This window comes from Acomys russatus, chromosome 1, assembly GCF_903995435.1.
Source record: "Acomys russatus chromosome 1, mAcoRus1.1, whole genome shotgun sequence".
Classification (NCBI taxonomy): Eukaryota; Metazoa; Chordata; class Mammalia; order Rodentia; family Muridae; genus Acomys; species Acomys russatus.
In genome coordinates, this window is record NC_067137.1 from 90344922 (window position 1) to 91479883 (window position 1134962).

General features: G+C 45.3%; 16 protein-coding genes, 1 non-coding gene and 4 pseudogenes across 28 annotated transcripts; 10 read left to right on the forward strand and 11 right to left on the reverse strand.

Moving 5' to 3' along the window:
- Positions 1-38648: 38648 nt before the first annotated feature.
- Positions 38649-59961, forward strand: Exd2 (exonuclease 3'-5' domain containing 2). Its single transcript, XM_051148347.1, has 8 exons — positions 38649-39135; positions 43248-43504; positions 50042-50168; positions 52880-53211; positions 54575-54681; positions 54895-55030; positions 56477-56833; positions 59674-59961. The coding sequence occupies exons 1-8, from the start codon at positions 38716-38718 to the stop codon at positions 59888-59890; spliced, it is 1953 nt and encodes a 650-aa protein (XP_051004304.1). The 5' UTR covers positions 38649-38715; the 3' UTR covers positions 59891-59961.
- Positions 59962-78837: 18876 nt separating this feature from the next.
- Galnt16 (polypeptide N-acetylgalactosaminyltransferase 16) lies at positions 78838-161367 on the forward strand. The gene is made up of 15 exons (XM_051148396.1): positions 78838-79158; positions 128200-128357; positions 131292-131390; positions 131922-131989; positions 132912-132977; positions 135589-135710; positions 138445-138532; positions 140926-141010; positions 141290-141393; positions 146825-146951; positions 148606-148698; positions 150495-150578; positions 156755-156896; positions 157611-157736; positions 160832-161367. Exons 1-15 carry the CDS (start codon positions 78982-78984, stop codon positions 160967-160969), a joined length of 1677 nt encoding a protein of 558 aa, XP_051004353.1. The 5' UTR covers positions 78838-78981; the 3' UTR covers positions 160970-161367.
- Positions 161368-180417: 19050 nt separating this feature from the next.
- Positions 180418-180524, reverse strand: LOC127197019 (U6 spliceosomal RNA). Its single transcript, XR_007831582.1, has one exon. It is a non-coding gene; the product is annotated as a U6 spliceosomal RNA (small nuclear RNA).
- An 8025-nt stretch (positions 180525-188549) lies between these two features.
- On the reverse strand, positions 188550-194569 carry Erh (ERH mRNA splicing and mitosis factor). The gene is made up of 3 exons (XM_051148397.1): positions 194408-194569; positions 190213-190333; positions 188550-189075 (listed from the first exon to the last, which is right to left on the reverse strand). Exons 1-3 carry the CDS (start codon positions 194535-194537, stop codon positions 188973-188975), a joined length of 354 nt encoding a protein of 117 aa, XP_051004354.1. The 5' UTR covers positions 194538-194569; the 3' UTR covers positions 188550-188972.
- Positions 194570-197906: 3337 nt separating this feature from the next.
- On the forward strand, positions 197907-233516 carry Slc39a9 (solute carrier family 39 member 9). The gene is made up of 7 exons (XM_051148398.1): positions 197907-198705; positions 216724-216832; positions 222014-222214; positions 225851-225919; positions 228468-228553; positions 229584-229718; positions 232573-233516. Exons 1-7 carry the CDS (start codon positions 198610-198612, stop codon positions 232801-232803), a joined length of 927 nt encoding a protein of 308 aa, XP_051004355.1. The 5' UTR covers positions 197907-198609; the 3' UTR covers positions 232804-233516.
- A 15130-nt stretch (positions 233517-248646) lies between these two features.
- On the forward strand, positions 248647-275220 carry Plekhd1 (pleckstrin homology and coiled-coil domain containing D1). The gene is made up of 13 exons (XM_051148399.1): positions 248647-248944; positions 258808-258901; positions 259261-259350; positions 259549-259625; positions 260317-260408; positions 261638-261690; positions 269974-270068; positions 271065-271158; positions 272493-272671; positions 273126-273258; positions 273967-274111; positions 274522-274671; positions 274927-275220. The coding sequence occupies exons 1-13, from the start codon at positions 248796-248798 to the stop codon at positions 275091-275093; spliced, it is 1518 nt and encodes a 505-aa protein (XP_051004356.1). The 5' UTR covers positions 248647-248795; the 3' UTR covers positions 275094-275220.
- A 19160-nt stretch (positions 275221-294380) lies between these two features.
- Positions 294381-294685, reverse strand: LOC127190857 (60S ribosomal protein L36-like; annotated as a pseudogene).
- Positions 294686-313998: 19313 nt separating this feature from the next.
- On the reverse strand, positions 313999-317636 carry Ccdc177 (coiled-coil domain containing 177). Its single transcript, XM_051148400.1, has 2 exons — positions 317141-317636; positions 313999-316276 (listed from the first exon to the last, which is right to left on the reverse strand). The coding sequence occupies exon 2, from the start codon at positions 316246-316248 to the stop codon at positions 314137-314139; it is 2112 nt and encodes a 703-aa protein (XP_051004357.1). The 5' UTR covers positions 316249-316276; positions 317141-317636; the 3' UTR covers positions 313999-314136.
- A 78814-nt stretch (positions 317637-396450) lies between these two features.
- Susd6 (sushi domain containing 6) lies at positions 396451-770176 on the forward strand. Of its 2 annotated transcripts, none has more exons than XM_051148435.1 (7): positions 396451-396916; positions 397030-397262; positions 440341-440538; positions 441745-441883; positions 445218-445645; positions 448360-448401; positions 770162-770176. In XM_051148435.1, exons 2-6 carry the CDS (start codon positions 397124-397126, stop codon positions 448383-448385), a joined length of 930 nt encoding a protein of 309 aa, XP_051004392.1. In that variant the 5' UTR covers positions 396451-396916; positions 397030-397123; the 3' UTR covers positions 448386-448401; positions 770162-770176. The 2 variants fall into 2 exon arrangements, with proteins under 2 accessions (XP_051004392.1, XP_051004385.1); XM_051148428.1 differs by lacking the exon at positions 770162-770176 and adding an exon at positions 476061-476074 and having other exon boundaries at positions 448360-448403.
- On the forward strand, positions 505769-510840 carry Srsf5 (serine and arginine rich splicing factor 5). Of its 4 annotated transcripts, none has more exons than XM_051148465.1 (8): positions 505769-505935; positions 506821-506965; positions 507642-507712; positions 507835-507933; positions 508156-508225; positions 509450-509523; positions 510168-510278; positions 510383-510840. In XM_051148465.1, the coding sequence occupies exons 2-8, from the start codon at positions 506840-506842 to the stop codon at positions 510642-510644; spliced, it is 813 nt and encodes a 270-aa protein (XP_051004422.1). In that variant the 5' UTR covers positions 505769-505935; positions 506821-506839; the 3' UTR covers positions 510645-510840. The 4 variants fall into 4 exon arrangements, with proteins under 4 accessions (XP_051004422.1, XP_051004403.1, XP_051004431.1 ...); XM_051148446.1 differs by having other exon boundaries at positions 505773-505939; XM_051148474.1 differs by having other exon boundaries at positions 505773-505939; positions 510386-510840.
- Slc10a1 (solute carrier family 10 member 1) lies at positions 514279-529177 on the reverse strand. Its single transcript, XM_051148486.1, has 5 exons — positions 528699-529177; positions 520942-521152; positions 518348-518526; positions 516392-516588; positions 514279-514575 (listed from the first exon to the last, which is right to left on the reverse strand). Exons 1-5 carry the CDS (start codon positions 529052-529054, stop codon positions 514340-514342), a joined length of 1179 nt encoding a protein of 392 aa, XP_051004443.1. The 5' UTR covers positions 529055-529177; the 3' UTR covers positions 514279-514339.
- Positions 587516-738481, forward strand: Smoc1 (SPARC related modular calcium binding 1). 2 transcript variants are annotated; one of them, XM_051148410.1, is made up of 13 exons: positions 587516-587852; positions 665126-665291; positions 666363-666475; positions 691888-691987; positions 694028-694075; positions 707885-707974; positions 709861-709941; positions 722925-723117; positions 723634-723716; positions 725529-725634; positions 732837-733081; positions 736689-736742; positions 737458-738481. In XM_051148410.1, exons 1-13 carry the CDS (start codon positions 587757-587759, stop codon positions 737472-737474), a joined length of 1392 nt encoding a protein of 463 aa, XP_051004367.1. In that variant the 5' UTR covers positions 587516-587756; the 3' UTR covers positions 737475-738481. The 2 variants fall into 2 exon arrangements, with proteins under 2 accessions (XP_051004367.1, XP_051004373.1); XM_051148416.1 differs by having other exon boundaries at positions 707918-707974.
- On the reverse strand, positions 752076-889986 carry Slc8a3 (solute carrier family 8 member A3). Of its 5 annotated transcripts, none has more exons than XM_051148403.1 (8): positions 889637-889986; positions 870226-872070; positions 769135-769241; positions 762216-762233; positions 757863-757987; positions 757023-757122; positions 755162-755434; positions 752076-752759 (listed from the first exon to the last, which is right to left on the reverse strand). In XM_051148403.1, the coding sequence occupies exons 2-8, from the start codon at positions 872007-872009 to the stop codon at positions 752383-752385; spliced, it is 2784 nt and encodes a 927-aa protein (XP_051004360.1). In that variant the 5' UTR covers positions 872010-872070; positions 889637-889986; the 3' UTR covers positions 752076-752382. The 5 variants fall into 5 exon arrangements, with proteins under 5 accessions (XP_051004360.1, XP_051004362.1, XP_051004359.1 ...); XM_051148405.1 differs by lacking the exon at positions 769135-769241 and adding an exon at positions 766894-766997 and having other exon boundaries at positions 889637-889985; XM_051148402.1 differs by lacking the exon at positions 769135-769241 and adding an exon at positions 766894-766997 and having other exon boundaries at positions 755162-755437; positions 889637-889985.
- On the forward strand, positions 776087-776208 carry LOC127197571 (uncharacterized; annotated as a pseudogene).
- Positions 889987-960064: 70078 nt separating the features above from the next.
- LOC127196428 (disintegrin and metalloproteinase domain-containing protein 20-like) lies at positions 960065-962381 on the reverse strand. Its single transcript, XM_051154104.1, has one exon. The coding sequence runs from the start codon at positions 962379-962381 to the stop codon at positions 960129-960131; it is 2253 nt and encodes a 750-aa protein (XP_051010061.1). The 3' UTR covers positions 960065-960128.
- Positions 962382-1013847: 51466 nt separating this feature from the next.
- Positions 1013848-1024007, reverse strand: LOC127191410 (cytochrome c oxidase assembly protein COX16 homolog, mitochondrial). Of its 2 annotated transcripts, XM_051148518.1 has the most exons (5): positions 1023789-1023850; positions 1020506-1020577; positions 1019359-1019509; positions 1016220-1016282; positions 1013848-1014009 (listed from the first exon to the last, which is right to left on the reverse strand). In XM_051148518.1, exons 3-5 carry the CDS (start codon positions 1019443-1019445, stop codon positions 1013893-1013895), a joined length of 267 nt encoding a protein of 88 aa, XP_051004475.1. In that variant the 5' UTR covers positions 1019446-1019509; positions 1020506-1020577; positions 1023789-1023850; the 3' UTR covers positions 1013848-1013892. The 2 variants fall into 2 exon arrangements, with proteins under 2 accessions (XP_051004475.1, XP_051004467.1); XM_051148510.1 differs by lacking the exon at positions 1019359-1019509 and having other exon boundaries at positions 1023789-1024007.
- A 9933-nt stretch (positions 1024008-1033940) lies between these two features.
- On the reverse strand, positions 1033941-1057521 carry Synj2bp (synaptojanin 2 binding protein). The gene is made up of 4 exons (XM_051148499.1): positions 1057328-1057521; positions 1042616-1042752; positions 1036541-1036636; positions 1033941-1034915 (listed from the first exon to the last, which is right to left on the reverse strand). Exons 1-4 carry the CDS (start codon positions 1057389-1057391, stop codon positions 1034775-1034777), a joined length of 438 nt encoding a protein of 145 aa, XP_051004456.1. The 5' UTR covers positions 1057392-1057521; the 3' UTR covers positions 1033941-1034774.
- On the forward strand, positions 1034053-1034159 carry LOC127197588 (uncharacterized; annotated as a pseudogene).
- Positions 1047242-1047545, forward strand: LOC127191427 (40S ribosomal protein S12-like; annotated as a pseudogene).
- Positions 1057522-1066693: 9172 nt separating the features above from the next.
- On the reverse strand, positions 1066694-1069161 carry Adam21 (ADAM metallopeptidase domain 21). Its single transcript, XM_051148537.1, has one exon. It carries the CDS (start codon positions 1069157-1069159, stop codon positions 1067057-1067059), a length of 2103 nt encoding a protein of 700 aa, XP_051004494.1. The 5' UTR covers positions 1069160-1069161; the 3' UTR covers positions 1066694-1067056.
- A 10582-nt stretch (positions 1069162-1079743) lies between these two features.
- Med6 (mediator complex subunit 6) lies at positions 1079744-1095805 on the reverse strand. Of its 2 annotated transcripts, XM_051148551.1 has the most exons (8): positions 1095667-1095805; positions 1091897-1092056; positions 1090454-1090545; positions 1088467-1088549; positions 1087491-1087599; positions 1085297-1085412; positions 1080645-1080672; positions 1079750-1080130 (listed from the first exon to the last, which is right to left on the reverse strand). In XM_051148551.1, exons 1-8 carry the CDS (start codon positions 1095686-1095688, stop codon positions 1080000-1080002), a joined length of 741 nt encoding a protein of 246 aa, XP_051004508.1. In that variant the 5' UTR covers positions 1095689-1095805; the 3' UTR covers positions 1079750-1079999. The 2 variants fall into 2 exon arrangements, with proteins under 2 accessions (XP_051004516.1, XP_051004508.1); XM_051148559.1 differs by lacking the exon at positions 1085297-1085412 and having other exon boundaries at positions 1079744-1080130.
- Between the last annotated feature and the right edge of the window lie 39157 nt (positions 1095806-1134962).

The window sequence follows — 1134962 nt, forward strand, 5'->3', positions numbered from 1 at the left end:
ATTATAACGTTCTAAACTTACTAAAAACTCACCAAATTAAAAAGAGAAAGAATTCAATGGAGTATACTCCCTCAAATAGGAAAATACCTAAAGGTTGCTTTTTTTTTTTTTTTTTTTAATTGTACCCTGTGTGCACTGTGGTGCATGCTTGTAATCCAAGGAACTGGGAAGTGGAGGTAGGAGAATCAGGAGTTCCAGGTCTGCCTGGACTACAGGAGACTTTGTCTCAAAACAACAACTGGGCAGTGGTGGCTCATTTTAGTCCCAGCAGAGGCAGGCAGATCTCTGAATTCAAGGCCAGCCTGGTCTACAAAATGAGTCCAGAACAGCCAAGACAACACAGGGAAACCCTGTCTTGAAAACCAAAATAAATTAAAAAGAATTAATAAACCATTATTTTGTTCCTGCCTTTTTTGCTTAGGGTAGGGGAGAGAGGCCTTGTCTGAAGTGACCTTTACTGTGTCAACATATAAGACACACCCTCTTCCCCTCTCTTCAGTACATACTTTAAATCCACAATTTAAAATATGACTTCTTGCCCTCCCCACCCCACCTCCCATCCCTGGAAAACCTCAGCCTAAGAATAGCTCAGGATAGGGTCACAAGCTAGCACAATCCTAGGGCTTTGCTGGAAAGTTCCCTAACCAGTGACCAACTAGAGCAAAGATGTAGAGCTACCTTTGTTTATCATATTATCTCCTTTTGACAAATGCAGGGATTGAATCTGGGCCGTGTGCATGCTAGGCAGGTGCTCTACCACTGAGCTGCACCCTCACTTTCTCTGGGTTATCCCTATTTCTATAAATAGCATTGCCAGAGAAAAAAATTAAAAGGCATTCCTTGAGTTCAGTATGAATTTCAGATGAATGGTGAGTTGTGTTTTAGTATATTTATGAACTATCAGGCATACACTTAATCATTGTTCGTTTGAAATTCAGACTCATTGGGAATCCTGTAGTCATTTGTCAGATTAACTCTACCTCTAACAACTGACTTTAGGAGGTAAAAATGACATGTTATCTATTTGCCTGTTTTAAGAATGTAGAGCGTGGTGGTGGTGGAGGTGATGGTGGTGGTGGTGGTGGCGGCGGCGGCGATGGTGGAGGTGGTGGTGGTGGTGGTGGAGGAGGAGGTGATGGTGGTGGTGGTGGTGGTGGAGGAGGAGGTGATGGTGGTGGTGGTGGTGGTGGTGGTGGAGGTGGTGATGGTGGTGGTAGTGGTGGTGGCGCACGCCTTTAATCCCAGCACTCAGGAGGCAGAGGCAGGTGTATCTCTGAGTTCAAGGCCAGCCTGGTTTACAATGTGAGTTCCGTGGCAAGGGGGCGTAGGGCAAGGAAGAAAAGAACAACAAGACTACAGGGGCTGGAGAGGGTCACTCTCTCTCTCTCTCTCTCTCTCTCTCTCTCTCTTTTTTTTTTTTTTTTTTGCTTTGTTTTGTTTTGTTTTGTTTTGGAGACAGGGTTTATCTGTGCAGCCTTGGCTGTCCTGGACTTGCTTTGTAGACCAGGCTGGCCTCGAACTCACAGTGATCCACCTGCCTCTGGCTCCTGAGTACTGGGATTAAAGGCGTGCGCCACCGCCGCCCCTGCTGGAGAGGGTCTCTTGCAGCAGACCCACAAACAATGCCCTTTGCTGGGAAGTGCCTTTACTTGTTGAGCCATCTCACCAACCCAGTCTTTTGCTTTTTTTTTTTTTTTTTTTTTTTGAGATAGGGTTTCTCTGTGTAGCCTTGGCTGTCCTGAGCTTGCTTGAACTCACAGCAATCTACCTAACTCTGCCTCCCAAGTGCTGGAAATAAAGGCGTGCATCATCACTGCCCTGCTTTTTTTTTTTTTTTTTTTTTTTAAAGACTTATTTTTAGCTGGGTGGTGGTGCAGGCCTTTAATCCCAGCACTCAGGAGGCAGAGACAGAGCTCTGAGTTGGAGGCCAGCCTGATCTACAAAGTGAACTCCAGGACAATCAGGACCACACAGAGAAACCTTCACTCAAACAACAACAAACAAACAACAACAACAAAAAAGTAGCCTGCGCGCATGCTTTAGGGCCCACTTTCCAATGTTTCCATAACCTCAAATCTGTGGTACACTGATCTTTATAGGGGAACTAAGCCACCATGGCCTGCTCTGGAGCTGAGGATTCAACCCAAGGCCTCCAGCAAGCAAAGGTACATACCTACTCTAAATATAATCATTGAAAAATTGCATTATATAGTTCTACATGAGGCTATTGTCATGCGGGTATATATATATGTATATGAGCCTTTAGAACTTAATGATATATAGGGGTTTTTTGTTTTTGTTTTTATTTGAAACAGGGTTTCTCTATGTAGCCTTGGCTGTCCTGGACTCACTTTGTAGAGCAGGCTGGCGTCCAACTCACAGAGATCCACCTGCCTCTGCCTCCTGAGTGCTGGCATTACAGGTGTGCCCTACCATGCTCAGCTGCCTACCTAAGTTGTTTTAAGTGTGGGGGTTTTCTTGAGACAGGGTCTCACTATGAAACCCATGTTGACCTTAAATTGTCACAGATTACAGATATCATGTCAAGATGCCTGATGACATACTTGCTAAAAAGAAAAAAAATGACTTCAGCTATAATCCCAGCACTACAGAAATGGAGACAGGAGGATTGCAACAACTTCAGGGCCAGAGTACTTTACATAGTCAGTTTCAGACCACCAGGACCACACAGAGACCCTAGCAAAATAAATAAAACAGAAAACATACCATAATGGAAATACATATATATTTTTTGGGGGGGGGTGGCTTTTCAAGACAGGATTTCTCTGTGTAGCCTTGGCTGTCCTGAACTTGCTTTGTAGACCAGGCTGGCCTCGAACTCACAGTGATCCACCTGCCTCTGCCTCCCGAGTGCTGGGATTAAAGGCATGCACCACCACGCCCAGCTATTCATTTTTTAAAATATCCTTTGAAACAGCTTTTGGAAAGCAGTTGTTCTCCCACTTGTCAAAATGCCAACCCCACATTGGATCAGAATTTAAAAACACTGTATCTGCAGAGTAGTGTACAACTGACAGCTGCCTTATCATCATTGACAAGAGTCAGCAGACTGTTAATGCATGGCTTTCTGTAGAAAGCACAGGTTATTTATAGATTCTGACAACTATCTGACTACTGGACAAGAGACACCTATCCTAGCCCTGGATGAAATCAGTCCCAGGCTGGAGAGATGGCTCAGTGGTTAAGAGCACTGTCTGTTTTTCCAAATGACCCAGCACCCACATGGCAGCTCACTACAGTCTGTAATCCCAGTTTCAAGAGATCTGACACCCTCACACCAATGCCCATAAAATAGAAATTAAAGAAATTATTTTAAAAAAAGAAATCAGCCCCTTTATGATCAACCAGTATCTCATGGTAGATAACTGAATTGCAGTGGTTCTCAACCTTCCTCATGTTGCAATCCTTTAATGCAGTAACCCCCAACCGTAAGATGATTTCATTGATACATTGTAACTATAGCACTATTATGAATCATAATGTAAATATCTGATATGTAGATATCTGATATGTGACCCCCAAAGGGGTTGTTGTCAGGCCTGGAGAGATGGCTCTGATAGTTCACAGCACCTGTGCTCTATAGATGGCTCTCAACCACCTGTAAATCCAGCTCCAGGGGATCCAACACTCTCTTCTGAATTCTGAGGGTACTGCAATCATGTGCACCTACCCACATAGGGTTTTGTTTTGTTTTGGCTTGGTTTGGTTTTTCAAGACAGGGTTTCTCTGTGTAGCTTTGGCTGTCCTGGACTCACTTTGTAGACCAGGCTGGCCTTAAAACTCAAAGCGATATGCCTGTCTCTGCCTCCTTCATAAGTGCTGGGATATAAGGTGTGTATCCTACCCACATAGTTAAGAATAAAGTCTTCTAAGGAAGAAAGAAAAAAATCCTGCTTTGTAAGGTTTAAATTCCAGCCAGGCATGGTGCCGCACGCCTTTAATCCCAGCACTCGGGAGGCAGAGGCAGGTGGATTGCTGTGAGTTCAAGGCCAGCCTGGTCTACAGAGCGAGTCCAGGACAGCCAAGGCTACACCGAAAAACCCTGTCTCAAAAAAACAAAAAAGAAAAAAATTATATTTAAGTTCCATAGTTGGGGTGTGGTGGCACATGTACTCGCACTTGGGAGACAGAAGCAGGTGGATATCTGTGAGTTCGAGGCCAGGCTAATTTACAAAGAGAGTTCCAGGATAGCCAGGGCCAGAGAAACCCTCAGCGAGGCAGAGAAAGCGCCCAGCTGACCTTCCTCCTCAGACAATATCCCCAAAGAAGGAATGCTCCTTCCCCGACACTGTCTGAAAAAAAAATCTTCGAACTGAATATCCCTCCCTTCTACTTCCTGTTGTCTCTCTGTCCTCCTGACTTCCTCTTACTCTCTCTGTTTTTTTCCTGTGTTCACTCCCTGTCAACTGCTTGCTCGGCCTTTTGACCTATGCTGTTTATAATATTCAACCAGAAAGCTCTTGGATTAAAGGTATGTGCTAGGGCTCAGCCACACCACAATTAGAAACAAGTTTTTCCAGTAAATAACATAATCTTGGGGTTCACAGCGATCAAATGTCCTGCAATGTTTCCCCCCTTTTGTCTAAATAAAAAGAAAAGATTATTAACTCTATCACAGTAAAACTATGTACAATAATGAAGCTATTTTTGCCAAGCTTTCTACAATGTCCAGGTTGGTTTTATTTGGCGGTTTTAGGATTAAGTATTTTGAGTTTAAAGTTCTGAAAATGTTTGTGTCTGTCTCATAGGAATTCAGAGATTTGAATGTCCTGAGCAGTTTGCAGTCTGAAGCTGATCTTTGGGTGGTGTTGGTCAGCTTAGTAGCAATCCTGGCTAGGCAGAATGCAGCAGAAGAGGTATGAGGCAGCTTACTACAGTGGTTAGCGTTACCACACTCCAGGTGGATTTGCAGGGCCTGTCATCTTCTTGGAGACCTAGAAGGTTACGATCAGGAACGGTAGAATACATAAATATGTATTTTTAAAGATTTATTTATTATGTACACTGTATCCTGCCTGCCTGTATGCCTACACGCCAGGAAAGGGGACCAGATCTCATTATAGATGGCTATGAGCTACCATGTGGTTGCTGGGAATTGAACTCAAGACTTCTAGAAGAGCAACCGGTGCTTTCAACCTCTGAGCCATCTCTCCAGCCCCCTGTAAACATTTAAATGCCTTATTCAGGAGATTTCAGCAAGGTTTGAGGACCAAAATCTAAGTACATCCAAGGTACATAAACTTCGTTCCTAGTTACCTGCTTCAGACTCCAGCCTGAAAACACCTACAGGAAGCTAGACAGGGCTTATTTCTACAATTAGTATTCTGTATGACTACTAGTCTCATGACAGAAAGTTTAAATATACATAATAATCTTAGAGATTTTGAGATAATATTTATATCTTTTGGTTGTTTTGTTTTTGTTTTTGTTTATTGAGACAAGGTCTCTCAGTGTTAGCCTTCGCTGTCCTGAACTCACTTTGTAGACCAGACTGGCTTGGAACTCACAGAGATCCACCTGCTTCTGCCTCCCAAATACTGGGATTAAAGGTGTGTACCACCATGCCCGGCTGACTATTCCCTTATTTTTATTTTTTATTCTTTTGGCTTTTCAAGACAGGGTTTCTCTGTGTAGCCTTGGCTGCCCAAGACTCACTTTATAGACAAGGCTAGCTTTGAACTCACAGCGGTCTGCCTGCCTATGCCTCCCTGAGTGCTGGGATTATAGGCATGTGCCACTGTACCTGACTTAATCCCTTATATTTTATTTTCCTTTGCCCCATACCGGGTGTCTTTTTTGATATATGAGACAAAGATTTTGGATTTTCCTTTAACAAGCGTGTGTGGGTTTGGAGAAGGAGAGCACCACGATCCCGGAACTATGCTCCCGGAAAGACCGCTTTAATTTTTAGTTGAATTGCGACCACATGGAGACTATTTGACGTTTTTTGTCTGTAGAGGGCAGCAGAGACGTGCTGGAAATGGATGATAATATTGGTCAATTTACTGTTTTTCTTGGGACCTTTTTTCTTGCCGGTCTGTCCTTTTTATTCAGATGTTTTATTTGCCCAGGGGTCTCCAGATTTCTTAGTTGGATGCTTTTATTCCCCTAAAATGGTAAAAACAAAACCCTGCCACAGTCCTGACTCTGGAGGGTTCCTTTTTCGGTAGGTTATATCTTTTGTAGGGCAAAATGTCTTTTGGCAACAGAAAAAAGTATTATCTTTCAACTGAAAATTTTAAACAAATTCTTTTGAAAATTTCAAACTAAACATACCTTAGTATGTGTGGATAAATAGACCTATATTCCCCTTTCTCTTTATATATAAATTCAAGTTTCAGTATACTTATTTTTAGATCACAAAGGACATTCACTTTGAATTTCAGCCTGCCTTTTGCAAGGGGCTCTTAAATTTAAAGCACCGTAATTCTTATGTGCCTGCCTCTGCCTCCCAAGTGCTGGGATTAAAGGTGTGAACTTGCCTGGCTATGGATTCCTTATGATAGTTATTCTCATAGGATTGTCCTGGTTTAGTTTGGTTCTCCATTTCCCCTTATTTTTTAGCATTAGGAGTAAACTCTCAAGTTTTTGTTTTTTTTTTTTTATGTATAATCAATCATTTTTGCTGATTTATTCTGAATTTGTTCCTTGGCCAATTTTAATATTCTAGTGTTAATTAAACATGATGCCAATTTTGTCCAATGTTTCATTATTGTCAGCCATTTTGCTTTTATTGCCTATATGAGCTACATAAAATCTGATGTCTTTGCTAAATTTTGTTAGGTTTGGCCGTTTCCATGCATGTTGCAGGATATTTGATCCCATTGTGAACCCCAAGATTGTGAACTGCAAAAACCTGTTTCTTGTTTGGTGTGGTTGAGCCCTAGCACACACCTTTAATCCAAGAGCTTTCTGTACACAGGATTTAATAAAGTTAACCCTGGGTCAAGAGGTGTAGCAAGAAACCAGCTGACAGGGATAAGGTAGAAAGATGGGACTTTGAGAGAATGGTGTTTAAGACGCCGTGAGGAAGAAAGAGCTCTTTGGCTTTGGGTGTTTGGCTTTTTCCTTCTGAGCTGTTGGGTGAGCTAGCAGGCCTTTTCCTGCAGGGACATGAGCCAAGTAAGAAAGGCTTTTGCTTGGAACTTCCGCTGAGGAGGAAGGTAGCTAGGTGCTTTATCTGTCTCTCTGAGCTAGTAGTCTTTCACCACAATATCTGTCTCCTGAGTCTTCATTGGTAAAATCAAACAGTTGGCATTTTCATTCTTTAAAAAGAACACATTCGTGCGCCCCCCATGACAGATATCGTTGCCATTTAAGTGTGATGATCATAGAGCTATACCATTGCACATGCACCATGAATTGGAGAAGACAGAGATTTTCCTTTTGCTTTCCTAGCTGTTTGTCTTATAACCAATAGTGCTGTGCTGATTTTGTGGTTCCTTCTTTAGTATTGGCCATTCTATCTATAAGTCTATAGGCTGTGTTTTCCGTTAGTTTTGGCTCCATCAGTTGATGAGCCATCAGTAAACTGTGTATTGGCCAAATGTTATGCCTATTCCATTGGTTCCCACAGTTCTATAGGTGCCTCTTTTCGGAGAGGAGTGAGTGGATTAAGGAGGGGGTTATAGGCAACAGAGCTATTTTTCCCCAGTGTGGGAAGGTTGGTTTTCTAACAACTTTGGGCTGGCTTTCTTCAGTTTTATCACGTGGTGGCATGGTAGGTTCTTGTCTAAATTCCTCTGTCTGTGATTGCCTTTTGTTGTTTTGTGTTTGTGTGTGTGTGTTTCTTTTCTTTTCTTTTTTTGGTTTTTGGTTTTTGGTTTTTTGAGACAGGATTTCTCTGTGTAACAGTCCTGGAACTCGCTCTGTAGACCAGGCTGGCCTTGAACTCACAGAGATCCACCTGCCTCTGTCTCCCAAGTGCTGGGATTAAAGGCATGCACCACCGCCGCCTGCTTATTTTGTTTTTCAAGACAGGGGTTTTCTGTGTAACCGTGGCTGTCCTGGACTTGCTTTGTAGATCAGGAGGGCCTCAAACTCAGAAATCTGCCAGTCTCTGCCTCCCAAGTGCTGGGATTACAGGCACTCACCACCACTGCCCAGTCTATTTTTCTTACTTTCACTTATAAATCTTTCTAAGGCTTGTATCTTATCGATCCTCTTTTCAGGTTTGGCTCAAAAAATTACATCCACATGGTAGCTCACAACTGTATGTAAGAGCTGTCCAAGGACATCGACCTCTTCTGGCCTCCAGGGGTATCATGTATGCACCTGGTGAACAGACTCACATGCACTCATGCACATAAAATAAATACACTTTTTGAAAAAAAAAAGAAAGAACATAAAGATTTAAAGACAATAAAGGATAAACCCTTTTAGATATTTAGGGAAGAGCATTCTTTAAAAAAAAAACTATCCTTTTAGAGTTAGTTTGTGTGTGTGTGTGTGTGAGAGAGAGAGAGAGAGAGAGAGAGTGTGTGTCAGACCATGTTGTCAACAACTTGTGAGAGTCAGTTCACTCTTTCCACAAATGAACTCTAGGGATCTAATGCAGGTCATCAGACTTGGTGGCAAGTGTCCTTACCAGTTCAGCCATCTTTTCAGCCCTGGGACGGTCATTGTAAGCAAAGGAAACGTCCACTGAATAGTACTTTCAAATATTCATATACAGGTAATGCCAATCCTGAAGTTCTGGGTCCTGGCTGAATATTTGGAAGCTTAAAGAATAACTGTAACCTACACAGAGAAACCCTGTCTCAGAAAAAGAAAAGAAAAACCTAAAAAGAATAGCTGCAACATCAAACATCACCAGAGAAGGAGCAGGCAGATTGCTGTGAGTTCGAGGCCAGCCGGGTCAACAAAGAGAGTTCAGGAAAGCCAGGGCTATACAGAGAAGCCCTGTTTTGAAAACCAAACCAAACCAAACCAACCAAAAACAAAATAACAGAAAAATATCACCAGAAATATTTGCTGTAAACTCACAGGGAAGGGCTAGAGAGCAGTAAGACAAGAAGTGGCTCGGGGGGTGGGGGTCGGGGTAAACTCTGGGAAAAGGCCAGAGTTCATGTCTCCAGAACCCACATAAATGTGGCTTACCTGTGATTCCAGCCTTGGAAAGCAGAAATGGGATTCCCCAGAGCAATAGGCTTAGCAAGAATAGCCATATGAGATAAGATAACTCAGGGTTTGACTGAGAGACCCTACCTCATTGAATAAGGTGGAGGGACCATCCAGGATGACCAACTTCCAACCTCCACGTGCATGCACACCCATGTGCAATGCATCGTGTGGCCCTGGCACCCGCCCCCAGGAACAGGTAAAGTAAACAAGTTTAAAAGAAGGGAACCGTAAAGCTAGTTTCCGTAGGAGGTCATGACTGTAGCATCTATAGCTCTTTCCCAGCTTTAGCTGTCAGCTCCTTTGCCCTTCTCTAGAATCCCCTGTCTCTAGTCTGTGTTCTTTAGCTACTAACTAGCTCAACCACATCTTCATGCCTGAAGGACCTAAATACACTTCAATAATCCATAGTTTTCTCTCGCATTAATTCTCCATTAGTTTCTTTTATTAAACATGGAAATCATCACAGACTTCCTTATACTCTTTTCCCTTTAAACTGCCTTAAAAATGTTTTTCATACAATATATTTTGTTCATGCCAGGATGTGGTGGTGCACGCCTTTAATCCCAGCACTTGGGAGGAAAGGCAGGTAGATCTCTGTAAGGTTGAGGCCAGCCTGGTCTACAGAGCAAGTTCCAGGACAGCCAGGGTTACACAGAGAAATTCTGTCTCAAAAAACCAAAAACACAAAACAAAAACTATTAATTTTGTCCATAGTCTCCCCTCTCCCAAGAGAAGGTGGAAAGACTGGAGCTGGAGGTGGTGGATGACTCCAAGGAAATAGCATCTTCCAGACACAGCATGGTGGTGGACAGATGAAGTCACAGAGACTGTGACAGCATGTGCAGAGAATCTCTTTGATCCCAAAGAAACTTGGGTCCTAGTCTCCATCAGGTAATAGAAACCCAGGGGCCAGAGAGATGGCCCAGTTATTTATTTATTTATTTATTTATTTATTTATTTATTTATTTATTTAGAGACGGGGTTTCTCTGTGTATCCTTGGCTGTCTAGGACTCACTTTGTAGACCAGGCTGGCCTCAAACTCACAGAGATCCGCCTACCTCTGCCTCCCGAGTGCTGGGATTAAAGGCGTGTGCCACCACACCTGGCTGGCCTAGTTATTAAGAGCACCTGCTGTTCTTCCAGAGACCCTAAGTTGTTTCCAGCAGCCATGTTAGATAGGTCACAACCACCTGTAAATCTAGCTACAGAGGATCTAAGGCTTTCTTCTGGTCTTAGCAGGTCAGCAGGTGTCTGCATTCACACACACACCCACACGCAGACACACACACACAGACTTAAAAAAATAAATCCAATTTCCATATCATAATTAGGATCAGTCAATGCAGTAGCCACACATTTTGTTCTTGTCTGTTGGTTCAGGGTCCTGATGAGGCCACCTGGCTAGGTAGCATCTCAATTTCTTATGCAATAGAACTGCTGTATTTCAAGACAGATGCATTTCTCTGTTGGGAACTAAGACCTACAAATCAGAAGGACTCAAAGTTGCAGAAATAGGAAGTGTCTATTAGAGACAGTTCATTTCCATCTTTAATCCTTGTTTCCTGGATCCTGCCTGTGGAGAAGCATCAACATATGAAAAATTTGTGTTCTTATTGGACAATTCCAGTCATCCAGGATGCTGTCTCTAGCACTGGCATTGAAACCATAGCCGCAGTCAGCCAGTTCATCATACCAGCAAGTGCTGGGCAGTGATGTATATGGAAAAATGAGTGAGTGGCACAGATACAAGCCCCTTGCAGCACTCCCCCTCACTCTCATCTACCTGTACTTCCCACTTCCTCCTCCTTTTCCTTCTTCCCCAAAGATATACTGTAAGCTATGCTGTACCTTGAATTTAAATTATTTAGCTGGTTGTTTTTCGAGACAAGGTTTCTCTGTGCAGCCCTGGCTGTCCTGGCACTCACTCTGTAGACCGCGTTGGTCCACCCCACTACTGCTCTGGGTGAACTGATGTGCTTTCTAAAGCTGGGAATGTTTGTTTGCTTGTGTTTTTCCTTCAGTGATGGGATAGTTATAGTGCCTCTGGGAGGAAGACACCACTTTTGTTGGCACCTGGAGTTTGTGAGATTTGGTTATCACTGGATCTTAACTGAATTGACCAACTGTCCTTATTCTAAGCTCCAGTGGCATAGTCAATCAGTATATCACTATTCTAAGTCAACTTTGTGTTGAGCTTTAAAAAAAAAAAAAATCACCTGTAGGGACAGAAATCAGGAATTCTCTTAGGCCTCCCAATGGAGGTTTTTGTTTCACTTTTACTTGAACTGAATGTTTGTTTGGGCTTTTGTTGTTGTTTTGTTTTGTGTTTTTTTTTTTTTTTTCATCAAGACAGGGTTTCTCTGTGTAGCTCTGGCTGTCCTGGAAATCATTCTGTACACCAGGCTGGCCTTGAACTCATAGAGATCCGCCTGCCTCTGCCTCCTAAGTGCTGGGATTAGAGGCCTGCACCACCATGTCCGGCAAACATTTCATCTTTCAAGTCTTCGGTCCGTTTAAATGAAGCCATCTCCAACCTATGGTTTTATAAATTATTATTATAAATCAAGTGTCGCTCCAAAGTACTTGTTTATCTAGACACTTCAACGCAGTCGACTAAAGGTGAGAAGCTGATTTTTTGCGATACTAGCCCATTCCACTTCCAACTGGTAAGCTATCAGCGCCACAGTGAGTGGAAGGGCACGGGGGGGGGGGGGGGGCCGGGGGGTAAGGCTTGAGCACCAGCAGATTAGCAATGGGGAAAGTAGCAATGTCAGTCACCCTGGGTTGTCTATTTCAACCCAGAAGAGGGGGCGTGGATGTTGCTAACACCCTGGTTACCTTTGTGATCTGAAGAGCCAGCCCTCACTCAAATCCCCCAGACTGTTTATCTCACACTCTCCCTTCCTAGATGTTTATCTTTCAGTCAATAGAACCTACCCTTGAGGGGATGTCACATGTACTTTATAACCTGGTGACCTCTATGCTATCTGGGTCAAGAGACCCCACCAAATCATAGGCCCTTAAGCTCTAGAACCCATCTTCATGGTCACCTGTACTTTGCAAAAGAGTTTCAATTTAGTCATGTCTTAAGCTTTGTTGTGTACACGGGATTGAGATAATTGTTAACACAAAACTTTTTTCCAAAATTATACTTTATATTAAATATGTCTAAAATAAACTGTGCGGTGTCAGACTCCGGAAGTGTGATCCAGCCTAGCTAAGTCGTGCTGACTACAGTTTTCCTTCTTACCTCACCTGATCATTTCCCTGCTGACAGTAGAGCTTGCAGGGACTCCCCGCAGGCAGGAGTAAGTCATCTTGAAATCTTGACTTAGAATACAAGGTTTGGGGTATAGCTCAGGGGTAGAGTCTAGCAGGTACAAGACCCTGGGTTCAACCCCTATACAGGGAGAGTAAAGAATTGTTGAAGATACAATAAAGGAGAACTAAAAAGGAAAAGTAGAAAAAGAAGTAGTAACTGTAAGAAATCAAGAAATAGGTGGGGACTGGAAAAAATGGCTCAGTGATTAAGAACACGTTAGAGCTCTTATAAAAGTTCAAGTTTGGTTCCTATCATCTATGTTGGGCGGCCCGTGAATGTTTGTAACCTAGCTCCAGGGGGATCTTACACATCCAGTCTCAGAGTACCTACACTCACATGCACATAGTCAACTCCTGATACACACACAGACACACAGACACACACACACACACACACACATACACACACACACTAAAAGAATTTTTAAAAAGAAGTAGATAGGGAAGTAAAAGGTTAAAGTTGAGATCATTGAGACCAAACAACTTGAAAGAGGAGCCTTAGATAGCAGAAACCCAGACCCAGAGAAAAGTGTGATGTCCTATTTATGGTGGTACCCCAAGTAGTTCAGAGGAGGGTCCCTGCATTGCTGTGGCCCTTGAGAATGACTGCTAGGTGACAGGTGGCAGTCTCTCAGAAGAAATGTGATGAGGGCTTAGGGAAGTTCCTAGCTGGCAAGGAGAGCCATTGCCTGGGTGACACTACTAGGACAGGAAACAGCAGGAAGAAGTCTTTTTTTCCCCTTCATTATCCCTTCAGATCTTCCAGTTCGGTATCACCTAACAGAGATCCAGGCAGCAAAAGAAAACTGCAGCCGTCCTGGTCTAGCTCCACACAGCATACCACAGAGGATGGCTTTGAGGTGGAGCATACCTTTAATCCCAGCACTTAGGGTGTGCGGCGGCAGATTCAGGCAGATCGCTGTGAGTTTGAAGCCAGTCTGTTCTACAGAGTGAGTCTGAGTCCAGGACAGCCAAGGCTACACAGAGAAACCGTGTCTCAGCGGGGGGTAGAGGGGAGAGAGACAGCAATTTAGGACATTTCACATAGTTGTAGCTCACTTTTTTTTTTTTTTTTTTAAAGACAGTGCCTCTTCAAATCCTAGTCCCAGCATTTGGGAGGCAGAGGCAGGTGGATCTCTGTGAGTTTGAGGCCAGCCTGGGCTACAGAGTGCGTTCCAGGATAGCCAGGGCTACACAGTGAAACCCTGCCTCAAAAAAAAAAAAAAAAAAAAAAAAAAAAAAAGAAGCCAGGCATGGTGGCACACGCCTTTAATCCCAGCACTTGGGAGGCAGAGGCAGGCGGATCGCTGTGAGTTCGAGGCCAGCCTGGTCTACAAAGTGAGTCCAGGATGGCCAAGGCTACACAGAGAAACCCTGTCTTGAAAAACCAAAACAAACAAACAAACAAACAAAAAACAAAAAACTCAACAGCAACAACAAAACCCACGCACACGTGCGCACACACACACACACACACACAGTGTCTCATGTAGCCTAGGCTGGAACTCCCTATTTGGCAAGGATGACCTTGAACTACTGATCCTCCTGCCTCCTCAAGCAAGTGCCACCATGCCTGTCTGGGCAGGGTCTGTCTTTAATAGCGAGATGAATTCTGTGTATGTGATGCAGCGAGTAGAGCAGAGAGGAGGTTGTTTCTAGCGTAAGGATGATCTACTGAGGTTGATCAATTTGAGAAATCTGAAGTCTAAGAAAGTACAATTTAAATTGTAGTCTCTTGAATGGCCAATCTGAGAAAATTCCATAAGGGAGCCAGGCATGGTGGAGCATGCCTTTAGTCCCAGCATTTGGGAGGCAGAGACTTCTGATCTCTGTGAGTTCAAAGCCAACTTGGGCTACAGAGACTGTTCCCGGACAGCTAGAGCTAAAACAGAGAAACCCTGTCTCAAAAACCAACCAACCAAACAAACAAATCCATAAGGGAGCAAAGTCTGTTTTGCTCTGGGCATGCTGGCTCACACCTATAATCCCAGTATATGGAAAGCTGAGGCAGGAGGATTGCTTTGAGTTTGAGGCAGCCTGTATTATAGAGAGAATTCCACACAAGCCTGGGCTACAGGGTGAGATCCTATCTCAAAAATAAAAACCAATCATCTTATGCAAAGTTTGCGATTTTTGTTTTTCTTTAGAGATGAATATTCAACTTCATAAATGTAGCAGACTTTCGTTATTCGTTCATTTGTTGATGGGCATCTAGGTCCCCTGCTCCAGTAAACAGAGCAGCAATAAACATAGGCATGCAGCTATCTCAATAAAAGGAAAGAAGAGTTCTCTGGGTGTATACCCAGGAGAGGAATAGCTAGGTCATATGGTAGATGTGTTTTAAATTTCTTAAGGAACCCCCGAATTGATTTTCATAATGGCTGTGTTAATTTTCTCTCTCACTAATGATGAATAAGGGCTCCTGTTTCTCATACCTTCTTCAACATTTGTTGCCAAATTTCTTGGTCTAGCCATTCTGGCTGGCTGTACTGGTGTCTTCACATAGTTTTAATTTGTGCTTCCCTGATGACTAAGGATGTGAAACAGCTTTAAAAGTAGATTTATAATTCATCAGGCTGAAGACATAGCTCAGTGGTAGAGCACTTGCCTAGTATACCTAGGCCCTAGGCTAAGTTCCCAAAACTGCAAAATAATAAACAATAGTTACATACATGCATGCATACATACAATTACTGGCCATTTATGAGGTTTCATTTTGCCTTCCCCCCTCCCTTTAAAAAACAGGGTTTTTTTCTGTGTAGCCCTGGCTGTCCTGAAACTTGCTACGTTGACCAGGCTGGCCCTCCAACTCAGAAATTCACCTCCGTCTTCCTCCCAGCTGTTGGGATCAAAGATGAGTGCTGCCACCACCCTCAGAATTTTTTTTAACTATTTAATTTTTTACTGTGTTATTAGGTAGTTTTATTTCATCTGCAGTTCTTTATAAATTCTTGCTATCAGCCCCTTTTCTGCAGTACAGCTGGTAAAGATTGCCTCCCATGCTGTGGGCTCCGGTGATTGTTTCCTTGGCTGCGAAGAGCCTTTAGTTTTCACGTTGCTCTGCCTGTGCTGCTGAAGTTCCGTTAAGAAGTGTTTGCCTGCCCCCACATCTTGAAGGGGTTCCCTATGCTCTCGTCTGGCAGCTTCAGCAGCTCAGGTTTTGTTTTGGGGGTTCTTTCTTTATTTGTTTATTTTTTTTTTTTTTTCGAGACAGGGTTTCTCTTGTAGTCCTGGCTGGCCTGGACTCACTTTGTAGACCAGGCTGACCACTTCACACTCAAAGAGATCTGCCTGCCTCTGCCTCCCAAGTACTAGGATTAAAGGCATGTTCCACCATGCCCAGATGCATCTCAGGTTTTTTTTTTTAATTGCATGAGTGCTTTATCTTTAGCAGAGGGCATCAGACTGCATTATAGATGGTTGTGAGCCACCATGTGGTTGCTGGGATTTGAACTCGGGACCTCTGGAAGAGCAAGCGGCGCTCTTAACCACTGAGCCATCTCTCCAGCCCAACATCTCAGGTTTTTAATTAAGGTTTTTGGTCCATTTTAAGTTGACTTTTATACAAAGTGAGAGACTAATCTAGTTCTGTTATATTTCAGGAGATCCAGTTTTGCCAGCATTGTCTGTTACACAGGCTATCCCTTTTCCAATGTATGCTTTTGCCTTTTTTGTTAGAAATTAGTTATTTGGAGCTTTATCAGTTTTTTTCTGGGTTCTCTATTCTGTTTCATTGGTCTACCTGTCTTTATGTCGATAACAGGCTTAGAATATATACTATGAAGTGAGGTCACCTGATCTCAGAAGAAAAAGCACATGCTGTCTTTCCTATTTAGATCTGAGCCTATAATGCATACATGTATATATGTAAACTATTTACATAGCACTTGGAAAGTAGGAGGGCTACTGTTAAGTGATGAAGGGACAACACAGGTAAAAGACAGGAGTTATGAAAGAGGTTAGAAAGCTGTTTTTCTAACTTTAACGTGTGTGTGTTGGATAAATTGATAAAAATGTAACTGATAAAGTGTAAAACCCTAAGTGAAGCTCCCAGGCTTCAGAGTGGAGTTATAACTATATAGGAGTCACCGAGATGGCGAGAGTTTGGGACAGGGCAAGTGTGAGTTTGAATGGCTATGTTGATCTAGTTGTGCAATGTTTTACGTTGTGATTTCATTTTTAAAAAACGATGATTTGCATATTAAAAGCAAGCAGAGAAGTCTCTTAGTTCATGATAGCAAGGTCTCAGTCAACCACTGCCTCTGGGTCTTTGTGAAGTCAGGACAGCTGAGAAGAGGGGGTAAGAGGTGGGATCCCCAGTACCCCTTTCAGAGGGATGCCACCAGTGCACCTGACTTCCACTCACTGGGCTCCACCTCCTACAGCCATTGGCGCCAGGCTGAAGACTACACATCCAAACATGGGCGTTAGGGAGCATTCTAGAGCCAGGGACAGTGAGATCTCTCTCTCTCTCTCTCTCTCTGTAAGCTTTGTCTGTTTATTTTTGAGTTCTCTATTCTGTTACATTGGAATACTTATTTTTATGCCAGTAATAGACTTAGAATGTATAATAGAAGGGAAGGTTGCTCAATCTCAGAAAGAAAAAAAAAACCTCCTTTATAGTAAAAATAAGCACATATATACATACATATACATATATGTCACATGTTTCCCCTTTAACACTAGTTTTTGTCCTGGAACTGAGTAGCCCAGGCTAGCCTCCAAACCACAGTGATCAGCCTGCCTCAGCCTAACAAGTACTAGGGTTACAGGCCTGAGATATTGTATCTGGTATGTTAATTTGCTTTTTTCCCCATGAAAGGTTCTCACTATGAAGCTTGGGATGGCTTAGACCTTACTATATAGATGAGGGTGACCCCCAGCTCACGGAGATCAGAGATCCCATCCTCCCTGCCCCTGCCTGCTGAGATTAAAGGATAGTGCCGCCACACATGGTGTGGAGCAAGATTAAAATATATTTGTTATAATGGAAACCCAACCTGGTAGAACCAATTTATATGGTCCCAGTTGTCACCATGGAGACATGAGGAGCTGAAGACTGCAAAAGAGGTAACTGAAATTGAATGACATGATCCCAGTGAAGGTCAGCCAGGAATGCAAGATTCTATATAGCCCAAGTTGACCTTGAACTTGAAATCCTCCTGCATCTTCCTTTTAAATGCTGGGTTTTCAGGTGTGCACCACTTCACCCAGTCTCCATCAAATGTTCTGTGGAAGATTTTTCTCATCCTGGCACTTTGAGCAGTATTATTCTAATAATTATTTAGAGCATCAGTTTTGGAATGAAGATGTAGGGTTATCATCCTACAAAATGAAAAAAATTTCAAATATGAAGTAGGATATAATTTTATTATGGGATGTGACTGGCAGCTTCTTCCAGGGAGAAATTAAAATTTCCCATAAACTCCCTCTACAAACTTATTTATCTTTCTTTCTTTTTAAGATAGGGTTTCTCTGTGTAACAGGGCCCTGGCTGTCCTGGACTCACTTTGAGGACCAGATTAGCCTTGAACTCACAGCGATCCACCTGCCTCTGCCTGCCAAGTGCTGGGATTAAAGGCGTGCGCCATCACACCTGGCTAGGTTTATTTATTTTTATCTTACAAGTATACAGTGTTCTGTCTGCATGTACATATGTACACACAATACCTGCAGGGGCCAGAAGGCGGCACTGGAATTATAGAAGCTGGTGCTACTGAGGGCTGTGAGCTGTGAGTCTGGACTATTCACAGAACAGCTAGTGCTCTTAGCCACGGAGATAGCTCTTCAGTCCCAGGCGCCAAAGGTGAATGAGCTGTAACACTAGTCCAAGAATCTGCTGAAAATTCAAATTTTTGATATCTATTATTTTTAAACATTTATTTTTAATTTATGTGCATGTGTGCGTGCCTGCAGTGGGTATGTGCACATGAGTGTGGGTTCTGGGGGATTAGCCACTGAGTCATCTCTTCAGTCCTAAAATTTAGATTTTTATAGCGATAAATAGAAAGTCATATTTGTGGTTAAAAAAAACCCAAACTCTACCAAAGTGAATATTTAAATCGTACTTATTAAAGGGAAAAGAAATTTTAGTGTTTTTCTTTTCTTTCTTTCTTTCTTTTTTTTTTTAGATAGGGTTTCTCTGTGTAACCTTGGCTGTCCTGGACTCATTTTGTAGACCAGGCTGGCCTTGAACTCAATAGAGCCTGGCTGGGAAAAGAAGTTTTAAATGGTTAAATCATGACGCTCATGGAATGAATATGGCTCAAAAATTTTTATTTTATTCACTAATGAATGAGGGAGCCAGGACATATGTTATAAATTCAAAGGAATATCCAAAGACCAGACAAACACATTAACTACTGAGCAATGCTAAAATCAATGTTCCTCTCTCTACTCCCTCCTGTCTTCCCTTTTCTTTTTCTTTCCCCTCCCCCTCCCCTCTCTTTGGCAGCATGGGGATTGAGTCTACAGCCTTGTGCAAGGGAAGCCAGTGGTCTACCAGTTAGCTATAGACCCAGAGAGAAAACAATTTACTTTGTTGATTCAAAAATGGCCGATTGCGCAGTGAGGAGAATTTTCCAACAGGTCAAAAATGTATAGGTCCCATAGAACCTGATAAACGGGAGGGAAAGAGGAGTTTTCCACTTCCCGTAAAAGCCATTCCTATCCCCAGCCATCAAGGAAATGTAAATTAGAGCTAATTTGTCCATCTCACCACAGGCAGAGTGGCTGTCATCCATAACCCTGAGGACTCGTGTTAGAGAGGATGTGAAGACGAAGGAACGCCCTTATTTCCTATTGGTGCAGGTGCAAACTAATACAGCCATTGTAGAAATCAGTCTTTATCTTTCTTTAAAAAATAAATAAAAGCTAGGTCTACCATATGAGCCAGCTATTTCACTCTGGGTATCTACCCAGGGAATTCCATGCCCTACAACCAGGATGTTTGCACTCTCATGTCTATTGCTGCCGAGTTGGAATTAACCTAGTTGTCAATCAACAAGTGATTGAATAATGAAAATTTGGTGTATATTTTTAAAATGGAATACTATTCAACCCCAAAGAAAAATGAAATCACAAAATTAGCAGGAAAATGGACAGACTTAGAATGTGTATTAGTAGCAGGGAGTGGTGGTGCACACCTTTAATCCCAGTACTTGGGATACGGAAGCAAGTCTGGTCTATAGAAAGGCTTCCTGGATAGCCAGGGCTACACAGAGAAATCCTGTTTCAAAAACAATTTTAAAAATATATGTTAACTGAGGTCACACAATTTCAGAAAGAAAGAAAAAACACTTCCACATTTCCTTGCTCATATTTGGAATCTAGCCAATAGTAGACGTAAACAAATGTACATGTGAGTACAACCTAACATAAAAAAGAGAACAAAAAAGGCTATATTAGGGGATGGGGAAAGACTGAATGCAGACAGTGAACACAAGTTATGAAAGTGGATATAAAGCTAATTATTTTTCTAGTTCTCACTCTGTCATGGATTTTTTGCTTCTGGTGGTACATAAGTACACAAAATATATTTGATAGCGAAAGTATAAAAATCCAACATGAGGGCTGGAGAGATGGCTCAGCGGTTAAGATCATTCGTTGTCTGTTCTTCCAAAGGTCCTGAGTTCAATTCGCAGTAACCACTTGGTGGCTCACAACCAGGATCTAATGCCCTCTTCTGGCCTGCAGATGTACATGCAGATAGAGTACTCATAATAAAATAAGTAAAACTTTAAAAAAAAAATCCAACGTGAACGCTCCGCAGCTTCCATTCCAAATGGCTGCTCTAACTGTACAGACATTCACTGAGTTTTGTATATAGTCTCTATGGGATGTTTTTTTCATTTGCCACTTTTTAATATTGAAGTTAAATTTTTATTAGATTGATTCATTTTTGTGTGTGTGTGTTTTGCCTGTATGTGTGTATGTGCATCATGTGTGTCCTTGATGTCTGAAGAGGTCAGAAAGGAGCATCATGTCCCCTGGAACTGGAGTTACAGAGAGCTGTAAACCACCATGTGGGTTCTGGGAATCAAACTGAGGTCCTCTGCAAAGCAACAAATGCTCTCCAGCCCTACAGTAGAGCTGAAGATACAGTCACCCGCCTCACACCTTCTACTATGCACTTCCATACACCTTCTTTGCTGCAAGATGGTAATGAATTGTTTGTTTTATTTTTGTTTTTGTTTTTCAAGACAGGGTTTCTCTGTATAGCCCTGGCTGTCCTGGACTCGCTTTGTAGACCAGGCTGGCCTCGAACTCACAGAGATCCATCTGCCTCTGACTCCCGAGTGTTGGGATTAAAGGTGTGTGCCACCACACCAGGTCTGGTAATGAATTTTTTTTTAAATCTTGACTCTTGACTCTGACCCTGACCTCGACCCCAACCCCTAACCCCACCCTAACCCTAACCCTGACCCTGACCCTGATTGATAATGAAATTTTAATGTAAGCTGCATAACCAAATCTGGTGTTAGCTGGGCATGGGGGTATACAACTATGTAGTTGAAAATGCGGTCTCTCAGCTTCTTGCTCTGGCCAACTGCTGTCATGCCTCCCTACACCCTCCTCTATGGACTCTCCTGTTGGAACCAAAAGTCGAAGTCAATTCTTCCATAAATTGCTTTTGGTTATGATATTTTATCACAGCAATAAAAAGTAACTAATACACCATATATGGTGGCACATGCCTATAATATTAGCACCTGGTAGATGAATGCAAGAGAATAAGGAGTTCAAGGCCAACCTCAGCGACATGGTGAGTTCAAAGCCAGTTTGAGCCATTTGAGAACCTGTCACCCTCCCCCAAACCTATAAGACGAGGCTGGGGTATATAGCTAATCTGGTAAGGAGCTTGCTGTGGAACCATAAGGACCTGGTTAGAATCCCCAGCAGCCACATGAAAAGCCAGACACGGGGCCTGGCATGCTGGTGCATATTTTTAATCCTAGCATTTGGGAGGCAGAGGCAAGCAGACCTCAAGGCCAGCCTGGTCTACATAGTGAGTCTCAGGCCAGCCAGAACTACATAGTGAGACCATGTTTCAAAAACAAAACATGAAACAAACATGGCTGCATGCGTCTATAACCACAGCACTGAGGGTCAGAGACAGGTGGCTCCCAAGGGCTTGCTAGGCAGGCAGCTTCAGGGTCTGTGAGAAATTGTGTCTCAAGGCACTAAGGTGGAGAGTGATAGAGGAGGCCATGCAGGGGCTGAAAAATTAGCCTGATGACCTGGGCCTGATACTCAGAATGTGGGGAACTGCAGCTGTGCTGGTACTGACCATTACTTGTTTTTGTCTGCAGTTGAAACTTTACTTGTTTTTGTCTGCAGTTGAAACTTTACTTGTTTTTCTCTGCAGTTGAAACATTGTGCTCCACTGGTTGCCTTCATTTTCCTTGTTTTGAATCTCATTATTTGGCCTTTGGTTTGCTCCCTCTTGGGGACTTTCACAGTGCTGTTGGATTGCTGGTTCCTCCTCTATATAAGCAATTCTGTTACTCCCAATAAACAGCATACTCTTAGCATGAATGACCCGCTGTCTTAAGTGTTCTTCAATCCGCAATCCCTCACTAGATTATCTGGGGTACTTGCAGTACGGGCGTGGTATCAGAACACACATCAAGGTGGAAGGAGCGAAATGACTTCCACACATGTGCCTTTCTGTGCATGCATTCTTCTACTTCCCATTAATAATAAAACAAATATGAAGAAAAAGACGTTTCTCCATGTGCACACCTGCACACTCATGTGCTTGCCACACTTAAACACACTGTAGTCACAATTCTGGAATTTTGGGTTCTTTCAAACAAACAAATAAGTAAACAAAACCCACCAAAGCCTGGCACAGTGGCACACACCTTTAATCCCAGCACCTGGAAGGCAGAGGCAGGCGGATCATTCTGAGTTCGAGGCCAGCCTGGTATACAAAGTGAGTCCAGGACAGCCAAGGCTACACAGAGAAACTGTCTCAAAAAACCCAAAATGAAACAAAAACAAAACAAAACAAAAAACCTCGCAGGAATATTATAAAAATATGTGTTCATTTTAGTCCCAGGTGTAGGGATATGGGGCTGCTTTAGGCTGTCTGCAGCAACTGACTGTGATTTGCCTCATGCTCTAGCAGACATGTGGTTTTGCCAACTGCAGATAATTTCTGCAATGTGTAATGTTTGGAATTCTGGGAGCTTTTCAGGGGGCATATAAATGTTAGGGCCCTGAGAGTCTCGTCGGTAGTTGTTGGTCTTTTAAGTTGGTTGGTTGTGGTTTGTTAGTAGCTGTGGTCAAAGAAGAAACAACAACAACAAAAAGAAATTAGATTGAAGGATTTTCCTATTTCCTCTCTCCCCTCTATTCTTGTTTCTCGCTTGTGTAGTATTATGGGGTGAAAACAGGGGTGGGGCGTAAAAGATAGAAAAAAGAACCCACAAAGTAGCAAAGAGTAGCTACACCACCCAAAATAAGATGAAACTGACGTAAGCCTGTAATCCCTTCCAAAAGGAAAACTGCCTTTTAATATTTGATGTCTGACCTTGCCTGTTGATTCTGAGTCAGGCAGGAATTGAAAAAGTGATTTTTACTGAACTCTTATTTTTTAGTATACTACCCCCATTATTAAATAGATTGGGTTTCCTGTCTTCTCCAGGGAACCAATCCTGAGTCTTCTGTTGGGGCAGGAGGGCCAGTGACTGCATCTGTGGAGGAAGTGTGGTGATGAAATGCTCCTGAGACAGACTGAACTGTTAAACCATGGAAGGCCACTTGTTGTTTTGTTTGTTTCATTTTGAGATAAAGTCTCTCTACATAGTCTGGCTGTCCTAGAACTCACTATATAGACCAGGCTGGCTTTGAACTCAGAGATCCACCTGCCTCTGCCTCCTTATACCATTGGTATATACCACCATACACTATTCAGGAGGCCACTGTTTTAGAGTGAGTTCTTGAACCAGGTCCCAACAAACAAAATGGAGTCACTTGTACTAAATGCCATAAAGCCAAATGGAAACTTCCAGGACTTCAGTGGACTCCCTAAACAGATTGGTTTTCCCTGAGGTTGCTGGATTCAAGTTTTGTAAGCAGGGGACTCTGCACTACGGAGCTGAGCCAGCCCAGGTCATCTGACATCAGAGGTCCCGGTCTTATTTCTACTGTTGGTTTCTTGTTCTTGCTGTATAAAATCCACCAGTCTCCCATTTCCCAGTGGGACCCCAAGTTAAAGTCAATTCAGCCCATGCTAAATTTATTGTAGTTTTAGCTTGATAGAGCCAAATTATCCTAAGTTCCATCTCAATTTTACCAATTTTTAAGTCTTCAGAATTTTGTTTGGGAACAAACTAAGCTTTTATTTTATTTAAAGAGTTATTTATTATGTATACAGTGCTTTGCCTGCTTGTACCCCTGCAGGCCAGAAGAGGGCATCAGATCACATTGTAGATGGTTGTGAGCCACCATGTTGGTTGCTGGGAATTGAACTCAGGGCCTTTGGAAGAGCAGTCAGTGCTCTTAACTGCTGAGCCATCTCTGCAGCCCCTAAACTTCCTTTTTATTTGTTAGTTTGGTTTGGTTTTTTGAGACAGGGTTTCTCTGTGTAGCCCTGGCTATCCTGGACTTACTCTGTAGACCAGGCCAGTCTTGAACTCCTCTGCTTCCAGAGTGCTGGGATTAAAGTGTCTGCCACTGCCGCCTGGATGAATTTTGTTTTTTTTTGGTGTGTGTGTGTTTTTTTTTGTTTTTTAAACAGAATCTTATTCTGTAGACTACTGGCCTGAAACTTTTCTTTTTCAGTTTGAGACAGGGTTTCTCTGTGTAGCCCTGACTGTCCTGGACTCACTTTGTAGACCAGGCTGGCCTCAAACTCACAGAGATCTGCCTGCCTCTACCTCCCTTGCTGGGAATAAGTTCGTGGTCTACCATGCCGGGTGCCTGGAACTATTTGATCCTGCCTTAGCCTTCCATGTGCTGGTATTGAAAGCATGTGCCACCATTCCCAGCTCTCAGCCTTGCTCTTGCCTGTCCCCTCTGACAGTTGACAAGTTTGTTAAATTGGTTTTCTTGCTTTCTTATCTTTTTTTTTTTTTTTTTTTTTTTTTTTTTTTTTGAGACAGGATTTCTCTGAGTAGCTTTGGGTGTCCTGGACTTGCTTTGTTGACCAGATTGGCCTTGAACTCACAGGGAATCCACCTGCCTCTGCCTTCCTGATTGCTGGGATTAAAGGCGTGTACCACCACGCTGGAAAATGGTTCTCATGTATACCTATTTTCTAGCTTTCAGACTTTCAGTGGTTTGATCTGTTCTCTGAGAGGCTGTTTACAGCAGGCAACTCCCCAGACCATACATGACAGCAGAACTCTGACCCACAGGCTCCACAGCAGTCAGCCAGCATGCTCAGAGCGTTGTCAGTGAGTTGGCTTCTCTACACTTTATCACCACTTCCGTCTAAAGACAAGCCAGAGAAAACCAAATTAACCACGGAAAAGGCCTGTCTCGTAGTTAATCCAGCAGCAGCAACCACCTGGCAATGACCCCTGGGCTGGAGAGGTGGCTCAGTGGGTTAAGAGTGCTTGCTGTGAAAACACCAGGACTTGAACAGATCCCCAGCACTGGCCTAAACTGGTGTGGCTACATTTGTACCTCCCAGCACCGTGGGAGACTGAGACTGGAAAATATTTGACTGTCCAATAAACGCGTGTTGGAACTGAGTTTCATGTTTATGATCTGCTAGGTGGATGCTAAAAACTGAACCAGGATCCTCTGCAAAAGCAGCAAACGCCATAACCAATGAGTTATCTCTCCAGCCCCACCACCTTGAAGCTTTATTTTATGTATTTTATGTGGGCATGGTTGGCATAGAGTCTTGCTTATGTAGCCCTGGCTGTTCTGGAATTTGGTATGTACATCAGGGTGGCCTTGAATTTGTAGTGATCCTCCTGCTTCAGCTTTCCTGTGTGTGTGTATGTGTGTGTGGTGGTGGTTTTTTGTTTTTGTTTTTTGAGACAGGGTTTCTCTGTGTAATAGAGCCCTGGCTATCTTGGACTTGCTTTGTAGGCCAGGCTGCCCTCGAACTCATAGAGATCCGCCTACCTCTGCCTCCCTAGTGCTGGGATTAAAGGTGTGTGTGTGGGTGTGTGTGGGTGTTAGACAGGGTCCCTCTCATTTAGCTGAGGCTAGCTCAACTCCTGGTCTTCCTGCCTCCATCTCCCAAGAGCTGGGATTACAGGTACGTGCACTGCCTCCCAGCTTCAATCTCTCACCTTCAACTGAAATCTCCCGTGGTGCTGTTTCTTTGGTGGCCCACATGTCATCCGGCTACTCTGCACCCTCCAGCTCCAGCAGCTGCAGGAGTAGCCTTGTGTTGCTTCTTACAAAGCTGGATTCAGAATTCTGTATCTATTTAAACTCCTCCAAAGAATCCACGAGAACAAAAGCAGTACAGCATGACAGACACTTTATTGAATGTTGTCTTTGCCAGACCAAACACCTTCAACTTTTCTCTTTTCCCAAACAACTCTTTTCTGTACACTCTTATCTCTACTTTCCTCCTGAGAAGTCTAGACCCTTGCCGATTCTTCTCTGATTCTCATTGTCTTCCTTCCTTCCTTCCTCCTTTTTCTTTTAAACAAAGTCTTTAATGTCGGCCAAGCTGGTCTCAAACTCACTACTTCTGATCTTCAGGGTCTCTCCTCCCAAGTCCTGGGCTTACAGGCATGCGCTGCTCACTTAGGTTTTCTTGTCTCCTTATCTTTTGCTCAGTCCCTTAGAGATTCCTTCAGGAACAAAAGGGATGCTGACTCAACCGATGATTTATCCCTTTGGGTGGCATGTGAGAGTAGTCTCAGAACTTCATCATGTTCTAAGATTTATTTTTCCAAAGAAAATATCCTGTCTCACTTCTGTGTGTATGTGTTTTCAACTAGTTTCTAAGCTTCCTTTAAAAAAAAAAAGTTTTCTCTGTGTAGCCTTGGCTGTCCTGAACTCATTTTGTAGACCAGGCTGGCCTTGAACTCACAGTGATCCGCCTGCCTCTGCCTCCTGAGTGCTGGGATTAAAGGCATGTGCTACCCTGCCCAGCTTTCTAAGCTTTTTTGTTTTGTTTTGTTTTTCGAGACAGGGTTTCTCTGTGTAGCCTTAGCTATTTCTAAGCTTTTTTAAAAATTTTATTTATTTATTGTATATGAGTGCTTTATCTGCAGAAGAGGGTATCAGATCACATTATAGATGGTTGTGAGCCACCACGTGGTTGCTGGGAATTGAACTCAGAACCTCTGGAAGAGCAGGCGGAGCTCTTAACCACTGAGCCATCTCTCCAGCCCTAAGCTTCTTGAATGGATAGAAAACATTAAATGTTATAGAAACAATTCCTCCTCCTTGAGAGAGAGTCTCATATAACCCAGGTGATATCCTGTAAACTCAATTAAAAAAAAATTTTTTTTTTGTTTGTTTTTCGAGACAGGTCTCTAGGCTCAATTTTTAAAACAACTATATTTTATTATGAACTTATTAAATGAGTCTATCTCCCTTACAACCTGACTAACCCAAACAATAGGAAAAGGAGATTAAAGAACACAATAGTGAAACCTTAAGGATATGAGTTCGGAGCCTCAGCTGGAGTCCAGAGCTTTGAAGCGTGCCCTGGAGCACTTCTCTCTAGAAGCTTCTCTTGAAGTGAAGTGCTGCTTGCAATCAACAGCCAAAACAATCCCAAATCCTCTCTCCCAAGCCTCTTGTTTGGGGTTCTTAGATATATCTCCTCTCACAGTCTTTACTAGGACGTTTTCAGCTGGCAACATTCAAGCTCCCCCACCAAGTGGTTTGACTGATAAGGGGATAAACATCCTGCTCTCTGACAAGTCTGTTCTCCATCCCACACTTGGGATTGACACAAAAACATATTTATCTCTTCTACAGCAGCCTGGGTTCCATCCCCACCACTGCATAAACTGGGTGTGGTGGTACATGCATGTACTCCTGGCACTCGGGAGATGGAAACTGGAGGATCAGGAATCCAAGGTCACCCTAGGTTACATAGTCTTAACTCTCAACCCTCCCTAAAAACAAACAAAACAAAACAAAAATTAATCCTAGCCTGGTGTTCTGGAGCACGCCTGTAATCCCAGCACTCAGGAGGTAGTGGCAGGCAGATCTCTGCATGTGAGGCCAGCTTGGTCTACAAATCAAGTCCAGGACAGCCAAGGCTACACAGAAAAATCCTGTCTCAAAAAAACAAAACAAACAAAAAACAAAAACAAAAAACCCAAACCAAACTAAACCTAATCAAACCCAAGATCCTAAGTGGTTTCATACTGCAGACAATATTGTGGTTATTATAAAAGAGGATATTAGGGGCAGGAGAGATGGCTTAGCAGTTAAGAGCACTGGTTGCTTTTCCAGAGGACTCGGGTTCAATTACCAGCAACCCTACAGCAGCTCACCACCTTTTATAATTCCAGTTCCAGGAGATCCAACACCCTCTTCTGGCCTCGTCAGTCATGCACTTGGTGCACAGGCACACATGGAGGCAAAACATTTTTAAAAAGAGAGATGATGATTCAATTCCCAGCAACCGTATGGTGGCTCATAACCATCTAATAATGAGATCTGGTGCCCTCTACTGGCGGGTAGGCACATGCAGGCAGATGTCTGAGAGAGAGAGAGAGGGAGAGAGAGAAAAAGAGAGGAAGAGAAGAGAGAGAATTATTCATGGCCATAATATATAATGGCAATGAAGAGCGCATTCTTTAAACAGTTTACTTATTTTCCCGCCCGAATATAAGAAAATTAATGTAGTAGAGAAACGCTACCCAGGGTAAAAGAGGATGTTTTATATTGCATTTATGGAAGTTCGGTAGGCTTCTTCCTTCAAAGCCAAAATCAAAAGACGAAGCGCCATCCCCAGAAAGCACCGTTTTTCTGAAGACACTAAATGTTTGCAATTTTAACCCACCCTTTAACGGAGAACCTGGGAAGGTAACTGCTGCCGTGGCGGCTTCCGTACAAAATGGCGCGGCTCATTGGCACACGCCATGGGGGGGGGGTTACATCCTCCTGGCCAGCCACTGGGCCGGAAGTGGCAACGGCATTTATGCATCCGGGTGGGTGCGGCCAGGCAGCCGCGGGGGTTCCAGCCTGTCCGCGTGGGGTGCCGCAGGTGTTCGGGCGAGGCTCGAGGCCGCAGGTGAGTGAGGCCGGGGTTGGCAAAGTCTTTTCTCGGATTGGGCGCCGGGCAGAGGGGTTTCCAGTGTGGCTCGAGAGGGTCGTGGAGCTGAAGGTACCACTTTGCGCGTGGGAGACTGTTGGGCTCCGTCCCGGGCGTTGTTAGTACTGCCCCTCTCCCCGCCCTGAGGCGCGGCCTCCTGGCCCCTCAACTCCGTGTGGGCGGTTGAGCCCTCAGGTTCGGGGAGGGCTCACCCCGCCATTGGTCCCCAAGCCTTTCCGGGCCGCCCCTTTCCATCTGTCCGTCTTCTCGTCAGGAGCATCCACCAACCTTTCGAGGCTTCCTGACCCAGTCAGTTAAAAAAAAAAAAAAAAGCTCCCGCCTCGGTTCTTGCCGGCTTCGGAGACCTGCCCCACCCGCAGGGGCACACCGCTGCCCTGTGATTTGCTGGGGAGTCACCTCTGGCTTCGGCTCTTCACATCCGCGTGGCAGATCAAACTAGAACTTTAAGTCTTATTTATTAAAAATGGACATCTCTTCATTAGAATTCAGACAGCCTCATGAGCTTTCGATATACTATTGGACGCAAATTCCCTTACATAACCCTTCTTTGGGACTGTTTTTATTAACTTTTTTCTTTTTCTTTCTTTCCCCCTTTTTTTGAGACAAGGTCTCACTGTGTAGCCCCTCTGCCTTGCCTGGAACTCACAGAGATCTGTTGGCCTCTGCCTTTCAAGTGCTGGGAATAAAAGCTTGTGCTACCAATACCCATCAAGATTTATTTTTGTTTCTGTGTATGTGTGTCGTCAGAGGAGCGCTGATCTGGAGCTAGAGTTACGGCCCCTTTTGAGCTGCCTGACTGCAGTGCTAGGAGCTGAATTTGGGCCCTGTGGAAAAGCAGCGAGTGCAATCTATCTATTGAAAACAGGGTTGGTGTTTTTATTCCGCCTCACATAATATATTCTGACTGTTGTTTCCACTCCCTCAACCCTCCCAATTCTCTCCACTTCCCTTCCCATCCTGATTCACTTTCTTGGTGTTTGTTACTTATTTTGATTTGGGTAGCATGCAGTGTACCTTCCTTCCTGTACCAAAGATGCTGGAACATAGGGATAAAGGTTCTCTAGGTTGTCTACTCCATGTTAAATGAGTTCTGTAGGTGTAGGTGTTGTCTTCAGTAATGGAGCTTTGCTGTCAGCTGGTGGAGAGCAACCTACATAGTTTTTGCAACAACCTCAGTTGTTTAGGGATTCCCATGGGACCCCTTTCGCCAACAATTCAATTAAATGTAACCCACTTAGAGTACTGGAAGTTTCATTTGGTGCTAAGATGTCACCTTCATATATTTATGTATATATTTATGAAGCTCTTACTGTCTTAGGTTTCCATACTACCCCTCAAATCTCCTTAATTTTAATTGTTTTTCCTCATATTCTCTTCCTCATCCCACTTGATACTCTTGTTCCAGCCCCCACCTCCGTCCATCTGTTCGGTTTCCTTTTTCTAATGAGATCTTATCTGTACCCCCTAGTCTCCTATTCTACACCTGATGTTAGTGGCTCTACAGAGTGTAGCTTGGGTGTCATTGGCTTCACAGCTAATAGCCACATGTATGTGAATGCATACCATATGCAAGTGCTAACTGATGGATCAGCTTAATATCCTGTGCATTTATTAATTATACACGATAATGGATTTTACTATATTTTCATATATACACTACATATTTGTATTACAGTAATAGGAGAGGTAGCAACTGAAAAGCTTTGATAAGTATCTAAATTAAAAAGTGTGGTAAAAAATTTAATGTAGAAAAGAAATTATTAAATTTAGTCAAGTTGCAGCTGGGTCTGGTGTCGAACGCCTTTAATCCCCCAGCACCCCCAAGGCAGAGGCAGGTGGATTGCTGTGAGTTCGAGGCTAGCCTGGTCTACAGAGTTGAATTCCTTGGGACAGCCAGGGCTACACAGAGAAATCCTGTCTCAGAAAACTAAAACTTATTGTTGGGTTATACTTCTAGATTTCTTTGGCTTTATATCATATTTGTTGTTGTTGCTGTTGTCTTTGAGACAGGATCTCTATGTCTCTCTGACTGCCCTGGAACTTGCTTTGTAGACCAGGCTGGCCTTCATCTTACAGATATCTTCCTGCCTCTGCTTTCTGAGTGCTACCTGAGTGCTTTCTGAGTGTACCACCATGCCCAGCTCACATGTATATATTTGTAAGAATTATATGAAGGAGGTTGGATCTGGGAGGAGACAAGGCGGGGTAACTAGGATCAGGAGCACATTATATGAACCTCTCAAAGAACTAATGAAAGAAGTGAAAAAGAAAACACTCCTGTTAGGCCGGGTAGTGGTGATGGTGGTGGTGGTTCATGCTTTTAATCCCAGCACTTAGGAGGCAGAGGCAGGTGGATCTCTGTGAGTTTGAGGCCAGCAGTATCTACAAAGTGAGTCCAGGACAGGCAAGGCTACACAGAGAAACCCTGTCTCGAAAAATTAAAAATTAAAAAAAAAATCCTATTAGACTTACAAATGTGTACTTTTATAAATATAACATTGTACATATTCTAACTTGATTTATTTTTAAAATGGGTACTGAGATTATCCTGCCCATATGTAGAGACCAGCCTACTCTTTCTGCTTGTTCTTCTGGTCCCACATCATGTTGACATTCCAGAGAATGTGAAATTTTGTAGGTTATTTTTGGTTTTCCACTTTTGCTTACCCAGTGCCAAAAGCATCCTTCCACATGCTTCTGTGTGCCCACGTGAGCATTCTCACAGATAGAGCTCTGTAGGTGATTGCTTGGTGGGAGGCTGTGGACATCTAATAATGCCACATTGCCTACCAACTGTGTCATGATGCCTGCTTATCTCTCTCTCTCTTTTTCTTTCTTTTCTACTCTTTCTCATTTAGACAGACTATTTCTATGGAGCTTGCTATGTGGACCAGGTTGGCCTTGAATTCACAGAGCTCCTCCTGCCTCAGCTTCCTGAGTGCTGGGATTATAGGTGTGTCCCACCACACCTAGCTTCCTAAACTTTTAAAATGTTTGATGGTATCACTCTTTGTCAGTCTAAAGGATGGAAAATGATTTCTCATTGCTATTTTGATTGACAGTGTCCTAGTTACTAGTGGGATTGAACATCTTTTCATAGTTGGCCATTTGTATTTTTTAATTGGACTAATCTTTTCTTATTGACATATAGTGGCATTTTATAGAGTCTCAATTTTAATCATATAATTTTATCTATTTTTGGTTTTTGGTGGTTTTGTTTGTTTGTTTGTTTTTAAGGCAGGGTCTGTCTGCGTAACTCTGGCTGTTCTGGACTTGGTTTGTGACCAGGCTAGCCTCAAACGGTGCCACAGAGATTCACCTGCTTCTGCCTCCCCAAGTGCTGGGTTTAAAGGCATGGGCTACCACCACCCATTTATTATTTACTTTTGAGACAGAATCTAAGCTCAGGCTGGCCTTAAACTCACCATCCTCCTGGCTTTACCGACAGCGCTTTGATTACAGGTATGTAGCTATGTACGTATGTATGATTATTTTATTTTATTTTAAATTTTTATATTTTTAAAAGATTTGTTTTATTTTTGACTATGTATCTGTGTGTCTATGTGTGGGTATTTGCACATGACTGCAGGTGCACAAGGAACCCAGGGACATGAGATGCTCTTTTTTTTTTTTAAAGATTTATTTATTTATTATATACACCGTGTTTTTGTCTACATGTATGTCTGTGCACCAGAAGAGGGCACTAGATCTTACTATAGATGGCTGTGAGCCACCATGTGGTTGCTGGGAATTGAACTCAGGACCTCTTGAAGAGCAGACTGTGCTCTTAACCTCTGAGCCATCTCTCCAGCCCCGAGATGCTCTTGAGCTGGAATTATAAGTGGTAGTAAGCTCCCAGACATGATGCAAGGACCCAAACCCAGGCCACCTTCTAACTGCTAAGCCATCTCTCTAAGCCCTTATTTTATTTTATTTTTGAAATAGAGTCTCACTATGTTGCTATGGCCGGTGTGGAACTTGCTGTGTAGACTAGGCTGGTCTTGAGCTTATAGAGATATGTCTGTTTCTGCCTCCACAGTGCTGAGCTTAAAGGTTTATACTACTATATCTGGCTTTATTTTTATATTTATTACATTTTAAATTATATGTATGTGTATGTACATAAGTGCAGATTTCTGGAGAGATTTGGCTTTATTTTTAAATTTATTACATTTTTAATTATATGTATGTGTGTGTCTGTGCACATAAGTGTAGATTTCTGGAGAGGACAAAAGGGGCATGGAATCCCCCAGCGCTAGAGTTACAGGTGCCCATGAGCACTGGGCATAGATGCTAGGAACTGAACTCAGGTCTTGGGGGAAGAACAAGTAGTCTTAGCTACTTAGCCAACTCTGCAGCCCCCCAGATATGTATGCTTTAAATACATACATAGTTACTCTCAGTGCAATAATTTTTAAAGTTATGGCTTGTCTTTTAACCATGCTGAATAGTCATTGAAACAAATGTTTACATTTTGTTTTCCTTTATTGGTCTTTGCTATGTGTATTGGTGCTATGTGGCTATTGCTCTCTACCCTGGTGGTTCTCAGATGGGGGAGGTTTGCCTCCCAGGGACCACTGCACAACAGCCAGAGAGTTTTGAGTTAACTGAAGTGGTGCTGTCATTGGCATCAGTGAGTAGGTGCCAGGGATTGTGATGTTTAACATTTTGTGGTGCCCAGGATAGCCTCCCCCAGCCCTAACAGCCAGTCATGCTAAGGATGAAACATTCTGTCTACTCTTAAAACAGAGAAGATCTTCTCCCTGTAGTTTATTTTAAAGGATTTTTTTAAAAACTTGAAGTTGTTTTTATTATTTGACAGTTTCATGCATTTGTATAATGAATTTTAATCATTTTATCTCTATTCCTGTCCTCATCCTACAAGTGACAGAGCTGTGATGTGTCAAGAAGACACCCTTTAAAAATTATTATTATTATTATTATTATTATTATTATTATTATTATTATTATTATTATTTTGGACATAGCATTTTCTGTAGCCCTGGCTGTCCTGGACTCACTTTGTAGACCAGGGTAGCCTTGAACTCAATCCACTTGCCTCTGCCTCCTGAGTGCTGGGATTAAAGGCATGCACATCTGGATTTTTTTTGTTTTATATTTTTGGTTTTTCAAGACAGGGTTTCTCTGTGTAGCCTTGGCTGTCCTGGATTCACTTTGTACATCAGGCTAGGCTCGAACTCACAGCAATCCATCTACCTCCACCTCCCAAGTGCTGAGATTAACGGCATGCGCCACTACTGCCAGTGCGTGGATTTTCTTTTTTTTTTTTTTTTTTTTTTTGGTTTTTCGAGACAGGGTTTCTCTGTGTAGCCTTGGCCATCCTGGACTCACTTTGTAGACCAGGCTGGCCTCGAACTCACAGCGATCCACCCGCCTCTGCCTCCCGAGCGCTGGGATTAAAGGCGTGCGCCACCACGCCCAGCTTGGATTTTTTTTTTTTTTTTAAGATAGTGTCTTATTGTGTATCCCAGCTGAGTCTTGAACTCTCAGTTATCTGATGGGATTACAAACCTACAACATCAGATTTGACTCTTCTAAAATCTTTTAGATGTTTTAGTTTTTCTTTAATTTTGCTAGAATTGTTGTGTATTGTGTGTGTTACTGCTTCCTAAATAGTGTTTCTTAAAGTATTTGGTGTATTTTTGAGCCATTAATCTGAAACTCCACATTTATCGCTTATTAATTTCTTATAGACACACAAAATATGTTTCTGGACTCTCTGTTGTTCTCTGGTCTATTTTCTGTTTGCTGAACCATTACTATAACGTTTATGTTGCCAGTTGTGGTGGCGCACGCCTTTAATCCCAGCACTTGGGAGGCAGAGGCAGGTGGATCACTGTGAGTTCGAGGCCAGCCTGGTCTACAAAGTGAGTCCAGGGCAGCCAAGACTAAACAGAGAGACCCTGTCTTGGAAAAGCAAAAACAAACAAACAATCAAAAAACCACTCTGGCAAATTGGGTGTATGTTTTGTGTGTGCACACTGGGAAGTACAAGAAGAGCTAGATTCCTTGGAGCTGGATTTACAAGCATTTGTAAACCACCTGATATGGATGATAGAAATCCAACTCAGGTTTCTGAAAGTACAAGTGCTCTTACCCACTGAGCATCTCTTCATCCCTAAGGCTATGATAACGCATCACAAACTAGATGGCTTTAAATAATGGAAATTGATTCTCCTACAGTTCAGGAGACTAGAGGTCTATAAATAAGGAGTAAGGTGTGGCAGGAGGTCTGTATTGTCTCTTTGGTGGGCAGTTGGGGATGAGAAAATACTTCTTGCCTTCCAGCTCTTAGTGATAAAGAGTTTTGGCTTTCCTTGGTTTGCATGACTTTAGTCTCTGCCTCCATCTCTGGCTTCTTCATCATGTGTCTGTCACTTTTGACTCTTTCTTTTGCTGTAGGATACCAGTCACACTGGGTTGAGGTCCACTCTACACTAGTGTGACTTTATCTTACCTTGATGACACATGGAAGGCCCAATTTCCCAATAAGGGCACAGGCACAGTTTCTGGGGGCTAGAACTTGAGCATACCTTTTTGGAAGACACAGCTCAACTTACAACCTGTAGCTAAGCTGTTTTATGTGTCTATCAGTTAAAAGGCTTTGGGTTATTTCCGCTTTGGGGCTGTTACAGACACTTTTCTGTGGATGTGTTTTCATTTCCCTTCTATGTGAGGTTGTAATGGAACTGCGAGCCCTTTGGTATCTTTATGCTTAACTGTTGAGGACCTGCCAGGCTGTTTTCCAAAGCAGCTGAGCCATTTGGCATTCTCACTGACAGTGTGTGAGAATTTCTCATTACTCTGTAATAGTGCCAGTTCTTATCTGCCTTTTTGAGAGCCATAGTAGTGGTTTTGAAGCATTATGTCATTGTGGTTTTGGGTTGCTTTTTGTTTGTTTGTTTTGTTTTGTTTTGTTTTTCAAGACAGGGTCTCTCTTTGTATCCTTGGCTGTCCTGGACTCACTTTGTAGACCAGGCTGGCCTCGAATTCACAGTGATCCGCCTGCCTCTGTTTCCCAATCTGCCTGCCTCTGCCTCCCGAGTGCTGGGATTAAAGGTGTGTGCCACCACGCCCGGCTGAGTTGCATTTTTTCTTAATAGTTAATGACGTTACAGAGCTTTTCATGTGCTATTTGGCCTTTGCTCAATTGTCTTTCAGATATCTATTCATACTCTCCACCCCCCACAGGATTTTTCTTGTAGTCCTGGCTGTCCTTGAACGCACAGAGATCCGACTGCTTCAGCCTGCCTCAGCCTGGGATTAAAGGTGTGCGCTACCATGCCTGGCTATCTATTAATACTCTTATTCAGATTTTAAAACATTGGTTCATTTGTCTTGGCTACCAAGATATCCCAAACAGACCCTGAAGAGTTGGAGAAATATTTGCAAGCCATTTTATCTGTTAAGGGTATGTATTTAGAACATAAGCTCTTTGTTTTTTTTTTCAAGACAGGGCTTCTCTGTGTAGCCTTGGCTGTTCTGGACTTGCTTTGTAGACCAGGCTGGCCTTGAACTTACAACGATCCACCTGCCTCTGCCTCCCGAGTGCTGGGATTAAAGGTGTACGCCACCATGCCCAGGGTTGCTTTTGCTTTTTTTTTTTTTTTTTGTGGTTTTTCGAGACAGGGTTTCTCTGTGTAGCCTTGGCCATCCTGGACTCACTTTGTAGATCAGGCTGGACTTGAACTCACAGCGATCCACCTGCCTCTGCCTCCCGAGTGCTGGGATTAAAGGCGTGTGCCACCACACCCGGCTCTACTTTTGCTTTTAATAGTACATAGATAATATTTACTCATTTCTCTCAAACACCCAGAAAAGGAAAGGTGCTTGGTGAAGGTCTGTCCCAGGGCAGTGGAAAGGACTGCTTTGTGGCCAGCCTGTTTATTTACATTAAGTTGCCTGCTGCATGGACATGCCAGTTTGAAACCTCTTTGTGGACATCTTGATTCTCTTAAGCACCACATGATTCCTTGTCTTTTTCAGTCTCCTTTTGTACTCAACCCTCTATCAGTTAGTTCCCTATGGAGAACTGCTGAGACTCCTGGAACACACAGAAATGGGTTTACCTGAGCCCTCGTTCCTCCACTCCACCCACTGCCCATATATTTGGAAGAGCAAAACACTTTTCCTGCCAACCAACTTTTTGTTTCAAGACTTATTTAATTAACTGTATATGTGTGCATATGTGGATATGTGCACGTGTGCAGGTACCTGCAGTCAGATCCCCCTGGAGATGGAGTTACAGGAAATAGTGAGTCACCTAACGTGGGTGCTGGGAACTGAATACAGGTCCTCTGCAAGAGCAGTAAACACTCTTAACCACTGAGCCATCTCTCCAGCTTCCTTCCTTCCTGTGTGATGCTGGGTATCAAACCTGCATCCTTGTATACCATAGAGCAAAATTCTACCTTTTTTGTTATTGTTTTTTGTTTTTTGAGACAGGGTTTCTCTGTGTAGCCTTGGCTGTCCTGGACTCGCTTTGTAGACCAGGCTGACCTCGAACTCACAACAATCCACCTGCCTCTGCCTCCTGAATGCTGGGATTAAAGGCGTGTGCCACCATGCCCAGCAATTCTACCATTTTTTAAATGATCTGTTTTCAGTTTTTATATGTGTGGGGGGGTGGGGGGTCGGGAGAGTGGGCGCCCGCCAGCTTATGGAAACCAGAAAAGGCTCTCAGATTTCCTAGAGGTAGAGGTGGTTATGAGTCACTTGATAAGGGTGCTAGGAACTAGACTCTGGTCTTCTACAAGAGTAACAGACACTCTTTACCACTGAACTATCTATCTCTCCAGCCCTACGCTCTGCCACTTTTTAGAAAAATTCCCAATCTTTTTCTACTTCCCAAATTCGGGGATTGCAGGTTTGTGTCACCACCATCAACCCCTTTGTCCCCCCTTCAGTGCTAGAGACTGAACCTAGGACTTTGGGCAAGCCATCTACCACTGAGCTATAACACAGACCATAACATTTTAAAGATTAAGTTCATTCTGTGGGTCAGGGGCAACTTTTGGAAGTCAATTCTCCTTTTACCATGTAGGTCCCAGGGATTGAACTCAGGTTACCAGTCTCGCCAGCAAGTGCCTTTACCTGCTGAGCCACCTTGCTAGCCTTTACTCTGATTCCATTTTGTATCAGTAAGAGAGTCCTAGGCAGTTGTCAGAGTGCAGGCCAATTTGTGAAAGCAAGGATGGAAACAGAAATGGAATAACAAGGAGGGAGGGAGGGTGGGATCAGGAGGTGATGAGGGAGGGGGCTACAATCGGGATGTAAAGTGAACACATTTTAAAAATTAAATAAAAGGAAATGGAATAACGTAATATAAAGACGAGCCAACTGTGGTGCTGCACACTTATAATTTCAGCACTTACAAGTAGAGGCAGGAGGATCTGGATTTCAAGGTCAGCCTGGGCTGCATGAGATACTGTCTTAAAAAAAAATTATAGTACAAAAATTAGAAAAAAAAATCCAAAAACTTAACTGTTTTGTGTCAAAATTTATATCAGTTTTTTGGTGGTGGTTGTTGTTGTTGTTTTTTAAGTTTGTGGGCACAAGTTGGGCATGGTGGCGCATGCCTTTAATGCCAGTACTCTGGAGGCAGAGGCAAGTGGATTACTGTGAGTTTGAGGCCAGCCTGGTCTACAAAGTGAGTCCAGGACAACCAAGGCTATGCAGAGAAACCCTGTCTTGGAGGGAAAAAAAGGTTTGTGGGCACAGAGGTTTGTACTTTTTGTTTGTTTGTTTTTTGAGACAAGGTTTCTCTATGTAGCCTTGGCTGTCCTGGACTTGCTTTGTAGACCAGGCTGACCTCGAACTCACAGAGATCCATCTGCCTCCTGAGTGCTGGCATTAAAAGCGTGTGCCACTTTGTCCGGGAGATTTGGACTTTTTTAGGGAAAAACTTGTTGATGCCTAATGTTAAGTATATATTTAAATATATTCTTGACATTTGTTTTGCAGATTGTGAGATTAGTGAAATGCTTTCCTAAACAGTGAAAGGCTGAAGATGTCTAGACAGAATTTAGTGGCTTTGACAGTGACCACCCTTCTGGGTGTGGCCATGGGAGGATTTGTCCTGTGGAAAGGCATCCAGCATAGATGGAATAAGACAAGCAGAGTGACACAGCAGCAACAGCAGCCACGGGAGCAGCCACCGCAGCAGCCACCGCAGCAGCCACAGCAGCAGCCACCACAGCAGCCACCGCAGCAGCACCAGCAGCAAGTGCCTGGTAGGAGGGAACGGCCTCCTGCAGAAGATGACCAGCTACCCTTTGGTGCCCTGAGATCACCCAGCATCTCATGGGAGGAGAGGATACTCCAGGCTGAGGTGGTGACAGTATCTCAGGAGGCAGAGTGGAATCAGATCCAGCCCTTCCTTAGAAAAGAGTTGGAAGAGTTTCCAGTGCTTGGAATTGACTGTGAATGGGTAAGTTAAAAGGCAGTAACTGGGAAAGAATCTCACTGGTTTTTCCTTTGGGCCATGGGTGGTCAAGAATAGTATAAGCTGAAAGGAGCTTCGCTGATGTCCTCAGGATGAGTGGCCTTACATTGTTATTCTGGAGTCAGGTGGGTTGCATGAGTGTCACTTGTACTGATTATTCTATGAACTGGACAAGCTAATTAGCTCTTTCCAGTCTGTTTACTTAATTTGTAATAGGATGGAAGGGCACCTACTTCCAGTGATTTCTAGTCAAGCAGACGATCCCTATAAAGGCTCCATTACAGTTTTAATTTACAGAAAGTGCTTATCAAATACCAGCTACTAGTTAGGTGTGGTGGTCACACCTGTAATCTCAGCACCCTGGGATGTGTGGTGGTCACACCTGTAATCTCAGCACCCTGGGATGTGTGGTGGTCACACCTGTAATCTCAGCATCCTGGGATGTGTGGTGGTCACACCTGTAATCTCAGCACTCTAGGATGTGTGGTGGTCACACCTGTAATCTCAGCACTCTAGGATGTGTGGTGGTCACACCTGTAATCTCAGCACCCTGGGATGTGTGGTGGTCACACCTGTAATCTCAGCACTCTGGGATGTGTGGTGGTCACACCTGTAATCTCAGCACTCTGGGATGTGTGGTGGTCACACCTGTAATCTCAGCACCCTGGGATGTGTGGTGGTCACACCTGTAATCTCAGCACTCTGGGATGTGTGGTGGTCACACCTGTAATCTCAGCACCCTGGGATGTGTGGTGGTCACACCTGTAATCTCAGCACCCTGGGATGTGTGGTGGTCACACCTGTAATCTCAGCACTCTGGGATGTGTGGTGGTCACACCTGTAATCTCAGCATCCTGGGATGTGTGGTGGTCACACCTGTAATCTCAGCACTCTGGGATGTGTGGTGGTCACACCTGTAATCTCAGCACCCTGGGATGTGTGGTGGTCACACCTGTAATCTCAGCACCCTGGGATGTGTGGTGGTCACACCTGTAATCTCAGCACTCTGGGATGTGTGGTGGTCACACCTGTAATCTCAGCACCCTGGGATGTGTGGTGGTCACACCTGTAATCTCAGCACTCTGGGATGTGTGGTGGTCACACCTGTAATCTCAGCACCCTGGGATGTGTGGTGGTCACACCTGTAATCTCAGCATCCTGGGATGTGTGGTGGTCACACCTGTAATCTCAGCACTCTAGGATGTGTGGTGGTCACACCTGTAATCTCAGCACCCTGGGATGTGTGGTGGTCACACCTGTAATCTCAGCACCCTGGGATGTGTGGTGGTCACACCTGTAATCTCAGCACCCTGGGATGTGTGGTGGTCACACCTGTAATCTCAGCACCCTGGGATCCTAAACCAAGAGGATCACAGCAAGTTTAAAGTTATGCTGAGCTATATTGTGAATTTGAGGCCATCCTGGGTTATAAAATAAGATCCTATCTTAAAAAACAAACAAAACCCACTACCACACTACCTTCCTATTTTAGTTTTTGCTTTCAGTTTGTTTTATAGACAGGTTCTAGGCTGGTCTTGAACTTGATACGTAATTGAGAATAATGAACTTCTACTTTTACCTCCTAAGTACTAGGATCAAAGGTGTTTACTACCCGACTGGTTTATTAATACTTTAAAAAAAAGGTTGTGCCCATATGTGTGCCACCATGTCCTCTGCCGTGCTATGGGTCAGACCCAGCGGTTTACACATGTTATCAAGTAGTCTAACAACTAAGTTACATCTCTAGCTTTCTTATTTTTCTTAAGTTTGTGCTTTATGTTTTGTGTGTTCATGCATGTCTGTGTGTGGGTGCATGTGCACTGTGGTATACATGTGAAGGTCAGAGGACAACTTTGGAGACATGGAAGGCATGGTCCTGGCCTCAAAGATTCAGAACCTTGCAGGAGAAGACATACAGATCAAGCTCATACACGTAGAAAATGACATGGTGACTACCAAAGGTATTTATCAAACAGTGTCACAGGTACTGAGAGGAGGGATGTTTCATATTTGAGGTAACCAGGATTATAAAGAAAAAATAGTCAATATCACAAAGAATTGCCCTAAAAATTTCCAGGTAATTCCCATCTCTCTCTCTCAGCTCTCTCTGGGAGTGCTGGGATCACAGATATGCACCACTTTTTATATGAGCTCCAGAGACTGAACTCTGGTTGCCATGATTGCTGTCTAGTACTTTTACCTTCTGGGCTATCTCCCTAGCTCCTGCTGTGTTTTTGAGATTGGATTTCACTGTGTAGCCTATACAAGCCCAAAATTCCAGATCTCCCTGTCTCCACTTCTGAGTATTAGGATTATATACTTCTCTATTCCTCTTTTTTTACAACTATATTTGTGTGTGCACATACGCACACACACATGAACATTGATGTGCAGGTGCTAGCATTGGTCTGAAGAGGACTTTGGATCCCCTGGAGCCTGTTTTAGGCAGTTGCTAGATTCCTTTATACGCCCTTATCCCACTGTGGTGATCGGACTTCTCCAGACTTAAATTTCCCTTCAATCACTCTCCCTTTAGAACTACTGTTGTAGACACTGAGAAGTTTGAGTTATAATGCTGGCTTTGCCATTATCCCATCATATTTGGTAAACTGTTTCACCTATAGGCTGAAATTGTCTTTTCCTGCAAAGTGAGAAGAAATTTATTGGGTGTTTCATTTGTTTTGTGGATTGATTTTTGCAATCCTTAAAGCCTTAGAGGAGATAGAGCCCTTAAAACAGGAACAAATTTGTATATATGTTTGTCTAGGGATGATACTTTTTTTTTGTCTTAAACTTACTGTGCCCCCCCAAAGATTAAACACTGATGTAAGTATATAAATAATATGCACAGTTCTTTTCTTTTTTTAATGTATTTTTAAATTTTATTTAGTTTTAATTTATGTGCATTGGTGTGAGGGTGTCAGATCTTCGAGTTACAGACAGTTGTGAGCTGCCATGTGGTTGCTGGGAATTGAACCCAGGTCCTTTGGAAGAGCAGGCAGTGCTCTTAACCACTGAGCCATCTCTCCAGCCCAATGTATTTTCTTATGTACATTTGGTGTTTTGGCATACATGTATGTCTGTATGAGAGAGTCAGAACTACTGGAATTATTTTTGTTTTGTTTCGTTTTTTGAGACAGGATTTCTCTGTGTAGCCTTGGCTGTCCTAGACTTGCTTTGTAGACCAGGCAGACTTTGAACTCACAGCAATCTGCCAGTCTTTGCCTCTGGAGTGCTGGGATTACAGGCATGCACCACCATGCACTACTAGAATTTGAGTTACAGACCAGACAGTTAGTTGTGAGCTGTCATGTGGGTGCTAGGAATTGAGCCAGGGTCCTCTGGAAGAGCAGCCAGTGTTCTTAATCACTGAGCCATCTCTCCAGCCCCTGTTTCCTTCTCTTAAGATATACAGGTCCTACCTACTTTTTCAGCATTTGTGTTTTATTTCTTTCTTTGATGAATACCGTTTATGACTTTGTCCCACCAGGATCTGTTATACTGGCAGAGCTGTATGCTGCACTAATACTTCTTTTGTGTTTTTGAAACAGGGCCCCACTGTATAGCTTTGGCTGGTTTGGAGCTCAATACGTAGATTAGGCTTGCCTCAAACTCAGTTTACCCCATACCCCATGCTGGGATTAAAAGCAAAAGCTACCTTTTGAAAAGCTACTTCTTTTTGAAACTTGCCTCTTGCAGCAGTGCTGATAAAGCAATTGAGGGTGTTACTGGCTTGTTCAGAAGGGTATCTGGATGTGGTACCAATTGGACTCTGCTTTTAGCCTTTAAAACCTAGCATGTTTCTTCTGACTGATTGTGTCCAGAGCTCCTGAGTCAGCTGGTCACCTTTTATGGACTGACCAGATTTCAGGGCCTGGAATTGGCCCTGTGAAGTTTATTCAGACTGCTGCTTTATAAGGCCCCATATCTGTAGACCAGGCTCTTTTTGCATTTAACCACAAATCTATTCTGCTGCTCCTCTTGGGAAGCTAAGGATGGATCTCCTGTATTGATTTTTTTTTTTTTTTGTCCAGTGTTTCCTTTTGTCATGCTGCTGTGTGAGGATGTGAACTGTGCTCTGTCTTGGTCCTTTATAGGTGAGTTTGGAAGGCAAAGCCAGTCCTTTGTCACTCCTACAGATGGCTTCCTCGAGTGGCTTCTGTGCATTGGTTCGTTTGCCCAGGCTGATCCATGGAGGCAAAACACTACCAGGAACGCTTTTGGACCTGTTGGCGGATGGTACCATCTTGAAAGTAGGAGTGGGATGCTCAGAAGATGCCAACAAGCTTCTACAGGATTATGGCCTCATTGTTAAGGGATGTTTGGACCTCCGCTACATAGCCTTAAAGCAGGGGTACGGTTTGTATGCATGCCAGACTCCTGTGGGGCAAACATTCTACATCAGCTGTAGCTACTGGGTATCAATAATGAAGCGTTTAGAATTCATTAAAAACACAAAGGCTTTGGAAATACATATAAATTTGTGAGGAGAGATACCAATGTCTGAGAAAGTTTAATCGACTAAAATTTGTCTTTTTTGGTGAAACTATAATCGCTTGTAAAAGTGGCTCACTAACCTAAGTTAGAGCTGTAGGCTTTTGTTTGTTTCTCATGTGAAATCTGTTTTACATCCAGAAGACAAAATATAAGAATCTGTATCTGTGGCTTCTCTTCCGAAATTACATGACCAGATCTCAGTACAGAGTTGTAGTTGGCAAAAATGGGCCAGGTTTGGGCTTTCCCTTTTTGATGTGCATACTCAATTTTTAAAAATAATTTATTTTTAAAGATTTTATTTATTTATTTTATGTATATGAGTGCTCTGTCTGCATGTACACCTGCACACAAGAAGAGAGCACTAGAGGGTATAGACAATTGTGAGCCACCATGTGGTTGCTGGGAAGTGAACTCACACTTCGGGAAGAGCAGACAGTGCTCTTAACCACTGAGTCATCTCTCTAGCCCTAATTTATTTATTTTCATTTTACATGCATTGATATTTTGCCTGCATGTATGTCTGTGTGAGGGTGTAGTATCCAGGAGTCACAGACAATTATGAGCTACCATGTAGGTGCTCTTTTTTTTTTGGTTTTGGTTTTGTTTTGTTTTGTTTTGTTTCAAGACAGGGTTTCTCTGTAATAGCCCTGGCTGTCTATACTCACTTTGTAGACTAGGCTGGCCTCAAACTCACAATAATCCGCCTGCCTCTGCTTCCCAAGTGCTGAGATTAAAGGCGTGTGCACCACTGTCCGGCTCATGTAGGTGCTCTTAACTGTTGAACCATCTCTCCAGAAACCACAGCCCTCATTTACACTGACAAGAACCAAGGCAGCCTCTTGTCCTATCTTAAATGACACTGTCACTACAAGTGGGAGAATGTCATAATCTCAGAGAAGGCTTAATTAAAATCTGTGCCTGTCTGAATTTTTGAGTATAAGTGAATTTTAAGTGACATAATTTTTCTTAGTATTACATGAAAATATTAATGTAAAAATTAAAACTCTGCAAAGTTTGAAATAAAGAAGAAAGCTGCCTTTTTTTTTCTTTTCTTTCTTTCTTACTGGTTTTATTTATTTATATTTTTTTAAGACAGGGTTTCTCTGAATAACAGAACGGCTTTGGCTGTCCTAGAGCTCGCTTTGTAGACCAGCCTGGCCTGGAACTTACAGAGATCCACCTGCCTCTGCCTCCTGAGTGCTGGGACTAAAGATATGAGTCACCACCTCCTGGGCCAAAAGCTGCATTTTACTAGGCCTCTCTGCATTCTTCTGTGTATAGAGGGTAAACCATTGAGTCAGAAGCAGGCTGCGTGTCTGGGTTGTTAGTGCTCTTGGTTACTAGCTGTATGACCCTTTGTACCGTACTATACCTCATAGTTTCCTCATCTCTAGAGATAATCTTACCATATAGGGTTGGTGTGAGGATTACATGATTAAGAAATAAGAATAATTGAGGAACACTGTGTTTTATATACAGCATTATATGAAACTTAATGTTAACTGTCTTTATAATCATACCATCACTAATAACTTTGGCACAATAATCATTTCATTGATTTTTTTTCTGGTCTCTTTGGGGACGCCTCAATGTGTGTAAATTGAAAGCACATTGAGTTCTCTGAGTAAATGTAGAATAACTGAGTGTCCGTTTGGCTAACGATGGGCTTGGTGTTCTGGTTAGCTCCTGTAACACCAGCACTGAAGAGTCTGAGGCACAGTCATGGATTTGAGGCCAGCCTCAGCTAGATCATGAGCCCTGTCTTTAAAAAAAAAAAAAAAAAAAAAAAATTAGGTCAAAGATGAGTATTATCATGAAATGGCAAATATACAAGTTGTGGTTATAAATAAAAATGAAATTGGGGCTGGAGAGATGGCTCAGTGGTTAAGAGCACTGACTGCTCTTCCAGAGGACCCTGGTTCAATTCCCGGCACCCACATGGCAGCTCACAACTGTCTATAACTCCAATATCTGACACCCATAGGCATACATGCAGGCAACACATAAAAAAAAAAAAAGAATGAAATTATGCATGTGTGTACAGGTATACATGCAAGTGTGGAGGCCCGAGGTCACTATACAGTGTCTTCTTCAATTGTTCATTTCATTTTGTGGTTGTTGGAGCCAAAGTCTCACCATATAAGCCGTGTTTAGCTTGGAACTCACTATATAGATCAGGCTGGCCTTGAACTCAGAGACCTACATGCCTCCTAAGTGCTGGGATTTATGTGCCTACCAACCATGCCCAGCTCCCCACTTTATTTTTTAGACAGTCTCTCACTGAATCTGGAGCTCACAGATTTGACTAGACTGACTGACCATCACGCCTCTGTTTCCGCCTTATAGCACTGGGATTACAGACCTTTAATTTTATTTGTTTTGTTTTGCTTTGGTTTTAGATTTATTATTTACACAGAAATTTGTCTGCATGTGTGCCAGCAGGCCAGAAGAGGGCACCAGATCTCATTATAGATGGTGATGAGCCACCATGTTGTTGCTGGGAATTGAACTCAGGACCTCTGAGCCATCTCTCTAGCCCCAGCTTTTTTTTTTTTTTTTTTAATGTTTTTGATACTGAGAATTGAGCTTCATCACTTGAATAAATTAGGCAAGTGTTATACATTGGTTTCCAGACCCAAACTTTGTATTTTACATGAAATTTTATTATAATTAGTGAAATTATTGGCAATTATTGACATTTCCAAGCCCCTATTTTATTTTATATTTTATTTCATTTTATTACTGGAGATTGAACCTAGGGCTTCATATGTACTATGAATGTACTTCACCACTGAGCTACAATCCGGCCTCCACTTTAGTGGGGTTTTGTTTTGTGTTTTGTTTTTTTCTGAGAAAGGGTTTCTCTGTGTAGCCTTAGCTGTCCTAGACTCACTTTGTAGACCAGGCTGGCCTTGAACTTGCAGCGGTCTGCCTGCCTCTGCCTCCTGAGTGCTGGAATTAAAGGCGTGCGCCACCATTCCCGGCTCACTTTAGTGGTTTTTAATAGAACTAAGGAAAGTTTAGTATCTCCCTCATATCCTTAATTTCCATGAATTTAACCAAGACCTGTATATTTTATTCAAATGCACCTGGGCTTTTTTTGTGTGTTTTTCGGTCTTGAGAGATGAGATGTGACTGTTGACTGCTTGTTTGGCAAGGGATGTTTCCTGTTCTCTCTCGTCACAGTGGTTTTGGCTCCTGCAGTTCCTGAAGGAACTGTGCCGTCTGCCACACTGACAGGAGCTGCTGCCTGCCAATGTGCTGCTCTGTGACTCTGGACCATTGGTACAGATTGTCTGCTTTTATGTACTGATTGTTCTTGTTATTATTTTGGTACTAGGGACTGAATCCAGGGCCTTGTGCATACTATGCAAGTACTGTATCACCTAGGGTTTTTTCCAGTGATGCTAGGGATTGATCCCAGGACTTCATGAGTGCTGGGAAAGTACTATACGAACCAACCTAGCTCTGTATCCCTTGCCTACTTTTACTTTTTAAAGAAGTCTGTGTTCATTAGGACTCATTAGAACTTCAAAAAAAAAATTTATTATGTATGTAATGTTGTATCGGCATGTACAACTGCACAGCAGAAGAGGGCACCAGATCTCATTATAGATGGTTGTGAGCCACCATGTGGTTGCTGGGAATTGAACTCAGGACCTCTGGAAGAGCAGCCAGTGATCTTATCTTCTGAGCCATCTCTCCAGCCCAGGCTTTTTTTTTTTTTTTTTTTTTTTTTCCAGACAAGATCTCACTATGTGCCCTTGTTAGCATGGTCTGGAAGATGGCTCAGTGGGTAAAAGTGCTTGCCACGAAAGTGTGAGGACCTGACTGGGCATGGTGGCACACGTCTTTAATCCCAGCACTCAGGAGACAGAGGCGGTTAGATCTCTAAGAGTTCGAGACCAGCCTGGTCTACAAAGGAGTCCAGAACTTCCAGGACTACAAGAGAAATCTGTCTCAAAAAACAAAAAACAAAACAAAACAAAAAAAAAAGAGAGAGAGAGAGAAAGTGTGAAAACCTAAGTTTGGATTCCCAGAACCCATGTAAAGATGTAAAGCCAGGTGAGATAGTGCATATCTGTAGGTCTACAACTCCTGAATGATGTGACAGTGGAGAGAGGGGATCTCAGGAAGCTCCTGGGCCTGCCAGCATGCCATATGCAGTCATGAACAGCAAAGAGGCCTTGTCTCAAACAAGGTAGAAGACAAAGACAGGTATTCAAGGTTGCCCTCTGACCTCCAAATGCATGTACCTGCACCCACATGTATGTACATAACACACATACACATCCAAATATTTAAACATTTTAAATGAATTAACAAATAAGATTTGATATAACCCTGTAGGTCTTGAACTCCTGTTGGTTTTGCCGCCACTTCCCAAGCCCTGGAATTACAAGCATGTACCACCACACTTGCTCTTAATGTTTTCTGTGTGAATGTGAATTTCATTCTTATTACTTAACATTTTATTTATCTATGTGTGTGTGAGAGAGTGTGTTCCAAGGTACACATATTGAAGTCAAGGGACAATATATATTTACTTGTCTGTTACTTCCTCATGTCTGTGGATTGGGGATTAAACTTAGGTTGTTGGGGCTGGAGAGATGACTCAGAGCTTAGGAGCCTCTTTTTTCAAAAGTCCTGAGTTCAATTCCCAGCAACCACATGGCTCATCACCATCTATAATGAGATCTAGTGCCCTCTTTTGGCCTGCTGGCTCACATGCAGGCTGAATACCGTATAAATAATAAATAAATAAATCTTAAAAACAAAAAACCTCAGGTTGTCAGGTTTGGTGGAAGGTGCCTTTACCCTGTGCCATCTTGAGGGCCCATGATGTTTTTTGAATTTCACATATATCTTTTGGTTAGTCTCTAATCTCTGAAGTAAACAAGATCCTCTTTTGTTACCCCACAGCAAGTTTTTTGTTTGTTTTTTGAGACAGGGTTTCTCTGCATAACCTTGATTATCCTGGACTCGCTTTGTAGACCAGACTGGCCTGGAATTCACAGATACCTGCGTGCCTCTGCTTCCCAAGTGCTGGGATTACAGACATGAGCCACTGTGCCAGCTTCCCCACAGCAGTGTGTGTGTTTGTTTTGTTTTGTTTTTTGGTTTATCGAGAAGGGTTTCACTGTGTAGCATTGGCTGTCCTAGACTCACTTTGTAGATCAGGCTGTCCTCAAATTCACAGTGATCCAGCGACCAGCCTGCCTCTGCCTCCTGAGTGCTGGGATTAAAGACGTGCACCACCACGCCCAGCTTCCCACAGCAGTTTTTAAAAGAATTTATTTATGTATATTTTATGTGTACAAGCGTTTTCCCTGAGCCACGTGTGTGCAGTGCCTGAGGAGGCCAGAGAGGGCATCAGACTCCCTAGAACTGGAAGTGCAGATGGTTGTGAGCTGCCACGTGGTGCTGGGAACCAAATCTGGGTCCTTTGCAAGACTGGCATGTGTTCTTAACCTCTGAGTCATTTCTCCAGCTCCCTGCAGCAGTTTTAATCAGAAAGCTTTGAAGAACAGAAATAATTACTAGTTTTTACACTCTTACCTCCCTGGTGAAGATAGCCTTGTCATTTTTCTTCATATATAAAAACATAAGGCATGAGCACCGTTGAAGGATATTTAGTCTGTTCACAATTCTTCTTGCTACAAGTAGTGCTACAGTGAATATCCACTTCAGTGTGGAGGAATGCTGACTGTATCAACCATCAATAAAACGCTGTTTAGCCAATCAGCTGGGCAGAAGGACAGGAAGTGGAAGGCGGGTCTTGCTGGGGGAGGAAGAGCAGGATTGTCAGTTGGGGAGAGACAGTTGACTGGGGAAGAGGACAAAGGGGAGTTAATGGCCTGTTGATCATTATACTGATAAGTGTTTGGGGTATACGTATTATATATCAGTTTAAAGTAGTTCATTTATCATAGTTTAGGAATAGATTTGTATTAGTATAGTTTCTGCCCAGAGCATTGTGCTGACAGCTTTAAAGCACGCTTCCGACTCTGTGCCTTTATTTAGCATCTTAGGCTGACCCGACACATCTTTAATTAGGACTTCAGTATCTTTGTCCTTTGGATAAACTCCGAGAAAAGGGATTGCCAGATCAGAGAATTTTTGTATTTGAGTTTTTTAAAGTTATTTTTAAACTGTTTTTCATAATGATTGTAAAACTGTCCAGTTTATATATTTTACATGAGCCTAATTGATTTTTATGCTCCATTAATACTACATGTACTTGTTTTAAAAAAATCATTACAATATGATAGCAAATCACCATTTTTTTTTATTTCTTGTGCTTATTTGTCCTCTGTTTATTGGTCATTTAAAACTTTTCATATTCTTGCCATTTGCTTGCTTGCTTTTGATACATGTTGTTTATTTCTTGTAGAAACAATATACTCTGTAACGGGCTTAGCCTGAAATCACTTGCTGAGACTATTTTGAACTTTCCACTTGACAAGTCCCTTCTACTTCGTTGCAGCAACTGGGATGCTGAGAATCTTACTGAAGACCAGGTACTGTAGTCAGAGTAGTTGATTCCAGTCTTCAATGCAAGCATTGGGCAGAGAGGCCTTAAAGGAGACTTTAAGGTGTTGCTCAAGACAGCAATGCTGCTTAAATGAAATATTACAGTCCCTATTGTATTTTAGTTTTGAATGTTCCAGCACATCAGAAACTGTTTTCCCCCCAGAAGTACAAATGCATAAACATTTTTTGAAGTGCTATAAATCTTACCATAGGAAGCAGTAAGCAGTTTTCTGCCTTTGCTACCTCATTCCTTCTTCCGCGTTTCCTTCTCAGAGGTGACCACTTCAGTCTCTTTCTGGTAATTACCATTGTACTTCTAGATCACATGCATGGATCATTCTTTTTATTTGTGCATTGTATGTTTTGACATCTTGTACAGAAGTTAAAAGTTTGGCCTCTTCCAGTTCCTGGGTCCCAAACAAGAATTCGTTCCCTACCCCATTTCCTCATTTTATATAGATACTCCATTTTCATCAGCAACAATACTTCGTTTTCCCAGGATATATGATTTGTGTTTTTGTCTTTTAGTTTTCTGCACACTGCTGACGTAACTCCAGCCTGTTTAGCAGAATTGTGGCTCTTTTGGCTGTTTAAAATGCATGGAGTAACTAAACGCATGGAGTAACTAAACACACTTATCCCAGTTTCCTGTGTTTTTATCCTTACAGCCTTCTGCTGTCCTCCTGCGACCCTCTGTTGTCCTCTGCTATCTTTTTGTAGCCCTTTGCTGCCTATTCTGCTCAGGAATGTTTGCTCCCCAGACCTGCTGCCCTCCAGTTGAAATTTGCTTTTTATATCCATCTGTGGCTCCCTCCACTTCTCTTCTATAGTAGATCTTCTAGTGTCTGAACCCCATGTGTTTGTCCCATGTATTATGTATACAGTGCTCTGCCTGCATGTACACTTGCATTCCAGAAGAGGGCACCAGATCTCATTATAGATGGTTGTGAACCACCATGTAGTTGCTGGGAATTGAACTCAGGACCATTGGAAGAGCAGCCAGTGCTCTTAACCTCTGAGCCAGCTCTCCAGCCCCATGATTTAATTTTAAAAAAAAATGATTTATTTATTGAATTTTATGTGCACTGATGTTTTGCCTGAATGTGTGTCTGTGTGAGGGTGCCAAATCCCTTGAACTGTAGTTACAGACAGTTGTGAGCTGCCATATGGGTGCTGGACATTGGACCTGGGTGCTCTGGAAGAGCAGCCAGTGCTCTTAACAACTGAGCCATCTTTCCAGCCTGTGTGATTTTAAGCTTTATTATTTTGAGGAAGGAAGAGGTAGTTTCTTGACTATGTTGTGCAGACAAGTTTGTTGATGAGTAAAAGTGGTTTCTTTTGACTATTTACACCTCATCATTGGCCTTTCACAGTAACTGCTGCCTTCATTCCTCCATGCCTTCCTGGTCTCTGTGGCTCAAACCAGGATGGTTTTGGCTCTTTGGACTACCACTCTATCTAATTCTCGGTCTCGGTCTCGGTCTCCTGTTGTCTTCAAGTCAGCTACTAGTTCATCCTTTCAAAATGTTAGGAAAAATTTAGCAAGATTTGTGTCCTGTGCTGAAATTCTAGGTGTTGAATTATCTGAGTTTTCCACATCAGTTTCTGCTTGTTGTGACCCTGAGTAAGTTACTTCTTTGTGCCTTGGAAAAAAATTATTTTTTTATACAGGATGTAGTCCTAGATGATCTGGAAATGTATGTAGATCAGGCTAGCCTTGAACTTAGATCTGTTGGCCTCTGTTGGGATTAAAGGTATGTACCACCAAACCTGACCTTTTTGCTTTTTGTTTTGGTGGTGGTAGTTAATAGAAAAATGGCTTTATTAAGATTAATTTTTAAAAGATTTATTTATTTATTATGTATACAGTATTCTGCTTGTAAGCCAGAAGAGGGCACCAGATCTCATTATAGATGGTTGTGAGCCACCATAATAGTGGCTGGGAATTGAACTCATGACCTTTGGAAGAGCAGTCAGGGCTCTTAACCTCTGAGCCATCTCTCCAGCCCCAAGATTAACTTCTATATGATAGCATTCACCTATTTAAAATACCAAGCTGGTAACACATACCTCTAATTTACCTTTGGGAACTGGAGTCAGGAGTGTCTCTGGCTCAAGGCCACCCCAATCTATATAGCTAGATCCTGTCTCAAAAGGGACGAAGCTGGGCATTCTCTAATCCTAGACAGAGTTGGGGGCCCCAGGGATTCGTCCATCTGTTTTTCCAACTCTGGAATTACTGGCAGAATGTCACTGTGCCCATTTTTTTTTTTTTTACATGGTTGCTGGGGATGAAACTCATGTCTCCATACTTGTTTTTATTTGGTTTTGTATTAGAGATAGAGCCTCACATTGTAGCTCACTCTGGCCTTAATCAGCTGTCCTCTTGACTAAGTTTCCCAAGTACTGAGATTAAGGGAAAATACCTGAGGGGGTGGGGAGAGGGAGGAAGGAAGGAAGGAAGGAAGGAAGGCAGGCGAGAGAGAGAATATATGAGATAGTGAGCCTCAAAATCAGATCCACTTGCCTCTGCCTCCTGAGTGCTGGGATCAAAGGTGTGTGCCGCCACCTCCTGGCTGAACCCAGGGTTTTATAGTACTAAGCAAGTGCAGCTCTGAGTAGGCAGCTGTATTTGACTTTTAAGGTACTCTCTCTGGCTTGTCTTCCATATTCACTGACTTCTGACTTTTCTCTTCAGGTAACTTATGCTGCCAGGGATGCGCAGATTTCAGTGGCTCTCTTTCTCCATCTTCTTGGATATCCTTTCTCTAGAAATTCCTATGAGGAGGAAAACAATGACCAAATCAGCTGGTGGAAAGTCTTGGAGAAATGCAGGAACATGGTAGACATCCCATTCCGAAGCAAAGGACTTGGCCGGTTGGGTGAAGAGGTTAATGGGGAAGCACTGGAATCTCAGCAGAAGCCAAGGAGTAGGAAGGCTAAGACTGACGGAATGGTGCCAGGCAGCAGCCAAGGGAGAGACCCCAGGAAGCATAAGCGAAAGCCCCTGGGGGTGGGCTATTCTGCCAGGTAACCCATATGTTCCCTGCTAGTCAGGCAGCAGAGGCTCTCCAGCATTAATGTAACCTCTCCCTGCTTTTAGTGTTATTTGGGCTGCACTTCTCCTTGTGTATTTTTCTTCTGTTCTCTTTCTATTTGTCAGTTAGAATAGAAATGAAGAGAGCTTGCTTTAGCTGACCCTGGTGCAACCTTAGGCCTATAAATACCTATAAAAGAGGTATGAGGCCATCAAGATGGCTCACCAAGTAGAAGCATTTGCTGCCAAACCTAATGATCTGGGCTCAGTCTTCAGGACCCATATGGTGTAGAAAACTGACTCCCAAAGTTGTCCTTTAATCTCCACTTGCACAAAGTGTGTGCCCCTCCCCCAGAATAAATAAGCTATATAAATATTCTAAGGGAGCCGGGCGTGATGGCACACACATTTAATCCCAGCACTCAGGAGGCAAGGCAGGTGGATCGCTGTGAGTTTGAGGCCAGCCTGGTCTACAAAAGTCTGACAGCAAGGGCTGCTACACAGAGAAATCATGTCTCAAAAAACGAAAGGAAAAAAAGTATATTTTAAGGGAATATAAGTTTTTCCCATGCTTGAGACAGCGAACATGAATAACATGGAGTCCTCATACTTACCAGGAGAAATGCACCTTCATATCTCCTGTTCATTTACAGCGATTCCAGCTGCATGCCAGCTTTATTGTGAAGCTATGAGAATGTCTGTGTGACTGACACCTCTTGAGGAGGATGAGGAGTAGGTGCTCAGAGTGGAAGTGTGATCCCTGGAGTATGGTACCTTTAGGAGTTAGATGATTAAGTCAGAAATCAACCCTGATGGCCTCCATTATTTATATTGAACTTCTACTGTTTTAATTTACTGCTTAATTGAGTGATTTGGCAGTTTATTGGTACTCTGTTCCTGTTTTCATTCACAGCAGAGCTCTGTGAACACCACCCAACACACTTCTCAGTGGCTCAGTCCATGAGTATAAAAACTATAGGCAGCCGGGCATGGTGGCGCATGCCTTTAATCCCAGCATTGGGGAGGCAGAGGCAGGAGGATCACTGTGAGTTCGAGGCCAGCCTGGTCTACAAAGTGAGTCCAGGACAGCCAAGGCTAACACAGAGAAACCCTGTCTCGGGAAAAAACAAAAAACAAAAAAAAACCTATAGGCATCAAGAATTCATAGCTCTGCTTCATAGCCAATGCAGATGGAGGATTGAATGTGGTTTCTTGCCAGTTTGTTTTTCTGTATGTAGTATGTTTGAGTGAGTATGTAGTGTGTTGAGAATAGTTTGAATCAGCCAGAAGACAGTATGGGGAGGTCTTGGATAGCTTGACCAACAGCTTTCAGTATAAGATTTCTTTTCCCTGCAGAAAATCACCTCTTTATGATAACTGCTTTCTCCAAGCTCCTGATGGACAGCCCTTGTGCACCTGTGACCGGAGGAAAGCTCAGTGGTACCTGGACAAAGGCATTGGCGGTATGAGATTCGTCTGCCATAACTAGGGATTGTTATGAGTAGGGTGTGGAAGAGGGCGACTGGAGGAAGGTAAAGAGTTCTTGAGACATGTGGGACTGGGCAGTCATAACGTGGAGTTCTCTGTTGCACACTACAACCAAGAGTTAGGAGTGCTTGCTTCTTGGTAGCAGAGGTGGAAGCAACTCATCACTGATGTGTTTTCTTTTTCCTAAGAGCTGGTGAGTAAAGAGCCTTTCGTGGTCAGGCTACAGTTTGAGCCTGCGGGAAGACCTGAATCCCCAGGAGATTATTACTTGATGGTTAAAGAGAACCTGTGTGTTGTATGTGGCAAGACAGATACCTACATCCGGTGAGTATAGTGTTCCACTAAGTAATCTGCCTCCTGTGGCAGTTGCCTGTGCAGTCACATGTTGAGCCCTCAGATGCCTTGGTTGAGTTTTCCCACATGGCAGAGAGACAGCACTGCCGACCTCACAGTTTTCCTAACAGCTTCAGAATTCTGCCTGCCGTCTCTGGTGGCCTTAATTTCTCTTGAAGCTGGATACCTAGATCCCAGCATCCCCCACTGAAGCCGCAAGCTCTCTGAGCCTTAGCATTGCTTAGAGTTTCCTAAGACCTTTTACTTAGGGCTCCCGCAGGGAGTGTGAGGTGAGGCTGGCCACTGGCCTTTCTCCCTCACCTGTGTAGTGATTTTCTCTCTTCCTTCCCTCCCAACTCCACACCCCCACTTACTTCCCGATTCCTTCTCTTTTTCCACCATTTCTGGTGTATTTTGTCATTTTCTTTTTTTTTTTAATTTTCCTTTCTTTTTTGTTTGGTTTTGGTTTTTTAAGACAGAGTTTCTCTGTGTAGCCCTGGCTGTCCTGGACTTACTTTGTAGACTAGGTTGGCATTGAACTCACAGAGATCCACTTGCCTCTGCCTCCCAGAGTGCTGGGATTACTGGCGTGTGCCACTGCACCTGGATTATTTTTCTATTTTTGTTATGTTTTTGGTGGTGCTGTTTTCTTTTTTTCTTTTTTCCCTCTCTCTTAATTTTTTTCAGACATCACTTTTTCTCATTTTGAGACAATATTATTTTCTTCTATTATGTATGTATTTTTTAGAGACAGCATTTCTCTTTGTAGTCCTGGCTGTCCTGGAACTCAGCACGCTACCCTAGCCTCAAACTCAAAGATCCATCCGCATGCCTCTGCCTCCGAGTGCTAGGGTTACTTCCCAGCTGAGGCAGGTCATTGCTGTCACCTAGCTCAGCCTTCCAAGTGTTAGAGGCTGGTGCCACCATGCTGGTGGTTACTAATTCAATTTCCACTTTTCTTTCTTTACCACTGAGAGTTTATCCTGAGAACTTAGAAAATGACAGACTCTGGTGAGCCAGGAAGGAATGTCAGAGTAAGGGAGTCCTCAAATAAAGGAAATTGGTTTGTTCAGCCCACTGGACTCCTTTGAGAGCTGTTGTACAGGTATCAAATGCCATCATATCATTTCATTTCTCTGACACTCCTTTCTAGGAACATGGTGGTTGTTACCGGCCTCTGCATTGAAGCCTGAAAGCAGGTAGTCTGTAGTTACTTCAAGGAGAGGTCCCTAAAGCACAAGGAGACAAGGCAGGCAGGTGGGCCTGAGAGTAGCATAGGTAGTATTGTCTTCATGTACCCTCCATTGAGTTGTGCTGCCCACACCTTCCAAATCATGTTTAGGCCCAGGTTAGACTCTGAATATTTCACCTGCTAGCTCCATATGTGCTCTGTATCATGAGCTGATGAACCTTGCTTTTGGGGTGGGCTCATTCCAGGAAAAATATAATTCCACATGAGTACCGCAAGCATTTCCCCATTGAGATGAAGGACCACAACTCTCATGATGTGCTGTTGCTCTGCACCTCCTGCCATGCCATCTCTAACAACTATGACAACCATCTGAAGCAACAGCTGGCCAAGGAGTTTCAGGCTCCCATTGGCTCAGAGGAGGGCTTACGCCTGCTGGAAGATCTAGAGCGTAGGCAGGTGCGTTCTGGAGCCAGAGCCCTGCTCAATGCAGAGAGCCTGCCTGCTCATCGGAAAGAAGAGCTGCTGCATGCACTCAAGGGGTTTTATAAGACAGATGTTGTTACCGAGGAGATGCTTCAAGAGGCCGCCAGCCTGGAGACCAGGTATGACTTACTGTTCTGAGAAAGGACGAGGGATGACCCAGTGACAGCAACCTTCACTGCTTCATTAACAATGTTTGTCACAGTCACGGTGCTTAGCCACGGGCTTATTAATCCAGTGTCTGTTGTCTAAGATTCTATGGTGTAGAATCAAACACTCTGGGAATTCCCTTTTCATAAGATGGTGAGATGGCTCAGCAGATTATGACACTCTGCCAAGCCTCACAACTTTATTTAGATCCCTAGAACCAGCATGTTGGATCAAGAGAATCAAATTGTCCTCTAACCTCTACACATGTGCCACAGCATGCTTACACACACACACACACACACACACACACACACACACACACACACACACACACACACACACACACACACCAAATCTAAATATGGTTTTTAAAAAGAGATTTGCCAAATGTGAGGTATCTGTTGACTCTATAATATAAGATCATACGCCTAATGAAATGGAATTGGGGCTCATGCAAGTCAGCACATAAGATGAAAATAATAGCCAATTAATACCTTGAAATCTCTGAATTGCCACAAAGTAGAGTAAATGTGGTTTTGTGTCTCTCACCTCATACCTAGATTTTGAGACTTTGGACCAGTACATTCATTCACGTTTCCTGTCTCACTGTACCGAGTGTCTGGACCCACTGAAGAGAATTTTGAGCAAACTGCTGTCCTTTTGAGTTTTTTTTTCTTTTCTCGTTCCCCTCCTTCCCTATGAGTACATAGTTGAATTCATATGACATGACAGTGTTTATAAACAAGAAGTTTCTGATCCTGAGGCATGAGTGAGTACAGGGCTCCGACAGTGAGCAGTGTGGTTACTGCAGCTGCCAGCTCTTTGTAGGATTAGAGGTCTATAAAACTCTGGTGATGAGGCTGAATGCCTACAGCCTCTGTTTTCAGTAATAAAATGCATAGAACTTTATAGCAGTAAACATTTATTTCTTTATTTAAAAAGTGCTTATTTCACTCATGCCACCTAGCTACTACAGCTCAGAGACACTGCAAATATTTACTGAACAGATACCAAGATACTGAAGCATACAGCACCCAGCTAGTAGGCTACATAAATTGCCTTTCAATTTCTAATAGCAACTTAATGACTTTTTACTTACATCTTGTATTTTTTGATTGTTCAAAGTTTTTTAAATGTATTTTTAAATTTTATCTCTAATTATTCTGTGTAGGTATAGAATAAATGTTATTTTCTAAGTTTTTATTAAATACGGTGAGGTTAAAGTTAAATAACTTGTCAAAATCACATTACGTTAGTGAGACTGGCCTTTGATTAATGCCCAAATGAACTGCTTAAAATTTTTTCATGTATTATTGGTATGAGTGTAGCCATGGATACTAGTATCTGGGTACCCATGGGTAACACAGAATATGTGGAGGTCAAAGAACAACTTTTGGAAATTGATTCTTTTCACCGTGGACCACCAGGAAGCCACATTAGGCTTTCAGGCTTGTGTAGCTAGTGCTTGAACCTGCAAGCCATCCCACTGGCACCCCCCCCCCCAATGAACTTCTTAGAACAGCTAAACCTCTCCCCTTCAACCATAGACCTTTAAATTTTTTTTATTAGTTTATTGATTTATTTTTACTTTTTCTGACAGGATTTCCGTGTGTAGCCCTGGCTGTCCTGGAACTCACTCTGTAGACCAGGCTAGCCTTGAATTCAGAGTTTTATCTGCCTCTGCCTGGGACTAAAGATGTGTGTCACCATGCCCAGCTAACCATAGACCTTTCTAATAAGTAGGTTAGCTGGTAGATTGAGACTGAGAACAGACTGTTTGAGACATTGAAAATGTAGTGGGACTGGGCATGGTGGCACTTGGGAGGCAAAGGCAAGCAGGTCTGTGTGAGTTCAAGGTCAGCCTGTTTTACATAGTGAGCTCCAGGACAGCCAGAACTATATAGAGAGACCTTAAATTGAAGGGAAGAAAAGAAAAGAAAAGAAAAAAAGGCAAAGAAAAGAAAGAACTGGGAAGTTAATGACATATATAATAAAATGCCTGCAAATTCTGGGAGAGCCAAAGTTGTTAAAATGGTTTGGCTTGGGATGAAGGGCTGGGTATATAGATACTGGGAAAGGAGGAAAGCTTGGGAATAAAGTGGGGTGGTTGTTGTTGTTGTGGTTGTTGTTGTTGTTGTTTGGAGAAAGGTGGTTCTTTCTCCCCCTTGAAGGAGGTGGAGGGAGGCTGTGTCCACACAGTACCAGCAGTTCTCATGGTCTCCTGTCTAGCTGGGGACTAGGCAGGGCTTCTCCTGCAGTACACCATTTGCACAGCTGAGTAGCCCCAGGAGAAGCTTACTGTGAACTGAAACACTCCTTGCCAATGTGGTCTGATGTGTGTGTGTGTGTGTGTGTGTGTGTGTGTGTGTGTGTGTGTGTGTGTGTTAAGAAGGTGCTAAAAGAAATAGACTACCTTGAAGCTTACACCGAGGTTTGGCAATGTTTTGAGAAACCAGACCATGTGGGCTGATTTAACAGCCTCATTTTAATACTGAATATGGTTTAGAACAAATAATTAGTGGCTTGTAGAGAAGTAAGCTGCTTCCTGAGTAGCTTTGGACCAACAAATACAAGATCAATAGTCCTTACCCATCATTAGACAGGCAGTAGATTTCCCTGTAGAGCTGAACGTATGTGGCCTGCCTGTAAATATAACTCAGAACTCCCTCAGTTTGAGCCAATATCCCATGTATTAGGAAAAAATGGAGGTGAGAAAAAAGACATTTTGAAAACATTAATGTGCCCTTTATGTCCTATGAGATTGTCCAGTGCTTGTTTTGCTCAGATCCTTTGCAACTTCGTGTTTTGGCAGGATATACAATGAAAGCTATGTTCCTCATGGGCTAAAGGTGGTACAGCGCCACATTGAGGGTGGGCTGCGCTCCCTCATGCAGCTGGAGAGCCGCTGGCGTCAGCACTTCCTGGACTCCATGCAGCCTAAGCACCTGCCCCAGCAGTGGTCAGTGGACCACAACCATCAGAAGCTGCTCCGAAAATACGGGGATGACCTTACCATCAAGCTGTCATGACTGCGGCTTCCTGCAACTCAGGACAGGCGGGAAGCTGGAGCCAAGGTCACAATTACCTCTTACTGTTTAATGTCCTTATGGTCAAAGCCCAGGTGACTCGGCTCGGAGTGCCGACCTACTCTGATTCCTGGGTACTTGAGATGGAGCAAGGCTGTTTAAAGTGGAGCTTATGGTTTTGAGTTTTAATGGAGGAGTCTATTGTTTTTTTCCTCCTTTATCTCCTTTTTTGTGTGCAAGAGAAGCTTGGCTTTTATTTTCCCTCTCCCATTCTGCTTTTCCTGTTAGAGGAACTAACTTGTCAGGGAAGACGTTGTAATTCTCTTCCCTCTCCGCTGCACTGGTTTCTCCCGGGCAGGGAGAACACTTTCTTCCAGAGTTGAAGAAGTGACCCAGGACTCACAGTCGTATTCCCAGTTCAACCTCATGATTTTAATCTTTCTTGCTCTTCCATATGCATTGTTTGGGGTCCACCTCAACTGTATTACTTGGATTTATTTTACATGCTTGAAAACATTTCCACTTAAGCATACAGGACCAAACCCCAGCTTACTGCCATGTGCTTTTTCCCTGTCACAGGGAAAGTCCTTTTCTGGAAATGAGTGTTCAGCTGGGTGGGGCTGACCAGCACACACCTTTCCCCAGGAGAGCGCTGATAATTGTGCAGCCTCTTCTGGACAGCTGCTTGTCGCATGGCTCCTGTCCTGCTTCTGAGGATCATCACTCCTCAGAGTCAGTGCTCGTTCCTTAGTGTTCGTGCTCCATTGCATTGGCAATACTGACCTCTCCTTAGCACTTAACTTACCCCCAGAGCCATTTGTCCAGGTTCCAGTGTGAGGACTACCCCCCCTCACCCCTCCCAGCCTGGGACACTGAAATTAACTGATACATTAGAAATTTAAAGGGTAATATTTCACCACTCAAAATGTTAGACTACTACTTTGAGTATGAAGTCAATTTATTAGCAATTAGTATTTTTTCTAAACTATTAGGAAAACTTTCTTATTTTATAAGATCTTAACAAGCTTAAAAAGAATTTTTTGGCCAGAATCCAACAAGAGTTCTATTTTGGAATTGTACCCAAGTTGGTTATAAGTGATCTGACATTGATAAATAAAAAAACTTCAAAGCACACGGCTCAATGACTATAAATGTGAAACTTTTCTTACTAACATCAGTAAGCATTCTTGGGGAAGCTGCTATTTTTCCTGCAGAGTCACCACCTCATGCAGTGCTGTGGTACTTATACATGGCTGTACCACACACACACCGCACGCACCACAAGCCTCTGGGCTGGGTTTACAGTCCACAAATATGTGTGTGTTACACTCTGCCCTCCTTTCCCACCTGTCCTTTCAGGCGTTTCTGCATCAAGACTAGATACTCTGACAGACAGATAGTACTGCTCCTTTGAGGGACTATGTTTTTTTTTTAATTTATTTATTATGTATACAATGTTCTGCCTGCTTGTGTGACTGTCCACAAGATCTTGTTATAGATGGTTGTAAGCCACCATGTGGTTGCTGGGAATTGAACTCAGGACCTCTGGAAGAACAGCCAGTGCTCTTAACCACTGAGCCATCTCTCCAGCCCCTGAGACTATGTTTAATATATAATTTATCACAACTCCTGTGCCTCATGGCTGTGGGAAAGCCCAGAAATCAGTGAGTAGACAGCTTGGCTCTTGGTCATGGTAATTGCCAGGCTTCCCACAAGATGGCACTCATAGATTTGTTTTATATCCATTCTTGAGAAATAAGCAACTTTTTATATGTGATCACCGAATATAACTTGTGACCTGTGTTTTGAGTCACTTCCATAGCTTTATAAGAAATCCTTTCTTGGAACAAGAGAGATGGGTTCTCCCAGTCTTGATTTGCATGCAAAGAAGTGAAAAATACTCTTAAGGTCAATTAAGGTGTACTGGTTGCTATGAGAAGAGGAGCAGGCTCTCCAGGGGCACCTCCCTCCACAAGGTCCAGTACAAGAGAGGCAGCAGCAGAGGAGAAAGCCAGTCTGTGTGGCATACCTCCTTGATCTTTTTCAGAAGAGTGTTGCTGTGAGGTTGGAATTTATATTCTGAGTCTGCCTTGAAATTTTGAACCTTTCCCTAAGAGTGAAAATTGCCATCTTAAATAAGAATTGTTAGAGTAAATCTATTTTTTCTGATATAAAACACGCGAGCTAGCTATGCATGGCACTTTCTTGTAGACTGTATGCAGGAGGAAGCAGCAGGAGGGTGTTGAATTCAAGGCCAGCCTGGATTACACAGAGTACATGTTCACTAGAGAAGAGACTAAAGAGAATAACAGCCAGCATCTCCCTTCTGTCTAGAGCAGAGCTAGGCTTTGGTGATGTGCTTAAAATTTCTATTCAGCCAGGTGTGGTGGCACACACCTTTGACCCAGCATCCCAGCATCCCTCAACTGGGAGGCAGAGGCAGATAGATCTCTGAGTTCAAGGCCAGCCTGGTTTACATAGTGAATTCCAGGACAGCCAGGGCTATATAAAGAGATCATGTCTCAAAATAGTAAATTTAAATATGTATAGTATATAAACAAAAAATGTGTGTGTGCGTGCATGCATGTGTGTGTATGTTTATATGCATTCTAATTTTTTCCCATTCTTGAGAAATAAGCAACTTTTTATATGTGATCACCGAATATAACTTGTGACCTGTGTTTTGAGTCACTTCCATAACTTTATAAGAAATCCTTTCTCGGAACAAGAACTTATCTTTAAGTCTTTGAAAATGAAGTTCTGGGTGCTGGAGAGATAGTTCAGAGGCTAAGAGCACTGCCTGCTCTTCCAAAGGTTTTTAGTTCAATTTTCAGCAACCACATGGTGGCTTATAACCATCTATAATGAGAATCTTGTGCCCTCCTCTGGCATGCAGGTAGAATACTGTATACATAATAAATAAATCTTTAAAAAAAAACAAAAACAAAATAAAGTTCTTCCAAGTGTGCTGGCTCATGCCTGTAATCCCAATCCTTGGCAAGTGGAGACAAGAAGATCAAAAGTTTAGGGTTATCTTCAGCCACATAGTGAGTTTAAGACGTGCAGAGCTACATGAGCCCTTGTCTCAGAACAGAAACAAAACAAAACAAAACAAAAAAAAGCCCAAAACAAAAAAGCCCCAACAAGATGACTTCCTGTGCACTCTACTCCTGACATCAGTTAGTGCTCGCTGTAACAGTGACACTCCCAAACCAGTTTCTAGGGTTCCATCCTAAAGAAATTAGCAAGCAGCCAGGCGTGGTGGCGCAGTTTGAGGCCAGCCTGGTGTACAGAGTGAGTCCAGGACAGCCAAGACTACACAGAGAAACCCTGTCCTGAAAAACAAGCAAAATAAAAAAGAAATTACCCAGGACAGAGTCAGAAATATACAAGAAAAGTCATCTCCATAACTGGTAATGAAGTACTTGGAACAGCCATGCTTTTAAGAGTATGAGGCTAAATAAAGGAGAGCAACCGGAAATTGGTTTTCTGTTGTGGTGTTTTTTTGTTTTGTTTTGTTTTGTTTTGTCTGAGACAGGGTTTCTCTGTGTAATAGCCCTGGCTGTCCTGGAACTCTCTGTAGACCAGGCTAGCCTCAAACTCACAGTGATCCACCTGCCTCTCTGCCTTCTGAATGCTGGGACTAAAGGGGTGCACCATCACACCCAGCAGGAAGTCACCTTTTTGACCATTTAGCTCCAAGTGTCCTGGACCCTGGTTGAACTTGGGTGAGTTGGACCAGCCCCTGCAGCCCTGGCTATTGTGTTGGTGGCTTTGGGTCTCCTCTCTACTTCCTGTTTTCTACCATTCTTCTCTATCATGTTCCCTCCTCTGCCTCTGCAATCTGGTTTTTGGAAGTTTATTTTAAAATGTTTTAAATGTAAAATGTTTTCAATTAAAAACATTTTTTTATTTTAAAATAAGATTATGGGCAGATTCTTTTTGAAAATATGTCCGTGTTTAATAACTTGTCATTCTAAAGTGAATGAAGCACACATCCAGGGATTTGCTGCCACTTTAGAGTGCAGCCATAAGTTACTTATTCTTACCCATGTCACGGACAGATCAGATCACATAATGTGTTTTGTTGAAATAAAGCTGACTTAATCCCCCATTCTCGGCTCTTAGGAACCCAGCAGGCAGAGAGGACTTCAGTTTAGCTTCTTATTTGGCCTCTTTAACCATTGAATTCTGATTTACCTTGCCTCTGGGGTTTTTATTCATTGATTTATCTTTATTTTTCTTCATTAGGTCTCATTTTTAGGTATCCTTAAAACTATACTATACATTTTTGTGTTTAGGGTGTTTGTATGCATATGGGTTTGTGTGTACCAGGCTAGATGTGTCCAGGTCAAAAGACAACGTTAGGAATAGCTTCCTTCCTTCCACCATGTGAGTTCCTGGGATCGAGCTGAGGTCACCCTGCTTCTTGGTAAGTACCTTTACCCACTGCGCCTTCCCATGGTTTATTAAGGGACAGCTCCCCAAGAGTGGGAGTGGGCAAGTGGAGCTGGGGTGGCATCTTTTCCCTAATTATTATATTTCTAATTGTCATACATTCATTACTCTTTGTGATGTATTTGAAATGAATTCTCCCTCACCCCATGTCTTCTATTTTTTCAAAAAATGCACATTGGACATTTTTAGACCTTTTAAATAACTCAGAATTATTTTTTCGTTGGACAAATAAGCAAAAAGAGGATAAAAAGGGTGACTCTTTTTTTTTTTTTTTTTCCCAAGACAGGGTTTCTCTGTATAGCCCTGGCTGTCCTGGAACTCACTTTGTAGACCAGGCTGGTCTCGAACTCAGAGATCTGCCTGCCTCTGCCTTCTAAGTGCTGGGATTAAAGGTGTGCACCACCATACCCAGCCAGGGTGATGTTTATTATGCCTGACACAGCATGAATAATATAAAAACATGTAAGATTTTATTTGTGGTCTAACTTACTTTTCTGGCATTTTCCAAGCTCCCCTGAGTGGGACTTTCTACCCAGTCCAATCATTGGGCAGTGATGGTGCATATTGGCATACAATTAGTGACCTACAGAAGCTGAGGTACCTTTTCCTGTCTCCTGTCACTCCCTCTGAGACCAGTGTGTCATTTGAGATGGGGGGAAATGCACCCATCATATTTCCTTATTCACTTTGTGGCCATCTCTGATTGGTGGCTCCTAGTGCTATGTGTAATTGGACCAAGTGGATCGTTGTGTTGGAGATAATTAAGATCCGACTTCCTTTGTATAGGATTAGGGAATTCCTATGTAACCTCGTTATGCTTCTTTGGTCGTGGCTCTGCTAATGTATATGTTGCCTTCAAGGCCAGTCTGTATATTTCACAGGTTGTAGTTAATTTCATATCATCCAGATTGCTCTCCTTCCCATCTCCTCGTTATTAATCCTAGAACTTTTCTCCCTTATGAAAAGGTAGTTTGCTGCCTTTCTTTCAACATCACCCTTGCTTTGGGTCTGCAGTGAGGCAGAACATCATAGCAGCAAAGGCATGGTAAAATCTGTTTTCCTCATGGTGGCTGGAAACCAGAGACAGAGACAGATGTGAAGGGCCAGAGCAGGTGTATCAGCAGTTTGACACCAGTTAGTCAGAATTCAAAGAAAAAGTAATGTGGTGAGTGCGACAGTCTTCATTGTCAGTTAGACACAACCTGGGAAGACTCTCAATGAGGGATTGTCTGGATCAGGCTGGCCTGTGGTCAGAGTTGTGCGGGTAGTTTTGATTATGTTGATTGGTATAAGATGAACAGAGCCCACTAAGGGCAGCACCATTCCCTGGTTTTGTGATCCTGGACCATTTAAGAATGAAGACAACAAGATGAACACAAAATAGCATCTTGCACACATTCTCTCTGCTTGGATGCTAGATATAAGTAGTTGCTTCCAGTTCTTGATTTGTCATCCCTACAATAATGGGCCATGTCCTGGATTTGTAGGCCAATAAACTCTGTCTTTCTTAATAATAATAATAAAAATCTGCTGAGTTTAGAGTCACCATTATTACAAGCACAATGGGTGATCCAGGATTTTATTTTATTTTATTTTGGTTTTTTGAGACAGGGTTTCCCTCTGTGACTCTGGCTGTCCTGGAATCAGTCTGTAGAGCAGGTTGGCCTTGAACTCACAGAGAACCTCCTGCCTCCACCTCCCGAGTGCTGGGATTAAAGCCATGCGCCAGGTGATTCAGGATAGTTTTGAGTTGAAGTGATTTCCTACATGTTGTATCTCAGAGGTTTCACTTCTCAGGATGCAGCATACTGGGGCACAGTTGGGATACTGACTCTTCAGGTCACAGGGTATTAAAGTCCTAGATAATAATCAGAAAACAGAGCTAGAGACATGGCTCAGTAGAAGACTGCTTGCTAGCATGTGACAAGCCCTAGGCTCATTCCCCAACATAGGAAAAGAAAGGAAGGAAGAAAGAAACCCAAACCTCAGCATTGAAAATACCAGTAACTTAAAAAAAAACAAAACAAAAAACAAACAAACAAACAAACAAAAAACACCAAAACAGACCAGGATTATCCAGGTACCACATGCCTGTATTTTTGGAACTTGTGAGGCTGAGGCAGGAGGATCACTATGAGTTTGAGGTCAGCTTGAACTCCAGAATGACACCGTGTCTCATGATCTTCCAGAGGACCTGGGTTCTGTTCCCATCATCTACATGGCAGCTCCCACTGGAACGCCAGTTGCAGGAACTCCAGTGTCCTCTTCTGGCCTCTGGGCACCCAGCACACAAGTGGTACCAAGACATACATGTAAGCAAAACACTGATGCACATAAATCTTTTTTTAAAGTTTAAAATAAAAAGTAAAACAGAAAACACAACAAAACCACAATAATAAGAAATTTGAGCTGGGCGTGGTGGTGCATACCTTTAATCCCAACACTTAGGAGGCAGAGGCAGGCGGATCGCTGTGAGTTCGAGGCCAGCCTGGTCTACAAAGTGAGTCCAGGACAGCCAAGGCTATACAGAAAGACCCTGTTTTGAAAAACAAACAAACAAACAAAAAGTTGAACTTAGCCATAAGACTAAGGGGCTGAGAGGGATGGGAGATTTAACCATATGTGCTTTTAAAGGTGGTGGGCATGGATGGGCTCACTTACAGACTTTACTGTGAATTTTGCTTTTTCCTGTGCCCAGTTTATCATATATTAGAGGTTCAGAGAGGAGTGGGCTGATGACCTTATTTTTGTTCCATTTATCAGATATAGGTTTTTATACCAATCACTTAACTTTTTTTTTTTTTTCGAGACAGGGTTTCTCTGTGTAGCCTTGGCCATCCTGGACTCACTTTGTAGACCAGGCTGGTCTTGAACTCACAGCGATCCGCCTGCCTCTGCCTCCCGAGTGCTGGGATTAAAGGCATGCGCCACCACGCCTGGCCCTACTTAACTTTTTATACTGATAAAAATCTAGATTAACTTGCCAAGGGAGAACCAGCCCTCAAAATCCAAACGTTTTGTAGTATATCCCACCATTCTTTTTTTTTTTTTTTTAAGGCAGATTTCACTATGTAGCAATGGCTGGCCTGGAACTCTATGTAGACTAGGCTGACCTTGGATTCAGAGGCCTGGCTGCCTCTGCCCCCTGAGTGTTGGGATTAAAGGCGTGTACCATTATGCTTAGCCAGAATTGGGCACTTTTGAAGGAAGACATTAAACCAATAAGTAAATGTGTGTGTGTTTTTTAAATGTTGTGTGACTGTTGAGAACCCATGAGACATCCACAGTGTTTACATGTTAACCATCCATGTAACCTAGAAAAAGAGACCTTGAGTTCCTACCAAAAGGCTGTCATTTTGTCCCAGAAAAAAGTGACCAGCTACCCCAAAAGAAGGCTCAAGTACATTGCTCTGCCCTCTCCTATTGAGGGTCTCTTACTGCATCTAAAATCTTGACATCTTCTGCTCTATCCCACAGAGCCACTGAAAGCCTTGGTCTGGCACTGTATCTCTCGAATCAAGAGAGCAAAGTTTGGCCCAGGAGGTCCTCAAGCCCGAGCCATAGCATATGGCTTCTTCCATGCTCTTGGATAAAATGAGCAGGACCAAAGTTGGCTCAGAGAATGAACAGACGATGATTTGGGTTGGCTTTTCTTTTAGAAATGTTATACAAGTGCAGAACACTTGGCTGCTGCCCTCTCTCCAACGATCAGCAGAGCTTGACCTTGGCCAAGATTTTGCCTCATCCTCTCGGCATTTTAGCAAGGAGTTGCGTTTCAGCTATGGAATGCTTAACCAAAAGCACATGCTGTGGTGGCAGGTTCCAAGTAGCAAGTTTTGCAGAAACCCAAAGAACATTGTTCTCTCAAACCAGCAGCTTTCTCTGAACTACCCAGCACACCTCAAACTGGTGGTGTTTTGGCTCGTTTGTATACCAGAGCTGGAGTTTATTGTTAATACCCTATTGAAGAGTACATCTTGATGAGTTTTGACAGGTATATATGGCCACACAACTGTCATAGGCTAAAATTTAAACCTGGCATGGTGTACGTCTATAATCCCAGCCTTTGGGAGGCCAAAGGCAGGAAGGTCCATGCAGATCAGGGCCATCCCAGCCAGGACCACATACCAAGACCCTCTCTTAAAAGAATCTAAGAAGTTAGGAAGGCCTGGCAATACAGCTCAGGGACAGAGGACTTGCCTGCCATGCAGGAGGCCCTGGGTTCAACACCTAGTCCCATCTTAAAAGGGGACAGGAATGCTGGAGTTGTACCTGTCTTTATGTTACACACTTCTAGGGTATGGAAGGTTGTGTATTCACCAAACTGAGGAAACTAAAGCAGTAAATCCAGGTCAAAATTGCTGACGATTTGGCAGTTAAAGAGAATTTAAGCATTTCCCCACATTTAGGGATTACAGCAAAACTTCATGAAGTTTAATGTTAGCAAGTTAACTTAAAAATAGGTGCTATGTGTATACCGTATAGAGTTGTTCCTTTTTTTTTTTTTTTAATGCATAAGGGTATTTTGCCTGCATTGTGTGTTTGTGTACCTGCAGAGGACAGAAGAGGGCTTCACATCCATTGGAACTAGAGTTACAGTGGGCTGTGAGTCACCATATGTGTGTTGGGAGTGGAACCCAGGTCTTCTGGAAGAACTGTCAATGCTCTTGACCACTGACCCATTTCTCCAGCCCCTTTTTGTTCTGTTTATGTTTGAAAATGTCCACTAAGTCTTCAAAATTCTCAGTGGCTCGTACAGCACATCCGCTTACGTTTCTGCTCAGTGATGCTTAGCCACAGTCTAAAAGCAAGGTGCAGGGGAATCTCTCGACAGAACCCCTCCCTGCCTTCAAACCAGACACTCTGCTTCAAAATTCACAAACACAAGACAGTGGTAGTGCACACTTTTTATCCCAGCACTTGGGAAGCAGAGGCAGAAGGATCTCTGAGCTTGGGGCCAACCTGGTCTACAGAGTGAGTTCTGCTGGGCAGTGGTGGCGCACGCCTTTAATCCCAGCACTTGGGAGGCGGAGGCAGGCAGATCGCTGTGAGTTCGAAGCCAGCCTGGTCTACGAAACAAGTCCAGGATAGCCAGGGCCGTTACACAGAGAAACCCTGTCTTGGAAAACTAAAAAAAAATGTAAAAATTAAAAAATTAGAAACTTGAGTTGAGACTACTACTCATCTTCCCAAGTCATCCTTTTCTTTGAACTTAGGGTTGGCCTCAAGTTTATTTTGAAAAGCTAATTTCTCTGACAAGGAAACTGGTTTGTACAGTAAGGTTTAAGCACATAAATCTCGTAAGGCCTTATTGAGTAGTATTTCCACCACTCAGGGCCAGAGAGCCCAGGAAGAGGGACCTCTCTTTTCCCACCTCCCTTAGGAGGAGAGGAAGCAGGCATTGCTTTCTGTGGCCACTTGTACCTCCTAGCCTTCTTTTGTACTTCTTCTGTGGCAGGTGGCGAGGGGTCAGCTCCATGTAGACTCACAGTCCAGCGGAGGGAACGGCACTGCTAGTGTCCTCATACTCAAAACCCACTTGGCTTCCCTGGCTATGCTATTCTTGCTGTCCTTTTAAAGCCTCTCCTCTGTGTGACCGCCGACTCCCCCTGTCCTCTAGAACGTGTCCACTGCCGGACAGCTCCTGTGAGCATGCCCTGCAACAGCTCGCACATTTGAACAGCATCTGCCTTCTGACAGCCCCAAGAAAGTTTTGGAGGCGTTGAGGTTGTGTTCAATATGCTAACAGTTGAATGGCCTGGTGACTTAGGGGTGGCTGTGGGATGAAAAGAAGGGATCATTGGCGAGAGGGTGGGCTCTTCCCACTCAGCCTGTGATGCGTGCTGGACTGGTTCCCTCAGCCTTTGGCTCCAGCCTTTTCTGGCCAGGGAGATGGAATGAGGCGAAGTGCCTGGTCTGTTTTAAATAGATTCTGCTTGCTGTAGCCAATAAGCACAACAGCTTGGAAGGTGAGTGACCCTTCCCAAGAGATTTATGTTGCAGCAATGCTCTTGCCTCGAGCACCACTCCAGGGTCTCCTGCCCTCCTCTCTGACCTGACTCCACTGATGTTAGCAGCCTCTCTGGAGGATGGTCTCTCCCCAGGCTGGTCTGGCTTCAGGGTTTGTTATACTCTCAATTCTCTGGGTTTTGCTGTCTGCTTTGTCTTCCCCTGAAGCTGTTTCTCCCATGGTCTCCATCTTTCCATCTCTTGTGGTCTGTGTCTGCTCTGCCACACACTCATCTGTATCTGCTGCTGTTTGTCTGATTGCCATAGCTTTTTGTCCTCCTGTACCCACTTCCCACAGCCTAGGCCCTCTGGGGCTTGTGTGCAGTTGGTGAGACAGTCGAGAGGACACACACTGCAGTGACATGCCCTGGGACCAGTGGGCCAAGGTTTTTGTCATTGCTCTGTCACCACCAGGATACTCCAGATTGAGTGTGGATGCTGGGCCATGTTTAGAAGGCCATTTACAAGACACAGAAGTAACTTGAGGTGTTTAAACTTTGGTTCCTAGATTCCTAGTAAGAAGTACTTCACAGAGGGAAGCTGACATCTTCAACTTAGAGTACAGGTGATTGACTATGGGGATGTACCCACCTTGAACAGTCTCAGCTGTGGACCAGTGACGGCTCCAGACTGGGAAATGGACCTCAATGTTGGCAGCTGTTTCTTGGCCATGTACCAATGCAATAGGCAGGATTAAAGAAATCAGAGTAGGGCAGAGAAAGATATAAGGACAGAAAAGTGATGGCCAGGGCCCATCCCAGGCTAGAGTCAGAAAAGGAGACAGACGGAGGCAGCTGCATGAGGGCTGAAGGTCATTAGGAAAACTGATGGGGAGCTGGCATAGGGTGGGGTATGGGGGAAAAAATACGGGCACAGGGCTTGACCTGAAATGCAGCAGACTGGCTATGCGAGACACACAGTATGGGTGAGGCCAGGAAAAATAGGACCCTTCACTTCCTCCCCATTCGTCTCTACTTCTATCTTCATATCACATCATCAGAAAACAAACCAAAAAAAGGCAGTCTACCTTGCAGAGGAAATAGTGGGGGGCAGAGAATTTAAGGTTCTCCTTTGCTGACTCAGGTTGGCCCAGCTGCTTGTCCAGGAGCTGTGGGGAAGCAGCCTGTTGCTAGAGTACCACAGTAGAGTCCAGGCACTGCACAATAGCCCGGCAGAGTGCCTGCAGCCAGCTAGCCAGTGGTAGTGCGCATCCGTTGAACTTCTCCAGGCCAACCCAGCAAGAGAGTGGGGGTGGTCCAGCAGGGGTCCAGTCCTATCCTTGGACTCAGGTTGTCTAGGAACTGAGAGGAAAACAACCAAAAGGGCACAAAGGGATATACAGCGAAAGACTTGCTCACATTCCTGTTCCCTCCCAGCCGCCCTCTCAGAGCCATCTCTGAACATTCCAATTTCTTTCTTTCTTTCTTTCTTTCTTTTTTTTTTTTTTTTTTTTTTTTTTTTTGGTTTTTCGAGACAGGGTTTCTCTGTGTAGCCTTGGCCATCCTGGACTCACTTTGTAGACCAGGCTGACCTCGAACTCACAGCGATCCGCCTGCCTCTGCCTCCCGAGTGCTGGGATTAAAGGCGTGCGCCACCACGCCCGGCTTGAACATTCCAATTTCTTAAATGAGTTTTTCCAATGTCTCTTTTTCTAGGTCTGGTATACTCTGAAAGATTTCAGGTTCTTTTTCTTCTTTTTGCTTTTTTTATTTTTTCGTGTGTATGTGTGCATGGTATATATACATGATCACAGATGTGTAGACACACATATGCAGGTTCCCATGCATATCTGTGCATATGCATGTGGAAGTCCACAGCTGGGAATCTTCCTCAACTATCCTTCCACCTTACTCTTTGAAGCAGGATCTCCCAAACCCAGACCTCATCTGCTAACTTTGCTAGCCAGCTTGCTTCAGGGATCCCTCCTCCTCCATCCAAGGTTGGAATTGCAGGCAAGCTGCCATGCCGCATCTGGCATTTATGTTGGATCTGGAGCTCTGAGAGCTGGGCCTCTGAATTACAGGGCAAGCACTTTGACCGCTGAGCCATCTTCCTACCCCAGGTTCCAGATTCTTGATCAAAGAGAATATTATAAATATTCAGATAGATATGTCTATGTAAGATGTTAGCGAATCAAGGAACAAAGGAAGCTGCATCCTAATTTAGTGCTAATAATTCTTCCTGGACAGAAAATAGTTTAAATATTAAGCAAATGAAGTCTCAAAATCCTAGCCCCAAAAAGGCCATTCCAAGTGCACTTGAAACAAAGCACTACTCTTCTTTTAAAGATGGTTGTGGGGAGCCGGGCGTAATGGCGCACACCTTTAGTCCCAGCACTCAGGAGGCAGAGGCAGGAGGATCACTGTGAGTTCGAGGCCAGCCTGGTCTACAAAGTGAGTCCAGGACAGCCAAGGCTGCACAGAGAAACCCTGTCTCAACAAACAAACAAAGATGGTTGTGGGTGCTGAGATTTGAACCTGGGTCCTTTGCATGAGCAACTTTGCAAGTACTCCTAACTGATGATGATCTTTCCACCCTCCATTATCTTAGGGGTGGGGGCGCTAGTTTTAGAGTCCCAGCAGTCCTTTTGCCTCAGTCTCTCAGGGCTGAGATTACCAGTGTGCATTATCACCCACTTACAAAGCCCCATTTTAAAGGCAAGAGGCCCAGATACGTTACCTCTCCAGAGTCATCAGGTTGGATGATGGCAGGTATCCCACCTCCCAGTTATAACTCCCTCCATCTTAGGTAGTGCTCTTTGTAAAGATAAGTGATTCAGAGATAGAAGGAAAGACAAATAATTAGAGAAAGTTTTTTTCTCTCTAGTAGACAATCCTGTGTCAGTAACAATTAGTAATTACAGGAAAGAAATGAGTAATTTAAGTAAAGTGTGAAGTCCAGTTCTAGTTGAAAAATAGACCATATATCCTACACACACATCCATATACACAGGCACTTGGAGGGGACGGAGACATTAGCCACAATCTGAAGAGATTATTGCCTGCCTCTCCTGCAGGACCCCAGGCTGAGATCTGGAGCCAAACAGAGGCCCAGCACCCCCATTTCCACTAAGGCCTACAGCCTATGTATGGGTGTGGGAAACAGAAGCAGGCATTTTCTTGTTATGGATCAGGGAGAAGTGTCAATCTAGACCCTGAGGACACGGGAAGGGGATGCCAAGAGAGAGGAGAGGGCATGAGTAGAAATAGCTGACAACCCCACCTCTGAGCTCCATGCCCTGAGCCCTGAGGGACAGCCTGGCTAGCTGTTTACCACCGCCTATCCTGAGGGAACTCCCTACGATTTATTTGCTGATAAAATGGCACAGGGCTTTTAGAAGCCTTTCTGCTCTGGCATCAGCTGCAGACATTGTGAGCCATTTCAGCAGCCAAGCCAGACTGATGAGCCTTTTTATGGCTTTGGTGGTAGCTTCAGTGAGAGAGGACATGTACAACTGTGAACACTGGCTTGTAAAACCCTCAGTCTTTCAGAATGGTGATTTTTCCAGGTAGTGTGGCTCTGGCGTTACAGCCCCCCCGCCCCCCTTATATTAACATCTTCCTGTTCAGCTATTTTGACTAGTAAAGGAATAGAAGTTATACTGCAGAACACATAGGTGGTCTTGTTGATTGGACTGAGAGCTCCAAAATACAATCCAACCCTAGAGCATCCCCTGAATTTCCACTTCTAACGTTTACAGAGAAAAGGGAGATGTTGCTTATAGGTGCCATTGGACTAAATGAGTGCAGGGCAGGAGGGTGGCCCTCATCACCTCAAATTCTCTTTGGTCTTGGACCTGATCTCTTTGACCCTGACCCAGTTTGCAAGCACTAAGGCTAGTGGCCCCAGTGGTTCCAGCTGATAAAAGCTGTGATAAAGAAATAAGCATTCCTGGGACTGGAGAAATGGCTCAGTGGTTAAGAGCGCTGCCTGCTCTTCCAAAGGTCTTGAGTTCAATTCCCAGCAACCACATGGTAGCTCACAACCATCTGTAATGTGATCTGGCCTACAGGTGTACATGCAGGAAGAACACTCAATACATAACAATAATAAATATTTTTAAAAAAGAAACAAAAAGAAAGAAGCATTCCTAAGAACCTGTATCCAGGGCCATGATCAGTACATGTGGCAGGCTTGGGGGTGGGGCTGAGGGAGGGGAGAGGGAGTGACAATCCTTCTTCCTCACTCGGGTCCAGGAGCCCTGATTCATGTAGAGCCTTGTGATGAGGATGGGTGCTGGGTACGTGATAGCCACCCAGTGCCGGGTTTGTCTCCTGTGCTTCTGACTTCTCAGATGAGTCACAGTCACTGCCCTAGTCCAGTCTGGACACATTGCTGGGAAGGCTACAATGATACTGTGACACTCAAGTAAGTCTACTCTCTATATTTTGTAGCTGATAATGTCACACTGGTTTTTGTTTTGTACTTCTCTTGGGTTGTTTGTTTTTTGCTTTCCTGAACAAGTACTCATTTATTAGGGCACAGAATATTGTCCTATGCCCACCACATCGCCACCACTGTCCTTTCACCCATGTATACCATTCTCCTGTGCTCCCAGACACAGCCAGTCTGTCGTCCAAGGCTCAGCTCCCAAATGACTTCAAAATGGTGACGTGCCCCTCTCTACTCTTATCTTGTGATTATATGCCTTTTTCTGCTGTTAATTCTAGGACCACTCAGAGGCTAGAACCAAACTTGATTCCCTTTTGTATTCTCCAATACCTAGAAGTGTCTGGCATGATAAATACTCAAGAAAGAAAGGAAGAGTCTAGAAAGGTGGATGTGCCATCTCAAAAGGCTATTTGACATCTTTATGAGACAGAAAATGGCGGCGTGTGAATAGCCGGACTGCCCCTGTTCATTTATTTGTTCATTTGTTTCCCAAGCCTAGATACTTAATACGTTGTTGAGATATTTGGCCCTGTACTAGAAACTCATAGTACATAACAGAAAGCTCCTGGCCAGGCATCCAGGTGGGCCATTTGGTCTCCTGTGGGAACCTTGGCCACTCAGCCCAGTGTAGTGTCCTGGTCAGCCTCTCTATCACCTATCTTATGTCATCCCATCTTTCCCAACCATGATGCAAGCTGAGAAAACTGAGGCTGCGAACTGACCGAAGCCACTTCCTGATAGGTAACGATCAACATTGAGTGGATCTGTCCTGTCCCAGTGGCAAGGGCTTGTGCTGGAATTGACCCCCTCTGTTGACCACTCATCCCAGGTCCCCACACAGATACACACACACACACACACACACACACAGACAGAGACAGACAGAGCACGTGCATGCAAGTGCTAGCAGTGGGGCCCCTGTGAACCCGAGGCTGGTGACATTTTGCTCAGCTCACTCTGAGTACTGGCTTTGGCATCTGTAGAAGAGAGGAACTGTGTCTGAGAGGATGTCTAAGGTACTAGAAGCTGGAAATGGCTCTGCTGGAGTGATCCGATCTCTCCACATCCCTCCTGGATAAAGGCTGGAGGTGGAAGTGAGGTCCCTGCACAAAGCTTTGCACTGGTCTCTGGATACTGGCGCCTGCAGGCCTCCTGAGGGCTGAGTCCTCATCTGCCAGTGTGATGCTTATCATAGCTCAGCTCAGAGTGTGGGAGCTCTACAGAGCATATACAGAGGGCTGGCACAGAAGCCTCAAATAACCCGTGATTACGCTTGGTGTTTTCAGAGTTAGGGGACTATTGGGAATGTGCAAGTCTCTCAGGGTGGCTTTATCTCTACCCTGCTTGGATCTACTCCTAGCGCCAGCAAGGAAATCCCAGGGAAGGCTGGACACAATTCTGAGCCATTTTGGATTTGAACCTGGAAGGAGGATTAGAAACTGTAACCTGAGGTGACAGCTTCTACTCCCTGCATGTCCTGCGTGCCCATGGCTGAAGGGCACATGAGTCAAGATTTATGTCAACTTCCTGTCAAGTGCAATCATTGCTTCCAAGCCCAGGGAAGTGCCCACCTGAGGGAGGACTCAAAAGGTTATATACCGCTGCTCCTCTGTGGTGGTACTAGTGCAGGGACAGTCTTCTCTGTCCCTTTGTCCGTTTGTCCCCCGAGTCATAAGGAATAAGTGGTAAGACTGGTAAAAACTTGGCTAAATTCCTCCTTTTCCTCCCACCGCTCCCCTTTTAAAGACAGGGTTTCTCTATGTAGCCCTGGCCGGTCTGGAACTTGCTCTGTAGACCAGTCTGGCCTCAAACAGACATTGGCCTGTCTCTGCCTCCAGAGTGCTGGGATTAAAGGTGTGTGCCAGCAGCGATCCTCCTCCTTAAGAAGTGTTCCCCTGGTTGCCATCAGAACCTCTTTAACCTGGTGGCAGCCTGAGCTGGTGGCAGACTCAGCTCCAACCCTTACATACAGTTTGGAGCCTTTCACCAGGAACTGCACGCCTCAACCAAACACCCAAATCAAAAGAAACTAGATACACAAACGAACCCTGGGCCCCACATTGTATGACTAAACTCTCCTTGTAACAATCCTGTCAGTGACATCTTTGTCACCTTGCCTCTCTGGCTTGTCACTGCCATACTGGTTGTGTCTCAGATTACCTGTTAACTTTATTAGGGGACCCTTCATTACATGGTCACATTGCTGACTGGGCCATTTTGAGACCTCCCCTTAAGACAAGTTCCCATAGCTTCAAACTCACTATCTAGCTAAGGGCTAATATCAAACTCTTGTTTCTTTCACATCTACCCAGCTGGGATTACAAGCATGCTCCATGCCTGGCCCTGTGTTTGGACTTATCTCTGTCTCCAAGGCAAAGTATCATCATTGCTGTAATGATCCTGGGTTTTCCGAAACAAAACACTGGGATTTTCTTCACTTCAGTAGAAATATATCAAGCTTGTATTAGGGTTCAGTGCCAAGTGCTGGAGTCACTAGGCACTGTGAAGACACAAGAAGCACCATCTTATTTCACGTGTGTTTCTCCAAGGGACGCCAATACTGATGATGTAGGAGGCAGGACACAGCGGCGCCAATCTCACTGTTTTGCCCCATTCCCCAGATGGCTTCATTTGCAAGCCTCACCTTTTTTGGGTTTTCCGAAGAGCTGACATATCGGAATCATCCAAAAAGCACCACCCTGTCCACTCTGCTCTTGGCATTCAAGACTCTTCAGAGTCCAGACTCACCCAGCCTGGTCAGTCTCAACTCACAGGACGTCTTTGCCAGTATGCAGCACACTCTCTCCCTTACCACATGAAGCAGTATCCTCGAGACCTTGGCAGGCCCTGCCCTCCACACTCTCTTCTGCCTTTTTAGGCTCTCTCCCATCCCCCACATTTATCCACCTTCTCTGGGAAGCCTTCCCAAGGACCACTCTGCAGAAATCATCTCTATAGTTCTTTTCTGAAGACCGCTTTGCAATAAATTACTTCTTCCTCCGCAGCAGCACCTGCTTTGGTATCTCATAGCTTTTCGTTGAGTGTCTTCCTTTGTCTGACAGGCCCTAGCCCGCCCTGTCTTCTGCCTGGAGCCTGAATTATTCACACTTGTTTCTCACCTCTCACCGACTCCAGGGCCTCCTCCGCAGTATCAGAATCTCAATGATGTCTATCTACCCCTGTCTCTCACTCACCACCTTATTTTGCGCTTTGTCAGGAAAGTGTCAGAAGGTTTTAAGACTGGGTTTTTGCCCACTTATCAAACCCTTTGGCCTGGCCTCTGTGGCCTTTCTTCATTCTGAAAGAATGGTGACGATGCCTCAGGATTGTACAGGGAACAGTGAAGCCAAGGTGGATGGGAGCTAAGAGAAAGCTGGGAACTCCAGGTTAGAGAAAGATGTCCAGTGATTGGATCCCTGGGCTTGCATATGTATGGCAGCGCAGCTTCACCTCGCTCTCCACGAGCGTCTAGTGCATCAGCCACCAACCCCACCCCCTCGGGCCACCCGGGCGGCCAGGAATCCTGGGTTGCCGAGGATTCCGGTGCAAAGTCAAGACTCTGCCTCCCTGCCAGCCTTGCCGCCTCCGAAGGACTCTCTCTGAACACACCTTGAGCCCAACGCTAGAGCGCTGTTCACAGCGCCGCCCCGAACTGCAGCTACGCAACGCGGGCCAAGACCAGGGGGTCTCGCGTCTTCGCTGGTGACTCAGGGCTGCTCTGCGGTGGGGTGAGTGTGGATGGAGAGACAGTTCCGGGCCGCGCGGGGGCAGCGGACGGGCGAGAAGTAGCCGAGCGTTGGGAGCAGAGACCGGCTCTGGCCCATCGCCATTCCAACCGGGCATCTGTCTCCCGAGGCCCGGAGCCCGGGAGGAAGGGCCGCACTACTTCCCAGCGGGCGCGCTCTTCAGCCCGTGCGCTGCCGCCCCGGCTGCATGAGGCTTCTGGAGCGCGGAGTCCGCTAGGCGCGCGAATGAATGGGCGTCCGGGGCCGCGCGCGCTCGGGGCTGAAGGGCATTAGGACCGTGAGGATCGCTCTGCGCTCCAGTCTCTTCCTATCACCCGCTCCCCCCCCCCCCCGCCCCAAACCACCACCACCACCACCTCTCTCCTTTGCTCTGCAGGACTGAGCAGTCCGGCGCAAGCGATAACAAACAGCTGAGGCAGCGAGCGCCCCCGTCCCGGCCCTGAGAGCACACCGGCCCCGGGCCCCACGCGGGGCGCTCGTCCGCCCACCATGAGGAAGATCCGCGCCAATGCCATCGCCATCCTGACCGTAGCTTGGATCCTGGGCACTTTCTACTACTTATGGCAGGACAATCGAGCCCATGCAGCATCCTCCGGCGGCCGCGGGGCGCAGAGGGCCGGAGGGAGACCGGAGCAGCTCCGCGAGGACCGCACCATCCCGCTCATTGTGAGTACGCTCTGCGCACCGGGAGAGCGGCGAGCTGGGGAGCCTCGGCGCGCGTCCTGTCCCTCCGCTGTTAGCCCAGGGCGCGGGGCCCGACTGGGGGCTGCATGCTCTGAGCGCGCCGTTCAGTCTTTGTATATGTTCGAGAATTCCTGCTCGTCGTTATGGCAACCTGTGCTGGCCCGGAGGGGCCAGGGTGCTTGGATGCAGGAAGGGTGACAGCATGTGGGGGCAGGGAGAAAGTGCTGCAAGTTTGGTGGGCCCGGCGTGCGCTCGCGACTGGGAACGTGGCGGCTCTCGCGGCCCCGCGCCGCCGGGGCTAGGAACTAGGGGGCTGCGAGCGCCTTGCCATCCCCAGGAGGCGGTTGGCCCTGGAGTGCAGCGAGCGGGTGGTGGGAACAGAGCGCAGCAAGAGCGCGTAGGTGGCGATGCACACTGGGTCTCCAGCCTCTTGGGTAAAGGACACCGGATGAGTAGGGACGGATCGCTAAACGCTGCCCTTGGTTTAGCGCCTCCTCATCCCAAATCAACTTGGACCAATTTCTCCGGCATTGACTCCTCCCTTCCCCAGAGCTGTTTCTGGCTCCCCCGGGTCGGGAAGAAAGCTTGTCCTGTATGCTCTCCTCATCCTCAACACTGGGGTCTGCAGATGAATGGGGCAATGTCTGTGCCCGGGCTGGGCGATTCCCTCTTATGAGATCACCCTCCTGACGTCTGAGCGAGTCAGGGAAACAAAAGCGGTGTAGCACTTCAGGAGCTCCAGCAGAGCTGGCGCGGGGAGTGGGGCGAAGGACTATGCTGCACAGTAGACCTCGATGCGGACTTGAGGAACCTGCAGGGGGCGTTCCTGTCTACACTTTAGCCCAGTCGCCTGGTGACGGTTTCGTGTGACCAGGCCCAGCACCTGTTGAGGAAGGAGACTGTGGCACCCGTGGAAAGAACGCTGGAATGGGAGCGTTCTTCCGATGGGGGCAGGTAACCTCTCGGGACATTCTGCTGATCAGAAAGAAGAGCAAAGAACTGTGTGGGGAGCAGGGGAGTAGTGATTCTGACCTCCAAAGATCTGAACCTCGGGGAGGAGAGGACAGGAGCTCCTCTGGAAGGTGCCAGGTCAGGGGTGCTGACACCTGCATCAGCAGAATACAAGATATTTATAGTGAAATCAAAGACTGCAAGGATGGTTCTGTAGATACCCTCTCACAGCTCCATCCTGCCCCTGTCCCAGGTTCTCTCACATCACCTGTTTGTAAAGAAGTAAAAACTCACCCGATGGGCTAATTTTCTGGGCCTGGTGGGAGGAGGCCTTAGGCCCTAAGGTTTGTGCCTTAACCTAGATTCCAAATTGTGCTCTCTGCGTAAGTTCTTAGGAGAGCCACTGCCCTGGACCTAGGACATGGCTTCAATGTCTAGACAGAATGGAGGGAGAAAAAAAAAAAAAAAAAAACCATGAAACTGTACACACTAGGGCACTGAGATCTGTGTGGACTGGCTGACTGGAGGAAAACAATATGAACACTGGTTCCCACACTGTGAGTCTCAGCTGGCCCCTTCTTGGTCCTGGATTGGTCCAGCCCTGGTCTCTGGGACCACAGCCTAAGGCCAGCATGACAGAGGTGAGGCAGGCTGGTCAGACTCCCTGTCCGTCTCTCTCTCTCTCTCTCTCTCTCTCTCTCTCTCTCTCTCTCTCTCTCTCTCTCTCTGATGGCCTGTTAAGAGAAGAGAGCAGAAGCCACAGACACTTCTGTAGCCTCTAATGCAGAACCCTAAACCCCAACTTTGGTTGGGACACCTATCTTCTGTGCCTCTCAGGTGGGAATCCCATAATGGGGTATGTGTGTGTGTGTGTGTGTTGGGGGGCACTGTTGGTGGGCTACAGCACAAGTTTTGAGGGATGAGATTTAGAAGTATGGGGGTGGGGCGCTAGTGACCACTTGTCTGCCTGCAGATGTTGACTTGCTGCTGGTGAGGGCTTGAGACTGGAAGCTCAGTGTGCAGGGAATTAGGGAGAGACCTGGGGAGTTGAAAGCGCAGGAAGAAAGGCGAGAATGGAAGTCCCAGGGAGCTGGGTGGCACAGCGTTCCATTGCCACTTGGGTCCACAGCCAGATCAGTCTCTGTTCCCTAGCGTTAGCCTGGGATGTCTCTTCCGCCAGTACCAGGCCTGAGTGCAGGCTGCACTTGAGGTTGCCTATCTTGAGCAGTTCACTTTCATGTAAGCCATGTGTAAGGGGGACCATGCTGGATGCCGCCTGCATTCCCGCACTGATGCGCACAGCAAGACTTAATAAGTTCCTCTTTGCTGAAGGAGTGCAAAGGGATTTTTGCTCCCTAGGAGCAGCGAGCGGCTCCAGCTTCAGATGCTCTCATTAGTTATCCACAGCTCCAGGCACATGCTGGAGTGTCTTCAGGAGGCGCAAGACCTTTTGTTCAACTTAAAAGGGGCCAGGTGCCACTGAAGAGTTGATGCCTCTCTAAAAGTTTTGATAACTACTCCCTGTCAGCCATTTCCAAGGATCTCTTTGTTGAATCGGGCCATAATTTCAGATTCTTAGAGTATGAGGTGGCCAGCCTAGCCAAGTGAATTCAGACAAGCATCATCATTACTGCCCCCAGGGAATCTGAGAGCTGAAACCGGAAAGGGAGGGGTCTATGTGAGAGTCTGGTCTTGGAGGCAGCTCTGCCCTCACCCTGTTAGTCTGGACTATTTCAAGCCAGGCAAGTTGCTTCTGAACTTTGGGGAGCTTGTCTGGAACTGTGGAAGGTCGGCATGGCAACCCTATGACCGACTTTCTCAGAGAGGCCCTGAGGCTCGGTAGTGTGCCCTGCTCTCAGCCGGTGGGTCACAAATCCTGATGTGAAAATTTGTTTGTGGAATCTGGGATTCAAGGGAGAAGCTGACTCCATCCCTCTGGCAGCTTTACCACATGGCAACGTCCGTTTGTCACTTCTCCTTGCCACGCTGTGCTGGGCAAGGTAGTGTGTTTGAAAACATCCCCTTGAATCTACAGAGATGGACACTGGCCGAGGATGCCAGCAGATGGAGGACTGGAGGATATGGTTGTTCGGTTCTGGGTTCATGTTTTCTGTATGCCAGTTCTCTAACGGGCATGAGTGAGAGGTCTAAGTCTTTGTTTGCTTGTTTGTTTTTCGAGACAGGATTTCTCGGTGTAGCCTTGACTATCCTAGACTTGCTTTGTAGGTCTCGAACTCACAGAGATCCGCCTGCCTCTGCCTCCCTGAGTGCTGGAAATAAAGGTGTGTGCCACCACATTTGGCTTCATTTTTGTTTGTTTGTGTGTTTGGTTTTTGTCTTGAAATAAAACTCTTCCGGCCTCAAGTCCCCTGAGTTTAGGATTGCAGATAAGCATCGGCACACCTGGCCTCAGCTTGAGTTTCTTATCCTGAAATTGAGACAAAATACGGTCTCTGAACCTTTGTTTGTCTTTGTTAAGTTTGGGTTAAATAATTGGCCAGGTTTGTTAGTGCCTTGATAACCAGATGGTAGATTTCTAGAAGGGGGAAAATAGCTTTGGAAGTTCTCCAGGGTGCTGTGAGGACATGGTATGGACAGGTATGACCTGTCTGAAGGTCCTGTAGAAACCCTTTAGGTCTTTCAGGAAACTTCATTCACTCATAGAAGGTGACACAGATGGTGGCTTTTCTGGTGCTGTTCTCTGAGAACTAAGGTTCAATACGAGTTGAGTGGGTTTGTATTTTATTTATAATGTGTGCATTTCGGAGCTGTGGGAATATGATTTGCCTAAATGATAGAAGATGATTTTGTATTTAATTTGTCTGGTTGCCATATGTGAGAAAGAGGTTAAGGAGAGGAAAAACACTGAGCCCTACAGTTCCCCTCCCCAATGTGTTCAGATGTGGTGTGTTCATGGGGGTCTATTCCTGGCCTCAGAGGTGCCCAAGGACTCAGGATGCATCTTATGGAGCTGGTCATTTTCCCCAGCAACTTCTGTGCTGTAACAGCAGCCCCCCAGCCCACACACACCAGCCAGTAATCCCCTACTAGGCACTAGGAGGCCTGAGGGACTTGGCTTCTATCTGTGGTAGTTGTATTTGTGAGCTCAGCAATCACAGGAAGCTCTGAGGTGGGGGAAAATTCCATTTAAGGTGGACATGGACGGGGCATGGGGTGGCAAGGCTGGCTAAGCTGCCCAGGGGACTGTCCTGCTGTAATGGAAGAAACTACCTTGAGGTCAGAGAGCAGCCTGTAGCCGAGCAGTTCATTATAGTTAGAAGATGGGAGATTTATGCCGGGCCTGTTTCTTCAGGAAAACCCAGACCACTTCCCCGTGAGCAACGGAGCAAAGTCAAGGGACGATAGACCAAGACCCAAGCCTTCCAGAAATGCGCAGAGGTGACACGCTTTCAGGCAGGGTCAATTAATCACCCCTGGGGCACCAAATGTAATTCACTTAGACATCAGGCTTGCCCTGGACAGTCTCATACTGTGCTCCGCCTGTTAGAACTATTTCAGGCCACTTAGTCTGGCTCTGTAGAAGCTGCCTGATCTGTGTTACATTGATGATGACCACGTGCATTTGATACTTTGGACACCGGACAAGTATTTCCCAAGCTTTAGCTTTGAGTTCTCAAACATCCTCGTGGCGGGGGAGGGGGTGGGGAGGGGTTGGTACCAACATTATTTGCAGTTAAAACAGGAGTGAACTGAGGCGTGTCCATGGTCTGACATATGGGGTGTTTAAGATTCTAGATCTGATGGGCTGTCTTTTCCTTGGCAAGCTCCTGATTGGCTCCCCTACCTCCCATCTCTTCAGTTTCCACAGCTGTGCATTCACAAGTCAAAGTACTTAGGGGGAGATCATATCTGTACTGAGCAAGTACAGGCTAACTGCCCCCCCCCCCATCATCTTGTAAATGATACTGTAGAAGGTCTACGCACATTTACATTGTTGCCACTGTGTAAGAATCCAGACATGGAACTGGGAAGACGGCTCAGCAGTTAGGAGCACATATTGGTCTTCCAGAGGAACCATGTTTGCTTGCTGGCACCTGCCTTGGGCATCTCGCAACTGCTTGTAGCTCCAGCTCCAAATCCAACGACCTCTTGCGGCCTCCATGGGCACTGCACTCAAACTGCACAAACCCACACTCAGACACGCACAGATACACATAAATCGAAAATAAAATATTAAAAGGAAACTAGGTATAATATAAAGCAGCCAGAAGGTTATGCAGGCACTTGGCCATTTTGTTTTATATTTGGGACAGGTTCTTCTTTTGTAGCCTAGGCTAGCCTGGAACTCACACACACCCAAAAAATCCTCCGGACTCCGCCTCCCCGAGGGCTGGGGATTGCAGGCACAGTGTACTTTCCTACTTTATATAAGATATTTGAGTATCACCAGGTTTTGGCTCTTTGATAGGCTGGCTAGAGGACAGACCCAAGATGGAAATAGAGGCTAGCTATTGAAAAGGTGGATGTGCAGGATGGTGTGTGTGTGTGTGTGTGTGTGTGTGTGTGTGTGTGTTTTCTCATAGGCAGGATGTGAATGGATGTCCAGTGACCTCTGTGAGGTCCAGTTCTGCTGTAGAGTTCTTTGTGTCTTTGCCACCTAGAGGTTCTAGAACCGACTCCCTTCAGAGACTGGGGTCCAAGGGTCTAGAAATGGCCAGTGGATGCAGTTGCAGGAATAGAGATTTCTTTGCAGCAACAGGAAAGGCTTCCTGGCAGAACCAGCCTACGTCAGAATAGTTCAAGGCCCACCGGGGTGTCTCTCCACAGGCCCAAGTCAGCAGATAAATGCTTCCAATAGCAGCAGGTAAGGGAGGAAAAAAAAGACTCACTGTCATGAAATGGGGTCCAATTATTGCACAGCAGGAGAACTGGCGCCCTGAGAAGCAGAGCTGGCCCGGCTTGCTGAGCCTGGGAGGAGGAGGCTGAATAAAGGAACCTCCAGCTGTTCTGTGCTCCTTCTCCTTCAGAGCAGCACAGCAGGGAGGGAGGGGGAGGCCTGCAAGGGTCTCTAGGGAAGCTGAATAGCCAAGGGGCGGGGCTTCAGCAAACGCCCTGTCCTAGACTGGAGTGCCTCCTATGGTGTTTTTGCCTGGCAGTTTCAGGAATCCCACTTCTGCCTCCTGATCCAACTCAGCTACTACTGGCAAATTGCCTGTTCTTTCTCCCAGTATCTTGGCCTTTACATTCCAGGGCAATGTGGGCTGGCAACACCCCTTGAGCTACTGGTTTATGGAAGAGGTGCTGCCCAGGCCTGCTGTGTCCTTACCTTCCAGGTTTCAGTCACACCCCATGGGTAGTCTGGCCAGAGATGCAGGGCTACCCACAGGACTTTGTTGAACATCTTGAACCCGGAGTGGTTGGGAGATTGGGGGTACTTTGGGTAAGTGGATACTCAGAAGAACCTTGTCTTTTTTTTTTAAACAAATATTCTGCCTGCATGCCAGAAGAGGGCACCAGATCTCATTATAGATGGTTGTGAGCCATCATGTGGTTCCTGGGAATTGAACCCAGGACCTTTGGAAGAACAGCCAGTGCTCTTAACTTCTGAGCCATCTCTCCAGCCCCAAACCTTGTCTTTTTTTATACTATACTATACTATACTATACTATACTAAACTAAAAAGGCTTTGGGGCAACATGTGCCTGGCATGGAAGTAAATTCTAGGAAATGCACATCTTGCTGTTTCATAGAGTGCAGTGTGGCTCTCTGGAAGTGAAAAGCACAGAGAGCTCAGAGAGGGGTGACAGCTTTTCAGGCACTCAGACTTGTCTGGGCTCTCCCTGCCTCCTTGAGAGCCCTGCAGGGGGACTGGCCCAGGATGGAAACTGTGGCTGGATTTTGAGAAGGTGGTATATAGGGTGGGGGGGGGGTGCAGGGAGAGTATGAACGAATGTCCAGGGACCACTGTAAAGCCAAGCCCTGCAGCCAAGGGGCTTGTATCCTCAGCTGAGTCACTTGTGCTCTATAGGCCAGGATCTCAGCCATCCCTTCCAGCTCAGACTGCAAAACTAAGGGTGCCCTTGGCCAGGCTCAAGGCCTCACAATGCTTTACTGAAAGAGAATAAGGCCAGAGGGCAAGACATACAAAAGCCATCATCGTCTGAAGTGCTGGGAACTTTGACATCCCCAGGCAGCCTTCCCACTGCCTGGCAGAGCTATGCAGCCACTTCTGCTGAAGGTGTCTGAGTCACATGCAATGTGCTTGTAGAAGTGTCTCCTGGTAGGCTTAGATCCTATAACAGTTCACAGCTAAGGAAGCTACAAAGACCACTACTCAACAGCGTTGATAACAGACCTCAGGCATTCGATTGCCCTGAGGCCACAGCCTGGGAAGAAACCTCAGATTAAAGAATTCAGCAGGTTGTTCATCTCTTGGCAACCTTTAGCTTTTCCTTGGTTACAAATACAGTGGATCAGAGGAGCAAAGATAATGGGATCCCTGGGAGCAGCATGGACATATTGGAAAGTGACAGACGACAGCAAAGGGCCCTGGCTACTGTTCAATGCGCTCACGAATCAGAAGGCCAAAAGTATCACTTATTTGCTGTCTTGACAGTTGTTCACTGAGCACTTACTATATGCCAGGACTGTTACAGGCTTTAAGAAAACTGGTATAGTCTCTGCTCTTGAGGAGCTTGGGTCCTGGGGGTGGTGGAGACAAGAAACATGAACACACACACACACACACACACACACACACACACACACACACGTGTGTGTGTGTGTGTGTGTGTGTGTGTGTATCCTGGTACTAACTCTGTAAACCAGGCTGGCCTTGAACTCACAGAGGCCGCCTGCCTCTGCCTCCCAAATGCTGGGATTAAAGGCATGTGCCACCACTGCCCGATTATGAACATAATTTATTAGGTGGTAACAAATATGTGAAATGAAATAAAGCAGTGTTAGAGGGCAGACAAATGGGTGAACAGGGCCTGGAAGGGTCTCTCTGGTTATCTGGCATTTGAGCAGAGGCCAGAATGGAAAGAGACGAGACTGAGCCATGCAGGCATCTAGAGAGAGTGTTCCACACAGCCAGGTGCAAGCCCCATTTCTGGAGGTTGTAATGCTTGGTGTCGGTGGCTAGAGCAAGCATCGGGGGGCGGGGGGCAGACCATTAGGCTTCGAGGGCCATGGTAAAGACAGGCTCAGAGATATATCCCTGAATCATCACCAAAAAGTGATAAATTATATTCCGCACAGGCTTGTTAAGTCAGGGAACTGTGTCATTCATTTCAGAATCATTTTCCAGCAAGATGATCAAATCTATTTGTAAGTGTTGTTTCTTAATGTTCTATGGCTTGGAACACTTTGTCCTTAGAATGTGGGATCAGGGAAATGCTTGCATTACAGTGTGTGGGTGTGTGTGTACGGGGGGGGGGCGGGGGACACACATATATTTCAAGAATGTTATACGTGTGTTTGTGTGTGATGTGACCTGTGTCCTGTGGGGGTGGGGTGTCGTGTGCTGTGTCTTGTGTGTGTGATATGTGTGGTGCCGGACTGGTGAGGGGGAAGGGAAGGTGCTGGTGCCTGTAAATGGCATAGGAGAATAGGGCCCTTGTTGAAGTACTGGAGTGGGGCGGGATGGGAGGCCTGTCTTTAGAGAGTGCTTTGTGTGGGCGGGAGAGTGCTGCCGCTGGGTATCTGATCAAGCCAGTCTTTGTTTCCTTGTTTGGTTGGCAGTATTCTCCTCAGGTACAGCTGAGACTCAATCAGGTTTGGTTTTTTTTTTTTTTTTTTTCCTTTGGCAATTCAGGACCTTGGAATTCTTTCCTCTTTTTTTCTGTTGGAGCCTCTGAGGGCTGAGGCCGTTGGCTGTCACCTGTCGCCGGCAGAAGACGTGATAACTTGTTCAGGTGCATCCAAGGCCAGCAGGATGGGGGAGTTTCCAGTGAAGTGTGGATGCAGGGGCTGCTGCAACCCTTGAGGTTCCCAGTGGCTTCCCCAGCGCCCACATGACGGGTGATGTGCTTTGTGTGTCCTTGGCTGGCTGCAAGGCCTTATCTTTGTGGTTCAGGTCACATAGGTCAGCCGCAGTCCAGGGACTGTCAAACATGCCCTTTCACCAGAGTTGAATTTCATCTCTACCTTTTCATAGCGGTTCTGGCTCCCTGCCTCTTTAATGCTGCTGATGTCTCAGGGCCTTTCCCCTACAAGAAGTTCTGAAGCTCTGGCCTGCAGGTGCCAGCAGCCTGTTAATGTCCAACATTGCCAAGTCAGTCAGCTCTGGGCATGAGGGGATGGGGAGCTGGTGTTTATCTGTGACGTCTGGGACCTGCTTCTTTGATTGGAGCCATCTTTTTTCCCTTCCTTTCTCCTTCTAGGATTGGGGTATGGGGACAGGGCTTTGGGACAATATCCCAGGGGCTTGAAATTCATGGAGAAAGAACATGTAATCAATCACTGATGTCTGTCGTGGTTTTGGTGGCTTAGAGGAGTGAGTGCTTAGGACCAAGTACAACACTGAAATAATTTACCAAGCCGAGACAGCAGATAAAGAGGGAACCAAAACACAGAGAAAAGGCCTCGCAGTACTGGAGAGCATGTGGAGCGGTGAGCTATAAGGGGTTTCTGGGGAGACTGCAGATGGCATCTTGGTACTCCCTATTGAGAAGGTGAACGTTGCTAGGGCTTTCCCTCAGAACACTAGAAGGAGATGATGGTTCATTCCTGGGTGCACCCCAAGATTGCCAGTCTTCTTTTTTTCGCTTAGTAGAGAGCACAGCATCTCTCGAATACCCCTTCCTGATAAATGGAGTCCCTGAACCATACCTGGATAGGGACCTGGGCTGGGGTTCTGAGTGAGATTGGGAGGGGTGAACCTATTTAAGAAACTGGAAGCCAACATTGGGCAGATGTGGGGGGAGTGTTAAGAAACGGCCTAGACAGAGGTGGGGCAGCAGGCTGAGACAAGAGTACTAGGAGGAGCCAACCCCAAGGTTCTGAGAACCTTTACAAGGCCAGGAGTGAGGCTGGCACTTTTTTGGAGGTGGGCAGAGATGCCTTCACCAGGCCCACCCACACTTGCACAGACCTCAAAGTCACCACCAGGCACTTGGGTCTCTTGGACACTTAGAAAGTGGCTACTGCAACTGAAGCAACAAATCTCTTGTTTTATTTAATTTTTATTGATTTAAACTTTAAAACAGACAGTGATCTCAGTTGTTGGAAAACTTTTGGGAATGTTTAAAGATTATCTATATGTGGAACCTACATTTTTAACCATTTTTTTTATGAACTCTCAAGGCAGACTATTTTTAGTGAAATCTTTATATCTAAATTGAAACATAGTATAAAAATATGTATTGGATTTCAAAGACAGCATCAAAAAAAAAAAAAAAAGAAACTCAAATAAGCTCATTTTATTTTTCTGTATTGAAATAGTACTGTTTGGAACTATTGGACTAAGATACAGACACACACACACACACACACACACACACACACACACATCTATCTTAGGAATTTGGCTTTTTGGTGCCAGATTTCTGGGACCGAACCCAAGGCCTTATACATGCCAAGAACAGTCTATCATGGACTGTGTCTCCAGACCCCTGTCTGCTATTAAAATTAACTTCACTTGTTCCTTTTTACCAACCCCCTCCCCCATTTTAATGAGTACTAGAGAGGTTCGAATAGCATATGTGGCTTATGTCCTGTCCTGTTCCCATTGGAAAGTTCTAGGGCTTGCATAGTTTCATGACCCTCTCTCGGGTGCCAGGGGTTGTCCAATGAAGGAATGGTGTGGCCCTTGACTGAAGGATGAATCCCTTCTGGTCTCGCTGCTGTCAAGATGTTGGTTCCTAATTCATTGTTGTCTGTGGGTATGGCTCTCCTCTCAGCATCTCCTAGGCCTCATACCATCATTCAAATCAATATTTTCTTTCGGTGTCGTCTACGTTCTCCCTGTGATGAACATGGGTTTTGGAGGAGGGATGGGGGCAGAGGAGGCGGGAAGCCTTTTACTCCCCTGGTCTGTTGTTTTTTGGTCTTCTTTGTCCTGTGAGAGCCAGAAGGACAGATAGGCCTCAGCCGTAAATCTCGCTCAGATCCCGTGGAAGTGGTGGCTGGGGCACTGCACTGAGGACTCTGAGACTCTGAAGCGGAATCCAAGCTGGCTGGGAAAGGGGTCTATTGGCTATGTCTGAAAGGAACTTGGAAAGGGACTGTTGAACATGGATTTTTGCAGCATCTAGTCCAGTGTTATTATGTGAGGTGGCCTTTGCTGAGTGATTGATGTCTACTTTACAGACTGGATATGCTTTAATACACAGACCAATGTTGATGTTGATGATTGTACATGTCATGGGATGTGTGTGTGATTGCCACAGCACACGTGTGGCAGTCAAAGTTCAACTCTCAGAAGTTCTCTTCTATCACCATGGCTTCTGGGAATTGAACGTAGGCCATCAGGATATGGCCAGATGCCCAAGGAGAGCAGGAACCAGCAAGGTGTGGAAAGAAAGTAGTACTCCATTACACACATACCCGACACGTGCACACACACCCTCCCCTCTTATTTCCTTGAAAGCAGGTTCTATGGATGTGAGGACGTTTGGTGCATTCTTAGGGCTCTGATGAAGATGCAGTCCAGCAGAGAGACTCTGAGCACAGACCCTGGGGCAGGGACCAGCGCAAGCTTCCGCTGTGGCACTTAGGCAGCCGGTTAAGCATTCTATGCCTCCGTTTTCTCACCTGTAGAGCCAGGATGCTAGCAGGCTCTGCTAAAAGGACGCAGCTGTGGGATTAAATGGGTTAATCCACATAAGGAGTCCAGAATTTTGTAAGCAGTCGGCACTGTAAGGACACTCCTCCTGTCCAAGCTGTTAGTGATCATAGGTTGTTGTAATTTGTTAACTTGTACATTCATTATCTGACGTCACCTTAAAAATCTCTCCCAGACTCAAGAGGCTTCAGATGATCATCATTTGTTAGTGTTTCTCTCTCTCGTGGCTTGTGTGATGGTGCTGGAATGATGGGGGGGGGGTCACTGGGAGGTGCTGGTTTGAGAATCGAGGAAGGACCAGCAGAGTGTTTTGACTGGCCAGTGTGCACCTGGCACACCCCTTTCCCCGTCACAACAGGCCTGTGAGCTGCGTGTCTCCATCTCTGTTTCCCACATAAGGAACCCTGAGTCAGAGATGGCTTGTTATGTGCCAACAGAGTATGGAGTCAGCCAGGGTCCCCTCCTTCAAGCCGGTGGGAACACTTAACACGTCACGATGGCTGCTCTGCGATGTCACACCTCACAGAGGAGAAGGAATCCTGTCCTGTGAATGTCAGGATGGGTTCAGGGAAGTGGGCACAAGTGAAGGAGTTGGGTGAAGAAGTGACTTACCAGGTGCGGCTCTGGCTGTGGGGCAGTAGCGGAACTGGGAATGTATGGCTGACAGGATGTATGGACCATAAGGATGTAGGACAGCAAGATCCCCAGGTTCAAACTCTCCAAACACCCAACCCCTGACAGTGCCAGAGAAAGTCTCTGTATCCCTCAAACTCCAGAAAATTCCGCATAAAAGGAGCAAGCCTCCACCTGGGGCAGGATTCCATGCAGAAAGCAAAGCAAAGGAACCAGTTCAACAGCGACGAGCCCTAAACCATGATGTTTCATGTTGGTACAGGACAGGAGTCCTAGCTTGGATCAGGGTTTCATGATCATTCTCAGCCCTCCTGTGAGTTCAAGGCCAGCCTGGGCTCTGTGAGACCCTGTCTCAAAAAAATAAAAAAATAATAAGTTAAAAACTTCTCTCCATATGGTGTTAAGAGGATGTAGGGTGTGGCATGCCTCAGTTCTAGAACATGATGTAGTATTACATATTGCTGTGAGTTAAAATACTTAACCACTGAGCCGCCTCTCCAGCCCCATGTTAAAATACTTAAAACCAATTCCATACGTAGTTATAGATGTGGAGTGTGTGTGGGAGGCAGGGGTAAAGGTCAGAGGACAGCTCGGTGGAGTTGATCTTCCCACCACTTTGTGAGCATAGGACTTAGGCTGTCCCATCTGTATACCAACCACTTGTACCCCTGAGCCATCTCCCCAGGCCCCCTTTTAGTTTCCTTTGAGCGATCAGTGTTCTATACTCTTTATTGTTTTTACCATATGAGGGGGCCAAGACATCCTGTTTGTGCCTGTTCCTAGTAGGTGTGCAAGCTTCGGCAGGATGGCTGCTCAATTGCTGGGAGCCAGGCCTATACAAGGCTTCCCCGGAGGCCTGATGTATGGACAAGGATATAAATGTAGGGTCACCTGATTCCAGCTTTTATTTTCTGATCCCCTGTCCCCTCCTGCCTCCTCAGGAACCTGTCACTGAAGAATAGCCTGCTAGCCAAGGTCTCTAAGTAACTTTCCCAAGATCCTACAGTTGGTATGGGCAGCTCAGGGTTTGAACCCAGAAACCAACCTCAGGGCCAAAGTTCTGTTACCTCCAGCTGTACAAGCTACATGGGAGGGCCAGGCTCTCCCCAGGGCCTTGTGAAGTCTCCTCCATCCACCCCTCCCCTTGGCCAGAAGTTGAGAATATAGCAGAACCTCCTCCATGCAAGAAGGACTATTATAGTTGTGACCAATGGACGGTGCTGGCAGTGCTTTCCACTTTCCTGTCATACACACACACACACACACACACACACACACACACACACACACACACACACTAATAATAGTTTATAGATGAAGTAAAGGGAGTGAATAGGCAGGGTTGGCCAGCATCTCACCACCGTTTGGCATTTTTCCAGCCCAGAGCCCAGCGTACTTGTGCTCAGAGCTCTGCAGAATACTGGGCATCTGGCTGATCGTCCAGGAGCCAAGAAGAGCCTAGGAACAATTCAGTCTCTAAGACATAAGTGTCACCGACAGCTCTAGGCTTTCCTAAGTCCCCACATCCCACCAGGTTTTGTGGTAGATCTGTGATTGGCTCTGTGCCTCCTTTGTTCTCACGGGAAGGGGGGGCCTTACAAGGAGGGGGTGCTTTTGTTCAGTCCCACTGGCATTGCTGGCCTTTCTGCTGCAGGAATCCCAGAGGTGAAGTCGCTGTAGACACTGCAAGGGCAGAAGCCACAGTCCTGGTGTCTGCCTGTGAGTGTCAAGGTGGGTGGCTCACGGGCTTCAGTGCAGGAAGAAACATCACTTCTCTGACTGCTGGGTCCTTTTATCAAGTGCCTAGGACCAAGCAGGGCAGGGTGCTCTCCAGTGAGGTAGCTAGAAACCTAACCTAGCCATCACAACTGCTCAGGGACTTTAGGTTCCCCTTTCCTTACGTGCCACGAGCCCAGAATTTTCTTGCTTTCTTGTATCTGATAACACTAAGAACACACAAGAAATATACAAGCAGGAATTATTTCCAGCGTCTCATTTTCTTGGCAGGAAAGCTAAATCAGAGAGGTTAAGTGAGTGGCCCAAGGGCAAATAGCAACCTGCCGGGCGGCGGGCCAACCCTGAGCTTGCTTTCCTGTTACCAGATGTCTTTCTCTCAGGTCACATTGAGTTTGTGTTCCAGTCTTAGGGGAAGCCACAGCTCGAAAACGATGAAGCCGGTTCTGAGTGAGAAATGCTAACCCAAGACCACAAGACACAGGGCCCCCCAGCCTGTGGGAAGTTCTTCATGTTGTCAGATCTGGGCGTTTGATGACATTCAGAGAAAGCTCCACACAGCACCAGGGGTTCGGAATTCTCCCTAAAACTTCCTGAATTCTCAAAGCCTGACTCTAGGAAATTAAACTGTTTCCCAAGGATCCGTGAACTGCCGGGTCAGGGGTGTACTGGCTGTGGGGCTGCCTCTGCTCCCCAGGGGAGTCCTGTCCGCTGCTACCCAGCAGGGCCCAGCAGAAAGAAGCAATGTTCTAAACGGCTGTCTGGTGACCAGATGAACAGGGCAGGAGCTTCAGGAGCTCCATTGTTTGGAGGACTACAGCTCCCTTGAGCACAGGACCTCTGAACCCAGCCTCCAGGCTTCCAGCTACGGCTCTCCCCCTGCACACTGCTGCTTCTCTAAAAGCCACAGGACATTTGCTCTGCATTAAAGCGAAGCCTTTGGAGCAGGCTCAGCTCCAGCTACAGAGAAGCCTCCGATGCAACTGGTGGTAGGTGAGCTTTAGCGGGAACACTGCCCATCCTTGTATCCCTGGATATGCTGTCACCCCCCCCCCCCAATGAGGAGCCTTCCTGCCAGGAACCCCAGCACAGTATGTTCCCCAGGCTGGCTGAGGGTGTGGCCTTCACATTCCCTCTGCCCGGCCTAGGCATCTGCAGAGGACGCAAGTAGAGTTTGACGAACCAGAACACCAGAGAGGAGGCATTACTTGGTCTCTCTGGCATCAAACCAGAGAGGTTTTAAAGCCTCAACAGATTTGAGCGTGGGGAGTTGGTAGGTAGAGGGTAGAGGACCACAGCTTAGACAAGAGCATGATGTCCTTCCTTTTGGCAGGCAGAAATGACTAGAAGCATCTTCAGGCTAACACTGTGGTGCCCAACTCTTGTTCTTACTTTCCTGGTGAGGTTGTCTTTGAGGATACCTGCCAGAAAGCCAGTGTCCCCAGCATAGGGCATGGCTGTGAGGCTTCCTTACCTTCAGGGTTCAGTTGCTCCCGGTTACTTTTGCTAACTGACCATGAAGACGTTTTGTTAATCTGTCAGGGCTCTAACGTACAACAGTTTGAAAAGTGACACCAGATGTGATGGCACACATCTGTAACCCCAGCCTTTAGGAGGTGGGGAGCAGAAAGGTGATGAATCCAAGGTCACCCTCAGCTACACAGTGAGCTTGAGGGGTCCCCTGGCTTTAAGTGAGATCCTGTCTTAAGGCCTGCTAGACGTTTGAGGTGGTGAAAGGCACCTGCTGACCAGCCTGACCACCTGAGTTTGGTCCCTGAGACCCATAGGCTGAAAGGAGTGAATCCCACATGGACACCTTCATCTGCTGTCTAGAGATACCTGGAGTTTGCACTTTGACCTGCACCCCTCCAGGTGACCTCTTGGGAGGTGGTTGGTCTTCCCTGAGTTATGCACCCCCCCAGGAGAGAGACCCTTTTCCCCTCTCCATCCTGGGTGGCTCTACAGCAAATAGGAAGGAGGGGGAAGGTGAAGGTTCCTGGATCCGTAATACCTGAATCCAGACTGCCCTGCACTGGACCAGCCCTGAGGGGCAGGCTCTAGAACCATCTATTGGGGGCTGGTGGGGGGGGGCATGTTGCTGAGAGGCAAATAAAAAGGTTGCAGAAATTGTAAGGCTCTCCCTGACCCAGGATGCTTGCTGGTGAGTGACAGGCACAATTAAATGGAGCTTCTCGGGGCTGGAGAGATGACGGGGTAGTCAAGAGCACTGGCCTCTCTTCAGAGGACCCAGGTTCAGCTCCCAGCATCTATATAATAGCTCACAACTGCCTGCAACTCCAGTTCCCAAGGATCTGACACCTTCTTCTGGCCTCCACAGGCCCTGTACACACACGGTGCACAGACATATATCCAGGCAAAACACCCAAAGGCATAAAATAAATTAAAAAAAAAAAAGAAAGAAAGAAAGAAAGAAAGAAAAAGAAAAGGCGACTTCAACCACTTGGTATGACTCAAGAAAATTCCCTAACACTGCATCTCTGGGCTCATGCCAAGCCTCAGCCTGAATGGAGTTGGCCTCAGAAAATCACCAGCCCTTGACAGTGAGGCTGGAGACTGAAAATGCAATTTCAACCATCACTGGAGAGAGTTGAGCACCCAGCCCTCCGCTCGGGTCCTTTGGTGGGTGACAGTTAGAGGGTGTGTTAGAGGGAGTCAATGTCACCAGAGAAAGCCCCCACAGCATCTGGGACCCATAAGCTCCCTGACACACCCATGGTGCTAGGGATGTTGTGATGCCTGGGCCAGGAAAGCATTAGAACCTCATGAGCAGGGTGCTTTTAGACCAGCTGGTATGGCGACCCTCTTCACACCTAAGCCCTCAGCACTGGCAGTCTTTAACTGAGAGTCAGCAGATGAGAGAGATGCTTTTTAGAAGATGAGTCTGGGTCTGTGGGTATCATTTTTACTAGTCTTTCACATTTTGTATAGGGACTTTCTTTTCTTTTCTTTCTTTCCTTCCTTTCTTCCTTTTTTAAGGATCTCATGTATCATAGGCTGGCCTTGAACTTCCTGTGTAGCCAAGGATGATCTGGAACTTCTGATCCTCCTGCCTCCAGACTTTAGCTGTGCACCACAGGTGGTTTATTTGGTACTGGGGCATGCACAGGGGTTGGTGCATGGTAGGTAAATACTCTACCAAGGTATCTGTAGCCCTAGCCCTATCCTGGAACACTTGAGCTTGGTCTCCAAAGCCTGCTGTGTCTCAGCCCTGACTTTTCTGTGTCTCTAAGTCGGGTGGCCCAAGAAAACTAGCTTGTAGACATCACCCAGTGATACTAGGGTCTGTCCCAACTGTTTTGATCTTGGTCAGACACACCCCCAAGCTTCAGGGCTCTTCCCTGCACTCACCAACCACCAAGCAAGAAGCTTAGGAGAGTGAGTATGCTACAGGACCAGCCTCACCCTTGCAAGGAAGGCTCAAGGTCATGTGGGATGGACACCCTTTCCTCTTCACTAGCTCTCCCACACCCCCTTTCTTCATCTGTGAAGGGGGCATTGCGGTAACCCATGCAGGCTTGTCAATCAAGAGCTCATGTTGAGATGTGCGCATGAAATTGCTTTAAAGCCACCAGGTACTGCAAAAGCTGAAGGAACCGTGTCCTTCCTGTAGAAGGTACCCCGAGTTTCTGTAGTGTATGTGACCTCATACCCTCTGCTGATTTGGGTGGAGGTCAGATAGCCCTGCTGGATATCTGAGACTCCTGGAAACGGGAAAGACAACCTGTGGATGGCTTTGTTTCTGCCTCAGACAATCCTAGTTCAGCAGCAGTTCGGAGTTCCGGAAGGTTCACTGTGTACCCAGGCATGCTAAGCATTTTATACACAGGATCTCATTTTCTTCTCCCACACCTCTGTGGGGTGGCTCTTGGGACACAGCTGGCTCACATAGCTGGTGTGAGCCAGAGCTGGGACACCCTACTCAAGTTGTCTTATTTCTGAGTTAGTGCTCTTGGTTGCCATGGGATTTGTCCTGAGCCAAGATAAAAACAGGTTTCCTGCATTAGGGTGCTGCCCAGCTAAGCTCTGTTCCTCCTGGGAGAAGAGACAAGGCCAGTGAAGACAGGCCAGGGGGTGGGACGCCGTTCCAGAGACTTTGATTGCATCTAGACACCTTATTCTTATTCCTGAAGACACCAGGGCCAGCTCCTTCCAGGCCCTTAGCTATGGTCCATAGCAGGTCTTTCTGCCTAACCCAGCCAGCCTCCCACCCAGGCCCCCCTTCTCCCCCCCCCCCAGCTTCTCTGTTCTCTGGGGGAGATGGAAAATGATGGATCCTGTACATAATAACCATTTTTATCCTACACTACCGAGTGCCTGAATGCCTCATCCTCATCTTGTCCAAGGCTTGCAGGCCACCCTGAGAGGAGGCTGGTAGATGTCTCCTGGAGACAGTGGGAGATGGTCCCATGGCCTGTCAGTCAGAGGGTCTGCTAGCAATTCTTTCTTACTGCGGAGAATCAGGCCACCTTCCTCCGCAAAGTGTTCTGATTCCTCACTGAGTAACAGGAGAATGAGCCATAAGGTAATACTGCCCATTCACCGGGCCCTAAATTTAGCCCATAAACCTATGCCACGTCTGCTCCTATCGCCACAAGTGATCTTCGAGACCACCCGCAGCTGAGTTTGTTTGTTCTGAGTGTGTTCGCTTTGCTGATTTTGCAAACAAGGAAGTTGAATCAGGTTCCCTGACGTGGTCAAACAGCTAAAGCAACTTGATTCTGAGTCCTTAGTCCCCGCCTTGCTGCCTGCCAGAGAAGCAAGTCCACTAGGAATTGTGTTGACTTCAGTGTACAGTCCCATCCTTCAATGTCTAGACCACAGAAGAAAGGGATTCGTTACAGCTGCTCAGTGGAATTGGGCACTTTTCTTTCATACTATTTCTAAAGCAGGCTTGGCTTTTTTTTTCTTTCCTCCCTGAACCCTTCAAATACAATCAGACAAACAAAGCCATTTGAATCCATTAATAGTGGCTTTCTCCCTGTCCCACACTCGGGGAGTGTTTGTCAGCACACTTCTGCAGCACTGTGTCAGCACTTTGTGAGGATTCATTCTCAACAACCTGCAGTAGGTAATGTCCTCTGTCACTGTGAGATGAGTGCTGTCCTGTGCCAAGCACTCAGCTCCTGAAATCTGGTGGCCACTCACCCTGACACCACACACTAGGTGACTTGTGTGACCTGGGGCCTAGTCTTTTTACTCTTTTGTAACCAGAGATCTGTGAGGCTTAGCTGGGCCATCATAGGCAAAGATGGAGAGGGGGTGGGGATGGGGTGAGGTAGGGGTGAGGCTGCCTGTGGGGAGGGGATGATGTTGATTATGTTAATGATGTGAGACCAGAAGTTGCTGGCCTGTGTGAAATGGAGAAGGCAAGCTGAGCTCATTCATGCCGTCTGCTCCGGCTGCCATGATAGACTGCTCCTTGAAATTTTGAGCCAGAGTCAACCCTTTCTCCCTTTAGCAGCTCCTGTCAGGATATTTTACATTATCCTGTACATGATTCCTATTACAGCAATAGGGAAAAACAAAAACAAAAACACAAAACTGAGACACCGTCTTGTCTCACATTTTACACAAGGAAGCATATTAAGCTGTTGCTCTGGGCAGCGAGGCATGGTGGTGAGCTCTGAGATCCTAGAGTTGTGAGGCCCAGAAGGAGAAGAGTGAGTGAGCTGAAGTAAAGGCCAGCTGGGGCTACACATCAGACCCAGTCTGAAAATAATTTACTTTTGTTAGTCTATACTCTGATTAAATAATAATAATAATAGTAATAATAATAGTAATAATAATAATAATAATAATTAATAATACTTTCTTTTGGCATATATGGGAGAGTTGCCCAAACAGGACTGACTTTCTCTCCCTCTCCCTCTCCTGCTCTCAGTCTCCCTCTCTTCCTCTCTCCCCATCTCTCCCCCTCCCCGACCCCTCGCGTTGAGGAATTGAACCCAGGACCTTCATATGCTAGGCAAGCACTCTACTACTGAACTACATGCCTGGCTCCACTCTGAAGTCTTTCTTTGCTCATCCGCCTTCATCGTTGTGTGTTTCTTCATTGTCTGGGCCACACTGTAAGTTATCCAAGCAGTCAGCCAGCTGCTGATGGACGCTTGGCTGTCTCCGGCCCCATTCGCAGAGGCAACTCATTTTGTAGTGTCATCTTTTCTCATTCATTACTTCTCCCAACAGAATACGCACGGCACAGTTTCTGAAGACAGGGCTGCTGCAGCAGGCGGAACGGTGCGTGTATGCCCTGTACCGCCACTGCTTCCGTTGCTCCACTCCACCCTCTTCAGCAGCTGTGGCAGTTTCTACTCTGTATGTTGGAAAGCGTGAGTCCCTGTAGCCTCCCTGTCTAGTGAGTAGTGTGCCTTTCAGACTTCTATATAATGTCCTATTTGTCCGCTTCTACCTCATTTTCTTTACTTTTTTTTTGGTGTTAGTTTGTATACACTATTACACAGTGATAGTTTGTTTTAAATGGGGGTCTCACTCACTAGTCTGCCTAGGTTGGTCTCAAAACTCACAATCTCCTGTGATCCTCCTCCTTCAGCCTCTTGGAGGCAGGAGCTGCAGAAGTGCAGGGCTGGCATTTTAGGATGGATGGATGGATGGATGGATGGATGGTTCTTACACCCCTTGGTTCGTATTTTAAGGCTTAAAAAAAAAAAAGAATGGCTTCAATAAGACTTAACCCACATATTCTATGGCTCACTCATTCAAAGTGTGTCCTTGACTTGGCCTGGTACACCATCCTATAATCCTTCAGGAGGCAGAGGCAGGAGGACGCCAGTGAGTTGGGCTACAAGTCAAACAGTCAGAGCCGGGGGGGGTAGGGGGGTAGATGGTTCAGTGGCTAAAAGTCCCTGCCACACAAGCTGATGACTTGAGTTTAGTTCCCATGATCCACATGGCAGAAGGCGAGAACTCACTCCTACAATTTCTCCTCTCATCTCTGCTCACACGTGCACACACACTTGAGCACATACAAGTCGACCAATAAGTAAAATGTAATAAATACAGTTCACTAAAGTTCCCTCTTCAATGATGTTTAGTACTTAGCTGATTTGCAACGTTTAAGAAAAGTATTTTTTTTCCTGATTATATGTTTAGTTCAGAAAAGCTGGAAAGAGCAAGGTATGATGTCACAATCTTTCCAAAGTCCAGTGATTGGAGCTGGAGGCAGGAGGACCAGGAGTTACATAGTTTTTAAAAGCCGTTAAAAACAAATAGAAAAACCAAAAGACAAAGGCAAAAATAAGATAATAAACATCACAGTACAGTCACCTAGAGCTACCCGTTGGCAGCTTTTAGTGTGTCTGTGTAGATGTGTGCACATGTGTGTGCAAGTGTGTGTGCATGTGTATGTATCTGTTGCTGGAGGCCTGAGGTTGACCACTATCTGCTTTATGTGGTTTTTTTTTTTTTTTTTTTTTTTTTTTTTTGGTTTTTTGAGACAAGGTTTCTCTGTGTAGCCTTGGCTATCCTCGACTCACTTTGGAGACCAGGCTGGCCTTGAACTCACAGTGATCCACCTGCCTCTGCCTCCTGAGTGCTGGGATTAAAGGCGTGTGCCACCATGCCTGGCTGCTTTACATCTTGAGACTATGGAGCTCTTGATTCAATTAGGCTGGCTGGATAGCTAATAAGCTGCAGGCATTTACTCACCCCCACCACCCAGCATCGGGGTTACATACCCACACATTACTACACCAGGGTTTTATGTGAGTGCTGGGGATCCAAACTTAGGTCCTCACGCTTGCAAAGTGTGTGCTTTACCAATGGGGCCAGCTCCTCAACTACCAGTTGCTTTATTTTTTTATGTGGGGTAAAAATGAAACTAAAATGCATGTCCCGTTGCTGAAGTCCACTTTAGTTATTCTCAGACCCTTAAGTGTCTCATTTATGGCCCCCAGTCTTTAGCTTTGCTAATTGACATAGTCATAGTCAGTGATCAAAGTGGTGCTAAGAACATTAATCTCCCCGCTTACTGAGTGCTGGCTGTGTGCCTGGCACTGGTCTTGCATCCTCTGTGTACCGAGCCTCAATCCTTGAAATCATTGGAAGAGACTGGTACTGTGTTCATCCCTATTTTCCAGCAAGAGAAAAATCAAGGGTGAACAACTTGTGTGATATTAAACAGCTTGTAAGCGGAGAGGGCAGGGCTGGAATTCTTACCTGTGGGACTTCACAACAGCTAGTTATAAACTATACTTTAGGCTAGGCGCGGTGATGGCGCACGCCTTTAATCCCAGCACTTGAGAGGCAGAGGCATGCAGATCACTGTGAGTTCGAGGCCAGCCTGGTCTACAAAGTGAGTCCAGCACAGCCTAGGCTACACAGGGAAACCCTATCTCAAAAACAAAACAAACAAACAAACAAACAAAACTATACTTTAGATGGGAGATATTTCCACTAGCAGTCTTTCTCTAGGAAACAGTCAGTGGGCGTAGGTGTCAGGCCTCCCATGATCCACCTTGAGGCACACTGCCTTAGGCTTGGTGAGAGTGCCCCCAGTGCTGGCAGGTCTCTTTCCTTGCTATGTGACTCTTTTCCTGTCCCAGGACCCTTCCTCCTCACAAAAGAGGTACCTGAGAGGTGGCCTGCATCACTAGAAGATTTGGGACTTCTCTGGCGCCAGCCATTTGCAGCTCTCTCCTCACTGAACTAGAAAAGAAGTTCCACAAACACTGAGCTGGGTGCTTGGTGAATCCCTTCCCCTTCCCTCCTCCTCACTTCTCAAGTCTTCCCTCCTTGTCCCAGCCTCTCATTCACTTCAGGGTGTCGTGTGTCGTCCCCCCCCGCCCCCTGCTGTCCCTAAGCCAAATCGTCAGCAGGAGATTCATGGCTGTTAGCTAGAACCAGCAGGCTGGCTGCTTGGTTGCTGTGGCAACAGCTGTTGTAAGTCAGTGGTCCTTGTGGCAGAACACAATTTAATAAACCAAATCCTGGACCCAGTGTGAAGATGCGGTAGAGGCTTCATCGGGCATCTTGCTTGGCAAGGCACTGCAGCAGGACAACGGAGCCAGAATGCGTGTGGGAGGAAGGTGTCTGTGACACCTGGGGCTGGGACTGTTGTTGTCCAACAGTCCCTGTGATGGGAGATGAAGGTCCTAGGTTCTCGAAGAGAGCCTGAGACTTGAGGGAACATCGCTGGTGGCAGAAGCCTTGCCCTTCTGCTTTTCACTAGGATGAACTAGTTTGTGTGTATGAGAGCCGCCTTCTCATTGGGCAAAGCGCAGAAGATGCCGGTGAGATTGAGCTGAGAGTGTGGGGCAGCTGTGCTCCTGGGGCTCCTGGGGAGCAGAGTGCTGTTTTCCTGGCAGGATGCTGTGAATGGAGCAGCAAAGCTCTTGAGAGGGGGTTCTGTGTGCCGAGCTACTGTGGCACATGCCCCGTCATTCTTCCACTGGGGAGGTAGAAGCAAGACTATCGTAAATTCAATGCCAGCCAGGACTACATAGCAAGACTGTATCAGAGCTCTTGGGAGGCAGAGACAGGCAGAGCTCTGAATTTGAGTCTAGTCTGGTTGTTTACATAGCAAGTTTGAGGCCAGCCAGAGTTTCACAGTGAGATCCTGCCTCAAAATAAATAAATAGATAAATAAATAAATAAATAAATAAATAAATAAATAAATAAATAGCAGCAAGAACAAAAGCAGAAGGAAAAGAGGAGGAAAATAGAAATGCTACCTCACAAGAGTGCATTACCACACCAGGTTTTTGTGGGGTTTTTTTTGTTGTTGTTGTTTTGTTTTTTTAAGACAGGATTTCTCTGTGTTGCCTTGGCTGTCCTGGACTCACTTTGAAGACCAGGCTGACCTCCAACTCACAAAGATCCACCTGCCTCTGCCTCTGCTTGTGCTGGCATTAAAGGCGAGCGCCACCACGGCCTGGCCAACCACACCAGGTTTTTATAGGGCTGGCCATCTTCCTGCGTGCTAGACAGGCACTGTAGCAGCCGAGCTGTATCCCCAGCCTTCCAATCAGAATTCTGTCTTCACTCTTCCTCCACATGGAACCAGACCCCACAGCTAACTCCCAGTGCTCAGACTCAATTTCTGTGGCTACTCTTAACTCTCTAGAACTGCCCGGACATGGTGCAGTAACTTAAGTGGCCCCAGAGGCAAATCGAAGCCTGAAGCCCCAGAAAGAGGAAGTCTCTTCTCTAGCCTCTCTAGTGTCTACACTGAGTTTTCCCGCAAGCCTTAGGAGGGTGAGGCTGCTGCCTGCTGCCCCTCCTATAGTTTAGACACTTTATGGGAAAAGTACATTAGAAAGCAAACTGATCTTGGGTTGACGAGACGGGTGTGGTGGTGCATGCCTTTAATCCCAGCACTCGGGGAGGCAGAGGCAGGCGAATCTCTGTGAGTTCAAGGACAGCCTGGTCTACAAAGTGAGTCCAGAGCAGCCAGGACTACAAGAGAAACCCTGTCTCAAAAAACAAAAAACAAATAAACAAGCAAACAAGCAACAAAACTGGTGCCTCAAGCCTGAACACCTAAGTTAGGTCATGGGAACTGAAATGATAGAAGGGAACTGACTCCCTCAGGTGCATGTGCACTTACCCCCTCAGGTGCATGTGCACTTACCCCCTCAGGTGCATGTGCACTTACCCCTACACTCAAATAAATAAATGTAATACAAAATGTTAAGTAAAAATATCATTGGCTAGTAAGGTGAAGTTATGTGTCTTCCTGGGCACGGAACCATTCAATGAGTATTAGCATTTTTGCGACATTGGGACTTGAACCCAGGGCCATGTACTTGTTAGACAAGTATTCTACCACTGAGCTGTATTTTTAATTTCTTTACATCATGTGAGGATCTCATTTAAATTTCCTGGCTTGCCTTGGACTCACTTTGTAGCTTAGGCAGACATTGGACTTGTGGTTCTCCTGCCTAAGTCTTCTGGGTTGCTAGGATTTCAGGCCTGTAACCACCTGGCCCAGCAAGAGCTTTTATATCTAAAATATGTGCACACATGTATGTACATATGTGTGTATTGGGCCTGTATCCACAAGCAAATCTGTGCACATGCATATATAACCCTGATACACTAATAGGCCATGTCCATACCAGAGCCCAAGACCGTGTAAATACCTAGGCGCATATGTGCTATCCACTCAGACTGATGTACACGCAAGGCCACACCTGTACTGGCACACACACATGCAGACCCAGAAGTAGAACTGCTGACCAGAGTCAGGGTGGGGGTGCTGCATCCCTCCGTGGAGCCCATGGGACACTCTCACCCTTCAGGAAAGGCACATCCATGTTTGCTTTCTCGGGGGGCACCTGCACGAAGGGCTCTGCATGCCACCTTGAGGAACAGCCTGGGTTATCTGAGGAATCTGCACAGTATCAGTCGGTGGAGTAGGGGTGAGGAGAAACATCTGCCTACTACTGCCAAGCTGCTCCCCCACCCCCCACCCTCACCGCTGGCTCTCTTCCCCAAGTCCCCAAAGTCTCTTTTCCGCGAACAAGGCTAGTGCCCAGTACAGCTGATAGATCTTCAAAGTGGCCTGACAGTCAGCTTGGAATTGAAGCAGTATTCCTTCCTCCAGGGCCCTCCCTGTCTCTTCAGCCACCAGAAGGCCCAGGTCCAGGGGGACAGGAGGCATCAGCTCCTAGCTTCCATACTGGTCCTGGCCCTGAATGTGGGGCCCACCCAGTGCTGTATGTGTGTGGGTAAGGTAAGGTGTTGTGTGCTGTTCCTGTCTTCCCTCAACCCTCTGCATTACTTTCAGAGTGCCTGCCATAAGTCAGGGCCGTGGGAGTCGACTTAGAGTCTAACTCTGGCTTTGTCCCTTTTCTCAAAGCTCGTATTTATCCAGTTTGTCCCCAAGGGCACCGAGCTGGGTCAGGGTTCCAGTGAGAGCCAGAGCCGTGAGACTTCCCCAAGAATTCCAAACCTTGTCTCCAGAGAACTTCCTCAGTGATGTGGGAATATATGGTTGTTGGGGTTTTTTTTTTTTTTTTTTTCATTTTCTATTTTTTTTAAAAAATTATTTCTTTTACTTTTTTAGTTTATAATTTCCCCCTCCCTCCAAATCTTTCCATATACCCTTCCTTGCTTTCTTTCAAAGTCATAGCCTCTTTTTTCCATTTGTTATTTTTCTATGGCTATATGTATGTATATTCATAAATACATAAGTACAACCTGCTCAGTCTGTATAATGTTACTTGTGTGTGTACATTTTCAGGGCTGACTGTTTGGTATTGGATAACTGACTAATTGGCGTGTTCTCCTCTGAAGAAGACCATTTCTCCTGTTCCCAGCACTCCTCAGTTGCCTGTGGGTCTTAGTCTAGGCTTGAGGACTCATGGCCTTCCCTTCCTCCCCCACCCACCTTGGCATGTCTGTTGCTGTCATCCTTGTTCAGCTCACGTTTGAGCGGCCATGTTGGTGAGGCCTTATGGGTGTAGCTTCTGACATTCCTAGGAGACACAGTCTCACGGGAAACTCCCTGATCTTCTGGCTTTTACAGTCTTTCCACCCCCACCACCCCCACCTCGTCCACAATGACCCATGATCCCTAGGTGCAGGAGTTATACTGTAGATATATCTGTGGGGACTGGGCTCCACAGCTCTGCATTTTGTTTATTATGTGTACAGTGCTCTGCCTGCATGTACTCCTGAAGGCCAGAAGAGGGCATCAGATCACATTATAGATGGTTGTGAGCCACCATGTAGTTGCTGGGAATTGAGCTCAGGACCTCTGGAGGAGCAGTCTGAGCCATCTCTCCAGCCCCAGCTCTGCATTTTGATTGGTTGTAGTTTTCTGTAACAGCCTCTGTGGCAAAGAGAAGTTTCCTTGAAGCAGGGTGTGACGTACACTTGCCTGTGGGTGTAAGGACTATGTGGGTGCCGGTCACTTTAATAGGGAATGGAGGATGCAGTGAAGGTTTTGGACACCAGATTGGATGATCTAAGTTCTATCCCTGGGCCCCACGTGGTAAAAAGGGGGAGCTGACTTTTCAAGTTGTCCTCTGACCTCCACATGCACCCTTCCCCCACCCACATTAACAAATCAATGCAAAAAGAATAGGCTCTCAGAACAGGTGTGGGAACCCCTCCCACCTGCCCACCCACAAGTGGCAAGGGCCCACTCTGAGATGAGGTAAGCAGCCTGCTGGGTAAGACTAACTAGAGGAACATTCTAGAACGCATGCTTTAGGAGGTGCTCCTTAACAAGAAAGTGTGTTTGAGTACGCTCTCTGAGGGTAGATCTCATCAGGTCCCCAGAAAGTGTGTAAGTTCCAGATTTGAGTTACAAATACAGAGATTTAATTATATTAAAATATTGATGCCACCTGAGGTGATAGACTTCCAAAATATAAACATACTAGTTCAAGTCTTCCAGAACTATCCAAAAAAACCACTCATAATCCCAATGCTTTGATCGTCAAACATGCTCACACACACACTGGTTGTTGGGGTCAAATCCATTATGCATCCTACACACACACACACACACACACACACACACACACACACACACACACACACGGGAGTCAGGGGGTGGGGATAGCTGTGGAAAGCAGGTCCTCTCCTTCTGCCATGTGCATCCTGGGGATCAAAGAAAGGCTGTCCAGCTTAGGTGACAAGTGTCTTTACCCACTTTGTTTTTTTGAGACAGGGTTTCTCTGTGTACCCGTGGCTATCCTGGAACTCTCTTTATAAACCAGGCTGGCCTTGAACTCAGAGATCCACCTGCCTCTGCCTCCTGAGCGCTGGGATTAAAGACGTGTGCCGCCACTGCACTCCCTTTAATTTATAATATGACTGTTTTTCATATGTATGTAACATTTTATTCTTCAAAGTGTAAAAAACAATCTTGGGTAAACATGGCAAAATGTTAAGATTTAATGGAAGAATGACAGTAATTCGATATTTCTTATTCAGTATAATTTTCGGTGTGCTTGAAATATTTCTTGTTTTTGAAAGCACAAATGTGATGCTGGAGAGACTGCTCAGGAGTTCAGAACACTAGCTGCTCTTCCAGAAGACCTAGATTCAATTCCCAGCCCCCACATGGCTCCTTACAGCTCTGTGTAATTCCAATCCCAGGGACTCAGACACCCTCTCCTGACCTCCAAGGACACCAGACTTGCATATGATGTACAGACATACATGCAAAGTCCCATACCCATTAGATAAATAAGTACAATTCTGAAATGTAAATGGCTTATTCTTTGTATCCACATCATAGCTATATTGTTTTATAACAGCCTAAAATCAAAGTTGCTGGATCAGAGGTCATGAACATCTGAGAGCCTTTGGATGTCTTTCAAAGCTGGCTCCCATCAAAGACTGTGCTGAGAGCCCGGTTCTCGGAGCGAGGTGGACACACAAGAATTCATTACTGGTAAATGACAATGACTTGTCATCCTGTTCCAGCAAGGTCCCCAGACAGAAAACTTCAAGGCTGAGAAGTGTGATCTATGGGGGTCACAGAAAGCCAGCAGAGTGGGTCCCCGGTGTTCTGGAGAACCCAAAGGGAGGGGCTGGTTTGCACACAGCATCTGGATGCTTGGGGCCAGGGGTCAGAGGCCAGAATAGAGATGAAAGAGAGACTTCATCCGGGACCAGTCTCGGCTGAAGAAGCCACCTTTTCGACGTGTCACACAGCAGTGAGCTAGCAGCCTTGTAGACCAGTGGCTCTCAGCCTCCCTAAAGCTTCGCCCCTTTAACACAGCTCCTCATGTGGTGCTGACCTCCCAGCCATAAAAATTATTTTGTTGTTACTTCATAACTGGAATTTTGCTAACGTAATGGATCATAATGTAAATATCTGTCATACAGGATAGTTGATATGTGACCCCTGTGAAAAGATCCCCAAAGGGTTGTAACCCAAAGGCTGACCATTGCAGTCTATAGAGGCACAAGCATTACATTTTTTGTTTTTGTTTGTTTGTTTTTAAATAATACATTTACTTTTTTGGTGTGTGTGAATGTTTCGCCCATGTGTGTGTTTATGAGTGCCACACATACTCGTGCCCTTGAAAGTCAGAAGGGGGTGTTGGATCCCCAGAAGCTGCGGTTACAGGTAGTTGAGAGTCACCCACATGGGTCCCAGGAACTTAACACGGGTCCTCCTCAATAGCAGCCAGTGCTTTTAACCACTAAGCCATCTCTCCAGCCTCAAAGGGTTTTTCTTCCCCGACTTAAAAAAAAAAAAAAAGAATCTACAGATAACATAAAAGGATATAAAACCACCCACAATCCTTCCATCCTAACCTAACAGGTTTTATCTTTACTTAATTAGGCTTTTCTTGCCAATGCCATAATTTTTACATAACTTACTACCACAGGAGCATGTGCAGTCTGTGCCCTGCCCTAACCCCTACTGCGTTAGCAGTTTTCTGTGCTGCCATAGAGTTTTCAGAGCTAATATTGTTCAAGATGTTTTTCCTTGACAGAGGTAATAATTATTCATTAGGACAAATGAGCACATCCAGATAAGCAAACAGAATCATAGCACACATATTAATTTGTAGCTTGCTCTCTCTCCTCATTTAACTGTGCATGGTGAACATGCTGCCATGTTAAAATCTTCATGTCTACGTTATTTATTGATGGGATTTATGGTGCTAGGGATTGCACCCAGGGCCTTGAGCATGCTAGGCACGTGCCCTGCCGCTGAGTGACACCCCCGGTCCTCTATGCTGTTTGTAGTAATTCTGTAGTGCATTCTGATTAAAGGGTACCTTATCACTATTTCCTGGCTCCTATGATGATTTAACCTAATAAATGAAGAGAAAGTGACCCAGGAAATTGAAGGGACCTCCAGTACCTCACATGCCAATGAATACGGAGATATAGACCTTTTCATTTCAGTTTTCATGTTTCCTACTTTCAAATTTCTGTTTATTTGCGCTGGTATGTTCATTACTTTTCTATTGCTGTGATAAAGCAGCTTTTATAAAAGGAAGGGTTTATTTGAGCTTACAGTTGCCAAGAGATAAAGTCAAGGCAAGGAATAGTGGCAGCCAGTGGCAGACATGGAGGCAACTAAGGCTGAGAGCTGAGATCTCAAACCTCAAGCAGGAAACAGAGAGAGCACCCTAGTGGTAAAGACATGGGAGCTACTTCCTCCAGCAAGGCCACACCTCCTCATCCTCCCCAAACAGCGCCACCTACTAGGGACCATCTATCTAAATGCTTGGGATTATGGGAGCCAATTTGTTCAGACCACTGCAGCCTGCCAGCCACACCACTTCCCACTGTGTGTGCGTGTGTGCCTATCACTCTCAACCTTATTCTTTTTGGATGAGGTCTCTCACTGAATCCAGTGTCACACCCACTATCACCACTTTGCATTGGGGTTGCCAGCACTTGCATGGCCTATCTGGTTTGTTTGGGTTTCTTTTGTTTGTTTGTTTTTATGTAGGTGCTGGAAACTTGAACTCAGGTTTTCATGCTTGAGCATTAAGCCTTCTCATTAAGCCATCTCCCCAGTCTTGTGTTCTCCCCTAAAAGCATTTTTATTGTAGAAAAGTACAAAAAATGGGAGGGGGCAGCTGGAGAGGTGGCTCAGCAGTTAAGAGCACTGTCTGCTCTTCGAGAGGTCCTGAGTTCAATTCCCAGCAACGACATGGTGGCTCACAACCATCTATACTGGGATCTGATAGCCTTTTCTGGCCTGCAGGCATGCATGCAGGCAGAGCATTGTATATACAATAAATAAAGTATATTTTTTGAAAAGTAAAAAAAGTAAATATGGGCAGGGCTGAAAGATGGCTCAGAGATTAAGTGTGGGGAACTGTTCCCCACAGGGACCTGAGTTGACTTCCCAGCAGCTCACAACTGCTGCAACTCCAGCTCCAAGGAGATCTATTGCACTCAGCTGTGTACACAGACATACACAATACATATAGTGAAAAAGAATTTCTTAAAGGTTAATGTGGAACTTACCCTCTGAACAGAACATGAAGTGCACAGTGCCTGGCTGTGGTAGTGTCAGTGTTAGGAAGCAGCTCTCTAGAGCTTGCTCTCCTGGCCTCACTGGAACTTTGTATCTGTGTGTTAGTTCCCCAGTCTTGCTGCTCACCGTCCTGGAACCATGCCTTTGAAAGCTCCATGTTGTCAATCTGGCATGACCTGAGGCATCTCCTGTAAGTGGAATCATGTTATATTATTGTATTATTTCGTGTGGTGTATCTGTGATTGGCTTGCTTTACTGAGGGCGAGGCCCTTGAGGTCCATCCTGAATGGTACTCAGTCGTGTGTGTGTGTGTGTGTGTGTGTGTGTGTGTGTGTGTGTGTGTTTCCTTTTTTCCCCCCATTCTGCTGGGTGCTCGCTCATTTCCACCTCCTGGCTGCTGTGCACCAGGCACTAGCAAACAAGTGCGGCTCTGCTCTCGCTTAAGCTCCTGATTCTGATGTCTCCCCTCCCCACCCCCTCCCAGCTAAGCACCCTTCTCCACAGCATATAATGCGAGTGGTTGCCAGGTATCCAGTTCAGTTGGCAGAACACAACTTACTTTTCCCTGCAGTTGTTATTTAGGTTGTTTTCTATTTTTCATCTCATTATAAATAAGACTTTTGCACCTAATTTTCTCAGTGATTTGAAGTGTGATTAAAAAAAAAAAAATAGGACCCTCAAGCCCGGCATGGTTGTTTATTACATCTGTAATCCAGCTCAACATGTGAAGGCCGGAGGATCTCAGTTTCAAGGCTAGCTCACTATGACATGCTCACCCGTGGGAAACACTGGGCTTCATCCCTGGCAAGAAACCATGCAGCTAAAATGACACACTGATGCCTATCACTCCCTCTCTCCAAGCTTCAAACTAAATCTTCCAAGTATCTGGGATATGGTCTGCTAGGGGAAGACAGTGACAGAATACAAGGGAAAGGCACATGCCAAGGAGCTTAGCACCTGAAATGCACTGCCAGACTTTCCCAGAGGGCGCCAAGTTAGTATCTGTTTTAAGTGGCTTTAAAACCATTTAACTTAACAACCGAAGATCACAGATGAAGAAGAAAAGCACTACCCATCATGAAGCCACAGTGTCATTCCCCCACAGGGGACCTTTCAACCATGATAAGCAGTGTTTCTGTCCTTCCTGCACCCTAACCAAACAATCCCACCTACCTAGTTCATGCACCTGGCAAGGGCCACTTAGGGTGGGGCTCCTGTTCCGGGTGCCTCCCCCACCCCCACCTGTTTGTCTTCTCATTTCCTGTCCAAAGCTCATGATCTCTTGAGAGACCGTCTTACTGACACTTCATCAGGGCTGTTGGAGACTCTTCCCAGGACACTGGGGCACAATGTACACGGTCCATGTGTAGCCCGCCTGGGTACCTGTGCTGTGTCAAGCACAAAAATAGTAGTAGGTCCCACGCAGAGAAGCTCTGAGCTCTTCAGCGCCCCCCACCCACCCAAGATGCAGCCTGGTGTTTGTTTGCTTCTGTTCTGTGATAAATATACATGAAGTGGTGATGCGCCGAGTGGCAGCTGTTACTAATAACTAGGAGGCAGAGCCTTCCGGAGGACGGGGTTGCCCGATGCCCTCCTGCGGACTCCAGGCCTAGGCTTCATTTAAGGGCTGACACACTCCCAGGCCGCATCATCACCACTTTCTGCAGCTGTGGGAATGCTCACCGCCCTGCAGAAAGGCTTGTGGGCCAGCCTGAGGGCCTTGACTGACAGCCCTCCTCAGTTCTCCTTGGCTGAGCTACTAAGTTAAGCATCTGACAGCAGAAGCGTTAGGGAAGGTGGGGCGTTTGTTTGTTTGTTTAAGGCATTTAATGTGGACAAAAATGGCACCAATCACCCATTTGCCTAAGTACCAACCTCATCAGGACAGGTAACCAGTGTTTTGGTACAGGCAAGGCCCATGACACTTCACTGGGATTTCATCTTGATTCCTCTTACTCTGATGATGATGGTGGTGGTGGTGGTGATGACGCTGTTACTATTTATTACAAATTTTAGCTGAACTTATTTACAGGTCACAGAGTGATGCTATTGTTACCAGAGATAGGAGTCTGGTCTTGGTGTTCCTTGGCCTCTTCAATAAAGGCTCACACAGACTCCAAAAGTAACAGGGCAACTTTCTCCAAGCTAAATGATAGTACAGGGCAGAAAATACCCCCATCAGGAGCACCAGCAGACCACCTGAGAGAAGACAGTTAAGGACTCAATTACTGTTTCGGGCTTCCTTTTATGAGATTTGAGAGGAGGAAGAGGAGTTTGGCTGCTCTCTGTTGTGATGAACAGACATGGATTACAGAAGTCCTTCCTCACTGTGCATGTCCCTTGCATCCTATCTAATCATATGTACATCCAACTATTCATAACATGAGACAGCAAATAAGGGACTCATTCAGAAGACAGTTTACCTAATTGCACAGAAACCCAAAACCAGACTAGGGCCAGATGGGCCCACTGCCCTTAGTTCCTTGATGTTGTTTCAATAGAAACAGGGTATTATTACAGGTTTGCTAAGGGGAGTAACTTATTTTCATTATTTAAAGTAAGTATATGAATAGCCTGGTGCGGGTGGTGGTCCTAGTTGCCAATGCATTGCTAGCTTTGTTGTTCAGAGAGGGATATGTGCATAGTCCAAGCCAAGCGGAGTCCCAGGCAGCTTGACTATTCCCCACACTTGCCTGTCTCACTATTGGTTTTTTAAAAGTAATTTATTCATTTTCATTGCATTGATATTTTGCCTACATGTCCATGAGAGGGTGTCAGATCCTCTGGAACTGGAGCTACAGTCAGTTGTGAGCTGCCATGTGGGTGCTGGGAATTGAACTCAAGACCTCTGGAAGAGCAGCCAGCACTCTGAACCATTGAGCCATCTCTCCAGCCCCTCACTATGGGTTTTTAATACAGTGACTACATCAATCCACTTATCACCTCCAACACTTGGCATGATGGGAATACTGGAGATTCACTGTCCCTTGTGACGTCGAGACACAACATTGCTCAGCTCTTACCAGGAGACTTCTACCCAGGTTTTTGCAAGGGACAGAGTTTCCTCCTTCACGAAGACCGAATGGTATCCCACTGTGGACACCTGCCACGTTGCCTCTACCTATCTATCCATGGGTGGACACAGGTTGAGTCTACATCTTTGCTAGTGTGGGTGATGGGCCACAGTGAACATGGTGTGCAGACAGACCTGGCATCTGCCTCCATCCCACTCTCAGTTAAGCATCGGAAATCACTGACCAGTGAATCCACCTACAACCCCGCCCACTCTGAGGTCCAGTCACCGAGAGCTGCTTCTCTTCCCCTCTCCTCCGTCCTCCTCTCCCTCTCCTCTGCTGTAGGACATCTGGAGCAGCTACTCTGACAGGCGCCCTTGTCCACAGGTGTAGCATGAAGCATGGCTCACATCTCATCAGTTTATTCATCCCCCAAGATTCACTCACTCCCAGAATAGATTGGGAATGGTGATTGGTTCCATTTTTATCTTCCGGTAGAGAAGAGCTAAGGGGGCAGGTGTGATTGGATCAGTGGGTAAAGGTATCTACTGCCTGGCCTGATGATGGCTTGAGTTGGATTTCCAGGACCACTGTGGTGAAAGAAGAAACTGCCCGTGTCATGTTTGGGCTCACATACAAGCAAACAGAGAGAGAGAGAGAGAGGCGCGCAGGGTTTTGTTTAGAAAGGTGCTGTGTAGCCAAGATTGGGTCTAACTTCTCTATCCTCTTGCCTCTTTCAGTAGTAGGATGAAGGCATGCCCCACTGTACTCAGCCTAAGATTCAATTAAAAAAATTATTGTAAAAGAATATGTTCTTTTTTTTTTTTTTTTTTTTTTTAAAAGAATAAGTTCAAACCGGGCGTGGTGGTGCACGTCTTTAATCCCAGCCCTCGGGAGGTAGAGGCAGCCAGATCTTTGTGAGTTCCAGGCCAGCCTGGTCTACAGAGTGAGTTCCAAGGACAGCCAGGGCTACACAGACCTGTCGTAAAAACCAAAAAGAAGAGGAGGAGGAGGAGGAGAAGAAAGAGAGGAAGAAATGCTTATATATTTACGTGAAGCCATCTTACCAAGGGGCAGGCACAGCTCTTCAGTTTGTATGCTCAGTCCTGTGCTGTCTTGCGGAGGGGTGAGCGTGTCATGGTTTGCCTTTGTAGGCAAATGCAATGTGCCTGTGAACTGTTTCTATGAAGCGAACCATGCCATAGCCTCCCACCCCATGCCTCCCGTTGCTCACTTAGTATTCTCCGTTACATGTTAGCATTTTCTGTTACAAACAAGTCTGCAGTTGCTGACCTAGTACGTTTCATATACTGGTTAGTCAAATTGCAGGCTTAGTGCCTGGAGATGTAAGGTGATCAGGTAATTGAGCCCCTAAAGCAACACAAATGCAAATTTAGAGGGGCCTCCGAGAGCACAGGTGTAACCTGTGAGTGTCTCATGGGAAAGCAGGTGTGGTTTTACCTAAAAATGGAATTTCTGTTAAGTCAAAAATCTTAGAACGCTAAGGTTGCCAAACAGCTTTTTAATCACAGTCATACCAGTTAATAACCCACCAGCGTAGGAGCACTCCTGTTTCTCCAGGCTGTCAAATCCTGAGTGTTGATAACTATCCTTAAACGTCATCAGACGAATTAGCAAGAAATTCTATCTGCTTTTGCTTTGCACTTCTTTAACGGTCAATGAGTTTGAACATCTTTTCATTTATTACTAGCTACTTAAATTCATTTTTCTAACTCCTTCATATATACCTTTTACATCTGGTTCTTTTGAATTTTGTTTTGCTTTTGAGACAGGGTCTCATGTAGTCCAGGCTGGCCTCAAACTTGCTAAGTAGCTGAGAATGATCTTGAACTCTGATCTTCCTGCCTCCGCCACCTCCCATCTTTTGGATATTTTGATCCTTTCTTATTGATCTATAGGAGCTCTTTATATATTAAAGATCCTGGACTGGAGAGATGGCACAGACGTTAAGAGCAGGAACCATCCCCTAGATCCAGCAGCTTTCAGCTGTTGCCTGTAACTCCAGCTCCAGGTTGGCCTCCTTCCCATAAACCCCGCCCACATAGTTAAAAAGAAATCTTTAGAAAAGGAACTTGGTTCTGTTTCCTTTGATCCTTTGGCTAATATTTTTTTCACAGTGTGGTTTGTATTTGACTTTGAGACATTTTTGTTTTATTAAAGCGTTAAGTCTTTTATGTGGTGTCATCTTTTACAGCATTTGTTTTTTTATGGCCAAGATTGGAGAGGAAGAAAAAAACTTAGGTTATTTTTTTTCCTTTATATTTTGTATTTCTTTCTCAAATTAAATTTGTGAGCCTCCTGGCAGTCTTTTAAAAAGTGAGGTCAGCATTATAGATTTCTGCATTGTCTAGTCAGTTTTTCAGACTTACAGCTGATTAGCCATGGCTCAAGCAGGGGTGAAGGCACCACTGTGGCTACCATCAACTCGCAAGTGTCTCCTCCTCCTTCTCCTCTTCTTCTCCTTCTCTTTCTTCTTTTTTAGTTTTTCGAGAAAGGGTTTCTCTGTGTAGTCTTGGCTGACTTGGACTCGCTTTGTAGACCAGGCTGGCCTGGAACTCACAGAGATCTGCCTGCCTCTGCCTCCCGAGTGCTGGGATTACAGGCATGTACCACCACACCTGGCTCTTTCTTCTTTCTTTATGGGGGGAGGATTTTAAATGAAAGACAATTTTTAAATTTTTTAAAATTTAATTTAAATTTTTTGAAAATTTCATACATGGATACAATGCGTCTTGATCAAGTCCACCTCCAGGTATCCCCTCCATCTTTTGCTAAGTCCCTCCCTCCCAGCACAATTTTGGGGTCTTTCTGACTTGCTTATACCTCCAGTCAGTCTGCTTGGTTTAAACCAGGGAATTCTGCTGTGTAAAACCTATGGTCTTATAATATCTTTAATACTTGACAGGTTTATTTGCTCATCTTTTTTTTTTTTTTTTTTAATTTCCTGATTGTTCTCTCATGTTTAAATTCCAGCTGAAACTCCTTCTCCCAACACAGCTGCCATGTGCCCAAGATTGCATTCCATGCTTGGTTGGTTGTTTGATTGGTTGTTTTTGTTTTTGTTTTTGTTTTTGTTTGTTTTTCGAGGCAGAATTCTCTGTGTAGCCTTGGCTCTCCTGGACTTGATTTGTAGACCAGGCTGGCCTTGAACTCACAGCGATCCACCTGTCTTTGCCTCCCTGAGTGCTGGGATTACAGATGTGCACCACCACACCTGGCTGCATTGGATTTTTATAGTATGTCAAGGGGGGGTTTATAATTCTGCATTCCTAAGTCTTTCAAGAGTAATCTATGTCTGCCCTTTTGGGTCAGTGTAAATACAGGGTAGATGTCCATAAAGGACATCGCAGAGAAAGCATATCAGTGCGGTGCACATAGCTGCAGTGAATGGGGCATAGCCATCCATAACCTGTGTGTGCATGTGGCAAACTGTGACCAGAACAGCTGAGAGTTTTATTTCTTGTAGACTGAAACCACATATGGTGTGTCCCAAAAGAAATAAAAAGGTTCTTCAGTCTGTAAAGAACAAATACTCAGTTCCTTCCTGTTTCCAGATTTCATTTTCTCATTTGTTCTTAGATAAAATACTGGGCTGCAGGCCAGACAGAGGGCTGTGATATGCCAGTCAATGGCTCTCTTGGGGGCAGGGGAACAAGTCCAGCAGCAGGCTTGGCTTAGCCCACTTGTGCCACTACAGAGGAACACCACAGACCGGTGGCATAGAAACTGCAGAAATTCACTTCTCAGAGTTTGAAGGCGGGCGGTAGCGATCAAGGCTTAGCAGCGTCTCACCGGGGCTGCCTTCTCTTGCTCCGAAGATGGCTTGTTGTTTGCCATGTGCTTCCTTCCTGAGTGATGATGCTCTGTCCTCACAGGGTGCATGGTGGAAGGGCAAAGAGGGGTGAGTTTTCCTCTGAAGTCTCTGCAGTCCATTTGTGAGAGCATAGTCTCGTTCTCGGAGGCTGCGCTCTGCATACCAGCACAATGGGGGGGGGGGGGTGCAGGTTCAACAGTCCAGATCATGACAGACCTGCCAGAGGCAGGCTGTGTCCGTTTATTTATTATTTATTTATTTATTGGGGGCTGGAGAGATGGCTCAGCGGTTTAAGAGCACTGTCTGCTCCTCCAAAAGTCCTGAGTTCAATCCCCAAGCAACCACATGGTGGCTCACAACCATCTATAAGGTGACTTGATGCCCTCTTCTGGCATGCATGTGTACACGCTGATAAAACACTCACATAAACAAACAAACAAATACATATTTATTTATTTATTTATTTATTTTGGTTTTTTGAGACAGGGCTTCTCTGTGTAGCCCTGGCTGTCCTGGACTCACTTTGTAGACCAGACTGGCATCAAATCACAGAGATCCGCCTGCCTCTGCCTCCCCGAGTGCTGGGATTAAAGGCGTGTGCCACCACGCCCGGCCCTTCTCCTTTTGTTAATGCTACATCTGATTAAAAAATTCTTTCTTTATGTTCCATCTTATTTGTGGACATTTTTTCCCCCAGGAAATGTGTGTGTGTGTGTGTGTGTGTGTGTAACATAACAGCTCAGTTGTTAGTCATGGATCACAGAAGTTTGCTTCTTGTTTGGCCCACAGTGCCAGTAAGGTGCCAATCAGTCAAGACTCTGATGTGTCTCTCTTTGTTTGATCTTCTTTCCTTCCTTTGTCTTTGCGTGTGTGTGTGTGTGTGTGTGTGTGTGTGTGTGTGTGTGTGTGTGTGTGGGCACATGTATGTGCATGTAGATCTCTGACGTTATACTAGAGATCCACCTCGATCCCTCTGCACTTTATTTATTGAGGTGAGGTCTCTTGCTGAACCTGAGCTTATAGATTCTGGTTCATCTGACTAATCAGCCTGCTCGGGGGACCCCTGTCTCTGCCCCCCCCCCCCAGTGCTTGGGTTACAGGTGTGGCTGGCTCTGTGAGTCTGAACTCTGGACCTCAGGCTTAGATGGCAAGTGCTTTACCCACTGAGCCGTCTCCCCAGCCTTGAGTTGTCTTTGTCCTGAGAAGTGTCATAAGCTGAGACAGTCGGCTGCCGAGCAGGACTGTTGCTGAGTCCTACCTGGCTGGATTTGATCCTGTCTCAGCTGGATTGGACCTCAGTCTGTGGGGCAGGAGGTCGCCATCCCTGTTGCAAGGCTCACACGGTGTGTGCTCTGTGGCCCGTTATTGCTTTTCTTTCTTTCTTTCTTTTTTTTTTTTTTTTTTTTTAGTTAATACTTGACAGGTCCAAGTTCGGTGGCTTCAGACTGTGAAGCACCTTGAGGACAAGAACACTGTGTAGACCTTGACACTTTGCTCTTGTGACTGAAACTGAAGAGAATCTACTGCCAGAGAAGTTATTTGGAGACTGGGGAGCCTTAAGGTTGGCTTATCTCAGTAACTCTCTCTGTCACCTCCCTCTGCTTACAGCAGGGGCACTGACAGCTTGTTTGGGAGGAGGCGGGGGTGGGGTGGGTGACAGGGTGGGACAGGTAAGACCCCAAGTAGAAACTGGCTTTGTCACTTCTTAAATTAGCCTGGCAGCTGAGGGTTATCAGAGCCCTGAGGGTGTCCCTGGCTGGAAAGAGTCAAAAGGGCCCAGAACGGTTCACTAAACTGGCTGTGTGCTATTTTGGTCTAAATAACACAAACTCTTGCATTTTTCCTCTTTCTTTCTTTCTTTTTTTTTTTTTTTTTTTTTCCCCTCATGTTATTTTTTGAACCATAAGCAAAGAAATGTTTCCAAGCCCATGTGCAGGCCAAGAATGACAGCACTGGACATGTCCCCGTGTGAGCTATAGTCTGATTCCCTGATCGTAAGCCAAGGAGGAAGGCAGCCAGGAGCCTGCCCTAGGGCTGAGAGCCTCAACATTGGAAGGAGGTTCCCAGGCTCCCCTAAGTCCAGGAATGGTCCAGTGGCACAAAGAGGCTTTATGCTAGACTCCACGGACAAACAGTCATAACTCCTACCATGGCCTTGGTGTGTGACCTGGCTGTGCCACTGTCTGGACCGCTCTGGGTCTTGTTTTCCTCCTCTGTAAAGTATGCACTTTACAGGAGCATATGGAGGTAGGAGTAAGCACCAAACAGAGCTTTAGGCACACAGTAGGTCTCCAGTGTGTATCCCTTCCTGTAGCAGAGGTCCTTGTGGCTAATCGTCTTGTTGGTGGCAGCCGCGGCTGGGAGGATGCAGCAAGGTCTCTGTGCCCTTGCACGCGAAGGAAGGCTTTAGCCAGGCTGAACAAAATGATCAGCAGGTCACACCACAAATGTCTGTGGAGACCACCCTCGGAATCTCTCTCCTCCCAGGTGGTCTCAGGGCTTGGCGTGCGGTAGAACATGGAAACCTGGGGAGCCTGTCGGACCTAATCAGGAGCTGTCTAGCAGAACATGCCTGACTCCATGTTCCAGCCTTTCTGGAACCTGCTTGGCTCAGGTACCTGAAGGAATGTACAGTGGGCCTCCCTCGGTTTTCTTTATGAGACCAACTAGGACCACTGGAATACACTAGAAGGCGTCTTAAGTGAGAGCACAAATCCCATAAAGCTACGTGGTCAGCAGCGCCCAGAAGAGTGAGCGATAGGAGGTGTGGGCTAGGAAACTTAGGCAGGGGCCCTGGGTAGGTGTCTCCACCAGTGAGCCTTGATACGTAAGTGATCTTGAGTTTCCTTGGGGTTGGGGGGTGGAAGTGTGGTAAAGTGGTTCTGCGTAATAACTAGGCTCAGCTTAGTTGATGCTGGCTCTGCAGGGGCTGATGTTCTAGATCAATCCAAACAGACACCAAGAATTAGAAACTCAGAGTGAGGCTTTTCTGAGAAGGTGGGAAGGCCGACCATAAGGAGATGACCCCTAAGTCCTCCACAATGACAGGATCCTGGGATTCCACCAGCGTTTGACAGTCCCTTAGCCTTAGCTGTCCATGGAAAGCCACAGCTCTGGGTCTGTGGAGCATACTAGAACAATATGGATGGCTTCAGTGTCCTGATGTTTGTGTCTCGGCCGAAAGACTGACTTAAAGTGGTCTTCAGTACAGCCTGGGCATCAGGCTATTTATTTATTTATTTACTGGGTTTTCGAGACAGGGTTTCTCTGTGTAACCTTGCTGTCCTGGCCTCCCTTTGTAGACCAGGTCGGCCTCGAACTCATAGAGACCCGCCTCCTGAGCGCTGGGATTACAGGCATGTGCCGCCACGCCCCTCTCTATCAGGCTTTTTAAATCTTCCTGGGGCTTCTGTGGTGAAGCCGAGGTTCAGAACCACTGGTTTAAAAAAAAAAAATGGCAAGGGAGGTAATTAATAACAGCAGTGATTATTATTACAGTGTACATGCCAGGCCCTGTGCTAAATGCATTATACATTCATTTCCTTTAATCCCCAGAATTCCCTTTTTCAGATGAAGAAGCATTCTTCAGAGGGCAGCAGAAGCTGGCATGCTGTGCCAGGGCCATCAGCTTCTAGAGGCCAGATTGGCCGCCACCGTAATTATAGCTTCGGCGGAGGCCATGCAGAACAGACGATGGGACCACATCCGGGCCAGGTCAGCCTGAGACTCCTGGTCCTGTGCCACCTTGACATTTCATCTGGTAGGATGAGAGCGGTGGCAGATGTCTGGGAAGCCCTGGGGGATCCCGTCTCAGACCTCTAGCAAAGAGATATTGAATGATGGCCTTAGCAATTCTGGTCATGAATGAATGGCAGCCTTTCTTCTTGGGTTAGACCATCAGATGGGATTTTCCTCTGGGGGGGGGGGGGGGCTCACGGAAGAGAGTGGGAAGCACATTTTGTTCAACAGGTGGTTTTGGTTTATAGCAGACTCAGGAGGGGGGAAAAAGCAAACAAAACTCAGGAGCCCTCCATAAAACAGGGCCACAGCCTTTTAATATGTAGTTTCATTGAAATTTAGTGAAAGGCAGCCCCAGCAGGTAGCTGTTTTACTGGTGGTAAAAGGAAATTGAGCAGCAGTTGTTTAAAAGGGGGTTGGAGTTGTTTACATTTTAAAATGTGGAGGTCTGTGAGTGTTTGAGGGGAAACTTTGCCAGGCGTAGGGGCTGCAGCTGAACTGTTTTTGATGAAAATGATGTGGAAAATATTTCTTTCTTAATTTAAACCTCCCCTTTGCTATTTGTTTCCTAATTTTAGCAGCAGGAAGCAATAAGCAAATCTTGATGGAAAAGGACTGAAACAAGTGAAGCAAGTCTCAAAGTTTAATCAACGTGATGGACGGAGGCAAAAGCTCTCCAGGATGAGGGATTTTTCTCGCTCGCTTGGGCACAGCTACTATTTCAACTTAAGCAGTTTCGTGTGATTGACCTTATTGAGTGAGGAAGTGCTGGGTTTCGCATTCCATAAAAGGACAAATACTGAAGAGAGGGGTGGTTGCTTACATTTCAGCCAAGAACTCTCTGCCAGGGGCTGGAGGGCACTGAGAAGCTCAGGAGCCCACCGCTCAGCGGGTCCCAGCCTTCATTCCTCACCATGGCAACACAAAGCGGCTTCTAGTGTAGTCCATATGGAAACTCCATCTTGAAAGCTGAACACTGCCCTAACTCCTAGGGAACTCTGGGTGTGCCTTCCCAGCCCTGGACTGTAACCACTGGCCTAAAAAACCAGAGACCAGCCTGATATCTTAAGATGGACAGCCACCTTGCTGTGTCTCGTTTGCTGGGTTTTGGGTTTTACTTTTTTTTTTTTTTTTTTTTTTTTTTCCTTTTAGAGATTGTTTTTCTGTTCATCTGAAGGGCTGAAAAACTGATACCATGAACTTCTGGTAACTAGAACAGCACAGCCAACTCAAACTAGTTAGAGTAGAGATGGGGGTTGTGGGAGAAAGAGAGAATAAATATGCTAAAGAGCTCATCATATAGAAAGTCTCAAGGGAGATTCTGATTGGTCTAGACTGGATCAAAGGACCATTCTCTAACCAATTAATGTGCTAATTAATGTAGCAAGAGTGAAGTGATAAGATTGGCCTAACCCAGAGTCCTGTGCTCATTCTTGAGGTACTGGGACAGGGACAGTGAATGAAGACCTTGCCAGGAAACTTGGGAAGAAAACCCTAGGGCAGTCAGAGCTACCCTGTTAGCTGCTTCTCCTCTGCAGCTTCAAGTGGTGTTTTTGTCCAGATGTGGGGTGAAGATGCTAGAAAGACGAGGCCGTTATTATTTCTCACTCACTTGTTCTTTTTCTAAAAATTACCTTATTGTTTTACACGCATGGATGCTTTGCCTGCATGTGTGTATATGTACCACATATGTGATTGGTGCCCACGGAGGCCAGAAGAGGGCATTAGATCTCCTGGAAGTGGGGCGGGGGTTCACAGTTAGGAGCTGCCATGTGGGTGCTGGGATTTGAACTTGGATCCTCTGGAAAAGCAGCCTGTGCTCTTAACCACTGAGCTAGCTCTCCAGCCCACTCATTCGTTCTCTAGCCATTGTTTTAACGAGCTTGTGTCACCCAAGCGCCACCATGGACTTTATGTTCCAGCATTAAACGCAACAGGCAATGCCTGCCTTGACATAACTTGCACTCTTATAGCAGAAAGTGGCCAAGAAGAGTGAGACTTTGAGGTGGCAATGACTGCCCTAGGAGAAGGAAGGTAGGGTGGGGCGGCCGCATGGTTTTACCTTGGGTGGATGGAGGGTGGGAGGATGGGAGAGTTCTGCCAGAAGCCAAGGAGCAAGGCTTGCAGACTGGGAGAAGAGCCTTCTGGAAAGACAAGGCAGGAGCCTGGGCTGCTGTAGCAGAACCTGGGAGAGCGACAGGGGAGGCTGAGCGGTGAGGAACAGGACACCCACTTCCCTGCTCTGTGGTGCGCAAGAGTCACACTTCTTTGCTGTTGTTTCCTCCCTTGTTGATTATGCTGATTTAAGACATTTTTAAATTTTATGTGTATGAGTGTTTTGCCTGATGTGTGCCTTTGTGTGCCACATAGGTGCCTGGTGCCTGCAGAGCTCCGCAGTTACAGAGAGGGTCATAAGCTGCCATATGGAGGCTGGGAAGAGTATACTAACTTGAGAGCAGGGACAATATTTAGATACTTATTTGCTCAGTCATCCCTTTATTCAGTGAACACCTGCTGAGGACCTACTGTGTGCCACACCTAAGAACTAACAGACGAAGCTGGGTGTAGTGACACACAACTTTAGTCCCAGCTCTCTGGAGGCAGAGGCAAGTGAATCACTTGAGTTCGAGGCCAGCCTGGTCTACAAAGTGAGTTCAGGACAGCCAAGGCTACACAGAGAAACCCTGTCTTGAAAAAAAAAATCCCCCAAAACAAAAAACAACAACAAAAAAGAGAACTCACAGAGGAGCAGTGTGTGTGTGTGTGTGTGTGTGTGTGTGTGTTTTTAGCCCTGGCTGTCCTGAAACTCGCTCTGTAGACCAGGCTGGCCTCGAACTCAGAGATCCGCCTGCATCTGCCTCTCAAGGGCTGGGATCAAAGGTGTGTGCCATCACTACCTGGCAATGAGCAGAACTTGCAAAAAAAAAAGTATTATTTATTTATGTTTTAAGAATTTCACAGGTGTATTCAATGTATTTTGACCTTATCCCCCTATTCACCTCTCCTGGTTCTCCAACATACCCCTTCCCAACTTTATGTCCTCTTTAAAATAAATAATTCAGAGTCCAGTTAGGGTTGCCCATACCCACAGTGTGTGGGGCTGCCCAATGGAACAAGGGCAACCTATGGCCACACCCTCAAAGAAGAACAACCCTCTCTCCCACAGTAGCAATCCCCTGTCCATAGCTCTTCAGCTATGGGTGGGGCTCATGAGCCTTTCCCCATCCATGAGTACCTCACTTTAGCAGAACACAAATGTCAGGGTCACGTGACAGGCGTGTAGCCTGACCCAAGAATTCCACACGCAGCACAGTAGCCACACCTACTCTAAAAAAAAGCCCCATGCCCGGATCTGCATGTCCCGTGATAGCTCCTGAAGGACAAATGACGCATTTCCCCCTCACCGCTGCTGTGCTTCAGAAGCCAAGTGTGGCTGGGCATGATGGTGCACACCTGTGATCCCAGCACTCGGGGATGCAGAGGCAGGCAGATCTCTGTGAGTTCAAGGCCAGCCTGGTCTACAAAGCAAGTTCAGAACAGCCAAGGCTACACAGAGAACCCACATCTCTAAAAACAAAGAAGAAGAGGAGGAGGAGGAAGAGGAAGAGGAAGAAGAAAAAGAAGCCAAGTGGATGGGAAAATGTGCCCCCTGTAGAGGGAAGAGAAGGGAAGCAGCATCTGTGGCACTGCCCAGCTGGTTTGGGATGGGGTGAGGTTCTGTGGCCACGTCACCAGCTGCTCTGCTGTAAATCCTCTCCTTGGAGCAGGAGTTTCTTCTTCATGACCCTTCTTAGCCACGCCTGTCATGAGCAAGAAAAGAACCAGAGGCCTTCTTGGCCCCTCTTCTGGGACTGCCCTGATGTATGTGTCTCTTTCCTTTTGTCAGTTTTTCTTTTTAACTAATAAATCACTGTCACTGGGGTGTGCGCCTGCCGCAGCACACATGTGGAGGTTACAGGACAACTCTGTGGAGTCAGTTCTCTCCTTCCACCTTTACCTGGTCCAGGAATGAAACTCAGACTGTCAGGCTTGGTGACAAGTGTCTTTACACTCTGAGCCATCCTGCTGGCCAAAAGCTTTTTAAAATTATTATCAGTATCCGTGTATATTTGGGTACTTGTGGGCAAGGTGCATGTGCAAAAATTTATGTACATGTGGGGTGTGTGTGTGTGTGTGTGTGTGTGTGTGTGTGTGTGTGTGTGTGGGAGGACAACTTTTGAGACAGGGTAGTATGTCATTGGCCTGAAGCTCTTCAATTAGGTTAGACTGTTCAATAAGCCCTAGGGATCCTCCTGTCTCTACTTCCCTAGCGTTAGAATTGTGAGGACACACAGCCACACCCACCTCTCCACCTAGGTGCTGTGGTCCTTGTGTTTGGGAAGCACATTACCAACTGGGCTCTCCCCGCAGCTCTCTCTATTTCTCTACTCCCAGCCTCTCACAGTACTGGCTGTGTTAGTGATCCAGCCATAGGGCAGCAACTGAGAAGCCCAAGGCAGAGGTCTAAATTAAACTACGAAGCTTGCGGGTGGCACCAAGATGGCCTTGAACTTATAGCCTGGCATCTGTGCTACAGGGAGCTACAGAGAAGTGTGTGGAATGTGAGGAGAGAGGAGATGTACTGAGATGCAATTTTAGAGGCATAGCCGAACGTGAAAAGGCTCGAATGTCTCAAGATCAAAGCTAAAGGCAGGAGTTGGAGAGCTACGAGGAAATGCGTTATAGTCTGGGCTGGTGAACTAGGAGTCAGACATCAGAGGTTAAAGGGCTGGGATGGTATCTAGATGCCAGCTAGGGAGGGCCTGAGGAAGGAGGAAGTGAAGACCTACATGGCTCATGGCATTACACAAGACACCCTACCTCCCTCAGTCTCCCCTTTACTTGCTTGATTTGGTGACAATTGATGTTTCAGCTACATCCCGAGGGACTGCTGGGCCAGTGGGAAAGGAGAGCAGAGACCTCTGGGAGGGAGTGGGCCTCTGTTCCATGGCTTCCTTTTTGGCAAACTTTCTCTTAGGAAGAGGGTCTCACCTCAGACCCTGGCCCATATGGCGTTGGAGTGGGCCACACAGGGGTTCTGGGCTATGGAAAGGAACTGCTCTTTTCTCAAGAGCACACTGGGACTAACTTGGTTTTGAGGGCTCTAGCCTAACTGGACATTGTTCCAGAACATTCTTTGAGGCCTGCAGAAGGCTTTGTCAGATGTGGGAAGGCAGCTGACAAAAGTCTTCTTCCCACTTCTGGGTTCATGGTGGTGCTGGAGGAATGGATAAACGAATGACTGAGTGACGGGTGGGTTCAAACCTAAGCCCTAAACATAAGCCCAAGGGATACTTAGGCCTCCCGTCCTTGGGAGGGGTGTGGGGCAGGTACATGGGTCTCAGTGTTGAATGAGGAGAGGGTGAGCACGGGGTCAGGCTCAGAGGTTTCCTAAGCCCACAGAGTGGCCAAAAGCCCTGAATAAATAAGCATCGCTATTTCCCCAGTCAACTTTCAGGATAATGAGGTGATATACACTCCCTATGGGAGTTTGCAAACCTCTTCCCTCTGCGGTTTTTCTTTAATTTTAGCTCCTCAGCCGTGAGCTAGTGGCTTCTTTCCATTGCCTTGACGCAGAGCTGGGGGGAGAGAGGGGCCAGCATTAGCAACATCATCGTCCCAGGTGGGAAGGATGCAGCACCACTGCCTTTCCATTTTTACTGTCAGAGCTGGGGGTTTTGGATTTCTGTACCAACTCAAGGCTTGGCCTGGATCACCCCCCACCTCCCATCTTTCTCCCTCTTCTTTCCTTCCTCTCTTGGCTGAAGTGGATTCTGAGCCCACAGGGGCCACTGCCATTTCTGTTCATTTCCTGGCATGGCACTGACTCAGAATATTAGAATGCCATGACCACAGCTGTGTCACCTCTGAGCATACACCCTAAGCAGCTGACCCCAGCTGGGACAAACATACATTTCCTGGAGAAAACAAGATTTCCCATTCTGCATCTGCCCTCAGACCCCAAGGCCCCCTGCAGGCCCCCAGGACAAGAGACCATTGGCAGAGGTGGCAGGGCCACAGAGTGGCAGCAGTTAGGAGCTAGGAGCTTCCAGATCTTTTAGCATTCCTTCAAGGGAGGTTGGGATCAAGCTGACAAGGGAACCTGGTGAAACACCCCAGCGTCACTCCACAGAGTGGTTCCCCCTTTCTATGGGTCCCATGCTATAGTGGGACTCTCTAAGGACTCTGGTTGCACAGCCTAGGGTGTGGTTAAGGAGTGTAAGGCCATTTCATCAGTTATTACCCCCCCCCCACCCCCAGCACTTAGTGCTTGTGGGCCCAGGGCATCAGACACGGGGTTGCTGAAGCAGAAAGCGGAAGTCCCAGAGAAGCTCCAGCACTGTAGTAATATATTTTGTCCTGTAGGCTGGGTGCATTAGCCTGCGATGGCTTGTTTGTCCTTAGTGGAAAAACTCTGCAGCCGCTGGCCCAAGCCCTGGCTCTTATGCACAGGCAGCCTGCATGTGCCTCACCCAGACCCAGGCTCAAGGGCATCCCTAGTAGACTATGGATCCTCAGAATGCCCCCTCTAGTTTGTATTGTCTGTAAGACTCCTCATCCAAGCGGCTGGTTTTCTCTAGGAAACACTCTCTCCATATCCAAGAGGAGCATTTGCTTTAGAATTATGGCCTGTGTGGGTGCTAGGGACATAGTTCGGCCAGTAATGTGCCTGCCACACAAAGTTTGAGGACTTAGATCAAATCCCCAGAACTTATGTTAAAAACAAAAACAAAAACAAGCTGGGTGGGCGGTCCACGCTTGTAATCCCAATATTTAGGGAGGCAGAGGCAGGCAGATCTCTGTGAGTCTGAGGCCAGCCTGGTCCACAGAGCCAGTCCAGGACAGCCAAGGCTACACAGAGAAACCCTGTCTCAAAAAAACCAAATAAATAAATAAATAAATAAAGTAATAATAAAAAAAACCAAACAACAAAACAAAACAAAAAACCTAGAAGCTAGGTATAGTGATATGTGCCTGTAACACCGGCACAGCGAAAGCAGAGATAGGCGGAAGCTCATTGGCCAGCCAGTGTTGCCAAATCGGTGAGCTTCAGATCCAGTGTCTCAAAAATTACCCAGTATCGACTTCTAGCCTCTACAGTCATGTGCACTGGTATCTACATACCTCCACACACATGTATACACACAGGCAGTAACAAGTACATAATGTGTATACATATGCAGTACACATGCAGTGTACATGTGTACGCACATGCAGTAACAAGTACGCAATGGCTGGTTTGACTCCAGACTTATAATCTCCTAGTTCTCTCAAGGTAGGGGGTGCAATGCAAGGATGCAGTTGGCACTCTTAGCACGTTCTCATTGTGTCTTTCCCCTCATGCCCGGGCCCGGGCCCTCTCTGATGCCGACCTTTGTCTCAGGTGACAGGAACACCCTCGAAAGGCTTTGATGAGAAGGCATACCTGTCAGCCAAGCAGCTGAAGCCTGGAGAAGACCCATACAGGCAACATGCCTTCAACCAGCTGGAGAGTGACAAGCTGAGCCCAGACCGGCCCATCCGGGACACCCGCCATTACAGGTATAGTGTCCATTGTGTGGACAGGAAGGGAAAGTTGAGAAAAGACCAGTGTTGTTTGGCTTGGCTTCTTTTATTCCTCTGTGTTCTATTGTTTTGTTACATTTATTTATTTTATCCATGCATTTTTTTCTGTGTGTGAACATGCGTACATGCAAATTGTGTTGTTGTTGTTTTTACAAATAAGGAAGATGTCCCCAGTCTTCATCTAGTGACTTTAGACATTCAGTAGCCTTCTCTCAGTTCTATCCTGCCCTCTGTCTGGCTGTCTGGCTTTTCTTTCTTTCTTTTGTTTTTTTAAGATAGTGTTTCCTTGTGTAGCCATGGCTGTGCTGGAACTAGCTCTATAGACCAGGCTGGCCTCCAACTCAGAGATCCGCTTGCCTCTGCCTCCCAGTGCTATGAGTAAAGGTGTGCCCCACCACCGCCCACTTGTGTTTCAATGGAAAGGTCAAAGAAACCCCCAGCTGGAGGCAGAAGGGCCCCTCAGTCCCTCAGTCAGACATCCCAGCAAGAATAGCTTGCTAGGGGACCTCAAGTAAATCCAAGTGTGAGAGCTGCACAGCTGAAGGTCTCCAGCCATGACCCTGTGAACGGTGACAGCCTGCGACCGCCCCTTGACATCCCTTTCCTCCTTTGCCCTGGCTCCAGCACCTCCTGCAAGTGCAGCTGGGTCTTGTTCCTTGTGCTTCTCCAGTGGGACATGGGCACAGTCCTAGATCAGGGCCAGCTCAGGGTAACTGGACATAGGCAAGTCAGCAGTGTGTTGTCACCTCTTCCCACTTCCTGCCATCACCTTCAGAAACATTTTTCTACTTCTGCAGAAACTTCACCTCTTATCTCTGGCCTTATCTACCATTCAGTCAGCATGTGGTGCTCCTGTGTTCCTCTTCCTTTCTTTTTCTTGGTGTGTGTGTATGTGTGTGTGTGTGTGTGTGTGTGTGTGTGTGTGTGTGTCTGTCTGTCTGTCTGTCTGTCTGTCTGTCTGTCGGGGAGTATGTGCAAGACCAGGTTTTACACTATAGCACAGTAGCACAAGAGGGCCTGGAACTCACTTTTGATTCTCCCCCTACCTCACCTCTCAAGTGCTGAGATTATAGGTGCTAGCAAAACATACATATAAGTCCTTTGTCAGTCAACCTGTGGCCAACTTCCTCTCTCCCCACTGCAAGCAATGGCAGGTGCATGGACTGCTCTTTCAGGCCTTTGATGGACAGCCCTAGTCATGGCTAAACTAGTCCTCAGGACCTATGGGAATCTATGTGTGTCCTGACTGCATACATAACTGAGGGCTTGGCCTGCATCATCCCTGCCCATCTTCCCTCTACTTCATTTTGCCTTGGACTCCTTGGGTATTCACTGAGAAACTTAAAAGGGGGCATGGTGTTGTGTATCTCCCTCCGTGCAGAGGGAGCAAAGGAGGCGCTGGCCTGGTAGAGCCAATGCACTGGTGCAAACCTTGCCTTCTCAGGATATAGCTTCTGCTAGACTCTGTGCTGCAGGCTAGCTAGCTCCTGGTCCTGGTCTCCTTCTAGGATGCTGTTGTCATAGGAAGCTGCATAAAACAGTTGTTAGGATCAAGAGAGAACCTCTGCAAACATAGGCATGGGGACAGACAGCCTCTTGGACAACTCCTGCCTCCTGGGAATTGGGTAGCCCTACCTACCATCTAAATCCCAGAGGAATGTGGGTGTGTGAGAAGTTCAAGTCCACTCTCCTGACAAGTGTGAAAGACTTGCCTTTTTCAAGGAAAGAAAGACATTATTATCTAGTTTCTCTCCTGAGACATATGATGGCTGGGGGACAAGGACAGAGAACTGGGCCACTGGAGGTCTGTGTTCCAAGGCTGCTTTCCAGCCAGCCAAACTCAGGCCAGTCCCCAGATCCCTGCCTGTCCCTCTCCCTAAGCTCTCTCAAGGATTTTAAAGCTTCTCAGGATTTCTCCCTGGGGTCTCCTGCTAGTGGGACTCCCTGCCAGTGTGACCCGGCCTCTCCACAGGGCAGGAATATGGGAATTGAAGCTGCGAGGGGGACTGTCAGTGGAGCGAACACGGCTGTAATGGAAAAATAGTCATTGCTGGAGTAGTCTGGAGCGACTGTAATAAAGAACATCGCTTAGGAAAAGCAGCGGAGGCGGCTGCCTTCCAGCTGTTTGGAGCCCTGGAGCGAATGCATTCACAGAAGCTGGTGGGAATGCAGGTTTTCATTCTTCTTGCTGAGGAGAGAGAGTCAGGGGTCCAAAGATAGATACTGTGGGGAGACAGGGGGAGCCCGGGGCTGCAGAGGAGGGAGGGAGCAGAGTGGCAGGCACTGCCCTTGGTGTCTTCGGGGAAGCTGCTGTTCTGCAGGCTTGTCCTTGCCTGATGGCTCTTGCAGGGCTGTTAGTGCAACAGAGAGTGGGAGGAGAGTTCCTCCACTCCCACCCACCCTGCAGGCAGAGTGGGAGGATTTTTTTCTGGCCAGATCCTACCAGAGCTGGGACACAGGGAGGAAAAAGCATCAGAGTGTATGTGAGGAGGCAAAAGGAAGGTGGTTTTCTCTCTTCCCCCATCAGCTTGTCCCACTGGTCTGCCCCATCCGCAGCATTGCTGTTTGGCTCCTGGCTGTATCCTAGGGCCTATACATAGACCCTAAACCTCCCAAAAAAGGCAGTGCATGTGTGCTCTGGTACTTTAGGTCTTTGGCCAAGAACCCCTGGGGTTAGGACAATTCCTCAATCAGCTGCTTCCTTCCTGGACCTCAGGCCAGGCAGCATGTAGGTTCTGGGCCCTTGTGGGATGGAGCATCACATTGCAGGAGGTAGGCTGTATCCTAGCTTCGAGAGTACCTTCTGCCTTACAGAGCGGTCCCAGGGCACAGCAAAGTGGCTATAGAAAAGCACTGAGCTGCCTAGGCTTGTCCCCACCACTGACCACTGACTCCCTGTCCTCCTCTCAGTTGCCCATCCTTGTCCTATTCCTTGGACCTGCCATCCACCAGTGTCATCATCACCTTCCACAACGAGGCTCGCTCTACACTCCTGCGCACAGTGAAGAGGTAAGCCCTTACCCCCATGGGCTATCATGTCAGTGGCTCTGCTCCACGAGGTCTCAGGTGGCCTGTGGAGTTTCTGACTAGACAGGACCTTCTGGGGTTAGTGTGCAGATAAGTGGGAACCCAGTGAGCACTGGGAGGGTAAGTGGTGTCCTTCTGAGAAGCCAGACCTGGTGTATATTCTACAAGACCCAAGAAGTCAAAAGCAATCAAACCCAAGGTCAAAGGAGGGTAGACATGTGGCCGAATCTTGATGATGGAAAGGTGAGTATCCACACAGTAGGTGACATTAGCCAGTCAGAGAGACGTGTCCTTCCTGTACCCATCCACTTCAAATGGGACTCAGAAAGGAGTGCCCAGAGACAATCCTTGCAGTGATGAGCTTTAGGCATCCTCTCCTAGAGAAAGGCAGGCACCCTCCCTACCATGGAGGTGGGGGAAGGCAGCAGGAGCCTCCTGCTGAGAGAGGCTTTTATAGGGATATGTAAGGAAGGCTGACCCCAGGCTTATTTTCCATCCCCACTGCCACTTCAGTGTTCTGAACCGAACTCCTGCCGGCTTGATCCAGGAGATCATTTTAGTGGATGACTTCAGTTCAGACCGTAAGTATGCATCTTCCTTATGTACACTTCTCTATGCCCCACTCCAACGATTCCCCCAAATGTTGAGATGGACTCTCTGCAGCCAACCAGGCCTTCACACACTAACCTCTGTCAAGTGGGGAATCTTTGGTCTTTTCTAGGATGCTTCCCTACCCTGGAGTCCAACAAAGGGAAAGAGTGGCATTGTGTAAACGATACACCATGATAGGACACTAAAAAGTAAAATAAAGTAAAATGAAAACTGAAACAAGAGGGCGAGGAGATGCCTTGGTAGATAAGGTGCCTACCAGCACTCAGGCAAGCGGATCTCTGTGAGTTCGAGGCCAGCCTGGTCAGATAAGGTGCCTGCTGCACAAGCATGAAGATCCGAATTTAGATCCAGAACCCATGTAAAAAGCAAACAGCCAGAGTGCGCATGCATCAGCCAGGGCTGGGGAGGGACACGGGTGGATGGTGAGTGCCTCAGTGGCCAGACAGTCTAACCAACTATGAACCCCAAGTTCAGAGAGAGAGCCTGGCTCAGAACAAGGTGTAGAGGTAAAGAATAAAGGGATAGACACCCGAGGTTGACCACTGGCCTCCATGTCTATACCATGGACAAGTGCACTCACACAGACACAGACAGACAGACAGACAGACAGACAGACAGACAGACAGACAGAACACACACAGACAGGCTCCCCAAACCCCCCCCCCACACCCATGAAACAATAGCCACAGCATCCTTCATGGTTACAACTGACATAGAAAGAAGAGTCTTTTTAAATACGGCGGGTGCTCTCTGGTGCCCCCTGGCCTAGAGTTGTGTTCATAGGCACTGGAATTCCTCAGGAATGGTGACAGGGCTCTCTTCAGCCATGGCAGCCAGGATGATCTGATGCCCAGATCTAAATGAGCTTACCTTCCTCCCCTTTGCCCTCAGCTGAAGACTGTCTGCTTCTGACCAGGATCCCCAAGGTCAAGTGCCTTCGCAATGACAAGCGGGAAGGTGAGTGCTGGGTCTGTCCCTACCCTGGATCTGTGGCATGGTGGTGGCCTTCTCCCCTCCTCACTCCGGCTGGTACTGAGTTATCCAGAGTCCTGTCTGCCTGCCTTGCTATGTCTTCTGAGAAGTGTGGCAGTGCTGGCATGTCTTATGAGGTTGCCATAAGGATGGACAAGAGTCCTGTGATGAGAGGCAGGGGGATCTTTGTGAGTTCAAGGCCAGCCTGGTCTACAAGTGAGTCCAGGACAGCCAGTGCTACACAGAGAGACCCTGTCTCAAACAAACAAACAAACAAACAAACAAACAAACAGTCCTGTGATTGGAAGGCCCTGAGAACAACCAAAGGGAGGTGGGAAGGTGTGGCCAATGACAGCACGGTGTAATGCCCAGCCATGCAGAGGGACACAAGAGAAGTCCCAAGCATAATTCCTGTCCTGAGAATGCTTAGTATGCACCCGGGGAGAGGGGAGGGGCTAAAATGACCCTCACCACAGGCAGGTTAATTGTCCTGTTAATAGTGTGGAGATGGAGGAAGGACTTCTGTGGAGGAGTGAGCCTCTGTAGGGCAGGGGGAGTGTGCCTCAGTGGGGAGAGGAGCAGCAGGCGCCTCATGACACAGGTGATGGAGAGCAGGGGAAGGCATGGCAGGCCAAACACGCTGCAGCCAAAGGCAGGAGCTGACAGGCCGATGTTGGTGCTAGCAGCCCCTCTTCCCTGGAGGGTGGTGGCAGCTGCTGGTTCTGCTGACATCCCATACTTAATCACGGAAGTTCATTGCTACCTTTCTGCCCTCAGAGAGCTGAGGTATCCAGAGCTTCTGTAGTTTTCCAGGATTCCAGCCTGGGAGACACACTCAGAGGCCAGGCTTTTTATCCCTCTCTTCCTTCTTGTGAGAATCCAGGTCTGGCCAGCAAGGCCTATAGAGGCTTGAGATAAAAGCAGGTCTTGAAAACCAGAAGAACAAAAGAAGAAGAAGAAGAAGAAGAAGAAGAAGAAGAAGAAGAAGAAGAAGAAGAAGAAGAAGAAGAAGAAGAAACCTCTTAGACATGATAATACAGATAGTGGTGGCACACACCTGTTAATCCCAGCACTGGGAACGCAGAGGCAGGCGGATCTTTGTGAGTTCAAGGCCAGCCTGGTTTAAATAAGTCCAGGTCAACCAAGGCTACACAGAGAAACTCTGTCTTGAAAAACAAACAAACAAAAAAAAACAACAAATAAAAACAACAAAAAGACACACACACACACACACAAACCCCACAAGACAGATAGCAGGGAGCCACAGAAAGTTTTAGAATGAGAGAAATATGTGATATATTATATAAGAAAGGCCATTTAAACCTAGGAGCCATGAGGATATTGGTGAATGAAATCCTGGCTGTCATGGAAGAGGCCAAAGAGAAAGGTCTCTCCAGATACTGTACAGTAGGGGCTATCAGGCTTGGAAATATGTTGCCTAGGGTTTTGCCAACATGGACAAACATTTATGGTCACATGCTTTCCTCACACCTTTAAGTAGAAAGGTAAGACTTAGGCCCTTCCATTCCCACATCTCTGAGGACATGATGGTTACTCTGGCCTAGGCAGACCAGTTGGGCCTCTGTTGTCCTGACAGACAGGTCCCCCCCCCCCCAGCTGTCAGCAGAGTACCAGCAAAGTTAGTGAGCAGTTAGTGACACCATAGGAGATGGAGATGGGAACAGAAGAACCTAATGCATGTGGATCCTCGGGTACAGGCCCTCTCTTTGTTGTACTGTTTGATGTGACGTGCTGGGCTTTGTTGTTTTTCATCTTATAAGAAACTAGGGTGGGGTGTGGCTCAGCAGAAGAGTGTCTAGCATATACAAAACCCTGTGTTTGATCTCAAGGACTGCAGAAAGGAAAGAGGGGTAGAAGGGTGGGAAGGAAGGAAGGAAAGAAGGAAGGAAGGAAGGAAAGAAGGAAACTCAGAGAGATTAAACAATATAGTCAAGGTAAGTGAAGAGATGGCGTACAAGCCCAAGCTCTGCTCAGTCAGGGAGATACTCTCCCTGTCACATCTGGTGTGCAGCTGGAGGGAACCATGAAGGCTCTCAGGGGACAGGTTTTGTCATCTTTTGTCCCTTTGCTCTGTTAGAACCAAACTACAGTTCCACTCACTCAGTTTGACTGCCCACCTGAATCTAGAGCATCAAGGGCACTTGGAGAAATGACCCTGGGTGACCATGAAGGTGAGGGAGACATGGAGGGAGGAAAGAAACAAAGAGACATAAAGAGACTGTAAGACTGAGACCTTTAGAGAGATCTCTAGTCTACTTCTGGAGTCTCTACTAAGAGACAGAGTCTATTGTTGATGTAAATGCATAGGAATAGGAATTTATTGAGCCATCGCGATGGGGTCTGTCCAGTTCTTTCAAGCTGCAGACCCCGAGAAACAGAGGCACAGGCCTTTTATAGGTTTTAGACAAAGAAATGAGTTTTACAGTATGTGATTGGTTGGCATTTGGGCAGAAAAGCTGCAAGCAGGGAGAAGACCAGACAGAATAGCTCAAGAGACCTCAGACCCTGAAGCAGTGAGGGCTCGGGATGTTGGGGGACACTGACTTTGGCTCAGCCCTTTCCTTTCCCTTTGCAGGACTGATCCGGTCCCGGGTTCGTGGGGCAGATGTGGCAGGGGCCACAGTTCTCACCTTTCTGGATAGTCACTGTGAGGTGAACGTAGAGTGGCTGCAGCCGATGCTGCAGCGGGTGATGGAGGTGAGCCCCCTGTCTGTGGGAGCTGGACCCCTTCAGGAGAGGCCTTCAGTGTTCCCAGCTCTAAAGGAGATCTTGGGGTCTGCTTTCCCTGAGAGACCCCACCCACCCAGCTGCCTCACCTGAAGACGGGAGAACTGTCATGTTTGTCTCCCTTGCGGTGTGAGAATCACATTGCATGGGAGTTTGGTGAGCCAAGAAGCTCACACTGTGATGGGTGCACAGGTCCTAGTGGGGAGGGAGACAGACTGGAGCTCTCTAAGAAAGGAGGGGAGGGAGGGAGCAGGAGGCCTCTGCCCTGTGTCTGCTGTTCATCAGGACTGGATGGCAGAAAAGGATGACATAGTTACACCTCCACCATAAGAAGGCAGATAGCTCCAGCTGGGTGTGCTGGTGTGTGCCTGAAATCACACCACCTGGCAGGAGGATCATGACTCTGGACCAACTTGGGTTACTTAGTAAAAGGAAGGAGGGAGGAAGAGGGAGAAGGAGGAAGGGGAGGCAAAGAAAGAGATGGAGAACAGCCCAATTTCTTAACCAGGCAAAGGATTTGAACGAGCATTTGTTTAAAGAAGATTTGCAAATGGCCACACACCCAAAAAAAGTAGCTCATCAGTTCATCATTCAGGAAATGCAATCCGAAGCCCCACTGTGATCGTGCCTCATACCCACAAGGATGGCCACAATCAAAGAGACAATAACAGGTGCTGGCAGGGTGCCTGTACATAGGAACCCTCGCACATTGCTGCTGGGAGTGACAAATAATGCAGAGTCTGTGGAGGGCAGTCTGGCAGTTTCCTAAAGTTTAAATAGAACTACCGACATGACTCAGCAGTTCTCCCCCTTTTCTCCCCCCCCTGTACCCCCGCAGCTAAATATAGAATCTGGAGAAATAAAAGTAAGAACTACGTCCGCACAAAAACTACATGTGTTCAGGGCCATTGCTAAAATAGCCAAAAGGCTGCAATATATCCATATAGTAAAATATTACCCAGCTAGAAAAAAAAAAAAAGTGCTGATGTGTGTTACAATGTATATTATCTTTGAAAGCCTGTGAGATGAAAGATACTCAAGAAAGCTGTATATTATATGATCCCATCTGTAGGACAGGTCCAAACTTAGAAAATCCATAGAAATAGAAAGTATATTAGTTTCTTTGTTGGGGGGGGGGCGGTGCAGAGGGCAGTGATAAAGTGTTCTAGAATTAGATGGTGATGGTTAGTCCGCTGAGTGAATATAGAAGTCCTCTGAATTGTACTTTTAAATACAAGGTGTCGAGGCTGGGGAGATGGCTCAGTGGATAAGAGCACTGGCTGTTCCTCTAAAGGTTCAGAGTTCAATTCCCAGCAACCACTTGGTGGCTCACAAGCATCTATAATGTGATCTGCTGTCCTCTTCTGGCCTGCAGGTGTACATGCAGACAGAGCATTATATACATAATCAATATTATTATTAATTCTATCTCAATAAAAGAGTCTGTGAACAGAGAAAACCTGGTTTCCTAGGAAGCACAGAAAAGCTTCAGTCTGCTTTCCTGGTCAGCCACCATCCAGGCCATGAATATCTGAGTCATGTGGGAATTGAGGGGCTTCCAGTTATGCACAGAGGAGCTTGGGAGCCAGTGAGTAAAGGTGCTTGCCACCAAGCCTGAGGTCTTGAGTTCGAGTCCTAGGACCCATGTGGTAAATAGAGAGAACTGACTCTAGCAAGTTTTTGGCCCCTGGATGCATGTTGTGGCATGCTCATTTATACACATGTAAACAAATAGGTAGACAGACAGACAGACAGAGATGAGAGAGATAAAAATAGATGTAAAGAGAATTTTTTTTTGTTTTGTTTTTCAAGACAGGGTTTCTCTGTTTAGCCTTCACTGTCCTGGGCTCGCGGTGTAGAGCAGGCTGGCCTCCTGCCTCTGCCTCTGGAGTGCTGGGATTAAAGGCATGTGCCACCATGCCTGGCTGTAAAGAGAATTTTAAAAAGAGTGGTTTTGTCGTTGTCTCACTGTGTAGCCAAGGCTGGCCCTGGACACACCGTCCTCTGCCTCAGCCTTCTGAGTGCTGGAGTAAACAGGTGTGTGCCATCACATCTGGTTCAGAAAAGAGGCTGTGAGAGTTGAAAATAGAGTGGAGGGAAAGAGGAAAGAAAGAAGCTCTAGTCTGTGCCCCTCAATAGGGTGTTAAAAGGGCCTACCAAGTGTGGTTAGGGTTTCCTGGGGTGTACAACATGATTTATCCCCACTCAAGAACCCAGAAAGGTTTATATTATACACTGTTGTTTTAAAATTGGATTTGTGCTCTGGGAGGTGACTGACTTTAAAGTGGAACCATAGAAGTCCCTGGCCCTGGCTGTTGGTTCCCCGGAAGGTAGAGAGGTGAATAACAGTGCACAGGACAGCTCAGACCGGAAGCAGAAGGGCCAGCCTGGGAGGCAGCTGACGTGCTGCCCCTACGTTGTCTAGACCATGGTGGTGAGAGGGAGAGCATCTGCAGCAGTCAGGGAGGGCATCCCAGAGCGGTGAGATCCCAGAGGGGCTCAAGATGATGTAAGAGGAAGAGGCTGGGGGAGTGGGGCTGGGGCTGGAGCTGGGTGTGCGCGGTGATCTAGCCCAGGCCCTGGGGTCTTCCAGGAGCCTGGGGAGGCTGTGGCACTCCACATCCCAGAGGTTTCTCTGCAGAGCAGGCGGCTGGGCCTCTCTGCGCAGACGTCCCTGACCTCACACCTTCTCATCCTCCTCTAGGACCACACCCGTGTGGTGAGCCCCATCATCGATGTCATCAGCCTGGATAATTTTGCCTACCTTGCAGCATCCGCGGATCTCCGAGGAGGTGGGTCCTGCTCCTCAGAAACAGCCTCCAGGATTGAAGGGAGAAAGGCAAAAAGCAGGGGAAAAGCCCTGGCTCACGCGCTCTCCCTCCCGAGTCTCACCCACTGCTAATCCTTCCTTCATAGGAGAACACATGGAAGGGCAAGGAAAGCCCAGGGCTGTAAGCACTTTACACAGTCAGGGGGTGGGGCCAGCTAGTCTTTCATCTGTCCCTCCCCTCATCCTGGCCTCATCCCTCCCCGATGCTGCTGACCCAGAGAGGTTGGCCAAAGGCCCATGCCTGGGAAGTCTTCTGGAGAGCTGACACTGTGTGGACAGGAAGAGCAGGAGCCTGTGCCCTCACCTGAGCTCTTAACACACATTCCAGGGCCTCTCACCTCATCTGCCAATGAGCCTTGGGAAGTGGCCTGCTAATTGTACAAAACCCACAGCAGTGGTTAGGATTTTAGTGTGGGAAATGCAAACTATCTCACTGGTGTTGTGTATCGATTGCATGCTGAGTGTTTCAGACAGACTGTATTAAGACTGTTTTGTTCAAATCAACCTCATGTTGGGGTTTTTTTTCCCATGTAACTACTGGACTATTTTTAATTAATTAGTTAATATTTTATGTGTGTATATATGTGTACCGTGTGCATGTAATGTCCACAGAGGCCAGAAGAGGGCATCCAGTCCCCTGAAACTAGAGTTACTGATGATTGTGAACCACCAGGTGCATTCTGGGATGGAACCTGGCTTCTCTGAAGAGCCTCAGATGCTTCTAACTGCTGAGCAATGGCTCTGGACCACTGGTTCTCAACCTGTGGGTCCGTGACCCTTCCTGGGGGGGAGGGGTTCCCATGTCAGATCTTTACATTGTGATTTGTAACAGTAGCAAAGAAGTAGCAATGAAATAATTTTATGGCTGGGGGGGTGGGGGGGGGAAGGGGGGAGGGACGGTTGACCACAACATGAGGAACTGTATTAAAGGGTCGCAGCATCACGAAGGTTGAGAACCGCTGTTCTAGCCCCTTCTGGACAGTTTTAGATGGTGTATGTGGCTTGAGTTGGTGGCCTGCTTTATTATCCTTTTGGACAACTGTGGACCCTGGCATTGGGCTGCCTACTCCAGACACCAGTAGCCATGTGTGGCTCTTTAAATTAATTAAAATGAAATAAGATTTACAATTAAATTCTTAGTTGTCCAGCCTATGTTTCAAGTGCTTAACCCACAGGTTTTGGCAGTCACACAAGGTTTTGGTGACCTCACTGAGCCACATAGATATAAAACATCTGAGCCAGCACAGGAAGGTCTGTTGGCTCTTCCTGCTCTAGAGTCTGTTACCAGGAGCTAGTGGGCATGGGGGATTAAGCTTTACTTATTATATACACAGTGCTCTGCCTGCATGTGTGTTTGCACACCAGAAGAGGGCACCAGCTCTCATTATAAATGGTTGTGAGTTACTATGTGGTTGCGGGGAACTGAACCCAAGGCCTCTGGAAGAGCAACCAGTAATCCCTGAGCCATCTCTCCAGCCCAAGATGGTTCTTCCTTAGGGCTTGGTTACCCACTAAGTAAACCTAATCAGGAGTTAGGCCTCAGAGCTGTGTAAGATTCCAAGGAGGCCAGCCATTTCCCCTCAGAGAAGTCACCTCAGGGCCTTAGTACTTTGTCTTGATTACTTTGCTATTTCTGTGACAAGACACCATGACCAAGGCAACTTATAAAAGAAAGCTTTCAACTTGGGGCTCGCAGTTCCAGAGGGTGAGTCTATAGCCATCGTGGCAGGAAGCATGGCAGCAGACAGGCGGGCCTGGCGCTGGAGCAGTAGCTGAGAACTCACAGATGATCCACAAGCGGGAGGCAGAGGTAGCTACTGGGCCTGGCGTGAGGTTTTCAAACCTCATAGCCCACCCCCAGTGACGTACTTCCTCCAAGAAGGCCACACCGCCTATTCCTTCCAAAACGGGACCAAGCATTCAAATATATAATAAGCCTTTGGAAGTTATTCTCATTCAAGCCACCATGTGCTTACTGCTGCCCCTGTCTAAAATCCCCTTTCCCCAGATGCCTGTAGATTATTATATCCTTTGTTCATATCTCTATTCAAAAAGCAACCTGCTACTGAGCCTTGCAGACTAACCCTCTTACAATATGGACATCTCGTCTTTGTTTTTGTTTTTGTTTTTGTTTTAGCCCTGCAGATCTCTGTGGACAGGTCATACGCTTTGTAGCATTTGCCTTCTCAGTAGGTTGGCAGCATGTGAGGTAGGCACATGTCTCCATGGGAGTGACAGAACAGCAGCTTCCATCATCGCCCTGCTCTGGTCAGAAGAGAGTGAAGGGTGGAGAAGGTCCAAAGCCCTCAGAGGGGCCTCTTCCCTGAGCTCACTCTCACCCTCCTTTGCCTGTAGGATTTGACTGGAGTCTGCATTTCAAGTGGGAGCAGATCCCGCTGGAGCAGAAGATGACCCGGACCGACCCCACGAAGCCCATCAGGTCAGGCTGCTGTGGCCTCTTGGGGAGCCCTTCTTCCTGGGCCAGGGTCCTGGGGGCTCTTGGGGTATGTGTTTCACCACTATGGCTCCCAAGGGTGCTCAGTCTAGATACTGACTGTGCCTGAGCCCTCAGACCTGCCTGTAGGGACAGAGACCACGAGAGCAACTGAGAGCTGGCCAGGCCTCCTGTCTCAGTGACTCTGCCCCAGGAACTGGGGGCCAAGAGAGGCTCCTGGTTTCCACCTTTCATGATTGCACCTTCGCTGTCTGTACCCCCCAGGACACCCGTCATAGCTGGAGGAATCTTCGTGATTGACAAGGCCTGGTTTAACCACTTGGGAAAGTATGATGCCCAGATGGACATTTGGGGAGGAGAGAATTTTGGTGAGTCAATAAACAATAATAGTAAAAAACACAAGAGCAATACTAAAGATCAGACAGAGAACAGTCTGTACTTGAGGCCCTGGTCTTAAAGATGTGACACTCATTAAGTCATTTAATCATCATAAGGACTCTCTGAGGTAATTGTCTCCATTTTACTGATTTAAAAACAGGCACAGAGAACAATTTGTTCAGATTCACTCAGCTAGACCCAAAAAAAAAAAAAAAATTGTTCAAGGGAGCTTGTGGCCAAATGGCTAGACATGTGTATGTAGGAACACATCTTAACTATGCGGCTATTTCTCTACCAGAAGAGATAGGGAGGTATACAGCAGCAGGGCATATGGTCACATGTACCAGGGAATCAGAGGCCTGGGGGGAAGCCCTGGCGTGGCTCCTTCAATCCTTTTGATTTGGGGCAAATGAAGCCTCTTTAGGACTCTGTCATCCAGAGCTGGTTTTGAGTAGTGAATGAAGCTATGGTAATTATCTCTGTGTATGAGACCATCAGAACCGTGAGGATGGGACCGCCTGGGCTGCCTGGGACAGCAAGAATAGAGGGAATAGTTGGCTCTGCTGCCCTAGAGTGCCACAGTGTTGTCACCAAGTGAGGCTGGAGCCCCTGCTCCAGCACAGGTGGTCCAGACCAGTGGGAGAAGCACTCGACTTTGGGAACCAGTTTACTTACTTGAAAAAGAGAAAAACAAAGAAAGAACTCCACTTCCCTGGGTGCTGGTAAAATAGGCATGAGACTGTGTGTAGCAAGCTAGCTCTCCTTGCCCCCTCTGCAGGGTGCAAATTTGGCCTCCTGTATGGCTGTTCACTAAGGACTCATATACAATGCGGGCCAGATAGGAAGACTGTGGCCACAGGGAAGCAGGTCTGAAAGATGGGGAAGGAAACGCCCCCTTGGCAGGCACCGTGTTCTCATGAGTGTATGGAGGTGTCACCCCTCACCAATCTCTATCTGCTGCTGCCTCCTGCTGGCTCAGCCTCAATGCCTACTAAAGCCTCCCACACAGAGAAACCAGGCAGGGCGTAGAGCTATCCCAGGGTCCTCGGGAGGAAGGGCATCTCTCTGGTCCTGCTCTCAAAGCTCTGCTCACGGTCTCCTTTTCCGCCTGACCAGGTTTCTGGAGTAGTGGGTGGGGCTGGTGGTCTCCCACCCCAGTGTCGCTAGGACACAGGTGATGTGTTGCATTACCTGTCAGACAGTGCCATGTGTGACAGGTGTTCACAGCAGAGCCCCTGAGGGTTGGTGAGGCTGTGTGAGATGTTATGGGGTGGGCCTTGTCCTCTTGCCCCCTCACCAGGAAAACAGGTGCACAGAGGGGCTAGCTACCAGGTGGGAGCAGACCTAGGATGTACCCTCCTCAGATCACTCTGAGGAGTACAGGCGGCGTCCTTGGTAGTAAATTCTGTGAGCTGGGGCACAGTGACCCTTGCATCCTCATCCCATTTCCTGTGTTTGGAGTCCCAGTGACCTGCTTTGTGTCCTGGTCTCAGCCTGAAGGCGGCTTTGGCAAACAGGTTTGCTGTGAAACGGCAGCAGGCCCAGCCGGCTGGAAAAGGCCCAGCTTTCCTGCATGCAGGCGTTTCTCTCTCTCTCTCTCTCTCTCTCTCTCTCTCTCTCTCTCTCTCTCTCTCTCTCTCTCTTTCCAGGCTGGGAACTGACAGAGAAACCAGTGCATGATCAAATAGCTCACTTCAAATACTGCCTGAGGCGATGGCTCCAGGGCTGGGGAACTTGAAAGACAGGGCTAGGAGAGGTTCTGGCCAGGGTTCTGTTCCTCAGAAGAAATTCAAAGAAGTGTCTAGGCTGGCTGTGGCCCGCAGATGGTCAGATGCTCGGCCAATTTTGAGCCCTGAGATTCCTGTCTCTGATGGCTGTGAGCTTTGTATTTTATTTCTTTGCTGAAAGACAGGAGCCACTCACACTGAACCATGCTCTTGTCCCCCGAGACATCCACACACAGGAGCTCAGAGGCCATCTGGAGTGGGGCTGGCAGATCCAAAAACCTTGGAAGTCACCTTCGGGTTTCTTCCTCTGCACAGACTCTGCAAGGATGCCTGTGTCCTTCACCCAGAAGCCTCCTGCTAGCTCCTGGGTTCTTCACAGAAACCCACGCAGGAACTCTACCCTCCCACTTCTCAGGCCTTGTCTCACTCAACAGGCCCTTGTTACCCAGAACCACAAGCCATGCCTGTCCCTCTGGGTTTATGCCGTTCTGGGAAATCCTTCCCCTCGGAATTTCACGGCCTGTGCTTTCAGATCTTTGTCTGTTTCAGATCTCCCCTCTATTGTCCCCTTTTCGGTTGAAAATCATTTGCAAAGCACGGCCTGGAGAGATGGCTGGGTGGCTAAGAGCACTGACTACTCTTCCAGAGGACTGGGGTTCGATTCCCAGCAGCCATGTGGTGGCTCACAGCTGTCTGTAACTCCAGTTCCTGGGGATCCGACACTGTCTTTTGGCTTCTTCGAGTATCAGGCATCCACATGATACGCAGACATGCATGCAGGCAAAACTCCCATACACATAAGGGGAACCCTTGAGTAATCCTAATTGAAAACGCAGCACCCCACCCCAACTCCACTGTCCCTCTCAGCGCCCCCCCACACCCAGCTGCATCTTTCTCCCTTGAATTTATCACCTTCCATATCCTACGTGTTCTTCATATATTCTTGCTTATTTGTAGTTTTTATTTACTGCTTTTGAGTTTTGCCCACCCCCCAGCACACACACATGAGACTCTAGAACAATACACACACATATGATGCCCAGTTAACGTTTGCTGAATGAACTAAAGCATTTCACTCCAGTGTGGCCTGGGCTAGGGAGTGCTCAAAGTGCTTGCCACATATCTGTGAGGACCAGAGTTCAAATCGCCATACCCCACGTAAATGCCAAGATGGTGTGGTGCCCCGCTGAAAGGCAGAGATGGTGAAGCGGGCTGGAGAGATGGCTCAGAAGTTAAGCGCACACTGGCTGCTCTTCCAGAGGTCCTGAGTTCAATTCCTAGCAGCCACATGGTGGCTCACACCCATTTATAGTGAGATCTGATGCCCTCTTCTGGCATATAGGTGTATTGCAGATAAAGCATTCGTGTATGTAAAATAAATTTTTAATAAATTGTTTTTAAAAGGCAGAGATGGGATCTCCACAGCAAGCTGGCTAGCCACAGTAGCCGTATTAATGAGAACCCTGCCTTAGTGAGTAAGTTGGAGAGCAATGGGGGAAGATTTCTGACATCAACCTCTGGCACCATGCTCACACAGACACGCACACACATACGCACACACACATACACACACAGACACACCTGTACCACTGTGCCCACACAGATGCAAACACATACATAACACACACACATACAAATACAAGAAAGAAAATATTGTCTGGCTTGCTTGACATAGTATGAACTTTGTTTCGCAATGTTGCAACTTTGTAGTCCAGTGACCTTGGAGAGGCAAAACAAAACAAAAATGTGTTCAATGATGTGTACCTGTTATCTCAGCACTGAGGAAGGCTAGGCAGGAGGGCTACTTGAGTTCAGGAGTTCAAAACCAGCTTGAGCAAAATAGACCCCCATCCCAAACAAAAACAAGAGAAAGTGGCACACACAGTAATCCAAGCGTTCATGCTTGGACTACAGGCTGCATAGAAAGTCCAGAGCAGCCAGGGATACATAGCAAGAACAAAGGAAGGAATAAAGGGAGGAGAAGGGAGTGAGGGAGGGAAGGGGAAGGGAGGGGTTTGGAAGGACTACAGGAAAGACACAGATACTAGCCTGATTACTGTGAGAATCAGACACTTACGTCATGGTCCATAGTAGATGCTCAGTAAGTGGATGATGGTTTCTGATGCTGCCATTGCCATCGATGATAATGATCATTATTAACAAGTATTAGCCATGTGGGCTGAGGTAGATGAAGTGACCTCACTAACATAACAAAGTTAGTCATCTGTCCCCAGTTCTAACCTCAGCTGTCAATCTCTGGTGGAAGGCGGGTGGGTGCCTGGCAGTTTATGGGCAGACCCAAAGAAACCTATTATTGTGACTAATGCTAATCCTTGGGAGGGGCCCAAGCATCTGGGCCAGGGAGAGTCCCAGGCCTGTCCAGGGACCACAACATATGCCCTCATTAAAACTTTGATGTAAAGGATTTGTATATAAACATCACCCATCAGGACTAGCCAGGCCCAGCATCTATACATCGCAGTGAGCTTCTGTGACTTTAGAAGGTGTGGAGCTTCACACTGGTCTTCCTCCTTCATCCTCCTTTGGCTCTCTGAGACAGGGTTTCTCTGTGTAGCCTTGCCTGTCCTGGACTCACTCTGTAGACCAGGCTGACCTCGAACTCACAGATCTGCCTGCCTCTACCTCTCAAGTGCTAGGATTAGAGGTGTGCACCACCACTTCCTGGCTTCATCTTCTCTTTTTACAAAAGGCTTCTTTTATTTGTGTATGCGTGTGTGCGCATGTGTATTGTGTGTTTGAAGTGTATGTGTGTGTGTTTGAAGTGTATGTGTGTATGTGTTTGTGTGGTGTGTGTGTGTGTAATGTGAATGAAGTGCCAACAGTCTAGAAGAGGATCCCCGAAAGCTGGCATAACAGCCTGATGTGGGTGCTGGGAACTGAGCTCAGGCCCTCTGAAGAGCAGAAAGTGATCACTGAGCCATCTCTCCAGCCTTTTTTATTTTTATTTTTTAATTATGGGTTTTTTTGTGCAAGGAAGGAGATGTTTCCTATCACAGAATAGCCAGCTGGAATTAACATAAGGAATCAGAAAACAGACTAACTCTAACCAGATGGGTTGAGAAAAGGAGACTGATAAGTAGAAAACAGTGCTGTTTCTCTGGAAGGCAGAGTGCCACTTCTTGACACCAGTGGGGACCTCAGTCACTGACAAAAGTGTATACGGCTCTACCTTCAGAAGCAAACGTGTCTCAGGAGGGCCAGGAGTAGCCTGGCACCGACTCCCTGAGCCTGGTACCAGCGAGGAGCCTGAAGTTCCATCGGAGGCCCTCAGAGGTGCACAGATCTGGTCAGGGAGCCAGCACGCTCTTCCTAACTCGTGTGTGACTGAAGCCTCTACACATTGGCTGGAAAAGATGCTGCCATTTGGTGCATTTCTCCTGCCTGTGTTTCTGTCCTTCCGAGCTTTCTCCACTGCTCTCCTGGGTCTCATGCACAGTGTGTGTGTGTGTGTGTGTGTGTGTGTGTGTGTGTGTTGTATATGCACATGTGTGTATGAATTTATGATATGAGCTTGTGCAAGCAAACACCCCATTGTATCTAGCACAAGAGCTCATAGCCCAGCATGTACCTTCAAGGAGACACCAAAGAGAAAGAAACAGATCCCCCGTCCCTCCTTCCCACCATCACCTGGAGGGGGTCCCTCCTCTTCTCCTGACACTGTCATCTCCTGCAGAACTCTCCTTCAGGGTATGGATGTGCGGTGGCAGCTTGGAGATTGTGCCCTGCAGCCGGGTGGGCCACGTCTTCAGGAAGAGGCATCCCTACAACTTCCCCGAGGGCAATGCCCTCACGTATATCAGGTAGGTCCCAACAGGAAACACCCTAGAGGAAGCATGGGATCTCCTCACTCTAGACACCCCCAGCTAGTTGCTCACCACGCACATGCCTTTCTCCATTTGCCGACACAAGTCTGACACCCTGGGTATTTCTGGCGGCAGAGGATGAAATTGGAGCATTGTCCTTGGGTCTCTCTTGCCTTGAGTCCCTTTCGCCACAAGTCTTAGACAGATGGCTGTCCTTCCTCTTTGAGCCTCAGTTATTGGCCATGGCTGCCAGTGCCCCCCACATTGACTTGGGCTGGTATCCAATCATGCATGTTGCTAGCCACAGAGTACAGGTTGGTCTCACAGGAGAATGAACAGTGCGCTGGAAGACCATCCCATGACCATGGTCCTGATGGAGCAGCTGGGGGCAGGGGGAGCTGTCCTGAGTAAACATCCTCTCCTGCTAAGGGTGTGTCTTCCCCTCATTAGCCACGCTGGTTTGCGTAGGTTGGAGCAACGCTTTCCACATCCGACTAATGAATGGCCTAAAGTACTGTCTGACTTCTCCTACCCCATTAAAAAAAAAAGATTTATTTGTTTTTTCGTTGTATGTATGGGTGCCACATGCATTCCTGGTGCTCTAGGAGGCCAGGAGAAGGAGCCAGGATCCCCTGGAGTTACAGTTACAGATAGTTGTGAGCCACCATGTGGGTGCTGGGAACTGAACCCAAGTCTTCTGTGAGAGCAACAATCCATCTCTCTAGCCCCTCCCCCTCAGCCCATTTGTATAACAAAAGTCATATAGATTTACTTCCTACAGACATTCAGGCAGGGCCAACACCAGTTTTTATAGGCAGATGATATTTACCTAACACGTTTGTGATGGTCACTCTTTGTACTATTTAAGAAGAGAGTGAAACCCATCTTCACTCATTCTCTCTCCCATTTGCCCACTCTTGAAAAAGCAACTGTTGCATTAAGGCCTTTGAGTAGAACTACCTGCTCCTTGTAGGTTGCTGGTCTACTGTGCTAGGCCTTTAGATACGTTATCATCCGTACTTTGTACGTAGAGACCCACTGCCCACCAGTTTGTTAGAGTTTGTGTTAGAGTTGCGCTCCTCCAGCGGCGGGACCCCCGGCGCTGTGTCACAGCTGTCCATCCTTGTCAGCATAACTAGCCGTGGTCATCTTCTCAAGGCCGCCTCACTCTCCATTGTATAGAAACAACTCCCTACTGAAGGGCATCTATTTTGCTGCCAGTGTGTTGCTAAGCAGCTGTTCTTGTGTGTGTCCCTTTTGCCCATATATCAGGTCTTTCAATAGAACAGATTGCTCTGGGTGGAGAGCCTGTCACGGGTCCCGGCAGACCATACTGACCCGCTTTGCCCCAGCCAGTATTGTTTTGCCTGTGTTGCTGGGATTCCTATTGCTCCCTTCAGCGTGGAGCTCATCTTCTTTTTTCTTAAGTCTATGAGTTCAAGACCAGCCCAAGGTAACTTCTTAAGAGCAAATATCAATAGGAGTAAAAGAGGCCTGCAGTTTGAGCTCAGTGGCAGAGTGCCTGCCTTGAGGCCGTGAGGCCGTGGGTTCAGCCCCCAGCACCACATTTAAACCTGTAAGAGCTCACACTGACCCTGTCTTGGCTCTCCCCTCTCTCTGATGACTGGGCTTTGCTCTTTCTCTGCTTTAGGAACACAAAGCGCACTGCAGAGGTGTGGATGGATGAATACAAGCAATACTACTATGAGGCCCGGCCCTCAGCCATTGGGAAGGCCTTTGGCAGGTGGGTCCCTCCAACTCCCCTGTCTGCCTCCCTCCACCCATGCTTGCACAGCCCAGCAAGTATGAAGTAGGCACCCAATGGGCAGCCGCTCAGTCGCCCTAGTAACTGGTCCTGGCTCTTCTTGGTTCTCCGGGCCCTGGGAGGGAGTGGGATGCACTGCACGGATGCACCCTGGTGGTCCTGCATGCTTTGTGGAGACAGATGAAGAGAAGTTTCTCTGTGAAAGTTGAGAGTGTAGCTCATTCCAAGCTGCCTTCAGGAAGAGAGGCATCCGGGGTAGTAGTTAGGACAGGCTTGTCTGCAAAGGACAATGCAGGTCTGCCTCCACACCCTTCCAAACTGTGATCTGCCAGCCCACTTTCCTGTGATGACCATTGTCTAGTTAAAATTTAAAAATGCAGGTGGATTATGACATCAGTTTAGTCAATCAGCATCAGCATTTTAAAAGGGGGGGGGCACGGCAGTGGTGGCACACGCCTTTAATCCCAGCACTTGGGAGGCAGAGGCAGGCAGATCACTGTGAGTTCGAGGCCAGCCTGGTCTACAAAGCGAGTCCAGGATAGCCAAGGCTACAGAGAGAAACCCTGTCTCGAAAAAAAATAAAAAATAAATTAAAATCTCAATCGATTTTACCAATGAAGACTCAGGAGCTAGATGCTGGGGTGAAAACCTGCCAGCTCAGAGAGGCAGAGAAAGCACCCAGCTGACCTTCCTACTCAGCTTATGTCCCAGAAGGAAAAAGCCAGACTGTCTTAAATACCCTTCTTTCAATGTCCTTTCTTTCTGTTTAATCCCTGTCAGCTGGTTGCTTGCTCGTCTCTTGACCTAGGGTTAACTTTATTTAATCCTTCATACAGAAAGCTCTTGAATTAAAAATGAGTGCTAATCCCAGCGCTCGGGATGCAGAAGCAGGTGGATCACTGTGAGTTCAAGGCCAGCCTGGTCTACAAACCGAGTCCAGGACAGCCAGGGCTACACAGAGAAACCCTGTCTCGAAAAAACAAAAAAAAAAAAAAAAAAGTGTACTAGGGCAGAGCCACACCACAACCACCTGCTTACAATAAACAGAAAGCTCTTAGATTAAAGGTGTGTGTTAGGACTGAGCCACAACAAACAAGAAACAGGTTTTTATAGTTTACAATCTTGGGGTTCACAGTGGGGTCAAATATCCTGTAACACCTACCCTGGCCTAAGTACTATATGTCCCATGTCCCTCTTTGGTTCACACACACACACACACACACACACACACACACACACACGCAAATAAAAAACCAACCAAGTTGAGCAGTGGAGGCCTCATTTGCTAAGATAAGTGGCTACGAGGGTCCTCAGATGGTGGCCTTTGTCATGGGTACAGCTGAGGAAGCTCATTAGAGGGATGCAGCTTGCCAGACTCCTGAAAGACGTTCCCAGCTCGCCCTTCTCATTAGACCCTTCTCCTAAACTGGAAGGTGATGAAACCCTCTACCTTCTGCAAAAAATGAGGACAGTTGGGACATGCTAACAGGAGTCTTGCGGAGTAAGAGGCTGAGGGTAAAGTGTGGCCCTGTGAGTTCAGGGATGGAGAAGAGGGCAGAGGGAATTCAGGAGAACTGAGTGTTCTGGTCGGATGTTAGTACTACCTGAGATATGTGGGAAGGCGGTGCTAGTCTCCCTCTGTGGTGTTCCCCATGTGCTCCCACCCGCACCCCACCCCAACTGCCGACTCTCGCCCCCCACCCCTTTACCCCTCCCCCCCCCCGCATCTGCCTCCCCACAATTCGGCCCCTTCTTACCTTTGGCTTTCCCTTCAGTGTGGCCACGCGCATCGAGCAGAGGAAGAAGATGGACTGCAAGTCCTTCCGTTGGTACCTGGAGAATGTCTACCCTGAGCTCACGTGAGTTTGGCCCCCTTCCAGGGTGGGGCCCAGTGACAGGTGATGCCCTGAATCGGCATCCTCCAGATGCCTGGGTTCATCTTCCCTCTATGGGAACAGGGGAACCTTACCAGGAGTTATCGGTCAGGCATGATAGCGCCGCGTTTTCACCAGACTGCCTTCCCAACTAGAAATGGATATTGTCTCCATGGGAAAACAACACCCATTATGCAGCCGAGGCCACGCTGCTTCCATCACCTTTGACCCTGATCTCCCTCTCTCTGCTGGAAGCTCATCCCAGGGAGATAAAGTCATCAGAGCACAGGACTGTTGACCGCAGACCCTGTGAACCATTTCCCTGTGGGAAATGAGACGCAGCTAAGTGCTTAGGCCAGCCCCGTGGATCACTGATACATCCATTTAAACAAATATTATGCATCCTTTAGTATGTAATCACAGAGACTGAAAAAGCACAGGGAAATGTTTGCTCTAGCAAAGAGGAAGCAAAATGCAATGGGGCTTGTGGCTGTGTGGGCCCTGTGCTCTGAAGGGAACTGACTGAGGTAAGAAAGTGGCAGCCAGCCGGTGGCCACCCAGCTTCCTTCTACAGGATTCTAAATCCTTTCTGGTGTCTTGGTCACACAGTTCATTTCCTCACCGTGTTTCAATTTTGGCTCATTTGTCCCCTCCTCAGGGACACTTTGTCCAAACCCTAAACTGACAGCGGAACCCTTCCCTGGCATTCCTCTGGGACCTACATCAGCATCTCACACACACACACTAGCTGGTTAATTTGATGCCATCTCCTGCACTTGCCTAGAAGCTCCCTGAGGCAGAAGCCATCGCCTGTTTTGTCCACGGCTCTCCTCTGGCCCCCAGAATAGCGCCTATCATAAAATAGACACCGAGTAGACGGCTTTTCAAATGAACATTTTTGAGTGACTAAATTCTAGTGAACTAGACTTGGTGATGTCTGGAGTTAGCCTCTTTCCTCTACCACAGTCACCGTGGGGAGCCTGCTTGTTCCCCTGTGGCTTCTTGCTCACAAGGATGTTGTCCTGGCTTTCTGGGGCATTCCTCCACCCCTCACTGCCTACAAGTTCTGCAAGGAGAGAAATCTCTGTCCTCTCAGCGCATGGCTAATGCCTAGGAAGCCCCCACTGTTAGGTTGCAGCCAAGTCCTGGAAAACAGCTAAGATGCTGAACCCAGATAATATAACTCAAAGTTCCAAATACAGTCTGCCTGAAGAGCAGTGAGCCCAAACTGACTGCCGGAAATGCCTAAGAAATCCCTGAGCAACAGTCCAAGCTACACCAGCCTCCTTGGAAGCAAGTTGGCAGCCAAGTAGCCTCAGTCCCTCTGGCCCCTAACTGAGAAGCATAGAACACTGATTCAGGAGATTGCAGTAAGTGAGCAACTTCCTGACGTGCCAGGAGCCCACGCTCCTTCATGTGGCATTTCCAAGACACCGAGGAAGGGAGTGTGGGAATGTCTTACCCACTGTCAAGGTTCCATCATTCCGATGGCATTTTGGACCTCGGGCCAGCTGAGGAACCTGTCGGTGAGGGATACTGGGGAGATGGAAATGGGCCTTTCCTCAGACCCTCACTCTAAAAGAAGAAGCGCTCTACCCCAAATGTGGGTCCATCCCAAGATTGGCCAGTGCATTAAGTGTGCCCTGTTAATTGAGGAGAGTGCACCTCCGGCTGTTGGTTCTGTGGCTTCTGCTTGTCTGGCCGACTCAGCTCCAGGGCAAAGGACAAAGGGGCCAGAGGTGGGTCAGATTTGTGTCAGTGCTCCTCCACACAGAGATCCTTAGGTTTGCCGGCGTAGCTCAGATGGTCACCACAAAGTCTGAGAAGGCTAAAAGAGCTTGCACTTTGCTAGGCTGGCCTGTAGTCCTGGCGCAGCTGTGCTCTGTGCCCAGGCCTAGCTTCAACTGGCCTTAGCAGCTGCCGATTCATCACTTTTATTAGGACTGTCCCAAATAGCAGTGCAGAATGCATCTCACCTTTATAAGGTGCTAGGCACATAGTGGCCATTGTAGACTCATTATAATAACTTCAAGCAGATGGCAGGAAGCATTCTAGCCAAAATAGAATGCTAGGACAATTTTCTGGTAGGTGGAAGCAAGGCAACTTGAGCCGTGGGTGCCACTGCTATTTCTACGACAGCATTGTACGGTCTAATGACAGCTCCTCTCAGAGGAGAGTCACTGGGGGAAGCAGGTACAGACACAAAGGGCCACCCGTAAACAGGACAGCTTGGCTGTGCCAGGGAGCTGAGGATGATGATGAAGACTGTCACCTGGGCCACCCAGAACCGCTGTCACAGGGACACATCAGGAGCTGCATCTGCTCCTGACATTGCGCCTGCCCAACCCGAGTTCCTTCCACATGCATCACTGAGGAGCCCCCCACAGGGCCGATGTCCCCTCATCTCTGGCAGCTGATCCGCAGGCACATGACGCAAAGCAATAGGGGTTGGGCAGAAGAGCGGAAGGGGAAATTGGAATAGCCCTGCACCGCCTGAAGCATTCCCCTGGAGCACAGTTCTCAGTTCTCAAAGACACCCCTCCCCACCAAGGAAGGTGGCTTACGTTCATGCAGAGAGGGAAACTGGCACTTCAGGAATAGTGAAGCTTTTCCTAACAGGAAGTGCAAGCTCAGCTCCTTCCCAGTGGTTAGAGAAACAAGTCAAGTGATGGGGTGAGCAGTGGGGAGTGCAGCTACCCCTCAAGGCAGAGGGTGAGTGTCCCTGGAGTGCCAGCTCAGGGAGCCTCGTCTCCCCATTTTTCTTTTCTTTTCTCTTTTTAGATTTATTTGTTTGTTTGTTTGTTTGTTTATTTATTTATTTGAGACAGAGTCTCTCTGTGTAGCCTTGGCTGTCCTGGGCTTACTTTGTAGACCAGGCTGGCCTCGAACTCACAGCGATCCGCCTGCCTCTGCCTCCCGAGTGCTGGGATTAAAGGCGTGCGCCACCACGCCCGGCTCTTTTAATTTTTATTTATTTATTTATTTGGATTTCTTTATTTATTATTTATAGTGTTCTGCCTGCATGTAATACCTGCAGGCCAGAAGAGGGTACCAGATCTCATTATAGATGGTTGTGAGCCATCATGTGGTTGCTGGGAATTGAACTCAGGACCTTTGGAAGAGCAGCCAGTGCTCTCAACCTCTGAGCCATCTCTCCAGCCCTGGTCTCCCCCATTTTCAAGAGATGCTGGACTCAGGCTTTACCCTATGACCTTAAAGGTTTTAAGTGTGTGTATGTGTGTGTGTGTGTGTGTGTGTGTATGTGCGCGCGCGCGCACGTGCAGAAGTGCATTCATGTGTGGCTGTCAGAGAAGGGCCAGAGCTGGGTATCTTCTATTGTTAATGTTCCTCCTCATCTCTTGAGACAAGATTTTTCACCGAACTTGGCATCTCCCAGTTGACTGTCTGGCAAGCAAACAGAGTGTGCCCGTCTCCACCGACTCCCTGCACTAGGGTTACACATACAAGTGACCAAGCCTGGTTTTATGTGGGTACTGGGATCTGAACTCAAGTCTTTGTTGCTTACATGGCAGACACTTCCTCAACAATGCCACCTTAGGCCTTTAAGAATATTTTGTTTTATTTATTTATTTTGGTTTTTTGAGACAGGGTTTCTCTATGTTATCTTGGCCATCCTGAACTTGCTTTATAGACCAGGCTGGCCTCGAACTCACAGAGATCCGCCTGCCTCTGCCTCCCGAGTGCTGGGATTAAAGGCATGCACTACCATGGCTGGCTTTTAAGAATATTTTAATTGATTGGGGCTGGAGAAATGGCTCAGTGGTTAAGAGCACCGCCTGCTCTTCAGGAGGTCCTGAGTTCAGTTCCCAGCAACCACATGGTGGCTCACAACCATCTATAATGAGATCTGGTACCCTCTTCTGCAGATAAAGCACTCATATACAATAAATAAATCTTTTTAAAAAAAGAATATTTTAATTGACTGATTTAATGTGGGTGAGGACTCGGATTCTCGTGTGGACAACTTGCAGAAGTCAGTTCTCTCCTTCCACCACGTGGGTCCCTGGGATTGAACTCAGTTGTCAGGCTTAGCAGCAAGTGCCTTTATCTACTGAGCCATCTTGCCAACCCTCTCACAAACTGATTAAAAGCAGCAGTAACCCCTCTGTGTGCATCAGATGGAATGTATCTGGTGGCCTTTCTTCTGCCCAGGACCTGCAGTTGCACCTTCTGCTCCAGACCTGTACGGCGACTCTGATTCTGAAGGGGAGTCCAGGTGGTGGGTACACACCAGGGTGTGTGAGAGGAAGTGAAGGAAGCTCTCCAAGGCTCCCTGAGAGCAAATCAGTTCTGGGACCCCATGGGCTCTTGGACAGCCTAGGGAAGACCTGCTTTGGCCGAGATCCTGTAAAGGTGCACACACATCAAGTAATGGCAGACATGTCCCCTCCCAGGGCCCAGGCTCTCTCTGGACAAAGGCACTAGGGAGCAGGGAGCATTGGCTGGGGTCAGGTTCTGAGCATCCCTGGTTCCCTGGTACTTTGTAATGGATGCATAATATCTCCCAAAATCAGATATTCAAGCCTCGGTCAGCTGCAGATGGCAGCCCCCTAGGTCTGCTTCCCAGAGGACATCAGTGTGTGTGCACACGCATGCATGTGTTTAAGCATTCACCTGGCACATGCAATGTTTTTTTTTAAAGATTTATTTATTTATTATGTACACAGTGTTCTGCCTGTATGTGTGCCTGAAGGCCAGAAGACGTCACCAGATCTCTTAATATGGTTGTGAACCACCATCTGATTGCTGGGAATTGAACTCAGGACCTCTGGAAGAGCAACCAGTGCTCTTAACCTCTGAGCCATCTCTCCAGCCCCCACAATGTTTTAATAATGCAGTAGCTTGAAGCCTTTCTCAGCAGGAAGCTGAGTGTTTCCAGGTTTCCTTTCAGAGGCATTTTTATCCAATGGGTGTATCTAACCCATCCCAGCTGCCAGGTAACCAGAAATTTCCAATGCTTTCATTATCAGTCATTCAGAAACGAATATCTTTTTTTAAAGATTGAAGCCGGGTGGTGGTGGCGCACGCCTTTAATCCCAGCACTCAAGAGGCAGAGGCAGGTGGATTGCTGTGAGTTCAAGACTAGCCTGGCCTACAAAGTGAGTCCAGGGTAGTCACGGCTACACAGAGAAACCTTGTCTTGAAAACCAAACAAAACAACAACAACAAAAACCTGTATACCAGAAGAGGGCACCAGATCTCATTATAGATGGTTGTGAGCCACCATGTGGTTGCTGGGAATTGAGCTCAGGACCTTTGGAAGAGCAGTCAGTGCTCTTAACCTCTGAGCTTTCTCTCCAGGCCCAATATGAATACCTTTTAACACACCCAGCTTATTTTTTTAATTAAACTCCTTAGACTAACATTCTTGAGTCAAGGGCATGCATTTTTAAGGACTCTGAGGTTTAATTCCACACTTCTGTCTCCCAAAATTTAACTAATTTCTTTCTCTCACAGGTGGAGTAGTAACACAGGTGTTCCCAACACTGGGCATTGTTACACACACACACACACACACACACACACACACACACACACACACACACACACACACACACAATATGGGAAACAAACAGTGGTTGCTCTCTAACATGCGTTCTTTAATCACAGTGAGACTTTCCAGTCAGCCGCTCCAAAACCATCCCTTCCCTGTTATATTGAGATTGGGTGTTTTGTTTTTTTGAGACAGGGTTTCTCTGTGTAGCCTTGGCTGTCTTGGACTCACTTTGTAGACCAGGCTGGCCTTGAACTCATAGAGATCTGCCTGACTCTGCCTCCCTGAGTGCTGGGATTACAGGCATCTGCCACCATGCCTGGCTTGAGATTGGGTGTTGAAGCTACCTTTAAACTCCCAGGTGTCCGCTTCTGGGTTGAGGAGTCCTATGAGTCAAGCCTGAGTCTTCTTCAGGGTCCCCTGTGTCTCAGGCCAGGCCTCCAAGGTAGTCCTTGGGACTCCCATATGAAGCTGTTCCTATGTCTTCTTACAACCCTGTACACACACACACACACACACACACACACACACACACACACACACACACACACACACACCCTCAGCCTGCCAGTCCCAGAGACCCCAGTGACTGTGTGCTGCCTTCTGGAGTAGCATGAGAAACAGCCTGACATGTCTGTCTCCTCAGTGTCCCTGTGAAGGAAGTGCTACCTGGTGTCATTAAGCAAGGAGTCAACTGCTTAGAGTCCCAGGGCCAGAACACAGCTGGTGACCTCCTGCTTGGAATGGGGATCTGCAGAGGGTCTGCCAAGAGCCCTCCTCCAGCTCAGGTAAGCCGCTTAGGGCTCTCAAGGACAGGGCTAAGGACAGAACAGACGCCAAGAGCGCTGGCCAGGAGCGGGGCTAGGACTTCTCTCTGCTCTGCTCGGTTCTGTCTTCTCTTTCTACACCCTCCATAAATCTCCTTCCCAAGGCTCCTCACAGTTTGCTCCTGCCGCAGGCCCAGCTCTGTGTCCTGCGTTTCCTCCCCACCCCCCAATCCCCAACCCCCGAAACAGGGTTTCCCTGTGTAGTCCTGGCTGTCCTAGATTTGCTTTGTAGACCAGACTGGCCTCGAACTCACAGAGATCCATTTGCCTCTGCCTCCCTGAGTGCTGGGATTACAGGCATGCGCCACCAAGCACAGCTCCTCACTTCCTCTTTTAAAGGAAGAAATGCTGCCCAGTTCTATGCTGGAGTACAGTTTAGATGTGTGTGATAGGCTGCAGGTCTCCAGGACTCTGTGCACATAGTGGCATGCATTCGTGCCACACCCACATCAGCTCTTTGGGAGGTCGTGGAGAGAGACCCCATCGTGGATCTAGCTAGGTCCTCATCTTAATATTTGATTATGAACATTTTCTAGCATCAAGCAACATTGAAACTCTCCTTTAGCTTCTACAGTTATTCGTGAAAAGCCTGGGGAAGTCCCTAGTCTCTTTTTGCCTAACCACCTGTCTACCCATCATCTGTCCATCCGGAGCTGGCCTTTCCCTGTCTTGCAGGCGTGGCTGTTCAGCGACCACCTCATCCAGCAGCAAGGGAAATGCTTGGCTGCCACCTCTACCTTAATGTCCTCCCCCGGATCCCCAGTAATACTGCAAGCATGTAACCATAAAGAAGGCAAGCAGGTAAGGCACAGATGGCCAACTGCCCCCAAGGGACACCGAGCAGGGGTGGCAGGGCAGCTCCAGCTTGGGACGCATGCTTTCAGACAAGCTGTCTGGAAACGGGGATGTGCCGAGCCTCCGGCGGCGTCATCTAGGTCGGGCATATCATTTCACTCGAGCAGACGCTGCAGCTAAGTGTTTGTTTAACATTAGCCCTGCCAGTCTGAGGGCAGAGACAATTTGTCTTGTTAATGCTGCCTGCCCCGCCTTTAACTACCAACTACAAAGCGCAAATAAGAGCCAGCTCTGACACCCAGACTCGGCTAGGCGGTCCACGTCAACAGTTATCACCTAGCCGCCTCCTCTAGCCACTGGGGAAGATAGTTCTCAACTAGCCTGTTGTGCAGTGAGTGACACGGGCCCCCTTGACAGAGGCTATCAGCTCCCAGATCTGGGAAAGGGTGGAACTAGCTAGGATTTAAACCTAAGTCAGTGTGATGCCTAAGCCCACAGACTTAAGCCAGAACGCGGTGAGGGTTGCGAGGCTGCTGGCTCTCTGGGAATCTGAGGTTCAGATACAGCGATTTGCAAGCTCACATGACTAGCATCAGGATGTGTGTCCTAGGAAACACATCAGGAAAAGCCTGATGCTCTGAGAAGTGTTGTCACCTGCCCAAGACATACAGCAGCCAGTGACAGAGCTCTGAACACTAGATTTCAGGAGTCAGCCCCTCTCTTTGCTGCTACACTCCTCCTGGTTAAAAGGCTTTCAGTACAGCCATGCCCCAGGTCCCTCGCTCACACATTAATGGGCTGCAGCACTGCCAGAGGAATCTACAGGTGCTGAGACTGGGCATAGGAGAGTGCCTGAACATGTGTGGTGTCTGCACAGCCTCAGAATTGAGTGGCTGGGAGAGTTGGTGAGAAAGACTGCCCAGAGCTTCTGGCTGTAAGTCAGGATTCTGCCAGGGGGCTAGTCATTTGCTCATTCACCGCTTCCCTGTACCAAGGCATGTACAGATCATGTACAAGAAGGGAGTGTAGGGCTGGGGAGATGGCTCAGTGGTTTAAGAGCCCTGTCTGCTCTTCCAAAGGTCCTGAGTTCAATTCCCAGCAACCACATGGTGGCTCACAACCACCTATACTTTGATCTGGTGCCCTCTTCTGGTGTGCGGGCTCACATGCAGGCAGAACACTGTATAAATAATAAACAAATAAATCTTTAAGAAGGGAGTGTAGTTTGGCTCCTAAGGAACCTGGTAAGGGAGGTAAAAGGAGCAGCCGCCACATTGTGGAGAGCTGCACACCAAGGTGCTATTAAGCCTGAGCAGCAAGGGAGGCCCAGTCCCTTCTCCTGGGAGAGGAGAGGCCATAGTATCCCCAGCTTGACACTGTTGGAGGTTTGGCCAATGGAGTCAAATGTGAGGGGCTCTAAGAGCAGTCTGGTACCCAGAGGGAAACTGGAGATGCAGGTGTGCGAGTGGAAGCTAAGCCGACTTTTGGATAATAGCCCCTCCACAGTTGGATGCCACTCGTCTCTGTCCCCTAGCTGCACAGTGAGAACACAGACCATCGCCCTCGGAGCTCTGTGGGCTCCAGTCTCATGGTCGGGAGCTCTGTCACCTCGTAGAAAGATAAGGTGGATATAAGAAAAGGGACATGGCTGCACGGGAGGAAAGTAGGCTACAGAACATTGACACCTATTGCTCTTTAGTCTCCAAACCTGGGCCTCGGCTTGCATCTCTTCTTCCATGTCCCAGATGACACACCGTCCTCTGTCCAGGCCTTTCTGAACTGTTCTATAGCAACAACTTTTCCCTCCTTACCTTGTCAAACTTGGGAAAAGAAAATGCTAGGATCCCCTTTGTGACTCTGCCATAGGAGGACAGGAGTCTCCCACCCCCACCCCACTGCGTGAACTGTGACTACAAAGGCAGTGGCCACTCCCAGTTGAGGGTGTAGGTACTAGGACTCCTGATTATAGGCTAGGCATGGCATGTAAGGTTCCAGGAAAAAAAGAAAGCCTTTTTCCCATAGAAGAGAGATTCACCTAGACCAGGGCTTGCTAACTTGGTACTTGCAGGGAACTGGTGGGGAAACACCTAGGGGAGAAAAGTCAAAACCAGGTTGTGATTCTGGGGAGCTGGAGAATGGGGCGAGGGGGGGGCTGCAGGGAGAGCCTCAGACCAGCCAACTGATAGAAACTGGGCCTAGTGTCCAAAGAGGAGCTGGAAATGCAGATTTTTATGTGATAGCTAAGCTGGGTTTTAAAACAATACGGCACAGGCCAAATAAAACACAGCTCTGGGTTGGACACAGCCATGGGCAGTGTTGCTTCGTCTGTTCTATACAATAGCTTTGTGCCATTCTACAGAAAGTGAGCACCCAGAGGACACAGCCTGCCTTTGTTTGGTTGGTTTTTGAGACAGGGTTTTTCTGAGTAGCCCTGGCTGTCATGGGCTCGTTTCTTGTAGACCAGGCTAGCCTTGAACTCAGAGATCAGCCTGCCTCTGTCTCCCTCCCCAGTGCTGGGATTAAAGGCAGCGCCACCATGCCTGGCTACATAGCCCGCTTTAGATGAAGGTAGGTAAGGCCTGGGCAGATGGCAGCACACTGGTTAAAATGATTGCTGTATAATCTCGAGGGCCCCCAGCACCCGCATAAGAGGCCGGGCTCAGCCTGTGACCTCAGCCCTTGGGAAGAGGCCACAGGAGGATCCCTGCAGCTTGCTGGCCAGCCAGTCTAGCTGAATTGATGAGCTCTGTGTCTCTTGAGAGACCTCGTATCAAAGAATAAGAATGATAAAGCAAGACACATGACATCATCCTCTGGACTCCAGGCCTGCACATGCTCACACACATGTAGGGTGTACATATGTGTACAGTTACACAGATACATGTAAACAAACAAATGAGCGTAGTGCCTCCCAGGCATGTGCAGCATTGGGTACACACATGTGAAATGAAAGTACAAGACTACTTTTTGTCCCTGTGCTGGGCGTGGAGTGCAGCCTTTTGCGTGTTGGGTAAGCACTGTGCCACCAAGCTCCACCCCCAGCTCATACCTTGTTATTTCTAATCATTTTCTCCTTCCTTTCCCCTCTCCCTTCCACCCAGAAATGGAGAAGGAAAGGCTCTTCCATCCAGCATTCAGTCAGCGGCCTCTGCCTGGAAACAAAGGCTGCCCAGCTAGTGACCAGCAAGTGTCAGGCAGATGCCCAGGCCCAGCAATGGCAACTGTTGCCACACACATGATGGATGCCCAGGCCCAGCAATGGCAACCGCTGCCACACACATGATGGTAGCCCCCAGCCTCCTGTACCTTCTGCATGAGACTTGGGGACTGGAAGGGGTTAGGGTGGGGGAGCGTCAAGCGGGCTGTTTCCCATCTCCTCACGTTTCTACTGGCTCATCAGTACACACCCCTCCCTACCACACGTTTCTCCAAAGCTAGTTCAGGACGGGTGCAGGGGTGTGCCCTGTGCCCTCTGTGCCACTGCAGTCGCCCTGGGAGGGGAGCTGGTTAGTATGCAGCTGTCCTGGGCAGGGACTTGGCAGCTGCTCTTGGCCCTTTTGTTTTCTCCCTTGATCCTTTTGGGGCCCCAGATGGAAGTGATGTGTGGGCCTTCTCCTTGTTGCCTAAGGGGGGGCCAATTGGGTTCTGGGGGGGGTGGCTAGCCTGAGATCAATACAAGAGGACAGGTGACATCGTGTGTGAAGAGGCTGAAGGCAATGGCAGCTAAAGTACAGGGAGGGTGGAAAGGCGCAGTCCAGTGGGTGGGTGAGGGAGGGATGCATCCTAGGAGCAGAGGATAAGAATTCAAAGAACATGGGTAGAGAAGCCACTGCCTGGGAAGTACCAGAAAACCAAAGTCTCTTTCCAGGACATCATCTTGTTCTTGCTTTGCCAGCCCCAGGCCCCAAGCTCCACATATGCCTGCAGCCCCACTAGGTGACCACATTCTTAGCAAGAGGCTGCCAAGGGCTCTGGGGCATAATTTATTAAGTGGACTCCATTTCCACTTAGCTAACTCTCAGGCCAAGATCTTGCACTTGAGCCTTTCTGAAAATTGGTACTCTGCCGCCATTAACTGGCTCCTAGGCATACACCCTGAAATACCTTCACCTTCGCTTACTGTTTTAGACCCTCACTCTTTCAAAGGACGCTCACTTTTCTTTTTTGGTTTTGTTTCGTTTTGTTTTTCGAGACAGGGTTTCTCTGTGTATCCTTGCCTGTTCTGGACTTGCTTTGTAGACCAGGCTGGCCTCGAACTCACGGCGACCCACCTGCCTCAGCCCCCCAAGTGCTGGGATTAAAGGCGTGCACCACCACGCCCAGCTTAAAGGACCCTCATTTTTCAAAGGTTTTACAGATGCCTCTGTAAACATGGCATCTTGGGGCAGGGTGGCTAGTCCGAAGTGGAACCCCTTTCTGAAGTATAAACATTTCTGAGTCAGTAGAGACCAAATCATCCAGGCCAAACCTCACGCCTAGGCCCTTCTCCAAAGGCCGGCGGTTGCGGTAGGCTGCCAAACTGGCTAGTGGCTCCTGTCTTTCTACAGAATTTCCTTCTCTCTTCCCTCCCACCACTGAGAACACAAAGACCTTGGTTTGCTCCTGGCATCCCATCCATCTCCCCACCACTGGCTTACACAGTATAATCCCTGGGGTCTCCCTTCTAAAGTAAACCAGCCTAAGGAGGCCACTCTTACCCCAGGAGCACTCCTGTCTTTCACAGACCAGGCAGCCACATGTTCATAGGGAATCTACAGACTCTAGAAGGTCTAGAAATCTCCAGAATATTTCATGGTATATACATATGCAATTTTGTAGGTGGGGTTGGAGCCTGGAGTTTCCCTGCTTCCTGCTTTCCAAAGGGTCTAGTCCTCTGCTCTAGTTTAGCTCTAACACCTACCTGCATTGCTGCTCCCATCTCCTTCCCTGCTGGGCCCAGCCTGTACATCGCCAGGTGTTAGAAGCCAAGTACCTGGTTTGTGGTACCCACTCTGGAAGGTTCTCCAGCAGTTTCCTTGCAACTCTAGCTCTCACCAGCACACTCTCAGCAGTTCTGTGCCAAATATGTGTGCATCCCTGGGCTCAGTATAGGGGCCCCTCACCTTGGAGACCAAGCTTGGTCCATCCTGTTAGGAAGTCTTTTACACTGCTATCTACAGACCTGGCCTTGGATCTCATGACCCTCTGGGAAGCCTCTTGCCTCAGTCCAGGACAGAACTGGAGCCAAGGTGGAGGCTTTTCCTTAGGGTCTTGGGCCCTCCTCTATTGTGGACCTTGGGGGCTGGGAACCTGGGCTTCTTTCTGTGAATGTAAATACTGCAGCTCAGAGAGCCTTGAGAGGGCCTCTCCCCGTTTCCTGTGGTCAGACCAGGCTCTGACTTGTCAGCTGTCTGTTGCAGGGACTCAGTCCAAGTCTGTTTTTGCTTTCCTTCTTGACCAAAGCATGTGCCATTACGCTGTCCTGGAGGATGCCGTCTTTATGAAACACACCTGGAATAAAACCACTTCTTACATGTCCACGTGTGCAGGTGTCTTTATTTCAGACATTGCAAGCCTTCAATTAGCTTCTACTGCCTGGGGGTGGAGGTGGGGACCAGGTCTCTATCCTGTAGGAGTAAATGAAGCTGAGCATGCTCAAGGTAAACCCTGCCCTATTTGGGGGGACAGCTGCTTTGTGGGGAGCCAGCAGGTGGCCTTGTACTAGGGTAGGCTGGGACCCAGGAAGCAGGATGTCAGGCTGAACCCAAGTTCTTCATCACAGAACCCCTGTGACATCCAAGGGCTTCTTGGAATAGATGTGGCCGACCCACCATGCTTGCCTTTAAGCAATTCTTTCTTCTTCCCTGGGAGTCCCTCAGACTTGCCTTTCCCCTGCTCTATACCCAGGAAAGCATTCAGGCATGGTCTTCCTGGGTAAAAACAGCAAAAATCATCCTGGAAGAATCCCACCAGCCTAGGCTTGCTTGATCAGGCAGCAGATGCTCTACCTATCGGTTGCCGTGGAAACCAATAGACAAACTCCACCATGTCTGGGATCAGAAGTTGAGCCTACCCAGATAAAAATAAGTACTGACTTGGTGTGCATATAAACTGCAGTGGACAGGCCAGAGTGTTGCTAACAACTCTTGTTCCTGTTGCCCACACATGTGCCTCATGTGAGCCTGCAGGACAGCCAAGGGCTGGGGACACAAGAGCAATGTTTGCTAGGGCCAGCCTCCTGCTTGTCCAGCAGAAAGCAGTTCCTCGTTTTGTCTGTCTGATTTACTGGCTGGTCCATTGGTTGCCTACTGTGGTGCTGAAATACGGAACTGAAGGGCTCCCTGGGACCCACACTCCCAGTCACTTGGTTCTGGTCTTCACCATGGCTCTTCCTTCTGCTCCGCATTTGTTCTTGTGAGAAACTGTCCACACAGCCGCACAGCTCTGCTGCCCTGCAGGAGGCCTCGGGACTCATCCACAGCGCTGGCTGGGGTGTGGTCCTCTCCCACCAGGGACCAGGAAAGGAAACCTGGAAAGGCTAGAGTTCACAATGTTCCTACACCACCACCCAACTCTTGTCTGCTGTTTGTCCCCTGTGATGGTCTGAGTCACTGATCTTCCTGGAGGGAGGGGACCCAGGCAGCTTCACTTGTGGTAAAAGGACCTCCCTGCCAGGAGTTCAGACCTAACTATGGAGTAGGGGAGGGCCTGTGCTCCCCTATGTACATACATATACATAGACAGACAGACAGATATCCCCACCCAACTGTTGTCTAGTGTTTGTTCCCTGTACTGGTCTGAGTCACCACTCTTCCAGGAGGGAGAGGACCCAGGAAATTTCTTTCACAGTAAGAGAACCTTCCTGCCAAGGAGCTCAGTTAAAGCCTGGTCATGCAGCAGGGGAGGGGCCGTGCTCTCCTGGCCAGCAGCTGCTGGTGAAGTAGCCAGTAAAAAAACACACACACATCACACACACACACACACACACACATCACACACATCACACACACCACACACACACACAAAAACACACACAATCACACACACACACACACACCACACACACACACACACACACACACACACACACACATCACAACACACAACACACACACACACACCACCACACACACACACACATCACACACACACACACACACATCACACATCACCACACACACACATCACACACACATCACACACACCACACACACACATCACACACACATCACACACACACACACATCACACACATCACACACACACACACATCACACACATCACACACACACATCACACACACACCACACACACACACATCACTCACACACACACACACACACACACACACACACACACACACACACACACACGCCCTCTGCTTTCTACCAGGCCCTTTTGCTGAATGGTGTGAGTTAATGAAATGCTCAATCCTTCTGACCACGATGCTTTCCAACAGCTTCCAGCACCATCCTGGATGCTGCCTGGCCTGGGTTGGGTAGGTGGAGGGGGAGTCAGGCTGGGTTCAGTGGTCACCTTGCCGGGTGGCCTGGGTGTCTTCTGCTGTGTACACAGCATGGTGGTGACTCAGACCAGTCCATTCCCTTAGAAGGATCTGGAAGAAAGCTGCAGAAAGAGGCCAGACCTGAACTAGCAATCATTTTCTCCAGGGCAACGTTTTGGTTTGTTTCCTTTTAGGAGGCCTGGGAGACTCAGTGGTGCTGGGTGGAGACAATGAAGGTAAGAAATCTAGAAGCCCAGGAAACAGTTGTTTTCTCCTTGTTCTCTGGGTTTCTCCCCTTTTGCCATACTAAAACTAAGCCTGCCTTGTGGCAATTGTCTTTCAATACAGGCCTTTCTCAGGACCAGCTACTCGGAGTCCCCTTGCGGGGTAATCTTGGCACTGCCTTAGACCAGCCACACAGATTTCTCTGTGTCAGCTGCTCAAATGGTCGGAAGTTTCTGTCCTCTGCAGTGGGAGGGTTAGGGCCTCAATATATTAGCTGTGGTTTTGGTTTTGGTTTGTTTGTTTGTTTGAGACAGGCTCTCACTATTGTAGTCCTGGCTTTTCTGTAACTTGCTATGTAGACCAGGCTGGCCTTGAACTCACAGAAATCTACTTGCCTCTGCCTCTGACTGCTGGGAGGCTTGTGCCACCATCCCTGGCTGCTTCATCAAGATCCTGATGCATGTTTTATGGTTTGTTTTGATTTGGGGCTTTTTGTTTGTTTTGGGTTTTTGTTGTTGTTGTTGTTTTGAGACAGGGTTTCTCCGTGTTAGCCTTGGCTGTCCTGGACTTGCTTTGTAGACTAGGCTGGCCTTGAACTCACAGCAATCCACCTGCTTCTCCCAAGCGCTGGGATTAAAGGCGTGCTCACTTGGTTTTTTTTTTTTTTTTTTTTTTTTTTTTTTTTTTAACTTGTTTGTGTTGGTAAGGTTTCACAAAGTCTAGGCTGGCTTCAACTTTCCTTGTAGCCAAGGGCAACCTTGAACTCCTGCTCATCCTAGCCCCTCCTCCCTGGCTGGCATTACAGGCTGGAGCCAAAGTCCTCAGCTTGCCTGTTCCTTTTTAAGTAAACTGGTTTGATGACTGAGATGAGTTCTGACCTCCTGACTAGAAGTTATGGGTCACAGGCTGGGGCAGAAGGCTCAGAGCCATGTGGTATGGCCTCACAACTGCTAAGCAGGGTGCCTGCCACAGGGCTTAGGCAGTGATGGATCCCTGTGGAACAGGAGTGGGTGTGAGGCCAGGCAGGCTGCCACTGAGCCAGCTACCACGCACCAGCATTTCTTTCTATGATTTATGAGTCTCTTCGGCGGGGTCAGCCACGTATGGCTGCTTTCCCTCTAGACAAGCTTCCACCCCCAAAGTTCCATTAATCAAGGAATCAGTGCCGTACAACCAGCTTCTGTAAGTTACATGTTGGGTCCTTTCTATGGCTCCTTCACCCAATGCCCTCAGAGCCGCCCTGCTGTTTACTGCATATACCCTGAGAGTCACACAGTTTAACTCTCTCAGTCCTTCCCACAGCTCGTTCAAGTCACATCATCCACAAAGTAGGAAAGGACTCCAAGAGACATTAATGCACTCGCTCAAGATTGCCCAAGGTGGGCTAGAGAGATGCCTCAGTGGGTAAAAGCACTGGCTGTCCGTGCAGAGGACCTAGGTTTGGTTCTCAGCACCCCCTTGGTGGCTTACAACTATCTGTAACTCCAGTTCTAGGGGTTGGGGATTTAGCTCAGTGGTAGAGCGATTGCCTAGCAAGTGCAAGGCCCTGGGTTCAGTCCTCAGCTCTGGGGGGGAGGGGGGAGACAAAATAACTCCAGTTCTAGAGTATCTGATGCCCTCTTCTGGCCTCCTCAGGTACTGCATATAAAAGGTACCTAGACATAACATGCAGGCAAAACACTAGTATGCACATAAGATAAAAATAAAATCCTTAATCTTTTTCAAGGCCACCCAGTAACAAAAGGTAGATTCAGTGTTCAAATAATTAAATCTGGGCTGTCAAGATGGATTGACAGATAAAGGCATTTGCCCCCAAACCTACTGACCTGAATTATAAGCCCCAAATTCCACACGAATTATAAGCCCCAAATTCCACACGGTGGAAGGAGAGACCCAAAGTCTCCAAGTTAATCTCAGACCTCATCCACATGCCAAACATATACACTGAATACAAACAAAAATAAAATCTTAAGATGTTTAAAATTATAATAGGAGGCTAAGGCAAGAGACATCCTATGTGTTCAAGGCCAGCCTGGGCTACAGACCTGATCCAAAACCAAACAAACTCTGGCCCAGGCTATTCACTTTTTACCATCTTGATTTTCATATCTTGGTTCTGAGTTTATATCAACCCTGGAATTTTGGGGGATGTTGTTTTTCAAGATAGGGTTTCTCTGTGTAGTCCTGGTTGTCCTAGACTCTCTTTGTAGACCCCTCAAACTCACAGTGATCCATCTGCCTCTGCCTCCTGAGTGCTGGAATTAAAGGTGTGCACCACCATACCCAGCTGCACCCTAGAACATTTGTGCTGTTGCCCACATGTTGAGGACATTGAAACCCCCACAAAACTTATACATGCTCTCACCAAAGCCTACCTGGTGTTCCTCATGCCACCTCCTCCCCCTGAGGGGCGATGCTGAGAACAGTGTTCTGGGCTTGGCTGTTATATCCTCTTTTACACAGGCAGAAGCAAGTGGAGAGGTTTAAACAGCCAGAGACACAGAGAATAAAAAGGCCAGACCTGAGGACATGGTGTCCCTCTCCACGGGACAGAAGCACCTGCAGCCTGACTGACATTGGTACCTTCTGGAGCTCAGAGGAGAAACCTCTGAATAATTTATTCCTGAGGACCCAGGCTGCTTGGGTAACTGGCCAGCTTTATCCCTCACCTCCCAGCCAGACTGCCTTCCCCTAGCTGGGCTCCTGCAATTAAGCGTCTCTATCTTTAGATGCTAGTTAGTGTTTGTTCAGATGCGTGTACCAGACCTGTGGGGACCGAGATGCTCCCTGGAGCACTCTGGGATCATGCAAAGTGTACACCTTGTACTCGGGCTCGTGTGCCCATCAGGCAACTTACTTTCACCTGATTAGAACTGAATGTGTCCATCCCAGGTATTTCCTGGCTCCTTTGATGGGGGGGACCACCAGCTTGGATCTTGGGGGTAGTTCAGCCTTGCAGAAGTGAGCAATCACTCCAGCTCTGGCCTAGCCATTTGGTGGTATTTGAGCCTTGGCATTTTGGGGGTAAGGGGAATGGGCATAGCATAGGGCCAGATGAAGTGGGACACTGCCATGCAAGCCTTCTATGCTGGAAAGTCTATGCAGCAGTCTTGGGTGTATCAGGGCATGTTCCTCTAGCCCTGGGGTGTGGCAGAGCTGCCCAACCATGAAGTGTTTACTTTCCAGCTGCCTGGGACCTTTCCTAGGCATCAGGGTAAGGCCTTGAAGCTCAGGCACAGTGGCCCAAGAGGGTGGAGGTAAACCAAGGGTAGAAGATGTGGGAGCGTGGCGTCCTACCTCAGTAATCCTCTGTGATCCTTGCACTTGGGAGGCAGAGGCAGGATCATTGCCCACACGTTTGAAGCCAACCTGGTCTACATAATGAGTCCCAGACTAACAGGGGTTGCACAGTGAAACGTTTTCTCAAAAATAAATGAAGAAACAAGTAAGTGGTAGATGTTTCGTGAGGTTTGTCTTTTCTATTCCTAGCTACCTGGCTGACAGGACCTGCGCGGGGCTCCCTGACTGTCTACCCTGTCATCTTGAGTCAGGGTTTTTATTAGTGCTGCCTGCGGGGGTTTTTTGTTGTTTGTTTGTTTGTTTGTTTGTTTTGGAGATGGTTCCCCCCCCCCTTTTTTTCCCCCCCCCGCCCCCCCCCCCAGACAGGGTTTCTCTGTGTAGCCCTGGCTATCTTGGACTTGCTTTGTAGACCAGACTGGCCTTGAACTCATGTAGATCCGCCTGCCTCTGCCAGGGATTACAGGTGTGCGCCTCCAAGCCTGGCTTGTTTGTTTGTTTTTTATTCTCATGGTACTACAAACTCCATGAAGGCACAGACATAGCCATAGTACCTAGTACAGTGCCAGCCATACAGTATGTACTCAGTAAGTACTCACTGGATGAATGAATGCGTGGGCACGCATACGATAAAACTCACGTTTCTCCCGTGATTCTGTGAGTCAGAGTTTGGGGATGCTTGCATGGCAGTTTTTTTCTCGGCCTCCTCCCCTACTTTGTCAACTTGGCTATTCATGAAATCAGGTGAGGTTTGACCCAGTGCAAATTCTTCTTCATCAAGAGGCTCAGTATTTGCAAGTTAATGCCAAATCAGTACCCGGTTAAGCAGACGGTGAGTGTGTGAGTGCATGGGTTACAATCCACATGAGAATGCACCTCACCTCGTTACTCAGCTGTCTGACATACTAATGAGCTCCCTAAAGGGCTAAGGCTGTGGATGGAGGCCTTCCTTCAAACCAGCAGCCGAGGGAATCTCACAGAAGTTCCTGTCTGCCCAAGCAGCAGCCTTCTGCAAGCTTTTTTGCCCAGGGCCACGTCTCTGCTCAGGGCAGGCAGAGACGTCTCATTGATTTGCATACAAATTGCAAATGTCTACAGCCTGTGCTCAAGCAATTTTTAAGTGAAATGTTACTGCTTTCCCGAAGGCTATAATTTCTGGGGTTTTTTTTTTTTTTTTTTAATCTCTTCGATGTTCCTCTCACTTAAGCAGCTACTCGCATTGACCCAGATTTTCCATCCCAGGAGTGCACAGGAGAGAGGAAACAGGCAAAGGAAGGGGTGTGGATGGTGGAGAGAACCTTCCTTTAGGATGCCCAGCACCCACTCTGGTTGCTTAGCATTAGCTCATCTAATCTATAGCAACTCAGTGGGCTGGGCCCTGTGTTCGGCTCCATTTGTAAGGAAGAAATCCAGACTCAGAGATGGTGTTCACGTCACCCAAGGTCACACAGGACTGGGCCTGGAATCCAAAGGCATCCATCCGACTCCCAGAATTTGTTCTTAAGCTACGCTATCTCTGAAAAACACGTCTTCTTTACAATTCTTTAGATATGGAACAAGTCTGTTAAGATGATTCACAACTGTGCACAGGGAAGAGGCACAGGCCTCCCACGAGGCAAGCTCTCTGGGAGTGAAAAGTCAAAGTAAGGAGAGCGCCGTCTTTAGTGCAAAGGAAAACATGGGCCGTAGAGTTTGTGTCTTTAGGAATCTAAAGCGGAAGCAGGGCATGGAGGCAGAGGCCTGTGAGTTCGAGGCCAGCCTGGCTTCTATAAAGTGAGTCCAGAACAGCCAAGGTTACACAGAGAAACCCTGTCTTGAAAAACCACAAAACAAAACAAAAGACTCTAAAGTAGGGCTGGGGGGAGGGTCAGTGCTGACCTAGCCAGCACGAGGGCTGAAGTCAGATGCTCAGCACCCACAAAAAAATTGGGCAGGCATGGCCTGTAATCTCAGCTCTTGGGGCCAGAGAAAGAGGAACTTGGGGCAAGCTGACTAGCAAGACAAGGGACTGGCTAGCTCTGGATTCAGCAAGACCATGGTTAGTCCTGCACCCACATACACGCACGCTGCACACATACATACACGCACGCTACACGCGTATGTGCGAGATTGATCGTTTCAAAATAATAATGGAGAATCAAGCCAAGCGTGGGGCCTTTGTACTCAGCATAGGCCCTGCAAAGCTGCACAGGCCAGCCCCGAGGCGAGGCCCCAGGCTGAATGCACATCTGCTGTGTCCCAGTGGATGATACAGGCTCTGGTACATGAGAGCTGTTCAAAGCCTGCAGGTAAAGTAAATAAAATGCTACATCTCATCACCCAGCACACACCAAGCACTATACTGAGCACAAAAGGCAGCAGGAAACAGTCCATGCAAGGCCCGTGCCTTCCAGACACACGTGTCCTAGAGGGACAGAAAACAAACAGTGCAATAGATCTCCAGGATTGTTCTGGAAAAGATAGGGCTGGAGAAAATAAAGCAGGATGGTGGGGGCTGAGTAACTAGGAAGGTGGCCTGGAGGGGCGGGGTTGACTGCTTGGGGCAGGAATTGGCTTTTGATGCAAGTTCCTGGTGGGTGTAGAAGCTCTTCCAGGTGGAGTATTGATGCAATGCCTGGCTGAGGCATGCACTGGCCTGAGGGTAAGAGTACCAGGGTAGAATGCATCTGTATTGCATCCCCCACAGGGTTCCCTATTGGACTCTACAGTGCTCGATTCATGGCCCTCCTGTCCCAACCCTGGTCCATGCTGCTTCCCTCCCCCATACCCCCAACCCTCCCACCCCATTACTCTGTTGGTCTTTCAGCCTCCAGAAGCATCCACCTCATCCATGGTGAGGACCCCACACAGCACATCTCTGCTCCATCTGTAAGTCTCAGTGACCTGACGCGACCTCAGGCTTAGAGGGACCCCACCCCCACCCCCACCCTGACCCGGGTGCTCAAGCTCCAGCTAGGCCTATGTTTGCTCATCACAAGGGCCCTCTGTATAAGGCCCTCTCACAGCATGGCAGCTTGGTGGCCCAGAGTGAACAAGCCAAGAGAGAGAGCACGTCGTACAGTGGAAGCCATTGCTTTCCTAGTGCTCTGGACTAGGACAAGGCTCCATGACCTCTTAGGTCTTTCATCTATTAGGAGAGCTTCGTTAGTAAGTCCACTCTCACTAGGGTTTTTGCAGGGCGTGCCACCACTTGGTGGGGATCGTTGAGGAAGCCACATTGGAGAATGTCTATCAAGCAGATGTTGTGCCCATAGGCAAATGCCCCTCTCTGAAGACTCCTTTATTTACCAGCAGTGGAGAGCAGGTTCAGACCACAATCACAGCACACCAGGGGCAGGCCAGGGGGCAGAAGTGTCCGACGTTTCCGTTTATTTGGTTAAAACAATTTGTCTTAGGTTGTGGAGCAATGGGCTTCCCAGGGTGCTGATGTGGCTTAGGTTGTGGAGCAATGGGCTTCCCGGGGCACTGGTGTGGCTGTGTGTGGATGCTCAGCTGGGCAGGATGTGCTCTTCAGGGCTGCACAGGGTGGAAGCACAAAGTGGAGTTAGCTAAAACGAGGACAAAATGGAACCACTTTGGACAATTCATAGATCTCTCCCTTTTTATAGGCCGTGTGACTTAAGGTGAACCAATCAGAACGTTTCCTTAGGAATATGTACTTGAATATTGTCTTTATTTATTTTTATTTTTTGGCTTTTTTTTTTTCAAGACAGGGTTTCTCTGTGTAGCCTTAGCTGTCCTTGGCTCATTTTGCAATCCAGGCTGGCCTCGAACTCACAGTGATCTCCTTCCTCTGCCTCTCAAGTGCTGAGATTATCTTTAATTTTTATTTTTTGAAAGATTTATTTATTTATTATTATGTATACAGTGCTCTGCCTGCATGTACACCTGCCGGCCAGAAGAGGGCATCAGATCACATTATGGATGGTTATGAGCTACCATGTGGTTGCTGGGAATTGAACTCAGGACCTTGTCAGTGCTTTTAACCTCTGAGCCATCTCTCCAGCCCCTGAATATAGTCTTTAAAACAAAAAAACGTCCCTTGCACGCCTCCCTTTTGCAGGGGTTGGGGTTGAGATAAGGTCCCACTGTGTAGCCCTGGCTGTCCCAGAACTTACTATGTAGACCAGACTGCCCTTGAACTCAGAGATCTGCCTGCCTCTGCCTCTCAAGTGCCCGGGACTAAGGGCATGCACCACCAAGCTGGCTGGAAGGAATCTTCTAAAAGCGATAATGCTGTTTTGTCTCTTTATGTAGCTCAGGTTGGTCTCAAGTTCAGGACCTCCCATTTTCTGCCTCTCCAGTGCTGGGATTACAGGTGCACACCAGCTGTGGCCAGATAACAGTGGAAAAGGTGGGCTGGGGAGACAGGTCAGTCCCGAAGGTGCTTGCTCTGCTAGTATGGAGACCTGAATTTAGACCTTGCCCACCACCCACTAAAAGGCAAGAAGTGCTGGTGCGCATGGATGGGGGTGCCGGGGAGGGACATGCTGACAGGGTGATGCCTGGAGCCTGCTGGCCAGCCTAGCTGAGCTGCTGAGCTTCAGGCACAGTGAGAGGCCCTGTCTCACAAACAATGCTGAATGCTGGTGAGAAGGCTCACCAGGTAAAGACCCCTGCCACCAAGCTTAATGACTTGAGTTCAATCTCCAGGCCCCACATGATAGGAGAGCAGATGCCTCTAAGTCTCATGTGTCCCTTCTACCACACACAGTAAATAAGTAAATTTTGAAATAAATAAATAGAGCTGGGCATATTGGTGCACGCCTTTAATCCCAGCACTTAGAACGCAGAGGCAAACAGATCTCTGAGTTCGAGGCCAGCCTGGTCTACAGGGCAAGTTTCAGGACAGCCAAGGCTACACAGAGAAACCCTGTCTCAAAAAACAAAAACAAAAAAACAAAACAAAACAGAAAAGAAAAACCAAAATAAATAAATAGATAAATAAATAAAGTAAGTAAGGTAGAGAGTGATTGAGAAAGGCATCCAATGCCTACCTCTGTTGCATCTGTGTACACGTGTTACATCTTAACATACACACATGAACATGTACATAGGTACATACACACGCACACACAGAGTATAGTTGGATGACTCTATGGACACCCATGTTCCTCATCAAGAGGAAGGAGCTAGTCTATGGGAAGAGTAAAGCTGTTGCTTCCGGGAAATGGAGACCTTGTGGTGAAATGGCTGGCATCTCTGGCTCCATTGTCCCCTGAGCCAGCCCCACCCATGCTCAGGCACAGTTGGTTACATAAGTTAAATGACTGTGCCCCTTTTCTTGTTGGGGTTTTGGTCACTTGTGACTAGAGGACACAGTTACCTCAAGGCAGGGATCAGCTGGGAACTGGTGAGGGCCTGAGCCAAGAAGGCACTGGCATAGTGACTAAGGTCCAAACAGGAGCATGTGTAAGAACCAAAGGCAGGGCTGGGCGTGGCGGCACACGCCTTTAATCCCAGCACTCGGGAGGCAGAGGCAGGCGGATCGCTGTGAGTTTGAGGCCAACCTGGTCTACAAAGTGAGCCTAGGGCAGCCAGGGCTACCAAAGGCAGGAACTGGGGGCCCAAAAGATTGTATTTTTTTGCCTCATAGCACCAGAGGTCCACATCCTGTCTCAGTGTATGATGAGCAAGTGATTCAGGAAGACAAAAGTGAGTTAAATAAGGAGAAAGCCAGAGATGGAAGCTTCACCTGCTCTCAGGTGTGAACAGCCTGCTGGCTGCCACTCTTAGGAAGCAGGAAGAGCAGTTTTCGGGGGGGGGGGGGGGGGGGAGGGGCTCAGCAGAGACAGCGGCAATGGGCTCAGCAGCTTTCAAGGTGTGTGTGTGGGGGAGATGAAATGGAGTAAGGTTGTCAGCCAATCATGAGAAACATCCTGGTCCTTTGCCCCCCTTGCTCTGTCCATGCAACCTACGGAATGGTGTAGTTAGTTGCTACTCTCAAAGACTCACTTTTGCAATCACCACTGGCCACGAAGACCCCAGAGACTGGTGGCTCTCTGTGAGGAATGCCCTAAAGTTAGGATGACATCATCACTATCAACTGGCATATTAATAAATCCTCTGGGGGCTGGAGAGACTGCTTAGTGGTTAAGAGTACTGGCTGCTCTTTCAGAGGACCCGGGTTCAATTCCCAGCACCTGCAAGGCAGCTCATAGCCACCGGATGAGAACAGGAAGTGCCCCTTTCAGCAGGCACGTGTCTTGCCGGAAACAGGCTAGGGAGGGCTGTAAGCCCCAGTTTTTAAGTGCTGACTTGATTCATTGCCCTGGGTGAGGCTTATTAGTGTGTCAGAAACAAAGCTTCAGTAGCTCTAAATGCCCCCCTGCGGCTTCCCAGACTTGTAGCCCCGAGCTAGCTGACCCAGCAGAGTCACCTCAGTGGCTGTGAGGCTCACCTGCAAGCAGCCAGCCAAACAGTCCAGAGCAAAAGCTCCCTTTCTCAAGGGTAGACTAGGTACGTACTTGTAATCTCAGCACTCAGGAGACCGAGGCTAGAGGGCAGCAAGGTCAAGGCTAGCCTGGTCTACAGAGCAAGACCCCGTTACAGACATGAACAAAAGTCCTCCAACTCAAAAGCTCTTTTTGTGCCTTACATAGGCACGGCTCTGGGAAGACAGCACCCCTCTAGCTAGATAGGCATCTAGGAGGGACAGAGGGGAGTATGGGGGAGGGTGTGTAAGAAACAAAGGCTTAGGTCTGCAGAAGCCAGGGACAATTTCACAGCCAATCCTTTTTACCCTCTTAAAGATGCCAAGATGGGAAATCTCAAGTATATAAAAAAGCAATGATGAATACAACGATTAATACGCACCCACCACCCACGGTCAGCAGTTATCGGTTCATGACCACTCCCACTTCAGCTAGACCTTTCCATGGGGTTGTTTGGCGCAAACCCCAGGCATTATGCCATTTTGTCTGTAAATATTTCATCCAGTGTATATTCTAAAAGTTAACAAACAAAGCTAGGGCTGGGATGTGACTTGGTGGTAGAGTGCTTGTCCTGGGTCTAACTGCCGACCACATGCCAGAGAACAATAAAAACGACAAGGGACCAGCGAGATGGCTCGGCTGGGACAGGCACTGTGCTACTGAGCTTAACAACCTGAGTTTGATCCTCAGGACCCGGAGGGTGGAAGGAAAGAACTGACTGTACCTTGTTTTATTGTCCTCTGACTTCAACAAGCATGGGGCGTGCACGCATACATGCATGCACATGCAACGTGAACGTACAAATGTACAAAAACAATAAAAAAATGGCAATAACCATATAACGTGTTAAATCTTCAAAAAAGAAAAAAGAAAGCCGTCATCCCGGGCAACCTGGTGCGGGAGCTACCTTCTCCTTTGTCTCCGAATCCCTGCCAGGAGGATGCTGTGCCAAGGTGGAGAACAGCACAGGAGGCAGTGGATGAGGCAGCATGCCACTGTGGGGTCTTCCCGACGTGCCTGGCGGCTTTTTCAACGTAAAGCCCTTTGGGTGTAGTACAGTAGAAACCCACAGCGGCCCTCAGTGTTGTACCCAACCTCCCTGCATGTTTTGGTGCTTCAGGGAGAACCACAAACTGTCTACATGAAATGTGATACCTTGTCTATGCAGCTGAGCTGCCGGAGGGTCCCAGGCCTCTGAGAGGCAGAGGTAAATTGGTGACAGTAGGAATCTTTTCAGACTTCCTTCAGGTAGGACTGTATCATCAGCAGTACTGTTACAGCAGAGCACACCAAAACCCGGGAGGCTGATAGCCCCGTGAAGATGGCTGGCACTCACTGAGTTCTCACCTACGCCAAGATGGGGGCCCGTGGTGAAAGTGAGGGGGGGACCTGCCACTTGATGGCTGTCATAGGGATGTGACATCACCAGTGTGAATGTGTAGGGTTAGCGGGGTGACCATGCAGAGTGACACCTCCAGCAAGCAGGGGACTAGGGCCCAAGCAGAGGGATGTCAGAAAAGGGGTGACTAGAATGTTAGCATCAAAGTCTTTGCACAAGCCCCTCCCTCCCTTCCTTTCTCCCCCTTTTCTTCCCCTTCAGTCTTTGTCTCTTCTTCCCTCCCTCCTTCTCTCCCTCCCTCCTTCTCTCTGTCCCTCCATGCCTCCCTCCCCTCACCCCCTCTTCTTTCTCTTTGTGTGTATGTGTGTATGTATGTATGTATAACGTGATATGTGTGTGGCACGAACATGCCACAGCATGTGTGTGCGTCATTTGTGTGCATCAGGCTAGCTGGCCCGTGACCTAACAGAGGGTCTCGTGTCTCTATCTCTCATCATAGAAGATTGGATTCCAGACATACATTACCGCATCAGGCCCTCGGGGGGGGGGGGGTTGGGGGATCCAATCTTAGGTGGTGCACTTTGACTCCTGGAGTCCTTTCCGTAACTCCAAACCCATGTTTCTATGAAAGCTCTGGCGCTTACCAGACCCTACAGAGCAGCTGCTCAGACAAATGACTCACTGGAGGGAGGAGGTGGCCTCTGTGGGCAAGCCTGAGCTACCTGCATTCAGCGGCTCGAAGACCAAACGCTCTAGCTCCTTTGCGGGGAAAGCATCAGCACTGCCCCCTGTTGGGACCTGTTGAAGGCTGACCCAGACACATACCAAGGTCATGGTCCCAGTGTCTGCAGTGGCCAAGCGCAGGAAAAGCTGGTGACATCACAAAAATGCTCTCCCGTCACACAGGCCACACAAGTCTCTTGTATGTAACTATGTCAGGGGCAATCACAGCTTTTCACACAAAAGAAGGAAGCTGTTTCTCAATCCAGATCAGTGGTTCTCAGCCTTCCTGATGCTGCTACCCTTTGACACAGTTCCTCGTGCTGTGGTGACCCCCAACCATAAAATTATTTTCCATTGCTCTTTCAAAACTGTAATTTTGCTACTGTTATAAATTGTGATGTGATATACAGGGTGTCTGATATGCAGTTCCCAAAGGATTTGAGACCCACACGTTGAGAACCACTGATCCAGACGCTTGAGAAATTTCAGAAGTTCTGACTTAGAGGCCGCTGTCTCTTCAGACAAGGTTTCTTTTCTTTTCTTTTTTTTCTTGCCTTTTTTTTTTTTTTTTTTTTCAGACAAGGTTTCTCTGTGTAGCCTTGGCTGTCCTGGACTCACTTTGTAGACCAGGCTGGCCTCAAACTCACAACGATCCGCTGGGATTAAAGGCGTGCGCCACCACCGCCCGGCGAGACAAGGTTTCTTACTCTAGATTCCTTAGAGCCACTGAGTTCTTCTATCTTGAAAGCATTTGTCCTTAATAGCCTTTCAGTACCAGCACCTCAAATCCCCCACTAACACCCCTCCATCATCAAAGCTGTGACCAGCCACTGGAGTGATGACGGCGTGACTGTGACAGCCCTTCCTGGAACAACATCATGATCTGTGTTCCCAGCTGACACCAGGGCTCACGACAGGGCAAAGGCAGAGTAGTCTCTGTGCTGGCCAGGGCCACTGAGGGAAAAGGCCTTGTGTTGCTGCGTGTCCTTCACCTATTCACCTGGATCAGACACTGCAAGGCTCACCCCCAGGAGCAGTGCAGCTGGCCGCGTGGCAGGGCGGCAGGTACTCCTCAACCAAACCCTATAGGTGGGAGTTAGCATAACCATGGCAACTCTCCAGCCCCAGACTTCTAAGAAAGAAACCATGATCTATCCCATTTTTCTTAAATTGCAGTCCAGAGGCCTTAAATTCAAACATCTGTTGACAAGGACCCAGAGCCGGTCTCAGCTTAAGTGATATAATCAGTTCTTGTTAGCTTCTCCCTGCTTCTCTTGAGAAGCATAAAGCAAATTACTTTTGGCACTGAAGAGGCTTTTAGACCAACCTTTCCGCGCTATGTCTGGAATCTGGCATCCAGCGCAAGAATATAATTACAAAAGAGAAAGGTGCGTGGAGGGTGGGTTGGCACAGGCCCTCAATGTAGCAGAAAGGATTGCTGTCGTCTTCAAAGAAAAAACGTCTTTCTTAGAGCCGGCTTATGACTCAAGCTGCAAATTGGAGTAGATAGAAGAGTAAATCACTAGGACATGATCCCCCCCAAGGGTTCCATCACCAAACCTCTCCTCCCCCTGCCAGACCATCAACCAGCTTCTCTCAGCCTCGCTAATCTCAAATGTCCCAATGACCTCAGGCTCTCAGCCCTCCCACCCCATCACCTGTCACTCCTGAATGACTAGCCTCCTGTTTGGCTGGCTTTTCCATACTGTGCGTGTCACCTGTTTCTTTGTCCTTCCCTTCCACAACTCTGTATAGCACCTGCTCTATGCTCTTCCCTACAGTGTCTGAGACCAGTCTGTTTTTGTAGCGGAACTTGTGCCTTGCAAAGTTTTGTCGGTCTCAGTCACTAATTACTGTGCATCTAAATGTACTGGGCACTTTCTTCTGTTACCTCGTCATGTGGGGGTACCTTGCTACTCAAAGTATAGTCACCTGCAAGTTTTGCAAATTGTAGAATGTTTGGCCTCACCTCAGACCACTAAGTAAGATACCCAGACATTCCAAATTTAGGATAAGTGCCCATTGAGTCAAATCTCCTCAGGGGTAACTTATTGCATGTGAATTTTAAAAAAATAATTATTTATTTTATGTATATAAGTTGAGTCTCCTCAGGAGCAATGTATTGCATGTAGATTTTAAAATTTTATTTATTTATTTATTTATTTAATGTATATTAGTGCTCTGTTTTCCTGCACACCAGAAGATGGAATCAGATCCCATGGTTGTGAGCCACCATGTGGTTGCTGAGAATTGAACTCAGGATCTTTGGAAGAGCAATCTGTGCTCTTAACTGCTGAGCCATCTCTCCAGTCTACATGTGGATTTTTTGTTGTTTGGCTTGATGTTTGATTTTTGTTGTTGTTGTTGTTGTTTTGAGACAGGGTTTTTTTGTAGCCCACGATGGCCTCAAAGTCCCTGTGTGGCTGAGAATAACCTTGAACTTCTGATCTTCTTGCCTCTACCTCCCAAGCACTAGGATTACAAGTGTGTGTCATGACACACACAGATGACACAGTAGCACAGGCGAGCATGCTAGCAACTGAGCTATAGCCAGAGCTATGTTGTCATACATTCTACTTGCCTGTTATAAACCCCACAGTATGTTTAAGCAATGATTTTTTAAAAACAAGGTCTCTCTCTCTCTCTCTCTCTCTCTCTCTCTCTCTCTCTCTCTCTCTCTCTCTCTCTCCTCTCTCATTAGTCCTGGCTGTCCTGAAACTTACCAGGTTGGCCTCCAACTCCCAGAGATCTGCCTGCCTCTCTGCCTCCCGAGTGTTGGGACTAATATCACCTTGCCAGGCTATGTGAGCTGGGAGGCAAGGGCAGGAGGACCATGGGACTTGCTGGCCAGCCAGTCTAGCTGACCAGCAGGCTCCAGGTTCAATGAGAGAGACTCTATCACAATAAGATGGAGCGTGATAAGAGGAAGTTACTCAGTGTTGACTTCTGGCCTCTACATGTGCATTGCATAGGCACATGCACCTGTAACACCTGTATACGCACAAATAAAAAATAAAATTAAAAACGAGAAAAGCTCTCCTATTTGCCCACATGTGATGCTTTTGTGTAAGTACTCTTAACTGCCAAGCCATCTCTTCAGTCATTGGTATCCATTTTTCTAAGTTATCTTGTGAAAAGAAGAATTTATTTTCTGAAGACTAGAAAAATAAAGATGCGGGCTTTTTTTTTTTTTTTTAATGATTCACATGCTTTTATATCATTCATGCACAGGGGCCATATAAATCTTTGCTGTATTGTTCCAAATTTAGTATATGTGCCACCAAAATTAGCATTAAAGATTCTTTATCTCTTACCTTTGACATATATATATATATATCAGTATTAGCAGCTGAGCCATCTCCCTAGCCCTTTCCTTCACCACCATCTTTTCCTCCTCCTCTTCCCAATTTTCTGTTTCAATCTTTCATTTTCTATTGTTTACCACCTTTTTTCTTCAGTATCTGCTCTACTATAAATTACAAGCGATGTTTTTATATATATCATTTTTATTATTTATTTTATGTTCTAGTTAGCTTTGACTGTCAACTTGACACAATCTAAAATTATCTGGGAAGAGAATTTCAACTGAAGAATTACCTAGATCAAGTTGATCTGAGGACATGTCAGTGGAGGGTTGTCCTGACTGTAAATTGAAGTAGAGGTGTGCAGCCCACTGTGGGTGATACCGTTCTGTAGGCCGCGTGCAGCCCACTGTGGGTGATACCGTTCTGTAGGCCGCGTGCAGCCCACTGTGGGTGATACCGTTCTGTAGGCCGCGTGCAGCCCACTGTGGGTGATACCGTTCTGTAGGCCGCGTGCAGCCCACTGTGGGTGATACCGTTCTGTAGGCCGCGTGCAGCCCACTGTGGGTGATACCGTTCTGTAGGCCGCGTGCAGCCCACTGTGGGTGATACCGTTCTGTAGGCTGAGCAAATAGCCTGCTTGCCAGTCAGTCAGCAGAATCCTCCATGTTCCTGCCTTGCTTCTCTGACTGAGAAGTGAGTTCCTTGGCAGGTGCTGTATGGAAAGGCAGGCAGGTCTGCCTTCAAGTTCCTGCCTTGACTTTTCTTGGTGATGGATTGTGCCCTGGAATTGTAACCCAATAAAGCCTCTCCCTTTTCTATTGCTTTTGGTCAGGATGTTTATTCATGGCAACAGAAATGACACTAGAACAGTCTGAATATGTTGAGCTTTATTTTGGCACACAAATTCTTTGCAGATCAGCTGATTCCTTTGTGTAGCATTTTTAAGCTCTGGTAAGAAAGTCTAGACCAAGTTTGGTTTGAGGGACAGTTCAGCCTTATTATAAACCAGTCACACACTGGGGGCTTCAGTGCACGCCCTTGATCATAAAGGACCCTGTTTGGATGATCACTCTTTGTATGTCTCTTCATCCCATACGAGTTCAGAGAGCTGCCTTCCCTGTCCTGATCAGTTTGTCAGCTTGGTATAAACTAGTCATCTAGGAAGAGGGAACCTCAACTGAGAAAATGCGTTGATCAGATTGGTCTGTAGGCAAGTCTGTGGGATATTTTCTTGGTTAATGATGATGAGGGCCCTGCAGTCCCTGGGCAGGTGGACCTGGGTTCTGTAGAAACATGAACCTGGGGAGTGAGCCAGTACCCAGATTCCTCCATGGATCCTGCTTCCTGGGACTCTGGGAGTCCTCTTCTGTTCAGCTCCCTCTTCGCCCTGTGACTCCCAACTGCCTCAGCTTCACTTAGATTCTAAGTTGTCTCCTCAGTTGCAAGGTGCCTGGCCTTGTGTGGACCCCTCCCTGTGTCTGCCATCCGGAAAAATCCATGCAGGCGGAGGTGTGGGGCTCGTTGAGTTTCTCCCAGTTGTCTAGCATCTCAAAAGTGGAAGAGTAACTTGTTTTGTTAGTCTGGCCTTTATTCTGTTGTGGTTAGAGGGGGAAGTCTGGGTAATTTTTGTTTTTTATTTTCTCTGCTCCAAACACTTGACTGATTCCAGTTCTCTGGGATTTGAAAAACTGTATCATGCAGACCAATTCATTAAAAAGAAACCAAACCAGGGGCTGAAGAGGTGGCTCAGTGGTTAACAGCACTGTCTGCTCTTCCAAAGGACATGGGTTCAATTTCCAGCAATCACCTGGCAGCTCATGCCTGTCTGTAACTCCAGTTCCAGGGATACTGAAACTTTCATACCAATACAAATAGAATAAAATTAAATAAATTATTTTTTTTTTAAAGGGAAAGAAACAAAACCCTGAGTCTGTATAGTGTTACTTGTATGTGTGTGTGTTTTCGGGGCTAACCACTTGGTATTAGATAACCAATTGGTCTGCTCTTTCCTGGGGCAGACTATTTCTCCCACTCCCAGCACTCCCCAGTTGCCTGCCTGAAGGTTCTTTGTATAGGGTCGAGGCCATAGTAGCATGTCTATTGTTAGTTGTGACCCCTGGACACCTTCCCAGGTTTCTCTGTGTGTAGCCCTGGCTGCCCTGTAGACCAGGCTGTCCTTGAACTCACAGAGACCTCCCTGCCTCTGCCTCTGGAGTGCTGAGATCAAAGGTGTGCGCCACCACCACCTCAGCTTTTTGTGTTTCAGGTCATGTTTAAGGCAGCCATGTTGGTGAGACTTTATGGGTGTAGCTTCTGATATTTTCACAGCAAAACCCCTTGTTCTTCTGTCTCTTCAGATTTTATTTATGATCTGGAAAAAATTCTATTTCTCTACTCACACATGTATGTAACAACAATTAATGAAAAAAGAGGCCATGAACTTGGAAAATAGCAGGGAGGGGTATATACAGGAGGGTCTGGAGTGAGAAAAGGGAAGAGTAAATAATGTAATTATATTATAATCTCAAAAAGGCGGATGTGGTGGTGCACACCTTTAATCCCAAGCACTCAGGGAGGCAGAGGCAGGCAGATCTCTGTGAGTTCGAGGCCAGCCTGGTCTACAAGATGAGTCCAGGACAGCCAAGGCTACACAGGGAAACCCTGTCCCAAGGCTACACAGGGAAACCCTGTCTCGAAAAGCCAAAACAAATCAAACAAAAAAACCCACACACCTAAAATGATTCCTATTGCCCTCATTAAAAGGAAACCAACCAACCAACCAACCAACCAGAGCTGGAAACAGCTCAGCCATGAAAGTGCTTCCCTGACAAGCACGAGGACCCAAGTTCAATACCCAGGACTCATGGTTTTAAAAGCCAGCTTGGACTTCCAGCAGAAAGCCGAGGCAGGCAGACCGTGCCCCCCCACCCCCCCAACTCGCTCCTCAGACATGCTAGCCTATTTGGTAAGTTCTAGGCCAGTGTTTCAAATTTTAAAAAGGTAGCCGGCCCCCAAGGAATGTATGACACCCAAGGCCACCCTCAGGCCTCCACATGCATGCATGTACATGTGTACACACTTCCATCCTCTCACCACTCTTTTCCGTTACCAGTGAACTTTGTTGCATTAGTTACTATGATAAAATCCCTGACAACAGTAACTGGATCAGAGCTGAGGGTAAAGCTGTGGGAGGGGGGCGGGGAGAGCACGCCTGGCTATAATGGGATGTTACTATGAAGCCTTCCCTGGCCTTAAGCTGGAGATCCTCATGCCCCAACTTCCCAAACATTAGGATCAGGCGTATTGTTTATCACACACCATCCTCTCATCCTCTTCCCCTGAAAAAGTGCTCTTTGCCTTTATAGTATACTGTTGAAAAGACCTCCTGAAATGCAGATCAAAAGCCTTTGGTAATTTCTCTTCTTCTGCCTCCCCGAAAAACTCCCTTGACTCGGCTTTGAGGATATTCTATTCTCTGGCTTTCCAACCCAGGTTACAAAGCAGAACGCTTAATCCTTCTCATGCAAAGATTTCACAGGTTATGACTGAAAAATCTTTTAAGGCGACTGGTAGCTTGTGGAATTAAGGCTAAGGCTTAGTTTGATGTCTGAGGCACCTCGACCATAGCTTTTCTGGCCTTTATTCTGTTATCTGTTTTTTTTTTTTTTCTCACTCCAAACCGTGATGGTTTACCATCCTCCAAACACATTCAGCGTCACACCCCCACCAATTGTCCTATCTTCCTGCTGTCCTTCCAAGCCCAGTTTAAACTGCCCTGTAGGCCGTCTGTGACCCCAGCTGCTCATGAGATAAAAGCGATGGGCCACTTGAAGCCAAGAGTTTGAGGCCAGGTTTGGCAATAGAATGAGAATGTTTCAGGAACAAATCCCCAAAACATAGAGGTGCTTCTTTCATGCAGTTGCCTGGATCGGGTGTGCCATCTCATGCGACTCATAAGTGGAGCACCTACCTCTTGCTCTAAAAGACGTAGACAGTTATGAGAGGTGACACTGTGCATGAGGTGTCTAGGCCAGGGTGGCTCTTAGTCATCTCTTGTACATGAGCTGTTGTCTTTGGGAAGACAACTCCTTGGGAAGATGGATGGACCACTATTGAGAAGTGCTACCATGAAGAGAAGCATTTGCCCGGCGGATGTGCTGCCTAGTTCTGACACCCTGACACACGCAGGAGTCATCTGAGGAGGCAGACCCAGCTGAGGAACCACCTCAGATCTGGCTGCAGGCAGCTTGGAGGGCATTTTCTTAACTACCGATGAAGGAGCCTGGCTGCCTAAGAAAGCAGACCAAGCAAGCCAGTGAGCGTCACTCTTGCTTGGCCTCTGCATCAGTTCTTGCCTGGGTTGAGTTGTTGCCTTGGCTTCCCTGAACGATTCAAGCCAGATAAATCCTCTTCTCCACAGTGACTTTTGGTCAGGATGTCGACTTATCCCTTAGACAGCTGAGTCAACAAGCTGCGGTTCTGAGTAAACCAGCACTAAGTGTGATTTGTCAGGCTTGTGAGTCTGATCAGGTCCCTTTGACAGCAGCCAGATGTATTATGTAGCCCACAGCCATTCATTCATCTTGTGGAGTCTCAGCCCCTGAAGATCTTTGAGATTAAAATCTTGTCTTTTCCATCTAGCAAAGTATCGCTATGCAATCTGATAGTGAATCACTCAGTCTGGTCTTATTTTTTCCATCCTTTATGGGAAATAAATGCAGGCATGCTCACATTTGCCTGTAATCCTGGCACTTGGGGGCTGAAGCTGTACTGCTGAGTTTGATGGTAGTCTAGGCTGCATATCAAATAGGCTATAGGGCAAGACTCTGGCTCAGGAAAACCCCAACCCAACCAACCCCCAAGTATTTTCTACTTTAAAGTGTTACAATGATGACTACAGTGATACTAACCCTGTTTTTTGATCTAGGAGTCCAGGAGAAAACTCACTCCTGTAAGTTGTATTCTGATCTCTATATGCATACATGTGTGCGCACACACAGAGTAATAAAACATTGGCGGGGGCAGGGTGGGGGGTGGAGGCAACAAAATGTGAGCCTAAGTGTAATGTCAGTCTCATCAAGCTAGGCCAAAATCACCCAAGGGTCTTCCTAGAGACCAGGACACATAACAGTCCTGTTCATTTCAATCGTCAAATACTGAAAGTATCTGATATGGGTCACTTTCATATAAGCTGATGCAATAAAGAACTGCCTTACCCTATCTCCCAGCTCAGCCTGGTTGTTTTGTAGCAACCTAGAACTGCTGATGCCTTGCTGCATGTAAATGCCTCCATACCACTCCTACCCAATGCTGCAAAACACCTAGCTTAGGTAGTGACTTGCTTTTCCCCCCATTTTTTATTGATCTGTGTGAGTGCCACATGGAGGTCAGAGTGCAGCTTTTGGGAGTTGGTTTTCTGCCCTCACCATATAGGTCTGGGGATTGAACTCAGGTTCTCAGGCTCGGGAGCGAGTGCCTTCATCAGCGGAGCCACTTCACTGGTCCATGCCAGAAGCAATTCTTTGTGGGGTAGGTAATGATGATGGAGTCAGGAAAAAACGTTTCAGCCTTAGGCAGCAGAAACCAAACCAACTCGCTCTGTAGATCAGCCTGCCTCTGCCTGAATACTGGGATTAAAGGCTTGGGCCACCAAGCCCGGCTCTAAACCTGTTTTACTTATGGAAAAAAGCCAACCAACCTAACTACCATTGCCAACACTGGACCAAACCACCAAGGTTTATTACAGACCTTACCTTAAAATGCTAACTTTTAAAAATTTGTAATTTAAGCCAGGTGGTAGTGGTGCATGCCTTTAGTCGCAGCACTTGGGAGGCAGAGACAGGTGGATTGCTGTGAGTTTGAGGTCAGCCTGGTCTACAAAGTGAGTCAGGACAGCCAAGATTACAGACAAACCTGTCTCGATAAAACAAAACAAAAAATTTTAAATTATAAATTTTATTATCAATGGGAAGGTCTGAGAAAAACTGTGGAATCAGTTTGCTCCTTCCACCTTTATGTGGGTTATTGGAATCAAACTTGCATCACCAGGTTTGCATGGCAAACCCTTATTTCTTTAATTTTCGACAGAGCTTCTCTGTGTATCCTTGGCTGTCCTAGACTAACTTTGTAGACCAGGCTTTTTTTAAAACATAATTTTATTTACCTATGTATGAGTGCTCTATCTGCATGTATGCCTGGACACCAGAAGAGGGCACCAGACCACATTATAGATGGTTGTGAGCCACCATGTGGTTGCTGGGAATTGAACTTAGGATCCCTGGAAGCACAGACAGTGCTCTTAATGACTGAGCCACCTCTCCAGACTCAGCAAAACCTTTCTTTACCTGCTGAGCTCTCACCAGCACCCCAGAGGCCACTTTTGACCTTTTGTGTGACAATGGACGTGGCTGAGACGCATTTTCCTGAGTCCACCATAATCTACAGCACACTGGAGATGAAGGGCCCACTTGTGCAGATTTACTCTTACACCTTAAACAAAGCCAAAGTCACAGCAGAGAAACAACGATCAGCTGGACAGGTGCTGTGAGAAGCAGGGCCATTTGACTTACCTCTGTGGCTAGCTCTTTTGAGATTTTAAAGTTAGGCTAATTCCTAGTAAACATCAATGCTAAAACTCTGTCAAGTACCCTTGTCTCGGTGTATCTTTGCTACAGTTGATACTTCCATTAAGCAGGAAAGCCGGGCGGTGGTGCCGCACACCTGTAATCCCAGCACTCGGGAGGCAGAGGCAGGCGGATCGCTGTGAGTTTGAGGCCAGCCTGGTCTACAAAGTGAGTCCAGGATGGCCAAGGCTACACAGAGAAACCCTGTCTGGAAAAAAAGATAAGCAGGGCCGAGGCTCCCTGGTAAGAGTATGGCTTCCCGGTGTAAGGCCTCAAGTTCATCCCAGCACTGCAATCAATAAACATTAACTTCAGAATTTGATTTAGCATAAAACAGTTAAAAGTTTTAATGAAGACAGGGAAGGAAAAAGAGGGAACATTAGGCCAGCCATGAGCCTCCCCATAATCAACCTCACGGTGGGTGAAGATGCTAACTACCATGAAACAGATTTAGGAGTGCACATGTACCCAGGACTGAAGGCAGTGTGATGTCTTCAAGTCATCACTGAACCTCCGTATTCAAAACAAGATGACTCTGGTTTTCCCACATCCTAACAGTTAACAGGGTCCATAGAAGAGTGGACAGAGACGGGTATGGTGCAGGCCTGTGATCCCAGCACTCAGGGAGGCAGAGGCAGGTGAGTCTGAGTTTGAGGCTAGCCTGGTCTACAAAGTCCAGGACAACCAGGGCTACAGAGAGACCCTGTCTTGGGGGAAGGCGGGAAGGAAGAGTAGGCAGTATTCACTGATGCTGACTCCTAGAGGATCTTTTTTCTTTTTTTGTTTTTTCGAGACAGGGTCTCTGTGTTAGCCTTGGCCATCCCAGACTCCCTTTGTAGACCAAGCTGGCCTCTAACTCACAGCAATATGCCTGCCTCTGCTGAGATTAAAGGCATGCGTCACCATGCCTTGCCCAGAGGATCTTATAAATGGCTTCCAACCTAGGATGGTGTGAAAGCAGCACTGTGCTTTGAATTTGTTTTTTCCCCCTAAGCTGATGATACCAGGTCTAAAAGTCTCAGCAATGCTGGGAAGCTGCAGTAGGTGAGCTGCAGCTGCCAGGCAGCCAGGAGAGGAAAGCTGTGCTCCAAGCGCACTGTGAACTTAGACTATTTCCAACTTGTCATGGATGTACTCTCATTATTGAGTCTAGAAGCATTTTGTATTAGCACCAACAACAAATACAAATATTGGCACCACAAATGAGATTTACTGATTGCTGGACAAATAGGGTGAAGGCTTATTAGCATCATATAAATAAACTACAGCAAAACGGGTGCAAACATATGAACTTTCATGTTCTTTGTGTAGCAGCCTACTTATTTTAAAACTGATAACGCTCTGCCAGACAATGAAATATTTAGAGGAAAACCAAACCAAAACAAAAACCACACAGTAAGAAAACAACTACAGAACATTTCTTTATTTTTCACTAAGACTTTCCCAGAGGACAAAACTAACCTTGTCACCACCCCACCCCCAGAAGGGTTAGTGCACACACTGCTATAAAGCAGGTATGAATAGTTTCAAGGACCTGAACCAACCTTAAATGGCAAAAACACTTCCTATTTGAATTATCATAAAAATGTTTAAGTAAAAAAAAAAAAAAGAAAAGAAAAGAAAAGAAAAAGGAGCAAAGGGGCCATGGGGGGGTTTCAGAATAAAAATATCATTCACGTTTCATGTCACACATTCGATCTTGGCTCTAGTGTAACAAAATGGAAACAGGATCACTATCATACAAAATGTTCACTACAGCACACTGTATGCACCTGTTCCAAGCCCTACCCAGCCCCTAATGCCTCCAATTCAATTACTTCCCGGCCTGTTGGGCCTGTCGACGGAGGAGCACGTAGATCTTCTCTTTGATCCAGTCTTTGTTATAAGGCTGGTATGTCTGTGTATCAGCTCGGTAACTGAGAAACAGAAAGAACACGAAAAGTTAATGGTTAGAGCCTCATGTAATTGCCTGGGGCAGCTTCAATGTGCACACATTCACACATGTGCATGAGTAAAAAGTAGATAGGGCTGCTGCTAACGCCAGATCTGCATCACCTAGCGGAATATTATGAAGGTAAAAGCCAAGGACCAGAGCTCTTAAGTACTCAGTCATACACCTACTGACCAAAAATCATGTGTTGTTTCTCCCATGTAGCTTCTATTTTTATAGTTCCTTTAGTTATTAAAAAAACAAAAGCTAAGCCAGGCATGGTGGCACATGCCTTTAGTCTCAGCACTTGGGAGGCAGAGGCAGGTGGATCACTGTGAGTTTGAGGCCAGCCTGGTCTACAAAGCGAGTCCAGGACAGTTGAGGCTATACAGAGAAACCTTGTCTTGAAAAGCCAAAAATAAAAAAAAACCCCAAAGGCCCATCGAGGAAATTTTCAGAAGAACATCTCTTTCAGAAGAGAAGGATGAGGCAGGAAGACCACCAGCAGCCGATAATGGAAGTTTTCAGAGCCTACAGTACATTGAGCATCTAGGCAGTTAAGGAATCTACAGGACTTGAAGAACAGAGACACTTTTCAGCTTGCCTAAAACTCAGCTCTCTCTAGTAGAGGAATACACACTAAAGCTGCAGTATAGGGGTGGGGGGAGGCAGCTTAGTGATTGGTTAAGAGCACTCATTGCTCTTCCAGAGGACCGGGTTTGACCCCCAGCAACCACATGGCAGATCACAAGGATCTGTGACTCCCAGTATCAGGGGATCCAGCGTCCTCTTCTGACTTCTTGAAGGCATTGCATGCACATAGTATATAGACATACATGCAGATGAAACACCCGTACACAGAAAATAACAAAAACAAAACCCTGTAGTAGAAAAAGGTGGACAAAGCACCAGGTGTGGTGGTGGCCTTGAACTCAGCGATCCGCCTACCTCTGCCTCCCAAGTGCTGGGATTAAAGGCATGTGCCACCACCACTCAGCTCATGCCTTTGGCTTTATATTGTTGATTTAAAATTTGAACTATATGTAAGTGAAACACCAGTAACTATATAAACAGACAAAAAATAGAAAGATACAGATGAGAAGATCTAGTGGCTAATACTTACACAAGACAGCTGAGATCTGCCAGATCATCAATAAAATCAAACAACTGACTGATGTCATATGTGATGGAGGGGCTGTTGGGATTCATTCTCTTCAGATGTTCTTCATACATTTTACAAACACCTATGCGGGGGGAGAACAAGAACTGATGAATGTAAGTAGTGCTATTTATTTTAGGGAAACTGGGCTGGAAAAGGACTGCAGGCTGGTGCAGATAGTATTGTGTTTTTTTCCTCCCCTGAGACTGGGTCTCACAGAAACCTGGAACTCACAGAGAACCTCCTGCCTCTACCTCCCAAGCACTGGAATTAGAGGCATACCCCACCATTCCTGGCTTGCATTGTGGTTCTTTTTATTAGGTGCCCAGTAAATCTTTCTAAAGCTCAAGAGCAGACCACCTATTTTACCTTCAAATGTTGATGCAGTGGAAAAAGCCACAGTAACTGGCAACAAAGGTGGAACATACCCCAACACAGTACTGAAGATGTGTCACTGGACTCATGAGGAATCCTGAAAGCCAGCCACTTACCACAAACTGAGGACCAACGCTTCTGCCCAGTAAACTTTACCTACAAACAGTAAATACCTTTCCAAAGGTGCCTACAGATTTTCTGAAACAATGAATATGAAGCATCAGCACAAAGCAGAGCTTGTAAACACTCCAATATAAGGCTAAAACCAGGTGTGGCCACCACACCTGTAACCCCAGCACGTGGGAGGCTGTGGCAAGGGGACCAGGAGTTCAAGCTTACCCTCAGCCATACTTTGAGGCTAGCTCACCACAATTAAGACTCTTTCTCCAAAAACTAAAACCAAAACCCTCAAATAAACAATGGTAGCATTAGTGATTTCAACAGAGCATATTTGTTAATTTTCAGCCAGTAAAGCATTCTACAAATGGGGTATAGCTTTCAGTCCACTGCTACCACCAACTCAAAGGACAAGTAATGTCCATGTTAGTTATCTGGGGGCAACATAAGCCCTCCCTCTCTCTCTCTCTCTGTGTGTGTGTGGGTGTGGTGGTGCAAGCCTTTAATCCCAGCACTGGGGAGGCAGAGGCAGGTGGATTGCTGTAAGGTCAAGACCAGCCTGGTCTACAAAGCAAGTCTAGGACAGCCAAGGCTACACAGAAAACCTTGCCTTAAACAACCAAAAAACAACCAAAAAGCCCACACAAAACAAGAAACAACAAATTCCCCGCCAACACACCCCTCCAAACTACACCACCACCTAAAAACAAAAACAAAAACAAAAAAAACCTTAAATTTTCCAGTGAAAGGCCACACTCAGTAACAGAAATGTCAAGTTAATTATTTTGTATGTATGGAGGCGAAATGCCATCTCCCTTCATCTTTGAGACAACAGGGTCTCTTCACTGGCCTGCACCTCACTCATGCTAGGCTGGCCAGCTAGCCCTAGATACACTTGTCTCTCCACCTCGGCGTTAGAATTATAAGCACAGGCTACCAGGTTTGGCTTGTTTATGCAGGTTTTGGGCTCTAACACACTGGTGCTTATGCCTTTACTGACTGAGCTACCTGCGGCCACTTCCCCCGCCCCTTTAAATTCTACAAGCACACTACACTAAAACGATGTAACTGATAAAAGTAGAAAGGAAGTGAAGCCCAGTGATCTGTCACTACTGTCCTATTTAGTGGCCACAGACTGTGCTTATCCGCTGCCATCAGGAGGTAGAGTGGACATTTACTTACTTAGCACCTCACTACAGCCCATAGCCAGAACCAGCCAAGAAGTCACCGAGCATGTAGACCAGAGACAAAGAAATAAACTGTCTCTATTTGCAAATGAGGTCGTCTTTTACACAGGAAGCTACCAAAACACCATTAGCATGAATAAATGACACATTGAGGCTGCAGCATACAAGAGCAATACGTGAAAACCAGCTCTATTTCTATGTAACCCAAAATACTGAAACTTTAACTCCATACACAATGTAATAAAATAAAGCTCTTACCACAAATTTACCAGAAGCAGACTTGTGGTGAGGGAGGGAAGGGCATAGGAGTAGATTTTCAAGGAAGTGAAAGTTTGCTCTTGGCAGCTGTAGGCTTCATGTATGCTAAGCAAATGCTCTACTGCTGAGTTACAGCCAGCCTCTCAGTCACCTCCCCTACACCTGGCCCACCCTGGCTTCATCAGAAAGCATCCTGGTATCCAGCTCAGGCTGTCTGTCCTGCAACTTACTATGTAGCTCAAGGTGGCTTCAAACGCATGCTTCACTGGCCTCGGCTTCCTAAGTGTGAGCAGTACATAATGGTAATGACCATCACTCATCTTTTAACTTTTAAAATGAAAAATAAACCCTTCCTTTTCTTTTCAGTAGGATGTCATATGTAGCCCAGGATATTTTGGAATCACTACAGCTGTGGGTAAGCTTGAACTTATCTTCTTGCCTCTACTTTCCAAGTGCTGGAATTACAGGTGCACATCACTATAGCTGTTTATGTGGTGCCAAGGAACACATTCAGGCTCTGTACATGCTAGGCAAGTAGTCTATAAAATGAATACACAAACTACAGCTTCTAGTCTAAAAAGGAAAATGAAGTTAAGAAGCACCTTAAATGCACACTAACTCCAACTGGCACAGTGGGCCTGTGTGTGTGGGGTTAGCGTTCATGGATTTAATTAACCATAGATTGAAAACATTTAAAAAACTAATTCCACGGGCACTGAACATCTAATAGACTTTTCTTTAGCCGGCACCCCCCGCCCAATGTGTAATTATTTACTTAACACTAACACTGCATTAGGTATTAAAGGTTAAAAGACTGGTAGTTGCCCTGGTTTGGGAGGGTGGGGCAGGCATAGATTTTAGGGCAATGAAACCTTATTTTATGATTCTATATTGACAAGCCCATCATCTAGTCACTTTGGCAAAATTCACAGAACTGGACAACATGGAGCGAACCCTAGTGTAAACAACAAGCCGAGCTACCCACGTGCCAGTCCCAGGTCAGCACTGCATTGACTACCACATCAAGGCAGGATGCTAGTAACAGACAGAGGCAAGGGACTGACTTTATATTCTGCTTGAGTTCCGTACAAACCATGTATCAACTAAAAGTACAATAATTAGTCTGCATAGGTACCAAAACCCTGTCATAGATAGACAAACAATAAACTTAGACCTTACTAAAATTAACAAAGGCTAGGAAAGGCCACTGTCTGTAGTCCAAACATGACAACATGGGCCCAGACATATTATGCTAAGGCAGTTCTTTATGGTATATAGCTGACCTTAATAACAAATGAAATGTTAGTAGAGGAATGGACCTGAAGACACTGCAACCCCACCTCCAACTTCTTTTCATCCCCCGCCCCTTTAAAGACAGGGTTTCTCTGTGTAGTCCTGGAAATCACTCTGTAGACCAGGCTGGCCTCAAACTCAAGATCCACCTGCTTCTGCCTCCTGAGCGCTGGGACTGATGGAGTGTGCTGCCGCCACCACTGGGTTCCCCCTTTATCTTTAAGAGTAGAATCTGATGGCTGTGCCAAAGGTACTGCACTAGCCACCTTGAGGCCATCTTTGATTATAAGCAGCATTTGTTTTCACAGATATAAGTAATTAGTTCAGTTTGGGGTCTAACCAAGTTAGCTTTGAATAATCAAGTTTTAGGGACTTGTACAGCCAAACCAAAGTAACTATATAACTTTTTGGTAGAAAAGAAGAAAAGAAGAAAAGAACTAGCAGCACAACGGGCTAATATGATGTAATAATTAAGCAGAAAAAGTAACCCAGTCTGTGCTCTAATGGCTTACTCAGTCAAGCGCTAACGGCTCGCTGAGTGGGAATTTAGCAAATGCACAATAAATTATAGTGATCTGTTTCCTTGAAGCTTGACTTTCCCTGTTGATTTATTTTCTAACATTCTCATCGTCTATAACCAAAGCTAAACAACTGTCAACATCTCTTTAATAGACGGGTTACTGGGTTTCAGAAAGCATTCTCAGAGCTGACTAACTCTGTAGTGCTACAGTTTAGCTAGAATATGTATGCAAAACAACCATGTATTATAAGAAAATACAGTAACCGTTCATGCTAAGAACCCATTTTCCCTGCTTAATTTAATAATTCAAGAAATATAGGAAAAACCCAATTCCAGTTTGAAATGTTGTGCGTATGCGAGGGACTTCAAAGACATCTACTCTTCACTAGTTACCTCCACGCCTACTCACCTTCCATGCACTCATTCACAGACTCGTAGTCAGCGTAAGTCCTGCCTTCTGGCCTCTTGGTAGGCTGCACCAGCAGAATAGTGTGAGACTGAAGGGGGAAAACAATTTCAATAAATATCCTAATATGCATTCAGAGATTGATATCATGACCCGAGCCCCTTACATATGGCACAGAGGTTACTAAAACACTAAAACAGAATTAACTAGGTTGCTCTCCCACAATACGGATGCTTCTGTCCAAGTATGTTATCAGTGCTGGGTCACAACTCCCTTACTCTCTGGGTCATTTCTCGAACTCCAAATATATTTGGCAGCAAGTACTAGCAAGATACTCTGTTCTCTCTTCTATCTTTTCTTGTCAACCTCTAAAACCTGTTGACTCAATACTAAGCCATGAGGTAATAAAAGGAGAGACAAGAGAGGACACTAATATCCCTTTATCAGCCTACGGTCTTTTCTGACTTGAGCACAGCAGTGGAGCCGCATGTTACGAAGGAATCACCCCACGTCAGGGTGTAAGAGAAGGCAGTAATATGAAATGTGTAATGTAAACAGTGCCCTAGAAAGTCCACTAGCCATTCACCTAGCAGACAGCTTGCCCTAAGGGGCTAGCGCACACCCAAGTCACTCATCACCCCGAAGGTCTGCAGTGTGCCATAAGAACAGCATGGACCCCAAAAGCTTTCCTCTAGGGCTTTCTGGGGTAGGGTCAGTTTCAGGGCTTCTTGACCTCTCATTATATTCTGGGACAGAAATTAATTCTTTGGATTTGTCCTGTACCTGTTTTGTAGCGTCTTTGGCCTCTACTCACTAGATGCCACTAACACCAATCCCTTCAAAGTAGCAGTAACCAAAAATGTCTCCAAATGTCCCTGGGAGATGAGGAAGAGCCCTAACCAGCACAGACCCACTGGTCTACTGGAGTTACGGCCTTACCTAGCATCCCCCATGCAGTGGGAACGACTACTTAACTAACCATATGCTAGCATGATGCAATGCCACTGCAAGCCCAATCCTCAGTCAAGTTATTCACCTTGTTTTCTCCAGCTGAAAAAGTTTTCTGGGTAAAAATTAAATTCTTGTGTTAGGATGACCAAACTTTATTGAATCGATCTGAAAATTAAACTATCAATAAATTGAACCTGAGCCATATGAGATCTAGGTTTTCTGGATAAAAAGCAGGAAAAAAGTACTTTAAATACTTCTCCCTCCCCAACAAGATCTAAGTAATCTTGATTAAAATTTTTTTGAGAAGACTTAAAGCCAGGTGTGGTAGTGCACACCTTCATCTTTGTGAGTTCAAGGCCAGCCTGGTCTACAGGTCCAAGGCAGCCAAGGCTACACAGAGAAACCCTGTTTCAAAGGAAAGAAAAAACAAGTTTGAGAAGACTTGAGGCAAAACTCTAAGCTAGCAATAAGAGACATCTGTATGCACACAGTGTTTTGCTAGTGATAATAGCCAGAGAAAGCAAGGAATTAGATTTGTTGTAGAGGGGTTCATAAAAGGCTAACTACCCAAATACTCAGTATAACATTTGTTGAGAGGAAAACAGTCTTCTGGAAACATGTTTGCATCCTTACTCTAGACAAGCTATTCATCTTTTTCTTTTAAGCTACTCATTCTTTGCCACATTAAATTAAAAAAAATTTATTTATTATTATATAAACATTGCTCTGCCCGCATGCCAGATCACATTATAGATGGTTGTGAGCCACCATGTGGTTGCTGGGAATTGAACTCAGGACCTCTGGAAGAACTTTCCGTGCTCTTAAACTCTGAGCCATCTCTCCAGGCCCTTAAAAAAACTTTAAAGGCAAATTAAGGAATACTTTGGAAAAAAAAAAATTGAAAGTGTATACACACACACCTGCTCCAAGTATTTCCTGTAACCCCTCCCCCTTTGTTTACTTAAGAACAAAGCCCGGGAGAGATGGCTCAGTGGTTAAGAGCACAAGCTGTTCTTCCCAGGGACCGGTTCTCAATTCTCTGTACTCACAGGGTCACTTACAATCACCTGTAGTTTTAATCCCCAGGGAACTGGATGCCACCTTCTATGTGCATGCAAGCGGCACACAGTCAAGCAGGCAAAACACCCCCACACAGAACAAAACAAAACATCATGTAAGATCCCCAAAACCAAGACAACAAAGAGAGGGTTGAAGAGGTAGCTCCGTGGTTAAGAGCATGTGCTCCTCTCACAGAGGACCTGAGTTTGGTTTCCAGCACCCACAATCCATCGCTCACACCCACCAGCTGTAACTCCAGATCCTGGGGCTCCCACACGCTTCTTGCCTCGGTGGGCAACTGTACTCACGTGGGCAAACACACACACATCATTTAACAAATAAAACAACAACAACAAAAAAATCTTTACAGACTGTAAAAACCAGATTTTACTACCATCCCTGTAGGATTCTGGGGCCGGGGACCCTGGAGTCTTTTTTTTTTTTTTCCTTCAAGCTCCACTCCCAAGAGAATTTAAGTAAGAACAAGATTGAAAGCTGATGGAATTGCCAAAACGGGACAACTAAAGATACTGAGAAAGAGAAAATACTTTTTTTTTTTTTAAACACGGGGGCTGTTGGACCACTGAAGAGGCACATTGCAAAGCAAACCCGACGCCCCCCACCCCCCACCCCAAGGCCCACATGTTGGGAACCGTAAGGTGACGGGTGTCAGTTTCAGGAAACGTCTGACGTTACGTTGCCCGGCCATTGTTCCTCCAGTCCGCTAGTGCAACTGAAGAGAAAGAACGGCACCCCACGCCTCCCTTTACCAGACAACGATCCACCAACAGCGCGTCCTCAGCCCGCTGCACACCTCGCCTCAACGAGCTGGCGGGCGCGCAGCCGCAGGGCGGACCCGGCCGGGGCCTACAGGGAGGCCCCGCGCGTTTCAGCACCGGGAAGGGGAAGGGTCCACCCGCGAGCTGGGGTGGCGTGAGGAGCCCACTCCAGCGGGGAGCAGCTCGCTCGCGCTGGATGGGCGGGGAGAGGAGGGGTGAAGATGGACGGAGCAGGGGTGGCCCTCAAAGTTGGGGAGCCCGGCAGCCGCGGAGGCCTCACCATCGCGCCAAACGCTTTGCTGCAGCCGCCGCTAACACCGCCACCGCCGCCGCCGCCGCACACGAGCTCAGCCTCAACGCCGCCAACAGCCAATCCCGCGAGAGCAGCCGCCCGGAAATCGTCGGAAGCGCGACGCAGAAAGAGCCTTTCGGACCACAGAAATTCACACACTTCCGGTTTCTACATGGGACACTGACTCCGTTTCAGCCATCTTAAGTAAGGGCGCCGAGATGGGTACGAGGCTATTTCGCGGCTTTAGAAAGAACAGTTTGTTTCGGGATGATGCCTTCTGTACTTCAACTAACAGACGGGCAGCTAAAGCGATGGAGACTACAACAGGGACGCCAGTCATCTTTTTTTAGCTTTTCTAAAAAATGGCGGTAATATAAGGACCGCGGCCCATAGGTCGGTTGTAACCCGGAAGTGCCTTGCTAAAGAGGAGGCGGCGAGACAATCCGGAAGTGGGAGTAATGAAGAGGTGCCACTTGGCGGCCATGGCAGCTGTAGTATTGGCGACTCAGGGTCAGGGCCTGGCTGAGGGAAGTACCATGGGCAGCACCGGGTGTAGGGAAGAGACACCATTGTATCGACTTTGCTGTTGAATCCTCTGGCCTGTCTTTAGAGACTTGCAGGACAGCTTGCCCGACTCTAGACTCGGAAGGGAGTTTTCTGGGACTGGTGGGCTGGTCCCTTCCCTGGGGGCGGATCACCTGCGGGGCCACCTTAGGGAACAGGTACCGCATGAGAAGAAAGCACCTGGCTTTGCCTCTTTTCCCTGCTGCTGCCAGGGACATTGTCTAGGGAAGTGGGTCGTAGTGCCCCCCTCCTCCCGACGATTGAAAAGATCTGTTTTCGCACAATTTCTCCGGCTGTTAACCTACCGGATTCCCAGTGACTGGCATCTAAGAACCTAAGAATTGCGTGAAGTTTTCTCTGGTGCTAGTATCAGCAAAAAGGAGCTTGCGTCTTAGGAGAGCAGCGTGCTTCGTGAACACACCGGCTGGTGGCAAGGCTGGAAGAAGTGGGGAAACTCCCGTCTTCTCTTGGAAAAGCCACACGTTTAAACAGCCTAAGCGCCATTCCAGACGGCTGGAATTTTGAAGCCTGGTGATAGAGGGGGCCTACAGGAGGGCAGAATGGATGCTTTCCTCTCCATTAGTCTGCTGTCTTTGGCAATGTTGGTGGGATGTTACGTGGCTGGAATCATTCCTTTGGCTGTTAATTTCTCAGAGGTAAGAAGGTCCCCGCTTTTCTGCCGTGTGTTAGGACGGCGCTAGACATAGTGGTATTTGCAAAGAGAAGCTGTTTCTCAGCTCTTAAGGTCTCATTAGGGAAAAGATATTTAACATTTCGCAGTAGAAACAAAGCTCACGTTCGGCTCTGTAACCGAGAGTGAACCATCCACTAGAGACTCTAGTGTGTTCAGAATCCTCGCTGCATTTTCCTAGAGATAGGAATCTGTAGTTACATTTCTGATGATCCCTGGAGGTTTCGAGGAATCAAGGTAACAGATAAAAACAAATGACAGCTATAACTTTGTCCTCATGAGTTGAAATCGGTGTAACAATTTTCCTGAGAAAGACGATGAATGTCTTTTGAGGAAAGCTTAGGGTGTAAGCACTGTGTGAGGAATAAACTAGATTGTTGTTATCAGTTCCTTTCAAAGAAGCCAACGACTGGAATGGATATTTCTGAGATTACTTGCCAATCTGTTTGCTTAGAAATAAACTTTCTGGCCAGTTGTGGTAGCCGGCGCCTTTAATCCCAACACTTGGGAGGCAGAGGAAGGTGGATCTCTGAGTTTTAGGCCAGCCTGGTCTGCAAAACAGAACAGCCAGGGCTACACAGAAACCCTGTCTGGGGGTGAGGGGTGGGGTGGGGGAGAAAGAAAGAAGGAAGGAAGGAAGGAAACTTTTTGGTTGATGTGTTGGGACACTTTGGTTCCTTAGCCAGAGGTTAGTGGAGGGGGAGACAAGATACACGCCGATTGTCACAGAGTTCTCTAGGTTGCACTGCTCAAAAATTTAAGGAGAAAAACTACCCCACTCAAGAGAATTTCATAGTTTTGTCCTCAAGATCAGCAGTAAAATATGCCTTCACCATAGTTCTGTTCCTGAAAAGACCAATTTCCTCAAAGGAAAGATGAGGCACGTGAGTGGATGTTTTACCTACATGTACATCTGTGTGCCACATGTGTGTATATCTGTGTGCCACGTGCATGTACATCTGTGTGCCACATGCGTGCCTGCTGTCATTGGGGGCCAGAAGTTGTGGGGTCCTCTGGAACTGAGCCACCATGTGGGTGCTGGGAATTGAATCTGGGTTGTCTGGAAGAGCAGCCAGTGCTTTTAACCACTGAGCCATCTCTCCAGCCCCTAATGATAACACTTTTTAAAAAAATTATATACATTACTGAAAGGGCTGGAGTATAGCCAAATGGCAGTGTTTGCCTAGAGTTGTGAGGCCTAGGTTTGGTCTCTAGCACTGACACAAATAACTCCCTCAACAGCAGACGCACTGAGCTACACTACATACAAGGAAACAGACTCCGTAACTTGAAAAAGTTCATCATGTATCTTGGAATGAGCTGTCTGACTCAGAGCCGTCCTCACCCACTGTCCATCGTGGCAAGGGTACATAGTACATGCACTGCGTAGCTCGTAGACAAATCCAACCCGTAGACTTATTCTGTTATTGTTAGCATTTTAGGATTTTTGTTGGTTGAATATGGAGAGATTTATTTAGAGAAGGGAGAAAGGGAAGAAGAGGAGGAACCCCTCAGCATGCAGTGGGGTGGGGGGGTCGGGGAGGGGCAGGGGTGGGGGAGGGGTGGAAAATGAGAGAGAGAGAGAAATGACTTTTTTCAACACAGGTTTTCTCTGTGTAACAGCCCTGCCTGCTTTGTAGACCAGGCCAGCCTTCAACTTCAACTCGCAGAGATCCACCTGCCTCTGCCTCCCACATGCTGGGATTAAAGGTGTGCTCTACCAGACCTGGCTTTTGTTAGTGTGTTTTTGTTTTTGTTTTTCTCCTTTGTCAAGGTAACAGTTGGATGGGGCTTGGCAGCAGGTGACAATCCTCCTTGACCAATGCAGCCTTTCTTTTGGGTTACTTTCATGCCTAGGCTTTCTGAGTCTCCTGTTTTCTCTCTAACATGTTTTCCTTCTTAATTTGAAAATATTTTATATGTGTGTTTGTGTGCATGGCTGTCTGTGCCTGGTGTGCTTGGAGGCTAGAAGGGAGCATCAGACTCCTCAGAACTAGTGGAACAGATGATTGTGGTCCACCATGTGGGTGCTGGGAATTGAACTCTGGAATGGAGCCACTGGAAAAGCAGCAGTGAGCCATCTCTCCAGCCCCAGTATATTTTCGTATAATCATGTTAGAACTGGATTGACATTATTAGAAAAACATTTGTGAGGCTTGGATTGGTTTGTATGTTTACACACAGACACACACACACACACACACGTTTGTTTTGGTTTGGTTTTTTGAGACAGGGTTTCTCTGTGTAACAGTCCTGGCTATCCGAGACTCACTTTTGTAGACCAAGCTGGCCTTGAACTCACATCGATCCACCTGCCTCTGCCTCCTGAGTGCTGGGATTAAAGACGTGTGCCACCACGCCTGCCTTTTTTTTTGTTTGTTTGTTTGTTTTTCCTGAGACAAGGTTTCACTGTGTAGCCTTGGCTGTCCTAGACTTGCTTTGTAGACCAGGCTGGCCTCAAACTCACAGCAATCCCCCTGCCTCTGCCTCCCAAGTGCTGGGATTACAGACTTTGAGACAAGGCCTCACTGTATAGCTCTGGCTGGACTCAAACTCACAGGGTTCTACCGGCCTCTTCCTCTCACGGATTACAGTTGTATTCCATCAAGCCTGGCTTAATAGAGGTAAAATTAAATAAATTAAGCAGTTTATAGCTTTGTTTTTGGCTTTTCTTTTTCTTTCTTTTGTTTTTGTTTTTTGAGACAGGGTTTCTTGTGTAGCCTTGGCTGTCCTGGACTAGCTTTAGACCAGGCTGGCTTTGAATTTACTGAAGTCCACTTGCCTCTGCCTCCCTGAATGCTGGGATTAGCGCCTGGCACCATTTTGGTTTTTTAAGACAGGGTCTCATGTAGCCCTAGCTGTCCTAAACCTCTGTAAAACTGGCTGGCCTTGAACTCAGATCTGCCTGCCTGACTCTGCCTTCCCAGTGCTGGGATTAAAGATGTAGGCCATTACTGCTCATCTGTTTGTGTCCCCCTCTTCCCCCAGGGCAGTGTTTCTCTGCAGGTAGCCCTGTAGTCCTGGAACTCACTCTGTAAACCAGGCTGGCTTCAAATTCACTGGGATCCACCTGCCTCTGCCTCCCTAAACAGGCATTAAAGGTGCGAACCTCTGTGCCTGTCTAAAGAATTTCCCAGGGCAGAAATAAAGTCAGATGACTGATGGAACCATAATTCCTACAGTGTTAGTGTTAGAAGCGAGTGGTCTGAGATTGCTGTAGCAGAGCTCACTTGTTACATCTGACCATCAACAAGTGTTTGACATTGATTTTCCTTCACTTTCTCCTCACCTGCAAACCATCTTTCTCCAAGTGTGGCTTTTTTCTTCACCCTTACATGTGGAAACTGTAGCTTCATGGATTTTTCATTTATGAAACAAAGGAGAAAAATTTTAATTGTCAAAACAATTATATGTTAGTATGGCAGTGAAGATGCTAATTTTTCACCATATGAAAAACTAGACTTGTAAAGGAGGTCACAGCTCGCTTTCCATAAATGAGGTCCTGTGTGGCATCTTGTGTTTTAGAATCAGTTGCTAAGGAGCCGTTTTCTTGTGCAGTTGCTAACAATGCTGCGGATAGAGACTGAACCTCTTTTACCTAGTTTACTCTCAGCAGCTCTCCTGATTGATGAATGAAGGAGATACAGATGGTCAGAGTGGGCTTTTAGGTTGATTGCCTGAGGATTATTTTTGTTTTGAATTTCCATTCCAATCCAGACCAATACATTTGCAAAAATGAAATGAAAAAAGAAGAAAGGCATATCAGATACAGTCCCACAGATGTTATTATTAGAGTCAGCAGACACAAAGTTATTACTGATATTGTAATAATCATATTATTACAAGAGTTTCTGAAGACGTTTGGCCTGGGGACATGTAAGAGAAGTTTGAGTTTCCATCTGTTGAGACTGTGTGAGTCCATAGTAGGCAAATGAGGGTAGTCTGCTGGTAGGATGATTTTTAGAGCCTAGTTTGACCAACCACCAATCTCAGAGGGACTGTGACACCAGTACACTGGGTGTTATCAGGGCAGGCCTGTAATCCAGAGACCAAGGCAAGAAGGAAGTTCACAAGTTCAAGGCCCAGCCTCTGCTGCATAGTGAGTTTCTGCCAAGCCTGAGCTAGAGACACTGTGTTTCAAAAACCAAAGCAAGGAAGAACACATCAATTGGTTATTCAATATCATATGGTCAGCCCAGAACACATACATCCAAGCGACTTTATATGGACTAAGCAGGTTATATTTGGGAATATAATGAAAACAGACATGAATTGGAAGAGAGCAAGGAAGGTATATGGAAGGATTTGGAGAGAAGAAAGAGAAAGGAGGAATGTAACTGTATTATAATCTCAAAAACTACAACAAAACCCCAAATCAGTGCCATTGCTTGAGCCAGCAGCTCAACACTCAAGATCCATCTAACCAGACATACAGGCTGTTGTAAGGATGAAGTGAAATAAGCCTAACCTGGGCCTAGCACATGGTAAGAACATTTGAAGATGTGGGGGAGGGTCTTCAGTATTGCTTATAGAGCCTTTCTTCTGATTTATAACTGGGGGTGGTAGTGAACTTTATTGACGGTATTCAAGAGAGTAGGGCTCCTTGAGCCCCTCCCCTGCTCCCCGGGGGTTTGGGATGGAAACTGTGAGGGGAGATGTTCAGTGTTGGGGACTGAATTGAACAGGCAGTCCTCAGCAGCCAAGGGCCTTTCTTTTCCTCTTGTTTTTGCTGGGTGTATGGCCCAGAGCTTCTTACTTCTTACTCATTGAGGTCATGGGGTCCACCACCCTGTTGCTGTAGCCATATTCACTGTCATACCAGGAAATGAGCTTTATAAAGTTGTCCTTGATAGCAATGCCAACCTAGCATCAAAGCTGGAAGAATGGGCGTCAAGGTTAAAGTTGCAGGAGACAACCTGGTCCTTACTGTAGCCCAAGATGTCCTTTGGTGGGCCCTCTGCTGCCTGTTTCACTGCCTTCTTGATGTCTTCATACCTTGAAGCTTGCTCCAGGCAGTGTGTCAGCTCTATAGTGGACACATTGGAGGTAGGAACACAGAAGGCAATGCCACTGAGCTTCCGGTTCAGCTCTGGGATGACCTTGCCCACAGCATGTGGCTGAAAGGATGATGTTCTTGGTAGCTCCACAGCTGCCATAGCTTCCCAGTGGAGCCATTCACAGTCTTCTTTCTGAGTGGAAAGGTTATCTGTGTCAGCATTTTGTCATTGTGGAGCACGTGGTCCATGAACCCCTTTCCTGTACATGACAGGATGTTGACAGGCCCCATTTTTGTTGGTAATCATAATTGTATTGAGATCAAGAGTACAGTGGTGATGTAATGTTCTGAAGGCAACATTCTACCTTATTCCACTTCTTCCTCTGCTCTTTTAAATTCTCTCTACCCTGTCCATGGTGTCCCTGAACTTTTGAGAGAGTGAGATAAAAGTCCCATTAATGGCAGGTCCATCAACAGCTTCTTTTTTTGTTTTTGTTTTTGTTTTTGGAGACAGGTTTTCTCTGTGTATCGTTGGCTGTCTTGGACTAACTTTGTAGACCAGGCTGGGCTTGAACTCACAGAGATCCACCTGCCTCTGCCTCCCAAGTGCTGGGATTAAAGGCATGTGCTACCGCCCAGCCATCAACTGTTTCTTATTCTCAGCACTTTGATGCCTTTACAGTTTTGTAGTTACCACTGGCCACTCCTAAAAGGAGCTTTTCTGGCCAAAGCTAACAGCAGACTAATCTATGGGTATAAACATAGTTATTTAGATAGCAATTTAATGGGTAGTACATCATGTCCATCTAGCAAAACAATAGCAGTAGCTTTTTTACTAGTGCTTATGACATGCCCACCCATGGGCTTTTGACCAGGCTTATATTTCCCCTCCTGTGGAGAAAGTCTTAACTCATTCACATCAGGGAGTGGTTGGCTACCTTTAACCACTGACTTGCCACTATTGCACCAGTGGTTGGTGGTGTAGCACACAGGGTTAACTGTCAGTGATGATTCTCCCCCAGTGGCACTGTTTGGGCTACCTAACAGGAAGAGGCTTGTCTCAGTCCCAGCTTGATTTATATGTTCTCGCAGCCAAAGTATATGTTGTTATCTAGCCATGACAAATGCTTATATTGTTTGGGGTCTTTAGAGGCGTCCTTGACCAATCACTGTTAGAAAGGTAGTCCTCCTCTCTTAGTTTGGGTCACTATTGCTGTGATGAAACGCCATGATAAGCCAGGTGTGATGGGGCAAGCCTTTAATCCCAGCACTCGAGAGGCAGAGGCAGGTGGATCGCTGTGAGTTTGAGCCAAGTTTGGTCCACAATGCGATTCCAGGACAAGGACAGCCAAGGCTAACACAAAGAGATCAAAGCAACTTGGGGAGGACAGGGTTCATTTGACTTACACTTCCACAGCACTGTTCATCATCCAAGGAAATCAGGATGGGAACTCAAACAGGGCAGGAGCTGATGCAGAGGCCATGGGGGTGTGCTGCTTGCTCAGCTTGCTTTCTTATAGAACCCAGGCCCACCCTGTCCAGAAGTCGCACCGCCCGTATTGCCCTCCCACGTTAATCACCAATTAAGAAAATGTTCTACAGACTTGCCTACAGCCCAGTGTTATGGAGGCATTTTCTCAGCTGAAGCTCCTCCTCTCTAATGACACTAGCTTGTGTCAAGGTGACATAAAACTAGTCAGCATGCCACCCCTGGTGTTGGAATTTTCATTTAATAACATACAGTTTCTGGAAGCAACTTTACCTAACTTCATAGGTACTTGCATTTAAACTTTTTATTTGCTTCTTTACGTTAGCTTGCCATTGATAGATTTCCTTCTGGCTTTTATATCCATCCTTAGTTCTGGTTGACTCTCTGCACATCCTCCCCTCACATTTCCTTGGCCCTCTCTGATGACTATGACCACATCGTTGTCGTCTTGTTGTTGTTGTCATTGTTATCGACAGGTCTCATTTTTGTCGCTCTGGCCTGGAGCTTGCTGTGTAGACTATGCTGACCTTGAACTCAAAGAGATCCACCTGCTTCTGCCTCTCTAGATTAAAGGTGTGCACCACCATTCTCATCCTGACTTATAATCTTTATGCTTTTTATTTGGGAACAAACTTCCAGTAATGATGGAACTTTCCCTCTCATCTCCTTCCTAATCACAGACACTTTTCAGCATTTGTTAGTGATGGCCGGCCTTAGCATTCATGGGTACTGTTCCCAGAGGCTAGGCCAGGCTTTGTCCTGCAGTCTCCCTACTTGTGGCTGTCTTCTTGGCATTTAACCTTTTTTTCTTCCTTTACTTAAATATTAGTTTTAAGCTTTGTTTTGTCCTTTAACATTTTTGAAGTTTTCTTTTGTGTCTGCTTATAATAAGTGATTCATTCATAATAGATATCTGGATATTTTGACTTATCACCAAATAAGAGGCTGTGTGTTTGAAGAACAAGTTTGTTCAGTTTGGGTTTTCTCTGGCAATCGGTCCCCTTTGAGGTAGGTTTGACCGAGTGGCATTTCAAGGACTTTTTCCATTGTCTGGTGTCTTATTCTTTTATTCTCTCTTGAGAACGCAGTAGCTTTTGTTCCTCTTTTGCATTTCATTTCTGAGTTCTAAGACTTTAAAGCTTACCTCAGTAAATTTATTCTTATCTGGAAAGCAGCCAGTAACATGTCTTTCCTCAGATGTGAACTACAGATTACTGTTTTATAAGGCCCTATGGCTGATAAAGCTAAGTTTAAGTGAGATAAAATTAGGAGATAATCAGATCTGATATTTTTATAACAGTTTCATTTTCTCTGAGATGCTATTGGTTATGCATAATTAAAATTTACTTGCATAAGCCAGGCACTTGTAATACTAGCACTCATGGAGGCAGAGGCAGTTGAGTTCGAGGCCAGCCTGATCTACAGAGGGAGTTCCAGGACAACCAAGGCCCAACACCCCCCAAAAATTACTTGTATAATAAAAATAGTCTTTTCCTTTCCTGTTTCTTTTCTCTCCCTCCCCGCCCTCTTTTTAAAGAAAGAGTCCTTGCTATGTGTGGCTGGCCTGAAACTCACAGAGACCCACCTGCATCTGCCTACTGAATGCTAGAATCAAGGGTGTGCGCCACTACCCCAGTGTGTACTTCTTGAACTCTTCCTATATCAGGCAGAGGTGTGCATTGTCTTATTTAAACCTTGGGACAAGATCCAGAGATATTGTAGATGTAATTTTACAAATAAGTAATTCGTCAGAAAGGTGCACACTGTGGTGGAGAGAGGTTTTGACTCCCAGGCTGCTTTCCCAATGAGAACTGCAAAGATGGTGTGAGAACAGGAACTGTGTAAGTCGGTTCTTTCCAGCTGCTAAATCAGGAGCATCTTATTACCAGTAACATTTTACCTTCCTGGTTTTTCTCCTGTCGTGGTCTTGGTTGAGGTAACAAGACTTCAAACTCCATGAAAAACAGTTGTATGTGTGCAGGGCCCGGATGCCTGTAACACCTGCCCAATTGGAACCTGAATTAATTATCATTTTGAACTAAACCAGTTTCCAACTTGATAGCTTTACTATTTAATCCATCTTCCATTTTTATGGTGCAAAAAGTAATATCCTTTTTTAAAATTTTATTTTATTAATTTATTCATATTACATCTCAATGGTTATCCCATCCCTTGTATTCTCCCATTCCTCCCTCCCTCCCATTTTCCCCTTACTCCTCTCCCCTATGACTGTGACTGAGGGGGACCTCCTCCCCCTGTATAATGCTCATAGGGTATTAAGTCTCTTCTTGGTAGCCTGCTATCCTTCCTCTGAGTGCCACCAGGCCTCCCCATCCAGGGGACATGGTCAAATATGAGGCACCAGAGTACGTGTGAAAGTCATACCCCTGTCCATTGGCTAGATCTGGGTAGGGGTTTGAAGTTTACTGCCTGTATTGTCCTTGGCTGGTGCCATAGTTTGAGCGGGACCCGGTAATATCCTTTTAAAGAGAAGAAAAGAAAAACCTTTTTCAGAATTTTTCTGTAGGTGACAGGCTTAACTTACCCTCTAATTGAAAATTTTGTTTATTTGTGTATGTGTCTGTCTGTCTGTCTGAGTTATATGGGCTGTAAAGTGACAAGGTCTAGATGATTATATCAGTCATGGACGGTTCTTCTCACTGCCTTGATCCTAGGTGTTGATTATAATCTGGCTAATCCTGGGTTCTATCTAGCTGTATACTCAGCTTCATTTCTTTATGCATTTGACAGGCAAATGGGAGAACATTTGCTAAAAGCAAAAACTGTTCCTCAACAAAGCAAGTTTTGCTGACAGGCAGTTTAGTATGGTGATTAAGAGTATGCAGCCGGTGCAGTGTTGCAGGCCTTTAATCCCAGCACCTATGGAGGCACAACTCAGTGTGTTCGAGGCTAGCCTAGTCAACAAAGCAAATCCAGGACAGTCAAGGCTACACAGAGAAATCTGTTTATAAAAAGAGTATAGAACTCTGGGGCTAGACTTCACAGGTGTAAGTCATTGCCCTGCCGCTTACTGGCTGTGAGAGGCTAGGTAAATTACCTTCTCGGCCTGTTTCCCCAGCTGTACATTTGGGATAATAGAAGTTCCTACCTCATGGGAGAACATGTGTGCTCTGCTGAGTATTTGACAACTTCTAGTTATATAGTGATGAAGAAGAGTATTGGTGGCACCTTTACCTTTCCTATCTAGAACATGGCTGCCCAGACAGGAGTTAATCCAGAGAACCAGCAAGTCTGATTAGTCAGACATCCTGACAGCAAGCATTTTGTTTGCTCTCTTTTGTCCTTGTTTCTCACTTAACTCCTGCTTTTTCTAGTAAACTAGTAGGCCAGTTATCAGCTGGGTGCCTTTTGCTCCAAATTCAGTCTTCATCATCCTCTCTGCAAAAACATGTACATGGGCCTTTAAATATTTCTTTTGCCAGCTGCCAGGATGTTACCTCCTTGTCAATAGAGGATGCTGGAGAGAAATTATGATAGGGAGATTACCCTTTTGGTTCTGGCATGTTTGCTCAACAGGTTCCTAGGCAGTTTCTCTGACACTGATTTCTTTAGCAGGTCAGCCTCCCTGCACAATGTCCAGCTGTGGTAGGGCCTGCAGCATATGCCTGGAGTCTTAGCCCCTCTGGGTAGGCTTTTTTGCACCCAGCTCCTACACTGCAGCCAGCTGTTCAGCCTAGGCTCTTGGGGCACACATAGCTGCTCTGGCACTCGGCAGGCATCAGTTTCCATTGGCACCTCTCCTGGGTGGTTTTTTGGGACAGTCTCAAGTGAGACACCCATGAATAGCTTTCCCAACAGCCTAGAGTGCTTATTCCCAGCCAGTTCTACCAGCATTGTAACCCAGAAACTTCTGCTATTCACTGGACCCAGCCATTCCCTCTTCAGCAGGGTTTGGAGCTCAGTTGTCTTATTTTATTTTTGAGGTGCTCTTATCTCCGTCCTTGAGGTGCTCTTATCTCCGTCCTATGTACTGGGGATAAAGGGATGTGCCACCACGCCCGGCTTACTTGTATATCCGTTTAAATTTACTTTCTTTCTTTCTTTCTTTCTTTCTTTCTTTCTTTCTTTCTGTTTTGGTTTTTTTGAGACAGGGTCTCTCTGTATAGCCCTGACTGTCCTGGACTTGCTTTGTAGACCAGGCTGGCCTCGAACTCACAGCAATCTGCCTGCCTCTGCCTCCCAAGTGCTGGGATTAAAGGCATGCGCCACCACCGCCTGGCTAAAGTTCTTTCTAACTAGTCAATTCCTCAATACTTCAGTCCCCTGTTAAAGTTATTTTTTATATTCAGCTTTGCCTGTTCAAAGGACTTTATGGTTTCTCTTTCCTGGTCGGACTCTGACTGATACAATTAGGTAATTGTTCATAAAATCAAGCAACACAACTGGGGTGAAGGGATGTACTCCTGTAACCCCAGAAATGCTGGAGGCTGAAACAGGAGGATCACTTGAACCTAGAAGGGCCAACTGGAGCAATATAGCAAGATCCCATTTCTTAAAAAACAGTCCAGTGTAGAATGCATGGCAGCGGCCTTTAGTGTCTGCCCTGGAAGTCAGTAAGTAGGTAGTAATAAGCCAGGATGAACCGGAAATCACCGATTATTTGATATAACTGCCTGATACTGCCAGAGCTTTCTATTTGTTCAGAAGTGGAAATCTGCTTTTAAAATAAAATCTTCCAAAGGTTATTTTGTGACATAATATTACACATTATCAACCCTCATTTGAGCTGTGAGAGCCTCTGAAGGGGATCTCATGGTCTCCTCAGCTCAGTACAGCCAGAAGAGTGACTAGTGGAGAAGATAAATGCACATGACGGAGAGCAAGAGACAAAAGCATTCCAGGTAGTTACAGAACCTCAAAATGCAGTGTTTAAAGCCACTCAGTAACGGGGAAGACATCTTTTAAATATATATATTTAGGGCGTAGTGAGGCTGCACAGTAGTTAAAGGCATGCCTTCTTGCGATGTTTGATTCCCAGAGTCCACATGGTGGTTCACAACCGTGCCTAACTCCAGTTCTGGGGACTTATGTCTTCTTCTGGACTCCACAGCACTAGGCATACACCTAGTGCATGTCCACGTGCAGGAAAGCACTCATATTTATTTGTTTTGTTTGAGGCAGGGTTTCTCTGTGTAGCCTTGGCTGTCCTGGACTCACTTTGTAGACCAGGCTGGCCTTGAACTCACAGTGATCTGCCTGCTTCTGCCTCCTGAGTGCTGGAATTAAAGGCGTGCGCCACCAAGCTCAGCATCTTATTCAAAAACTAAAACTTTAAAAATTTTAAATACTTTTATTCTTAGAGAATTTCATTGAATGTATTTTGATCACATTTATTCCTAAGTCCTCCCAGATCCACTCCCACTAAGAGAAAACTTTTTTTTTTTTAATTAAAGATTTATTTATTGCACTGGAGAGATGGCTCAGAGGTTAAGAGCACTGGCTGCTCTTCCAAAGGTTCTGAGTTCAATTCCCAGCAACCATGTTGGATCACAGCCATCTGTAATGAGATCTGGTGCCCTCTCCTGGTGGTCAGGCACACATGCAGGCAGATGTTTTTTTTTTTTTTTTTTTTTTGTTTTTCGAGACAGGGTTTCTCCGTGTAGCCTTGGCCATCCTGGACTCACTTTGTAGACCAGGCTGGCTTCGAACTCACAGCAATCCGCCTGCCTCTGCCTCCCGAGTGCTGGGATTAAAGGCATGCGCCACCACGCCCGGCCAGGCAGATGTTGTATACATAATAAATAAAAATTTCAAAAAAGATTAATTAATTAATTAATTTTTTTATACAGTGTTGTGGCAGAGGCAGGTGGAGGGTTGGAGGCTAACCTGACCTACAAAGAGAGTTCCAGGACAGCAAGGGCTATTACACAGAGAAACCCTATATTGAAAAAAAAGTAAAAAATCAAGAATGGAGTAATGGAGTCAGGTGTAGTAGCCTGGCTCACTTCTTTGGAGGCAGATACAAGTGGATCTTGGTCTACATAGTGAGTTCCAAAACAGAGGGCTACATAACGGAGAGACCCTGTCTCCTGGAAGAAAAACAATGAAAAAGAATGGTATGATGGGTCAAAGGGCATGAACGTCCTAAGAAAGTTCTCAATGTTTTAAGAATATATTTGTCCAACAAATTCAAGTGACACTTTATTTTTACGTTATTATTGTTCATTTAAAAAACTTTAATAGAAAAAAAGATATTTTTATTATTTTAGTCTGCTCAGTGGACTTTTTATATATTACTGGTACATTGTTGCCAGTCTTCCCCCCAACTTCTTTGCTAGTGGGTTTCTGCTTTTGTTTTTACAGTCACCTGAAAGGATCTACACAGGATTTATGTTCAGTTCTCCCTTTTTTGTTTTATGTTTCATGACAAGGTTTCTCTGTGCAGCCCTGGCTGGCCTGGCTGGCCTCGAGCTCAGAGACCCGGCTTGCGTCTGCTTCTGCACATACTCCACCGCCGACTGGCAGGATTAGTTCTTTTGTGTTTAGGAAAAACAAAAACAAAAACAAAAACAAAAACAAAAACAAAAAGCCAAACCAGCTTATCTTTCAAGAGTGGCGTTAATAAAGTACATGCTTATTATAACTTCATTCATCTTTATGTTAACTGAATTAGAAAAGGGAAGACTGATGTTCCTGGCCACTTAAGCTGCTCTAAGCATTTTCCCACTGTTGGAAGCTTTCTGTGCATGCACCAGATGGTGTCAAAGATAGCGCTAACTGTGTCTCTGCGGAGCATGCTAGCATCTTGCTGCTATGCAGTGATAGCAGCTGTGTTTGCTTACAGAGAGGACACGGAAGCTGGGAAGGGTCACAGAGCTGCCACTTTGAGCTGTGAGCTTTGGGGTTACCTTGGTTCAGATAGAAGAATTTGAACAAAATTCAGATCTGAGTTACTAATATTAATGGCAGATTGTGTAGTGGCTAAATTAATATTAAGAAATATCTCCTTGAAGCAGCTTTGTTTGTGAGAGTATGGAGAAAGGCTTTGTTGTTTGAGCAAGAACGGTTCCACATCCCTTGATCCCTCCTCAGTGCTTGGACTGAGTCAGTCTTGCTCTATTACATTTCTCTCTCTTTTTTTTAAACTTTGTTTTAAATGTCTTTTTTTGATGGTTTGTTTTTTGAGCCAGGGTTTCTCTGTGTTAAATGTCTTTTTATTGCATGCTTTATAGATGTGCCAAAATTAATTTAATCCAATTTTCAGAAGCTGATACTCATTTTGTTCTTTTTATTTTCTGCTTTTACTTTTTTTTTAATAGTTAGAAAAAAATGTCAATTATTTATTAATTTATTCTTTTTACAGACTGCTCCCACCTTCTGATTTTTTTTGTTTTTTGTTTTAGGACACTGTTGAGGCTTTGAGTTCTAAAGTGGGCTTGGACACAAAGATTGAGACAGGAATTTTCAGTATCAAAAGCTTCTAAAAGTGTTGGTTTGTATTTGGTTGACACAATTATTTGCTGACTGTTTTTATGAGCAGGAAAAGAAAAACTATTTAATTTTCTTTCTGTCTGCCAAGAAAATTAAACAGACTTCAAAGCTTTGCACTGATAGTTAATGGCATTGAATGCAAGCTGTTGTTTTAATTAATACAGCTGGCTGATTCTCCAGCTCAGTCAGCCACAACTGTGAAGTTCTAAAATGAGGTAACAAAACCAATGGCACTGCACGGTTCATGCCTCTCTTGAGGAAACAGTTCATCACTCTGACAGAAACTATTGCTTGGGGAGCTCTCTTCCCATCTTGAAATATACCTGGAGTTTGTAGCTCTTCATTTAAATGCACTCTTAGTGATTTACCACAGGCGAAGGGTAGACGTTGCCAGCTGTTTGGTAACGTTGAGAAACACCGAATGGGAGGTGGCATCCCTGTTGTAAAGTTATATGAGAGAATGCAAGAATACAGACACCATGGAGCCATGATCGCTAGGCTCGAAATAAATTAGGTTGCATCTAAAATGCTTCTGGTGGCATGGTGGCTAGTTTTATGTCAACTTGACACCAGCTAGAATCATCAGACAGGAGGGAGCCTCGGCTGAGAAAATGCCTCCATAAATTGAGCTGTAGGACCTTTTAATGATTGATGTGGGAGGGCCCAGCCCATTGTGGATGGTGCAACTTCTAGACAGGGTGGTCCTGGGTTCTATAAGAAAGGTAGCTGAGCAAGCCAGTAAGCAGCACACCCCCAAGGCCTCTGCATCAGCTCCTGCCTCCAGGTTCCTGCCCTGCTTGAGTTCCTGTCCTGCCTTCCTTCAGTGATGAACAGTGCTGTGGGAGTGTAAGCCAAATCAACCCTTTCCTCCCCAAGTTGCTTTGGCCATGGTGCTTCTTCAGCAACAGTAACCCAAAATAAGACAATTAAAGTTTTTTTTTTCCTAATAAAAATTGACACCGTTGGGCTGGAGAGATGGCTCAGATGTTAAGAGCACTGACTGTTCTTCCAGAGGTCCTGAGTTCAATTCCCAGCAACTACAAGGTGGCTCACAATAATCTATAATGTGATCTGATGCCCTCTTCTGGCCTGTGGGTGTACATGCAGGCAGAGCACTGTATGCATAACAGTAAGTAAATCTTTCATTTTTTCATTGACACTGTTCATGGCAGTGGCGCTCGTATGGTTGACTGGTCCTTTTCTTCAGTGTTGGCACCATCAAAAGGCTCATGGAGACTGTCAAGCTGGTGGCTTTTCTGTAGGATAATCTTTTCTTTCTGAATATTAGAACAATAAATGAACAAGGTTTTCTGCTCCTTGGGCGCAGCAGTTATGGTTGAAGATATTTGCACTAATGAGACAAATGGTGTGTTGCTTCTTGTTTACCAGGACCGCTTACAGAAGGAAAGGGTTATTTGGGCTTACAGTTCCCGAGAGCTGGGCCCGTCACCATGGCAGAGCAGCATGGCATCTGGGAGCAGCCAGCTGAGGGAGCACACCTCACAGCCTACCCCCAGTGACATCCTTCCTCCAGCCACCCCCCCCCCCAGCCCCAAACTATGGAAACAGCGCACCAGTGGGGACCAAGGAGCCAAGCAGCCAAACCTCAAGGGAACATTCTCATTCAAGTCACCACACAACTACTCATTGTGGCATTTTTTACTTATTTTACTTTTTTGAGACAGGGTCTCGCTACATAGGCCTAGCTATCTTAGAACTCATTGTGTAAACCAGGCTGACTTTGAACTCAGAGATCTACCTGCCTCTACCTCCCAAATGCTAGGAGTAAAGGTGTGCACCACCTAGCCCAGCTCTAAAAATTCTGTTTGCCAGCATAGCTGTCTAAGGGGCTCCATTGTGTTGCTAGTGAAGCAGCAATGCCCAGTTCTCTAGTGTCTTGTTTTAAACAGAAAAGGGTTAGAGGCGGGCGTTGTGGCGCACACCTTTAATCCCAGCACTTGGGAGGCAGAGGCAGGCGGATCTCTGTGAGTTTGAGGCCAGCCTGGTCTACAAAGCAAGTCCATGACAGCCAAGGCTAACACAGAGAGACCCTGTCTCAATAAACAAACAAACAAACAAACAGAAAAGGTTTATGGTCAAAATAATAACCTTTGTATTGAAAAGCTGAAGCAGCCAGGTGTAGTGGCACATGCCTTTAATCCAGGCATTCAGAAGGCAGAGGCAGGCAAAAGGATTTCTGTTAGTTCCTGGCCTGCCTGGTCTCCATAGTGAGTTCTGGGACAGCCAGAGCTGCCTAGAGAGATGCTGTCTGGAGTGTGGGGTGTGGAGGGGAGAAGAAAAGAAAAGAAAGTAAAAGCTTTGTGAAACATTGACTGTTTCCACTTCTCTTTGTCTTCTACCTCCAGAAACTACAGAGAACTGTCAGACCTAACTATGGCTCTGGCTTTCCTGGTGATGGCAGGATTGTCCTTACTTTCAGCAATGAGCTGCACAGGATAGACTGTAAAGTTGTGCTGTGATGCACACAGCCATTGAATGTTTGCACAGTGCAGCTCTCCCACCCCTTTTCTGTTAACTAGCTGTACAGTGTGGTCTCGGGCAAATCATCTCTCATCTTTGTTCTTTGATTTTCAGTCCATATACTGAAAGGATGATTTTTTTACATTTTCTTCCAGTTCTTACACTCAAACTTTTTTTTAATAACTCTGATAGCTGGCTTCTAAATCACAATTCTCCTGCCCCAGCCACCACAATATGGGGTACGAGCATACACCACATCTGGCTTCTGGGAACTTCCTTTTCCTCCTTTGAGAATTTCATATGAGTTATGTCGTGCCCCCTCTTCCCTAAGTGCCCACACCCCATGTGAACATTCTTTTGTAAATGTTCTTAAAATATTTTATTCTTTATATATGTGTGTTTGCCTACACATAGGTATGTCTGTGACCACATGTGTGCCTGCTGCCTACAGAGGCCAGAAAAGGGCATCAGATCCTCTTGGAACTGGACTTGCAGATGGTTGTTTAGTTGCCATCTGGGCTGAGAATCACACCTGGGCCCTCTGGAAGAACAGCTGGTGCTCTTAACCACTGCGTGCCTCTCTAGCCTGTCAACATTTTTGTACAAGCTTTTTTATTTTTCTTGAGTAACTCCCCCAAAGAGGAGTGCTGGTTAGGCTTGTTAAGAGTCTGCCTTCATTTTATGCTCACAGCAATAAATGAAGGTCCAGTTATTTTGTATCTTTGTCATTATTTAGTGCTCTGATTTTTTTTTCTAATTTTGGATATTTTTAAGTAGGTATGAAGAGTCTCACATGAGTTTTTTGGGTTTTTGTTTTCATTTTCCTGGTAATTAGATGTTGAGTGCTTTATGGACTGCTGGTCATTCATATCCACTGTGAAGTCCTGTCTACTTTCTCAGGCTGTCTGTCTCTGGGTATTGAGTTGTACGGTTCTTTGTATTTCACACAGAAGTCTTCTCTCAGTGACTTAGGTGGGTTCCCAGAATATCCGCTCTGAGATTTGTGTGCAGAACCTTATTGGAGAGCATCCTATGAGAACCTGCTGTGAGAGAACAGCAGGATGAAGGAGATGGAGATGGTCAGGTGTCACTCAGTTGCAGTAGGAACTGGGGACAGAAACCTGACCTGAAACAGACTGAAATGGGTAGTGCTGTCCCAGCAGTCACTGCATTCTAACACTGAATAGTATACCTGTTCATTCTCTGTCTCTCTGTCTCTGTCTCTGTCTCTGTCTCTGTCTCTCTCTCTATCTCTCTCTCTCTCTCTCTGTCTCTCTCTCTCTCTCAGGATGGTATGTGCACTTGTGTATACACGAGGATGCTGCTGTAAGAACCGGGTCGTGATCTTGTGTTGCTTAGGCCATCTCAAACTTCTAGGCCCAAGCAGTCTTTGTCTGTCAGCCTCACAGAAGCCTGTGTGCCCAGCTCCTCATCTTAACTGGCATTATTTATAAAGCCACACATTTTTCTGCTTACTGGCCATTTTGGCTGTTGGTTTCATGAGTAGAAAGTGTTCCCTAATCATCAATCAGTCTTTCTAATAGTTTCTTTTGTTGCTTTTCCAGGAGCGACTGAAGCTGGTGACTGTGTTGGGTGCTGGTCTTCTCTGTGGAACTGCATTGGCAGTTATCGTGCCTGAAGGGGTGCACGCACTTTATGAAGAAGTTCTGGAAGGTGAGAGAAATGAGCCTTACTTAAGAAATGTTGGCAGAAGAATTCATGGAATTTCTTGTGGATATAGTTCATGTTTGTCTTAAAAGGGTGTGTAAGAGACACTTTAGGGCCTGGAGAGATGGCTCAGAGGTTCTTCCAAAGATCCTGAGTTCAATTCCCAGGAACTGCATGATGGCTCAGAACCATCTATAATATTATCTGCTGCCCTCTTCTGGCCTGCAGGCGTACATGCAGGCAAAACACTGTATACTTAATAAATACATCTTAAAAAAGATATACACACATTCCTAAGCAGTTTGTTTTATGAGTACCGTAGCTCATGAACACTACCTAATATTTATTTGCAATAATGAGTTATTTCAGTCTTTTTAAGTGTAACTGTTTAAATTATCTTTGGATCCCTTTCCTCTAACTGGACGGCCTTGTCTAGCCACAGTAGAAAAGATGTTTCCAATCATTCTACAGCTTGATATGCCAAGGCCAGTTGATGTCCTTGGGAGGCTTCCTCTCCTCTGAGGAGAAAGAAAAGGGGGCATGGGAGAAGGGGAGGTGAGATGGAGGGACTGGGAGGAGAGGAGGAAGGGCAAGCTCAGATAGGGATGTAAAGTAAATAAATTAATGGGAAAAATCTAATATTTATACCAATAAAGACCCTGGAGGTGTAAACTGAGGTAAAAACCTGCTAGCTCAGTGAGGTAACTTTGTTTTCTGAACTATAGGCAAAATATATACAAGCCTGATTCCATAACTGAACTGTGAGCTCTTTAGAAGTTCCTTCCAATCTGTGTCTTGTCTTGAGCTCCTCCAAAGGCAGGAGGGCTCCTTACTCTCTGTCCTAGGTTCTGCCAGTGGGGTCTCCATTCCTGCAAGCCTAGAGAGAAGGTCCCTGTCTCCTTCCAAAAAGTCTCCTTTAACTAAAAAAGAGAGAGCTATCTTAGAGGTCCAATTGCTTATCAAAGGAGTCTCTAGCTCTTCCCCTACACCCTTGGCAGGCTGAACCATGTTACTGTCATGGTGAGGGTGCTCTAAGCCAAATCAGTAGGGGCTGAACCATTTTACTTATCTTGTTGAGTCTAAATTTCTGAATGGAGATTAATATCTATCATATCTCATCTCTATTAACTTAAAACATCTATCTTGATCTAAAAACATCTTAAGCCCTAACCTACTAAGCTTAATTGAAAGACTAAACTATCTGGTCTTCAAACCCATCAGAGACTTGAGAATGGATAAAACTTAAATACCTGAGTGAACCCAGAGTGCAGATTAGCAGCTTCCAAAATGAAAAAAATGACTGAGACAATTTACTTCCTGAATAGTCACCCAACACTCTCTATAATGTCGGAGCATCTTCTTCAGCCTTCTGGCCCAATATATCTGACAGACACATTTGCGAGGCAGGAACTATTGAGGACTTGCTTATCCTGTCTTGGCAGAGTTTGACTGTCAACTCTGCCTGCATCTAAACGTGCCCATTTTTAGGTAGAATTCTGTCTGTGGCAGAAATGAGGACATTATGCCCAGTGGTTGGTTTGCCACATTTGAAGCCATCTCCATAAGGAGGTTCTTGGATGCTCATCTTCTTTGAAGCAGGCTGGGTGTTGCCAGAAGTTAACTTGTCTTGTTGTCAAAGAATCTTTAGAATAATAAAAACATCTTTAAATGCCATATTCTGTGGGTCTCTGAGATTTTTGAAGACCTTATTTAACCATTTTACCTCATATGTCTATAGAATCATATCTGTTAGACCTAGAATATATACTCTTGTGATAAAATTAAACTATTTTTCACACGTCATGAATTGCATCAATATATAAGATTCAATACCATTGAATTAAAAAATAACCTTATTTGTGAGTAACAATTAAGGCCTTGAGATGAGGAGTAGATTCAATCATCTACCTTTTATTCTATCCTCCCTCTGTATTTCTATATCCCCCTTTCCTTCTTTTCAGCTCCTATCTCGTTACCTACAAAAGAAAGGTAAAGGAAAAGAGATACATCCCCGAGTCAAACCTAGTTTCCTACTTATAACCAACTCCCAATGAAAATAAGCATCTGTAGACCAAGAAAATAAACAGAAACCTATCCAACCCCCATTAGAGGAAATGGAATGTCATTCTTTTACAGTTTCTTCAGGCTGATTTAGGGCAAATAATTCCTTTGAAGGCCCCCCAAAGTTGGGGAGAATGGTTAAGTAATCCAGGGATAGCATTTGTGGTCTATTTTTCAAAAGTTGTGAAATTCCAGGCTTAATAGGTGTCCTGTGTGGGACAGTCTGAACTGCTAGACCAATTGGGATCAGAAACTTTGTACAACGCTGTCCTGGAAGCTGTCCTGTTCTGATGGGTAACAGCAACTAAGGCTCCTGGGGGATGCATGATGTCAGCATCCAGCTTGCTGAGAGGAATGAATCCTGTCAGGTCTGATCCAACGGCGCTGTCCAGTTCTTTTGTTCTGAAAACATAATTTCTCACAAGCATTTTACAGTTCTAACATTGTGATGGTGTGAGGTGTGCAGGATGCACAGAGCATTTAAGGCTGGTTCTCTGCAAATCTTCCTTTAATGCCATACTAAGAATGGCCTCTAATTATAAGTCACAGAGAATCTGTGACCAACATGAAGCCTTGTCTGTGCATAAACCTTCGTATCCCAGCCAGTCTCAGAGCTATTCCCGTGTAGTGAAATTAGCAACGTTAGTTACCTGCTTGTTCTGCAGTTTGAATTCTTTAGATCCTGATTGAAGCCCCCTCCCTCATCACCTCCCACGCAACCTTTATTTTTTGAGACAAGGTCTCTGACTAAACCTGGAGCTTACTAATTTGGCAAGACTGTGTGGCCTCTGCCTCCTCAGTGCTAGGAAAAGGACACATACTATCATGCCTGGCTTCTTATATAGGTACTGGAGATTTGAACTCACAGAGTTGAAAAATATTCCCTTGTTGCCCCCATTCTGGAAGAGATTGTTGAATGAATATTTTTTCCTTTAGTTGTTTCGTAGAATTTACTGGTGGATTGCTGTCTGGGCTGGCGTCTTCCATGTTGTACCATGTTTGTATTAGTAGCTTTTCTCATTCTGAGGAGAACCAGCTGAAGGAGGAGATACACTTTTGGCTCACAGTTTATTTAAGGGGATCATGACCATCATGGCAGGAAAAGCCTGGCTGCAAGAGTGCCTCACAAAGAGACTCACAACTGGATGGTGTACACAGTGAGAGACTTGGGAGCACTCAGTCCTAAATGGGATGTCTATCAAAGCCCTCCCCTCAGGGATCTTTGCAGAAGAGGAGGCAGAAAGAGTGAGAGGAGATGGATGAGTTCAAGGAAACAGTGTCTTCCAGACTCACCAAGGCTGATGCTCTCAGGAACTCACCGAGGCTGTGGCCACACCCACAGGGCCTGCACAGTCTCAGGCCAGATGAAACTCCAGCCCTGAGGGGAATGGACACAAAATCCTGCCCCTAACTGAGAAGCTATTTGCAATGGAAACCTGCTGGGAAAGGGAAAGCCACTTTTCTCCAGTGGAAACTGAGGAAACCAAACACTCCTGGGCAAGCCCTGTCCCCAGGAGGAGTTATTAACATAGAAATAACCCTATGGCTTTGGTTTCTTTTTATTTTTTGTTTTCCCTTGAGATAGGGTTTCTCTGTGGAATGGCCCCAGGGTGTCCTGGACTTGCTTAGTAAGACCTGCTTGGCCTTGAACTCACAGAGATCTGCCTGCCTCTGGCTGCCTGGCTGCCTGGCTGCCTGGCTGACCATATGCTTTTGTGTGTGTGTTTTTGTTTTGTTTGGATATATTTTATTCTGTTGCTTTTCTTTTTCTTTTTTTTTTTTTTTAGTTTGTCTGTTTTGATTGTTGTTTTTCTTTGGTTTTGTTTTATTAGAGAGAAAGGTATAAAGTTGAGTGAGTAGGGAAGTGGAGATGATGACCTGAGAGGAGTTGCAGGAGGGGAAATTTTTAATCAAAATACATTGTAAGAGCTGGAGAGATGGCTCAGAGGTTAAGAACACTGACTGCTCTTTCAAAGGTCCTGAGTTCAATTCCCAGCAACCACATGGTGGCTCACAACCATCTCTAGTGTGATCTGATGCCCTCTTCTGGCCTGCGGGTGTACTTGCAGGCAGAGCACTGCATACATAATAAATCTCTCTCTCTCTCTCTCTCTCTCTCTCTCTCTCTCTCTCTCTCTCTCTCTATATATATATATATATATATATATATATATATATACATGTTTTTCAATGAAAATTAAAAGGTTTTGGCTTTTAAGCATTGTTGTTTGAAGTATCAAACATGTGACTATTAATTAGGAATATCTTTTGGCTAATTGTTAGTTACTATAATTCAGTGTCCTAAACACCTTGATGATCTAGAACTAAATTTAAATGGGAGAATAATGTCTTTTCAACTGTATGTGTGTGGGTGGGTGGGTGGGGGAGAGATGCACAGAGAGAGATTGCTTACTAATATTTTATAAAAACTAAATTATTTCTATCCCATTGCTTTTTTTTTTGGTAAATTTTGTGTCAACACAGGTATAAAAGCAGTGACTTTGCCTGCAGTTGCAGTTTCATTGTCACTGTTTTCTTTACTTGGTTTCATCAGAGTGAAGATCCTGTGCTTCCTGAGGAGACTGGCATGCACTTCTCAGATGAAATGGAAGATTTAGCTTTGGGGCCCTTTGAAATGTGACTGCATTTTTGCATGGTGATTTGCTTCCATGTCCAGGATTTTGAATTGATAGGCAGTCAGAAGGTCCACATGCTAAAGCCAGAAGGGTGTTTTTATCTTGGGAATTTTTTTTGTGGCTTTTTTTTTTTTTTTTTTTTTTTTTGGTGTGGGGTTTTTAATATATATATATAATTTTATGTGCATTAGTATTTAGCCTGCATGTATGTCTGTGTGAGGGTGGCAGGTCTTGGAGTTACAGACAATTGTGACCTGCCATGTGGTTGCTGGGAATCGAACCTGGGTCCTCTGGAAGAGCAGACAGTACTCTTAACTACTGAGCCATCTCTCCAGCCCCTCTTGGGAATGTTTTTTATCACAACCTTTTAGACTGAAGGAGTTTATGGCTGCTTGGATTACAGTATAGGAATTAGGTATCCTTGCAGTAAATTAAGTGGTACTTAAATACAGATGGAAGGTGTTCCATTATGTGGTTTATTTTGCTCCAGGAAAGCACCACCAAGGCAGTGAAACCAAGGAGAATGGGATTGCATCAGACAAAGCAGCAGAAATACCAGTTGTCCATGACCATGAGCACAGCCACGACCACACACAGCTGCATGCCTACATCGGGGTGTCCCTTGTACTAGGCTTCGTTTTCATGTTGGTAGTGGACCAGATTGGCAGCTCCCACGTGCATTCCACTGAAGGTGAGTAGCTCTCAGGCTTTCTGGGCTGTGCAGGCACTTTTGCAGTTTGGAAATTTATGAACAACTGAATGATTCAGTCTACTTCAATGGCCTTACTTAAATGCAAAACTCAGGTGCTGTGGGGCATTTTATTCAATTGGGGGAGCCAGTGAGGTTTGTTGACATATTAACCCTGCTGGGCTTAGTGCAGTCATACTTGAGTGAGAGTCTAAGGCAGAAGTCCTTAGCCTGTTCTGAGCTGTGGAGCCCTTAGGCAATCTAAAGCCTGTAGCCTGATTATTGGAATGTTGGTCTTTAAATGTATAAACTTAGTAGGACTACAGAGAATACAGGGCTAGCCTAGTTTCCATAGCAAGTTTCAGACCAGCCAGGGGGATATACAGTGAGAGACTATCTCAAAGCTAGCCAGCCGACAAATTAAAAATTCCAAACAAACAAAAAACTTGATAGTGAATGAATTCTAAAAAGAAGTAAATAAACAGGGGTGTAGCAGTGCTTTGACCAAATGAGCAAAACCAGTGTCACTGGCACTAGGCTTATGGTGTAGCTCAGGAAGTCATCAGACTAGGCTCCTTCAGATAACTCTAAACCGTGGACAAAATTTTTAAAACTGCCCTCTAGAGATCACAGAGTCAATAAGAGCAAGCACAGTCTGCAGAGCATCAATATTGGAACAGAGATCCCTATTTCTCTGGGTGAGTAGTCAGCAGCCTTGAGAGCAACCAAAACTGTGATAGAAGCTCTGTCTTCCCAGTGTTATTTCATGTCTGCAGCCCGAGCCCTTGGGAGGTGCAGTCAGAATGACCCAGGCCCATCTCAACTGCATAGCAGCTTAGAAAGCAGCCTGGACTACTTGGATTAAAGGTGTGTGATAGGGTTAAGCCACACCATAATCACCTGTTTACAATAGAAAGTTCTTGGATTAAAGGTGTGTGCGAGGGCTGAGCCATACCACAACTAGAAACAGATTTTTCCAATACACAATCTTGGGGTTCACAGTGCGACCAAATATCTTGCAACAAGACCCCCGAGTATTCATGAAATAGCATTACTAACAATGTCTGCTATATGGTCCAACATGGAAAGCACCTGTGATCAGCAGAGGAGCATTCTCTAAAAGAGAGGATTATTCTTTAAAAAAAAAAAAAACAAAAAAAACCCCCAAGGTTACAAGGAAGTGAATGTATTTTTCCAAAAATGTCAATCTCAGCTGAGTGAAATATGGGATCCTAGAATTGATCCTTCATAGAAAGAAAAATAAACATTATCAGAAAACTGACACAATTTGGATGTGAAACAGAAATCAGAATTAATGTTAAATTTGCTGAAGTTTATATCCTTTATGATTACATATTTTCCCTAAGGAAATACATATTGAAGTATCTAAAGATAAGCAGTTATGTATGCAGCTAATTTTTATATTTTTGATTGTGAACCTAGCCTTTAATGGCTGTGCCATCTCTCCAGCCCAACTTATTCTTAAGTGGTAAAGATTTGTGTATAGAAAATGTGAATATAGGTGCTGAAATAAATGGTTCAAGATGTTTAGATAGTTGGTCAGGCAGAGACAGGGACATATGATTATTTTCTTTAAACTATTATTGCAGCTTTTCTCAAGGTTAAACATTATTCCAAATAAAAGTTGTTTGGGGGCTGGAGAGATGGCTCATAGGTTAAGGGCACTGACTGCTCCTCCAGAGGTCCTGAGTTCAATTCCCAGCAACCACATGGTGGCTCACAACCATCTATAATGTGACCTGATGCCTTCTTCTGGCCTGCAGGTGTACATGCAGGAGGAGCACTGTATATATTTGGAAAAAAAAAAAAGTTGTTTGGTTTTGCTTTAATTTCAGGATGAATAAAGTTAAGGGTATAGTTCTGTGCCTGAACATGGCATGACTTAGTATGCAAAGCTTTAATCCCAAACAATAAGAAGAAAAAACTTTGATACTAAACAAAAGCAGGGTTGAATAGGCTGGTGTGGGGGCATATGACATGACCATGGCTCTCAGGAGACACAGGCTGGGGCTTGTCAGCTCAGAGGAGACCAGCCTCAGCTACATAGTGACACATGACACGGTCATAAACAAAGCTCTTGATGTCAGCAAAGGCTTTCCACTTCATTACATTTATTGTATCTTTATTTTACTCCTTTCTCGTTGAGATGAAGGTTCACATATCCCAAGGTGGCCTCAGACTCTTTATGTAGCTATTGATGACCTTTAATTACTGATCCTCTTCCCTCCCAAGTGCTGTATATGCCATTATGTCCATACTGCACCTTTAAAAAATTCCCCATCCTGGTAGAACACACCTTTAACCTCAGCTCTTGGGAGGCAGAGGTGTGCTGACCTCTGTGAGTTCAAGGCCAGCCTACTCTACAGAGCAAGTTCCAGGACAGCCAAGGCTACATACACAGAGAAACCCTGTCTCAGAAAGAAAAACGGAAAAGAAAAAGAAAGAAAGGAAAGAAAGAAAGAAAAAGAACCTTCCTCAAGCCAGGTGGTGTGGGCCTGTAATCCCATCTACCCAACCTGAGGTAGGGAAGCCACAACTCTAAGGCCTGCATGATCTTCAGAGTGAGTTCAAGGCCAGTCTGCCACTTAGAGAAACTATCTCAGAATTTAAACAAAGAAAGAAAGAAGGAAAGAGAGAAAAAAAAGTGAAAAGGAGCCTGGGGATTATGACTCAGTGGAAGAGTACTCAAATGCACAGATAAGGTTCTGGGTTCAGTGCACAGAACTGAAGGGAAAATCCTACCCAATAGTGTAGTTGCAGCTGACCTGAGCTAGTTAAAAGATGCCACAGGAGGGAAGTGTTGTAAAGATGCTGCTGAAATGTCTGGCTGAGGTGAGTTTGGGGAAAGTAAGAAAAGCAGTGGAGAACTGTTGTAACATGGGTTTAAGTTGGTGGAAATGTATGTTAGGGTGGTAGCTGCAAAATGAAGAGGGGAAAATATGACAGACGTTGGAATGAGAACAGAGTTGCCGGAGTTAGATGAGCCTGCAAAGAAGCAACCACAGTGGGGGGAAAGAGTGAAAAAGGCCAGCTGTGGTGGTGCACGCCTTTAATCCCAGCACTCAGGAGGCAGAGGCATGAGGATCGCTGCGAGTTCGAGGCCAGTGAGTCCAGGCTTGTGCTCAAGCTAGAGGGCTTTGTTCAGCAAGGCTACACAGAGAAACCCTGTCTCAAAAAACGAAGAAGGAAGAAGAGGAGGAGGAGGAGGAGAAGCAACCAGAGGCCATGGGGCACTTTCTACAGACTGAGGATGTTCAGGTGGTTGGGGTTATTTGTTTCAGGAGTCTATCCAGGAAGAGCTCCCTCACCCCCACCTCTTTAGTACAAGGAGAACATTGATGAATTTGAAATAGAAAGAAAGGAGTGCAGTGAGGAAAACAGTCTACACCAGTGTTTGAAATTTGAGCTTTCACACTATTCGTGTAGCTGGATGTGGTGTGTATACCTTGATCCCAGTGTTCTGGAAGCTGAGGCGGGTTATGAGGTGAAGGCCAACGGGGCTGCACAGTGAGACTCCAGCTCTAAGTAACAATGGTAACAACAGTGGGTTATGTCCAGACAGATGTTTCTATTGCTTTATGTCGTAGTACTTAGGGATACTTTCTCATTCTTATGTAGATCCAGAAACAGCAAGGCCTAGCAGTTCCAAAATCACCACCACACTGGGGCTGGTCGTCCACGCTGCAGGTAAGTCAGGATTGCAGTGAGCACACTCCTTTCTCACAGAGGAGACTCTCCACACTGAAAGCTCTTGGGGGAGGGTTGCTGAACAAAGCCCTCTAGCTTGAGCACAAGCCCTGGCATATTTTATGTTTACAAGCTAAGAATGTTTTCTACGTTTTTGTTTTTGTTTTTTTAATTTTTGTTTTTGGGTTTTTCGAGACAGGGTTTCTCTGTGTAGCCTTGGCTGTCCTAGACTCCCTTTGTAGACCAGGCTGGCCTCGAACTCACAGCGATCCACCTGCCTCTGCCTCCCAAGTGCTGGGATCAAAGGCGTGCGCCACCACACCTGGCATTTTCCTGCTTTTTTTTTTTTTTTTAAAACAGGGTCACTCTGTGTATCCTTGACTGTCCTGGACTCACTTTCTAGACAAGGCTGGCTTCAGACTCACAGAGACCTGCCTGCCTCTGCTTCCTGAATGCTGGGATTACAGGCATGCACCACTGTGTCCAACTTGTTTTCTATATCTTTAATACCTAAATACAAAATGCAAGCTAGGTGCAGTAGCTCACTCCTGTGTTCCAGGCACCCAGGAGGTGGAGGCGGTAGGATCCAGAGTTCAAGACCGACTTGAACCACTTCAGTGAGTCCAGGGTTGACCTGAGCTACATATCCAGGCCCTGTCCAAAAGAGTCTGGGGTTGTAGCTCAGTGATAAAGCATCTGTTGAGTGTGTGAAAGGCCTGTGTTCAATCCTTAGCACCACCAAACAGAAAGATTGTTCGTGCCACTGGAAAATGATGGTATTTAGAGTGATGATGCTATTTTGGAGGTCAGCTGTGCCCATGTTTGTGTATCACCTGTGACTTCTGTTTACAGTATTGACAGAGTTGAGTAGTTACAAGAGGCCCAAAACCTGCAAAGCTCAAACATTTACTGTCTGGGCTTTAAGAAATTTGCTGACCTCTTTCCTAAGATGTGTCTGGAAAAGAGCCTGCGTACGTCAGCACCAAACAGCCCTGCTGCCTGTGTAGGCTGAGACGGTGAGCAGCAGGCTCAGCAGCATTGCCGATGACACTGGCTTTAGCACCATAACCCAACCTAGATCCAAAGCCCAATCCTGGTAGGGTTCTGTCAGGACCAAATATAAGTACAAAATGAAAAGTAGCTCGCTCCTAATCTACTTTCTGTTAACAAAATCCACCCATACCACCACTCTAGAAGCAGTGGAACTGGGGCAAATGGAGCAAATAAATGGGGCTGACTGAAGTCTCACACAATAGCTAACTTTATTCAGAGCCTCAGACAGTTTATACTCTGGGGTTCAGAAAGGTCACATGAGTAAAGGTCTCGTGAGTTCAGACTGGATGCAATCCCAAAGACAAGCCACACATGGCAAAAACATGTTTTTCCATGGAGGCATATAAAGGTGAATACCAGCAAGCAATAATGAGCTCTCTGAAGTTAGCCCACTCCTCTCCACTACACCTGGGAGGAGCACGAAAACACATTCTGAGAGCAGGTCTGTGTTTTGAAGAAACTGAGGCCACAAGACTCCAGTCTTGTTTTCTTGGAGTGTTCTCACAGCACTCAGAGTTCTCCTCACAGGCCTCCGTTTCTGGATGGTGTTTCAACACACCCATCCAGCCAAAGTCCCTGTCCTGACGAGTTTTATGTCAACTTGACACAAACTAGAGTCATCAGAGAGGAGGGAGCCTCAACTGAGAAAATGCATTTTCTTAGTGACTGATGGGGGAGGGCACAGCCCATGTTGTTGGTGCCATCTCTGGGCTAGTGAGCGCTGGTTCTATAAGAAAGCAGGCTGAGCAAGCCATGAGGAGCAGGCTGGTACGCAGCACCTCCATGGCCTCTGCATCAGCTCCTGCCTCCAGGGTCCTGCCCTCTTATAAGTTCTAGTGCTGGCTTCCTTGCATGATGAACTTCCTTCGATGGCATGGAAGTGTAAGTCAGAAAAACTCTTTCTTCCCCAAGTTGCTTTGGTCATAGTATTTCATCACAGCAATAGTGACCCAAACTAAGACAGTCCCCTTCGTGTGTGAATCATCTGTATTGAGGCCTTGAGCCTTGAAAATAGAAAGATGCCATGTTTGAAATTCTTCATTAGCTCTATTACTACAACTTAGCTCATCAATGAATGTTTACATTTTATACATTTTTTTCACAATAAAAACTTCTAACACCCGGACTACTCAGGGCCAGATGCTAAACTTTTTGCATATGTTCTTTTACTTTTAGCACTGATGAAGCCCCCAAAATACATGTTATGTTGACCCCCATCTTTTTTTTTTCCTTTCTTCTTGGTTTCTCAAGACAGGGTTTGTCTGTGTAGCCCTGGCTGTCCTAGAACTCACTATGTAGACCAGGCTGGCTTCAAACTCAGAGGTCTATCTGCCTGCCTCTGCCTCCTGAGTACTGAAATTAAAGGTGTGTGCCCCCATCACCCAGCTTATTGACCCTGTCTTAAGAAGGTCATCGAGGTTGAGTAATTTCCCCAGAACCACGCCCTGCACTGCTACCCTTCATAGCATCTTGTTTCCTTTGTCTCCAAATTTAGCGGATGGTGTAGCATTGGGAGCAGCAGCTTCTACTTCACAGACTAGTGTCCAGTTAATTGTGTTCGTGGCAATAATGCTACACAAGGTAAGCCAAGGCTCTCACTTCAAAGGAGCCAAATGTCTCCACCTGCCCTTTACTATCTTGACTCTGTTTTTCTTGACACTGTCTATTATTGAACATATTTGTAATTCAAATTTGTCTTGGTCCTTGATACATTTCTGAAATGCAATTTTTTCTTAAAAAAAAAAAAAAAAAGCCCTTTAAATAAGAGTTTAAGAAAATAGCAAAGAAAACAAAAAAGAAAGAAAATAACAAAGGGGTGTGGTGTGGTGGCGCACACCTGTAATCCCAGCACTCAGGAAGGCAGAGGCAGGCAGATTGATGTGAGTTCGGACAGCCAAGGCTACACAGAAAAACTCTGTCTTAAAAACAGGGTTTTCTTAAACTCTTACTTGAAGGGCTTTATTTATTTAGTTTTGTATCATCATATACACAAGTGGCTAAAATCTTGTTAATTTCTGTTTTTTAAAGTTTTTTTTTTTTTTTTTTTTTTTTTTTAATGTATGAGTACTCTGTCAGCATGTACACCTGCAGGCCAGAAGAGTGAACAGGGTCCCATTATAGATGATTATGAGCTACCATGTGGTTGCTGGGAATTGAACTCAGGACCTCTGGAAGAGCAGCCAGTGTGCTCTTAAGCACTGAGCCATCTGTCTAGCCCTCAATTTCTATTTGTTATAGAATTTTGTTCACATGGCTGACTAGATGGCTCAGTGGGTAAAAGTGCTTGCCAAGCAAGCTTAATAACCCAAGCTCTCAAAAGTTGTCCTCTGACCAACACACACACACACACACTGGCGTATATTCACACATACAATAATAAATAAATAAATAAAAATTCAAAATAATTCTGTGTACGATACTACCAAAAAATATAGACACGTGCAGGGTTTTTTGGTGAGAACACTGATTCCTAAAAAGCAAGCTTGCTCTTAATGGGATGCCTAGATTTTTGTTGTGAGAGTTCATATTCAAATAACATTGCATGCATGTCTTGATGTGGAAGCAAGCCCTGCTTGTCGAGTCATAGTAAGGGCTCCTGTGTCATTTCTAGGCTCCAGCGGCATTTGGCCTGGTTTCCTTCCTGATGCATGCCGGCCTGGAGCGGAATCGAATTAGAAAGCACTTGCTGGTATTTGCACTGGCAGCCCCAGCCATGTCCATGCTGACGTACTTAGGATTAAGTAAGGTGAGTGTGAGCTGCTTTCACTATGTAGTCATATGTCTGGTTCCATTCATAGGAACCACGGGCCTGCAGCCTGGGAGCTGCATGGGGGCTGAGTGCTATGAATGTGACCTAACACAAAATCATAACCTTCCCAAACATGATGCAACTTATTTTTTATTTTATTGGTAACTCAATTGTATTGTTGTCCAACATGAATGTTATAGATTATGTGACAGTGTGTCACAACATTATGTCACAGTATTAAAAGGCTTAACAAACCTGGTAGAGTATCTTAGATTGAATTTTTCACATACAGTATTTTCTAAAACTATGACAAAAATTGAGGGTAAAAATCCCTATGAAATAAATGTCTTAATTAAAGTACTTTTTATGAATTTAATATTCATATAAATTGACTATCAGTCCTAAGAATATTTGGATAACTATATAGTAGAATTTTAGGTTTTTTGGTTGTTTTTTTTTTTTTCGAGACAGGGTTTCTCTGTGTAGCCTTGGCCATCCTGGACTCACTTTGTAGGCCTCGAACTCACAGCTATCCGCCTGCCTCTGCCTCCCGAGTGCTGGGATTAAAGGCGTGCGCCACCACGCCCGGCAGAATTTTAGTATTTTAAATAGTATCATTTTACCAGCCATGCTTATTTTGTTTGGCAGATAAACAGTCAGAACCATCCGAGACTTTTTAAATTTTTTATTTATTTTTATTTCATGTGCATTAGTGTTTTGAGTGTGTGGGTATGTCTATGTGAGAGTGTCAGATCCCCTGGAACTGGAGTTACAGACAGTTTTGAGCTGCCATGTGGGTGCTGGGAATTGAACCCAGGTCCTCTGGAAGAGCAGCCACTGCTCTTAACCACTGAGCCATCTCTCCAGCCCCACCATCCAACATTTAATGCTGAGGCAGGCACAGGAAGCATGCAAAACAAGCCATTCAGTGACCTACAGTAGAGTAGCTGGAGCAAAGCCAGCTGTAGGCAGCTGGGATTCCAGTGCTTTTAGTTCTGAACATAGCTTCAGACTTGAGGTGTCAGTCTTCAGCTTAGAGCCCACGTACTGCGTTTCCAAGCCTTGTATTCTGTTCATAGCAACAACCTTTCCTAGTTTAACTGAGAGTCAGTGAGTAGAATATATGAGGAAAGTCTAACCAGGGCTGGTTGGTTGGAACTACTCTTCCCCATATCCCCTCAGAAGGTCATTGATCCATCATTATTAAAACCAATAAATATGTTAAAAGGAATATTGACTTTTCTGGTTTTCTGTTACTTGACTGGTTGGTGGGAGTGAACCCAGGGCCTCATACATGCCAAGCACTCTACCACAGAACTATTACCCCCAAACTTCTTTTTCTTCTTCTTCTTTTTTTTTTTTTTAAATTTTTTCAAGACAGGGTTTCTTTGTGTAGATCAGGCTGGCACCAAACTCACAGAGCTCTGCCTGCCTCTGCTTTTCCGAGTGCTGGGATTATGGGTATACGCCACGTGCCAGCTTCTTCCTCTTTTTATTTTCTGTTCTTTTCTCATTTAAAAATAAAAAATAAAAAGGGCCAGGTGTGGTGGCGCACGCCTTTAATCCCAGCACTTCGGGAGGCAGAGGCAGGCGGATCACTGTGAGTTCGAAGCCAGCCTGGTCTACAAAGGGAGTTCAGGACAGCCAGGGCTACACAGAGAAAACTTGTCTCAAAAAAGCAAAACAATAAAAAAAGAAAGTATATATGGAAAGTGACATGGTTAATGAGTGGTTAGATTCTGTTAGCCAGGGTCTGTTGGTTGTTGCTCTTGAGTCTAACAAATATTCCCCCCCGACACACGTATTTTTGATACTGAGGATGAAGCCCAGGGCCTTGCACATGCTGGGCGAATTCCCTGCCATCTTCCCAGCCCTGACAGTTCCTTTTAAAATCTGATGCGTCACTTCACCGACCTCTGTGCTTTACAACTTTTTCATGAAAAGCTTCTGATAATTCTGGAAGCATGGCATTACATGCTGCGTCTGGGGCGAGTTGGTGAAGTTTAACCAGTTGCTTTGACTCACAGGCTTTCTCTTTTTAATAAAGAAGCCTGTGAGTAGCTGTATAAAGATTAGCAAATGGCACACATCTGTGATCCAGCCCCTGGGCGGCCAAGGCAGGAGAGCTCAGCCTAGGCCAGGCTATGAGACCTTGTCGTAAGCAATCAAAACCAACAAAACACAGGACATATATCTTAGTGCTATGAAGGCAGCTACTGCATCTTTCTTGTTTTGTTTTGAGACAGGATTTTTCTTGGTAGCCCTGCCTGTCCTAGAACTCACACTGTAGACAAGACTTGCCTCAGACTCAGAGCTCCGCCTGCCTCTGTTGCATCTGGATCAGTCGGTGCCTCAAGCGCCTGGCCTGGTAACACAGAGGATACTTGTTAGATATTAGAACAAATCAATTGATGCCTAAAATTCCAAGATTTCATCTCTAAGACACAAGTGAAACCTCCTAGCCAGTGCTTGAAAGTTGCTGTGAAAAGCAACTGTAGTTAAGCTTTCATTGTAAAATGGTAAGGGTAAATTCTGGATGTTCTCCCTGCAAAATCACAAACTTTTGAAATAATAAGTATGTTAGTTACCTTATTTTACTATTTTATTGTTTTTTCAGGTCATAGTATCTGTATAATAAGTTGTGAATTTCAAGTAAAATTTTAAGCTGTGATTGTATCTGTCACTGGTGTTCTTAAACCTTAAAGACCTCCCCATAAATGACAGAGTTTCCAAAGATTTCTCTATATACCAAGCGGCACCAGGTATAAGTATTCAGATTTCGTTGGGATGTCTTCCTATCTTTGACTTTGATGTGACTTGTTTTCTAATTCTAATCTCTTCTAATTCACAGAGCAGTAAAGAAGCCCTGTCAGAGGTCAATGCCACTGGAGTGGCCATGCTTTTCTCTGCTGGGACATTTCTTTATGTTGCCACCGTCCACGTCCTCCCTGAGGTGGGTGGAATGGGGCACAGCCACAAACCTGACAGCACTGGAGGGAAAGGCCTCAGCCGCCTTGAGGTGGCGGCCTTGGTTCTGGGTTGTCTCACACCACTCATCCTGTCAATAGGACACCAGCATTAACCGGTCAGGTGCCAGCCTCAGTCCACGGTCATTGCCATCCGGGAAGAAGAGCTAGCGTGTGACGCTCCTCGCTTCCTCAGTGTCTTGTCTGACCTTGCCCATCGTCACCTGTGTTCCTAGAATCCAAGGGAGATGAGAGTCAGTCATGGAGACGTGGAATGGCCTATAGCAGAAACATTGTAATTAGAGACTTTGTGTTGTCTTTAAAAGGGACTTTGACATACTGAGTTTTGATGTTTCTCTTAACCCTATTCTCAGGGAAGATGGAATTTAGTTTCAAAGTGGAGAACTTCATACAATGAAATAGTAATTATGAAAATCCAGTGTTCTGTAATTAAGCTACAGTTTTTCCCTTAGTTTAGAGGCTTTGCCACTTTACCCATTGGTTTTTAACATGGTTCTCACCATGTAAGACTGGTGCTTTAGCATCTGTGCCCCATGCCTTGAGAAAAGGTGGCAACACCCATCCCTTAGCTGCTAAAGGTGATGGCAACTAATTTGAGGTTAGAGTAAAGAAAATAAGGGTAGGAGACACAAGCTGGCCTGTACCCAAAAGAGACAGTCATTGAAAGGGGTTTGTAGTGCTGGGCGTGGTGGCACAGAGGCAGGTGGATCACTGTGAGATCGAGGCCAGCCTGGTCTACAAAGCGAGTCCAGGACAGCCAAGGCTACACAGAGAGACCCTGCCTTGAAAACCAAAAAAAGAAAAGAAAGAAAGAAAAAGAAAAAAAGAAAGGGGTTTCTAGAGTCTTCAACAACTCCTTTGCACATGCCTCCCTAAACAGAGCTTGCCCTTTTCCCCAGTAGAGCAATGGAGATGGGACTGGCTTTTGAAGAGGGGTCTGGTATTATATAGCATTTTTTTCTTTTTTGAAGTACCCTTTGCAGAATACTTGTCTGCAGCACATTCGTAGCAATGGGATTCTATTCAGGCACAGGATTTCCTTCAAGAACAATGTGATCACAGTGAAATTAAGAGATGTTAAATTTTCTGGGAATTTGGATGCTTACTGACATTGACTTCTGTAATAACCTTTTTTAAAGTAACACTATTACAAAGTTTATTGTCCTTTTCTTCTAAGTGGTCTGCAACCTTCCAAACGCTGTGACCCTTTAATATAGTTCCTCATGTTGTGGTGATCCCCAACCATAAAATTATTTTGTCGCTACTTTATAACTGTAATTTTGCTACTGTTATGAACTGTAGTGTAAATATCTTGATAACAGGATATCTGATATGCGACCCCTATGGGGGTCGTGACTCACAAGTTGAGAACTGCTGTTTTAAGTATTTCTTTTAGCAGCCAGCAGTCCCTCTGGTTAAACCCTTTCCAGAGTGGGGAGTGTTGCTGTCTGCTCATTAGCTCCTGTGCAGGAGACAGTAGGCTGTATCAGAAGGCAGTGTCTGCTGCTGGCCTCAAGGCCCTTGCAATCATGTCAGCATCCTACCCTTCCTTGTGCTCTTCTCTCCCACCCCGTGTACTACTTACTGGCCCTGGTGATGTCAGTGCTTGTGCGAGATGAATTCTCATCAGGACAACCACTTCTCGAACCATGATGATGACGACATCACTGTTTCTGTCCTTCATTTCCTTCAAATAAGTTACTTCGTGTCAAATACAACTTTATTACACCCTCAAAAATGTCACCTCCTCATGTGAGTTGACACAATCACTTATACTCTGATAATTTAAGCAATTGAGACAGTGAAAGTATTCAACAAATGAAGGTAATTTTTCCATGTTTGCCAAAATCTGCATAAATCTTATATAGTGAGATAGGTATATAATACTGTATTAATTTATATTTTCTGTACTTAAAACACTTTCCCTAAAGAGGAGCTGAGACTAGTTTCTTCAGGGCAGCGGGTGCAGTCATTTGTATTTTTCTGTGACACCTACCTGTGCCAGCATGCCGGCGATTTTTCTTGAGTTCTCTGAGTTGTCACTGGGCCAGCAGCTGTAGAATTAAACTTGTGAGCCCTCTGCTGGCTGCAGTGTAGAAAGTAGCAGAAATGGAATGCAGTTTTTGTGTGCAGGCTGGCAGCTGTTGCATCCCATGCTAAAGTGTTAAGCAGTGCAGTGTGGGAGTGTGGGTAACTCTTCTGATCAGGACAAACAGGTGACTCGGAAAGGTTTGGTCTCATCTAGCCCTTCCAAAGTACAAATGTCTTGATTTCTTGTAGAAGCTTACTGTGTCAAGTAAATGGCCATTCTGTGTCTGGTTTGGTTTTTAGAAGTAACTTCTGTCATCCTACTACATACAGTGGTCAGAGATTTGTTGTGCTGGCCAGAGCTTCTTTCAGAAAGCAGTGCCTTGCCATCTTGCTTATAAGTTTGGCTAGAATATCTCGCTGGGTAGGGCCTTGGACTCTGGCAAGGATTGAACCATCAAACTTCGAAATTTGCCTTCCCCCCCTGGGCCTCAGTAGTAATGAACTTTCCGAAACTGGGGCCTTTTGAGGCCTGGGGCTACTCATCCCTTCCCTGGTCGGCAGGCTCAAATAGCCATATGATTTAATAGGGCTCAAATGCACTTCAGGCAGCAGGAACCATGCCGAGGCCTCTGTCTAGGGGGAGAGGTTGCTCACATGGCAGGCAATGCCCCCAGAGCAGCCACCTTGATGTTTGCTTCACAGCACATTTTCAGTTCTGTTTTCCTCCTCCTTAAAACTCCCTTTGGAGATGTGGATGCCTTAATGCGCAAACGCATTTGAACACGTTGGTGATATGTCAGCTGCTGCCACAGTTACAAGTAGAATTATGGGCTACCAAAGAAGTAATTGATGAAAAGCACGGGCCATCCTTCCTCATGACCAAAGCAGTCTTAGTTGCAACTGGAGGCCCTTTCCCTGGGAACCTAGATGTTTTCAGCTTCCAAACCTGCTCCATTCCCCTCATGGTACCCAGTGTTGTCAGTCTCCGTGTCAGCAGGGCAGCGATGTTCCATTTTATTCTACTTTCCTGTGTATGCCGTGGCTAACTTGCATCCTTACAGGCAGACATGCTGGCCCGGGATCCCTGTGGTTGGAAGAGAACCAACCACTAAGGAAGGCAGTGTGTGCTCCCCTATTTAACCTTACTCCCCAAGTCTCTCAATTCAAAACAGCTAAGTCAGCCTATTCTGGGGTTTTGGATCTGAACCATTACAGGAAAACAAGGGAGGAGGCTGTTGTTATAGAAGAGGGAAAATAGATTTTTTTTTTAAAGCCAGTCTGTCACTGGCTGGCTCTCTTTTTCAAGGATTAGAAGCAGGAGGGGCTCACCTGAGTCTCATGATGGTGAAGCCCTGATCTTGGGGACTGTATGTTAATAGCACAAATCTCTTCAGATGCTCCCGCCTTTCTGGGCCAGAGCTCCAGACTGTTGCTGCAGATTTCTGCTCGGTACAGAATGAGCCTCACCCCTGAAAAATACTGGTGGAGACATTATACAACTGCAACCTTTTTGTACTTACGACGGTGAAGGTCAGCTCAGGAGACCTGAAGGTGCGTGGCTGGCGGGAAAGGACTGGCAGACCGTGTTGCGCTGCTTTAGGTGTGTGCAGTCTAACACAGTTGCTAAACAGCCTGGCTTTGCCCTCCGTCTGGTGGTGTCTCCTGTAAGCTGGGAGTCAGATGGGGTGGTAACACCACAGTTCCCCTGGTTTGGTGGCCTGAACGGTGATGTTAAATGCCCCCTTTTCTGGATCTTTTGTACACATAAACTCATTCCATGGATGGCTGCCTTATAATTTTGTCTCTTTACGGTTTAATTGTGAATGGTTTAAAAAAATTGCTGTTTTCTGATTTGTTTTATGATATTAAATTTTTATTAGTGCATACCTTATGTGAGTGGCTCTTTACTTATACATTGACAATATTTGTGTTTGGCAACCAGACCTGATGCACATTTGAACATCAAAAAGGTGGGCGTCAGCATGTCTCAGCTGGTAAAGCCTTGCTGCCAAGTCTACTGGCCTGAGACCCACGTGGTGTGTGTGCACCACCCCCCAAACACAATAAAAATGTAATTTAAACATTTTTAGGTAGTGTGAGAAGTCGTAAAGGACAGAGGAAAGGTGGCCTGTGAGCAGAGGAGGAGGAGGGAGGGGAAGTGAGGGACCCAGCATGGCATCTGCTCCAAAAGACAAATCCAGTGATAACCCAGCCCTTGTTGCTCATTAATGGGTCATCCACCCCTTTCAAAGGACAGGGGCGTTCCGTGAGCATAGAAATGCCATGACAGTTGTGTCTGGAGATACTTAAATCAAAAGTCTGACTTTTCAATTAGGCATGGCAAGCACAGGCATGTCACAGTGGGGAGGTCAGAGAAGAGCTTTCAGGACTTTCTCCCTATCCTAGATTGGTTCAGACTTAGGCTGTCAGGCTTGCTTGACAAGCCATAGTCACTTTCACCTACTAAGCCATCTCAGGAATGTCGAGTTTCCTTTTTTTTAAAATTGTATTTATTAATGGCGTATTAATTGAATTTATTTTTAACAGCATGCTCATGCCTGTTGACTTAGCTCTCTTGAGGCAGAAGCAGATAGATTCAACGTGGGCTACAGAGCGACAACCTATCTCAAAAAAACAAAACAAATAGTAGTTGGGGCCTGTAATCCTAGCGCTTTGGAGACAGGTAGAGGCAGGAAGATCAGAAGTTCAAGGCCAGCCTGGTTCTCATGAGACCCCAACTCAGAAGAATATTAGTCATATTACTTGCACAAGATAATCTCATTTTTATATTTGCATACATGGTTATAATTAATATATTCACACTCTTATTGCCTTTAGTTGTCCCTCCTCCCTTTCGGCTGGCTTCTTTCCTAAAAGTCTGTCTGCCTTTTACTTTCATGGTTTCTTTGTTATATTTTACTTGTTTTGCCAGGGTCTCACTATGTAGTCCTATTTTATGTGGAACTTACTATGTAAATCAGACTGTAAAGTCAGAGTTTCCCCTGCTTCTTGTATTAAAGGCCTGTACCCCACACCAAGGGGGTGGGGGATCGGGGTGATCTTTTGTAAAATTGAGAGCAGAGCTGAGATAAGACGTAGTATTTGCCTTTGAGTCTGTCTGTTTGCACATAGCACCACGATCTCCAGTCCCAACTGTTCTCCTGCAAAGGACAGAATTAGTTCTTTATGACCAAATAACACCCCACTGCATATGTCTGGCTGTCCTGGAAGTCACTCTTGACCTGCCTGGCCTTGAACTCATAGAGATCTCCTGCCTCTGCCTCCTGAGTACTGGGGTTGAAGGTTTGTACCACCCCTGCCCCGCTCCATACACATTTTCTTTAACCATCTGTTGGTAAGTGGCTAAGCTGATTCCATAACTTGGCTCTTGAGCAAGTGCCTCAGTTAGCATGGGTGTGTAGGTGTGTCTTCAGTATGCTGAGTTTAATTCCTTCTGGTGCATACCCAGGAGCGCCATAGCCTGATCGTCTGGTAAGTTTTTTGAGGAACCATCATACTGCCTGACATGGTGGTTTAACAGTTTTCATATCCATAGTGTTTAAGGCTTTCCTTTGGCCTGTCTTTGGCAGAATTTGCTCTTTTCTCTGACGATAGTCATCTGACAGGGTGAGGTGAAATCTTGGTGTTTAGATTTACTTTCCTGATGGCTACAGTTTTTCACATCAAATATTTTTTTTCCGTGTGTTTGTTGTCAATTTACACATTTTTTTGGTGAAGGAGTGCCCTTTTTTGTTTTTGTTTTTGTTCATTTGGGTTTTGTTTTGTGCTTTTGTTTTTGTTTTTGAGACAGGGTTTCTCTGTGTAGCCTTGGCTGGCCTGGACTCACTTCGTAGATCAGGCTGGCCTGGAACTCACAGAGTTCCACTTGCCTCTGCCTCCCGAGTGCTGGGATTAAAGGCGCCACTATGCCCAACCACTTACACATCTTTTAAGATGTGTCTGTTCAAGTCTTTTGTTCTTTTGTTGGTTGCATTGTCCGTCCTTTTTTAAACAGTTATTTATATATTCTGGATATTAATTCTCTGCCAGATGAGTAGCCAGCAAAATATTTTCTTCTGTTTATAGGCTGTCTCTATTCTGATAATTGTTTCTGTTGCTTTCAGGTGCATTTTAATTTGATGTCCCATTTGTTGGTTATTTCTTTTTCTTTTTTCTTTTTTTAAAGATTTATTTATTTATTTAGCTGGGCTTAGTGGCACATGCCTTTAATCCCAGAAGTAGGTGGATCACTGTGAGTTTGAGACCAGCCTGGTCTACAAAGTGAGTCCAGGACAGCCAAGGCTACACAGAAAAACTGTCTGAAAAAACAAAACAAGATTTATTTATTCATATACAGTATTCTGCCTGTATGTGAGCCTGCACACCAGAAGAGAGCACCAGATCTCATTATAGATGGTTGCTGGGAATTGAACTCAGGACCTCTGAAGAGCAGGCAGTGCTCTTAACCTCTGAGCCATCTCTCTAGCCCTCTTCCCACCCCGCCCCCATTTGTTGGTTCTTAAACTATTATTTCATGAGGTATTGGAGGCCTGTTCCAAAAAATGTTGCCTTTGAGTTCAGATCTCCCACCACCACCACCTCCCAAGACAGAGTTTCTGTGTGTGGCCCTTCCTGTCCTGGAACTCTGTAGACCAGGCTTGCCTCACACCCAGAGATCTGCTTAACTTTGCTTCTAGGATTAAAGGTGTGTACCACCACATCCGGCACAGATTGCTGCATATGGCAGTGTAGCAAAGTGTGTGCTATTGTATACCATTAGAGTCCCATAAGAATCTCAGGTGCCCAGGTGCTCCAGATGTCTGAAAACACTCTCAAGAAAACCTTCAGAGCAGACATTCTGCTTGTGGTCCCTGCCACCTCTGCAGGAGTCTCCTTGGGGAAGTGGAGTGTGTAGTCTTAGGAAGTTAGCTTGTGCCTGCCTCAGTTCTAGGACAGGGAAAGCCAGCAGCCCTTAGTGTTTGTTACTTCTTAGGAAGACCAGGAGTTCACGGTCAGCCTTGGCTACTTGAGACCCTGCCAAAGGGAGACGGGATGGGGAGGAAAATATAAAATTCTATAGATAATTGTGCCACACCAGTGTCCCTTGCCAGGTGCAGTCTGCCTGGTCACCACAGGGGGTGACACATGGATGTGGTAGTTGAGAATTTCTGGGTCTCTTCATTCTTCTAGTGACTGTTGGGTGATTTCCCCCCCCCCCCCCTATCCCTGAATTGATGTCTTCCTAAATTCCTGGCAGGGACTAAGGATTCTCTTGTTCCGTACTTCTGAGCAGAGCTCTGCTTCACCCCAGTAGATGCTCACTCTGCCTCTGGCCTTCTCTCCAAAGCTCCTGTGCCCTCTGCCCCTGAATTAGAAAAAAAGGGCATGTCCTAGAGTAGGAGTGGCCTTGCCCATTGCCCTCCTGGTCTCAGCTAAACCTCCAATTATTTTATATTTCATTTTATATGTCTATCTGTGCACCGTGTGCATGTCTAGTACCCTCAGGTCAGAAGAGGGTTTTGGATCCTCTGGAGCCAAAGTTAGGGATGGTTGTGAACCATCATGCTGGTGCTGGGAATTGAACCTGGATACTCTGAAAGGACAATGAGTGTTCTTAACCATTGAGGCATCTCTCCAGCCCCTGTGTTTCTAGCTCCCCGGCCTGTGGTTTAGTTAGCTGGGTCTGCCGAGCTCAGGATAAAAGGTAGAGAGGGGCAGAGAAAGCAGGCCTGTTTTATTCTCATCTGTTTCAGCCTTTGTCCTGAAGGCTGGGTGTGTTTAGGGGATTAGCCTGAGTGTTGGCCATAGGCAGATGTATGTAATACTTTAGGAGCCAGAAGTCAGCCTTGTTTGAGACCACCAGCTTCAGCTTCTAGTTGCTGGGACTGCAGGGATGCACCACCACACTCAAGACCCGCTTTTTACTGAGTGAAGATGGAGCTAACGCTGGTGCCTAATCACTGGTCTCTGCCTGCTAAATTTTATAAATCTACAGAGGGACTAACACTAACCCCCTAGCTCTCCCTCAGGGAGGTTTTGGGAATGTGTGGGGTTATAACAATACATGGCTTATGGATTTACTAGCCAAGCTCAACACATCTGCCAGACCCAAAGGAAATATCCATGCTTGCCCAGCATGGTGGCGCACGCCTTTAATCCCAACACTAGGGAGGCAGAGGCAGGTGGATCACTATGAGTTCGAGGCCAGTCTGGTCTACAAAGCGAGTCCAGGACAGCCAAGGCTACACAGAGAGACCCTGTCTTGGGGGGTGGGGGTGGGGGGAATCCATGCTCTAAGAAGCTAAGTTAATATGTGTAGTGAGAATCTTGGAATTTTGGTTCCTTTAAAAACAGAAATATTAGAGTATGTTTTCATTTTAATCCTATGTGTGGGATATGGGCTGCTTCACAGCCGCTGACTGATTTGTGATTTTGGCAGGAGCATGAATTTGCCAGCTGCAGATAGTTTCTGAGATTGTGTGACAGCTGGAATTCTGGGGACTTTTCAGAGGGTATATAAATGCTAGGGCAGCTGGGTGGTGGTGGCACACACCTTTAATCCCAGCACTCGGGAGGCAGAGGCAGGCAGATCACTGTGAGTTTGAGGCCAGTCTGGTCTACAAAGTGAGTCCAGGACAGTCAAGGCTACACAAAGAAACCCTGTCTCAAAAAACAAACAAAAGCAAATAAATGCTACAGCCGTGAGAAGCAGGGTGGGTTGTTGGTTGCTGTTAGTCAGAATTTGTTAAGTAGTTGTGTGCAAAGAACCGAGGAGGAGGAGAAGAAATTAAGTGTCCTGACAGCAAAGATCAAACTTACCCCCAAGGAACTAGAGGCCCCTGATCAGCAGGAAGCTGATGACTTTGCCCACTTCCTGACTCCTGACCTTATTCAGGGATCTCTTCCCTTCCTCGCTACCCTTTTTTTCCTCTCATATCTAGTGTTAGGAGGTTGAAAGAGAAAAGGGTCGGAGAAGGATGGAAGAAAGAAGAGCCCGTGATGAAGGCTACAGATATGTTTATTTGGATCCAGACAGCACCCTCAAGGGGCCACAGTGTAAGCCTTTCTGGGAAGTCTGCTGCCCAGTGATGCCCTGGGCGTTGGGAAGTGGCAGGGCATCGTGGTGCTCCGGCTACCCCAGAAACATCTATCCTCTGCTGTGAGCACTTGTGGGCAGTTAGGGTAACAGATTGCCTGATGATTGCAACAATCTCATCTGCCGACAGTGCAAGGGAGCCATGGCAGGGAGCTATAGTGGGGGTAGCAGGGTGGCTTCAGGTGAGCTTCCCCAAGGCAGGCAAGCCTTCCTGTTGGGCCTGTGCGGACTCTGATCACCGAGTCAAGCAGCCAGTCTTCCTTGTCCATGTAATGCTCTCATTGGCCTCCCTTCCCTTCAGCTCACACTGGCTTTTGTGCTGCCCTGTGGTGCATGTACCCCACTTCACCTCCTGAGCTTGCTAGTTTTAACTGTCAACCTGACACAAGCTACAGTCACCGAGGGAACAAAAGTCTCCTTGAGGAATTATCTAGATCAGGCTGGCCTACTGTAGGCATCCTGTGGGCGATTGTCCTGGCTATTGGTGGTGGATGGTACTGTTCCATGGGGTAGGCTCTGGCCTTTGTGCGGACAGAAAGCTAGCGGAGTACAAAGCAAGCAATTAGACTCTGTGCTCCTGGTTGTTGATGTGATGTGATTGACTACTTTAGTTGCCTCCTTGACTTACCCAAAATGGACTGTAATTTGGAATTAAAAGCTAAATAAACCCTTTCCTGTGTTGCTCTTTGTCCAGGTATTTTATCACAGCAACAGAAATGGAATTAGAACACAGCTCTCCAAGGTTACTCTGGAGATAGCCAAGCCTTGGCCAACAGACTCTTCTGGCATCAGAGAAGGTGGCACATGTCTGTAATCCCAGCGCTTGGGAGGCAGAGGCAGGTAGATTGATATGAGTTCGAGGCCAGCCTGGTCTATAGAGTGAGATCCAAGACAGCCAAGGCTACACAGAGAAACCCTGTCTCAAAAAACAAACAAACAAACAAAGTCTAATTACAGAGGGAACAGAACACAACAAAAAGGGTTTCCCAGGGGAATGACATTAGAAATGAGTCAGCCAAAAAAAAAGAAAAGAAATGAGTCAGCCGAGCGTGGTGGTACACACAGAGAAACCCTGTCTCAAAAAACCAAAAAAAAAAAAAAAAAAAAAAAAAGAATGAGGAATCATGTGACCTGAGTCTATGTAAGACTTAGAAGAGCAGCATTCTAGACTGAGGGAAGGGCAAGTGGAGAAAAGATGCAAAAGTGCATGACAGCCTGCCAGAGCATCAGAACTGCTGTGGCTAGAGTATTGGGGAAGGGGTAAGTCCTGATGGGGGCAGGGGTGGGTAGGTGGAGGAAGCAGACTGTGAGGGCTATTACAGCCAAGGTCAGGATTTGGGGACTGGGGTCAAAGCAGTGCTGACCAGCAGAGGTATGATGCCAACTTGCAAGGTTGACTTTGGGCATTGAAATCAGATGAGGTTGACTTTGGGCATTGAGATCAGATGAGGGAGGAACAGCTGGTAACCCTGGTTTCTAGATAAGTTCAAGTGAAACGTGCATGTGACTCTAGCTGGGAGTGGAGGGCTAGAAAGGCTGGGAGCGCCACGCCCTTGTGCCATGCCCTCAAAGTCTGGCATTGAAAAGTGGCTTCCACATCCACTCTCAGGCACTCGGCAGATTCCATTTTAGAGAAGAAGCAGCGGAGGGCCTGAGACACTGGTCTCCATTTGGTTGGCCAACAAAAGCAGAAAAGCACCTGACCAGGGGCTGAGCAAAGATGCATCAGTGCAGTAGGCAGTTTGTGCCTACTACACGCCCTGTCCCTGCCCTGAAGCAAACAGGACAGCAGCAAACACAGGCGAGAAACCCCAAACTGAGCAGACGGGAGTGCTGGAATACAAGACTGGGCGAAGATCCGCTGTCCGTCACCAGAGTCATCCAAAACTGCAGCAGCAGCCCTTAATGTGGAGTCCAGGGTGAGAGCCTGGGCGCTGGAATTAGGGCTAGAAGAGGAAGATGCTTGCTGCTGCTCCAAGGCTGGACCTGAAGCCCCGATCTGGCCACTTCTACTTCCTGCCCCTAAAGAGAGACTTGAGTGCTGAGGTAGCTCAGAGAAGCCCTTCACTTGGTGTGTGTCTGGAAGCAGTGGAAACGGCATGGCCTTCATGTGGGGGCTCAAGAACGAAGTCTGGATGGGGAGCCTATTTTGAACATGCTGCTGGCAGCTTTGGCAGCCCAGTCAGTGTGTAACTCCACAGAGAGCTTTGTCTCCACTTCCCTTGGACTGTTTTATTGCCTTTTCCTGGGCTGAGTGTGTGAGCCTTGTGCCTAAGAGCAGAGAGCTTCATCCCCCTTAGGTGCTTCTCACACAGCCTTTTCTGGAGGCTGTTGGTGTAGAGTGGCATGTTAACACCCCTTTTGTGGATCAGTGGTGCCCATCACAAGCGCCTGTGCACTAGGATAACAGCCACATTAAGAAAGCATATGTCCCGGGATGTGGTGGCATACAAATCACCGCATTTGGGAGGCAGAAGCAGGCGGATCGCTGTGAGTTTGAGGCCATCCTGATCTACAAAGCGAGTCCAGGACAGCCAAGGCTACACAGAGAAACCCTGTCTGTGATTTAAAAAAAAAGAAAGAAAGTATATGTTCCCTGTCAGAAAGCATGGCTGAGCTCCTGTTAGAATGATCTCTTTGTGGCCTAGAGAACCATCTCAACAATTAGGACCATTTATTGCTGTTGCAGAGGACTTGAATTCAGTTCCCTGCACCCACAAAGCATCTATAATGCCACAGCCATCTGTAAGTCTAGCTCCAGGAAATCTGACACCCTCTTCCAGTCTCCTCAGGGCCCCTGCCTGCACACACAAAACTCACTCAACTAAACATATGTACACAAAAATAAATCTTAAAGAATGGCCTCTTGGAGAACCCTGAGTTGTAGGCAAGTTGTCAACTGAGAGATTCCCAACACGGAGAACACTCAAAGTGCCTCAGCATGTCCTCTGCTCCCACAGCTTGAGTTCACAAGCTGTGTGCTGCAGTGGAAAGGTCAAATTCAGAACAAATCAAGATGTCTGATTGCTTGTCCCCATTCCGCCTGCATGCACAGGGCCACTATGTTTTAGGAAAAGCCTAGCTGGGTCGTCTTAAGTTCATAACTTTTTTTTTTTTTTGAGATAGTGTCTCATTATGTAGCCCAGTCTGATCTGAAGGTGGTGATCTGCCTGCCTCAGCCTCCTGAATCCTAGGGCTACAGAAGTGTTTCTCCTGACTGGTAGACCACTTTAAAAATGAAGACAACTGAATAGTACACCACCTCAGGGTCTTAAAAAACAAGAAGAAGCCAAATCCAACCCAGAATATGTAAAGTAATAAAACAGAGACTAACACAAAAAATTAAAGTGTTCTTTAAAAAAAAATTTTTTTTTTTGGTTTTTTGAGACAAGGTTTCTCTGTGTAGCCTTGGCTGTCCTAGACTCGCTTTGTAGACCAGGCTAGCCTCAAATTCACAGAGACCTGCCTGTCTCTGCCTCCAAGTGCTGGGATTAAAGGCGTGTGCCACCATCGCCTGGCGTTTGTTAAAATTTTAAAGATTATTTATATGTGTGAATGTCTTGTCTGTCTACAAGTATGTATGTGTACCATATGTGTGCCTGCTGCCCACGAGGTCAAAAGAAGGCACTGCATCCCCTGGAACTGCAAGTACAGGTGGGTATGAACCCCCATGTGGGTTCTGAACCCTTGTCCTCTGCAAAAGAACAACTGCTCTTAACCACTGAATCATCTCCCTGCCCTAAGAGTTAGTTCTTTGAAAAAAAAAAAAATTAGACAAGATTGACAACTTTTAGCCAAACTCACCAAAAGAAAAGGAGAAGACTAATGTTAGGGAAATTAGAGCCAGGAATAGTGGCGCAAACCTTTAATCCCAGCACTCCAGAAGCAGAGGCAGAATGAGTTCTGTGAGCTCAAGGCCAGCCTGGCGTCAGGCTGGGCTACACAGTAAGACACTGTCTCAAAAAAAAAAAAAAAAAAAAAAAGCTGTTCCAACAGATAGTAATTGTATCCAGGATCATTAGGGGATATTTTGAAGCCTGTGTTCAAAAAAAAAAAAAGGAAAAATGTAGAGGATAAATGGATAAATTCCTGGGGACATATGGCTCGCCCAAATTAAATTAAGAGCTAGATAAACTGTTTTCATCTTGATTTTTTTTTCATTGGAGCAATTAAGAATAAAATGTTCCCGTTAGCCTCTTGTCACAATTAGCTGAATTAAGAAAGCTGCAAACAGCACATTAAGAACAGCAGCTCTGCCGGGGTGGTGGTGGTGCACGCCTTTAATCCCAGCACTCAAGAGGAAGAGGCAGGTGGATCGCTGTGAATCCAAGGCCAGCCTGGTCTACAAAGTGAGTCCAGGATAGGCAAGGCTAACACAGAAAGACCCTGTGACCCTGGGGGGGGGGGGGGGGAGGGAGAAGACCGGCAGCTTCACACCTCACCGGGAGGTTGGCGGGCACCTTTAGAAAGCCTGCATTTCCACTTCTGGTCTCACTTGAATGTTAAAACTTGGCAATCTTGGCCAAGCATGGTAATACAGGCCTATAATTACAGCATTCTAGAAGTGGAGGCAGGAGGATGACAAATTTGAGATCAGTTGGGCTACATAGCAAGATTCTGTCTCAAGAAAGAAAGAAAGAAAGGAAGGAAAAAGAAAAGAATGCATAGGCAGCCCTGACCTACTTGGTGTGTGGGCTTGGCTTGTTTTGTCTTCCCCAGAACTCCCGGTGTGCATTAAGATTCCCATCACCTGGGCAATGTGATGATGGAAAAGCTTTGCCCACGCCTGACCTGCCTGTTTGACAAGGGAAACAGAGTCACTGAAGTGCCTCATTGCTTGCTGCTTACAGATTTTCTACCCAACATTAACTGCTGTTAGCTGAGAACTGTCCAGCATGCAGATGAAATGAGCGAAGATTGGTTTCTCTCTACCGCTGAAGAAACCTATTTCCGTTTCCCCCTTTGCAGCATGTTTCCCAGGAGCCTCTGGGCTCACTCAGCCCTTCCCCTTGAAAATTTTCTCGTGAATGGTTCTACCCATTGCCGTGGCTCACAAGCTCACCTTTGGTCTTTACTGCTAGGCCAGAGCTGCTACTGCCCTGCTTCAGGATACCAGAGGCCCTGAGGGGAAAGTTCCAGAACAAACCTCCAACCCTGCTCAGTGCCATAGAGCAGTGGCTGCCACCACCGCCCGCAGTGAGATGCCGGGAGTCTGACTCCTAGTGACTACAGCTGCGCAGCTGGCACTGTTGCTACTGCCCCATCAGGAAGGCACCTCAGAAGCCACAATGACCATCTGAGGCAAGTCACAGCGCCTTATGGTGCTGCCTTGTGTTTATCACCTGTAACTCAATGTCCTATTGTGCTCCAGGAAACACAATACCACAGGCGCTTGGTGCAAGTTTTGTTTGTTTTGTATCTAAGATGAGCAGGACTCCTAAAGTAAGGAAAGGGTCCAGGCATCAGGATTATAAACTGGAGCATTAAGCCAACGGTTAAGTGAGGGGACTGATTGTGGGTTGACTGGAGAAGGGTGCAGGGACTGGAAACATGTGTATCTCTGGGCGGTGGGTACATGGTGCATGCATGCATTCAGCAAATGAGCCCTTGAGATACCGCATACTAAGTGGACAAGTATACTAAGCAAGTAGCCTCAATGTTGCTTGCTCAGGACAAATTCATAAAGTCGGAGCAAACTGATTTGGCTCTCAGTTCACCCACTTATTTGCAAGCTCTGTTGTAATTTCACTTCGTTATTTCACACGGACGAATCACAGATCCTGAAGGAGGAAAGTGGTTTCACTCAGGGCACACAGGTCAAGACTGCCTCAGAGGGCCAGGGGCTTTTCAACCTAGAGGAGAGCGGCTCCAATTTGCAAACAAACCCTTTCCTCCTTTTTTTTTTTTTTTTTTTTTTTGAGTGTCTTTCCACCTGCCAAGGAGGCGAAGCAGTCCCCAGGCCTGGCTAGAGAGTGAAGCCGTCAACAAATGCCTACACCGAGAGAGCAGAGCGTAAGTGGACAGAGCGTCTAGCCCTAGGGAGCACTGGAGGCGCACAGATAAATCAGGAACACAAACTGCATTGACAGTTTGAGATTGACACTGGGTGCCAAATGCCCAAATGCCGACACAGACTGCCAAGGGCTAGGAGAAGAAATCCAATCTGATCCAGGCAGACTTGGCGGCACAAAGTGAAACCCCACCTGCGGGGACAGGGAAGGGCCACGAACTTCCGCTGGAACCTCTTCTCGAGGCGGGTCCTTGGACACTTACCGAAGTCTTAGCTGGCCTGCACCAAAAGGTAGGGGCGTCTCGGCTTTAAGGTGAGAATAACACAGGTCCAGAAGCTTGCCTAGCCATGTAAAACCTGAGTTGGAATCTCAAGCCAAGTTCCCTAACACCACGCCCACGTCCAGAGGCGAGCGGGTGTCTGCGGAGTGACTCCTGCCCACCACCAAGCACACCTGGCCGGCGTTTGGATGTAGGCGCGACCGACCGTAAGGAACTGGAGAAGCGTCGGGTGCCTGGGTGGGGGGTGGGGAAGTGCAGTGGCCAAATCCCCGGCCGCGAGACAGACCCGGACCCTGAGGATTCACTGAGCTTGGCCCTGCAGCCGGCGCCAGCCGTGATTGGCGCTGGCAGCGGGCCTGAGCGGCTCACCTGCCACTCCCAACCAATCCAGGCCACCAGAATTGAGGCTGCCCGCGCGGGAGGGGATGGTGGTGGCGATGCTGAGAGCCTGTGGCGCAGCCGCCCTCCCTGCGGAGTTCCCTCCCGGCCCTAGCCGCTCGCTGGCTGCGCTTCCCGCGCCTCCCCGCTCCCACTCCCCCGGCTGGGCCGCGCCCCGACGGCGACCGGAGCTGTCTGCGCTCGCCTTACCCACTGCTTCCCGCCGTCCTCCCTGTCCCTTCCCGTCCCACGAAGCGGGGTGCTCCGCCGGGACAGCGCCTCCGCGACAGGATGTTCACATCCAAGTCCAACTCCGTGTCGCCATCGCCGTCCCTGGAACAGGCCGACGCGGACGCGCTGGACATCAGCACCAAAGTGCAGCTCTACGGGGTTCTATGGAAGCGGCCGTTTGGGAGATCGTCGGCCAAATGGTCCCGACGGTGAGTGAGTCCCCGCGTCCCGTGAGACTTCCTTTCCCATCCTTAGGAGGGAGCCCCGGGGCCTCAGGACCCCTCCTACTCCTTTAGTCGCCGCCCTTGCCTCAGCCTTCCACTGTGACCTTGGCCCGCCCAGCCAGTTTCTCTCTGTGCTGTCCCCGACCTGGAAGGCGCGACTGGAGCTAGAATGGAATCACGAGCCAGTAGATGCCAGGAATTCTCTGTGGAATGAACTGAGTTCCGAGTCCCAAGTGGCAAGGCTGCATGTAGGCTAAAGAGACTGAGGTTAAGTTGGGCCAGACTGCAGAGATTCTCCTGAGACCTCCACAGCCAGTTCCATCCTTTCCTTGAGACTTTACCAGGGCTGGTAGATGGGCGCCACTCTGCTCTATCCATTCGCCCACCCTCAACCTTACACAGCATTTTAGGAAGCCAGATACTATCCATTCTGAAATACTCAGGAATGAGGAAAACCACAAACATTCTATAAGAAGTTGTATTGCCAACCCCTCCAACTGTGCCACTGTGCCTACACACACACCCACACCCACACAACTAAAATTGGAGTGGGAGAGAGGGTAGATTAGTTCTGTCCAAAGACTGATTTTGGAAAGGTGTTGGGGGAGAACCAGAGCAACCCTGGCTCCATTCTCAGCACCAGGCTCTCTGTCCCCCAACTCCAAATGAAGGCCCCAGATGCCAACAGAGCTTTCTATGTATATATGGCCGTGGCAGGTGCTGGGAGACAGGGAACTCCCAGCCCTGGGCTTGCTTTGTCCAGGCCCCTCCCTGGATGGTTGGGAGCCTGGCCCTTTCCCATCCCACACCCTGAGTCTGAATGCCTCGGATGTTTTCAGGACCACAGATCATGTGCACGTGGTAGTGGTTACTCTGATGTTCGATTTTGATGAATAATTTAATATTCCGGTAAAAACCTCAGAACAAATGGAGGTGCGGATGGGATTTCACGTTTTTACAGAGCCGGTCTCTTACATTTTTATTACCCCTGCCTGATTTCTCTCAGGGATTTAATGGAATACAGGCCCCCTTGGGTCCAAGTCAAGTTTTTCTCTGACGGCTTTAAGTGAATGCTCTGAGCAGTGTGAAGGTTATATGAGAGGCTCACAGGGCTGCACTGTCTCAACTGCAGCCACTGAGGGCCAGGAGCATCCTCTCATTGCCATGGTACTTAAGTATGTGGGAGGGGAGGAGTGGGGGAGGGGCTGTGATAGGCTATGGCAGAATATCCTGAGCTACTGAGTACAGCCTCTCTCTCCATCGGGTCTGACTCTGTCCCAGTTATTTCTCTATGTCCTCATCTAAGACTTTTCCTAGCCAGGTGTGGTGGCGCACACCTGTAATCCCAGCACTCAGGAAGCAGAGGCAGGTGGAGCTCTGTGAGTTCAAGGCCAGCCTGGTCTACAAAGTGAGTTCCAGGACAGCCAGGGCTGTTACAGAGAAACCCTATCTCGAAAAACCAAAAGAGACTTCCTGTAAGGCATTTTCACTGGATTGCATCCACTTTGTGGTGTGCCTTGGAACCCCAGGCTGCATCTCCTGGCTCCCCTTTTCACTGTGGGTACAGGGGGACCTGGCTCTTGCAAACACAGTTGCTTTGGGGCTGATAATTCAAGGCTCTTGGGGTTGGGGCCCTGAGAATCTCCTTCAGCAGTCCCCACAGCCACCCAAAACAAACCAGACTAAGTCAAAACATTAAGTCCATGCCAAGTTAGTTCTGTCCTTTGAAAGGGACTGTCACCTCTGTCACCTTCAAGAGCTGTCTCTGTGCAAAGACTCTCTCTCCTCTGGGTCTCAGAAAACAGCTAACATCTTACCTGCCAGCTCTAGACCTTTGTTCCTGCTCCCTCCATCCCCCGTCTTCCACCTCCAACACACACAATTTTCCTCTGAGTCAGCAATAGCCAGTCAGAAAGTCAGAGAGTACGAGGAGGCTGGGCTGATGTTTTGATGCTTCCCAGAAGGGCCTCTGGGCTCCGGTTTCCCATTTCTGAAGTGCAGTCGCTAGACCCCAGCTAATTAGTGACCACAGGAAGGCTTGGGGTAGGGCAGCCAACACCCACTGCCATAGAGGCTAGTGGGCAGCTGAGGGGAAGAGGCCTGGAAAGGCTCCATGCTACATTAATAATCACTAGGCAGGATGGAACTGGCTGTGGCTGGCTGAGTTCTATAAGACCTCTCCTCCTCAGGGTTGGTCTTAGGGGGGAGCTGCCAGGCCCCCACCACCACGTCTACCCCCACCTCAGCCAAACAGCAGTGGGAAGATGCCATCATTCTTAGTTTACTTTCCTGTGGGCAAAGAAAGGGAGTCAAAAGTGTTCACTAACAGAGAAAAAAATTTTGAGAGGGGTCTAGAGGGTAAATTGGCCACCGTCTTCTCCTTCCTCTGGGAGTAGCATGAATGCAGATGCAAAACCTGGGTGGCTGCTGGGCTGGTAATGGCGCAAGCCTTTAATCCCAGCACTTGGGAGGCAGAGGAAGGTGGATCTCTGGGTTCAAGGCCAGCCTGATCTACAGAGTGAGTTCCAGGATAGCCAGGGCCACACAGAGAACCCCTGTTTTGAAAAAACAAAACAAAACAAAAAAACAAACCTTGGGTGACTCTGAACAGGGGGAGGGGTGGTCTTGCCTTCGGCCAGGGCCAGCAAGGGCTAGGTGGATGAGATGCCCTTCTGTGACCACCACGGTGCCATCCAGGACTCAGCCCACCCTATCCTTGCTGGGAACCCTACACACCCACCCACCTATGGGTGGGTTCCTACTGCCCCCTTGAGGTAACTTTGCCTCCAAGATCAAATCCCATAGCAGCCTAAACCCTGCATCTTGTCCCCAGGAGGTGCTGGACCTGGGTGTCCTGCTGTAGGGTGTTGTATATTTAGGTGGAACTCGGCTCATTCCTCCTCAGTCACCCCATCCCCAACCCAACCTTCTTCAATCCCTCACACACATGGTCTTTGTGGGCAGAACACGCTACATGTAAGCGACAGCGTGGCAACACGGAGGCTGAGGGACATCTCAGAATGCCAAGCTTCTTCAGAGGGACTTGTTACTCTGTTTTCTGAAGCCTGTTGTAATTGACACTGTTTTGTCAGTTATTGTGTGCTGACTTTTTAATTTTTATTTATCTATTTCTATTTCGGTTTTTCAAGACAGGGTTTCTCTGTGTGTAGCCCTGGCTGTCCTGGAACTCACTCCGTAGACCACGCTGGCCTCAAACTCACAGAGATCCACCTGCTTCTGCCTCCCTGAGTGCTGGGATTCTGGGCATGCGCCACTGCATCTGGCTTGGTTTTATTTTCTAAAATTTCCATCTATGTGTGTGTGCCCGCTTGTTTGCATGTGTACCATCCACGCGCAACGCTGCTGCTCTCTTGGTCCAAACTCATGCAGTCTTCCTGAGACGCGATCTCTTCTGGACTCACCATCATACTTCCTCCTTTCTGCCCTACCCCATGTCCTCAACTTCAAATTCCTCTCTCCCTGGTCTACACCCCCAAACACTGAAGAGCTCAGTAGACCAAACTGGCTGCTGCCGGTGGCGGCTCTAACTTGTTTTTCTTGAGATTTTACTTATTTTCATTTTATATTTAGCTGTTCTGCCTGTCATTGTGTGCATGCAGTGGGGTGCTGGAAACTGAACCCAGGTCCTGTGAAAGAGTAGACAGTACCCTTAACCACTGAGCCATCTTTTCAGCCACTGACCGGTCCTTCTTTTAACAAGACCTGCCTGGTGTACACTGCATCTGTGTTCTGAACACTCTCCTCTGCCTCCCCCGGATATCTCATACGAGCAGAAGGCTAACCACTAAGCCCTGCCTGGCCCCTTATTATACTCAGAGCACAGGCCGCAGGGAAGCCACACTGCAAAATCCTTCACATTTGATGGCACCCGTGTCCATCCTGGCACTCAGGCTAAAATTCTGGCCGTGGCGTCATGGGGCTTAGGTCATCCTGCCCTGGTTGAGCTATTCAGCATGCCCTGCTGACTTTTACCTTCCACTAACTGTGGTTCACCATTTGCCAAGCTGCAACCTCCTCAAGGCCACCCCTCTCATTCTAAAACCACAGGTTGAACCCCCCGTACTTGTTTGATATCTGTGCAAAGCAGGTAGAGGTGTGTGGTGGGGGGCTGCCTGCTTGCAGCCTGTGCTCTCTCCTACCCCCTCCCCCATACCCTGGCCACCCCCTTAGCACTTATCTGCATAAAACACCAGACATATTTTGATAACCTTGAGCACACTGTTCTCTCCCTACGCCCTTCTGTCTAGAAACATCTCTCCTCCCAACTTCTGAAGACATTTCTTTAAAACCCTGATTAGCTGTGGCATCCTCTCAGAACTTGGTCAGACCTAAACCGTCCGTCCCCTTGGTGGCCACACTCCTGTTCTTCACACAAATGTTTCTTGTTGCGGTGTCCTGTTGTTCGGTCGTCCGTGTGTATCCTCCAGGCACTGTGACACTGCAGTGCACTCTGCTAATGGTATAATGTCTCAGTAATGTACGCCAGTGCTTCTCAGCATCCTCCTGATGCTTTCCCTGTTGCTGTGCTACCCTATGGCCTGACAGCGCCACCCTGTACCCTGGTGCTTTCTGCCTTTAGCTTCCCATTTACCTGCTGTGTGATCTGGGGCATATTATTGAATGTGTTTGCATTCTTGCCTACTTCAAATAAGCACTGAATGCTCTGCTACACAAACTGCCGTTGCTCAAGCAGAGCCTGGTACAAAGAAGGAACTTGATAAACATTAGCTATTTTAAAAGTCTCTCTCTCTCTCTATCCCTTTTCCCTCCCCTTCCCTCCCTCCTTCTCTCTCTCTCTCTTTCCATCTCCCCCTCTCCCTCTTTCCTCCCTCCCCCTCCCCCCTCCCTCCCCCTTCCCCCTTTTCCCTTCCTCTCTCTCTTTCTCCCTCTCTCTCTCTCTCTCTCTCTCTCTGGTCTTTCTTTCTTTTTGGTTTTTCAAGACAGGGTTTCTCTGTGTAGCCTTGGCTGTCCTGGACTCACTTTGTAGACCAGGCTGACCTCGAACTTACAGAGATCCACCTGCCCCTGCCTCCTGAGTGAGTGCTGGGATTAAAGGCGTGAGCCACCTGGTCCAGCTAGCCTCTTTTATCTCTAAGCTCCCTGAGGGCAGGCACTCAGCTGGCAGGGCCCAGCACAGCACCTGCCTAGGCCAAGGAACTGACTCCTTTACAGCTCTCTCATCTGAGCCGTTCTGCAGTGATGGGGTCAAGGGAGATAAACAGCGGGGAAGCAGTGCAGAGGAGTGCTAGCAACAAGCGCTGGCTCCCGCAGCTGGGAACCTGGGCTTTGTCAGCAGAGCTCTGAGTTCACCACTTACTAACTGCCTCATCTCACTGTGGTTCAGTTTGCCTACCAATGTACTAGAAAAAAAAAATGAGACCAACAAAACACCCAGCCATCACTTAGAGTCATTTAAGTAAGATAATGTCGATAAAGTATAGGCGGGCATGGTGGTGCATGCCTTCAATCTCAGTAGGTGGATCTTTGTTTATCAAGGTCAGCATCGCCTAAAAGCAAGTTCTAGGACAGCCAGGGCTGTTACACAGAGACACCCTGTCTTGGAAAAACTACCTACCTACCTACCTCCCTAATAAATAAATAAATTAAAATTAAATTCAAAAGTGTGTGTAGCAAAGGGCATACCTTGCTGACTTCTAAGTGTTCTTTCATATGGAGGTGGGAATGCCAGAGTGGGGACAGAGGACATGGCTCACAGGTAAGGCTGCTTGTCCAGCATGCACGGCGCCCTAGGTCCAGTTCTCAACACTCTGTAAACCAGGCTTGGAGACCCATGCCTACCATCACAGCACTCAGGAGGTGGAGGCAGAAAGGTCAGAAGTTCAAGGTCAGTGTCAGCTATGTCAGGAGTTTGATTCCAGCCTAGGCCACCTGAGGCACTATCTTAAAATAGACAAATGATGGTGATGATGACGACGACGACGATGATGACAAGGCCAGAGAGAGGAGGCAGCCAGGACTGACATGAAGCCTTTACCATGCACATACTGCAGGCTTCTCATAACCCAGGAGGGCTAAAAGCAAAAGCCAACAGTAAAGCTTCTCCAAGGACAGATGCTAGCCCTGGACAGGAGGAGGACAGGACTGTGCCATGTGTTTGGAAAACAGGAAGCCACCAGTTGAGCGGCAGCCACGATCTCTTCAGTAGCCGCTGCTGTGTGAGCACAAATGGGAAATGCAGGGTGGCTGCACAGCTGCTGAACTTCTAGGGAGTGACAGTAGTCGGGAGGGCTGAAGAGGAGGCTCAAAGGCTTTTTATGTTCATTTCTTAGCCTGCCTTTCTGCACCTAAGAAATGCGAGAGAGAGGCCCCGCCTCCAGCGCTGTTCTGAGGAGCAGGTTCTCTCATGTAACTTGCCTCCCAGAAACTAACAAGTGGAAATAGTGCTTGTGACCAGCCCTTGCACTGGCGGTTCCCCCCTTCCCCGCCCCCAGCTCTGCAGAGCCCAAAGGAGGTTGCCCCAGTCTTGCATACTGCATATGAGTGTCTAGAGTGTCAGAACCTTGGAGGAAGGTTCGAGAGGAGGAATGCCTCTCTAGGCAGTCTTGCATAGACGTGCAAGGGTCGCAGCTGCAGAGTAGAAGCTAAAACATGTCAGTAAGAGTGGCCACCACCAAGGCAGCTTGATAAGCAAAAAGATCTTGTCAGATGAACCATGGTGGGTAGGAGCTTGCCTCTGCCTCCAGCTCTGTGCCAGGTATGGCTCATGTGGCAGTCCATGGCGACTATTGACCTGCTGAAGTGTGACCGCTGTGGAGCAAAGGCTTTCAGGAACATCTCCTCTGCCTTTCTGTGCTTGCTTTAGGAGGGGAATGACATTGGGGGACATCCTGTGTATTGGGAAGATACTGGGAACTCTATGTGCCTCTGTCCACTCTACATCTCTCTGCCTCCAGAGGCAGACCCCCTGCCTATGCCAGGACAGTCTGTTTCCCATGCAGCAGCCGGGGCTAGCCTTTTACAGTGTAAGTCAGGCCATGTCATCCCTGCTCAAAGCCCTCCCGTGGCCATCTTACTCTGGGAGAATGCCAATCTCCAGCAAGTAGTTTCAGCTCCTCCTGCCACCCCTCTCCTCCATTTCTACTCACGGAAAACACAAGAGCGCCTGCCTCGGGCGGGTAACACTGGGTGTTCAATGTATTAACAGAAGCAATTGTGTGACCTCAGGGTAGGTTGGGGTGGTGAGGGTTCAGCGAATGTAATTGCTGCCACTCCTACTGCCACAGGGCCCTGTGCAGTCCAGGGACTCTTGTCCTGCCTCTCTGTCACTTCAGCCTTCTGGCTCCTTTTAGAACCAAGTACATTCTCGACCCAGGACCTTAGTACCTGTGGGCCCTGTGGCTGAGGTCCCCACCCTAACTTCAAAGGCTGCCTTCTCTTATTCTTCTGACATAGGGGCCTCTATGCTGCTAAGGCTGACCTCAGACTTGTAGGCCTCATGTCTCAGCCCCTCGCATGCTGGGATTAGAGGCGTATGCCACTAGAGAGTCTTTTTTTTTTTTTTTTTTTTTCCTTTGTTTTCTTTTGAGATAGTCTCATATGGTGAGGGCTGGCTTTGAACTCACTATGGAGCTGAGGATGGCTTTGAACTCTCTTCTCGTGTTTCTATTTCCTGAATGTTTGGGGTTATAAGTGTGTACTACAATGCCTAGTTTATGTGGTCCTAGAGATTGCTTTGGGCATGCTAGGTAAGCACTCTACCACTAACAAGCTCCCCCACCCTCACCCCAGGCCAGTTTCCTCTTCTATAAAGCCACAGCTCCATTAGATCATGGTCTGGTCTAATTATTAGCTCACTGGACCATAGTTACCTCCTAAAAATCCTGTGTCCAGATACAGTCCCTCTGCAAATACGGATTCAACATTTTTTTTTTTTCTGAGACAAGGTTTCTCTGTGTAGCCTTGGCTGTCCTGGATTAGCTTTGTTGACCAGGCTGGCCTCAAACTCACATCGATCCACCTGCCTCTGCCTCCTGAGTGCTGGGATTAAAGGCATGAGCCACCATGCCCGGCTGGAATTCAACATATTAAGGGGTTCATGAGGCACTATTGTGGGGGTAGGGAGGCAGCTCAGTTCTGTTTGCCTGCCTTTCCTGCTGAGACCATGTGACATTCCACCCCATCCTGGGTCCTTCACACAGAGGCTAGGCTATACCTACAGTCTCATTCAGGCCACAGGTCCACCCCCTAATGTAGGTGCCATCACTTCTACCCTACAAACAGAGACTAAGGCTCAGGGGGCTGAGGGTCCTTACCCAAACTCCTTATCTCCAAGCTCAAAAATGGGAGGTCTGAGCTCTTACCTACCTGTGACATTCAAGGGACTGATAATGGCATGGCCCACACCTTCCAGGATCCCAGTGGCCCCCCTCTGCATAAAGAAGCACACAGTGTGGCAGTGGGTACTCAGTGCCAATGACAAGAGCCCAAACACAGTATCCACTAGGGCTGCATTTGTCCTGTGACTAGCAGAGGGCTGACATGAGTGCAGAAAGTGAGTTGAAGGTGGTATAGCTCTATAGTTTCAGCTGCCCAGGAAACTGAGATGGGGAAGATTGCTCAAGTCCATGAGTTCAAGACCAGCATGGGCAACATAGCATCTCCCCACCCCCCATCTCAAAAGAGGGAGTCGAGGAAAAGACAGAATTGTGGAACTCACACCCAAGTACAGAGCTTAGCTTCCTTCAGTTCCCTCAAGAGAGGGAGTAAGGGCTGCAGTCGTCTAGGCTGCCCCTCCACTCTGCCCAGAGCTGGGAAGGTCATGCTGCTGGGGGCCTGCAGGGGGCCTCTGACTTTTTGATGCCGCCGCCGCCAGCTCCTGGCAAGAAGCGCCAATGCAGGCGCTCGGGGTGCTTCTGCGGTATTTGATTTTCATGGTGCAAATACTCGTGCCATGGTCTCTATCGCATCGCCGGTGCCATTTCACTGAATGCTAAGCAGGCGAGTCGCACTGGTGGCCACTGTGAGGCTGTTCTAGCCGGTTCCAACATGTGGCTGTCCGGAACTTTCCCCTGTAGACACGCGTGTGTACTCAACAACTCGGGATCCCTCCAACTGCTTTTCAGGTCACATCATAGCAGGGCCCTTGGAGGAGGAAGAACTCCAGTGACTTTGAACCTCACGAGCTTTGAGGCCTAACTGGGACTCCCCTGGGCACACACTTGGTTTCTTTTTCTTTCTTTCTTTTCTTTTCTTTTCTTTCTTTCTTTCTTAAATGTATTTATTATGTATACAGTGCTCTGCCTGCATGTACACCTGCAGGCCAGAAGAGGGCATCAGATCACATTATAGATGGTCATGAACTACCCTGTGGTTGCTGGGAATTGAACTCAGGACCTTTGGAAGAGCAGGCAGTGCTCTTAACCTCTGAGTCATCTCTCCAGTCCCCCCCCCCCTTTTTTTTTTCTGAAACAGTTTCTCTGTGTAACCAGTCTGGCTGTCCTGGAACTCGCTCTGTAGACCAGGCTGGCTTTGAACTCATGAAGATCTGCCTGCTTGTTTGTTTCTTGGGGTTTTGTTTTTGTTTTTTGTTTTGTTTTGTTTTTGGTTCTTTTTTGTTTTTTGAGTTGATAGTTCAGAGGATAAATGGGCCTAAGGAGAAGGACAGCAGGTTTGTGCTGTGCTGAAGAGGACACTCTGGGAAACCAGTCATGGGCCCCCTCTTTCGCTTTCTGTACAGGAGGCCATCTGCAATGTCTGTGCAGTGGGCAGTATAAAGTGGTGTCCCTGTGGGCTCCCATGTGAGTCCAGGGCCCCTAAGGGTGCTGTTGAGTCACAGAATCTCACTGTTCTCTCATGCTTCCCCATAGGTTTTTCATCATCAAAGAAAGCTTTCTGCTTTACTACTCTGAGAGTGAAAAAAAGAGCTTTGAAACCAATAAATACTTCAATATCCATCCTAAGGTGAGGAGGCTCCTTTCCAGTGAGGGCGGGCCCCCTGGGGGCATTTGGAGATGGTAGGGAACTCTCTGTTGTCTTGACTTGGCTTAGAAGCAGAGAACAGATCCTCTCAGGGCTCAAGACTCCTCCTCCAGCCCCTGGGCTGGGTCCTTTCCTCCACACACACACTTCCTGAGTTGCAGAATCTGCCCCAGCTCTTCTTCTTTCTGAAAGTCAGTCCTAGCCTTAGTGGCACAATCCTAGGATGTGGTCCAGTCCAAGGCCCTTGGCAAAGCCCTTCACTTGCTCCAGGAGGCTCTCTGGACTCTTAAGTGATACAAGTTGGGTAGGGTGGGAGCTGCCTGCTCTGCTTTCTCCCTCAGGGTGTCATCCCGCTAGGTGGCTGTCTGGTGGAGGCAAGAGAAGAGCCCAGCATGCCCTATGCCATGAAGATCTCACACCAGGACTTCCATGTGAGTGGAGACCCTCCCCTAGCCCAGGGCCCACAGGACAGAGCGGTTTGTTTTGAGCCCTTGGGAATTGCCCTCTGCAGTCTAGCCTAGGAGGGCTGTCAGGGCCCAGGCCTGTGGAAGGGTGCGGTGCGAAGAGAAGAACTCACCTCCCTCTCCTTCAGAATGGATACCTCTCACTCTGGCTCCTCTTCCCGACAGGGGAATGTCCTGCTGGCTGCTGAGTCTGAGTTTGAGCAGACCCAATGGCTTGAGATGCTGCAGGAGTCTGGGAAAGTGTAAGTGTCTGCCAGCAAGGCATCTGAGCGACCAGGAGGCAGGTGGGCGGATCCTGAGACAGGGCTGTGGGAGTGGCCTAGGTGTGTAGGAGGAGACAACTCAGGCTGTAGAGCATTTGTGAGGGTCCCTTAAGTGGTGAGTTTGGGAAGGTTGTCTGCAGTGACAGGTGGCAGATGTGGACACCATTTACCTCCAATTCTTGAGATTAAGCAGAATGTTGCCCCTCATACTCAGCAACTCAGTACACCCCACCTTCCCTTCCCAGACCTGGACTTAACCCTAGCAAGGCCCAGAGATGCTTACAAATCACAGAAACCACCTGACCAGCACAGCCTGTGCCCATTCAAGCCAGTTCGTGCTTGTAACCCAGCCTTGTACCAGGAGGTAGGCATGCAGTGGTGTAGATGGCTGCTAGGGACGAGTCCCTTCCCTCCTCGGTGAGTGCTCTTGGCTCTGTCCCTGCAGCCGGCTGGCCCTGGCCGGCTTTGCAACCTCAGCCTCCAGTTACTGTAACTGATAATGCTGGTGGCGTGCCCAACGTCCAGTCCCGTCCTGGGTGTCAGACTGAACTGAGATTCTGTAGAGCAGGGGGCAGGGCTAACACAGCAATGTTCATTCTCTTTCTGCCCTGGACTTCCTCCTGGTTTAACTGTTTGTATTTCTCCTCTCTTTCCTATTTATCTTCCCTAGGACCTGGAAAAACGCCCAGCTAGGAGAAGCTATGATCAAAAGCCTGGAAGCACAGGGGCTGCAGCTGGCTAAGGAAAAGCAGGAGTATTTAGGTTGGTGACAGGGATGAGCTAGAATCTGAAGTCTTCTGATGGTGGCAAGTGGTGTCACCTGAGTGACAGCCAGGGCAGGGCCTGGTGGGGGTGGGACAGGAGGTCTCCCTGGGACTCGGGAGGGAGCTTGGCACCTAGAGAACTTTATGTTGTGATAAATGTCCTTTTGTCCAGGGAGTTAGAGGCAGGCTAGACTAGTGGCCAGGACATTAGCTTTAGCCCTGTCACCTACCTATCTGTTGTGTGAATGTGTCAGCCACTCTGGTCTTCTATAAACCTCAATTTCCTTCTCCTTAAAGAAGAAACCAGCCAGATGCTTTTAATTCCAGCACTCTGGGAGGCAGAGGCAGGTGAATCTCTGTGAGTTTAAGGCCAGCCAGAGCTACACAGAGAAATCCTGTCTCAAAAAACAAAATGAGAGAGAGAGAGAGAGAGAGAGAGAGAGAGAGAGAGAGATTGAGATTTTCCCTTTAAGCTGATCTTCACGTGTCTCCAACTCTAACACCTGAGGCCATTTTGGTCTCTTTCTGTCTCTCTGTCTCTCTCTCCGTCTGTCTCTGTCTCTCTGTCTGTGTCTGTCTGTCTGTCTGTCTCTCTCTCTCTCTCTCTCTCTCTCTCTCTCTCTCTCTCTCTCTCTCTCTGTGTGTGTGTGTGTGTGTGTGTGTGTGTGTGAGGCCTTCAGCTGAAGGATCTAGAAATGGAAAAAAATATTACCCAGCCTGAATCCCAGGTCCTGCACCTACCCTCTTCTCTGCTATCCTCGCCCACAAACACACTTGAACCCTAGCTGCAAGAATCCAGGCCCCATGCCCTAATCGTCAGCTGAATGCCCTCTGGTTGGGAGAGACAAGAATGGCTCCATCCCCTTCCTGGGAGCCTGCTGGGACATCTGTGGCCCTGGCTCTTCTCTGCCTTCTACACACCTCTCCCTTGCCAGGAAAATGGCCCCCCTGATTAACCAGGCACTCGTTCAGGTAGTGGGAGACCATGGAGACAGCAGGCTGCCAAGACCCACCTGGGCCTCCATGCACAAGTCCTCTGTGGTCTATGAATGCACGAAACAGAGAAGGTGACCTGAAAGGCAGCTCAGGCCAGCGTCAGTCCAGTAGAACAGGACCCAACCCCCTGGCTAAGGAGTGCAGACCTTTCCCCTGGGAGACAGCACAGGCGACAGAGGCCACCAATGGCACCTCTGAGCTGTTTTCAGTGAGTGTATGCTTCCTTTGCAGACAAGCTGATGGAGGAGACTGAAGAACTGTGCCTCCAGAGGGAGCAGAGAGAGGTGAGCGCACTGTGTGGCTGTGCAGAAAGACTCAGCCTCGCTCCTATGGCCCGCATTAGGGAATGGTGTGGGTGTGGTGGGAATACGGAGGTGGGTGGGCTGAGAGACTTCAGGGATGGAGCAGCGAAGGCCACTGAGATGGCATTGTCTGCACCTTGCTGTGGCATCTTGGTGGTAAGTGTATTTCTCCTTGTGAACCCTTAGGAAAAGAATGAATGAACAGGTCTTAGAGACAAGGCCTTCTAAACATTTCATAAGTGGCTTGCTGATATCCACAGGAGGTTGCAACGACCTCGATATGCACAGGGGTAGTGGGAACTTCTGGTACCTAGGAGTGATGGGGTTTGAGGACTTCAGAGGTCCCTTCACTCTGTTGGAATCAACAATACAGAGCCCGGCGTGGTGGCGCACGCCTGTAATCCCAGCACTCAGGGAGGCAGAGGCAGGTAGGTGTTTGTGAGTTTGAGGCCAGGCTGGTCAGCAAAGTGAGTCCAACAGCCAAGGCTACACAGAGAAACCCTGTCTCCAACAAGCAAACAAAAAATACAAACCCTGTGGATGCTTAACATAGGCTTCTTGGTTTTATTGGTTTGGGTTTTTTCCTTGAAACAGAGTTTCTCTTTGTAGCCTTGGTTGTCCTGGGCTCACTTCGTAGACCAGGCTGGCCTCAAACTCACAAAGATTGGCCTGCCTCTGCCTCTCTGAGAGCTGGGATTGAAGGCGTGCACCGTCATGCCTGGCTCAGCACAGGCTTAAACCACCCTGAAGGCCAAGGAAACTCTTGTCTCATTTGGGCTGTCTGAGTTTCACACCTGAAAGGCAGGGCAGGTGATAAGCAGAAGAAAGCCTGAAGCCAGGCATTCTGTGGTTTGCCCTTCCAACTGGATGATCCCTAACAAGTTACATAACCTCTCTGATGTCTATATTCTTACCCAAAATGTGAGGAAAATAATAAAAAACCCTTTTAGGGATATTATAGAGATTAAGCAAGACATTACATGGAAAGCATTTGACACACTGTGCACACAGTGGGTGAGGCCTGGCATTGCAGAGTGGTGTTCAGTGGAGACAGACCCAATCCACGTCCTTTAGCCTTGTCAATTTGCATTGTCCTCTCTTGGGCTAGCCACGGGGCTGATGCTATCAGCTGTAGCTCAGTGACCGGCTATGACCTATCTCAGGACCTCAGCTCCTTTCCTGCCACCCCTCAGGGGACTCTAAAACATGCTCTGAAGTCAAGAAACACATGTCCCCATTCATACCCCAAGCCCTCTGGGTCCTGGCACAGCACCCAGCTTAGTGTGAGACATGGTAACCATGGAAGGCATCGAGACTGAGATGACTTGTTCTTGCAGTTTTCCACTATGGCTTAATTTCAAACCATGGGGACACTCTGCATTTGTTTTTCTTCCAAAAATTTACCTCTTGTGCCCATTTATTCTTCCAATTAGACTGTAACTGTTCTTGACCTGTGGATATCAGATATTTACGTTATGATTCATAACAGTTGCAAAATTACAGTTATGAAGCAGCCACCAAATCATGTCATGGTTGTGTGTGTGTGTGTGTGGGGGGTCACCGCAACATGAGGAACTGTTTTAAAGGGTCGCAGCTTTAGGAAGGTTGAGAAAGAATCTTAGAGTCTTTTCATGGATTACAAATGAAAGAAAAACAAAGTTGAAGATTTAATTTGGAGATGTGAGGTTGAAATTGGGGTTTAATATCTTTAAGAAGTATGTTATGGCTAGGTGATGGTGGCACACACCTTTAATCCCAATACTTGGGAGGCAGAGGCAGGCAGATCTCTGAGTTTGAGGCCAGCCTGGTCTACAGAGTGAGTTCTAGAACAGCCAAGGCTACACAGAGAAAGCATGCCTGAAAAGAAGAAAAAAAAGTAGTTCATGTGTGTGGGCGTTTTTCCCACATGCGTGCAGGTGCACCATATGTGTGCCTGCTGCCCTGAAATGTATGATGAAGGAATATGACCCCCCCCCCGCAAGACTGACCTCACCATAGTGCTGTGCCTCTTTCCTCCCAAAGTTTGAGCCCTAAGGTCTCCACACTCACATCTAGATCTCATTAGAGTTTGGGCCCTTTTCCCATAGCATCCTGTGCATTTGGGAGCGAGACTTGGTCTATTGTCAGAATCCTTAAGGACAAATGATCTGAGAGGCCCCGCATGGGATGGAGTGGGAGACAGAACCCATGATGGGGAGAGGAGACTTAGCCAGTAGAGGTTGAATCTGGGGCAGCAATTGGCCCGAGGAAAATTTAGACACACTATCTAGGTCTTAGCCTGGAAATTAGGCCAGCGGAGACCCAGGGCACACAGGCCTCCCTTAATGCCACGGCACTGAAGTGGGACACCGGCAGCTGCAGTGTATAGTAAGGTGCAAGCCCAGATGTTGAGGTAGTGGAGGCTGCTTGGAGCAGACAGCGGGAAGAGAACCACACAGCAGGGTCAAGCTCTCCGTCCGTGATGTGTTCTAGACCAGATACAGAGCCTGGGCTCTGCAGGCGTGAACATACTGAGTCACTTTGCCTAAGGGTCTTTCTTATTTAGTTTGCTCACAAACACGGCAGGTGTGCTTGTCCCCATTCTTCCCCCATTCTATTCTAGGCCAAAGATTGGCCGAGGGGTTTGGAGCTCCATAGAAAGATTACTGTGTCCTAAAGACACGATGGTTCTTACAATGGTGTGTGAGGTTTCTGGGGGGACAGCCTGGCCCACAGGGGGCCTCGGAATCTGCAGCCAGAGCTCTGGTGGACTCTCAGCGTCAACACTGATGATGTAGATGCCATTTGATTCCTCTGGACTTTCAGGTTCTCCGTCTGTCTCTAATGCTTGACAGTTGCCCCACCTTCTTTTGGGTTGCTGAGAGGCTAAGTGGACTGGACTTCAGGGAGCTGCAGCATGTGATGGTGTAGCTGTGGCATTTTCCATCTGTCAGAAAGAGCCTGGCACTCTGAGGGCGGGAGCTGAGGACGCAGAGAGGAGCTGCCCAGGCATGTCGGCCAGGGCCTTCAGGCTTCCCTCTCGGTGTAGCAGAATTTCGTCGATTTTGACAAGTGTAAAATGCCACCAATTCACCATTGTGACGTCACAAAGAATAGTCTCATTGCCTTAAAAACCCCACATTCCATGTCTTCATCTTTCCTGCCAGTTAACCTCAAAGACCACTGAACGTTTTACTGTCTCCAAAGTTCTGCCTTTCCCAGAATGCCATGGAGTTGGTGTCGTATGCCACAAAGCAGAGTCTTTCACATAGCAAGGCACATTTGAGTGCCCACTGTGCCCTTGTATGGCTTGAATGCCGCTTTCTTCTCATAGCTGAATATGTTTGTTCTCTGGGTATATTATACCTCAGCTTATCTGTTTTCCCACCGAAGGACCTCTAGGTTCTTCCAAGTTTTGACAATTATGAATGAAGTGGCCATAAACATCCACAGATGGCTTGTGTGTGTGTGTGTGTGTGTGTGTGTGTGTGTGTGTGTGTACGTGTGTGTACAGACACTGTCAGTTCACTTGAATAAATAACAGAGAATGTTATATTTTTTAGGTTTAGGTGTCAATATTTAATTTGGGGCAAGTTCTCTTGAAATCGCTTCTTTGCCTCATGTTATTCAGAAATGTATTGTTTGATCTCCAGTCACTTTGTGGATTTTCTTGCTACTGTTTCATTATTGGTTTCTATATAATTTCACTACTGATTAAGAACAGACATTATATGATTTCCAGTCTTTTTAATTGGTTAAGGTGTGCCTCCTCCTGCAGAGTCCAGCCTGTACTGTGAACAGTCTACGGGAGCTGGAGAACAGTGCTAAATATGCTGTCACTGAACGTGTGCTTTATTGATCCGAGTCCGTTTGATCGACCATGACAAAATCAGGCCACCTGGCTTCAACACGAGCAATTTATTTCTTAGAGTTCTGGAAACTAGAAAATTCTAGATCAAGTTGTCAGGAAGGCATGTTTTATTCAGAGGTCTCTTCTGTTGGTGTGAAGGCAGCTGGCAGCTCATGGCGTACTCTGTGTCCTCCCTTGTCCACCCTTGGAAAGAGATGAAGAGCAAGCTCCCTGTAGGTTTGGAATCTTCTCTCCGCAAAGACAGTCTTTTTAAAGATTTATTTGTTTATTTTATGTGCGTCAGTGTTTTGCCTGTATGTATGTCTGTGTGAGGGTGTTGAATCCCCTGAAACTAAAATTACAGACAGTGTGAGCTGCCGTATTGAGTGCTGAGAATTGAACCCAGGTCCTCTGGAAGAATAGCTAGTACTCTTAACCACTGAGCCATCTCTCTACCCCTGCAAAGACAGTCTTTATTCTTTCATAGTGTGGCTTTGTTGTTTTCGTTGGTTGGTTTTTGGTTTTTGAGACAGGGCTTCTCTGTGTAGCCTTGGCTGTCCTGGACTCCCTATGTAGACCAGGCTGGCCTTAAACCCACAGAGATCTCCCTGTCTTTGCCTTCAGAGTGCTAAGATTAAAAGCATGCACTACCAAGTCTGGCCTGGAAGGCACTTGTTAAGCATTTATTACATTGCAAGCAGTTTGTGTGAGTGAACTTGTGCAACCCTGGTAACTGTACAAGACGCTGCTGCCTTGTTTCAGGCAGCACTTGAACGCCTCTCTTTTCTCCGCTCTCCATCTTAAGGCTGTCCACAGCACAGTCCCTAACTTCATTTTGCTGTTTATGAGCAAATGACTCCTAGGGTGACACATCTACTCCCTTCTTTCTGGTACCCCTATCCTCCAACATCCAAGGACTGACTTCACGTCTCCAGCCAGATGTCCCAAGACGCTGAGAGCACATCTTGTCTGAGGGTTGGTTGTCTTTGTATAAACCCATCTCAGGGAATGTCCCACCTAAGGCTTGTGCAGGTCAGGAACTGGGGGGGGGGGGGCGCGGGGGAAATGTCCTCTATCCTTCCTGTCTTTCCCACCATACTCCCAAGTCCCATTGCTATCAGGCCTTGCCCAAATTAGTGCCTAGAGTCCTTAAATTCCTTCTACCCCTTTGTCTTTTCCTCCACGCTGCAGCCAACTCAGTGCTTAAAGGGAGAATAAGTCATGTCACCTGCCAGCATTCTTCTGCTGTCATATGTTTTGCTGCCACTGATGTGAAGGTGCCCAGCTGCAATCGCAGGGCTCAGCTGCAACCCCAGGGCCCAGCTGCAATCCCAGGGCCCAGCTGCAATCCCAGGGCTCAGCTGCAATCCCAGGGCCCAGCTGCAACCCCAGGGCTCAGCTGCAACCCCAGGGCTTAGCAGGCAGAGGTCAGAAGACTGTGAACTTGAGGCAGGACTGGGATAGGTAACATATTCAATGTGAGACTCCAAACAAACAACCGACCGACAAAATGCTCTTTGCTTGTGTTCAGGGAAAAACACCCAACAAGATCCTCACCTAAGCTTGAAGTCCTGCCAGGCTCCAGTGTGTCCTTTGTCAGCCTCCCTGCTTCTCCGACCCCAGCCTCTTGCCCATCATCTTTGCTCTCATGTCTCCGGTGGGCCTGACTTGGTGGTTCCCCGGCAACAGGTTTCCACAAGGCTTTTTCTTTTTGGTACTGTTCCTTCCATCTGGAATGTTCTTTCTCCTTTCTTCCACTTATTTATTTTTGTTTGCAGATTTCCAGGGCTGGGGGGACTCAACCCAAGGCCTTGTACTTACTAGGTAACCCACTGAGTTAAATCTCCATCCACCTTTGCCTCTCAGCTCAAGAATCAGCTGACTGCCCCTCTTGCCACCTCCATGGAGTTCTCTACTTCTGCCCGGGACAGCTTGACCTGGGAAGCTGGGTCCCTGCTCGGCAGGACATGTATCCTGTTTCGTAGTGCTCACTAATGTGCCTGAATCCAGTATTGTTTTTAATAATCCTGGATTCCTGCATTTGATCTAAAATCCTGCCCTGGGTTTCTCAGTGGCTGCACAGGACCACAACAGCAGCTTCAGATCTCTGGTCAGAGCCCAGCAGGTGCTTGGAACATACTATGCACTTGGTAAATAGATGTGTCATGAATGAATAGAACCATTAGGGAGGAAAAAAATCTCCCTGTGCTACTTCCTGGAATTGCACTGAGCCTGTAAATTACTTGCAAGGAATCCTCCCAATCATTATGTCTTCCCCATCAGGAGCCCCTGCCGCTGCGTTCCTTTCACGAGTATAATTAGTTTTATTGAGGACAAGAAATCATGGTTCTGTGAAGCATGGCAAACTAGGTGTGTTCAGCTTGGAGGACAGGAAACTTGGGAACAGAATGGTTCTTTAAAAACCAACAAACAAAATACTTGAAGGGAAAAGAAATTAGACTTGTTGATGGCCCAAGGAGAAATAGATTTGGTGAGGGAACTTGGGAGGGAGGCAGATTTGGGTAGACTGGAACTGGTAGACAACTGCTTGCTTCTTCCCGTGCACTGTAGCAAGCTGGAGTAACCAGGACCTGGCTGCTGCTGTTGGCCCAGCTGGTCTTCTGTTTGGCTCAGGACTGCCTGCTAGCTCTTATTTTGTGGTCTGGGATCCACGGGTCTCAGAGACTTGGAGAGACCCTGGAAGAAAGTGTGACCAAGGCCAGGGGTGAGGCCTCTGCTGAAGGGAGGGGAAGTTTAAGGAAGGGCAGAGGTGGCCCAAGGGACTGGCAGGGCATTGGTGGCTTGTTGCATGAATGGGATGGAGCCCCGCTATTGGGTTCCTGTGATGATTTCCACAAAACTTACAGATGCTTTGTGTCTGTGGCTTTCAGGGAGTGGGGGTGGGGTGGGGTGGAGTGTGCTTTTTGTAGGTTGTTCAAAGCTGAAACTTTTTTTTTTTTTTTTTCTGACCACTGGAATCACTCAAGCCAAGCTTGGCCACCTGTTGGCAGGAAGTCATCAGGAGATTTAAGCATCCTATGAAGATTGAACCTCCTTTATAGTCGCTTTGGGCCTGGAGGGCTCTGGTTCATGACACTCAGTCTCCTGGCCCCTTGAGGCAGCAACAAACGCTTCCTTGGGCATAGCTAGTTGTTGACACAAGTAGAATCATCTTATCACGTATGTTTGGGACCACTGAGTGGAGAAGAAAGGCAAATTTTCTTCTATTTTTGTTGCCCTGTTGTGTTCAAGGTTATTTTCCCTTTTGGGTTCTTGGAGGCACTGCCTGGCATCTGCTGGTGTCACGGGGAGCTTGAATGCTAGGCAGGGAGGGTCTGAGTTTCAGACATGGACTGACAAGTCAACACAAGCTATTCCAGTGTGGCTATTCCAGTGCAACGGCAAGTGAAGGGGTCGGCTGTAAGCTGCAGTGCCACAGAGCTTTCCAGGGAGGCAAAGCAAGGCTGTGGGGTGTAGCCCCCTACTCAGTCCTGGGTAATCATTTCTGAAACAGCAGAGGCCTTGGAAGCTGTGAGAGCCATTCTGGGGCTCAAGTACTTGTGGCTAGGAAGTTCTAGGGGCCTCTCAACAGGTCTTGCTTACACAAGACAGCTGACAAATACCGACAGAGGAGAACTGTCTTGTTTGTTGACTCTGGAGCCAGAGAGGCTGTCAGCGCACCAGCCGCACCCTGAGTGTTAAAGCAGAGGCGTACTTCTTTTTTTAGGATCTGAACTTGTCTTCAGTTGTAAGGGGGGGGGGCGGTAATGGGGGTATGTGCAAGAATACAAATTTAATTTCATTTATCTTTTGTTTATATAAGACATGTCAAATATAAATATAATCTAGGTCATGGCTTCTGCAGTAACTCCAAGCCCCCATACGCCCATGGCTTTTAGGTATACATTTGTGTTCTCTCATACTGCTACTTGGGCTGGCTGGAGCACTGTTTCATGTGTCTTCATTTCTGGGGATCCAGGCTAAAGGGACCCCTATCTATGTCTGGAGGCCTAGAGGCCTCACCTGAGCGTAGGGGCCCTCACCCTGAGCCTAGGGGCCCTCACCTTGAGCCTAGGGACTCTCACCCTGAGCCTAGCAGGGCTCTCACCCTGAGCCTAGGGCCCTCACCTTGAACCTAGGGGCCCTCACCCTGAACTAGGGGCCCTCATCCTGAACCTAGGGGCTCTCACCCTGAGCCTAGGGGCCCTCACACTGAGCCTAGGGGCCCTCACCTGAGCCTAGGGGCTCTCACCCTGAGCCTAGGGGCCTCACCTGAACCTAGGGGCCCTCACCCTGATCCTAGGGGCTCTCACCCTGAACCTAGGGGCTCTCACCCTGGGCCTAGGGACCCTCACCCTGAGCCCAGGGGCCCTCACCCTGAGCCTAGGGCCTCTCATGTGCTTTTTGTGACTTTCCTTCTCTCTGGGTCTCTTCAGGAGCTCGAGCGCCTGAACCAGGTGCTGGAGGCAGAGAAGCAGCAGTTCGAGGAAGTGGTGCAAGAGCTGAGAGTGGAGCAGGAGCAGATCAAGAGGTGATGGCAGGCCCTGAGAAGGGCAACACGGGGCACGCCCTGGCCCCGGCAGACTGATGCTCAGCCAGACTTGGGGAAACCACTTATGGCCTGGTCTTCCTAATGTTCCAGACCTTGAGTATACCTAGGAGGATATGGGCGCCTCCTCATATGGGCCATTTCTGCTTGCTGTTAATGGTCTCTTGCAATGGTGTGAGTGTGAGTGTGAGGCATGGGTGAGTGCAGGTCAGCCTCCCCCATGGAACACACCCCTTCTGTCTTTGTGAGAGCCACTGACCCAGGTTACTGGCAACAAACTGGCCTGGCTTAGAAGAGCTGCCAGCAAAGACCCCCAACACACTCCATCTCTCAGGAAGCCCTTTCACATTTTAGTTAATGACACCCTGGGACCTTCAGTCTGATGTATTATGTACAGCTCTGGATGCCCGTTATAAGCATTAACTGAATTTCAATCTCATGAAGGCGAGGCGTGTATGTATATATATATATATATGTATATGTATATATCCCCAGCCCAGGTGACTCAGACATAGTCTATCCAGCATTTGGAAACTACTCTGTGGTTGATGGTGTTCTGTGCCATCCCATTGTTATCTCCACCATCACCATGGATTATTGGTGATAGCCCAGAGAAATGTACTGGTGAAGACCTTATTAAAGGGAATCACTAAAATCTGTACGGGGTAGAAATATGGAGACTCCGTCGCCCTAATGTTGCAACTTACCATACAAATAAGAGAAGCTTTCCAACTAGAAGGTTAACCTCTACTTACACACGGAATTAGAAGCTAAGTCCCCTGGCTTCAGGACATCACTCTCTCTGGTAAGTGGCCGAGGCTTCCATGCAGCCCTGACCTTGCTGCTGCTTTTGGTACCCAGCATTGCGGAGCCCTGGCCATCCAAGGGCCCCACGTCAGAAACTGTGCGCAGACTGTGGCTGTATGCAGAGGTTAAGAAGGGTGGGGTGGCTGCCATTCCAGCTCTCTGTCCCCACAGGGAGCTAGAACTCACTGCAAGATGTCTCAAGGGTGTGGAACAAGAGAAGAGGGAGCTGAGGCATTTCACAGAATCCTTACAGCACACGCTGGAGGTGAGGAGGCTGCTTGCCCAAGCCGGCCGCTTGGGCTCCATAGTACTGGATTTCTGGTATATTTCCCAGAGGAGGTACCAACAGGAGAATGAGCACGAGGGACAGCTTCCCTAAAGGCCCTTCTCTGCGCATGGTTGGGAACTCTCTCGGGCACATGAAACCCAAAGCGTGGGCTGGTTCTCCCCAGACCCAGAACCAAACTTCCAGCTTGTCCTTGGGACGACTGTGGCCTTACGAAACCTGCTTTCCGTAGTGCTGGTATTTTTATACCAGCGGCGGGATTGATTAGAGTGGGTGATGGAGTCACCCACCACATCCTTCTGTGGTTCCTCCACTTAGCGGCTCCCGGGTGAAATTGAGTGTGTAGGGAAAGCAACGTCCAGGTCACCTTCATCTGATATAGGAGACTGAGTGGGGAGGGGCAAGCAGCAGTTGTCAAGGACAGAGAGACGTTCTTAGCATAGCACGCAAGTACAATCACCCTAGCCTTTCCTCCCCTGTACCCCTGATCGAAGACCCTTCAGCTCCTGCTCCAATCACTGGGCTCATATCTCCAAGGAAAACAAGCCTTTTGAACCCCTCTCCCCACATTTCAACCCTACTGTAGCTTCTATACAACATAGCCTTTTCATCTCTTCTTTGTCTGGAGAACTAATTGTCTTCAGATCAACTAAAATGTCTCTTTATCTCTTTATTTTTTTCTTTTCTTTCTGTTTTTTGTTTTTTTGGTTTTTTTGGGGGGGGTTGGTTGTTGTTGTTTTGTTTTGTTTTCGAGACAAGGTTTTTCTGTGTAGCCTTGGCTATCCTGAACTCACTTTGTAGACCAGGCTGGCATTGAACTCACAGCAATCCACCTGCCTCTGCCTCCCGAGTACTGGGATTAAAGGCATGCACCACCACACCTGGCTGACCATGGATATTTTCAATCACATAATTTCATGGTAGTGTTAAGATCCTAGCTGATAACTGCGGAGGATGTCTAAATGGATTCTTGCCCTGACCTTTTTGGGCTTTCATATGAGTCCAATACATCTCCTTTCTCCTTGAGGAAAAAGGACCCTCAGAAAGGTCATGTTGCCCTTGGGCCTTGGGACCTAACTCTGATAGGTACCATCTCTATGGGAAGTCACATTGAGTTCCTCCTTGTCTGTCTGCCTTGATGGAGGAGTGGCCTGGCCATGTTGTAAGAAATGAGATCTTGGAATGAGGCATGTAAAGTCTTCTTCATGAAGGACTAAGGGAGGAGTAGATTGCTCCCCGGAATTGTCAGGCGACCAGGGCCGCCATGTTGGAGAGCTAACGCCTTCTCCTCACCCTTCCTGCCTTTGCTCCAGGAACTGTCAATAGAGAAGAAGAAAACCCTAGAGATGCTGGAGGAAGATAAGAACCAGCCACAGCCATCCACCAACCAGAGTGAGCAGCCTCCTGCCAGTGATGGTCTCCATAGCAACCTCAGGCAGATCGAAGAGCGGATGCAGGAGCTTTTGGCAGAGAAGCTTCTGGCAGAGAAGCGGTGAGGCACCCGAGACTTGTGGGTCCTCCAGCAGCTCGGGAGCTGCGATGGCGCCCAAGTCAGACAACTGGGCTTAATGAGTTCCAGCTGCCACTGGGATGGGTCACTGACTTCCTTTCTGCCTATGACCTGACTTTCCCAAAGCTGACTTGTCCGACCATACAGAGCATCAAGTCCTCAGAGCAGTGCCTGTGGCCAGCCAGCAGGTTCCCTTAGCTTCTACCCACGCAGTGAAACTGAGTGTCACTGGGGTTGGAGGATTTCTCTGAGGTCAGAGGAGTAGTAATCCCTGAACCTCTAAGCCTAGGACTCCTAGCAACCCCCCACCCCTCCCCCACTCCTCTCATTCATTACCCAGCTGACTGGACCCAGACAGGACTCAGCCTTTCTCTAGCTGTGTCTCTAGCAGGCCCCATGTAGGTGGGCATTGGGTGAGCACCCCTCCTACCCACAGGATGAAGGAGAACGAGGAACGCTCACGGGCCCTGGAAGAGGAACGGGAGTTCTACTCCAGCCAATCTCAAGCCCTGCAGAACTCGCTGCAGGAGCTGACAGCAGAGAAGCAGCAGGCTGAACGGGAGCTCAAGGTGTGCGGCTTGCATGGCCCTGGTGCTCTGAGCCCTCCTATACCACTGGGGACTTCAGCCATCCCTGTAATTTTTACAGCTGCCCCAATCCTCTCTCCCACTATGTCCATGTGGCCAAGGCTCAGGGATGGGTTTATCAAAAGAGGTAGCAGTCCCTCTGTCATTAATAGACAAGTGTTGGGAATGGGGCTCAACCCGGCCATCTGCCTCATGGGTAAGGTATGGGAGCAAGATGTGGGAGCTTCCATGCGCGCCTATTGAGCCCGTGATGATCAAGGGTACTAGCTATTTTTCTCATTACTATGATGAAGTAGCTGTCAAAATCAGCCTAGGGAAGGGAGGCTTGTGGTTGGAGGGGGATATACTTCATCATGACAGGGAAATCATGGCGGTGGGAGTGTGGGGCAGCTGGCAACATTGCCTGTAGTCAGAAAGCGCAGACATGATGCCACATCGTCTCCTCTCTTTATTCAGTCTGGGACCCCAACCCATGGGACAGTGCCACCCACACTCAGGGTGCATCCTCTCCCCTCAGTTAAACCTTTGTGGAGATGCCCCCACAGACACAGCCTGAAGTGTGTCTCCTAGGTGATCCTAAATCCGGTCCATTTAGCAACGAAGTCAGCCATCGCAGAAGCCTCCTGGGGAGGTGGAGACTGGATCCTGGACCCCTCCCCCCTTCTCCCTCTCGCTTGTCCCTCCATGTAGGCTGAAGTAAAGGTCCGCATGGACCTGGAGAGGCGACTTCGAGAGGCAGAGGCGGCCTTACGGAGCCTGGAACAAGGGCTCAATTCCAAGGTCCGGAACAAGGAGAAGGAAGAGAGGATGCGCGCTGACGTGAGCCACCTGAAAAGTAAGACCCGCCCCTTCATGGCCCTGCCCCAATCCCGGAGCTCAGCACCTGTAAGCCCAAACTCACTAGAGCCTGGAACGGGCTGGCGCGGTACTCCTCCTGGTGTTCCTCCTCCGGAGGGACGCCTTCCCAGAGGAGCTAGCTCCTCCGGCAATACCTCTTTGTGGCAAGTTGAGCCTGCAGTGAGGTAACAGGAGGGAAGCCTGGAGTCTTGTCATCTTTTCAAAAGCGTGGAGCTCTATTCCCGGCTCTATTCTCTGTGATCGCTACAAGCTGTAGTTTGAGAGGCAAACCGTGTGTACCAAGAGTAGAGCGACACGTCCTCCACCAGACCAAACCAGTTCTCAGGAGGGGAAAGGACAGACCCTTGAGAGAGCCAACCGCAGCCAACCGCTCCTTCCCGCCACTAGGGTTCTTCGAGGAGTGCATCCGGAACGCGGAGCTGGAGGCCAAGATGCCAGTGATCATGAAGAACTCAGTGTACATCCACAAGGCCGCCACCCGCCGCATCAAGAGCTGCCGCTTCCACCGTCGCCGGTCCAGCACTTCGTGGAATGACAGTGAGTGCCCATACGCCATCACGGGGGTCAGATGGCGCAGGGTGTTGGTGACAAGGCAGGAAGAGGGGGGCAAGTCTGAGAACGAGTAGACAAGGCTGGACAGTATGTCTCTGAACGTGGCTCTACCAGCCTCAGGCGGAAAGGACCAAGCAGAGCTGGGCAGCACCGTAGGGGGCTCGGAGGAGGAAGGAGGGGGTGTGGGCGCAGCATGGGGGAATGCCATTCACGGGAGGCAATGGGTCTCTGTCTCCCCAGTGAAGCCGTCCCAGTCCTTCATGACCTCCCAACTAGAGGCCAACAACATAGAGGAGCTGAAGGAGGTGGCCAAGCGGCTAAGCCGAGACCAGCGCTTCCGGGAATCCATCTACCACATCATGGCCACCCAGCCTGGGGCCTCTGCACTCCCCCGGGGTGGAAAGTGATGGGCACCCCCTCCCCACCTCCCATCTTTCCTTGGTGGGACAGGAGGGAGGCCTGACTCCCCTTGGCTCCTCTCCACCAGAGTACCACTGAGGGAGGGGCACCTTCATTCTCAAAGGCGGTGGTACCCCCTCTGCCTCTTCTGGAGCCCTGACTTTGGAGGTCAAGCGAGAGGCTTGGATTCCCTGGAGCTGAAGATTGTGGATGGTTGTGAGCCACCATGTGGGTGCTGGGAATCAAACCTGGGTCCTCTGGAAGAGTGACAGTGCTCTTAACCACTGAGCCATCTCTCCAGGCCTGGGCCCTGACTACACTAGGTTGTGCTGTCCACACTGGGTGTTACCTGGTTGTCATGAGGAGGCCCGACTGTGTGTGGTGTCTGTTGGTCAGGAAGAGATGTTGTCTACTGTCGAGGACTGGAAAGCTGCTGTGGTTCCCACCATACCCCTGGGTGACTCTGCTCTTCTGCCCCTGGTCACATGACACCCTCTAATGCCCTCTTTACTCCTGGTCTTCCAATACAACATTTGTCCACGCCCTCCGCCGGAGTCACAGCGCCCCACCCACCTCTCTGCAAGTATCTGGCTGCAGGGCCACCCAGGGCCTCCTATTGGCTAGTGAACTTCTCCATATATAGATCGCCTCAGCAACCCACTAGAGGGCGCAGAACAAGTGTGTGGTCCCACTGTGTCCCTTCCCAGCCCAGATAGGTAGCTCATGACCCTGGGGCTTTCCCAAAGTCCATGTAGGCAGATCAGGAGTAAAGACGCCAAAGCTCTTGTATTATCCGCAGTCAGAGCTCTAGTGGCCTCATCCCCTTGGGACCCTGCTGCCTTGAGATCACAGAGGTCGGTCTGTTGTCTTCCCAGCTGGCTCACTTTGCTGCCTGCTCTCCCTGTCGGGGTCTCACTCAAGTGAATCATCCAGTGCAGTGAACCAGTCCACCATGTGGGCCCATGGGGAGCCAGTAGCTATTGGTTGGTTCAGTGTTGTTGTCAGAGTAACACCAGCCTGCAGGGGCTGTGGAAGACAGCTACCCTTCAGGGGGCAGAGGGCTGTGAAACACGTTCCTCACCCGTGACAGTCTTCTGAGCCCATCCCTCAGAAGCTGCCTGAGTCTATCAGTCTCTCCAAACAAGACTCCGGGTAGGGGAGAGGGGGGTGTGGTACAGCAGTTAAGACCACTCGTTGCTCTTGCAGAGGACCCAGGCTTGCTTCCCAGCACCCACACAGTAGCTCACAGCCACCTGTCACTTCATTTGCCAGGAGAGCGAATGCCTCTTCTGACCTTGACAGGCACTAGACACTCACATGGTGCATGTACATACATGCAGACAAAACATTCATATACATAAAATAAGTAAATCTCTTTTTAAAAATGTTAAGTTGGGAGGCGGAGGCAGGCAGATCTCTGTGAGTTCGAGGCCAGCCTGGTTTACAAAGTGAGTCCAGGACAGCCAGGGCTACACAGAGAAACCGTGTCTCAAAAACTAAAACAAACGACGTTTAAAAGGGGCTGGGTGCTAAGACATCGGTGGGGCAAAGGCATCCATTTTCTGTTCAGAAGACTGACGTGTTCTGAGGGAGGGACCCTCGCCAAGGTCTGTGCTGCCCTGTTCTCAGTGGCCCCCTCCTTGGTGGGGGTGGTCTCAGGTAGGTGCTGTGGAGTCAATGCATCTGGATGTAAATATAAAGCTTTGAATGTGTATTAAAAACCTGGAACTTATCTGTGAAGTATGTCTGTGGAATGGACCTTGAAATGAAGATTTATAAGATTACTTTTTGTTTTGTTTTCCAAGGCAGAGTTTCTCTTTATAGCCTTGGCTGTCCTAGCCTCACTTTGTAGACCATGCTGGTCTCAAACTTACAACAGAGATCCACCTGCCTCTGCCTCCCTGAGTGCTGGGATTAAAGGTGTGTGCCATCGCTCCAGGCTATTACTGGTTTTTAAAGAATTAATAATGGCTTGCTCTTGGAGAACATTTTAAACGTACTTGGTTTTCCTGGTCAAACTATTAAGCAGAAAGAGAGTACTGCTGTGACCCAACACCCGCAAGTACACACTGTGCCTTGTTTAGTTTCTTCATTCAGGGTCTTCGACAGCCCAGGCTGGTCTTAGCTTAGTGTGTGAGGATGGCCTGCTTCCACCCCTGGCGCGCTGGGCTTGGCAAAAGAGGCAGCAGTATTCCATCAACTGAACTACACATCCAGTCCAGTAATTTATGAAGTCTCACTTTGTAGACCAGGCTGCCTTTGAGCTCGGAGAGATCCTCCTGCCTCTGGCTTCTGAGTGCTGGGACTAAAGGTGTGTGCCACCACTGACTGTCCAGCAGCAATTAAGCTTTAACTTGAGTCTGGGAGGTGACAGACTCAAATCTCAGGAACGCTTTCTGAGCTCCAATTTCCCAGTTCATTTCCTTCAATTCTCACTCTGTACTTTCTATGCCCCAGGCAAGTCTATGTTACTTCCAACCGTATCTGACACAGTTCACACACACACACACACACACACACACACACACACACACACACACACACACACACACACACACAAGTACGCTTACTGGAAACATATTTACATGATATATAACATTAATATTATATAGCATTTTCTAAAAGTAACTCTTAATCATTGGCCAATTAGTTGAATATGTTACTTCAGGACAGTGTTTCCACAGTAGACAGAAGTCATTTCTAGAGAGATGCTGCCCCCTGGCGGCCACACATGGAATTGTATCACCACCTGATTGGTTTTGGGTTTTTTGGGTTTGTTTTTGGTTTTTGTTTGTTTGTTTTTGAGACTCCAAGCAGTCCGCCTGCCTCTTGCCTCCTGCGTGCTGGGATTAAAGGGATTTGCCGCCACAGCCGGAATTCTCCTGATTGTTAAAGCTGAAGAACTCCCCACTGCTTAACTCCTATGACGGGCTTCTTAGTAATTAACTGAAAAAAATGTGTTTCCACCCTGAGGTCTTGGATGTCACCATCTTATAAGACAATAATCTGATGATTTAACCTCTCTCTCTCTCTCTCTCTCTCTCTCTCTCTCTCTCTCTCTCTCTCTCTCTCTCTCTCTCTCTCCCTCTCTCTCTCTCTCTCTCTCCCTCCCTCCTTTTCTCCCACGCACTGTTCTGGGTTGTCAGGGTCATGGAAGAGTCAAAAAGGAGAGAGAGGGCATATGGTCAGAGAGTACAGTCATGTACTCGGTTCATCTTGTAAAAGTGGATTACAAAGCAGTCCAAGGGCTAGTAAGGTTGGCTACATTGTTTTCTTAAAGCAAGATAAACACGCTGAATACACAGTGGGGAAACAGGTTGAGCACAGAGCTTTAAGTGTGGTCTCCAGGCAAATTATTAACTAGGTTGTGCAAAAGTTCAGTCTCTGAAGGTGGGCCTGGTGGCGCAGGCCTTTAATACCAGCACTTGGGAGGCAGAGGCAGGCCGATCGCTGTGAGTTTGAGGCCAGCCTGGTCTACAAAGCAAGTCCAGGACAGCCAAGGCTAACACGGAGAAACCTTGTCTCAAAAAAAAGAAAGAAAGAAAGAAAGAAAAGAAAAGAAAAGAAAAAGGTCAGTCTCAGAAGACAAGAGTTTGCAGCAGAAACTGTTCCCACAGCTGTCATGCGGCCTTTGTTGTCAGGAATGTTGGTTCTCTGCCTCTGGCCCATAGAAAGGTCCCACACACACTCAAGGTGGATCTTCCGATCTCCATGAACTTAGTCTAGATAATCTCTCACTGATACAGTCAGAGGTTTGTTTCTAAATCCCAGCAAGTTGGCAAAATCAGCCATGTACCCCTCAAAGACGTGTTAAAGGAGAAAGCTAGAGACCCAGAAAGCACCAAGGAAGGAGGTAATACCTTCAAACCAGGAATCACTCACAGGTTAGCCTGACCTGGGCAGCCTGTTTGCAGGACAGATGCATGGCCGAGTCTCAGGAGCAGCCTAAGGTGTCATCCGTGTCCTAACCAGACAAGCAGCCATTAAACCACAGGGTAAAGCAGTCGCCATGCAGCCTCCAGCAGCGCCCATGGAGCCTTAGGCCCCTGCCAGCATGAAGCTGCTCAGATCTCCAGCTTTCTGCAAAGTCTCCCCAGAATCTCCCGAAAGAGCTCCTGGTTTCTCTCACCCCACTTCTTGTAAAGGGTTAAAGGAGTATGGTTTTTTTGTTTGTTTGGTTGGTTGGTTATGTTTTTCAAGACATGGTTTCTCTATGTGATAGCCTGGCTGTCCTGGCACTCTCTTTGTAGACCAGCCTGGCCTCGAACTCACAGAATATCACCTGCCTCTGCTTCCAGAGGATGAAAGGCGTGCACCACCACACCCAGTGAGGAGTAAGGCTTTGAGAGAGGATAAAGTGGTTGGTTTAGTCTGGTAGAAATCGAAAGCTGCTCCATCCAGTGGTGCCAAGTTCATTTCCCCAGATCCCCGCAGTTGGAATTGCAGCCTGTCCTGGATCTCTGTGGCTTTGCCTTGCCGGTAACCTGGTGATCAGGTGGGGAGGCCAAGGTGACTCAGGGATGCTCAGTTACAGAAGCTGTGCCAGGGACCACCAGGTGACAGAGAGCAAGCTACAGTTTGGGATTGTGGCCTCCAACACAGCTCTTTTAGTGTGACAGCTCTTTCAGTGAGGCAGTTCTTCCAAAGATACCACGCTCTTTAGCTCTTTAGTGGGGTGGGGGTGGGATAAGTGCTATATAAACCCTGGGGAAGTGGGTAGGGGTTTTGGGGTGAGTGAACTTTATTGGCTGGGGCTGAGGTGCTGAGAATGCTTCATTTGCAAGGAGAGGAATTCTAGGTGCTAGCTTACTTGAGAATTGTGAGGGTGGAGGTCACAGGACTACCTGCACCGAGGCATGGAGGCACAGAACGGGGAGGGAGCAAACCTTACTCCTGCCGGTCTTAAGATTGAATTTTTTGGGGTTTGGGCCTCTCTCATCCTCACTCTGACTCCATGCCAGTTTCCCCGGTCACACAGTTCATGTGCCCCACAGTCACATGGAGCCCTGATGACTATAGACTCCCACAAGCCAGGATGTTGCTGCTCTGTAGCCTATAGAAAACTGCTTGTCTAGAGTCCCAGTGGAATGTCCTCACATCTATCCCAATCTCCTGGTAAGTGAAGACTTTCATGGGACATGCCTTTTGGGCTAGTGCCCAATTATAAGTGAGTATATACCATGTGAGTCTTTCTGCTTCTGGGTTAACTCACTCAAGATGATCGTTTCTAGTTCCATCCATTTGTCCACAAATTTCAGGATTTCCTTGTTTTTTGTTTGTTTGTTTGTTTGTTTTTAATAGCTGAGTGCTTTTCCATAGTGTAAATGTACCACAGTTTCTTTATCCATTCAGGAGATAGGGAAATAGAAGGATCCAGAGGGTCTTAGAAACCTACAAGAAGATCGTTGTAATGGGTGGATCAGGGCCCAGGAGGGTCTGCTCAAACTATTGCACTAACCAAGGACAATACAAGTAGTAAACATCGAACCCCTACTCTGATCTAGCCAATGGACAGGACATTCTCCACAGCTATGTGGAGAGAGGGGACTAACTCTGACATGAACTCTGGTGCCCTACTTCCCCTTGGTGGGGAGGCCTGGTGGACTTGATAGCCTATGACCATAAAGTGGGGGAGGAGGTCCCCCTTGGTCTTCGACCTAGGGGAAGGGAATGGGATGAAAGCAGGAGGGAGGAAGGAACAGGAGGATACAAGTGATGGGATAACAATTGAGCTGTAATCTGAATAAATTAATTAAATAAAAACTTTTAAAAAGAAAGAAAGAAAGAAAACTGTTGTGACTGCCCCTAGAGGTTAGAACAGGCAGGCTCCAGGAAGGATGGTCTGGTCAGTTGAACTCAGTGCCACACTGTCCTCAAAATTATCTAGAATAAAAAATTTCGAGGTAGGCGTAGTTGCATACACCTTTAATCTTAGCACTGGCCAGGCAGAGGCAAGAGGATCTCTGTGGAGTTTAAAACTACACAGAGTGAGTTCCAGGATAGCTAGGGCTACACCATGAAACACTGCTTCAAATTAATTAATTATTTAATTAATTTTGGCCTTGAGATGAGAACAGGAAAGATAGCCAGTTTAGCAGCCCAAGAAGAAAGTAATCATTGTGAGCACGTCTAGTAAATGGAAGATGCTCAAAGTTGCCTTCACCCCATGTCTGAGGCCACTTCCCCATCTTTGTCCAGTCAGTGTTTATCAGGATTCTATAGTGTAATGCTAGGCGTGGTGATGGCACACTCCTTTAATCCCAGCACTTGGGAGGCAGAGGCAGGCAGATTGCTGTGAGTTCAAGGCCAGCCTGGTCTGAGTCCAGGATCACCAAGGCTACACAGAGAGACCCTGTATTGAAGAAAAGAAAAAGAATCCTTCCCCCTAAAAAGAGCCTATAGTGTGGAGTCATGTACCTCCCATGGGCTCGGTTCTGTCCTTCACTGAGGTTTTTACTGTGGTAAAATATGCAAACAAATATATCACCTTAAACATAAAATTATCACTTGAACCATTTCTTTTCATTTTGTCTTTTCTCAAGACAGGGTTTCTCTATTGTCTTAGGGTTTCCATTGCTGTGAGGGGACACCATGACCAAGTCAACTCTTTTAAAGGACATTGTTTGTTTTTGTTCTGTTTTGTTTTTTGAGACAGGGTTTCTCTGTGTAGTCCTGGCTGTCCTGGACTCACTTTGTAGACCAGTCTGTCCTCGAACCCAAAGAGATCTGCCTGCCTCTGCCTCCTAAGTTCTGGGATTAAAGGCGTGCGCCAACAGCACCCGGCTTAAAGTAAAACATTGAATTGGGGCTGGCTTACAGTTTCAGAGGTTTAGTCCGTTATCATCATGGTGGGACACATGGCGCATGCACCAGACACGGTGCTGGAGGAGGTGAGGGCTCTACATCCAGATCCAGAGGCAGCTAGGAGGAGACTGGATATATTTCACACTGGGCATAATTTGAGCACCTGGTCTACAAAGTGAGTGCAAGACAGCCAAGGCTACATGGAGAAACCCTGTCTCAAAAAAAAAAAAAAAAAAAAAAAAAAAAAAAAAAAAAAAAAAAAAAGAAAAAGAAAAAGAAAAGAAAAGAAACAGAAGCTCAAGCAAGCGCAGCTATGCAGCATTTGTGTTTTTCTTTATGTGTTTACTTATTGTGTGCCATGCAGCACACATAGGAGGTCAGAGGTTGTTAACTTGCTGGAACTATTTCTCTCCTTCCACAAATTGTCGCTCTGTGTTTGGTCCCATTGAGCCATCTTGTGGGCCCATGTTTGTTTGTCTTGTTAAAGATGTATTTTATTTTGTGTGTATGACTGCTCTGCCTGCATATCTGTGTGTGTAGAGTATGCGCATGCCTGGTGGCTGAAAGGGGCAGGAGAGGGCATTAGATCTCCTGGAACTAGAGTTCCAGATGGTTGTGGTCCACCACGTGGGCACTGGGAACCAAGCCAGGGTCCTCTGCAGGACCACCCAATGCTCTTAACCAGGTTTGTTTGTTTTTGTTTTTGTTTTTTCTTTTCTAGCTTACCTCATTAGTCTAATAACCTCTGGGTTCACCAGTGTGTCAGAATTTCTTTCCTTAAATAATATCCTGCCTCTTTAAAAAAAAAATCTATTTAAAAAACTATCATTCTAGCCGGGCATGATGGCACAGGTCTTTAATCCTAGCACTCAGGAGGCAGAGGCAGGTGGATTACTGTAAATTGAGGCCAGCCTTGTCTACAAAGTGAGTCTAGGACAGCCAAGGCTACACAGAGAAACCTGCCACAAACAAAACAAAACAAACAAACAGACAGACAGACAGACAGACAGACAAGAATTATTCTTACAAGCTGTTGGCCAATGAAGGGGGCTCTGCCTGTCTCAAAGGACAAGAGGTCACAGTCCCGGTCCTATGTTTGTTTTTAGGGTTTCCTTCCTTTCTGCCTCCTACAGTTAAGGGATGCTTGGACGTTCACTTTCTCCTTCTTCCCACCAGGTGGCAGCATGCTCTGAGCAGGCCGGCAGATCCTGGTGGGAAAGTGAGCTGAGGCTTCCGCCACAGGGGGAGGGAGGGCTTTGTGGCCTCGCGGTGCCGCGTGATTGGCTTGAATGTGTAGGTCATTCTTTAGGATAGAAAACAAAGGTTCTGCTTTGACGGTCATATACTGAGCACATTATACACCGGATGCGTTCACACTGGTTTCTCTTTTGTGTTCTCACAGCACCCCTTTCCTTGGTTATAAAACGAAGCCCACAGCTGCTAAGGGACTTGCCCAAGGTCACGTGGCTTGGAAATGGCAGTTCAGGTGTTTGGGCTTAAGGCCAGTGTTCTTCATAGCACACCTCGGGAAATGTAACATTTCCTGAAATGTCATTATGACATGTGCGACTGTGGATGCAGTTTCAGCCCTCCCCCAGTTCTGGAAGAGATTGGAGCTTCTCAGCCTGGAGATGCTTTCTGGGAAAGATGTCACCTTCTCAGGAAAAAACAGTAACACTGTTCATGATCTTTTTTTGGTAGCACTGCCACCCAGGCTCTAACCCAAGGAATTCCATTCGTCCCAGGTGACATTTGTCCTAATTGTGTTGAGAATGCACGAGGCAAGAGGGCTTGGGGGCAGAAGTCAACTTACTATTTGTTGTGGGCATAAAATGTTAAAATGCTAAATGTTTCGAATTTAAGCTTCGTCAGGCATATGATGAAACTGAAGGGGAAAATACCAATTTTTTTTTTTTTTTTCAAACAACCTTAAAAAGCAATAGGCCCTTTGGCACAGTGGCCAAGTGCTCTTGCTCCTGGGCTTGATATCCTGGATGTCACCTACCAAGACCTTGATAATGAATATGTGCCCCAAGGCTGGTACAATAAAACCTACTCTTTCCCCTTTCTGTAACATAGAAGAAAATAATCACCCTATTTTTCACTTGAAATTTGTATTGTGGCTTCTGATTTTGCGTAGAATTTGCCTCTGAGTAATGATATCTATGCAAAAAGGGAACGATATGTTCCAATGTTCAAGAGCCCTTGTGTGAAATAGCTGCAGGGGCTGAGGATGTGGCTCAGCTGGTAGACGGCTTGCCTAGCATACCCAAAGCCCCCGGGGTTCAAATCCCCAGTACCATAAGCACCAGAAGTGTGTGTGTGTGTGTGTGTGTGTGTGTGTGTGTGTGTGTGTGTGTGTGATATCTCAGTCAGGAAGTAGAAGCAGGAAGACCAGAAACTCAAGGTCATCTTCAGCTACCTGGCCAGCTGGAAGCTGACCTAGGACACACCTGGGAGCTTGTCTCAAAAAAACAAAAACAAACAAACAAACAAAAACAGAAAAACCAGCAATAACAAGAAAGCAGGGTTGTAAAAGACAGCCACGGGAAGGCGGCCATTGCTCTTCTTGTGGATTTGTGTGCTACAGCTTTCCAAAGAGCACTGACAGTGCGACGACTTCAGTTCTGTATGTCAGGATCTATACCAACAAGAATGATCAACCGGGCATGATAGCGCAGACCTTTAGTCCCAGCACTTGCAAAGCAGGAGCAGGTGGACTGCTGTGAGTTCAAAGCCAGCCTGCTCTACAAAGCGAGTCCAGGACAGCCAAGATGACACAGACAAACCCTGCCTTGGAAAAAAAAAATGTTTATTTTATCTTTCAGGTGTGTGTGTGCATGCGTGTGCGCGTGCACGTGTGTCTGCAATGTCAGGCATTGGGTTCTTCAGAGTTGGACCCTCAGGCAGCTCTGAGCTACCCAGAATGAGTGCTGGCAACAGACTTCTGCTCCTCTGCAAAAGCAATGAGTGCCCTGAGCCTCTGAGCCATCACATTAGACCATCTTTCTCTAAATCCTTTGGATGAGCCTAGTGTGGCAGCACACACTTGTTTTCTTTTTGTTTTTTTGTTTTTGAGACAGGATTTCTCTGTGTAGCCTTGGCTGTCCTGGACTCACTTTGTAGACCAGGCTGGCCTTGAACTCACAGAGCTCTGCCTGCCTCTGCCTCCCGAGTGCTGGGATTAAAGGAGTACATCACCATGCTGGACTTTTTGTTTATTTGTTTTGTGTGTGAAGAACATTCTCTTTTTTTCCTCATTTTAGGTAGGACATTTGTTATCTGTATTGTGTTTACTCATCAACTTGTACGTTTATTTGTTGTCCTTTATTATTATAATCAGTGAGTGACTATAGCTTGATATGAGTGAATACTGATGCATTGTGGGAGGGTGATTCCTCTGGCGATGTGTATGTACGGGAGTGGTACTAAAACAACCTTACAGTCCAAACGTCTGGCGCCTACTGATGAGTTGGTACCACTTGCTACTGAGTTGCTTCTCTCACAGGAATAAAATCTTGGGTGACTTCCAGGCATTCCCCCCTGGAGGAAGGTGAGCTCTGTCCCAGCTCAATGACACATCCTAATTGGTCCAATGTAATCGTGGTAATTATTCCTCTCTGCTGGAGATACTGCTTCAGGAGGAGGCGCGTGGCCAAGAGGATGCCAGAGACCCGAGTCTGCCAGAGGACTCCTGGGGAAGGCTTTCTCCTTACAGAAAGTCACAGGAAAGCTACACTCCCTCCACTGCGCTCACTTTGACATGTCTGGCTATCATGCTTGGGACCATGAAGAAAACTGGCCTGAGGACCATGGCAGGATGGCCAAGCAGAGGCAGAGCCTTGGTCCCTCCAGAATTGCTGAGATACTGAAGTTAACTGCCCCGAGTCCACGCGATCTCAGGACTTCTCTCCGTGCGAGGTCATTCTCTTGTTGTTTAGCCTCTTTTTGTTTTGTTTCTGTCTTTGTTTTTTAAAGATTTATTTATTAAGTACACAGTGTTTTGCTTGCATGTACCCCTGCAGGCCAGAAGAGGGCAGCAGACCTCACTATAGGTGGTTGTGAGCCACCATATAGTTGCTGGGAATTGAGCAGGCAGTGCTCTTAAACTCTGAGCCATCTCTCCAGCCTTCTGTGTTAGTCTTTGGCTGTTCTGGACTTCCTTTGTAGACCAGGCTGGCCTTGAACTCGCAGTGATCCACCTGCCTCTGCCTCTGGAGAGCTGGGATTATGGGTGTTCGCCACCAGGCCCAGCATTGTTTATCCTCTCTATCGGGCTTTTCTGTCAGGAGCAACCTAGAAAAACAATCATCTTAGCATTGGCACAGATGCTGTTCCTCTATCTAAGGGCTCTGGCCCTAAAAAAAAAGTTTAAAAAAATTTTTTTGATCACAAATTAGAAACTAGAAACACCTACTCAATCCCTCAATGAACATTCGTTGGGGATCAAAGGCATATTTTTAAAAGCTCTGGCCCATTTCCCATGAAATTCAATCTCTAACATTAGACTCTCCTTTGAGACACTGGTTCTGGGAACTGAACTCAGGTCCTCTGGAGCAGCAAGTGCCTTAATCACTGAGCTGTCTCTCCAGGCGCTAGAACTGGAGTATATTGAAAAAAGACTGACGTAGTTAACCATTGGTATTAATAGAATAAGACACGTAGGGAAAGGATAACCTCACCCAAATGTAGGCTTCTCAGGAGACTCGTGGCTGTTTTAAGAATAGTCATATGCCAGATGATGGGGAGGCAGAGGCAGGTCTCTGAGTTTGAGGCCAGCTTGGTCTACAGAGCGAGTTCCAGGACAGCCAGGGCTGTATAGAGAGACCTGTTTTGAAAAGCCAAATAATAATAATAACGACAACCAATAATAATATATATGGTTTTGGTCACTTCTTTGGTTTTTTACATTAATTGTGGCGGTGGGAAGGGTGGTGTGTTTAGGTCAGGGCACAACTTGCAAGAGTTGATTGTTTCCTTCCACCCCAGGGGTCCCAGGTTGTCACACATGGTGGCACCCGTATGTGCTGAGCCATCGCCCTTGCTGGGTTCTGGAGACTCCTGAAGGCACGGTTGTCCGAAGGCTCTCTGAAGAATTGTTTTCTCTCCTTCTGTCAGTAAAATGAGATCTCAGGATGGTTCCTGGGGTGCATTGGATAAGACTGTAGTCACACAAAGAAAGCAGTCATGTCTGGGGGGTACAAATTAAGGAACTATGGCTCCCTACTGTCATGCTTGGCAGCCTAAGGAGGTCTAGCATTCTAGGAACCTTGACGCAGGCCAGATCAGGATTGGGTCTTTGATGCGGAAAAGGTTTTTCTGAGCTAGTCAGTGTATTAAACAGAGCTGGAGATCTCATTAAAAATATTTTCCTAAGCCAGGCATAGTGGCACATGCCTGCAAATCCCAGCACTCCGGGAAGCAGAAGCAGGCATATCTCTGCGGGTTCAAGGCCAGCCTGGTCTACAAAGTGAGTCCAAGACAACCAGGGCTACACAGAGAAACCCTGTCTCAAGAAAACAAAAACGTTTTAAAATATAGGTATACCCCCTGCAGAAGGGGAGGGCACCTCCAGGCCTGGTACAACTACAGGAAGAAGGAAGTCCAGACTGCAGGAAGGTAGGATAACTTTACAGTTAACAGTTTGAAATTCTTGGGCAATGTATTGAAAAGGGGTGAGACCCTGCCTAAGGTCACACACATGCAGGCCTGAAGCCGAGGTCATTGCTATTTTTTGTTTTGTTTTGTTTTTTTGTTTTCTCGAGACAGGGTTTCTCTGTACAACAGCTCTGGCTGTCCTGGAACTCGAACTCACGGAGATCCACCTGCCTGGTCACTGCTATTTTAACACACAGTATCTATGAATGAAGGGAACACTAACGGTGGCAGGCTTTACAGCAAGCATTAACTGAATTTGAATTCTCGCTCTTCAGCTAAGAGGCTTCAATCAGACTCTGGGATGGTAGGCTCCTCTCCCTTCTCAGGGCCCATAATTTCTCACAAAACCATAGGCCACAAGGTTACACAGGGAAATATGCTTTTACTGTAAGCAAAGTTTATAGTAGTGTGTGTGAAATTCCAAGGTATTGCAGGTTTGCATCTGGGAAGAGAGTAAAGGCATAACTAAGAGCAAATATGCTTAGGCCTTCGTGACTTACTATTATTTTTGTTTGTTTGTTTTTGTTTTTTGAGACAGGGTCTCTCTGTGTTAGCCTTAGCTGTCCTGGACTTGCTTTGTAGACCAGGCTGGGCTCAAACTCACAGAGATCTGCCTGCCTCTGCCTCCTGAGTGCTGGGATTAAAGGCGTGTGCCACCATGCCCACCAATTTATTGATATTTTAATATTCTTTTTTATTTTAATTTTAAAATATTTTTGTTTTTTCTTTTGGAAAAAGGTTTTCTCTGTGTAGCCCTGGCTATCTTGGAACTTGTTCTGTAGATCAGGCTGGCCTCAAACTCACAGAAATCCTCCTGCCTCTGCCTCCTGAGTACTGGGATTAAAGGCATGTACTACCACTGCCTGGTTAATATTCTTTTTTATTTCTTTTTCTTTTTTTATTTTTATGTCTGTTTTGCCTGCATGTATGTATGTGGACTGTGTGCTTGGGCCTGATCCCTGAGGAGGTCAGTAGAGAGTGCTGGACCCCCTGGAGCTGGAGTTACTGACAGTTGTGAGTGCCATGTGGGTGCTGGGAGCCTAACCCTGCTCCTCTGTAAGAGCAGCCAGTGCTCTCAACCACAGAGCCATCTTTCCAGCCCCCGTTTTAACGTTCTTCTTTGAAATAGCTCTATGAAGGAGATTTTGTCTCTGTGTAGGCAACCTTTGCAACACTTTATTAACTGTGCTGAGATTCTTGGCTCTCAGCTGGCACAGGTTCTAACCAGTCTCTGGTGAAAGGGTCTCCTTTCTCTTCCTCTCTTTCCTTGACTCCCTCCCACCCTCCACCTCCCACCCCCACCCCCATGGGTCCCCATATTTCATTTCTGCTTCTGGTTTTAAAATTGCGGACTATCCCAGCACTTGGGAGGCAGAGGCAGGTGGATCGCTGTGAGTTGGAGGCCAGCCTAGTCTACAAAGTGAGTCCAGGATAGCCAAGGATACACAGAGAAACCCTGTCTCAGAAAAAAATAAAATAAGAAAATTGCCGACTAATCACCTTTGTAACAGCCCTCTAACATCAATGAGTATGAATTTGAAGTTCTAAGTGTTGTAGTTTAACCGTCAGCATTTTTATTTCTTATGGGTATATACAAATAGTGTGCCAGGTCCTCCGTGGTGTCTTAGGCTGGGTGATATGTTTTATGGGCTGAAGGCTGTTACAGTGCTGGGGTTAGCAATGAGCAAGTGGGGCGACACCTTTGTTGTCCACCCAAGTTATTTGTAGAGTCCTTTCCATGGCATTCAGGGGTGTGCATGACAGTCACTTTTCCACGGTCAACCTTAGGTTTTTCAAGATTGCCCTGGGGTCCATGTTGCCAGTTGCTCATAAGGATTTTCCCTGTTCACTGAGCCTGAAAGCAGCGGCCCAGAGCACTTCTGTTGTCATTTAAGTGGCTGAAGCTTGACCACGTCTCTTTTGCCGGGGAGTTTGGGAAATGCAGTCTGGCTAAGGGACACTGATAAGACACAAGCGACGACTGTGGTACATATGGTTAGCAACTCTGTGGATCAGAGTCCCAGCCAGAGCTCTCCAGAGGAGAGAAAACAGAAGCCCAGCCTGTGTGCCTTGGGGATGTCATCCTGCATAAGAAGATGCTTGAGACCCACAGAACCAGCCTAGGTCAACAGAGCTGTAGGAGCTTGTCCTAAGCCAGGAGTCTCTATTAGGGATGTATTTAGGTGGAAGAGGGTTTTCAGGAGTGCAGAGGATGCTTGTCCCCTTAACCAGCTAACTGCGCCCACTCTGCTGGCTCAGAGGGACTTGTTTGTTCAGTGCAGTGTTGTCCTAGTCAGCCAGCCCTAGCATGGAGAACAGAGTAGTCCTGCCAGTCATTTTGGTCTCAGCAATTAGGAACTGTGTGACTTGAGCAAATCACTCAACATTTCTGAGCAGGAGAGTCATTTGTGTGTTTGCACATGTGTGTGTGTGTGTACAGGTACATGTGTATACAGGTGCATGTGTTCATGTGTTTGCACACGTGTGTATATGGGTGCATGTGTGTACAGGTGTGTGTGTGTGCATTTGCATGTGTGTGTATGGGTATGTGTGTGCAGGTGCATGTGTGTGGGGGTACATGTGTGTGTAGGTATGTGTGCATGTGTGTGTGTATTGTCTGCAGGTGCCTTTGTGTGTGTGTGTGTGTGTGTGTGTGTGTGTGTGTTTGCATATGAAAACCAGAGGGAAACCCTGGGGAATGTTCCTCAGGTGAGTTCCACCTTCAGTTTGAGTCAGGGCCTCTCACTGACCTAGAACTTCCTTGGACAGGCTATGCTAACTGGGTGGGTCTACCTGTCTCTGCCTCTCATCTTGAGAGGGTCACTGGGGTTACAGGTGTGTGCCACTACACCTGACTTTGTATTCCATTCTGGAGATCTGTATTCAGGTGCCCATGCTTGCAAGGCAAACATTTCATGGAATGAACCATCTCCCAATCCAGTCTCAGGTAGTCCTGGCTGGCCTTGAACTTACCTTGTAGCTGGGGATGACCTTGACCTCCTAATCACTGTGCCTCTGCCTCCCAAGTGCTGGGATTTATAGGTGGGTACCACCACGTCCAAACTCCCTTATTTGCTTTAGGAAACTGTGTGTGTGTGTGTGTGTGTGTGTGTGTGTGTGTGTGTGTGTGTGTGTGTGTGTGTGTGTGCACGCGCGCGCGCGTGCGCTCAGGTGTCTACAGAGGACACTGAATGTCCTGGAGCTGAAGTTACTGTTGAATATGAGCTACCAAATGTGGGTGATGGGAATCAGACTCAGGTCCTCCCCAAGAGCACCGTGTACTCTGTACTGCTGAGCCAGCTCTTTTATTCCAAAGCTTCCTTTACAAATGGACATTCACAAATGTAAATGTCTGTGACTTTTGCCCTTATTACCTACCTCTCAGGCTGTTGTGAGGATGCAGAAGCAGGGGAGACCTTACTGAATCCTGAAACTTTACATAAACACCACATTGTAATGAGTGTGGAGGAGGGACCCCATGAATAATCTTGTTTGTGGGTGCGTTGTGATTGTATATGTATGTGTGGAGAGCAGAGGTCAATGTTTAGCATATTCCTGTTATGTCCATCTTATTTTTGGAGACTGTCCTTTCACTAAACCTGGAGCTCAATGATTCAGAAAGACCAGATGGACGGCAACTCCAGGGAGTCTCCAGTCTCCACTCTCCCCAGTGCTGGCATTGCAGCTGTGCACCACCCTCCCCAGTGCTGGCATTGCAGCTGTGCACCACCCTCCCCAGTGCTGGGACTGCAGCTGTGCACCACTCTCCCCAGTGCTGGGATTGCAGCTGTGCACCACCCTCCCCAGTGCTGGGACTGCAGCTGTGCACCACTCTCCCCAGTGCTGGGATTGCAGCTGTGCACCACCCTCCCCAGTGCTGGCATTGCAGCTGTGCACCACCCTCCCCAGTGCTGGGATTGCAGCTGTGCACCACCCTCCCCAGTGCTGGGACTGCAGCTGTGCACCACTCTCCCCAGTGCTGGGATTGCAGCTGTGCACCACCCTCCCCAGTGTTGGGATTGCAGCTGTGCACCACCCTCCCCAGTGCTGGGACTGCAGCTGTGCACCACTCTCCCCAGTGCTGGCATTGCAGCTGTGCACCACTCTCCCCAGTGCTGGGATTGCAGCTGTGCACCACCCTCCCCAGTGCTGGCATTGCAGCTGTGCACCACCCTCCCCAGTGTTGGGATTGCAGCTGTGCACCACCCTCCCCAGTGCTGGGATTGCAGCTGTGCACCACCCTCCCCAGTGCTGGGATTGCAGCTGTGCCCCACCCTCCCCAGTGCTCGGATTACAGCTGTGCACCACCCTCCCCAGTGCTGGCATTGCAGCTGTGCTTCATCTTGCTTGCTTTTACGTGGTGCTGAGGACCTCAGACTCAGGTCCTCATACTTGTGCAGAAAGCACTTTACCAGCTGAGCCATTTCTCCAGCCTTTGGTTATTGTAGTTGTTTGCTTGTTTATTTGTTTTTGAGACAGTCTCATATAGCCCAGGCTAGCTTCAGATTTGCTATGTAACAGGGCAACCTTGGCCTTCTGATCCCTGTCTTCATCTCCCATGTTGATTACAGGTGTTGTCACCACATCAGTCAATGAGCACTCCTCGAATGAAGGATGGTGACCTTGATTAGGCTCCCCACATCCTTCACGTTTCATCGAATTTTGTTTTTGTTTTAGACATGGTCTCACCACATAGCCCTGGCTGGCCTTGAACTCACAGAGTTCCACTTGCCTCTGTTTGCTAAGTACTAGAACCAAAGGCTCGCCTGGCCCATCAGCTACTTGTTTAAAAGCCTTTCCCACCCCTTTATATGTTTGTACACAGGCATATGCACACACATGCATGCATGGTGGGGCTGATCCTTTCAGCACCATAAAGTGCTTTTGGGGATAAAATGTCAGAGCTGAGTAATGAAGGTCTGCTACTAGCATGGACTTCACTGGGGAGGAGGAAGGCTGGCGGGCAGGCATCCTCTCCAGTGTGCCAGCTGTGCATTCTTTGTTGGCAGCAGCCTGTCAGTGCCGGGAGGTGCCCTTTTCCAGCTGTGGCAGCACAGCTCTGGCTTCCTGGCCTCAGACCAGCTCCACGGAGAGGCCCCTCTATCTCCCGACTGCTCCCTAACAGGAGCATCACTGCAGAATCCCCTGGCCTGGGCCTGACAGACCTAACAAGAGCATCACTGCAGAATCCCCTGGCCTGGTCCTGACCGAAGCTTTCCACCATCTATCTGCTCTTGCTTCCTCACCCTGGCTAGAGTGGAAAGAGTTGGAGCCAAGATGTATTCTAACCATTGTCAGCACTGTAGAAGGTAAGACACACAGAAGGGACATAATTCCTTCAGAGGGGGCTGAGCAGATGGGAGCTGAGTGAGAACTCACTTGGGCTTTTGATAAGAGAGCACAGTGACGCCCCTCCAAAGCTTAGGCTGAGCAGATGAACAGACCCCCCAAATGCTAGCCAGAGGAGCTAGGGTTCAGGGTTCATAAGCAGGGGCTGGCTGCCATGAGAATGCTGGGCCTGTTTGCTTCTGCATGGGCCTTCACCCCAAATGTCTGCAGTATAGCCATGAGAAGTTCCAGCATGGCACCCACAGGGAGGAAGGAAGCTTCTTTTTTTGAGGTCTCCAGTGTTCATCCCAGGGAATGGGCTGTCCCTGTCCCTGCCCTGTGCTTACTTACCACTTGGTTAAATCCCTCTTGTGGGTGGGGGAATGCGCTTCTATAATTGCTCAGGCAATCTGCCAATACTGCCGGGGATGGGGTGTTGCAAGAAAAATATATGCAAGGCATAGACGCAGAAGGTGTGTGTGTGTGTGTGTGTGTGTGTGTGTGTGTGTGTGTGTGTGATCTGCAACCTGCCACGGTTGCATCATAAGCTGGTTAATTTGGAGCAGCAGCAGGACCACAGCTTTTCTGGATTGCAGCTGCTGCTTCCTGAAGGCTGGGTCAGCCGTGGTTGTCATGGCAACAGCCCAACAAAGGAAGGTCTCAAGAAAGACTAGGGTGAGAGTGTTTTGAAGGATGTCCGCCTTTCTCTTGTTGAGAGACAAAGGGTGGCAACGACACTTTGGTCGTCTCAGCCTGGGGAGGAGAGTTGACAGTGGCACACGATGCTGTAGGGAGAACACCCTCACTCACTTTGTCTGTGCATGACTCCTGGGGGTTAACAAAGACGCCTCCCATACCTGACTGGCCCCACAGGGTGCCAAGATGAAGAAGAGCACACTGCCCCTGCAGGGCACATGGCTGTGCCGGGCTGGTGGGGCATCTCTCCTACTGGGCTCTCCTGCCCCTACCAGCTCCCCTCCAGCAGCTGCCCACGCCATCTAGCTTTCTAAGAGTGAACCTCATCACCCAGCTTGTCTGCTTCAGTCCCTCAGGACTCTAGATTTCCAGCAGAATACAGCTCGGGCCAATGCTGAGCTCGACCGTTTTTTGACCACATGAGCTCATCTTTTCTGGCTCCCTGCTTTGTGGTCCACCACTACCCCCCTCACTCACACTCCTTGATAGCCTGCATTCCAGGGGATCTTCTACCCCCTCCCCCTCGGCACCCCCCCCCAGTCTTCACAAGCGTTATATGTTGGGGACGTCTTCCTATCTCCTCCGGAGCAGTGCAGTGTCTTCTTCAGGCACCATGTGTGACCCCTCCAGTGGGGGGTGGAGTGGGCTTTAAGATGGAGAACACCAACCGTAGGCCTGTGTGTGTGTGTGTGTGTGTGTGTCTGTGTGTGTGTGTGTGTCTGTGTGTCTGTGTGTGTGTATGTGTGTGTCTGTGTGTGTGTGTGTGTGTGTGTCTGTGTGTGCATAAATGTTTATTGAGGGAAGGGGCATCAGTCCTTCTTGGCCGCTGCCTTCCTCATGGCTGCCAGCATGTTGCTAAGCTCCTTCCACTTCCTCTTGGCTCGGATGTGTGTGCCACCATCTTCTTGATGAACTTGAGGGCGCGCTTGTCCTTGGACACCCTGAGCAGCTCCATGGCCAGCCGCTCATAGGGCGTGAAGCTGCAGAGCTCCCTGATCATGCCCCGCACGAACTTGGTGTGCTTGGTGAGGCACCTGCAGCGCCGGCTATGCCTCGGCTTGCTGACGTCCTTCGTTACTTTGTGGCCCTTGTTGAGGCCCACGGCCACAAGCATAGGACTTTATCCCCCAGCCTCCTGAGCCACATTTCCCCCTGATTGCCTGCAGCCAGGTCCAAGTGTGCTCAACCCTGTGCCCTCCCCTGCCAGGCTGGCCAGCTTCCCCTTGAGAGACAAGCACTCTCCACGGTTCCCTCGCTCTTGTTGAGGCAGTGACTGATCTCTTTCGTATAATGAAAGCCCATGATGCACCAAGTATTTAGACATCCAGTGAACCAGCTAAAATTTCTGTCCCAAGGTGGGTGTCTTAGTTACTTTTTTTGTTGCTGTGATAAAACAGTATGACCAAGGCAGTTTATGAAAGAAGACAGTTTATGGTTTTAGGAGGTTGGAGTCCATGATGTCAAAGCAAAGGTGTGGCCACAGGAAGAGCTGAGAGCTCACCATCTACAAGTTGAGGCAGAGAGAAGGGGACTGAGTGGTGGAGTGGTCTTTTGAAACCTTAAAGCCTTCCTGCAGTGACACTCCTCTTCCAACAGGGACTCACCTCCTAACCCTTCCCAAACAGTGCCACCAACAGGGGACCAAGTATTGAAACCAGGGGCCCTGAAGCCAGGTATGGTGGCACATATCTTTAGTCTCAGCGCTTGGGAGACAGAGGTAGGTGGATCTCTGTGAGTTCAAGGCCAGCCTGGTCTACAAAGTGAGTTCCAGGATAGCCAGGGCTACACACTGAGAAACTCTTGTCTCGAAAACAAAAAACGGAAAAGCAAAACGAAAAAGACAGAAGGCTATGGCAAATACATAAAGGGGATAAAGTCAGGGGAGTTTAGGAGCCGTGGGAGGGGAGGGTGATCAGTGGCAACAGAATGTAGGCTAGCAGGGTCAGCTTTGCGTCAGTCGGTCAGAGCTGTGTAAAATGTCATTGACTAGCTAGCTGTGTGAAAAGCAGAAACTCACAGCCACAAGTCTGGAGATTGGAGCTCAAGCTGCTGGTGGCACCTCCCAAAGGACGTGAGCCCTGGGGGGGCGGTCATGACTTCCCTTCATCTTAGTCACTTCCTTGTAGATGCGTGCTTAAACACTATCACACTTGGGGGTCAGGGGTTGACATCAATTGGGGAAATGGGAAATAGCGTTTTCCTCTTTCCCACCCCATCGAGAGATGCTTACCCCTTGTCTCTCACCCCAGACAGACAAGGCCTTGGGGGCCTTAGTGGGAAAATTAATCATGAGTATGCTCTGGGGACTCTCTGAAAGGGACATGGTCAGTTATGGGACTTCTTGGCCTGGTGAGTTGAAGTGGACTGCTTGGGTGGCCTCTAGAAGAACCAATGACAGGAAAAGGCTGCTTAAACCCTCACCACTCCCTTGAGGAAGCAGGACTATTGCTTTTATAGTTCTTACTTGAAAGATGAGGAAAAAGAGGTCAGAGTGTTGGCTCCGAGAGAGCCTCAAAGTGTCATTCAATCTTGGCCCTGTCCACCTTCGTCTCCCCCCCCCCCCAGGAGCAAAACAATGCCAAGATGAGTTATCCACTCAGCGAAGGAGGCATGCGTGAGGGAGGAGTCAGAGAGCACCCTCACTCCTCCCGTCAGCCCTGCTTGAACAGGAGATGAGTCCTTGGACCGGTTGTGCCCTCCAACGGCTTTCTCTCAGCATGCTTTCCTTGGATTCACTCTTCTTTATTATGGGGAACTTAAATAGGTTTATGATTCAGCAGAAAAGAAAACTAAGCTGCCTCAACGAGTCCCCACCCATATCAAGGTGCCCCTACATAGGGCAGGCTGGTCCACAGAGACAAAAAAAAAAAATCTTCAATAAGTGTTACCTCGGGCTGGAGAGATGGCTTAGCCGTTAAAGGCTAAGCTCATAACCACAAATGTAATAAATGTTGCCTTTGTCTAACCTGAGATGGAACAGCGTGGGACAATGCAGGATCCCTAGTTAGATTCTGTTGTCCCATCCTTATCGCATTCACCCCACAGGAAGGTGACATACCCATGGTCCTACTCCCCCAAAAGGCAGAATTGGGCCGGAACTTGCCACCTGAGTCCTTACGCCTTCCCTTTAACCTCCTGGAGTCTTAAAAACATGCTGAACAGAAATAGGAGGATGGCCCTGTGGCCTGTGCTACCTAGCAGGGGGCTCTGCGTGCAGGGGGGGGGGGGGGGGCGCGGCCTGGGTTCCCCTGGTGGCCAGGCTTTGCACTTAGTTACTAGCTAGCTGTGGTTGCCTGGGCGGGAGGTAAAGTGGCCTGTCATTCAACCAGAGGACAGATGGATCTGTTACTCAAGTGAGATAAGAACCTGGGAACTCCTAAGACTCACCCAAGGAGGCATTTTATTCCATATCTTTCCTCCCGCTCCCTCCATCCACCATCTCCAATCTGAGTAGATGCCGTGCTACACTGCAGCATGCTGTCTACTGTTTCTGTGGGTTAAGAAGCATCAGAAACCAAATCCTTCCTCCCGGGCAGGAGCACTACTGAATTATTCATAGGCCCAACCTACTGCAAATTTCAGGGTGATTATTTTTCCCCCTCAAGGTTGCAGCTGGGAGGGTACGGGCAAAGGAATAATGAGTATGCCTGACACCCACAGAGGCAAGTGACATCGTATGACGTCATGGTCCAGAGGCTCTGTCCCTCTGCAGCTTTGGGACACCAGCAGCATTGAAGGAGCTGGGCAGATTCACGTTGCTTGGCCTTGAGTGGGTGGAGCCCTTGACCTCCCCAAGGTCTTAGTCTGGGGATTGGTGGTTTTAACAGATGGTAGACAGCTGGGCCTCACGAAACTGTTCCTATCCATGGGGACCTGTTCTCCCAGTGCTGAGCCTTAGGGGAACGGAGACAGGCTCCCCGCAGAGGAGGTGGTTGCTAGCAGACAAGTAGAAGCCAAGGCCACAGGAGGGGGAGACTGTCTGTGAAACAGAATGTGTTTGAAAGAATAAGAGACAAGACAGAACCACCGACTTGGGGAAAGATGCACTAGGCACTAAGCACTGTGAACTAAGCACTAAGTACCTGGATGTCTGTTTGTTCAATTATACACTCTCCTCCTCATTTGTAGCCTGGAGTTGCCCTATGACAAGATCCTGGCCAATAGAATGTAAGCAAAGGTGCTTTGTCAAGCTCCTACGGGAAGAAATGGTTGGCCCTGAAGATCATCTTTTCTCCTGGGAAGTGCTGGTGAATTGGAAGATACCCTAAAAGATGGCAAAGGAAGCTATAAGGAAGTCGAGCCTTGAGCAGCCAGGGCTTGTTACCCAGCCTGGACCACTGGGTTACTACAGACTCACACAAGAGGAAGTAGACTTTTTTTATGCAGCCTTCTGCTCTTCCCTCAGACCTTGGCCTGTGTGACCAAGGCTTCCTGTGAGGGCTAACCCTGTCCTCACTGGAGCATCCGTCATAGTGTCCTACAGAGATGTCATCATTAGTCTGTAAACCCCACAAGGCCGGGAGGGAGCACCATGAGTAAGGGACTGCAATCCCACCTGCCCTCGTTTTCTCAATCAAGAACACAGTAGGCACTTAATAGATGCAGAATAAGCCAGTGGAAATACCACACACCTGTAAACCGCTTTCACTCTTGCCTAAAGGGACCAGCACTTTTACAAGCTTAACGTGCAAACACTAAAGAGCAATTCTCACCCTCATTTTCCATTTTTTCCCAAGGCATTCGGGCCTTTCTCCCTTGTATGACAGGTCACAAAGGAGCCTGGGAAGAGAGAGAGCTCCAGGCTAAGCATGTAGCTCAGTTGGTAAGGTGCTTCCTTAGCATGCACGAAGCTCTAGGTGCAATCCCAGCTCTGCACAAAACAGGCATGGTGTCATATGTCTGTATTCCCCGCCCTTGGAAGGTAGAAGCAGGATCGAAAGTCCAAGATCACCCTTTACTACATAGGAAATTTGAGGCTAGCCTGGGCTACACGAGACCCTGTCTCAAAATAAAATGTTTGTTCATTCCACCCCAATGGTAAGACAGGTAGGGCTTTGTGAAGTGTAGTGGAAATTCTCCTCACTAGATTCAAAACCTAGGCAAAAATCAAAGTATTTTTGGTAGAAGAGGAGAAATGTGCATGCCAAATTTAACTGGAAGAGGCATGTGAACTCTATAATTTGTTTTCCACTATACATAGCTGTGGGGTGTATTTCAAGTCTGGGGCGGGTGTTTCTGGTGGGTTTCTCTGGTCACTGTAGCAGGAGCCATATACCCTCCAAGACCTGAGATCTCAGCAGCACCAGGCTCTGGTCTTCTGCCAGCCTTTCATCGAAGACACTTCCCAAGGCATTGGCCTTGGCAGCCGTTAGTGGCTATGCTTTTCATTATTGTTTCCTTGTCTTTGGCATCCTCGGCATGCAGCAAACCCCATTATGCCTAGTGGGGTCAGAAGAGCAGTCTGTCTGCCACATGGTCCAGCAGGCTCTGCTGTAGAGACTCAAAGCACAGCAGAGCCCACACCCCTAAACTGACCCCCCAGTCGCAGCTGTCACCTCACTGCCTAGGAGGGTTAGGAACCAAGGCAACAACAGTCTGTGGTGTGCAGGCTTAGCTGACTAATGTATTAGGACCAGAATCCCACACATTTGTGGACCTTTTTCTCCACACTGCCCCACCCCCATCCTTGGTGGTCATCTCAGATTTTCTCTCTGGTGGAAGCCAGGAGGAAGAAAGATAAGTCCACCCTCCCAGGCAAATGTCATAGTCAGTTTTCTTAGGGTACAGCAGAATACCAGAAGCTAAGTAATTATCGTAGGAAAGCAGTTTATTTAGCTCCTGTTTCTGGAGGTTAGGAACTACAAGAGCATGGTGCCTGCGAGAGCTCCATGCTGCTTTAAATCCTGGTACAAAGTAAAAGGGTGAGTGAGCATGTGCAAACCGGGCAGACCTGCTTCATGACAACCTACTCTTGAGGTAACAGAGGGGTGGAGGGGGAGAGGGGAAGGGAGGGAGGGGTGGAGGGGGAGGGGGGAAGGGAGGGAGGGGGGAGGGGGAGGGAGAGAACTAACTCATCCACGATAGCCACATACTATCGCTCTCTATGACCTTAGCACTTCTTTTTTGTTGTTGTTGTGTTTTGGGGGGCAGAGGTTGGGTTTTGTTTTATTTTGTTTTGTTTTCTGAGACAGGGTTTCTCTGTGTGTAGCCTTGGCTGCCCTGCAACTCACTCTATAGTCCAGGCTGGCCTCGAACTCAGAGATCTGCCTGCTTCTGCTCCCAAGTGCTGGGATTAAAGGCTTATCTTCGTACCTCTTAATACTGCCACTTTGGGGGTGAATAGTTCAACATATGAATTCTGCAGAACATAGTATTATGGTTTGGATCTAGAACACTGGTTCTCTGTAAGTTCAAGGCCAGGATGCCTTACATAGTGAATCCCAAGTCATCCAGGGATGGATAATGAGACTCTGTCTCAAAATCACAAAATAAAACAGGTTTGTGATGAGATTGTCAAAGACTATTATTGAGCATGCACTACAAGCCAAGCACTGTACTGTTCTCTCTGCATGCTTTTTCTCATCTCGTCCTCACAGTAATCAGTGTAGTAATTTTCCCAAAGTGGCCTCAAGGCCAAGGGTGTCTGGCTCCTTAGTTTTAACCACTGCACAGTTTTGTAAGAGGATAGAATCCCACAGCAGCTCAAAGAAACCTGGAAAAGACGGTGTCCTACATCCACTTTTTGTTTGTTTGTTTTTGTTTGTTTGAAACAGAGTTCCTCTGTGTAGCCTTGGCTGTCCTGGACTCACTTTGCAGAGCAGGCTGGCCTCGAACTCACAGCGATCCGCCTGCCTCTGCCTCCCAAGTGCTGGGATTACAGGCTGGGATTACCACACTTGGCTCTACATCCACATTTAATGATTCTAAAAACCCCGAGACAGGGTTTCTCTGTGTATCCTTGGCTGTCCTGGACTTGCTTTGTAGACCAGGCTGGCCTCAAACTCACAGAGGTTTGCCTGTCTCTGCCTTTTATTTTTTTCAAAGATTTATTTATGTATTTATTTAATGTATATGAGTGCTCCATTTGCATGTATAATGTGATCTTCTGCAGGCTAGAAGATCACATTATAGATGGTTGTGAGCCACCATGAGGTTTCTGGGAATTGAACTCAGGACCTCTGGAAGAGCATCCAGTGCTCTTAGCCTCTGAGCTGTCTCTGCAGCCCCTGGCTCTGCCTTTTAGAGAGCTGGGATTAAAGGAGTATGCAACTACTGCCCTGTATCCCCCCTATACATTGACCTCTGTATATGAAAGGGTCTAGACAGGAAAGAGACAAAGAAAAACATAAAATAGAGAATCGGAACCTTTTCCTTCTATCTAACGTGTCTATTCTTACAAGCGGAAAATCCTAATTGCTCTAAGTCTGTGTCAACTTGACATGGGCCTAGACACACCTGGGGAGAGGTAGGCTCAGCCGAGGAACCACCTCCTGATTAGCCTGTGTGTGTGGCGGGGGAGGCATCCTGTTGGTTGTCAAATTATGTAGGAGGGCCCGGCCCACTATGCCATCCACAGTGAGCCTGGGCTGTATGAGAAAGGTAGCTGGGTAACCAAGAAGGAGCAAGCCAGTAAGCGCACTACTCCACAGTCCCTGCTTTGCGTCCAGCCTTGAGTTCCTGTCCGGACTTCCCTTAGTGACGGACTGTAACACAGGAGTGTCAGTTGGATAAACCCTTTCCTCCCCAAACATGCTGGTGGTCAGGGCTTGTTTGTTTTGCTTTTACAATTTATTTATCTTGAGCCAGTGGTGGTGGTACACACCTTTAATCCCAGCACTCCGGAGGCACAGGCAAGTGTATCGTTGTGAGTTCGAGGCCAGCCTGGTCTACAAATCCAGTCCAGGATAGTCAAGGCTAACACAGAGAAACTATGTCTCGAAAACCAAAACAAACAAAAACCCTCCAGAAATTGTATCTCCATATGATACAACATCTACCAGGCATAGAGATTCGGTAAGGCATGCTAGCTTCGTGCCCTAACAACTAGCTGTCTTCAAACTACTTCTCTGCAGATGCTGTGTGTCAAACAGTAATCTCTGCTGTGCTGACATCCTGTCCTGAGGATTCATGCTGTTTTTAAATAATAGCGGGGATAGAGTAGGGTGGGAGATGGGGGTGTGGGGTGAGGAGGCGGAATCCTGGTCACTAGGAGATCAGCTGTGGCAGGGTGTGCAGAGTATAGTGGAGGGGGGCAACATCTGAGACACACCATCTGGACAGTACTTTAGATGTATAAAAATTTTATCCAGGGCTCACCTAACATGTGTGAGGCCCTGGTTTAATCCCCAGAAACACACACACACACACACACACACACACACACACACACTTCCATCCTCAAGGCACTGACAGCCTATTCAGAAACCTCCTTTTTGTTTGTCTCTCAGCATTTCTCTCCTCTTTTCTTTCTTTTTAAAAAGAATTTATTGCCAGTCATAGTGGCGCAGGCAGATCAATGTGAGTTCGAGGCCAGCCTGAACTAGGAAGACAGCCAAGGCTACACAGAGAAACCCTGTCTGGGATTAAAGGCTCCTGCCACCACACCCAGCTCTGCAGCAAGCACTTTTTTTTTTTTTTTTTTTTTTTGTTTTTTGAGACAGGGTTTCTCTGTTATCTTGACCATCCTGGACTCGCTTTGTAGACCAGGCTGGCCTCGAACTCACAGTGATCCGCCTGCCTCTGCCTCCTGAGTGCTGGGATTAAAACCTGGAGCAGCAAGCACTCTTAATCACCGATTCATCTCTCTGTTTTTTTCTTCTGCTTTCAACTGCAAAATAGTGTTCCAGAAGAAAAGAGTCTCAGTTACCTTGTGTGCTTTGGTCTCTGGTTTGTGTTATTGGCCATCTGCAGATGTGTACTCTCTCTAGCTTTCCTCTCTCTGTTCGGTTTCTACGTCTCTGGATTTGGGGTGCATTATCCCCTGGACTGACTGGCTATCAGTACAGAATTTCAGCATTTCCTAGGCCTCTGCATATTATCTGCTCCCAGGGCCTCTCTTGGCTAGCTCTGAGCTGGCAGCCTGCTCACACTGAGTTGTCATGGAGAAGGTTTAGAAACATGGTAGGCATATTCCTGCCACCTGGAAACAAGTGGGCTTGTAGAAAAATCACCACGGAGGAAGAGAAAGAGCTCTCGGAGGGTAGAGGGGATGCCAGGAAAGCCCGTTGTGGTGCAGGGATGTGAGCCTGCACTGCTGCATGCTGCTTGGCATTCTGGGCTGGCTGTTTTCTGCTGATCACCTTAGATCCTGCAGGATTTCTGGGAGCTGTGTCAGACAGAAGGGCACAGACTGCAGATTCTAGAGAAATGGGTTTCTATGCAACCCAGTCTGTAGGATCAGACTAAGTGGGCTGCAGACACAGCCACAAAACTGCATGCATCATGCAAACAGAATCCTTTGCCCATGCCTGAGGCCATCTGTGCCTGCTTCCCATGGGACCTGGATGTCCCAGTGTTATGACACCCCATACGCTACTCCACACCGAGTTAGTGCAGGGATAGCTTTGTAGGCCAGGAACAGTTGAGCCTCATTGGAACTTCTGGGAACATCTGACAACTTTTCTCATATCAAGATTAGACAATAGCATTAAATAAAAATTGCAGTAGATTTTTTTTCTTGCTCCATGAAAGTAATATATCGCCTTCTAAGTCGCTCTAAATTCTGGCATTATGCACATATGTCAAGCTGAGGTACACATTGGAGAATATGACCCCAAAGTTACAGAGCCGACTGCCTTTCCCTTGAGATTTGTATACATTTTTCCTGCTACTTGAGCTAAATAAAAGATCCGTCCTGATGCTTACATACTAAAGAGACATCTCAAAGGTGTCTTCTAACAGATTTCAAAGACTTGTTAACAAATGTGATTAAAAACACATGAAATCATACATTTCTATTACTCTTATATTCATAGTGTGTGTGTGTGTGTGTGTGTGTGTGTGTGCACGTGTGCGCACGTGCACACGCATGCAAGAAGATGCACTTGTGACTGTGCATGTGGAAATCAGATAACCTTACATGTCATTTCTTGGGAACTGTTTTGAGATAGGGTCTCATTAGCTTGGGGCTTGTCACTTGGTGATTCTAGCTAGCCACTGTGCGTCAGGGAACTTCCTGTGGCCACTGCCCAGTGCTGAGATTGCAAGTACATATCACCATTCCACCATGCCTGGCTTTTCCATGGGGACTCTGGGGTTGAGTTCAGGTCCCTGAGCTTGTGCATCAAGCACTTTACAGATTGAGTTACGTCCCTCCACCCCCTTTTTTGAGAGAGGATATTGCTCTGTAAGCCAAGATGCCCTATGTAACCCTGACAGGTTCCAAATTTAAAATCTTCCTGCCTCAGCTTCCCAAGTTGTGAAGTTACAGCCTCTCTCTCTCTCTCCCATGCCCCCACCCCTTGCCCCCCTTTCTCTCTCTCATTTTATTTTAAATGTATGGGTGCTTGGCCTCCATGTGCACCGCCTGCATGCAGCTCCTTCAGAGACCAGGGTGGGGACATCAGAACCCCTATGACTATGGTTACAAAGGGTTATGAGCTCTTCTATGGCTTCTGTAAACAGAGCCTAGGTCCTCTGGAAGAGCAGCCAAGGCTTTTAACCATGGAGCCATTACTCTAGCCCTCTTTCTGTTTTTTCCTTCCTTCCTTCTTTCCTTTCTTCATTCTCTCTTTATTTTCAGCTTACATGGACCCAAGGCTGTTTACTTGAGTTAGTAGCCTTTCATAGCCAGCCCTTATCTTGCTAAGGAAGTTTTGCTCACTTCTTCCTTTCCTTTGTTCACCTGTGGCAACAGAATCTGACCGTGAAACCCAGAGCTTTTGGTTACACCCACATTAAGTAGTTGAAAACATCTTCATTCCTAGTCCCTTTCAGTTGTGAATCTTAGGCAAGAAGCAGGGAGGGCATCTATGGCTAATGCCACATCTATTCCAAGCGAGATGCAGTCCAGCTCAGCTCAGTCCCCATCTCAGGAAGGGAGCAGGCTTTCCCGCCCAGAGCCCTGGCTTCACACAATAGTGGAAACAGGTACTTGTCTGTGTCTGAAGGAGTAGCTGATTATGGCTGGCAATACCCAGAAAATAAATAAAATGGGCTACTGGCAAGCCTCACACTATAGAGCACAAAAGGTGGCATTTCTTTTTATTAAAGTACCCTAACCACCTTTAAATTTTTTAACTTATTCATTTTTTTCAGTAGGACAGAGTTTTCCTGAAAACCTAGAGATACTTGGAATCCGAGTTCTGGACCCTTGCAGCACACCCCATACATCACAATGCACGGAGTGTCTGGAGTAGGAACTCCCAACACAAGGACGATGGGCTGAGGAGAGGCTTGCTCACAGCATTCAGATGGGTAGGCGGGCGGACGCTGGTGCCAGATTCCCTTTACTTGAAAATATCACCTAGAAGCCTCGAAAGTGGCAGCCAAGCTCCAGAGGACACCAACTCCACAGCAAGGGAAGAGGCACCAAGGAGCCCCAAGGTAGAGGAATGGGATGGTTTAAATGTGAAATGTCCCTTGTGCTGAAAATTGAGTCCCAGCTAGTGGTGTGAGCGTAGGTGACTGTAGAAACTGTGAGGTGGGGCCTAGCTTAAGGAAGTGGCTGGGTTACTGGAGCCTTAGCTTTGAAGGTTCTAGCTGTCCTGATCTCTGACTGGCTTTCTGCTTCCTGTTGCATGAGGCGCACCCACCTACCCCTGCAGCCATAATATTTTGACTCAGCACAGTCCCAGAACCAGTAGAGCAAGGACAATAGAGAGAAATCTATGACATTGTGCACCAAGATGAATATTTTCTCCACTAAGTCGTGGTGTGTAATTGGTCACAGTGGAGTATAAATAACTAATACAACGAGGTAGGAAGAATCTACCAGTGTGAGGTCACCATAGAAGCAAACAGAACTTGAGTTGGGCTTGTCTTCTGTAACACGCATGGTACAACTTGAATGTGTAACAGGACCCACCTGAGCAATGTTGAAAACAAAACAAAACAAACCAAAAGGGCCAGACTCTGATGCAAGACGGTCTGGGATGGAGCCCAAGTTATTGATGTCTAAAAAAACCCCCAGGTGATAGCAGTGTTGTGGTCTGTGGACGCCTTCAAGTAGAAGATGCCGCAGCTGTGCTTCCCAGTAGCAGCGGTTCTCACCCTTGCCAATGCTGTGACCCTTGAATACAGTTCCTCACGTTGTGGTGACCCTCAACCACATAACTATTTCATGTTTACTTCATAACTGTAATTTTTCTACTGTTATGAAATATAATGTAAATATCTGTGTGTTTTCGATGTTCTTAGGTGATACCTGTTAAAAGGGTCTTTTGACATTCCCCCCCCCCCCCCACAAGGGGTCATAACCCACAGGTTGAGAACCACTGTAGTAGAACTTTCTGTGACATTCTAGATTTGTCCCATCTGAAATCATGGCCCCTCCAACACATGGCTGCTGACCACTTGCCATGTGTGGAGCTGAATTTTCAGTTTTATTTAAATGTAGTTAGCCTAAAGTTAAACAGTCATGTGTCACCTATGAGTACTCAGTTGAGGATAGTTCTACAGCAGTGGTTTTCAAGCTTGAGTGTGTGTCAGATCATCCAGAGAGGTAGCTAAAAGCCAAATTGAGGGTCCTACCCCTGATATCTGATGCTGGGGTACTGACCCAGGGACCACCCTTTGAGTACTTCTGCCTTAGAAAATGCATCATCCCAATGTGGTATAAGATTCAGCGACTGTAAAGTGGCCCCTTTGTCTCTGAGCAGTGACTTTCATTCCATCTCATTGTTAGCAGGACCCCTGAGTCGCAGGGTTTACTGATGGGCTATAAATAACCATGATCAGGACACCCTAAGGAGGCTTTTTTAAATGTATAAAATTTCATTCCCAACACTCTGGATAAATACGTGTACTGTCCAGTCTGGCTAACTGGGTCCAAACCAGTTCTGTACAACATTTGCTGGGTGACTTTGGAAAAACTGCTTAGTGTCTTGATTTTATCGCCTGTAGAATAGGACTAATAGTACTTATGTCACAGACGTCTTGTGAGAATTAAGTGCTTTAAAATGTGACCCGTGGCTGGGAGTGGTGGCACATGCCTTTAATCCCAGCACTCAGGAGGCAGAGGCAGGAGGAGTGCTGCAAGTTTGAGGCCAGCCTGGTCTACAAAGTGAGTCTAGGGCAGCCAAGGCTACAACAGAGAAACCCTGTCTTGAAAACAACAAAACAATGTGACCTGTGAAGGCAGAGAGATGGCTTTCTGGTTAAGAGCACTAGCTGCTCTTTCAGAAGACCCAGGTTTAATTCCCAGCACACATATGGCAGCTCACAACCATCTGTGACTCCAGTTCCAGGGAATCCTATTCTTCTTCTTCTTCTTCTTCTTCTTCTTCTTCTTCTTCTTCTTCTTCTTCTTCTTCTTCTTCTTCTTCTGGTTCTATTTATTTATTTATTGGTTTTTGGTTTTTTGGAGACAGGGTTTCTCTGTGTAACAGCCCTGGCTGTCCTGGACTCACTCTGTAGACCAAGCTGGCCTCAAACTCAGAGATCTGCCTGCCTCTGCCTCCCGAGTGCTGGGATTAAAGGCGTGCGCCACCACGCCCGGCCCTCTTCTAGCTTCTTAAGGCATGGTACCAGGCACACACCTGGAGTGTAGATGCACACACAGGCAAACAAAACATTCACACATACAAAATTAAAATGGTAATGATGATATAATTAAAATGTCCACCTGCACAGTGTAAGGCCTTTGGATGCATTAGCTATGATCTTCCTTGTAGTCCTATCCCAAACTTAGCAAATTGCCCTTCTGCTATGCATTTTGCTCATCCTGTGAGTTCTTTTCAAACAAGCAGCCATTCCTTGGGTGGGTGGGTGGGATTCTGCCTACTCTCATATTTTGCTGAGGGCCCTGGAGATTTCTGAGAACCCCTGGGGTTTTCCTCTTAGGATATCCAAGGGCAGAAGAAAGGTGGTAAAGTGGGAGCACAGGCAGCAGCTTGCTACATTCTTCGTCTTCATGTTCAATGCCCAACCAGGGCCAGCCCAGGCCAGCCCGTCTGCTTAGTGTCTCTGTGGACCAACGTACATCCATAAAACACAGATTCCAAAATTACCATCGAGGTCAATTTTACTGCCTGACAAGATAGTTTGGTAAACAACATACCCCTCGTACTCTCAGCCAACCTGACACTAACACATAGCCCCCAAATAAACCATTAATCCAAGATACCTTCCTTTGAGATACTTGGGATCTTGTCATACAGTGATTGACACAGGCAACCTGAGAAGAGATAACATCCAAGTCTTGTGCCCACCCCACCCCACCCCACCCCAGCCCCAAGGACCAGGGTCAAGCTCATTCTACCCTAATTCCTTCCTTTACCACACCCCCAAGACCAGCCAATACTGTCCACTAACTGAGTGCTGTTCTCCAGAGCCTTTTAAGCAAGGATCATTTTAACAACTTCTTACAAGGTAGGATCTATGTCTCCACTGAACACATAACGATGGGGCAGGCAGGTGGGAGAATTCTGGGTTGGTCTGAATGAGACAAGATACTTGCTCCTTGGGCAAGCTCCTCCTTCTGAAAGTGTGGTGATCATGTGCGGTGGATTTTCACAGCTTTGCAAATGCCATTTATTCTGTTACTCTCAGATGGCCTCACATGTCAACACTAGGGCACCCAAATTCAATCTCCTAATCAATCTCTCAAATAAGTGAAGAAACAGTGGGAAAGTGGGGCATAGTACAACCTGAAAAGCCTTTGTCATCTACGAGGCTCAGTAGAGAACCTGGAAAATGCAGATGGCACACTTAGTAGGTCCGAGTCTGAAGCAATCTTCAGATGAAACCCTTCAGCCCACTAGAGGAGGGTGGAAGCAACAGACCCCCACCAAAGATAGATAGTTTTCCCCTGGGAGAACATGGGGGCCACAGGTTCCCTCCCTCCTCAGAACCCCAGCAATAGGACTGGTAGGATGGGTGTGCAATGACACATGTGCACAGACAGTAGATGTGAATCATCCTTCTGACAGTCCTGTGAATTGTGGAAGAGTCAGACACAAAAACACGCTATCAGTACTGTGCCAGTGGGAAGAAAGAAAGATACAAGCGCCTCAAAGTGACAGGTGATTTTAAAAAGCCACGTGGGACTGGTGTTTCTGCTCACGAGCGAGGTGCGTGTTCATGACGAATGGGAAAGGCTTTTGTCGTCATGAAGGGCATGACTGCCCGTGATGAATGGGGGCGGGGCGAGCGGTTCGCTCTGCAAATGCTGGTGTTACTAGCGATCTTCCGAAGAAAACATCCCACATCCCCAAGCCCTAACATTCTACTGCCTCTAGCCTGCACTAGCCTTGACCTATTAGAAATCAAGCAGCCTCGGGGGTAGTTGTGAGGGACTAAGAGCAAACTGGTGGGGTTGCGTAAAGCAGGAAGAGGTAGAGAGATGGCCAGAGCTCCGTGTTTTAAGTCACCAAGGTGCCCTTCTGTAGAGACAAGCATAACCAAGCATGGGACCAGTTGTCACATGTAGGCTTGGTCAGGAGGTTTGCAAGACCATAACTAGCCTGGGCTACATAGAGACTCTGTCTTAAAACCAGCAGACAATTAGCAACAGCTGTGTCCTTCCGTTCTCAGGCAAGTCTACCTAGCAACCTCTAGGTAACGCCAGTTGCCTCGATGCGCTCAATCAGGTTTCTGGGAGTGGGGTATTCTTAGTTACCTTTCTCATGAATTTAGACCTAACCAGGAAATCTCTTTGGGGAGACATTTACAATGTTTGGGGAGACATCTGAAATGTTGACTTAGCAAGAACAGCGAATGATGGAGCAGGACACCTCATTTGGTGAACTGGGACTGTGTATGGCCTGAGGCTTGGTTTTTTTTTTTTTTAGGTCCATCCACAATGATTATTTATGCCTCCTCTTTAAAATGACATATAGCACCCTGCAAGATGATATTCTCAGTCTTTCACTCCCATGCTTCATAATTTAAAGTATATGCCATTTATAAATTTGATCCTATTAATCAGCCAAGCTTTTTGTGATTGGAAAAAGAACAATGACAGCTGACTGGCAGACGGCTTGTCTCTAAGAGACTGAAAAGGCTTCAAGTTAGTGCCGTGAGGCACAATTAGATCTGCTTATGTCCAGCTGGGAAGGTAGGTAAGCCGAGGGCAGGAAGCAAAGACACATGTTCATGACGCATTAACACAGATGACCTCTAAGGTTAGTATCTGAGAGATGCAATTTCACCAACATCAAGAGTAGCATTTGAATCCGGGTCATGGTGGTGGTGCATGCCTTTAATCCTAGTCCTCAGGAGGCAGAGGCAGGTCGATCTCTGTGAGTTCAAGGCCAGCCTGGTCTACAAAGCAAATCCAGGACAGCCAGGGCTGTTACACAGAGAAACCCTGTCTCAAAAAACAAACAAACAAAACCAAAATCAATATTCAGGAGGCAGAGGCTGGCAGATCCCTAAGTCTGAGGCCAGCCTGGTCTACGGATTGAGTTGCAGGACAGCCAGGGCTACACAGAGAGACCCTGTCTCAAAAACAAGCAAGAGTAGTGTTTGTCATGTAGTATGTGCTTAATGAAGGTTTGTTGACTGAATGTTGGCTGCCTACAGAACCTGTTCTACAAATTCCCTCTGATCAGCATTCATGGGTCAGTTGTCCATTCGTCCACAAGCCCCATCTCCTCTCCATCCAATATCTAAGTACTTATACCATGGGCTACATTTGGTGGTAAATAAGATGTAGTCCCTGACGTAGTCACATCTGTCTCAAAAGGACTGTGTAACAGGGGCAGACTAAGTGACAGACTACATAATATCCAGAACACAGACCACACTCTCACTGTTATACCTCAGATACTATTTGCCTCTCAGACCTCAGGTGGGTTCATGTGCTGGGGCCTTGGTTCCCATGGAAATCGTATTGAGGTGATGGGGCCTTTGTATCGATTCTGCCCTCTGGAGGGACTAATGCTGGTCTTGCAGAATGGGCTGGGTCTTGTGGGGATGGCTGAGCTCCTTTTAGGGTTGACATACAAGTGTGTCTGGCTTCTCTTCTGTTTCTTGCCTCCTGTCTTGTGTGTGAAACATTCCCCAAGTGCCTCTGAAATGTGATGTCCCCCTGAAGTCCTCATTGGGAGGCAAGCAAACGCTGGGAACATGCTCTTGGCCTCCAGAGCTATCAGCAACAAATCTCTTTTATTTTTAACTTGGCCTTGGGTAATATGTCAGAGCAACCTACAATAGACCAAGACATTCCTCAATCTCCACTACCCTACAGACTTTTTGCCTTCGGCAAATCCTTGTTACTGCTCCACTGAAAACTCAGTCTGTACGCTTCCGAAGGGAAATTTCCATTTTCCTGTCCAGATGGGTGCAGACCCTGGTCCTTGCCACAGCCGAACACTGAACAAGCTTCACCAGTGACTTCTTCTGAAATGGTTTAGTTTTGTTCTGTCGGCACCCAACTGAATTAAAGCTTCTCCAGCCCCTCCCCTTTTCCCCTCCCCCACTTATATTACTTTACTTCACATTCTCTCTTCTTTGAAGTAGCAAATGTTCCAAAAGAGTCAATGTGAGGCTGTGGCCACCTCAAGGTTGGGATCTCCTAGACGACAAGGAATTTCCAGCATGCTCAATTCTGGGCACCTGTTAGGATGCTGCCTGGGGACAAATCTCCCTCATCCCTGCTCTCCCACAATGTACTCTTGCTGAATTTCAGAGTAAAATAAAACTTCTCCCCTTTGGAAACTTAAATTAGGGGCCAAAGAAAGACTTTGGACATTCACCATCTTTAGAGAGAAACAGAAACATTTCTTTAAAATGTCCGGGTGGTGCTCCTTCCATTTTTGTTTGTTTTGTTTGACAGTGTCTCACTATCCAGCCCAGGCTGATTCAGTAATTACCCTCCTACTTCTGCATCCTCAGGGCTAGGGCTACAGATGTGAACCAGCATGCCCGACTTTATAGAGTATCCAGTAGGTGGTCTGGAACTCGACGGAACCATTTCTTACTGTCACTAGGTTTGAATTCTGCCTTTGTGCTAATTATACTTGGCCATACAGACTTTTTGGTAAACATCTACAATGTTTGTATCTTTACATAGTGGTTGTCTCAGTGTCTGATTCGGCAACATTCAGACCCAGGCCTTTACATCCCATGGGGCACAGTATCTACAGTGCGCTTCTCAGGACTGTTCCCTGTGTAACAAATCATGGCGGTACATTACACTCTCCAGCCACAGTGGTCATGCACCCTGTTTATAGGAACTGCACCTGCAGTTCCAGAGTGAGAGAATTGGGAGTCATTCTCAGTTTGCACAAATCAGGGGCCAAGAACCATGATCCCCATCTACATGGTGGGGACTAACACTCGGAAAGGTGATCTACCTGAAGCCACCCAGTAAGGTAGGAAGCAAACCGGGTAAAAAGTCAGGTAAGATCGACAACGTGCCTTCCAGTGCTTGGTTCAAAAAGCCAGGTTGCCTCCTCAAACAGATGCTCATAGTTTGAAGTAAGTGGTTTTGAGGGTGGGGCTTTCCATGGAGGTTTCAGAGGCAACTCGGGAACCACAAGATCAAAGAGCCATAGTCACGTTTAACTTTTTAGTTAAATGCTCCTGTCTCAGAGACAACACCAGTTATTACAGCTCACTGACAAGAAAATTTAAGGGGAAAACCACCCATTCAAGAATCAAGCCTTGGTCCATAGCTCCTCTCCTGGTTTCACATTACCTCACACGTGACACCTAAACACAGCTTTCTTCTACACAGGACTCCTCTTCGCATGTGATGGGGTCGGTGGGGGGTGTGGGCGGTAGCCAGTCATTTTAGGGATGATTCTGCAAGCAGAATATACACAAAACACAGCACGTCTCTACCCTGATTCCTTTCTTTTTGGTAAGTTTCTTACTTCCTGACCTTGACGTAAAAAGGGATGATGGTGGACTTCCCACCTGCCCTGGTGAAGACACAGCTGACAGGTGGGTAAGAGTGGAGTCGGTTTCAGCTTCATGGAAGAAGCAGGCTATGGGCTAAAATTGCCTAGTGATAAACTGAACCTTCTGACTAGGGATCAGCTTGGTACGGCGAGTACACACCCGCTGCCCAACACACACGCGCGTGTGCGCGCGCGTGCACACGCACACGCACACACCCCCTCAGATGCTATATGACTGCCTGTGGTGCGCTGCCCTGTCTAGTGCCAGGAATCCATATTGCCAGAAACAAACTAGGCTAATAGCAATCCTCCTGCCTCCCAGCTCCAGGTCAAGAAAGGCACAAAGGAGACCAACAAACAACACTGAAGTGACACTTTGGATCCAGGAGGCCTTGAGGTACCAGAAGAGCTCTGATGGCCCCATCTGGCCGATGGGGAAAGGTGAGGCACCAAGAAACTGATTAAATACTTCAGGTATAAGTGAGAGGGTACCAGGAATTTAAAGAGGGAAGAGTCTTTCTCCCCCTCCCCCACCCAGGGTGAGTGATACCCTACCAACAACAACACAGCTCAGCGCAAGGGCAGTTCTAGCCCTGCAGCCACCTCAGGTAAGCAGCCAAGGATCCTAAATTGTCCTCAGGGCACAGAGGGAATCCTACACGTTCCAGGGAGACTGCATTCAAGGCTGGAGTTTTAGGCAAGAGTGGCCTGGGCAGGCACCGAAGGTAACTCTGCATCCTAAGGCAATGGCTTCCGTCTGCAGGAGCAGGCCCCACACAGGGATGTGGGCAGCAGACGAAGATGCTGCTTCCACTGAAACACACCACCTTCCAGGGAAGCCTCAAGGGGTGGAACACTACCGCCTAAGGGAGGAGGAGGAGGGCTTCCATTAAAGCTAAACAGTATCACCAATCCAACCCATTTCCTATGCTACTTGGGAGCATAAGGAGAATAAGTGATTCTTATCTGCAGATGATTGTCTAACTAGAGCGCCTAGGGACTCAGCTGAAAAAAAAAATATTATGGGAACAGGAGAATTGGCTAGGGTGTCCAATTAATAGTCCCACACTCAAAACGAATAGCTTTTGTGGTCTCTTGTGCATGAACTAACATCTTCGAAACGCTGTGCTTTCTTGGGAGACTTTAAAGTCTGTGCAACTTGTATTTTGAAGGTTAGAGGGGGAGCTTGGGAGATAGCCCCTCGGCTGCTGCAACTTAAAAATCCTCTCGGACACAAGTGTCAGAAAGATGCCCAAGGCAGCTGTGGCAGAGAACCGGACATTCACCTCTGTGCTCTCTCCTGGGGGAACTCTCCCCCTCCCTAGCTATTTTCGATTCCAACCCACAGACACAAGTGGATGTGGGTAGATTGTGCCATGTCATTTCCAAACAAAGTAGGTCTGTAAAACAATGGTGGCAGATGGAAAAGTTCCACCTCTGGCCTCTCAGTGCGTCTAGATTCGTTAGTCTGATGAGTTCATGCTGTGACTCCTGGACTGGAGATGCCGGGAGTTTGGTCAAAGTGACTAAGGGAGGTCCCCCCTGCACAGAGTGGCTGTCATTTGCGGTCCAGGCTGGCATGCAGCTGGGCCTCTCGCACCATACGGTCAAAAGATCGCGTGTTGGTCTCCTCCCGCACCTTCTCCCGCACGTGAAAGGAGGCCCGGGCTGTGGAGCGAGCGCTCTCCAGCGCACTTCGCCTTTCTCGAGACAGCTGTTCGCTGCGTTCCAGCTTGCGCCCAATGGCTTGCAGCAGCTCCCGGCGGCGGCAGTCTTCATCTCTCTCCACCTTCTCCTTGTTGGCGCGCTGGGCCCTCTCCTTCTCCAGGCGTGTCTGAACCACGCGCCGGGCCTTCTGCTGCACCGCCTCTTCGGCCACCTGCGCCGCGTGCTGCAGCCGTCGCTCTCCAGCCCGTGCCAGCGCCTCCAAGTGTGCCTGATGCTCCCGCTCTTTGCGCTCGGCAGCTTCCTTAGCCCGCCGACCCTGCAGCTCCTCTCTCCGGGCCCGTTCCCGCAGCTCCCGGGCTCGCTGCTCCATCAGCTGTTCATAGTTCTCCTGAACACGGCCCAAGCTGGCCTCCAGGGAGCTCCGCAGACCCTCGCGCTCCTCGTGCTGCTGCCGGACTCGGCCTCGAAGCAGCGCCTCGTGGCGCGCCCGCTCGGCCCGGCTCAGCTCCCGCTTCTCGCGCTGCAGCTGGCCCTCTTGCCGCTGTTTGGCGCGCGCCGCCCGCTGGGCGCGCTCCCTGCGGACCAGCTCCGCGCGCTCCCGCCCTTCCTGCAGACCCTCCTCCCGCTGCTTCAGGTTCTGCTCCTGCTGCAGCTTGCGCTGCCGGTCGTCACGCGCGACGCGTTCCGCCCGCTCCCGCCGCAGCAGGCCCTGGCGCTCCGCCAGCTCCCGCCGCCGCTCCTCGCTGCGCTCACACTGTTGCTGTCGCCTCCGCGCGGCCTCCCGCTCCTCCCGGCCCCGGCGACCGCGCCGCTCCTCCACCTGCGCGGCCCAGGCACGCCGGCCCTGCTCCAGCGCGCGCTGCTTCTCGCGTTCCTCGCGCTCCCGCCGCTGCTCGGCGCGCACGCGCTGTTGCTCCCACTGGCCGTGGGCCGCGGCGCGCTGTTCTAGCAACAGGCGCTGCTCCTGGTGTCGGGCCAACATGAGGGCGGCGATCTTGCGGTCGCGCTCGGGGACCCCGCGCAGGCCTCGCTCGGCGCGCACTTGGCGGACGATGCGCTCCACATGTTGAGCGGTCTGCGGCGAGTGGCTCAGGTCTCCGAGGCTGAAGCTGCGGGCGGTGAGCGGAACCAGAGCGAGGGCAGAAGGGCGACCTAGTGGGTTGGGTGCTGACGACGCAGACCCGGCAGGGCAGCTCTTCCTGGCTGAAGCTCGAGGTGGCCAGCGAAGCTCCCGAAGACTCTCCCCGCTGTAGGATGACGACGAGGCGCCGGATTCGGAGCTGAGGGCCCCGTCCCTCCGGCGGGACAGAGAGTCCAGCGAGTGGCTCTTTCTACCTGTCCGAGAACCCGCGGGCGGAGGTCGGGTCCTGGCGGGGGGACTGGGAGAAGTCCTTCGGGCAACTCGTGATGCGGGCGAGGCAGGGAGGCTGCTGCTGCTGCAGCTGCTGCTGCTGCCGGCGCTCAGCGCGGAGGTCGAGGTCGAGCCTGGGGCTGGGGCTGCCGCGGGTCCCTTGGGCGTGAACAGGCGCCTCTTCTCCTCGCGCATGATGCGCTCGCGCTCCTCTCGGCACTGCTGCAGTTTGGCCAGCCGCTCCGCCTCGTACGCTTCGTACAGGCCAGTGGCTACGCGCATGGAGCGGCCCGGAGCCTCGCGCACCAGGTCGGCCAGGGCCCGAGGCAGCAGCTCCACTGGCTTGACCGCACAGCGGGCGCAGGCCTCCAGCGAGCGGGGGCTGGTGAGGACGTAGCGGCTGCCTTCTGCCTCGGGGCAGGCGAAGTTGAAGAGGTCGAGGTGCAGCAGCGGGGACTGCTCCCGATGCCCACCTTCTGCCCCGCAGGGGACTTCGGCCTTGCGGGGTGCCGCCGCGGAGGCGGAGGCCGAGGAAGCAGCAGGCTGCTGGGCTTCCTGGGCATCGGGGGGCTCGGACGCCGTGGCCTCATCCCCTTCTGAGCCACCCGGCTCCGCTCCCTCTTTCTCCTCTTCTGGCACTGGGTCCACCATAGCTGAACCCCGTCCTTTGTTGGAGTCCCTGAGATGACAAGGAGGGCACATAGAAGAATACATTTGTGAGCTCTTTCTCCCGCCTCAGCCATATTTACCCCTCCCAACTTAATCCGATTTCAGATTAGGCTCAGGGGCCTGATGGAACGTAAATCCTAAAACCGATGCCCTGAAAACCCAAACTGGGCAGCTGGGGTGAGGAGAGGTCCCACTGGGGCTCAGACGCAGCCTCAGTCTCCCTCAGTCCTACAATGCAGGGCCTTTGGGAAGAGAGTACATTGCCGCGAGGCCCGCTATATGCATCCCCTTCCTGCAAAGATTGAGAGGCGCAAGGCAGCAGCCAGCAAGGGGAGGCGCTGGAGGATTCCCGGGAGGATTAGCTATTTGTTTGCAGCTTAGGCGGGCTGCTGGGGTGCAGCTTTGCGGGAACACAAAAGGGGAAGGAGCCTGGCCATGCCAAAGTGCATGGCTGCGAGGGCCCCAGTTGCCTAGGAAGAAGTTTATGGTTGATTTCTCTCTGCCAAAAGGACCCGGGGCTCAGGGCCCTCGGGAGATGAAAGGACTGGGAGAAGTCTCCAAAGGCTCCTCTGAGTAGAGTGATGGATTCTTTCTCCTGCCTCTCCAGCAGGGCTTGCCGGGAGCTCTGCCTGCCGCTTCCTCCAGCCCCCACCCGGTGTTTGCCCGGGATGCACAAGGCACCTGGATCCCTGCAGATCTCCAAGGCTGAGTGTGTAGCTAAAGGTACCATCAACCCCAGTATGGTGGACTCGGACATCAGCCCCTGATGCCCACCAGTTTCCTCACCGCATCTCAAGGGAATGGGCTCTCAGAGCGCCGTAACCCATGCGGCTCGATGCTGGGAGCTGTTAGGTCCCCGGGCTAGTTCGCTTACCCCAGGTCCGGGCTCCGGCCCCCACGCCGAGGGCTTTTGTTCACCAGTCGCGGCTCTCCGCGCCTCTTCACCCCCTGCGCCGGCGGGGTCGGGTTACGGCAGGCTGCAGTAGCCAGCGTCTCTCCATGGGAGCCTACGAACAGGGTGCATACATCTCAGACGCTACCTACACGGGGGAGGGGGAGTGCGACAAGGTCTCCCTAAAATAACGTGTCCCTGTCCCCCTGTTCGCATTGATTCTTAAAAAAGGAAGCTGGCTTCTTCCGTCGCCGGTGCATCCATCTCCACCTCTGCCGCCAAGGTGCCGCAGGTTTTTCGCTGCTCCTGGCGCCTCCTGGTGGTTCACTTAAGGGTGTTCATTTGTTTGCTTAGAGGACGACAAAGCAATTAAAAATACAGTAACTACACGTTTATGTATGCATATAAACATGCATGCATACATATGTATTACACATACAGAGAGATGTGGATATAGTAATTTTCATTAGAAATCTAATCTTTGGGCATCATAGGTGGGTGAATGAAATGAAAAATCACTCAGCATATTTCGCAAAGAATTCTTGAAAAGCAAACAAGTCAGCAAGTAACTGGGTAGAAATAGCGATTTTATTTATTTTCGGTTTTTTGAGACGTTTCTCTGTGTAGCCTTGGCAGTCCTGGGCTCCCTTTGTAGACCAGGCTGGGCTCGACTCACAGCAATCCACCTGCCTCTGCCTCCCCGAGTGCTGGGGTTAAAGGCGTGCGCCACCACACCCGCTTGTGATTTTATTATTTGAGAAAAACTAAGATGGGAGAACGAATGAGAACAAAGTATAGTGACATATTATGAAGATGTCATTGCTTTCTGTGCTAACCCAAATAACAAAAAAATCAGACGACAACAACAACAACAAAAAGCACCTACTGGTTTGAGGCAAGCAGAACCTAAGTGACCTTTGAATGCAACTTCTGAGTTGCTAGTTTCTTATGATGAAACTAATCAGCGCCATTTAATGAGTGCTGTTTGATGATACCTCTTCCATCCTGAGTGGTCTCGGCCAATGGGATTCCAGGTTAGAATCCTCCGAGGAGTGATGCAGCATTAAAGAGTGTGGTGACCTATGCTGCTAAAGAGACAGGACGGGCAGTGATGGCTCACGCCTTTAGTCCTAGAACTCAGGAGGCAGAGGCAAGTGGGTCTCTGTGAATTTGAGGCCATCCTGGTCTACAAAGTGAGTTCTAGGACAGCCAGGGCTACCCAGAGAAACCCTGTCTCAAAAACCAAAATGATGATGATGATGAAAGTTTTGAACAGGAAATGACACAGTCATACTTTATGTTTTAGGAACATAACTCAAGCAACGACAGGATGAGGCTAAAGAGACTAAGGAAGCCCAGTTAGGGATGCTCTACAGTTAGTTACCCAACACAGGGAATGCTGCAACCAGAAAGGGAGCACTAGCAGGAAAAGGGAAGTATGGATTCTGTAAATAGAGTGAAAGGAGCAGCTCGGATCTCTTGGCTCTATTAGTGTGAAGGGTCAAGAATGGCTGCATGGAATAGGGAGGTGCTATGTGTGTGTCACAGAAAGACAGTGGATCCAGGAGGGAGGGTTAGCTGGCATGGGATGCCAGTTTTGGGCAATTGCCCCTCTCCATCAGTTGAATATAGAGCAGGGCTGCCCACCAGGTGTCTGGGTAAGTCTGGCCGGAGCCAGATTGAGGAAATCATTACCTATATAAGGTTCCTGTGCTGGCTAGCTTTTTGTCGACTTGACACAAGCTAGAGTCATCAATGAAGAGGTAATCTCAGTTGAGAAAATGCACCCCCAGACTGCTCTGTGGCCAAGACTGTGTGTTTCATTTTCTTAATTGGTGATCGATGTGGCAGTGGCTGCCCATTGTGGGTGGTTTCACCTCTGGGCAGGTGGTCCTGGGGTGTATAAGGACGCAGGCTTAGTAAGCCTTGGGGAGCAAAGCAGTAAGCAGCATTCCCCCATGGCTTCTGCCTCTGTTCTTGCCTCCAGGTTTCTGCCATGAGTTCCTGCCCTGACTTCCCTTTGATGATAAAACAGTGATGTAGATCTGTAAGCAGAAAGAAACCCTTTCCTCCCCAAGTTGCTTTTAGTCATGGTGTTCCATCACAGCAATAGAAACCCTAAGTCAGACAGTTCTTAAAAGGCAGTGATATGAGTGAGATCACCCAGGGAAGAAAAGTGGGCTGACAAGGGGACACCACTGATGAAACTTCAAAGGAAAAGGAGACCCATGGATGAGGCTGATAAGGAACAGGAGGAGACTGTGCTATTTGAGGAGAGCACTCAGAAGAATGTGTGCCCAGTGCTAAAGCCTAGGGAGGCCCAAATGGGTTCCTTCTAGAATCAAATATCCAGTGAAACTAGCAGTTATAACACTTGGGTACCGCTGGCAAAACAAACAACAACCCAGCATGTTGTACTGGGAGCAGATGCCAAAGTGCAATGGTGGTTGAAGAAGTGGGAGGTATTGTTGACTCTTAGGTGATGATGTTAAGAACTGTAACGGTTGAACTTGACCCTGATTACAAGCTAGCAAGTTAGCCCCCATGGTGCATAGGTGCTGCCAGAGGACATGATACTCCTGGGCCAGAAATGAAGGACTTTGTTACTCACATACAGAAAGAGCATGGCGCTTGTTTTTCTGACCAGAGAGTGCAGCCAGGTAGATAGTGCACATAAAATGGGCTTATGTTATGGGGTGTCAAGTTATGGGCTGAGGCACTCTAACCTTTTCGTTTTGTTTTTTTAGATGGGGTTTCTCTGCGTAGCCTTGGCTATCCTGGATTCCCTTTGTAGATGAGGCTGGCCTCTAATTCAAAGAGATCTGCCTGCCTCTGCCTCCCCGAGTGCTGGGATCACAGGCGTGCGCCACCACGCCCAGCTTCTAATCTTTTAAAGGGGCGTATGATGCTTAATTACCAACTTTCGTGAGCTTAGAATCATGTAGAGATACAGCCCTGAGTGTGCCAGTCAGGGCATTTCCAGAGAGGTGTAGCTGGGAAGGGAAGACCCAGTCTGAATGTGAGAGCACCATCATCCCATGGACTGAATAGAAGAAGGCAATGAGAGTAAGGGCTATAGCCCTGTTGGTAGGCACCTTGCTTGGCGTGGACAAAGCCCTGGATTTGATTCCATCACCCATGTGTATAGCCCTGCATGGTAGTACATGCCTGTAATCCCAGCACTCAAAAGGTGGAGGCAGAAAGATCAGAAAAATAAAAGATTATCTTTAGCTACTTAGCCTGTGCTAAATTACAAAGACCTGATTGCCTCAAAAAGAAACAGGAAAAAAGAATGTGAGCTAAGCACCAACACTTAACATTTGTATCTCTGCTTCCTGACTCTCGAGACACCTGTCACCATGTCTTTTTCATCATGGTGAACTGTACCCCTTTTTGGTTTTGTTTTTATTTTTGACAGAGTTTCTCTGTAGCCTTGCCTGTCCTGGACTTGCTTTGTAGACCAGGCTGGCCTCAAACTTACAGAGATCCACCTGCCTCTGCTGGGATTGCAGGTGTGTGCCACTGCACCCAGCTTGAACTGTACCCTTTTAAAATCAGGAATCAAAATAAATATTTTCCTCTTAAATTTCTCTCATCAGATATTTGGCCAAAGCAATGTGAAGAGTAGCTAACCAGGAGCTGATAGCAAACTCGGTCTTGCTTCGTCTCAATGGAAGCATTGTTTTAGTTATCCCAGACTGGCAAAGAAGTCCTCCCTCTGGCCAGGAGGGAGGAACCACTGTCTTTACTGTTCAAGGATGTTTGCTCAACAAACATCCACACAATAAAGTCCACCAAAGGCTTTACAAGCCATGCAGCATCAAATAGGAAACGAGCAGTTGGTCACATGGCTAGAAAGGGGTAGGGCTGGGATTTGGACCAGGTTCTGTCTAATCCTGAACGCCAGGCTTTGTACTTCCACTTCAAACTGTGCATCTGGAGAGATGTGGATTCAGGCAGTGATGAGTGAGGAGGGCAAGGCAACATCTCCATGCCTGGGTCTTCCCCTTTCCAGAGAAGCCCATTGAATTATCTCACAGAACTAGAAAGACTATATGCAAAATATGTAAGCAAACATAGTTTCAGTGAGCAGTTGTGAGTGCCCTTTATTTTGATAAACCATGTAGATATGGTCAGACCAACAAAAACCACACACACACACACACACACACACACACACACACACACACCAAATTAGCCTTGAATTTGCTGAGAGCACCCTAGAACTCCTGATCTTCCTGACTCTGCCTTCCAAGTATTGGGATTACACAGAAGTGAAGGACTGGTGTCCATCATAGGGGGACTCCCTGCCTCTCAAAGATCAGGATGTTACACCCAATTTCATTGTGACACATAGTAGAGAAAGCAACACCCACCTGCCCGCGGTGGTGAGGCTGTGATGGAGAGGAAAGGTGGACTTAAGAGCCATATAGGCGGGTAGGTCACTTATTGCTTTACCAGGCTGTATTATTTCAGGCAATTTTAAACATCCTTTTTATTTATATTATGTGTGTGAATATATGCCGTGTGTGTGTGTGTGTGTGTGTGTGTGTGTGTGTGTGTGTGTGTGTGTGTGTCTGAAGAGACCAGAAGAGGGCATCAGGTCTCCCAAAACTAAAATTGGAGTTACAGGCAGTTGTGCCTTACCCACCACATACCACGTGGGTGAGGAGAACTGAACTCAAGTTCTCTGGAAGAGCAGTAAGGGCTTCTTTCCCCAGCCATCTCTCAAGTTTGTTTGTTTGTTTTTAACACCCCTCTGAGTTTTACAGATCTATTTTGCCTTACACCGGTCGTTAAAGATAATTTATTACATCCTTTCATAGGCAGTAGCCGTTAATTTAGACTAAAGCAAATAAAATAAAGCAAAAGAAGCAAACAAACAAAAGCCCCAGCACACACTGTACACATTATCATCTTTATTTAAATTCCTTTTGCTGTCAGGTGTGGTCATAATCCCAGCCTCTGGAGGCTTGAGGATTTGAGGCTGCAAGACCCTATCTTAGAAGCCACCAACCAACAAAAACCCTGAATTCCTCTTGTTGGGCCTCCCTCTTCTGCCTCAGCTCTGTGCACCCTACCGCATCCCCCCTCGAAATATGCTCCTCTCTGCAGAGAAGAGATTCTGTTTCACTTGTTTTTCTTTGCGCTGAAGTTCCATGTCAAAAGTTGTCTGAGTCCACTGGCAGTTCCAGACGTTGTTAATCAGGCTTCACTGGAGCACAGCCATACTTGTCTACACATGGCCTGCACCGCTTTTGTACAACAGTGGCTGACATCAGTAGCTTTGACAGAGACTGCGTGACTCACAAAGCTTAACCGGCTTCTTCCCAGGCTCTTGGTAGAATTGTTTCCCAACCCCTGTTCTAATGACTGATAACGGCTATGGCAGTCATCACCTCACCACCCTACAGCCATCCTGCAGCACCTGTCCTGGACAAGCAGACTAAGAACTTCACACTTGACAATGAGCCTTGCTGGGCGTGGTGGCACACGCCTTTAATCCCAGCACTCGGGAGGCAGAGGCGGACAGATCACTGTGAGTTCGAGGCCAGCCTGGTCTACAAAGGGAGTCCAGGACAGCCAAGGATACACAGAAAAACCCTGTCTCAAAAAACAAAAAAACAAAAATAAAACCAAAAAAGACAATGAGCCTCAAGAGGAGAGGGAGGAGCTGGGAATGGTGCAGGCAAGTGGGCTTCTCCTGGTTCTTCTTGGCTACTGGCCTTTTCCTAGTGTTGCTACCTGGTGAGTGCTATGGAAGCATGGGGGAAGGACTTCCTGTGGCACTGCCCTCCAGCTGAACCCCCCAGAGCAGTCCTTTGGTGATGGCTGGGTTTGCCCTCCGAAGGTTGGCAACGCCTTGTGCTTTATGCTGGTGCCCTGACTCCTCCTCTCCCACCTCGAATCACCTGCAGTTTTGAAGCCAGTTTCATCCTTGTCTAACAACTGTGGAGCAACTGGCACCAGGCAGATATTTTTGCAACCTCACCGTCTTCAAGAAGGCCTGAACCATGACCCTGAAAGAGCATCTTCCTTCCAGTGTCCCTCCTTGAGCACCCTAGGCTGAGGAGGATTTTAGACCTCTCTGTGCATGTATGCGCATTTGGTTTCTTTCCTTCACTTAGTTCCTCTCTTTAAATTATTGTGGGTTTCTATCTCCCAAGTGGATCCAGACCAATATGATTAAAGTATCACCATTCCTAGTTTTTTATATTAAAACATTAAGAAGAAAATCCAAATGTAAACCAGGTTTATTTGTCAAAAGGGCATGTTCTGCTTTGTATTTTAATAAGCAATATTTGCTAATCAAAATAGAAAATTAAGACAACATAGAAATTAAGAAGACCCTCTGCCTGGAGACATGGCTCAGAGGTTAAAGGCACTGGCTGGTCTTCCAGAGGTCCTGAGTTCAATTCCCAGCAACCACATGGTGGCTCACAACTATCTATAATGAGATTTGGTGTCCTCTTCTGACTTTCAGGCACACACTTGGGCAGAATAAACAAACAAACAAACAAACAAACAATCCCCCAAAGGCCATCACTGTTCCAGCTTGCTGGAGCAATGGCAAGGACTTCCAAGCTGCCCTGCAAGTAGACAGGCCCTCGTCTGCTTCGGGTCACAGCTGTTTAGTAATGTATCTTTTCTGCTCTGTGCATCACTGAAAAGGAATGGGGTCTGATTAGCGCTTCTCTGTCTGTTATAGGCAGTTTGAGCCACAAAACCTGGGTGCTGGGAAGTACAAGGGCACCAAGCACCCTGAACTATTGAGGCATCTCTCCAGGCTCATTTCTTTTCTCGTTTTAATGAAAAGACCTAATTTCAATCATTTGCACCATCGCCCTGAACGGTACCTTAGGCCAGTCATCCTGAAGCTCACCCGGATATAAGTCATACTAAGTTTCTGGAGATGAGTGTCCCCTCGCTATGCTTCTCTTGGGGATCAGGCATTTGGATCCCCAAGGATCTCCATGATGCCTTTTACACATGCAAATGTGTCAGCCAGCCAATCACACAACATTAATAAAGAACGTACTGAAAAGTTTCCATTAAAAACCATGAGGGTGCCAACCAGTGGTGATGCACACCTTTAATCCCAGTACTTAAGAGACAGAGGCAGGCAGATCTCTGAGGTCTAGGATGGCCAGGGCTACACAGAGAAACTCTGTCTCCCTCCCTTCCTCCCCCCCTCCTCAAAAAAACCACCAGGGCTGGAGAGCTAGCATAGAGTACTTGCCAAACCTGCATAGGCTCTAGGCACCACAGGACAACCCACCAAGCTTAGCCTGGGAGTCTGGGAATGTTGAGGAGGGGAAGACAGAGGCCTTGCCCTGCATGTCAGACAGAATAACAAGTCCCAAACGTTCAAGAAGCTAATGCCAGCTATGAGAGCTGGCAAACAAGGCAGAATGATGTAATCAATGCTTTGCTACCTAGCTGTATATGGCCAGCGCCTCAACCGCTTGAGACTGCATTCCTTTCTTGATAGCGTTCATTTTGCCACTGACTGGCTGGGCCTAACTACTTGCAAAGAAGTTCATGTCTTTGCAGCACCACTGGCTGGAAGGAAATCCAAGATGAAGTCAGCATAATAGCTTTCTCTCCCTGTGTTCACAAGGGGCCCTGCCTGTGTTTTCTGGATCCTAATCTTCTTTGATGTAAGTGGACGGATATAAGCACATACACACATGTGTGTTTGTGTGTACACACTTGTGTTTGGAGCCCTAGACAACCAGGGTGCCGCCTGCCATTCTTTTCTTTCTTTTTCTTTTTCTTTTTTCCAGGTTCTCTCCCTGGCCTGGAACTAGTCAAGAAGGCTAGGACGGCCGGGCGATGGTGGTATATGCTTTAATCCCAGCACTTGGAAGGGAGAGGCAGGCGGAGCTCTGTGAGTTTGAGGCGAGCCTGGTCTACAAAGTGAGTCCAGGACAGCCAGGGCTCTGTTACACAGAGAAACCCTGTCTCGTAAAAACCAAAAACCAACAACAACAAAAAGGCTAGGCTGAAGCTAGGCATAGTGGCACATATCTTTAATCCCAATACTCAGGGAGGTCATGGCAGGCAGATTACTGAGTTCGAGGCCAGCCTGGTACAAAGCAAGCCCAGGGCAGCCAAGCTACACAGAGAAACCCTGTCTCAAGGAAGAAAAAAAAAAAAAAAAAAAAAAAAAAAGAGCTAGGCTGGCTGGACAGCAAGCCCCAGGGTTCCTTGTTTCCACTTCCTTAGCTCTGTACTCATCACCATGCCCAGTTTTTAGATTTATTTATTTAGTTAGTTTTTTGAGACCAACACAGAGGATCTCTCTGTATTAGCCTTGGCTGTCCTGGACTCGCTTTGTAGACCAGGCTGGCCTTGAACTCACAGTGATCCACCTGCCCCTGCCACCCAGAGTGCTGGGATTGAAGGCGTGCGCCACTATACCTGGCTTTATTTATTTATTTAATGTATATGAGTGCCCTATCTGCTTGTGCACCTGCAAACCAGTAAAGGACATCAGATCGCATTATAGATGGTTGTGAGCCACCCTGTGGTTTCTGGGAATTGAACTCAGGACCTCTGGAAGAATAGGCGGTGCTCTTAACCTCTGAGCCATCTCCCCAGGCCTGGTTTTTTTTTTTTTTTTTTTTTTTTAAAGACCCTGGCTTCAGTCACAAGTAAAGACACTGGGGTCTAGGGATTCAGTAGACATAAACGTTGAAGTGCCACAACTGAACCAACACTGGTAAAACAGAAATAACTATTTCTGCCTACCTTCAGCCACTCAGATTTGAGTCTCCTGGGTGCCAACACTGGGGCAGCAGTGGGGGCCTTTCTTCATGGAGACTGTGATGGGAGAATCTATTATGATCACCACTTTGTGCTGAGAAGGACAGGAACTGCAAGTTAGGCATTGGGTAAGCACTGGGCAGGCCTCAAGACAGTGAGCACGGAGAGCAGAGGGCAAACTTCTAAAGTCCATGTGAAAGGGTTGGAAATGTAGCTCAGTGTAGAGCACTCCCTAGGATTCTGGAGGGGTGCATTTACTCAGAAGTGGAGGAGGAAAGCCAAGGTCAGGAGTTCCCCTTTCAGTGTGTTGGGTGGCCATATCCACCAGGCTGCTTCTATAACCAAGTTCAAAATCCCAGTTGGTCTGTCTTGACTCTGTGGCCTTGAGGAAATTAGGTCTCTCTGAACAGCCATTTGATACCTATAGAATGGCTGTAATAGGGAACTGAGTCCTTTGCTTTCTCAAACTTTGTTTGCTCTTTTATTTTATAGTTTTGTTTGTTATGCATATGGGTGTTTTGCCTGTGTGTATGTCTGCGCACCACCTGCATGCCTGGTGCTTGCGTAGGACAAAAGATGGTGTCTGGAGTCCCCTGGGACTGGATTTACACATGATTGTGAGTCGCTATGTAGATGCTGGGTATTGAACTCCTGGTCCTTTGGAAGAGCAGCCGCTGAACCATCTCCCCAGCATTTGATTGCCCATCCTTGGGGGGGAGGCACTATAATACATCTCATGAGGTTGTTACTGAGAATTAAATGAAATTAAATATGTTCAACACATAACATGATATACCCATGTGTCTGGAAAATCTTGAAAGGTGATTATTGCTGTAAATTGGAACTAAATGAGAAAATCCAAACTTTCTTTTGGTGAGTTTTCTTTGTACTTATAAACTATGTCTCTAACTGGACTTTCATTTACTCTGATCTGTTTAGGAACGCTGCCTTTTCTTTTTTCCAGTTGCTGCTGGAAATGAGAGGATTTCTCTGCAGCTGGGCTCCTGGACAGAGTTGAAGGCAGCAGGATGAACTGGACCCAGGACTAAGTCAGAGGTCGGAAACTCAATGTGCGCTCTGCATTTCGACCTCTAGGTGGCGCCAGTTCTCTGCTCATCCGCGCGTAGTGACACTCTGGATCCTCCAAAGGGGAACTGCAAGGCCTATAACCAGACCAGATCTTTCAGTCCAGGAGTGCAGATTGTACCCAAAGGTTAGTTGCACTTCCATAATGTTAGTTTAACCATAGCTATTTTTCTTATCCAATTCAAGCCCTGGAAAGTGACCCTCATGAGGGGAGGACCTGTGTTTTTTATGCCGTTTTGTCCCTCGCTCCTGTGCTTGACACATTCAATAAAGGTTTGTAAAGTAAGTATTTGCCAATAACACAGCCCCACTTCTTTTTTCTTTTTAAAGATTTATTTATTTGTGTATGTATATAAGCATTCTATTACATGTATCCCTGCATGACAGAAGAGAACATCAGATAGAAGAGGGCATCAGTTTCCATTATAGATGGTTGTGAGCCACCATGTGGTTGCTGGGAATTGAACTCAGGACCTTTGGATGAGCAGCCAGTGCTCTTAACCTCTGAGCCATCTCTCCAGCCCGAGCAGCCAGTGCTCTTAACTGCTGACTCATCTCTCCAGCCCATGGCCCCATTTCTTGCTCCCTTTCTTTTCTTAGAGGTTTTCCCCATCTGTGCCTCAGCATTTGAGATGCAAGCACAAGAGGCAAGCAGGGAGGCAGCCACTGACACTTTCACCAGCACTGAGGACTAAGGAGAGACTGTCAAGACACCCTCCTCCACCAAGGCAGAGGAGTTAGACACAGCATGGCTTTAGAACCATATAAACAGCTCTGTGGCTGGGTGGTGGCGCACGCCTTTAGTCCCAGCACTCGGGAGGCAGAGGCAGGCAGATCGCTGTGAGTTTGAGGCCAGCCTGGTCTACAAAGCAAGCCCAGGATAGTCAAGGCTACACAGAGAAACCCTGTCTCAAAAACAAAAACAAAAAATAAACAACTCTGTGTGTGTGTGTGTGTGTGTGTGTGTGTGTGTGTGTGTCTGTGCGTGTGGTGTTGTATGTGTAATGTGTGTGTTGAGTGTGTACTCTGTGTGTGTGCTGAGAGTCTTGCTATGTAGCCCCATATGGCCTGGAATTTGTGAATCTTCTGCCCTAGCCTCTAAGTACTGAGATCACCAGTAGACACCTCTTCACCTTCCCCTCTTTCCTTCATTCCTTTTCTCTCTCATGAATGTGGCAAGCTACCTAATATCTTGACATTTTGAAGTTGCATTGTCCTAAAAACAGGAATTATATATGTTTTACAGAGTGGCTGTGAAAATCATATCAAATAGCCAATTACTCCATATTGATTTAGAGGAAAATGATTTCCCCTTTGGAGGGGAAACGCCTGCTGTTCCTCACGCAGTTGGGATAATGTCAACATAGATCTTTGGGAAACCTCACCTTCCCCTACCCAGGTACCCAGACACAGGAAATAGTGCCATCCTGCTCCACACCCGAGTCCTCTGTATCCGACGGGAGAGGCCCATGGTGTGTCCAGGTGATGTGAGAAGGAGATGCAATGGTCTCCCTGTTCCTCTGCAGTCCCATTCTTGCCACATCCCATGTGTTTAGGTACCTGGGTACAGGCAAGGGCCCAGTCCTGGGACTTGGTGATGACCAGACAGACTTAGCCACAGATCTGGTGGTGATTGATGGCTGGGGGCTGCAGTGAGTGGGAGGGGGGAGGGAGGCAGAATAAGAGGGAAGGATAGCAGTATCTAGCCCAATCTGGGGCACTGGGGGCTTTGTAAACCTGAGATAGCAATGGAGTTCGCAAGGCTAAGCACTTGGGAAGGAGAGAACACTTCCGTCTTGGTCAGTGTCCTCTTGCTGTGAAGAGATACCAGCACCATGGCAACTTTTAAAAAGGAAAGCGCTTAGTAGAGGCTTGCTTACAGTTTCAAAGGTCTTGTCCATTATCAGCATGGCAGACAACATGGCCACATGCAGACAGACACGGTGCTGGAGAAATAGTTGAGAGTTCTACATCTGGATCCACAGGCGGCAGCAGGAGAGAGACCTTGGGCTTAGCATGGGCTTTCTGAAACCTCAAAGCCCACCCAGAGACACATTTCTTCCAACAAAGCCACACAGACTCCAACAAGGCTGCACCGTCTAACCCTTTCAAATATTGCCTCCCCGGTGATCAAGTATTCAAATCTATGATCTGGAAGGGGGGTGGGCGTTCTCATTCAAGCGACCACACCTAGTATCTTTCTGTTTCCTATTTTCCCATTAGCTTGTGGGGAGCTAGTGCAGGTGCCAAAGACAGCCGTGAAGTTCTACCCAAGCCTCCCTTCCTCCCAAATCTTCTCACCCGTCCCTCTGGCCAGCTTCTCAAATGGCTGTAGGCATGCGTTTCTTTAAAGATGACACCAGAGGAACCAGTCTGCTTCCGGGGTACTTACTACCTATATACAGACAAATTGCTATTAAAAAACTGAGTATGAGAACCAAGACTCTCCCAGCACTCGGGAGGCAGAGCAGAGACAGGCAGATCACTGTGAGTTCAAGGCCAGCCTGGTCTACAAAGCAAGTCCAGGACGGCCAAGGCTACCCAGAGAAACCCTGTCTCAAAAAACCAAACCAAAAAAAAAGAAAGAAAGAAAGAAAGAAAACCAAGACTCTCAGACACGTTCTATACTGTTTTGTGTAGCCCAGGCTCCCTTAAACTTGTAATCTTTCAGGCTCTGTCTCCTAATGCATAGATTACTGATTAGTGCCATAAACACTTGGCTTAGCTAACACCATTTGTTTTAATTATATGTACAGGTGTTTTGCCTTCATGTATGTCTGTGCATTACATACATGCTTAGTGCTTGTGGAGGCCGTGAAAGGACATCGGATCCCCTGGGTGCTGGAAACTGAACCCAGGTCCTCTGCAAGAGCAGCAAGTGCTCTTTACTGCTTAGCCGTCTCTCCAGCCCTCCATTTGTTTCTTAAGTGCTAGGAATTGAACCTAGAGCCATGCACATGCTAGGTAGATGCTTTGCCACCAAAGCTACATGCCTAGCCCTTATGTGGGTGATGTATTTCCTCTGTATATCATAGAAGCCCTTGGCCAGAGCTCGGCCCTTCCTGCTCAAGTCTCTTATAGGGTGAGGGCACAGAGGCTGTTCCATTGCTGTTCCATCTGCCAAAGTACAAAGAATAAACCTGATGTCAATTCTGGGTGTGGCAAGGGCCAATACATAGTCTGTAGGGCTCAAAGGGGCAGGAAGAAATCACCGAGAATGGAGCCAGGCTGCTTTCATTTCCCTATCTTCATTAGACTGGTAGATCAGAGGATGGCTAGTGATCACAGACAAGACTCTGGATGTCCTTTGTGGATGGGGTAGGGAAACACATGTATATGCATATATATGTATATACGTGTGTGTGTGTGTGTGTGTGTGTGTGTGTGTGTGTGTGTTTTCTAGGATCCTACCTCCAGTGGCAGATCTGTCCCAAACACTGTCCTCTTTAAGGTGTGTATGTGGACTCACATATACCACACACACATACACAGCCAACCAACCAACCACTCAGTCAATCAGAAGACCTCACTGGGGATGTTACATAATAGTGTGGTCTAAACTCCATAGCAAATTTACAAAATCTGGAACCACAGCTAGCCCTGGGAAGAGAAATGAAGAGAAACAAGCCGGGCGTGGTGGCACACACCTCTAATTCCAGCACTCTGGGAGGCAGAGGCAGGCCAGCCTGGTCTACAAAGCAAGTCCAGGACAGCCAAGGCTACACAGAGAAATCCTGTCTTGAAAAACAAAACAAACAAAAACAAAACAAAAAACACTGTCTCAAACACTGCCCCGCCCCCCCCCCAAGTGATGAGAAACAGTGCGAGAAGTAGTAGGGTGGGGAATTGCTGGTTGCTGCCCAAGGTCCATTCTTTTAAGTGCCCCCTCTTCCGTGTGTGCCTCTGTGTGTGCCTCTGTGTTTATCTGTGCTCAGCACACTTGTTTATATGTTCATGTGTGTGGGCAGGCACACATGTGTGTGAATGTCAGAGGACAAGTTCAGATGTTCGTTCCCCACTTTCCACCTTGTTTGAGACAAGATCGCCACAGAGAAACCCTGCCTCGAAAAAAAACAAAACAAAAAAAAACCCAAAAAACCCAACCAAACAACAACAAAAACAAAAAAAAAAAAAAAAGAAAAAAAAGAGACAGGATCTCTTGTTGATTGTTGCTGCGTATGCCAGGCTTCTGGGAGGGTTTCTCCTGTCTCTGTTTCCCATCTCAGTGTAGGAGCATCTGGTCTTATGTGTGTCCTAGGCATCCACACTCAGGCCCACATGCTGTTGTGGCTCTGCCCACTGAGCCATCTCCCCAGTGCTCATCTCCATTCTTACCATAATCTTGCTGAATAAGGAAAGATGCCCTGACTGACTTCATTGGGAATAGAATTGTGGACAGCCAAACTGCTTCATTGTCCCACCTTCCTTGCAAGTAGGAGATGGCCAGTGAGCTATAACTGGAATAATTGAGTAAAGTGTCAGGAAAGTGTTCCTCTCGTCATGGGCTTTGTTCTGACTGTCTTAATGTGGATGCTACAGCTGGAGGTGTAACACTATCTTGAGTGTTTCTAAGCCATGGTAAGACCTCTGTTAAAGGTAACCCTTTATCCAATGGACCAGTAGGACATCTGAAGATATTCAAGTACCATAAAAGGCTATAAGAGGAGTGGCTCTAAGTGGAGATGTTCTGATGATGTTCAGGATGTGCCAATAGGAAGGATGTGCTGGCAACCCATGCAGGCCTTGCACTGGAAAGACACAATCAGAACTCTTGTGGGTACCATTTTCTCCCAGCGATGCTAGTTCCAGGGAGAGAGGGCTGGGGCGTCCAGATGGAAGAGTCCAGGAGGGCTCGTTTGCCTCTTGCAGGATTTACAAAGACACAAGCCAGAGGTGATGACTGTTCACTGTTTTTGAACCTAATGAAGTAGCCAGGACAACTCCAGGGGTTAAAAGAGCTGGGCTAGGGGTCGCTGAGACCCTTGGCTGCAAGGGCTCTGGGGAGAACCATGGCAAAGGCTTGAACAACGGTGTTCAACCTGTGGCTTGTGATTTTTTTTTTCTGGGTCAGATATCAGATATCCTGCATATCAGATATTTATATTACAGATTATAACAGTAGCAAAACTACAGTTATGAAATAATACTATGGCTGGGACTCACCACAACATAAGGAACTGTGTTAAAGGGTCGCAGCGTTAGGAAAGCTGAGAATCACTGGGCTGAGGACAAACTTGAGGCTTGGGGAACAGAGAGACTCTGGGAGTTTCAGAATGACCACTCAGTGTTTCGAGGACAGCCACTGGAATCCAGTGGGCATAGGTCTCAAGGCTTTTAGGGTGCTCGGCCAGAGAGGAGGGTCCGCAGGTCCCACTGAAGGTTTAGAAGACTGAGCCTGAAGGAGAATCCACGTCCCTTGAGTCTGACAAATTGTTTCGTAGGCCCAGGACTCACTAGACTATGAAGTGGTTTTTTGTTTGTTTGTTTTGTTTTGTTTTCCTCTGCAAAGTTGTTGTGATCTTTATCAAAAACGCCTTTTTCGTTTCAACAGATTACATGTACTTATGCGTGTGCATGAGTCCACATGTGCGGCCATGTCACTGTACCTATTGGAGGTCAGAGGACAACTTGTAAAAATTGGTTCCCTCCTTCTACCATGCGGTTTTGGGGGGATTGAACTCAGGTCGGCAGTCTTGGTAGCAAGTATCTTTACCCACCTTGCTGGCCCTCAAATTACTTTTGTGGGTTTGTGTGTGTGTGTGTGTGTGTGCATGCATGTGTGTGTGCATGCATGCGCGTGCGCGCGCGTGCGCGCGCGTGCGCGCGCGCTTTTAGGATTAAACCTAGAGTCCTGCATATACTAGGCAAGTGTTCTACCACAGAGCCACATCCCTGGCCAAATCACTTGGCTCTGAGTGTCCTTGCCATAGCTTGTCACAAACGCCTTGTACTCACAGGTAAGGACAGGGTCCTTTTGCAGAGCAGAGTAACCCATAAAGAACACAGGCAGAACTCCTGTCTTTGTTGCCCGGATCCCGGAACATTCAACCACTCCATAAACTAGATGGGAAGCTAAATTCCTAGACACTCCCTAATTCCAAAAGACATCAAGTACACTCTAGAGACACCCTCTTGAACTCCAGATTCCACAGTATATTGCTTGGAACTGATGAGGAATTCTGCCTGAGGGTCACTATCAAAGTTGACTGTTAAATGTGTAAATCACACCTGTTGGCTCCTTGGGCTATATAGAGCCATCAGGTGCTTGGGCAGAAAGGCTGGATCCAGAGCAAGTATGCACAGGCCTTTCCTTTTAACTTTGCGCCTTTTTTTTCCTCCTCCCCCCCCCCCCATTCTTCTGCTTTCCCAGCACTGACTGTGGAGATCAAAGCTGCTCGGTAGACCATACAGAGCCATTGCTGGAAAAGCCACATAAACACTGCAGCCCTTTGCTATTGGGGCTGGGAGTCGGGCCAGACTGAAGTGTTTGGAAAGAGAACTTTCCAAATGCTAGAGCAGATGTTTCTGGGTGGGCCGCCAGCATGAACTGGGGGGCTCAGATGGCTCAGAGACCATGGAACAAAGGCCCAAAGACACTGTACTGAGGCAGAGAGGAAAGGTCAGGTGTCCGGCACTTCTGGGGAAGCCTATGCAGTCCCCTGGGAGACTGGAATCCTAGGGAGTCCTTTCAGACTTAACAGAAAGAGTACAAAGCAAATGACCATGTGAAAACCTCTCTGGCATCTCAGTCTGAGGGTTCAAGGCATAATCCTCCCTATATCACACTAACAAAATGCACAAGACATAGTCTCTTCCTATACTTCACCCACAGAGTGCTCCATGTATAGTCCTCCCTATACTTCATCCACAGAATACTCAATGCATACTCCTCCCTATAATTCACCTACAGGGTGCTCCATGAATAGTCCTCCTATACTTCACCCACAGGGTGCTCCATGCATAGTCCTCCCTATGCTTCACCCACAGGGTGCTCCAAGCATTGTCCTCCATTTACTTCACCCACAGGGTGTTCCATGCATAGTCCTCCCTATACTTCACCCACAGAATGCTCCATGCATGGCCTTCTCTATACTTCACCCAGAGTGCTCCATGCATAGTCCTCCCTATACTTCATCCACAGAATACTCAATGCATACGCCTCCCTATAATTCACCTACAGGGTGCTCCATGCATAGTCCTCCTATACTTCATCCACAGAATGCTCCACTTATAGTCCTCCCTATACTTCACCCACAGAGTGCTCCAGACATAGTTTTCCTCTTCCAGCTTTGTACTCAGTCTCTCCATTTTTAGAACAGGCACAACAACTTAACACCTGAAGTTTGGCAATGAGTCAAGATTTAAAAATTGGTGGAACAAATACAGGCCCCATACCCATAAGTATGTCTAGACCCAAAGCCCTGACCCTCAGGCAGAGCTAACCAGCCTACTTCCCTGTTCAGAAGTTACTTGAGGGACCAGAAAGGTCTGCCTACTGGAAGACACCTGTCTCCAAGGCACAACTGAAATTCCACCACTGACAATTTGAAGTACTAGGCAAACTAGTCAGAGCCAAAAAGAAGCCCATGTCTGGGTGGTGGTGGTGGTGGTGCATGGCTTTAATCCTAGGACTTGGGGGGCAGAGGCAGTTTGAAGTCAGCCTGGTCTACAGAGCAAATTCCAAGACAGCCAGGGCTCCCCAGACAGATTCTGTCTCAAAAACCAAAACAAACAAAAAAGAAGCCAATGAAAAGGAAAGGCCAGGGACTGAGGATGGGGCTCAGTGGTGGAGAGCTGGCCTAGCACTCATAAAAGTTCCCAGAAGAGCCACACTTTATCCCACTTCCAAAAACATACCAGGTGATCTGAAGAAAACTTGGTGAAAGTCAGCTTGGCCAACTATACTAACCTGCTTAAGGCAGCTTTAGGGGAAAGAGACATTATCTCAATGTAGAACCAAAGTGTTGCATTTGTAGTCAGGTGAACCTGGGTTTGAATCCTGGTGCTGGCGGTTCCCAGCTGGTGATGTTGAGTGATGTACTTTTCTCGTCAGGCCTCATGGGGCTGCAGCGGATCTGAACACGCTTTTTCAGTGGACACCATGTGCACACGTGTGCTTTACTAGGAGCCATCTAGAAGCTGGGATGTCCTGTTAGCTGAATCTGCTTTGCTGTTAGTGGCTCTGCTTAATGAGCTCAGCTATTCTCGGGGTGGTGAGTTCAAAAGCAGTGTTCCCTGGAATCGCTGAGAGGCTGGGGGCTGGGTGTCACTGAAAGCTTCACATGAAAATGACCTGTACATTTTGAAGCCAGTTTTCCTTTGTCATGGTTTCTCTTTTTCCCTTCTTATTCCTGGCCACTGGGAGAAGGACTTTCATATTACTAGTCACCCTGAAATTAATTTTCCTTTTAAAGTATTTCTTACCACCAAAGACTATCTGGCCCTAGCCCACCAATGAGCTCTGCAGGACAGGGAGGAGAGGAAGCACATGCTTCGTGCACACGTATTCCCTGCACAGGAAGAGCACAGGCAGGGAGTGAAGTCAGAAGAAAGGATTCCTCCGATAGAGGTCAGAGAAGGTATGGGGAGCTCCAGGTGATAGAACAGAGCCCTTTTTCTTTTTCTTTCTTTCTTTCTTTCTTTCTTTCTTTCTTTCTTTCTTTCTTTCTTTCTTTTTAGGTTTTTCGAGAGGGTTTCTCTGTGTAGCCTTGGCTGTCCTAGACTCACTTTGTAGACCAGGCTGGCCTCGAACTCACAGTGATCCGCCTGCCTCTGCCTCCCTAGTGCTGGGATGAAAGGTGTGCGCCACCATGCCCAGCCAGAACAGAGTCCTTGAATTAGTGTGTCACCTGTGGGCAAACTTTTGGTGAAGACGTGGCTCCCTGTCCTTGTCAGGATGCAAAGCACCCAGTCCCGTGGCGTGCACAGGGCAGACGTGTGCCCTTCTCGAAGCTCACACTGACGCCCTCACGGTGTTTCTGCCCACCTCTCTCTGTGCCTCCTGCCGCCTCGCCCAGCTTCTTGTATCTGTTGTTCTCAGTATACTGCTGTCATTACCAGGCTTGGCTAGCACTTGGGTGTGCAACTTATCTGGTTGTAGATCACGTGCTTAGAAGAGCCCTGCCTAACTTTAATTCTCTCCACCTCGACATTCTTAACATTTTCTATTTTGGAGACTTGGTCTCACTACATAGCCTAGGCTGGCCTCCAGTGTGCCTTTCTCCTATCTCCTGAGTGCTGGGATTACAACCTGTCACACATGCTTCAGTTCTTTAAAAAAAAAGTTTTTTTAAAGGTATGTGTGTGTGTGTGCGCGCGCGCGCGTGTGTGTTATATGCTACGTGTGTAGGTATCCTTGGAGGCCAAAAGAAGACCCTGGATCCCCTAGAGCTGCAGTTACAGGTGTTTATGTGATGCCTGATACGGGCACTGAGAACCAGTCTTAGGGTCTCTGGAAAAGCAGCAGGCGCTCTTAACCCCTGAACCATCCCTCTTCAGCCTCAAGTGACTCTTTTCATCTATTTGTTCTGAGACAGGGTCTCACTTCTGTAGCCCTGGCTGGCTTGGATCTCACTGTGTAGACCAGGCTGGCCTTGTAGTCACAGACCTCTGTTTGCCTCTCCCTCTAGAGTCCTGGAATTAAAAGCATGCGCCATCATGCGCAGCGTGCCTCAACTCTTAGCAATTCTGTCTTTGCCCTTGTGCTTGGTCTGTGAAATACAGCAAGTCCTGGCAGCGAGAATGTGAGCAGAGATAATGGTGACTGCAAATAGAAGGCAGAGACTCAGAGGCCCTATAGGCTCACCTCTGTGTGTGTCCTGCAGTGGCCTTGAATTTGCAGCAATCCTCTTTGTCTTGTTTCCTCAGTGCTGGGATTACAGATATGAGCTACTGCGTCCTCTATGTCCAAAACAGTTTTTGGAACTATTGGGCCTAGATTGGTGGTGCATTTAGGGTCAAAAGCAGCAAACACAGGAGAGAGAAGAAGCTACCCAAGGGGGAGATGCTGGGATTCCCCAATGGGAAGTCTGCGTCTCTGTCCCTGGTTGTATAAATAATTCATCAGGTTCAAGGACAGGGGAAATTAAATTTAAATGTCATTGCATTCAATGGATTGAATTTCATGGAAGTGCTTATTAAACCAGTTATTAACAAGACAATTTTAAAATTAATTTTTCTTGTAATTGAAGCCACAGTGAGAATGCATAAACGGGTGTTTCAAATTATACATCAAAGCTGAGGCTGCTTTTAGCTTCTCCTGTGACTTTTACAAGCTACAGGAAATGTCAGAAGAAGCATTCAAAGGCCAATGTGTAAGCCTACATACATCTAAGTTGAATTCAGCTAGCACAGTGGTGCAGACCTGTAGTCCTATACTATTTTATAAGGAGTAAATATATTAAAGGGCAAATTTTGTGACCCAGTACAGGCAGCAGCACTTCTCTCTTGCTCTTTGAACAAATACACCATGTTTTCATTTTGCATTATGCTTTGCAAATTACATGGTCAGCTCTGCCTTAGGTGGCTGTGAAATCTCTCTCTATTCCAAGGAAGCCATAGATATTTAGATTTTAAGAATTCCAACTGAGCTGGGCATGGTGGCACATGCCTTTAATCCCAGCACTCGGGAGGCAGAGGCAAGTGGATCGCTGTGAGTTCGAGGCCAGCCTGGTCTACAAAGTGAGTCCAGGATGGCCAAGGCTACACAGAGAAACCCTGTCTCGAAAAAAACCAAAAGAAAAAACCCAAAAAAAAAAAAAAAAAAAAAAAGAATTCCAACTGCCCAGCACTCAGGAGGGAAGCAGAGGCAGGTGGATCTCTGGGGTCTCTGTGAGTTCAAGGCAGCCTAGTCTACAAAGTGAGTCTAGGACAGGCTGCACAGAGAAACCCTGTCTCAAAAAACCAGCGCGCGCGCACACACACACACACACACACACACACACACACACACACACACACGGGATTCCACATTGGCTGGGCAGTGGTCAGGCAGATCTCTGAGTTTGAGGCTAAACTGGTCTACAGGCCAGCCAAGGCTACATAGAGGAACACTGTTTCAAAAATAAAAACAAAGTCGGGCATGGGTGTGCATGCCTTTAATCCCAGTACTTGGGAGGCAGAGGCAGGTGGATCTCTGTGAGTTCAAGGCCAGCCTGGTCTACAAAAGTCCAGGACAGTCAGGGCTACTTGGAGAAACCCTGTCTCAAAAAACCAAAGAAAGAAGAAGAAGAAGGCAGAAGAAGAAGAAGAAGAAGAAGAAGAAGAAGAAGAAGAGAAGAAGAAGAAGAGAAGAAGAAGAAGAAGAAGAAGAAGAAGAAGAAGAAGAAGAAGAAGAAGAAGAAGAAGAAGGAGAAGAAGGAGAAGAAGGAGAAGAACAAGAAAAAGAAGAACAAGAAGAAGAAAGAAGAAGAAGAAATCAAAAAACAAACAAAAACAAATAACAAGGTATGGTGGGGCAGTCCAGTCATCCCAGAACTCAGGAGGATCAAGACCACCCTGAGCTATAGAATGGATTCCAAGTAATAGCCAAGGAGGAGGCTAAGCATCCCTCAGTTGGGCTGGCATGAAACCCATCTGGATGAAGAGTTAAATTTACTCCCATTGTCAGATCTCATCACATCTAATGGCAACAGTGCAGTAGTTGAGAACCCTGCTTGAGGGTACTTACTAAGTGTGGGTTTTAGGATCAAGTCACTGTGGTGAGTTGTTTGGGAGGCGGGCCTGCAGGTGCTCTTGGAATCTGCATTTTAATAAGATCCCTGAACTGGGGCTGGGGGTGCTGGGTGGGTGGTGGGTGGGGGTGGGGGCACATGCCTTTAATCTCAGCACTTGGGAGGCAGAGGCAGCTGGATCTCTGTGAGTGAGTTTTTGACCAGCCTAGTCTACGAAGCGAGTCCAGGACAGCCAGGCTACACACAGAGAAACCCTGTCTCAAAAAACAAAACAAAACAAAACAAAACACAAAACAAAGAAGATCCCCCGGATGATCTGTGTGTACATCAAGGCTTGAGGAGTGAGCTAGGGGATGTCAATCTCGAGACACTATGGGGATCTCTTTTCAGCTCCTTAAGTGATGCTATGGCAGGCCATCCCTGTAGGGACTCACATTAGTTACTTTTCTCATTGCTCAGTCAAAATACCTGGCAAACTTAAGGTAGGAACTTTAACAACTTAAGGTAGGAAAGAAAGGTTTGTTCTGGCTCACAGTTGGAGGGTACACGGTCCACCATGGCAGGGAAGTTTTGGAGGTGTGAAGAAGCTGGTCACATCACGTCTGCAGACTGGAATGCTCAGTTCTCTTTCTCCTTTTTATTTAGTACAAGACCCCAGCCAATAGATAGTGCCTCCTAAATTTAGGGTATGTTTGCCCACCTCAGCTAACCAAATCTACAAAGTCCCTCACAGGTCTGTCTCCTTAGTGATCCCTGCCAAGTTGGCAATGACTATTAAGCACCAGACTCGAAGGACCATGCTGTGCTATGCCATGCTCATTTCTTGCTCAGATCCTGAGTTCTTTACAAGCATGGGCTGTTGCAAAGATACTGTGAGCTATGTCCCACAGCATCTCAGTCCTGGTATTTGGATTTTAAATATGCTTTGGTGTCAAGCAAGCATGCAGAGAAGCAGAGAGGGCTAGATCCATCTGCAAACTTTAAGCTTCTGGCCTGTCCCCCAGTTGGTTGGGGTCAGGCTGCCTATGCTGCAGCAGGCTGGTGGTGAAGGATTAGACACTGAGCATACAGCTGACTTTATAGCATGGCCTCTAACCATGTGGCCCTCTCCCACTCTGTCTGCCTCCTGTTCAGCACTCAGGCTCACTGATCAACTCCATCCAGAAGCTTTTTGTTTTTCTTTTCTTTTCTTTTCTTTTTTTTTTTTTTTTTTTTTGGTTTTTTGAGACAGGGTTTCTCTGTGTAGCCTTGCCTGTCCTGGACTTGCTTTGTAGACCAGGCTGGCCTCGAACTCACATTGATCCGCCTGCCTCTTGCCTCCCAAGTGCAGGGATTAAAGGCGTGCACCACCACACCTGGCTGTTTTTCTTTTCTCTCTCTCTCTCTCTCTCTCTCTCTCTCTCTCTCTCTCTCTCTTTCTTCTTCTCTTAATTTTTTTTTAAGACAGGGTTTCTCAGTGTAGCTTTGGCTGTCTTGGACTCACTTTGTAGACCAGGGTGGCCTTGAACTCACAGAGATCCTCCTGTCTCTGCCTCCTGAGTGCTGGGCTTAAAGGCATGAACCACCATGCCCTGTTGGGAACTGTTAGGCTTGGGCCCCCTAGGCTCCAGCCCCTGGTTTTAGCTTTTTAATAAAATGAAATAATTTAATCCTCATACAGTCTTACTCAGTATATTCTGACATCAACCCCGTTTTGTAGATGAGAGGGCATGGGTCACTGCAATAGACAGGCTATCCCGGGACTGTACAAGAACATCCTGTGTTGCTTAGATCCTTGCAGACACACCCAAGTTGACCCATTTCATGGTCTACTTGCCTCCACCCAAGTGCTGGGATTATAGATATGCAGCCAGCCTTTGAATTTTTAAAAAATAATTTATTTATTTTGTTTGCATTGGTGTTTTGCCTTCACGTATGCCTGTGAGAGGGTGTCAGATCCTCTGTAACTGGAGTTACAGACAATTGTGAGCTGCCATATGAGAACCAGGAATTGAACTCAGGACCTCTAGAGGAGCAGCCAGTTCTCCTAACCGCTGAGCCATCTCTCCAGGCCTGGATGTTTAATATAAGAAAAAAAATTTCATGTTATGATTAGAAATAGAGCCATCAAGTATGAAAGAGCACAATCGCAAAGTTTTCACTTGTAGACAGTTTTACATCGGAGGCACACTTCATTCCATAAAATAGAGTAAGTGCGTGCTGCGTGGGGTCCAGCAGATCAAACTGGTTTGGAGATAGGGAAGAGCTAAAGAAAGCAGATTCACCATTTAAAAATCCTTTTATGTCAGCGACAGGGAGATAGAGGAGTAAAAACAAGTTTAACCTTGGGTTCCTTGAGGATACCTGCTGCTGTGTGTACAGACTCAGGAGGAGGGAGCATTGTTATCATGTTGTTTGCGAAATTTGGCTAACTCTTTAATCTTGGTTTCTTAGAATGTTAGACAAATAGTTTAGTCTCAGATTAATGATCTGGGACTTTGGCCCAAGTGGCTCCATTTTGATCTTTACCAATGTAGACTCTCGGCCCAAACAATGATGTACTGCTGTCTTTGTTTTACACATGTAAACTGCCCAAAGAGCATGTTGTATTTTTAAGCAGTTTACCAAAGAGCTTGCCCACTATTTCAAAAGTCAAGGAAGCCAGTGGTGACAATACTCAAAGTGTTTATGTTACAAAAACTACACAGCTACATTATATTAGTGATTGCTGTAACCATAACTCAATAGCTTTATCTTTCTCTTCTCCTTTACAGTTAAAGCATTGACTTTTTGTGTGTGTGTGAACTATATACTTTTTTTTTTCCCTGTCTGGTAGAAGAACTAAGAAAGGGGCTCATTATGTAGTTTGGGCTGGCCTCAAACTCTTGGCAAAATCCTCCTGCCTCAGCTTCCTGAGTTGCACTAGCACACCTGGTTCCAAAAGTATATGGATTTTTTTTTTCAAGACAGGGTTTCTTTGTGTGGCCTTAGATGTCCTGGACTAACTTTGTAGACCAGGCTGGCCTTGAACTCACAGAGATCCGGCTGCTTCTGCCTCCCAAGTGCTGGGAGGCAAGGTGTGCGCCACCACCTGGCTTGTATATGGATTTTTATTTTATTTTTCTTTTTCATATTTTATTTTATTTTTTTGGGGGGGGTTTCTCAAGACAGGGTTTCTCTGTGTAGCCATAGCCATCTTGGAACTCATACTATAGACCAGGCTGGCCTTGAACTCAGAGATTCGCCTGCCTCTGACTCCCGAGTGTCAGGATTAAAGGCATGCGCTACCATGTCCTGGACTTTAAATGTGCATCTTTACTAGCTTTCCCAAAACGAATACGCCTGTGTAATTAGCACCCAGATCAAGAGCCAAAACAGGGCTGGATGTGTCCCTCAATGGTAGAGTACATGCTTAGCATGTTTAAGGCCTTTGGTTTGATTCTCAGCACCAAAAAAATGAGAAAAGGCTGAGGGGTGGTGCAAAAATTATAACCTCAGCCTTTGGGAAGCAGCGGGAGGAATGTCAATCTGTTCATCATCCTGGTTGTTCAGCTCTATTTTTTTTAGCACTGAGGACTGAACCCAGGGCCTTGTACTTGCTAGGCAAGTGCTCTACCACAGAGCTAAATCCCCAACCTCAGTGTTCAGTTCTAATCAGAACATCCCTTCAAGGTAACTGCCACCCTGACTTCTAACACTACAAATGAATTTTGCCTGTCTCCAAACTCAATATAGTGGTGAGGCCTGGTCTACAAAGTGAGTCCAGGACAGCCAAGGCTACACAGAAAAACCCTGTCTCAGAAAAACAAGCAAACAAACAAAAAACAAAATAAATAGTGGTGAGTCACAATGACTCCAGAACAGTTGAAAAACAGAGCAAAACCCCAGGCTAAACCACTGAGCTTTTTGTGATGGAAATAAACTGCCATACTCATGCTGGGAACTGAAGAATTTTCCTGGCATCTGACAAGATTTCTCAGACAGGTTAGATTAGCAGGTTTGCCTCTTGACCTGGACATTCCAAAGGTCTTATCACTCTGGTTCTCAACACTCAATTTATCTCAAATCTTATCATCTCCGAAGGAAGAATGCTTTTTATGTTGTGCAAACCTCAACCCTGCTTATCTGTGTGGAACCTCAGCTGGCTTCTGAACTGAGCCCTCGTTCCAGATCAGCAAATCTAGTCTGTGCCCCAAGAAAATTATTTTATTTGAGCCTCCTTCATGATTTCTTGGTTTGCAACAAAAACCCACAGTGCATCTATTTTAGTGTCTGGCTCCTTTCAGTTTTTAATTCTCTTCATGGGATTCACTAACAACTTGAAAGTTTGTTCATTTTTACCCACTGCATAGTATGCCACCATTCAGACATACCACAACTAATTGATCCACTCCATCACTGGTGGGCATTTGAGTTGGTTTGTTTTTTTGTTTCTGTTGTTGTTGGGCTGTTTCGTTTTATTTTTTTCTATTATGAAAAATGGTGCTATAAATCATCCTTGGCCATGTCTCCTAGAGAATATGTGTGTGCATTTCTTTATTTCTTGCAATAAGGCAGACAGGCAGATTCTGCTGTGGTCTCCATACCATGGCAGAAAGGGCATCGTTGGGTTCTTGCTACCCTAGGGGGAATAGCTCCTGAGACAATGGCTGCGGTCCTCTGGTTTGAAGAAGTGCTTCTGCTCATGGTCTGTTTGTCTGTACCACAAGACTTGTTCCTGCTGTCCTGTTGTGGGTGATGTAGTCGATGAGTGTGCTCTGTTTAAGAAGAGGGCTTGAGAGCCGGGTTTGGTGGCGCACGCCTTTAATCCCAGCACTCAGGAGGCAGAGGCAGGTGGATCACTGTGAGTTCGAGGCCAGCCTGGTCTACAAAGCAAGTCCAGGACAGCCAAGATAACATAGAGAAACTCAAAAAACAAACAAACAAACAAACAAACAAACAAACAAAACCAAACAAGACAAAAGCCCAAGAAGAGGGCTTGAGAATTTTGTCAGGAGGCTGGAAGGCTGTGGCCAGCATTTAAATTACAATAGGTTGCCTGCTTCCTTTCAGACCTGGGTATCCTCATCTTCCATGGTAATTTAGGATCTGGCTTTGATTGGAAGAAAGAAATAGAGGCAAATTGATCCAACACCAAACAGCTCTGATCTTGTCTGTGGAGCCACCTTTCCGGTTATATGTGAGGTGTCAAGGGTCTGGCTGACTCCTTGGGTAATCCACCTGCTCATTGCTGGTGAGTTTGGCTGATCCTGGGCTACCTGTGCTGGGTCGGCCTCCTCCACTATTCCTATTCATTCACATCTGTGGGTATAAGTACTGGAAACTGCTGAATATTTTTTTTCTTGTCGGATGTCTATATCCGATGTTTTGAGTGTAAATGTTTAACAATGTGTGCTGAGGTGGGGGCCGAAGTGTAAGATTTCCAGTTTCTCTTGTGTGGACACTTTCCACCCTGATTTGAAGCTGTCAGTGTGCTGCTGCTGCTGCTGCTGCTGCTGCTGCTGCTGCTGCTGCATACGGAGTCGGAAAGAGATGCCATAATGGTGCCGTGTCAGTATTCTCAACATACAGATTGAACAAATGTAGATAAACTTGAAAGCAGAGAGAAAAGTAGGTGTAGTAAAGTAATTAAGAAGTGATTTTTTTGAGTATCACATCAACATCACACTTTAACAAATTTTCTGTGTATAGTTTAATTTTGTTTAACAATAAACTTGAAATTGGAAGTTTGGGATATATATCTATCTATCTCCTTTTAATGTTTGCTTCTAGGGGTTGAACCCAGGACATATGACAGCCTGCATGGCAGCTGTCAGGGCCTCATAGCCCTAAAGATCTGAATGAGGCGACTAATACACTCCTCTATCCATTGGTACCTTGGAACTTGCTGAAGCAAGCGTACAGCCCTATCTTTACATTAAGTCAGGGGAAAATGAGCCATCAAGAAACCTGTAGGAGGAAGAATCACCAAGGGACAGCTGTGTCATAAGATCGAGAGTAGTGTGGGTGTGGGTTGGTTGTAACTACAAAGGCCTCAGGCCATCAGCTGCCCCCTGTTCATTCCTCCTTCCAGGCTGGCTGTCTCCCAGAGTCCCTACCCAACTCTTGGGCAAAAGGGATCTGGTTGGCCAGCCTTGGGTGTGTGCCTGTGGTAGGATCTGGCACTTTTCTCCCACCTGGGGACATAGCAGATAGACTGTCATATTTGAATTCTTGTCTCCCTCTCCCACCTTGCTCTGTTCTTTCTTTCTTGAGTGGTCTTGTTGTATAGTCCAGCCTGGTAAATCCTTTCTACCTTGGCTTGCTTTTTTATGAAAAAACAAAAAACAAAACAAAACAAACAAACAGAAAAAACACAGACCCAACACCAACACTTTTACCCAGATTACTGGATCTATGTTGGGAATAAAAATGTGGGTAGCGGGCCTGGCATGGTGGCGCGCGCCTTTATCTCAGCACCCGGGAAGCAGAGGGAGACGGATCTCTGTGAGTTCAGGCCAGCCTGGTCTACAGAGAGAGGGAGAGGGAGAGGGAGAGGGAGAGGGAGAGGGAGGGAGGGAGAGAGAGAGAGAGAGAGAGAGAGAGAGAGAGAGAGAGAGAGAGAGAGAGAGAGAGAGAGAGAGAACCAGGACAGCCGGGGCTATACAGAAAAACCTAGTCTTGAGCCCCTCCCCCCAAATGTGGTTAGAGTTTTAGTGCTTCAGAAAATCGGGGGTGGGCATGGTCCACACCAACTGGCCAGGCAGACTCCAGTGCTCATTTTCTCTTTTAATTTTTTTAAAATACAGGGTTTCTTTCTGTAGCTCCATCTGCCCTGGAACTTGCTGTGTAGACCAGGCTGGCCTCAAACTCAAAAAAGATCCCCCCTGCCTCTGTTTCCTGGGTGCTGGGATTAAAGGTATGGGCCACCATGCCCAACCAGTGCACATATTCCAAGGCTAAGGGCAGGGCTGGGGTGCACAGAGCATTGTTCTAGGAGTTGTGACTTGACCTCTGAGCTCTGTGAAGCCCTGTCTGCCTGGTTGTCTACAGAGATCTAGATACCAAGCATGGCTCTCACAATCCCCATGGGCTGCCACAGCGCCAGCTCTCATATCCAGAGTGTCCTCCTTTGCACAGGACCTGACCCTGAGCTCTGGCTGGTGGAGCCCCATGGCCCACCCATACTGCACTTCTGCTTTCTTTAGCAATTGAATCTTTCTACTTCCTTTGGTGTCAAATAGGTTTCTTTTCTTGGACCTGTGAAGGCTACCTGGGGAATCTTCACTCGAAACATGAAACAGGAGCTAATGCCTGGGTGAGATGAAATAGGCCAGTTACCGCTGCTGACCTTTATGTCCTTGCTCATGGCTCCTTGTTTTATGGGAATGCTGTGTGGATTCAATGAGCTTGTGTGTAAAGATGCCCTTTAGAGAGAAGGGCAGACACACAAGGACCATTTTATTTTATTTTATTTTATTTTATTTTGCTTTTCTAGGAGTAGGAGAGGCTTCGTGTTTCTTTTGGAAAAGGATGCCAACTAGAACAGACAAATAACACATATCTACAATGTGGATTTCCATAGGTTGAAACCTCTCTGTGAGCCTCCTCAGTAAAATGATGATGATGCTTGACTTGGAAGATTGTTACCTGAATTAGAAGTTACAGGGATAAAGTTCCTACCAAGTAAGTGCCTGGCACACAGTAGGTACTCGATAAATAGAGGCTATCAGTATAGCTGTTATAGGCCACAGTCATAGCAACAACGTGCCATACACTTATTCTCAGCCTCCCCTCCCTCCTCTCCCAAAGAGCTAAGCTTCTCTGTTCCTGTCTGCAAAGGTGTCAAGGCTCACACACTCCTGGCTGGATTCACAGCAAAGAAAGGAAGACTTTGCCTATGGGATCCTTCCTAAGGAACTGAACATCTTATTTGCTTTGCCCAAGACTGTCCTAACTGGCTGGGTGTGCCTCACATCAGGAATCCTCCTAGTCCCTGACAAACTGCAATGGGTGGCTTTTCTACTTCTAACAGGGGTTAGCCCAACCTCCTCTCTGGGATAGATACTAGGCTGCCTAGAGAGTAGAGTATTACAATTTGTTTTGGAGGCTACAGCTATAGCTCAGTGGTAGTTAGCATGCCTCAGTGTGTTCATGAGCCGTGGCTTCCAGCTTTACAGGAGTGTCTTTTTTTTGGGGGGGCTGTCATGGAAATACACATAAATATATATTTAAAGCATCTAACTATGTATGTTAAATGTACATTTAAGTTATGAATTGGTGATGAGTTGTATAACAAAATACAGTTGCTACATTAAAAGGTATTTTAAAGGTTTAAAATGTACGTTTATATATCTGTTATTTGCGAGAGAAAGAGAGAGAGAGAGGAGAGAGAGAGAGAGAGGAGAGAGGAGAGAGAGAGAGAGAGAGAGAGAGAGAGAGAGAGAGAGAGAGAGAGAGAGTTTGCATTTCTGCCACCACACACAGGTGGAAGTTAAGAGGAAAATTTGAAGAAGTCAGTTTTCTTCTTCCTCCATATGTGTTCAGAATACCAAATTTAGGTCATCAGGCCTGGTACTTTTCCTGGATAATCTGTCTTGCCAGCCAATGAAATAAAATTGGCAGGACAGGATGGCATATGCCTGTAGTCCTAGCTCTCAGGAAGTAATTGAGAAGATCTTCAGTCTGTTTTGTTTTGTTTTTAGTTTTTTGAGACAGGGTTTTTCTGTGTAGCCTTGGCTGTCCTGGATTCGCTTTGTAGACCAAGCTGGCCTCAAACTCACAGTGATCTACCTGCCTCTGCCTCCCTAGAGCTGGGATTACAGGCGTGCACCACCACACCCAGCACTAAAGATCTTCAGTTTAAGGCTAGCCTGGGCCTCAATAGATTCTGCTTCAACCCGAACCCCAAAAAACAATGCCAGGAGGCCACGGATACAGCTCAGTGCTTGCCTTGCATGCAAACATGGGTTTGGTGCCAGGTAGTAGTGGCACATGCCTTTAATCCCAGAACTTGTGTGTGTGTGTGTGTGTGTGTGTGTGTGGTGGGGGGCTTGGGGGTGGGGGTAGACAGAGACAGCCAGATCTCTGTGTGTTCAAGATCAGTATGGTCTACAGAGTAAGTTCCAGGAAAGCCAGGGCTACACAGAGAAACCCTGTCTGGGGATGAGGGTGAGGGCAAAACCCAAAAAGCCTAGGTTTGATTCCCTAGCACCATAAAAAACAAAAACAAAAAAGCCTCTCCTTAAACCAATGTTTTTCTTATGCACTTGAGAATCTTGTAAGTCCAAATTATTATTCTTTCACAATTTCATACATATATGTGTGTGTGTATGTATGTATACATGATGTACTTTGATCATATTTCCCAGCCTCATCATCTTCTCATCCTCAGCCACCAAACCCTTTCTTCTTATCAGCACATGTCTCTCCTACTTTTCTGACTTTTTTGGTGTGTGGGTCCTATTTTGCTTAATTAGGGTTGCTTGTACAAGCATGGGTGGGGCCACAAATCATTCTTAACCTCCATTTTGGGATGTCTCATCATCAGCAAAAAAACCAAACCAAACCAAACCACAACAAACACTTACGCTAATAGAGCCAGGGAGTGCCATCGTCATTTCACAGGAGAGGAGAGCAAGGCTTAGTATAAGCAGGGCGGAAGATCTTTAGCCCAGATCTATAGGGAGAGGTAGAAAGGATGGACGAGGTTGGTAAGCCAGTAGCCACCAGAGAGAAAAGGGCTTTACCCTGCTCTTCATCTGGGCAATATAAAGCAAAGCAAGCTCGATGAAGGTAAGCCAGAGAGGCAGAAGGAGAAGCGAAGGAAGAGAGAAATGAAAAGACCCACTCCACTCCAGGTAGGGGAGCAGCTGGTGAGGTCTCAGAGGTGCGACAGATGGTGGCTTGTGAGAGCTCTGCCAGCAGCGTGGGAGGCTTGGGTGTCAGTTGTTCGGAGGGGGTGACGTGATTGCATTTCCACCAGATTGCGGAGAGCCCTGGACACAATCTGTGCTGGGGACTTTGCTCTCGGTGGACTCTGGTAGGTAATAAGTAACACAGTGAGACGTGGCGAAATCGCAGTTTTGATGTAGCAACAAAAATGGTTCTACGTTTGGGGGTCACCACAACATAAGGAACTGTATTAAAGGGCCGCAGCGTTAAGGTTGAGAAGTGCTGCTGCTGTAAGGGATAGGTGTGTTGTGGGGGTGATAATTCACAGCACCTTCATTGAAAGCTTTCTAGGTGAAAGGCCCTGAGGTGTAACCTCGGTCAAAGGGCACTTGGTAAGGTCCCTCACTCCCACCCCCTTTACCCCCCCCCCCCCCCGCCCCCAGTTGAGCCTAGGCAGGGCCTTTGCCTGGGTGTGTGTGGGGCGGGGAGGGCAACCGAGCTAACAGGCCTGCCTGATTTGTGAGGCGCTGATTTTCAAGGAGTGTCTCAAATTTATTGAGTGCCTCTGAGAGAGGCCAATCAAAGACCTAGGCACAAAGAGCTACAGTTTTCACTGGCCACACCTCTGTAGTGAGGTCAAATGGATGCAGCTGGCCAGTGCACAATTTGCTCACCTAAGATGTGCTTGAAAGCCCTTCAGCGAGGCTCAAAAAGAGAGCAAAGCTAGGAGCCACGCCTGCGGGTCCGGGTTCCCCAGCCCTCGCTGGAAGTCACTTTCTTCAATTTGCGATCCCCCAGGTGCTTTTGAGTGCACAAAAATAGTACTTAGGGACATCCATTAAAAAAAGATTCTCGAAGCCCACCCCAGCTTTATAGAATCAAAATGGCTGGATCTACATTTCCATATCCACCTAACCCCTCGGGGCACTTTTGAGCTAGTTAAGTTACACACCTTAACCTAGAGTACTACTTATTAGGGAGATAATAACCTGCTTCGGAGATAGGTCAGGCAAACGATTCAAGACCTAAATGGGCAACGTGTGCGAAAGAGCCTCTTAAACAGCAATATACTTCTTTGCAAATGACAGTAATTAAAGCATCCAAATAATAACCAAACAATAACAATAAAAGGTCTAGAGAGCGCTCAAGGAAGGAGGTGGAACTTCAGCCAGCTCACAGTATGAGCGACTGTCTCTTTAAGGCCCACCCCCCCCACCCCTAGGGGCGTGTCAGGCAAGGTCGGCGGCGCGTGTGCGCGCGCGCGCGCGAGACTCCTCCCGGGCGGCCGCAGCGGCGCGACGCCCGGCGCTTGTTGCGTGAGCGCTTGGCCCCGCCCAGGCCTCCCCGGTCCCTGCCCTTCCCCCCCACCCCGCCCCGCCCCCTCCGCGGGGCCTCCCCCGCCCGCGCTGTCCAGCTGGGCCAGTGACGCTGGCGCAGCCGCCGCCGCCGCCGCGTTCCATCGTCGGAAGCCGGCCGCCGCTCGCGTCCTCCTCCTCCTCCTCCTCCTTCTCCTCCTCCCTCAGCGCCCGACCTCGCAGAGCCAGGCCCGGGGCACGCGAGGCGTCGCGGGGACCCGGACAGGGAGTGCGGGCGGGCGCGCGCAGCGGCGGAGTGGGTTCGGCGGCGCGGGAGCTGCTAGCGCCCCCTTCCCGGAGGTCTCGGCGTCGCTCCTGGGTGAGTTGTCACCGCCGCCCGGGCCGGAGGGCCGGCTTTGTGTCCGCGGCACGCGGGGCTGGTTGTCAGGGCACGGGCGGGCACGCACCTCCCTCCGCGGGGACGCGGGGCCTCAGCGCGGCCGCCTGCTCCGGCCCCCGCTCCGGCCGGTTGTCAGCGCTGCGAGCCGCGCCGTTCTGAAGGTGGCGGAGTGGCTGTGCGGTCGGTGCCCGGGACGGGAGGGTCAGCGCCCGGCTCGGCGGAACGCGCGGCAGGCGGAGGCCCTCCCCCCCGCCCAGACAAGCCGCGGCCCGGCCCGGCAGGACAGGCTTGGCCGAGGTGGCTTTCCTGAGGAGATCTTGCAGCCGCTCGCGAGTGCTTGTGAGCTTTCCGGAGCCCCAGCGCCGGGTCGCCTCTTCAGTCGCAGAAACTTTTCTTGTTATGTGGGCTGAAACTCGCGGTAGCCACTTCCTGTTTTGTTTTTAACGCAGCTACATATAGACTGCTTTTTTAAAGTCCATAACTAAAATCCCAAATATTTGTGAGTCTGACGGTCCCTCACGGTAGTGGCTGTGCAGCCACCGTGGTGGAAAAACTTAACCTGTAACGGAATTGGGCAGGAAAAGAGGCGTCAAGTTCATTGGGAACTTCAGGGCTCGGCAGAGGCCTAATGTTGCACACACTTCTATGGTGACAAGGCAGTATGCTGCCCTTTGTTGCTCTTGCTAACTGGGGTTTGAAGTGCTTTCTGTGCAGAGGTGCGGGGCATTCTTCAGGTTAGTTAAGCCATGGGTAGTTAATCCTTTCTAGATCTGCAGTGTCTATGCCCTTTGCACAGTGATGGATTTGCTTTTTACTGTTAGAATCCCTTTGGTTAAACACACACACACACACACACACACACACACACACACACACACACACACACGATTACTTTCCGTGCTCTGGGAATTCTACACCCCGGTTGTCACCATCTAGCGGAGACTAGTAGAGACATGCCCTTGGCATTGACTTCTTAGTTTTCTGAGCGTTGCATTTTTCATTAGCTGCATATTCAAGTAGAAATGAGAATTGTCTGAGTTGGAGGGTGTTCCTGTACTTAAAGGAATAATTTTATAAAGCAGCGATAATATGGAAAATTTCTTGAGGGTTTATTGTATACCAAGCTTGTTCGGATTCCCACTATAAAACATTAAATTTATTTAATGTGCATGAGTTTGAGTGTGTGAACTCGTACACATGCACACCCCGGTGCTGATGTGTACACACCCCGGTGCTGATGTGGAGGTCAAAGAACAACTTGCAGGAACCAGCTTTCTCCCTCCCAGCGATTGAACTTAGGTGATCAGGTCTGGAAGCAAGTACTTTTTACCCGTACCTCAAGTTTCACTTTTGATCTCATTTAATAATATCTGAGGCAGGATGGATATTATCCTTATTTTTCCAGTTGAGACAAAAGCCAAACAAGTTAAATGAGTTAAGGCCACAAATGTAAATTCTGGAGTTTCTAGATCCTTTTCAAGGCACCACTACTTGAGGCTGTTTCTCTAATTATAAGCATTTATAACTCTCTCCCCAATGCATATTAACGTAGGTAGGTTTGCACAATCCTACTTGGTCGCCCCCCCCCCCATTCTGTTTCACGAGATACACAGTATATGCCAGTTGTTGCCTGGTATTTAGATACTATGAAGAGTGAAACTGAAACTAGACAGTTTTCATTGTGGTTTTTTTTTTTTTTTTTTTTTTTTAATGCGATTGGTGTTTTGCCTATATGTATGTCTGTGTGAGTGTCAAATCTTGGAGTTTTTGACAGCTGTGAGCTGCTATGTGAGTGCAGGGATTTGAACCCCAGTCCTCTGGAAGAGCAGTCAGTACTCTTAACCACTTAGCTATCTTTCCAACCCCAGGTACTCATTTTTTTGTTTGTTCTGTTTTCATTTCTGTTTTTGCTTTTTTGTTTTTTCGAGATAGGGCTTCAGTGTGTAGTCTTTGGCTGTCCTGGACTAGGCTGTCCTGGAACTCAGAGCAAATCTGCTTGCCTTTTGCCTCCCTCCCAAGTGCTGGGATTGAAGGCGTGTGCCACTACACCTGTCTCCAGGTACTCAGTTTTAAAGGTAGTTTATTTTGGTTTATGGTGGTAGTTTTCATTAGTGTTCAAGGTTTAAGGCAATTGTACCCATTAAGTTGAAAGAGAGGACAGTTATCAGTTTGAGACCTGTAGATGGGTTTCCTGTACAGAGAGGGACTCTGGATGTTATAGTGGGAATGCTACATGGCACAGGTCCTCACTTACAGCTGTAGAAAAGCCTCAGGGTTTGCAGTCCTGAGAAAAAACCCACCACATGGCAGTTTGGCTTGCTGAGCCCAGCTTCTGCAGATCCAGCTTCCAGGCTGGTTGAAGGAAGAGGAAGACAGGTAAAAAGGTACTGCAGCCTGGCGGGTGGCAAGCCCTCAGCACTCACGGTTTCCTGGCTGGTCTCCATGGTGTGGTGATTGAACTGGAGCTCTTATGTAATGGTGCATCTTCTGACAGGGGATTTCCTCCTCTGCTGTTGCTGGAGAAGCAGTTCCTGCTTCACCACTTCCTCCACACACGAGCAAACATACCCTCCAAGCTAGTAATTCACTTGACTTCTAAAAGTAAGTCTTTTTACAAGTTGATTAAGCATTATTTTGCACACGTTATGCTTGTCTATTTCTCAAATTAAAACTTGCCTTTGCTTGTGCATGTCTTAATATCAGCATCAGGAAAGCCTGAGGTAGGAGGAGGGTCATGAGTTCCAGCTGGCCTGGATACACACAGTGAAACCTTGTGTCAAAATCAGTTGGCAAAAACCAAACCAAACCAAACCAAAACCCAAAGACCTCCACACAGAATATCCTTTGCTTTTCATACTTTTCCTTGTGCTTTTTCTCTATCTTTAGTTCTCCTGACAACTGTTCACTGGTATCCTCTGTAGATTTAGAGCAAGAATTACGATCTGGCTCAGTGATTGAATGCATGCTCCCAGTCGGGCGTGGTGGCACATGCCTTTAGTCCCAGCACTTGGGAGGCAGAGGCAGGTGGATCGCTGTGAGTTCGAGGCCGCCTGGTCTACAAAGCGAGTCTAGGATGGCCAAGATAACATGGAGAAACCCTGTCTCAAAATAACAAAACAAAACAAAACAAAACAAAAGCTGCATGCTCCCTTGCAAAGGCCTGGAATTTGATTCCTAGCACCCAACTAGCTCATAGCCACTCATAATGTCATAGCTTCAGGGGACTTGACCTTTTCTGGCCTCTGAATGCACACAGACACCTACATATAAACAATAAAGTAAATCTTAAAAATTTTGTTGAAGCTGGGTGTGGTGGTACATGTCTTTAATCCTAGCACTCGGGAGGCAGAGGCAGGTGGATCTCTGTGAGTTTGAGGCCAGCCTGGTCTACAAAGTGAGTCCAGGACAGCCAAGGCTACACAGGGAAACCTAATTCTAGCACTGGAGTGTAGGAGGGAGGCAGAGGCAGAGTTCAAGGCCAGTCTGATCTACATAGTGAGTTTTAGGACAGCCAGTACTAAAAAGTAAGACCTTGTCTAAAAACAGAGAAAAAAGTTAAAAATTCAACAAGGAACATGGTTTTCCTGGTTTCAGCACCGAATAGGTCATCTGGAAGAATAAAGCAGAAGGGAAGCCAGAGAATTCATGGGTGCTTATGTTTCTCTTTTTCCCTATTACCAAGTGACAATTCATGAGAGGTAGTGACAGGTCCTTACAGCCCACTTGTCTGCCACACATTAAACATTTTACTGAACCCTTGGATTGGCAAGCAGTCTAGTGGAAGCTGATGAGCAAAATTAATTTTCCTTCCTTTGTCTGCCTTGAATTCATAGGATTCCCGCCGAGATAATTCTCTCAAGTAGAAGGAGAATTAAAAGGAGCAGATAAAGAAAGCAAGGATTGCTGTGTTGCAGATTTGAATGTAAAGATTATGACATTTGGGTTAAGGGCAAACATTGAAACAAAAATGTGTGACAATCAAGTCTTTTGGTTTCTCTGAAGATTGCATATATGCGGGGATCACTCTCTGTCCCCATCCATTTTCTGTTGTTATAACAAAGTACCTGAGATATGGGAACTCATTAAAAAGAGAAGTTTATCAGGTCGTAGTGCAGAGAGGAGGGTGTGTGGGAGCTTATTTGGCTCACAGTTCTGGAAACCAGGAAGTTGAAGAGCTTGGCACCAGTGTCTGCATCATAACATGGCACAGGGTATCACATGGTAAAAACTTGGTAACTTGAGTCTCTTCCTCTTAAAGTCAGTAGAGGAGCCTCACCCTCACAACTCCATCCTTAATCCTAGTTATCTGCTAATGTATCCATCCACCTTCTAGTCACACTTCCAACTAGAATTAATACATGAATTTGAAGATTTTCTAATACCTGAACTTTTAGGGGATACATTCAAATCATGGGATGAAGAGGAAAGAGGATATTGAATTCAAGGTTAGTTTGAGCTGTTTAGTGAGACTCTGCTTCCAAAAACAAACAACAGCAACAAAACCAACAACCAAACCCAAACCATCCAAATATGTAATAACAAGGAGCCTTCATCTAGTCGAATGTGTTTTAGAAAATTCATGCTCAAAAAGTATATAGTCACATTGTAGGATACTAAAAACTTAAAGCAGTGAAAAATGCTGTGGTGGGAGGGCTGTTTGCCTGCTGGTGGGAGGGAAGTTCGTAGCTTAGGGGTGGGGCTAAAAGCTGTGTGATGAGTATTTGAAGCTGTTGCTCTTGAGCCCAGGAAGCAGTCAGGCAAATGTTGGAGTGGCTTACCTTGGTCATGGAAATCTTACTGTATCACGGCTGAGATTCAGTAGGCAGCATTGCTCCTTTGGTTGATGTATGTTCAGGAGTGTCACCCTGTAAAAATTTTTTTATGTTAGAAAGGAGAGGTCTGGCATGCACCTCATATCTGTGCTTGTTGCCTCCTTCAGGGTTTTTGTTTTGTTTTTGTTTTTGGCTGGAAACGAGCAAGGTTCCTTTATTTGCTCTTTGGTCTTTTGGTTCGAAGCTGGGTATAGAGGTCTGCAGGTACCTGGTAGACCTGGAGGTGGTGCTGGGCTGTGTTACTGAGAGGCTAACTGCTGCTCCCAAGACTGAAGGACACTTGAGTCTGTCAAGACACGAGGTATAAGAAAGAGTAGCAGGGAGCACAGCAGTTGCTGTGAGAACTGAGTGGGTTTCAGACTCTGGGGTTGTCTGTGATGTGTCTCCCTCCTGGAGACATCTGAGGGCTGTATGCCAAGAATTCATGCAGTACTCCCCAAACAGGATATTAGCGAAGCATTCTCTCAAGCAGAAACAGATGTAGTTGCCTGTTATTGAGCCTGTGTTGAGAGAGCTCTAAAATTACCTGGTAGCTGTATGCCCTGATATACCCCCTCCTGAGTACTGGTACAAATGGTTTGTTTTTATTTTTATTTTTTGTGACTCCATTTGCCTGAGAAATTAGCCTGGGATGCTTCATGACAGCAGACTGCCAAGGTGATGACGGACAGCTCTTTATTATGCTGCAAAGTAAATGGTTCAGCTCTCCCCTCCCCCCATTGAAGGTTGGGAGCAAACCTCAAGAGAAGAGATTTGAATAGAGGTTCTTCCAGACTCTGTTTCCTTTTTTTCCTCTTTCTTTCTTTTCTTTCTTTCTCTCTTTTGAGACAGGGTTTTCCTGTGTATCCTTGACTGTCCTGGACTCACTTTGTAGACCAGGCTGGCCTCGAACTCACAGCAATCCGCCTGCGTCTGCCTCCTGAGTGCTGGGATTAAAGGCGTGAGCCACCACCGCCCGGCTCAGACTCCGTTTTCTTACTAACTTTTCGCAAGGGCGAACATGTATCTAATCTGCCCAAATCCAGTTTACCACCAGCAGTGACGTGTCTTCACACCCACAGCAGTTTAAGATCAGCGTGGGGTCACCTTTTATATAGGCTCTCCTTGTTAAAGCTCTTTTTGGCTAGACTAGTTTTGGCCTTTGACTAGGCTGTGAATGAAACTGGCTTCTGCACTCGGGAGGCAGAGGCAGGTGGATTGCTGTGAGTTCGAGGCCAGCCTGGTCTACAAAGTGAGTCCAGGATGGCCAAGGCTACACAGAGAAACCCTGTCTCAAAAAACAAAAAAAAAAAAAAAAGAAAAGAAAAGAAACTGGCTTCTGGGCAGAGGCATGTTGACCTAATTCTTCCTCCTTTGGGTTACTGTCAGTAGATCTCTGTAAACTAAGTGGGTGGAAGTCTGAAAAAGGGAACCAAGGAGCTGGGTTGCTTATTTTCATCTTAAATTGTAAGTGTCTCTGCAGACTGTGTAAGGGAAGAGCTACATACATGAGGAGGAATTTTTCCTTTAGTTACCATTAAAGTGGGAAAAGATGACAGGAAATTTGGAAAAAACAGGACAGATAATTATTGTGCAACCTACCATGTCTTCTCTGTGTATTCTGTTTCTTCCATCTTTTGTGGTAATCCCTAAGCATTCAGTTTTCAATATTGTTTTTTCTCAGTATTATTCAGTAACCATTTTCCTGTGACTTACCCTTAATAGTTCAAATGGCTTTATGGTATTCTATATATAGACATCATTCCTAAATTTACTCAAGGAGATTTTTATTGGCACTTAGCATTTTATTTTGTCATGTGCTTTTTTTTTTTTTTTTTTTTTTAAGGAAATGGCTTTGTTGGCTTATAATTTAAATATCATAAAAATTCCCCCTTGTGGCTTCTTTCACTTAGCATGTTTTGTACGATTGTATTATAGTGTGTATCTGTACTTTATTCTGTTCATTACTGAGTAATAATTTTTTGAGGCAAGGTCTTACTATGTAGCTCTGGCTTTCCTGGAAATCAGTATGTAGACCAGGCTGACCTCAAATTCACAGACCTCTACCTGCCTCTGCTTCTTGAGTGTGGGATTAAAGGTGTGTGCCATCACACCCAGTCTATACCACTTTGTCCATGCATTAGTTGATAGACATTCGTATGTACAATGCAACAATTTTTAGTATATTATCAGGGTTGTATACGATCACAACAATCTAAGGTTAGACTGGTCTCATCTACTTTCTCTGTATGTTTACCTACTTGGACATTTCATGTTATTGTAATTATGGTATATGGTTTTTAGTAACTGTCTTCTTTCACTTCCAGTTACTTTTTTCTTTTTAAACATTTATGGATGTTTTGCCTGTGTATCATGTTCATGTAATACCCTCTGAGGACAGAAGATGGTGTTGGATCTCCTGGGACTTGAGTTATAGACAGTTGTGGGCCACTTTGTGGGTACTGGGAACTGAACCTAGAAGGTCCATTTAAAAAAGATTTATTTATTTATTTATTATGTATACAGTGCTCTGCCTGCATATACACTCACAGGCCAGAAGAGGGCATCAGATTACACTGTAGATGGTTGTGAGCCATCATGTGGTTGCTGGGGATTGAACTCAGGACCTCTGGAAGAGCAGTCTCTCCAGCCCCACTTTAACTATTGCTAAGGTTTACTGGTGTTGTAGTATTTGTCTGTGTTTTAGTCCCAGTTTATTGTTAAGTACACCTTACTTATCATCTAATGGATGTTTGCATTACTTCCACTTTTGGTTTTGAATGATATTGTCAGAACATTGTTTTGTTTACTGTAGTCGTATATTCTAGGCTGGCTTTAAATTTGAGGTCCTCCTGCTTCAGCCTCCCAAGTGCTGGGATTATAGGCATGCACACCATAGTCAGCTAAAAGCATTCTTGTCTAAGTTTGTGTGTGTGTGTTTTTGTTGTTGTTGTTTTTTCATTTCTTGGAGCTATATTTTAAAGCTGCATACATATTTCTGGTTTTAGGTTAACCTACTTGGTAGTGCAGTTTGTTTGAGGAAGAATAATGTTAGAACAAAAATCTCTTGGCCTTGATCTGTTGTGATTGACGTAAAATCTTTAGTGAAGAACCTAGTGATGCAAATTGACCCAATAGTATCTACATTTAGTGCACATGTACTGCTTCTTCTTTTTTTTTTTTTTTGCTTTTCGAGACAGGATTTCTTTGTGTAGCCTTGGCTGTCCTGGACTTGCCTTGTAGACCAAGCTGACCTCGAAGTCACAGTGATCCACCTACCTCTGCCTCTGAGGTGCTGGGATTAAAAGTGTGCACCACCACGCCTGGCACATGTACTGCTTAAAAAAAAAAAAAGTAGAGCATTTTCAGTGTGAAGCCACAGTTCTAAAATGTCATTGTACTTTTCAGAGAGACCTTTATTTAGTATGCCACAGTGCTTTCATTATTAGATGTGATCTATAGTTCTCAGAAGTTTTTTTCTTTCCTAGTAAAAATTGTCCTCTGTGTACCTGCTGGGGAATCAACCAGTAAGACAGTGGAAGATCTAAAGTGGCTATAAGCTCAGTAAATATGCAGATCTGAGGAGCTGTGCTCTTTAGAGCAGCTTTCACAGCCTTCATACAGGTGGACTTTGGCTACAGCTGAGTTAAAGAAAAGATCAGGCTAGACACCAGAAGGAGCAGATGGCGCTGCTGAGAACGTTGTTTCCTCTATGGGATCTTGTCCTGAGCATTCACACCAAGCCAGCCATCTTACTGAAATAATGTAACAGCTTGTCTCTCCTTTTGCCCTTGTCCTAGTTGGAAGTAGCCTTCATGATCAACAGCAGGTTTTGCTTTTCTTGCTTTTAGATCATTAGTAAAAGCTCCTGAAGCTAAACACTTAAAGGTCTCCTAGTTTTTTTTTTTTTATCAGAGTGTCAAGACAATTTCTATCTAGAGAAACAGAGGGCAGGGCACATGCTCTCCAAGACGGACAAAAATGGGGAACTTTTAGCTTTCTCTGGATCCTGTTTTTGGAACTAAGCCAAAGATTATTCCTTCTGGAAAGTTCTTCAGATGTGTGTATATACATGTTTATGGATGCAGCTATAACTTAACTGGCAGGGTTGATTGTCTAAAATGTTGGCATTTGGAGTAGGCCCTACTTTTAATACAAATCTTATTTTATTTTATTATTTTTTTCATTTTTGGTTTTTCGAGACAGGTCTTCTTTGTGTAGACGTGGCTGTCCTAGACTCACTTTGTAGACCAGGCTGGCCGCGAACTCACAGCAACCCACCTGTCTCTGCCTCCCGAGTGCTGGGATTAAAACGTGCACCACCATGCCCAATTTAGTTAATACAAATTCTATTCCTAGAGTTTCAAAAGGCCTAGTGAAGAGTCAAATTATTATTACTATTATTTGTTGTTTTTCTGAGACAGGGTTTCTCTTGTAGTCCTGGCTGGTTTGGACTTGCCTTGTAAACCAGGCTGGCTTTGAACTCTGAGAGATCTTCCTGTCTTCCCCTCCCAGTGCTGGGATTAAAGGCATGTGCCACCAAGCCCCAATAATTTTTCAATTTTATTTATTTATTTTTAATTTTTGAGACAAGGTCTGTGTATTTAGGCCTACCTGTCTGGAGCTCACTATGTAAACTAGACTGGCCTAGACTTCTCAGAGATTTACCTGTTGTTGTCATCGTCTTCTTCTTTCTTTCTTTTAAGATTTATTTATCTATTTTATGTATATGAGTGCTATGTTTTCATGCATACCAGAAGAGGGAATCAAATTCTGTTGCAGATGGTTGTGACCCACCATCTGGTTGCTGGAAGCACACAGTGCTGAGCCACCACTCTAGCTCCTACCTGTCTTTTTAATCCACCTGCAGTGCTGGGATTAAAGATAATGCGGCACCACACTGGCATAAAATTTTTATCTGTAGGTAGATTTCTGAATTCCATCAGATTCTTGTGCAACAAGCCAAGTATATGAAAAGAAACTGAAGGCTCATTAAAGTTGGAAGAATTGGACTTTGAATTCTGAGATCCTCTTTACCTCTTTAGAAAGTAGATTGAGTCCTCAGCCAAGTTTGTGATGCATATTGTTTGTTTTGTTTTGAATAAACTCATGTTCTTCTATGGTATGTTGTTGGTTTTGTTTGTTTTTTGTTTTTGAGACAGGATATGTTACCAAGTCTGGCCTGCAACAGGCAAGTAGCTGAGGGTGACCTTGAACTGTGTTCCTCCTGTCTGTGCTTCCCAAGTAGTGGATTATAGGCTTGTATACTGTTTTATAAGGTACTAGGGATAAAACCCAGGGCTTCATGACTACTGACAACCATTCTATCGTCTGAACTACTACTGAACTATTGACCTACTCTGTGGTTGTGGTTTTGAGTCTAATGAGCAACAAAGGAGAATATGTCATTACTATGTTTGAAGAAGTACTTTTGTTTTTTGGTTTGTGGGGTTTTGGGTTTTTTTTGTTTATTTGTTTGTTTTCTTGACGCATGGTCTCTCTGTGTTAGCCTTGGCTGTCCTGGACTTGCTTTGTAGACCAGGCTAGCCTCAAACTCAGAGTGATCTGCCTGCCTCTGCCTTTGCCTCTGCCTCCCTAGTGCTGGGATTAAAGGCATGCATCATCATGCCCCGCTGAAGAAGTACTTTTAAAAAGAGACTATTTTTATTTCTTAAGAGTGAGAGAGTGTGGGGCTAGAGAGATGGCTTAGAGGTTAAGAGCACTGGCTGTTCTTCTGGAGGTTCTAAGTTCAATTCCCAGCAACCTCATGGTGGCATCACAACCATCTATAATGTGATAATGTGCTCTGATGCCCTCCTCTGGTGTTCAGGTGTACATACAGGCATAATAAATAAATCTTGTGTGTGTGTGTGTGTGTGTGTGTGTGTGTGTGTGTGTGTGTGTGTGTGTTGGGGGTGGACGGGGTATGTGTACTTGCATACAGGAATGGAATACAGGTGGTTGTGAGCAATTAGGTATGGTTGCTATGCTAGGGCAGTACATGCTCTTAACTGCTGAGCCATCTATCCAGTCCAAGGTCCTAAAATGGGTACAGTTGCATGACAGCTAGGCATCTAAACTATTTTTTTCGCTGTGCTGTGCTTTTTGGTGATTCATTCAAAAATGCCACTTGACCCTGGGCCGGTGGGTTGTGTCCTCTGTTGGTGTTTTATTTTCCCTAGGTCCTCCAGGGAGACAGTGGCAGGTGCTGTTAGCATCCTAGATATCGTAGGATTGCTTAAAGATTGGGAGACAGGAGTCATCTGGAAGAATCCCACAACCCCACCTCTTTATTTATTACCTATTCCCCCTCCCCATCCCAACCCCTCCCCCCATTATCAGACAGAACCCCTTCATAGCTGTAGGGTTGATTTCCTCAGGCTTACTTTATGTAGAATCAGTCATCCACATAAAGGCAGTGTGAACACACATCTGTAACTGTGTGGTCTCTAGTCATCTGGGGAACACACAGCTCATATAGTCTCTTTTTTCCCCGAGCCCTGAAAGCTAATGAAGAAAGTTTTATTCTTGGCGGGTGGTATTGTTTTGCTTTGTGTTCTGAGCGCGTTTTTAAACCATTAGTGAATGGTACACTGACTGGTACACACCTGTATCAGTCCTTGATTATTTCTCATCCACCAGCAGGTAGAAACTGCTGTAGGAAGGCAATCTTCTTCCTTTTATCCTATGGTGGTTTTGCTTATTGCACAGCAAGATAGCAAGAAAAATAGGCTCTGGGTTTCATAAGAGTTCATTGGCTCATCTTACTCTCAAGTTATAATAATTTATGAGCAAATAGCTTTGGACTGGTGAGAGGCAGGTAGATAGTTATTGCAGAAACCAAAAGGAAGTAAATCTAGTTATGTATTTAGCATGTAGTGAATACATGGGCTTTGTGTCTTATTACATTTTGTTTGTTTGTTTGTTTGAGACCCTGGCTGTCCTGGAACTCACTATGTAGTCCAAGCTGGCCTCGAACTCACAGAGATTTGATTGCCTCTCCCTTCCAAGTGCTGGGGTTAAAGGCATGCACCACCACTACTGGGTTTATTTGGTTTTTGAGAGAGGGTCCATCTATGCAGTCTTGGAGTTTGCTGTGCAGACCAGGCTCATCTCAAACTCACAGAGGTCTTTCTGCTTCTGCTTCCAGATTAAAAGCATGTGCCATCATGCCCATCCCATCCGTGTGTGTGTGTGTGTGTGTGTGTGTGTGTGTGTGTGTGTGTATTTCTAAGAGAACAAAATGGCCACTATACTAGCCTGCGTGGAGTTATTTTTCTAGGAAAATACCTAGGAATTAACTTGGAGGACACTGTTGTATAGGGTAGACACAAAGCCTTACTGTTCTGGCTTTGTCAGTGGTTTCTGTATATTGGGCTTGCATTGTGCTTGGTTTATGTGGTACTGGGAATTGAACCCAGGGCTTTGTGCATGCTATGTGTGTCCTCTACCACTGACGTTACATCTCAATCCTTACACTGCCCTTGATTTTCTATTGAGAGGGAAAACAGTAAGAATTTGGGCCTGGCAGTGGTGGCGCACACCTTTAATCCCAGTAGTTGGAAGGCAGAGAGAGGCAGGTGGATTGCTGTGAGTTCGAGGACAGCCTGCTCTACAAAATGAGTCCAGGACAGCCAAGGCTACACAAAGAAACCCTGTCTCGAAAAACCCAAAACCAAACCAAACCAAACAAACAGAAAAACAAACAACAACAACAACAACAACAACAAAATAAAATAAAAAGAAAAGAAAAGAAAAAAAGAATAAGTGCTGTGTATTCCATAGCACTTTTTTTCCTCCCTTATTTTCCACCTGGAGAGATGGCCTAGCAGTTAAGAGTACTGCCTGCTCTTCCAGGGAACCTGAAATAGATTCCCAGGGGATCTAAAACCCTAAAACCCACTTCTAACCTCTGTGGGCACCAGGCACATACACAGTGCACTGACATACATATAAGCTAAACACCTATACACATAAAGATAATAAAAATATCTTTAAAAACCACTAAAGGTTTCTTTAAGTGTGATGGTTGAAAACAAAATAGGTGGACTGGAGAGATGGCTCAGTGGTTAAGAGCACTGACTGCTCTTCCAGAGGTCCTGAGTTCAATTCCCAGCAACCACATGGTGGCTCACAACCATCTATAATGTGTTCTGATCATACTGTATATATAATAAATAAATCTTAAAAAAAAAAAAAAAAGAAAACAAAATAGGTGTATCTGCTAATTGTCAGGTGCAGGTTTTGTTTCCATAGTCCTGTTGGCTTTTGTTTGTAAATGCCCTGGTAGGTATCAAGTCATGCCCTAAAACCAATTTATACATTTGTTTTTACAGCTTGAAAAAAAATATATTTAGCATTGAATGTGAATTCAATTGTAGATAAATAGTTAACACAGGATGGCTTGTTTCTTTCTTCTTTAGAAATGACTAATCTTATCGGTGCTTCTCATTTGTCCCATGTGTGTTTGTCTAAAAGTACATGCTTATTTTTAAGAATATAGATAGTGATAGCATGAACAGATATCAGAGCCATTGGTGATACCTTTAAGAAGGAAGCTATAGATAGGATGGTGATAAGGTGACAAGGTAAGGAATTTTTCAAGTAATGATTCTAAACTCATGTGTTAATTCTACAAGACTTTATTGACTGCCTTCTTCCATATTCTTTGCAGCACAGTTTAACACTTAATGATGCATTGAGTTGTTCTCTAGTGTTTTAGTCTTTTCTTATACATTTTGAATCCCTTAAGTGTATTTTAAATTTCCCGTTTACTCTATGGGCTAGACATTGATATTAACAGATATAGCAGGGGGAAAAAAAGCAAAAATTGCTGCATTTTACAGACTCTCACACAAGACATTTCATATAACCTTCATATGTGGATTCAACTAACCTTACATTGACAATTTGGGGGAGAAAAATGTGTCTGTTTGGGCAACATGTAAACTTTTCTCTTGTTACTCTCTAAACAACACAGCGTGACAATTATCTGTACAGCATTAGGTCTTATAAATAATCTATAGATGATTTAATGTTTATGGGAGGATGTTAAAGTGAGATACTTGAATATCCTTATTTTAATATCCACGGGCATGTTGGAACCAGCAATCTTTGTGAATACCAAGGGACAGATAATACTTGAATTTTTTAGTCCTATTATACCTATTATACAAAGCAAAACCTTTGACAGTGAGTTGAAATTTTGAAAAATGATGTTTTATGTGTGTGAGTGTTTTACTTACATGTATGTGTATGTATCACCTGTATGTTTTGGGCCCTAAGAGACATGAAGAGGGCATTGGATTCCTCTGGAACCAGAGGAAGTTACAGATGGTTGTGAGCTGTCATCTGGCTCCTGGGAACTGAACCCAAGTCCTCTGTAAGAGCAGCAAGAGCTCATAACCACTGTCCACCTCTCTATCTCCCCTTCCCTGAAGGCATTAGGCAGCTACTGTACTTATATAACTGGGATATTGACTCAGCCTTAAATCCAATATTGGTAGCTCATGCTGGGAAATGGAAACTTCCAGCGATTTCAGATCTATAAAACTTACTTGCTGAGTAACAGCAGTGTAATAACAGTAGCTCCATTGCTGTTTCCCTAATTCAGCACAGGAGTCCCAAAGTCAGTATGTTTTTTTGTACTGATGGGACTAAAATTTGAATGTGTGGTCTGGGGAGATGGCCCAGCATTGTTGGGTAGCTCACAACTGCTTGTAATTCCAGCTCCAGGGGAACCTAATGCCAGTGGCCTATGCAGGCACTGGTACTCAGGCATGTATCATACTTGCCCACAGACACACACATGCACACACGGTGGTCTTTAATCCCAGCACTTGGGAGGCAGAGGTAGGCAGATCCCTGAGTTCAAGGCCAGCCTGGTCTACAAAGCGAGTTCAGGATAGCCAGGGCTGTTACACAGAGAAACCCTGTCTTGAAAAACAAACAAACAAACAAACAGTGAATGTGTGTATAATTTGAAAAGTCAAATTATACAAATATATAATACTTGTGTAATTTAATAAATAGCCTTAGGAACAGTGTATCCATATATTTTCAATGTTTCCAAGGTTTTATTTTTTGGAAGAGGAGGAAAGTCCCTAGGGATAGAAATATTATCCCAAAATTGATGTGGTTGATAGGTCAGATTGGAGTAAAACAAAGTAGAAATTCCAAGTTCATTAGGTTCCAAACTCTGTGCCTTAAGGATTTTGAGTGGCTCAGCAAGCTCACCCCAAATTAAGTATTGTTGGAATCTTGGTTCTAACTGTTCCTTTGAAGTCATCTGACTGACTCTTCAACCTGGTGGTATTCCCAAATTTATCAGGGCTTCTGAAGAAACTTTCTTTTGATGTTGCCAGGAGGAGACCATCATGGTCTCTGATGCTAAGCCGTTGTCTGGCATTGTTTCCAGCGGTTGGAGATGAGTCCGTGAGCTGCAGGGACATTATAGAAGGTCTTGCTTGAGCTGTGGCAGCCTAGAATAGAAAGAATATGAAGGAATGCCAGCGTTCTTGGACCAGAGATGTACTTGGGTACCATGCCTGCTTTTTCCATTTAGTTGAGAAAGTGGAGAAGTAAACCTGGTTGTGGGCCAGATGCAGTTTCCCTCTTTCTCTGTCCTTTGAGAATGACAGTTGTTTTTAGAAGAGAGTTCTTAGTAGGAAGCAGCAGAGAAGGTAGTGGGCTTAGAGTAGCCTTGCTTCAGTCTCAGCTCTTCTACTTCTCAAATTGAGCTTTGTTTTTTCAGGGACTTGTTTTGGTTTTTTGAGACAGGGTTTTTCTGTGTAGCCTTGACTGTCCTGGACTTGCTTTGCTGGCCTCAAACTCACAGAGACCCACCTGCTCTGTCTCCCAAGTGTTGGGATTAAAGGCATCGTCACCATGCCCAGCAATTTTCAGGGTTTTAAAATATTGTTTTAGGTGAGGTCTCACTATGTAGTCCAGTCTAGTCTCAAGTTCTTGGCAGTCTTCCTGCCTTAGCTTTCCTAATGCTGAGATTATAAGCATTCCTCACTATACCCAGCTGATTCTTCAGTTTTGTAGTTTGTAAAATTGACCCTGGTATTAATGTGATCTCTAGAAAAGTAGCTTATTAACATATTAATGATGACTTGGGGAAGGAACTCTGGGTCATAAAGATAAGAGGCTATAACTTCCACCTTCCCTTCCTCTTCTTTCCTTCCTTCCTTCCTTCTTCCTTCCTTCCTTCGAGACAGGTCTCACTATGTGTAACCCTGACTGTCCTAGAACTTGCTGTGTAGATGAGGCTGGCCCCAAACTCACAGAAATCTTGCCTTTACCTCCAGAATGATGGGATTAAAGGCATGTACCATCATGCTTGGCTAAACTATAACTTATTTTTAAGAATAATGTATTTACTTTTATTTTATGTGTTTAGTATAAAGGTATCAGATCCTTTGGAACTGGAGTGAGCTGCTATATGGGTGCTGGGATTGAACCTGGGTTCTTTGGAAGAGCAGACAGTACTTTTAACCTCTGAGCGATCTCTCCAGCCCCAAACTATAACTTCTTAAACTACTTTTCTGTGTTGCTTGAATTTTATACTAGTGGTATGTATAACTTGAATAACTTATTAAAACCATATTTTAAAAAATTGATAAGAAGCTAAGGGTGGTGGTACACACTTTTAATCCCAATACTTGGGAGGCAGAGGCAGGTGGATCTCTGTGAGTTCGAGGCCAGCCAGGACTATTACACAGAGAAACTCTGTCTCAACCTCCCCTCAATAAAAATTTAAAAATAAAATTGATATAAAATCAAATGGACACATTTAAAACGGAAGACACAGTCCTGATAACTAAAAGATAATCAAATAGCAGTTTGGGGAAGATGTGATAAAAACAACTGGCCCTTGCTTTCATGGTTTTAGGGTTTTCTACCTGAGTACATGATTGTAAGTCTCTTTGCTAAGCCTCAGCTTCTTAACTGAAAATGAAAGTTAATAATTGTGTATGTACCATAGGCTGTGGGTTTTGAGGATTATATGAAATGAGATATGTAAAGTGCCTGGCCTGGTATCTAGCACATGGGAAATATTCAGCTAATGGTGGTGGTGTCAGCTCTTACTCTCATGACTATAGCTTGAAGTGGGGTGGGAGTTACACTTTAAAGTTAGTGAAGGTGAGGCACAGAGTGAGTAGGTGACTTTGCCTCTCTTCTTCACATTCTCCCTTCTTCCTTCTTTCTTTCCTCCTCCTCCTTCATCATCTTCTTTGTCTTTTTCCCCCCCTTCTTCTTCTTCCTCCTTTTTTGAGAGATAGGACCTTGTTATGTAGCCACTACAACTTACTTCATGCATAGAGGAACTTACTTTCCTTCCTTCCTTCCTTCCTTCCTTCCTTCCTTCCTTCCTTTCTTTCTTTCTTTTGTTTTTGGATTTTCAAGACAGGGTTTCTCTGTGTGGCCTTGGCTGTCCGGGCTGGACTTTCTTTATAGACCAGGCTGGCCTCGAACTTGCAGTGATCTGCCTGCCTCTGCCTCCTGAGTGCTGGGATCACAGGCTTGTGCCACCACGCCCAGCTTAGGGGAACTTTCTTAAGGCTAGATGTTGGGTTATAGCAGAAATAGCACTGATACCTGTGTGGTGTCTGGGAGCACCTGTTCTATCAGCGTAGGCTGTAGCAGAGGTCTTGGAGGTGTCCACCATATACTTGCTAGGACTGTGGACAGTGCCATGGTAGAGGGCCATTGGTTAGGCCTAAGGGGTTAGCAAGGCCCAAGTTTGGTGGGGCTGAGGCCAGTTTTGGATCACATCTTTTTCTTCACTTTCTGTGGCAGATGGGCCACATCCTGAGTTACTAAAAAGTAGGGCTTGTTTCTCCCTCTTCCTTTCCACACTTATCTTGTTTGGTACATGGCAGGCTCTCTACCATTGCTTTTATTTGTGTTTCAAGTTTCTGAACTGTCAAGTTCAGAACATTCTAGTCTATCCTTCTCTGTAAAGTTGTTCTTACTTGCTGCAGGCCACACTACTGAACCTGTGTATAACATGAAGTTAATAAGGCAATAGTTCTCCCTACCCCCTCTCTTTGAGATAGGGTTTCTCTGTGTAGCCTTGCCTGTTCTAGACTCACTTTGTAGACCAGGCTGGCCTTGAACTCACAGCGATCCACCTGCCTCTGCCTCCCAAGTGCTAGGATTAAAGGCGTGCGCCACCACCTCGGCTATGAGACTAATTTATTTTATAAGCTTTGAAGCACTAGAGCTGGGCATATATCCACCCTCTAAGCTATTTTGCTATTTCTCAGCTACACACCCCAAATTACTTGCCAATAAGTTGTTGTGGATCTGCTCCATCAGGCCACATCTTCTTTCTCCAACTTCCTCCTCCTCCCGCCCCTCTTTCTCCCTCTCTCCCTTTACTCACCTGTGGTTCCTTCTGAGACCCCAGTGAGGAACTGAAGCTCTACTTACCTTTATTCTGCCAAGCTACAGGCTCCAGCCGTTCTTTAACCAATCAGAGAATATAGGGATCAAAGTTTATACAACAAAAGCCAGTGTATGTGAGAATTCATTTGTCTGGGCAGCAGCCAGAACTTGGGGTTCAGAATTTAGCATTTGTATACACAGCCCTAGACCAACTCCCAATACCTGTGCTTGCATTCTCCTTTTCCCTTTGTTCCAACAGGCCTGCAGAGCACAGGTGGAGCTTCTCCAGTGAAAAACCTCTCTCTCAATCCACTCTGGTGGTCGTATGACTATCTGCATATTGTCAGGGACTGAAAAGTTTAAAGCACTTGTCTTTTCTTCTTTGTGGGTTCTTCTTTCTTCCACCCTTCTTTTTCCTCCCGTTCTACCCCCTCATACTAGAGAGAAAGAACAAATGATAAAGAAGAGAGGAAAGAGATACCAGAATAAAGTCAGTGGGAAAGGTACCTTATTTATTTATTTATTGACTTTTCGAGACAAGGTTTCTCTGTGTAGCCTTGGCTGTCCTGGACTCCCTTTGTAGACCAGGCTGGCCTCGAACTCACAGCGATTCGCCTGCCTCTGCCTCCCAAGTGCTGAGATTAAAGGTGTGTGCCACCACACCCGGCTATAAGGTACCTTTTTTAGACAAGTACCTTTTGGCTTGGGTCCTAGAAGAAGCACCCTCTTATCTTTTTGTTGAAAGTTCCTTTAAAGCACAAACTGCTTAGGATTTTTATTTTTCTCTAGTATTGATGAGAGTTTTGAAGATAGTGTGTGTTTGAAGTAATTCTTTTTTTAAGGGCGATGACTGAAAGTTTTGGACAATGTTCCTAGAAAAGAACTGATGGGGAGACCTGGTGGCACTCAGAGGAAGGACAGCAGGCTACCAAGAAGAGACTGGATACCCTATGAGCATATACAGGGGGAGGAAGTCCCCCTCAGTCACAGTCATAGGGGAGGGGAGTAAGGGGAAAATGGGAGGGAGGGAGGAATAGGAGGATACAAGGGATGGGATAACAATTGAGATGTAATATGAATAAATTAAATAAACAATATAAAAAAAAGAAAATAAGAAGAAGAAAAAAAAAAGAACCAGGTTGTGGGTTTATTTCAAGGATAATTGGGAGTTTGTAGAAGTAGCTTCAGGATACTAGGAAGAGAGACCTGACACACTATTTTGGGGCTGTAATCAAATTATAGGTAGACCTTGGCCTTTGGCAACTCAAGCCTGAGTCTTAACAAAAATTAACCACGTGGTGACCAGTAAGATGGTTTAGTGAGCAAAGGTGCTCACCACCTGGAGCCTGCGTACAGGTGGAAGGAGAAAGCTGACTGCCACATCTATGTCCCCTCTCACAAACTTTTTGTTTTCTATTAAAGAAATGAACCAGATGGTATTTCTAACAAAACTAAATGATACTCTTGCTGTCAGGATAAAATTAACCTTAAATGTGGGATTATGGGATTCTCTTGCTTTTGAACCTTTGGTCACATGTAGCAAGCAGATCTGTAATTACCATATAGAGACTTGATGACTATTTCTATCCCTTCTGGTTACTTTCTTTTCCCAAGTTGGAGCTAGAACCAAAGTTGCAGTGATTTCGGAGCTGGTGTTTCTTTCATGGCAGACTGAATTTATGGGACTAGAAATATTTAAGTATGGGATGAGCTGGAGAGGAAGACAACAATAGGGAAAAAAAAAAAAGAGGACCATGTAAGGGTTTTTAGGAGTGAATTGCCGTGATGAAGTGTATGGGAAGGAAAGGCCAATAAAAACAAGGTAAAGTAGAAAAAGAGAAGTTGAAGTATATCTCTTGGAGGAAATGTGCACTGCTGGAGAACAGTTCTTCTCTGAGGGATGCTCCCTAAGGTTTGCTTTGGCATAGATGACCAGATAGCCTCTCTTTGGGGGAGGTGCAGTTGAGTCCCCACAGGAAGCCTTTTAGTCTTTGATATTTATAGACTGGCCTAAGCTGTGTAAAAGGCAACTCCCATTTCAATTAGCAAGGCAGCCTTATATGTTTCTGAAGCATATATGGATCCCTATTTGGCCTGGGGCAAGGGAGGTCCTGTACAATGCCCCATTACATTAGCCTGACTCCCTGCTGCTTCAGAGGTCATTTTTGCAGGGGCAATACTGACATTTCCCTCTAAGTGACCTCTGGCTGCTCTCTCCCCTTTCGGGAATGAGTTGGCGTCTAGCCTGGGAATAGAAGCCCTCTTGTCTGATCAAGAGCTAGGAATACCCAGGAATGATGATTCCTGTTTGTTCCCCATTCTCTGGCTACAGGGCTGGGGTTGTTCTATTCACAGTCTGACAACTGTGTAGTTAATCCAATTTAACATGAATTTATTGGAGTATCTGCTAGCGTGGGTGGGTGTGGGAGGGCTTTCACAGATGATGGAGACAAGTCTCTGACCTAAGGAGGGAAAATGCTATTTATTCAGTTCCTATCCTTTAGCTAGTCATTTTTCCTTATAGCAGGAACTGTCCTTAAGCTTTTAATCTGATCTACCTTAACTTGGTTATTGTGAGCCAGGCATGGTAGCACACGCCTTTAATCCTAGCACTCGGGAAGCAGAGGTAGGCAGATCGCTGTGAATTTGAGGCCAACCTGGTCTACAAAGCGAGTCCAGGACAGCCCAGGCTACACAGAGAAACCCTGTTTTGAAAAATCAAAACCAACAACAACAACAAGAAACACCTAAGAAACAAACAAACCAACAAACAAAAACCTCATGGTTATTATGAGGTTTGAATTACAGTCATAATAGATTAAAACACTTCCAGAATGTTATGTTTTTGGTTTTTCGAGACAGGGTCTCTCTGTGTAGCCTTGGCTGTCCTGGACTCACTTTGTAGACCAGGCTGGCCTGGAACTCACATCGATCCACCTGCCTCTGCCTCCCAAGGGCTGGGATTAAAGGCGTGCGCCACCACGCCTGGCACTTCCAAAGTGTTTAAACCCAAAATTCATACAGAACTAACTTGATACTATGAGATAGAATGATACAAAATGCTAACATGTATAGAACGATGTTTTTGTTTTAAGTCAGCATTTTGACATGTAGCCCAAAGTGGTTTCAAATTTGCAGCATTGTCAAGGCTGGTTTTGAGTTCAGTGTCCCTTTTGTCTCATTCTCTTGAGTTCTGAGATTACAGGTATGTGACATCATACTATTGGAAGTTTTCTTTGTGTTCTTACTGGTTTGTGTGTATTAACTTATCTTTCTGGCAACTTTGAAATTGTAACTACTCTTTACCTATTTCATAGTTACAAAAAAAATTTTTTTTTGAGGCAGGGTTTCTCTGTCATGGCTGTCCTGGACTCACTTTGTAGACCAGGCTGGCCTCAAACTCATAGAGATCCGCCTGCCTCTGCCTCCCATGTGCTGGGATTAAAGGCGTGTCCAACTGCACCCAGCCTGCTTAAAAAATATTTTGTTAGTATTGAGTATTGAATCTAAAGCTTCCTCTATGCTAGGCAAATACTCTACCACTATGTTACATCCCAGCTCTGTTTTTTGTTTGTTTGCTTGCTTTCTTTGAGACAGAGAATCATGTATACCAGGGTGACCACAAACTTACTTTATAGTTAAGGATAACTTTAAACTGCTGATGCTCTTGCCTCTTACCTACCAAATGCTGGGATTGCAGTTGTGCACCACCATGCCTTGCTTATGTAGTGCTGGGGATTGAAATCAGAGCATTGTGCATGTTTAAACGCTCTACCAGCTGAGCTATATCCCTAGCCTTCCAGCCATCTTTTGGCTTTTGTGTTGTTTTGTTTTTCAAGACAGGGCTTTTCTGTATAGCCTTGACTATCTTGGACTCACTTTGTAGACCAGGCTGGCCTCGAACTCACAGCAATCTGCCTGCCTCTGCCTCTAAAGTGCTGGGATTAAAGGCATGAGCCACCACTGCCTGGCGTCTTTTGACTTTTTATTTTGAGAAAGTGTCTGACTAAGTAGCCAAACTTGGCCTTGATTCATTCCTACAGCACAGGCAGGGCTTTGAGCTTCCTCAGGTTCCCAGGTAGCTACTATAATAATCCTGTGCCCCAGGCCTATCTTAAAGGAGGGTTTAAAAATCTTGCCTGCACTGGCATACTTTTAAGTAGTAGAACCAGTCTGAACTCTTGGCTACATGCTGTAGCCCTCGTAGTAATCGTGTAATCCATAGTACATGGGTAGATATTTATTACTGCTGGTTAAAGCGATAGTGCACTTTTACTCAGTTTACAGACAAATGAAGAGACCCCAACAACATTCTTTATGCTTAGACTCTTAAGGAGCATACTACACTGAAAACAACAAAACCTCTCCCCTCTTAGCCATTTCTGTACAAGTTTTTGTTAAGAATGCCTGAATTGGCCAGGCGTGGTGGTGCACACCTTTAATCCCAGCACTTGGGAGGCAGAGGCACATGGATCTTTGCGTTCAAAGCCAACCTGGTCTACATAGTGAGTTCCAGGACAGCCAAGACTACACAGAGAAACCCTGTCTCAACCTCCCCGCCCCACCCCCCAAATAAAAAACAATTGGACTCAGGAAGCAGAGGCAGGCGGATCTCTATGAGTTGAAGGCCAGCCTGGTCTACAAAACAAGTCCAGAATAGCCAGGGCTGTTTTACACAGAGAAACCAAACCAAACCAAACCAAACCAAACCAAATAATAACAACAAAAGGAATGTCTAAATTGGATCGTCATTATGCAGTGTATCCATCTTTGGCATTTAATTTCTAAAGAAATCAGGTTCATTGGAAAAGGTAAGTGCTGATAGATGCCTATCTGTTAAGAGCTGTCAGAGTTAGTATGTTTGAATTTCCATTACATTCCACTCCATATGTCAATGGCTTTAATAACATGTGCTACCTATGGCTGAAAGTGGTTAAAGTGATTGTCCATCTGATTTGCAGTTCAGGGAATTACTCATCTAGTGACCATACTCCCAAATCTTAAAGGAGCTTCAGAACCCCCTTGTCACGTGAAATATGCTTTAAAATCACCTGGCCATGTGATGGCATGAACAGAGAAAAGGAACTTTTTTTTTTTTGGTCTGTGAGAACAAAAAACTTTAGTACAAATAATAGAGAACAAAGAAGGCAGCTGGGTATGGTGGTACTTGCCTTTAATCCCAGCACTTAGGAGGCAGAGGCAAGAAGTTCTATGTGAGTTTGAGGCTGGCTTGGTCTACAAATTGAGTTCCAGGACAGCAAGGGCTACACAGAGAAACCCTGTCTCAAAAAAAAAAAAAAAAAAAAAAAAAAAAAAAAAAAAAACCCAAAAAACAAAACAAACAAACAAACAAAAAAACCAAAAAAACAAAACAAACAAATAAAAAAACCCAAAAGAACAAGCAAGATCCTGGGCCACAACCTTTCTTTGCCCCCTCAACCCAGGGACACTGAGGATCTGAGCTATTGTGGGGTTGACGCTCTCCCAGGAGTGAAGAGTCACATGCTAGATGCGGGTGGGGAATGGGTCATTGTAGTTGGCAGTGGGTGGAGGACAGAGCAGAGGCCACATAAGCCACTAGAATGTCATGGGATGACTATTTGGGGTATTTTGGGAGAGAAAATTTGTCAAGTCAGAGGAGGGAATGGGGAGGGTGGTGATGTAAGACACAATAATAAATGTGAGAATGTTGTAAGGGAACCCACTGTATGGAACACCAAAACAAAACAAACTGCAGGAAGGTGTAGCCCCAGCACGCTAGCCCTTCAAAAGTCAGCGCCCTCATAGATGGTCCCTGGCATCCATATGTTCAAATTTTCCTTTGCTCACATTCTGAAGTTCCTGGCACCTCAGGAGGTTGCACAGCTGTATACAGCAATCTGAACAATCTTTATAACTTCCTGTTTATCTTTTTTATGACAGTGCCTCAATCTACACTCTCGCCATAATGTTTTTATTTTAGATTTACTTTTAAAATGTGTATGTGTTTATGCTACCGGTATGTGGGTGCCTGAGGAGGCCAGAAAGAGGTGTTGGGTTCCCCTGGAACTGGAGTTAGAGGCTCTTGTGAGTTGTCTGACATCAGTGCTGTGAACTGAGCTCAGGTCCTCTAGAAGAACAGCAAGTACTCCCAACATGTTAACATTAAAATGAATTATAGTACGTGACATGAAACAAATTTATTCCTCTACCAATATTGCATATTTTGTGGTCAGACTGCGTAGTTTGAAATCTCACCCCATCTCTTTAATCTCTGCTGCTAGGTTTCCCTGCCTAAAATTGGAGCTAATAATAGTACCTACCTTTTAAGGTGGTTGTGAGGGCTAGATCAGATAAGGGTAAAGTGTTTAGATTCATGCTCAGCAAATAATTGGTCAAATGCTAGTTAATATAATAGCAATGGTGTTATTATCTTGAGGGCTCATGATACTGGGATGGAATTATGACCACCTCAATTATAGAGAATGGCAAAATGTCCTTGTCCCACTGACACAGCCAGACTATATGATCTTGTAAAGGACTGTTTGCCATCTCTAGGAGCCCTGATCCTGGAAGAATCATGCAATAATAAGTATTCACAGGTCACTACCTAGATTTAGTTTTCTGAGGCCCCTGTGTGGAAGAATACAGTGTGACTGTTTTGGATTGCTTGAATCTGTCACTGGTGGGAGGGGAAGCACTTGTTTAGAAAATGTCAGAGAACTCACCAAGTTATAACCAACAACACTTTGTTCTTCGTCAATCTGCTCTCTTTCCCCCTTATGCTTATTTAATAGTTAGAAAAGCACTGAAGTGTGCTTTTCCTGTGTGAACATGCACATTTGAAACTTGTTCTTCCCAGAGGTTGGAAATCTTTTAGAAATGAGATTGAGGGCTGGTGCTATAGCTCTGTTGGTAAAGTGCTTGTGTAGTATGCATGAAGCACTGGGTTTGGTCCCCAGCACCACACAAACTCTGGCCTGGTCTTGAACGCCTTGAATCCTAGCACTTGGGAGGCAGAGGCAGGTGGGTCTCTTTTAGTTTAAGGCCAGACTGGTTTACATAGCTAGTTCCAGGACAGCCAGGGTTGTATAAAGAAAACCTGTTTCAAAAAAAAAAAAAAAAAGTTCAAGGTCATTTTCAATTAAAGAGTACATTTCAGGCCAGCCTGAAATATATAAAAGCCTACCACAAAGAGGGGGGGCAATTAAAAGTAAGGTCTTCCTATAGCCCACTCTGGCTTTGAACCATCAATCTTTTTGACCTACTTGTGTCCTGTCCCCCTCAGAGTCCTCACTGTGGAAGGCTGTGTTGTGTACTTGAAAACAATTTTGGCCTTATATGTTGACTCTTGGTTCCTTGTTTTGTGCTCATTTTTCACACAAGGCAGTAAGGAATCTTGGGTTCCTCATTTGTACAGGAACCAGTCAGGACTTAGGGCTCAGGGATAGAAACTGTTGGTTCCTCTCCCTTGTTCCCATTTAATGCATTCTGGTAAGGCTCTGCCAGGGGAAATTGGTTGTGTAAGAAGGGCATTTCCCTTATAGCTCTCAAAGTAAGATGCTTCCTTCCCCTTTCTCTTCTTCCCACAATTGGAGTGTTACCAGTAAAACTGTAGCACAAGGCTCTTGAGATATGTCACAGTGTGATGGACAGAGGAGTTGCCTGTGCTTGTCCTTATCTTCTCATCGATTTCTTTATAAACAGGAATTACAGGAAATCACAGCTAGCATAAAAACCACAGACAGATGGGAAGGATGGAATTTGTAAACCCCATTCCCAGAAACAAGCTGAGTGCTAAGCTGACTGGCCTTAGCATTTGGCCTCTATCAGCAGAGCCAAAACATCGAGGTCTGAACATAATGGCACCATCTGGGAATGGAAACCAAATCCTCCAGCTCTGTTCAGTGCCCCTCCTTCAGAACCCTTCTTGTGCTACCTTCTGCAGGTTCCTGTCACCAGCATCCTGACTAGGTCTCTTTTTGTTGTTCTAACTGGCCTTGCAAGTTGCTGTAGTTGTTCTTGCCAGGTTCAGTTAGCTCCCTTTTAGAGTGCTTATCATCCCTGGGGATTAGGTAAAAGAATAAAAGCTGTGTGTCAGGGTGTGGCACCCCTGTTCTTTCCTTCCTGTGATCCTCCTGGAGGGCCTTTGGTTGATGCTGTGGAATTGGATTAGGTCCAGTTTCCTGCTCAAGAACAGTTGTCTCCCACTGCCGACTGACCCAAGGGTGAGTTTCCAAGCTGGCCCTACCTTAAGAGTCAATTAAATACTTAATACTTTGTGGGATAACCAGAGCCTGCCAAGTGGCAGAAAGTATGGAAACCAGTAAGAATTGTGCCTTGCCCTGAGGACTTTAGAATGGAATTTATTTTCTGCTCTTCCTTGGTCCTTGACCTCTCCCCATCTAGGATGCTTAACTTCAATGTTCTGCTTTAAAAAGAATGTTCCTTCTTATGTGCCCCACCTTGGCTTCTTGATATGTTTTTTAATCATTATTTTTATGGTGTGGCCTCATTATGTAGCCCAGACTGGCCTCAAATGTGTGATGCTCCTTTCTCAGCTTTCTGAAACCTGGATTACCATTGTGCTTCTCTATACTTTCTCAGCCATCAGGCTTTTATGTCCAACCTCCTGACTTTCCTTTAAAAGACACTCTTTGATTATCTTGGTTAAGATTAACTTTTTTGTCCTCTGTTGTTTTTCATTATTTTGTTCATAACTCATGAATAGTTGTTGCTTATTCTTCCTCATTTTCTCATTATTCATACTTCACAGTTGAACATTATTACACCCACATGGAGTGTTGAAATAGGTACTCCTGCCTGGGTTGTTTTGCTGTCTGAATCTGCAGCCTCCTTAGCTCTCCTGAAAGTTCTGGTGGGTTTGAGGTCTGTGCCTTCTGTACATTTTACAAGCTGTGTAGAGAATGCTGTTTGGAAATGATAAAACAGGGAATGTGGTTCTTAATAGAATTTCAGGTGGCCCAGAGGGCAGAGCAAGGATCTGGAGACTGGGTGCCATTCAGGAATTTTTAGGATATTGGGAATTAAGATCTAAGAGAAACTGGCAAATACAGGCATGGGAAGACTTGTGTCATAACAGTTTGTCTACCTTGAGATTCTCCTGGAAGCTGAAAGGTTTGGGTAGGAAATACATTTAACTAGAGGATTGGTGGGGTGATTGGGGAATGGTGGTAAAAGCATTGTCTCTGTTTGATCCAGTTTCTTTTTGTGGCTAATCACCCCAGTAGAAGGCATGAAAGATGCCTGATCACAGGAAAGCTTACAGTGTAAGGGACTAGAAAGGAGTACCAAAAAGCAGTTCTGTCACAGTAAGGATTTACTTATTTGTATTATTGACATTTGCATTCTATTTATCTGGGCAGCTTGGAGATCTGAGCTTGATATGCAACTAGGAAATGCATTTTTCCTTTGCTTTGTCACTGATGGGATTATAGGCCTGTTAGGTTTTTAACAAGTAGTAGAATCTTGGATAAAATTAAATGCAGTGAGTGCCTTCTACTTCTGACTTGGGAGTAGAAGTTTTAGCTTCATGTTTATCCCCCTCGCCCCCGCCTCTCCTTCCACCCATTTCTCTTTTTTCTGAACTACCTATGATTGTGAAACATTTGGTAACAACTGTGAGCAAAGACCAGCTTCAGCCTGGTAAATTCCTTGGGTACATGCAAGTTTGCTGCCTTTGGGTGGAAAGTGTAGTTGCATAGAAAAATGTCAGGGAATTGTCATTTGTGTGGAAATGAAACTAGTATCAATTTTCTTCTCACAACAAGACCTTTTCCAAACCCCTCCTTACCTCTATAGATCCTTTATTTTTGTAAATGGACTCTTGAGTAGCAGCTCTGCTATTGTTATGGTAGATAAACTAGTGAATGATTCTCAGAGTCCTGTGTCTTTGGAAAATGCTGTTGCCTCTTCCTGTTCTGTTCTGCCTAAAAAGATAATAACCTGCATTTTCCTAAATGTTGCAACATTTTGTGATGAAGTTTAGTTCTTTGGTAGTAATGATGATGACATACAGTACCGGGTACGCTGGTTGTGTTGAGTGGTAGTGATGATGACATACAGTACTGGGTACAATGGTTGAGTTGAGTGGTAGTGATGATGACATACAGTACTGGGTACGCTGGTTGTGTTGAGTGGTAGTGATGATGACATACAGTACTGGGTACGCTGGTTGAGTTGAGTGGTAGTGATGATGACATACAGTACTGGGTACGCTGGTTGAGTTGAGTGGTAGTGATGATGACATACAGTACTGGGTACGCTGGTTGAGTTGAGTGGTAGTGATGATGACATACAGTACTGGGTACAATGGTTGAGTTGAGTGGTAGTGATGATGACATACAGTACTGGGTACGCTGGTTGTGTTGAGTGGTAGTGATGATGACATACAGTACTGGGTACGCTGGTTGAGTTGAGTGGTAGTGATGATGACATACAGTACTGGGTACAATGGTTGAGTTGAGTGGTAGTGATGATGACATACAGTACTGGGTACAATGGTTGAGTTGAGTGGTAGTGATGATGACATACAGTACTGGGTACGCTGGTTGAGTTGAGTGGTAGTGATGACATACAGTACACATTATTAGCTAGAATCTATATTTAAGAGAGAACATGTTTTTTTTCTTTCTTCCTGAAATGTATGACTTCATTTAATATTATACAGTCTTAGCTCCATTTCTTTTCCTGCGTTTTTAACTTCATTTGCTTGGTTTGGTTTTGGTTTTGGTTTTTCGAGACAGGGTTTCTCTGTGTATCCTTGGCTGTCTTGTACTCGCTTTGTAGACCTGGCTGGCCTGCCTCTGCTTCTGCCTCTGCGTCTGCTGGGATTATAGGAGTGTGCCCCTATGCCCAGCTTTTACCTTCATTTTCTTTCTTTCTTTTTTCTTTTCTTTTCCCTTTCTTTCTTTCTTTCTTTCTTTCTTTCTTTCTTTCTTTCTTTCTTTCGACAGGGTTGCTCTGTGTTAGCCTTGGCTGTCCTGGGCTCACTTTGTAGACCAGGCTAGCCTCAAACTCACAGTGATCCTCCTGCCTCTGCCTCCTGAGTGCTGGGATCAAAGGGGTGAGCCACCACGCCTGGCTTAACTTCATTTTCTTAAGAGCTAAATGGTGGTGGTAGTGGTGTGTATCTGATTTTTCTTGTCCATTAATCTGTTGAAAAACAAACTAAGTTTTTTCTAATTCTTTCCTATAGTGTATAAAGCAGTAATAAACATGAGAGTGCATTCTTTTATCAACTAAGCCTTCTTGCTAGCCCCCATTCTGCACTTTTAACCAGCTAGCTAGATATTGATTGTAAATTTGCTTTGTTATAAGCAGAGGAAAAATTATGCTTTGGCAGTTGAACAACTGTACTTACTATCGCTTAGAGTCTAGAGAGTTAAACTCCAAAAGTTAACGACTACTCTCTTCCACCTTCCACACACATTCTGTCTGATCCAGAGTGGGAAGCCTGGTGAGAGCTGAGGATCAGAGTAATTGCTGTTGAAGGCAGAGATTGAGGTGACTCTACAGGCTTGTTTGTTAGACGATGGCCCATCCTCAAAGTCTAGCTTCTCTACAATGCCTGCTTCTCACAGCTGTTAGTGTGGCAAGCCAGACAAGGAGGTAGGGTCCTGGGGAACAGGCTTTGGAGTCGTAATAAGCCTGTATGCACTCCTCTGTGCTATGCTGGCAGACTTTCCTCAGCTCTTGCATTTTCAAGGTGTCCATTATTAAAATTCTCATATTCTCTCTCTCTCTCTCTCTCTCTCTCTCTCTCTCTCTCTCTCTCTCTCTCTCTCTCTCTCTGTGTGTGTGTGTGTGTGTGTGTGTGTGTGTGTGTGTGTGTGTGTGTACATGCATGCCTGCACAGACATGTCTGTTGCTTTCTTTTCAGAAGAGATCTGCTTCTGTTTTCTCGCGAGCTCTTCCTGCCACTGGTGCTTCTGGAGGAACTGTGCTACCGAGTTCCTTATCCAGTAGAGAGGCCTGGGAAAGAGCCGTTCCAGGAGTGCTCAGAAAGGAAAGCAGACCTGTGGCCTTGAAGGTTTAGTCGGCTGTCAGATTCTGATTGGGAAACACCTGAGGAAACTGTTGAATGAGAGGAACTGAGCTCTGATTGACACACCCATAACTGGTATCTCTGGACAAGTTGCAGCTCATGCTGAGGTCACAGTTTGATGGCCCCACAGTTCATTTTAGGCAGTAATGGTTACGGTCTCATGCTAGCAGCAAAGGTGGGGGGGGGGGTTCCCAATTCTCTTCTGCCTCTAAGTTGTTTCTTTTTGGAATGGTCCCTATGCCTTTCTCTACCTCTCTCCTTTCTGTCTGGCTGACACTTTAAAGCTGGGGTCAGTTTGGATTGCTGTGTTCTGGATGTCCTTTGCCTACCTACTGTTTTGCCCTGTTCTCAGCACTTCCCCTACTGTACTGCTATCTATTTACTTGTTTACCTTGATATTTCAGTGAACTTCCTGAGAGCAGCTTGTCTCTTGTTACTACCTCTGTCATCACTGTTTTCCTAGTTGCTGGTACACTGCTTGCATTGAGGCATATACACAGTAAATGACTGGATGACCACTCCTGAGCCAGCATCCCTCAGTGCCAGCTTGAGAGTTTTACTGGGTCTTTCCTTAGCTCCAAACTCCTTATCCAGGCTCTTTATGAGCTCTGTGGGGACTGAAGAACCTTGGATAAAATGCTGTTGATTTTGAGCTATGCCAACCAACCCCCAGGCACTTTTCTAAGCAGTGATGGACCTTAGTTTTGTCCTGCTCTATATTCAATTATCTACCTGAGGCTGGGGCCATCTGCTGCCTGTGAGTGACCTGAGCAGGGGAGAGGGTGTGGACGAGCAACAACCTATTTTTCAAGGATTAACTGTATGGATGGGCCTAGGTCTCCTTCACCAATTCTGACTTCTGTTGCAGTATATGTCATGCCTCATTTTGTCCAGGTTTTGGTTTTGTTTCTTCCTGATGCTTTCCCCTAACCACTCTGCTAGAGAACCTTTACTGAGTTTTTGTTTACTGTGAGTACTTTGTCCTTTTGTACTGGTCCCCAAGAATCTTCATGTAGTGTGTGTGTGTGTGTGTGTGTGTGTGTGTGTGTGTGTGTGTGTGTGTGTGTATCTTCATGTAATATAAATAGCACAGCAGAAAGAAAAACCAGGGAAATAAGAACCTTCAGAAACGCCGGGTGTGGTGGCGCATACCTTTAATCCCAGCACTAGGCAGGCGGATCTCTGTGAGTTCGAGGCCAGCCTGGTCTACATAGTGATTCCAGGACAGCCAGAGCTGTTACACAGAGAAACCCTATCTCGAAAAACCACCACCACCACCACCACCAGCCTTTAGAAATGAAACTTTGAATCTCTTTCTGATGTAAATAATGAGCTTCTACCTATCAGTTTGTATCTTTAGGTTCATCACCCAGCTTTCCACTTTTCCACCTGAGATATCTTCAAACAATATGTATGGGCTGAATTACTTACTGGGAAGGGCTATAAATAAGGTTGTGAGTCAAACTTGCTTTCTTTGGCTTGTGCAGAAGGAAAAATGCTAGGGGAAAGTAATGTGCCCTCATCACTCTTGGTTCAGAGGTTCTCAGCTGGCATAAGATTGTAAGTGTAGCTGGGCTCTGGTGGCGCATGCCTTTAATGCCAGCACTTGGGATGCAGAGGCAAGAGGATCACTGGGAGTTCGAGGCCAGCCTGGTCTACAAAATGAGTCCAGGACAGCCAAAGCTACATAGAGAAACCCTGTCTCGAAAAACAAGCAAAAAAGATTGTGAGTGTAAACTACTAGGAGGTAGAGTTATCAAGGGAATCTGGGCAGAATATTAAGTTTTGTTTTGTTTTGTTTACTAAGTGAAGAAGCAACAGGATAGTGACTAAAAGTAAGCACACTATAAAGCAAGAATTATCAGATGTTATTGTCTGGACAGTCTTAGGAAATGAATATTGTGGTTGAGTATATTTGGGATAAAGGCTGAGAGGTTCATGTTTCTGTGAAGTGCTCAGGTGATGCCAGTACTATGTTTGGGTGAACTCTAGTTGGAAAAGCAAAGCCTGTTCTCCATTAGGATTGACCTGAGGATGGTACAGACATTAACATTTTAAATTCAGGACTAGCCATCATCTGCAAAGCCTTCCTTAGTGAGTGAGCTCTTGACTTTTTAATGCTTTCTTTGCTTAAATTTGACTTTCACCTTCACAGGATGTGTTAATCTTTCCCTCTTTCTGTGGTGTATTGTAAACAGATAGATTAACCCTAGATTTAAATAGAAATTTAAAGGTAGAGGAACTCTTACGGAAACTGAGTCCGGAAAAATGTCATGTCCTGCCTAGAATTACACCCAGTGCCTGAGCTGGAGTAGAAAGCTAGATGCCTTCATTCCTGAGGTCTGTTCTACTCTTCCTCTTCCTTGCCTTCAAATTTTAATTAATTAATTAATTTGTATGGGTGTTTTGTCTGCATGTATATCTCTACATCAGGTATATACCTGATAGCCACAGAAGCCTGAAAAAGGAGTTGGGTCCTCTGGGACTGGAGTTACAGATGGTGGTGAGCCAACATGTGTGTGCTAGGAATTGAAACTAGGTTCTGTGGAAGAGCAGCTAGTGCGGTTGACCACTGAGCCACCCCCAGGCTCTAAGCTTTTGTCTCTTGAGAGACATTAGCCCTGAGTTAGCAAGAGAGCATAAAATGTGTATTTGGGGACTTGTAGTAGGATACAAGGCTTTCCTGTGGTGAGGGAGTTTCATACTAGGCACCACCAGTTATCTCCTGGCATGGCTGTTGCTCAGCTCAGCATTTATTCATTTGGCCATAGTTCTTAACTGCAGCAGTATTGATATTGGTCAAATAATTATTTGTTTTGGGTAGCTGGCCTGCATATAGTAGAGTATTTAGTAGTAGAGGCAGGTGTGTTGCACAAGCACCTGTAACCCAGTATCCCGTGGGGAGATAAGAGGTAGAGACAGGAGAATACCTTAAAGTTGATGGACCACTTAGCCTAGTTTGTACAAGTTAAAAAACAGACCCTGTCTCAAACAAGCTGAGGTTGTCTTCTGACCTCTACGTGTGTGCTATGGCAATTCCATACATTTCCATATATTTTTTCATATTCTCCACCCCATGCACACAGAAGAGTAAAGCCAGTCTCTTTTATTCTATCATAAATAAAGTAGATAAAGTAAACAGTCTAAGGGATTGTTATCCCAGATGATTTTTTTTAAACCACAGATATTTTCCTTCTGGTTTCATATTGAAATGTGCATCCATACAGACATATTTTATTGAGAACTCAGTCAAGTTTGCATCATGTTCATTTGTCCTTGAATACCCATTATGTCCAAAAGAATGAGCATTTCTCAGCATCATGCTGTACTTGGTATAACCTGTACCTTTACCCATATTCTGGTGCTGTACATTCTTAGTTGGAGACCAAATATGTGCTTCCAGCATAGAATATGCTAATATGTGCTACCCTGGCATGAAAGTAAAATTATATGTAACTTTCTTCCAGTACTTCCTGAAGAGGGACAGTCAGTTGAACTAACAAGTCACAATTGATAAGCAGGCAGCAATTGATAAGTGTAGACAATTGATAAGTCCAGACAGCCCAGTGAGTATTAAGACTGTATGTGGATGGCCCGTTTGTCTTATCTTGCTTTCTCTATGCCAGCTAATATATTAAACTTTAAAAAACAATGTCTAGTGGACTCTGCAATTCTATGAAGCAAGGGCTGGTACTGTATTTTTTGTTTGTTTCTTTGCTACCCCTACCCTCAAGACAAGGTCTTCTGCTATATAGTTCTGACTGTCCTGGAATTCACTGTGTGGACCAGGCTGCCTCTGCCTCTGAAATGCTGGGATCAAAGTTGTGCACTGCTATACCCATCAGTACTTCAAACTTACATGTAACAAAATTCACATCTGTAAAACAACAAGCATGCATAGTTCAATGAGTGGCAAGAATCAGACTTTGACCCCTGTGACTATAAAAGCCACATAGGATTTATTAGATCATGGTGTTTGATCCTGTAATTATTTGTTCCACTCCTCACTTCTGAGATGCAGCTTATCTTCCTGTTTTGTCTTTGACATGTGGCTGTGTATTTCTCATGTCTTTTCACTTTCTACTTTATATTGTAATTGTTTGTTACACATACACAATGTACAGAAATCTGTTAACTCTTTAAGAACATACAATTTCACCCTTTGTACCTCATAGAATCAAGTATTAAAGGTGTTCAATATGTGTTGAATAAACTCAATAAGCTATTTTAGGGAAGTATATCAGGAATGAGTTTCAGAAGCCTGTCTGGAGGGAAATATCAAATATCTTCATTAATTTATGATACCTTTTCCTTATTGGCTGCATGTTTATCCTAATCCCTCTATTTAAAAATGCAGTGTATTTTGATCTTATTCACTCCCCCGTTTGTACTCCTACATTAAAATTTTTTTGCATGTATGTTTATGATGTGTGCGTTTATGTGTGTGTGTGTGCATGTGCACATGCATGCATCTTATGTCATGGGAGTGGAGGTAAGAGGAGAGCCAACTCGATTCTCCCTCCTTTATCAGGATCAAATTCAGGTCACCAGTCTTGTGCAGCAAAAGCATCTTTACCCACTGAGCTATCCTGCCAGCTTACTGTCTTCCAGGACACTACCTGATCTTTTCAAAGTTGGTTTTGTTTGTTTTGTTTTTGACAGTGACTTATTGGTATAGCTTGTAGCCCAGATTGTCATTGAGCTTGTGATCTTCTTTACCTTTCATACCATCGAAACAACATCTTTTGGTGTCTTTGCCTGAAGTTTGACATTCAAGATTGCTTTTGAAGTCTCCATTTAAATATTTAAGGGAATGCCCCTTCATTAGATTAATGAGGTTCTATCTCTGTTGCTGAGTGAAGGCCCTACCTAGAGAGAACGTTAAACAAGATTTTGGCTGGAACTAGACCATTTCAGATCTGTCTTGGTACAGGATTTTATACAATTAGGTACCATACAGAGTAATTACTTGGGGCAGTGACACAGTCTAATGAGAAGGCAGCCTATCCTTGGTAGCTTACAAGAAGTCTGGGTTTTTGTGAGGAAGAGGATGGGGAAAACATGGAGGCTGGAACTCATACAAGTTAGAGGACATTTGGACCCAGAGTCTTGTTTGACGTGAGTGCCACCTTGTTGAGGCTGTTAAGTGTTAGTAGGTGAAGGTGAAGAACATGCTTTAACTTTCAACAATGCGCTGGTGACTTTTGATCAGGAAGGAGGAAAATAGTAGAAACTATGATCATATATGTATATGTCTTTGCCTCTTCCACTAGGTTGTTTATTTTCTTTACTATGAATCCTTCTAAAGAGTTAGAAATTAGCTGGATATGGTAGCACATGCCTTTAATCCCAGCTCTTGGGAGACAGAGGCAGAAGGATCTCTGTGAGTTCAAGGCCAGCCTGGCCTACAAAGGGAGTCTACGACAGCCAAGCCACACAGAGAGGCCCTGTCTCAAAAAACTGAAGGAAAAAAAAATTAGAAATTTCAGGGAAGGTGTGGTGTGGAGAGGCTTCTTGTTGTTGCTAAATACTAAAAAGTGGTCACCTCTCCAATACAGAACTCTAAAAGCCCTTTGCTAGATTTTGCCAACCACAACTGTTAGTTCAGAGGCACTCTCCCTAGAGGACCCTTTGAGTATTATTTGGATGGGTCAAGGAGCTATAATTAAAATGATTGTGAGACACAAATCTCCAATAGCTATTGTTTTAAAGAAAAATCCCAATCATTCTCTTTTACCAATAAAGATTCAGCAACCAAATGCTGGGATAAAAACCTGCTACCTCAGAGAGGCAGAGAAAGCAGCTAACTGACCTTCCTTCTCAGCTTACGAGCTCAGCTGATAGCCCAGGAGGAAAAGGCCAAAAAACCCAAGGCCATAGGCTTGCTAGCTCAAAACTCAAAAAGCCAAAGGCCAAGGAGCTGAAGAGCTCGAGAGCTGTCTTTTGGGACTTCCTTAAAGAGCTGATAGGACCTTTATGTAGTGAAAGGTGAAGTGTGTGAAGTCAGATTCTGCTGACCCAGGGGATGTTGTCCTTGGCATTCATGCGAGTGCATGGTGGGTGCACATGTTATAATGCTATGAGTTTAATGAAAGAAAATACACACATCTTTCCATTTTGGAGAGTGAAATGTCTCCTCTCATTTTAGCTTACTTGTGGATGTCCTTCTAGGTTGGTCTTTTTTTTTTTTTTAAAGATTGATTTATTATATATTCAATGTTCTTCCTGTGTGTATGCCTGCAGAACCCAGATCTCATTATAGATAGTTGTGAGCCACCATGTGGTTGCTGGGAATTGAACTCAGAACCTCTGGAAGAGCAGCCAGTGCTCTTAACCTCTGAGCCATATTTCCAGCCTGGTCATTTCTTACTGTTTCTAACATAGAGGCTGAGGATGTTTGTTTAACTGAAAAGCTTTGCCCAATTTATCCTCTTTTCTAGTCTAGGACTCTTAAGAGAAAAATGGAAGAAAAAGAAGAGAAAGTGACTAAGAATCATAGGATTTGGAACAGAGATGCTCTTCAAATAGAGCTTGTTTGTCCCACCCCTCTGTATCAAATGATGATGACAATAGTGATGATAGGTATTGATGACAATGGTAACTCCCATTTTTGCTGACTCACAGCATGCCAGCATTATGCTGTTTTGTGTTCCTTTCCCTATATAGTGCTTAGAAAAGCCCTGTGAAATAGGTATGCAGATAGGAAAAATGAGATACACATAGGTTGGATAACTATGACGGGATTATGACTGTGGAAGCACCTCTTTTTTTTTTTTTTTTTTTTTTTTTTTTGGTTTTTCGAGACAGGGTTTCTTTGTGTAGCCTTGGCCATCCTGGACTCACTTTGTAGACCAGGCTGGCCTCGAACTCACAGCGATCCACCTGCCTCTGCCTCCTGAGTGCTGGGATTAAAGGCGTGCGCCACCACGTCCGGCATCACCTCTTTATTTATAGAGATAAAGTGTCTTTGCTTGAGGTCAGTTTTTTTTTTCCAGTTAGAGGTGACACATACATAAGTAGTCTCTTGACCTTGACTTCCAACCAGGGAACATTCTTTCTCTGTGGCTATTTTGTCTTCTTTCTTGCTTGGATGAAATAGAGGAAAGGATGGTCTAAGTTTGGCAGTTTTGGTGAGCTTTAAAAGTTTATTTTTAAATAGACAGCCTTCCCAGACAGACTGAATGTAGCAGAAGGCCTGAGAACCAGGAAGTGACACAGACGTGTTTATATCATCCCACTTGAGGGCCTTTGCAGAGCCATCCACATAGATGGGAAGAAGTAAACACAACTGCAGCAGTCTTTTTCTTGGGTTTGCTATTTTTGACATGGAGGAGGTGTTTCCTGCACAGCGATAACTACTTTGAACACTAGAGTCTGGCTCCAGTGAGTGAGTATGTATGTATGTATGTATGTATGTATGTATGCATGCATGTATGTATGTATGTATGCATTTATTTATTTCTTGTTACCAGACAGAAACATTCTGTGGTTCTAGGAAGACAAAATGGATTGCTCCCCTCTTGGTCCTTTTTAGTGACTTAGTCTTCTGGGGTTTTTTGTTTGTTTGGGTGTTTTGTTTTGTTATGTTTTGTTTTTAAATCCCTGCAGGCAAGTAGTTCCTGCATGCAAAAGATTGTCCTAAAACTATGATCACCAGTATGTATGTGTACATGAGTTCATACAACCCCCACCCACACATCCAAGTCTTCCTTAACTCTTTGTTTTCTCTTAGCACTATAAATTTTTTTCTTTTGAATACTAGTAACTAGTAGTTTTGAGTGCTGTAGATGAACATGTACTTCTCCAGCATGTTGTGAATTCTTGAGGTTAAGGTACTACATTTGTTCTCTGGAATTACCCAGACTCTGCATAGAAGACAGCTAGTGAATATTTGTTGAGTTGCAGTATTGACATAAATTGCAGTATAGATGGTCTCTGGAAACACAGATTCATGAGAGTTCTGATTGAACAAATTACTTCCTTGGACTTCATTTGCAAAGTGAGTACTGGAGCCTGTTCCTCTCAGCTCTGTTGTGAATCATGCGGAGGGTATAATGACAAAGATCTATCTCTGGGGCCTAGAGACTAATTACTGCTGTTTCTGCCAAGCATCTGTTTTGCTACCTGTCCAAAACCTAAAAGTTGATATGCCCCCTTCCCTCCTGTTTTATGTCTGCTGCTGCTTTGCCATCTTTTGTGCTGTGCTCAGACTGTCGGGGTTTTATCCCCTTCTTCCCCTCAATTCAGTAAGTATCTGGGCTGTGAGAGAAGCAGGGCTGCTGAGGGAGGGGTTCCCTGTGCTAAGAACAGCATGGGAAAGAAACGTGTCTCTCTGTGGGCTTCAAGGGCTGGGATGGACTTGGTTGTCTCAGGGTAGAATTGACTCAGGAGGCAGACAGGTGAATCTCTTAAGTTCAAGGGCAGCTTGGTCTACACTGAGAGTTCCAGGGCAGCCAGGGGTACATAGAGTAACCCTGTCTCAAAAAACAAAACCAAAGGTAGAATTGAGCTTAATGTTTAATTTGGAAAAGAAAACAGCAGGGCACTCTTTTCAAACAGGCAAATAGGTCGTTAAGTTTTCATGTATTCTTAGTTACGTGACATTAAATGTATTTTGGAATTGGAAAGAACCTTGTTTAAGGAAGATTCACTTCTTTACTCATTGGCGTTTTCCTTTATTCTTTTATTCTTTCTTTGCCCCCCCCCCCCTTCTCTCTCTTTTTTTTCTAAGACAGGGTTTCTCTGTTTAATAGCTCTGGTTGTCCTGGAATTTGATTTGTAGACTATACTGGCCTCGAACTCACAGATCCGCCTGCCTCTGCTTGGAACTAAAGGAGTGTACCACCACACCTAGCTTGTTTTGTTTTGTTTTTAAAATTTGAACTGGCCTTGTGCCTTGAGCCATATTTCAGACATTTCTAAGCCACATGCAAAGACTGCCCTTTAGAATCCAGTGGTCATCTGGCACAGCCCGAGGGAAGGAAGGACCCTCACCATTATGAGCTGAAGTCTTCAATTTCAGAGACCATTCTATAGCTTGTGCTTTATTTTTTTCATCGCAGTTGGTAATATCGGTATCATCCAGTTCGCAGATAGAACTGAAAGTTACTTTGCCTAGACCACCCAGTTAATATTGTGTGAGTTAGCAGATCCTGCCCTGGTCTGCTATGCTGATCCTGAGAGATACTTAGCTGGACTGTTTTCCTTTCCCTAGTCAGGAAATAGAAGCACAGGAAGTGAGATTTTTGTGGTAGATCGGCCTATCAGTCTGTGGTAAATCTCTGCTCTAAAAAAGTGGCTTCCTGGCTACAGATTAGAAATGTATGAGGCTGAATTCCTTGCTCTTCTTGTTTTCTTGTCAGAGTCAGTTTTACTTTATTCTCTTATGCTCCTTTCTCTTGCATTTGTCTCTCTCCTCCCTAGGCTCCTGCAGTACTGCAGTGCTCCTTGTGTGTAGAGGCTTGGGTGGTTGGCTTTTTGTTTTTTGGGTTTTTTCCTTCTCTTTGTTAGATGTTTGTTATTTTTGGAAAGCTCTTTAGGAACACTGTGTACTAGATCGTAGATACAAATGTGCTGGTGGATTGGTTAAACTCTAAATGGGAAAGTGGACTCTCCTCAGTTTACTGCACCGCAGAAGGAAATGGATGCTGGAGTTGGGTCTTAGAAGATTCAGGTGGAAGAGATCCTAGGATAAAGCTTCCTTTTAGTTAGAACTTTTGTACACTTTTTCAGAGGAAATAATTTCTGGTCTCTTCTAGAAAACTTTGAATTCCTTAGTCCTGAAAGGGCCTTGGGAACCATCCAGGCCCATCCTGAAGCACCAGGAAGATTGGGTGACTGGCTGGAGGTCAGAACCACTGCCTCATGCTGAAACTGGACCTAGCTATCTCCTGTGTCACATCCCTGCTGTACTTAAAATCTGCTAGGTCTAGAAGAAAGGTGCTGGAGACTGAAAGAGAGAACTGGAGGGGGGATATGGCAGTGTGTCTGCTGGTATTCCTGTTTGCCTGGAGGTTGGGAGAAAGTGTGTCAACAGCAGTTCTTCCAGCGCTTCACAGGGCTGTAAGGAATATCAAAAGCAATTCAAGAAAACCTCTGGCACTTTCCAGTAACTTTTAGGTGGTTTAAGAGAAAAGGTGAGGGTAATTTATATAATTAGGAACAGATTAAATTTCAGCATCTAGGAATGGTGAACAAAGCTATAATCCCAGTATGTGGGATCTTAATGCAGAAGGATTACCAGTTCGAGGCCAAGCCTTCGTTACTGGCCTTCCTCTTCTTTCCGCTTCTCTTCTTCGCTCCTCCCTTCTTCTCTTTCCCCTCCTCTCCCTTCCTCCCCTCCCCTCTGCTGCCCTGCCACATGTTCCTCAAATCCCATCAGAAGAAAACGAGGCCGTTGAAGCACTGAAATGTTAGTGGCTCAGTGGAAATAGAAGTTAGTGATTCGAAAGATCCACAGGAGGAAGAAATAAAAGGCACCTACAGAACCTCTTGTTACTTATAGGGTATGGTGGGAGGTCCTGATGATTTGAAGGTGGATGGGTGTGAAAAGGGGAAAATTCTGCAGTCCCTTCCTAGGTAAGGAAAGGCAGGGTCGGAGTCACTTGTTGATTGTTCTCCTCTCGGAGTTTTGGACTAATTATCATTACATTCAGGAATGTAATCAGCTGCTTAGATTCTCTTCAAACTTGAGGAAATGGTCTTTGTCCTTTCCCACCACGTGCCAGTGAGCGGGCACCAGCAGATGGTTGGTCAAAGGAATACACTATCCTGTATCTTGTACACCTCTTTCTGTATTCGTCTGAGACAAGAAAAGGTTTCAAATTGGTTTTCTTTTCCCAGTTTGTTTTCCTGATTAATGGATGACTTATGGTTTATTGAATAATTTGTCCTAAATACAGTATGTGAACTGAAGCTAACTAACATTCTAGTACCTGGGAGTCAGCCCTTTTAACTCCAGAAAGACTTCAGTGTGACATGACCCCACAGCTTCAACAAGACTCTGGCTTTCTCTCAGGGGTGTTCTCTAAGACACCTAGGCAAATGAGCTAAGATGACGTGTTAACTGGAGTGCCCAGAGAAGAGGGTGCCTGCTGTTCCATGGCTGTTCTACCTGCTGCTGCTTTCTCAAGCATTAAGCTAGTTTTGAAGATAACTCTAAGGCACCTTTAACCTTTTTAGCAGGCTGTGTCATTAACCTGGAAACATTGATCCAGGGGTGGCACCAGTCTAGGGGTTGACATAAAATTAACCAGCACAGTATAATTATCCCTAGAGAAATACTAAAGTTACACTGTTAAAAATGGGGAAAGATCCATTGCACATCAGTATTCCTTTGGTATGTTACTATGTAATTAATTAATCTATTTTTGAGACAAGGTTTCCCTGTGTAGCTCACATATCTTTGAATTTGCAGCCACCTTCCTGCCTTGCCTCTCTAAGAACTAGAATTTGAAATTATAGCTATGCACCATGGTGCCGCCTGTCTATATTCTCTACTTTTTAAAAAAATATAGCTTTATTATTTTTTATTATATATACTTGTCTATTTATAGGAGGTATATGCATGTGCCTGGAGACTAGAACTGATGCAGAGGCCATGGAAGAATGCTGCTTATTGCCTTGCTCCTTGTGGCTCACTCAGCTAGTTTGTTACAGAATCCAGGTTCCTGTCTTGTGTGTGTTCCTGTCCCAAATTCCCTCAGGGATAATTGTACCTGAAAGTGTAGGCTAAATTTTCCCCTGTCTTCCTTCATGTGTGTGTGTGTGTGTGTGTGTGTGTGTGTGTGTGTGTGTGTGTGTGTGTGTGTGTAGGGTTGCCTGCATGAGCATGGGCAGGAGATGTGGATGACTCTTTAGTGGCTACACTACTAAAGAAAGTGATGCCCCCTCTCCCAATTTGGTGTTGTTTAAAGCAGGGTCTCACAGTATAGCCCAGGCTGGCCTTGAAGTTATAGCAGTTCTGCCTCAACCTCTTGAGTTCTGAGATTATAGGTATATAGAACCATACCCAACTAAAGACTTTAAAATTCTCTATTTAAAGCAGATAATTCCTCATTTAGATCTGATTTGCTGTATGACCCTTTCCCCCACAGTAGCTGGTGATACTCTGAGGTCTTAGGAGTTGACTTTCCTGTATTACTTTGAAACAGTAACCTTAGACCATCCTTTACTTAAATGTTCCATTAATGACACTCTTGTTTACGTTTACCTTTTTTGTAAAATTCACACTTTCACCACTCTACGCATTCTGTACTTGATCAAATACTAGGTTTCACTGGTCTCTTGGTTCAGGTAGCTGCTTAAGCCATAAGAGAAGCCAGCAGTTGGCGAAACAAAACAAATCAGGCACCTCCACTTCTTCCCCACTTTCTGTCTCCTCCCACAGTATTCATGAGTTTGGCAAACATTAGCAGTCTCCTGTCAAATGCCAGGGCCTGTGCTAGCTCTTACAGATTCCAAAATGAGTTATTTACAGTCTGTGCCTTCAAGAAACTGTTCACTCCACTAAGGTGAGGCAGATAAATAGATATCCTAGCCTGTTCAAGTTGAAGTAGTGAAGGGTTCCCAGGAGCCAGTTCTCCTGGGACTAGGCATGGTAGGAAGTGTCTGGAAAGGAACTCTTCCTGGAGATGCCCATAGGGCTGAGCCCTGAAACTGACTGTTCTTGGAAGTTTGTTGAGGAAATAGACAGGGAAGTCTTGCTATATTATTTGTATTTTATCTCTTTGGACAGTTAATATGGGTACAAAGCACAGTGCTCAAGAAGACTGAGAATGCATGTAATAAGATTTTATTTTATTTTTTTGCTTCCTCATTTTTAATCATTCAGTTCCCCTTCCTAAAGGCAATGTTTCTATGCATTATTCCTAAGAGATTTTTGGTGTATATAAGTATGTGTATAATGCAACGCCCTTTAAAAACTCAAGCATGGCCTGGGTATAATGGTACAAGCCTGTAATCCTAGCACTTGGAAAGCTAAAGCAGCCAGATGAATAGTTTGAAGCCAGCCTGGGCTACCTAGCAAGGTCAACACCAATCTGGGCTACACAGACTATATTTAAAAAGCTAAAATCAATGAGTTAAAAAATATAAGTGTGCATTCAAAAACTTCAGACATTAATTTTAGAAGTCATTTCATATTAACAAAGATTGGAATGCCCTCCCCCCACCCCCGCCCCTAGACAGGGCTTCTCTGTGTAGTCTTGGCTGTCTTGGACTTCCTTTGTAGACCAGGCTGTCCTTGAACTCACAGCAATCCTCCTGTCTCTTTCTCCTAAGTGCTGGGATTAAAGGCATGCACCCCCTTCCCACCCTCCCATCCCCCATCCCGGTAGAAATGCCCTATTTTTAAACAACTGAACAATATTATTGAATATACTATAACTAATTTAGCTAGCCTCCTTTTTAACTTTCAGATTTAGATTACTCCAGTCTTTTCCATTTTAAAACAATGCTCTGAGTTTCTACATATGTATATGTTATTGTACACATGTGATTTCTGCCCGAGCATGGTGGTGAACACCTTTAATCCCAGCAGAGGCAGGCAGATCACTGTGAGTTCCAGGCCAGCCTGGTCTACAAAGCAAGTCCAGGACAGTCAAGGCTACACAGAGAAACCCTGTCTAAAAAACAAAACAAAACAAAAAACCCCAAAACAACAACAACAAAACCCTAAAACACATGTGATTTTTGAGGCCAAATCTAGAATTAGAATAGGTCAGAGGATAAGTACTTTTTTGGACCTACACTACTAAGTTGCTTTCCAAAGGCCTTATGTATAAAATACAAAATGTTAAGATTATCTTCTGTCTCCACCAATTCTTTAAAATCCCATCCAGAGTGATTTTAAAAATAAAATTGGTCTCCTGAGGCCAGAGAGATAGCTAGTGGCTAAGAGTGAGTACATATACTGTTCTTCTGGAGAATGGGAGCTGTCATGTGAGGCAGCTCACAACTATGTTGTATAACTCCAGTTCCAAAGTCCCTTCTCCAACCTCTACATTCAACATGCACATACTTATACACAGATAAACACACACACACACACACACACACATATAATTTTAAAAAATAACAATTTTTAAATTGTTTTTTACAACTTAATATCCTTGTCAATATTGCCTATTTTTTAAGTAGAATTTCAACTCCTTGGCTTAGCCGCTTTCTGAACCTCTGCCGGAAGTATTCTTGATTCACTTGTATATGGTAACTCCTCCTGCTTCCTCTACAGCCTCCCCTCCCCCGATATCTTTTTTGGGGCAGGGGGATTCAAGACAGGGTTTCTCTGTGTAATAGCCCTGGCTGTCCTTGAACTCTCTTTGTAGACCAGGCTGGCCTCGAACTCACAGAGATCCACCTGCCTCTGCCTCCCCAATGCTGGGATTAAAGGTGTGCACCTGGCTTCTATATTGTATACATCATTTAGGATTTAGCCTAGCATCAGCTCCTCTGGGTAGTATTGTTTGACTCCTGATACTCATGTGCAGATCACCTAAAGCACTACCTTAGTATGCTCACCACTGAAATATGTACTGAGCACGTACTGTGTGTGATGTGGCACATGCAGATGGCATTCTTGATGATTCCCAGTTGTTACCTTGAAGAGATGACTAAAGAATGCTTCATAGGGTTGTCTGGTGTGTATGCACTGAAATGGTAACATCACAAGGCTCATTGTTAAATCTGTCATTAGCCAGACAGGGCTTTCCTTCTGGGCATATATCCTTTAATGTCTTTACTCTTTGACTTTAAAACCTCCCCTACCTTTTCATCTTCAAGAAAAGCAGCTTAAAAATCCAGGTCTTACTGCTGAGTATAGCCGCAATGATAATAAGGTTACTGAGGAGTTAAATAGGGCTGGGCACTTTGCTTGAGTCAAACCTTTCACAGAGAGGAAACTGGGCTAAGAGCCACAGGAGCAAATATTTGAATATCGGCATTCCAACTCTATTTGCAGCCATATAAATGTGAACACACTCTACACATGCACAGACATACAGATTTCTCCATGAGCCACTCTGTCTACAGCTTTAAAGGCTCAAGTTAGAGTTTGAGTAAAAGCTAAAGACCAAAGATGCCATTGTCACAATTACCAGAGGAAAAGAGGTGAAGACCAGTGGCTGTCTCTGTTCTAGATCCCTAGCTAATGGTTACTGAAGATTCTCATAACTGTTCTCTTGACTGAGAGAACTCATGTTACCTGTTGCAGTTGTCTTCTCTGGGAGGAGAATGGTTTGAGTCATGTATTAAAGTTGAATTTAGTTAACATTTTTTTGGCCAAGTCTCAGGGCATCCTTTATTAGAATTGTAGATAGCTGGCCCTCTAATCTGTGACTAAAAAGCTTTATCTTGAATGTGTAGAATTTTTAAAAAGTATGTTATTTTGAGTACCTCATAAACTAGAATATATGAGTAGCTGGTAAATCAACTGAAGAAAGCAGGCCCACTTTATAATGTGTCATCAACTCAACATCTTCTCCAAAGACATTTAGAAAACAATCTTTAAATTCTTGACTACTGACTGGTTTTATTTGTTTGTTTGAGGCAGGGTCTCACTGTATAGTCGTGGTTGATCTAGAATTCCTATGTAGACCAGGTTGGCCTTGAACTTACAGAGGTCTCCTTGCCTCTTCCTCGAGAACATTGAGATTAAAGCCAGCACACTGCTTGTTTTTGTGGGTGGTGGTGTGCCCCCCTCCCCCGCCAGACAGGCTTTCTCTGTGTGTATTCTTGGCTGTCCTGGACTCTTAGGTCAGGCTGGTCTCATTCACAGAGATCCATCTGCCTCTGCCTCTTGAGTTCTGGGATTAAAGGTGTATGCCACCACTGCCCAGCCATTTTTTTTTAAATGATATTTCTTTCTACTCTTCAGAAATCAGCCTGAACCAGAATCAGTGGTGGGGCCAATTAGCAGCTACAACCTGTCTTCTACACCCCCATTATAGTCAGGGATAGTCAATAGAGTGTCACCCCTCTGGTCACGGGTGTGTGGGTTGAGCCTTGAATAGTTTTGAGATTCATGGCCGGCAAGTCAGATGCTCAGCCTCTGATAGGTTAAGCCTCTGTGGCCTTAGCTCCTGTTGCTGCATTCCTTCTCTAGGCGGTGTAGTTATTCCTTTAAGACATGTGCTCACTCTGTTTTTCTTTTTGGTTAGCTGAAGTTGCTTTAAGGCCAAGTGACATAGGTGTAGCATCTCTGTGTCAACAGCTGATTTCGGCTGGAGCCCATAGGCAGAGCAAGCAGTCTCTGAAAGCAGCACTGACCTGGCTGGCCATGCAGGTGATGTCCAGCTGAGCTGGAACTGTCCTCTGACCCTTTTTGCTAGGGTCTGTCTCTTCGATCAGATTTTGACAACAGCTGGCGGCAAGCTTTGGCAGCTCCCCAGGCAGACTTGAAAACCCACTTCTGTGCTTGTCTCTTCTCTTGGCAGTAAGGATTCAGTTGCTAGAATTCTTCCACCTTCCTTATAGAATGCTTGCTTCTAATCAACTTATGACTGAAAATTTTACTTTACTTAAGTCTTGTTTGTTTGTTTGTTATAGGTGAAGCTACCCCTAGTTGGCTTTAGGATTCCTCTGGATTTTAAAGTCATTCTTCAAAAAAAATAAATAAAAACAAACCTTGGACGGATAAAAGATGTGCCATGGCAGGATAGCACCAAAGAGCAGCTCAGTGTTTGTTGTGACCTCCGTGGGACATGGAGTATTCCTTCAGCTGGTGATCCTTAGCACCCTGCTGGGAGATGGATTCGCCTTTGGAGATGGATTAGCCTCAGGTAAGTTCAGACCTGCCTTTTGTGTGTGGGAGGGGAAGACTTTATACCAGGGTTTCTTTTTGTCAGGCACTTTAAGAAGAGTGTTTTGTTTTGTTTTGTTTTGTTTTGCTTTTAAAGTCTGGTATGTATAGCAGGAAGCCAGATCTTAGAGCCTAATGAGCCAATAGAACAAGGTGAGGGACCCTGCTGGTGATTATATTATCGCCTTTTCCTCCAGTTGTTGGCATCTTCAGGCAAGAGAAGCCTAGGATGCAGGGCATGATATACAAGGAAGGGAATAAACCGGATGGAGTTAGACTGCCTGTGTTCAGACCCATTCCTATTTCTACCTATGATCCTGAGCAAATCACTCTGTTACTTTGAATTTCTGCCTTCCTTGGCTGCAGAGTGGGTTAATAACAGTACTTACCTCACTGAGAGTTATAAAGGTATTAATGCTGCATAGTAAAACACTTAATGATGCTCACTCTGGTGTTTTCTTGTTTTTCTATGCCTCTGCTCAGCCCAGTACATAGTAGACATACTGTATCTTAGTGAATATGGCCTTGTAACTGATGCTAACATTGTGATTTTAGGCAAAGCCACTTAACTGTCCCAAAGCTCAGTTTCTTCATGTGTTAAATGAAAGGGCTGTTCTGAATGACCTTGAATGTCATTTCTAGCTCTTCAGTCTGGATTTTCATGACTCTGAGAGCTTTTTTATTGAGGATGATAAGATGGAATGGTCCTAAGAGAGGCTGAAAATACAGGAGTGAGCCATTTTGAATTTGTTGATCCTTGATGCGTTGACAGTACTTTAAAGTCCTTTATCACTTCACTTTGTACAATCCAGACCTGGCATCCTTCCCAAAAAGCACATATTTGGATGTGCTCAGCAGGCCATTGACTGGCATGCCAGAACCATCTCTGTATCTGTGATTCCTAGTGTAACCATGGATCTTCAACAATAATGGAATTCTTGCCACAGTTCTTTAGAAAGATCTAGATAACTGTTTTCTTGGATTTGTTCCCTGGAGAGGGATTGCAGAGCTAATCTGGAAGGGGACTTTAGTGGTGACGAGGCGCATTATGTGTGCCTGTGGACTTCTCATAACTCATTGCTATTTCTTCCATTATCATTTCTATAACCTTCTTACCCATACATACTAGTAATAGGCTACTTTTAGCATTATTCTGAATTGTTGAGAGAAATAGTTACTGATTCTGTTGTTGTGTTACAGATTTCCATATCACGTACATACTTCCTTTTCTGTTCCCCTCCTTTTGCCCTATTCTGGGCCATACGTTTCCTTCTTAGCCATGAGGAGCCCTAGTACAATCCCTGATATCATTGATGATTGGGATTCCTTCATAGTATGGGATCATGCTTGTATGAAAAGGAAAAGACCCGACTGTGCCAGGTCTCTAGAAGTGATAGGTACAGAAACACAGTGTAAAAGCTGCCATCCCTTATTGCTCTTAACTCTAGAGCAGAAGCTAGCAAATTGTGGCCTCTATGCTAACCCCTCTCCCACCACTATGTAGCCAGAGCTAGTCTGGAAAACTTGATATAATGCTATAATGCAGGTTGGCCTTGAGCTTGAGGTTCTCTTTCCTCTAACTCCTTAGTGCTGAGATTACAGGTATGTATACCACCATGCCTAGCTTGCTATCTGCTTTGTATGACCTGCATGCTAACTATATTTTTAACTTGTTAAAAACAAAAAACAAAACAAAACAACAACAACAAAAAAAGAAAAACAGGGGGCTGGAGAGATGGCTCAGAGGTGAAGAGCACTGGCTATTCTTCCAAAGGTCCTGAGTTCAATTCCCAGCAACCACATGGTGGCTCACAACCATCTATAATGAGATCTGGCGCCTTCTTCTGGTGTACAGGCACACATGCAGGCAGAACACTATACAAATAATAAATAAATCTTTAAAAAACAGAAAAGTAATATTTTGTGACATATAGAAATTATATGAGATTTTTGTTTGTTTTTGTTTTTCGAGACAAGGTTTCTCTGTGTAGCCCTGCCTGACCTGGAACTCGCTCTGTAGACCAGGTTGCCCTTGAACACAAAGAGATCCACCTGCCTCTGCCTCCCGAGTGGTGAGATTAAAGCTGGCTGCTTATTCTTAAATATATTGTCCGTGGCTACTTTTGTGTTATAATGGAAAAAGTTAAATAGGTATAGTAAAAACCAGTGGCTAAAGAATTTGGCTCTTAGCTGGGCGTGGTGCACCTCCTTTAATCAGATGCAGAGGCAGGTGGATCCTCTGTGAGTTTGAGGCCAGCCTGGTCTACAGAGCTAGTCCAGGACAGTCCAGGCTCTATGTAACAGAGGAACATTGTCTCAAACAACAACAGCAACAACAAAAAGAATTTGGCTCTTTGCCTGTAATCCCAGCATTTAGGAGATTGAGGCAAGGGGATTTTTTATGAGTTTAAGGCCAGCCTGGGCTTTAGAGTGAGACCCTGTGTCAGACAGACAGACAGACAGACAGACAGACAAAAGATTTGGTTCTTTATTGTTTTGTATCCTTCTGCCTAGAACAGTTAGCCTAGAACAAATGCTGCTCAGTAGGTGTGTGCTTGAGTGGGACAAATGTCAGAGCTGGAAGAAAGGGTAAACTCAGCCAGATTTCAGAGGTTGTACATTGGCCTGAGCTCTTACAGCTAAAGGTAGGGCCAGAAACAGAACCTGGATTAGTGCCTAGGACACCACGGCAGCCTGCCTCTCCCAGGACTTCCCCTGGGAAGCTGCCCTAGCGTGTTAGGCAGCAATGTTGGTAGCAGAGGATTGACGTCTTTAGCCCCTTTAGTTTCATTATGTCATCTTACCCACTCCACCCTCCTTTTTATTGCGCTATACTTTCTTCCTTCCATTTCCCACCCCATTTTCCATCTTCCCACCTCCTGCGTTCCATTCAATGTTTCAGGCTGGCTAGATAAAGGGATTATTATTCTTCAATATGGAAAAACTATCTGTTTATAATGTGGGCCCAGACTAGAATGGAAAAGTTGAGCTGTTTTCTTTCCCCTTCTCATTGCAAAGATTCTTTCCTCTCCTACACCCTAACATTCAAGTCATTTTATTCCTCATAAAATGCATACTTTCAGGCCAGGAAGTGGTGGTACATGCCTTTAATCCAAGGCAGAGGCAGGCAGATCTCTGATTTGAGGCCAGCCTTGTCTACAAAGTGAGTCCAGGGCAGCCAAGGCTACACAGAGAAACCCTGTCTCAAACAACAACAACAACAACAAAAAACTCAAAACAAAACAAAAATGTGTACTATCTGGGAGCAGAGTGCAGAGAGGGAGAAGGGGCCTCACCATTACTAAGATCCAGTGTCTTGTCGGACAGCAGTGGTGCACGCCTTTAATCATAGCACTTGGGAGGCAGAGGCAGTAGGATCTCTGTGAGTTCAAGGCCAGCTTGGTCTACAGAGAGAGTTCCAGGACAATTAGAGCTGTTACACAGAGAAACCCTGTCTCAAAAATAAATAAATAAATAAATAAAATAAAAAATCCAGTGTCCTAAGTTACTGCCAATGTTTTCCCTCTATAAAGTAAGTTCTAGAGGAGGGTAATACTAACCTTTGTCCTGAGCACACCTGCATGACTGTGATTGCCACGGGCATGGTGCTAAATATGCTCACCAGGAAACCAAGACTCTCAGATAAACTGAAACTAAAGAAAGGCAGTTCCTTTCAGGAAAAGCCTTTGCTTCCCGTGTGTGTGTGTGTGTGTGTGTGTGTGTGTGTGTGTCTGTGTGTGTGTGTGTGTGTCTGTGTGTGTCTGTGTGTCTGTCTGTTTTGCATGTAGAATGTGTGAGTGCATGTACTTGATCATATGCATATCGAGGTCAGAACAAGACAACTAGTGTCTTCCTCTATCCTACTATCCTACTCCTAAATTGCCTCTCACTGAACTAGAAGCTCTGTTTTGGCTAGGTGGTGAGCCAGTGAGCTCTCAGGAGCCCCTTGTCTCTACCTTACAATATAGACACACATTTTATAGCCTTTTTTTTTTTTTTTTTTTTTTTATGTGGATGGTAGGCATTCTAATTCAGGTCCTTGGGTCTTAAAACTTGCATAACAAGTGGTCTTAACATATTAAACCATCTCCTCCAGATCCCGCCCTCTTGATTTTTTACCTGTTTTTGTAGGTGCTCCTGAAAACCCATTGCAGAGATATCTGAAGAAGTATTTGTCAGCTACATAGCCTTCTAGCAGTGGACTCTATTAGACAGTAGGCATGCTCCTGTGTCATGTACATCCATGGCTGTGAAACCCACTGGACCGTAGGCCATGCCTTCCCCAGACGCATTGTGTGACCCTGCCCTCTGATTATAAAGTCACTTGGAGTTTGGCTGTAATTTCAGGTTAAACAGAAAATAATCATATGTACAGAGGCACTTGAGAGTTCTAGGGTAAAATTACATCATGTTTGGGGTTTGAGTTCCATAGCCATCCTTCTTTCCTGCCCTGTTTTCCATCTTCTCTTACTCACCCTTTAAGGTTTTTGAGACAGTCTCAACTTTGTAGCCAGGCTGACCTTGAATTAGTGATCTTTTGTCTCAACTTCTCAAGTGCTACGATTACAGATGTGTGTTATCATACCTAGATGTTGTTTTTCTAATCTATAACTCAGGATTTGGAATTATACTAGCAAAAGTAATAGAGAAGCATTAATAAAAGGCCAGATTTTCCCCTGGTCTCTTCTTTTAAATGGAGAAGATTATTGGAGATTCCTTTTTAGCTGTAGCAGAGGAAGTGCATCTTGTTATGCCGAAACACAATTCATGGCCTTCATGGAAGGCCAGAATTAAAAGCAAAATGTGTACATATGCGACCCAAACTACCTTTTTTGTACTAGAGAGGAGCTAGGACCTTGCTGTTGTGCAGTCTCTCCCAGTTCTCTCTCTCTCTCTCTCTCTCTCTCTCTCTCTCTCTCTCTCTCTCTCTCTCTCTCTCTCTCTCTCTCTCTCTTTCTCTCTTCTCTCTCTCTCTCTCTCTCTCTCTCTCTCTCTCTCTCTCTCTCTCTCTCTCTCTCTCTCTCTCTCTCTCCCTCCTTGATCTGAAGACAACTGAAGTATGACCTTGGGCAAATCACTTAACTTCTTCACACCGCTCTTAAAGAGAAACAACAGCCTTTAAGAATGTCAGGTTGGTGTGTTGTATAGATTAATAAAAGTGATTGTAGGGCACCTGACATATACAATGTGATGTAACTTCTAAATGACAGCAGAGTTGTCATATGACCTACCATTGAGTCACACTGCACAGGAGACTTTGTGAAGACAACACCTTTGCTCTCATGAAAACATGGAACTGAACACCCAGAGTCACTGTTTGTTCAGGTTAAGCGATTTGGAGCAGGTGTTAAATTTCACCTGACCGGTGAGGAAGGGTTGATCACTTTTGTCATTTAGAAAGTTCATGTTTTCACAGTTTGATAGTCTCAATTGAACTGACCTGATGTCTCAGATTGAAAATTTTGCTTTGCATTCTCTGTCCTGAAGATATTTACTGACAAACTCAGTATTTTCTTTGTTTCTAGTCACCCCCTCCCCATGTTGCCATGATGCATAAGATCATGTTAAGCATCACAGTTCATACTATACAATTTTAAGATAGTGGGAAAAGCAGCCATCTGCATTTCTACACAGTAGAGTGAGAAAGAAAAGTACTTAGTTTTTGTTAAAGATAAAAGTTGTTGAGAGCCAGGTTCTCTATGATAGTATGTAGCTTTGGCCCTAAGCACTCCTGTGTCAGAGAGGTATTAGCAGAGCTCCTTGCCTGGCTCGTCTCACCATCTCAGAAGGACCTGAGTTAGAAAATGTACACCAAGCTGGGAATGGTAGGGCAGCAGATAGGAAATGTATGTAAGGAATGCTATTTCTGTGTCACATGGAGAGAGGAACTGAGGTGGGTTTGGGGTAGCTTACTTGAACACATAATTGCAAGTGGTATTTGTGTTCAGTCTGACTCTGTTCGTCACTGCTGGTGTCGGCCAGCTTGTACTGCGTGGTAGGTGTCCTTGGACCCATTCCTTAGGTTATCTGATTCAAAGGCTTAGACCAGCCTTCAGGGACTTGTTCTGACCCTATCTGTTTTCTTTCTTTGTGGATAGAAAGGATACAGGAGTCATCTCTGGCTTACTGTGTTTCCCTCTGAAGTTGTGTTCTCACCTACAGTGGCCCTTGATTATTTGGTTCCAGTTTAGGCCTAGGGTTTGCCAGGGTAGCTCTATTCTTAGAAAGGAACAATGGGGTCCATAGCAGAGTGTTTCTAAATGAGGATGCAGTTCCCAAAACATTCACAAAGCACCTTCCTGTCAGCTGCAAACTCTACTGACAAAAGTGATGTAATCTCCCCATGGGACAATTACCTGTGACTATAAAAAGACTTGGGGATTGTGGTAGGAGGCTGGATAAGTCATTGCTAGGTTTGTTGAACCCTGATGTCATGAAAGATACTGTGAAATTACTCTCCACAGCCTAATTGTAGCATGTTTAGAACATTTAGGTACATGGTACCTTTGTACTATCTTTCTAACAAATAAGACCTGAGCCCACCACATGGACTACCTGCCTGCATCTCAGTTGGTTTAAAACCATTTAAACCCTCATTCAACAGAAACTCCCATCTGTTCAGCAATGGTATTCCTTTACTCTTGTCTAATGTGTTAACTTGTAGGTTTTTGGTTTTGTTTTTGCTTTTAACCTGTCCATTGTGCTAAAAAGGAAAGAAGAAAATAAATTGAGCTGGCAATCAGAGTCTCTAATGATTATGGGTAGATATCCAGATGAATTCTTTGTGTTACCTCCTACGCACTGGAAGATTCCATTCTTCTTTGTCACTCCAGAGTATAAGCTGCCAGAGGGTGTGAGCAGCTTCCTACTCCAGGTGGCTTATGTTGCTGTGGCTAGGTGCCAGTTGGTCAGCCAGGCATGAGTAGCCTGCCTGGTGTTTACCTTTGGGGCCCAGAAGGACAGCAGTGTTTAGAAGACAGCCTTTCTATGGTGCCGGGTGAATGAGAACTTCATTGGTAGCTTTCCTTAGCTCTTGATCATCTAGCTCATGTGAGCAAATTAAATACAAAGAAATTTAAATTCACAAGAGGATAAGTGTATATTAATTGTTTCAGGTGATTGTTCTTAGAATTTCTTTGCATAGAAGTGTGAATTGTTCGGATGGATTCAGCTTATGTGTACCTTCAGTAGCAGCACTCATAGAGCCACTGAGGTCAGTGGTATTTATCATGTGTAGCTATCATTTGGCATAATTCCCACCTTGTGTTTTAGAGAAGCACAATAGACATTAAAAACATGAATTCCAGAGCCAGGTTATGTCTGCTTGAGTATTTCTTCTGTTCCTTGCTGTCCATGTTACTTGGGGTAATTTTCCTTACCCTATTCTGTATTCTCCGAGAATAGTGATATAATAATACCAACTTTGTACAGTCATTGTGTGGCTTAAATAAAATGGCATGTACAGAGCATTTGGAACATTATCTGGGACACAGAGAAGCAGTTCTTTATTCAGAATTCAAACTCAAGCACTGGTTGATGCCATTGTACACTTCAGCTTTTATGATGCCTCAGTCCATTAGTTCAGACATCATACATAAGGCGAGATGTATCTCTAATGCTCTGTTTGAGCCCATTAAGTACAGTACTAAGAAGAGTTAGGCCCCTTATAGTCATGCAGTTTCCTTAACTGTCTAAATTACAGAATATTGCACGTTGGCATCTTATACATTAGCACAAATTTGAAAGAGTGGGTGATGCTTTGGGTGACCTAGGTGACCCCACAGTAAGCCTTCAGTGGTATTATATCTTGTTCAAATTTAAGAGCTATGGTTTGTTAGGACCTTGGGAGTCATTTTTGAAACTTTATATGTTGAATTTCAAAACGCCATTAAGAAGTTTATATCACAAGCACAGTGATACAAATAAAGAATTACATTTTAAAAGATCCCCACACACATTTGGAAGAATTGATCTCCACTTGATTTTTTTTTTTTTTTTTTTTTTTTTTTTTTTTTTTTTTTTTTTTTTTTGTCTTTCTTTTTTGAGACAGAGCCTTTATTATTAGCCTGAAACTCAGTCTTCCTGCTGTGATCATAGAAGTAGGCCTGTAATGCCTGGCTTCTAATTTTCTTAACTGTGTTTTTTAAGTTTATTGGTGTTCCTTTTTTAAATTTAGTGTTTGTGTGTTTAGCATGTGTATTTATGGGTGTGTATGCACATGGAGGCCTGAAGTTGATGTGTGGAGTCTGCCTTGATCACTGTCCACAGTATTCACTCGTCCCGGGTCTCTTCTTACTTACCAATCTGACTAGTCTAGCTAGCCAGCTTGTTCTGGAGAATCCTTCATTTCTGCCTTCCTGATTCTGGAGTTAACAGGTAGGCCTTTATGCTCACCTAGCATTAACAAGGGTTCTAGAGATCCAAATTTTAGTCTTCACACATGGACAACAAGCACTTTAACCACTGAGCCAGTTTTCCAACCCAGAATTCTTAATTTTAAGAACCTTTTTTACCTAGATTATTTGACATTTCCAGAGATAGAGGTTTCCCTTTGTAACTCAACTTGTTAGCTTTAACAATAGCTGCATATTAAAGTACAATTGTTTAGCCATTCAAAATTCCAGGCAGCAATACAGGGAAGATAAGTGGATTTCCTTCAAGTCCCCCTAACCCCCCAACCCCCACAATGTGTTTTTGAGTGTAAAAGTATTTTTGACATTGCAGCTCTTAAGGAAGGCACAAATGGGTTTCAGGAAGTTAGGACTGAGTACAGCAAGGTTACAAAATCTGCTATAGCCTTTATTATTCTGAGTAACAAGGAACACTTTGTGAAATGTAGAGGATGAGGACAGCTCATCCTCTAGAGAGGATGGGACATGTGTTGTCACTGGCTTGAGTTCTGACAGTTCAGCCTTGTTGACTCAGGAATGGCTGGGGGCACAAGCCTGTAGTTGAGACTACTGCCTACAGAGAAGGACTGAGTGGCCATGATTGGCAGCCTGGCTGTGTTTCCTAAGTGTGGGGCTAGTTGCAGAAGGATTAGGGTCAAATGGCAGGAATGCCTCTCTCTTCTTTCAAGTTGCTCACACTACTTTGGAAGTTGGGGTACAAAAGACCCCAAGATGTTTAGAGCCAGTATAGCTCACTTAGGCTCGCTGACAGCTATTCACAGTAACTCATGCTTGCCAATTCCTGGACTGTGAAGTTAGCTAGAGACTTTCTTAGGCATGTAGATCTCTGCTTTATATCCCTACAAATGAGGCAGTTTGGTTTTCTGAGCATTTATTTGAGCTTTTTGTTTTTTGAGGTCATCTATACTTAAGTTTCTCAGTGTTCGGTTCTTCTTTTCCCTTTTGGCTTTATATGAGTTTACCCTTACACTCACTGAAGGACAGGACAAAGTTTCATGTTGTTCTTTTGCTGCACCCAGGCCAATATCCATCACACCTGTGTTCTGGGGAAAGTCCACCTGGGTGGTGTTACTTCACTGTGGGTTGTCCTCTGTCTGAGGACAAGCAGAACTAAGTCTAAGGCTCATAGGTAGTAGCAGAATGGGGACCTCCCTGTTGGTTTATGGTTCCTGGTGAGATCTTTGTCCCCAGCTTTCTGGCAAGGAAGTTGAGAAGCATATGAACATATTTTCAGGCTTTGGGAATGTAGGTGGAGGGGAAAGAAGAGAGCCTTAGTCAGATCCCAGAATCCATTGTAGAATGGGCTGATTTGCAGCCTGGGGAGGGATCTTGAAGCCCAACATGGATCCTTTTAGTTCTGGAGTAGAGAAAAGGAGGAGGAGAAAGGAAAAAAGTAGAGAAGGGAGGGGAAGGAGAGAGGAGTAAAAGGAACAGGGAGAGGAAGACCTTCATTGTTCCCAGAGTGGAGGGGAGAGGTCAGTAGAAAAAACATGAAAACCATCGCATCTCCTTCCTCACGCTAAAGAGTAAGGCTGGTACAGTGTCGTTTGAATGACGTTGGCTTTACATCTTTACCCATACACTCCTCTTCTTCTGGCTACTTAGCCTTTGTCCCTAAAGGTCAAGGCTAAGGAACAACACCTTCAAGCCTATTCTCACCCTATTCTTCCTAAAGCTAGAATCCCATGTTTTCCTGCCCTCCCACACATCTCTTTATCCTGCAATGTCCAGTTCAGAGTCACCTCCTTCATAGGACACCACCTATCCCTTATCACTTAAGGGTTTGAATGAGAAATGTCACCCATGGGCTCAGATATTTGAACACCTGGTTCTAGTTGGTGGTGCTGATAGGGGAGGTTTAAGTGGTGCAGCCTTGGTGGCGAAAGCACATCACTAGGTTGGGAGATGCTTTGAGAGTTTATCCACACCCTTCTTCAGTTTGCCTTCTTGATGATCTGTGTGTCAGTTGCTACCATCCTCTGGAACCGTAAGCCAAAGTAAACTCTTCCTTAGGTTGGTTGTGCTCATAGTATTTTATCCCAGCAACAGAAATGTGAATTCATAGCATCTAAGGAAGGAAAATAGGCTTTGTTGTATGTCTATACTCAGGTGGAATTAACAAGATTCTTTAGTCCTAGTCCTTTCTCCTAGGGGAATGTTAGCATTTCCCCCAGGAATAGAATTCTAATGCTTGGCTTTCTTTGATTTGAAAGGATCAGCCAGTTTGATAAGACTTACTAAAGTGTGGCCTTGGAAAACTGGAACTTTTTGTTTTGAAGATTATGATACATAGTATTAAAACCCTAATGACCATGTGATGCTTAAGTACTTGATGGGGTTTAGAATCACCATGGAAATATCTGGGTGTGTTTGTCAGGACTTTACTAGGTTAGATTAATTGAAGTGGGAAGACTCACCCTAAGTGTGAGTGGCACTATTCTCTAGGCTGGGGTTCCAAATCTGAATAAAAAGGAGAAAGGGAAGTGAGCAGCAGTGCCCACGGCTCTCTGCTTCTGACTGATTGCTTGACAGGACTGCTTCTGCAGCTGACTGGTTGCAGTAGAAACAGCTTTATCACAGTCTCGCCAGCAGCAACAATGGACCATTTCCTCAAACTGTGAACCAAAACAAAGCCGTTCTTTATGTTGCTTTTGTCGGGTATTTTGTCAGAGCAACAAGACAAGTAACCCAGACTCGCCAGAATTGCTGTGAAACAGTTGGGGTTAGTGTTTTCATAATCAGCACTGAGTCTTTTATTTAAAGGGTGTGTTGACAGAGGTAGGCAGGAAGGGATACAGGGAGAGGTATGTAATGGCAAGGAGGGCTTTCTGGGACCCAGATACTGAACTGGTTTGTGATAAAAGCTGTCACTTACCATCTCGTGAGATCATCAGTGGTACCGGTAGCCGTAGCCTGTCCTTTGATGAAGGCAGAGCTGTGCTATAGCACTCTGATGACTCTACAAGGGTGTGATGAGTACTTGGCTAGGCTGTGCACTACTGTGAACTATGGTAGTCTATGTGACATCTGCTCTGGTGAGGAAATCAAGCACTACACTGGAGTACACATAGAAGGGACTCCTAACAAAGATTAGGGCAGTCGTTGAGAGGCTTTTCTAGGGGAGAGACCTTAAGGCAAACAGGAGTTAGTAGGCAGAAGAGGCAAGATGGCATAGGATAGTTAAGAATGCCGTCTCCTCGGCCAGGCTGGCTGGTATAAATCCTAGTTTTAGCCATGAACACCGTATGTCATTTTGAACTAGATTGTGAAACTCTGTTCTCAGAGGTTGACTCTGTAATGGTAGAATGGTACTGCACACACCAGGTGAGATGCTGGCAGAGATAAAATGTTTGCAGTTAAGGTAGCAGACCACAAGCTAGTGGTGGGGACCTTGGAAGAGAAGAAAGTAACATGTGTGTCCTTCTCTCAGAACTTGTCAGGTTGCTGTGTGTTTAATACTTTGGGGTATGGTGGGATGTGGGATGGTGCGTATGCTTGTGGAAGCCAGAGGGTTGGTTAACTTTGGTTGTCTTACTTGTTGCTCCTGATTTTTCTTTTTTAAAAAGGGTCTGTCATTTAGCCTGGAACTTTATAAATCCATCTAGGCTGGGTGGCCAAGTGAAGTCCAGGGATCTACCTGTTTCTGTTTCCTCGACACTGGGATTATAGGCACATACCATCACATCTGGGTTTTTAATTGGGTACTGGAATCTGAACTCAGGCCCTTATGTTTTTATACCAAACACTTTACCAATTGAGACATCTTCTTAGCACTCCATTCTACTTCTGTTAAAACTGGTATCCAGAAAAACAGAAACAGAACCCCAACTAGAATCCAGACACTGAATCCCTAAACTGAAGAACTCATTGCTGTGGTTAGTGAATGTACGATCACCTTCATTTTGGTGGAATACGTTGAGAAACTGAAGTTTCCAGGAAGAAAATTGGTGGCTGACAGTAGCCTGAAACATTCACAAGTTTAGACCACACAGCACCAAAGAACAGTTTAGTGTCCTTCTGCAGAAAGGCAGGAGGCTGCTGGTGGAAACAGATACCTTTCCCAGCAGTTGTCAGGGCTGAAGAGGTAGAGGAGGAGCAGACTCTTCTGTAGCATCTGAAGGATTACAGTGGAAGAAAAACACAGGCCAAGGAATTGAATCTAAACAGGGAAATGGAGAGGGTTAGAGAAGATAAGTTTAAGTACAAGTTGTGGGAGACAATTGAGGATGATAAGATTGGTAGCTGGGCTTCTGTTTCCCCTTGAGACAGGAAGCTGCAGGCTCATTTGTGCTGCCTTTCCAGACTGCCTTAGGGAAGAGTCCAAATAGGTCCTTCTTCTCCATCCTTTCCTACTACAGCTCAACCAGCCTGTGGAGACATGCCTGACAAGGCTGTCTTATTTCTCTGATGCACCATGAGGAGTCCCCTGTGGATCTTGAATTCTTTGGGGAGGCCAAAGGATGTGGGAGGTTCTTACTTGGTTAGGAAAGAGAGAATACTGAAGGTGCCATCTGGCCCATATGGGTGTGTTCCAGAAGTCATCATTTGAGATCTGCACTACTGGAGTAATTGGGGAAGTAGGGCTAAGACGGCTCTATTTGTTGTTTTCTAGGTTGCAGAGAACTACCTCAGCAGAGATGTCTGGGGTTTCTTTAGGATGGTAAAGGAGCCCATTCTTCCATGTTTTGTTTTTAGTACCTTATTAGGAAGTTCAGAGGCTTTGTGGTTCAATTGGCCCTTCTCCTTCCATTCAGAAAATTGGTTACTAGGCTGTTCTAACAAGTATAATGTTGGCTTTTTATGTGCTGGGTCACAAGAATGGCTTTTGTGGCTAGTCATTTTTAATATATGTTTTATTTGGAGGGTATTAAAGTTAGTCTATAATGTCTAATGTTAAAAAGCAAGTTGGTTGCAGGTAAATGCAGGAGTAGTTAAGCTTGTGAATAAGGAAACTTATAATGTGTGTGTATATCAGTGGTGACTAAACTTTAAGAGTATAGTCCTGTGGAATTATAATTACAGGGAATTATTATACTTTTTTTTCCCTTTCAGTCAACATCTCTTTTCTGGATTAATCTCAAGCTAGTTTGCAGACTAAATCTATTGAATATATCTACAACTGTAATGATTTCTCACTTCTAGGAGTAAAGAAGGTAAGAGAAGAAAGGGAAAGGATGTTGAAAAGCATTTTAAAACATCTTAAAATTAGTATTTAGTATGTGTGCCCATATGAAAACAGGTGTTGCAGAGAGAGGCCAGAGGATCAGATCCTCCTGGAACTGGAGTGACAGGCTGTTGTGAATTGTCTGGTTTGGATGCTGGGAACTAAACTCGGGTACTCTGGAAGAGCAATATATGCTCTTAACTGCTGAGCCATCTCATTTCTTCAGCTCTCTGAATAATTTTTCCCCATGGACAATGGTCATACCAGACAAGGGTATTGCTGTCAGGACTTTGAATCTAACATCTCTTTTCCTGTTGGGAATGAATGAATCCTGTTGTGGGGCTGGAGAAACAAGAGTCCAAGAAGACTGTCTATGGAGTAAAGCCCACAGAGTTCAGGCTGTGGTTAAGTATCTGAGATGCTAGATTATCGCAGTATGGGCTTCCTAGCATACATCTATGAAACCCACTCTCTGTCCTGGTGTGTGCCAAGATGTGTCAGGGGCCACAACACTTCCCATGATGAAATCTCTATGGATAGGAATAGAATTTTTCCTCAATGAATGTCCTATGCCACTTTTGTTGATGAACAAATACTTAGCCACCACAGATATGATTTGAGCAGAATGGCCTCATGCCAAATCTCTAGTTATAGAGACACTTAGGCCCACTGGCCCTCCTGTGACCCACCTGGAAGCTAGTCTCTCAGTTAAAAGCTGGCGAGGCCCTTTAGGTGGGGTTGGGTGTCAGGCATCAGATTTTTTTTTTCCCTAAGTCCGTGCTTTCTACCCTTTATTCAGGTCTTAAAGGACTTCTCCATCATCACCTTGCATACTTTGAGCTCTTAGTGTGTGGAACTCAGAGTGTCCATCAAGATGGCTTTGAACTCAGAAATATTAAAGGTGTGTGAGACACTGCACCTACCACTTTTTGTTCTTTTGTGTGGTCTTGTGTAAAAGGAACTTTTATTCTCATTTCAGTGTTGTCTCAGAAGATTACTGCCTCTGTCTGCCAACCTAGGCCTAGTCATGAAAGTTTCTAGCCTCCGTACAATCTAACCTAGGCCTGGAATGTTTTCAGCCTATGAGACTTACTGCTTAGTAAGTTCACCTTCCTTTCTTATTTTTACTGAGCTCTGGGCTGGCTACTTCAACTCAGCTGTCCTGGCTCAAACTCCTCTCCCAGCTGACTTATTCAATCTTGCTTCTCTCTCAGCCCCTGAATTGTTCTGCTTGGCTTCAAACTAACTCCAGCAACCTTTTCTAATCCTCTGACTCCTCATTCTCTGGCTTATTCAGACTTCACCTGAGATCTCTCTCTCTCTATATATATATTATAATACTGTCCCAATAAAACTACCTCCCCTCTTTCTCTCTGCATTGCCCTTTCCTCCATTTTCTCATGAGAGTTGGGCAGATCCTGTTCTGTCAAATCTTCTCTGATTTGTCACATTTTCTGCCACTCAATTAGATGTCACTTTCAAATATGGGTGCGTCCTTCTACAAACTTAACTTTACCTTTGTTGTTTGGGATTAAAGGCATGTACTGTGCCTGGGCCTAAGCTTTTCTTTACCTGAAACTTGCTCTATACCAGACTGGCCTTGAATTCAGATCTGCTTGCCTCTGTCTCCTGTATTACCAGCGTGTTTGTATTCCAGCCGGATCACACAGACCTAGAAGGTGTTTGGATGTGATCTGTTGATAGAGCAGCCATGTTCTGAACTAACATTCCTCTGCAGACTTGAGCTGACAGCACAGAAGGATATGCTGAGTTGCGAAGCTAGTCTTACTTCAGTGCAGTGAGCTAAACAAAATCTCCATGTTACTCTATCTTAAAAGGCTTACATGTGAGCAAACTAATGGGCTGACCTTACAGGTCATTTACCTCAGTGGGTCTCAGATTTGAGTGTTCATGCCCTCTGCAGTGTTTATCATACATAGACTGCTGACCTGAACAGAGCTTCTGGGATAAAGTTTGAAAGTTTTACATTTCTCCTGAGTTCTGCTGGTCTGAGAATCACATATTAAAAACCACCAATTTACACAATGTGTGAATGAACCTGTTTTACCCTAAAAGAGCAAATTGTGGTCAAATGGAGAGAGAAGAGTGTAAGACTCCTGAATCCACTCAGCAACTTAATTTTAAAACTAGGAAAATCTAAATGTTGAGAGGATCTGGCAAGTCTTTGTCTGTCTCCTCAAGATTGGTCTGGTTCTGGCAAAGTATTCAACAGAAAGGAGCCAGACCTGGTAAATCCCTGAGCTGTGTTGCCTTGGCCATTTCCTCCCACTCCTATTCTACCATTCCTGACAGACTGAGCTCTAGAAGAGTGCGTTGCAGGAGCTTGTACCCCATGGTATGAAGAAGAAGGACCTGAACTCTTTCCCAAGGGGGAATGACGCCTGTAGTGCTAAGACAGATCTCTCCCTGTGTCAGAACGTAAGCATGATGGCTGCTTGCTTTGATTTTTTTTTTTCCCAATGCAAGGTTTTTCTTTGTAGACCAGGCTTGCCTCAAACTCACCTGCCTCTGTCTCCAGAGTTCTGGGATTAAAGGCGTGCATCACCACCACCTAGCTGCTTGCTTTGACTTTTTACTGTGAGGACTGTTGATAAGCAGCACTGAATCAGAATGGCATCCAAACACGGGCTTGTCAACAGTTAAAACAAGTTGTGTGTGTTGCTTTCCTAATACTTGCTTCCAAAGAGAGGAGTGGCTTAACATGCTTGTCATATCCTCAGTCCAGATCTGAAAACCACCACACTTCATTTCAAGCCTTCACAGGCTGATGACCTGTCCTTATTTCCAAGGTGCACAGGATTGTTAGCTAACATTCCTCACTGCCTGGAACATTGTAGGATGTGTTATAATGAGCTGCAGCAACAGGAAATTGTATCTATGTCCCTCTTCTTTCTTGTAGTTTCTCCTTTAATAAGACTTGTTACAGTTAGTTGTCTTCCTCTGCCCCGCTCGCTTCCATCCTTCCCTCCTTACCCTCATACTCCATAATTCCTCCCATTCTGTCAGAGATGTGTATGTATGTGCTGTGTATTAGAAATAGACACACGTTGATCACCAGAGACCCTGTATAACTGTGTGATGTGTCCCTTTGGGGTTCTCAGTCCTTTCTCTTTTCTGCCCATGTTATCCAGGGTAGTTGTTAGTTACAGAATGTTTTGTCCTAAGGGAGTTTTCTGTTCTGCAAGTTAAGTTTGACCCTGTTTTCTGCCTTTATTTCCTGCTGGGGCCTGGTGATGTTTGTATTGGCAAGCTAAAAGGACTTCTGACTTAAAAGGAATTAACATACTGCCTCAGAACCATTGTCTGGCCCTGTCTTTCTACTCTGTGGCAAGGGAGCCAAAGAAGATTTCCCAGCCCTTGTTAATTGTTGTTATCCTCTCTGATCCAGCCTGGGCAGGGAACTCAAGCACTGACTAGCCCAAGAACTCTGTTGAAACAGGGAAAGACTGAGGTTTATTTAATTCATTTTAAGTAAAATCACCAGTCTTTTGATGATTCCATTAATTTTCTCTCTTCTGAACACCCTCTTGTTAGCAGTAATTGGAAATCCTGACTGTTTCTCATTTCCCTTACCTCACTGCTTTAATCTAGGCAGCTGGGTACTGCATTCTGCTTTTTCATCTGCTGGAAGTGTGGTTTGAAGATGATTTTAATGACTGGCTTTGGTTGGATTTCCAAAAGCTGAGATTGTTGGTGTGATTAAGTTTATTCTCCCCTGAAGCCTGGGTGGGACAGGTCATACCCACAGACTGCTCTCTTGTCCCACGAAGTATATTTGCAAGATTTTCATTGTTCATTTTTAGCACTCAACATTTGTAGACCTCCTGGTATGTGATATACTGAGTATGTTCCCAGAATCTCTCCTTGGCCCAGTGGGAATGCAGAAGCTTCAGCAGTTGAGACTCCAGCCGACTGCTGGCTACACCTGTAGTAACACCTGCAAACATTTTCACAGATGTAGTTCTAGTTCTTGTGCTTTTCCATTCTTGACTTTAAAGAAAAACAAATAATGCACCTTAGGAGGCCAGAGAAGTAACAGATAGTTGTAGCTACAGCTATGAATGTAACGCGGATTTTTGTCTATTTTATTATATTGTTATCCTTGTATTAAGCATGGCACAGTGCATACAGGATGAAGCTAGGATTTGAACCCACATCCTATCATTGTAAATCAAATCTTTTAAAAAAAGATTTATTATATTTTTATTTTATTTGTATGGATGCTTTGCCTAAATATATGGATGTGCACCATATGCATTCCTGGTACCTATGGGGGCCACAGAGGGTTTTGGTTCCCCTGGAACTGGAATTACAAGTGATTCTGAGCTGACGTGTGAGTGATAGGGACCCAGCCTTAGTCCTTTATAAGGGCAGCAAGTGCTCTTAACCACTGAGCCAGCTTCTAGCCCCTCAAATATTATTGTGGTATATCATTTTATCTGGGTGTTGTTGTTGTTGTTTGTTTGTTTTTGTTTTTTTTAAACAGGGTTTCTCTGTATAGTCTTGGCTGTCCTGGACTCACATTGTAGACCAGGCTGGTCTCGAACTCACAGAGATCTGCCTGCTTCTGCAACCCAAGTACTAGGATTAAAGGCATGTGCCACCACCACCTGGCCATTTTATCTGTTTTTAACACTGACTTCCCATGCCATTGTCTAGTATTGTTTTAATAACTTAAAATGTTTTGCTATTTTGAGACACAGTTGTATTGGGATTGAAGGTATGCACCCCTACCCCCAGCCACTCTGGGATTAAGGACCATTTGTGTGTGTCCTCTCATAGGAAGGAAGGTCCTAAAGTCTAATTGTGGAAAGGATATTAGGTAACTGCTTGACTCTCTGGAGTATAGAAAAGATGCTGAGGTTTGCATCTTCATCAGACTTACAAAAACAGTGTCATTTGAGGTGATACTTTTACCAGTCTGCTGGGCTGAGGTGATGGTAGGGGTCTTTTGCTCCACCTGAGTAGAAATTGTGGGTAGGCAATGAGAAATTCTTCCAAATGTTGTTCTCGGGCGGCATTGCTTGCCAGCAGGCTGTGGCAATAGGCCAATGGCAGCAAGTGGCACTTTGTATTATTGCAGTCCTTCTGTAGGTCTTAGAGTTAATACTCTAAGCTCTAGAGTGTCACCTTGAGTGCTCCTAGGAAGTTGGGAAACTGGAATTTTAATCCACATCCTTCCTTTCTGTGTAAGTGTTTTGTCTGCATTATGTATGTTCTCCGTGTTGATGTACATACAGTATGCTCACACAGTTCTTAGCTATGGCTGGCACTGCAGCTTCAGGAAGGCCGTGGTATCTGGATACCTTAGCTCTTAGCAACAGCCAATACTATAGCACTTCTGTAGTCTGGGAGTCAGGATTCCTTAGCCCTTAACCCTGACCTATGTTAACAGTTCTTATTCCAAAGTCTGAGACTGTTAGCCTTTTGACAGCTCTGAACTCTTCTAGCAACTAAAGCCTGCAGTTTCTCCTCTTTAGCTGCTTACTACTTCTATCCTTCAGTCTTACCTGTCTTCCCTCACCTGTCATCTCTCTCCTGTCTCCTTTCTTCCTGCCCTGGTTTCTCTTGAACTGCTCAGCTGTTGCTTCCTCAGCTGTCAGGAAGCTGATTGACTGCCTTGTTGTTTTCACAGCTAGTCCTGCCATCAATATGGCTCTCTCTCCGTACCACTGTTTTCTCAGCCTACACTACTAAAAGGAGGCAAGAAAAGACCATTTGATAAACCTATCAGCCCTAGGGCTGAAAAATTAAGAGGAAAAAAAGAAAAGAGAAAAATTAAGAGGAGGCAGCATAGGAGAGATATTCCATCTGGCTCACCGGTGAGAACGGTTTTAAACAGCTCTTGCTGAGGCCCTGCCCTTAGGAGCCCAGGCAATTTAGTTGCAGTTTTTTCAAGGCTGGAGCATTGTAGACTGTGGGAGCTGGTATAAGGTAGTTGGGCTGGCTATTTGACTGACAGTTCTTTTAAGGTAGGCAGGGTAGAAAAAGTTTAACAGCTGCCAATTAGGTTGTCAGATTGTCTCAGTCCCCCACCCATCTCTGCTTATTTACAGGAATGCTTATAATAAGGACTCAAAGAACTTACCGTTAATACTAACTGACTTTGCTTAACACTTTCCCAGCGCCCCAGGGAGTGGTGGGTCCTTTTTATCTGCCCCAGCACCTCTCTGGCTTTGCTGTGCTTTTAAAATCAGGTTCCCATCCCTATATAAACCTAAGGAGCAGAACAGCAACCCACATTCTTTAAAATTTAAAAAAAAAAAAAATGTAAAAATTAAAAACTAAAACAGGTTCTCAGCTCCTCAGGCCTCACGGAAGAGAAGAAACTGATTTCATTTTTTTCTTTCAGAGGCAGAAACTTTATCCCCTTTTCCCTCATTATTTTGTGGCAGTTAGTGAGAGTGAACCATACCAAGACACTAATCCAAGAACATTCTAGTGCCTTCTTTGGTTTCAGAAAGCATCAGAGATTGAGGATCTGGCTTTTGACATGGTAAAGCTTGCCATCATCGAAGTCTAATTAGAAATGGGGAAAATGAATGTGAGAGCAGTGGGTAATAAAGGCTATACATTAAGTTCTCTGAGGCAGCTGGTTCAGTTGCTGGTCTCACTTGAAAGGCAGGTGATAGGTCATTGAGGCTGAGTTCCTTTCTGCAGAGTTCTGACCTGCTTAGAGTTACTTATGTTACTGTGAAGAGTGATTTTTACAGTCCTGATGAGACTTGGTAGGCTGGTGTCAGTTGATAGGGGGAGAAGGACTCCCCACCCTGAAGACTAGGGGAGGGGTATAGAGGGGAAGAGAGAGGGAGGGGCCTATGATTGGGATATAAAGTGAATACATTTGGGGGTGGGGGTTGTGACAGGGTTTCTCTGTGTAGCTTTGGCTGTCCTGGAACTCACTGTGTAGACTAGACTGAAAGTGAATAATTAAAAAAAAAAGTTTAAATAAAAAGAGAGTGGCTTTACAGCTGACTGAGGTGGTGCACACCTGTAATCCCAGCACTCAGGAGACAGAGGCAGGTGGACTCTCCATGAGTTCAAGACCAGTCTGGTCTATAAAGCCATTTCAGAACAGACAAGGCTACACAAAGAAACCCTGTCTCTAAAAACAAACACACAAACAACCACAACAACAAAGAGTGCCCTTACATATCCCACTTGGGGTCTTAGCTTTCACATGAGAGTGTTTTGGAGAGAGGCAAAGTTAGTCACAGCATTGGTGGAAACAGGTCTACATCTGAGTTCTTCGGATTTCTGTCTGTACTTGGAGACCAAATGGAACCTAGGATACTGAAGATTAGAAAACAGTTTTCAAATTCCAAGATGCCTTGGTGAGAACTGATATGCCTTAGCTTGGGGGCATTATAAAACACTGTTTATAGTGTTCAGGTAAATTGGGTGGTGGTGCACCCCTGTAATCCGAGCAATTAGGGAAGCAAAGGCAGGCAGATCTCTGAGTTCGAGGCTAGCCTGATGTACAAAGTGAGTCCAGGACAGCCAAGACTATACAGAGAAACTCTGCCTCAAAAAACAACAACAACAAAAACAAAAAACAAAAACAAAAACAAACAAAAAAAAAACAAAGACAAAAATAAATAAAACAAAATTATTGTCATTGGTTGATCTGTAGGTGTTTTGTTATCTACTGTTTAAACAATGCTGTTGTACATGTCTCATAAGATGTATATACAAGGCTGGGCTTGGTAGTAAATGCCTTTAATCTCAGCACTTGGGAGGCAGAAGCAGGTGGATTTGTGTATTTGAGGCCAGCATGGTCTACATAACAAGATCCAGGCCAGCTAGAACTACACAGCAAGATCCTGTCTCAAAACAAAAACAAAGATGCTATGTATGTATACAGCACTTCTGGCATATACCCCTAGTAGGAGGGCTATGGGACCGTGGGAAGTGCATGACTCCAACATTGTCCATCTTGTCAAGTAGTTCTAAAAAATAGTTGTGCCAGTCTATGCTTCCACTGAAATACAAGAATTTTTTTCTCAACAATTTTCCAACATGCTTGCTACAGCTGATATTATCAGATGCAGAGTTTTGTCCATCTAATGAACAAGAAATGAAATTTTCATGGGACTTTAATTTTTATTTCATTTACTATAGATTATTTTAACTTTTTCTATATCTGAAACTCTTGGAGGGGATTGACAAGAGTTGAAGCTATTTTTTTAGTAACACTGAGGTGTTATTTGTCCTTTTTGCACTCATCATGTATAAAGCTGAAGAGGCTACATGATGTCTTGTCATGAGTCTTACCAGTGTTAATGTCCATTTCCTATTATTTTAAAAATTACCTATAAATAAATAAATGAGTTCTTTTCAAGCATGATAACAGGAACAGATTTGCTTTAGTGGCTCAGGGTCCTTATAGTTTTTTGATAGTTAATTTTGAGACAAGGTTTTCTGTGTAGCCTTGGCTGTTCTTGACTCACTTTGTAGAACAAGCTGGCTTTGAACTCACAGCAATTCCCCTGCCTCTGCCTCACTGAGTGCTGGGATCAAAGATATGTGCCACCACACCTGGCTTTTTTATTTTTCTTAAGAGGCATTCATTCACTATGTTGCTCAAACTGGCCCCAAATTCCTGGGATCAAGTGATTTACCTAGCTACTTCAGCTCCTGGGTAGCAAGGACTATAGGCACACACCATAACATCTGGTCTACACATGCATGCATAGTATTTTTACCTCTACTGCTGATGCCTTTAATAATGGTAAAAGAAACTAAGAAAGAGTTTGAGAACCAATGCTGTTTTAACTATTACTTTACTGGTATTTTTTTCCTCTGGGATATGCTTTCTTTGTCCTGTTTCAAATATTCTCTTAGGATATACGAGATGGCTCAGCAGGTAAAAGTGCTTGCCATGCAAGCCTGGTAGGAGGAGAGAACCAACGCTGACCTCGGGGTGGGGGTGGGGGGTAGGGGTGGGGGGGGGGGGAAGAGGGGAGGAGGGAGAGAGAGAGAGGGAATCATTGCTTTTAATTTAGAAAGCATAGTCTCTTATCCTAGTTTTTTGTTGTCGTTCTTGTTGTTTTGTTTTTCAAGACAGGGTTTCTCTGTGTAGCCTCGGCTGTCCTGGATTCGCTTTGTAGACCAGGCTGGCCTCGAACTCCACCTACTTCTGATCTCCCAAATGCTGGGATTAAAGGCATGCGCCACCACCGCCCAGCTTATCCTAGTTTTATAAAGATAGCCTGTTATATTTTCTTCTAGAAGTTTTAGAATATATTTTATGACTGGTACCTTCCATTTTCTAGGGCTTTCACCAAATAGAAATAATACTTAATTTTATATCTTCCCCCAAATACCCAACTTGAATAGAACATTTTCTATAATCTCTTTATGAGTAGGGAATGGGAGCAGGCTAGGCATAGATTCTGCTACTTTCTCCAGACTTTGTTTAAGAAAGACACCTGGCATTTTGCAGACTATAGCAGTGACTCTCTGAGGTGGCACATACTTTTCATTCTGGATCCCTGCTTTTTGTAGCATGCTGCCCAGAGACAGATATTCCAGAAGCATTCCCTCTCCAGGGGCACAGGTGTTCTTACTCTTCTGGTATCTGCAGAAATGGATAGGTGGGCACACAGCCAGGTGGTTAACTGTAGTCACGGGCATGAGTGACAGCCGCTCTAAGCAAAAAATAGCTGACATTCAAGGTCTTATATCTCCAATTGGTTTTCCTGTCTCCAGTGTCTTCTCTGTTCCTCTTTCCACAAATCTCCCTTCTATTATGCTGCCAGAATAACTCTTAAAAGTCTCAGGCTTCGCGGGCTGGAGAGATGGCTTAGCAGTTAACAGCACTGGCTGTTCTTCAGGAGGTCCTGAGTTCAATTCCCAGCAACCACATAGTGGCTCACAACCATCTATAATGAGATCTGGTGGCCTCTTCTGGTGTGCATAAAGACAGGGTAGTCATAGACGTAAAATAAATAAATAAATCTTTTTTAAAAATCTCAGACTTAGAGCCAGGTGGTGGTCAGATGTGGTAGCGCCCGCCTTTAATCCCAGCACTTGGGAGGCAGAGGCAGGCAGATTATTATGAGTTGGAGGCCAGCCTGGTCTACAAAGAGAGTTCAGGACAGCCCAGATAACACAGAGAAACCTTGTTTCAAAAACAGCCAGGTGGTGGTGGTGCACACCTTTAGTCCCAGCACTGGGGAGGCAGAGGACAGCCTGTTCTACAGAGCAGTTCTAAGACAGCCAGGGCTACATAGATAAGCCCTGTCTCTAACAAACAAACAAAATCTCAGGCTTGAAGTGATTACACATGAAACAGTTTCAGTAAGCCTATAGTAAGGTCCGCATCCATAGCAGCATAGCCCTTATCTTCAAGCTTTCATTCCAGAACTTACATCTTCTCAGGCATCATGTTGTCCCCTGCCAGATACCATGACATGTGCCTCCAGTGCCTTGATTATGCTGTTTTGGGATTTTGTTTTGTTTTAAACTCAAATGTCGCTCTCCAGCTGTCTCTCAGACCCCACAACTCTGTGTCATCCTGAGAGATGATTCCCTTGGCTTCTCTGTTAAGTCAACCATTCCAATTAAAATGAAGGTTTCAAGTTAGCCCCTCATGGGATGGGGCAGGGCGAGGCTTGTGCTTGCTAAGCAAACACTCTACCACTGAACTAAATCTCCAACTCCTCCAAGTCTTTGTTTTAGTTGTGGCTTTATTAGAGGAAGAAAGATGGTATATTTCTAGCCTTCCTTCAAAATTCTATATATAGACTTGGCCCCTATCATTTTGCATCCCAGTGTTTTTTTTTTTTTTTTTTTTTAGTAGCTGCAAGAAAAAAAGATTTCTTAACTTGTGGTTTAAGCAGCTGGTGGAAGCACCCTAATAAATTGTCTTTCAATATAGCTTGCCTACAGGGAGGGGACACACTGAACAAACTCAGAGAAACATGTAAGCCCTTTCCCTACCATCAATCCATATACTGCTCATTTTAAAAAGTAATAAATTGTCTGGTATATTTTAAAAGTGATATGATATATGAGCTGTGTCTATAAGTTATTGCTGCCTGAAGGAAGGCTCAACTCAGAGAAAACATTCTGGATGGCACAGAGGTGTTCAAAGCAAAATTTAATAAACTCAGGCAATAAAATTAAGGCAGGTTAACTTTTTGTTTTCTGAGATTGCATTATAGCTGGAATCCATATGGTTACCCAAAAAGGAAGCTCCTGCTTTCTGGCCCAAGTGGCTATAGTAGAAGCCAAACCATTTGGTTTTCCCAATAAAGACTCGTCAGATGCTGGGGTGAAAACCTGCTAGCGCAGAGAGCAGAGGAAGCACCCAGCTGACCTTCCTACTCAGCTCCATCCCTAAGGAAAAAGCCAAAACCAAAAATCTCAAAGCTAAAAGCCCCCAAAGCCAAAAGGCCAAAGCCAGGACCAAAAACTTGCTAGCTCACCTGACAGCTCAGGAGGAAAAAGCCAAAAACTAAAAGCCAAAGAGCCCCTTCTACTTCTCCATGTTGTCTTAAATACCTTCAACTCAAAGACCCTCCTCTCTACTTAGCCCCTGTCATCTGACTTCTTGTTCTGCCTCTTGACATAGGGTTAACTTTATTAAATCCTGTGTGCAGAAGCTTTTGGATTAAAGGTGTGTGCTAGGGCTGAGCCACACCATAACTACCTGTTTACAATAAACAGGACCTTCTTGATTAAAGGTGTGTGTAAGGGCTGCACCAAGCAAGAAACAGGTTTTTGTTTGGTTAGTTGTTTTGTTTTTTAGATAGGGTTTCTCTGTGTAGCCCTGCTGTCCTGGACTGCTTTGTAAGCTAGGCTGGACTCAAACTCACAGAGATCTGCCTGTCTCAGCCTCCTGGGTTCTGAGATTAAAGGTGTGCACCACCACCACTTGGCTAAGAAACAGGTTTTTATAGTTCATAATCTCAGGGTTCACAATGGGATCAAATATCCTGAAACATTAGGGTATACTGGAAAAGAGGAGGTCCCTACAGGGACACTGTGGTATTTTTTTTTTCCCACATCCCATGGAGTTGAGCTTTCTTTAACAGCTTGTTTATGGCCTTTTCATTATTCTTGAGAATAGCCACTGTAAAGATGAGGTGGGGCTAGAGAGATGGCTCAGAGGTTAAGAGCATTGGCTGTTCTTCCAAAAGGTCCTGAGTTCAATTCCCAGCAACCACATGGTGGCTCACAACCATCTGTAATGAGATCTAGTGTGTAGGCACATGCAGGTAGAATACTGTATAACTAATAAATATTTTAAAAAGAAAAACAACAACAAAAAGATGAGGTAAATGGGGCAATAAAAGGGGGGTGTTGGGAAAAGGTTGGGGGTTGTTGTGTTGCAAGCTGCCATCTAGCCCAGGCAAACAAAACAGGCTAGGTGGGGGATGAATTCTCAGATTTGGTAGAGGATTTATGCCAAAGAAGTGCTGTATGAATGTATTAATGTTATCAAGGCATTAGGTCTTTTGTTCTGTTTTGTTTGCAGACAGGAACCTGAGGGAAGTGTCCTTTGTAGGTGATGCTTTTCTTCCTTCTTACTGTGAAGAGTACATCCAGTATCATAGTATTATAGTTGTTTTAAAAGTGAAATTTGGCTGGGCATGGTGGCATAGGCCTGTAATCTCAGCACTCAGGAGGCAGAGGCAGGTGGATCACTGTGAGTTCAAGACTAGCCTAGTCTACAGAACGAGTTGCAAGACAGCTGTGAAACCGTGTCACAAAAACAAGACAAAAAGACAGGGCTGTTACACAGAGAAACCTAAGTCTTAAAAAAACTAAAAAAAGAGAGAACTTAATTTGCCCTCTTCCCCCCCCCCCCCCCCGCACCCCCATCTCTCTCTCCGCCTCTCTCCCCTCTCTAAATAAATTTAGGACAGCCAAGATAACACAGAGAAACCCTGTCTCAAAAAAACAAAAAAAGTGAAATTTGAGAAACTGATAAACCGTGCACACCAAACAGATTGATAGGAAATTTTCTATGTTTCCTAGTTTATACATGTCCCTGTCCTGAAACCAGTCACTCTGATATATGTGAGAAACTAGGGCTAGAGAGATGGCTCAGTGATTAGGAGCACTGCCCGCTCTTCTAAAGGATCTGGATTCAATTCCCAGCACCCACAATTGTCTCCGACATCCTCGCACAAACTGACATACGTGCAGGCAAAACACAATGCGGATGGATGGATGGATGGATGGATGGATGGATGGATGGATCCTTGCACAAACAGACATACATGCAGGCAAAACACAATGCACATGGATGGATGGATAGATCCTCACACAGCCAGACATACATGCAGGCAAAATACAATGCACATGGATGGATGAATGGATAGATCCTCTCTCTCTCTCTCTCTCTCTCTCTCTCTCTCTCTCTCTCTCTCTCTCTCTCTCTCTCTCTCTCTCTCTCTCTCTCTCTCTCTCTCTCTCTCTCCTCTCTCTCTCTCACACACACACACACACACACACACACACACACACACAGACATATAGGCAAAACACAATGTGGATGGATGGATAGGTTGATAGATGATAGAAAGATAGATAGATGAAAATAAAGTTTAAATGAGAGAACCACCTTATACTCTAACCAAGTGTGTGAAATGCAAAATGTACCCTACCCTCTTTTCCCCCCTCTTTAAACAAAACAAATAGTAGTGTGACTATAAGCAAAAGGATTTTCCACCCTTCAAAAAGGTCATTGTATAGTTGTTTTCAAGTAACAAGTGCTTTGTGGTGTCATCATATGATTGCATTTGCACCGAAGTTTTTGGACTACATCCATTGTTTAAGATGTGTAAAGAGGAAGAAGAGAAGGGGCTGGACTTCAGGGATCATGCAGGATCAGATGCCTTGTCTGATAATGCTAGGATTCTGGAAATTACACAGAGTTCCTGTTTTCCCCCACTTGTTCAGACTCTTCTGTCCCTGGTTAGTATCTTTGCCAAGGATAAAGGGCCTAGATGTTAAATCTTTTTCTCTGCCTTGCCAGGGAAGGTGTTGATTTCCAAGAAGCCATTTTTGCACTTCGGGACTTTTTTCCTTTCTCTTATGGGAAGTTGCTTCATCATTTCTCAAAAGCGTACATCACCTCTTGTTCAAAGGAGTGCCTTTCAGAGCTTCAGAGCCTGCAGCAGGGGTGGGGTGATGTGAAATCTTTTGTTTGCTTGATACAAGTTGGACTGTGGGCTGTCTGCAGAAGTCTCAGCCTTGGCTAGGACTGGGTCAGAAACATCCTGTAAAAAGGAGAGACTCCTTGGGAAGCAAGAGCCTTGGGTGTTTTTTTAACATTTGGCATATCTTTTGGACACAGGCTGTATGCATATGGTGGTGTCCAGCGACTTAAATGTGCTCCAGGTGGTGAAAATAGATGCTCTGTCGTGAGTAGCTCATGGCTGTTGGACAAGCAGGACACACACATTGAAAGTCATGAACACAATAGTATAGGATTGTGTGCTCGATTGTGTATTGGAGATAAGTTCAAAGAAGGAAACTTCTGAAGAAAATGCTAAGATACAGCCAGGATTTGATTTAGCTTTAAGTTGAACTGTAGAGAGGCACATGTTTGGCAGAAACCTTGAGCCTTATAGAAATAATTTGTCAGCATTTGGAAGATTCTGGAACATCGTGAGGAAAAAATGTATTTAGAGGTTAGCCTATAAGAGTAAAAATTAGTATGCCTCCAGGTAGAAGCAGGAAAGAGCTCCAACTGCCCATAATTGAGAAGGAAATGGTGCAGTAGGCATTGGGAAAGGGATGGCTGACAGAAGTGGGTGATCAGGTAGTGGCTGTACTGGCTTCTCTAGTGGGACCTTGAAGCTAAAGCCCTAGCTTGTTGTTGGTTGAGTATGGTCAGCTGTTGGGTGCCACCCTGAGTAAAGCTTTAACGAGGCCCTGCCTCCAGGTGGAGGTGAAGTTCCCAGGTGATCCTAGTAGACTTTAGCATAACATCAGTTTCAGATAAGACTAGCTAACAATTACTGCACCAGTCGCCTTATACTTAGTTGGCAGTGAAAGAGTGTTATTCCTGAAAAGCCTAGCCAATGTTGAGTGAAATAGCCTTCCTCTGTATCTGTCCCCTTACACATTTTCAGTAGGAAACTTGGGAAGCTTTGGTTTATACTAAAATTAAAAAGTCAAAATGTGTTTTTAATAAAGAATCTCGCCGTTCCTCTTGGTAAGAAATAGAAATTGGGAAAATTAATATTTACTGAGAGATTGACTGGGAATGAACAAGCATAAGCACCCTCATCTCAAGTCTGATAATTCCTCATAGAGGTGGAGATGGTAGAAAGGATCACTTACAGAAAGTAAATACATTGCCCTTTCATACTGGCCCTGGGTGTATTTGCCATTCTCACAGACCTGACTCCTGAGACCCATAGCCTGGCCCATAGCCCCAGACAGTAAGCATTTCTCTGTAAGCATCAGTCCCACATGTTGCCAGGCCTGGCTAAGGCTCCACTAGCAGCCTTGGTGTTCTCCAGCAAGGAATTTGAGGCTCCTTAGGTAGAAAAGGTGCTAAGGAGGTGTTGCAGGATATTTGATCCCATTGTGAACCCCGAGGTTGTGAACTGTAAAACCCTGTTTCTTGTTTGGTGTGGTTGAGCCCTACATACACCTTTAATCCTAGAACTTTCTGTTTATTGTAAACAGGTGATTATGGTGTGGTTCAGCCAGCCCTACCATACACCTTTAATCCAAGAGCTTCCCTTACGCAGGAAACCAGCTGACAGGGATTAAAGAGTAGGAGGGACTTTTGAGTTGAAGGATATTTAAGACAGCATGGCTACGAAGTGGCTTCTGAGCTTTGAGCTAGCAAGCTCTTTGGCTCTTCCTCCTGGGCTGTCAGCTCAGCTAGCAGGCTTTGGGCTTTTTGGTTGTTCTTCTGGAATGTGAGCTGAGCCGGAAGGTCAGCTGGGTGCTTTCTCTGCCACTCTGAGCTAGCTGTCACCCCAGCATCTGGCTCCTGAGACGTCACTGGTAAAATTGAACAGTTGGTATTTTCATTCTTTATAACAACAAGAGGGAGCCCTGAGTTTTCATCATTCACCCCGTTTCCTGCTTTTGTTTTGTTTTGTTTTTAGGTTTTTTGAGACAGGGTTTCTCTAGGCTTGGCTGTCCTAGACTTGCTTGTAGACTAGGCTGGCCTTGAACTCATAGGGGTCCGTCTGCCTCTGCTGGGATTAAAGGCCTGCACCACCAAGCCCTGCTCCGTTTACTGCTTTTAAATCTTCCGAGAGACTTGATACCCTATGAGCATATATAGGAGGAAGTCCCCCTCAGTCACAGTCATAGGGGAGGGGAGGTAAGGGGAAAATGGGAGGGAGGGAGGAATGGGAGGATACAAGGGATGGGATAACAATTGAGATGTAATATGAATAAATCAATACAAACAAACAAACAACAAAAACAAAAACCTCTCTTCAGTTTTTACTCTTTGTACTGATTCCTATTAAAGTAAAGAATAATGAGGGAAAAAAAGAGCAAAATCTTCTCTTGAAAGCTACTGTTTGGGGTTTGTGTTGTGAGTTGAGTAGTGATTCCCCAAATCAGCCCTCACCTGCCAGAGTTCAAGCAGAACTTGCGGTTTGTCCTTTTTGTCCTGCAGTGAGAAGATTGAGGGGACTCAGGATGGACTGAATGAGAAAGCATCAGGCCTAGAGTTGAAAATCAGCCCTACAACCCAGTGGTTTGGTTTGGTTTTAGAGGACATTATCCGCTTGTGTGGAGAAATGAGCACGTTGATTCTGTTTACCTAGGCTGAGCTACTCTCCTCAGCTGCAGAAGAAACTATTGTGCTGCTAATACCATTCCCCTGGGAGGCCTGGCTAGAAGCATCTGTGAAGTCTTCAGGGTCCTATCTGTACAGTTGACAACTGCAGGAGCTGGGGAAGCCCAGGATGAGCTGTGTAACCGGCTTGTGGAATTGCTGGTGAACTTGACTTTCTTTGTTAGCATAGCAAATCTCAAGACTCTGCATGCAGACCTACTCTGGAAAATGCAGAGATCCTGGGTCAAAGCCACATTCCTCATTTGCAGGTGAGGGTACCTAAGATTATGTTTTCTCTAGTTTTATCACAATGACTGAGCCTTTGGGAGTGAGGGTCTCCTAAGCATTATTGAACAGTTTATTTATGGACATTTAGAAACAACCTGCTTTCTGGTCTGTTGTAAATCAGTACCCAAATGCCTAAGGGTAATAAATAAATTTACATGATGTACAACAGCTGAGAAAGAACTCATTCGTATATGCTCATTTCTACCAATCTTTACTCCGCTTAAACATATTTAACACATGATTTTAAGTCTGTTAAATAAAAGCTACCCTGTTCAAATATGGTTAACTTTTTTTTTTTTAACTTTCTCTAACTTGTAAAGCCTCAAGTTTGAGAAGAGAACCACCAAACAGTAAACCAGCTCCTATACTGTGATTTTTTTTGGGGGGGGGTTGGGGGGTGGGGACAGATTAGGCCAACTTTGTGAGAATAGAGTTGTTAAGTATGTATTTTAAGTAATAAGGTTTTTAGGAAAAACTAGTTAGCATCCCACACTGGGATTACCACTATTCTAGAAAAATCTCTCTAATTAAGAGAATTCAGCTGTGGCACCAGCTGGCAGTGTCTGGCATTATAGAAGATTGCAATTAGATGCTGTATATTCTATCTTCTTTTCCCCTTTCAACTCTGGTGGAATGCCTTTGAGAAGGGACTTTTAGTCTCAACAGTATAAATACTTTAATATGCCTAATTATGTAATCATACATTTATACTCCTATGTACATACACGTCATTTTATAGATTCTTTAATTGTCTAATACTGAACCATCTAGCCTACTTTTTGGTTGTAGGCAAACAGCACATTGGGTAAGAAAAGGAGGACTAGAGAGACATTTAGTGTTTTCCTCTGGTTATGCTCTGTCCTTCTGTCTTTCTACTTTATGACCGTGTCCTTTTATATCTGAAATAATTAACATCTCATTTTCCTAGCAAATTCCAGGCAGTTTATGTAAAATTAGATTTTATAATACTCTTATCTTCTATTAATTTACAAATGTGTTTTTTAAAAGTAAGCTATCTCATTTTTCCAGTCCTCTGTTTCAAGTAGATGAGGGTATAAGCCTGAGATAGGAGAGTCTGACATGCAAGCACAATAGGGCCCATTGATTCCTGACACTGAGCTTTTGCAAAGAGGACCTGTCACCCCAGCTGTTAGAGCAGAACCTAGGAGCAGCTGCTTTCTGGGATCTAGTCCTCTAGGGATATGCTCCATCTGCTGCCATGTGACAGGCACTGGGAAAGAGATTGACCCCAAGCCGTCTTTGTATTTCTTTTCTCCCCACCCTCCAGTTCTTTTCCTGTCTCCCTGCAAACCTGAGGAGCAAGATGACTGTACTGGAAAACTTCCATGATTTTTCTCTTGTTGTTCCCCTTTTCCTCATTGCACCACACTGCCCATCCAATTCCATTGGGAAGCACTTGTTTCAGGTATATATAGGCATATTTATATGCCTGGCTTCTTCAGTCTAATTAGTACCATAAGGCAGACTTTGATTTTATTATGAGAAAGGCACTTCTGCATTTTAGGGCAGGAAGGATTTTTAGAACACTCATCTTTTGGGAGGAGAACTCAGGAGTTCACATTCTTAGTCTTGTAATTAGGCCCTTCCCTAATTTTCTGAATCAGACACCAACTTGACAGCCCTCCTGCTGCTTTCCCTCAAGATAGGAGCTGACTGTGTAGACCTGGCTGGCTTGAACTTGAAGCCTTGCTAAGGCTTCTAAGTGCTAAGATTAGAGGGACACACTGCTGTACCCAGCTTACCAGCCTGAGTGTCTAAGCCTGCCTCTTCTGCTAGCCCTGGACATACTTGTTAACTTCCCATGCACAAGCCACCTCTTTTGCTTCTGACATTTGCCCCTAGTCCACCCCCAGTATGTTCTTCTGTTCTGCTTATTCTCATCACAGTCCTTTAACCTGTGGTCACCTCAAACTGAAACTAATTTCTCCATCTCCTCTGGTCTCTTCTCCATTGGATTAAGCCTTGTTCAAAACCTCTTGTATCCCATATGATTTATGCTGTAGTGACTTACTAGATAAGAGCCCCAAGAAAGTAGGGCCACTGTCTTTTTCATCATTCTGCCTGCCTTCCTCCATGGCCTGGCACAGTGTTTGGTACTTAGTAAACCTTTTCAAGGGAATGCATGGATAAATGTAATCCTTACATGAACTCTGAAATTTAAACAAAAAGTAGATGTTACTATTATTTAACCTACTTGGGGCTCTTTATCTGAAACCCTAGAGAGACTAGATTCTCTTCAAGGACAGGTACTGAATTATTTACATTTTAATTTCTAGCACCACACTGGGACATAGTAAGTATTCAGTAGATGATTTCTAAGTTAGTGAAGGAATTTCTGTTAGGAAGCTTATTTCCAGTAATAATAAAATGAAGACTTTTATATTTTTTATTGGCTTCCAGGTAAAGGTTATTAAATCTACTTTTTAGAAAATAAGATTAAAGGTTGTTTCTGCTTATTAAATGTTGCATCTGTAATTACTATTGGAAACATCCAGAGTAGGTGAGGCTACATCAGATAGTATCTCCTGACCAGGACTGTTAAACTGGGGGGGTGAGATGACAGCTATACCCAAGCTTTACAAATACATGGTGTGGGCTGAGCCCAGAGCATTTCTATCTAACTATCCCTAGGCCTAGGCCTGGAAGCTTCAAGCTTCCATATAATCTAATCTGCAAGCCTGGACCTTGAATACTTAGTTTCCAACCTCTGCCTGCTAACCTAGGCATAGAATTACTGCTGAATAGACTCACACTTTCTAGTTCTTTCTGAACTCTGACTGGCTGGTTCAACTCAGCTCTTCTGGCTCAAAACTCCTCTCCAATCTGATTGATTCAATCAGACTTCTCTCCACTTCTCATTGAATAGCTCTGCTTAGAAAAATTTGCCTCTGAGCTGCCCAAACTCAGCTGTACTCAACTGCATTGAACAGTACTGTATTCCCGAACTCTACTGCCTCCCCCTACTCTCCTGCTCTGTCTCTGGGCTGTTCTTTAAGTAGCTCTTTAGGTAGTCTATTCTCATTGGGCATATTCTATCTCTGACTCATTCTGTCAAGTCTTTGCCTGATTTGTCACTTTGTCCCTTAATTAGACATCATTGTTTGGGATTAAAGGTGTGTACTAAAGATATGTTTTTATTTCAGCTGGATCATACAGACCTAGGTCTTTGTATGTGACCTCTTGCCAGAGTAGCCATGTTATTGGATTTAAATTTCTCTACAGTCGTAAACACTTCTACAGGCACCTTGCACATACTTCAGAAAGAGTGACAGGGAAGAGCACAAGAAGAGGAAAGGCATCTGCTGAGCCTGTGTGGAGCAGACTGATGACCACCTTGTTGAAGAACAGAAGAACAAACAAGCAAAAACCCGCCTGACAGGACTGGGGCTGCTCAGTGGTAGAGCATTTGCTTAGCATTGTGGGGCCCTGCTGTTCAGTCTTTAGCAGCACAAAACAACAAACAGAAGAAAGGCCCCACAGCCCTCAACAACAACATAAATACTCTCATTGTTTGTCATCAGCTGGTTTGAGCTCCCCTGTGGGACATAACAAACCAAACCTGACAAACTGCTTTTTTGGTGATTCATCTGTGAGACAGGATGATTTAAAATCTTGCAGCTTACTGAGTATGGTGGCACACACTTTTAATCCCAGCACCTGAGAGGCAGAGGCAGATGGGTCTCTGTGAGTTCAAGGACAGCCAGGGATGCACAGAGAAATCCTATTTCAAAAAAGGATAGATAGATCCTGTGGCTTAACATTATCTAATTTTTTTACATAAACATTTATATTATTATACATATATAGAGTAGATTACATATAGCAAGAAGAACCATGACACAATCAGGAATCATATAAATGTTACATTCTTAGTGTTTTGGCTGTTTGTACTTGACAGCCTTGAAGAAGACTTCGTTCCTATCTTGGTGTGTCTAAATTTCTGAATGTAAATCAATCGCTATCACATATTGTCATTGCCAACTTAGAACACCTATCGAGACCTAAAAACATCTTAACCCCTAAACAGTTAAGCTTCGTGGTAAAACTAAGCTACCTGGTCTTCAGCTCCCTCAGAGACTTCAGAAGGAATAAACTTGCGTATCTGAGTATGCTGGGAGTACACTTAACATTATTTAAAACTGAGACTTCCATCCCCTACAGCAGTGGTTCTCAACTCTCTTAATGCTGTGGCCCTTTAATACAGTTCCTCAGGTTGTGCTAACCTCCAATCATAAAATTATTTTGTGGCTACTTCATAACTGTAATTTTGCTACTGTTATGAATCATAATGTAAATCTCTAATGACCCACAGGCTGAGAACCACTGCCCTACAGGGAGGATGAGAACACCCAGATTTTTTTCAACTCTTCCAACCTTTATACTTTCATTACCTTGTTACAGAGACGTTTTGGTTCAGAAGAAATCAAGACAAGACCTATCTACACACCACCCACCCACCCCCGCCCCCACAGTAACCTTCATCCCATTTCTATCCTGTTGTGCCTGTCTTATGAGAGGGTGAACAAGACAAATCCCCTGCAGAGCGCACAGAGCTCACGTCATGGTATGTCTTAGACTGAGTCTCGTCTCTTTCTTGAGAAAAGACTGCTCAGAGCTCTGCCCATCAACTCCTGTGCGTGCCTTTAAAAGACCAAAGATATGAAGCCACTGCCTCAGCAGAGCTCTGTAGCCACCCATAACTAGGATTTGCTAAATGTCTCATTTTTATAGGTTTTCCAGGCCCCTGTGAGTACCAGTGGCCTCTTGAGCTCCTAAAAGCAGTGTGCGTGCCTGGCTCACTGGTGATACATAACAGGGCTATTTGAGCTTCAACAAGGTGCCTCAGTGGCCCTGCGTATTCTCCATTCAGTGGTAACACCCCTTTGCGGTTCACTTCTGAAAGACTTGTTCAGCTGAAACTGTCCCCACTCCAAGGTGCAGCTTTTGTTATCTTTGATCTTTAAATAGCTCTATTGTAGTGAAGGAAACTGTCCTTTTCTCCCCGCTTTGGTAGGGAAATATTGCATACTGTGTGTGTGACCCTAGGAGGCCTCTAAGTACAAGCAAACACCCCAATCTTTATTCTTCTCCAGACAGGAGTTGCAACCAGATTGTGTTTGTGTCTTTTAGCCCCAAGTGATATATTGCAGTTGGGAGTTTTTCTTGTGACATCTGTAATTGGGTGACTCTATGTAGCACTTAAGGGCAAATCAGAGTTTGAATCTACATTCCACAATTTAGTAGCCGTGGGATATCAAGCCAGCATTAAATTTGTCAGAGCCTTAGTTCCTTAGTCTGGCTAAAATTATTGTTACGCCTTTCTTGTGTGAGAAAATTAGATCAGTGCCTGTTAATAAATGTTAATTCTCTTCCTCATTTACACCTTGTAGAACAACAGAGATTTTGTTTTACATTTAAATGTGTGCTTCTTAAATGGGTATGCCTAGACTTTAAGTTTAGATGGTAGGGGAAATGAAACTACAACTTTGGCCTTTGTACCCAAGCACCTAACTATTTTAAACCCTGGAAGCCCTCAGTTTATTATCATAGTTACCCTCTGAGCAACTGTCTGTGTTTCCTCCTGCAAATGGAATTCTGGGTTTTTTGTTTTGTTTTGTTTTGTTTTTGAGACAGGGTCTCTCTGTGTAGCCTTGGCTGTCCTAGACTAGCTTTGTGGACCAGGCTGGCCTGGAACTCACAGTGATCCGCCTGTCTCTGCCTCCCAAGTGCTGGGATTAAAGGTGTGTGCCACCACACCCGGCTTGCAGATAGAATTCTGAAGGCTACAGCATACCATTAGACAGCTTACATAGGAGCTAGGGTGGAGATGAGATTGGGTAGCCATTGCTAATGAGGAAAAAAATAAGCACCTCTGGTTTCTTTTCACCTTCCTCTACCACCCAAAGGTATCACAGTAATATGTTAGTACCCCCAGAATATCCTGACTCCTTAGCTTTATGGTCACCCTTCCATCCTGGACATGGAGGACAGCTGTGAGCTGTGCACTGTAGCTCACTGAACTGAGAGACTGGGGGCTAGCCCTGAATGAACCAGGACCTAGGGCAGCAGGATGAAGGAGAATGTCCTCCTGCCTGCTCCTTCTTTTAGCTATCCTAACAGTGGGAGGAGGAAAGGACGCAGCCCAGCTGCCAGCCTGTTCTCCCCTCCTTCCTGGGCTGTGAAAACAAGAAGAGGTGAAAGGGCATCCGACCATATGGAGGCCATTTGTCGGCCAACCACAGCCTGAGCTCTGCAGCTGAAAGGGGAAATGAAAAATGAAAGGTGCAAAGAGAGAGCAAAGGAGGCTCTCCCATAGTGCTTCATCCTGCTGTTTTCTGCCTCTCCGTTCTCTAAAACATCCAGAAATTTCTGAAAGTCTTTTTTTTTTAAATCTTTGTCCTACCCCATTCCTAAATCAAAGGTTTACTTTGCTCTGTGAATGCAAATGTAAAAATGTCTTAGTACCTATTACATAATACAGGTTTTTGTTTTGTTGTTTTGGCTTTGGTTTGGTTTTTCGAAACAGGGTTTTTCTGTGTCTAGCTCTATTGCCTGTCCTGGACTTGATTTGTACACCAGGCTGGTCTTGGACTTAGAGATACACCTGCCTCCGCCTCCCAAGTGCTTTGATTAAAGGCGTGCACTACCACACCTGGCTTCATGAATCTTTTTTTTTTTTTTTTTTTTTTTTTTCCCCCTGAAGAAGGGGCCGTGGGTTTTTTGTTTGGTTTTTGGCTTTTCAAGACAGGGTTTCTCTGTGTAGCTCTGGCTGTCCTGGACTCGATTTATAGACCAGGCTGGCCTCGAATTCATGAAGACCTGTCTGCCTCTCAAGAGCTGGGATTAAAGGTGTGTACCACCACACCTGGCTCATGAATGTTTTTTATCAATTGACTTGTCATACAAGTAGAACTAGGTATTAAGGTTTAGAGGAGGCAGGGCAGTTACAGGGCACAGAGTGGAACCTTGGGTCAAACTCAGATTTCTTTGTTTGGCACCTAAGACCATGCTCTGGTCCCTTCTGGCCTGACCCTTTCTACTCAACAGCAGTGTGTTGTCATGATTAGCTAGGTGCTGACTTAGAGATTTACTTGCAGAGAGGTTCTCACTATTTTGTTGTCCATTATAGCTGGAAAGAAGACAGGATCCACAGTGGACACTCTTTCGCAAGCTCTATGCCATTTTCTACTAAGTATTTCCTATCTGTCAGATTCTGTGTAAAGCACTGAGGAACAATCAAAAGCAGAACAAGTCCCTGTCCTATAGTGTGGACAGATGGGTGTGGGGGCATGGTGGGGAAACGGAGGAAGGGTGGCCTGTGGAAAAATAAATGCAAAAACAATATGGTAGTTTATTGAGAGGAATGAAGTTGTTATGGGAATACAGAGCAAAAATAATAAAGATAATGCCTATTGAACACTTAAGTATTCACAGACCTTGTACCAGGTACTTGTCCTATATATTGGGATTAATCTCCACAGCAACTCTGTGAGGTAAATACCTTTGAATCCTCTTGTTTTAGTTTCCTAAGACTATGTAATGGGTAACTTGACTTTTGAAGGCAACAAACAAGCTAGGCATCTAATTCTGGACCCACACAGGCAAACTCTAGCCTGTGCTATCTAGCAGCGGCTGGTGAGATGTTCGGAAGCTACAGCCTTGGGAAGTGCAAAAGTTTCAGCTGGGTGTGTGTGCTTTAAGGTCAGGATCCTTGACCAAGGATAATAGCACTTTATTAGTACTTTATTCTGAGTGACTAAGGGGTTTTTGTGGCTCTCTCCAGGTAACAAGAGTTGCCATGTTTGGGACAATAAAAGAAAATAGTTTTTCTTCTTTGTCTGAGGCTATTGAGAGGGAGGGATGTGGGTGAGGGAGTCCAGTCCTAAAACAAAGACAGTCAGCTAGACTTGTCTGTCGGTTGCTGCTGTCCCAGCACAGGTCTTGGGCTAGGCCTTTCTTGGAAAGATGATGGGGGCTGAGAAGGACTGCAAGGGGACAGCCTAGGCCTGTGTGGTTCCTCCTTTGCTCTCCCACTCCCGCACAGTGCCACACCCTGAGAAAGGCTTGAGTTATGGCAGACAGGCCCACCCCCAGTGTGTGGGAAGTCCTCCTAAGATAGATTCTGGCTGGACAATGACCTTCCTGACTGCCTGCTGAGAAGGTTTATTTCCTATAAGAAGTTGTAAGACTCAGCTTCTGAAGGGTGTCTCAACCTTTCAGCTAGTCTCTGTCTGTCTGTCTGTTTGTCTGTCTGTCTGTCTGTCTCTCTCTCTCTCTGTCTCTCTCTGTGTGTGTGTGTGTGTATTTGTAATGTTCTAAATCTATCTTGTTTGGAAGGCTTTTTCACCTTCCTTTTGAACAAGGCATGTATAGGTCAGCCTTGGGGAAAATTACTCAACTCAGATGAGCCTCCTCATCCTTGTGTGTAAAATGCTCATGTAGAAGGGACTAGGAAAGTGCTTGCTGCATCTGGGTGTGTACGGTAGCTACCGCTTCCTGCACAAAAATAACATACGTGAACAACTATACTTTCTGTAATCCCCTTATCTTTTCTCTGGCTGTACTGCTAACAAACTGGACATTAAGCTTTTATGCCATGTGTGGGGTGCATGCCTGTAATGCCAGCACTCTGGGAGGCAGATGCAGGCAATGGATCTCTATGAGTTTGAGGCCACCCTAGTCTACAAAGTGAGTTCAAGACAGCCAGGGCTACACAGAGAAACTCTGTCTCGAAATCGCTAAAATAGAAACAACAAAAAAACCCTCTGGTCTTCTGGAAGATCAGTCATTGTTCTGAACAGCTGAGGCATTTCTCCAGTTCCCCTAAGCACCTGTTTCTTTGTACTCATTTGTATCCCAAATGTAACACACTTTATTTTAGAGTAAAACTGTAATATTTCAGACCTGTGAGTGAATACTTGACACAACAGTTTGTTAAGTTCCTGTTTTTGATAGTGTAGTCTTTTCTTGGTGACTGTTAGCCACCAAGTTGACTCTTTTGAAAGTACGCTAGATATTTAACTGAATCCCTGCCCAACTCATCTCCAATCCCTTAGAGGCTGGGCCTGCATGCCCCTATTTTCTGTAGCCTCTTACTGGCTTTGAAGGGGTTCAAGAACAAATAGTTCTGTTTACCCTGAAGGCCTTTCCTGGAGTTTTGCTTGTTGAGTTGTTATAAAAATTTGTTTTAATTTGTCTCATTCTCTGAAAGGTGAGACACCAAAACAACAAAAGCAAGACAGTTAGAGGAGCTGTGGGTTCTTGTTGGTTTCTGACCCTGAAGTGGACACTTCAGCTGGGTCATTTCTCTCTAATTTGTGTTCCCACTATGACTGGCTAGGTAGTCACTGAATACTTATAATATACTAGTTCCTTGTGGAGACACTGCCTCCTGATGAGTTAGCTGCTTCCCTCGAGGGTGTACTTTGTTATGTGAAGGTAAACACAAAGAATTATCAATATCTGTCACGTACTTAGCATGGTGCTACTTCACTCAAAGTCTATGGAGCTGAGTGCTGCTGTTGACTCTCAGAGGAGGCAGGGCATTTAACACTGGGGGCCTAGGTATCTGTGGGAGACAGCAGAACGCAGAAGCTAGGAGAGCGAATTTTTCCCCTGTACAGTCATCTGGCTTTCCATCTCTCTTAAAAATTTAGTAGTAGTGCCAAAGCAGATGAGTTACTGTCTTCCCAGGACTAAGAACAAAAAAGCTTGAAATGCCCTCTAACTGAGGAATTGTCCAAGAGAACTTCAAGTGCAGATTGTCAGCCTCCTGGCCAGGACCTGGCTCCCAGAAGTTGCTGGGTGATCCGTTTGCTTTTTGTGCTTTGATTTTCCTGATGTCCTTCCTCTTCCTGTTAACCCAGGCTTCTGAAGGCCTATGCTTTAGCCCCAGCCTGTGGCCATATTCCCCATAGTCTCCACTTTGGACAAAAGATCAATATTTGTATATGTGTGCCCTTGATATCTCAAGTGACTTTGCCTGTTCTGTTTCCTGACCCTTCATTTGAAAGCTTCTTTTTTTGTTTTTTCAAGACAGGGTCTCTCTGTGTAGCCTTGGCTGTCCTGGTCTTGCTTTGTAGACCAGGCTAGTCTCAAACTCACAAAGATCCACCTGCCTCTGCCTCCTTGAATGCTGGGATCAGTTTATTTTGCTATATCTTTGGAGGGAGCTGTGGCCAGAGCAGAAGAAGACATGTGGCTTCTCATTGTACACTTTACTTTTTAACCTTATACCACATATATACTGAGATCCTAGCTGTCTACAGGATTTGCAGGGGCAATGTAGTACAGCATATGTACAGCATGGTAGGCATGGCTCTAGACTCCGAGCCCTTTCACTGAGAGCTTCTTCTCAGCACACTGGCCTGATTCTATGTGAGTCCTGCCTGCTGCCAGGAGCTGGCCAGAATGTTCAGCATTAATTATGCCCAGGAAGTGAACCAGTTAGACACAGTCTGCTGAGAGCCAAGAGTCAGTCAGAAGGTCTGAGGGGGTCTCCTATTCTAAACAAAAGATGGAAAATGAAATAGTAAAGCAACTGTTTGCTGGCCAGCTCTCTGAATGATTTGCCTACCACTTAGGGAACTACAGAAATGTTTGCATTCACTTCTCTCCTGCTCAGGACTTTGAGCAGGGTGGGAGGGAGAGACATCAGAGGTGTGTCCCTCAAGGGGTTGGAGGGAGAGACATCAGAGGTGTGTCCCTCAAGGGGTTGGAGGTAGAGACATCAGAGGTGTGTCCCTCAAGGGGTTGGAAGGAGAGACATCAGAGGTGTGTCCCTCAAGGGGTTGGAGGTAGAGACATCAGAGGTGTGCCCCTCAAGGGGTTGGAAGGAGAGACATCAGAGGTGTGTCCCTCAAGGGGTTGGAGGGAGAGACATCAGAGGTGTGCCCCTCAAGGGGTGGGAGGGAGAGACATCAGAGGTGTGTCCCTCAAGGGGTGGGAGGCTCGTATTTGCATTCATCTTCTAGTTTCATAGTTGCAGCCAGACTTTTAGATCCTTTGGTAACATTTTTAATTAGCAACTTTTTAAAAATTGTTGATCTGGAACTGTAGCTCAATGGTAGAACATATACAACTGTGCTATGCATGAGGCCCTGGGTCCATCCTCAGTACTACAAAGGAACAGATAAATGGAGAAGTGAATTCAGGAATGTCTCAGTGATAGAATGCTTGTCTAGCTTGCATGGACAAGTCCCTAGTTCAATCCCAAACATCTGCCAAAGAAAAATTATAAATGTACTTAAATGATGAAACAAAAGAAAATGGTGTATTTTCTACCTACTGCTAGGGATGTGTAGCCTGAGAGTAGCATTTGGAGTGTTTTGTTTGTTTTTGCATCTGATACCTTCCCCCAGCCAAACTTGATTTCATTAGCATTTGGGTCAGAAGGTGGAAGGCTTCAAGGGCACAGCTGCAGAATATGATCGGTAAGGCATTCACATGGGAGGAAGCCAAGGCCTTATCCTGATAGTCAGACATGCCTGTGTAATTCCCAGTCACTCTGAGCCTTTTAGAGGAAGTGAGTAGAGGAAATGACCATTCTAATTCTCACACAGATGTCTCTGTGATACAGGGATAGGCTGGCATAGAGTCAGCAAAACTAAATTTCCTTTGGAAAAATCTGTTGTCTTGTGTTTGTAAAACATTTGGGAAGTTGGAGGTCATGAGTGACTGATTGTACTGCCTGGCTTGAGATTCAGTTCTGTAATCTGTGTACAATAGAAATAAAGTTTTCCGTCTCCTAAGAGCTGCACTAGACCTTCCAGCTCCTGTGGCAGCTTTTCTAAACCACAGTGCCACCATACCCATACCCTGTTTGCCTTCTCTTTAGTTGACCATTTGTGGGGGTGGTGGAAAGGAAGTGATCTTGGTGTACATAAACTTACAAACCAGTCAGCTCACGGGATAGGAATTAGGTCTCATGGGAAGAATCAGAGGACTTTGGTCCCAAGTTGACTCTCACCCAGGAAAGCTCTCTGAAATCTCTTCAGACCAGACTCATGCTTTGATTATACCAGGGAGTCCATCCTGGAATTGATGTTGTAAACAGCCTGGCACTTTCCCTGGCGAGTTGCCTGTACTTTATCCTCTCTCAGTCTGAGTCAAGTAGGTGCTATTAGAATCAGGTCCAAATTGCAGCAGATACAGAACTTTTCTGTAATCTACTGGTCAGTGGGGAGGAGAGAAATGCTGTAAACAGCCAAACTTACGTATTACTGGTGCACTTCCCCACTGTCAGTGACAGCTTGAATTCCATACTAGTTCAACAGGCTTTCCCAAGGATGCTTCTATGTCCCTTGTGTTTCAGGGGCATACTACTGAGAGAAAATGTACATTGAAAGCCTCATTATAGTACTATCTCCCTCTGTCTTTGCAGTGTGTCCTCTGCCCCCAGAGCCAGAGAATGGTGGCTACATTTGCCATCCCCGGCCCTGCAAAGACCCCTTGACAGCAGGCAGTGTCATCGAGTACCTGTGTGCAGAAGGCTACATGTTGAAAGGCGACTACAAATACCTGACCTGCAAGAATGGCGAGTGGAAGCCAGCCATGGAGGTTAGCTGTCATCTCAACGAAGGTCAGTCTGCAAATGAAAACAGGTGCCCTCTGGATCCTGCTTTTTCTCTAGCTCCTGGGGAATGACATATGCTTTCTCAAGAGCTCCCTTGGCTGTGTTAAGCCTCTTGGCCTCTCTGTCTTTGGTATTCCGTGTCATATTGTGGAAGTCATAGGGTTTGCTGGTGCATGTCACGTTGCATTCCACTGAGTCATTGAGGGGCTCTTTGTCTTTATTGAGCATCTGCCTGACTATGTAAAATCCCTTTCATGTGAGGATTTCTGTTTGCCTAGTTAGGTACTAATTCCCTTAGGTTGTGTTCTGCTAGCACAGCGAGGTGTGAGCACAGTGCTAACACATTTCCCAGCGTCTTCCATTTTATTTTCTCTCTTGAATAGAAAATGACAGTTTTGTTATGGAGCTACAGCCCTGCTCTACAGAATCATTTTTCCTTCCTGCCTCATCTTGCATGACAGGAAATGCAGATTCCTAAAGGGAAATATGTGTTGTATGACCATCTCTGTGCTTCACACTTGGACTTCAAGACTAGAACATGCTTATCCCTAACACCTCAGGGGGGTGGGTGGAAACTAATACGGGGTTTACAGAAAGGCTGTTGGGGGGGGAGGTGGGGGGGAGTGCTTAGGACAGCAGCTTATTATTACCTTCCTCTTCCTCCTCTCAAGACCGGGTCTCTCTGTGTAGCCTTGGCCATCCTGGGCTCACTTTGTACTCCAGGCTGGCCTTGAACTCACAGCAATCCGCCTGCCTCTGCCTCCCAAGTGCTAGGATTAAAGGTGTGCGCCACCACGCCCAGCTTGCCTACTACTTCTTAATTACCCTGCTACACAGGGGAAGCTTGGTGGAACTCAAAATAGTAGAAAGATGTGACCCTCCGTGGTTGAAGTTCACCAACTTCACCTGCTATTGGTGTTTTAAGAACTCCAAAGTTAAGTGAGGTTAGGTACCAGGTGGACTTCGAAGGCTAGAGTGAGGGGATGGAGGTTGGGGGTCTTTTATTCAGGGAACAGGAAAAGCAAATGTTTCCAGAAACATCACATACATACTACATACATACATAGGCCACTTGAAAAGATTTTCCTGAAAAGGCCCAGCTGTTAAATATTCCTATATAATACCATGCAGAGGATATTTGACTATATCACTTGTGGAGCTCATGTTTTATGTTACTGGGTACCAAATGTTTGTAACGACTTGTTTCCTTAGACAAAGAACCCCACGCGTCACTCGGGGTCCCTGCACTGTCCATAGTGGCTTCTACTGCCAGCTGTGTGGCACTCATTCTTCTCCTTGTGGTGCTGTTCGTCCTGCTGCAGCCAAAGCTGAAGTCTTTCCATCATAACAGGTGGGCACAATGTTAGTCAAGCATCCCCGTGAGCCGGCCTTGGACTAAGGAAGCTGCTGGCTTGTAGCCGCTGCTAGTCTGCGTCTTGGAGAAGTGTGTTAACCTCCTGCGTATGCCTGACACTGTGCTTGTTGGTGCACATGCATTACTTTTATCCTAATGGGAACATTGCACATACTAAGAAACTGAGGCATTCAAGTAAATCTCAGGATGATTGCAGAGCTAAGATTTAAACCTAGATCTGTTTGACCTCAAAGCCATGGCGTTTCCATTTCAGCCTTGTCTCTAGTGACTCCTGCAGCATTCACATCACTCCTGAGATGCTTTGGAGTTAAGGCGCAGTGATAGAATACACAGCCCTCCGTATGGTACCGACACATGTTGTGTTTGCAAGCTGTCTCCTCCTGCTCCTGCTTTCTAATCCTTAGTGCACCTCTGCTTCCCCCATATTTTCATTCAGTTTGGAGTGGGATCCTGGCCTTTTCATTTTCTAGAAACCTTCTCAGATAGGTGGTTTTTTGTTTTGGGGTTTGTTTGTTGGTTTGAGACAGAGTTTCTCTGAATAACAAAGTGAATCCTGAAACACAGCCTGGCCTCAAATTCACAGAGATCCACCTATCTCTGTTTCCCAAGTGCTGGGATCAAAGGTATGCACCACCACACCTCGCCTCTCAAATAATTGTAATGTGTGGAGAGAATCTAGGACCTCAGTACCATTCTGAAATTAGAAGAAGTGGGTCTTCTTGTCTGCAGATTCTCCTTTTTCTCTCATAGTACATTATCTGTTAATTATCCTAGACTTGGGAGATAGGGTGACAAATGGTGGACACCAGTGGGAATGACTCTGAGTATATCTCCAATGGGGACTTTTCTCCTGCCCTACCTTGGCTTCCATAGTTACTCAACCCTTGTGGGTACCTCATGTCTTTGAAGAATAGATCTTTTATATTCATTCTTAGCCCTACATCAGTCACTGTCTTAGCTCACAAGCACAGCTGTCTAAACTAAACCACATTCTGCAAAATGCTCAAGATTTGGAACTTAAAATGTGGACTACCCTGAAGTGAATTTTTATTTAGGGATGTGATTTTTCCTTCTTTCTCTTGTTTTATTTGGAAGGAAGGAGGAGTAGCAATTATTTTTAAACAGATATTTTGAAAGGAACTATTTACTTGAAAGAATGAGCTATTTCCATGTCAAGTCACACTATTCTAATCTGCATTCCATCTGAACTAGGGAGTTTAATTTCCTCTGTAACTAACCAATGAGTCTGTTAAAAATAACCAGTTGATTCTTTTTCGCTTGGGTAGAATGTTGATGGGGTTTGTCTGAGTACCAAATGCATGTACATAAAACATACATATAATATCAGCCAGGCAGTACTGAGACACCTGTAATTCTAGCACTCAGGAGGCAGAGGCCGGCAAGTTTGAGGCCAGCCTGGTCTACAGAGTGAGTTCCAGGACAGCCAAAGCAACACTAACCCTGTCTTGAAAGAACAAACAAAATAGGTATTTTAATTACACCACGGTATACACATGCCATACCATGGTGTAGACGTCACAAGTATATGTAATAAAAATGTTTTTTAAAGTTTCTCTTCCATCCAAAAATCTCTGAATATTTTTAGGAATGCTAATATTCTTCAGTGTGTGTGTTATTTAAATGGGCAACATAGATTGTGTCTGCCAGGTACAGGTAAGGAAATCAAGAGTTAACCACTTGTGACCAGTGGTAGTATAGGCTGGCATCTGATTAGTATGCCTCTCAATGTGGAAGATGAAGGAATACATCAATGTAAAGTTCTTTGTGAAATTTAACCTAAATTCCATTATAAGAAAGTATAACTAGGTGGTGGGACAACCCTATAGAATGTTGGCCTGGACATTGTAAAAACTGTCAGGGTTGAGGCTGGAGAGATGATTACTCAGCAGCTAAGAGCACTGGCTACTCTTCCAGAGAACCTGGATTCAATCCCTAGCATCCACAAAGTGAGTCCAGGACCAGCTAGGACTACAAGAGAAACCTTGTCTCAAAAAACAAAAACAAAAACCAAAAAAATAAAAAAGAAAGAAGGAAAGAAAGAAAGAAAAAGAAAAAGCTCTGGGCCGGGTGTGGTGGTGCACGCCTTTAATCCCAGCACTTGGGAGGCAGAGGTAGGCCGATCTCTCTGAGTTCGAGGCCAGCCTGGTCTACAAAGCAAGTCCAGGACAACCAAGGCTACACAGAGAAACCCTGTGTCAACCCCCCCCCCCAAAAAAAAGAAAGAAAGAAAGGGAAAAAATGCTCTGTCTGACCGGATGCAGTGGTGCATGCCTGTAATCCCAGCAGTCAGGAGGCAGAGGCAGATGGATAGCTGTGAGTTCAAGGCCAGCCTAGTCTACAAAGCAAGTCCAGGACAGCCAAGATAACATAGAGAAACCCTGTCTCGAAAAACCAAACCAAAAAGTAAAAAAACGAAAAGCCAGGCCTAGTGTTGTATGCCTGTAATCCTAGCACTTGGGAACCTGAGGTAAAAGGACCCCCGAGTTCAGGCCTAGTCTGAGCTTAAATAATTGCAAAACATGTCTCTTTAAAAACAAAATCATCTAGATGTGGTGGCACATACCCTGCCTCCAAATTTCCATGCAAGTCAGGATAGCCTTGTGGTAGTGAGGAAACGGGCTCAACTGAGATGGGCACCGAGTATCTGGGCTACAGTCCCTGACCTCAGGAGGAATGTGCACCAGTGCCACCTGGGGACCATCTTTTTAAGTACAGAGTCTCCTCATGTAGACCAGGCTGGCCCCAAACCTAAAGATCTTCCTGCGTCTGCTCCCAAGTTCTGGGATTAAAGGAGTGTGCCACCAAGGCCAGCAGGGTGTTTTGCCTGCATGTATGTCTGTGCATGTTATATGTGCCTGTACCCACAGAGGCTTCGAAGAGGGAATCAGATTCCTTGGAACTGGAGTTACAGGTGGTTGTAACTCCATGTGGGTGCTGAGAATCAAACCTCATGTCCTTTAAAAGAACAGCCTATGCTCTTAACCACTGAGCCATCCTCTCCAGCCCCAAGGACACCGTCTTTAGAAGAGTGTAGAACTGGATTCAATCCCAAGCCCATCCCTTACCAGCTCTCTGACTGCCTAGCAGTTACTTAGCTGCTCTGAGCCAAGCCTGCGTTCTTGGTGAATCCCTAGCTGGCAGGGCTCAGGTGAGGACCCAGTGTGCTAAAGTGCTTAAGTACTTTGTGCTGCTGACATATAATATGTGCTGGGAAATGATGAGTACAATGTCATTTATTCACCTCTATGTCACTCAGATTCTTATTTTGTTCTTTTCTTTTCTGATCCAGGCGTGACCAGGGGGTTTCTGGGGACCAAGTTTCCATCATGGTGGATGGGGTCCAGGTTGCACTACCTTCATATGAGGAAGCTGTGTATGGCAGTTCTGGTCACTGCATGCCACCGGCTGACCCTAGAGTACAGATCGTTCTATCCGAAGGGTCTGCACCTAGTGGAAGGAACATGCCAAGGGAGCAGCAGCTACAGAGCCAGGGAGCTTGCTCCTCTGCAGGTGGAGAAGATGAAGCCCCAGGCCATTCTGGGCTGTGTGAAGCCTGGGGTTCTCAGGGCTCCGAGACTGTGATGGTGCACCAGGCAACCACGTCTTCCTGGGTGGCCGGCTCAGGGAGCAGCCGGCTGACACACAAAGACACTGCAGATTCAGAGAACAGTGACATACAAAGCCTTTTATCCCTCACGTCAGAGGAGTACACAGATGGTAAGTGGTCTTTGCTAAACATGAATTACTAGCTGTTAGAATCCTTGCTGAGAGTGAGGAAGCCTTGTGGGCCACTTGAATGATAGTGTTTTCAGCAAAATTTAAGGAAAAAAAAAAAAAAAAAAGTAATGCCAGGTAGGCTTTGACCTGTCTTCATTATTGCCTTGTGAATTTTGATGGCTCTGGAATCTAAGACTGTTCACAGCTATAGGCTCTGCTAAACCAACTGGATGGGATTCAGGCTATAGGACTGTTAAAAAGTTTTGTGCTCATTAAAGGCAGAAAGTAACAGGGAGACCTTGGGTTGTACTGCTGAGAAAACATTACTCTGTCTTGTAGAGAAGACAGCTGCTTCATTTACATAGGACTGGATCGCTGCTTTTAGGCTCGACAGCGCGTGACTGTCCCCACTTTACAGGTGGAGAAAGTGGAACCCAGTTTCACTTGTCATTTATCCACTGGTAATTGACAGATGAGATTTAAAACTAAATGACTGTGGTTCTAAACCAGCATTCTTAACCTTACAGTGCTATATTGGCTCCAAGGTAACTCTAGCTCCTTTGTGTCACAGTGGCCGTAAAGTACAATGGTAGCCTGCTGGCAGTCTGCCTTTGCTGGAGCCTGGAGAGTTCAGCTATAATTTGAGTCTATCGCTGTAAAGAATATCTGTAGGTGCTGGGCGTGGTGGCACAGGTCTTTAATCCCAGCTCTCTGGAGACAGAGGCAGGCAGATCACTATAAGTTCGAGGCTAGACTGGTCTGTAAAGTGAGTCCAGGACAGCCAAAGCTACACAGAGAAACCCTGTCTTGAAAAACCAAAAAAGGAGGAGGAGGAGGAGGTCTGTAGGTGAAATCCCAGTGTAGTTCAGGATTCAGACAAAACCTCGAAGCTCCATGTAGATAGTAACACTTTCTGCCTTCATAATCCTTTCTGTTAGAGCCCCAGGGAAACTTCCAGGTGTTCTGGGTAGCATCCACTTTTAAATGTGTCTGTCAGTAGCTTGCCACCTTCCCTTTGTTAGAAAAAGATGGCAGGGGCCCTGTAAGTACTGACCCAGTCTGGATGTGGCAGTCAGCTACCTCTGGCCCCTCAGGCACATGGCTTCCCTCACCTTCCTCAAGAGCCAAGGAGGCTCCCTGCCCCTTCCCTGATGGCTACTTGTTTGTGTAATAGCAATTTTTTGGTGTGGGAACCTTTGTTTGTTTGTTGTTGTTTTCAGAGACAGGGCCCCCGCATTGCCTAGGCTGGCTTAGAAATTATCTTTCTTGCCTCAGCCTCCCAAGTGCTGATCACGGGTGTCTGCCATGATGCCACCTTAAACAACAACTTTTGTTTGTTTGTTTTTTGAGACAGGGTTTCTCTGTGTAGTCTTAGGTGTCCTGGACTCACTTTGTAGACCAGGCTGGCCTTGAACTCACAGTGATCCACCTGCCTCCCGAGTGCTGAGATTAAAGGTGTGCACCACCATGCCCGGCTCTTTTTTTTAAAAAGACAGGATCTCACTACATAGCCTTGGCTAGCCTGAAACTCACTATGTTGACCTGACTATGTTGACCTGGCTGGCCTCAAACTCCTAGACTGGCCTGCTTCTATCTCCAATTAAAAGTACTCTGCTAGAATTAAAAGTATGTGCCATCACACCTGGCTTAAGCAAACTTAAAAAAGCCTCTTCTTGCATTTGGTGCTGAATGAGGTTTCAGATCTGACTCAAACAGGAAACACACTCTTTGCTGCTGCATGAACTATCAGTTGGAAAGTCAGTGGGGCCTGCACTGGAGAAATAATGGAACCACTAAGTTTAGGGCTAGCCAGATAAGGTGCCTCAGGCCTGCAGTCTCAGCACTTCAGAGGCTTAGACAAGAGGACCACAAGCCCAGGTTAGTTTGAACAGCATAGACCCTATGTCTAAAATAAATAAGGCTGGCAAAATGGCAGGTAAAGGCTTTTACCACCAAGCCTGATGATCTGAGTTTGATTCTCAGGCCCCACATGGTAGAATGAGAGAACCGACTTCCAAAAGTTGTTCTCTGACCTGTAGGTATAGATGCACATCATTACATATTTCCTGCAGTGTGTAGACATACACACATATTAAAATAAATAAATAATAGTTTTTAAAAGTACAGTAATGATTGTGAGCCTAGCCTTTAACGGCTGAGCCATCTCTCCAGCCAATGAAATAAAAATTGAAGAACTCAGGCTATAATGAGATACCCAGAAAACAGGGCACCCGTGTTGTTAAGACTATGTCCTAGGAAGTCAGGAGTGTGAAGCATGGGTCTAACACTTCTCCGCTCTGGTGAAATAGGAGAAGACCAAAACCCAGAAAAACCAAGCGATTTGTCCAGGTTCACACAGATGGCAGATGGCTTTAAGGAAAGGTCAGACTTAAGGAGGGCTTTTTACCCTCTTAGAGCAAGGTTGGAGAAGAATTGAAAGTAGCTAGACCACCAGAGAAGCAGGGTTATGTTGGTGGGACCCGAAGGTGTCTGAATGGCAGGCTCAGCTTGGAAATTTTATCATGCAGACAGTGGGAGGGGGGTGTGTGGAATCAGAACAGCCAGAAATAGAAAGCAGGAAGTTTTAAACTAGCTTAGACATTTAATTTCTTTAAGTGAGGGCTGGGGGGGGGGGTCCTGAGGTGGAGTTGGAAGTGATATTTGGGAGACACCTTTAGGTAACCATCTGTACTTCCCTCCTTGTCTTTCTGTAGACATCCCACTGTTGAAAGAAGCATGAGAACTGCCACTGGCCTCTCTCTCTCTCTCTCTCTCTGCCCGTCCTCTCTCCTCCTGTGGGTTTGAGTACCATGTCCTCTCCAGCTGCCCCACCTGGATGCCTGAGCTGCCACATGTGTATCCGTGTGTACCTGAGGGCCTGCAGGCCACCTCGCTGGATACTCAAGGAAGATTCTCACCATCTACCCACTGGACAGCTGGAGGACCTGGCTCTTTGCCTGGCCCAGCCTTCCATCTGTCAGGGGCATGTCTGAATGTGTTGGATTGAACCCTCCCTTTCCCTGACCCTCTGGGTCCCTTCCAGCCAGCTCTCTGGTGGCAGCCCCACAGCCACGAGAGCCTGAGCACTGCTGTGTTTACTTGTGCCTTCCCCCACCCTGTCCAGGTTCCCTGTTGTGCAGGTGGGTTGCTGTCCGCAGGCCTTAGTGGCTGCTGCCACCTGTATGTGGGGCCTGGGTCTGGGACTGCAGAAACATTGAAGAGTAAGGCCCTCAAGGCAGGGGTGGCTCTTGTTGGGTCCAGAATATGGGTCCCTGAGCTTGCCCTGTGTGTTAACACTGATGACATCTTCCTTGACTGAGGATAGAATGTTTGGGAAGTCATACCAAAGCCACCCAGCATTCAGCTCTGGTGCAGGTTCCTGGCTCTGCTGAGAGTTTCCAAGAAGCACCCAGAAGACCTGTGGGAGGGAAGAAGGGTGTCAGATAATGATTATCTTCCTAATATGCAAGTTCTCACTTCCTGCTTTGAGCACTGGCTTCCTTGGTCTTGGTTTCTGTTCCTGGATAAGGGGAAAGTGCATGCTGTCTCCTGGACTTTGTCCTGGGTAGCTCTGGCTTCCTTGTAGCCCACAGAACCGTGAGATTTGCTGAGATGCCAACGAAAGCTCATTTGGGTTTTGGCAGTCTGGGCAAGGTGCCCATTTTTAGGTTTGTGGTGATGAAGGGGAGGCGAGAGGTACAGACCACATCCCCGGGTGCTGCGGGCAGCCCCGGCCAGGTCCTGAGGATCCTCCTCACCACGGTCATGTGCCTTAGTAACTATGCCCAGGAAGTGGCCTGCTGTGCTGCTGCTTCTCCTACTCTGCTCTCTTCTCAATGTGCCCTTCCACATGTTGCTGACGAGCTGATGTGAGGTGATGGGTACCCAGAAACTTGAGGTGTAGGCCTTGGGTGTGGGAAAATGCTGGCCCTCCTATGGCCCTGCGCTGAATGCTGACAAGCCTGGGTAGCTGAGCCCCACCAGGCTTCTGCCATCTTGAGAAGACAGATGTGGCATTAAGGAATGTGTTTGGGTTTTTTGTTTGTTTTGTTTTGCCTTTTTTTTTTTTTTTTTTTTTTTTTTTTTTTTTTTTTTTTTGCCCCCACCCCACCCCGCCTTTTTTTTTTTTTTTTTTTTTTTTTTTTTTTTTTTTTCTTTTCCTCAAGCCTCAGGCCTGGGAAACGTCAGAGCCAATTCTGGACTGCACCTATAATGAGCCTCTCTGGGGTGGTAAAAATAATTAAAACCCAGTGTATTTATAGTTCCTGACCCAACAGGGTTAGCTCCAGGCACCAGTGGCCTCAAAAATAGGGGAATAACTTCTCCTAGCCCACTGCCCACTGCCTCCACTCACAATGCACTTTAGTCCCTGTCATGCCTGGCTTCCTGCCACCCTCATCTCCTTTCCTCTCAGGGTAAGGGCAGTGCCTACTGTCCCTGCTGGACACTCCCACAGGAACCCAGGAGGCCAGTCTGTTGTGCTCAGTGTCCAGGCAAGAATGCTTGGCTGAGGAATGGGCTGGAGGTACTCAAACTAGACTAAAGCCTGAAGGAGATAGGCTCACCTTAGGGGTGGGTTCCAAGGCCTCAAGCCACCTCACCATGGCTCTCTTTAAGCCTCAGTGGTGCCCGACCTCTTCAAGGGAGAACTGGGCAAGCAGCAGGAGTCTTCTAATGGGCCTTCCTTTTTGCTTACTGCTTTTCTAAAATCTGAATTCTGCTCTAGGAGTTTTCAAATGGAAGATCCTTCCCTTTTCTGTGTCTAAACTCTGGGATTTTCCCGCTTTCAGGATGCACTTTTCATTTTGGGTTTATTTAGCCTTGAGGGTGACTGGCTTAAGCTTTGGGTAAAAACTTCCTGGTATCTCCTTCCATCTTACCATCCATTAGCCCACTCTGGGGGGGTCACAGGCCCAGGCTTTCCCACCTGGAGAATAAAGGGCTGTGTCCCCATCCTCCTGTCAAAGCCTCCTGGCTCTGAGGTCTGGTCTTGAGGTTTCCCACCTACTGCTGCTGGCACCTGTGACTTCTTCCTGCATTGTTTTTCTTTCTTGTAAAGCAATCTCTTAACCATCAGCGGTGTGCTGTGGTTTCTGGGGCATCTGGAGCTTGTCCGTTACAGAGGGACTGGGAGGACTTAATTGCCCTGAAGTGGAGCCTGGCTAGAAACAGTGGCAGGTGCAGGCTGTTGGGTAGGAAGAAGCTTAGAGCAAGTGGGAAGAAGCCACACAGCCTGCTTTCCCGGGCTCACCTCCATGGGCATCCTGAGACTTCCAAAAAAGGCACCAAAGGACTTTTACACAGGGTTTTTTTGGTTTGGGAGATGTCTTTGCTTCTTCATACTTACGTTGACTCAGTGCAGGTTTTATATCTGGTGACTTGCTGTCAATGTCTGTCAATTTTCAAGGGCCAGAATGGTGAAATAAATACTTAAGTAGAAAATTCCGTCCCTCCATGCCTTAGTTTAACAGGTGGGCTCTATCTGCCTAGTTCTGTATTTTGTGTGTGTTTCACTGTGTGAGAACTGTGAAATGGGCAGAGTCCTAACCACTTTGTGGGTTTGTTTGGTTTTATAAGGCATTTCAACGTACATTGTACAAGCACTCCATTTGCAAAGAGACCTTAAAGGAATACCGGCTTCCTCGTTCCTCTTGCCGCCCTCCCCTACCCCCAGCTTTACAGTTCTGTAGAGAAGCCAGGCGGAAAGAAGACAAAGGTAGATTTTTCCTGCTTTGTAAGTGGCCAAATGGGATAGATAGCAATTGGCCTTTTTCCTCCCAATCCCACCAGAGCTCTTGAACCACTTGGCTTCCTACATAACAATGCCTCCTCTGTTCCTGAGGAATATTCTAGCATAGAAAATGGAATATGCTGCAAACATTTCTAGATCCTTGCTCCCTTCCCTCTCCTTAAAGAGTACAGAGGGACTAGAAGGGACACACAGCATGCCTACTACACAGCTTGATTCCAGGTGTGCTTGCACCTGACGGTGTGGCGGGAGCCGCCGCTTGTGAGGCCTACTGGGTCTTCTGCAGCCTTAGAGAATATTTTTCTTGGCAGATGTTTGGGCTGAGTGATGTGGTAGCTGGTTCCCTGGAGAGCCAAAGGTGGCAGGGCCAGTTTTTCTAAGATGTGAGTTAATTCCCAGCTGAAAACCTAGTGGAGTTTTGAACAAAGACTCCTACCCAACCCTCTCCCAACAGCAAACCTCACCATGGGGGCTGCAGGGTAGAGCACTTGGATCACAAGTAGGGAGAGGACATAGTTGAGGGCTGCATGGCTGTATCCACACTGGCCTGGCTTCTTAAGGTTGCACACCACTATGGGATCCTTTGCAGAATGGTACTCATAAAATGGTTTGAAACAACACATGCATAATTGACTGTGCAGGATGTCAATCAATCTGGGTTTGCTTTATTTTATTTTATATATATTTTTTGGTATCCTGTACATTGCAGTGGGTATGAAGATAGTATTTTAATATTTGTACAAAGTTTAATTTAATTTTAATTGTTCTATGTATATAATTGCATTTCTAAATAATAATAAAAAATCTTATGAAGGCAGGTGTGGGATGTAGTCCTTTCTAAAAATAATTTTTCTTCAATCTCTAGTACCACACAAGGAAGGGGGGAGGGGCAGAGATGGCTCAGTGGTGGTGTGTGCAAGTATGAGGACTTGAGTTCAGATCCACAGAACCCACACAAAAAGCTGGGTGTGGTAATGTGTTCCTGGAATTCTGCGATGAGGACAGCATCAGGAGTACCCAGGAGCTTGCTGGGCAGCTAGCCTAGGTAGGTAGTGAGTTCCATGTTCATATTTTTTATTCCCTCAAAATAAGTTAGACAGCAATAAAGATGGTCGGTGTCATCCTTTGGCCTCTGCAATGTGTTCATACTGGCATGTGTACCCCCCCCCCACACACACACACAGAGACATGCTGCACACACACACACAGAGTAGATAGAACCAAGAGCCCATGAAGAGATGATGCATCAGCTCTGAAGAGGCTGTCTGGCAGAAGATTAAGGAAATGGGATAGATTCAGCAAATATTCATTAAGAACATCAAACCAAGCCAGGTGCCGTGGCACACGCCTTTAATCCCAGCAGTCAGGAGGCAGATGCAGGGAGATCTCTGTGAGTTTGAGGCCAGCCTTGTCTACAAAGAGTTCCAGAACAGCCAGGTCCATTACACAGAGAAACCCTGTTTGAAAAGCAAAACAAAATATTACTTAAAATTAAGTAAATCTTGGGGCTGGGGAGATGGCTCAGTGGTTAAGAGCTCTGTCTGCTCTTCCAAAGGCCCTGAGTTCAGTTCCTAGCAACCACATGGTGGCTCACAACTACCTATACTGAGATCTGGTGCCCTCTTCTGGCATGCAAGCTCACAATGCAGGCAGAACACTATAAATAAAAAAGTAAATCTAAAAGGAAAAAACAAAGTGGAGAGATGGCTCAGCGAGTAAGAACACTGGTTGCACTGGGTGCAGTGGCACATGCCTGTAATCCCAGCACTTGGGAGGCAGAGGCGAGCAGATTACTGTGAGTTCAAAGTCGGCCTGGTCTACAAAATGAGTCCAGGACAGTCAAGGCTACACAGAGAAACCTTGTCTTGAGAAACCAAAACAAAACCAACACTGGTTGCTTTTCCAAAGGACTGCAGTTCAATTCCCAGCACTCCCATAACAACCTCACAGCTGTCTGTAGCGCCAGGTCCTCACACAGACACACATGTAGGCAAAACATCGATGCACATAAAATAAATGAAAACATCCCACCAAGCCGGATGTGGTGGCGCACGCCTTTAATCCCAGCACTCAAGGAGGCAGAGGCAAGTGGATCACTGAGTTTGAGACCAGCCTGGTCTACAAAGTGAGTCCAGGACAGCCAGGGCTGTTAAACAGAGAAACCAAAAAACCAAAACAAAAAAAGAATGTACAACAAACAGTTTGGTGATTGACTGGATGAGGGGCGTCTCAGGGTGCACAGACCACTGATGGCAATGCAGAGGCAGGTGGCCCTGGGAGGACCACCAACTATCTTCGTAGAAACCCATTGTCTTTTCATTAAGTGATTTCCTCCCAAGGTGCCAACTACTGTACTTAAGCTACGATGGCCACTTGAATCTGATATGGTTGAGGCCAGTGTAGAGTGTCAACTGGGCCAGGAGGAGAGACAATTAAAAAGTATATCATGATTGATATAATCCGGAACCTACAAGAAGGTGGGATGGGGTACTCAAAGCCTTCAGGGTGCTGGAGAGATGGCTCAGTGGTTAAGGGCACTCACTGCTCTTCCAGAGGACCCGGGTTCAAATCCTAGCACCCGCATGGCAGCTCACAACTGTCTTTAACTCCAAGATCTAACACTCACAGAGACATACATGCTGGCAAAACACCAATGCACATAAAGGTAAATATTTTTTTAAAGAAAAAGGCCTTCAGATGATATGTGTGAAGGACCAGTACATGAGCCTAGGCAGGCAGAGCATGAGATGCAATTTATGTGTGGGCACAAAAGGAGCCATATGTACATGCAGTATAAGAAAGAAGTTGCCAGCTGGTTGGTACACAGCACTCAGAAGGCAAAGGCAGGCAGATCTTTATGAGTTTGAGGCCAACCTAGTCTACAGATCCGAGTTCCAGGACAGCTAAGGTTATACACAGAACTGTCTTGAAGAGAAAAAAGAAGAAAAAGAAGTTGCACCTGAGTTAGTCTGCATTTGTCAGCATGAGGTAACAGTGACTGGGACCCCAAGGAGCTAATATGGAGAATGGGGAGCCTCAGTGGGCCAGTAGGAATGTTAGCACATCCTGTGGGCATAGAAATCACTTTGGCAGGTCCCAGTTAAGTGCCTTAACAAGATTTAAAGTTGAAGGAGTTAGGAGATGGAGTCCAGCTACATACAAAGAATGAATTTAGGGATTTAAGACCCTACTGAGAAGGGGGGATGACAGTGATATCTCCAGGAAGATGGCTATTGAGATAGAAATTGGCAAATTCACTTGGTACTTGTTAAGAACAGAACCAACAGTTTGGTGACTGGACATGAGGGAAATAGACATCTCAAGGGTGCACAGAGCACTGCTGGCAATGCAGAGGAAAACTAAGAAAAAATAACTGCAGAAGGACCAGTAGTGTGTTGTAGACCTTTTGATTGATTGTTTTTTGTTGTTTTGGTTTTTGATTTTTTAGACAGGGTTTCTCTGTGTAGCCTTGGCTGTCCTGAACTTGCTTTGTAGACCAGGCTGGCCTTGAACTCACAGAAATCTGCCTGCCTCTGCTTCCTGAGTGCTGGGATTAGAGACGTGTGCCACCACACCTGGTGGGTGTGCCACCCTTCAGAGGCAAAGGCAGGATTGAGGGTTCAAGGCCAGCCAGGGCTATGCAGTGAGGCCCTACCATTGAAAACAGAAAACAAAAATTAACGGTTATGTAGCTCTGTTGGGGATTAATCTGGTGCTACAAGATCTGATTCTCACACAGCAGTCTTTTTATGTTTTTTTTTTTTTTAAGATTTATTTCTTTTTTACAGTATTCTGCCAGCATGTGTGCCTGCATACCAGAAGAGGGCACAAGATCTCATTATAGATGGTTATGAGCCAACATGTGCTTGCTAGGAATTGAACTCAGGACCTTTGGAAGAACAGCCAGTGCTCTTAACCTCTGAGCCATCTCTCCAGCCCAACACCGGTCTTTTTTTGTGTGTGTAAACTTTGCTCTACCTAATTTAAAATTCATTGGTTAATAAAATAGCTAGAAGCCTGTAACTGGGCAGATGAGAAGTAGGCAGAGCTTAGCTTTCTAGGCTTGGGGTCAGAGAGGTACAAGGAGGCCGGGAGGAAGAGGAAAGAGGAAGCCAGAGAAAGGAATATGCCGTGGGGTTGATATCCGCCCAGTCACTGTGCTTTAGAGCTTTTATTAATCCAAAGGGTCTTTGTCTCTATTATTTGAGAACTAGCTGGGGTAGAGAAGCCCCCTAGAGTCTAATATCCCTTCAAGAACATAGCTCAGTAGAACAGCACTTACCTAGTATCCTCAAAGCCCCCAGAAGTTCAGGCTCTAGCACAAGGAAAAAGAAATGTGGTATTTAGGGAAGAAGATAGTGAAGACTGAATTAATATAAGGACAGCTGGGAGTAGTGGTGCACATAGATCTCTGAGTTTGAGGCCATCCTAGCCTACATAGCAAATTCCAGGACAGCCAAGGATATATAGTGAAATGCTACAGATGATAGATAGATAGATAGATAGATAGATAGATAGATAGATAGATAGATAAAATGAATAAAGGGTACATTCTTATTACTACACAAGTGATAATTAATGGAGGTCAGGTCACCCAGCAGGCACAGGAGGAAGAAAGTATGAACTTAAGTATGGTGGAGATGTATTTGCGTCAAACACAGAAGGTAGCAACAGAGTGGCTATGAAGTGCATTCTAAGCTCAGTCTGTACTCATTCCTCTAGTCCCCGGCAACTTGGCTGGGGCTGAGGTGGGGTTGAGGTGGGGGGGGGCAGTGGTGACATGTTGGTCAACCCGAGCTTTGCAAATGAAAAAAATGGGCATAAAATTATAAATGTTGGGATAGCCAGACATGCTGGTGCACGTCTTTAATCCCAGTACTCGGGAGGCAGAGGCAGTTGGGTCTCTGTGAGTTCGAAGCGAGCCTGGTCTACAGAGGGAGTCCAGGACAGCCAAGGCTACACAGAGAAACCCTGTCTCAAAAAAACAAAAAAATGTTGGGGTAGTGGTATCAGGTGTGAGTTCTGTCTCCTGGAGTAGACCTTAAAGCGGATTAGAAAGCGGATTTTACTCTTGTAACATTTGGGCCACTCTTGTGCCAGTATATCTTCCAGGCAGGCCATTGAAGTAGGTTGCAGGGATGGTAGCTGGGAGATACTGATGATGACCTTTCTCCTCTGATAGCTTGCAGAGTACCTTCCAGTACCTTGGATGCTAGTCAGTAGGGGTGACACTTCTCATTAGACACCAGCTCAACTCTGTGTTTGCTGACATACGTGTTGTCTTCAACAATAGTGTCTCATCTGCACCAGTATTCTTTGACTTGCTTGGCTTTTGAGCAAAGCTTTCATTCTCTTCTCCAGCCCAACTCCCCTCTGTATGCACAGCACCCACTGCTGCTTGCTTCAGGGGAGTCGGCTACCTCAGGCAGGTTCAAAGGAAGTTGCTCGGCCAAGACTCAAGTTGCCTCTAACACTGGGGAGCTCTTCACTCCCTCCCTGCCTTCCCTGGATAAGGAAGCCTAGGGAAGAGAGAAAAAGAAAGCCCAGCGTAGACAAGGACCATGACCCAGATCCCTAAACTTAGGCAATGCTTTCATTTAAAACCCTGCCTCTCCTCTTCCAGGTTAGACCTCAGTATGGAGGTTTTAGCTGACCATCAACCTGGACTAGAGCAAAGAGACACTGAAAATGAAGGAGCCTTCTGCCAGGCAACAGGCAGCCTCTGTCCCCTGCCCTGGAAGCAGCAGGTTCTACTACTTTAAGATAGTGGGAGACAAGCGAGCTGAGACTTGCCATGTCTGCTCTGACTGGTCAGAGGGTACCAGGGAATCCCCACGCAGAAGGCCCAGCTGAAAGGAGCTGCTCTCTTTGTTCCCAAAGGCCTTAGACATAGAAGAAGCCAAAAAGGAATCCAAATAGGCCACCCCACAGCAAGACTTGGTGGCCTGCCTTCTCAACACTAGGCCAGGAAAAGAGAAATGTACCATCCTGTCCCATCTATGCAGTCAAGAAGCCCAGACTTCCATGCACAGCAGTCCCAGGTCTGTCTTTAGGCCAACAGATGTTACTGCAAGTACACTTGTGCCCCAGCAGGGACAGTGGCCTGTGAGGAAGCCACTTTTGCAAGGGAGAGACCATTTACACATTTCACAAGTGAAAAAGACAAAACAAAACTCAAGACAGGTCTAAGTGCAGCCCAAGACCACATAATTAACCAGTCTCCCACTGCGCTGGGATTTGAATCCAGGCAGTCTGCTTTTGTGTTTAATAAAAGATGTAAGATAATAACCCAAGGAATAAGATGCCAGGCAACAGATAGGATATTAGATGAGGAGTGTATTTAATGAGCATGGAGGGAAAAGGAAAGGGGAAGGGGTACCCCAGACAGGGAGACAGAGACAGAGAGAAAGGGGTAAGAGAGCTTCGAGGAGGGTTTGGCCTTTATATTCTTGGGTAGGGCCACATCCCCACGGCAAGTAGGCAATGACATCACAGTAGGCAGACTAAATCAGAATCCTAACATTCCTCCCTTCTCCTATAATTAAAAAAAATGAGGATGTGCTGGCGCAGTGGTGGCTCAGGCCTTTAATCCCAGCACTTGGGAGGCAGAGGCAGGCGGATCACTGTGAGTTCGAGACCAGCCTGGTCTACAAAGCGAGTCCAGGACAGCCAAGGCTACACAGAGGAAACCCTGTCTCGAAAAACAAAACAAACAAATGAAAAATGAGGGCGTTGGATCATTTTTATACCGAAGTAGAATCCTAACAGCCACTCCGAACTCTAAACTGAACCTCACACGGATCACTAGTCACCCTTGCATCCCACTTCCCCCACCCTCACCCCAACTTCCTTGGTCACTACTCCCTGGAAACACCTTCCCCAGCACCTGGTCCTGTTCCACCTATTATCCTGACTACAAGTTCTCCCTGAGAACTCAGAAGGCCAGGGCCCCAGCCCATGGAAAGCTGGACTTTCAGTGCCCAGGGTGTGGTTTTACCCCAGCAGTCTGCATGGTTCCTGGTCCTAGGAGGGTCAGGTGATCACCATGAGCCACCATCCTGCAAATCCCGTCTTCCCCTGTGCCAGAGGAACGCCTGAATTCCAGGTCTTGGTGCTTTACTTCAGGATATAGTGTTGAGGTACTGGCCAGGGTTTTCCCTTTCACTGTTAAATGAGATTTCATTTGGGATGGTACACATTCCTGACCTGGGCATGGCTCTCCTGCAAGCTGCTGGTGATAGAAGGGCATTATAAAAGCATAAGAAAGTCCCATCCCCCACCCTGGAAGGGAACAGCTGCCCTAGCTTTCTGGACTTTCCCTGACACCCCTGTGTCTATGGAAAAAGAAATTTTGCAACATAGACGTGGCTCCAGCAATCCGTGAGGGCAGCTTAGCCTGGGATAGCAGTGAGTTCTAAGGTTCTCAACTTAGCCAGGCAAGTCAGGGGGGTTGGCAAGTGTGGACATCTCCCTATCGGAATTTCCCTGGAGGAGTACCAGTCTGGCCTCCAGTGAAGGCAGCCTGTTTGTAGGTGAAGCCTGCCAGCTGAGCTCAACATCTGGAGAGACTGGGGGTGTGTGGAACAAGGGCTTTGGCCCAGCACAAATACACCAGGCATGTGTTGCCTCATTTCTGGGGGCCACTGGTTTCCTGAAGTCCTTGGCCAGCTGTGCTCAGAAACTTTGTGGGGCTTTGTGCTACCGCCACTCTACCGGATGGCTGCTCCCCACCTCTGCTTCAACCCTTTCTTTGCTCGTTCAGTCTTGAATGTGTTCAGTAAGCTATTATCTGGCATTAGACGAAGCCCGGTACTAGCTTCTCAGAACACGGTAGTAAGACTCGGTCTACACCCTCAAAGCATTTGTACAGCATCAAAGAGGGGAGCTTAACAGCTACCTGAGATAGAAGACAGAGCTTTGAAAGGAAGGGAAACGCTGTGAGGAGGGAGTGAAGAGGAAGGCCAGTGCTTTGGGGAAGGAGCAAAGGGTCGGGGTGGAGGTGGGGAGATGTCCCTTGCTTTGTGTCTTACAGGATAAATTATGTTTTAATGCCAGGTGTGGTGGCGCCCACCACTCGGGAGGCAGAGGCAGGCGGATTGCTGTGAGTTCAAGGCCAGCCTGGTCTACAAAGTGAGTTCAGGACAGCCAAGGCTACACAGAGAAAACCTGTTTCGAAAAACCAAAAAAAAAAAAAAGAATTACACTCCCAGAGAAGCGAGCAAAGGGCTGTTGGAAGAAATGGGAAGAAGACCATTGTTCAGGGCATAGACGTCCACAGGAATAAGTAAACAAACAAATAAAAATAAATAGCCCCCCCCCTTTGGGGAGATTTTAAAAATAAGGTCAGATATGAGGCAGTTTCAACCAAACCCATGATTTTAAAACCTGATCAAATTAAGAGTACCTTTCATGCCAAGCACAGTGGCACATGCCAGGGCTACACAGAGAAACCCTGTCCCAGAAAAAAACAAAAACAAAAAAAAAACCCAAAAAACAAAACAACCCTTTCTTCTCAGGGCTAGGCTTCAGTGCTTTCCTACTGGCTGTCCTGGAACTCACTCTGTAGACCAGGCTGGCCTTGAACTTGGAACTCCCCCTGCCTCTGCCTCCTAACTGCTGGTATTAAAGGCATGCATCACCACCACTGCCGCCTGGAGACTTCAATGATTTTTAATCAAAGACCCAGCAACAAGATACCCACAGACAAACGCAGAGACTTCCCTCCTGAAGCTGGTGGTCTACGGAACAGCTGAGCAGAACTTCCCGGGAAGCAGCCAGCTCCTGTCTCTGCAGATGGAGGCATCAGATGTGTCCAGTACAGGCCAAACTGCCTTCTCTGTGGCTGGGACAACACAAGGTACAGCCCCTGCTTGCCAGGGAGTTTCTGTCAGCAGCAGCCAGGCAGCTAGATACTCACTTAGAACCCATGTATGGATCCCAACACCCACATCAGTCAGCTCACTAACAACCTGTAACTCTATCTGCAAGGAGTCTGACACCTCTCTGGTCTTTGCAGCCAGTCCCCTCCCATTTATTTCACAGATACAATGTTTAAAAATATTTTGGGTTGGAGAGATGGCTAGCAGTTAAAAGTATTTGCTGCTCTTGCAGAGGACCCGGATTCAGTTTCCCAGCAGCGATGTGGGCTTACAACCCTGCAAAGTTCCAGTTCTAGAGAATCCAGTGCCTTGGTTTGGTCTCCATGGGCAGTAGGCATGCAGGTGGTGTACATGCATGCATGTAGGAAAAACACTCATTCACATTTTTTTTTTCTGAAACAGGGTCTCTCTGTGTTAGTCTTGGCTGTCCTGGACTTGCTTTGTAGACCAGGCTGGCCTCAAACTCACAGAGATCTGCCTGCCTCTGCCTCTCAAGTGCTGGGACTAAAGGCGTGTGCCACCACACCTGGCAATTCATTTATTTTATATTTTTTAATGGTTTTTTTTTTTTTTTAATGAGAGGCTTGCCCCCATGTATGCCTGTGTACTGTGTGTAAGTGCAGTGCCATCAGTGGCAGAAGAGGGTGTGAGATCCCCTTGGCAGAAATCACAACCGGTTTTGAACCTCCATGTCAGTGTTGCGCATATTGTAATGGGGTCCTCTTGGGAGGGCAGCCAGGGCTCTTAATCACTGTGCCATCTCTCCTGCCCCAGCTTACTATTTCTAAAAACCATTTCCAGGGCTGGAGAGACGCTAAGTGCTCAAGACCGATCACTGTTCTTACAGAAGACCTCGGTTCAGTGCCCAGCACTCACAGGGGGCTCACAATTATCTTTAACTCCTGTTTCAGAAGACAAGAACCTTCCTTTGGCTTCCTTAGGTTCCTACATGCACTTGGTGCTCATCAATTTGGGTAGGTGTCGGGCGTGGTGGCACATGCCTTTAGACCCAGCAGATAGCTGAGCATTCAAGGCCAGCCTGGTCTACAAACTGAGTCCAGGACAGCCAAGGCTACATATATAGAGAAACCTTGTCTCAAAAAAAAAAAAAAAAAAAAGAACCAAAACAAACAAACAAAAAACCAATTTGAGTAGGCACACATATACGCAGAAATATAGTACTATTTTTACTAAAAGAAACCAGAGCTCCTTGGAGAGAAATGGCTGACTCCAGAAGAAGCCTACAGCGGAGCCTGAACTGTTTATGTCAAACAGAAAAAAAAAATGTTTTCAAAGAATTATGGATATATGCCCAAAGGCCTCTCACTGAAAGTGACTTTTTTAAAGATTTATTTTATGTGTCTGAGTGTTTGCCTCCATGCGTGTATGTGCGCCACATGTGTCCCTGTGAAGGCCAGAAAAGGGTGTCAGAGGCCCTGGAACTGGAGTCACAGATGGTTGTGGTCTGCCATGTGGGTGCTGGGAACCACACCCAGGTCCTCTGCAAGAGGACCAAATGCTCTTAATCACTGGCCACCTTCACAGTCCCTCAAAGTGACTTCTAATGGACAGAGACAATCAGATCATCAAAATATTGCTAACAATGATCTTTTTTTTTTTAAGTGTAAGGTGTCCATACATGATGTAGTCACTCTCTCCGGATCGGCACATTTCCTTCTACAGGGAACATGGAAATACAAGAAACTCACTGGAACCTAACAAGACCAGGAAGTTCATGTTCCGACCCAGCAGTTATAAAGCAGTAAACAGATGTGGGGTAGGGACTCTTTGACGGAAGTGCAGTTCCTGTAACTTGTGCTGGCATTGGGGCACTTCTCGATGGTGCAGCTGCCTATGAGTCACGCATGCTCCCTATGTGACACTAATAAAGTCATCAGTTTCCCCAACCCAACCTTGGACATAATCTTTCCTTTGTTCTGTTATCAGTGCTGCAACTAGAGTGAGCTGGCATTTTTTCTGTGTCCCCCCCTGCCCCCAGGAAAACTAAGGCATCACCATGTAGAGAAACTTCATGGTGGACTAGAGAGATGGCTCAGATTGTTAAGAACACTGGCTGTTCTTCCAAAGGTCCTGAGTTCAAATGCCAGCAACCACATGGTGGCTTACGACCAACTATAATGAGATCTGGTGCCCTCTTCTGGCATGCAGGCACACGTGCAGGCAGAATACTGTATAAACAATAAACAAAATCTTGAAAAAACAAAAAACTTCATGGTGAAAAGAGCCAGGCAGATGCCATTTTGATCAAGGGACTAATCAAAATTATCTACCGCCTGACAGAGTACATTGAGAGATGATAGCACTACTCTCTGGATTTCCTACAGTAATGTTTCTAAATCTACCAGGCCCACAGAGAGCCTTGCTAGTGATGCCGTGGTGTCCAACTTACTTAGTGGCAACTGTTAAGTAAGGCAAAACTTCAAATAATTGTCAACATGGGCTAAATACACCTAATGCCTCACATATAAAATAAGATACCATAGAGAAAATAAAATAGCTAAGGATGCTTTTTAAAAAAATGAGACAACCTGTAGCACCCGGGAGTCAGGACAGCCAAGGGTACACAGGGAAACCCTGTCTTGGGTGCTGGAGAGATGCCCCAGAGGTTAAGGGCACTGTCTGCTCTTCCAAAGGTCCTGAGTTCAATTCCCAGCAACCACATGGTGGCTCACAACCATCTATAATGAGATCTGGTGCCCTCTTCTGCAGACACAACATTGTATACATAACTAAATCTTTTTTAAAAAACCAACAACAACCCTGTCTTGAACCTCAAATTGAGTGACATTTTACAGATTAATGGGCCAGTAGTCTCCAAACTGTCATGGTCATGAGGATCAAGGTGAGACCGAAGAACTGCTCTAGACTACAGAAGCCCAAAGAGACTGAAAGAAGAAACAGAGTGTGGCCCAAGTGGCTCTCAACTCTGTCTTTATTTTGCATAGAAGACATTTGTTACCTGGTTAAAAATTGAATGGGGAGCTGGGTGTGGTGAAATGCGTGCAGCATGTGTGTTCTTAGTTTGTTTTTTGTCCTAGCCTGTAGGAATCACATTACAGTATTGGAGGGGGTTCTGCGCATGGTTCAGGAAGCTTTCTGTAAGTGTGTGGTCCTTTCTAAATAAAAGTATTTACTTCCATTGAAAAGGATTGCCATGGGGCTGGAGACATGGTTCAGTGGTTAAGGAGCATTTGCTGCTCTTACAGAGGACCCAGGTTTGGTTCCCAGGACCTACATGTTGGCTCACAACCATCCACACCTCCAGTTCCAGGGGGTCCCAATGCCCTTTTCTGACCCCGCTATGGCACCACGCACATACATGGCTGCACATAATAAGGCAAAACACTCATACATTTAAAAAATACTTATTTTTACAAGTAAAAGAAAGAATTACCACATACCATTTGACCTGAAAATTCTAGGCTGTAACTCATCTTTGTTGCTATAACATAGTCCGTTAATCTGGGTAATTTATAAACCACAGAAAGTTACTTCTTAGTATCTGGATAATGCAAGGGCCAAGGTCCTGGCTTGTCAGTGTCTGCTGGAGTCCTGGTCGCTACACCACTTGTTGCTTTTTTATAGAATTATGAACATTACAAAAGAGATGAACACATATTAAGTAGCAGAAGAGACAGACGAGCCCACAGGGCCCTAGCTAGTCCACTCCAACCCCTTACAAGGTCATTAGCCCTGTCCTGTGACCTGTTCACCCCTCAAAGGACGCACTTTCTATCACAACCTTAAGGGCTAAGTTCCAACATATCATTTTTTGTTTGTTTCTGTTTCGTTTTTTGTTTTCCAAGATTTAATTTCTGTGTAGCCTTGGCTGTCCTGGATTCTCTTTGTAAACCAGGCTGGCCTTGAAGTGGCAGAGACCCACCTCCTCCCGAGTACTGAGATTACAAGCATGCGACAACATTTTTTGAAGGGACATACTCAAGTGGTTCCACTTGGGAAATTTTTGTTTCATTTGGTTTGGTTTGGTTTTCCAGACAAGGTTTCTCTGTGTAGCCCTGGCTATCCTAGACTCACTTTGTAGACTAGGCTGGCCTGGAACTCACAGTGATCTGCCTGCCTCTGCCTCCCAAAATGCTAGGATTAAAGGCGTGCGCCACCACGTAGGGGAATCAGAGGCTCAGGGAAACCCTCCCTGTGAGGGCAGAACCAGAGGCAGAAGCCAGCTCGTCTGTCTCTCCCCAGGACGCCAGTGTTTACAAGGTCTGATGCAAGCTTGCTACATATTTATATTCCTGGGCTGGAGACTCTCGCTCTTCCTGGAAACACCGGCACTTAGGTCCTCCTGGGCCAGCTCTGACGGAGCATGGTAATTACCAGATGTGTCATTGCCAGATGAGTTCTGTGAGGCTTGAGGACACCAGAAGGGAAAGAGATCAATACTGTCCCTGTCTTGAGAACTGGTGGGCAGCCCACTCAGGACAAGGTCCCTTGAGGGGATGGTGGTGGGAGCTTAAATCACAGACATTAACTAAATAAGAACAACCCTGAATGGGCTGTGAGGGTTAGATGACACTGTTAGATGAACCACTGGAGAGTTCTAGATTGGATGGCTGTATCATGATTACAGAGAAACATGTAACAATACATGTAAGATGCAGGTAATAGTACGTGTAAGAAACATGTAACAATACATGTAAGATGCAGGTAATAGTACATGTAAGAAACATGTAACAATATTTGGAAGGGGTCAGCCATATGGTTCAGGAAGCTTTCTGTAAGTATATAATTGTATTTGTTTATTTGTTTGCTTGCTTGTTTGTGTTCTGAGACAGGGTTTCTCTGTGTAGCTCCGGCTGTCTGGAACTCTCTCTGTAGACCAGGTTGGCCTCAAACTCAGAGATCCAGTGGCCTCTGCCTCCTGAATGCTGGGATTATCTCCACCACCCCACTATGATTTTTTTTTTCCTCCTTTTTCAAGACAGGGTTTCTCTACATTATCTTGGCTGTCCTGCACTTGCCCTGTAGATCAGGCTGGCCACAAACTCACAGCAATCCCCCTGCCTCTGCCTCCCTAGTGCTGGGATTAAAGGTGTGTGCCACCTTGCCTGGTTGCTATGATTGTTTTAAAATAAAATTATTTACTTTAATTTAAAATGGCTATGGCATACCCTTGATCTGGAAATTCTGTCCTCTCCTGTTGCTAACACATAGTCCCTTAGATTAGAGTGATTTTTAAACCATAGAAATTTACTTCTCACTGTCGAAGGGTTGAAGTCCAAGGTCAAGGCCCCGGCATGTGAGACCAGCACACCAGACACCCTGAAATAGGAAGGGGCATGCGTCTAGAAGGGAGAGAGAGGAGTGAGCTGCTATTGGACAAGCTGCTGGTGCCCGGAGCTGACTATGTAACTTGAGTAACCCTGAAGAGCCATGGGTGCTGTGGAGGGACTTCAGTGGGGGAGTGTATTCCCCAAAGGTGCTTACTGTGTTGGAAATGGATGGAGGAGGGCCTGGAGAAATGGCTCAGAGGTTAAGAGCCCTGTCTGTTCTTCCAAAGGTCCTGAGTTCAATTCCCAGCAAGCACAAGCATCTATAATGAGATCTGGTGCCCTCTGCTGGAGTGTGGGCAGAATACTGTATAACAAATAAATAAATATTAAAAAGAAAAAAAAGCTGAGGTTGCAACACTGCAAAGCGGGAGCCAGGGTTGTCAGGGCAGTTTTGAGAGGGAGAACCGCTTTCTGCTCCGTGACAAGACAAACATCGTTTTCTCTGGAAAGAGCTTACAGAAGCGAATGTCCAACCATCAGTTTGGATTTAGGTCGCCTTTGCACCAGAAAACCCTACCCAGTGCCCAAGAAGTGACGCTGGATTGTCACTCTAGCGCCGTCTAGCGTCGGCGAAGGAAATAGCCTTCTCCTGGTCTAGTCTGCGAGGGCATAGGCAGTAGGAAGTGGACCGTCCTAGGTCGAGATCCATACTGAACTTTAGGCAGCTGGAGTCTGAGGATGAGATGAGACCCAGAAGTCCTAGATAAATCGTTTTCTAGAACTGCCTTAGAAATCATCATCACCGTGTGAGATGTTTAATGCAACAGGATTGAATGTCTCGGTTCTGAAGGACAGATGCCCAAAATCAAGGTGTTGGCAAGGGTCCTGATGTCTTTGAAGGCTCAAGAAGCCACCCTTGCTTCTTCCTAGACTGCGCTGCTTTTGGTGGTTCTTGGCCTTGGTTTTTTCATACCCGCTCCACTCCAGTCCCTGCCCCGTCTTCTCCTTTTGTTTGGTTTTTGGTTTTTGGTTTTTGGTTCTCTGTGTAGCCTTGGCTGTCCTAGACTCACTTTGTAGATCAGGCTGGCCATGAACTCACAGCGATCCTCCTGGCTCTGCCTCTGCTGGGATTAAAGGTGTGCACCATCATGCCCAGCACTTTTCTTTACCTGATACTTACACTATACCAGGCTGGCCTTGAACTCAGATCTATTTGTCGCCTCCTCCTGGATTAAAGGCGTGTTTGTATTCTGGCCAATCACACAGACCTAGAAGATCTTTGGATGTGATCTCTTGCCAGAACAGATATGTTCTCAATTAACATTCCTCTACAGCTAACATCTGCAGAGACCCTACTTAAAGCCACATTCACAAGTACCAGGATCGAGGAGGAAGTGGAACATATTCCATCTATCACAGATACAGTTGGTTCAATAGATGTTCCTGTAGGCTCAATTTTCTTAACAAATATATTTTATTATGAATGTATTAACCAAGAGTACCTCACTTATAACCCAACCAATCTAAACAATAGGAAAAGAAGATACAATAATGAAACCAAAGGATACCAGATCTGAGGAACGATTCTCCTGGCATAATCAGAAGGATTTCTTCTGCTGGAACCTGGAGCAACCAGAACCTGGAACCTCAGCTGGAGCCCGGAGCCCCGAAGCCTTCCCTCAAGCGGTCTCTCTACAAGTGTTTTGAAATGGAGCGATGAACAGCCAAAACTATCCCCAGTTTCCAAAGGCTCCGCCTCTTGTTTTTGGCTCACATTTATACCTCCTCTTAGAACTTGTTCAAGGATGTTTTTCAGTTGGTTAACAAGCAGTTTACCCCACACGGTGGTTCGACTTCTAAGGGGATAAACATCACCTGCTCTCTCACAAGTCTTTTTCTCATCCTCCACTTGTGATCTAAACAACAACAACAAAAAAACATGTTTATCTCTCCTTCATGTTCCTCCAACATCTGCTAAGGGCCTAGGTGAGATGAGGGCTAGGCACACGGGACCCCTTTATACACTCCTTCAAGTGTGCTTCTTACATAGTGTCATCGCTGAGCCGAACCTTCCTCTCCCACCCTTGGCTCTTCAGTACCTGACAGGGTCCCAAGGATGGAAGGCAGAAGGGAGGGTAAGAGAGTATAATGAGGGCTGTGGGAATAAAGAAAGGGGAGAGCACACAGGAACAGTTGGCTAGAACTTTCTAGAGTAAAGGGGATTTAAGATGGCTCTTGAATCAATGGGAGTTTTCCGGGAAGAAGAGAAAGGTGGTGGAGTGGGAGTGGAGGTAGGTGAGCTTACAGTGTGGGCAGAGTTCTAGGAGTGTGCTATTATTTGGGGACTATGAAGGACAGACTTAGATGGAGTTGGACAGGAGGCTGAGGCCCAGGCTGCACAGGCTTGGGGACCCTAGCTCCATGGCAAAGGTCTTTGAGGATCATGAAACATCCTATAAGTAGAGGGACACGAGGCAAGGTTTTTTTGTTTTGTTTTGTTTTGTTTTTTTGGTTTTTTGAGACAGGGTTTCTCTGTGTAGCCTTGGCCATCCTGGACTAACTTTGTAGACCAGGCTGGCCTCGAACTCACACCGATCCGCCTGCCTCTGCCTCCCGAGTGCTGGGATTAAAGGCGTGCGCCACCACGCCCGGCTACGAGGCAAGGTTTTAATGCATTCTCTAGGTGCTGTAATTACCAGGGGGCAGGCAGAGAACTTTGAAACCAACATCTACTTCCTAGATTAAAGTTATCAGTGTATCTGGAGCTTCCAGATGGCTGGACACCTGGAGGTTCCTGGCAGGTGCACACCTCCCAAATGCCTTCTTCTGTATCCAGCAAGCACAAATCCCCACCACGGCCTATGAGAATGTGATGGCTCACAACCATCTGTTACTCCAGTTCCCGAGGATCCGACACTTAACTCTAAGGGCACCAAGCACACACATGGTACACAAGCGTACTCGCAGGCAAACACCCACATACATAAAGTAAAATAAATAATTCTTTACAAAATAATAATTATAATAATAATAATAATTCCACACCCAGAACTGCTCTTACTTGCTGTCAGCACTAATCCAGAATGAAACCACATCTCCCATACATACTCCACCCCAAACACTCAACACAGCCAACGTCATAACAACTGCCTTATTGGATGAGGTGGCAATCCTCCTGGGGCAAGAAGTGCCTAGACAGCCAACCTGCATGCTTGACTGTGGGCTTCGGCACAGCAAAGGATGTTTCTTTTCACTTCTGGATTTCTGGAAAAACGTTAATAACGAACCAGTGCTCCACATTATCAAATGCTTTTTCTGTAACTACTAAAATAGGTTGTTTTCTTTAATATGTTCATGTAAATTTCCATTTTGCATACTGATGGAGCTTCCTGATGTGAAAATGTCCCTTAGAGTCTGCTTGGCTGTGAACTCACACTGCTGTGTTTTAGTTATTCCCCTCTGTGTTCCTAAGTGAAAATGCCTGTGATTGTCTTGTTCCTGCCTTTGCTTGACTTCCAAGTAATAGCCTCAGAAAGTGGAATGGGAGGGGGGGATCCCCTCTTTCTAGCTTTCTGAAGTAGTTTCTTGAATATAGATCATTTTGGTTTTTTTAACATTTGATAAATCTGATGAATAAAATCATACAAGCTTGGCTTTTCTTAAACACAGGGCCATGCTCTGTAGCCTAGGCTGGCTTTAAACTTGAGATGCTCCCACCTCAGCGCCTCCAGTGCTGGAGTTACAGTGGTGTGCAGCTGTGTCTGTTGGCTTTGGATGGGAGACCACACCAGCACTCAGCGTCTCCAGGTTTTCCTTTATCCCAACTATTCTGTTAGGTGCTGTGCTTCCCTGTTGTGTTTTAAATTTATTTATTCACATAGGTAATATTTTTAAAACGTGTGTGTGCGTGTGTGCGAGCGTGCATTTATGCATGTGGTGTGTGTGTGTGTGTGTGTGTGAGAGAGAGAGAGAGAGAGAGAGAGAGAGAGAGAGAGAGAGAGAGAGAGTGCCTGAGGGACCCAGAAGAAGGCATCCTGGAGTTGGAGTTACAGGTGGGTGTGAGCTGCCTGACAAGATTGCTAGGAACAGACCAAGCATCTCTAATGCTGAGCCATCTCTCTGTTACCTCTCCTCTCCTCCCCGCCCCCCACCCTCCCCCCCATTGGCCTTGACCTGGCAACCCTCTGGCTTCAGCTTCCTAAGTACTGAGACTGCAGGCGTGCCTTGCCAGTCTCTGTGTATTAGTTTGCAGTGCTGGGAGTCTGGCCTTGCATATACTAGGCAAGCACTGCACCACTGAGCTGCTCTACAGGACAACAGACACGAGCCAGTTTGCCCAGCATTTTGTTCTTTCTTTAGATTTATTCAATAAGTCTCTTTTAGTTCAATATTATTTAGTTATTTATTAAAAAAAGATTTGTTTACTATATATACAATGTTCTGCCTGCATATACACCCACATGCCAGAAGAGGGCACCAGATCTTACTACAGATGGCTGTGAGCCACCATGTGGTTGTTGGGAATTGAACTCGACCTCTGGAAGAGCAGGCAGTGCTCTTAACCTCTGAGCCACCCGTCCAGCCCCCGTTAATTTATTTTTACTTGTTTATCAACAAATTCATCTAAGGCTATAAAGTCCCTTCTAAATATCACATTAGCTTTATTCTAAATTTTGGTGTTTTTGTTTAGTTTTAAACAAGTATATCCATGAGTCACTAAGAGCAAGTTTTTAGCTGGACCAGTGGTGGTGTACACCTTTAATCCCAGCACCCAAGAGGCAGAGGTAGACAAATCTCTGGGTTCAAGGTCAGCCTGGGGGAGATGTGTTGAAACAGAGTTTCTCTGTCCTGGACTCACTTTGTAGACCAGGCTGGCCTCGAACTCACAAAGATCCACCCGCCTCTGCCTCCTGAGTGCTGGGATTACAGACGTGTGCCACCATGCCTGGCAGAGAGAGCAAGTTTTCAAAGAGCAGATGCTGCTCTACTAGAGGACCAGAGTTTCCTCCCAGCACCTGCCTTAGGTGGCTCACAACTGCATGAATCCCAGATCAAATGAAGCCAGCTCCCTCTTCTGGCTTCTATGGGCACTGCATTCACAACCACTAACGTGTGTATACACATAACTAAAATTTTTTAAAAAATATTTTTATTTGTTTTCAGTGTGTGCTCTACTTTTTTGTGCAAGATTCCATAGTTAAGGAAAATAAATAGAATTCTTCAAGCACTAATAAGCTCTTATTGGCTTTTAGCTTTATTGCATCGGAGCTGTATTAATTACCCTCCTAGCTGCTGAATCAAAACAGATGACAAAAGCAACCGAAGGAAGGCACAGTTCACCTTAGCTCACAGTCTGAGAGCACAGAGCACAAGGTGGGGAAGTCACCATGGCCTGGGTGTGGAACAGCTTGTTCTACTGTGTCCACAGTTCAGAAGCAGAGGCCGAGAACGGGGAAAGGATGTTGGCATTCAGCTTGCTTTGTGCAAGTGTGGAAGACTTATGCCTAGGCTGACAAACACCATTATCAAGAATGAAGAAAACAACACACCAAATAAAAAACAGCTTTGTCACCATAAGGCAGCATATTGTTCAAATTTCACACAAATAGTATGAATTTTCACTGTGTCATTATTCTCTTTTTAGAATAGAAGGACTCCCAGCCAGGTGTGGTGGTGTGTGCCTGTAATCCCAGCACTCGGGGAGGCAGAGGCGGGAGGATCTCTGAGTTAGAGGCCAGCCTGGTCTATGAAACGAGTCTGGGATAGTCAAGACTACAGAGAGAAACTGTATCTTGAAAGAGAGAGAGAAAGAGGGAGAAAGGGGGGGAGGGAAGGGGGAGAGGAGCAGGGAGGAGAAAGAGAGAGGGAGAGAAGGAGAGAGGGAAGGAGAGAGGGAGGGAGAGAGAGAGGGAGAGAGAGAGGGAGAGAGAGAGAATGAGAGAGAGAGAGGGAGAGAGAGGGAGGGAGGAAGAGAGAGAGGGAGACAGAGAGAGGGAGAGAGAGAGAGAGAGAGAGAGAGAGAGAGAGAACTCTCAGCATTAGGCTTCAATATTTGCAATTAATAAATGAAAACTTTGCTTTTATGTCATAAGAACTGCATTTAACAGGCTGTATAATGAAGGGACCTGACCCCAGGGACCCCAATCCCGCCCCAAAGACCCCAGTTTGTTTGACTAGACCAACTCCATGACAGGCTTCAGGTTTTCACTCTGCTTAATTAGGCCAAGTTTCTAATAATTTCTGGAAAAAACAAACAAACAAACCACAAGTTATAGACAGCTCATGGGCAGCTAATCAGCTTAGAGGACAAATTGACTAAATACCATTTTTTTATTGCTTCATGGCCTTGGTAAAGAACACAGCTGGCCCCATCCAATCAAATTAAAGGCCAGCTCCTGAGTAAGAGCCAAAACCTCAGTGACTTAAAAGTCCCCAATAGCCAAATAAACAGACAGTCCCGAATCCCCTTGTACACTCTGACTCAATTCTGTCATCACACATCCCTCCAACTGTCTATAAACTGAGCCTGCGTGCGCATTTCAGGGTCGCCCTCCAGAGAGAGGCGATCCTAGCATGCTAGAATAAAAACATGTTGTTTTTGTATACTGCCTTGGGGTCATTCTTCAGTAGACCACCCGAACCCTAACAATATAAGGCTTTTATCAAGTTATGGGTTTTGTTTGTTTGTTTGTTTTGCTTTTTGGAGATAGGGTTTCTCTGTGTAGCCTTGGCTGTCCTAGACTAGCTTTGTAGACAAGGCTGGCCTCGAACTCACAGTGGTCCGCCTGCCTCCCAAATGCTGGGATTAAAGGTGTGTGCCACCACGCCCAGCCCCAAGTTAGATTTTTAAAAATTAATATGAAACAGCCAGGCGTTGGTGGCGCACACCTTTAATCCCAGAACTCGGGAGACAGAGGCAGGTGGATCGCTGTGAGTTCGAGGCCAGCCTGGTCTACAAAGCCAGTCCAGGATAATCAAGGCTACACAGAGAGAACCTGTCTCAAAAACAAAACAAAACAAAAACAAAAACAAAAAACCTAATATGAAACAATATATTGAAGCCTCTCTATCCATGAAATACACATTCTTCACATTTTAAGTGTGATGAACAGAACAGAAACTGTAACCATGCCACATTCTCACAGCCTGATAGCCAAACAAGGCCGTGTCTCGGTTTGCTGTCTGCGGCTGTAGTAAAACCATTGGCCAAAGCAGTTTGGAGAAGAAAAGGTTTATTTCATCATCTCACACAACCAACAGTTCATCTCAAAGGGAACGCGGGGCGGGCACTGAAGCAGGGACGGTACAGGAGTGCCGCTTTCTGGGTTGCTCTCCAGAGCTTGCTCGGCATGCTTTTCAATACCATGCAGCTGTTTCCTCCAAGGTTGAAACATCTTGCAATTAAAGCGAGCCTGCGGCAGCCTGGTTTGCGAGGCCGTGGGACACTGCTGCAGAGGCAGACGAACTGAGCACCGTAACTACCCTTCTCTCCTTATGGTAAAGGCCGAATAACAACCTGAGACAGTGTGACGGAAGCCAGCCACGGATGGACGGGTTTATCAGAGCCATTAGGGATACTTAGTTGTTTCCATCTGAGACCCCCATAAATACCAGGGCCTAGAGGACCATAGAGGAGGGATAGGTGCTATTGTGGGAACTAGAAACAAGAGAAGCAGTGTTTGCATGCCAGTTCAAGGGGCCAGCTAGAACTACGTTCATGGAGGACTTAAAAAAAAAAAAAAGGTTGATCCAGCAGGGGTCACTGATTATATGGGTCTTTAGCAGCTGTCTTAGTTACTTTTCTATTGCTGTAAAGAGACACCATGAGTACTCAAGTTTAATATTTATTTGTTTTTGGAATGGTTCGGTGTGTAGTGCTGCTGCTGGGTGCCGAGGGGCGCTCAGGCAAGCTCCTAAGTCGAGTTGTGACATGGATGCAGTGGCCTATCATGATGTGCATGTGAACTTCCCTTGGGAAGAGTGGGCTTTGCTGGATCCTTCCCAGAAGAGTCTCTACAAAGATGTGATGCTGGAGACCTACGGGAACCTCATGGCTATAGGCATGAAAGATGTTATTCTCGAGAGAAACCCTCTGAATATACTCAATGTGGTAAAGCCTTTGCGAAGCAGAGCCATCCTCAAGGACATCGAAAAAAATCATACTGGAGAGAAACCCTAGGAAGGTATTGGGTATGACGAAGCCTTTGCACATCACAGCAGCCTCCAGATTCATAAAAGCACACACGCTGTAGAGAAACTGTACAAATGCAATCAATGTAATAAAGCCTTCTCACAGCACACTTATCTAAGAACACATGAAAGAGCACATGCTGGAGAGAGAGAAAAAAAGACTTATTTATTTTTATTTATATGGTATTCTGCCTGCATGTGTGCCTGCATGCCAGAAGAGGGCACCAGATCTCATTATAGATGGCTGTGAGCCACCACGTAGGGGAATTGAACTCAGGATGAACAGTCATTGCTCTCTTAACCTCTGAGCCATCTCTCCAGCCCCAAGTACTCAAGTTTAATTCACAAGAACCCATCTGAAAAGAGCCAGGTGTGGTGGTATACACTTTTAATCCCAGTTTTGGAGAGTGGAGACAGGCAGATCCTAGGTGCTCACCGGCCTGCCAGCCTAGTGCAAGTTCCAAATCAGTAAGAGACCCTGTGTCAGGAACCAGACAAAACACAAACTCAAAAAATGAGAGGTGACATGACAGCACCCAAAGAATGACACACAAAGTTGTCCTCTGCGCCCCACAAACACACACCCATGCCACCCCCCCTCGCCAAAGCTGCAGATCTCAAAAACTATGTTTTGCTCCTTCTCTCAGCCGTGTAGACATGTCAACACTAATATTTTTAATCTTACGGATCATATTGCTCTGAGCTCTAACGTCTCTGTTTGACTGTAGAGGAATGTGGCAATTGTTAATTATTATAAGTACGGGCATGTGTGTGAGCACCAGCGCCCCTGGAGATGAAAGGTGATAGGTCTCCTAGCAGCCAGAGTTACGGGTGGTTGTGAGCTGCCTGATGTCGGTTCTGGGGACCAACTGAAGTCCCCTGCAAGAGCACACACTGTGCTCTTAACTGATGCGCCATCTCTCCAGCCACCTGCTTTTTCTCTTGAGACGGGTGTCATTGTTTACTCAGAGGCTAGGCTGGAGCTCAGACGCCTGTCTGTTGCCCGTTGCCTGCGTCAAGATGCTCACCTGCGTTATCATAAGCACGTGCCCGTCTGCTTAGTCATTTTCTTGCTGAGCTCTGCTCTTACTACACTTTGTCATCATTCGGGATCATGGATGTCTCTCACATTAAAGTAAAACCGTGGGGCTGGAGACATGGCTCAGTAATCAAGAGAGCTTATAAGGATCTGAGTTCGGCTCTCAGAACCCTCACGGAGGCTCACACTCACTTGTAACCCCAGTTCCAGGGGATCTGATGCCTTTGTCCTGCCTCCACGGCTCCTGAACGCATAAAAGCATGTAGGCAAATAGACGTACAAAAGGAAAAGTTAATCTTTAAAGTGAAAATGCCGGTGACGGTTAGAAAGAAGTTGAGATAGGTGGAGGGGTGGTGGACAAGGAAAACAGGCCTGATCATGAAGGACGACTCTTGTTTCTGAACCTTTCTGAAGGGCTCTCCAGTGTGGCTCTGAGCCCATAGCCTTTTGCAGTGGTCAGGCTAAGGCAATCCTGAGCCTACCACCAGCAGGTGGTGCACTCATCATGCAGTGTGGAGTTACATCCACCCGTCCTACTTGGAGAAGAAAAGATCCTAGTTAAGAAATCCTGAGAATGGGGTGGGAAGAAGAGAGGCCAATGACAAGTGAAAGATCCACAGTGGACAGCAGATGTGTGCACAAGGACCGAGACGTGATAAGAGATCAGAGACCTGTGACTTGTTTTTTTGCAGAGATAATTGATCTAGAGTGGTGAAATGCAAACACTTTAGTTTGCTCAATCACCTATCCAGACAGCCACCCTGTCGCTGTTCACTGAGTGTCAACAAGGACTTAGCAAGGTCATATTGCTGGTTGGGAGTAGGCCCAGGGAGTGGAGGAGAAGAAGTCCTGCAGTCATAACAGAGATGCAGTATTATGGAAAACTGGTTCTCGAAAACATGCTTTTCAAGGTGTGTGTGTGTGTGTGTGTGTGTGTCTGTCTGCCTGTCTGTCTGGTCTTGTCTGTGTGTTTGTATCAAGCACAGATTGACCTTAGGTGTCTTCCTCAGTCAAGCTTTACTTTGTTTGTTTGTTTGTTTGTTTTAGGGACAGAGTCAGTCTGGAGCAGGAGTGGTGACACTGGCTGGCCAGCAAGCTCCAGGGATCTCCTGGCTCCACCTCCCCAGGCCTGGAATGACAGGCAGGCAGCTTTTCATGTGGGTTCCGGGATCAGACTCAGGTCCCTATGCTTGCGTGATAAACACGTTACTGGCTGAGCTATCTGCCCAGCACCTAAGGCCTTTAGCTTCACCGAGGTCTCAGTATGTTACATTTTCACACAGATTTATTTTGCTTTTCAAGCCTGCCTCTCTCTCTGCCTCCCGAATGCTGGGGTCAAAGGAGTGTGTCACCATATCTGGTCTCAGTTACGTTTTTAAATGGATTTATTTATCACACACACAAAATGAAAGCAAACCAAAACAAAAAACAAATAAGCAAAAGCTATGACAGAGCCGGGCGTGGTGGCCCACTCCTTTAATCCTAGTGCTTTTGGGAGGCAGAGGCAGGTGGATCTCTGTGAGTTCGAGGCCAATGAGGACTATAAAAGAAACCCTGTCTTGAAAAACAAAAACAAAAAAAACAAAACAAAGCAAAAGCTATGATAGAGTCGAAACCCAGCAGTTAGACTTACACCCTCCTTTGTGGCTCCTGTGTCCTCTCTTTCATTCTGTTCTTCCTCATAGCGAAAGTTACCCTTCCATGATCTCCTTTCTGAATATCATACTCAGCTGTTTGCATATAAACGTGTACACATTGCAGGCTAGGATTCCTGAGTGAGGGAGAACTTAATTTGTTTTCTTTCTGAGTTTGGGTGATTTCACTTAATATTATACATTCCAAGCCCACTTGTTTTCCCCAGGTTTTCTTTCTTTCTTTCTTTCTTTCTTTCTTTCTTTCTTTCTTTCTTTCTTTCTTTCTTTTCTTTCTATTCTTTCTTTCTTTCTTCTTCTTTTTTTTTCTTTTTCTTTCTTTTCTTTCTTTCTTTCTTTCTTCTTTCTTTTCTTTCTTTCTTTCTTTCTTTCTTTCTTTCTTTCTTTCTTTCTTTCTTTCTTTCTTTCTTTCTATTTATTTATTATGTATACAGTGCTCTGCATTACACCTGCAGGCCAGAAGAGGGCATCAGATCACTGATGGTTGTGAGCCACCATGTTGTTTCTGGGATTTGAACTCAGGACCTCCAGAGGAGCAGTTAGTGCTCTTAACCCCTGAGCCATCTCTCCAGTCCCTGATTTTATTTTTCTTTAGTTTCTATTTTTTAAAAAAAATACGTATCTTTATGTCTATCTATCTATGTGTGGCTGCGCATGTGAGTGTAGGAGGACGAAAGAGAAGAATTACTCCCTTGGAGCTGGACTTACAGGCGACTGTGCTCTTGCCTGACATGGGTGCTGAGAACTGACCTCAGGCCCTCTAGAAGAGCAGTGTATACTCTTCACCCCGAGGCCATCTCCACAGTTCAAGATTTTGTTTTTCCTTACAGCTGAATAATATTCCCATTCTGTTTATGTAGCACATTTTAAATTATCCATTCATCTGTCCATTGACATCCAGGCTGGTTCAATTTTCTTGCTATACTAAATAGAGCAGCAGTAAACATGGGTGTGCAAATGTCTCCACGATAAAATATGGAGTTCTCTGGATATATTCCTGGGAATGAGCTAGCTGAGTCATAGGATACTTCTATTTGTAACTTTTTTCAGGAACTTTGAAATAGATTTCCACAGCGGCCACATTAATCTGTGCTCTCATCAGCAGGAAAAAATATTTTAATTATCTTATAAACATTTCTGCCGGCATGGTGGCTCACGCCTTTATTCCCAGCACTTGAGACCAGAGGCCAGCAGATCTCTGAGTTTTGAGGCCAGTCTGGTCTATACAGTAAGTTTCATTAGCTAGGGCTATATAATGAGACCTAGTCTCAACAAAGGAAAAAAAAAAAATGTTCGTCTAAAATATCCATTTTCCTCTTTTACTGACATGACTTTAATCCATATTGTATTCTTGATTGTTTCAACTTCTCTATGATACTTCCATTACATCACATGTAAATGTTTTTTGTTTTGTTTTGTTTTTTGGTTTTTCGAGACAGGGTTTCTCTGTGTAGCCTTGGCCATCCTGGACTCACTTTGTAGACCAGGCTGGCCTCGAACTCACAGCGATCCGCCTGCCTCTGCCTCCCAAGTGCTGGGATTAAAGGCGTGTGCCACCACGCCCGGCTTACATCACATGTAAATGTTATGCCAGACACAGAAGGCAAAATACACAGAAGCAGATGTTGATTGCTAACAGCTTTGATATGATCCAGGGATTTCTTCCTTGTTTTGCCCCCCTGACCCTCCCCAATTTGAGATGTAGTCTTCCTGCCTGGTTTTTGGGAGACTATCAAGCTTAACAGCCACCGGGAATGGACCTCGACTCCCATTTCCCCAATGAACCTATGAGAGAAAACATCAGCTTCTCCTTGGACCATCCCAAGCTTTCAATGACATCATCGCTGGACTCAGGCACCTAAGGGCCCAGATGGTCCTGGAAGAGTCGCGGGAGCCCAGGTAGAATAGCCAGCTCCTCTTTTCCGGTTGTTTTGGTGGCTCATTTTATTTTATTTTATTTGTGAAAAGTAACCTGAGCCCAGGGCGGTGGTGCATGTCTGTAATCCTAGCACTCTGGGAGGGGAGGCAGAGACAGGAGGATCTCTGTGAGTTCAAGGCCAGCCTGATCTACAGAGTGAGTGTAGGACAGCCAAGGCTACACAAAGAAACCCTGTGGTGGGGGGGGGGGGAAGGGAGGGAGGAAGGAAGGAAGGAAAAAAAGTAACCTGACCACTCTAGTCAGAAAGCTCCCTGAGCTGGCAGAACTTGTCTTAAAAAATTTTTTTTTTTTGTCTTGCCAGACAGGTTTAAGGAGGGCATTGAAAATCTCTTTTGTTTCTTCAGGCGTAAGAGGGCAGGGCTGCAGGTGTCCTCACTGCCCCGGGAAACAGAACACCCACGGCAGAACTTGGAGAGTGTTTTGGTTTAAGGGATGGATTTGCACGTGTCCAGGGCAAACAGCATGGTCCAGTACAGCAGGTTTGACAAGGTAGCTTGCTTGGCATCTTTCCCAAGGCAGCTTTTACAGCTTGGACATGGAAAACGCAAAGTGCAGGAGTGAAATCATGACAGTAAAACGTGTTAGAAAAAGAAAGCAGTAGGGTTCCTCCACACTGCTTCCATTCAAGTGACCCACCCAGTCCCACTTTTTAAAAAATATTTATTTATTATGTATACAGTGTACTGCCTGCATGTACAGAGGGCACCCGATCTCATTACAGATGGTTATGAGCCACCATGTGGTTGCTGGGAATTGAACTCAGGACCTTTGGAAGAGCAGACATCTGAGCCATCTCTCCAGCCCCCCTACTTACTTTTTTTTTTTTTTTTGAGACAGTTTCTCTGTTAGTCTTGCCTGTCCTGGCCCAGACCTGACCTTTCTAACAGAGTAGAACAGTGTTCTTAAGGCACTGCAACCAATCCCGTGTAACCTCTTGCTCTTTGAAGTTTTGCCTTCCAGCCAGCACTACATTATGTCCCTGCCTCCTGAACTAAGGTCCCTGGGAAGCATGACTGTGACACTGTTCTTGTTCCTAATGATAGACACTCTATTAAGAGCTGACCGTGGGGGCTGGAGAGATGGCTCAGCGATTAAGAGCACTGACTGCTCTCCCAGAGGTCGTGAGTTCAATTCCCAGCAACCACATGCTAGCTCACAACCATCTGTAATAGGATATGATGCCCTCTTCTGGCCTGCAGGTATACATGCAGTCAGAGTACTGTATACTTAATAAATAAATAAATCTTTAAAAAAAAGGGGGGGGGGTGACCCTGTTGCAGCTGGGTGTGGTGGCACATGCCTAGAATCCTAGCACTCCAGGAGGCAGAAGCAGGTGGATTTCTGTGAGTTCAAAGCGAGCCTGGTCTACAAGGCCACAGCTACACAGAGAAACCCTGTCTCAAAACAAAACCGTTGAACCTACTCCCCCGAGCTCCAGCCTGCCTCAGTCCCCTAAAACCCAAATCCCGTAAACCTCCCCTCACTCCTCCATGATGGAGTGTTTCTCCTTTGTCATTTGTACCTCCCTCCCATCAGGTTAAAAACACTAATTTTGTTTTATTCCAAGTATACATCCTTGTCCATGTTCTGTTGCTAATAGCAACAACAGAAGCTGGGCAGCTTAGGAAGACAACAGGTTTATTAGGTTAATGGTTCAGAGCCTGGGTCGATGGGCTCCATCTAATAATATCCTTCCTTGATGCAAAGTCCTGAGGTGGCACAGGGCATCACAGGGCAAGAGATAGGCTGTGCTCCAGAAGCCTGGCCAACGGGCTTTTATTGACCTATCATTGAGATAACCCACTAATCCACTAACTGCTTGAACAGATGAATCCATTCTTGTTGTGTTTGTTTGTTTATTTGTTTGTTTTTGAGACAAAGTTTCTCTTTATATCCCTCACTGTTCTGGAACTTGCTCTGTAGGCTGCCCTCAAACTCAGAGACCCACCTGCCTCTGCCTCCTGGTATTAAATACACGTGCCACCACATCCAACTAATGAATTCATTTTAAAGAACTTCAACGTCCCATCTGGTTGCACTTTTTTTTTTTTTTACAGATTTATTTATTATGTATACAGTGTTCGGCCTGCATGTACACCTGAACCCCAGAAGAGGGCACTAGATCTCAATATAGATGGTTGTGAGTCACTCTGTGGTTGTTGGGAATTGAACTCCGGACCTCTGGAAGAGCAGGCAGTGCTCTTAACCTCTGAGACATCTCTCCAGCCTGATCTCACTTTTTTTTTTTTTTTTAGACAAGGGCTTACCCTGGCTGTCCTGGGACTCTCTATGTAGAGCAGGCTGGTGTCGAACTCGCATAGATTTGCCTGTCTCTTTGTGCTCCCAGCTCTCACCTCTTTAAAAAAAAATTACAATTTTAGAAAAATGTGTGTGTCTGAGCTCAAATATGCGTGCATATAGAAGTCAGAGGACAGCTCATAGAAGTTGTTTTCTCACTCCACCGTTTGAGTCTCAGGTATTGAATTCAGGTCATCTCACTTGCTGGCATCACAAGAGTCTAGGTCTTGTCCCTTAGGATTTCACAATAGGAGTTAAATTTGAACAAGTGCTTCGAAAAGGACAATCTGCGTGCAAACCGCAGGACTATACTTCATTTGACCCTTTTCTTTTCTTTTTCTTTCTTTTTATTTCAGTTTGTTGTTGTTTGTTTGTGAGTGTTTTGTTGTTGTTTTGTTTGTTTTGTAGTGCTGGATGGCTGTCCTGGAACTCCTCTGTAGCCCAGGCTAACCTGGAACTCAAAGAGATCCACCTGCCTCTGCTAGAATTATGTGGGTGCACCACCATGCTTGGTCTTTTCTCTCTCTCTTTTCCTTTTTTTTTTTCCAAGACAGGGTTTCTCTGTGTAGCCTTGGCTGTCCTGAACTGGCTTTGTAGACTAGGTTGGCCTTGAACTCACAGAGATCCACCTGCCTCTGCCTCCTGGGATTAAAGGCGTGTGCCACCATGCCTGGCTTTTTTTTTTAATGAGGCAGAGGCAGGCAGATTTCTGTGAGTTTGAGGCTGTCAACTTGGTCTACACATTGAGTCTAGGACAGCCAAGGCTACACAGAGAAACCCTGTGAACCACAACAACAACAAAAAGAAAGAAAGAAAGAAAGAGAGAGAAAGAGAAAAGAGGTGGAAAGCCATTTAAATTTGGGAGTCCCACAAAAAGAGACTTGTCTCCAGTAGACTTCGTGTACCTAAATGGAGCCTATCTCAACTTTGTGATGAACCATGCTGCTCTCCTCATGTTTAAGATGAAAATTCTGATGTCGTCTGTGCAAATAACACTGGTAGTAAGTGGCAGAGCCTGGCTCTGCAGCCTGGCCACCCACCAACAGCAGCCACCGTTCACTGAGCCTTTCCCACATAGAGGGCTCATTCCTACAGCCTCTGTGTTAGCACCGTGGAGGAAGGGTGGAGTCTGGAATGTGAGATGGCTTTGGGGAGGTCAGTACTCCAGGGCAAAGCAGTGCATTCGGCTACTGCCTGTAAATCTCTTGGTGTGTGTGAAGGAATCCAGCTGTCAGGGAAGCACTGGCTACCACTGAGGGCACAGATGTAACATAGTTAGAGCGCGCTACAAGTAGATGTTCAGAGAGAGAGAGAGACAGAGACACAGAGAGAGACAGAGACAGAGAGAGACGGAGACAGAGACAGAGAATGAAAATAAATAAACCAACCAGGTCAATGGTTAACAGCACTGTCTGCTCTTCCAGAGGTCCTGAGTTCAATTCCCAGCAACCTCATGGTGGCTCACAACCATCTGTAATGTGATCTGATGCCCTCTTCTGGCCTGCAGGGGTACAAGCCAGCAGAGTACTGTATACATAATAAATAAATAAATCTTAAAAACAAACAAACAAACAAACAAAAAACCAACCAAACAGAAACTAAAGCAAAGGACGCAAGATGTGTGACACAACTTTACTCCAGCACCCAGGAGGCAGAGGTAGGTGGCTCTCTGCTCTACAAAGCGAGTTCCAGGATAGCCAGGACACAGAGAAACCCTGTCTCAAAAAAGAAGACAAAAACAAAAAAAAAACCAACGCAAACCAAAACAACAATAAAACAAAGGTTTTGGAGAAGCAAAGTCCTGGAGAGATGGCTCAGCGTTGAGAGTGCTAGCTGCGTTTGTTGAGGACCTGAGTCACTTGCAGCGTTGGACCATGTTGGAACTCTTCACGGTGGCCTCTGACTCCAGCTCCTGGCCATCTGACATCCTTTTGGCTTCTGTGGGCGCCTGAATAAACCTGAGCATACCCATAAATAAAAAACAAATCTAAAGCAAACAGCAGCAACAAAACCAAACAACTAAGGCAAAGATTTGCCTTTGTTAGTTTCTTTGTTTTGTGAATTAGGGTCATTGTAGCCCAGGGTAGTCTAGAACTCACTTGGGTTTCCAAGGATGACCTTGAGTTTTTGCTCTTCCTGGCTGGGACTCCCAAGTGCTGGAGTCACAGGCCTGTCTTACTGGAGCAGTATCTGAGGTGCTGGGCATTGAGCACAGGGTTTCATGCATGCTAAGCAAGCATTCTACCATGGAGCAAAGTTCCTGGCCCTGGGGAGACATATTACAAAGAAGAAAGTATAAGACATATTGGATTATGAAGATGATTGGCAAAAGTGTAAAATAGCATACCAATGATTTCATACTTGTTAAGATTTAGCCGTGGAGGCTGGAGGACCTTGGCAGGTCTGGGCCAAGGGATGCTGCAAAGATCACACTGTGTAATCAGAACTCACACAGAGACTCCCCCACGCCACGCCCATCCCCTCCTCTGCACCTTGTACCTGGTCTTTCAAATGAAATCTATTTCATGGTGTGATCTTTGCAGCATCCCCTGGTCAGGAGCCACCAAGGTACAGTCTGCCGCTAGATCCTAAAAATACTGTTTTCATGTTGAAGTCATACTATCTGGGATATATTTATTTAATTAAAATATATTTCAAAATGGAATTCCACCTCTTTAAGTTTTGCCTTTTAAGAATAGAAACACACACACACACACACACACACACACACACACACACACACACACACAGAGAGAGAGAGAGAGAGAGAGAGAGAGAGAGAGAGAGAGAGAGATAAAACCACTAGAAAATCTTACATCTTTTTCTTGTGTTAGTATTTAGACTGAACAGTGCGGGCTTAGATAATGGTTGTTAGGCTAGAGACATTTTTAAAGAAGCAGCTGAGGAACCTCTAGTTAAAGATTATCAGAAGCCTCTCAGGACTGCCTAAAGGTCCATGAGCTTCTCCCAGGACCACAGCTAGCAGGGGGAGCGGATCCCATAAAGGCTTCTTCAGCCCCTTCAATACCTGTTAAAATCTGGCCGTACTGATGCATACCTGTAATGCCAGAGACAGGAGGCTCACAAGTTCAAGCCTAGCCTGGGCTGCTAGTGGGGTCCTGTTTGAAAACAACAACAACAATAACAAAACCAGTCAGTCCAGAAATAAAAATTTCAAGTCCTGTGCTAAGAAGACAAAGGTCCCATTCAGACCACAGAGTTCTACTGCGGCTGCGATTTGCAACTGTCTCAGGTGACTCTATTACCATGGGTTAAGGAAGGCCCAGTTATTGTTTTGTTGACCAGACTTCCCCGCTGGGGCTGAACCTGCTGCTTCTCTGAGTATCAGAAGCACTGCCTTAGAAGCTACTCACAGCTGACCTTGATGTTGTGCACGCTTGAAGGAGCAGGAGTTCAAAGTCATCCTTGACCATGTAGAGAGTTTGAGACTAGCTTGGATCACATGAGACTCTGTCTCAAAAAAAGAAAAAGCGGGGGTGGGGGAGGTGCTTGCTTAGGCTTATTTATAATCTTGGCAGGAGGTAAAGAGGTGTCCAGAGAAGACACTGAAATGGCCTTTTGAGCCATATGCTTAGAGCTTGCCATTGGGGAAGTAGGGTCAGGATTGGTGTGAGGCCAGAGTCCTACACTGTCCCTGGGGACTCATCACTTTCACCTCACTTCCTCGTGTAACTGAGTTTAGCTCAGTGGCCCAGGTAGGTGGGCTTCTATTCTTGCTGTTTACCTGCTCTTTAAGAAAAATTTGGAGCCAGGCGGTGGTGGCTCACGCCTTTAATCCTAGCACTCGGGAAGCAGAGGCAGGCGGACTGCTGTGAGTTCGAGGCCAGCCTGGTCTACAAGTGAGTCTAGGACAGCCAAGGCTACACAGAGAAATCCTATCTCAAAAAAAAAAAAAAAAAAAAAAAAAAAAAAGAAAAGAAAAGAAAAAAGAAAAAAAGAAAAGAAAGAAAGAAAGAAAAATTTGGAGCCAGGTGCTGTGGTGCACATCTGTAATCTCAGCACTCTGGGAGGCAGAGGCAGGCAGATTGATGTGAGTCCCAGGCTAACCTGATCTACAAAGTGAATCCAGGACAGCCAAGGCTACACAGAGAAACCCTGTATTGGAAAAAACAAAACAAATAAACAAAACAACAGAAAAATTTGGGGGAAAAAATTGAAAAATAACGTACCTGTTGAAGTTATGAATAAGACAGATAAAACAGACTTGGAGAAAAAAAGAGGCAGAGAAATTAGACGGTAAATTAAGGGCCACAGAACAGATACTGGAAGAATCCTTAAATCAAAATAGGGGCCCTTCAGAGAAATCCAATCTGGAACTTACAAGAACACCGGAAGGAGTGGTTCCACATGAGGAAAATCCGCAGAGCCTGGAAGAAGTTACAGAATGGCCCGCAGCCCACTGAGATGCTGGGTACTAAGGCCTCAGCTACAGGCCAGCGTGGTCAGGCAGGGTGCTGTATGCACATTGTCAGGCTCAATGGCTGGATGAAGGTGTTTATGCTGAAGCTGAAATGCGGATCCTGGTTGCTGTTGTCTTGGAACAAGGTCATAGAGTGGTTCAGATGCTCCATTTTACAGAGGTTAGAAAGCTAACATATATGCACCATGCCATAGGTCCACATTCAGGATTCCAATGACTTTGTGCCTTAAATCCTGGAAAGCATGATTCTAAGGTTACACATGTGTTAGGGATGGTGGCTGCCTTGGAGATGCCTTTGCTAATTGAGGCTGATGGTGCTTCAGCATGTATGTCCATTGGAATACAATTTTCAGACCCGACATAAAACCTGCCACAGATATAAATTATCCTATAGTCATACAATTGTAGAAAAACCTAACAATAATTTTAAAATGAGAAGCTGGAGAGATGGTTCAGCAGTTAAGAGCACTGTCTGCTCTTCCAGAGGTCCTGAGTTCAATTCCCAGCAACCACATGGTGGCTCACAGCCATCTACAGTGTGATCTAATGCCCTCTTCTGACATGCAAGTGTACATGCAAATAGAGCAGTCATATACATAAGATAAATAAAAACATTCAAAAAAGTTTTTAAATGGTGGTCATAAAACAAAAGGGGAATATCTCCCCACAAAAGATTAAAGAATGATTTATTGATTTTAAAAGTTTCAAAAAAAAGTTTCAAATGAAGTGCTGGAGAGACAGCTCAGTGGTTAAGAGCACTGCCTGCTCTTCCAAAGGACCCAGGTTCAATTCCCAGCACCTACAAGGCAGCTCACAACTGTCTGTAACTCTAAGATCTGACACCCTCACACCAACACACGTAAATTAAAATTAAATAAAAAATATTTTTTAAAAGTTTCAAATGAGACAAGTTGCACACCTGCTAAGATACATAGATTTTTAAATAGGACTGTTGAATTAGACCAACAGTTAAAGTCCTAATTCCACAATGAAAGATAGGAAACATGTTGTGTTGGGGAGGAGAATATGCTCTTGTGTGAACAGGAAACAAAAAGCTATGTTTTCCATCCAAACTCTTGGAAATAAGATTTGACAGGGGGAGGCCTCCTGAAAATCTTGACTGTGGACAGAAGGAAAGAAATATAAAAGACCAAACAAGTAACAGAAGCCTTGTATTGTAAGAGTCTCAATTATTTGTGTGATGGCTGGGTTAAAAAATAATCTAAATCAGGCATGGTGGCACATACCTTTAATCCCAGCACTTGGGAGGCAGAGGCAAGCAGATCACTGTGAGTTCAAGGCCAGCCTGGTCTACAGAGTGAGTCTGGGACAGCCAAGGCTACACAGAGAGACCCTGTCTTGGGGAGGAAAAAGAGGGGGGTGGGAGAGGCAAAGAGAAACAAACACAGTTTTATAAAAATAACCTCAACACATTCCTTTTCTCATATTTTAGGTTAACATCTAGAACTTTAAGACATCAATATATTCACACAAATTCTGGTGCCCCATATTTGACCATGTCCCCTTGATGTGGAGGCCTGGTGGCACTCAGAGGAAGGATAGCAGGTTACCGAGAAGAGACTTGAATCCCTATGAGCATACACAGGGGGAGGAGGTCTCCCTCAGTCACAGTCATAGGGGAGGGGAATAAGGGGAAAGCAGGAGGGAGGGAGGAATGGGAGGATACAAGGGATGGGATAACAATTGAGATGTAATATGAATAAATCAATAAAAAATATTTTTAAAAAAAGACATCAATATAATTACAGATATGGGGCTGGAGAGATGGCTCAGAAGGTAAGAGCACTATCTGTTCTTCCAGAGGACCCAGGTTTGATTCCCAGCAACCACATGGTGGCAGACAACCATTTATAACTCCAGTTCCAGGGACTCTGACATCCTCTTCTGCCCCTGCTAGGACACTAGGCAAGCATGTGATTCATAGCCATACATGCTGGCGAACGCATCCAACACATAAAAGAAAAACAAGAAAGCCACAGGCCACAGTACTGAGCCACCACAGACTGAAAATGGGAGCCCAGAGATCTTTCTTGTAAGTTGTTTTGCCATAACAATAGGAGGAAGTGTGACAGACACACACAAGCGGTACGAGAAATTGAGCCGCTGATACAACTAGACAAGCTGAGGCAGTTCAGAAGCCCTTGCGATAGGACTTGGGAGGTGTTTGGAGAAACCAGATGGGGAAAGTTTAGGATGTAACTCTTATGGGAGCTCAGAAGAATAAAATGCTGATGTGGACTGGGGGGGGGGGGGGAAATAAAGCCAGGTGTGGTGGCGCACGCCTTTAATCCCAGCACTCGGGAGGCAGAGGCAGGAGGATTGCTGTGAGTTCGAGGCCAGCCTGGTCTACAAAAGGAATCCAGGACAGCCAAGGCTACACAGAGAAACCCTGTCTCGAAAAAACAAATAAATAAATAATAAAAAATAAAAAGAGCTTCGAGGGGGGAAAAAGCCCCTGCATATCCCTTTCAGTTAACTTGACTTTCTATGTACCCTAGCATCTCCCATGATCACTTGTAGTTGGTGGGGAGGCAGCAATGGCTGGCATCCCAGATGAGTGTCCTGCCACCCTCTCTTCTTTCCTTGCAATAGGAATGTGGCCCCATTATCATCACTATAAAGTAGCCATCCCTGTGTTGATACTGCTTACTGAGTTGCCATGACTACTTGCCATGGTAATCTCTGCTGCAAACTAGTGTTATGTCCTGAGGACGAAAGCCATACTCTGCAAACAAGGCACAGGGTTCCACCCTACAAAGTCCCTCTATCCGACCTTGGTCGAAAAGGAAAAGAAAATGGGCCTTCAGTCGATATGGATTTGAGTTTGAATCCCACACTGTGGCTAGGAGTGTGAACTTATGAAGTAAACCTCTTGGAACATACTTCCTTTCACATCAAACAAGGCGAGCATTTGCTGTTCCAGTGCTCTTGAGGAGCAGATGAGATAAACCAATGAAATCAGTTGGGCAGACTCTGGCATAAAACAGGCCTCCAATTGCCCCGAATGACAGGGTACATAGGTAATTATTAGGCAATCTTCCTGTGATAGGCTCAGTGAAGAAAACTGGCACGACTCAGGCAGCAAAGTGGGCTCATGTGTCTGCCACAGCAGAGCCTTATGCTGGAGGGTAGATAAGATGGCGCTCATTGCTCTGCTGGGAAGCTCGAGGGTGCTTACAGGTTGTACACTAGGCCTTATATAGACATAAGCCAGTTGAAGCTGAATTGTTTTGTTTATTGACTGTTGGAGATGCTGGCCTTTGAGATCAGTCTGCCCTGCCGTGAGTTGCTTCGTGTTGTGTAAAGCAGTGTTCTGTCAGACTATTTTACAAACTTTTGACTCCGCTTTGAGGATGGAATATGAAATGAATAGTATAGGTAGTATACTGTGGATAATATAGTATAGTATGTTAGTACAGGGCAGTATAGAGTGTCAACTTGACAGCATCTAGACTCGGTTAATCTGGACAAGCCCGGGGGTGATCATCTTGATAATATTAATTGAGGCCGGAAGACCTACAAGTTAGCATATAGGCAATTCTGCTGGCCTGCCCTCGGGGCTCTAGCAACACCTCATGGTCAGCACCTGCCACCCCCAGGTGGTCATCATTTGCCTCCAGATAAAGGACTTCTGCCACTCCGGCTTCTCTCTGTTCTCTCTGTTCCTGGCACCCCCTTTCTCTCCCTCTCTGTCCCCCCGACCCCCACTCTCGGCCCTCATGGCTTGCTTGTGGCCTCTATACCTTCTCCAGACCCTTCCCCCTCGTCCCCCTTCCCCCAGGAAACTTCCTTAAGCCAGATCTGTAGTGTGGCGTGATTTCTCAGGGGGCACACCTTGGCATAGGTCCACCGTGGTACCCCTTGCATCATCATTATATACCAAAACACTGCCCACTATGGGTGTCACCCTCCCCTGGCTGGGATCCTGGGCTGTACAAGAGGAGAAAGGGAGCTGAGTGGCAGCAGGCAGCCATTCGTCATTCTCTGCTTCTGCTTATGGATATGATGTGGCCAGCTGCTTCAAGCTCCTGCCGCCTTGGCCTCCCCTGCTGTGAACGGACTGTACCCATAAATTGTGAGGATAAAAACCTTTCTCCCTTAAGCTGTTTTGTCAAAGCATTTTTATCACAGCAAAAAGAAAAGAAACTTAAGACAGATGGTGACTGTGCACCTATGTGGCACCACCCATGGGGTCTCGGGAGTAGAGATGGTGCCGTCTTGTAAATCTATTGGGGAGATTTGGGACTGTAGAGGTGCATAGGTATATTAAAAACATCTCAAGAAAACCAGACCTGCCTTACTGGGAACCCCATAAAGAGGTGGACTCCTAGTACTGCAATGGCAGAGGGCCCCCAGTGACCTGTCATCTGACCACCTGGTCCAGTATCAGGGGACCCAAGGGACAAGAGAACTCCTGACCGTTCCAGGGCCTTCAGCTTAGCTTGGTCCTGTTGACATAGCACATTCAAAATGCAAGCGATATTTGATTCTTATCTCTTCTCTGCCCAATTGATTACCAAGTTTTTTTTTCCCCTCTTTGAGACAAAGTTTCTCGGTGTTGCCTTGACTATCCTGGATTCACTCTGTAGACCAGGCTGGCTTCCAACTCACAGAGATCTGCCTGCCTCTGCTTTCCCAAGTGCTGGGACTACAGGTGTGTGCCACCACACCTGGCTACCAAGTTGTCATAACTGGCCTCATCCACATTTCTCTCCCATCCCTTCCCTTCACCTCTGTCACCTCCATCTCACGTGTATTATTCGATGTTCATTAAAAACAAAACAGACAGATAAAAATCCAAAACAACAACAAAACAGGTCTTTTTTTTTTTTTTTTTTTTTTTAATTTAGAACAGGGGATTTAGCCGGGCGTGGTGGCGCACGCCTTTAATCCCAGCACTCGGGAGGCAGAGGCAGGCGGATCGCTGTGAGTTCGAGGCCAGCCTGGTCTACAAAGTGAGTCCAGGATGGCCAAGGCTACACAGAGAAACCCTGTCTCGAAAACCAAAAAAAAACCAAAAAAAAAAAAAAAAAAAAAGAACAGGGGATTTGTGGGAGAGGATTATCCCTCATGATCACAAGGGCTAAGGAGTCCCACAAGAGGTGGAGGACTCAAGAGCATGGCTTAGTCCAAGAGCCTCCAGGACCAGGAAGGCCAACAGTGTACCCCCAAGCTTACAGCCAAAGGCCGAGGAGCTGGAGTCTGGAGTGTACAGGCCACAGAAGGGGACATTACAGCTTGATCCAGGCGGCACTGCCTGAGTTTTCCCCTCTCCTTTCCTGTTCCGTCTGGTCCCAGCACGGTGGTACCTGCCTGCACGGAGCTGATCCACACACTGACCTCTGGAAACACTCTCACAGACACAACCACCAGCTGTGCTTTACCATGCGCTCTTGGCACACCTCAGCCCCGGCGAGCTGGCACTCCATGTTAACCACCACACCAGGACCGCCTTACCGCATGGCTGTTGTTACCCCTCATTATATGTTAGGTGTCTGTTGCCACGTGACAAATGTAATCATTCCAAAAACAAAACAATGAAAACTATTCAAATGGCTTCTGTTGGTTAGGAGCCTGTGAGCACCTTAAGTGGGTGGCTCAGGCTCAGAACTGCTTCCAATGCTGTGACCATGCCATCAGCAAGGGCAGCAGTCAGTTATCTCAGGACTCGGCCAGCCTAGAGAATCTGTGTCTCCTCTTGCTGGCAGTTGGCTGGAGGCTTAAATGGGTCTCTCTAGGCTGGTGTGGAGGCACGCACCTGTAATCCCAGCACTCAGGAGGCAGAGGCAGGCGGATCACTGTGAGTTCCAGGCCGGCCTGGTCTACAAAGTGAGTTCAAGACAGCCAAAATAACAGAGAGAAACCATGTCTCAAACGAAACAAAACCAAACCAGTCTCTCTATAAGTTGCCTTATATATAAGTTGGCTTCTCCTTAAGTAGGGTGTGGAGGGGTGGGGAGTCCTTGTCTTTTAATATCTCATTTCTAACCAGGCATGATGGTGCTCACCTTTAATCCCAGCACTTGGGAAGCAGAGGCAGGTGGGTCTCTGAGTTGGAGGCCAGCCTGGTGTACAGAGTGAGTTCCAGGACAGCCATTGTCACTATAGTATAGTAGATACACTATATTATATATACAGTGTGAGCTATAGGATGAGTGGGTCTTCTCTTCTTCCATTTCTGACTTGAGTCCCCATTTGTGACGGGGTTCTGATTGGCTGGTGCCTATCAGTTTATCTAGTCTGTGTTGAGCAGGTAGTACATACCTGCAATGTCAGCACCCAGGAAACTGAGGCAGGAGGATTGTGAGTTCAAGGCTAGCCTGGGCTACATAGTACATTCCATATTATTCTGTACTACAGAGTGAGGCTGTGCCCCCAAACCAAAAACAATCAAAATATTCCTGTATTGAAGGCCTAGCCCTCAGGACCAGTAGGCCTGAGACCTCCTCTGTGTGCACCTGTGAGTGTGTGTGCACAATGAACACATACACTGATTTAAAATATTTAAGGGGCTGGAGAGATAGGTCAGTGGTTAAGAGCACTTCTTGCAGAAGGCGTTTCTTATGGTCCGTGGGTCATGGCTGTAGAATTTTCAGTCTGTGGTCAGTCAGCCAAGTTTCTTTGGGCCTGTAGTGGCACAGTACATCATGGTGACAGCCACACAGGAGATTTATTTTGTTCATATCTGCAAACATGTGTATATATACTCTCAGATACATACAAATAAATAAACAAATCTTAAAAACAAAACAAAACAAAACAAAAAAGAAACCTCAATGGAACTTGAGTGGGTGGCGCACACCTGTGATTTCTGGACTCAGGAGGCTGAGGCAGGGGGATAATGAGGTCAGGAGGAGGAGGAGGAGGAGGAGGAGGAGGAGGAGGAGGAGGAGGAGGTGATAAAGCTAGCCAGCCCCAGAGTGAAGCTCATTCTTGTGGAAAGCAAGGCAGAAAGCTGGAAATACCACTTGGACTCTAATTTAATCTAAGCCTACAGCTAAGTAATCTAAATTAACCCAAGACAGCTAAGTTTGTCTGTAAAACATTCATAATGTAAGCCAAAAAAATAACCCTCCTTTTTTCTGTTCAGGGCCGACAGTGGCCTTGTGCATGCCACGATACTTGTGCCAGGCTGTACCAGAACTAAGCTGTTTTACCTATGGAGCCCCAGCTGGTTCTAGCTGCTGTCCTTTTCTCAGCTTTCCCCACCTAACATATAAATCTGATCATATTATCTTTTTTTGTTGTTTTTTTCTGAGACACGGTTTCTCTGTGTAGCCTTGGCTGTCCTGGACTCGCTTTGTAAACCAGGCTGGCTTTAAATTCACAGTGATCCGCCTGCCTCTGCCTCCCTCCCAGGTGCTGGGATCACAGGTATACACCACCACGCCTGGCTGTCACATTCTTCTCTTACACAATACCCTGTAGCTTCTCTTACCGTTCCTTAGCTTAGTCACAATGCCCTAACCAGAGCCACAGCTATTCTATCTCCACTCCCCCTTTCTTCTGACCTCGTTTCTTGTTTTGGGCACCACTTAGCTGTTTACACCTCATATCCTTGCCCACTGTTGGGGGGCACACCTTTAAACCCAGCACTTGGGAGGCACAGAGAGGCAGATCTCTGTGGGTTTCAGGCCAACTAGGGCTATATAGTGAGACCTTGTCTTAAAAAACTAACCCAAATTGGGCGTGGTGGCATACGCCTTTAATCCCAGTACTCGGGAGGCAGAGGCAGGTGCATCGCTGTGAGTTCGAGGCCGGTCTGGTCTACAAAGTAAGTCCAGCACAGCCAAGTCTACACAGAGAAACCCTGTCTTGAAAAACAAAAAACAAAAATAAAAACAAAACAAAAAAAAAAAAGAAGTTAATCATCTTTGGTTTGCCACCAAACTTGTACCAATCAGTTTAAAGGGCAATATTCCTCCACAAATGTCACCCAATGATATACTGCAAAACCCATTTCTTTGTCTAAAACTTATAAAAGCCACAGACTTTCTAAGTATGGGGCTCTCATTCTCAATCTGAAGCATGGGTGAGGAAAGGAGTCCCTGCCCCGGCTTGAATAAACAACCCTCATGCACTTGCATCGGAAGTTGCTCCTGAGTGGTCTTTGGGGACCTTGAGATCTGGCCATAACATCTGTAGGTAGCCTTACATACAGACACAGGCAGACAGCGCTAAATGGGCATAATGGGGAGGGGGAGGGGGAGATGAAGAAGGCGAGCAAGATATGTATTTATCTATCTATATAAAGTCACACACACATATCTATGTATACACACATATATGTAGCAAGAGAGCACATATGAAGTTGAGGGGGAAAGTAGTGGAGTGTTGTTGAAGGAACTGGAGATTGGAAGAAAAGGAATTGGGGGTGAAGTTGTTCAAAATGTTTATACATTATAAATTTTTCAAAAAAAATTGGTACATTTTATTGTGTGTGTAAGTTGTTCCTCACTGAAGTTGATTTTTAAATGGAAGTGTAATAAAAAATATCAAATTACACACTAAAACAAGGCCATGACCCTGTGCCGTAGGCGGGGTTGTAGTTACTGCTCAGTCCCATCCCCTTTGCAAAGTACACAGTACACTGTTCTTTCTATTCAAGAAGTGCCCTCCAGTGCTGCCCTCCAAACCTCCCCCACCCCCTATGCTAATCAAACTCAGAGCTGATTGGTTGTTGTATTAATCCTATCTTTGCTACCAAGAGGGAAGCTTCAAAATATCAGTGTCTTAAACTAATTTCTAGCAGGACCACTGTAGACATATCAAGCCGGGCTCAGTCCTAAATCATTCTTTCTCTGGTAGAGTTTTTAGGATCAAGGCAAACAGAACTTGACCAGCGGAAAAATATTTGCCGTGCTGTTAGCAAATCAGAATATTCACTGATGGCCTACCTTTATTCCAGAAGAAAAGGCTCACTGAAGCTGGGCCTGCTGGACCATATCTGCAATCCCAGCACTCCGGGAGAGACCAGAGGATTGGCGCAGGTTCAAAGCCAGCCTTGGCAACATAGGATGTACTAGGTCAGACCAAAACAGCTAGAGGCTTGGCCCTCATTAGCAGAGAAGACTGGCCCCAATTCTGGAACTAGATCTTAGGAATCTAGGCTATCCTGATTAGATGGACTATGGTTGTCTCTCTCATGGCTTCTACTGTCTTACCTGTGACAAACTGCACAAACTCCCTGTCACGGTCCCTCTTGGGCAGGATATAAGGTATAATTTTGGGACTTTTTGGGTTAGTTTTTTGTTTGTTTTGTTTTGGTTTTTTTTGGTCTTTTTGAGACAGGGTCTCTCTGTGTAGCCTTGGCTGTCCTGGACTCGCTTTGTAGATCAGGCTGATGATTAACTTCTAAGGAATAACTTTTTGGGAGACCTGGGGGAACATCCAGACTTTTAGTACCTTCCTGTTTTCCAGCTGATTTGTCACTCTATATCTCTGTGCCAAGCGTATCTTTTTTTTTTTTTTTTTTTCCGCCAAGACAGGGTTTCTTTGTTATCTTGGCTGTCCTGGACTTGCTTTGTAGACCAGGCTGTCCTCGAACTCACAGCGATCTGCCTGCCTCTGCCTCTCGAGTGCTGGGATTAAAGGCATGTGCCACCACACCTGGCTCCAAGTGTATCTTCTATGAGCTTTTCTAGATCCAGAGTTCAGAAGTAGGTCACCCAAATACAGAAATGGAAGTTGTAAACAAAATTGAGTTACTTTGGTTTGTCACAGAAGTGCACGGACAACTCCAGGGGCTACATTCCTGAAGAAAGCTTACTCTTTCTCTCCCAGCAGCCATCAGTGACCAGTCACTGCTTAGCTAGGGGCTTTTTAGTTGTTGAGCTGTTTATTATAGCACAAAGTCTCACTTATCCCAGGGCTGGCCTTGAACTTGCTATGTAGCTGAGAATGACCTTGAACTCCTGACCCCTGCTTCATTCCCCAAGGCTCAGAGTACAGAAGTGAGGCACCTCAGCTAGCCTTCCTGTCCAGTTTCTTTTCTCCTCCCTGTGTGTCTCAGTCTTTCTTTGTCTTTTCTCACTGGGTTTTGTTTCTGGTCTTTTGTTTGTTTTAAATATAATTTTCAAATCCCCTGAGTGGTTCAGCTTTTGAAAAGTTTCAGTTTTTAATATTTTACCTACAGAGAAGTTGGGCTTGACTAAAAACAAAAAACAAAAAAGGGTTCAAGTTCTTGGCTACAGCAGATTAACCACCACCGACTTTTGTGCTTTCTGCAGGGCAGAAATGTGCTTGCTGAGTGTGGCAGGCCCACTGCACTCTACCACTAAATTGTCAGAACAGTACTACGAAGTGCTGTATTGACCTATTTTTCACACGAGGAAATCTATACTTAGGAAGGTCCAGAACATCCCTAAAATCTCAGATCTGCTCTTGAATGTTGTCAGAGCCCACAATAGCAAGGGTTGGACCTGAAACAGCAGTGCACACATCTGATCCTTTCTCCTGCTTTTAGCTGACTGGCTCGGTGTGATCTAGCCTGGGGATGTCATCTGTATCACTATATGCAACTTGCTGTGCTTTGATCTGTACTAGTGATCTATAAAGCTGAATTCATCTGTACATTACAGGTCATACTATTAGGACACATAGACGAAGATGTGCATAAACTCACCAGTGATGTAAAATGTTTGAATGAAAAAAAAAGAAAGAAAGAAAGAAAGAAAAGAAATAGGGCTGGAGAGATGGCTCAGAGGTTAAGAGCACTGGCTGCTCTTCTAGAGGTCCTGAGTTCAATTCCCAGCAACCACATGGTGGCTCACAACCATCTATCATGAGATATGATGCCCTCTTTTGTTGTGCAGGTGTACATGCAGCCAGAGCACTGTATTCAGAATAATAAATAAATCTTAAAAAAAAAAAAAAAAAGAAAGAAAGAAAAAGAAAGGAAAAAAGAAAGACACAACTGGTCCTGGGTTTTAGCACCAAATGAATGAAAACCAAATGTTGGGGACGGTAGGCCATAGGCTAATGTTCAGCCTAGGCTCCTATTTCTCCAGCAGTCTGTCATTTACCAGAAACCAGCTGACCCTGTCGTGGTTCGGCAGTTAGACACCTGTTGTGGTTTATTGTGGGGGCCGGTCATTCTAAGACCCCCGAGCTCATAATAAGAGCTACTCCTTTCTGGCTATAAACTAGCTTTTCCAGTAAGACTACTGGTAAAATCAGATTAAAGGCCAGCTGCCTGCGAGCTGCAGTTCCGGGAACTTTTTCCTGACTAACCAGATTTTTTACAACTTCTCTTTCTCTCTGGAATTTCTCCCTTCTCTGTGATTATAGCAGCTGTAAAGGTAGACACTTGCTGGAGCATTCCAGAGTCAGGTATCCATAGCAACCCTTGCTTACACAAATACCCATGCCTCCATGCCTATAAAAACTCTGCGAAAATTGTCAAGAAATGGGGCTTGATCAGAATCCAGACTTGCCCTCATTTCTTTGTGTCTGCTGTTCCCCCACTTGTCTGTCCCCTCCACAGGTACCCATTGAAGACCCCGCAGTCTGCCCCCTCCGCAGGCACCCACTGAAGACCCCGCAGTCTGCCCCCTCCGCAGGCACCCACTGAAGACCCCGCAGTCTGCCCCCTCCGCAGGCACCCACTGAAGACCCCACTCTGCCCCCTCCGCAGGCACCCATTGAAGACCCCGGCAGGTCGGGTCAACCAAACAGCAAATAAATGAAAAAGGAAATGAGAAGGCCCATGACTACTCCTAGGTATGGTGGAGAAGAAGGCTTATTATAGACATGTGGGAGGGCACAGCCAAAGGCAGGGACCTCTGGGAGAGTCCAGAGTGGACAAGACCCTGAGGAGAGAGGGGAGCCGAGTACAGCAGCCAGGAGACCCAAAAGAATAGATGAAAAGGACCAGGTAGCCAAAATGGTTGGATTATATAGGCAAGGACACCTGGGAGAAGGGCAGTGCAGGCCCTGGGCTGGAAAGGTTAGGGTGGTGGGTGGGGTATGCCAGCCAGGATGGTCAGCAGTGGGGATGCAGGGAGAACCTGGTAGACAGGTCTGCTTCAACATGGTAAATAGACTCCTCAGCCATCTCTCCCAGTTTGAAACTTGCAATGTTTTCTTTTTAATATTTAGTTATTTATTATGTATACAGTGCTCTGTCTGCATGCATACCGTAAGAGGGCACCAGATCACATTATAGATGGTTGTGAGCCACCATGTGGTTGCTGGTAATTGAACTCAGGACCTCTGGAAGAGCAGCCAGTGCTCTTAACCTCTGAGCTGTCTCTCCAGCCCCCGCAATGTTTTCATCTCAAAAGTGCTGTGAAGTTTTTAAAAGTGTATCTATTTTGGTGATTCTCTTTCTCTGTGTGTGCCTGTGTGCATGTGTGTAGTGGAGGCTGGACGACATCAGATCCCTCTACAGGCTGTTGTGAACCACACTCGGATCCTCTGCAAGAGCAGAGCACTCTGAGTCATCTCTCCAGCCCCATCATGCCTAGCTTACTTTAAGGCAGATCTCTGAATTCAAGGACAGCCTGGTCTACAGAGTAAGTCCTGGACAGCCAGGACTACACAGAGAAATCCTATCTCTGAAAAACAAACAAACAAACAAACAAACAAACAAAAACCCCACAACAACAAAAGAAATAAAAGTGTTGTGTGTATTTTAAAATTAAATATTCTGGCGTTTTACCTGAAGGTATATCTGTACTCCATGTTCATGTAGTGTCCAAGGAGGAGTTACAGGAGACTGTTAACCCCGCATGGGTGCTGGGACAATAGAGCCTGGGTCCACAGTCTTCTGGAATAGCAGCCAGTGTTCTTTCCCTCTGAGCCAAGTCTTCAGCCCCTGCTGTGAGGGCCTTGAATTACTGCTTGAAAAAATCTTTCTGAACCACAGTGTTGGCTTCACTTCAAGCCTCTTGCCAGCTGTGTGACTCTGAGCTTTGGTTTCAACTTTTTTTCTTTTCTTTTCTTTCTTTCTTTTTATTTTTTAGTTTTTTTTCGAGACAGGGTTTCTCTGTGTTATTTTGGATTTTCTGGACTTGTTTTGTAGACCAGGCTGGCCTCAAACTCACATCGATCCGCCGGCCTCTGCCTCACAAGTGCTGGTACTAAAGGTGTACACCACCTCAACTTTTCTTTAAGGGGAGACTATTAACTGGTGTTAGGGAGTTGCGTAAGGGTAGGATAATTGTGTAGGATAATTAATCTAGTCCTTCAAGCACTATGCCATCCCACAGTGAGATGAGTGGCAGTTTTTATGAAATAGGATGATGGTTAGTAAGAGGCCACTGGATTTTGCAATTAGGTTGAAGGTGAACTTTTAGACCAGTTTCAGTGGGACGGTGGGGGAGGGACTGGGGGAAAGGGGGTCAGAGGAGTGAGGGAAGGGAGAAGGGGGGGTGAGGAGGGCAGGGGGGGGGGGGAGGAGGGAAGTAGCAGGAGGTGAACGAGAACTTGAGAAAGTGCGCTTGGGAGAGCAAAGACCAAGACACTGCTCTGCTACTTGGGAAGAAGTGATGGGGCGCTTCCGGGAGCAGGAGGAGGTTTATTATTTTAAGCTTTAAAATGGAAACTAAGCATATTTGAAAGTTCAAGATTAAAGTGGTCATGGACACGGTGGACTGGAGACAGAGGCAGTCAGCTGTGTGTCGAGAATCACAGTCTTAGGCTGGCACTGGGCAGCAGAGGAGGGAAAAGTCAAATGTCACAGTGAGTCTTTCCTACTCTACCAGGCATGTTCACAGGAGCCTGGGCTGTGTGAGAGCCTGTTCCAATCACTAGGCTGGTGAGATGACTCACCATGTAAAAATGCTTGCCACACAAGTCTGACAAGCTGAATTTGATCCTGGAACCCACAGTGTAAGGAGAGAACTGACTCCAAAAGTTGTTCTCTGATCTCCACATGCACGCTATGGAATGCACAAGCCTGTACACATATAACCCCCCCCCCCCACACACAACATACATACAAACACACATATACACAACCCCCCCACACCACATACACATATACACATCCCCCACACCCCACATACACACCCCCTACATACATATACATACACACACATACATGCCACACACACACACCATACACACCACACACACAAGCCATACACACACACACACACACAAATAAATTATTTTAAAAATAATTAAATAAAATAGAAGTCTCAGAGTCTTGGTAACTTAATTCCAGCATTTGAGAAGCTGCATCTGGAGGATGGGTTTGAGACTAGTTTGCTAAATCTTTCTACAAATGAAAAGCAAACAAACCCTCATCATACCTTGGGAAGATATCAGACTTTTTAAGGCAGCTGAACAGCAGCAAGATACAATTACTTGAAGACAGAGTACAAAGGCAGCCTATTTTTCTTCTTCTTTTTTTATTTTTTGGTTTTGTTTGTTGTTTGTTTTGAGACAGGGTTTCTCTGTGTAGCCTTGGCTGTTGTCCTGGACTCATTTTGTACACCAGGCTGGCCTCCAACTTAACAGTGATCCCCCTGCCTCTGCCTCCTCAGTGCAGGGCGGCGGGGGTGGGGGCCAGGGGTGGGGTGGGGTGGGGGTGGGGAGGTATTAAAGGCGTGTGTCACCACACTTGGCTCCTATTTTCTTTTTTTCAGCAAAGCAGGAAGCCCCGTGCTGGCTACTTCCCAAGGTGTCCTCCAGTCACCCTACTTCCTAGTTTTTGCTGCCTGTGTTTCACCCTCCCATGTTGGACCAGGGCTGGACGTGTGAATGGTATATGGTAGAAGTTATGTGTTATGAAGTGAATTGTGTCCTCACAAAAATATATTCTGAAATCCTAACCTCTAGTACAACAGAATATGACCATAGTTAGAAATAGGGTCATTACAGAGGCAACTGAGTTAAAATGAAGTCATTAGGGTCCTTCTTAAGGAGGAGAGGAATTTAGACACAAAGACAGATGTGCACAGGTGACATGATAACATAGAGAAAAGGGTATCATTTGCTTGGAATGCTTAAATCTACAAGCCAGGGACCTTAAGGCTTGCCAACAAATACCAGAAGCTAGGAAGAGGCAAAGGGAGGCCCTCACTAGAGCTGTCAGAGGGGAAAGACCCTCCAGACACTTTTGAGTTTTGATTTATAGCCTCCAGAACTACAAAATAGTAAATATCTGTTGTTTGAATCCATGGTATAGTATTCTTTATTTATCTATGTACTTACCTATCTATCCATCCTTCTATCCTATCTATCTATATCTATCTATCTATCTATCTATCTATTTTGGTTTTTTGAGACAAGGTCTCTCTGTGTAGCATTGGTTGTCTTGTGACTAGTTTTGTAGACCAGGCAGGCTATCCTTGAACTCAGAAATCGCCCAGCTCCGGTGTGCTGGGATTAAAGGTGTGCGCCACCACGCCTATTAGAAAGATATTTTCAGGCTCCCTAATGTTAACCTCTGTTCTCCCCCACCCATGTACTGCCCCCCCCACCCCCCCCCACCCGGCTCCAGATTCTGCTGTATTTCTCCTTTGGTTTCACCCCTTTAGAGAGTCTCTGCTTATCTTAATTTCTGCCACCACCCAGACTTCTCTGGCCTTGGAGATAGTCAGCACCGGTTTCTGTTTGGCTTCCTGGGGCCCCCTTAGTGCACAGGAGGTCACGTGATGTCTTGTTGCTACTTTTGTGAGCAGGGCCTAGGAAGGAAGTCAGGGATGAGGATAGCTGAGCAGAAAATTGCTTTCTCCTTTCAAACATGTCAGAACACCTCTGTGGGAGACAAGAGGTCCTGAGACAGTTTGTAACCTCCTCAGCATGGGTTCTGCATAAACGGCTTAAGAGAGGACAGCTGTGAGAATCAGAAGGGCTGGGGAGGAGGGACTTCGGTATCCTTAAAGTGGTTCCCTATGACTGTCCTAACTAGGCCTCAGATAAACCTCAGTGAGATACATGACAAGACAGAGTCAGATGGTGACATTTAGGCAAATTACAGTTTACGTGGTTAAGCACAACAGTTCTCCAAGCTCTTCCTTCCTGACAAACAGTGCTCATTCAAGTCAACATTTCTGCACAGGTGACACCACATGAGAAGCGCATGGGCAGGTGGTTTGGTCACTGTGTGAGCATTGTAGAGTGTCCTTATACAAACCCATATGGAAGAGCCGGTGTGTGGCTGCTGCAGTGTGACGTGGCATGCAGTTACACAGTATGCTGGCTAGTTTTTGTCCACTTGACAAGGTGCCTCCTCCATCAGATTGAACTGGAGGCAAGTCTGAGGGCCTAGCCCACTGTAGGCCGTGACACTCCTAGGCAGGTGGCTCTGGGTTGTATAAGAGAGTAAGCAAGGCTTGAGAGCAAGCCGGTATAGAACTGGAGGCCAATACTGCATTTTTCCAGCATTCTCTGAATCTTTCCTAAACAACTTCCACTCCCGACTGGGAAGTATGCTTTCAACTCCTGAGTTTCCAGATTTCTTGTCTGTGGTTTTGTTGTTGTTTTTTGAGACACGGTTTCTATGTGTAGCCTTGGCTGTCCTGGACTTGCTTTGTAGACCAGGCTGGCCTTGAACTCAGTGATTCGCCTGCCTCTGCCTCCTGAGTGCTGGGATTAAAGGTGTGTGCCACCACGCTCGGCTTTTTGTATGTGAATTATTACAACTCTAACCTACAGACTCAAACGTTTCCAGATGAGTAATGTTTGCTGTACAAGTGGTTTTTATTCTCCTGGCTCCCAAATTGTTGTCTGGGAGACTTACTGCCTCCTTCTGCTAACCTAGGCCTAGTCCTGGAAGCTTCTAGCCTCCATACAATCTAACCTAGGCCTAGAATGTTTTAGCCTCTGAGACTTAGTGCTTAATGAGCTCACCCTTACTTGTTCTTTCTGAGCTCTGGGCTGGCTGGTTCAACTCAGCTGCTCTGGCTCAAACTCTTCTCCCAGCTGATTTACTTGATCTGGCTTCTCTCTTGGCTCGGAATTGCTCTGCTTGGCCTCAAACTAAGTCAGCAATCTGCTCTAATCTTCTGACTTATTCTCACTTTCTGGCTTGTTCCACCTTCACTTGAGTTCTCTTTCTGCAGCCCATCATCTCTCTATTACTGGCCTGGTAAAAACTCCCCCGTAAGTAGCTTCTCTTTATTCTCTTTTCTTCCAGTTGGGTGCATCTTCTTCTGTCAAATCTCTGATTTGTCACCTTTTTTGCCAACCAATTAGACATCGCTTTAAAAAATGGGCGCTTCCTTCTACAAACTAACTTTACCTTTGTTTGGGATTAAAGGCATGTACCACCACGCCTGATCTAAACTTTTCTCTACTTGATACTTGTTCTATACCAGACTAGCCTTGCATTCAGATCTGTTTGCCTGTATCTCCTGGATTTACATGTTTGATTACACAGCTCTAGAAGGTCTTTGGATGTGAGCTCTTGCCAGAACAGCCGCATTCTGAATTACATTCCTCTATAGTTTTCTGCTTCAGTTCCAGCATGACTTCCTGTCATGATGTACTGTAAACCAAAATCCACCCTTTCTATCCCAAGTTATTTTTGGTTAGTGTATTACATTAAAAGAAAATAAACAAAGACACACAGTAAATATCTTTTAAAAAATAAGTAGTGTTACACTCTAAAATAATAATAATAAATACATAGCCATTTATTGTCAATATCAAGAAGACATTACTGCACCTTCTCCATGACTGGCTGCTGGGCAGGCTTGTCAGAGATCACCACCACAAGCACGTGAGGAATGCATTATGGTGAGACGCTGTCCTGTCTACTACACCCCGCTAGGCAAAAGGAATTTTCAGCTTCTGTTCTGTGATGTTTCCTGGGGCAAGAAAAAGAAACATCTGTTACACAGGAGAGAGGACTTTGGTGGACCAAAGAAAGGAGCCCGCTCCACTCCAGGTTGATGACCAAGACATGCTGGGGCTCCTCACAGGGGCATGGGTGACTCAAAGGCAGCCTCCTCCCCAGTACACAAACCCAGCGAGGGGCCCCGTGAGCCTTCCTCATCCCTCCATGTAGGGATGTAAATAGGCCTGATCCTCTGAGAGTCTCCTTGTGGGTGATCAACGGCTGCTCTGATCCAGGATGGCCACGTAGGACTCAGAGAAAACAGATTTATCATAGTTACAGAAGGCCACCATCAAAAATGTGGTCTAGAGTCAACAGTAATGATGTGTGGGTATTGTGTGAATCTACTGACATTGGATTTTAAATATCATGTATTTTTAACAGTATTTAATGAGTGACAGATAGCCAAGCATGGTGATGTACACCTTTAATCCCAGCACTCAGGAGGCAGAGGCAGGTGAGTCACTGTGAGTTCCGGGCCAGCCTGGTCTACAAAGTGAGTCCAGGACAGCCAAAGCTACACAGAGAAAGCCTGGCTCGAAAAACAAAAACAAAAAACAAACAAAACAAAAATCTGGTGATATTAAAAAAGAAATAGCAATAGTCAAAATAGTTTCCTTGAGTATGTAGTAGTGTAATGTTAAGAGGGAAAACAGAACCTTTTTGTTTTTATGTGCTGGGGACTGAATCCCAGGGCTTCACACATGCTAGGCAAGTGCTCTACCTTGGAACTACACTCCAGCAAAATATGTTTTGTTTTTCCAGAGACAGAGTTTGTCCTGAGACTTTATAAAAATCAGGCTGGTTCTCAAACTCAAGAAATCCATGTGCTTCTGCCTCTGCCGGGAGCAAAGGTATGTGCTATCATGCCCCTGGACTGAGGTTGTAATTTAAGGGTAGAACCTAGGACTCTTGTTTAGCATAGGTGAGACCCTGAGCTTGATTCTTTGCCCCTCCTGCAAATAACATAGTTTTCACGTATCAACCTATTTTCTTTCTTTTTTATTTTTATTTTTTAAGACAAGGTCTTGGGGTCTCACAGTATCACTTTGGCTGGCAGTTGTAGTCCTTTAGTCACAAAGCTCCTCCTCCTCCTCCTGCACACTGGGATTAAAAGCATGCCTAGTCATCACACCTGGCTATCAACTCCTTACAGCTTTAGGGAGGGTGTGTCCTGATTTCTGGGGATAGGGAGGCAGCGAGCTGGTCCGTAAAGTATGGACAATTAACTTTCCACCCAGGGTTATGTTAGGAAAGGGTCTTTCACTTGATCCCAGAACTCACTGATTCTGCTAGTTCAGCTAGCCAGCTTGCTGCTGGGACAGCATGCTGGGGCTACAGGTGGGCTGCTACTTTGGCCTGACACTTAAGTAGGTGATAAAATTCCAACTCCTATCCTGATTCAGCCTCACTCTTAACTCCTACGCCCTCTCTAGTTTTAAAATTTTATCATTTTAAATCCATCTTTAACTTCTCACACCATAGATAACTACAAGGTTTTTTGAGACAGGGTTTCTCTTGCAGTTTCTGGCTGTCCTGATTTGTAGAACAAGCTGGCCTTGAACTCAGAGATCCACCTGCCTCTGCCTCCTGAGGGATTAAAGGCATGTGCTACCACACAAGGCTTTTTGTGTTTTAAATGGCTCCACCAATGCTGTTTTAATTTGCAGAGCTAACTGAATAGACAAACTTATCCCATGTGAAGGAATCAAGGTCTCAAGTGCCCCTGAGGTCTGAGCTGGGGTTGCTTTTCTCCTTCCTGAGCCAACAGCTCATCTCTGTAACCCTAGCTGAATATGTGTGACCCCATTCGAGGTACATTTCAAAATCAAGATGACACCTTGGGTTACAGATAGAAACAGTATAGAAAAACAGCCTTTCACCACAACTGTCCTTATTGTCAAAGTTTCTAGACCTTCCAACCTCCTGGTAGAAGACTGAAGTTAATTTAAGGATGTGGAGGGCTGTGAGTTACCTTCACTCTGGAAGCACCGTTTTCATTTCTTTATAACTGTTGAGTTTTTGTGAGATTACAGAGACCTGAACAGAAAGGACTGGACAACAGCCAGTTGGATTTAGAAACAATCTTTTCCAGTTAGCTGAGCCCAAGCTTGGCTTTAGGGCTTCAATACAGGGGAGTTTCTCTTGTCCCAATTTCACGATTTCGTCATGTAAATCCCTCCGTCGACAGAAAACAATTCCCTTCTTTAGACTTATCAGAACGAAAGCCACATCACTGAAATCAGAATTTACTCACTTGAGCCTGAAGAAACACTGGCCTTGAAACACTGGTAAGAACAATTTGCGCTTCTCCCTCTCTCTCCTCCCCATGTTCATCTAATAAACTCTGTTTAACATAAAAAAAAAAATTTGCAAAAGAGTGCCCCCAAAATTGGCTGTAGTTCAGGCCTGTAGTCCTGGCGCACTGAAGGCGAAGAACGGCGGATTCTCTGAGCTCCAGACTAGTCGGAGCTGCTTAATGAGACGGGAGTATCTAAATGATTTTTTAAAATAAACAGGTGGTTTTGCAAAGCCTGGGTGTCTTTCTTTTCGTTTGTTTGTTTTATCAGACGGGGGTTCTCTGGGTCGCCAGGCTGGCTTAGATCACAGCCATCCGTCTGCCTCTGCCTCCCTGAGTGCTGGGATTACAGGCATGTGCCACAACGCCCAGTTTAAGCCTGGGTTTCTTTTCCCAGCGAGCTAAACTTCGGATTCATCTTTTTGTATCTAAAGACGTGCCCGCCTCCACCACCCACTTGCGGTCCCCTCCAGGGTCAAAGTACAGTAACCCCGCCCCACTAGGACTTCCGGCTCCGCGGAAACTTCCGTTTTTGGCTCCAACGGGGCGGCACCCGAGCTTCTGGAGCCGCCCTGGAAGTGACGCAGGGACGTTCCGTCCATTTTGTGCAACGCCCGAGCTGCTAAGTGCGTCAGTTGTGGAGAGACGTAGACGAGTTGAGTTCGGGTCTGTAGGGAGGCAGACAGCTCCGTCGCAGACTACGGACCTCTTCAGGTCTCAGCCGCCAAAGACCCTGTCCGGTAGGTGAGTGGCTCGCTTTGAGGGCAAGGCTTCTCGGATCGAGGCTTCTTCATGGCCGCGAGTGGCCGGGGCTTCGCTCTTTGCGGAGGACGGCGTCTAGAGAGCACAGTTGATTGAGGTGGGCGCTGGGGCACGTCTCCCTTTTGGTGTTGCTTGTAGGGGGCACAAGGCGGAAGGGCGGGCCTTGTGGGGGGGAGGGCGTTTGTAGGGGGGAAACAGCGCGTCCCCCTCCCTGTCACCCCTATCGCTCCCTGTTTGGTTCCGTATGCCGGGAGCCAGCCTTGCCCAGGGCCGCTAGTGCTCCCCTCCTGGACGGTAGGCGCAGCGCTCAGGCCCGAGAAAGGAGCTCGGCTCGCTTGCTCGCTCCTCCCCCGCCGCAGACTCCGCCGTCGCCATTTTGTGCTGCGAACGCGCCCGTCGCGCCGACTGCGCATGCTCAGCTGTGGCGTCGCGAGATTCCCGCTTGTGACGCGCGGGGCGGGGGGCGGGGAGGCGAGACAGCGACGCGTGCCGCGGCCGGCTGCTATTGGACAAGGCCTTGCGGAGGGCGGGGCCGCCTTCGCCCGCATTTCTCGGCCTTTCCGAAACTGCGGCAGATGGGAGGGGGCCCGGGTGCCGGGAGCGGAGCGCGGCTGCGCAGTCTAGAAAGGTGGCCAGTGGGCGTTGCGGTCAGCTGTGGTTTGGAGCCTGGGAGGGAGGGAGGGGGTCGTTGTGGGAGTTGAGTTTTAATTTGGATTTTGGACGTGGGGGCGTCTGAACGACTTAAAGAGGTACACACTGGTGGCCCTGTTAAGAGTTGGCTCCTGTATGTGTTTGACTGCTTGACTGGGCGTTCCCCGGGTTCAGTTCATTGATAGCGTTTCGATTGAATTACCGCCTAACAGGAAGCGCTAGCCGGGCATCATGAGTGGCTGTCGAGTGTTCATCGGGAGACTAAATCCAGCGGCGAGGGAGAAAGATGTGGAAAGATTCTTCAAGGGTTACGGGCGGATCAGAGATATTGATCTGAAAAGAGGTTTTGGCTTTGTGGTAAGTATTTCGAGCTGAGCGAATTTGCCTGGTAAGAAGTAGGTAGCCTGGTGCTGGTGGCGGCACACGCCTTCAGTCTCAGGCTTGGGAGGCAGAGGCAGGCAGATCTCTTGAGTTTGAGGACAGCTATGGCTACAGATAGGAACAGTGTCTCAAAACAAAGCCAAGCAGGAAGCTTTTGTGATAAGCGGTAATTCTAAACGGAATCCTTGTGTCATTTTTTTCCAGAAAGGTGTTAGATGTGGCCGTGAGGCAGTGAATTCTGTTAATTTAAAAGTAGCTGGGCGCTGGTGACGCATGCCTTTAATCCCAGCTCTTGGGAGGCAGAGGCAGGCTAGGACAGTCATGGCTACACAGAGAAACCCTGTCTCAAAAATTAACAAAACAAAACAAACAAGTTGTTCATTCCCAGTCACCCTTTGATTCTTTGTACTAGAGTTTAAGGTAATATCTTCATCCTAACATTTTCCACGATCAAGACAGGGTTTCTCTGTGTAGCCTTGGCTGTCCTGGACTCAACTTTGTAGACCAGGCTGGCCTCAGACTCACAGAGATCCACCTGCTTGCCCCTCCCTAAGTGCTGGGATTACAGGTGTGCACCTGGCCTCCGGGATCTTACATTGCTATAGGATGCATGTCCAAAGGTTCTGCTAAGTGTCTTATTGCTACATTTTAGGAATTTGAGGACCCAAGGGACGCAGATGATGCTGTTTATGAACTTGATGGAAAAGAACTTTGCAGTGAAAGGTAACCATGGTGGGCTTATTACTAGTTCTCCCAGGAAAATAGAGTAGACTGGGACATTGCAGTATTTAAGTGCTCTTGCATGTAGTGTGAACATGTAAAACACATTTTCCGTCGCTTTGCAGGGTTACTATTGAACATGCTCGGGCTCGGTCTCGAGGTGGACGAGGTAGAGGACGATACTCCGACCGTTTTAGTAGTCGCAGACCTCGAAATGATAGACGGTATGTGGCGGGCAGGTGGCTGTCAGGGTTTAAGATAGGCACCATCAACATTAGATGTGCCTCAGACTGCTTACGTCTAGTTAGTCTGCATACTGAGAACCAGGAGACGTGGTGAGAGTCACTGGACTCACTCTCTTTTCGTTGTTTAAACTTGTCAGTAAAAACAGCATGTCATCTGACATTGTGACATAGCATCTGACACTGACTACTTATATTCTTCAGAAATGCCCCACCTGTAAGAACAGAAAACCGACTTATAGTTGAGAATTTATCCTCAAGAGTCAGCTGGCAGGTTTGTTGAAATACAGTTTTGAATTATTTAATGTGGCATTTAAAAGTGTTAATGGGTAGTTAATGTTTTTTTAATATATCTTATTAAAAGTCTTATCTTAAATTAATGGATTTAATTGAACTATAATTTTAAACTTTAAATGTAACTGGGGGATGTTTCAGATTTTAATATTAGTGATCAAATGTATATGTTTTGAGGTTATTTTTTCATGTTTTTAAAAATCAATTTTAACCAAATATTAAACCCTTTATTTGCCAGCCTATCTGTGTCGTTGGCCTTATGACGAGGAGTGCCTGTGGGTTATCCTAATCGTTGTCTTGGTCACTCTTGGTTGGGCCTGGTTGACTTTGCCAGTCAGCTCCTACAGTGATCAGTTGGCCACCTCTAGATCTGTGTTTGCCGGTCTAGACGTAATCGGTGCACTTACTTGAAGTGCCGGGTTGCAGCGATCCCAGAACGTTGATAACGTGATCTGATCCCTAAGTTGAGAGCTGTCTTCCTGTAACGCTTCCGAATAAGAGGTCCTGGTCGAAAGAGTTGAAAGATACGAAATTAGTTGGTCGTTGGAATCCTGATCGCAGTAAAGTGGTCCTTGGTAACTGCACAAGAGTAAAACATGTCTGCATCGCCAGTAGTCTGCTAATAGGGAGGGCTGTGCGATTAAAGGCTTCCATCGATTGGGTAGTATCCTTCAAGTGGGTGGCGAAGAGCCAGTCGGGCCTATGTCATGAAGGTTTCTCCGACCGCTTAATGGTTTGCTGCTTGACTAGCCTAGGGAAATGTTAATAAAGGTAAAGTAAATTTTTTTAATGACATATGGGGCACAAAATAACTGGTGTCTTTGTAAATGTTTTTTATTTTTTTAAATATAAAACTACTTTAGTCTTTAAAATATGTACTGTTCCTTTTGTTTTGTTCTTTTTTTGTTGTTTGTTTTGTTTTTTGTTTGTTTTCCCCCCCTTTTGTACTGAGCTCAGTTAGACTAATACTATTATAATGTTAAAAGTTGGAATATCTTCCAGCATTTTGCTTAAAAGCAATATGCTATTTGCTTATTTCGTGCCCTGGCATAATTTTTGAATTCTGATAGAATACAAGTGTGGTACATGCCATGTTTGTACTTTATCTAACAACTTCTCTTTCAGTAGTCTTGTTTTTATACCATGTGATTGTTTGTGTGCCACTTTTCCCTTTCTCTCCTTAACATGATTGTCTTGTGTTAAGGACCTCAAAGATTTCATGAGACAAGCTGGGGAAGTAACCTTTGCGGATGCACATCGGCCTAAACTAAATGAAGGGTGAGTATGCACTGAGTGCGTGCGCCTTTTAATTATCTGGGGAATTTTATTGTGGCATTGCTAGGAGCTAACATTTGCATGTGCTAGATTATGATAGTTCTGCACTGGCGGTTTGGGGAGGCAGAACTTTTTTTGTTGTTTTTTTTTTTTAACATTGATTTTTGTTTTTTTGAGACAGGGTTTCTCTGTGTAGCCTTGGCTATCCTGGATTCACTTTTGTAGACCAGGCTGGCTTTGAACTTACAGCGATACCCCTGCCTCTGCCTCCCAAACATTACTAATTTTTAATGTAGCCTTGGACTTACTTTATATACCAGGGTGGCTTCAAACACACAGAGACCTACCTCTGCCTTCCTGAGGCTGGGATTACAGGCAGTGTGCACCACCACACCCTGCTGGGGAGACAAGTCTTACCACAAGGGATTGTTAATGATACTGGCATACTGCTACACATTCAGCAGTACATGGAGGACACTGCACAAAGAGTTGTCTGTCTCAAAAACTGCCTTGCTGTGTATCAGAAATGGTTTAGTACAGCAATATCAGTGAGCAGGGAATAAACTTGGGTTTATCCTGATCTGTATAGACAATCTATAAAGCAATGGGGTAGATAAGCTTTAAAGTAATTTTCCCTCCCATTTTAGGGTAGTTGAGTTTGCCTCTTATGGTGACTTAAAGAATGCTATTGAAAAACTTTCTGGAAAGGAAATTAACGGAAGAAAAATCAAATTAATTGAAGGCAGCAAAAGGCACAGGTATCCTTTTGTTAATGTTTTTAAGCCAAAAGTTTTACTGGCTTTTAGAACTCTGTCATACAGATTAATTTTCTCTCTCTCTTCCTTCTCCCCATTTTTCATAGCAGGTCAAGAAGCAGGTCACGATCTAGGACCAGGAGCTCCTCTAGGTCCCGCAGCCGGTCCCGTTCCCGTAGGAGCAAGTCTTACAGCCGATCAAGGAGCAGGAGCCGGAGCCGGAGCAAGTCCCGTTCTGGTAGTAGGTCACCTGTGCCCGAGAAGAGCCAGAAACGTGGTTCTTCAAGTAGATCTAAGTCTCCAGCGTCTGTGGATCGCCAGAGGTCCCGATCCCGGTCCCGGTCCAGATCAGTTGACAGTGGCAATTAAACTGTAAATAACTTGCCCTGGGGGCCTTTTTTTTAAAAAAACAAAAATTCCCAAACCATACTTGCTAAAAATTCTGGTAAGTATGTGCTTTTCTGTGGGGTGGGATTTGGAGGGGGGTTGGGCTGGATTTCTTTGTAGATGTGGACCACCAAGGGGTTGTTGAAAACTAATTGTATTAAAATGTCTTTTGATAAGCCTTCTGCTCACACTTTTTGTGACTGTCTGAAGTATATAGTTTGTGTATATTGATAGAGCTCTTTTATAACTAAAGCATTTAATTTTTTGTACTAGAAAAACTTTTGAATATTTTGGTTCATTGTTCAGATATGTTAACTCAAGATTAGTTTAATTATTCAATTAAACTAATTAATAGCTGTGGACACTTTAAAAGAGCTCTAAATTCGCTTGTATATAAAGGCTTAGTATGAGTTCCTTGTTAGGGTCAAGGGTGTCTTCTCACCCACTAGCAGCTGTAGACAGACATTAAAGCAGCTGTTTGTTATTGATAATAAAATACTAAGTATTATAAAACTGCTTTTGGTCTATTTCTCTCAAGTCCTGTATTCCGTTCTGTTCTGCGTATTCTAAGTTAAAAACTCTACACATGAACCCTGAAGCAGTGTAGTGTGGGCTTTTGAGTACTTTTTTGCTATTTGAAACTAGTGAAAGAAGGGCTCAGGAGTAGTTGAAAACTGGCAGCTAAGTTGAAGGACAGTTTATCTTATTTCTTCTCTGCTTTCCTATGCTACCTGATAGTGTAGTCGTAACAGCAGAAAGGGCAGTGGTCTAGCGCAAACAAGATCCAGTGCAAGACTTGTCTTGGCTTCCTGACAGATGTAATACATTTGGAATGATCATAGTGACGTTTCTCAGCGACTGGCAGATTAAGGGACTTTAGTGAGATGCGTGACTACATGTCTTAAGTTTATATGCTTCGGGTTTTCGAGATGTGTTTCTCTGTGTCCCTGGCTGTCCTAGAACACGCTTTGTGGACCAGAATGTGCTTCCCGTTGCTGGAATTAAATGTATATGATCACCACCTGGCTAATGTATGAGTATGTTAAGGGGGAAATAAAATCTATATGGGCACCTTGGCTGCATGTGTATGTATCAGTTGCATACCTGATGCCCAAGGAAGCCAGAAGGTGCCGCAGGATTGCTTTGAGCTAGAGCTATAGGAGAGCTCTGAGTCGCCACAAGGGCCCTCAGTCAGACTCTCCAGGTCCTCTGGAAGAGCAGCAAGTCATCTTAATGGTTGAGCCTTCCCTTTAGACCCCTAGGGGGTCAGTGAGCAACAGTTTAAAGTCTATCCCTGAGAGTGAGCCCTGCCCTCTAAGTGTAGGGAATGGAGTTTTACTCATCTTGAAAGTGTAGTTGCCAAATGCTAGCTTGTAAGTAGAAACTACTACCACTGAGAGGAAGTTTAGGGGCTTTTCAATGGACACATGAAGGCATCAATGATTCAGGATCCACGATTTCTGGTTCTAATGATCATCTCAGGACTAGACAGGCATAGAAGTAGTAAAATGAGCTTTGTTTCCTCAAAGGGGGAGTTAGGGAGTGAGAGCTGGCATTTGGGAGTAGGTGTGGGGAAAGACGAGAGCTTGTTAAGAAGGCTGGTTACTTGCTGGTCCAGTAATAGACCATGAAGTACAGCTGATGTTAATAGGCTACAACTAGTAGTGTGTGCTAGTTTACTCAAGGGACCTGTTGACAACACTGGCAGAACCTAGCATTCTCCTTTTACTGGCCATCCTTACTGGCCCTATCATGAGGGCTGCGTCAGGTTGAAGTACTAAGACCTGAAATTTGAGAAATTAGCAATAGTGAGATTCCTTTGAGACAGAAGTCTCACTGTGGTCTTGGCTGGTCTGAGGTGTGCTATTGTAGACCAGTCTGGCCTCGAACTCAGATCCTTCTGTCTCTGCACGTGCCACCACTACCCTTGATAGACTTCTACGGGAGAGATTTTAGGACTAGTTAGTGTGTGTGGGTTTTTTTTGAGACTGGCTTTCTCTGTGGAGCCCTGGCTGGCCTGAACCCAGGCTATCCTCAAACTCAGGTCCGCCTCTCAGGTGCTGGGATTAAAGGCGTGCACCACCACACCTGCCTAGTTTGTTTTCTTCTACTTGTACGGGTAATTTTGAAGTCCAGGTCAGCCTTCCCTGAATGTTAGGTTATTTTTTATATTAGTTTATCACATCGTGCATAGTGCCAGTTGCATGTTAGAGACATTAAGCAGATGACCCCCAAATTGTAAAGCTAAATATTTTTGTGGGTATGTTGGTACTGTCTTATACCCTAGGCTTTCAACTTACTATGTAGCCGATTTCCTCAGTTGTCATCCTCTTGTGCCCTTCCCAAAGTTGCTGGCATTACTATGTAGTTGGTTTTGTTTGGCAAGGTGTAGCCCAGCCTGGCCTCAAACATGATACAAGCCACCTGCTACTTTAGGCATGTGAACATGTTGCTTTAAAAGCATATGCCGCCATGCCATTTTTAAAAACGCGTAAAGATGAACCCTAGTGGCCATTCTTGAGAATGTTCGTTAGACCCAAATAGGTGCCCTAATGCTGTGGCCTCAGTTGTACCTGATCGCTGGTGAGAAATACAAAAGTAGCTAACCATGTTCAGCCATTCATGCAATGGGTAGTTTGTTCATCTTTCAGTTTTGTTTAGCATCTAAGTAAAAAGTGAAAAATGCTTAGATGACATAGATTTTGAGGGTTCAGGTATTTTCTGCACAGTCATGCTTCCCCCAAGTCTTTGGAATGCTTGATGCCACTGAGAGGTAAACAGAATGTGTGTGAAGTTGAGTTGGCTTGTTACTTGACCTTTTTATAGTTTCTTTGCTTCTGGTATTTGAAACCCCCTTAAAAAAATTATGCATACAGTGTTCTGCCTGCACATGTGCCTGCACACCAGAAGAGGGCACCAGATCCCATTATAGATGGCTGTGAGCCACCATGTGTTTGCTGGGAATTGAATTCAGGACATTTGGAAGAACAGCCTAACCTGTTCTTCCTAACCTGAGCCATCTCTCCAGCCCCGAAACCCTTTCATTGTGGTAGTGGATGGCAGTTTTGTCCTGTTAATTGCTTTTGTGTGTATTTGATATAAACACTTTTGAACCCAAATCATGTTGGAAAGGAAAAAAAGATCAGGAGCTTCATAAGTTACAACTATTACTTGTTATAGTTTATTTCCTTTTTTTTTCCCTCCAAGACAGGATTTCTCTGTGTATAGCCCTGGCTGTCCTGGACTCACTTTGTAGGCCAGGCTGGTCTCAAACTCACAGTGATCCACCTGCTTCTGCCTCCCCAGTGCTTGGATTAAAGGCACGTGCCACCACACCTGGCTGTTCCTTTCCTTTTGAGTTACAACTTGAAACAGGTTGTAGATGTTTAAAGAACAAAGCACCTGCTTACTGGTAAGTTTAGAAATAGTGACATTAATGCTTATCAAATACTGCTGTAGAGAGCAGGACAAGTGCAGGCTTGCTTTAGCTTTCAGCTCATAGCCACTGAAAAGGATTTTTGGTTTCGTGAGACCAGCTTGTTTTGTACCTTAAGGTTGACCTTAAGTTTCTGAGCATTGGGATTCTAGGCATGAACCACTTTGTCTGGCCGAACAAATAACAAATTGGGGATGGGTGATGGTTCCTTGATAGATGCCCCTCTGTCTCAGGTTAGGACTTAAGATGCTGCTGATGGATTTGCTGAAAGTGCTAGACATTGAGGCAGAGCTTGGTATTCCTTTCTTGCTGCTTCTGAGTTTTCACAGTCATTCTGACTTGCCATCTGCCCAGAATGCAGGCCGTTGGGGGAAGGGCTGGGTGCAGGAGGAATATTCCCGTTGTGGGTGCCTTTTCCCAGAGCTGCTGGAATAGCTTCTTCGGTTGCTGCAGCCTTGTAGATCATTTTTGTTTTTTCTATGAAATTAAAATAGAGAGTGAGAGTTAAAATTGTGCTGGGCTTGGTGGTGCATGCTTTTAATCCTGGCACGTGGGAAGCAGATGTAGGTGGATCTCAGAATTTGAAGCCAGCCTGGTCTACAAAGTGAGTTCAGGACAACCAAGGCTAACAGAGAAACCCTGTCTCAAAAAACCAAAATGTAAGATTGTAGTTTGAATGAGAATGGTCTCTTTGGGCTCATATATTTGAATGCATGCTTTTGTTTTCACTTGGAAGAAATGTTTGGGAAGGATTAGGAGGTGTATACCCTTGTTGGAGGTGTGTCACGGCGGGGTAGACTTTTGACATGCCATGATGTTCCCAGTTACCATTTAAGGTTATTACAGGTCTTTCTGGCACCCCAACTTTAAACCTGGAACCTAACTGATGGCTCTAGAAGCAGTGTCCCTTGTGCTGTTTGTTCAAAGTGTTGCCTACTGGGTAATAAATGACTGTATTTCGGAGATAAGGCTCAGCCTTAGGTTCTTTACCAAGCTAGTTTTGAGCCAGAGCTTTCAGGGAATTTGCAGTGTGGTCAGCTCTTTGATTTCCTCTTTGGCACCTTGATAACCAAGATCACAGTTGCCTAGGGGACATTGACATTGGTTAGTATGGTTAATTCTACCAAAGTTTTGATTCTGTCTTGGCGTGAGAATGATAGTTCCTGGGCCTCAAAAAGAATCTCAGCCTTGGTTTTACTGGAAATAATGCAGTAGAAGAAATTGGTTTAGGAAATGGGTGTTATAAAGTAATACTGAGTTTTCGTTTAAAAGACATGAGTGTTGTTGCTCTGGTGGAATGCTTCCTGAGCATGCCTAAGTCCTGGGTTTGATTTCCAGTACTAAAAAGACATGGCTGGACATAGTACTTGACATGTAATTTGATGAGCGCCTGGAGGCTGGAGAGTCTCCAGTTTGAGGTTAGCCTACACTCTTTAACACCATGGGGTAGTGTTTACTTGATCCATATGAGCTACTCAGTTCTGTGATCAGTACCACAAAACCAGTGCCTTGGCACATACTCCCCTGTAGCAGGTAAAGATGGTCACTGCTAAGCCTGAGTGACAGAGTTCAAGTCCTGCAGCTCCACATGAAGGAGAAGTATTTTTTAGAGACGGATACATTTTTTGTTAATGTGTATGGGTAGTGTCCTGCATGTATGTCTTTGCATTGCACACAGTGTCTATGGAGGCCGGAAGAGCGCTTCCTCTAGGACTAGAGTTACAGGATTAGGAGCTGCCTTGAGGCCTGTGGAAGATCAACCAGGCCTTCTTAACTCCCTAGCCCCTGCTAGTGCTCTTCACTCCCTCAGAGGGATTCTGGGCCTTTTCTGAGGTTTAATTATGTTCTGCACATAATTTACTATTAATACTCTATTCTAGTAATCAGTACAAATCATACCAGTTATGTAATTAAGTTTTGGATTAAATTAGTGTATAACCAGAATGGAATCACTTTGGGTTCTGTTGTGTTAGGATTGTCTTGTGCTTTCCCTGTTAGCACTAGCGTGCTAACGCTCTGACCCAGTCACAGAACACTGAATACTGAAGAATGCCTTGAACTCTCCTAGGTCCAAAGGAGTTCTGTCCTATTACAGTGAAGGCTCTCCTTTGTAGTCGACAAAACGATGGCTAGCTATTCTCAGCTAAAGCAGCGGAAGTGCAGTGTTATTGATGGACATGGCCTTCACTCTTTAAAGTCTCTTGCAATCCTGATTCAGGTCCCCACTGACACCCTCGTGTTGGTAGCTCAGATCCAACGTGGCAGTACTCAAGAGAGATGATTCGGTACTCACTCTCGGGAGGCTTGATTTTCTCGTAGCACCGGAAGATAATAATGAAGAGCAGTCCTTCTGCAAGTTGGAAAATCATGTAGAGAAGAGGGAAGAAGAAGAGCGGTCCAATGACCTCAGGGGAGAAGGTCACATTGAGGATGGTAGAACAGAGTTGGATGTTTTGGAATCCTGTCTCCATGCTGATGGTGCGTCTGCACCTGTGGGTGGAAAAGAGGATGCTCAACACGGCGGTGGCAGCTACTGGGCCTGCCCTTCCCCTCTCTGATACTGTAGACCCACAGCACTCAGCATAGGAAGACGGGAGGAAATAGGAAGTTAAAGTACACACGGGTTTGGAGGGCCAGATTTCTCATACCAGTCTAACCCCAGGAAGGATAGTGCCTAAAAGGTACAGGAAGTTTATAAAAGGCGGTGTGTGCATGTGCCTTTTCACATGCATGCATATGTTTGGGATTACTTGGCCTTATCTGTACTAGGCATGTACTACTGAGTTACGTCTGCCTGGCCCCAAGGAGGCCTTTGAGTGGTTTGGAAATTTTGTCTGCTTTATAGAATTGACAAATTAAAACTTGAAAGTGACTGGCTGATTAGTGAAACTGGAAATCAGTATCGTTTACTAGTTTGTTAGTCTTTGACCGGATAGTGGGAGGTTGAAATGTTGTAGACCTCATCCTGTGCCTGTTTGTAGCTTACATATCTTTAGCAATGTCAGCTTCAGTCTGTGTCTTTGAATGCTGCTTCCCTAGTCGTGTTTGAAGAGCAGGGTGTTTATATTTGATGAATACACACGTAACCTACTTAGCTCCAAGTTTGTTAAGTAACTGAGCAGCTTTAGTAAGTGACAAGGGATTACTGTTATGGCCCTTGGTGCTATGGCCATTGTGATCTATAGCTCCCAGAACCAGTAGAACTGCAGCACTGTGGTTGTGGGCAGCTAGCTTTTTTTTTTTTTTTTTTGCCTTGTGTAGTACAGGCACAGTAATTTCATCATTACTAATATAGTTGTAATAGTGGATTTTGTGTGTGTTTTGGAAATGAGTTTCTATTAGAGAGTAGGGGAGATTCTGCCTATGCAGGAGTTCTCAACTTGTAGGTCATTACCCTTTGGGGATGAATGACCCTTTCGCAGGCCACCTAAGACCGTTGGAAAACACATTTACATTATGATTCACAACAGTAGCAAAATTACAGTTATGAAGTAGCAACGAAAGGTTTGTGGCTGGTGGTCAGTGGAACACGAGGAGCTATTAAAGGGTCACAGCATTAGGAGGGTTAAAAACCACTGCATTAATTGATGTTAGACTCCCACGTAAGTATTTGTCTGTTTAGACTAACAGGAGGAAAAGCCTCTCATGTTCCCACAGACCCTCAGGTTGTACAGTGGCTGTGTTTGCGAGTTGGGTTGAGTTGGGTTTGCGAGCTTGGAGTACTGCTTAGCATAACTTTCATCTGACATTGTCCTTGTCAAGAATTCAAGCCTTGTTAGGAGGAAGAAGAGTGGGCATGGAAAAGGAGTGACATTAAAGCTACCCCAATGCCATCAACTGCCAGGCAGTTCCAGGAGGCAGGATCTCCGTACTGGAGAAGGCCAGCTTTGCTCTTAGCGTCCCACCCCCACTATTTCTCATGGCCCAAAGTCCTTGTTCAGTTGTTGCCTTGGGACCTATGCAAGGCAAATGCTTGGCCTATATCTCAAGGTCCCTAACTCCTTATCCTTTCCAAAAAGACATAAGACAAAGCCGGGCGTGGTGGCGCATGCCTTTAATCCCAGCACTTGGGAGGCACAGGCAGGCGGATCGCTGTGAGTTCGAGGCCAGCCTGGTCTACAGAATGAGTCCAGGATGGCCAAGGCTACACAGAGAAGTCCTGTCTCGAAAAACCAACCAACCAACCAAACAAACAAACAAACAAAAAAAAAGACAAACTCCAGGGACAATGGGACCTAAAAAGACCTACCTTGGCTTGAGCTGGAAGAGAGCCGAGAGAATGTAGCCCAGCAGGAAGCCAGTAAAAGGCATCAGGGAGGAAGTAGCCAGTAAGTGCGGGGTCATGACAAACATGATGCTGTTGCCTACATTGATGACAGAGAGGGCTATGACAGCCACACTGAGCAACAGAGTGATGATCGTCCCTGCCTGGACATGGGGACAAGAGGCAGGCCATTAGAAGGGAAGGAATGGGGAGACAGGAATTGGTAGCAGAGGTGAAAGGAATACCAAAAGCCCTTATTTTCCATCTTTCTGGATTTACTAGTAGCTGGAAAATATTTGGCTAATATTTCAAGTGAATGGCTAAAGTGCAGCTAAGCACAGCCAGCAGCTTTTGACATAACTCCAGATTGCTGTGATATTCTCAGTGAAGTGCTATACCTATGAAGGGATGAGAGTTCTGGTCCTGTGAAGCTGAAGTGACATTTTCAGTCTGTGTACACATTTGCTCAAGACTCTCCATACAGATATTTCAGAGCTCACTAGAACCAGCCATAGCTTTACTGTTTGAGGGCAGTGGTTCTTGACTTGTGGGTAGCAACCCCTTTGTGGGCTGAATGAACATTTCACAGGGGTCCCTTAAGACCATCGGAAAACGTACTTCCATTACGATTCATAACAGTAGCAAAATTACAGTTGGGAAGCAGCAACAAGTAATTTTGTGGTTGGGGGTGACCACAACATGAACTGTATTAAAGGGCCAGGGTTAGTAAGGCTGAGAACCACTGTTGTAGCCTTATCTGGACTTGTGGGAATTGCCAAGAGTCACTTGAAGCAAGGGTGGGTGGTTGAACTACATAGCCTGCTCTGATTCCAAATAATGTATAACCCAAAAGAGCCAGCTTGCTTGTGTGACCTGGAAACTAGATGAGAAAGTCCAGAAATGGGTAATAGCATTATAACTCAGCAAATCTATCATGCCCCCTCCCCCAGGGGGTAATGGCATGTTTTTATAGTTAAATTTACATCTTCTATGCACCAGTGAGGACCTTTAGTAGGTGGGTTCTGGTAAAATGCTTGGAGGCTTTTTTATCATGAAGCGTAAGGATGTAAGTGGGGTGTACTTTGCAGCATGCTCCGAAATGTCAAAAATATCTAAATTTTAAGTCTTTGTTTTCCATCTTTTGTATAAATAAATACATAGCGAAAAACAAAACAACAAAAAACCCAAAAACTCAGTTATAGCTTATTATGTAATGATTAAGCTTTGTCATTGCTTTAGTTTCCTTTTTAGTCCCGTGTGTGATGTTTGCCTTTTGATGTGTAGGCCTGGCTGACCGTGCAGAACTTGCTATGTAGAGGAGGCTGAAGAGGGTCGAGCTCTTGGAATATGGGTAGTCACATTCTTCCGAGGGCAAGCAATGACATAGTAGTACCCTTACCCTCCCTGTGCCTGCTGTGTTCCTTCAAACTTCTGTTAACCTGTCTTTCATCTTCCACCCTGGTCATGGCATCCTGGAAGTGTTCATTCTTCCTTGTAGTCTTCTGTAGCCAGTCAAACAGCCAGATTTGTCTTGTTCTCTGAACTCTATTTGGCCTCTCTCCCGCCTTATGTAAATCCCAGCCTGGCCATCCTGGCCTTCAGTAGTCTTCTTAAAGACCACATATTCATTTGCCTGCGATTGCTGTATTTTATTTCTCTTATGGGTAACTTTTTTTTTTTTTTTTTTTTGTTTCTCGAGGTAGGGTTTCTCTGTGTAGCCTTAGCTGTCCTGGACTCGTGTTGTAGACCAGGCTGGCCTCGAACTCACAGGGATTCACTTGCCTCTGCCTCCTGAGTGCTGAGATTAAAGGCGTGTGCCACCACCGCCTGGCCAGGGTAACTTTTTTCAAATGACAGACTGAAGACAGTGAATCCTCAAAGTGTATGGCAGAGACTTTAAGCATCAAGGAGCATACGTTTAATTTTATTTTAATTATATTAAGGTGTGTGTGAATGTATCTATACACCGTGTTCACTTTTTCTCCTGACTCTTCAAAAGTATTTGTGCATGTTAACAATCCCATGAAGTAGTAGGTACAGCAGGAATAGATGTTATTTTGTGTCTGTAATAAGGAAGGAAAGCCTGTTGTGGTTTGATTGTGTGATCTCCATCCACTTCCCCACATGTGCACCATCACCCTGGGGTGATGCTGCTCAGAAGCACTGTGGCCTCGGGATGTGGAGCCTTACAGAAGGTTCTAAGGTCATCGGGGACATGATATTGAAAAGGAATAGGGGGGCTGGAGAGATGGCTCAGCGGCTAGAGCACTGACTACTCTTCCAGACGTCATGAGTTCAGTTCCCAGCAACCAGATGGTGGCTCACAGCCATCAATAATGTACTCTGATGCATACTGTATACATAATAAAAGAAAAGAAAAGAAAAGGAATAGGGGTCCTGTGCTACCCACTCTGCTCTGTCTTGGAATGTATCTGACCCAACAGGTGCTTGTGCTTTGGTGAGCTGCCCTTGCCAGGTGATCCAGCATTGAACTAGAACCCCTAGGACAGCGAGTCAAGGTAAACCTCTCTTCCTAGGTAGCCCGTGTGGTGGTGATTGCTTGGGTACCATGCTCTTACCTTGATGATGTAGGGTACATATCTTGGCTTTTTGGACTTGAGGAAGATCCCTATGGTGCAAGGGATGAGGACCGTGACCAGTGATATGATGATGCCTACATAGGGCACCTTGTCCTGAAGGTTTCCATCGTAGATCCCTTTGGTGTAGATGTATAAGAGGAGAGGCATCATGCCCAAGGCACTGAAGGTTGAGCAAGTGGTCATCACAATGCTGAGTGGGAGATAGGAGAAGAACAAAGAAAAAGCCAATTAGATGTTTGAGTACCTTCTGTGTGCCTAACACTGCCGAGTACTTTATGCCATTTTCTTGGGCAGTAAATATACTGTTCTTTTTTTTTTTTTTTTTTTTTTTGGCTTGTAAAGAAGGTGAATACTAGAAGTCTTATTCCAAATCGCAATAGTAAGTGACTGATAAAAGTACACGTTTGTCCAATGTCTTCAAACCCCATATGCTTTATTGGAGAAGGTGCCATTTTGATTTAAAGAATGTTTTTTTCTTGATGGGTAGTAGAAAGGCCCACCTCACTATGGGTGCCACCCCTGAGCTGGTGGTCCTAGATGGTAGGATAAAGCAGACCGAGCAAGCCGTAAGCAGCATCCCTCCATGGGCTTCTGCTTCAGCCCCTCAGGTTCTTGTCTTCACTTCCCTTAGTGGTGGCCTGTGATGTGGAAGTGTGAAGCAAAATTAACCCTTTCTCCTCAAGTTGTTTTTGGATATACTATTATATCACAATATTAGAAACCCTAATTAAGACTTGCAGAAAAATAATGTAACAAGATTTAATGTTATAAAAGTTTAGTACATCAACAATGGGGATTTTTTGTTTGTTTGTTTGGCTGTCCTGGACTTGCTTTGTAGACCACTGGCCTTGAGCTCAGTGGTCCACCTGACTCTGACTCCCTGACTCCTGACTGATTAAAGGGGTGTGCCGCTACTACTCCCAGCTGAGAATTCTAATTTTTGTTTTGTTTTGTTTTTTGTTTTTTGAAACACGGTTTCTCAAGACTGTAGCCTTGCCTGTCCTGGACTCTTGAGTCCGAGGCTGGCCTGGTCTACAAAAGAATCCTAATTTTTAAAGTGGTATGTACTAAGAGTTTATTATTAAAAAACTTTAATGGTTGCTAATGATACTCTGCTGTGCTTGCAGACAGGAGCCTAGCATTATTCTTCCGATAGTTTTCATTCAGCAGCTGATGGAAACAGCTGCAGAGACCCATACCCAAACAATAGGCCGAACTCAGGGAGTTTTGTGGAAGAGTGGGAGGAAGGATAGAGGGAGCTGGAGGGGTCAAGGACACCACAAGAAGATCTACAGAGTCAGCCAACCTGGGCCCATGGGGGCTCACAGAGACTGAACCACCAACGAAAGAGCATGCACAGGCTGGACCCAGACCCCGTACACATATACAGCAGATGTCCAGCTTGGTCAACATGTGGGTTCCCTAACAACTGGAGTAGGGGCTGTCTCTGACTCTGTTGTCTGCCTCTGGATCCCTTTCCCTTAGCTGGGCTGCCTTGTCAGGCCTCAGTGGGTGTGGATGCGCTTAGTTCTGCAGCAGCTTGAGCTGCTGGGGTGGGTTGGTACCCCTTGGGGGCCTCCCCTTCTCTGAGAAAGAATGGGGGGAATTGGGGAAGTGGGGCGTGAGGGGTGGGGCTGGAAGAGAGGAGGGGAGGGGGTTGTGATCAGGATGTAAAACAGGATGTAAAGTGATTGAATGAAAACAAAAACTAGTAGTAAACAGTTTACTGCATTTCCTATAACTGTAGATTTCCTACAATAAAAGGGATAAAACAGCATAATGCTATCACCTCCTACATTGCAGGATACACAGCAAGAGAAATAGGAATGCATAGGAAAATAAACTTTTTTTTTTTTGCGCTAAGGATTGATCATAGAGCAAAATTTCCATTATAACTCTAAAAAATTTAGAGGGTTTATAAACACATGAGCAATATAAGATAATACACTTGGATGAGACATGCCATTAGTAGAAAAATTTAAAAGATGGCATTTATAATCACAAAATTGTATTTAGCAATGAATGTCTTTCCTGGAGGGATTCTGTAAGAAACCTAAGCGCTCTATATCGTAGTCAAGGCAGAATGGAGAGATGACTTATAGAGGGGGGTGAGATGGTTTGTGTGAGAAATGTCCCAGATGCTCATGTACTTGCTTGGTCCCCAGTTGCTGATGCTGTGAGGGATGGCTATAGAGATTTGTGGAGGAAGCATGTTAGGGGGTGGGGTGGGGTGGGCTTTGGGGTTTTATAGCCTGACCCCACTTCCTGTCTGCTTTTACTATTTTTGTATGAGGATGGACTTCCTGCTCTTGCCATGCCTTCCCCGTTAGGATGGACTCTATCCCTCTGGAAACAAGCCCAAGTAGATAGTCTCAAAACCAGTGTAAAGATGTTGGGGGGCGGGAGAGAGGGCTCAGTGGTTAAGAGGACTGGCAGCTTCCAGGGGACCTACATGGCAATTTAGACACCTGCCCATTTGAACTCCAGTTCCAGGGGACCTTACTCCCTGTAGAAAGAGAGCATCAGGCAGGCACGTGGTTCACAGAGGCATGTGGGCAAAATATCTGTCACATGCGTGCACACAGGTATAAATGCAATGTAAAGCTAGAGTTCTGGAAATTTTATGAATATGAAAGCTGTTTCTAAAATTCAAGTGCAGGAGTAGAAAGGTGAACAATTGTTAGCATCTTCATAAAGATATGAGGACCTGTAAAGTGACTGTAATTAAGAAAATGTGCCAGGCATGGTGGTGCAGGCCTTTAATCCCAGCACTCGGGAGGCAGAGGCAGGCAGATCGCTGTGAGTTCGAGGCCAGCCTGGTCTACAAAGGGAGTCCAGGACAACCATGGCTACACAGAAAAACTCTGTCTTGAAAAGCCAAGAAAAAAAAAAAAAAAAAAAGAAAAGAAAAGAAAAGAAAAAAAGAAAAAGAAAATGTACTGGTAGAAAGATAGCTGCATTGACCAATAATGGTAGTCCAGACACAGGCTCTAGTGTGTTTCACTAATAGGCGGTACTACATATTACTGGAGGAAAAAATGAGTGGTGCTTAAAATTACTCATATGGAAACTGTAAGATTAGATCACTCATAAAAATAAGTCCTAAGTTGACTTAAGAGTTCCATGTAAGAGGCAGGCGTAGTGGTGCGCACCTTTAATCCCAGCACTTGGGAGGCAGAGGCAGGAGGATCGCTGTGAGTTCGAGGCCAGCCTGGTCTACAAAGTGAGTCTAGGACAGCCAAGGCTACACAGAGAAACCCTGTCTTGGGGGGAGAAGTTCCATGTGAGCTGGGCATGGTGGTGCACACCTTTAATCCCAGCGCTTGGGAGGCAGAGGCAGGAGCATCTCTGAGTTCCAGGACAGCCTGGTCTACAGAGTGAGCTCCAGGACAGCCAGAGCAGTTACACAGAGAAACCTTATTGTCTTGAAAAAACCAAAACCAAAACAAAACATAGAGTTCATGTGATGGGCCTGGTTGTGCACACCTGTAATCCTAGCGCTTGGGATGCAGAGGCAGGAGGATCTCTGAGTTCGAGGACAGCCAGCCTGGTCTACAAAATGAGTCCAGGACTACACAGAGAAATGCTTTCTCTAAAAACAAAAACAAAAGATTTCCATGTGAAAGGCAAACATTTTCAAGTTTTTCAAAGGAAATTTAGGAAATATCTTTGTAGACAGTAAAATATCAAACCTTTCAAGAAAAAAATAGTATAGAGTTGACTAAGTAAGACTGTATGACATCATTATCAGCATATACACGTAAGTCCCATGCTGTGGAGAGGCAACATACTCAAATCGCTTTTGAGGCCAGCCTAGTCTACAGAGCAAGTTCCAGGGCTATGCCGAGAAACCCTGTCTCAAAAGGCAAGTAAGCAAACAAAGACAAGGCCTGGTGATTCCAAATAAAAAGACCCAGATTCCCTGCGTGAGGAAGTGTGAGGTGGAATAACCCCAGTGTCCTTGCTCACAATATGTGAACCCCAGAACCCCCAATTTCTGCTTTAAGTACACATGCTCTCACCTGGGGGCAGGGGGCCATGCTGCCTACAGAAGCAGCCCATGGAATCGGAAGTGTCTCACAACAGGTAAGTGCAGCAAACCACACAGTAGGTCTACAGTTATTTTCCTGGCATGCCTAGCTGTGCTGGCCAGTTTTTGTGTCAATTTGACACAAACTGGGGTCATCTGGGAAGAAGGAATCTTTTTTTTGGGGGGGGGGTGGTTTATTTTTTTGTTTTTAGAGATGGGTTTCTCTGTAGTCTTGGCTGTCCTGGACTCACTCTGTAGACCAGGTTGGCCTTGAACTCACAGTGATCCACCTGCCTCTGCCTCCTGAGTGCTGGGATTAAAGGCGTGCGCAGAGGAAGGAATCTTAATCGAGAAAATACCTTTTATAGAATTGGTTTGTAGACTAGCCTAAGGTGTTTTCTTGATTAAGGATTGATGTGAAAAGGCCCAGCCCACTGTGTGTGTGTGTGGAGCCACATGTCCTGGGTCCCACCTCAGATTTAATCCATTTGGAAGAAAAATTATTGATGGGAGAGGCTGAAGCTGGATCTGGACACAAGTTTTGTTCAGCTATTGGGAGACCTTTGACCTCGACTTCTGTTTCCTAGTGAGTAAAATGGAGTAATAAGAGTCTCACCATACTTGTAGCTCTAAGTGGGACATAGTGAGCTTCAAGAGAGGCCTTAAAGTAGCCTTGGAGCCACTGCTTGCTTTGTACAGCCTTTTGGATGCATTTAGATGACCTGATGTTTGAAATTTTGGACATTTTACATAAAAATGGAGATTCAGTCTTCTCTTGAAAAGTTGAGAGCTTGGGGCTGGAGAGATGGCGCAACCATTAAAAGCACTGGCTGCTCTTTCAGAGGACCTAGGTTCAACTCCTAGCACCCGCATAGTGACTCACAACCATCTATGGCTCCAGTTTTAGGAAGCCCAGAGTCTCTTCTGGCCTTCATGGGCACCAGGACACGTACACAGTGACTTTGCATACATGCAGGCAAAGCACTCATACAAAAATATATCTAGCTGGGCGTGGTAGTGCAGGCCTGTAATCCCAGCACTTGGGAGGCAGAGGCAGGTGGGTCACTGTGAGTCTGAGGCCAGCCTGGTCTACACAGTGAGTCGAGGACAGCCAAGGCTACACAGAGAAACCCTGTCTTGAAAAACAAAACATACATACATACATACATAATCTTTAAAAAGAGAAAAGCAGAAAGCTGTGATGACAGTGGATTCCCCTCCTGCACAATACGCATGTCTGATCAGAGGGCCAGTGCCTTTGAGACTGACAGGCAGTCTACATTCATGTTGTCAACGAACAGGCTAGTTCTCAAGACATCCATTGACACACCAGCTCTGAAGCCAACCAGACCTTGGCCAAAGGTGCTAAGCTTAAGACTTTCCTCATCTGTGAATGTGGTCCATTTTGGCACTCCCTCCTGTAGGTACCCATCCATGTCAGCTACTGAAACAAGGGTCAGTGCAGGATGCATACAGTGGACAACAAGGGCATTAAGAAAATAAAATTGGACTTTGTTGGGGGGAGGGGAGGCTGGAGAAATGCTTCAGTATCTAAGAATACTAGCTGCTCTTTCAGGTGACCTGGGTTTGGTTCCCAGCACCCACATGGCAGCTCACAACCATCTGTAACTTCAGTCCCAGGGGGATCCAGGACACTCTTTTGGGCCCCGTGGGCACTAGGCACACACATAGTGCACAGAGATGTATATGCAGACAAAATAACCATGTACATAATAGTTGTGGGGAGTGTGGAGATAAACCTTTAGGGGCCCACGGAGAATGGCAAGTGAATCATCAGCGGCTCCTAAGACGCCTCGAATGGCCCTGATCCACTGCACACGGGGTTGTTCTCCTAAGGACTCCTAGCATGCTAGCGAACTCTCAAAATGGATCCAAGGCTAGGGTGGTGACTGCTTCCCCCTTCTTAACAGAAGTCTCCTGAGATGACCTTGCCCTGCTTCCCCCCTCCCCCATTTTCTCATAGCTACACCAACCTGATAGATTGCTATTGGTGCTTGAGACTAGCATGGGATGGTCTGAATGGCCCTTCAAAGGCTTTTTATGCTGAACAATAAAGTTAGATGCGCAGCACTTGTGTCTGGTCTCCAGCATCTGATTCCTGGGATTCTACGTAGGCTGTCCCCTCCCACTCCCCGTCACCTGCACCCCCACTGCCTGCGGTTTATGATCCCCCTGCCCCATGAAAAGTAAATACGTTTAAATTTTGACTTTGTTAAAAAGAATGTTTAGTGCAGGTCTCTACCATCGCTGTCATCGCAATAAAGCAAGTAGTGACTTTGAGGACAGCTGGGATTCAAAGTCTGGCAGGCCATGAGGATACTATTCACACAGCTGGCGGGAGCTGAGGCACGGTTAAAGTGTATGAGTGTGACAGGCATGCTTGGGAGCAGGGGACTTTGACGGAAGGTGGCCACACTAACACCTTTGGTGGAATCTGGACCCTGAGGCCAGAGGCCAAACAAGTAGGTGAACACAGCCACACTCTTTATCTCCATCTCCCGGGGGTGTCGGAGAGGCCTCATTGGCAGTTGATGGGACTGTGACACTCACCCATTGTCCTTCACACAGTCCCCAGCCCCATTTCCCGTTCTGCTTCCACAGACACACAGACCCCTCAAAGTGCCCCTGCTCTGCTAGTGACTGTGCGTTAGGACATCTGAGGTGTGACAAGCCTTTGCCTACAGTACAGTGTGGCTAATGCCTTGCCCCTCCCCCCAGGTGCCCCAGTGTCACTCCTCACCAGCAGAGATTTCTTGGGTCTTTTTCTTTGTAAAGTTTTGTCACAGGCAGGGTGCTCATAGACCCACATAGATAGACTCTGGGCTCCCTGCTTTACCTGACACTGAACATCTCCACTGAGAACAGGCTTAGGGGAGGAGACTACCTTAAGCCCGAGGCTCTCCTTCTGCAGGGAGTTCAGCCATGATGTGGACTGCTCAAGCAGGCTGAGAGCGCCTCCTGTGCTAGGCATTTACGACCACAGTCATACCTGTGTGAAGGGCAGATATGCCACCAAGCCTGAGGAGTCTGGCTGTTCAGGAGTGAGACCTTGCTCGCTTCTGATCAGGATGCTCTGGACTCAGGCTGTGGTTCACCTTCTCCCAGATTCTTAGACTGAGTGGGGCCTGACCTAACCTGGGCAAGCCCTGGGACCTCAGTTCTACCTGAGGTTCTTTGGATGGCCATCTCGCTACATCTAATTACTGGGTGAAGGATCTTAGCAGACACCTCGGATGCTCAGATACTGGGGAAGAGCCTGTGGAGCCTCTTCTCTGCAGTAATTTGAGATGCTCGTTTGGTTCCACATCACCTTGGCCTCCCTGGAATGTTCAGGAACTGTTATGCCCCTTCTAGATTTTTCAACTGGCACAGGCAGGTGTCTGCAGATCGGAGGGACTCTTTGGTTGAAATATGTGCCCTTTTGAAGCGATCCTTCAGACACTGCTTGGAGCTCAGGGATATCTAAGATACCTCTGGACCAGCTCGACGTTTTTTCACTTGGGACCAGAGCCTGCCCCACCTCAGCAGAAACCTTTGACAATCAACTCTAACCTTAATCCCGCTCCTACCCCCACCTCTCTCCTGGTTCCAGCCAAGATCTTCCCCAGATGATGACGTCTCCGCTGCCCCCCCCCCCCCACCATCCTGCCCCCGCCCCCAACTCCCTATTAATCCTCAGTCCTACCTGAGGTTCATGTCCCCCTTCATGGCCAGGGCGAAGAGGTTAGACAGGTTCCCCCCAGGAGAGCAGCCACAGATGAGGATGGCTAGTGCCTCGATGTTGTTCAGACGGAAGACCTTGCCCAGAACAAAGGCAGCGAGGGGCATGATGCCGTACTGGGCCACCAGGGCAACAAACACCCCTCTGGGTTTGCGGAGGTGAGCCTTGATCTTGCTGAACTCCATGGTGCAGCCCAGTGAGAACATGATGAACAACAGCATCAACACCAGGATGACACTCAGCGCCTTGTCTGTGGGGCGGCTGCCGAAGCCAGGCGGCAGGGAGAAATTGAAGGGGGCTGAGAAGTTGTGTCCCTCCATTCTCAGGCACCGCGGAGACCACCCTTGCTCCCTGCTGCAGGCCTTCCGCGCGTGGTGCTTGCTGGGTGTTTTCTTTAGTCCCCTCTCAGGACAGAGTTTCTGGACAAACTAGCTGTGGGCAAATAAAAGGTTACGCAAACGGGCGGAATCTCTGCGCCAGTTATAAGAGTTACCTCTATGGGTCCCCCCACGGTTGCTCAAGTTCCCTGACCTCCGTGCCTGCTGGGTGCCGCTCATACCCAGCGCCAGCACAGGCAGAGCAGATTCTTTGCTCTGCTCTCTGCTAAGCATGGTTCTCTAACATTTTTGTTTCTTCCTCTTCCTCTTCCTCTTCTTCTTCTCCTCCTCCTCTTCCTCCTCTTCCTCTTTCTCCTCCTTCTCCTCCTCCTTCTTTTTTGCGAGACAAGGTTTCTCTGCGTAGCCTTGGCTGTCCTGGACTCACTTGGTAGACCAGGCTGGCCTCGAACTCACAGCGATCTGCCTGCCTCTGCCTCCCAAGTGCTGGGACTACAGGCGTGTGCTACCACCACCCGGCTGACACCTGCCCAGGACCTGCAACAAACTAGGTCCACCTTTCCCCCTTCCCTTGAGCTCCCACTTCCAGCCCAGTTCCTGAAGCCTCAGGTTGTTTGCCCACAAAAAATGCAGGATCTGATGTCCTTTTCTGGCCACCACAGGTATCCATACTAGGGTGTATGTTCTTCTCCCCATACACATATTTTAATTAAACAGACAAACGAAAGGAAATGAGAGACCTAAACAGTGGCATTGGTGGCATCTGCAATCCTGCATAGATGAGAATTTGAAAATGGTCCTACATCCCATGTCACACTCAGGAGGCAGCTGCTCCATGGAGTTGTACGCTGGCCCCACATGACGTGACACGCCCATCCCTTTCCCGTGGGGGAATCTCTGATGTGAATGATGCTGTCCTGGTGTTTCTGCTGGACTGGTCTCAAGGGAAGGGGCAGGCAGAGGGCTGGGCCGTGCTTGTGGATGCTAGCTATTCTGAGCATTGAGGGTGGCCTGAAGGAGGCTGCCTTCTCCCTCTGGAGAAAGCCAACAAAGGCAGGCAGGCATTCCTTCTCTCTGCTTCCTGGCCCGCCATGATTTGAGCGGTTCTGCTTGCCATGAAAGACCAAAACCTCGGAAACTGTGAGCTAAGATAAACAATTCTTCCCTTAAAAGGTACCTGAGTCTATCCCAGTTGTGAGGGAAGGGAGAAACAGATCGCACATCTGGATGGGAAACTCTCCCTACACTGTCACCCGTCCTCACCCAGCTCACAGGGGTTGCATGGAAGGCTGGCCGTTGTGGCAGAGGCACGTGTAGATCACTCATCTGTTGACTGACTAGGAATGCAAAGTTTCCAATAGAATGTACTTAGACGTTAAAGAGTAGCAGAGGCTGACAGCTGAAGACTGTGCATCAGGAAAAGCTGCCAGTGGAGGAGCCAGCCAGCACCGCAGGACTGAGTTTTAAGAGTGATTATTTCATCTAGACCCAAATCAAAGGACAGAAAAGATTTAAAGATCATCAGATTGCAGCCCCATAATGTAATAATTGGTGCATTACCAATCGACACTAAAACCCTTGGGGGAAGTGTGGTTGGTGATTAGGATCTTCACGTAGGATAGGGTCTCAGTCTATAGATCAATCATCAATTATTGGGGGAAGGAATACTGAATGTATTGGAATGTACCGAGAAACTGGGCAGTTACTCAGCCAGTTCAAACTAGGAATTACTGCTACCGGGACAGACTCCTGTCACTCTATTCCTGTCATATGAAATACATCATTATAGGCACAATATTGAATCCAAGTCTAACTAGTCTTTAGACCCTGCTGGAAATAGAAGTTGCTAGAAAAGAGAAAGAAATGAAACACATAGAAACAATGAGACGGATAGATTACAGTATTTTTAATAAAATAATTGGCATGCGATTTTTAAAAAAGTAAAATAAATTCACCTATTTTTACGTGTGTGTGTGTGTGTGTGTGTGTGCACACGCGCACATGTGCACACATGTGCATGCACCATGTACGTGTTGGAGGCCAGGGGACCACTGTGTGGAATCAGTTCTGTCCTTTCACCTTTATGTGCTTTTTGGGAATCAACCTCAGGTCTCCCAGCTTGAGGATCAGGTGCTGTCACCTGCTGAGCTGTCCCAGGAGCCCTTCCATGCGTTCTTAAAAATAAGAAGTAAATGTAACAAACTAGGGGACTAAAAGGAATTGAGACGTAACCAGATACAATCTATGAGTGGTGACTGAATTATAAAAAAAAATCTAAAAACATTTTCAGGGTAATGGGATATTTGAATAATATTTGAATATGGATTGTGTTTAGCTGATATCTGTGTAATTATTGGTATGTAAATATTAGTGTTATTGCTGCTAATGTCTAAATGTTTCTGTCCTTCCAAAGTTTGCATGTTGAAATCTAACCACCAGGGTTACAGAAAGCTGGGCTTAGGTCTCAAAGTCAATCCTTCATGAATGGGATTTGTGGGCTCACCCTGGAGCCCCATGGAGTCTTCTTTTGATGTCCCCTCAATGTGAGCATCCCTCATCTAATGCCAAGTCTGCTGCCAGGGCCTTGGTCTTGGATTTCTCATTCTTCTGAAATTGAATCCATGTCCTCACACATGTGCCCCACCATTGAGTTACATCTCTGACACCAAGAATAAACATTTTTAACTGTGAGGAAAATGTTAGTGACTAACGTTGGGTAAAAGGGAAAAGGAAAGAGCAAAGAAGCAGAAATACACTTATGTTTTCATCGTTTGTTGTGAGGAACAAATAGATAAATCCTTAACTTCTGGAAAATAAGATTTAATTAATTTAATCTTAAAGGCAAAAACTAGAATAAAAACTACAATATTCCAAGAGCTGGAGGTACATATAGTTCAATAGAAGGATAATTGTCAACATACATAAGGCTCCCAAAGCTATCGAGTGTGCTGGATGGTTTTATGTCAACTTGATACAAGCTAGAGTTATCTGGAAGGAGGGAACTTGAACTGAGAAAATGGCCTCTCTAAGATCCAGCTGTAAAGCATTTCCTCAATTATGGTTGATGAGGGAAAGTCCAGTTTATTGTGGGTGGTGCCATTCCTGAGTTGGTGATCCGGAGTTCTATAAGAAAGGAGGGCGGAGGCTGGGTGTGGTGGCGCACTCCTTTAATCCCAGCAGAGGCAGGTGGATTGCTGTGAGTTCGAGCCAGCCTGGTCTACAAAGCGAGTCCAGGACAACTAAGATAACACAGAGAAACACAGAGAAACTCGGGGTGGGGGGCGGTAGGGAAGGAAGAAAGACAGAAAGGAGTTAGGCAAGCCATGTGACACGAGCCAGTAAGCAGAACCCTCCATGGCCTCTGCATCAGCTCCTGCCTCAAGGTTCCATCCCTGTTTGAGTTTCTGCCCTGACTTTCTTCAATGATGGACTACAATGTAGTGGTACAAGCCAAACAAACCCTTTCCTCCCCAACTTGATGTTTGGGCATGGTTTTTCATCTCAGCAAAACCATAAAGCAAACAACCAGGCAATGAATTAACCAAAACTTCTAGAAACCAGCAACCAGAAAAACCTTTCTGAAATTTGAGAATTACTTACAGGAACAAGGACAATAGACCACATAGTGTTAGCTGCTTCAAAGTAACATATTAATGTGTCCTTAGATGCTGAAGTAGGCTTAACTCACCTATCAAGAGAAAACACATATAAAGTGTATTTAAGTGATACTCTCCTTTATATTTGGATCAAGTGTTTTCAGAAGGAAAGAATGAGAGAGACAGAGACCCAGAGAGAGACAGAGCATTTTTTTTTTTTCTTGAGATAGAGTCTTATGATGTAGCCCTGGCTGGTCTGGAACTCATTATGTAGTCTAGGCTAGCCTTCAACTCCAGACAGTTATCTGCCTGCCTCTTCCACATGTTGGGATTAAAGACACAGGCGCCATGCCTGGTCACAATGTTTGTTTGTTTGTTAATGGTGCTGAGAATTGAAGACGGGTTTTCTCACGTGCTAAGCATGTACTGTGCTATTTAACTACACCCCCAGCCCTGGTCATAATCGTAGTTATCATCTAAAATGGAGATGAAGGAAGGAAGGCTTTTTATAATGCAGCTAGAAAAAATTGGATAAACAACAATCTGTATATCAAATAACAATGTGTGTGTGTGTGTGTGTGTGTGTGTGTGTGTGTGTGTGTGTGTGTGTGGTTTTTCTAGACAGGGTTTCTTTGTGTAGTCCTGGCTGTCCTGGAGCTCACTCTGTAGGCCAGGCTGGCCTTCAATTCACAGAGATCTGCGAATAAAACGTAAGTGTACATGTGCTTGCCTGCATGAGTTTTGTGTGCACCATGTGTGTGCAGATGTCCTTGGAGGCCAGACAGAGATGTTGTATTTCCTGGAATTGGATTTACAGACTGTTGTGAGCTGCCGCGTGGGCGCTGGGACTTGAGCCTGGGTCCTCTGCAGGTGCATACGCTTAGCAGCTGAATCATCTTTCCAGCTTCCATAACTTCCTAAAGTGAGAACGTATGTACATTGTATATATTATGTCACATTTCATTTCATCTGGGGCAACAGTCAACTATATGGATTTTTTTTTTTTGACAGGGTCTTGCTTTGTAGCTCAGGTGCCCCAGAACATGGGATTCTTCTGCATCGATCTGACTTCTCCCGCCATGACTCATACAGTGGGGTAAACGGAGACCGTAAACAGTCAGGCAGGCCGGAGTATAGTGTGCTGTTGACGGAGCACCAGAAAACATTTAGATTTTAGAACTCTGAGTCAGGACTTTCAGAACAGGGCGGCAACCCCATTTGTTTCCACCTAAGGAAACAGTTCTAGCCTAGAACTATCTAGAAAAGTGAAAGATGGAAGTGACAACCACGGGGGCTGGGTTGGATGGGAAAGGGTCAAACTGGGGTGACAGTTATTGCAGGACTCACACTTCAGGCCTTGAGCTGGGCAGGAGGACCCCAGGGCCAGTCAGACACAGTTCTCACTTGCTGTTTGAAACCCACATGCTTTTTCATGGTGCCTATCCCGTCATAAAGCCTCCTAGCATACAGGCATACAGTCGGCCTCTTTGGAAAGAAGGGTTTTTTTTGTTTTTTTTTTTTTTTTTAACTTCTTATTGCTCCTTATTGATTCTTTGAAAATTTCACATCATGCACCCCAATCTTACTCATCTCCCCATTCCTTTGTATCCACGCTCTACCCTTGTAACCTCCTCTTCAAAAGAAAAATCAAAACAAAAACAAAAACAAAAAAACCAAGAAAGCCCACATCTCATTGTGGAAGCTGTAGTGTGTCAGAGTGTGTTAAACTATATACTCTTTTTTTCTTTTTGGTTTTTCGAGACAAATTTTCTCTGTGTAGCCTTGGCTGTCCTAGACTCGCTTTGTAGACCAGGCTGGCCTCGAACTCAAAGTGATCCACCTATCTCTGCCTCCCAAGTGCAGGGATTAAAGGTGTGCGCCACCGCCACCTGGCTCCACTATCTACTCTTTTGTCTACACATCTTTACGTGCAAATGTTCATTGTGATGAGTGACTGGTCTGTTTTGAGGCCTTTGGCTTCTGCTTTGCTATCAGCACTGGATCCGCACCGATTACTCCTCTCTGACATCCAGTTGTTGCCCTGTGTCATGGAGGTCCTGCAGCTTTGGATCTGCTGGACAAACCCATTTCACTTGCTCCGGCAGTTCACTGATGGGTTAGGTGTTGGCATAGGCCTGGATCTGGGCCTGGTTGGTAGCTGGGTTGGTCAGCCCTGCCAGCTCTCTGGAGGCCACACCACCAGGGTGAGCTCTAGCACTCTCCTGGCTTGCTCACCCAGTGCCGAAGCGAGCAAGGAGTGGGGCCAGCTTTCCCACTTTCATGCCCTTGGGCCAGTTCACCAAAACAAATGTCACCAGGGCTTTGAGGGATGATGGGGAGGGCATCTCTCCCTCCTCCATGCCACCATACACAGCAGACGAAGGGCAGGGCCTGCTTACTGGAGCTCCCACCACTAAGGTCAGCTCTACTGTGCTGTCTAGGTGAGGTGCAGGGTCTACTCTCCTGTGCCAGTGAGGGGCAGGGCCAGCTCTGCATAGCCCTTGGACACCAACATGGTCCCAGGCAGCAGCCCAGCCCAGGGACGTTTGCCTGGCCTTTCATGGTAATACCACAGACATGGCATAGATTCCTGTTGCCCCATGGCCACAGACCCAGACATGACCCTCAGTGGCAGCATGGGCCACGACTTCATCGTGGCCTCAGTGGCTACTCACATTAGGGGGTTCCTCTCTTCCCTCACTCTCTAGTTCTGTCTCTCTTCATAGTGTTCAAACCGTTCACTTCTCTTTCTTTCCCGTCTCTCCACCACATACTTGCACACCACAGTGGCTCCCACTGGGGGTAGGCCACTCGGTGGATGAGCCTCTCAAGATTTAGCTTTTAGTTTTTTGGGGTTTTGTTTTATTTTTTTGACATAGTGTTTTTCTGTGTAGTCCTGACTGTCCTGGAACTCGCTCTGTAGACCAGACTTTGCCCCCCAAGTGCTGGGATTAAAGGTGTGTGCCACCACCACCTAGCTGGAAAGAAAGTTTTAATCCATTCACTGAGAAAGTTCTTTCAGTTATTCTGGAATCATCCTGGCTGTGATTATTGCCACATCACGCTGCTCCACCTTTCAGCCTGGAGGAGACTTTCCCACCTTTACCTCCTGTGCACTGGGGCTTACAGGAGTGCAGCATTGTGCTCAACAGAACAGCTTTCAAGACCTGTGTGTAAGGTGGGGCGGTGGTGCATTCCTGTGATCCCAGCACTTGGGAGACAGAGGCAGGAGCGCAAGGTGTGTCCTAAGGTGCTATTCACGAGGCTGGTGCAGTGGAGGAAGGAGACTTTCACCCCAAATGCCTCAATCCTCTTGCAAATTTAAGCAAACACTTCATGGTCCACTGGGATCAGAGTACATGGGGTGTATGGTGAGACAGCTGCGAGACCCAGAGGGTAGAAGTCCTTTCCAATATTGATTTTTCTCCCCTGGCTTACATAAAATGAGGTGAGTTTGTTAGGGTGGCAGGAGATAAACATAAGTGTGACATAGAAAACAAAAATCTCGCCACCCAGAGGTTGTCTGAGTTTGGGCTTTTGGTTTAGGCTTTTAGGAGTGCTAGGACTCTGTGCAGGGGCTTTGGTGCAAATAAGAATTAGTATTCAATTTTTAAAAAATGGCCAGGTGATGGTGGCACACACCTTTAATCCCAGCACTTGGGAGGCAGAGGCAGAGGCAGAGGCAGAGGCAGGTGGATCTCTGTAAATTCAAGACCAGCATGGTCTACAAAGCGAGTTCAAGATGGCCAGGGCTACACAGAGAAACCCTGTCTCAAAAAACCAAAACAGAAAAAAAAAAATGGAGAAGATTTGGGCTGTATGGAACCACTATCAGCGGATGCACAGGTGATCTGGACAGACAGCGTTTCCATGGAGACTATGAGCATGCGTGTCCCCTAGTCTGCTCCTGCTGTGTCTTGGTGTTTATTTGCAACTGCTAATGTGCCTGGGTCAGAAGGCTGAAACCTCACAGCTCCCAGCCTTGCCCAGAGGCTTAGAGTTTGCTTTTCTTTTCTTTCTTTCTTTCTTTTTTTGTTTTGGTTTTTTGAGACAGGGTCTCTCTGTGTAGCCTTGGCTGTCCTGGACTCTCTTTGTAGACCAGGCTGGCCTCAAACTCACAGCAATCTGCCTGCCTTTGCCTCCCAAGTGCTGGGATTAAAGGCATGTATGCCACCACGCCCGGCCCCAGAGTTTGCTTTTCTATCCAGTCTGGGCTACATGAAACCTTGTCGTAAAAAACAAAAATGAGCCAGGTGTGGTGGCATGTGTCTTTAATTCCAGCACTTGGGAGGGAGAGGCAGGCAGATTTATGTGAGTTTAAGGCCAGCCTGGACATCCAGGGCTACACAGAGGCTGACTCTCTCTCTCTCTCTCTCTCAAACCCCAAAACCAACCAACCAAACCTAAAATGAGAATAACAACAACAAAAAAAAGGCCTTTTAAACTAAGGATCATCTCAAGTTCAAAGCTAGCTCGATCTACATAGTAAGTTCTAGGCCAGCCTGTCTCAAACGAAATAGTACAACAAGGTCTAAACAATGGGTTTTAGAACAATAGCTGGTCAGAGGAAAGGGAGAAAAGCAGATAGGGGGAAAAATAAGGTTTCTTTCTACCTCTGCCCCCACTTTCCCACTTGGATTGGGGACAGTCACTCGGATACATCTGGGGACTGAGTGTAAAGGACTTGTTATCCCCCTCAGGCATGGCCTGAGACCATTGTCTGCTATTCTAGGCCCTTGGTGGGTCAAGTCTAGTCATGAGGAGATGGCAGGGAGGCACATATGGACAGAGAGGTCCCTCTTGCTGGCTCTGAAGGGACTTGCTGGCTGTGATGAAGACAAGCAGGTTCTGGGATGACTGAGAGCAATAGACTGTTATGGAAAGAGGGAAGAGTCAGTGTGGAGGGGCTGGGCTCGGGGTTTATTGCCTAGACTGAAGACGGCCAAGGGGGTAAGTCTTTGAAGCGCCTGAGGGCAGACAGGTAAATGATGAGGAAGGAGGTGGAGAGGTGACTAGATTTTACTCTCACAGAAGACTTTCAGTGATGGAAGCGTACTAAAAATGCTCCCTTTGAAGCTTCGCTTCTTCCTTGTGGTACAGGGTCAGGCTTGGAGGGAAAGCCTCAGCAAGCGCTCGTCCGTGCCTGTGTGGGAAAGACCAGAGATTGACCCTGGCCGCCACGGCACTGGAGCCCCTCACAGGCCCAGCACCTGTGCTTCCCAAAGCTAGAAAGGAAAAGGTTGAAGCTGGTTGTTGGTGGTGCACACCTTTAATCCCAGCACTTGGGAGGCAGAGCAGGCAGACTTCTGTGAGTTCAAGGCCAGCCTGGTCTACAGAGAGAGAGAGAGAGAGTCCAGGACAGCCAAGGCTAACACAGAGAAACTTTGTCTTGAAAAGCAAAAACAAAAACAAACAAACAAAAAAATAGATTGCAGTTCACTGGACAGATCATGAAGCCAAGGCAAGGCAGAATAAGTCCCGGAGAAAGGTCTGGAGGCATGGGAGTATGAGTTACAGCTTCCCCAATGCCGTGAACTTTTGTTTTGGAATATGAGAACACATTGATCTGGGCATCAAATATGACCTGGGCATCGGGGTCCATCTGGACTTCTTTGTGGTTCTGGGAAGGCCAGGTTTCAGTATTGCACACAGGCATAGGACAAGCAGACCAGCAAAGAGGAAGCCAAGCCATACTTCTGCTGGGACCACCGTTCCTGGAAAACCAGTTTATCCAAAAGGCCAATACGATTTCCTCAGAGACAAAAAAGGAAAGCAAAACAATGATGATGATGATGATGACGGGGGTGGCGGCGATTATGATGATGACGGGGTGTGTGTGACAATGATGATGATGACGACGACGATGACGACGGGGGATGATGATGATGGGGTGGTGGCGGTGATGATGATGATGATGATGATGACGGGGGTGGCGGCGATTATGATGATGACGGGGGGTGTGACAATGATGATGATGATGATGACGACGACGATGACGACGGGGGATGATGATGATGGGGTGGTGGCGGTGATGATGATGATGATGATGATGACGGGGGTGGCGGCGATTATGATGATGACGGGGGGTGTGTGACAATGATGATGATGATGACGATGATGACGATGACGACGGGGGATGATGATGATGGGGTGTTGGCAGTGATGATGATGATGATGATGACGGGGGTGGCGGCGATTATGATGATGACGGGGGGTGTGACAATGATGATGATGACGATGACGATGACGACGGGGGATGATGATGATGGGGTGGTGGCGGTGATGATGATGATGATGATGACGGGGGTGGCGGCGATTATGATGATGACGGGGGGTGTGACAATGATGATGATGATGACGATGACGATGACGACGGGGGATGATGATGATGGGGTGGTGGCAGTGATGATGATGATGATGATGATGGGGTGGCGGTGATGTTGATGATGATGATGGGCATGGTGATGATGATTAAAGCCCAACTCCTTCAGGACATGGAGCTGAGGCAGGAGGATGGTCTCACTAGTCCAGGTGGGATGCAGGGTGCTTGCACTGTGCCCTGTCATCCAGTATGGGAGTCCAAGCCTGTTGGTGTAAGTGCTGACACATTTACATATGCTGTTGGTGTAAAATGCACACCGAACGTCAAAGACAGCACACAAACAAGAACGTAAAATATCACATTGACATTTTAAAAAAAGGTTTATTTATGTATATAAGCACTCTATTGAATGCATGCCTGCATGCCAGAGGAGAGCACCAGACAGAAGAGGGCATCAGATTCCGTTACAGATGGTCGTGAACCACACCGTGTGGTTCCTGGGGACTGAACTCAGGACCTTTGGGTGAACAGCCAATGCTCTTAACTGCTGAGCCATCTCTCCAGCCCTCACACCGACATTTTTAACAATATTGAATACGTGATGAAATGGTAGCTAAATTATTATTTTTTAATTATATTTTAAAAAGTTGTTCCACATTCTCAGTGGGCAGATAAGGACAGCAATATAGACACTGCTTTCCAACTCAATGCCTGTAAATGGTGTCCTTTCTTGGATGTGAAAATGGCCAGAGCTCCATATGGGAAGGTATCTGGAAATCTTTGTTTGAGCGACATTCATGATAAAAGGTATTTAATTTGGTTGTTTTCCCAGATGGAATTTCTCAGTGTAGCTTTGGCTGCTCTGGAACTTGCTCTGTAGACCAGCCTGCCCTCAAATTCACAGAGATCCATTTGCCTCTGCCACCTGGGATTAAAGGCACGTACCACCACTGCCTGTCAATGATAGAAGTTATTTTAAAAACACAGCCCCGATCCTGTTGTGCTCGGTAGTGCACACCTGTAACCCCAGGTATACAGTTCAAGGCCAGCATGGGCTATATGAAATGCATTTCTAAAAATCATTTTAAAACCCCCCAGAAAACCACAAACCAAAATCAAACCAAAAGAACAAATACAAAAATATCAATGAGACCTCAGGGACAACCCTCCACTAAACAATAAGGCAGAACCTTGTGCTGTAGCTAAACACGTATTGAACCAAATGGAAGAGGTGCCCAGGTGGCATTGGTTTCCCGGGAGCCCGTTTCTATGTGGTTCTGGAAAGGAGTGTGGACTGGACTGCCTTTATGCTCCCCGTAGCTCCACCTTGGCCGCTGTTAAATAAATGATTACATGCATGGGTCGAACGCCAGTTGCCCTTCCCAAGCCTGCCACCAGATGGCGGCATGACCCCGTGGGTGGATTTCTCTAGGGGCAGTAAATGGTGTTCAGGTGCTGGGGGAGAGGTGGGGGTGGAGGCGGGGGGGGGGGGGGGGGCGGGCGTGATGTTTCGAGATGAACATTGGCAGAAAATAGAAACGTCTGCTATAAGGTCAACTCAACTTTAACAAGTTAACACGCGGTGGAGAAACAACTTTCTTTTAGATTTTTCCGTGTCTATACTCTCTGCTCGTTATCCAGAGCAGCTCTCTTGACTGTGTAGTTTAAGCAGTCTCTTCTAAGCTCCAGGGCCCTTTAATTCATCCCTTTAAGAATATGACTTCCTTCCTCATTTAAGGACTCTTTTTATTTACTGAGGACCTACTGTGTGCTGGGAATTACCACATGTTGAGTCCTTGTTTTTCACAACGTTGTGAAATCTTACTATTAGTTCAGTTTTACAGATATGAAAACTGGGGTGGGGAGCAATGAAACAATTTTTTCCAGAACAAGATAATGTCAGAGTTGTTTTGACCTCCCAAATGATTGGCCTCCACATTCAGCTGCCCCTCACAGCATTTCTCAATCGTGGCTCTGTTACTATGTAGGGATGGATAACTTTTTGTTGAGGTGAATGCTTGTAGGCCAGTGGTTCTCAACCTTCCTTTTTTTGTTTGTTTTTTAAAGATTTATTTATTATGCATACAGTATTCTGCCTGCATGTGTGCCTGCAGGCCAGAAGAGGGCAGCAGATCTCATCGTAGGTGGTTGTGAGCCACCATGTGGTTGCTGGGAATTGAACTCAGGGCTTTTGGAAGGTCAGGCAGTGCTCTTAACCTCCCAGCCATCTCTCCAGCCCCAGTTCTCTACCTTCCTAATGCTGTGACCCTTTAATCCAGTTCCTCATGTTATGGTGAGGCCCCTCCCCCACCATAAAATTGTTCTATTGCTACTTTATAACTGTAATCTTGCTACTGTTACAGATTGTAACATAAATGTCTGATGGGACACAAGGGGTCGGGACCCACAGGTTGAGAACCACTCCTGTCGGCTCTATAGTACTGCAGTGCCATGGATTTGTCTTGTAAAGTGTAGGGGAATCTCACTAGAGCCTCAACCATGGTGTGACCTTCCTTTCTTGCACCCAGCCCTTCCTATTTCCAAGATGAAGTCCACTCCCTTTCTTGTTGTTTCTTGTCCCTTTAGGACTAATTTTTCATATTCCCTGGGACTTACATGGAAAGCTCTGGATGTTGGGTGCGTGGGAACTAGCAGTGAAATCAAATGAGCCCACGGCTTCTTCGAGTCTTAGATACACCTCTACCAGTATCCTCAGCTGCTTGGAGATACTTCCAGTAACTGATGCTGAACTGGCCCTGAGACCTCATGTGGCCAGTCACAAGCTGGGACTTGCTGCCAAGGCTCATCAGTGCTTCCGCATGGCTGGAGCAGCGCTGGCCAACATGCTCCCAAGGCTGGAGCTTGGAGAAGCCAGAGAGGTGGAAGTGAGTGCAAAAGAGCCCTGAAAGCCAGTTTAGTCTGCCCTGGTCATCTCTTGAGGACTGACAGTTGCATAATTTCTGTGTGTTGTTCTCATTAGCTTGAAATTCATTCTTAAATTCTCCATGTTCTGGGAGATTTGTATAGTTAGTGATATAAGCAACGTGTGCAAAGCTTCCTAGGTGTTTTTGCTGTCGTTGTAAATCTCTCTCCCTTTGTGAGTGTATTTGAGTGCATCCTTGTGCATTGAACTTGGTGCCATGGCCTGTGCTGGGGACTGAATCTTTGGGGTGTGAGCCAAGTGCTCTGCAACTGAGCTACACCCCTGGAAGTAACTGTGTTTTTTCTTTTATTTTTCTTTTTGGTTTTTCAACACAGGGTTTCTCTGTGCAACCTTGGCTATCCTGGATTTGATTTGTAGACCAGGCTGGCATCTGCCTCCCGAGTGCTGGCACTAAAAGCATGCACCACCACTGCCTGGCTGTGGACTTTCTTTCTTTCTTTCTTTCTTTCTTTTTTTTTTTTTTTTACATACTTATTTGTTTATTAGGTTTACAGTGTTTTGCCTGAATGCACACCTGCATGACAGAAGAGGGTACCAGATCTCACTATAGATGGTTGTGAGCCACCATGTGGTTGCTGCGTATTGAACTCAGGACCTTTGGTCGTTTTTTTTTTTTTTTTTTTTTTTTTTTGAGACAGGGTTTCTCTATGTAGCCTTGGCTGTCCTGGACTTGCTTTGTAGACCAGGCTGGCCTCGAACTCACAGCGATCCTCCTGCCTCTGCCTCCTGAGTGCTGGGATTAAAGGCGTGCACCACCACGCCCGGCTGAACTCAGGACCTTTGGAAGAGCAAGCAGTGCTCTTAACTTCTGAGCCATCTCTCCAGCCCCCGCTATGTACTTTCTTTATTGATCATTTAAATTGAAATTTCAGGGAGAGATTACATTATTAATTAAATTAAGTATTTAAAGTTTATGCAAATTCTTTTAAAAAAAGATTTATTTATTTATTATTTATACAGTATCCTGGCCACATGTATGCTGTAGGCCAGAAGAGGACACCAAATCTTATTATAGGTGGTTGTGAGCCATCATGTGGTTGCTGGGACTTGAACTCAAGACCTTTGGAAGAACACACGGTCTTCTTAACCTCTGAGCCATCTCTCCAGGCCCTCTTTAGTGGATCAATGAATGCAATTATCAGTAGGAAAACTTATAGACAACAGAACCAGGGCTGGAGAGACTGCTCAGTGGTTAAGTGTGCTTGCTCTGGAGGGTGAAATTAAGACTCAGCACCCATATAGCAAGCTGGGTGTCCCCACAAACGCGTATAACTCCTGCTCCTAAGGGGGCAAGGACTAGAGGAGAGCTGGGACTGGCCAGCTTCCAGCCCAGCTGAGAAATCATAAACCACAGGTTCAGAAGGATAGCCTGCCTCAGAGAAGTATGTTGAGAGTGATAGAGAGCCCACCTCTGGCCTCCCCCAGCTTCTGCACCTGACCAGGCATGTGCGTCTGCACATATATGCGTATGGTATGCACTCAAATTAAAGAAGAACCAAAGAAGCTTTAAAGTTAAACCAAGCAGCAGAATCCGCAACATGGGCTGAATGGCCTACAAAGGGGAAGATGGATCCCGCAGGCTGGATGGTGAGTTCTTGGGTGTATGTAGCGCCTCGCCTTTATATGTGATAGACAGAGGCCTGCCTCCCTGTAAGCCCAAAGGCAGATTCTGGGAACACCACTGACTATAAAGGGAATAGATTGGTGTTACCTCTGAGAGGGGGAGCATGCTCTTCAGAGGCGTTCGCAGATCAACAGTCCTCCTTACCCACACCTTGCTTTTTGTTAAAAAAAAAAAAAAAAGTAAAACATATTAAAAAATAGAAGAATAATTTATTAGACTCTGCCCATCGCTGAACTTCAAATACCGCTGGCAATCAACTTTGTTCCTCCTGCACCATACCTACCCCTTCTGCCCTCTTATTTCCAAGCAAATCCGAGTCTTATTTTTCTATCTGTAAATATCCTACTATACATCTCTGAAAGGTAAAGATGTTAAAAATGCAGGGCCATTTAAACTTTTGTCTTTTCTTTATTCTTTTTTAAGTTTTATGCTGAGTTCCACAGCATTCCTCCCTGTCCTCCGGCTTCTACACTCTTTTTCCTGAGCAGTGGGCACATCACACTGGATGTCACAGGGTTGGGCACTTACCTCTGCTTTTTTGTTTGTGTGTTTTTTGAGGCAGGGTTTCTCTGTGTAGCCTTGTCTGTCCTGGACTCGCTTTGTAGACCAGGCTGGCCTGGAACTCACAGCGATTTGCCTGCCTCTGCCTCCCAAGTGCTGGGCACTTACATCTGCTTACTTTCAGTACTTTGGCTAGGTTTGAGTCTTCACATGATTTACTCCCTACTGCAGAAGAGGCTTCTCTGACTAATGTGGAGAGTGTCACTAATCTATGGGTACACACACACACACACACCCCTTATTTTTATGTATATGAGTGTTAAGGCTGCATGTGTGTCTGTGCACCATATGCATGCCTTGTGCTGAAGGAAACAAGAAGAAAGCAGTGGATCCCCCGGGACTAGGATTGCATATGCTTCTGAGACACCATGTGGGTGCTGAAAAATCAAACACATATTCTCTGGGAGAGCAGCCAGTGCTTTCAATCGCTGAGCCATCTCTCTGCCCAAACACAAATATTTAGAAGGCAGTTTGACAGTATATCCATTTAGCAAAGCAACAGTAGCTCTCCCTTAGCCCTGTGCTCTCCTGAGCTGGGTGCTCTTGATCAGATTCACAGTACCAGACATGACTTCTTTCTGTGGAAAGAAGGTGGTTTGTTGCACTCCCCCATAACCTCTATGCCACTATCGCAGCAAGGGTCCACAGCTTGCCTGACAAGTCGGTATTGCTGTGCTAGGGTTCACTGCTGGGTGACACCATTGATACCATTGGCAACTTTCCTCCCCAGTGACCTTCATGGCCCCTTACTAGGCAGTGGGGAAAAGTTTTTGGGTTGACACTACCTTGATTTCTCCTTTGCTCTGCAAGCAAAGTGCTCAACACTGTAATAACACCAGTGCACATTATACACCTTGTTAGCAGTCTTATAGCATTTTCCAAGTTTACTGGGATCAGGGTTTAGAAAGATCTGTATCCTGTGATTGGCCAATATGGATTTTAGCAGCTACTGATTCATAGGTTCTATGTCTACCTTTATTTCTCTCGGTTCTTGAAAAAGCTATTTCTTTCCCGTCTTTTTGCTGATTTCATAGCTTATTGCATTGCTTGACAAGTCTCTGTCTTTTGTACTTCTTTTAAAGTCAGGACCATTTCAGATTTCTGTCTGTCTGTCTGTCTGTCTGTCTCTCTCTCTCTCTCTCTCTCTCACACACACACACACACACACACTCTGCTCTCAGGACTACTTCATACCATGTGTTCTGAAGGAGCATAAGTTCTGCTTCTTGTGTGTGTGTGAGTGGTATTGATACCTGAGTCTTTTGGGAGACAGTCTTAGTAGTTTTGAAAATTTCCATATTATCTAGTACCATTAAATATTTAGGATTTGGTTTGTACATTTCCTGTCCCAGAATTTCTTCTAATGGGAGTGGTATTTAGAGATCTCATTTGTGTGGCTGCTCATTACTCCTGAAGGAGTTATTATTGCTAGGCCTTATGTTGACAGAATGAGAACTCAGAGCCTTTGCAAGAGCAGCCAGTGCAGCTAACCACTGAGCCATCTCTCCAGCCTTCTATAAGACTTATAAACATCACTTGGTTATTTATTTATTTTGAGACAGGGTTTCTGTGTAGCCTTGGCTGTCCTGGACTCTGCTTTGTAGACCAGGCTGGCCTTGAACTCACAGAGATCTGCTGGCCTCTGCCTCCCTAAGTGCTGGATTAAAGGTGGGCATCACTGTGCCAGCTCCCATCATTTGGTCTTTGAAAAAAAATGGGGCTGGAGAGATGGCTCAATGGTTAAGAGCACTGACTGCTCTTCCTGAGGTCCTGAGTTCAATTTCTGACAAACAGATGGTGGCTCACAACCATCTATAATATGATGTGATGCCCTCTTCTGGCCTGCAGGTGTATATGCAGGCAGAGCACCCCTATACATAAAATAAATAAACAGATCTTTTAAAAAAGCTTAAGGCAGCAAACTATCTCTGATGTTTTTAGGTCTAGATAGATGTTTGAAGTTGATAATGATGAGATATAATAGATGTTGATTTACATTCAGAATTTAGACGCATCAAGATGGGAAAGATGATTTCTTCAAGTCTACCAAATACAAATAGCCAAAACACTAGGAATGTAACATTTATATAATTCCTGATTGTTTCATAGATCTTCTCGCTGTAGGTGGTTTATTGTACATGTGTGTATTAATATAAATGTACATGTAAAAAAAAGATAAAAAGCTTAATAAAAAACAAATTTATTTTTATTTGGTTTAAGAGTGTTTGCCTGCTTGTTTGTCTATGTACTACACGCCCGCAGTGCCCTTGAGGCCAGAAGAGGGTGTCTGATCACCTGCAACTGGAGTTACAGATGGTTGTGAGCTGTGTTGGAAGCACTGGGAACTGAACTCAGGTCCTCTGCAAGGATAGCCAGTGCTCTTACATGCTGAACCATCTCTCCAGTGCCAGCACTTGTCCTAAAGTTTAGAGCTAAATTATGCTTGACGTTTGTGACCACTACTTACGTAGCTCTCTTCCTAGTTACATTTATTTTTAAAAACTGACTTTCTAGTGTGTTCTGTAGGAAGGGATCATAGCAAAACTTTCTGAGTTCCTGACCATTACTAGAAGCTTCTCTGTGGCCTTTCATCTTGAAGGTCAATTTGACAGGGGATAAAATCTATGTTCTTGTGTGATTTGGTATAAGTCATTGCTGTGAAACGCTCTCGTTTTCTTTCTCTTACAAGTGTTGCAGTCTTTCTGTTCAGATAGTCCAAGTGTACTGGTTAGTTTTTAGCATCAATTTGTCACAGCCTAAAGCACCTGGGAAGCCGGAGTGTGGTGGTGGGGTGGGGGCGGGGCATGCAGCCAAAGAATTGCCACTGGCTCATGGCCATGTCTATGAGGATTCATCCTATCCTATTTGGTTTATTATTATGTTTATTACAACAGGCACCAAGTACGCCCGTGTGTGTGTGTGTGTGTGTGTGTGTGTGTGTGTGTGTGTCTCTACTGGAGATTGAACCAAGGCTATACATCTTCAGCAAATACTCATCACTCCATCACTGAGTCACATCGCCAGCTCTCTTCTACTTTAAATTTTTGATATAGGGCCTCGAAAGCTGTTCAGTTTGTCCTTGAATGTACTCTCTAGCTAGACAGGCCTTAAACTTATGACCCTTCCTGTCTCAGCTGCCCCTCCCAAGTAACTGGGAGTACAGGCTTGTGCCACCAATCCTGGCATATGTTCCTCTCTTTTGAGGCTAGGGCATCTACATACATTATTTTATATTCTTCTGGATGGGAGAATCTCTGTTTCCCCACTCATTTATATTATTCATTTTATCATTTATTCATACCTGTATAGAATCCTGATTATTTACATTTTCCATTAATACAATTCCCCTTTATTTTGTTGCTCACATTGTTGCAGGTTGGGATGTTGGGTGCTCTGTCAGTTGGCTCTTGGGTTTCTTTGATATGCGCCCATCATTGTGCATGTGAGTAACTCTTAATTTTGCCCTCACCATCCACCTTGGGTACCACTTCTTGCCCGATTCACTTCCTGCCTGGATTCCACAGCCAAGAATGTCTTTGTGTACTCTGGTCTTTCCATTCTTTGAGCAGCGAGTGTCATCATCTTGGTTCACCTTGAATTTTGCTTTTGTTCAGAGAGACTGTTGAGCTCTTGGTGTGACTTGATAAACTCCCATTCTCTCTGAAGGCTGTTCCCTGATGTTGCCTTGTGCTCAGCCCTACTTCCTACACCCTTGGCAAGGGCCATGGCTTCCCACTTCCCCGAGAAAATGGAGGGCAACGGGGGCCTCAGATCCTAATTTCCCTCCTTTGAGTTCCAAGTGGAATCACTTATTCTACTTACCCACGCACTCCCAGCTTTTCTTTCCCTTCTTGCTTTTCTTTACTCTCATCTCAAAGACACTTTTTTCCTTAGGCCCCTCCCCGCAATCTTCCCATTGGTCAGACCATGAGGAGGATGCTTCCTCTCATCGCCTCTAGAATTTCTTCCATTCATTGTCTAGTTTTGCATTTCCTCCCTTCAGTACTATTTGTTTCTCCCTGACTATGAATATGCATACATTTTTTCTCATCTTAAACACAAACACATATTTAAACATTTGACCATGAAGACTTACTGTTTACCACTTCATCTTTCTTTTTTTCCTGCCTTCATTACACATCTGGAGAAAGCAACAGCTGGATCTGCTATTGTCCCTTCTTGCTCACAAGCTTGTAACACCTTTCTTTCTTTCTTTCTTTCTTTCTTTCTTTCTTTCTTTCTTTCTTTCTTTTCTTTCTTTCTTTCTTTCTTTCTTTCTTTCTTTCTTTCTTTCTTTCTTTCCTACTTCTTTTCCCCCGAGACAGGGTTTCTCTGTGTAACAGCTCTGGCTGTCCTGGAACTCTCTCTGTGGACCAGAGTGGTCTCAAACTCACAGAGATCCACCTACCTATGCTTTCCAAGAGATGGAATTAAAGGTGTGCAACCCCCCCCCCCACTGCCCTACATTTGTGACACTTTCTTGTCACTCAAAGATTCATTGTATTCCCTAGTCTTTTCTTCCTCATCTTTCTGCAAAAATATTTCATCGTTGTCATCTTCCTTCTGCCACTCGAGGGATGGACCTCCTTCCTCTTATTGGGTCCCTTTTCCTCCCTGATGCTCTGGGTAGCTCTTCTCCAGGGCTGCCAGGGGCAGTTCCCATCCTTTGTTCTGGTTTCCACTGCTTCCTAGCTGGGGAGAACAGAATTGGCCTTCTGGCTTTAGCTGGATCCAGGTCCTCCCTAGACCGGCGAAATCGGTCCTTCGCATATGCCACCCAGGTATTTTATCAACCTTCAGAGGCAGGTTTCTCTGACTCCTCTGTTTCTCATTCCCCGATGGAGCTATGCTCAGGTCTTTTCACTGAATTCCGCAGCATATTTCCACCTACTAAACAGAAGCCTCCCAGAGCCTCAAGCCAACAGGCCAAAGTTGAAGTCATTGCTCCTCTCACTCTGCTTTGCAGCTGACCTTGCCCTGCTTCCCTTGTCTCAACTCTATGGCTGTCACTTTTGGTGCCACAGGCTGACAGAATACTCACCTTGAGCTTAGTCTTCCCCTTTTCTCTCTTGTACACTCAATTGGTGACACTACCCCGTCCATTCTTAAGTGGAGCTGTCTCATGTCCTGTGCCACCCGCCCCCCAGCATTGTTTTGGTTCTGCCCTGCCCCCCAGCATTTGAAGGGTTGCACTTGACTCCTTGTTAGTCTGTTGCCTTCTGGATTCTCTCCCTTCTTTAATCTAAAGTTCCCTAGTTTTCCTTCTAGAACACAAATGTCAAGCAAGATCTTCCACTGTGAAAGACTCAGGGTGGTGCCTAGTATCTTCCGGCCTGTGTTTCGCCAAGCTGGTACCTTGTACCCTCCTGTGATACCTGTTAGAAAGCAGATACCTAAGATGGCCTCAGAACCAGGGCATCTGTGTTTGTTTGTTTTTGTTTATTTTTATTTTTTGTTTTTTTTGAGACAGGGTTTCTCTGTGTAGCCTTGGTTGTCATGGACTCCCTTTGTAGACCAGACTGGCCTCGAACTCACAGTGTTCCACCAGGGCATCTGTGTTTTGAAGATACTCTGCATGGGTTCTGATTCATGGTGGTGTTTGAGAACCATGGCTCCAAGATGTAGCCCATGCCTTTTATCTGGTTCATACTCCATGGCTCCCTCCTACCTCCCTCCTTGCTCTCTGCTGGCTCTAGACAGTTTCCATGGACTCATGGCTACTAGATTACTAAGCCCATGTAGAACTCTACAAAGACTTAAGACTTGCTTCTTGTTTCTTGAAGATGCCTGGCCCTTTGATGCCCGTTGTCAGTCATCTGCCTGCCTCAGAGAAACTAAGGCCCAGAAAGGTTCAACACAAAATAAGATTCCAGAGTTAAAAAAAAAAGGAAAACAAAACAAAACAAAACCTGAATCAGGCCCAGGTGTATCTGATGTGGGCATCTGAACTCCTAAGCGCCGTATGATACTGGTTCCAGAGACTGATGGGTCCCCAGCTAGCCAAAGAGCCTGCACTGCTGCCCAGTTTGTGAGTGTTTCCTCCTGCAGAACCTTCTCGGCAAGGGGTCCCTCTGTTCCGTTTATCTGCAATGTGAAAGAGTGCCTGTGCTTCCTACCAGCCCACAGAGCAGCCCATTTCCTCCTTGTCCGCCTTCTGCTATCAAGCTGCAAAGGGGCCCAGTAATGGAAAGTGAAAGTGGAAGGAGAGATCAAGCCGGGAGGGGGAAGGGGAGGTCCAGGCAGAGGCAGAACCAGGGCAGAGGGAGATGGAGCGTGAGCAAAGGGACAGAGCCACAGACCTTAATTTAATCACAGGGCCCCCATGCTCAATTTAGCAGACACAAGGGCTCCGAATGGGGTCCCCGCGTGGTGGTGGGGCAATCAGTTCCCGCAGTTCCTTAGAAAGGATTAATTGCGGATGACAATGTGTAAACAGCAGGGAAGAATGGAGTGTGCAGGTGTGAGCTGCTGGGGCCAGCCTGGGCTGATTTCACAGGAGCCACTGCGCTGCTGCTGCTGCTGCTGCTGCTGCTGCTGCTGCAGCTCCACTGTGGTCCACTCCCGAGACCTGATTACAGGCAGCAGTTGGGGAACAACTGAGGTGTTGGTGCTTGGCATGCAGAAGATGCCTGGGAACAGTGAGGGAAGAGCCAGAGGGCCTAGGAGGTGGACTGTGGGGGCACCTTCCATGCCTGCACTCTTTAGCGCCCCTCACTCCGCACGTAGGTGTGTGTTTTCTGCTCTTCGTGTCTGGCTTACCCTACCTAGTCAAGTCATGAGATCTCTGAAAGTCAAGGCTAGATTTGAAAACAGCAACAACAACAACTACAACAAACCAAATGAAGTTGTCAGGTGTGTGTAGCATGGGGACTGAATTAGGTCTGCCATCCTTGTGGGCAAAGAAAGCCAGTGGATAGTGGAAGCTGAATGGAGCCCCCTCCCCCTTCCCTGAATGACCCATATGCTTGAGGAAGGCAGCAGGTGCTGAGGTCCTCAACTTGGTGTGGGAAAGAGCTCAACCCTGAGGAGTTGGAGGGTGGCTGAGAGACAAGTCTGGAGAGACCCAGATATTCGAGCACCTTTCAGGATGAGGAGCTCAAAGCTCCTTTGCAAAGCTGTCTCCACACAGAAAAATGAAATCGAGGCTCAGAACGTGTGGAGGAGGAGTGGACCCCCTGTTTGCTGCAGCTTTCACACTCAGAGTACCGCTAGACTGAAATGTAAGATAATGAATGCAAAAGGGGAAATTCCTGCAGGAGCTATGGACTGTGGATGCCATTTACTATGTTCTTTCTAAAAATTGTTATTTTGGCCAGGCATGGTGGCGCACATCTTGGATGCACACTTGGGAGGCAGAGGCAGGCATATCTCTGTGAGTTCAAGGCTAGCCTGGTCTACAAAGAGAGTCTAGGACATCCAAGGCTACGCAGAGAAACCCTGCCTCGGAAAACAAAACAAAACAGATAATTATTTTTATTATTTTGTGTGTATGGGTGTCTCGCTTACATGCATCTCTGTGCATCACATGTGTGCCTTCTGAGGCCAGAAGATGACCTTTGATTCCTCTGGAGCTGGAGTCACTGATGGCCATGAGTGCTGAGAGTCAGAGCCCATGCTTAAAATAAAGCTCTGAGTTGGCTTTGTGGTCCGCTTCTTAGATGTCTCTTGACATCTCAGTTTTGTTGTTACTCTCTGGGGACAAAGGCAAGGTGTCTGTTTTATATATAAGAATACGATAATGATAGATACAGGCAAGGTACCAGATATTACATCATATGAGGTTTATCAAATGAGCATGGGGGGGCGGATAAGGAAAGGGGGGAGGGGTACCCCAGAGAGAGAGACAGAGAGGAAGAGTAAGAAGAGAGAGTAGAGAGGGGAGGGTGAGGTGGGGGAGGGAGGAAGAGGAAGAGAGAGGGGAGGAGTAGAGTTTTGTCCCTTTTATATGTCCCTGGGCAGGGCCACGCCCCTGTGGCAGGTAAGCCGTGACATCACAAGTAGGTGACTGAAGCAGAATGCTAACAGTCTGGTCTCACAAAGCTATAGTGAACTGAGCCCCAAGGAGACCCAGGCGTTGAGGGCAGTAGAGGGGTAGGGCTAGCTGGTTGTCAGCTGCTGATTGTCAATGGAACTGACAGTCAGAAAGGTGGCACTAGTCACGGTACAATTTCAGGAGGCTTGGGGCTGTGTGCAGCTCAAATTTAAGCAAGTCCCTTAACCCCTGAGCTATAGAAGAGGTGACATTATGGGCTGACAAAAATGGCTCAGCAGGTCAAGGCATTTGCTGTGCAAGCCTGGTGACCTGAGTTTGATCTCCGGAACCCAGGGATAGGTGAAAGGGAAAAATTGACTGCACAACATTGCCCTCTGACCTCCAAAGCCAAGTCAGCCATGCATGTGTTCCCCCTACACACCATGGATACATACTATAATAACCAATTCTTTTTGTTTTATTTATTTATTTATTTATTATGTCTACAATGTTCTGCCTGCATGTAAACCTGTAGGCCAGAAAAGGGCATCAGATCACATTACAGGTGGTTGTGAACCATCATGTGGTTGCTGGGAATTGAACTCTCTCAACCACTGAGCCATCTCTCCAGTGCCCCAAGATAAGGTTTCTCTGTGCAGCCTTGGCAGTCCTAGACCAGGCCGGCCTCGAAATCACAGAGATCCACCCGCCTCTGCCTCCCTGAGTGCTGGGATCACAGGTGTGGGCCACCATTCCCGGCAGAATAACCAATTTTTAAAAGAGATGACTACGTCATTGGTATGTGATCTGGTGGCTAAGAAGTGTTTACTATCGTCTGGTGGCTATAATGTATCTCACCAAGTTAGAGTTGTCAGTTAAAATATATGATACTCAGTTAATGTGGAATTTCAAATAAGTAATAAATAATTTAGTTTTGTTTTTGGGGGCAGGGCCTCACTAACTTACTATATAGACCGAGCTGGACTTGAACATATCTTAAATATCACACAAGAATACATTCTTTATACTAAAAATCCATTAGTTGTTTATCTAAACTTCAAATTAACCAGATAGGTGGCCTGCTCTTTTTCTTCACTAACTCTGGCAATCTTTTTTTTTTTTTTTTTTTAAAGATTTATTTGTTAATTATGTATATACTGCTCTGCTTGCACGTACTCCTGCATGACAGAAGAGGCCATTAGATCACGTTATAGATGGGTGTGAGCCACCGTGTGGATGCTGGAATTGAACTCAGGACCTCTGGAAGAGCAGTCAGTGCTCTTAACCTCTGAGCCATCTCTCCAGCCCCAACTCTGGCACTCTTACCTGAATTCCTTCCTTCCTCTGTGAAGTTCCTCAGAGCATATACTTCCCAGGGGACTCTGCATAACAGAACCCCAGTCATACAGTGTCCTGGGAAGAGGAGGACTTTGTGGTCAGACTGCCATGAGGCCAATCCTTTGAACAAACAGTTTTTGTATTTAGCTACCTGGTGGGTTGATAATTCACAAATGTCATAAAATCCCTTTCAGGCTCTAACATCTATTGGGGACCTGGGCAGTGGTGGCTGCTATTGATGATATCACTTATCTAGACAAATAAATAGAAGGTCCAAAGAAGATGAGAGTTGAGAGGAGACTGATGGCCATGGGAAGGCAGCTTCCTCACTATTATCCTGTCTTTCTTCCTTGAGCTAGGGGGTTTGCTGAGTCCAGAAGCAAAGGCTGTGCAGCAGATGGAGATCTGGGAGGATGTTTCTGGGCAACCAGCATCTCTCCTGGGCCTTGCCTTCTGGGTAAGGTGGGAGGACTATGTATGGATAAAGGGGTTGGAAGGGGCTGGTCCTGAGAGATGAAAGAGGCTCATCCTACTCTATAAGGTGGCCGGACAGGCTCACAAAAATGCCAGCTGCTTTTACTGGTCACTCAGCGACATTCAGAAGGTTTGTGTATGTCTTGTTATTACTTAATTTATCTTCATAAACTCCCTGTGTTATAGTTGGAGAAACTGAGGCACAGAGGGGCTGGAAAGTTTGACTGGGGCCACACCATCAGTATGTGAGACAGCAAGGCAGCTGTATCCTGCCACGTGCTCAGTACTGTGCACGGTTTCTCCGCTGTCACACAGCCTTTTGAGGGCGATGTGGACTCTGCCATGCACCCGAGGACTCAGATTTATATAGTTTGCCCAAGGCTATAGTTTTACAGGGCTCATGATTCAAATGTGAATTTTTACCTTGCAGGTGCCTGGGGGGTGTCAGGCAGAGGAGGAGGCCAAGATGAACTTTCCCCTCTGTCACAGTCTTAGGAAGTCATACAAGTGCTTGCCTCATGCCTTTGATTTGTAGCGTGTGTGTGTGTGTGTGTGTGTGTGTGTGTGTGTGTGCGCGCGCGCGCGCGCGCAAGTGCATGCATATGTATGTATGTATGTATGTATGTGAGTTCGAAGCCAGCCTGCTCTACAATGTGAGTCTAGGACAGCCAAAGCTACACAGAGAAACCCTGTCTTGAAAACCCAAAAAACCCCAAACAAACAAAATATCACATTTTCAAAGACTATGAACATACAGAATGCCCTAATATAAATAAAGGCAGGAGTTACAAGCAGATACACAATGTGACTCCAATGATACAATGATAATTTTATTCATCACTTCTTTTGCTCAAAGAAGACTAAGGGAAAATATTCCGTAAAGATGATGGTTTGTATTGGGCTGTGACATTAAAGGCTACTTAAATTGCCTTAATTAGTCTATTACGCATTTGCCAAATGCTTCACGAACCTGCTCCCTCTTGATTCTAATGTTGAAAGCCATCAAGGTGACTTTCAAATAAGGCATTTTAAAGATAGGGAAACTGAGTTTGAGACTGGGGAGGTGGTTCAGGCCGATAGTAAGCCAGGTGTGTTTCTAGCCCTTGCAAGGGGATGCACACCCCTCCCACAAGCATGAAGGAGTGATGGCGCAGGAACATGGGGCACCCTCCCCCAGGGGCACAGCTGGAGTGAAGCGAGGTGTGTAGGGGGGAGTAGGGGGGCCGCACTGAAGTGGGGGCTGGGTGGAAGCAAAGATTGGGGAACCTTTCAGAAATGGAAACCAGATGAGCCGTTCAAAGGGGAGCAAATTCTCCACGGCGCCCTCCTTTGTTGCGAGCGTGTGAGGTGGCGGCAGCTGCGCGCCTCGCCCCCAGCGCACAGCTCGATGAGGCGGACACGGATAACTGCATTAGATGCACTCAGCTCTTTTCAATAAAACACCCTTGTTGGAGGCACAATAGGGAGAACAGGGCAGCAACCCCAAGCCAGGCTGGGGGCACCCTGTCTTCCCCCGGAGAGCGGAGAGCACACTCATTTTTCAGGCTCAGCTAATTGGCATTGGACCCGCTGTGCGGTTCCAAAGGAAAGGGAGGCCTCTCAAGTCCACTGTCACCGGAAATGAGGCCGCGGTCCACTCGCACTGTGGGTCTGCGCATGCAGCTGGCCCTGCAGACAAGAAGGCCTGAAGATTCTCCTAAGGGCTTCAGACCCAAACACCGGTGGGGGGAGGGAAGGCAGGTGGCAGCTTCAGGTATCAAATACAAGGTCCGGGCTGGAGGACTTCAAGTGTGATGACCCTATTGTCACACCCTTTAAGTGGCATTATTATTATTATTATTATTATTATTATTATTATTATTATTATTATTATTTTTTTTTTTTTTTTTTTTTTTTTTAATTTTTTAAACACAGGGTCTCTCTGTGTAGTCCTGGCTGTTCTGAAACTCTATATGTAGACCAGGCTGGTCTTGAGCTCATACAGATCCGCCTGCCTCTCTTTCCCAAGTGCTGGGATTAAAGTCGTACACAATCATGCCTGGCTTTTAGTGGATTCTTTTTTCTTTTCTTCGTCTTTTTTTTTTTTTTCCCCCCAAAAAATCTTTTACCAGCCCCAACCCAACATGGAGATTGCTTTAACTACAAATGCAGTATTTACTCAACTTTACAGACGTAGAAACCCAGGCTGGAAAGGACACTGGCTTGCTGAAGTGTGTGCACCTGGAGTTTGAACCCAGGTGTGTGTGACTTTAACTCTGGGTGTTTGGCACTGTTGACCTTCTCCCTGGGATCAGTCTTGTAAGGGCTGTCCTGTGTGTCTCTGGATGTTTGGCAGCATCCTTGACCTCTGCCCTTCAGGTGTGACTCCCCCAAACATGTGATCAGCCACAGTCAAAAGGCCCTCCCCTGGCGGGGGGAGCTGCCCATGTTGAGAGCCACTGTTGTAAAGCACTCCTACCATGCTGCGTGTGTGCTGGCAAGCAAGCCTTCTTTGGGCTCATTAATTTAATTGTTTGGGAAACAATAGATTGCCTCTTGGAATCTCGGACATCAATCCTGTGGTTTGTAGAGTAGGTGGCAGAAGGGTCGTTGGAATTGGACAAAGCCAAATTTCACACCCAATTTAAAGGTGTGCAGAGTGTGAGGTGTTTTGCATTGGGTGTCTGACTGTCCACGTTTTAGGGGCCCCGTTAGGTGGAGAGTGGCCACAGTCCCTCCAAATGTCCTTATCATTTCTCTATACTAAGACTGTCCCAAGTAGGGCACACAGATAGTGTTGGGTCCTCCAGGGAAAATCCTGGTGAAGGGGGCATGAAGGAAATGGATGCTGCTGGTGCAAAAATGGCACCTCAGCCTGGCACTGAAATGAGTAAGGACAGGACTTTTAGAGCATCCCGACCTGTTGCTGGTCTAGAGAAGCTGGTTTTCATTTTTGACTGCAACTTATGGGTTATCCCCAAATCTCCACCTTCCTTCTCCCACCCACTGTACCCATCAGCGGCTGTAACCTACTGATCAGTCCCATTCCCCAGGCCCCAAAGCGTCCCCGAGCCACTCAAAAGCCAGCCCCATGGACCTCAGACCTGTTTCAGTTCAACCGCTCTGTTTTCTCCTACACAGCTGGGCTCCAATGTATTTACATTCATTTCTCTTCCTGCTCAGCTGATCTGATTGAAAGGCTGTTAATTAAAGGCATCTCCGGGAGGCCATTCCCCCAGGAACTTGACAGACACCAAGGGTCCTCAGGTTGTAGGTTTGTTATCAGCAACTTCCGAACTGCATGCACCCTATTGGGTTTATGACTGGGTTGCTGGGGGTGGGGGGAGTGCTAGGAGGAGTGAACTGTCAGACTGGTGGATGGGGAAAGAAAGGGAAAATGGGAGAGGAAAGGTGACTCAATATTTCAGAAGGTGAAGGGTGCCTTAGGGTTTCATTGCTGTGCAGAGACACCGTGACCACAGCAACTCTTAGAAAGGAAAACATTTCACTGGGGCTGGCTTACAGTTTTAGAGGTTTAGTCCACTATCATCATGGCAGGAAGCATGGTAGCATACAGACAGACATGGTGTTGGAGGGGCCGAGAGCTCTACATCTTGATCTGCAGGCAGCAGTAGGAGACTGTCCCACTGGGCATAGCTTGAGCAAAGGAGACCTCAAAACCCACCCCATAGTGGCACACTTCCTCCAACGAGGCCACACCTAATGCTGCCATTCCCTATGGGTCTATGGGGGACCAATAATATTCAAACTACTACAAAGGGGTTTTCTTTGGAGGGCGATCTCATAGATAAACGTATAAGCATCTTTTATGCAGATGTGTGTAGATGGTTCCTTGTTCTACCAAACAAGATCTTCTCAACACTGACTGGTGACTGACAATCTGCTAGCACAGTGGTTCTCAAGCTGTGGGTGGCAACCCCCTTTGGGGATCAAACGAGCCTTTCACAGGGGTCGCCTGAGACCATTGGTATATTACAATTCATAATAGTGGCAAATTTACAGTTATGAAGTAACAACAAAAATAATTTTATGCTTGGGGGTCACCAATGTGAGGAACTGTATTAAAAGGCCGCAGCATTAGGAAGGCTGAGAACCACTGCTCTAGTGCATACAAGTAAAGCTGGTTAGAAAAACCATGAGCAGCTCAGGATAGGAACTTTTCAAAACTTAGCTTTTTTTTTTTTTTTTTTTTTTGAGACAAGTTATCTCTATGCAGTCCTAGCTATCCTGGAGCCTGGAGCTGGCTATGTAGACCAGGCTAGGCTGGCCAGGCTGGCTTTGAATTCACAGTGATTCTCGTGTGTCTGCCTCCTAAATTCTGGGATTAAATGTGTGTGCCGACATAGACACATTCAGCCCTTTAATAAATACTTTTGAATTTTATAAATAACAAACCCCACCAACCCCATTCCTACCCAACTCTTGTGAACTCAGGGAGAGCACGATTTCATGGCTATGTTACCAACAATGCTTTTACAAAGTGGGTTCTCGACCTTCCTAACGCTGTGACTCGTTAATACAGCGCTTCATGTTGTGGTGACCCCCAACCACAAAATTATTTTCACTGCTACTTTTATATCTGTAATTTTGCTACTTTTATGATTCATAATGTAAATGTTTTTGGAGACAGAGGTTAGCCAAGGTGGTCCCTACCCACGGGCTGTGAACCGCTGCACTAAAGCAAGGTCAGTGGCTCAGATGCTAAGAACCTCACGGCTGACTTGGTGAGGTCACAGACAGACTTCTTGCTTAGGGCTTTTGTTGTTGATTTTTTTTTCCCCCTCTGTGTAGCCTGTCCTGGAACTCCCTTTGTAGACCAGGCTGGCCTCGAACTAGATACCTGCCTCTGCCTCCTGAGTGCTAGGGATTAAAGGTTTGTACCACCACAACCTGGCCAGGACTTTTTTTTTTTTTAAACCAAGTTTCACTGTGTAACCCAGACTGGCTTCGAAGTCACTATCCTCCAGTCTTGCTGAGGGTGCTGCAATTACTGCCACTATTCCTAGCAGACGTTTAGATAATTGAAGTTCGTCTTATTCAGTCTCTTGCCTCCTAATATGTCCGTATGCATAAAAGCCTATGTGTGTGTGTGTGTGTGTGTGTGTGTACCCTACACCATTCTCCTGGCAAACACCCTTGGTTTGGTGCACAGAGTCTGGGCGCCCCCTCATAGGCAGTAATGCTTGTTTGGTGGCTATGACTTCTGAAAGGACCATTTCACAAAAGGAAGACATGAACATAAGCGTGTGAGAATGTGTGTGTGTCCAACACGTGTATCTGCTTTCTTCTCTTCCTTTGAGAGCCTCCCTTCCCCTGGGTGGTTTCCATTTGCTGATTCACACTCTCCGACTTCATTAGCTGCAACCCCCTTCTGCCCTGGGACAGAAAAAAAAAAAAGGGTGTGTGTGTGCCCAAGCTGCTCAAAAGAACACATGGAAGCCCCATTAGTGATGGTCCTAATTGTGCCAATTCAAACCCGTCAATAACTCTAATTAAAACCTGTCTTGTAGGAGGTGCAGAATGGGGACACAGCTGCTGCTCCAAACAATCGCATGGCGGGGCTGGAGGAAAGCGTCTCTGTCTGGGAGAGTTTTGGTGGCAGTTGTTATGGGAAGGGTCAGTGGAGGGGGGATTAAGACAGGGGTGCAGTCAGAGGAGGGAACCTTGAGAAAGTTTTGCCTGTCAGGTCACAGTTTGAAGTCAGAAGACCTTTAGCTTTTCCCCTTAGCTTCCCCCTCAACAGCCCCCGCCCGCAGCAGGAACACCTGCAAACTGACTGCAAGGAGCCAGGGCCACCAGACACAAGGACACCACAAGTAACTGAAATATCAGCAAGGGGAGGGGGGGTGGAGCTGGGTGGTAGAGGGAGTGGGGATGGGGGAAAGGGGGGAAGCTCCCCGAGAAAAACACAACTAGCAAAACTGCACACCAAAACAAAACAAACCAGAGTCATCCCCGGCCCCCAGCCTGCTTCCGACTTTGTCTATTAGGGCACAGCTGCCTTTTGCTGGGCACATAAATCACTCTGCAGTTACATTAATTGGTTGCATATTTGTTGACACTGAGGCAGAAGTCCTTAAGGGGAGAGGCAGGTTGCAGCTGCATTTTAATGCTCTTCCATTTCTCTCTGTCGTATTGCCAGCCTCCTCATTTTGTTTTCCTGGATCTGGGGAGGTGCTGTGCTGACCGACCCACTTCTGCAGAAGCCAGTTCCCAGCCAGCCTCGTGTCTTGCCTGTCCCTGGGCCCTAGTCATCTACTGGGCTGATAAGTTTTGACCCACTGTGGGAGAATTTGAGAGATGGAATTCTGGTACCACTTGGGGATTTTAATTTCTTCTGCAATGTTGGAGTATCATGAGCTTATCAATAAGCATCATCATTTGGATCAAGTAGGAATCAGGTGGATGGTTACCTGGATCTTCCTCTTGCAGAAGATGGGAGTTAACACAGCGACCCACAGCTAGACAGTGTACAGAGAATTAAAGACTTTGACACACTCAGTTGTAAATTGGATATCTTCATCAAACACCTCCCTTCTTTTTTTTTTTTTTTTTTTTTTGAGACAGGGTTTTTCTGTGTAGCCTTGGCTGTCCTGGACTTGTTTTGTAGTCCAGGCTGGCCTCGAGCTCACAGAGATCCACCTGCCTCGGCCTTCCGAATGCTGGGGTTACAGACATATGCCACCAGGTCCAGCCTCAAGCCTCCCTTCTTAGGGATCAGGGATCTATGTGGAAGAGGAGGCAGGAAGATTCAAACAGCCAGAAGTGATGGGTGACTCCAAGGAAGCAGCATCTTCCAGACACATGAGGAGGGATGCGCATAGGAACCCACAGAGACGGTAGCAGCACATGTAGGACCTGCGCTGCTCCAAGACAGACAGGTTCCTGGCACTGAAAGGGGGGAGAGGATGAGGGTACTACTCTTAACCAAGAAGCTATTTGCAATTGACACCTACCAGGAAAGGGAAAAAATCAGTTTTCTCCAATGGGATGTCACCAGGTACCAACCACACTCAGGCGCAGGCCTAAAGTCTGGGAGTAGTTGCCAACTACAAATAAACTCCACCTTTTTTGGGGAGGGCTTTTTGTTTCATATTGTTTGGGTGTTTTTGTTTTTGTCTTAGTTGTTGTCATTATTTGTTTTGATTTTTGTTGTGTGTGTTTCTAAGACAGGATCTCTCTGTGTAGCCTTGGCTGTCCTGGACTCGCTTTGTAGACCAGGCTGGCCTCGAACTCACAGGGATCCACCTGCCTCTGCCTCCTGAGTGCTGGGATTAAAGGCATGCGCCACTAACGTCCGGCTGTTTGTTTGTTTGGTTTTGAGCGTGAGGAAAGAATGTGAAGTTGTGTGGGTGGGCAGATGGGAAGGATCTGGGAGGGGGTGGGGAGGGGAGATCAAAATTTATTACTTTTTTCTTTTTAGTTAGAAACAGTAAGAAGCTCATAATAGTTGATACAACTAATCAAGTTCACCCTTTGGCTTTCCCTGTGGAGTCAGTGTAGAGCATAATGTTCCCAGTCTTGGCCTCTGATTTTCTCACTGCAGAGTGAGGATGCTGTTGTCTTGCAGTGTAGAGAAGGGGATGCTGGGTAGAGAGAGTCCAAAAGCCTGGCAAATCTGGCCCCACTCCCACCCTGAAATGTTCTATAGATTTCATCATGGCTCCACCCCTACTCTTTCAGAGCCGTGCTCAAGTGTCACAGGCAGAGAGGGCTTCGCCCCCAGAGTAACAGCTTCCCTTCCACACCGTGTGCCACTTACAGCTGGATTTTGGCCTGGTTTAGTCTCCCTTGTGGGGCATAGCACGCCTGGCACACTGCGTAGGAGTTGATTTGTTATCTACTATTCTGGTTAGTTGTTTTGTCAACCTGACACAAGCTAGAGCCACCTGGTGAGAGAGGTGTCTCCATCAGATTGGCCGCTGGGCATGTCTGTGGGGCATTTTTTGGTTGAATAAGGGCAGGTAGTTCTGAGTTGTACAAGAAGGCTGGCTAAGCAAATGGGCAGAGCTGGGGGTGGTGGTACACCCCTTTAATCCCAGCACTCAGGGAGGAGGAGGCAGGTGGATTTCTGTGAGCTTGAGGCCAGCCTGGTCTACAAAGGAAGTCCAGGATAGCCAGGGCTACACAGAGAAATCTTGTCTTGCAAAACCGAAAACCAAACTAAACCAACCAACCAACCAACCAACCAACCAACCAAAAACCCTGCAGCCCTTCTCTGTTACCTCTGTATCAGTTCCTGCCTCCAGATTCCTGCTTTGTGTTTCTGCTCTGACTTCCTTCTATGGTAGACTGTGAAGTAGAGCTGTGTAAGCTAGAATAAACCTTTTCCTCCCCAAGTTGCCTTTGGTCATGGCGTTTCATTACAGCAATGGAGATCCAAGACATCCGCTTTCCCTTATCAGTCCCTGAGCTTTATGAGAACAGCAACTTGTTTGTTCTGTTCCTTGCTGTGCCCACAGCACTCAGAACGGTGCTTGACAGGTGCTGGGGGTGGTGGCGCACGCCTTTAATCCCAGCGTTTGGGAGGCAGAGGCAGGCTGATCTCTGTGGGTTCCTGGCCAGCCAGGTTCAGGACAGCCAGTAGTACATGAGAAACCCTGCCTTGAAAAACAAAATAAAACAAAACAAAACAAACAAACAAAACAACACAACACAACAACAACAACAACAAAAAAAAAAAAAAAAAAGAAAGAAAGAAAGAAAGAAAGAAAGAAAGAAAGAAAAAGGAAAAAAGAATGGTGCCTGACACAGGGACTTGGTGGACGGTTAGGGAAAGAGTGAGTGGTGACATTTTCTGCTCACTTGCTCAGAAGAGAATATGCCTGACATTAGATATTTGTTCTGTGGTGTTACTCCAAAGAAAAGCATGTAGCAATGGCCTCCATTCTTAGGGGCTCTAACCTGGGTCTCTAGAACAGTGAGTGAGCGATTAAAGCCATGGTCTTTGGAGGCAGGTAGATGTGGAGTTAAATCCTGGCTCTTCTGGAGCAGTGTAGACTTGGGGTAATTACCAGAACCCCTGAGCATCCATCCTCATGACACATAAAGAATACTGGATCCCTCATGGGGCTCCTGGGTGAATGGATGCCACATTTCCTTCCTTCCTTCCTTCCTTCCTTTCTTCTTTCCTTCCTTCCTTCCTTTTCTTTCTTTCTTTCTTTTTTTTCCTGAGTCAGGGTTTCTTTATGTTATCTTGGTTGTCCTGGACTCAGTTTGTAGGCTGGCCTCGAACTCACAGCAATCCGCCTGCCTCTGGCTCCCGAGTACTGGGATTAAAGGCGTGCGCCACCATGCCCTGCTGGACACCGTACTTGACAAGCATTTTGAACAAGCCTTAGCACAATGTACAGAACAGATAGATTTCCTCTGTTATCGTCATGCTTGCTATGATTTTATCTTGATACCAAGACCCTCCCACCCACCCTTATCTAAGAGTGTGCCCTGAGATGACATGAGGCAGGTGGCAAAAGGGAGGGTAGGTTTTGACTTGGGACCAGCCCTCTCAGCCCTGCCTTGTGGCTTGCTCTGCTCTCTTACTTTTTTTTTTTTTTGGTTTTTCGAGACAGGGTTTCTCTGTGTAGCCTTGGCCATCCTGGACTCACTTTGTAGACCAGGCTGGCCTCGAACTCGCAGCGATCCACCTGCCTCTGCCTCCCGAGTGCTGGGATTAAAGGCGTGCGCCACCACGCCCAGCTCTGCTCTCTTACTTTTGACACTTGCACTCGCTCATGAGTCACACCGTCATGTAGATAGAAAAGGGCCACAGATTCCTCACCACACTTATTCCCTCCAGCTTGATCGGCTGGTGTAGAAGGTCCCCAATGGTATTTAGGTCACTATCACCTCGCAGAGGAATCAGATTCCAAGGGCAGACTAAACACTGTCCGCTTACAGGCAGAACAGATGAGTCAGGAGAACCACAAGCCTGAGTCTTGTTCTCGGGTTGCTCCATTGCCGTGGAGACACACCTTCAGTCTCTCACCGCCAAGAAAAGCTGGCTTCAGGCCGAGGGGCCGGAGGCTGGGCAGGCCGTGTGTAGACCTCTGACTTTTCGGAGACACGTCAGGCTGGCTTGCCTGACTACAGCTATTTTTCTGTGTGGTTCCTGTATTTAATAACATGTATGACTGTAGACACATGCATACATGCTATGTGCGTTCACGGGGACGCAGGATACAACGGTTATTCTTTGCTTTTGGAAAATTGAAACCAGTGTGGTATTCTGAGTGATCTAAACAATCTCAAATTCTGGCTTTGCCATGGTGTGGTTTTGGGACCTCCTCTCCATAAGAGTAACTGGTGAATTGGTCCTAGATGGGCAGGAGTGGGGAAAGGGGTGCTTTCTTTGGTGAGGGAGAATATTTGCGCAGAGGAGTTGCAATAAGAGAACAGTGACAAGGGCAACGTCCCCACCTGCTCCGGGCTACTGTGTATAACGGCACCAACTGCTACCCACCCAGATGCACAGCCCTTCACAGTGCAAGTTATCCATTTGGATTTAGTTCAGCAGGAGGTGGGGTGGGGCGCTAAGAAAAATTCCATTTCGGGATACAGTGGAAATATAAAGAACTTTGTTGACAAAAGGCCCCTGAGCGGTGATCACCATAGGGCAGCCTCCAGAGGGTCCTCACCACCTGTTTCTATCGGAAGACTACTCACAGAGACAAAACTGCTCATTAGTGATAACTCAGAACAGCGCTTACCTCCTCATCCAGTTCAGACCTCGGACAACACACACCCTGCGAGCAAGGTGGGCAGAAGTGGAAGGGCAGGAGCACTGGACTCATTCCTCCTGTGCTCGCAGCACGATGGGATGAGCCTCAGTGCGTTTGTGTTTAGTGGTGTCCTATTTAGGCTTACCTAATGCCTAACAAGGTTATTCAAGAAAAAAAAAACTTTAAAAAATATTAAAACTGCAAAATAATATCAAATTGTACTACTGGTTGAGCGGATATATTCTAATTTCTTTTATGACCTTTCCTTTTCCCATGGCATGAGGCAAAAACAACAATCTGGAAGGAAAAACAAAAAAACAAAAAAACAAAAACAAACAAACAAAAAAAACCAGTGACTGGAGCAAGTTAAAATGACTGTGTGTGTGTGTGTTTATGTTTGAGTATGTGTATGAGTGTGTGAGTGAGTGTGTGAATATGTGTGTGTGTGAATGTGCATGAGTATGTGTGAGTGAATATGTGAGTGTGTAAGTATATGTGTGAGTGTATATGTGTGTATGTGTGTGAGTTCGTGAGTATGTCTATGAGTGAATGAGTATGTGTGAGTATGTATGTGTGGAAGAGTGTGTGTGCATGTGAGTGCATGTGAGTGAGTGTGTGAGTACATGTATGAGTGTGTGAGAGTTTGTGAGTGTGAGTGCATGTGAGTGAGTGTGTGAGTATGTATGTGAGTGTGTGTGTGTGTGTGAGTATGTGAGTGTGTGTGTGTGAGTGTGTGTGTGTGTGTGTGTGTGTTATCCGTATTTGAAGCCAGGGAACTCTACTACTGAGCTATACCCTCTGCATAGTGGTCTTCTTGGAACAGATGCACTGCATTGATGATTGTTAGTGATGACTATTCTCCTACGTGAGTTTCTGCCTCAAGCTGTCACCAAGAAGACATAGAAGCCACCATGATTAATAATTTTTTTTGGTTGTTGTTTTTTGTTTTTTTGAGACAGAGTTTTGTGATCTCAGGCTGGTTTCAGATTTGCTAAGCTGAGGGCAACCTGCCTCTATCTCCAGAGCCCTGAGATTAAAAGTGCCACTGGTTTATTTAGTGCTAAGAATTGAACCTGGGGCCTTGTGCATGCTAGGCAAGCGCTCTACCAGCTGAGCCCCAGCCCCAGCTCCTATCCTTTAACACTTTCCATATATTCTTAATGTAATATGCACAGATTTTTTTTTAGAAGAATGAGATTTTTATTTGTTTGTACTAGTGACATAGCACTTTCCTGCCCTCAAACCCTTAACTATAATGCACAAAAAAGATTTACAATTCTGGCATCGTTTCCCTCCTCCCTGTTTGTTAGCTGTATTTGTCTGGCTTGGCTTACCTCTGGTGAGGATGAGTCATCGGAAGAGTGAGGGCTTCTATTGGAAGATCTCAAGTTCAAAGCCATCCTGTGCTCCTTAACAAAACACTGTGAAAACAAAACAAATGGCATCAGTAACAATAACTCAACAAACCCAATGATTACGGTTCACCAATAATTAATACACATGGACTGCATTTCATTGGTAGTGATTACAGACTTTCAGGGCTGTTGTTCTGTGTATCTCTTAGCAGGCAGTGAATATTCTGGTATCTAACAAAATAAAATTTCTCTAAAGATATCCTATTCACCAGTGTTTTTATACAACAGGTTGTTCTTCCTACAATTAAGGGGAGAGAAAAACTTTTACTAGTGCCTAGAGTACGCTTGTAACCAGGACGAGGGAAGCAGGCTAAGCCTGAGCTGGGCAGGGGTGGGGGCTGAGGAGGTTGGGGGTCAGGGGTGGGGAGGGGGAGAAAAGATGGGGAAAAATGGGCAGAGAGGAAACACCACAGAGGGACCAGAGTGGAGCACTGAGAAGAGGCAGATAAGGTGGGCAGAGGGATGCATTGTGGGAGGAAGGGCTGTGGGTTCACGCTACTCCCTGCTTCTATTAATACAATTAAAGTGTTGAAAATCAGATCTCATGTGAAGTTTTGAACATGAATTTTTCATTATGGCATTGGGGGTGGGGAGAAGATGGAGTGGACGAGGGTGGGGTGGGGTGGGGTGGGGTGAGTGGGAGTGGTGGTGGGGGGGACATAGTGATGAGAGTGACAGGAGGCCTCTGAGCCTTACCTAGACCACACAGCCTATGTGATACTGGCCCAGGCCCGTTCCTCTGGGGTATAGCAGAGGCTCTGGCCTCCTCTGGCCTCCTTTCTCATGAACGTCTGTCCTTTTAAATTTTCTTTAGTCCTTGACAAACCCTGCTTTGTTAGTGGGGGTGCTTGGCAGGAAGGTTCTTTGCTGCTGGCCCAGAAAAGCCAGCCTTGCTGTTCACAGTGTGAGGACAGTGGGTTCCAAACATATAGGAGGACAGAGACCCCAGTGCCAGTACTGTGTGTCCAACACCCATTTGCTTAGAAACTTGGGGCAAAAAAATTAGCTGAAGAGCTCCAGGCATTCAAGCACAATACTTCTGATCCTGGGGGATCACGGGGAGGGGGACCGGGGTGGGGGGAGGATAAGTCACCAGGTAAAGAAAAGTGTGTCTCCATCTTCAGCCAAGCCTGGCCTCCCTACTTAGTTTAGCAGTCTCGAGGTGTCTTGGCCAGCGCTAGCTGTGGGGTTCCCCGTGTTGAGTAACACGGAAGTGATATAGACATTTGGGGTAGGTGAAGCAGACTTTGGATGAACCTGCTCCTTTCCAATTGTGAAAAATAGAGCAAAGGCTGTAGGCAGCCATATGGCTTATCTGCTTTGCGGCCTTGCCTCAAGGTCTCTGATTAAAAAAAAAATATTGCGAACAGGTTAGGCTTGGCCTGGTCTTCCAGTCAGCAGGTGGGCCTGGGGTGAAAACCTAGACTGTACCTCTCCTTTCTGCTTGCCCTCCCTCGAGCTTCCTCCAGGATTAGGTTTGTTGTGTGGTCAATGAATTTGTTTAGATAGAAAATGGGGGTACATTTCATCTCCTGCAAATGCTAGGGGAGGGGCTCTTTCCCCTGTGGCTTTGTCTGCCGCCCCTCCCCCAACAGATTGGAGGACAAACTTGAAAAGCGGGGGCTGGGGTGGGGGGTGTCAGGTTTGCATGAACGGCCCTCTCCCTTCCTAGGGCAGTCTGCCCCCCTGGCCCCCCCTCCCGACTGCCTGGGGTTTAATCTCTGCCAGGCCCTGTGCTCTGGGCTGCTGGTGTGTGGTCCTGCACTCTGATGTGCCTCAGCAGCTGGAATCAGTGAAGAGGGAAGCAGGGACTCAACCCTGGCACTTCTCAAAACAAAATGAATGACTCCAGTTTCAATCAGTTTATGGCAGAGGCTGGAGAATTATATATTTTCCAGGGGGCGGGGTGGTCGTGCCGTGTAGCTTAGGCCGGCTTGGAACTTACAGACTTTCTTCCGCCGCGCGCCTGGTTTTGTGTGTGGATAAAGTCCCTTTCGAGGTTTCTGCATTCAGAAAGATTTGTGTCAGTCCTTTATGAGAATGGCTGCAGCATCGCAGGCAGGGCAAGATGCTGGGCCCAGGGCAGGAGACCAAATTTAAAGGGCACAGGCAGAGATCAGGCAGACTCCACTAAGGAGGATTCAGAGTCAGGCACGCCCTCTTGTATCAGAATCCGGAAGTGTCCCAGCTTTGGGGCCTGTGGCCTATTCTAGTCTCCTTTATATACTTGTTTCCATGCCGGAACTTAAGTTGTGTTGATAGGCCTTCCACAGCAGGCACTCTGTCCCGCCGCGCAGCTCTTCTCTGTCTGTATCTTCAGATAGCATGCTATCCTAGAATCTGTGGTGTGCTGCAGGTGGTGGGTAGTACCAAAGGATGAGCCAGGCCTCTGGCCTAGGATGGTGGAGTTAGCAAATAAAAACACAGGAGACTCAGTTTGGTTTGGATTTCAGATAAACAAGGAAATGATTTTTAGCTTAAGCATGCCTTGAGCTATAAAAGAGAGTTAGTCTGTGCTTAGGACACAGTCCTGCCGCTAGTTTTTCTGTTTAGCTTACTTTCATATGAGGCAGAGCACCCTGTGTCTGACCTATCACTCTCCTCTGGCTCTCTTTCTTTTTTCTTTCTTTCTTTCTTTTTTTATTAATTTATTCTTGTTACATCTCAATGGTTATCCCATCCCTTGTATCCTCCCATTCTTCCCTCCCTCCCATTTCCCCTTATTCCCCTCCCCTATGACTGTTTCTGAGGGGGGTTACCTCCCCCTGTATATGCTCATAGGGTATCAAGTCTCTTCTCAGTAACCTGCTGTCCTTCCTCTGAGTGCCACCAGGTCTCCCCCTCCAGGGGACATGGTCAAATGTGTGGCCCTCTTTCTTGATCAGTTGTTTTATTGCCACCTTATTTATTGCCAGATACCCGAGAGCACCAACTCGAAGGGGAAATGTGGTTGATTTTCCTCATGGTTTCAGTCATTGTGTGTGTGTTGGGGGGCAGTGGAGCAGATTTACATCATGATGACAGGGGTGGGGGTCGGGGGCTGATGAATGGATGGGTGGGGAAGGGGAGAGGGAGGGGGAGAGAGAGAGAGAGACTGAGAGATAGACAGAGACATAGAGAGACAGACAGAGACATAGATAGACACACAGAGACAGAGAGATAGAGACAGAGACAACACAGACAGACAGACAGACAGACAGACAGACAGACACACACACACACACACACACACACACACACACACACACACACACACAGAGAGAGAGAGAGAGAGAGAGAGAGAGAGAGAGAGAGAGAGAGAGAGAGAGAGAGAGAGAAAACAGCACACATCTGAGCCCTTGGCTGTCTCCTTTATTGCTTTTAATTTCATCGTGTCTTGGCAGGCCCATGTTCAGGTGGTGCCATCATTAGGTACTCCTCCCTGCCTAGAGATGTCCCCATCACCACATTTTCTTTATAAATCTCCTATGGGTGTAACTATCTACTCAGATTGACAGTCATTGCAGTCCCAGGCTGTGCTGTCCCCTCCTATCTCTTTCAGGGTCTCTTCTTTCTGCAGGACTTAGGGTTATCTTGAGATCCTGTACTTCTTTCACATTTATGTCTTCTTATACCACTTTCACCACATTCTTTGAGTTTTTTCATTTTCACTACTTCCTCCTGTTCATATACTTATAGATACTGAATGGGTTTAGGTTTAGGTTTAGACTGAAGGCAACTGGGGAGGTACCCACTGAAGAAAGAATGGGGATTTAACTGCTGCAGGCAGTGGGGATGGTACCCGTGGAAGGCAATGGGATGGTGCCTACTGAAGGCAATGGGATGGGACCTACTGAAGGCAATGGGATGGTACCTACTGAAGGCAATGGGATGGTACCTACTGAAGGCAATGGGATGGTACCTACTGAAGGCAATGGGATGGGACCTACTGAAGGCAATGGGATGGGACCTACTGAAGGCAATGGGGTGGTACCTACTGAAGGCAATGGGGATGGTACCTACTGAAGGCAATGGGATGGTACCTACTGAAGGCAATGGGATGGTACCTACTGAAGGCAATGGGGATGGTACCTACTGAAGGCAATGTGATGGGACTTACTGAAGGCAATGGGATGGTACCTGCTGAAGGCATGGGGATGGTACCTACTGAAGGCAATGGGATGGTACCTACTGAAGGCAATGGGATGGTGCCTACTGAAGGCAATGGGATGGTACCTACTGAAGGCAATGGGGTGGTACCTACTGAAGGCAATGGGATAGTGCCTACTGAAGGCAATGGGATGGTGCCTACTGAAGGCAATGGGATGGTACCTACTGAAGGCAATGAGATGGTGCCTACTGAAGTCAATCAGATGGTACCTACTGAAGGCAATGGATGGTGCCTACTGAAGGCAATGGGATGGTGCCTACTGAAGGCAATGGGATGGTGCCTACTGAAGGCAATGGGATGGTACCTACGGAAGGCAATGAGATGGTACCTACTGAAGGCAATGAGATGGTACCTACTGAAGGCAATAGGATGGTACCTGCTGAAGGCAATGGGATGGTACCTACTGAAGGCAATGGGATGGTGCCTACTGAAGGCAATGGGATGGTACCTACTGAAGGCAATGGGGTGGTACCTACTGAAGGCAATGGGATAGTGCCTACTGAAGGCAATGGGATGGTGCCTACTGAAGGCAATGGGATGGTACCTACTGAAGGCAATGAGATGGTGCCTACTGAAGTCAATCAGATGGTACCTACTGAAGGCAATGGGATGGTGCCTACTGAAGGCAATGGGATGGTGCCTACTGAAGGCAATGGGATGGTGCCTACTGAAGGCAATGGGATGGTACCTACGGAAGGCAATGAGATGGTACCTACTGAAGGCAATGAGATGGTACCTACTGAAGGCAATGGGATGGTACCTGCTGAAGGCAATGGGATGGTACCTACTGAAGGCAATGGGATGGTGCCTACTGAAGTCAATGAGGTGGTACCTACAGAAGGCAATGGGATGGTGCCTACTGAAGGCAATGGGATGGTACCTACTGAAGGCAATGAGATGGTACCTACTGAAGGCAATGGGATGGGACCTACTGAAGGCATGGGGATGGTACCTGCTGAAGGCAATGGGATGGTACCTACTGAAGGTAATGGGATGGGACCTACTGAAGACATGGGGATGGTACCTGCTGAAGGCAATGGGATGGTACCTACTGAAGGCAATGGGATGGTACCTGCTGAAGGCATGGGGATGGTACCTACTGCAGGCAATGGGATGGTGCCTACTGAAGGCAATGGGATGGTACCTGCTGAAGGCATGGGGATGGTACCTACTGAAGGCAATGGGATGGTACCTACTGAAGGCAATGGGATGGGACCTACTGAAGGCATGGGGATGGTACCTGCTGCAGGCAATGGGATGGTGCCTACTGAAGGCAATGGAATGGTACCTGCTGAAGGCAATGGGATGGTACCTACTGAAGGCAATGGGGTGGTACCTACTGAAGGCAATGGGATGGTAGCTACTGAAGGCAATGGGATGGGCCCAACTGAAGGCATGCGGATAGTACCTGCTGAAGGCAATGGGATGGTACCTACTGAAGGCAATGAAATGGTACCTGCTGAAGGCATGGGGATGGTACCTACTGAAGGCAATGAAATAGTACCTGCTGAAGGCATGGGGATGGTACCTACTGAAGGCAATGGGATGGGACCTGCTGAAGGCATGGGGATGGTACCTACTGCAGGCAATTGGATGGTGCCTACTGAAGGCAATGGGATGGTACCTACTGAAGGCAATGGGATGGTACCTACTGAAGGCAATGAAATGATACCTGCTGAAGGCATGGGGATGGTACCTACTGAATGCAATGGGATAGTACCTGCTGAAGGCATGGGGATGGTACCTACTGAAGGCAATGGGATGGTACCTACTGAAGGCAATGGGATAATACCTGCTGAAGGCATGGGGATGGTACCTACTGAAGGCCATGGGATGGTGCCTACTGAAGGCAATGGGATGGTGCCTACTGAAGGCAATGGGGTGGTACCTACTGAAGGCAATGGGGTAGTACCTACTGAAGGCAATGGGGTGGTACCTACTGAAGGCAATGGGATGGTGCCTACGGAAGGCAATGAGATGGTACCTGCTGAAGGCAATGGGATGTTACCTACTGAAGACAATGGGATGGTACCTACTGAAGGCAATGAGATGGTACCTACTGAAGGCAATGGGATGGGACCTGCTGAAGGCATGGGGATGGTACCTACTGCAGGCAATGGGATGGTGCCTACTGAAGGCAATGGGATGGTACCTACTGAAGGCAATGGGATGGGACCTACTGAAGGCAATGAGATGGTACCTACTGAAGACAATGGGATGGGACCTACTGAAGGCATGGGGATGGTACCTACTGAAGGCAATGAAATGGTACCTGCTGAAGGCATGGGGATGGTACCTACTGAAGGCAATGGGATAGTACCTGCTGAAGGCATGGGGATGGTACCTACTGAAGGCAATGGGATGGTACCTACTGAAGGCAATGGGATGGTACCTGCTGAAGGCATGGGGATGGTACCTACTGAAGGCAATGGATGGTGCCTACTGAAGCAATGGGATGGTGCCTACTGAAGGCAATGGGGTGGTGCCTACTGAAGGCAATGGGGTGGTACCTACTGAAGGCAATGGGGTGGTACCTACTGAAGGTAATGGGGTGGTACCTACTGAAGGCAATGAGATGGTACCTACTGAAGACAATGGGATGGGACCTACTGAAGGCAATGGAATGGTACCTGCTGAAGGCAATGGGATGGTACCTACTGAAGGCAATGGGGTGGTACCTACTGAAGGCATGGGGATGGTACCTACTGAAGGCAATGGGATGGGCCCAACTGAAGGCATGCGGATGGTACCTTCTGAAGGCAATGGGATGGTACCTACTGAAGGCAATGAAATAGTACCTGCTGAAGGCATGGGGATGGTACCTACTGAAGGCAATGGGATGTTACCTGCTGAAGGCATGGGGATGGTACCTACTGAAGGCAATGGGATGGGACCTACTGAAGGCAATGGGATGGGACCTACTGAAGGCATGCGGATGGTACCTGCTGAAGGCAATGGGATGGTACCTACTGAAGGCAATGGGATGGTACCTACTGAAGGCAATGTGATGGTACCTACTGAAGACAATGGGATGGGACCTACTGAAGGCATGGGGATGGTACCTACTGAAGGCAATGAAATGGTACCTGCTGAAGGCATGGGGATGGTACCTACTGAATGCAACGGGATAGTACCTGCTGAAGGCATGGGGATGGTACCTACTGAAGGAATGGGATGGTACCTACTGAAGGCAATGGGATGTACCTGCTGAAGGCATGGGATGGTACCTACTGAAGGCAATGGATGGTGCCTACTGAAGGCAATGGATGGTGCCTACTGAAGGCAATGGGGTGGTACCTACTGAAGGCAATGGGATGGTACCTACTGAAGGCAATGGGATGGTAACTGCTGAAGGCAATGGGGTGGTACCTACTGAAGGCAATGGGATGGGACCTACTGAAGGCATGCGGATGGTACCTGCTGAAGGCAATGGGATAGTACCTACTGAAGGCAATGGGATGGTATCTACTGAAGGCAATGAGATGGTACCTACTGAAGACAATGGGATGGGACCTACTGAAGGCATGGGGATGGTACCTACTGAAGGCAATGAAATGGTACCTGCTGAAGGCATGGGGATGGTACCTACTGAAGGCAATGGGATAGTACCTGCTGAAGGCATGGGGATGGTACCTACTGAAGGCAATGGGATGGTACCTACTGAAGGCAATGGGATGGTACCTGCTGAAGGCATGGGGATGGTACCTACTGAAGGCAATGGATGGTGCCTACTGAAGGCAATGGGATGGTGCCTACTGAAGGCAATGGGGTGGTACCTACTGAAGGCAATGGGATGGTACCTACTGAAGGCAATGGGATGGTACCTACTGAAGGCAATGGGGTGGTACCTACTGAAGGCAATGGGATGGGACCTACTGAAGGCAATGAGATGGTACCTACTGAAGGCAATGGGATGGTACCTACTGAAGGCAATGGGATGGTACCTACTGAAGGCAATGGGATGGTACCTACTGAAGGCGATGGGATGCTACCTACTGAAGGCAATGAGATGGTACCTACTGAAGGCGATGTGATGGTACCTACTGAAGGCAATGGGATGGTACCTACTGAAGGCAATGGGGTGGTACCTGCTGAAGGCGATGGGATGGTGCCTACTGAAGGCAATGGGATGGTACCTACTAAAGGTGATGGGATGGTACCTACTGAAGGCAATGGGATGATACCTACTGAAGGCAATGGGGATGGTACCTACTGAAGGCGATGGGATGGTACCTACTGAAGGCAATGGGATGGTGCCTACTGAAGGCAATGGGGTGGTACCTACTGAAGGCAATGGGATGGTACCTACTGAAGGCAATGGGGATGGTACCTACTGAAGGCAATGGGATGGTACCTACTGAAGGCAATGGGATGGTACCTACTGAAGGCAATGGGATGGTATGTACTGGAGGCAATGAGATGGTATCTACTGAAGGCACTGAGATGGTACCTAATGAAGGCAATGGGATGGTACCTACTGAAGGTAATGGGATGGTGCCTACTGAAGGCAATGGGGTGGTACCTACTGAAGGCAATGAGATGGGACCTACTGAAGGCAATGGGATGGTACCTACTGAAGGCAATGAGATGGTACCTACTGAAGGCAATGGGATGGTGCCTACTGAAGGCAATGGGATGGTACCTGCTGAAGGCAATGGGGTGGTGCCTACTGAAGGCAAAGGGGATGGTGCCTACTGAAGGCAATGGGATGGTACCTACTGAAGGCAAAGGGGATGGTACCTACTGAAGGCAAAGGGGATGGTGCCTACTGACGACAATGGGGTTGGTGCTTACTGAAGACAGTGGGGATGGGGCCTACTGAAGGCAATCCAATGTACCTACAATTTGACATTCCTCTCTCTGCTGTGTTCTAGACACTGTTATTTGCTTTCCTGATATAAAGAATTCATCCCTTACAATATAAGTATAAGGATAATAATTTTTATTGTAGGAAAATATGTAACTTCTAGTTTACTATTTTAGCTGTTTCCAGAAACGCACCTCTATGGCATCAAGTAAGTTTACATTGCACAATCATCACCACGGTCCTGAGCTTCATCTTTTTAAATTGAAACTTTTAGAGCAATGAAACCTATTCCCCTCTGTCTCCAGCCCTTGGGGTCATCGTTCTGCTTCCTGTGTCTATGAATTTTACTACCATAGTCAGTGGACTTCTGGAATAGTTATTGTTTAAGGTTTATTCACATTGTTGCAAGTGTTGTAATGTCCTCCCCTGTAAAGGCCGAAGCATATTGACTGCACGCAGAGACCACATTTCACTTCTCCATTTATCTATTGTGAATAAATATTGCTATGCACTGTCTACAAATAGTGATTTGAGCCCCTGTGTTCCTTTCTTTCGGGTAGAGAGCCAGCAGGGGAGGCACTGGGTCCTATGGCAATTCTGTGTTTGATTTTTCTGAGGTGCTTCCACACTAGTTTTCCTAGCAACTGTATTATTTTACATGCCCATCAGCAATGTGCGAGGGTTTCTCTTTCTCCACATCCTGGTAGGTAGAAACAAGGAAGATAATTTTAACTACTGCTTTCACATGTGGAAACTAAGGCTCAGGGAGGTGGGATGACCTGTCCAGCATCTGCCGGCAAGCTACAGAGATGGTATTGGAGTCAAAGGCTGTCAAATACATCCAGACTGGGACTCTTAACTGTTACATCCCATTTCCTACCCGGAATACAATTATCCAAGTGCAAAATTTTCCTGTCTCTGGACAGATGTCTAATTGTGCAGGACATCTGGTAAAGGCACAAGTGTAAGAACAAAATTCTGAGGAGTTTTTGTGTATCGTTATTGAAGCTATGCCTCGCACACAGGAAAAGAGCAATGTCAGATAATTTCTCTTTAGGTTACATTTCCTTCTAGCAATTAAAAAAAAAAAAAAAAAAGCCTGTTCAGTTGGGCCCTTCTGCAATTCTTTACCTTGATGTCACATGACCTTTACAATGTCTGTAACCGAATCTGGGCAAGGCTTTGACCTTGGGAGTGTGAAGAGCAGACAGTGAACCAGAAAGTTCGAGATTAAGACGTTTGCTGCCAGCTGGCCAGAGATGTCAGCCCTTCGAGGCTTTACCCAGAGCTCAGGTGCAGGGAGCCCACAGCCACTGGGAGCAGGACCATGAGAAGCATGGATGGGTAGCGAGGAGCTGGGACAGCGTCCTTGTGGCCAGTGGGAGGTGGTCTGGCCAGAACAAGGCTATGTCCTTGGCTGAGTGTATAGATTGGCAGGAGTCCGTGAAGAACAGCCTGGAACAGGAGGCTGTGGTCAGTTAACACTACAAGTTAGATGCCAGCTCTCTCTTGAATACCACTTTCCCAGAGACTACTTTCCTATGCATTTGCTCCACTGACTTTGAGTAAAAAAAAAATAAAAATAAAAATAAAAAATATGTATATATAAGCTTATGTATGTGGGCATTTTACATGTATGTGTGCCTAGTTCCCTCAGAAGCCAGAAGAAGTCACTGGTGTAAATAGCTGTACAGCTGAGCTTAGAGGTGAGCTGTGGTGCTGTACAGAGGGATGGAATCACACCACACAACAGATTCACTTAAGAGGTTTAATAGGGAGATACAGGAACCGTTCTCTGGAGACACATGTGGACACAGAGATAGAGATAGAGAGAGAGATAAAGAAGTAGTAAAAGGCAGAGAGGTAGAGAGAGGTAGAGAGAGGCAGAAAGAGCTAGAGAGGTAGAGAGGAGAGGAAGAGAGAGGAGGTAGAGAGATAGATAGAGAGATAGAGTCATGTGGAGGGTCTGTTCTTTTATATGGCCCTGAGCAGGGCCACGCCCCCATGGCAGGTAAGCAGTGACATCATAGGTAGGCTGACTGTAGCAGAATCCTAACAACCAGAGCCCTGGAATTGGAGCTACAGATGGTTGTGAGCTGTCCTGTGGATGCTGGGATGAAATGGGATGAACCTAGGTCCTCTGCAAGGGCAGCTGTGCTCTTTAGTGCTGAGCCATCGCTCCAGCCCATGCTCCATTGACTTTGAGTGCAGCTCCAATGGAAATGATCTGGCTCCTTTCTCTAGTGTCAGCTGAGTCCTTAGGGGGATGCTGAAGAAAAGCCCATCTGGTTATCAAACCAAGCCCGTGACAGGGGTCAGACACGTTGCATACGAGAATAACACTGCCACCGGGACCCATGTGACCATAGGAGAGTGCCTTAGTTCCTATGTGCTCCAGTTCCCCCATCTGAACTATGGGAGGGATATAGGGATAATGAGATTGTCAGCAGAATAAAATAAGGTATTTTAAAAAGTACTTTGTTAAGTGTTCGCTAAGTAAACTGGTAAAGTCCACAAGAGTAAAACTTGTAGGGACTGCTAGATTTATATTTATATATTTAAATATATATATTTAAATCTAGCTCCTTGCTAGATTTATATTTATTGTCATGGTCACTGGAGGACGATTTGCCTTGTTGAGCAGGAAAGCGTCCATGATAGGCCCGGAAGCTGAATAATGACAGGTGAGCGCCTGGCCCCCAGTCGGCGCTTGCTGAATACTGGGTGGATCACTATTTTAGTCAGGATGGAGGTCGCTGAAAAGGACAGCCACTGGCTTTGTCTCTTTGGCAAGGAGACATCCCACTAAAGGCAGCGAAAGAATCCTCTCTGGCGGAGGGCGAGGCTGGGGCGGGGTGAGCCGTTGGATGTTGTTGCTGTTAGAGGGATAGGATGCCCTCTGACCGGTGCTCTGGATACTCAGTCTCCAGATCTGCCCTGGTTCATTCACATAGCCATTTCCGGTGCCAAACAGCACCAAGAAGAGCAGCCCTGCCACTGGCTTCAGAGTCCCTCTTCCTTCTCAGTTTTTCTTTTAAAAATTTTAGTGGAGGCTGGAGAGATGGCTCAGAGGTAAAAGAACACTGTTTGTTCTTCCAAAGGTCCTGAGTTCAATTCCCAGCGACCACATGGTGGCTCACAACTGTCCATAATGAGATCTGGAGCCTTCTTCTGGTGTGCAGGCAGAATAGAATACTGTACAAATGGTAAATAAATAAATCTTTTAAAAATGTGTGTGTGTGTGTGTGTGTGTGTGTGTGTGTGTGTGTGTGTGTGTGTTTGTGTAGGTCAGAGGACAACTTGTGGGAATCAGTTCCCTCCTTCCACCATGAAGATCCTGGGCATTGAATTCTGGTCATCAGGCTTGGTAGCAGGTGCCACTTACCTGCTGAGCCATCTTGATGGCCCTCTGGAATAATTCTTTCTTAAAAAAACATTTATTTATTTTGTCATATGAATATGAGTATTTTTTTTTCTGAGTGTATGCCCCATGTGTGCCTGGTGCCCAAGGAGGTCAGAAGAGGGCATCAGGTCTCCTGGACCTGGCATTATGGACAGTGGGAGCTGTCTTGTGGGTGCGGGGAACCACGCCAGGGTCCTCTGCAAGAGCAACAAGTGCTCTTAACTGCTGAACCATCACTACAGTCCCCTTCTAGGCCGTTTCTTAATCACAGCCAGACTGTTTAGTCTTCACAGATGCTTATCCCACTTGTTTTTTTTTTTTTTTTTAAAGAAAATAGAGAAAATATGATGGTTTCAGAAATCCCCATTTTTAAAATGACTTCCCAAAGCAGCATTTCCTGCAAACGTTATCACCCTTAAGTGGTAATCCTTGTGATTTGATTTGCTCACATCTGCCAAATTTTCTCAGTCCTGTGGTGAGTTCTCAAGTCCGTGGAGAGCATCCTTAGCAGTGACGTCAGACCTCAGCCACTTTATTCAGAGAGAGGAGCTCTGCCCTACATCTTGGTGAGGTTTTTCACACAGACAAGTTTCTAAGACAAAGTGTTCCTACACAAGCCCTCGATTTGGAGGTTGGGAAGCCCAGTGAGGGAGTGGAGAGATGCGACAGGAAGGTGGAAAAGCTTACTGGTGGTCTACACAAGAGAGGGGCCAGAGGGGGTTCAGTTCTCAAGGGGACCCGGTGGGAAAATGCCTTGAAGACTAGTGAGGATGCTGGGTAACTGATTCATTACTTCTGGCCTCTATGGTGTGAGGAAGGCTCTTACCTTTAAGGTACTCTCCATCTGTCCTGTGTAGAGGGTGAGGACACGTTTGTGCCGTCGGGCAGAGAGGGGAACTCTTAGCCAAGGAGATATGAGTGAGACATTATTGTCTTCTCAGATTACCTGAGTGTGTTCTTTCTCCTAATTCTCATTGGTTGTGCTAGTGCCATCAAGGTCCATTGGATCTAATATCAGCGGTTTTTTGTTTTTTGTTTTTTTCTGAGACAGTGTTTCATGTGGCCCAGGCTGACCTTGAGCTTGCTGTGTAGCCAAGGATGTCCTTGAACTTCTGCTGATCCTACTTCTAGGATCCCTCCTAAGTTCTGGGATTGCAGTTGTTTGGCCACTTGCTCAGTGCATGAGCTGCTGGGAGTCAAACCCAAGGCTCTATGAACACGAGGCAAGCTCTCTACCAAGTGAGTGACATGCCCAGCCTCTTAGCTGAGTTTTTAGAAAAAACACTATTAACATTAAAGGTATTTATTTCTTATCATTTAAAATTACGTGTATGTGTGTGTGTATGTGTATACAAATGCAAGTGCCCATAGATACCAGAAGTGGAGCCGTAGTTACAGGCAGTTGTGAGCTGTCTAATGTGGGTGCTTGGAATTGAATGGATCCTCCGGAAGAGCTCTTAAGCACAGAACCATTTCTCTAGCCGGCATCTAATTAATGTTAATATTAAAATCTAATTTTAATGTTAATATTGCTTGAGCTTTGTTTTTGGATACCTTCCAAAACACAGTGATGAGCTTTATTTTCAAGAGAGAATAGAACTCACCCTGTCTCAAATCATGGTATTCCTGATGCTTAGTGATAACTGACAGGTTGGGAGGACCTAGAACAATCTAGGAGGCAAGCTTCCCAGTGTGCCTTGAAGGGAGTTTATAAACTGGCTTCGCTGAGGTGGGTATAGCGTCATTAAATGTGGGAAGCACCATGGGCTGGAATCCTGGACTGAGTCAAAAAGAGAAAGCAAGAAGAGAATGCGTCTCCCTCTGCTTTCTGATAGAGCACCTCGTTTTTCTGCTCCCATGCCTTTCGTGCCCTAGTGGACTGTGGCCCCCTTCAACTGTGAGCCGAAATAGAGCCTTCCTTCCTCAAGCTGCTTTTTTTGGGTATTTGCTCACAGCTATGGGAACATAAGCACACTGCTGAATCTTCTCTTACTGTTTGAGATCTTGCATGCTGGAGTCTTAGTGATCTTGTTCTTATGTCTTAACACACCGAGTTGTCACCTTGAAACCATTTTTCCTTATTCCTCAGTTACTCCCAACGATGCTGAGAACATTTAAAATGAGAAGAGGAAAAGAACTGTGAAATCACTTACGAGGCACCAAACGTACTTCATCGTCAGAATTTTTATCATATTTCAAGTTGTTCACTGTATTGCCTAAAGTCTTATATTCATTTAAAGCATATATTCAATAATGCTAGTTCTGATCTTAGCTTTTGTTATACAGAATAGAGAAATTAGAATTTTTTTAATCTTCTGTCTGTTATGGGAAAAGAAAACTTCTAGAGGAGAAATTTATATAAATATTAGGTTAACCAGAAGTTGATTTCAAAGAGACAAAAGCCAAGATGAAAGAGGAAATAATTGATCATACAAAGGGACAGCCTAGTTTTTGAGTCACTGATACAACGGCATCCCAGATGATTCTTCTCAAAGTCAAAAAGTAATAAATAAGCTGAGTGTGGTGTCACATGCTTTTAATCCCAGCACTTGGGAGGCAAAGGCAGAAGGATCTCTATGAGGCTAGCTGGTCTATAGAGCAAGTTCCAGGACAGCTGGGGTTAAACAGAGAAACCATATCTTACCCCCAAAGAATTAATGAATGAAAATTATGGTTTCAAAGACAGAGGAAGTAGAAAGTTTGCATCCAGTTTGTTACTCACCAACACTGGTTCTGTCATATAAAGTTTTAGCACAAGAATTTGACCATCCTATTTTTCAATAAAGATAAATATCTGTATTCTTTAACTTTTTAGATTTTTTTTTTTTGCACAAAATTTACTTGAAATCACTTGTGAGTGGACAGGGAATATGAAGTTGTGTATATTAAAGGAAATAGATGATGTTGGTGAGAAAAATGTGTCAATAAATGTAAAACTAAAAAAGTTGGAAATAATTTGCAATTATAGCAAAAAGAGCACAGCTACTTTTGTCTTAAAATAAATAACAAGTTGGGGCCAGGGGACTCTGGGGAGATGGCTCAGTGGTTAAGACTACTGCATAGACATGCAAGTATGAAAACAACCCTGAGAGGATGTCTTGTTCAGATGATACAGAAGCGTTATAGGCTATAGGCCTGGCTGATAAGTTGATTTCAGCTGGTGCTGGCTATATAATCTAGGGGTCCCGTGCAAAGTGGAAATAGAGGCTCCTTGTTAAGAAAAAATTTCAAGACAGAAACGGCAATCCAAATGACACATGGTCCTCTTGTTTTAAAGTTGGACTTGACCGAAAACTTTGTGAAAGTCCTTGAGTTGGAGCTGCTCAACTCTGCCAGTCCTACAGTCCTGACCCCTAGAAAGGGTGAGGTGAGAAGACCCCATAGTTTAAGAAGTAACTTATTCTGGAGCAATCAATAACTAACTCAGCATCCTTTTAGGCCCACTTCTATAAATTACTTATCAAAGGACTTGAAGATGTCTGTCAGATTGGAGATGGTGATGACTGTTTTTTCATGGGCTGCCAGTAGCTAAAGGGTTAGAGCTATCTCATCTGTCATAGACACAGTGCCTTTTCACAGTGTTTGCTGTGCCCAGAGTGTTCTATCCTCCCATACTCCCTTTAGCTTACATTCAAGGAACTTTAGATCACATTCACTTCTTCAGGAAACTTGTTACTAACCTCGTAGACTTGGTTAGCTTCCTTTTGCATCAAACTCTCTAACCTTTTTTTTTTTTTTAAAGATTTATTTATTATGTATATGGTGTTGTGTCTGCATGTGCTCCTGAATGCCAGAAGAGGGCACCTGAACTCACTATGGATGCTTGTGAGCCATCATGTGATTGCTGGGAATTGAACTCAGGACCTTTGGAAGAGCAGCCAGTGCTCTTAACCTCTGAGCCGTCTCTCCAGCCTAATGCTCTGGACCTTTTGCAGGACTGTGGAAACTTGCAGTTCGTGACTCAGCTGCCTACAACTGGTTGCCTAATGATTACTTTTCTACTAGACTGTCAACTCCTTGAGGTTAGGACTTGGTTCACATTATATGCCTAGTGCAGTGCCTGGTACATAGTAGGGGTGCAGTGGCTTGCCTCAGTGCTGATGTATTAAGACCAAATGGAGTATCTAATCCCAGGGTGAGGGAAGTTTTTATATAGGTTGCCTTAGTAATTTTTCTACTGCTGTGACAAGACACTATGACCAAAGAAACTTATAAAAGAAAGTGTTTAATTGGGTACTTGCTTACCCATGACCACCATGGTGGGGAGCATGGCTGGAAGGCATGGCATCGAAGCAGTAGCTGAGAGTGAGCTTCCATCTGATTCACAGGTACAAGGCAGAAAGAGCGAGATACTGGGTCTGTCTTGGGCTCTTGAAACTTCAAAGCTCACCTTCAGTGATGCACCTCCTCTAACAAGGCCACGCCCACTAATCCTTCCTAAACAGTTCCACTAACTAGGGACCAAGTATTAAACCATATAAGCCAATGGGGGCCATTCTTATGCAAACCACTACATTTTATTCCCTGGCTCTCAAAGCCTGATAGCTGTATCAGTGCAAAGCACTCAGTCCCACTTCAAAAGTCCATTGTCTTTTACAGTCTCAACCCTGTCTAAAAGCCCAAAGTCCAAAGTCTCTTCTCAACACAATCTCTTAACTGTAACTCTCTGTAAAATCAGGATAAAAGAAAAAAAGCAAATTACATACTTTCAACACACAATGGCACAGAATGTACAATACCATTCCAAAAGGGAGGCACAGGGCATATTGAGGAACTGCTTAACCAGAGCAAAACTGAAACCCATCAGGGCTAACTCCAAATCCAGTAACTCCACATCTGTTGTCAAAACACTTATGTGGATGCTCAGCTCTCCCACTCCTTTTAGCTCTGTCGACTGTTACACGATTCTATCTCTTGGGCCGGTTCCATTCCTGTACGCATTTTGCTCTGCCATGGACTAGGTGCTTATAACTAATAGACACTTCTCAGAATTCTGTAGGCTAGGAATCCAAGACCAGGGCTCCAGCATGGCTAGGCTTTGTTGAAGCCAGAGTGCCAACTTCTTCTCAAAGCCTTACATGGTGGAGATCAGACAGTCTGGAGAGGCAAGTTCTCCTATAGTTTGTATGAAGGCCCTAATCCTAGTCCTGTGCACTCCACCCCTATGACCTTGTCTACTCTAAATGACCTCTTGAAGTCCCCTTCTTCTACATGAAGGGCATAGGGTTCCAAGTGATGAATTTTGTGGGAAGGACAAACATAAAAATTTTACTTATTATGTACACAGTGTTCTGCCTGGATGTGTGCCTGCATGCCAGAAGAGGGCACCAGATCTCATTATAGATGGTTGTGAACCACCATGTGGTTCTGGGAATTGAACTCATGACCTCTGGAAGAGATGCCAGTGCTCTTAAGCACTGAGACATCTCTCCAGCCCTGGAAGGGCACGCATTTAATGCTCAGCAGCCATTATATGTATTTTTTCATACAAAGGAGCTAAAGACCTTTCATCTGGCAATTGAATATAGCTTCTATTGCCAACTGTGTCTCCTTTCTTAGTAACCCTTTATGTTTACCTGGTACCTACAGAGTTGCAGTCAAGGAGGTAAAATGCAGTGTAACTTCTGGCAAGCACAGACTCTTCTTTCCCCCTTTTCCTTCTTGCTCTTTGCAACACAGATGTGATAGCTAGGATTTGAGCAGGCACCGTGGGCCACCAGATGGAAGCTGTTTATTACGAGTCGGTAGGAATCTAGATTAGACACAGCCAGGCTTCTAAATGACTTTGTTCTATTCAAGCAAGGACCTAGGTGAGGTTAAGCTCTGTGCGCAAGCCTCGTTTGCAAAGTAAGAATAATGGATTCCCTACCTTAACCAAATTGTAAGTCTAGGCTTAGTATCCCAAACTCCTGAGCTCAGAAATGCTTTTGACAAGTCCTCCCCTTAGACACACCCTGGCTTGGTTGCGGCTGCAGCAGTGAGGCGAACATAAATTGGACTCGATTGACACCGTCGAAGTACTTTGCTTCAGATCCGCTTCAGGACTCAGTGTTTTCAGGGGGACCTTCCTGCCTGGTAGATATATAACTGACACCTTGCTCTCTGAGTTCCCAGATAGCGCAAGCTTTACTCTTAGGTATGGTCTCCAGATCTGTATCTGTTCTCTGTCTTAGTTAAATTGCAGGACAGTGTGTGTATCCAACGATGCCCTTTAACCAAGAACATTGTGCTTGTTGGAAGGAAGAGACTGTTGTTACTCTGAACAGGACAAAAGGGCAAGACATTCCAAGCTGGCATTCTCCACTAGCGCTGCAGATCCGAGGCCCCCAGACCACAGTTATAATATAAAATATTATTTTTTTTCCACTGAAATACCCTCTTGAAATGAGAAGTCTCAAAGGGCAGAGACTATGACTAAAACTGGATAGACCAGTTGCCAGGCCAGCTAGATTTATTCTGGGGTCATAAACCTGGCCTCCAGGGAAAGGAGGCTTGTCAATTTTACTTCTTTTGCTTGGATCCTAAGATGGAGCCTGGCTGGCAGAGAGATGCTGTTTAGGACTAAGGGTTTTCTGGGGTTTCTGGAGTTTCTCTGGGCGTTGGGGGAGGTGGGAGAAGAAAATGCATCACAGGAACAGCGACCACAGTCATGACAGGCCCTGCACGCCAACCAGCAGAAAAGAAAATATTCACCAAGCAAAGTAACTGGAAAGCAGTTGCTTGTATTTTAAATTAAGCTACATGGTTGAAGGCCAGCACAGTGTCGACTTTTGGACCAGTGACTATTTGGAAATGAGTTTTCTGGCTGGAAAATAATATTTGGGATTGGGGATGGAGAGCACTACTGCAATGCTTCCCCCTGGGGGCTTTGTACTGCCAGATACTAGGGACCATCTGAGCACGTTTGCTGACTCCAACATCTTTCTCAATAATTCCGCCATGAGAAGGCAGTGGATCAGCTCCATGGCTGCATGTGGCCAGGTGGCCATTAGGAGAAACCAGCAGCCTGCTGCGCCCCCTGAGGGTCAACATCGAAGGTGCATGGAAACTGCCTAAGTGCTTCATGCACACTCAGGGCTGGACGAGTGTCACCGTCCAGCTGGCTAAATGCCCAGTATTCCGCACCACAAGGGTTGTTCCAGGAAGGCCCGACCTTTGCTGCTTACGCCTTTCCCCCTTGCTGCTTGTTGAGGCTGAGTCTCCAGAGAAGTTCCCAGTGACACAGAGACAGGAGACTCCATGGGACAGAGATAAACCAAGACTCCAAAAGCCTAGTCTAGAAAATTGGCTCTGTCATCTACTAACCAGATGAAGCCACTGGACAAGTCAATCTCATGCATTGCCCGCTGACCTGCCTGCAAAGTAGAAATATTTGCTCTGTGTGTGAAATCATCCTGAACACATAGCATTATGAAGTATTAGCCTGCTTTCTTCATATCCCATTATAGGGACTTGACTCACTTTAATCTTCTTTAGTCCTGCCAATTACACACACTTGGCAGAGATGCCATTTTTGCTCCCACTTTACAGAGGGGAAAATAGACCTTAAATGAGTCGTGCTCAAGGTTTTACCGCTAGATGGCAGACCTGGGATCTCACCCTAGTGGTGGAAGTGATGGTGACCGGGTCTTGCTCTGGAATCTGAACAAGGCACTGACTCTAGGCAGGGAAAAAAAAAAAAAAAAAAAAAAAAAAAAAAATGACAGTTCTTTATCTTCTGTTTGGAGAACCCTTCATTCTTGCCTGGGTATTTCTGTCTGAAGCCAATGGGGCAAGTGCAAAGCCCTTTGAGCAGAGAGTGGTGCATTCTGGTTTGTTGTTCAGAAAGACTGGCTGGCTACTGGGTGAAGGCTGTCTGCAGGCACATAGGGGCTGTGTGCAAGCCCCTTGGGGAGCTTGCCTATATAATCCAGAAGAGAAGCTGGAAGGCAGTAGAACTAGTCTTTGTTAGGGTCTTTCAGGGCAGTCAGGGCTTTATAGCAACCTAGTTGCTCCCCTCTCCTTGAAGGGGCCTCAGGCTGGTGCAAACCAAGCACCAAGAGCCGTGTTCCACATTTGGTGGTAATCATGGGTCTCTTGTGGGGGAAGGCAACAGACTCCTTGTTGGGTTGAGGTTGTGTGTGTGATGTGATGTAATGCGATATAGCTGTGACCATTTGCAGGCTGGCCTCTGGGACCACTATGGGCAGAGCTCCAGCACCTGATGGGGCTGCTTACAGCGGAGCTATCCTCTCCAGGCAAGGACCCAGGAAACATCGCTCCTTCCTTGGAGGTCCCTAGGATTTCTGTACTGACAGACATTCATGCCTTGTCCTCCATCCTATATGAAACTAGGGTTCCTTTGACCTTTTCCTCCGTTTCCAGCCATAGAGAGGCTGCTCCTGTGGGCCCTCAGTTCAGATTGGTGTGCCGGGAGGCCTGGGTTCCAATCCCAGGTCATGTGGCCCAAGGATCACAGGTGTGCATTACCAGACCCTCAGGGGCTCCTCAGCCTTGGATGCTTCGTGCTGCCTCCGTGAGACTTCTCTCGGGCAGCCACTGTGGAACTCGCATGTCAACCCGCAGAAGATTTTTTTTTTTTTTTTTTTTAAAGAAATCAACACTCCCACTCCTTCTAAAGCAGGTCACACGCCGTGGGCAGCACTTGGTGGCTTCCCAGGTTGCCCCTGGTGTTACAGCCACCGGGAAACATTTCTCAAGGTCTTTGTGTTATTTAGAAAGCGGAGCTATTTTCCCTGCCTGCTTCATGGAGCTGTTGCGACAACTCAAGCCGCGGAGCTAAAACGTGATAAGTGCTCCAGGCTTCCTTATTATCCAGGTGACTACTAAGGAAGGACTGAGGCTGCTGGGGCGCTGGGAGGTTCCCAGGGGGGACTTGCCAAGAGAAAATTACTCTTTATCCCAGTTTCTGCTAGAGCCCACTCGGGCTGGCCGGGAAACCAGTGTCTAGCTCTTAGGTGGGGAGGCTGACTACGAACCGCCCCTCTTGTCTCACTCCCATTGGCTTCCACCTGCTGGAGGGTCGGCTGCTACAGGCCTCTCGACCCGTCAGTCAGCCCCACCGAGCCCCGCCCCTCCCTTTCCCGGAGTTTATAACGGGAATTCCCATGGCCCAAGCTCAGGCATCCAACCTGCTGTCGCCGCGGCCGGGCCGAGCGCAGCAGGCGCCACGCGCAGAGCACACGCTCGCGCTCCAGCTCCGGGCCTCCGTCGTTCATGACCGTGACCTCCGGCCCCAGGCTCCCCCAGTCTCCTGCTGCAGCCTCTTCGGACGCTCCCGGCAGCCCCCTCAACCAAGCGCTTTGAAGCTTGCCTGCTCCCCTGCTCGCTGCCCGCTAGCGGCTGCCCGGCTCAGCTGGCACCATGCTGCCCGCGCGCGTCTGCCTGCTCACGCCTCACTTGCTGCTCGTGTTGGCGCAGCTGTCCCCGGCCGTGGGCCACCGCACCACCGGCCCCAGGGTAAGTGCGTCTCACAGCCCTGCGCGCCCACCTGCGCAGAGCAGAGGTTGCCTGGCTGCTCATCTACAGAAGGGGGAAGGGAGGTGTCAGACCTTGTCCCCAACTCTGCTGTCCAGTCCCTTGCGGGCCTCTTGGAGAAGTTGCTGAAATAAAATTTCATTGCCCTCCTCCCATTCCCTGCCTTTTCTTGCAGCACCGACTCCCACGACCTGTCACCGGTGGGTTTTCTTTCTCGAACTTCTCTTGAGGCTTTTCCACCAAGGACCCTCCACCCCCTACCCTAGAGGCCTCCTAGGTCGGTGGGAGCCCTGCCGTGGCTGGAGCTGAGCTTCTCTATGTTGTCGCTGCACCAGTCCCCAGGCTGGCGTTCTTGGCAGGCAGAGGGTGTGTGTGTTGAGGGGGTGGTGGTGGTGGTGGTGGTGGGACGAAGGGGGGGGGAGGGACTCTGCCTAGAGTTTTAGGTTACCCGCGAGCCACACAAGGACCTTGTGTTGTTGTTGTTTTAAAAAGCAAGCGCTGCTTGTAAAACTCACAGCAGATAATTTTAATACCCCCTCCTGCCGGCCTGGCTCGGGAGGAGTGGCAGGGGCGGAGAGCTGTGAAGAAGTTCGGAAGAGCTGCGCAGTATTCAAGGATCTCCCCTGGGTTGGATCAGTTGAACCTTGGTCTGATTGGAGTTTCTGAACCACACGGAATGTGCCAATTCTGTGCACGGGACGGGCTGTCCAGGGCATTGTAAACCGGGAACCGGCAGCACTGTGTTCATTTCTGGTCTAGATTATTGCTCTCCCTGCCCCCTCCTATTGGTCTAATAAAGAATTTCACTGCCTTAAAAAATGTATTTGTTAAACCACCTAGTGGTTTCTTTGGCAAAACATAAGGGAGGCCGTCTCTGGGCAAGGACCAGAGTAAGACCAAATCAGAGCCTGGACCTCTGGGTAGCAGCTTGCTGCCACCCAGCGGGAACCTCTCTGGGTAAGTTGGCCGGCTAGGACTTGCCTTCTGAGCAAACAAGGTTGACTTCTCAACCTAATCGGGCTTTCTTTCCTGGATATCCTTTGGCCCCATTTTCTGCGTGGCTAGCCCCATTACCACCTGTTCGTGTAGCTGCTTCTTTATTCCTGGTTGTTTCTACTAGGGAATCACCTTTATAGCTGTCGTTCGTGGAGGAAAAGCCTTGCAAAACCTGCCTAACTTAATGACTGCCCAGATGCTGGGCTGGTTACATCTGAGCCCACCTATCACTGGGAGATCAGATTTGCAGCCACTTAGGAAAGAAAAGTGTTTGTCCCCGTGTTGGGCCGGCCCTTGCTTTTATGACCAGATGTGCAACAGCAGCAGTTAAAGGGCGGCGGATTAGATCCAGGGTGTGTCATAAATCCTCGACAGCATTCCCAAAGCTGGGGCAAGTCAGGGCTCCAGGAGCGACTTTTATGGATGCAGATGAGGATGCCTTTTAAATGAAGCTGATGGCTTGATATGAGGACTCGAAGCTCTTAAAGTCTGAGGTCAGGCAAGAGAGAGCCACAGCGTTCCCTCCAATAATTAGGAACAGTCAAGACAGAGATGCAGACCAGAGCACCCCGACTGCAATCTGGATGCCCGCCCACAAGAGGGTCGAAAGGAGAGAGGCCCTCCGACAAATGGTGGGGGGGGGGGCGCTTGCTTGCTGCCAGGCATGTGCAACGTCTCCAGCCATATGGCTTTCCTTCCCTACCTCCTGGAACTGGAGGTAGCTAGGACTTTGGGAGAAACAGACTGGAAGTTTCCCGACAACTTCTTTAGTTTATTAATTTGACGAAAGTGATGGAAGATAAACAGGACCTGTAAGTAGGCTTGCCTATGTCCCAGCTTGCTCTCTGTCAAACACGCGTGCACACAGAAGTTTAGAGTGCACTAAAGAGACACCGCTCCTTAAGAAGAAAAAAAAAAAAAAAAAAAAAAAGAGAGAGAGAGATTTGTTTATTGTTTTTAGTTATGTGTGGATGCGTATGCTTGTAGATGACTATGGGCATGTGAGCGTAGGGGTCTTCAGAGGCCAGAGGCATCAGATTCCCTGAAACTGCAGCTTGGGAACTGCCCCACATTGGTTCACAGAACTGAGCTTGGGTCTCCTGAGAGAGCAGCAAGTGCTTATAACCACTGAGCCATCTTTCTAGCCGGGAAGCAGCTCCCTTGAGCATGTGGTTATCTGGGTACATAAGCAACAATAACAGCCGCCGCCCATGAACATTTGAGCTTGGCCTTTTATACAGTCTCTTAAGAGCAAGGAAGACAGCCTTTTAGGACCCATTTTGGAGACAAGGAAGCGAAACATGGGGCTTACGGTCTTGTTTGAATCCCACGCGGTATAGGTATGAGACGTTTACGTGGGTTATACTGTGTGCTTCCAATTAAAGGGAAAGATGACTCCATGAGAAAATTCTAAACCCCAGTGCACCAAGTGAGTTTGTGGAGGAATCTTTCGTCTCTGTATTGATAAAGGGTTATGTTTGAATTTCAGCCCGTCTCAAAAGATACCAGCTCTCTTCTATGGCTTCTTGGTGGCCCCAGAATGTGGCTCTGGTTGAGAGCAGTGGAACCATAGGAAGAGCAGAAACATCTGGCTTGTTGCAGAATTCCCCTTGGGCACCCCGAGGTCTCCTCTCTTAATCTTTTGAGTGACAGAAGCTTAAGAATCACCATCTTCCCCAGCTGGCTTTCTAGGAAACTGAGAACATGCCCTTTCGATGTACCGATCTGACTCACTAATTGAGTTCCCTTGAGGCCCAGACCCCAATCCTTGCCCCCCTTTCTGCTTCCTGCCTTCCTTCATAAAATTCCTGACATTTGTTTGACTCTGGAAACCGCCAGCTATCAGGTATCAGATTGGAAGTTGCTCCATAGGAAGCACCTGATGCTTGGGTCTCTGAGGTCTGAGCAGCCACTTGGCTATGTGGGAAGCTGGTTAGTACTCTTTCAATTACGGAGCAGGCAGTCATTTCTTCCATCCTTAAAAAAAATTACTGAAAATGTTTCAGGGGAGGAAAGGGAAGCAGGAGAGGTTGTCTCAGGCTGATGAAGTCTGAGTGATGGACAGGCCAAGTGAGCAGCCTTTGTTTAATCTTCTGTCTGCCCTTGAAGACAGAGGATGGAATGAGGGCGGAGACCAAACCCATCTTGTCCGTCCATGTAGCCTCAGAGCTCAGCACAGGCCCAGGCACCTGGTAGAGATTTACTCTGTCAGTGTCTGTGGAGTGAAAACTCAAAAGGGTGCAGATAATGAGTGTCTAATAGGGATCCCTGAGCAACTCTGGTGCTTGAAGAAGACTAGAGGCTGGAAACATTTAAGACATGTGAGAAAGGCTGCACAGTGGCAGTGCATGCCTTTATTCCCAGCATGCACAGTGGAAGCACACGCCTATAATCTCGGCATTCTAGAGGCAGGCACATTTCTGTGAGTTCAAGGCCAGCCTGGTCTGCAAAGTAAGTTCCAGGACAGGTAGGGCTACACAGAGAAACCCTGTCACAACAAAACCAACCAACCAACCAACCAACCAACCAACCAACCAACCAACCAGAATGTGAAAAATAGGAGAAAAAGGGGAAGTCAAAGGGTGTGAGTCAGAAACCGAGTTTCATAGTTATTTTAAGTATATTCCCTACTCTTTGCTCCCTGGCCTTTATCAGGGTCTCACTGTGTAATCCTGGCTGGCCTGGAACTAGCAGTATTATAGACTAGGCTGGCCTTGAACTCACAGAGGTCTGCCTACCTCTGCTTCCAGAATGCTGAGATTAAAGGTGTGCACTCCTATGCTTGGCAATTCCTCTTTCTTCTCTTTCTTCTTGTTTCAACTCCAACACCACTCTCCGAGAAGGCGTCTGCAGATCTCAGCTTTCGAGTCCTTCTGCAGTGAGCATCTCCTCCTTCCCAGCCTTGTCACTCCCTGGACACTTCATGCCTCATCCTGTCTTGGAAACGAGGAAGCTACAAGCTCCTTGAAGCAGGAATCTGATTCACCCATGTGCTGGTCAGACTGTAAAACATTCGGCTAGCAGGTATAGCTACGCGTTAGACTGTATAGAGATGTCCAGTCTGTACTCCCACCTCCCACTGTCATATGAAATGACTGGCTTACGACGAGCTGGGCTTTCCCACTTTCAGATTTTTGTTCTTTGCACATGCACTGATGGTGAGGAGGCTGGGGCAGAAGAGGCTGACTGAGATTCTTAGATGGGGCAACTGACTTTGCCTTTACCTTAAACCTCTGTCTCTATCTCCTGTTTGTCAAAAGTAAAACAGCTTCTGGGTTGTTTCCTCCCATCAGGCTTTCCTACCTCAGAGTCTGGACTAGGGTCTTTGCTCTACTTAACAAAGTAGATTTTATTCCTGTTGTCCAACCTGTCCTTTTTTTTTTTTTCACTCAGAGAAAATTCACCTGAGATATGCTGCTCAAGGGTCAGGAACTTGATTTAAACGTTTTTGGTAAAGATGATAATGTGACACTTAGAGAAACCAAACAGAGGGGCTTGGGGGAAGAACCATGCTTCTAAGAAGTGCTATGACCCATAGTCAATTTGCTATTGTCTCAAGGAGTGACATTTGGTGTGGCCTAGCAATTCTACTCCTAGGCACGTGTGCCTTAGGGACGTTCAGGCTGTGAGGGATGCGACTGTGTGCCACTTGCTCTTACTACCACAAGCTGGGAAGGAGCCCAGCTGCCCATTAGTGGGTGGACAGGTGAACAAACTGGGATGAACTCACACTATGAAAAATTCTACTTAGGTCAAACATAGGAGCGATAGCAACATATAAAATGTTGGGAGATGTCTTAGTAGGCAAAGTGCTTGCTATGCAAATAGGAGGACTTGAGTTCAAATCCCCAGAACCCACATTAGGCCAGTTTTGGTATGTCTGTGGTTCTAGCACTCCTACCAAAGGATGGAGGATAGACACAGGAGAATCCCTAGAAGCTCTTGGCCGGCTACAGAGGTGTTTATAGTGGCAAAAATGACAAAGAGACCCTGTCCCACCCCAACCAAGCTGGAAGGTGAGGACTGACAGTGAGGTCAACATGTTCATCTGCACTCACACTCTTGGACACACACACACACTCACATTCTCACCGATTACACATATAACACATGGGCGCTGTTTATGCACAGCCACACCAGAGGTGAAAGTTGATGACTCTTTGCAACACAGCATTAAAGAAAAGAAACATACCAAGAGAGGCAGTGTGCCATCTTTTATAAATGTATGAATAGCTGACATTAGAAAACCCTTTTAAAAATACCTGTAGCTACAATAAAATAAGCTAAGCAGAAAACCAAAGTAACCTGCATGCTGACTTGGGATGAAGTTTGTGAGTAAAGGGGTTGGGTTGGTAGGGAAAACACATGGCTGGCTTCGGGACTTTTAGTGAGAAGAGAGAGGGTAGCTCCGAGCTCTCTGTTCATCATTAAGGTTCTAATAGCTGAGTAAGTAAAGAGTAAACATAGGCCCTGCACAAATCAAAGTATGTCATGAACTAAGAGCTGTGATTAATTTGATTCTTTGCACTCGAGGTCGAGCACTAGTTCCCAGGGTTGGGGTCGGGGAAGGGCTCCTTCCACTTTTGTTTCTCCCTCCTCTTCCGGATGTGTCCCCATCTAACTATTCCCCGGGAAATGAGTATCATCATTGATTCAGTTACTGGATGTTTAAATGCAGAAAAGGCCCAGGTCCAGCCACATCAACCAGCCCAGCCAAGATAATTTTGCTGTAGCTAAAGGAGTTTATTTAAAGTTTACTTATTTTTAGGATTTTGTAAATTTATAGACACTGTCGGGTTGCTTCTTTTGGTATGTAGGCTACGGTGAGTCCCAACCGTAAGTGTTCGAATCCTTAGTTCAGTTGAATAGAGCCTGTCTACTAGCTGAGGTGGCTGATGGAGGCTGGAGGCCTGTTTCTCATTTGACTGGGGCCTTGGGTCCCACCTCCTCCCTTCTCTCCACTTTGCAGGGGGCTTTGGTGGGTGTACAGCCCTGCGTACAGCAGGTACAGGGTGGCCTTTCTCTCCAGACTGCATAGAGATGTATTGTTCAGGCGGCCAAGTTCTGGCCTGGCTGCCAGTGGTGAGGCCTGTCAGTGTGGAAGGCCCCCTCCTCCTTGTGTTTGTCACTGAGCTGTTTGGACGAGGACAAGGGTTGAGTTGCTGATGAGAAATCGATCGGAGCTGCCGTGAAGCCTGCCAAACAGGGTCAGCATTGTGCACAGTACGTGCTCTGCGCAGCTGTGAGTCACCAGGGGGATGAGAGAATCGGGTCTCTGCGAGCGCTTCCAACCGTTTCCATGAAGAACCAGAGGTCATTCTAGCGACAGATTGGCTTTTCCTCCGCTCTGACATCATTCCAAACTCAATTGCTAGATCACAAAATAATCTTCCCTGTGGCCACTGCCTTAGCTTGCTAGGGCTGGAGCTCTGTGGACTGTGAGGTAGTCCTTTGGATGGTTTCTGTCTTCTGTTTGCAGGGGCCCGTGTGGGGGCACCCTCCACTCAGAGGGAAGACAGCGCTGGTCTCAGTGGAGCTCCCCTCCCCGCCTCCAACCCCCACCTGCTCACCTGACAAATGCCTCCTAACTGTGAGCAGCCTTGTCCTCCTATAAATAACCAGCCTATGAGTGGAAGGTGTGGAAGGCGAGGCGGTGGTGGCACGTGCGCCGTTTAATTCCAGCCCTCTCAAGGCTGAGGCAAGCAAATCGCTAAATTCAAGGCCAGGCTACTCTATAGAGTGAGTTCCAGGACAGCTAGGGCTACACAGAGAAACGCTGTTGTCTTGGGCGGGGTTGGGGGTGGGGGAGGGGGAACAAACAAACAAGCAAACAAAACAAAACAAACAACAACAATCAAAAAACCACCCCCCCAAGGAAAAAAAAAAAAAAACAAAATCCCAAAACCAAACCAACTAACCAACGGAAAGATTCTACAAGGTTGATCTTTTCTAAGGTACCGGCAGTGAGAACCCTAGGGTTGTTTTTGCATGTGTATGTATGTGTGTGTACACACATGTACCTGTGAAAGTGGAGGCCAGAGGACAACCTTGGGTCCGTCTTTGTTTTGAGACAAGGTTCCTCACTAGTCTGGAACTTGCCCTGTGGATTTGGCTGGTTGTTCAGGGAGTCCCAGGGAGCTTCCTGCCTCTGTGTCCCTGTTGTTGGGGTTACAAGTCATCACCACACAAGAGTTTTTTTCTTTTTTTAAAAATGTGGATTCTGAGAATCAAAATCAGGTCCCGGCATGCAACACAAGGTGGTAAGAATTGAGCAACCTGCCCAAGCCTAGGAGAATGGATGCTTTTCGACTAGATAAATATCTCTCTAGGACACAGCCTGGGCTTAAAAATACTTGCTGTGTATACCAGGTGTGGTGGCACATGCCTTTAATCCCAGCACTCGGGAGGCAGAGGCAGGTGGATCACTGTGAGTTCGAGGCCAACCTGGTCTACAAAGTTAAGTCTAGGACAGCCAAGGCTACACAGAGAAACCCTGTCTCGAAAAACCAAACCAAACCAAACCAAACCAAATACAAAAACAAAAACAAACAAACAAACAAAAAACCAAACTTGCTGTGGCTATTTATTATGTGTCTGTTCTTGAGTCCCTAGGGCAGGGGCTGGTAAAAGCAAGAAGTAAGCGAATGAGTTGCTGAGAGCTATGAAAGCATAGATCCACCCACCAGCTCAAAAGCCATGACTGAGGAGCTCTTCAGTGGAAGTGTCTACAGGAGCCTGATGTTCACCACACCTACAATAGCTATTATACACTTGAAATGTGGTGTGCAGACCCCTCTTCCCTGCAGGGATTAAATCGCTTTTGATTAACATATAATCATTACACAGAATGAACGTCACTGTGACATTTGCATACATGTATATAATGTATTGCGATCATATTTACACTGGCATAGCCTTCTTTTGCCCCGCCCCCACCACTCCTGCTGACCCCACCCCTCTTCCCCACCTTCCATTGCCGTGCCTTCCGGTTCCCTTCTTTTCTCTCTCTCTCCACCCACAGAGTTCAATCCAGTTATTGGCTTACAGGAGCATGGGTGATGATAATTTGCAGGAGGCTGGACACCTTACCAGTGGCTGCGTCCTCCAGCATCCATTAAGGGTATTAGTAATTTATATCCCCAGGGAGGTGTAGGGCTTTCCAACCCTTCCCGATTCCATGTCAGAAGGTTGCTGGGCCTAGAAATAATGACTGATGAGAGTTTGAGAGCACAGTGTCTGTCACTTACAGATGAAAGAGATCTATCACACTCTACCTCACTCTCTGACTCTTATATTCTGTATCTCCTCTTTCCTCAGTGTTTCACGAGGCCTTGATGTGTGTGTGTGTGTGTGTGTGTGTGTGTGTGTGTGTGTGTGTGTGTGTTTGAGGCGGGGTCTCTTATAGCCCAGGCTTTTCTCGAATGCCCTATGTGTCTAAGGCTAGCATTGAGAGCTACCCAGCTTCACCCCAAGGCGTGCACAGCTATGCTGGGTTCAAGAATCCGTTCTCTTGCCCTTTTCAGCCTCTGAAGTCCACTCACAGACCTTGCCTCATGGTTCCTCCCATCTTCGTCAACGATACTCAAGTTCTTCTCGCTGGGCCACATCAGTCATCTGCTGCCTCTTGCTATTTAAAGAAGGACCTTGCAATAGGACGGGGTCCCCTTGAATGTTGCAGACTAATCTTAGGGTCATACAATTAGCCACTTTAATTCTTTGCCACATAACATAGCTGTGTCAGCGTTAGACTCTGGGCGTCTTGGGTGGGGCTTGTTCTGCCTGCTGTGTTCACTAAGGGTCCAGTACAGCTCCTGTCCCATGGAAAACACATGATAAATGAGGTCGTTATTGTGGCCTGTGCCTGTAGTCTCTTTTCAAGTAGGAGTCTCTTATGGTAAAGTTGCTTAAGTTTTTTTTTAAAATGGACTCTGCCTTGTCCAAGAGCAGGTGCTTAGTGAATGTTTATTGAATAATGGAATTTTCAATAAATGTGGATGGTTTCTTTCTTTCTTTCTTTTTTGACAAAGATATATTGGACAATAAAAGAAAAGTAAAATGCCAACCAGAATACACAGCTCTCTTTGTGCAGAAGAAAGTCGGTCCATGTAGGGAGAGTTTTGTTGCAAGTGGTGTTATCACGGAGGGTGTTCAATCTGTGCGAAGCATTTTAGCAACCATTAAAACAGTTATATGTACAGCAAACAACTTGCAATCTTACAGGAAAATAATGCAAATTAGAACAGGCACAGGCATGAGACCCCAGGGCCAGTTCTCTGCAGCCTCTGCCATAGGCCACAGAGTCTGCCTTTGGTTCCTCAGAAGGCTCTCCTCAGGAGTGTTCAACCTGTAGTCTCTGCCGCCACCACAGCTGCTGGCCACCTCCCTCCCCTGAGCTCATGGCAAGTGCAGCTGCTTCCTCAGCCCTCGTGTGCCTTGTGGCAAGTCCCAGTCCAGGCTGATTCACGGATAACCTGCAGATTCAGTCTCCATCATGCTTGGCCATGTCCATGTCAGGCTTGCTTTCTAAGGGTCAGGAGCTATCAGCACCAGGCCTCCTGCTCATTTTGAGCAGGCTTTGAACCCACTCTGCCTTAAAGGAGCATTTTCAATTAACCTCAGCAGGACATAACTATAAAAATTATTTATTGCTACTGGCGGGAATATAAATTAGTAGGGTCACATTGTAGAATTACAGTTGAAGTTGTACACACTTCTTGACCTTGTAATTCGTCTCTGTTATATGCTGTATAAAAATGCCCGTAAATTGTAGGAAGAGATGTGTTCAAGGATGTTCATAATAGCATTTAGTGATAGGATAACATTGGAAACCAGCTAAATGATGATCAGCAAAAGAACAGAAAAATAATTTATGGTATATCCAAATAGGGGACTATTACACAGCACCAAACATGACTATTTAATGATTAAATTAATTGATTTCATTATTTAAAAAAAAGAGAGTGAACAAAGGTACATTAGGAAGAACACATAGTCAGGGCTACTATGTAGATGAAGGTTCTGAAGGTTAAGGGTATGCAAAAAGCCATACATTGTGTAGGGGTGCAAATAGATGGGAAAAAGTATGAGAAAATTAAGGCTAATTATAATACAATGGTCATATTCATGACTTCCTAGGGTAAGAGGGTGGGGTGGGAGAGGAAATACATTAGAGGGATATAGACAGTTTGCAAGGACTTGGCATTTTTGTTTATCTGTAATTGGGTGAAAAGTACATAGGTTTAAAGTTCTCTTTGCATATGTTCAATAATACGTAAAAAAGTTCATAAAAGCTTACAGTGCATTTAGATAGATCATAATAGTTTGTCTTGATCTTTCAAAATAGCTTAGGGATTTTTCGTGTGTGTGTGTGTGTGCGCGCGCGCGCGTGTGTGTACATGTGTGTACATGTGTGTACATGTGTCACAGTCCACATGTGGAAGTTAGAAGACAGCCTTGGATGTTGGTTTTTCCTTTTCCCCTTGAGTCGGGCTGTCTTATCGTTCACCACTGGGCATGTCTCATCTCGCTGTAGGAGCACTGGGGTTCCAGATTCACCAACTCTACATTCGGCTGCCTTTCACAGGGGTCCTGGGAACCCAAACTCAGGTCCTCTTACAAACAAGGCAAGTAAGCCATCTCCCCAGTTCTGAAATTAGGGTCAAGAACAAATGGAAGAGCTGCTTCTCTGAGGGACCGGCCGCTAACTGATGGGGATAGTGCCCCTCTCCTCTTCAGAAGGAATGGGCATCCAAACTTAAAACCCCTTTCTTACTATCTGCTGGCCCCCGCCCTCCTACCTGTCAGAGACCCTGAGACCCGTATGTCTCCCCAGAGCTCTGGGCAGGTGCCTTACAGTGTTGGTGTCCTTTCCTGCTCGCTCCAGACATCTGCTTTTCTCTTGACTTCCTCTGTCTGGATGATTATCAAGGAGACAGTGTTTCAAACTTAAGACAATTAGTTTAGGAATTTTCAAGTTAGCAAGTAAAACTCCAAGATGTCCAGTTAAATTTGAATTTCAGAAAAACAGCAGCTAAGATTTTAATGTGAGTGTCTTGGTCACGGTTTTATTGCTTTGAAGAGACATCACAACCAGGACAATTCTTATAAAAGAAAGCATTTCATTGGGGGCTTGCTTACAGTTTCAGACGCTTAGCCTATTATCTTCCTGGTGGAGAGAGGCAGCCAGAAGGTGTGGTGCTGGAGAAGTGTCCATCCTGATCCCCAAGGACAAATTGAGGGGGGCTGGCCTGGCCTGGGCTTTTGAAACCTCAGTGCTCATGTTGAGTGATGTACTTCCTCCAACAAGGGGCCACACCTCTTAATCCTGTTAATCCTTTCAAATGGTGCCACTCCCTGCTTCCTAAGCATTCAAATATATGAGCATACGGGGGCCATTCTTATTCAAACCACCACAGTAAAGTATGGCAAAGAAATACATATTGTTCATCGTTTGTATAAATTCAAATTTAATTGGATGTCTACAGTAATAACAACAACAGCAATCCCACAATAGTTTGTTTGCTGCCCAGTGTTTTCGTGATTCTTACCATAGTATAATAATTATTATTACTAGTATAATAATAATAACAATTATTATTTCAGTACTGGTGATTGACCTCAGCATCTCATACATTTTGGATGAGTGCTTTACCGAGTCATATCCCCAACCCAGTATGTTTTATTAAAGCGATTGACATGGTTTTCTGTAAGATTTGGCAAATATCTGGTTTGCTCTATAAAAGTTTCATATTCTTGTGTCACTAGCCTTTCACTGTGGGCCTCTGGTGTCCTTTATTAGGACGAATAAGTTTTTGAAGATTTGGATTACATCAACAACAAACACTATGTTATTCATGGCCCATTTATTAATGTTTACTCTACATTTAACCGATATTTTTCTGTGTGCTACACTCCTTACTGCAACCCCATGGAGTATGCCTGGCCTATGTTTCAAAATTTCTCAGTTGCATTTGAAAAGCAAGTATGTCATGTCAGCTCTAAGCATTCTGGGAAGGTTCATATTTGGGAAACTTTATGTAAAAAATGTGAATTGGTAAGCTGGTTGTCCTGCTAATAACATTAGGACTTTGGCAAAGAATTTAGACTCTGGCTTTGTCATTGGGTCCTTTTCACTCATAAGACAAACTTTTTTTTTTTTTAAAACAGTCAAGAAAAAAACTTCTAAGTATATATAAAGAGGGCAGCGTAATGAATTCCCATGGAACCCCACGCAGCGTCGATAACAAACAGCTCAGGGCCAGCCTCTTTTTCTCCACCTTCTTCCTAGCCCCCAGTTGAGATTATTTCGAGGTCAATGTGACATTGCACTTTACCCCCGTAAATGCCGCCAGGGAACGATCGACTCTACAATTGCTCTGTTACTAAGCTCTGACTTTCAGCAGGCTGCGTGGGGTGAACTCATATCCCAGCCACAGTACTGTCTATTTACAAGAAGATTTTTTTGGGGATGTAAGCCCACAGGAAGGCAAGGGCTACTTGCATACCTTTAAAAGATTGGGATCCATTAATAAAATCTGATCACAGAAACATATCACAACCGAAGAGTATTAACAGCTCTGTAGTATAGTTGCAACAACGAGCATTCAGATCTCCCAGATTATCTCAAGACTTTTTGTTTTCTTGTTTGTTCGAGTCAGGATCTGAATTAGAGCCATGTGTGATGGGGGTGGGGTGGGGCCTCCAGGGTGGGGAGTGGGCTCCATCTTTTAAATCTTCTTTGATCTACGAGTTCTTGTGAGGCTCCTCCCTTCCTTTGTAACTGGTTTGCTGACTAGTGGGGTTTTTCACCTCGGGCTTACTGCTTGCACTCCCACTGTGTTTTGTATTTATTTGTTTTGTTATTTTTGATTTTTTTTTTTTTTGAGTCACAGTCTTGTCATGTAGTCCTGGCCCTACTGTGTACAGCAGGCGGCTCTCCCATGGCTGTGATCCTCTTGCCTCTGCCACCACACCTAGCTTCCCGTTGTGCTTTAAATACGTCCCTCTATCCTTTATGTCACTTGCACAATGGCAGATCTATAGGTTTAACCAGATACAGACAGGTAGGCTATGTGTTTGGGGGAACTGATGTGCACTTTCCCTGGGAGGCATGCAATGCCTGTGACACGCCTGTGTCACCCACCATCACTGTTAGACCCGCCTTTAGTGACTTTAAAGCATATAGGGACTGGCTGCACTGTACAGAAATGGGTTTCTGGTTTTGTGTTCTGCTGTTGGGTGGGGTGGGGGGGTGAGGTAGAGCGGGAGGGGGAGATGCAGGGGCCGGGGGGGAGGGAGGGGCTTGGTACCATCGCTCCCCTCTTAGTGGTTTAGATGAGGAGGAGGTATGTGACCACAAAACTACCGGAGGGAAGCTCTGTGCCGAGGCTGGCTGTGGTGGAAGCTGGGAGCAGGTGAGGAGGTGAGTTGTTGTTTTCTCTGTGGTGAACTGGGAGGCTCCAAGGTATGACCAGACCATCTTGTGAGACCTTGAGTTGGCTTGTGGGAATTTATGATTCAAGGAACAGACTACATTTTTTTTTGAGCTGGCTTAGGCAGTAAAGGGAACTCATAGCCGAGCTGACAGAGGGCACTGAGGTGTGGCAGGCTGAACTGTTTCTTCTGCAAATCCACACGGTGAAGCCTAGTCCCCTGGTTTATTTAGAAATAGGGCCCTTTAATTTAACTTTTATTTTAAATTTGCATAGTTTAATATTATGATATATATACAAACCTGACATACTGCCACACTAATATAAAGAATATTTGTGTAATATTAATATCATTATATATAAGTAGAAATGAATCTAAGTAAAAAAAGACAGAGAAATTTAGGCAAGTTAATTATAATAAAATAGGGCCTTTAAAAAGGTACTTAATGCCAGGTGCAGTGGCCCATGCCTTTAATCTCAGCACTTCGGGAGGCAGAGGCAGGCAGGTCTCTGAGTTCAAAGCCAGCTTGGTCTACAAAGTGAGTCCAGGACAGCTAAGGCTACACAGAGAAACCCTGTCTCACCCTTCCTCCCTCCAAAAAGGTACATAAGGTAAACTGAGGCTATTTGACCAGGCCCTCCTCTAATCTGGCTGGAGTCCTTATAAGAAGGGGTTAGTGGCTGGAGATATAACTCAGTTGATGGAATGCTGGTCTAGCTGTAATTGGATCCTTGGGAGTGAGGGCCCATGCCTACAGCCCCAGTACTTACACGGAGGATCTGAGATTCCTTGGCTGCTTCAAGCCCAAGGATAGCCTGGGATCCACAAGGAGGAGAAGGAGGTCACACAGGGAGAGACACTAGGGCCACAAAAACCCTATATAGGGGCAGCCAATGGGCAGCTGTCTGTGCGCTAAGGAGAGAAGTGTCTGGAAGGCAACCCTGCCAGAACCCTGACCTTGGACTTCCAGCATCCAAAGCTGAGGGGAAATAGTTTTCTGTTGTCAAAGCTGCCCCGGCTATGGCCTTTTGTTCTGGTGGCCCTAGCTGACTAACACTGAGCTTTTAAGGCGTATTTAGCCCAGTGGTTCCAGAGTGACTCCGCATACTCTGCAGCCTTTCTCCCTCCCTTCCCTGCCTTCTGTAGAGCCAGTTTTATCCCAAGTCCAGCATTTCTCATGGTTACTAGTTATGCTGAGAGAGCGGAAGGGATGTTGGGGCCACAGACAAAGTAAGCATTTGGGTCTCTAAAATGTGGAGCCCTGTGGCTGGGGAGAAGTGAGTTGGACATTGGTGGTTAGAGGCAGAAAAGGGCCTGTTCTCAAGTGTGGCCAATTCCTTCACTAACTAAATGCAGGTTAAATGGCCTCCAAGGTTACTTCCTGCGTAGACACTTCAAGAGCCAATAGGAAAAGAGAAATGTACAAAGACCTTGAAAGAGTGCAATAGATGGCCCACGTGTAGATCATTCTAGAAGTCCTGAAACAAGGAAATCATGGCCGTGTAAATCCACAACTGGAGGAATCTCACTGATAGTTTTCCTTTTTTTGGCAGGAGGCTAAGGACCACCTGAAAACACTCTCATAGCTAGCTAGGGACAGAACGCAGGATGGATAGCCCGACCCCAACCCCCGAATTGCTCTGTCTAGAGCTTTTCTTTTCAGAGATGCCCTGGAATACTTAGAAGGTGAATGAGTTCCAGCCAACGGGAGGAAATAGCTTGAATTTTTATAGGAGATTGTGTTTCTGGGTTGCCTTTGGCTAGCTCAGCGGTTTCTAGTGGTGGTGGGGACATGAGGCCCAAACACATGGCATCTCTGCCATCTCTCCCACCTGGCTCCACAGGCATTCCTGGCATTCTCGCCTCTCCCTCAGAGAGGTGAGTTGCTGGTTTCTGTGCAAATACTGGAGGGCTCAGTTAGGCGCAACTTAGGGCCAGAGGCCAGCAACACGATGTGAATAAAGTAAAAGTGGATCTTGGTAAAAGGCGAAAGATTTTTATAATCTGAAGGGATACGTCCCATGAAAGACTCTACTTACCAGGAAAGTGGGTCAGAGGAGAGGACATCCTATTGAGACTTTAGGCGAGAGTAGCATGGAAGAATAGGGAAATAGTAGGACCCACAGGGTCCTGGAAACCTACAAGAAGAACTTTATGACAGGCAGATTTGGATCCTGGGGTCCTGCTCAAACTATGGCACCAGCCAAGGAGAATATAGTCAGTAAGCTTCGAACCCCTACCAGGACCTAGCCAACGAACAGGATATTCTCCACCGTTGAGTGGAGAGTGAGATCTGACTCTCACACGAACTCTGGTGCCCCATTTCTGACCACGTCCCCTGGATGGGGAGGCCTGGTGGCACTCAGAGGAAGGAAAGCTAGTTACCAAGAAGAGACTCGATATTCCAAGAGCATATATAGGGGGAGGAGGTCTCCCTCAATCACAGACATAGGGGAGGGGAGAAAGGGGGGAAGTGGGAGGGAGGGAAGAATGGGAGGAAACAGGGGAAGGGCTAACAATTGAGATGTAATATGAATAAATTAATAAAAAAATGTAAAAAGAAAAAAAAAGTGGATCTTGGTGACAGGCCCATAGAGCTTGTTTACAGCTAGAAGGTGGGTACAGACACACCCGGGCTGATCTGGACCAGCGACACAGCAGGGGCTGTGTCTGGGCGTTGGTATTGTAGCCTCATGAAGAGGCTTAAAAAAAAATCACCGTCATCTTTGAAGCTGGGAGTAGAAACCCTTGTTTTCTTGGGGGGGAAGGTCCGGAAGTGTCTGGGTTCTCTTCTTCGGAGGGGCTCTTCCTGCCTCCCTGGCAATGACTTCACAAAACCCTAAAGTCTGGGACTGAATGGACAAGATTCATTATTTTCATCCTTCGCATTCTCTCCCTGCCTCGGAAGACCACACGCACCTTCTCAGTAGTGTGATGTTAGATTTTATCCACCATCAAGGTAGCTAGATGCTTAGGGAAAGGCGGGCCTTAGAGCCCCGTGCATTTGTGGCTGCTCCCAGGTGGGCCTTCTTTCCTTAAATCTGCATTGACAGAAAGAAGGAAATGCACCTCTTCTCTCACGCGGGGCATCAGGGCAGCTTGAGCCTCTGCTCTTGGCTTGGCTACCTGCTTTCCAGCTCCACAGAAGGCCGCGGAACAGAGTGTATTGAGGCCAAAGTGACCTGAGATTAATTAGGCTGCAGCTAGGCTGTTTTTCAGCGGTATGCTTCTGGGTAAACTAATGAAACTCCAAAGCTCCACCTTCCTTATCTGCAAGTGGAAGATATTACTTACTGCATTGGGTCATTGTGAACTCAAATGAAGTCACGGCTGGGTGTTCAGGAAGTCTTAGCTATTCATAAAAATGATGGATGAAGCAAAAACATGAGGGATTCTCATGAAAACTCCGTAACATTTTGTTTCCTTTTGTTCCCTGTGCCTCAGAGATATGTCATCTGTGGTTCTGTTATCTTTTGCTTAAAACAAATTCACCGTGTGTGTGTGTGTGTGTGTGTGTGTGTGTGTGTGTGTGTGTGTGTCTGACTGTTGTGTGTACATGTGTATGGGCGTGCATGTACGTGTAGAGTTCAGCAGTCAGTGGCCCAGGATCTTCTTCAGTTACTTCCCCACCTTGTTTTTTGAGTCTCTTACTGAGATGGAGGCTTACTGAACGGCTAGACTAGCTAGACAGCAGTCTCCAGAGAGCTTATAGTCTCCTCCCCTTCAGTGCTAGATTACAGGCTGGCACCTCCACCTCTAGTTGTTTAGTGGGGTCCGAACCTGGGGCATCATACTTGTCCAGAAAGCATCTTACCAACTGGGCCATCTGTCCAGCCCTCTCCCCTCCTTCTCCTTCCCTCCCTTTTCTCCTAGGCCCTGGGCATGGAATCCAGGGCAGGGCAAATGCTCACAGTTTCACCCCAGGGAAGGCTGTGTTAAGCAGAGCCGAGGGCAGTGCGATGTCTCAAAGGGGTTTTTAAATCTGACATTACTATGACAGCCTCCAGCAACTGGTCCATTACAGTTTAGGTTTTCCTGCCATTCCGGCTGCTGTGGTGGTCTCTGTCTTTGTAAGCTGGGATTCCCTTGGCCTGCCTGCCTGTCTCTCCAGCTTTGGCTCTCCCTTCTCTGGAAGATCTAAGAAGAGTTGCTGGGTTTCTGTTCATTCAGACTCTTCCTTGTTGCTAGGATGGGTGGAGACCTTCAAGTTCCTTCCATGGTCACCACGCCCACTTTACTGATCACATGGAGAGAGACCTTAGCGGTGAACTTTGGAGATGTCTTCCCAGTTGCTTCTCAGGGATGTGCTTTGCAAGGGTTGTCAGTATGGAGGGAACTAAGGAGGAGAGGTGGGGGGAACACCGGCTGCTCCTGGTGCCAGCAGAAGCTGCCATGGAACTCCGGTGTCCCAGGGCGCATAGCTGAGGGCAGAGGCTACAATCCACTTATTTTCTCTGCGTTGAAGCCCAGGACTGGGGTTTACTGCCGTCTGAATCAGACCCTGCAAACATCTGTCGGGTGTGTGTGACCCAGTGCTTCTAGCTCCTGACCCCTTGGAGCAACATGTAAATATACTGATGACCTCTATGTAACTAAGCTGATGACACTGGCTTGGCTCTTACGTGACAGGTGCTTTTCTAAGCCTTTTATAGGCTAAGCCACGTCACATGACAACCTTATGGGGAAGACACTGCTGTTATCCCCGTTCTACAGGAAAAGGAAACTGAGGCAGAGAAAGCTTCATTGTTCTGAGATGATCACTTTGGGTGTCATGGCGTTTACTTGTAACTTAACAATATGAGGAAAGTATCAAGCATCTAAGCATGTTTCACAGCCCCCCCATCTTCAATGCCCAAGAGTCTCCCCTTGTATTATGCAAAGCAGTGCGCACAGAGAAGAGCATGTTCCCATCTTTGCACTCACCACTACTGATGAGATGTAGGACCACAGTCTCAGTGGCTCGGTCACAGACTCTGTAGCCATGTCTGTTTGTGGCCTGACATCCTCAGCATTTGGCCTCTTCTACAGGGAGCTGAAATAGCATTTAATGATCTTACAAAATCTTGCACAGAGCATGTTTGCCAAAGCGTGGTCTAACTGCAAGGTGCGGAAAGTGCATGTTTCAATGTCTCGCAGGTCATTCTTAGGCAAACAGCAGCATAAGACATACTTCAGGCTAACACTACAGAATGGAATAAAACCTACCAGGCAAGGCCTGCAGCTCACAGCCTATGCATATGTGATTTAAAAGAACACAAACAACTACAAACTTCCTTTGTTCTTGGCTGGGTATGGTGGTGCATGCCTTTAATCCCAGCACTCAGAAGGCAGAGGCAAACAGATCTGCGTTCCAGGCCAGCCTGGTCTATGTAGAAAGTTCTAGGACAGCTTAGGGCTACATAGAGAAACCATGTCTTGAAAAGAAAACAAACATACAAACCCAAAATTTCACTTGTTCTTGCCAGTGGCTGCTTAAACACACCTAGACAAGCTCCTAGGAGAAGCACCTCTGTCGATGTCTGGCCTTTATCTCTAGATCAGATGCTCATGTCTGAGACAAGAGGAACAACTTGTTTGAGGGCTTGAACCACCCTGAAGTCAGGAGTGTTGGCTGGATGGCTACAGCTTGACACTGTGGTGTTTAGTTCTGTGGAAGCCCAACACACACATCTGTTAACACGGCAGTGAAACTTAAAGTGAGGGGTTTCTTTCTCAGCCTTGTCCCATCCTGATGCCAGAGTCCTGAAGGCCCTCATCTTGATAAGCCATGGTTCCTGTTGGAGAATAAAAGGAGAGGGAGAGGGAGAGGGAGAGGGAGAGGGAGAGGGAGAGGGAGAGGGAGAGGGAGAGGGAGAGAGAGAGAGAGAGAGAGAGAGAGAGAGAGAGAGAGAGAGAGAGAGAGAGAGAGAGAGAGAGAGAGAGACTGACTGTACAGAGCGGAACGGGGCAGATTCTAGGGGAAGGCAATGGGCGCATTTGCAGGCTGGTTGCATCGAGTGAGGTGGAGTGAATACAAGTCTGTTCATGCTGATGTTGGTGTGTCTATGGTGGCGTTTCCAGAAGAGACTGGTGTGTGAACCTGAGTGAGAATCCTGGTACCAGCCAATTGACCGAAGCTGGAGACAGATCCAGATGGTGAACTGACTCCTGACTGGCAGCTGGGCAGCTTTCTTCTGCAATGTGAGCATCATCAGGGTCCAGCCTTTGCACTATAGGTCTTGCACCAACACCCTTGGGACCCCAGGATTGTCTAGTTCCGGGGTCTTCCTCAGTGAACGATGTCCATTCTGTGTTATGTGTATTTGTGAAAGAAAACAATTTCTCAAGATCTTGGATTTTTTTGGTGGTAGTGACCCACTATGATTTGTGATCAATCCTATGCCAAAAAATTATTTACATGTAATTTTATGAAGTTGAGTACACTAGCTAACTGAAGATACATAATGAGAACTTGTCTCAATTTTTTTTCAAATGACTTTACTCTGAGTTACAGTTTTGAAATTTTGGCCTTTTGGGATTTTCTGTTCTAGGGATTTTAGACTTTATGGATTTTGGTCTTTGAAGGTTTCCATGAGGCTTTTGTGACTATTGTACTTATGATCGTATGTGTCTGCCACGATTGCAAAATACTTGAGCAAATTGATTTTCAAAGAGAAAAGGCTTAGTTTTGCTCACTGTTGTAGAGGTTCCATTCTGGACTAAGCAGATCCATTGCTTTGGGCCTCTGAAGGGCACATTGGACGGCAGTGGGGGAGAATGTAGACCAGAAGGCTTACCTCATCAAGGAAAAATAGGAGAAGAAAAGAGCTGGCATTTCTCAATGTCTTTCAAGGCCACTCCTCTAACCACCTGAAAACTTTCCAGTAGGTTCTACTTCCTAAAAGTTTCACTATTTCCTAATAACATGTTTGAAGCCAAACCTTTAACACATGGACATAAAGAGGACATCCCACACCAAAATATGCCATGTCCAGACCTGAAGATAGGTTACAGTAGGAATCAGGAACATCCCAAGAGGCAACAGAGACACGGATGGGTTGGCTTGCTCAGGTTCATTTGCCCCACTGACAGTCTTTGCTTCAGGACCTCAGCATTCATTCTCTCATTCATTTTGTTGTTGTTCTTGTTGTTTTGTGGAGGGCCAAATTGCTGCAGGTTATACTGTAGTATTCTTGGGGACATAAACGTCTGAGGTGGTGGTGAGGCAATCAACGAATTCACTGCGGGCACAGATCTCTGTTGTCTTCTAGTGGGGCTGTGGTAGGCAACGGGGAAGCAGCATTTGCTCTTCTCCAGGAAAACCGCTGATTAAATGACAAAGCATCCTGACTCCTTTCGGGGTGAGGTGTCTGCGCAAGCAACTTGACAAATGCCTGAGAAAGGACATCTTTTGCCAGACTGAAGAGTTGTGCAAGTGAGTGTCGCAGAAGGCTTTGTTCTACTACGCCTTTGTTTTTCAGACACATAACGAGCTATTCAGTGATGCACACGCCTGCCTGTCCTGCTGGGTAACTAGGACTTGTCAGCTGGCAGGGTTGCTTGACACATTAGGAGAGGGGAATTGAAAGCTTTCTGTGGTGGCTTTTTGCCCTGTCACCATCTGAGGGGCCTATTGTAGGAAGTGTCTGTTGATGCTTTGGTCTACTGAGCGTCTCTTTTCTCTTTACTTCAGGAACACCATTCTTCCTTCATTTTTAGTCCCCATAGCTTCAGTGAACTTACCCCATCTCCCAGGTCCAGAGAATGTGTGATCCAGGCTGGGTCAGTCAGTATCTCAGTTGAGGATGGTCATCTGGCACAACATGGGCCAGTGGATTTAATCCTGGGACTTTTCATTGAAACCATTGGGAGAAAGAAGTGTTGGGGTTGGTACACTCTGAAGAAATAGGCCTGGAGTGGTTGGTGGTCAATGTGTCACTAGGAAGCAATACCCGTCATTAGCATAAAGCCAACACAGCAAAACAAAGCTGAGAGAGAGAGAGAGAGAGAGAGAGAGAGAGAGAGAGAGAGAGAGAGAGAGAGAGAGAGGAGAGAGGTTTTCTGATAACACATTGTGAGCACCTGGATTCAGCTATGCCCTTAATTCCTTTGACTCTCCCATTTATATGGAGCAGTGACTTCCCGTGATGAGTTAGAAATGACCACAATTTCTCCAGGGTTCCTTTTGTCAAGAAGTGATGTTTATTTCGTCATCTCTGGGTCTTAGCCACTGGACCACCAGGGAAAGGATTTTTTTTCTCCATCTCTGAACCTTGGCTGTCTTCATGATATGTGGATTCTACTCATAGACAGTATGAGTTATGGAGACCACGCCTCAAAGGTCATCCTCAATTTTTTTCTGTTCTGAGAGTGCCAGTCAAGAAAGCCAAAGTAGCCAGTGTAGCGGGAGCAGGGAGGGTCCTATGAAGGAGAGCTGGCGTCCCAGCCAAGTATTAGCATCACTGCCATACATGTTAGAGAAGCCATCTTGGACTTCTGGCCTCACTGACCCTCTGGCTGAATGCAGCTATATTGGTGAACACAGACTGTCCAGTGCATGTACCACGCAGTCACTCCTGGAAATCAGAGTTGCTGTTTTAAGCTAATGATCTTGAGGTGGTTTATTATATACCAGTGAGTAACTGGTGTACTTCCTTTTTGGTGTAAGTCACTTTGTTTTTCTATTTGGTTGTTTGCAACAGTGTTCTGACTGTAGTAAACTGAACCCCAAAATGTGCTTTTGTGGACTTACTCTGGCCTCTAAATGAAGCCAGCTGTCGTGTGTGTGTGTGTGTGTGTGTGTGTGTGTGTGTGTGTGTGTTTGGTAGAACACTTTCTTGTTTATGATTGTGTAACTCAATCTTGTTGAATGTGGACTCCAAGGGAGACCATCCAACAGATCTTTCTTGGTGATAGAATATAACCAAGTTATAATATCATGTGATAATGTGAGTGAGGGAAACAGCTTGGCGCTTGTTACAGGTGGTGCAGCAGGAGACACAGGACAGCCCAGGGGCACCGCTTGAGAGGTTCCCTTATCCTTTCCAAGCAACTCCTACGCTGAGGCTACTTTGATAACATAGTCAAAGCAGTTCCACCTGATGGAGATTTTTGACAGGAAGTAGTATGTCCATGGCTAAGATTGGAGAGGAGTTTTCAGGCAGAAGACACATCGTGTGTGAGAGCACAGAAGAATACAAGAGCAATGCAGTATGCGCTAGAGTGGTAGTTCTCAACCTGTGGGTCATGACCCCTCCAACAAACCTCTCTCCCCAAAGATATGTACATTATGAATCACGACAATAACAAACTTATAGTATGAAGTAGCAATGAAAACAATTTTACTGTTGGGGGGCCACCATAGCACGAAGAACTGTATTAGAGGGTCACAGCATTAGGAAGATTGAGGACCACTGTACTGAGTTCAGTATACTGCATTGGATGGTGACTGTGAGATGACAGAAGGATGGAAACTGGGAACCGAACCAGTCTTCAGTGACAACACATCTGTATACCAAAGAATCTAGACTTGATCCGGTAGGTATCCAAGGTTTTCATGCTTCGAAGGACTCAGGCCACAGGGCGAAGCTCTGCGCAGGTTTTCCGGCCAGCAGACCTGCAAGCGTTAGCAGTCAAGTAAAGGGCATCAGTAGTGAACTCTGCCTGCATCTGTGCACTCGCCTGCACGCTGGGAGCAGCCGTGGAACACGGCTCCAGCATCCTTTCCGGGAGGCTTCTGAGTTCCTAGTCTGCAGACTCTGTGACTGTTATAAAATTGTTGCTTTAAATTACTAAGTTTTGGGGCAATTTGTTATAAAGTTCGGTAAGAGGGACCAAGAAGAAGAAGATAAGAAGAATAGGACGCATCAAAAGAAGTGCGAGGGTTATAGAGAGGGAGGGAAGATAGCCAATCCCAAAGACGCACCTACCCCATCCAGTATCAGAAAGCCATCAGTGGCTTCATGGGAAACATCTTGCTGGGCATTGTGAGGCCTGAAGTCATGAAGCCATGAAGGAGAAAGAAGGAGACGGAGGCCCGTGGCTTTTTTTTTTTTTTCCTTTTCAAGTTTGGCCATGGAACCCGAGACAGGAAGGATGAGATGAGATGAGATGGCTATGAAGGCTAAAGAATTTTCTTTATAAAAGATAGCAAGGAGATATGGTGAATGAGATTGGAGTAGCCTGCAGGGTGGGAGAACTTAGTTGAGACCAATCCTGCTTATGGTCCTGACCAACTGTGGAGAAGGAGGATGGAGAGTCCCTGGTGATGGAGGTAATCATTTCTGAAGTTGAGCCGTGTCTGCTTTCACTTCTTCTGGCTTCCACGGGGAGCAAGCAAAGTCCCTGCAGAATGTGCGTGTGTGTGTGTGTGTGTGTGTGTGTGTGTGTGTGCGCGGAGGTCAGAGGGCAACCTGTGGTAGGTGGTTCTCTCCCTCTACCATGTAGATCCTGGGAACTGAACTCAGGTCATCAGGCTTGGCAGCAAATACCCTTTACCTTTTCCTCCTCAGTCATCTCCCCAGGCTAATAATGACAGCCATTGAGGACTTGTATTAGTGTTTTGATAACGAAAGTTAGTTCACTTCACTACTTATAAAAAAAATCTACTACAAGATAATTGTCTGTTTGCTGTATAAAATTCTTTCCATAGCATTCTTACAGACTGTCTGTCGTCTTGCTTAACTACAGAGTGATTACTCTCTCTGTGAAAGGCAGTGTCGCAGTTCTGGGTCTCCTCTCGCTCGTCCTGGTTCTTTCTTTGGGGCTGTGTGCAGAATAGCAGAAGTCCACACTTCATTTTAGCTTATAACTACTGTGCGGTAGAGAGAACAGAGATGGGGACGGGATTTAAGGGAACTCTGCTGATTTTTGGACGAGTCTCAGCTAGACTAAGTGTCTCAGACCCGTGGAGCTACTATGACAAAATACCACAGCCTGGTAGTTTACCAACAACAGAAGTTTCTTTTCACAGCTCTGGAGGTTGAGGCATCCAAGCTGACAGAGCAGGTAATTTTGGTGCCCAGCAAGGTCTCTCTCTTCTTACACTGACCTCAGGTGCTGGAAGCGATGTGGGAGCCTCTCTCAGTTCTCTTGAACAAGGACAGCAATCCTATTCACAAAGGCTCTGCCCCTGTGATCTAACTACTTCCCAGAGGCCCTAATACTTCCTAATACTGTCACCTTGGAGGTGCAATTGCTATGTATGGATCGTGGAGAGACAGAGGCATAGACCACAGCAGTAGGTGAGTGAGTTATGGCACAGAAAATCTCTAAAAAGAGGTTGTGGGTTAAAAATAAAAGATTTGTTTTTATTTTTTTATATATGTGTGTTTTGCTTACATGTATGTCTCTGCATCGTGTGTGTGTGTCAGGTGCACTGGTGTCAGAAGAGGGTGGTGGATCCTCTAAAATTGGAGTTGAGCTGCTACATGTGTGCTGGGAACAACGAATGCCCTTAACATACTTAACACATTGAAGCCATGTGTTCATAACAGGTACTGTGTGGGAGGAAAAAATCTAAGTTACAAAACATATTGTGGAACCCTGCTACACACAGACAAACACGGACTAGGCGTGCAGGGACTCTGGTGGTGGGAGGCAGTACGATGGAAAACTGAAGTTTCCGTATTGAGAAGGAGCATGTGTTTGTCGTGGAAATGAACACAAGCAATAAAATAAAAGCAATCTCTGAACCTGTGTGTTTGCTCAAGTGTTATCAGTGTGAGCAGATAGAGAGGCCAAGGGGGTTGAAGCCTTTGCTGAAGTGACACCGCTGTCCTGGATGTTGCTGTTCTAAGGGCAGTGGGAAGGGGACGGTCTCTGGCTACAGGCCTCGCTGTGTTTAGACAAAGCGAAGGGGAGAAGTGGGACCAGCAGCAGGGCTCCCTGGGCCTGGGCCTCAGCATCCTCTTTGCTCGATCTGGTTCTCTCGCTTCTTTGAACAATGTGTATATCTTGGATGAGTCTCTCGTTCTGACAGAGCTGTGGGCTGTGTGGGTGCTGAGCTGGCCTGCCTGTGCCCTGTGATAGTTTTTCCTGTTAGTGTTGGTGGCTGGAGAAGAAGGCTATGGTGGCAACCTCTGCAGTGACCATTGGACGCAAACAGGAGAGGTTTCCTGTTGTTGCTATTATTTCATTTAAAATTTCCCTCTTTTCTTTTAAACTTATGTATTAGTGTGTGTGTGTGTGTGTATGTGTATATATGTGTGTGTATATGTATATTTGTGTGTGAATGTGTATATATGTATATTTGTGTGTTTGTAGGTGAATGTGTGTACATATGTGTATATGTGCATGTATATTTGTGTGCTGTGTGTACATGTATGTATATTTGTAGGTGTATGTATTCGTGTGTCTATGTGTATAGTATGTAAAGTTTTGGTATGTATACATGTTTGTGAGGATGTGTGTATATTTGTGGATGTGTGTGTGTTTAGAAAACTTATTTGGAAGAACTCTTTTCCCATATATTTCTTTGAAATGTCCCTCTTTGCTCTTCAGCCCCTTCCTTCCTTTCTCTGTCCTTCCTTCTTTTCCCCTCCCCCCTCCCCTCCCTCACTCCCTCCCTCCCCCTCTCTTCCTTCAGATTTTGCTACTGGAGATTGAACTCAGAGCCTCACATATGTTAGACAAGATCTTTACCACCCTCAGGACTTCATTTTCATCTCTGCTGAAGCCGCTGTGGTGATGGTGTTCACTGTATGCTTGTCTCATTGCCCCATTAGGCTGGACTTACTGAGAGCAGGGGCCTGTGTTTCCAAATGCATCAAAAGGACTCAGAAGCTGGTGAGCCATCTGAGTGTCAGCCTCCCAGGCTTTAGCGTGTGTGAATAACTTGTCTGGTAGTGATAGCGTGAGGCAGCTTTCATTGTAAGGTGTCTCCTGAGGTCCTGGACCACTGCACGTGCTTACTTTCTCGGATAGGCTTTTTTACTCTAGTGTGTGAAATATCCTTACGGTCTGAGTATGTGACACTGTACATCTGGCAGCAGGCATTGGTTGAGCCCTTCCCTGCGCTGACTTTCTCCAAGCTCATTTCCGATGGCCTCACAGTGATTTTACAGGCTGGTACATCCAGTGCTTCTTGTGAAGTTCTCTGTGGTGTTCTGTGGTGGAAAGTCTGGCCGAGGGGGGAGGCACCTGCAGCAGGAGTGAAGCAAAGGCTTTTCAGAACTGTTCTCTCTCTCTCTGTCTCTGTCTGTCTCTCTGTATCTGTCTGTCTGTCTGTCTGTCTGTCTCTGAAGAGCTATTTTCTATTGGAAAACAATCATCAATTTTAATTTAGGTTGTGTAAAATGTTTTTCCGGCCCATTCCAAGGTCACTATGGAAGGTAGGAATAACTAAAATACTTAACGAAAAACCTCTCATTGGCTGGCCATTTAAATAGTTATTCATTGATTGTTGGGCCCAAAAGGACTTCAAGTGGGCATCAGTGAGAATGGGATGAGAGAGCAGAGGTTTATGGGTCCTAACCCTCAGGACTGGCCTGCCTAAGTTATTACTCAAGGGAGCAGGTGGAGACCAAGTCAAGTCCTTGCTCACACAGCACTCACACCTTTGAACCCACCTTCTGACCTGGAACAGACAGTTCCTGTGGTGTTAGGTCACTCCTCTTGCCCCTGCGTTAACTTGTGACTTTGGCTTTGCACAGAATGGCTCCAGATAGAAGGAAGAATGGGGCAGTGTGAAAGGAGGCTTTAATGAGACGTGTGTGTCTCAGGGAGCAAGGCCTGGGTTAGATGTTCCACAGGCTCCTATTGTCACTCTCACTTATGAGTGAGCAAACCAAGGTTTAGAGATGTTCGAAAAAGTGCTCAGGGCCCCTTGGAAGAGTCCAGATCTGAACCCAAGGCTGTCTAGTTACAAATTCGCCATGCCTTCCTGTCAGCAGGTATAACTTTACTTACTCCAGACTGCAAGGGGGGCGGAAACCAGCAGCCAGGAAGATGGCTTTCTGTATAGGTTTTCATGATTCTTTGAGTGTCTAGGGTGGAGTATTTGAGGGCCAGGAAGGAGGGCTTAAAACTGGCAGAGCTGCTGTAGCACTTTCTGCCTACAAGATGGACTCTGTTTATTTCATGCCAGGTAATATGGAAAGTGGCTGAAATGATTTATGTTTGAGGTATGTGTGTGTGTGTGTGTGTGTGTGTGTGTGTGTGTGTGTGTGTGTGTGTGTGTGTTTATGTGTGAGACCAAAATGCCTCTATTGCAAGAAGCCTTGGATTTTTAATAAACAAGACTTAGCAGTTGTTTAAGGTAAAGGGGGGCACAGACTGTGTTTGTGTAAAGTAGGTGTCAAGGCATATGTGTCCCCCACCAGCGTCTAGTCTGAGCCGATGGATTTTTCCATGGCCTGACTTGCAGGGGTCAGCCTTGGCCATTGAGAATGTTAGGGTATATTATTCCCTGAAGGTCCTCAAGGGAAGCTGTCAGGAAGCCTGAAATGGGGACATCGTAGGTCGTAGGCATGGGCCTGTTGATTATTTTATTGCCAGGGAGTTTCCAAGGACGGAGACTGTTATGAGCTATAGAGTTAAGACTGGCATATTGAACAGTGTCCAGACTCCATTTTACCCCCGGGCAGATCCTCAAGTCTTGGGAGTTGGGCAGCTGCGAAAGGCCAGTAGCAGGGAGTCACCATGGAACTTGTTGCTAATGTTTATGCAGTGGCCGGTATGGAGCGGCATACAATATAGTTATTGTTCTGGGCCCCACGAGTGCCAAAAGTGGCTGGTGTTAAAATGTGTCCAGGATTTGGATGGAGACTCCTCTCTGCCTCCCACTGCATCCAGCTTTGGAGGGCCGTTGACAATGGCTGGGGGTGCAGGGTGGGATGGAGCAGATGCTGAGGGTTCCAGGAGGAGTGCCTGGAAGAGCCTATGGTTTTCAAAGGACCGCTCTTCTACGATACCGACATTTACACCTAGCAGATGAGGCAAACTTTCTGGTGGAAAGGGCTGAGGAGAAATTTTGTGTTTGTTATTGTTCATCTTTGCGGTGCTGGAAGTTAAACCCAGAGCTGTGTGCGCGCCTGGGAAGTGGGTTCCCACTGAGCTATGCCTCTGGGCCCCAGGTCCATGAGTTTCAACAGATGCCCTCACCCAGATTCAGTACACTTCCATCCCTGTTTTTCACCCCAGTTGTCCTGGTGCTGCTGGCTCACCTAACACCCGATGACCAGTCTGTCTCCTGTCTCTGTAGTTTAGCCTTTCCTTCAAGGATGTCGTGTATGAATATTCGCGGTCTGCCTTCTTTAATGTATAGAAGTGCATTTAAGGGCTGTCCATGTCATTGCATATGTCCCATTTGCCCCCACCCTTTTCATGGCAGGCTCGAACCCAGGGCCTCCTGTATGCTAGATAAGTGCTTCTCCACCAAGCCACATCCCCAGCCCACTAGTCTACTCCCTTCTACCACTGGGTAGTGGTCTGTGGCACAATATGTTATGGCTTGTCTTACCGAGTCATCAGTAAAAGGTCATTTGGTTCGTTTCTAGCTTTTGATGATTCAGAATAAAGTTATGAACAACGTCCATGCATAGGTTTCAGTCTTGGTGTGTGTGTGTGTGTGCATGTGCGTGCCCTTGTTTGTGCATGTGTGAACGTGCATGTATGTGCTTGTGTATGGATGTTCCCAATGTATGTTTGGGGGTGCACATGTGTACGTGAGTGTGTGGAGGCCCACGGTTGGTATTGCAAACCCTCCTCCATGGCTCTTTATCTTATTCACTGGGGCGGGGCCCCTCAGTCAAACGCAGAGCTCACCCGGATGGCTTGTATTGTTAGCTAGCCTACTCCGAGGATCACCTGTCTCTATCCTCCAAAGCTGGAATTACAGGTGAGCTGCTGGCATTTGTGTAGATTTTGGGGTGTGAATTTTGGTCCTCTTGAGCCATCTTTCTAGTTCCCCCACCCCAGTTTTTTGAGGCAAGGCCTCTCCCTGACCCAGGAGCTTACCTACTTAACTAGATCAGCTGGCCTACAAGCGCTGGAGACCCTCTGTCTCCCCAGCACTGGAATTACAGGTGCCTGGCTTTTCACATGAGTGCCAGCAGTATGAATTTAGGACCTCAGGCATGTGTGGCAAGTGCTTTCTCAATTGAGCCATCTCCCCAGGCCCCAATGTACAGGTAAGTTTCGTTTCTCTTGTGTCAACATCTTGAGTGAGATGCTGGACCACATGGCTAGTGCTTGTCTAACTTCATGGGCAAGTGCTGAACTTTTCCGGAGAAGCTGTACCTTTTATGGTTCCTACCATTATATATATAATATTAAGAGACAATATCACATGTAGGGGGAAGGGTAAGAATGAAAGGCAGTAGGAACCTTGAGATGTATTTGATACCATTGACTAACATTTTTATTTATATTTCTTTTTAGTGTTTAAAATAGTTACATTGGCATCTCACTGTGGTTTTAACTTAAATTTCTATTTAAATGTTTTTTTTGACGTTTCTAAGTGAGTTCCACGTATGCAGCTACCACTTTCAGGATCGAAAGAAAGAACCAGCCAGATTATATTGAATTGTATTTTTGTATATGGAAAGAACATTTATCTGTCAAGTCTGTGTATTTAAAATTTACCACAATTTTGGTTTCCTTGTTGTGGTGTTTCTTTATATTTTAATATACCCTGAGCCTGTGGCATTTGGGGATGGTGTCTGGCTGCCATTAACAGATCCCAACCGTGGAGGAGGCATAATTATACATAATTCACATAAAGGAATTCCAGATGTGGACAGCTCAGAGCTGGCAAGGTGGCTCCACAAAATCATCAGGGGCCTGGTTTCTTCCCTCCTTCCCTCCCTCCCTCTCTCTCTCTTTCTCTCTCTCTCTCCCTCTCTCTCTCTCTCTCTTTCTCTCTCTCTCGCTCTCTCTCATTACTTTCTGGACAGGACTTTGAAGAGGCTTTCTCATTTTTTTTTTATTCTTATGATGGGAAAGACTTACTCCCCTCTTTATAAGTTCAGGTGCGTGCTCTCCCTCCCTCCCCCTTTCTCCCTCCCTCTCCCTCTTCCTCTCTTTCTCTCTGTGCAGGTGGGTGCACAGGGAGGGGGTCATTCTTCAAGTGTAACTCATTTTTTCTTCTTTATTTTTGAGACAGCATCTCCCTGTGGTCTGGAACTTACCAATCAGGCCAGCTTGGCTAACTGGAGAACCCCAGGGATCCACTTGTTTCCACATCCCCGGCATTAGTATTATAAACAGGCACCACCATGCCTAACTTTTTAGAATTTTTATCTTTCATGTGTGAGCCACGGGGATCCTTGTTTCCCAGATACTGACTGAATTGTCTTCCGTGCCCTGAGCCTTGCAACTCTTCGCCTTCCTCACCATGTCCCTGCTCCTCCTGTGGTTTCTATTTATCATTCAGTCCGTCTATCTGACTGCTTCCTGCTTAGGGGAAATATGTGGGGTTTTTACTTACTTCATCAGGAAACATCTAGGTCAACTGACTTCCATTGCAGACCCAGTTTGAAGAAGCCTCACTACTTTAAGTTCATTTGAAAATTGGAGGCATCAGCTTAGGAAGCAAGAGCGGGATGGTTAAAAGCTGGCCCATGGAGACACTGACTATGGGCAGTTTGACAGTGAAGGAAGAGCCAAGAGCAAATTGGATGGACACCTTCCTATGTGCCATTCCAATGCCTCTGGGGTCTTGAGTATGCAGGTTTAGCTTGATGGCTATCACAGGGACGTGGTAGGTTCTCCCACCCGTCCTCCATGTTCCGTGTGTCCACATGTGTATTGTGGACAGACTCCTCGGAAGGTGAAACAAATCAAAGCGTGAATGCTTCTAGGTCCTTATGTTGGGATCGTTAGGAAAAAAAATATAGTGCACCTAGTTAAAGTTGAATTTCAGATGAATAGCGAAGTTTTCTTAGTGTAAGCATATCTTAGATTGTGTATGGAACATACTTACACTCAAAAATGTCAGTTGCTTATCTGAAATTTAGATTGTCTAGCCACTGCATATTTCCGTTTGCTGAGCTGGCCATGAGCATTATGGGAAGGTCCTGACACAGTTGCTAGGGTAGATTCCCTTTAAATGAAGAGGCCTTTGTTGATACAGTGGTAGAAACGCCCGTGGATCTGACTTTGCTCTAAATGTGTGACCCCTGATGCTCTTTTGAAGCGAAGAAAAGTTTCCCTTTCCACAGCTGTTTGATAAGCCAATTCAGTGGCCTTTTCTTGGAGACTTAGGTTGTATGTTCCCAAGTCCCCTTGGCACATCCCTTGCCTGCGCAGTCTATGTTATATATCTCACATCTGTGTTTGCCTTTGATCCTGGAGTTAGGATGGGCAAGTCCGTGTTCACGCCAGCATCATGAACACACGCTATGATGGTGCTATGAGCTGTGAGCACACTAAGCTGGAGCTGACATTTTCTGCGCTTTCCTCAATCAGAGGCTCTCAGAGTATGGTCTCTGCTGCCAGTAGCATCATCACCAGCTGGAAACTCAGGCCCCATGGGTCAGAAAGTCTGGGAGTGGAGCTTAGAGGCCTGCCTTCAACAAGCGCTTGGGCGTGTGCAGTTCGCGTGCATCCTAGGGCTGGAGATGCTCAAGGGGGCAGTCTGCAGACTCAGCTTGCAAAGCAAGGGTCCTCAACCTTCCCAGTCCTGAGACCCTTTAACACAGTTCCTCATGTTGTAGTGACTCCCAGCCATAAAGTTACTCTGTTGTTATGTCATAACTGCAATTCTGCTACTGCTATAAATTGTAATGTGAATACCTGATATGCAGGGTATCTGATATGCGACCACCCAAAGGGGTTATGACCCATAAGTTGAGAGCCACTGCTATAAAGGAGCAGGTTGTAAATAATGTAGGCTTTGCGGATTGGAGTCTTTGCTGAGTGACTAGCCTCCCCCATTCTAGTGGAGAAGAAGCCACAGACAAAATGTGAAAGGAGGATGTGCCTGTGTTATAGGGCAAATAGTGTTAGATCTACAAAGAATGTGGAGCAGGGTTAGATTTGCCCCTCCTGAAGAGTTTTCTGGACCTTTGGGTTCTTAGAGGTGCCTCAAGAGTCATCAAACTGGCTTGTTGTGTGCCTCTTCCATTCACTGGTAAATGTGAAGGGCTGCTAAACAGTCGTAGAATCAGAAGAAGGGGAGGCATTACAAGGAAGAGTGCACTTGAAAACACACACATACCTGCACACACACATGTATACTCACAGTGCACAGGTATACACACACACACACACACACACACACACACACACACACAGGCACACACGCACACACGCACCAAAAGCAATGAATGAAATCTGGAGGGAGCTGCCTCAGCCTGGTGAAGTAGCTCCTAGCCTCTGAGAGGCTCACAGTTGCCAGAAGGGTCTTTCCATCTGTAAGTCTTGTTGTGAATCCAGCTCTCATGCTCATTACTGAGACTGCTCTGGCTGTTCTCACTGCAATTTCTTGTTTTAATGTTTGCTTTTGTTAACTATTTAAAAACATTGTGACAATTTAATACATGCATACAGTGTATCTTGATCATATCCACCCCCACTCTTCCAAGATCCCCATAAAACACTACTATTCCAACTTTAGGCTTCCTCCTCCTCCTCCTCTCTTCCTCTTCCTTCTCCTCCTCCTCCTCTTCTTCCTCCTCCTCTTCCTCCTCCTCCTCCTCCTCCTCCTCCTCCTCCTCCTCCTCCTCCTCCTCCCCTCCCCTCTTCTTCTTCTTCTTCTTCTTCTTCTTCTTCTTCTTCTTCTTCTTCTTCTTCTTCTTCTTCTTCTCTATTCCACTGAGTCCAATAAGTGCTGCCTACCTGTGAATGGGGTGGGGCCATTCACTGGAGTTTTGGCAACCTATTAGTGGCCACCCCCAAAACAACACCCCCTCCCTAGCAGCCACTAAATGCCAATAACTTCTCAGCTGTACATGGGATGTCCTGAGTCCTTCCCCCATCCGCACTGACATGTTGGACTGATCTCATACGGGTGGTAAGCACAGCTGCTGTGAGTTCCTGAGTGCAATGGCTATCATGTCCAGAGGTCAGTGTTTCATCATAGCCCTCCTCATGCTCTGGTTCTCACATTTTCTCCCTCTCCTATGATGTTTCCTGAGTCTTGGGGTTGAAATAGATGTCCCTTTTAGGGCTGAACAGTCAGAAGTCACTTATTCTCAGGACTTTAACTAGTTATGTGTTTCTGCGTTAACTACTACACCCCACTGCAAGCAAGCAAGCAAGCAAACAAACAAACAAAACTCTTCTCGGACAAAGGTTAAGAGCAGTGCTAATCTTTGGGAATAAATATAAATATTTAGAAAGCAGTTTGAGAACATTTCCATTTAGCAAACACCGGTGGTAGGGTCCCCGTCCCCCAGAACCTTCCCAGCCATGGGATTTTGTTCAGGCTTAGAATCTCAAACCCAATCCAGAAGTAGTTAGTAACTCCCATAGCCCTCGTGCCATTATTGCGGCATTGGGCACATCCTGCCTGGCAGGCTTGTTTTGTCACATGCAGGGTCCATTGTTGGGTAAGACCACTGAGGAGTCTTCTTCCTCACTGAGCTGCATAGGACCTTCTGGCACTAGGAAATTCAGCCAGTAGGGAGAACATTTCCAAGTCATTTTCAGTTTGGTTTGCTTATGTCCTGCAATTAAAGTGTAGTGTAGGCTTGGCGGTGGTGGCGCACGCCTTTAATCCCAGCACTCAGGAGGCAGAGGCAGGCAGATCGCTGTGACGCTGTGAGTTTGAGTCCAGCCTGGTCTACAAAGTGAATCCAGGACAGCCAAGGCTACACAGAGAAACCTTGTCTCGAAAAACCGAAAACCAAAAAAAAAAAAAAAAAAAAAAAAAAAAAGGATAGTGTATCTTCAGAAATAAAGTTTTACATCAAGTTTTTTATGGGAAACTAAATGTTGTTTTTGGGGGCTTCTGGGGCCTCCTTGATGTTGACATATTTTAATAACCTATGTGTCCTGGGAGCAGCTTTGCCTGCTCATGCACTCACTAGAAAATTGCTCCTGTGTATCTCAGTGCTACCCTTCTCTAACCCCTTACACTTCCATCATCTTAGAGGATGCACTGGCACATGCCCTCCACAACGCTCAAACACGCCAGCTGGCCACCTTCTCTCCCAGTGGACGGCATTGCTTTCTCTTTCACAGGAGACAGAAGGGAATCTATGCAGGCTACCAAGAGTGCATTTCTGAACCCTTGTATGTACATCCACCAGGGGTGACCAGCTGTTGCATCCATCTATGCCCTTCTATGTGATGGAGCTCATGTCTTGTGCTCGCTCGAGGACATGAGCATAGCAATTGCACAGGACCATCTGTATCTCATCCCACCGCCTGCTTCTCCACTCCCTCCCACCCCCTACCAGATCAACCTACTTTAATTGCTCCCATGTTGCTTTCCTGTGGCCCTGCGATCTCTCTGCTCCTTTGACAAGCAAATGCCTTTCCCAACTCACTTCTCATCATCCCCTGCTTCTCTTTCTGTCTCAAACATATCAGGCTTTGGTCCTCGCCATTCCCCCCCCCCCCCACCCCCCCCCCCCTGAACAGTTGCCAGTGTCACATGCGACCTGTAAGCTAGTTGTGCCAGCAGTCAATGCTCAGACCTGCAGCATCCCTTGACGTAGCCAATCTGTGTGCCTTCGTGAGGTTCGCTCCTCACATTCAGGCACGTCACTTTCCGGGTTCTCTTCTGACTTCCCTGGGTATTCCTAGTTTAACTTGCTATTCCTCCTGATCTCCTAATTTTCCTGGTTTCTTCTCATCGCTCTGTCCTCTAAACGATGTGATTCCTTCTTGTTTCTTTTACCATCTAAAATTTCCCATCGATTAATATTGGAGTTCTTCTGACTTCAGTCTTCAGAACACTCTACTCCAGTGGTTCTCAACTTTCCTCAATGCTGTGACCCTTCAGTTCACTTCCTCATGTGCCGTGTCCCTGAACCATAAAATTATTTTTGTCACTATGTCATAACTAATTTTGCTACTGTTATGAATTGTAATATAAATATATGATATGAAGATGGCCTTAGGGGACCCCTGTGAAAGGGTTATTTGACCCCAAAGGGGTCACAACCCACGGGTTGAGAACCACTGCTCTATTCTTTTACTGACTTTGTGGTTTGAATAGCCTCTGTTTGCAAAATTATCTCACTCTGTGTCTCTAATCAGAATGTATACATCAAACATAATCAAACATATCCAGCACATCTGCATGGAGTTTTAATTGTACCGAAAGCTAAAATAAAAAAGCTTCATATCTTTTCCACCAGCCCTAGTAGACTTATTTTGTCTTCCCTAAGTCCTAAGAGACAGCACCATCTTTTCCACTGTGATAAAAACTTTGGAGCTGTACAGGAGAGAGAATTTTGCCTCTATCCTTTATGGTACAGGTTAAACTGATAGTAGGTGGGTTGATAGGAGAAAGAAATGTATGAATATGTTACACACATGAGATATACTTTATGAAATAAATATTAGATGACATAGAAGCTTCTTTTTCCTCATTGCAATTTGTAGGCAACTTCGAGCAAACTCTTGGGAAAGACAAATGGGCCTGCAAGAGACTGGGTGATGGCCTGTGGCAGATCTGGGTGTGATGCTTACCTCGCCTTTCTTTCCTTGTTTGTTTTATCGTCCTGGTTGATGGCAGAGCCCATGGCAGTTGAGCTCCATTTGAAGGGTCTGTCTTGAGACAGAAAACAGAATTCCAGAGAAAGCTTCTTCCTGCACTGACTGTTTTGAAGTCCCAAGTAATATACTTTGGGGTGACATTTCCTAAAGTCCCATATTCCTCACGTCTGAAGCTCTCCTGAAGTTCTGCACATTAGATGTTAAGATGGCATCTGTGGAGAGAAACTGTGTTGGTTTAAGTGAGTTAAGCCGAGTGTTCGGAGGTTAGGGAAGGGTCAGCTTGACCGTGCAGCTGTGTCCACTTCAGGATGTGGTACTGCAGGTGGGTTCCCATCCAGAGTAGAATTCTCTATGGGGCAAGCAAACAGTGTTTACATAGAGGCATTTCTATGGTAACAAAAGTTAATGTTTGGAGCAATCTGTACTTTCTCAGTTTGTAGGGCAGCCAGCTGACAGATTTCTAGATGCTGGGCTCCAAGTATCTTCAGCTGAGATAAAGGAAGGCAGGGGCAAGTGGAAAGGTTTTTCCCGGTGAACTGTCTGAGCAGCCTGGACACCAGCCGACATGAAGCTGCCCACACATAACTTGGGATGATTTTCTGAAGTCTGTATTGAGTTGTCCAGCTTCAGCATCCATTGTTACAGGAAAGGGCAGTTTTATTTTCAGTAATTTCAAGTCAGAGCCATGCAGAAAGTGCAAATAATAGCCTGGAGGATTGTATGGGAACTAGAAGAATTAAATATCTTATTCTGTTTAAGGGTAAATTAAACCTCCAAAAATAATGAATTAGCATTTTGATTTTTACATTGCCAGAGAGAGGGGGGGGGATAGAATTTGATATAAAATATAGGTACATTATGTTTTCCTCAACATAGTTTTTCTATCATCACTCTTATTTATTTTTACCACAGATAATCTCAATAGACTGCTCTTTGAAAAATAACTTTATTCTCATTAAACCTGGCTTGATTACTTATAATACACAAGTGCTACAATATTGATAATTGACTGCATAGACTCTTTTTGCTGCAACTTAAAAAATATGTGTGTGTGCCTTTGTGTGATGTTTCTCTGTGTGTAAATATGCAAAGGTGGATGGAGGATGACTTTAGGTGTTTGTCCTTGCTTTTTCTTTGTTTGAGACAAAGTCTCTTGCTGTTCAGTGCTATATATGCCAGGTGACCTGGTCTACCAGCTTCCAGGGACTTTTATGTCTCTGCCTCCCATCTCATGGTGAGACTGCTAGCTTTGCAGATGTTTGTATGTCTGGCTTTATGTAGGTGCTGGGGATTTGAACTCAGTTCCTCATGCTTGTATGGCAAGCACTTTCTCTTCTGAGTCCTCTTGCAATTTTTAATAAAGATTACAGATTGTACTTTTAAACCCTGCCGAGGCTAGGAAGCCATGCTTAGGACTCTTCAAATTTTGCCTGCAAAACTATAGATTTGGGGGTAGCTCCTCTCTTCTTGAGGTCTCCAAAACATCTGAGTTTCCTGGGTCTGCCAGGAAGTGAAAAATATTCCTTACCTACTTGTAAGGCACCACAGAATTGAGTATTTAAGGAACCAGAATTTCTGGGTATTTTTGACTCCATAAACACAACTGGAGTGGTTCCTTAAAAGAGTCTGATGAGAAAATGGCATTCTAGTCAAAGCCTCAGTGATGTAGCTAGTGTGTCCTGTTGAGCGGATTTATGTTGAACTCACACAAATAAACATGTTGCTGTAGAACAGGGACACAGACCAATGGTTCCACAATCCTGGAAGAGAAAAGATAAGGAGAGTAATCAAATGTCTCAGTTCTGCCCACGAAAAGTGTCCTTCATGCCGCTATAACTCATATGCAGTGTAAAATGAAATGTTTCTTTACTCCCGAAGAGCAAGCAGAAAAGAGATCAACACTTCAAGCCAAAGTATCACAAAAATAATCACAACCTTTTGTCAGCTGAGTTTCATGCAATCCTCGTCCTGCTTGGTGTTGGGTTGGTGGTTTTATGAGTTGCTTTCTGTTACAGTTTTGGGAATTCTCACTCGACTCAATGGTGTGGCCATAAAGCTACCAGACCCTGACACTTTGTCAGGATATTTTCTGTGGCTGTATCTGAAGCACTGCAAATGCCATCAAAGAGGGATCAGAACCACACCTGGGTGACAAGCATTCAGAGTGGCCATGGTCAACGATCTGATGAGATCACGAGCTCATTGCAACTACCAACCCACAGGTCATTGGCACCATAACTTTCTAGAAAAGTTATTTATTTTTATTTTATGGGCATTGAGGATGTTTTGCCTGCGTGCATGTCTGTATGAGGGTGTCAGATCCCTTGGAACTGGAGTTACAGACCATTGTAAACTACCATTTGGGTGCTGGGAATTGAACCTGAGTCTTCTGGAAGAGCAGCCAATGTTCTTAACCACTGAGCCATCAGCCCCCACAACCTTTTAATATATCTAAACCATTAGATTTCTGGGACATTCTGGCCAAATTCTGAAATTTTTTTTTTATTATAACAGCAACATATAGTGAAATAGAATTTAAAGAAATTACCATAGCACTTGTGTTTTGGTATGGCTTTTCATATAATTGCTTCACTAGTTCTCTCTTTCAGGATGAGATGGGTCATTTGAGATTCTTAGAGATCCCCAAGTTAGCTCAAAAGGACTTAACTTAGAATTTGATTTTGCAAAAACTCTTGAAAACATCAAAAACAATTTCTAAATTCAGAGGTCACTATATATTATTCATTTAACTAGAGTGACTTTATTGTCATTTTGGACTTCAAGGTCAAATACAGAATTGTATAGTTATTGGAGAAAGCTATAGATTGTTGACAGAAATGACAGATTTTTAAAGAAAATAGTGAAAGACTTGATAAAAGATATTGTGAAACACATAAAATAACCCTCACCACCACGTCAACATCACCACCACCACCACCACCATCATCACCACCACATCAACACCACCACCACCACCACCACCATCATCATCACCACATCAACACCACCACCACCATCACCACCACCACCACCACCACCACCACCATCATCACCACCACCATCAACATCACCACCACCATCAACATCACCACCACCATCATCACCACCACCATCAACATCACCACCACCATCAACATCACCACCACCACCATCATCAACATTACCACCATCACCACCATTACCTTCGTCACTGCCACCACTAATATCACCACCACCACTGTCAGTGTTACCACCACCATTATTACTGTTGCCAACACTAACATTGCCAGCAGTAACACCAGCACCACCATCGTCATGTTTGAAGTAGAGTGTCACATGGTAGCCCATGCTAGTCTAGAACTCACTATGTAGCCCAGGCTGGCCTCACACTTATGGCAACCTGCCTGAAGTTCTGGGATTGTAGATATGGGCTATCACATCGGGCTAGAAAACTATTATGGTAACACACACATAAATTTTTTTTTAGGCAGATCATTCAAAATGTAAAAGAAAAAATTTTAAAATATACTGTTTATAAGATTAAAAAAAAATTTTTTTATAGAGAATGCTAAATTCTAATAGTTTTAAACATATACTAGAACTTTAAGCCTTAGTAACCGTGACACTCAGTGAGAATATAGGAGGCAGTTTGAAACTATCACATGCCAGCACCATAAGGCTGGCATTGTACATTTCATAAATTCTAGACACATCCATCTCCACAGGACATTTTTACTTATTAATGATGAAAATATTTATAGTTCCTTTGCAATAAGACAAATTAGAAAAGTGAATCATTCAGCAATTAATGTTTGAGAAGTGATGTAAATATCGAAGGATATTTCTCAATTTATTGAACTTAACAAAGCTCTAAGGGTATGGTTGCCAAAGAGATTTGGCAAAAATTTCAGGAAACATAGTATAAGAAAAAATTATCATAGAGACATTAACATGAAAACTTTTATCCTGCTTCCATCTTTTTTGATTTCTTTGTTTTTGGTGATGTGCTTGCATGCCTCAGAACAGCGGCTTTCTCTTGAGCGAGTTCTGCAGCTCCTTCATGGGCAGGAGCCCTGCAGGGAAACACACAGGTATCCTCTCACAACCAGGACATGGCGATAGTGAACTTTCTGATTCACCCGAGTCGTGTGACCTGGAAGTACTGGAGTTAGTTCCTCTACTTATGTCAGTTCTAAGAATATTGTTTTAGAGCAGATTTGAGTCAAACAGCATACACATCTATATACACGTGCACCGACATAAAGTATATGCACGGATATGCATGGAGATCTATAGTTTCCTTTTTACGTTTAAGCCACAAAACAAGAGCAGTATAGAACCATCATTCATAAGGATAGGTGGGTCCTAATTGTGGCTTTGCAAATGTGCACATTAAGATGACGTGGATAAAGGTCTTTATTTGTATTGGGCCTTTAAAGGTGTTTTTGTTTGTTAGTTCTGATAGAGCTCTCTCTCTCTCTTTTTCCTGATCTTTCCTTTTAGATTGTCTCCTTGAAGTTGGCAAATGGAATGGATTTTTAGGTAAGATAGGGTAGACATTTTACATTTCATGGGCATACAGAAAAATTCAGGTTTTCACCAGGAGTTTAGAGAGTGTGTTGCCTACTAGATGCCTAAGATATTTATTATTTACATTGTCCTTATTTTTTTTAAGTGCATGACACTTTTGTTTCCAATAGTTTGAATTTCTTATTTTATAATTTCTTCCAGCCTCTTGGCACAGGTGGATGAGGTTAAAGTTTGACTTTGAATTGCTTCTAGAAGCACATTCCCTTAAAGACTCAATTTGTGAGGCAAGAACAGTTATTTTTAATTGTCCAAAGGATTTGCTTGCAGCCTGAAATGATAGCAAGGACTCTGTCCTTTTATCCAATTGAACTGTCTTTTACTTTGTCCCTTAATATTAGGGTGCACATTCCCAACTGAGATAGGACCGCAGTGTTTCTCTGCTTTAGAGTCATAGCTCTTTCTCTCTGGAATGTTCTTGCAATGACATCCATTCTATGTGTATGCATAGTTTGAGTTTCACTCAAGAGAGAAGGCTTTTTACAAAAGTTCTCGTCATGCTTGGAATTACAAGTTCTAAGCCAAAAATTTATCTCGTGAATGACCTAAGACTCAAAAGGAATAAGCCTTTTATGGCTTTAACCACAGGTGCATGACGCACCCCCAACTGGACAGGAGAAAGATGCACCCTGCTCAACCACTCCTGGAGATAGCTAGTGAAATAGACCTAGACAATGCCCCTGAGAGACCCCCCTTGGTTTTTTGTATTGGCCATGAATGGGGTGCAACCCAGATTTCCATCCAACCTGGGCCTCTTAGTGTTTTGGTTGGCTACCTATACACAGAGACCCAATAACACCCCTGAGCCCTGAGCCTTGAGCCCTGAGCCCTGAGCCCTGAGCCCTGAGCCCTGAGCCCTGAGCCTTGAGAAACAGAAACCCAAGGTTCTCAGCAGAGTGGCTGGTGGGGCAGGACAAATATGCCCCACTCTGAACCAGGAACACAGTAGCTCTGTGTTAGGTGGTGTCCCATTAAGAGATGGGTATTCCTAAACCAAGATAACTCTTACAAACGAGATGAGGGATTTGCACAGAGCATTGACTTGGATTCAGAGGAGGGGAACCCAGGAAATCTGAGAGTGCTGTAGAGTCAAGGATGGGGGTCAGTATGGTCTTCCCACAGGTGCCAATAAGATCTCTGACTCAAAACAGTAAGTCTTTTTTCATGAAAACACTAGGAGAAACTTTGAAGGTTTAGGATACTGTGGCTGTAAAGGGCATCTGCTAAAGATGGTGCATAAGATACGGCCCCCATGATCCAAAGCATAGAAAGGTCCTCACCATCACTGGCAGCTAGCAAGTGTGTTCATGAAAGCTGACTTTGGCCTCTCCTAGAATGTGGGACAGTCTTAGTCACACACCTATTGATCTGTGACACTGGGCAGGTGATACTGAGATAGAAGCTTCCCAGCACGAACCGCGCAGCATGGATAGGGGATAAAAGACCCTGTAGATGGAGCCTTCTTAGGGAGACCAGCTCCCCTGAGAGCTGGCATGGTGGGACAAGAGAATGTTGCGCATCGCCTTGTAGCTTCAGTTCTCTTCCTATTTGACCGACTGCTGAGGCAACTGGCTTGTGTCTTTAGCTGGCAGAGATCGTAATGAGTGACCTCGCTTGTCACACAGCCAAGTTCTCAGAAGATAAAACAGGACAAAAAGAGAACCTCACCCAGTTTTTGCCTAGTGGTACTGCCTTAGTTACTTATCTATTATGGTGACAAAGCACTATGGCTGATGCAAGGTATAGAAGAAAGTTTATTGGCGGCTTGCTTGCTTCACAGGGTCAGAGTCCATGACCACCATGGCGGAGCATCGCAGCAGACAGGCAGTCGGGCATGGTGGTGGAGCAGTAGGATCCACAAGTAGGAGGCAGAGAACATACTGGGAGTGGCTTGAGCCTTTTAAAAAATTTTTTTTATTAATTTATTCTTGTTACATCTCAATGGTTATCCCATCCCTTGTATCCTCCTATTCTTCCCTCCCTCCCATTTTCCCCTTATTCCCCTCCCCTATGACTGTTCCTGAGGGAGATATCCTAACCTCAAAGCCCCACCCCCAGTGACACACCTCCTCCAACAAGGCCACACCTCCTAATCCTTCCCAGATATTTCTATCCGGGATCCAGTATTCAAACTTAAGAGTCCATAAGGGATTCTCATTCAAACCATCCCAGGGACCTACCAAAAAGTTTGGTGAAGACCATGAACTCTTAACAGCTTGTGCACTGGACTTGAGTGACATGGGCCTGTGTTTTTTGTTCTCAGTCCTCTATGACCCATGATGCAGAGCACAGTTCTGGGAAAATTAAGATTGCCTTTGGGAAGACAAGAAAATTAGAATATTCATACCCTTGAAACTGTGAAGTGCCTACATTAGGAGTTGAACTCAGCAGATGCTTTCTTTCGCTCATGTAAATCTGCAAGGGCAGAAAAGACTCTTATGTGATGAAATGTATGGTGGAGAGCAGGTGACCCAGCTCATAAGAAGTCTTACTTCTCTGCCTCAGAGGGAAGAGAGTCATAGGGCTTCACCCCCACTGACATGAGTGTAGGGTGATGCTCCAGCTTCCTGGTAGGGTGAGTCTATAAGATAAACTAATGGTAGGCTGGAGGGAGAAACCATATAGAGTTTTTTGTATTTGTTTTGTTTTGTTTTTTTTTTTTTTAGACAGAGTTTCTCTGTGTAGCCTTGGCTGTCCTGGACTCGCTTTGTAGACCCGGCTGGCCTCAAACTCACAACAATCCACCTGCCTCTGCCTCCCAAGTGCTGGGATTAAAGGCGTGCGCCACCACCACCCAGCCAAGTTTTTTGTGTTTATAGAGCCATAACGGAACAGGGAAATGAACACGTAGTACCAGAGTGATCTAGAAGCGCATGTTTCTTTCTTTCTTTTTTTTAAAATTTTTTATTTTATTTATTTTTTCTCCTTCTTCCTAGGGAGCAGGGAGGACATTGGAGACTTGAGTGATTCCTGGGAGGGATGAATGACAGAATCTCTGGCAAAGTCTGTCTGGTTCTGTATGTTTCAGTCAAGCCCTTTTTAAAAACTATCATTATTATTAATATTTTATCTTAAGTGTCTACATGTTATGTCTGCATGTTTGTCTGTGTGCCACAAGCATGCATGGGCAGACTATTGTTCATCAGGTGTCAACATGGGCAAATGTGTCACCGGACCCTGTGGCACTGCAGTTACAGATGGTTGTGAGCCACCACATGGATGCCGGGATTTGAACCAGGTCCTCTGGACTGGCAGCCAGTGCTCTAAACCACCGAGCCATCTCTCCAGCCTGTTCATTCAGGTTCTTATACTTGTGTGGCGAGCTCTCCACTGATGGAACCATTCTTCCAGTCCCTTTAAAAAGTCTTGTGCTTTGTCTTTCTCAGCTGGGTAAGTTCTGATGTGCACTGCACGTGCTATCAGCTAGCTCACTGTGCGGTAGCAGAGCCCTCTGTGGTGAGCCTGACCCCAGCATTTCAAAAGAGAGGAACAAATATTTTGACTTCAGAGATGAACAGTCATGGGTTTTTAAATGATCCCAGATACCTTGTTGATAGCACTTGCTGAGCATATGTGCCGGGCTCTTGACTGCAGAGCACACATGCTGCGTGAGGGCACTTGTTTCCAGAATTTCACATTAACACACATATGCAGTCCAAATTAAAAATGAAACCATGAGGTTGTAGTGTCTTAATCAATGAATGCCACATTCAGAACCCACTTACATAAACATACCAGGAGATGACCCTTCCTGAGTGTGGCACAGAAAACCTGAGTCCATAAGATGGCATGTTGGCAATTTTCAGTATCTTACACATTGGAATCTGGCATATCAGTTCAATTAAAAACGTTTTTAAAAATATTTGAACTATTCTGAATTATGCTCCTTTTTTCCTCACTCTCTTTTTGAAAATGGCGGGCATTGTTTTTTAGGTGTCAGCATGAGCAAACCTGGTGAACAGTATGGAGTCGATATGCTGGCGACCTTTAGCACCTTCCACAGGGCTATCAGGGATGGTTCTAAAGATAACTTCTAAGTGCATGGTAGATGCTCTGTTAGTGAGCGTTAAGTGTTGGGTGAACACAGCAGAAGTCAGAAGAGGAGGAACCGTGCAATGCTCTCTTTATAGACTGAAACTTGACCCCCTCTGCTTCCTGTGTGTACTGATACATACACTCTTTTCCTCAACTTCCAGGAAGGTATAAACAACAACATGAGTGTGATGTTTTGACATAATGCATGTGCTGTGAAGTGCTTAAGTCAAGCTAGTCAAAGCCTCTGAGCTCATAGACTGTCTTTGTGTGTGTGTGTTTATGGGTGAGGTGGGGGCAGGAGAATCCTAAGAGATACTCCTGGCAATCCCCAGTTGTGCAGCACTTTATTACCGTGGCAACCATGCCGCACCATAGCTTCCCAGGACCTTTCCCTTCTTGCCTACTTGGTCGTGAACTCTAGGGTCAGACTGGCTGAGCTCCATTCCTTCTCCTCCCCTCCCCGCTCCCCAGATGGTGACTTATGGCCAAATGACCAAACTTCCTTGCATCTCAGTTTCTTCATCTTTGGAACGTGTAAGAAGCAGCATCCATTTTGCAGTGCCGAGGAGATGGCTCGGTCAACTAGGTGCCTGCCGTGCCTGCATGAAGGCCTGAATCCAGATTTCTAGCATCCATGTCAAAGCTGGGCGTGGCAGCGAATGTCTGTAATCCTAGTGCAGGGGTACTGAAGTGGGAACAGAGATAGATAGACCCCTGGAGCTCCATGACCAGCCAGCCTAGCCAAATCAATGGGCCCCAGGCTCAGTGAGAGACCCTGTATGGTGTTGATCTGTGGCCTCCACAGGCACACTCACGCCCCCACGATACAGATGCACACGCCCACGCAAATACGTATACCTTTTCTGTCTAGGTACACATATCAAACAACACAACAAAATAGCATCCATTTTGCGATACAGTGAAGCGGGTTAAGTGAGTGAACAACTAGAACGCGAGGAACAGGCCCAGCACGAGAAGAGTTTGCTGCTGTTATTGGTGGCGGTGTCGTCCTTCCCCTCCCATGGCTACCCAGCTAGCCACGAGTTGCTGTGCCGGAAAACACACCTCCTTTGTTTTCTCTGAGTGACGGCATCCTGAGGAGTTCCAGTAATTCTTAGGGCATCTCGCACAAGCAGGCAGAATATGCGGCCCTAAGGAAACTCCCATTTCTCCTTCTTGTGGATAAGCGAGTAGGTGACTGTGCTGGCTAATTTTATGCCAACTTGACATAAGCTAAAGTCATCTGAGAGGAGGCAACCACAACTGAGAAAAACGCCTCCATAAGGCTGGGCTGTGGGGCAGGCGGGTAGAGCGTTTTCTTAATTAGTGATTGGTGGGGGAGGGCCTAGCCCATGGTAGGTGGTGCCATCCCATCCCTGGGCTGGTGGATCTGGGTTTCATAAGAAAGTAGGCTGAGCAGGCCACGATGAGCAAGCCAGTAAGCAGCACCCCGCCATGGCCCCCGCATCAGCTCCTGTCTCCAGGTTCCTGTCCTGTTTGAGTTCCTGTTCTGACTTCCTTCGATGATGAACAGTGGTATGGAAGCATAAGACTAATAAATAAACCCTTTCCTTCCCAACTTGCTGTTTTGGCTCCTGTGCATCATTGCAGCAATGGAGAGATCTTAATGAAAACCAGAGCCAGGGTTTGGTTCTTGCTTCTGCTAGGTGAGTCAGCGTGGTACTGCTGTCATCTTGGACAGTACACACACCTAGGGTCGGGGTGGAGGACTATGTAACCAGGGTTACAATGTATAGAAGAGGGTAGAATGTTTTTCCTTGGGGCTGGTGTTTTCCACTGGGAAATCCTGTTGTCTTAAGGAGCTCAGTGAGATCCATGGGAGTGCTGGGATTCTCCCATTTTATATTCTGGAACAAAGAGGCACTCAGAATAAAGCCCGGATTCCTGGCCAGCTCTCACAGCACTTTCCTTCAGCTCTGCTCTGCTTCTTCCCCGAGTCTTGTCCAGCCAAGAGCCCAGCAACTGTACTTTGAATCTTTTCTTTTTTGTACTTTAAATAATGATAATCTTTTTTTAAAATTTTAACCACGACAGTGATTATTTCCATACTAATATTTGCCAAGATCCAGAAAGTACCAGGCACATATAATACTACAATCTACTTATGATGATTTGCATTTCATGAATATGCAGAGGAACTGGGATATACTTGACCCCAGCTCATGATCGTGGCTTGTGAATGGGCCTCAGCTCTGAGCAGCTTGAAGCTGTGGTGGGAGTAGGGTGGACCTACAAGGACCCTGACTCATTCATTCTTTTGGCTCTAATAAAAATCAGTGGAAACCTGCCAGGAGTACAGTCTTCAAAAACTTAATTTTAATTATGCAATTATTCAACAATAAATTTGGATAACATATAGTAGATAAAGATGGCCTAATAGCAAATTAATATAACCATCTGTTCTAAATCATCCTATTAACACTAGTACCCCTGACCCCTGCTCCCTTGGAGTTGGTTTGGAATCTGTGCACACTAACTCTTTGGAGAGAGTGGGTGCCTGCCCTTACCCATTTGTTTCCTGGGAAGTAGTGAACGCATTCTTTCTAGTGGCTGCCTGAACTGTTGCTCTGGAATAGATGTCATCAGAGCAAAGCCTCTAGGAGGGACTACATCTAAGGCTGAAGGTCATCAAGGCCCCTGCAGAGGGACAAGAGACAGCAAGCCCTGAAAGCCCAGGAACACTTACATTCTGGGGGCAGGGGCACACATTGCCCGTGCTCCCCAGGGCTGTGCCACGATTGTCTGTGTACCAACAGGTGATCCCCGAATGTGCTGATCCGTGATTAGTGCCTGAGCCTTGTCTCTGTCACCTGCCTGCTGGAGACTTATGGGTGTGTGAATTAGGAGGTGCAGAGGCTGCGAAGTCCTTACTGAGAAGGCAGACTCCTGGAGGCTTCTGTACAAGAACAGTTCAGGCACATTTACACCTCAGCCGCCTCCCACTGTATTCCAAAGATCTCTTCTACCCAAATGTCGTTACCATGTCCTCTCAACCCCGCCCAAGTATTCCTTTAGCATTGCTTTGCACTGAGCTTTCACTCTGCCAGACCCAGAGCCAGCAGAGGCCATCATGATGACCACAAGAAATGCTCTGTAGGCATTTGAGTACCTGTAGCAAAACAAAGTTTGTGTAATGAATCCCTTCTCACTGTTTCTAAGACTCAGATACCTAAGGGGCTCAGATGGTAGAATTACATGAGACAAGCTGGCGTAGCCTAGAAGGAGAGACTGCCTGCCTCCTCTCCCTCCCTGGGTCTCCCTCCTGTGCCATCTCTTCCTTCTCCCTTTCTCGTAGAGTATGCTTGTCCTGGATCCTCAGTGATCGTCTTTTCCCCCAAATGACTTCACCAAATCTCCTGTTTTGACCCTACTTGACCTCTAGCTGTGGCTGTTAGGATTCTTATGGCCTACTGCTAATTTGACATGCCCAGTTCAGTGTTGTCTGAGTTGCCTGATATCTGAAGCCCTCTGCAATCCCTCATGGCAGAATCAGGGGTTCTGATGCATGGGACTTGTTGAGGGCAGGGGAAAGAGATGGGCAGAGGGGAAGCAGACTAGGGTAAGGAAACAACCTAAGCAAGGATACAGTGCCTGCTCATGTTTGGCCTTGGTCAGATCCACTACGTGGAGATGGTCAATGTAACCTCTGAGGTACCTGTTGGTGGGGTGGCCACATTTGTCATGGTGGTTCTCCAGAGAGATCTGCAGGACGGCTGGTTGGAGGAGGGAACTGATGGGATGTGAGAGTGTCTACCGCCATTCTGTTCCCTGGCAACCCTCTCCCTCTCTTCCACCTCCTACCTCTGCTATCCTAGCAAATAGCACAGGCTTGTCCCATGTGCTCAGGCTTATTTTAGAGGTTACCCTTGGTTCCCTTTCCCCTTACCTCATGCCTGTACTTCTGCCCTTAGGATTTCTGTTACACCCATCTTGAAAAGTTATTCCATCTGCAGGTGTCCTGTGTCTCCGCTTATGCCTCCTGTGATAATTTATCTGAATTGTCAGCCTGCTCGGGAGTGAGGGATTGCATTGGAGGTTAATAAAGCAGAACTCCAGAGTGTGTCTGTGATGGAGTCTCCAGCTTCTGTTAGCTTGGAAGGGTTTAACTAGTGGACTGGATTCATCCCCTGAAGGGCTCATAAAACGGTATTGGAGGGTGGTGAAAGGTAAGAGGGACGGCCTAACTGCAGAAAGTGAGCTTCTGGGGGTCCCTTTCTCTGCTTCCTGGCTACCATGATGCGAGCCATTTCACTCCACTGTGCCCTCAGTACCATGACTCCCTCACTGCTGTGATGACTGACACCTCGGAAACCATGACCCTAAATAAAGCCTGCCTTAACTTGTTTTAGGGATAGGGATCAAATCTATTGCCTTAAGCACTTCGGGCAAGTGCTCTACTACAGAGGTTGGTCTCCGACTCTTTAAGTTCTTTATGTCAGGTGTTGGTCACAGTGTCATTAGCTATACTATTACTCTACCTGAAATCGGTAGCCCTGTTATCCTATTTGTTGATTCCAGAGGGTTATTTTTTAATTGACAAAATTTGCATCTGTTTTTCATATGATATTTTGAAAAATGCATACATCATTGAGTGGCTAAACTGGGCTAGTTAGCATATGTATTAGTTCACGAACATTTGAAAGTGACTCTCAGCAAGAACACAATCCACTGTCATTTACTGTACTGTGTTGTGTGGGCGCTCCCCTGAGCGTTTTCCTCCTACCCAAGTGAAAGGTTCCAGCCATCGGCACCACCCACCCCTGTGCTGTTTGATTCACCCCTTACCCACCAGCAGCAACGGGAAGATGTTTACATATGATATCAAGAGATACTGTTTTTTCTGGATAAAGCTTGTCAGTGCCTTCTCATGGTACTTGGGAGTGCAAGCCAAACTCTTCACTGTAGCTGGTGTGACTCCTCAACAATGTCGTCTCCCGTTCTCCCCCGATTCCTTCTTCAAGGTGGGATATGTTCGAGTAGGCTGTGGCTCCTAGATTTGGGCAGGTTTTCTCTTCTGCTTGACTAGAGGCTGCAGAGAGGAAAGAGCCACGGTCTTCTCAAAATGGCTTCTGTGTCGCACATTAAGTGACGTCCACGCACATATTGAAATGTTCTCTGTCCTGTATGGGAGTAGTTCTTCAGACGCATGATCCAGTTACTGACTGTCTTGTGTCCCCCTTTTCTTTCCTTCCGTACACAGATACTGTCTGAAACCATGTTGCCCGCTGATTTGTGTAGTTATCAGTCTGTCCTGACTCCCCAACGTGCAGAGTGAGACTGGGGACTTGTGTTTCCTGCTCACTAAGCGAACGGTGAGCACATGGTAGGCTCAGTAATTTGTTGGCTAAATAACTGCTCCCTAGGAGAAGCAAATGGATTCAGAGCCATGACAGCTGATGGCTCTCTGGCATCTGGAAAGCCCACTCAAGGCCAGCAAAGCGCCACCCAGAACGTTAACTGTAAACTAGGGGGTTTCTTCTCCCAACTTTCTTCTTATCAAAACTAGCAGGGCAGGAAGCGAAGTCGTGCTTCCTGCTTGTACCTCAAACCATCAGGAAAGATAGAGAACTGGGAAAGTTGAACACACAGAGAACAGTCTCCTGACTTCTCCCAGACCCCTGCCCTCTGGACACTCTTTACCCCTTTTAACAGCTCTCTGGACCAGATCCAAGGAGTGGGTGGTAAAGGTGGGAAACTTCTTACCTGGTATAACTCCAGCTCTGACGGTGTGCAGCTGTGTGTTTAGGAACAGGCATCGGTCGGTGAGCCATGCTCTGATGACAGCTGGTAGGGGGGACAACAGGTTTTCTTGATGGGGTAGTGATGAGTGAACATCCACCACCCCCTCCCCACCCACCTCGCCGCCCCCCCCCCCCGCCACCCCACCAGAACTCTGGATTTTGTCTGAAGAGAAGATGAGCCAGGAAGCTGCTTATCCAGGATGCACCCATACCTTGTGATGTGCTGTCTTGGTCCTCTTCCTTTGATTCTCTGCTGGAGGCCAGGGTAGTCGGGTCCAGAGCTTCAGGTCCGTTTGAGAGCAGCATGGACTTGTGGGCCTTCTAGGGCTTTGACTCTGGGGAAGGGACGGTGGAAAGCAGGGCTCAAGGGGCTCAGTGGTGCTGTGAGAGACACAGGCATCCTTCTTTCTTGACCTTAGGCTTCTGTAGAGGGAGGATCAAATGCCCTTCTGTTCAGAGACAACCAAACCTCATTACCTCATTTCTTTTTTTTTTTTTCCTTTAAAATTTTTGATTGATATTTTCTTAGATGTATATAATATGTTTTGGTCAAGTTCATCTCTTCCGGGCCTTCCCTACAGTTCCTCCTCCACTACCACGATTTTTCTCTTCATTTCACGTGTTCTCTCTTTTTATTTTTAAACCCACGGAATCTACTTAGTCCTTCATGAAAGAATGTGCATGGGGGTAGGGCCATCTACCAGAGCTCAGGGACCTCATCCTTGAAGCAAACCCACTCTTCCCCTCCCGGCAGCCATCCATTACCATTGGTTCTTCAGCAAGGGGAGGGGTTTCCTGGCCATGTCTGCACTGGGATTTTTGTCTTGTTTGATCTTGCATAGTCTTGTGCCTGCTGTCACAACTGCTGTATGTTCATCAGTGCAATTGCCCTGCTCAGTCTAGAAAACGCTGTTTTGCTGTAGTTATCCACCACCTCTGGCTCTTATAATCTTTCTGTCTCCTCTTCCGCAATGACACTTGAGCTTTGGGAATAGGATGTGTGATGGAGATGAGCCACTCAGTATTGAACACGTTGCATCTTGTGTTTAGTATGTACTCTTTGCATCTTGACCAGTTGTGGGTCTCTGTCATTTGCCATCTACTGCAAAAAGGAGCTTCACTGATAAGGGCAGAGAGATACGCTAATCTGTGGTTATAATGACAGGTTTTAAGGAGGCAGTTTAATACTCTGTTCATTTAGCAGAATGGTAGTGGATTCTCCTCTGGGGCTCATGAGCTTCTTATCCCTGGGTTCCTGTCCCTGTTAATAGTGCCAGGCATGAGTTCTGTGTTGTGGGCTGGGCCTTAAGTCCAATCAGAAAGTGGTTAGTCACTCCCATAGAAATTGTGCCACCATTGCACTAATGGACATTTTCCCGTTCAGGCCAGTTGTTATTGTAGCTCACAGGTGAGCCCCAGTTCTGCCCTGGGCCTGGCCACATGTATCGAATCGCTCTTTACCTCACACAGTCTGTTCCTCACAGGGCACAATGTCTGCCTTGGTCACTGTCTTCTCCCCAGAGCAGGATGGCAACATAGGTAACAAAAATCCAGACTTGGATGCAGAACAGTGGGAAGTGTATTGGAGTCACATGCCTTCACTGAAAGTCGCGTCCGACCTGTGGCCTGGCAGGCTGCATGTAGCCTAGGATAGCCATGAACACAGCCCAACACATTTGTACATGCTGTCCTGCCATAATGTCAAAGGGTTGGACATCCCTACAAGTTTTCGTGGTGAGCATAAGGAAGTCATTTGACCTCCCTGACCCTCAGCTAATTGTAGTGAAACTGTGTAATTTTGGTTTCTTAAAAAAAAAAACAAACCTGACAGAAACGTTATAAGAATATGTTTTTGTTTTAACCCCAGGTGTGGGGATATGGGGATGCTTTGCAGCAGCTGACTGTGATTTGCTTCATGCTCTGACAGGGGAGTGATTTTTTTTTTTTTTTTGCCAGCTGCAGATAGTTTCTGCGAGTGTGTGACGTTTGGAATTCTGGGGACTTTTTCTGGGGATGTAAATGCTAGGGCCCCAATAGGTGTGGCTGGTTGGTAGTTGGATGGTGTTGGTTGTGCTTTGTTAAGTGTCATGTGCAAAGAAACAAGGCAGAGGAGGAGGAGGAGGAGGAGAAGAAGAAGAAGAAATTAGATGTCCTGGCAGCGAAGACCAAACTGGCCCCAAGGAACTCAACACTCCTAATCAGCAGGAAGTATTCTTAATGACAACGTCACCCCTTTCCTCCCTATCCCCTTTTTCTCTCCTATCTAGTGTTAGGGGGTTGAAAGGGTGGAAAACTGAGGGTGGAAGAAAGAAGAACCAATGAAGTCGTAAACGACGGGTTACAGGTAACAGCCCAGGATTGTTTCTGGGCTGCCAGGAGGACCTGAAAGTGCTATGATGACAGTGACCAAGCCGATGAGTAACATTCTGAGAACACAATCTAAGCCAAGCAAGGTTCCAAATTATTTGTGTGTCTTTACTTGGACTTTGCTTTCCTCAGAACATCCTTGTGGAGTAGTTCTCTTATGACCCTCATTTTTGCAGGCGTGAGAGCTGAGGCGCCAATAGGCTAAACAGAACACCCTTGCTGTGTCTGTCCCCGACTGGCTTCCGGTGTTTCTGGGGTGTTCAGAGGGATAGGCTTGGCCTTTGATTTCTGCCTATTGGCTGTGTATTAGTGCTGGGCCCGCTGCTGCTACACAGGAAGGTTTGCCATTGCTGCAGAGTGTAAGGAGTTAGCAAGATAGGGAGGCAGTAGGAAAAGTGTTCCAAGGAGGTGGTGGGTTTGCTGGGAATGGGGTCACCACCCTCCAGCCATTGCTCTGGCTTTCTGAAGGGAGGCAGAAAGGCCCTAACCTCCTATTCCTGCTCATATCTGAACAGAGCATTTGGCAGAACTGAGAGGCCAGCAGGAGCGTCCAAGCTCCTTCAGCCAGGGGTAATGGAGCAGAGTTCCCTTATGTCATGTAAAGTGAAGCTTAGAGAATCCTGGAGGAATTGGAGGGGGGAATGAAGAGGCAGAGGTGGAGAGGTCAGGACAGGAATGAGAGGGCAGCAGGGGAACTGGACAAAAAGGGAAAAGAGAGGTGGCTGAGCTCTGGGCTCTGAACAAAGTCCAAGGCCTGAAGGCTCTCTACCTGCACTGACTCCCTGCTGCCTCTCTGAAGGCTTGTGCTGGCCACGTGCCTGCCAGGCCTGTAAGGAGGAGGCTGGGCTGACCCCCTAGTAGCCCAGCCTCCTCCTCCTCTTCTTCCTCTTCCTCTTCTTCCTCCTCTTCCTCTTTCTCCTCCTCCTCCTCCTCTTCCTCCTTCTCCTCCTCCAGGAAGCAGCCTGTGTCCAGCTCTAATTTATTTTGAGACTCCGCCCCCCCCCCCACCCCTTGTCTGAATCAGAGATGGTTTTTCTTGGCAAATTGCAACTTTTTCAGAAAGAAAAATGCAGACTCCTCACAGTCTGGGTCAGTGTAATCCCTTGTTTGTTTATGCAGGCTCAGTGTGTTGGAGGCCAGGGCCAGAGCCCGCCAGGGGCGAGGGTCCTGCCCAGAACAGACAGCATTAGAGTGGGACTTGGAAACTCCAGAGAGCCTCCAGCTCTTCGCATCTCTCTGATTCTTGGGGTTGGGAGTTTGGGTGCTGTGGGCTTTCTGTATGCCTGTGTGCTACCTTGGGAGTTCCTCTTGTTAGGCTCCTTGCTGTGTTCCTGGGTTCTTTATTTCAGACTGCAACAAGACCCTGGGGAAATCAAGGTGAATCCAGAGTTCTCCCAACTCTGTTTTCTCCAACTTGTGTGGCCATCTGAGCCAGAGCTGTAGCACCACGTGTTGTCAGGGCTTAATCAGGCGGCTAAGTACTTCCTCTGTTTGTGTTCATTCTTATTCTACCATTTTTGTAAATTTCCCAAGACTGGTTAGGAAAACACATCTCTCCAGCCTGCAGGTGTTAAGAGTGGATGCTGGGGATACTGCACACAGAAAGGGCTTGGATGCCTGGAAGTCTGTATTCTGAAGGACAGCTCAGGGGCAGCCAGGATTCCTGAGAAGAGCCTCCCAGGAGTGCAAGCTGCTGATATAGCTCAGGCAGGAAGAGACTTTTTTTGGGGGGGTAGCCTTGACTGTCCTGGAACTCACTCTGTATACCAGGCTGGTCTCAAACTCAATGAGATCCACATGCCTCTGCCTCCTTGCCTCCCAAGTACTGGAATTAAAGGCATGCACCACCACTGCCTAGCTGCAAGGTACCTTCTTGAGATGGCATCTCCTGGCTATGTAACTATTGGCTACTGCCTGCTATATCAGTGGTCCCTAGAGATCCTATGCTGACCCATGAGAAGAGTCAGAGGAGGAGGCCTGCTGGAGAACTCCCTCCTCTTCTGGTCCCTACTCCTCTTGGTGCCATCTAACTTACAAACAAACACAGCTACCGTCTTCCCAGGGAGCACCAACAAACACAGCTATCATCTATCTACCCAGGGAGCACCAACAAACACAGCTACCATCTATCTACCCAGGGAGCACCAACAAACACAGCTACCATCTATCTACCCAGGGAGCACCAACAAACACAGCTACCATCTATCTACCCAGGGAGCACCAACAAACACAGCTACCATCTATCTACCCAGGGAGCACCAACAAACACAGCTACCATCTATCTACCCAGGGAGCACCAACAAACACAGCTACCATCTATCTACCCAGGGAGCATCAACAAACACAGCTACCATCTATCTACCCAGGGAGCACCAACAAACACAGCTACCATCTATCTACCCAGGCAGCACCAACAAACACAGCCACCATCTATCTACCCAGGGAGCACCAACAAGCACAGCTACCATCTACCCAGGGAGCACCAAGAAGCACCATGTACCCAGTGCTACCATGTACCCAGGGTTTGCAGTATGCGCCATATGCAGCTTTTCATCTGTCCTTGGGATCAGTTCATGGAAGGGCCATAATTATTACTTTACAAACGAAGAACTGGAGGCTCAGAGAGGCTGGGTAATTTGCCTAATGCAACCCAGCTAGTGAGGGGAGGAACCGGCCTTTGAAATCCTGGCCTAGCCGTTCCTAAAGGTCATATTTTTAAATATCATGCTACATGCTACAGAATTGTCTGAGAGGCGGAGTACATTCTAGGAGATTGGGATGTTTGTTTTAAACAGATCTTCTGGAAGCCATGTGGATTTAAGTATGAGCTCAGGGAAACCCGGGGGTTGACTTTGAGAGGCTTCCTTAGGAATTAAGACCTCAAAAGAGGAAGAGAGAGACTTGATTTTCAGGGAAAATGTGCATCGTGACGAGCATCTCAGGACTGAATTCAGCACACGCAGGACTCCTCCGGGGTAGTTGGAGGTGGATGACAGGCTTGTGGGCCTTTTCTGGGTATGGTAAGGGTGGGATCTTGGACAGATGTGTGGGGCTGTTACCTAGGAGCTTGGACAGGCCTGTGGGAATGTTGCAGGTGTGGTGTGGAGACAGGTGGTCCCAGAGTCGACTTTTTTGTTGTTTGTTTTTTGAGACAGGGTTCTCTGTATAGCCCTGGCCATGCTGGAACTTGCTCTGTAGACCAAGCTGGTCTCAACTCTGCTGGGGTTAAAGGTGGGCACCACCATCACCCAGCCAGGAGTCTCCCTTCTTAAGAAGGTGGGGACCAGCGGTGGGTACCCATTTGTATTGGTCAGGGTTCTCTAGAGGAACAGAACTGAGAATGCACGTCTATCTATATACACACTTACATCTAGATCCTACCTACCTACTACCTACTACCTACTTACCTACCTATCTAAAGGGTATTTTCTAGGATGGCTTACAGGCTGTGGTCCAGCTAGACCAACAATGGTTGTCTACTAACAGAAAGTCTAAGAATCCAGTGGTTGTTCATCTGTGAGGCTGGATGTCTCAGCTGGTCTTCAGTATACACTGGAATCCCAAGGAAGTCGGCTCTAATGCCAGTGAAGGAATGGGCTTGCCAGTGAGAGCGAGAGCAAGCAAAGACAGCAAGCTTCCTCCTTCCACATCATTTATGTTGGCTGCCAGCAAAAGGTACGGACCAGACTAAAGATGCATCTTCCACCTTAAAAGATCTGGATTAAAGACGGATCTTCCACCTCAGACAATCTAGATTAAAAGTGGGTCTTTCCACTTCGAATGAGCTAATTTGGAAAAAAAAAAATCCCTCTCAGATGTATCCAGCTGCTTGGGTTCTAGTTAATTCCAGATGTATGTGACCCTCCAGTCTACGGCAGAGGCATCCCAAAACCTCCCGGTGCTTGCCTTGCTTCTCAATCGTTCCTGGTTCTGCCCATTGCTTGCTGCACCTCCCATTGCCCCCACCGACTGTACCTCTGATCGAGTCTGCATCCACCCTGCACATCCCTCCAGCCCTGTTTTCCTACTCGTCTGTGCTGGCTCCTTTTACTTGTAAAAGTCGCTGGAGCTTTTACGGTGCCTGTTTTCCAGGCTGGATAGGTGTGCTCTACTGTGAGGTGGAAAGTTATGTTTGAATTACCCGCTATGGTTTTGGGGAAGGACTCTTCCCCACAGCAGCTAGCTGGGTTCTAGCCACTTCTGGGTAGGTGGCAGTAGCTGGGCCCCAAAGCTGGACTTTGAAGGGTAGGAGGTCTGAAGAAGAAATCCCGGAGACACTAGAAAAAAGATCAGGGAGTGAAGTCTTTGGCCCTCAAGAGATGGTTTGAGAGAAGCCTGCTGGCCAGACAGTGGGCTTTACGAACTCACTGCCCTCACCTTCAAGGCCCAGGATGTTCTAGGCCCACACAGGGAAAGCAGGAGGTGACCCAATTCCATTGCATTTACTGAAGTAGGCCAGAGCCCAGGAGATTTCCAGATTCTTCCACTAAGCCTTTCTTCCATGCTTGCTGATGCTTTCTTTCCATCCCCACCGCCCTGGGCAGCCCAGGCCCCTGTCAGCACCTCATGCCTGTGTTCAGGCCAGCGCCTCGTCACTGTCCACTTTGTGTGTGTTCTCTTTCCTTTTCGGTTCAAGTCTTTTCTTTGTCTAGAATAAGGTGTCGGAATCACCGGTTTTGTAAGTGGTTTTTTTTTTTTCACCCTTGCCTCCTGGTCTGGGGACCCTTTGGCCTTTAGTCTTCTCTCCCAGGGCTTCTATTCTAAGTCAGTGACCCGTCCTCGGCATCCTGTTTCTCTCTCCCTCCATCCATCCCTCCTTCCCCCTTCATTCTCTTCCCATCTCTCTCCTTCTCCATCTCTCCCTCTTTCTTCCTTTCAGTTCATGGCTGTTCATCACTCTGAACTTTCCCCTTCTTAGCCATGAGCACAGGACACACTTTTGCCTTAGGGTGCAGCAGGAGACAGATTTCTTCCAGTAACTTCTTCCGTGACTTCACATCCCCTTCTCTTTTGTGCCTCCAGCCCCATAGCACAGGGCCTTTGGGCAGTTTGGTGATGAAGCAGGCACTGTGTGGCTCTTGCCTGCTGATCTCTCCTCTTTAAGCAGAACACCGACCCCTGAATGTTGTCTGACAGCCTACGGCAAGACCTGGGTCAGGTGTCTAATATGTACCCAAGAAATAATTGGTGAATTAACCGACAGGAAATAGGCTTAAATTATAGCACGAGGGATTTAGATTAGACTTGGGGAAGGATTTGCAGAAAGCAGTCCACTGTTAAGGGAGGAGGTGGCCATGCTAGCTAGGTCTTGTATTGTTTGCGGTATTTTCCCCTGTGCAGCACAATCAGGGGACATGGTGTCAGCAGCAGAAGCTCATGTGCAGAAAGCTGTCCCATCCAGCAGGACCAGTAATTATGGGGTCGTGAGGGGAGCCATACCTGAGGGATGGGACGGGAAAGAAAGAGGCGAGACCAAGTAGCGTTCCTATCAAGGTCCATTTATTGAATCAAGAGCAAAAGCTTATATGGGGTGGAGGCAGGAACTAAGCAGTAGGAGGGGCCCGAGAATGTCTCTAGATAATACCATCAGGGGAACATCCTGTGGTTTATCTCGGAACAGTTTCTGTCTTATCTTAGCTAACTATCTCTCGGAAAGTCCCGAGCTAACCTGCTAAACAACATCTGCAGGGGCTGAAAGGAGGAAGTTAGCTTTGGAACGGGGCATCAGTATCTTTCCATAGCCAGTAGACTCTTTTAGCCTTGAATGACCCCGGGCTGGCTCCGAATAGAAAGCGATGGAAAGAGAGAAAGAAACGGACAGGTTTAATGTCCAGTGTATGATGACTCTGGCATTTTTTTTTTTTTTTCAAGACAGGGTCTCTGCCTTAGCCTTTGCTTTTGTAGACCTGGCTATCCTTGAACTCACAGTGATCCACCTGCCTCTGCCTCCCAAGTACTGGGGCTATAGGTGTTGCACCGCCACTCCTGGCTGTGATTCTGGCATTTTTGATGGCACCTGCCTTCCTACTTTCCACTCTTGCTGTTGATCATGAGGGTGGGTGTTGGGGGTAGGGGCCATGGGGATGGGGCAGGGAAGCTGGAACCAGGCAGTCTCATCAAGGTCAATGTCCTAGAGCTTTGTACCTATTCTCCAGGTCCCAACCCAGAGTGGGTTGCCCTGTTGCCTGGATCCCCTGTGGTCTTTGAGCTCAGGCTGGGTGCATTGGGCTGTTCAGCTTATGGGAATGGACACACCTCATCACCAGGGTGCCTGCCAGTGGGCCAGGGACCTTTGGTGGGTACAGGAAGGTGGGTCTGGGCCAGTTTCTGACCTGTGTAGCCTCCTGTGGAATGCCCTGGAGAGGAGCTGGGATGCTGTTGCTCAGTGCCTTGGATGTGGTTCCCAGCGGCACGTATAAGGGTGACCCAGCTACCACCGAGCCACAGGTGGTGTTGCTCCAGAGCTGTCATTTCTGGCAACCCTGTGATCCCTTCTGCCTCTCTGGGGCTGGAAGAGAAAGGATCTGGGAGGTGAGGAACGAAATGTCCCCTTTGGCTTCCTAAGCAGCTTGGTTCACAGTCATAGCCCTCACTTCTTTTCTCAACGGCTGAGTTGGTGGCGATGGCGCCGTTCATTTAAAGGTGGCTTCGTGGGTCCAGGAGCTTCACCGTGTGCTGGAAAACGGAAGACAACCATCATGACAGTGGTGGGCCTCTCCTGCACACCCCACCCCAGAGCTGTGATGGGCTAGGATGAGGGCTGCAGGGACAGAGCCACCCCGTCAGACTGGAAGTGTTGGAGGTGCTGGTACCTGTTCTGTCCTGTCATCTCCTGTCACCTCATAAGACCGTCTGAGCAGTTCTGAAATGAGATGTCAGTGACTAGCACGTGGAGGATGAAGGAGGTGGCTCAGTGGGAAAAGCTCTTGCAGTGGGACAGAATTTGAATGCTCAGCACCCAAATAAATGCCGGGCAGACGGAGCAGCCAGCCCATAAGCCTAGCAGTCAGAAGCGGGGGGGGGGGGGGGGGGGCAGGGAATTCTCCGAGCGAGCATGCGTGCTGCTGGACAGGCTGAAGTGGCAAGCTCTGGGTTCAAGCAGGAGACCCTGCCTCACTATCCAAGGTGGAGTGGGGTTAAGGAAAAATACCCAACAACTTCTAGCTGCCTCCCCACACAAAGGCATGCAGTGCACTCCCCATGCTGCAAAAGACTGGTGAAGCCTAAGCAGCAGCCTTCATCCGTCTCAAAGACACCCAACCTTTCCTCCAGACAAGCCAACTTGCTTCCCAGAAGCCAGATGCTGGGGGAGCTGTGATGACAAGTGTGCGTTGTGTAGTGTTTGCACTAGGGTGTGTAAGGGAAGGCTTAAGACTGAAACTGTTCTTTCAGCTTTATCTATAGCATAACACAAGCCAAAAGAAAAAGTAAGTTTTGTTGCAAAGCACTATTTTGTTTTTTGCTTTGAAACAAGGAGGGTCTTATCCTGCAGCCTAGGCTGGCTTGGAACTCACTATGTAGCCCAGGCTGATCTCCAATTTGTATAATCCTCCTGGCCCAGCCTCTTGAGTGCTAGGATTATAGGCATGAGCCACCACATCTGGCTGCTGCAAAATCCATCTTTAAGATAAAGGCTTTTGTTTTTTTCCACACTACAGCCAGCTCTTAGGGCTTCCCTATACACTCAGCCCACAATGACAATGAAGTTTTTTGTTTTTTGTTTTTATTTTACTTTTTTACTTGAAGCCAGAGATCCTTATGGGATCTGAAAAACAGAAGAGAAACATTTAGGCTGGTATCTTTGCCTTGTTGTAAAATCTGGGACAGCAATTGTGGGAAGGAGACAATGTTGGTTTCTCCCTTACAAGTCATTATCACCGTGTCTGCAGCACCAAAGTCATTCCCCGCTATAGTTAGTTAACAGTTGTATTCCTCTTTAATTCGACGCTTTTGGAACTTAAGATGCTTTCCACTCCTTTCCGCTGAGGTGCTTTGTACTGCTGTGGGCCGAAAAAAAAAAAAAAATCACTGTAATCTGAAATTACAAAGAAGCACACTCACAGAAGTGTGAACCACAGAGAAAACCTGCCGTCTCTCAATGTCCAGACTTAGCTTTGTTTGCAGACCCACTCCTAGAGTCTTTGCTGGCTTCAGGGAGAGTGTGTGGACGATGGAACACAGCTTGGAGACTCTGGGTTGGTTGGTAGCAGCAGTCATAATATAACCATTCCCAAGATGGATTCTACATTTGTGTGTGCTGACACATGGTTTATATCTTTAGAACTGTCCACCCCAGAACTGCTGGTATCGGCGTCTTAAACAGATGGGGAAACTGAGGCACACAGTGGGATGTATCCTGACCAAGGCCCCAGGGTCCGAGAGCAGGATCTCAGGTCAGGGTTGGCTCAGGCATTTCCTGGCAGCACAGAGAGCCTTCCCAAGGCTCAGCACCTTCACCACCGAGTTGGCTGACACCACTCAGGTGCTGAACAGTTAGGGAACCAGCTAAGTTGTCTGACGTCCAACCCCGCCCTGCTCCTGGCCAGTGAACGTGGAGGATCCCTTTCTTTCCTGTGGGAAACAGGCTGGCAGAATCCACTCTGAAGTTTGCCTGTCTATGGGAGGTCAGCTCATTCTGGGGGACAGAGAGAGAAAGAGCAATCCCAATCTAACCAAGTGGGGCAGAGAGGTGAGGTGGCGCTGGACCTCAGAGCTGGAAGCGCTGGACCCCTGCAGAGTCACTGGTAGGATTCAGGTGCTTTGGTTTGGGAAGGACTCAGAATCCTTGTTTCATTCTCTGTTTCTCCTTTGCACATCCCCTGCCCCCCACCCCCAATGCTGTGCATCTAGGGAGCAAGTGCATCTAGGGCCTGCTACATGCTAGGCAAGGGCTGTGCCACTGAGCTAAGTCCACAGCCTTCCTTGTAGTTTTTGTTTATTTTTTCTAATTCCCAGGCTGGCTTCATACTCAATATATAGCTGAGATGGGCCTTCACTTGCTTTTCTTCCTGCTTCCACATCCCAAGTATTAGGATCACAGGGATACACAGCCATGTCTGGCACGCTGCCTCATCTTGTTTGGGGGGCATGGATGGGGAGGGGTGAGAATGTGGTCGCTAGGGTTGTTAGCAGTTTCTCTTTTCTTTACCTAATTATTCAAGGACATAGCCGTAGCAGAATGAAAATGTAAAGCCATGGAGCCTCATGTAGACCAGGGCTGGGGATTAGATCCATCTCTTGGATCACACTTTGGTCTCAGATACGCAATGGAATCACTGGTCTAGGGTTAAATTCCGACTGTTGTGCTCTTGAGCAATTGCTCGACAGCCCTCAGCTTTCCCATCTACAAAATGGGATAGACAACACCGCCTTCTGTGGGGTTGGACAGATGCCTTGGCTACATGCTAGGCTAAGAGCAATTGTTGTTCTTGCAGAGGACTAGGGTTCAATCCCCAGTACTCACACAGTGGCTCATAGTCACTGTAAACTCCAGTTCCTGGGAATCCAAGCCCCTCCTCTGACCTCCTTGGACACCAGGCACTCATGTGGTGGGCAGATACACATGCAGGCAAAACACTTGTACATAAAATGAAAGAAAGAAATAAAAAAACATTGACTTTTGGGTTGTTAGGATCCGTCAAAATCATTTGTGTAAGGCGCCAAGGCCTGTGCCTGGCGCATGGGAGGCATATAGTAAACCTCCTGGAAATTTGTTTTGATTGTGACTGCTTTCTCTCCAGATCCCTTTTTAGAATGCTTTGAAATTTTAGCCCTGCAATTAGTTGTTTTATGGTCCAGGTCAGATAAATCTAGTCTCCTTTCTTGGGAGTTTCTGCACTGATGTGTAATGTTGCGGAGACTTTTTTTTGTGGTTGCTGAGACCCCACAATAGACATAGGTCTCACATAGAAAAGAATCTATCAGACATGGGGGTTATATGTTATGGAGGTAAAGGAATATTTTAAATTTGTCTTTGTGAGCTGGGCAGTAGTTGTACATGCCTTTAATCCCACTTGAGAGGCAGAGGCAAGAGGGTCTCTGTGAGTTTGAGGCTAGTTTCAGGATAGCCTGGGCTACACAGAGAAACCCTTCTCAAAAACTAAAACCAACCAACCAACCAACCAACCAACCAACCAACCAACCAACCAAAAAATGCAGCCAGGTTAAAGCCAACCACAGTGGTACAGATCTGTAATCCCAGCACTGGGAAGGCAGATGCAGGAGGATTCCTGGAGTTCAATTGCTAACCAATCTAGTTGAACCAATGAGCATTTGTCATCAACCTTTGGCCTCTACATGTACACACACATACCCACACTACACACACACACACACACACACACACACACACACACACACACCCTACAATATGTACATAACTTGCATATTTTTTTCCTGTAAGAAATAGTTTTAACTTGCATATTTTTTTCCTGTAAGAAATAGTTTCTGACACAGGGCCAAGTGCTCTCGCATATATTACCCTCACGTTGTCCTCTTGGAGACTGCACTGGGAGGCAGTCACTCTGTATCCTGACAAAGCCTACAAGTTCTGATATACATGGATAACCCCTATAGTCTACCTGGTGGCCCCTAAGTCCTTTCAACTGGTTTTCTGGTTTCTTTTTGGAGTTGACCTATTCTCTATGTGATCAGGACTGGAGTGGGAGGGGTCCTTGTGTGCCCAAGAAGATCTGTCCCTAAAGACTCTGCCATACATGAGCACCTTGGCTCACCAATGACCTGAGCTCTTTGGCTGGTGCATGACTCAGTAGCTTAGTGGTAGCAAGTAATCAAAAGCATCCATTACACATAGAACAGTGAACTCAAGGATTGTGGCTACTCACTGCAGCTCAGGAGGATCACATGTCTGCTCTGCAGAGGGAGGCTGCTAAATATTTGTCAAGTGCATCAATGGGACAAATTGTGAGGCTAGAATGCAGAGCAACCTTGCAGAGCTTGAATTATTTTGCAAGGAAGTACATACAAAGGAATTTTTGCACCAGGGGCCTCTTTAGGGTCAGAGAGTCCTCTGCTTCTCTCTCATGTCTGGACCCAGACCTGCTTGTCTCCTGGGGTCTTGTTTTTCACTATGTGATTTTTCATGCCTTTCCCGCCTCCTCAACTGGCAGCATCCTATTCACTGTCCATCTCCACCTCTGGTGTGATGGCTAGTGAGGGTACAGTGTGTCTTCGAGGGACTTCTTAGGTGCCTCAGTGGTGTTCGAGACAACACCTGGACTCACAGAGCTAGTGACACCATGTGGGAAAGATGCTGCCTTGGCTCTGCACCAACCTCATGAACCTCATGAGAGATACTGAGTGCAATGCTCCAGAACAGGAAGCCCAATCAGATTCCTAGAGACAAACCAAGGCCTCCTTCTCCTCCTTCCTCGAGTATGGAAAAGTATCTTCCATCCTGGCCTCGAATGGACCATTGACTGTTGGGCTCCGGGGATGCTGAGGTACACCAGGATTGAGGGAAGACAGGTCTTTGGAAGCAACCCATACTGAAGGCAGGCCTGGGTCGATCAGCCTGGGGTTTGTGTAGGCCTCTCTCACCCTCAGGCTTATCCAACGGGATGCTATACAAAACTCGGAGACTACAGGGATGTGCAAAGAAGTTACCAAGCCCATGTCTGTTGGATCTTCTATTGGATCTGAACTTTGATATGTGAGCATCGCCTGGTCGACAGTCTTGAGAATCCCTTTGGAAGCCTGAGCATGTTTAGCATAGAGTCTGCGAGCACTGAGATGGTGTCCGGAAGCAGCAAGGCTCCTCTGTAGGCTCCGCCCCCTTCCCCCCCCCCCCCCCCAGCAGTTTCAGCTCACCCTTGCCATCTCATCCTCCCAGGACAGCTTGACAGATGGGACCTGCTAAGTGCTAATTTCACACCACACCATCTAATCCCTTGTTTTTGGGCAATGGAACCATAGAGTTAAAATACCTAGACTAACAGAAAAACAAACAAAGAAAAAGATCTTCAACAGTCAAATCCAGGTTTCCATTTTTCAAGGAAAGATGTTCTCTCTGCAGAACTCAAAGGGTTCGACGTGGGAGACTGCTGCCTTCTCTTTAGACTGCTTTGATTTCCACAGGTCGCCCCCACCAACCATTCCTGCCTGTAGAATTGGTCATGGTTTTATTTACTTTTCCTTGGCCCAGTTTGGGTCAACAGGATTTCTCTCCTGCTCAGAAACAGCCTCACACTTGTGTGAAGTAAGACAAGCCTGGGCCCTGGACAGCTGTAATCAATCCTTGTCGGGGGGGGGGGGGGACACAGTGGGGAATTTTCAGTTGGAGATGGACTAACAGCTCCAGGTTTTCTGTGACGCATGGCAGTTTCACAGTGGCCGAACTGGGCTTTCTCTTTTGCCTCTAAGTGACTTAGAAGGCCTTTTTGGGTGTGTCTGTGCGGATAGATGCACATGTGTGTGTGCACAAACATGTACTGCCGTGTTTGGTGATCTGAAGCTGGGTACAGCGGGCGTTTACGATGACAATGGGACTTGCAAGAGAAGGAAGCAAGATTTACACCTCATCAGAATGCCTTGATAAAGGGAGCAGCCTGGGACTTTCTCTTCTGCTTGCCTTCTGCTCTTGCTCAGTTATCATCGCCAGGGCTCAGGGCTGGAAGTGAGAGAATTTCTTCAAGTGCTGTGGATTAAGGCATATCTTCCCTGTCATGCTCCCTGCCAATGTTCAGTAGCTGTGAAGATGGGCCTCTCTGTGTGCCTCAGGATTATGCCCTAGTGAAATGTACAACACTGGCAATCCTATGATGCTGGATGCATCCCAGTTTCTTCATTCAGTCGTGATAGAATTATGAAACCATTCCCAGGGGCTGAAAAACATGTGCTTTTTTCCCCTTCTCTTTTCTTGCCATTCCGTTAGGATTTGTGCAGGTCTTTTACTGTGATGGGGTAGAGTGAAGCTATTTGGGGCTCCCATGTTGGGTGAGAACAGTGGGTGGCAGAAGAAGGACTTGTCAGTCATTCAGTTTGTGAGCAGACACACACCTTCCCAGGTTAGAAAATGTGCAGCAGCAGTTCTGAGAGAGCCAAGGGGTGGACTTGAGCCGAAGGGCAGGATGAGAAGGCTGTGTATTTCAGGGTAAGTGGCCCAGTCTACAGGATGCGCCTGGGCTGTTGCTGTGTTGGGGGTGGCAGTAGGAAGATCATGGGGTGGGGACCCACCTGGTATGACTGGCCCAGTGAAGCAAAGACCAGTAGTATCTGTGACTTCTGTGGGAGTCGTGAGGACTCACTAAATATCTCTGTTCACCTCCGCTGGGGACCAAACTGCAACTTCAAAGGGCCAGCATCCAAGGGCACAGATCCACACGATTAGGGAAACAAATGCTCTTTTCCCAGTGCTCTTGTTTTGACAGTCCCAAACGAATTTTCCCAAGTGTTCTTTTGAGTGTGTGTGTGTGTTTATAGAATGAATATTCATATATAACATGCTCAGTTTATCTGCCCTTTTGTTTGAGAGACCGTTCAGATCCCACCTCCTGTGCTCCCCTCACCCCCACCCCACCCCTACTCTGAACCAACCCTTATTAGCTTTCTATGAGGCATTCTCTTTTCCAGCCATCTTGAGAGCATACAGTCATTTCCTGTGTAGTCATTTTGGAAAGCTGGTCTCTGCGTTTACGGAAGGATGCACTAAAAATGGCTCTGGCTTTGTGGATGGCTTTGAGGATTTCCTTCACGGGCCTCTGGAAAGTTCTTTCCACGACTAAGGCTGCCTGTCTGAATCTCACAGCTTACTAAGTAGACTTGTACCTCCTTGGCAGCTGGTCTTGTAGCTGGCCTTTCTATCTCTCCAATTTATGGTTACAACATGGTGCCACCTTGACATTTGTTCCAAGTTGCAATCCTCAGCTGCTTACACAGCAGCTCCTCTTGTTCCTTACTTCAAGGCGACTTAGATACTTCCCCAAACAGGTCACACCATTGCCCTTTGCCCAAGGGACACTCGACGCTGGTTGTAACATCACAGGAACGCACAGGGAGATGCCAGGGGAACTGCTCCCAGCTGCTGCTAAAGCTGTTGACTCAGGTGCCAGAGGGGCCCAGACTTCATGCAGAGGTGGGGACAGGGCTCTACATCAAGTCTGCGTGTCTTTGTCACGTAGCCTGAGACAGCTCTGTGGGTGCCCAGAGTCTCTCAATGGGTCTTTAGTCTTTTCAACACCCCATTCAGGCTTCCATACCTCCCACTTTGCCCAGAATCTCATCAGTATGTCTACTTCCCATGGAAACAATGGGGTCTCTTTCTGTCAGGGCTCTGTCACTGCTCAGGACCCAGCTGGTTTGGGATCAAGCCCAGTTGTGGTTTAGTCCTGACTAAACCTTCAGTTCCCCCAGGTGTGAAACACATGGCCCGTAGCATTGGGAGTAAAACAGAATGGTGGTAGGATAGAGCAGGGTGCTGCAGGGATGAGCAGTGCTGCCAGAGCTGCCAGCAGTCTGGGTGCTCAGCACTGTGATATCTGTTTCTTAGTAATGCTCTGGGGAGGCTCGGAACACATTGCTGGGCACCATGTTGCCGAGGTTCTCTTGTAATGAGCCCTAGCCATGCTGAGTAAGCTCTTCCTGCCAACTGGAGATATAGTGCCAATTTTGTAATCCCTTATTGCCAGGTGCGGGTCACAGGGATGAAGGGCAGAGCACTCAGACCAAGCAGGTCCATAGGGATGCTCTTCGTCATCCTCTTTGTCTCTGCACGTCACAAGGCCAAGTCCTCCCTTATATAAGCCAAAATCTTTTGGATGCACCCCAGGTACATGACCACCCATGGTTCCCTGATCATACCATCAACTTAATCTTTATTTTTCCCAGTGCTAGTGGTCCGGGTCCTGGATCCTGGAGAGTCCTCTGTTTATTTGATTTGAAATGAGAAGAGTTTGTATTTATGCTGGTGGGAGAGTCTGAAGGACGGGGAATGGGTGGGTACATGGCTTTCTGCAGCTCTTGTTTCTTGAGTTCTGCTGGCTGGTATTTAGTGACTGGGGATTTTAACTAGGTAGTTAGTGACTCGGGGCAGTGGGGGCATGGAGGGGGGAGGCTGAGAGTCGGAAGCAAAAATAAATGCTTTCTTTAGTGATTAAAAGGCTTGATGCTCTTTTGGTGCACAAAGAAGACTGCTCACCCAATAAAAGGCAGGCTAATAGCATCCCGGCATTCCTTCCCTGGCCTCGTGGAAGCCCCACAGGGGATGACAGAAAGTTTTGCCTGTGAGGCGGCTGACCCTCTCCCTTCCCACAGCTGCTCTCTAGAGCTCTCAGGACAACTGGTGGCTTCAGGTGACGCCTCCGGGTACATTTGCTTTTCAGCCCGAGGTAACCAGCGCCCAGAGAGAAGGCAACGTATTGGCCTCCGAAGCGGTACTGAGCCTCACAGTTACTCGCTGTGGTGAGACGGCGGTCCTCGGAGGAGGTTGCTTGTAGCTTTAGGCTTGCCATGCTTATTATTTGTGATGCCCAGCTGCTCTGTTAACCCAAAGGCACACCCTCCTTTTCATTTCTCTCTTTGCCATATTCAGCCCCCTTGATATATTTCCTGGCCTGGCTGGACATCTCTAGATCTCAGGTCGGATCTGGTCCTCTGCTTCCTTCTTGTAACTGGCAATTGTTTAAAGGTGAAATCAAAAGACAGCGTTGGGTTTTGAGGACCCTGCACAGTGTCACACTCAACATGGTCCTAGAGTCTTACTTCTTCTGCCCAGACTTAGTTCTGACCTGTTGTTTGAAATCGCTTTGCCTTCCACTTCTTTGTATCCATTACTGTAGGTTTTTGACAACCACGTCTACCCATGGAGTGCCTTCACAGCCACATTACAATCCTCTCCCCTAGATCTTCCCAGATTGAATTTATCTCTCACTGGGGACTCTCTGGAACCCAGGAGGCTGCTTTGTCCCCAGCACACAGCCCTGGGACATCACAGATGCCTAGCAATTTTCTGGGGACCGATATCTCCCTTCTTTTTCTTCTTCTCTCTCTCTCTCTCTCTCTCTCTCTCTCTCTCTCCTCCTTTGGGAGAGAGAGTTAGCTGGGGTCCTGGATCTGAGCATCCTGTTTCACACATTACGCCCCTTTGTCTGCTTGAGACCCGGGCTCTGCCTCTTGGGTGCTGGAGTCAAAACTGTAGTTCCTGTGGAGTTGGCTGCACCCATGTCAGTCTTTGCAAATAGATTAGCTTTTGGGCACGGTGCCTGTGTTCTTGTTTGTTCTCCTAACCCCCAGTGTGCCTACTCTGATGCCTTGTGACTAAAGAGTGTGGATGGAGAAGTCTCTAGACGCTTCTCTGCATGGCAGTGGTGGGGCAGGGGCTCTGATGGACCTCTCAAAGTCAACAGTCTTTGGAATTGTTTTTATTTAGTTTTGTGTTTTATATTTTCCTTCTTTTTGTTCATCGGCATAGAAGTTACCTGCAGTACTATCCTCTTTTTAGGCATGCCCTTCCGTGAAGTTACCTGCAGTACTATCCTCTTTTTAGGCATGCCCTTCCGTGTGAAGTTACCTGCAGTACTATCCTCTTTTTAGGCATGCCCTTCTTGCCCTTCTGTGAATTTTAATAAGTCATAGTTGTATAACAACCACCACCATCAGCAGCAGGAGAGAGAGAGAGAGAGAGAGAGAGAGAGAGAGAGAGAGAGAGAGAGACAGACAGACAGACAGAGTCAGAGAGAGACAGACAGAGAAAGAGAGACAGAGAGAGACAGAGAGAGGGAGAGAGAGCATTTCCACTCCTATCCCCTCCACTCTCCATAATCACTGGTATGATTTCTGTTTGCTTAGTTTAGCCTTTTCCGGAATGTCACAGAAATAGAACCATTTACTATGTAGATTTTGAAACTGGCTTCTTTCACTTAGAATAATAATTCATTGGAAATTTGGCGACCTAGGCCCTGACCCCACACTATATACATATACTGCCTTTGTGGCTGGCATGGGGTATAAGTTTTGGGGTACAGATATGGTAGATATAAGTTGAAACACGGGATCATTTAAGATCTGTCAGTCTGCTGAGGCTCACATCTTTCTCCATGGTGGCACCTGGCAAAAGCGCCTTCTTCTCTGGCTTTGACCAGTCATCTTGTGGCTCTGGATGGTCACAGTTGGAGTAGAGAAACCAGCTGGGTGGGTGAAGTGCTCATTAAATTCCTCCACTGGGCTGGGGGTGGTGGTGGGGTGACAAAGGTCAGGCCTCTTCTGGCTAAAACAACACAAGCGGTTCCAGCTGCCCCACAGCTGCCCCACAGCTGGAAGGGTGTGCGCATCTGCTTTCCTTCAGCGGTGTGAAAAGCCCTTTAATGGGCGGTGTGGTGTTGTGAGGTGTGCAGAGCAGCTTGCTGCTAGGCTTCCAGTTCCCTTTGACCTCTCTTATCTCCACACCCCATCTCGACTGGTCCCACTCTGAAGCTGCCTGCCAGCCAGGGCCCTCCTTTGCACCTGTGTAAATGCGGAGGTCATGGGGTCAGGGAAGGGTGAATGAGAGCTGCCTGAAGTAGGCTTGTGGGACTTTTGCGTGAGTGGAGCTTTAACAGGAAACCACCCTCTGTCTCAGTGATGCAGCTTATGAGGAAAAGGCCAAGGACTGATGTCACAGGTGGCAAAGCAAGTAGCAATAGGCAATTGACCCTTTGGTTGGAGAGGAAGGGATTGCAGCTGGACCCCACTTTGAGAATTTTGTACCATGTGTTTTGATCACATCCACGTCCTCCCTCAACATTTTTCCAGACCCATACTGTATTCTCTACCCACCTAACTTTGTGTTCTCATTTCTTTTAAAGCCGTCATTCCAATTTTGCTGCATTTATACTCTTGGATGTGTAGTCTTTCATTCAAGCAAGGTCCACCTATCAGGGACTAGACTTAAAAACAAAATGAAAAAACAAAACAAAACAAAAACAAAACCCTGACTCTCCTTCTTCCAGTAGCTTTTACTTGCCAATAACTCCTCGACTAGAGGCGCAACTCCATGCCCACCCCATTTCCCCATGCTGGGGTTCGGTCTGGCTTGAGTTTGCCCAACTCTCACACATGCTGTCAAAACCGTTGGAAGTTTCTATGTGCATGGGTCCCGCTGGGTCCAGAAGACAGTTTCCTTGTGCTCACCCATCACATCTGGCTTTTATAGTTTCTCCATCTCCTCTTCCCCAGTGACCCTGGGGCCCTGGGAGGAGGGAGTGTGATTTAGGTGTTCCATTTAGGGTTGCACATCCTCTGCGCGTGCTAGCCACAAGTCTTCCTGATCATCACTATTCTCTGCACACAGAAGCTCCTCTGATGAGGGCTGCAAGGTGCACTAACCTGTGGCTGTAGTTCTTACGTCTCTGCAAATGGCCTAACACTGTGCCCATTTAGCAGGACCATGGTAGTGGGCTCTCCAGGGCCTGCAACTTGTCTATCACTTGGCCTGATAATGCTGCCAGGCATGGCTGTTGTCTTGTGTAGCAGGTCTTAAATCCAAACAGAAAGCGTTTGGCCACTCCCATAACATTCATGCCACTACTGCACAGTGGGCATGTCCTACCAGGCCAGTTGTTATTGTAGTTTTCAGGGTCTTGAGGCAGGAAGGAGGAATCTAGCTAGCTGTGCTGTAACTGTGATGGCAGGCATATGGCAGGGTTGCTCACCTTTTCATTTCCTTCCAGAAAGGAAAATTGGGCATTCGCAGATGCAGATAATTCACTGTTAATGACAACACTGCATCCATGGGAAAAAATAAAAATCGGCACGTCAAAACCTGCCTTAACAAGGCATCTCTTTTATCATCTGGTCGTTGTTCTCAGTCAGATGCATGTGTTCAGCAGCTGCCAGAGAAGCCATAGTGCAAACGATGCTGGCCGGGCGGCTGTCGGCTTCCCACCGTGACATACACTCATGCCAGACTCAGCAACCAGAGGTGTCTCAGGTTCAGCCCAGCATGGGGACTGGAACTGCGCGAAGACTTCCCTCAGGCCTATATGAGGAGAGCGAGGCCAAGCTCATAGACCCCACATTTTGTGATCATCCAGTGACCACTGCCTTTGATACAGGCATACCAGCTCAGCCACACGGGCACTTTCTCTTCAGTGACTTGGAAATTTTCCATTTCCTTAATTTTGGGGGAAAACACTGTTTTGGTATGAACTTTTCTACCTGGAGGATGTTCTGGAAGGAAAAAAAAGGGGTGGGGGAAGAAAAGTCTGTATGCTTGAAAGCTTTGAACTTTAGGTTAGGCAAGAGGAATCTCTTTAATAATAAGTGGTAAAAATGTAGTAATTGCTGCTTCCTTCCTCCCTCTCCTTTTCTTCTTTCACTTCCTCTTCCTCATCTTCTAGGAAGTGATTATTTGAGGCTTATAGTTCCAGAGGATTCAAATCCGTTACTGTCGTAAGGGGGAGTATGGTAGCAGGCAGGCATGGTACTGCAACAGTAGCCGAGAGCTTACATCTCGTGGGGTTGGGGACGGGGGAAGAAGAGGGAGAGAGTGGGGGGGGGGAAGAGACTGACTTGACATGGCACATGTCTTCTGAAGTCTCAAAGCCCTCTCTCAGGGACACAACTCCTCCAGCAAGGCCACACATGAGAGGATCTTGCTATCTGTGACGTATTTTAGGCAAGGCTTGACATTTATCTGTTATTCTTCGGGCATGTACTGAGCAACTGCTTTGGGTTAGACGCTGTGCTATGCCTTACATGTGTGTTTTCTAGCCTCAGCCAAGCTCTGGGTCAGATGCAATCACGTTCGCTACCTCTGCTGCTCCTATGTGGAGCAGAAGTGCCTCCCAGCCAAGCCCTGCCAGCCTGCAGAGCGGTGAGGAACAAACTGGGGAAAGCTATTAAACTCAGGATGCTTTGCTTTGTAAGAATAGAAAAATGAAACAAAAAAGTGGAAAGCGAATACTTGGACCTGGGCTACATATGAATTTATGGGGGGAAAAGCATTAAATTAGTTTGGATTTAGTCTGGGATATTTTGAGTATGCGAAGAGAAGTGCCACTTGTAATCCAGAGTGTAGACTTTATTCTCCGAAACCCTCTGACTAGGCTGTTTAGAATGGCTTCTGCTACCTTTTTAACACTTGAGGAAAATAGGAAAACATCGATGTTTTCAGATAAACACATGTCCAGTTGAGGTGTGAGAGCTCATTGGTCAAGAGTGCTTGCTGCTTTTCCATAGGATCCAAGTTTGGTTCCCGGAACCCCTAATGGGAAACTTAGAATTGCCTGTAGCTCCAGTGCCAGAGGAACTGATGCCCTCTTCTGGCCGTTTGACATGCCTGCACCCGTGCGTGCGCGCGCACACGCGCGCACACGCACGCACGCACGCACACACGCAGAGGTACACACACATATACACAAACGCATGCATGCACACACCACAATGATGATAAAATAATAAAACAGCAGGTGGAAGTTAAGGCTGGAGAACTGATGTAAAAGGAAAATTTGAACTGCTCCTCCCAGGCTGAGCCTTAGGCTGGCTCTGTTGTTCCTTACACTGTCATGAAAATTGGCAGCCTGTCAAATCTGAGAATTTGTTGGGGTGGTCTCTCTGGGCAGAAGCTGCAGCAGGGTTTGTACTCTGCTCTGCTGGAGACCGAAAGGCAGGGGCCAAACTATGTGCATTTCAGATGGAAGGGCTTATTGGTTCAGCCTTGATTTTTGTCTGCCCTCATCCTCGCCATGGCTGAGGCAGCTTTTCCAATAGGCAGGGTGACTTGTTTATATGTCTGTCAAATGTCTGTCTCATTTTGCAAATGTGAACCCAGCACAAAATGCTTGAAATTATCTAGTCCCCAGGGAGAAAGGGTGGGAGAGACATTTCCAGATGCACAATTGTTCTAGCCCCTTTTGTTTGGTTTCTATATTACACAGTCAGATTTAACACCACTTTTATTTTGCTTTTTTAAAAAATCTCTTGGTTAGGAAGGGGTTTTTTTTTTTTTAAAATAAAAATGTAATTTTTATTCTTAAGGGAAATGGCTGAGTGTTTGAGTCATTGGGGGAGAATAATTGACCCTGCTGCCATCACCAAAAATTCCTGCCAATCATGGTTACTTCAATTTTTTCGAGTTTCATCTGTGTGCTCCAAGTACTGACTGGTCATAAACATGACTTGCTTCAATGATTTTCATCCTGTACCTGCTGTGACCTGCAGGATGGGAGAAAACAAAACAAAACAGAACAAAATAAACTACCTTCATGTTTCCACTTGGACTGTGACAAACTCCAGGGACACGATGGCTCTTGACCCATAAACAATGGACCAATTTGCCGCCATTTTCAGAACGCAGAGATTATTCTAAATATCTCTCTTTGTAGGCAGGCATGGTGGCGCACGCATGCCTTCAATTCCCAGCACTGGGGAGGCAGAGGCAGGCGGATGTCTGTGAGTTCAAGGCCAGCCTGGTATACAAAGCGAGTCCAGGACAGCCAGTGCCACACAGAGAGACCCTGTCTTGAAAAACATAAAAGAAAAAAAAAAAATCTCTCTTTGCTTTAAGAAGTCACTTAGGACTCCAGTGCGTCTTAGCCTTGCTCTAGAAAAAGCTCAGTTGAGGTTGGATATGGCAGTGAGTGCTTAGGAGGCTAAGGCAGGGAGAATGCAAGGGCGAGGCCAGACTGGGTGACACAAGTGAGACTCTGTCTCAGAAACACAGACAAAAACTCAGTTAAGGACCATCCCCCTTCTCTTGAGTTATTCGCCTTACGCATAGCAGGGCTGTTGCCTACGGTAGCCACTATCCACACATGGCCGTCTGAAATTAAACACAACTAAACATTTGGTCTCTTAGTTGCATTGGCTATACACCACGTGTGTTTTTATGGCACATGTGTTGGGCAGCATGGACACAGAACATCCCAGCATCAGGAAAAGTTCTCTGAGACTGTGTGGTTCTGCAGTGTTTTAAGCTTCTAGGATCACACCCCCTCTTACTCTCTTTACTTTCATGCTGTGTGCTAACTGCCTGCCTGGCATCTTTACTCTAGAGTGGACGCTCACCATGGGTGGAGTCTGTGTTAGGTGTCCGTAACCCCACCCCCTCCCCCACCGCCCCCACCTTCCTGGCTACAGAGAGGATGGGCCGATGGGAGGATAACCTCACTCTGAATGTTTGTAGATACAGGGTGATCTTTTCTTTGAGGGCAGAATTGTGCTATTAAAGCTCCATTTAGTGGAGCTCAGCAGCCTGTGTTTTGAGAACAATCATGAATACACCTAGTTCCCCAAACACACAAAAACGAGGGTCTGCAGTTGATGGAAGATGGTCTTTAGCAAACTGCCCTGTGCAGTCTCTGAGATTTTTATAGCACCTTAGGGGGCAGTAAATTTGAGACAGGCATCTTGTGGGCACCCTGCTGACACCAAGGCCACCTCCAGGGCCTGCAGAAGGTGGGGTTCTGAGGCTCTGTACCCTGTTTGTCTGCACACAGAGTGCTCCCCTTGTTGTCAGCCTGGTCCCTGGCACTGTCACCCTGAGTCTCTTTTGGCTCAGAACAAGTCATTTCCAAACTGAATTTATGGCCTGTAGCTCAGTGCCACGGTGACGCCTGTAGCCCTCCTCTTCGGTGAGTGGCAGAGCAGGCAAGGTAACCCCTGCTGATTTAAAAAGAAACTTTGTGTCTCCTTTGGTGAGTGCTCTTAAAAAGAAAACCTGCACTGTTTAAATTTCAAAGATGAGCAAAAATTTAGGTGGCGTTGGCTAATCTGAATCTTCCCAGCAACACAAGGTGGGGCATGTTAGTACCTCCACTGGGTTTTTTAAAAAAAAAAAAAGGGCCAGAAAACATAGGCAACTTCCCTCAGACTCAACAGTGTCTGTGTGGGTGCTGAGATCTAGCCCGTGGTCTGGCTCTATGCTTTCAACTTCCAGGCCACTCTGTTGCTCATGCCACAGACCAATACAGTAACCCCACCCCCCTCATCCCCTGCAAAAACAGCTCAAAGTCAGAAGCTAAGAGCCTCAGATGAGATAGCCCTGCGCCTAAGGGCCTTCTGTTCTGAGGTGACGTTGGGACAAGGAGCTCTGGGCCACCTCTGGCCCCTGTATTGCCAGGGGATCCAGGAATCCCCTGTGGTGATGGCTAGGCCTATTGTTACACAACTCAGTTCTGAGGTCATTCCCATGTGAGAAGCACTACTAATGGCTACATTGCTTCCACAAATAGTGCAGCATTGTGCTAGAAGCTGGGAGGTGTTTACACCCAGAACAGATTAAACCCTTCTTGAAGCTCCAAGGTTGGGACCCCAGTGTCAATCAAGTCCCACAAATAAATTCATCATCTCAGGCCATCAAGAACTGTAGAGGAGGCACGAGTTGTGAGAGATCCTGATGGAGACTATCCTTACCTGTGAGACCTGGAGGAACCTCCTAAGAAAAAAAAAAGAAAAGGTGGGAGTCCAAACCCAGAGCAGGGTGAGGGCAGACAGAGGAGAGGCACTTCTAATGGAGCTGGCTAGATGGGCAGAGAGGCCATGTAACCAGTGGTCAGCAAGGGGCACAGAAATGCCACCACGGAGGGGTCACATACCGCTAGCCTGGAACACCCTTGATCTGTCCAGTTGGACACCTCTCAAGGGTTTTAATGAGGGATCCGGTGCTCGGGCTGGGGAGCTGAGGCGGACCTGGAGGTATCTGAGAATTCTGATCCTAAAGAGTTACATTTGCCTCTGTGTTTCCCAAGCCGATTACTATCCCTGCTCGTTTTGAAAACAGGAAATAATTTTCTCACAGAAATCCACTTAGCTAGTACTCTGCTAGAGAGAAAGCCGTGGGCAGAATGGAGGGACGGTCGACTTTGGGGTTCAAGGCTATTATGTAATAATAGATAACACTTTTCCACACAGGAATTGGAGACTGAGTTCTGCATCTAAGAAACTCTAAGTAGCGGGTGCAGTAGCCATCCATAGGGCTGAGAGAGTGAAGGTCTTACAGGTCAAAGCTTTGATTTATTTTGCACAGGTTTAGGCTGTGAGGAGAGCCCAGGACTCTTAGCTGTGTGACATTGGTCCAGTCACAGCTTCTGCTGTTTCCTTATCTACAAAGTCAAGGGTTCTGTTTCGCCAGGTGGCTGTGAAGACTGACAGGAGCCTGCAAGTGGCTCACTTGGTACATCCTGTTGTGGTCAGTGACTAGGCCCTCACCATCCTTAGGAAGCCTTCCTTGGTTAGACTTGACATCTATTTGGCTCCTTCATCTCTAGGGTTTTTGTTTGTTTGTCTGTTTTTGTTTTTCCAAGACAGAGTTTGTGTAGCAAGCCCTGGCTGCCCTGGACTTGCTTTGTAAACTAGGCTAGCCTTGAACTCACAGAGATCTCCGCCTCTGCCTCTTCCTCTTCTGGCATTAAAGGTGTACGCCACTACACCCGGCCTCAACTCTAGGGTTTTATAATTTAAGAGTTATTTGACATTTACTTTCTAAGCGCAAGCCAATACTCTACGCCATGGGTTTCTCCCTGTATTTCTTGCAAAAATAACCTTAGTGCCATTTTTTTCTTTCTCCCAATGTAGTTTCTAATAAGTGACCGTGACCCTCAGTGCAACCTCCACTGCTCCAGGACTCAACCCAAACCTGTCTGTGCATCTGATGGCAGGACCTATGAATCCATGTGTGAGTACCAGAGAGCCAAGTGCAGAGACCCAGCCCTGGGCGTGGTCCATCGAGGTAGATGCAAAGGTGAGTGACTTGCACTCGGCCAGCAGAGGCAGGCTCCCACGCTGTGAAAGCGTCACTTGACTTGGATGCCTTTGGTTGGCTCTTCTGTCTCTCTTGGTCTTGGTCTTCCATCGGGGTGTGAGGGAAGAAAACGTGCCGACGAGCACTTCCCTGACTTTCAGACACGGCCACCAGTGAGGAGCTAGGGACTCCCTGGCCAGCTTCTTGTTTGTGGTTTTGTTTCAAAATGGAGACGCGGCGCGTTACTGCTGGCCCGGAAATAGGAATTCCAAATTGTTGGGTCACAGAAGTGTTTCGTTTGATCTGCTTTAAAACAGGAAAAGAATTTGAGATAACATTTTAAAAACTGGGAGATTCAAATCTGCCCTTTTGTTTCTGTCTTCCAAAATTGGCAGGTCTGGTACTCTCAGGTGCAAAACAACACATGGCTGGAGCTGAGGAGCTTCCAGCCCCTGACGCGGAGCTTGCTTTCTTCTCAGACGAAATCTGTTGCTCTCCCGAGTCCTGTTGATAGTTGAGCTTGTGGCCCCCACTTGCCATCCTAGGAAACACAGAAGGCTGGCAGGTTGCCCCAGACATTTGCTTTTCTCAAGAAAGCTCCATCATTGCTATAAAGCCCTGGCTGGCCTGGTGCTTTCTATGGTGCCTAGCCTGGGCTATAGGCCTTTCATCAAGAGCCTTCCTGGCATTGGTTTTAAAGGCATGTACCATCACACTCCTCTTGAACTTCCTGGATTTATTAGTTTTAGAAAAGCTTGGGAAAATGAGTGGAAATGGAACCTTCCCCTCCTCATTTTATGAGCAAAGGGGCATCTTGGAGGGGAAAAAAAAAAAGCAGAGCCTGGCCTCTTCTCTCCTTTTCTTAGTGTGGCATTCAGAGGAGGGTGAGCTTGAGCAGCCACCCATGGGCACAGTCACAACGCTCTTAGGGCTGGACAAACTGGTGGCATGCTGCCCTGCCCCCAGGTGGAGGGTTTTTCTCAGTGTTCCTGCCACGGGGCAGCCATTTTGGGCCCTGGCTTCTGTGTGGAATCCAAGTGAAACATACAATGTATTCCTCTCACTGTTTAGATGCTGGCCAGAGCAAGTGTCGCCTGGAGAGGGCTCAGGCCTTGGAGCAGGCCAAGAAGCCTCAGGAGGCTGTGTTTGTCCCAGAGTGTGGTGAAGACGGCTCCTTCACACAGGTGAGGCCTCACAGGGCTTTCTCAGGGGTTGGTTTGCTGGGCCGAGGCAGAAGGGAGGTGTTCAGAGAGCACTAGGGTCACTTGGCACCTTCACCTCCTGGGAAATGGCTGGGTGAGTGGCTCTCCAATGTCCCTCTGCATTGCCTTTCCCCTTCTGGGCCCTCCAGGTCGCTCCTTGCCAACTGGCAGTGGGCCCTGACAAGATGCATGGGTGTCTGAGCCAGGAAACTGGCATGGCTGGGTCTCGGTCCTCCCTGCTGGCTGTCTCTTTTGAGGGTCAGACCTGCGTTTTTCTCTTCTGTCAAATGTGGGCTGATTATTTTCTCTTAGTCCTGCCAGTTTCCACGGGCAACCTCAGTATTCCCTTCAGTGCGTATTTGCTACCCCTCTGCCACCCCTTGCTGTGTACCTCTTTGAATGAAGCTGTGCCCTCCTCGAGCACAAAGCGTACCGGACTGTGTGTGCGCATGCGCATGCACATGTGCGCGCGCAAACTAAGATTTTTAAATACCCTCTCAGCAGTCCCACCGCTCCTGGCTGTTGCTTTATGTAAAAGCAGGGTAGGATACATTGGCACTGGCCCACTTCCTGAAACATTGCATCAGTGGGGCAGCAAGGTGCCTCTTCAGGAAGCTTCTAGGCTGCTCCCTAGGGCTGGGGAGATGAGAGGCTTCCGTGAGTCAGGACACACAGCACATGTGTGAAGGTGCTGTTGTGATGGGTGTAGGGAGAGTGGTGTAGTGTAGTGTAGGACACAGTAATCTTAGCTTGTTTGGGGATTGTCCCTGTGCCTGGCCCCCATCTGGAGGACGGTCCTATCTAGTAGAACAGCATTTAGGAGTAATCTACACTTTCAGAGATGGAAGCGACAGCTTCAGGATTTTAAGAGCTTCTCTAATTCTGGATCAGGGGACGCAGGGTGGCTGTCAGTCAGAGGTTTCTTCTCCGTGGGTCTGGGTGGTTATTGATCTCAGACCAATACCGTCGTGGGTAGTAACATAGAGGGGTGATTTTAATTTGATTTTGTTTGTTTTCTTTTTTGTTTGTTTGTTTTTTTGAGTCAGGGTTTCTTTATGTTGTCCTGGCTGTCCTGGAACTCTCTCTGTAGACGAGGTTGGCCTCAAACTCACAGAGATCCTCCTGCCTCTACCTCCTGAGTGCTGGGATTAAAGAGGTGTGCCTCTACCACCCAGCAACTTCCATATTTTAAGTGCGTCTCAGTTGACTCAAGCATATAACCAGCCGGAGAACACAGGGATAAAGCAACCTTGGCCGTCAGCCCTGGCTGAGGTTCTTGTTTGGACTTCCCATCTAAAGCTCTGCACGGCCATGGATGGTGGTGCCGTTATCCCTATTTGTGGAGGATGTGTGTACCATCATGACTCGGAGTGGGGAGCTGGGCTGAAGCCCTGAGCACTCCGAAGGTCCCTGTGTTCTGCTGCTTTCTGAACTGGCAGATTTAAAGGGAGCTCTGAGGTGTTCACTAGGAAGATGCATCCTAGAGCTGTGGCTGGTACACTATGTCTGGTTGGGGCTGACAGCCTGGGCTTGGGGCCAACTCACACAGACAAGTCACCAGCTTCTCAGGGCGCTTATCTGAAAAAGAAATAGAGACAATTATCTTCGTGGTTGTTATGTTGTACATATGTGATAAATTATTATGACGTCACAGGCATTATATATTGTTCTTATGTTATGCATGACATATTACTATTATTAGTGGTTATTATTTCACTTCCTTCGGAAGGCTGTGATGAGGACTAAATGAGCTAACACGTGTGAAACCCTTGGGACATATGGACGCCATGTAAGCATTTATTAGCATCATCATTGTAATTCCCGTCTTCACTGTGGGTCTCCAATTTAGATCTTCTCAAGACCTTATGGATGGCATTTCTTAAGAGTGGGGGGAGGATGCCCCAATGCCTTTGCTTGAAACTTCCCAAGCATGAAGATTCAGGAGCCCTCCCTCCAACAGCTTTAAGGGATGTGGTGACCCTTCTCTGTATTTGAAGGTGTGTGTGAGCATCCGTACCCTTAGAGGGGAAATCAGACCTTCCTGGGGGTTTGTTTGGGGCTGAGAGCTGCAGGAGAAAGGCCATGGGGAGGAGGGCAGAGCTGAAGGCAGCCTCTTCTCCTTTCTGCCCGCTCGTGGAGCCCTGTATGTGTTGCTTCTGAGAGTGGTTGACCTCTGCCCTCCTGATTCTGAAGTGTTTGCCTTCTCGTGACAGACAGCCCCTGGCCAGCTTTTGTTCTCGCCCGACCAGGTGGTGTTTGCTAAAGGAGAGGAACTTCCAGATTAGTCCAGGCTGACATGCTGAGGGCGCCCTGAGTGCAGCCTGTCAGACAATCCTTGCTTGTGTGACAGGCTAAGCAGTGCCATGTGTCCACGGTTCAGGCTTGGCTCAGCCTGGTGGGCAGCTCAGCAGCCAGTCAGCAGATCATCTCAGCTCAAGGGATTGCATGGAAGCGCATTCCCTGCCCCCCTAAAGATGCTGTAGTAACTTCACCAAAAAAACGAGATTGCCACTCTGAGTGTGTGATTCAGTCACTTGGACGAGGGGCCAGAGAGCTGTGAGACGACGCCTGCCTCCTTCCCCATGGCCCATCATTACTCAGACAGCTCTTTTTTTTACCCCCCTAAGACCAAAGCCCAGAGACAAGCAAGCTACATTGCTCTAATATTCCTTAGAATATCGGCATGTGTGCATCTTGGAGTTAGTAGCATGTCTTGGTCCTGGGAATTACTACAGATGTCATTCTCCTGAAGAACAAGGGGGAATGACATGGCTCTGTGGGGACTGGCTTTATCTGGCGTGAGGCACAGCTGGAGGCCACATGACTGAATTAGCTTTAATGAGACTCACGTGGGGACTCCGTGGCTTCTTCCTTCTTCCTTTGTTTTTTTCCCCCTGTGTCTTTCCTCACTCTACCCAACCTCAATTCACACAGGGATGGCTCTTCTTTATTTACGGTAGAGATGTTGCCTGGGCATCACTGTTTGAACACTCAGTACTTAGGACAGTCCCAGACCATTTAATCAAATTATGAGGCTTGCATCCAGACATGGGTATTTTTTGGGTGTATGTGTTTGTTGGGCAGGTACACACACGTGTGTGTGGTTATACATGTGTTGGTGTGCATGTGTGTATGCAAATACATGTGTGCACAGTTGTGCATATGCGTGTGTGTGTGTGTGTGTGTGTGTGTGTGTGTGTGTGTGTGTGTGTGTGCTGGCCAGAAGAAGCTTTGGGTGCTGTTCATTTGGAAGTGACACCTTGTTTCTTTGAGGCAGAGTCTCTCACTGGCCTAGAACTCACCAATTAGGTTAGCCTGGCTGGCCAGTGAGCCTGGCATCTGGCTGTCTCTCTGCCCCTATTACCCTGGGATCACACAGGTATGCCACTATGCCCAGCCTTTTACCTGGGCTCTGGGGTCTGACTTGGGACTTCATGCTTGTAAAGTTGAAGCGCTTTATTGAACCATCTCACACATGATGATTTTTAAGTCTTCTCATCCCCCAGGGGTGATATCAGTATTTGTTTAAAAAGTTCAAACCTATTTTGGAAGGGTTTTGTCTCTCTGGTTTTAAAAATACATTGTTGAGATGTGGGGTTCAGCTCTCTGGGGACCTGGAGTGAAGTCAGGTGCTCCAGGCTTTGCCCTTGGCTATGGGGTTGTCTATTTATTCTCTGGGTGCTGGGGACATAATTCCCAATATCTGGCCTACCAAGGTCCCTGCCAAGTGCTTGTCATCTGCCCAAGCTGTTTAGCTGAAATCTCAGCTGTGGTGACTCGGAGTTGAGTCGCCACTGCCACCGTCAGGAGGTGCTGGCAGGGGCTTGTCAAGCCTCTGCATCGCGGAGTGACAGTGCTGTCACTGTTGAGCATGCTGGGGCCAGCCAGAGCTTTATACTCAGTCCTCACTGTAACCATTTCTAGGTAGTTATTAGTCCCTTTGTATAAAGAAAGGTGGGGTTTCAGAGGAGGTAAAGAGCAATTGGAGGTCGCTGAGCTGGAAGGGGTTTTTTTTTTTTAACGCAAGCTGATTACCTTCGGGGCTCATGATGTTTTTGTGCAGAACTGGCCTGATGCATATGTGTTTCATTTTCACCGCCATTGTTATCCCAGAATTCCCTCTCTTGTTGCCCAATCAATCAAACTCACATTAAAAAAAACAAAACAAAACAAAACACCCTTTGATTATGGAAAAATTTAAAAAGTACAGAAGAGTAGGCATAACAGTATAATGAACTCCATGTACTTGCCACCACTTCCAACAATGATCGACACGTGGCCAATTCTGTTTCATCTTCGCCTGGTTTTCGTCTCCCATCCCAAACTGAGTTCCTTCAAAGCAAATCCCCAGACACCATATCTTTTCATCCCGGGCAGGCCAACATTCTGAGCTCCACTGTGTTCTGGGCTATGAGCTGGTGGTTGCTGTGAGGGATTAAAAATGTGACCCCTGCCTTACGCAGACAAGATAGGGAGACACATGACATAGCAACTGTATAGAGATTGTGTGTGTGTGTGTGTGTGTGTGCACACGCGCACGCACATGCCCGTGCAGCTGGAAATTCATATTTCAAAAGCCCACTGACGAGTCAATTGACTAGAGCTCAGGATGCATCTTGTCAACAAGAAAACAAACACAAATTTAAATTTTTGATAATAAATACCGTAAGCGGAAAGCATTCTATACACATTAGCTTTAGTGACAAAGAGCTGACCTTGTATACAGGAATCTCTAACAATTTGGAAGGGGGAAAAACCTAGTAAAATGTGGTCAAGAGATACTAACAAGGAGGGCCTAAGTAATATGGTGTTAGCTGTGAGCGAGGCTGGGGAATGTGACATGGTGACAGGCCATCTGCACCACACACCAGGTCCTGGGTTTGGTCCCTGCTACCACCAAAGGAAAAATGGTGGAACTAGCCAATAAGTGAATATGAATGATGTAATCTTCTGTATTCATTAAACTGCATAAATAAAAGTGCTGATGGAGCGGTGGGGGAGATGGCTTCAGGGAGTTGAGCACTTGCCTTGAGAGTGTGAGGACCTGAGTTTGCTCCCAAGAATCCATATAAAAAGATGGATGTGGAATGTGCTTGTAGTCTCCAGCCCTGGGGAGGTGGAGCAGGAAGGATCCTTAAGACTCCCTGGCTGGTCAGCCCAACCAACTCAGCAAGATTCTGGCCAACAAAGGACCCGGCCTCAAAAAACAAGGCAGAAAGCATCTGTCTTAGATAGGGCCACTATCACTGTGATAAAACACCATGACCAAAGCAACTTGAGGACAAAGGGCTTATTGGCTTACATGTCCACATCACTGTTTATCAGTGAAAGAAGTCAGGGCAGGATGTCAAGCAGGGAAGGAACCCGGAGGCAGAAGCTGATGCAGAAATTATGAAGGGGTGCTGCTTACTGGTTTGTTCCTCATGACTCGTTCAGCTGGTTTCTTACAGAACCTGGGACCACCATCCCAGGGAGGCACCACTCACAATGGGCTGGGACTTCCACCATCAACAACTAATTAAGAAAATGCCACACAGGCTTCTTGTCTATAGCCCAATCCTATGGAGGGAGTTTTTCAACTGAGGCTCTCTCCTCTCAAACGACTCTAGCTTGTGTTAAGTTGATGTAAAACTATCCGGTACAGCATCTGAGGAACACACACACACACACACACAAAATGGTGGATCATTTTGCTTGTCAAACTTGTAACAATAGGAGAAGATGCCAGTATTCAGGCTTGAACGGGGGAGTGAAATGCTCTACCCCTGTGCTGCTATTGGGAAAGTCAGCTGGCACCTGTTTTGTAATAGGTTACTTTTGCAATAGGGGTCAAAAGTCTTGAATGGGTTCACATTTGGAGCTTGCAATTTCACTTCTAGGATTTTTTTTTTCCCAAGCAAATTCCTTTTTTTGTTTGTTTTTTTGAGACAGGGTTTCTCTGTGTAGCCTTGGCTGTCCTAGACTCACTTTGTAGACAAGGCTGGCCTTGAACTCACAGTGATCTACCTGCCTCTGCCTCCCAGTGCTGGGATTAAAGGCGTACACCACCATGCCTGGTTCCAAGGAAATATTTTTATTCCTTTTAATTTTCTCCCAAGGAAATAATTTTAAATGTGTGAAAATGTTTAGTGACAAAGGAATTCCAATTCTGTAATAGTTTAAAAAAAAAAAAAAAAAAAAAAAAAAAAAAAAGAACTGACCTAAATATTTAATAATAGAGAATTGCCTAAACAAATCATGGCAGGGTACATTGTGCAGCCACTAAAATATGTGTGGTATAGACTTACTTTACATATGTGTATGTGCATGGCTGATAGGACTTAACATAAAGAAACATTTACATTCGCTTCTAAAAATAGCTTTTTAAGAAAACTTAACACACTCTGAAAACCCTATGACATAGAATATATATATATAGGAAGATGAAATGATAAAATGAGAGATCTCATCCTAAAATAGGAACTGTTATGTCTGTGACCCTCTAGATCTTTAGGGCAAAGTAGTTCGATGTTGTTTTATAACATTTCTTTAATTAAACTGTGGCCTTACTTTTATTTAAGTTTCATATGGCTTGCTTCTCTTAAACAATTGCTACATTTTATTTCTTTGTATAAAGGAATGAATCTTGCAAACTGGGAATAAGATTTTTGGAAGGCATATCCTAGGCCAAAAGAAGGTATAATCTATGTTCTCCCAAGCCATGAAATTTGACCTGTTTTACAATATTAGGCATGAATTCCCTTCTATAGAAGTAGGCCTCAAATCTAATCAGAAAGCAAGTGGTTACCCTCTGAACCTTTACGCCACTGTTGCACCAGTGGGCAGGTCTTGCCTGGCAGGCTGACACTGTAGCATGCAGGGCTTTTCTCCTCAGCAGACTGCCTATTACCAGCTTGCAGTACTATGAAAGCTAGCCACCAGGGAAGAAGTTTCCAGGTCAGTTCCAGCTTGATTTCTCTGAGTTCTGCAACCAAAAATTTCAGCAAGAGTAGTTATTTATTATTATTTAGGAAAAAGTACAACAATACATGTTCTTTTTATAACATTTTCTTTATATTGTGGGCTTATTTTTTAGCTGTCACATATAGATTTACCTGCTTCAAAAAATTACTACATTTTATTCTATCGTAGAAAGGAATGTATCACAAAGCCTGGAAAGCTGGGAACCAAATTTTTAGAAGGCATGTACAGGGTCAAAAGAAGGTCTATTCATCTAGTTCTGAGGAAGAAACGAGGGACTCTGAGGTCTCCATGACCAGTAAATCACAGAGAAGTATCCCCTGAATGGCACTGAGAGTTCACTTAAAAACTCACGTTTTCAGAGAGAAAACACTGTCTGCCTGTGCAGAGTATCTTAGTTCAACCTCCTAATATACATAAAATCAGCTTACAAAGCAGTGGGTTTCCAGAAAGCTCTTTTATACATCTTAGTTTTGGTTAACCCACCCTACTACTCCCTCACCTCCCCTACTCTTACCCCTACACCTGTCCCTGCCTAAGCTGTTAACTCCCAGTGTTTCCCCTCCAACTGCTTTAAAAATATTTGTGTTCTATGTCTGTTAATGTTTTGCCTGCGTGTAAGTGTACCTTGTGTGTGCCTGGTGCACCCAGAATCCAAAAGAGGGCACTGCACTTGTGGGCCATTGTAAATGCCCCCAAGTGGTGCTGGGAACCAAACCAGGTCCTCTACAAGAGCAGCCCGTGCTCTTAGCTGCTGAGCAACCTTCCAGTCCCAACTGCTTTCATATCACAAATTTTCCGTGAGTCCCTTTCCTGTCTTAAGGTAACTTCCCTTCTCCCCTTGTCAGGGTCCTTTCTAGTTTTGTGACCTCTACAGACACTCCAAGTGAAACGCATGAGTCTAAGTATTCAAAGCTAGGACCAACACCTGAGCGAGAGCCTGCAGCGCTCCACTGACTTCTGTCGTGGTGGTACTAATGTACGTCCCTATCATCACTGGATAGTGGTTCCCTTCTCACCACATCCTTGTCAGCGTTTGTTGTCAGTTGTTTTCTTGATGATAGTCATTCTGGCTGGGTAAGATGGAATCTTAAAGCAGCTTTAGTGTACATTTCCTGATGGCTAACGATATCAAACACTTTCTGAAAGTGTTTGTTGTCAGTTGCACTGCTTCTTTGGGGACTCTTTGGCCAGCCCCGCAGCCCGTTCTCTGATTGGGCAGTTTAGTTTCTGGATGTTTAATTTCTTAAGTTCTTTGTATACGCCCTGTTGGGTGAGAGGCTGGTAGAGACATTCTCTCTGCAGGCAGCCTCTTCATACCATTGATCATTTCCTTTGCTAGGAGAAGCGTTTTTAACTTCACAAGATCCCATTTGCTGATTACTAACCTTATTGTGAGTTATTGGGGATCCTATGTAGAAAGTCTCTACCTAGGCCTATCTCTTGAAGTGTATTCTTTTCGTCTAGAAGTTTCAGTGTTTTAGGTCTTCTATTGAAGCCCTTGATCATTTGGAGGTGGTTTTTGTGCACGGTGAGAGGTAAGACTCTGGTTTGATTCTTGTACAGGTATGTATCAAGTTTTCTTAGAATCATTTGTTGGCAGATGCCGTCTTCACTCTTATGTGTGTTTTTGACATCTATGCTAAAAAGTCAAATGGCTATAGTTGCTTGGCACTGTACCTGGGTCCTCTCTTAATTTTGCTGATCCATGTGTCTGGTTTTTGCGCCAGTACCATTTTGTTTTTATTACCATGGCTCTGTAGTGCAACTTGAAATCATGTGTCTTGAGTCCCCCAGCAGTATTATTTTTAGACAGTATTGCTTTTACTGTCTGGGGTCTTTTGTTGCGTTCCAGTGAACTTTCAGATAATGAAGAAGTGCACTAGAGTTTTGATTGGACTGCACTGGATATTTAGCTTGCTTTTGGTAGGATGGCCATGTTCACAATATTGATTCTTCTAAATATGTAAACATGGCAGGTCATCTTACCTTCTAGTTTCTTCCTCAATCTCTTTATTCATTGTTTCAAAGATCTAATTGTAGAGATCTTTTGCATCTTTAGTTCTGTTTTATTCCTAGTTTTTTTTATACTATTACCAATATAATTTCCTTATTTCTTTCTTAGTATGTTTGTCATTAGTATATAAGAAAACTATTCATTTTTGCATGTTAATTTTGCATCCTGACATTTTGTTGAACTGTTCATCGATTCTATGAGTTTTCTGGCCAATCTTTAGGATGTCTTAAGTATAGGATCATATCATTATGATCTCTTTTGTCCTCTTCCTTTCTTATTTATATCTTCATATTTGTTAATCTTGGCTTATTGCTCTAGCTAAGACTCCAGTACTGAATTTAATAATAAATTAGTGGGAAAGCTTTATGTTTTTTCCATTTAATATAAAGTTGAATATAGGTTTATTTAGTACTATTTCCACCTTTCAAGTGTTATAGAATAGTATGACATGCATTGGCATTAGTTCTATGAATGTCTGAGACTATTCATCAATAAGTCCATCTGGGCCTGGGTGTCTTTAGTTGTGAGATTTTTATTTACTGCTTCAATCTCATTTTTCTCTCTCAGATCTGTTGAAACTGCTCATCTCATCTTGGTTTCATTTTGTTATTTAATAGGCATCTAGAAATTACTCTACTTCCTTTGGATTTCTGGTTTGGTGGAATATATGTTTCTAAGGTAGGATCTAATGATTTCTGAATTTAAATGGTATCTGTTATAATGGCTCCTTTCTCATCTCTAATTTTATTAATTTGAGCTTTCTCTCCCTTCTATTTTGTTTGGCTAAGAGTTTGTCAGTATTGTCTATGTTTTCAGAGAATGAATTTTATTTCACTGATTGGGCTTTTCCTTGCTTTGTTTGTTTCTATTTTATTGGTTTCTGCCCCACTCTTAATGATTTCTTTCTACTTTCTAGTTTTGGGGCTTGGGACTCCTCTGGCGAACAACTGGAGGGAAGTTATTCCACATCTGGTACTGAGTTTTCTATTTATCAACCTATGGCTTTTGGGATGAACACAATCCTTTGTGGGGGTAACTCCAGTTAAAATATATTGATTAATATACTAAATATATATAATTATGTGTATGCATATGTATGAAGTTTATGTAATAGTAGATTTTTGTATGGCTTTCTCAAACATCCTTAGAGTTCGTATTTAAATCCTCTCTCCCTTTACTCCCCTTCCCCCTTAGTGTCACCTGTGTTATACTATCTACATGCCCTTAAGATCTTTCTTTCCCTTATCCAGTGGTTCTCAACCTTCCTAATGCTATGACCTTCTCTTGTTGTGGTGACCACCAACCATAACATTCTTTGTTGCTACTTCATAACTGTGTTTTTATTACTGTTATTTGATATGCGACCCCATTGGGGTGTCGAGCCCTACAAGTTGAGAGCCACTGCTCTAGGTTTAAAGAGGGTTTTCGTGTATGACTACTGGCTGGGAGGCCTTATCCAACACCTGATTTCTTCATGTAGGCTCTTAGAGCTATGAACTTTCCTCATGGTCTATTTTATTGTGTCCCATAGATTTTTGGTATTCTGTGGTTTTATTTTCATTTGATTCTAGGACCTTAAACAGTGTCCTTTTGATTTCTTCAAGGACCCATTCCTTATTCAGTAGTGTGTTTGGTTTCTGTGAGCTTTTGTGTGCTCTAGGTTTTTGCTTGCTATCAAGACTTCCCTTGTGTCTATTTTAGAGAAAATTCCTTGGGCTGCTAAGAAAAGTGTTCAGATGGAATGTTCAATAGATGTTTGTTAAGTTCCTGTGATTTATGATGTAACTTAATTCATATATTTCTTTTTTGCTGTTGTTGACAAGATCTGTCAAGTGGACAGACTTGGGATACTGAAATGTCTGCCACTACTGTGCTGGGATTAGTTTGTGACTACATGTAATAGTATTTGTTTCATGAAATTGGGTGCACTTGTATTCTGAACATATGTGTTCAGAATTGTAATGTCCTCTTGGTGGATGTTCCCTTTTTCAGTGTGACGTGATCTTTTCTTTTTAGTTTTAAAAAGTCTATTTTTTTTTTTTCAAGAAGAACATTTGCTTGAAATATCTTTTTCTATCCCTTTACCTTAACGAACTGTCTGTCTTTTGTGGTAGGATCAATTTCTTGGAGACAGCAAGTGCATGGTTATTGTTTTTTAAATCTCATCTACTAGTATGTGTCTTTTGATTGGGATTTAGACTACTAATATTTATTATTATTATTATTTAACAGTGTGCATTGATTTCTGTTGTTTTGTTGATTTTTGTAGTATTTGGTTTTCACCTCTTTATCCCTTGCTTAGCTATTATTCTAGTGTGGCTTATTCTTTTTCATGGCCATAGATGGGTCTGTTTATCTCCTCACTCTGAGAGTCAGTCAAGATTATGCAGAGGTACATGAATGTCATTAATTCCTTTAATCTATTTTTTTTCTAATCATGGAACGTTCCTAATTTTGCTTCAGTTATGACAGATAGCTTTGCTGGGTATAAAAGGCTGGGTCAGCTGTTGTCTTCACTCCAAGCCTCTCTGTCTTTTAAAGTTTCAGCTAAGTAGTCTGGAGCTATTCCCATGGGCCTCCTTCTATGTTGCTTGGTGTTTCTCTGTCCCTGCTTTCTTTGTTCTGTATTTTTAGTAGTTTAATTATAATATAATGAGGAGAGGGTCTTTTCTGGCCTTGCTTTCTGTATCTAGATAGGAATCTCTTTTCTTTACTCTGGGAAATTTTGCTGTGATTCTTTTTAAAATTTTTTTTTCTTTCTTCTTTTAGAATGAGATTCTTCTTTTTCTATGCTTATCCTTCATATACCTGGTCTTTTTAGAGTGTTTCCCACTAGTGTCTTCTCATTATTTTAACTTTTTTTTTAATTCCAGTTTTCCACCTTGCCTTTCAGATCAGGTGCTCTGTCCTCTCCTTGATCCATTCTGTTGCTGAAGCTTCTCATGAAGCTTTGACTTTTACGTTTTTTGCTTTCAGTATTTTAGATAGTTTTTCTTCAGTGTTTCTCTGGCTGAATTCCTCTTCAGGTCTCACATTGCCTTTATTGTTTTATTTAGCTATTTGGCTTTATTCTTGATGCAGAGCTTATTTTCTCCCTTTGATTTCTTTACTGACTCTGTATGGGGTGTCATTTATCTGGCTCTTTATTTTGTGCAATCACTATAGGATTAGTAATTTTTTGAAGAGTTTTGCTGCATTTTTTGTGCCTCTCTGGTATTGTGTTGGGATTCACATATTTGGTATTATTTTTAATCAGCTATATTCTTTCAGTTGAAAAAATTTCAATGTTCAGTTGGGACTTGGATTTGGTAGAACTGAAATACAGAAAATAAGAATTTTCAGAATAAATTCAGAAAATAAAATTTGGTAGAATTGTAGTTCAGAAAATAAGTTCCTGAGTCTAGGAAGTCAAGAAGCCTGCTGTGAATGCTATATAACTCCCTGAGTAGAACAGTAACTGAGAATAACCACAGTAGCTGGATATTGCCTCTCTACAAATGTTGTAGTAGCCAACATTTGTTTATCCTATTGGAGGACAAATAACCAAGTATAACATGGAATATTCTCATATTTTAGTTATTATGATCAGCATTGGGATGGAAGTAAGATGTGTGAAATTAGGGATTAAGTGGTAGGTCAGCCTTGAACAAAAAATAAGATGGGTAAAGTAGCTAGGAAGGGAAAATTGGGATCCTATTAGAGTCTCCAGATTTTAGACCCTGTTAAAGCTATGGGAGATTATAATGAAGAAGCAAAATGAAGGTGCGTGTGGTGGCGCACACCTTTACTCGCAGCACTTGGAAGGCAGAGGCGGCCGGATCTCTGTGAGTTCAAGGCCAGCCTTGTCTACAAAGTGAGTCCAGGATAGCTAGGGTTCTGTTACACAAAGAAATGCTGTCTCATGGGTGAAAACAATTAAAATAAAGGGGACATAAGGATTCAAGAAAGAGGATGAGGTATAGAGATGAGAGAGGAAGCATATGAGAGTCAGATGAATATGTAAGTAAAAACTGCCTTGAGGTAGCCCGGGTGGAGAAACGGGCTCAGCCAGGAGTCCTAAAGCTTGACTGAGCAACAGACAAAACCAAAGCCATCATGAGGTACATATACAAGAGTGGAAATTAAATTATAGGAAATAAAAAGTAAAAGAAAGGTTTACTGAGTGGGTTGTTGGCTCAGGGTGAGGAGTTGAAAGGGTGAGGGGTCAGGGTGGATGGGAGCAGCTGGTCTTTGTAGCCTGTGTGCTCTGTGCAGTTTTGCTGTTCGGAGGATGGCATTGTATGGATGGCCTTAAACTTCTGAACCTCTTGCATCCACATCAGGACTGGAGTGGTGGGATTACAGGCATTTGCCACCTTGTCTACCTTGTGGGGTACTGGAGATCAAACCCCAGGATGTATGCATGCTAGGCAAGAAACCCACCAGCTGAGCTACACAGCCCCAGTCCACAACATGTGCTCTCTAAGTCATTCAACACAAGCACCCCAAATTTTCATAAGTATTCAGCAGGGAAGTGGCTGTTAGTAGCAATTATCAGGTACAGTTGCAAATGATTAAAATTTTTATGTTGATTATATTTCTAGTATCATTAACATGAAAACCTTTCAGTATGCTGCTTCTAGGTGAAACGATGTGTTATATTTCCTATTTTTGAGCTCCCTGTTCTAGGAGCAATTTTCTGATAAGCTTTGGAGACTACTTTCTCCATTTCCCACTTATTCTAACTCCTCCTCCTCCCACCAATGCATGCATAAGCTAATTTAAATGCATACATTGCCCTTTTCTGTTTTTGTTTTTGTTTTGGTTTTTTGTTTGTTTGCTTTTTTATTTTTCGAGAGAGGGTTCCTCTGTGTAGCCTTTGCTGTCCTGGATTCGTTTTGTAGACCAGGTTGGCCTCGAACTCACAGCGATCCACCTGCCTCTGTCTCCCAAGTGTTGGGATTAAAGGCGTACATCACCATGCCCGGTACCATTGCCTTTTTCTGAGAACAGAGGCTTTAGGAGTTAGAATTTCTTCTTGTTGATGACTTTATTCTGTAGATGGAATCCCAAAGGGGAAAAAAATCATGTGGCTTTCTGAGAAAGACATTAGGTTCCCTTGTGATTTCTTAAAACATTATAGACACAACTCTTGAGGTGTTTTCTTCCTTGGTAGCACTCTTGGCCATTCCCTCTGTCAGAGCATTCTTCCTAGAGACCTCTTGTAGGGCTGGCTCATTCCAAGTGAGCTTTGCTTTACCACGTGGTCTCCTGCCTCTCACACTCTTAGCAGCTTTGGAGGTATCCATCCATCATATGCATTGTGGGCCTTTATTTACCTGGGTTGATTAAATATCGACAGTCTGGAGTGAGTAGCCTCTTTGTGGAAAAAAGTTGTTGAATCTTAATTTAAAAAAGACATGTATGTGAATTTTGCCCCCAGGTTTGTTTATGCCTCATGTGCATGTTTGGTGCCCTTGAAGTTTGGCACAGGGTGTCAGATGCTTTGGAACCAAGGTTATGGCTAGATGAGAGCAGCCATTTGGGTGCTGGGAACTAAATCTGGCCTCTCTGAAAGAACAAATGCTCTTAAAGGCTGAGCCATCTCTCCAGCCCTGATCTACCCAAACTTTGATGAGTGTAGAGGTCCTAGGAGTCTGGAGGCAATGGTCTTTAGTGCCAATGTGGAGAGATCCTGCGAAGAGTAACCCTGAGGCTCTCTCCTCTGATCATGCATAGCAATGCTGTAGCTAGAGCGATGCGAGCGGCTGGAAAATGAAGTGTGCCTGTACGCTGGCTTGTCAAAGCCTCTCCAACCACATACGGATCCTTGGATACCCCAGACAAAACCGGTTCTTAAAAGTGGGTGGTGCTGTTAATTACATCTGAGCCTTCTGGCCATGTACAATGCCAGCTTCCTCTGTCTGTCTGTCTGTCTGTCTGTCTGTCTTGCCCTCCTTTCCTTCTTCCCTCCCTCCTTCCCTCTTTTCCTTCATCACATTGCTAAAAATTCAAATTTGTCTTTCATTTCTAGATGGTATAAATGATAAGTAGACCCAGTGTTAGGCAAGTTGTTGCTTTTATTTATTTATTTTTTTGTTAAATGTTCAATAAGCAGGTTGTAATAGTTATAATTTGAATATTTATGGTTAAGGCCTCTTATGATTTATTTTAAATGTGCCTTTTTTTATTATATTGCTTTTATTCCAAGAAACCCAATGTTACACATGGATAATGTATACATATGTATATTTCAGTTATTGCTTAACAAATGTTGTTTCCCAGTTTTAGTGCTCAAATTGATGGGTTGTGATTTAAGAGAGTTGAGCCAGTGTGGAGATTGGCAAACGGGTCTGTGGTCTCATTTCCTATTATTGTTGTTGTTGTTTTTTTTTTTTTAAAGCTCTATTGAGACATTGTTTGCACACCATAAAATGTATCTTTTTAAAGCACACAATTGAGCGACTTTTAGTGCACTTAGTGGTTGCACAACCATCACCACTGTCTAATACAAGAACATTTTCGTCACCCAAGAAGAAATCCTGTGCCCATTCACAGCCACTCCCTGCAAGAGCCCTCCCCTCAGCCCTTGACAGCACTAGTCTACCTCAGATTGCTGTGATTTGCATAGTCTGGACAATTCCTATAATGTGTGGTCCTTTGTGCCTGGTTTCTTTTAATCAGCACATTGCTCTTAAGGTCTATGTTGTAGCATGAGTTGGTTCTTCATTCCCTCTTTACCACCTTGTAGTCCATCATGTGGCTGCATCCCATTTCCTCTGTTCATTCACCGTGTGTGAATCTTTGAGTAGTTTTGTCTTTTGGGAGGTTATAAATAACACTATTGTGTACAGTGGCATGCCTGTTTATGTGACATGCGCTTTTAGTAACCCTAGTACATACCTAAAAATAGAATTGTTGGGTCATTCACTTCCTCATGTTTACGCTGTTGAGGACTCACCAGGCCATTTTCTGTGGTGGCCACACCATTCCACATCCCCACCATCGACACGTGGGGACTTCCATGTCTCCACGTCTTTGCCTACATTTGGTGCCCTCACTCTTCCTTATGACTTGGTGTCTTCTTATGCTCTTGATCCCCCTAGTAACTAGTGATGAGCCTCTTCACTTGTACACAGTGTATGTTCAGTTCCTTTCCCCATTTCTCAGTCCAGTTGTCCTTGTAGTATTAAGTTGAAGGAGTTATTTATACAGTTTGTGTATAAGATGTAAATTTAATTAATCTCCTCCCATCCTCCCTTCTTCCCTCTTCTTCTTCTTCTTCATCTTCTTCTTTTTTTTTTTTTTTTTTGGTCATACCTTTGAAACCATTTCCTAATCCAAGGTAACAAAGATTTATTATCCCATTTCCCCTATGAGTTTTACCCTTCAGCTCTTACATTTAGGTCTCTGATCTCTTTTAAGTCAGTGTGTGTGTGTGTGTGTGTGTGTGTGTGTGTGTGTGTGTGGTGGGACCCAGCATCATTCTTCTGCACATATGTGTTCAGTAGCCTCAGGATTCCTTAATGAAAAGATTGTTGTCCTCCCTTCCATCATCATGGTATCCTTGTCAAAAGTCAGTTGACCATAAATGTGAGGCCTTATTTCCAGCTTCTGACTTCTATTTCCTTGAGCTTCCATGTTTCAGACGTGGTGAACTTTGAAACATTCTCCTTCCTTTGCCCGTGAGAGTGAGATGAGTGTTCTGCACCATGTGTAGGCTTGATGCCGGCTTCTCACCTCGGAGCTATGCATCCGGGATGAGGAGTGCTCTGAAACTTGTAGTCTATGCTGTGGTCCAAGGTCCTGTGGTAATGCCAGTGCTCTTAGGTTAGTGTTTCCAGGGGGAAGGGGCCCATCTGGAGAGAGAGTGGGGAAGGGGAGAGGGGGAGAAAGAGAGAGAGAAAACTAGAGGAGAGGCAGGCAAATTAGGGCAGGAGATACCTTGATACAACTTGCGTATCTTTAAGAGATCTCAGTTTTGTTAGGCTAACTATTTCTTCTTTGAATTTACCAGCAGAGAAGCAACTTCTAGTTAAGTTAGTAAGTGGTGGTTACAGCAAGTCTTGGTGCCTTGGAGGAGCCTTGTGCTGGCTAGTTTAATGTCAACCTGACACAAACTACTGTCACTTGGAAGAGGGAATGTCAATGAAAAAAATGTCACATTTTCCCCCATTAGCCTGAGACAAAGACAAGTCTGTGGTTCATTTTCTTGATTGGTTATTGATGTGCATGGGCTGAGCTCCCTATGAGGCGGTGTTACCCCTGAGCTGGTAGTTCTGAGTGCTATAAGAAAGGAGGCTGAGCAAGCCACAAGTGCAGTCCAGTAAGCAGCATCCTCTATGGCTGCTGCTTCCAGTTCCGGACACTAGTTTCCTGCCTCGAGTTTCTACCCGGATTTTCCCCAGTGATGGAGTGGGACTTGAGAGTTATAAGATGATTTTGGCCATGGCATTTCATCCCAGCGATAGAAACCAACGAAGACAGGCACGTTGCAGCCTGCTCAAGAGGATCATGGGTCTTGCGGCTCTTCTCCCTACAGTGCCATATAGTCTTCTCATTAAGTTCTCAGCACATGGAGATCTGGGATGATGCCAAAGCATGAATTCCCAGTGTGCTTTTTTAGAAAATATCTTTACATGGGTGCAGGAAAGATGTGCTCAAACTGTTTGGAAAATGCACCCAAAAAGGACCAGGGTGAACAAACAGTCTCAACAGTTTCAATCAAGTGTCCGTCATAAATCTGCACCTTTCCTAAGTGGCAGGAGTCCAGTGGGCAGCAGTCTGTAGAATTCTGGGGGTTTTCAGAGAGAAAAAGACCACAGAGGTGTCTGTGTTGTTTCCTTTCTCTCCCGTTGGCCTTCATCCATGCCTGCATTGCACTCATAGTCACCAAGCAGCCATCCATCTTCAACTTGATTGTCACCTGCCACAGGACTTTTTATTCCCTTAATGACAACATTCATGATGCACGTTGAGCTGCTCTCAGGTGGTGTTGCCTTCATAGGAGAGCTCTTTGTATTGCTCTGGGGGCTCTCTGTGTATGACTTTCAACATGCAACTCCATTTCTGTCCACGGCATTTACAGAATCCAAAGGAACCCCACTTTCCACAGAAGTATTTGAAGAAGGGCATCCTTACGTCTGTGACATCACAGACAAGTATTCCTGTTTGCCCTGGAATGCGTCCTTATTTTCTCCCTCCGTTTCCATGTTGTAGGAATTCAAGTCTCTCTCCTCGTGTCCTCTTTTTTCGGAATCCCATCCCACGCCACTACAGGGCTGTCTATTGTCCTACTATGTCATGTGGGCAGCCTTGACGCACCATCAACCCCCTAAAAATATGGTCAACCATGACTCCCATATTTGGAAGGACCTGACATTAAGACTTACCCTCACTGCTCTTAAATCCTGGTAAATGAGGTAAATACTCCAAAAGGGAAATTCCTCATTTCCCAACAGATAACCCTCCCTGGGCTTGACATAGAGTCAGAAAAAAGGCTACAGCCCAGGAACAGCAGAGCGTTGAGGCTGTCATCTACATGTGTCCTGTCATAGGGAATGGAAAAGGACAAAATCCACAAGGGCCAAGCACACTCCCAACACCGACTAGGTGCTTTATGTGCCCTGCTTCATTTTGTCTTCCTGGGAACTTAACGGATGGTGCCTTGTTTGCTAGATGGACTCAGAGAGTAAAGTGCTACATGACTCAGATCAGGCAGATTAAAAGCAGTCATATTTCCACTGTCAAAAGTGAGTTGGGAAATTTCCACGCATTTCCTGCATTCAGTTCACCTCTTTCCTAGTAGAATACCCTTGTGTCCACCAGAGCAATCACACCATCGCAAGTCTGAGGCTGATGAATCCAGCTCATCTCTTTATATATGGTCTTTGGTTTCCATTTTACAAAGAGCAACAGGAAATAGTTGGGGTTGGGGATTGAGAGTGAGAGGGTCTTGTGTATTTGAAAATACCCCAGTAACCTGTCCTTAAGAATGTGAGACAATTCAAGGTGGATTTTTAAGAGAAACAGCTTGAGAAAGCCTTATCAAAGGTTTGGGGGCTTGTTGGAGGCAAAGTACTCCAGTTAGAGAACCTGATATCCAGAGTATAAAAAGTAGGATCTGGGCAAAACAAAGACATAATAAAGCCAGGGCCGTGGGTCTGCCACCAGTACCCCAGAGCAGGGTGCTGAGAACACTGCTGCTGTCAAAGGCTTCTGACACAAAGATCACAAGGGAAGTCCCTGGTTTAAGAAGCGTAGGAATTGCTAGAAACATGATCCTCCTCCTCCTCCTCCTCCTCCTTTTCCTCCTCCTTCGGTTTTTGTGAGACAGGGTTTCTTTGTGTAGCCTTGGCTGTCCTTTGTAGACCAGGCTGGCCTCCAGCTCAGAGAAGTCCACATGTCTCTGCCTCCCCGAGTGCTGGGATTAAAGGCATGTGCCACCACTCCTGGCAAGATCTTCCTCTTATAGATGAATTGTCCAATTAGGATAAGAGTTGACTTGAAGGAATTGTACAGCAGCAAAGTTACCTGACTCAGTTTATCTCAATATGTCCAAAGCCACTTGGCCAGAAAACACCTTTGTCTCTGGCAATTCCTATTCATATCCCATAGGAACCATGCTCATCGTTGGATCTGCAAGGTGGGAGGGAAGTTCCTGTCAGCAGTCTTCCTTTCCTGGTGGAGGCAGAAGAAAGTGGGAATGCTCCAGATAGAGTAGGCGCAGGATCCCCAGGGCTGTGGGTGTGCGTTAGGAATCAGGGCAAAATGACCAATGGCAAAGGCTCCTCTGGGAGGTGAGGTTCCACCCTTCTGGGACGCTTCCATCCAAGGAAAGAGCTGATGGCCAGTGGGTATGTGTGTTGCCTATTTTTATGTCAACTTGACACAAACTATAGTCATCTGAAAAGAAGAAACCTCAACTGAGAAATTATCTTCGTAAGATAAGATCAGGGTGTAGGCAAGCCTATGGGACATTTTCTCAGTTAGTGATTGATATGGGAGGGGCCCGCCCCCGCCCGCCCCCGCCCACCCCGCCCATTGTGGGTGGTGTCATCCCTGGGCTGGTGGTCCTGGGTTCTATAAGAACCTACCTGCCTCCCAGTAATCCTTGGGGAGCAAGCCAGTAAGCAGCACCCCTCCATAGCCTCTGCATGAGGTCCTGCCTCCAGGTTCCTACCCAGTTTGAGTCCCCACCTTGGCTTCCCTCAATGGACTGTGGCTGCCTGGGGTACATTTACCTAAATAAATAAGCTAGATTAACTCCTCTCCTCCCCAAGTTGCTTTTGGCCATAGTGTTTCATCACAGCAATAGTAACCCTAACTAAGACATCATGGAAGCCCCAAGGTATTACCCAACCCTTCCACAAAAGCCCTCTCATCCATACGGGAGGGAAAGGCCTTTATCCAGGTAAAATAATTGCTCCCACCTGCCTCCCCACCAAAAGAACAAGGGGGGAGGCAGCGGAAAGACTCAGGTCCTTAGTCATCACTTTCTATAAAGCTTTCCTTTCCCTTTCTCCCCCTAGATTAGAGTAGGGATGGGAGCCACACACTTCCTTCATCTTTTGGCCTCATCTCACTTGTAAACTGTTTGTGTTAGACTGGTGAATGCTAAGGTTCTTCCCGTTAACAGTTTAGGAACTGTTTTAAAGGCTTGGCTATCAGAATTCTAATTTCCTGGGCTGTTACTAACCAGTCGCAAATTTTGCGTCAACAATTCTCCTATGAAGGACTTTCCAAGAGAGTAACTTTGAGGCCCAAATGAGGTAATATAGGGACCACTGGGGATTGGAAGGCTGTTGTCAAGTAGAAGGTGGTATTTTCCATTTGGAGCTTGGCACCCATGGGTGATGGTTGCCATCTGCTTCTCTATTTTTCCCCACACGTCTCCTCCCTACTTGTCCCCTGTGAGGTGGTGTTTCTCCCCCCATTGGTCACTAATTTGCCTTTGTTGGAAGTGCTGGCCTCCCACATGCTCACTGGGTGGTCAGGAGTTGGACTAATGTCGATGATTAGTAGGCTTAAAATAATTTCAGATTTGTCTTAATTTGGATGGAGGTTGAACTGCAATATACCCCTGGCCTGTTTATGTAAAAAGACTTTCTGCCAATGATATTAAACCATATGAGTCAGAGATGGAACTTATTTATCTAGGAACACAGTGTTTTAAAGTAGCTGGAGGGACACCACTTGTACCCAACAGGACTGTGACAGTAGAAGCGGAAAACAGCCTTGTGTTGGAGGCTGTGCTCTTTGTCTCCTAAGGAGGGCCTTCCAGTTGACACTCCAGCCTCTGGAGGATGCTCTACAGTGGGCTGGGAGTCATTTGTCTGACTTCTGTCTATTTGTGAGGCTGGACCAACCCTGAGTTTTGATAACAGTATGACAAGATTTTAGATATTGCCACTTACCTTGTCAATTCCTCTGGGCGTGGGCTTTTTTTTTTTTTTTTTTTTTTTTTTTTGCTAAAGCCCAGGATGTGATCAATGAAAGATTCTAGAGAAACAAAGGATATTAGTTATGAAGCTAAACTGCAAAGGGAGTGTGCAAAGGCACACTCGGTGCTTTGGTTGTGCATAGCTAAGCCATGGGTTCCATAGAATTTCTATCTGACTGCTTTCCTGCCAGGAGCTATGTTCCTTTGGTCCAGGATTCTAACTTCCTGGGATGTTACTAAGTAGTTGAAAAACTTGCATGAATAATTCTTCTATAAAGGACTTGCCAAGAGAGTAACTCAATGCATTACAACTCTTTCTATACAAACCTCCTTCTTCCACCCAAACTTTCTCAAACTTTGCTGATTTCACACCATTCATTTTTCATAGGCTGCTCAGAGAGTGAGTTCACCTGCTTGTCATCAGTTTGGTTCTGGCCTTTTAAAATGAATGGATAGTTTGCGAGTACGCGTGTACACAGACACACACACACACACACACACACACACACGTATACACATCTATGTGTGTGTATGAGTGTGTGCATGCATGTCATGTGTGTGTTGTGTATTTGATGTTGGGTCTCCTCTTTGGTCACGCCCCACCTTGTTCATTGAGGCAGAGGCTCTCAGATGGACCCAGAGCACACAGTTTTCTTGCTAGCCAGTTTGCCCTGGAATTCCCTGTCTCTGCTTTCAGAGTGCCCGAGGAGTTACAGGTGGGCTACCCTCACTTCCCACCTCTGTACATGAGTTCTGGGGCTCCGAACCCTGGTCTTCACGTCGACTACTTACATGCAAACACTTTACCCACTGAGCCTTCTCAGGCTACAACAGCTGAGGTCAAAGGGCCTTCACCTGCTGAAACCAATGCTTTGTTTATATTACCTCATTAGCTCGCCCAACAACCAAGATGGCTGCTACTGTAATCTTCCCCCCTTTACATGCAGATACTTGAGGTTAGACTGAAGGAATAGCTGCAGACTGCCTCCTTGTAGCTTCTTTTCTGCAAACATTATTAAAAAAACACTCCAAGGCAACTGACAATCTGTCAGTTTGGATCACAGGGTATCTCCTTAGGGTTCTTTCAGCAAAGACGTCTTCTTGGCTACCCCATCAATCCCCCCAATCTGAGACCCACCGGGGTTCCTGTGCCCTCTTTTCCTCCCGCCTTTACGCACCTCTGGCTCAGTTATGCCCAAGGCCTCGGAAGAATGGGCCATCAAACCCTCATTCTGTCTCAGTTTTAATGGAATTTGGAAGGAGTTCCCAGCCTGGAGATTTTGCTATTTGGTGTCTTTTTCCTTGTGGTATGGTTGGAAAAATAAGCTGAGGACCTTGGGGAGAAAGAAGCTGTGTCTGGTTCTGTGGGCCTGGCTGGGTGCTTGTTGCCTGTGCCATGTGCCCACAGGGAGACAATGGGCATACTGAGTGAGAATGTGGCCCATGGACCCCTGAGCCCTGAGGTCAGATTGTGTTCCCTGAAACAAAGCTCTGGACTTTGCCTTTTAGTCATGTGTCCCATTCTGTCTGCCCTGGTAACCTTGGGTGGAACTCTCAGCGTACCCTAGGAAAGGGGCTTTCAAACAGCTGAGTTCTCTGCAGCCTGTTTGGCCATAATGTCCCTGCTGTAACACGCAGCATCTGGCCCAAGGCCTTGGATATTGCCTGGTACACAGTCCTTATGTGAGAGGCACAGCAGTGGGCTTACGGAACTTAGGAGTGAGTCATCTTGGCATCTCAGCCCTTGGGACAGTTCCCCAGAGGTGACTATTGGCCAAAGAGGAGAAAGCAGCCAGCCAGGGCTCAATTAGTCCTGTTAAAATGCTGTCCCTGGATAGGAATGGCTCTAGGAAGCAGCCCCTGTAGGGCTTATATGATCTGCAGGCAAAGCCAAGTCCCCAGGGGCACTTTCCACCCACAGCTGTGGCATTTACTAGAGGAGGTTAGGCCTATGGGGAGACACCTGGCAGGTGCTGTTGATATGACCGAGAATCGTCACTGCTTTGACCACTCCATACTACTTCATCACAACCCAGAAGTGAGACTGCCTTACTGGGGCCTTCCACTTAGACACTTATCATCCATCTTATACAGAGGAGGCTCAAAGAGCTACGTAATGTGCCTTATCTGTAACTGGCTAGACCAGGGTTCAAACTCTGGCCTGTCCTGATTTCTTCCCATTCCACCTCTAAACTCATTGGGAAAGAGTGCTACCAAATCTGGGGTGCTGACGGTGGCTGAGCATCTGGGGTGTCACCATTGCTGTAAGGTGAAGAAGGAGCAGAGGGTGGCTCTGGAGTCTGCGCACTAGCGAGTGTCCCTGCAGAGGTGACAGCAGTGTGCTCTGTTGGACAGCAACCGGACAAGAGACTATTTTATTCTATCCTATCCATGGACAGGCTCGGGTGAAGCAACTTGCCTTGGGGAAAGTTATAGTGTTTGATACCCACACAAGGGCACAATACTTTGCATAGCGCTTGCCTTAGCAATAGCTTCTGGCTCCCACCCAGGCTGTCAGAACGCTCTTTTTCACTGTCTTTTTCTATACCTCTCTGCTCAATTTGTATGCAATTACTGTCTGGCCTCGATTCCAATATGTCCTTGATCCCAAGAGGCACACTTTCCCCACACTTTAATATCTTTGCAAATGGCACCACACATTTGTTGTTGCGATACACACTTCATGTGGCGTGGCTTTTTAAATTGCTGTTGCATTTTAGAGTTGATAGGAGACCAAGAATGGAGGAAAGAGGGGAATTCATGCCTTTATTCAGCCCGTCAGTCACCCGCAACAGATGTCAGCATTATACTAGATTCTGGGGACTCTGAAACAATTAGTCTGCAGTCCTTGAAGTTATAGTCTCGAGTGCCAAGGGGGACCCTGCCAACTCGACAGCTCGAGCTTGCTGGCTTGGCACGGGAAGAGATTGAAGAAACCAGAGACTGGCTCTGAGGGGAAGGTGTGACATGAAGGGGAGCAGAAGGATTAGGAGAAGGTTGGAGACAGGTGGTCAGATACAGTGTCGTGGATAAACTGAGTGACCTGAGCCAACAAAGTCTCGGAATCATGAGAGACGAGGCTGTGTTTGGGAACATCCAAGGGTGCGTTGTGGCCAAAGTGGAGGGTGCATGTGGAGCCTTGGGTATAAAAGTGACACTAGAAGGATGGGCAGGGACATATTGTTGGGGACCTCAAGTACCTGGGTGATTAGTTCAATTTTTATCTTGAGTCCAAAAGTGAAGCATTGCGGGGTTTTGCAGGAGGGAGTCTGTGCTGATAGGGTTTAGAGATTCTGCAGAAGAAACAGATGGGAAGAGAGCAATGGGTGGATGGGAGAAGATAGGGGGTGGGTGGGTGGGTAATAGCTATTGGAGGCGAGAGAAGAGCTACTCTGAAGATGAAAAGAAAGCCTCACTTTAGTTAGCCACTCCAGACAGCTAGAACTGATCCTGCAGGCTTGAAGATCACCCAGTGGGTACAACTGGGCCTCTAAAAGAAGATCCTGCAGGCGCGAGGGGGCTCTGTCCTTGTCTCAGGAGAGCTGTGTTCCCACTAGACAGGCTTGTGTTGCTTATGAGAAAATCTTAGCATTCATCTCTACTTGTTCAAGAAGGGCCCTGGCATTCCCACAGATACCTGCCCAATTCATTCTCCACTCAGCCTGTTTTACAGTTGGATGGGAGCATATGCCAACTCTGGGGGAGAAGTACAGGTATTGGAGTAATGCATCACAGGCTAACCTCAGTGGGCGCGTTTCCATAGGATGCAGATGTTGAGAGCTTGGAGTCATAAGAAAGGAGCAGGAGCAAAGAAAGGGATCATAAAGCCAACAGGACATTGATGGCTGGGTCCACCTAACTGTTCTACCTTTGAGAGACATCCTGGGACATATGTGGGAGTGGGAGGGGGTTTTCTGATGTACGGATGCTTGCAAGGGACGAGGGATGATTGAACATGACCTGAGACTTATGATTCTCTTCCTTTTCTCTGAACAGGTGCAGTGCCATACTTACACGGGGTACTGCTGGTGTGTCACCCCAGATGGGAAGCCCATCAGTGGCTCTTCCGTGCAGAATAAAACTCCTGTGTGTTCAGGTACCATAGGAAGGGGCAGGAGGAATGGAAAGGGTTGGAGAGATTCAGCGAACTTGTTGGCTGAGCTCTGAATCTCACAGGCGGAACTTTAAAGGGTTGGTGTGGTAAATGAACCCTTTCCCAAGTCAGAAGGGTCCCACTCTGTGCTTGCTTGTAGTCAGCTAGATGAAGAGTGTCCAACTGTGGGGTGTGTGTGTGTTTATGTTTCTGGTCCAGTGCTCTTTTCCTAAGCATTGGCTACAGCCCCTTACAGCTGAGATGGCATATATCTAGGAGTTTGCTATTGTTTACTGCCTGTAGTGGACCTTGAAAAATGCATTCTTTGTTGATTTCAAAGCCATATGAAGGTTCAACACCAAAGGCTCCAGTGGTTGATTGATTGGTGATGTCTGTCATGGACGCAGGAAAGGAGGGGTAGCTTCTCTGCTGCATCTTTACCATCTTGAATATTGTAATGAACAACAATGGAAAACTTGCCTAACAGTGAGCCTTATGTCTGGCTGGTCCTCTGTAATGCCTGGAAGATGAAAAAGACTCCAAGTGTCAAAGCTTCTCCCTGAGTAGGTGCTAGATCTGGAATGGACCCCAAATCCCTTATTCTTAGGAAACTTTTCTGATACTTTAGAAAAGTATGATAGTGATCTATTGAGTTGATCCGTAGCAAAAATTACATTTTCTACTCCCGACTTTGTAAGCATACAGTGTTTGCTGTTAGGTCAGTTTAGTGGGGTTGTTGGGGATGCATTCACACAAGCCCCACACTTCCCCTTCATTAGTTACCCCCTCAAGGCTGCCCTCAAAACAGCCAATCTCATCCATCCACTTGTGTATAGGGATTGGATTTTTACTTATTCCCAATTTTAAGTGCAAGCAATGTATAAAATGTTATTCTAACCTAGTTCCAAAGGACTTTAGTCTGTGTTAACTTTTTCATGGTTTTCAAATTTTAAAAATAAAATTTGTTCTCTTAAAAAAAAAAAAAACCGCCCTTCTGTTTAAAAAAAGAAAGTATGTGGAAAGGTTAACAAGAACATATGTAAGAATGTATGTTAGGGATCAAAATTTACTGGCCAAAAGGGAAGTTTACTTATTTGTGGTTTACACAGAAACTAGAAACCTTAATTGGGTTAGGACGAGGAAGGGCAGGACTTGGCCCTCCTTGTGAATGACCTGGAACGCTTCATTTAAAGCAAACAAATGCACTAGACACAAGCCCCCTGCAGGGTAAGATAACAGAATCCTCCCAGAACGACTGTACAGAGAAAAGTGTGGTGTGGGTTAGGAAAATTAGGGCTCTCAGTTTTCTCTTGTGGGCAGGCGGGATCTCCACAGAGTGGGTTTACCCTGCACATGTGGAGTTGGCCTTCAAGGAGAAAGCAGGTGCCACAGAGTTAGGCCTGGATGACAGGGTACATGTGGCATCCCAGAAGAAATGGGGCAAATGTTTGGCCAACATACAGGCTGCCCCCTCCCTGAAGAACAGGCTGTGTCTAGAAAATTGTTTCCATGCCTCAGACTATTTGGCCCACTCAGTACAATTGGGCCAACAATTTTCTACTTAATGCAGATGGAAAATCACCGATTTCCTGCCCTGACCAGCAAGGGATGTCAATCATTGCGCTTTCAGTAGGAGGGGGTTTCTTTTCAGTTGGCCCTAGTGACTGGATGTGGGTTAGAACATGGAGCTGGTGAGAAGAGGGGGCGTGCAGGGGTGTGTAAGTGAGGGGACAAATATTGGAATGTTTGCATGGATGTGGAATTTTGTAAAAAAAAAAAAAACAAAAAACCTGGGTCAAGATTGGTTCCAGGGAACCTGGAAACCATAGTTCATCTCAAAACAGTCTGGGTTATCAGTGACATTGATGTTAAACAAACCCCACTCGACATGCATGTGCACACTAGCTTTGTATATAATATCCTCAATGTGTATACAATGCATATATACCATGTGCTCATAACATCAGGCTCTGCCAAGTGTTTGACAAGAACCAACCACAGTGCCCGCTGACTCTAGTGCTTCTGTTTCCTCTCTTGCCCAAGGTCCAGCCACCGACAAGCCCTTGAGCCAGGGTAATTCAGGAAGAAAAGGTGAGTGGAGTTTTATGCTTCGTTCAAATGTTTGCTTCGAAAGCCAGTTGTAAGCAGCGCTCTTAGCTGAGAGAGAGGGAGACTGGGGTGAAAGCTAAACATGCACCAGACTTCCGGTTTCCTCCCCGAAGCACTAGAGAGTGCACCCAGAGAGTGATGGCAATGGAGCTGTCATTGTTTCTGAGGAAGGAGAGAGTGTGGGACACAGAGTTGGGTAGGGACCACCCTTATGTGAGTCCTGCTCTCTGGGAAGATCAGTTGGTCAACTACCAACATGTCTAGTGTTCAGCCGAAGAGGATGGTGAAAGCAGGGCATGCAAGTCTACCCTTGCCACTCTTGTTTGTAAACTCATCTGAGTGTCCTCCGTCCCCTGCCATTTTCCTTAAGAGCGTGTTCTGATGTATCCAAAGTCTCTCCTTGAAGTCCAGGCTGACTTCATGGGTATGCAGCCAGTGCAGTTGTCCTGAAATTCTCAGCCATGTTGCCTTGACATCAAGAGGATGGTGACATGTGTACAGAGGCAGAGGAGACACGTGTCTTATGTGTGTCTGCTGCCAGGCCTTGTGACCCTCAAAGTATCACATGGTTTGTATCCATAGCATGCTTAAGGTTTTGATTTTGTTTCTTTAAACCTAGAACAACACTAAACAGCAAATTAGACACTACCATTACAAGTCAAGAGATAGATAGATAGATAGATAGATAGATAGATAGATAGATAGATAGATACTGTGGGAGAGAGGGTAATGTTTTCTATTTTAAACTGCTAATGATAGTTTTTCCTGCCTCCTCCTTTTAACAAAGGGCCCATATTTTTGCTTCCGTCTGGTTCTCCCACTTTAAATAGCTGCTCCCTGTAGTATGCTGCCAACCCAAGTGGCTTGGAAGACAGTCTGAGTCCCAGGGCTCACAACGGCTAGCTCCTGGGGCAGCACACACAGCAACCTGGAAAGCAGCTGGCTATCCATTTAATCACACATGCAGTTGATGCCAAGCTTCTCTCCACCTCACGCTGACCTTGAGGCTTCCTACCTCACCTAGGCTTTGGTAACTGCATGCTCCTAAGAGTCCGGTAGTGTGAGTCAGCACAAAGTTTACCGTGTGCTACACACCCAGCCACATGGAGACCAGGGCAGCCACTGCACTGAAGGTAGGAGTTAAGGCTTTAGAGAAGCTGTTTCTCTCAGATGTGGTCCTCCAAGAAGTAGAAGGGTGGTATCCCCATGGACTGCAACAGTGGGTCCACAGCTAAGTGGCTCCTCTTCTCCTGAAGAAAGAAGGTGGGAAGAAGAGAACAGATGTCTTTTCATGTCCTTCCCAGAGCTGGGGATGCAGGCCAGGGATGCTATGGCAGGAGAGTGGAGTGGGGGGCAGTGATGTCTCTCTAGAGGTCTGAAGTCACCAGGGATGTCAGTGGCATGTGACCAGAGGGTTTAGAAATAGGAGTGGTTTTGTTCCTGGGTGTGAGGACCTCATGGCAGAGAAAAACAGTCAACAGTCATGTAAAACTAACCACCCATCCAAACTGATCCTTCCCATCAAAGGGACTGGGGAACACACAGTGCTGACAAACTTGATTTCCAGAAAGGCTGGCTGAGAGATTTGCACTCTGTACTGGATAGCAAAGGGCTCTCTGATGGATGCGTGTGGTCATTCTGGTTCCTCCTAAGCCAGCTGGAAAAGGGCAGGTGGACTGCAAATGGCTTCTACAGTAGGTAGCAGTGAACATCCTTTGCCTCCTCTTAGACCAGGGTCAGCCAGCAGATCTGGAGGAGGCCACAGGAGCCTGGCTCTTCCACACTGATGGAGCCTCAACCTTTAACACAGTTCCTCAAGTGGTGATGACCCACAACCATAAAATTATTTTGTTACTACTTCATAACTGTAACTTTGCTACACATGATGAGTTGTAACATAAACATCTAATATGCGACCAAAGGGGCCATGACCTACAGGTTGAGAACCATTCCTCCTGCGGGGCTCCATGGGGGCATGGCAGCACGTGCTAAGTCTTCCTCCTCCCCCCCCCCCCCCCCCGCGGAGATCTGAACTATGTCTGGGGTCTCATTTCCCCTCCACTTGGAGAATCATTGTAGGTACAGGATCCTTTCTTTGCATGCCATAGGCATACAGAGAAGGCAGGTTTGGGCCACCTGTAGGGAGGGCCACTTGAAGGCACACCTGCTGAGGAAGCCAGAGTTTGAATGGGGACAGGGTGTGAGAGGGCATTTGTAATATCCTGTGTGGCCCTGCAGAGGTTCCTCTTTCAGCCTCTCTTAAGAATGGAATGTGCTCTGCGGGGCAGCAGGTGGGACGGGCACAAAGGCCCCTTGTCTGAGCTCATTGCCTACACGTGGCTTCTCCTGGAAGGCATCTCTCCAGAGTTGGGGTTTGCCAGATGGATGATGTTGGTCTGGGCCCTGGAGCCTAAGGGGCTTGGTTGGAAAGAAGGTACTGCCTTAGGTCTGTGGGTGTGAGGGATGGGGGTGCTAGGCAGGGATGGGGCCCAGCTTCTCTCTTCCCAGTACCTCTCTTGCCTTCTTGAATATGCCCCCACTGACTGACGCGGCTGGGAAGGATCAGTTCCCTCGGCCTGGAAGGAATGAAAAGACGTATTGTGCGACCTGTTCAGAGTCTGGTCGCCAGCCAGGAGCTAGGCCTCGGAAGGAGAGGAGGAGAAAGACAGAGTGCAGGGACCTGGGGGTGGAAGAGCAGAGAGATAGCAGGAGGGAGGGAGAGAGGCCAGGCGGCAGCAGTCTCCTAGCTTGGCTAGGCTGTGGTTCCTGGGTTCACAGGTGTGGGGCCCCCGAGGGAAGAAGTGGGGGAGGGGGGTGGGCGCTGTTATCTTCCCCAGATGCACGTGCTCCAGGAGGGGAGGAGGGTCACAACTTCAGACTATTTACTTAATCCCCTGGAATGTCCCCTCTTCGCTCTGTTCTTTGCGCCCCTTGTGTTTAACGGACTCCTTTATGGGCACATGTGTGGTAATTAACACGGGCAGTGTAGGTCCCGGGCCATGTGTTTGAGTTTCAAATATCCATTGATCTGGGGCGGTCCCATCCTGCTGCCCCCCTCCTCTTCTCCTCTGGTCCTGGCGGTTGAAGACAGATGGGGGTGGGGGTTGTGAGTATTGGGGTGGGGGTGGTGCACACGTGCATTCACATGTGTTTTATTGATGCCACGGAGGCACATTTGAAGAAAAGACGAGGACCCCACAGTCCCTCTAGCGCTAAGGCTCTTCTGCTAAAACAGCTGAAGGCTGCAAGAGTTGAGAAATGGGCTGATTTGGGGTTTTCATTGATGTAGTCCGAGGGCAAATGGCTGGGAAGCAGGCTATGTTTTCTGGCTATTGAATTGACTGATCTGGAGCAGCCTGCACCGAGGCCCCTGTGGGCTTTTCTGACCCATTTCTTTTGGGATTGAGATGTGAAGATTTCTAGGTGAGCATGCAGGATAACTCACGGGGTGGGGGGTGGGGGGAGTGGAGCTGCCTGACCCAACCACCTGTGAAGTATCAGGAAGACAAATCCCCACCTCCCAGGAGGAGACTGGGAGTGGTTAAGAGCAATCTGGAGGGGAAGATACCAGAGAGCATGCGCAAGGGAGTGTCTCTCCCCGCCCCCCACTCCCTCAAGACTGGAATCACCTAGTCCTTGGGGCTGATGCTGTGACACAGCAAGCGACAGCTGAGGATCATCAGAGAAAGTTTTCTGAAGTGTTCTCATTTCCCTGGAAGAGGTCTGGGAGTTTTGATGTTTAAAGAAAGTGAGAAAGAAACAGAACCGTGAACACACTCTGCCTAAAGTTTCCATTAGGAACGTCTGTATTTGTCAAGCCAGTCTCAGAATAGGCTGCAGCTTCCAAAGTCCAACTTACCTGTAGTTGGCAGAGTTCTTTTTACTCTCTTAGTGGCTGCTCCACAGTGTGCGCCTAGAGCAAGGAGTGAGTCACATTTATTTCCCCAAGGTCCCTGTCTATGTCTCTATTTTTAGAGGGTCTCATGGACTCTGGTCTGCCGAATGGTGCCAACCTGGGACCTGTGCCCCAGGATCAGAAATAGAGATGGGTGGCTTAGGGCGTGGCGATTGGTGGCAGGTACTCCAGGTGAGAGAGACTCTGTAGTCTCCGACCTTGGCCTCATGGGGGGGGGGGGGGCGTTGCAGGCAATGAGCACACCTGAAGTAAGTATGCTTCAGTTCCCTGAGCCTGGGTGAGGGGTACCAGGCTGGCTGTCCAGGGATACCCTACACAGGAAGCATCATCCTTGTACATATGACTTTAACTTCTACTGAATTTGAGTGGCAACAAGCAACTGATGGATGACTTGTGTTTGCTTACTCTAATACTGTCCCGCTGAACAGAGCTATGCCTACACATTTCCGTTGCAGGGGAAGCAGCCCTTGGCTCCCTGTATGCATATTGCTGCTGTGTTCTGTGCTCTGTGCCACCTCGGCCGAACAGGGCATGTCAAGTGCCAGCTTCTTAGAGCTCAGTCTCAAATGGTGTTCATGAGTGAACATGAATGCCCCCTCCCCTACAGTGTCTGACTTGTTCTTCCTGCTTGGCCCTGGTCTCAGTTCCCTGCCCTACATCTCAGCCCTTGCTCCACATGGCTCAAGGAAAGCCTATGTGTGAGAAGTACTAGACTGAGTCTGAATCCTTGGAGAGGACACGGAATTTAAGGTTCCAGAAGTGCTTCTTAATCAAGTGAATATTCACGTCGCTGTGATATTAGAGAGTTTTGGTGTTTTATGCTGTTCTTTTATTAGGTACGTGTTTATTCAGAGCTTGCAAGGCTTGTGTTTGTTATAGCCACTGACGCTACAGCCATGAATGAACATGGTACGAACCCTAGCCTCATTTTGAGAGGCTCACCTCCTGCCCCCCAACTGGAACCATTGGGTCCTCGGCCACTTGTGATGGTGGCCCTCAAGGGACAAAGTTTCTAGATTCCTAGATTGTGTCACTTCTGTGCAAAAGAGAACATAGGTGGCCTCTCCAAACAGTTCTGGCTGGCAGCCTCTGAGGAAAGAAAGACCCTGAGAGGGGAAGCCTTGGGGTAAGTATGGACTATTGACAAGTCCTCCTACCCTTTGGTTAACACTCCCCAGAGCCTCTGAAGTCCAGGTGAGAGAACTCGGGGGTCACAGGCCAATGGGAATAAGTTTGCTTGCTCATTTCTCCTGAGTCAGAGACAGCCAGGAGTGAGGCTATGTGCTTGGATGTGTCTTGGGGCCATTTCTTATTCCTTAGCCCCAGCTCTGAAGGCCACATGGCTCCTGCTGTGAAGGTGGATGATCTATCATAGGTAGGTCTCAATGCAATGATTCTGTACCTGCTGGGAGAGAGATATGAAATCTAGGGCTGTTTAGGGCTGTTTATCATCAGATTTCTACGCAAGGGCAACAGGTCAGAGTAGTTAAAACACTTCTTTAAAAAAAGAAAGAAAAGGTGGGAGGAATGATTTTTATCTGCTTTAAGACAGTGAAATGTTGGAGGAAGGACAGATGCCCCTAAGTCAATGGAGAATAGAGAACTCAGAAACACCCACAACAGAATAGACACCTTATGGAGTGACAAAGGCAAGAACTCAGAAACACCCACAACAGAATAGACACCTTATGGAGTGACAAAGGCAAGTCGGTGTGGGAAGGACAGGCTACCCTGCCAAGGGTTATGTAGCAACCAGCATCCACAGACTGATACACGGTAGAAGAACAGGGGCTGCAGAGATGGTCCAGCAGTTAAGAGGGCTTTCTCCTCTCCCAGAGGACCTCAGTTTGGTTCCTAGCGCTCATATCAGGCACCTTATGACACCTGTAACTCCAGCAGATCAGACACTGGCTTCTGGCCTCTGTGAACACCTGTCTGACACAGACACACTCACACATGCCTGATTAAAAATAATAAAACTTAACAAACATAAAATAACTAGAAAATTCTTAAAACCCCAACCCAAATGTTATGCTTTATGAAAAATAACTCATAATGGATCATAGTCTGTACTGTGGAATATAAAGCTGTTACAACTTTAAAAAGAGTCCTTGTGAAAAATTTTACTACTCAAGATGTGAGGGTGTATTTACGAAGCATCTGCCTGACATAGGATTTGTGCCCAGAGCATAGAAACAACTTTATAAACTCAAAAGTTAGAAAAACTTTCAATTAACAAGTAGACAGGCTATATACACAGACACATCACCAAAGCTGGTCTACAGAGGGCAAAGAGCCCATGGAAGATGCTCAGCATTGTAGAAATGCAAGTGAAGACCTTGTTGAGCTTTCATGATTAGGAGGGATAAAAGCTGTCTCCATACAAAGTGTTGGTGAGGTGGCCAGAGGCTGCATCCACCTACCCTGCTGGTGAGGACTTAGAGGGAAGGGCCACGAAGACAAATGCTTTGGAAATCTCCCTCCTCAGCTTCCTCTCCCTCTCCTGCCCTCTGCCCCCACCCCCCCACCCCCGCCTGCTCTTCCCTTTCTTTCTTTCATTCCTTTGACAGAGTCTAGCTGTGCTGTTCAGGTTGGATCTTGGATTCATGATTCTATGGCTGTAGCCTTCCAAATGCTAGAGTTAGAGATGTGAACCACCATCCTGGAAGCATCTGTAAACAAACAAACAAACAAACAAACAAACAAACAAACAACCCTCCCTAGGAGTATACTTAACCCCAGTGTATCAGTTATATTCCTGAACATTTATTTAAAGGGTGGGAAGACAGCCACAGATGCAAGATGCAGCTGGTTTATCTATGTCAAAATGGCAACAACCCAAATGTCCTGCAACAAGCAGAATGAGCCGTGTGTCACATGAGTACCACAGACGACACTCAGAAGTGTATATAGCAACAGCTTGGAAAGGTCTCAAGGGTATTGCTCAAAATGTGAGCACGCACGCATTCACACACACACACACACACACACACACACACACACACACACACACACGAAGCCTATTGCAAAAGATCAGATAGTATACAATTCCATTTATACAACACTCTAGAAATGACAAGATTATAGAGGCAGAGAATGAGTGAGGAGTTGCCAGGTGTGAAAATAGATGAGAGGAAGAACAGTGTGAACAAAGGGAGGAAACCCACGGCGGCCTCTGCGGTGGTGGGCTAGTCCTCTGACATGTACGTGTACATGGATAAAATAATTCAGAGCTGCACACACAGAAATGGGTGCATGTCAAACTGCTGGGGTCAGGGTCAGGATGGGTGGTGCCCATATCAGCTCTTTCATTTTGATGTGTACTAACATTTTGCACCCATATAATTCCAGTCATCCCTCAGGATCCATGAGGAGGGCGCAGATCTAGACCTCTCCTATGTATCCCAGGCTGGCTTTGACCATCTGATCTTTCTGCCTCTCCCTCCCAAGTGCTAGGATTACACAAGCAGAGTTGGTTTATGCAGTGCTTCAGGAGGCGGGGCACACTCAGGCCTATGATACAAGGCAAGCCCTCTTCCAGTGCTCTGTCCCTAGCCTGAATTATAATAAGTCCCTTATATAAAGTGGAATGTGACATTGCATTTGTATAAACCTAAGCACACCTTTCCACAATAATAATAAGTCTGTGTGCAGCTGGTTTTTGTGCGACAGGAGCCTTCTGCTCAACTTCTTCCATTTCCTCCTCCTCCCCACTTCTCTTTTCTCTTCAACTTCCTTTGTCCCCTTTTAGTCTATCCCTCATCTGCATTCTTAGCCAGTCTTGGAGTTTTGCTCTTAATCAGAGGAGTGCAGGACTTTAGGATGTGGGGAGAGTCCTTGCAAAAGCCAGCTTTAAGCTTGCTCTTACGTCGAGGAGGAAACATGTGGGTGGATTGAAACAGCTGTAAAGCATGGAGCTCTTGCTTCAGAGTGGGCTTGGAGAGCATTCCCTGCTCAGCACAGGGCCAACTTCCAGCCCGACTAAAAGCTTCCTTAACTGGGAGCCATGCATCTCAGGAGATGCTGGGGTTAGCCAGCGTCCCATCCTCCTGGAGTAGCCTAGGCCAGCTTCTTTTTATTTTTTTTTTTAGGCCAGCTTCTTAAGAGACATTTGCAAATGGGATGCCCAGAGAAGCCACCTGGACCCCAAGAATCACATAAATCTGGTCCCTTCGAAAACAAGAACTTTAGTTTATTCCCATAAAAGATGGACAGTGGTGTCATCGAAGGCTGTGAGGGAGGATCACAGCAGTTGATGAGGGTTGAGTTTAGGAATCTGAGGGAGATTTGCCTTGTTGAGGAACCTTCCAGATCTCAGGTTGGGGGTTGAGGTTGCTGGGTTTTGTTTTTGTTTTTTTCTCTCATAGCTCACACTCCACCTCGGAAAACCCCAAGAGATGCCATTAATACAGATTCCTCCCCTGGCCCCTTTGACACACTTGCTTTTGAAGGACCTGGAAGAGAAAGCTCTTTGTATGTGGTCAGAATAAACTCATTGTACACCCAGACAATTAACTCCTCAATGGACTTGCCAGTCCCTTCAAAGGGCCAGCCCTGCTTCCCTGGGTCTCTTGGGCTCTATTCAGCCCCTTAAGCACACCAATGTTTTGGGGTTTTTGTTTTGTTTTGTTTGTTATTCTGAAAAGTCTTGCCTTGAGAATAGTCAGAGCGGATCAACATTGTCTTCAGCCCTGCATTTATCTCCTCTCGCCAGCAAATGTCAATCAGAAATCAAAAAGCCAAACAGAGGAGGCTTTGAACGGTGTCATCAGGGGTCGAAGTGACTTCCAGCTGTCTGTCCGTGGGCCAGGCCTTCTCGTAGGGGAGGAATTGTGCTGTCACACACACACCCACTGTCTTTATAGGCTCCCAGAGCCCATGCAGGGGCTGCACCTGCAAGGACAAGGCATGAGTGGGGGCTGGGCAACCTTGGAAAGCCAAACACAGTGGCCCTGGGGCAGTTTCCAAAGTGCTCCCTGCCTCTGAGACAACCTTCTTTCATCTGCATGAAGGTTTCCTCCTTCTTGGTTGATGGTCAGATAGACAAGGGCAAACCACGGTAACGGGACTATGACTGCTGCTCTTAACATCACCCTTGAGACATTCTCTGATTTGCCTTCTTTATTTGTTTTTTTTTTTCTTTTAATTTCCAAGTTTGTACTTTTTTCTCCCTATAAGAAATAATATAGCACACACCTTTAATCCCAGCACTTGGGAGGCAGAGGCAGGAGGATTACTGTGAGTTTGAGGACAGCCTGGTCTACAAAGCGAGTCTGGGATACCTAAGGCTACACAGAGAAACCCTGTCTCAAAAAGAAAAAAAAAAAATAGAAATAATATAATCTTTGAAACCCCCCTCCCCGCACTATTCTTCTTTGTCGCCTTAGTCTGAAAGAATATTTTGGCCTTAGGGAGAAATAAAGTCTTTCCATTTGAGATTAAAAAAAAAAAAAAAAAAAAAAAAAAAAAAAATCACCCAGAATAAGCCCCAGGCATGAAATTGTCACACATACAAGTAAAATGAGACTCAGTTATATTTTTCTTTAAAATATATGGTTGAATTCTCTGTGTGTGTGTCTCTCTCTATCTCTGTCTCAGTCTCTGTCTCTCTCTCTCCTCCCACCCCTGAGTTAACCACTGCTCCCATAACCTAGCAGCTGCCACTGGGTGATTTTCTGCTAGTTGCTCTGGCACTCCCTCATCTTGGTTCAAAGAGCTTTTATGGAATTGTAACTTACACACCAGGAAAACAAACAAGCACAAACAACCCCTCTCACTGTAAATATAAGATCTAATACATTTAGCAAATTCCTAGAACCACACAACTATTACCAGAGACAGAATCCATCACCCACCCCCATAGCACTTTTAGGCTGTTTATAGTTTTTCCCTCTCTCAACCCCTACCTCAGCGTCCGTAGAGCAGCTTCACCTTCTTGATGCATTTACTTTTGTAAATCTGTGCTGTATAAATATGGCCCTATTCTCTCATAGGCAATGGTTACATCTGTCTTCCATTTATTATGTTTGTGAAAGGCGTCAGGTGCATATTTTTGTGTTTTAGTTATTTACTCCTCTCTATTGCTACATGTCCTCTATATGGACATATAATTTATCTGCTTATCAGTTGATAGACATTTGAATTGCTTAAAACTGTGAGGCTTCTTGGGTCAGTGAGGTGGCTCAGTGGGTAAAGGGGCTTGCCGCCAAATCTACATCCCTAGAACTCGCGTGGTAGAGGAGAGAACAGGCTCTTGCAAGTTGTTCTGTGACTTCTCCTCAGGCACCATGCCATATATGTGCTGTCCTCTTACAATAAATAAATAAATACATAAACATAAAATCCAAGTTAGAAGCTGCTATATTTGAGTAATGCTGGTACATTTGTGTACATATCTTTCTGAGACCATGTTTTTATTTCTCTTTTATAGATTTCTAGAAGTGGAATTTGGGGGTTGAAAACTTAATTTGTATTTATTTTTTAAAAAAGAAATTGCCAAATTATTCTTCAGAGTGGCTGCCAGTTGTCTGTTTCCACTAACAGTGAACAAAGAGTTTCCCTTTCTCTACATCCTTGTGAACAATTGGTATTATCTGTCTTCTATTTTCCTCATTCTTGTAAGTATTTAGTGCTAGCTTGTGGGTGTTTTTTTTGTTTTGTTTTGTTTTGTTTTGTTTTGTTTTTGGTTTGCTTGTTTGAGACAGGAACTTGTGTAGTCCTGCCTGGTCTGAAACTCACTAAGTAGGACAGGCTAGCCTTGAACTTGTAGAACCCCTCCTGTTGCTGCCTTACAAATGCTGGGATTACAGGCAAGTGCCACCATGTTGGCCCTTCATTGTGTAAATTTGTACTTCCTAATGATGAATGACATTGAGTATGGTTAGTGTGTTTACTACCCATCTCTATGTCTTTTAGTGTGTGTGTGTGTGTGTGTGTGTGTGTGTGTGTGTGTGTGTGTGTGTTGCTTATTAAAATCTCTATGTCTTTTAGTGTGTGTGTGTGTGTGTTGCTTATTAAAATATTTTTGCCTAGTTTTAAAATAAGATCATCATCCTATTGAATTGTAAGGTTTATCTAAAACATTGATAGTATTTTAATTTCATAAATCCAGTCTTAAAAGTCAGTAATTCAAATAAGAATGTTAGTGCTCATGGAGAAAATAGCTCCTTTAGAGTTATCTACATCCACGGAGTGCCAGTGTCCTCAATCATGTTTAGCAGAGGCTTTTGCTACCCAGGAAATAAAGTGAGGAGTTTAGATTAGGCAGTGCGTGGCTATAAACAAGGGCCAGTGTGAGGTCCCACTAGGAATTAGGAAGCCAATGGTACATGTAGAAACCCAGGGCCCAGTTGTGGCCTGGTGCTTCTCCAAGGCGTGCCAGGAAGCAGCACTGCTGTGGACCTTGGACCCAAGCCTTGGATCTATGTTTATTAAAAAAAAATAGTTCTTTGGTGGGTCAGGAGCCAGGTGCCCAGGTGCCCGGAGATGATGGTTAGAGGGCTCGTTGCATTTGGCATGGCTTACTGGCTTTGGGATGTGCCGGACTTCACAGGTGGCTGCTGGCAGAAGGGCACCCTCACTTTTCTCACTTCATAAAGCTTTCCATCTAGGGCCTCCCGGTACAGAGCAGTGGGATCTCTTCACCCTCAGTGACCCTACACAGCAGGAAGACTCAACCCCCTGACTCAGCTTCATGCTCTGTGCGCTTCTATAGCAAGGTTTGAGCAAGCATGGAGCTCCCCCACCAACACAAGTGCAGACCTGCCCCGGGAAGCCGTCCTTGCTCTCCACAGACTTTCTCTGCTGATGGGTAGACCAGATGGCCAGACCCTGGCTTTCATCAGATGCCAGGAGAGAGAGGCAGGCTATTTTTAGTATTCTTGCTCCAGAGAGAGGAGTAAGCTCTCATATAGACATTTTAATGTCTACATCAAACATGAAATATTACATAAGCTGTTGGATTTGGGCTCTCACTGTTGACCTCTGGCATCTCCTCTGTTAGCTCTCAAGGCTCCTAAAGCGAAGTCACCCTGTGAGGAGGGGTCCTGAGTACACTGCACTGAGCTGTTCACACTGAACTCTGTGTCTGGCAGAAGTGACCAGACCAAATGTGCACTGCAGCTGCCGGGAGACTCCATTCGTGGGCTTGTTGAATTCAATGGAGAAAGGCGTTAGTAGAGTTGGGGAAGTGGCATTATTTTTTAAAAAGAAATGACATTGTGTGGCTCTGTTTGGTGTTTATTCTCCCTCAATGACTTCCAGATCAAGCTCATACAGTTTGGCACAAAAGATGCCCATAAAGGGATCCAGTTTGAGGCCAATAGGATATTCAGCACACTGTATTTAAGCCTCTCCTTCTGCTGTGTCTCATTCCTTGGAATGGTTGTCAGAGAGTCTGGGATTGCTTCAGCCCCAAGGAGAGTTAGGTCTTAGTGTCAGCACATGACAGTGATACCAGGGTCAGGTGTCACAATGTTGTCAGATTGCTGGCCTCAGTCTCCAGGGAGGGTGTGGGTCTCTGAGGGTTGACTCCAGCAAGAGATCAAAACGGCTCTTTATTCCTCTGATAAGATTCAGGGAATTGCCCAAGGTACCAATCAGAGCCCCAGATGGTGGGGACCTGCTGCTACCATTGGTGGTCTGATTGGTGTCTCAGAGATTATCTGAGAGCCGGGCTTCTCTATCAATAGTTAATGCCCAGGAAATATAGTGTTCCACTCCAAATGATCTCTGGGGGGGTCTTGGGAGGAGAGCAATGGTGTAATCATCAAACTGGTTGAAACAATAGCTCTCAACCTTTCTCCTCTCACTGAGGGAGAAAACAAAGGAAAATCTCTAAGCTACTCTCAAGATGGACAAAGGTAACTTCCTTTTCCTTTACTCAGGGCCATGGAATGGCTTCTTGGGGCTTGAGAAAAACATACTCTTTATTATCAGTTACCTACTCAAATCTTCTTAGGGGGTGATTGGAGAAAATAGCCTAAAAATACTCCTTAAATGGACAATAATGAAAACGGTCGCAAAACCGCCTCTCTAAGCTCAAGAGTTTTTAGTCTTGACGAAAGCAGAATCCTGGCAGGTAAATAAACAAACTCTGCACCAATTCCGGACACATGAAGGTTCTTGCTCTGCAGAAAGAGCTGCCGAGGGAACCGAGTGATGATAAGCACTGGGACTTTGCTGCTTGGAGCACCCTGCTCCCATCAACGGTGATAGAAACGTCAAAGCGAGGCCTGGGTGATCTCAGCGACTTCCCGTGTTGTTTCCCGTCATGCTCAGCAACCCGCTGCCGGGAAATCCAGCGTGTGCCGTTTGTTCGCAGTGCAGCTCATTCTCTCCAGTGTGCTAGGGAGAGCAGTGCTTCCCATAGTCTCTTTTTAAGGCAAGGATGGAGAGACAACTAGGAGTCTGGAAGGAGGCAGCACCCTGGTCTAAGCTTTTTAACCAGGCCCATTAGGGAAAGGTTCTAAACTGCGTCCCATGTCCTGGAGGGTAGGAATGGAAGTGGAGCCACCAGACTTTCATGTCACAAGGCTGCCAGTGTTGACCCAACCTGCTTAGACAAAACTCGAGGCTGCTGGGGGAGAGGCTTCCCGTCCCACTCTGCTGCAGGGAGGGATGGGCTGGGAGGGCCTTGCAGCATTCCCAGATTAATGAGAAAGGAGCCTCCGCTGCCATGAGACCTAGCTCCTTGTGAGTCCCTGGGATGAGCACACATCTGATTTTTGCTTTATTGTTCTTTCTCTCTCTCTTTCCAGCTCTGCTTCCTTCTCCACCTCTCTCTCCCTTCTGCTTTTCTTTCTTCTTTGGCCTTGAACAAAACCCAACCATTCAACAGTTCTGAGAGTAGATAGTATTTACCTCAATAATGGTAGTCTCCTTTCGTTTCTTTTTAACCCTCAACTCAGATGATGGCTCTAAGCCCACGCCCACGATGGAGACCCAGCCTGTGTTCGACGGAGACGGTAAGCGGTCACATTATTTACTATTCTTATTCCCTTCGTTTATGTTCAAAATTTGGCAAGATATTAACTTCACATGTTTGTCTAAGTTTCATTATTATTATTTTTCCCTTTTTTAATTGGGCAAAGTATTAGCTTTACATGTTTGTTTAAATTCCACTATTTTTCTTCCTTTTTTAAATTTCAAAATTTCCCAATGCAAGCAGGGTTGTCCTAACCTTTTTTTTTTTTTTTTAAATGTGAAGCCTCCAAGTAACTGGTACCCACGCTCTTCCTGCCTGTAGCCCAATGTCCAACAAAAACATGGTTTAGACAGATCCTCCAAGCTGCCAAGACCAGGGAGTCGTGGTGGGAAAGGCAGTCAGACTGGGGAAGTCTCCTCAGCACGGTGGCTCAGCACTTACAACCACCAACTTTGTGGCTAGAGTGGGTGCTCGGTTGCTGGGGGGGTGAGAAGGAAGCGCTTGTATGCCGGCCCGTGCTCCCACGGCACCCTCTAGCGAGCTTCATGAGCTGAGTTCTGTGGTCTTGGTCCTCCTCCTGGTAGACATTTATGGAAGAAAGAGTTGGCGTTGTTCTGAGAGGAGCTGTGAAGACATGGAAGCTTGTAAGCAGAAGAAAGGAATCAGGGTATTCCAGATAGCGAGGACTGGCCGGGGGTGAGGAGGGAAAGGTGGTGGGTGTGGGTCACTTAGGGAGGAAGGAGAAAGAGATTGGCAAGTGGAGGATGGCTGGGCTAGGACATAGGGATTCGGGGGAACTGAAATGAGACATTTGGGAGAAGCATTCTAGGACAAGGGAAATAGTAAGCGGTGACCAGATAAAGGCCAGGAGTCCCTGGAGGCAAGGCGGACACATTGGAGGAGCTGGGGTGCAGAAGCCTAGCCTCTGCTCAAGGTAGAGGTCCTCCGGCTTCTGTTCTCTTAGGACTTTATCAAGTGCTCCAGATCCCTGTGAACAGGAACAGCGAGTTTGTCATAGTAAGGTTTCCAGAGAGCTTGACAACGAAGTTCAACTTTCAGCATACAATACATAACAAGCTTTTACCAGCGCTCAGCTGAGTGGGTCTGCTTCATGAGACAGCGGAACAGAGAAATGAAAGTCATGCCATGGCACTACGGCTAGGAGTGCCCCTAGTGCAGGCACAGCTCAGTGAGAACCGAAAGGCAGGCATGGTAAGAATCCAGAAGTCTCTATCTTCGTAAACATCCTCCTTTGTTATTAGAAAGTGTGAGTTCTGGGGGTTTAGGTTGAGAATAGAGATGTGTCATCTGGGGAGACCATCCTGGTGCCATCACTGAAGATCTGGTTGCTGTACCGTATGCTCAGGGTGACCCCACAGGACTTCCACGACCTGGTACGGAGTGTGCAGCTACCCTGGGGGACTGTGAGAAGGGTTTGCACTCCTCTCTTCCCCACATGGTACAGATGCTCAGCAGGCAGCATCTGCCGTGGTTCAGCTGTTTCCTCTAAAATGGGCTCTGTGGTCTGTTTGGCATTCGTTTGTTGACTTATCCCCTTTAAATCTTCTCCCAGGGAAGCAGCTGAGAGGGACTTGGCTTGGCCTGTGTTCCTCACCTCCTGGGATAATGTTTTTATTCCTTGATGGAGTGGCTTGGTGCCTCTGGATTCTGACCACTCTGTGTCCCAGCACAGGATACCCTGGTTGTCTCTTAAAAGCTGGTGGGGAGAAGCACTTCCGTCACAAGGAAGAGAGGGTGTGTTGGCACTGGGATGGGGTCCACATGCCAAAAGGGAGATAGCTGAATCTTTGGTGTCTTGGCTTCTAAAAAGCTTATTACAAATCCGGGTCACACTCCATGTCATACACTTCTCTTTGTCCACATATGCACACGCATTCTCTCTCCTGCTTTGTTTTGCTTTTCTAGAAATCACAGCTCCTACCTTATGGATTAAGCATTTGGTAATCAAGGATTCCAAATTGAATAACACCAATGTTAGAAACTCAGGTAAGTAATCTTCCTTGTATGGTACATGAGTTCAACCCTCTCTCCCTGGGTGCCCCATAGCTGTTCTAAGACTGCTCATCATGTGGAGTTGTGTTTTTTTTTTTTTTTCTGTTTCCTTCCATCCCTTTCTCCCACCTGACCCACCTGACTGCCCACCCCCCCACATCTTCCTCCTCTTCTGTTTGCTTCCTGATTCCTTTTCTGACACAACTATCTTCCTCTTGTTGTAGGGACCCAGTCACCTTTATTTTCCATAGTTATTGACCCTGTAAGGTTAGCATATTGGACAGGATAATTGCAGGAGAGCTAACCTTTTTTTTTTTGAAGAAATAGATCAAGGAAAAATATTAGACTTTGATGTTTCACTAGTTCCTTAATAGATTGGAATATTCTCTGTCATTATCACCCAGCCATACTGACTGATACCTGTCAATCTTATTGACAGAATCAGATATAAAAGACATAATTCCATAAGAATATACAGCAGCTAACAAGTGTCCACCTGTCTGTTTTTGCAAATAAGGTTTTACTGGGGCACAATCAGACTCATTTATCTGTGCGTTTATCTGTGTGTTCCACTCACAAGAATAGACGTGAATAGCTGTCACAGACCCTGCATGGCTTGTAAAACTTAAGGTATTTGCTTTATAATCTTTCACAAAGAAAATTTTCTGGCCCCTGTTGTACACAATTGAATATGGCATTTGAGTGGGAGGTATGTGCACCGGGTTGTCTCACTTGAGTATTTTTGGCCCCTTCATAGTCCAAGGAAAAGTAGCAGCAGGTAAGCCTGGACCATCACAGGGACTCCTGGGGCCTCTCACAAGACCCTTCGTCATCTCACATGGGCCATTCTCAAGTTTTCATCCTGTTCCGGTGCTTTCGCAACCCGTTGCCAAGGAAGAACCTCGAGGTCTGGATTTTTCAGGCAGTGGAGTAGGGGTACTTTTACACCCAAACCATTTACTGGTCAAAGCATGGGTTTTGGAATCAGATGGACACATAGATCTGGTTTCTAAGACTGGATTTCCTCACCTGGGAAAGCCAATGAAGTTCTCTGAGTCTTGGTTTCCTCATATGTAAAACAAAGTTATTGTTCTTTAGGATTTTGTGAGGCTTCAGTTTGAGACATTTCTGGGCACAGAGTTTTGCCATGCATGATTTGAAAACAAAACTGAGGCAAGCTGCTTTGGAGGAACGCCTTGTTGGACTATGCTAGCCCATTCTCACACATTGGCACGTTCAGTTAATGACGAGTCAGGCATCCTTTGATGAGGACTTGTGTCTGGCCCATTGGTTTTTAGTGAGGACTGGAGCATCAGAGTTAAACACCTGAGACCAGACTTCATTAGCCTTTGATGAAAGATTCTGGGTTCAGGTGAGCATCAGCCACATGCACGGGGCGTTTGGAGTCAGACTCTCTGGCATATGTCTGGGTAGGAGCTCATCTTCTCAGCCTTCTCTCAGAAGGAAAAAAAAAAAAAAAAAAAAAAAAAAAAAAGGCAATTCTAGTTTTTTTTTACACCCCAAACATCCTTTTTTCACACTCAGACCCTGTGACGCCAGATTTGTTTTCTGGCCCGGGGACTGTTGATGTTGGAAAGGTTCCACTGGGCGCCTGAAGTTGTGCAACAGCATGACACACATGCCTGCAGATGTACCCACTCTTCTCCCCTCCCGGAGGTTCTAGCCCTTTATGGAAAGCCTTGACATGTGCTCATATGACTACTGTGTCCTTCTGAGTGCTTGGCAAGTTCGGCATATTCAGATTTGCCTTTCTGGTCCTCTCCTCTATGCCCACCTCCCTCGTAACTCTCTCTCACAAGCATCCACGGCTCCAGGAGTTGTTTCTGTATCTGGGAAGATGATGTTCCTGGTCAGCCAACACCCCAGGACTCGGGAGCAGCATGTTCTAGATGAGTGTTGGCCAGAGTCTCTGCTGCTTTTTCACGGAAATATGAACTCCTGCTGACTTTCTTCCTTTCTTTCTTTTTCAAATCCAGAGTTCGGTATCATGGCATTTCTTAAAACACTTAGTATTTAACATAAGCTTAGGCCATCTATCTTTATTTCTAGAAGAAGGTAAGGAGATAAGATAAATAATAGGAATTAGCCTTCATGCACCCCTTCATTTCACCCCCCCCCCCACCCCCGGTTCTAAGCTGTATGATATATGTGCATATATATATATACACATGAAGATATGTTATATGTAAGATATAACTTATATGTAAAGACGTGTCCTTTTTGCTCTTTGTGATTGGTGTCTTTTGTTTCTTTATGGCAGAAATTGCAGTCTCTCAGGAGCTAGGACCATAGGTGTGACCACCATGCACTTTGTGTGCCATAGCAATACACCAGAGAATGCAAGATGTTTCCTTTCACCCTGGGAGCCTAGGCTAGTGTCCATAGCCTCTAGTTTTGTCTCTGCATTCTTAACGTTGTCCTCTACTTTTTCCTTGTCTCTCCTACAAAACTCTTTCATGGTCTGATCAGGGACTACAAGAACCTGGCCCCACGATTTTAATCCTGAAGTCTTTTCTTTCCACCTCGGTGACCAGCATGTATGCATCTGTGGATGAAGTACTTTATGGTCACTCTGTTCCCTGGAGACAAAGTCATCATTAGGGACTCAAAGTGGAAACACATTTCTTTGACATTTTTTCAATGAAACAAGAGTCCCATTTCTGCTTGCATGAGAATGTCCATGCTTGCCCATGGCACATACATGTGTCACAGGTAAGCCTGCTGACAGTATTCTTGCCCTTACTCAAGTGGGCCCAGTGTTCTTCTAGGCTGGCTTCTGGGCCACTGGCTATAGCTGAGATAGCTTTTCCACTGAGGAAGTTTCTCCTGGTACAGTTGCTACGACTGGGGTTTGGGGTCACGAGGCAATGGTACCTTCTGGCTGGATCAACCCCTCCCCCAAGTCTATACTCTTTGCCCAACTGGAAACTGCGGGCTAATGTAATGACCTGAGGGTGGAAAAATAAGCAGTCTGTAAGGAAACCAGTGGTAGCTGCTGTAAGCAAATACCCCACAGCCACCTGGAATCTCACACATGACGTGACCGGGAGGAAGAATGAGTAATCTACCAGCATCAGCAACTAGGATAGGCCCAGGCTTGTGTGCATTTAAAACATCTATGTGAAAACACATGCTGTAAGTGGCCTTTTAGTCTATCTGCCCTCTGAGCTCATGAAGATGCCTTGGTCAATCATGGCCAATAGAACTGAGATGGGGATGGGACCATTTGGCCCTTCCCAGGGGATTTCCCCTAGCAACAAAGGCTTTGTCCTTTCTCAGTTTTTTTTTTCTTCCCTTTGCTGAAAGGAAAGGTGATTGTTATTGGAGGCCCCAAAGAGCCAGACCCACAGTCCTGTTTGACCTTGCTTCAACACTGGTTTTCTTGGCTACTTTACTCCGTCATCCCATTGCCTGCTTGTGGTGATGGGCTGGGAGGTGTGTGGCCATGGGACTCAGCCTCTGGGACTCCATCTAGCAGCAAAAGCTTTGTTTCTAGAAGTGAGTTTCATATGCAATTTGATGTTCCATAGCACAACCACGTCGCTTGTCCTTGGTTGTTAGTAAGCTGTAATCAAGGAGACCGCCTAGGTGTTGTAATTGATTCAGTTTTTAAGTCAGTGGTGGTGTGGTCCTTAGCCTGAGAGCCTACATTGCGTGTTTGTAAAATGGCTTTGCAAGTAGGCAGGGTATGAAGCTCATCAACACACATACACTAGTATTTGGGGGAGGAGGAAGGAGTAAATGTATGCTTTGTACAAGCTAAAAACAGATCTCACTTCCACCCTTCCCCTTCCTTCGTCTGTCGCCTTTATTCCTCTCCTGCTTGAATGTGAATTTTTTTTATATTTTGGACCTCCTAGTACAGAGCCTGCAGGTCAGGGTCAATGAAAATACCAAGAGAAACTGAGAACACAGGCTACTGTCTCTTGGTGCTTGTCACTGCAGAGCCACTGCGAAGTATTTCTTAGTCTTTTGGAGCAAAGGGTATTTCTCTTGGTTTTGTGGCATGAGTCAGCAGAGATGGGTGGGTGTGAGTCAGTGATGCTTTGGGAGGAAGTTGAGAAGAAAGATGTTCATGTGCTAAATCGGGACAATCCATCCTAGAAGAAATATACTCCCCCGCCCCACCCCACCAAAGAGCTCAGCATCTGTCTGTGTGGGAAGTTGGTGTTTATCACTTCAGACCATGGTGAGCCATGCATGGCCATTTTAGGACCTGTGGAGTATCTATTTACACAGGGCGGTTGCACTGTTTCCTTAGTCCTCCTCACCCGTGACGCTTCATCCTAACAGCATGTTTACTCCTGAGGGAGAGCTGTCCTCGGCCAGCACTGGGGATGTTAGATGTTAGTTCTGCCTGAAGATGGAACTTCCGAGGCGCAGAAAGCTAGCTGTGGCTCCCGGGCCGGATTACAATACAGGGGAAGGATGAAAGTTCCAAGTGGGCTTGCCTCAGACTCAGGCCCTTCCTGGTGCAGAGCTTCCAGTGACTTGAGCAGCTAAGTCTGGATTAGTCCCAGAGATGTAGAAAGGTGTACATGTTCCTGTATAACTGTCAGTGTGTGGCTATTCGAGGGAGAAGCAGCTGGGAAACTTCCGGTGCCAGCACTGACTTTGCCGAGGGCTTGTGTGGGCCTCTAGGCCCATTAGCCACTGTGATGCACTAAGGCCTGAGTGAGTGGGAGAAGAAACAACACAGCGAGTGTGTAAGGACTGGACTGGCCATTGGGCAGTAGTGTACCAAGGGCAGGGGCAGTGATAGGCTCCGGTGTGATAGGGATGAATGTTGGTCAGTGATCTTTTTCTGAAGTTCTGGAAGTTACTATCAAAAGCAGACAGACTCTTTGAGATATCTAAATAGACAGAGCTAGATAGATACATACATATACATTTCCTTTGTAGACTGTGTACCCCTTTATTGTATGTACCAGGGCAGACTGCTCCCATAGCCTGGTCCTTGCTCAGCCATTACAGGCCACTCGAGGAGCCAAGTTGAGCATAGGAATAAGAAGGTTGGACATGCTGCACATGTAACTGAGGACACTGCCACCTTAGACTAGTTACAATAGCAGCTACCACTTCCCACCTTACTCTCACACAAGGTAAGAGTTGTGTGTGTGTGTCTGTGTGTATGTCTGTGTGCGTGGTGTTAGGTATTTAAATCAATGCCTTGAACAAGCTAAGTGAGCACCCTACCACTGAGCTACAACCTAAGTCCCACATACTACTCCATATGACCCATGTGCAGGGGCCGCTGTACTCCTAGAGGTTAGGACCCTGGAGCTTAGAAACTGCCCAAGGTCAAGAGCTAAGTGAGAGAGACCAGAAGCCTATGCTCCACTGCCTCTGTTCTGGCTGCTGGCCATGCCTGTAAAATCTTCTGCTGAGTCAGTCCCTTGGGTGAAGTGCACAGGAGTTGGAGTGGCGGACACTTACTGTTGCTTCAGCCACAGGGCCGTGGAAGCCCAGACCTTCTTAACCCTGTTTTCTGCTCCCGGGGCATTCCATCGGATTGCCTCAAGTTCCTTCCGGCTTTGGGGAGCAGCCATCCAGTTGAGGACATACAGCATCCCAGCTTCTCCCTCTGAGGTAGAGCTGAGGGTGACCCTTTCTTAACTAGTTGGCTCATCAGATAGGGCGCACCCTCCAGAGCATTCTCCAAAGTCCCTCCCAAGCTATGAGTGACAGATGATGTAACTTTTTCCCCCAAGTACTTTTGTGGCCGATTAATCAGAGAAAGGTTTTTTGTTTGTTTGTTTTTTAAGATAGGGACAAGGAAACCCATTGCAATGGAAGAGGTATCTTTATGAAATTTGTACAAATTCTGTTTCTGATTCCCTGCTTCTATCTACACTGGTCTGAATAACGAGAGGATGGCTTTATTCTGTCAGTAGGTGACTTCTTGCTTTCTCCGTGCCCTAGCAGGGTCTTTCCTCTTCTTAGCTGATGGCTAGTCCTCTGTTCCGAAAGGAGCTTGGAGTGATGGGTTCGTGGAATCTCCCTCTCTGTGGGGTTCTCAAAGCCACACAGATGACCCCCAAGTCACACGAATATGGAGAGTTGGAAATTAGCCCTGGCCAAGTGGCCCTCACTGACAGAGGTGATGGAAATCCCATGGTGGGAGGGCAGGGCCAGCTCGGCAAATGGTGCTTGGAAAAATTATCCTCTGGGGGGGGGGCAAAGGGCACTTAGCCCCTCCTGTTAAAAAATTGCAAAGTGCAGAGTAAGAAAAATAACCTATTTGCAAAAGTGACTTGAAACCATAGATGCCCAAACCCCATGTGGCTGCATACACAGAAAAGGTGGCTCAGGGATGCTCTGTAAATCAATCCTAAAGGGTACGACTCTAGCGGGCCCTCCCCTCGGCACCACACCTCTGGTTCTTGTACCAGCCCTTCAACAGTCAAGTCAGCTCCTTAAAACCCTGGCCTGCCTTTCCATCCTTCTCTGGCAGCACACTTCTCCACCAAATACCCAGGCACTGGGCAGTCCTGGGATGGTCCCAGCACTAGACAACCATGAATTCTCGGACCTGGAGAAACCTGCGGTGGGAGCCACACTATTCCTTACACCTCTGGAATTTCATGTAACTATTTAGAAAGATTTAAAAAAAATGTACTGTTTGTTATTGTGGGTTATCGTTCAGCATTTTATTCATTTTTGATAAGAGACAAGATGGGCGGGAGGTATTTGAAGAGGCTTCAGTGTTTTCCTTAATGCTCTTGGCCCAGCCAGATGATCCCTTCTGCAGTGAGGTTAAGCAAGCTCCTCTCGCTTTGGCAGGCTGACCCGCCCTTTGTTGCTGTTCACCGTCATAAGAAAATGCAGTCTCGATGGTCTAGGGTAGAGTGCAGCATTTCCCAGCATGAGTTGCGGTCAGGGAATCCTGGTCCAGTCCTTCAGTCTCATACCCACTGGCTGGCATTTATTCTGCCGTGCTCTGGAGCATTGGCTGGGATGAAATTCTTGGACTAAATGCCTTTCATGGATTCGTTGTCTGTGAGAGGCCATGGTTCTCTGAGTGAGAAGCAAGCCAGAGTGGGGATGGTGAAGTCGGGGCACAAAGGGCAAGGGACACAGAAACTCAGCAGGGACCATGGCGCACCTTAGCGTCACTCCAAGGAGGAACCCTCAGAAATGGCTGCCTTCAGGGACAGAGAAAGACCTCCAATGAGGATAGGCCAACACATCCTGGCTAGGTCTTCCTGACTGATCACATAAGTCTCAGAATTTTCCTGGCCTTCTCAGGGCCTAACATGGTATCACACTAATGTACACACATATCCAATTAACAGCCTGAGTTCACATAAGTCCCGAATACTGCTTTTTTTTTTTTTTTTTTTTTTTAAAGCCTCTTCCTGAGCTCTAGAATTTTTGTCACCCACAGTGTCTTAGGACACTGTCCCGGGCCCGGTTAGTACCTTCCTGTCTTCCATAGCTTATCTCAACAAACGCCAGCAACTGTCAGGATTGCCACAGCAGTGATCCTTTAAAGAACCAGTAGGTGTTTATTTGGAGAGCCCACATCCGTGGCGTCCTTCCAGCCTACAGTTTTTGCTTGTGTTTTTGAGATAGGGTCTCATTATGTAGCTTAGTCTAGCCTCAAACTCTGATCTTCCTCCTTGAGTCCCACTGCTCCCTCTACCCCTGCCCTGTGACCACCTCACAACTTCTCAGTTTTTCTATGTATATGTATCATCTTTCCGGAAGTCCTTAGATGCTTCTTTTAGTGTGTCCATTCGGCTGAACAATCTGGCCCCGTGGCTTGGCCCAACGCTACCTAGCTATTGAGAGGTGAACACCCGCAGCTGCTTTTAGGTAGGGCAGCTTACTCTGCACAGTGTGGGCCAGCCTCATGCAATCAGTTCCAAGACTGAAGAAGAAGAATTCTGATTGGAGACTGTCATGGAGAAGCCCTACATTTGTGTCTTACAGATGTGGGTGTGGCCTGCTGATTTGGGACTCAAGACTGCCTCAGGTGCTTATCTGCCTTTCTACCTGACTGACTTGCCTACGTAGTTTAGACTTGTCATTTCCCTAACTCATGAGCCTAGTCCTTAAAATATCCCTTTCGTTGTGTGTGTGTGTGTGTGTGTGTGTGTGTGTGTGTGTGTGTGTGTGTGTGTGTGTGTGTCTGGAGAACATTGAGTGATACAGTCCCTCTTTGACAACCCCCACCCCTTTCCCTTCACTCCATGAAATTAGTTTCATTTTGCCCCAGTTAGGTCAGCCAACTGGTCACTGATGACTTGACTTTCAAAAGTGTTTTGTTACTGGTTACCCAGAAACCTTTGCCTCCTCCTCCCTTTTCTCTCAGCACTTCCTTCTCTGGAAGCCAATAACGTGAAAGTTAGACCAGCTCAGATCCTGCCGTGTTTATGTTTGTTGGCCATTTTTGCTCTTAAAAAGATATAAAAATAAAAAAGACGAAGGAGAAGGGTCCTGGGAGAGAGGATAAACTCTGGGCTCCAGTGAGGATGGGGATTAGCTGGGAACTCATGTTATCCATGCTCTCCTCTGCTCCTAGTTACCATGGGGAATTGTGAGGTACGGGGACTGGGGCCAGGCCTTGCAGACAGATGTCCTCTCTGCTGATCCTGCCTTGGCCGACACATAAGACCTGGGCTGTGGGCCCACAGACAGGGTTTGGGCTCGTCTAGCTTAACCTGGCCTTTCCAGGCCTTTCCAGCCCTGTCTCCGGCCTCGCTCACTGCTGTTGGCCTCTGGTCCCACTCTCTCCCCTCCTATGCCATGCGTCTTCTGATGGCAAGGCTGGGACTTTGCGCATCCCCAACTTGAGATGCTTTTCTGTTGTTTTCTTCTTAGAGTCAGTGGTTTTGTTGTCAGGAGGTGAGGGCTGACCTCTCACTGCTCGGCACCATCGCAGGGGCAGCTTTGGGAGGGCCTATGTGGAAGTGTACAGGTGTGTGGTGCCGTTCATTGCTCTGTTCCCCCTCCTCTGGTGTGGGCTGTGTGTTCCAAGCATATACAGGTAGCCCTGGCCCAGTCTCATGGTTCCTGGACCATACCTTTCCACCTTACCTCTGTTTCACAGCTTTTCCTAAGCAGAGATGAAGTGTTTCAGAACGGTGTGCATCCACGTCAGCAGAGCTCTGCGAGTTAAAAAGACCCTTGAAGTCAACCCGGCTTGCATTCTGTATGTAAGCCAACCTGAGAAAACTAGTTAAAGGTGTATGGAAAGACTCACCTGGGAGGTGACTGAGAAGGGGAGAGGGTAGCTCCAAGGATGGACTGGCTTCTGGGTCCTCAGATATGTACTGAGTCTACACTCCTTGGGACTTACTAACTAGTGTTTGTATCTCTTCCGGGGTGCTGACTGAAGGCTACAAGAATCCCCGTGGCCTAAAGTGACAAAGAGTTAAGCAGGTCTAGCTAGATATTTGGTTCCCATTGTTATATAACAGGCCAGTCCAAACCTACTAGTGTATCAGAAAAACAATTTATTCTTGCCAATGAATCTGTCCGTGACAGGATGGCTGTCTCACTACTTTTACCTGAATTGGCTCCCGGGTTCATCCAAGTGGAGGATTAGTGGGTTTGGGAAGGCCAAGATGACCTCTGCCGTGTTGCTAGCAGGCCAACCCGTTTCCCTTTTCCTCCTCTGTGGCCTCTGCACCCCCATCAGGCTAGAGTGCCCTTATGTGGTGCTTTTAGGCCTCATTGAAAGTGAAAGCAGAAACTGCAAGCCCTCTGAAAGCCTGGGCTGCTTCTCTGGCAGCATCATAATGTTCTTTGTGGGTTAAAACCAGTCAGAGCCCATGTGGACCGGAGAACACAAAGGCATAGATACACAGTCATTGGAGACTATTTTGTGATCATGCACAAAATAGGCTACACACACACACACACACACACACACACACACACACACACAAATATAAAGTATAGAAGACTAAAGCTCAGATCAGCCTGTACCAATGAAAGCTATTACTGTAGAAAGATAAAGAACACAGTTGGGCTGGCCTGGAATTCTACCTCTATCTCCTCCTAGCTCTGATTTTTTATTTTTATTTTTTTAAGATAGGGCTTTGTGTATCCTCAGCGTGTCTTCTGGTTTTCCTGTCTTGTCTCTTGGGTGATAGGATTGCAGATGTGCACAACCATGCCCGGTTTATGCAGTGCTGGGGATAAAACCCACAGCCTCTGGCATGCCAGAAAAGCACTGTAGCAACTGAGCCACAATCTCAGACCCCTAACTCATGATCTTGCTCTAAGTATTTCGCCAGGCTGTGTCCCAGGTGTTAATACCTGTCTCTGAAGATTAGAAATAGTGGAAAGTGAGTTACTACAAATAGAACACCCATCACCAAATGCAACACCTCATAAGTACTTAAATAAGTGTTTGCATTTCTACTCACCATGTAAATCTGTAATAATGAGTGAGCTACAAATTTGGATTTTGATTTTCTAGTTCTGAGACAAAGAGACGGAACTCCCAAGGGCCAAGCTTCATGTGCTTAGGCTGAGGGTATGGCCGTTCAGAAGGAGCTGTGCATGTGAACACATTTGCTCTTGAACGCAGACCTTGCAGGGTGTGTCAGTTATCTGCACTGGAGGAAACAAGTGGAAAAGCAAATGTGTTCTCACTGAGGAGCAGGTAGCTAGAGGCTAGCAAGCTGTGCTGGATTATCCAAAGTCTTCAGGCAGAGCCCATGTCTTCTCTCTGGGTGAACTTGAGGAATATCCATGCTCTCCAGAATTTGCTTTTTCTCACTTACAAAGTAGGCTCATAATACTGTCCAGGGTAGGTGGGCCAAGAGGTTAAACAGGCAAAGCCCTCTATTGCCTGGTGCATTTCACTCTAGGAATATTGTTCCTATCATTGATCCTAAAAAGCTATTTTAAGAGATGTTTTTTATTTCTGAGATACAAACTGCATACTTTTCACAAATAGTGCTATTTGTGTGTGTGTGTGTGTGTGTGTGTGTGTGTGTGTGTGTACATGCATGTTCATGTGTGTGTGCATACATGGTCATGTGGGGTTGGGCGTGTCTGTATGTACATTCACATGAAGGTTGAAGTAAGATGTCTTCCTGGATTACTCTCTGCATGACTAGGATGTTGGTGGCGGTGATGATGATGATAATGATGATGACGATGGCTTGCAGGAGATGTGGTGCTGTCAGGAATGGCTGGTCAATGGGATTCAGGATCCTCCTGTAAACTGTCAGTCCTGCCTGTTGGTGGAGTTATGGAACCGTGGGGCCCGTGCCAGGCTTTTAATCTGTGTGCTGGGGATCTGAACTGATGCGCTTATGCTTCTACGGCAGACACCTCACCTATGGAACCATCTCCCCGGCCCAGCCGTTCTGTCACTCCTGAATTCTCCTTAGTGGGACCAGACTTTCAGGGTGGACCTTAAAGCGATAAATCTTATATTTGGTCTTCTCTTTAATTCCATGCGAATCTGCATTTTTCTAGATTTGGGAGCTTCATTGTCTTTATGACTTAACTCTCCACAGGTGGCCTAGGAGCTGACTGTAAACATTTCTGGGCAGCTTTAAGGATTTCTAGGACTCTATCCACAGGGTCCACGGGGCTGCTCCTCTTTCTGCCTGGCTCCTGCCCCAGCTTCCCCTGGTTTCAGGCCCGCTGCTGTGGTGTGAAGTTAGGTTCACAGTGCCCGCTGCCCTGGAAGGGGGGAGGTGCTCCTCCTCTTCCCCTTTGCATCTTGCAGGAGTCTGATTTATGGCTGGAGAGGCTGGCCTGGAGGGTCTTAATTTAGAGCCCCTGTCAGAGGTCGTTACAGGAGCGTAGCGCCAGTAAAAGCTGTTTTCCTTTGCCTTTGTTTCTCTGTCAGCTCTTTCATGGCATGAAATATGAGGTAGGAAAATGAGGCTACCAAACTGGATCTGAGAGAGCTATCCCAGGCCTCTGGTGTGATTCCCTTGAAGTTGTGCTGCTGTTTGCCTGACAAGATCTAAGGAAGGAGAAGGGGTTAACTATGGGGGCCATATGGATTGTATAGATTCTCTTTTTAAAATGTTGTCTGCGATAAGGAAACAAACTCCACACTATTTTTATTTTTATTTTTTACATAAATTCAAACAAACAAAAATTTAAAATCAAACAATAACACTGCCTACATCTCAAAATAAAGCCCCCAGCAAAACAAAGAAAGGAAAAAAAACCTCAGGAAGAGAAGGCAGGGTGATTTGCCAGGCAGGATCTTCCAGTAAGGGGTCCTGCAGGTGTGAGGCTTCTGTGAGCTGACTCCACCTGGCATAGGGCCCCACTTCCTGTCTCTGTCTGGACTTGGCTCTGGAGAGACTCCATTTGACTGTTTGGACATGTGCACATGTTCTTGAAGTTACCAACTACAGACACCTTTCAGCCTCTCCAGGTTCTGCTCCAGTATAATGGCATATCTGTGAATAATAGATTCAAGCCCCCTAGTATTCTTTCTTTGACTACCTGGTTGGAGGGTGAAAAGAGCCATGGCTGGCTCTTGTTTCACTTTCATTTGGGTGTGGAACATTACCCTGCTTGAGGGTGGTGGTCTGTGGTTCTGTCCTGCTATGCCTGGACTAGGCAGTGTTTCTTTGCATAGGCACTCCAGCACCCCAGCATCCACTTAGAGGGTGGTCTGCCTACTGCCTCTCCAGAAACCTGGCGCGTCCGCAGGAACATCTCTGAAAGTGCAGGACCATTCCAGCTTTGGAGCAAACTCCTGCTCAGAGAAGTATCCTGATGTCCTGACTGACTTGTTGCTACATGAGAGACTCTTTAGTGAAACTTCTGATGAGTTCCTGGCAGTAGAGACGGCTACAGGGAGGCTCTGGCCCTCTGGGGCTTTCTCCTTGGCAGCATACAAGACATGGTTGTCTGGGATGATTCACCAGTTCCTCGGGGGCAGGCCTGGTCCTGGCTGTTAATCATGGATTCTGGACAGAAGGAGGCATAATGGTCACCAGAGGCTGCATCTTCTCTTCCAGAGAAAGTCCACTCTTGTGATCAGGAGAGGCAGAGTGCCCTGGAAGAGGCCCGGCAGAATCCCCGTGAGGGCATTGTGATCCCTGAGTGTGCCCCTGGTGGGCTCTATAAGCCTGTGCAATGCCACCAGTCCACAGGCTACTGCTGGTGTGTCCTCGTGGACACAGGGCGCCCATTGCCTGGGACTTCTACCCGGTAAGTTTGCTCAGAGCATCCTAGGACACAGACACCAGCTTCTGGTTATGCCACCTCTATTGTCTTCGCTGCCTACTCCTCTCAGAATCAAGTCATGGGAGACTGAGGTCTCCATTTCGAAGGGTCTAGTACAAGTGCCTGGGGACCTGGATTCTGATCACTGATTTGTCCCTTTCTAGTCATGGACTTTGGGAAACTATTCATCAGTTCCCTAGTGAAAAGCGTATTATACCACCCTGATCTCAAAGTGACCAAAAAAAAAAAGTCCCATGTGTAGATTGGAGATGGATTGTTATCACTCTTGAGTGGCTAACATGGCATGCCCCAACACGTTTCAATGGGAACATTTATGCAGGACTGTCTTTTAGCTGCTGGGAAGTTCAGAGACTGTTTCATTTTCCTCCCCAAGGGCTCTAGGCTTAGTGACCACACAGATCATTGCTGGGCAGTAGTGGCTGAAGAAGACTCAGGTGCCAACCCCCTCTAACCCCCTCATTTCTCTGTCTCTCCTCCAAGCTATGTGATGCCAAGTTGTGAGAGCGATGCCAGGGCCAAGAATGCAGAGGCAGATGACCCTTTCAAGGACCGGGAGTTACCAGGTAGGAGAGTCTGCCCTGCTGGCACAGGCACCTCAAGTTCTTTGGGCCTCTCATCCCCTCAGCAGGCAGAGGCCGCTCTCTCCTCTACATGTTTTCCCAGTTGGCAGCACAGAGCAAGGCATTCTGGAAAGGCCCATCACAGGAACACAGACCTGGCAGCTGTAGAATCTACACCCCTGAGTCAGTCCTGTGTCCCCCGAGGCTTACTCCCCTCCTTGCTCTTTCCTCCTTGTCTTAAAAAGCCTTAGTCGGCAACTTAAAACTGTTGCTGGAACTTCATGGTCATTCTCCATTTCAGTGAAATGGGGACGGTATTTTGGGGTCTGCGAAGCAAAGACAGCTTACAACGAGTGCCTTCCCTGAGGGGTCTGGGTGGTGTCTGCCACCTGTTTTGTGGAATGCTTATATGAGGATTCCCTGGTGACACAAGAGAGTGCTACTAGGAGTGACATGAGACATACTGGCAAGAGCCCAAGAGTCCCAAATTGCCACTGGGCTGGGTTTTCCCTTATATGTAGTGAACTCCAGGTTGCAGTAAGAGTTCTAAGTAGTGGGTATGTAGGTTGTAGACTCTCCTCTGTAAATCTACACAAGTTCCTTTCTCCTGTGCACCATTCTAGAAGAAGCCCAAGCACAGGGAAGCCCCCTCACAGTTGGCCCTGGCTTGGACCTACACCCACAAAAAGGGCCTCTTGGAGAAAACACTACACATCTCCACGTAGGTGGGAGCTGTCTAAGTTCATGTGCATCGGCTGTCTTTACTCAGTACAAACATCTGCCTGTCCTGGTGGGAACTAGTGCCATCTTCCTATTTTACCCATCTGGACTCCACAGTGAGAACTGAGATCAGGGAGTCCTGAAAGGCCTGGACTTTCGGTGGGAGGTTAGTAGAAATCACAGCGTCCCCAAACCCGGAAGCAGGGAGGCCAGGGTACCGTCTTCTAGCCACCCCTGGACAGATGGAAATAGCCATTCTGCTTCATGCAGGCACGGCTTAATCTAGTGCTCAAAGACCCAAGGTTCCCAGAGTAGAGGAGACAGTCACATACGGGCACAGGAAGGCATGCACATTATAAATTCAGCGAAAACCTAGGTGAGCCCACGCTGCTTTGGAAAGTCCTGTTTCATTCGAGACCTTGGGGTTTGAAGGGAGAAGGGTCTAGCTGCTGCAGGAGTCATGGCGGGGCGAGAGCCCACGTGATTCAGGAGAGTAGGGCTCCCATCTGTGCAGTGATAGGGCAGTGTTTCCCAGCGGCACCTCATTGTGGCGTGAACTGAGACAGGTGCCCCTGTGAGAAGGCCTGCCTGCCTGCGCTTGGGCTTTTGCTGAAATAGTGAAACAAGAATAGAAACGTGCAGGCATCTGCAGAGGAGTTAACCGCTATCATCTCAGCTGGGCGAGGAGGGCAAAAAAAGAGGAGGTTTTTGATAGGTCCAATTCCCCAACATCTACTTTTTGCTCCCAGAGCAGAGCAGTGCCCTTCTGGTTGTGCGCCCAGCATGTATTTTTTTGTGAACGCTACAGCGAGACTAAGGAAGGGCCTTGGTAGGTGTCTTCCTAGCATTTACAAAGTGCCCGAGTTGGTGCTTGGCCGACTCTGGAATGAAAGAAACTCGGATATATTACATATCTGCTCTGGTGCTTGTCTGTGGACTGTGCATCGAGGAATGTGGAGGCATATGGCAGTCGTTTGAACAGTGAACACATCTCCAGTCTTTAGCTGGATAAAGACACTGAGAGGATGGTGGTTGAGGAGGATGGCTTTGGCAAGCTACCTGGGTTCTGCCTTCAGATCTCCTCTTGTCTTTTAGGCTGTCCTGAAGGGAAGAAGACGGAATTTATTACCAGCCTACTGGACGCCCTCACCACAGACATGGTTCAGGCCATTAACTCAGCAGCGCCCACTGGAGGTGGGAGGTGAGAATGTGAGCAGGATTCGGGTGCACTAGCTGTGGCCCCCTGGACTCTTCAGACACTAAGTGAGGCTGGGGGAGAGGAGCTGCTCCTCTGGAGCAGACCTGAATGCCCTTGATCTTGCTGTGATCCTCCTGCCTCTGCCTTCTGAGTGCTGGGATTACAGGCACATGCAAGCACACTTGAGAGGCAGGGACATTTTAGTCACTGGGCATCACATCTCAGTCAGACCAGATGGCGAACGCTGTCATCCTGAGGGTGCATGGTACAGTGTCATGCTCTTACAGTCCTCTGAGGAGTGTAGAGGTTGTTTATTCAGGGTTCTTACATGGATAAAAATATTCAAATAAAGAAAAGGAAAACATAGGGCACTCTAGCTATATTTCTTTAAAGTCCCTGTCTGGGCACCTACTCTGAGCACCCCAGGGTCCCATAGACTGGCTTCTGGCCATGGCTCTGTTTCTTCCTACCTGGGCATGCAGGCCGGACCTCACTCTAGGGCAGCACAACACAAAATCCAAGAAAGACGGAGACAGGATCTGACAAGCCACGGGAGAGAGCGGCTTTGGGGTTTCCCACAGTGCTTAGCAGCTCAGCATCTAGAAATAGTGGTGATACACCCCAGTGGCCAGAAAGAGGGAGAATGTGAGTGTTGCACCTATCACATGCCTATAGGTGTGAAACTGTCAAGAGCATGCTAAACAAATGCTACTCGATAAAAAACCCAGGCATGTCCCTCTTTATCCTCTGACTTTTCACGATTTCAGTTGCTCACCACCAACTACAGTCCAAAAAATAAATTAATTGGAAAATTCTTGAAAGAAAACAATTTGTAAGCTTAGAATAATTTTATCACAGTGTTTTTGTTATAATGATCTTATTATTAGTTATTGCTGCTAATTTCTGCTGCTTAATGTATACATGTTCTTTGTTTATAAATTAAGCTTTACCATAGGTAGGTATATTAGGAAAAACAGTGTATTCAGAGTTCTATATTATCAGCTATTGCAAGCACCCATGGGGATCTCAGCATGTAGAAGGGAGAACTAGTGTGTGTGTGTGTGTGTGTGTGTGTGTGTGTGTGTGTGTGTGTGTTGTTTAGAAACAGGAGAGAAAACAAATAATTGGGGGCATGGGCACAGAAGTCTCTGATCTGGGGTCGGCCCACCCACCAGCTCAGGGGTCCTGGTGCCAATTCTCCCTCAGCCCAGTAGAGACAAGACATCAGCACCCTCCACCCCCAGTTTCCACAGGAGCTACTGACCCCAGGACTGCATGGTCTTGGTTACAAGAAGGGGATCATAGGTTCTGCCACAGGGGAAGTTAGGTTGGTGTCCTCTTGTCACAGGACAAAGAGGTTCTTAAGACAATAAACACTAGAAAATTTATAATGTATTTCATACCAATGTACCCTTAGGGAAGGACTTAAAAAACAAACAAACAAACAAAAAAACCTTTTATCTTTTACATGTAATTTAGGGTTGGGGGAAGTTTTGTTTTTCAACAACACTTTTTCAAAACATGGTTTTAATTTTAAGCTTATATTGTTTTGACTCTGCTTAGTTTTGATAGGAGTGAAAGGTTTGACTGTTTGGGGGTGCTTGTGTTACCCAAGGTCTGGACTTCTATAAACAGGAAAAAATAGACACAGAAATAGTTTAGAAATCAGGCAAGAGATGGGGCTGGAGAGATGGCTCAGAGGTTGAGAGCACTGGCTATTCTTCCAAAGGACCTGAGTTCAATTCCCAGCAACCACATGGTGGCTCACAACCATCTATAATGAGATCTGGTGCTCTCTTCTGGCTGGCTGGCACACATGCAGGTAGTATACTATATAAATAATAAATATATCTTAAAACCGGGAAGACTGTTTTTTTTTTTAAGGAAATAAGGCAAGAGGGTGATTTATGGAGGAGAGAAAGTGGGAAAGCCATGGGGAGGTCCCAGGGTTGCCTCCCCTCCTGGGCTCTCCGGGATCTTCCCACTGCGTCAAGCAGAAGAGGGTCATATCTGAACAACCCTCAGGAAGACCCTGCTGGCCTCTTGCTCTTCTAGTTTTCCCTCTCACCATCACGTTTCCAGCCACTCATCCTTCCACAGGCTACGGTGGCCATCTTGGGACCTCATACCTGCTTCTCCTTCAGTCTAGAATGTCATTCCTCTTTTCTGGTGACCCCTTTCCTGAGGTCCTTCCCTGCTGTAATCCTAGAATATCTATAGTAGATATGCAGTGTGTGTTGATGAGTACATAGCCAGAAGGGGAGTCGCTATCGGAGACAGTGGGGGTAGATCTGAGACTCCAGGGACTATTGCAAGACTAAGTATAAGGCTGGATGCATCTGGGAAGTTCCTTGTGATTCTTTTGTAAGCACTATAGTACTCTGCCAGGGTCTGATGGGCTTGGAATGCTGTATAGATAGGTGCTGGCCAGCCACTCTTCTTCTGTGATGGAGAAGCACGGGTGGGGGTGGGGGTGGGACACAACTGGGTGGAGAAGGATTGTTTATAGAAGCATTCCACATGAAATCAATAGATTCTCAAGACTGGGTAAATGCATGGGAAGGGAGAAGGGGAGAGGAAGGAGGGGGACGGGGAGGGAGGGGAGGGAAGGGAGAGAGAGAGAGAGAGAGAGAGAGAGAGAGAGAGAGAGAGAGAGAGAGAGAGAGAGAGAGAGAGAAGGAGCGCAGTTTCCCTCTCTGGCCTCCTAGCCTGATTCAGTGACCCAAACCAGTGCTGCCCAAATCTAAAATTAGACAACGTAGATTTGGATGTCTATGGTAACATCTGTGGCTGGTACATGGCAGGGGCACCACAAACATCTGTAGATGACAGCCTTTCTCACCCAACCCTTGCTGAATGATTAACTTATGCCCTTGGTTTCCCTCCCATCAGATCTCTGGAAGGCAATATTTTTCTTTGGCTCAGCCATCCACCCATCCAGTAGACTCTCGGTGTAGAAGGAAAGCTATCTACCTAGGAGCCAGGTTGTAGGCCACTCTAGGGTGATCCAGCCTTGTCTGTGTGACTCCTGGTCACTCACGTGCTTCCTAAGGAGAGACTACTGGTGGAGTGGCCTCATCCTCCTGGTTCAGTGCAGTTGGTTGCCTGTTGATGGTTTTGCAAGGAAGAGTCTGGAATGTGGCTGACTTGGCATTTCCCAGCTCCACCCGCACAGCTGGTGGGGCTTGGACCCGGTTCCAGATGGGGCTCAGTCCGTCTGCTTGGTTTGGCTCAGGCCTCCTGGCCAGCCCTTCTTACCTTCTCTAAAATTGCCTAGGACAGCAGAACTGGGCCCCAGATCTTGGCCAAAGCAGGTTGTGGTAAATGGGCTTGGCTCTCTGGCTATGTGTTACAGCCAAAACCTGCCAGGGCCAAGGCCACAGAATCAAAACTGAAAGTACCGCAGGAGGATGGCTTTCACCAGCACCCCTAAAACTGGGGGAAGCGTGAGTGTGCCTGTTCAGAGAGGGAGCTGGCTCTACTGGGTTTCCCTATCCCTGAAGGCAGAAGTTACTAAAATAGCCTAAAGGCAGAGTCGCTGAGCTACAATATCCTGAATCTAGAATGAGGTTATCTTTTGGGTGTAGCATTTCCACACTACATATGAGAAGACTTGGCATTCTACCTACCCAGGTAGCCCTTCTAGAAGAACGTTACCCATGAAGGGGTCCTTAGAAGCTCTAGTAAATGCAGTTGGTCTAAGGGAGCCCTTGATCATTCAGCATAGGGTCCCAGATCCAGTCTGATGAACAACTCTGAACCCAGCAGTTCTTGCCCCCAATAGGGGTGTGTGTGGTGTATGTGTGTGTGTATGTGTGTATGTGTGTGTGTGTGTGTGTGCCCGAGCATGTACACACGTGCACACATGGGAGAGCAAGACTGAGCCAGTGTTAGCCTACCCTGTGGTGTCAGCTGCAGATGTTTTTCAAAGGATGCTTCTAGAGCACCTCCAAATGGCTCTTTGAGTAAAGGTGATTGCCACCAAGACTGACGACCTGAGATAGAGTCTGAGAATTACATGGTGGAGGGAGAGAACTGGCTCCTGTGGGCTGTCTTCAGACTTCCACATGTGTACCGTGGCGTGTGCATGCACACACATATATCCACATACACAAATGTGTGCATGAATGTGAAAAAGAAAAATGTAGAAGGATACTTGGGGAAAGTTGTGAGAGCTGGAGGGGCCAGTGGGATATGACTTTGAGGCCAGGGTAGAGAGGGCAGGAGTCTGTCACGGCAGGATCTCTGGCAAAGACGGACTGAGAAGTTCCTGGAAAATCTGGGTGAGACCTTATTATATTCTGCTTCACCCCTTTCTAGTACTCCCCTGCAAGGGCAATCTCAGAACTGCTCGGTTCCTGGAGGTCTCTGGTGTCTTCTCTTGTGCATGCCTAGTGTTGGTCTGGCTATGCCAGGACGGGGGTAGATCAGAACTATAAAGGTTCTTGGAGTTTGTTCTAGTAAAGGTGTTGGATTCCCAAGCAAGGCCCTGCCATCACTCAGCCTTGAGGTAGAGTGCTGTGGCTTTGTTACTTAAAGGGACTTCTGGAGATCTAAGGGGTTCAAAAGCAGAGCCTTGTGATAGCTGGGATGGAAGGGAGGGGCTGGGACAGAGGCAGAGCCCTTAGTCCCCACAAGGCAGGCTGTGGATTGGGGGCTTGGAAAGGCCTTCAGAGGGCCTCTCCTGAGATAAGGTGTCCTGCACTTAGCCCAGCATTCTGCTGTGGGTTGGCAGTGGGCAGGGTGTGCAGGCTAACCATGCAGGGCTGCTCCACACTGGAAGGTCCTGATGGGAGAGCAGAGAGGGGGGAAGAGGAGAGCTGGGAGGGCAAAGGATCAGCGCGTAGGTGATGGTCACTCCCAGGCCAGCTCAGAGCTTGCAAGGTAGGAAGAATTGCTTCTTGATGCAAAATAGCCTGAAGGCAGGTAGGGAGAGCTCTGACCACAGACGTGCAGAGAACAGACAGGCGGACAGGAGGGCGCTCCAGGAACTCGTGTTGGAGGGAGAAAGCCTTCCCTGGCAGGGCCTCTGGGTGGGATGACCTCATCCCTTCCCGTCTCGGTAACCGGGTAACCGAGACTTTATTATTCCAGCCTCCAGGTAGACATTACGCTATGCCGAGCCTAAAGGTTAGAGGAAGATCTAGCTGCCGTCGCCTTGGCGCTCTCACAATTCCCCGACTCCCTGCTGAGAGAGGGGGGGCGCTTTCTTGGGAGCTCTTGTCTCCTCTGGAGCTTGGTCCTCCCTGATGCTCCTCTTCCTGCAGCCTGAGCAGCTTTTCTGCCTGCCCACTCTGTGTGTACTGCATGGGCAGCCATGAGAGCTGCTGCTGCTGCTGCTGCTGCTAAAAAGGGAAGAGAAACAACACTTAAACACAGTGTGACACAACAGCACAGAATGTCAACCTGCCTCAGACTTCCTGCACCTGGTTTCCATAGCTCTGTCACACCTTCCCTGAGGGTCTCTGGGTGAAAGCTGTCAGGATAAGGTCCCACTGACATCCTTCTCAGAATCTAATATGTCCAGGGGATTTACCCATGACTGAGGTCTGCTTCTTTAAGAATGGACAACTACCAAGGTCCCCGCTATCAATGCTCTGTTGCAGACCCTGCATATCAGTCAGTTGAAAGGTACAGCATCTCAACCTTAGCCTCATTCCCCTCCCTAAGGGCAAGTTACCCAGGCGTTTGAATATGGATCCCAGCTCATAGACAGTGGAAAGCCCCAGGAACAGAACCAGGACACTTGTGTGTGTGTGTCTTTTCTTCTGATCAGAGACTTCAATCAACCCCTCTGGAACAGCCCTATCATTGGCTTTAAAAACTGTAATTAATATCACTCGACTTCTTTGAGTAAAGATGATGCATAAATAATTGGGTAATAAATACATAAAATGATAGGCCATTGCATATACGTATACACATAGACATTGGCCTTGAGGCTTTGTGGTTCAGTGATATGGATTGTGCCCGATGTGGTCATCACTATGTATCTGGGTACCAAGATGTGTCTCTGGCCACTCTAGTTTCTCCAAGAATTAGCTGGGATTCTGTTAACATGTGATCTCCTAGGCCCACCCAAGACCTCCTGAGTGGAAACCTTAAGGGAGATGGCTCAGCAGTCAAAGTATAAGCAGCAAACATGAGAACCGAGCTCAGGTGTCAATCATTAATGTAAATGCCGGGAGTGCACCTGTAATTCCAGTACTTAGCAAGTGGGCTCACAGTGTATCCTGATTAAGCTGGCTAGACCAACTGTGTAGGGGAGCTGTGGCTTCAACAGAGACTCTGCCCTAATGAATACAGTGAAGAGTAATCAAGGATGAGTCTTGACATCAGCCTTGGGCCTCTACACACAAGCACAAAGCCACAGGTCACGGGGACATCACACATCCCATCTCCCAGTCTTCATATTTTGGGCTCTGCTTCTCTAAAACAGTGAGCAGCCTGAGGCTAGCCTGACATCCCCAGTTGTGCCACCAAGTGTAGTGAGTGCTCAGGACTGGTTTCCATACACAAGCTCAGGAAAGCATCCTGTCTGACAGTATGGGTCAAGAGAGGGACAGTTTTGATCCTAGACATAGTTTACTCAGGTGGAATAAATCTGTGTAGTTTGTCTTGCGTGCCTATCTGTACCAGAAATGTCTCAGTCATTTCAGAGGGTGAGGTAGGTCAATGAAATAATGATCATTTGGAAACCCCCAAGGAAAGAACTGTTGCTAACTGATGGCTCGTAGCCCAGCATGAAGACCGTCCTGGTTTGGTCTCTGGTGCTGTAACAAAATATCCTGGGTGGGGTAATTTAAAAAGAAGAGTTGGGGTTTTTGTTTGTTTGTTTGTTTTGGTTTTGGTTTTGGTTCTGGAAGTCCAAGAGCATGCCAGCATCCATTTGGCTTCTGATGAAGGCCTCTTACAGCTTCACCTAATGCATGGTGGAAAGTAGAGGTAGGAAGTACAAGCAAAGATGAAGAGAAAGAGGAGGGGGTTATCGGCTTCATAGCAGCCTATTGAGAGAGCTAATTCATAAGAACCGACCCAGTCTCTCAAGAAGGTAAATTAATCTCTCTCCAAGGGCTCACCTTCACTTCCCAACACAGATCCCTTGTCAACCCACTTCAGTGTGAGTTGGCAGGAGCAAATGCGTAACAGTCAGGGTCGATGGCCCCTGCAAGATCCTGAGTGGGTGTTCTCTGTCCATGGCCCAGGTTCTCAGAGCCAGACCCCAGCCACACCCTGGAGGAGCGAGTGGCACACTGGTACTTCAGCCAGCTGGACAGCAACAGCAGCGATGACATTAACAAGCGGGAGATGAAGCCGTTCAAGCGCTACGTGAAGAAGAAAGCCAAGCCCAAGAAATGTGCCCGGCGTTTCACCGACTACTGTGACCTGAACAAGGACAAGGTCATCTCACTGCCTGAGCTAAAGGGCTGCCTGGGTGTTAGCAAAGAAGGTGAGTCCCACCCCCTGTGTGCCTGCCAGACGCAGGGACAGGGACCAAGGGCTGTCCTGGGGGGATGAGATCCTAGACTCCCTTGTAGTGACCAGCTGCTTACTGGGAGTAGGCTGTGCTCCAGGCCTCGCTGCCTGCTGCAGCCGTGGAATTGACTGATAAGATTCCTATTCTTGCACAGCCTTACTGAGAAGACGTAATAGATAGTGATTCAAGTGCTTGGGGATTATTACTATGACAGGGTATTAGTTAGGGTAGGCCAGAGTGCAGGAAGTAGCAGATAGACTCATACACATCACAGCTCAGCTTAGCAGCATTTGCTTATCTTTTCTCTTGCTCATAAAGTAGGGCAGCGTAGCTCTAGATGTGTGTGCGTGTGTGGTGTGGTGTATATGTGTGTTGTGTGTGTGTGGTGTGTGTGTGTGTTTGTGGTGTTGTGTGTGGTATGTACATGTGTAGTGGATAGAACAAGGATAGGTGCTGACCTATGTAATACCTCAAGAAACCAGGCTGTGAATGACCCTGCTGCCTTCATCAGTGGGATTTTGGGGGCTCTGTGTGGGTCTGATCTCTTCCCCATCCATCATATAGAGTAAACTTGGCCATGCAAGATGACTCTCTGGGAAAGCCTTAGAAGTGACCTGCATGTGATTTGTCATGGTTCACAGACTGGAACTCTGTCCCTGGGCTGTAGCAACTAATAGGGAGGGTGACAAGAGGCAAGGTAAGACTAGAGAATTCTTCTCTCTGTTGGGAGGCTTTATGAAGGCAATGGAGAGCCACTGGCCTGGGAAGGCCACGTTTGAAGGAGGCTGCCCAGTGCTCAGCCCAGGGCTACCCAGGGATACTTGGAACTTAGTGAAGAATTGCTGAGGCCTGAGCCCACCCCACCTCATGCCTCATGGAGAACCCATACAGCATCTAAAGCCAAGGGAAGGGGCAGTGTGTCTGCTTGGTCCGTCGTTCTCGGAACCTCCCTCTGGAACTTTGCCAGGCGCTAGATGTCTGGCACTTCCTGCTGACACACAGGACCGGGAGGAAGTGTCCAGAGAAAACCGTGGTCTGGAAGGCAGGACTTAAGGACCACTGCTCGTCTGGATGGATGCTCCTCCAACCCAACTTCAGCCAGGAGTAACCTGCAGATTCGAGTCATCTGAGCAGCTTTCCCAAGATAACACTGGGGCACTTCCTGTTTCTTGCCCAACCTACCTTCCTGACCCTCCCACTTCAAAGGTGGCATTGAAGGTGTGGCTGGAGCACCTGTGTCTGTGTAGACTGTAATATATCTGCATCTGTGATGGATGGATCTGTGTGGCTTGTCTCTGTGAGCATGCCTGCACAGGTACCTGTCTGACAGCATCTCTCTGTGTGTACACATGTGTACACGTGTGTGTGTGTGTGTGTGTGTGTGTGTCTATGCCTGTCTTTAAAAAATATTTTCTGTGTGTATGTGCATTTCCCTTCATGTATGTAAATGTGCACCGGGTGGTGCCTACAGAGGCCAGAAGATGACCCCTTGGGACTAGAGTTACGGACAATTGTGAGCCACCATATAGATGCTGGGAACTGAGCCTGGGTTCTCTGCAAGAGCAGCAGGTGCTCTTGATTGCTGAGCCATCTCCTCAGCCCTTTATTCCCAGCTTGAAATATATCTATGTATGCATGGCTATATACGTGTGTACATGGTGTGTGTGTGTGTGTGTGTGTGTGTGTGTGTGTGTGTGTGTGGCGTGAAGTAGAGCATTGGGATAGAAGGAAGAGGGGATGTAGGGTTAGCCATTAGGGTTGGAGGGGGGAGCTGTGTAAATAGAAAGTCCACAGAGAGCACAGTGGGATTCCTCTTTCCACTCCACGCCTCCGTACAGCATGGCACACACTGTTTCTCAAGCCTAAGGGCTTCTGTTGGTCTGTGTTGGAGGAGTCTGGTTTGGGCAGAGGGATGATGATTTGCATTCATGAGGCATCAGTGACACCAGTGCTTGGCTCACCCATAGGACTACAGAGATTAGCTTCTGTGCCCCCCATGAAGACCACCCCAGGGTGAAGACAGTGCCTCTTATAAGCAGGCCAGCTTTGTTGCCTGGGGAAGCCAAGAGAGTGGCCAGAGAAGACGCCGGGCACTGGGGAGCTGATGCAGCTTTGGTGCCCCAGTGAGCAGAGATAAGGCTCCTAGGGGCTCTGTGGCCAGTGCCCTGACAAGGATGCCAGCTTCCAGGCACATGGTGCCAGCAGGAGAACGGTGAATTATGCAGAAACCTAGAGGAAGAGCGAGGACCACTGTTTAGACAGAAATAGGGATGGCAGTAGGTACAAGTAAAGACCCTGAAGTCTCTTAATCCCAGCTCTGTCTGTTCTTGCTCTGTAATTTGACAAGGTACCTCACCTCTCCAGACTTCAATTTCCTCTTCTCTCAAATGGAGGTAGTGGTATCTATCTATCTTGGCATCTGGTGTGAGACGTTAACAGGATAGAGTAGGTGAAGGGTGGGGAAGAGTCCCAGTGCACAGTGAATACACGGAAGCCACAGCAGCAGAGGAATCTACCCATGGGCCAGAGGTCTCCTTCTGCCCCGGCTGGCATAAAGCCACTTGGCTGGATGGTATGTGGGAGCCCAGACACAGGCCATCTGGTGTCATGTGGTGCCCTCTGGTGGCCTGAGAGGGGCTTGCATGCCATGTGGGGGCCCTAGGTGCCTGGGGAGAGAATGTGGGACTTGGGGCAGGTGTGGTTTTGGGTTCGAGGGACCAAGATTTCAGAGACGCCGCTGTGAACATCTCTTCTTTTTACCTCCCGGAACTCTCCCCGGAGAGCTGAGTTTCCTGCACGGCATGGCAAGCCTGACATTTGGAGGCCCGGGTTCTCTATGTAACTGGTCTTTTTCCAACTTGTGTCAGGGTTGGTGTAGCTATCCTGTCAGGCAGGCAGCATGAGGGCTAAGGGCTCGGTGTATCTGGTGAAATACCAGTGCCTCCTCCCCCTCTGAAGGTCCAGAGCACAGGTCTGAACACTGAGTTCGCTTCCTATTAGCAAATTAGCAAGTTGCTCTGAGCTTTGGCCTCCAGGTTTGGCAAGTGAAGGGGCTAAGGTTCTTCCCACCTCTGACAATACCGGATTTGGAGAACCGGAGCCAAGAAGGTTATGGAAATAGCCACTAAAGCCCGTCTTAGCTAATAGCTGAGGTGGTTCCAAACAGGCATCGCAGTTGGGCTCCAGTACCACAGGAGAAAAGGAAAGGGAAGAAAAACTGTTTATTCTCTCTTCTATTGGTACCTGCCAATATGAGTTTTAGGTCAGCCTGGACTACATAGAGAAATGCTGTCTCAACAAAAACAATGTCAATGACAGCAGGAGCATCAGCAGCAATAAGCCAGCAAGACACCCCAGCCTGACTGTAGAAGAGATTGTCTCTTAAAGCCTAGCAGAGGGTTTACCAGGCAGAACATGGCAATAGGCATCGTCAGAACAGGAAGCACAGCCATGCCACTTCCGGCTTCCTTTCACAACTGTTGATTCTGAGGACAGAGCAGGCACCAGCTCAGATATAGGAGCTCTGCCAGCTGACTGGGCCAAGGCCTTTTCCATGTCCTTATGTTCCTGTTTGTTGCAGGTGGTAGCCTTGGCAGCTTCCCCCAGGGAAAACGAGCAGGCACAAACCCATTCAGTAAGTTGCCTTCTTTCTGAACTTCCCTCTTTCTTCTATGGAACTGTGTTTGCACAGCAGTAAAGCTGTTGGCCAGATCACTTAAGGGTCCACACTTGCTGTCTGGTGGGGACATAAGAGGAACATGGCAGGCTACCAAGAAGAGACTTGATACCCTATGAGCATATACAGGGGGAGGAGGTCCCCCTCAGTCACAGTCCTAGGGGAGGGGAGTGGGGTGAAAGCGGGAGGGAGGTAGGAATGGGAGGATACAAGGGATGGGCTAACAATTGAGATGTAATATGCATACATTAATAAAAAATAAATATTAAAAATTAAAAAAAGAAGACTCAGAACAAACAACAACAACAAAAAAAGAGGAAGATGGCATCAGTACTAAAAGGATTCTGTCACCCCAACCTGTCACAGACACCTGCCATTTCTTCCAGGCTAAGGTAGTATGATCTGGTCAGAGCACACCCCCGATCCTGGTGCTTCTCTGGCAGTCAAGGCTTTTGTAATTCCAAACTGACTCTAGATGCTGTGAGATGCCTCAGAGTGGCAAAGGATGGGTGGGTGAAACGAGCATGTCTGAACACCTAGGCAGCCTGTGCCCGCCTCAGTCCATATCTGTGGTGCAAAGGCTGCCATCGTGCAGACACTCACGTAGCTCAACATTCCGCACACCTGCAATGGTTCACATCGCTCTTCTTTTTGCTCTCCTTCCCCCTCCCAGTTGGACGCCTTGTCTAAGGAGCAGACAAATTGAAAGGCCAGTGGAGAGTCCGAGGAGACAGAACTGACCATCAGACATCCAACCTTCAGCGCTGCCCGTGGCCCAGCCCCAGCCCATGTAACATAAGTGGTGCCCGCCATGTTTGCACTTTTAATAACTCTTATGTGTGTGTTTTGTTTCTGCTTTCATCTGTAAGCACCAGTTATCTGATACCACAGTGGGAACAGGAAAGGGAAGAAAAGTTGTTTATTCTCTCTTTTATTGTTATGTTTTTGGATCTGCTACTGACAACTTTTAGGTTATCGGGGGGGGGGGGGGGAAGGTGTCGTTGGGATTGAGAGGAAAGAGATTTATATCTGTACATAAATATATATGTAAATTGTATAGTTCTTTTGTACAGGCATTGACATCACTATGTGTCCCTTCCCTTCCCTCTCCTTCCACTGGACGCACAGTCCAGCTTCCTCTGATCGTATCCTTAGCTTACCTGAGTTTCACTGGAGATGGACTCTGTATGAGAGTAGATGGGAGCTCTGTGCTTGTGCTGTGGACACCATCAGTTCCCTTCTGTTGCATGCCGCCAGCTGTCAAAGTCCAGTCACTTGGCCATTGGCTGGGTAGGAGGGGAGCTCAGCTTCTGCGGTGGCCAGCATGGACTCCCATTCTACATGCCCACGTGGACCTGCTATCCAGGTCCCTTGGAAGTCTAGGGTAAATACCTGAGCAAATTACACTTGAGCAGGTTGAATTTGGCTGCTTTAAACATTCCCACCCGTGTTTAGCAGCTCCCCCATGTAGAACACAAGAAGGGGAGACACCAAGCATGCGAGGAAGAGGACATCCAGCAGGGCTTTCCTTCAGCAGGTGTTTGTCATCTGAGGAGATGGCGAAGAGGACAGAAGGCCTGCACCAGCCCTTCTGCAAACCCACAAGAGAGTCTCCACAAGCACGTTTCTCCTGCCACTAGACTCAGCCTGGGCTTTACTTCCATGCTCTCCCTCCATCTCTCACCCTCATCCTCACCAACCCAAGTCAGCTGCCTTGTTAACTGATACTGGAGTTTGCTTTTATTCCTTCACCTTTTCTCATGGACTTCCAGACCTATGGACCAATTCTAGAAGTAGCATTGACATCGCATCCCGCACTTCTGCCTGCCCAAGTGGGATAGGAGTAGTAACCCGGCTGCATGGAAATCTAGGCCTTTGCACAGAGTGTCCCTGGGATTACAGAGTGGCCACCCAGCCATCAGGACAGGTTAGTAGCTTTTTCTGTCTAGGTGATTCAGATGGCCTTTGGTCAGAGCAGTGAGTGACCCTTAGCAGCTCTTCCCATGGTCATCGATGATGGCGGCGAGGGAGGTCAGAACTGGTGCTTTTTGCTGCCTTGCTCTTGGCAATCTGGCCTAGCCTGGTATTCCATCCCACTATCGCCTAAGAGCACCCACCTTGGTAAGCCCTATTCCATCTTGGGTCTGGAAGGTATTGGCTCCCGAGTGGGGAAGCATAGCCTTCTCAAGGCTTGATTTGGTGAAGTCTTGGCTGCAGAAGATTCCTGCTGTTCTGGAGAAAGTCACCCATTGTCCCACGATGACCAGTGATTCTGTCCTGACATGGTAAGGAGGAAAGGAAGCTTTCTCTTGGAGCCTTAACCAAAACCACCATAGTGTGCTGGAGCTGGGCAGCCCTCACAGCGGACTCCAGCCCCATCTCCTGGCCTGAAGAAAATATGTGCCACCTCCATGTAGGAGTTAAAAATCCACCCAGCTACCATCAATTTCACAGATGGGTGTAGGCTGTGTGGTTTTCCCTAGGGAGGGAGGGAACAAGGAAAAGTATTTGTAGCTTGTTTTATAAAAAAATAAAAATGGGCAAACCTTGGCAGCTGGTACCTCTTTCTTTGGGGGCAGGGGCCAGGGGACTCTGCTGAAGGAAAGGCCCCATTTCCTAGAAGATTTCATGATTTTCCTGGACTAAGTGCTCAAGCTCTGATCCCAGAAAGACTACGTTGCTGTTAATGAGACACCAGCAGGGAACGCAGCGGCCTCCCAGTGGTGTGTCCTTCCTACAAAGATGCCATGGGTCCTCTTGGCCCTTGCTTGCTGGTGTGTATACTTTAATTCTCCTTCTTACCTTCACCCTTGCAGAAGCCCCAAAGTCTCCCTGTTTTGGGGTTCTCCCCTTTAACCACGACTGGGATGTAGCTGGTAGAGCTTTGGGGGAAGGGCCCCGGGCAAGCTCATTCGTGTCTTCGGCCTGGTAGGCATGGTTGTATTGATTATGATCTGGACCCTGGGCTAGAATGCAGGCAGGAAGCTGACCCTCAGTGGGGTTCATGCGGTCCACATCTCAGTTCTGTGTCTGTGCTAGTGAGCTCTGCAGAGCAGAGGGCTTTGGGATAAGGGTTGAGCATATGACTAGGGCCAGGTGACAACCATGGTGGTCCAGGGTCTCCTGTGAGTGGGACCATTTCCTTTCCTTCTCTCCCCATGCAAGACTATCCTTGGAAATGACCTTTGTAATAATTTTTTTTTTTTTTTTGGATTCTTTTAGCTACACTTTGGGCCTTAGTTCTCTGTAGGTACACAGTAGATCATTTCCTTTGACTCCTCCTCTCCTACAACTTTTCCTCCTGCAAGACTTCCCTGGAAAAGGATCTGAGAGCCCTTGACTGGTCACACAGTCCCCTCACCCTCTGGTACCCCCATGCAGTTCCTCTCCGCTTTTAGAACTGAAGTTTCTGTTTCAGGGTGATGGGAAACGCAGGTTTGCTGTACACTGATGTACCCGACTGTCTGCTGAGTCACAGACACTGTCATGGGATAACAACAATTCAATGTCTCAGGCAGAACTGTTCCAGGTCCAAAGCGTGGATTCAGGGCCAGCAGGAGAAGCAAAGTGATTGCCAGGCCCGGGAAAGGTAGAGTAGGTGTTATATTTTATGTGGCAGAGCTATATGACGGAATCCAAAAAGTCACACCATGCAATAGGTCGCACGTGGGAGGGGACACAGAGACTATCTCTGGATGAGGGAGGGATGGTGGGAGAAAGAGCAATGGTGGGGAAAGGGAGTAGGTCCTTTTATAATGTGATGCAGCACATGCACAGGGAGAGGACACGCAGCTCAGGTGGCAGCAGACGTGTGTCGAATCCTGGTGGCTGGTGATGACGTGTCCTGTTGTTGCCAAGTCCCTGGAGCTGGTCATAGAGGTGCCTGATTGCTAACAGTAGGGGTCATCTTGTCTTCAGATTGCCTGACTCCAGGCCCTAAGCACTGCTGATCCCCCTGCTGCCTTCCTGAGGGGGGGGGGGGCGCATCAGAAACATCAGCTTCTGCTTCCTCTACTACTTGGGCCTGGGCTGCACCGGTGGGAATTCATTGTCATCCAGAGCAGTAAAGGGTCTTGTTGAAAGCCACTGCTTTGCAGAGGACCGCCACAGGAGCTCCTGGAGGATTCAGGATTGACCTGACCACCAGCAGAGAGCCAGCCAGGTATAGAGATGGGCAGGTCTGAGCTCACATTTGACGGGAGAATGAACTCTCACCCCTGCCCCTTGCTCCTCTGCTCTTTTTTTCCCAACAAAGCTGCATCGAGTCAAGGAGGAGGCACAAGATAGGTCCATTCTATCTCTGCCTTACCTCAGGGCTCAGAGCCATGTTCTACTTCCACAAGGAGGGAACTTTGGGATCATATTCATCAGGGAGATCTAGAGGTTTCTGGGGCTAGCCATCTTTTCAGGACCACTGAGTGCTGACAGAGGATGGGGTTCCAGGTTCCCAGGTCCCAGGTCCCAGGTCCCAGGTCCCAGGTTTAATTATCCCAGTGATAACTTTTGCTTCCCAAGGGGGTGTAACACTAACAGCCCAACACCTTTGTAGAAATATAGGTGGGTGGATGGATGGCTAGACAGATGAACAGATGGAGACACATAAACTCAAAACAACAGGCAATGCAGAGAGATAGCTAAGTTAGCTTCCTTGCTGTTATCACCAACGTTTCGACCTCCAAGCTCATGGATATGCCATTAAGAAGGTTCAAATCTTTCCCCAAGCCTTGATATTTTCTCCTGCACAACTGGGGACAGAGGAAGTTCCATCTTTCATGAAGTACCACCGAGCTCTTCAACCCTTCAGCATGGATTTCTGTCACTCTTGTGTGACTTTCATGGTTTGCTAAAACGGCGCTAACCTTGGTCACATCTTATGTACTGCTAAGTCTCTGTGCCAGCCAGGTGTCTCTTGTCATTGCTTGTCAACAAAGAGTGGGTCAATCTGATTGATCCCTTCTGCTTGCCACCTCCACCTCTGACAGCCACTTTAACAACTCGGTCTCAGCATGCTGTTTTGCTCTGCATCATTTTTCCCCTTAAGAGAATAGATTCCACAAAAGCCCTTTTGCCCAGATCCCCTTAAAAGAACTCTCGATTCCAGTTAACGGCTAATGATCCTGCATGTGGCAAGCGGGCTTGTTTCCAAACTCAAGGCCATCCTTTGGTAATCTACACACTTGATAGATGGGCGTGCTGCACACTGGGGCACTGCTGCCTACAAGGTAGTGAACTTGTATCAAACTGCTGATATGACTCAATCAGGAGAGACCGGGATGAGCTGCAATAACACATCCCCCTCCACACGACTTCTGTGGCTAAAAGACAAAGGGACAACATAGACTTAGTGTCGGCCAGGACACTTCTTTGTATTGTCCTCATTCAGGGATCTGGGCCAAGGAAGAGTCCTTCTCTCTTGATTGTGGGGGCTAAGAGGACCATGGTAAGTTGTGCTCTGACTCCTATCCTGAAGTGAGATATAGCATCGTCTTAGTTTGCTGCATTCTGTTGCTTTGATAAAGACCATACTGAAACCCAATTCAGGGATGAAAGAGTTTATTTGTATTACATGTTCCAAAAACAGTCCGTCACTGAGGACTTGGGAGCAAGAACTCAAGCAGGAAAAGAGACAAAAACCATGGTGAAACACTCTTTACTGACTTGCTTCACCTGGCTTGCTCAGCTAATTTTCTGAGATTTCACCTAAGGACCACCTGCTCAGAGGTATCAGTGCCCACCAGTGGCCTGGGTCCACCAACATCAATCATCAATCAAGAAAATGCTCCCATAGACTTGCCAGTCTTGTGTAGGTAATAAGTCAGTTGACGTTCCCTCTTCTGAGATGTACTCTAGGCTTGAGACAAGTTGACAAAAACTGACCCTCATAGTCACATCGATCATGTTGATTGATCAATCACATCGGTCAATGACTAAAGAGAATCACATGGCCCCGCCCAACTCCACAGCAGTGAAGAAATAGACTCAGAAGTTTTCAGTTAAAAACTCAGCTATTAAAATGCAGATTATTTTAGTGCGATTTGAAATGTGCAGTGTTTACCTTGTCTAAGAATAAAGAGACTTGATTATCCCCTTTTGCACAATGCGATTTGCCCATGACTTCTGACAGGTGTAGTTGGATGTTCATGACAACCACCATTTTCGCTTCCCAGCCAAGTAGGGAGGTGAACGCACACTTCCCTTCTGTGAGAATTCAGCGCCTCACTTAGAGGCTGTCTGTCAGGTCCTGTAGGACCCCTGCCACCCTCATAGTGTGGGCAGGAGAAGAGAAGTTGGAGGGGGAAGGGCAGGCTCAGGTAGCACTGGCGGAGAACAATTGGCTGAGGGATCCCGATGCCCTGTGCTATGTGTGTGAGACTCCCGTGTCCCCTGTGATCATTGGCTTGATCCCTGCCCTATTGAATCATCTTCCACTAATGATAGCCAGGGTTGTTTCCATGACTTCCTGGTCACTCCAATTACTTACAAGTAATTGGTTGTAATCAATCAGTTCTAATCAATCGTACAATTCAGTATCCAACTAGTTTCAGATCTTTCTCCCCTCCCTGCCCTAGTACAGTGTCCTCGCCCATAACTGCTGGGAAAACAGTGGAGCTATGGTCTGGCGCCAGCTCAGTCGCTCCTCTGCTTTATAAATATTCTTTGTGATGGAGGCAGGAGGTGAGACAGGAAGAGAAACCATGAGGTTCTCTGAGCAGTCTAGCCCTCTGCATTCACTGTAGTTGCTTCTCGGTTTAACACTAGCTCTCATTTCCCACTGTGCCAGGTGCTCATATGCTAGAGCTTATATGCGGCACATGACAGGTCCTGGAGTAGGTTTTCCCTGTTGGGTAGGGTAGCATTCATGTATTCACGGTATCCATGTCTGTCCACTTTGATCTAGGACCCTGCCTCTCCTTTTCTTTTGAGGACTGTAGCTATGGCTGGCTCTCTTCTGGGGTGCTCATTCCTCAATGGGAGCCTTACCCATTCGAGCCCTGCCACATCCTGGGAATACAGGCTGATCGTCAGCTGCTTCTCTTAGCTCTTTATTCCCTCATCCCTTTGGAGGCTGACCACCAAGTCTGCTGTATGTGGGGCTGGGGGGGTGAGGGTGGGGTGGCATGGAGTCCACCTGGGACCTGAGGTGCCAGTCTTGCAGCTGTGACTATGCTTGTGACGAGCTGGTGGTCCTCCTGCAAACGCTTTTAAAGAATTTCTTCTGTAGCTCTGGAGAAGACAGGGACATAGATGAAGACCAAGCGGCAGCATTGGCTACAACACTCGGCCCCATTAGGAGTTGTAAAGATATTGGTGGGGAAGGGCTGAAACCAGGTCATTTAAATGACCCATATGGAACTGGGTGCCTTACCTAACAAGCTCTAAGGTTGGATTTCTGCAGCAATATCCCATCAAGTCAAAGAGATACAGAGAGAACAGCCTAATCAGGTCAAGAATGTGGGCTGCATAAACAGTTGACTAAGACACTCATGGTAACTAACTGGACCTGCAGCTGTATTCCCCCTGTCTCAAAAGTCTTTGAGAATTTACAAATGAGAAAAAAAAAAACCATAAGGGTTAATTCAAAATGCCTCTGCGCAGTGTGTCAGCCAGCACCGCAGAGACCTAGACAGTGCCATGTCATCTACCCAGGGATGAACGTCTGTTCTGGATAGTTTTATGCTAATTTGACACAAACTGGAGTAATCTGATAGGTGGGAGTCTCAATTGAGAGAGATACCTCCATAAGATCCAGCTGTAGGGCATTTTCTTAATTAGTGATTGATGGGGGAGGGCCCAGCCCATAGTTGGTGGTGCTATCCCTGTTCTGTTGTACCTAGGTTCTATAAGAAAGCAGACTGAGCAAGCCATGAGGAGCAAGTCAGTAAGCAGCACCTCTCCATGGCCTCTGCATCGGCTCCTGCCTCCAGGTTCCTGTCTTTTCTGTGTTCCTGTCCTGATTTCCTTCTATGATGGACCACATCATAGGAGTATAAGCTAAATAAATTCTTTTGGTCATGATGTTTTATCCCAGCAATAGTAACCCAAACTAAGACATCCTCAAAGACTGTGATGGATGGAAATCCTCTCAGTGGACAGACTTTAGGCATATACATGTTCTCTTTGGTTTGATGAACTCATATTGGTGCCTTGGTACATGGCTAAGCACTATGGTCTAGATGTTCGTCCTTTCACAAACACATATTGAAGCACAATCCTCAGAGTTATTGTATCAGTGCTATCTGGAGTGGAACTTCTGGGAATTGCTTGGGATTTGATGTTAGCAATCAGCGGAAGCATCCATAAGTGTGTTATCAGCCTCATAATAAGAAGAAAGGCAGACAATAATAGGTTTGTACTGTTTTCCATGCGACGCCCTGTGACACCTTAGGACACTGCATAGTGTTCTCATTGGTGAGAAGGTTCCAGTCACTTATGGCTCCTTAAGCTCGGACTTCCCAGCCTCCATTAGTATGAGACATTTTTATAGCATATCCAGTCTATAACATTCAGTAAGAGAAATAGAAAACAGATTAAAGTGTGAAGAAATGTGGAGTGAGGCCCATAGTGTGACTATTAGTGATCCTACATAAATGCCTATCAGACAGCATCCATCATGGTCTATGTTTTCAGTAATCAGATGGACCACACGAGCCACGAACAGTAGTTGGCCTCTTTCTTTAGCTGCCCTGAGGCGTGTCCCATGTATCAAAGAGTGAAATGGCAATAGAATTGGAAGTTGTACCTTTGTCATTGTGAAAGATTAAATAGCTACCATGCAGTATAGGAGCAATTCCACTGCCAAGCAGTTAAAAAAAAAAAAAAAAAAAAAAAAAAAAAGATGACAGAGTGACAGTCAGCTCCCACTGAGGTAGAAATAAGAAAGAATTTGAGACACAGCAGAAAGCTAAGATCAAAATCAAGAATCTAAACTTTCTGAAGCACCAAAAATAGTTGACACTAGGTCAAACCCTTTCCAGAAGTTTTTTTTTTTTTTTTTTTTTTTTTTTAAAGAACAGCACCCTTTTCCTGAGCACCTAACAAATGAAATGGCATCTGTATTCCAAAGAGACACCTTACACCTATATTTATTGCAAGACTAGTCACAATATTTAAAATATAGAAACAGCCTAATAAAGAAACAAATAAATTAGTGGCCCATTGCTGTGGTGGTTAGCTTTAGTTGTCAGCTTGGCACAACTAGAATTCCCTGAGAAAAGAGTAACCAAACTGTCTACATTGGGTTGTCCTGTGGGTGTGTCTGTGGAGATTATCTGAGTTATGTTAATTGATGTGAGAGAGGACCCAGCCCACTGTGGGCAGCACTATTCCTTAGGCAGGAGTTCTAAACTGCATGAAAATGGAGAAATCAGGCTGAGCACAAACAAGCGAGTGTAAGAGCATCATGCTGTTGACTTTGGGTGTAATAAGGACTAGATATTTGAAGTTCCTGCCCTGACCTCCACAAAGATGAACTCTAACCAGAAATTATAAATTGAATTAAGCCCCCTTCTCCCCTAATTTGATGTTTGAAAGAGCATTTTATTACAGCAACAGAAACAAAACTGGAACAATTATGCACCGTAAAAAGTAGAAAATCCTGTTGTGTACAATGTGGAGGAACTTAGAAGAAATTAGGTTAAGTGAAGTAAGCCAGACACAGGAAGACAAACGGTGTGTTATTTCATTTATATATGGAATGTTCCTAAAAGGTCAGATCAATGGAACCAAAAATTAGAGTTCTATCAACGGCTGGTTTTAGCAGGAGGAAGAGATGCTGGTTAGAGGGTCCAAATGTGCAGTTATGAGATGCATAGGCTCTGCAGATCTAAGACATCGCATGATGACCATTCTTAATAGTGTACGGAGCATAAACTTCATATTCCTGAGAGTAGAGGGGAAGTATTCTTATGATACTAAAGGGTATATATGAGGTGATACACACGTATGTGTGATATATGTACACACCTGTATGGTGTGTGCATATAATATTAGTTAGCTGGTTTGAAATAATTTTACAGTGTGTACACACATCAATATATGCAAAACATTGTATGCTATATACATAATTTACATATGTTAAACTTCAATAAATGTGTAATAAAAATAAAAGAAGGAAGCTTTATGTTTATTCAGAAAGGCTAAATTCTCTTTTTATAAGGTCAGTTTGAGTCTCTCTTTAATGGTTTGGACTTTGTATATATGGTTTGTCTCTGCCAAAGTGCTTTTGGTTTGGTGAGGACTGAACCCAGGCGCTCACACACGCTAGGCAAGTGTTCTACACTGAGCTACACCATAGCCCATATCACTCATAAGGAGGCTTAATTCCTAACAGAGCAGTGCTGAGTTAGAGTTGATAGGACCTTCAAGAAGTACTTGAACTGTGGGTGCTCTGTCATGAAGGCTCCCCATGTAGCTTTGGGGAGATGGGCTGTGATAATGTCAATCAGTTCTTTTGATCCCTCTGTCCCCTCACACGTGCTTTTCTCTTTCACATGCTCACTTGCCCTTCTGTTTCTCAGCCATGTTGTGACACATAAGTCCCTTAGTAGAAGCTAAACAGGTGCCAGCACATGATCTCAAGCCAATAGAAACGTGAGCTAGATAGTTCTATATAAAGGATTCCGAACCAAGACTTTTTATTACAGCAACACAAAACAGGCTAAGACACACCCCTCTGGCTGTCATGTGACACACTTGACAGGGTAGTTTTCCAGGAATCCTTTGGAATACCATTGTCCCAAAAGATGTCTTTCTGACTCCTTTCTGCCTGGGGCCAAATGACTCTCCTCTTTAATTATCAATCATTTTATCAAAATATTTCCCTGATCTGTCCCTGAGCCTTGCAGGTACATCACCCTAAGCAGCTCTTCATTCAGAAAGGATGGGGGCGAGGTAGGTGAGAGGACATTGTAGAAGGACCGGAGAGCTAACTGCTGGCTGGTTTCTCTTGTGCTCCCAGTTGGTAAGTGGCTGCCTTTCTATGGGCCTTCTTTTACACTCAGCCTCGTACAATTCCGGGCCCCATCTAGCCTTTGTTCTGGTGTTTCTTACAAGAGGTCATGATATTCCAGATCAAGCGCTCTGAGCAAAACTTGGAATCAGACCTGTGTTTCTGCCTGACCTGTACCGTCTGTGCTCTACTCGTAACCTGCTTGACTGAAAAGAGTAATATCTACCTCTTATGGCTCTTATCGGACACAGATGATGTATATTAAAGGCTTTGAAAGCTTCACAGGCATAGGTCAGATTGCTCTTGGCTGTTAATATTAAAATATCTGTCCTCACTCGCAAAGGCATTGTGGCAAGGCAATCAGCTATTACAAAAGATCCTCCTGCAGTTTAGAGAGGGTACGAGAGAGCGGCTGCCCAGCTGACAACTGTATTCCACAGTCTCCTTTGCATTTGAATCAGTGAAAGTGACTAGCTTTTACTAATTGGATGCGAGCAAGTGTGGTATTACTTGGAAGCCATGGCAGTTAGACGTGTGTGTGCGCCGCCTCCAATGTACTTTCCACCTGAGATGAATGGGGCAGACATGCAGAGACTGGCAGTTATAAAATGAAGGAAGCCAAGTCCCTGAATCGTCATGTAGAAGAAAGCCACCCGCTGGCCAAGAATCCTTAGGTCATTGCATGAATGAGGAATAAACTTCATTTCCTTTTAAGGTACTTGGGGTTGCCTTATTATGATAGCTATTGTGTCCTGAGAATAAATGAGATAAAGGGGTGGGAAGGCTGTGGCTCGGCTTGTGCATACCAGCAGCTGGCAATGCCACCTTCATACTGACTCATGCATAACCTATGGGACCAAGGCACCCTGAAGGGATGCCTGTGGTGCTGTCAGCTTTGGCTGTCGGGCAGTTTGTGCACATCTCCTTGAGCAGCCTTCCCCCTTGCCTGTATGTTCTAGAATCTCAACATTAATGCTGGAAGTAATTGGCTTCGGAAGCTTCCAGCTGCTGTGAGCCAAGAGAGGCGTTCACTCAACCCAGAGACCTAGTTGCTGGTGTCTAGACTCACACTAACATCCATTCTCTCTCTGGACACTGGCCTCAACCCTCCTCCATGCTCACTAGGGTTCATCTACTTCTCTCTCAAAGTCCAATGTCTGGGTGATCTAGAAATGAGCTCAGATGGAGTTCATGTTTCAGTGTCTCCCAGGGAGTCAGCTTAAAGACACTTTCCACGTTCATTCTCAACTAGGAATGAAGTGGAATAAGCCTCTTAGCCCAAACCTTCCTGCTTATCTATCTCCCTTCCCCACCTCCCATCCTCCCTCCCTCCCCCTCTCTCATCGATCCATCTACCTATCATCTTCTAGTTATTTTCTTGTAGGACTTACATTCTCAAATCTGCTTTCTTAGTGCCAGTTTGGCCAGAAATCTAAACCCAGGCAAGGACTGAACTCCACAATGCAAAAAGTTAAGTGGTATTTATTTATTAGTATTATTATTATTTTTTTGGTGGTGGTGGTGGTGGAATTTTCTTTCCATTCCTTTTCTTTCTTTTTTTCCCCCCCTTCAACACAAGACCATGCCTTGACTCAAGCCTTTCTCAGATACACAGACAGGTCACGGCTAACATCCACCTGCATTTCCCCTTCTTGAGCTAAGTGCTGAGGTCCCGTCTGGTCCTGTGCCTTTTGGGCGTGCTGTTCCTTTCTGTCTGTCTTCTAGTGCTGAGTTCTCTCACCATGGTAAATTACCATTTATTTGTACTTCAAGGCCCCACTCTCGGTGAGGTCCTTCCCAGTTCCTCTAGGCCAAGTCGGTGTTTTCCTGCTGTGCTCTATGGCTCCCTGTTCATGCTGCAGTAAGAGCACCTGTGCTACGGGACTGCTCTGTTTGTGCCTGGTTGATCACAAACTTCATAAGCTCCTTCCACTGCTTAGAGTTTGGAGGGGGCACTATCGCGTGCGCGCGCGCGCGCGCGCACACACACACACACACACACACACACACACACACACACACACACACCCTTCTACGAAGGTCTCTGCCATCTAGAAATGTCCCTCTGGGTAAGGGAAATGAATTGTGTTCTCTCAATTGCAAATTTGCTCTCAGATCCCCAATAGAAAGTGTCAGTTAGTTCTGTGGAGTGGAGTTGTGAGGCCATGAAATCACATTAGGGCTGTCAACTGAGCTGGACCGTGGGACGAGCAAAGCAAAGGCAGCCCCCAGGGAGACAAGGGAAGGGGACGGGCTCCAAAGTCACACAGAAGCAAGGACTAGAGAGAGCACAGGGATGGCTCTCCAGGGCTTCCTGATCTGACTTCCACAAACCCCTCCCCCACCAGGCATCCCAAGGCTGCCCTCCCTCTTTCCAGAACCATTTTAACTGGTTTCTGTTGCTTAGGATTAAAAAGCACTGTACTAAAAAGAACCTTTACTTCATCTCCTCTAAGGTGACGTTCTTCTGGTCAAGAACTAAATCTTCACCGTGTCGCCAGAATGTAACAGGACGTGGAAGGGGTTCATAGTAGCATTTTTGAATGAGTGCTGAGCAAATAAGGATTATTGAATGAGTGCCCAGTGCTGACTCTGAGGCTATATGTGGGGAACACTAGCTAAATATGGCCTCCTCGTTAGAGCCCTGCCCTGCTGTGCCTTTCTGGTCCAGAATGTTCCCTCACAGCTATCAACGTAATCTGTATGACCTATGCCTCTTGCTTCTTTAACTCTGGTTTGTGACAGGTAGCATTTGCTTGAACATGTTTGCTTTAAAAGATACTGTTTCTAGCACATTAGTTGGTACTTCTGTGTGATGAGAGATGACCCTTTCGGTTCATAACAGATACCCAAGTTGGCCCTGGGCCATTCACCGAAGAAACACGGGGAGAAGCAGGCTGTGTGTAGAGACATATAAGTAGACCTTTTATTTTTATTTTTATTATTTTTTTGAACCAACCCAACAGTTCCACCGGCAACTGTCAACATAGCTTAGGACACGAGCATTGTTTTATTTGCTTTTTATTTTTTCATAAAAATGTGTTTAAAATTAAACAGGTGTTGTTTTTTACTTTTGTTTTTCTCTCTTAGAAAATGTACTTATGTCAATGCAGAAAGCCTCAAGACCAGTGGGCAGTTTTGTAGTGTGTGTGTATGTGTGTGTGTGTGTGTGTGTGTGTGTGTGTTAAAGCCAGATCTTTTCCAAATACATTTGGAAAAGGTCTGGGAGGTGGGGGTGTCAGTGTGTCAGGCGTCATTTTTTTTAGAAGCCCAGGCTCCTTGGGAATGTGATGACTTGGATTCCTTGGGGGCAGGGTATAAGAAATACCCATAGTCTGGGAAGAGAAGACTTTCTGAGGTCTACAAAACAAGTCCAGGACAGCCAAGGCTACACAGAGAAACCCTGTCTCAAAAACAAACAGACAAACAAACAAAAACAACACCCCCCAAAAAAAACCAAAATAAAAATAAAATAAAATAAATAAAAATGAGAATAAAAATGAACAGGAACATGGGGAAATGAGAGAGTCCAGTTCCTATCTGTGAACATGCTTTCAAAAGCGGCTAAAAGGCCGGAAGAGGAAGAAGGAGGCCCCTGTCCTCTTACTAGCCTCCAAATTCTCACATCACTTCAGGCAGCCTCCTCAGCCTTCTGAGTACAGCGCATTAGTGAGGGAGGGGTGGTGACGCTGACATTGCCCCGGAAACACTGACTCTTTAGTTACGATCCACCCCCTTAGAGACCTCTCCTGTTGAGTGCCTTCTTCTCTCCCACCTCAGACATAAACCCCAAATCATCGGAAAGGTGTTTTTTGCTCGTTTCTCTGGCTGCCCTTGGTAAGCTTGGGACTCTCTGCATTTCTGCTCCAAAGTCTCTCTCTCTCTCTCTCTCTCTTTCTGTGGGAGGGCACACATACAGGTGCTGACACACCACACAGAGAAGTAGACTGGCCTCCACCCAGAAGAGGGTGATTCCTCTGTGGCTTGAGTTTGATGTCAATGCAAGCAGATGAAACTCTTCCTGCACCCTGAGTTGGAGTCAAGGGACAGCAGCAGCCTTGTGAGAGCAGGAGGGTGTGCGTCAGCAAGTCCACGCCTCTGCCTGGCGCTCAGACTTGGAGTTCCTTCAGGGCCCTTGGTCGCTAACTTCAGGAAGAAAAGACAAGACAGTAAGTGGAGCCTGGTAGGAAAATGAAATTGAGCACAATGACGATTCCATGAGAAGAGCACCCCAAACCAGCCATGTGGAGATGGCTTAGTCTCACACCCTGACAGCTGAATGAGGGAGTCTTGCTGCATCTTGTTGGAGACAGGGGAACTCCTGCCCCTCAGGGAAACTTGGGCGGTGGAATAGACCAGGAGGCTCAGGGATGTTAGTGGGAATGTGGGGTAGAGGTGGGTTTGTTGCTGTTGTTTGTTTGCTTTCTAATGAAATACTTTGGACAGTGGGTGTCTCCTCCATTCCATTGGATTGGTTAGGCTTTGCTTTCTGTGCAGTGCCAGGGCCTAGGTCAGGTGAAGTTTCCTGGGGCTTGGGTCCTGCCTGATGCTTCCTCTCCGGGGCTGCCCAACTTGGAAAGGTTGGTGAGGAAGCGCCCTTCTCTGAGAAGAAGTCCTAGGCCTGCTCTGTGGAGGTCTTGTCCTTCCGGTTCAGAACCCCTTGATGTAGCAGTAGGCCTCCAGTGTGGCAAACAGGATGTAGAGGAGCCACAGGCTCACAAAGAGCCAGGTTGTGGCAAGCTTGCAGCTACGAGGACCTCCAAGCTCCCCGCCTAGGTGGGGCCTCCGACGGTACAAGAGCACACTGAGGCAGACAAATGCAAAGATGGTGAAAAGAGTGACGGAGAAGGCTAGAGTGCCAGCAGACACATGGAACTCCTGTCCCTGCATGGCCCAGTAGATGGCGGCCACAGACCAGGCCAAGCCAATACCCAGGAAGACGTTGACAGCATTACTGCCGGTGACGTTGCCAATGGAGGCATCTGCGTACACATCTTGCAGGGCAGCAGCTTTGCTGGCAAATGTATCTGGAAAAGGACAGAGACAAATAGGAGCTGTGGGATGCTGGGATGCGCAGGGCCTATCTTGGAGTATCCTTTATAGGCAGCTTGGCAGCCTGGGCAGAGAGGCCACTTCCAGCCCCGCCACTTATGAGCTGTGGAGCCTTGAGCATAACCAATTATGGGTCAGGGTTTCCTGTTTCTCATCTGTAAGTGTCCGAAGCTTCCTAAGCTATTCTTATCTCAATACTTACCAAGTGGGAGTATAATTTTCTATTGACTATGTTTTTAGAAGAAGAAGAAGAAAAAAAAAAAAAAAGACACAGTCATCTCATCAGGTCTGTCCAGGAGACTTTCACATCCTGTGAATCTGCTTGAGTAGGTGCCAAGTTGTAACTGTCACGCAGGCCACATACTCACTTTACCCTAACAGTGACTGAGCGATGCCCATGTGTTAAAAAAAAAAAAAAAAAAGCACTAAGGCATCTAGACAAGATCACTTAAGTCAGCTAAAGATTTGACTATAAAATCCTTGTGGAAGGACCCTTCCCATAATATCTTCTCATACCCAAAGAACTTCATCAAAAGCCATAAAATCAGAGGCATGGGCCATAGCGCATTCTTCTGAAAGTGCTTTCTGGGCCAAGTTTTCAGGCCTTGGAAATACCCCAAACTACCCAGTATATCCAGACGTCTCATTGTTGCCAACTTTCTTAGATCTCCCAGAGAACACTTCTTGCCGCATCTTGACTATAACCTTCTACTTTGGCTCGTATCCTTGGTTATTTCCTCCACATGTCTTTTCCCCTCACTTCTGCTTGGTTCCCTCTGATGGGTCAAGTGTACCAAGGCATGGAGAACAGTGAGCACAGGGCATCTCATCTGCAAGCCCCAGGCACCATCTGATTTCTTATCAAGAAATCCACTTCCATAACAGCTAGACTTCAGGCATCATTAATACACAGCATTCCCCATCCCCTACCCCCGAGTCTGTGCTGGGCTTTTAGAAGGAGGATTTCCTAGACTCTGGTGTGGATATAATGTGACAATTTATTTTGAGTATCAAGTTGGTTAGATGGAGATTTATCCAGGGGATTGGTAGAGTAGCCCTTTGAGTGTCTGTAAGGAAGTTTCCAGAGACTATCAGATCCTAAGGGCTGTGACAAGGAATGGACGAATTCATTAACAAAGTCATAGTATGATGGCACTGCTAGGAGGCAGAGAAAGGCAGGAGGGCCCTAGTTGTGGGAAGTAGCTCATGGAGGCGGGGAGGGGGGACATTTCTTGGGGCTTATAGCTTGCCTTGGGCCATTTCCTACACTCACATCTCTGTTTCTTGTCAACCACAATGTGAATTACTTTTTTCCATCATCTCTGTCTCTCCTTGACACGCTGTGCTGACAGCCCCAAAACTGTGAGGAAAATGAATCCTTCCCTTTTTAATTGTTTTCTCTTGGGACTTTTGTCATAACCATGCTGAAGAACTAATAAATAGGTAATTGATCTCCAGAGGAAATATTTCTTTGCTACAATGAAGGCTGCCCTTGGTTCACCCCATAGACTCCTGCCTGGTGAGATTCAGTCCAAATTCTTGAAGCTAGCAAAAGGTCAGAGTTCAGATGCCATAGAGTCTCAGGCTGAGTTAAGTAGGGAGCCAGGCCTAATACAGTCACCCTATTCCTGCTACCTACTGCTTGACATTCCGGCCTGGCTTTCACAGGACCTGTCCTGACTCAGATTAACCCAGCATTCCCTGCTCAACACCTTTACTTCATAGAAATTATTAAGATGGTGTTTATTTAGTTGGGTCTAGTCTCCTTCGCTAGATTTTTTAGACATGTCTGCCTTGGCTCACATAATAGATCTGCAACCAGCACAATACCATGTCAGGCATCACATGGGTTCAGTCAACATTACTCTACTAAGTAAATGCATGAGTGCTGACTGCAGCTGGCATTAGAAGAAGTTAACAAGCATGTGATTCCTCACACCAAAGGGCACATCTCACTAAGGTTCTCCTGTCTGTTTTGATTGGAGACCTCATAGGTGACCATAGGATCAGAGGAGGCCAAAAAGGATTGTGGGTATTTCTATAGGGACATCTATAAGCAGGCTAATCTTTAATCTCTTATAGGCTGCCAGAGGCAACTGAAACAATGTTATCATATGCATTTTAATTACACTGCTTGTGTCTTATTACTATACTATAAAGGTTAAGAAATTGGGCCACTTAACCGGTCAGGTACCATATCCTTGGCAGACCTGTTTTCCCTGTCTAGTAAGGTTTTGATGAGCAGGGCAGGGATTTCACATGTGAATTGTTTAGCACCCACAGTGCCTGTTGCTTCGGGTCTGAGATGAGACAAGGTGTAGGGCTCATTTGAGCCAGAGCTAGCCTCTTTGCAAACTTAAGTACCCCTCACTCTCACCTGGCACAGAGGTGCCGAATGCCACGAAAACAACAGCTGTGACGGAATCCTTGAGCCCAATGGTGCAGCCGAAGTGAGAGGCTAGGTCCCCAATGATGGCGGTGAGCATACCAATGATGAGGATGGAGACCAGGAAGCAGGCCCAGCCATGGCAGTACTCCGTAGGGGGCACACAGGCAAAAAGCACCTTCCAGAAGACTGTCAGGAAGTGCATCACATAGTCAAAGCAGGATGGCAACCTCTCCTCTCCAGATTCATCCTCGTCCTCATCCCCTGCTGGAGACAAGACACACAGGCGTGAGAAAGGGAAGAGAGGCGAGATCTTCATTCACGAAAAAAGTCAGCTCCAATCCGCAGCATAGGCATCCTAGGCCAGAATGTGGATCCAGCTCTCTCTGGGCAGCAGGTGAGAAACAGGCTGTGGGCACCAAACAGCTGGCAGTGACCACTGCTTATGTGGTCACTAGTCAGTTTACATGCAGGAGGATGCTAAGTGAGGGTGGGAGAAAGTGAGCAAGCTGTGGAATAAAGTAAAAGAAATAGAGAGTGGGGATTAAGAGGCAAGGTGAGAAAACAGGAAGACAAGAGGGTAGAGAAGAAAGAAAAAAAAAAGGCAGAGGCAGGCTTAATTGATTTTTCTAGGCAAAGAAAACAAAATTGTCTGTGTGCTTCTTCACTCTTGACTGGGTGCCAATGGGACTCTTCTCAGGTTTTCTAACCTGTCTATGGCAATCATAGTCCTGTCATTGTCCATCCCCAGAGGGATGGCTGCCATTCCAGATCGTATTTGTAGACCAGAGAGTCAGTAACATCTCTCAGGTATCCCATGGGGCAGAGCAGGGATAGTCTCTGCCCATCCTTGTTGGAAATATGGGTACATGTGCTACATGTACCCAGGAGAAAATTCGCCTTAGTTTGGTAAGAGCAGAAGTCAGGAGTCTGGGTTCTAATTGCAATTTTAAATGAGAGAAATCTTAGCCTGAGGTACTTTACCTAGGGTTTCTGAGCTTCAATTCCCTCCTTTGTAAAGGGGTAGACTAGGTGGCCTACATTCCTTTTGTTGTCTCTTGAGGGGCACAGTCAGGTCATCAGAAGGGACACAGCAGAATGGATGAGAAAGCAGGATGGCGGCGGCGGCAGCAGCAGCAGCGAGCCTCTCTTCCTGGCTGTGCTTTTGCTCCGGCTCTGGGGCCTTAGGGATGTGACCCTGTGGGTTGCTATGACAACAAAACCTCATGGAAAAAGACAAGGCCAATAGTGCCTGTCAGTTCGAGAGAGCTATAGTGTTGCTGAGAGACAATACAGGGGCGGTTTTGGAGACCCTGTCCATCCTCATTTCAACACATCTGTAGGCACCTGGGACTTCTGGTGGGCTGGAGGTCAGTATGGTTGGGTCCTCCTGTGAATGTCAAAGAAATCATCTAGGGCAGAGATTAGTCAGGGGTCAATGCAAAGCATTTTTGCTAACTCTTAATGTCTAGTTCTCTAGAGCAGAATAATTTTTCCATTTTACAGAAAGGGAAAAGGAAACCAATGCAAAGGTAAAGAATGATGGAAACTTGTGCTTCCTGTGGAGATATTTTGTACTTGTCTTTCTGAGAAAGGCAACAGTAGTTCTCTTTAGGGCCAAGGACATTGATGGCAGAAAGGATCCATGCACCAGTTCACACAGCAGAACCAGGATTCAAAGCCAGATATGGCTACTGTCTTTTAGTTACCCAGGCAAGCATCTAGGACCAGAGCTGGGAAGACCTACTGTGGAGGTCTCCTGGGAAGTGATAAGGCACCAAGCGGGGGGGGGGGTGATCTTTCTTGGGGGTTGAGTGCACTCCTAGCAAGGCTGTCCCGAGGACCCTCTTACCTGCACTAACAGTGATGGCTTCCATGAACTGGTCCCTCCAGGAATGGGTCCCCACAACCAAGGCCAGGTTCGTCTTCTTGATCAGCTTGTCCACTGTACTCTGTCATGAAGAGAAAAACTTGGAATCATGAGGTTAGAGCTCTTAGCAACAAGGAGGCCTCTTGTGTTACAAAGGAATGAAAGATGCCCTGAATTTCAGGGGTTCTGAAAATTTCACATGAAGTGGCCTTGGATGATGTCTTCTTGGACAATCACCCCAGCTCCCTTTTTCTTTGGTTGTGAATTCTGTCACTGGGTGTTCAGAGAAATGTAAGAATAGAGGGCTTCCCTCCTCCCTTTGTGTGTGGTCTTTTTGAGACAGGGTCTCTCTATTATGTAGCTCTGGCTGTTGTAGAATTCCCCATGTAGACCAGGCTGGCCTTGAACTTACGGAGATCCACCCAGTCCAGCCTCACAGGCCTGGGATTAAAGGGTTTTGCCCACACCACACCTGACTTGAAATGTAACTATAGAATAAGAAGTTAATAGGCCTTGCCCTGAAGTAGTGAGTTTTAGTATCTTTAAGACACACATTTTGACAATTGCGGCAACACACCTAAGGACTTCCTTCCCTACTTACTTCCTATCCTATATTGTGTTTTCTTATAGTATTCCTAGCATACAAATAACCAGCACAATTTGTCACATATTATAAATGGGGAGACTGAGGCCTGGGGTGGATATGTGGTTTGTTCTGTTTCTATTTCACATTCTCAGTGGTGAAGTTAGAACAAAGTTTCATATCTTCTGCTCCCCACATTAGTTAGCTATAATTTCATTGGACCTCACTGACGGTCTGACCTTGAACTCATAGGACTCTTCAATGATGACCTCTAGTTTGGGGTGTTCACCCAGTACTGGCTTTCCCATCTCTGCTATTCTCTTGGCCTCCTCTTCCTCCACAGTCAGCTTCCTGTCTGTCACCTCTGCAACAAAAGAAACATCAGACTAGCTTTAGTGCCTTTTCCATCATCCAGAACTTTATAGCTCAGAGAGACATGGGCAGTGAGAGCAAAGCAAGTAGACCTCCAAAGCTGGGAGCAGGTAATTCTAATGTCTCTTTCTATTAAATGTGGAACACTCTATGATCAGACCATGAACAGGCTCCCACTGGCCTGAGATAAACATTTATCCTTTTGTTTTATTCCTGAGTAGGCAATGTGACCTAAAGAATTCCCAGTGAAGGGCACCAAGTAAATAAAGTTCCCAAGCCACTTGGGAAGTGTTTGCAGAGTTGGGAAGAGAGGCAAAATCTCTTGATCATTAACTGTTTTGAATCGCTGAGTGTGGTTGTCGACTGCTTCATGTAACTTCATGTAAGCTTCATGTAAGATCCTAAGGCACTGCCTACTGGTTCCCATTAGCATCTGTTTTCAACATTGTTGGCCTGTTCCATCTATTAAAGAGAAAGGAGGGTGTTTTCAGAGATATCTCCATTTCATATAGTGAATGACACTCTCACAGTGAGAAATGTGGGTAATATTCCATGAAACTTCATGGTGTCCTGATGATAGATTCCCCAGGATTTCTATACATGGCAGGGGTATTTCTTCTGGAAGAATATAATAATCAACTCATTAAAAAAAACTAAAAAACCAAAATTCTTCCTTTATTTTCTTTATAAGCTCTCTCTGAGTTGCTCAGCGTCTTGCATCATTTACCAATGGCCCCTTCTCTTCCTGAACAGCTGAACGGTTTTTCCACTTCAGCTGGCGAGTCCATTCTACAGACACTTCACCATGAAGACATGTTTGCTGGGTTAGAGTGAAATAGAGATAGAATCTTTTTATTCCCCCTTGATTAGAAAATTGCTCTCGGCAGCCTGCTTCTTTCAGAGCTCATTTAAACATCTCCTCATCCAAGTCCACACTCTCACATTCAATTAGTTCTTTTATTCAGCTTCTTAATTGCTTTCATTCCACACAGTAAACCTCCCACAGGAATCCTCTAGTCCTTGGATAATCCCAAGGACAAAATGGGTCAAAGGCCAAGGAAGTCTTTTTTCCATGGCTGAGGAGTCAGTGAAGAAAGGGCCAGAGAAACTTGGGTCCTGGAGGTTGCAATGAACGCAACTCAGGGAAACGACTATACACCGAGGATAGTCATTACTAGTAGAGAGACTTATTTATATGAAGATTTTCTTCCTTAACCTGAAGAAGGACAGTTGACAGTGTGCAGACTCCAGTGCCCAAGCTTGCTGTTGAACACAGTGTTTCTACAACCAATGAGAAGGGAGATCCCTGACACTGTCCAGGAGCTGTCCATGGTGCTGCACCATCCCAGCTCTGGTTTTCTTCAAAATTTGTCTTTTTTAATTGTTACACTTGTGCTTTGACATTTTCTCACACATATGTAATGCATTATAATTGATATGGACTCCTTCTCTCCTTCTCTTATCACTCCTGTCAAATCTCTCTCAACCGTACAAGTCTCTGTTCCATACGCACACATTTTAGTTTTATTTTGAGACCCATTGAGTTTAACGGTCCATCTGCATAACAGGGGGTTTGGGAAGTTCCACTGCAGACTTGTGGGCTCACCAGTGGTTTCCCAGAGTCACTGTGGTCTCTAGGGCTACGAGTTGGAGGGGTTCTTTTGAGTTCCTTTCCCTTTGACGGTTGGCTGTTGTTGACAGATTCATTACTGTGTGGGCTCATGGTAGATGAGTGCAGTTGCACTTAGTTCATTATTAGAATGGCTGTACTGTGTCCAGGAGGCTGCATTCCGTAGCCTTTCTTATCCTATGGCTCTTGCATTCTTCCTGCCCTTCTTCCACAATATTCTCTGAGCCTTAGAGGAGTGGTATGCATGTCTTGTTTATGGCAGATCACTCACCTTTCACTTATTCTCTGTTCCTTTCTTCTTTCTTTCTTTCTTTCTTTCTTTCTTTCTTTCTTTTTTGTATTTCCAACTTGGATGACATCTCCTAGCAGCCTCACCTCACTTACTTCATTTAATATGAGTCTCCAATGAGTTCATTCTGAAGGCAAATCCGGAAGTCTGAATGTGCCTGGGGGTATTTACAAGGACAGCAGTCCTAGAAACAGAACTGCAAGGCATTCTGGGGAAAAGCCCTTAGAGAAGATAGAGAGACTCCTTAAAGAATGGCTAGCCCTTTCCTCTTTCTGGCTTTGGCATCATATCACACTGCTTGTCTCAGCAGTGGCAGTGTTATCCTGCTCCTCCCTCCCCAGTTCCCTCATGTCATATTTTACAGGTGCCATGAAAACGTTATACCAGTATAATGAGCTCTCCAGTGACACATAAATGTACCTGTCTAACCCCTTGTGTAGCTATCAATCTAGCACTATATCTATCTGGCATATTATTGATCTACCTGCTGACCTGTCCACCTTTGTGGTGACAGCCACTTCTTCTATCTAGCCTTCTGCAAAAATCTCTTTGACAAATAACCAGTACTCTATCATCAAGTCACCTACAGTCCCACAGGAACACTCTGTTTATGTTTGTTCACTGACACACACACACACACACACACACACACACACACCTTTCTGTAAACTCTAACTTAGTGGCTTGCCAGTAATCCCCTCCTTTTTCTAATTTTTGCATAGTGGTCATTACTTTAAGTTCAAGTGAAGTTAATTTCTTCAAGTCCCAAACTTAAAAGACAAATGATAATGACTCTGATTGCTCCTCAGAATCTCAAATGAAAAGAACAAAGGAGGGGTGATCCTGATATTTGGGCTGACTAAACAAACTCCCTATTCTAGGAATAGAAAGGGAGAGAGGTGAGGAAGGAGGTGGAATATAAATAAGATGGAAGATTGGACAAATATTGGAAGAACAAAGAGCCTTCCAGGCAAGGCAAGGATGGATTGTGAATTCTCTGCAGATATCCTCACAAGAAGCAGCGGTGTCCCCAGGACGCTCACACAAAGGCCCTTGAACTTGGTGGAGTAGCCCAGGATGAACACATTTACTCTCTTTCACCACCAGACACTGTTAATCATGTTGGTCTGTCCTCTCTGGAAGATCAAACTCAAAGCCTGAGAGTTCTAGTAGTTATAAAGTCTGAAGGGCTCCTGAATCAGAGGGCTACAGATTGGAAGGTGTAGGATGTCCACCCTGAATTTTACATTTTCTCCTGGTATTTGAAAGCATGTTAAAAGTATAATGAAACTTAAAGCAAACCCAGATATGTGTGTTAGGAAGTGAAGGTAAGAACTGGAACAAAGAAACCTGAACATATTCATGTTGGGTAGCATGAGCAGAGAGAAAACAAAAAGAAAAACATAATGGGAGCGGAGTGCAGGGCATAGAGCAGGAGCTAGCTCTTATCCTGCTGGCATAAAAATAAGCAAGAAGACTAAGTGGCTGTAAAAATGTTTTCACAAAAGGAAAACATACTAACTACGTGCACTTTCTGCTTAAGGCTCCAAGGAGGCAAATGATGTTCTTTTAAAACAGATTGAAACTGTCTTGTGGTGCCCACTCCATCTGCATCAGGTATGGCGCTGCCAGACACAGAGGGCTGCTTTCCTTTCTGGCCATGAGCTTGGATGCTGTTTCTGAAGGGCTTCCACTCATGCCAGCATACGCTCAAAGTAGGTCCATATCCTACACAGAATCTAAATTTGGAATGAGAATCTCTTTAAAATAAAGTCGATAAATGTCTTTTTTATCCAGAACCCACACACAGTTTTACTCTTTGGAGCATATGTGACTTTAAGGAAAAATAACAAATGAATCCAAATCTAGCAATTTGGTCTCATTTGTGATATATATATGCTCCTTGTTGTTTCCCCCAATGTCTCTAGGGTCAGTCTTTTCCTTTTGAATTCTATGGCTATCCTATTGGAGATTCTGGTCCTAACTCTTACCTTCTCTTCTCCAACAATAAGATACAGATGAATTGAGATGTAGGGAGGCCTACGGCCTACTGTCCTCATGGCAATTTTTATTTTAATGGCTAACTATGCATTTCCCCACATTCACTGATGAAAATGATGCTCAAGGAGTTATCTCCTTCTCCACAATTACTTTACGTAAGGAGCCTCTCAGTCATTGGGAGAATCTGTCAGGTTATCTTGACCCTGTAGTTCCTATTAAGTAAAGTAGTGGACATTGATCATAAACCAAGTAATGACATTGGCAAGAGTAGAAAAGAGAAGAAAGACAGACACCTCTTACCTGGAGATAACAGGAGCGCTGTTTGCAAATGGATACCAGAGAAGGGGGAGAAAGAAAAGGAAATAACATTAAGGTCCCATCTTGAAAGTGTTCCCAGGATTTGTGATTCCTGGCAGCATGAGGAAGGCGGCGGGTTTAGTAGGCAAGAGCTCAAGAACACATGCAGACAGCACCATGTGAGCATGCGCAACAATAGCAGCAGCAAGAGGTACGAGAAGCTGGAATGACTGTTGGGCAGCTACAAGGAAGTTACCCCCACCCCTCCCCTGAATGCATGAGTGCTAAGGATGGAGGCACGAGGATGGGAAGACCCAATGGGTGAAAAAAAAAACCACTAAGGCGATCACTGTGACTCCGTGTGAAAAGGAGTGAGGGTCCAGTTATCAAGAACACAGTGTGTGGTCTGCAACCTTGCCAAAGTTGAAGTGGAGCAAAGGGCTTGAATGTGAGCTCCAGATATCGGTGTGAAAGACTAGAATAGTGTTCACACCTCTGATTGCTAGGCCCAGCCTTACAATCAAATCGTGCTCTGCCTCTCAGTGCCCATGATGTTTTTACAGGCATCAATGGTATCTTAGCTACCATTGTGGCTAGAGCTTTGGGTTTTCCCTAAAAGAGTGCTATAAGGAAAAGATGCATTTTTAGACTGTTTTTCCTGGAATGATTTATAGCTATATCTTGGAAGTCACAGCCATGGACTCCTTCTACTTTGTCGCACCTGTCTAATCTTGTCCCTTGACATTAGTAATGTTCAATAAAGGTTTGCTCTTCACTATCTTGACAATTGATAGGCTTTTTGCTCAGAAAAGAAAGGTGAATTCTGGATTTCAGATACTCTAGGACAGAGGGATAGACAGAGCAAGGCTTGTATGAGGACAGGAGATGGTAAATGTAAGGTCTCTCCATGGACTGGGAAACAGAGTCAAAAACATACACAACACAGGATGTCTCTAGCTTATTTTTGCTTGTGCTAAACTCTCTTGTCTCTAAGGTAACCTGACAGATTCTTCCAATGACTGAGAGACCCATTACATGAAATAGAAGTGTTGCTTATGCTAAAGCTCTCTTGGTCTTCAAAGCTCACTCATTAAAAAGAAATTCTTGTGAAATTTATGCCACATTTCCATCCTGGTCCTATGTGTAATTGTACACGCCTCACTCCTTGTCACTTGTCAGGTCTGGAAACACCTAACTACATACTCCTGGTAGAGACAGACAAAGAAAGAGATTGTGAGTACATATGTGAGGATATCTGCAAATTGTTTCTCTGGTAACTGCAAGGAATGCAATTCATTCCTGAGAGAGACCTACAGCTCCACATTCATAGCCACTGAAGATACGTGTGGACTCAGAATCCACATGGCGTGTAAATAGGTGAGCAGCAGTTGATTTTCTTAGCTTTTCCATTCAGACCAAGAAGGTATCTAGTTAGCCAGTGGGTGTTCTGATTACACTGACAAAGACAGCAAGGGAGGTAGTCCATTCTGCTCCGTCCACAGATCTGCAGGAAGAGTACTTCAGGCCCTTATGGTCAAGTAGAGACTGAAGATCCCAACACATGAGCGCACCCAGGCAGGCCAGGCGTTCTCTGCTTCTTGTCTTCATGAGTCTGAGGTTTAACTAAGGAGTTATGGATGCATCTGTGAGATCCAGGTAGGTCATCATCGAGTGACTGGCTACTGCCAGGGCGTTTTCCTTGATTTCCTATGTATTGATACTCAGGGCCACGTGAGAATTATTTATTCCTGCACAGATATCCCAGAGACAATCAGGAAAGAAGGTAGCTTAGGATGTTTTTATGAGCAGTTGACAAGATATGACCCTGGACGTGTAAAGAAGAGAAAGAAATAGGCCCACTATTGGACAGTACCTCCTTTCCCATAGGAGACTTCCTATGGCTAGGCGCTGACCTGATAGCCCTGACAAGAAAGTGCTACTCCTGCTAACGGAAGTTCATTTTTACACTCTGGGGCTTCCTCCATGCCAGCATAATTGTACTTCCTCTCATCCTCTACCACAGATCATGCAGAACATTTAATATTACCTCTGAAGGCTGTTGTGTTTGCTCAGAATAGAGTCTCCTATTTCAAGTGCAGTCTCTTTTTAAAAATTCAATTGTCATTTTGACCATGCAGAGATGATGCCAGACTGAATGCCTAAGTCTCTCCTAGATAGCGGTTGATAATGAAAAACAATTTCCACTGTACTGTCACTCACTCTGAAAACAAATGGGAACCCTGCAAATCAGAATGGATTTTCCTTAGACGCTGCATCTAGCCAACTGGGGTTTATAACCTTTTATAACCTTTCACCTCATGGTCTGATGCCAATATCAGGGAAGAACTGAAGAAACGGAAAATTATCACCCTAGAATTTAGGGCCTAGACAGTAGGGCAGGAGGCTGGAAAAACCATACATTTCTTATTCAAAACATCCATCTTGGCACTTGCTCTCTGGGAAGATCTGGGGGGCATACCACACAAATAGTTTTCTGAAATCCTTGTCTTCTTTCCTCCACCTCCCCAAGGACTAGGGTTCACAAGGGCTTCCCTGGAATCTTCTTGGTTAAATAATTCAGTGTCAAAGGGCAACCTCGACTGGAAAGCAGCCACAGGCGTTTGCATTCAGCCAGGTCTTCTGAAGGACACAAGACTTATCTTAGGACACCTCTTGTCCTACTATTTGGTAGGAGATTCTAGGGGAGGTAGAAAATAGCAGTTTTTTAAACAGTAAAATAAAGGCACACATGGGCTTCCAATACTTTTTCCTGCCTGGAGCTTCTGTCTCTCTTCCAGATGTTCTGTACCATCCAGTGAGTTGCTTTCATCTTCCCCTTGGCAAAACTGTTTTACATGGGTGGTGGGTATCTTTTGTTTCCAACCAATCAGAGAGGTGTAGTCCAGTGCATAAAGAGGAGGTGATGGGAGTGAGGTAGGGCAGGCACTGAGACAATTTCTGAGAACATTCTGAAAAAATTAGAGCTGGAAGATAGGTTGGAATACAGTGTAAGAAGCAATAGAATGAGATTCTCTTTCTCCAGTGGTCAGGTTGGTAGGGATACCTTACTCAATGGGCAATAGAAAATTGAGCTCACTTTGCTCCTTGAATGCTGGATGTGTCCAAATCAGTGCTGACACAGACTGTTGAGAACTGTGCAGACAGTTCCAATGGATGATGATAATGGACCATTACGTTTGAAGAGAAGATCAGTAGAGGAGCTTTGAGAGTGTCTATATTGACTTCACTCTCTTAGATCCATCAGTGTAGCTCCCTGTTGTTGAATATGAAACTGCTGAAGAATGGTCACCCCTACTAGATATTTTTGCATTCCCATAGCTATTCCTCCAACCTTTTCAAAGTGGTAGCTTCTGCTAATTTTTACTAAATGAAGAAAGCTTCCCTCCTATTTTCCCTGGTTGCAACAATGCCAGTGTCAGTCACTTAAGAATGAGCCTCTGGCTGGAGTGTTAAGATTCATGTCCCTAGAAAATGAGGACCACTTCTCTACTTCTCTAATTGGTAATGAGAAGTGTCCTGAGGTCTGAGCAATGTCTTCACTTGCAGATGCTAAGCAAAGGCTGGTATCTATGAGCTGTCCACTGGCTGCCTCTAGTCTTTCAGTGATCAGTACCATTATATCATTTAGAGTTCCTTTATTTGATAATCATAAACAAACATTCTGGGCTTGCCCAATGTCTATTCTTTTCTAGGGTCTACTTGATCATGGAAGAGTTGAACCTAAATGACTTAATTTATCTCACAGATGTTTCTGTTCTCATTATCACAAAGCAGCCTACATAAGGGTGCTTACTTTAAACTATGAAGAAAGATAGGTTGGAGTGGATGAGATGTCAAAGAGAGAAAGTGGAGCTTGGGATTTCTTGTTGCAGTGCTACTTCAGAAGTCAGCTCTCTCTGAGAGAGCTCTCAGAGACCATGGCCAACTGGTCTACCTCTCCATACCATGGTCTACCCAACTGAGAAGTAGCCAGATAATGCACTTACCTTCAGGAAGAGCAGAGAGGCATGTGAGCCACTCTGCAAGTGAATAGCTTGCCAAGCATTTAACGGAGGTTTAGGAATGCAGCAGAAAATGTTCAAAGCATTATGGCAACACGGGTCCCAGTCCCACCCTCTCTTCAAGACCCTCACCCCCACTATCAATCCAAGCTAGGGTGAGAGGTGGCAAGAAAGGGCATAAACATGCAACACATTCCATTCCATTCCATTCTTTTTCTTCTCCTCCCCACCCATCAAGGAGTTTTCACATTGACAGGTTATAGTATGGGGACAGAGAATAGGAGGGAAGTGCAGGGGATAGTAACAATCAGATAATTCGATACTTATAATGTAACACAGAAATAACTCAGTAGGGCAACAAGGAGTTGAGGCTGCAGTACTGCCCAGAATGTGAGAAAGGAGGAATATGGATATAAACTATGGCTAAGAAGGCATAGATGACATTGAAACAGGGTGAGAATGAGAATACAGGAGGAAAAAGAATAAACGTTCCTGTCAACAGGAGAAAAAGGAGAGAGGGATGAAAGGTGGGGCAAAATTAGAGTCTCTTCTTTTTTTAAAAAATCAGTTTCTGGTTTGTTTGAATTTCTTTCTTTCTTTCTTTTTTTTTTTTCTTTGCCTTTTTTTGGCTGCTGTTTTGATTTTAAAGAATCTCACACCTGATATTCCACGTTCCGTCCATTTCGGTTCACCAAGGACAATGAAGAAATTCTCTTGCCTTTCGTATTCCTCCTCATCTACTATTTTAACCCTTATGGTTTTCCTGTAGGGACAACAAGAGAGAGAGAGTGTGTCGACTAAGTGGGCAGGTTGGTTGTTTACCTGAGCAACAGCCTTTAATAACCGTTCCCATCACTTCTGGCACATGCAGCCCCATCCTGCCATGGTGGCCTTAGACAAAACTATGGTGGATTGTGTTGTCTTGAAAAAAATGCTCTTAGCTTTTCTTGTCTCCTCAGTCACAGTTGTTTTTATAGGAGAGAGGAAAGGAGAACCAGGAGGACAAGGACAAGCGGGCAAAGGGAGCCAAGAAAAAAGAGGGGCACGGGAAGGAAGACTGGGGTCGTGGTGGGGAGGAGTCGTTTTAGATCCTGCTAATGGTTAGTAGGAAGTAAGTCAGGCAGCACATTCCCTTGGTGTCACGTGGTACCAGTAGCATCTCTTGAGGCATCAAATAAATTATCTGCTGACTGGGAATGACCCAGAACCCTTCCACGATGAGCAATTTATTGGAAGAACCTGAGTCTCCACTCCTTCCTTGCCTCATTAAGAAAAATCTAAAAGGAACGTTTTTACGAATAGAGAGACTAGAGAGAGAGAGAGGGAGAGAAAGGAGGTAGGGATACAGGGAGGAAGGAGTCTACTAACTTTCTCATTCTCTATCCCATAAGGAGGTCAGGAATGGAAACCAAAAAATGTCTTCATTTCAATAGGATACAGGAATCTCGTGCTATTGACATGCCTGTCATAGAGGGATGCTATGCCCCACAGCTGACATTCTAAATGCTGGCTAACCTGGGTTCAGGTTGTGGTGATTGCTGTCTACTTCTGGGCATCAACACAGTGGAGTGTCTGTTACAAATAAAAGTGAGCTTGGTTTTGAAAGATATTCCACTCCAAAGATTTATTTGAGCCCTACTCAGTCACTTGGTAACACGGAGAGGTCACAGTGGGGACCTGGGTCTTCTTCTTTGCCTTCTCTTGGCACTTCATAGAACCACAGTGGCAGTTAGCCGGTTTGGCTATAGAGCTAGATGGAATTTTTATTCTCAGAGCCTTGTTTGCAGCAGAGAAGACACTGGGACCTGAATTCCCTCAAAGGAAAAAGAGAATAAATGACACCTTAACTGTCTTCAGATCCTCAGATCCTCTGATGTTCTGTTGACATTCTGAAGACACACTTCACTTTTCTACCAATAAAGCATAAGTACTGTTGAGCTGGTGTGTGTGTGTGTGTGTGTGTGTGTGTGTGTGTGTGTGTGTGTGTGTGTGTGCATGTGTGTATGTGTATGCATGTGGTGTGTGCATATATGTGTATGTGTGTGTTGTATGTGTGTGTATGTATGTATGTATGTGTGTGCATATGTATATGTAAATACGTTGTGTGTGTGAGTGTGTGTATGTTTGTATGTATGTGTATGAGTGTATATGTGTGTGTGTGTGTGTGTGTGTGTGTGTGTGGGTGAGTGAATGTTCATGTGTGTGTATTTTACTTGGGATTTTTTCTCATACCTTGTTGGGTGGTTAAAAGACAAATATTGATCAAGGAGCAGTTGGAGGTTAGAAATGTCTCTGTCTATAGGACATAAGCCTGTTTTGTGACCAAAGGGGGCTGTTGCATGAGATCTAGATGGGCCTTGCTTAGAGAGATATGATGATGTTTTGTTGCCCTAATCTAGAAGCTCCTCCTTCAGAGCACAGTGTATCCTAGGAAGAGTGGTCTGACTTCTTGTCGGAGGCCAGAGGTAAACAAGGCCATTCTGATGGAGAGCACAGCTCTGTCCGTTCTGAGACAGCTCATGGGATTGCTGGGAGAGCTTCCCCTTAGGTCAGAAAGCCCTTTCTGATGTTCTTTCTGCATCCACATCCAGCTCCTCTTAACAGGGAGAATGGACTAAGGCAAGGAGCGCTCTCTCTCTCTCTCTCTCCATCTCTCCTTTCCTCACCCATATTCATTTTGCCACTCCAGAAAAATTGGCATTGGTTCTTGAAGACCTCTCTGTGGATACCATGTGACAGATTGGCAGGTGTTAGGACAGAGAGAGAAGAAGTGAAAAGAGCAAGAAGATGAAGAGACAGGAAGTTAAAAGGCAAGAGGAAGAGAAGGAAATGGATTGGAGAGAGGAAGAAAGGAAGGAGAGGAGACTGTTACTGTTAGTGTGGAGCACAGGGTACTACACCTTTCTGAACACTCATATCCACCATGCAGGGGCCCATCATCTCAATGAAGTAATTCTTGTTTTTCTCATACTCCTCATCATCAATTACCTTGATGTGAATTGTTTTGCTGTGGATGGAAAAATAAAGCACCATAAGCAATGAGCAGAGTTGGGACAAGGCAGCTGGAGAAAAAAACAGGAAAGGAAGGAAAGAGAAGGACCCAGAAAGGTCCCAGTCCCACAGATGCATGGAGGAAGGTGGCTGCTCTGGCTCTCCTCCAGCCTCAGCGAGTCCTCTTGGGTTTCATGTAGCTGCACATTTTAACCATACTTAAAGAGAAACTCAGGCTTTACAACCAAAGGTTCTGAGTTCGAATCCCAGAGATGCTGTGTGATCTTGGACAAATAATTTAAGCAATATGCAAACAAGACAAATAATGTTTACATAGTCTCAGGGATTATGTTGTACAGCTTTTATCCATTAGGAATATGTTTCAAGACCCCAGTGAACATATGGAAACACAGGCCATACTGGACTTCGTAATACCACCTGTACATACTTTTGATGAGGTTTAGTTTATAAATTAGGCACAATCCAAGGTTAACAACCAATGATGAAACAGGAGAATTATAACATTACCAGTTTGGCATGGTAGTACACACTTGTAACCCAAGTACTCCAGAGGTGTGAGGAAGAGAGTCACTGTGAGCTTGGGGCCATCATGAACCACATAGTGAGTCTGAGGACAACCTGGACTGCAAAGCCAATACCCACTCTCGAAAACCGAAACGAAACCAAAACCACTCACAATACACTATAATACAAGCTATGTAAAATTTATGTATGGTTTGCTTCTGCAGTTTCCCATTTAGTATTTTTCGGACAGCGGTTTTTGTAGCTAATAGAGACTGTCTGGCTCCCACACGTAAGATTTAAAACCACTAATGTCAATGCATTGTGACTATTAGTGAGCTTCACGGTGACATTTTCAGAGATGCATGAACCGTGCTCGCCAGCATCCAGCCCTCATAGCCCATGTCTCACCGGCTCCTCTCTCTCTGCTCCCCATAATTCCCCATGGTTCCCACAGTCTTTCTGAAGACTGATGAGAGGCTGCTGGGTACATAAGAAGATGCCCTGATAGGTCTCCTCATAAGCTTTATTCTTTATCTCTTTACTTTTGGAACAAGAAAGAATGCGTTTCTTTCTTTCTTTCTTTCTTTCTTTCTTTCTTTTTTACATCTAGAACTAGCAGATGATGATTGAAAGTGCCTATTTTATAGAAAGAACAGAAAGAGAGGGACACATAGGCCTGTGGGAATTGTGCCCAGAATAGTAGACTCTCTCCCTTTTGTGTGGCAGTGGAGATCCCAGGGAGTCAGGAGAATTGCTCAGTTTGCACCACACGTTGTCTGATTCACAGTAACGGGGAGATTCTGTCTATTGATGTGATGGAAGGGTGCACAACTCTGGGGTTGTCTGAGTTAGGATCAGTGATCCTTTGGTCAACACCAACCACATTGACTTGTGTATGAAAAAGTGATATTTTGTGGAGTGAACATGTAGGTAACTGTTTTGTGTCACCTACCCACCTACCCTACTGCTTCTCCTTTCTATAGCTGCTTTAAAAAGAGAGGCAAGCCTGTGCCTCCAAGCTGCTGCTTCTGATGGGACATTTCAGAACTAGAACCCCAATCCACATGTTTTAGCTCCCCTGGAGGTGCCACTGTGTCATGGAACTGCCTCTCTGCAGCATAGGGATTCGGTGCTCCCATCGGCAGTCCCCTCCCAGACATGCCTCTAAGCCTGGGCTTTTTCAGAAGAGGCAGATGTTTTCTGTCCCAATCTTGATTCTTTTTAAATGAAGCACAGTGTTTACAGTCTAACTTGGCACCAACTCTTTATTCCCCCAAGTCAACCTTAAGAGTTTGCTTAGGTGTCTATGGTTCCTTACCTTTACTTACTGGGTCCATCCTCCCCCCCCACCAAAGTGAGCATGACAGTTGCTGATCCTAGACCATGCCACTAATTGCTTATGAAACAACACTCTAAACCTTGATGGCCTCTGTACCCACTTCAGTCCAGTCCATGAAACCCCAGATAGCTGCCACGGGAAACAATATCCCTGCAGCCTGTGAAAGCCACGGCACTATGGCTTTCTTTCTTCTAGGGACTTCTAGCCTGGGCCCACCATTACCATCAGGGTGAGGGTTCTCAACTGAGGATTTAAAAACTAGAAACTATTATTAAGTACAGCAACACAGTTTGAGAGTCACGTAAAAGGGGCTCTTTTCATTTCCAGTCATTAAGTCAGAAAATAAAGGGAAATCAATAAATAGTACTTCTGCAAATAGAAGTCAGGTCAAGAAAGGGCTAGATAAACCAGGATAATAGATCCCCAAATGGGTTATTACAGGGGCTTAGAGTGTTAGGAGGGTACAGGGACAGACTCACAGCCTCTCAAAATCTAGCCTCTACCATCATTAGTGGCAAGCTCCGGGCTGGATAGAATATACATTATAGCACGTGGAGTGAGCTTGTGTTGCTTTCTAGTGAACAGATAAAGAGAAAAAGAGATACTGTGGACATCTTAGCAGAAGACAAGAGAAGGAAGACTGGTGTTGAATAGCAGCAGGAGGAAATGAGGCTAGCTGGCTGCAAACACCAGCTGGAGGGTGGGATGAGCAAAAGAGGCAGGGTGTGGGGTTCCCCCACTGAGCTCATTTGTGGGAAAGACATCACATCTGTTCCCACTAAAGGTGTTACCTTGACTGGAGGCTGGAGAAATCCCTTACAGCTCCCCCAAACTGACATAGTTTTCATTTCTGTCCTCCACACAAGTGAGACCATGAGAACATTAACTAGGTGACACCAGCTGGACCTCGAGTTCTTCCCAAACTCGTACTCTCGACTTCAGTCAGTGGTACGCCATTTACCATCAGTGGCACACCATTTACCATCAGTGGTGTACACCACTTACCATCGGTGGTACACCATTTACCATTGGTGGTACGTCACTTACCATCAGTGTATGCCATTCATCATCGGTGGTACACCATTTACCATCAGTGGTACACCATTTACCATTAATGGCATGCCATTTACCATCAGTAGTAGGCCGTTTACCACCATCAGTGGCATGTCATTTACCAGTTGGGTTGGGCTCTGAACATGGAATCTCTCCACTCCCATTCTTATGCTCTGATTCTTTTTTTTTCCTCTCCACCCACCTCTGCTCCAAACACTTTGACCATCCTTCTTTCTTCTGTTACCAAGATCAGGACACCGTGGTCTCTCCCTTGGACTGCCGCAGTCTGCAAAGAGACTCTCCTCTCCTTGGCTCAGCTTAAGTCTTTCTCCCATGTTACAGCCGGAGCAACAGATTTAAAAGACAGTATAGCCAGAGGTGGTGGCACACACTTGTAATTGAAGCAGTCCAGAGACTGAAGGACAATTGTCAGTTTGAGACCAGGCTGGCCTCCGTAATTCCAGGCTAACTGTGACTGCCCAGTGAGACCCTGACTCAAACAAAGTCCAGTCCTTGTCGTGGCACCTGCAGTTACAGTAAGCAAGCCCCTGTGACCTGGAGGAGCTTCTCCATCCAGCAGCACTGAACTTCAGATCTTGCCCATTACAAGATCCCCTTGCTCTGCTCCCAGACACCGTGGTCCATCCGTTTCCCAGATTGGGTTGTTTCCCACTTAGGGTAAGCGCCCTCGTGCTCCTCGTCTGAGATGCTCTTCACTTAGACCTGCATTTATCCTCATTGGCTGGGCTTTCTTGTCCACCTTACCTCCCTGAAGCAGACTTCCATAGCCCCGGGAAGTGCCTTCCCACCACAGACTGTCTTCCATTCTATCGCACTGCCCTATTTGTTCACGGCTTGAAGTTAGCCTGTTGGTTACTCTTTCCAGTCAGTCTGCTTCTACTTACCCTAAACTCTTTGAGAACAGGGACTGTGCCTATCTTACGTGAGGCTTCAGTCCCTCCCCTCACATGCCCAATGCACCAGAAACCCCCAGAAAGACCTTGTAGAGTAATGACCGGTGATTGCTGACACACCCGGTGCCTCACGTCTTTCTGTTATAAAAACATGTAACAAAAGACAAAAAAATTTACTTTGAAAGTTACTGTGACAGCATGCCCAAAGAATCTGAGAGACACGATGTCTGGGAGGCCAGACTGCCCAACCTAGATCCTCAGCTTACTTAACCTACTCCATTCACCCACTCTGGAGAAAACAGTGCCCACACGTCAATATGGGAGCCATTAATTGAGGCGAGGCGTTCCGAATGCTTCCTTCTGCATTACAAGTTTTTCCTTCTAGCTCAGTGGCCACTTCTGAATGGACATGGAGACAGACTATCCTGGTCAGCTGCCTGGAAAGCCAACGATGCCATCAGAGGCCACGGGGCCAGCACCTGCCTTTCCTACAAGCCTTCTGTTGAGAGGTGCCAGAATGGCCATCCCAACTGGGAACCTGGCTGTGCGTCTTGGAGAAGAATGTCCTGGGACATCTCCTACCAAAAGCCCCAGAGGGTTAGGAAACCATTTCCCAGGCCTGGATGGCCTCTCAGAATGTTGCTCTGTGTAGAGGACGTCCACTCTGAATGAGCCTCTGAGCGTCATTCCTTTTTGACTGTTGAGTTCCTTTAGATTAAAGGGGCCGAAGCTGCGTTGGTCAGTTGAGTGAGTGGATGATACGTGTCTCAGATTCTGTATGCTCCCTAGCAACTAGAATACACTTAAACAACGAACACATGACAAGTTGATGAAGAAATTAGGACATTTTGGTACACGTTATTCTATTACGCATTCATAGTAACTTTTACATTTTACTATAATGTTGCTTTTTGAATGTTACAGTTTGTACAAGAATTTATATTCACAAATTCCATTTCATCTCTACACTAAATCTAACAACTGAGAGGGGACTGGTTCTTCTAGAAAGTGATCCCTGCAAGGGTCATGCCTAGTTACTCTCAAAGCAGAATACCTTCCTTAGCCTCTTTAGCAATGAGCATAACCAAGTGCCAGCTCTGTATTTTCAGGCCTGTTGGAGCCCCACATCTGCCCCAAATCAGCCCAAGGGAGTGGATTGGGGGAAGACAGGAAGATTTCACTGCTCCATTTTCCTCCTTTTTCTAAGACAAGAAGGGAAGTGAAAAAGCAGCACTAGTCTAGGAATGGATGGTTGCTGTGCCCTGAAATTGATAAATCCCCCTCTTGGAAAGGCAAGGGGAGTAATCTATAAGATAATTTATTTAACAGAGTGTCTGCTCCTGGCACTGTAGACAGAAAATGGCTGGTTATCTGATTCCTGGCTTTAGAGATGTTGGGTCTTTCTTTCTCTGGAGGGGATCTCATTTTAAAGGGTGATTTTGATCCAAGCAGGGAAGCATTTTTTTTTTTTATTGTATAGACATGAAACTTCAGAACCCAGGAAAAACCTTCTAATAATTAGGAAGCGGGTGCTGCTGGCATCTCCGTGGGACCCCTGTCAAGCCCTGTCAAAGGCTTTCACCTTCCTCTTCACCTCTTTGTCCACTTGAACATCTACAAAGCTCACATTTCTGAAGAGTAATTTCTAGAGCTGCCATTTAAAATGGAATCCAGGGAAGATTATTGTGCCTGGGATGGACAGAGGAACTCCTTCAGTTAGAGACTTAAATACCTGGGGGATTAGCCGATTCTATAGATGTTTCTCAACTGAACCAGATGCAGCCCAAATTAAAGCTGGGTTGCAATACTGCTTAATGCTGGTTCCACACAGCCTGCTGCTCTCGGGGCTCTTGAAGAATAGCATCTCAAAAAACACCCTTTTCACAAAGGCAGAGCACCTGGGATCATGCTACATTTACACTGAGCTAAGGGAGCTTGGATGTGCAGTGTAAGGGAACACCAGCAAGCCCAGAACTCAAGCTAAATGGTCTCTTAGTACAGCATTAAAAAAAAATCAGAATTAATGGGGGAAAATCCATCATGAATGAAATGTCAAATTTCAGATGACGACAGGTCCCCAGGCTGCATCTGCATGACTCTCCCCAGTGTCCTCACTCTCCTCTTAGCCCACTGATGCATTCTCTTGCTGCCTGGTGGCATGGCAGATTAGGCAGGGCACCGAGGTTCTGCTCCTAAGACACACACTCTTACCCTGCTTATCCAAGAACAGGGAGAGGCCGCTGCCCTCTGGGGATGTTTATGGGCAGCAATAGGAATAAAACCCTATAACCTTGTTTTCTGTCATTGTAGATCTCATTCCAACATGAGAGAGAGAGAGAGAGAGAGAGAGAGAGAGAGAGAGAGACTGTGTATGTGTGCATATGTGTGTACATGTGTACATAGGCATCTGTGTGCACATGTGTGTGCCTGTGTGTGGGTGTTTGCATGTGAGCATGAGCCCTGTGTGTGTGTGTGTGTGTGTGTGTGTGTGTGTGTGTGTGTGTGTGTGTGTGTTACACAGGGCTTCTCACTCACCCTCAGGGGCTGCTTTCCCAGTCTTACTTCCTGCATGTCCACAACAACCCAATCTTCACTGGCTTTTCTTCTTTCTCACCTTCCCTCTGCAAGATCCCAGCTGCTGCGCATTGGCCCAGAGCATTCTGTAAGCCCCAGTTTCCAGTATGTTCCCTGTTTCTGCACAGCAGAAAGGGAATGGCTAGAGGGTGGGACGGATAGAGAGGATGGTGAAAAGATGGTCTTTGAACTGTGCTCTCGACAGATGGTAACTAGTTCTCTGCCTCACTGACCTCAGCAGCAGGCTGTGGGAGCCACACACTTCTGGTTCCTCAGCATGCCCCCTTCTGCTGGGACCTCCATGGTAACATCCTCCTCCCTAAGTCACTGTCATCTTAGGCCTGGACTCTCACAGCAGCCATCTAACTCACATTTTGTTCCTATTTCTCATGCCCTGTTACAGCCTGTTCTTTCATCAGCCAGGGGGCTTTCTGTAGCTTTTAAGAGACATATCTTAGTATCTATGTGTTGTTGAACTGCTGACCAAAGATTTAAAGACAGCTCCGAAAATAAGGCCTCTTTTGCAGCCCGGAACTCATTGTTTTGAATGAGTTTTGATACATATGAGGAGGACTGAGGTACTAGAAAGCTCAAAATGATGAAGGTGTTCATGAAAAAAGGACAGTTAATTTAAAAGAGAGGAAAGTCCTGATGTGCCACTTTTTTTTTTTTTTACTTAGTTTCTGTGAACCAGATCCTTCTGGATTTGGGATTCAATTGAAATTGAGTGGGGGTGGAGAGATGGCAGCAGTTAAGAGTGCACACTGCACTTCCAGATGCCCGAGTTCTAGTCTCAGCACCCATATTGGGCACACAGCTGTCTGTATCTCAGCTCAAGCAATCTGGCCTCTGAAGATGGCAACTGCAAATACGGGGCATTCTCCCTCTCTTCCCCCTCCCCTCCCCCTCCCCCTCCCCCTCCCTCTCTTCCCCCTCCCCTCCCCCTCCCTCTCTCTCTCCCTCTCCCTCTCTCTTCCCCTCTCCCCCTCTTTCTCCTTTTCTCTCTCCACCCCCTCACACACACAAATAAAAACAAATCCCCTTTAAAGAAGAAAAACAGGGAAAGGTAAAAATAAACCTTAAAAGTAAAACAAAAACAATTGAACTGCCTGACCTAGCTGAGCTACTCTGAGACAAGAGAGTCATTTGGAAGGCTTGAGAAAGCACAGTGTGCCGGGCTCCATTCCCAGAGCACTCTGCACCAGCCCTGAGGCAGGATGTACACTGCGGACACATGCCCGGGCGCTCCTTAGTGCCTGAGCCTGCACAGCCCACCTGGTTTGTTTCACAAGACACTTCTGCCCACCTCCCTCTGTGTGCTCTGCCCTAGCATACCTGTCTTCTTAAATTCACAGACCCGATTCTTGCCTCTGGAAGTTTGCACTTCTCCTTTCTGAACCATCATTTCCCCAGACACCAGGTTAAAAAAAAAAAAAAAAAAAAAAAAAGGTCTCTGTTTATAGGTTACTTCTCTGTCTTCTCAACTCCGACCTCCAACAACTTTCCACACCATCGCCTGCCATACCTCCATCCTATTTGCTGCTTACCTGGTTCCCTCACCAGAATCCAAGTACCATTAAAAGCAAAACCCCAGTCTGTCTCATTTACCAGCTGGCACACACTCTGGCCCGTGGGCAGTTTGTACTTCTTGAATGGATGGTTTGTGAGTAGTGGTGGAGGCAGCAGCTGAGCCGAGGGCATCAGAGGAGCCCCTGCTTAGCACTTAGCATGTGATTACTCTGAGGAATGCAGACGGGGCCTTCTCTGCCTCTCCCATTCCTTTCTTGCACACACTACTCTATTGAGAAACACCGTTATGAAGCCAGCACTATGAAAAGATGGCTTTAATAGTTCCCCCATCTTTTCCCTAGCAGTCTAGACTTTTTCCTTCAACCTTCAAAACCTGCATGAAAAGAGTCGCCTTGTCTTGAATCCCCACTCTGCTGCCACCTGAATTACTTATTAACGACAGGGTTCTATATCTTAGCCTGTCCCCGCTGTTCCTTCTGGTGACTGATGCCCTGGAGATAAAGACTCTCTCTGTTATTTGGCGGTGAAGGGCCCCAGCCTTAGGATCAGAGCTTTCTGTACACAGTACTTACAAGTTTTAGCCCTATAACTAATTTCTGAAACTTTCTGTGGGCCTCAGTTTCCTCCTTTGAAGGAGGGCATGGTTGTAAGACTTACTGCACAGGGCCATTCAAAAGATTAAAGGAAACAGTGTGAGGAAAGCTTCTAGCAAGGGATGGGCAAAGAATAAGTTGTCAGAAATGTCACTTTAATTTGATGGTGTTCTGTTGTAACTGAATTCAAGATGGACTCATAAGACGGTAACATACCCAACTGTCTAAAGAGCGCTGGTCCGGGGCCAGGGAGGGTGCTTTCCCAGCTCCAAGGATAGGATGATGAAGAATAACAGAAAAAGAGGCATGTCCTGTTGCGGTACCGCTGCCTATCAGCCTTCCCTGTCTTAGTGAATGGGGATCAACCTTCCCTTCGCCTCTCATTGCTCCAGTGTCACAGGGTAACCTTCCCCATTACCCACCTCTGCTCACTTCCTATTCTAAGCTGGAGTGCAGGAGCAGCTCATCTGAGTATTTATTTCCTATTATGGGCTGACAGGCTCAAGGTTCCATAGTGGGGCGGGGAGGGAAGTCAAAGAGATCAATTTGTGTTCCTGGGGCTCCTGGCTTGGATAGACCAAGTTCTCTGAGAGTGATCAGGGCTTCTTGACAGCCACCCCCTCCCAGAGTCTTATTTGGTGGTGTCGTCTCCAAGTATTCAAGTCTCTTTGCTACCCTGGCCCACCTTTAGTGAATCCTTCTGGGCTTTTCCCTGGGTGAGGCGAGGCACTATGAGAATCTGTCCCCTTTTAGAGCACAGTGGCTCCCTCCTCGCATGTCTGTCTCCAGTTCCAGCCTGTCCACTGTGTGCACAAGGTTTGCAATCAGTACTCCCTTTAAGCAGGGCATTTACATATTTGTTTCCTATTGGAAGAAGTAAAATGAGCTTGGGTGGGGAGGAAGGGTAGTGGGGTAGAAGCCTAGATTTACAGCAAGGCCAGAGCCAGATTCAACTGGCTGCGGAAGCCTGCCTGGTCAGGGTGTGTGTGTGTGGGGGGGGGGTGTTTGTGTACACTACACATCTGGGGGGCTGCTGCTTTCCTGGGTGACATTATAAGCATGAAACAGTCAGAGAGACTTATTCACCTGAGACAGAAGGAGACATTCTGGGGTGATAAAAGAAGACACAAGGGTGGTGACAATAATATAATACATTTTAAACTCTACATCTGCCTGGAGGGCTCTTAATCAAGGATTTCAAAGCACTTTCCCTCAATCTTGCCCATTCATCTTTCCCCATCCCTGGGAAATCGCTGGCAGGTAGGTAGGATAGGACTATAAATAGAGCACTGTATCATTATCTTTGATGCGAGCACTGCGTATTTAGACAGCATTTTTTTCTGAAGCACTCAGGAGCTCCACACACATGATATTATCTAATTGGAGCTCATTCATACAGTGTCCCCCACATTTGCTGCCTTCCAGGCAGTTTGGAAAGCTCCCTAGCTGCAGAGATTCACATTTTTCTATGCCAACCCTCTTCCCTCCCATTCCTATAAAAGGTTCCAGGTGCTTCTCAGGGTTACTCTTGCTACCCTGAAGCGGCCAACACTACGGCTCCATCCCTTCTAGGTATTTCAGGGACACAAGCACCCTCATACACCTACTCAGTTTTATAATGATGATACCAAGGGGTGGGGGAGGGGATATATTTCCTTCCTGACAGATCTCATGTGAGTCTATTCTTCTGGTTCTGTGAAGCCTCACGTATGCAGCTGTCAGATAGACTTCATGATCTTGTAAAGATATAGGGTAGGGAGTGAGCTGGAGCCTGACCTTATGAGCTCATGGCTGAGGTCAAGCTCCTAGCAGGGTCTCTCCTAATCTTGAATGTGCACGTCACCTCCATACTGGACACAGTGGGCTTCTTCCACTTGTAAGAGCTTCTGCATTTTCCCTCCCACTGACGCCACCAGGCAAGTGACATTCTTCTGGGATGTACTAACACTACACGGCCCACTTTTATAGAAGTGATCAATTACACAGCTGTCACTTTCTCTGTCATTCCCACTGCCCTGAAGTCTACGAGGACAAGCGCTGTTTGGTTAGTTCATTATCTCCATCTCCTGAGGGGAGAGAATATGTCAGATGCTTTAAAATAAAAAAGCATTTGTTGAGTGAGTGAGTGAGCAAGTGAGTGAGCGAGCGAGTGAGCAAGTGAGTGAGTGAGTGAGTGAGTGAAGGAATGAGTGATGGCAGGAATCAGAGGGAGCATCCTCTGGTCAGGGCTTCCCTTTTACATGGTGCAGAATGCTGTCACCATAGTCCCTGGAAACTACTGCCTCAGCGCCCTTCCCCCCTCCCCCAAGGACAAAGAGCTTAATAGAGCTTAATAGAGGACAAAGAGTTTAATAGAAATCACAGAATTTGTTGGCTTCATCCAATCATTTAGTTGCACTCAGGACTCAAGTTGCTCATGGGATCTGTTTCAAAACCCCACACTTCCAGCAAAACCTCTCACCTGCACCTGTCTGTCTCTGTAGCATAGGGAAAGGGATTAAAGTCTGAATAACGGAAACTTCAGTTAATGTCAGCTCTATTGCTGGGATGTTTGACCCTGGCCATGTTCCTAACCTCTTTGGAGCTTCTGTCTCTTCAGCAGTAATGTGACGGCCATAACTTCCACATTGGGTGGTTGTGGTGGTTCAAGGAGGAAACACAGGCAGTAGGCTCAGCAAACAGTTGCCCCTTCCTTGGTCCCACCTGCTACCGTCTCTTCTTCTGGGGGGTCTGTTGCCATTTGGATGCTTTTAGCTGTTACCTCCCAGGTTTTAGGCGCCATGCTGGAAGGTGTTGAAACTTGACTATATTTAGATGCCTTCGCTCTTTTACTTTTTTTTCCCAACCACTGGGTTACTATGGTGATGGTGGAGCTGGGAGGGGGGAAGGACAGCTTGAAAGAAAGCATGGAGCTCAGCCATGAAGATCAGCGGCCCTGGCTGCGGGCTGCTTTTGTGAGCCAGCAATCTCTAAGGAGCGTTACCTGTGCATTTCTTGAGGAGATGCTGCAAGGAGGCAGTGTTGCCTGGTTAAAAGCTGGAAGGGAAGGGAAAGAGGACACAGCCTTGAACCCTGGAGCCTTCCTTCCTCCCTCAAATGGCTTCCCTGTCAATCAAGTCAGGTGACAGGAAATGAGGTTGGGCAGAAAGAAGAGTAGCATTAGTTATGTTGGAGTTCGGAAGTTGTTCAGAACAAAGTCCCATCCCTACACCATAGCTCAGAATTGTCCTGGGATCGGTCCATGGAAGAAATTAAAGTCACACAAGGGCAGAAGTAAAACTGTGCTCAGAACTCTGATATTCTTGGTGGATTTACAGGTGGGTGGGCAGGCTCCAAGCAGATGATGAAACTGGACACTGCCGAAAGATCCAGTGTTCCTAAAGCGTCATGTCGTTTGGTTTTGGAAATGGCTTGGGTGAGTAGGATTATCTCTTCATGAAAAAACAAAAACAAAAACAAAACAAAACAAAAAAATGACATAAAGGATTGGTGATTTACCCAGGGTCTCACAGCTGGTAAATGGTAGAGCTGGGACTTGAACTCAGGCCACTTGGAATCCAAATCCATTGTCCATCTTAATGCACCGGTAGTTATCAAAAACTATTTATTAAAGCTGAATATAATATATGTGAAGAAAGAGTGCAATGAAATGTAACCAAAAAGCAGCTAAAGGTAGAGTCGTCATTATCAACATGAAGAGTTCTCCTTGGACAATTCTGCTTCTAGGAAGAGAGGTTTTGGAGTAAGACCTTTCAAAATATGGTCACTGATACATCCATTTTAAAAATCCTGGGGAATGGTAAATGTGCTGACTGCTATGTCCCAGCCGAGGCTGATCCAGCAGACCTGCGGTGCTTGTACTGGGACAAGAAGCCAGAAGATTCTGGTAAATTCTAATTTAGCTGGGGGTAGCTTAGCAACTGGGAGATGGAACAAAATTACATCACACATATTTTCTTCCATCTGGTTTCTCATTTGTATGAGATCAAACATCAAGTAATATTCAGGCAGCTTGGTGTGGTGGTGGATGCCTTTAATCCCAGCATTTGGGAGATGGGGGCAGGTGGGTCTCTGAGTTTGAGGTCAGCCTAGCTTACAAATTCCAAGACAGTCATGGCTACACAGAGAAACCCTGTCTCAAAACAGAACAAAAGAAAAAAAAGTCAGACTGGACTGTTGAGTGGCTTTCTCACCATCCTCTGAGCCCCTGTCTGTTGTTAAACCTTGGGCTCTAATCTATGACAGCATCCAGAGAGGATCACAACCATTGCCTGACCTTTGTGGGTCATTGTTGTGCCTGACAAGAGCAGATATCCCTGGGAGGAGGCTCGAGGTGGAGGTCAGGGAGTTGGAGTGCCTTTCTCAAGAGCATCCGAGGGATGTTAGTCAGGAGAAAACTCCTTAAAGTGCTTGGCATGAGGGTTGGATTGAAAACATTTATTGGGCAAACAACAAAGTCTAGAAAAGTGTCCATGGAAATGGATAGTTAGTGTCTCATTCACCAAATGACTGAAAAGCCCACCTGGCAAAGGAAGGAGGGTTTTATGCCTCTGTTGAAGGGAGCAGGCAAGGTTGAAGTAGAATTTTCAGGTTTCCTAACTTCCTCAAGCTTTAAAAAGTTCCTCTCCTTTAATAACCAACATCTTTCGTCCGAACATTATACTGTGCACAAATAACTTGCACACATCCCCCTGGGCCCTTGTGAGGCACCAGCAGCATCTCTGTTTTGCAGATGACGAAACAGGTTATTAGACACTGAAAGGTTTCCCCCAGCATCACCCAACTAGGATGCAATAGAATTGGGATTTGGTCCCAGTGGTTTGATTCCAAGGTCTGGGTGTAGTTTTATGCCAACCTAATTAGTGAACTAAATAAGTATGTACAGTCCAAGTAAGTTCCCATTATGATTTTTTTCTAAAAATATTGAATTATTTTTCTTTTATCTTTTGAAGGGGTGACCATCTGTAGCTAAAGTTTCTGGGAAATGCAATATTGGATACAGGGATATCTTGAAAAAGATTATTTTTACAGTCTTGCAGATTGCAATTTGGAGCATTGTTTTACATTGAACCCAGGACCTAGCACAGGCCTGGCAGTAGGCAACTGCTCCACCATGGAGCTATATCCCCAGGCAGTATTTTATACTTTTAAGTTGCAAATTTTCATACACTAGCCTAAAATCCTCCCTGTTACCCAGGCAGTTCTCAGTCTTGCTGTCTTCCGACCTTAGCCTCCCAACTAGCTGAGAGTACACAGTCATGTGTCACTAGTTCTGGCTTAGCTGATGGCAACTTAAAAAATATTTTTGTTGTTGTTATTGTTTGAGTTTTTTTGGTATCCCTTTTTAAAATCAAATCTTATTAAAACAACAACAAAGGACTGGAGTACATTTATTATGTAAGTTCTGCCTCCAGGCTGAGATCTCATCTCTAGAAATTTCCAGTGGCTTTACCCATAAGTCTGCCTTCTCCAAGCCTGCTTTCTATAGCGTCTGGCTTATCACTGACCATTTTACCCAGTACCCACGTCTTTTTTTTTTTTTCCTCATGCTCATGGTCCTGTGAGCCTGAGGGATTCTGGTTATGCCAAACGTTTTTTGGCAGAATGTGGTTATTCAATGTGGAGTGTTCCACATAAGGACAGGAAGTTGAACCAAGGAGAAATGAAATTAAAGGAAGTTGAGGAATTGTAGGCACAGAGGGCATTGAGAATAGGCAGTCTGAATTCATAAGCTTTCCAGGAATTCCAGGATGGGAGGAAATGCACTTGGTTGTGTTCTTTTATGTCTCATCTGTTCTGAGTCCCTTGAGCTAACATCTACTTTCATATTCTAGTGCTTTGTTGGGAGGCCAGGGTCAGGCAAGTAGGGAGGCAGAACGGAACAGGGCAGGAAGAGGATAGGACCCAGATACCCTCAAAACGGAAGTTCACAGTCAAAGGGGGAGTGGCTTATTCCACTTCTAAAGCCTTCATGAACCCGTATTACTCACGAGTAGTTTCCAATGTTCCATTTTTGGGACCTGATCTTGCCCCATTTCCCAGCATCTCCTCTAATTGTGACCAAACACACAGAGTGATGTTTTCCAAGGATGCATGCCTCCAGCACCGAGCCCTCTGATTCAGATATATGCTTTCTGCATAGTTCTTTGCAGTTTATGAAATGCTTTCTCATAAGAGTTTTCCAATATTCATGTAGGGTAAGCAGAATAGTTATCAAGAAATTTATTTTAGCACTGAAAGTGTAACAATGGGACTTGTTTTTAAGCACCGTGGTCTTTCTCCTAATTAGGAATGGGTCCTGTTGGAGAATCAGCTGCAATTGGCCCAAGTTCTGGAGGAAAAGGAGAATGAGAGCAGTGAAGTTTTCTTTCCACAGAGCCAAACTTGAGCGCATCAACAGTGCACAGGCAGTGGGTCATATTTTATGATTTCAGTTGCCTTCTACCAGCCTCTAATTTTCAGAGGACAGGGAATACAAAAAAATCCTCTGCACAGACAATGAACTCTTTTGTTTAGAGAATCATTTCATTTGACTATCAGAGGGTCACTCTCACTTGGGGGTTGTGGCAATTGAGATGCAGAGGTGTCAAGGCATCTGTCCAAGTCCATGCCGTTGGTGAGTGATACACTGTGCATTAGGCTCATGCCTTTAGCTAATGAGGTTGGAAATCTTTCCAATGCTCTTCTTCCTGCCTGCCTACAAGTCTTACCTAGTCCCAGCTTAGACACTATGAAGGCAACAAAGGAAGCGCTCAGAGACAGTATATTTCAGTGAGCCAGGAATATTATAGTAGAGGGTTAAGCTAAGATCTCTGCTTGAATCAGTTCTCTGCCACTGATAGCTAGGGTAGGTTATTTAAGTCTCTAGTTTCTCTTCTATGATAGGTTGACATGAGAATTAAGAGAGATGTTTTCCCATGAATTACTTAGTATACATTGCTCAATACATACTCATTGCCATGTTTCTGGCCGCAGTGCACATTAATTACTGAATGTGTTTTAATTGGGGAGATCCTGGAAAAGATGGTGTCATCTTGGTATTTTTCAAGATGAAGTTTGCATCTCATAGGTTTCAACGCCATCTCTTTTGATAAACTTTCCTATCCTGTTTCCTGAAAACAACCACTGTCATTGTTCTTCTTCTTCCTCATCTTCCCCTTCTCACCATCCTCATCCTCACCACGATTATTATTTATACCTCCTTTAAGAGGCATCTCAATGCTCGCTGCCATCTTCAGCTTTCTTGGGCATGAGACGAGAAGTCCTGTGAGTGGTTATCTTAACTTTTCACCCCACTGGTTATTATTCAGTGGAGCTTGACACATTTTTGTTTTTTCATTTTGTCCTCACACTCTGTCTGGTCAAGTTTCTAAAGAAACAAACTTGTCACGGAAGCCATCAGACAGAACATTTACTGTTTCTCTCACATCTCAAAGGACCTTTTCATCTCTGTTTGGCATTCCGGTTCTGGAAGGCGAGTGTGGTGTTTCAGAAGCACAGCATTAAGAGAGGGGGAAGAGGCATATTTTCTGGAATTGCCACGTGTTCACGGAGAATCAGCGACGAGGTAGCCAGTGAGGTAAAGAAGACAGAATGACTGAACTTCAAACGCTGGACTGCAGTGTCTAAAGAGTTCCAGGCACTCAGAGTCCTAAACTCCATTTTCTTAATGGAATTCTTTTTGTTCCCTATGTAAGAGAAATGGAGCGATGCGTGTGTGAAGGACAGTGGTGGCGGTGGTGGCGGTGGTGGTGGTGGTGGGGAAGTACCTAGGGACATTTCTAAGAAGGCATCTGTCTATGTTCATGCCACTGGGGAATGAAACAGGAATAGAAAATGGTATGTGAGACATTTGATGCCACTTATATGTGATTACTGAGTTTCTGTGGAATGTAATAAGTATTAGGGGTTGAAGGTGGTGAAAAGATGAGTAAGATGTTGTTCCTCAGTTCAAAATATTTAGTATAATGTGACTTACAGATGTTAAGAGCTATTCCTCGTGGTCAATGTGTAGCCTACAGATACATGCTTGGTAGCTTCCCCTCCATTCTATTTTCACCCTTTTTCATGTATAGCAAACCAATCATGCCAAACATGCACACAAACCCACACAGTAATAACAACACAGATAACACACTTTTCTCTGTGAAGATGAACTATGCCCTCCTCCCTGGACAGCAATGCAGGTAGTTTATGCTGTTTACTATATAGCATGATGCCCCGAGGCTCTTTTATCACCCTTAACCTGGCTCACCTTCTTGACTGCATTGACTAGTGTGACTAAATTCTTATAATATCCTCAGGACAGTGTCTGGAACCTGGGAAATAGGACGCATGCTAATAAGACACTAGGCTGGGCAAAGACGAATAAAACAAATTCCTTGGCCTTTAGGAATCCCCCCAGTCTAGTGGGGAAGGCTGACATGTGAGCAGACATACTTACTATAAATCCAGTCTTATTTATACAACTTGAAAAGGCCCCAAAGACTAGAGTTCCACAGTGCCCTTTGCCACACGTCACTTAATAGTAACAGCAGCTCACACTTACATGCCTTTGAACTTGTCCCAGACACTGTGTGCTTTTCTCATATGAGCTCATCCAGCAATTACAAGTAAATCATGGTAGAAATGATTACCCTCTTCTTTTACATGTGTTAAAGCTAAGGCACAGGAGGATTAAGTAATTTCTCTAAGGTTACACAGTTGATAGACGAGAGAGACGGAATTTGAACTTGGGACATCTAGTTTCGCATTCAAGGAAACAACAGGAATTGGGGGCATCATCTGTAACCCTGTGATTACTTAGGGTTTGAAGCACTGTGATAAGACACTATAACCAAAGCAACTTGAGAAGGAAAGAGTCCATTTCACCTTACAGCTTATATAAGTCCATCACTGAGGGAAGCCAGAACAAGGAACTCGGGGCAGGAACCTGGAGGCAGGAAGTGGTGCAGAGACAAAGCGGGGGAGGGGTGCTGCTTCCTGACTTGCTCAGTCTGTTTTCTAATACCACCCAGGACCAACAGCCCGGGGATAACACCACGCACAATGAGCTGGGCCCTCCTATATCAGTCATCAATCAAGAAAATATCCCACAGGCCAGTCTGCTGGAAGGCACTTTCTCAGCTGAGATGCCTCATTTATATGACTCCAGCTTGTGTCAAGCTGACAGAAAACTAACCAGCAACCTTGTGTTTCCTATTGCTTTTTAATAACCAGCATTTATTGAGCGTTCCTTCCAACTTATCCCATTTAATTCCCATTGCAAGTTGATGAGGCAGATACTGATGGTACATCAGAGAGACAGAGTAAAATGTCTAGAGTAGCACAGAGAAGTTGAAATGAAGCCCAGATTCCAGCCCTGGCTGATGCTAAGCTCAAAGCTTTCCTTTGACCCACATTTCTTCTTGTAGCAGAAGCCTGAGTTTTGATGGACTCTTAATAACTACAGAATTAGTGTTCCTCTTCCCTTTGCCTAAGAGCAGACATGCCTAGCACCCTCCTCCAGGAACATGTGTGTGTGTGTGTGTGTGTGTGTGTGTGTGTGTGTGTGTGTGTGTGTCCATGTTTTTGCGAGGTGGATCAAATGGCATAAATCAGAACCCTTATAGCACCAGATAGTGCTGAGCAAGAAGCCCAGAAGGAAGACGTTGCACATACCAGACATGGACCCCTTGCAACTCCAAAGGCCACACTGACTGTAGCCAGGGGCCATAGGCTTCACTGCCTTTGTGCCTAAAAAATCAGAAGTCCTTTGACCATCTCCAACTATCTAACATTGTAAAAATTGTTACAGTTGCTCAAAGGGAAAATAATTTAGGATCATTGTCCCCGGCCAATATCTGTGTTAAGAATGTCACTAAGACAACCTCAATAGAAACAGGAAAAGAAAAACAGTTCAGTGTGAAGATTGGGAGGAGAATGAGAGGCAGATGGAGTTGAAGAAGTGCAGCCTCCTCCATGAGGAGGCTCTGCGGCCTCTGTACAACTCTCATCCATCTCTGGTTTTTAGAACATTAACTAAATGTCTATGCTGTTATTTACTGATGGACAGGGAGTCACAGAAGCATTGTCTATCAACAACCATTGGGGCTCGGGTCCAACAGGTTCACGCACTTGATATTTGATCTCACTTATCTTCACTTATTTTTATTGCATTGCTATAAAAATATCTCAGAAGCTATTCTTTCCCCCATTTCCTGTCTTAAGCCGTTACTCTTGGTGAAATATTCAGTTCCCCTCTCTGGATGTACAGAAAGAGCACTTATGTTGCCACTCGCAATTTCAGTTCTTAGGCGAATGAAACCAATGGAAAGCAATTTCTACAAGGATCCAATGAAGAAATAAGTCGGCACCTTCTATCTGGTGCTTTTGCTTTTCAGAATTTGAGTTCCGTGTCCTGTTTGCCATTTCCTCTCTGTAGTAGGCATACATGAACCTGAATTTTGCCCCTGCCAAATAGAAGAATCGTAACCAGCATCCTAAATATTCATGCTGCAGCTAACTACACGAGGAAGGGATGGGCTAGAAGCTGACAAGTATAAATAGGATCCTCTGCCTATCAAGAGTTGCTACATAGACGCATAATGGGTGGTCCTTGATGGAGTACAGGCTGATGCTGTGGAAAGTGTGTTGTCAGTAGGAAGAACGACCAACAGGTAGACACTGAAACATTCTTGGAAGAGCTGAGAAAGAGATGACCATTAGGAATCTGGGGGGCGGGGGTGCATTATGGAGTTGAGACAAGAGGCACAAGGAGACTGTGACTAGTGTGGTGCTGAAACAGGCCAACGAGAAAGAAGATGATGGAGTTGGTCCCCATGGTCACAGCAGATAGTTGTGGGGGCGGGGCAAGCTGTGAGATACTGGCTGGTGGTGTTCTTAGCATTAACAAGCCTCTTACAGCAGCATGTCCCAGGAATAGCAGTCCTCTAGGTGGGTTTTCTGGGGAAGCCAGGATGCCTTCCTCCTCTTGCCTATGGATTCCGCTGTTGTTTTCTTCCTAAGGACTGTTTCAAAGCAAATCTCTCAGAGCTGTGTCAGCTGGGATTGGCTCTGTCCTCCCTACCTCCCTCAGGTGATGACTCTTTCCCCATCAGGTTATAAAGCCTCTCCTGCTGTTTCCTGCCACTGTCTTCTGACGTCTGAGTCACTTGCCTTTCCAGTAACGACTTTGGTGCCTGGCTCACAGTCTTCCTGACAGCCCCCTGGGTGATGCTAGTACCCAAGATGACTAATTAAAAATCCTTGGCTCTCAGTCCCTTGGTCTTTGCATTTTCAGTGACCTCCATCCACTCTCACGTCTATCCTGAGCCTTATTATCTATACCTGCATCACCATCAAGATGTCAGCTTCAAACATGCTGTAGCTGAACTTCCTATCTGCTTTGCTAAAGCTGCCTCCCCTTCAGGCCCCTTGTCAGCAGATTATGAAGCTACCTATTCACTCTGGTATCCTGGCTCCCTCTCTGGACCACTGAGCTTCTAATCATAAACTAGCTTCTGTTGCTTTCGCCTAGTTAGGTCTCACAAGTGCACTTTCATCTTCTGCCCAGACTCTCATGTATTCGTCACCAATGCCTCTGGCTGGGATTCTGGAACTCGGTTTCCTGAGCTGATTCATACCCACTCAGCTTCATTCCCTGAATCTGTTCAGGTGAAAATCTCCTTTTATGCCCTCCCTACCCTTCAAATGTAAGGCCCTTTCCTGGAATGCTGTCACTTGCCCTCTTACCTGTTTGGCTGCCACCTGTTATGGTTAGCGTTAATTGTCAACTTGACAGAATTTAGAGTCACCTGGGAAATGGGCCTCTGCACATGTCTGTGGGGAAATTATCTTGATTACAGCTTGGAGTGGGAGGATCAGCCCACTATGGGCGGCACCAATCCCTAGGCAAGGGGTCTTGGGCTGTAAGAGAGCTGAGCAATTGAGCAGAGCATTAGCATCCATGCACGCATTGCTCTCCTTTTCTGCAGGTGCAATATGGCCAGCGGATTTGAGCTTCTGATGCTTTGACTTCCCCTCCATGTTGAACTTTAACCTAGAACTGTGAGATAGAACAACCCCTTTTCCATTAAGCTGATTTTGTCAGAGTGTTTTTTAAAAATAATAGCAAAAGGAAAAGAAAGTGAGATACCATCCACCCTCCAGATTTCAGACATCTTCCAGTCTCCTTAGACTGGAAGCTGCCCTGTGTCCTCTCTCAGCATGCTGTATTGGTTGTGTGAGACAGTTACAACATTCAATTGCAATTGCTTGCTAATACGGCCATCTCTAGAGCCATGACTAATTTCCAGATCAGTGTAGGGCCTTATGAAAGGGTGAATGAAGAGACGAAAGAAAAATAATGGAAGGTAGAAACATTCTAAATGCAGAAATGGTGGATAAGACAAATGTTTTGTACCAAAGGAAATAATAGGGGTTACCATGGGCAGGTGGAGAGTCTTCTGCAAGAGAAAGGGCTAAATTTGAAAATGATCCTTTCAGATTAGGCATACTGATTTGGGAAATGTGTAGACATGAGGAAACAGAACCCTGTAGAGACACCGACTGAGGGCTTAGACACACACACACAAAAGACAGTATGGAATCTATTTACATGTATACTATCATACATATGGAATTCACGCAGAGAGAAGAACTACACATAGGGTGATGTATTGGGTGATTCAGTGAGCCTCCCTCACTAACTTCCTACACAGTGGCCTCCATCTTTGTTGTTGTCGTTCCATACGAAAGAACTGTACACGGGCATGGGGTGCAGGATGATATTTTGACACCGACATACATTGCGCACAATCAAATAAAGGAATTGATATATTCATTACTCCAAATGTTTAACCTTTCTAGGTGTCAGCAGACTCTTCTCTTCTGTCTATCCTGAGGATTTTTTTTTTTTAATCATTGTCAATTACAGTCTACATAACCTTTTTATTTTGAGGATCTGTTCAGGTTATTTTTCTCTTAACTCCTCATTCTCTTTTTTGAGCATGTTTTTTGCAACTCCAGTTGTTAATGATTTCATTGTACAATCATGCCATTTTGACCTTTGTTTGCTGTTTTTGTGCAACGATACGCTTGTTTTTCAATTGGCTTCTATTGTTTCTCCCCAAAAGACAATTTCTTCGATCAGCACAGTGGCTGCCTGTAGGTTCATCTACATTTTACCAGAAGGAGTCTTGCTTGCCGCCTCCCTCATACATCCTCCAACTTGATGTGACATTTAAAAAAGTTCTGTGCTCTGAATTATATTTTTCCTCTATTGCAACCAAGTATCTGTGGGACCTTCAACATTTTGCATAAATATGCACATCCTGCAGCTCACTTGTCAAATTCAAAAGCCTCATGTCTGATAATAGATTAAAGTGGACTATACTGGCATTTCATAAGGGCTACGTTTTACCCCTAGGGTCCCAGATCTGACTATAAAATCCGAATCAAGGCATAAAGGTTTGATTTAGGGAAGCCACCACTAGTTTTCAGGGTTGAGATGTAAACACAAAGCCATCTCGTGGATCTAACAATGTCTTTATCTGCAGAGGCACGCATTCACAGCAATATTTATTGTAAATAAGCTCCATACACAGCGTTTTTGATTCTCACAGAAACACACTAAGACATCCTTAAGGAATTTATTCAGCTAGACGTAGTCCTGGTATTGGAGTATCAAACCGAACCCCAGTTGGGAGGGCTGTGCTGGTTGCATTGATTCTTTCCTTGCTTTACGAGTAATGCTTCATCTTTTATAAAGTCATGAACTTCTCTGAGAATTCAAGTATATCCAAGCACATACAACAGTTTACATGTCATATTAGGTGGTTCACAGACACTATAAAAACCCCAGCCATCAAACCCTGCGATCTATGGACTCCAGATTAAGAAGCACTGACTAAAGATCAATTATTGATCAGTTATTGATGGGTGAGGGAATTTCACAAACCTCAGAATATGCAGAAAACAGGTACGAGAGAAGTGTGCACTGCTGGGCAGAAGTTACAACTCCCAGCAGGAGCTACCTGGGAGTGGTATATAATCAGGGCCAGCGTGGATGAGTGGTCATCCACCTTTTCATCTGCAGGGCATCAAATTTCCTACTCATTTCTATTATGAGATTTTTATTCTACAGCACTATATCTCTGCTTTTTTTAAGTGATGGAAGTCAGCACAAAATAGCTCCTTTAAATTAAAAAAAAAAAAAAGCCTTACACTAATTTTAGTTAAAAACCAATTGGGTTTTGTTTTGTTTTAAGCAGGAAAAAGAGAAGGGGAGATGGAAGCTCCTGTGTTAAAAAGGCTCCCCCTTTGCCTCACTTTCTTTCCCATAATCCCTAGCTCTTTGCTTCCTCTAATACCTCATACTCCCTAGACTGTCTTTTATTAGGTCTTCTCATTTTCTCAAAGCTGGTGTCTAAAAATCTTCTTTCAGCTCCAATCTTTCAAATGTATAGGTCTTATCTCACTCCAGACTGGCAGCTCTGTGCACATATCTGATTTGTGAGCTCAACACTGTCACATACTGCCCCCCCCCCCAAACCAAATCTCAACTGGCAGTCGGGTGTGTTTGACCGACTGCGCCAACATTGCCTCTGTTCTTCTAAAACTCAAGGCAACACAATCTTCCTCTTTTAGTAGTTTTTTTTTTTTCAAAACCTAATTATCTTTGATTTTTTAAAGTCATGTGTAAAGAAAAGCCAGAACAACTTAGTAACCACGAATTACAAACTACACTGTGATCTATTTTGCCCATCTCACCATGGGGCTCTTAGCAGCATTTATTAACATTTTATGCATACAGAGAAGCTTGCTCATTATAAAGCAATTTGAGACTCTTCTTCTCCCCTCTCAAAGAAAAATACTTCAAGACACCATCATGTCGTAAACACACACTTTCAATTAGCACCTGCCACCTCGGTGCTTTCCACCGTCACTATTCATATGCTTTGTTCAGGTTGTTCTTTGGCTGTATTCTAGTGGCCCCGGATCTCCCATAATGCTCTCCTGATACCCCTTCCCGCCCTGTCCTAAGTGTGCACATGTGCACCCTTCCTCCAAACAGCCAGGGCTCTTGTGCTATAGACTAATGGCTTTTTAATACAGTTGTAGGTGGACTTGCTTTTGATCATGCTCCTGAGCTGTAATTTGAATGCAATGGCTCCAACAGACTCACATTTTAAATATTTATTCTTCAGCGGATGACACTATTTGAGGAAACTGTGGGCTGTTAGGAGGTAGAGTCTAGTCAGTGGGAGCAGGCCACTGGAGCCTAAGGCCTTTGAAGGTTCTAATTGGTCTCTGGCCCTGGTCTTGGTCTTTGACTCTTGGTCCATTGCAATGTGAATAGACTCTTATCTCACTTCCCTGCAGCCTTGATCTCAGCTGTTCCTTAATGACTTCTCTGCTTTGATGGATGCAAACCCAAATAGTTTTTCCTTTGTTCCTGTAGGGTGTTTTGGTAGCCACAATTACACTAAAACCTCTCCAAGGAAGGAGCAAGAGTATTGTTGCTTATCACCCTGAGATACTAACTCCGTCCTCCAAGCTTTCTAATGAGGGGCATATTCATTTCTTGAATTCTCAACTGTGTGGTTCACATAGGAGTGGTCACTCTGAGCAATGTCTGACGCAAGGACAATGCAATGTTTAAGCTGGAGTGTGGGACTGATGGCTACATAGTCATAGAGAGAAGGGTGTCTCCATCCTGATAGAGGAGGAAGCAAGTCTGAGAGACAAAGGCTGGCATGGAAGGAGTAGAAAACCTCCTGGAGATGAGTGAGATCCTAGCTGTGGCTATCGCCTGCCCCTTCCTTGTCAGGCTTTAGTACGGGCCACTGAACCTCCCCTCTTTGAAGTGAATCAAAGTTGAGTTTTCATCACTTGCAACCAATGGCTCTTCTCAAATAGCACCCACCATTTTATTCATGTCTTACAGCGAGGAGTGGATTCAGGATTCAGCACTCAATATGGGCTTAATAAATGTATCGTCAGCTTAAAGCCTGAAGTAACACTTGTCAGCATGGGGCTTGAGGTGTGGCTGTTGAACACATGTTACACTGTCGCAGGTGTTCTGAGGGTCCCGTGTTAGCACTGCCTCATGATGTAGTTGCTGCCCATACATTCTGACCGTTTACTTGAGCCCGAGTTTGTTCTGTTGGCATTAGGTCACCTGCAGAAGTGTTGGCTATTTCTAACAACTGTTAATGACTAGCTCTCCTCTAGCATAATCTTGGAAGATCAGATGAAAGAGACTGCAGCTTGCTTATCAACAACGATCTACGTGGTCGCCAGGTTGGTTTCCCATTTGCATGGTGCATAGAGCACTGTGTAGAGGAGATGAAATAACTTATGTGGACACCGATAACCAGCTAGGTTGCCTTGAGGAAACAATATCACCCCTTTGGGCCCTGCTTTTCCCATTTGCTGCTGGTGAAGGCACATATTATTTGCTTTCCAGTCCTACTGAGATGATGGGATGGGGGAACTAAAGCCAGTAGCACTTTGTTGTTAGCTGTGCTTTCTCGAAGACTCGTGCTAGGCTCTTCCCCAAGCAAATGGTCTACTGTGGAGCTGGCAGGTTTGCTTTGATAAATACATGGCCTAAGGCAGGGTCACTCTTGCAAGAGCTTTCCTGATATGCCTTATGAAGGAGCTGAGGTGAGCCTCCCCAAGTCTGATATGCATCTGCTCTCTGTCCTCCTGGTGTGTTTGTGTTTGTCAGCTGTGGCTTCTGGATGCTTGTCCTCGTGGCCGCTGCCCTGAATGCCTCTTGGCTTATTGTTTGGTGATGAAAAATAGGTATTGGTCTTGAGTCTTTTGTCTCCTTGCTCTGTCTGTCCTTATGATACACACACTGGTATGTGTCCTGACTAACGTACTGGGTTGAATATAAGTGAACCCCGACAGAGCGTTCCCTTATAGACCCCTGCCAGCTTGTGCAAGATCCAGGATGCCTCTGGAGAGCACAGCATCCTATATAAAACCCAGTAAACAGAGTGGATGGTACGGGATAACATGGGCTACTTGTTCGAGGGGCTCCATCTAGTTCTGACTCTGCTTCCTTCCTTGTCCTTGACCTAAGTTCTTCTATAAGGTTCTTAGACTGTTAGAGCTCCAAACCATTCCAGGGACTTCCCTCCAGTAGAAGGCCATGGCAGAAAGATGGTGGTTTTGGAGACTTGGGTTCAAGATCTCTGTCCTGCTGTCACCTGTCTGTGGACACTGATGCTCACACACAGTCTGTGCAATGGGAATACAAAGGCTCATGCTGTTGTGCAGACACCACCAACAGTCAGCGAACATCTGTATACAGTGGGTGCTGAGCAAAAGCTTCAGTCCTTTCCCACTTTGCCAGCAGAAGACAGAAAGCATCCTATCAATGGGATATCTTGTATTTTGGGAAGGACACCATATGTACAGTCCCAGTCCAAGAAGGAATGCTTCCAAAGGAAAACCATGGGAAACAATGTATTTCTCTTTATCCACAAAGTGCTGAGCCCTGAAATTTGGGTTCTTCATTCCCTCAGCAAACAAGAGAGGATACATGAGCTAAACATCCTCCCAGCAGGTTGACACATGGAGAGGGTGGGGCTCAGTTGAAGACAGCCTGTGCCCCACTGGAGCTGCTGGAAAGGATGGAGCTCTGAGCTGGGGCCTGCTCAGCAAAGCCCCAGGGGCTGGCAGCCTACGACAGTGACAAAAGTAATTCCCGTCTGCAGAAGACTGCTTACATTTTCAAAGCCCTTTCTCTTCTTTTATCTTCTTCCCCCTTACAATGTCCATGTGAGACGGGCGTTATCACTTCCATCTGACAGAGGGGAAATGAAGCCTGCGCACGGGTATTGCAAATGACAAGACAGGCTCTCAGGAACCAGACACAAAGCAGCAAGCCCCTCTTCGCTCAGCGGGGTGACCTTGAGCTAGCTGCTTATCCTATGGGTCTCAGTTTGTTCATTTGTAATCTTGTCTCAAAGCACCCATCGTTTGTCACAGGGTACAAAGAACATGAGCTTTAAATCCTGTTGTACTCTGTGCTAGCACCATGTGGGATTAGCAAATAGGTCATATCACAACTGCTCCTGGGATCCAGCATCCTTACTCCAGAGCTCAGAACTTCCAGAATCTCACTTTGGGTATTGTTGTCCTCAGGACCTTTACTGGAGACTGATCTATGGTACCTGCACCCCCTGAAGGGTCTCTGGACAAGGTCTGATGGCTAGGCTGAGAAACCGCACTTTCTATAGAGTTCAGAGACCATGTCAAGTGGACTGAGTACCAGCAACAAGACCAGAGATCAGAATCCTTGCCAGCTTCCTTCTCGGCCTCACTTTCTCCATCTGAAAAGAAGATAGCATTTACTTCTGACGTGACCTTTTACCCTTGGGATTGTCACACGGACCCTGACAACAGCTCCCTCCACATCCTGCTTTCGACCTGCAGACTCAGCAGCTGCACCTTCATTCGTTTGTGGAGCTTTATGGATATGCTGGCTGCCTGCAGCAAAGCTGTGTAAGCTTAGGTTGCTGATGCACATTTTTTCATGTGCATGTGAAGCAATGAAAGGTGGTGAGGGAAGTTGGAGAGGGAGAGAGAAGCAAGTAGTAAGAAACCATTTTTGGTTCTGGGCAAAGAGACCAAGGAAGATGCTGTCAACGTCCCAGCTTGTCTTTAGCATCGCATGAGGCTTGCTTGCCCTTCTGAGCTCTGCAAGAAATCTATTTCTACTTATGCACTCAATTTTTGCTTTTTCCTAAGCTCTTCTAGTGGGCTCTGTAACCAAGACAGTGACAAGAACAATATGTATTTGCTCTTCCAATGCTGCCATGGGAGAGATCATGGTCACTGGTGCTCCCAGTGGCATCCAATTGTCATGGCACCCAAGCAAGTTAAATGCAAGTCACTGGCAATTTGAACCACAAGGCTCTTTGTCTCTTTGCCTTGGGATAGCTGCTTTGTCGAGCAATGAGATCATCTCTGTCATATCTCAAACATTTTCTCCGGTGTAGGGACAATAAAACAGCTTGGATCTCGGGGTCAAGCTGTTTAGCTTCCCATCATATTTCCAGCTTCTTTTTAACTGGGAGTCAACTGAGCAAGTTACCCCATCTCTGGGCCATAGTTTACTTATCTGTCAAATGAGGGTGTTTAAGGAGCAGATCATAGGATTCCTGCAGAGACAGAGGTAAGAGCACAGTCAACAGTCCATAGATGACCCATCTCCACTAAGCTCACATCATGAGGAGATCGGAAACTACATGCAGAGGAGAGGCCATGGAAGGAGGGGTGGAGAGCTGGGTTTTGATTATTTCTCCATGTCACTAGTCTCTCTCTCTCTCTGTCTCTCTCTCTCTCTCTCTTTCTCTCTCTCTCTCTGAGTAAAGAAGGCAGAAGACTAAGTCCTCAGTGAGAGTCAGGGCAACAAAGAGATAACCAGAGGCTGTTGGTAAAGGAGGCCAGCAGGCTGACCAGGTACTCTTTGGGGAAGTAGTCGGGAAAAGTGTTGAAAACTAAATGCTGTCCTAAGAAAGGGGAAACAGGGATGTGGCCTCAGACTGGGACCGAAACTCCATCCTACCATCAAAGGAAGGTGGGACACAGTTCTGCAGACACGTTGGGAGGCTCCGAGGCCCAGGAGAGGCTGCAAAAGTCAATAGGACGTGTGAGCAGAAAGGCAGGACCAGAGTCAAAATAGAACTCAAGAGAGTCTCAGTCATAAAGAGTTGATAACTTTAGGTACCGCCCTCAGACAAATCTTTTTAAAAAACCACCTCTTTGAGGATGAATGAAATCCCAGCGGCACATCTGCCTGACTTTCAGCTCATCAATACAAAGCTACTATAAATGGTTCTGCATACTGAAAGCAGTTTAAAGTGTGTGACTGCCGGGCGGACTGTTGATACTTTCCGTCTGCCCACTCTCCTGTCAGGTTGTGTGGGTGCCAAGCCTGGCTACACCACAAGTGAGCTTGGTGACTGTGAATAAATTTCTCAACTGCTCTGTGTCTCAGGTTCCTTGTCAGTTGGGGGGATACAGTTATTGTCTAAGCCCCAAATTCAGGGAAGGAAACATGAATTAATGTGAACAGAAGGCCTAAACCATGGGATGACCAGCAAAGGCTCAGTAAATAGCACTGATTTTCTCTGCCTGTGATTTAAACCTCTTTACATGTTGTGTGCACGCATACACACACACACACACACACACACACACACACTTTCACATGCACACAATTCAACAACTCTAGTCTTATCTTCCAACCAAGGGCAGAGCCCAACTACACAGGATGTGAGAGTAGTCAGAAGCTAAGCAGCCAGGGTACGTACTGGGTATTGGCGTCCAGTGCCAATCCTGTCTTTGCTCACAAGCCTCTAGTATCTTAACACTTCTTCCTCTGTGTAGCTCTGATCTGCTTCTGCCGATCACACTGCAGTCCCGGAGCACCAGCCCTCAGCCCTGACACTGATCTTGCATGTCCTCATCTCCAGAGAGGGAAACCCAAATGGCAGCTCTCACAACCAGTGCCAGTGTCACCCTGGCTGGAGCCAACTGAGGTCATGGAAAGGGAGATCAGAGGCTCCGTGGACATATGACCACAACAGTTGTCGTGGCGGGTGCTCCAGGACGCCTTCCAACAGGACGCATCAATCCAAGGTACAGCAGCCTCAGCTACGCAAGAGAAAGGCCTCACCCTCCTTTTTTCTCGAATTTGCCTTCTTTTTCTACCTTTAAAAACAAACAAACAATATATATATATATATATATATATATATATATATATATATATATATATATATATATATATATATATATATATATTCCCTCTTGGTCCATCAGGTCCCAACTCCCCTCTCCAATTCCCTTCTCATTACACAACTGCACAGACTAAAAATATTTCTGGCAGCTGTGATCAAACTCAAACTGAGCAAGATGTAGATTTAATCAGGCTTCCATGGAAACAAGAATCCTTTTGCCAGGGAAAAGAATGTGTCCGTGCCAGGGAAAGGAAGAGGGCAGGGAACCATGTAGAGAGGAGATGGAGGTGTTGGTTACATGGAGACAGTGGGGAGTCCCAAGAATCCCCTTGACCTGGCAACTTTTTCCGGAAGAGGTTCAAGCTGCTGCTGGAGGCTGTGCTGCCTGGCGACAGTCAGCCGCCCTGGTCAGCAGCATTCTGGGAGCCACCCTATGTGAACGTGGCAAGGGAACCACAGTTTATTTTAGGCTTGAGATAAATATTTACCACCAGTGTCTTTCAAATAGATGCTCAGCAGCTGGGAAAAAAATATTAAAGCATAAAAAATAATAAAAAGCTGCCGACTACGGGGTTTGTTGATGGTGGCCAAAACCAAAAAAAAAAAAAAAAAAAGGTGCAGAGGAGAAAGGTCAGAAAGGTCAGCTGGATGCCGGGACATTTTCTACCCTGCAAGCTCTCTACTCCCTTGAGGAATCACTTCCCTTCAGCTCTGGCTGATGTTCCTGAAAGATTCTCAAAGAGAAAGTTGAAACCTTTGTTGGCACAGCTGCCATGTGGCTCTCTGCTGTTTGATCTCATGTCACTCAGCAGGGATGGCACGTACTATAATTCGGCTTCCTCTCCCAGGCCCTTAGCAGTTTCCTGTGAATTGCCACTACCAACATGATAATCTTTATGTCCTAAGGACTGGTGTTCATGCGGACCCCAAAACTATGCACCAATTCAGCCAGGAGCTGCTCTTGCCAGACTTGTGAATCCAAAATGGGTTTTACACTTTTAAGGGCCTGAACAAGAAAGTCTACACATCAGAGACCACAAAGACTATGCTTGCTCTCTTTGTGTACGGGGATAGTCTGATGGTCCCTGAATGGCCATGGAGTCGGATGAATTTCATTTCAAATTCTAGTTCTTCCATGGAGTGGCTCAGTGACTTTATAGAATGTACTTAAAATTTCTTCAAAGTTTCAAGTGTGTGTGTGTGTGTGTGTGTGTGTGTGTGTGTGTGTGTGTGTGTGTGTTAGAGAGAGAGAGAGAGAGAGAGAGAGAGAGAGAGAGAGAGAGAGAGAGAGAGAGAGAACATTGCTGTGAATGTCTTTTACAGGAGGAAGAGGTCGCTTGCTGACCTAGACTAGGCTGTCTGGCCTGTCTTTCTCCCCTGTGCTGGGATTACAAGCATCTACCCTACACCTGGCTTTGGAAATATAAATTCTGGGGATTGCACTTTGGTCCTCATCCTTGCAAGGCAGGTAGGTACTAACCGACTGAGCTATTGTCCCAGATCTACCTCATCTTTTTAAATCTCAACTTCCCCAATTGTAAAACAGGGTTAAGGACACCTCTCTCACAGATAAAGCTAAGAGCATAACACAATCACAATCATGTCTGCTCTACGGATGCCTGCCAGAGCGATCACTAGGGAAGATGTGGAAATCAATTTGGAGAGTGGCAGCAAACGACTCACGTAGTTTTCAACAATTATCTGGACCACAAATATTTTGCCTTTTGGTAAAATACCAGATTGGAGTCCTTATGACAGATTCAGAAATTGTGACCCCCAGCTTTCTCAGGCCATGGTGCACTCAACGGGCTTGGGAGCCCTGGGTGTGATGGTTTGAGTGAGAATGGTCCCTATTGGCTCATATACTTGAATGTTTGTGTCCCGGTTGGTGGACTGTTTTGGAAAGATTAGGAGGTATGGCTTTGTTGGAGGAGGTGGCGCTGTGGGCCGGCTTTGAGGTTTCAAAAACCATCACATCCAGTTTCTCTCTGTTTCTGTCTCTGTCTCTGTCGCTCTGTCTGTCTCTTTCTCTGTATCTCTGTCTGTGTATCTCTCTCTCTCTATGTCTCTGTGTGTGTCTTTGTGTCTCTCTCTCTCTGTCTCTCTTTGTGTCTCTCTCCGTCTGTCTCTGTCTGTCTCTGTCTCTGTCTCTCCCCCCCCCCCCCCCCCGCCTGAGGGTTGTGGATCAGATGAAAGCTCTTAGCTAGTCCTCTGCTCCACATCATACCCACCTGCCTGCTGCCATGCTTCCTGCCATGATGACCATAATGACCATCAGCAAGCTCCTAGTTAAATGCCTTCTGGAAAATAAGCTGCCTTGGCCATGGTGTCTCCTTATAGCAATAGAACAGTAACTAATACATTGGGCTATGAGGATGCTGGCAAAGCTAATACAAGCAGAATTGACTGCCCATGCAAATCACAGCCCTGTGCTAGAGGCCTCATGCACAAGAATCTCTGGACATGATGTTAATACATTAGAACCCTGCGCTGACTAACCTGTGGTCTCTAGAACATACTTAGAAACAGACCATCTTTAATAGTATAAGACCTCCCACCCATGGAGGCTGAGCATGGTGGCACACACCTTTAAGCTCAGCCCTTGGGAGTCAGAGGCAGGTGAAATTCTGTGAGCTCAGAGGTTCCAGGACAGCCAGAGCTATATAGAAAGACTCTTTCTCAAAACCAAACCAAACCAAACCAAACCAAATAAAACCCCCATGTGGTCTATCTTTTTTTTCCTCTTCATATTTTATAAATGACTTCATAAGTCACTACATTCAAGTGCTCTGAAGAGACACCAGTGCCATCCTTACTATCCCTTGAAGCAAATAACTGGGCCGCTGAGCCAAAAGGCTACCAAGAAGGTGGTGCTTATGAGGTCGAGGCTAAACCTGGATCAGCCACTCTACTCTGTGTGGACAAAACTTCCACTGGTGTTCTTAGTCTCAGCCAGTTGTTCCAAGGAGGGAGATAGCAGACGTCTGGCTTAGCATGTCCCTTCTACCCAAGGACAGACAGTACAAAGTACTTAAAGGGCTTTGGTATTAATGGCTGAGTTTGGCACAGTTTTTGTCAAAAGAAAGGGAGGGGGCTGGAGAAAGATGGCTCAGAGGTTAAGAGCACTGACTGCTTCTCCAGAGGTCCTGAGTTCAGTTCCCAGCAACCACATGGTAGCTCACAACCATCTATGATGAGATCTGATGCCCTCTTCTGACCTGCAGGTGTACACGCAGGCAGTCCTGTATATGTAATAATACATAAATAAATATTTTTAAAAAGGGGAGGGGGAGAGAGGAGTTGGAGAGGTAGCTCAGGACAAGCCTAGGGACCCAAGTTTGATCTCCAGCCCCCACGCAGAAAAGCCAAGCCTTGCTGTATGCGCTTGCAATCCCAGCTCCGAGAAGTCAGAGGCAGGGGGGCTCTTTCGGACTCACTGGCATGCCAGCCTAGGCTAATGAGCAAGTCCCACACCCCCCGATGAGAGACCTTGTGCCAAAAAAAAAAAAAAAAAGGCAGGCCCCTCCTGAATGCTAACACCAGTGTTGACCTCTGGCCTCTATGAACCACACTTGACAGTTATTAGGTACTGAATGGTCTAAACAAGCAAAATGGCAGCGAACGTGATTCAGATCATGTGTGGCTTTAGCAAAGACATTAGAGAGTGTGCTTTATGGTTATGGACCGTTTCTCTTCCGTTCACTGAAACTCTTGTACTAAAGACATTCGCTTATGGTTGTTCCTCCTGATGGCCCAGGGCTCCAGGCTGTTGGTGGAAACAGCCCTCTTTATCTGTGGAAATTTTCTGGTCTTGAATTCTTTGGCTGATCTAAGCCTATCTATCTACTTTATCTTTTTAAGCTTACTATTTGTATAATCTATGTTTTCATCCCCTTACTGTAAGTATATTACACTTTTGTATTTAAGTGCATATTTTGTGGATAATGCATAGTTTGCTGTGTCTCTTTCATGTTTATTACTCCTGTCTTTTTTCCTTGATAGGCTCACTAATATAGTTGGATTTAATGTCAGCATTTTATTATCTGTCATAGTTTCATATTTTATTGTCATTATTTCTTAATTCCACATTTACAGCTTCCTTTAAATTAATTGTAGTGTTCTATTTTAATTCCTCTGCTGGCTCATTACCTGTACCTCTGAATTATTTTTTCTTGGTTGCTGTCAGGTTGGCAGTAAACAACTTGAACTTATCCACATGATTTAAAGTATGATACTATACTGCTTCATATAAAACACAAGAGCCCTGCCACTCTCTGTGTCTGTCTGTACCTCCTCACACGTGTCATAACACCATGTCACAAGTTTTGCTCCAGACTCTCATCTGCGTGATAAGAGTAGAAAACACACACCCCATTCTTCCCTAAACGTTTCCTATTTCTGCTTCCTTCTCACTCTTTTCCAATAGTCTATCTATAGACCTGTTTTCATTTTATGTTATTTCTTTTCTAGTTTATAGTGTATTACTACCAACATATGTCTCAGTTACTGTTCTATTGATGTGATGAGATCCCATGACCAGAGTAACCTGGAAGAGGAAGTGTTTTATTGGGGGCCTGCTTACAGTGTCAGAGGGTTAGTCCATGGCCAATATGGCAGGGAGTGTGAGGGAAGGCAGGCATGGCACTGGAACAGTGGCTGAGAGCTAACATGCTGATTTTAGACAAGAAGCAAAGAGAGAGTGAAGCTGGGCAGGGGATTTTGAAACCTTAATGAAACCTTAAAGCCCACTCCCAGTGAAACCCACTCTTCCAACAAGGCCACACCTCCTAATCCTTCCTAAACAGTCCACCAACTGGGACCAAACATTCAAATATATGAGCCTATGGGGACCATTTTCCATCAAACAACGTATCTTATCATGTCTGTACTAAAGTATGCAATTACCAGACACAGAAATCTAGGCTGGACAGTTTGCCCATGCTCTCCGTTTTCCGTGGTCATCCTCCCTTGCTTTTTGTGAAGACACACCACTCATTGGTCTTTCTCCAAATATAATACGCTGCTTTCTTTGCTGTACCACAAGACTCTCCTCTTTTCCTATGGTTGTCAACAGGCTCAGGATGATGAGCAGAATATCATTGCTTTGTATCCTTTCTACTTGGTGGTCTGACTTTGTTTCACTGGTTTACTTTCTGTTTTCTCTTCCCTCAACTGTAGTTACTCTCAGGTTAGACTATCTGCTGCGCCATGGCCACAGGGGTACTACCCGTCTTCAGACTATTTCTGTCTGCTCGTCAGAATGGATTATCTCACTCTCTCTACTGACACTCACTTGCCATTTGTTAAACCATTTCAAATCTCATGCCCAACAAGGTCTAGAATTTTTATGGTTCTTTCCTTTAGTGTGTTTTGTTTGAATGGTTGGGGTTGAATCAAGGCCTTGGACATGCCACACAACATATGTAAACCCCATTACACTGCATGCCCAACCTCCAGGTCCTCCATAGTGCTCAGTCCTTAGCTGAGATCCTTCATCATTCATTCATTATGGCTACATTTTCTTTTAACTTATTTTTAAAGATTTTTCAAAATTTGTGTTTAATAATGTGTGTATGCCTGTGAGTGTGCAGGTGCCCATGGAGGCCAGGGGGGTCAGGTCACTTGGAGCTGGAGTTACAGGCAGCTGTGGACCTTCTGACATGGGTGCCAGAACCTGGACTCAGGTCCTCTGCAAAAGCAGTAAGTATGTTTAACTCTGAGCCATCTTCCCAGCCCTTTCTCTGTGTTATTAAACATGTCTGTAAGAGCTGCCTCAAGCTCATTTAGTTAATTTCAACATCTAGGCCACTGTGTTCATTTATCTTTTTAAGTTAAAAAAATTAAACTTTGTTATTAAAAAGTTGCAAATAAAAATAATCACACACCAAAGTTAGACAAAACCCAAAGACTATATAATCAATAAACTTCTATACAGCCAAAGTAGTCATTCAGAAAGGAAGTTGTGGAGCTTCACATTGGGTTTTATATTTTTACTATCAAGTATATTTTATGAAATTATCCATCATTAAAACAAGTAAAAAAAACCCACCCCTTGACAGTTAAAACTAGAAAAAGAATTAGCTTATATCCATGTTCATAACTCATGTCCATTACCTGAAAAGGTTGAAATCAATGTACTGTCCACCAATAGATGAAGGATAATGTTTGGTATATATAAAATAGAATATAATTTAGCTCAAAAGAAAAATAAAATAACAAAATTTCACAAAAATGGGTGAAATTAGGACGTATAATGTTTACTGGGGTCATGGTCTGAGAAAAATCCTTCATGTTCTCCTTCATGCAGAATCTAGTCAGTAATCCATACACATGTGTAAATAAATATACATAGTTACACTATAGCATGTGGAAAAGAGAACAAGAAAGGTTAAATATTAGATGTGGAAGGATTGAAAGCAGAGGCCATTTTTTTATTGATCACATTTTGTCTTGTGTGTTAATCACAGCTTCCTGTTTTTTCTAAACATTGAAATAAAACATTACAAATAATATCAATTATATGATCTTTTAAAGGGCTTTGGCTCTCATTCTGAAAGGAAAGTCACTATCGTATGAAGATGGTATTTCTGGTTAGAGTGACATCAGCTTTAACTCTAGTCTGAAGGTGTGGCTCTTGGTGCACCATGTGACCCGCATATAATCACTGCTCTTGTCCGCACGAGTCAGTGAGCTCTCATGGATTGAGCTAAAACTGTAGTATTTTCCAAGATGGCTGCCTGTCTCCGCTGCCCACACACTTGTCATTCATTCCTAGGCCTGCAGGAAGAGAAGGAAGGCCGCTGGGCCTTGTGGGATCTTGCTAGCCTTTGTGTAGCTCATCTCTCAGCCAAAGGCCAGCAGGGAATCCCCATCAAAACCTCTGAGCTTACCCCTGAATAGCTCTTTTTAGGACTCCACCCTACAAATTTTATCTTCCTCAACAACCTAGACGTTTTGTCCCCACCTCCTCAGTGGTGTTGAACTGATACTCAACTTGGGAATCCAACAGCCTGTTCCAAAAGAGGAAATCTCCAGGAAGGGAGGCTGCAGACACTGGAAGGGACTGTACTGTTTGCTTTTTGTAGTTCCTTTTCACGAGGATCACATGTTTCATTGCTTAGCGTGCAATGCCTGAAAATGATTTCAGTTCTCTTCAGACCTTTTGGAGATAAGGGGTCTAACTATGCAGCCCACACACACTGGCCTCCAGCTAGCAGGCCTCCTGCCTTAGTTAACCAAGTGTTGGGATTACAGGTGTGCCACACTCAGCCCTGCTGATGTTCCCCCCTAGTTTTAAGGTTGTTTTCAAACTATAGGTCAATTCTAGGAATTCTGTAGTGGCCAGCACCTCAAGTTAAACCTGGTTCTTTTTTTTTTTTTCCATGGCAGAACACAGGGGACAATTTAATGGTGCTGCTTCTCTCCTCCCACTGATTGGATACCCGGGATCAAAGTCAGGTAGTCAGACTTGGCTGCAAGCACCTTTGCTCGCTGAGCTATCCCGACAGCCCCTTGTTTCACCTTCTCAGTTTTAAAAGCACCTATTTAGATTGTAATTCTGTGGCTTTTCACTTGAGGTCTGCCCACCCCACTAGAATACATAGTCAATCCAGAACAGAGGTCCAGGTTTTATCAGTGCCTGGTACCCAGTAGCTAGTTAATATGTATTTGTTGAATAAATGATGGGCCGCTCTGTTGTCTAGATCTTTTATTAACTTTATCACTGGTAAGAAGCTTAAAACCTTACATTAATAGAGACTCTTTCCCTTTTCAGTAAAGGGATATCCTGCATGGCCCCTCTGAGCACCACAAATCTCTGCACCAAAGATTGTGAATACTATGACGACCTTTTTTGTTTGTTTGTTTTTCAAGACAGGGTTTTTCTGTGTATTCCTTGGCTGTCCTGGACTCGCTTTGTAGACCAGGCTGGCCTCGAAGTCACAGCGATCCACCTGCATCATGCCCCGCACTATGACGATTTTGAGACATGGGATAGCCGTGTGATTTGCCAAAGCTCATAGCAGAGGCAGAAACACAGCTGGCCCAGTCTCTTTATGCCAGTGAGTTCATTTCAGAGGGTTGCTGGCTTCCTCCTTTCTGCTTGCTGTTGTCTAACCTTCATTCAAAAATGTATACAAAGTAGAACCCTCCTTTTGAAACAGATGTTTCTTTTTCCAAGTTGACTTTTTGGACCCTTGGACAATGTCAGTTAAGCATAAAGGAAACTATGTGGGCTGATATTCATTTGCTCCTATCCAACCTCCCTAGCAAGTCTCTATAGATAACCCAGGATAATATAGGAATATTGGAACAGATTTTATGCTGATAAATTTAGCAACATAGGTAGCATTCAAATTCATTAAAAAACAAAAAGAAGCCATTGTCTTGCAAAGGTTGATGGTAAGTCCCTATTGCTGAAAATACCATGCTTTGTATAGATGCCCTGGAGCCTAAGATAGTTCTGATTTGCAAGTCTCTTTCCTGAAGGTGAGCTTTCATCCTATCAGAAAATGTAATGCAAGCTTTTAAGGGAGGGAAGCAACCAATACTCGGACCCAGCTGTGGTCCACAACAATGCCCAGCATGATACAATAGCTTTAATGGTGCAATTAGTTAACCCAGAAGCAGAAAGAGGCAAATTGTATATACTCACTTATAACTGGACACCAGCCCAAGGGGCATGTCCCATGAAAGCCTTCACTTACCAGGGAAGTGGGATAGAGGTGAGGACATCCTATTAGGACTCTAGGTGAGAGAAGCATGGGAGAATGGGGAAATAAAAGGATCCAGAGGGTCCTAGAAACCTATAAGAAGAACATTATGATGAGCAGATCTGGACCTAGGGGTTCTGCTCAAACTATAGCACCAACCGAGGACAATACGTGCAGTGAGCATCAAACCCCTACCCAGGTCTAGCCAATGGACAGGACATTCTCCACAGTTGAGTGGAGAGTGGGGAGTGACTTTCACACGAACTTTGGTGCCCCATATTTGACCACGTCCCCTGGATGGGGAGACCTGGTGGCACTCAGAGGAAGGATAGCAGGCTACCAAGAAGAGGCTTGATACCCTAGGATCATATTCAGGGGGAGGAGGTCCCTCTCAGTCACAGTCATAGGGGAGGGGAGTAGGGTGAAAGTGGGAGGGAGGGAGGAATGGGAGAATACATGGGATGGGATAACAATTGAGATGTAATATGAATGAATTAATAAAAAATTATAATGCAAAAAAAAAACTGCTGAGTTTAATAGTGCTGTTTGTATGTATATGACTTCAGGGTTAATTACTTGGTATTGGATAACCAGAAACTATATTCTTTTTTTTTTTTTTTTTTTTAACTTCCTACAAAGAAATTCTAAGTCCAAAATGGCTTCACGGGCACATTCAGCTGGCCATCTAAAGAAAAGAATAATTTCAAAGTGACAGAAAGTCTCAGAAAACAAAGGAGAGAAAACGCTTTGACTTATTCTGTGAGGCCGGTGTAGCCTTGTCCTCCACTCCTTGGAAGAAGGTTTGCTCACCCAAACCTCCAGGAGGAGAAAAATACAGGCCAGTGCCGCTCACAAAAACAGAGAAAAATGGAGATGGACATTTTTACTTTCTCACTCTAGAGCCTCATGGACGCCACCACTGGTGTAACAATGCTGGGGATCGAACCAGCCCAGGGCTTCATGCACGCGAGGCAAGCACGCTGCCAGCTGAGCAGCATCCTCAGCCCTTCTCATGAAAATAGATGCAAAAGACCTTTAACAAAACAGTGCCAGGTGAAACACAGCAGCATGCAATTGCCAAATGGGACTTAGATTAATAATGGGACTTTATGAATCAACATACTTTAATAAGCAAAACAGTATGAACCTGTGAACATTATACAAAAAAAACCTGACAAAATTCAGTTCCTAGTCAAGATAAAAAAACAAAACAAAACAAAACAAAACAAAAAGATAAGGAAACCAGAATCAAAATGAAATATCTCAATCCTAATCCGTGCGGACACAAAAGAAAAAAAAAATGAATGGCATAAAGACGGGAGAGAACTAAAATTATTCGCACAGCTTTTGGAGACAGGTCCTTATGCAGCACAGGCTGACGTGGCTGGTACTTGGTTATGTAGTTGACCTAGGATGTCCTTGAACTTCTGGCCTTGCCTGCACTTGCTGAGGCCTGGCTTACGTGGTGCTGTGATTGAAGTGGGGGATTTCTGTATGGTCGGCAAGCACTCTACCGATTCAGCTGCATCCTCCAACTCTGTGATTGCCAGTTTTTAAAATCCTGGAGTAAATATAAAACAACTTCTGGGTTCTAGACGAACTTAGACAGCAGGGCACAAGCTATCCAAAGAACAAAATCTCTAGTGTAGTTTCCTATATTTGCATCTAATGTGGAAATCAGGAAATTCATTTAGGTATGCCTGTGATCTCAGTACTCCCGTTGTGGAGGCAGGTCTGGTGCTGAAAGCCAGCCTCTGCTACATAGTGAGTTCCAGGATAGCCTGGGCTACATAAAACCTCATCTCAAAATGATAAATAGATGATAAGCCGAAATAGCTCAGTTAGAGAGTGTTAGACTGAAGATAGATAGATAGACAGATAGAGAGAGAGAGAAAGAGGTGATATATAGACAAATCACATATAATTCTTTGAAATGAAAATAAAACCCATAAAAGTTCTTTGAAATAAAATTAACAAAACATATGTATGATGTCTACACCCAAAATGACAACACAGGGTGAGAGCTCAGTTGGCAAAGCATAAGCACATGCATTTGATTGCCATTAGCCCAGTTAAAAATAGCTAGACATGGCAGCACACACTTGTAACCCTAGCACTGGGAAGGCAAAGACAGGCAGGTATCTGGGCCTCATTGCCCAGCCATCCTAGCCTACTTGGCGAGCACCAGGTCAATGAAAAATAAATATAGATGATCCCTGAGGAAAGAAACCCAAAGTTGGACCCCTGTCTTCCACATATATGTTTGCTCACACAAGTGCACATGTGCACACACAATATATACAAAACAAAACATGACAGAGAGAAATTAAATATCTAAGCAAATAAAGAGGCATATGTTCATAGACTGAGAGCTTGCTTCAGTATTAAGATTTGAATTCTAGCCAGATTAGCATACTTGTCAAGAATGTATTGCTAATCATAGTTATAGCCAGATTTAACAAAAAAAAAAAGAACAACTTAAGTACAATGGGACATGCTTATAATCCCAGCTTTTGGGGGGTTGAAGTGGGAGGATTATGACTTTTTGGCCAATCTGAGTTGCATAGGGAGTTCCAGGCCAGGGGTGCATAGTGAGTCTCTGCAAACAAGAGCCTCAAACAAACAAAACAAAATAAAAAGGCCCCTGTTGCAGGCAGCAAAGCTGGAAGGTAGAGGCATCTAAGCCTTTTGACATCAGACATGGCGTTACAGGATTTGGAGTCTGCCCTGCTGAGTTTCGGTTTGCCTTGGTCTAATACTTCCTTGCTGGGCCCCTACTCCCCACTCTCCTCTTTGGATGTATGTTTTGGGCATTTCATGTTGGGAGCACGTAATTTGTTTCTTGATTTTACAGGAGGTTATAATTAAGAGATTGCCTTGAGTCTCAGAAGAGATTTTGCTTTTTAAACTGTGTTGAGAGTGTGAAATACTATGGGGACTTTTGAAGTTGGACTAAATGCATTTTGCATTATCATGTGGTTACAAGCCTATGGGGACCAGGGAGTAGAATGTGGTGGCTTGAAGGGGAGTGGCTTCTATATGCTCATGTATTTGAATGTCTGTTTCACAGTTGGTGGAACGGTTTGGGAAGGGTTTAGAGGTGTGGCCTTGTTGGAGCAGGTGTGTCATTGGGGTAGGCTTTGAGACTTAAAAAAACCCATGCCATTTCTCCTCTCATTCTCTTTTTCTTTCTCTTTCTTTCTTTTTCTATCTCTCTGTCTCTACCTCTCTCTATTTCTCTGTCTCTCTGTCTCTGTCTTTATGTGTCTGTCTGTCTGTCTGTGTCTGTCTCTCTCCTTCATACTGTGGAGAGACGAATGCTCTCAGCTAGTCCTCCAACATCATGCCTGCCTACTGCCATGCTCCTCACTGTGGTGGTCATGGACTCTAATTGTCTAGAACCATGAGCCCCCAAATTAAATGTTTTCTTTCATAAGTTGCCTGGGCCATGGTGTTTTACCAAAGCAATAGAAAAGTAAGCAAGATAGGCCACAACTAGACGTATTGATTCTGAAATGACTATAGACATATAAAGGAAGAGCAACACTGGAGGAGTCACAGAACTCATTTAAATGTCATAGTGGTTAGCCAGCGTGCCACCTATCTCTCTGTAGAAGTGAGTGTGTACACATCAGGAGGAGTGAAATAACAAAACAGGCTTGTGTAAGTTTTCTAAGAAAACCAGTTTACTGGGATACAAGTTACAGACTTCCAACACAGAGAGCAAGAACAGTTAGAACACTATGTACAAAACTGTGGCCTTGAAAGAGAGAAAGAACAGAAATATTAATTAGAATCATGGCCATATTAAAGATATGACACTGGCCATGGCTTTCTCATTTTTACACCAAGGGTGTCTAATCTCACATTTAATTAAATACACCTTATTTTGCCAACTCATTTGTGTTGATATTCTTGCTTGTATTTTTAGTTTATGAAAAATTATTATTAAGAAGTTCCATTTGGTATCTATAAATGGACCCCATGTTGGATGGTAGTGGAAGTCCCTACTATAGAGCATTGCCTTTACAAACCAAAGACTTCTACAAACCATGAACAACTGTCACATACCATGCTGCTCTGGAAAAGTTATACACGAGTAACTCAGGTTTGGTGATGTTGTGGTCATAGTAACAGCCAGGTTGTTGTTCTGGTGAAGAGTGGTGATGCCATTCATTTTAGAATAAGATGGAGCTCTTGTGCTGAGAAGGGGGCTATGATGGGGTGGTGATGTCACTAGACAGACCTGGAGCCTCATCTTGGGGGTCTATCTCCCATGTTCAGTCTGATGTGGTTTAATGGTGAAATTCTTTCTCCCATACCGTCTCTTATAGTTCTGTTGAAGGACGTTGAACCTGTGTCTACTTCCCTAGCAGACTGTGGGGATCTGAGGACACTTAAGGCCAAGCACAGGGTCTGATCTGTAGTACCCCTCCGCCCAAAGAAAGAAACTCTTTTCTTTGTCTTTCTAGTGAAGGTGGAAGTTTGAGAAGTATTGAAATGTCAGCAAGGTCATAAAAGATGAGGAAAGAAGCCCCAGTGATGAGCAAAAGGGTCTATATGGTGCATAGAAGTGAGTTTAAGACTCCTCGGGTAGCATGGAAGAGCAATGAAGAACAAAGAAGCGCACAGTTAGGAAGGGTAGGCTAGGGCAGATGATTTCTTTAGAGATGACAACAGAGTAGGATTTAGACTGATCTGCTTGCTGGTCTATAGAAAACCAAGTAAGCTACATCCAAGGACTGAGAGGGGGACAGCACTTGATGGCACAGAAATAGGAAACCAGATAACTCTACTCGGACCAGTAAAAGTAGGTTCCTTCTACATCCGGCTGTGGCTGATCATTCTTATCAAAATCCTTGAATAGAAGCACATTTCACACTCAGGTTATAATAAATGTTTCCAGCGGCCAGGGCACACACTTGTAGATTCAGATCTGGACATCAGATGCTATCGACAAGGACACCCAAGGCATTTCCATGTCTGTGGCGGGAGACGGTTGGCTTGCCCTGTGCATACAGCCTTGGCTTCTCACCTGCAAGATGCTGCAGTAGACTGACTCTTGCCAATCCTGTGCAGGGGGAGAGGAGTCCATCTTACAGTCGTAGCAGCCCCAAGGGACTGAAGCACACATTTTAAATTTGAGCTGTCAAAGGAACCCCACAAAACCCCAAAAGAAGCCTTCTTTTCTGTTTGTTATTTTGGAAATGACTCTTGAAGACTTATGAAGCTTTTAAGTTGGGGCGTTGTAGAAAAGGATTAGAGGGTGAGGTACCAGAGCAGGCAAATTTGCCGCCTAGATAATTCCTTCCTTCAAATGTTTTGTAACTCAGGGCAGCTCCTACAAGTCCATTTTCTCACCTCTGGTAGATGTGTTTGGCATCAGTGGATGTGTTTGTACTTTCTTTTCCTGCTCTTGGGCAGGCTCATGACGCCTTCCAGTACGAGCTGTTTTTTAACACCCCTATGCCCACTGCAGTGATGGCCAAGGTTGTGTCTATGTCAGTTTTTGCCATTTGCCAGTGTCCTATACAGCTTGCATCACAGTAGAGGCTCCATCAGAGTCCACCAAACAACTAGACAAACAGCCAAGGTTTTCTCTGACAATCTCTTCCCAGTCCCGCCAGCCACTGATTGGAAACAGAGCACAGTCTCCCCTGTGTGACTCAACTCAGGGTGAATGATAGGCGGGGCAAGGGCTCCGCACCTCCTCTATCTCTTCAGCCTTACAGTATCCCTAGCCTAACACGCTAGGGATATTGAGTCCAATATTGCAGCCTTGTCCCCTCCCTGCCTTAGGTACCGCTCCAGATGGATTATCGCCGGGTTTCTTCTAGGAAACAAACAGATATATCCTTCATAAATCAGAGCTTTGTCTACCCAGCATGCATGGTATGAGCACTTGCTCTGAACTAGAGTAGTTGCTGCTCACGGTGGCGTGGTCCAACTATACAAAGGTCTATTTAAGACTCTGCCCTCCTCAGACAAATTAGTGCTTAAACAGGAGTCATACAGAATGCACAACTCCCTTCAATTTCCCATGTGTCCAGTGGCTTCAAGGAGCCAGTCCCAATTGCTCTTGGGTCCTATGGGGCCTTGTCTTCTTAGTCTCCATCTCCCATTTGTCCCACCACTGTGACTCTCTTTCTTAGCATTTCTTCCCTAAGCTTTTTCCACCTTAGACCTTTGATGCCCCCTCTTTCTACACTGCTCTTTCCTCAACAGCTACCCATTTCACTCCTCTTGTTCTTTCAGGTTTCACCTTAAGTGCTGATTTTTCGAAAGGTCTCGCCAAGTAAAGTTCATCTGCTATGCTAAATCTCATCACTCTTTCATGTTCTGATAGCACTCACCATATAATGTGACTTATATAAATTTGTTGTGTAATCTAGTTTTGCCCAGCAGGCTGAAAATAGCTCAAAGAAAGGGACTTGGATTTCACCCCCATTGCATCCTGGTCACTTAAGCACAGCACAGGTCTTGGTAGCTACTTGGTGAATGATTAAAGACTATAATCTATGTAATCACCCTTCATTCTTGTTACTGTAGAAGTGTCATCTGTCCCTGACATGGAAAGCATGTGCTTACTACATCTGAAGAGAGTTGTAGGGTTGTGCTGTTCTGACAGTTTTATATCAAGTCCACAGTCCCCTCCCTTCAACTGACTGGTTTTAGTTCTATAATATGGAGACACACAAAGACCACGCTTAACTTGCACACTGGTGAATACAGGTCAGATATTCAAATGACCAATTTTCAAACTTTTATGATAATTCATAAACACTGCCTTTGTTCTATAGACGAGGTCCCATGCCAACTACAACAAGGGCATTTAGCTCAAGAAAAGTGTCCATGTGTTAAAACTGGACCATCCTTTCTAAGTGACAAATAGCCTGAGAATTAAGGGCCATGCTTAAGTTGAAAACATTTTGTAAGCCATCAAGCATGATACAAAAAAAGTTCCCCTGATTTATTGTCACAAGCAAGGCTCCAAACAGAAGGAGGAAGATGACCAGCATGTAAATAGTCAGAACAGGAAGTCTCTGTAATAAGTGACAAGAGAACCAAAGATGAGTCCAAAGACAGTGCTGTACCAGCTATCTATTTACCTGTCAATACTTTGTCAAAAGAGTAATATCCCCTGCCCCAGCCACACGGCTTCAGCTAGGCTCTGTCAGGAAAGTACATTATGAAAATATTTTTTTAAAATGCGAAACTGGCATGAGAGATAGGTTACTGATTACGAGTGCTCACCGCTCTTGCAAAGGCCCCGGGATCAAGGCAGCTGCAATTCCAGTTCCAGAGGGAGAGAATGCCCTTTTCAGGGGGCACCTATGTAAAGGTGATGCATAGACATATGTTCAGGCACACACACACACACACACACACACACACACACACACACACACACACACACACACACTATAGGAGTAAACATGTTTTTTTAAAAAAGGAAAGATAAGTTTAAAAGAAAGAAAACATGAAACTGTCCAAGCATAAGAGAAGGTACTGATGGTGAGGATGGCACTGATGATGTAGGATACGTTTTTATGTATGTCCTGGATTTTGATGGGTAAACCTAACTCAAGAGGGGTTGGTACGTTGAGGCAGAGAGTCTCATTAGTGCTGGAGAAGGTGAGCAAGGGCACAAGTAAGGAGTGGGAGATACACCTGCAGCATTGGCAGGCTCTGGAGACCGCTTCCAAACCTGCTTGAGTCCTGCTACCGATGGGTGTTTTCATTATTTAGCAAGACAGAATAGTGCTTCCTCTAACTCAGAGCTCAAGTAGTCCTTTGACATTTTTTCCCTCTGTGTATTTTTTAAAAATTTTTAATTATTAATTTATTCTTGTTACATCTCAATGTTTATCCTATCCCTTGTGTCCTCCCATTCTTCCCTCCCTCCCCTTTCCCCCTTATTCCCCTCCCCTATGACTGTTCCTGAGGGGGATTACCTCCCCCATATATGCTCATAGGGTATCAAGTCTCTTCTCGGTAACCTGCTGTCCTTCCTCTGAGTGCCACCAGGTCTCCCCCTCCAGGGGACATGGTCAAATGTGAGGCACCAGAGTACGTGAGAAAGTCATATCCCACTCTCCACTCAAGTGTGGAGACTGTTCTGACCATTGGCTAGATCAGGGTACGGGTTTAAAGTTTACCGCCTGTATTGTCCTTATCTGGTGCCTTAGTTTGAGCGGAACCCCTGGGCCCAAATCTGCCTATCATAATATTCTACTTGTAGGTTTCTAGGACCCTCTGGATCCTTCTACTTTGCCATTCTCCCATGCTTCTCTCATCTAGAGTCCCAATAGGATGTCCTCCCTTCTGTCCCAGTTTCCTGGTAAGTGAAGGCTTTCGTGGGACATGCCCCTTGGGCTAGTATGCAGATATAAATGAGTATATACCATTTAAGTCTTTCTGCTTCTGGGTTAACTCACTCATTATGATAATTTCTAGCTCAATCCATTTATCCACAAATTTCGGGAATTCCTTGTTTTTAATAGCTGAGTAGTATTCCATAGTGTATATGTACCACAGTTTCTTTATCCATTCTTCTACTGAGGGACACTTAGGCTGTTTCTTATTGTGTGCTGGAGCATCTTCTGGGTATATTCCAAGGAGTGGAATAGCTGGGTCTTGAGGAAGCCCTATTCCCAGTTTTCTGAGATAGCACCAGATAGATTTCCAAAGTGGCTGTACTAGTTTGCATTCCCACCAGCAATGAAGGAGTGTTCCTCTCTCCCCACATCCTCACCAGCATGTGGTGTCACTTGAGTTTTTGATCTTAGCCATTCTGATAGGTGTAAGATGGAATCTCAGAGTTGTTTTGATTTGCATTTCCCTGATGACTAAGGAGGTTGAGCATTTCTTTAAGTGTTTCTCAGCCATTTGATATTCCTCTGTTGAGAATTCTCTATTTAGTTCTGAGCCCCATTTCTCAATTGGGTTATTTGGTTTGGTGGTGTTTAGCTTCTTGAGTTCTTTATATATTTTGGATATTAGACCTTTGTCAGATGTAGGGTTGGTGAAGATCCCTCTGTGTATTTATGTTGACACTGTCTCAGAAAGAAACCCAGTAATTCATAGCATGGTTTAGTTGAAATGTAAATAGAGACTCTGGTGGCACAAGGAATTTTACCCCCCCCCCCCCACCTTCCACAAAAAAAAAAAAAAAAACAAACAAACAAAAAAAAAAAAAACCCTATGTTGGAGGCACGGCATGGAGCCAGAACCTTCAGGGACTGGATTACCTAGTAGAGCTAAGATGGGAGATGGAAGCATAGAAATGACCTCGCTATGGCTAGAAACAGAAGTAGGAGGAGAGGGCGGAGCTGGGGGGTAAAGTATGGAGAGCCCTCCGTGACCCCAAGTTTCCAGAGAGGATGTCAGGAGGAATGAAGAAGCCATTGCAGAAAAAATGCGCAGAAAAGCACTTGAGGAAAGACTGTAAGTTCAGCCTTAGGTACACAGGGAGTGAGGTGTCTCTGTTGGATATCAAGGCAGAGCTGCCTGGTGGGCCAGAAGTAAAGAGTCTAGAGATCATTGGGGGACCCTACACCAAAGCCAGGAAGCTGTGAACTACTAACTGAAACGATAGGGGTGATGAGGTGACCTGTGGGTGGCTGGTAGAATAAGAAAGGAAGTAGAGCCAGGAGTGGTGGCGCACGCCTTTAAGCCCAGCACTCAGGAGGCAGAGGCAGGCAGATTGCTGTGAGTTCGAGGCCAGCCTGGTCTACAAAGGGAGTCTAGGACAGCCAAGGCTACACAGAGAAACCTTGCCTTTAAAAAAGGAAGTAGAGGAAGAGGGAAGGGAGAAAGACACTAAGAAGGAACAGGGTTAGGGGGAGAGTCGAGAACAAGCCGTGTGGAGAGTTTTAAGAGGAGAGTGATCAACTAATAAATGCTGAAGAGAATGAACGGAGGCTGGGGAGGTGGCTCAGTGGTTAAAAGCCTCTGCCGCTCTTCCAAAGGACCTGAGTTCAGGTCCCAGCAGCTACATCAGGTGATTCACAGCCATCTGTCACTCCAGCTCCAGGGGATCTCATGCCACTGACCTCTGAGGGCACCGGCAGGTCCCCACATGCAGATATACATGCCTACTCATAATTAAAAAGAAACCTTAAAAGAAGAATGTGTGGACTGTGCTAACACACATACAGATAGTCATGTGCTCATGACAAAATTGCAAAGCTCGAGTTCTTGTGTTAAGGTGGAAGACAAAATATGATGCTCATAATCGTCAACGTCTATAAAAACTAATAAAAATGTCTTCAATGTATTTAATATTAGCAGGGAGAAATCCATTGGTTTCTTTTACTACAGAGTCCCAGGTAATTTTCAAGAGAATATAACAGTAGGGGGAGAAGGCAAAAGCCCTTGTATAAAAAGTTGACAAAGCAGATGGAGTGATGATAATTAGCTTTATCAAGAAATATGAATAAAAAAAAGACATCTGAATAGAAAAGGAGCAGGGGGGGGGGGCGGATCCAAGTTGTTTGGGAAATGCATTTGTTTTCTGATTTGGCTTTTAAGCAAGAACGAACCTGTTTGTAGAATGATCTTACAAAAAGAGGTGTGCAGGGCATAGGAAAAGAGGCTGAGGCTAGCCACTGGTCAAGAAGAGCTGGTAGAACAGTTCTCTGACGTATCTAGAGAGGGTTGGGATTGAGGACACAAGGGAAGGGCACTAAGAACCAAATGCTTTGCATAGACACACACACAGAGTAGAAGTAAGAAGTGTGGTTGCTTGGTCATCTATTGAATAGGAGCCTGGGTGGAGGGGGTGGGGGGCGGGGACAAAAGTAGAAGGATTTGAATATCACTGAGTGAATGGGATGAGGCACCTGTGACAGAAGAGTGAGAGGATCATGGTGCAACTTTGACAGTCTGAGGGGGACTAGAGAGCAGGACTGGTGTTGGTGACAACAGCCAGCTTCCACAACTTCCTGTCATCTCAAGGTGACACTCAGTGTCCCCTAGCTTGCAGATGTGTCACTCCAATCTTTCTTTCTCCTATAGTTGCTCACCCTGTCTGTGCATCTGCATCTTGTTTTCTCTTTTATTCTTTCACTGGTCATACTGGAATTAGGGCCCTTCAGACTCTGCTATGGCCTAATTTCAATTTGTTATGATGATAAGACCCTATTTATGAGTAAACACCGGGTGGATATGAACTTTGGGAATGGTGGGGGGGCACTGATCTTTGTGCCCAGTGAGACTCAAGCTTGGGGGGTGGACATGAAACGTGGTCTGAAGCTAAGCGCCATATGTCACGGCTGTTCTGAGCAGGACATCGGAAGTGGATGGCAGTCACCAACTGCAATACAGCCAAGAACTCCTCCTGCTTTTTTTTTTTTTTAATTTAACCTTCGTTTATTCACAAAGTCATTTGAATTCCAGAAAAGGCTATTACTTAGCCATTCCTAGCTCAAAGTCGATCCTTTACCACAGAGAAAATGACCCTGCAAAAGGGAAGGCGAGATTAAAAATGAGACAAATCACTAAATTGTCCACACTGTACCCACAGGCCAAATCAGCATGCACCAATAGAGCCAGGATTGCTGGAAATCGGTTCCACATCTGTGCTAAAGTGAGCAACAGGCTTTAAAGCGTTTCGTGATTGCTTGCCTTCCTGGTTCAGCAAAAGGAAACTCGATGCGGAATCAAAACGCAGTAGCCGAACCAGATCGTGGAAACACCCCCAGTGTTTCCAGGTGGAAATAGAATTTTCTTCTCTGACGTCTTGAGAATAAACTTCATGAGAAGTCCATAAACACCCTGCACTGGGAATGACTCAAACCATCTTCTTCATAGATGGCATCCATAGCCGCACAGTGGTTGCTTTTTACCTTTTCCTATAAAGCAATGCTGTAGGTTCTTGTATATTTAAGAGGACAAGTGTATTTGTATCAGAGCAGGTAACAGACGTCACGGGCGGGGGAAAGAATTCCCACAGAAGGTGTCTAACCTTTGGGGAATCACATGCCACCTCGCAGTTGCAGGCTTTAGCCCTGCGAAGCTCTGAGGATCGTCTAAAGTTTTAGAGTCGGGTAGGAAGGATGTTAGCTCACTTACAGATGAGATAAAGGACAGGCGGAGAGACTGTTTTGAAGGACGCCCGGAGGGCTCCAGCTGAGCTGGGAGAGAACACTTGGGTTTCTTGACTCTCACCTAGTCGCCTTTTTGCTGTATGAAAAGCATCCAAACAGAAATGCTCGTGCCAGAAGTGAGCTCAGCTCCTAAATACACCTGCCATGACTTAATTGGCGATCTCCAACTTCCTCCGAGGAAACTCAGGTTCAGAAAGGCAGCGGCTAAAAGTTTTGGAGCTTTGTTGGTTCTTTTAAAATTACACTCTAAATATCTCTCCTCCTTCCCCCCCACCCCCTTCCCCGCTATCCTCTGGCAATTCCATTAAAAATAGCTTTGACTTGAAATTGGCCTGGAGATCATCATCGGATGTGCAATTATGTAACTCCTCAACTGAATGTGTTATACCAAACAGAACCCAAATGGGCTTATGGTGGGGCTGTACTGGCAGGAAGAGAGAGAAAAAAATCAAATCCGTGTAGGGAATTGCAGAGTTCCAAGGAGCGGAAGTGTGTGTGTGTGTGTGTGTGTGTGTGTGTGTGTGTGTGTGTGTGTGTGTACGCGCACACGTGCACCTGCGTGATGTGTTTGTGTATGTACACACACCTGCATACATGTGTGCATTCACTCATACATGTTGCAGGAGTGCTCCAAAGAGTGTGAGAGGTGACACGTCCTTGTCCTAGCCTCTCTATATGCCACATGACTGGCAGAGGCAACATGATGTGGACTTTGCAGACCTGCAGGCCTATCTGGGGATGGTGTGTGAATATCTGACTCCCTCATCAGGAAATATGGGCACACGTTCTCTACACAAGGATGACCTGAAGGGTATGGAATCACAGATCCTGAGACTGCTCTGTGAACACTTACAATCCTCTTGTCTGATAACCTCTAACGCTTCTTTTTCTTTTTCCCCCTTCAGTGAAGAACCTTGGGCCCTAGAAGATAAATAAATGGCATGAAGGAAATACCCAGAATGACAGTGGCAGTTGGAGACAGACATCCCGTCGGCTTCTCTCGTGGCCACTTCAGACTGTTCATCTCTCCCTACTGCTCCCTCTCCAACACTTGAGAAAAGGCTCCTTCCTCTGGTAAGGTGCTAAAAAGTACCTTTCTGAGGGTGTGGTGGTGCATGCCTTTCTGGAAACAGAGGCAGGAACAGCTTTGTGAATTCAAGGTCAGACTAGTCTACTTAGCTTAATAGTGAGATCCTGTCTCAAAACAAAACACACAGGCACATTGTGCAGACATGTGGGCGCACACACGTTAACTTGGCAAAATTAACCCAGATGCAAAGTACTTGGTTGACTCAGGCACCATGCTGGGTTAAAAGCAGAAACCAACCATTGACTTGAACCTCAGCTCAGGTTTCCCCTCTTCCAAAACAGGTGCACTGGGAGTTCTTCCTTTGTGAGCACCGTAAGGGATGAGTGGGTTAATTCAGAGGGAGAGGTAGCCCAGGTCCAGGCACAGAGGAAGTACTAAGAGACACTAGTCAGCCTACGCATGAGAAGAAGAGACACTGGGCAAGTGTCAGGCGAGCCCAGTAGCAAGGCACGGGAGGGTGACAGGCAGCACAAAGGAAGACAGGTGCTGAGCACAGCCTGTGGCCATTTGGGCTTCACATGTTCCTCCTGATAATTTTCCTTAGAGCAGTGGGTCTGAGCCTGTGAGTCACGACCCCTTTGGGTGGGGGGGTGGGGGGCTGTCAAACGACCTTTTCACAGGGGTCGCATATCAGATAGCCTGCATATCGGCTATTTACGTTAGGATTCACGACAGTAGCAGATTTAGTTATGAAGTGACAAGGAAAGAGTTTTATGGTTGGAGGTCAGCACGGCACAAGGCACTGTAGTAATGGGCTGCAGCGTTAGGAACGATGAGAGGCACTGAGTTAGAGGTTCTGACCTGAGAAGTGCCCCGGCCTGTGGGGTTCGACTAAAACTCCGGAGGAAGTTCACCTGTTGAAAATGCAAGACACAAAGAAGGAGAGCAAGTCTGATTGATCAAGCTCTCAAACTTTATTAGTTAGGCAGCAGTTTTTATAAGTCAGAAGGCAGGGAGGCACGTTGCTATAGCAACCCAACTGCAGGCCTTTCTCAAAACACAGGGAATTCCAGGCAGGGTCATAATGTCCTGCCACACAGGGTATCTGGCTCCATCTTTGTCTAGTCTAAATGCTAAACCATCACAGGGTTGCTCCATCTTTATCTGTCTTTGGTCTAACTGCTGACCCACAACAGGGTCAGCTAGTTTCTGGTGAAAGGCAAGCTCTGGGAAAAACAGAGACTTAAAGGTGCAGACTTGGACAAGATGGCTGAACATTGGGGCCATATGGCCTATTGTCCCCAACAGAGAAGTGGGGTAAGCCGTTGACCTATCTAGGCTTCAGATCTGCAAGGTTGGATCTGAGGGAGACCCCAGCCCTCACAGTGTAGAGTTTCCTTTTTTCTTAAAGATGATTTATTTTGTAATTATGTATGTGGTGTGTGTATGTATGTATATATGTACACATGTACATATGTATGTATGTATGCGTGCATGTGGGCGTGTGTATACAGAGTCATGGAAAGGATCTGGGGGCGGGCAGCAGGAAGAACGGGTTGAGAATTTAACTCTAAGAAGAGTGGTGCTTCTGAGACACCTTGGGAAGTGACTGAGGTCATGCAGTGAGTGGGCTATCATACTGTGATGGTCGGCCACTCTTTTCAAGTGCACAGACAGGTCCCCCACTCTTCACTGCCCCCGGGCACACCTGTAAGTGTGTGAGTTATAAGCATTGCAAAGAAAAAGAGCAGTGGTGTGTCATTATTTGAGGTTCTCAAGTAAACGATTTTCACCAATCCTTCCTCCTCTGACAAAGGGCAACTGGAGCCACTCTCCCTGGCAGGGTTGCTGTTCCATGCTTCAGGGAGCATGCTGGCTCTTCTACCTGAGAGCCTGGGGAGGGGCCTGATGAATGTTTACCTTTAGAAACAAATTCAGAGCAAAGAAAATGCCCCGGGCTGGATTGGCTTCACAGAATTCTTAGCAATGACACTGCTGTCCCAGTAATTTAGTTTATTTGAATAAAATAAACAGACATTCAGTATAATATTTAAGCCAATCTATCTTGATGGCCTCTTGTGATCCCAGAGTGTTATTATTATTATTATTAATATTAGTATTATTTTAATTTGGGGGGATTTAAAAATATTTCTTATTTTTTTAATTTTAGAATTTCATATTTGTACTATTTTTACATCATGTACTCCCAGTTCGGTGTGGCTGGCTAGTTTTTTGTCAACTTGACACAAGCTAGAGTCACAGGAGAGGAGGGAGCTTCAACTGAGAAAATGCCTCCATAAGATTGGGCTGTGGCAGGGCTGCCTTGTCTTGCCTCAGTCAAAGAGGAGGCACTTAGTCCTGATAAGACTTGATATACCAGTCTCATCAAGGGTGGGATGATACAGGAGGGTGGGGGTAAGGGAGATGTGAGGGGGGTGGGACTGGAAGGAGAGGAGGGAGTGGGGTTACAACTGGGATGCAAAATGAACAAATAAATGAATTAGTGAAGGAAAAATTCCAAGCCATAAATAAATACATAATTAAATAATAAAACAAAGGGAAAATAAAGATTGAGCTGTGGGTAAGCCTGTAGGGCATTTTCTTAATTAGTTATCAACAAGGAAGGGCCCAGCCTATTGTGGGTGCTGCCACCCCTGGGCTGGTGGTACTGGGTTCTATAAGAAAGCAGGCTGAGCAAGTCATGAGGAGCAAGCCAGTAAGCAGCACCCCTCCATGGCCTCTGCACCGGTTCCTGCCTCCAGGTTCCTTCCTTGTTTGAGTTCTTATCCTGACTTCTTTGATGATGAACAGCAATGTGGAAGTGTAAGCCAAATAAACCCTTTCCTCACCAATTGTTTTGGTCCTAGTGTTTCACTGGAGCAATAGTTACCCTAACTATGTCAATTGGTGACCTCTTAGTAGGAAATTACCTTATCACATAGCTTCATATAATTAACTGATTTGATTTAAAAAAAAAAAAAAAAGGAAGGAAGGAAGGAAGAAAGAACAAAAGAAAGAAAGAAAGAAAGAAAGAAAGAAAGAAAGAAAGAAAACCTTTATCCTCTAAAGAGTCCTTGTCTATTCTGAGATTGCATCTCTGTTCCACCTCCAGTGAATACTGAGGAGAGACCCCTAGACACCCTCCGGGCCTGCAGCTACAGAGTGTGCTGATGGCAGTCTGAGGCCCTGTCTTTTTGAGACACTGTATACAGACAGCTCACTGAAGGTCATGCCTCCCCCATTGCCATGAGGTGGAGAGCCCCCATCTAGTGACCAGTTTGACTACTTGCTCCAGTCTGGGACATTTCTGCAGAGCCCTCTGGACCGTGGAGCTGAGGACATGTGGCTGACATCCCACTCCACCTGGGCCTGCACTGGGTTGTGCTTCCTCCCAAGGATGGTCGCAAGGCTCTGTTGGTGGACTAACCTTCCTCTGTGCAAACGCTGTCCTATTCAGAATTGGATTTCTAGGGAACCTGACCAGCACAATTAACTAACCCTAAACTAGACCGCCCGTAGGTATGAATTAATCTTCTTTATATGTATGAAATATGCTCTCTGTTTTTTTCCCTAAAACTCTGACATCTTGGCCCTTGCTGCTCCTGAAGACACTGCCCCTCCCAGGTTTAGCTCACTTCTGAATATAATGAAGAACATCGCTCTTCAAGGACATCTTTTGTATACAACCATGGCCTAGAGCTCCACTATCTCTTTTGATGAGCTTTTACACTCAGGGTGCCCTTTATTTGTGCAGGTTCCCTAGTGAGTCAAGCTAGACAGTCCTCAACCTTCTCATGCTGCCTCGCCCATCCCTCCCCTGAAGAAACCACAGCAGAGACTCTCTCCACACGTCTCCCTTGCTTCTCACCTTCGGGAGCACCCCAGAGATTCCTCACACAGTCCCACACAGCCCCGCAGCAGGCTATGCCTCCTCTGCGGGCATCTGTGAAGTGAAGTATTTTCACATCGCGGTGGTCACTTCTGCCTTTGTATGTCTCGCCACATCTGATGAAAATACCTAGGAAGTACTCAAACTCCGCTGTCTCCAAATCCCCAGAACATCTGAGCCCTTGTGAGGATTCTGCCCTTTAAGCAGAGGAGCCACAGGGAAGGTGTCCCTGTTAGTCACTTCCTAGCAAGCTGCCTGGCACTCGCTAGACTGGGTTATATTAGGTAGGATCCAAATTTTCCGTTATCCCTATCCTGTTTCCGTCCACCCTCTGACTCTGTTTTGGAACAGGCGCAAACAAGAGCAAGGACTTTCCTACCTAAATAAGCTCCTGGGTCTCCTAAATTTATTCTTGAGTCTTTTTCTGCCTGAAACTTAGTTTTCTTGGCTCTGGTCACACAGGAAGGCCTAAGCCCGAGTCTTTGCTTGTCCTCCCTGCTTCTTGTGGGACCAACCCGCTTCTAGAGGCCAAATTCATTCCTGAGAAGGGGTGGACATATTAATGGTATATTTATCCCCATAGAAATTAGGAAACGTTTTTGGATACACATGTATACACACACACACACACACACACAGAGAGAGAGAGAGAGAGAGAGAGAGAGAGAGAGAGAGAGAGAGAGAGAGAGAGAGAGAGAGAGAAAGCTGTTCACAGTGAAGTAAAGCTTCGTTCTCTATAAGACCATTTAAGGACTGTCTTCCATTAAAAATTTGACTTAGTATGCATTTAAACAGCATACTCTATGAGCACCTGAAGTCTCTGGGGAGCAGTGACGCAGTGACACAGGGGAATTCATGTACCTCACGCTCTTCAGGAACACATCATGCCAAGGATGCTCGGAGATTCTGCTCCCTCAGCTCTCACAGCCCCACTCTCCAATGCACATGCAACTGTTTTTGTTTAGAACAGTCGTTTCCTTGTGACACTTTTTGGTTTCCAGAACTCACACTTTGAGGACAGCAGTTACCTTTATCCACATTATAATGTCAAGAGTTTTAAACACATGGGGTGTGGGATGCAACTCTGTTGCCTGAGTGCCTGTCTAGCGCACACGGAGCCCTGGGTTTAGTCCCCAAGATCATAAAAACTGAGCGCGGCACATTCCTGCAATCCCTAAACTCAGGAGGGAAAAGCAGGAGGGTGTGCAGTCACTTTTATCTTTGACTACATAGTGATTTCAAAGCCAGTCTAGACAAAACCTTCTGTCCCTCCGGGTATGGTGGCTCACACCTTTGATCCCAGCACTTGGGGAGGCAGAGACAGGCAGATCTCTGTGAGTTCAAGGCCAGCCTGGTCTACAAAGTGAATCCAGGACAGCCAAGGCTATATACAGAGAAACCCTGTCTCAAAAACTAAACCAAACAATAAACACTCCTTCTCAAAACTATTCTAAGTAACTCTGATTACCCCGGGGAGGGGGCACTCTTTTTTTCTCCCTCCTTTACAGATTGATTTATTGGATAAATAGGAATGAATGGACCTGCTTTTCCCTGTGAGCACACTGTGAGGTTCCACATTTCCAGACTGCACTGGGAAACTTTTGGAAAAACCTTTTTTCTATTTATACATCAATGGGAATCCTCCCCACCTCACCCATCCCCCCATATGGATCATGTGATGTCCCAGCTGGCAGGCTATGTTAGGAATTATCCAGTTTAACGTCCTTACTTGGCAGAGGATCAAAGCAAGAAGACCAGATGGGAAACGGAGGGCCACACAAGCTATTTATTGGCCAGTGAGGGTTTTAGGGCGGAATGTAGAGGTTATGGGCTCTGGAATTTTAGCCTAGATTTTGGGTTTGTCATCAACTACTATTACAACCTTGCATTTATTAAGTTATATGTCCACAGCTAATCTTGTCATTGCTACTTTAAGAAGGAGAATAACATCATAGGGCAACTATGAAAATTAAATAAAGCAATACTTAGGGCAGTGCCTGGCAAATAGTGTGTTGTTTAAGTGCCAGCCATAGGTGTCACAAATGAATAGAAATGCAGACTCCTCTTCCATTGCAAAGAATTTGCTGAGCAACAAGCGACCTCATGTCCCAGCACTCTTTACATCTATCTAGGACTGAGTGACTGATGACCAAAGAGGAGCAAGTACAAGTTGCACGTGATACTGCAAAGCTATGTGGTTGGTCACAAAGACTGGATGATGCCAGAGCGACTCATTGCTCCCAAATGCAGCCACTGATGAAAACAGCCTGTCACAAGTGATGGGACAGCAATTGAGTTGTAATCTGAATAAATTAATAAAATTTTAAAAATACATGCACAGAAAAAAAAACCCTTTAACCCTGCCCCCCAAAAAGAAAAGAAAACAGCCTGTCTACCTGACCAACAGCGTGGAGAGCTGGTTAATCAGGGCGCACAATATACAAGTAAGAAATAAGCCTTCACTGTGAAAGTCATGAGACTCAAGGGCTTTTGTGGCAGCTGGAACGAAACACCCTGACTCATGTACTGTTGTGGTTATTATTAAAATAGAGAGTCTAAGGTTAGAACTTAGCTTGGTAGAATGCTTGCCTGGCACGCACTGCAAAAGCTGGATATGGTGAGATAGACCTGTAATCTCAGCACTTGGGAGGCAGAGGGAGTAGGCTCAGAAGTTTAAAGAGGCAAGCCTGGGCTATGCAAGACATTGGCTAAAAATAAATAAATAAACGAATAACATATGTGGGACATGTGTTGGGAAAGCAACGGGGAAGATTAGTGTGGATGTGACCTATATGACCCTGGGCTGCAACCTTGGGGCCCCAATGAAGAAAGAAAAGGTATTAGTATTCAAAGAGTGGTATTCCTCTGTTGTGTCACAGCGGGGGACAAGAATACAACATACAGGCTGGCTCAGTGGTGGTCTTTAGGGCTTCCATGGTGAGTGACAAGACGATGCTCAATTGTTTCAGGCCTGGCAGGAAATTCTGTAGTGTCTCTTGTAAGAACAGTACAGACGTTAGAAGGCTTACAGGAAGAGTGGGGGCCAGATTCCATTTCTCGCTCTCCCTGTACCTGCACGCCTTTGGCCAAGCCATACAATAAACGGCAGCTCTAGCCTCCTCGTCTGTAAGGTGAGGCCTGCAGGATCTTAAAGTGTCCTCGGCGCTAACCATCCAGGCGCTCTGCAAGTTCCTTCGCTCAACAAAGTGATCACTGTGCAGGGTGTGTACAGAGATCTTTCAGAGATGCTCAGAGTGCTAGAGTCAGGCAGAGAGGTGGTCTTCGTGGCCTCGAAGCCTTCACTTAGCTTGACATAAATTGGGGGTGGGGGGGGCACGGCTAAGGACCACTTCACAAGGCTGAACATTCTAAGAAAGGTGTTCGTTTCGGAAGAGCCTGGGATCTGCGGTGTGAGGAAGATTCAGAAAACGCTCTCACTTTTTTTTTTTTTTTTTAATCTTAAAAATGCTGCGCTTCTGACCCTAAAAGGAACCTATTGTCTCCTATTCCTTCATTTTCCAAGTGAATCCAAGGGTCAGGGAGGTGAAACCGCTGGTCTCTAAAGCCCTTTACCTGGAGAGTGGGTCAAGTGTGGTAACCCACACCCAGCAGCAGCAGCCATGGCTTTACCAAAGAAGGGGCATCTGGAAAAACATCATACTTGCTTTGTTGATGGGCCTGGGGTTTTGGGCTGCAGGGCCATCTAGATCCCTTGGTTTAAGAAACAACTCATTCTTTGCTGTTATTGACCTGGAAGGGATTCTCAACGCCATCCCCCCCCCCACCCCCCCCACCAACTGCAGACTGTGGTAAACTTGCTCTAATCTAGTCTGACGTCACCAGATCTGACCTGTGATTACCAAGGAGCCTCTGGAGCAGTTTCTTTGTAAGCTTTTCAACCTCAGTTTCTATTAATTGGGCCATTCCCAGTTTTGTTTAGAGATATGTAGCAGTAAAATTAGCCACACAGCTAAACAAGGGTAGGGATGGAGGGCTGTGGGGAAGAGCCTGTAGCTACCTTCTGGTTGCAAGGATTCCCTTCCAGGGAAAACAAAAAGCCCCTCACTCTGTTGCCATGGGAACAGGCTGAGCAGTGCTGGAGATGCTCTGCAGGAGGCTGTTTGGAAGCAGAGCTGGGGAGAGGGCTTCCTTTTCAATGGGAGGGGGCACTGTGAAAAAGCAATCTTGTCAGCAATTCTGATCCCTGTAGCTGCTGAGAAAACTCCCCCCATTCCCTAGGCATGGAACAGCTACCCAGGTAGCAGAAAAAGGTGCCAAGGCCCAAGGCTTACTGCATATGACTGGGGAGTAGGGTTCTCTGTTAGGATTCACTCACAGAGGAAGCTCTCCTCATACCCAAAAACCACACTTCTGTCCCTGACTGACCCAGGAGAGGTCGTGGGTACCCATTTCCTGAAGAAGCCAGTGATGTAACCAGAAGGAGATATGTGAGATCAAGGATTTGGGGGGGCGGGTAAGTGGCGGAAGAGACGGCCACAAGTCTATCGTATGTGACTCAGATTCTTCAACGCCCCTAGTTTGACACCATGCATTCAAACAGAGGCTAGTAACGATTATTCCTCTGGGGACCTAACCATGTCCCTAACCATCCTGTGTGAGGAGTTGCAGGTCAGACATAGGGGCGGAATCGGATGGCACCAGCTTTAAAAGCATGTGCTCAGAGACCCGATAGGCTTGACGTTTCCATGTGACTAGATCATAAACTGCTGGGTCCCAGTTTCTCCATCTGTAAAATGGGTAGTAACGGTAGCTGCATTACAGAATTCCTAGGCAATGTTCCAGAACAGCATGGGAAAATACTTAGCCAAGGGCCTGGGCTGCGATGGGTCTTTAATACATGTAGACTTAGCAGAAGATGTTTACAGGGGTTGGGCTTTGTGACTTTCAGAGACCTACTACAATAGGGGCCTATGAATTGATTGCTATTTTTTTTTTTAAATAAATCATGTTCGCCCTCCATGGTTCACAATCTTCTAATTAAAAAACAAAAAAACAAAAACAAAAGCAAAAACCAACTCCCATTCATCATCTGCTTTGCTCATTCTTCCTTAAAAATAATTGTTTGTATTAAAAACAAATAGCAGGAAGGAGAGAATCCCCGCCCCCCATCTTTTACCACGGAAATAAAATCTTTTAAAAGTGGTGTTATCCAACAGCCTGTCTGTGATCTCCTTCTCTTTTGATGTCTATTTAAGAGGGCTTAACAATTCCAAAACTTTATCTTTTCCACAGAAAATATTTCCAAGTCATCCTCTCCAGGCCTGGCATCCTTCCCAGGCTCTGGTCCCCCCAGAGCCAGCATTCATTTCTGAGGATGAGCCAGAAGAATCCATGATCACCAGCTGCACACGGCATGCTGCCGCTCACACAGCCCTGCCATCCTGTGCCACTTCATCACCCACACAGGGCTGTGATAGGACGAGCGATGCCACCAGCTCTGTTCTAGGGAAGAATAAGTTCAAAAGCTCGCCAGCTCTTTTCAGTGTGGCCGGGGGATAATTGGTGGAACAAAGAATTTGATTCCCCAAGTACACTGGTGCCACTTCAGAACAGGTTTTGCCAAAGGTAGAATGTCTGGACACCCCCAAATTAGCCAACTTTAAGAGCTGGGGAGATGGATCAGTGGTTAAGAGCCATATTCTTCCAGAGATCTTGAGTTCAATTCCCAGCAACCACATGGTGGCTCACAACCCTCTATAATGAGATCTCATGCCCTCTTCTGGAGTGCAGGTGTACATTCAGACAGCACTCATTTTCATAAAAGAAATAGGTAAATTTGTGGGGGGGGGAGAAATATTAAAAAAAAAAGAAATGGAGTAAGTCTACTCTCTTCTCTCTTTTCCTCAAGGGCACTGTCCTCACTAGTGCCAAGCCAGCAGTCATCTGGTTGCCCTCTCTCCCTGCTCTTTCCTTCCCTCCTCCTTCTTTCTCTCCCTCCTCCTCTCTTCCCCACTACTTTTCTCAACCCATCTTGAAGTCCTGTCACTTTTTCTCTGTCCCTCAGACTGTCCTTTCCACCCCCCTCCCCCACTGAAATCCTTCCCACCCACATCCTTGACACCTCACCTCCTGATGGTTCAGCTGTGGAAATGGTCTCACTAGCTAGAATAACAGCGAATGACTTTCTTCTCGGGGGCCAAGAAATCAAAAGATACCTCCCTAGAGCCCAGAACTGAACATGCTTATTTATAAGACCACTGGAACCAAAGAAAAGAGGAGACAGATCATTGGCGGGTTTTTTTTTTGCCACTATCAAAAGGATGCAGCGACAATGAGAAGAGGTGCTGTTCTTCACCTTTGCCTGCGTCTTTTCTATTAATTTGAAACCCAACCTTGCCCTTCCCCCACAGCCTCTTAGCCCTCAGTTGGGCACACAGTAGATCCCCGATAAATATTTTTTAAGTCGCTCTATCTTTTAAAAAGCTTATTTTGAGCTACAATAGAGACCCTTATAGGATAGAGTAGTGGTTTTCAACCCTAGGGAGTTTTGTTTGTTTGTTTTTTTAATGACCATTGGTGTCTGACGTTGTCCTTATTGGCTCTAATTTAATTCATCATGGCAGACTTGGTCCTAGTCCTTTTTAAATATATCCAAGGCTGAGAATTGCTGGCTTACGGAAAAGGCAGTGAATGTCAGAAGTCCTGGTTTTACTGACTATCATTAGTACAAAAACAAAATCATTCAACTTCACTGGGTCTCCATTTTACCTTACAGAAGGTAGAGCGGCTCCAGTGCATTGTTTCTACAGAGCATGTGTGTTCTGATAATATGCTCTACCTTCCCAAAAGAGCTTCCACTGAGAGAGTGGTCCTCTGCTTCAGAGGACACAAGTCTAATGCATGCGCTTTCCTTTTTGTCATCTATTCCCAATCTGTTCTAGCCACTGGGAAGAGCTCCTGTTACTTTGGTCAGCCAACCACAGCCAATCAGTCAGCTGATGATAGTAAGGGGGTAACCATGGTAGTGGGGCTTCATCTCATTCTTAGTTATGCCATTGGCACTTTCTTACACTTATGGAATGTATTTTAAGAAAAGCCATTAAGCCTGTGAAACCAAATTGTTTCTGTCAAAATTCCTCCTATCTTGATCATTGGGAGCTGTGTCAAGCCAAAGGCTTACACTTATCCCGTTTACTGTGTTAGAACATAGAAGGTTCTCTGTGGAGAAAGCTCAAATTAGTCAAAGGAAAAAATTGTGTGCACCTGCATACTACACACACACACACACACACACACACACACACACACACACACACTTTAAACCTAAATACAAAGTTCTACAACAGAATATCTGGTGACCCCCGAAGAAAGAAAAGATGTAAAGTCTTCCTACTACCACCAACTGGGTCTTTGGTTTTGTAATATTCATGTCATGCCAAATATGGTTTATTCCTTCTATAGCCAATTCTTGGCCGGAAGGAAGACTCCCAGGAGCTCTAATACAATAAGAAATGACAAAAAAGAAAATATCTCTCATCCTTTGTATCATGACTGCTTTCCATTCTGCTAGCAATGGTTCTCAAATTCCTCCCTGAAATTTACATAAAGTTTCACTATAAGGAAGTAGAAATTAAGAGGATTAGAATGTAAGTTCTATGGCAGACAGTTAAAAGCAGAGGCTGCTGATGCTAAGGCAAGATCTGGACAGGCCAGGGTGAGTGTGGACTTGGCAAAGGCCAAACATCTAGGCTGAGCTTGAAGGCTTTTTTTTTTTTAACTTACCCAATCTTTTTAGTAGTCCATTGCCAATCTTACAGACACATTGTGTCAGTCATCTTTCCATTACCATAACAAATAGCTGAGACGAGCAACTTATCAGGAGAAAAGGCTTGTCTGAGCTCACAGTTCTAGAGGTGTCACTGCGTTAGCCTGTGGTGGCATGGCATGGCAGGAACACACCATAGAGCAAAACATGCACCTTATGGCCAGAAAGTGAAAAGGGGGAAATGAAGAATGGCACCTCATTGGCCTCTTTGAGGATATGACCCCACTGGGTTCTACTTCTTAAAATTTCCAGCAACTCTAAATAGTGTCAAGTGGGCAACATGGCCGACACAGGGTCCTTTGTTGGACCCTTGTTGTCCAGACTGCAGCACCAGTGTCCTGTGGCTGTCAATTCTAATTACTTTTCTCCCTGTTTAATGTGAGGAGTAGCTGAATGCTACTAATGTGATGGTGATGCCACTAGTCAAGGAGCCAACTCCTGCCTATTTGGGACCAATACCAAAAACATCTTCCCCTGTAGTGATTTTCTTTGCTTAGTTCTTCCTCAGAATGCCTCTTCCATCTGGTAGATGTCATGTCAGCTATAGATTCATAAATGTAGACCATTCTGTCTAACACCTGTGTTTACAGATGAGGAAATTGGTCCCTTCCAAGGATGGGTTTTGCCCATGGTTACATACTCTGTGGCATTGCCATTCTGATGTGCTGAGGGCTTGTCCCAGGTCTAATGGGTACTACGAGGAGAAAGTAGAGCACAGACTCAGCCTTTAGCTTTTCTTTTTCATTCCTATGTCCCTTTAGCAGTCTCATCTACTCTTCTGTATCACCTCGGTGCTGATGACCTTTTAATCTGTGTCCCTTCGTCTGATTCTGTCTTGTGCTCCAGGTTCATGATTTCAGTTGTCATTGTTATCCCAAAGGTAAGATGCCAAAAATGGAATCCACCACTCACCATCCAAACACCTCACTCCTGGACTCTCCCTCTTATTCCTGTATTCCTATCCCAGCTATCCTCTTAGAGCTGGGTGAGATCAGACAGCCATTGTCAACCTTTGCTTTTCCTTTTTCCTCTACAAGGCTACTCAGGCTCCAAATCTACTTCTTACCATATACGTCTTCCTACACACTCTCTTTCATTTCAATGGACACAATCCAGGCCCCCGCCCTCCCTCATACACACTGCTGTGACAGCTCCTTCATTAGTGGCTTTCCTCTAGGAGCTGCCCATCTGCTGCATCTCCATCCTCCATATTGCTGCTGGACTAACTTTTCCAAAACACAGATCTGTCATGCTATTCTCTTGCTCAAACACTTCTGTGTTTGTTTTCCTGCCTGCAAAATAATGTACTTTCAGCCTGTCAATCCAGGCACTCTACTGTTTGCTCACCCCTGGACGTTCTTTCTCCCTCTATACCCTGTCCCAGGCACATTTTTATTAGTCAGGTCTTCTTCAAAGTCCACACACTTGCTTCTCATGCCTAGAATTGTTACCCCCCCTCTCGTATTACCCTTACAGAGCCCCACTTCTTTAATGAAAGGCATTTTCCTCCCTGTACATTCTCCAGGGAGAGTCACATCTCAAATCTTAACATTAATTTGACGGCATGTTAATAACTTACAACTCAGGATGTTTGTTAAAAGCAACAAAACCGTGAAAAATCTGGAGGAGATAGCATAGGGGATCTAAAATATTTTCTCTCCACTAATGAGCTTCAGACTGTTAAGATGTTTCTCTCTTAACCTTTGTACCTTGTCCTTTGAAGTCCTACCATTGCGTGATCGTGATTTATAAAGCATTCCCTTCCCTACCACTTCAAAAGGACCCACTGAATTCAAATGCTATCTGAAGCCAGATTGCTTGACATTTGTCAAGGTCATCAGTAAGTTAATTAGTCTCTGTTATTACTTATGGGCTTAGTAGTTGTGAGGGGAAAGTGGGGCATTGATATATGTATGAAATAGGTCTTATCATCGATTGGGGCTCTTGGCCTAGCTCTCAATGTTTAACTATTGTGCCCTAAGCCAGATTTCGAGGAGGCGTGTTTTTCTACATACTGGGGCCACCTCAGCTCTCACCCGCCTTAAGCCTCACTCAATGCCTGAGTGGAGGAAGAGTGCAGAAGAACATGAGGCGAACCAAGATAACCTTGCATGCCTGCTCAGGAAGCTCTCACAAAAACCACACCCTGGAGCCTGAGCATTCTAGTCTGGACTCCTGGACACAAAGCACAGGTGAGCAATGCTGTGGGTACTATGGTTGCCTTTATCTTATAGTCTAGAAGGATTTGGATTTTGTGACTCACTAAATAGAGCGTTTACTGAGCATTTCATGCCAGACACTATAGGAGACACAAGGTAACTCAGATACGCTCCTAATACAGGAAGTTTATAGGGCTGTCAGGGAGATGGCTTTATACTCAAGGAAACCAAACCGTGTTAGATAACCAGAGGCTGCAGCAGATTCAAAGGTCTTACTTAGAAAAAAGTAAGTATGGGCTTAGTAGTTATGAGGTGAAAGTGGGGCATTGGTATATGTATGAAATAGGTCTTATCATCGATTGCTCATTTTAGTCTATTCTGCTTTCCCTTTGATCCAGACATCCCAGAACAACATCATGGCCTCAAATTCTGAAATCTGAAAGCTTATGGCAGGAGTGCCAAACCCTAAAGTATTAGCTTGATACTTATTGAGACCATGTTTTTCTCTTTTCTTTTTTGTTTGTTTGTTTGGTTGGTTGGTTGGTTGGTTTTTTTGCTTTTTGTTTTTTGTTTTTTGGTTTTTTGGGACAGGGTTTCTCTGTGTAGCCTTGGCTGCCATGGTACTCACTCTGTAAACCAGGCTGGCCTCAAACTCACAGAGATCCACCTGCCTCTGCCTCCCTACCTCTTCCTCCCTGAGCGCTGGGATTATATGCTTGAACCACTGAGCCCAGCTAATTCTTTCTTTAATGAGACTCAGCACACCTGAAATTCACTCACTGGGTCACATGTTGCCATCTCTGTCAGAGAGATGCAGTGATGCTGCTGGCTGGGAAGACAGAGATGCATATTTGCTTTTGCCCTGTTTATACACATGTATGTGCAGGTGGGAGCGCACATTGAGAGAGAGAGAGAGAGAGAGAGAGAGAGAGAGAGAGAGAGAGAGAGAGAGAGAGAGAGAGAGAAGGAGAGGAGAGGAGAGGAGAGGAGAAGAGGAGAGGAGAGGAGGGGAGGGAGGGGAAAATCAAGTACAAGCAATGATTCTCAATGATTCAAACAGTGGGAAAGCCCAGCTTGGCTTTTCTGCAGGCCTCTCCTAGGAGAATACCTGTATCCAGGAAACAACTCTCAAGCCTGGATAACTGACCTGAATGACAAGAGAAGTCGTCTAGGAATCCCCTGGGGCTTGTCTGAGTGGATCCATGAACACTCATAATACCAGGGAAGAAAAAATAACAACAGTCCATCTTGGCACCCTGGCTGTAAATGGCTCATTTACTCTGGCAAGAGGAATGGAGTTTTAATGACAAATTGTAATGCTGCACAGCAGGCTGGGTTGTGTGCTGTAAATTATTTGGAAAGAGGCACTATACCTTAGTACAAAGAGGACTGCTTTCTGCTGAAGAGTCTGGACTAGGTGTGGAATGATACACTCCCTCCCTGCCCCCCAGATCCCCTCTCCCATTTCGACCTATCCAGTGCTCCCCTCCCCCATCTTCAGGTCCTCCCTTTCCTTCATCTGGGAAATGAGGGCAGGGCTAGGCAGGTTTTATCATAGTGCATTTTCACTAGGAAGGCAAAGAGACACCATAGAGCTTCACAGGACCCTGAGCCCGAGGGCACAGAGCTCACCAGGCATCCTGGTTTGCCCTTTTGAGAACTCCCGGAGTCTTTTCTCCGCATAGATTCACTTTCATATTACGAGGGGAACTCTGAGGAGCCTGGGAAAGATCTAGAAGCATACCAGGAGACCGGAAGAGCCCATACTGTCAACATCTTCATGTAAAGGCAGTGCATGCGTATAGGTGGCTCTTGAGGATAGGAGACAGATACCATGACGGCAGAGAGAGTGCCCTGCCTCCCCCATGCCCCACAGCATCTGTGATCTCTGTCATATTCTAAGGATTCTGGCGGTTGGACCAACCATGTAGCCAGCATTGACCAACAGACCATCAATGAAATAACAACATGTCATTTCAAGGTTGAGGCAGTTAAGGGTCTAAGTGTTTCCTCCCTCTCTCCTGTGCCATCCGTTGATGTTGGTACTGATGGAGTTGTCATGAAATGAAGGCAGGCAGTGTGTCCTAGACTGTGCATTGTGTTTGTAAATAAGAAACCAAGCCTCATTATATTAAGCTGGTGAGATGTTTTGTTGTTGTTGTTGTTTGTTTGTTTGTTCGTAGTTTTCATTATTTGTTAATTACAAAACACACGAGCTTACCCAGACCAATATAACCATTATCTATGGGGCTTATATTTGTGACAAAATTTCCTAAACCTGGGTAGGACATTCCCTGACTTTCTCCTATATGTCAGCCTTGGTTGCCAGCAGGCCTGATTGTGGGGCAGCGTCAATGCCTTCAGCCAGGCTTGCATCCCAGTCCTGGCTCTGCCACTTCCTAGGCAATCTCAGAGAGTTCATCCAGCCTGGCTGAGCTTTTCATATGTCAAACAAGAGGATCTATCTTGCCGTGCTGGTAGGACAAATGAGGCAATATTTGTCAAAGTCTCGGGGCGGTTCTCAACACACAGCACATGCTCAGAACAGTCAGTTTTTTCCTTCTCATTCCTGTCATCTTTTCCAAGCTGCAGTATGGTCCTGCATAAAGGAAGGTTAATTGGCCCATGAAAACCAGCCTGAAACTAGGTCTTCTCAGAAATCTGCACTATCTAAACACTTGAATGTGATGCACGTTACTCAGCAGCCATATTTCTCATGCAAACTACACAACATCTACACCCCATGCTCCCATCCTCAGAATGAATGGAAGAAGCCTCAGGCATTGATTATTTTGAAGTTTACACAGTAGCTGGGCACCATATGCAAAGGTTCTCGTCCATTGTGATTATCAGCCTTGTTTGAACTCACGTTTGGGAAGGTTGCCTGTTGACAGCATCTCACTCGTTGGATAAGAACTGGAGAGAGCCCAAGATTCAGCCATGTTAGTCATACACACTGTAAAGCAGGTGCCACAGGATCCTATGCTCAGAGGTATTCTCCAGTCCTCTTCTTCTCCAAACTAGATCTCAAGGTCTGTGTAGTCACATTTCCCCAAGTATTTTCAGTTAATGATAGAGAGAAAACAAAGGCCAGGAGAGGAGAGAAGGAAAGGAAGCCACCTTTAGACATATACTCTGCAGCTAGTGCAACTGTCTGTCCTCTAAACATCTGTTTAGTGGCTTCTGTGTTCCAGGTATTGGATCAAGTGTGGAGGCTGAACGGGAGCCACTGTCACCACACTCTGATGAGGATGACAGACACATAAATAATGTTAGAGAAGACGAGAGCAGAGTAAAATACCAGGAAAGATCAAAATACATCATTTACAGCATCAGTGTGTGTGTGTGTGTGTGTGCATGCTCTTTCCAAAGAGACCAGCCAATGAGTTTTATAGGGTATGCAGGAGGTTTTTTTTGGGGGGGGGGCAAGGGAAGGGTGAAGGTATTCAAGACTCTTCATATGTAATAAATCGTCTATAACAGGTCATATTGGGCTGTTTAGGAAAGGATGGCCCCATCTAAACCAAAACACTTGGAATCTCTAGTGAGCTAGGTCTCAGGCTCATGGCTAAGAAGTAAGAGTTCATCTACATGGACTGGGCATTGGGCACAACTGTAGAATTAGATTTAGGTTACTACAAAAGAGAAAGAGGAAGAGTGCATTGTCAGAGAGACAAGGCACAGTACGATCATGATCACGGTGAGAGAAGCAGAAGCTGTGATGAGCTGCTGAAGCAGAAGGCATGAGGTGCAGTAAAGAGCCACAAGGATAGACAGGCGGGTGGCCCTGCTCCCTGAGGACATTCTGCAGGATAAGGAGGCTTCATCCTGTTCTGCTGAGTGGAGTCACTAAGGGGCTCCAGGGCCAAGCTTACTGCAGTGGCAGGTTGCTGTTAGGGCTCATGTCTGAATGTGTCTTCTCTCTCTCAGTCATTTTGGTTCTACCTGCCTTTCAGAAGTATGACCTGTCCCCTTCTGTTCTATTTGTTGGGCTTCTTATCTGAAGCCTCAAATCTAGTTTTCATCATATTAACCCCATTGAAGAAGGTTCCAAGGTTAAATTATCTATCCCAAGCCACAAAGTAACATACAAACTGAAAGTCCATGCAAACTCCATCTGACCCCAAAACACAGCATCAAACCTCTGTCCCTACCTCCTACACTATTTCACTTTTTACACTCTTTCCTACCTCCAGTTCCCACTCAACTCTGACTCCCACCATGTCTCTCCTCCTTTTACTCCATATCCCTCTGCAGTCTGACTTTAACTCTGAGGTCATCAAAAGCCTTCTTGTAGTGCCCTACCCTCACAGGCTAAAGACTAAAACATCTTCTGGCTTTTCTCATTATGCTTCTGTCTCTTTTGATGGTAACTCTTTGTCCACCATACCTTGTGCATTATTGATACCACAGAACCTAAGGGGCCCACATTTGGTCCCTTTGGTGTTGCCTTTTTGTTTTGTTTATTGAGACAGGGTTTCACTGTGTAGCCTTGGCTCTGCTGAACTCATTTTATAGACCAGGCTGGCCTTGAACTCACAGAAATCCGCCTGTCTTTGCCTCCCAGAATGCTGAGATTAGAGGTGTGGACCACCACTTGCGGCCTGGTGTTGGTTTCTTAATCCATTTCATCCACTCAAAGTTTTATCCAGTACTTCTATTGAGCAGACTCAAATCAATCTCTATCTTTGACTATTTTTCCAATGCCTTCTGGGAATTTCTACTTGAACATTTCATGGGCATCAGAGACATTTCAAGACTGGCAAGTCTATGCCATGGAACCATCATTTCCTATTTGGTGGTACAGTCTTATGAAACAGTGGAGCTGGAGCTGAGAGGAGCTGGAGCTGAGAGGAGCTGGAGCTGAGAGGCTGGCATTTATTCAGTTCATCTTGTGTTTGCTTTATATCCAGTCCAACCCCACGTCCTTTAGCCTAACAGCATTGGCTCAGACACATCCAAAATCTACCTCATTTTTTTTTTTTTCTTTCTAGTTATCAATCACTGCCCTACACTAGGTCTCCACGATCCCATTCTTTTATGTCAAACAGCTTCCTCAGGGGTCTCTGATTTGAGAAAGAGGCATGTGTGAGTTGCAGAATATGATGGGTTTAGAATTCCTTACCCAAACACTGCATGTGTGAAATGCTGAACATCTGATCAACCTGTGTGGTCACAGGGATAAATGCGAAACAATCAACACGATGAGTCAATAAATAAAGAGACAGAACCAGGAGGGCAGAGAGGACAAAGTCACAGAGAATGGAGATGCAATAGAGTTGTCCTTAAACCAGAGACACTTCCCAGCTACTAAACCTCATGAGAGAGTTACCAAGGAAGCACATTTCTGTGTGTGTGAGGGGCAGTGGAGGAGGAGACTGACTAGAGAACACCCAGGTTGTCCCTTCATCTACAATGGAAAGCTCTAGAGACCAGAGTGGCTGGCTGATTTAAGATGGTTATGCTTTTAATCCATGGCCAACCTTGAGCAAGTCAGGATCCCTTGGCTCTTCCTGTGGTGTCTGTTGGGATGAAATGAATTATGGTAGAAGAATGCATTTGTCTTTGGGTGGCCAGTTCTTGCTCAGTGAAAGTGGGAGCTAGGAAAACAAACCAAGAAATGAACATCCTGGGGCTGGTGAGATGGCTCAGTGGTTAGAAGCACTAGTGTTCTTGCAGAGGGCTTGAGTTCGCTTTCCAGCATCCACATGGTGGCTCATTACTGTCTGTAACTCCAGCTCCAGGGGACTTGATGACCTTTTGGGCACCAAGTATGCACATGGTGCATATACATAACATGCAGGCAAAACACTCACAAGCATAAAATAAAAATAAATAAATCTTAACAAAAATAAATGAAAATCATTCACCAGAGAACATAGCACAATTGGGAAATACTGTAAGCCTCTCTGAATGCGGCAGGGGAAGGAGCACTCTCTTTCACTACATACATGGTGGTGCAGGCATGTAATCCCAGCAACTCAGGGAGACAGAGGCAGGATGTCTCTGTGAGTTCAAGGCTACCTGGTCTACAAAGGGAGTCCAGGATAGTCAAGGCTACACAGAGAAACCCTGTCTCATAAAACCAAAAACCAAACCAACCAAACAACAACAACAACAAAACCAAAACAAAACCCAAATCTCCAAAACTGTAGAAAAGTTAATTCATTTTACAGAGGAAGGAACCTGTTTGCTGAACACAAAGGGAATCCGAGGCCACACTGGGAACAGAATTGCGGTATTCAGCTACTCTGCCACAGGAAAAGCGCCGCTGTGTGCAGTGTGGGTAACGATTTCTGGCAAAACCTCTCTATAAATGGCACCACCACACATTCATAATTGGAGGGGAAAAAGCCTGCCTGGTAGCCCAGAATCTTACCTTTACTCATCTGGTGACTAGATAGCCCCTGAAGCACGTCAGTCATCCTTTCTCGCATAGACCGAAGTTCAGACTCATCACTATGCTGCTGTGGGCTCAACGTGCCCCACTAAACTTCGTGAAACCCTAACCCTTAGTGCTTTGGAATGCAACTTTATTTGGCAGAAGGGCTATGATGACTAACAGGGATGAAGTCACATTGGAAAGGGTGAGCCTCGAGTCCAACGTGAACGACGTCCTAATGGGCAGATGGCTGTGTGCAGACAGATACACAGGCAGAAGGCCTTGTGATGGTAAAAGCAGAGGCTAGGGTTGTGCACTTGTAATCCAAAGGATGGCCAGGCTTGCCGGCAGCCCACTACAAGCCAGAAGAGACCCGGGGAGACATCTGTTGCAGTTGCAGAGGGATCGTGGTCCAAAGGACCACTTGGTTTCAGGCTTCCAGGCATCATCAATCTTGCTGAGAGAACATTCCTCTGATGTTTCAAGACATATCGTTTGTGGTGCTTTGTAATACTGCTCTAGGAATAAATACACATGGCTTCCAAGAACCTGTGTGTCATGGGTTTTGTCTACCTCACACAACTGCCTTTTCTCTGTGCTCGAGAATACTATAAGCCCACAGCCCCTCTGAGGATGTTGAATGCACCGGTTGGTTCCCATAAAACATTTTTGTTATTTATAGCTCTTCATGTAATTTTCTTTACCTTATTTGGAGTTGCTTTAAATATCACCACTTCAGAGAGACTTTTCTAGAACATCCTACCTACATAAGCTCAAAGCATCCTGCCCAGCACCCCCACTGCAGACATGTCAATAAAATGGATTGCTTCTTAGCTGCTTGTTCGCTTTAATCTTCTAGAATCCAGACTGCATAGAGGCATGGAGCATTCAGTGCAGCTGTTCTAAACTGAGCTCCCAGTCACTTCTGGGAAGAGTTAATTCACCATCTTTGACGTGCTGCATAACTTGGAATATAGAAGGCACACAAAGAATTTGTTCCGAATGATGACAAGTCTTGCTGTGTGTCCCCTTACTGAAGGCAGGAAGCAGACAGTCTTAAAGCAACCTGCCATCGATCACAGAAGGACTGATCAAGCGGGTGGTAACGTGCCTCACAGGAGTCAGAGATAGAATTGGAAAAATATAAGATTTAAAACACATACTTCTTCTGCTTAGCCTGTGCTGCTGGGACGACTAAAGAAATATGTGTATTTGTCAAGTCTTTAGCAACTAAATCATTCTGTAAAAGGACCCAGGGAGCTGGCCACCCAAAAGGAATCCTAAGGTAATTTCATCTTTAAAATGAGCAGTAGTATCTTAATTTACAGTACGTACGAAATTCAAGCTTTATAGAGATTGACATAGTAGGTTATCAAGGCAAAATTGTTACTTCTATTCTGAAAACACAGACTTATTTGTTCACCATGCCCAAAGGTATATGATTTTTCAACATAAACTCATGCCTTTACCATTTGTCCAGGGTTAGATGCCAAAGTCAATGATCTGTATCAAAAAAGAAGCCCACAAGGCTATCTGATGTGAGAGTCTTGGTAACAATTTTTGCCTGACTTGGAAATCTCTTAGTACTTTGTTAATTTGGCCCTCTGGGGCCTCCTTAGGGGAGAACAAAGAGTGACTTTAGCACGGCCTGTCTTTAGGCAGGCTTCCTCCTCTGCCAGGCAAATCATCACGTTCAAAGTCCCCCAGTCTCCTCCGTGCACATGTCCTGTCACTCCTGATGAAGGGTGGTAGATGGCAGACACTCCCTGAGTTCTTGTTCTGAGGCGAGGCAGCAGGGAAGGGGCAATGTTGCTGCGGAAAGACACAGTGGTTCCTGTGAGGACGGAGGGGCTGGCCCCGAGAATGGGTGAACATCTGGTGTTTCTCAGAGAATGACTGACTAGAATGAAGTCCATGGGGCAGATTTTGACTGCTGGGCTCACTGGTGCGCTTTTAGGACCTAGAACAATAGCCCAATGCCGTGTATGAGTATGGAACGAGGCCCCTGATAACGTCATTGAGGGACAGAAAGAATGAGCGAACGATCATGCGTATCTCACCGGCAGCTTAGATGTGACGGCAGATCTTTGAGCCAGTGACTTTTCTTGCCCTGAGCTCAGAGCTCAGCCCATTGGACCGCTCGCCCAAGCTAAGCACCCTAACTCCTGGTTCACACCTCTGACCCCTTTGCATCAAAAAGAAGCTCTTGGGGAGTGGGAACTTCTAGCTATGTTTACAAGTTTTATCTCTTTCTTTGTCTTCACAGTTAAAGTCAGCTGACATGGGGGTTGATGTAGCGCTCTGAGGAGACGCTCTGGTGGTCGGACTTGGCATGGAAAAGCCTTCAACAAACATCTGTGAAATGAATGTGTCTAGACACTACTCTCATGACTCCTAGGTGGGACAAGGACTCAGGGCAGAGAGGATGACAGTCTTCGCACTGTTTATCTTACTGTGTGTGGACAACCAAATAAGCTTAGCCACCTTGGAGAGAAAACAATGTAACAGACCTCCTTTTAGCTACCACTTAGAAAACATCTGCCCAGTGTCAGGCACTCTGCTTGTATGCACTGCATATTTAACAGGAGGGTGGACGGGATGTTTGTGCTGTCCAACATTAACAATTGGCAGTCAAAGCTGAGTCAAAGGTTCTTTAAGCTCTTCCAGACTTAAAGACAGGAAGGAGCCCATAGTTGAGGACACACACCCCTCTCAGAGCCTAGCAGAAAGCATCTAAACCACCTCGGCCATCCTCAGTCATTCATTGCTCTGCTATCTTACTTTCCAGCCTGTAAAATGGAGGAGACAGGACAGGAAAGTGTTTGACTTCTTGGCCAGTAGGGAGAACTTTTTTAAACAAACAAACTAACAACTAACTACTTATCTTCTGCCTCTTTGTGTGAGTACGCGTGCATGTGCATATGCATGCATGTGGAGGCCAGATGATAATTTTTGTTTTTATTCCCCACCCACTGTCTTGCTTATTATTATTGTTGTTGTTGTTATTGTTTTTATTATTATTATTATTATTATTATTATTATTATTATTATTATTATTATTATTATTACAACTACTACTATTGAGGCATGTTCTCTCACTGGCCAATGTTGGCTGGTCAGTAAACATAAGCCACAGGATTTTACCTGTCTCTACTCCCCAGGCATGGGAGTTCCAATGTATACTGCTGTGTCTGGCCTTTCCAGTATAGGATCTGGGGATTTAACCCAGGTTGGCATGCTTACAAATCAAGCACTTTCTTACTTAAGCTATATTCTCAGCCCCTTTATTCCCCTTCATGAGGGAAAGGAACTAAACATCCCTTTTCACCCTTGCCAGCCCGAGGGAGTGGGTACCAGTCGATGCCTCTAAGAAGGTAACAAGAAACTTCTCTTAGAGCTGGAATTCACATGGTTCTTCTCATAGTGTCATCAAAATGACCAGAATTGAATGGGCAGTTCTGGAGTGGTCCAAAAAGCCTGGGGTACATGATAACATGGGAGATCATGCCTGTGGCTTTTTGCCACCTCAGAGCCATGCTGGAGAGGGGAGACCAGCCAGCTATAAATTCCTTTGAAAAGGGGAAAGGCTGGAGATTCCTCATGGCCCAAGTCAGCTCTGGATCTCAGAGGACATGAAGAAGAAGAACACAGGTTCTTTTGGCTTCTCAAAGTGGAACATAAAGGCTGGGGGTTGGGGGAAGCCATGAGCTGTTCAGGCAGCTGCCGGAACAAAGGCTGAAACAAGGAAAGTAGTGTTTCTTGGTAGAAATGCTGGAGGACTAGACCTGACCCAAGGAAAATGACTCTGAGAGGGTCCATGATGACTCAGGGCTGTGATGCTCCGTACCAAGTCACTGACACAAAAACAGAAGGTGAAGCCAGGGAGAATAACAACTCCAAGGCATTTCTTCTTATCTTCTGCCATAACACCCCTCTACCAAAAAACAAACAAACAAACAAACAAAAGAGATTCAGCCTTGAAGGAAGACAATATGACATCACAGATGCTAACCCTATACTCTTGGTGCGGATAATCCAAAGATGGCAGGGACTGGGGAGGAAGAGAAATCAAGCAATTGACAACCCTTGAAATCTCTCATCTTCCTTCAAATCCCCCGGAGTCCTGAACCCAGTTAACATCTGAGGAGGAGGTTTCAAATTAACTTTGAGATCAGTGCTTTAAACTAAATAGATGGAACAGGTTTTTTAACAACAAAAGTTGTCAGGCAATCACGAATTGAAGGTATCATTAAGGTGAGAGCTTAAAGTGCATGCCTTGGAGAGGGAGGATGAGTCAGTGTAAACCTTGTGGAGACAATAGAGAAAAATCAGAGTGCCTTCTTGTTATACAGTCTGGGCCCTGACTGCTTTATGAACTGGTCCCACTCTCAGTGTATCACTGACAGTAAGATGTCCGTACACAGTCACCAGTGAACACACAGGCGAGCTGGGGATTAAGAAGGGACACCTGACCTTAATTCATTCAGAAGAGTCTCCTGCTCCACCCTGTACACCTATTGCACCTGTGTTCACAAGCAGACGCCACAGGGGACTGAGAGCATGGATCACAGATAACACAGCAATAGATTTGGGTGCTTGTTCCTCAAACCTTGGTATTCTGGGCAAACGACTTTCTCTGCTTTGCTTTCCTCCTCTGTGGTCCGAGGGCGGTGCCTACTAGCACCATGCTGTAGGGATTTGGTAAGAATGATTTTTGTTCAGCACTAACCCTTCACTCTTCTTTTCCTTAATGCTCAATATGTACCCTTCTCGTCGGTCCCCCTCACACCCCTTCTGCAGGGGACCCCTAGCTGTATTCAGATGCTCAGTTATAATTCACATCTCTCCAATATTACCCACTATGCAAGGGCAGAAGGAGAAACCCTCAATTCTCTGGATCTCTGTGACAATTATGCACACACAGTAGGGGTGCAGCCATCTCCAATTTTGCTTAATTATCACTGTTAAACAGTCAGGGAGACCTGGAGGCTGCGGAGGAGAGGATGGTGATGAAAATGCTGAACATAAAAGTTAACTTACTGAACACTCATTCCATGCCAGGCATGGTGCCAGAGTCTTTAAATGCATCCTTTCATGGAGTCCAAAGCAACCAGTCCATTACTTTTTAATTTATCCTCAGGCAGGTTCTTAGGGCAGAGGCAAAAGGCAGCCAGGTTTTTTTGTTTTTGTTTTTGTTTTTGTTTTTCTGCCATGTCTCAGGACCACTTCTAGCCCACTTGCTGTTAAAGTCTTTGCTTCCCTATGAAGCCTTTTGAGATGGGCCTATGCAGTCCACATAGCTCTCAGCACTACTGTCTTCCAAGCTCCCACTAGGATGGCCCATTAAGCTCTACTTACAGCATTCAGTTGCTTTTCCAATCCAAAGGCCTAAGGGCCTCCACATTCTCAAAGCAACAACAACAACAACAACCAGCATGGTCAAGCTTGTCACAGCAATAGGCCACTTCTTGGTACCAACATTTGTATCAGTTGGTTTTTTTTTTTTTTTCTTGATAAATCACTATGACCAAGGCAACTTATAAAAGAAAGATTTAGTTGGGCTTATGGTTTCAGAGGGTTAGAGCCTATGATGTCAGAGCAAAGGCATGGCTCTAGGAACAGCTGAGAGCACCCGCATGCAGTATGTAGTGTGGACAGTTTAAGAATGGTGTCAGGGGAGAATGGGGAAATAGAAGGACCCAGCAGAGGGCCCTAGAAACCTACAAATAGATCATTATAACGGCCGATCTGGGCCCAGGGGTCCTGCTCAAACTATGGCACCAGACAAGGACAATACATGCAGTAAACTTCAAACCCCTACTCAGATCTACCCAATGGACAGGACATTCTTCACAGTTGAGTGGAGAGTGGGGTCTGACTTTCACACGAACGCTGGTGCCCCATAATTGACCACGTCCCCTGGATGCGGAGGCCTGGGGCACTCAGAGGAAGGACAGCAGGCTACCAAGAAGAGACTTGATGCCCTATGAGCATATACAGGGGGAGAAGGTCCCCCTCAGTCACAGTCATAGGGGAAGGGAGTAAGGGGAAAATGGGAGGGAGGGAGGAATGGGAGGATACAAGGGATGGGATAACAATTGAGATATAATATGAATAATTTAATAAAATATATTTTAAAAAAAGAATGGTGTCAGGAAGTTGGATGTGGTGGCACACACATTTTATCCCAGCACTCAGAGAGGTAGAAGCAGGTGGAGTTCGAAGCTAGCTTTGCCTACAAAGCAAGTTTAAGAAAGCCAAGGCTATACAGAGAAACTTTGTCTCAAAAAACAAGAAAACAACAACAACAAAAAAAAATGCTGCCAGGCTTGGGAAACCTCAACACCCACCCCCAGTGACACAGCTCATCCAAAAAAGGCCACAGTTCCTAATCCTTCCCAAACAGTTCCACCAACTGGGGATCAAATATTCAAACATATGTGCCTACAGGGGCCATTGGCAGTCAAGTCACCATCCATAAACGTCTTCCATTCTACCCGAAGGTTAATGCACTGGTGTCAGTTAGTTGGCTTTAACTAGCATATATCTAGAGTTTACCACTGCACTGCACACAGCAGTAGAAGTTGCCATGGCTTGGATATAAAGAGTTTACCTAAGACAAGGGAGATGGTCATTGGTAAAACGCCTGTTTTGTAAGCACGAGAACTTGAATTTGAATTTCCAGAACCCACAGAAAAAGCCTGACAGAGTGGTACATGCCTGCAACTCCAGCACTGGTGTCCGAGGAGGGCAGGGGCCTGGAGACAGAGCAGCCAACACAAACAAATCAAGAGGAAAGGTACCCACTGCTTCCACTCACATCAGGCATGCACCTGCACCTGCACACACATGTAAGCACACCTACACTAATCGATCACTCACAACACACCAAAATAGAAAGAAAGCTAAGGAACGAAGGAAGGAAGGAAGGAAGGAAGGAAGGAAGTTTTCCTAAAAGATTCATGTACTAAGCTTGTTTCAGCTGGTGGTAATGGGTGGATTGAGAAATGATGGGAACTGTGTCTCTTATCCCTAACCTCTTCTCTCTGCTTTACTTCCTCTGTGTCCTGCCCACCAGGAGGTAAGGAGTTATAAACAACCATATGTTCCTGACATGCGTTCTGCTTCACGGAAGACCAAAACCAACGAAGTCAAGTGAACATGGGCTGAACCCTCTAACACCAGTGTCCCCCACCCCAACTCTGGTGCTATGCTCATTCACTTAAGACATTAATGCACAGTTGCATGTAGATGTGAGGATACTCCTCATATTGGTAGAAGAAGAGGCATAGCCAGATTAAATGCATTGCTCAAAGTGATCCAGCTAAAAACTGGGATATCCAAGACAGGATGTGTCTGTCCCTCAAGCATCATCTTCCTCTTGTGCTCTAGTGATAATGGGGCGGGTGACTTGCCAGGATGTCATATAGCTGATAGATGGCAGTGTGGAGATTTAAACATCCTAGCCATAAGCATGGGAACAGAGCTCCAAAGAAGCAGCTCATCAATGGGCTGTGAGAATTTGTTTCCATCTGTGGGCCTCTTCAGTAGGACCAAGAAACTCACTGGCCCTCTCCTAGCCTCTTAAATATCTCAGAAAAACAAGCTATTCTCAGACTTAGATGAATTGGAAGCTTTGGATGATCGATACTGTAATGAAAGAAACATTATTTTTAGTGAATACCACAAACCAATTAATATATGCCACCAGAAGTTAAGTAGTATCCTTTTAGTAATTTCACAATCTGCTCAAGGAAGACTTTCTTCATATTTCCTTCCACCCCCAGGGACCCATTACATTTCTTTCTTTCTTTCTTTTTCTTTTCTTTTTTTCTTTTTTCTTTTTTTCTTTCTTTCTTTCTTTTTTTTTTTTTTTTTTTTTTTTTTTTTTTTTTTTTTTCTTTTCTTTTGTTACCCCTCTTTTTTTTTTTTTTTTTTTTTTTTTTTTTTTTTTTTTTTTTTTTGAGACAAGGTCTTTCTGTGTTAGCCTTGGCTTGGCTGTCTTGGACTCACTTTGTAGACCAGGCTGGCCTTGAACTCACAGCAATCTGCCTGCCTCTGCTCCCTGAGTTCTGGGATCAAAGACATGTGCCACCACACCCAGGCCCCATTACCTTTCTTACATCACTCTCTCTGGTTTTCTCCAAGGCTGACCTCCCAGTGTGACTCCCTGCTACTTATCAACCTGTTCTCTCTGAAAACGAAGCCTTCCTGGTTGCCATCCTGGGGTTGCAGATGGATCCATCTCCATGGCCCACCCCCTCTTCAGTGCCAGAAGTCCTAGGGCTTGCCTCTACTCTGTGCATCACTTCCCTTTACACAGGCCTCCTCTCCCTTCATACCCTCAAGGTTAACAGCTCCCTGTTATGAGTTTCCCCAAACTATGGCTGTTCCCTCCCAATGTCTCTTATATTGGCTCTGTCTGTCTTCTGACTGGGGAGCTGAGGCTGTGTCTGATTCTTTGTATACCCACTGTGTGACAGAGAACTTCCACACAGTGTGAGCCAGGATACATTTGGCCTAAACACTGGTTTTTTTGGTGTCAGACAAACCTTTCTCTGTGTTCCCACAACCTCAATCCTTTCACTTCCACTAACACAAGGACATTTTTTATAGGAAGTAAGAAACAAAAGTAATTCACCCTTCAAGACTTGGCTCCCAACCTACTTCCAAGAGGATGTCTCTTGGATTGTCCCCAGCTCATAATGATCTTTTTAAATGAATTTTGTGCAGGCATTACAGTCTGTATATTTCAGTTGTCAACTGCATGTCTCTGTGACTGCCTTCAACAGTCATTCTCCGGTGTTCGCAGATTCATGTTTTGCTGTCCTAACGTATCTGCAAAACCCATGAATGTCGTGACTATTTCTAAAATGGCAGCATCATTTTTGTTGTTGTTGTTGTCTTACTTGTTTAATGGCCTCTGACAAACTGAGCTCTTTCAGGCCTGACACTCTCTTCCATCAATCTTCATGAGACAGCTCAGGCACAGTGCTGGCACCAGTGGGTGCTCAGCTGGGCTTCACTAAATAAGGACATTTGGTGACCCCTTTCAGCCCCATGCCCTGAGCTTACTAAGGACTCACAGATCTCACCTGTGCACAGTTCTTATCCCAAGACAAGCTTCAGATGAGGCACAGAAATCCTTGGATTAAACACTCTTTCAATTTTTCATTTTTGTTTTGTTTTAGTAAATGCTTGCCTCTTTGGTCTCAGAACTGAAGGAGAAGTATTGGGAGACATCCCTCAGCAAGTCCTTTGCATATCAATTTTATGCAGAGCCCCTAAATCACTCTGAACTTCATATTCCTCCATTATTAAATTCAATACATCACTCAGAGAACACGCAGTGGTGCCAGCTGGATTCGGTTGGTACCCACACACCCACACCTGCACTGAAGCGTAGCTCCTAAATATGGAATCAGCTTTGCTATTTAATTTTTTTCAGTGGAGGAAACAGACATCCCAGCCCCCTCACTGAAGATGCTGCTCTGCTGTATCAGCTACAAAGCACAGGCTTCTGTTCTGCTTTGCCAACTGATTATATAGGAGGGCTTCCCGCAGATGGCAGGCTTAGTACCCAAAGATAGCGCCACTGTCAAACAGACCATTGTTTGCTGTTTTCCCTTGGTGTAGTAAAAGTGTGGGTGGGAAGAGGGGGCACACAAAAGAAACAAATGAGCTCACCTTCCTCAGATAACTATCGGAGCACTCTGTACCCCAAACACACCAGCCAATCCCAGCCCCACATATTTGGCTCTCCAGCTGCTGCATGTCCACACACAGCTGTGCCCGTGAGTCCTAAAGCTCTGTGGTTAGCAGGGAAGGAGGACAGATAGGTCCCCATGCAGGTCATGAGGAAGCCTAAAGCTAGGCTCAGGGGACCTGGCTGCAAATCAGTAGGGGAAAGGAGAAAAGAAGAGAGAAAGGAGGTCCAGAAGACAGAGGTGTGGCAATGAGAGGAGGGGCAGGATTAAGGTATTCTGAGACAGAGCGAATAGTTTGAAAGCCACTTGTCATTTTTGTCACAGGCAAAAGACAAAGGCAAAGGTATCTTGCTTGGCACACCCAGAGCCAGCCCTAGACCCTGGTTCATGACCCCTTCTGCATTCTGTTAAGTACATGCTGAGCATGTTTTCTGACTCAGAGCAGACAAAGCTCTGTCATATTGACAAGGCCATGGCTGGGTAGTTCAAGCTACACTATCTTTGGCAGAAATCTGTGTCTCCAGCAAGGCAGGGGGGAGGGGGTGAGCCCTTTCTTCGAAAGGCCTTCCAGCACATTTCGGCTTAGGCCAGAGTGTCTAGCACAGGTGGTTTTCATTTTATTTTACATTATTATTTATGCTGACTCAGTTCTCCTTTGTAAGTGAGTCCTTAGAGAGCTGTGAAACATTGAGGGGAACAGCTGTTATCCTCAGGGGTTCAACAGGGGAAAGGGAGAAGGGTCCTTGCTTCTGGCACCAGCCTTATGTCTCTTATGTGTTCACTGGGGCGTCGAAGGAAACAAAACCTAGATCTGAGCATCACAGTGGCTCACAGCTGTAAGCAGCACTCAGGAGGTGGAGGCTGGAGGATCAGGAGGTCAGGCAATCCTCAGCTGCATAATGTGTTTGAGGCCAGCCTGGGTTACATGAGACCCTATCTCAGACAAACAAATAATGCTAGAAAAATGCTTCAGGAAATAACAGCCCATTTACACACATTTGCACATCCATCTGGCCTGAGTCTTTCCAATGAGGCCAGTCTAGGGGACATTCTGTTTCCAGTTTTGGATCCTGTTCCTCCTGCAGCCTGTGCTGGGCTATGCTTTTCCTTGTGTACAGGTGTATGTCTTGTCCAAAAATGATCCCTCTTTCAACTAGCCTAACACATAGCTGAAGGTCTTTTATCCCTGACTTTGTGTACAGTGGCATTTTGCCTGCATGTGTGTTTATACCGGGTGCCCACAGACACCATTAGAGAACGTCACATTCATTGCAACTGAACTAGGGTTTCAAATGGTTGTGGACAGCCATGTGCATGCTAGGGATTGAACCTAGGTCCTCTGAGAGAGCAGCCAGGCTTTTAGCTGATGCCTGAGCCATCTCTTCATCCTTAGAGCTGAATTTCTACAAGCCTTACTAAGTGCAAAAGGCCATGATGCCACCATAGGAGGAAGTGTCTATATTAGATAAGCTTAGATCAGGGTTGCATCGGAGCTGTTACTTGCGAGTTCAGTATTAATGAACCAATGGTATCTGTGAAATAGTCTCTAAACAGAAACACACACAGGACAAGGTTATGCATTGATCGCTGAAGATGCTGAGACCAGAGGTTCATAGGATCCTAACTCAGTGCTCCTTCTGAAAGTAATGTTTCACTATTCATTGATTAAATGTCTAAAGTGGCTTTATATATAAAACGTAACTGCAATGACAAATAACAATTAACTGTGATTTTTCGCATAATGTCAGCTCTGTGGAATGGTTTTCTACTTCAGATCACAGGGGCCATAAGATAAGTGAACAGCAATGACAAGAACCTGAGAAATTGCACTCCATGGTTTGGATATGGCTGTGGCCTCCAGCGGTTTATGTATTGGAGGCTTGATTTCCTGTATAGCAATGTGAGTGGTGGTGACATCATTAGGAGGTGAGACTCAGCGGGGCAGGGAGTCCTTGCATCATTGGGGAGCTGCCCTCAGAAGGGACTGAAGCAGTTTTCCTGACACTCCTTGAGATACCTTGAGTGTGAGTTTATATTGGGAAACTGGTCTGTGGCTCACTTACTGGATTCCTGAGTTAGAATGTGAACTTTGCCTTTCACAGTCCTACCCTGAGGCCATCCATTGCTAGGCCACACCAAAAGCCAAGTCATCAGGATTGCCAGACTTAGGCATTTAGCCTCAAAAGTATGAGCTATAGAAATGTATTGTCTTCATAAGGTTAGCCTACCATGGGCATTTTATAACAAAAAAAAAAAAAAAAAAAAGGACTAATGCACCTTGTGTACATGATATAATAATCCTGTATAATAATCCAAGTAATGAAGTTAGCTTTAGAGAGGGTAGTTGATTTACTTGGTGTTCTACAGGACAGGAAGCAGAATTCTAACAAGCAGGGCCCCAGGGAGCCTTTGCCTGCTCCCATGTGCACGCTGTGAAAGATCAATCTTCTTCAAATGTGAGACCTGTAAATCTGTTAATAATTGTATGCTGTAGCTCTGTTACATAGCGAAGGGGAAGGGATTTTGCAGACAATAGGGTCCTTAATTGGCCAACAACTCAGCTTTGACTTTAAGGGAAACTATCATATATGGATCTAACTGAGTAGATGATCCCTTTAAAAGAAGTGAGAGGTTCTTTTCTGCAGATGGACAGACAAGAAGCAAGCCATGAGGTTTCCAGCTGGGAGGAGATTCTTTCTGCAATGATCCTGAGATGGGAAAGAGACACCCAGGATTCAGATAAGAGAACAGCCCTAGTTGGCATCTGAATTTGAACCCAGAAACTGATTCACAGATGCTGATAGATAATAGATGAGGATGAGGAAGGGTCAGGGCAAAACACAAGGCTGCCTGCCTCCATAGCTGATGCTCAGTCCCTCCATAGCACATGGCGCCACATTTGGTGGGCTGTTTGCTTGCCTGTCTATTGGTTAGCACTCAGGGAGAGAGGTGGAGCATGGGGATAGGAAGGCATTCAGATGACACAAAGGGGGGCTCCTGGTCTTGGATGGTGACAGCAAGTGTCTAGGTAAAGGGCGGGGAGCTTCTCAACATGGAGAGATGAGGGATGGGAGTGTTTTATCTTTTCTTGCTGAGGAAATAGCTAGTTGGAGATTTTAGAGAAAACACTGGGTCTCCAATGTTGAAGAACCACAAGAGATCATCACTCTGATAAAAATTTTGATGTACACAAGTAACAAATACATATGATTCAATAAGCATGCTCAGGGACGAGGGTTAACCAGCCCTCAGACCAGCACCAAGGCAGTGGCCAGATGCAGGGCAGAAGCCAAATATTTAGTGGAGAAAAGCTTAAGTGAAGAAAGCATATGAATGGGGACATTATTAAGGCAGGGAGCTGGTGACAAAGTATTCAGACCCAAGGGGAGCTATGTCAGTGATACCATTTGCAATGGCTCACCTTGATTGTCTTTTGTTTGTTTGTCTCTTTTTTAGGGGTTTGCTTGTTTGTTTTTGGAGACAGGGTTTCTCTTTGTAGCCTTGGCTGTTCTGGACTCACTTTGTAGACCAGGCTGGCCTCAAACTCACGGAGATCTGCCTGCCTCTGCCTCCCAGAGTGTTGGGATTACGGGCATGCACTGCCGTGCCCTGATCATCTTGCCAACTTAGCAGGATTTAGAATCACCCAGGAGACAGACTTCTGAGTGCATCTGTAAGGGCGTTTTCAGAGAGGTGGGAACACGCACCCTGAACATTGATGGTGCTATCCCATGGACTAGAATCCCAGGTTGGATATGTAGAGCATCGCCATTTATCTCTCCCTAGTCCCTGACTGTGGACCAACGTGACCACAGCCTCACAGTCCTCCTGCTATGAGGCCATGGACCATGATAGATTGTTTACTTCAATCATACGGCAAAATGAAACTTTCCTTCCTTGAGAAGGGATGGATACAGTACTTATGCCCCAAACACAGGCAATTTCAGTTGGGGGTGTCTTTAAATTTTTAGAAAAGACATCTCTGAAACCTCAAGGGTAACCTTCAAGTATCTGACTTTGATTTTGTAACAAGATGTGGTATGAAACCCCAAGCTTAGGCAGAGTGTAGCCTAGGTCCAGACTGCCACAGGGACTTCAGTGTAAAATTCTGAAGTAGTACCATATTTTCCAGCATATAAAACGATTGGGCATATAAGATAACCCCCAACTCTTCCAGTTAAAATATAGAATATATGGAATATACTTGCCGTATAAGAGTACCCCTCTTCTAATGCACACCCTGTGCAGCAGACTTGGGCATCTGTCTATTTGGAGACAAGGCATAGTCAGCCAAGTGCTTTACTAAATGTCGGCAGACAACCAGTGCCAGCCTACACTGCTTTAAGGCATGCTTCACACTGAACCCAAAGATAAGCAGCCTTCTGAGTCAAAAGGGCAGGTTCTGGTGGAGAGCCAAACCACGCTCACATTCTCCTCCTTGAGGTACAAGAAGATGTGTGCAGCTTGCTCCTCCCTGATTACTACTCCCTGCACAGAGTGGGAAATCAGCTGGGGCACTCCCCACTACATGCACCAGACATATGAAGCAAGGGGAGGCAAGCCACAGGTAAGTACCCAGTGTATAAGATGACCCCCGAGTTTGGCGCGGATTTTGGGGGTTATCGCCTTATACACAGAAAATACGGTATGTCAAACACTTGGCATAGAACTTGATAATTGGAACGTGATGATACTTAAATGAATGACATTATTATTATTATTATTATTATTATTATTATTATTATTATTATTATTATTATTATTATTATTACTATTATTATTTGACACTTTGTAAACCATCAATAGGGCCATGGGAACGGAGAAAGTCTTATTGCAGATGGCTTAGAAACCAGGAGCAGGCCTTTCATTCTGCAGGGTCTCATCACACTAGGCCATGAATATGATTCTGCAGCCATAATGCTCTCCTGAAGCCTCTTGATCATCCTCAGGCTCGAGTGGGGGCTGGGGCGGCGGGTCTAGGAAGAGACCTCTCTGCTACCCACATGCTCAGATGGATGCCTGGGGCCCTGTGGAGCCTGTCCTGTAATTATTGTGGCTGTTCCAGTTCAGAGTCCCTCTAGTGAGTAGTTTTTACATCTAATTACCTTTCAGATGAGAAAGGCTTGGCCCACCCCCCACTGGCCTTCTTCCATCTTCTTTTATTCTCTTGCAGTCTCTATCTTCCTTTGTGCTGTCCCTCCATTCCCCAAAACAAGCTAGACGAACTCCACATCAGGATGCAGACAAGTCAACCTCAAGGTCACCTTCAGCCCTGGCCTGGGGCAGCTCTCGCCTTGGGGAGCAGCCTGTCATGTTCCCTGACATTGTCAAAGAAAGCCCAGGTAATGACACTTCCCTTCCCCATCCTCCAGACAATACTCTTTGACTTTCTATCTTTAGATCAACTCTCTTTTCCTAAAAGCTAACCTTGGGCATAGGTAGGGAATCCAATTACTGAGGCAAACTGGAGCAAGACGCTGGCCCAGGTAGGTCAGAAAGGCTGGGACATGGCCAAGATGCTACTAGTCATTTAGCTTAGTGAGCCACACCCAGGCAAGTAATTGAGACTAGACACTAAGGAAGTGTTTTCTGTTGGTGACTGAGGCACACTTATGACAACCCGGATGCCTTAATATCCACATCACAATAGCAAGAAAAGTGAGAGGTTAGCTAATTCCTTCTCGTTTGCCACCCCAAACTAGCCAGAGACACCATTTCCTCAGGTTTGGCAACAGCCCCACGTGTTGAACTGCACTGCTCTTTTACCCCGTGTACACACATGCTTCAGCACACACAGTTGCATTTATAGTTCTGTTTCTGGTGGTATCTCTGATACAAATATAAAGCAAAGTTCTGTCTCCCTGCTCCTAGACTTACATTTGGTACTTTAGTTTCCTTTCTTTCTCTTTCTCTTTTCCTTCCTTCCTTCCTACCTTTTTTTTTTTTCTTTCATTTTTTTTTTCTTTTTTGTTTCTTGAGACCAGGGTTTGAGGGTTTCTCTATGTAGCCCTGTCTGTCCTCAAACTCAAAGAGATCCTCCCTGCCTTTGCTTCTTGAGTGCCAGGACCAAAGGTGTGTGCCCATTACTTTTCTGATTGTACCCGACAAAAGTAACTTAAAGAGGAAGGATCTGTTTTGGTTGATGATTTCAGGGGCAAATCCCATGGTGCCAGAGAAGGTGCGATGTGGGAGTGTGACGCCACTGGTCACATTGTGGTGACAATCGGGAAACGGATGAATGCTGGCACCCAACTTGCTTTCTCTTTTGTCACATTTTTGTCGGGTTAGGACCCCATGCCACGAGGATGGTGCTGTTCACATTCTCTGTGTGTGTGTGTGTGTGGGGGGGGGTCTTCTCTCCTCAGTTAAAGCTCTCTGGAAATACTTCATAGCCATACCTAGGGTTGGATGTCATCCTATGTGCTTTAGCTTCACTCAAGCTAACAATGCAAAGGAACCATCAGAGTCCTCCCACACACCTATCAGTAAAACCTTCTTGTCACAGGCAGTCACGGTTGTCCCTGGGTCGCTCATGACATTTTCATCTTTACTAACCAAGCCAAGCTCATCACTTTGCAGGGGAAAGAAGTAATATCTTCATTTCCTCAAAAGCAGGCAACAAACCTGCAGTTTGGGGACCAGCTTCCAGTAACTCCAAAGAGAGAAAGACCAGAGACTCGGCCCTATTTTGCCTCCACAGTTGCAGAAGAAATACTTCTTTCTCTTGAGATAGGCTCTCTTTACACAGCCCAATCTAGCTCCAAACGCATAACCCTTTTGCCTCAGCATCGACCCTCTGAGTACTGTGATCACGAGTGTGCACCCCCACACCCTGCTCTGAAGGATGCAGTCAAAGATGTAAGGTTATTCATTCCCCTGAAGGAACCCTATAGATCCAGTGGCCCAGACTTCAGCTGTCTGGAAGGGGAAAGGAGCAGAAATGAGCAGACAGCTTTGGAACGGAGTCTGAAGCTGTTGCGAGTTGCTGAAGAGCTCTGACATAGCGTAAGGGCTATGAAGGGATCTGGGATCAGACGGGAGAAGAGAAGGCCATTCTAGCTGCTGTCACTAAGTTACTAAACAGACCTAGGGATGCCATGTAGACAAAGTGGTCTTTTTTTAGTTTTGGTGATTTTTCCATCTATTTGCCAACAGCAATTGGAGAGGTTTGCAGTTAGAGCCTGGCTATAACAGAGCTGGTGAAGGAGTTCTGGCTGCCTCCTGCCTGGGGTCCTGAGAGACAGCAAATTCTTCCCCAGGTAGCCTTTCCTTCCTCCTGTCCAGAACTATGAGGTTAGTAATGTGCGTGGTGAAGTCTGGAGTGGTGCCGTACAGGGAATATATACTGTAGCTGATTGTACAAGAGGTAGCTTCAAGCAATTGGAATTTGGTTGTTGTTGTTTTTTTTTGTTTTGTTTTGTTTTTCAGGTCTGAAGGCTAGAAATCCCAAATCAAGCCAACATCGGGGTGCTATAATTTAGATACTAATGGCTCCCCTAACCTCCTGTGCCATAGGCTCTGTTGCTAGCCAGTGGATGCACTCACTGGGAGGAGACTGGATCGTGAAGGAACTAGCCTCATTGGTGTGTTAACCCATCACACGTTCACACTCAGTAGATGATTAGGAAATGGAGGTTGGTGGGCAAAGTAGGTCCACAGTGGTTTGGGGAGAGGAAATCCCACCTTGACCCTTTCCTGTCTACTTCTCTCTGCTTCCTGCCTACCATAAGGCGAGCGTCTTTGCTTTGTCACGTCCTTCCACCACCACGTATCGCTATCCCTCAGAAACCGTGGTGTCCGCCAACTGTGGGCTGAATTTTATAAACCTGTGCTCTAAGATAAGTGTGTCCTCCTTGAAGCTGCCTTTCTCAGATGACTTGCCACCCTGAAATCAAGTCTGGTTGACGCGTGGGGTGAGTGCTCGAGAGGCTGGAAGGAAGAATCTGCAGCTCGCTGCTCTTCCAGCTTCTGATGTTTCCTGGCAAGTACCCAGGGGCCCTCGTCCGCGTCACTTTTACCATCGCTTCTGTTATCATGTGGCTTGCTTCTCTGTGTGTCTTCACCTGGCGTCCTTCTCAGGGCCCCAGTATAATCTAGTCATAACTGCTTCGCAAAGACCCAACTTCCAAATAAGGCTCCCTTCTGAGGTTCGCCATGAGTGTGAACGTGACAGGGGTATGCACTATTGGACCCAGCAGGGCTTACCACTGGCACTTTGGGCAGACCCCCACCACCCCACCCATAATGGGGAGAAAAGAATTTGAATTTCTGGAGATGGGAGATAAGCAAACCTACACTACCTTCCCAAGGTGGCGGGGAAAATTAGGCCCCTCTGAGCAATGTCCACAGCAACATTGAGAAGCTGCCCATCCACCTAAAAGGCTATGAAGTCAAACAGCAAAGAAAACCACACAGAAAGCTAAGGCAACGTCCTCTTCAGCTCAAGACGGTACAGGTGCCCTTTCTGCTTTGTATTACTTGGAAAATGCTGCCAGGGACTCTATCAGTATTACACTGTCTCCCTTTGATCTAACAGAAAACCCTAGCAGGACTGGAGGGGACCAAGGGGACAGGCCATGGGCAGAGAACAGAGTTCTTCTTCTTCCTTCACTGCCAGAAAGAACAGCTCTGAGCAGTGCAGTCTATGACCAGGAGCAAAACAGGACTGAGAAAACCCATTTCCTCCTAGAGACGGGCATATTGTGATGGTAGCATCTAGAGAGAGTCAGGAAGCTCTGCATGGAAGTGAGTTCAAACAGGCCTAAGCAGATGAGTTCTCGCCCAGGGAATGGTTCTAAGGAGCCAAGCAGGCAAACTCCATATGCAGTGGCAGGGGGCTGTCATTACAAGACCCAGATAGGACGCAATTACAACCCTCCTGGAGGGAACGTTTAATTGATTTTCAGGGAGTCTCAAAGGCAGCCAACGCTCAGAGGAGCCAAGTGGTACAGACACCGCACTAAAGAGCTGGTCCCAGACAGGTGTCATGGCTGAGCAAGAGGTCAGGCATGCCAGGGTCCAGAGGGCTCTGTGCATCTTGCTGACACTGGGAGACAGACAGTGGTGAGGGATAGGAAGTGGAGATTGGTGGGGCATTCCCTGGTCCTTATGCCCAAGAGAACTTTCCCATCCGTGGCCTCCCTGAGCCTTCTGCAACCTCCAAGAGGTACACAGAGAATGAGCTAGGCATCTCCTCACGAACCTACCCATCCATTCACTTACTCTCTCATTCCATGGACATTAATTTTGCCTTTGTGCCATGTACAGCATCCCGCAAATGTGTGGGTTAGAACCAGGTCCGGTTGTGGTTAAAAATGTGGACTGAAGGAGAACCGTTCACTCCGGAAGCCAGAAGCTTCTTATGCCTGCCTACACCACCCTGAGCCAGGCCAACTAGCTATTCCTTCTAATGAGTCCCGAATCAGCTGAAGAATGGAGCTTGCATGTCACCACAAATGACACCAAACCGAATCCCTTACAGAGGGAGGTTTGCCTCTGTTTCACCTCAGCCCTCAGCAGTTCCTTTGTATAGAAAAGGCAACTACTACACATAACCATTTTCCAACCAGACCGTGGTCCTGCTGAGGACAGGGACCATCTGTTCTTACTTCTCAGCCCTGAGCATGAACTCTCCAAATGCCTGCCAATTACACACGAAGTAACTGACCTCCATTTATTTTTGTTGTTGCTCCTGGCCTCTCTGCTATGGAGGGCTGTTGTAGGCTCTCTTAGGGTTACACCTAAGCCCTAGTTACTTCTTCTTGCTTTCAATTCCCTCTATTCCTTGGTCCTGACTGCCTTCAGTCACTATGGTGGAGAATGCAAGAAAGAAAGAAGAAAGAAAGGAAGGAAGGAAGACAGAAAGAGAGAAAGACAGACAGAAAGACAGACAGACATCTGGGTCTGACTGCAAGGTTCCTCCCCCAGCGCATCATCTGTTGGTAGGACCTGGTGGTAAAAGGATGAAATCAAGAAACCTCTTTGGGTTGGCTTGGGCAAATGTGAGAATTGAGCCAAGCTTATGAATCCAGATCTCTAGGCTAGGTATTAGAGAGCTTATTTGGGCCCCATCTATTTCCCTAGGCCCAGTTGTCCCAGGATTCAAAATAAAGAAGTCATCATTGTACAGGTCTCTCTTGGTGCCAAGACCACACTAGTTTTTTTTTAATCACTGAAGTTCAGTAATATAGCTTGAAATCTAGTCTGGTAATGTGCTTTGCATTGTCAGGATTGCCCCAACCCCAAGATTTGCTTAGGTATCCAGCAATTCATGTTATTAAGAAGAAAAACTGAGAGGGCCACCCACATGAAAAGTGAGGCATGACTGGGGGGCTTCAGAGACAGATGGTCCCCAAGTGTTGGCTGACCAACTAGCCTAGGCAAAATGCTGAGTTCTCAGTTCAGTGAGAGACCCTGTCTCAAGGCAGCAAAGTACAGAATAATAGAGAAAGACAGGAGACCAAGACCTGCTCTGGTCTCGGCACCCACAACCTGCACACCCTCATACATGCACCAGACAACAGCAATGGAAAACACACACACACACACACACACACACACACACACACACACACACACACAAAGAAATGTGGGGTGCGCTCTTAGCTTACTCTGTGTGAGATAAAGGAAATGTGCTGCTTCCAGCTTGATGACCTTACTGCAGTGATACAGCAGAAGGAATGTGTATTTAGAATCAGAAGATGTAGATTTTGATACTTAACCTTAAAAGGAGACAAACAAACAAACCCGTGTTCTGGGGTAAAATATCTAACCTAAACTAAGCAAGTATCACATGAGTTTAGGCTGTTTTTTTAAAGTGGAATTTTATGTTCTTATACAAATAATAGAACTTTTATTGCATAAGAATAATAGCTGGGGCAATAATAAGCTTTCTAGAACCCTGAAGACCAATGGTAAGGCCCAGGAACCAACCATCTTCCCACTTCCTCTGACCATTCTGATCTCCCTACAGGGTTGCCACACCCCAGCTGCTGGAGAGCACCAGCACTGGCGACTTTAAAGCATTGCCATCCATTCAGTCCTTTGACATTCAGCACCTGGCTGTGTTTACTCTGTTCTCTCCTGAGCCCTCAGAGTAGACACTAGAGAGTCGACAGTCCACAAAGGCTAATTAATATGTCATTTCTCTCTGCTTTTTAACACATCGAAGTAACAGTGGTCATGTTTTGCTACTTTGTGTAAAAAGGTAATCAGTAATTACTAGCTAAGACTATCCTAGAACACAAACTGCACAGAGAAATGGCAGATGGTTAAAAAAAATGACCTGTGATAGAAGTAATTTGCCAAACACTGGTCTAGTTGATGAAACCTGGTGCATTGGGAAGGGATCTGGAAGATTCCAGTCTTATTCTAAAGAGGTATAAGCTTCATATGTCCAGTGGGGATTTATGTTCAGGTGACTAGAAAGTCTGTGTTACGAAGGACAATGAAGAGAGAGATTGTCCCAGCACAGAGAAAGACTAGCCATTAACACATCTCCAGGAGATGTAAGCGCCTACTTGATCTACTTCATGAAGCTCCCTCTTACTTCTACTCCTCACAACAGGACTGACAGATACATAGCCTGTCATCATATCTACAGCTGAGCTCAGGTACCATCTCACGGATCCTTCTCAACACAGCCCACTGGAATAGCTGTTACCAAATGCCCAGAGCTGATTCTAAAGGAGAGTCCTGTGTCCCTCCATATCCCTGGACACCTGGTAGAAATGCACACCATGCCACGTGTGGAGAACCGTCCCCAGGAGTTCCTGGAAAGGCCTCAAGTTCCAGCTCCCAGGATGCAGAGGGTCTCCCTACAGGCTCCAGCTGAATCCAGCTGCCCAGCTGGCCCAGCAGGGGTCAGGTAGAGAGGAAGAGGTTGACAGAGAACTGTCACTCTACTCTTGACTGCTGGGAGAAGCATGGAAACTTTCTGTCTTGGTCTAGAACACAGACTACTCTGGAAACGCAAACCCAAAAAGAGCCTTTGAAAGCGACACGGTCCTAAATAATGCAACTGAAAATGAGGCAGGATTATCCCCCAATGCAACTCTCCTGGCAAGGGCAGATCAACAGTAAAGGGAGAAATGACCCCGGTAGCCTTGAGAGCTGTGCCACTCAGCATCGCCCACCAGGAATGGCTCCTGTGGTCCCAGCCCATATAATGCTGGCTGTGCCATCTGCTGCCGGTGGGACACACTGCTTAGGTCAGGAGCCCTCCCCTTCTTCTCGCCAACGCCACAGCACAGACCACTGTAACACCGATGCTCGAGTACAGAGTTTGTTATACACTGTACTAGTTTGGAAAGGACTGAAGGCCTATCTTGCCGAGATGCCCTTCTAAATGTCTTGCCTACCACCCATCAATACAGTTGTTTAGACCACTTGTCATGGCATTCTCATGGCAATTCCATGTTTCCAGTCCATCATCAGTTACACAAATTAGCTGGGGTGGGTGGGAGGAAGGACTTGACACTAAGCACACGGGTAGCCAGTAGCCTTTTACATGCTTAGATTTAAAACAAACAAACAAACAAACAAAAAACCAATATACCCTCTAGAGAACTTGATCATTAAGACTGGAGAGAGTTTTCCAGGTTGGGGGGAAAGAGTTGCAAGTATGTTAAGAGAGAAAATTATTGGTCTGTCAGGTCCTCCAGCAAGCCAGAAGTAATAAATGCCATGGTGGCAAGAACCAGAGATGCCAAGAGACGAGGGCTCAGGAGGAAGAACATCAGAACGAGAAGGCAGTCGCCGTGGTCGCTTCAGTCCCAGGTGGCTTCCTGATATCAGCTCTAGTCTCAGCTGGATCCTTGTGATTAAATCTTTCTGTCTCATATAGAGACAAGCAAATCGTTTCTGGTGACGGAGGAAGGAGCACCATCACAAGGCCTTGGTTTCCTGGGAGACATCCATCTTCTTGGTGCTATCATGCAGTCAGGGCTGCTGTCCAAACGACAGGCTTTTTGCAAAGATACTTTCCCAGCTCCTTCTTCCTTGCTGGAAGCCATAGATCAGAGAGGGGACAGAGGGCAGGCCTGTGAGTATACCAACAGTGGGAGAGGAGGGGAGGGGAGGGGATGCCAGGCATCGGATCAGATTGGAAGAGCAGAGTGACTGAAGGCACTCATGAGGAAGGTGCTAAGTACAGGGACAGCATAGCAGAGGCTCTGTGGACCCTGAAGTGTATCCAGTCAAGAAAGGAAGGCTGGAGTGGAGCGTGTTTATAGGAAAAAGCAAGCATGAACACAGATGAACACACTGGAGGGGAGCAAAATGAACGAGGGTGAAGGTGTACAGCCAAGGCAACAGGTAACTGTCCTGCTGAGGTAGCTGTCAGGCTGGCAACAGCCTGTCTTCTGAGTCACCACGACACAGAAGGGAAAGGTTAGAGACAGTGTGGAGGGGCAATGAATGTCACAAGGAATACACAAGGAGAAACTTAAAAAGCTGGTAAGTCAGGACCAGGATGTGTAAGGGAATTGGACTACTAACGAGATGGCAGTGGTGGGTATTCATTGTTCTATGGCCAAATTTCCCATACCTGGAGTATGAAGTTGCTGTCATGAGGATACTTATTTTGAGAGAGCTGACTCAAGGACTCAGTGCTTCATGGGGGTTTTAATACGACACCGAATGGCAATTGGACTGGGCTCACGCAATGGAGGTTATCTGTTATGTACCCCCACATGTTGACCCTTGGCAAGGGAGGGTACTGAGTCAGTGGCTGACCGCGAACATATACCAGTATGTCCTGATCAGCACATTTTCAGAAGAACAAAAATTGTCCAGGATAAGTAACTTTTATTTTTAGCTTCAGATTCTTTAGCTTTGGGTAAGTTCTTTTACACTAGCAAATAAAATAAGGGCTTTTGATGTGACATTTTTCATACACACCATTGTATTTTGCCTATATACATTTTGTCAGCCCACCCCCACCCCTCATCCCTCCTCCAAACTTCTGGTAGCCCCTTTCCTTCCCACCCTCACATGGCTCAGTGTGTACTGGTGGGAAGGATTATCCTAGCAATGGTGACTATCAAGCTCCCTGAGACTATTGATGTGATGTTAGTTGGCGAAATCCTGAAAGCGTTTGATTCTTACAAAAAAGCTCTTCAATGGGTATAGAATCTATACATGTGGGGCTTGCTCTGTCTAAGGATCAAGCAGTCTGCCTTCAGCTATGGACTTTATACTACTAGCTTTGTGCCAGGATTTTAGACTGAATCGGGAAGGACAGACTAATTTCTCATGAAAAAAAAAATAAGAAGAAAGCAACATGTTGAATAAATAGTCTGCTGTCTTTTCCATGGGGCCAGAGAAAACCTAGCCAGAGGTGGAAAGGAAGGTGCGCATACTCTCCATATAACGAACATGTAGGAATTGTGTGGAAAGACTGGACCAAGAAGGATCCCCACTCACTGTCCTGGCTTTGTGCAAGCACTCCTTGCCTTTGTTTGACCTTAGGATTAAGAAGAGTCCAGAGAATACAAGCCTTTTTTAAAAGTAAAACCTCCACCCAGGTGCTGTGGTGCATGCCTTCAATGCCAGCACTCGGGAGGCAGAGGCAGATGGATCTCTGTGAGTTTGAGGTCAGCCTGGTCTACAAAGTGAGTCCAGGACAGCCAAGGTTATGCAAAGAAACCCTGTCTCAAACAAACAAACAAACAAACAAACAAACAAAACCCAAAAAAACTAAAAACTCCATTGGCTTAGGATCTTACACCCTGGACAGTCTCAAGGTGAACCAAGAGAGTAAAAATAGTCCCTGCTGTACTGTTATTATTCTTAGTTAAGACATTAGTCACATAACACTGCAGAGCTGCACTATCAAAGCAGCCTTCACACCCAAATTATCATATTCTTTCCAAAGTTAACGTTTTACTGGTGAATAAAAATAAAACAAAGATGCCCAAAGCCGAAGGGGACATTCATTAACTTGGCAGCTTCTAGTGTCCTCCCCAACCCTGGCTTTCCATCATAGCTAATGTGTTACTGGGAAAATCATGTTCCCTTTTTTGAATTCTACTTTATAATTTGTAAAATGAGAGGTCAAATATATTCCAGATTTAACATATAATTTGTTTGGAACATGTGCAGCACAGCCAATACTGTGTTCTTCCTTGAAGAGGGCCTCTGCTATTTAATGATAGTAGATCCTACCATTTGCATATTTGACATCTGTCGCTTCAGCTATTCCCAGAGACCCCCCCAAAGGTCTGTGAGCTGCAATAACCTGTTATTTTGCATAGGCATGCTGTGAGCTTGAAATATAGAGGAGCCAGTCACTTGCTTAATGAGTGAAATTAGCATGCAGGCAAAACTCCTATCTCCGAGAGGTTTTGTTGCTGTTTGCTGTAAGACTTACAAGCTATAATTCTACAGGGACAGCCATAAAACTGGGATTCTCCTGGGTCAGGAAGGCATCAGAAGTAGCCATCACAAAATGCGCAAGTCAGTCCAGCACCAACCCTTCCCGCTCTCATTACTACTACAGCCTTAAAGAAGGTTCCTCAACATTTGAGTGGTGTCTCACAAGCACTCGGTAGGGAGCTCCTGTTCCCTTTTTATTGACTCTTTCTCAAACACAGCATTCTGCCTCGTGCTTGCATGTGTGTGTATACGTTGATCCTTTCTTCCTGAGCGTGAGATCCTGGGGAGATGAAATGCCAGCTCCTCTTAGTTCTCTACCCTCAGTGCCTGGTAATGTACTAACACACAGCAAACATCTAGTGAACGTTTGTTGAACGACTGACTGAGCACCTGCTAGGAGAAGGCCCTGTGCTGAAGCTGCATTGTTTTTCCTATTTGTATTTTGTACTCATCACCATCTTGCAGATAGATAGATAATATTAGTTCAATTGTTTCCACAACATCATCAAAGTCTCTAAAACCCATGCAGATTATGCAAAGGTACACTGCCAGTGATCCATTTGTCATATTTCAGGGTTTAGGATTTTCCATCATACCACAATGCTATAGACACCATAAAGGAGCAAAGAAGATGTGTTCATAGATCTGGCGTGCCCACACAGGCTTCCTTATGTGTGAATGTAGACATACAAATGCTACGGCACACGCGTGGAAGTCAGATGACAATGCTGGCTGTCAGTCATCATCTTTTACCTTGTCTGAGACAGGATCATTTCTTGGGTTTTTGGTTTTTGGGGTTTTTGTTTGTTGTTTGTTTGGTTTACTGTGTACATCAGGTTAGCTGGCCTGCCAACTTCCAGGGATTCTCCTGTCTTCATATTCCATCTCCCACAGGAGCCCTGGGATTATAGATGGTTACACTATGCATTCAACTTTTGTGTTCTTGGGATTCAAGCTCAACCTCTCACACTGGCACAGCAAGCATGAATACTCAGGAGCCATCTCCCTAGTTCTGGGATTCCTGATAGAGTATGTCCCTGGGTAGTGCCTAGATGACTATAGTCAAGGCAAAAGTTCCACTAGTGATATTTATTGGGCAAATAAAGCTTCAAAAGATAAGGGCTTGAAAGAGGGATTCTTCCCAAGATCACTCAGCTCCAGTTCCAGAGCTGGGTCGTTGCTATGTTGAGTCTGAAGTCTGGAATTGCTAAGTACCCATTCTTGATTCAGTTAAGCAAGTTGCTTACAAAGCTGCTTTCATTTCTAGGTGTCAATGGTTTGGTCAGGACCTCCATTTGCCTGTATGTTGGGAGGTAGCAACATCATAGGGCGTAGGATATGCTCTACTCAATATCTTTGTATCATGATGTGTACTTCCAACATAATGCTTTTTAAAGATTTATTCATTAAAATTGTGCATATGAACACTGTTTACATGTACACCTACATGCCAGAAGAGGGCATCAGATCACATTACAGATGGTTGTGAGCCACCATGTAGCTGTCGGGAATTGAACTCAGGACCTTTGGAAGAGCAGACAGTGTTCTTAACCTCTGAGCCATCTTTCCAGTTTACCCTGCCCCTCTGACAATAGTGTTTAAGGAATGAATGCCCTAGAAGGTGACAGGCCCTGTCTGGCTCTAATATTTCATATGTTCTGATGAGGACTCTTCATAATGAACAGAAACTAGCACACTCTCATTAATTACAGCCACACAGAGATCCAAGATCTCCTCAATAGTGTCTCCTGAAAATACTGTTCATTCATCACACTCTTGCTACTAACCTTGGTTACTGAACACAGACCATGAAACCAGAACATCTTGGGGCATCACAGTAAGTCCTACAAGAAAGCTGTTATTCATCTTTTATGAAAAACAGGAAATTACATCAGAGGTAATACATTTTTCCTTACACATATGGTTAAGCCAGCAGAGAAGTTAGATTTCTGACCAAAAGTATTCAATGTTCCTAGCTCTTCTACTCCATCCATAGTACTGCTGCCTCTGGTTATAAAATTACAGCTTAAAGCACCATAGGTCAGATAGCTGCACAGCAATAGAACTATGTGCTTTGGATTGCTATTCTGCAGTAAAGGAAGACCAAATTCAAACCATACTGAAGTCAAACAGCTGGGCAAAGTGACCGATAAAAATGTAAACTTGTTCATCAAGGCACGTGTGCACATGCTTGTCCATGTACATGTACACAGACACACACACAAGCCACATACACACCCAATTCACACAACAAACCACATATACACAGAGACACACAGAGACATAAACCACATGCACACAATCCACACATGCACTTACAAACCACATACAAACACACACACACAAACCACACACAGACGCACACATACAAACCACATACACACAATCCACACACACACACACAATCCACACACTCACAAATCACATATAAACACATACCCACATGAACCACACATATACAGACACACACACAACCACATACACACAACACACAGAGACACACATACAAGCTACACACACACAAACCACATACACACAATCCATACATACTCACAAACCACACACACAAACCACACACACAAGTTACACAAAACAGAGAGAGAGAGAGAGAGAGAGAGAGAGAGAGTGTTTTGGGAAAATGTAGTCATACTCACAGACCTTAGATGGATAACTGATCATTAAGAAAATGAAATTGGGGACGAATTTCTGATCTCCTGCAAACTAACTTTCCATGTCACTGGGAGATAAACACTGAGGGGGAATTCCCCTGAATCTAGCCAATTACAGGAGATTGGGTGAGTTTGATGTCATCTAATGCCTGAAAATGAACACACACATGCCAACATTACCATAAATATGTGTGAAATCTCACCAAGCTCATCTTCCCAGGGAGAGCCTGACTTTACATGTATGCATGAATACTTTCCCTAGAGCATATAATTGGCTAGTATTCTCTGAAAGGCACAGTTCTTGCTTATGCTAACAAAGGGTTATCCTTCCCAGAAAAAAATGATCACACAGTGTTCTAACAAACCAATGTGTTGGCAGCTTTTTCTCTTCAGGAGTCAGTATTCTCTGCCCTATTCTTTTAGCAAGTGAAAATATGACTTACACTCAGTGCCTACTGTTGGGTTTGCAAGATCTTAGAATGGAAACGAAGTGTTGATACTCTGACCCTGCCTCCAGGCAAGGACAGTATTGTTATTTTCACTCTTTATATGAGAGGGTTTCCTTTCAGAGTTACTAAGTGACTTGTGCAAAGTCAAAAGAGATTGGAAAGTACAACACCAGAATCCCTTGGGTCCCCAGCTGTTGGCAGCAGAACCCAAGCCTTTTAGAGTACTGCCCCATGGCTGTACCCGAGAAGGAATGCTTCAACGGCACCTTTTCTGGAACCTATGGATGTCCCCCAAGCCCATTTCTGGGAGTCCCTTACTTCTCCCTTACCTTCTGTCTTCTTAATGATTCAATTCCCCACAAGTAGAAGCTACAGTTATTGAAGCAGTATTGCACCCGCTTCTCTCCTTCACACTATCTCCTGCCTGTAGAACAACAGGTGCCCAGAGATGAGCCCCTTTCTCATCAGCATCCTCCTAAGCTTCCTTGACAAGCTGACCCTGCCATAAGCTAAGAAAGACATTCATTCCCCCACCCCAATACTATCTATGGAGGTAGAGACAGGATTCCCCATTTGCAAGAAGGGTCAGTGGGGTGAAATCACAGATGAATGGTTTCTCAGGTTCTGATGGGCAAAATGGAGGAGCAACAAGTGGCCAGATTGTTCTGAGGAGTCCTAGACTGTGAAACTGAGGGCCACACAGAAGATGTATTCTCTCCCACAAATCTCCTTCGCCACATAGCCAAAATTTAGAGCTCATACTCAAGCCTAGAGGCAAAGGACAGTGGTCCTAAGAGTTCTTCTCGATGACACTTCCAGTACTCCAGTCATATTGACTTGCCTCATTCGGGTTAGACAAACATTATTCCACAAAGTAGCTTATGGATATACTTCCAGGCATTGCCTAATTCCAGTCAGACTTCAATTTCCAAATGGAAAGAGTAGTGACTGGAATCTGGCTATTGAACACAACTGCAAGGTGGTACTGAGGAGAAATAAACCAGTGCCAACTGTTCTCTTGAGCATATTATGACCAGACTATTATTGTCCTAGGTTAATAAGTTTCCAAACTTGTAACTTTTGATATGGAAAGAGGGAGGAAGGAAACGTCTGTGTGCTTTCCTGGCTCTTGTTTGGTCGCAAGCATCCTTCAAGATCTTACAAAAGCTGTCACCTCACCCCTCTATCGTCTATTATTTTGAGTTTCAACAGACAAGACATTCCGTGTCCCCAGATCTTGTCACAGGACTCTTTGTTAAGAAACAATTTAGAAAGGGAAAACTGGAGCAGGATTTGGAAGCAGGATCTTTCCAGTACATGTGCTGATGCCTCATACCTGTGGTGAAAGCAAAGTTTGGGATTAACACTCACTCAAGGGAGCAGTGTGAGGAGGGGTACCAAAGTACGGAGAGCGATGACACGGATGGGCTATGGAGGGATGAAATACAGAAAGGTACTTACACCGTCTCATCATTCTTGAACTCCAGCTCCCCATATGTATCTTCAAAGTCCTCACCACCTCCCTTGGCTGTCCCTTCTACTGTCCTAAAAGGGACGATGACTGTGCCCCGGGCACCTGATGTCCTCAGAACCTTGACTTCCATAACACCAATACTTTCACTGACATGAATGGTATCACACTCAAAGGTGAAGATCCCTGCATGGTCATCATCCAAGATGGTAACCGTGGCCACGCAAGGGGAGGCCAGCACAGCCCTCGGCAAGGGAAGACCACTGAACATGGCTGGGGGCATCCCCTCCTCCGGCTGCTCTTCTTCTACACGGACGTTGCTCAGCCTCACAAAGAAATGTTCATCCTCCTCAAAAATGTCATCATCAATGATGCCCACAGAGAACTCCTTCTGGGTCTCTCCTGGTTTCAGAACCACAGTGCCCTCTGTGAACTCATAGTCAGCCCCTGCATTGGCAGAGCCGTCCTCTGTTTTGTAGTCCACGTACATGGTCCTGGACATGTCTCCTCCTTTCCTCACCACTGTCAGGAGGACGGCTCCACAGTTCTCCAGGCACTGGTAAGAACATGGGTCGAAGAAGACCTTGGAGGCAAAGTCCTCGGGCTCATCAGCGTGCACCTCACTCATGCTGGATGTCTTCTTGGCTTGCTCAGCTGCGTGCTTCTTAAGTATGTTGCCTGCACCAGTCATCATACGGGTGGCTTGGATGCGATAGAAGGCGCGGCTCTTCTGTTGGTGGGAAAGAGCATAGTAATTGGCCATCTCCACCAGCTGATCTAAGTCCTTCTCTGGGTGCTTTTGTTTCAGATCCTTAAGAATCCGGATCATCTCCCTGCGAGACTCATCTACTTCCTTCCCTTCCAAGGGTACCAGGTTCCCATCTAGGAAGTGAGAATTCATCATTTTCCCATCCATCTCAATGCCCTTAGGGTGGTCACCCTCTGTCTCGATGATAATTCCTCGGTGTTTATCCGTGCGGTATTTTTTGTGCATGTATTTGTAGAAGAGCAGTCGCTTATCTGCCACCCAAGCCAGCAGAACACACACTGGAAAGAAGAAGAGAGTGAGGAGGCCTTCCCAAACCTGGACCACACCAGGAGAGAAGACTGCCAGGATCATATAGAGCCAGATATAGGCAAAGATGCTCCAAGCAGCAGTGACAAAGAAGACTCGCAGGTGCTTGATCTTGCGAGTCTCCCCATCTGGGATCACATAGACACAGATGCCAATGATGATGAACATGTTGAAGGCCGCACTGCCGACGATGGTAGATGGTCCCAGATCACCAGCAATGAACCCATGGCCACACACCTCAATTAAAGACAGGAGAATCTCTGGAGCAGAAGAGCCCAGGGCCATCAGGGTCAGATTGGAGACAGTTTCATTCCAGACCCGAATTGTAGTTGTGCTGGTCTCTCCGTTGGGCTTTTTGATAGTCACTTCTCTCTCTTGGGACGTAATGACTTCAATAGATGCCATGAACCGGTCAGCAATGATAGATACCCCAAGAAACATGTATATCAGGGCCACAAAATAGACAATGACCCTGGCGATCTTGTCCCCAAGGGAAGGGTTCTCCGGATACCAGATTGGTAGGATGACACCCTCTTTGCAGTCCGATGATCCTGAACAAGACTCATTGTTCTGCCCTGCACTGGACACATCCCCTGAGTCACCAGCCTCTGCTCGAAGACCATTCAGGAAGAGCACAAAAGTAACCAGCCCAAAATGGAGGAAGGCAGAGGTGAGAGGCTGCAGCCGTAACCACGCCATACACAAGACTTAGAGTCTGGATCCACCACAGCACCAATGGTCTTCCCGACAGGCCTGAGACCTAGAAAAAAATCAGAGAGGCAGGAAAAGGCATGAGAAAAAACTAGGGGCAGCAACTGGCAGGTTCCCACCAACACAAATGGATGGTTCACCTCGATTGACATATGGCACTGACATATGGGCCCGTCTCTCACTTGGAAAAATAGATGTCAGTGGGAGACACAAATAGCTTCTCTGTCCCCAAAAAGCCATCTGGTGGAGACTCCATTGAAGAGTGGTTTGAAAGAGCTGGCAAGACTAGTGATGCCAGAGTGAGACCTCCTAGCTCTGAGTTGTAACACCACTTGTCCCTAGAATCAACTTGACATGGGTGCTTATTCCTCAAGACTTCCTTCCCCTAGCACTGTTGCTAGAAATTTCAGTCTTCTTTGTCCTCCGTTCATACTCAAGACTCTTGCGTAACTCCGGCTTTGCAAGTGTGTATGCTGAGTTGAGCAGGTTTTTTGGTGGGCTGGTCACCTGAAATTAGCACACTTTGTTCTATGTGTAACTGAACTCTGGTGGGTGAAAGCTTCTTTCTCAAACACAAAACTTCTGAAGGTATCCAGGAGTTCTGAGGATTCTTGTTTAAAAAAATAAAATTGATTTCACAGTGAATGCTGCCTGCACTGTGGCTAAACCCAAACTCTGTAAGGTGTGCCTCTGACACTGTCCACCGTGCCTTTCAGCACCCCTCCCCCATGAAACCATGCTTAGAACAGGCTGTGCATATCATGACCATTCAGCCGCTGGACTCCCTGCGAAAACATGGAAGGGCCCAGGAAGTAGAAATTGTTATGAATAAAACATACGAACATCTCTCATATACATTTTTAAAAGACTTAAGGTATATTTGGGGGTGACATATAGCTTCATCTGTTGGGCTCAAAGCACTGAGTGGTGCCTGGGGGTTGAAGAGTAGAGGGACTCAGTATTTTCAGCTGTGGCTATGAGCTTCTGACCATTTGAGTATTTTACTTACTGGCCCACTAGGAGTGGAAACAACCAAGTGGTAGTTTTTATGAGCAAGCCGCCACTTCCCCCTCTGCTAAAATCCCGTGGAGTGGGACGAGTCATGAAGGAACATGACTTCTGTCTGCACAGCACCTCAAAGCTGTCAGGGTCCCTGTCTTCTGCGCCAGCTGTTCTTCCTCCATTGGTTCTCCTTTCTGACAGCTCCGCCCCTGTGCTAGATAACAGGTGCCCTTCTTCAGACCGTCCTCTCTAACGCCCCTGCTCTGTATCCAGGCCAGTACTAAATCCTATCAGCCCTTTCCGATCTTAACCACCACCGTCATGGTCCAAGCCATGATAGTTCCTTATCCCAGGAACCTGCTGCAGTAACCTTCTAACTAAAAGCCCCACTCCAACTCTTGCCAGAGAATAAATCTCAATTCTACTTTCCTCACTCAGCCATAGTAATATTGGGATTCTGGGACTCAAACTCAGGCCCCTAAACAAGCTAAGCAAGTACTCTACAACTGAGCAATATTCCCAGTTCGTCGTCGTCATCATCATCATCATCCAGATTTAAGCATGACACCCCTCTAGTTGGAACCCTTTCATGGTTTTTCCTTTCTTGCTCTTGATATGAATCCTTGATTCCCTGCTGAGTCCTGCAAAGCCTTAAAGGAGATACATCTTTCATTATCTTCCCACCTCATCCTCTGTCGCTCTCTCACTACATTTCAGTACTGTCCTTCCTTTGTTTCATCCTGATTATACAAGCCAGTGTCCACCTCAAAACTTTTGCACATGCCATTATTCATGCCTGGAATGAGAATTTCTTCTTTGTGCCTACCAATCATAACAATGCTTTGTATCAACCAAGCAACAAAAACTTCCCCTTGCTGCTAGAAATGGGCAGTTTTCTCTATTATGTACACCCATTGGATGGAGTCTTCCCCTCTATGGCATTTGAGATACTTTGATGATTTACATTTATTTCCTAGTGTTTGATGATTAATATCTTATCCATGAAACTGTAATGACATAAGAACAGCGGCTGGGTCTCTCCTATTTACTGTGGAATCCTAAGGAGGTGTTAGCAGTGTTCAGTAAATGTGTGCTTTTGAAATGAGTAAGTGTAGCCACCGAAAAGGCTTCCTGAGAGATCAATCAGCCTTCTTCAAAAACTATTTTATGATCTAAGTAATAGTTAATTGCTTATATATATATATATATATATATATATATATATATATATATATATAACTCACAGGCAAATCTTAACTTGATTTTAGAGGTCGTGTAGGCTCTCTTTAGATTTCCAAAACACTTAGTCAGACAGACAGTTCCCAGGACCATGTGGAACATTTAAATGTGACACTGAATACCTTCAAGCACACTGCTTCTCCACGGTCACCTCACGACTCCTTTATCCATCGAGTGAGGTCCTTTCAGGACAAACTATATCCAGTACCTACTCTTAACTACAAAGTCTTCCTTCCAAAGAGCTGTGGATTAACTCCCCTTCGTGTTGTCCAGAGCAGCAGCCAAGTGCTGAGGCCCACACTAGTCCAGAAACCGGTCCTCATAACAGTGGCTTAGGGCCTCTACCTTTGACCTCACCAGGGGCTAAAGGGGTCATGAGATGACCATGGAAGAGCAGAGTGCTTAAAGGTGCGTAGAATCACAGTCATCCTTGGGGAATGTGGACAAAGGAGTATCTTGGCTTCTCACCTCTACTTTCAAAATGCCTGACTTAGTGGATTCTCATAAGCCCCATGCAGGAAGAGGTGATCACAGCTGAAGCAAGTTTTTAATCAAGAGTCCACAGTGGCAGAAGGTGGACTCCTCAAGTGAGTAGGCATCCACAGGTGAGGAAGGAAATGGGGCATCGTGGTGGTGCTTGTCCTGATCAACAGGGCAAGGACTCTTACTTAAATTCTTATTATATATTATTATATGTTAGTTATTATGTATTCTACATAGCCAGAGACTTAGGAAGGCCCCATACATGGCACATTGCAGTGCTGGGTTTTCATGGGCCACAATCAGAGGGCGTTTTCCTGAGAAAATAAGATGAAGGCAAGAACAAAGGGAAAAGAAAGAAAGGTGACTGGCGCTTAGCACCTCTACTGCTGTTCGGAGTTGAAGGTGGGAACACTTTGAGTGCCTACTTGCTCTTTCTGGCCCAGAAATGGATTCTGGCTATGGTATTGTTAGATTGTTAAGGGGACAGCTCTAATGACCAAGCTAATTATCTTTTTTAAGTGCTATTGGTCCAGGCTCAAACAAACTAAGACAGATTCTAACATTCTAGGGCGTCTCCTCACTCTCTTAAAGATCCAGACTCAGGAATAGGACTCAACTTGAAAAAGATATTAACAGTAACTGTTATTTAAAATTATTTGCTACACACATCATGCTGCCTTTAATTTTATAATAACCATATACAGTTAATAATGTTTTGATTTTTATATTTTGGAGAAAAGTGAATCTTATTTAAGTCACTTACTCAAACTGTAAGGCAAAAAATATCACTAATATAGCCAAAACACACAGGGAAATAGAATAAAATGTACCACTTTGACCATTCAATTTTACCAAAATGGGACATTTTGGTATAGAACATCAGTGGTCCCAGTCAGCTTCCAGTCTGACGTGGGCTCAGGGGCAACATGGCTGTGTCATTGTTCCCACATAGGAGACAGTGGCCATTTGACAGAGCTTCAGGGTCCCCAGGCTTACAGGGCTATGCTGGCTGCCTGCTCCTGTCACCTACCTGAATATCCTCTTTCTCATCATTCAGCTTGACAAATATTGACAAAAGCCTGTGACTTGCCACTACATGCCTGTGGGTAAAATGAAAAATGAGACACAGTGTTGGCCCACAAAGGTACACTTGAGTAGGAGTAGAAAGAGACACAAAAATAGATAATTTTCCTACAAAGTGTGAGGGTAAGGGCGGAATGCTGTGGAGACCCAGGGAGGGCACTGAGCCAGCTGGGGATTCAGGGAGGCAGTTCTGAAGGAGATGATCCCTAAAATAGGCCTGCAAGCATGAGTGAGCTTTAAAAAAAAAAAAAGAAAAAGAAGAATAAAAGAAAGAAGGAAGGGCATTTCCAGTTAAAGAGAAAGGCCCAAGCAAAGACATGGAGACTTGAAAAAGGCTGCTGCGCGCCTCAGATTATAAGAAAGAAAGTGTGAAAGGAGCCAAAAGAAGAATCTGGATGGTAGGAGAGTGTTTATTCATCACAGGTCTTCTGTGGCAGGCTGAGGATAGGGGATTTGATTCTAAGACAAGGAAAACCAATGGAGGGATTTTATTTTATTTTTTACATTTTAAAATTAATTTATTCATATTACATCTCGATTGTTAGCCCTTCCCCTGTTTCCTCCCATTCTTCCCTCCCTCCCGCTTCCCCCCTTCTCCCCTCCCCTATGTCTGTGATTGAGGGAGACCTCCTCCCCCTATATATGCTCTTGGAATATCGAGTCTCTTCTTGGTAACTTGCTATCCTTCCTCTGAGTGCTGCCAGGCCTCCCCATCCAGGGCACGTGGTCAGAAAAGGGGCACCAGAGTTCGTGTGAGAGTCAGATCTCACTCTCCACTCAACGGTGGAGAATATCATGTTCGTCGGCTAGGTCTTGGTAGGGGTTCGAAGTTTAATGCCTATATTCTCCTTGGCTGGTGCCTTAGTTTGAGGAAGACCCCAGGACCCAGATCTGCCTGTCATAAAGTTCTTCTTGTAGGTTTCCAGGACCCTGTGGGTCCTACTATTTCCCCATTCTTCCATGCTACTCTCGCCTAAAGTCTCAATAGGATGTCCTCTCCTCTGACCCACTTTCTTGGTAAGTAAAGTTTTTCATGGTACGTATCCCTTGGACTAGTGTTTTGATGTAAGTGAGTATATACCGTTTGTCTCTTTTTGCTTCTGGGTGAACTCACTCATTATGATAATTTCTAGATCAATCCCAATGGAGGGATTTTAAACAGGAGGATGCATTGGTCTGCCTTGTGTTTCAGAAAAATCCATCTCACCAAAGGCTTAGGGTGGCTATAAGAGAAGACTGAAATAGGAAGTGTCATTGAAAAATACTTATGGGGGCAGAGCACGTGCAGATAAAATGAAACTATGGTCTATTCAACACAGAGTGACACTCTGCCCCCATTCTGCTCCCTGCATGGAACGCCTGTCCTGGCTCAGCCCATGACCTCCTGTCTCTTCCCTGGCTGATTTCCTTAATGCACTGCCCCTCAACCCCCAGGGCCTTCTGCAAGGTGTCTGTGTCCTCAGCAGTGGCTCCTGACATCTTTTAATATCACTGGCAAATTTAATTAAAATCACTGTTCCTCTGCTCGTCCAGATCATTAATAAAACAATGCCACCAGGCCAGACTGAACAGTTCTCCCTCCTGCTACGCCCTCCGCTTTCTCCAATGGGAACATAGCTCAGGGCCTGTCACCAGCCTCGGTGGAGTCACTCTGCTCTGCTTCTAAATCTGGGTCCCTGCACAGGCGTCACAGCCAATTTACATTAAAGTTATAGATTCAGCCAGGCTGCACTCACTCTGACATGTCATCCCGGTGTAAGCTCATTGCAGCGTTTCCTGCGTTTTCTCTGCCTACCTGGGCGGGGCATGTTTGTGTAGAGGCCCTGCCTCCAACAAGATGCCCTGAGAAATACAGGTACTCAACTCTCTTCTCTAAGGAGTATGGCAGAGAGATGTGTCTTCTGAAGCCTAAGTAGCCTGGTTGACACCATTAGTACCTGATTCATACAGGAAAACACCACACTCAATGCTCTTCTTGCATTATTGCTTCTCCTAGCCTTCCCGGAGAAGAAGGCTTTATCATATCCATTTTACAGATGGCACATTAGAGCTCAGAAGGGCTAAGTAATCTGGCCAAGATCACAGTTACTAAGACACTTGAATTTTGGAAGTCTGCTTCAGGCACACATGATATTGGAAACCCGGATAGAAGAACAAAGTGAGTCTTTCGGGATATAGAGGCTTCCCCCCACAAGCCTGGAGATTCTACATGCTCCAAGGCACCTTGGAGCAATAGTAAGCCTTGGATTTGAAAGCAGAAAGCAAGATTGGTTCCCCATTCTGTCTCAGTGAGTGGGAGACCCTGGAAAGTCCGTGATACTCACAGGGCAGTACCTGCGTCATCTATAAAGGCCAGGTTAGGTTTGTCAGGTTTTACAGTTATTCAACTCAAAGATGTTTTGATCATTGGGAAGGAACACATTTAAATTAGATCAGCCCAGAACGGTGGAAGGGCCAGGCTTCCAGTTTAGACTTGCAAGGAGAACTTAGAGGATAAAGAATAAGCCAAGGGAAGGTGGTAGGCAGAAAAGACTGAGACAAGGTCAAAGAGAGGCTTCATTCTGGATTTACCAAAAGCCTCTTGGATTGGGTCCATTTTGTAAGCAACTGTTCTTTGACCATTTAGGGCCAGGCACTGTACTAGTGATTGGGGTACAGCCATGAATGAGTTAACTCATGTCCAGCCATATGGAGTTTATCTTCTGAGGAAAGACAAAGATAAATAAAAATAAGAATAACTGATTATAATGATATCCTGAGGAGTCACTAAAACCCTTTTCTTGTTCTTTGAGCACTCAGGTAGTAGCACTGTGGTGGTATTGTGGAGAAGCGGCTGAAGTACAGTAGAGCTTTCAAATAACACTGTCAATCTCACAGCGATGCAGGGAGAGATATCGCACAGTTCTTCCTTCTCCAATCTCATGCAAATGTCATCTCTTGCCTTCTCTTAATCTTCTCACACTTTAGTGGCATCTGAACCATCTGATGATGTCCTGGAACCCTGCAGGTCCCCCTTCCAGGAAACCACACACACAAGGGGAAAAAAAAGTCCATAGACAGAGAAGAACTTCCATCCTCTCATACTAAATATGAATCATGGATTTAAAAAGTGATAAGAAAAATAAATAAATAAATAAAAAGTGATAAGAAAGAAAAAACAATCACATGCACCCATTGAGAACATACTATATTCAATGGGTTGCATTATGGTAGGCACTTCTTAATCTTCTGTTTAACACCTTGCAGTGCCACAATGAGACAGGCATCATTCTGTGTTTTAGAAGTGAGAACATGGGGGCTTAGTAAGTTGACAACTCACAAGGGATCCATTAGCCAGTGGGTGGCACATTTGAGCTTTTAAACTCAGTATGTCAAATGCAAAGTCTGGTTCTAAACTTCAGGGGATGAGAGGATGGAGGAGGAGTACGGTAGTAACTTGGGTCTCAAGACACTCACCTCCCTCTTGGAAGCATTCCCTAACAATGTCCCCCTGCTCTACTTTTAAAAATGAGTTATTTGTTTTCTTAATACTCTGATTAGCATAGATGCATGTTTACACTGTCCTGGGTTTATCTGTGTATAGGCACAACATCTACATTTTTCTAGAAGTTTCATGAAGGATTTCAACTCAATGCAGAGAAGATTTGTTAAGCTTTTTTAATGTGGTGTGTGTGTGCGCGCGTGTGAGAGAGGGATAGAGATAGAGAGAGAGATGGAGAGAGAGAGAGAGAGAGAGAGAGTTGTCTACATGTATATATGTACACCACATGCATGAAGTACCTCTGAAGACCAAAAGAGGGCATCAAATCCCTTGGAACTGGAATTATAGACAGTTCTGAGTTGCCACATAGGTGCTGGACACCAAACCTAGCTTCTCCACAAAAGTAAACAGCGCTACGAGCTATCCATCCTCTTGTTTGAGTTTTAAATGAGTGACTTATTCTCTTTTTTTTTTTTTTTTTTTTTTTTTTTTTTTTTTTTTTTTTGGTTTTTCGAGACAGGGTCTCTCTGTGTAGCCTTGGCCATCCTGAACTCACTTTGTAGACCAGGCTGGCCTCGAACTCACAGCGATTCGCCTGCCTCTGCCTCCCGAGTGCTGGGATTAAAGGCGTGCGCCACCACGCCCGGCTGAGTGACTTATTCTCAATGAAAATCTGATAGGGCATAAGAAATTGAACTTTGACATCGTTTCTCCCTATAAAATGCCACAATTCAAAGATACATTGTAATTTTTTAATCTTGTAAAAAAAAAATCCTGAGAATCTGGGGCATCACCAATACCAAGAACCTGGGAAGGGCGGGGCCTCTTCTTAGGTTAAGTCCGCTTTCCTGTTAATTCATCTAATCTTAACATAGCCCTCCCCTAACTGCAGACAGTGACTTAAGTAAGTCCACATTCTAGAGATGTCTCTGAGCAATAACTTTGGATCCATGAAAAGTATAGACATCTACACTCTACTTCAGCTCTAAGCTTAGGCTTCCTGGGAATAGAGCCTAGACGCTTGTGTTTTTATAAAGTTCCTTCACTGATCTTTGAGATATTGCTAAGTTTGAGAATCATGGGAAAGAAAGTCAGGATCTGACTGTGTATGTTTCTTGGCATGTCAACCATTAAGGATGCTCTTGGACCAAGAGGACTTCCAGTGGAGCATGAGTTGACCTACAATTAAGCCTTGCTAGGTCGTGGGCAAGCATCTCACCTTCATGGATTCCCACTTGCTTTTGTGCTTTGCCAAGGATCGTATTCTTCATCTACATAAGGATATTTCCCCTTTTGTCGTTCTTGCATTTTATACTTTTACTGAAGATATATAAAAATAGAGTCGTAGAGTCCTATAATCTTCGCAGGGAAGTGATGCTGCTCACCTGTTTTCAGCACAATGTATTTCTAGTTGTTTTTCCTCTTAGTGATGACAACACAGGTCATTTCCAGTTCCTGCTGTTATCTCTGTGTTCATTCATTAACTCACTATCTCATGCTTGTGTAAAGCTTAGCTATGTGGCACAGGCTGGCTTATTGTGAGACGGTTACTCTAAAGCTTTGTTCTAAACTTATCTTCTCCACCCACAAACTTTAAAAAAGTAAGTTCTAATAGGAGCTAGGGATTTTTGTCTGAGATTTCTGCATTCCCATTGTCATTGCCTAAACTAGTGTCTAGCATATAGTGGATGCCTAGTATAGATTTATTGAATGGATGTGCAAAAATTTTTAGTAAGAATCATATCCAATGATTTCCCCAACCCTTGGCAATGTTCAACTGGAGGTTGGAGAACCATCTGTCAGGGATGCTGCGAGAAAAAATTTTCAATTTTGAGTAATAGAACAAAAATATAATCCTTTTTGAGTAGCACATATTGCACTGGAGAAAAGTGACAGAAAACTGAGTAATTAGGACAAAACAAGTATTATATTTGGAAGCACGTACAATGGTGTGCCAAGAAGTTTGAAGAAGAAAGGGTTGGAATGGCAAGTGATCACTGGAGCCTGTTCCATGACCCAGCTAACATTGTACCTATGCCTTGAAAATCGAAAGGACGATAACTAGGTGAAAGCCAGTGTACTGTCAACAAGGGCAGCAGGAAGCTCATTCTAGAAGAAAGGTGTAGGTGCTTGAGTGAGCAATGCGCACATAGAAAAAGCCAGACAATGTGCTGTAGAAGAGGAAATTTGAGAACAGCCATGGAAGTAGGCACGGTACCTCTAGGAGGCCATGGATGCCTGGTCAAAGAATTTGGGCATCTCCTTGAAGAATCTGAGAAGCAATGTAGGCTGAAAGTTTTTAATCAGAGGAGAGATAAGATTCATGCTTTCTTTGAGACAGACAGTCTGTAGTGATAGCAGCATGGAAACTCCATGGATGGAGAAAAGCAGGGCCTACTGGAAGCAGAGGCCAGTGTCGACTTTCTTGGCACTACGGGGAGGAGAACCTGATGCTCAGGAAGATGTGGATTTCAGAGCTACCCACCATAGAAGCAGTCTGAGCTGGAGAGCAGCGACAACAAGATGGCAGAGAAAGAATTGGAATGAAGAGTACACTCATCACATCAGCATCTTCTCCTTCACTCTGGTCCTGCAATGCTCCTTCTGGTTCAGAGATGCAAGCCCAAAGCAATGGAAGATGAAGGCAGTGACACAAAGACATGCAAGCCACGCACCTGCTGAGCTTAGGACTTTATGGAACACTAGACAAACAATTCCAGCCAGAGTCCTCGGCTCTCCAGGAAGAGATCAGGAAGTCCTTGGAATCGAACCAAGGCACAAGTGTGTTCCTTGGCCTAGGGCAGGTGAAGGGCTATTTATTGAGTCAGTAGCCCAGACATAATAAGCTTTACAGACACACTGATGAAGCATGCCTGTCCCACCCTCAGTAAGCTGACAGAAGTGTACACAAAATCAGTGTCTAAATCCAAGCAAAAAGCCCAGAAACTTAAAAGCACTTGCTGAGAATGTTAGCGCAGGAGTTTAGTTGGGTGTGTCCTGTGTATAAAAAATAAGAATGCAGTTCACACAGAAGGAACTAAAGCTATGGAATGCAGCCCTCCTAGGAAACAGTGCTAGGAGAGAAAAAAAGTTAAATTACAAAATATTAAGGTTAACTCAAAGGCAAGTTTTAGTAGAAGAAAGCTTTCTTCTGTTTGTTGATTCATGAGTAGTGGTGGTTTGGGTATATGTTGGGTGCTTGTTGAGTGCCATCGAAACTGTATCTCCTTTGAGGATCATTCTGCCTTCATAAGTTCTCAGATTTACTGAGTGCAAATATGTGTCACACTCTGGTCTAACCTCTATCCAGTCAGAATTACGTAGCTCACCTTGCCGGCTGAAACAGCTGCCAATCTTGTTCTAACCCTTATAGTCTGCTCCCCACAAAACAAAACATCTCTTTCTGAGACAGGACCTCACTGTGTAGTCTGTGCTGGCCTTGAGCTTACTCTCCTGCTTCGGTCTCATAGGTGCTGGGATTATAAGCCAGTGCTAGGAAGATCAGCCAGAAATGTCGCTTAAAGATATCTACTGCAAACAGCATGCCATTCTTATTCTGGAAGCTCTTTTCCTTTTCTAACTAAGAACTTTCTGACTTTGCCTCCCATTGATGTGCTTTATGCTCCATTAAGATAAATATAGTCTTCTGGAAGGAGCTAAGAGTGGGTCTACCCTCACAGTCTTCACATGTAATGGCCTTTACTGCAGATATCCACATATGCCACCTTCCTTGACAGGCTCTCCCCATCATCTGAAGGTTGCCTTTCTCCAGGACTCTTGGATCTACCATCTTTCATATCTTCCACAGCCCATATCATCTTCTGAGCACATTGTCGCTTTTGTCTATTTGTTTCTTAGATCATCAAGAAATAAAGATTCTATCTGGGAAAAAAAAATATGCCCTTTCTGTACACCACAGTGCTTCAGACTAGAGTCTGACATGAGAAGGGCTCAATATGCATCTAATGAATGAATAATGACTGTAGGATTAAGTGATTTAGAAACCATGTATGTTGAGAGGAGATGCCCAGCTTCCTGATGACTCTCAGGAAGAGAAGTAAATGGTTAGTTATAGCCAAAGCCCCTGAAAACATCAGTTTTGTTCCTTCAGAAGAACCAACAGAATGACGTGGTGTTGGAGCATAGTCTAAGTTGGAACTAACAGTTCCTCCTCTCAACTCTAGCCCTTTCACCTGCACCTGCCTCTTCTTCCAGAGGGTGTGAGAGTGACAACAAATATTTACACTGCATCATTCAATCAACAAAGAGTTGGCGAGCTGATGTATCAAGAGTTTACAAAGACCTTCTCCTGAACATGGTCTCCTTTTCTCTTTCCTGGGGGGGGCGGGAATCATACAGATGAAGAATCCTGTGTTTAGTTGACTGTCGAGGTTTGTACACCAGTAAGTATGGAGCCAAAACCATACTTCCCTTCCTCTTCTAACTACAGAAGTCTCCTTCCACCAGGCCTGAAGGAATGTGTCAGATGAGGAAGGGCTGAGAAAAAGCAATCTCTGAACTGACAAGACACTGGAGTAGAGGATAGACTTGTGAGAAACAGCGCAGCCTAGAGGAGATGTTGCTTTTCTTCCTGCCCCCTGGCTCTTCCACAGAGACCACCTCCAGCCTCTAGTGTTGGCACAGCTCATGGTGTGAGTGCTAGCATCCTTCTGGCCTGTACGTGGTGGCACAGGGAAGCTGGGAACCACTGTCCTTTATACAAGTTTTCTTTAAACCATTTTCCTGGAGCTTGACTCATCTTAATGTCATTTTATTTATCTGATGTTTTAAAATGTTGAAATATGGAATTCAATCATATCATTGCCTAAATGAAAAACAAATGGAGTCTGGCAAGCACTTGGGGTCATCTCTGAGACGTAGCTGGGGGCTTCTCATGTACAATCAACTCCGGTGGTGTGTGGGCCTCCCTTTCACAGCGAGCAGATAGAAGTTGTGATGCTGTGATCTCCCCCCGGCTCTCTCTCTCACACACACACACACACACACACACACACACACACACACACACACACACACTCCTCCCTTCATGATTCCCTTTAAGTTCATTCCACCTTTAGTTCCTTCTGAGGAACACAGAGGCAAAGACACAGGTGGTTCTTCCCACCTGACTAGGAAAGGGACATGGTGGTGTAGGTCGTGTGGGCAGAGCTTCTGGAAGGTCTGGGGCACAGTGCTTGTACCGGATCCTTAATAGTTTACATTTTTTTAAACATGTTTTTTTTCCCCTAGAGGGAGGAAGTGTTGAGGTTAAAGCAGAATGGTTGGAGCATTCGGGGGCCTAGAGCACCACTAACCATTTTGAGAAAGCCCTTAAGTACCGCAGTAGAAGGCAAGTAGGGGCTGCACACTGAGGAAGATCAGCTAAGGTTCACTGAGCATATTCAAATACTGAGATGATGGATATCCTATTGCGGGCAATACACAGATGGCTGGAAATAATGCTTAGACTGAGGGAGCTAGAGGCACATCCTGACCACCAGGGCAGACTGCCAAGAAATGGTGGAGAAAGGAAAAACTGGGAAGGGGATAAGTTCTTTGAACAGAAGTGGATGAGGGACCATAGGAGAGCTCAGCCCACCAGAAGTCCAGCAAGGAAAGTTCTAAGGAGCTAACGGCCTTATCTGATGGAGGTGAGTATGAAGTGAGAGAGTGAGCATTCGCTATAATTTGGAGAGCAAGAGGTCCTAGGGTAGAAGGTGTAGAAAAGTGGGAAATGAGGAACAATGAAGTGACGAGGAAATAGAATAATGATCACTCTACATTTTCAGTCGTTTAATAAAAGTAAGATGAGAAGGCAGTGGGCAGGGGAAAGGGGACAAGCAAAAAAAAGGGGGGCCCTGTTTTTAAAGTAGGATTTGTAGAGAGACAGGTCTCGTGTTAAAGGAACAAGATATCCTAGACAGGAGAAGGAATCCATTTTAGGAAGAGAGTGGCTGCTATGCAGAAAAAGAGGTGGCGGTGGGGGGTTGGGGATCCTGGTCCTGACCCTAGAGATAAGATAGGAAGAGGAAGCAAGTAGAGCAGGCAGGACCCCGAGGACGAGTGTTGGCTGTACCACACAGTCTTCTCCTTTCTACTGGATGCTGAAGCCCTCTACTCTCAAAGCTTTGCCTGGAAGCGGGAGTAGGATTAGCTTCTAGCCCTCCTGTCCTCACGTGACCTGGCACTTTTGCACATCCAGGGCCACCTTACTTGTCAATCCAAGTATCAAAACAGTTCATTCTCCTTGGCCTGTTCCATACTATGTCTAGGATGAAATGAAGCAGTTTTCTTAGCAGATGTGACTCTGTATACAATATCGAAGTATCTGGGATCCTGCAATTAGATTTAACCATTCCCCATATAGTTCTTTAACGAAGTCTGTCTTCATACGCATGTGAGTTTTCCATGGTCTCTATGGATTTCATATGTAAGCAAACCTTCCTTATCCTCCCAGGCTCCTTCTGAGGTGCTTCTCATATCCTCAGAGATCTCCCCATTCCTCATATTTTAGGGTTTGTCTGGCTCTGTGCTCAGGAAGCAAGTCTTACTTACCTAGAGGCATTTCTCCTTCTAAGGCTTCCCTGTCCAAGGCAGGGTTTAGAATGCCTATTCAAGACACATGAACGTATGAACAATCAGACAGAAGCCAGCCGCATGAAAGAAAATTAGAGGATCATCTTCCTTAAAAGACCACTGTAGGGCTGGGGCGATGGCTCAGCCATTAGGTTCTCGGCTTACAGCCAAAAGCCTAAGAACATTCTAATGTGTACATAAAAACAGATAGAGGAACCCCTCCCTCCATCAGCACACTTGAGGATCTACAGAAACTTCCCACTGGCCCTGTAATCCAGTTTCTGCATGTTGTATAAAACACCAATTCTTCACTCCTGGAGTTAGAGCCTTCCTCATGCCTCACTGGAAAATTCCATGCAAGTCCTCAGCATAGAGTACAAGCCCTTCACAGTTTGACCCTAGGGCTTCTCCAGCCACAGCTTCCCATATCCCTGTGTACAGACCCTTGGGAAAACCCCTCTCTCCGCTTTAGGCACTTTAAACAGTGATTCTTTCACTCAGCAGTGCCCTTTCTTCTCTGTCTCTACTCTCCGCGCTCTCACCAATGCGAACCTGAGCTCATCCTTCTCCCAAGAGTCATCCTCATGGCCCTAAGGAGAGGTGATCATTTCTATTTACTTCCCCTGATCTGCCATTGCCCTTCGTGTGACAGAAATCACTTTGTACAGCAATTGCCTAGTCACTGGTTGGTTGTCCCTGATAGAATGTGTGTTTATGAGGAAAGGAACCATTCTATTTTGTTTGCCTCAGTACCTAGCTCATGTCTGGCAGAGTAGGTGCTAGCAGAATGCGTGCTCAATAAATGTCTCCCAGAAAGAACAAGCAAAGGCTTTCTCTTTTGGAGAAAAATGTTTGAACCTCTAGGCAAAGCAACTGGGCTTGAGTGAGGGGAATTACTCCTCTCTACTTATCCAACTTAGTAGTGTGAACAGAAAACAAGATAGTGACATCTCCTAAACCCTAACTGTGGGCAATGGCTGTACTGTGCAGGGTGAGAAACCATGCCACATCATTACCTGAGGACAACACCCATCACAACGACCAGAGATTATACAAAAAACAAAGCAGCAGCAGCAGCAGCAGCAACAATGAACTGTTTTGCCAGCTCGTGGAGGTACCCAGAGTAAAGGGATCTTCGAACTTATTTGTATAGTTCTACAGAGTAAATAAATATCCTGATCAAGGGCTTACCCTTGAGCCACAACCTTGTCTTGCTGCCCCTCCCCCCAGTCTGTTGATGATGATGATGGTGGTGGTGGTGGTGGTGATGAGGACTAAGACGACAATGATGGGATCTCACTAAATTGCCCAGGCAGGCCTTGTATTTGTAACCCTCCTGCTGAGATTACAGACCTACACCACCAGGCCTTGCTTGATATTTCAAAGAGAACAAAGCAAACGGCAGCAAAACAAAGTTGGCCAGAAAACTTCTCATCCTTTCTCTGACCAAGAGTAGAAGACGCCCAGGGAAGGGAAGGTGTAAGGCTCTGATTTAATTAGTTTAACCAAATAATTACCAACTGCCTGCTCTATGCCAGACACAGGGATAGGCCCTGGGGATAGGGTTGTGGATAAAGGCAAGCCATCTTTCATCTCTTTATGGAGCTCGTTGTCCAGAGCTGTGCCCAGCATCACTCAGTCACATCAGTAAAATTCAGTTGTGTCTTAGATCACTTCAAAGTTCAGGTTATGGGTGTCTGAAGTAAGGAAACCTAACCTACTCAGAGCAGGAGTGGACAGCTTTCTTGGGTAAGGGATGTTGAGTGCTGGAGTGAAGAACAGAAGCATTCCTTGCAGGAGGACTTGCACCACGGCCTTCTGGGTTTTCAAGTTAAGAAGGAACCTCTGCAATCAAGTCCCAGTTATGCAGGCTCTGATGGGGCTTCTTAAACACACGCACGCGTGCACACACACGCACGCACACACATGCAGGCACACTTAAAGTTCATTTATTTAAAGAAAGAGACCTGTGTGAAGGACTGTGGTGAGAATAGTAGATTTCAGTAAGGGCCCCCGGTGACCAGTCCCTATTCCTATCCACTCACCGAAAGCTCTGGCCAGTCAACCATCCACTGCCGGACCGGACCTGAATTTAGGGGCAGCTTCCTCTCAAAGTTGGCTGAGCCAGCCAGGGGCAGCCAGCAGCGTGGGAAGATGGGCAGAAGGGCCAGCGTGAGGTCACGGGCCCATACTCAGTGAACTGATGCCCCTATTTCAGGAAGAGCATGGCGCAGCAGCTATATTTGAAAACCGAGGTTAAGTAAACAAGAGCTCAGCTCAAGTGGACCGGGCACAACAGCTGTGGAAGATTAATCACACCGGGCTGCTGCAAGTCACCAGGTCGCTAGACGCCTGCAGGCTTCCCTTTCGGTACCCGACCAGAAGACCGATGTGTTCCTATCATGGACCCACAGCTCTTCCCCTTTGGGGGTTTCTTGACCACGCAGAAACTGGGCACCTGGCGCCCAGCTGCAGCCTGCGTTTCTGATACATTGCACCCAGTTTCAATCTTTCTGCCTGGGAAACCCTAGCACCAAACGTTCAGATGTCTGCTTCTTAATCGCCAAAAGAGAAAGGGAAATAGGCAGGAAGGACAGGAGGCAAGCAGTGAGTGAGGACATTTACAGCACTGCACTAAAGGCGTTTGCTCTACTTAGCCCCCCCTCCCCCTTTCTCCATGGTTAAAAATAAAACACAACGAATGAAAAGGAAAAACTGCCCCCCCAAGCCCCTCTAGCAAATCGTTTTCATCCTCTGCCCCAGTGGCTCAGGTCCTCAGGGCAGGTCAGCTAGGGCCCGCAGAAACAGAGCTGGCCTTTAAATGTGCGTGCTTGCGTGTGTGTGTGTGTGTGTGTGTGTGTGTGTGTGTGTGTGTGTGTGTGTGTGTGTGTGTGTGTTGAGGGAAAGGAGGGGGAGCTTAATCATATACTTTTGCTTCTCCCCACGGGGGCTCTAGCTCTCCCAGACCACCAGGTCTGGAAGCTCAGGACTTAACAGTTGCTCCCTCTTGCCTATCCCCCTTGGCCTAGGGGCCCGAGGGGGTGGGGATGGGGGTGGGGACTTGGAGGGAAGGAGGTAAGCTGGGGCTGCGTTTGTGGGCTGGTGGCAATGGAGTCCCAAGGTTGGGGTGCATGCGTGCCTGTTTGCCTGTGTGTGTGTGTGTGTGTGTGTGTGTGTGTGTGTGTGTGTGTGTGTGTATAGCGCGCGCACCAAGGGAATAACGCGGTACCTCTCCTAGCTCCAGAACCAGGTGGGCACTCAGTCCCAGGAGCTCACACACCCTGGCAGCGGCGACACAAGCAAGCGCGCACACGCGCGCGTGCACACACACACACACACACACACACACACACACACACACACACACGGCATGCAGCTTGCCCATTGAACTACACCCCCAAACCCCCTCCCCGCCACTAAGTCAGCAAACCGAGGGCAAGACTGTTCACACGTTTTCAGTGCTGTGGCTCACAGGCATCTCTCGCGGCACCCCCAACACCCTGGTTTAGACACTCTGCCAGATCCTCCCTCCAGCACCGCATATACAACGTACACTTTCCCGGGCACCCTCCCCCACTTTTTCTGGCACTAAACCCGCCGCAAGGCAGTACATGTGAATGATCTTGAGAAATAACTTATGATTCTTCTCCATCAGGGACCTTACTGGGGACATCTCGAGCCCCGTATTTCGGAGTCCCCTACTTCTGCCGCCCACCAGGGTAGGGAGTTGTGGGCTCATCCAATTACTCACCGACTCCCCTCGGCCTCGGGCGCCTGATGGGCAAGTGAGGCGGGCTAGGAAGGTGCCGCGCCGCCGGCTCCTTACCGGCCGCAGCGGCTCATCGCCCCCGCGGGCTGCGGGCCGGCTGCAGCGGCGTCCAGGGCATGACAGTCTACGGCGGCTGCCCGCAGAGCTTTTGGGCTAGCAGCTGTCAGGGGGCTGCCCGGCAGCGCATCTGGAGCTCGAGAGCTGGGGCCAGGGCGCAGGGCGCGTGGTGCGGACCCTCGGCGCCCAGCCAAGTAACAGAGACTGTCCGAGGGGTCCAGGCAAGGCCCGGAGTCCCGGCCGCCTTCGCCTGGGGATCCCTGCGGGAGGGGCGGGACGGAGCGCGCACGGCGCGCCCTGGCGGCTCAGAGGGACCCCGGCGGGGGCTGACTGCCGCGTCGCCCGGGGCTTTCCCGGGGCTGCGAGCGTGCAGCTCAGCCTCTCCCGTTGTCACCACGGGAGACGTCTCAGCCTCACCGCGCGCAGAGGGGACGAGTGTAGGGCCTGGTTTCTGGGCGAGCCTAGAGCTTTACCCATTAAGCCTCTGCAAGGAGCCAAATCAAAAAGCCAATCTCCAAGCCTCCAAGGCCGACGTCACCCTATCAGCTGGGAGACAGCCACACCGAATGACAAGCCGCGCATATTTAGCCGCGAGCACGGAGAGGAGATTTCCACAAGGCTTCTCCGCAGGCCTGGAACACCAAGCACGAACCTTCGTGCAGAGAGCCTCGGAAGATCGAATGCCGACGGACGCAAGCCTACTCGGAGGCCACCCACCCACCCAACCATTGAGCTTAAAGCCTAGAGCACCCGGACAGACAGCAGCTGCAAGGAGGCGACGCGTCCTGACCTGGATTTCCCAGAGTTGGAAGCTCCAGGCAGCAAGCAGAAGCTCAGCACCGGCTTTCCCCTTGTCCTCAGGAGACTCTGCCTGCAATCCCGAAATTAAGTCCCCTCCAAACACATCTGTGGTTTTTAAATATAGCAGGGGACGATTACCCAGGCAGGGTCCACCCAGTCCTAGGGGAGGTCTCGAGGGGGTTGGTGGTTGGCCGTGTGTGTGTGTGTGTGTGTGTGTGTGTGTGTGTGTGTGTGTGTGTGTGTGTGTTGGGGCACCTCCTTTTTCTCTCCTGTTTTCCCCTCTTCTCTTCTTAGTGCAGAGCCTAGCCTGTCATTTTCTCAACCCAAGTAAAACAACAGCTTTGTGAGAGACTCTTGGATGAGAGCTGCTATGTTGGCTTTTTCTTTTTTTCCCCCCCCTAAAAATAAAAGGGGGCTGCCTCTCAAATTGCTGCTTACTCTGGCCCTGGAGACTGAAGCAGAGTTAGTCCTTTGATGCAGCAACAGAACTAGGGTTTGGGGCTTGGCTCGAGAGTAGTGTACACACACAGCCTTAAATCAGATGCCTGTAATTTCTGCTATATTTGTCAGGCGTGGTCCTGGTGGCAGGAGGAGTGGGCAGACCACGCCTAAGGATGGGATTGTGTGCCCTCAATTTATCAGTGTTATCAGGCATCTGTGAAACGAGAAAGGTGGCTAGCTAGGCCTTTGTATAGACACCAGTGTCGATGGGACAGAAACTGTTTTTAGAAGCTTTTGCTGCTTGAAGGCAGGTATAAGGGGGGCATTTCTCCTCAGTAGGGCAGGGTTGGTGCCAGGGAACTTGGTTGTATTAATTGATATCATCATCATAGGAAGTTATGAAATAAATGCAATTATGACTTCCACTTTTCTGTTGGATCTTTAGTCTTGAGGAAATTAAACAGCCATCCCAGGGCTACACGCAGCAGAGTCAAGGCTGGGGATACGGGGAACCGGAACCGACTGGAGTCCTATTGACGAGCAGCAAGAGTGACCGAAAACCGGCATGTACAACTTCTAGAGCCCTGCCTGTCACCAAGGAGAAGTGCCTCTCCAATAAGGTTTGGTCCAAAGAAGTTAAGTGCGTCTGAGAGGTAGAAAGTACTACACTTGTAAGGAAATACACTCTTTTTGGGCCCTCAGGTCACCATTCAGGAGGTGAACTCGTCCTGAATTTGGGCTCTGCATGTACTGTGAGGAGTGCTTTCAGACACTTTATGGGCACTGAAATTTAGTGATCTTAGGGCTCAGACTCTGGCTTTGTAGGGTGTCAATAACTTCTAACGGTGTGAGGTTTCATTTACACCAGGCAGCAGGATTTGCTGTGTGCTTGTCTGCATGGAGCAGCAGGGGGAAATTGTGTGCAAATTGACACAGCTTTTGGGAAAGGTAATTTTTAGACAAACCTCAAATCCCTCATAAAAGTGAGAGCTCCTGTGACTCAGTAGTTTTCCTGGAATATGGTGACAACTGAGGGTGTGGATAAAGAGGGACATAAGGATGCTCGGGGTGCTACTTACAACAGTAAAAACCGAAATCACCTGAAAATTTGTCCCCCCAAAACTGGGGTAGTAAATCACACTGCAGTGACACAATACTGCATAAAATATTGGAGGGTGGGGTCCAAGATGAAATGTGGACTGGCTTGTGCAGACAAGCACAGATGCTGTGAGTTCAAATGTATAAAATGCTGATGCAGCATTCTGTGTATTGACGTGGAAAGGTTTCCGTGATCTATGAGAATAAGAAAAAAGCAAGAGAAAGAGGAGAGAGAGAGGAAGGGAAGGAGAGAGAGAGAGAGAAAAAATGAGAGAGAGAGAGAGAGAGAGAGAGAGAGAGAGAGAGAGAGAGAGAGAGCATGAAAGTGTGGCTATGCTCTGACAACATTACAATTTTTTAAAGCTGGGTATAGTGGTGCACATCTTTAATCCCAGCACTCAGGGAGGCAGAAGCAGGAAGATCACTGTGAGTTCAAGGCCAGACTAGTCTACAGAGTGAGTCCAGTCCAGCCAAGGCTACACAGAGAAGCCCTGTCTCAACAAAAACCAAAAAGTTAAAGCAACAGTTCTTAGTGGTAGGGTTTCTAGTGATTTTTTTTTCTTTTTGGATAAACTTTATTGAGGTGTAACTTACATGCACTCAAACAACTTGTTTTAAGTGCACAGGCTGATGACGAGTCTGTGGCAGTTTGAATATTCAATGTTTCCACAAAATAAAGGCTCGCTTCTAAGGTGTTGTTGAGAAGGGCTAAGGGGTTGGAGCTTAGTGGGCAGTCTTTTTAGGTCTTTAGGTCATTAGAGATGTAATTGCAGAAAAAACTGGGAGAGAAGCCTGGGCAGGTGGTTCAGATGTTAAAGTACTTGCCATGCGATCATGAAGCTATGCATTTGGATCCCACATAACGCATGTCAAAAGCCGGGCATGGCGGCACATGCCTGTAATAGCAGTGCTGGACAGCGGGAAGCAGGCAGAGACAGGAGGTCTGTGAAGTGCATTGGCCAGCCAGGCCAGTGGGATAGGCAGGCTTCAGGTTCATTACGAGACCCTGTCATGACAAAATAAGTTAGATAGCAGTAACAGAAGCTGCCTGATATCAACCTTGACCTTTACATGCATGTGCACACACACACACACACACACACACACACACACACACACAAGCACACACACCAGCACACATATGCACATGCAGGGCTTTTCTCTGCCATGTACTCTGGCCATTATATGCTGCTGCTTTAGCAGACCCTAAGCAACTGTCGCCCCACGGTCCTCGGTTAGAACTTCCAGAACAAACATTTTCTCTATCTTAGACATTTACATTAGCAATGCCATTCTGACTAGCATGATGGGTTTTGCAAAAATGCATCCAGGTAAAGCAATGACAAAACCCAGCATGTAGATCCTCTCTGTTCTACTGATCACTGACCTGCTCCTCTACAGAGCTTTGTTTGTGTCGGGCTCTCCCTTGTTATACTTACGTATCTGTTGATATTTGTCTTAGTCACTTCTCCTGCTGCTGTGGTAAAAATACTCTGACGGAAGCAACTTCACAAAAGAAGGGTTTCTTTTGGCTCACTGTTCCACTGTACAGTCCTTCCATCATGACCGGAAGTCATGGTGACAGGAGCTAGGGAGCTGGTCACATTGCACCTGCAATCAGGAAGCACAGAGTGCTTCCTCTTTTTTTTTTTTTTTTTTTTTTTTTTTTTTTAATGCAGTTCAGGACCGAAGCCTAGGGAATGGCGAATCCTCCCAGTCAATGGACATTCCTAGATAATCCCTTACTGCGAAGCCCAGAGGCTAACCTAATATAGACAAGTTCTCAAAAGTGTGCTTTGAGGCTTGTTGCCTAGGTGATTCCAGCTCCTGTTAAGATGGCAACCAACAGTGACTGTGTCTTCAATGAACACTAACTGTTCTCTAGAACAACGTCATTTGAAACAGTAAGAATAACAGTAGTGGTGGCATAAATAAAACACAAATAACCTCCGGCAGGAAGCACAGTGTCCCCTAAGCCATTCCAAGGCATTGCTGAGCAGGAGGGCAGGGGAGAAGGGAGACGAGACGCCAACACATCTTAAATCTCTGCTTTAGGCAGAGTTAACTTGTGTGGGTTCCAGGAGCTAGGCTGAAAAACAGAGGCTAGCCTTACACTGTGGGCCTCAGCAGCCTCATCAATAAAATGGAAATATTAACAGTCATCATTATAACACATATTAAATGGAGCTGTGAGGATTCAGTGAGATTCTCTTTGGTTATACAGTCATTTCTAAATATAAGGGTTTTTTTTTTCAATTCTTCATCTTTCTTTCTCAACAACTGCCTTTCCCCCCTTTCATGTGGTTAATGATCTCTCAGGCTTCTCTGAACTCTGAATGATCTCATATTTCATGGAAAATATCAAACTTGATCAGAGTCTGCCTTCGACTTCTATTATCATTTGATCATTTATCCCTGGCTGTGCTAGAACTGAAAGAGCAAGAACGCAAGCTCTTTACTGCCGGCAACAGGAGCCTTGAGAACGTCCTGCTCAGCGGGAAAGTTAAGTTATGCAACCCAGTCATGGAGCTTAACAGGGAAGCCAGACTCTTGATATGAATCTGAATTGTGTCCTTCAGAACTCACATTGAAGCCTTAACCACCATGGCCCTTACTTAGAACGTGGTCTTTTAGGGGGCTGGAGCGATGGCTCAGTTTGTGAAGTGCTTGCTCTGTCAGAGTGCGTTTGATCGACAATGCCCATGTAAAATCTGGTTGCTGCAGTAGATACTTGATATCCCAGCACTGTGGAGGCAGAGACAGGAAGATGACCAGCTGGCCTCAGTCAGAGACCCTGTCTTAAATAAGAAAGAGAGAAATTGAGGTAGACACCTGACATCTACCTCTGATCTCTTATGCATACATGCTTACATACTGCAGGTGCACTCATGGGGAAACACACATGTGCACACAGACACACGGACAGAGAGAGAGAGAGAGAGAGAGAGAGAGAGAGAGAGAGAGAGAGAATGATAATTTGAAATAGAAGGATCCAATTGAAACAGGGTAGTTAGGTGAACTTCAATACAATATGACACATGTCTATAGGAAACAATTAGGACACAGACCTAAGGACAGAGTGACCTTGTGAGGATACCAAGAGGGCAGCTGTCTGCAGGCTAGAGAGAAATCAAATGTGCTAATGACTTGATCTTGAGCAGCTAGCCTCCAAAAAGTGTGAGAATAATAAATACCAGCATGTGCTAGTCAGCTGTATGTTGCTGCAATGAAATTCCCGAGGCAAGCAGTTTCATGATGGAAGATGTTTCTTTTGGCTCATCCTTTCAGAGGTTTCTAACCCATGGTACTTATCCCAATTTTCTGGAACGGTGGCGCACAATGCAGCACAGTGGTCCACATGAGAGAGGAGAGTTTTCGTTCCTGTGCGTGGTAAATGACAGAGGGAAGCAGAGGGAAAGGAGAAGACCCTGGGGTCCCAATATCTCCTTCAAGGCCCCCCCCACTGATCTTACTTCCTTCTGGAAGATATAGACTTCTAAAGATCCCAATATTTCCCAATAGCATCACAGGGTGGTGGCAAAGCATGTAAAGGACTATCCAAACCACAGCACAATCATAGCAAACTACCGCAGAAGGCAAGCACTCCGACTGATTTTGTGAGTCGGTAGCCGAATGTCCTTCTTTCTCCTGGGCTGAGTAACAAGCAATAAGGTAGAAGGGATGAATAAAAGGTAAGGACCACATGGCCTCAGAGTAATGGATCATTATTTACTGTTATGCCCCAGAACTTTGCAGCTTGGGGCATCTGGCATTTCTCAAGGATCAGACCTATCCGCTTTACTCTCCTAGGCTCTGTATTCAATGGAGCCTGCGATGCTGCTGCTCCTAGGTAGCCTAGTTGCTGGCACACCGCAGGCCTTGGGTTTCACCATCTGGCAACAGTTAGGGAGCCACAAAAGCAGGTAAGCTGGGCCAGCGAGACGGCTTCTCCGGTGAAGACAATTGCCCCTAAGCCTGACACCCTGAGCTCAACTCCGAAGACCCACATGGTAGATGGAGAGAACGGACTCCTACAGGTTGTCCTCTGAAGTGTTGTGGTATGCGCGCACACACACACACACACACACACACACACACACACACACAATGAAGAATCAAACGGCTAGAGAATAAAGCGAAGTGGAGCGGAAGGCAAGCCCCAGGGGAGCCCTGCAGGGAAGAAACAACTTTAAGACGACATAATTCTTTCCTATTGGTTACATTCATTTTACTTTTACTAGAACTTGAATTGCAAAAGCAGTCTCTCCATTGTTTTCTCTTATGCCCTTTAACAAAACTGCCTTCAATTTTGAAAGCATTCAGAGAATTTTCACAAAGTAAATGCCATGTCTAGGCCATACCCAAATCAACAAATATTACTCCCTCTCGCCCCCCACTCGTCCCTTTCTCCTCTCCCCTTCTGAGGCCTTCTGTTGTTTTGTTTTTCCAAACAGGGTTTCTCTGTGTAGCTCTGGTTGTCCTAAAACTCACTCTGTAGACTAGGCTGGCTTTGAACTCAGAGACCTGCCTGTCTCCACCTCTGGAGTGCTGGGTTTAAAGGCGCGCGCCACAGCTGCCTGGCTTCTATTCTGACTCCTGAAACTCAGTATTAGTCCTTTTTCTGCAAGCATGCTGTGCACACAGAGGCCTGTCGAGGGCATTGGATCCCTGAAACTGGAGTTTCTGATGATTGTAAGCCGCCATGTGGGTGCTGGGAAACCATCGCCTATCCCTCCCCCAGATCCTCTGCTAGAGCACTCCTGAGCCGGTTCTTCATTTCCCACACATTGATCTTGTGTGATTTTTGAGATTTATGTAAAGAAGTGTGTATAAAATGGGCTAGCAGTCTCAGTACAACATTTGCAAGGTTCATCAGTGTTGTACTCAGAAGCAGTCTCTTTGCTCTATTTATTTATTATGTATACAGTGTTTCACCTGTATGTGCACCTGCAGGCCAGAAGAGGGCACCAGATCTCATTATAGATGGTTGTGAGCCACCATATTGTTGCTGGGAATTGAACGCAGGGACATTTAGAAGAGCAGCCGGTACTCTTTACCTGAGCCATCTCTCCATCCCTGCTGCTCTAGAGTCTTCATGCCCAAGAAACACACACTTTGAGTTTTTCAGTTTTTAGTCAACAGATGGCTGTGTATAGATAGCTATGTATAAATATGTTCTCTCAATATATGGATAGATTATGAAAAGATCAATTCAGGTAGTTATTGTATCCATCACCCCAAACATTTGTTATTTCTTTGTGGTGGAGACATTAACAATTCTCCCATTCAGCTGTTTGGTAGTCCCCAGCACTTTGTTATTATTGCATAGTGCAGTAAAATACCAGAAAGGGTCTCTCTTCTTCTCACAGAACCTTTATAATGTTTCATGCCATTTTTCCTCATGTCTGCTTTTCAGAGTAGTATTATTTACTTATTTACTTACTTACTTACTTACTTACTTTACTTTACATCCCCCTCCTTCCTCTCCTCCAGTCCTACCCCCTCCTTTTTCCCCCATCTCACCTCCCCTACCTCTCAGAAAAAGGGAGCCCCCCCCCCCCGCATCAACTCACCTCAGCACATCAAGTTGCACCAGAACTGAGAGCATCCTCTACCATGGTGGCCTGATCACTAGGGGGAAATGATCGAAAAGCAAGCAAAAAAGTCTTTGTCAGAGTCAGCCCCTACTCTCCTTGCTAAGGGACACACATGAAACCCAAGCTACCCATCGGGTGCCTCTGTGTAGGGGGTGTAGGTCCAGTTCATACATGGTCCTTGGTTGGTGTTTCAGTCTCCATAAGCCACTCTGCGCCCATGTTAGTTGGCTCTGTTGGTCTTTTTGCGAAGCTCCTGTTCCCTACAGGAACTTCCATCCTTCCTACCACTCTTGCACAAGGCTCTCTGCACTCTAGGGAGTGTAGCAGTTTGGCTGTGAGTCTCAGCATTTCTTTCCATCCATTTCTGGGTAGGGCCTTTCAGAGAACAGCTATGCTGTGCTACCATCTGCAAAGTATAGCAGAGTTTTGTTAATACTGTCCCAGTTGGCTCTCTCCCGTGGGTAGGTCTCAAGTTGGGCCAGGCATTGGTTGGACACTCCCTCAATCTCTGCTCTTTCTCTATCCCTGCACATCTTGTGAGCAGGGCAAATTGGTGTTCCTCTCCCTCTACTATGAGTCCTCTCTGGTTTAGTAATGTTTCTTTTTTGAATGTGGGTGCCCTTGCATTTGGGGCATATATGTTCAGAATTGAGACGTCATCTTGGTGGATTTTTCCTTTGATGAATATGAAGTGATCCTCCTCATCTCTTTTAATTAACTTTGGTTGAAAGTCTATCTTATTAGATATTAGAATAGCTACTCCAGCTTGTTTCTTGTGCCCCTTAACTTGGAAACCCTTTTTCCAGGCCCTTTATTCTGAGGTAATTTTTATCTTTGTTGCTGAGGGTTGTTTCTTGTATGCAACAGAATGATGGATTTTGTTTTTACATCCATTCTGTTAGCCTGTGTCTTTTGATTGGTGAATTGAGACCATTGATGTTGAGAGATATTAGTGACCAAAGATTGTTAATTACTGTTATTTTGATGTTGATGCTGTGTGTGTGTGTGTGTGTTTGTGTGTGTGTTTGTGTGTTTGTGTGTGCGCGCACGCGCTTCCCTTCTTTTGGTTTTGCTAGTGTGTATTATTTCTTTCCTGTGTTTTCTCAGATGTAGTTATCCTTGTTGGGAAGAGGTTTCCTTCTAGTATTTGCTGTAGGGCTGGATTTGTGGATAGACATTGTTTAAATTTGGTTTTGTCTTGGACTATCTTGTTTTCTGTATTTATGGTGATTGAGAGTTTTGCTGGGTAGTCTGGGCTGACATCTGCAGTCTCTTAGGGTTTGCAAGACATCAGCCTAGGCCCTTTTGGCTTTTAGAGTCTCTGGTGAAAAGTCACATATAATTCCAATAGGTCTGCCTTTATATATTATTTGGCTTTTTCACCTTGCATCTTTTAATGTTCTTTGTTTTTTCTCCACATTTAGTGTACTGATTATGATGTGGCAGGGGGAATTTTCTTTTATGGTCCAGTCTAATTGGTATTCTGTATGCTTCTTGTATGTTTATAGATATCTCTTACTTTGTGTTAGGTAAGTTTTCTTCTATGATTTTGCTGAAAACATTTTCTGGTCCTTATATACGAGACTCTTCACCTTTTTCTATTGCTATTATTTGTAAGTTAGGTCTACTCATAGTATCCCAGTTTTCCTGGCTGTTTTGTGTAGGCATATTTTTAAAATCTATTTTTATTTTCGTTTCATATATCTTTCTCCCTTTTCCACCCCAATCCCTTCCAACTCCCAACACCAGGTAGGAGAGAAGAGGCGTAGTTCTCTCTGGCTGCTTCCTGCTGGTTAGGGTCATTGAGTTCTTTGGGGAAATACCCATCTTCATTGTCAGGATGTTCAGCCAGCAACAGCAAATGTAGCAACAGCCTTCTCTTCTTCCTCTGGCCTTCTCTTCCAAGCATTCTTCTTGTAACCCTCCCTCCCTCCCTCTCCCTCACTCTCCCTCCCTCTCCCTTACTCTCCCTCCCTCTCCCTCACCCTCCCTCACTCTCCCTCACTCTCGCTCCCTCTCCCTCCCTCTCCCTCCCTCTCCCTCACTCTCCCTCACTCTCTGGGCTCTCATATTTTTTTCCAACAGGGTCATGCCTCCACATGAGGAAATTTCCTATTGACAAAGATCATGTGCCCTCGAATGAGGCTGCTATCAGCTCTGGACAAACTGGAGCGGCCCCCATGGCCCATAGATGAAATTAACCCAAAAACATGTTTATATAACATAACTGAGTTTTTACGGACACTAAAACTTTCAAAGCAGTTTTATATCAGGAATTTTTAACTCTAACGTTTTCTTTGACTGATGTATTAATTTCTTCTGTTGTATTTTCTATACCTGAGCTTCTCCCTTTCCTCTCTCAGATTCTGTTAGAGATGCTTGTGCCTGTTATTTCTGTTCTCTTCCCTGGGTTTTCCATCTCCTGGATTCTTCTGATTGTGCTTTCTTTATTGCTTCTACTTCCATTTCCTTCACCTCTTTAATTGTGTTCTCTTGTATTTCTTTAAGATGTTTATACTTTTTTTTCCTTTAAAGGCCTCTATCATCTTCAAGAGACCAAACTTAAGGTCATTTTCTTGTTCCTCCACTGTGTTAAGATATCCTGGGCTTGCTGTAGAATGAGACTTGGGTTCTGGTGTTGACATATTGCCCAACTCTTGTTATTTGTGTTCTTGCACTGGTCTTTAGCCATCTGGTTGTCTCTGGTATTAGCTGGTGGTGTGTGGTGGCTGCCTGCTTGCAGGAATGCATGTAGGTGTGAGGTCGAGTAGATGGAGGGTGCAGGGGCCCAGATGTATCTCACCTCTGCCATGTTTGCCTGTGTCCTGGTGGTCCCTGGGGGCTGTAGTCCTCTGTCTTCCCCAGTTGGCCACCAAGGGCCTCCAGGGATCATGGTGCTAGGGGAATTGGGTGCACTGGGGATGGGGCAGGTCTCTCTGCTGCTATGTTTCCTAGGAGGACAAAGCAGGCTGGGAATTGTAGTTCAGGTGGGGTGTCTCATCTGTGGTCCTTGGGGTTCAGTAGCTTCTAGGAATGCAAGTAGGGGTGAGATCCAGTAGATGGAGGGCAGGATGTTAATGTTATCTTTACAAAACAGTATTTATTTCTCCGTTTCTCTCTTAACCCAGCTATCACACAAATGATTGAGACTCATGTTTGTTTAATAATAAGCTTCACAATACAATAACTGAGCAGTTATTACCCTACTCTAAGCTGTCAAACCTAATCTGGTTTCTTCCCAGTGTACACCACAGAGATACTTGCACTTTGTAGTTTTCCTTGGTCAAACTCTCTCTGCTGTCTCCTGGGCCTCTTCCAGTAGCTCAATCCCCTACTTCCTCTTTTAACTCCACCTCCATTGACGGCCAGGAAGTCCAGCCATATTCTCTCCCCTGCTCAGTGACTGGCTGTAAGCTGCTTTATTGGCATACCAGGGGGCAACTGGGGATCAGTGTTTACACAACACTGAGACAGGAGATTCTCAGAACAAGGATTGCAACCAGCTATTGTAACCATAAATCTATATTTAAATTACAAAATAACCTTATGCCTACGGCAGGAACCAAGGCGTAGCTGATTGCCACTGTGTTTGCCCACTGGCTTGGTGAAAACAGGTGGTTGGTTCATAGAGATCTTACCTGTTTTCCTCAGGTGGCCACCGAAGGCCTCTTGGGATGGGGCACTAGACCTGCCAGTTTAGTGTTCTTTATATATCCTCTGCATGAATTCCCTGTCTGATGTGTAGTTGGAAAACATTTTTCCCATTCTGTAGGATGTCTCTTATATATTGATGAGTAGTTCCTCTGCTGTGCAGAAGCATTTGAACCTCACCCTTCTGTCATTCTGGGGATTAGTCTATGATACTGGAATCCACTAATACTGGAATTGGAACGGCTATTGGAATCCATTTCAGAAAATCTTTGTCTGTGCCTGTATCTTGTATATGTTTGCTCCTGGCAGATTCAAAGTTGCAGGTCCTACATGAAGGCCTTTGATCCATTTTGATTCTTCTCCGTATGGAAATCTAGTTTTCCCAGCACCATTTGTTGAAGAGATTTTCTTTTCCTCATTGTATATTTCTGGCAGCTTTGTCAAAGATTTGTTGTCTATAACTGTGTGGGTTTACTTTTAGGCCCTATCTATTTCATTCATCTACATGTCTGCTTTTTGTGATCCTGCCATGCTATTTTTATTACAATGTTCTATTTTTGTTATTATGTTCTAAACCCGAATTTTACATAAGCCACTCTAACACCTTTAGCACTGGCCGTTCTGTTAAGGTTTACTTTGAATATTCAGGGCCTTTTGTACTTACATATGAATTTTGGAACCTTCCCCCCATTTCTGTGAAGATTGTAAGAACTGCATCTAATATATAGACTGCTTCCAGTAACGCAACTGTTTTCTTAATATTAAACCCACTCATCCAAGAATATGGGAGGTCTTTCTTTTAGCATCTTCAATATTTAAAGTTTTCAGTGTAGGGAGAGGTTTTCCCCTTCCTTGGTTATGTTTATTACTGACTCCTTTTTTTTTTTTTTTTTTTTTTTCCTTCACGTTTCCCCCTAAATTTCTTTGCCAGGAGGCTTGTTATTGATATAAAAGCTACTGATGTTTATAAGTTGATTTCATAACCTCCTACTCTGCTGAAAGTGATTATCAGCACTAATCAGCACTTAATCGGATTAAGAGTTATCTGGTGGTATCTTTAGGGTCATCTCACTGCAGGATTGTGTCATCTGAAAGTAGATATGTTGCCTTCTTCCTTTTCTAATTGTATCCCTGTTTGTTTGCTTGCTTGATTTGCTTTTTGAGACAGGGTTTCTCTGTGTAGCCCTGGCTGTCCTGGAACTCTCATTGTAGACCAGGCTGGCCTTGAACTCATATCGATCCACCCACTTCTGCCTCCAGAGTGCTGTAGCCCTTTTGTATTTCTCCTCTTGTCTTACAGGCCTAAGACTTCAGGTGCTTTATTGGGTAACAGTAAAGAGAGGGTGCATGCCTGTCTCATTTCAGAGTCTAGAGCAAGTGCTCCCAGCCTTTCTCCAGTTGGTATAATGTTGGCTACAGGTTTGTCACATTCAGCCTTTATTATGTTGAGGCGTCTTCCTCAAGGCCTTTGTCAAGGCCTTTGTCTGCAGTGGTTGGGATGATCATGTGATTCTGTCTCTTGTGTCTATTTATGTGTTGAATTTCACTTATTGATTTGCATATGTCGAACCCACCTTCCATCTTTCCTAGAATGGAAATAGCTCAGCTATGGTATACGTTCTTTTAAACCTGTTCTCCTTCTGCTTTTTTTTTCTTCTGTTCTTTTAAGACATAATCTCATGTATCTCAGGATGGCCTTGAACTCACCCCATAGCCAAGGGTAGCCTTGAACTCAGGATCTTTCTATCGTTACTGAGACTTATGCATCACCACACTGTTTGTGGTGTTAGAAATTGAATCTGTGACTTCATGCATGCCAGCTATGCAAGAATTCTAAGAACTGAGCTATATTCCCTACTCACTTAATATGCTTTTGAATTTAACTTTCAAGAATTTAATGGCAAATTAGCAGTCAGATTATAGTTTCCTTTCTCAGCCTGTCCTTATCATGTCTGGGTTTTGAGACAATATTGCTTGTGTGGCGTGCATTTGATTATACACCTTTCCTTCCTATTACATTAGCAGTTGGAAGAGAAGGGCTTCTAGCTCTTCTTTTAAAGTTTGGGAGATTTGACTGTGAACCCATTTGGTTATTGACGTCTTTGTTGGGAAACATTTTTTTATTGTCTCCAACTCAACAGATTATTATATTTGTGATTCAGTAGCTCACATTTGTCTAGGAATTTCTCCATCTCTTCAATATTTTCCAGGTGTTTTGAAATATAAGTTTTCAAAGTGTACTGTAATAACTCTCATTACACTGGAAGCTAAGGCAACCTTTTTTTTTCATCTTTAATTTCATTAATTTGGGTCATATGCTTCAATATCTATTTCTTTCTCTAGATTTGGGGGACTTTGTGCTGTAAGTTCATCGAATGAATTTGTTCTAGTTTCAGTTTTAAGCACAGCTCCTTCTATCCCATGGATTCCTAAGTTTAGTCTTTTGATCATCTTCCAGGATTCTTGGCTTTTATGATTATAGTTAATTTTTTTCCCTTACTTATGTGTGAATGAGGAATTTGTCAATTTTGTTATCTATGTTTGATGCTCTTTCTCCTGCTGGGTCCAGTCTGAGGATGTCAGTCTCTTTTTGATCCATTGTATTCTTCATCTCCACCTTTCTTTTTCTTTTCTTTCTTTCTTTCTTTCTTTTTTTTTTTTTTTATTCAAAACCTCAATTTCCTTCTGAAGTGTTCTTGGTGTTGCTGACTTTTTTTATCCATACTGCTGCCTTTTCTCGTTCACTTTGCTGAATTTTTCCTTCATGATGATAACATTCATCTTCTTTATTGTGCTGTTTTTCAAGTCACAAATCATTTTTACAAGAAAACCCACCTGGCATTTTACCTGTTTCGGTTAACTTTGAGTTCAGTGGTTGAGGAGTTATGATCTTTTGGAGAAACCAAATGGCCTCCCACCCCCCACCCCCATGTTTCTTGCATTTCTGTGATTCATTCATCTCTTACTTTGAATACCTCTTCTAGTGTGGCCTCTCTGTCTCTCTGTGATATATGGTGGTGGTAGTGGTGGTGGTGGTGGTGGTGTGTGTGTGTGTGTGTGTGTGTGTGTGTGTGTGCGCGCGCTGTTGTTGTTGTTGTTGTTACTGCTGCTGTTGTTGTTTCTTGTTTCCTGGATTTTTTTTTTTTTTTTTAGTGAGGTGCTACCACTATCAGTGAAAGCTTATAGAATTTACTTGAGTCTGGATATTGTTAGTTTTTATAGAAATAAATTACTTTTTTTAAAATAGACTATTAAAATAGAGCACATTATTTTAATTCAGTATGTATTTGACATTATTTTAGGCTGAGTTCCTGGCAGAGAGAAGATTGGCCTATTTGTTTCTAATCGCCCAATTTGTATTACACGTCTTGGATTTTTATTCCATCTTTAGTTTCAAGCACTACTTTCTGCTTCTCCTCCAGGTAAACACAGTTAATCTGCGAATGGTTCAGGGAGAAAGGCACCAGAGAAAGAACTTCAGCTCACTCCCAAGTGCCTCTTTTTCTCCATGTGCTCTGCTCTCAGGTCTTCTCTGGAGCGCCTCACTATGTTCAGGTCACAGCTAAAAATGGAAAGCCACTTATTTATTTCTTTACCTTTTTAACTGTTCTCCTGCTGAGGCTTATAAAATGATGATAGCTAGTGTACAAGTGCCAAACCAGAATTCTGGTTGCAATTTTATTTAAATAAATTCATTACTTGAGGAAAGGTTGACATGTTAATGATATTGTAACATTCTATTGGAAATATGTCTATTTAGAAATCTCTTCTGCCTTACCTTCCCATGTGCTAGGGTTACAAGCACATGCCACAATAGTTAGCAAATACGAATTTCCCCCATATTCCCAAAAGACCTTATAGCTTTTCTTCTTAGGCCTTTTGCCTTTCTCTGTCAAGGGATGGGCAGTGAAGAAAGGATCTTGCTATGCAGCCCTGCCTAACCTGGCTCTCATTATATAGACCAGGTTGATCTTGAACTCATGTTAACCCTCTGTCCCAGCCTGCTAAATGCTGCCATTAAAGGTATGTACCACCATCCTTGGCTTTGTCTTTTTCCTTTTATGTGAGACTTTTTTTTTTTTTTTTTTGGTTAGGAATTCTGCAGTTCTGGTATTCATTAAAAATAAATTTAATCCTCCTGATATTTAAAAGTCTATGTATTAAAACCATGAATTTCCGTATTTTATTCTCTATCAAATCACTTCATATGATTTCTTCAAAAGTAAGCTTTAGCATTGATGGCCAACTAACTAACAATGGGTAAGTGTTGTCCACACATTTAATCCTCATGACAGTTCTATATAATTGATGTCATCATGTCAGATCTACGGATGAGGAAACTTGGGTCCATAGCAAAATGCCTTAATTGCTTTAGGAAATTAGCCTTTTAAGCTAAAAAATTTTAATTTACTGTTTACACATATTTATACTGGTGGTCTCACTTTTATTATATTGATTAAAACTAATAAAACAATATTCAATCATAGAAAATAACTGTATTTTTGAGTTTATGATTTTAATAAAAATGTGATTTTTTCCCCTAAATCTTGGTGTCTCTCTTTTTGAGAATGGACAGGTAACCAGTCTCTATAAGAGTCCAGGAGGCAGGAGAGTTAGACTTGGATGTGCCATTCAGCTGTGATAGGGGAGGCAGCCAAGAATGTCTGAAATAATAGAATCTGTCTATTGCTCAAGATTCAAGCAAGAAGCTCACTGGGGCTGATAAAGTCCAAAACCACAGTTGTCAAACCATCTGATCAAGAGTATGTGAGAGAGAGGTGGGGGTGAACGTTAAGGACTAACACATTTGTTGAAGTTGTTTTCTGGGATGTGACACTGGGATATTCTTTTTAAGTGGGGACTGCAGACTGTAAGCCAAGAAAAAAATGTCCAAATGAACATTCTTCAGAATAATAGCTCAGAGCTGTGACTGACAGGGCTTGGGAACTTTTTTCTTTCTCTGGTGGAAGTTTAGTTTGAAACAAGATCTGATGAACACTTCCTCACCCGCCCATGGGACAGTCTATGCTTACTGAGTCCCAGGAAAGTGTGTGCCCTGAAACTATCCCCCCTGTGGAGACAAGCTGCAAAATGTTTAAATATAAGACCTGGGACAAAACAGAGACTTATTTATGGGCTTATTTGCTGGAATTTGCAAAAGAGTTATTTGAGGAGAACTTTATATCTTTTAATTAAACCAACCATCAGGGGCTTTTTGCAATGAAATTCCCATTAGGTGTCTTTTCCCAGGGCCTGGCATTGTATGTTTTAATAAGTAGAATACATGTCCTGGTTACTTCCAATAATATCTGAAGGGAATAAGTCCTAGCAAGACCACATATTTAAGTCTTAGTACACATGTAGAGACATACTTGATTTTTATTTTTGTCTTGGGTATGCATAAGGCAGGTACATGCCAAAGTTTTCACCTTTAACAGCGCTCTTTTCAAGTAATGGCCCAGTAAGTTTATCATAATATGAGAAGAAGACTGTTGATGACCAAAACCTCCAGCACCGAGGTGGCTGCCTAACATTAGGGACATTTGTTATTTTAACTTTTTGTCTTTGTCCATCATTAGGGACATTCTGGCTAAAGGATTAAAAATTAACAATAGCTCATTAAGTTCACTTGCTTGGGACAGTTAGCAGTGCCATCCTATAGTCATGAATTTCCGTTTTTGTACACTTAGCCATTCCCAATGTGCTCTTTAAGTAGTCAAGGGGTCCGCATGAAGTTAATTCCCACTATGTGTAACAGTTTTCAAGGGAGCTCATCTTTCTCCTGCGGGTGGGATATTCCAGAGGGCCATATTTGGCTAAATCCTATCTCAGGGATACTGTGGGCATTACTTTGTAGAGACATTAGAGTGTGTGGTAGGGTTACTGCCAACACAGGAAGCAAAGTCATTTCCAGTGGTGAGATCACAGGTTGAGCTGGTGTCATTTGAGGCAATGCTTAACCAAGCAGTGAGGTTTGAATTCAGCTCAAGGTTATTTCTATGAACCAAAGCATCATGGGCAGCCAAGTATGGAGGGTCACTAGCTCAGAAATTTGACAGCCCTTACTTCTATGAAGCCCAGGAAGTGGCATATTATTTTGTTGTTTTGATGAAGAGCAAGAGGCCAAGCATGTGGATTTTCTTGCACCAGGATCCCAAACCTGCTCATAGCCATCACTGAGCGGTCAAGAGACTCTAGGAAACACAAGAAAAGGTTGTAAAAAACTTTATCAGATTAAAAAAAAAGTCTTATCCTCTTAATTGTTATGGTACTGACATGTAGTGTAGTGTAGTGTGCCCCTTCAGAGACAGATGCAAACTGTAATGAAGAAGGTGCTGAGACAGGCTTTGAATACAGCATGTTAGGCAAATCTATGAGAAGAAAATGTGGACAAGCCGTTTAACGGAATCAGTAACCCACTCCAGTATCCCCTCAGTGTCCCCGCACCTCTCAACCCTGAGCATTTAACACACACCTTACACACTCTGTGTGTACACACAATTGCTCTGTCACTGAATTAGGTTGGGTTTTGTTGTTTTGTTTTTTAACTTGTCACTTTTGAGACGACATGTCACTAATTTGTCCAACCTGGCTTCGAACTCATCTCAGCCTCCAAAGTAGTTAAGATTACATTACAGGCTTGCCTCACAGGGCCTGGCTTAGATTCAGTATTTTTTTAAAAATTTTTTTATTAATTTATTCTTTTTACATCTCAATTGTTATCCCATCCCTTGTATCCTACCATTCTTCCTTCCCTCCCATTTTCCCCTTATTCCCCTCCCCTATGACTGTTCCTAAGGGGGATTTCCTCCCCCTGTATATGCTCATAGGGTATCAAGTCTCTTCTTGGTAACCTGCTGTTTTTACTCTGAGTGCCTCCAAGTCTCCCCCTCCAGGGGACATGGTCAAATATGAGGGACCAGAGTTCGGGTGAAAGTCATACCCCACTCTCCACTCAACTGTGGAGAATGTTCTGTCCATTGGCTAGATCTGGGTACGGGTTTAAAGTTTACCGCCTGTATTGTCCTTGGCTGGTGCCTTAGTTTGAGTGGGACCCCTGGGCCCAAATCTGCCTTTCATAATGTTCTAGGACCCTCTGGATCCTTCTACTTTGCCATTTTCCCATGCTTCTCTCATCTAGAGTCCCAATAGGATGTCCTCCCTTCTGTCCCAGTTTCCTGGTAAGTGAAGGCTTTCGTGGGACATGCCCCTTGGGTTAGTATGCAGATATAAGTGAGTATATACCGTTTGAGTCTTCCTGCTTCTGGGTTAACTCACTCATTATGATCATTTTTAGCTCAATCCATTTATCCACAAATTTTGGGAATTCCTTGTTTTTAATAGCTGAATAGTATTTCATAGTGTATATGTACCACAGTTTCTTTATCCATTCTTCTACTGAGGGACACTTAGGCTGTTTCCATGTTCTGGCTATTATGAATAAGGCTGCTATGAGCATGGTTGAGCAAATTTTCTTGTTGTGTGCTGGAGCATCTTCTGGGTATATTCCAAGGAGTGGAATAACTGGGTCTTGAGGAAGCCCTATTCCCATTTTTCTGAGATAGCACCAGATAGATATCCAAAGTGGCTGAACTAGTTTGCATTCCCACCAGCAATGAAGGAGTGTTCCTCTCTCCCCACATCCTTGCCAACATGTGGTGTCGCTTGAATTTTTGATCTTAGCCATTCTGATGGGTGTAAGATGGAATCTCAGAGTTGTTTTGATTTGCATTTCCCTGATGACTAAGGAGGTTGAGCATTTCTTTAAGTGTTTCTCAGCCATTTGATATTCCTCTGTTGAGAATTCTCTGTTTAGCACCAAGCCCCATTTCTCAATTGGGTTATTTGGTTTGGTGGTGTTTAGCTTCTTGAGTTCTTTATATATTTTGGATATTAGACCTTTGTCAGATGTAGGGTTGGTGAAGATCTTTTTCCAGTCTGCAGGCTGTGGCTTTGTTCTCTTGACAGTGCCTCCTGCCTTACAGAAGCTTCTCAGCCTCATGAGGTCCCATTTATTAATTGTTGACATTAAGGCCTGGGCTGTTGGTGTTCTGTTCAGGAAGTTGTCTCCTGTGCCAATATGTTCCAGGCTCTTCCCCACTTTGTCTTCTAAGTGACTTAGTGTCTCTGGTTTTATGTTGAGGTCTTTAATCCACTTGCATTTGAGTTTTGTGCAAGGTGACAAATATGGGTCCAGTTGCACTTTTTTACACATAGACCTCCAGTTAGACCAGCACCATTTGTTGAAGATGCTATCCTTTTTCCATTGAATGGATTTGGCTTCTTTGTCAAAAATCAAGTGACCATATGTGTGTGGATTCATATCTGGGTCTTCGATTCGATTCCACTGATCAACCAGCCTGTTGCTGTGCCAGTACCATGCTGTTTTAATTACTATTGCTTTATAGCACAGTTTGAGATCAGGTATGGAGATTCCTCCGGAGCACCTTTTATTGTACAAGATTGTTTTAGCCATTCTGGGTTTTTTGTTTTTCCATATGAAGTTCAGAATTGAACTTTCAATGTCTTTAAAAAATTGTGTAGGTATTTTGATAGGGATTGCATTGAATCTGTAGATTGCTTATGGTAGGATGACCATTTTTACTATGTTAATTCTCCCAATCCATGAACAAGGAAGATCATTCCATCTTCTCAGGTCATCTTCAATCTCTTTCTTCAGAGTTTTGATTTTTTTTTTCAAACAAGTCCTTCACTTGCTTAGTTAGAGTAACTCCTACATACTTTATATTGCTTGTGGCTAATGGGAAGAGTGTGGTTTTCCTAATTTCTTCCTCTGAGATGTGTTTCTTGAATGCAGAAGAATGTTGGATCTTCTTTATGCACCCATTCAGTTAATCTGTGTCTTTTTATTGGAGAATTGAGACTATTGATGTTGAGAGATATTAATGACCAGTGACTGTTAAGAGTTTTAATTTTGATGTTAGTTCCAGTCGAGCGTTTGTGTGTTTCTGTTTTTGCCATGGTATAGTTATCTATTTCCTGAGTAGTTTTGGTTGTAGCTTGACCCTTTGGGATGGAGTTTTCCTTCTAGTACCTTCTGTAAAGTTGGATTTGTGGATGGGTACTGTTTGAATTTGTCTTTGTCATGGAATATTTTGTTTTCTGTATCAATGGTTATTGATAGTTTTGCTGTGTAAAGTAGTATGGCCTGGCATCTGTGGTCTCTTAGGGTTTGCAGGATCTCTGTCCAGGCTCTTCTGGCTTTGATGGTCTCTGCTGAGAAGTCGGGTGTAATTCTGATAGGTTTGCCATTTAATGTTATTTGGCCCTTTCCCCTTGCAGCTTTTAATATTTTTTCTTTATTCTGTATGTTTTGTATTTTGATTATTATGTGACGGGCAGTTTTTCTTTTCTGGTCAATTCTATTTGGTGTTCTGTAGGCCTCTTGCATGTTTATAGGCATCTCTTTCTTTAGATTGGGGAAATTTTCTCCTATGATTTTGTTGAGAATAGTTTCTAGGCCTTGGAGTCTGATACCTTCTCATTCTTCAATGCCTATTATCCTCAGATTTCTTCTTTTCATGGTGGCCTTAATTTCTTGGATGTTTTGTGTCAGGAGTTTTCCAAATTTGACATTTTCTTTAATGGTTGCTTCAAGATCTGTGATTGTATTTTCTAGTCCTGAGATTCGTTCTTCCATCTCTTGGATTCTGTTAGAAAAGCTCACCTCTGTGTTGCTTACCTTCTTCTCTGAGGTCTCACGTTCTCGTTTTTCTTCTGTCTGTGTGTTTATCATTGAATTCATTTTCATCTTCAGATCTTGAACTGACTTTTTGATTTCTTTCATCTGATTGTTTGTATATTCTTGAGTTTCTTCCATTGCATCTTTATAGGTCTTCAGAGCTTGAACCGTTTTATTGATTTCTTTCATCTGGTTATTTGCATTTTCCTGAAAATTTTCCAGTTCCACTGTATGTGCTTCTTTTATGTCTCTCACCTGTTTGGCTGCGTCTTCCTGCATTTGATTACGAATTTTATTTGTTTCCTCCATTATCATCCTCATTACTAAGGATTTGAGGTCATTTTCTTGTATTTCCATTGTGTTTGAAATCTCTGGGTCGTTTTCTTTGGGATAGCTGGAAACTGGAGATGCCATGTTGTTTTGGGGCTTTTTGCGTATGCTTTTACGCTGTCCTTTAGACATCTTGCCATCTCTGTTTTTGTTGGGTAGCTTCCAGAGTTGGGTGGAGGGAGTCTGATGATAGATTCACTTGTTTTCTCACAAATTCCTTAGGCTGGAAGCTCTGATGCTTCACTGGTGTGGATGGCAGGAGGCTAGCCCTGTCGTTTTGGACTCTCACAGCCAGTGATCCTCAGCTCCCCTGTACTGTGGGTCCTGCAATCATTCTGGTTCTCTGAATGAGCGTTGGGTCAGGCCAAGGTATACACAGCCTTCTGGGTCCTCTGCCAAGTCCAGCCAGGGACACTGGGCCCAAACCACGCACCGAGCTCAGCTAGATTCTCAGGGCCTAAACTGTCTGCTGAGCTCAGCTAGGGACTCTGGTTCCAATCTGCCCACTGAGCTCCCCTAGGGACTCTGGCCCCAAAATGCATGCAGAGTCCAGCCAGAATTTTTGGGCTGGGACTGCGTACCAAGCTCAGCTAGGGGCTTTTGGCCCAAAGTGCGTGCTGTGGTCAGTTGTAGACTCATGGCCCGAACCGTCCGCCAAGCTCAGCCAGGAATTCTGGATTCAAACTGCGCACTGTGTCCAACCAGAGTCGTAGAGCCAGGACTGTGCCAAAAGCTCAGCTAGAGTCTCTGGGCCCAATCTGTCTGCCAAGCACACTTAGGGACTCTGGCCCCAAACTGCACGCCGAGCTCTACCCGAGTCTCCGGGGCGGAATTGTGCACCAATCTCTGCCAGGGACTCTGGACCCACACTGCGTGCTGAATTCAGCCTGGGACTCTGGGCCTAAACTGCATGGAGAGTCCAGCCAGAGTCTTAGGGCCACCAAGCCTGTGCGCAAAGCTCAGCTAGAGTCTCTGACCCTAATCTTCTTGGCAAGTCCAGCTAGGAACTCTGGGCCGAATCTGCGTGCTGACCTCAGCCTGTGTCTGCGCCCCAGAACTGCCCACTGAGCTGAGCTAGTGTCTTGGGCAGAACTGTTTGCTGAGCTGAGTTAGTGCCTCGGGTGGAACTGAGCACTCTGCCCAGCCTACATCACAGCAGGGGAGCTGTGGCTGAGCTGTTTTGGGCAGAACTGAGCACAGAGCCCAGCCTCTGTCACAGCAGGGGAGCTGTAGCTGAGCTGAGCTAGCGCCTCGGGCAGAATTGCTTGCTGAGCTGAGCCAGCGTCTCCACGGCAATGCGCACTGAGCTGAACCCATGACTCTGGGGCTGAACTGTCCGCCGAGTCCAGTTTGGGTCTCAAGGCACTGTGTGACCCAGATCCTGCCCAGAGTCCCCTCTCCCACAGCAACTCCCACTGGCCACCACACCAATCACCTCGACCGGAAGGCTCTGAGCTGCAAACCTTAGCCACCGCCGCTACTAACGCTGGTGCCACTGCTGACGCTGCTGCTGCTGTTGCCTCTGCCACTGCTGTTCTGATCCTCCCTTGTGCAGGGGCACCCAGGTCCTCCGCACCCTGGTCCCTCTGAACCGTGGAGTACTCCTGCTGCCGTGGTGTGGGAACCTCGGTGTTCCTGGTTCAGAAATCTGTGTAATTCCCTGAATTGTTCACTGGAGCTTCCAAACACGGTCCACACTGCTTGCCGCCATCTTGGATCTCAGATTCAGTGCTTTTAATGATACTTTTTGGTATAGGACTCTTAATGGATGGCTACAGAGTGAGGACTGTAGTAATCAATGATGACACACTTTATTTTTCCCAGAGCTAATAAATGGAGAAGGCATGAGGAAAATCACCCTTTTATTGATTAGGCTTTGTATAATAGGTTATTTGAACTACTTTCAATGAGAGCTCATAGGACCCCATTTCATCAAGCCAGTGTCTAAGTGTTAAAGGAGCCCCTTCATTTTACCCTACTATCAGGCCAGAGTATTTGTACCCAACATAAAATCTTTTACATCAGTGGGCACAATGATGGGGTGTTAGAGGCAAGGTATGGTTAAAGTGAGGCACACTCATTTTCTTTAGTTTACAGCAAGCTACCACCTCAAGATCATAGGGATACAGGATCCAAATTTATTACGGTCACACTGTTACTATAATTTGAGCCCAAAACCTGAAATGGCTATGGATTTCACCAATAGTGCATTTTAGCAAATGTTACAGTTAAGTTAAAGCCAGTGCCGTAAAGACACAAAGGCCCATCAGGCAGCCTTGAAAACAGCTTCTTGTGACATAAACTCTTCAGTAGATGAAGTTTGGATTTTCAATGGAATTGAACTACAGAAATGTTTTTAATTTAGGTAGATATTATGACTGCATATGCTATGTACAGTTATTTATTATATCTGTACATGAAATTAGTACACATATATGATTTTTCTAATTACTGCTCTTCCCTGTCCTTCAGTAGGCAATTTAGAGCTACATTTACCATACTCAGCCTCTGCACAGTACTTGGTTTAGTTACTGTTCTGTTGCTGTGAAGAGACACCAGGACCATGGCAACTCTTGGGAGGGGGGAGAAACGCATTTAATTGGGAATGGCTTACAGTTTCAGAGATTTAGTTTGTTATCATCATGGTAGGCAGCGTGGTGACCTGCAGGCAGATACAGTAGCTGAGAGTTCTACATCCGGGTCTGAAGGCAGCAGGAGGAAAGAGACTCTAGGTTTGGCATGGGCTTCTGACACCTTAAAGCCCACCCCAGTTACACACTTCCTCCAACAAGGACACACCTCCTAGTCCTTTCAAATAGTGCCACTCCAGGATGACTATGGGCCTATGGGAAGAGCATTCCCATTCAAATCATCAGAGTACTTAAAGTTTACAGTTACCCCCTCCCCTGATGGATGCCTAAGATAGTGACTTCTCTTCTTTTTCTTGTCTTTCTTGTTAAGTCGGGTGAGGGGGAAGCCTCTGATTCTAAGAAATACCCTTTTCCTGGGATTGACTTGACTGGGAGATGGTCCACCCCCTTCCTTCCTTCCTGTCACCTCTCAAGGAAAACCTTTAGGACGGCCTGTATTTCTTCATGGTTTAAAAATGTCCCAGCCTCTCTCTTTACATGTGTACCAGACAAGCTCCTAGAGTGCCCTTCACCCCCAACCCCCCATTGCCAGCAGGGATTTCAGATTGTGGTTCTTGGCAAGCCCATTGGTAGGCAGTCACGATATTCTCCATCAGTTTCCAATAGACTTCAGTAGTTGAGGATGGAGGCAAAGGAAGGGAGCAACAGGAGGATGGGAGATGCCATGGCACGGGTGCCCTGTGAATACCAGTTAACAGCCTACAGGGATTATCCCTCAGCCACTGGGCCACAGTGAGAGAACAGGATTCCTTTCTCCCTACTGACACTCCTGTAGACCAGTGCTTGCTTCAGCATCAGTAGCACCACTTGGCACTGGGAGTGCTTTCCCCTCTGCTTCTTCATAACAATCCAACGCACCCGAGAATGTCTATGGCCCTTTGGAATACAGCTCATTGAAGTGACAGGCTTTCTCATCTTGCATGGTTTTACTATATATAGTAATCTGATATTTATGTAGTATTTTATACTTTGAAATTATATCCATTGATATTATTTCCATAGATACTAATAACGAGCCCTGAAAGTAGACAATCTTCAAAGTTTGAGCATCTGGGAAACACAGACATGCAAATTATTCAGTGGTTTACATAAGGGTCATATGCCTAGTGGAGATGTTGTCACCAGAGGCCACGGCTCTGATTTCTACCTCCAGGCTATTTCTTCCTCAATACAATATTTTCATGTCTATAATAATATTTTGTGGTCTGTAATACTTTTTATTTGTTGAGAATAAAAACACACACACACACACACACACACACACACACACACACACACACAAAGACAAACATTCCCCTGGGCAGAAGGTTTCAGTGCAGGATGGCCTGCTCTGTTTTCAGGGGAGAAGAGGTTATCTTGATGTGTGATGGGCTGGGGTGAATAAAGCCCTAAAGAAGTTTTAGTAACAAGGACCATGCCATTGTGTGGGGGCTTCTCTCCACATCACAGATTGTGGGTTCCAGTCAAGGACTCTGCAGTTCAGAGGCAATAGATGCCCTGAGCCATAAATGCAGGAGCTTTGATGTGGATGTATATGTTGGAGCTGGGTTCCCTATGGTCTGTTGATCTTTACATTTTGTCCAGTGGAGGTTGGTTTTGGTGTGTGTGTGTGTGTGTGTTACTCAGACTACCAGGAAGCCTTTCCTAGAAATGGCTATATAAGCAAGTACAGGACAATGTCAAGGTCAATGGCTATAGACATGTTAATGTGGAAGGGGAAAATGCTTATGGGTCCCACTCCTAAACAAAGAACTATAGGTGCCTGATATCTGCTGGGAGGAGAATTAGCCTCTTCCAGGGTTGAGGACCTTTATTGGTTGTAAAGCCTTGAAACCAAATATACACCACCAACAAAAACAGACTCTGCTGATCATATGTGTGTGTGTGTATATACACACTCACGTGCACATATACATATGTAACAATAATAATCGAAAAATGGACTAGCACTTTAAGAATAAAGGACATGGGAGGGATTAAAGGATGGTAGGTTAGAGAAGCTAGAGAGAGAAAAATAAGGAAAAAGTGTTGTTAATTCTATTTCATTTAAAGACAAACAATGATAATGATGATATCCCTCATTATGGTCACTGTCTGAAGCTTCACTTGGCCTGAGTTTTCTCACTTTGATGAGAGGCAAGAAGGCTACTACACAACTTAGTTCATATATGATGGGACCTGGGGACATATGATTTGCTCATCTATCCATCCATCCATCCATCCATCAATCCACCTATCCACCCACTCATTGTAGAATTGTCTATGGGCTTGTAGGTGCTGGGATATATCAGCAAACACAAGAAAGTTCCTTTCCTCATTGTGTGTATGGTAGTAAACAAGTGAACTAAGGTAAATGTTTACAAACTTAAGAGATATCATCTTAGAGGTAAATTGAGATCCTTCAGGGATGCTATTTGGAGATGTAGCCTCAGGGGGGTATTTAGGTTTGGACAAGGACATAAAATAGAGATTCAGTGATGAAAGTGGTGCTGTTATAAGGAAGAGACCAAGTTATTTCCCTTGTACCCCCTGAAAATTGGGCATCCCCCCCCAATAGAAACAACATAAGCCAGCCCTTTCATCTTGGACTTTTCAGCCTTTCAGACTGTCATTAAGGCTACCACAGTCTGCAATGTTTTTGTCACATCTTCCTACACTGACTATAGTCTACTTGGTTTCTATTAGAAAATTGTCTTCCTGCCTTTCAGAGGTCTCTCTAAAGAGGTGAAATTTGTTGTGGAATGCTCAGGAATAAACACTGGCCATCACTGTTAGGGCTGTGGGAGAGGGAGGAAGACAGGACACCCAGCTCTGACTGCTAGGACAGCCTGCAGTCCCGTATCTTTTCCACCTAAGATAGCTTGATCAGGGAAGGCAGGGAAGGGGTCCTCTGTCTACTGCACTTATCTACACTTTCATGGAAATAAAGCTGTAATAACAACGTCTTTAACAGACTCAAATACAGTGCTTTTTGTTTTTTAAGTTTTACTTTATTGTGATTGATCCATAAGGGTTGTACAGGAACCTGAAGGACATTCCATTAAGGAGCACAACGATTAGCATGACAATTCTCTCAGAGGTGGAGGAGCAACTTAGGGCCAGACATGACAGACTCAAGGCTCCTGGGCAGCCTCTTCCTCAGGAAATCGCCCCCACAGCTTCTAGTCCTGGTCTGCCAGTCATGTTCCTGTGCCTACTGAGCAATCTACCCCTTGGAAACTAGGAAACAGCCCTTGAAAGGTGCACTGTTTCCCACATTGGGGCTCAGGCCAGCTGGTATAGCAGCATCTGCTTTGGTGACATTGATTGCCGAAAGAAAACACTCTACTAATGATTTTTTTTTTTTTTTTTACCCAGTTATGAAAGCAGTGTGTGCTATTTGGAAATCAGACCTGTATAAAATTGCCAAGGGGGGAAAATCCAAATTCCACCACTAAACTTAGGGTTTCTAAGTTTAGTTAATTATACACACATAAATTTGAGTGCACCTGTAACATTAGGAAGCAGTAATGTTGTATCTTTATTTTAAATTCTGCAGTATATGGTGTTACAGCTCAGATATGATTCGTCTCCGAGCTAAAGATTCATGTACCGGATGCTTAGTCCTTAGCAGGTGCTACTGGGAACCCTTGAGAGACTGAGCCTCTGGAAAGATCCTTAGATCATGGAGGCATACATACAGAAGGTAGTTTTCAAGTAAGACCTGTTGAGTTTGCCAGAGAAGACAGGCATAAAGGAAGTAAGCCTAGCACCGCCTGTCTCTCTCTTTGCTCTTGCCGGTGTAAGCAACGTAATCAAATGTTTGCCTCCACACTAGATTGTGCCACTTCCATAAAATGAGGCAGTGAAGGACTGGTGTTTCTGGAGTCTGCACCATACTCCCCGGACTCCCTATCCCCAGAACCGCACACTAAATGAACTTGTTTATTTCATACATAGGCTTGGTGGAGTAGTTTTCACTCATTCATTCATTGATTAATTTTATTTTTACATTCCATTTGCAGTTTCCTCTTCCTCCTCTCCTTACATCCACCTCCCCTCTCTGACCCCCCACCTGCACCTCCCATCCACCCCTCCTCTGTTTCTCTTCAAAAAAGGGCAATCCCCCCATGGATATCAACCAGCCATGGCATATCAAGTTGCACTTAGACTAGGCGCTTCCTCTCCTATTAAGGCTAGATAAGGCAGTAGGAGGAAAGAGTCTCATGGTTAGGCAACAGAGTCAGAGATAGCCCTGATCCCACTGACAGCAGTCCCAGAAGAAGACCAAGCTACACCACTGTAGCATAGTATGCAGAGGGCCTAGGTCAGTTGTAACGGTCTTTTTTTTTTTTTAACTCTACTTTACTTGGGATGCTTAGGCCGCAACCTCCCTTCCAACCTCCCAAGCCTACATAGGAGAGAGAAGGTTAGTAAGAAGAGGGGGCTCCTTTACTTCTCCTGGCTACTTAGGTTCAGAGGATCTTTGGATCTATATCAACCTCTGTCAACAGCAGACAGAGCCAGTAGTCTCCTCCAAGCCATGGAGGCCCGAAATGTTTCTCTTCCTCTGTCTGCTCCAAACCACCACACCGTCTGTCTCTGCTGTATGTGACATAACAATACCACACACCACCCCATACTCTCTCTGGGCTCTCTTATTTATATCCTCAGAGCCCTAGACCATGCCCCTGTCCATGCTGTGAGGAATGCCTTACCAACTGGCAAAAGCCACACCCCTCACAAGACAATTAAGAGCTGTGGACAAGCTAAAGCTGAAACTGAAATCCCACACTTGGGATTAAAACAAAAACATATTTATATAATATAACTGAGTTTACAAAGAAATGAAAAATTCCATTACAGTCAGGCCCATGCAAGCTCCCTACATGGCAGTTTGGTCTCTGTGAGGCCCAATGGGCTCAGGTTAGTTAATTCTATGGGTTTTCTTGGGTGTCCTTGATGCCCCTGTCTCCTAAAATCCTTCCTCTTTCTCTGCTGCGGGATTACCCAAGCTCTGCCTAATGTTTGGCTGTGGGTCTTTGCTGCATCTGTTCCTGTCAGCTGCTGGGTGAAGCCTCTCTGATGACAATTGAGTTGTGCACCAAACTTTGAGTATAGCAGAATATCACTAGGGATCATTTCATTGATCTTTTTTTTTCCCATTTGTGTTTGGTTCTGTCCTAGGTCTCCAGGCTACCCAGCCTCTGGCTCCTGTCCCTCGAAGCAGTACCAGGGGTATATTCCCTCTCAAGACATGACTCTCAAATTGAACCAGTCAGTCTAGTGGTTGGTCATTTCTACTATTTCTGTGCCACCTTTACCTCAGCACATCATGCTGATAGGACAAATTATAGTCTGAAGGTTTTGTGACTGGGGTGGTGTCCCAATTCCTTCAATGGAAGACTTGCCTGGTTATAGGAGATGGATGGTTCAGACTCTTTACTTCCCATTGTGAGGAGTCTTAGGGTAATCCTCACAGATTTCCTGGGAGTTTCCATTGCCCTAGGTGTCTAGATTGTCCCAGAGATGCCACCCTCATTTCAACTGTCTCTCCCAATAATCTCTTCATCCATCCTCCCCGCACCTGCTCCTCACCTTACCTCCATCAGCCCCCTCCCCGACTCACCCACAATGTCTATTCTATTACTCCTTCACAGTGAGAGTCGTGTGTCTCCCATCCTTGTTACTTAGCTTTTTGGGGGGCTATGGATTATAGCATGATTGTCCTTTATTTTACTGCTAATATCTGAGATTATACCATGTTTGTCTTTCTGGGCCTGGATTACATTACTTAGGGTGATCTTTTCTAGTTCCATCCATTTGACTGCAAATTTCATGATGCCACTGTTTTTAACAACTGAGTAATATTCCATTGTGTAAATGTATTACTGTCACTCCTATTCTTCACCCTCTTCCTTAACTGCATGACTACCCCATGATTAGACTTGCAGCCTAATCAGACGGGAGCAGTGGGGGATGATGAAGACCTTTGGTGGCCTGTTAACATGACAAGAAACAGATTTCTCAAGGAATCAGCCTTCATTGAGCATCTTATTTAATTGCGAGAAGGACAAATCTTTCGGGAGTGAATAGAGGCTTTGGGGGTGAAGATACATCATTGGCTGGGTCCAAGATGCTGGGAATGCCTCATTTGCATGAAGATGGATTCCAGGTGCTTGCTGAACATGCCCTTATAAGAAGAGAGGAAATTTAACCCAACTGCAACTACATGACCTCCTCAAGGGTGGCAGAGGTTGCAAGGCTACATGCATTGGAATATGCAGGTACAGAGCAGGAAGGAAATAGTCCTACTCCTGTTGGTCTCAGGATGATATTTTTGGGGTTTGGTTACATCTTAATCTCACTCTTGCCCTGGAACAGCTCCCCTGGTTACACAGCTTACTGGCCCCTCATATATTTTCTGCTTCCAGTTTCTGGCTATTATGAATAAAGCTGGTATGAACATAATTGAGCAGGTGTCCTTGTGGTATGGTGGAACATCTTTTGGGTATATGCCCAGGAGTGATATAGCTGGGTCTTGAGGTAGATCTATTGCCAATTTTTTGAGAAAACATCATATTGGCTTCCAAAGTATCTGTACAAGTTTGAACTCCCACCAACAACAGAGAAGTGTTCCCTTTACTTCACATCCATGCCAGCATGAGCTGTCATCTGAGTTTTGATCTTAGCCATTCTCACAGGTATAAGATGGAGTTTCAGAGACATTTTGATTTGCATTTCCCAGATGGCTAAGGAAGTTGAATGTTTCTCAGCCATTAGAGATTCCTCTGCCAAGAATTCTCTGCTAAGATCTGTATCCCATTTTTTAATTGGGTTATTTGGTTTACAGATGTCTAGTTTCTTGAGTTCTTTATATGTTTTGGATGTCAGCCCTCTGTCAGATGCGGGGTTGGTGAGGATTTTTTCACACTTCATAGACTGCTTTTTTGTTCTTTTGGTGGTGTCCTTTGCCTTACAGAAGCTTTTCAGTCTCACAAGGTCTCATTTATTAATTGTTGACCAACACTTGAGCTGTTGGTGCTCTGTTCAGGAAGTTGTCTCCTATGCCAATGTGTTCAAGGCTATTCCCCACTTTCTCTTCTGTCAGGCTCAGTGTATCTGGTTTTATGTTAAGGTCTTTGATCCACTTGAACGTGAATTTTCTGCAGGGTGATAGATGTGAATCTATTTGCATTCTTCTACATGCTTGCATCCAGGTAGACCAGCACCATTTTGTTAAATATGTTTTCCTTTATCTGTTGTAAAATTTTGGCTTCTTTGTCAAAAATCAAGTGTCCATAGATGTGTGAATTTACTTCTGGGTCTTTGATTTAGTTTCATTGATCAACCAATCTGTTTTCATACCAATACCATGCAGTTTTTATGACTATTACTCTGTAGTACAACTTGAAATCAGAGATGGTAATACCTCCAGGAGTTCTTTTACTGTACAGAAATGCTTTGGCTATCCTGGTTTGTTTGTTTGTTTGTTTTCATATGAAGTTGAGTATTGTACTTTCAAGGTCTGTAAAGAATTATTTTGGAATCTTGTTGGGGATTGTGTTGAATGTATAGATTGCTTTTGGTAATATGGCCATTTTTACTATGTTAATCCTACCCTCTTGTGAGTATGAACAGTCTCTCCATCTTCTGACATTTTCTCCAACTTCTTTCTTCAGTGATTTGAAGTCCTTTCCATGTAGGTACCTCACTTGTTTGGCTAGAGTTACACTAGGTGTTGTTTCCCTGGTTTCTTTAGCACTTGTATATAAGAGGGCTATTGTTTTGTTTTGTTCCTGTTTTTTAGTTAACTTTGTTTACAGTCACTTCGCTGAAGGTGTTTGTCAGCTGTAGGAGTTCCCTGGTAGAACTTTTGCAGTTGCTTATGCGTACCATAATATCATCTCTGAATAGCAATATATTGACTTCTTCCTTTCCAAGTTGAGCCCTATTTATCTCCACTAGTTGTCATGTTGCTCTAGCTAAAACCTCAAGTTCTAGATAGAATAGAATAGATATGGAGAGAGTGGACTGCCTTGATTTGTCCCTCATTTTAGTAGAATTGCTTTAAATTTCCCTCCATTTAATTTGATATTGGCTATAAGTTTGCTGTGTATTGCCTTTATTATTTTTACTTATGTGTCTTGTATCCCTGATCTCTCCAAGTTTTACCTTGAATGTGTGTTGGATTTTGTAAATGGCTTTTCAGCATCTAATGAGATGATCATGGTTTTTTTTTTTTTTCTTTCAGAAAGAAAGAATCCACCAATGTAATGATGGATTACATTGACAGATTTTCTTTTTTACTTTCTTTCTTTCTTTTAAGGTAAATTTCTTCCTTTTTAAGCATATACATTTATATTATTACACATTTATACAATAAACTACCTACAACAAGAAGAATCATGAAACAATCAGGTATCATATGACTGTTACGTTCATAGTGTTTTGGCTAATAGTATTTCACAACCTTGTAGAAAACATCTTTCCTGTCTTGGTGATTCTAAAATTCTGAATGAGAATCAATATCTAACATATCTCATCTTTATCAACTTAAAACATCTATCTAGACATAAAAACATTTAACCCCAAAACAACTAAGCTTAATTGTAAAGCTAAACTATCTGGTCTTCAACCCCATCAGAGACTTGAGAAGTAATAAAATTAATTATCTGAGTAGGCTGGAAGTGCAGGTTAGCAGCTTCCAAAATGAGAAAATGACAGAGACAATTTGCTGCCTGAACACCGAAAGCTGTATAACATTGGAATATTATCTTCAGCCTTCTGGCCCAATATATCTGACAGACAAATTTGTGAGGCAGGAACTATAGAGACATGTGGACCCTGTCTTGGCAGAGTTTGGAGCTCCAGTGGCACAATCAGTGTGCGTGCAGGACTTATGCATTGACAGATTTTCATACGTTAAACCATCCTTGTATCTGTAAGATGAAGCCTACTTGATCATGGTAGATGATAAATTTGATGTGTTCTTGGATTTGGTTTGTGCATATTTTATTGAGTATTTTTCCACCAATGCTCATGAATGAAATTGGTCTGAAATTTTCTTTCTTACTTGAGTCTGTTTTGTTGTTTAGGTAGCAGGGTGACTGTGGTTTCATAAAATGAATTTGGTAGTGTTCCTTCTGTTTCTATTTGTGGCATAGTTTGAAGAGTATTTGTATTTGCTCTTCTTTGAAAGTCTGGTAGAAATCTGTGCTAAAACCATCTGGCCCTGGGTTTTGAGGGGTTGGGAGATTTTAATGCTTATATGTCTATTTAAATGGCATCTATCGAGAAAATTGTCACCCAGCTACCCCTAGATATTAGAAAAAAGTGGTATGGGTAGAAACCAACCCCCCAGGACTGACCCAAAATCAAGTTCTTATAATTGTTCAGCTAACCAATTCCAGATTAAACCATACCCGATGGACCCTGGATACAAAAGGAGAAATTGCAATTTATATTGTGTGGCTTGGAAAGAGAAACATACTGGTGCTCTGCCAGTCACCCTTGATTATGGATTACTCTCCTGCCTGTGAAGAAATCTGGGGCCTCTGATTCTCATGAGTCTGATGCTTCCATAAGAAGGACAGGTTTTCCCTGGCTTGGACCTCAATGATGAATTCTTCAGCCCCCCCCCCCCATTGGCAGAGGTGAGACAATCTATCTTTGCATTCAAATGGACAGATCTAGAAGGAGGTAACAGCAGGCAACATACTTGGACTAGGTTGCCCAGGGATTTAAATTTTCTCTAACTTTTCTATCAGAGGCTTTCCAGGAAAATAGATTATAAAAAGGCCATTGAGGAACCACTGCCAGAGTTACAGACCTTGGGCTACAAAATATTAGCTAAGAAAGCCCAACTTTGTACATCAATGGCTACCAACTGAGGGGAGGCAAAAGAATCCTGTCTCAGAGTAAATTTGCTGACAGCATCCTTCAGATCCCAGCTTCAAAGACAAAGGCACAGGTTTGAGAGGCAGCTAGGTATTGCTGTCTCTGGATGCCAGAGTTTGTGGGGGTTAGCAAGGCCTCTGTATGACCCCTATCTGGGCTGAGCCTAAACAAAAGACATCTGAGGCTTTAAAACAGCTCTGACATGAGTTCCAACCCTAGTGCAGATGTCTCAAAACCTTTCATCTGTTTGCTCATGAAAAAAAAAAAAAGACATTACAAAAGGTGTTTCAATCCAAACTTTGGGGCCACAGAAGTGTCCTGTGGCATACTTGTCCCTAAGAATTGGACCCTGTAGCCACAGGATGGCCTACTTGTCTAAGAACTATGTCAGCTACTGCCAGTCTAATAAAAAACAAACAAACAAACAAAAGCCAAGTTAATGCTGGGTTAAGATCTTATACTCACAGCGCTCCGTGACACTATTGAGGCCTTCCTGTGAAGAATGCTGGACTACTGTCTAATGACTGTGTGACCCTGTACCAGGCCCTGCTCCTGGCCCACCCTTGAGTCCAGTTTGAGAAACTCACCGCCATCAATCCTGCTATCCTCTTGCCTGATGATCACTATTAAGGGATGAAAGATGAAATTAGGTATGTGAGAGCTGCAAAAGTCACTTTAACTGAAACGACTTGGATCCAAACCAAGTCTTTCAGCCCAGACAGCAGAACTGATCAACCTAGCCCAGGCTCTCGGGTGGGACAAAGAAAAATCCAGCCTCATATACACGGGCAGTCATTATGCTTTTACTCTTCTGCTGGTCCACATTATGATCTATGGAGAAAAAGGAGCTCTCACCACTGAGGGGGAGAGGACATTAAAAACAAAGAAAAAAAAAGGCTTGGCCCTCCTAAAGGCTAATTGGCTTCCCCTTCAAATCGCTGTGCTCTACTGCTGGCTGCTGACCTGGCTGTCTGACAAATGGCCCTAAGACCAGTGGGGCCTATTGATATTCTGATGACATACAATGTAGCTCCATGGAAATGAAGACATGGACAGATCAACCCCATAGCTTGACAGAGGACACCAAAGGGAAATATCATTCTCTCAAAAACAACTGGCAAGACTCTGGCCATTGCCCTTCACCAGGCTACTCATTTGGGGCCCACAAAATTTTTCTGAGTTGCTCAGACCCAAGGTGTGTTATACCCAAACTGGACAACCTAGCATGGGAAGTCTCAGCCAGATGCCAAGTTTGTGTTCAAGTAAATCCAAATCAGAGAGCCCTCACCCTGAAGGGCTTCAACTAAGAGACCAAGACTCCAGCAAACCCTGGGAAATTTTAATTCACTGAGATATGACCTGCCAGAGAAGTATACAAATCCTGACCAGTTTTTATAGGTGCCTTTTACAGGTAGATAGAAGTCTTCCTGCCTGGACTGAAAGTGCTCAAATAGTAGCTAAAGAGCCTTCCTCTTTAAAGAGCAGGAACTGCTCTCCTGACTTGGCCTCCCCCTAGAAATGGGGTCCAACAATGGCCTGGTTTTTGTAGATAAAACTTCTCAATTAATAGCTAAAGCTTTAGACATATTTTTAAAACTTCATTAGATGGATAGACCTCAAGAATTCTGTTGTTACTATTATTATTAAAAGGAACTAACAAAATTCTCATTAGAGTCTAGCAAAGGATGAACAGACCTCCTTCCTGTTACAAGATCACACTGCGGCTCACAGAATCAGCACCCCCAAGAGCTAAGTAGTTCTTGAGCAGTGGGCCTCTAAAATTTAAAGCTGCTCACTGCCAGTCTTCCTTCCTGCCTCAGGGCAGTCAATCAACCCCTCCTTCCTCTTCTGTTATTTAGGGAAAGCTCTTGTCAATGCCTCAGTAGGAGCTGTCCATGGTATATAGTCCTGCCTTAGCCAACTGCTCTATGAAAACTAGACACCTTTCCTGTCTCAGAAAACCTGCTGCCACCACTGCCGTAGGAGCTGTCCATGACGACAACAACCTTTCCTGCTTCAGCCCACTGCCTTCACAATGGACTCTGTAAATTTTGGACACGCTGTAAACTTTACTACCCCTTAAGGCAGAAAAGTGGCCAGACCTCTGCCTGAGAAAGCCCCAGCAGCCCAGCCTAGGTCCTGCCAACTCCCCAGACTTCTGTAAAGGCCATCTCCAGCCCCTCAGTAAGACTCGTCCCAGATTATGCTAATTTGCGATGAGAAGTCTAGACAAAAACACACCAATCCCTGAGCTTCCCCCAGCTCAGGCTTGAAATCCCACCAATCAACATAGGAAACCCCTGCGCCCCCAGAAGGCTCCGCCCCCTAAGAAACCCTATATAAAGGCTGTGTCCGCCCAGCTCTCTGCTGTCTCCTCCTGGGAGCAGAGGCAGCCACTCCTGGGTTTATCCTTCCTCTCCTGGATTCGTCCCTACAATAAATCTCTTTTAAGAGATTTACTGCTTGTTGTGGTGAAGAAGAAGAAGAAGAACAAGAACAAGAAGAAGAAGAAGGAGGAGGAGGAGGAAGAGGAGGAGGAGGAAGAGGAGGAGGAGGAATGAAGTCAGAGCAGGCCTCAGGCTCCAAGGCTCCTCAGTTCCTCAGGGTTTAGGGTAACCCTTCCCTGGGAGCTGCATTGATTGGAGAAGGAGCAGAGCTTGAGCTCCTAGGCTCCTCAGTTCCTTGGGATTTAGAGGCAACCTTCCTCTGGGAGCTGGGAGGAGGCGTCCTCGAAGCTGTGAGGTTCCTGGGTTCCTGTGCCTCAGGATACCATTGGGACACTGTCCTACCACAGGGCAGGGATACCTTTCTAGCTTCACCCACCCACACAATCAAACAACAGACAGACCTCTGAGTCCACCACCAGTTTCCACTTGTTTGAGTCCAGTGATATTATTTGGGTCAAACAGGTAACCAAAGGGGTATGTTCTGGAACCAACTAGAAAAAGATGAGTCTCTCCACTGATATGGCTGTGAAGGTATCATGTATTACACTATGGATCCACCATAGTCAGGTCAAGTAAGTGGACTCCGTAGACACTGCCAAATGGAGTGTCTGCAGACTATAGGCCTATTGAAATTAAAGTCCCTCTGAGCACTTCCTCTCCCTGGCACTCTACCCACTCCAAAGACTTGTGTTTGGTATGAATACAGAGTTATGGTACAACTTAGGATGTGGTAACAGAGGAAAATTGATACAGGGAAGCTATTAGCTAACGTGATTACAGACCAGCAATACATACTCATCTTGACCTTTGCTCACTATTCCCACTTTGTTTGGCTGTACTGAAAAAAAAAAAAAAAAGAATGATATGTGAGTTTATATTTTGAGATAGAAATACAGAGTTTGCATTTCTATGCATGCCCTGAGGCCATACTTCTTGGTTTCCAGAAATAAGGGAGTTTCCATTGCAAACGTTTGGGTTGTGAAACTGAGAATTCCAGGAAAATTCTTCTAAAGAGACTCCAGCCTTTAAAAAAAAAAAAAAAAAAAAAAAAAAAAACCTGAGTAATCAGACTCCATGCCACAGGAAGAGACCCTAGGGACAAAGTCAACCATTCCCAGGCAGAAATTGGCAAGGATTGCTGGTTATGCTTAGACACCAAGTTTCCATACTATATAGGATAGAAACTAACCAGAGCATCAGTCCATTGGCTGACAATACTCACTGTGACTGGGAGCAGCCCAGATTAGTGTTAGAGGGCCTATAAAGGACTGACACTTGTCTGATAACCTGGGTACTTCCCCTTAGTCTGATGCGTGCTCCTCCGCCTTATGGGTTAATTCATCGGGATAACAGCCATATTACTGAGTCTCTGAGACTACTTGGTGTGCTTGTACCAATGGTTTGACCAAATGTGCCTCTTCTGAGTAGACAGGTTGGTCAGGACCTAGAGGTATTAAATGGTTCTGTTTCTAAATTAGAACAACAGTTTCTCTTGTTTCTTTTTTTAAAATGGTCCTACAAAATTAGAACAGTTTAGTCTTACTTCTCAGGAGACAAAGAGGCGGGGCCTGCTGTTTCTATGCTAATTGATCAGGTGAAATTAGGGGGAAAAAATCTTGCCGTGATCAGAAAAAATTAAATCTACAAAAGAGAGAGACAAAGGCATTAATCAGATAGTTGGCACCAGTGTCTGTTCTCTTGGCTCCCCTGGCTAACTACTCTGCTATCAGCACTAGCTGGGCCTTTAATTCTCATTCTGTTTGAATTACTTGTGGATTCCTACATCTTAAATTATTTGGCTTACTATGTATCAGTTCAGTAAAACTTAATGGTCCTTAGGACTATTGTGGCCTGCTCCTTTTGTGTAATATAACTATAGATATTTTTATTTCAGGCCTCTGAGTCCACCACCAGTTTCCACTTGTTTGAGTCCAGTGATACTATCTGGGTCAAACAGGTAACCAAAGGGGCATGTTCTGGAACCAACTAGAAAAGGATGAGTCTCTCCACTGATATGGCTGTGGAGGTATCATGTATTACACTATGGATCCACCAGCCCCATTACCTGAACTCATTGCTGGTGTAAAGGAATCCCTACCCAAGGTCAAGTTGACTCAACATAACCTTACGGTCTTATTAATCAGCATAAATTCCCCCAACCACAAGACCAGCTGCCCCCAACTGCCAGGCACACTTTCAAGGTTAGCTAGAACTTCTTGTTAGCAAAATAACTTGAGTCAGAGCTGACCACCCTGTCCCACCATCCTTCCCCTTATATGAGCTAATTGCATTTTTCACCTTTAAATAGGCAATACAACTTCCACTCAAGAGCTCGGAACTGGCTGCCTCCCTGAGCTCAGAAAACAGTTTTCATTTGAAGCTTCTGTGTCTGAAGTGAGATTTCTTGGCTTCCACCCCGAACCCAACATTTGGTGCATTGGCTGGGAAGCTGAGCGGTCACACCTGTTTGGGGAATCCCCATCTGTAAGTCTGAATCTGTTCTTTGGTACCAATCTGAGACTTAATAAAGGAGACCTGGACGCGTCCAATCTCCTAAGGTCAAAGGAGGTCTGGAGACATCCAACTCTTGCCTGGTTTCCTTTGGGTGAACCTGGAATCTTCTCAGCCTTGAAGCCTTGAGACTATGTCTCATTTTGTCTTGCCCATCTCACCGTTTGTCTATTTTATGATTGTCACGTCAAATTTTGTTTCTATGTCTGTAATTTTGTATAATTGTTTAAATGTTGTCTGATGTTTTATATTCTGAGAAAAAGGTCAAACTTCGTCTGCTGGCTATTAGTTCTAACTCATTTCAGAGATTTTCAGAGAAACAAAAGGAGACACTTGAACTGATAAATGGAGCCCAGCACTGACATCTGGGGATCTCCTGCCTAGATGAAGCTGACAGCAAGCCCAGGGCCACCTTAACTTCAAAGGATGTGCTCTGAACTCTGCTGCTAGGTGCTGTGATCTGAGCTCTAGCAAGCCCAGAGACCTTGCAGGGTCATTACCCACAACGGGAAGGAATAGGTGGCTGAGCAGTGGGAGCAGGTGTGGTAGGTCTCTCTCCACATGAGGACTCTCTACAAAACACCCACAGATAGGTAATACGCTAGCCAGTCAGGCAGCAAGATGCTCCTCCCTTGAAACTACAGCTACAAAAAGTAAGACAAGTTTTGTCTGTTCTACTACATGTTTGTTTCTGACTGGTTTTAAGTGTATGAATTTACCATGTTCTGTGCATCTTTGTTTTAGATTGCTGGCTTATAAATTATTGGTTATTGGGTATAGTTTAAAATCTCTAACATTAGTAACGAAAAGTTAATGTAAGCTTGTAATTTAGGGTTGGAGCTATTCTGAACAACAAATGTCATGAGCCAACTAAAGAAACAGGTCTCCAAAGGTACTTTTAAAATTGGTATAAGATTTTACATAATTTTTGTCCTGTCCTAAAAACCAGGCTTATTTAAAAATGAGATTTAAAACTATGCTTAATTAATGAAGCATTAGAGCTGCACCTCCATGTGTTCATAGACAAATACTTTTCTTGCTGGCAGCCAAACTTTGTAACATAGAAATAAAGCACTTGGTGTTGATTTTAGAGACACCGGATTGTTTATACTGTTAAAATTTGGTTTTGCCTTCTAAAAATTATGGTTATGCCCCATGATTTCACTCTTTAAAAAAGGTACTGTATTGCAAAAAGCACCTTTTTAAAATGTTTAAATATAAGACTACGAGACATTTTACAATTTGTCAAATATTTTGTAATAATGCCTTTATTAGTATATGATCTTGATAAATAGATAAACTAAAAATGCTTTGACTATCACTAAACCTAGTTCCTTTTTACTATGAATTGTTTCTTTTGTATGGTTACTAATTGTATTAATTTATCTTGACACAGAGAGAGAGAGGGAGAGAGAGAGAGAGAGAGAGAGAGAGAGAGAGAGAGAGAGAGAGAGAGAGAGAGAGAGGACCTCTGTTCAGATAAACCAACCTTCTTTATGTTGCATTACCTGTAAATCTGAGCCAACCTTGGTTTGATGACTCAATGCACTTATTCATTGGATACCATTACTAGACTCAGTAGATTTGTTGCTCTTCTGTTAGAAACTGCTGCCTTAATTGGAATTTTGGGGTCAGTCTTGGCCATAGCCCTAGATCAATGGGCTCATACTGCAGATCATATCAGTCGGCTTTCAAAAATGTGTCCCTGACACAAATTACAATTTGCACTCTGACTAGTGAAAGTTGGTAATACACTTCTTGGGACATGACAATCTGCTCAGGCTGGCTAGGATGTTTTCTACCAGCCTGAGAGCAGGCTGTCATGCTTTGGAAAAAATGTGCCCTTTACACTACAAGGCTGTTAAAAATTGGGTTAGGAGTTGGTAAAAACATGGTTATTAAAAAAAATCAACGATGATTAAACTTATGACCAAGAAAAGGTTAGAATATGTGTCAGGGAACAAAAATTATCTGATCTATGTATAGAACAGCATGCATCTATCTCCGCCAATTGAACTTTGTATAAATAAAAATAAAGCATTCTGACTACCAGTTAGTCAGGATATAAAACTCCAGGGTAACAAAGACACTGTCTTTGCCCACTGTCACCCTTCTCTTGCTATAAAGTGAGTTCCTTCCATTGTCATTCCATGCCACTAAGATCCATTCTCACCCTTACTCCCCAGACATCTGCCTGAATGAATTAGCAAACTAATAAGCATTTTAGTAATGCAGCACACTCCCTCATAGACTACACTTTCTACCTCCCCTCCAGGAGAGCTGTAAATCTGGTTATGGGTCTAGAGGGAAACTATTAGTGGGCTCTAAGAGACATCAGTATTGTTCTGCCTGGTATCTCCTTCAGAGAAAGTCACTGTTAATTTCTCAGAAACTGAAGGATTAATTTTCTCAGTGAAAGGTAGAAAAAGCAATATTTCAGGAGGTAGGGGTGGGGGCACATCCTCTGCTGGGTATGGAGAGATTACATCCTTAGGAGAGATAAAACCTTTGAGAATCTGAGGGTTCAAAGTTCTCAGCCTTAGTAGGGGCCTCCCACACATCACCACCCTTTTTTCTTTAACAATTAATGCCCTTACTTTAACCACCAACACCCTCCCAGACTGGACTGGAATTTCACTGTAATCCAGCCAGTCCTATAATGAGGGCTTCCCTATGATTTTCTACAACTTGAGCTCTGTGGCTGCTGGAAGAAGATGCTCTTCCAGGCAATACTTAGAAACTTTTATGATCATCTAGAGCCAACCATCACTGAGTTCATTGTTCTCCTGCACAATATTCTGAAGTTAATTGGTTGGTTAATTTTGTCACAGAGCTCATTTTTTTTCCTTTGTCTGTTTTTCCAGAGATGCTATGAACAAATGACCAGCATCATCATTATTCTTACTTTTCTACAAATTGTCAGATGTTTTGGAGAGTCACCAAATCAAACCTCAAGAGATAAAAGAAAATTAAAATAATGCTTGGTATCCTATCAGACCACATGGATTAAAGCCAGATTTCAACAATAGAATGCCTACAAACTCATGGAAACTGAACAACTCTCCACTCAATAATCACTGGTTCAGGCAAGAAACAAAGAAAGAAATCAAGACTTTCTAGAGTTGAATGAAAAGGAGGCCACAATGTACACAAACCTATAAAACACGATGAAAGCAGGGCTAAGAGGAAAATTCATAGCACTAAGTTCCTTCATAAGGAAACTAGGGAGATCTCACACCAGTGACTTAATAACACACCTGAAAGCTCTAGAATAAAAAGAAGCAAACACACCCAAAAAGAGTAGATGGCAGGAGATAATCAACCTCAGGGATGAAATCAATAGGATAGAAACAAAGAGAAAAATACAAAGAGTAAACAAAACCAAGAGCTGGTTCTTTGAGAAAATCAACAAGATAGACAAACCCTTAGCCAAACTAACTAAAAAGCATAGAGACAGTTTCAAAATTAACAAAATCATACATAGAAAGGGGGACATAACAACAGACACTGAGTACATCCAAATATTCATTAGGTCTTATTATAAAAACCTGTACTCCACAAAATTGGAGAATCTAAACAGCATGGACAAATTCCTAGATTGATACCACTTACCAAAGCTAAATCAAGATCAGATAAATAATTTAAATAGTTCTATAACTCCTAAAAACTAGATGCAATTATCAAAAGTCTCCCAATCAAAAAATTCCAAAACCAGATGGTTTTAGTGCAAAATTCTACCAGACGTTCAAAGAAAAGCTAAGACCAATACTCTTCAAATGATTCCACAATATAGAAACAGAAGGAACATTTCCAAATTCATTCTATGAGGCTACAGTCACCCTGATACCTAAACCTCATTTCAGATCAATCTCCTTTATGAAAATTGATACAAAATACTCAATAAAATACTTGCAAACTGAATCCAAGTCCAAATCAAAGATATCATCCATGATGGTCAAGTAGGCTTCATCCCAGGAATGCAGGGATGGTTCAATATAAACAAAAATATATCAATGTAATTCACAATATAAACAAAATAAAAGAAAAAAACCACATGATTACCTCACTGGATGCTGAAAAAGCCTTCAACAAAGTCTAACACCTCTTCATGTTTAAAGTATTGGAGAGATCAGGGATACAGGGCACATATCTAGACACAATAAAGGCAATATACAGCAAGCTAATGGTCAACATCAAGTTAAATGGAGAGAAACGTAAAGCATTTCCACTAAAATCAAGGACAAGACAAGGTTGCCCACTCTCACCATATCTATTAAACATAGTTCTTGAAGTTCTAAATAGATCACTAAGATAACTAATGTAGATCAAGGAGATAAAATTGGAAAGGAAGAAATGAAAGTACTTCTATTTGCAGATCATATGATAGTATACATAAGTGACCTCCAAAATTCTACCCAGAAACTCCTATAGCTCATAAACACCTTCAGCAAAGTGGCTGGATATAAAATTTACTTTAAAAAATCAGTAGCCCTCCTGTTTACAAAAGACAAATGGACCGAGATAGAAATTATGGAAATGACACACTTTACAATAGCCACAAATAATATGATATAAGGTATCTTCGCATAGTAACAAAGCAAGTGAAAGAGCTGTATGAAAAAACTTCAAGTCTATGAAGAAAGACATTGAAGAAGATATCAGAAGATGGAAAGATTTCCCATGCTCATGGATTGGTAAGATCAATATAGTAAAAATGGCCATCTTACCAAAAGCAATTGACAGATTCAGTGCAATTTCCATCAAAATTCCAACACAATTATTTACAGTCCTTGAAAGAATAATTCTCAACTTTATGTGGAAAAACAAACAAACAAAAACAGAATATCTAAAACAATCCTGTACAATAAAAGAACTTCTGGAGGTATCTCCATCCCTGATTTCAAGCTGCACTCAGAGCAACAGTAATAAAAACTTCATGATATTAGCATAAAAACAGACAGGAATCAAATTAAGGAACCAGAAATAAACCCACACACCTAGGAACACTTGATTTTTGAAAAAGAAGCCAAAACCGTACAATGGGAAAAAAGATAGCATCTTTAACAAATGGTGCTGATCTAACTGATGTCTACATGTAGAAAATGCAAAGAGATCCATATTAATCAGCCTGCACAAAACTCAGTTCCAACTGGATCAAAGTACTCAACATAAAACCAGATACACTAAAACTAATAGAAGAAAAACCAAGGAAGAGCCTTGAACCCATTGGCACAAGAGACAACTTTCTGAATCAACAGCTCAGGCTCTAACATCAACAATCAACAAATGAGACCTCATGAAACTGAAAAGCTTCTGTAAGGCAAGGACACTGTCAACAGAACAAAACAGCAACCTACAGATTGGGAAAACATCTTCACCAACCCTACATCTGACAAAGATATAATATCCAAAATATATAAAGAACTCAAGAAATTAAACACCCATAAACCAAATAATCCAATTAAAAATGGGGTACAGAACTAAATAGAGAATTCTCAACAGAGGAGTCTCAAGTGGTTTTGAAACACTTCAATACCCAACATTGTTAGTCATCAGGGAAATACAAACCAAAACAACTCTGAGATTCCATCTTACACCTGTCAGATGGCTAAGATCAAACTCAGGTGACGGTACATGCTGGTGAGGATGTGGAGAAAAGGAACACTCTTCCATTGTTGGCAGGGGTGCACACTCGTACAACCACTGTGGAAATCAACTAGAACTTTCTCAGAAAATTGAAAATAGATCTACCTCAAGACCCAGCTATACCACTCCTAGGCATACACCCAAGAGATGCTCCATCATACCACAAGGACGCCTGCTTAACTGTGTTCATTGTAGTCTTATACAAAATAGCCAGAAACTGAAAACAACCAAGATGCCCCTCCACTGAAGAATGGGTAAAGAAACAATGGAATATTACTCAGATATTAAAAAGAAAAATCCGTGAAATTTGCAGGCTAATGAATGAAACTAAAAAAGATCATCCTGAGTGAGGTAACCCAGCCCCAGAAAGACACACTTCTTATGTACTCAGTTATGAGTGGATATTATCCAGATAGTGCAGGATCCACAAACCCACAGAAGCCAAGGAGAGCCCAAGGGAAGATGCTTGAATCTCACCCAGAAAAGGAAATATGATAGACATCCGAAGTAGATGGAGGGAAGCAACTGGATGGGAGATGGGGTGGGGAGGATAAGAGGAGTGGGAATCAGGTAGTCGGAGAGAGGAGGAAGGCAGGTGAGGAGAAGAACTGGGAGAGAACAGAAATCCAGCGTAGGGCATCTCTGGGTCAGGGGAGGCTCCTGGGAACTATGGGGATGAGCCTAGCTGAGACTTCAAGCAACAGGTATTAAGGAGCATAAAATTGGCGCCTCTTGTAGCCAGGTAGGACTCCCAGTGGAGGGATGGGGACATCAACCCACACATAAAACCTTCAACCCAAAATGTGTCTTGTCTACAAGAAGTGTAGGGGCAAAGATGGGACAGAAATTGAAAGAATGGCAAACCAGTGAGACCCATCCCATGAGAGAGGGCAGACTATTGTTACTATTAATATTACTCTTCTATGCCTGCAGACAGGACTCTAGCACAACTGTCTTCTGAGAGACTGATGGAGACAGATGTGAGACCCAAGGCCAAGCAATGAGCTGAGCTTGGGAAGTGCTGTGGAAGAGTGAGAGGAAGGCTAGAGGGAGCCAGAGGGGTCAGGGACACCACAAGAAAACTTACAGAGTAATCTAACCTGGGTCCACTGTGGCTCACAGAGACTGAACCACCAACCAAAGAGCTTGCATGGACAGAACCTAGACCCCCTATACGTATGTAGCAAATGTGTAGCTTGGTCATCATGTGGATCCACTAGCAATAGGAGGAAGGGCTGTCTTTGAATCTGCTACCTACTGCTAGGTCACTTTCCCCTGGCTGGGCTGCCTGATGGGAGTGAATGTGCTTAGTTCTGCTATGAATTGAGGTACCAGGATGGATTGGTACCAGTTAGGAACCTCCCCCTCCCTGGGAGGAAGGGGAGGGGGAATGGGAGGAGGGGAGCTGGAGAGTGCGACTTGGAAAAGAGGAAGAAGGGGTTGGGATTGGGATGTAAAGTGATTAAATAAATAAAAGTAGATACATGGAGGGGGAAGTTTATAAAATAGTTCACACTATGCTTTCAGTAGTCCGAACTCCTAGTAACTGTAGGTATTGGAAAATTAGAAAACCTATTCCTGACAATTAATTTATTTCTTTATACTTCTGTGTCACGACTCCAGTGGAGTCTGTGTCAAATATTACACAACCCAAGGTGACAACCCCTACTTAGGGTGAGCCTCCTGGAATGGGGCTGATGTTCGTGCCAGGAGTAATTGATTGCAGCTTTCTTTCCTATCATTGTGTTGGAATCTATTCTTTCTCCTAACTCCCATATCAGGACTTTTCAGGCATGACAACGTTGCTATGAGCCCTAACTTGGGACTGTAGCCAGGGACTGTGCATGCCCGGAGTAGTTCTGCTCCACTTCCACTTATTAAAAGAAACATGACTGAAAATTAATTATTAGTTAATAATTTATACTATGGCTCACAAAGAAATAAAGTGTTTCAGAAAGCTCCAGATAGTGGCACCTAGATATTAGGAAGGAGAACTAAAGAAAAACTGTCTTGGCACATAGGTGTTAGGCATAAGCTCCATTTATGAGAGAACACTGACCCTTGACAAAGGGAGCATATGTGTACTGATACCAAGCCAGTAACTTAGAAGTGATGACGTCTTTTCTGTGTATTCTGTATCCTGTGTTGTTTCGTTTAAAGTTGTAATTCAAAATATGACAACACTATTACTTTGCATTCTGTACCTGTACTGTGTATACCTGATTGCTCATTGACTTCTGTGAATCTACTCTGTGGGAAATGTAACCACAATACCCTGCCTGTTTCAAAATGTATGTGTAAAAATTTAGACTGCTTGTCTGAAAAATACACTCAGACGCAAACACTCTCCTAGGTTTGTCTCTGTTTGTCACTTCGCCTAATCTTTGTCCACCGATGCTTCGAGAACTCCTGTTCCCAAGGACCTGTATCCGACTGAGCTGGTCCATGGCACTTCTGTTGCTCTAGAACCACATCTGGTACCCAAATCTGTATTCATCAGGGATCTCTGCAACAGTGGTTCTCAACCTTACTAATGCTGTGACCCTTTAAAACACTCCTTTATGCTGTGGTGACCCCCAACAATAAAAGTATTTCATTTCTACTTCATAATTTTATTTTTGCTATGAATAATAATGCAAAATCTGATATACAGCATATCTGATATGTGACCCCACCCCAAAAGGTTAATGACCCCCAGGTTAAGAACCACTGCTCTAGAAGCACAGAATTTATAGGATGAACATGTGTTTATTAGAACGGCTTGTAAGCTAGTGGTCCAGCTATTCCAATAATGGCTGTATACCAACAGAACATTTAAGAATCCAGTAGGTGTTCAGCCCATGAGGCAAGAGTGAGATCAAAAGCAAGCAAATGGAGAGCTCCCTTCTCCTATGTCTTTTGTATAGGCTGCCAGTGGAAGGTGTGGCCTATATTAAAAGTGGGTCCTCCTACCTCAAAGATCCAGATTAAAAGTGGACCTTCCCACATTGAATGATTTAAGAAAAGACCCTTCACAAGTGTCCCCTGGCATTTGAACTTTAATTCCAGATGCAGCCAAATGGACAGCCAAGAACAGCCACCAGAGTTAAGGTTTGCTCTGCACCACCGCATGTGCTCTATTTTTTGAGAAGCTTCCGTGTTCTGCTGAGTCGGGCTTATATTCTTTGGTGTTTGGATACAGAGGCCACTGTTCAAAGCTGTGAAAGTGAAGCCTGATTGTCTTGGAGACCCTAAGACACGGGCATGCCAGCGCTGTGGATCACCTGCCAAGGAGAGCTGCAGACAGGAAGTAGAACCAGCCCAAGAGAGAGAAGCATGTTGCAACCAAAGAAGCTAAAAGGAGTGGGAGATTTGAGGAGTGCTTTGACACCAAGCAGAGCGATGCAGAGTTTGGAGTTTTCCCAGCTGGTTTTGTGGACTTGCTTTGGTCTAGTGTTACCCAATTGTGCCCCTTTTCCTCCATTTTGGAATGGTAATGTAGATTCTGTGTCATTGTATGTTAGAATTATGTGACCTTCTTCTTCTTCTTCTTCTTCTTCTTCTTCTTCTTCTTCTTCTTCTTCTTCTTCTTCTTCTTCTTCTTCTAAGATGAGGTTGCAGTTAAGAGACTGTTTTAAATCTTAAAAGAGACTTTGAACTGTGGACTTTTAAACACCGGTGAAACTATGATAGACTGTGTGGACTTTTGACATTAGACTAAATACATTTTACATTACGGTACGAATACAAGCTGAGGGGACCTGGTAGTGGAAAAGTGGTGGTTTGAATAAAACTGTCCTGCTATAGGCTCAGAGGGAGTGGCATTATTTGAAAGAATGAGGACATGTGGCCTTGCTGGAAGAAGTGGGTTGCTGGGGGTAGGCTTTGGGGTTTCAAATCTCAAGTCAATATTTCTTTCTCTTTCTGCTGCCTGTGGGCACAAATGTAGAATTCCCAGGCGCTCCTCCAGCCTGCATGCTACCATGTCTCTTCACATGACTATATGGGACTAAACCTTTGAAAGTGTGAGCCAGCCCCAGCTAAATGTTTTTCTTTATAAGCATTGCCATGGTCATGGTGTCTCTTCACAGCAATAGAGCATGGACTAAGATAGGTAGAATAGTCTATAGATGTGTTAGGTCCATTTGATGTAAGATATCACCTAAATCTGAGATTTCTCTGTTTATTTTTGTCTGGGTAACCTGTCTATTGAAGAAAGTGAGCTGTTGAAATCACTGACTATTAATGGGTTTGCATTACTCTGTGTCTTTAATTCCATTAGTATGATTTTTATGAAATTATGCTCACCAGAATTCGGTGCACATATGTTTAGGGATGTGATATTTTCCTATTAGTCAATCCCTTTATTAGAAGTGTCCTTCTTTGTCTCTTAGTCAAATTAGTTTCAGTCTGAGGTCGATTTTTTTCAGATATTACTATGGCAAGACCTGCTTGCTCTTGATCCTTTTTTCTTGGAATATTTTTCCTATCCTTTCATGTTAGCGTGAGCCCATCTTTAAAGCTAAAATATATTTCTTATAGACAAGTGAGAGGTGGATTTTGTTTCTTAACCCATTCAACTATTTGTGTTTATTTTGAATGGAGACTTGAGGCCATTAATATTTGGGGTCATTATTGAAAGGTGGGTGGAAACTTAAAAGAAGAACATTATGATGGGTGGATCTGGGCCCAGGGGTCCTGCTCAAACTATGGCACCAGCCAAGGACTATACATATAGCAAACTTCAAACCCCGACCCAGATCTACCCAATGGACAGGACATTCTTCACAGTTGAGTGGAGAGTGGGGTCTGACTTTCACACAAACTCTGGTGCCCCATATTTGACTACATTCCCTGGATGGGGAGGCCTGGTGGCACTCAGAGGAAGGATAGCAGGCTACCAAGAAAAGACTTGATACTCTATGAGCATATATAGGGGGAGGAGGTCCCCCTCAGTCACAGATATAGGGGAGGGGAGTAATTGGAAAATGGGAGGGAGGGATGAATGGGAGGATACAAGGGATGGGATAACAATTGAGATGTAATATGAATAAATTAATAAAATATATTTAAAAAGAAAGGTGGGTGTAGAATGCCATCATTTTGATGTTTTTTTGCTAGTTTGTTTTTCATTTGTTAAAAAGTTTTTTCATAAAAGCCTGGTGTGGTGGCTCATTACTGTAATCCCAGCACCTGAGAAGGCAGGTGGATCTCTGGGAGTTCAAGGCCAGCCTGATCTACAAAGTGAGTCCATGACAGCCAAGGCCATACAGAAAAACCCTGCATCAGAAAAAATAAGTTAAAAAAAGCTAAAACTCAAGCAGGCATAGTGGCACATGTTTGTAATCCCAGTACTCAGGGAGGTAGAGGCAAGCAGATCTACGTAAATTCAAGGCCAGCCTGGTCTACAAAGTAGGCCCATGACAGCCAAGGCCACACAGAGAAATCCTGTCTCAGAAAAAAAATCAAAACTAAGTTAAATACTCTCATACTCCAAGAAGAAAGAATCAGAGCACAGTCACAATCAAAGCCAAGCCAAGCCAAACTTCAACAGTGTGAAATAATAAGTGCTTGACATCTGGGACTCACAATCTTCTGGGATCTGAAGGGCATGAGTAATTTCACCTCTCTGAGGGCTCTGCCATCCACAGTATACATAGTGTCTCATAAGCTCAAGCCAGCACCACTCCACATTGTACTGATGTCTCCAAAACGCTGGGGCTTCACTTCAACTTGAACCCTCACCAATAGCCTCTGCTAGGCTCTCTTCAGGGACTCTGATCTTACCACACAGTACCAACCCTCAGTTTCTCTTCCTGACCCTTCCAATCCTGGGGATTCTACTACAACAGAGGCCGCGCCTTCATCAATGGCCTCCCCAGTCCTCTTAAAGAGCCAAGCCTCAGCTGCTCTCCATATTCTTTCATTGCATAGCACCAAGTTCCGAGGCCGGAACAAGGCAGCTTGGTTCCCCTCTGGTCCCATGTAAAGACCTTGAGGTTACATTTCACAAAAGAATTCTCAATGGTGCCAGTTTCTTCTTCTTCTTCTTCTTCTTCTTCTTCTTCTTCTTCTTCTTCTTCTTCTTCTCCTTCTTCTTTTTGCTTCTTTCTTTGTTTTATTTTATGTATAATGAGCAATGACTCAGACATTTGAAAAATAAGAACTCAGATGTAAAATATTTGAATTAAACAAAATAATTACAAAGTCTCACATAATGTCTGAGACATTATTTATGAAAAGTAGTCTGATTTTGTTATGCTTCGATTCAATTTGGTATAAACTTCAAATGTAGATAAAGTATTATGTATTTTGTTTCTTTTTTTTAATTTTTTAAATTTTATTTTATTAATTTATTCATATTACATCTCAATTGTTAGCCCATCCCTTGTATCCTCCCATTCCTCCCTCCCTCCGGCTTCTCCCTTACTCCCTCCCCATGTCTGTGACTGAGGGGGACCTCCTCCCCCTGTATATGCTCATAGGGTATCAAGTCTCTTCTTGGTGACCTGTTATCCTTCCTCTGAGTGCCACCAGGCCTCCCCATCAAAGGGACGTGGCCAGAAATGGGGCATCAGGGTTTGTATGAAAGTCAGATCTCACTCTCCGTTCAACGGTGGAGAATGTCCTGTCCATCGGCTAGGTCTGGGTAGGGGTTCGAAGTTTACTGCCTATATTTTCCTTGGCTGGTGCCATAGTTTGAGCAGGACCCCAGGACCCAGATCTGCCCGTCATAATGTTCTTCTTGTAGGTTTCCAGGACCCTCTGGATCCTTCTATTTCCCCATTCTCCCATGCTTCTCTCACCTAAAGTCCCAATAGGATGTCCTCCCCTCTGACCAGTTTCTTCTTAATCATGGCTGATATTTCAGCCCCAGATGACCAGTATTTATTGTCCCAGAAAATCTCTTGCTGATCATAGCCTATTCTTCAAGCCCAGCAGACTAGAAGCACAGATTCCTAATTTAAAATATCACATGAACATAGATTTTGAGGGACTCTCAAGCTTTCCCCCTGATACTTCACAAGCGAGGCCTCAGCATTCTTATCTTCCAAGCTCCCGCTGAATGGCTCACTGAGCTCTTAAACCTCAATCACTTTGCCAGACCGACACTGAATGCAACCCTCACCGAAACACACGGTCAGGTCTGTCACAGCAATACCCCAGGACCTAGCAGCAGTTTCTGCTTTAGTGTGGGGCTTCTATTATCATAAAACACCATAGGCAAAAGCAGCTTGGAGAAGGAAGGGGTTATTTTAGTTTATACAGCCTCAACGCTGTGGTGGTGAATGATTTCTTGGACTTTAATGTAGTGTAGGCTGTGAAAATCCATGGCAAGTAATCGTATAGAACTCTCTATAATAGAGTGTATTGCTTGCTTAACTCTGTCTTAGGATGTCAATGGTACAGCCAGGAAATCCTTGGGCCTAATCTGAGTTTCACACTTGCCACTTTGCTGTAGGTTATTTGATATGGTCACTTCTGTCTCCTTTGCCATATATAAACATATCCCCTGTGATCCTAGATTTTGCTGTGCTTATATTTTAGGAGAAATGTCAAGGTGGGTTAAGTGGCAGGACACTAGCGTGTATGAAGTCTTGAATCCAATCTTTATGAATACAAAACGGAAAATATTTTTAAAATTCTAAGTCACATATGAAATGGGTAGTTCCATGAAGGCAACAGAGTTTTGGTACAGTTTACATTCCAGGAAGAGTGGAATCGTGTGGAAGAGGAGAGACTATAGATGCTGGGCTCAAATACCATCCAGTGCATTGCATCCTGCCTGCAGTTACAGTCACTTCACTATCTCTAAGATAATAGTGTATAGATCAGAAACACATACACACTTAAACCTACAGTTCTACCAGAACATTAGGAAACCAAACAGCTTCAGGGAACCAAAATTCCTTCACAAATACAAGACAGACAGACCAATAACAGTGTGTAACTATTGTAAAAGAGGAAAACTGAGAAGGATGGTTGGTTTTAGGGCTCATGGCTAAGATATTCAACAAACAGCGTCTTCAAGCACAGACTAAATGATCATTTCCTAAGTAGCTACACTGTGGTTTCAGTAGCTAGCACTGGATCAAGCAGAAACAGTCTTGCTCAGTAAATGGCCACTTGGATTTGCCTTTAGTAGCTAGTTACTGATGCTTGAGGGGCCTCAGTAAATAGACACTAAACTTCATCTTCAGTGAAGACACAAATGACTTTCCCTTGAGCCAGATGAGCAAGAGATGCTGTCTCCACAGAACTCTGTAGGAAATGAATGAACTGTAATTCTATTAAGTGTTAAGTTTCCTTATCTGTTGCTGTGATAAAATAACCTGGGGAAAGAAACTTAAGGATTGACCTGGCTCACACCTCCAGGCTATGGTCCATCACTACAGGAAAGTCAAGGTGCCAAGAACTTGAAGCAGTGAGTCACATCACATCCACACAGTCTGGAGCAGAGAGCGGAGCATTGGTGCATGAGTGCTAATGACCAGCTCATCTTCTTCACTCCACATAGTTCAGAATCCTCCCCCTAGGGAAGGGTACCACCCACAGTGGATGTGTCTTCCTTACATCAATTAACACAATTAAGAGAAGCCTCTGCAGATATGCCCACAGGCCAAGCTGATCTCGACAATCTCTCCAAGAGATGCCATCTGAGATTATTCTAGATTGTGCCACATTGATAATTAGAACTGACTGCCACAGGTGGTAACCACATCGGTTCTCTTGCTTCTTGACTCATTTTTCTCGTTTGGTGGCAACCCTAAATGCAGAGTCCTTATTCAGAAGGAAAACATTCGCTGGAAGACTTCTTTGACCGAAGAGGAGGGAATACAATCCCATCACCCATCTCTTATAATCTGTGGAACTATTTCTGAAGTGATTCCTCCTAAACCCTTCTACGAACAATTTGTCTGTACATACTGTATCGTTATCACATGTAATTTATTCATACACACTGTGTTGATGCAATGCTGAGAATTAACATATGAGATCCTATAATTTCAAACATGAGCCATATTAAGAAGCAATTAAGTAATTGTAAATCCTAGCTGATGAGTCCTTATATGCTGGCTTAACAGTAAAGATATCAAAGACTGTGATAGAACAGACCACATTTAGCACAATCCAGGAATGAGAATGAGAAGATAGTGTATATTCAGTCCCTAGAATGCTCCATCATTTTCTTACGCAATGTCTTCAATTTTTGAACATATGGACAATGTATATTTTATCTAAGAATATTTAATACAGTCCTCCAAAGCCTAAAGATATGACTGTATATAGTGACTATATGTAGACTGTATATAGTTCAGAACCACTATTGAAATTCCAAAATACAAAAGCTTTTATGCTTATACCTACATCACTGCCATATGCCCTTTTTAGTGCTTAGCAGTTGTATATTAACTGTAAAATGGACAAGTATAGAAATCTAATACAATCAATTTTAAGCACCATGACAATGTTAATACTGATGCATGCTCATATTTTTTAAATTCAGTGCAGGGATATCTGGAAATCTAGAGAGTTGTCCTTTTAGAATGTGTGTAGTTCTTCTTGTGACTTTGGAAGCTCTGCCTTGTATATAGGAACAAACAAAGCAGGACCAGGCATTGGAGTATGGCTCAGGACAGTACAATAGAAAGAAAACAACAAAAGTCTTCAGGAATTATGTTCTAGATGTATTTAAACACAGAAGCCTATTTTTAATTCCACCATAAATTTATTTCAAGATGAAAAACCCCAAATTCTCTGGAGTATATGAACTTGTCAGAGGCGTCATGGGTGACCCTCTCCTGTACTTAACAATGATTTCCCTCCTCACGGGCCTTCCTTTTAGTATGTAAAGAGAATTGCCACTTTCAATTCAGCCCACCACTACCACCACCACCAAATTCCTTTTCGCTTTAGAGAGGTCACCAGGCAAGCACTGAAATCATAAGCGACTAGAGTAAGTATCAGAATAAGTGCCTGATTTACATCCACAAATACCTTGGCTCACAGACCTGTTATCTATGGAGTGGGGGCTCCTGTCTCTGCTACCTACCGTGTGGTAGCTTTCAATGCTTGTTGTGGTTCCACACCCCTCTGCAACTGCAGTTCTTGACATTTTACAAGGTAAAGACACTGGTGGAAGCTAGTGTGTGTATTCAGCACCTGAAACACTCCAGCGTTGTAGCAGGCACTGGCATTGCTGCTGGTACTTTCAGAGAAGTATGTTTCATCTCAGCATGCTTAGCATAATCACTGGATATCTGAAAAAAAAAAAAAAAAAAAAAAAACAACAAAGTTTTCCCATTGTCACACTCAGCACTACTATTGAAATTCCAGATTATCTGTAAAATGAATGTTTCTTTCATTCATGCATCCTTATAATTTATAAGTGTTTCTCTTGGTGCTTATTTTGCATTAACAGTAAAATACATAATAATCTAATACAATTGCAAGCAGACCACAATAATGATAACAGTAGCATATTAATGCAGCCAAATTTGATCCAAGGGCATCTAGAAAACTATAACATGTACATCATAAATATGTAGGGCTTTTTTCATGAGAAAAAAATCTGAAAATGGATTTTTACACATAGGAGTATAAAGAACATGACCAAATGTTGGGGTGCAGTAGAATAGCTGGGCATTTATCTGGCTTGGGTAAGACGCTGGGTTCTTGGCTTTGCTGCTTAGCATCACAAAATAGGAACAGAGAAAAATTAAAATCAAAACAAAACCTGAGAAGTGATCAATTATGTGACAGTAAGATGCTAAAAAGCTGAGACAGCAGTTAAGAGTGCTTGCTGCTCCTGCAGAAACCCTGACTGAAATTGGTACTTTTATTCACCTGTTTCAATTAATTGTTGTCTCGAAGGCTTGCTGCCTCTTTCCACTAACCTGAAAGCTTCTAGCCTCCATACAATCTAACCTTGGCCTAGAATGTTTTCAGCCTTTGAGACTCTCTGCTTAATAAGCTCACCCTTTCCCGTGTACTGTTGTTGTTGTTAAATTCAGAATGTATCTCGTTTGTTATCCCCTCACTTTTATCTTCCTGTTCCCACTCTCCCTCCCTCTTTCACCCTATTCCCTTCCCCTAGACCTCTGACAGAGGCAACCTCTTCCCCCACCATATGACCACAGCCTATCAGGTCTCATCTGGATAGCCTGCTTCGTCTTCCTCTGTGTGCCCACAGGGCCTCCTGACCAAGGGGAAGTGATCAAATAGGCAGCACCAGAGGCAGCCCTCACTCCTCCCATAATCGTGGAGAATGAGCTATCCATTGGCTATATCTGAACAGTGGGTCTAGGTTCACTGTATGCATTGTCCCTGGTTGGTGCAACAGTTTGTGCAGGCCCCCTTGGGTCCAGATCAGCTAGCCCTGATGGTCTCCTGAACCCTCTGGGTCTTTCCAACCCCCATTCTTCCATACCACTTGCAGCATTCTGCCCAGAGTCCATCAGTAAGTCCCAGCATGTGTCCTGATCCCCCACTGGGTGGAGACTCTCAGAGGCTATCTATGTTGGGCTAATATTCATTTATGAGTGAGTATATACCATGCATGTCTTTCTGGGTCTGGATTACCTCATTTAAGATGATCATTTCTAGTGCCATCCATTTGCCTGCAAATCAACAGCCTACAGATTGGGAAAAGATCTTCACCAATCCTACATCTGACAAAGGGCTAATATCCAAAATATATACTCAAGAAATTAAACACCAACAAACCAAATAATGCTATTTTAAAAATGGGGTACAGAACTAAACAGAGAATTATCAACAGATGAATCTTGAATGGCTGAGAAGCACTTAAAGAAATGTTCACCATCCTTAGTCACCAGAGAAATGCAAATCAAAATGATTCTGAGATTCTATCTTACATCTGTCAGAGGCTAAGATCAAAAAGTCAAGTGACAGCACATCATGGCAAGGATATGGAGCAAGGGGAACACTCCTCCATCGCTTGTGGGAGTGCCAACTTGTACAACTACTTTGGAAATCAATATTATCTCTTTCTCAGAAAATTGGGAAGAGTGCTACCACAAGACCCAGCTATACCACTCCTGGGCATACGCCTGAAAGGTGCTCCACCACACAACAAAGATATTTGCTCAACTATGTTCATAGCAGATATGTTCATAATAAGCAGAATCTTGAAATAACCTAGATGTTCATCAGCTGAAGAATGGATGAAGAAACTGTACACATTTACACAATGGAATACTACTCAGCTATTAAAAACAAGGAAACCTTTTTTGTTCTCACTCAGCATTGGGCTGGCTGGTCAATTCAGCTGTTCTTCCTCAAACAGAATAAGTCTTCTCTATGCTGACTTATTCAATCTGGCTTCTCTTTGTCCCTGAATTGCTCTGCTTGGCCTCAAAGTAACTCTAGCAATCATTTCTAGTCTCTCACCTCCTTCTCATTTTCTGGCTTGTTCTGTCATTTAACCTATCTCTGTAAAACTCTCCTGGAAAAACTGCCTCTTCTCTTGTCTTCTCTTTTTGAGCTGTATTCTGATGTTAAAACATCTTTGGAGTGTACAGGTTGGCCTAATTCGGTAGTATTTCTTTCCATCACCCAGTGTCCTTCAGCTAATCTTTATTACTCCTTTCTGTTTATCAAGGTACAATTAGATCTTTATGAATCCACACATAAACTAAATACTTAGTAATTCACATTCCATACTCAGCTCCATGCCAGTGAGCTGGGCTCCAGTTCAGCGAGCCAGGCTTTTTAGCTGTTGCCAATGGGCTGTCTATATTGATCCCCAATCGCATTAGGTACCATAGGTTCACAATTAAGCATTTTCTTTTCTCTTAATTTCTCTATCTCTTGTTTCTCAAGGTGTTGTACTATTGTAACTATTTTTTTTTCTTGTGGTACAGCTATTTTTCAACCCTTTTTGAGAGGAAAAATATAAAGATTGCAATTGAAAGTAGGGAGGGGCTTACTCCAGTAGTCATAATTGCAGTGAGTGCTACGATGGCTTTTTCAAGTAACATTTCTATCCCCTCAAACCTTATCCTTGTTCTCAAGGACTCTGAAATGGAATTTCTCATTTTTGATGCAGGAAAAGTCTGTCTATACAATTAAAACTGTCTTTTAGGTTGGCTTACTGTGATTCACTGTCTTAGAGGCTCCTGCATCATTCCTTGCTCTGTGCCTCCTTCTGTCCTCTGAGTCTCTCTGGGCATCTAGTTGAACTCAAAGAACTGAATCTTCTTCTAGAGATGATCCCAGACAAACTTCTCATCTGCGGCTGTCTGTCAGATGTTCCTGTCCTCTCCAACATTTCTTTTAAATGTCCTTTGCTTCTGCAACATTTATGGGCTTTCTTCTTCTAGTATGTTGGGTTTTCTTACCAGCCATGTTGTGTACCATATGTAAAAGGAACTTTTATTTGTCTGTTTTGTTTGTATTCTTAAAGAATTAGGCCTAGTCCTGGAAGCCTCTAGCCTCCATACAATTTAACCTAGGCCTAGAATGTTTTCATTTTCTGAGACTTACTGCTTAATAAGCTCACCCTTCCTCCCGCCCACAGGAGAAGAAAATTTATAAAGATTAGATTTGAACAGGAGAGCGCTCCTGAATAAAGAGAAATGATAGTTCATCAGACAGCTTATGCATTCAGTTCAAGCTAAGGTATAAAGACTAAAGTTTTCTTCTTAAATAAGAAGGGTATTTTTACTGTTTGGTATTAAAAGCACAGTTAAGGGGTTTAAAATGTTTTAAGTAATTTCAAAGGGTTACTACCATTCAAACTTGTTTTCTAAATCCTTAAGAGTTGGAGTAATTTGTAGCTAAGATAAAAATTTGAGCAGGGTAGTGGTAGCCCAATGCAGAGGCAGGCAAATCTCTCTATAGCATAGTTGTTTTCTAAATTCTAGAGTTACAATGAACAGGGTAGTGGTGGTTCATAACTTTAATCCCAGCACTTGGGAGGCACTGGCTTTTGATCTCAACATTTGAGAGGTAGAAACAGACACATAAGAATTAGAAAAGAAAGTAACCTTGAATCCATAGTAATGAAAATTATAGTGGTGGGAATGAATAAAATCCATAAACAAATGCTGGAAGATGCAGCCAAACAGATTGGAGACATTAAAGAGGCCTATAGAGAGGCACCGGAAGAAATTCACAAAAATACAAATAATAAGATGAAGGAAATAAAAAAAGATGAAGGAAATCAATAAAACAGTTCAAGATTTGAAGATGAAAATGTAAACAATGGGGGAGTTCCAAGATGGCGGCGACCAGTATGCACCATATCTGATCTACTGCAAGGAGACCAGGGACTTGAATGGAACCACAGACTGCTGGGTTTTGAGAACTGTAGGTGAGTGGGGTCCCAAACTCCACAGACCACCGGTGGGCCTAGCCGCAGGACAAGCAACAGCCTGGAGGTGCTAAACCCACTCCCCAGACTCCCAAACGGAATCCACATGTAAGCTGCAGCTGGCATATAAAGCACAAACTTGCTGTGTGGGGAGCTGGTATTCCGGAGCCCCAGACCTGAGGAGTCTCAGGGAATAGAGTGAAACTGCCCTTGGATCCCTTCACCCACCCCACACTAAACTCTGGAGGTCGCCCACCCAGGCCGAGTGGAAACACAGGCGGCGGGGCCCACCAAAAACAGCTAGAGTGGGTGTGCAACTTGCGGGCCGTCCTGAGCCCAATCTAAAGCCAGACACAACAGACTGAGCCTGCAAACAGGGGCAGTTAGAAACTAGCTTGGACTGCTCTCACAGGCCCAGCAGGATCTCCCATGCTATTGGGAGACGTGGGGCATGCCTGCAGTGTCTAATCACTGACCTAGAGGGATCTCTGAGCGTCTTGGCTTACAGGGTCGTGGAAAGTGCAGGCACCTTGGATGCTGCCAGTAACCTGAAACCATATTGCCTCTGGCCGGCAGCACACTGATCCTGCACTCTCCAGCAGACAGAACCTAGTTGGATCAGCTCCCACAGGCCTGGCAGGATCTCCCATGCTATCAGGAGACGTGGGTCATGCTTGCAGAGTCTAATCGCTGACTTAGAGGGATCTCTGAGCATCCCAGCTTACAGGGTCGTGGAAAGTACAGGCACCTTGGAACCCACCAGCGGCCTGAAACCGTATTGTCTCTGGCCCATGACACACTGATCCTGCACTCTCCAACAGACAGAACCTATCTGGTTCATCTCCCACAGGCCCTGCAAGATCTCCCATGTTCCTGGGAGAGGCTGGACACTTCTACAGGGTATAGAGGCAGAGCTAAAAGACAGCTACAGCCCAGAAGATCTGATCCAGCTGGGGTCTTGGCTATGACAGGAAGGACAGGCAGCTGGGACCAACCTACCCAACCAGAGTACTTGTGTGCTGACCTTGTTCTAGGTCCCAAAAATGCTGATCTGAATTACAGCAGTAAGGTGAAAGGGTCCAAACAGAAACCTACTTTGGCTGACTCAGTCTGGAGCCTAAGGTGTAGAGAAAAATCTCCAGGAGTGGAAACTGGATCACCTGCCTGTTCCAGGGAAATACTCCCTGATCCCCACAGGCAAGGGCACCCGACCTATAATCAGTCATCAACTATCCACTCTCAACCAGTGAAAGTCACTAGAAGCTACCTCCCAACATCAGAGACACCAAAATGACAAGAGGAAAGCAAAAGAATGCCAACAAAAACCAAAACAGTTTGGCATCTCCAAATCCCAGCAATCCCAATGAAAACAACCCGGAGAACCCAAAAACAATTGAAATACAAGAAAATGGCCTCAAGTCCTTAGTAAGGAAAATGGTAATGGAAGAAACGAATAAAATCTGTAAACAACTGCAGGAAGAGGCAAACAAGAGGGCTGAAGATTTAAAAGAGTCATATAAAGAGTCACTAGAAGAATTTCAGAAAAATACAAATAACCAGATGAAGGAAATCATTAAAACAGTTCAAGACCTGAAGATAAAAATGGAAGATATGATAAAGGAACACACAGAAGAAAAACATAATCAAGAGGCATCAGAGAAGAAAGCAAGCATCTCAGAGGTGATCTTATCTAACAGAATGCAAGAAATGGAGGAGCGAATATCAGGACTTGAAGATACAATCACAGAACTCAAAACAACCATCAAAGAAAATGCTAAATCTGAAAAATTCCTGACATAGGCATGCAGGGATGGTTTAACATATGGAAATCCATCAATGTAATCCACCATATAAACAAACTGAAAGAGAAAAACCACATGATCATCTCCTTAGATGCAGAGTAAAAGGCTGGAAAAAGATATTCCAAACAAATGGTCACAAGATGCAAGCTAGTGTAGTCATTTTAATATCTAATAAAACAGAATTTCAACCAAAATTAATCAAAAGAGGTGAGGAAGGACACTTCATATTCATCAAAAGTAAAGTAAACCAAGATTCCATCACAATTCTGAACATCTATGCCCCCAATACAAAGGTACCCACATTTGTAAAAGAAATATTAACAAACCTTAAACCACACATCAATCCCCATGCATTAATAGTAGTAGACTTCAACACTCTACTTTCACCAAAGGATAGGTCAACAAAACAGAAACTAAACCAAGAAATAATGACACTAACTGATGTCATGATTCAAATGGATCTAACAGATATCAGAACTTTTCACCCAAACACAAAAGATTATACCTTCTTCTCAGCACCTCATGGAACCTTCTCCAAAATTGATCATATAGTAGGTCACAAAGCAAGCCTCAACACATATGAGAAGATTGAAATAATACCTTCTATTCTATCAGATACCATGGACTAAAGCTGGACTTCAACAACAACAGAAATAACAAAAAGCCTACACACACATGGAAACTAAACAACTCTCTACTTAATGGCAACTGGGTCATAGAAGAAATAAAAAAATAAGGACTTCTTAAAATTCAATGAAAATGATAGAACAAAATATCCAAATTTATGACACATATTGAAATCAGTGCTAAGAGGAAAATTCATAGCACTAAGTGCCTTCATACAGAAATTGGAAACATCTCATATAGGCAACTTAACAACACATCTGGAAGCCATGGGAAAAAAGAAGCAGAAATACTTAAGAGGAGTAGACAGCTGGAAATGATCAAACTCAGGGCTGAAATAAAAAATTAGAAACAAAGAGAACAATTCAAAGAATCAACAAAACCAGGAGCTTGTTCTTTGAGAAAATCAACAAGATAGACAAATTGTATCCAATCTAACTAAAAGACAAAGAGACACTATCCAAATCAACAAAATCAGAAATAAAAAGAGAGACATAACAACAGATAGTTGAGAAATACAAAGAATCATAAGGTCCTATTTCTAAGGCTTATATAACACAACATTTGAAAATCTAAGGGAAATGGACACTTTTCTTGATCGTTTCCAAAGGTGAATCAAGATCAGATAAACAAATTAAATAGTCCTATTTCTCCTACAGAAATAGAAGCTGTCATTAAAAGTCTCTTCACAAAAAAAAAAAAAAAAAAAAAGCAAAGCTCAGGGTCAGATGGTTTCAGTGCAGAATTCTATCAGACCGTCAAAGAAGAGCGAATACCAATACTCTTCAAGCTACTCCACAAAATAGAAATGGATAGAACATTACCAAAATACTTCTATAAGGCCACAGTCACCTTGATACCTAAATCTCACAAAGACCCAACAAAGAAAGAGAATTTCTCTTATGAACATTGATGCAAAAACACTCAATAAAATACTTGCAAATCAAATCCAAGAACACATCAAAGATATCATTCACCGCGACCAAGTAGGCTTCATTCTAGACATGCAGAGATGGTTCACTATATGAAAATCCATCAATGTAATCCACCATATAAACAAAACGAAAGAAAAAAAACATTATCATCACCTTAGATGCCAAAAAAGCATTTGACAAAATTCAACACATATTCATATTTAAAGTTTTGGAGAGATCAGGGATACAACACACATACCTAAACATAATAAAGGCTATATACAGCAAGTCAATAGCAAACATTAAATTAAATGGAGAAAAACTCAAGGATATTTCTCTAAAGTCAGGGACCAGACAAGGCTGCCCACTCTCTCCATATCTCTTCAATATAGTTCTTGAAGTTCTAGCCAGAGCAATAAGACAACAAAAGGAGATCAAGAGGAACCAAATGGAAAAGGAGGAAGTCAAATTATCCCTATTCAGAGATGATATAATAGTGTACATAAGTGACCCCCAAAATTCCACCAGAGAACTCCTACAACTGATAAACACCTTCAGCAAAGCAGTTGGATGCAAAGTTAACCCAAAAAAGGTAGTAGCCTCCCTGTATACAAATGACAATCATGCTGAAAAAGAAATTAGGGAAACTATACCCTTCATAGTAGCCACAAGCAATATACAGTATCCAGGAATAACTCTAACCAAGCAAGTAAAAGACTTGTTTGAAAAAAACTTCAAATCTCTGAAGAAAGATATTGAAGACGACATCATGAGATGGAAAGATCTCCCTTGTTCATGGATCGGGAGAATTAACATAGTAAAAATGGCTATCTTACCAAAAGCAATTTACAGATTAAATGAAATCACTATTAAATACCTATACAATTTTTAAAAGACATTGAAAGATCAATTATCAATTTCATATGGGAAAAAAACAAAAACAAAAAACAAAATAGCTAAAATAATTCAGTACAATAAACGATCCTTCAGAGAAATCTCCATACCCTATCTCAAGCTGTATTATAGAGCAACAGTAATTAAAACAGTATGGTACTGGTACAGAAAAGGCTGGATAACCAATGAATCGAATTCAAGACCCAGAAATAAATCCACACACATATAGACATTCGATTTTTGACAAAGAAGCCCAATCCACTCAATGGAAAAAGGATAACATCATCAACAAATGGTGCTGGTCTAACTGGATGTCTACATGTAGAAAGATGCAAGTAGATCCATATTCATCACCATGCACAGAACTCAAGTCCAAGTGGATTAAAGACCTCAACATAAAACCAGAGACTCTAAATGGGTTAAAAGAAAAAGTGGGGAAGAGCCTGGAACATATTGGCACAGGAGACAACTTCCTGAACAGAACTCCAACAGCCCAGGCCTTAAGGTCAACAATTAATAAATGGGACCTCATGAGGCTGAGAATCTTCTGTAAGGCAGAAGACACTGTCAACAGAACAAAGTGACAGCACACAGACTGGGAAAAGATCTTCACCAACCCTACATCTGACAAAGGGCTAACATCCAAAATATATAAAGAGCTCAAGAAATTAAACAAACCAAACCAAATAACCCAATTAAGAAATGGGGCTCAGAACTAAACAGAGAATTCTCAACAGAGAAATATAGAATGGCTGAGGAAAACCTAAGGAAATGTTCAACGTCTTTAGTATCAGAGAAATACAAATCAAAATGACTCTTAGATTCCATCTTACACCCATCAAAATGGCTAAGATCAGAAATGCAAGTGACATCATATGTTGGCAAGGATATGGAGAAAGGGGAACACTCCTTCATTGCTGGTGGGAGTGCAAATTTGTACAACCACTTTGGAAATCAATCTGGTGTTTTCTCACAAAACTGGGAATAGGACTACCTCAAGACCCAGCTATTGTACTCCTTAAAATATACCCAAAAGATGCTTCAGCACACAAAAAGGACATATGCTCAACCATGTTCATAACATCTTTATTTGTAATAGCCAAACCTGGAAACAACCTATATGTCCCTCAGTCAAAGAATGGATAAAGAAACTGTGGTACATTTACACTATGGAATACTGCTCAGCTATTAAAAACAAGGAAATCCTGAAATTTGTAGGCAAATGGATGGAACTAGAAATGATCATCCTGAGTGAGTTAACACAGACCCAAATAATACACATGGCATATACTCACTTATAATTGGACACTAGGCAAACAGACATGTCCCCTAAAAGTCTTCACTTAGCCAGAGATTGGGATAGATACTAGGACTTCCTATTGGGACTCTACGTGTGAGAGGTAAGGAAGAACTGGGAAACAGAAGAGTCCAGAGGGTCGTAGAATCCTACAAGAAGACCATTAAGGCTGATGGATCTGGATCTAGGCAGGTCAGCTCAAAATACTGTACCAACCAAGGACAATGCACGCAGTAAACCTAGAACCCCTATCCAGATCTAGCTAATGGACGGCACATTCTCCACAACTGTGTGAAGAGCGAGCATTGACTTGGATATTAACTCCGGTGCCCCCTATTTGACCACTTCCCCCTGGTGGGGAGATCTGGTGGCACTCAAAGGAAGAGTAAGCAGGCTACCAGGAAGAGACCTGATAGGCTGTGATCTTATAGTGGGGGACAAGGTCCCCTTCTGTCATAGACCTAGGGGAGGGGAATAGGATGAAAGAGCGAGGGAGAGAGAACAATTGAGGGCATAACAATTGAGATGCAATCTGAATAAATTACTTAAATAAAAATTTTTTAAAGAATCAGAATGATTAAGCTTAAAATCGTTTGCTAACAGTAGGCTGAAATGCAAAATAAATGTACTTTGTGACCTAAAAATAAATATATTTAAAGTTATGTTTAGTTTCAATTTTTCAAGACATTTTTTAAAATTTTTCAATTGAAAGACAATGCTTTTTCTATTGCCAAAAATCATTTTGCCCCAGGAAAGATATAACCCCCAGAGTTAGGGGGAGGGCAGGGTTTTATTTTTATCATTCCAGGAGAATATAAACATCAAACAAAGGAATCTAGAAACCACCAGATGAATAAAACATCTGAAGAAAAGGGATATATTATCAAGAGAAAATGTCACAAGAAAAGGAATAATTGGCCAAGTGTTATGACCACCTCCATTTTGTCTCTGCTACCCTCTACAGACATAAGTGTCAAATGGTCTTCATGTGGTCCCAATTCAATTAAAAATTAAAGCTGGCTTTGGGGTTGGAGAATGGCTCTCTTCTACTCTACCCCCATGCATGCTTGTTAAACAAAAATTCAAAATCTCTGTCTCATATCAGAATAGCCACTTGGTATGGGATAGAGGTTGAATTTGGGTTCTGGTGTTGATGTATTGCCCAGCTCTTGCTATTTGTGTTCTTGCACTGGCCTTTAGCCATCTGGTTGTCTCTAGTATTAGCTGGTGGTGTGTGGTGGCTGCCTGCTTGCAGGAATGCATGTAGGTGTGAGGTCGAGTAGATGGAGGGTGCAGGGGGCCAGATGTATCTCACCTCTGCCGTGTTTGCCTGTGTCCTGGTGGTCCTTGGGAGCTGTAGTCCTCTGTCTTCCCCAGTTGGCCACCAAGGGCCTCTAGGGATGGGGTGCTGGATATGGATTGGGGTGCACTAGGAATGGGTTGGGTCACCAATTTGCTGCTGTTGGATGAAGTGAACTAACATCAGTTGTCTAGAAACTGCAAAAACTGGGTTGGGATCCTGTAAACTAGTCCAAGTCATGATCTGGGTCATGGAACGACTGAAAGAGAGGTAGCCCTCTGAAATCCATAGAAGATGTCCCCAGACACCAAATGCTTAGCATAAAGGAGATTTATTATCTTGGAGTGGCAAGCAAGGAAGTGGGAGTTGGAAAGCCAGTAGCAGCAAGCACAAGCAAGAAAAGCAAGAGGAGAAAGGAGGCAGGAGAAGCAAGAGAGGCAAAAGCAAGAGAGGGTGTTCCTGCAGGAGTGGGCTTTTATGGGGAAAGGGCGGGAGTCTGTACTACAGTGCACTGGTAAGTCCTGACTGGACATCTTAGCCAAATAATGAGTTGATTGTCGGACCTTAGTGTTTTGTCTCAGAAACGAGTCAGTAGCCAATCAGGAAATAGACCTTAGGGGCTAACTTTAGGACTGTAACAGTTATCAGCAAGGTAGAGGAAAAGTTGTAAAAGAAAAACAAAACAAGGTGGCAAAATGCATCCGCAGCGTTTGCCATGCTCAGGCTGTTGGAGCCCTTCCAAGTATGATGTTTTCATACGTGTGCATCATGTATGTTGATCTAGTCTCCCTGACTGCCCATTACCACTCACTTGTCTCCTTCCCCTTTCATGCTATATTTTTAGAATCTAGATTTTGCTTATGAATGAAAACAGGGTACTTGTCTTTTTCCTTTGGGCTGGGGACATGATTCAGTAAAGTACTTGCCTTGCAAGCATGAGCTCAGATCCCAGGAACCATACAGAACTCACACACGCGATGCAGTGGCATGTGCATGTAACTGAGTGCAGGCAGGAAGGCCGAGGCAGTGCGGTCCCTGGATCTCACTGACCAGCCAGGAAGACCAAATCAGTGAGTTCCATGTTCAGTGAGAGATGCTGCCTCAAAAACCAAGGTGGAGCATGACTAATGAAGACACCCATGTTGACTTCTGGCTTCCATGAACATGTGTACCATGCATGCCCTTACACATATGCAAAACAGGTACACACACACACACACACACACACACAAATTTTCTACCTATAATACTGGCAAAGATGAAAACATTTGGCAATGTGCAGGTTTATTGAAAATGGGCAAAATATGGGTGTGGGAAGAAATTTGCAAAAAATAAAAAATACACCACTGTTGCTATTAATTTGATACAGGTTTGATGATATAATTAAAATTCCTGGCCTAGGTAGTAAAGGAGAAAAGACAGCAACAAGACACATGTACGGTGAAGCTGGGGTCAGGTGATCTGTGCTGCTCTGATGGAGCCACACCTGCTGCCATGAGCATCCAGGAATCTCAGCAAGCATCAGCACCATTTTATTAGGTGGAGCCCAGGGGTGGGGGTGTAGTCTCAGGTTTCTTAACCAATATATTTTATTACAACCTATTATCTGAGTGTACGTCACTTATAACCCGACTAACCAAAACAATAAGAAAGGAGGATTAAAGAACCCAATAACAAAACCATAAGGATATCAGTTCCGAGGAATGATTCTCCTGGCATAATAAGCAGGATTTCTTCTGCTGGAACCTGGAGTAACCAGAATCTGGAACCTCAGCAGGAGCTGGTGTCCCGAAGCCTTCCCTCGAGCGGTTCTCTCTAGGAGCGTCTCGAAGTAGAGCCATGAACAGCCAAAACTATCCGAAGTCTCCAAAAGGCCCCGCCTCCAGTTCTGGGCTCATTTATATATCTCCTCCCAGAGTCTGTTCACGGGGTCTTTTCAGCTGGCAACAATCAAGCTCCAGCATGAGATGGTTGGTCCTCTAGTGGATTAACCTCACCTGTTGTCTCACAAGACCATTCCCATCCCATGCTTGGGATCCTAAAAAAACAGGTTTATCTTTCCTTTGTAGGGGTTCAAGGGAAGTTAGCTAATCTTGGTAGGAAGTCTCTGTAGGGAAGCCATCTCAGGCTTTAAGCATTGAGGAGGATGAAGCTACAGAGCTAGTTCTTGCACCAGTCTGATCAATTGTTCATAAGTACTAGTACTTGGACCAGTATACACCAGGTGTGGGGGCATACATTTGCTCCAGCCCTTGGGAGGCTGAGGAGGAATGATAGGAACAAGTTTGAGAGCAGCCTGGGCTATGTGATGAGTTCAAGGCTAGCCTGGGCTACATAGTTCAGACCCTAAGCAGCTGCTGTCCTGATAGGCTCCACTCAGAGATACTCACCCATGAGGCATTGCTAGACTCCCATCTTCAGGCATAGCAGCGTGTTGTTAATAGTGTCAGGGTTTGGATCTCTTACATGATGTGCCCAGGCCTTAGTTGGACATTGCCTCAGTGTCTGCTCTTTCTTTATCCCTACACATCTTGTAGGGATGGTAAAATTTGGGTCAAAGTGTTTGTGGGTAGACTGGCACTCCCCTACCTCTATGTAGAGTCCTGTGTGGTTGGAGTCAGGCTCCATGTCTACCCCTAGTGTAGATGTCTCAGCTAGAATCATCCCCACATCCTCCTAGGAGCCTGCCCTGTCTTGGGTCTCTAGCCTGTCTCAGAGATGCCCCAGGCCATGGATTCTCTTCTCTGCAAACCCTCTGTCCTTCCCTCCTCTCCCACATCTGATCCTGGCCCTCATTTCCCTAAGCACTCCTTTTCCTATTCTGTTCCCTCTCTTTGAGCACTTTCCCTGTCCATTCCCCGTCTCAGTGAAACTCAAGCATCCTCCCTTGAACCCTTCTCATTACTTAGTTTCTTTGGGTCTCTGAATTGTAGTATGGTTATCCTGTACTCTATGGCTAATACCTGCCAATAAGTGAATACATACTATGCATATCTTTCTGGGTCTGAGTTACTTCACTCGGGATGATCTTTTTTAGTTCCATCCAATTGCCTGCAAATTTCATGCTGTCCTTGTTTTTAAAAGTGGAGTAGTATTCCATTGTGTAAATGTATTACATTTCCTTCTGGACTGGGAATGGTGTGCACTGAGAACCAGGTGGGCCTCTCTGCTGTTAAGTTCACTGGTAAGACAGGGAAGGCTGGGAACTGTGGTCATTGGGGACTCACCTAGGGGTCCCTGGGGCCCACTGGCCTCTGGAAATGCAGGTAGGGGTGACTCTAGAAGACTGAGAGTGCAGGGCCCCTGTGTAGCTCACTGATGCTGTGTTTCCCCAGTGGCCTGGTGAAAGCAGAGGGCTGGTGCCTGCAAATCTCACCTGGCTGCCAAGAGCCTCCAGGCCAGGGATGGGGCACTGGACCCGGAAGAGGGTACACAGGGGGACAGTGTCATACAGAGTATTAACTAATTCTAAAGTAAGCTTCATCTAGCATCTGTGTTTTCAGGTTTGAGTCTGAAGCAGGTAACGAGGAACAAAGTTTGTGTACTTAGAGTGTCCTTAATAGATTATGGTTCTCAAACTTTTCTGAGATCTGCTAAATATAGCACTTAAAATGTTTGGGTTTTCTACGACTCCTTACAGTAACCTTTTAGGTTTCCAAGAAGATGAGGGGGCTCCCGAAGACAAATCCACCTGCATTGTGTAACACCGACCACTGGAAGTAGTTTTACTAGGACGGTAATAGGTAGGTTGCAGAAAAAGAACACAGGTGAAGACAGAATAAGCTAGAATGAAAAGGAGCCAGAAGACTAGGAAAGATTGCTAGAGTTAGTCTGAGGCCACGCAGAGCAATTCAGGGTCCGAGAGAAGCCAGATTGAATAAGTCAGCTGGGAGAGGACTTACTCTGTTTGAGCCAGAATAGCTGAGTTGAACCAGCCAACAGAGAGCTCAGAACAGGAAAGGGTGAGCTTACTAAACTGAGTCTCAGAGGCTGAAAATATTCCAGGCCTAGGTTAGATTGTATGGAGACCAGAAGCTTCCAGGACTAGGCCTAGGTTAGCAGAAGGAGGCAGTAAGCCTCTGAGACAACAATTGAAAGAGGCAAGTAAAAGTTCCTTTTACACCTGAGATTGGTTTCCAACACCCATGCTGTGTGACCCACAACCACCTGTAACTCCAGCTCCAGGAGAAAGAATCCCACTGTGATCTCACAAACAGCTGCACTCACATTTACAAATACATACACACACACACACACACACACACACACACACACACACACACACACACACACACAGAATTGGGGAGGAGACTGTGGTCAACTTTAAGAAATCATTATAGAAAGCAAATCTTAACCCAGAGACACAGTGCTAATTCCACACTGATTTTATTTCAAGATGAAATCCTCAGGGTTGTGAATTGTTACATGCTTATCAGGGGGAATCGTTGACAATTTCTTGTAGTAATTGCTGTGGACTTTGTTTCTTGTGTAGCTCCAATTAGTATGGAAGGAAATCAGTTTGCAGGAGGATTTTCTCTCACTTGTTTGGTCTCTATAACTATGGCTGCTCTTATAATTCCACCAAAAAGAAGTGAAGCCAAGATGAGAACCATACGAGTAAATAAAACAAGTAAGATCCTGTTTACACTCACATGTATTTCGGGTTGAAACCTTTTCTCAGTGGAAGGTGGAGGACCACTGTTCACACTACCGCCCGCTCCTGTTTGTTCACACGTTGGTGGTTCCCAACCTTGCACACAGTGACAATTGCCATGGTTGTTACACACCCCTCTGAAGTTACATTTGCTAATGTTGCATGCATAATTCAAGGTCTGATGAAAAACACATGATTGTGCTTTACAGTATTTCCCAGGGCCACAAGTTGCACCATCCACTACAAGCCCATAAGATGGAATATTTGCCCCATGGTGTACATCATACCCAAAGCACTGGTGCTCCTTAACATCGCGTACCTTTATGTGATGAAATGTAGAGTGCTCACCTCCGCCAGGGATACGAGTGACACCATCACAGTGTAGGAGTCCACAAAAGATATCGTCATCTTGACATTTGATAGGCTTGCTTCCTGAAAGCAGTATTTTAAGCCCACAGTTTCCAAATCGGTCACCTTGGCGATTTAATACTTCATAGCATGTTTGTGAAGCATCCTTTACTTTGTATCCAAAAAGAGCTTGACACTGCAAATTACGGTCGCTGCAGTTCCCTGACATGCAGACTGCTAGTGATGAGCAAGGAGTTCCATCCATGATATAACTATTTTCTGGGCAGTGATTTGCTGTTCCGCTACAGTATTCTGGCAGATCGCAAATGCCTTGTTTGTCTCTGCATCTCACTCCAGCTTCTGCATAGTTACAATTGATACAGCAACCTCCTACATCGCAAGTACTGCCCTGAGTAAATGTGCAAGCAGTTGTGCAGCACATGTTGTGGGTGCAGTTTTTAAAGGAGCCACAGTCACATTCCTCGTTCGAATCCACCACTAGATTTCCACAACGGGAAACTTCGTATTTAAAATTGTGATATGGCTGAGGAATCGAGCTCAGGCAACTATCCCAGCCATGGATCCTAGTATGTATCTCAATGAAGGAACAATTGCTCCACATATCCAGAAGAGAAGGATGTTCATTCATGACACAACTGCTTCTTCTGAAACAGACACAGCCAGGTGTATCATGCGTTATACTCAAAGAGTGACCTATTGCGTGAGACATCAAACTTGCAGCCAGAAAGAAATGGCGGTGTTGCAGACATACATATACTACTGAGTTGACACTGTGGCACAAAGACCCCTGATTGGATAGATAATCTGCATTTGCAACTTTATTTCCTGTAAAAATAACTGAAACGGAGCTTGGTATCTCTGTATGAAATCTGGATTTCCACATGCCAAAATTTTGTAGATACCCTGGACCATCATTGAACCACCTGCTTAGGTCGTGTGAGTCACTATGTTCCCATATACACACCGCAGTTACATAGACACCCAAGCCAGTTAGTTTATAAATGCTATCTGATATGCTGTTTATTATCAGTACCAACTCGAGTGAGTAAGTAAAATTGTTGGCGAGTTGGTGTAATGAATGAGTCACCGTGTAGTGCACTCTCAGATTTTTCGTATGGACACGCCACAAATACGTTGGGGCTGCTCTAGGGCTTCCAGCAAATTTCATCTCTTCTGGGGGTTCTCTAACCTCTACCACATCCTCATTTCTACACTTTTTAGACTCACGTGACCTTTCGTCCACCGCAATCAGAGAAATTACATGCTCAAACTTCGAAGAAGTTGCCAACGGCTTGATTTCATAAGTGGAATCATCTACCTGCACCATGCCACTCAGACCTCCTTTGCAGGTGTCTAGTGTAGCTAGGGACCCAGGGACCCCTTCCAGGTAGCTGTAGAAGTAACAATCCCGAGGAATAAAGGGGTGATCCTCCTGCTCAGCTCCTTGGTCATTAGTAGTGTATATAGGAACATTTTCAGGAATCATGTTCCTCTTGAGTTTCATGTGGATCACGTGTCTTTGTCCCCTAAAGCGCATGCTATAAGCGACCTGGTCTGGCATATTGTTTCCACCCATTCTCTGGGGAACCTTCCTTGGAATCACAACTTCAGAGGTCATGAAGCGCCATTTTGGTGGGCCACGGGAACAGCAGACAGGTGACAGCAGTACCCACAGCACAGACAACCAGAGAGCACCTCCTAGGAGGGCCTCAGTCCAGGTGGATGACCTAAGGAACGGAGCCATGGACCAAAGCAAATGTAGCCCCCTAGGAGGCAGATGGGATTAAGATATCAAAGTTTAAACTGGGGCATGAGGAGAGCAGAGTGAGGCAATAGGCTTACAACCTCAAGGAACTAAAAAGAGAGACTATTACATAACAATGCGGTGCTCATCCAAGCATTGTGTGCTCAGTGACCTGAAGAGCCTATGGTAGAAGCCCCAGGAAGAGCAAAAAGTGGGAGGTACTTGATGAAATACGTATGTATTTGTATTAAAACATATTCAAATGTAAAAATATGAGTGAGAAAAAGAACTTTTGGGTTTTAGGACAGGATGAACATTTAATTATGTCAAGAAACAAACATTAGTAAGATGGTAGATGCTCCTTTATTAGGGATCTTGTGGGAAGAATTATTGTTTACAGAAATAGCTTTTATTTGGGCATTTTTTGGGTCTTACTGGCCTTTTGCTTATATATTTCCTGAATTTGTGGTGTTATGATGCGTGCGTGCGTGCGTGCGTGCGTGTGTGTGTGTGCCTGTGCATTTCCTCTGGGGCTTTTTTTCTCTGTTTTTGTTTGTTTGGTTTGGTTTTTTGAGACAAGCTTTTTCTGTGTGTAGCCCTGGCTGTCCTGAACTCACTTTATAGACCAGGCTGGCCTTGAACTCACAGGGATCTTCCTGCCTCTGCCTCCTGAGCACTGGGATTACAGGCGTGCACCACCACAAAGGAAAAATACAGGCTTTTCCTTTGTATTTTTAAGTTCTTATTTGTTTGCCTATTCTTTTCCAAGAGAGAAGGGGCACAGAGGTAGGTGGGAGGAGATGTGGGGAGGATCTGGAGAAAACTGGAGAAAGGAAAACCATGGCGTACACTGTATAAATTTTTTTTCAATAAAAATTTAAAATAAGTAAACCAACTAGAAGTGATATAGTCCATAGATGTCATGAAAAGGAAACTTCAGGTTGCAAAACATAGTTTCTTATCAAATTCAAGTGAGTGATACCAATCTTCAAAAAGCTACAAATATACTCTTACCTAACAATCATAGCACCATTGTTTCTAAGCTTATTCTAAATCCTCAAAATAGAGCCATCCCTAAATCAGTGATAGCTAAACGTTTCCATTGAATAATTCTCTTCATTAACATCAACCAATTTCTAACATCTGCAGTGGTGTGTGTGGATCTTACAGAGAACATGACTGGGGAGGGAAGCAGACCAAAGATTGTTCTCTATAAGTGATTTTATTTGAAAGGCGCCGTATAACAATGCAGACCAATGGATGGGATTAGTGCAGCAAACAGCAATTTCCTGATGTGTGGTGTAATGGGGCATGGAGGGACATGTCTGGAGTGATGGGCAATAAGAGTCAAGTATTCCTACATGGTGACCTCCAAGAAAATGCCATCTTTTAAGTGTTTGTATCCGAGTGCATGCTTGGTACACTTCAAATGAGTGTCTAATGAAGTGTCTTAGTTTAGCTTTTTTACATCATTCACACATCATTAACATCTCAGAAGACACCTTCCTTTCCTTTTAAATACCATTTTAGCCCTGGATTACATGTATATAGGTTCAACTCATTACAGAAAATTACTGACTTAGCTTTCCTCCTTCGTCTCTCTTTTTACTCTACTTAGTTGGAGTCTGTCTTAGTTAGGGTTTCTATTACTGTGATAAAACACCATGAAGAAAATCAACTTAGGGAGGAAATGGTTTATCTCAGCTTACAACTCTCAGGTTACATTCTATCATGGAGGGAGTTTGGGCAGGAACTCAAGCAGGACAAGAACTTGGAGGCAGGGACTTATGCAGAGGCCATGGAGGAGTGCTGCTTACTGACTTGCACTCCACTGCTTGCTCAGCTTTCCTTCTTATAGCATGCAGGACCAACGTCTCAGAGGTGGTATCATCTAGCGAGCTGGGCCCTCTCATATCAATTAATCAAAAACAGGCCAACCTTAGAAGTGCATTTTCTGAACTGAGGTTCCCTTTTCCAAAATGACTCTAGCTTGTGTCAAGTTGACACGAAACTAGCCAGCATAATTAAACACTTGTCAACTTAACACAAAGATACCTCACTATTCAACTAGAGCTTTTTCTTTCTCATTTGTCTCTGAGATAGCATATCAATATTAATATTTCAATATGAACTATTAAATAACTTGAAGAGTCCCACTCATTAAAAAGTTTAAAATATTCAAAGTCTCTTTCGAAATTGAATCCTCCATGCTGTTCTTGTTCTCCAGTGCTACCTTCATACCAACGCCAGACGAAGACACAGAGGAGGAGGAAGATGAGCCAGAGGAAGAAGAGGAAGAGGAGGGGTACTATTTTAGATCAATCTCCTTGACTAACATAGATGCAAAAATTGTCAATAAAATACTTGAAATTGAATTTAATGTTTCATTAAAAGGATTATTCATCATTGCTGGGCATGGTGGCATACACCTTTAGTCCCAGAACTCAGATGTTCAAGGCTAGTCTGGTCTACAAAGAGAGCTCCAGGAAAGCCAGGGCTGTTACATAGAGAAGCCCTGTCTCAAAGGAAAAAATATTATTCATCATGATAACTTTAGTTTCATTCCAGTGATACAGGTTTGGTTTGGCGCATATAAACCAATAAATGTACTTTACACATAAGTAGACTCAAAAGGAGAAATTACATGATCATCTCATTAAGTGCAGAAAGGCTGTTGATAAAATCTATAATTCTTTCCCGATAAAGGCATGGAGAGGCAAGAATCAGATAATGCATCCAGGCTGAATACAATAAACCTGTAACTCACACCACACTAAGTAGAGAAAAACTCAATGTTTCCAGGATAACCAGGAGCAAGACAAAGGTGTCTACTCTCTTCACTTCAGCTCAATAGCTTCAACTCTTACCTAGAACAATAAGAAAAGAGAAAGAAATAAAAGAAATACAAATAATAAAAGTGAGAGTGTTCTTCCTTGATATGATTCTATACACAGGAGGCCTTAAAGATAAAAGAACTCTTAGAACTGGTAAATACTTCTGGCAGAGTCTGATGACTCAAAGCGAACACACAAAAATCAGTAGATTTTTCTATATTCCAATGGCAAACATAATCAGGTATATATTCTTTCATGTAGATACATACAAAATAAATAATAAATAAATAGATAAATATGGAGGCATACCTCTATAATGGAAATATTAAGAAAATAAAATACAAATTGAGGAAGATATTAAAGATTCCCATGTTCAAGGGTTGGAAGAACCAATATTGTAAAATTGACTATCCTACTGTCTTACTTAGTTTTATGACAACTTGGCACAAGCTAGAGTCAGTAAGTAAAGAAACCTCAATTGGGAAAATGTCTCCACTAAATTGCCTGAAGCTCCTGCTTCCTGGTTCTTGTCCTGTTTGAGATCATTCCTCAACTTTCCCCTTTTCTCTCCAAATTGTTTTTGGTCATGATGTTTTATCATAGCAATAGAAATAAAACTAAGACATCTACCAAAAGCACTGGATCCCCTGGAGCTAGAGTTACAAATAATTTAGAGCTACCTGACATGGGTGCTGAGAACTAAAACTCGGGTCCTCCATAAGAGCAGTACCAGCTTTTAGCACTGAGCCATCTCTCTAGCTTTGAGGATGGATTCAATCTGTTTTCTTATATCTCCTCATCCATGCTTTGAGAGTCTAGTTTTCTTTCTGCATGCATATGCGTGTGTGTGTGTGAAAATGTTCATATCCATATGTGTGCTAACGCCCATGGAAGCCAGCAGTTGATAACACATCTTTCTCTCTCTCTCTCTCTCTCTCTCTCTCTCTCTCTCTCTCTCTCTCTCTCTCTCTCTCTCTCTCTCTCTCTCTCTCTCTCTCTCTCCAGCTAGCTCTTGAAGCAGTCTCTCACTGAACCTGGAGCTCAGCAATCTGGCAGGACTGGCTGGCCAGTGATCTTCTATCTGATGTCACCACATCAATGTTGGGATTATAGACAGACCCCAGCACTTCTGGACTTTAGAATGAGTATTGGGAATCTGACCCCAGTCCTAGGCTTGTGTGACAAGCGTTCTACCAACTGAGCTATCTCTACAGCCCATATTTTCCTATGCTTTCTCCTTTAATCAGTGACCATTTACTACTGCATGTAGTATGTCAACATGTACAGTTACGTTTTAAAAGGTTTCAGTACTGATAATAAGACATGCTGACAATCTTCTAGGTACTCAGTAGCCAGATGTCATCTTTTATATGAAACAGATTTTTTGTTTTGTTTTGTTCTTAATATAAGCTCTAGTGCTGTAGCTCAGGCTAATCTAGAACTCACTATGCAGACCAGGCTGGTATTCAATCTGCAGTGACCCTCCTCTCTCTACCTTACAGTGCTGAGATTATAAGTGTGAGTCACCAGCTTGAAACATCTTTCTTTAAAACATGAACTTTTACTAACAGTAGAGAATGGTAAAGGATAGAGAACAGGACACTGTAGGATACCACACCGTGGGACTGTTCTTTAATTAATTAATCTGTCTTTTCACTTTACATCCCAATCATAGTCCCCTCCCTCTTCTCCCAATCTCACTCTCCCTCCCTCTTCCCCCTAACTACCCTACCCTATCCCTTAGAAAAGGGGTGCCCCTCCACTAACCCACCGAGCACATCAACTCACATCAGGGCTGGGAGCATCCTCTTCCTTGGGGGCCACAGGGGAAGCGATCAAAAAGGACACAAAAAAAGTCCTTGTCAGAGACAATCCCTACCTCCCTTTACTAGGAGACCCACATGAAGACCAAGATGCTCATTGGGTACATGGGAAGTTGTTTTTTTCTTAATTGCCTATTGTTAAAAATCTCCACATACATGCTATTAATAGCTGAGTATAGACTCACTATTAATGTTTTTATATTCAGAGGTTTTGTCCTCAAGCCCATATAGCAATAAGAATAATGCAAGAATGAGGTGAATAGACAATAGCCAATTGTCTTAGAATCCCTGGGAACATTTGAACCCAAGTACACAGAGAGATGACCATGAAGAAGTATAGAAGATGGTGAGGAGCAAGGCACCAACAATATGAACCTCTGGGATACATCTGACCACATGGGGTAAGGCCAGGCCTTGAAATGGCTTGCTGCTTTCACTTCCCTTAACCTTTATATTCTGAAGACTGGAGAGGAGCCATAAAGCAGGTGTTTTATTTTGAACAGTGTTAGCCTACTGCTTTTGCCTATCACCAAATCCCTGAGTGGAGTGCAATACAAGGATTCAACTCCTGCCTCTGCCCACTGCTGTCTGTGGGTTACAGGTAGGATGACTCTGCTATTTTGGTGACAACATTAGTAAAATGTCACAGTAGGAAACTTCAAGATCCACCGTATCCCCAATATTAACACCAAGAATGAACCCAAACTCCATAAGAGTTCTGGGGAGCAAAATTCAAACAAACCAATATCCATATTCAAAAGGCGGTAGCTCTTCTATTAACAGTAGGTGGAGATTAACACAGAGGCCCACAAGTGGCCACAGGGAAGAGACCAAGAGACCACTCAGACCTAAGTGGGACATCATATCCCCTCCACCCACAAAAGGAGGGCAGAAACACTAAGAACCAGAGGCAATGGCTGATCACAGGGAAATGTGGTGGGAGCCATGTTACATATCTTGAGGAAAAATACTCAAGTCTTCTGTGAGTGATCTCCTTGAGGCAAGGCCCTTGGAGCTTTTCTTCTACCTGGTGAGATCCAGTGGGAATAATATCCAGAATGACTATGTCAATCCTTGAGAGATGGAGCCGTGATCCCTGTTTGTGATCCCCGCTTGTTTATTAAAGGTTAAGTAAAGACATGATTGGCCAAGACCTTTATAATAAAGTTTTTAGTAGATGGTCTTTAAATATTAATAAAAGATTTGAGGAAGAAAAAGGGCTTTATATTCTTGATTTGTCTTGAATTGACGTATTGTATAGGTGAAAAACCTACTAGTTTATATCCCCTGATTGAATCCTATTCTCAAGTCTTTGTTTTGGTCATTCTCATGAGCCTTAGGTTTGTGTTTTCTTGGGCATCACTCAAGTGTTTGCTTTCCTTAAGCTCTTTGTCAATTTTGTTGAAATATTTCTTTGTGTTTTTCTCTAAACTCTTCAGAGTCTTTGAGGAAGAAACTCTTATTCATTGGTTGAGGTACAAATTAATAAACCCAATGTGAAAATAAATGTGGAGATATTTTTAAAATTATAACTAGTACCGTATGGCCTTGCTATTTCACTCCTAGGCACATGCCCAGAAAACTAGATAATCCACCACAGAGCTTGTGTGCACCTCCCATGTTTATTGTGCTTTATTTACTATAGCAAGGAAATGAAAGCAATTTTGTTGTCTATCAACTGAGGAATGAAAAAATGAAAACCTGGCACACATATAAAATGGACAGTTATTCAGCTCTAAAGAAAAATAAAATCCTATTTTCAGGAAAATGAGTATACTCAGAATGTGTAATATCATGCAAGGTCACATAGTCTCAGAAAGAAACCTCCTTCATATGCAAATTCTAGCCTAACATACGTGTTTGTGACTGTGTATGTGAGAGAGAGGTGGAGGGGAGTACTCTAGCACACACACACAAAAATTTGCCTTTGGGTACAATGGAGCAGGCACAAAATAGAGAAGCGGTAAAGAGGTGATGAGGAAAGACAGAACACAGGTAATGGACACTTGAGTCATAAAAGAGGTTATAAACCTAAGTGTTTTAACTCTGTTGTGGGTTTTCCTGTGGGGTTTTTTGTGGTAGATAAATGCATGAAAGTATATTGGATAATGAAAGTGTAACATCCAATGTGATGCTCCATAGCTTCAGAATAGCTGTTCTAACTGTACAGAAGTTCATTGAGATGTTTAGCCTTTGGATCTGGATAGTTTTATTGTGTTATGGTTTTTATTTGTACATTCTTTATAATAAAGTTTGCATCATTTTTTAAAAAATAGTTGACCAGTGAGGCTCGGATGAAATACGTGTGCTTCCATTTGGTAGATGTTTGCCTTTCTAGAAGTTGTAGAGATTTAGACTAAATAGCAAGTGGAAATGAACAAACTAAAATCTATATCCCATAGCACCCTGGGTAAGAGAGAGTGTGTCATGTGTTTTTAAATATTGCTATGGCTTGTGTATACCATTTCCCCACCACCCTGTAAAGACGCGTGCACTGAAGGCTTTGTTCACAGCTGGCAGGTCTAACCAGTAAAAGCTATTTAGATTCAAAGGTGCTGATCTAACCAATGGATTAATTCATGGATGGATTTATACTCTGGTAACATTATTGGAAGGTGATAGGAATTTTCAGAGGTGGGACCTAGGAGGAAGAAGCGGGCACTGGAGGCTTGTCTAACTTGCTCCAAGTCCCTCTTTGCCTTACTCTATGCTTACTGGCTGTGATGATGTGAACGGCTCCTCTATCGCATGCTGCCGCCTCCACGGCCTTTTGTTTCACCATGAACTCATTGGAATGGAGCCAGCTGACAGACAATGGACAAAAGCCTCTGAAATCATGAGCCTAAATAAACCTTTATTTTTCATTGTATATTATTTCTCTGAAATAGTCATTGCAGTGTCAAAAAGCTAATTAAGACAAGTGGTTTTGGATGTAGTTTAAATATATTGGTATAAGCATTAATTTTTTAATAACTGTCAAAAACAGGAGTACGACTCATGAATAAAGACCTTATAAAAGAGCTGTGGACAGGCACTGGGGTTGAGCAACCATCAACCTTCTACACATGTACAAACTGTGTGTTCTCAAGTCCAAAAGAAACTGGAAATGCCTCTTGGTTTCAGATAAATGATAACACTTTTAGTTATATAAAGTTTTGACTAGTGGATGATCATTCATTTTGCAAATTCTCTCTCATTGGGAATTATCTATGGCCATTTCCTCATATCACAGATTCTAAGTATTACAGGATGCATACAAACTTAAATAATAGAATATTTTCAGAAACATGCCTAAACTTTGAATTCAGTAAGAACTCAAATTTTAGTTCCATTACTATCTATCCATGATCTCGGACATACTATTTTACTTCTAAGAGCTGAGCCTCATTTTTCAAAAAGAGAATGATAATATTAATCTTCCAAACCTCCAGCCCATTTAAATAAAGGATCCAATGTCCTTCACACAGAGTAAACATTTTGTGTCACTTGAGTCTACAGAAAGCACGTGGAATATTCAAATTGGGGTATTTAATTTTTTTCTTACAAATGAATTATTTCCAAGAGTGAACAAGACTTGGGGAAAAAAAACAAATCTAGGAAAAAATTCCAGGTAAACAAATTTAGTATTCAAGAGTGACTCTTACATCATTGTTGTCTTGTCAATTGGGGAACACCCTACATGCCTAGGTGTAGGGAACTGGTTGCATAATTCGACCGCACATCGTTAAGTAACTGAAAATTACTACAGAGGTAAATGCATCAAGAAAACTTGTAGTAACTCAGGCACAAGGCAAAAAGAACAGATTTCAAGATATCATGGTCCATAGACTCTATTTTATTAAAATTACAGACATAACTTTTCTAGTCTATCTACACTCTGGGATAATTGCTGTTGGGATCTTATAATAGCTGTCAGTTCTTTCTATTTCTTCAATCCTTAAAGAAAGACTTGATTTTCCTTTTTCAACCTGACTCAAATTATCCAGATCAAGTAGTGGGTGTTGTGGCTTTACGGACCCCTCTCCAGTGTGTTTGAGACAGACCTGTATTGGAAACTACTAATTCTTGGGATGAGGTTCAAGGCAGTCATGGCAAGAGTGTGGCTGCTTGCCTATGTGAGTTTAGCGAGCAAGGCCTTACCGAGTGAAACGTGTGCTGGAGAAGCCACTGGTATTTTCTTTTTCATTACATGCAGGATATATAGATCAGAGTGACCAAAGCCTGCAGGAAGATATGAAACAGGAATATCCTTTATGGGGAGAGATCCAAGATGGTGGCGCCAATCACACACCACTTCTGATCAGCAGGACGACCGGGGCTGCACAGCAACCTAAAGACCAAACTGAGAACTACAAAACACCAGTGTTGCTGATCCCCAGGTGAGATGGATCCACACTGTGTGGAGCACAGGTAGGTCTGACCCCTTGCCACCTAGCTAACCTACAGAAAAAGCCTCGGGGACGACCCACATTAGCCGCCATCTTAAGAAAAGCCTGTGAGACATCTGTGCAGCTTTGGGGCCTCATTTCCCGTCTGCTGCTTACTGGATCTGGGACAACCGGCAGACAGGCAGAGCTGAGTCTTGGCACCGGACACAATACACATTAGCTGCCGATGTAGGAAAGAGTGTGGGACAAGAAACATACAGGCAGAACAGAGTCCAACTGCCGGCCACACTTCACATGTGAGCAGCTCCGGGCCCTGATCTGTCTCCACCCACCTGAAACATAGTGCTCTGAAAGCTAGGACACAGAGAAGCTAGGATGAGCAGAGACCTGCTCCACATTAGTAGCCACCCTGTGAGCAGCTTCGGGCTTTGATCTCTCTCTGCCCACCTGCAGCTTATTGGCCTGGCCCATCTAGGTCACAGAGCAGACAGAATAGAGACCTGCGGGCGGGGAGGGGGGGAGTCACACTCCACACTAGCTGCCATTCCGTGAGCAGCTTTGGGCTCTGATCTCTCTCCGCTGGCCAGTGGCTTACTGGCCTAGCCCAACTAGGACACAGAGCATTTAAGCAGAGCCCTGTCATCTTGAGAAGGCCCGTGGAGCACCCCAGCAGCTTTAAGCTCTGGTCCCCCTCAGCCCCCTAGCTGCTTACCAGCTCAGCCTCCATCTGGGATACAGAGCAGATAGGCAGAACTGAGCCTTGCATGGGCTACAACTCACATTTGTTGACATCTCAAGAAGGCCTGTGGAACAACTGAGCAGCTTTAGGCTTGAATCTCTTGCAGCCCCTCAGCTGCTTACTGGCCAAGCCCATCTGGAACACAGAGCTGATAGGCAGAGCCCTGACATCTCGAAAAGGACTGAAGGGCACTTGAGCAGCTTTGGGCTTGGAGATCTATCATCCCACTCCTCTCCTGCCTGACCCAACTTGGATACAGACAGGGAACCCAGCTGAGCTGAGTTGGGTGCAGACTCTGTCCACCATGCTGAGGAGGCCTCTGGGGAGCCCTAGCAAACAACCTTCAGCTGGGAGCTGTCTTTACTTGCTCCCAACCTGCCTGGCCCATGTGGGACACAGACAGGAACGTCATTGAAGAAACCTCTAGGCCTGATAACACCAGACAACCAGATGCCTAGAGAACAGCGCAAGAAGACTAACAACAAAACTCAGAATCACGAGGAGGATCCAAGATGGCGGCGAGCAGTGTGGACCATGTTTGGAGGCTCCAGTGAACAATTCAGGGAATTGCACAGATTTCTGAGCCAGGAACACCAAGGTCCCCACACCACGGCAGCAGGAGTGCTCCACGGTTTGGAGGGACCAGGGTGCGCAGGACCTGTGTGCCCCTGCACACAGGAGGAGCACGGATTTTCTTGGATCTGAGCAGCAGAGGCAGCAGCAACAGCGGCAGCACCAGTGGCACCAGCGTCAGCAGTGGCAGTGGCTGAGGTTTGCAGCTCTGAGCCTTCCGGTGGAGGTGATTAGTGTGGTGGCCAGTGGGAGTTGCTGCAGGAGAGGGGACTCCGGACAGGATTTGGGTCACGTGGTGCCTTGTGATCCAAACTGGACTCGGCGAACAGTTCAGCCCCAGAGTCCCAGGTTCAGTTCAGTGCGTAGTGCCATGGAGACACTGTCTCAGCACAGCAAGCAATTCTGCCCTAGGCACTAACTCAACTCAGCCACAGCTCCCCTGCTGTGACGCAGGCTGGGTGGAGCACTCAATTCCACCCTAGGCACCAGCTCAGCGCAGCCTCAGTTGTCCAGCTGTGACGCAGACTGGGCGGAGCACTCAGCTCCACCAGAGGCACTAGCTCACATCAAGGAGCAGTTCTGCCCAAGACACTAGCACAGCTCAGTGGGCAGTTCTGGGGCGCTAACACAGGCTGAGGTCAGCATGCAGATTCAGCCCAGAGGCCCTAGCTGGACTTGCCGGGCAGATTAAGCCCAGAGACTCTAGTTGAGCTGTGTGCACAGGCTTGGTGACTCCAAGACTCTGGCTGGACTATCCACACAGTATAGCCCCGGAGTCCCAGGCTGAATTCAGCGTGCAGTGTGAGTCCAGAGTCCCTGGCTGAGCCCGGTGCACAATTCTGCCCCAGAGACTCGGGTGGAGCTCGGCCTACAGATTGGGGCCTGAGACCCTAACTGTGCTTGGCAGACATATTGGGCCCAGAGATTCTAGCGGAGCTTTTGGCACAGTCCCGGCTCTAAGACTCTGGTTGGACACAGTGTGCAGTTTGAGTACAGAATTCCTGGCTGAGCTTGGCGGACAGTTCAGGCCCTGAGTCAATAACTGACCACAGCACACACTTTGGGCCAAAAGCCCCTAGCTGAGTGTGGGGCGCAGTCCCAGCCCCCAAAAATTCTGGCTGGACCCTGTGTGCATTTTGTGCCCAGAATTCCTAGCTGAGCTCGGCAGACAGTTCAGGCCCTGAGAATCTAGCTGAGCTCAGCGCGTGGTTCGGGCCGAGGGTCCCTGGCTGGACTTGGCAGGGAACCCAGAAGGCTGTAGATACCTTGGCCTGACCCAACGCTCATTCAGAGAACCAGAATGATTGCAGGACCCACAGCACAGGGGAGCTGAGGATCACTGGCTGTGAGGGACCAAAACGACAGGGCTAACCTCCTGCCATCCACACCAGTGAAGTATCAGAGCTTCCAGCCTACAGAAATCGTGAGAAAATAAGTGAATCTATCATCAGACTCCCTCCATCCAACTCTGGAAGCTACCCAACAAAAACAAAGACACCAAGATGTCTAAAGGACAGTGTAAAAGCATACGCAAAAAACCCCCAAAACAACATGGTGTCTTCAGTTTCCAGCTATCCCAAAGAAAACAAACCAGAGAACTCAAATACAATGGAAATACAAGAAAATGACCTCAAATCTTTAGTAATGAGGATATTAATGGAGGAAACAAATAAAATTCGTAATCAAAGGCAGGAGGACGCAGCCAAACAGGTGAGAGACATAAAAGAAGCACATAGAGTGGAACTGGAAAAATTTCAGGAAAATGCAAACAACCAGATGAAAGAAATCAAAATATCAGTTCAAGATCTGAAGACGAAAATGGATTCAATGATAAACACACAGACAGAAGAAAAACGAGAAAGTGAGACCTCAGAGAAGAAGGCGAGCAACACAGAGATGAGCTTTTCTAACAGATTCCAAGAGATGGAAGAACGAATCTCAGGACTAGAAGATAAAATCACAGATCTTGAAGCAACCATTAAGGAAAATGCATAATCTGTAAAACTCCTGACACAAAACATCCAAGAAATTAAGGACACCATGAAAGGAAGAAATCTGAGGATAATAGGCATTGAAGAAAGAGAAGATATCAGTCTCCAAGGCCCAGAAACTATTCTCAATAAAATCATAAAGGAAAAATTCCCCAATCTAAAGAAAGAGATGCCTATAAACATGCAAGAGGCCTACAGAGCACCAAATAGAATTGACCAGAAAAGAAAAACCGCCCATCACATAATAATCAAAACACAAAACATACAGAACAAATAAAAAATATTAAAAGCTGCAAGGGGAACAAAACTCAAATCCAAGTGGATTAAAGACCTCAACATAAAACCAGAGACACTAAGTCACTTAGAGGAAAAAGTGGGGAAGAGCCTGGAACATATTGGCACAGGAGACAACTTCCTGAACAGAACACCAACGGCCCAGGCCTTAATGTCAACAATTAATAAATGGGACCTCATGAGGCTGAGAAGCTTCTGCAAGGCAGGAGACACGGTCAAGAGAACAAAGCGACAGCCTACAGACTAGGAAAAATCTTCACCAACCCTACATCTGACAAAGGTCTAATATCCAAAATATAAAAAGAAATCAAGAAATTAAACACCACCAAACCAAACCAACCCTACATCTGACAAAGGCCTAATATCCAAAATATATAAAGAACTCAAGAAATTAAACACCACCAAACCGAATAACCCAATTGAGAAATGGGGCTTGGAACTAAACAGAGAATTCTCAACAGAGGAATATCAAATGGCTGAGAAACACTTAAAGAAATGCTCAACCTCCTTAGTCATCAGGGAAATGCAAATCAAAACAACTCTGAGATTCCATCTTACACCCATCAGAATGGCTAAGATCAAAAATTCAAGTGACACCACATGCTGGCGAGGATGTGGGGAGAGAGGAACACTCCTTCATTGCTGGTGGGAATGCAAACTAGTACAGCCACTTTGGAAATCTATCTGGTGCTATCTCAGAAAACTTGGAATAGGGCTTCCTCAAGACCCAGTTATTCCACTCCTTGGAATATACCCAGAAGATGCTCCAGCACACAACAAGAAAATTTGCTCAACCATGTTCATAGCAGCCTTATTCATAATAGCCAGAACATGGAAACAGCCTAAGTGTTCCTCAGTAGAAGAGTGGATAAAGAAACTGTGGTACATATACACTATGGAATACTACTCAGCTATTAAAAACAAGGAATTCCCAAAATTTGTGGATAAATGGATTGAGCTAGAAATGATCATAATGAGTGAGTTAACCCAGAAGCAGAAAGACTTAAATGGTATATACTCACTTATATCTGCATGCTAGCCCAAGAGCATGTCCCACGAAAGCCTTCACTTACCAGGAAACTGGGACAGAGGGGAGGACATCCTAATGGGACTCTAGATGAGAGAAGCATGGGAGAATGGCAAAGTAGAAGGATCCAGAGGGTCCTAGAAACCTACAAGTAGAACATTATGATAGGCAGATTTGGGCCCAGGGGTCCCACTCAAACTAAGGCACCAGCCAAGGACAATACAGGCGGTAAACTTTAAACCCGTACCCTGATCTAGCCAATGGTCAGGACATTCTCCACAGTTGAGTGGAGAGTGGGGTATGACTTTTACATGAACTCTGGTGCCTCATATTTGACCATGTCCCCTGGAGGGGGAGACCTAGTGGCACTCAGAGTAAGGATAGCAAGTTACCAAGAAGAGACTTGATACCCTATGAGCATATACAGGGGGAGGAAATCCACATACAAGAAATACGCCTCAGTAATAAAGATAGACATTACCTCAGAGTAAAGGGTTGGAAAAGTGTATCCCAAGCAAATGGACCCAAGAAGCAAGCTGGAGTTAGTTGCCATTCTAGTGTCTAATAAAATAGCCTTTCAACCAAAACTAATCAAAAGAGATGGGGAAGGTCACATAATCACCATGAAAGAAAAATATGCCAAGATGATATCTCAATTCTGAACATCTATGCCCCAAAGGCAGGAGCACCCACATTCATAAAAGAAACATTGCTGAAGGAAATATGCTTTATGACTGCACAAAGTAATCAGAATAGCCATGGCTCCCACCAACATGGGCTAGATAATGAATGGCTACATGTGAAATTACTTAGGGCAAAAGGACTCTGAAGGCACAGATCTTGAACCGGTGTGATCTGCCCTAACAGTCTGGCTGAAGTTGTGTCTCCCAGGATGGAGATGGAGTTTTCACTATGGCAAGAGACTCACACTGAAGAATCAGCTCTGTGGCACACAGTAACCATCCTAGGAGAGATTTATGAGCACCAGTGAGTTCCTACCACTTTCATTGCATTATTTATTTAAATAATTTGAAAACTCTATGGAGGAGATACTATCATTAGCTCCATTTCACAAAATGAAGAACTTGGTGCTCAGAGAAGTAAAGAAACTTGTAGCAGAGCTGAGGTGGGACTCCAGTAGGGCTCTGAAGCCATGCTCTTGACCCTTGCAGTGTGTTACCTCCATAAGTGTGTGCACTGTCCTTGAGCAATGCTTGGAGGGTGTAAGAGAAGGGGAGAAGGGATCTGGAGGAAACAGAGATGAAAATCCTGACTCCAGAGACAGTCCTTGGCTAGTTCTGTTATTGTGAAGGAAGGTTAGCTTTGCAATGTCATCCACTTAACTGTTAGATTATATTTTCTGTTTTTTAAAAATTGTGTCATTTGCCAATTATGACAGTTTTTGAGATTTTATTCCTAAACTTTACATGTTTATTACTTTTCTTCTGCTACTGTGATAGTTTGAATTCCAGAACAATTATCAATGAAAGTGCCATTTATACCATGTCTTGTACTCAATCTTAAGCCAAATGCTTCATTTTTTGAAAAGGTGAATATGATGTCTGTTATAGATTTTTTGTTCTAGTAGAAATTTTCCTTTTAGAGGTGGAAGGGAACCTGGGAAGAGTAAAGGGAGGTTGGGTGTATAGTATGAGAGAAGAATCTACTTTCAGTGAGAGAGAGAGAGAGACAGAGAGTGAGAAAGAGAGAGTAAGAGAGAGAGACAGACAGACAGAGAGTGAGAGAGAGAGACAGAGAGAGAGAGAGAGAGAGAGAGAGTGAGAGAGAGAGAGAGAGAGAGAGAGAGAGAGAGAGAGAGAGAGAGAGAGACAGAGAGAGTGAGAGAGAGAGACAGAGAGTGAGAGAGAGAGACAGAGAGAGAGACAGAGAGAGTGAGAGAGAGAGTGAGAGAGAGAGAGAATAAAAAATGTTCTTAAATTTTTTTTAATTCCTTTTACTTGTAGGGTTTTTTTCTTGTGCAAAGATTAAACCCAGGGCCTTGTGCATAGGAGGCAAGAACCTAACTATTGAACGACATGGCTGGGCTATGTTTTAAAGTCATGAATGACTGTTAGATTTCAATAAATTAGTTCATTTGGGTTTATGTATCTTGTCCTTTCATTTGTTCATTAGTAAGTTATAACAATTGAATTTCAAGTGTTGAGAAAATTGAATTGCTGAGATATGTTCAAATTAGTTACAACAGCAAAATGTTAATAATATTTTATTAATTCTTTGAGAATTTCATGCTTATTTATGATACTCAGCTGATCGACTCTTCCCAGATCTACCCCACCCCCTGACCCATCTAACTTTGTATTATCTCCTTTCCTTGATGTTTTTCATTGAAATATAATCACATCTTTTACCCCTCCTCTATCCTCCATCCAGCCCCTCCCAGTGACCTTCCTTTGTATTAAACTCATGGAGTCCAGTTTATGTTGCCAGTTGATGTAGTCAGCAGCATTGCCACTTTGGGAACCCCTTATGACTGAACATTACATAAGTGGAATCATGCAACACGTACTATGTGAAAATTAGCTCTTCTTTCATTTAGTTTAATTCCCAGGAGGTCCATCCACAATGTGTGTGCAGCAATAACAGTTTGATCCTTTACAATTCCCAGCTGGCATCCTTGGCTACATGTGTTACAATTTCCTTAACCATTCTTTGGTTAAAAGATATCTAGACTATTTACAGTTCTTGACTATTACAAATAAGTTTTACATAACTGTCCATGTATAAGATTTTTATGAACACAGTTTTTTTTTTCCTGAAAATTCTCAGTAAATGCCCCAATGTGCAAGTGTTGGGCTATATACTAATTTCAGGTTTACTTTTTAAAAAACATGTTGCCAAATCATTTTTGAAGATAGCTACCCTATCTTAGTGCCTATCAGCAACTGGATGAATTTTATTGCTATGTACAAGTGTTGAAACGTACTTATTCTAACTCTACCATTGTGTCTGCCTGTGAGCAGGAGGAGGGACACTTAGAATTGTACATGCACAGGTCCAAACAGGGGAGGGGGTGTCCCAGTACTGAGAGGAGGAAGTGGATGAAGGATCCCTTGCCTAACTAATACTCCCTTTCAAAAAAAATTTAGTTTTCTTCAACAGCAACTCTCTATGTATTACCTATACTTCAGGTAGGCCCCATGTCCATCAGTATATGGCCAACACAAAATAAACTCAATGGTGTTTTTGTTGTTGTTTGGTTTTTTGTTTGTTTGTTTGTTTGTTTGTAGGTTTATTGCATAATATTACTTTGTTTGGTCCTTTTTTCAGATTTAGTGTTGTGTGTGTATCAGAAACAGAGACAGAGAGAGTAGTTATGAGGGAGTTACGAGTTTTTGGGTTTGGTCTGATTGATTTTTTGTTGTTTGTTTTCTAAAGAGAGAGGGGGGTGGAACTGGGGAGGTGGGGAAGATCTGAGAGCAGTTTGGAAAAGGAAAAGTGTGATTAGATATATTGTATGAAATGTTTTTCAATTCGGTAAAAATAAGATCTTACAAAATGAATATAATGTTGGTAGTTTAAAGGCCCACTCAGGAAAGCCTTGCCCCCTGGCAAGAAGAGAAAGGCTCATGGCCCAGTTTTGATTACTTGGGTCCACAGCTATCTAAGCACATGCATATTTCCTACCTTTTGTTTCAACTTTTCCATATTTTGTAATACTGTATGGCCAGAAGCAATTTAAGAATAACTTTCCCTTGAGTTTTGATAAAAATGGTAAACAAAAATATATATATATATATATTCTTTTTAACATATACATTTATATTATTACACATGGGTAAAATAAACTACATACAGCAGGAAGAACAATGAGACAATCAGGAATTATATAAATGTTACATTCACAGTGATTTGGCTATTTATATTTGGCAAACTTAAACGTCTTTCCTATCTTGTTGGGTCTAAATTTCTGAATGGAGAGGTTAATATCTATCATATCTCATCTCTATTAACTTAAAACATCTATCTTGATCTAAAAACATCTTAACCACTAACCTACTAAGCTTAATTGAAAGACTAAACTATCTGGTCTTTAAACCCATCAGAGACTTGAGAAAAGATAAAACTTAAATACTTAAGTGAACCCGAAGTGCAGGTTAGCAGCTTCTAAAGTGAAAAAAATGACTGAGACAGTTTACTGCCTGAAAGTCACCCAACACTCTCTGTAACATTGGAGCATCATTTTCAGCCTACTGGCCCAATATATCTATCTGACAGACATATTTGTGAGGCAGGATCTATTGAGAACATGCTTACCCTTTCTTGGCAGAGTTTGACCATCGGACTCTGCCTGCATCTAAACTTGCCCATTTTTAGGCAGAATTCTGTCTGTGGCAGAAGCGAGGATGTTTTGCCCAGTGGCTGGTTTGCCACATTTGAAGCCATCTCCATAAGGAAGTTCTTGGATGCTCATCTTCTTTGAGGTAGGCTGGGTGTTGCCAGGAGTTAACTTGTCTTATTGTCAAAGAATCTTTAGAATAATAAAAAAAAAAATATTTAAATGCCATATTCTGTAAGTCTCTGAGGTTTTTGAAGGCCTTATTTAACTATTTTACCTCATATGTCTATAGAATACCTATTAGACCTAGAATATATATTCTTGTGATAAGATTAGACTAGTTTTTGACATGAGCATGATTTGCATCAATATACAAAATTCAATACCATTGAATTAAAAAATAACCTTATTTGTGAGTAACAATCAGGGCCTTGAGATGAGGAGTAGATTCAATCATCTACCTTTTGTTCTATCCTCCCTCTATATTTCTATATCCCCCTTTTTTTCTTTTCAGCCCCTATCTCCTTACCTACAAAAGAAAGATAAAGGAAAAGAGAGATGTCCCTGAGTCAAACTTAGTTTCCTTTCTGTAAAAGACCAATAATACTTATAAGCAACTCCCAATGAAAATAAGCATCTGTAGACGAAGAGAGTAAGAAGAAACCTACCCAACCTCTCTTAGAGGAAATAGGTTGTCGTTCTCTTAGTGTTTCTTCAGTCTGATTAAGGGCAAATAATTCCTTTGAAGGCCCCCTAAAAAAAACCAATTGAGAAACGGGGCTCAGAATTAAACAGAGAACTCTCAACTGAGGAACATCGAATGGCTGAGAAACACTTAAAGAAATGCTCAAAATCCTTAGTCATCAGAGTTTATTTAATTAATTTATTCAGATTACATCTCAATTGTTATCCCATCCCTTGTATATTCCCTTTCCTCCACTGTCACCCTATTCCTATATTTTGTGGGTAGAATGAACAGAGGTGATGGTGGGGACAGGAAAGACAGGTAGCAGGGAGTTGGAAGGGGAGAGTATAGAGCAGCAGCTGGAATCGAGGGATACTTGTGGGACAAGCCAGAAACCCAGTGCAATGAAAAAGTCAAGGAACCCATGAGGGTGACCTCCTAACAACTCCTACTAATGGTAGATAAGGAGCCCAAACATGCCATTTTCTACAACCAGGCAGGCTTCCATGGAGAGATTGAGACAGCAACCCAGTCACAAACATCTTCGGCTTAAAATTTGTTCTGCCTTTAAGATGTCCTGGAGTAAATGTGATGCAGAACTTATAGGAGTGGCCACCAATGCCTGGTCCAACTTTAAACCCGTGCCACGAGAGGGAGCCCATGCCTGACACTGCCTGGAGGTCAGGATCTACAGGCTGGATAGCTCAGAGACCTACGAAAGAACCGAGCATGACTGGAAAAAGAAGGAGGGGGAAGAGGAGGAAAAAAATTTCATTATATCAAAGTAAACCAGCATATCTGTATCATTAATATGTAAACTTGCCTTAATCTATTTAATAAATGATAAATTGTTGTTGAATTTTTAAAAAGGGTTTTAAAACTACCTTTTTAAAAGTTGTAATATTCTATAGTAAGAAATATAAAATATCTCAAACAATCAAATTCCATACCCCAAGGAACAAACTAAGCTCAGAGTTACAAAGGGAAGAAAATAAAAATTAGAATAGAACTAAGTGAGATAGAGCTTGGAAAAGAAGCCTGATTTCAGAAGATTCAGGGACAGAGTCACAGGATCAGTGTCACCCACTAAAACCTTTCGATGGAAAATTTAAAATCAGCTATTTTGTTAGATCCCCCAGAGTAGTAGATGTAAGGGCCACTTTCTTTTCCTTCTTCAAGAATATAACATCAATTCCATAATCTATGCATCAATCAAATTTCAAAGCCTAAAGGCCCCTTGAGTGAGAACCAAAAAAGACAACACTATCAGACATCACACTGGAAATATTCAAAGTATTGAATATTCTGATTGATAGGTCATAAAATGAATTATTCACAATATGTACAAAGTTTGAAAGGTAAAAAGTTCAATGAATAAAAAAGGTAAAGAGACAAGTAAAGTTTAGAAAACAAAATTTCTAGAAGTAAAAAGCATAATAAAGGAAGAGCTGAAAGAAAGTAATGAACTGAAACATCTGCTCACACAAACCACTCACAGTGCAGCTGTCCAGAAAAACACCACAAATCCCAAGAGACAAAGGACAGTCTGACAAGCTCTAACAAAGTGGTAAACTGAGCATACAAATTAAGAAATTGCAGCGGGCACAGTGGCACTCATCTGTAATCCCAGCACTCAGGGAGGCAGAGGCAGGCAGATCTCTGTGAGTTCGAGGTCAGGCTGTTCTACAAAGTGAATCCAGGACAGCCAAGGCTACACAGAGAAACCCTGTCTCAAAAACAAAACAAAACAAACAAACCAAAAAGAAGTTGCAAAGAGAGAGGCTGGGGAAGTGGCTCAGTGTTCAGAGGAATGGCTCTTGCAAAGGACCTGGGTTAGACCTCAGCACTCATAATCATCTGTAATTCCAATTCCAAGAGATCCGACATCATCTTCTGACCTCCATGGGCACATCAATGAATGCAGGCAAAATACTCACATACATAATATAAAGTAAATATAAACTTTTTGAAAATGAAGTTACAACAGAATTGTAGAACAACACAAAGAAATGAGACCCCCTCGTGTTTATGTGCGAGTGCACACTTACAATCCCAAGTCTCAGAAGGCTGATATGACAGAACAAAATTTTCCCCATCTTGTCTCATCTGGAGCCATCTTTGATTTAATCTGAAACTACTCCCTGCTGTGAAAAGTCCTGTGGGAAAGCACCCAACTCTGTTCTAGGAACCTGCCATCAAGATGTCCCAGCCAACTGCATGCTTTTGGCTTTTGTAAAACTGCTTGCTTGCTTGCTTGCTTGCTTTACTTGCTTCTGCAACCGCCAACCAGGATGTAGTTTTTCTGTGTTCTTTGCTTTCTAAAATCTCTCCTTAAAATGCATTCCAGATTACTCTGTGAGAACTGTTTCTCTCCATGTAAGTGTTGCTGACTTAATACAGACTCCCAGTTTGGAGTTTGGCTGTGAGGAGTGGTCTTTGGGTCTCATTCCTGTTACACTGAGTCAGGAGCATTGAAATTTTGAGACCAACAAGTTCCTGTCTCCCAAAAGAAAGAAAGGGGGAGTGGAAAATGAAGGAGAGACCAGGACAGAAAAGACAGGGGAAGTGAATGAATGAATTTAAAACCAAAAGACCCTCTAAGGTAAAAATAGCTCTTCAAAGAGTTAAGTGGGATGGCCAGAGCTTGAGAAAAACAGACCAGAGACAGAAAAGCTATGAGAAAGAACAATTGTAGCTGCAGAGATGAAAAGAAAAGAACAATGAAATAAAAGCTTCACTGGATAGGAGGAATAAATTTTAGTGGTCTAAATAGGGTGATTATATATTTTGAAAATAGCACAAGCGGCACCAGGAGAACCCTCAAGGGCCCACTGAGTTGGGAATCCCAGTCCATGATAGTGGGGTATCTTGAAGACAATCCAGACTCAGTGTTTCCCAGTTCCCAACCCCCCAACAAGCTTTTCCTCCTCTGCCTGTCATCATGCAGTCTCAGGACACCCTGGCATTAGAAGTAGGGGTTTCAGTAAAAGCCCAGGCTGATTTGGGATTCTTATGCAGCCCAGGCCCTTGAACTCACAATCCTCCTGCCCCAATCTCCTGAGTGCTGGGACCACAAGTGTACATAACTGTGCCTAGCCTTTTATTTCCCTTTGATTTATTCTTTGGTCTATTATTTGTTCAGGCATTTGTTGGCTTAACTTCCACATATTTTTATTCCATGCAGTCAGAAAGTATTTGGTATGATCTCAGTCTTATATTTTGTGATACTAAATTAATAGCGTAGTCTCCTGGAGAACATTCTATTTTTATTTGATAAGGAAGTATACTGTGCCACTGTTGGATGGAATGTTCTATGGTGCCTGTTTGATCTCCTTGATCTATACTGTTAGTGTGTTGTTATTCTTATTAACTTCCTCTCTGGAAGATCTGTACATTGTTGAGAGTAGAGTACTAATATCTCTTGTGACTACTGTGCTGCTAGCTATGTTTCTACCCATTGTTTTCTATATTTGAGTGTTCTGATATAAAATATATATATATGTATATATATATATATATATACACACACACACACACACACATATATATATATATCAGTTCTTATATTCTCTCAGAGAATTAACCTTTTGTTTATTTATCATCACCTTTATTATGACTGTTGTTAATTAGGTACTTTTAATTTTTTTTATGTGCATGGGCGTTAGCCTGCATGTATGTCCGTGTACTCCATGCATGCCTGGTGCCCACAGAGGCCAGAAGAGGGTGTCAGTACTCTGGACCTGAAGTTGAAGACAGCTGTGAGCTCCCACAGTAGTGATGAGAATCAAATCCAGGTCCTCTGGAAGAGCAGCCAGCACTGAGCCCTCTCTCCAGCCCTAAAGTATTTTTATTTTATTATTTATTATTTTATTTATTTATTAAAGTATTTCAGGGTGGCCACCCCTGTTCCTCTGATCACCATTTGCATAGATATCCTTTTCTACCATTTCACTTCCGGATATCTGTCCTGAAAATAACTTCCTAGGAAGCATAAAATTGGGTCTTCTTGCTTTACAAAACACCTAGTCTGTATAATTTAACTGAAGAACCATTTGCACGCAAAATAATTCATTGGCAAGGACTTGTTTTTACCAGGTTGTTGTTTTTGTTGTTCTCCTCCCCTCCCCCTCCCCTCCCCCTCCCCCTCCTCCCCTCCCCCTCCCCTTCCCCCTCTCCTTCCTCCTCCTCCTCCCCCTCCTCCTGCTCCCCTTCTCCCCCTCCTCCTTCTTGTTTCATAGTTTCCTTGTCCCTCTATCATTGTCCTCCTTTGTGATTTAATTTTCGTAGTACTGTGCTCTGACTGGTTCCTATTTACCTTCTGTGTATCTTTTACAGATTTTTCATGTGACAGATAATGATTTCAATGGCAATGGCAGTGATACAGTGCCAATTGTAAATACAAGGAAATAAAACTCAAATTACTTGAAATGAAATGGTACAATATTTAATTGTGCTTTAAAATTTGGGAGTTGTTAGAGCTATTTGAAGATGACCAGAAGTGCTTGTGAAAAATAGATATTGGTAGATTTGCATTTTTCTTTTATTACAAAATAGGAGTTTTATTCATTCCTGCTCTTCTCTCCTCTTTGTGTAGAACTTTCCATGACTAATTTATTATCTTCATGTTAACAGAACTTTTAAAGTTAAAACTAACTTACAAAGAAGGATAAATCTGTGTATACTATTTACTGAGCATGAGCAAAAGAAGATGAATTTTATTCAAGTCATGGACAACTGTGTGGAAACTAAGGTTCAGCAAAACAGGATGCAATGTTGATACCTATTTTCATATGGGTCAATACAAACTAAATTTTACTTTGAATACAATAATATACTTAATAAATTATAATTTACTACTGTTTTACTCTGGACTTTCGTATCACACTATCCACTGTACTTTTTTATTGCTGCTGAGCTGTCTCTTCAGTCCCCCAGCTGCTTCTTTAAGGGTGTCAGAGCATGTGAAAGAGCTGAACGTTGATCCTCAGAACTTCAAAGAAAACAAGATCTTGAGGATACTAGTAATAAACCATAAAATGACTTGGTACTTTTTAAAAAAGAAAAACAAATATAATTTTGAAAAAGTATGAACAACATATGAAAATACAACATTTTGAAACACAAAGCCAAAGGGATAATGACAGTTTATACACCACTAAAGCAAGGTTGGTGAACTGAGACGAGGGCTTAAGAAGCAAAGCATAAATAGTACAAAATAATCAAAGTGTCCCCGGAAGTTGAGAGTAAGATCTATCTTACACCCTGAAGTGCAGAGCCTCAAGGTAGAATCAGCAAAAGAAAAGAAATATTTTGGAGATCAAGGCTGGAATTTTTCAAATAGATGAGAGATAAGAATATTCAGATTGGAGGTTTCCAAATCATAATTTAGATAATTAAAGGACTTTCACACCGGGACAAATTACAGAACATTCCAGAAGAGGGGAAAAAAAAAAAAAAAAAGACTGAGAACAAACCTAGGAAATGGTAGGCAAGCCAGAAGACAAGGGAGGTTTTATAGTTGTATTTTCAAGACCATGGTAATGTCAAGACAGTAGAATCATACCTTCAAGGTGGGAAACAAAAATCCAGAGCCCAGCTAGGAACGATGGCTCAGTGGCCAAAGCACTTGCTTTGCAGTCATGGCCTGAGACTGGTTATCTGAGCCCAGGATAAAATGCCGGGGGCTTTACTTGTAATTCCAGAGCTGGGAAGGTAGAGACAGTGTAGCTGGCATTTTCTAATTGGTGGGTTCTTCTTTCTTCTACCCTTCTCTGATGCAGGGGGCTTGCACAAACTGATGCACCAACCAAGGACAACGCATGCCAAGAACCTAGACACCCTGTTCAGATATAGCCAATGGACAGCTCGCCCTCCAAGGCCTTAGGAGGAGCGGGACTGCCTCTGACATGAACTCTAGTGCCCATGATTTGATCACTTCCCCTTGCTGGGGAAGCCCTGTAGGCACACAGAGGAAAGGGAAGCAAGCTGTCCCGATGAGACCTGACAGGCTGTGGTCAGATGGTGGGGGAGGAGGACCCCCTGTAAGAGGTCTAGGGGAGGGGGAAAGGGAGGGAAAGGGAGGGTATATAACTTGTTTTATATACCATTTTTATCTGTCTAGTTTTACGGTGTGGTCCTGCTCTATACAACTTTTTCATAAAGAGCAAAAACTAACAATTAACATTCTTTCATCAACTCATCCCGTTTCTCTCTTCTATGTAAGCCCTTCTCTAAGGCAAAGATGAATTAACCAACTTATATTTCTTTTAAGAGCATAGCAAATTCTACTTGTCCTAAGAATGAACTCTTGTCCAACTTGTCCTAAGAATGAACTCTTTGATGTTGACCATTAGTCCCTATCTCTTTAGGCCCTGTGTTCTCTTAGCTGGGTTTGAACTTCCCCTTACTCCAATGTATTGGCATACTTGGTTCCTCAAAAGAAGTAGGTGACATTTCTTTTTTTTTTTTTTTTTTTTAATTTTTTTATTAATTTATTCTTGTTTTTTTTTTTTAATTTATTTATTTATTATGTATACAGCATTCTGCCTGCAGGCCAGAAGAGATGGTTGTGAGCCACCATGTGGTTGCTGGGAATTGAACTCATGACCTTTGGAAGAGCAGTCAGTGCTCTTAACCTCTGAGCCATCTCTCCAGCCCCCTAGGTGACATTTCTAAACCCTTTCTTTCTTCCTCATATATCCTATCAATTTTTTGAGACCGTCTACCAAGGAATCTTTTTTAAAGGTCTTGGTCAATGTCTTTACTTAACCTTTAAGGAAACAGGACTCATCTCCCCAGGATTGACACACTTGCTCTGCAAGAGCCTTGCCTTGGGGCAGCCACTCATGGAACACTCTTGTGCTCTTCCCAGGAGATGCAACGTGGCTCCCACCTAAGCCCCTTGGGGCAAGTTTGATTTTTGTCAACATGATATCCATTTTCTTTTTGTTTTTTCTTTGTGCATGACTTCTTAACAAACCATGAGTAACAGCAACCAACAGCCTACCCTGCCTCTCAGGGCCCTGGCATTTATATACCCCTAAGAAGTCCCCAGAATTCAAAACCTCACACAGTCGGAAACTGCCTGATGCTGGCAAAATCAGGCCCCACCAGAGCATGAATCAGCTTCTGAGAAGCAGCCCCATAGCCCCACACTTGGGATTAAAATGACAATATATATCCTTATAATGTTTCTATGTTTTTCAAGAAATCAAAATTGCAGAATTATCACTACAAGAGAGGAGGATCTGCAAGACTTGCTGGCCACCCTGTCTATCCCAATTGGTCCTCTCCAGGCCCAGCAAGACCTGGCCTGAAAAGAGGTGATAGTATCCCTGACACAGGAGGTTGCCCACACACACATGCACAAGTGCGCGCGCACACACACACACACACACACACACACACATACATATGCACACACACATGTGCACATACACACACACGCATACACACACGCATACACACACACACTGAATATAAGTTCAGGGGCTGGGGACATGGCTCAGTGGATTAAGTGCTTGATGTGTAAGCCTGAGTTCAGGCCCCCAGCACCCATGTGACAGCAGAATGTGGTGGAACGTGCTTAAAGTCCAGAGCTGGAAAAGGTAGAGGCCAGTGGACCCCAGTGCCTTTGCTGACCGACTGGTTTGTCCAAAACAACAAGCTCTAGGTTCACTAAGAGACCCTGTCTCAAAAATGAAATGAAATAAACCTCACCTTCTAAGTATTAACGCTTACAATCATATTTAATCTTTTTAATAAAGCTGTATTAAAATAAAATAAATTGCAATAAAGAAAGACATTCCTGGTTGACCTCTGTCTTCACTCCACATATACATGTATGAGCCCACACACCCACATGTCATGTCATGTGCAAGCATAGGTATCAACACACACACACACACACACACACACACACACCTTAATTTATAAAAAGAACAGAGAAGTCAGAAAATAAACTCTTTAAAGGGGATAGTTGGTGGCACTGAAACATTTTTTATATGTACAAGAAATCCAATTCATTAGGATGTAACATAGATGGGATGAACATGAATGAATATAAATGCATATCTACTAGGAAAATTATGTAATTGGGGGATTAGAAGTTTAAAGGATAAAACTAATATTCCAGGAAGCAGATAAATTGAGAGTAATCAGAATTGAAACTTTATAATATCCTTATGAGTGTAAAATCAGCTAATGCCATGCTGTGCTGACAGTGCGGTTCAGCCCTGCAGCAGCCATCATGCCAGTTTGTCTCCACTCTAAGGTCAGGGCGTGAGGCCTTTGAAGCTTTCTGTTGGGTACCAAGCATTCTTTACAGAGTGCCACAGGAATGAGCACACATCTTCCAGATGCCCAGATAACACTGCTGCAACCGGCCAGGGGCAGCCCCCTTAAGACCACTGGAGGGCGAGCTGCAAGGAGCAGCTCATTGTAAGCAGATACCTCAATCCAACAAATGGATGCAGGGCAGGAGACCCCAGAAAAACACTGTCTTATTCACTGTTCTGTTGCTGGGGAAACACACCATGACCATGGCAACTCTTATAAAAAGGAAGCATTTAACTGGGGATTACTTACGGTTTCAGAGGGTGAGTTCACTATCACTGTGGTGGCAGGCAGATGGGCATGGTGCTGGAGCATTCTCTGAGAGCTTTACATTCTGATATGCAGGCTGTAGGCAGACACACACACACACACACACACACACACACACACACACACAAACTAGGACTGGCTTGGGATTTTGAAACCTCAAAGCTCACTCCACCAAGGCCACATCCCCTAATCCTTCAAATCGTTTATCAACAGGGAATGAAGCATTCAAACAAACCAGCCTCTGGGCAGCATTCTCATTTAAACCATCAAAATACAAGCTTCATTGGTACACATTTTATTCTGTGAACTCACTCATTTTTAGGGTGTAAGTCAATGAAATTTTGTGTACTTATAGAGTTATATAAAATTATATTATACATAACTTTAGATGACTTAATTTTGTGTTTGCCACAAGCTGGCTTTAGAATATTTCTATCACCCTAAAAGAGAAACCTCAGAGCTACTTATACTTACCCTGTATACCTACTAAGAGCCCCTAAATAATCATTAATTTTCCTGACTCTGGAAATTCATTTATCAAAAGCATGCTCCAGTTGCACAATCGGTTAGTATGTAATACTTATAAAGAAATTCATTTGTTTCAGACATTTAAATAAAATACACAGTAATAAGTAAATCATATAATGCTGTTTTGTGACTTTTTACCATCACATGTGTCAGTATTTGCTTCTTTTATGATCCCATTGCATGCTATGATGTTTTGTTTGTTGTCCAATTCATCAATGTCTGGTTGTTCCTGCTTTGGGATTACTGGGAATAATGGTGCCATAAACACCGACAATCAAGTCTTTGCATAGCTGTCCATTTTGTTTTCACTCTATACCAAACTCAGGCACCTTGAGGAGTTTCTGGTCTTCAGCAAAACTGGGCTCGGGCTGACTTCTTTTGCTGAGTTGCAAGAAGCAGCATTTCCAACTGCCCACTGCCAGGTAGCCCAGAGTACCCACTGTCTACCAAGAGTCTACATAATTTGAGGCTAAATCTTCACTTTTGTACCCAAAATGTCATTGCCATACAACTTTTTATTAGCGACTCTGGCCAGTCAACTACATAAAAAGTGTTAAGACTTATGACAACTAAAAAGGAAGAGTCAAAGTTGTTACTACTCTGAGATAAAAGAAAATATAATGATTACTGTTAGAAATAAAAAGAGAGTGTTACAAAGTCAGTTTGTTGGGAACCAGAACCAGGATGCACATGTCGTTTTCTTTTAGATACACCATTAAACTCACAGCTGATTATAAGTATAAAGCCCAGAAAAGGGTTACAACAGCATATAAAAATTAGAGAGTGAGGAATAAATCTATCCAAAAATGTACAATCTTCCTACTGAAAATTGTAGCACTTTATTAAAGATGATGTCTAAGTAGAGAGTTTTAGTACACTTAATATAGGCAGAATCAATATGGAAAAGATATCAATCTCAAATTAATTTATAGGAAAATTTAATCCCAATTGAAAGTTTAACCAACTTATTTTGGACAGTGATTTCACAAACTGTCCTAAAATTTCTACAGAAGAAAGAGCAAGAATAATTAGGAAATTCCTAATGAACAAGAAAATGGTGTGTATCTTGTCCTACTAGAGCCCAAAACTTAAATAAAGTATGTTCATAATCCTGCATTGTAAATTTTCAGAAGTAAATAAATAAATAGATCAGAATAGAGAACTCAGAAACAGGCCACATATATGTGTAAACTTCAATTATGACAGATGTGACATTGCAGATCAGTGGGTTGGAACCCTTTGACACATGGTATAAGAGAAACTGCTTATCCAAATGCTTAGATGTGAAATAAGAGTGTAAATATATAGCTTCCCTGAAATTCAGCTTACCGCCACTCAGCAGAGGTAACTTTGTATATTGTAATTCATCCTGCATTTTTATCAGTGCTCATATATGAGACTGTTAATGTTCTCGGTATAAGCAGAAAATGGAAGAAGAATCCAACACGTCCCCTGAGAGGAAATGCCTTATTTACTTACTGAAAACAAGCACAGGGTGGAGAAAAAGGAATCTATGTTCTACAAATAAACACGAATAACTACCAAAGATATTGTTGAGAAAAAATACCACTTATAGTATAATTCCACTTACACTGAGTCTATGAATGTGAAAAGAAGGTAATACATGGCTAAGGGATGGTTATTTCTGTGATCAAAATTAAAAAAAAAAAAAAAAACAAGGAGAGTGGTAAATAATAATAAATTCAGATTAATATTAGAAGGGAATACTTAGAAGATTACTATTAGTTAGAAGATATTAGATTATTAGAAAATATTAGTTGAAGATTATTTCAGGTTTGGTCACTTTGGAAATTAGGGAGCACTTCAAACCTATTGGTAACATTCCGTGTCTTAGCTAACCTCAGGGCAAGACCCCGCCCAGCTAATACTGCAATCTATAAAAGGAAAAGTCTGAGGGTTTTCCTAGGCATAAACAACAATGAAAGCTTAGGCAAGTATAATTCAAGAAGGAGGCCAGGTTCCAGCCCCAACAAGCAAAAGAACTTGGTAGCTTCAGTCACATAGTTCTGTCTTCAGAGCAAAGAAGGACACAGAAAAATGGCTTTAGAATCTTCCTCCAGCAGCTAAGGAACTCCACTGAGGCCAGGCATTTGGCAGTCTCTGCATGGAGGCCCAAAGAAGCCATTGAATCCAAAAGGGCTTGCGTTGGAGATGCCGGAGTCATAGGATACTTGCCAAGGAAATCTGCAGACTGGGTGTGGAATGAGAGAGCGAGAGAGCGAGAGAGAGAGAGAGTGAGAGAGAGAGAGAGAGAGAGAGAGAGAGAGAGAGAGAGAGAGAGAGAGAGAGAGAGAGAGAGGAGAGAGAGAGAGATATTTCCGTTTACCCTATGGGTGTGCTGGTTTTCAGTCTTGTCTTGTCCAATATTCCCTCACTAGGATCCCTTTCCGCCTCCCTTTTGGAATGGTAATGTATATTCTTTGTCCTTCTATGTTAGAAGCACATGATCTGCTTTTGGCTTTTATTTTACAGAGGGTTACAGTTAAGAGAGTGCATGAGTCTCAAAAGAGACTTTAGACTTTGGATTTTGGAACAGTATTGAGCCTATGGGGACTTTGGAAGTCGGACTGAATGCACTGCACTATGATGCAGCTACAAGCCTATGGGAGTGGATGTGGTGGTTTGAGGGGGAATGGTCCCAAAGAAGCATATGTTTGAACGCTTAGTCTCCAGGGAGCAGAGCGGCTCGGGAAGGATTAGGAGCAGCCTCATTGAAGTCACTGGAAGGTTTCAAAAGCCTATGCCAGGCATAGAGTCTGAGCACTCCTCTCCTCTCCTCCTCCTCCTCCTCCTCCTCTTCCTCCCCCCCACCCTACACATCAGAATGTAAATTTCTCAGTTAATGCTCCAGCAACATACCTGCTAGAAACAAGCCCCTAATTAAACGCTCTCTTTTATAAGAGCGGCCTTGGTCGTGACGCCTCTTCACAGCAACAGAACCATAACGAAGACAGATGACACACACTCACAAACATTACAGATAAAATTTTTATTAAACAAAACATGTTACAGTCAAACAGTAAATAAAGTCAGGATCTTTATCACACAAATATTTTCACAATGTTGTAACGGAAGCAAAGGGAATTTTTGCCTCTTGGGGAAAAGCATGTGTGTAGAGGTTTTCTTCTTTTAGTAATACCCTACCAGAGGAATTACTGTAGTCCACTTGTTAAGTACAGCAGAAAATTGCCTTTACCACTCCACAGAAGAAATAAAATATCAAGGGAGATGCGTATAATAACATAAAGTTAGGAATAAGTTCTATTCATGAAAAAGAATGAGAATTACTTATGAAGCTGGGAAGGGGCAGGCACCAGGCAGCAGTCTTCTGAGCCAGACTGTTATCTAGCTGAGCCTATCATGGTTGTGAAGAAAATTCACATCTGTATAATCTCTGCTTGCAAATGAGCCTGGGATTTTGATGCCTTCTCCTGGAACAGGGGTTTCCTATGAATTACAATTTCTGAGCCAACTACTGGGTCCTGTTATAGCTATAAGGATGAAGAAGGCTCAACCACTCTTCTTTTAGGACAGTCTCTTGTTTTATTTTTCTGGCTTAATCTATAATTTGATATTAAGTCATTGAGAAAAATTTGTTAAGAATTGTATCTACCAGTCACTGGGCAAAATGCCCTCGTTTCTGTTACAGAGAGAATTATGCCTAAAAGCGGGCAAGTTTGCATGGAGGCAGAGTCGAGGACCAAATTCTGCTAGTACAGGGTAAGCAAGTACTCAGTAGTTCCTGCCTCACAAAGATGTCTGCCAGATATAATGGGCCAGAAGGCTGAAGACGATGCTCCAACGTTATAGAGAGTTTTGTCTAGGCAATTAACTGTCTCAGTCATTTTTTTCATTTTAGAAGCTGCTAACTTGCACTTCCTGTTTACTCAGACAATTAAACTAATTCCTTCTCATGTCTCTGATGGGGATGAAGACCAGTTTAGTTTTACAATTAAGCTTAGTTGTTTTGGGGTTAAGATGGTTTAAGCTTGATAGAGATATGGTAGATATTGATTTACATTCAGAGTTGTAGACTCACCAAGATAGGAAAGATGTCTTCTCCAACGCTGTCAAACACAAATAGGCAAAACACTATGTAACATTTATGTAATTCATAATTGTTTCATGGTCCTTCTTGCTGTATGTAGTTTATTGTATATGTGTGTAATAATATAAATGTATATGTAAAAGTAAAAAAATAAAACTAAATTAAAAAAGAATTGTATCTTTGTATCTACTGGATGTTAGAACAGAAGAAAATAACTAGGATAAGGAAATTTGGTGTATGTGCATATATATGCGTATATGTTGTACGCATACGCTTGTATGCGTGTGTAACATATGGCTAACGTCTGGGTGTCTTCTACTGCTTTCCACCTTTTTTAAAACTATAGTTTTTTCACTGAATCTGAAACTCACCAATTCTGCTAGACTAGCTGACCATGGGACAAGGAAATCAGCCTATGTCTCCAACTCTCAGTGCAGGTATCATCCGGAGAATAGACATTAGTTTGTCTCCCCAGGAAAAATTAATACAACAATCTCCCTAGCCCCTGAAATTATTGATTAATAGCAGGTTGAGATAAATGTTAAGGCTGAGATGTGAGTTAGCAGAGCTAATGGTGGGCAAAAAGGTAGCTATGTTACTTTGCATTTATCTCCCTATGTTCAAAAGGTAGAATCCATAGGGAATGAGAAAACAGTAAATCAAAAGTAGGAATCTCTGAGTAACTTTGATGAATAGAATTATGTACCCTGAAATATTATGGTGTTGGCACAAATAAAATGAAAACTCATTGTCTCCCTCATTTAACAAAGATTTACACACACACACACACATACACACACACACACATACACACACACACACACACACACACCTGATCCTTTCTTTAAAGTTTTCTTATTTCTACCCTCCTGACTTTCTTTTTCTTCTTTTATTTTATAGTATTTTATTGATGGTGTTTCACTTTGTAGCCCAGACTGGCTTGAAACTTCCAATCCTCCTGTCTTGACCTCTGAAGTGCTGATTTTAGGCATGTGTCACCCTGCCTGGCAGAATATTCCTATTTTCTTCCAAGAATTCCTAAATGTACTAGTCACGTTCATTTACTTGTTGTAAACACACGAGGTGATGAGCTTGGACCAAGTGAAAGGTAGTTTAGCTGGTGGTTCTGGCAGTTCCAATGCAAGTCTGATAGCCTCTTGCCATTGAGGGATCCACATGACAGAGGCTAGGAGCATATGGTGGAATAAACCTATAACACTGCAATCGATGAAACAGGGAGAAGCAGGACTGGTAGAATCCTGTAATCTGCTTTAGGGGCACCGCCCCCACCCTGCCCCCCCCACCACCGCCAAGTAATCTAAGAACTCCTATTAGGCTCCACTTTTCAAAGGTTCTGCCAACTCCCAAACCTGCCACATTGAGGGCCATGCCTTTAACACATGAGGTCGCCCACCCACATCAAGATCATAAAAATAAGTAAAAATATAAAAATCCAGGGAAGGGATGGGACTATAGGTCAGTGTTAGAACGCATGCCTAGGATGTGTAGGTGTCATAAATTCAATTCCCAGCACATACACATACACACACACACACACAGAGAGAGAAAGAAAGAGAGAGAGAGAGAGAGAGAGAGAGAGAGAGAGAGAGAGAGAGAGAGAGGTAGGTATCTACGTTGTAAACAGGTCCCTGCTCTACTCACATTTTGGTCCCAGCCATGTTTCTCTGAAGCCCTAGCTGGGTCTGTATGCACTATTTCCTTGGTTAAATTCTGCAGTTTTCCTTCACATTCTGTCTCACCGAGGTCTCTTGTTATTGACGCACTGTCAAATTGCCTTATAAAGTCCTATATGACATCCATGTGAAAAAGCAACCTGGCAGATAAGGTCCAAGATGAAATGGAGATATTTCAAACAAGTCTCAATGCTAGGCTGGCAGAATTCAATTCACCTCTGCTTCTCATCCTCTGCAAGCTTTCCTGGCCGCATAGTACTCACGGACCTTATACTCTGGGCCCCCAAGAAAAGAACAGGAATAGGAGGGGAATGAGGCAGACTTTAAGATCATTTTAAATTCTGTTTTTCACTTGTGAAGGATCCAATGGATCCCTCTCAACTGAAGTGACTGAACATAGGAGCAAACATATGATATGAACTATCGCACACACATATACAGCCCTTGTTTGGACTAGCTCTGAGACATTGGGTATTATTCTGAGTGTTCTGCATATATTTATTCCCTTCATTCTTACCTGATGAGGGTGAAGTTAGCAAAGAGAGCATAGTGGCAAACTAGAAGAGACATCACTGGCCAGCTTTACCTGCACTGAATGGTGGCCATATAGACAGCAGTGCCTCGCTGCATCTTGCTTTCATGTCCAACTCAAAGGCCTATATGAAACAAGTTTGTTGTCTTCTGTACCTAGAGTTAATATATTCAGACCCAAGTGATGGTGGCAGTAGCCAAACTGCAGAGCAAGACATTCAGATCCCCCCAAAAATTAAGAAGCCAGACACCCCTTGATGGCGTTAACAGAAATGCCTGAATAGCAACAGAAGTTTGCCAATAGCCACATGAATCCCCCCTTGAACACGCCAACAGCCAGAAACCTCCACCACTATCAGTAAGTGTGTGTAGATCCAGGGGAAGAGAACGTGGAACCTATTTGCAGTGCTGTTCCTCTAGAGGAGGCAGAGCTGTGCCTCCAAAACTAATTCCTCACGGGTGAGTATCTCTGAGTGGAGCCTATCAGGACAGCAGCTGCTTAGGGCCTGAACTATGTAGCCCAGGCTAGCCTTGAACTCATCACATAGCCCAGGCTGCTCTCAAACTTGTTTCTATCATTCCTCCTCAGCCTCCCAAGGGCTGGAGCAAATGTATGCCCCACACCTGGTGTATACTGGTCCAAGTACTAGTACTTATGAACAATTGATCAGACTGGTGCAAGAACTAGCTCTGTAGCTTCATCCTCCTCAATGCTTAAAGCCTGAGATGGCTTCCCTACAGAGACTTCCTACCGAGATTAGCTAACTTCCCTTGAACCCCCACAAAGGAAAGATAAACCTGTTTTTTTAGGATCCCAAGCATGGGATCGGAACGGTCTTGTGAGACAACAGGTGAGGCTAATCCACTAGAGGACCAACAATCTCGTGCTGGAGCTTGATTGTTGCCAGCTGAAAAGACCCCGTGAACAGACTCTGGGAGGAGATATATAAATGAGCCCAGAACTGGAGGCGGGGCCTTTTGGAGACTTCGGATAGTTTTGGCTGTTCATGGCTCTACTTCGAGATGCTCCTAGAGAGAACCGCTCAAGGGAAGGCTTTGGTCTCCGGCTCCTGCTGAAGTTCCAGGTTCTGGTTACTCCAGGTTCCAGCAGAAGAAATCCTGCTTATTACGCCATGAGAATCTTTCCTCGCAACTGATATCCTTACAGTTTTGTTATTGTGTTCTTTAATCCTCCTTTCTTATTGTTTTGGTTAGCCGGGTTATAAGTGACATATGCTCGGATAATAAATTGTAATAAAATATATTGGCTAAGAAACCTGAGACTACACCCCCACCCCTGGGCTCCACCTAATAAAACGGTGCTGATGCTTGCTGAGATTCCTGGATGCTCATGGCAGCAGGTGTGGCTCCATCAGAGCAGCACAGATCACCTGGTCCCAGCTTCACCGTACATGTGTCTTGTTGCTGTCTTTTCTCCTTTACTACCCAGGCCAGGAATTTTAATTATAACATATCATCAAACATGTATCAAATTAATAGCAACAGTCGTGTATGGTTTTGTTTTGTTTGTAAATTTCTTCCCACACCCATATTTTGCCCATTTTCAATAAACATGCACATTGCCAAATGCTTTCATCTTTGCCAGTATTATATGTAGAAAATTGTGTGTGTGTGTGTGTGTGTGTGTGTGTATACCTGTTTTGCATATGTGTAAGAGCGTGCATGGTACACATGTGCCCATGTACATGGAAGCCAGAGGTCAACATCGGGTGTCTTTATTAGTCATGCTCCACCTTGGTTTTTGAGGCAGCATCTCTCACTGAACATGGAACTCACTGATTTGGTCTTACTGGCTGGTCAGTGAGATCCAGGGACCGCACTGCCTCGGCCTTCCTGCCTGCACTCAGTTACATGCACATGCCACTGCATCGCGTGTATGAGTTCTGTATGGTTCCTGGGATCTGAGCTCATGCTTGCAAGGCAAGTACTTTACTGAATCATGTCCCCAGCCCAAAGGAAAAAGACAAGTACCCTGTTTTCATTCATAAGCAAAATCTAGATTCTAAAAATATAGCATGAAAGGGGAAGGAGACAAGTGAGTGGTAATGGGCAGTCAGGGAGACTAGATCAACATACATGATGCACATGTATGAAAACATCATACTTGGAAGGGCTCCAACAGCCTGAGCATGGCAAACGCTGCGGGTGCATTTTGCCACCTTGTTTTGTTTTTGTTTTTGTTTTTTTCTTTTTTATTTTACAACTTTTCCTCTACCTTGCTGATAACTGTTACAGTCCTAAAGTTAGCCCCTAAGGTCTATTTCCTGATTGGCTACTGACTCGTTTCTGAGACAAAACACTAAGGTCCGACAATCAACTCATTATTTGGCTAAGATGTCCAGTCAGGACTTACCAGTGCACTGTAGTACAGACTCCCGCCCTTTCCCCATAAAAGCCCACTCCTGCAGGAACACTCTCTCTTGCTTTTGCCTCTCTTTCTCCTCTTGCCTTTCTTGCTTGTGCTTGCTGCTACTGGCTTTCCAACTCCCACTTCCTTGCTTGCCACTCCAAGGTAATAAATCTCCTTTATGCTAAGCATTTGGTGTCTGGGAACATCTTGTATGGATTTCAGGGGGCTAGCTGTCTTTCAGGGGTTCCATGACTTGGACTGGTCTACAAGACTCCCAACCCAGTTTTTACATTTTCTAGACAACTGTTTCCCTTCATCCAACAGCAGCTGAGTGGTGAGTGCCTCTCACTATCCATCCTAAACATTCCCCCAAGACAACAGGAGATGACTGTTGAATGCCAGGCATCTCTGCTCTTATGGGGGAGGAAGAGAACATACCCCACCACAACCTTCAGTGGTCACAGTGGACTCTCTTGGACAATCAATTGGTACATTCCATTCAGCTTGGCTTGGTTGGCAATGTTCCTTTCACTTCTGGTGGCCATTCTGCTGTAATCCATGCCCATTCTAACTGTTCCTAGCCCTGGCTCTTGACCTTGGCTGGACAGCCACAAATAATGATGAGATCTATTCTCTCCAGCCTGATTGAAAACACCAACATACACCCCCACACACAAAAAAATCACTGATGCTTCCTAACACTCAAGCCTATCCCTTCTACTGCACCCCCCCCCCCAACAAAAATTTCACAATTTTGTGGGCCTGGACCAAGATGTCTCACTTTCTTCCTGTCCCCACCTCCCTTCTCAGAGGTGTTATGTGCCTCTACCTATCCTGCCTACTTCTTTGCCACTCCTAACTTTTCCCTTGCACTTTCTGTTCTTCTATTGTTTACCTGAAACCTCTGCTGCAGCTCCAAAGAAACACTATAACAGCAGTGCTCTGATCATGCCCCGTCCTCCAGTCCTACCATCCCTCCGATGTCCACCCCCACCACATACACAGGCCAAGTTGCCTCAGCCTTACAACTCCAAGAACCCTCTCCCACCCACTGCTGCTGCTCCAAAAACATCTCCACCTTCTTTCAGGCTGATGCCATAGCTCTGGTAACTTGCCTAAGTTTTGTCTAAACTGCCTGCTCTGTCTTTGCCTCTGATGAAACTCCTCCTACAGCTTACACAAAGGATCCCAAAATATCTTATAGCTTACTCTGTTGTACACTTTCAAAACTCTCTTATTTCCTGTTCCCTTGAGGAGAATTTCACTTTTCCACCTTCTCTATCCCTCCTTGGACTATACACACTTACAAAGTTAAGCCTAAAATTAACTGTACTAGATAGAAGGTTCTCTGAGTTCAAGCCAACACCAATGACAACCAGATGGGTTAAGGCTAGAGGAAGAACACAATCAACAAGAGCCAGAGCAATATGGCACCACCAGAGCCCAGCTAATCTACTACAGCAAGTCCTGGATATCCTAACACAGATGAAACACAATATTACCCTAAATCCAATCTTACAAAGGTGATAGGGGCCTTTAAAGAGGAAATGAATAAATCCCTTAAAGAAAAGATAATCAAACAGGTGAAGAAAATGAATAAAACTGTTCAAGACCTGAAATGTAATAGAAGCAATAAAGAAAACACAACCAGGGAATCCTGGAGATGGAAAACCTAGGGAAGATAAAGGAACTACAGGTGAAAGCATCACCAACAGATACAAGAGGTAGAAGACAGAATCTCAGGTGTAGAAGATACAACTGAAGAAATCGACACATCAGTCAAAGAAAATGTTAAATTGGAAAAAGTTCCTGACACAAAATATTCAAGAAATATGAGACACTATGAAAAGACCAAACCTAAGAACAATAGGAATAGAAGAAGAAGACTCCCAGCTCCAAGGCTCACAAAAATATTTTCAACAAAATCTTAGAAGAAGCTTCCCCAACCTAAAGAATGAGAAGCCTATAAACATACAAGAAGCATACAGAACACCAATTAGACTGGACCAGAAAAGAAAATCCTCCTGCCACATAATGATCAAAACACTAAATGGACAGATAAAGAAATCATATTAAAAGTTATAAGGAGAAAAGGCCAAGTAACATATAGAGGCTGAGCTATCAGAATCACACCCAACTTCTCAAAAGAGACACTGAAAGCTAGAAGAGCCTGAGCAGATATCTTAAGACTCTAAAAGACCACAGATGTCATTCCAGACTGCTATACCCAGCAAAATCTTTATTCATCATAGATGGTAAAAACAATATATTCCGTAACAAAACCAAATTTAAGCAACATCTATCCACAAATTCAGCCCTACAGAAGATACTAGAAAGAAACCCAAGGAGGATACCTACACCCAATAAAACACAGGAAATAAATAAAGCCATGCCAGCATAACCTAAAGAAGGGAAAGAGACAGACAGACACACACACACACATAAAAACACACACACACCACCACCACCACAACAACAACAACATCAAAATAACAGGAAGAAACAATCATTTTTCATTAATATCTCTCAGAATCAATGGAGTCAATTTCCCACTAAAACTGGCTAATATAGGCTAACAGAACAGATGGGAAAATAGGATCCATCATGCTGCTGCATACAAGAAACACACCTCAGCAAGAGAGATAAAAATTACCTTAGAGTAAAGGGCTTGAAAAAGATTTTCCAAGCAAACAGACTCAAGAAGCAAGCTGGAGTAGCCATTATAATATCTAATAAAATAACCTTTCAACCAAAAATTATCCAAAGAGATGAGGATGGACACTTCATATTCATCAAAGGAAAAATCCACCAAGATAACATCTCAATTCTGAATATCTATGCCCCCAATGCAAACATCACCCACATTCATAAAAGAAATATTACTAAAGCTTAAATCACACAGTGAACTCCACACATTAATAGTACGAGACTTCAACACTCTACTCTCACCAATAGACAGATCACTGAGGCAGAAACTAAACAGATGTTATAAACTAAATGGACCTAACAAATATCTACAGAACATTTCACCCAAATACAAAAGAATATACTTTCTTCTCAGCACCACATGAAATCTCCAAAATTGACCATATAGTCAATCACAAAGCAAGCCTCAACATATATAAGAAAATTGAAATAACCCCTTTCATCAGACCACCATGGATTAAAGCTGGACTTCAACAATAACAGAAAATGTAAAAACTCATGGAATTTGTACAACTATCTATCTAATCATTGACCACTGGGTCAGGGAGGAAATAAAGAAATAAATTAAAGACTTTCTGGAATTCAATGAAAATGAAGGCACAACATTCCCAAACTTATGGCATATAATGAAAGCAGTGCTGCACAGTAGCACAGGGGCAGGGTTCAAAAGATGAGGTCCTCAATGCATTCTGAAGAGGATGATTGTGTTCCAGAGCTACACAGAAATGTTCATCCCTAAGAGCAGCCTCATTAGGAGGAAATAATTAGTGCAATGTATTAAAAATACCCAAGCAGAGATCATCCAAGATGGCGTCGATCATACACTGTGTCTGATCCACAGAACAGTAGTGACTGCACAGCAACCAAAGGACCATACTGAGAGCTCCAAAACACCGTGCTGGTGTTTCCCAGGAAGAAAGAAATTCTGTCATGTGGATCATCCATGCCCTCCCACCTCAGGACCATGGGATCATGCTCAGGTGAGCTGCCAGGAACCCCAGGCCACCGCTGCAGCTGAATTTAGGGTTGCAGCCCGGCACAGTGCAGGCCAAGGAGATGGCATTCAAGGAGGGGTGCTGTTCCAGGTGAGCCCTAGAGAGGACTGCACCACCCACACCACAGGCCTCACAGACCTCCTCTCACGGGCTGGGGCCATGCTCAGTGCTGAAAGCTAGATCGTGCCAAGATGGATACTAGGGGCAGCACCGAGCCCATGATGGATGGAGCATGTGATGGAACCAGAGACTCGGGAGGTGCGAATCAACAAAGCCACAAGCTCCCCAGGACAAGAAGCTGAGCTGGGCCAACATCAATGTTTTTTGTGAGCAATTCAACAAAGACTTTGAGGGGCCTCCACTTGCCACCTGCTTGATGGCCCACAAGATCTAGTACCCACAGGAGAAGGAGGCCATCCAGGCCCTGACGGCCAGCAACAATCTGGCAAACTGAACAGGAGCAGGAGAGCTGGCCCTGAGGACATGGAATCAGGAGAGTTGACCCTGAGGATACACGAACAGGAGATCTAGCCCTGAGGAGCAGGTGAGCCAGCCCTGGAGACATGGGAGCCTGAGATCTGGCCCTCCCTTGAGGACACAGGAGCAGGAGAACAGGCCCTGCCCTCCTGCCTTGAGGACACAGAAGTGGAAGAACCAGCCTTGGCCTGAGGACACAGGAGAGGGAGAGTGGGCCCAGCCCCAAGGACATTGAGCAGGTGAGACAGTCCTGCCTTGATGGCATAGGAGCGGGAGAGTGGGTCCTGCCCTGAGGACATGGGAGTGGGTGAGCCAGCCCTGCCATTATAACAGCTGGTCCTGCCAGGATGACATTGGAGCACAAGAGTGGGCCCTGCCCTGAGGACAGGGGAGTGGGTTAGCTGGCCCTGCAATGATGACACAGGAGCAGGAGAGTGGGCCCTGCCCTGGGGATGTGGGAGTGGGTGGGCCAGCCCGGCCCTGCCCTGGGGACATGGAAGCAGGAGAGTGGGCCTTGCCATGATGACACAGGACCAAGAGAGCAGGCCCTGCCCAGAGGACAAAGGAGTGGGCCCTGATCCAGGCTCTGAGTGAATCTCACCCCAACATCTACCCCATGTATGGCCTGCTGGAACACATGAAGGGGTCAGACCTGCAGAGTCAAAGATTAAGAATATCCTTGACACACAGCAACAACAGGATATCTGACAATAGTCAGTCCCAGTGAGGATCCAGTAATGATAGTGTAGGCCTCAAACCAGACCCATGACTTGTAGCAATGAACATTTGAAAGTAAACATATGTGGACAAAAGGCTATACTGTGTGATACACTACAGCTTCTGTGACAAGACTTTTTGTTTATCTGTTTGTTTTATTTTACTGGGGAGAGGAGAGGGATTTTGGTACATGACATGTAAATCGTAGACATTCAATAAAAGTATAAAAAACAAAACAAAACAAAATAATGAAAGCAGTGCTAAGAGGACAGTTCATAGCACTAAAGTGCCTTAATAAATAAAAATTGGAGAGATCTCATATTACCAGCTTAATAGCATACTTGAAAGTTCTAGAACAAAGTGAAGTAAACACACAAAAGAGGAGTAGACAGGAGGAAATAATCAAAGTCAGGGCTGAAATCAATAAATTGGAAACAAAGAGAACAATACAAAAAAAATCAACAAAACCGAGAGCATCTGGTTCTTTGAGAAAATCAACAATATAGACAAACCCTTAGCCAAACTAACTAAAAGGCAGAGGGAGAGTACCCAAATTAACAAAATCAGAAATTAAAATAATAGACACTGAGGAAATTCAAACAGTCATTAGGTCTTACTTCAAAAGCATGCACACCACAACATTGGAAAATCTAAAGGAATGGACTATTTTCTTGATAGATATCACTTGTCAAATCAAATCAATAATGAAGAAATCTAATCAGCCATTAAAAGTCTTCCAATAAAAAAAAATCCCAGGGCCAAATGGTTTTAGTGTAAAATTCTACCAGACTTTCAAAGAAGAGCTAATACTAACACACCTCAAACTATTCCTCAGAATGGAAACAGAAGGAACATTGTCAAACTTATTCTATGAGACCACAGTCACCCTGATATCTAAACAACATAAAGACTCAACGAAAAAAGAGAATTTCAGATCAATTATCCTTATGAACACTGATGCAATAAAATACTCACAAACTAAATCCAAGAACATATCAAAAACATCATCCACCATGATCAAGTAAGCTTCATCCCAGGGGTACACGGATGGTTCAATGCATGAAGATCATCAATGTCATCATCCACCATATAAACAAACTGAATGAAAAAAACTACACATGATCATCTCATTAGATACTGAAAAAGCCTTTGACAAAATCTAACACCCCTTCAGGTTAAAAGTCTTGAAAAGGTCAGGGATACAAGGCCCAGCCATAAACACAATAAAAGCAATATACAGCAAGCCAATAGTCAACATCAAATTCAATGGAGAGAAACTTAAAGCAATTCCACTGAAATCAGGAACAAGACACAGCTACCCATTCCCTTTGTATCTATTCAGTATAGTACTTGAAGTTCTAGCTAATGCAATGAGACAACTAAAGGAGATCAATGAGATTCAGATTAGAAAGGAAGAAGACCAAGTATCACTATTCACAGATGATATGATAGCATACATAAGTGACCCCCAGAAAATCTACCAGTGAACTCCTACAGTTGATAAACACCTTCAGCAAAGTGACTGGACACAAAATTAACTAAAAGAAAAGTCAGTAGCCCTCCTTTATACAAATGATAAATGAGCTGAGAGAGAAATTAGGGAAAGAACAACCTTCACAATAGCCACAAATAATATAAAGTATCTTGGTGTTACTCTAACAAAGCAAGTGAAAGACTGTATGATAAGAACTTCAAGACTTTGAAGAAGATATCAGAAGACGGAAAGATCTCCCATGCTCATGGACTGGTAGGATTAACATAGTAAAAATAGCCATCTTACCAAAAGCTATCAATGCAATTTCCATAAAATTCCAACACAATTCTTTACAGACCTTGGAAGAGCAATTTTCAACTTCATATGGGAAAAAAAAATCCTGTACAATAAAAGAATTGCTAGAGGCATCACTATGCCTGATTTCAAGCTGTAGTACAAAGCAATAGTAATGAAAACCACATGGTATTGGCATTAAAAACAGATAAGAAGATCAATGGAATTGAATCAATGACCCAGAAATAAAACACACACACACACACACACACACACACACACACACACACACACACACACACACACACACACACACACAAATTTCATTTTTTTGTTTTGTTTTGTTTTTTTCAAGACAGAGTTTCTCTGTGTCATCTTGGATGTCCTGGACTGCTTTGCATACCAGACTGGCCTCAAATTCACAGTGATCTGTGTGCCTCTACCTCCCTCAGTGCTGGGATTAAAGGCATGTGCCACCATGCCTGGCTCAGAGATTTGATTTTTGACAAAGAAGCCATAACCACAAAATGGAAGAAGAAAAAAAAGAAAGGAAGGAAGGAAGGAAGAAAGTGTCTTCAACAAATAGTGCTGGTCTAACTGGATGTTAGCATGCAGAAAAATGCATATACATCCATATTTACCACTCTGCACAAAACTGAAGTCTAAGTAGATCAGAGACCTCAACATAAAACCAGATACACTAAATCTAATAGAAGAGAAAGTGGGAAAGAGCCTTGAATGCACTGGTAGAAGAGACCTGAACAGAACACCAACAGCTCAGGCTCTAAGATCAACAATTAATAAATGGGACTTTATGAAACTGAAAAGCTTCTGTAAGGCAAAGGACTCTGCCAATAAGACCGCAGCTTACAAAATGGAAAAATAACTTCACCAACCCTACATCTGACAAATGGCTAATATACAAAATATATAGAGAACTCAAGAAATTAAACACCAACAAACCCAATTAAAAATGGAGGATTCTCAACAGATGAATAGTGGCTAAGAAGCACTTAAAGAAATGCTCAATGTCCTTAGACATCAGGGAAATGCAAATCAAAATGACTCTGAGATTCCATATTACATCTATAGCTAATATAAAAAGCCAAGTGACAGCACATGCTGGTGCAGAAAGGGAGCAAAAGAAACGCTCCTCCATTGCTGGTGGGAGTGAAAAACTTGTACAACCACTTTGGAAATCAATCTTGTGGTTTTTTCAGAAAATTGGAGATAGTTCTACCTCAAGACTGAGCTATATAACTCCTAAGCATATACCTAAAAGATGCTCCACCACACCACAAGGACACTTGCTCAACTACGGTCATAGCAGCTTCAATTGTAATAGCCAGAAACTAGAAAAAGCCCAGATGTCTCTCAACTGAAGACTGGGTAAAGAAAGTGTGGTACACTTACAGAATGGAATACTACTCTGCTGTTAAAAACAAGAACACCATGAAATTTGTAGGCAAATGGATGGAATTAGAAAGGATCATCCTGGGTGAAGCAACTCAGACCCAGAAAGACTCACTTATAAGTGGTTATTAGCCATAAAGTACAGGATAACCATGCTACAATCCACAGAACCAAAGAACCTAAGTAACAAGGAAGGTCCCATCCTTACACCCCCTTCTTTCCTGTTTTCCCCTCCCCTTCTCCTCAAAGAAAGGGAGCGCCTCTGCCTCCATGGGTACCAACCTACCCTGGCACATCAAGTCATGTTCTGCACCATAGCTAGTGCAAACCTGACTAAATCTCCTGCAGGCTGGACATCTGCCAAGCAAGCCCAGTGAGTCCTCAAGTCAGGCCACAAGGCCATCAGAGACTCACTGAGCTTCTCGGGGTCATTTAGTGGCAGTTGTTGCTGATTAAAGACTCAACCAGGCAAAAGCAATTGATTTATCCTAACACACTTCTACATCGCATCAGAACTGCTGCTTCAGCACTTTGGCTCTGGAATAACGACATGCAGTTAAGGTTTGAGAAGTTGAATCAGGGTTCCAGTCACCATTCAACCTGGACTTCAAATAATTTCACCTTCAGGGATCAGTAGTGTTGCATGGTCTTGACGCGCCCTCTGGTGGTCAAAGTGTTAACTCTTCAAAGCTTGCCACATGGTGATTTCTATTGGAAGTGGCCACAAAGTTAAAGCGCCTTCTCAAACCCTAGTCCCTGCTCACAGTCTAATTGACAGCGCATGAACATCATCCATTCAGTTTCCAAAAACACTCTGTCCACTCACTTTCTACATTCTAATTGAACTTTCAACAGCGTAGACGCTGCTTAAGGCTCAAAAGGCAGAAAACAAACTCAAAGAGTTAGAAAAGAAACACTGCTGACCTGAAGGGATGCCCGTTAAGCATCTGAGAGCCGACTGTTTCTCCTGTACTAATGGGTAAGAGCAACCACTTCCTTGCTACTCACTCTTTATCTCTGCTCTCTTCACCAAGTCTCTTGCACCTCACACCTGGATTAGCTAACATAAACCATCACAAAATTCCAACCCACTAATGAAGTAGCCCATATTCAAAGGGGTTATATAATTTGTGTAAGGTTTATAAATGACAGATCTGAGAGTGCAATTGAAGTCCACTAGTTTGCTCGATTTTCACTGAATTTTGCTCTTTGTCAATGGGGAGGAAATGACATAAAATCATCTAGATGGATTTTCCACATAGAATTGCACATTGTAGAACAGTCTGCTGCTACCTGACCATGTAGTTAGAGAGGAACTGTTGTACTAATAAGCTATCTCTGTTTTTTTATTAATAATAGCTGACAGATGTCAGCTGTTTCCCCTGTGTTGGCCATTGTTCTAAGAGCTTTGCATAATTAAACTCATTTCAAACATGACGTTGGTACTGTCGTTACTAACCTGCTTCCATATGAGAAGGCTGAGGAAGCACATGGCTCAATTTCCCAATGACAGCTATTCTTCTATTTGAGTTTGGCATGTAGGATAACGTTTTCCATACTGTGGCATGGAGTAGAAGCAAGCCTGTTTTCAGAAGATCTGGGCTATAGGTATGCTAGTTTATAGGAGCCAAGAAACAAGCTGAATATGTGCGTTAGTGAACGTGATATACAGGGAGAGTTGAGAGAGTGCTGCTTATGAGCAAATGAATATCCAGAAGAGGGTGCCATGAGTGGTCCAGAACAGGATGCATGCTATGGGGAAATTTGACAAGAGCATTTCTTGAGTAGACACTGTAGTGCTGTGTCAACTGTCCTGGCCTCTTATGAAATCCTGGTAACTTTTACATTGATACTTGTTGTTGGGACTATTTTTAGTATAGAGAGCTCCAAAAACAATATAGAAGTCAACCAATGACTGCATCACAAATTGAAATAGTCCTGTGTGCTCTCAAAAGTAAAAGGTCTTTAATTGATATATTCCTTACCAATCTCTTGGGGAAAAAATAACAATGCAAGGACTTTCCACACATGTATAGTTTAGAAATCAGTGTTGTAGTAAAGAGTAGGTGGAGCAATACTGCCAAGTGTTGTGTCTCTGGAAAAAAATTAATTTTGGTCCTCATGCTTTTCTGATCCATAATTTTTTTCTGTTTTTGTAAGATGTTTTAAACAAATATTTTCCATTTGACAAATTGCTGTATCTTCCTATTTTACTCTGTGTGTGTTGTACATATTTGTGGTATATGCATATGTGTACCTGTGTGTAGGCATAATGTTATTGTGTAAAGATCCAAATGCTGACTTCTGTACCCCCATATCCTTGTTCTGAGAATCTCTTGTCTAAACCTTGCTCCCTAGTTATTCCCTGATACGCCAATAAAGAGGCTTGACAGCCAATGACTAACCAGGGGAGAGAACAGGGCTGGATTTCCTGCCAGCCAGGGGAGGAGGAGAGAAAGAGAGCATAGGTATTGAGCCATGAGGAGAGCTCCAGGAGACACCAGTTGGGAGCAGATGAAGCAGAGAGAGCCATAAAAGCAAGTCTCTCAGAGATTTACACTGGGAGGAAGCCAGACTAGCTTGGTGAGTTAAAATGGATTAACACTGTTCAGTTCTTGTGCCACAAAGCTTGTCAAATAAATATAATAGTCCAGTCTCAATTATTTGAGTGCTAGCCAGGTTAAGAGAGAAACTGCAACATGATTTTAAAACTATCACTAACACCTGTGTGAACAACACATGCACAGCAAGATGTTGACAATCTTTGTGTCTCTCTCTTTCTTGATAGTTTCTCACTGAGTCAGTAAGCCAGTAAACAGAACTTCTCCATGACCTCTGTATCAGTTCCTGCCTTGACTTCCCTCAGTGATAGCTGTTGCCTAGAAGTGTAATAGAAATAATAACCCTTTCAAAAAATTTTTAATTAAAAAAAAGAAAGAAAGAAAGAAACCCTTTCTCATCAAGTTGCTTTTGGTCATAGTGTTTTACCACAGCAATAGAAAGTAACTAAGACAGAAATTAGTAGCAGAAGTGAGGTATTTTTTGTAATAAATCTGACCACAATTTTTGGGAGGATTGTGGAAAGACTTTGAAACTTTGGGCTTGAAAAGCTTTTGGAAAAAAAAGAAAAGAAAAGAAAAGCTTTTGAGTGTTCAAAGCTCAGTCGGCTGTTTTCTGGGAGCCTGGACAGTAAGAGTGTTGAGAGAAATGCAGACAATAGAGGCTTGGTTTGTGAAGTTTCACAAAAAGTTTGAGAGTCCCTCAAAGACGATCAAGGCCACTTATTATTTTGAATTAAAATTCTGGAACTAAAGCTGGCGTGGTGGCGCACGCCTTTAATCCCAGCACTCGGGAAGCAGAGGCAGGCGATCGCTGTGACTTCGAGGCCAGCCTGGTCTACAAAGTGAGTCCAGGACAGCCAAGGCTACACAGAGAAACCCTGTCTTGAAACAAACAAACAAAAGATTCTGGAACTGGTCAGCTGGAGCTGAAGAATCAGCTCTAACTAGCAAGAGAGCAGAATCACTAAAGTAAAACCTTTGCTTTGCACGGACATTTGATAAAGAATGAGCTATGGTTAAGAGACTAACATTCCATGGTCTGTGCTACTGCCTGAATCCATGTTGATATGCTTGGACTGTGCAGCCACCAGGGGCTATACTGATGTATGTGGCCTGTGCTGCCACCTGAAGCAATGTTGATGCCTATGGACCATACTGCAGCCAGGGGCTGTGTTGATATCCATGGTGGCCTAGGTTACCACCAAAGGCCAGGCCAGTGTCCACGCTTTGTGCTGCTAGCTGAAGCCATGCTGATGTCCGTGGGTCATGCTGCCATGAGGGGCCATGTTGGTGTCCATGGCCCATGTTGTCCTGGAGGCTAGGTTGATGGCCTATGCTAATGCTGAGGGCCATGAGGATGTCCATAGTCTCTGCATTGGCTGAGGGCCATATTGATGCCTGTTGATGCCATACTGATGGTTTAAGCTGTCTTTGGGGACCCATGTTGGAGTCCATGCTCCCACAGAAGGCCATGCTGATGTCCATCATTTGTCTTACCACAGAAGAAATCCATGGTCTGTGTTCCTGCCTGAAGCTGGACTGCTGCCAAGGACCATATTAGTGTCTGTGGCCCAAGCCCCAGAGGTCATGTTGCTGTCTGTGGCCTGTGCTGCAGCCAAAAACTATGATGGTGTCTGTGCTGACATCCATGGTCTGTATTGCCACCAGGGGCCATGTGGGTGTTCATGGCTCAAGCTGAAACAATGAGAAAGTCCACGCTCCATGCTCCAGCTGTCTGTAAAGGGCAAGGAAGCTTCTTTTTCAGTAGTATGATCACTGCAGGCTCATGGCTGAGAGTCATAGAAGGCTCCTTTGACAACCCCTACCTCCATCACCCTCCAAAAAGTAACAGCCTAGACAGGAAGTCATCAGAGAACTCTTTATTTTTAATAAGGATGTTGAGGTGTAACTCTTCAAAACTGATGGCTATTGACAGGGGATGAGGCTAGGGAAGGATTTGGTTTTCTTGAAGGGGCTGGCCACTGGGAGTTTGACCATCTTCCAACAAGTATATGGGCAACACAAATTGGACTTGTGGTTTTTTTCTTCTTTTTTGGGAGGAGGTATTCATAAGGTTGGTGGGTGGCGGACCTGGGATGACCGGGAAGTGTGTGTGACCGGGGTGCATTATGTGAAATTCCTAAGTAATCAATGCAAATATTATGCTTAAAAAGAGAGAGAACAAGAGACCAATGTCACTGAGGCAAAATCGTCTGAAAAGTGTTTCCGCTCAGTGAGCACACAAAATCCATGGTCCAGGAAGGAGGTGTCATCTCATACTGGCAACTGAACTTAGTAGTGTAATAGTCACCCAGGTAATATTGGTTTTGAAGGCGTGAAGGGGGCTCATGGAGCACAGCTGAGGCTTGGCATACTTTGGCAGGGCTGGAGTCCCTAAGGGAGGCACGGAGAGCCCTTAGTGAAGGTGTAGCCTGAGCTGCCAAGAAGGCCCAGGATTGAAGAGGTGATGGAGAGTAGCCGAGCTTGACACCAAGTGGCAGGGCCAGAGTCCTTGAAGAAAGCCCAGGAGAAAGGACCAATGAAAGCACAGCACAGCTGCAATGGGAGACCCCAGCATTTTAGAGTAAGCAGTGCCAAGGACAGTAACTGTGAGTTGGCCTGAGGCTATGAGACACACAGCATGTGTTTGCAGCTGACAGTTCCCACAAAGTAAAGCTAGTTATCCAAACCCTGTGGAGCCCGGAGGATCATGAAAGGGCCCCAGATGTCAAACACCGAACTTTTTATACTGTTGAATTTGGGTTTTGATTTTATTTGATTGTGACTGTGTGTGCCCTGGTTCTTTCTTCTCAATATATATATTGCCTTTAGTTTTGCTCTTGTTTTATCTTATAGGAGCCCATAGATAAAGGGATTTGGGGTATTATAGAGAAATTTTAGAATTTCAAATAGCTTTTGATCTTTGAAAGAGACTAGCTATTTTAAAGATGCTGAACACTGAAAGTGTTGGGATTTTTTAATGACTGTGGGACTTTTAAAGGTAGGGAGGATTTACAATGTCACGTTACTATTAGCATGACATCATGGAAACAAGAAAGGTTACGGCTCAATACGTGCTGTATTGGCAGGTCAAGTTGACAAGGGGCAAATTATTCTGATTGGTTTTCATGTCATTTAGACACAAACTAGGAAGGAAAGAATCATAATCAAAAAATGTCTCTATATGGTTGGCCTGTAGGCAAATCTGAGGGTAATTTTCTTCAATGATGATTGATGTGGGAGAGCCTAGCCCACTGTGCAGGGTGCTATCCCTGAGCAGTCCTGGGGTGGGTAAGAAAGAAAGCTGAGTAAAGTATGGGAGCCAGCCAGGAAGGCATGGTCCTGCTTTGAGGTCTTGCCTGACTTCCATCAGTGATGGACCACTGCCTGGAAATGTAAGCAAAATAAACCCTTTCTTCTCCAAGTGGCTTTTGATCATCGTGTTTATTACAGCAAGAGAAAGGTGACTGAGCCACTAAGTTTGAAATCAGTTTGTCATTATCCATTAAATAACATTCTAAGATTACTAAAATTAGCCTGAATTGAAATTTTGATTGAGGGAAAAGTGGGGTGTGTCATCATCATCACCACCATCATCATCATCATCATCATCATCATCATCATCTAGAGTAGTTATAGTGAAGATATTTCAGCTAAAACTTCAGGTATTTAGAATTCAACATTAAGATTACACGGGGTGAAGGATTGAGACTGCCTAAGCACGGGTAGTTTTAAAGACAAAGCTCTACCTTTCCTATCATTTTACTTAGGGATCAGACTACAGCAGATCTAACAAACTAGAACCAACTCCCAGATTCTACCGAGGCGTAGAACTGGCATCTCAGAACCTCAACAAACACGCGCCACCTTCTCACCACAGTACATTGCATATGAATCATGTAAATTCTCTCATTTCCTTAACAGTTCAATGGTTTCAGAGGCTGATTTATGAAATATTAGGAATGAAAGGCAAGACCATTACTAGATTATGATTGCTTATTTATAGGCTTAACATAAAGGCACAATTTTGTTGGGAAAACTTGGATCCAAGCCGATGATTTTCATCAGAAACCAAAATGAGGTAGCAGATGTTCTGGTGGCTGGTAGAAAAGAGCTGAGTGGGTAACAGGAAGGAAGAATCCACGGCACATTGTGGTAGCAGTAGTCACATTTCTATGGGTAGGTAGGTGTGTGTGTGTGTGTGTGTGTGTGTGTGTGTGTGTGTGTGTGTGTGTGTGTGTGTCTTCAACACTGATACTTTCATTTGCAAGTAGAGTGAAAAGCATACAGACTTATATTTGGCTTTTTAATCAAAGCTTTCTGCCATCACATTATCCACAACCAGGTCTGCACAGGTCTGGAATCTTTGTTCTCCTTCTTCCCACAAGTCCAGTTGAAAACATTTTATTGGAAAACCTGAGCACAGTCAGGTTGTCTTAGGCTTAAGAGTTGCTGGGTTTCGTCCTTGGAGGAGTTCAGGATCTTCCCAAGGCCTTGGACCTCGAATATTCTTCCAGTCTTCAAAAGTGGAGTCCTTTATTTTCTATAGAGCCACAAAGTTAAACACATTAGTTTGAAAGCCCAGTAGCTTTGACTGAGGCATCACTAGGTGCTGAGCAAGTCAGGAAAAACCTAACAGGCTCCAAGACAGTTCAACAAACAGACCAACTCTAAGCCAAGCTCAAGGACTTCCTGGGGCTACAGCGTTGCTTGCTACAGAGACATGTCACATCTACCTTTGCCCATAATGATAAACTCTTGGTGAAAGGAGAAGTCTACACTCTGTCTCTGAGAGCACGAACAAAGGGAGGGCAGCATGTGAAAGACTGGTGTCAGTCCCAGCAGACAAGAGAACTAAGGTGCAGACTCTGGCGTCTTCACAAAGAAAAGGACAAACAAAATGATTTGTCCTGCACCCAAGAAGTGACACTGGCCTTTAGAATGAAGTCATTCGCCACAGGTGACCTGAGAAAAACATTCATCAGTGAGGAAACTACTCAACTACATTTTGAAGCATCCTAGCTACATTTAGTTTCAATGGTCTCAAGCACAGGGAGGAGACAAAGAAAAAGGATGCACAGAAAAGGTCCTTTATCCTCTCTGATGGTGACTTTTATATACCTGCCTCTTTCCTGCCTCTTTTCTAAATTACTAAGGAGGGGGGGAAGGCTATAAGATCAATGGGTAATTTATAGCCAAGCATGGACAAAGTGGCATATGTTTCCTTTGATGCATAGATACTAGGTATTAACTCTTTTGCTGACTAGCTACACAGTCTTTACCAAGCAGCACAGGCCACCTTGGCATCCTCTCTCTTATAAGTTATCACTAACAGTTGACACAAAATATTCTATATTCATCTCTTACCTTTTGTGATTACTAAAAGAACTACACAGAAAATCGACTCCCAGATAAGCTTCCACAGAACCACTGCCCACACAGCACTCACTTCCTCAGTGGACAGTCCAACGTTCCAACCAAATGACAGGAAATCAGTAAAGAAAAGCATTTTTCTTCGGAAGTCAGGAGCAAGTTTTAAATACATACGGATATACAAAATGCTAATTTACTGTAAGGATTTTCAAGTATGGTTATGAAATGATGTAAAGGCGTGGCGCTCCACCTCCCTAATGCTGCAACCCTTTACTACAGCTCCTCCTGCTGTGGTGAGCCCCACCATAATATTATTTTTGTTGCTACTTCATAACTGGAACTTCACTACTGTTATGAATTATAATGTAAACAGCTGCTATTTCCGGTGTTCTTAAAGGGGCCACAAACTAAGGGTTGAGGACCACTTATCTAAAGGAATTAAAAGGCGCTTTGTTTCTGAGACACAGTCTATATAACCCAGGCTAACCTTGAACTCCTTATGCACCCTGAGTTGCCTTTGAACTAGCAGCAAGCCTAGCGCCTCGGCCTCCTCAAGTACTGGGACAGCAAACATGTGCTAACATTGCTGGCAAAGGGCATCGATAGCAGAGTGACCGCTATCCAGATACAGTAAAGTCCATGTGCTCATGAGAATGTAAAACAATTCTTAAGATGCGAGGCAGGGCTGACAAGACAGAGTCCTGGGAGCATGTGGCCCTAGGAGCCATTCACAGGAAAGATTCCTGGTAGGAAATCTGCGAAGCATGCAGTAGGCCGACTGCCAGGCTGTGCACAGGAGCTAGGCAAGACCCAAGCCTCACTGTCTAACACCAGTGCCCTAGGACTGAACGAAGAGCACAGGACACAGTGCGGAGACGCCCCAGGGACTGACCTCCATCCCCGCCAAGCACAGGCCTCTCCTCAGCATTCTCCTGCTACCCTGACATCAGCTAAGACACTAAACGGCCAGGGCTGCTCAAGAAGAAAACTTCCTTTTGATTCACAGCACCGAATCTAAAGCCGAGCCCTGGCAGTGCGGTCTGCGGCGGGGGGGGGGGGGGGGGGGGGGGGGGCACTTAAATAATGAGGCCTTCCGAGTTACTGGGCACAGGAAACAACAAAGCTTGTCCTCAGATTCTCCTTTACAGAACAAACAAACAAACAAACATCTTACAGACATGGAGTGCTCCACTGGTGAAGTTTATCCAAAAAACGCTTGGATCTCCAGCACTTTTGGTTCCAGATTTTAGATAATTTACCAAATACCACATATTTGAATTAAATTTATGTCCTTTTCTTCACTACTAATTTATTTTGAGAAACAGAACCAGTCATGACTAGTGAGACTGTTTCAAAACACAGAATAGTAACATACTATACCTCATACTCTGACTCTAAAGTTATTTTATTCACTTTCAACTTTTTCTCCAATTCAGGATCAATCTGTAGGAAAAAAAGGGAAAAATCATACATTATTTAATTCTTTTACATTCGTTTTTCACTTTAATTTTTTTCTCATTTTTTACTTTTAAAAGACACAGAGAGCTGAGCCTGGTGGTGCACGCCTTTAATCCCAGCACTGAGAAGGCAGAGGCAGGAGGATATGTGAGTCTGAGCCTGGTATACATAGTGAATGCTAGGGTAGCCAGGGACACAGTGAACTCTGGCTCAAACAAACAAACAAACAAACAAGGTCATAGGAAAGATGGCTAGGACAGTTCAGCTAATGTAAAGCATTCGTCAATATCTCTACTATCCACCATGCTAACTAATACATAGTGATAACTAATACATACCTCCAGCCACTGATAGTCACTGAGGCCTGCTGTGTGCCAGGTATTTGATATATACATATACAGTTTAATGTGCATAAACCTTGTAAGATAAACATGAGTTTCATCTTCATTATTACATTTAAGGAACGCAGGGCATAGGAGCCTAAGTAACTTGTGAAAGGCACATGTGTTGGTGCTGAGTTGGCCCTCTGCCTCCAGAGGCAACACTATTCACTAGCAATGTAGGTTTAGTGGCACAGAAATATTGAAAAACAAAAGGATACCTTCCACAGACCTGATAAAGAGCTGGCTATGGGAAATGCAGGGTTCCACAATGGCATGTGCAAACTCCTGCCTATGACCTGTGTGTGACAAAGCAGAGTGTAACTGATGAAATCAACAAGACAATGTAAATGGAATAGCTGAGTCTCTGTGCTGTAACAGAGCCTATGAACAAAGTGAGAAGCCTGGGTTTAATCCCAGGGTTCCATTAGAATGATGTGGAGCTAGAGACATATGAGACAAATCACAAAGGGATATTCTGTGACAAACAGATCCTGACATTCCTGAATGTTACTAGTGCTATTGGTCATATGCCATGTCTGCCTTATCAGCAAACCGTATGTCACTGTGTAACATTTCCATAAGCTATCCTCTCGTGCTTCTATACAAAATGAGATTAAAATGTTCAATGCCATCAAAGCAAACAAATAAAAACTCAATTAAGTCTTTGGTTTAGGGTTTAACAGGAAAAAAAAAAATCCCACTACAGGAAGAAGGTTTCCTGGAAGTTAAGACTTTGAGTTGAGACCCATTTTCCCCTTTGGCTGCACTTGCCAAGCCTGAAACAAGTACAGACACATAATATGAAATGTATGGGAAAAATTAGGGAAAGAAAGGAAAAGGATTATTGGAAATGTGCATTGAGGAGAAAGCGGGAGGGAAAAGGGAAGATAAGGAAATGTAGTTTGGGGATGGGAAATACTATCAGAGCGCATTTCGTACATGTATGGAAACATCATAATGAAGCCTACTACTATTTTGTACAATTTATGTGGTAACTTAAAAAGAAGAAGAACCAAGGCTGGAAACAAGGTAGATGCTGCTCCTGGGGGTTAGAGAAACCATCACATAGGGCTATATGGACAAAAGCAGAAGGCAAACAATACATGACAGGGATTTATCTCTCTAAAGAAAGTTCCAAAATTCCTAAATTCTACACTCCATAAAACGAGAGTATATAGTGAAGCTGGAACTCTCTAAAAAGTGGAGATGACCGTCCTGGTGTACTAACTGAAGGTCATGTAGGCCAGGTCTTAAGACTAAGGAAGAAGCAGAGATGCACTGCTGCTAACGCCAATCCAGCCAGGCCAGGACCCAGCTCACAGTCAAGTACTAAGGGACTAGACCCCACTGTGCCTGTCTATAAAGAATAACAACTGTTTCTGAAGGAGAACATACACCTAAACACACCCAGGAGCTTTACAGTGACCCTTAAACAACAATCAGCCTTTAACTAAAAGTAATGATAAGGCGCATTCAAAGATATAATGGTATAGTCAAAATGAAGAAATTAGATAATTATAGCCTATGGGAGGTGGGAATTCTAAGTAAATATAATTCTCAAAGTGTTTAAGTCACTGAAGAAAAAAATGGAGAAAATATGACATTATGGAAAATTACTAGAGTATAGAAATACATAATAAAAGAATTGAATGAGCAATTAGAAGTGAAATATATATACAAAATCACAAAGTTAAAGGACAGGTTTAGTAAGAAATCCTACATAACAAAAGAAAGATTTAGTGATTAGAAGATAAAACAACAGAGAGACCCCAGGGATGGGTACACATACAAAAAGAATCAGGCATAGATTAGCAGTACACTCCGCAGCTCATACAGGCCATGGACTGACACAGTTTAAAGTCCACTCTACAGCTCTTGCGGCCCATGAACTTAGGCATGGCTCATTAGTGCACTTTAGAGCTCTTACAGCCATATGCAGTTAAGCATAATTTAACAGTACAATCTACAGCTCTTGCAGCCCATGAATTTAGGCATGGTTTAATAGTGCACCCTATAGCTCTCAAAGTCCTATGTAGGAAGCAGAAAGAAAACTAAAGAAAAAAAAAAACATTTTACAAAATATCATCCTTTTTCTTTTATGTATCCTGTGGTTTTGCTTAAAATTCTCAAAGAATCCAAATGACAATTTGATACTCCATTTTTTTTTCACATTTGAGTACCTAAGATTTAAAGAAAACATTTCTTGCTTCCATGATTCAATCGCCTTCTCCCTTTCTTCCTTCTCCCTCTCGTCCTCCTCCTCCTCTCTCCCCTCCCTCCCTCCCCACCTCCCTCCCTCCCCCAGTGCTGGAAGTCAAGCCCAGAGCTTGCTGGATGTTGGGCAAGTGCTCTATCACTGACTTCCATCCCCTGGTCGACCTATCACTATGCATAATGTGACCCGATGACCCTTGATAAAACAGAACAAGACCAGCTGTGTTCTTTCTGGGCAACAACACTCCAGGTACTAGAACTTTGCCTTTTGTTCACCACTAGGTTATATTTAGTTTCACCTCGTGAATTAGAAAAATGGAATTTTAATAAGTTTCATAGATCAGTCGAAGGAATAGTATAATAAGTTAGTATGGTATGCACAAGCTAACTCAACATTTACAATATGAGGTTAAGTATTGGAGTTTTAAGATGAACCAATTTAGGACTGATTTGTAGGTACCTGCCTGTCTCATCCTGGACATGTGGGATTCAATCTTCATATGTGTTCTCATCCTGTATCCAATACACACAACTGCCATTTCCTTTTGCATATTATGCAGTATGCTGTTCTGGTTATTTAACTCCCTAATCCGGCTGTGTGTGTGTCCTTTTCACCTGTCATTAAAGTAACAGGATTATTTTGCTTTCTTTTCCAGTGATGTCTGGATCATATAAGCATTGCTATTATGATTATTCTTACTTTCATTATCTGATCTTGAAAGTAGTAACAATATTTACATTAAATATTAAGCTAGCACTATCTTGTTAGAAAGCATAACAGACAGGCAAGTCAGAGACTGTCCTAGCCACAAATGCATGCATTTAACTGAACCCTTAGTCATATGACTCGATGTGATGTAGCAACAGAGGGTCCATTATCATAGTGAGCAATGCTTGTGTCGCTACATAATGATGCACTGCATATTAATTAGAAAAACCTTCAAATATCAGGTATGTGTTCCCTCCCCCCAAATTACAACACATTTCTCAGTTAATGATCCAGCGTTCTTATGTAACACGTGGCATAAATTTGACAATGAAATTGTAATTATAGAAGGAGAGAATCCTAGCTCCCTCCTGGAATAGCCGCATGACTGTATGCAAGATAGTATAGCTTTCTGGGCCTTTATTGCCACACTCGCGAAACAGAGCCCCTATGTGCTCCTACTACAAAACAGACACTATAGAAAGACAGGCATCTTCATTTATAATTAACATATTTTATTTTTAGCATCGGTTACTAATGAGAAATGGCAATATATTTATAATCAGTGACATTATAATAGAATAGCAATTTATAATTAGAGACATGAAATAAAATTGTTGATTCATGTTCTTTAATTCCTTAAACATCCAAGAAACAAGTACATCTGAGAATATTTGGGGGGAGAAGCAACAATATTACAAATTCCCCAGTGAATACAGATAACTGTTACCAGAATGCTTTCTGAGACTCACTTTCCTGGACTCATTAGTGATGTTTTAACCAAGAGAGAGTGCAAAGACTATCTATTGCATTTGCAAAACAAAACAGATTAATATCACGAGGCAAACTGAGCATGTCATTCTCCTAAATCGAAAAACAAGTCAAATAGCAATGATAACTCTTACCTTAATCTTCACAGCATCATAACGGATTTGTGAAAATTCACAAAGACCAAAAGAACCTCCAACAACCAGCAACTGAAACAGAGGACAGGAATAGCTACATGAGATAGGGTAGACGCCACTTGGCTACATTCAGTTAAACAATGAAGACTATACACAACCTACCATTATTTTTCCTAGAAAATTATTACTCATCTTTTAAAAGAGGATGTGGTGGGTATTACCTTCAAAAGCACTCCAGTGACACCTGAAACCTGGGCAAATATTGAACCCTAAATATACTATGTTTTTTCCTATACACATATACAAATTACAAAGTTTAATTTTCAAAACTGGCACAATAAGATTAGCAACAAGAACTAATAATAAAGTACAGCAATGATAATGATAATATAGTGTAATAAATTCCATTTAAAAGCTTATGAATTGTTTATATCTGGAATTTTCTTTCTTTCTTTTCTTTTTTTTTTTTTTTTTTTTTTTTTTTTTGACAATAACTGACAAGATGCAACAAGTGAGCACTCAGTGAGGAAGGCCACTATACTACCCGGGAAAAATTATAATAGATTATTACTGAATGTTATAAATCACCATCATATGTATTTGCCTTTTCTTGTTGGCTGTTTTTTGAGGCAGGGTGTGGTGATTTAAATAAGAATGGCCCCATGGCTCATATATTTGAATGCTTAGTCATCAGGGAGTGGCACTGCTTAGAAAGATTAGGAAGTACGGCCTTGTTGGGGTAGGTGTGGCCTTGTTGGAGGACTTATATCATGGGGGTGGGCTTTGAGGTGTCATACGCCCAAGCCAGGTGGGTCTCTCTTCCAGCTGCCTGCAGATCCAGATGTAGAACTCAGTTACCTCTCCAGCACCATGTCAGCCTGTGTGCCACCATGTTTCACATCATGAAGACAAGGGACTAAACTCAGAAATGTGAGCCAGCCCCAATTAAATGTCTTCCTTTATAAGAGTTGCCGTGGTCATGGGGTCTCTTCACAGCAGTAGGACACCAACTCATGCACAAGGCCAGGATGGCCTTAAACTTGCTTTGTGCCTGGGAATCACCTCAACTTCTGATCCTCCTGCTTCCAAATTGAACTGTCCTAGCCATGTTTCCTATGACCTTGTTTGTTTGTTTGTTTGTTTGAGCCAGAGTTCACTGTGTCCCTGGCTACCCTAGCATTCACTATGTATACCAGGCTCAGACTCACATATCCTCCTGCCTCTGCCTTCTCAGTGCTGGGATTAAAGGCGTGCACCACCAGGCTCAGCTCTCTGTGTCTTTTAAAAGTAAAAAATGAGAAAAAAATTAAAGTGAAAAACGAATGTAAAAGAATTAAATAATGTATGATTTTTCCCTTTTTTTCCTACAGATTGATCCTGAATTGGAGAAAAAGTTGAAAGTGAATAAAATAACTTTAGAGTCAGAGTATGAGGTATAGTATGTTACTATTCTGTGTTTTGAAACAGTCTCACTAGTCATGACTGGTTCTGTTTCTCAAAATAAATTAGTAGTGAAGAAAAGGACATAAATTTAATTCAAATATGTGGTATTTGGTAAATTATCTAAAATCTGGAACCAGAAGTGCTGGAGATCCAAGCGTTTTTTGGATAAACTTCACCAGTGGAGCACTCCATGTCTATAAGATGTTTGTTTGTTTGTTTGTTCTGTAAAGGAGAATCTGAGGACAAGCTTTGTTGTTTCCTGTGCCCAGTAACTCGGAAGGCCTCATTATTTAAGTGCCCCCCCCTCCCCGCCGCAGACCACACTGCCAGGGCTCGGCTTTAGATTCGGTGCTGTGAATCAAAAGGAAGTTTTCTTCTTGAGCAGCCCTGGCCGTTTAGTGTCTTAGCTGATGTCAGGGTAGCAGGAGAATGCTGAGGAGAGGCCTGTGCTTGGCGGGGATGGAGGTCAGTCCCTGGGGCGTCTCCGCACTGTGTCCTGTGCTCTTCGTTCAGTCCTAGGGCACTGGTGTTAGACAGTGAGGCTTGGGTCTTGCCTAGCTCCTGTGCACAGCCTGGCAGTCGGCCTACTGCATGCTTCGCAGATTTCCTACCAGGAATCTTTCCTGTGAATGGCTCCTAGGGCCACATGCTCCCAGGACTCTGTCTTGTCAGCCCTGCCTCGCATCTTAAGAATTGTTTTACATTCTCATGAGCACATGGACTTTACTGTATCTGGATAGCGGTCACTCTGCTATCGATGCCCTTTGCCAGCAATGTTAGCACATGTTTGCTGTCCCAGTACTTGAGGAGGCCGAGGCGCTAGGCTTGCTGCTAGTTCAAAGGCAACTCAGGGTGCATAAGGAGTTCAAGGTTAGCCTGGGTTATATAGACTGTGTCTCAGAAACAAAGCGCCTTTTAATTCCTTTAGATAAGTGGTCCTCAACCCTTAGTTTGTGGCCCCTTTAAGAACACCGGAAATAGCAGCTGTTTACATTATAATTCATAACAGTAGTGAAGTTCCAGTTATGAAGTAGCAACAAAAATAATATTATGGTGGGGATCACCACAGCAGGAGGAGCTGTAGTAAAGGGCTGCAGCATTAGGGAGGTGGAGCGCCACGCCTTTACATCATTTCATAACCATACTTGAAAATCCTTACAGTAAATTAGCATTTTGTATATCCGTATGTATTTAAAACTTGCTCCTGACTTCCCAAGAAAAATGCTTTTCTTTACTGATTTCCTGTCATTTGGTTGGAACGTTGGACTGTCCACTGAGGAAGTGAGTGCTGTGTGGGCAGTGGTTCTGTGGAAGCTTATCTGGGAGTCGATTTTCTGTGTAGTTCTTTTAGTAATCACAAAAGGTAAGAGATGAATATAGAATATTTTGTGTCAACTGTTAGTGATAACTTATAAGAGAGAGGATGCCAAGGTGGCCTGTGCTGCTTGGTAAAGACTGTGTAGCTAGTCAGCAAAAGAGTTAATACCTAGTATCTATGCATCAAAGGAAACATACGCCACTTTCTCCATTCGTGCCTATAAATTATTTTCTTTAATATGGTATGGGCTTGTACTAAAGCAAATCATCTTGTCAATGATGAAGCAACGAATAAACATAATTATCGGAGCTCTTGCCAACCTCAACCTTTAACCGCCAAGAAAGCTTACTGTCAAACGAGGAGAGCAACAACAAGCACGTTTGTGAACGGAAAGGAGAGACTAGGAAAAAAACCTAAAAGCTCACATCTTTAACTATCTCTTCTGAGCACGCAGCGGACCATCAGCCAAGGAGGCCCCGCCCCTTCCGGAGACCCCGCCCCACTCAGGCGGCAGCCACTCACCAACATGGGGACTCCGTAGCGAAGGGTCTTGTTCTTCCGCAGAGCCCGCAACACCGCGGGCGCAACCATGGCTGAAGCTTTGGCCAGCTTAGCCGCCTTCGGAGCGGCCCCGGCCCTGGCCCCCTCTCAGGTGAAGCTGTAGACTCAGCTCTGACTTTGAGTGCCGGGTCCTCGCCTGACAGGCCTCCGCTAGTCCAAAGTAGTCGATTCGTTGTAACACACTCTCGTACCGCCCCTTCCTCTCCAACCCCTCCGCCCCGGAAATGGAAGCCACTGAGGTTTGGTTCCGGGACGACAGGGATACCGGGTGCAATTGGATTTTCGATTTGGAAAATCTATAATTCGCGCATTCTGGATCTTGACTAGCGTCTTCTGGCTCAATAAACTCAGCTAAAGGGCGGGGCTAATTTTGAAGCTCATGCGAAAGTAGCGTGAGTAACCAGGTTAATAAATGCTTTTTTTTTTTTTTAAGTCGTGGCTTATCAGTCATAACTGAACCTTTAATGCTATTACTTTTACTGTGCGATAGCCTGTAGTTAATGAACGCCTGTTTTCCATTGTTTAAGCAACTTAACTTGTTTGTGTACCTCTGAATGACTCAAGGAACACAAAGACAAAAAAGAAACAGGCTGTCTAATGGGGACACCAACTAAGGTAAAAAGTATGATAGCTTGGACACCCACCGTGTCATTTTCCAGGAAGAGACAAAGTTTTACGTCTGCCTCTACCTCCCTGATGCCACTGAAATGCTTCTGGTGTAGCCTCACAAGTTGTGCCCACAGGAGAAGCTCTGTATCTCTTTAGACTTAGGCTAACATTTATGTCAGAGGAAAAGAGGGCAGGAAGGGAGAGGGGAGAAGGAGTATCTTAATTTTAACTTCTCTTAAAGATTTTAAATTAGTCTTCCACCGCACTGAAAGACAGGCTAACACATAATGAATGATAAAATTCTCTTGGCTTTGCCCCCACTGTTGTTACAATTTTCTTAGCAAGCTTTAAAACTCTTAGTTAGAAGACTTCAGACTGGTACTGTTTTGGGTTTTTTGTTGTTGTTGGTTGGTTGGTTGGTTGGTTTCGTTTGGGTCTGCCACTGTTCATTCCTTACTCCATCCTGAAAGACCTAATATTTCTTAATGAATATGAATTTACACACCTTCAATACTCACTTCCTGGGACACAGTACTTGAATTCTACTGTACTCTATAGGCAATGTAAGTTAGTCCCTCCTCAGAGCTCCAGTAGCCTTTGACATATAATTTGCAACACTGTGTATTGCATTAGTTTATAAAAAGCATTACCAGTGTTACTAGCATGCAAACAAGAAAATAGGATAGCAACAATATCTCAGAGTTTGAATTTTAATAAAGGGGGAAAGAAATCACTTTAATTAATCCAAAGGAAACTTTGATGTGTCTAGGACAACCTTTACTAAAGTAAGACTTTTTGTTAATTCCTTCCCTCCCCCATGACTTCACTTGACTGTGGAAAAGAAGGCTGCAAATGTGGGGATGGAGTAGCAGAAGGGTATGCCATCTTAAATTGGGAGGCTGAACAACATAATTGGGAGTATTAGAAGAAGTCCATGTAGCTTTACTGGAAAGAGTCTGGAGAAGAATTGAAAGAATGGGTTTATAATGACAAGGGAACTATAATTTATGGAGTCTCCTGCAAAGCTGCCATTTGGCCTTTTGGATTAACTATGCTGAGTCCCCTGCCTCTGGATCACTAGGATAACAGGTGTATGCCATTACGCCTTGCCTTGGATTGACATCTTTCTTTCGTTTTGAAAAACGTCTCTGTGCAAAGATGAAACCATAGGGGCTACAAGATTTATTAATATAGCGTAAGGTGTGTATCACGTGCAGCATTGACTTCATCTTATTCATTTCCCTGTGGCATTTGATAACTCATGCAATGTCCACATGACTTAAGCGTGTTACTTCTCATTTGGACAGATAGTAGAAATCAAGGAGCCTGGCTCCAAAGCTCTAGACATTTTCCGACCTCACTACATAAAAGATCATCTTTGAGTCATACTCTGCCAAAGCCCTGCGACCAGCTAGTAGTATACAGTGCAGTTAGTCACATACATATATTCTAGATAATGCTATAACCAGTGGTCTCTCTCCTTTTCATATAAGGAATATATACAGATTCATACAGGGTAACAGGCTTATCCAAGGTCACACTTAGTCAAGTAGTACAAATATTCCAAATATAACTTCCTGTAGAATTAACTATTGATTATCTCATTGATAGTGGCTTCTATGGATGTTTCATGGATTCTCTCCCACACCCACCCACGTTTTTTTTGTTTGTTTGTTTGTTTGTTTTTGTTTTGTAAACCTTAAGTTAGAGCCTTTAGTCCTTGTAGTTAACTTTAAGCCTGAAGTCCTTGGATGAGAAACAACCCCACAGGCTCAAATGTTTGACTGCTTGGTTCTCAGTTGGTGGGACTGTTTGGAGAGGACTAGAAGGTGTGGCCTTGTCAGAGGAGGCATGTCATTAGGAATGGGCTTTGAAGTTTCTAAACCCCATGCTATTCATTCTCTCTCCCCCTCCCATCTCTCTACCTTGTGCATGTGGATCAAATGTAAGCTCCCAGCTGCTGCTCCTGTGTCATACATGCTTGCCTGCTGCCATGCTTCCCACCATGATGGTCAAAGACTTTAACTCTCTGGAACCATGAGCCCAAAAGTAAACATTTTTTTATGTTGACTTGATCATGGCAATAAAAAAGTAAGACAATCCTTTTTCTACTTTTGTCCCTCTGTCCCAGTGATTGCGTGTGTGTGTGTGTGTGTGTGTGTGTGTGTGTGTGTGTGTGTGTGTGTGTGTGTACATGCATGCTGACATCAGGAGACTTGAGATAGGTCCCTCCCTTCACCATTCAAGTTCTCAAATTTGGTGGCAGGAACCATTACCCAGCCATCTCTCTGCTCTGTCCCAGTAACTGTCAAACTTCAGTGTCTGAGAGTCCTCTCAGACTACTAAAATCTACTCTAGGCCCGACCACTAGTTTTTGATTAAGCAGAAGGTTGGGGCCTAAGGTATTCTCCTAACAAGCTTCCGGTCAGACTGAAACTGCTGGTCCAGGGACAATACTATGATCTATCTTCTTTCCCTAAAAACATTTTTCCTTCAAATTTGACCAGAGCAGGAGTTTCTGATACATTGCTAAAAACTGGAAACCGTAGCCTCATTCTGAAATCGCTAAATCAATATGCCACACACAAAAATAGTAATAACAATCTTATTTTTGTTCTTCTAATTGTTGTAACTTCTAAGTAGAACTAGAGTGGCTGAGGTAGGTTTGCTCTGGTTCAATTCCATTTGGCCAAAACCAGTTAAAATTAGGTCCTGGGCACGAAGCTAGAAAACTGTCTTCCTTTATGCATGTTCTCTGCCAAGAGTGACCACAAGCACTCTCTAGGGTGGCTCCCTTATCACCTTATTACTTTCTATGGGGTGTGAGCTACATAGAGGATAAATGGGGCCATGTGTAAAACAATTTTAGGACCTTAATACTTGTAACTTTTTGAAAAGTTATAAGAGCTTCCTATACCATGCTCTACAGTGAATGATCCCCCATTAATTATTTCCAAGCAAAACTAAGCCCTACTCTATAACCTTTTCAGAAGCAACATTACCTATTTTGTGCAAGAGTGCAGTGGTCCCTTCCATACAGACCGATAAATCTAAAACAGTTCAAAATATGATGCTGTGAAGGGCAGTATTGTGATGGCTAATATGGTCACCTCGACAGGTAGAACTCTTTGGGCATCTCTGTAAGGGAGTATGTAAGTTAGGTAAAATGAGGTGAAAAGATCCATCTTAAACGTGGGCAGCACTATAGCATGAGAAATCTGCAGGGAGAGTCCCAGCATGCATCACACTGCTTCCTCATGACAGACACAATGCAGCAGCTGCCTCACATACCTGCTGCAGGCCCTGCCTGCCATGGTAGGACTGTCCCATCAAAGTGAGACAAAAACTCATCTCTTGTTTGTTTTTAACCAACAAGAAAAGTAGCTGATACAATTACCTCTGCCACAGAATACATCAAGTAGAACAAAAGTCCATCCAACCTTTTCGATTGTCAAGGGCAAAGAACTCATTTAAAAGCTATCAAATTATTGGCAATCAACTGGAGCTTCCTTCTTGGGTAGATGAACGTGAGACCCGTTATATGCCAGTGGTGAAATGGGATGCTTTTCCATGTATTTACTTTGTGTGTATGTGTGGGGGTGCATGTGGAAGTCAGGAGACAACATGGGAAAGCCAGTTCTCTCCTTCACTATATGGATTCTAGAGATTGAACTGAGATTGTCAGGCTTAGTAGCAGGCACCTTTACTCACTGAACAGTCTTCCCAGGCCTGAATATTTTCTATGTTTAGATATACAGTGACTTAATAGCATGTTGTATGAATTTGAAGTCTGAGAGGAGGCTCAACCTTCTAGGTTTGCCTAAGTATAGTTTATGATGTTTGAGAGTAACAAAATTGGCAGTATGTTGACTGTATCACTATTAAGTAATACATGACTGTAAAACTTTATTGGAATATAACCATACCTTCTTAATACTCATGGTGGCTTTCACATTATAAATGCAAAAACATAGGAATTGCAAACCTAAAACATTTTTTAAAATGTGGGTGGGCTTTTGGGGGGTGGGGGGGACACGTACCCTAGTGCTGGAGTGATCGTCAGGGGACAACTAGAGGGAGCCAGATATCTTCCACCATATGGGTTACAGTAATCAACCCAGGTCCTCAAGCCTGGCAAAATGTGCCTTTACCTGCTGAGCCATCCATCTCACCAGCCCTAGGTGAGATTTACTGGGCTTTCTGAATTAAGGTTTGCTGACTTGTGATCTTGAGTTTGAGGTAAACTGGCAGGTCTGGTAACAAAACAGCTATGCATCTGGAGCAAGTTATCATCTTCTTTTAATACTGAGTTACTTCACCTATAAAAAATGAGACTATCCAAATTGCCTTGCAGTTTTGTGAATTTAATATTCAGAAAGGACAGGAAAATACAGCATCTAGCACCTGGAAAATAGAGGCAGTAGAGGGTTCTGGTTATGAAGGTTCTAAAGCCAGGCTGCCTGGCTTTAAATCCTATCTGACTGATGCTTAGTAACTGTGTGACCTGGGCAAGTTTCTTTCTTTCTTTTTCTTTTTTTAAAGATTTATTTTATGTATACTCCTGCAGGCCAGAAGAGGGTATTAGATCACATTATAGATGGTTGTGAGCCACGATGTGGTTGCTGAGAATTGAACTGAGGACCTCTAGAAGAGCAGTGTTTGAACCCCAAGCCATCTCTCCAGCCCTGTGTGGGCTTCAGCTAACAACTGGAACACTGGTGAGCACTCAGTAGTCGTTAGGCAACTCTTATCAGCACCTGTCCTGTCAAAAGCCTCAAATTTAGGTTTATTTCCTCTTCCCATTGTCCCGTCAGAGATGTTGATTTAAAAAGGTGAGAGAAAAACAAGGAAATACTTATTTAATAATCTCCAAAAGAAAAAATTCCAAGACTGTAAACAAATAACCCACAAGTTCAACAGGACTTTATTAAATGCCGTAGTTCAATTGGCAAATGTAGACACACTGGCATCAGTGAGCTTGAAATCAACACTGTATTTGTGGTGATACTTTCTAGTCAATATGAGTTATGTCTACTTGCTTTCCAAGTAGCTTTTGGGCTTCTAACCTATAAAACAGCTGCTGTTTATATCCAGGAATGCAAGCGGACATAAAAATCAGAGCAGAATGGAAATAACATAAGGTGCTTAAGGAAAATAATTTTCCAAGAACTGAACAGCCTGGAAGGGGTACAAGTATCCATTAATAACATTCATATTGAAATAGCATTGGAGACACATCATTAAAACTAGAACAGATTTAACTGTGTCTTTATTTGCAAATCTTCCAACTATGAAAAGGATCATCCCATTTTCCTGTGACAGTCAATACATTACACAGTTCTTTTGTAAATCACCCTTCTGATTAGTAACAAAATTGCATTTAGAAACCTCTTCCCTTTCCTTCCTTCCCTGTAAAAACAGAACAATGAGGGGAACTCAGTTATAGGCATTAGTGTTTAATGGAGCTAGAGTCCTTATATCAACAGTGCTTTTCTGTCAATTTTTATATTATCAAGTGCATCAGGTGAACAGTCACATGCTTTCTTTCTCTATATAAACATCAGCACAAATCAGTGGCAGCTCAGAATCTGCCACTGCACAGAATTCTTTAAATACTGCCTTTTTTTTTTTCTTTTATCTTATCTGCACTGTAGGATGTGAGGGCTAGTCTCAAAAAGGTTCTACAGAGAAGGCTTAGCATGGGAGAGCAGCCAACCCTACAACTATTGTGAGAGGTAGAAAGCTGAAGAACTCAAAATGTGTACTTACTGTGATGTGAAAGAGCTACACTAACGTCAAGACCACCACAACCACACGCTGGGCTATTTCAGTTTGGTGACCACATTTTATCTTTGTATTTCTTTACTGGTGTTGATAGTTATCTGTTAACTGAACAGGGGAAATCATCTGTACAAAGATACTTTCCACTAAAGGTGAAAATAAAATCTACTGAACTACAGAGAGAGAGAGAGAGAGAGAGAGAGAGAGAGAGAGAGAGAGAGAGAGAGAGAGAGAGAGAAAGGACTTCCAACTCAGAGATCTGCTTGCCTCTGCCTCCTAAATGTTGGCTTAAAGACATGTACCAACATGCTTGGCCGCTAAATCTATTTTAATTGCTATTGCACATAAAACATAAAATACTACAAACAGCTTGCATCTAAAACTACTGGAATTAAAACAACACATGATTGGGCTTCTCAGATTGTTTGATGTACTCTCCCATTCCAATCTTGATGCCTACAATCCTCTTTGGCTGTCTATCAGGTCCTTTACTGAAAGCCCACAGAGGAAAAAAAGTACACTGAGTTTTTTTTTTTTTTTTTTTTTTTTTTTTTTTTTTTTTTTTTTGATTTTTCGAGACAGGGTTTCTCTGTGTAGCCTTGGCCATCCTGGACTCACTTTGTAGACCAGGTTGGCCTCGAACTCACAGCGATCCGCCTGCCTCTGCCTCCCGAGTACTGGGATTAAAGGTGTGCGCCACCACGCCCGGCTACACTGAGATTTTAAAATACAGTTTTTGTATGTATTCATGTTGTGGACACAACAAATTTGAAACAAAAAAAAAAAAAAAAAAAAAAAGGTGGGAGGACGTCCTCCAAACAGACTGGGTCTAAGTTGAAGTTAGCTCACCTTTCTTAGCCTGATTTTTCTCCATTATAATAAAATTTTATCCAAGAGTATTTTAGAATCACTGTCCTACAACTTGGTTCTCTTACTCGCTGCACAAGCTGAGGTAATAACTAACCACAAGTTACTGGAAGTTGATCAGTCTGTCCTTAGTACCCAGGTGTAAAACAATATTACACTTCTTACTCTGCCTCTGTATTGGGGCGGAAACTCAAGAGAGCTGGGCTCTGGTCTTAGCCAAGTTCTGGCTTCTGGCTAGAGCTGTGACTTCAGGTGATTTGAAAATTTAAATGTCATGGAGCATTTCCAACAGAGACTGCACATTTTGGCCACCTGATGAAACATACTTTATTGCTGACTGAGTCCCCTTCCCAGAGGTTCTTAATGTGCGCTGACCTGCTAGCTGTCCAGGTGATTCTAAACAGAAAGACAGCTCCTGGCAGTGGTGAATCTCAAGGTTCAGCATTAATCAGTACCTAGGATAGAGTTGCTGGTTGCTCCGCTCATCTCACTCCGTAAGTACGGGATGTAACCCACACACTTTCAGGGAATACTGATGCTTTTGTCCAGAGACCTTGCAGGTAGCCTGCTAGGAATATTACTGATACTATCCTCCAAAGTTCTGAGTTTAAATCATAATTCTATTATTACTACCCATATAATCTTAGGAAAATAATTTGTTCTCTCTTCTTCAGTCTCTTTACAGTAATACTTAGATCTCAGGGTAATTCATAGTGTTACCAAGCAGTTTAGTACAGTCCCTGGCATAGACTATAATTACAAAGACTCATTTTATCTGTTGCCTGTGACTAGATGGTCCAGTTAGTTACATGAAATCACTCACATGGAAAACTTCAGGGAAAAAAAAAAAAGAAACAGAAACAACTGAAGCAAACAATATCTATTAAAATTATATATAATACAAGATAAATATAAGAAATACTTTTAAGTATTGGGACTTAAAAATACCTACAATCAATTTTCAAAACTTTAAACAATATAATTTATGTGGTGGGAGCATCATATACAATCTATAAGGTGGTAGGAATATTAGAGTCAGTCTATAAGGAACATAAATTTTTAGTAATCTATAATGCAGTCTTAATACCTCATCTATGATAATTTTAGTTTTTATATAACCAAGAGTGAAATGCTAAAGATTTGCCTAAAACTTAATGTTTTGGATAAGCGCTATTTATTTCCCTCGGAGACCCGACGATATCAGATTCCCTATCAACCAAAGTAAAACTTTATACCGATGGTATTTTTTATTACATGTATCCACACACAACAGTTTTCTATCCTCCTTGCCACTTCTTTCACTTTGTATGTCTGAAGGTCTTTTGAAATAAAATGTCAAACCCTGAGGTGAATCCTAGCGGTAAGAAGCAGGCTGTGGCAGAGCTGTTATCCATGCCATCAGATACAGGGAGGGTACCAGACACTGGGCCTCCAAAGTGGTGCTGGTTAAGACAAGAACTGAGACAAGAACAGTTTTGTTTTCTGTGGGACTTAATGACTCCTGTTATTAAATCAGTTGCAAAAAGTACTGAATGGCTTAGTTATATGAAGATTGTTTAAAGCAAATGTCTCCCTGTATCAACAGTTTACCCTGAGGCAAAGTCTTATTGGACTGTTAAGGATTTTTCTTTCCATTCTACCCTGACGCCTGACACAACAGCTTTCCTTTTCTGAATTCTTTATAACACCTTTATAACATCTGTGTATCTTTGTTGCTGCATCGTGCTGTTTTGCATGGCAACATTTCTTTTCTTACTGGTCTCATTTATTGCTCAACCTGTTAGACTTTTCACCTAAGCATGCTCTTACTAGATGGTAAGTGCCTAAAGATCCTCACCCTGCCCTTCCTCTAAGGAACCTTAAGTGCGCCTCTTCTCAGGGGCTATTTTCTTTTGCTCTCTGCAATATAAACAATGTACACTTACATGACTAACTCCATTTTAATGCTCTCTTCCTAACTGTAACCATGATGTCCTTTTGGATGAAGTATATGCTTTCCTTTCTTTATAAAGGTGTCTTGAGAAAACTAAAATGCAATAAACATTTGTTAAGTAGCTGCTAGATTGTCAAGAAAAGTCTTCATAAGCTTATGTCAAAACAATACTCTGGTCAATATATTTAGAAGACGGAAATTATTGTGGTAAAGTGAAAAAAGACTAAGCTTGGTTCAACTATCCTCAGCACTCTAAAAGCAACTTAGAGACTACATCAACAGGACAGCTCCTACCTCGCTAATATCCCTGCTATTCTCTGGCATCTATTCATCCACTTTGTAGTCTCAGGCTTTCCTGAGAAATGCTCAAGAAATTTTCTGCTCCCTCTACCAAACAAAACTTACTTCGTCCCCTTCTCTGAAACCCAGTCCATAAACTTACTAAAACAAAAAACTAGTGTTTAGAGCTTTGGGGTAAAAAATTTTTTAAAAAAGGAAAACCACTAAGTCTTGGCCTTCTCATCTTAACTTAGTCATAAGCAGGCTGGTTTTAGGTCCATCCTCTCAGGAAGGCAGGTCCTTCCCTCAGGTTTTGCCTGACACTAGAAACTGAAAACCGTTGTGTAGCTTAGAGGGTTCAAGTGCCACCACCTTGAGGCATGGTCTTTTTTTTTTTTTTTTTTTCCAGTTGTTTTGATGGTTTATTTGGCCCTACTGCTGCCCATACCCATCCCAATGGAGTCTTTAATAGCACTGTAAAATACCAACTAGAGTAGCTCAGAGACTGGTAGGGCTCATCTTTATACCCCAAGTCTTTTGAACAGACTGACGTGGGCAGCGCTGTTTTACTACAGTTTACCACGTCACTGTAGCTACGGGATAATGCTTGTTCAACTGTTAATGAATTGCTTCAGTTATTATTCTCCTACTGCCACTGATTGAGCATTCTCTTGTAAAGCAAACTTTCCCTCCCCCCCTTATACATGCTCTGCCAATAGCTCCCAAAGCTCTTCAGTTACAACCATCCCTTAGCACTGTGTATGTTTCTAACTTGTGGACAAAGACTTACAAACGTAAAAGTTCTCTTTTCAATCCAGAACTCATTGTTCAATATGAGTCTTGATTATATATGAAGGAATATGATCCCCTAGTCCCAAAAAAATTGTCCGTTAGAAACCCAGGAACCAGTATAGTTTTCTCACCTCTTTAATTCTCCATAAGGCATCAATGTTATGCTACCGTATATACATGTGTTACTGTATATATGTATTTTTTGAGGTAAAAAACTTCACCCACCTATGTCAAATATAGGCATCTACGTATGTAGTAACAAATTAAAGGCCACAAATACTTCCCAAGAAAAAGCATTAAAAGAAAAAAAAAATCAGCTCTTCCTTTCACGTAGCACAGCTAGCCTTCAAAGCACGCCAGCTAAGAAAAAGGTGCCATCCATGGTGACAGGTAGACTGAGCTTTTCCTCTTTGGGTGATAGCTGAATTTGTATTGGCAGTTCTAGTAAATATGTAACTTCTCATTTGTTCTAAGCAAGGCTTTTTCCCCAGCTTTTCTTCAATTAATACCTTTACTCTTCCATTAGAATCTGAAGTCTTGGAGACTTTGAACAGAAAGGTTTTGGGTGGTAATCAGTCACTTTAAATCATGTGTTGGCTATGTAGAGAAGAAAAGATATGGGAGAGTGTCAGAGATGGTGAGTGAGAGAACTAGTTCATTGGACACACTGGAAGGCAGCTGGCATTTCAAAGCTGTTTTCGGTATCTCACAAAGGCCCACACTGCTACCATGGTGAAGGCAAACACTGGTAGCAGCACCATAGCTACAGGAATTCCACTTGGTTCTCCTTCACCTCGATGTGCTATAGGTCCATTCTGCACTGGTAACTGAAAGGGAAGCAGAAATATTAACTCTCTGACTCCTGTGTATGCCACACTTAAAAGATGCAAGTCGACCATTTCCTGGAAGTGTAGTCTATACCACCCAAAGCTATAAAACGCACACACTTTCCAGCAGAAGGAGCTCCTCACCTAGCTGATACATCACTTTCACATATATTCTGGGAAGAAAATAGTTCTGATAGAAAAGCATTTAACCTTGTTTGGTACTGACTTTATGGGACCTCACAGAGTAAAGTAGAAAATTTCTGTTTCTATAATGTCTACTCCATATAGACTCCACCTTTATTTGTGCCCAGCATTGCAAACTTAGGAGCAAGAGAGTAACTTAGAAGCTGTAAAGCATTTCCAAGTACTGAAATTGCAACTGTGTTGACACAGTTTGGATCTGTTCTTATTGCATTCTAATGACTGATAGTCTTTGTAAATAAACATTTCCAGAAAGAAGACTTCCTTCCTCTCCCCTTTCCTGCTCAACAATAGCCAGACTTCTTGAAGGACCATAGGTTTCGTCTTATCCCTTTGTTTTCCTGATAGGAAGCTACTTTTCTTCTACATTTGCTATTCTACCATTTATTACTTGATGAGAAGTTCTGAAAAGACATGCTTTCTAGGAAGACATGGTTTTCAGGGTTAGATGAATTGTTTGACCACTACTACTTTTTGCATTGTAAGTGGATGCTTCCTAAAGTGAACACTGAAAATCATTTCCCATATACCTTCCAAAGGAATCCTTTTTATATCTGAAATATATGCCTATCACCTATATAGCTCCATAAGTTCTCCCATGCTTTAGAAACAGAGAAGAACAATAACAAAAGCAGATGCTGACCAATACTGTCTTTTATCAACCTGCTTTTGAATTGAACACCCACATTCTATTTGCAACTCTGGTTGCTTTCTTGGATGTCTTTTATGTTTTGCCTTTCTTCTTGTTTTTCTTTCTTTTTAAGTTTTTGTTTTCTTTAAGACTAGAGTTGCACACCATGTAGTTCAAGCTGGCTTCTACTTTCTCGAATTCTTCACTAGCTCCTTTAAGTCTTCTTCAGCCTCTAAATCCTCACTTGGCCTCTTAGCAAAGAGTACACCAATTTAAGAAAAATCATAGACACGCTTAACTTGGGCTGTAGATGAACTCAGAAATCCTTGGCGCTGTGGGAGGAACTTGGACCTCCTTTCCATCATCCAAATTATAAAACACCATTTACTTTTTCTTAAGAGTTGCCTTTCAAGCACTCAGGTCTTAGCCAATGTGGTCATGGGAAGATAACCTTTATAATGGGAGGCAGAAAGTATACCATCTTTGTAGTCAGAGTTTCATAAATAAGAGTTTTCAAAGGTACACATATGGTGCTTTCCCTAACAAAAAGTGAGTTATTCTACTTTCTTTCCATTTTCACTCGATCAAACTTTAATGCACTGAAGGTAAAACCTGGATTATAGACTTTTTTACTAATAATCAGAAAGGCTGAAGGACTCCTCCCTATGCTAGACAAACTCTACAAGGCAGTCACAGCAAAGGACAAAGCAGACTTCAAAGATTAAAAGTTTATTCACAAGTGCAATGCAAAAATCTATATACTGTTCCATATCTCAGTGCAAGTGATGCCTACCCTGTGCTGTACTCTCAGGGACACAGCATATCCCGCATTACGAAAGTGGTCTACAGCATCCTGGTGCAGCAGATTCTTCAGGTCTCGGCCATTTACCTGTCAAAAATAACAAGAAAGAAAAAAGAGCCAAGAGATTAAGTCTTGTAAGTGAACAATTTACTTTCATGCAGCCAACCAATCCCTTAAAAATAAAACCAAGCTTTCTCAGGGCAAATTCCAAGGGCTATGAGTATGGCTAAGCTACAAAGTGCTCAAGAGGAAGTTTCTTCAATTTTCAAATTTATGTTTTCCCATAACTGAGGATCCATGAACCATCTGACGTGAACCCAGGTTTAATAGATTGGTTCCTCCTCTTTCTTAGCTTCTGTGCTTATCTTGTTTGGATGTATCAGCTCCTGTTGCTGTATTTGCACATCATCTGTGGCTATCTGTCTGTGTCTATATAGGTAATGTCAGGTGACCCTCTGCAATATAATCTACTAGGTTATCCCCTTATCCTTTAAATTCCCAATCCTCAGCATTTCTAGCTTCATCCCTAGAAACATAATTCTCCAGCCCATTCTAGTAGGCTTATTTTATTAGGGAAATTGAACCAATTTCATTTGGTTCCATGTATAATTCCTGTCCTCCTTAAATTTACTAAAAATCTAATTTAGTGAAGATAGAAACCGTTACAGACCACTCGAATGTAGTTCATTCCTACTGTACAGACGTGACAAATGTGAAGGAGCACTAGTATTCTTTCTGGTGTTAGGAGTCACAACTGCTGTCTCTACTGCACTCAGTAGCGCGATACGTCCCACTCTATGCAAGATACATATTTTTATATATCATCAGTATGTCCAATGTCTCTTTATAACTTCCCACAAAAGCAGAATATCATAACATCCCTTTTAATGACACTCCTACCCCTTCATTCAGATGTATAATTTTTAAACAGTATATAATCAGTTAATCTGTAATATCTGTTCTTCAGTCTAACACCATGACTATATGCTATTTTCTCTCCTATGGTTGCCATTTTAGGTTGTGGATACTTAACTACATTATGGTGGCTGCCTTTTCGGACTTACTTTACAAAGTTTCTCCCCATTCCCACCTTAAATGCTGTCTCACAATCTGCTTCCCTATAGTACAATTCTGTTAATAAACATTTTACTGTTCAAGGCACAAAAATGGAACTGGTAAGCAAGGGAAGCAGGCACTCGACCTACTATGCAATCTCCAGCACATCTAACAAACTCCTTCGTCCAATTAAAAAATGTGCTTGCACTATGAAATGCAGCTGGCTCATGGCCCAATCTCTGTCATCAATATGACTTTTATGAGCATTGGTCAAAATGGAGCATTCCTATATGTAGTACAGAAGAACCAGCTACATCACCATGAACCTAGTAAGAATATTAAGTTCACGATAAGTGACTATTCTTGACTAGCTACCCTCCTTCACTCAAGCATACAGGAGAAATGAGAAACTCACTTTTATCTTTTCTTTACCCTAAAGAATATTCTCCTAGCTTCCAGTATCAAACAATCTTACCAACACACACAAAATAAACAATGAGTGAGGAATAGCTAGTTCTCAACATCAGGTCTTCTCCTTCATTACAAACGTCTGCTTCTGTTTCAATCACAGTGTAAATGATTGTCTTAAAAAAACTATTTACATTGCTTAAATTTTTTCTTTTTATAAACCATACACACTGGCCATAAAAAATTAAATTCCATTTCTTATGAGAAAAGAAAAGGCTGCACAATAAATCATGCAGTTTTCCATTCCAGCACCTGAAATCAAAACAACATATGGGCAATATTTAGGGAGGATAAGAAGAGTAAATTAAGAGTATATAACTCACAAGAAATTTATACTTAACTCTATTCGTTATCTACCATAGATGTGTGCTGAAGAAGGAACACTTTTCTAAGTCTGATAACTCACTAAAAGTTACAAAACATGGAGCATAGTTTACAGCACAGAAAGTATTCTATACAGAAATAGAAAAACCCATTAAAAATAAATTGAAAGGGCCAGTAGATGTGGCAGAGCATTTAACCTAGCATGTGAAAGGCCCTACATGCAGTCCCTAGAACTGTAAAATAACTAACTAAACAAAATAAGCTAATAATAAGTTAATAACATTTTATAGATACATCATAGCTAATAATAAATGAAAACTTAAGAAGCTAGGGGTAAAGGAAGTTAAATAGATGGAACCATTTAAAAGTAATATCCTACAAGGTTCACGTTAAAGAAGAAAGGCATCATCAGCTGCTGAGGCAGGACTATCTGCATGGGTTTGGGGGTTTTTGTTTGTTTTGTTTTTTCTCATTTCACTCAGTCTTTCTAGGGTGTTTGGATTTTATTTGCTTTTGTTTGTGTGTATGTATGTATGCATGTGCGCATGCACGCACATGCCACCCAACATGGGTGCTGGGAACCCTTAACCACTGAACCATCTCCCTAACCCCTGGAGTAAACTCTTAATCCATTTCAGCCAACCCCCGCATAGAGAAAGTCAACAGAAAGTTTATTTAGATATGAGATACATTAAATTTTCCTTCTTTGTAATATATAAAACCATGACATCATCTACTAGTTATTCTACTGTAACTTCCTTTTTAAAGTAATTAACCGTACTTTTTCATTACCTTTTAGGAAGACAATATAGTGTTAATTTTAGTATTAATATTAGTTTTAGCAAAGGATCCAAATGTTCTATATTGGCTACATTCTTAAGATTCTTGAATGAATCTGTATAGCTCCATAGCCACTTGCCTTGATTTATGTGTGTCTCTTTTTTGAGATAGGATCTTGCTAAGTAATTCACAATTGATGTTAACTCAAAATGTTCCTGCTTCTACCTCCCGAGTTCTAGAGGACTACAGCTGTGTGCCACCATGCCTGGCTGTGTGTCTTCCTGAGGATCTCTCAAATATTCAGAGATCAAATGAAAAGAAGGGAGACACTCTTTCCTTTCCTTTGTAGTCTGCCTTAACATGGCAGAGAAGAAGCCAATAAGCTGCTATCTAAGAGGACCAGGACACTTCACACACGACTTTTATCACTACTAAACTCTATAAGAGAAGATTCAAAAGAGAAAATTCAAAACAAAACTATAATAAAATCTTTTAAAGATATTCCTGTGCTATGGAACTTCTAAATCAATCTCTGACAAAATACTTAACTCTTAATCAAATACTGTCTTGGTCATTTACTTCAGCCTTTTACCAGTGTGGCCCTCTGGCCTTATTCAGTTCATAAGACAAAGCAGGAAATGATTTTCTCTTCTTAGACCATAGGTCACATCCACAGCACACTTGGAAGCAGAAGGCACTTCTGCAGCAAGAAGCCCCATCCTACTTCAAATTTCTTTTTTTTTTTTTTAATATATATATTTTTTTAAATTTTTAATTCGTTCACTTTACATCCCGATTGCAGCCCCCTTCCTCACTGCCTCCAAATCCTACCTCCCTCATACTCTCTCCTTCCTTCCGCTAGTCCTCAGAAAGGGGAGTCCTCCTCCCCTAACCTCTGACCTTAGCCTATCAAGTCTTATCTGGACTGCCTGTATCCTTTTCCTTTGTGGCCTGGCAAGGCTGCCTCACCAAGGGGAATTAATCAACATGCCGGGGGGGGGGGGGTGTCGCAGAGTCTATGTCAGTAGTCCCTACTCCCCTTATTGTGGGCCCCACAAGGAGACTGTGCTGCCCATCTACTACATCTGAGCAGAGGGTCTAGGTCTCTGTATTGTAGTGCGGCTATCCTGTATTATGTGGCTAATATCCACTTATGAGTGAGTAGATACCATGCGTGTCTTTCTGAGTCTGAGTTACCTCACTCAGGATGATCTTTTCTAGTTCCATCCTTTTACCTGCAAATTTCAATATTTCCTTGTTTTTAATAGCGGAGTAGTATTCCATTGTGTAAATGCACCACAGTTTCTTTATCCATTCTTCAGTTGAGGGACATTTGGGTTGTTTCCAGATTCTGGCTATTATGAATAAAGCTGCTATAAACATAGTTGAGCACATATCCTGTTGTATGGTGGAGCATCTTTCAGGTATATGCGCAGGAGTTGTATGGCTGAGTCTTGAGGCAGAATTATTCCCAATTTCCTGAGAAGGTGCCAGATTGATTTCCAAAGTGCTTGTACAAGTTTGCACTCCCATTAGCAATGGAGGAGTGTCCCTTTTCCCTACATCCTTGCTAACATTGCTGTCAATTGACTTTTTGATCTTAGCCATTTTGACACGTGTAAGATAGAATCTCAGAGTGGTTTTGATTGTATTTCCCTGATGACTAGGGATGTTGAGAATTTCTTTAAATGTTTCTTCTCTTAATCTGAGCAGAGCCCTTTGAAGCCAGGTCAAACTCCCAAGAACTCACTCTCTCAGTATTTCTCTATCCTTTTTTTTTTTTTTTTTTCTTTTTTCTTTTTATTTTTTTTTTTTGGTTTCTCACTACAGGGTTTCTCTCTATAGCCTTGGCTGTACTGGACTTGCTTTGTAGATCAGGCTGGCCTCGAACTCACACAGATCCGCCTGCCTCTGCCTATCTGAGTGCTGGGATTAAAGGCGTGTGCCACCACACCTGGCTTTGTCAGTATGCTTTAATATTTGGATTGGCTTTCTAAATGCCATGCAGGGGAATCTGAAAGAAGCAGACAGGGCATACAAAAATTGGGCTTCAAACCCAACAGACTTAGTTCCTCTGTTTTGAGATTTTAAAGCTGCTTACTGTCATGCCCTTTCTGTTTTGCTCTTTTGAGGTTTCAGATTTTTAAGGTTTCAGGTTTTGGCACTGACTTAGTAGCAAAGTGATGATATCTGCCTGCCTCTGCCTCCCTGAGTGTTGAAATTATAAGCATGCCCCACTATGCCCAGATTACTTTCCCATTCTTTATACCAATGATGTGTGTTATTTTCATTCAAATAAGCAGAGCTATAGAAGCCCAAAAGATTACTTAAAAAAAAAAAAAAACTCTATAGCATGAACAAGCTGTCCCCAACTCCCACAACTAACAGTATAATAATGGGACGTTGCCAGTGGGATGGAAATGAAAGATACAACCATAGATAGGTGTCTTAAAAGTCTTATGTTGCCTGGATTCTGGTTTACTTTAGAAATACTAATTTATTCTAAGACTAAGGGTCTGGAGCCGAAGAGATAGCTCAGCAGTTAAAAGCATGCACTGCTCTTCCTGAGGACCTGAGTTAAGTTCCCAGCAACCACACGGGCAGCTCACAATCTCCTGTGACTCCAGCCTCAGGCGAATCCTATTCCTCTTGCTTCCATGAGCACCAGCACTCATTTGGACATACCCCTTACACACACACACCACTAAAATAAAAAAATTTTAAGGCTAAGGGTCTATGAGTCCATATGACTGTATTTGTTAGTTAATCTTTCTAAATTTGCATGATTTTCTGATTTGCTCATTTGTTAAGCCTATGTTGAGCATTGTACTAAGGTATGTATGGAAAGCAAAAAAAAAATCTTAATTCTTGTCTGAGTTTATAAAAATGTAATTAGTAAGATTCATGATTACTATGTAATAAGAAACATTTAACAGGGTAAAATGGGAGCACAGCTGACAGATATCCAAACTAAACTTCAATTTTTCACCTTAATAATGAGTAAGGAAAGGCCCTGAATTTAAAGCATAAAATCCTTACCTTCCTTTTTCAAGTTAAGACCATTAGTAAAGGCCGATACTCTCCCAAGAAAAGGCACAAATCAATGTTTTAGTTGACAAAAGAGAGGTGATAACATTAACAAGAGAAAAGTTAAAACTGTGGGTTTTAAGTCTCCTCCATCTCTACCTGCTTTATGTTTTTAAACCAGGGAGGTAACTTCACATTCTATGTTAAATCTGCCTTGTCTGTCTGCAAGAATAATACTACCCTCCCAGACGAGTACAACGCTGAAGACTGATGAGTGTTCTTCCCAGTCAATGGTACAATGTAGATATTTCATTCCCAGGCAGGCAGGCAGGAAGTTTCCCAAGTTAGGGGTGAGAGGAGGTCTAGGGACCAAAGGGTAGCAAAGCGAGCCGGAGCGGAGCAGGTTCTCACCGAGAGGATCTTATCACCCTCCTGGAGCCGCCCATCCCGGGCCGCAGCCCCATTCTCTTTGATGCTGCTGACGTAGATGCCACTGTCGTTGGAGACATACTGTTGATCTGTCCCACCGACGATGTTGAAGCCCAGCCCTGAGAAAATCATTGAGAAGTGAAGAAGAGGGGATGAAGAAGAAAGAAGGGTTAGAGGAGAAGAAAGGACAGAAAACTGGTCTAGTGGGGAGGAGAGATTGATAATTCAGACTGTGAGGTAGCTAACACAGTCACGAGCAAAGACAGTAAGTCACTATCCACAAAAGCCAACAGTACCTAGATTGTTGATTTGAACCAGGCAGTAGTAGCATGATCAAAATGACTAGCTGACTACATTGAGCTATACATAACGTAGGAAAATAGTAAAGGTGAGTCTTGATGTAAGGGCTTCTGCTTGCACTTGATTTCGATCCTGTTGGTGACATTCAAATGACTCGAATCCTGGTATTTCTGAGTTAATGTAACAGGGCTAGCTGTGCTCATGAAAGGAAGCTTTGTTTTTAACTAATTATCAAATAAGATGTTATCAATTTAGAGGGAAAATGATTCCTAACAGAAGCCTCTGTGAGTGTTTCTTCCGTCAAGCTTTAGGAACACTTGTATATGGTAGTGTTTTGCAAGAAACATTCTTGGTAGTTTATCTCTTTTCTGTTCTATACTGTGGTAGAAGAGTACTGATATGGTTGTTGGCAGGAAACCTAAGAACTAGAAGTGCAGCTGCTGCTTTATAGGAGAACCAAGTCATCAAATTCACTCTTCTCTTTCTACATCAAGTACAACGAACTACATATCTGCGCACACTGATGGCCACGTTTACTCACAGTAGAAAAACTTCCTTACTGAATAGTGACTGGGCACTTCCTTCCTCCCAGTCCCTGGTAACCACCATTCTATTCTGTTTCTATGAGTTGAATCAGCTGACATGAGTAACAAATTTCAGTTACAGAAGAAACATTCTAGAGAGCTACTGTACAAGACTGTATCTACCCAAAATGATAGTGTATAGTATGCTTTGCTCACGCCTTTAATCCCAGCACTCGGGAGGCAGAGGCAGGTGGATCACTGTGAGTTCAAGGCCAGCCTGGTCTACAAAGTGAGTCCAGGATGGCCAAGGCTACACAGAGAAACCCTGTCTCAAAAAACCAAATAAACAAAACAAAACAAAAACCAAATTTGTTAATATGGTAGATCTAAGTACCTTTATTACACTAACATGTAGCAAGCAAACAAGTTAGCTACCTAACTAATTAAAATCTTTTCATGAACCAACCATTAATTTGTGGCAAAGATTATATTCTGTAATTTGATTTCCTTGAAGAATTGTCTTAAACATATGCAAATAAGGAAAAAGGGAGAGAAAAAGGGGAAGAGAGAAAAGAGACAAAGGAAGCTCTTCTTTATGTAACTACAGCCAAAATGTAGGGACACAGTACAACAAGAAGGAAGACAGTTGGAAACAACTTAAAAAACAACATGTTGGTGCAATACTAAGTGAAAGCCAGTCATCAGTTTCCTAATGATCTCAGTAGAAATTCATCACTGATCATGGGCTTTCTCTAAAGTTCTTTCCATGAGTAGAATGAAGCTAAGACTCAAAGTACTAACACACACTACCAAATCAACCCACAATCTAATGAAAATATACCAAAGAGGAAACATCAGGAAGTTTATATTTAAATAGCATACCTTGTACATGAGTCTTTGCCACCCAGAAAGGTTTGTGGTTGTTTGTTTGTGGACTTATCATATACAACAGGAAGAACTACTTCTAAAAGACTATTTTCATATCCTTGAAGGGTAGAGTAGGAAAAACATGAACTCTAAATTACTTATTCATTTTTTATAACTCCCTTAATTTAAATTATACATGATTGTAGGTTAAGTGGGGGAGGGGCTGGTAAGGTAGGGGAAGCCAGATGATTGAAGGCTTTGTAAATTTAGACTTAAAAACAGAGGCAGGTTTAAGCAAGGGGGGCTGAGGCCAATCAGTTTCTCTCAATGCTAAAACAAACCAGAGAAAAATCTACCAGTGAAATCTAACACCTTCACTACAGTTTGAGTCTCTCATGAAACAGCTACTGTCTCTGAAGATGCTGGGAATGAGGAACGAGTGTCAAGTGGCCAAATGAAACACAGTGATTATGCAGAGAGACTTTGTTCCAGGCTATTTATAGCTACAGAACAGCATCTAAAAAGTGGGGAAAAGACACCTGAGATTATTATTTGAAAGTGCAGTCTATTATTCGCCCCTAATACCTCATCGCAGTGATACATTTATTTAACACAGTATTATTTTTGTTGTAAGTGAATCAAACTACCTAAAATGAGAACACTTAGATTAACTGAAGCCCTTTCTTCAACCTTATTTGTAAAAATGAACTTATCTATGCCTTAATACTTTTGCTGGGATGAATGACAGTTACCACGGCAGTGGGTAGTAACATTACAGTTCATTCTTGGGGCTAGAGAGCTAGCTCAGTGATAGAGCACTGGTCTAACATGCTGGGAATGCTACCAATAAGCAAAAAGATCAAATCTTAGCCTTATATCTATTTACATAATTCTTAGTCCATTTGTTCAATAAAAATCACTAACCACTTACTAGTGGTCATACACTGTTATGTCCAGACGAAGGTGGAAAGCTAAGCTGTACTAAACTGTTCAGTTCTGACTTTAACCACAAACAAATGCATCCTTTTCCCTGCCCCTTTTAGATATTGCGTGAGTCAGAAGTATAAGTTTCAAGTTCATCTCTGCAACTTACCAGATGTGGACTGAAGCAAATCAGTTTAAGTCAGACGATCAGCTTTCGTTTCTGGAAAATAAGGATTACAAATTCTACCCTCTCTCCCTAAAAGGTAATTGCTGGACTCCTGTAACAATGTCTGAAATGTTTTCTTTGTAAAACACAGTAATTGTTACATTGGGGAAAGACACTGGGAGTTTCTGTCAATAAACTAGTGACTGTTACACTTCCAATTATGAGTCTAATGGGACAAAGAGGAATATATAATGTAGACATAAAATTTCAAGACAGGGTTTCTCTGTGTAGCCTTGGCTGTCCAGGACTCACTTTGTAGACCAGGCTGGCCTCGAACTCACAGAGATCCACCTGCCTCTGCTTCCCAAGGGCTAGGATTAAAGGCGTGCGCCACCATCACCTGGCATAAAAAAAATGTTTTAAGAATGAGAAAACACAGAGTAAAAGAATCTGTCCATCTATAAATAAAAAATTATAAGCCAAATTCACTAAAATTAAGTATGCTTGTAATTTATTTCCCAGAAATCCCCTTCAAAACTAGTTTTTAAGGGCTGGAGAGACAGCTCAGTGGTTAAGAGGGCTGGCTTCTTTTCCAATGGACCTGGATTTGATTCATAACTCCAGTTCCCAGAGCCCTCTTCTGACCTCTGAAGGTACCAGGCTTTCATGTGGTATATGCACATAACATTCAAGCTTATATAAAAAATAAATAAATAAGATACAGTTTTAATGAGAGTAATATTAAAAATCTGCAGAATTATCCAGCACATACATCCACCAACTAGAACAGGTATCAGCTGAAAACAACTAGAGGAGACAGATTAATAGTTATCTTATATATCAGCTAACTATCGCTGCATCCCAGAAAAATCTTTTGTAATTAGAGCGGGCACATATTCTGGTTTGTTGGGAATCTTGGTATACACCTGCTGTCCTAGCATAAGACTGATTTTTTAATTTCAAAAACATCCCACCTAGGGCAAATGTGACCATCCATCTATAAAATAATACAAGAATATACTCATTGCAATACATAGTGTACTAGTGGGGAAGTGACAGTTATCTAGGTTAGAGAAGAGATTAAAAGTTAAAAATTACAATCATTTAAAAATCTGAACAAAGTAACATGAATAGAATTCTGAAATGTTATAAGAACACATACACATACAAAAATTTATTACCCATTTACAAAAAGCATGCCTCTTTAAGGATATGCAAAGATTTACTGCCGTGAATACCTATAAGAGAGGATACATGAGTCATTTACATGGAAAGTAAGAATAAAACCAGAAGGCCGGGTGTGGTGGCGCATGCCTTTAATCCCAGCACTTGGGAGGCAGAGGCAGGGGGATCGCTGTGAGTTCAAGGCCAGCCTGGTCTACAAAGTGAGTCCAGGACAGCCAAGGCTACACAGAGAAACCCTGTCTCAAAAAACCAAAAAAAAAAAAAAAAAAAAGAATAAAACCAGAAAGGAACATTCTGACAACACCAGTATCCTCTGAAGCTGAAGAGTATAATTAATTCAGCCTTAGCACATAAGGTCCCAAATGTTAAGGTTAAGGGCAAAGAGAAAAGGAATAAAAGTGAAACTCAATCAGTTTTAAGGAAAAAAAAAATGAAGAAACATTACATTGTGAATTCTAGTTTTAATGTGCTAATAAATTTTAAGACATGGCAAAATTAAAATGAGTTGTTTATAGTCTTCAATTATATGAGCACACATGTAAGATAATTACAAAAACATAAAGCATATAAAATGATGTAAGATATGTGTCATTTTAATAATGTATGTGACATTTGAAATGTGTGTGTGTGTGTGTGTGTGTAATGGACGTCAACACTGCTCTTCAAGAGGTGCTGAAGACCGCCCTCATCCACGATGGCCTAGCACGTGGCATACGCGAAGCTGCCAAAGCCTAAGACAAGCGCCAGGCTCACCTTTGGCACCAGATCAACCTGATTAAGATTGATGACAAGAAACTGGGGGAATGGGTAGGCCTCTGTAATATCGATCGAGAGGGAAAGCCACAGAAAATGGTTGGTTGCAGTTGTGTAGTGGTTAAGGACTATGGCAAAGAATCTCAGGCCAAGGATGTCATCGAGGAGTACTTCAAATGCAAGAAATGAATAAATAAATTTTTTGCTTTAAAAAAAAAAAAAAAGATCATTTGCTGCTCTTGCAGAGGAGCTGGGCTCAGTCCCCAGAAGCACATGAGTGCTCACACCCATCTGTTACCCTAGCTTCAAGGGATCTGACTCCCTCTTCTGACCTACAAGGGCATCAGGCACCCATGTGATGCCCACACAAACACAGAGGCAAACGCCTGTACACATAAAATAAGTAAGAGTCTTTAAAAAGAAGAAGCCTGATGCTGGTGCCACACGCCTTTAATGCCATCACTTGGAAGAGGCAGGTGGATCTGTGATTTTTGAGGCTAGCCCAGTCTACAGTGTAAGTTCCAGGTCAGCCAGAGCTACACAGAGAAATGCTGTGTTTTGGTTTTGAAAACCAAAAAAAAGGGAGGAAGAGAAGGACACCCTGTGGGGTGGGAGAAAAATAAAGTGTGTCCAAATTGAAGAGTGCTGTAAAGCTAAGCAAGACATGCTTTCTTCTGAATGTCTCCTGACTGTAGGTCTGGACCCAGTTTACCATTAAGACCAATAGCAATAGCAACAGCTTATATTTATTGATTACTTAATATGTACTAAATAATATGATATACATTTTACATGTATACTATTTCATTTAATCTTCTTACCAAAAAATGAAGTATTGCTTAGTATTTTACAGATTAATTTTTTTTTTTTATGGTTTTTTGAGACAGAGTTTCTCTGTGTAGCCTTGACTGTCCCGGACTCACTTTGTAGACCAGGCTGTCCTCGAACTCACAGCGTTCCGCCTGCCTCTGCCTCCCGAGTGCTGGAATTAAAGGCGTGCACCACCACGCCTGGCCTATTTTTATTTTATTAAACTATAATTATATACTTTCCCCCTTCCCTTTCTTCCCTTCCACCCCTCCCATGTGTCCCCCAACCTCATTCCTTCCAAAATCCATGTGTCCCCTTTTTCCATAACCACTGTTATTACATATACATATAAACTAACAAATACATCTTGCTGAGTCCATTCATGTTGTCTGCATGTATACTGTTTCTAGGGCTGGCCACTTCTCAACAGCTGTCAAATAGCCTGTAGCTCTTCACATAAGAGTAGAGCTCCATGAGATTTCCCCAATCAACACTGGCATGTCAACTAATGTTGTCTCTGACTAAAATGCAGAGAACAACTGACTGGGATACCTAGCCCCTATTGATGCATCTACAACCCAACTAAGGCTCAGAGAATACCTCAAAGGAAGAGGCACAAAAACTGTAACAGGCAGAGAACCAGTAAGTCTGCTGTAAGATTGCATCTTCTAATTAGACAGGGGAGCCACACCCATAGGACCTCCTAGGATCCCCTGAATACCACTCCTTTCTTCTGTTTGCAGCGCTGGGGCTTCATTTCGAGGGGTACATGACCCAGCTCTTGCTCCACTAAAGTCTATTCCAGACAAAGGAGTTGTAAGGGCAGCCACCACTTAAGCACCTTAAATGAATTAAAGAACCTTTTTTTGGTGGGGGCGGGGGGCTAAGTACTTAGAAGTACTCGGTGCAGAATTAACATTGTATGAGTACACACTCTGCACCACTGTCTAAGTCCTAACAATCCTTTGATTGTTGTAACTAAAGAAACAGGCTATAAAGGGAAGTGACTTGCACAAAGTAATATTATATGGTGAAGTTAAGATCTACATTCAGTCATTCTGATTTCCTTCCCCCAAGGAGCAAGATAACTTTATATGGGACACAATGATAGTACCGATTAATACAGAGATATGATTGTCAAGACTGACAGTGAGCCACATAAATGAGAGTACTCAAGGACCCATTCTGATTCCTAAACACTATATTCTACTCGGTGATTTATATTGAAACGCAATTCGCTGTGCCTAGTACAGAAACCTGTCCCCACAGTAGTTGCTCAATAAATAAATACGTAAACTGAACAGAATAAATTGATGGTTAAAATGAGCAACTCAGGAGGTTTAATAATTAAGGCATTTTAAATCCACAGTACTAACTCTTCAGAGAAAGTCTCTGTTCCCAATATAATATGCCTGTCTGTTACTTATCATTACAGTAAGGAACGTACTGACAAATAAAGAAAACCTTTAACCTCAGAGAACAGAAAGATGATGCAACAATTAAAAAGCATTACACACATGATTGGTCCTTCCTTATCCTAGTATCTCATCTGATGGGCTAACAAAAAGTACAGCCTATCAAAGATATTTCAATGTATGATCTCTCTAAATATGCAGTATAAACTCTTTTCATGACTCTGAAAACTTGTCTTTCAAATATCTAGGTAAATATAATTATTCTCTTACCCTGTAATAAGCAACTGACCAGGTACTAAATATATGCCTTCCTTCTATTAGATCATGTTTCCCCTGGCTCTCTTATTTTCCACAATGAAATTAATCTCTTTAGTTTTGCCTCATATTACAATCTGGACCCTTTTTACTATAACTGCCTTTTTTCATAATATTTTTAATTAAAATATAATCATACACATGTTTCCTTTCCTCCCTCCAACTCCTTCCATGTGTATCTCCCCATCTCTGCCTCTCAAATTCATGGCTTTTTTTTCTTTAATTGTATAACTGCCTTCTTTTCAACTTTTTCTACTGTTTCTTACTCAACATACAGTAAACTTTATATATGGCAGGCATGCCATATATAAATAGCTTATGGGACAAGAGGAGAGTAACATTATCTAACTTATTTCTAAAACACTTGCTAAAGGCATTTATAGTTTATTGTGGTACAACACTGAATCCGAATCTATAAGAAACAGAACATATCTTATGAAGGTCAATGGCTCTTGGGTTACTTTCCTTAGTAGGGGTATTTTTAGCACATGGCCATCATCCCTCTCTGTCATGGCCTACGTATGCCCCCCACTCCCAAGGACTCAGGTACTACTTGCTTAGTTGTCAGACTGTGCCATTAGTGACAAGTGGTAGAGAGGTGGGACTTGGTGACAAAGTTATGCCACTGAAGGAGAATGCTCTTCCAAGGATAGATTTGGACTCTTTTCTCTACCTCTTAGCTTCCATGAAATGAACAACTTTCTTATCTACTGCTACTTAAGACTGAAAGCAACAAAGCCAACAGACCAAGACTGAAACCAAGCCAAAATAAACCTTCCTTCCATATAAATTATAGCAGGAATTGCTGTCAGTTACAGAACACATTCTCCTATTGTACTGAAAACCTATTAGAACCAGAGGTGACTTCTTCTGTATTATAGCATCTGCACTCCCTAATCATGATGGTGATACCTGATGAACACGGTTTTGCTTTTTTAATCCTCTAAAAGCAACAATTCTGACTCTATCATCTAAGTATATTTTGGATATCTTTCCTTTGATATTGCATTTAATCAAATATTCATTGGCCACTTTTCTACTTAGTCAAGTGTTTCTAGTTTAGCATTTATCAGCTTGCTTTTCTCCTTACCTCCAAGTAATGCCTAGATATTTCACTTAACATTTTCTTAAAAATTGTTTCTTAAAACTGATCCTTAAATACAATCTCAAAAGATATAAGCAGATATTTTTCTCTTTTTCACGGCTCTCCAGCTATTCCTTCCTCCTGCTTATAACCTTAACTGTTTCCTAGCCCTCACAGTAGCAGCTTATAGTCAACCCTTCAGTTTTTCTTAGACTGTATCTAGTGAAGTCTGTTGTTGGTAACTTTGAAAGCTGAGACAGCACACATTACTAGTATCTTAAAAGTACCCTTTACAGTATTCGACTTCTATCAGTTTGGTAATTTCACTTATTGACCACTTGGTGTCATGAACTAAATAAAGCACTAGGAAAACAAGAAATGAAATATACGTTCTTTTCCTAACAATTACGTTGTTTAGACAAGGTCTCACTACATTGCTCTGACCAGCCTGAAATTCATAACCAGCTATGTAAACCAAGCTGGATTTGAACTCACAGAGATCTGCCTGCCTCTGTGTCCCAATGCTGAAATTAAAGGTGTGAGGCAGAGGCAGGCGGATCGCTGTGAGTTCGAGGCCAGCCTGGTCTACAAAGTGAGTCCAGGATGGCCAAGGCTATACAGAGAAACCCTGTCTCGAAAAACCAAGAAAAAAAAAAACCTAAAAACTTTCCACGTGGGTTTTTAGGTCTTTTTGCGTGTATCAAAACCCTGTAGGGAATAAGGCACGCAATAACCGATAAAAGCCAGGGCAAAGGCTAGCAGTCAACTTTTTAGGTACTGTCGAGGGAGGAAATATCTAGTACAGGAGGAAATATCTAAGGTGGAATCTTCTGGATCTTGGGCAAGTATTTAACCTCCCTTAGACAATTTCTCTACCTAACAGTGTAGATTAAATATCACTTAGTGGTTCTATAAGAACTATATAAGCCTATGTGAATATAAACAGAGACTCATTTAGCCTAGACAAAATATAAAGTATAAAGTATTCCAGAAAGATACTTCCTTAGTTACTCATTGTGCTAACTATCTCTTCCTTTGAAAGTAACAATATGGAGTGTCTATTCTTCCCTCTCTGAAGATGGTAGATTGGGAGTAACTGGCTGAAACCCACTGAGCCCTTAACTCTGGAACCCTAATATTACTCAGGTGCAATAGCACTGCCTTTGTGTTTGGTATCTGGTACTGAGAAAAAAAGATTAGTCTTGTCATATTGCTTACAGTAATGAGTCTTTACAACTTTAAGATCTCTAAATTTAATATAGGAAAAAGGAAGAGCCTTCAAGCACAATCAAGTGAACTTGTTCATAAAAGATAAAAGATGAACTGTTCACTCTTTGAAAGCATTTGAGATTATGACTTCTTCCATTGAGAATTATTCAGATCACCAGTGAAACAAAACCTGGCAGAAACCTGGGGGCTGGAGAGATAGCTCAGCAGTTAAGAGCCTTTGCTGCCCTTACAGAGGACCAAGTTCATTTCCTAGTATGTACCTATAATTCTAGTTCCGGGGCTTGTTTTAGTTTTTGTTGTTGTTGGTTGGTTGTTTGTTTGTTTAAGCATCTTCTGACTTCTGTGAGTACCAGGCACACACATGGTACACATAGTGATACAAACAAAACACTCATACAGACCAAAACAAAATTTAATCTTTTTTAAAAATGACAGAAGTTATTTAAATATGAGGAATGAGCTCAAGAACAAAAGCAGAACAGCCTTCTGAAATCAAAGCCTGCCAAGACGTTCCTTACAGTGACAAAGAAGCCAACCTATAAGCTATTTCCTTTTCACTCCTTAGACACCCAGCTCATTGTTGTGGTTTTCCCATAATTGTGGGTTGGTTAGTTGGTTGGTTGGTTTTCAGCAGCTTCATTTGCTGAACAAACGCAGATATCCAAGATTCTTCTCTGACGCTACACTGGTACAAAGGAGTAATCAGAAACACATTCACTCAGTTAAGCCAGACAATGCTGCCCGCAAACAACTGTATACTTAGAGCCAGGGGCTTCTCATATTTCTCCTGTAGAAATAAAGACTCCTCTGGCACTACCTAAATTACCCACACATTCTTAGTGACTTCTTTCCTATTTATCTTCATGATGTCACCATGAAGACTCTGAGACCAACAGTGCCTCAGACCAGGAACCAGCTCTGGGAAGTGTCAAGCAGGAACTTGAAACCTTTCCTTGTTTACTGAACCAACAAACTTCTAATATTGTCTTTACCAAATTCACTTCTAAATCTGAAGGTCAATGATTTACATTACTGTGATGGCTACCAGTTTTCAATTTGCCTGGCATTAGCCATGAACAAACACGTAAGGGATTCTCTTGATTAGGCTATTTGAAGACTCACCCTAAATTGTAGGCAGTACCTTACAGTGTCAACCAGAGAGGAAGTCCAAGGGAAAAGGCTTGCTTTTTAAAGCTCTATTTCCTTCACACTTCCCTGTTGCTGTTTAATTTGTTGGTGAGTCCATTTACCCTATTACTGCTGCTGCTACATTTCTTCCCTGCTATCAGAACCCAGCATCGTTGGGCTTCCAATATGGACTAAAGGCCAGTGGCCTCCAGGAATCATCTAGATCTTCAGCACCAGGTTGGGTCTGCTGAGGCATCCAGCCTCATGAACTGAGTGGCTACCAGGTTCTCAGCCTCTTCACTGTACAGGCAGGCATGCTGGACTACTCAAACTTTACCATGTTATCCAATCTACTAAATCCCCTTTCAATACATATTCATTCTATTGACTCTATTCCTCTAGAGAACCCTAACTAATAACAATGACTAATACTTGGATATACTTATGAAAATCCCAGAAGCCACTCAACAGATAAACTCATTCTTTATTTTTAAACAAATAACTAAACAATACAGAATTTAAACTGCTTTTGTGTAAAAATATGTTAACTAGATATAATTTTCCTCTTATTTAGTCTCTTGAAACTTTCCCTAGTTCTAATGTTTGAAGGAAATACTCAGACTGGAAACTTTAAATCTGTAAGATCAATGCTTAGAAATTAGACAATGCCTATTCAAATGCCCAAAAGTTCAAAGAATGATATTATGTTAAATTTAGTGCTTAAAGCAAGAATAATAGTATTAGAAGTCATTAGAAGACCTGGAAATACTATGATACCACAGCAAAAAGATTATATCAAAGTATATCAGGTTCTTGCTAGAAGGAAAGAAGAATACCTCAAACATCATAAAAAAATAGTATCAAGGTGGGTTATTTAGGTTAAAGAACTAGATGCCTTTACATATTTGCAAAGCAATCAGAAAGGTACATCAGCTGATCCTAAGGAGGGAAAAACTAAAAGATTAAATATGTATATTTAGCCGGGCGTGGTGGCGCACGCCTTTAATCCCAGCACTCGGGAGGCAGAGGCAGGCGGATCGCTGTGAGTTCGAGGCCAGCCTGGTCTACAAAGTGAGTCCAGGATGGCCAAGGCTACACAGAGAAACCCTGCCTCGAAAAACCAAAAAAAAAAAAAATAAATAAATAAAAAATAAAAAATAAATATGTATATTTATATTATATAACTATATATAACTATATATAGTATCTAATTATATCATATATAAACATAATATAATTATATGTGTTCTATTATATATGTATATAAATGTACATATATAAATATACTTTTATTTAAAGTATATACATATACTTTTATTTAAAGATCTGAGACAGTGAGCAGAAGTATTTGCCACCAAGTCTGACAATCTGAGTTCAATCCCTAAGACCCACAGAAGAGGAGAAAAATCTGTGGGACAGAGAAACCATGGGATTGGAGGCAGCCTGGCCAGGAGAAGGAGCAGTTTAGAGATGTGTCCAAGCCTTGGAAATCTCATCCTGAAATTGGCAGGAGTAGGATTGTCCACCCTAAGACCTGCATGTTCTGGGTGCCCCCACCTTTGCCCCCTGGAAGAGGTCATGTAGCCTAGCAGCCAAGTTAAATTTCCTTTCCCCTTATAAGGTCATGTCCTGGAATTCCTTCCTTATGTAAATGAAGCATCCCCCAGTGTCCTTGCCCCAGCCAATGAAAGCCCCTACCCACCCACGAAAGTTCAAACAGTTATTGTTTCTCTCATTAAACAAGCTGCCTCACTGAAGCTGTCTCCTGAGAGTCTGTTCTCATTGCACTCCCAGCTGCCTTAGGTTCCTTACAATCCTGGCCATTCCTGACCTGCTTCATCTCTCAGGAACCACTGGTATCATCTCTCAGGGGCAGGTGGGGAAACAGCCTGAACAGCAAGAATTGGCTCCTGGAAGTTGTCCTCTGAGATCTACAGGCCACCCCCCCCCACACACACACACGTAATAAAAATCCTTTTCTACTGTTAGCCTCAAAGGTCAATAAATATTGAGAGAAGAATTGTATAAAATAAGAAAACTAATTTCAAGAAACTTGAGCATATTGAAAAGCCTTGAGGAGAAGTTTCTGAGCTTATTTAGGTTTCTATTGTGAGAAAACACCATGATACAAGCAACCAAGAGATGAAAGGAATTATTTAATCTACTTTCAGGTAACAGTCCATCATGAAGAGAAGTTAGGATAGGAACGTAAGGCAGGCAGGAGCCTGGAGACAGGAATTGAAGCTCTGTTGCTTACTGGCTTGCTCCTCATGACTTTGCTCAGCCTGCTTTCTTACAATCCAGGACCCTAGAGGAGCGCGGCCCACAATAGGAGGCACCCTCCCATAGCAATCACCAATGTTAAGAAAAAAAAAAAAAAGCCCCACAGGCTTGCCTACAAGCAATCTGATGGAGGCATTTTCTCAACAGAGCTTACTCTCCCCAGATAATTCTAGCTCTGTCAAGTTGAAAAAAGAAAGAAAAATTAAAAAAATCAACCAGAACAGGGTTTTCTATTAAACCACAAAGATTAGCAGTGAATTATTCCCATAAATACAATCAACTTCCAATTTTCTCATAATAGGAAGACAAAAAGTATGACTAATTCTGAAAGCTGGGCTTTATACAGAATAATCTCTCAGTAGTCATTAAGCTATTGCAACCTTTTAGGAGAGAAAATGTGATAGTATTCCAAGTAGTGGCAATCAGAAAAGAAATTCACAATAACCAATGATGTATTCAACTCTTGGAATACAGTATTAAGCAGAACTTCCTGGAGTCAGTCTAGCCATTCACTCACTAAGGACAACAACAGTAACAAAGCCACCCTGCTTACCATACGTCCGGACAATGCTCTAAATATTTTCTAGAGTGTAACTGGCTTCATCCTAACACTGTAAATGAAACATTATGCATTTCATAATCATCTCCACTTTACAGAGAAGAAACTACAAGCATACATCAGTTAAATTACTCTGCCAATAAAGTAAAACAAAACAAACATGCAAAAGGGGGGTAAAAATTTGGCCACAAGTGGTGAACCCTAAACCTAAAATGTTACAACCATAAAGAAAATAACAAAGTCCAAGGAAGGTAGTGGCAGGATCTAGTAATAACGTCAAGAGGTGAGGTAGACCACACAGCAGGACTGAGGGGGAATTTTCCTGTCAGAATCACAAGAAATGTTTGTTTCAAAATTGTTTAATTGGCCGGGCATGGTGGTGCGTGCATTTAATCCCAGCACTCAGGAGGCAGAGGCAGGTGGATCGCTATGAGTTCAAGGCCAGCCTGGTCTACAAAGTGAGTCCAGGACAGCCAGGCTACAGAGAAACCCTGTCTCGGGGGGAAAAAATTGTTTAATCCATACTGAATCCAAAACCCTAAAGATGGGGCTAGAAAACAGCAATTTCATTTAAATGTTCTGCTTATTAAAAAAAGAAGAAAAAAACCGAAAAGGCCAAGTAATTCTGGGGTGGCGCCAAGTCTGGAAACTTCTGTAAACTGTCTACTCCTGCTTTTGCATTCCAGCTGGCGTTGTAAATTAATTTCGCAGAAATTTACACAAGGACCCTAGCACCGGGGGGGGGGGGGGGGGGCAATGCTATGCATTCAGAAACCCACGCCGTGTACTTCCTTCGTTTTTACCTGAACCGGCCCTCGTACAAACACGGACGGAGCCGGCAACTGAATAACGGATACAGCGTCGACTACACGCTGGCTATTCAAGCGGGCGTTTTTCTAGTCTTTTCTATCACCACCAGCAGAAAGAAAGCCCTCCTGGCCATGAATGCCTGTGGTCATCCGACTGGACTGTGCAGCCGAGTCCTAGGGTCCGTTATCTAGCTAACAAAGGATGCCGAGGAGCTCCTTTCTCCTTGCCCGCTGGCGTTCTGGAAGCGGCTCGGCCGGGGCCGGCCTGCTCCCCAGCCAGGTAGACCCAGCTCCGCCAAGCCAACGAGCTCGGCAATTACTCCCTCCAGGTCCCGCGCCTACCCGAGGGTCCTCTCGTCAGGTTGATCTCCTCCTCCGCGACTAAACGAGCCACCCGTCCGTTCATGTCTGACTGCTCGCCGGGCGGAAGCCCGGGGTCAGCTGGTGCTCAGCCCAGGTGAAGGTGAATCAAGATCCGCGCCGCGTCCTCAGCATAGCTTTTACAGTTTCCTCGGCCGCGGGACCGGAAGAGGAAACCGTGGGCACTGGGAGCGCGGAGGATGCTGGGAGTGGTGGTTCTCTGCGCCCACCAAGGCTTTTCCGTTACCTCGCCCCATTCTTACGGCAGATCCTGAGGAGGCGCCATGAATAAAGAAAGGTGCAGTGACTGGTGACATTGGGAAAACATGTGGGAAGGAAGTCACAGAGAGAGGGCAATAATGATATGGGATATAATTAGATTAATACTGTTCATATTTTAAATAATATCTTAAAATATCCACAAATGTAAAAAAAAAAGACAAGGAGGACTTTATCTTATGAGCTTCAAACCACCCTGGGAGAGGCATCACAGGCAAACTACTGATGAGATTGATTGCATTCCTGGACAGGAAATTGTATTTTTTGTGTAATACAGGCACAGCCCAATACATTCATGCCCATGTAACCGAACTTAATAACACTCTGTCATGTTCCTTCGTTGACAGTTCATTCTGTTAGTCAATAGAATTTATCCAAAGGAAAAATAAAACTTCTCTGTCTGTCAAGCAAGTATTTACTACTTAAAGCAAAGCACCTAGGCTGACACACATGACAGAAAATGGGTATTTCCTTGACATTTACATCCTAGAGCTTTGTTTCCCAGGACCTTATGGAAAAGATTTCCTGGCGTATAGCTGACAAGACTCTTACTTAACTTTTAAAAAGGTGTATATAGCCATGGCTTGTGTCTGATAACAGTCTTACCTAACTTAAGAAATGTCTATACGTATGAAGAGACAGAGAAAGGATGATTATAGGCTTGCTCAAGAAAAGTTCCCCAAGAAAGGAGAAGAGAAATGGCATTTCTTTAGGACAAGATGATTGCAGGACTTAAGGTGTGGTTTTTGCAGCCATCTCACTTTTGAAATAGGACATTCCAAACAGAGGTTGAAGGAACTTCCAGGGATCAAAAATACAAAGGCCTTAAGAACAAAGTGACCCTGAGTGTGTAAGGTGACTAGAGGGACTCCTGGAGTTGTTCAGAGAATTGAAGAGTACGTAGTCAGCATAAAGGCGGTCTTACAGTTAGAAGCCAACCAGCAACTTCTAATGATAAACAAGTCAGCAGTGGATTCTACAGGACTGAGACAGGGAAGGCAGGGAACCTAGGAAACATGGGAGGAGAAGGACCCTGTCCTCTCAGAGTCTAATTAAAACCTCTCACCAGCTGAGCAAGGACTCAAGCACAATTATCCACATTTGCTGTAAAGGCTAACGGCACTGCGTTGCATTTCTTCATTACTTAGCCAGTGCGTAAAATTGTCAATGGCCTGGGCTTAAGACCACAAATGTGTATGGCCTTGCTTGGGATTTTTTTTCCCCATTATCATTCAATTCTAGAAAAAATTTATTTCCTTTTTTATTTCTCCAATGACATATTCATTATTCAAGGGTGTGTTGTTTCATATCTATAAGTTTGTATGTTCCTATAGTTTCTCTTGCTGTTGACTTCAAGATTTATCCTATTACGGCCATAAAAATACAGAATGTTGTTTCAGTTTCTCTATATTTATTGAGACTTGCTTTGCCTTTACACATTTTAGAGACAACTTCATGGGTTGTTGAGAAGATTGTGTATACTGCTGTATTTGATGAAATGTCCTTTAGGTATCTGTTGGGTCCATTTGATCTATGATGTCATTTAATCCCAGTGTTTGCTCATTCATCTTTTGTATAGTTGCTCTCTTTAGTGGACAGTAGGGTGTTAAACTCACCCACTATGACTGTGTTGGAGTTAATCTGAGATTTTCAATTAAGTGGTGGTTTCTTTATAAAAACTGGATGAATTCATATATGTATGATCCATATATATTTAGAATTGTAATTTCCCTTGATGGATTAATCCCTTGATCAGTATGAAGCAGCCTTCTTTATCTCTTCTGACAAGCTTGATTTGAGCTGGATCTAGTGGAGCGAGCACAACTTTAATCCCAGCACTTTGGAAGGCAGAAGCAGGCTGACCTCTATAAAGGCCAGCCTGGTCTACAGAGTGACCTCTGTGAAGGCCAGCCTGGTCTACAGAGTGAGTTACAGGACAGCCAGAGCTACATCATGAGACCTGGATTCTTAAAACAAAGAATTAAGTTTGAAGCCTATTTTGGTTTTTTATTTTTATTATATTTTTATTTACTTATTTTGTGTGCATGTGTGTTGCAAGTGCATGCCACATGTGTGTGGATACTCACAAATGTCTGGAGGTCAGAGGACACATAGTGGGAATCACCATTCTTCTTCCACCATGTGCATCCTGGGAATTGAACTCAGGCCTTCAGCCTTGGCAGCAAGCACCTTTATCCACTGAGCCATCTTGCCCATGAAGTCTATTTGTGAGATAATTGAATAGCACCTGTTAACTGGTTCCATTCGCTTGGAATGCGTTATCTTGCATTCTTTTACCCTAAGGTGTGCTTCTTGGAGGCAGCAAAAGAAATCTTCTGTTTTCTAAAACAGTTTGCTAGTCCATGTCTTCTGAAGGACGAAATAAGACTATTGATATTCAGGGTTAATATTCAAAGGTAAATACTGCTCCCTGTATTAGCCATGTCTCTAGAGGAACGAAACCAATCAGATGAGTGCGTATAAATGAGCATTTATGAACTGTTTATTTTTAAGGAGTAGCAACAGCTGAATCACACCAGAGGAGGCACTGTAGCCTCCATAAAGGACATAGTTCAATGGAGTCAACCAGCACCATGCTGCTGGCTGGTCACTCTGTGGAACGGTGTCACATTGGGGGTTTGGTGCTGGTCTGTGCTTCTGACAGATCTGGAACTTAGCAAAAGCCATACCTAACTCAGCTTCAGTTAGTGGGGGTCTATATTGTTAAGTCCATGCATAACGGCCATCTCTGTTGCCATGGCCACACTGTTGATGGGCTTACTGGACAATGACAAGCAGAGTCTGAGAAAGAAGCTGAGTGTCCATAGAATGGGTCATCTTATCTACTTGATTAGTAAACTCTTCCTCTTCCTTATTTTTAAACAAAAAATTTAGAACTATTTTCATATGTACCTATGTCTGTGTACTACATGTGGGTCTGATGCCTGGGAGCTGAGAAGGCATTGAATTCCCCGGAATTGTAGATGTGGATGGTTTATAAACGACTGTGTGCATGCTTGATAATTGAACTCATGACCTCCATAAGAATAAATATGGCTCTTAACTGCTAAACTATCCCTCCAGCTCCCTCTTTCTCTTGTGAAGTCACATTTTGACAAACGTTTCCTTGTATATAAATGCCCTTTGTACATTTGGAGAAATTTGTTTTACTCTTCCTCAAATGTCTTACCTACCAATTTTGCAATCATGCTCCTTCCAATTCCCATTACCCCCAGCCAAACCATTGACTACATCCTAAGAGTCAGTATAGAATCGCTCATCTGGTCATTTCGCCATCCAAACAAAGGGTGCAACCATGTGCACTGAACCTCTGCCCACTGTGGGGGTTTCGTGATTTTCTTTTCTTTAATGAAAGTCGTTGCATCGTTTATTCCCTCCCCACTTCCTGGTCTCTCCAGTGTGTTTATTTTTCCCTTCAGACTGAAATATTCCTTCCAGTATCCTTGGTAGTGTTGCCTTGGTGGTCATGAATCCCTTTAACTTGCGTTTATCATGGCAAGTTTTTCTTTTTTCCATCAATTAAGATAAACTTACAGGCCGGAGAGATGGCTCAGCAGTTAAGAGCACTGACTGCTCTTCCAGAGGTCCTGAGTTCAATTCCCAGCAACCACATGGTGACTCACACCTATCTATCTGAGATCTGATGCCCTCTTCTGACATGTAGGTGTACCTGCAGATAGAGCATTCATATACATAAATTTTTTTTTAAAAATAAATTTGCTTGGTATATTAATTAGGCTGGGCTCTTAATTGTTTTGTTGTTGTTTGGTTTGGTTTGGTTTTTTAGAATTTGAAAGATACTAGTTTTCTTGCTTTCATGGTTTAGACTGAAAGTCAACAGTTATCTTGATGTTTTGTATTGCCTTGGCCCTTTTGAAGTTTTCAATAACATACTTTCTTTGTTCTGTGCATTTAATATTTTGACTGTAATACAATACAGGGTGTCGGGTCCCAGCCCATGGGAAAAATCCAATCAGGGTTCACCTGAAAGAGGGAGTGGGGATTAAAAGTAGAATACAGAGATGAGAGAAATGACGAATCAAGTCAGGACATTTCTGATCAAGATTCACTTTATTGCCGACTAGCAGGAACATATATAGGGCAAGGTCAATAGGATCTATTCTTATCTCACTCACCCTAGCCCCCGGGCAAGAATGCAATAGCCTAAATTGCTCTGTAGAACTTCCTAGTTCTCTGTGTAGTTCCTTATAAGAACTTCCTAGTTCCTCTGGGTGGTTCCAAGTTGAGACTTCTCTACTTCTTTCAAAGGTAAATAGTCCAAGGATAGCCTAGAACACAAGACCTCGTGGTGAGGTAAAGGTCAGCAACTCGAAGGTCACAGCATACAGCCTAAGCGCAGGATTTCTGACATGGCAGAATTTGGCATGGGTCCCCACAGGGAACTATATTAATTCCTCCTGAGGGCAACACTCTCACCAACTTAAGCAGCTCCCTCTTGGCCACACCTCTTGGTGGCCTCACCACCTCAGAACTACTAGCAGCGCAGCAAGGACCAAGCCTCCAACACACAGACCTGTTGGCTCTGTTTCTTAATAATTAAACTTTATTATACAACCCAACTAGCTTACACAAGAAGGTAAAAGGGTTAAAGGGACAAAAGAGTGAACCTTCCGGTATCCGTTCCACAGGACGGGTCCTTAGGTGTCTCTCTGGCCTGCATGCTGGTCCAGCTGGTCCGCTGCTCCACACACGCTCCAGCCCAGGCTGAACTTGTTCTCTCCTCTCCACCTGCCTGAGTCACATGGGAAGGGCGGTCTCCTTCTCCCGTTGAGGGTCAATAAGAAAAACAATAGCCCAGTTGGGGTTCCCAGGTCTGCTTCCTGAATTCCGGGACCAAGATGGCTCCACTCAGTCTGTCACAAGGTATTCATGGGGTGCTCCAAGGGTAAAGCCCTCCAAGACTGCTTTCACCTGTGACAAAGCTTAATCTTTCCCACACAGACCTTTAGAAACAGACCACATCCAAAGCATAAATGACTCAGCCCAGAAGAGGATCGAATCCTGTTACATGACTGTTGAGTGGTCGTGCAAGAAGTGCATTGATGTATTTTTAATCCACTTTCTCTACATTACAGGATAAAGCAAAGGATGGCAGTGTTGACATACAGTGTGACAAGTAGCGATGTGAGATACAAAGTCTATAACCTTTAGTTTTGAAAGAAAGTATCAAGTTTTATTATTTTGGTGGATTGTTATGCTATGTACTTGTGGCTTAGCTGGCAAATCCCTAATGACTTAAGCGGAAGTGTCAAGGCAAGGCTAGTTTTAGGCTGTTTGGATGTTGTGGATCAATTTTAGCCATGTTTCCACCAAAAGTTAGGAGACAGCAGGAAAAGAAAGAAAGAGCAGGAGAGAGAGAGAATGGAAGTATAAGAAAAATCTATAGTCTGGGGAAGGCATGGCTTATGAAGAGGATAGTGGGAGGCAGAGGCAGGTGGATCGCTGTGAGTTCGAGGCCAGCCTGGTCTACAAAGTGAGTCTAGGACAGCCAAAGCTATCACAGAAAAACCTTGTCTCGGAAAAAAAAAAAAAAAAAAAAAAAAAAAAGAAGAGGATAGCATCATTAAAAGGATATCAAATGCTTTGCATCTGACACAATAGGAAAAAAATTCCTTAAAAGCACCTCAGAAATTTACTAGTCTTAAGTCAGCCTAAATTCAAAGGTCTAAAAATCAAAACAATTGCTGGGCGGTGGTGGCGCACGCCTTTAATCCCAGCCCTCGGGAGGCAGAGACAGGTGGATCACTGTGAGTTCGAGGCCAGCCTGGTCTACAAAGCGAGTCCAGGACAGCCAAGGCTAACACAGAGAGACCTTGTCTCGAAAAAACAAAAAAAAAAAAAAAAAAAAAAAAAAATTAAAAAATAAAAAAAATAAAAAGAAAAGAAAAATCAAACCAATTAATAGGATAACAAATGAGATGTAATCAGAAATAATTAATAAAGTATATTTTAAAATAAATAAATAAATATACACGTCTGTACCTTAAAAAATAAAAATAATAAAAAATAATAAAAATCAAACCAATTAAAAGACTCTTTTTTCTCCCTCTTTCCCCCTCTCTTTCCATTTTTAGGTTATAATTTATATTTCCTCTTTCTTCCTTTCAATGCCTCCCTACTCCTTCAAACTGATGTCATCTTCAAGAATTTTTCTTGAGACAATACTGGGAAGCCCTGCTCATATGGACCAAGGACATGATTTCTCCAGGGTCCATTCACTATGTTCAGCTGCCTGCTCAGAGGTCACCGCAGCCATGGTTTAAGAAGGTTTAGCTACTCTTCAGTTGATGCCATCCTAATGATGCTACTTTCTCATTCGTGCAGATTACTAGAGCTGTATAGTCATGGACGCTTTGACCTAGATTTTTTCTTTAATTAAAAAAATTACATTTATTGCCGGGCGTGGTGGCGCACGCCTTTAATCCCAGCACTCGGGAGGCAGAGGCAGGTGGATCGCTGTGAGTTCAAGGCCAGCCTGGTCTACAAAGTGAGTCCAGGATGGCCAAGGCTACCCAGAGAAACCCTGTCTTGAAAAAAAAATTACATTTATTGTATGCACACAAGTAACGTGTATGCACACACATGTGCCTGGCGTTCGTGGAAATCAGAGGACAACATATCAACCCTCTTCTTCCACCATGGAGGTCCTGGGACTCAAACTCAGGTTGTCAGACTCGAAGGCATGGCTTTTACTGCTGAATCATCTTGCTGGCCCACACTCAGATTTTACAGGGACAGCTGAGAGGCCAAAGTGTAGCAGCGTCAAATGACCCTCTGAGGATGCTGTGTGCATCAGTGAGAGTAAACTGAAGCTGCAATGTTAGGAGTGTGAAGCTGCCTGCTGAGGAAAGCCACGGGCCATGAAGATTGCAGTGGCAAAGTCTAGGTGGCTGTCCAAGCCCTTTCGAGTTCACTATATGACTCGAATGTCTGACAGGAACCTATAGGATTAAATGTTTACTGTGCTAAATTTTGGTCTTTAATTCTACCTCTCCTTTCAATACTATCTTCTTTAAAAAAAAAAACAAACAAACAAACAAGCGTGTGTAGGGGTGTGTGTCTGTGTCTGTGTGCATCTGTGTCTGTTTCTATCTCTGTGTGTGCACACCTGTGTGTCTGTGTGTGTGTGTGTCTGTGTGTGTGTACACACGCACATACATTCATATGAATGAATGCACATACATGTATGGTCCAAGGACAACTTTCAGGTGTCAGTTCTCTGCTTCTGCCTCACTGAGGCAGCCTCTGCTGTACTAAGAACTCCTGCCTTACTGACCAATCAGCTTCCAGACAGTTCTCTTGCCTCCACCTCCCATCTCATGCCAGCAGTGCTGGGATTTCAGATGCAAGTTGCTCCATGTTTTGTTGTTTTTCAGATTGGTTTGGGAATCAAACTCAGGCCTTATGGGTTACACAGTAGGCACTTTTACCTACTTGGCCGTCTTGCTGCATTGACCTTCCTGCTTTGGAATGGGTTTGCTTTATGCAGTTGTATCTCAACAGTTTGTAACTTCTTAAAACGGAGGCTCCCAGCTAAGTGTTTTAGTCTGAAGGGAGACTTCGGATGGGGACTCGGAAGAAATGCTCATACTGGGACCTTGGGGAAACTTCAAGAGAAATACATTTTGCAGTACGAGGTGGATGTGATCTTTGGTGGCCAGGGCAGTTTCGGTTTGGATATGATGTGTCCCCCAAAAGTTCATTGTCTGCAGCTGGTGGATCCATCCACTGGAAGCTATTCAGTAAATGAATGTCTTGACAGATTCATAATATTCATTATTGAGAGGTGGCGTCAAATAACAGGGGGTAGACTCCTGGAAGCATGCCCAGGGAATTTATATCCTGTCCCTGGGGCTCCCGGCTTCTCGCCTCTCCTCCTTCCCATCTTCCCCTCATACCTTCCCTCTGGCACTTGCTCTCTCACTGTCCTTTCTGCCTGCCACAAGGAGAGCAACTTTACCCTGTCTCGATACTCTGCCTCAGCATGGCCCAGAAACAACAGAGCCGGCTGACCATGCATCAAAAATTAAGAAAGAAGGAAAGAAAAAGAAAGAATGGGTGTAAAGCCAGTATAGGATATACTGTACTAGCCTGGAAGACCTTCTGAGAGATAGAATCAAGCCCCCATAATTGTCCCACGAGGATGGGGAAACATTTGTTATTGCTTGAGAGTTGCTTCAGAGTACATTCACTCCTCCTTGTTTCTGATTTGCTCTATGAAAGCCCAAGCACTGCCTTACAGGACAGCATCCGTGAGCACGGGATGTATCCATGTACTACAGACAACCCCCTGAGCCCACTCCAGTCGGCCTGGGTACCGCCAGCATCTGCTGCTGCCGCTCTATGCTTTCCAACCTTAAAGAAGCTTCCTTTTGTTTTATTTTCCCATGATTTCATTTCTCACATAACGCATTTAGACTTAGTCCTTGCCTTGGTGTCTTTTCGTTTCCCTAGGGAGCTTGAGTAAAATGGATGCTGACGGCCAGCCCAGTGTCCTCTCATCCCGCCATTGCTCACTTGTGATCCCAGTAGATAATTCCCATATTCTGCCAATTTGCCACTACATCCATCTTGTGTCTCCCTTCCCTTGGCAGCTTTCTCTAGAACAATTCAGTCATTCCCAAGGTGTTTCACATGACTCTCCAGCGAGGCCATGGAGGATGGTTCAGGCCTCAGAGAGGCTTGTTCAGCAACTCCTTCCTTTGTGCTTCCCAACAAAGAGATTCTACGTCCATTCACAAAGAATCCAGCAAGTTAACTTTTTAAACGGATGTTTTCATTTACCTGTTAAAGCAATGACAACACCTCAGTCTGTAGATCAGCCTGGTCTTAAACTCACAGAGATCTCCCGGTCTCTGCCACCCAAGTGCTGGCCTTACAGGTGTGGCCATCACCCTCAGCCTGAAAATCGCTTTTTAAACATAAAAACTATCCTGTTCCATGGGATTTATTTATATTCACAGAAAAACTCCAAAAGTGTTCCTGAATTGGCAGGACATGGGAAAGAGAATCAACAAGCTAGGCCATCAGAGACGTGGGGGCAAGGTCATGAGTTTTTAATTAAAGGAAAACAATTAGCAAAGATTGACTTCTCACTTTTGTTTGCTATATAAATCCAAGCAGGGTGGGCCAGGTATTATCATTCCTCAATGAAGTTTCATTTGCTGCTCAAGATAATAAACAGTAGCCAAGAACACATTGAGAATTGATGGCAGTACTCCTGATATAGATGAAGGGAAGATGTTCTGATCTTTCTGTAAACCCTCAGAAATATGCTCAGATTCATACATGCAATAATATTTTTGTTGCCATTCTTAATCATGGGATAGTAATTTATGTGTCTTCTTAACCTGGTGACTAAGCCTTCATCTCTCTGGGACCAGAAGGCATTCAACGACATAGTCTATAAAGCCCAGCTATTAACAGACAAATTAGAATAGACAAAACAGTCACAGATACTGACAAGACGACCATGCTGACTCTTCTGTTTGGAGATGCTGGACCACTGTCAACACTACCTCCATAGCCTCTGTGAAGGCAGAAAGGCATGGACCACCCATAGTCACAATGGCAGTGGTGTTTGTTATTACAGACCCCCTTCCTATTACAAGTCTCAGGAAGGCAGGCATTTGAAAGGACAGACAGACCGACACACTTCTTGTGTATGCAGATCTTTCCTGTTCCACAGGTGGTGCCATCTCTTACTTCACCAACATCAGGTACACCCATTGCCAAACAATGGTCAGAACTCCAGCAGGTGGCACCATTGGTGTAAACGTTCTGCAAAACGTACCGAGCCTGGGGGTGGCGAATGTCTTCCACATTTTCACACTGGACTTTACCACAAAATACATCTGACAGTCTACATTTTAGGTATACTGTGCCGTTTGTACCACAGTGGCCAAACCTGTTTCCCTGAGAGTTGATTTCTCTATAACAGTTATGAGATGCACTTCTTGCACCTTTGCCAAAAATCTCCCTGCACTGTTGGCCACGGTCATTGCACTGCTTTTGATAGCAGTAGGCGCTGGCACCACAAGGGACCCCATCCTGAACATAGCTGTCTTCTGGGCATTGGTGAGATGTTCCATCGCACCATTCTGGAAGGTCACATTCATTGACCTTCGGTCTACAGAGCTCCCCCAATGGCCTGAATCTGCAGTCTTTGCAACAAAGCCCAGATGCACAAGCAGCCTCAGGCTTCAGTTTACAGTTCAACAAACAGCAGGGATCTTGTTCACACTCAGGTACAGATCCACAGTCACACTCCTCTTCATTTTCAACCATTCCATTCCCACAGCGCTCCACCAGAAAGACCACGCCTGGTTGTGGTTGATTGTGCAAACAAGTTCCTTGGTTTAGAGTGGTCTTCATAAAGTCACTGTAGCTGCAGTTGGTGAATCTCTCCGCTGGAACCCTGAAAGTACTCATGACACAACCACTTTCCCCACAAGAACAGGATTCTTTATCATGCTGCATGCCAAAAGTGTGACCTAACTCATGGGCCACCGTGTTGGCAAAAAGAGACCAAGAGTCTCCTTGGAAATTTTCAACTCCACAATCAAGAGGAGGACGGCATATTCCTGCCACGTAGGCTATTCCAAGTACACTTATAAGTGAGCTTTTAATGAAAATATGGGCTGCATCATGATGTACCTGAGAAAGACTGACTTGTTTCCACTGAGAAAAATTTGCTAAGACCTGGTGTATGTTTTCCATTGGGAAAATATTTCCTCGACTCCAAATCTCAATGCCAATCAAAGTCACATAAGTACCCAGCTGCTTGTACATGGAATCCACCATGTTAACAATGAGAACCACATCTTCCTGCACCTTTGACAAGTTGCCTTGAGAGGAAGTGAAGAACCCGTAGTCTACCACGACAGCCAGCTCCAGAAACCATGTGTAGGTCCACAGTCTTGCATAATTGGGCTTCCCAGCTGACTTCCCAGTCTCTTCAAGTCCAAAGGGTTGGTATGGTATTCCCGTCTCTGTTAAACCACATGTCACAGGTGAAAATTGGGTCTTGTTATTATTTAATGAATAAAGTAGGTGTTCAAATGTGGTAGAGTTCTTGATGGGTTCGATTTCATAGGAGAAGCCATTCATTTGTAACACTCCCCGAAACCCTCCATTGCAGGCACTGAAAGCTACTAAAGACTCAGGGGCTCCCTCCACATAACCATGATAGTAACAGTCGCTAGGGACAAAGGGGTAATCCCTGCGGAGGGCATGATCCTCTGTATATGTAAGCACAGAGAAGTGAGTAGAAATTAACAGCTTCTTGACTCTCATGTGGACAACATGTCTATGGCCACCAAATATAAGGCTGTAGGAAAGCCATCCTGAATTCTTTGCACCACTGGCCTTGCTGGTCACCTTTAGGGGGATGACCACTTCTGGAGAACTGAGGTATTGAGTTGATCCAGTCTGTGAGAGGTCAACAGGGGATGGAAACACCTTAAGGCAGAGCAGCAAAAGAGCGCCTCTCATGAGTGCTCTAGCATCCCCATCTAACATTGTGAAGCCATCTGTCCAGAGCAGAAAAGGACCTGGGATGAGACACTTGTGCTCTGGCTCCTCCCCTGGAGCTGATCGGGGAATAGTGCTGGCATTTAGAGATTGGGTCCTGGCAGAGCTGGACCATCAGAACAGCAGTGCTGAAAGTAAAAACAAGAGTGTTCATGTAAGGTGAGAAAATACTGATTGATGAGTCCACACAGTATTTTTGGATTTGGTTTCAATGAATGGGATAAAAAATTCTGGGGTGAGGGTAGAGAAGATAATATTGGTCCTATGTTGAAAACTGTCAAAGTAGGAAGGTAAGTACTTATACAATTACCCTAATCCTTACTTAGTTGGTGGTATGAAAAGATCCGTAATAAAAAGTTAAAAGAAAAATTAGGAGTAGAATGAGTCTGTATCTTGATTTTTCTAAAATTGTATTAGTTTACATTTGCGTGTCTTTGCATAACTATTGGTAGTCTTCCAGTGAATGTTAAGATTGGAGATGTGAAAAATAATCATAACAATGTGCATATAAATTTGTATTAGTTTTAGGATTTACATTAATCATTCTTTATACACTGTCTCAATGAATTCTGTGTGAGTGTGTGTGTGTGTGTGTGTGTGTTACACTGCAAGGTTCTTACCTACAGGGCTTATAACTTTCACTCATCTTAATGTTTTCTATAATACCTAGCATATTTTTGTGAACCATGAACAAGTACACAAATTTTGTGGAACACCTAAGATTATAAATGAATGCTACTTAAAATGAATTCATCTTTAATTATAATTTCAGAAGAGGAAAAAATTATAAAATTCCTCTAAGGATATGGGAGAAACATGTTCTCATCAGTTACCTGTGGAAAATAGCAATGCCAAAAGAAAATGTTTTCAGAAGTAAAATGAGAAAACATGCAATTGAAAACCCCAGCCACTGGCAGGATGGTATTTTAGGACTGGTGTGGAAGAATCCTTTTTTTTTTTTTTTTTTCAAAAACATATACTTTTGAAAATGGAAAATTTTTGCACCTGACATACAGTCTCACTGGCAACACATCCATTTCTTTGTTCATTGAAAAAAGAACTTAGACCGGGCGTGGTGGCGCACGCCTTTAATCCCAGCACTTGGGAGGCAGAGGCAGGTGGATCAATGTGAGTTCAAGGCCAGCCTGGTCTACAAAGTGAGTCAGGACAGCCAAGGCTACACAGAGAAACCCTGCTTCAAAAAACAAAACCAAACCAAACCCAAGAATATGTGTATTTACACAATGCAAAACACAGAATGTTGTGCCAGACATTAGGTGGGATCAAAATATAAAATATTAACAATTTAGTGGCAAAACGGATAACAGGAACACAACTATGCTTTATGGGGTCTCTAGGGTTTTATGCAAGGTTTTATAGTGGATAAAGTGCTCTTTTCTTATTACTCTGGGAAAGGAGTCTCGAGACTCCCTCATAGTTTAAGCTAACACAGGTGAGAACCACTGAGCCACATGCTCATAATTCCCACTGGTACAAAGCAGACTGATCTGAGGTTAATGAAGGTCATGCATTGGGATCCTCACTGCAGACGTCCAGAAAGACCCTCCGAGGGGCTCCACAACACACTTAATACAAGTCACCAGGCACACCCCGTAAGCAAAGCCCTAGGGCGTCTGAAATTTGATAATATATGGACAGTATATGTATTTATCCTGTGGCCAAGAACAGTTTCTGCAAAGTTTTTTCCTAAACTATCAGGAATACAGAATAAATATTTGTCATAGTAGAATGAGAAATGCTCTTTAGCTTCCCTGGGGGAAAGTACAATGAGGTCATTCTCATAAAGGAAGAGACTGGAGAATCCATAACTAAATCTCTTAATAGCCCTAGCAATTGTAGGTGGAGCCTAAGGAGAGGAGTTTGTGAGCTGGAGGCCAGCCCTGGTGACACAGTGGGACCATACCTAAAACAGGAAAATGACCCCAAGGGAATAATACTGGAAAGATGCGCCCAGCTCAACATAAGCACTGAGGAGGATCAAATCCCCTGACACTTAAGGTGCTGCTGACTTTTCAAGTGTGTAATCTCTACTAAACACTTGTAATTTTGTGTCTGCTTTCTTAAACTAGACACTCCATCTTATACATGATTCAGGATCAAAACTTTGATTTCATCTCTGGTTTTGATAAGCATACCAACAGAAGTTCCTTATAAGGACATTGTGTGTGTGTGTGTTTCTGTGTGTGTGTCCCCGTGTGTCCGTGTTTCATTTGAGCCTAGGCTACTATTTCCAGTGCTTCAGCCACTACATATAAAAATCTTTAAAGTCCTACAGCTAGTTTCCATGTTGAGCATGTCTAGAGCTCCATATCTAAGGCCCTGACCATACGGAGGGGCCATCGAGAGATGCTATGAACCTCCTGAAGGTGGGGCCACATGGGAGGTCTCTGGCCTTCAAGGAAACTATGGAAGCCTGACTTGCCTTCTTCCTCTCAGTGCTCACTCCCATGCTTGTAATGAATAGGGACTTGTTCTCCTTTTCACCTCTCACCATTCCCAGCTGGGCAGACCATCAGAAGCTGGTCATCTGATCACGGGCTGGAACCTAGAAAACACTGGCATAAAATAAACCTGTTCTCCCTATAAGTTTTATTATTTGGGTATTATGCTGTAATGACAGAAATGTTAACTAATATACCCATAAAACACATATTGTAGGAGGAAAACTATATAGACCCTGTCAAATTCCTTTTTCTTTCATTGAAGCTATTATAAAACAATCCCCCCAAATAACACGGTTATCAAAAATGTTCAAGGGGAATGTCCAATCTGAACTGGAACCTGTGGCTTCCAGGTCTAAGGGATAGAGATGTTTATCCAATAAACATCCAAACTCTCTGATGCCATGCTTGTTTTCATTTTGTAGATACTACATTCAAACTTCCTTAGTGTTCTGAATCTTCTTGTTGACGTAGGTCACGTGGAGAAAATCCATTCGCATCTCATTGATATGATAGTTAAGTCACATCATTAATCAAGTACACTTGGCCTGAGTGTAAACTAAGTTTTTATCCGTCGTAGGTTGGCTGCATAAATACTGGTTTGTTTCCATTTGAAAATATCCTTGACCCTGATGTTGCCGAAAGACCCTGGATGCATTTGACTAGGGTCTTTGAAAAGCTGCAAAGTTACTCAACAAGACACCAGCAGCACACAAGACAAATGAAGACTTTTTGTTCCTGTTGTTTCAAGACAGGGTTTCTCAGTGTAGCCCTGGCTGTTCTGAAACTTGCTCCATAGACCAGGCTGCCCGTGAACACAGAGATCTCTCTGCCTCTGTGTCCTGAGTGCTGGGATTCAAAGTTTTTGGCACAATGCCCAGCTCTCAAAAAAGAAAACTTTATAGGTAAAACCCACAAGCTCAGAGATCTCTGGACTAGTTGTTCAATCATTGCTTCCAGATTGATTCTCTGTATCTCTCTTGTTAGAAGTACCCATTTCTATGGAGTGAATGTTGTTGTGGGTGGGAGGATGTAGAACCGGAACCACCAATAAAAGACAAAAAAGTGCGGGGCTGGAGAGATGGCTCAGACAGAGGGTAAGAAGACTCACTAATTGCTCTTCCATAGGTGCTGAGTTCAATTGCCAGCAACCACATGGTGGCTCACAACCATCTATGATGTGATCTGATGCCCTCTTCTGCAGGTGTACATGCACGTAAGAGCACTGTATACATAATAATAAATAAACAAATCTTTAAAAAAAGACAAAAATGCTATGGAGAAGGCAGATGAGCAACCTGAACCTACATCCCTGAATCCTTTTCCTGGAGCGTAGCTCTATAAAAGCAACGGGAGCTCACTCTGCTATTGATGTGAAGTTCAGCCACAGCTGACTATAGCATTCAACACTGTTAGACTATCAAGCATCTTCCTTCACACACTGTGTAACTTTTTCGCTATTTCAAATTCCTCCAGATCTACGTACGTCCTCCATACTCTTCTCCCTCTTCTCTAACTCCCCAGCACGCCATGCCCTGTCTGTCATTTACATGGGCACTTGCATGAAAGCTTGATGACCTGGGCTGGTCTATCTAGATATTTGTGACATTTAGTTGGTCATGATGTGCATTTAAAAAAAAAAAAAAAAAAAAAGAGGAGGAGGAGGAAACCAGTAGAACTATCAGAATGCATCCCTGGAAGGTCTTCACTGATTCTCACACATGCTATGCCAAACGGGAGTAGGCAGATTGCCTGTGACTCCTGATAGTAAACTTCAAAAATAAGATGGCGTTCAAGATTTTCACCTTATAAGCCCATGTGAACACACACGGCACTCACCTTTTCTTCTACCCGATTCGACACTGCAGTGTCCATGGAGAAGAGATTCTCCCTCAATTAAACTTCACTATTATGGGAGTCACTGTGCCACAGCATGCATATGGAGGTCAGAAGACAACTTTATGGAGTTAGTTATCTCCTTCCACCTTTCCACGGGATCTGAGGACGTATCCCAGGTCACCAGGCTTATGTCCAAGCGCCTTTACCTGCTGAACCTCGATTCAGGGAGTAGGCCTTTACCTTCTGTCCCATATTGCATTTGTGACCTACCTGAGAGCTAGATCTCTCCATTTTCATTACTTCTACTGCAGCTTCAGCTTCCATGGTACCTGCTCTCTCACTGGCAACTGGGATAATCAATCAACTCACCTCGATTGGCTCAGACCTGTCCTTGCTTTAAAGCCTAAAGTCTTCCATTCCAGCTATGCCCTCCGTTCCAGACAAACGCCAATGGTTCATCACCACACCCTTTACCCTCTACCTCCTTCCTACCTGTGCTCAACTCACATATTTAGAAGGGAGGAAATGAAAAAATTAAGAATGTTCACATTATCCAATAGACCATTCTGGATACCAACTTACACACAGAGTCAGACCAGATGAGTGACTTAGCAGCAGAAAAGTCATTGTCACGACCTTTCGGTCAGATGGTTTGCATGAGTCTTATCAGTAAACAGAACTTTTTCGTTGTAGCCACATAGAACAAAGAAGTAAAGGCCCTCCCTCACCCCCTTTGTCTGTCTCAAGGCTAAATTCTAGATGTAGCTGCTTAGCAACAAGGCTCTTTCCCTTCTATATAAACAGCAACCATAGGGATTTAGCTCAATGGCAAAGTATTTGCCTAGGGAGCACAGGGTTCTTCAGCGTCAACAACAAAAAGATAAAATTATTTTAAAAGACAAAACTATAAAGAGCACCCCCACTGTTTACCTATTCCTTGAATAAAGTAAACAAAATAAACACAAAAATCAAGGAAGGGATAGCTGTATTTCCTGTGTCACAACAAAGTGGCCAAAGCATGGCATTATTAAGGGAAAAAAGTAGCTTTGCTTGAGAGCATTCCAATGGTATAGAATTTTTTTGTTTTGTTTTGTTTTGTTTTTTTTGTTTTTCGAGACAGGGTTTCTCTGTGTAGCCTTGGCTGTCCTGGACTCACTTTGTACACCAGGCTGGCCTCGAACTCACAGCGATCCGCCTGCCTCTGCCTCCCGAGTGCTGGGATTAAAGGCGTGCGCCACCACGCCCGGCTCTGGTATAGGATTTTATACCCTGCAAGGGATTCAGGATAAGTTACAAACTTGCTGCTGGAGTGGCTTCTAAAAGCAATGTCCACACAGAGAAGCTGGGTTGACAGACTTGGCACGATGGATGGAGAAGGGATTAAAGGGGCCTTAGAAACAGACATGCTGAAATAAATTTATTATACACAATCAAAATGTCTATCAGGGGTTCCCTGGGAATGTCCAAGGCGCGAATCATTGCCAATGTGGAGGAAAGGCTGACAAGAGGAGCACTAGAACCACGAAAGATCCAGTACTGAGCCTGTAAGCGAAGGCCGAGAGTAGAAGAGGATGCTATGGAACTGTCCATCAAAAGCCACGGGGAGAGTTCAACTCTGATGCATAGAGGCCAAAGAGCAACAAATGCTTAACCATCCCTGGGGCGGGGCATGAAATCACAGCTACCATCGGACTGGGAGTTAAAACAAAGGTAATACAAGGACTTCAGACCCTTTCGGGGTAAAATAAATGGGGCACCAAGGATAATTGCTTCATGTCTGTTCAATAGTCAAATGATAAGTGACAGGTGACTCTGAGAAGCAGAAGGCAGATGCCTCCCTAAAAGGTTAATGAATACATATCCCCGTTTTGGGAGCTCAACTTGTTTGAGATATGGAACCCATTGTGTTGCGGGTAGTTTTGTCCCACCCCTTCTCCCATAAGGGATGGACACTTTCACTATTTAGTTCTAAATGTCCTTCTCTTGGCTTTATGTGCCTGATGTATAGGCCAGGCCACTACCTGTCTCCTGAGAAAATGTATCCTGTTTTTAGAGACAATTAACTATAACACCATTGCATGAAGAAATGATCAGGACCCCAGGAAAAAGTATTCTGCACCACCATGGCAATCACAAGCAGGCCCTCCCTTCCCTAGAGGTAACCGTGGCTGCTTACTCCGATAACTATGCAGGGGAGAGTAACTACCCATGAAAACCCAGTGGTCATGTAGCCAAAGTTGTCAATCATGAGGTAGATTTTTGTCAGTTCCATCACGTCCTAGCATATGAGTCTATAATAACCAGTAAGAAGTTGCTAAATACAGGCTCAGCTGTAAGCAACCCGAATCAGTGGCCAACACAAGGTATTTGAGGAGGGAACCCAAGTTCTATGGCACTGGGCCTTCTCCTTCAGTTCATGTTTCTTGCTCGAGGAATAATCACATGCCTGTAGTCCCAGCACACAGGAGGCAGAGGCAGGCAGATCTCTGTGAGTTCGAGACCAGCCTAGTTTACAAATTGAGTCCAGGACAGCCAAGGCTACACAAAGAAACCGTCTTGATAAACAAAAAACAAACAAAAATCCTATTTAGTAGATGAAGAATTTTTTTAAAGTCCAACCTGGGTTTGTGTAAGGGTCGGCATGTTGTGTGTATACACACCACAAATGCCCAGAGGTTTGTGTAAGGGTTGGCGTGTTGTGTGTATACACACCATAAAATGCCCAAAGATCTGTATAAAGGTCGGCATGTTGTGTGTATACATACCACAAGTGCCCAGAGGTTTGTAGAAGGGCCAGCATGTTGTGTGTATACACACCACAAATGCACAGAGGTTTGTAGAAGGGCCAGCATGTTGTGTGTATACACACCACAAGTGCCCAGAGGTTGCTCACATTGCCTTTCTCAGTAGTAAAAATGCAGGAGAAAATACTCATAATGGGCTGAGCTTTGGGCCATATGCAGGGAAACTATTTTGTATAGAAAGGGATACAGCCCAAGAACAACATATACAGACTCATGGGAAATAGTAAATGATGTGGCTAATTGTAGTGGATCTACCAGAATAATGACCGGAAGAAGGAAGAATAGGGTGGAGATATGGCTATCTGGTGCTGGCAGCTTTACTTGTTAGAAAAGTGACCCTGAAGTAGGCCATCCCTTCGTCCCCTGGGCAAACACCAGTATGAAAATACCCCTTTCTCATATATCTTACTACCAGCTCCAGCAGGCCACAGCACAAGCAGCCTCGATGCCATCCCCTAGGGGGTAGCATCCTTTCTCCAAGATCTATCCATCATGGCTTTTAGCAGACCTTCTCCTGAGCCCCTGAGGTACCAGTACTGTCTAGGTGGCCACTAAGCTGCCAACACTTCTATCCTCAACCTGTGAATAGCAAGCACCACACAAACAATGCCTTGTCCTTCTCACTCCAGGTCCCAGAAAGAGACTTGTAAGAAAGGCAGCTAGCTTACCACAGCCATTTCCCTTTGCTGGGGCAGGTAGTTCCTCTGGGAAATCCCGCCACCGCGAACCTCACTGTTGTATAGCTCCCCAGCCCTCTAGTGCCTTTTCAACTAACCTCTTACAGTACTTTCTCCCGGTGCAGTGTCTCTTTTATGGATGGATCTTGATGGATACAAGGCCTGGCTCCTGCCTTGATTCTAATAGAAACACAGCACAAGTCTGGGTTTGGCTTGAACGTGTTGATGGCCTCAGGTCTTAGAGCAGACCAGGAGCTTACAAGGCTCTGCTGTTCCTTGTTTTAGCCTCAGGGCCATCTGCAGTTACTTTGAAGGCAGCGTGAACTGATGGGAGCTTTTAGTCTACACAAAATGGACAGATAAGATGTGGAAGTACACATAATCTTTTAAAGTATCTCATACACGTGTGTGTATGTCATGTGTTGTCAACCTGCCAGCTGAGGCCTAAAAGCAGCGACACTCCAACAGCATCAACAAACATCACAAATTCTAAACGCTGTTCTTGAAATAGACTACATATGCTTAAAGAGATGGCTTATCTCCAGGTTGGGAAAAATCTAAAATAAACATCTTACTGTGCTAAGCAATGAAGAAAAGTATCCAATGGGTGAGAGCACAGAAAAAAATAAATAAATAAAAATCTCAGGGTCATGGCTAAACTGACACACTTCAGCAGCATGTCCAGGAGAGATGAAGAGGCTACTCACAGCAGAAAGCCAACTCGCAGGCAGAGAGCAGAATTACACAATCACTTAGGTCCTACCCTAGCAACACAGGTAAGAACTACCATTGGAAGCTGGTGTGGCTGAATGTTTGAGGGACAACAAGAATTAGTTACAAAACCTCCCGATATAACTTAAAGGGGCTGGAAAGATGGCTCTGCAAGAGCACTTGCTTAGCAAGCATGAAGGCCTGAGTTCAAATTCCCAGCATCCTCCTAAGTCAGGTATGGCTGGACATTTGTGTATGCCAGTGTAACCCCAGCATTGCAGAGGAGGGGTGTAGTTCCTGGAGCTTCAGGGCCAGTCAGCCTAGCCAGCAAGCTTCCAGTTAAGTGAGACATCATGTCTCAAGGGAATGACAAAGAGCAAGAGAAGACAGTCTTTGCCTTGCACATGGGTGTACTTACTAACACACACAAAGCCAAACATTAAGAATATATATATAATAAAAGGAAAGTCATGTTGTAGTGGAGTAGCCTTATGAACTCACCCTTAACCAAGAGATCACACTATTGTGGGTCAGATTGATGAACTATGCCACAACCATCTTTCCTGTAGAATTTCTGTAAAACAGACATGAACTAAATTTAGTATATTAAACACACCGGCATTCAACAAAACAATTGGCCTACACTCTTTAAATATCGAGCTCATGAAAAACAAGGCTTAGGGTTGGGAAGCAGGTACAGTGGCCAAGAGCTTATCTGGCATTCAGGAGGTGCTGGGCACAATCCCCATCACCACCAATTTAAAATAAGAAAGAAAAATAAAGCTTAAAGGGGGAATTCCAGATGGAAAGAGTAGGCAAACAAAGAGACGCAGCAATTAAAGCAGGATTTTGTTTTGCTGTAGATGGCATTCCTGGTGCTGTGGGCATGATCAGAATAAGACCTACAGATCAAATAACTAAATTTAGTAACAGTTTAATTTTCACAATTGTATTACAGCCATATAAAATATTCTTGAATTTAGGAGACATACATTAAATCAGTTAAGAGAAATGGGTGTATGTGTCTGCTACTTTTCTCACTGCTGTAACCGTAGTGCTTCAAAAGAACTCCACAAGGCATAGAAACATACAGAGGATGAGCACCTTCACCTCAGGGACATGCCTGCAGAGAGAGACCTACTCCTTCCATCTAGACCTTGCTGCAAGGTTTCTTCTGGAACCTTCCAATACAATACCACCAGTAGGGTGCAAAATCTCAATACAGTTTGGGGAGGACACTGCAATCCCAATCAGCAGCATGACTATAAATGAATCAAAAATTAAAAAGGACGCACATGTGTATATATGCCACACAGGCTCACAGAGAAACAACTGCCAGGAGTGGGGGAGGGCAGAAGACACTGGAAAGCGTTGTGTGTGAGGGGTTAATGTATAAGGAACTCTGTGTTCGATCTGACACGCTATCAAAATTAAAAGCAAGAACAAACACCACACAGAAAGCCAAACACTTCGTAAGAGCAGAAATAAGAAACTTGTCTTGCCATTTTAAGGAATAAAACACGTTCCGCTGCTTAACTAGCAGTAGGACGTCTGGTGACCGGACACTGAAGAACACGCTACTTCACACTCGGCACAAACAACCTGACAATATGGAGTAAGAGCCCCAACAATGTGGCGCAGACTGCAGTGACCCAACCCTACGGAGCATGCACACGGCACTCAACACAAGCAGTCACTGCAGCTTTCTTTACTACAGCAAACAGAAAGAACTCCCAAGTGACATGGGAGGGAGTAAGAAACCCGAGCTGCATCTCAGGAATCATAGTCCACACACTAGTAAACACTGGCAAGTGCTCACGACGGACTCACAAGATAAAGTAAAGAATATGCAAAGAAGGAAATTATTGGAATCTGTAGAATGGTGTGTGTGTGTGTGTGTGTGTGTGCGTGTGCATGTGAGAGAGTGTGTTTTTCTTTACCTTTCAAGTATTCAATAAATGTATTATTCTAATACAGACAAATATCCAAATAGTACAAGAGATGCTTAGTCACTGCATCAATATTTATCCTCTTAGAGACAAGAAGCATGATGCATAATATATACAAATAACTTTATTGTTTTTAAAGATATACACTGGCATATCTGTGAGTTAGGTGCACTGCACAAGTCCAGTAGAGGAAAAGTTACAAAAGATACATAAGAAATATTCACATAGAAAGCATGGCAGGGAGTGTCCTTCGGTAAAGAACAAATGCATTCCAGATGAGGGCTGCGATAGTGTTTCAGGGCTCAGAGGCTCCCAGGTGCTGAGGTATAGTGACGACAAGGAGCGTCCCTGTCCAAGACTCACTGAAGTCTCATCCGTTTCTCAGGGGGACCTTTAGTGCTCACAGTCTGCTGAGTGTTCTTAGTGCTCTCCTTCTCCTCAGATTTCACAGTCTCTGGCAGAGGCTCTGCCTCTTTCTTTGTCTGATCCACTAGATGTCAAAAGCAGGTATTGTGTCAAGACAAGTGGAAGTAGAAAGAAGACACAATAGTTTTAATTGCTTATCAAGTTGAATATTTCCCTTTTCCCCCCTAGGCAAACATATTTTAAAATTCAATTATAAACCTAAACATTTATTAACTCAAAGAAATTTATAATGCTAGGCAAATATGTGACGCTAAAACGAGACATGTGTAAGCAAGCGACCAAAAAATGATTCTATGGCAATCTCACAGACAGCTTCACACGATGAAACCCAACGTCAGGCTACTCTGGATTCGTGGCTCTCATTCTCCCCACCTACACTCTACTTTCAAATGCTAGTTTCACTACCACAAAAACACTACCTGTTCGCAAATCAACAGAGTTCAAAGGTCAGAAGTGACAAACTACAATGAGACAGTGTGAAAGAACAAAATAACCACAGCTCATCTCACATGTCACTGCTGCTAAGACATTAAATTAATCTTATTTCAAGTTCCGTAAGAATAGCAGATAAACCATACCTGGGACAGGCTTTTCTCCCGACTTTTGCTAGCATTTCAAAAATAAGAAATGGGGGGAGGAAAGGGAAAAATCAAGTTAATAAAGCTTTGTAGTCTTAAGGGGCATACTTACGTAACTGCATTGTAAATGACAGTTACCACTGAAGCACCATAAAAGCTTGTCACCTTCTACTTCTTATTTGTCCCTCCAGAAAGACAAATCTAAACCAGAAGTCAGCCATAAAAGCGCTGTTCATCTAACAAGCTGTGTGTCACCCCAACAAAGGCAACATTACAAAGAATAGCCACATCGAACTAATGAGAAGAAATAACAGTCTCCAAACCTTCAGACACTTACCTGCTTAGAGGCCATGAACTGTAAAAAGGAGAAAGAACTCAGGAGTGGTTTAGTACTGGCACTTGGGCAGCAGAGGCAGATGAGCCTCTGTGAGTTTGAGGCCAGCCTGGTCTACATAGCAAGTTCCACGCATAAACCCTTTGATTTTAAGTATGGCAGGCATGGGAACTAAGAAAAAGATTTTCCCCCTGAAAGCTTATTTATTCTTATGTGTATGGGTATTTTGCTGGCATGTATGTCTATGTACCATGTACATGGATGGCATCCATGGAAACCTGAAGAAAGTGGTCAAATCCTTTGGAACGAGAGTTACAGATGGTTGTGAGCTGTCAAGTGGGTGCCAGGAACAAAACCCAAATCCTCTAAAAAGCAGCAAGTGCTCTTTACCGCTGAGCCGCCTCTTCAGCCCAGCTGGGATCTGAATTTAATTCCAGGCACCTACTCTGGGTATCTTACAACTGCCTGGAATTTCAGCTCCAGAGGATCCAGGCACCCTCTTTTGGTCCCTGAGAGCATTGCACTCATATGCACAAAGCTATTCACAGACACATAAACAGACCTATACACTATAAAGACATAATTTAAAAAGTAATTTTGAAAAAATAATCTTAAGTATGCTGGGAGGTGGCTGTGTAGGTAAAGGCACTTGCACCAAAGCCTGACCACCTACCTGAGTTTGATTCCATAGAAACCACACTAAAATAAGTGTTTTTTGTTTGTTTGTTTGTTTTAATGAAACCGTAGGAGTGTTGGGGACATCAGAAGTCGGGAGCAGTGTCTTGCCTACCTCCCAGCCATGTGCCCTTTCACCTGCCAGCTTAGTCTTGCCCTGGCTGCTCCTGCCCCACCTTTGTCCTCATGGCAACTTCTTTATCATGGTGACCCCCTCATGACCACCTCCTCACGGACCTTCTTTCTTCTCCCTCCCATCTGGGAACCCCCTTCTGGGATCACAAGTCCTGCCTTAGCACTCCTGCCCAGCTCTTGGCCGTTCAGCTCTTTATTAACCAGAGATGGGAGAACAATTTTTGCACAATACTGAGACAGGAGACGCTTCAATAGTAATGGCAATGCCCATGTCCTGAGTGCAACCAGATCTCTGGCACAGAAACCAGCATCTGTTTAACTATCCCCCAACAGCACACATACATGACAAGTATCTGTGCACATGTGGTATCTCAGAAGAAAACATAATCTCTTCACACTAATGTTACACCAGCACTTTTTTTCTAAGTTTTTATGTTGGCATGTATGTCTGTTACAACATGCATGCATGGTGCCCACCAAAGCCAGTAGAGAGCCTCAGATCCCCTGGAACTGGAGTCAAAGATGGTTCTGAGCTGCCATGTGGGTGCTGCAGATGGAACCCACGTCCTCTGGAGGAGCAGCCTGTCGGCTCGTCAGCACTAGCCCGCCTCTCTTGCCTCTCCCACGTTATTTCCTAAATGCCTTTCTGAACACAGGCCCCTCACCCCCTCAGGCCTATCTGCTTTATAAAAGACCACATTTTTTTCTGGAATCACCTGCTCCACATTCATACTGTCAATTGTGAACTTGCATACTCTCACTGCAAGTACTGTAAACAGTTACACTTAACAAGACTGAACATGGTTCCTTATTATTCATCATGCAGAAGAAGTTTTCCAATGAAAGCCTGACATTGCTATCCTCAAAAAGGTGTGGTGATGAGGGTCTGTGATGCCAACTACTAAGAAGGCTGAGGCAGGAGGATCACATGTTCATAGCCTACTTGTGCTAGGGAGACAGTTCAAGGCTATCTTGGGCAACCTAGTGAGACCCTGTGACAAAAATAAAAGAAATTAACAGGGCCAGTAAAATGGCTCAGAAAAGTAAAATGCACTTACCAACAATGTGACCTGCATTTGACCCCAGGGAGCCACACCAGGGAAGGGAAAAATCAACTCCCACAAGTTGTCCTATAGCTTCCATATGCACACACCATCGCATGTCTCCCCTCCTCCAAGAACCACTCTACCAAAAAGTTATTTTTAATTTTTTATGAGAAAAATATTTTTTTTTTCTTAAGGAAAAAAGAAAGGCTGCAGAGGATGCAGTTCCTCCAAGGTCCTGGGCTACCTAACAAAAAAAAAAAAAGAGGCCTATTTCCAAGGTTGGCCCTTGGCTGGAATGTATAAACTTGAACTGTGGGAGGTTCCCACCACTCTGAACCGGATAACACTGGTTTGTTCTCCCTGTGCTGCACAAAGATCTGCTTTTCTTCAGACTGTGGGATTTTGTTAAGTGTCTGACAGAAGTGTTGCTATTTGATGAACTACCTCTACAAGACTTAGTTTTGAGTTTCTAATGAATTTCCACAGCAGAAATATTGATATACTGATGTGTTTTCATTGTTGAGGTAAAACGCATACGCTACAGCCTGTTATAAGAAAGGGAAAGGACAAGGAAACCTACACTGTAAACAAACCAGACTCCTTCAGGCTCTACTCTGCCTTCTTCCCATAGGATCTGACTATATACTTTTTTTTTAACCCATAGGAGTGTTTTGTTTAAAAGTACATCTGCGCACTACATGTATACCTGGTACCTGTCTACAGAGGCCAAAAGACAGCATCAACGTCTCTGGAACTAGAGTTACAGACAGTTGTGAGCTGTCATGTGGGTGCTAGGAATCCCACCTGAAACCTCTGAGAGCAACCAGAACCCTTACCATTGAGCCATCTCTCCAACTCGTAGCTGTATATTCTTACTATATCTCAGAGTAATAAATCTCTACCAAGTAAAACTACATATAAATCCTTATAACAAATTACCAAATGACAGTGGTCACAGACTCCCCACAACACAAAGCACATATCACCAACATATCAAGGTTTAAATATAGCTAAAGTAACTTGGAGGAGCAAATAGTTTTTACTTACACAAGAAGAGGAAATATATAGAGTAACACTGAAGGGAATGAAAAATTTGAGATTTTTGTACTGCTAATATGAACCACTTGAACCGACAGCCTAAGCACCAACACACACCGACTACTCTTCCCTAGTGATCTTGCCAACCAGCTAGCAGAATGTACTTTGAGATATGCCAACAGACAGGACACCTTTAGTCAAACTGAATCATAGTCTTAAGGTAAACCTGACTAGAGTCGTATCCTACAGTACCGGAGAAACTTCCTGATTAAAAACTAAACCCACTGAAAAGAAAGTCATCATAAAAGACATAAAGACCTGAATCATAGGTAGAATTAGTGTAACATCCAGCAGTAACAAGAATTAAATATGGAAAAGCTGCTTCAAAGACACATGGAGACTTCCCAAACAGTCTCCTAAGCATCGCCACAGAAGAAACATTCTTAGGCATCAGAAGCCCAACTGCTCAATGCCACGTCTAAGCAGGAGTACACCCCAAGCACCAAGTGGCTAGGGAATGAATTCTGGGTAGCATCTGCTTCTGTAGGCCTGAGAAGGAAGGATCCTGGCAGCTTCTACCTTCAAGAACAGTTCGTGAACTTTCTCTAAGCTGGTTTCTGATGTTCTATCAACCTGTGTCACATGTTCTCTTCACTTCCACATAACCATTATAGAAGCATTCATTGCTGTTTTACAGTCAGATGGGGAAGAGGAGGCTTGTTCTAATGTTACTTTACGATATGTTTTTAAAATCTCAGTTAGCTTAAAACTACCTTTACAAATTCTCATCTCCCTCCTAACAGCAATAAACACGCCTGTGAGAGCACACTTCTCTGTAGAGTCCAGAATGACTGACACTAACACGGCCACGTGCTCCACCCCTCACTGCCTCCTCACCTCAGATGCTCAAGTTGTTGGAATGGGAGGTGGGTCTGCTGGGGCCGCTCCATTGTCTCTAGGTCACTAGGCGGCGTTGCAAACCTTTACCACAGAGAGCTCCACTACCACCTCTGCTTCCTCTCTTGACCATGCCAGCCCTCTACCACTTTCTGTTTCTTCTGTTAGAAGTTTTAACTCATCAGCCAGTTAAGAGCCTACACACCTTCTACGGCAGGCCGGGGAGCAGCAGGCAGAACAGAAAGCACGAGTTTCCTATTCTAGGTTTGTTGTAACTATTGTGCTCTTAGCAACCTTATGGCTGAGACTAGGATCTCAACACAGAGCCCTATGTTCATCCAGACTCATAAGGAGCAGAGAACAATGCTGCGTCCACTCAGTCCATCCATTACCTCCATAAGTCTTTAAAGCCTTTCCTCTCATTCAGAGGTCAGGAAAAGCAGTATTTTTAAATCACACCTAAAAGACCCTCCAATTAAAAATGTTAGGAAAGTGTTAAATCAAAATTCATAACTCAGTCTCATTACCTGAACAAATCTGGGTGGGAATTTTTGTCTGAGGTCTAAGAGTAAGGCATCCACACGCTGTCTCTGAAAAATGGAGCTTGGTTCTTCTTTCCTTTTTGCTTTAGGTTTGACTTTATCTGTTAAAATAGCAAAATCCAAATCAACATACTGAATATACTCAAACCATTATTTTTAATGACATCTTTACTAGGACAATTCTTCAAATAAAACATAGCAAGCACACAGAAGAATTTCCTAACTTCCTTTCCAGATGCTGTTAAGTCCTAACATTTCAAAAGCTGACGCAGTTGAGTTTCAGTGTGCAGCACCAATGGACGATCAGTTCTGAGACTAGCGTTCTTCATACTTACCTAGATCATCCATATATTGGCTTGAAATTACTTTTGAGTAGTTCAAGTACAATTGGATGGCCCTTTTCTATACAATCTATTTAGACAAACAGAAAAGGCAGGTGTTGCAAACTCTAGTTACTATGCTCAGTTATAAAGACAGCAATGAAACTAGCAAGAGTTCAACGTCATTCCTGGCTATACAGCAAGTTCAAGGCTATCCTGCCTGGACTATACAAGATCCGTCTCTAAACACTGCAATTAGCTGGAAATGGTGATGCATTTCTCTGTTAATCTTGGCACTTGGGAGATGAGGCCAGGAGAGCTGTGGGCTCAAGGCCAGCCTGGGCTCCATATGGACAGATTTCCTAAATCACATTTATTTGTGCATTCTCATTCTAAGAAAAAAGCTAAACACCGTATCGAGAGGGGAAAATTACAAAACAAGACCATGAAGGCAAGAAAAAAATAAGAACATGAAAAGAGAAATTCTAAAGTTACTCACATGTGGGATTTGCTCCAGCAAGGGGAAATAGGGTAGAGGCCGGAGGTGAGGACCGTCTCTACATAAAGGATTGATTCCAAGCGACTATGCTCCAGACAACACAAAGTGAGGACAACTGTCCCTGTGTCAACTTCACTCCACTAAGGCACATTTCCTACATCAAAAGTACTGCCTGTATCCAATATTAAGAATCAGTATCTCAAAGGCCACTGCAGGGCTCGGAATCCTACATAAGGCCACCTTTCCCACTTCCATTATTCTAAAAAGAAACACCGATACAGGCAATTTCTGGACGTAGGTTTTTAGTAAAACATGGCAGAACAGTCAAAGATTAACAGCCATGGGAACTAAAGGACCTAGTGTCATGACAGGTGAAAATATCAAAGAGTCAGCAAGTGACCTAGGGCCAGTGAAATGGCACAGTGGACAAAGGCACTGGCTGTATAAGCCTGGAACCTGTGTTTAATCCCCAGAACACACATTAAAGGTGGATGCAAAGAATCAACTCCAGAGTTGTCCTCTGACATCTATAAATGTGCTGTGGTATACAAGCTTTCACACACACATCACACACACTGCACGCGCGCGCACACACACACACACGCACACACACACACACGACAGCCAGCAAGCAAGCTCATCGACTAGGGACATAACGTGGGAGTAAAGTGCTTGCCTAGCACGCCTATGGTCATAGATTTAATCTTTAACACAATAGAAAAAATGTTTAAAAATAAATAAGAGCGGGGAGGGAAGAAGAGAGGGAACACAGCCTAGCATTCTGAACAAAGGGCACCAAGGACAATATTTCACCTCTTCTACTTTGTAACTTAGAGGGCCGAACGGTTCCAAATTGCAAGACAACTCAAGAAGTTAAAAAAAAAAGGGGGGCGGGGGGAGGAAGGGCTGGAGAGGTGGCTCAGAGGTTGAGAGCACTGATTGCTCTTCCAAAGGTCCTGAGTTCAATTCCCAGCACCCACATGGTGGCTCACAGCCATCTGTAATGAGATCTGATGCCCTCTTCTGGCCTGCAGGTGTACATGCATAAAATAGATCGTTAAAAATATATATTAAAAAAAAAAAAAAAGTAAAAAATAGCTTTGCTAATTCATCACCAATGCCTCTTCTCTTTATGTTCTAAATAATCTAAAACCTTAAAACTTCTTTACAAAGCTTATGGACGTTACCTCATGGATAAAGCTAGTAACTGTTCTGATGTTACAATTACTGAACCTATGAACACAGGGGCAGCAATGTCGTCTTCTGAGAAACTAAAACCTACCTAGATAACTTCACAGGCCCCCGAGCTTCATCCTCAAGGGATCAAACTGTTTTGGGAGGGCCGAGGCACACTACTTACCTTGCTCTTCATGATCTTTAAAGTGCCACCAATACCCTTTGGAAGGATGATATCGACAGTATGACATAGCTTCATCAAAAGCTGACTGAATACCATGGACTGCAGTAAGCTTGTAAAACAAAACAAAAACTCATGAGGTCAACTGACATGTCCTAACTAAATATAAAAATTTACCTATTCAAAGACAATTTCCTATTTCAGAATCTAGATTAGCATTTGATTGGAGTTATACTCATCCCTCAGTATCTGCAAGGGTTTAGTTATATATAATTATCATTATATATATATATAAAAATAATTAACATTTAGCTATTATACATAATATATATAAGTTTAATACATTACGTATAGTAGCTAAATTATAATTATAAATATATAATAGCTAAATATTATTTTATATAGCTATATATAATAGCTAAATATATATAATTATATATAAGTATGTAATAATTAACATTTGTGTTATCGATATTCTATATATTTAAAATCTCTCTATACAAGGCATACAAGGCATAACAACATAATATAAATGCTATATAGATAGTTACAATGTATTGTTTGGGGAATAATAAAAAGGACAACAAAAATTTAGTATGGATGCAGTTCTTTTTCCAAGTGTCTTTATGCATATTACTAATGAGTGTAGCTCTCAGGCAGACTCTGTATTAGCACTGACTTGACCCATAGTAACAGTGCTCAAAACCCTCCTACAGTCAGTATTTTACAGCAGCTCACACAAAGCAGACCTCCTACTTGATTCGCAGAGCAAGGTACTAATTAGAAGTCTGTTTTAGTGTTCAAAGACTATGAAAAAAGCTAGGGGTGCTGGCACACATCTCGCATCTCAGAACTTGGAAGATGGAGGCAGGAGGACCAGTGGTTCAAGGCCGTCTTCCAGGCCCACGGTGAACCCTGAGCTCAAGGGATAAAGAAGAGAGGGAAGGTAGACCTGCAGATGGCAGGGGGAGACACGTACCACTCTGGAGTTTATAACTGCTCCCAAGTCTGGTGCCTGATAGATGACTCCAGCGATGATGTAGTAATCAGCTAGTGGGATAACTGAAGCAGCGGGAAAGCTTATTAACACATCTTGGAAACAAACTGCTAAAAAAAGATGATTTTTCATACAACAAACAACTAACTCAGGCATTTCCCTAGATGGAACTTTAAGGGAAGGTCTGGCGCTTTCTCTTTATAACAGTATAGAAAACAGCCACAATGTTTATTTATATGTTACCTAGAGTTGTTAACACTTGAGTAGATCCATCCACAAAGCCTAGAGTTCACCAACTCTTACCTCCAAGCAGGGCTTCTCAAAGCGAAGGCACATCTGAGTCGAGTTTAATCAGCTCACCGTGCATCTGATGCAGTAAGCTTATTGAAAGGAGAGTCTTACTAGGTACATGTTTGGGCACACCAAGCACTATTTAAGGTTCTAAGCGACGCCAAGGCTGTCAGTCAACCAGACTGTGGGAAGTAAGCCTGAGGAGCAGGGGAGACTTGAAGACCACAGTGAAGATATCTGATGCACTCCACTTGACTCCAGGTCCCAGGACTGAGCCTTAAGAACGAAGATTATGGGCTGGAGAGATGCCTCAGTGGTTCAGAGCACTGTCTGTTCTTCCAGATGTCCTGAGTTCAATTCCCAGCAACCACATGGTGGCTCACAACCATCTATAACGAGATCTGGTGCCTTCTTCTGGTGTTCAGGTACAGAACATTGTATATATAATAAATAAATCTTGGGGGGCGGGGGGAGAACGAAAACAACTCCTACTGATCCTGGTGTCGCCCTGCCCCACCCCTACACCCTGACTGTTCCCCAGTGCCCTTGCTATTGTCTATGGCTCTCTTTTTCCCTGCAGACTCCACACCTTCCACTCTAAAGCAATATTAAGATTCTGAACAAGAAATTCCTTGGCAAGTGACTCTTGATATTGCCCAGGGTAAAGGATGTCCCCAAGTGTCTTGACGTAGACCATCTACCTGAGAGATGTCTTTTGGCAGTAGCACCCCGCTTTTCACTTTGCATCATCTCTTCTTCAGTGACACTGCAAACTCCCTGCTTGATCTCAAGGTATTTCCAAGTGCTAGTGTTCGCTAACGTATATGCCTTAGCTCTCCTGATTCAAAACCAAATCTGGATTCATTTATTCTTATTTTTATTTTTTTTATTTTTTTTTGATTCATTTATTCTTCAGTGTTGTCTCTTAAGCAAACATCCATTTGGTAGTAAAACCCTGGCAAGATTTCTGATTGACCGTGCCATCTGAAGGTGCTCAGTTAATCCTCAATGGACGTAATAAAATTATACAGGCCATGCATTTTACAAAGTATTAACTCAGAGACAGAGAGGAAATGAAAGGTACTCAAGAGGCTCAAGGTCCAGTGGACACTCAACCACTGTGCTCACAGGAAGAGGTGAACCACCTGACTTCTAGTGCTGCAGGAGTTCTGATACACTTCTGAAGCACCGCTGGACCTGCCTGCCCAGCCAAAATGCACCATGTGAACGAACATGGTAGATACCTGGCTTCCTACCGAAGTCTGCAATTCTGGTGGGCAGAAAATGTGACCAGTCCTCAAAAAAAGTCTTAGGTTCAGTTTCAAGTGACTTTCTGAAGTGTGTGTGGGGGTGGGGGTGGGGGTGTGTCTTCATCTTATACTGACTAGAAGGCACAGTTGGTATGGATCCAGCTGTCTCCAGCTGTGTAACCTTACTGGGCAGCAGTAATGAATTCTGGCCATGAGGACAATGGGTGCTGAGCCTGATGAGTAAGTACACTCTTAACAAGCACTGGACATGTATGTAGTTAGTAGGACCTACAGAAACAGGACTCAATGCAAAACATAACATAAAGTACCATTCTAGAATAGTATACCAAAGTAAATCCCTTGTTTAAAAACAGAATAGAGCACACAGGTCAGGAAGTAAAGAAATAATGGTGTTTTGTACATTTTACCTTGAGCAGGGGACTGCCGCTGTTGCTTCCGAATGATGAAAAGAATAGGCTCTTGAGCGTGTAAAAGGATGTATTCAATTCCAACCATCTGACTGAAAGGAGATGAACAGAGATCTACAGATGACACCTAACACTTCGTAGGACACTTAAATTTCCAAATAAATTGTAACAGCATTGTAAAAAGGGGACTAAAGTTACTTATGACCAATATTAAAAGTTGGCTATTGAGTAAAACTAGCTGTTTTCCCAGACAGGAGGTATACAGACTAAAATGAGGTTTTTAAACAATAAAATTTATAAAACCTCATAAATTCAGTTTCATTAAGATTATGTGTAAAAGTAAAATTAAGTTACCTTTAACAGCTACATTTACCTCTCAGCAAAATCTATTTAAAATATAGAAACTAAACTGTATAAAGCCTACCCCAGCAATACATTTATGTGAGTTACTTTAGGACTTGTACAAAGGGAATGAATTTCTTATTTAGCATCCTGAGTCTAAAGACTGCTGTTTCATGTTTGGCTAAAATGTTCTTCATTTCTCAAAGAAAGGTTACAATAAACTCTGCTATATTATAAAGTATTGATTTAAAGATGACAATAATCATGGTTCTCTGGCTGAAAACAGTCACATTGATAAACTCACTTATCAGAGCAGAAGCCTCAGTCCTTAACAGACATCATGAAGCGGTCTAAGTTACAAATGTATGCCAAATTTTACAAACCCAACAAGGGTGTTTTAAAGTGTGTGTGTTGGGGGTGGTGGTGGTGGTCAGAGGACAGCTTTTTGTTGTTGTTTACTTTTGAGGCTGTAATTTAATTAAAACATTTCTCCCTTCCCTTTCTTCCCCCCAAACTCTCCCATATACTCCTCCCCACTCTCCTTCAAATTCATGGCATCTTTTTCATCAATTGTTATTACATGAATATCTGTATTGTGTCTATATATAGTATTATATACTTATGTAGATTATATACAAATGATAAAATATACATTATATATAATATTCCTAAACATAACCTGTTGAGTTCATATAATGTTACTTGTATGTATGTTTTCAGGCTTTAACTGTCTGGCACTGGACAACCATCAGTGTGCTCTTCCCTGGGGAGGACTGCCTTTCCCATGCCCAACTTTATTCAGTTGACTATAATTCTTTGTGTAGGGCTGAGGCCTTATGTGCTCCCACCAAACCAGAGAGCACAACTGTCAGCAGCTAATGCTCTCCTCCCACCATGTGTTCCAAGGATCAAACTCAGATTATCAAGCCTGTGCACAAGTAAGTGCTTTTACTTACGGAACCATCTCTCCAGCCTGCAAATTTTAGTTTTTCTTCCAGAGGCTCTACTGTGTCTGTCACCAACCACCACACAAAGGCCAAAATGAGTGTTAGTTGCAAAATATCTAATTGGCAAAGACGCTACCTTCTTAAAACAACTTACTTCAAGTGCTCTAATGTTAACCTCTGCATTTTGACCACTTCATTATTACATGTCCTGTCATAAAAAGGATTGCTTCTTTCTGAAAAGTAATCCAGGACACTGCCACTGTTCAAAATGGGGATCCAAGAGCTGTCAACCCAAGAAATTCCCAGCAGATTATCTATAGGAAAGAAAGAAAGGATTAGAAAGGATAAACAATCTCATTCAACAAATACCTATCATGCACTATGAATCAAAGAATGACACAGATTGTACTCTATGTAGTTTGACAGTCGAACAGAAGAGAGGAATATGAAAAGAAACACAGGAAGTACTGTAATAAAGTTAGGGATAAATTAATTATATAAGCACAAGAAGGAGAACTAAACACTTTCTGGGGAAAGTAGAAATTATTTTTCATGGGGGAGGAGGTGGATTTTGCACTGTGTAAAGAAGAGAAGCTCACCATGAAGAAAAGGATAAAATACTTCCCAGCAGAGAAAATTCAAATACAAAGGTACAAAAAGAGGCAGGCAGTGGTGGCACAAACCTTTAATCCCAGCACACAGGAGACAGAGACAAGAGGACCTCTGAGTTCCAGGACAACCCGGTCTACAAAGTAAGCTCCAGAGGATCCAAGGATACACAGAAAAAAAAAACCTATCTCAAAAACCCAAAACATTAAAAAAGGAAAAAGGTACAAGAGGATAAAACATATTTTTTATATATTTTGATTTTGAATAGTTAAATTTGAATAAAGTTAAGATTTGAGATCTAGAAAGATCTTTTTAAAGACTAGACAAAAATCCTGCATTTTTAAATGCTGACAACTAATTCAAAAACTTCCAAACACACCCACAACCACCAGTTTAAAGTTCTTCCTGTTGGCAGGCGAAGAATGTTAGGGAGCCTCTGTAATAGACAAGAGGCTAATGGTGTAAAAATCAGGGGCAAATGGTAAGTAACATCCCTTTATTATAACCATAATGTTTCAGATTCAGAGTAAAAGCAAGCCAATTTTTAATAAGATATGGTAGATCCAGGAACAGTTATGAAGACCTTCGGCCATAGCACTCTGGGAACCTAAGACAGGAGGACCAAGAGACTGAGGCCAGTTTGGGCTACACATCATGACCCTGTCTCAGAAGATATAGTAAATTGTTTTTCTTTAACTAATGAGTTTTATTCTGCACTGGCTCTGATGATGTTTCACATCAATGCCTACTAAAGGCAGCCAGAGTTAAGTTATAAACATCATAATGCTTATATAATACTGTTTGAAAAAACGTCGCCTCTTCTAAACAACTACTTTTGGCATTTCTGAAGAAGTCAGACCTAAGCCAGGGTGACATGAACCAAATGAAAAAAGGTTGTTACATGGAGAAAAAAAAAAAGACAAATAAATAAATAAATCATGCTTTGTGTGTTCTAAAATACAGGAAACAAATAAAGTATGTTAACAAAAAACAACACCAACTACTTATTTTTACATATGTAAAATTTATATACATATATGGATAATCATAGTCAAAAATATAAAACGAGGAAATAAATTTTTCAGAAAAGACATCTTTTCCAATGAAAAGCAACAAAAGGAAACCACGACTTAGGGTTTAAATTCCCTAATCCAATAACAATTTTATTTACTGTAGAATGTATACTTCTTTTAGCTGCTTTAAGAATTTGACTTTTTTCCTTTAAAATGGTTCTTGTAGCTTATCTTTAAATCACTCACCATGCATAATCATTTCATGCCCATATCTATTAACTAACTGTTGGTAGGTAGAAAAGATCTGTAACTACACATAATGTATGTTAAGTGCTCGGCGCAGTGTAACCCAATAAAAATTAACTGTGACAGCAGTCATGGTGGCATTTTCTCTTTTCTCATGGCAACTTTAATATGTTTTTATTACTAAGTCTCATCATAACTAGAAACACAGATATATGCTCCCATTAAGTTGTGAGTTTGTGTTCATCAGAGCTGAGCATAATAGCCACCAAATGTTTACAACTGATGACTGAAGGCCAAGGGAAGTATGATTTAATTATTTAAAATTTCCTTTTGGTTTTTCGAGGCAGTGTTTCTCTGTGTAGCCTTGACTGTCCTGGACTCACTTTGTAGACCAGGCTGGCCTCGAACTCAATGATTTAAAAACTTTATTAATCACAGATCTTAACCAATTTAAACAGCCTCATGTATCCAAGGACATTCATTTACAAAATGGTTAACTGGATTGAAAGTACAATTTCTAGTTGAAAAAATATTATTTGTCCCACTTCAAGATAAGCTGTGATCACATCATAAATAGAACACGCTACCAGATCAAGCCGATTCAAACCCTTCTCACTGATGCAGTTATCGCCCTTTTCCAAGCTACCTCTGATTTCCATCCGTCCCAGAAAACGTCCGCTTGTTTTTAAAACTCTATCCTTGCTTCCTTACACTATCCTCAACAGCCAAAATGATCTAACAAATAAATACATAAAGTAAATGAAAAGACAGCCAGAGCATGCCATCCCCGGTGATCAACACTCCGCAGTGGCTCTCTGTCTTACTCAGAGGAAATAAACTTTACCCTTGCCTACAGTGTTTCTCCAATGTGTCTTCCCACATCTTCTCTGCCAGTCCTCTGAACATCAGAACCATGACAACGATGCTAACAAATACAAACAGTAGGTAAAACACTGAAAATGCTAAATAATCAAATACGATCTCATGAACTAAAGTTCTCTTTTCATTCATTAAGAAGACAGTACGGTGACACAGACAGCTGTCCCTGTAGCTGGTAAAAATGTGATCCAGAAATACTGACAACCAAACATGGTCTAAGTAACTATACATAAGTTAGCTGGAACCTCGGTTCACCTAATATGGGGTTGGGGGGGGCGGGGAGGAGAAAGCATCTCAAACACTTTAAAAATGAAACATGCCCACGCTGGGAATCCTAACTAATTAAACTCAATAAACACACTTACACACAAAACCATGGCAGTATGTGGTTAACTTGTTGGGATAAAAGAGGATAATGGAGCCGGGCGTGGTGGCGCACGCCTTTAATCCCAGCACTCGGGAGGCAGAGACAGAGGATCTCTGTAAGTTCAAGGCCAGCCTGGTCTACAAAGCGAGTCCAGGGCAGCCAGGACTACAAGAGAAATCCTGTCTCGAAACAAACAAACAAATAAAAAACAAAAATGGGTGATATAAATGCCCAAAATACATTATATACATGTATGAAATTGTTCGAAAGAAAAACGAAATATATACAAACAAAAACAATCAAATATGCTACCCTACCGAAAAGCAATTAAGAAGCTGCATTTCCATTTATTTATTCTCTAACTCAATGCAAATTACAATACTTCTGCAGCTGAGCTTGCCGAAGGTAACTGTTGAATGATAAATGAAAGGTATTATAGACTAAAAATCAAAACTTATTAATATGAAGACTTGGGGATTTCTGTCCGGGGACCCGTACAGTGGGATTCATCCTTATTTTATTCCACTTCTCTCTTTCGAAAAGCCATCCCTTCACCCGGATATAATGCCCCAGCACTGTGGTAGAAAAGCCCTAAACTGTTTCTAACTCTTCCGCTTCGCCCCCTTTAAAGAGACTCGTCAGAACACGGAAAAACTCGACAACTTTTCGTCAAATTAGAGCCTTCGGTTGTCTAGAAGCCACTCAAAAGGACTTGAGAGACTTCACAAAAGGGTGTGACGCAGACCTCTGCAAGCTATAAACCCCCAGCAGACCACAATCTGGGAGCGTGGGAAGCGTAACACTAATTACCTCGGATATCCACCGCCGCCATAATTCCAAAAACGCTCGCTTAGCCTCCTTCCGGCGCACAGTAAAAGTAATGACTACTGCGACGGAAACGGCGGGTACGGAAACTGCCGTACGGATAGCAAGCCGGTCAAAAGTATTCACGTGAAGCGGGGCGGGGTTGGGGTTGCAGGAAGCAATGTGGGCGGAGCCTTGTTTAGGTTTTTGGTGGTGGGGTTTTTTTTTTTTTTTTTTTTTTTTTTGGTTGTTGTTTGTTTTTTGGGTTTTGTTTTGTTTTGTTTTGCTGTTGGTTACCTGCGGGGAGGAAAAAGCCAAGGCATGGAGTAGCGGCTGGAAATAGGGGTGGGACTGGCGGAAGGGTGGAGCAGGAAGGGGGAGGGGCGGGGCCTGGAGGCCAAGGCGTCCTAGTTAGGGGAGAGGCACATCGCATGGACGTCAAGCTGAAACTGGCAGAGGTTAGACGGAAGGAGCCTCCACCACCACCACAACAAAAAGGCAAAGCGTAGCCGGGCGATGATGATGCCCACCTGTAATCCCAGCACTTGGGAGGCAGAGGCAGGTGGATCTCCATGAGTTCGAGGCCAGCCTGGTTTACAAAGTGAGTCCATGACAGTCAAGGCTACACAGAGAAACTCTGTCTCGAAAAACAAAGCAAAACAAAACAAACAAACAAACAAACAAACAAACAAAAACAAAGAGTCAGGGCAGAGCAGTAGGGAAAGTAATTCTATGTACAGGTAAAGAGATTGAACAGAGCCTGCCTCATGCTCACCCACTGACAGTTCTAGATTCTCTAAACCGAGGTACTCGCTTGTAATCCCAGCTCTCTGGAGGCAGAGCCAAGTGGGTAGCAAATTTGAGGCCAGCCTAGATTACATAGCCAGTATTTTAAAAATAATAAAACCACCTCACAAGTGCACAAACGAGCTGTTAGATTTAGGAGCTACTGTCCTGCTATTTTTTTTTTTTTTTTTTTTTTTTTTTAACCATGTCTCAAGCAGAGAAATTTAAGAGACCTTGGCTTTCCTCTTGACTGAGCCCATTAAAAACCTAAACCAGGGCCTGGTCCTAAGTTCAATTCCCATAAGGTGGCTGCCAACCATTTATAATGTGATCTGACGCCCTCTTCTGGCCTGCAGGGGTACATGTAGGCAGAGCACTGTATACATAATAGATGTTAAAAAAAAAAAAAAACTAAACCAGTTTTAAAAACTTACAGCAATTTATGGCTAATGTCATAAAATAGGAAGTGCTTCTGAGGTGAATTATTAACAAGATTAAGAAGAGAAAAGGGATTCTCTGAGTGGTATCCTAAAACCTGCCTTCCAGGTGGTCTTTCAGGCAGGGAACATTCAGTGGTATGGGGAAGCCATAGAAACCCACATCAGGGCTTTCTGTCTCTAGTGTGGTTTTGTAAAAGCAAAATTATGGAGATACCTGCAAACAAGACACAGAAAGTGAGAGGAGGACCCCAAAACTTGAAAGAAGGAAGGAACCTATGTTCTCTTATATTCTCAAAACTAAGAACTACCAAGGCTCCCCCAGGAGCAGGGAGACCACTAATTTAATTGGGATTTTTCCACTCATAGATCAAGGGATTCCACATTTTTAAAATATCAGTGTAATAAAAGCACGCACAGACACACACACACACACACACACACGTTTTCAAGACAGAGTTTCTCTGTGTAACGGCCCTAGCTGTGCTAGAACTTGCTTTGTTGGCCAGGCTACCAGGCTGGCCTCGAACTCTCAGAGATCTACCTCCTCTGTGATCAGAGATCTACCTGCCTCTGCCTCCCAGGAATAAAAGTGTGTGGCACCACCCCCAGCAAAAGCATTTGTCTTGTTCACTTCAATTTTTGAACTAGGATTTTATACCTGAAATGACAGAGATACAACAAATACTCACAAAGAAGTATGCACGGGCTGAGCTAGGTGGTGGCTGTTTTTCATGCAGACAGTTTCAGCAGGAAACGGCCAGCTTTTAGTTTCGTTTCACTGATCTTGCTTCCTTGTGTCTTTAGAAGATTAGGAGAGGCTGTGACAGAACACGTAGTAAATACAAGAAACGAGACTGGTGAAGTCCACTGGATTTTTCAGGCAATGGGGTAAATGTGGTTGAACTTTTGGTTTAGAAAGCTGCTTTAAGGAGGAGGCACTTGAAGTATTCATAAGCCTCAAATCAGGGAACCTATTTAGGATGTCATTGGAAATTAATGATATCCACACTGATACAAGTGATTGGACTAAGAAAGGTAGGGATGCAAAAAAGTATTTAGGCGATAGTGTTAAGGAGCAGAAGTGACTAAACCTGGTGAGGAAGAGAGGTGAATTGAAAGTGAATCTCGGAGAATCTGATTTATAAAACCAGATGCAATTAATCAACTTTGGAGTGATAATAGCGAAGAGATGAAGATGAAGAGCCATTTACTTTGTACGTGATTGTATTCCACACGCAAGTATCTGTAAGGCATCCAGTAGAGCAGAGTTTCTCAAGCTTTTCCCTATTGAGATTTGGAGCCAATTAGCTCTTTTCAGATAAGAGGGAGCTGTCCTGTTAATTACTTAGTACCTGACAAGATCGGCTCTGCAGTGAGTGCTCAGCAATATTTGTCGGTTGAGCTAATGCTTGTATAAATGAACAGGTGGTTTGACAGCCTTTGAGACAATCATAAACCCCTCGAAGTTCAACAGTAAATGAAATAAAAAATTGTTAAATGGAAATGGATTTGTGCAAGTCACATGTTTTCATTAATTATTCACTTTACATCCTGATCACAGCACCCCTCTCCTCCCAGGCCCACCCTCACACCTCCCTCCCATTTCTCCCTTCTCTTCTCTGAGTGGTACCTCATGGGTACCAACCCACCCTGGCACATAAAGTCAGTGCAGGACTAAGCACATCTTCTCCCACGGAGGCCAGACAAGACAGCCCAGCTAGGAGAAAAGGGTCCAAAGGTAGGCAACAGAGTCAGATAAAATCCCCTCCACTCAAATTGTTAGGGGACCCACATGATGACCAAGCTACACACCTACTACATATGTATAGGGGACCTAGGTCCAGCCCATGAATGTTCTTTGGTTGGTGGTTCAGTTTCTGTGAATCCTCATGGGCCCAGATAGTTGAGTCTGTAGGTCTTCTTGTGGTATCCTTGACCCTTCAGGCTCCCTCAATCCTTCCCCCCACTCTTTCACAAGACTCTCCAAGCTTCTCCTAATGTTAATCTTTGACTGTGGTTCTCTACCTTTATAAGGTAAGTGTTGGCTCTCTCCCACGAGATAGGTCTCAAGTTGGACCAGTCATTGGTTGGCTATTCCTTCCATCTCTGCTCCATCTTCATCTCTGCACACCTTGTAGGCAGGACAAATTGTGGGTTGGTGGTTTTGTTGGTTTAGTGTCCCCTCCCTTCACTTGAAGTCTTGTCTGGTTACAGGAAGTAGCCACTTCAGGCTCCATATCCACGCTGCTAGGAGTCTCAGCTAGGGTCATCCCCAGAGACCCCCAGGAGACTTCTCTGCCCTAGTCCTGTGGCTCGTCTCAGAGATGCTCCCCTATACTGATTTCCATTCTGTCTCCCAGCCCTCATCCCTCTCCTCATACCTGGTCCTCCCATCTCCCTCCAAAAGACTTGTACAACCACTTTGGAAATCAAGTTGGCAGTTTCTCAAAGAATTGGAAATGGTTCTACCTCAAGACCCAGCTACAACACTCCTGGAAATATACCCAAAAGACTCTCTAACATTCCACAAGGACCCTTGTTCAACTATGTTCATAGCAGCTTTATTGGTAATATCCAGAAACTGGAACCAATTTAGATGTCTTTCAACTGAAGAATGGATAAAGAAAATGTGGTATATTTACACAATGTAATATTACTCAGCTATTAAAAACAAAGAAATCATGAAAATTTCAGGCAAATGGATGGAACTAGTAAAGATCATCCCGAGTGAAGTAACCCAGACTCAGAAAGACACGCATGGTATGTACTCACTTATAAGAGGATATTATCCGTAAGTTACGAGATAACCATGCTACAATCCACAGACCCAAAGAAGCTAGGTAACAAGGAGGATCCAAGAGAGGATGCTCGACTCTCATTCAGAAGAAGAAATAGAATAGATATCAGTGGTGGATGGAGGGAGGGAACTGGGTGCAAAGTCACATGAAGAAAGCATCTAAAACCTCTCCTGACTGGAGAACAATGCAGAACACACAACAAAAGCACCACTTAGGCTAAGTAAGGTTCTGAGTGAAAGGAAAAAGACATGGCTATGTTTCCTATGATGCTCTTCTGAGAAAGTCTTCTAGCAAGTGTGAGGTCTGAGTGAGAAGTCTTCTCTTATGCAGAGGGAATTCAGCTATTTCATAATACAAATGAGCGTATAAAACAGCCCCAAATTGCTGAGGTGGCTCTTCTGAAAAAGTCCTTCTGTAGTCTCTAAGAGTAGCCCTGGGGGTCCAGGGAGAGATCAAGTATCAGTATGGTTTGAGTATTTAAGGGGTACAAGAAAATACGTCACCCATATATGCCACGAAATACAGGACAGTACTTCTGAAAACAGCTGTTCACCCAGGGAAGCAGCTGTAATTGGAAAGTCATCCGATCACTAAGAGCCTTGACCCTACAGTCCCAAACACGGAAACACAGACAAGTTCAGTCCCGGGGACACAGAATCACCAGCACTCACTGGATGTCAGCACACTTCTCCCTGGAGAACATTCATCAAGGCTCTGTGAGGTTGTATGGCACTAAACTTCAAAGACCCCCACGAAGTAACCGAAAGCACCAGCAATGGCAAACTAAATGATCAGAATTCCACATCGCCGTAGACGATGCCTAACCACTGTCGTATTCGGCTTGAGGTCCCCAAGCTACTTAATCTGATTCTGGGGTGTTACAGAAAGGAGTATCCTAGTCATCTGTCAAGTCTGAGCCCGAACTCAAATAGCTGTTTGTTAAGTGACAATCACAGATGGAGATGTAGACATAACATGCAAACCTGCTGATAAACCACTTGTACAGGCCTGTGAGTACAGGATTCAGCAGTTTCCTAAATAAGACTACCAAGAAGGGAGATGCAGGGAAGTGGTGGGCACTTCCCTAACATGGGCAGGACCCTCAGCTGTATCTCTCGCATCCAAAAGAATTGTAGCCTGGTGTGATGCCTCACACCCACACAGAGGCAGGAAGATCACTACAAGGCGAAGCCAATCTAGTCTACAGAGTGAATTCCAGGCCAGCGAGGGCTACATAGTAAGGTACTTTCTCAATATCCCCACTCAAAAAAAAAAAAAAATCCCTAGGTTTTAATTAATAATATTCTCATTGCCATTTTAATCTGGGCTATATATGTGTGTGTGTCCCACTGTTAGTAATTTTTATTTCATCTTTTTTCTTTTTCTTTCTTTTTTTAAAAAAAGATTTATTTATTCAAGTATACAGTGTTTCACCTTCACATATGCCTGCATGCCAGAAGAGGGCACCAGATCACACTATAGATGGTTGTGAGCCACCATGTGGTTGCTGGGAATTGAACTCAGGACCTTTGGAAGAGCAGGCAGTGCTCTTAACCTCTGAGCCATCTCTCCAGTCCCTCATCTTTTTTCATGATTAAAACTACTATACTTATTTTTAAAAATCAACTTTTACCTTAAAGAATTCTAGTGTGCCTTTTTCTCTTTCATTTATTCCCACTATTAATCCTGTTCTTTCTGATTTTGTGGCTTTTCCTTGATTTTTAAAAAAATAAACATTACCTTATTAATGCTCTTTTAATCATTGAATGCTATGAACTTCTCTTGAGGAAACATCTTCCATTGTATGCCTTGAGTTTTGATGTGCACTGTTTTCATTTTCTTCTGAGTGCTTTTTAAAGCCTTGACTCTTTTTAACCCTTGGGTTACTATGTGCTTTTTAAATTTTACAAATGTGTCTAACTTTTAGTTTTACCTTTGTGTTACTCTACTTGCCTTGCTCTTAGGGAATAGCTGCTATGCAATACCTATCCTTAATATTTGTCGTTTGCTCTGCCTCTTACATGATTACGTTATAACAGTGTTCTGAAATAAGGTCTTGCTGTATAGCTCAGTCTTTCCCCAAACTTGTCGTGTGGACCAGTTTGACATGGAGCTGGCTCAGCCTCCCCACTGCCCAATGGCAACAGGTGGCGCCATATCCTGAGACATCTAAGCTTCCTTGAATGCTATTTTCTTCTGCCCTCATTCACACATGCAGTACAGGAGAGAGCAAATGTGAATGTGGTGAGCAGGCAGGCATGTGCACGCACGCGCGCGCGCACACACACACACACACACAAACATTTACCTAGGAAGTTCTACTCGGATGTAAGCAAGAGTTGAAACAGAAAGGTTTGCAACTCTGTGGATGCTGATTAGTAATAAATTTGATTTTAGTCAGAGGAGACTGAGGGTCGGGAGAAAGCAGGAAACAGCATTTGTAGACAGATGTTTTCCTTAGCCTCTCTTCTCCGTTCACACGTGAGGAAATTACAATATGTTTGTTCCCACCACTTCTTAGAAGTAGAAATGCCCAGGCCTTTCAGGGATTGGATGATTCTATCTCCCAACCCACTTTCACGTGACATTCTGTCGAGCTTGGTTGCCTGGTAACTCTGATTCCAGGCCTTTCTTCTGAGTAATTACACATTTGTGTTCTCCAATCGTTACCTCCTGCTGAGTTTTCATGCACTTCACATTTTATTTCTAAATCGAGGCTATGTAGATGTAAGGAAATTGTTTCTGTTCTCAGAACCATGCATAGACTGTGCTGATATAAGGATATTTACCAAGTATTTACTGATAGAAGGAAACCTCTGGGTTCATGTTCAATTTCCTGCTGATGGAAGCAGCCCATTTCCACCACAGATGTCTGTCTCTGTGAATGTGGCTTTTTGGGGAGCTTGACAAATAATATGAACTCATTTTCTGTTTTCTTACAGCTGTCAAGAGTAGGATTCAGCATTACTTCACAGATTTTAGTTAAAGGAAGTTGACCCTTAATAACGGGGCGGGGTGGGGAGGACACAAAGATTGAAATGATAGACATTGTAACAGAGTCCATTTCCTCATCCATCCATGCCACATGCTATTTTCAAGTTAGATACAGATAAAGAGTATCGATGCATATGCTTTTCAGATAGATAATGTGCTCATGTAAAATATAAAAGCAGGCACCGTCTGTGCTATTACAAGCTGAGAAAGCCCATTTGATTCATGGCCAAATCAAAGAAACTGAAAGAAACAATTTTCCCTTCTTGGTCTTTCTCTAGTCTCTAAGCTGTTAGTTGTGGTTGAGTATACAATGGCCATGTACTTTAAGAAGTAAAAGTGATTTAGCAGACGTTGTATGGGTACAGAGGACAAATCAACTATAAAACCCTTAGTCATCACCAACCCCAGATGCTAGATACGTGTGACCTTCAAGAGTCAGTGTCAGCCCCGGTGAGTTCATCTCACTTTGGTCTGATCTCTTCTTGCTGTCCTCACATCCATCCATTGTGGGTCTGGAGGTTTAACCTATAACAATGTATATTTAAAGTATATTACTTTAAAACATTCTATAGGGGCTTACAGTTAAGAGATTGCCTTGAACCTCATAAGAGAACTTGGGTTTTTGGACTGCTGAACCATGTGGGGACTTTGAAAGGCTACGGGGACTTTTAGAGCTGGGCTAAGTACAGTCTGAATTATAAGATAACTATGAAACATTAGGGGATGAGGGCAGAATGCTGTCATTAAAACTGGTGTGTCTGGATGTCCGGTTCACAAGGGGTGGATTGAGAATCACTATGGAAACATACCTCTGGGCATACTTATAAAGAGTGTATCCAGAAAGTTTAACTGAAGACGGAGGACCCACTCTGGATATGGGCTACACCATCCATGCGGTCGGGGACCCGGCTTTGATCAAACAGCAAACGAACCAAGAAGCAGCATCCACCCCTTTCGGCTGCTTGACTACACAGCAACTTTTGCCTTACGCGCCGGGCTGCCATGACTTCCTTGCCGTAGTGGATTACACCCCCAAACTGTGAGCCAAAATAAAGCCTTCCTTGCTTAAGTTACATTTTTTATAGATATTTTGTCACATGAGCAAGAAAAGTAGTCATAGGCATAGCCTATACCTTTACAAAGGTAAGTCTTTGTTTGCTGACGCTAGTGCTGGTTATTATTAAAGCAGAAAAATAAAAATATCAGAATACACTCCAGGAATTTCCTAAATATAAACACTTGGTCCTGGGGGGCTGGTGAGATGACTCAGTAAGTAAAACATTTGCTCCACGACCTGACAACCTGTGTTCAACCGCTGGCATCCACGTAAGGTGGGGTGGAGAACCTGACTCCACAAAGTTACCCTCTGAGTTACACACTTTCACATCACACACACCACCACCACCAACAACAACAACAATTTTAAATTAAAAAACAATCTTGATCCTGACCTGGTAGTTCTTAATAGAAGTATTCAAGGATTGCTGTCACATGACTTCCATTACATCTTGCTCGATCATATTCCACGAAATGAAGCTATGGTAAATACTTAGAAATAAACGGACTGTGGTCAATAATGACATTTCCTTAATTATTCAATTTACTCACACTAATATAATTTTAAACGTAAAAGCCAGTTAATAGAAAATGTAACAATACTAAACTACAAAGAAGTCGAAAATATAAATAATAATAAACACTTGCATATTTTGTACCTAGGCCGGACACAGTCCTGAGCACCGTAGACAAGTTGTTGCATTTAACACCCCAACAATCTGATGAAGCAGTCATGTTGAGTGATCAGCTTACACACAAAGAAACAGACGCTTAAGGAAGTTAAGTCACTCAAGGGTATAAACTTTTATCAAGAATGGAGCCTAAATTTCCAAAAATCCTAGCTCTTTCTCCTTCTGATGTTCTGCATTTAGCATATTAAACACAACTGAAATTTGTACAGGTATTAAGACTTGAATGGGTAATAAAGACCTGTGTGGCTTGCCTTGCAGTGTAAGGGAAAGGGCACCTTGTGTTAGCTGGGAACAAGGCTGATCTTCCCGAACATGGGCAGGATCGAGGAGCGTGCAAAACTGTGCCCTTAGAGGCAGAGCTGAAACAGGAGCCTGGACGGTATGCATGGCCCATGTCATTACCAACTGATTGGCACAGGAAGTGTTACTTGTTCCAGAGGGCATTGGCTCACCCGTAGGGAAACTGTATTGTAGAATGAGAGTTCAAATGTCAGCACGGAACATGCACTGGATGCATACTAACCAAGAGTTCCTAACAGTAGAAGCAAGGCAGACACTATCAGCATGATACCAGCAAGACCTTGTGTGGGGGTTTGAGGGGGCTGCTGCCTTCCTTGCTCAGGCCCACAGGTGGCTGCTGGCTATGTGTGAAAGTGGAAAGGGCTCGGCAAAGAAAAACCCATCCTGACGTTTTCTTGCCCTGGGTTATGCCTCACCAATCCAGATGAGGAGTCATCATGTCTGACTTCAGAGGAAAGATTAATGGTAGAATTCATTAGACTTCCTGAGTTAAAAAAAAAAAAAAGTGTAATGTCTTCCAAGAAAATAATTAAACCACCACAGGACAAGGAGTCTCACCAGTATAATTTAAATTTATGAAGTAGGTCATTACCTGGAGTCCTGAGTCTAGAGAGCACCTAGTCAGTTCATAATCAGACTCCATCTGTCCGAAATTAGCCAAATTATTCTGCATGTGCAGAAAGGAAAAGCATTCATTTCATTTTATGGCTGTCAGTGAATTGTCAAAAGTGATGTATATGCATCTTGATTATTCATTCTGATTTTCATAAAATGCTAGAATCTTGCTTAAATAAAAAGAAAAAGTAGAAGATGTGGGATATGTAATAAAAGCTCTCATTCAAGAGCTCAGCGGCACAGAAAGAGGGAATTTGGATGGTGGTATTGTTTGGATCTGGAAAATCACTCACAGGCTCCTGTGTTTGAACACACAGCCATAGGCAGTACCACTACCCTGAAAGGCTGTGACAGCTTTAGGAGGTGGCATTTAGAAGGAGTGTACTGGCTCCAGGCTCGTACTCTGGCCACTGTGTAAGTATCTCTGCTGCGTGCTCCTGTCACCAGGAAGCTGCCTCACCATTCCTTCCCCGCCGTGATAAATCTTGCACCCAAATAAACCCTCCCTTCTTCCATTTGTTCCCATCAGGACTTCATCACAATAACCAGACAAGTAACAAGTTCAAGTAGACTGCTGGTATCCCTACTTACAAGACAGAGGACACAAACAGACACTCGACAAGCTGCCAAGTGATGAGGAGGTCAATTAGGACAGCAAGCCAAATGGAAAGGAACCATCAAAATCCCTCTGGTGGTTTTTTTTTTTTTCCCCCAGTGGTGAAGGCTGAATGCAAAAAAAGGGAAGACACTGGCTCTCCAGGGTTCCATTTCCAGAGTGGCAGAGTCAAATGGAAGCACAGATGGGGGAACTTCATCTTACTGCTGAGGGGCCCTAAATAAAAGATTTCTAATATGTCTATTGACTTATGGGGCAGAAGCACAGAAAAGGAAGGACTAGGAATGAGCAAACGCTGAGTCAGAATAAAAAAAAGGGTCTCCAGAAAACCCTCAGTAACAACGTCTTGGCAAATGCACCCGGGAAGGGTCTCAAACAAGATATAGTGCCAAAGGCAGGTGCCTGCTCTGAAAATGTAGCTGTTCACACTTCTGTCAATGCTGTACTGGAGTCAGTTAGACCAGGAGCTAACCCAAATTTGAATTCTTTACTTCCCTCCCCATATTTTCCATTTGCCTGTGTTCTGTCCTCACTCTGTTAAGTGTATTTGGTGTCTGTCTGTCCCTGACAAAGGGCTTTCTGCTGTATTTATTGAACAGCACAGAAAACATGGGATGGGAAAGGAATGAGGAATTTTTTTTATTATTTAATTATTTTGGAGACAGGAACTCTCTGTAGCCCTAACTGTCTTGGAACTCTCTCTGTAGACCACTCTGGCCTCAAAGTCATAGAGATCTGCCTGCCTCTGCCTCCTGAGTGTAGGAATTAAGGTGTGTGTGTGTGAGAGAGAGAATGTGTGTGTGTGTCTTACAGAAACAATTAACAGTTTTACAAAGAAGTTACTTTACTGTCCCAGAAGAGTACTCAAAACTGCAAACAGATGTTATCAACCAACATCCACATGTTGCTTTCAATGTTTATGGTGGACATTTATCTTCTTTAAGGTCAAGGTCAGCCTCCTGGCATCTTTCAGCTTTGAGCATACTAAGTTTCATGTGGCTGTTGAACATATATGAATGGTGAGGTCCAGAGGATGGTTGGACTAAGAGCTATGTTTCAGGGAAAGCTGTGGATGAAAGTCATGTACTCATGGGTAATATCTGAAGCAACATCTTCCTCTTTGTAGTCCTGCCAATGACATTGCTGCTGACCTCATCATCTCTCTTTGGAACTGTGAAAATCGTCTCCAGATTGGCCTTCGGGCTCTCCCCTTTCCAGTTCGTTGTTTATGTTTCCATTAGGCTGATATTTCCAAATATCATATATATCAGCACGCAAAGCATCTAGCCGGCAAATGAAACCTATACTTCTTGCTTCAAGTCTCATGGCAGTTAAAGGATGAAAACATCTATTTTTATATACTGGTTTATAAGGCTATCTTTAGGATTATTCCAGTGAAATGGTGGGGAAGTGGGTCCCACTTTCTGGGCGTGATGGTGCATAATTTTAATCCCAGCACTCCAGAACTTGGGGGGCAAGAACAGCATGAGTTTAAGAACAACTTTGGCTGCATACTGAAAGGAAGATATGAGCAGACGGTCTCCAATTTTTTTGACAGTCTCTCTGGTACTTCCACCATAAAGTCCCAGAAATATTTTCTATGGTTTGGGCCTCAACCCCCAATCAGAGATCAAAGACAATCCAGTGGGTTTTGAGGTATTTGGATGGGATACATCTAGGATAGGCAGTGTTAAGAATTTTACATGGAGGTGGGGAGGTTAATGGGGGTGGGGATCAGGCGGGCAGAAAACAGGGAAGGAGTGGTGGGAAGGATAGAGAGAGAACAAAAATTTCTGGGAGGGGGGTGCATCTCTGGGACAGGGGAGGCTCCCAGAAGCCTGTGGGGATGACCCTATCTGAAACATCTAGCAGTGGGGGTGAAGGAGCCTGAATGTGCCACCTCCTGTAGCCAGGTGGGACTTCCGTTGAAGGGAGGAGGACACCAACCCCACCCCATAAAACATTTGACCCCAAATTTTTCTTGCTTACAAGAAGTGTAGTGGTAAAGACAGAGTAGGGTTGAGGGAATAGCAAACCAATGATTGGCCCAGCTTGAAACCCATCCCATGGGAGAGAGCCAACCCCTGCCATTTTTTATGACACTCTGCTATGCTGGCAGACAGGAACCTAGCATATCTGTCTTCTGAGAGGCTTCATCCAGCAGCGGATGGAAACAGATGCATAGACCCACAGCCAAACACTAAGTGGAGCTCTGGTAGTCTTGTGGAAGAGGTGGGGAAAGGATTGAGGGAGCCAGAAGGGTCAAGGACACCACAAGAAGACCTACAGAGTCAACTAATATGATCCCATAGGGGCTCACAGAGACTGAACCACCAACCAAACAGCATGCATGGACTGGACCTAGACCCACTACACATATGTAGCAGATATGCAGCATGGTCAACATATGGGGCCTCTAACAATGGGAATAGGGGCTATCTCTGACACTGTTGCCTACCACTGGATCTCTTTTCCCGAGGTGGGCTGCCTTGTCAGGCCCCAGTGGGAGAGGATACATTTAGTCCTGCTGCAATGTGAGGTACCAGGGTGGGTTGATACACCTTGGGGGACCCCCCTTCTCTGAGAGGGAGATGAGGGAATGAGGGAAGGGCATGAGAGTGGGACTGGAAGGAGGGGGCTGGGATCAGGCTGTTAAAGAGATTAAGAAAGAAAGTAGGAAAGAAAGAAAGGAAGGAAGGAAGGAAGGAAGGAAGAAAGGATTCTACATGCAGATAGATAGATGCCTTTGTCCCCTCACTCCTACCATGGCCTCAAATCCTTACTGCTTGAGTGACTTTGACACATAACTAAAAATTACTCAAGGGAAAGGTGGCTTTCCCTCATCCATACAACTCTAGGCTGTGAGACAGCTCAAACTGGCAGCTGCTAGTCCAAATACAACTTGCAAACATCTTTTGTAAGCTAACACAGCAATTCCCTATGCAGTATTGGCTTTTTAAGTCTTTATTCCTTCCTTGCTATTAAAATGTGAAAACATGCCTGCCTTGGGGTGAGGCCCACACTTTGGCAATTGCTAGTCAAGTAGAGTTAGAACAGTTCTTTTCCTTTGGTAGGATCATTGATTTCCAGTTCATCACTCCTGGCCCAGATCAATCGTGTGGACTTGGTCAATGTGTCTGATCACTAGCTCCCACGTCAGTCACCTGAAGAATCCAAGCTAAAATTTAGATTCCAGATCAGTTGGTCTAGGATGAGATTCTAAAACTCCCCATGGTTGGATATTGCTGGACAAGGAACTGCCTCTCTGTAGCAAGGAACAGGGCAGGTAGCATCAGGGTTAAGTGCCTCGCCTGTTACTAACCTCTCAGATGTTGGTCCAGCTGTAAGTGGTTATATTTGGCAGTGGGGGGGGGGCGGGCATTTCCCATGTTAACTGTACTTCTGTGCTGTGATCTGAACCTGAGTTGCGCCCCCTCTGGGATGGTGTTTGAATGATTGGCCCCACCTAGTGGGGCTGCTCAGGGAGGTGATGGAGCCCTTAGGAGATGAGCCTTGCTGTGAGTCATACTCACTGACCATGGGCTTTAAGACTATTCTTCCTCTGGTCCTTGTGTGCAGATGAACTGTTATCAGCCAGCTGCCCGCTCCTGCTACTGCGCCTGTCTTGTCTGTTGTTGTGTCTTCCCTGCTATGATGCACTCTCTGCCTCTGGAACTGTAACCTAAGTAAACTTTCTCCCCATAGGCTGCTTTTTGTCAGAGCATTGCATCACAGCAACAGAAAACATTCTGCTTCTTCATGTATAAAATAGTTCTTGGATGGTTCTAGAAAAGATAAGGGGATGTCTTAGTTAAGGTTTCCATTCCTTGAAGAGACATCAAGACCATGGCAGCTCTTATAAAGGAAGACGTTTAATTGGTTGGCTTACAATTCGGAAGTTTAGTTCATTATCACCATGGTGGGAAGCATGACAACACACAGGCAAACATAGTGCTGGAGAAGGAGATGAGAGTTCTGCATCTGGGTTGGCAAGCACCAGGAAGAGAGAGACACTGGGCCTGGCTTGAGCATCGGAAACCTCAAAGCCCGCCCCCAGTGACATACTTCCTCCATCAAGGCCACACCTTCTAATAGTGCCACTCCCTGGTGACCAAGCATTCATAGGTCTATGGGGCGGCATTCTTATTCAAACCACCACATTTCACTCCCTGACCCTAAAGACTTGTATCTATATCATAATGAAAAAATGCATTTGGTCCAACTTTAAAAGTCCCCATACTCTGTTATGGTCTCAATCTTGCTTAAAAATCGGGGGGTTATTGAAAGTTGGCTTCTCACGGCAGAAGTGATTCACCGGTGGGTGGCCTTCAAGATGCAGGAATAAGTCATAATCAAAGTAGACTTCCTTATTTTTTAAAATATGAAACCAGCACACCAAGATTCTTACACTCTGTAAGGTAGGTCTTTGCACTCCCCACCCCCACCCCGGGAAGCTTTGCAAGAAGAAAACATCTTTCTCCACCAAGCACTAATGTGGCAGTCCTAAAGACTAATAGGCACATAGTTTTTGCTTTTAAATCAGTGAGGAAGAATCATTATGATTTACTTTTGAAACTGCAGTGTGTCACTCCTGTGTTCGGGATTGTGAAATGATTTTTCTTTTGTCCATGGGATGCAGTACAAGCTCCTCCTCCTCCTCCTGGCTTCCGGTGAAGCCCCTATGCTCCCCTTCCACCTCTCCTCCAATCGCTCTGCCTTGTCCCTAGCAACACATTTTAATCCCTTTCCTCTTGATCCCTCTGCCCGTGGAGCTCTTCCTACCCACTATCCTGCTCCCTTCCTTTATACCTCATCAACTCCTAGAAATTCTTCTTAGTTGAAGGACTTTGCTGATGAAGCAAGTTTGTCGACTTGGAATTCTTCCCAGACCTCATCATCACCACTGTGAGTCAGATAGGTCTCCTACACGCTCTTATAGCATCCTGCGTACATTCTAGGATAATGGTTAAATCACTTCTCTTCCTGGTGAAACCCCTGCGGCTGGTAAGCTTTCAATAAATTCTGCTTGTGGAACAAATGAGTACACAAGTAAATAGAGAGTTAGTCATGCTGCTTCCAACCTCTGTTGCTCTGAGTGTTTTGATGAACCTTCCCCCACCTCTATCTCTCTCATTTTTTTCCCATTACTGTTGTTAAGACAGGGGTTTAGTGTGATGCTAAGGCTAGCCTCAAAATTGTTATCCTCCTGCGTTATCTCCGAGGTGCTAAGATAAGAAGCGTGTGCCACCATGCCTGACTGCGAGGCTTCTGTTATAGGTCCTAGACATTTCATCAGCTAAGTTCCTTACCTGACGTTCTGATCTCGAGAGCCCATGGAAGAGCCTGACACAGCGGGACAGGTTTGTAATCTCAGTGCTCTCCTACCAGGAGACAGAAAACAGAGGCAGGAGAGTTGCCAGAAGACCACAGATCAACTAATCTAGTATAAGAGCAGTGAACGAAAGGTCCTACCTCAACCAAAGTAGAATCAAGACCCACTACCCAAGACTGACTTCTGACCTCTGTACAAGTCCTGTCACACAGACACACACACAGACAGAGAAACAGAGAGACAGAGAGAGACAGAGACAGAGAGAGACAGAGACAGAGAGACAGAGACAGAGAGAAACAAGAAGAGAGGGGGCATACAAATACAGAGAGACAGAGAAGGGGGAAGGAGAAAGGGAGGGAAGGAGAGAATACAGTGAACAGAAGTAGAGATATGGGTTCAAACTTCAGCTAAGACAATAGCTCCGTATGGCAGTTTCAAACCTGGAGTGAGCTGACTCATTCAAACCTGAACACATGCATGGTACTCTCTCTAGACCATAAGCCTTTAACATCATAACTCATCTTCATGGCCCCCAAAGCCTTATGGTTTCACTTCTATCCACAGCTCTCACCAAGTTCCACTGTCATCATTTGTTTCCAGCTACAGAGGCCTGCTTCACTTCCTGAAAGACCCAGCTAGGCTCTGCAAGGTCTCCTCTCATGGCAATCATTCACCTGAATCTGAATGTACATCCTTATTCTCACACACACACACACACACACACACACACACACACACACACACACCAGGCAGGCACTCACTCACACATGTATGGCCTTCAAGCACAGGAAAGGATCATCAGTTACGGGCTGAATCTCTGAGTGTTGTAACTCTGTGAGGTCTCTGTCCAGCTGTTTTCTTCCCTAATGATCCGTCCTGGGAAGAATGACCATATAGAGCCTAACTTGCCAAGGTAGAGCCAATTCTGCTGGTGTGTCTGAGTCAACCAGTCTCATAGATGGGCTGTGTGGTGATGTTCCCAGTCACTTCTAGTATTGTGACTTCTCCTGGGTGCAGGACTGCTTTCTTTATGGTACCATCTGCCCGAGTTCACAGGAAGCAGAATGCCACTGGGTAGAAAATCACACACGAAAGAAAGACCCCCTGTTATTTTCATGCTTTCATAAACAAAGGACAGAGACCTTTTAAAATATTCAGTGTATATTTTCAGAATGACACACTGCACCCCACAGCTCCGCTATCCGTTTCTGTCCCATTGCTATCCCACCTACTGTCAGAGCCCAGGAGTGTTCCCACCACCAGATCTGATCTGCGGCTTCTCTGGCTTCTCCACTAAGAAAGCAGCAGGCAGGTGGTGGAGCTGCTTACCAGGTTCACTTAAGGCGGATGCAGGTAAAAGAACCCAGCCTGCTCCTGTCTTAGCATCAGGTTTTCCCATTTACAAAGTTGAACTACTCGGGGGAATTGCATGCTCCTGTGTAAGCTTGCGCAGAGTCACTTGTAGCCAGTTTCTGGGGGTGGCAGTAAGCAATTAAAACCAATTAAGCAAAGACCTAATTTTGATAATCTTGTATTGTCAACAGATGACTCACAGTGTGGGCATCTGCAGCTGGGCAGGGACAGTTTACAGAGAAGCTGTCACCTTGGACCATGTGTTCTCATTGGATGCAATGGAAATTGGCTCTCATGGGTGTGAGGAGGAGTGCAAAAAAAAAAAAATTTTTTTTTTTTTTTACTTTTGTTATGTTTGAACCACAGATGCCATGCACTATGTACACAAACATAGAGTACTATATCAATAATATTAAAGTTTAATGAAAACCACATGCTGTGTGATTCTTTTTAAACAAAATACCCAAACCATGAAAATCTAGAGATGGAGACTAGTCTGATGATTGCCCTGCTGGGAGACAGGGATGTGGGCTGTTGGGGATTATTTGCTAATTAGTATGGTGTTTCTTTGGGGGAGTAGCAGAAATGCCCTCAACTTCTATTTAAATTCATACAGAATTCCCTTGCAGTCAATTTTTAGGAGTTGGGTACAGTCTGCACTCCGTGAATATGCCAAAAGCCACTGGTTTGCACTCTATGACTGGATTGAACAGTTTGTGAATTATTTCTCATAAAATCACCTTTAAAATGTTTCCCTTCTCTCTAAATTTTCTTGAGGTTTTACTGGGCATGTTAAAAAAAAAAAAAAAAAAAGACATGGCCAAGGGATAATAGCTGGCAGAAAACGACTCAAGGGACCATTAACAACAAAACGAGAAACATTTCCTTGAATCAGAAAATCAAGTTTCATTTAAAGCCTTTAAATTATTCATGTATTTGTTACTGTATGTATGCATGCATGTATGTACATGTATATCAAGTAATGTGTGTATATGCATGTAATGTATGTGTGTGCATGAAATGTGTGTGTGTGCGTGCACATATATGTGCCATGGTATATGTTTAGAAGTTGGGACAACTTAGAATTTGGGGAGCCCAGATATCAAGCTCAAGCCATCACACTTGGTGGCAACTACCATTATTTTCTTTGGACCCCAAATTTCATTTTTAACCTTGATATCCCCAGCCCAAGCATCACTGATGACGTCTCATGCCCCAGGCCCCAAGATGGCTTAGGTTAATCTCCAAACCAGCATTGTCATGGAGTCTGAGTTTAGTGTCTCTGCCCAACCTGGTTGCTATGGCTCGGTAGGCACGCTTTGTAGAAATCAGAGCTCATGGGAGTCACCACATTAGAAACTGTCTCCTAGTGCTGGCAGTAGAGCTGAGAGGCCCTGGGACTGTTCTGTCACCAGCACATATATTCATCCGTATTTTTCTCTCTCCCCATCTCTTCCCACACCCCACCCACCCCCCCCCCCCCCCCTTTAGAAATGATCTCCTAAAATCTGGATGCTTGAGGCCACAGGAGGGCCACTAAGTGCAAACTCCCCAGCTCAGCCACGTGGGCTAAACGCTCAGGAAAACAGACTTTTTTTGTGTGTAGCAAGCATGACATCATTCAAGATATTCTTGCAAGCAGCGCAAAGGGTCTGGGGATTCACATAAACTGTTACACGGGACTGACAATGTGCCCAACCATCCCCAAGAAAAGCCCTAGAGCTGACATGGCCCCTGTGAGTTGTCCCAGTGAAGGGCATAAGTCCTCTGTTCTTGAAGGGGTGTCTGGGTGGCTCATCCTAACATTCATCAACATTCCAGAGGTCGGATTGAAAAACACCTCCAAGGGCTCATGAGATACTTCGTTTGCTGTAACTGGACTGCAGAAATCAACGTCCCAGATGCATTCATTTCTTTCAATCTCTGAGCCACACAGAATGAGTTTCTACAAAACTATATTGCTTATGCTACTAACACGTCACAGTTTTACATTAATATTATAAAGCAAAATACACGAGTCAGCCATCACCGTATAAGACATATCCACCAAAGCAAAGGCATTTAGCTAAGGCTGCCAATGTTGTGCATCTCAGTATCTTGTGACTGTGATGTGGGTAGGAGGGGCTTCCATGACAGACTGCCCACCCTGATGCAGGGCTCTCGGACAGGCAGGGAGTTCAAGCTCTGAGGACAAAGGAGCCTCAAAAGAACCTAAAACCATAGTGGCAACAAAACAAAACAAGCACCTCAGCTTTTGGCAGCCAGAGCCCCAGAGTGATGGAAAAGTGGGGGGGGGGGGGGGGGGGGGTGGAGGTGGGAGGCAGGAAGTAGCAGTGACCTGCAAAGATCACCATGACAACCAGAGTAGGCAGCAACTCTCGACAGAGCTTCCCTGATTGGCCCTACTTCTCATCTTATTTGCATACCCACATTCAGTAAACCGGGGCCAGCTGGTGCACCATACATTTGAACACTCTTGGGCTGCAGAGAAAGAGCGTGCCAAGAGCTTGATGGAAAAAGAGAAGGAAAAACGCCAGTGAGAGATCTGGAAGCTCCCCACACCTGAGGCTTCTTCCCCCAGGCAGGGAGCCTAGGACTTGACCAACAGCCGGAAGGAGGAGGTGGACTCATTCCTGACTCGGCCTCCTCCAAGAACCTACACCCCAGCTGCAGATGGGAATTTACTCCCAAGCCTGCTTTCAGCCTTCCAAACTTGCCAAAGAGGAGGAGGGTGCTACTCCAGACTGACAGCCCGTAGCCCTTCCGGACCTTTCTGGATCTGTAATACCTACCCCTCAGAGCTGTGACAGCATTCTTTCTGCTCTACAGCATTCCACTGCTACAGAGGCTTCAAACTTGTTTTATTGGACTTGCCCATTCCCACATGGCAATTTACTTAAAGTTATCTTTGGTGGCTGGGGAGATGGCTCAGCAGTTAAGAGCACTTGCTGCTCTTCCACAGGACCCAGGTTCGGTTCCCAGCACCCACATCACTCGGCTCATATCTGACTGTAACTCCAGCTGTAGAGGACTTAACACTTTCTTCTGGCCTGCAGGGGCGCCTGCACATACTTACTCAGACACAAATAAAAACCGAAAATAAGCCTTTTAAAAATTAAGTTATCTGGGCTGGAGAGATGGCTCAGAGGTTAAGAGCACTGGCTGCTCTTCCAAAGGTCTTGAGTTCAATTCTCAGCAACCACATAACCATCTATAATGAGATGGCTCGTAGTCATCTATAATGAGATCTGGTGCCCTCTTCTAGCCTGCAGGCACACCTGCAGGCAGAGTACTGTATAAATATGAATATTAAAAAAGGAATAAAAAATTAAGTTATCTAACCCATTAAAGATTGTTAATTCCAAGTCAGTAATCAAGCATCTCTCGTCTGAACATTCTGCACCGTCTGCACCTCCACGGGCCAGCTCACTGGTGTGAAGGTCATGTTATTTGACTTGAAACTTGCTGGTGACTTGATCTTGGACTTCCCAGCCTTGAGAACCATAAGCAGCACACTTCTGTTCTTCCTCCATTACTCAGCATGTTGGTACATGCACAACAGTGGACTATGACGGAGATGCGCATGCAGACGTGGGACGCTGCTGTAACAGGTACCTCAAAACATGCCTGTGGTTTTGGAACGAGGTGGAGGGAACATTATAGAAAAGGCCTAGATGCCAGGCACAGCCGTGTGGCTGACGCTGCTGTGGGGCTCAGAGCACTAGAGAGAAAACCTGAAACTCCCCAGATATGACCTAGTCAATGCTAATCTGCACTTACCATGCTGTTGGGAACATGAGCCCTTCTTATGAAGCCTCAGAAAGAAACGAGGAACAAGACGTTGGATTTTTCTTTCCTTCCTTTCTTTTTTCTTTTTTTTCCCCCCTGACATTGGAAAGACCGTTCTGTCACAAAATGGCAAAGAACTCAGCTGAATTATACCCAAGTAATGTGTGAAAGGCAGAGCCTACAGTGGTGAGTAGGTTATTTATCAGAAGAAATCTCTAAGCAAAATGTTCAGGATGCTGCCTAGTGTCTTCTGATTACTTAGAGTGAAATGCAGGGCAGAGGGGGGGGGGGAGGGAGGGAGGGAGAGAGAGAGAAATCAAAGGGGAAATAGAATGTAAAGAGCCAAAAACTCAGCCTGGAAGAATTAAAAATAAAATGTTTGGAAGAAAGCGCCAAGGGTGTGGCTGAGCAATTTCTGATATCTTTATGGAGCCAGGTACTAGGCATAAGGACCACAGAAGAGTGCTGCTGCTGACTCTCTGAGGACTGTTGTGGCTGTCTCACCCATCACAGTGCCCACATGGCAGGGTATTAAGAACAACTCAGTTCCAAATGTGAGTCCCTGGGCACTCCTAGGACAGAGAGTGTGCCTTTCTGGAAGGCACAGGCAGTAAGCTTGACATTCACGGGGAACCCATTCAGTGCCCCATGCACAGCACAAGAACTCTAGGCATGGATGCCTCTGTCTAGACTCCAAAGAATCCCCTGTAGAGTCTTTGGAGAGTCTAGACCCCAAATATGTAGTGTCACCTATGTGCAACACCAGTGTGGATGCTGCTGTGTAGACTGTGCTCAGTGAAACCACTGGGGTGAGACAGCCAGGGTCCTGGGAACCCAACCCCAACTCTAGTTTTATCTGCAAGGCAAGAATACAGCCAAAGAAGATTGGAGGACTCATTTGGGACCCATTAGTCTTGTCTTCCTTCTTTCTCCTTCTTGGATTGGGAAAGTCCACCCTGTCCTGTCTCAGTCTCATTTTGGAAATAACTTGTTTGCTTTCTCAGGTTCAGAGCTGGAGTACAATCTGCCCCAGGATGAGTCTCACCTTGGAGTCTCCTATAGCTGATTTAGATGAGACTCTAGGCTTTGAACTTTCTGAGTGGGTGCCGAATGAGTTACAGGTTGGTGCCTGTTGGGTTGGAATGAATGCATTCTGTTTGTGAGAGGGATTTGCTATGGTCTAAAGATGCCTTCAAAACCCTTCTGTTGAATTTAATCGTCGATGGAATAGTATTAAGAGGTAGGTTCTTGAGGTGTTGTGTAGCCACCTTCTCCTAATTGAAACATTCCCTTCACAAGACCCAGGAAGCAAATGAAACAAGTCTCAGAAAGATGAAACTTAGAAAATTCACTAGGCCCCTTCTCTTAGTTTTTTTGTTTGTTTTTGTTTTGTTTTTGAGAACCCAGTCTCTCTAAGTAGGTAGGCCCTATACAAAACAGAGTGGGAACACATCCATCCCCCTTGCCACCCATGGATCAAGACAGCCTGACTGCTACCACGTTGTAATTAAGTCCACTTCCCTACCCAGAAAGAATGGCCCTCAGCAAACAGTAAGTCATAGCCTCCTACAGCAGACACATAGAACAGGTCCCATATTAACTAAGTCTGCTTCCTTGCAGTGCAGCAGACACATAGCACAGGTCTCATATTAACTAAGTCTGCTTCCTTGCAGTGCAAGGCTTCCCCTGCCCTCAAAAACTGTTGAGATTAGAGCCTTGTTTTGTGTGGTAGGACTGAAGCGCCTACTTCTGTACAGCTGGCTGCGGTGTTAATAAATCAGTTGCCTGAAGAATGGTTTGACTTAGCAACCCTGCTTCCCTGCCCTGTCAGTTCCTCCTTCCCTCGGTCCATTTCACCTTCCATCCTCAAAATAGGTTATATAAGCAGTAAGCAATTGCTGAGAAAAGAGAGTCTCCTACCAGCTGAGCTGCCTGTAGTAGGCTCTCTGACTGGCCATGCTGCCTGCAAATTGGGGAAGAAGCTCCAGAGATGCAGCCTTCATGAGTCACCACCACCCATGCTGGGGCAGGCTTTTCAGTGAAGCGGTCTCCTTGAGTCATCTATGCTTCCTGTAAGTGACCTCAATACACTCACCGATGTATGGACTCCTTTCTTGGTCTGTCAGTACTCCATCCGGGGTGAGTAGATGTTTGTTTAGGCCTCCACAGGGAAAGGCACAAAAGGGGAGGTGGTTAAGTCATGGGCAGAGGCCTCACTAGCGGTTTTGGGGAGCAGGACTCAAAGTGATGCTTGGCCATTTTTGTTCCTTTGTACATATTTGTCGTTAGGAGATGCCTAAGCAAGGCGCCACCTTAGCTGCAGGGAGCAGGTCTTCACCACCACATGCTGAACCTTTAGGTGTCTCGATCTTATTTACACTATTATTTTATTGCTGATAGCAACAGCCAACCCACACTCTAAGGAAGTGTCGGAGAGAATGGAAATAAACGAACCAAAGTGACAGATATTTTACAGGTGGGGTTGACAAGAACTGAGACGTGTGCCACATGTCCGGTTTCCTAGCTGCTGAGGTGGTTTGCTGAGGTGCAAAGAACAGGTGTGTGTAAATGTGGCGGGTGGGTCGGGTCTTGTTTGAGCGTGCTGTAGTTAAGGTACAAGTGGATCGTTTACGAGAAGACATCAACTGGACACACCAATCTAAGAAAACGCCACACACGTGCTCTAGCAGCCACTGGCCATCCAAGGGAGCATCAGGGTCATAGCAAAAACACAGGAGAAATATAGGCTGGGTATATATATATATATATATGTGTGTGTGTGTGTGTATGTAAATATGTACGTATGTATATATATGTATGTGTGTGTGTGTATATATATATATATATATATATTTTTTTTTTTTTTTTTTGGTGTTTTGAGAGAGAGTTTCTCTGTGTAGCCTTGGCTTTCCTCGACTAGCTTTGTGGACCAGGCTGTCCTCGAACTCACAGCAATCCGCCTGACTTCCCAGCTCACCTTGCTGGTGCAGATCTCCTCAACCCTAGTGTTTGTTAAGAAACAAATTCCATCTTCTGATTCTAATCCACACAGGATCTTTTTCACTCTAGGCAGCTCACTGTATCAGAGAGTCCCATGTGTGGCCACGACCCAGGCTGTGTTTGAGAGAGCTGACTGCATGAATTGACATTAAAAATATATTTGGAGTACAGAGACACGCAAGCCATTTCTTTCCTTCCAGCTGCCTCGGCCACATACACATTTCTCTGGATTCCCTCTTTATCACTGTAAAAATGTCTGCATGCTCCCAGGGAAGATGACTAGACCGGTGGTAATCCTTTGCCTAAATGTGATAGATTGACCCTGGTATTTAAAATTGTGTTAGACACTTAAATTCAAGCTTTAGTGAGCTTCCTTCACATTTAATCACAATGATACAACTTGACCCCTCTTTAGAGAGTACTAAAGGATTTTCTAGCTTGGCAGTAAACCTTTCTGTATCACAATGATGACTAAGTTACAGCAGTCACCCGACAGTGTTCTTGATTCGGGCATCACAACTATCCTGCCAGAGGCCACTTTTACTTAGAGCAGGTGCTAATTTGTATTGAGTAGTTACTATGCCCCAGAAAGTCAATAAATAGAGTCCACTAATAAGTTTATTCAACAAAATTCAATAACAAGGATTTTGGCAATCAATCTTTCCAACAGTTTTGTGGATTAAGTACTATTGGTTTCTGTGTGTGTGTGTGTGTGTGTGTGTGTGTGTGAGCGCACACGCGAGCCCATGCACACATGTATATCGATAGGTATGCATGTATACTATGTGCAGTTGGGAGAGGGGGCCAGAGGTGGGCATTGGGTACCTTCGTTAGTTAGTTAGTCTCCACCTTATTTTTTGAGACAGGGTTTCTCATTGGACCTGAAGCAGACTGATTTGGCAAGATTGGCCGGCCAGTGGGAGCCACCTGCCCCGACACACCATACACTGTTGAGTGTTGGGTTTCATCTGGCTTTTTGTGAGTACTGGAGATGCTGCCTCAGGTCTTCATGTTTCTACAGCAAGTACTTTACTAACTTGAGCCATCTTTACCAGCCCCACCATGGGCTCATTTTTAGCATAATAGACTTGAGTCATAGAGATGTCACCTGCCGAATGCACACAGGTGACTAGTGGCACAGCTGGGATTTGAAAAGTCCTGCTTTTAGATTTGGGCCCAGGGGTCCCGCTCAAACTAAGGCACCAGCCAAGGACAATACAGGCGGTAAACTTGAAGCCCCTACCCAGATCTAGCCAACGGGCAGAACATTCTCCACAGTTGAATGGAGAGTGGGATATGACTTTCTCACGTACTCTGGTGCCTCACATTTGACCATGTCCCCTGGAGGGGGAGACCTGGGGGCACTCAGAGGAAGGACAGCAGGTTGCCAAGAAGAGACTTGATACCCTATGAGCATATACAGGGGGAGGTAATCCCCCTCAGGAACAATCATAAGGGAGGGGAATAATGGGAAAATGGGGGGGGGGAGGGAAGAATGGGAGGATACAAGGGATGGGATAAACATTGAGATGTAACAAGAATAAATTAATAAAAAAAATTAAAAAAAAGAAAAGTCCTGCTTTTAGAGACCTCGGTGACAATCGCCTCAGTCAGTGATCTCTTTGCTCCTTTTTCCACCCATTCCGAGATGCATCGTCCATTTGTTCTGTTCCATATTTTACTACTTAAAAGCTACTAAAAGTGTGAAGCTGGAAATGATTTGGTGGTGGGGGTGGGGGTGCTGTAAAGGGCTTGCCATGTGCCAAGCAAGCTGAGGACCAGAGCTCAGAGCCCTAGAACTGTGTAAATGCCCTTGTATGTGATGACCCACCTGTAACCTTAGCCATTCAGGTGTGAAGACAGGGTCCTGGCTAGTGAGACTAGTGGAATCATTGAGGCCCAGATTTAATGAGAGACCCTTCCTCAGTAGGCAGAATTGGGGGGGAGGTGATTGAACAAGACACCTGGAACCTCTGGCCTACACACCCCCCCCCCACACACACACACACAGAGTGCAGTTTCAAATGCTCATGTTGCATTTGTCATTGGGACATTTAATTTTGGAAAAATTTAACATCTAACAAGTTTCTTGTCTAGGCTCAACATTGAAAGCAGGTGGAGAGGAAATATAAACACGCAGCTGCAGGCTGGGGCCAGGCCATACTCTGACACTCTGGCACTCTGGAGGTGCAGGAAATGGAGGTGAGTACTGGCTTCCACCGCACAAACTAGTGACTCTCTGAGCAGCAAGATGTTTCTATCAGGAGCTTCAGACGCATCGGACGACATCTTATTTGTCCTCTCTTTTGGCTCTCAGAAACATGACAATAACCAGACCTCCATCTTTGGGAAGATGAAGGCATTTTAATATATCCTGAGCACGCTGCCCACTTAATGAGTCTCAATGCTAGCAGGAGACTGTTCCTGTCTTGCAGGCCTCAATTCTCAAAATAACTTTGAACCAAGGATTTACTCATTCAGAGCAGTGGTTCTCAAGCTGTGCATTGTGACCTCTTTGGCCCTTTCCCAGGGGTCACCTAAGAACATTGGAAAACAGATTTTTACACCACAATTCACAATGGTAGCAAAATTACAGTTATGAAGCAGCAGTGAAAATAATTTTATGGCTGAGGTCAGCACATGAGGAACTGTATCAAAGGGTCACTGTGTCAGGAAGGTTGAGAACCACTGACTCAGCATCCTAACTCTGCTCCGGGCCTCTCCCCTGCTCTCCACACCAAGGTGGGTCTCATAGCGCTAGGCTTTAAATAACAGCCCGTTCAAAACGGGGCCAGACCTTTACTTCCCAGGACACACAGTACTTGGTGAAGGCAGAACAGATGTATCAACTCTAGTGCTAATTACCTACTGGGAAATAGAAAGCAAGGGAAGATTGGAAGGACAGGATTAGGAAAAGAGTGGGGTCTGACTTTCACACGAACTCTAGTGCCCCATATTTGACCACGTCCCCTGGATGGGGAGGCCTGGTGGCACTCAGAGGAAAGATAGCAGGCTACCAAGAAGAGATTTGATACCCTATGAGCATATACAGGGGGAGGAGGTCCCCCTCAGTCACAGTCATAGGGGAGGGGAGTAAGGAGAAAATGGGAGGGAGGGAGGAATGGGAAAATACAAGGGATGGGATAACAATTGAGATGTAATATGAATGAATTAATAAAAGAAATCATTAAAAAAAGAAAAGAGTGAAGAAAGAAGGGAAGCAATTAATAAATTCTACATAAGACCATGAAGTATGAAAACGTGTGGCCAGGGACCATGTGGTAGAATGTGCACTTTCACATTTTGTTTTGTTTTGTTTTAATACTAGCCTTAGGAGCATCATCAGACAGCCTTATTGAAAAAGTTCAGAGAACCCTAGAGTTCTGTTTTGACAAGTCAAGTATTTTACATCCCAAAGTAAGATTGTCTGGTTCATGCACATCCATCTAGATTCCCGGCTTTTCTTCTGTCTGTCCTTCCCATCCCCAAACCCAAACATCCCCCTCTCAGGCGTGCTATGCAGTGCTGGGGTTACAGCAGTCTAAATAGGGGCGGGCTGCGGCTGGGTGTAAGCAAGAGAAATGAATAATGGATGGTGAACTTGGTGGGTGACGGTGTAGATACAGCAGCAGAGTCTGCAGGAGCCCAGATGTGATTTGGCAGATCTGAAGAGATATTGGATTCAGGAGAAGGCAAATGAAATCTGTCCTTTGGGAGAGCCGGGGTTAGGAGACCACGCCCCATTGTCAACTCAGGAGAAGAGCAGCTGCCCAGATCCAATCATTTGTGGTCACAGTTTGATTCGAAGCACGGTCTCCCTCATCGAGTCTGAAATGCCTCGTCAGTGCCTTGGCTTGCCAGCTCCAAAGAAAGCTACCAAAGAAAGCATGTTGTGACTGTCAGGCCTTCGAATCCAAAAGGACTGAATACTGGGATTCAGGAAGTACAGTGACGTCAACAAATGGTATGTTCTGTCTTTCCTCACGGAGGCACTGAGGTGACAACAGATAAGGCAGACTAAAACCACAGTGACTACATTAGAGGCAGGCTGAGAAGACACGCCCCCTTCCTGCCCCAGTTATCATAAAGCAAGAAGGGATTCCAGCAGAGAGGGGGTAGTTTGGCAGTTTGTCACGCCCATACTGTCCACCCTTCCCTCTGTATGGCGAAGTGCTAAGCAGTTGGGAAGAAAACCTCACACTAAGGCTCTTCAACATGCAGACAAGAAGACAGCCCACGCAGTCAGAATCCTAGTTTGCCTGGAGGCTATCCAAGAGCCAGGCTGCTGCTCTCACACCTGCCTCCCAAGTGCCGCAATGACCACTGGAACCTAGCCACTGAGAAGAAAGGTGAGTCTCAGGCCAAAGCTGTAGTTCTCCTGACCAACGCCAGAGGGAGCAAAAGAACAGAAAAGGTTTCTGAAGTCCTTGAGCCTCCAGAGTTAACTGAAGGTCTTCTGGTACATAAAACCAAAGGCAGAGACACACTGCTGCTTTTGAAATGTCCAAATATAGGCCTCAAACGTACAAGGCATACACGGATATAGGGAAATACAACTCCATCAAAAGATTGGAAAAAAAAAAAAAACCAAAAAACGAAAAACCCTCCAGAAACCAATTCTACAAAAATGTTCATGAATTGCCTGAGAAAGTAAAATACCTGTCATAATGACGTATAATGAGCTAAAACATTGCAATCCTTGTACTCTGATGGGGAGGCAGGTAGACTTCAAGTTCAAGGACAGCCTTGGCTTTGTGATGAACTTTAGACCTTCCTGAGGTACATGGCAAGACACTATCCTAAAAAAAAAAAAAAAAAAAAAAAAAGAAAGAAAGAAAGAAAGAAAGGAAGGAAAAGAAAAGAACAAAGTTGGGCATGGTGGCACTCCCCTTTAATCCCAGCATCCAGGAGGCAGAGGCAGGCAGATCTATGTGAGTTCGAGACCAGCCTGGTCTACAAAGCGAGTCCAGGACAGTCAAAGCTACACAGAGAAACCCCAACTTGAAAAAAAAAATCCTAGAACAGAATGAAACAAAACCAAAATACACAGAAACAACAAAACAAAAACTTAAACAGCTGAAAGAGAAAATAATCAAGTGAATGAAATTAGGGAAAGTATACTGAGCTGAAAACAGGTTGTGTGGGTCCCATAGCAGACCAGTTAAGAAGAAATAACTGGAAAATGGACAGATCATCTGAAGCACAAATGAAGAAGGAGAAGAAGATGAGGAAAAGGAGGAGGAGGAAGAAGAAAAAGGAGAATTAACATCACCAGCTGGTAGTGGCACATGCCTGTTATCTCAGCACTTGGGAGGTAGAGGCAGGCAGATCTCTGTGAGTTTGAGGCCAGCCTGGTCTACAGACTGAGTTCAAGAACAGCCAGGGCTACAAAGAGACCTGTCTCAAAAAATCAGAAAGAAGAGGGAGAGGAGCAAGAGGAGCAGGAGAAGGAGACAGTTAGGGTGTGCGTGATGTTCTGCACCACTATCCCCAGTTTCTTAGGTGAGGAGCAGAGGACTGGGACACTGTGAAATCACTTGCCTCACATGTAGAAGGCCCTGCAGACAGCGATGGGATGGAAGACGTAATTATCACATATAGGCTACCAAGGACAAAAGATAAATCTATGTTAATGGATATACAGGGTAGGAAGATATAATACGTGTAATTCAAGATGTAATTTGAGACATCAGGAACAGTGGGAGAAAGCAGAGCACAAAGTATAGTCTAAAATACAACTCAAGTTAAGCTGTTGTCAACATAAGCTTGAATGCAATAGTGGTATCAAAATGAAAGTATAGAATATACATAAAAGAAAACAAGAAAATCAAAACATGTCACTAATTTAGAACATGGATTTACTTCTTTCTTTGCTTCCTGGGACCCTGAGGTAAGTGGCCCTCCCACCACACTCCCACTGCTGCATGTGGGTCTCACCACAGACGCAGAGTCAGTGGAGTGAAGGACCACGGAGCGACAGCTTTGAAACTGTGAGCTAAATAAATCCTGTCTTACATTGCTTATGCCACTCTAACATAAATGCACAGAAATTTAAAAGCTTTTAATGCTATCAACAACTATATATGCTCGGTGTGGTGGTGCATTTCTGTAATTCCAGTACTCGGCAGGAGAGGAGGGCAGAGGCAGGCAGATCTGTGTTAGTTTGTGGCCAGCCTGGTCTACAAAATGAGACCAGGACAGCCAAGGCTGCACAAAGAAACCCTGTCTGAAAAAAACAAAACAAAACAAACAAACAAACAAAAATCCCCAAACAATTATACATTGACAACTTAGGAAACTGGAGAAACTGGCAAATCCCTGGAAATATGCACTGCATTAACACTGGTTCTTCCATCAATAAAAACATGAAAGGCCAATAATGAGAAAGAAATAATTAAGACCAGACAGCTTCAATAAAGAACCCCAGTGTGCATTTAAAGAATGACCCATCTTCTGAAAATTAGGGAAACCTCAATATCATTCCATTGGATTAGCATCACCCTGAGACCTGACCAAAAGAGTACAGCCCAATATGATGTGTGAAGAGTCAGGCCAAATCTCCCAACAAAATGGTAGCAATTTGAATCCCACAGCACTTTTAAAAGATTTTATCTCCCAACCAAGTGGCATTTAATCCCAGAATGAGGACAGTTATCAGGTCTGGTGTGATCGCCCATGCTTACTTGTAACCCCTTACAAGGACTTTAGGGGCTGGAATGCAATTCAGTGAAGAACACGTGTCTAGCATATGTGAGACGTTGAGTTCACTCTCCCATGCTGCAAAAAACCAAACCCTTGAGGTTGCATCAAAACAATAAATGATAATTTTAAGCCTAATTTGGGGGCAATGTGTCATAGAACTACATACAACTACTCTAGCCCTTTAGCGCTTCTGCAGGGACAAGAAAGAGTCGCGTGTACTATGCAGATGGTTTAGAAAAGGCTACAAAATGTTAGGTATCTGTTAGTGGGATCTGTTGATCATTGTGTCAGGGTTGCACATGAAATTGTGAAAAATGAAATTACAACACACACACACACACACACACACACACGCAGACAGCATAGTAGGCCAAATAGACTGCCTCCACAGGATTCAAGGGTGAAAAGTTCCAATTAAGGCTATATTAGTCTGCCATTGATCGTTAGAGATTAATTCCATCTGATCTTGCAGCATTGAGTCATTAAACAGTCTCCTGGAAGGCACAACATCTTAAAGTAGTTTTTACAGCCGAGTCATTATGTGGGAAAAAAATCTAACTCTAGGAGTCCACTTAAGCAGGATTGTAGTAAGGACACTGACTACAGGCACGTGGCCACAAAAGAACCCAGAAGGAAGCACCCAGAGACTAGTGGGAGAAAGAAGATAACTAGGAAAAAGAAGCAATATTTTCAAAGCCCCCAAGGCATAGATCCAAAGGGGGAGGGAGGAGGAGCCCAATCTACACTGTAGTAGAAGTGGAACACTGCATAAATCATCGGGCCAAAGCAGGAGGGACATGGGGAAATGTATCAATCCCTCTAATTGCTATCATCCAAGCTTATATTGGTGCCTTCACTTTGCTAAGCCAAGAGGGAATGGAGTCAGGGCAGGCGGTGGAGGGTGAAGAGTGACAACAGCATTGTGTGATGGTCAGTACAGGATCTAGGATCACCTAGGAGACAAGCCTCTGGGCGTGCGTGTGAGGGAGTTTTGATAGTGAGTTAACTGGTTTGGGAAGGCCTACCCTAACTGTGGGCAGTACCATTCCATGGGTAAGAAGAAAGGAAGCTGAGTACCAGCCGCCATCGCTCTCGCCTTCCTGACTGAGGATACAGTGTGAGCAGCCACCTTGATCTCTGGCCACCACACCTTCCTACCCTGCCCTGCCGGATGATACCCTCAACCTGTGAGCCAAGATAAATGCTTCCTTCTCTCAGGTTGCTTCCTTTGGGTATCCACAGCAACAAAGCAAGTATCTGAAACAGTGCTGGAGCACGTTCAGAGAGGAAGAGATCTTAACCCAAACCCAGGACAGTCCGCCAAGCAGCATTTTTTGTATTGTAAGTAACAACTCAATCTAGCTAAGTATACTTTGGCTTGTTTAGCTAAGAAGGCCATGTGGGTAAGACAGCATTTAAAACAGTTGGCTTTTTAGCACTTATCTGATACCCTATGAACTCTGCCTCTCATCCACCTCTTTGCTGCTATTCAATTTTCAGGCAGCTAAGCAGGATGAGGATGGACAGTCCTCAGCTCAAAGCCTTCCACATACAGTATTTCAAATGGAAAAGAAACGCCCTCTCACCATCTAAAGCTTGGGGAATGCCATCTCCACCGAATTAGTCACTACGGTACAGGAAGATGAAGTAACATTACTGGCTCTATCCAGAGTAGGTACCAGCGATGGAGGAGGGGGGCAGGTGCAGACATCGAGAGGGCACCAATGACTGACAGTTCTTCCAGACCACACAGCATAGGGGAAAGAAGCATCTCTTAAGGACAGATGTTATCAAGTCTAAATAATGGATATCATGGCCCCCAAGTGGGGAGTATAATTGACACTGGAGACAAGGAGGCTGGAGAGAGGACTGTGTGGTAAGAGAGAGGTGGGGGTGCTGAGAGATCTTACTTTTCAAAACATAGCTTGGTGAAGGAACTATGAAAGTACAGATTTGTTGTTAGTTTGGGGAGGAGAGAGAACATGAATTAAAATATGAAACACACACTAACTACATGTAGACAGGAAATAATTTAAAATCTTCAAACTTTCTATAGAACACTTGAAAACTATTGTGAAAAAACAACAACAACAACAACAACAACAACAACAACAACAGTATTCTTGCTTCATAATAAGAGTCCTGGAAACTGAGAGCAGTGAAAGGGAGAGAGATTCATTTTCTGTTTTTCAGAAGCCGGGTGTTAGTTTGGACAAAAGGCAAAAATATCTGGTGCGTCGATTTGGCTGAAACAGTGCCCCTCCCCCATTCCTAGTCTCACTTCTGAATCGCTCATTGGCTAAGCTATTCACGGAGGTAGAGTCTTCCTTGTGTCTAGAATTTCTCCCTCTCCAAAGTCCCCATCCTATTGGTTCAGGAAGCAAGACCTTATCTGATGTATTTTTGGGGGGCTCGAGATTTCCTCCTGTTCTAATATGTGGGCTCAGTGCCGTGACAGAGTGATATCAACTGATAGTTTCAAGTCAAGCAGGTGCCAGCTGCCAGGTAGAGAAGACAGGGCCCTAGTGCCGCCTGTCCTCTGTGCTTCTCTGATGATCTCTAAGCGCACCTCATGCCGAAAACCGAACATAATGATTTGTTTCTTACATATGGATGAAAACAGGTGAGAGAAACGCTATAATTTCCCCCCAGGTAAGTTGTGAAGTTCAGTGCAATTAGCCAAACATCCTCAAAATAGCTTTGGTTTGGTTGGCGTGTGAGCCAACCCCGAAAAGCGTAGATCCGAGCGAGTAAACAAGATTCAAATATGTGTCTCGTGTCTGCTCAAGAGACTGAGCTAAGGGGAGAGGGTGAGGAAGCGCCAGCCATCTCCTTTGGAGGTGTACAAGTCTTAGAATGAGTCTGCAGAGAGAGAGGAGGGTTTTGAAGGTCAGCGGACAGCAAAAGAATCAGAGACTCCAAGGCGCAGAATCAGTATCAAGACCCAGAGATGAGCCGGGGGCTGAAACTGACGTGGGGGGTGGGGAGTAGGGGGGTGGTGGGGGGAGCAGGGGCACCGTGCTAGCGCTCTGTTCTTTCCTTCCAAGTTCCTCGCCTCCCAGTCCTACCTCGGAGTAAAGAGTTATTCCATGGGCGATGGAACCATTCATAGAGTTCCGAGGGGTGCGCTCGCAGTTTACCTGTTACGGATGGAAGGTGACGTTTCGATACTAGGTCCGTGATCACTAGACACCTACTGTAGCCTAATCTGTTAGGTTCATAAGGGAAGCAGTGTGCCTGAGAGCCACTGAAAGGAGAAATGGAAATACCGCTTTACCTGCATCTGAGTAAATGCCACGTTTGTTAGTTCAGGAGTCTTTCTTTAGGGCCCGCAGCCTACATCAATGGCTTCCAAGGGACGAGGCACAAAAATCCTCTCACTCTCAGTCAGAAATGCAAGCAATAAAAAGTATGTGTGATTATCCACTGGAGGAGAAGGCAAGAGAGCCGGATCCCAGAAAGGAGGCCCTGACTCAGTTTACCTGGGCCAGACAAATGAAATGGAAGAAAGAGCTGAACTAAGTAGGGGTTTATTTCCTGGAATCTGAACAACCCTCCCACCACCCTGTCCCACCTCCCCACCTCCCCACCACCCCCATCCCCACGCCCCCCCACGCCCCCACTGCCCCAGGAAAGGCAAAGCTAGGAGAGAAGGGGGCAACTTGGGGCTTCCCCTGTCTTCACCACCTGCTCTTCCTAGGGTGCACTACAGACAAGGAGAACTAGCACATGCCCGAGAACTTACTAGAACCTCGGAACCTTGACCCCGCCCTCTAAGGTGAGCAGAATCAGACATGCAGCTTGTAAGATCCTCAGTCGCTTCAAACTCATCTAAGTCTGAGAAGAGCGTTGAATTTCTGGCTCCTAAATTCACGCTCTGCTCACTTCCTCAAATAAAGCTCGGCATATGGTCAATAATTAATGAAAGAATATTTGAGAAACTCTCCTTGGCACTTCTTTAATTCCATCTGAGGGGAAGCAAGCAGCTCCAAGAAGCTAGGACACACTACAAGTGATGAGTGGCTTAGCCAGAGAGAAGCACACTGAAAACAAGCAAACAAAACAACTCCAGGCATCACATTCAGCCCTGCCAAGTGGGACAGATGGGCATAGTAACTCCTTCCTTGCTCCCTCCCCCTTATAGTCTTCCCTCCCTTCCTCCCCTACCCCTCATTCTTAGGAGCACTAAGGTCTTGTGTTGGGTTCTATATCACACACAAGGAAATGTCACATGGGTTTTCTGCCTCTTAAGGCCCAGCCCTTAAGTCCAAAATTGAAGACAGGACATAGTCAGGGTGGTAGGGTGGGGGTGGGGGACAAACAAGCAAAAAAAGCAAGTTGTCATGTCATTAATCTTAAATTTTAATTTTATTTAATTAATTTTCTACATGTATGTGTTTATGTGTATACATGTGTGGTGTATATGGGTTATGTGCATACATATGTGCAGAGAACAAAAGTCCAAAAGTTTCAATCACTCTCCACTTTATTTCTTTTCTCTATTTTTTTCTTTTTTCTTTCTTTCTTTCTTTTTTTTTCTTTTTTTCTTTTTTTCTTTTTTTTTTTTGTTGTTGTTTGTTTTGAGACAAGGTTTCTCTGTGTGGTCCTGGCTGTGCTAGACTGGCTTTGTAGACCAGGCTGGCCTCGAACTCATAAAGATCTGCCTGCCTCTGCGTCTCTGAGTGCTGGGATCACAGGTGGGCATAATTGCACCGGGCTTCCACCTTATTTCTTGAGACAGGGTCTCTCACTGAATTGATCACTGATTCACTGACTCAATCAGACTCCAGACTGGCTGGCCAGCGAGCTCTGGCGATCCTCCTGTCTCCACCTCCTCTGCCCTAGGGCTCTATAGGCTTGCTTGCACAACTAACGCCTTATTGACTGAGCCATCTCCCTAGGCCCACATCTCCCCTTTAGGTGGCTGATGTGACCTAATTTATGTCCTTTTGTTGAGCCATTACCAAATCCAAGATCTGAGCCTTTCATCAATATTTGCTTCCTACAGCTCTTTCTACTAGAATGACTTTGCCTAGGGGTAAAAGGAAAATTTCCAAGCACCTACTCTCAGTCTCTTCCTCCTGCTCAACCTGATGTGCAGCCTGAAAACCAAAAGGGCCAGGAGCCGGCAGGTATTTATCACTTACTGGAGTTCTGCCTCAACATCATGATGGGATCCAGCCATGGTAGGATTGAATATGTAATACAGTAACTACCTGCCAAGGACTTACACTGTGCGTCCCAATAAACCCCATGGGGTCATACCTCCACCCCCACTTCATGAGTAAGGAAATCTGAGGTTGTTCAGAGTTGAATAACTGGCCCCGGAACCAGCCAAGAGACAATTCCAGCTCACACCTATCTGAGTTCAAAGCTTCCTAGGCACAGGGCAAACACAGGGCCTCCCTGGTCGGAAACCCGGAGGCTGCCTCTGTAAGCAGAGACTCCTTATCCTCTCCAGAGCCAGCGTGAGGCTCAAGTGGGCTTAAAGGCGATAGAGCATTTAGAGTTCTATAAAATACAAGGTATAATTTAGTACACCGAGTACAGGGCCAATTAAAAGGCTTCAGTTCTCTATAAATGGTAACTACACATGCAAAAACACTCACCCTTAGCATGAAATATGTCCCAGGTAAGTTGATGTGCGTTTTTCATTTACCAAGTTCAAAAATATTTATATGTTTTACACTTGCTGTTAGTAAGGGTGCTGTGTAACAATGTATTTGTGCTGGGAGCACAGGCCTGTCCCACGTTTTAAATTTGAATTATATTATTATATATATATTTTTAAAGACGAGGCCTCCGTTGGCCAGGCTGGTCTGGATTTCACTATGTTTACTGAGCTAACCTTGACTGTGAAGCCTTCCTGCCCCAGCCTCCTGAGTGCTGGGATTACAGACAGGAGACGCCATATCCATCTGGATCCCATTCAAACAAACAAAGTAGGTGCTGAGGGGATGGCTTAGTCATTAAAGCACTTGTAACCATGGGTGCCTCACCCCCATTGGCTTAGGGGCCCACCCACAATACCAGCAATTAGAAGGTGTAAACAGCGGGTCTCCAGAGAAAGCTGGCTAGCCAGATTCACTGCTTCCTAAGCTCTGAATTCAACTGAGAGACCAGACTCCATTTAAACCGTGGAGAGCAAGCAACGAAGACTCCCAACATCAGCCTCAGGCTTCCACATGCATGTGCACTCGCATCCCACACATGTGTGTTCACACACAGGAACACACATACACTCACGCATACTACACACATATGGGGGGGGGAAGCAAATTGACTTTGGTGGTTTTTGTTGTTGTTGTTGTTTGTTTGTTTGTTTTTTCGAGACTGGGTTTCTCTGTGTAGCCTTGGCTGTCCTGGACTCACTTTGTAGACTAGGCTGGCCTCGAACTCACAGCGATCTGCCTGCCTCTGCCTCCCAAATGCTGGGATTAAAGGCGTGCGCCACCATCGCCCAGCAGCAAATTGACTTTTAAGACTTCCTTGAGCTGAGTGTATAACTCAGTGGTAGAATGCTTGCCTAGCACAAATGAAGGTGGGGGTGGAGGAGATTTGCTTTTAAATTAACATAATTTCATAGACAGAAAAATAAATAAAAACAAAAAATAAATATAAGTAAGCAAGAGATTAAGAATAATCTGAAGCTAGGTTGCATGGGTTCAAATACAAGACTTGCTACTTATTGGAGTAAAACCTCAGCAAGTCTATGTGGCATGCTGTGGTGGTTTGGACAGATGGATATGGCCTCAGGGTGTGTGAATGCTTGGTCCATAAGGAAGTGTGGCCTTGTTGTGGGAGGAAGTGTGTCACCGTAGGGGGCGGGCTTTGAGGTCTCAAGCTCCACCCAGTGTGGAACACAGGCTCCTCCTGGCTGCCTTCTGATCAAGATGCGGAACTCTTGGCTCTGCACCGCCTAGATGCTGCCATGCTTCCCGCTATGATGATAATAGACTAAACCTCTGAAGCTGTAAGCCAGTCCCAATTAAATGTTTTCCTTTACAAGAGTTGCCATAGTTATGGTGTCTCTCCACAGCACTAGAACCCCAAGAGACATGGTATTCAAAATTGGGGTAACAGTACTTACTACTGGTATAAAGGTTGAATGAATTAATTATATACAAAATGCTTAATATGGTGCCTGCCGTAATATAAGCAGTAGGTATACGATATCTAGTATTGCTCACCTCATATAGTATTATCTACAATAGTAAAAGCTATCGGGCTAAAAAAAAAAATTAGTTCTGTACCCTATGATACAAACATATAATATCCTACTATATAGACATGAAAATAAGGCATAGGGTTCCAGTTCAGTGGGAGAGCACTTGCTAGCATGCACAAATCCGCAGAACTATAAGGAGGAAGCAGTAAAAGAATAATCACATAAAACGAAAAGTTTAGAGCTGGAGAGATGGCTTAGAGGTTAAGAGCACTGACTGCTCTTCCAAAGGTCATGAGTTCAATTCCCAGCAACCACATGGTGGCTCACAACCATCTATAACAAAATCTGTACACATAATAAAATAAATAAATCTTTTAAAAAAACCGAAAAGTTTAAACGGAAGGAAACTTGTAAACATCACCCCATACCACTTAACATTTGTTCAACAGAAATACAAACATTATATAAGGTACATCTATGTATAAGCTGGGGGGGGGGGGAGGGGGAGAGGTTGTTGACACTTTTCTGTGCTTTCCTAAACTTCTGGTACAGAACAGCAGGTCAGTCTGGTAGCCACACAAGTCACTGCCAGTCTTGTTAAAGTGCAACCTCTGGGTCAGTGGGTTGGGAATTCGTGGACCCAGAGTTTTCCACAGGCTCATCAGTGGTGCTGTTACTGCTAGTCCAAAGCCCCAGGAGGAAGCTGTCACAGCAGTGTCTCAGAGTCCGTCTCAAAGCTTTGGAAACATGGGTTGCTGGATCCAAGGCTGAGGTTCTGTTTCAGAAAGTCTGGACTAGAACCTTAGAACTTGCAATATAATAGTTTCCCAGGAGATGTGGATGGTGCAAATCTGGGAACCACCCTTTGACAATCACAGTGTTGGGGGCATCCTTTCTCTCTCTCAGCATCACTAAAACTGTATCGTCTTTGCAGCCTATAAACTCAAATCCAAGCGCTTCATCCGGAGACCCCTGGAATTCCTCCAAGACGTCTCACACTCCCACTGTCGAACCATTTTGTCCTGAGGACACCTGAGATGTCAAACATCTCTGAGCTTCCCTAGCCTTGGCTGATGTGTTACTCCTTCCTCATGCCAAATCCTGCCCATCCTTCACGGTCCTCAAAGGCTATTATCCCCATAAAGCCTCTTCAGAGCGCCAGGACACTTTCTGTTCCTCCCTGTGACGGTTTAATTATTCCCTGGTTCAGTGATAGCTATCTTTCAGCAGGAAACTGGGCACCTCTAGGCTGCAGGGAGTGCGGAGTAACTTGCCTATTTTCATCTGCCTGTGGGCTTCAGCCAGTCTCCAGCACACAGCTGACACTCACAACAGAGCGAAAGAATGGAGGAGAGGAGCCTCCCCAGGAAGGGCGCGGAACCGTCTAGTAATGGAAACTGGAACCCTGTGCCCGCCAAGCCTGATGACCAACAGTAACAGGTGTTTCCATCTCCGATTCTGTGATTCATTCTGCATAGCTGCGCACGCACATAGCGTAAGCACTCCCAGGCTCCTGGAATACAACGCCCGGCACGCAGACGTGCACCCAGTGTCCTGAGCTCTCAGGAGACACACTTCAGCGACAACCTGGATCCACAAAAGGGAGGAGGCCCTGCCACCTAAAATAGTAATATCTTACTGCAAACAAAACAAGCAATCGC

Excerpts from the sequence above, each read along its gene's own strand:
- Exd2 (XM_051148347.1), top strand. The coding sequence starts at position 38,716 with ATGTCTAGACAGAATTTAGTGGCTTTGACAGTGACCACCCTTCTGGGT. Across the intron at positions 53,212-54,574 it reads GGGGTGGGCTATTCTGCCAG|AAAATCACCTCTTTATGATA; the intron begins GTAACCCATATG and ends TTTTCCCTGCAG. Across the intron at positions 54,682-54,894 it reads CCTGGACAAAGGCATTGGCG|AGCTGGTGAGTAAAGAGCCT; the intron begins GTATGAGATTCG and ends CTTTTTCCTAAG.
- Galnt16 (XM_051148396.1), top strand. The coding sequence starts at position 78,982 with ATGAGGAAGATCCGCGCCAATGCCATCGCCATCCTGACCGTAGCTTGG. Across the intron at positions 138,533-140,925 it reads ATCCGCGGATCTCCGAGGAG|GATTTGACTGGAGTCTGCAT; the intron begins GTGGGTCCTGCT and ends CTTTGCCTGTAG. Across the intron at positions 156,897-157,610 it reads AGAGCCCTCCTCCAGCTCAG|GCGTGGCTGTTCAGCGACCA; the intron begins GTAAGCCGCTTA and ends CCTGTCTTGCAG.
- Erh (XM_051148397.1), bottom strand. The coding sequence starts at position 194,537 with ATGCATATTAGGATATTTATTGAAATTGTTTTCCCCCTTCAGTCTCAC. Across the intron at positions 190,334-194,407 it reads TGTGAATGAGTGCATGGAAG|GTGTTTGTAAAATGTATGAA; the intron begins GTGAGTAGGCGT and ends CCCCCCGCATAG. Across the intron at positions 189,076-190,212 it reads GCAGATCTCAGCTGTCTTGT|TTACCGAGCTGATACACAGA; the intron begins GTAAGTATTAGC and ends TCTGTTTCTCAG.
- Slc39a9 (XM_051148398.1), top strand. The coding sequence starts at position 198,610 with ATGGATGCTTTCCTCTCCATTAGTCTGCTGTCTTTGGCAATGTTGGTG. Across the intron at positions 216,833-222,013 it reads TTATGAAGAAGTTCTGGAAG|GAAAGCACCACCAAGGCAGT; the intron begins GTGAGAGAAATG and ends ATTTTGCTCCAG. Across the intron at positions 225,920-228,467 it reads GCTGGTCGTCCACGCTGCAG|CGGATGGTGTAGCATTGGGA; the intron begins GTAAGTCAGGAT and ends CTCCAAATTTAG.
- Plekhd1 (XM_051148399.1), top strand. The coding sequence starts at position 248,796 with ATGTTCACATCCAAGTCCAACTCCGTGTCGCCATCGCCGTCCCTGGAA. Across the intron at positions 258,902-259,260 it reads ACTTCAATATCCATCCTAAG|GGTGTCATCCCGCTAGGTGG; the intron begins GTGAGGAGGCTC and ends TTTCTCCCTCAG. Across the intron at positions 260,409-261,637 it reads GGAAAAGCAGGAGTATTTAG|ACAAGCTGATGGAGGAGACT; the intron begins GTTGGTGACAGG and ends CTTCCTTTGCAG.
- Ccdc177 (XM_051148400.1), bottom strand. The coding sequence starts at position 316,248 with ATGGTGGACCCAGTGCCAGAAGAGGAGAAAGAGGGAGCGGAGCCGGGT.
- Susd6 (XM_051148435.1), top strand. The coding sequence starts at position 397,124 with ATGTGCCATGGCAGGATAGCACCAAAGAGCAGCTCAGTGTTTGTTGTG. Across the intron at positions 397,263-440,340 it reads TGGAGATGGATTAGCCTCAG|TGTGTCCTCTGCCCCCAGAG; the intron begins GTAAGTTCAGAC and ends CTGTCTTTGCAG. Across the intron at positions 445,646-448,359 it reads GTCAGAGGAGTACACAGATG|ACATCCCACTGTTGAAAGAA; the intron begins GTAAGTGGTCTT and ends GTCTTTCTGTAG.
- Srsf5 (XM_051148465.1), top strand. The coding sequence starts at position 506,840 with ATGAGTGGCTGTCGAGTGTTCATCGGGAGACTAAATCCAGCGGCGAGG. Across the intron at positions 508,226-509,449 it reads CCTCAAGAGTCAGCTGGCAG|GACCTCAAAGATTTCATGAG; the intron begins GTTTGTTGAAAT and ends TCTTGTGTTAAG. Across the intron at positions 510,279-510,382 it reads GAAGGCAGCAAAAGGCACAG|CAGGTCAAGAAGCAGGTCAC; the intron begins GTATCCTTTTGT and ends CATTTTTCATAG.
- Slc10a1 (XM_051148486.1), bottom strand. The coding sequence starts at position 529,054 with ATGGAGGGACACAACTTCTCAGCCCCCTTCAATTTCTCCCTGCCGCCT. Across the intron at positions 521,153-528,698 it reads AAGGGGGACATGAACCTCAG|CATTGTGATGACCACTTGCT; the intron begins GTAGGACTGAGG and ends TCTCCCACTCAG. Across the intron at positions 518,527-520,941 it reads ATGTACCCTACATCATCAAG|GCAGGGACGATCATCACTCT; the intron begins GTAAGAGCATGG and ends CCCCATGTCCAG.
- Smoc1 (XM_051148410.1), top strand. The coding sequence starts at position 587,757 with ATGCTGCCCGCGCGCGTCTGCCTGCTCACGCCTCACTTGCTGCTCGTG. Across the intron at positions 666,476-691,887 it reads AAGACGGCTCCTTCACACAG|GTGCAGTGCCATACTTACAC; the intron begins GTGAGGCCTCAC and ends TTCTCTGAACAG. Across the intron at positions 723,717-725,528 it reads CAAGGACCGGGAGTTACCAG|GCTGTCCTGAAGGGAAGAAG; the intron begins GTAGGAGAGTCT and ends CTTGTCTTTTAG.
- Slc8a3 (XM_051148401.1), bottom strand. The coding sequence starts at position 872,009 with ATGGCGTGGTTACGGCTGCAGCCTCTCACCTCTGCCTTCCTCCATTTT. Across the intron at positions 755,438-757,022 it reads AGCCATCACTGTTAGTGCAG|CAGGGGATGAGGACGAGGAT; the intron begins GTAAGAGGGTCC and ends TCTTGTCTCCAG. Across the intron at positions 752,760-755,161 it reads ATTCGGCACCTCTGTGCCAG|ATACATTTGCCAGCAAAGCT; the intron begins GTGAGAGTGAGG and ends GTCCTTTTCCAG.
- LOC127196428 (XM_051154104.1), bottom strand. The coding sequence starts at position 962,381 with ATGGCTCCGTTCCTTAGGTCATCCACCTGGACTGAGGCCCTCCTAGGA.
- LOC127191410 (XM_051148510.1), bottom strand. The coding sequence starts at position 1,023,857 with ATGGTTGCGCCCGCGGTGTTGCGGGCTCTGCGGAAGAACAAGACCCTT. Across the intron at positions 1,016,283-1,020,505 it reads ATGATGCTGTGAAGATTAAG|ATTGATCCTGAATTGGAGAA; the intron begins GTAAGAGTTATC and ends TTTTTCCTACAG. Across the intron at positions 1,014,010-1,016,219 it reads CTTTAGAGTCAGAGTATGAG|AAAATAAAGGACTCCACTTT; the intron begins GTATAGTATGTT and ends GTGGCTCTATAG.
- Synj2bp (XM_051148499.1), bottom strand. The coding sequence starts at position 1,057,391 with ATGAACGGACGGGTGGCTCGTTTAGTCGCGGAGGAGGAGATCAACCTG. Across the intron at positions 1,036,637-1,042,615 it reads AGGGTGATAAGATCCTCTCG|GTAAATGGCCGAGACCTGAA; the intron begins GTGAGAACCTGC and ends TATTTTTGACAG. Across the intron at positions 1,034,916-1,036,540 it reads CCCTGAGAGTACAGCACAGG|TTACCAGTGCAGAATGGACC; the intron begins GTAGGCATCACT and ends CTTCCCTTTCAG.
- Adam21 (XM_051148537.1), bottom strand. The coding sequence starts at position 1,069,159 with ATGAGAGGCGCTCTTTTGCTGCTCTGCCTTAAGGTGTTTCCATCCCCT.
- Med6 (XM_051148551.1), bottom strand. The coding sequence starts at position 1,095,688 with ATGGCGGCGGTGGATATCCGAG. Across the intron at positions 1,087,600-1,088,466 it reads CAGTTATAAACTCCAGAGTG|CTTACTGCAGTCCATGGTAT; the intron begins GTACGTGTCTCC and ends TTGTTTTACAAG. Across the intron at positions 1,080,673-1,085,296 it reads TCCCACCCAGATTTGTTCAG|CAAAAGTCGGGAGAAAAGCC; the intron begins GTAATGAGACTG and ends TTGAAATGCTAG.